The sequence below is a fragment of the Paroedura picta genome, chromosome 7, assembly GCF_049243985.1.
Source record: "Paroedura picta isolate Pp20150507F chromosome 7, Ppicta_v3.0, whole genome shotgun sequence".
Taxonomy (NCBI): domain Eukaryota; kingdom Metazoa; phylum Chordata; class Lepidosauria; order Squamata; family Gekkonidae; genus Paroedura; species Paroedura picta.
This window is the reverse complement of record NC_135375.1, coordinates 84424068-85577500: the sequence shown is the minus strand read 5'-3', so window position 1 is coordinate 85577500 and position 1153433 is coordinate 84424068. Positions and strand designations below refer to the sequence as shown.

At 42.6% G+C, this 1153433-nt stretch overlaps 5 protein-coding genes and 2 long non-coding RNA genes across 23 annotated transcripts in view; 4 read left to right on the top strand and 3 right to left on the bottom strand.

Moving 5' to 3' along the window:
- Positions 1-131913: 131913 nt before the first annotated feature.
- On the bottom strand, positions 131914-151185 carry LOC143841839 (uncharacterized). Its single transcript, XR_013232889.1, has 2 exons — positions 151035-151185; positions 131914-132199 (listed from the first exon to the last, which is right to left on the bottom strand). It is a non-coding gene; the product is annotated as an uncharacterized LOC143841839 (long non-coding RNA).
- Positions 151186-236200: 85015 nt separating this feature from the next.
- On the top strand, positions 236201-902696 carry LINGO2 (leucine rich repeat and Ig domain containing 2). 3 transcript variants are annotated; one of them, XM_077345252.1, is made up of 6 exons: positions 236201-237097; positions 401635-401736; positions 516106-516176; positions 877233-896098; positions 896260-901383; positions 901676-902696. In XM_077345252.1, the coding sequence occupies exons 2-4, from the start codon at positions 401673-401675 to the stop codon at positions 879087-879089; spliced, it is 1992 nt and encodes a 663-aa protein (XP_077201367.1). In that variant the 5' UTR covers positions 236201-237097; positions 401635-401672; the 3' UTR covers positions 879090-896098; positions 896260-901383; positions 901676-902696. The 3 variants fall into 3 exon arrangements, with proteins under 3 accessions (XP_077201367.1, XP_077201369.1, XP_077201368.1); XM_077345254.1 differs by lacking the exon at positions 516106-516176 and adding an exon at positions 704435-704594 and having other exon boundaries at positions 236202-237097; XM_077345253.1 differs by lacking the exon at positions 236201-237097 and adding an exon at positions 704435-704594 and having other exon boundaries at positions 401669-401736.
- Positions 369258-422559, bottom strand: LOC143841218 (uncharacterized). 3 transcript variants are annotated; one of them, XR_013232628.1, is made up of 4 exons: positions 422407-422553; positions 378200-378251; positions 377604-377686; positions 369258-369455 (listed from the first exon to the last, which is right to left on the bottom strand). XR_013232628.1 is itself a non-coding variant. In XM_077345266.1 (4 exons), the coding sequence occupies exons 1-4, from the start codon at positions 422475-422477 to the stop codon at positions 369328-369330; spliced, it is 276 nt and encodes a 91-aa protein (XP_077201381.1). In that variant the 5' UTR covers positions 422478-422559; the 3' UTR covers positions 369258-369327. The 3 variants fall into 3 exon arrangements, 2 of the variants coding, with proteins under 2 accessions (XP_077201381.1, XP_077201380.1); XM_077345266.1 differs by having other exon boundaries at positions 422465-422559; XM_077345265.1 differs by lacking the exon at positions 369258-369455 and adding an exon at positions 377038-377319 and having other exon boundaries at positions 422465-422559.
- Positions 902697-910702: 8006 nt separating the features above from the next.
- On the top strand, positions 910703-1051223 carry LOC143841219 (uncharacterized). Its single transcript, XR_013232629.1, has 4 exons — positions 910703-910820; positions 1034931-1035009; positions 1042943-1043010; positions 1051027-1051223. It is a non-coding gene; the product is annotated as an uncharacterized LOC143841219 (long non-coding RNA).
- A 3638-nt stretch (positions 1051224-1054861) lies between these two features.
- On the top strand, positions 1054862-1075000 carry C9orf72 (C9orf72-SMCR8 complex subunit). Of its 9 annotated transcripts, none has more exons than XM_077345258.1 (13): positions 1054959-1054977; positions 1057291-1057391; positions 1059154-1059319; positions 1061028-1061519; positions 1062328-1062387; positions 1062922-1063017; positions 1064612-1064676; positions 1066203-1066275; positions 1067906-1068022; positions 1069539-1069774; positions 1071478-1071535; positions 1072193-1072302; positions 1072406-1075000. In XM_077345258.1, the coding sequence occupies exons 4-13, from the start codon at positions 1061076-1061078 to the stop codon at positions 1072590-1072592; spliced, it is 1446 nt and encodes a 481-aa protein (XP_077201373.1). In that variant the 5' UTR covers positions 1054959-1054977; positions 1057291-1057391; positions 1059154-1059319; positions 1061028-1061075; the 3' UTR covers positions 1072593-1075000. The 9 variants fall into 9 exon arrangements, with proteins under 9 accessions (XP_077201377.1, XP_077201373.1, XP_077201370.1 ...); XM_077345256.1 differs by lacking the exon at positions 1054959-1054977 and adding an exon at positions 1054996-1055138; XM_077345257.1 differs by lacking the exon at positions 1054959-1054977 and adding an exon at positions 1055305-1055324.
- Positions 1075001-1088340: 13340 nt separating this feature from the next.
- MOB3B (MOB kinase activator 3B) overlaps positions 1088341-1153433 on the top strand; it is a 114381-nt gene continuing 49288 nt past the window's right edge. Inside the window, exons 1-2 of one of the 5 annotated variants that reach the window (XM_077345251.1) lie at positions 1088341-1088985; positions 1144829-1145391. In XM_077345251.1, the coding sequence (XP_077201366.1) occupies positions 1144978-1145391 (414 nt within the window). In that variant the 5' untranslated portion in view covers positions 1088341-1088985; positions 1144829-1144977. Of the gene's footprint in view, positions 1088986-1127059; positions 1127228-1132739; positions 1132759-1144828; positions 1145396-1153433 lie in introns of those variants that run through there. The other 4 variants (XM_077345248.1, XM_077345247.1, XM_077345249.1 and 1 more) reach the window with 4 other exon arrangements.
- Positions 1102306-1102887, bottom strand: IFNK (interferon kappa). Its single transcript, XM_077346484.1, has one exon. The coding sequence runs from the start codon at positions 1102885-1102887 to the stop codon at positions 1102306-1102308; it is 582 nt and encodes a 193-aa protein (XP_077202599.1).

Below are 1153433 nucleotides of genomic sequence, written 5' to 3'. Positions count from 1 at the left end.
GCTCATGTGTGCTTGAGTTTTAGTGGGAATATTTGGTTTAGTTCTTTGACATACCTATCTAGACACATGACAAAGGTAAGCTCTAACTTGCACAGATGATCTTGGCTTCTTTTTCTGTACCTGTTTCCTGTGCTGTGATGTCCTTTTTATGATGGTGTGACCAAAACTGGGCCTAGTATTTGAAATGTGGCTGAACGGTTCATCCCAGAGTATTTAAGGATGAGTTACCTATAATTGACAGAAGTGGGAATGAGGCTTCTTGGGTCTAAGTTTATTCTCCTCTTCAGTTGACTCGGTTTTATTAAACCTTAAATCTTAGGAACATCTTCTGTAGACTCATCTATGTTTAAAGAACACGAGAAGTGGAATTACTAAACCCTGTTTAACTTTTAGTTTATGAAAACCGGGCAGCCCAATACAACGTGAGGCTATCTCAAGCTTCCCCTGACATTATTCCTCATATCCAAACAGAAATTTCTAGAGCCTGTTCGAGTGACTGAGCATTTTAATGTTTGTAAACTGTTAGCATGAGAAATGCATTAATGAAAGAACAATGTAGAAGCTTTTGCCCACTTACAGATCTGTTCCAATCCATACTGGCCATTTTGGCTGCACTCCTTCCAACACTCTCCCAGGAGTAAGCCCCACTGTGCACTGATTATACTAAAATGGTACTAATATATTTATAAACAATAACCTAAAAGAACTATGAACAGTGTTTTATTAGGACTTGGGTTACTTGTACAATACTAAGTCCTAACTTCAAAACCTCAAATGTCACCGATAAATGTTCTGTTCTAGCTTCCTCTTTAGATCTCTGACCTATATCCTGAAATTGCAAGGTCTTTGTTGTGGCTCCCCCTCTAAAACTATCATCAACCACCCATCCTAATAAGTAATTACGTTCTAGTTGTATGGGGAAAAAATCTCTACCCCCAACCTAATAATGAATCCTTGGTTCATTTGGAAAGAATCAGCAAGCCAGAATAGGAAGGAAGTAATTTTTTTGAAGCCTAACCTTGATAGCTCAGCCTAGTCCAATCTTGTCAGATCTCCAAAACCATGCAAAATTGACCCTGGTAAGTATTTGCAAACTGTCTCTTGTCTTGAAAACCCTGTGAGCCCACCACGAGTCACCTGTGACTTGAAAACATGTCCCACTATGGAATTTGCTTGAAAACAATTAAACAAAGTTGAACTTTCAGAAGAAACAAGGCCTTTAAATAAAGGATTCTTATACTTACACTTACCATCAAAGTTACCAAAGGAAATTTTAAAGAAATCTTTTTTAAACACTCCAGTGTGGGCATAGACTGGTACAATCCTTTTGTACCACATCAAGCTGAGCTACCCCTTTCTTGAAATATTGTGAAGGGTTTTGTCTGCAAACAATACATCTAATGGCATTGCAAACACACGTGATTTGAAATTTGGAATGGATGCCTACATTTTTGATAAACTGAAATCTCTAGCGATCAGCCAAGACAATGTTAGGAACATCTGATGACAATGTTGGGAACGTTTGAATAAGCGTTTTTCATTTGAATTGTTTCTGTGGTTTATGAAAATTATTAAACCCATTAACTCATTCTTGATTTATTTTTTTCCCATCACACTTTTAACTGTTCTTCCTCCACTTAGCTCAGAGCAGCTTACATATGGCTCCCAGGTGGTTTGCCATCCAGACAGCTTACACAATGACAAAGTATTTTGTATCTTTCCCAAAGCTGTATTTAAAATACTAGCTTGTGATTTTTAACATTCTCGTTTATAGAATAATGTAGACACACTTTAAGCATCATTATTTTTTTTAAGTTGATCTGCCAAAACAATCCTTGTGCTTAAATATATTGTAATATTTTTTGTGTCTTTGCTCTGGATCTTCTCGTTATTTGAGAACCTGTTGCTAATACAAGTATAGTGCCTGGGTGGCAGGTTAACATGGACAGAGAGGTTGTCGAGAGACACCTGGCTGCACTGTGTTCCTTCAAATTCTCTGGGCTAGATGGTATACACCCAAGAGTGCTCAAAGAACTTTTTGCAGAGCTTGCGGAACTTTTTCCCATCATATTTAGGACTTCTTGAAGGATTGGAAAAATCTCAGGAGGAATGTTATCCCAATCTTCAAAAAAGGGAGGAAAGATGACACAGGAAACTACAAGCCAGTAAATCTGACCTGAACTGCAGGGAAGATAATATAGCAGATTTCAAAGGAGGTGATCTGCAATCATCTGGAGAACAATTTGTTGATCTGGGGTAGTCAACATGGATCTATCCCAAACAGGTCCTGCCAGACCAACCTGGTATCCTTCTTTGACTGAATGATGGGCTTATTAGATCGTGGAAACTCAGTGGATGCTGTTTACCTAGATTTCAGTAAGCCTTTTGACAAGGTTCCCCATGATGTTCTGATGGGTAAACTGGAGGACTAGATTTTCAAATGGTTAGGTGGATGGGGAACAACCTAGAAACTATACCCAAAGAGTGGTTGTCAATAGTATTTTATCAGAGTGGAGGGAGGTGAGTAGTGGAGTGATACAGGGCTCGGTACTGGTTCCAGTACTTTTCAACATTTTTATCAAAAGGGTAGTGTTACCAGAAACTCACACACACGTGTCCCAAGATATGTGTACACGGTATTTAGCAGTGGGGAATTGCTTGTGAGAGGTTTGGTAGCATAGCATTAAGGATCATTGCCAATGTTTACAAGGTGATTACACCATTTTGAACTCAAGGCAGACAACAGATAGTTATAGTAAAATGATAACAATTTTTATTGGAACGAAAACAAGAAGTTCTAGGCAAAAATACATCTAGCAAACTAGCATTCAAACGGATAGGAAAATAAAGGAGGAAGAGAGTTGCAGTAGGTATATTTACTGGTCCTGGAGAGCAGTGAGGCAGAGATCAACACAATCAACCAGCAACATGAAGGGCATTCCGAGTGGAGCTGAATCAGAAGACATTTTGGCTTGGCAAAGCCATAATTTTTATACATGGGGGGGTGAGGTGCTGAGCTCAAGATGGGGGCATGATATAGGCATGGAGGGCGCATGATGGAATTTTCCATGGGTAGAACTTGTGAAATGGCCTAGCCAGGTCCGGAGATGGGCGTTAAATGGTCTATACAAAAGGAACCATCATGTCAATGGATCTATCTATGGAGGTGGGGAAAGTGATTTCCCCTGGCAGATTGGCCAAGAGTGAATCATAGGTGTGAAACAAAGGAACCCCTAGGTAAACACAATTCTGTCAGTAACTGAATCAGCAATACAATGGGGGGGGGGAGGTGTGCAATGTGTGTTTCAGGCTGCAACTGTCATGTCAAATGTGTGGCTGAAAAAAATACGGAGTCTGGCCCAGAAGCGTCTTGGCAGACTTTTAACAGTGTCTGGCTTGGACACAAGCCTAGACTATTGAGGGGTGGCACTGGTTGCTGGGGACAGTATGGTATTCTGTAGGGCAGGGTCCTGCTTTACGTAACAGTAGGGGGACTCTTCATTAAATCTGGAAATGATACCAAACTGGGGGGAGTAGCGAACACACCGGAAGGTAGAGATAGAGTGCAACGAGATCTGAACATGCTGGAAAAGTAGGCAAATGAGAACAAAATGCACTTCAATAAGGAAAAGTGCATCCAACCCTGACTATCTCCCTTGCCTCTCTTTTATATCCTACCTCATGGAGCTCCATTGGGGGGGGGGAGTGCTGTAACTGTTCCCCTGAAGCCTACTCCCTGGCTGGAGAATGTGGACAGGGAGCCAGGGGGCAGCAGTTCAAAAAAGATTGGGAACCACTGCTCTAAAGCAGTTCAGGAAGGAACTCATAATGGGAAAGAGACAATGATCTTTAATATGATGTATATTATGGCCAAGTTCATACATGCACATCACTCTGGTTAAAGCATCAAGTGACATATGAGCAGCTGTATACAGAATTTAGAGGCAGAGGAATTCTATGAATATCAACTGCTTACGCAGTTCCCAGGAGCAATAAGTCCATTGAAAGACATCCAGACATGTCAATGTATATGTCTATAATTCTTCAGACTTCTAATTACAATAATCCCAATCCACAAAGAGAATCACAAGGAAGCAGTTTCTATGTGATTTAGAATCAAGGATTGTACATGCTCAGTTTTATACCCCAACGGGCATGGGCATGGGCATTACAGTAGGGTCTGTGCTCATTATTGGGGACCATGCAGTTTAAAGGTTTATTTTTTATTTGTTTAATGGATTATGCAGAGAGATCCTACCCATGTACAACTGGTAGACACCTTGGGCTGTATTCCCACCTGCAAAAGAAACTTTCAAGGTTTGAGTATGGATCCTTCATGTGGGAAGGATCGCTGAATATGTGAAAATGGCATGTAATGTACATCTCCAGCCTAGGGATCAATAAGAAATGTTGCAAGTTTTGAGTGGCATTCAGCTCTCTCATTTAACCTTCATTGGGAGGAAAGACATGTATTCTTTGCCTTGACCTTCTCACTCACATCCTTAACTATTACACTTTGCAAACTGCCCTAAAATCACTCTCAAATGAATATCATGCCTATAAATATTAAGATGGTTTTAAATGACTGACATTTGGCTCTTCTGAACAGCCTTTGTGATCAACAACTTGTACTTCCCCCCTCCCTGTGTTCACACAAAAATATTGCAGAAGTGTATCTCGGGATCCAGCAGCGCCTGAAGGATCGAGGAGTGCTAGAGGGGATGCTTTAGGGAGCCCCTTGTTAAAATTCTCCAAACTTAGGTACCTAACTTACTAATCTCTGTTGCTGCATGAGATAGATGAGCTGCGAGAAGGCAGTCTCCTCAGAAGTCTGAAGGTATTTTGGGGCAAGCAATCTATTTACTTCATAACCTCCAACTGCTCATGAATGAAAACAGGGTCTTTCTTGCGTGAAAAAAAACCTTCCTCTCCCACACTATTGCACTTTGTTGAAAACTCTTCATTAACTGCTGTATGCAGGCTTCACTCCATGACAGTCTGTCTTATTCTGACCTCCCAAGCAGGCATGATAATAAACTGATGTTAACTTTTCTTTTTCTTTAAAATGTATAATCTGTATTACTGAACAATAAGCAGTTCCAGGGATAATGCCATACCACCTGGATTTGTTTTTTTGCGGGGGATGAGAGATCCCTTGGGCATTGTGGCATCTGTGTGACATTTTCTTTATTGACAAGTATACAATCAGAGAGCATAGATAAGGACACTGTTACAGGACAGTACATCCAGTGTCCCACACTGGTTGGAAAAAGACCCCTCACAGTTATTGGCCCTTCTCCCTGACTGTGTTGTTTTTGTGTGTGTTGATATTTTTATTTAATTGTTTATTTCATATGTGCCTTATTTACATTAAGGTTGCAATGTTTGGGTCTTCACTGGCTTGGAAGCTCTATTTTGGTGGAAAGGAAGCATAGAAATGTGAGAACCAAAATTAATGAAGGTGCTTCATCTTGTACTTGTGCTCTCTCATGAGAGGAAAATGTTTGGCTTGTCTGTGTAGTCAGGGCTCATAATGCTCACCTGACTCTATATTTGTCATGGGAACATTAGAGTCTGTGCATGCTTGATCTTACATTGCTTTAGGGAGATCTCCACCTTAGGGTTCCCAGGTCTGTTGGACCAGCTGGCAGGGAATGGGGGTCAACTTGCTGGGAGCAGGGAGGGAAGAAGTCAGAAATAAACATGGCCTGGAAGTGATGTAGGCATGTCAGGAATGTTGGGGAAGATGCTCTAGCTTGCGGACAAAACCTCTATGGCACAATTAGCTTCTACCAAAGAGTTTTGCCTAAACCCCAGAGTGTTGTGTGCATGCCTGTGATATCACCAATGTGCCAATGTTTCTAATGGTTGATGTAAACATGTTGCATTTGTGCCTTCTTGGCTGTTGGGGGGGGGGGAATTCCCCCCATGGGCCAGCTGGCTGGTAGTGGAGAGGAGCGTTCAAAACCAAGGGAACCCCACCCCCACCAGGGGTTTAGCATCCCTACTGTCCACCCAAATCACTACACACACAAAAACCCAAATTTAAACCATTGGAGGGAGACAGCTTTATTATCAATGTCCAGTGTGGTATTAATTTGCCAACAAATTAATTTGCCACCTAATAGTTTTTGCTTGATCTTTAAAGTTCTGAGCGTTTATCAAACAAGTAATGTCTCCAACATGATGCACGTGTGGGGAGCTGAAGCCTACCCCTGACACAACTGCACCCTGACTGCACATGTTGGGGATAGCCGGGGGACAGATCTATGTGCGGGAGGTTGAGGGAGGGAGGCAACCAGGAACCAGGCAGATTGCTCCAATACATCTGAGGACAAAACCAGGACCCAGCCAGGACCTGGGAGGCATGTAGTCAGAACACAAGGCTGAGCCTGAACTTAGGGAAGGCCAGGATGAGAGATTAAGAGACAGACCTGAATAGCCAAGGGAAAGAGCAGTGCAAGAAGACAGACGGGGGGGGGGGGGCAGGGAAGACTTCCCATTCTTTTATAGCCTCTCTAGTGAAGCAGGGAGAAGGTGACTGGATCCAGGTCAACTCGGGGTGGGGCCAAGAAACTGCTCCAGCTCTGGAGGAAAGGAAGCTCTGAGCTATAGAGACAGTCAAAACTGAGGGAGCCAATAGGAAGTCAGTCCTGACAAGGAAGAGGAGTTAGGTGGTATAATCCCTTCTCCTGTCCTTTCTGAGGCCTCAGGAGAGGTGGCCTGACCTCAGAGTCAGAGGGTAGCAAACCCATGGGGGAGAGGAGCAGGATGAAGCTCATAAATGCCACCAAGTGTGTAGGTGTAAAAACAGCACACATAATATAACCTGACCATGATGACTGATATGACCCAAAGCAGACAGAGACTCAAATGCCTCCACAGCAAAATTACTGAACATGTTTGTTTTGAATGGTGAGCAAATTGTTGATGCAATGGTGTGAGATGCTAAACTTCACAGGTGATTGCAAGCAAGGTATAATCTATTTTTGGATGGCTGTTGCGCAAACATTGAGTTGACCTTTTCATAAAACAGATTACACCTATTAGGGTTGAGATGAAGTGAGGGAACAGGAAAAAGGTGGTCGTAAGGCAGCTTTCAAAGAGTAGTGTAATGAAACGAAGAAAATTAAACAGCTTTTAAAACAGTTTTAAAGGCTTCTGTGTTTTTGCCTTCCTTATTTTCTGATGCTGTTCAATATTCAATTTTTGTCTGTAAGTAGCTTTGTTTGAAGGCGGCACGGTATTGCCTGATCTGGTCAGATCTCAGGAATTAAGTAGGGAGGGAGACTCATAGGGCAAGGCCCCTCAGAGAAGAGTTTATTTTATTTATTTTATTTTTTATATTTATATACCGCCCTCCCCGGGGGCTCAGTTGCTGGTCTCCATGTAGTGTCTAGAGATCTCCAGGGATTATTGGAGGTTGCCCAACAAGGAAGCATATTATAGCAATACCCCAAGGCCTCAGCCAGGCCAAAAGGATCTTAGGAACATGGCAACAGCAAAGGAGGCAGGGCAAATCCAGCCCCAGCCTAGCTTCTGGACTAGAGAGGGAAGGAGAAGCTGGGAATGTCTCTCCCTGTGAACCCTTTAAAAGGCAGGTCAATGAGAAAGAGCCAAGGAGAAAAGGCTTGAGTAGTCCCTAGACTAGAGTTGTTGACTGGAATTCTCTCCAAATTACAACAGATCTCTAGATAACAAAGGTCAGCTCACCTGCAGAAAATGGCTGCTTTGGAAGGTGGACTCTATGACATTAACCCATTGAAGCCCCTCCCCTCCCTCCTCGGGTCCACTCTCAAAATCTCCAGGTAGTTCCCTACCTATGGCTGGCAAATAAGGCAATGGCAAACCACTTCTGCCTCTCGCTTGCCTTGGAAGCTCCTTGCTGAGATAGCCATACGTCAGCTGCAACATGATGGCACTTTAGACATGCACATACATAAGCTTTGTGTAATCCCAAATAGGCGGAACATACTGCTTATTCAAAGGTCACATCTAGAAGACCACAAGAACAATCCTAGCTCATCACTGAGAATAACTCCATCAGATTCCCCCCCCCTATTGTGTAGTGTTTGGAATTACCCTGTAGGTGTATACAACTTTTGGAATATGAGCAGCCATTAGATAATCAAAATGTTACCTTCTGCAAATTGAGAATCACAGTTTCCTGGCTTGAATAATTTGGGGTGGTGCATCCTAGTGGCCTGTGGCTGGATTCCATGCAGTACCACCAGCAATGATGGATGGAATCACTTGGCTTGGGTCAATTATGTGCCTCGCATGTATGGCCCCTTCCAATTCTAGGATTTTATGATTCTAATACATACAGAAGGGAAAGTAACATTCTACTGAGAATCTAAAGTGATATACCACCTGCTAAAAGTACCCAGCTTGTCTGGCATCAGGTGTGTAGGAAACAACACCTATACACAATTATAGTGATATACACCCCCCCCCCCCATGTACAGGCATGATGAATTGCACATTCCAATAGAAACATTACACACTAGGAAACAGGCAGCTCAAAACTGGCTTTCAGAAAAAGATCAAGGTAAAAATGGTCTCAAAAACACCAGTAAAAACAGAGGGAAAGTGAAGAAGATGAAAACCTAGTAGTAGTAATAGTAGTAGCAGTAGTAAAAATTAAGGTAACAAAAATGTGTGTGGAAATTAGGTGATAAAATGAAGCATTATTATTATTATTATTATTATTATTATTATTATTATTATTATTATTATTCGATTTATTGCCCGCCACTCCCTTGCGGCTCGTGGCGGGTTACAACATTCTAAAAACCCATAAAATCCATTAAAATCCAGTTAAAACAACTACAGTCCAGCAATTATTAGTTAGCAAGCTAACCCGGCAAGATTGGCTAATCCACTACCCTTTTCCCCTACTAGCAGGTGGAGAGGGGGTATTGGTGGTACCCATCTCTAATCCCAATCCCAAATCCCGAGTCCCGGGGGGGGCATAGATGTTAGCCTTGGCCTCAACCCTAAACCTGGCAGAAGAGCTCCGTCTTGCAGGCCCTGCAGAATGATGGAAGATCCCGCAGGGCCCGCAGCTCACCCGGGAGCTCATTCCACCAGGCAGGGGCCAGGACTGAAAAGGCCCTGGCTCTGGTCGAGGCCAGACGTGCTTCCCTAGGGCTGGGAACGACCAACAAATTTTCTCCCGCAGAGCGTAAGGCTCTGCAGGGGGCATAGGGCGATAGGCGGTCCCTCAGGTATGTGGGTCCCAACTCGCGTATAGCCTTAAAGGTTAGAACCAGAACCTTGAAGTATATGGCCAGAATCAATAAAAATCCCCCTGAAGAAAAGCCCTCTTTCAGATAATTTAACTTCCGGCTGAAGGTATATCTTAATAACATTTAGGCTCATTAAGGATATAGTACACAAGTAAATACTATTAGATAATCTCTGCTTCCATTCTAAGTTTTTATTAAAGCATAGCTATTACATTCTTAATTATTGACTAAATCAACAGAAAATTATACCATCCATCATTGTTATATAGATAATTAAAGGAGAGCAATTACATGACTCCATAACAGTTTCATACCTGAAAAATATAAACATGTCATTGGCAAGGTGCCTCTTCTGAGAAAAAATGCTCTTGATCAACTCAACTTCTATTTATAGTATTTGAACATCATCTTCTAACTATAGGAAATTATCCCACTTGATAAGGGTGTACATTGTTAGCTAAGTCATTATTTTATAACTAGATCCACCATGCAAATTTATCCACACCTAAGATGTCTTCTTAAAATACATAAGCATTGCCTTGCAGGGTGGGATGTCCGGGCTCCAAATAAATACGCTCACACGTATTGGCATGAAAGGCCACAACTTTATTTATCGCAACCCTGCGAGGGTTGGCCTGGCAGAGGATTGGGAGCCGGAGCAGTCAGCCGACTGCCTTTCCTTGGCCAATGGCTTTACCCTACCCGCTTGTTCCCCTCCGGGAATGCGGGTTCCCCCAGCCATTGCGCCTCGCTAACCGGGAGGTGTCCCCATGTACAGGCATGATGAATTGCACATTCCAATAGAAACATTACACACTAGGAAACAGGCAGCTCAAAACTGGCTTTCAGAAAAAGATCAAGGTAAAAATGGTCTCAAAAACACCAGTAAAAACAGAGGGAAAGTGAAGAAGATGAAAACCTAGTAGTAGTAATAGTAGTAGCAGTAGTAAAAATTAAGGTAACAAAAATGTGTGTGGAAATTAGGTGATAAAATGAAGCATTATTATTATTATTATTATTATTATTATTATTATTATTATTATTATTATTATTATTATTATTATTATTATTCGATTTATTGCCCGCCACTCCCTTGCGGCTCGTGGCGGGTTACAACATTCTAAAAACCCATAAAATCCATTAAAATCCAGTTAAAACAACTACAGTCCAGCAATTATTAGTTAGCAAGCTAACCCGGCAAGATTGGCTAATCCACTACCCTTTTCCCCTACTAGCAGGTGGAGAGGGGGTATTGGTGGTACCCATCTCTAATCCCAATCCCAAATCCCGAGTCCCGGGGGGGGCATAGATGTTAGCCTTGGCCTCAACCCTAAACCTGGCAGAAGAGCTCCGTCTTGCAGGCCCTGCAGAATGATGGAAGATCCCGCAGGGCCCGCAGCTCACCCGGGAGCTCATTCCACCAGGCAGGGGCCAGGACTGAAAAGGCCCTGGCTCTGGTCGAGGCCAGACGTGCTTCCCTAGGGCTGGGAACGACCAACAAATTTTCTCCCGCAGAGCGTAAGGCTCTGCAGGGGGCATAGGGCGATAGGCGGTCCCTCAGGTATGTGGGTCCCAACTCGCGTATAGCCTTAAAGGTTAGAACCAGAACCTTGAAGTATATGGCCAGAATCAATAAAAATCCCCCTGAAGAAAAGCCCTCTTTCAGATAATTTAACTTCCGGCTGAAGGTATATCTTAATAACATTTAGGCTCATTAAGGATATAGTACACAAGTAAATACTATTAGATAATCTCTGCTTCCATTCTAAGTTTTTATTAAAGCATAGCTATTACATTCTTAATTATTGACTAAATCAACAGAAAATTATACCATCCATCATTGTTATATAGATAATTAAAGGAGAGCAATTACATGACTCCATAACAGTTTCATACCTGAAAAATATAAACATGTCATTGGCAAGGTGCCTCTTCTGAGAAAAAATGCTCTTGATCAACTCAACTTCTATTTATAGTATTTGAACATCATCTTCTAACTATAGGAAATTATCCCACTTGATAAGGGTGTACATTGTTAGCTAAGTCATTATTTTATAACTAGATCCACCATGCAAATTTATCCACACCTAAGATGTCTTCTTAAAATACATAAGCATTGCCTTGCAGGGTGGGATGTCCGGGCTCCAAATAAATACGCTCACACGTATTGGCATGAAAGGCCACAACTTTATTTATCGCAACCCTGCGAGGGTTGGCCTGGCAGAGGATTGGGAGCCGGAGCAGTCAGCCGACTGCCTTTCCTTGGCCAATGGCTTTACCCTACCCGCTTGTTCCCCTCCGGGAATGCGGGTTCCCCCAGCCATTGCGCCTCGCTAACCGGGAGGTGTCCCACCCTGGACGCCGGATGAGGCGCAAACCTCTTCAGCACCCATCCAGGGCCACCTGGCTCTGTGAAAATCTGTGCCGAGCCCAGCCGGGCCTGGCACTCGCTCACATTCCGCCACCTCTTTAATGAGGTCCCTTTCCTGGGGAGTGGGCCACGCAGGGCTTACTCCCCCCAAAACCGGCTCCGGCCTCTGCCAACCCGCCACCAGAACGACGGAAGCCTCCATCGTTCCCGCCAACCCTCCTTCCATTCAACCACCCCCACAATGTCGCCATTAAGTCCCCCAGCCAAATATCCATGCCCTGGCTGGACAAATGGACCCCATCAGCCCTATACTGGGCCGCCGGGCAACCTGCCAAGGCCCTATGGTCAACCACCAGCCCCCCTAAACCCTTAACGTAACGTGCAACAACTTTATTAACTTTTCGCACTGTCAAATTAACTCGATTTGGTGCTCTGGCCCGCCGCCAACACCTCCTCTCCACCATGCTGGACCACATCAGCACTGTTCGGGGCAGCCGACGAACCAGGAGGGACAGGTCTTGCTTTATCCAATTCACCAGCTCCACGCTCTTGGTAGCCGGCAGATCGTTACCACCCAAATGGATGACCACTGCTTCCGGGGGGCCTCTGCTCCACACTGCATCCGCGACCATGTCCACCAGCTCCCTCCAATGCATGCCACGGCGCCCCAACCAGCGCAGCCGGACTCTATCTTGCAGGCCCAGGTGTCTCCCCCAGTCGGATCCAGCCGCATAGCGTCCTCCCCAGAACACGTAGCTGTGCCCACACACCAGCACCGAACAATGCGTGGAGAAGGATCCTGAAACAAATCACACGTTAGGCACCAAACCAGGTCGCACGTACCCCTTGTACGCCCCAGACTTCCACCGTCCCAACCGCATGATACCCTGGGGTGAAACCCCATCGCAAAACGCCTGGGTGGCCGCCCCAATCCGGAAGGAGTGCGTGCCATATTGTCGTGGGTCCAAACCCACCCCTTGCAGGCACAGCCGCAAAATTGCGGCAAACTGGTATCTGGACAGGCAGGTGCCATCTTGGTGTATAAACAAGCACCCCGGCACCCTGGGCCGAATCAACAGATACTCCTTCATCGCTCCCACCGGGCAAACCCCCATGTCCGCCGCTCGGTTCAGTTGTACCAGCTGGCCCTTGCCCCTTTGATCCGTCTTTGCCCTGGGCACCCAAATCTTGAGGCCGTCCCCCCAAAAAGACACGTCCCCCAAGGTCAAAAACCCAGCCCTGCGCTGAGACCGGGAGGAAGCTACGACCTCCGAGGCCCGGAACGCCCCCGCGTAGATTAACGTGAATGCGGCCCGTGCCAAGGCCCCTTCATAAGCATTGTGGCACACGCTCGCGGTGCACTCCACTATTGCCCGGAGCACCTCCCTGGTGATAGGCCGTCTGGCATCCCTGCTACTGCAGTCTATCCTTCCCCACCCCTTGACTGCTTTGCGAGCCAAAAATGACGTGCCCGGGTCCCAGCCACCCCACAGCTTGCTCCAAAATGAAAGCACCGCTAAATGCAGCCGCATAGTTCTGACAGAAAGACCGTTTTCGCGCATGCCAGCCAGATATCTCAGTGCCAAAGTCTCCTGCATGGGCCAAGAATCCCGGTAACCAGCTGCCGTGACGAACTCCAAGTAGCTCCGTGCCGCTCCCTCATACGCTTTCCGCGTGCCAGGCGCCAGGGAAGCCAATGCCCCTCGGAAGATCAATCTTCTCCAAGCCGCCACATGCCCTCCGGGAACCTCTCCGGCGTTAGGCGTGCCTGGGGAGCCAAACGACGAAACCTGTCTTCCTGACCCCTGGAAAGCGCATCAGCTAACTCATTCCGTGTGCCTGCCACGTGCCTAGCCCGGAATGAAATGTTGTTCTGCAAACAAGTGAGCACCATGAAGCGTACCAACCTCATAACCCGCTCCGATCTGGAGGTTTGCCTGTTCACCACAGCGACGACCGCCTGGTTGTTGCACCAAAAAAGGACCTTTTGGTCGGCGAACTTCCCTTGCCAAACAACCAAGGCCACGACGATAGGAAACAGCTCCAGGAACGTCAAGTCCCTCCGGACGCCATCACCCCACTCCGCCGGCCAACGGCCAGCCGACCACTGGTTGTTGTAGAAAACCCCAAACCCAGAGCCCCCCGCAGCATCGGAATGAACTTGCAGTTCCCCGCCCACCTCCATGGCAGATTGCCACAGGGAAACCCCGTTGTGCCGCTCCAAAAATGACCTCCAGACCCGTAGGTTCTCCCTGATACCCTTAGTGATCCGGATATGGTGCCGTGGCCTGCTAGCCCCGGCCATGGCCCTGGCCAACCTGGCACAGAAAGCCCTGCCGGGCACTACTGCCTTGCAGGCGAAATTCAAATGCCCGTGTATGACCTGCAATTCCCTGAGTGTGCACTTGGGACGCCTCATAATCCCATCTATGAGGCCCCTCAGGACCGCCAGCTTCTCCTCCGGGAGCCTAGATACCCCTTGCACGGAGTCCAGGGTGATCCCCAAAAATGTGATCCGATCAGTGGGACCCTCCGTCTTGGCGGCCGCCAATGGCACCCCTAGCTCCCCGGCCAAGTCCTGAAAAGACTGCAGCCTGTCCCCGCATTCCGTGGAACCCCGTGCGCCCGCAAACAAGAAATCATCGAGGTAGTGCGTGATTTCCGCGAAACGCAGTCTGTCCCTAACGGCCCACTCCAGAAACGTGCTGAAACGCTCGAAGGCCGCGTATGCCACTGCGCACCCCATAGGCATAGCCTTGTCAACGAACCACTGGCCCTGAAATGTGAAACCCAGCAGGCAGAAGTCTCCCGGAAAAACCGGCAACAGCCGAAAAGCCGACTGGATGTCACACTTCGCCATGAGGGCACCCTGCCCGCATGAGCGCACAATCCGCACCGCTTGATCGAAGGAAGCGTACCGGACTGTGCAGAGACCCGGATCAATCCCGTCGTTCACCGATCCGCCTTTCGGATAGGAAAGATGGTGAATTAAGCGGAATTCCCCAGGCGCTTTCTTGGGCACCACCCCCAACGGGGAGACCCTCAAATTGTCGAGAGGCGGGGCCGCGAACAGACCAGCCACCCGCCCAGCAGAGCATTCTTTCCTGATCTTTTCCCGTACTACATCTGGCATGTCCCTGGCGGACTTAAGGTTACGACAGACCGTGGCCACCCTGTCCCCAGAATAAGGGATCCGGAAACCTACCTCGAACCCAGCCAGCAAGTATCCCGCTGCCACCTTGTCCGGGTACCTCTCCAGCAAGGGCCGCAAGGCCGCCAGTTTTATAGGCGTTGGTGCCATGCCCAAGCTGAGCCTCACGGGACCCTCAGGCGGATTTGCTGGTGGAAGGACCGTTGCCCGCCGATCCTCCATCCTTCCGTCCGGAGGATCGGGCCCCTCGAAAGGGCTGCTGTACATCACTCCCCTTCTGACAGCTGGACCCCGGGTGACCCCCACCGCACCCTTCACAGGTGTGACTGAACCTGCACTGCTTCCTCTTGCAAGAGCGCCTGTTATAGTCCCAGCAGGGGAGCGACACCTCTCGCCTACCCCCACTCCGGCGTTCCTTCTCCCGCTGGGCCTTAACACTAGGGCCCACCTTCACCAACCATGTATCATGGTGCTTTGTGTCCCATCGGGCCAGAGCATTGTGAGAGGCGAGCTCCCTGAAGCACTTATCGTACTCCAGGGCGGCCTCCTCCCCCGCCAGCTCCCTGGCCTCCAGGACATGGCCCAGGTACCTGTTCAGGTGCCAACCCCGTTCGGGGTAGGCGGCCGTGATCAGCGCTGCGTATTCCGCAAAGCCTCTCAGCCAATTGCCGAAAGTACGCTCACCCTTAAACGGCTCCATCTTCTTTTTATCTTGCCTCCTGCCCGTATCCCCTTTTTTATTCCCCGTCCGCACAAATGCGAACAAATCCACATAATAACCTTCAAGGGCCCGTTCCCGCAGCCTCTTGGGAAGGTGGATGCCCGGCGGGGACTCAGCATCCGTATAGCTGCCCGGCGGGGCCTTCTCTACGCCTTCCCATTCCGCCGACGCCAGCAAAGCGCTGGCCGCCTCCCGCCGCCTCCGCAGCCAGGAAGGGAGGCCAGGCACGAAGGCCCCTTCGAGCCAATACCTACCCTCCTCATGAATATCATCGCCATCATCCTCGGACGAAAATCACCCGAGGAGGACGTACTGAGGCGGGAGCCCCGTCGCCTCTGGCCGGAACCCCTTTTGCGCCTCCGGTTCCTGCCCCTCTTCCGCTCCTTGCGCTCCCCAGCGGCGGCTTGGGAGCTACTGGAGCTGGCCCGGCTTCTCGATCGTGATCTGGAACTCGAAGACCGGCTCCCAGCTGCACCAGCCCGTGACATGTCAGCCACTGCCCGAGAATATCCCCTCCAAAAAAGCACAGTTTCAGCATTGGAGGCATCTCCCGCCCGAGAGGGCCCTTCATCCCCCGAGCCAGCACCCCTGCCACGCCTGGGTGCCCTCGCCCCCTTCTCTCCAGAGCCAGGAACAGCCCTTCTCTTTTTCAGTGGGGGGGCAACCCCTTCCACTTCAGAGGAAGAGCCCCCCCTTGGCCCCTCGCCCTGGTGACCAGCAGCCCGCTGCCGCCGCCCCCGCCGCCTAGCGGATGCCTGCCGGGGCTCATCAAGTGTCGGGGTGCCCTCTGAACTGGAGCTGTACCGCCGAGCCCTCGCCCGGCTGCTCCCTGCACCCCCGTGGCTCCCCGCGTTGCCAAGCCTGGCTCCTTGCCTGCGCCCAGCACGCCCCCGGCCCCTGCTGCGCCCCCTGGCGTCGTCTTCTGGGCTCCCGTCCCCGCGATCCCGCGGGGTCCCGGGTGCATCCCCACCAACGCCCGCGGCCCTGCTCCCGCCCCTCTGCGTTGGCACTGCCCCGGCCCAAACCTCCCGGGCCCGCAGGGCACTCGCTCTCTGCCCCACCCTCTGGCCCGAAGCCAGTACCGGCGTCTCCAGCCGCTCACCCCCTCCCCTCCTCCCGAGGCTCCCTGCCCTCTTCGGGCCCATCCCGCCCCCGGGTAATGAGGGAGTGAAGCGAAGGCCCTCGAACTTCCCCGACCGGGCCTCAACCGTCCCGGCCTCGCCACGTGCCGCAGCCGACGGGGGAAGCCCCGAAGCCGCGCGGAGCCGATCGCTCCGAACCGCGCCGTCCGGCCGCGCCCACAAGCTCCAGGGGCTCGCCCCAGCCGTCGCCGCCTTCTGGCCGCAAGACCCCGCTTCGGCGCCGCGTGTCTTCGGGCTCCTTTGTTCGATCTTCGCGGAGCCTCCCGAAGCACGTCCGCCACCGGCTGCGTCCCAGGCCGAAGAGGGCCAGCCAAGCACGAGGCGCTCTTCTGCGCCTGCGCCAGCCCTCTCCAGCCTATCCCAGCGCTCCACGCCGCTGCTAGCGGCGCGTGCGCTCTCCGCCCTTCTCCCTCGCGATTTTCCCGCCCGCCCCCACCCGCCGCGGCAATGGCGGCCTCGGCTTAAGCCGAGCCGCAGATTTATTCATTCTTGCTACTTTTGATGTTAACAAAGTATGTACTTCTCATACATATGAATAGTTTTTGCTCCTTAACCAATGCATTTATCTTTGAACAACATCTCTACTTCAATGAAGTTGGATATAACTGACATTCTTAGGTGCTATTTGCACTTGATCCTCAACAAAAAGTATATGTTGGCAGAGGTTAAACAGCTCCTAATCTACACAAAGCCATACAATTATGTTGCTACTTTGTTTTCTTGCACTTCTTCAAGGCTATTCTGTTTGGGGTCTCTGAATTCCTTTTTTGGCATACTGGGAGGCCAGAAATGTCTTTTTGGTATACTGGGAGGCCAGGCAGATCAACATTTTAATTGCTCTCTGTGTAAGGAATTATTTACTTTTCTCTGTCCTGAATCTACTGCCTATCAGCCTCATTGGATGCTCTTGAGTTCTAGTCTTCTGGTGGAGGGAGAAAAGGTTTTTTGTCAACCGCCTATCCCATGTATAACTTTATAAATCATGTCCCCTCTTAGTCATCTCTTTTCCAAACTGAAAAGTCCTTTATTCCTAGGAAAGGCACTCCATCCCCCTAAATCATCTTGGTTGTCTTCCTTTGTACTTTATCAAACTCTGTGATATCTTTTTTGAAATATAGTAACCAGAATAGTACACAATATTTAGGTCTGAACTCAGAATGCATTCCCCTCGGCATCCTGTTCAGAACTCTCTGTACTCAACTGATGCTAACCAATCAGATTTCTTGGAGCAGCCAGTCACCCAAAAATCTCTGTTTCTGTGAAGAATTAACCCTTCACAGTCCTTTAGCTGTTTGTACAGCACTTTTAAAATGCAATATATCAAAGTTACATATATGAGTTAGTAGATCAACTATCTCCCGTGTCAATTCCTTAAGAACTCTTGGGTTTATGCCATTAGGACCTGAATATCAGTTTTAAATTTCCCCAATAGGTTTAGAACGTCATCCCTTGTCACCTCAAATTGAATCAGTTCACAATGTGGCTGTGGCAGGGGTGCATGCTCCATGCATTTTATGTATGGCTTCTGACCTGAACACAGGATCGAGACGATGCTGGTCAGCCTTATGGATGATCTCCAGCACCAGCTGAATGGAGGCTGATCCATGCTCCTCATGCTACTGCATCTGTCGGTAGCATTTGGTGAACCATGAGTTATTAGCGCCCCACCTCACCAATGCCAGAATACAAGGGACAGCCTTGCAGTGGCTGATCTCTTTTCTCCAGAACCAGTGGGTGGCAGTGGGAGAAAAGCAACTGCACAGTTACCAATTCCCATGCAGAGTACTACAGGGGTGGTTCTCCCTCTTACCTGGTTTAACATCTATATGCACCCTCTGGCCCAGCTGGTCTGGAGTTTGGAGCTGAGTTGTCATCTGTACGCTGATGACATCCAGTTCTATCTCCTATTGGATGGCCACCCTGACTCTCCCCTGGATACATCTGTCAGTTGTTTGGAAGTGGTAATGTTCTGGCTCAAGTAGAGTCACATGAAACTCAGCCCTTCCAAGATGGAGGTCCTGTGACTAAGTAGGAAAGTGCTGGGCCAGGAAGCATTACTGCTCTGCCTGGATGGGGTGCAGTTGGAGAACTTGCCCTCAGTGAGGAATTTAGGGATGACCTTTGATGCCTATGCAGGTTCAGGCCACAAAGGTAGCCCACTTGGCATTTTCCAGCTTTACCAGGTGAGGGTACTTGCACCCGACCTGTTTCAAGAACACCTAGCCACAGTGATGCACACGACAGTCACGTCCAGACTAGTCTTCTGTAATTTGCTCTACATGGACTTGACCTGGAAACTGCAGCTGGTACAAAATTCAAGTGGGAGAGTTCTCACAGGAACACTGTGGAGAACCCATATCCAGTCAATGCTGCGGTAACTGCAGCAAGCACTGTACACCATTGCATCCATGTCTGTCTAACATCCTAGTAACCCTTAAATAGCATTTCACCTAGACATTAGCTCTCATCCTGAGAAGACTCATTCATTTCAAGCAGGCAGTAATGAGCCAGTAATCATGTGCCTTTTAGTCTGCAACACACTTCTAAGTTGCTGCCTACATTGTTCGGCAGGTGTCTCTGGTGAGCTAACAGCTTGATAATATTCAAGCTGATCACAAGGTGGAAGGCTGAGATGCTTCTGCAGGCACTTCCTGCTGTGAGTCTTGAGTAGTTTGCCTTTCTATCTCACCCTGTTGGGATTCTGCCTGGGCTGAGCACTTGCTGCTCAGCTCTCCTTCTGAAGATTTCCCACTGACCTGAGTCTGGGCCACAACATAAACATGTCCAAAATCACTGCTCCTCTATTTGACTCTGTGACCAACTGTTCCAGTGTATAGTAATTTATGATGTCTAGGAATCACATGACTACAGCATGACTCAAGCTCATATTTACCTAGTCAATGTGAGGGTAGTTGAAGTCTCCCAGTATAATAAAATGATCTGCTTTAGTCACCTACCTTGTTTTCATCTTATTCCAATATCAGCTGCAGATGGTGATAGTACACTTCTGCTTTTATGAAGCCCTCAGGACTTCAGATAGACACCTATATCACTTCTGTGGGGAAATAATTCCCCTGATGTTTTCTAACTTATTTGATTCTACACCCTCTTTGAAGTATAATACAACACCTCCTCCAACCTATCCCTCACTATCTTGCTTATAGAGTGTATACCCAGGAATGACTGTATCCCATTGATTTTTGACCTTATACCTACTATGTATAAATTGTCATTTAACAATAAAGTACTGCAGTCTTGGCTTGTAGCCTTCTAGCACTGACACCTATAATATGTTTCCCTCTCCAGCAACCCTTGCCTCCATCAACCCCTTAGTCACCATACAGAGCCCTCTGTTGCCAACCTACCCTCAAACCCAAATTTTGTTATGGTCCTACCAATATTATCCTGAGTGTTTACCCAATCATTGCTCTGGATTGACTGGTCCCAAAGTAGAGACTCCACAGCTCCTGAGCTTTCCCCAATGGATTAGTTTAAAAGCTGCTCTGTGACCCTTTAGATATTAATTGCTAGCAGTCTCAGAAAGTTTCCCAGTGCCTAACAAATCGAAACCCTTCCTCCTGGCACCACTTTCACATCCATGCATTGAGACCCATGATCTCAACTGTTGGCCTGGACAATAAGGGTGGTCATTTAGACAGATATTTATTTAATATAGCACTTTTGACTGGGTGGTCATTTATACAATCTGATTTCCTCTTACCTCGCCATACCCCATTCCAGAAAAACCTTGGGGATTCATTAGTTATATATATTTATAGGTTTATACTCCACTTGATATCCATATGTATTCTGTGAATTGGCCTTGTATATTTTTTACAAAGCTACATTTTTATCCAAAATTCATTTGATGTATTTCCTTTTTCTGCTGAAAAGCTGTTTCAGTTTTGTATGATACACAAGAGTATTAGGAGATGTCCTGAACTGATGTAAATAAAAATTATGCTTTTTATTAGAACATCATGAATGTTATAATGCGGGAACTGTAATAATTAGTCTGTCAACTCAATTGTTATTTTTCATTAAAAAATAAATGAGATGACAATTAATTTTACATCTATGGTACTGTTTGGACATTTGTTTTTGCAGCTTTACATTGCTAACACCCTTAATTAATCTTTTATTTTACGGGGGAGGGGGGGAGTACTTCTTGAGAAGATTTTACCTTTCTATTCTGAATGAGAAAAATATATTAAAAGTTTGACACTTCAACAAGGCCTAGTAAGTTAAAATATGTTTTAGCCTGGAGACAAACAAAATTATATTTCAAAACAAGCTAGATGCAAACTCAAATGGTAAGAAATGACTGAAATTTACACCATGCCCCAACTTGCCTTGAGTTCTGAATGTTTTTATAAATGGGGAGACCCAATCCAGTTTCAGGTTTTGAGGGGACCTGGATATATAGTGCCCAGAGCCCCCTGTCAGGCCACCACCAGGCCCCTTTCATAACTTTCTTCCCCTCCTTCTCCTATGGGTCCCTATCCTCTCCAACGTATAAACCTCCCACTGCTCATGTTCACTGGCCTAGACCTTCTCCTCTCATGAACACCAGCAGCAGTATTACTATGCAACCATGCTTTCCCCCCATGATTCTGGGCAACTGGGAGTATTGGTAGTAGAGCACTTCAAGCAAACAAATGGGAAAGACCATGCAGACAGATAGCAGGGTAGTACATGGGTGGGATGAACAGCTGTAGGACACACCAGGAACCCTGATAGCTGCCCTAACAAAGAGTTCAGACCACTGTTCTAGGGGAGATGGTAAGGGATTGGCTCAGATGCTGATAGCACAATGAGCCATCTCCCTGTATTTAAATACTTGTCCCTTCATCTGTGCTTAGGGAAGACCAGTTTGGAAACTTTTCTATCGTACAATTTTAGAAGGTTTTCTATCATGCAATAAGTCACAGGGTCCACAAGTACTCTATTACCTTCACCTCTGTGATGGCATATTTTCCTGAATGATTCAGTGATGCTGTTCAAAATTATATAATTTTTGTGTACTAAGACATATTCTTACTTTCACACCATATACACTGGATAAGACAGCTAACAGACAGTTTACAGATACAAGCAACAGACACATAAAGCCCCTAGATGGCCTGTATGACCCCTTCCAAATTCTGATTCTATGATTCTATTAAAACCACTGAATAAGTGGATAAGCCACTCCTATAATTTCAGCAGTATAAATACCTCTATAATTTTTATTCATTGTTCAAAGCTTGTTTATATATCCTCTTTTCACTACCCAAAGAACTCAACGCAACTTACAATTGCCTTCCCTTCCTCTCCCCACAACAGACACCCTGTGAGGTAGGTGGGGCTAAGAGGGCTCTGAGAGGGACTGCTCTTTAAGAACAACTCTAACAGGACTGTGACTAGCCCAAAATCACCCAGTTGGTTGCATGTGGAGGAGTGAGAAATCAAACCTGGCTTGCCAAATTAGAAGCCACTGCTCTTAACCACTACAGTGCTGCAATGTTTGACAAAACCAAGCCAATCTGGAAGTCATCTTTATGTTCTCAGTGGCACCTTTAAGACCAAAACAGTTTTATTCAAGTAAAACACTTTTGTGTGCAAGCACACATCTACTCACCTGAATCCAACATTATGTTCTCAGGAAGAGCATCCCAAAGGGTCAGAGCCATGACCAGTCCTAGTAGCACCTGAGAAAATAAAAATATAAAACAGACACCAGGCAAAAAAGGAGTCTTTTGACTAAACTTTCCCATACCGCTGGAAGGCTTGTGAGTTCAATGTATTTCACTGACATCATTCCCATACCTTCGAGCCAAATGCCAATATATATATTGTCAAAACTATGGAGTTATAAAAGAATAGGCTATCTAGATTAAAATAGAAATAGGAGGAAACAACCACTGATGAGAATGCTAGATTGAAAATGGTACAAATCTAGAGTCCATTTTGGTTGTTTGATTATTATTAAAAAGAGGAGAAAATATATATTGTATTTCCATTTCCATTTATTGTACATTGTATAACTGTTATAGCCTATGAGAGATTCTTCTTTTTTGTTCTCCTAAGTGTAGGAAGTCAGCCAGCCTAGTGTAATGGTTAGAAGCACGGATTTCTAATCTGGTGAGCCAGGTTTGATTCCATGCTCCTCCACATGCAGCCAGCCAGGTGACCTTGGGCTCGCCACAGCACTGATAAAGCTGTTCTGACCGAGCAGTAATATTAGGGCTCTCTCTCAGCCTCACCTACCTCACAGGGTGTCTGTTGTGGGGAGAGGAAAGAGAAGGCGATTGTAAGCAATTTTGAGACTCTTTTGGGTAGGGAAAAGTGGCATATGAGAACCAACTCTTCTTCTAGGTCTTTACTATGAAGCTAAAATGTCTTCTGTCCCCTGAATAATCTGTGCAAAATAAGAACTTTTTTTCTCTTCATCTTCTATCCTACAGAACTCTGAATCGTTTGCGGGGAGCTGACTGACTGGGTCTCAGAAACAATAAGTGCCTCCTTGAGGGAGGGAGGTGGTCACCTCTGCCTTGGAACAGACAGGGGTACATCCACTTTTAAAGACACTTACTTTGGACCTAGGAGATTTGAATAACTGTCATTCAATCTGAAATGTGTCATTTTTGAGCAAGCTGACTGAATAAGTGGTAATGGGACAGCTTCAAGGATTCATAGATTATGTGTACTGCTTGGATCCTTTCCAGTCTATTTTCAGGCTTAGCTTGGAGGCTGAAACGGCCTTGGTCACTTTGATAACCTTCACTTAGAGAGGAATAGGAAAAGTACCACCCTGTTGATTGTCCCAGACACACATGATTATATTCATGTGTGTTCAGACATACATGAACCTATGCAGCTGCCTTGAACTGAATGAGACCCTTGGTCCATCAGAGTCAATATTGTCTACTCAGACTGTCAGTGGCTGTCCAGGTCCTTAGATAGAATTCTTCCAGATCACCTATTACCTGATCCTTTTCACCTGTAGATGCCAAGACATGAACCTGGGAACTTCTGTACATAAAGCTGATGCTCTGCTATTTAGCCACAGTTCCCCTGGAGAACTGCTACATGTCCCTTTGGCTCCTGGCCTATAGAATTTCACAAGGTTCCAGTTTGCCTTACATGTTCTTTAAAATCTAGATTAAACCATTGGGGGATGTCTTCCTTAGAGTTTTTGGCTAGCTTGTTACCAATATGCAGATGATACTCATCTCTGCCTCATGCTTTCAGCAGATTCAAGGGAAGCTGTGGAAACTGTCAACTGGTTCTTGAGAGCAGTTTGGGAATGAATGAAGACTAGGAAGAAGAAACATAATCTTTGCAAAATATAGGTACTATACTGGTGGTTTTGTAATCAATAAATCAGAACACAACTTCCTTATTTGCAACCTAGATCCAACTAACATAGGAAAATGAAAGCAAGGAAAAAGAACACATTGAGGGTTGGAGTTTCCCTCCATTCCTAATCAGGCTTCAGTTAACGCTTTACTATCTACTTGACTACAATTGGGCAGATGGATTGAGGCAGGAATTGCTGAGTCTCCTGTGATGGATGGAGATGCACTTCCCCTAAAGATGCAGGTTCATAGTTTGAAGGCTTCCTAGTGCAACTCAAAGTAAATTTTAACCAAGAGCTCAGAAGTAGAAACGGCAGTGGCATTAATATCAGCAAAAATGGGTAAATAAAAATTAGTATCAGTAAATATTAATGGACCGGACACTCATAAAATGTATGAAACTTTTAACCAACTTTAAAAGCAAAACACAGATATATTATGCCTATGAGAAACTCACATCAGAAAAGAAACATGGACATATTATAATTAATAAAAATAGGTCTTGATTCAGCTCAAAACAAAATTTGTGGAGTAGCCCTTTCTATAAACAACCCACAATCAGAAGTATTAAAAGAACTGAAAGGCCCAGAAGGAAGATATTGAATGTTTAAAATGAGCCTCCTGTGTATGCTATCAACAATTTATGCACCAAACAGTGCTAAAGATATTTTCCCAAGAACCTTTTCCAAACCATGCTTGAATTTCAAGATGAAGGTATAATAGTTTTTGGAAACATAAATGGAGTGCTAGATCTAAAGGACAGAACCTAGAATTTTAAATGTGGGAAATAACCCAAAAACATATTCCAATATTTGGAAATGCTAGAATTAGAAGATGTCTGGAGGAACAAGCATCAAACAGGCAGAGACTTTACTTTTTTCTCCAATAAACATCAAACATATTCAAAAAGAGGTATGTGCTGGATATCAAAAAGTCTAAATCTAGACAAATTAAAGATATTTGCAGACCACAATCAGCTTCATTAAATATACCACGTGAAGAATTTCCTTCTTTGGTTCATGATTTCAAATCCATTCTAGTAATATATACCTAATTAAGATATAGTATAAAGACTTTACAGAAGACATGCTTCACAGATCTGGGGAATTGCCACAACAGCAGAACATCGAACAAGCCTTGCCTATAATTGCACAGGTGAATTAACATGCATCTCTCTCTCTTTTCTTATCCCCATTCTCTGTAGCCTTGTTTTACTCTTCTGGGATTTAGACATGCATTTCACCTCCCTTGTCAGCAAGAGAGATGTCTACAGAGCAACCAATTGAAATTGCTTCCATGTTCAAACAGATGCTCCATTCCACGTGGGTAATGTTTGAGTGATCAAATGCTGCTTCTATGGGTAGAAAGGTTTTGACATAACTGTGTGCATTAGCCTACTCCTCCCCAATGTGGAATGAAATCACTTTGGAAATAAGATTATTAAAACAACAAACACAGAGGCCTTTGAGTTCAATGTATTTCACTGACATCTGAGCTAAAATGTATACTATGAAGTCATACCACTTTCTTCAATGGGCACATCTGATTAGAAAACAATTTTGGCAATTTGGAGAGCAAGTTTTTCCTCTGATTCAAGACAAGCCTGGAAGAAAGTTGAGTTCTTCTTGAGATTTAGAACCTGATTCTGAGATATTTCATTCCTTCCTTTAGCATATACATACACACATACCTTAATTTTTAGTATCACAGGCAATCACCGCATGTAACAATTTTCCTAGCAATGGCTTGAACCCTGTACCTTTGTTCCATGTGCTCTTCTTGTGCTGTGTGGGCAGAGCATGTACCTTTCAGGTTAAGTGCTTTGAGGATCATTGCTGAACATTGGCCTTGTGAAAACTGAAGTGCCTAGCAATGTGAAGAACTTTCCCCTGTGGAAGACTTCCTCCATACTAGCCCAAAACAAGTGCACATGGAATGAAGGCATATGATCCAATTCAATATTAGCCCTGCATGTATCTGTGTTCATAGAGATGGTGTACAAACAGAGGTGACATACATTTGAAACTGGGGACTGGGATAAATGTGTGCTGGGACAAATGTATGGTTGACATCACACATTCAGCTGTATATGCACTGAATGTAATGTGAGAATTACTGAATGAATGTATATATTAAAAATTCAAATGCACAGTGTGCATAGATGGTATGTTGATTTCTTGTAACTTCTGAACAAGGATAGTAGTACCTTTTTATTGACCTCCAGAATGTTCTCCCACTTATGTGATTTTTCTGTCTTTCTACAGTGATAAAATATGTAATGTTTTATAGCTTGTTTGCCAACAGTCCAATCACTTTGCTACATTAGTTAAGAAGGGGTTAGTTAAGTTCCGTATGAATAGATACTAGAGTAATGAGGTATATTATGGTGTCTGAAAACATTATAAAAGGCAACCAACATCCCCCCCCCAAGCATCCAATGTAAAATGGTAACGCAAGCCTTGAATTTGTTAGATTAGTTTGTTGGAATAGCACTTGCTTTGTTTAAATGTGTGGGTATGTATCTAATGTACTAAAAATATACAAAGGATGATGCAGTTAAGAAAGGGTCACTGTTTGGAAGACAAACCATCTGCATCTTTAATGGTTTCTGGGAGAAAGAATCAGGAACTATTGGTTAAAATAGATGATGAAATTGGAGTATGGAAGAATTCAAACTAGGGATTGTCATGAACTGCATTTTTGTGATGCATTCTATCAATGTTTATATCACCCCTCTCGGACTAGCAACCTCTGGGCAGTGCACAACTGTCTCAATGTACTTCAACAATAAACAATAAAATTGGATTGTCATCAATAAATTAATAAAATAACATCCACAAACATTTAAAAAATAACATTAAACAGCTGTCAGCACCGGTAGTTGATTACAGTAATTGCATAGGTGGTAATTTTCCCACCATAGGTGTCACTAGGAGGCAAGTATCAGAGAAGGAATAGGGGAGGGCCATTTTATTGATGTGAGATGACTTTTCAACTTTCCAACTGGTCTTAACCATAAACCTGACAGAAAAGCTCCATCTTGTAGGTCTTGTGGAATTTTGTAAACTCCGCCAGGTCTCCGATCTCCTTGGGGAGGTCATTCTACTAGGCACAGCCATTTTTATTGGATACCAGCTGTAACTAAACATGTCAGAGCATGAACCTCCAAAAGAACTGTCCTCTTTTTTATTTTTATTATATTGGCTATTTATATCCTTTTTTTCTCCCCTATGATAACCCACAGCAACTTCCAACATTCTTCTCAATTTTATTCTCACAACAACCATACGAGGTAGGTTAGGCAGTCAGAATGTCTGGTCAAGATCACTCAATGATCTTTCATGGTGCAGTGGGGACTTGAACCAGGGTATTCTGGATCTTAATCTCAAGGTACAAAAATGCTCCAAAATGCAAGAACTTCTAGATGAACTCTTACAGGCTGGAAAAAGAAGCACAATCTCCAAAGTATACTGGGCCCAGACCAAATTTTTCTTGGGATCAATGAAGTCACTGTTTTCAAAGATAATATATGAAGGTGGAATCAAAAAAGCTTTATATTCCCATCTATTTTAGAGGCAAACTAACTGTGGAGAAGGTATACTCATTACAGTGTGAACTAGATGCCCATTTGAAAGTCAACATTGTCATTGCCTCTGAATAGTGTAAAAAATCAGTATGAAAATTAGCTCAGCGAGGTAGCTGTAATGGTGAATGTTGCTTCTTAATGGTGTGTATCACTGCATAATTTATTGGTGGAGACTGAACCAAGAGCTATTTCTGACTCTTTGCGTGTTTGTCTGACTGAGGTATACATGTGAAAAATATCAGCTATGTGTTTAGCTGGTTAGCTCAATAGAAGCCAAATGAAAAAAAATGCTTGGTTGCAAGTCCTGAAAAACAATACTTTGTGTTCTTCCTGTCAGAGAGTGCAAGAGAGAGAGAGAGAGAGAGAGAGAGAGAGAGAGAATTACAGTTTGCCTTATTAGAACCATTCAAAGTTTAAACTAGCACTCTGTGGGATTACTCAGTGCAATATCTAGCACACAGAATGAGTCAACAGGGGCAGCAGCAGAGAATTTTAAAATAAGTCAGGAGTGTGGAACACAGTTAGCCACTTCATTCATGTGTTTTTCTTCTGCACGTATGGAGTTCTTTTTAATAAGGGAAGCAGATGTCGGCTGGCCTCTGAGGTTCCTTCTTATCTTGATAATTTGCATGTAAGCTCTTGGAGGATTTGTAACCAAAAAAAGAACAAGAGCTGGCAAGCAGGGCAGAAGCCTTTTCTCTCAGCTCTATTAAATAAAAGAGGGCTGGCAGTACCCAGACTAGAAAAAAAGGCTCTGCTTGAAGTAGGCCACACACCACTAGGGACAGAGGTGAGTAGAGCTGCCAGCCTCCAAGTGGTGCCTGAATATCTCCCATTATTACAGCTGATCTTCAGCTGACGCGGACTAATTTGCCTGGGAAAAAAAGATCTTTGGAATTTGGACTCTCTGGCATTCTGCCACAAACCCTGCTCTCCTCTCAGCTCCACCCCCCCCCCCCACAAAGCAGCCATTTTCTCCACAGGAACTGATCTCTGTGGCCTGGAGCTATAATTCCAGGGCATCCCCGTGTCCCACATGGGGACAGTCATCCTTACTTCAAGTTCTGCCCCCAAAATCTCCCGATATGTCCCAACTCAGAGCTAGCAACCCCAGAGGTGAGACAGAGAACATTCCAAATTTGGTGTACGGGTTGAGGTGTTAGACTGAAGCCAGGGAGATTAAGGTTTGATTCCCCATACAAGCTTACTGGATGACCCAGCCGCACAGTTTAACCTGCCTTACAGGATGGTTGTAAGAATAAAATGGAAGAGGGGAGACTGATGAAAGGTACTTTGAGCTCTTTGAAGGAAGTATAGGATAAAAATGTAGTAAATAACATGAATGTTTGCTGCAGCCAAAATAGTCAGCTGATACCGTATATACTCGCATATAAGCCAACCTCCATATAAGCTGAGGCACCTAATTTCACCCTAAAATGCTGGAAAACTTATTGACTCGCATATAGGCCGAGGGTGGTGTTTGGATAGTGTGTTTTTTCTCCTTTCTTCCCCTCCCCCCTGTTTTGGGCAGGATCTTTATCCCCCTTTTCTTCCCACCTCCCTCCTCCCTCCTACCCTCTGAACAGTCTTGCCTTTTGAGATCCAATCCTGTGCTGTTTCCCTTCTGTTCCCTCCACTTTCCATGCCTTCCTCTAAGGGCATTTCCTCCTGCTCTCTGTTCAGAGAGCTTCAGACCTTCCTGCAGCTTCCTGCACATGCTGGCCTCGTTAAGGCAGGGAGAGGGAGACTGTTCTTTCCCTCCCGGGCTTGCCACGTCTCTCCTTTGTTCCTGCTTCTGCTCCTCAGGCAAGTATACTTGTCTCCCACCTTCCTGTCTCGTCTGGCAGCTGTTTTTAATACCTGCATATAAGCAGAAGGGGGATTTTTTCAGCTTTAAAAAAGGGCTGGAAAACTCAGCTTATATGCGAGTATATACAGTAAGTCTCCAGGAATCTTTTAAATCAGAAAAGTAAGAATCCAGTTCAGAAATAGGCAAATAAATCACTGCCAGAGACTTTGTCCCCACCAGCAGAAATCCAAGTTTCCAGCATTGACTGTCCTTAAGATAATCATTTGTTGATGCCATGAAGTCCCCTAAATTTAGGGCTGCACAACAAGTCCATTTATTGAAAACCAGTATCTCCAATACGTTCAGATGGTAAACTGATTTATTGTAAGCATAATTATGGCACTTCTGATGTTAGATTGGAAGGTAAGGGTTTTAGACTAGAAGGGCATTCTTCTGTGTGATTCACAGCACTTTCAACAGCACTCAGGAAGTCATAAGCACACAGTGAATATCACATTAGTACATAGCAGGCTGTCCGTGCTTATGTGTGTTCAAGCAGTAATTCTTTAATACGTGCTTCAGGACCCTGGAGTTTATAATAACAAGATTTGTGTGTGTGTGTTTGTAGTTTTATTCCAAATGATTTTTGTAAGAAATGGGGGGATAGTGCTATATAACTTTTTTCTCCCTGGTACTATTCTGCAAAAAAAAAAAAAAAAAAGATAGCAAATCAGTCCCTTTTGCCAAGCCTGCACTTCTGTTAAGCTTTTAAAAGGTGCTTTTTGTTGTTACTTTACAAATTTCTGTAGCTCTTTTCTTCCCTCCCAGCTGGGTTTTTTTCTGGCACTCTTTCTATGGTCCTTCTGCCTTCCTCTTGCTACACTAAGCAAACTCTTTGCCTGTAGCCCTGCTGCTTTCAACTTTTACTCTCCTCAGTTCAAAGGATCTGCTGGAGAAGTAACCGTTTATTTCTGGCACCTTCCTTTGAAGTGCCATTTGCCAGGGTGCTCAGTTGTTGTGCTCAGGTGGCAGATTCCTGCCTTTGTGTTTAAATTATGGTTTAATAAAGAGAAACATAGCTGTCTTATTTTTTAACTCAGTTTTAAAAGCAAAAGCCATTGAAAGAATTAAGACTTTGAAGGCAAAATTAGTAGGAAGAAAGGAAGTTAAGGGGGAAGGAAATATTTAAGACAGAGGTTTAATGGCAGTGGGACAGAGGTTTAATGGCAGTGGCATCTAAACAACATGCCAGGGAATCCCCATGTTGAGTCTCATCCACAAATAGGAAGGACTTAGATAAGTCTTTAGTGCTGTGAACTTACTGGGTAAAAGTGGCCTGATCTGTTCTTATGTCTTTAATAACAGCTTCACATTCAGAAAAATATCACCTGCTAATTCCTACACTTCAAATGATTGCTAAAGACACAACCAAATAGAAGCAGGAAGAGGAAGTGTTGGTTCTTATATGCTGCTTTTCTCTACCAGTGTGTGAGCTACTAGTGATCCATACTGGAACATCAGTGACTTCGCCTACCTATCCAGACTGGAGGTTTATTGGGAAGGCTTCCTGTTACTGGGTTAATGTTCAAGCAACAATTGTCCCTACAAGTGCTGACTCCCAACTACCAGCATACTACTTCCATTCAATGGCTGTGAATGGCTTAGCTATGACTGATCTTATCATGTAAGGTTTCCATGCCTGTAGCACATATTGCCTGCTCACTCTGTGAATCTTTATATAAGGGGTCCCTAGCCATACTAAGCTTGTGTGTACTGCGGAATTTGCCCTACATCAAAATGGCTGCCATAGTGGCTGGGTCCAATCAAAAAACATTGGGTAGTTCCACATCAGCCACCCTCTTGTAATGTAAGAAGCTGTTTCCAAATACGTGTTTCCTGCAGATTTAAAGACAACTCCTCGTGGACTTTTTCTAAACATGTTCTGCTCCAGTGAGTTTGTAGAAAATCAAGGTAAGATTGGCAAAGAAGAAAATGGATGCCAGGAGACACAACAGCAGCTGCTATGGTGCCCACAGACAGCACACTGGGGATCACTGCCTTATGAAGAATAGAATCATCAATGCTGCATGGAACCATCAACCTACAGTGGCCTTTCTTTCTGATTTTCACATGACTATTGAAACTTATTAACAGTTTTTACAGTTCTGAAAATACCTTCTTAGCTTCTTCTTATATTAATTTGGTCATCTCACTATTGAATCTACATGTTTTCTGGAGATGGTAATGTTTTGTCGTGCTTATAAATTTCAGAAATTTCACTGGTCTTATTTGGAGCTCCCCCCCCCCCACAACCCAAAAGACCTTGGCAGGAAACTCACTTTAAATGTTTTGCTTTAAAGTTGGAGTCTGAGTGTTTCCCTGATCTTCTCTATCCCACACCATTGGCCTGGGAACCTCTCTAGATGAACTGCTACCTTGAAAGCAGTTTCTTTAGGAAGACAGTTGAACAGGCATCTCTAAAGGAGAGATAGATTCAAGTGGGTAGCCATATTGGTCTGAAGTAGCACAACAAAAATAGAGTCCACTTGGACTCTATCTAAAGGAAGGAGTTATTAACTGGAGAGAATAGTTATAAGATCAAGGACTAGAAATTATATTCACCTGCTTAGGTAAGTGAACCTGGCCTAAATCAGGAGCTTTCACTTACTGGACTAGTAGTTCAAAATTTTTGATAGGAAAATATTTTAATCCCTTAGCTTTTCAGACCTGAGAACTAGAAAGGTGACAGTGACATCCTAAACAGAGTTATGCCCTTCTAAGCTCATTGACTTCAATGAATCTGTTAAAAGTATAACTATTTATTACTGAACTTATAGCAGTTATAGTCTGTAAATTAAGTTTCTGTTCATCTTTATTTACCACTTTGATTTTACAAGACAATTGATTTTACCAGGAAGAAGCAGACATGAGCAAAAGCAGTGGGATTTTCCACCTGGTTTCAAGAAAAGCAAGATTCTGGATTTTATAGAATCCAAGCTTCACCAGGTAACTCAATTTATTTTGACCCCAGTGTGTAACAAATAGAACAAAATACTCCAAAGTCCTACCATGATTTGAATTAACAACCAAATATTCTTAAAGCACTAAATACTGTCTTTATTCTCATTGCTGGGTCTTCATATTTATTTTTCACACATACACACCTATTAACCAGTCAACAGAGTCATAAATTGTGTTCTGAAACTTTATTAATCAAACAATTGTTAGGAGGAAATGCTATCTTGCCTTCTTAGTAGCTACCTATTTCTTAATTGAAACAGGCACTTTAATAGTATCCTTGAATGTTCAAAATAATGTATAGAGGGAGTCTGAGTGCGCATAATGCATCTATTGAGATCCTCTCAAGTGAGAAATGTAATTTTGATAAGGATTTGCTCAGGCAGTTTATTCGGGCTGGGAGGAAAGGTAGCTTCTTAGATATTACCAGCAACAGGACTGCTGATGTCCTTGTTATTAAATTCAATGATAAGTTTTCGTCCCTGGTAGCATCCAGAGCAGAAGCGTGTAGCCCAAGGGTTCATCTCTAAGGTAAAATAGGTGAAATAGCTATTCTATAAATTATTGTCTAGTAAGGTTTATAGTTTTTGTCTCGAATGTGTGGTTAAGAGAAGGCTTAGTAAATCCTATGAAACTGAGTCATATCAAAAAGGTATCAAGGCGGCCTCAATTTCAGTGGGACAGAAATGCTGCTGACTTGTATTACTTCTGAATCTGTGAGGAACCAATTCAAAAACAGCTGCCTCCACCATAGGAGGGTGCCTGGCTGGCAACCTAGCAGTATTTTGTGTTTGGCTCTCGAGCACCCTGGCAGCCATTTTGTGATTTCCCAGTGACGGCCATTTTTGTGGTGGTGCCCACTTCCCATTCTCAAAATTCCCTAAATGTCCACAGGCTCAATGAGATTGGGGACCCCTGTGCTAATTCTCTCCTTCAGATATGAGGGTAAGCATTACAGCAAGGATAACTTTTTGATCAAAATCTTGGGGGAAATTCCAGAATTTGAACACCTTGTGATGTTCCACTGCAGGTTTCTAAACTGCTGTACAAAAGTAGCATAAGAATAGCACTGTTTCCAAGAATGGACCCATTCTTTGCTTGCACTGTTCAGTAACCTTTCACTTCCAGTTAAGGTAGCAGCTATTTCTCTCCCTCCTCATTTAATATAATAAAGAAAATGGGCTATCTGTTGCTTAGGGTAGCTGTGGCTTGCCACTGTCAAAGGGGCTTAAAATATGTCTGCCCCTACTTTGAGGGAAACAGCAGGCAGTGGCAGCTGTTCAATTCTATAGCTAGAATAGGCCTTTGTCACCCTTGCTGCATGATACAACTCCTCCTCCCCTTTCACAATGAGGAAAAACAGGCCAAGTACCTGTTGTAATGTCACATACAGTAGAAGCTCTGCCAAGCATGGACCTTTCCTAATTTTGGGGGGAGGGAGACTTCTTGATAACTGTCATCCAGAGTTATATCCTTCTAAGTCAGTGGCTTAGAAGGGTATAAGTCTTGCTAGGTTTGCATGGTATGGTTTGGAGACTATTCATCCCTTCTTATGTAGTAGGCATCAATCCAGCTTCCCCTCAGATGCACCAAATCTGGTGCATAACTTCTCAGGATCCAAATATTGTGAATAATGGTATAAGGGTAGAGTGTTTCAAACTCAGGACACAAAACCTGATCTCTGAATTTTGGCAGATTTTGTGTTTAATGTTCAAATAAAGTATGATAATTTGGTTATTTCCTCAAAACTAGGACTTCAGATAGGACATATTATTTCTGGACACACCACCATTAACAAAGATGGATACTTCATCATTAAATTAATAGTCAAATAGGTTGTCAGAGGAGGGTAGGAAGGAGTTCCTGATGGCAGCAGAGGGTAGGACCCATAGTGATGACTTTAAACTACATGTAGAACAGTACCAACTAGTAATCGGGGGGGGGGGGATTTCACAGTCAGAGCAGTTTAGCGTGTCTCATGGCTTAAGTGCCACTCAGCACTTAACACCCACTCAGGGCAGCTGTCCCACCCCTGAGAGCCTTCTCTTTCAACTGGCTTTCCTATCTGTCCAGCAGCCAACCAATCGCCTTCCGCCCCCCATCCCTGGCCACCCCCACCCCCTCCTCCTTCCACTTCCCTCCAAGGCTTGGTGGCTGCAAATCCCTGCCGTGTGAGCGCTGCCCCTGCCAGTGAGTTCCCTAACAGCTGTCCTGTCCTGGGGGGAGGGGCAGGCTGTCTGCAGAGTTCTCCCACCCCACCCAGTCTAGCGCCCATTGTATTCCTGAATGCAACGGGCTTGGCCCCTAGTTCTAGAAATAGTACCCAAACCTTGAACAGCAGGTGTTGATTTTCACATACATTTTTCTATCAAATTTTAATGATGAGATCTAGAAACGGATGGTCTAGATTTAAATTCAGAGTATGTGGAAACTATAAAAGAAACTTGTACTTTTAAGGTGAATCAAAGTTATTACATTGTATAGTTACATCATAATAGTTACATTACAGTGACATATTTGCTTAAGGACTCTTTTTAATCGGGTATATTTTGTTTTCACAGAAAACCCTCATTAATTGTTTTTTATTTTAACCATTTATACAAGAATATTAAAGGCGGTACCAGACAAATATTTCTGGGGAGGGAATTGCATGGTTAATGCCATGACAGAAATAGTCCTTTTCTCGTGACTCCTCAACTGACTTTGGGTAATGGGGATCATATAGGGAAGTGTCTCTCTGGAAGATTTTAATTTGAATGAATTTATTCCATGGTAGAAGACTGTCCTTCAAAGCAAAGCCTCTGGATTGTGCAGAAATAAACTGGGAACCCAGGTATGGTTTCAGCACTGTTGATAAACTCGCCAGTGTGTTCTGAAAGAGCTGAACACTTTTCAGAGACTGCTCCACATACGATGCACTGCAATAATCCAAGCCTGGAAGGGACAAAAGCATGGATAACAGCTTTGATCATTATGTTAGAATCTTAGGGGAACAGAAGCCAATTTTCACAAGGTCTTAATCTGCCTAAGTTAGTTAGGCATCTTAATAGCCACTGATTTGATTCTGATTGCAGGGTTTCCAAACACTTGTTAAATAAAATGATGAGACATTTTAAAATGAGGGATTGACTCTCTGGTGCTTCTGCACAAACTAATCTCAGGACATAAGAATTATATAAATGTTCTTTAAAAGGGAAAAAAATCAGCTCTGGAATTGATTTAGGTCATACAATTAGAGAGAATAACTATAATCAGGCTCTAGGTGTGAAAGAATGATTTTTTCCCCACTCATTTTCAAGACAATAGGAAACATGTCAGCAGAGATGCACAGCTTCCAGTGATAATCTATCCCAACCTCAGGGACATATCTTCTTTGGATTCAGTGTAGGTTCATATCAGACATTAGATCTTACACAGGTCAGAATATGGGCGTTTGACTCACTGTCACACACAGAAGAACAGGATATCTTACCTTACTTTAGAGAGCCATTTTGGTGTAGTGGTTAGGAGTGTGGACTTCTAATCTGGCATGCTGGGTTTGATTCTGCACTCCCCCACATGCAGCCAGCTTGGGCATGTCACAGCACTGTTAAAGCTGTTCTGACCAGACAGTAATATCAGGGCGCTCTCAGCCTCACATATCTCACAGGGTGTCTGTTGTGGGGAGAGGAAAGGGAAGGCGAATGTAAGCTGCCTTGAGTATCCTTTGGGTAGAGAAAAACGGCATATAAGAACTTCTTCTTCTTCTTCTTCTTCTTCTTCTTCTTCTTCTTCTTCTTCTTCTTCTTCTTCTTCTTCTTCTTCTTCTTCTTCTTCTTCTTCTTCTTACCGCATTCAGCTTCAAATCACTTCAAGGGAGAAAGGGGGGGGGGGCTTCCAGTTTCTCTCTTGCTCCATTTTTTTTTAAATGAAACAGCAAAACCCCTGAATCTTTCAATATGTGCTTGTGAATAAGCTACCATCTTCAGACCAGGACCTGATAGCTATTCTTTGCTTAGGGTTGCCTACCGGGCATCAGACGGAACTTGTGCTTTTTTCTGCCATAGTTCCCACACTATTGAATGAGCTCCTTGGCGAGGGTAAGGGATATGTGATCTCTATAGGTGTTTAAGAGACGCTGCATTTGCCAGGACCTTTAACAGAGTATAAGCTGCAGGATTTTATAGCAAGGAGGGTGCTATTGGCAAGTTATTGTGTATTTTAAGAGTTTATTAACTGATTTGGGAATGCAATGCACCCTTTTAATAAAAATAAGAACTTGGGATACTTTCCCTCCTGGAATGGTTTGCTCTGATTATGTATGAAGTGGAATTTTAAATATATCATCACAGTGTACAGACTGGACATGAATACTATTAATACTATTGAAGTTGTGACTTAGTTAGGTGAGATAGTGTGTTCAAACTACAGCTTAAAGATTTATTTTTAGATCACTTGTATCTCACTGTGAGGATATGCAGATCTCTCAACTTGATAGAATCAGAGAATCAGAGAATAACAGAGTTGGAAGGGACCTCCTGGGTCAACGAGTCCAACCTCCCCACACCATGCAGGACATTCACAACCCTATCGCTCATCCACTGTAACCTACCACCCCCTGGAACCTTCACTGAATAAGCTTCTCCATCAGATGGCTTATCCAGCCTCTGTTTAAAAATTTCCAAAGATGGAGAACCCACCACCTCCTAAGGAAGCCTGTTCCACTGAGAAACCGCTCTGTCAGGAACTTCTTCCAGATGTTTAGATGGAATTTCTTTTCAATTAATTTCATCCTATTTGTTCTGGTCCATCCCTCCGGGGCAAGAGAGAACAACTCTGCTCCATCCTCTTTATGGCACCCTTTTAAATACTTGAAGATGGTTGTCACATCCCATCACAGCCGTCTGCAGGCTAAACAGACCAAATTCCCCTAACCTTTCCTCATACATCTTGATCTCCAAACCCCTCACCATCTTTGTTGCCCTCCTCTGGACATGATCCAGCTTGTCTACATCACCTCTTCAACTGTGATGCCCAAAACTGAACACAGTACTCCAAGTGAGGCTGAACCAGAGCAGAATTAAGTGGTACCATCACATCCTGTGATCTGGACACAATACACCATTAGATACAGCCCCAAATACCATTTGCCTTTTTATCCACCAAGTCACACTGCTGACTCATGTTCAATGTATTGTCTACTAAGACTCCTAGATCCTTTTCACACATACTACTGCCAAAACAAGTCTTTCCCATCCTCTATTGGTGTAATATGGTTTTTCCTACCTAAATGCAGAACTTTACATTTGTCCCTATTGAATTTCATTTTATTCAGTTTAGCCCAATTCTTGAGCCTATCAAGATCATCCTGTATCCTGATTCTGTCTTCTGTTGTGTTTGCTACCCCTCTCAGTTTAGTCTTGTCTGCAAATGTAATAAGTATCCCTTCCAATCCCTCATTCAAATCATTTATAAATATGTTGAACTACACAGGCCCCTGGACAGATCTCTGGGGCACTCCACTTGTCACTCTTCTCCAAGAGGATGCTGAACTGTTAAAAAGCACCCTTTAGTCATTAAGACTAAAGCTTGCCTGAGCTAACTGCACTTTAATAAAGTCTGACACTTATCTGTCTCAGGATTCAGTGGTCAATCTCTGACTACCACCTGCTTGTCAGTTAAGCATTAATTGTCTGATTCTCTGTGTAGGGAATTTGTCAGATGTTCTACCATACTACATTTCAAGATGAATGTTGGCGGGTAACAGAGGGAATGTGTCTTGCTGTTGAAATCCCAGTAAACAAGTACAGCCAGATTACCACTTCCCCTCTTTTCCTTAAACTGGAACACAGATGGCTGTGGGTTCTGAAATTTCAGCTGATAATGAATCATCTAGACCTAGAGATAAAAGGCTGTTGCTATTTTCAAGTAAGACACAAGCAATAGCTTAACAGTAAGCAAAAATAGCTTTGTTTGTAATAGATAATTGGACAAAAGAATTCTGGTATAAAGCACTGATATCAGTTAACTTTGAAAAATTGCACCTTCTATTGGAAGTTATAGAAAGTTGGTTTGTTCCTAAGATTCAGATAGGCACTGTAGGGCATATCAGGACAGCAAATCTCAACAGAGAAACTAGCATAATGCCAACAAAACACAGCATTATGCTTGCACTGCAGTGTTAGTAAGAACAGCATAGGAGACAGATTATCTCCTGAAATTGCTTAAGAGCAGGGTGCCAAGGAATAAAATGTATGTGCCTTCCAGTGTATCTGATATTCTAATAGCAAAATCGGACAAATCTTTGGATAAAGTCCAGTGAGTATAAGTGTGAGAGGGTAATACAGATCTTTCTACAAATCTGAAAAGGGTCCCAAGTATGCAGGGGGAAAACATGAAAATTTTAAAAACCTACTGGAGGGAGGGGGGGGGGGTTAGAAACATGAAAATGATCAAAAATTATGTGTAGCTTTAATCAGTTGATTTCCTCAGAAGCTGTTGCTAGGCAACCACAGGATTATGGTCTTGGCTCTGTCAGTAAAAGGTGGAGGGGCAGGATCTATTTCTAGGCCTATTTTGGCCTTTAAGAAACTACTCATTGGGGCTAGGCCTGACTACGGTTTAGGGTGATCAGCTCTGGGTTTGGAAATAAATGGAGATTTTGTGATAAAGTCTGAGGAGTATCGGAGTATCGGAGTTGGAGAGGGGAGAGGCCACAGAGTCCTTCCTCCAAAGCAGCCATGTTCTCCATTCTTCCTTCTCAGTTGCAATTCTGGGGGGTGGGGGGGTCTCCAGTTCCCACCTGGAGGCTGGCAGCCCTGGATCTGGAAGCATCCTCTGTTTGACTTGATGCTACCTGACTTGAATGACTCAATTAGGCCAGGCTGCTTGCTACTGTTCAATAGCCACTATCTTATGAAAGCCTTTGTGGTGCAGCAGAGGTTCAGACTAGGGTCTGAGAGATCCAGGTTTGAATCTCCATCTGTCTCGGTGATTTTGGACCAGTCACATGCTGTCAGCCTAACCTACTTCATGGTTGTGCAGATAAAAGGGAAGAGAGAATAGTATAGCCTGCTTTGGTCCCTAGAACAGAGAAATACCACTGTCTTTCTTGGCAAAGGCTGCAGGGAGGAGGTGACAGAAAGCAGAAGACAGAGTTGTGTGAGAAAGAGATTGGGTCATCAACTCCAGGTTGGGAAATTCCTGGAGATTTGAGGGATGGAGCCTGGGGAAGCTGGATTTTAGGAGGAGAGAAACCTCAGAAAGGATAATGCAATAGAATGCACTCTCCAAAGTAGTGAGGTTTTCTATGGGAACTAGGGTTGGGGCTGGAGGTCACCCAGAAGTCTAACTACTCTCCAGATGACAGAGATCACTGGAGAAACATATTCCTTTGTAGGGTGGACTCTATGGCATTATACCCTGCTTGGTTCCTTCCCTCCCCAAATCTCACCCTCCTACAGCTACAATCCCCTAATCTCCAGGAATTGACCAGCCTATAGCTGTGAAACTCAGGGAACTGATTTCTTTAGTTTGGAGATCTGGTGTGTTTCCTGAAGAGTATCTGCTTCTTTGGAGGGGAGGAAACTGGTGGGCACCTGGGAATACAGTGCCACTACTGCTGCTAGGGGAGGAGGAGGACGTAGTTAGGTAGGAGACCTGTAGAGAGATGCAGGACAGAAAGAGACAGTGGTAGTGTAGGGGGGAAATAAGTGTGATGATGTAAGGCGGGGGTCGTCAATCTCTGGTCTGCGGCCTGCTACCGGGCCGCGAAATCCTCGGTAATGGGCCGCTATACCTGCCTTTCCCCCCCCCCGCAGCGAGAAGTTCACCAGGCCGCAAGAGAAGCAGCCGCCAAAGCAGCCACTTCGCTTGTAGCCCAGCTAGCTTTTTGCTGCAAGAGGGGGGGGGGGGAAGAGGCAGGCGCTGCCGCCGGCATGCCGGCGGACACAAACGCGCACGCGCAGAGGTGCTGTGCATATGCATTATCGCCCTCTGGTGCTGAAAACGTGCATGTGCGGCATCTCCGTGCATGCTCGTTTTCACCACCAGGGTCGCTAATGTGCATGCGCGGCGCCCAGGCCGCTGGCTCTTCCCCACCCCCGGAGGCGGTCCTCAACCCTAAAAAGTTGGGGTCCGCTAATATAAGGAGACAAAGAGAGAGAAAAATGGAATTAGCTCACCAAGTTCTGGAGTCAGGTTACAGCATCCGCTGCAGTTCTTTAGAGTTAGAATCACAGAGTTCGAAGGGGCCATACAGATGATCTAGTCCAATCACCTGCTCAATGCAGGATCAGCCTAAAGCTTCAAGGATAAATATCTGCCCAGTCACTGCTTGAAGACTGCAAGTGAGAGGGAGCTCACCACCTCATTAGGCAGCCAATTCCACTGTTAGACTACTCTGGGTGTGAATATTCCCCCCCTGATATCTAGACAGCACTGTTCCACGCATAGTTTTAAATCATTACCGTGGGCCTTATCCACTTCTGTCAGCAGGAACCATTCCCTGCCCTCCTCCTAGTGACAACCTTTCAAATACTTAAAGACAGCAATCATGTCTCTTCTCAACCTCATCTTCTCCAGGCTGAACATTCCCAAGTATCTCAGCCTTTCCTCATCGGGTTGTTCCCCAGGCCCTAGACCATCCTCGTCGCTCTTCTGTGTCACTCTCAATTTTGTCCATGTCTTTTTTAAAGTGAGGTCTCCAGAACTGCACGCAGTACTTCAAGTGTGCTGACCCCAGCAACTTGCACAGTAATACATCCATTTACATATAATATGTAGTTAGCTCTTTCATCCAGGACTGTTTTCACCAGTGTAAATGCATTGCTTTCTGTTGCCTTGAATAGAATCAAATTGTTGTATTATTTTCTATACCTAATATTTATTATATTCTATAGGGCTGTCACTTGCCTTGTAATCATTATAGCCTTTTACAATATCTAAAGTTAAGTTCCTGTCCCTTGAGTTTTACAACTTGATCTATATTTGACCTCTTTTATGTAGTCTTTTAGTGTATGGTAATAACAGGTTTTTAAAAAAATAATCATGTACTCTTACTCTTCACTGATATCTCTATTTAATGAGCTGCAACTAGGCCCCCAATTTTTAAGGAAATATATTTTAATATTGCCATGCTGGCCTCTTGTTTAACTTGGCTTGGCATTCTTATTTTCCCTTGGCCAATTATTCCCACCAATGGTAACCTATGGAAATAACAAACAATATGGTACCAGGATATTGTATAAGGTGAGCTAGACTCTATAGAAGGGTGTTTTATCCCTAAGCTGACTTTTTTTTTTATTACAGCCCCATTTCTCTGTAATATGTGGTTCTACCATTAGCTTACTTCCGCATTGGTTCACAAACTAAATTTGACTAAAGTTTTGCAGAATGGGATTTCATAATTATTGCTGAAATTTCCACCTTGACCTATCATTTTAGGCTCAGTATCAAAACTGAATTGTCCCAACATGTCGCAGCATGCCTAAATCAGGTATTGTCAGGTTCGGAGCTACCGCTCAGGGGAATACCTTTTTCAGCCACTGTGTGACAGGCTCTCACAAGATCTCAACGTTTGGGTGGTGTCAGTAGCTGCTTTTCCCTAAACCCCTGGGCATGGGGTAGTTTGTAGCACTATCCCCAAGTCCCACTTACTCCCTGACCTTAGCTATAGCCTCCCTTCTCCACACCTCAGTCCCTCCCACCGAGCGCTCAAGAGGGCATCCCAGCTTTCTGCATCCCACCTCCTCTCTTTCGGACACCAAGCTCCCACAGATGTGCATGTCTACCCCAAGGCCTTATTGAGTGGTTCTGCATCCTCCTTCTCTCTTCTTTGCATGGGGCTTTGTCTGTCATTCTACCCACTGCTTGAGTCTCTGAGGGGCAGTCAGGGCTTTCCTCCTGTAGCGACAGCATCTTCAGTGTCTGGTGGGAGGGTGGGAGATCAATGGATGTCCACCTCTGCTGGGTGGGAGGGTCTCTACCAGAGTCAGGTCAGTGGCTGCCCCAGAGGTCCAAAGTTTTTTCCTACCCTTTTGCCTGTATATAGGCAGCAGAGTGAGACAGTACAGTTCTGAGGTAGTAGAATGAGCTGTATCTCTCCAGACCTCATGTACTGGAATCACACTTTTTAAACATTTCTATATGTAAGAACTCCCTGCAAGTAAGTTTTAACAAGCAAATCCAGGAGAGGTTAGACTAGTCATTAACTGACTATACTAGGTTTTGACATGTGGGAAATTAAAATATAGGAGAAGTATGAAAGATGTAATCCCTCCCACGCTCCCTAAAACAGTACTGTCCGTTCAGCCATGACAGCATTCAACCACCACCTTCTCAGCATGTATAAAGCTTATATTCTAACCCCAATAAGTGGCAGGCGGACAAGATGCAGTTTGCAACAGCCCTTGTTAACACAAGAGATTGATTCATTTTCATGGGACCTTCTTTTTTAAAACATAAATGCAATGGAAATATTCAATCCCCTGAGCACCCTTAAGGTATATAGATAACTATAAAAGTCTGCAGTAATATTTATAAACCAAGGTTAAAATTGCAACAACCAGCACAGATTTAGCATGTCATAAAGACAAAAATACGAGTCCAACAATATTTATTGAAAACCTTAGCAGCCTTTTCCCGATTCGTACTTTGAGAGATAAATCAAATTTGAGGTTCTTCCTTGCTGGTAAATGATTAAATTGCCTGCTGTTTGTCTGCATCTCTTGTGTGCATGTGTGTCTTGTGACAGCTGGTTCAACCTACCTCTTGGTTAAAAAAAAACAAATAAAAGCATTTGGTGACTTTTGAGAAATGAAATTAGTTGCAATTTGAGAGTGTTGCATAGATAAAAAATCACAGTGGTCAGTGTCATGCACAAGGCCATCTTGCCTGCGTTTATACATTTTCCTCTACCCATCCTTCTCTTGCACATGGAATTGGCAAGATACCTGTAGTCTGCAGCGCATTAGAGCTTCATCAAACTGGGAAGCATTCACAATCAAGTTCATACAAGCTCAGAAGGGAAAACGAAAAAAGAGAGCATGAGCAAAGCAAACGTGCTATGTTTGTGCCTCATGCCAGCAAATGTCTATTTAATTAGAGCTTGCCATTTGCTCAGAATGCAGCCTTGAAGCCCCTTGCAGCTTAATAAGTCCTTACCCCTCCTCCAAATAAGGGTGATTTCTAGAAAGGGAGCACCCAGCTTGACTAAATTATTTGCAGCTTCTCATCAGTTCATTAAAGATGCTGTTGCACCACATACTCTTTTGGCGGCTGCTTTGCTCCTCGGCACACCCGACAGTGCACTTGCACGGTTGAATGCATGACGGCGTCTTGAGCCCATTTGCATCACTGGGCGCATAAGCACAGAGCTGGGCTTTATGTTTCCAGTCATTGCTGGTTGAGAAAACATTTAGGTTTGCACGGATGCACGTGCTGCCGCAGCCCTCTCTGCTCAATTACCTGCTCTCTTTTTGAAGTTTTAGTCCATGCTATCTAAATCCATGTTTTAATGTGATCTATACCCTGCAATCGATAGACTCACGCTGAATTCCCATTATCACCGTGAGTTGTACTCATTTATTGGAGATTACAGCTTTCTTCCATTTTAAAATCCATAAATGTGTTGTTTGGTGTTCAGAAACAGAGAGGGCGAAGCAACTGGAAACTTCCTGTATGAGTAGCGGCTCTCAAAACCTTCTGAGCAACTCCTGCATGAGAATAATGTTAGATGTTGTATGACTAACAATGCAAGGCTTTCCTGGGAGTAGTCCCCAATGACTTAAATAAACGATTTCAGCGTCCTAAGGGAAGACGAACCCTGCTATAACTTCTTGTTGTTTAGTGGCTAAGTGTCTCAGCTACATCGGTGAGCCATGATGTTCTTGGTTCAGGTCTTGAATTGTCTCTGAACTTCAGTACTCTAGCAATACAGTGGCTCTTTCTCGGTCTCAGTTGCCATAGAGTTGTTGGGAGAACCACATGGGCCACCCTGGGCTTCTTGCGAGAAGGGTGTGATAAAAACTGCTACATTCTTTGGTAGGTTTATTCCTATGTTGAACATTCAGCGTATGAATAATATAGTATGCTAATTTATCAATTTTCAAATAGCATTGGGCAAATGCTCACGGAAAAGTGGTGAGAAGGTAAAGAATCACAGGTTCAGTTCACACAAGGATGAAAATATGGGGTTTGTAGTCAAAACAGCAGAGGCATGAAATGCAAAACCATCCCTAATTTGAAGCACTTCATACACTCCAACATGCCATGCTATATGTTGTTACAACAAATACATGAAAGATATCTGTCAGATGAGCATCTGCCTGAAGGTGGCAGCTCTCATATTTGACGGGGTTGCCTTTGTAGGTGTGTGAGCAAAAAGTGCACACACAGAATTCAGCTTTTTGACATCTGTAATATGCCATGGATTTCCAAACAGGTCAGAAAGTAATGAGCCAAGGATCATGGCATCTTCCAGTGAATTACTGTGTCCAATATGGTGGCAAAATGGCAATTGTCACAATTTGCCAGGTTAGTTCAGAACTGCTCTCTCAGTGCTTCCCTTCTTCCCTCCTGGTTGACGTTCTTCCCATGAAATCTCAGATCCATAACTTGGCTTTAAATATGAAGCTGGATGTGGTCCAGGGCTATGAATAAACTAAACCGGTTGGACTTGGGTACTGCGTGACATTTAAAATTGCAAGAGGCTTTGAGTTCTTCCCATCTGTTACAAATCCAAAGACTGAGCTCTTTCCTCCACTGCTATTATATTTCACTGATTCATTTTCATTTTTATCATTTGCTGCAATGCTTTGAAAAACAAGGCCACTGGAATCCAGGCTGATCCATCTTTCCTGACAATTTGCTAGTTATAGTGATGTCCAGCTTTAGGAAGCTTGTGATCTATGCAGTCCAGCTTTTATTGTGAGGGACATACATTCCTGATTTGAATACAGAATGCAGCATTCACAATTATGGAGAGACTGAGCTACCCGAAAAAGGGGCTTGAGCAATATGCATGCTGTTGCAGTGTACAGTGTCCTCTGGCACAACGAGACTGAAAATGATCAAGATCTGACTTTTTAACCCAAGCTATACATTATTCCGGGAGCTTAGGTCAGTCACCTCTTATCCTCGCACACTCTTCCACATATTCGTCTGCAGTCCAACATGCCTACATGCACATTTTTTAAATTTGGAAAGACCAGATTTAGCTATCAAGGAGCAAGGTGGTTCCCCTGCAACCTGATCTTCAATTGGGATTTCCACTGGGGTAGTCAAACTGCGGCCCTCCAGATGTCCATGAACTACAATTCCCAGGAGCCCCTGCCAGCGAATGCTGGCAGGGGCTCCTGGGAATTGTAGTTCATGGACATCTGGAGGGCCGCAGTTTGACTACCCCTGGCAACACCTGGAATTATTTCCCAGCTTTGTTAACATAAGACTGTGACAGACTCTGGCCCCAGATTCCCCAGCTGCTATCTCTCTACCACCCTTTGGAATCTCTAGTGTCTGAGGCTGCCAGGAGTAAGTTTTAAAACTTTCTCCTCTTCTCTTGGGATACATTCAGACAGCTTACTGACCACCAGTGTGCTATAGTGCTTAAGAGCGGCCTAATTTGGAGAACCAGGTTTGATTTTCCACACTTTCATATGAAGCCTGCTGAGTGAGCTTAGGCCTATCAAAGTTCTCTCAGAGCTGTCTTGGCCCCACCTGCCTCACAAGGTGACTTTTTGTGGGAACAGGAAGGAAATGTGACTGTAAGCTGCATGGAGATTTCTTAAGCTAGAGAAAAGTGGGGTACAAAAGTTTACTCTTCTTTTTGTGGGCTGGGCTATTATTTCCTGCCAGAACAGGCCGACCCTTGGGCTGCCTCTGATCAGCCTGTAAACTGTGTTGAAAACTTGCATTTTGGAGTTAGGAAGATTCAGTCTCCCCTCCCCATGGCCTCCCTATAATTGATCATACCAGTTCTCTGGTAAACATGCAGCCAAACAACCAAGACTTCTGAGTAATTCTGTTCAAATTGTTCCTTCTTAAAAACCTAGAGATTAGGGTTTTCCTAAAGCCTTACTAACTGCACAGACATTCTAGAAAGCCCAGATATTTTGGGACAAACTACAAACGGAATTAAGAACAAAAAAGGTAGTTGTTGGCTAATCTTGCTTACAACACTAAAACAACCTTCTCCTGTTAGAGATGGGTCCAGGGGACCTCCCGTGGCTGAAAGTTTAGTGAGGTCTAAGGCGGCAGTTGCTAGAAACCAGACACACAGCTACAGCCCAGGCTGCTCCATAAATGGACTTAGTTTGAGAGTTCCCTTCCTACCTTGCCTCCAAGATGACTTTTGTCATGAATACATTAAAGTTCTTTTGCACTCTGCACTAAAAGAAGCCCTACCTGCAAATGAAGACACTGGATGCAAAGGGGGACAAGTCAGGAATTACTTTAGCAGAACAATTTACAGATTGGCCCAAATAGCTGAATTGTGGTATATTGATTCTAACTTCTTCATCAGACTATTAATGTCAGTCCTCTTTCCTGGAATGTAGTTTGGGATCTTATTTCCCACTTCAAACAGAGAACCTGCATTATTCTGAAAACATATTCATCCATCCCAAACAAGCACAACCTTAGTTTTCTTGTGCTCTCTGTATTGACATATTTAGTGCTGGAGAGAAACTTGACTAACTGCTCATTTTAGCAAAACAAAACAAAATCAGAGTCCAGTGGCACCTTTAAGACCAACACGGCTACCTACTTGAATATATGCTCATTTAAGTAAATTGACAATGCTAATTTTCTCTCATTTGTCCCAGCAACTTTGAAAGCCAGTGTGATATAGTGGTAAAAGTTCTGGACTAAGATCTGGGATACTCAAATTCAAATCCACATTTTGCCATGGCAGATTGCTGAGTGACCTTAGGCCTAGCCTACCTCACAAGGTTGTTGTGAGGATAAAACAGAAGAGACAACATTGATATAAGCTGCTTTGGGTCCCTGTGTGTGTGTGTGTGTGTTAGACTTATATGTAGAGAGATTGTAGCATGTGGAAACTTGGGTTTCCACATTCACCACTACAACACAGTGCTTGAGGGTGCTCAAAAATCCTCATGAGGAATATCTTAGAAACAATTATTGGCCTCCTCGACTGATTCTTCCCTCCTTAGAACATTTTTGGAAAAGAAAGGGTCAAAAGAAGCTAGTGAGATGTTGGTGCATTCCTAAGCAAGCTAAAATTCAGGGAGAAGGTCTCCGATTCAGTTCACAACATGGGGAAATTCTTTAATTAAATACTATTATTGCTGTGATTGGCAATAAAGTAAATGCTCCCTCTTGTTTCTAACATTTTCTACCACCCCTAGAATCAGTATAAACAGAAGTAGTGGTGATGAATTGCACTGCAGCTGGGTTAGCTTTATCAGGTACAGCATAGACCAAAGATTCTGAGCCATTAATATATGTGCTGGAGAGGAAATGTTAACAGGGATATTGCAAGGTGAGAGAAACTGTATTTGCTACAATTTCCCTTCCCATGCTGTTCTCAAAATCTACAAGAGACTAGACCTTGATTACTGATGGTTATTTTTAAGTGGGGTGACTTGCCTTGTTCTATAAATGCTTATTAGAATCTTACCACCAGAGCATGTCCTTTTGTCTTGTACTTTTTTGGAAAAGTGGTAGCTAGTGTGTTATAACTTCCTCCTTCTTGGGAAGTGAGAGATCACAAAGTGGATTGGATTTGAATAGCTTTTTCAGTCAGTCTCTCCCAATTCCCATCCCCGTGACAGCCCTCATGTACATGCAGGCTTTGTGATTCTCAACAGAGCCTTTTGAGGCTGCATACCTGCTTCCTTTTTTACTAACAGAAAAGCTTGTTGGGTCTAACTCAGTATGTTTCTCTTCTTCCAAACAGAGCTCTAGAGGCAGCTCAGTAAGCAAGTGAACAGGAAATATTTAAGAAATCAGAGGGATCCTAATTTAGGCTTGCCAACTCTAGGTTGGGGAATTCCTGGAGATTTGGGAGTAGACCCTGAGGGGGATGGAGTTTGGGGAGGGACCTCAGCAGGGTATAATGCCACAGAGTCCACCCTCCAAAGCAGCCATTTTCTCCAGGCGAAAATTTCATTTCTCATTTGGAAATCAGTTGTAATTTCAAGAAATATCCAGGCTCCAGTTTACTCTTGCTAATCCTTATCCATTGTTCCTCTTAATATTTGTGAACAGCCTGCGGGGTGGAACGTTTCCTGAGTGTCCGAGTTGGAATAGGGCCAAAGCTGGCTGCACTCCTGATTGGCCCTGCCTCTACAGCTCCCATCCTCCCTCCCTGGATGCTAGCCACTTTGCTCTCAGATGCACCTCAGCACCTGGGGTCAGGAGCAGGTAAGGGGAGAGGGCCCAGGGTGAAGGGTGGTAGTGGAGGAGGCGAGCCCTCCAGGCCCCTAACGAGCTCCTCCTGGCCTGCTGACCCTGCCTGCTAATGAGCTCTGTCCCAGGCTTGCTAATGAGCTAGCCAGCCCCTGCCTGCCCTGCTTGATCCTTGATCTGGCTGCAAGCTGCTCAAGCCATCTTAAGCAACATAGCCAAGGGGCCAGGGGGGACCTTTCAAAGCCTGTTCTTAGGAACGGGCTTTGAAGCTAATCTTAGAAATAAAAGAAGATAACAAACAGCAGCATTTCAGTGACAGAGAAGAAAGGCAGGGAAAAGATTGTTGGAAGGAGGAGTGGGTTTGGGAAAGGGAATACCTGGAACACAGGAAGACAAATGACACTGTAATGTGTAACAGTTATTCTAATTTGTGTAGGAATTCAGTTCAATCGGTTTTTTCAAACACAATTGGGAACAAAAATCTGCCTCAGGTGACAAAAGACCTAGTTACTGCATACCACTGAAACTGGGCAGGAGGAAACCCTGTAAGGCAATCAAACATAACCAGTAGGTCATACCTGTAATGAATATAAAGGCTAAACAATCTATATTTTCTGGGTCTTAGCTGGACTTTCTAAATTCAAGACAGTTATTCCTTCAGATTGTCTCTGAGCTAGATAAAGCTAATCTGTTTCATAATTCCAAAACTACCCCAACAGTCTTTCTTGTGAAACTTGGTAGACTGCTTCCCATAACCTCTTTGTGCACTGCTCAATCAACTTCAGGCTTTCTCAGATAACTGGAATCCAGCGTAGATGGGCAAAGCTGGAATGATATGATCCCTACAACCCTCTGCAGTTAAAATCCCGGCTGAAAAATTCTTCACCAATTGATGTTGCCAAACACTATTCCTTTCCTCTTATAACAGAAAAGGGGAGGGGGAGGCCATCCACAGAGTTCTTCCACCACCCACCCACCCAACCTAGTGCCTGTTGTATTCCTGAATGCAATGGGCTTAGCCCCTACTATTAGCATATAGTGTGACCAAACTAGGTCACACTATGAGGATCATTAGATCTGCAAAATAGAACTAGGGACAGATAGTGAGAGTTTCTCCACAGACCTGAAGGAGATCCCATGTTTGTATGGAAATATGCAATCTTTAAAGGGGGTGGGGGCTAAAACTTCTTGAAATTATAAAAGCAATGCTGGTATCTTTAAAAAAAATAAAAAAGAATGCTCACTGGGAGTTAATTTTAAAAAAGCAAAAATCTGCACATTTACTGATGGTGATTTTTCAAATATCGCGGTTTATATTCACTTCTAGATATCGTGGGGGAAAGGTAGGGTCACTCCGGATTTACCATGCATGTTGCAGAGGGAAAATTTAAAGTGGAAATTGAATTCAGTGGTGACTGCAGGGATTTATTCAAGCTGGCAGTGGGTAAAAAGCCTCATGCAGACTACACCCTGGAGAACCAGATCTGATTCCCTGCTCCTCCTCCACATGAAACCTTGGGTCAGGCACAATTCTCCCAGAGCTCTCTCAGCCTAAGCTACCTCTCATGCCGTCTCTTGTGGGAAGAGGGAAATTAGGTGACTGTAAGCCACTTTGAGACTCCTTCAGATAGTGAAGTATGGTGTATAAGAGAACAACTCTTCTGGGCCCACTCAACTGGACTTGGCTGTGCCCAGCTGACACTGTGCAACTTGGTCACACTTTTCCTGGGGAAAGACCACCAGGAGGAGTGAAGGAGAGAAAGCCTAAGACAAAGGAGGCAGCAGATGAAAATGGAGGTTGGATGGAAGGAAGTACACAGGAAAGGGGGAGAGGCTAAGGGGGCTCTCAGTAGAAAGAAGACATAGCGGGAACCTCTGTTGTGTGTGTGTGTGTTTATCCCACCCTTCTTTCAAAGAGCTTAGGGCACTGTCCATGTCTCTCTTCCCCAGTTTGTCCCTTTGAACTAAGTTAGGATGTGAGAACTTTAAAGGGCTCTCTCATAGCAAGGTTGCCAGGGCTCCCTGGCTGTCAGCAGGAGCTAAGTTCAGGTTGGGAAACTCCTGGAAATTGGGTGATAGAGTCTGAGAAGGATAGGGATCTCAGTGGAGTTCAATACCATAGAGTCCTCCCTCCACAAATCCATTTTCTCCAGGGAAACAGATTTTTTGTAGTCTGGAGATGAGCTGAAATTCCAGGAGATCCCACCTGGAGGCTGGCATCCCTAGTGACTCATAGCTTGCTTGAGATATCATGCTGTTGTGGAAGAACCTTTTGGAATGTCTCATTGGCTGGCAGCCAGGATGGTATCTGAAAAGCACTTTGGTAGAATCCACAGGAGTGGCAGCCTCAAAGCAGGGTTTAGGAAGGAGGATTGCCATAGCAGCGGACAGAACCATACTGGAAGCTTGAGTTTCCAGTGTGTGCCACAATGGATACATGCATACATACATATACCTTGTCTCCACCCATAGTTCTCACTCCATACTGGGAAAGTGTTTATAAAACTATTCAGGGCCCTTTCGGAACAAGAAAATCTTTGAGGCTCGGCACCTTTTAACCACTATTACGAACAGCATATACATTCCTTTATGCATTTTAAATCTCCATTGTGTGTTCAGTTCTTTTGCTGTTTGGTTTGTGAGTTTGTGTAAAGCAGGAAAATGCAATAAAATAGGGGGAAACAAAAAGTAAAAAATAAATGCACAGGTGGAAGCAGCATCCATGACATTTCTCTTTTGGTAAATTAGTGCATAAATATTCAGCTCCTCTGTATCTATAACTGTATCTATTTCCTAGACCATCCTTTCCTCCGTGTATGAGATTGTCTCTCTCTTTCCCTGACCTTCCCTTTGAATGCTTTTCTCCTGTTACTGATACTTTAGCAGTGATAATGGTAGCCATTTTATACCTGGCACTAAGGCTTGCTTTCTTTAAAAAATACTCTTCTGTTCTCTCCTCCATACTGGAAATGCCATCTCTAACATTTTCCAGATTTATTCAAAGGAGATTCTCCTGAGAATATATGCAGTGGCTTCTATGGTGCTTTTGAGGTTTGGTTGCAGGTGGCCAACTGAATTAATTTAGGAGGAGCCCACAGGCAGAAGATTGAAATAGACTCCTTGAGAGCCCTTCAGACAACAGCTGGTGACTCTCTTCATCACATGAAGACCATATGCAGTGTTGACCATTTTCTCAAATTTCCTGCTGTTCCAAATCACAGTGAACATGGGGATTGTTCCCCCATAAAAGGCTAGTTCTCATGCCTGTGAAACAGAGTTTTGCTTGAAATTTCAGCTTTATTTCATTGATAGCGATGGAGCCAAGTTTGCTTTGAGAAAGGATTCATTTACCAGTTATGGAACAAAAAGTGTCGTAACTGATTTTGGAATGTAAAACAAAGGTTATATAGCTAGATGGTGTCTGAACACAAATAAGTTGAAATTCAAATGGCTTTTGAAAAGGAAAAGAATGCAATGACTGCGTGGGCAAATTCAAACCTGGATAAGAATGTAAATCTTTGGATGTGCGTGTGTGTGTAATGCACACAAGCAAGGGAACCGCATGGATTTGCAGAGGACAGGAAAGGGCCATGTCTTTTCTTGACAGAAACAAAGGCTTGAAGGGTGGCAATACTTTTCTGATTGCCTAGCAGTGGCTAGTGAGATCATCCATTTCTTAAAGCTCTAGGCACTCCTTTTATTATTGCAGGATTTTAATTCCCTTTTGATTATTTTAGCTTGTTTGTTTTTCTGGAAACCCGAGGCTTTTCTCAGGTTTATTGAAAGATCTGTCATCTGTTCATGCCCTCAGTCTCTGTGTTTAAGTATCCACAGATGGGGCCATATTAACAAATATATAGATTGCAGCCACCTAGCTGCAGAAATTAGCAGTGTTTACAAAGTCAATATCAATGTCAGTAAGGCAAAATTACTTAATTTGATTATTTGGAGGGAATTAAATCCTCTGCATTCATACAATGCATAAGTAACTGATTGAGCCAAAATGTTAACATTTGTGGTTTATTTTTAGCTTGGATATTTGTTATTTTCCTTATCTGCTGGATCTCTATTAATTGGTATGTCCCTCTGTATTCTAGTACTTCTACTGAAATCATCATGGAAGAAGAGCAGCTCCTAAGCACTCCTGAGGAAAGGTAACTGCAGTTATCACCTGTAATACCATTTCATGCTTTGCAGTTCATTGTCCCAAGGACATTGGTAAACAACTGCACCCCCCTAGGAACTGCCTGTAAGATGTTGACCACTCCATGAGATTTTGAAGTTGAGTTTTAATATTGTGGAACTGGAGAATGGCTTCGCGTCTGGTCTTGGTCTTGTTGTGTCATCACTGTTTTGAGTAAATTAGTTTTAACCAGGGTGAGTGGGTGGTAACAAAACTTTATATGAGGTTCTCAAGACACAAAGATGAAGCAGCAAGGATAAAATGGAGGCAGTGTGCTAATTGTTGTTGTCAGCCATTCAGTCATGTCCGACTCTTGGCAATCCCATGGCACGGCTGTTGCCATGATCCCCGATTCTGCATTGCCACCCTCAGCCATGCAATGTTCTGACCGGTGTCCATTCCGATCATGTCCAACCACCATGCCCTCTGTCAGCTTAATGTGGTAATAACTGATCTACATATGCAGCAGGTGGTAAAGAGACCCAAGGTAATAGAATGGGCTGCATCATTTCAGCTTGCATGTGGGAGACTCACATTTTGAAATCCTTTTACCTGGGGAAAAGTCCCTGCAAGTAGAAATCTAACACAGGAAAAAACAAGTTGGGGTTTCAGCTGTCCCTCCATATGTGTTTACACTGAGTGCACAGGCAGCCTTTCTATTGAAGACCACCCTCAGTGCAGTTTAGCTGTACCACCTCAGGATGCCACCTCATCCTGTTGCATGGCCAAAAACCCAAAGAGTTATTTTCCTCCTGCATCAGTGGAAAAGGAACGACAGCTGAGGGCTGGTTTTAAATGTGAAAACTGCTGAAAATAGGAACCCTCATCCTTGCCACTCAGACTCATAGCCTTCTAAGCTGTATTTAATTTGGGGGGGAAACCCTAGAGGCTAAGTGCACATGATTCTATGTCACCTAACAGTTTTGGTCTCCTTTCTACTTAGTTTTCATCCTAGTTCAAAGAGTCTGCCATTTTTACATGCATCGTTGTTTTCTTTAAAGTCTCTTTGAGTAAGACCTACAAAAGTATCAAAGTCCAGCATTTGTTTCAAGGTAATCCCATAACTATGAATAGGGTGAAGCAGTTAAGGAGACTCCTGGGTAGTGACTGCTCTTACTAAACAACTTTCTGGCACTCCAAAAAGCTGCTCATGACCACTTTTCAAATGGGAGGTATATTAAGATGTCTGCCTTTAATAATGTGCACAGAGCAGCAAATATGCTATCAAAGCTTCAAGGACAAAATAAACGTCTGCCTTACCTCGCAGGGTCTATTGTCTGGTTTTATTACAAGTGCCAATGCAGACAATGTGAGACAAGCACTATAAAGAAGAGGGAATGTTCTAGTAGTAGACTTGTGATTTAATACAAAATACAGCCATGGTTGTTTGTCTGACACAAGTATCATAGATTTCCTCTTCTGCAGAAGTGCCTGGAGACTTTACAGTTTTTTTGTTAGGATGTGCACAGAAATTTTTATTTGTTCTTTTAATTATTATTTGGTTTATTTTTTTTCTGTCACCTTCCTAATTGGGATGAAATTCTTTTTTCACCCAAAGCATCTCCCCGTCCCAAATTCTGGCTGGTAGGAAGTATCCCCAATATAAACCAATTCAAATGATCTTTCAAAAAATTTGTTGTGTAAAGTATTGTTTAAAGTATTTAACAAAATCCTTGATACCATGATAGTCTTCACCACATTTTTCTGGAGTTGTTTGGGAAAAGCAGTTCTTCACAATCAGTTCTAGATCTAAAGGCTGAGACCTAGGATTGGTGGAAATTATTCAGAAGCAAAAAAAGGTGTTGCTTATGGGGGAGGGGGGGAAGACTTAGAGGAGAGGTGACCAAATTGTGTCTCTCCAGATGTCCATGAACTACAATTACCATGGGCATGGCCACCTCTGACTTAAAGGGAATTGTGATTTTGACTCAAAGGCTCAAAAAAGAGGATTATTGAAGAATAAAATACCCTTAATATCCTGGCAGCAGATGTATTTTGTAATTGGCACATCCCAGATTTTATTCAGGTTAGCATAAGTACAATCTCTAATCCAAATTTGAAAATCTTTCCTATAATGCCTTGAGTTACAGCGAATACCTCAAAATATGTTTATCTTCAGGCTTAATAGTGCAGTGAAATTTGAATAGTCTTGCTCAAAGATGGAGCAAGGCTTTTTGGTCATTTATCAGTCCTCTTTAGATGAGTACTGTTTCTTGCATTGGTGCTTGTACTTCACAGTCTCAAAAATTTCAGTTTCTGGGACAGGTGCAAGAGAAATGAGAAGTCATGGAAAAGTCTTGCAGGTTGTTAAAGAAGCAGCCCTAGAGGGTATATGGAGGGCAACAACCTGAGAGAATCTGAGATTTTGGTAAAGGCTTTGGTAGGCAGGGAGCATCATGAATCTGCAAAGAGAAAATCCTGCAAAGGAACAACTATAGAAAGAAGCAGATTATTGGTGGACAACCCTGGGGGAGGGGAAGAGAGAGATTATGTAATTGAAAAAGAAATGCCTTGTAAACAAGCTGTAATCCTTTGAGGGTGGAACATTGGGCACATGCATTTTAAGACAAATTTGGGCATGTGTTTTCAAAAGTAATTCTTCCCAAACTAAATACCGATTTGGGAGAATTATCCAAAATGTGGCAATGTTATGGTATTAATTGCAAATTTTATTGTCAGGGCAATTTAATAAGATGGAGTTTCAGTGAGTCTGCTTTACAGATTGTGTTTCTGAATCAAATCCAGATTTCCAAGATATCCTTAGGATACACAGTAAACTCACCTAACACAAAAAGAGTTCCCCATTTGTTCTTAAAGGCCAGAATAGGCCCTGGTTGATGGCACCCAACGTTGGTCAAACTGCCTTAACCTTGCTTAAGAAATGAGCTCAGATAATGAAAGTGAAAATCTAGAAGATAACCATCAGTGTCCTGATTCTGACCCTGTTACATTATCCAGAATATAATCTAGAAGATAACCATCAGTGTCCTGATTCTGACCCTGTTACATTATCCAGAATATAATCTAGAAGATAACCATCAGTGTCCTGATTCTGACCCTGTTACATTCGCCAGAATATTAACAATGCGAGGACCTTTATAATCCATTCCATAATATTTGCTGTGAGTCCCCAACCAATGAGCCTCCTCACCTGCTCTTTCATGAGTTCCCAACTCTCCTTACCTGGCTGCTACCACAGAGACAGGGAGGGAAGTCTCTCTCTCTCCCTCTCCCTCCTTTCTTTACTGTTGGAGTACTGCTTTGATATTATCCCATAGACTGTGGAAAATATACTTTCCTAGATGTGCAGGGTCCTGATACTGTATAGCTACCAGAAACCAGGAAGGCAAAAAGGAAAAGGTAGAAAATACATCCCTGCCTTCATTGGCCAAGAAGCATTGCCCAAGGAAACTGGTCTTATTGTTTGCAACTACCTCACCTATGCTTTGAATTTTGATTTGGGTGAAATTTTGACATCCATGCACCAACGGACTGATAGGATGGCCAAGTAATTAGATTGTATGTCTGCTTCTGAGCCATAGGGATTCCATATCTTGAAATAAGCTGTGAATCTGTCACATCAGAGAAGTTATAATTAATTTCATATGGCCTGAGGAGAAGTTAGGTTGTGTGTCTCAGGTTATCTTCTGTTCCTGATGTAATCTGATAATGTGCATCAAAGTTGGTGATCTTCATATCCAGTTCTTGCTTGGTTCCATTAGAATGGCACTGATTTTAATTACTTTTTCCTCAAATCCCTTCTGTGGCTTTCTGGGCCAAAAGAAGTCAGACCAATTGTCAGAAATGGAACCATCTCCTTGCCTACTACTGAGCTTCTGGAGACCCATAATTGAACTATAGCAGCTGGAGGGTGAGATTCATTAGAGCCGGATGTGTTTAATGCCAGCCAAATTCTTTCACAGCTCAGCAAATTGGCACTTGAGAGTCTGTCTGAAGAGGGAGCTGGAGCCAAATGCTTTGCTGCTCATGAACTCTTTATCTGATTGACAGACCGAGTACAGAAGTTATCAAGAGATAGACCCAAGTGGCTTTAGTATTGTATGCTGCAATCTCTCAAACTATTAGATCTCTCTGCTGAGGCAAAGTCATGCACATTCACTCCATGGTCAGAAATCTTTTATAAAAATTATAATGGCTGTGAGACTGAACTGTGAACCACAAATGCCCTTCTGCCATGAACTGTAGGTGGCCCAAGCAAACGTCTGCGTAAATCTCACCATACTATCCTACTTCAGTACTTGAGACTAATAACATTGACCTCCCTTACAGGGTGGTTGTATGAACTGTGGAAGTAATGTTTGTGTAGAGGACTTTCAGTATTCTAGAATGTTATGCAAATCATTATGATTATTAGCTCTGCTACCTTTAGTGGGAAAATTTAAACTCTTGCATCTGTTTCATAGTGAATGGGTGATAGTATCAACATTCACACTGGCATCTTGAAATAGTTGCTAAGGGAGCAAACTAGCATCTAGCTTCAGTTTCTCTGGGATTATTGCCTCATGGTTTGGCTGAAGCATGTGCAAAATGCCTACATAGTAGGAAGATAAGAGAAAGTGTGCCCTGAGTAAAGAAGTCCGACAGGTAAAGAATAGGTTGAGGAACAAGAACCTGAAGGAAAGGAAGGTGAAGAAGGAGGGTCTGGGAAGTCAAGAACTGAGTCAAGAAAAGCCTAAACAGAACACAGACATGAGTGATACCTCACAGCCCTTGAGATCAACGGGAACTTTATGATATGTGGGAAGAGAGAACCTGGGTTATTTTGCCATAAATCTTTTCAGGTAACTTCAGGCCAGCTTTTCCCTCAGCCTAAGGTAGTTCACAAGATTGTCATGAAGAGAAACTAGAGAGCCATGTGTGGCACCCTGGATTCATTGGGGGAGGAGTGGGATACAAATGAAGTGGGTAGGTGAACAAAATTAGTAGGAAAACTGTTCAAGAGATAATGTGACTAACTGAACAGACCCACTGATGGCCTCAAGGCCTAAAAGGGCATTATGTCACCCAATAACATGCTGGATTTAGAAAACCTTTTCATTTTTATTTTAGCTGCAGCAAAAAGAAGTCATCACAGGGTGGCTAAGTGTCCAAAGATCTTATGCCCCAAACACAATAGATTATATAAGGTTATATAACTCCACCTTAGGGGCTGGTTGTATGACCTGGACCAATGTCATTGCTCTCCACCCCTCATTCCATTCCCAGGCCAGCCCTGGAGTTCTGATGTGGCAAGAGGTCCCTGGGTCAACATTCAACCCCCAGGTTTACATTACACAGAGTACATCCATCAAACGGTAATGACTGGGGAAGGCACTGGCAAACCACCCCGTATTGAGTCTGCCATGAAAATGCTGGAGGGCATCACCCCAAGTGTCAGACATGACTCGGTGCTTGCACAGGGGATACATTTACCTTTACCTAATCATTTCCTTAAACACTACTCTTATCACCACTATTTGGCAAAACAAGAATCTGAAGAAATAACAGAAAACTGGAGACAAAATAGGCTTGGGTAAAATAATACAAGGATTGGAAACAGGAGGATTAGTGAGCTATTGAAAGAAAACAAGTGACCAGGTAAGGCAAAACTGTTAATCATGGACTAGGAAGCCAAGGCCATAAGTTTCTTGGGTCTAGAATCTTAGAAAGTTCTTTCAGTTGTGACATCATGGGGACTGGGCAACTCCAAGGAGCCCCTAAAAAGAGCTAAAAAGCACTGGTGGGGATTACTTCACGTACTGATTTGAGAGAGATCATCAATTCTTTGTCTGCAGGCTTCTCTTCAGTTTTAAGTGAACATAAAGCACAAGCAATTATGTGTATTGCTTAAGCAATATCATCTCCTAAAACGGGTGGGGGGATCCTTCCATGCAGTTTTCAACCATTCTATACAAATTATCTTCTTTCCATCAACATGGATCCATTTAACAAAGCTTTAGTAGTGCTAATACTAGTGTGAGCGGTGTTATTGAAGAGTTTATTAAATTGCTAATACTTTTTGTAGTAACATGATAGAATGTTCCACTGCTGCAGTGTTGGTCCACTAAAGATCAGCTTGCTGGCCTTGGATGTGGAAAAGCTGGTTTGCTATGGCCTAACTCAGCGGTCCCCAAACCCCGGGCCAGGGACTGGTACCGGTCCGTAGATCAGTCAGTACTGGGCCGTGGGTCCTCCTTGTCCTCCTCCCCGGCTGCTGCCTTGAGGGCTGCCCTGACACTCTGCCGCCGGCTCACCTTTGGTGCTCTCCAGCAGGCAGCAGGAAGTCAGGGGCACCGGCGGGAAAGCAAGTGGAGCAGGGGCTCAGGGGTGGCAGCAACATCCTTCGGCAAAAGACTACCCCCCCCTCTGGGCCTCAGTAAAATTGTCAAGCATTGACCGGTCCCCGGTGATAAAAAGGTTGGGGACCACTGGCCTAATTCACAAACGCCTTGTTCACTAAGGCAAACATTTGCGCCAATCTGTCCTCTAAGCCAGTTGACAAATGACTGTGTAGGCTAGCATGATCCATTGCAGAGTATATTAATTTGGGAACTTGATTGAAATTCCACTTCACCACTACATTCATCTCTACTTGAGCCACCAAACCGTAGTTTTAAACTAACAATGTCTACTTCAAACTATTTTTGATGGACATGGAAGAAAATAATATTCCTTGCTATAGTACTATTGCGATTCCAGAAATGGGTTCTGGTCAGATATATGAGGGATGATATGAAGAAAATAAACGAGTGTCTTGCATGCATGAATCATCCTCACTATAGGTTGGGCAACACATTACTTGAGCGCCAATTGATTAATCACATTTGATTACTCACAACTGACTGTGAAGCTTTGTTTTCTCAATTACACGATCATTCTGTCTAGCTTTGCACTGGGAATCTGATGGCTCATTCATACATGCAAGTCACAACTTGATATTGCAGTCATCAACAAATAAATAAAATATTTTAGAAGAATAGGGAAGTTGAAATGAGGAAATGAAACTTTTTCTACATAGATCACATATTTTACAGTTTCAGGCTCTTAGTTACAGGCTTTTTAGATGTTCATAGACTTTTCTTTCTGATGTTAAGATTTCTTTTAAACGGAGAGATTTTGTTACTGTGTTAGTCCCCAAAACATATTTTTCTTTTTTATCTTTTCGAGTTCCGCTGAGCTCACCTGGCTCCAAGAAAGTGGGCCCTACTGCTAGTACCTCTACTTTTCCTTCTAGAGGAACTGGTTTCCTTCTGTGTACTGAGGAGTTGGGAACAATGTTTCCCACACACAAGTCTGAGGAAATACACACTTTTGACTCTCCTTTCTAACTAGGCAAGGATCCTCTTTCTCTCCTTGGAAGAATTATCCTTCCAATTTGGGCTGAACTGGGAGTTAACACCACAATGCCTGAATTCCCACTGCCAAATATCTGCCCTGGGTGTAAACTGCACAGAGCTTTTATTCCAACCCCAGATCAATTCAGTCCCTGCCCTCTACACAGAATGCGATTTCCGTTTGGATTTTGGCCGATTTAAATTTTCCTTCTGGAGCAAGAAGGATTGATCCGGAGTGACCCTACCTTTACTGTGCGATATCTCAGAGTGCTGTTAATCCTCAATATCCATTTGGGAAAGAAAGCTCTGTGGGAGAGAACCTCTGATAGGCTACACCTGGTCATGTGACACGCTTGCCTTAAAGGAGAAGCCCCTAATTTCTCTCAACTTCTGTCGTTCCTGGATTTTTCCTCCCTCCTCTGCCTTTTTCGATCCTCTCCCCCTCCCCTCTAAGAAAAGAAAGAGGCTCCCTGCCTGGCTCCTCTCCCCCCCCCTCAAGAAAAGAAAGAAAGAGGCTTGTCTCCTCCCCACCTTCTGAGCCTACCTAACCACGTGCAGAACACTTTCCTGTTTCAATAGGGAAGGGGAGGAGAGAGGAAGACCCGAGTTCAAAGCGATCTGAATTCAACAGGATTGACAATGGAATAAACAAAGTAAGTGCAGACTCTGCCCTAGTTGTCCAGACACTGTGGATTATCTCAGTTCTCTAACTAGAGTTTCTCCTCAGAATGGGTAGTCAGCTAAGAATATGTAAGACTGCCCTCTGAACTGAATCAGAATGAAATCAGACTGACCCTCTTTTCAACAGTTGTCTCTCAGCTGCTGCTGGCCAATCAGCATGCTTGGAACAGCCTGTCACTCCAGCCCTCTCTACCTTGACAAGGTTTTTCACCTTTCACTAACTATTGCTGCTATTTCAGCACTTGGAACCTCTCTTTAAAATGCTGTCCATCACAGATGGGAAGGGCTTCCCCCATGGCCTTCTTATTGTTTCCTCAGCATGATGACCAGCAGCTCAGGGGACAGTGTAAGACTCGCAAGGCTCTCAGAGAAGAATGATCTGGTCAGGGATAAGAGAAATTAAGACTGCCACCAGAATCCTGTGATCAGGTTGATCTTTTCTTAGGTGCAAATTGTGTGTGTTGGGGGAGGATTGTTTTATTCTCTCTTCCCTGTGGTCAGCTTGCTGTCTGCCTGGTAGTTACCTGGATGCTAGGATGAGTATTCCAAAGGTGCTGGAGTTGTGTGTGCGTGTGTGTGGGGGGGGGAGTTCTGGAGAGGATTGGCCCTGTACTTCTATGAGGACTGTGCTGCAAGGAAGCTCACAGTTTATCTATCCCTCGGTCCTTCCAGCAGAGACAGCTGTTTCAAGGTGGGAGACCTCCATTGACCCCAAGCTGTTTCCAAGTGAGAGATCTCCATTGACAAACCTCAGCCACCACTGAACTATTGACAGTTCTTAGCAAATATTTGACAGCATGACTCTGCCTCCTCAATAAAGCATTGTTTTCATTAATGACTATCATTTAAGAATGGTTGCATTTGCCAAGGCATTTTAGGGCAGACTGCATGTTCTTATGTGCTCCAATTCAGATAATGAACAAAAGATGATCTCACTTAAGCAGCCTTTGTGGTAAGTTTTTGTGCAATCTAATGATCCACTAGAGAGAGCTAGAGGGTAATTACTTGCCAAGCAGATTATGAGAAAGAGAATCAGGCTGTATAATTAATTTAATCCAACTAGCTATGATCAAGGATCTCAGGCAAAACAAGCTCCATTCTTAAATTATACAGCAGAATTCTGACTATTCTTGCATCCCAGTTTCCAGCAAAACCAAAGCTGTTTATTTCTCTTCTATTTTTTAAATTGGACCATGCTTCTCTTACCTTCAGTTTCATGTTCTCAAGCATCCATTCAATGAGCTATAATAATTAGATGTAATATTTCTTATACCTAGTGTTAGGTTCTTTCTGTGATATTCTGATATTAACCTGTTTCAACCATTTTGTCATTTTGGCATAGGCTTAAGAGAAACCTGCAGCCTTAACGTCATAAATGTACCAATGGAAGAAATTTACAATTTTCTTTCAATAGTGATAGTTGGTAAATACCAGTTCCCAAGAAAGAGAGAAAATCTCAGAATGCAGGAAGAATGATACTTTCATTTCTACACAGTTGCTCATTGTTACTTCCCTTCTCACCTGCACAACTTGGTGCTGTAGTTAAGAGTGTGGACTTCTAATCTGGTGAGCCGGGTTTGATTCTGTGCTCCCCCATATGCAACCAGCTGGGTGACCTTGGACTCCACACAGCACTGAGAAAGCTGTTCTGACCGAGCAGTAATATCAGGGCTCTCTCAGCCTCACCTACCTTACAGGGTGTCTGTTATGGGGAGAGGAAAGGGAAGACAAATGTAAGCTACTTTGAGACTCCTTCAGGTAGAGAAAAGCGGCATATAAGAACCAACTCTTCTTCTTCACATATTTTGCAATCTTTTTTGTGCACTTTGGGGTGAAGTGGCCCCAAATATTGTTTTGTATATGATATTGTTTTGTATATGAAGGGATAGATAAAGAGGGATGAAGAAAGGGGGGATCTATTATTGAAACACCTCTTAATATGGATGAGGGATAACTAATTACATTTGAGCTAAGGATGCACCATACTGTATGTTTTCAGTTCTTTTAAGGATTTGTCTGCATTCCAGTTCTGATTCTTCCTGTCTGCCTGATTTTTTTAAAAAGCCAAACTCAGGTTGCCTGACTTTGCTAGCCAATGTATGCATGCTATATTTAATATTTAGCACTTCTACAACTGATGGAAATATATTCTGAATGCATAAATTGCAACAACTCCCTCCAGGCTTAAGAGGGTAAGCCTCTTGAGGGTATTATCACCTAACAATTTATAGCTATTGAGAAAACGTCAGCTGGCAGTCTGAGTTGTCAGCCAGGAGAGTGGTAAGTTAGGGGCAAAGTTAGCTGGTACCCTCAACTCCTAGGGAACAGGAGTCAATATACACTGACTAATCAAAGATTTCTACAAAGGTAGTGAAGTCAAATATCTCTTTATCAAAGGCAACTAAGAAAACTTGTCAATTGAGAGCTAAGATGATATAATGGATTGATAATAGATTTAATAGAAGGGGGAGTTTCCACAGTGTAGTTTCCACAGTGTATGGAATTAAATACTGGAGGTTCTGAATATTTGGAATACTTGGAAAATATGCTTGCTATTTTTTTCATAGTTGTTCCAGAGTCAGTTAAAAAAAATCAAAGTAGCAAAGTTTAGATACAGAATAGAAAAAAGTGACTACATAGCTCTTTCCTTTAAATCAAATTCTTCCAAACTGTTGAACTCCTTATCTTATTGTAGTTTCCAGTACAATGTACAGCTATTGAGGCTCAGCCAGCAAAAGTGCAGGTTAGGGGGAAAAGTGCTTTTAATTCCCATACCCTATAGAGGCATAAAAACCTATTGTTACTTTCAGAGTTGGCTGCCATGACTTTGGCCCTGTGAGTTAAAAAGGACCCAAGAGAATCTCTGTGATTCAAGATGAGCTACTAAAATCCCTAATTTGTGGGTGGAAACAGATTCAAAGGAATATCAGCTAAATAGAGGGGGGAAAGAATGACCGTTAGAACATGACAGCAATTTAGATTCACAGGTTCACTTTCACTGTCAGTTGTAAAGAAATACATGGTAGGATTGCAAAAGACAAACCTATTTACTTAGATCACATCCAAGTTCAATGCTCATTAAGGTTAGCTACACAAAGCTGAAGCTCTCACGGTCTTCCCCATGCACAACCTACATGAGGAGGTTGTGTGTCTTCTAGTCCTATTTTCATAAAGAGACTTATCTGAATGGAATGGGCATAACAAGGTTTAAAATAACATGGAGAGATCTTAGAACCACTGGGATTTTTTATTTCCATGGTTCCTAAACCTAGACACACTACCATTGACATTTATACAGTTCATTGGGGGCCTGAGGATTATATCTGTCATTGCTTACAATTATGGACATGTCAGCTTTTCCCCTCAGAGGCAATATTTTCCCTCCTTATTTCTTTCTTTTTACTTACTGAACTTCCCTAGTAATATTTTTCTTTTTTATTCTGAAGTCCGGGAACCTGAGGGCAAGATCAAGAGCCTTTAAAAAAAATTAAACAACTAAATGGCATTCAAAGCATTTGAAATTCAAAAATAACAAAAAAATATTTAAAATAGGGGAAAGGTCAAGTGAAATCGGGTTGAACTTTCTGAGGTAAAATTAGTACATGAACAGTCTTTAGTTTTTATGTTTCAAGCTAATGCAAGTTTCTTGAGCTGTTCAGTTACTTAAATATTTATGTTAAGAGGCTTTTGTTCCAGTATTTTCCCCCAAAACACTCCTGTACACTTCCTTTGAGTATCCTCAGATTCTTTTGGTTTCCAGAAATCTGGCATAATCTTTTCAGTACCCAAGCTCTTTCTTTTGAAACACTAATACTTATATTGAATTTTTAAGTGACTCCTAAGGTCTCCAAACTCAGTTTCTAACCAGACCAGACCACATCTTCACTTTTCAAAGCTAACACCCTGTTTGACTGGATAGGGAAATCCCACTCACTAGATCTACCTCCTTTCTTTGGCCTAAATGGGAGTGTCCATCTAACTACTCACTCATCCTTGCCAACTTTCCCCAGTCGTCCTGTGTGTTCTCCTACTCTCAGTTAGGGCTGAAAGCCAACTCTATCAGTACTTTCTTCTTCTCAGGTAGGGCTGAAATAAGACTGAATTCTCTTCAGCATCCAGTTCAGAAGTCCTTTTCTGCTCAGCTGATGAAAACCCATCAGGTCACTTGGAACAGCTTGTTATTCAAGGCTATCTGTGGAGAATTAACCCTTCACAGTCCTTTATCTGTTTACACAGCACTTCTATGCTTTTAAAAAGTCCAGTTGGTCACCAAGAATGTTTCAGAAACATTTAGAAAGGTCATCACCCATTCCTCAAAAGAATTCATAACATTAGTGAGGATGCCAGAGAGTTTTAATAATTAATTGATCATGATAAATTACACTGCCTAACTTCATCCTAACACTGCAGGGGACAACCCATTAAGAAACTTTTAAAACATGTGAAATATTGATGATCATGTTCAGCCAAAACATTTCTTTCACTGTATGAACCAATGGCAGAATGACAGAATAAATTATCTCTTTGGAGCAATAAAACAGCATTTCAGAAATGCGTATATGAATGAATGTGTTCCTCCTCATATCCCCACATAATTGTAAACTTGTTTTTTTTTTTGTGGGGGGGTTGTTTTATTTTTGTTTTGGGTTTTTTTTTAAATAATCTCCGCCTGTAAAAGCAACAGTGACTGGAAAAAATGAGGAAATGGGAGGAATAAGATCCACTAGGAAAGCTATAAGCTTATAGGGGAGAGGAGGTAGGGCAGCAAATAGGCTTCAGTGGCTAAATGATTTTGCTTCCCAAACACATCTGTAATACATCTTTCTACTCCTTCCAGAGCAGTATTCCTTATATGGCAGCTGTATGCCTAAATGGATGTGAGGTTAAAGGATTGCTCCCTGCCTCTTCCTTCTGTTTTGTTACTGATTGACTTATTGGTGACCAATATGTGTGCCTAGGTATCACATATTTTCTCGATGGTTGGAAAGAAATTGTGTTTAGGGACAGATATGTTGACTTACTGCATTTCAGTCCATGAAGAAATCCCACCCACCCACCTTACAACTTACTGTTGCTAACACAGGCCAAATGCACACAGGTCTTTTTTCCTTTCATTGTGCATGTCCATCAGGTTTTCTTTTTCATTCTGCATTGATTTTCCTCCCTTCAGCACTTAGTTCACTTTCCAGTCACTGTTTCCCGAGTGTTCTGAGAACACTCTGTGCCAAATTTTTCCTTATTTCACTTCCAAGCAGAAGGTAATTCAAAAACATGCAGATTACCTTGGATTTCCCTCCTGCCCTTTGCTGCTCCTTGAAGACCACTCCTCCACCCAAACTGAAGTCATTCTGCCTATTCTTCCACCTTCTACCATTTTCCCGCCTTCATTAGTATACAAACTCCATTTACAATTTTCCCCTTGTTAGCTCACTTTTCTTTTTGACCATCTAGGATAGCTGAATTTAAAAAAAAATGGAGCAACAGGGATTTTACTGTTTATTATATACTAGAGGGCAAGCCCGTTGTTGGTGATACAATGGTCGCTAGTCTGGTGCGTGCGTGTGTGTGTGGGGGGGGAAACTGGTAGGCGGGAGCACGAGAGAATGTGGCTCCTTCCTGTCTTCCTTCCCTCCTGCGTTCCCTGTCGGGGCCAAGCCTCCTGGGCACAGCAATCTGAGCACTAACAGCAGAGATTGTTGATGAGCTCAGAGTTACTGGTGCATCCTGACTTCCAGGCCAGCAGTACTCAGCGGAGCAGGTAGAGAGCCGTGTTAAAGCAGGACGTCCCTGAGGTAGGGCACAACCTGTAGCGGCGACACAGGTGCCTGCTCCTGTTCCCCCCCTGTGGCAGTAGCTGGCGCTTGCAACGTCCATCCGCCAGAGGGAAGGACTGCTTGGCTATCCTGCTGTGCCCCGGACATTCTCAAGCACCACCACCAGCTGGCAAAGTCCTGGGATGGGCCATAAGCAGCCGTTTTTCCCAGACAGCATGTTGGCGACAGGGTGGAGACGTGGAGTGTGGCAAACACACTGGCTCTGGCAACCAGGTGCATCTGCGAGTAAAGTGGTGAGCAGGTAGGGATGGAGGGTGGGAGCTGTAGGGGCTGGGCCAATCAGGGTGCAGCCAGCTTTGCTAATTGTCCCTATTCCACCTCGGACACCCCAGACACACTCCACCTCCCAGGCTGTTTCACAAATATTAAGAGGACCAATGGATAAGGATGTTGTAAACCACCATGAGACAGAATCTCTGAAAAGGGCGGTATATAAATCAAATGATAAAAAAATAACAATAAAGTAATCCCAATGGAACCAAGCCTAGCTAAAAGTACTACTGTATAAAACGCTGGTTAGCAATAGGCTCTGGCCCTGGGGAACTAACATCCTACCACAACCATAGGAAAAATAGACTGGTATTGTAAAGCCAGCTTTTCCATTCAGCTGGAGCCTACAAGCTGTGTGTGTGTGTGGTATTGGTATTTATTAGTAGTGAGATTAGCAAGAGGCCTTCTGACTGTACCCTGATGTTCATAGGGGGAACATGATACTGTGTAATAACATTTTGCTTTGATTATGACAAAGGCTGTTGATTAGAACTACGATTCTGTTTGAGGCTAGGTAATTCATTGCTTTCAAATATCTTCTCTTTTTTCCCCTTGAAAAGAGGCCCAAGAATATCAAATACTGTGCAATCATTTATACAAACTTTTCAGAAGTCCACCCTACTATTAGTATTACAATTATATTAAAGCCAACAATAAAACACTGCTGCCAATATTTTCACTGAAAGCTCCCCTAAATAACACCCTCTGACATGTCTTTCTGTAGACTGCCAGTAGAGATCCAGGCCTTCATGGAGCTCTCAAAGTTCTGCAGGGCCTGTGTAATGGCACTCTTCTACCAGGCCTATGGTTGAGGCCAGGATAACTTGAAACAGTTATAGGCCTCCTTTCTTTCTCCATATCCTTCTACTTGTTTTGGGCTTCCCCATCACTCATCTCACCACTGAGAATAACCACAAACCTATCAGCTGCTAGACAGTGATGATAACAGAAATGGTGAAGTCTCAACACATTTTTTATTGTATTCTATAATAGTTTTACTGAAATGGTTTTACAAATTTATGTTTTAAGCTGCCCCAAGCCTACTTGCAAGGAGGGGTGGTCTAGAAATCAAATGATAAATAAATAAAACAGCCAAGTGGGTAACATACGGGTCCTCGTCCACAAGAAGGCATATTAATTTTCTCCACAAAAGGTTGTGTAGACAGATTTGCTAAAATTCATAAAATTTATGTCTGGGTTCTATAGAGCAGGGGTAGTCAACCTGTGGTCCTCCAGATGTCCATGGACTACAATTCCCATGAGCTCCTGCCAGTGTTTGCTGGCAGGGGTTCATGGGAATTGTAGTCCATGGACATCTGGAGGACCACAGGTTGACTACCCCTGCTATAGGGGACAGTGCAGCATAGGATGAAGAAGATCCTGCGCCTCTGACAAACCACAAATACACATACATTGGGTGACCTGTTTATGAGAGCATCAATGGGATAATATGGCTGGTTTCAATACCTATAAAGTCTGATAATCTGCAAAATATGATGTGGGACAGATAGCAGGCTTTGCTAAGACCTGCTTTAAACCATTCATTCCAAGGAGACAATTTGGAGCCTAAAATTTTATGCGTTATCTTTTGAGGCATCAGAAACGTACACCGTCAAAGAGCTTGGGACTCAACTGGAGGGTCAGCTGAAAAAGAATAGTGATTTAATTCTTGATGCAAAGGTTTAGATTGTACTCCAAATTTTGTAGTGGTTTGCTTTCCATCTTATCATTGTGTTGTAAATCACAATGATAAATAAAGGACTCCTCCCTCCCCACTCCCCCCCCAAAAAAAAAACTGTTCAGAAATTCATTTATGAAATCACACTTTTGTGGGGGATGTATGAATGGAAAAGAATTGGTGAGATGGACTTCTGAAAAGTGAAACCACACTGATGTAGGGTGTGAGATAGAGCTCCGACTTTTGTAACAAATCTTCAGTCTAAGCAGGAAGTATTTCATCAGACTGGAATGAGTTGTATGAGAAACTGAGCAGGTGGTATAGCTAGTTAATAGAAACTGTCATCAGCCTTAACTCTCTTATTTTCCAATAATAATACTGTCAAATAAGTGTGTGTGTCCAGAGACCTGGACTGATCTTCAGTCAACACCGCATACTTCCCCGCTAGCATAATTCCATTAAGATCAATTTAATTACATTAGTGAAAAGTGAAATCTTTCTGAAGTTGTTCATAAAGCATAACTCTTGTTAGCTGTTCTCCACTTTTCATCTGAATATGTATCGATTCTGGAGCATGCAACGCTTTAGAAATAGCAGTTAAATCTGTGAATAGATTCGAAAGTCTACAAAATTATTCATGGGATCGAGAAGAGATAGAGGAGATGGAAGAAGAAGTACTTTTCTTCCTTTCTCACAAAACAAGAACTCATGGTCAGTCGTTGAAATTAATGAGAAGTAGGTTAAGAACAGAGAAAAAGAAGTACTTGGACATGTGGAATTCACAAACCTATGGAGAAGAGGTCCATCAGTAACTATTAGCCACAAGGTGTAGATGGAACACTATGTCTAGGCATTGATGTCCTACATTCTTGGTGCTTGGGGTCGCAACAGTGGGAGAGCTTCTAGAGCTGTGCCCCCACTGGTGAACCTCCTGATGGCACATGGTTTTTGGCCCTGCATGACACAGTATGATAGACTGGATGGGCCATTGGACTGATCAAACATGGTTTCCCTTATGTTCTTATGTTCCTCACCGGATTGTGCTATGGAAGCATCATACACCACCTGCCTTTGACCATTGTAGTACTAGCATTGGAACTTGAAGAAAGGGGGTTGGCTCATCTGGGTCATCCTCCTCTAGCTTCAGTACCTGGTGTTTTTTTCTCCCCAGCCTCCCTACTGGAGTCTCCTTTTAGCCAGCTTTCCTCCTCTTGGAGATGTGTTCTACTCTCTCCTACTGGATCCAACTACTGTCACAGGCAGGCCATCTCCATTAGCCTGGGCTGGCCTCTGTGTGCAAGGGGACCTCACCTTCCTTCCCTCCTACCTCCTGACATGGGTAGTACCCTCCCTGTTCCCAGTAGTATACTGGCTGGTGAGGGGTAGGGCAGTATTGTTTCTGTGACCATGTCAGGCTTCCTTTACAGCATTACCTGCCATGCCCAGGCAACACAATTTCTCTTCTGTCAGTTCTACTGCAGTGTACCCCTTCAGCACGGACTCCATGGCTGGCCCCAGCTGCCTGAACCCTACTTTTTTGTCCTGGCTGTGCTGCCTCTGCCTCTCCCTGCTTTCCCAGTCACCCTGCTGTCTCTCTGTAGGTACTGATTGCTCTGCCTCCATTACTGTTGGCTCTCACTGCCTTATACTAGCTGTCTCCTGACACTCCCCATAAGTTGGCTTGTTGGGGGTGCTGGGCTGTCTCGGAGGTTAGAGACAGATAGTGGAATCCCAGCGCAGTCAACAAAGATGTTTTCCTCTCATGGCCCTACTGCCAGCCCTGGACAAGAAGGCTAAAGCACTTTCCTTTGGTGCTTAGAGGAACTGTGAAACAAAAAGCTAACACAGAGCTGATTGAAGAGGCAAGACTCGTCATGATACTTGCCAGTATGTTTTAATGAAGACTCTGAACTTTTTTGTTCTGATTCTCTCAAAACTCCTTAGTGACCTTGCCAAAATAGAAGCAGCCAAATCTGCCTTGAAATTTCAGTGCATATGCTACTAAAATCCAATAATGTTTAGAACCGATGGATGGATGAATGGATGGATGGATGAATGGATGGATGGATGGATGGATGGATGGATGGATGCTGGAGTTGGGCCAGGGCAGCCTGTGGGTTCAGATCTACGCTTCCTTATTGAAGTTCATTGTGTGGCATTAAGCGTCTTTATGATTATTTCTTTATGTTACTTGTATGTCTCCTTTCCACTCAAAAAGAAAACACAAATATCTGATGGAGCTTTGACTCTCTAAAGCTCATTAATACCCCTCCCCTCAATGTTGCTGGTCTCTAAGGTGTTCCTGGATTCAAATCTAGCAAAGTCTCCAATGTACTGACCTCTCACCACTCTGAACACATTTAAACAATGGGCAGGATACAAGTATTGTAAGCAAATGCAGTAAAAATATGAACAGTCAAGCAATAAATGAATGGGCCAAAATGTAAATGGGATTCTGTTTGGCAGCTGCTATGATGAGCCACCAGCATAGTATTCATGTCAGCTGTAAATAAATGGAGTCTTCTCATGGAAACAAAAGGAAGCAGCAGTGATGGCTAAAGGATAAGTGAGTAGAGGGCTACAAGAGGAGCTGCACTTAAAATGCCAGTGTCTGGCCTGAAAGATGCTGTAATGCTTCAGCAGGAAGAAGGCAGCGTTGAAGTGGCACAGCAAGGAAGCAGAATGCAAGCACCCTTATTCATCATGGATCACAAAACATCGCCTGGACCACTCGCTCCCTACTGCCGTGTCATCAAGGCAGCAGATGGCAAAGTGCTCAAGGCACAGGAAAGGCTTAAGAAATACAAGGCACAAGGTGTGAGGGGAGGGTACTGGGACTCATTTGGGGAAAGTCCAAGAAAGGACGCTTAAGCAAACATTTTGCATCCTTGGCAGAAGAAAAGGATTCCACTTTTTTTTTTTTTGGCAACATAGGGATTCAACTAACAATAGGCACGGGGAATGAAAGAAGCCCTTGGTAGTGCTAACGCTCTATCGGAGTTCATAAAAGGAGCTGTCAAGTGTGCACTTAGCATGTTTTCAGCAAATTCATCTGGGCATAAGGGAAGCACGAATGGCCTCGAAGACTGGAAACAAATCAACCTGAATGAAAGTGTGACCAGAAGAAAACACTGAGAGTCCAACGGAAAGAGCAGTTTGATTAGTTTTAACTGTATATGGGGAGCTGTTGCTACATGATCCCCTGAATTGTAATTTGTAGAGTTGCCATGTCTCCTGCTATGGTGGGAGATCCCCTGCAAGCAACACCTGCTGACCACCTCCACTCCATCAGCTAGCAGGAGAAGAATATATCTACAAAGTGGTATCAGTACAACAACATTACATAACTTCCAGAAAAAAACTGGAAGTGACATCATTCCTCTAGGAATAGCCAGAAGCAAAGTGGTATTGTTTCTCTCTAGGAATCACTGCAAGCTCTGTTTCCAGCAATCCATAAGGAAGCATGACATCACTTCCTGGTTTCCCCAGAAATTATGTAATGCTGTCACCCCAATAGCATCCCCATGCCCCTCCCCCAACTGCTGCTAGTACCCTAAGCAAAGGGACTTGTGAGTAACATAGAAACAATGAGCTGGATGATACTTCAAGGATCATCTAGTTCAACTCCCTACACAGCGTAGGAAATCCACAGCTACCCACCCCACTCTTCTATACTCAAAAAAAAATAGAACTATGTATACTATGTCCACAGCATTCTCCTGATCCAACGAGGTAGTAACTCTCTCAAAAAACAGATAAGTGTTGTGTGAGCAGGTTATTTGTGAACAAGGCTAGATAATCAATAAGCTGCAGGGAATTAGGATCACTCCTTTAAAGACAGAAGAAAACTATTCACTACATGTTTTTTTTGTCTCCACTATATTGCATCGTTTCCCATATATTTGACCAATTTAAGTTGCATCACACACAGTCCTAGCAGGGGTCATTATATCTCTTCCCCTCCTTTCTGGATTCAGGGTAACTGACAGAGTTCTTTCTATTACTGAATCATGATGTCAACTGCAATCTCATCTACACATTTTGTAGAAAATGGTGGCAGAGTGCCAAATGATGGAATAAACTCTACCACAGTAGACAAGGGATAGCTTTTTTTTTCAGACTCAGCTGGATCAGAACAGTGATCCACATAGCCCAGTACCCTCTTTAAGACAACCAATTGCCCTGGGGGACCAGCAGACAGTGCATAAAGACAAAGCACTGGTATTCAGAGGTTTGCTTCCTCTGTTAGGCCCATTATGCACAGAGTGGAAGGTCTGCATTCGGGGTGGAATGGTGGCGGCTAAAATCACCAATTATGCACGCTGCAGGCGGCAACCAGGCGCAGAGTCAATGTATGCCGCTGAAAAAGCCACGTTAGCGAGATGTGGATGAAAGTGGAGATTCCCAGGACCAGGGCACAACCAGAAGCGGCTCCGGATTAGCCACGTGCATAATTGGATACTCTGGGTTTTGCCACCGTTGCGTTCCGTCCCATGCGTAAGCGGTTTGCTTCGCTTCTTCCTCCTCCACGTTCTCCATGCCGCCATTTCAGCGGCCGTGCATAATAGGCCTTATAGAGGTTCCCTTAGTTCCATCAATAGCTACCAGCCATGGTAACTTTTCATCCCACTGTCCTGTGAGTGGCAAACTAGCAAAGCATATGAAAGACTAGGCTAGAACCATTCTATGTTATTCACTCAGGCTATTTCTGAACTGGGCCCTAGATTCTGGACAAAAACATTCCACACAATGAGACCAGGAACAGATAGGGATTTTTCTAGAATCTGAAATCTAAAAGCAATATGTGTGGGAGGAGGTGTTGGGGGTGTTTCAATATAACACAAGCAACACATATTGCTTTAAGAAATGAATGCCAACTGCGATATATAAAGATAGTGCTGTCAGATTTCAGGGGCCATTGTGGGCTGTTTGTCAACAACAGCAATAGTGCTGAGCCTTCCAAGTTTTCTGTCAGCCAAGCAGCACAATTCATTCTATAACCAATTCTGCTTTATGTATAGATCAGCCCTTCAGCATAAGAGGCCGGGTGCCCAGAAAGAATTCCATTCAGTATTTCATGTTTCAAAACTGACTGAAATGCCACATCAACCGTCAAAGGAGAAAATATTCCAAGTACACTCTGTTGCCACAGCTGATCTGAGGCCTCTCAAACCCTGTGCTTTAGTAATATGTAATTATGCAGAGAACAATGGCTTGTTTCTCCAATCAAATGCTTATGTGATAAAGAGCAATGATAGGAGGCCAGAGACAAGGTGCTCTTTAAATATCTATGTGTATAGGTTAGACATTGCCTTGTTAACAGGGAATTAATCATACACTAATCGCTTTATTTCTGCTGAGGGTTAGACTTGAGCTGACCTGAGTTACGTCTTGGCATTCATCTCTTTGGAAGGATATGTACTTCAATGGCATTGATTTTATTAGAGCTATAAATCATATAGGTGGTCAAGGAAAGAAAATTCTGCACCACTAGCAGATTCTTTTTAAGGAAGCAAAAAAGTGCTAGTATGTTGCAGCTTTACAGACAAAAAAAAAAGGTGAAGTGGAACATCACCTGCTGTTTTAGCAAGTCTAACCCTCCAGACATATATAGTTCTTTTCCCATTTGTGGAGGCAATCAATTTGTATTTTAATACTGTTGGAATACTTATGACCTTCCGTGGCCCTTTCAGCAGCTTTTGATAGTACAGAACAACTTTCAGGGGGTGGGACAAGGAGGCACTGTTAGGTGGTGGCTTTGGTCATACTTTGAGGGTAGGTTTCAGAAGATGGGGCTGGAAGGCTGTTGCTCTGGCCTGTAGAATCCTGCAGGGTTCCAACTTGTCCCCTGTGCCTTTCAACATGTGTGCTTTTCAAGAGCTACATAAAATCATTTGGAGAGGTCATCCGGAGATTTGGCTGCCACCAATACGCAGGTGACATTCAGTTCTGTCTTGCAGATCCCAGAGACTATAGGAACAATGAATAAGGGCCTAGAGGCATATTTGGGATGGCTGAGAGCTAACAGACTTTTTTCCAACATAAATTGAGGTGTTACTGATGGGGGAGTTATATCCTAGGAACTGGGATATCTCATGTTCTGGATGGGACTGCATCCCCCCTAAAAAAGCAGGTTTGTAGCTTGGGGATGCTGCCACACCTAGACCTCCTGTTGCATAAGAAGGCTGCAGCTGTGGCCAGGGATGGCTTTGTACAGCTTTAACTGTTGAGCCAGCTGTGACCCTTCTTGGATGGGAAAGATTTTGCCACAATGGTGCATGTCCAGGTAACATCTAGACTGGATTACTGTGATGCACTTTAAGTAGGATTGCCTTTGAAGATTGCCCAGAAGCTACAGTTGGTGCAGAATGCTGAAGCCAGAATGTTGACTAGTGTGGGTCTTAGGGACCATATCAGCTTTGTCTTTTTCTGTCTCCAGTGTCTTCTAATTGCTTCTGGACATTTCAAACCCTAGACATATTGGAGACAGCATAACTGAATGACCACCAATTCCCATATGATCTGTCCATCAGGTTATTTTTGGAGTCCCTGCTTCATCTATCTCCCTTTATTGTGGTCTTCGGGTAGCAGGTGAATATTTTTTTGGCCATTCCCTCACTGTTTTTGGCCCTCCTCCCTGCTTGTGGTCTTATGAGGGTGTGCATATTTATTTGTTGTATTGAATTGTTCAATAAATTTAATGTGTAAGATGTTTCAGTGTTGAAATGCTTTGTTTTGAGATTCACTGCCCTAGGGATTCTGATCAGGTGGAAAGGAGGCATAGAAATGTTTTAAACAGATCAGCATTTCAGCATATCTTCCTTCCTTGCCTGGCAGTTGATGCAGCCAGATATTCAGAGTTGGTCTTAGAGTTTCTCAAGAATAAGTGCTACTTACTACTGCGGCTGCCTTCTGTAAGAATGCGTTCTTTGAATTCTGAATGCAGCTGCTGCTCACTCAGATACTTGGTCTAGCTAATGTGATCCATCTTCTTTTTCAGAGCAAGAAGAATTCTCTAAACTAGTGGTCCCCAACCTTTTTATCACCGGGGACCGGTCAATGCTTGACAATTTTACTGAGGCCCAGGGGGGAGTAGTCTTTTGCCGAGGGACATCGCTGCCGCCGCCTGAGCCCCTGCTCCATTTGCTTTCCCACAGTGCAACGCAAAGGGGAAGCCCCAGCCGGCGGCAGTGTGGCAGGGCAGCCCCCAAGGCAGCAGCCGGGGAGGAGGACGAGGAGGAGCCGCGGCCCGGTACCGACTGATCTATGGACCGGTACCAGTCATAGAATCATAGAGTTGGAAGGGGCCATACAGACCATCTAGTCCAACCCCCTGCTCAACGCAGGATTAGCCCTAACCATCCTAAAGCATCCAAGAAAAGTGTGTATCCAGCCTTTGCTTGAAGACTGCCAGTGAGGGGGAGTTCACCACCTCCTTAGGCAGCCTATTCCACTGCTGAACTACTCTGACTGTGAAAAACTTTTTCCTGATATCTAGCCTATATCGTTGTACTTGAAGTTTAAACCCATTACTGCATGTCCTCTCCTCTGCAGCCAACAGAAACAGCATCCTGCCCTCCTCCAAGTGACAACCTTTCAAATACTTAAAGAGGGCTATCATGTCCCCTCTCAACCTCCTTTTCGCCAGGCTGAACATTCCCAAGTCCCTCAACCTATCTTCATAGGGCTTGGTCCCTTGGCCCCAGATCATCTTCGTCGCTCTCTTCTGTACCCTTTCAATTTTATCTACGTCCTTCTTGAAGTGAGGCCTCCAGAACTGCACACAGTACTCCAGGTGTGGTCTGATCAGTGCCATATACAATGGGACTATGACATCTTGTGATTTTGATGTGATGCCCCTGTTGATACAGCCCAAAATGGCATTCACCTTTTTTACCGCTGCATCACACTGCCTGCTTGTGTTTAGTTTACAATCCACAAGTACTCCAAGGTCTCGTTCACACACAGTGTTACCTAGAAGCGTATCCCCCATCCAGTAGGCATGCTTTTCATTTTTCTGATCCAGATGCAGAACTTTACACTTATCTTTATTAAATTGTATCATGTTCTCATTTTCCCATTTTCCCATTGTGTTCAGATCTTGTTGAACTCTGTCTCTATCTTCCGGAGTATTTGCCAGTCCTCCCAATTTGGTGTCATCTGCAAACTTGATGAGTAGTCCCTCCACCCCCTCATCTAGATCATTAATAAATACGTTAAAAAGTACCGGTCCGAGCACCGAGTACTGAGGTACCCCGCTACTCACCTCTCTCCAGTCTGATGAAACACCATTGACAACAACTCTTTGAGTGTGGTTCTCTAACCAATTCCTATCCACCTATCTGAAAATCCAGATTGCAGCCTTCAACTTATCCATCAGAACATCATGGGGAACCTTGTCAAAAGCTTTACTAAAATCCAAGTAAATGACATCAACCGAATTTCCACGATCCAGCAAACCTGTTACTTGGTCAAAAAAGGAAACCAGGTTGGTCTGGCAAGACCTGTTGGAGACAAATCCATGCTGATTTCCTTGGATCACCAAATTGTCCTCCAGATGTTTGCAGATCACTCCCTTTAATATCTGCTCCATTATCTTCCCCACAACAGAGGTCAGACTCACTGATCTGTAGTTTCCCGGGTCATCCTTCCTCCCTTTTTTGAAGATCGGAATAACGTTTGCTCTCTTCCAGTCCTCCGGGACATCTCCAGTCCTTAAAGAGGTCCCAAAGATGATGGACAAAGGCTGTGCAAGTTCTCTGGAAAGTTCTTTGAGCACTCTCGGGTGCATTTCATCCAGCCCAGAGGATTTGAACTCATCCAGTGCAGCTAAATGCCTCTCGACAACCTCTCTATCCATGTTAACCTGCCACCCAGACACTATCCTTTGGCTACTGCCATCTCTAGATGTGCCTAAACCCTTTGACCTGTGGGGAAAAACAGATGTAAAATAGGCACTAAGCCTTTCTGCTTTCTCTGCATCTTCCGTTAGAGTTTGTCCATCTGCCTATTGCCTCCTTTACTTTACGTTTGCTCCTCACAAAATATTTTCTTGTTACAATGGGCTTCCCTGGCCAATCTTAGCTCACTCTCAGCTTTGGCCTTTCTGATGATTGATCTACAGTGCCTAGTAACCTGTAGGTACTCTTCTTTAGAGCTCTGTCCTTCCCTCCATTTCCTGAACATTTTCCTTTTCTTTCTTAGTTCCTCTTGAAGTTCTCTGTTCATCCAAATAGGCTTCTTAGAGCTCCATCAGTGTTTTTGTCTTTCTGGGATAGTCATTGATTGAGCATGCAATAGAACCTGTTTGAGTAGCGCCCACCCTTCACATGCTCCCTTCCCTTCCAGCATTCTCGTCCATGGTATGACACTCATCATGTCTCTGAGTTTATTAAAGTTTGCCCTACGAAAATCCAACATCCGCATCTGGCTACAAGCTTCCTTGGCTCCCCATCTCAAAAGGAATTCTATGAGGACATGGTCACTTCCCCCTAGGGTCCCCACCTCTTTCACCTCATCCACCAACTCTTGCCCAGACCGGAGGTTGGGGACCACTGCTCTAAACCATGTTCATGAAGTGGGCATGTTCTTTAAAAAGAAATAATAATTCAGCAATGCAAACTTCCTAAAGAATGTGCGTAGTAGAGAATTGTGTTGTGATCAAACCTTTGCTCAGCAGCAATCCTGACTGATAGGGTTTATAATGTTAGGACATTTCCTTATAACTTTTGGGCTAACAAACTGAGAACGTTTGGACTTTTAAAAGCACAGTATTCTGAAGGAAGGAAGGAAGGAAGGAAGGAAGGAAGGAAGGAAGGAAGGAAGGAAGGAAAGTGATCTGATGATGACCAACTAACATAGCCCTCTGCCACCCCAGTAGCAGGTGTATCATTATAGGGAAGGATTAGTTTTTACCCCCATGCTGTATTTTGTAATCTTTTTAATAGGGTTTTAATGGAATTTTATTGATGTGGGGTTTTATTCAGTAACCCACCATGAACTGGCATGCCAAGAGTGGTGGGAAACAAATTTAATAGTAACAATCTCACAAGGTGAGCAGGATTGGTGCTTGGATGAGAGACCAGCAAGGAAGCTAACTTTGCTTTTCACTTGCCTTGAATGTCCCTTGCTGTGGTCGCCATAAGTTGATTGCAGCTTGGCACATGCACATGATTGCAGCTTGGCACATGAACATAGAAGGTGCTGCTGTTGTTTTGCTTTCAGTCTCAGCTGACTTATCGTGACCCCATAGAGTTTTCAAGGCAAGAATCGTGCAGAGGTGACTTGCCATTGCCTGTCTCCACATCATGACCCTTGTGTTCCTTGAAGATCTCCCATCCATATAGCATCGAGAACTGACCCTGCTTAGCTTCTGGGATCTGATGAGATCAGCCTAGCCTGGGCTATCCAGGGTGTAAACTGCACGGAGCTTTTATTCCAACCCCAGGTCGATTCAGTCCCTGCTCTCTACACAGAATGCGATTTCCATTTGGATTTGGGGCGATTTAAATTTTCCTTCTGCAGCAACAAGAATTAATCCGGAGTGACCCTACCTTTACTGTGCGATATCTTGGAGTGCTTTTAATGCTCAATATATTTTAAAATTGCATTGTTTTGAATCTGGGCTCTCCTCCGTGTTAGAGAGCCCATGATTGGCCACAGGTGGTCATGTGATAAGCCTGCCTTAAAGGAGAAGCCCCTAATTTCTCTCAACTTCTGTTGGTCTTGGATTTTTTTTCCTGCCTTCTTCGATCCTCTTACACCCCCCCCCTTCAAGAAAAGAAAGGATTTTTTCCCTCCCTCCTCCGACTTCTTGGATCCTCTCCCCCCTTCAAGAAAACAAAGAAAGAGTCTCCATTTGCCCCCCCCCTCTTCTGAGCCTCCCTAACCACGTGCAGAAGACTTTCCTGTTTCAATAGGGAAGGGGAGGAGAGAGGAAGACCCGAGTTCAAAGCGATCTGAATTCAACAGGATTGACAATGGAATAAACAAAGTAAGTGCAGACTCTGCCCAGGTCAGGGTAGAGTCTGCTATGTAAGACATTTTCTTAATGCTGTTCACAATAAAGGTCTTCTTAGCAATTCCTTCTTCAGCTAGTTTTATCCTTGAATTTGGAAATATACTTGTGTGTGTGTGTTTATTTTCACTCCCCATGCATCTATGTAAAAAAAGGTTTATGATTTTTCCATAAACATATGCTCTCTAGGACATGCCCTGCACTGAGAGTATGCATGTTTGAGACCTTGCTTTCTGATTACACACAAAGAAGAATCCTTTATTTTTTAATAGTTTATATTCTCCACTACTCTGAGGAATGAAACTTCTTAAGGGTATATGGCCATTCCTGTCTGATGCTATTTAATTTGGATTCGAGTAGGATGGTTCAGCTGTTTTCTGGTAATAATTTCTTCCTGAGGAAAAGCAATTTAGAAGTACACAGGTAATGCTTCTGTCTCCTGGATTCTTCTGCCAAGAGAAATTGTCTGGAGTTTGTTTTTGTTTTTTTTAATCCCACCCTTAATAGATTGCAATTTTTCTTATAGGGATGATTTTAGTAGGGAAGTATTTTGTTTTTGGTTTGTTTGCTGCGGTTTGGTTGCATTTTACAGGCTTATTAGCACAACTAATGTCTCATTTTAGTGACTATGAAAGCTGACTTTGAGGAGTGTCATGTCATTTTCAAACACAATATGCCCGTGAGATGACAGAAAAAAACGACTGCCAAAATTTAGAGAACGTGGCCATTACTGATGTTTGACAAGCTGTTTTAATTGGCAGTTTCCCTTACTGAATGTGGGCCGAACTTTGGTAGATATCTGTTCATTAGAGGCTGAGGGATGGATGATAATTTGAAGAGAGCTACAAAAGCATTAAAGAGACTTTTCTTCCTGCGGTGTGAACAGATATTTCTGTGTTACACTGTCGCCTCTGGCCAACAGGTTTTGCAGGCTTTCAAAACAATACAGAAAACAGCAAAACTTTTTGTCAAGGCTGAGAAGGGGATGAGGATATATACTTGTGAAATGTTGATTCTTCTTTCAAACTATTTTCAACTTTCTGAGTAAGCTATTAACTGTTTTCAGCCCCATATTATTTACATTGAAGGCCTTTAAAAAAAATAAAACAAAAAAGGAGGAGGAGGAACAGGCTAGCTTTTGCAAACCAGACTGTTTTTCACTATGTCTACAAAAGAGGGAAAAAAGATGTTTTGATTTATCCTTTTGTCATTAGCAATCCCTTGTTAGCAACTTGATCTTTAGACATTGGCAGGTGATTTTATTAAAATTTAATATGACACGCTGACAAAGCTTCTCTATAAAACATGAGAGGACGTCAGGCAGGTTCTTATCCTCCCCTGCCCTCAGGCTTTATTATTTGGCAAAGCCATTAGTAACCAGTTTTTCCCAAATCGTAATTATGATGTCTTTATATGGACTCTCCCCCTGCAAAGAAAAGGACCGGTAATATTATATTTTGTGGGTCTTGTGTACATTTAGAGTTGCAATGCAGACTAGGTCTGTTTTCTGAGCATGCATCTTTTAACTGCCATGTAGACGCCTGACAAATTCTTCCACCAATCAAGAACTAATTAGTAATCAGAGCCAGCATGATGTAGTAGTTAAGAGTGGCAGCTTCTAGTCAGGCCAGCTGGGCTTGATTCCCCGCTCCCCCACATGCAGCCAGCTGGGTGGCCTTGGGCTCATCACAGCTCTCATAGTGCTGTTCTGTCTGAGGTCTCCTGTCAGAGCTCTCTTAACCTCACCTTCCTCATGGAGTATCTGTTGTGGGGAGTGGAAGGGAAAGGCAATTGTAAGCCACTTTGAGGCTCCTTCATGAGGGGGGAAAGCAGGGTACAAAAAGCAACTCTTCTTGGTGTGGCAGTTACCTATGACTGCCTTGATGAAAGATTGCCACATCCTGTGCACCAGCAGTCAAGCAAACCAGCAGCCCCATCAGGGATGGGAGGATTCAAGCTTCTTCCTCCATTTTCAACTTAAAGCTGCCACAAAACAGAACTAGTGAAATCAGTTTCTTTTGGAGTATCCAGACTGCTGTTTGTTTCAGGGAAGAGGCCTGTGTGGTTATATGATCTCTCAATTAACCGCTAGGTTGCTTTAATCTTCCTTCTACTCAGCAATCATTAGCCAGATACTGTGTCATTCACAATTCACTTTACCTGCTTGTTTAAAGAAAGCTGAGCTCTCCCCGCAGGAAAGTCAAAAGCAATTCAGGTTGTCAGGGAGTAAGTCCATTTGAACTGTAGTAGAGAATTAAACAGTGCTGGACACTTGAGTGTTACATTCTCTGCCCCCACAGGGGGATGAATTCAACTTGATATTCCTCTGGTATAAAAGGAAGAAGAGGGTACCACCTGACCATCACAGAAATGATGCAGAGGATCATGGGATCTACATGAATCAAAGACATATGCAATATTGAGGGGAAATTAGGAAGAATGGTCCCTAGATCTTCACCAGGAATTGGGCCCCATACTGGGTCCAATTGTGTATGTAAGAAGCTGAGCAGGGGGTCATCCACCCAGCACTCCAGCAATAAAGACTTAGTCAGATAAGTTCTCACAGCCACTTTATTGGAATGCCCATACAGCCATCTCCACAGATGAGTTTCCTCACTCCCTGCTCCAGATGCCTGGCTCCCTTTCTTCCACACACTATCATATTTACCTTATTACCGGTTCTCCCACCTTCTCCCCACTATGGTCATCAGGCCTCAGCCTAAAAATTGTGGCTAATTTGATGGGCAGGGGAGGACAATGGCCCTCCTCTACCCCTTTCCGTCCTCTCCTGCCAAATGTTGCACCTTCCTCTGTTAAGGTTAACCAGCTGCACCCAATGTGTTGGCCCTCCAGTCATACTCTCTAGTTACCAGATTAGCCTTTGCAGGGTGAGTATGCCTATGTCTTCCGCCATTACTTTGGAATGAGATTCAGTGGATAATCTGACTGTATACAACCCTGGGCTATAGGGAGGATAAAAAGAAAACCCTATATGCCAACCTGAGCTCTTTGGAAGAAGAATGAAATACAAAAAGTATTAGATCAATAAGTAATCAATGCTGTATTTAGTTTCATGAGTTTCAAATGGAAATGCATTTCCTGGTTGGCAACTCTAAATTTATAGTGCAATCCTAAAAGAGTTATACTTTTCTAAGCCTATTGTCTTTGAACGGTTTCAGGACCCCAAGTCTTAACTTACTAGTTCCCACTAAGCTCCAGCAGTCTTTCTGGGAGAAAACAAAATGCTTCAAGGAGCAGGGTGCAGCTAGGCTTAAATCTACTCTACTTAAAAACAAAACTGTTTTGCAAAGTAGATATTTTTGAAGGCAGGTGCAATACTGCCTCTCATGTACTGTTCATCCACCTACCTGATGGCCTCAGTCCTGCTCATCATGTTCACCAAGCCAGTGCTTAGGTTATATCTTTAAAAGTCTGCCATCATTCCTCCTGCCTTATGTTTTCAAAGCAGTGGGATAGGATAACTTTCTGTTCTCCTCTGCTTGATATTGCATGCAACTTGCTGTGCCTACCAGTTGTGAATGCTTCAATATTACAATCCCAAGAATAAAATTCGAATGAGGGTGGAAACGAGAAGAAAAGCAGTTTCTAAGAACACTGTGTGAAAGGTACCAGTACAGAAACTAGATTTACACCCATACTCCTCCTCCCAGGAACAGACAATTGCTGCAAGTCTTGGAAATACCACTAAGCAGGTTACTTTTCAGAAAAATTCGTCCAACATTCCTCCAGAATTCAAATATTTCAAAAATTCATCCAGAAGTGATAATTGAATCATCATCAGAAGAAAAAAATTAGGCCAGAACCAGTTAGTGTCTCAATACATGCAGAAGCAAACTTCTGTGTGATTTCCCTTCCATTGGGGATGCTGATGCCAGTACAAAATTGCCAGCGTTTTTTGGGAGGTGGGGAGTGGAACATAGAGAGTAGCCATTGGCTCATTTTGACTCTGGCTAATAAAACGGTCAAGACTGGGGAAGGCACTGGCAAACCACCCCGTATTGAGTCTGCCATGAAAACGCTGGAGGGCGTCACCCCAAGGGTCAGACATGACCCGGTGCTTGCACAGGGGATACCTTTACCTTTAATGAACTAGAAACCTTTGAAAGGATTTTTTGCCATCGTCAGCTTGGCTAATTTCATTACTTAGCTTCCATCCCACCCACCATCTAGGTTATCTCTCCAGTCTCTTATGCTTGGAACTGTTTCCAAAGCTTCTGTGTTTTGCTTTTTCAATTAATATTTCAACATCTTCCCTCATGTTTATGTTAATGCTGGCTGGTACATAACTCACTAGTATCTGCTAGGAATTAGTATATTTGTTGTTTTTGTAGTCACATCCTACTGTATGTCTGTATTATGGATTTTATTTTATTTTTTCTGTTTCATGTGTAGTTACGACATACTAGCAAGTCTATTTATGGGCAGGTTTTTTTATTTAATCCTCCTACACTTATAAAAAGCACAGTAATCTGATATTTAGGTAACCAATATCCTCGTACGTTATTAAAAGACGAGACATATTTGACGATACGTCACATTTACTCTTTAGAAGAAAGGAAACTATTATTTTTGGAAACTTTCCAAGCTTTCACATTCAGAAGCATTTGCTGGCAGGGGCTCATGGGAATTGTAGTCCATGGACATCTGGAGGACCACAGGTTGACTACCCCTGGTTTAGAAAACACAGGAGAATTCTAATGTAGAACACAGATGAACTCAAGATTCCTATAAACTGTCCTCTAATCCAAACCTGGATTGTCATCAGGAACCAGTAGATTAGCAGACCCCAAATATTGGTGTTTTGAGATTTTCCTGCAGATCTGGTATGTTTTTCGGGTTTGTAGGCAGTTCTGTCTTGTCATGCCATGGCTCCAATCTTTGAATTTAAGCATCCACAGATGAGGCTACATTAAGATTTAGATATGTTGAAGTTTGTGTTCAATTTTTATTGCTTAAACTGCCATGGGAGTCAACTCTTTCTGAGGAGTGGAATGTACATGTAAAATAGCCAAACTGCTACAGGCTAAGGACTGAAATTGCATGCTACCCTTGGGCTGTCATGGAAGAAACCCCTGTGGCAGAATACACAGTGCAGGCAAAACCACTGGTGCTGGAAGTTTGGAGGACTGAAGGGAACCAAGCTCTCTGCCTCCCTCTTTCTTCTCAAATGTGCGTTATTGCCCCCGTCCATAATGGGTCTAAGGGACAACTTGATGTGTCCAGCTTCTTCTTCAGAAATCGTTCTCTCCTTTGTGTCTGCCAGCAGTATGATGAGTGACAAGTTGCCTCCCCATCCAAGAGCACTTCACACTGTGGGTGCAAATCCATTGGAGATCCTGGGCCCAAGGGAGGCTGATCTGGCCTCAACCAGGGTCAGGGCCTTTTTTGGTCCTGGCCCTGACCTGGTGGAATGAGCTAACAGGAATGCTGAGGACCTTGAAGAAATTTTCCCAGTTCCACAGGGCCTGCAAAATGGAGTTCTTCTGCCAGGTCTTCGGTTGAGGCCAGGGCAATTAGATCATGGGACCCTCCTTGAAATAGTCAGGTCATCGGCTAACCCTATAGTGTCCCCTGAGGCACTGGACTGAAGCCTGTGGGGTGGGGGGGGTGAGGTATTGTCACCACAATGGGTGGGTTTTAATTGGTTTTACTATTTTAAGGTTTTTTTTATTGTGGGTATGTATATGTTGTTATCCATCACAAGCCGCTCTGTGGGAGTGGTGAGTTTATAAATTAAATAAATAAATAAAGTGTGGAAAGATCACTGGAGAAGTTGTTGATCAAGCAGATCCTCCTTGCTTGAGGAACCCACTGTCTTGTAGTGTAAACCTAGCTAAATGGATTGTTGGGAGGGTAAATGAGATGAGAATAATTAAATATTTCAGATAAAAGTGCTATAGAATTTATTACTATTATCATAACACATTTAAGGGCCCTTTGAAACAGGAAACATGTTGTTGATCAGTAATGTCCATTCACAATCATTGTATGTGGCCTCTGTGGGTAACAGTAACAGCACAATTCATTTTGAATAAGTCACAGACCTGGCATTTTCAGAAATGAATTAAAGACAGCAAGTATTCAAAATTAACTTTGTTGGAAAGTGGCATAATTCAGGGGAGGAGGAAGAGAACAAAATGAAATATTTCTTTTGATAGCTAGTGAGCCAGCAAAACTGGGTGGGGGGGATTAAAGACTCCTTACAGTTAGATTTTCTTTTCCCCCAGTACATAATTCTATGCCATCTGTTATATATACAAAAGAGTGAGATTAATGTGCATTATTTTCTTCCAGAGGGGATGTCTTTCACAGAGTTTATGGTGGTATTTTTGGATTTTCCATAAAACCTTTAGAGGTCAGGGTGACATTGTTTTTGCATGCAGAAAAGAGGATGATAATAATAGCATGAACAGATGTGATCAAATTTCTTGGCATCTCAGTTGTACAACAACTGAGGGCCAAACCAGACATTATCCCCTTCCCTCTGCCTCAGTAACACCTAGGAAATCTTACCTCATGTTGCATTACAACAGTTCTCCACTGTTATGGATCCATGGTATGGAAATGCAAAGGGTAAATTCTACAAGATAACTCAGAAGGGGAACTAGAAATGTGAGCATAGGTTTCAGCAGCCACTGTATCATCATAATAATGTTTAATTTGGACCCGAACAGGGGATCCTGAGCACACCATTTACTTTATGTGAAACAGCTACATTGGTGGCAAAATGCCTTAGATTGGCCCTAGCAGAGGCCTTTGATTTTACAGTGCTGTTTATTGTCACTGTTATTTTTTGTTCTGAGACAGTGTCGATTCCTAAACAACTGATAAATTGATTGACATTATAAGTCAGCGATAGAATTGATAGACTATAGCCAGCCACTATACTGGTCCGATGATACTTCCATAAATGCTGAGGCTGATTCCCATGTGTACACTCAGTTCTTCATCTCTGACTGTACAATGTGTGAACCAGCTCAATTAAAGGAATACTGTGAGTTGGCACGTGGTAACAGAAACTTTCTGCTTGTGGTGGAAGATCTATGATGGTTTATTTGCCACTGCTTGTCATTACTGTATACTGTAGTGCTCAAGTAATGAACATACCTATGTGAAGCAGCTTAATAGAGCAGTGTGATGCCTGTTTGTGCTACAGCCTGCTGACTTTTTAAGGCCTTAATTACAAAGCCTCGTACCAGGTAATTCTGTTGAAGTCACTGGGACATTTTCAAATAAGCTACTCCATTTAACTTACACCAGTCTTTCTTCTTTCCTGTGGTTGGATTCTTTACTCAGAACATTTTACTTGAGTAACTTTATTAATTCCTCAACCACCCCGAAACATCAGTCTGTAAATTGATGTATACTGCCCTGAGCGGCTTAGTGGAAGAGCAGTATATAAATCAATTAATTAAATATACAATGACAATAAAAATTAACATTTCCATTGATACTGTATCAATTTAATGTTGATGTGTGTCTAAACATACCTTTCAAATGAAATGCAGGAATACATGATAGGTAATGAATTTTATGTTTCGGATTCCTTTGAGGTACATTGTCCTTGTTCCTGAAAATGAAAATTGAATGTTTGAGTGTGATTCAGCTCAACTGAAGTCTTGTTGGAATGTTGACATTGACTAGGATGTATTATTATTAATAATTATTATTAATAATAATACATCCTGGCTCGTGGCAGTTTACAAAAGTCCGATTAAGAACCCATTAACACCCCCCCATTAAAATGGACTATCACAACATCCACAACAATCACAGCAGCAACCCTCAACCTTGCCTTACCCTTCTACGAAAGGGAGGATAAAGGAGATACAAGTCAGAAATAGCATTTGTTGTTGGCATCAGGGGGACCCCGACTGTCCTTCTTGCACTAACCCGGCCTCAACCAAAGAACTGGCAGAAGAGTTCCATTTCGCAGGCCCTGCAGAAGACGGAAAGGTCCCTTAGGGCCCGCAGCTCACCTGGTAGCTCATTCCACCAGGTCAGGTCAGGACCGAGAAGACCCTGGCCCTGGTCGAAGCCAGGCACACCTTCTTCTCCTCAGGGGCCAGTGGGCATGGCTCTCCCCTCAATACGAATTCTTGTCAAGGCTTACTCCAGCATAGACAATGTATTTATATTATTGCAAACTGTTAGAGCCTCCCAGCACATCTTGCAAGCACTTCAAGGGAATATACATATAAAGAGCAAAAATGCCAAGAATCCCTGCCAGGAACATTTCTGTAAATGAGCTGGGGGGAGGCAGGTCCCAGAGCAGCTGGATGGATCTGTACACATATCAGAATTTTGGATTCCTTAGAAGTATGAAAAGGAAGGAAAATGTTATTGAGCAGACATCTCGTACAGAAGACATTTTGTTTATGGTAACTGATTGTTTCTCTTTCCAGACCTCACAACCTTTCCATCTCAACCTTTCAAAAATAATAGTAGAACATGAACATCTAGCACGTTTTTCCCCTTGTAGAATGCTTGTGATTCCTATTGGTTAGGAGATTCTACAAAATTCTACAATACAGCATTCTGCCTGCTATGTAACTTGGTTGACAAATGTCTTGCAAGGGTGCCAACATCTTAAATTCTGACATGTATATGAAAATACCACTCCTGGCATGCATAGCCATCGTTTCATTGTCTGCTGCACTCACCTACTCAAGACATGTTGCCACTTTGCATCTAGCTGGCCTAGTTTATTTTGTTAGGGAAAGTATGTTTTTATTGGTCTTACCTGCTTCATTGGACTGAGAAACCATGTGATGTAGCAGGTGGAGTGTTGGATTGGAATGGAGAGTTAACTTCTTCATTTAATCATCATGATTACAAACTTTTAATTCTTCAGCTGCTTTCCTTGAAATTCTCAGAACTGACTATCTGTATCCATCTGCTGTCTGACTCTATTTATTATACCTTCTTTCAACATGGGACGAAGGATGGCATATATAGGAGGTGCTCAGTTTAGGCCTTGACCAGACCCAGACTTGCTTAAGTTCATCAAGGTTTTTGTATCATGTTCCATGCAGCTATAATTTAGGACATTTTAGACTAGTTATGTAGCCAAGTAAGTGCCATAAAGTCACAATGAGCTTATGCTAACCCCATGCAAGGGGTTTTCAAGCCAAGTGAAGTTGTTTGCCTTTGCTTACACTGCAGTATCTTCCTTGCTGGTCTCTCATCTAAGTATCAGTCCTGCTTAGCTTCCAAGATCTGATGAGACTGGGCTATAGGATGCCACATTTCCTTTTAATTTCATCAAGGTGCTGAAAATTCTGTTTGAGATTCTTACTGCCATCACCCCAATCCTTTAAAGAACTACAATTAACTTGGAAAGAGGGAATTACTGCCAAACTCTTTGAAGTCTGTGGGCAAAGATTTATCATCAGTCTAAGCTAGAAGGCTAAAATGGAATATTTCATTTTTAGCTTCATTTGGATTCTGTTGGCATTTGAGTCCACATCTATGTATTCATTTAAGTCCAGGAAATCCCTAGATTCTGCTTTGACACACAGCAGAAAGTTTTACCATTACCTTAACTACGAAATATGGCCAAGCTGTGCAGTCTTACCAATTAGCTACAACTGTACAGGTTTTGAAAATGAACATAAAACCGCAACCATATGCAGTATTAGAGGAGCAGTACTAATATCTTAAATGGCTGAGATCCATCAGCTAAAGATATTGTGTTCAAGTACGAAAAAGAATGTAAAGGGGCTTTTCTTGAAATGAATGCTATATAGTCTGTGGCAGCTGGCATGGCAAATCTCTGTTTTATTGGCTATCAGAGTTAATATATTTGGTTTACAAAGGCACATAAAATGTTTCTCTATTAAGATAGTGCTCAAGGGCTGTAGTAATGATGCACTTGCTCTGTTTCCTGAAACATCCCCAGGTACATTTCCCTCCCTGAATTTAAAGGCTTATTCATACTAAAACAATTTGCCAGTCATGATGGTTGAACAGACATCTGTAGTCTGGCTTGTAAAATACCACACACCCCAACATATATTTAGCAGTTCTCTTAATATTAGGACTTTACCAAATAGTTGTTGGATGAAAGATGCTATTATGTTCTGCCCAGTAGAAGGATATTCCATTGCATATATAACTATACAGTTGTATAGCAAGTTAGCTGAAGATGCCCACTCAATGGCTTTAACCATCATCTGTGTGCTATGGCCCAGATTCCACCCTGAATGCTTGGCTTATATCTTACCTTACCAAAGATTGTGTTAAACATTAATAACAAGAAAACAGAAGGGGGGGGGGACCACATGAAACAAAATACAGCTAACGGTAAAATCACTAAAACATTGTTAGGAGCTGGGGGGGAAATTAAAATCAATCTCATCTAATATATTACATTACAGTAAAAGCTGTTCACATCATGAAATAGAGCAAATAGGGGAGTCCAACTAGGACAATGGGAGGGAAAATGGGGTTTGCCCCTTGCCTGAAAGACTGTGCATTTGGCTTCAAGCAAGCTTCTTTGGGAAGGGAATTTCAGAATGTAAATATAAGTAGAAGTTTGTCAGTTTCTGGCCTGAATGCTTTTTCTTGTACTTTCTTATTCCCTTTGATTGTTCAGACTTCCGAGTGCATGTACATGGTAGCATATGACTTAATTTGGATATTATGACACAGTTTAATAATTTGCCACAATTTATTTTGCCTTATATCTCTACACTTATGATGGTTGTTCATTTAGTCCAAGGAAGAGTGCATGCACTTGAAAGCTTGCGTCTTGAATAAATCTTTGTTGGTCTTAAAAGTGCTACAAGACTCAATTTTTGTTATAATAGGCTAGGTAATTGATTAATCCTCTGGAAACATTTGATTTCTTTAAACTCACTCTATAAACAATTACAAGTTTTATTTATTTGTTTGTTTGTTATATTTATATACCACCCTCCCCGAAGGCTCAGGGTGGTTTACATCAAGCAGGAACAATACAAATAACTCAGTTTATAATAATGCAATAATAACAATAACAATAATGAACAATAGAATGTTGGGGAGAACAATAAGTTGGTGCTTACTGATGGCCTAGTGGGGTGGGTGAGTCTGCAGTGATGGTTGTAGGAGGCAGGATCGGGGGGAGGGAGCCGATTGGATGTGGTAGTTCTGGTTGACCTCAACTAAATGCCTGGTGGAGGAGCTCCCTTTTGTAGGCCCTGCGGAACTGTTCAAGTACCATCAGGTCCCTGATCGTCTCTGGGTGCTCATTCCACCACGTGGGGGCCAGGATGGAGAAAGCTTTGGCCCTTGTTGAAGTCAAGCAGGCTTCCTTCGGGCTAGGAATCACCAGGAAGTAGGAACTTGTAGAGCGTAATGCTCTTTGAGGGATGTAGGCAGAGAAGCAGTCCTTCAGGTACACTGGGCCCAGTTTTAAGAACTGTTCCCAAAAATAAGGTTAAGATCTCTGGGGAAAACAACTAAAGATATGCACAGTTTATTTTTCGTAACAAAACCTTTGGGACTTCAGACATAGACACAGATTTCACGGTCTTCTATCTCAACAGTGGTTCTACCTAATGTCTAATCTTTAGCGAAGCTTCATATGGACCGTTTACGCACTGGGAACTTCATTGCCCTAGCTCCCATGCAGGAGCACAGATTGGTGGTGGCTGAGGTGCACCAGGCCAAATGCTCCCCCATGTGGGTGCAGGAATAAGTGGGGCAACCTGCCACGACTAAAACTCCAGCCTGCAGCCCGACATGAAACCTCCAGTGCATAAACGGTCTTGGAAACACAGCAGTGGAAGTGTCCTAACTAATCCCATGGCCAGAGACAATGTGAAAATAATGGTAAATGTAAAGAGAAACTCTCTGTCTGCCAAGAATGCCTTGATAGTACTATTATTGCTTCCTTAATGTTGTTATTAAGTGGCTGTTGACAGCCAGTGTGGTATACTGATTGTTGTTGAATTTGGACAGGAAAGACATGAGTTTAAATCCTCACTTGAAAACCCCAACCCCCTTGGGCTGAACTTTTCCTCATCTCAACATAACCTGAAAACAGAGTTGTTAAGTATAATACAGAAGAATGACAAACCCGCTTTGCCTTAGGAACTTGGAAGAAGGCACAATGGAAATGTTATAGATAGTAATACATTTACATTGAAAACTCCCTTGCACCCAAAAATAGAAGAGAAAACTCATTGTGATTGTTAGTTGTCAATGAATAGTAAATAGTATCTAACAATTATGTAATTCTGCAGGAAGCATTTGGCTTCAGTAAGCAACATCCAATGGATTCTCAGCGCAAAAGGTGGGAGAGCATTCAGCAGCTAGGATTATGAGTCCAATAGGCAATTCTAGAGACCCGCTCCTCCTGCAGCCCATTGAGAACTATGACATTTTCCTCTTCAGGTCAAGCAGTTTTTAGGAACTGCATATAGTAAGTTTGTTGATGCTAAAAAGTGTCTTACTGCTGGGAGATACAATAGGAAACACAGAACACAGTTGAAATGAAAGTGTGTTTTATCATATTTCTTTCATAATTCTGTTTGGTTGTTCCCTCACCCCTCTCCCTTTTTATATTCCTTCACTGTCTTTTGTCTTGCTTCCTGGGACTTCAGATGTCACTATATTCCCCCCATTTGCAGTTTTCCTTCACAAATATCCTATTGTGATTTTAACAACAGTGTTGCTGCAAATGTTGGCTGGCTGTGCCTTTGTTATTGTTAACTGTAATATTAATGGCTCAGAGTAGTTGGCTGACATCTTCTCAATGAGCACTAATTGTGAATGTGAATTATATTATTGTTAGCTATTGATTTTAAGGAGCCAGTGGTCTTATTAAAAAAGAAAGGGTGGATGGTACACCTACTCATTATTAACATGTAATAGAGAAATGCCTCTGGAGGTTGCTAGAGTACTCTAAGGCCAACAGTCTGCAGGATGATTTAAATACAAACCTCCACCTGTCCAAATCAAGTAGAAGATTAAATCTTAGTGGGTGGTTCTGGTTCAACTTCCCTCTCAAAAGAGTTTTTTCCATAATGATTTTTGCGCCACACAGACGTTTTACTTCCTGGTATCCAAGAGGGATATTTGATAGCAGTATTTTGTAGTATGCAGGATTTAGTGGATTGGATCCAATCTGTTTTTCAACCAGTGAAAAGGGAAAGAGGGGACCCCTTTACCCTCTTGCTTTCCTGGAACCCCCTACTGAAGTTGATCCTCTTCTTCCAAGTCTGTACCCTGTTCACACACAGCGCTGAAAAAAATGTCACCTGTATTATGCTTTCCTTCTAATTTAAGAACTCATGAGCAGCCCTGCTGTATCCAACCTATGGCCCATCTGGCATTCTGGTTCACACTATGGCTCACCACATTTCAAATAAGTCATATAGAAAGGACTAGTAGGCAAAAGCCTCTCTCCCTGTTGTTTGATACTGGTGTTCAGTTATGTTCTTCCACTGGACATGTGTTTCTTTCTGCTCACAAAAAAAGATTGCCTTTTTTCTCAATTTTCCCATCTTCCTTTCTCTCTTGGGCCGGCAAATTCTTCTGTTACCTCTGTTTGTTAAAGTGTACCTTTATATCTGCTTGCAAAACTTGCTCTCTTTCATTTTACCCCCCAACTCCTGCACCTCCTTCAGAATTCCACATTCTCTCTGACAGTTTGATATGTAAAGCACGGTGACCCCAATTGCATTCATAGAATCATAGAATCATAGAGTTGGAAGGGGCCATACATGCCATCTAATCCAGCCCCCTGTTCAACGAAGGATCAGCCCAAAGCATCCTAAAGCATCCAAAAAAGTGATATCTAGCCTATATTGTTGTACTTGTAGTTTAAACCCATTACTACACGTCCTTTCCTCTGCAGCCAACGGAAACAGCATCCTGCCCTCCTCCAAGTGACAACCTTTCAAATATTTAAAGAGGGCTATCATGTCCCCTCTCAACCTCCTTTCCTCCAGGCTGAACATTCCCAAGTCCCTCAACCTATCTTCATAGGGCTTGGTCCCTTGGCCCCAGATCATCTTCATCGCTCTCCTCTGTACCCTTTCAATTTTATCTACGTCCTTTTTGAAGTGAGGCCTCCAGAACTGCACACAGTACTCCAGGTGTGGCCTGCCAGTGCCGTATACAATGGGACTATGACATCTTGTTATTTTGATGTGATGTCCCTGTTGATACAGCCCAAAATGGCATTTGCGTTTTTTACTGCTGCATCACACTGCCTGCTCAAAGTGATTCCTAAGTGATCCCTCTTCCAAAAATCTCCATAATCCATCCTGGCCTGGAGAAAATTCTCCTACCATCCCACAGTGTCAATTAACAATTCCCTGGGTATGCAAGGAAGGGCCTCAAGAGACAAATACTGGCACATCCCTTCCTGTCCACCAACTTGCAATCTTCCTAAATTCATTAAATCAGCATTTTATCAGATGACTATCCAGCCCCTGCTTAAAACGTTCCAAAGAAGGAGAACTTACCACCTACTGAGGAAGCCTCAGGAACCGCTCCACTGAGGAACTGCTCTAACGGTCAAGAACTTCTTCTGGATGTTTAGCCAAAAATTCTTTTGAATTAATTTAAACCCATTGGTTCTGGTCTGATCCTCTGAGGCAACAGAAAACAACTCTGCTCCATCTTCAAAAATACAATGTTCACTGTAAACCATCCTGTACCACAAGGGAGCACGGCATATAAATATAATTAAATAAAAATAAATAAATAAATAAAACCCCAGAAAACTCTAAGATCTTTTATTTATGTCTTATTTATTACGGTCATTTACCAGCATCAAAACTCTAAGATCATAATATTGGTCTTGGACTAGAAATGAGCATTATGAAATGATGAAGGTCATACTTCCATATATCTGTATTTTTAATATATATTACATACTCACACATAATCTGTATGGGATTTCTTTTGGGTAAGGGGAAAAGCCTGGGGAGAAAGAGAATCAAAAGATTAGTATTATCAAGAAGAATATAATCTGTGCATAGCAGAAGTATACATTTCTTCCATAACAAGGTGTCCTTCTTCCAAAGGCCCAGAGTAATGTAGTTGACATGCCTTCTCTATCATTTTTTAACTGGGTCAGCTTGCAATCTTGGCAAACCTGTGACAGTACCTTGTGTTTTAAATTCACATGAAATTATCTTATTTTTACAACAGAGAGACAGAATATGGCCATAGCTATTTTGATAAACGCCCTGACCTGGATAGCTCAGGAAGCCTGATATCATCAGATCTCAGAAGCCAAACAGAATCAGCCATGGCTAGTATTTGAATAGGAAACCACCAAGTAAGAACTGGGTCACTAAGCAGAATCAGGCAATGGCAAACCACCTCTGAATGTCTCTTGCCTTGAAAACAACATATGGGTCACCATAAATCAGCTGTGACTTGATGGCAAACGAAAAACAATTCTGATAAATGTTGTAAAACTGGGGCATGAGGAGGATTTCTTTCTTGATTGGTGCAGGCAATGCAATGTATGCAACATTTAAGCCCAAAGTCTAAATTTGTCTATCTCCAGCTTTTGTTCTGTCAGCAAATACAAGCATAGTACCGTGCACTGCAGATACAGATTTTTTTCCCTGTGAAGTAGCCCCAGGGGATTGAGACAATTTCTTTGAAGTTGCTGTTTGACTGCATAGTTCTGCAGTGTCACTCTACAAAGAGAGCTACTACATGTTCTGGTACAGACACAAGAAGTGACAGGTCAGAAATGAATTGCTACTCAGTTTTGAGAAGCTAGGTGAAAGTGATATGCCAAGTGTTACAGTCCCAGCATCTCCCATAGAAGCTGGGTAGCAATAGGGGCACTTTCATAAAGTACAGCCCATGTGCTGAGACCAATCTGTTTGTGTCAGTGCTAATGACAGGATCATGACAGATGATCTTTCCTTCAAAAAAAAATTGCTTCCAGAAGAATTGAATTCAACTCTAGTTTACCGCAGAAAAACCCACTTAGGGCACATGGGAATGTTTCTTAAACACATACTTGGTATGGCAAATTGAACCCCCAGCACTGCCATAGAATGTAGAAATTTCATGGCATATGGGTCACTGCAACTGTGTTATAAGTGTCAGTACCGCACCTCACGCCACCCCTCATTGACTTTCACTGGAGCATGGGCAGTAAGACACATAACATGTTCCATATGTAGCATTTGCTGTGGGACATGCTTTTCATGACAAATATGATCTGTACTCGTCTTCTCACCAGATTTGTCTGTTACTGAGACACAGTATAGCTAAGAAACCTATGAGGAAGCTCCAGCATAGATCTGGACGTCTGCATGTACAACTGCATGTGCAAGGCACTTTCCTTTGTGATAAAATATATAACAAATATTCAAATAGGCCAGGCTCTCTCAACCAGGATTTCATGAAACTCTGGTGTTTCCTGACAGCCCTGGAAGGGTTTCCCAAATGGGTGGGAGTTAATTTGTACTGTGTGTGTGTGTGTGTGTGTATTTACATATGTTAAACATCTTACTGGGTGACATGATCATATATGGTAATGTTGACCTGTTTCCCCCCATCAAACTGGCTAATGATATGTCTAGAGGGGGTGGGAAGGGAAGGGGCCTTGGGTGGGCATGCTCACAATTATATTTCCCAGCCATATTCTACGTTATTATGCCACTTCTGGGGTTTCTTGAAGCCTGAATAATGGTATGGCAATTTCAGGGGTTTCTCAATGGTAAAAAAGTAGAGAAAGGCTGGAATCGGGTAAGGAGGCAGGTTTAAGTAAACTGATCTTTTCCCCACTTACATGTGTTCAGCTCTCATCAATACAGCATCCACACTGCATAGGATTTGTTTCCATGCTTGGGACTGTTTAAAAAGCAGATTTCTTTTGGCAGCACAAGAGGCAGCACAAGAATGCAGCATGTTGATTGGTATGACTTAAACGTTGATGATTTAATTGTGCATTATAAAGCCGAAGACAAGATCACTGCTATCAAACATGCTGATCATATTTAGTTTATGCATAACTTTTGGCAGAAAATAATGGATAGCAGTATCAAGGCCTGATATCCACAGTTTGCTGGTCAACTGTGTAATCTTCTGCAGTTACTCCAGTCTAACCTCGTGGGGTTCTATGAGTTAAATTGGAGGAACTTGGCAGAGGATTGTAAGTAGATCTTTTTAGAGCCTGCAGGGTCAGATCATTCTTTTGTTACACTGGTGACTCCAGAATGATGTTTCCTTTGTTGTAAATTAAGAGAAACAGGCACAAGGCTACAGGCAGAGAAGGGATTCATTCAGCAGTTTGAAAACATTGGGTTAGCTTAAATATGTTCTATCCTCTAAATAATGTGTTTTCTTTCATCTGAAAATTTAGTTTCTACTGTCTATCTTTTTAGAATAGCAAGTAGATAGGCAGTAGCTGTTTTCTAACTTCTACCTTGGCTGGCTGATCATTACTTGATAATTCAGTAAAAAAGACAGTATTTATGCTATGGGTGCTGGTTAACAGACTATCACCAAGTAACATGTCCCTCTTTCTGCATTCCAGGACAATGCACACACTTGCACTTTCCCCTTCAGAGGATTTAACCATATATGTAACTTTTACAAGTCAGGAAATATTATCATGTCAGGAAAATGACCATAAAAATGACTGATGTGAAACAAATGTATATAGCTGGTATAAATTGTGTTATATGTTTAGTGTTGTTGTTGATACTTTTAAGTCTGTTTATTGTCATGTACTTTATTTGGATGTAAGCCACCCTGGGCCTTGCTTGTTGAGGTAGTGGCGAGTTATACATTTGATAGATTAATAAACTAGGATCTGAAAAAAAAAACTGGTAACTTCTCATTTGTGGGGAAAAGAGGTCAAGGCCACTAACATCATCATCTACTGGGCTCCCAGAACCCCCTCATGTCCTGACAAACCCACTCTATGGGATTGCACGTGAAATCACCACTGAACATGTGTTCTGATCGATGATGTTATAATTGTTGATTCAGTTATCAAACTTGTGTAAACCGCCCTAAGCCACAGGGGAGGGTGGTATATATGGACAAATGAATGAAAGAAAGAATGAATGAATTTGGGGGTCCTGAAACATTAAAGAATCCTAAAATTAAAAATCAACAGGCTCATGATCCTCTTTCTCTTGTCATATTTTCATTGGGGGTGTGGGTTAGATCCAGCCCAATGATAACATACTGAGAATTAACTATGTACTATAGAAACGATCCTATTTGACCAGTCAACAGGAATAAATGAGAATTTTGTTTAGTTTTCATAGATGAGTAAACATATCTCCTCCCCATCCTTAGCATTTTGACTCTAGTTACATCAATTAATATAGTGAAACACTCCCTTATTTTATTCCGTTCAACCTACCTTATTTACACTGGAATCAATCAGCCATCCGCAAGGCATCACTGTGTACATTACCCTGAGGGTCAAAACCCTCTTTCCTTATTGAAACATAAATATGGGGCTTACTTGCAGCATCTGTTGTGCGCACTGCATGTAGATCAGGAGACAGAAATATATGTACTCCCAGAAATCCCAGTTATTAATCAAGGAGTGACAGCTGTTTTTACATGCAATACCCTTGCCTTTGACTAGTGAAAATCGGCTAAAGCTGATGAGATTGAAAAACTTTCCTCCCTTTCCAGTAGATCATGGAGGATGTCCTTGTATTACCTGAACTGAGATAATATATTTTCTTTCCCATGGATTGATTTTCACCTCCTCGGAAGACAAAATCTGTGTAGCAGCTGCTGCAGGAATATCCACCTAACTTTTTAATTAAAAAAGAGCAAGAGAGAACCCAAATTAAATTTTATGACATGAGAAAGTTCACATTATCTCACATAATGAGGGAATATCTTCTTACTTGAAGAAACAAAGATGACATGAAGAAGCCACTTTTTATCTTTGTGTCAGACAAACAAATATGCCCTGGGTTATACTTAGTTAGTGCACCATGACAGGAATGGGCCTCCATGTTGAGTAGGAATGTACACTTTGGGCCATTTTCATTCCCCCCCCCCAATAATTCTTAATTTAAGCTATTTATATGCTGCCTCTTCACCAAAGTTCTTGAGGCAGTTCGTGACAATAAAAATCCATAAACATCCCAGATAATAACATGAACAATAATAAAAGATACAATTCACTAGATCTATGACTATCTTAAAACACAGTTGTAAAAAATAGGAGTATGGACATCAGCCAACTAAAATCCCAATTACAATCAAGCAGGGGGGAAAAACTGAAAGTGGAAAGAATTAAAAACTACACACTATTAAGTAAAAAACAGCTGAAATTTTTTTAAAGTTGAGTCTAGTATCAAAATACACAAAGAGATGGTTCCAGAGGCAGAGAGAGAAAGAAGGCACTCCATAGCTGAGAGGCCTCCAATGAAAAGATACATTTGCCTTACCTCAGAATTCACCATACCTCAGAAGTAATTGTATTTGAGGAAGTGTGCATGCACATGAAAACTCATGCCTTGGATAAAACTTTATTGGTCTTAAAGGTGTCATGGGACTCTACATTTGTTCTGCTGCTTCAGACCAACACAGCTACCTGCTTGAATACCCCAGAACTGTCAAGTCATAGATAAGCTCAAAATGTTCTAAAGCCTTTTGACTTCCTAGCCCTCTGCTATTGCCACTTTAATACACAGCATGGTATCATGTGATCTGAATCCTTCCTTTTCCTGTAATTTGCATTATATTTTCCTCTGTTGCACTCCAGATGTCAGAACACATACGCACACACCTATATTCAGACACTCGAAAGCTCACGCCTTGAATAAATCTGGGAGGTCTTAAAGGTGCTACTGGACTCTGATTTTATTGTGCTGCTTCAGACCAACACGGCTACTCATTTGAATCTATTCTTCCCTCACTGTCCTTTAGCTTAGCGATCCCCAACCTGTGGGCTGCGGACCACATGTGGTCCGTCGACTAATTGGAGGTGGGCCGCAAAGGACGCCTTCTCTCCCCCCCCCCCCGGCCCTTTACTTCATCCCTCCTGGCCCTTTACAACACACTTCAGGTGTCATTGTCTCCCATCACTCCCAGATGGGACTATCTCGTTGCAGAGAAACAAGCTCAGGATTCCCATTGATTTGTCATTGTCATGAGTTAAAATTTCCATGAAAATAAAATGTTCCTTATGTTCATTGTTGTGGCGTGTCTGTATCTTATTTTGAAGGGATGTTTAACCATTACCATAGCAATCAGAGAGTGTTAGGGCAGTGGTTGAGAGTAGAGGAGTTAACTACCGCCCCTACCGGGCCTCAGTAAAATTGTCAAGTGTTGAGTGGTCCCCGGTGATAAAAAGGTCGGGGACCACTGCTTTAGCTCACAGTCGATTACATTATAGGAAGATAATAGTAATATTTACAAGCTCCATGATGTGATAAGTAGTTTAGAGTCAGTCAGGTTAAAATAAAATTCATTAGTACTCCCCTGGCAGAAGACAAAGTGGGGAAGATCCTGCTAGCTAACCAGCACCATCTGAGAAAGATCCAGCTGAATTGGTACACAGGCACCTATGGCCTACGTGTGGCTGTGCATGTGAACTCTCAAGGACAAACTGAAGGGTAAGGACCAAAGGGTTGTTAGCACTCAGGTCATCCCCACCTGAGTGGGGCAATAGCTCTTTGTAAGGAAGAAAAGTGCAGTTGCTGTTACATTTCCCCTAATATTACACAGCAAATCCAGTAATGACTAGGAGGTGTTTGCTTCTTGTGAGAGTTGGCTGCTCTCAATCCTCATCAAATGCATGAATGGTGAGTGCAGTCTCTATCATCCCTGCTTCTTGCATTTGCTCTACAGTATTTCATGAAGGTAGCTTTGACATACAATTGTTGGATCTCAAAGTATGAGACTACCTTGGGCCCATTTTATTATTTCACCCTTCCACAATGACACTTGGAAGTAATGTATCATTTTGAGATCCATCTTGCCTTTTCATTCCCAGGCAGATGGCACACAATTCATCTATCACCTTCTCTTTTTCACGTCTTGTCAGGCTAGCCCAAATTTGTTCACTACTCATTCTTTGCTACAATCTTTTTAAACATAAGCATTTAAGTCAGCCTTGATAAATTTGAATGGGGATCATATATAGATCTTGCGTATTAGGAAATATGGCACAATCCCAGATAATGCCAATATAGTTCACAAGCAAAGGCAAGAAAGTTTCCTTTAAAAACTGATATTTTGCCTAAATAAGATAAGCAAGATGGTGCACAGGTGCTGGCAAAACAAATATAAGGTAGCAAGAAAAGGGTATAAGGAGCATGTGCTTAATGGATATTGACTAAGGATTAGGTTCCAAATTAGACAAAAACAAATGAGACTAGTCAGATTTTTCAGTTGTCGAGGAGGAGGAGGAGGAGGAAAAGGAGTAGCAGGAGTTGGTTTTTATACCCTGCTTTTCACTGCCCAAGAGAGTCACCAAGTGGCTTACAATCAGCTTCCCCTCTTTTCTTTACAAAAGACACCCTGTGAGGTAGGTGGGGCTGAGAGAGCCCTGAAAGAACAACTCTGTGATCCAGCTGGTCACCCAGCTGGCTGCATGTGGAGGAGCGGGAAATCAAACCCAGTTCAACTAGTTAGAAGCTGCAGCTCTTAACCACTATGCCAAGCTGGCTGCAAGACCCTCACAACTCTCTTGCCCCAGAGAGACAGACCAGAACGAATGAGATGAAATTAATTCAAAAGAAATTCCATCTAAACATCCAGAAGAAGTTCCTGACAGTTAGAGCAGTTTCTCAGTGGAACAGGCTTCCTCGGGAGGTGGTGGGTTCTCCATCTTTGGAAATTTTTAAACAGAAGCTAGATAGCCATCTAATGGGGAGGCTGATTCTGTGAAGGCAAAGGGGTGACAGGTTACAGTTGATGAGCGATTGGGATGTGAGTGTCCTGCATAGTGCAGGGGATTGGACTAGATGACCCATGAGCTCCCTTCCAACTCTATGATTCTATGATTCTAACATTTACAAACTGCAAAAAAACATCGTGCTGTGCAGAGGACATGTTTTGATTAAATCAACGTTTAATCTTCAACTTGAGAAATCTGATTAAATATACCTGTTTAGGTCTTAGTATGGCATGGAGAATCAATTATTTCACATCATCTTATTCCCCTTGATTGTGGAATGCAATGGAAGTAGAATGCATCAGAATGGAGTGGATGAGGAACTCTGCTAAGCCTTCCCAAGGTAAAATCAAACCCCCAAAGCTTTGTTTGAACCTATCAGGGGATCTAAGAACAAACACTTTTCATTACTTTTATGTCAGACAAATTAGCAGGTAGCACTGTTCACTGTTGTTCACAAGCCCATCTTTTATGGATGATAGACCCCAGCATTCCTTAAAGTCCCAATGAAAAGTTTCATTTTTTAAAAATCAGAGACTGTGGGGTTTGATCAGTTAGCTCACAGCACAGAACTTAAAAAGTGTTGCATTGATATTTAGCATACAACCTTTTGTCCTCATTCTGACATTCCGTAGGCGCAAAATAATACACTTGATCCTGGGCCTTCTTTCCTTCACCTGAAGCCATAATCCAAGTTTTCCAAGTGCCTTATTCCAAATCCCTTCTTTCAGGTCTTCTTCCTGAGGGAAGGAATGTAGGAAGTCCTGCTGTATACCAAAAATCTTTCAATGAAGTTTAGTTCTCAGAGCCATGTGAAAAGCTTAAGAAGTTCATCCCTCCTCTGGCAACTGGCCAGTACTTCATGCAGAAGCCTTTCTCACATTGTGAGAACCATTATAACTGGCTTAGGATAATTAAGATAGGTGAGAACTGCAATGAAGCAAGGATCCACCTGGCTACTTGCACTACCTTCTTGACATTAGTAAGATATTCCTAAAGGATAAGTAAACACTTGCCAAAGTTAACAGTCTTTCAAGAATACAAATACAGTTAAAATACTCAACCAATGGGAAGAGAAAGTAAAATAGGTCCCTAAATGAATTTAGCATATGTTCCTGAAATTTTGTCAAAGAAGACTATTGTGGGTGAGAGGCAGATGGCGGGATGCTATGACAGTTATGGTGATGGATGGGTGGAAGTGGCATCCCAAGGACTAGCAAAGCATGAGAAAATCACACAGAGAGGGTTGTTTACATCCCAAAAGGAAAACATGTGTCAATGACTCTCAGTTGTCTGCCTTGCTTCTGGCAGGCTTGAGCTCCAGGACCTGGCACCCAGATTGGCTAATGCCATAGGAAAGGGTTCTGAAAAGGGGAGCTGCCCCTTTGTTTTGGAAGTCAGGATCAGGAGAGAGTTCAAAGAGGAGAGATCAGAATTGGACCAAAGAGGGTTCAATGTGAGCAATGAAAGAGGATGTAGATTGTAGGTACGGCCCTGGGTGATATCCTATGCCTGCAGAAGCCAACTTCTCTCCAGGACTGGATCCTTAAAGACTGTAAGTTAATTAGTGATTAAACTTTCTTTCATGTTCTTTCCATTTGCTTAGCTGTACCTAGATCTGTCTTGTAGTTACTAATGAGTTTGTGCCTTGTAGTTTAAAAAGTTTAACAAAAGAACCTTGCATGCCTAGGTTGCTCGACAGTGCTACTGTAAGGTCCCCCTTGAGCAGTGTGCCTCTTGGGAACATCAGCTGAGAGAGGTAATTTAATGGAACCGGGAATGCTGACACACTACAAGAGATGAGAGTGGGGAAGAGGCACCTTTCTGCCTTCACCTTTCTAACAAGGCACAGAAGGGAAGTTCAGTGAGAAAGTTCTCACGAGCTTCTACATGGTGGCAGCACCAAAGACTTTATTATTATTATTATTATTATTATTATTATTATTATTATTATTATTATTATTATTATTATTATTATTATTGGATTTCTAACCCGCCGCTCCCCTGAGGCTTGCGGTGGGTAACAACATGTAAAAACCCCATAAAACCCCTAATATATAAAACACCTAGAAACAGTCCCCACCCCACCCCCACCTGATGGCGGTGGAACTATTTGGGAAACCAGAGGTCACTGCTGATGTGGGGGGGCGATTATAATTATTGACACAGCATTGTGACTCAGTTTTATCCATTATGGAATATAATAATAACAACAACAACAACAACAACATTTGTATTCCACACTTCCCCAGGGGGCACAGAATACATTCTATATAATAAAACTGGGGGCCAAGCCCATTGCATTTAGGAATACAATGGGTGTTATATTGGAGGGATGGGGTGGAAGAACTCTATGGATGGCCTTCCCCTCCTCCCTGGACCTGGAAAGGCTGCAGGCAGTTGTAAGGGAACTCACCAGCAGGGGTAGCTCTCACACAGCAGGGATCTGCAGCCTCCAAACTTCGGAGGGAAGTGAGGGGTGAGGGATGGAAGGCAAGCCAGTTGGAGGAGGACACACTCCGGGGCGGGACAACCACCCTGAGTGGGTATTAAGCGCGGAGTGGCATTTAAACCATGAGACCAGTTCCTCCTCCTAGGCCTTACCAGAAATATATTGTGTGGAACAGATATGCAATAGTATAAATATAAAAGGAAGAACAATCTAAAACATAAGTTTAAAATCCAGAAGTAATAGCTAAAACAAATTTGCTAAGCCACCACCTGCTCAGAGGGCAGAAAAAGGGGCACCAAATACTGATAGCATTTGATGTTACCAGGAAGAGCATTTTACCAGGTCAGAGCCAATTGAATTTCTTTAGGGTCGGGTATTCTCAGCAGATTCTGGTCTCTAGACCTTAGTGTCTTTGGGAGATGTAGTTACAGAGGCAGTCCTGTGTCTTGGTGTCCATTCTGCTCTATCCTCCCCTTTCCCAGTTGGCTATTTGAACTAAGAGCTGCCTGATCTATATTGCATTGCCTATGTCTTGCCTCTTAAAGCTGTATAGAGAAAGCCAAAATGGTTATATTATCCTAAGCCACCACCTACTCAAGGACTTCAGTGTTTCCCAAAACCTGTTTTAAATTATTTCAATATACTTCTGAACTTTTGGAAGACAGGATTGGATATAAATATGAATATATGCTGAGGATCAGCCTAGAAACTGATGTGAATTTTGCAACCACATCCTGTAATAATTCTCAAGTTGAAAGTGTCCCTAAGTAGGGTTGTATGCGGTGGCATCCAAAGCAGTTGTTCCAGGGTGACGCAGCCAGCACTGTGGGGGGGGGGGGAGGGCAGGCGTAGGCACTGGCTCACAACCCGGTGCCTGCATGCAGGTGTGGAGCCCCGTGCCTGCATGTGTGCACCAACTGATGTGCCCTCGCCCACGCCTCTCCTTCCCCCTCGTACCATGGCACTGGCTGCATCGGCCTGGAAATTCTCTATGGGAGATCACCAGTTGTGCTTCCCAAACTACAACTCCCATGGTTCCCTGGTGAAAAGGATAATCATTATTGAACCAAATGGAAGACTGGAATTTGGATATGCAGGAGAGGGCAAGAGAAATAAGATGCTATTCATAATAATAAAGAAAGGGAGTCCCTGCACAGTTGCCAAGCTGCCTTGAGCATTTTCTTTTAATGGAAACATAGTATATAAATGTCCTAATTAAATAAATGATGGCCAAAAAGTCCCCCAGTTTTATTATCCCTTTGTTTTGAAAGGCTAGATCTAGACAGATATTGTCCTCTCTGTACAGAATGTTCTCTGAATTCTACAAGGGGTTAATCAAGATAACAGTGTGCTGAACTGCGGGAACTGATTGCTTGGGCTGCTTTAGAAACAATATAAGAGAGATTTCCCCAAAGGCTGAAGTCTGGAAGAATGGCAACTGCTGCTGTGAAAATGATGAGAAGGACTGACTGAACAGACACTCTGGAAGTTCCATCCTGCCATTTCAAAGCTTCATATTCCTTATCTGGGACCCAGAGGGATTTTTTCCCCAGGTTTCTCCTTATTGACAAGGCAAGGTTATGGTAGGGGCTTGGACTACTTAGGATACAGCAGTGAAAACTAGTTGCAATGTTTAACCCTGGCTAGGGTTAACTCTAGAGAATATTTGTCTAGTGTTGTGTCTATTAATATGAGTTATGAGCTGGGAAAACTCTGTTGATTTCAGTTATGAATTCACCACCCAGCTTCCAGCATACTAATTTCTTAGCTTTTGTTTACCTATATGTAATGTTGGGGTAATCAGCAGTTACCCATATTGTGTCTTCATTTTTTCGTTACCAGGTCTAATGTCAGCAGCCGTGGTGAAGGAGGGGTGGGTTTTTTTTTTTGGGGGGGGGGTTGTCTAGGTTAATGTATGGGGGAAAGAGCCCATGCCTGCTTCGGAAGGGCAGCCCTGATCCTGATCAAGGGACCTGCACATTGCTTTCTGAGCTTATATTAAATGTCTGTCTGCTTCTTTTAAATTTCTCCATCTTTCCTGGAAAGAGCTCAAGATGGTATATAGTTCTTCCCTCCTCTGTGGTAGCCTTACAATGAGCGAGACAGAATGATCTGCTGGAGAGCAGGTGGATCCTGGTGTGTCTGGAGACCTTCATCTCTCCTCTTCCTTGTTTACCTGTAAATGTTGGTGTGCCGGTGGATACACAATGCAAAGTCTTTTGTCCCTTGGGCATATAAAGGCTGCTCACCTTGGCTGTAAACCCCAGCGAACCAAATGGTATCACACTGGATTTCCAACTGCATGTCAGAAGATCTCGTCATTGGTTCCCCAGTGCCCCAAGAGATTCACCGTAAGAAGTGTTGGTCAAGTTTTATGTTCCCTGTCATATTGTCTCCAAATGAAATGCAGTTCTTGATAGACTGATTGAATGTGTATTCTGAGGAAGTCCAGGCAGAATGAATGGGCTTAGGTTCAACAAGGATCCATCATTGTGTGTGTAAGTGCCACCAGGCTGCTTCCCAACACTATGAATTACCATTTTCCAAAATGTCCTATCGTGAACAGCCATTCTCAGGCCTTGCAAACTGAGGGCCAATCATGTTGGGTCTTCTTCCTGCTACCTCCAACTTTTCCTAGGGTTATTGCCTTTTCTGGTGATTCTTCTCTTCTCATAATGTGACCAAAATATACTAACTATTTTGGCATCTAGAGAGAGCTCAGACGTGATTTGATCTAGGACCCAGCAGTCCACAGTATCCTTAGAACTCTCCTCCAATGCCATAGCTCAAATGAATTGACATTCTTCCTGTCAGTGGTCTTCTTTATGCAATTTTACTCCTAGACATAGTAATGGGGAATACTCTTCTTTATTCTTTATTAACAAGCCTCTATTTTATGTGTGATTACAAAGCAAAGACAGCCCAGTTTCTAAGGAAGGGGGCAGGGTTTACTCCCCACTTGGCTATATTTCAAAATGCATTGCCCCCACCCTTTCTCATGCATTCCCCTGCCTTGTTAAGTTGTGCTATGCTAAAGCAGGCTTACACAGCTTGGGACCCATTACGCCAAATATGGCCCTCCAACCATGTATGAGTTGCTCACCAGAGGCTCAGAAAACGTCCTTGATTTGCTAGCTGGTTGGAACCTTAAAGCAGAATGATTGTCCAGGACATGATACATCCCCTCCTGTGGCTGTTGGACTGTATGTGTCTTGATGGATCACAGATTTGTACAGACTTGTGCTTAGAATGTGTTGGACCTTTGAGGATTGATTATTTAAGTTCACTGGTACAGCATTAAAATGAGAAAGCTGGCATGGATTTTAAAGTACCTGTAAGATACAGAAACCCACAGAATGTGTGGCAGTGTTCTCCCAAGGCATATTTATCCTTTATCGTGAATGTTTGAACTCCTTGTAAAGGGGTTCCTGAAAGCAACCCTTTCCATGTGCTATGTACGTGGTTACATATCAGGCTTGTAGGGAAAACCTACAAGCCACGGATGCCTTAGCCTGGCTAATTCCACCCCTTCACCTTGAAATCTTTTTCGAAATTGTGAATGAAATACAAATATTTGTTTCCTTAAAGAATATATTCACAGTTTGACTGCTCTTGTTCTCAAACTCACTTGGAATGAAATTGAAGCAGGCACATTTAATGAGTTCACATGCCATGTTGTTCGCTCAATAACGGCTATAATTTGATAACCTGATTGTGTAAAACTGCTGTCATCAGTTATCATGTGATGTAAGTAATGCTTCTTATCACTTCAAGGAATTACCCAGTCAAAGGAGCCAAGCTGGGAGGTGATTAACATATTGTGGTTTAACTGTGTTTCTATTATGCAGTAAGTATTGCTTAAACAGTATAAAATGTGCTTTCTCTTAACATTTTCCTTTCTATGGCCCAAGTGCTAAACATCAAAAGAAAAGTTTAGACAGACATTCAAAAGGAAAGGTTGTGAACTGTTCCAGACCTAGGGCCATTTCGCACGGCTTCAAAATAGCACAATGGTTGCTAATTGGAAACGCTACTAATTTGCCATAACCCACGACGTCGTAGACAATCTGCAACAATCCTGAAACCAATCAGCAAAAAGCGCTTCGTTGTGGCGCTTTCAGGGGAATCCAGAAAAGTGGATTCACCCTCCGGATAGCGATACACTCCTGCAACCAATCTGCAACAATAGCGATAAAGACCTGTGCGTTACCATTGTTGTGGGTTCTTCAAAGTCCCTCCTCCTGAGCCTGTCCTCCAAACTTCCGGCGAAGCGATCGCCATTTTTTTTTCCCCGAGCGAGTGGAGATCAATGCACCGGCGAGCCTCGGTTTAGCCAGTGAGGCTTCCCAGGCTGCAGTCCCTCCTCAGAGCAGTTTAGTCACTAAGCACAAGAAGCCCGCAGAAGCCCGTTTGCTGATGTATTTTCCCTTTATTTTTCACACTGTTTCGGCTGAAAATCGCGCCCGTGGGGGGGGGGAGGGGGGATTTTTTTTTTCCACTCGGAGGCAGCATGGCCACGATCAAATGACAGCTCAAACAGAGGCTTCCCCGGATTCAGTCCCTCCCCTTCAGTCACTAAGTGACCTTCAGTTTCACACATTCCATTCAGCCGAAAATCGGGCCGTGAGAGGGGGGGGATTTTTTTTTTCTCACTCGGAGCCAGCGTGTTAACGATCAAACATTCAAACGGAGCCAGCGTGTTAACGATCAAACAATCAAACTACAGCTCAAACACCCCAGGCAGCTGGATGGGTCTCTCCATTGCAACGAATCTACTCAGATTCGTTACAATGGGTGTGTTTTTTTTTTTAAAAAACCTTTCTTAAAGGGAAAGGGGCTGTTTGGGAGCATGCTAACGGCTGCCCATTGGCTGCTTGACGGCCAGGGGCGGGACGAGCTTGGCAATAGCGCTTCCTTTCTAGCGATTTCTGCCGAGACTGGAAGCCTGTGGGAAACGCTAAAAAACGCAACTGATTCCACTACAAAGCCAGGTATGCAAAACGACGAATTCCACTATTTTAAATGGCGATTTTTCATTCAGTGACCAATTTGCAACAAAGATCCCCGTGCGAAATGGCCCCTAGGATTCACTTTCCTCTTCCCAGCAGTAAGGTGGAACCTCCTGACTGGTAAGCACATGATGGAATGGTCACACGACATCACTGCCGTATTTAACATGGCAACAATGCACAACCTGATTAAAAGGTACATAAAGATTTATTTAGGAACTAATATACATGATAAGAAAGAGGAGAGACAGCAGTAGGGTTACAGCTCAGTAATATGTCTCTGCTTTGCATTCAGAAGGCCCCAAGTTCAATCCCTGGCATGTCCAACTAAATAGATCAGATAACCAGAGAAGAAGAGCTGGTTTTTATACCTCACTTTTCACTACCCCAGGGCATCTCAAATCTGCTTACAATTGCCTTCCCTTCCTTTCTCCAAAATACACCCCATGAGGTAGATGAGGCTGTGAGACTTCTGATAAGAGTGCTATGTGAGAACAGCTCTATCAGCACTGTGACTTGCCCAAGGTCACCTAGGTGGCTGCATGTGGAGGTATGGGGAATCAAGCCCAGATATCCAGATTAGATCTCAACCACTACACCAAGATGGCACTTTAATATCACAAGGTGATATTAAAGGCCTAGGGAATTGCTGCCAGTCTGCGTAGGCAGTACAGGCCTTCATGGTCTGAGCCAGTATCAGACAGCTCATCTGTTAATGAATAAGGGGTGTGGCCAGTGAAGTTCTCATTGCTATGATACCTGGTGGGATCTGGAAAAGGAGCATCAAAGTTGAGATTCCTAATTTTATTATTATATTCAGACAGCCTGTTTTGCAAAGGATGTTTTTTTGCTCCCGCTTACAAGAGATTACACTGGCAGATTATAATGTAAACAACTCAAGCAGATAAGCAGTCAGAGAAATGAAATCTGGAAAAGAACCATTGGATTTTAATTGATTGCTGGAATCTGGCTTGGAGAAGCTCTAGATTGCTCATCCTGTTCAAGGAGGGGGAGGAAGGTGTTAGAGATAATCATTTACATTTTGTTTTGTCCTTTTGGTGACTTCTGTAGATCACATTATATACATATATGTATATATATATACACACACACACACACACACACACACACATACTAGTAATCAAGCCCGCTGCGACTAATGGGCCGCAGTTTGACTACCCCTGACCTAGAGGGTGCGTATCTCTGTGTCTCTGAGGACTAAGTGTGCTATGGAAATCTTGTAAGAATATGCAAGATCCTGTAGTGTCTGTGACTCAAGGCCATATGAGGGGGGCATTGGGAGAGATGTGTAGTCTAGCTGTTTGTCAGCATACTAATGTTCTATAGGAGGGAAATTATTTTTTGATTGAAGAGTGACTCCCTTTCTCACATTTGTAAGTGGTACAACCCAGACAAAAATTTACCTCAATGAGAACTAGGTTCTGTAAGGCAGTGGTCCCCAACCTTTTTATCACCGGGGATCACTCAACGCTTGACAATTTTACTGAGGCCCACTGCCCTAACGCTCTCTGACTCTGGTCACTATGGTAATGTTTAAACATCCCTTCAAAATAAGATACAGACACGCCACAACAATGAACATAAGGAACATTTTATTTTCATGGAAATTTTAACTCATGACAATGACAAATCAATGGGAACCCTGAGCTTGTTTCTCTGCAACGAGATAGTCCCATCTGGGAGTGATGGGAGACAATGACACCCAAAGTGTGTTGTAAGGGGCCGGGGGGGGGATGAAGTAAAGGGCGGGGGGATGGGAGAAGGCATCCTTCACGGCCCACCTCCAGTTAGTTGATGGACCACATGTGGTCCGCGGCCCACAGGTTGGGGATCGCTACTGTAAGGAAATTTGTAACTACCTAGACCAGGTAAAGAAACCAAACTTGATGTTGCCTGTTCATTTTCTTAAACACAATTACTATTTTTTCCCTTAATTTTGCAATCTTTGTTAATCCCAGGTTACCCCGCAGATAGCCATCATCAACCTCATCATCATTTAGATTTTTATTTAGATTTTTATTTCCCCCCATTCCTGAAGCCAAGCTGGGTTACAAATAGTACATCCATAAAAATCCTGATAAAAACCCCTTAAAATATCAAAAAGTAGGGCATAAAAATTACAACATATCAATAAGGGACATGGTGGTATAAAACAACTGCCCTCCATAATAACATCCAATAGAGGAAGTGGAAAGTCGATTTTCACTTCTTGTTATAGGTCCCATCTTTGGGGAAGCTGAAGGCAAAGCTTTTAGCGTCCTCTCCTATCCTGAGAGCTGGGCTTCTACCTCTTGATATTTTGACCCTTAGTATTTGAAACCTGCCCTTTGAAAGATGAAGCATACTTAAGATCAAAGTCCCTCGGTTGCCATATGGAAGAAGATGAAAATGTTATTTTTAATAGCATTGATTCTGTGCAAGTAGTTTTCCAATAAGGAGAGATTTTAAATGCAGGTTCTGTTTATTAGAACAGCATTATAGTGGTCAAATGGGAGGAATAAGCATTTTTCTGACACGTTTCTCTGACTTGGAACTGTGTTTTAAAAACCCATCCCCACTCCAAGATCACAAGCTGTAAGGGACTCAGCCTTAGACATGTTCAAGAGGTAAAGCTAAGAGGCTTTCTGCCTACCCAGGCCAGGACTCAGAGGGCATATTTAGTTTGTGAACAACACTCGAGTTTTTCATTTTTCATTTTTTTTTAAATTGCTGTTGTTTTACTTTTACTACAACATGGATATACAGTAGAGTTTTGAAAACAGGATATCCCAAAGCTAGCCATCTTAACTTTTCTATTAGGAAAACTGCTTGCAAGTTATGCAGATCTGAAGATTTATATTTGCTCCTGGCACATGTCAGAAGAATCAAGGAGAAATGGAAATATTTCTGACCATTTGTTTATGGAAGGAAAGACTGGTCTGTTTGCTCTCTGCTCCGCCTGAGCATTCAGCAAGACATATTGGGGAAAGATGTGGCAGGTGTCTACATACTCTGGTCCCTGCTTCTGCTTCCCCACATTTCTAGGGATGGAAAGTCAGATATTTCTGGCCCAAATATATATCCAGAAAATACCCTGTTGGTATAATTTGGGTGTCTGGGTGGTATTCAGGATTTGTTGGGATACTATTAAACAGGTCCCCACAATTCTGGAAAGTTTGGGGGAAATACAGAAATATTCAGGGCTGTCATTTCAAGTTTGTCAGTGTCTTCTTGCTAGGTCTTTATATTGGTTTGCCAAGTCGGGTTGGGTTGGATTGTCTGGTTTGACATTGGTTCTATTGTTCTTCTTCCTACTGTCCCTTGCTTCTGTTAGATGCCCTTGTTTGATATAGGGTCATTGGATTTTACATATTGGCCTGCAGGGATTCTCTGGCTTGATGTTGGTTCTGTTAGCATCTGGAGGCTTTCATCCAATGATAGCGTGTTTGGCTTTTGTTTTTTTTTTTACCTGGAGAAACAATGGATACATGTAGAATGACTGGGGGCACCTTGTTCAAGCGCCCCACAGAACTAGATCACTTGGAGTGGACAGGAATGACTAGTTCCCTGTCAGTTGCTTAATAAACAGCCACTCTGTCCCATCTGGTTCACCCACAGAAAAGAGTAATCCGTAGGCAATAGTGGATCTGAAATATTTCAGAATACTGAAGGGGGAGGGAGAATCTTAATACTGAAATAGTATTTGGGGACCCAAATAAGCTAGAATGCCAGTGTTCCTGAAATCCACATTTTAAACTCACCAGATTCTTTTCAGGTGCACATTTCTGAATGTTTCTTCATTTGCTTCTCAATTATTTCATGAAACGGTGGTGGAATATCTGGTTTGCATGCAGGTTCAATCCTCAACCTCTGCAGGTAATGGATCGGGTAGGATAGGATAGGATATGAGCCTTTTGTGGCACAGAGTGGTAAGTCATCAGACATGCAGTCTGAAGCTCTGCCCATGAGGCTGGGAGTTCAATCCCAGCAGCCGGCTCAAGGTTGACTCAGCCTTCCATCCTTCCGAGGTCGGTAAAATGAGTACCCAGTTTGCTGGGGGGTAAACGGTAATGACTGGGGAAGGCACTGGCAAACCACCCTGTATTGAGTCTGCCATGAAAACTCTAGAGGGCATCACCCCAAGGGTCAGACATGACCCGGTGCTTGCATAGAGGATACCTTTACCTTTTTAGAATAGGATATGAAAATTCTCTCTGCTGTTTCTCAGAAGACACAGGGCCTTTTCGCACAGGGATCTTTGTTGCAAATTGTTTGCGGAATGAAAAATCGCCATTTAAAATAGTGGAATTCGTCGTTATGCATACCTGCCTTTGTAGTGGAATCAGTTGCGTTTTTTAGCGTTTCCCACAGGCTTCCGGTCTCGGCAGAAATCGCTAGAAAGGAAGCGCTATTGCCAAGCTCGTCCCGCCCCTGGCCGTCAAGCAGCCAATGGGCAGCCGTTAGCATGCTCCCAAACAGCCCCTTTCCCTTTAAGAAAGGTTTTTTTTAAAAAAAACGACCCATAGCAACGAATCTAGGTAGATTCGTTGCTACGGAGAGACCCATCCAGCTGCCTAATGTGAGCTGTCGCTTGATTGTATGATCGTTTGCACGCTGCCTCGAGTGATAACCCCCCCCCTCTCACGGGCCCGATTTTCGGCTGAATTTATTTGTAAAAAATAAAGGGACTTTATTTCAGCAAACGGGCTTTTCAGTGGTTTGTGCTTAGTGACTAAAGGTGAAGGACTGAAGCCAGGGAAGCCTCTAAACAGAAAGAGGCTCGCTGGTGCGTTTATCCCCGCTCGCTCGGAGAAAAAAAAATGGCGATCGCTTCGCCGGAAGTTTGGAGGAGAGAGCCAGGGGGAGGGACTTTGAAGAACCAGCAACAATGGTAACGCACAGGTCTTTAGCGCTACTGTTGCAGATTGGTTGCAGGAGTGTATCGCTATCCGGAGGGTGAATCCACTTTTCTGGATTCCCCTGAAAGCGCCACAACGAAGCGCTTTTTGCTGATTGGTTTCAGGATTGTTGCAGATTGTCTACGATGTCGTGGGTTATGGCAAATTATTAGCGTTTCCAAATAGCAACCATTGTGCTACTTTGAAGCCGTGCGAAATGGCCCACAATACTGACCTTGATAGACAGTAGAATGACAGCTCCATTTGTGTTCATGTAAAAGTAGAATTTCCAAGTATGAGTATCTCCTTACTCTCAAACCCTTGACGTACGAACTATGAACAAACACGGAAGCTTCCATAACTCATGAACTTAAATTTGGAATGGTTTGTGATCAGCAAAGTTATTATTTAGGCTGTAGTCTGTGCACACATACTTAAGAGTAAGTCACACTGATGTTAATGGGGATTCAAAATGGATACAAACCATGCATCTTGATTTAGATTTTTGAGTGAGTCAACTTATTGTCCTTTTGGAATGCTGCTCAGGATGATGCATTTCCAGATTGCTTTGCAGCCAATTAACTAGACTCATTAGCACTTCCACTTGTCTTAACTGCCCACCTTCCAAGTAGGTACTCCCAACACAGTAGCAGCCCACCACAAACAGAAACACCACCGTGTTTTATTAATCCTCCCTGTCCCAATAATTCTTCCCTTCAAACTGCATCCAACACACCTCATAAGAAGATTCTCATTTTTCAATCCTGAAGAAATATGCTGTACAGAGAAGAAAAAGATGGATATTTTTAAAACCCTGTAACAAAGCTCTAAAATATGAACATGCCAGATGCATAAAATATATTTCTCTGGATTTACTTTGCTTCAGGTTTTTTTCTTCTTCGTATCATTCAACAGTTCATGTGAGCAATGCTAAATGTTTCACAAAGAAGAAAAGTGGTTGGCCAAAGAGGAGGACAATATATTATCCTTTTACCATCCCTCTTTACTCTTTAGCCATGCTTGCCCAGCTAAGGAGATTTATGGGAAATAAAGTTTCCATGTGCAAATAATTTCTGGATATGGAACCAAAGATAAACCAGATGTATGTTTGAATGTATAATAGGAATGGGCACAAACCAACTCACAAGCAAAGGTTTGTTTGGGGTTTTTTTCTCACCACCAAGGGTTTCTGACACAATTTGTGGTTCACAAAGCTGCGTTCAAGACAGGTCACCTGACATAAACTTTTGACAAACTTTCAAGTGGATACATTCTCTGAGAGACTGTCTCCACTCAATCAAAATGTTTACAAAACGTCAAAGCAGTAAATTTGGGGGCATGTAGAGGAACATTCAGGAGAGGTCCCTTGCAACTTAGATGTTGCTGGCTTGCACAGTATCCATTACATACTTTCCTGGACCTCCTGATTTTGACCTCATTTTGATAGTTGCAGGTTGTATAGAATGGATCCTGTGCAAGATAGAGACACCAGACCCTGAGGCAATCTCCAGCAGATTCTTGTCTAATTGCCCCCAAGTTTAGTGAGGATTGGATTTATGGGGTTTAAGTTATGGGTCCCTAAAAGAAGATGCCCCAGGAAGGTGCTTTCTGGGGAAATGACTGGCAGTCATTTCTCCCAAAAGCACTTTTCCAGAAGCACCTTCTAGGTGGGACATAACTCAGACCCCATGAATTAAATCTTTACCAAACTTGGAGAGTAGATAGAGGAGAGTAATCTGGAAATCCCCTGCAAGTTTGGTGTATTTAGCTTACTGGTGAGCTGTTCTACCACTTCATGAACCTCACTAATTGAATTGGTTCACTAGGCAACCAAAAGGTCATGATGATTTGTGGTTCACAATGGGGCATGCCATGAACCATTAACTAAACCACATTTCCCCAGTTCATGCAAATCCCTCATATAGACATCCATTGACATAATGTTATTTTCAATATTTTCAATTACAAGTTCATTTGGATGCAGCTAAGGCAGCCTTTTCTCAACTTTTTTTCTACTGTTGAGAAACCCCTAAAACATTCTTCAGGCTTCAAGAAAACCCAGAAGTGTACATGCCCACCTGAGACACCTCACTTCCCACCCTCTCCAGTGCCATCATTGGCCATTTTGGAAGAGGGGGCAGGTTGACATGACCAAAAATATATTTAAAGATTAATTAATTCCTACCCATTCAGGAAACCCTTCCAGGGCCCTCAAGAAACCCCAGGGTTTCACAGTAATAAATAATGCCCCCAAAGTACAGCCACTTGCCACTTACAATGTAATTTCTGTCTTTAACAAATTTACCTGGATATTTCCAAATTATTATATGATTCATAAATTATCATATAAAAATGATGAATGGGTACAGATGTTTTGGTAGCTCAATGCCTATACTTATAACCTATGTATGTGAAAGGTCACCAACCCTTTGGACTTTCTCCCCAGCAACAGTAGCTAAATGAATAATAAAAGCTTGACTCACTCTTAATTTGTGTAGATTTCAGTGAGAAAGTTATGGAACCTCACGAGTTTAGGTCTTGATTCTATCTCTGACTGGAATTCTTATTAGAAAATTCCCCCCATGTTATGGAGGTCTTGGCTCTTTTTGCTTCTAGAAAACTAGGCACCAACTTCAACAGGAATTTTTCATTTTGTTGAGAAAAAATAAAATTCACCTTCATAAGATGGCTCGTGTTGTGCCTACATGACTTAGGTGTGGTTCAACTACCACGAGCAACTCTGACTGTATCCAGTAATAGCAGTTTTCAACATGCAGCGTAGGTGGTCATTCTGTTTAAGGCAATTCCATGTGCAGAATAACATCATGCAAACTCTACACAGTAGCTATAATAGAACACATTGACCCTCTAAGTGTTACTTGTACAACATCTTTTAAAGACAGATGTAGAAATTAACCTACATAATCACTCTGGATTAATCTAGATAATGGATTACCGATATGGTGGTTACCAATCTATGCATGTGTCCTTCATTCTGAGCCACTATCAATTCTTCTTCAATGTCAAGTGTCTGTTGTTAAATTGTTACCTAGCTGAAGTGAATGAAATGCAGGATCTGCTGAGACAGATGCCCAAGGTATTCGGCATTCATGTTCAAATTCACAACTCAAAGGTGATAGAATCACAGCTTGTCAGTCTACCTGCTAAAGAGTTCTCTGCAGCTTTTAAGGATGTTTTATGAACTTCTCAACTCTGCTGTTGATTTTAATTGTATTCATGATATTATTGTGAACGTTCTGCATGCCACTTTGATCTAACTTTCTCTTTCCAAAAAGCCAGATAATTAATTCATTAAATAACAAATAATAATGATCTGATCAATGGGTGTGAAATGTGGAAGGCTCAATGGGCCCATGTATGAAAGTTCACATATATGGACCTTCATGCTCCTTCTATTTACAGTGATGGACAATTCGTTATACTACAAATGATTCTTCAGGGTTTGCTTGGAAAAGAAAACTCAGTCATACATAAGGATGTCTAGTGTATGGGCCATGGCAGGCAAGAGCTGGAACTTCAGATTGTCCCTTTACCCAGCAGAGCATTCCCTGAGCAGGCATGCAGGTGAGTATTGTTCACTTCTTACCTGGGTAAAGGACCAAGCAGCAGGTCTGCTCAGAAGGAGCCATCATGACTTCTGCCACCACTCACTGAGTCACCTTTTAGAAGAAGGAAGAGGAGGAGGTTCTTATATGCCACTTTTTTTCTGCCAGAAGGAGTCTCAAAGCGGCTTACAATTGCCTTCCCTTTCCTCTCCCCACAACAGACACCCTGTGAGGTAGGTGAGGCTGAGAGAGCCCTGATATTACTGCTTGGTCAGAATGGCTTTATCAGGGCTGTGGCAAGACTAAGATCACCCAGCTGGCTGATTGTGGGGGATTGGGGAAACCCAGCTCGCCAGATTAGAAGTTGGTGCTCCTAACCACTAAACCAAGATGGCTCTCCAAGAAGGCAGTGGGCTGGGCAGAGCAGGCATTTGGTTAACTTTAGCATTTTAAAGCAAAATTCTTTAAATTCATCTTTATCTCTATTTCTCCTTGAAATTCAACAATCTGAATCTTTTTGGTCAATTTTGCATAGGCAGAAAAGGCCAGCGCAGCATCTGTATTGCCCCAGGGCTAATCCTCATGTCCACATGATGTTGCTGCCAGGCCACTGCCTTCTTAAGCCTGGTGCGAATCAGGCCCCAGAAGCTCCATGCTAAGGGAAGGTGGATTCTTCCACATTTCCTTTTGGTGCTGCAGGAGGCAACAGGGCCTGTTCCGCAGCAGACCCTTATGAACAGGAAGAGCCGGGCCTGGCTCCTCCTCATCCTACGGAGGACAGCAGTGGGCAAAAAATGCCCTGGTTAGCTTCCCAGTGCTTCACAGCACTGTGGGGCAGACCAAGGCTTTTAAAGATATTGCAGTAAGATGAGAGTACATTCACACACACTTCCACCTTCTTGCAAAATAAAAAACCCGCACCTACCACACATGGTGGAACCTTTCTGCCAGGCCTGTGTCTCCCAGGTGGGCACATTTCAGCTGGGCCACAGGTGTCACAATGAAATGTGTCCCCCATGGGGATGCAATAAGCTGCAGAGCATACAGCTCTGCAGCAACGCACTGGTAGAAGCCCGGAGAGCTGCTGCTGGTGCGGAATCAACCTTTGTGAATCTGGAGTCCGTTTCTAATCAATTCAGCTTTGATTGAAGAGAAATGTAAAGAGAAGAGGTTTGGGAAGGGAGGCTGTTCTAAATGGCAGCTTTTCACTCCGTAAATGTTCATGAGCAAGCAGTGTCTTCCAAAGTCTTCCTGCTGGAACACCATATTATTGGGCACAGCCCAAATCATTTTCAAGGGCTGAAGTTACAAAAGGGTGCATTGATTTCTCTTCAAAGAGAAACAAAAGAGCTTTGCCTCTTTTAATAGAGAGGGGGAGAGAATAAGGGGGAATCAATGTGTAAATCTAAAAAAATATGAATTTTGGAAACAGAAAATGTCCCCCCCCCCATAACAATGCCAGCTAGCTTCAATGGCAGGAAGCAGCTGCCACATCTTCATTCATCTCAGTGCTCAGGAACAGGGAAAGGAAGGAGGCACATGCCATTGCTGGAAGGAGCATGCATGCCCCAAGGCAGTCTCGAGAGGGAAGAGGTAGTAAAGAGTAATAAAAAATTTCATGATTCCACATTCAAACAATAAAGTCACCCAAACATTCTCTTTCATTTCTGCTTCACAATAGCATACGGTTAACCTTCCTTTTAATAAAAGAAAAGGAAAAAAAGGATGTGGTTTGTATGTAGAACTTAGGAAGAAAAATGCCCTATTTACAAAAATTTAGAATGGGAATGAAAATAAGTCTGTCGTCATTTGTGTCATCCATCAACTCTGTGCCCTTGGCAATTTTGTTCAGTCATATGTCAGAATTAAGTGAACCAGAAGCCAAGTGACTTGAACAGGGAGGAAAAAAAACCAAACTGGAAGGAAACAGAGCAGAGAAGATTGACCAAAGTTTCTGTCCATGATGGAATAAACTGTCATCATGGTTACTGTGTAGCTGCTGCTGTAGGGAGTTAGTCCCCTGACTCATTTCTTTCAAGAATTTACCACTTTCTATCTTAAAAATAGATTACTAATCAACTAGCGATAACAGTTGGTCACAGACAAATACAGTAGGACACAAGATTAGAGGGGTAATTGTATTGATAAGTTGCAGCAAAAGTAAAAGTGGACTCTAAAGGCATTCTAATGGAGGAGGCAACATGGCTCAGTGGTAAAGCATTTACTTTGCATGGAAAATGTCTGAGGTTCGGTCCTCAATATGTCCACTTAATAGCATCAGGCAATAGGTAACGTGAAAGTCCTCTGTCTGTGATGAACGAGACCTTGGGGTACTTGTGGATTGTAAACTAAACATGAGCAGGCAGTGTGATGCAGCGGTAAAAAAGGCAAATGCCATTTTGGGCTGTATCAACAGGGGCATCACATCAAAATCACGTCATAGTGCCATTGTATACGGCACTGGTCAGACCACACCTGGAGTACTGTGTACAGTTCTGGAGGCCTCACTTCAAGAAGGACGTCGATAAAATTGAAAGGGTACAGAGGAGAGCGACAAAGATGATCTGGGGCCAAGGGACCAAGTCCTATGAAGATAGGTTGAGGGACTTGGGAATGTTCAGCCTGGAGAAAAGGAGGTTGAGAGGGGACATGATAGCCCTCTTTAAGTAATTGAAAGGTTGTCACTTGGAGGAGGGCAGGATGCTGTTTCTGCTGGCTGCAGAGGAGAGGACACGCAGTAATGGGTTTAAACTTCAAGTACAACGATATAGGCTAGATATCAGGAAAAAGTTTTTCACAGTCAGAGTAGTTCAGCAGTGGAATAGGCTGCCTAGGGAGGTGGTGAGCTCCCCCTCACTGAAAGTCTTCAAGCCATGGTTGGATACACACTTTTCTTGGATGCTTAGGGCTGATCCTGCGTTGAGCAGGGGGTTGGACTAGATGGCCTGTATGGCCCCTTCCAACTCTATGATTCTATGATTCTATGATTCTATGATCCTGTCTGTGATCAGAATAGACAAGTACTAATCTTGATAGAGGAGTGGACTAAGCAAGTTTTGTTTGATTAACAATTTGATTAAGCATAAGCTTCTTGGGTTTCTTCAGATGCAACCCTGTTTCTTCAGATGCAAAGATCAGTTCATGTGTGCAGATGCATCCCTTGATTATTTGATTGTCCAACAGTAAATACCTTGTGGATGAATGTACAAATAGTCTGTTTTAAAAGTGAACATTAGGTGCTATGATGGCCCCATCCACTTCTCTCCATCCGAAATGAGATTTTCCCTCCATTTCTATTCTGCAACTGAGCCACCCTTCTTTGCTGAGGAACTCTGGCTGTTGGCTCAGTCTAGGAACCCGAAGGAAGGATTAAAAGCCTGCTTTAACTTAAGCAACTTAAATGGCACTTGTGTTTTGAAATTCAAAAATAACAAAATATTTTATATATCATAGGGGGAAAACGTCAGGTCTAATTGAAGTTAAAATTTGTGAGATAAAACCAGTACAAACACAGACTTTGTTCTTAAACTTTTCACAGTTACTTAAATATTTTTTGAGAAGCTTTTGTTCCAGTGTTTTCCCCCAAACACTTCAGTAAACTTCATTTGAGTAATCTCTAACTCTTTTGGTTTCTAAAAGACTGGTACACTCTTTCCAGTAAACAGAGAGAAACAGACCTATCCACTGGCAATATGATAAATAAAGAAAAATGTCCTATTTTTGTGGTTTTCCTTGTTTCTTTATTCTTTGAATTCTTTGAATAAAGAAACAAGGAAAACCACAAAAATAGGACATTTTTCTTTATGTATCCTATTGCCAGTGGATAGGTCTGTTTCTCTCTTTTTGCTTTAATTATTAGACCGTCCTTCATATACTCTTGTATGACACTCTTTCCAGTACCCAAACCCTTCTGTTGAAACACCAGTACTCATCCTGAATTTTTAACTAACTCTTCAGGCCAGGGACCTCTCTGTTTACTAGGTAGGAAATTTTCATCTCTCTCAAGAAATGTTATCCCCTTTCACTGGCCTGAATGGGAGTTCCCATCTACTTCTCAAACTACCTTGCCAACTCCTTCCTCCACAGTTCTCTGTCAGTGTTAAACCACTGTCAGCTAAAGCTGAAATCAAAACCTTTTCAATCAAGACAGAAATCTGACTGAATCTCTCCTCAGCATGCAATTTCCAAGTTTTTCTCTGCTCAGCTGGTGCTAACTAGAATGCTTAGTACAACCTGTCACTCAAAGCTCTGTTTACAGCACTTCTAAGCCTTTAAAAACTACAGATCATCACACCTTCCCAAATAAATTAAATTATATAAATTTGGAAAGTCATGACTTGATCACTGCTCAGCATTTGATTGATCACTGAAACTGGAGTAACTTGACATAGAATTGCAGTGTATAAAAGTTAATATTCAATTCATAAAAGCTACCAATTGCCATGTTAAAGTTCTTTCTCTCAGTTCTGCACCTTCCAGCAATTGTGTTTGTACCTTATGCACAGGAAGTAGCAGAAAGGGAGGCTTTCCCACCTTTTTACCACATATTTATAAGTGAAGTAAAAATTCTAATCCACTCTGGTAGTCTTCTATATAAAACAGTACTTGGCGAGGAGCATATTTATTTCGCATTGACTAAGAATGATTTTAAGGGTGACTACAAATGATTTCAGGTGCTTGCATTTGCATTAAATATATTTTCTCAAGAGGAATAACTTTCTATGCCTTTGGTATCAGACTCTTACAATATATCCTGTTTCGGGGACTTAAATTCCATTGAACATGGTCTGATTTATTTCTAAGTAAATAGGCACAGCATTAGGTTTGACATCTAGCAAATTTGCAGTTCTTTGCATTGTTAAAAATAACAGGCTTTAGGGGAAACACTTCTATTTAATGATAGATATACTTTAGTGAATGTGTTGTTCAACTTTCTCATCACTTAGCAACCTGTGACTTTTTACATCCGTAGACCCACAGGTATTGCTGAGAGTTGGTAGGACCCATTAAACAGTTGTTGCATTGCGGAATGTTTATTGTATATAATATCAGGTTGCTAAATTAGGATGAAAGGTGCGATGTCAGATGTTCACTAAAACAATTAAAAAGAAACAGGTAGCAATTGTTGTCTTCCAGCCTATGTTTAAATATGTACAGTCAGTTGGAGATTTTTATTAATGGCTTTGTTGAGCTCACTTTACCTGTACAGGGTCAGTATCTTAAAGGCAATAAAAGTGTCCTGCTAATCATCCCCAAAAGATGCTCTCTTCCAGTGTCACCTTTCTGTATTTAGCCAATGCAGGTATATGTACAATTATTTCTTTGAACTATGGGGAAAAGATGAGCCTCTTGTGGCGCAGAGTGGTAAGGCAGCTGTCTGAAAGCTTTGCCCATGAGGTTGGGAGTTCGATCCCAGCAGCCGGCTCAAGGTTGACTCAGCCTTCCATCCTTCCGAGGTCGGTAAAATGAGTACCCAGCTTGCTGGGGGGTAAACGGTATGACTGGGGAAGGCACTGGCAAACCACCCCGTATTGAGTCTGCCATGAAAACGCTAGAGGGCGTCACCCCAAGGGTCAGACATGACTCGGTGCTTGCACAGGGGATACCTTTACCTTTACCTTTATGGGGAAAAAAACTTTGTACCATCTGAACTGTTTACTTAAGGCAGATTACATTAGTATATACTTATACTAATGTAAACATTATACTAAGGCCTGTATTATACCCGGGCCTGTAAGACGGAGTTCTTCCGCCAGGCCTTTGGTTGAGGCCAGGGCAGAGCCCGGGTTCCATCCAGGATCCCTAATCCATCAGCCAGTTTTTCTCTCCTCTCTCTCTTACAGAATTAACGTCCAACCTCTCTCTGAACAAGCGGGGAAAGTGGGAAGAGTTATAGAATAGAATGCCATCTTTTTATTGCAATAATGGCGTATTTATGGGGTTTTATGTGATTTTTAAATATAATTTTTTTAATATATTTTATTGTGAACTGCCATGAGACCTTTTGGCGAACGGCGGTATATAAATCCAACTATAAATAAATAAATTAATTAAGGTATCATTCAAGAACCAAAATAAAATCAACAATGAAATAGCCCAAGATTAGAAAAGCTCAAATAAAAACTGTTAGAGCCAATAGCTCCTTTCTACAAAGTATTTCTCCAGTAAAGAGATTCAGGTGCCATGTGGGTCTGATGCAATTGAACTAAGTTTGAGTCCAGTTTGTTGGTCTTGAAGGTGCCACAGGACTCAAAAGGTGTTCAGAGAGAGAGAGAGAGAGAGAGAGAGAGAGAGAGAGAGAGAGAATGAGATCCTCATTATCTGACAAAGCAAAGTTTTTACTATAGTTCCCTACCACCAGAGGAGGCGCAAACTCCTCCAGTCTAGAGGAAGGCACAAACTCCATTTTTTGTGGTTTGGTTCGGTTCATGATTTATGGCCAAACCATAAACATAACCACAAGCCTATACTAACTGGGAGGTTGGTTAATAAACTGAACGGGATTATACTGGTTCATGACTCCTGTTTTCTGCACCTTTATTCTTTTTGTAGAGAGCAGAAAGCATGGATTTCCCCTGCAAAAGAGTGGCAGGAGACAGCAGCATGTTAAAATGACCACAAAATCTGCTGCTTTTAGGGAGGCAGAAAGCAAGAGTTTCCCTGTGAAAAACAGCAGGGAGCAGAAAGTATGGGATTAAATGGCTAGAAGTCATTTAAGCCCCTGCTTTCTACTCCCAATGAAAAACTGCCAAGAGTCTGTTTTCCCCTGCTTTTTGCTCCTCACAAAGCACCGTGAAGTGCCTTAAATTTTGTGAAAGTTTGCTGCACCTGTTCATGAATTTCCATTTGTGAACTACAACCTAGCCAAAATCCATCACAAATTTACATCCATGAGCCAGTTCATGCCCATCCCTAGTTCTGTCTACTTGAAGAATTAACTGTTTAATCCTATCTTTTCATAAATCTGGCATAGGGCCAGAGATGTAAACCCACAGAAATTGCCTTTCAATAGTTTTTCCTCAGTAGCTGTCATACAGTATGAGCAGAAATTATGAAAGATTTAATGAAGTTAATCCAGAAGGGTTAAACTTAAATTTGAGCTGAAAGCTTGTTGCTTGGTACCACTTTCATGCTTCAATCAGCACCATCCCTGATTCTAATCTAAGAAAGGTATTGGAAATACAGCATGGAACTCCAAATATGAATCTGAGAAATTTAGAATATATTACTGAACAGAAATCTTTATATAAACATAGCTGTGAACCATATACGAGCTAGGGGACCACCTTGCACTGGCTTTGATTACATAAGGAATATGTGAGCTCCCTTTCATGAGAAAGAATCTCAGTGTAGCTGATATGGCTCTTTGGGCCATCTGAACTTTCCATGAACAAATCAACTGAAAAACTGCCTACATGTTCAGATGTTTGACCTGAGAAGTAAGCTGTTTGTCTCTGATGACCATCAGTAGTAGTAGTAAATTGTGGTGGCCATAGTGTTAGCAATCAGACCCCTCCACTTGCAGAGGAGCAATTATAGCTTATAGAGGTAGAAACATCTCTCCATAAATCCCCCCAGTATGTTAGTGAAGGACACTGCTTGGGCTAAAATATAGATGGATGCTAGCCAGACATCCGCTTGGGAAAACAATTTCAAAACATGAGTCAGAGCGGCTGACTGGCTACTGCCTCCTCCTTGTCCTGTAGAGATACATGACTTTAGAGCAATGAGTCACTCAGGAACTATTTTTTCACTCAGCATAATCCCATCAATGCCCCAGTTTCATTTCCCCTCACCCATTACACCTTGATTAAGTGGCAATTAATAAATGCTTAAATGTTTTCGTATTTTCAGTTGCCTTCCCTATCCAGTACTTGTTGAGCCATCAAGCCTTCATAGCTTTTTGTCTACCTCCAGACAAACCAGTAAGTCATTGTTTTTTTCATAATCGCATCTTCCCTGCCTCAGGATATGTTTTGCCCTCTAAATATGTCACCCAGCTGCACCAGCAGTATGTGTTTTGTGACGACGTATGCCCTCACTTTGTGAATATCTTTTTCTCTCTTGCACAGAACACAATGCTGGCCATTTTACTTTTCGACTTCCTGCTTCCATAGACCTCTTTAAGTTTGGTTCCCTAAAAAGCTTTCCCATTCCCATCCTGTTTTTCCTTAGTTGGCTGTTGTGTATGTTTTTGCTGTGTGTGTATGGATTCTGCCCTTTCTTATTTTCTTTTTAACAAAAACATTTCAGGTTGAACATATGCCTGGTTTGAGAGTTCTCCCTGGGGGGTGGAGGGGATCCTGTTATACATAGGTGGAGAATCCCACTTACTCGCTTCTCATTCAGTCTCCTTTAGCTAATTCCCCCAGTTTAATTGGAGACTGACTGCTTTGGGGAACAGTTTAATCTGATGTTACTTCTACTGATCTTGGAGCAGGGATAGTCAAACTGCGGCCCTCCAGACTGCGTTTGCTGGCAGGGGCTCCTGGGAATTTTAGTCCATGGACATCTGGAGGGCCGCAGTTTGACTACCCCTGCCTTGGAGAGTCTGGAAATTTTAACTCCGTTCCTTTTAACTCGTTTTTATCATTATTTTTTAAAGTGTTTTTTTTTTAAATGTTTACTCACTCTTTGCAAACACAGTGTGATTTGAACCAGAAGGTGCTCAAGCACCCAGGGAGCCTATTCAGTGGTATGCCAAAGGCTCAAAGTCCTTCAGCTTCTGGGGAGGAGAGTGGCTATTTTGCCTTTCTTGATGGAGTTGCTGACTAATAATAGGGGGGAAATTGCCTGGCCTGTGCTTCTGCCTTTTGCAATAGTTTGATTTGCAGAAATGAGCAGATGAAACCTGCAGAGCATGGAGGGTAACCATGAACACGCACTAATCTGTGAACATCACATTTCCGCTAAAAGCACAGCTCTGGAAGCTGGCTGAAGAACTGACAGTGTTGTGTGTTAATAACTTTGTTATAGATATTACAATGTAATGTATGAAAAGTAACACGTGCTCCTAAAATACTTTTGCAATTTAACCTAGAATAAGTTGAAAGGAGGCCATTAAACTTTGCAGAGAATTTTGCAATCCCTTTTTTGCTGCTGTTCTTTTTGAAATGCCGTTCCGGAGAATAGGATGCATTCATTTGCTATGTTACTTATCAGCATCAGGTACAGCATCCGGGGGACTGGTCCCATCAGTCCTGGATTTGGGGCTCCAGTTTGCAAGCAACATTGGAGAGAAATGGGTATGAATGCCTCACTGAGCTCAGTTAGGCTTACTTCAGAATCAGTAGGCATAGAATCATAGAATCATAGAATTGGAAGGGACCACCTGGATCATCTAGTCCAACCCCCTGCACTATGCAAGACACTCACAACCCTATCGCTCATCCACTGTAACCTGCCGCCCCCTTAAGTATTCATAGAATTAGCCTCTTGGTCAGATGGCTATCTAGCCTCTGTTTAAAAATTTCCAAATCGTGTTATACCATGTGTGTTTAGCTGTGAAGAGAAGGGATATTTATGCTGTGTTTCCCATTTTAAACATATCTAAAGAAAGACAACCATTAAGCCAGAGTCTAAAATTACAGCACCACAGAGCAGAGAGAAGATGATCAAGGTCCAGTCTTTCTTTGTCAACCCTGACATTGATGCATCAGAAAAAGCTAGGCCACCATTTCCTAGTGTTTATGAATTCTGTCCTCATAAGATTCTTTAGTTAAATTATGTTACTTGAATATTATACTTACTACATTCTCCATTGGTTTCCCATGGTTTTGCACAGTGTTGATTTTGTTAATGGCCTTGAGCAGGAAATATATTTAATGTATCAACCACTTCTGTCAACCTGCCAGCCAACACACTTCAGATGTTGAGATGTTTCTAGGAACTGCATGTTCCAGAGTTGAATCCCCACTTTGGTATGAAAACTTGCTAGTAATTTGATTCAGGCCTCCACTGGTGAGAAAAATATAGTGCATAGAATCATAGAGTTGGAAGGGACCTCATGGGTCATCTAGTCCAACGCCCTGCACTATGCAGGACACTCAATCGCTCATCTATTGTAACCTGCCACCCCTTTGCCTTCACAGAATCAGCCTCTCCAGATGGCTATCTAGCTTCTGTTTAAAAATTTCCAAAGATGGAGTATATATAGTTGGAGCATATAGATGGAGCATATATAGTAAATAACCTAGATGGTAGCATCTATACACAGGGCTGCCCTTGAGACTGCTCCAGAAATGCCAACTGGTCCAAAATGCAGCTGCACGAGTCCTAACAGGGGCTCAATATGGAGCACATATAACACCATTGCTCACTCAGTTACATTGGCTCCAGATTGGGGACTGAATCAGGTTCAAAGTGCTGGTTTTAACCTTTAACACCCTATATTGTCTGGGATCAGTATACCTGCAGGACCACCTTTTCCCGTATATTTCCCCAAGAGCACTGATCCTCAGAACAACATCTCCTCAGGGTCCCTAGCCTAAAAGAAATGAAGTTGGTCCAGCCTAGTTGAATGAGCTCCCAGGAGAGATCAGGGCCCTGCAGGACTTTAGCCAGTTCCAGAGGGCCTGTAAAATGGAGCTATTCCAATGGGCTTATAGTCGAGGCCAAAAATAACATCTACCATATAAGGCTGGTCTCGCTGCTAGGGAAAAAAATCACAGAGTAGTTCAGCAGTGGAATCCATTGCCTAAGGAGAGGGTGAGCTCCCCCTCACTTGCAGTCTTTAAGCAGCAGCTGGACAGATCCTGGATTCTCTAGGCTGATCCTGCATTGAGAAGGAAGCTGGACTAGATGGCCTGTATGATTCTATATGATAGCAGCACATTGCAACAAAATATGATCAATGAGCTTTATGCCCCCATAAGAACCCAAAACAAATGCACAATTTTCTTTTCAGGAACAAATTGCTGTATTTCCTCAGACTAAAAGGCTTGCAATTCTATCTTGGTTTAATGCATTGAAAGATTTACTATTTAATAGAAATATACAAGAAAGCAACAATTATGAGCGGAAACATGTTTTATACACTTTTCCTCCACACTTCTGAAAAATCCTGTTGAAGGATTATGAAACTGATGCATTGCAGGAAACAAATGTTGTAGGGTACAATAAAAGACAGCATCAAGATGGCTACAGTTTAGTTTTATGTATTGTAAAAATTGATGATGAAATAATTCATCTAGTGAAAGAGAGGAATGAGTTAGCTATAAAATAAGGAGCATCATCTCTCCAGTAAAGTACTAAAGCATCAACAAAAAGTCAGCTTGCTGATCTGAGTTTTATTTAAATTGCCAGTAATATTATGTTGGAAGCTGCTCATAAATGTGTTCATTGTAGTTAAGTATTGATTCCTGCTCCAAAAATGCAGGATACACATGAGGTTGAACATCACAAGACTAATCTCATCCTCATTGAATTTTATTTTATGGAGCTTAAGATATGCATTTCTGTCTGTGGTTGCTAGAGGCACCGTAAAATAACAGTAATATATCCATAAGGTCAAATGTTTCAGGTGATATGTAAGTACAAACTGTGGGGACTTCGAGGAATCATAGTGAGGGTGGCAGAATTGGAAACTCCAAACAATAAAATCTTGTTAGCTTGGCACAGCAGAAGAAGAAAAATTTAAATGCTGCTGGCCTCTGTGGTGATGTCACTTCCAGGTAACAATAGGTAGCTCTAGGAATTTCTGGAAAATCTGTGGTAACATAGAATTTTAACATATAGTTTCTAGCAGTTCCTAGAGTTACCCAGAAGTGACATAGCAACATTGGAAACATCACACTCCCCTCCCCCACTTGACCTTATTGACAGGCTCAGCCTGGTATCCCTAATTCTAAACCCCTGCTTTAAAATTATTTTCAATTGTCCTTAACATTCTATGTCCCTGTAGTATGTCTGATACACCCTTACTAGGTTTGGGGGAATTCATTTCTTTTCTTTTGGATAATTTACAATTTTTTTTCCTGCCGAATCTTTAGGAATAATAGTTATGCCTTGTCTGCATTTCATCTTATTTCATTGCCTTTGTAAGTGGCATGGGCAGTGGCCATTAGATACAATGATTATACAGAACATACACATTACTATTTTCTGACCCTAATTTCTTCTGACCCAGGTCCATTGGGGATACTTATATATACTCCAAAAATGTGATCTAACATGCTTATTAGTACCATTATATGATTCTTTTTTCCTAAGTATAAAGTATAAAGCTATGATATATTTTTGGCTACAGTGGATGTTGAATATATCAAGCAATTTATGTTTAATGTGCCATTTGTAATACAAGTATAACATACATAAATATACAAGCAGTCAGAACAGCAGGGTTATCCTGGATTATGCATAATTCATCAAGACCTGGGTTTGGATCCCAATCATGCCCATCATGGGTAATCTTAAACAAATCACTTTCTCTAAGCCTGCCCCACACAGCTGTTGTTAGGATAAAATGAGATATATCCTTGTATTCTTTCTGAGCCTTTGTGGAGAAATGGTGGTATGAATGGGATTGATAAAATCATTTCCACAAGGTTGACGGAGGGAACAAATTCAGATAATTGTTTCCAATGAACTAGAGTCTTCCTCTCCTACAGTGACCCTGCAACCGAGGACTCAATTCAGATCCATTCCAGTGCAATCTCCATTCAGTAGGGTCATGGAAATGAAATGAACTGAGTATGTGATGCGGTTTTCTGTAATAAATCTTGTCTAAAGGCAGCACTCTCAATTAAATTCCACAGGATTTCTCATTGTAGCCACTTTAAGCATAAGAAGTACTTGCTAGACTGGCATCCAAGCCTTATGTAATGCTTGTAAAATGAAAAGCACACAGACGGTTTTTATTTTGTACTGAAAAAAAACCACCCAAAATGGGCTTGTTCATAATGTGCATCTGATTACAATTGAATGTGCACTAGAGAAAGACTAATTGCTTTAGTACTCAGCAAGAAGAAGGTGCTTGAGATCTTCCGATCCCAGCTCAGAAAGTCCTGTGGAAGTGAAGCGCTTAGTACGGCATATCATCCAAATCCCAGCTGTCCCTGAACCCCCCTCTTCTTCAGGAGACTGTGCCATTTCCACACAGGTCTGCAATTAGGCACTAGGGGAGAATTAGCAGCATTCGACAGAGGATTGTTTCAGAGTTCAAGTGGCCCTTCTTGAGCTTTGCTGAGTAGAATTATCTGCAGAAGCATGTAGAGCAGATTTGTGCCTTCCCTGGCTAAGATTATCTCTCTAACACCGGAGATTTTGTACTTTGGTTTCAAAATAGTGGAGTGCCTTCCAGAGGAATTTTCTTTCTTCCACTGATACAAATACATACCTCTCAGGCAAATGTTTAGGTATTTTTCTCCAAGTTGCCTTTTGGGAATTTTGCTGCTTTGTTAAATATCTCTCAAGTTTGCCTCCTCCTTAAAGCAGGGTTGTGGTTGCTATCCTGTCCTAGAGCTCTAACCTGTGTGGGGTAGGAGGGAAGCACTAAGGGTACAACATGGCCTTGTAACCATGATCTTTTCTGCACCTGTTGCCACAGTTTCCCAACAGGTTGAATTCTCAGCTGATGCTCCGAGTTTGCAGCACCCCTTCTTCAAAAGGGCACTTATTTCAGGGAATGTTTTCTTGAATTCAGATCTGACTTTCCCCTTGTGTTACACGCTTCTTATGAAATGGAGCTGTGTGGCTCTGTTGTGGTGTATTTCATCACTGACACAACCTCCCCCAACCCCTTTTTTGTGTATGTATGATGATGGCATAACATTATTGTCTGCCTGGGGCATAAATTAGGAAAAAGTGTTTGGGGCTCTGTAAGTTGGTGGTTACAGATCCTGTAGGACAGGGGTAGTCAGCCTGTGGTCCTCCAGATGTTCATGGACTACAATTCCCATGAGCCCTGCCATTGTTTGCTGGCAGGGGCTCATGGGAATTGTAGTCCATGAACATCTGGAAGACCACAGGCTGACTACCCCTGCTGTAGGAAACTGAATTGTTAGGCACTTCAATGTGATCGGAATCTGAAGATGAATGTCATTCAAAGCAAGAGCTATAATCCAGGTAACTAGTCATTTGACTTAAGAAGCTAAAAATAAAGAAGTAGTAATTGAACCTACTTTTGTCTCTGAGCTTCAATCAAACTCATAATTTGAATTCTGTTATTTGCATATACAAACTGTTTGTACTTTGATTCATATTTCTGAAATGGCTCCCAGCCATTTAAACCAAACAGCTTGGTGGGTCTGTCCATCAGCTGTTAGGTTTAAATGGCCATGAGCCATTTAATGTGTCTGTTTGGAAGCAAAGTGGACTGGAGAAACGGCTCACATCCATTTAACTCTTCCCAGTCTAACCCCCCTTCAGATTCCGTTCAGAAAAATTCCGATCTGTTTTGGAGTTCTGTTCAAGGTTTAATTCGACAGCTGCTCCAAAGCCCTTACCAAACCAGAAATTTTAGGTTCATGTCTATCCCTAAGGACAACAAGGGTTAATGGCAATTAATTGTTTGGGTTTGGTGCTGCACCAGTGCATTTTCTCCCAGAGGGGAATGGAAGTATCTTCAGATGAATTTTCTTCCAGACAGGAATGGAAGTATCTTCAGATGAATTTTCTCCCAGAGAGGAATGGAAGTATCTTCAGATGAATTTTTTTCATCATTCTTTACACATCTCCTTTGGGACTTCCTGTTCAAAAGACAGTGCAAACACTGTATTAATGAAATGGATAAAAATAGGAAGCCAAAGATAACTCTCTGGCTGCTGTATTTTGCTAACTGAACTGTTTTCAAAGACAACTTCCATGTAGGATGCATTTCACTAATCCAACCTGACTGTGTTCAGCTACTGAGACAAACCATACATGCCATGCACCTCCAAAGGAAGGAGTCAATGTTTTTAGGAGATTACCCGGTTTATCAGGAAGGCATGGGCAATAAATTGTTCACAAAACATGGGAACAACCATGGGAGCAGGAACCCGAAGTTAAAGTTTAGTAACCCTCTGTCATATCTCAAATATTATCTTCCCTGATTTTGCTAGAAGAAGAGGAGGAGGAGTCTTTCTCGAACCAGCGCCAACTCAAAAGTTGCCTTGTTAACTTTGTATCTATCACCATGGATATGAGCCAGTTCTTTTTCTGCAGAGGCTATATTTAAGCAACAAATCGCTTAGCCACAGATGAATACCTATTATTTTGTAAACTCATAGAGAACTTTCAGTGAGATGAATAGTCACTTGCTTTCAAGCATTCAAGGTCTTGCTAGAAATATACTGTATTACAGTGCCACAGGCATAGGTTCAGTGACTTTGCAGCTGCCTAGTTTAAACGTATATCATAATAAGAACTGATTCCTTATTCATTTTGACTTAAGGAGTGCCTCCAGCCCAATACCCAGTAACAGAAACATGCTGACCCTCAAAGTACCCATGGGATATGGTCATGAGATGTCACCGTTAAGACAGGCAATAGGTGCAGACCTGTGGAGGCAACAATAAATGGTGTAGAAACTTAGTTGTGAGAGTTTGACCCCTGCTTAACTGAGGGAACAAGAAGTTGTGTGAACTAATGATCCCTACTAGCTCCATCTAGCAAAACAATTGTAATTGAAATCACTGGAAGCAAAAACAGCACCCTGAGTAGAAGAGTCTGTTAAAAAGACATTTTGATAGAACTGTCCTTAATGTTGCCTGGGCAGTCCGTGCCCTGTGAAAACCCTAGACTAGGGGTAGTCAACCTGTGGTCCTCCAGATGTCCATGGACTACAATTCCCATGAGCCCCTGCCAGCATTTGCTGGCAGGGGCTCATGGGAATTGTAGTCCATGGACATCTAGAGGACCACAGGTTGACTACCCCTGCCCTAGACTATGCTGGATGACGTAACATTTTGTAGCTACTTTTCATAGCAAACTTTACAAATCCCTTAACGTGGGGCATGTTTGGTCCCCTCCCGGCCACCTTGCCACAGAGACGAGGTGTGTGCTCGGGCCTGCCTTGGCCTGGCCACCAATGGTGGCTGCAGCAAAAAAAAGAGAATGCTGAAAAATCAGTGTTCCCTTGTTCCATTGGAGGCATTAAAGCAAGCCAGGGCTGGGAGGGGGCCAGGCTGGTGGTAACATCATGTGTAAACGTGGAATAACCCCGCCGCCATGCCGCCGCCAGTCTAGCCTTTCCTCCCCATACATTATCGGCCTTAGAGAATTAAGAGTCCTGGGTTACAATCTAACCTCCCTGCCTTGAATTGGGACTGCAGTCAGGCAAGATCTTCTTTGAAGTATTATATGTCTACTGTTAATGCTAGTATGAAGAGCCTCTTGTGGTGCAGAGTGGTAAGGCAGCTGTCTGAAAGCTCTGCCCATGAGGCTGGGAGTTCAATCCCAGCAGCCGGCTCAAGGTTGACTCAGCCTTTCATCCTTCCGAGGTCGGTAAAATGAGTACCCAGCTTGCTGGGGGGTAAACGGTCATGACTGGGGGAGGCACTGGCAAACCACCCCGTATTGAGTCTGCCATGAAAACGCTGGAGGGCGTCACCCCAAGGGTCAGACATGACTCGGTGCTTGCACAGGGGATACCTTTACCTTTACCTTAATGCTAGTATCTTTCCTGGTATGTAGGTGTGACTTAAACTGATATGCTAACTTGGATTGCATGTGCTTGCCAACCCCAGTTGCCATTTCAGAATGGAACAACACTGACTCATGTGGCTGGCAGATGTTATTAACAGCAGGCCCAGAGAAGAACAGACAGGCAAAGCCTTATTGAATATGTGACTTTCTTAAATCAAATTCAGGAACTTGTTTATAGTGTTTGCAAGGTAAAATAAGCTGGCTGAACCAAAGTCGCTCTGCTTCTTCAATATTTTAGATCAAAGCAATGCAGCTATTCAAGTTTGCATCAGTTCCCGATTCTTTGCTGATGTCTAGTCTAGCAAGCAAAATACAAAAAGGCAGGACTGCAAACAACCAATGTTGAAATGGACAGACCCATTTGGTCCCACTTCATTAGCTTTCAAGTGCTAGTTGTTAAGTTTATCACACCTCTATGAATCTGATTGTGAACTGCTTGAGGGAGAGTCCAGTAGTCCAGCAAAAATGCTGCTTGACACCGAATTCTACAGCCATTTCTGAAGGCATTTCTCTCATACAAGTACCTGTTGTTCCGTCTAATACAATTTACAACCCTACTTGTTAATGCAATGCAAACAAAAATGCAATTTACAAACAATTTACAAACCTACTTGCTAGTGTAATGCAAATAAAAATGCCAGTGTAATGCAAATAAAAATTCATCTGGAGGTCTCCTGTTTACTAAATTAATCAGATTATTTTGTTTTGTGATCAGGAGAACTAAAGCAGGTATTCCCCCAAATGAAAGAGAGAAGAAAGAAGGAAAAATCCATGTGTGTAGAAGCTGGGGGCTAGGTTTTCCCAGTATTTACACAAGAGGGAGCAGGAATAATTTCACCCATTTCTTTTGCCCCCTGTTGCTTCTGTCTGATATGAGTTTTTGTGGCCATGCAGGTCCTGTCATCCTTTTTCTATCAGTACAAAAGCTGGTATTGTTAATTTATTATTTATAACATTTATTAGCTTCCTTTCTTCTTTATAGAGCTCAAGATGACTTACAATATGAATAAAGTATGGAGTACATAAAACCAATGTTTTAAAACCAGAGTTAAAAGTGTCTTCAGCTGCCTCATAAAGATCAAAAATAAGAGGGCCAGGTACACCTCCCTAGAGAAGTAATTCCATAATTATGGGGACACCACTGTAATCGTCCTTTCTTGTGTACTTACCAAATGAGTTTCTTTGACTGATGAGACAGTCAAGAAAATCTCTCCCTGTGATCTTAGTTCCCAGCCAGGAATATATGGGAATAGATGGTCTTTCAAATACCCTAATAAGTTTACGCTGGGCTATTGTCACAAACTGCAGTTGATTCAGAATGTGGTACCCTAATTATTGTCAAGGCCAGCTAATGGAAAGACACCTTGTCCAACTGGAGCAAAGTACATTAGTTACCAATTCTCTCCAAATCACAAAATCACAGAATCATAGAGTTGGAAGGGGCTATACAGGCCATCTAGTCCAATCCCCTGCTCAACACTGGATCAGCCCAAAGCATCATAAAGCATCCAATAAAAGTGTGTATCCAACCTTTGCTTGAAGACTGCCAGTGAGGGGAAGCTCACCACCTCCTTAGGCAGCCTATTCCACTGCTGAACTAATTCAAAAATCTGGTTATGACATTTAATGACCTTCACAGCCAGGGACCCATGTACCTTCTCCTGTTTGTCCCAGTACTGTGGTCTTCAAGCTCCCTAACCATTCTCTTTCCTGGGCTTGTTAGATGCAAGACATTTTGATACTGACATCAGGTTAGTAACATTAAAAAAATAAAGATACTATATTCTATAAGAATTCTCCTTTTCTTTTCATACCTGTTCAGTGTCACACAAGCAGTAAGTTAAATGAACAAGGACACCCTGTGCAGCATGCACTTTTCATATTCTTTTTTAACTCACATCTTCCTAGACAGTAGCCTAAATGATCTTGGAAACCTGCCGTGCACATTTAACTATGCCGGTTTCCTTCCCATCTCAATTAATGTATTAGTCTTGCTACATACAAGGACATTTTCTTAACTGGACAGATGTTCCCTGTCTGAATCAGGAAAAGGAAATATTATAGAATCTTCTTTATAAAATAAGAAACAAACAACCAAAAAGGATCTAGTGAGATGGCATGTTATTTGGGAGGCTGGGATATTTAGAATAGGTCTGTGCTAATTTGGGAGGGCTAAAATACTTCCCTGAATATCCTATCTTTGCCCATCTTCTTTTTTTACACTGCGTATTTATTGCCTAGTTAACAGCCACCTCTGAACTAGTTAAATCACCTTTGAAGGTCTCTTGCTTGGAAAACCCTATAGGGCTGCCATAAGTCAGCTGTGCTTGACAGCACTTTGTACCACCTGTTAACAGCTGCTGTGAGGCTGCAACTCCCTAATCAGCAAGCCCAGCCAGTCAGGGATCATGCAATGACTTCAGATGTGACTGTGTGATAGGTATCATCACCTAAGCATTTAGCAAAGAAAGAACTACACATCCTCCCTGTGAACACTGTCACCCTTTCAATGACGGGAAACAGAGCTAACTTTCCCCAGCTGATAAGATTTTTGTGCCCTTTGTTTTGATCTTCAAAAATCTTGCTAAAGGCAGACTCAGGTGTCAATATGTAAATTCCACTTAAGCAAATTGGGTTAGGTAGTTGGAATTTTACTGTATCTTCCAAATGTTCTAGTCCAGGGGTAGTCAAACTGCGGCCCTCCAGATGTCCATGGACTGCAATTCCCAGGAGCCCCTGCCAGCGAATGCTGGCAGGGGCTCCTGGGAATTGTAGTCCATGGACATCTAGAGGGCTGCAGTTTGACTACCCCTGTATCTAGTCCAAGCAACAGCAGCACTTTACTTACAGTCATTTTGACCAGTACCATAAATGATGGGATATCAAAACAAGTAAAATGTTGATCAAAAACACAAGGTAAAATGTTAAGAATCATAAAATCACAGCTTAGATAATGATCTATATAAAGTTAATAAACATATGACTAGTATAAAATATGCAAAAGAACTTATTTTCCTATGAAAGTTTTGCATAATTTAATAGCGGCAGCACAGATTTTGGCAGCACATAGGGTGGTTTGCGGGTTCTCATCATTTAAACATTTTATTTTCTTTTGCTGCTATGCCTGAGTACCTCTCTAATATAATCTGTATTGTATTGTCATGTAACATATCATATATGGGGCAGTGAAATAGAAAATGTTCCCTTGTTTCAGCCTGATTTCTGGAGCAGGGGCATAGTTTCTGAGGGAGGGTTGTTTTTTGTTTTTAATATATCAGCCCTTTAGTACTGCCATGGACAAGGCTGAGCATCTGGCAAGAGTGAAAGCTCTTCTCTGTGTATTGTTCCCAAAGTTATATAGATAGGTGGCTGGAGCTGTTACACATTTCTTCCTATCAGAGACTAAAAAACAGAGCTGTCAGAGCTCTTTCAGCTTCATCTACCTTGCAGGGTGTCTGGTGTGGGAAGAGGGAGAGAAGGAGAAGACAATTGTAAGTAAATTTGAGACTCTATCTGGGGTATAAAAACAAAGTTTTCCTTTTCTTCTAATCACAGAAGTTTCTTTGTCTCACCCTTTACCCTTGCTGCTGCTTGCCTAACCAATTCCATTAAGAGCACTGACTTTTAATCTGGTGAGCGGGGTTTGATTCCCTGGTCCTCCACATGCAGCCAGCTGGGTGACCTTGGGCTGGCCACAGCATGATAAAACTGTTCTGACTGAGTAATAATATCAGGGCTCTCTCAGACTCATCTACCTTACAGGATGTCTGTTGTGGGCAGAGGAAAGGGAAGGCGAATATAAGCCACTTTGAGACTCCACCAGATCAGAGCTAGTTCTGTGTTAGTTGTAAGATTCACATAATAGAGCCCTCATGCACATGCAACACCGCCCCCCCCCACTTTGCTGGTGCTTAGAGCCCCACAATGTACCATTGTCATCTTTCCCCCTGTTCCTTCTCTTTTCAAGCTCATTTACCTCCCAGAAGCCTCCCAAGAAAAGGGATGCTGGCCCACAAGCAACCACCAGCCTCCCCATCCCTTCATCTTCCCACAGGTAGCATGTCTTCAACAAGGGCCAGAGCCTTCTTGGTCCTGGCCCCCACCTGGTGGAATGAGCTCTCTGAGGAGATCAGAGCCCTGCCCGAACTTCCACAGTTCCGCAGGGCCTGCAAGAGGGAGCTCTTCCACCAGGCTTTCACTTGAGGCTGACTGACATAGAACAGCTGCTGAACCCCCAGACTAAAAGAACCAACCCCCAATGTTACTGTTAATTGTTATTTATAATGTGGTTTATGTTACATAATGTTTATGAAAGTTTATGTTACATACTGTTGGTACTATACATCGTTCCATGTAATGTGTATTATATAATGTTCAATGTAAACTGCCCAGAGTTGCAAAGAAATAGCCGGTAAAGAAATCTAAATAAATAAACAAACAAACAAACAAGTCACAAATCTAAAAGCCTTCACCTGTAAATTGTGTGGGGGGGGGGGAAGATAAAAGGTAGTCCTCATTTTCCCCAACCCATTGAAGCCTTCCCTTTCAACCCCTCATTGAGGGGGAAAGAGACGCTCCCCGCCAAGGACTCCCTCGTTCACTTGGAAGGGACAAGGGTTGCCTCCTTTGGTGGCTCCACCCTGCCCCCTTTCAAAATGCAAATTTCCCTCATCATAGAGCCACAGCAAAACTTTCCCTGAAGGCCCACCTGCCTTTCCTTCCTTGCTCACACCCACAGTTGCAGCCCGTCAGATAGACCTTAGGGGGGGGGGTTGCTCTGGAGAACTGCCAGTACAACACCCCCCCACACACACACACACCCTCACAGCCCCAGAAGGTTTCCCAGCGACTCACCACAATAGGATCTTGGGGAGACAGAGGGATGCATGTCACAATATCCTTTCTCTCCTCCCCCCTCCAAGAGTTATTGGTACATCCCACTCCTCCCCCCCCCTTTCTCCTTTCCCATTTGCTGTAGCCAAAAGAAAAGGAGGGGGGAAACAGTGCTTCTTACTCTGGAGTTCTTTCACTTAAAACTTCTTTCTTTGGATTCACTTTTGTTACTCATCATGATTGATTTGCCTTTCCTTTCCCATCATTTTTCTTCTTCACCGTTCCTTCCCATCTCCTTTATTGGCTCTTTTACATTCTTACTGATTGGCCCTGGATACTATCTATCTATCTATCTATCTATCTATCTATCTATCTATCTATCTATCTATCTATCTATCTATCTATCTATCTATCTATCTATCTATCTATCTATCTATCTATCTATCTACCTACCTACCTACCTACCTACCTACCTACCTACCTACCTACCTACCTACCTACCTACCTACCTACCTACATCTATTTATTTGATTTATATACTGCTCCTTCCTACGAAGTAGGCTTGGAGCAGTTTACAATAAAGAATGAATGCAAGTAAAATCAATACCTCTTCCCCCCCATTTAGTAGACACCCTCCTGCAGGCTAATCAGACTAGAGGATCTAAAACAAGGGGGAAGCCAAGGTGAAGGAGAGAGGCCCATATCATTTCCATACAGCCCTAGTAATCCCCATCGCCCCCCCCCAGCTCATCCTTGTTAAAAATTGAGACTTTTCTTGATGTGTCATGCATTTTCCAGGAAGCACCTGGCCCTAGGGGTGACCCAGTGCTGCTGGATGGTGTGTAGCTCTGCTCTTAACACTATTCTGTACAAAACTTCACATTTCCTAATTAACTGGGAGGGTATTATACTTGTCCAAGGCAAGACAAAGCTATTAAGGGGGGCATGCTCTGTGAAAACAGCAATGGAGCGTGGGGCAGAGCAGCCAAAGATTGGGGTGAGGGAAGGGATGGTCAGACCACAGAGCCCCAGTGACCCAGAGAATACCTCTTCATTCCACCACTATCCAAGCAGGGTTGCTCAGTCGGGGCACCCCACTTAAGTGTAGACCTGCCATCCCAACCAAACAAGCGGTGTGGTCATGCTAGGCATCATGTGAGTTTTGCTCTCCAGCAGAGTATGTGGCATGTGCCCAGTACAAGTCCTGCACAGTGTGCGGGAAGAATCTCAGGTCTTCCTGTGCCTTCCATTATGTCTTGCTCAGGGCATGAGCCCTGGCTTCCACCACATGAATTCGCTACTGCCAAGCTGCTGTAGAATTAGAAATCCTCTTTTGCCTAAGACATTAAAAACAAGCTCCAGCAGCAAATTCTGTACTGTGGGTTTACTTTATTTTACTCACAGTTCATCTGTGAGATATAACACAGTGTGACAGCAGATCCAATCAAGTACGTGGAGAATGCCTCTGAGTGTTTCTATGACTAGGTTCCAGACAGCACGTTGGGACACAATAGGTTGAGGAGGGGGGAAAAAGCTCCCATGACCTCAAGCTATACACAGCCCTAACCTTAATGTTTGCCCATTAACTGCCACTTTAAAATAGGTCATTCTGTCAGGTCTTTTCCTGGGCTGTCAATGAATGCAGGTGGAAATAACTATCTCTAAGAGAAGCTGCTTGTCACGTGTTCTGTATTTGCTTTCTGCCAGATGAAGTGTGCCCAGAACAGAAATTCATACAGAAGCACAGCAGATGGATCCCACTAAAGGTGGTCAATTCTTCCTTTTACAAACACCAGTATCAAACCAAAGAAAAAAGAATGTCTTAGCTATTCGAAGATAGTGGGGAAAACTCATAAGTTACATGGAAGTTAGTTTCCATGGGTCCTACTCCCAGGAAAGTATTCTTCGATTGCAGCTGTGGGACATAAATGCTTGTGTATCTCAGAGTCCTTTTCTGTCCCGTTAAATGAGACTTACTGGTTCAAAAATAAGCTGCAACCCACACAGGCAGGAACTATCAAAAAGAAATCCATTATGTAACATAAATATACCAAACTCTGTTGCATCTCTACTTTTGTACTATTAATCGTTGAGTGAACATTAATCTGTATATATGCAATTTATTTGCTTTTATTTTTGAATTATTGTACATTTTTCATTAGATGCAAATTAGATTTAATTGCAGCCCACTCTATCAACTGCTATAAATGCGAGCAGATTAATCAGCCAGTTTGATCTTGCATTCTCAGACATGAGCTATCGCAGTTTTAAAATACACAATAAGCAATGAAAACAAATATATATTGCAAATATACACTGTCCACACATGCACCAATAGGATGGATGAGTAGCCCAGAGTCACTCAGTAAGGTTGGATCTCCACCAGATTTGTTTAATTTTTCCCATGTTTGAATGCTGCTTGCAACATTAATTTTACACCAAAGCCGAGCATCCCATATTGGATTGATGATTTATTTGCAATTTAGGTTTAGAAATTTACACTTAGAAGTCTTTTTGTGCAGGGGCAGCAGTCACCATGGTGGCAGCTACTCAGTGTGTGATCACAATTTTCTGGCTTGAATGATTTACATAGGCTCAGCTTGAGACTCAGCTGTATGGTAGGCTCTTTACAAGAAGAAGAGGAAGATTTGGTTCTTATATGCCCCTTTTCTCTACCAGAAAGGTGTGGGGGGGTAGGGGTTGGGGAAGGGAAGATAACACCAAACAGCTGAGCTTTTTGCTCTTTTCCTTGGTTGAAAGCAATGGAGGATGAGAGCACATTCTTTGGGGAGCCATACATTGGAACCCTTAAATACAGTCATCACTCCACTTGAAAGACCGGTAAAGGAGAGTCCTCTGGTGATGCCCTGTAAGTTTTCTGTCTCTAGCTTGCATAGGGTCTGTATTATAAACTCCTGAACCTGCATCTGTCATTTCCTCAGAAAGCACCTCCTGGAGTTTCCTTCTTTGAAGGGCAATAACTCAGACCCCATATATCCAATCCTCACCAAACGTGGAGGGCAGGTCGAAGAGCCTCAGCTGGAAAAGATCCTCAGGAAATTTGGTGTCTCTAAAATGCCAGGGGGCATTCTATCACATCATGAATTTCACAAACTGAACCGGTTTATCTAGCATCAAAACGTTTGTGATCGTCCATGGCACACCACAAACTGAACTGTGTTTTCCCTGTTTGACCCTACCCTATTGGAGAGAGAAGAGCCTCTTGTGGCGCAAAGTGGTAAGACAGCAGACATGCAGTCTGAAAGCTCTGCCCATGAGGCTGGGAGTTCAATCCCAGCAGCCGGCTCAAGGTTGACTCAGCCTTCCATCCTTCCGAGGTCGGTAAAATGAGTACCCAGCTTGCTGGGGGGTAAACGGTAATGACTGGGGAAGGCACTGGCAAACCACCCCGTATTGAGTCTGCCATGAAAACGCTAGAGGGTGTCACCCCAAGGGTCAGACATGACCCGGTGCTTGCACAGGGGATACCTTTACCTTTACCTTTATTGGAGAGAGGGGAAACCAGAGGAGATCTGTGGCCTTCGGTGTCATCAAAATACTTTAATCCCATTGGACTCATAGCATTAAGATATGTTTCTGATTGGTTTCATTGCTAGTGGAAATACCTTGCATCAAAAAAAAGAGGGAAGTACAAAATACGTATACGTGTGTTGTTTCTTCAGCTATTTATTATTTTGTCATTTCCATTCTTTTCTAGTTCATTTACAATGTAGGTTTTCAGTTCTTTGTTCAGATCGCTAGGGCTTAAAAAAAAAGTTTATTCATTTTGTGTTGGTCAAAATTAGTACTTGCATGGTAGACCACGAAAGAATACTGGGGCTGATACATAGAGGAAGAGTACTAAGGTCTTATCTTGAAAACCTCATGGTCCTGCAGTTACCCAGAGTTGATTGCAATACTAAAAGTAGTCCGGAGATATAGACAGAGATAGAGAGATAAAAGCAAAGAAAAAGTAATGATATATATTTCTAATGGGAAAAAATTAATACAAATCAAGCAGAAATGGTTTTCATTGTGTGTGTCCTGCTTTGGTGTAATGCAGGGGTGAGGGTATTCAGTATTGAAACTCTGCCAAATGAAGGAAGATGAAAGTATCCATAAAAGGCAGAATGAGGATAATCACTTGGGAATAGGTGGGTATCTCACTATTGATTAGCCCAAGTATTTGGCATAATTTGGCTTGCTAATTTGCTTATATTTGCTAATATGCATTTTGGAAATTTTTAAGCAGAGGCTGGATAGCCATCTGATGGAGAGGCTGATTCTGTGATGGTTCAAGGGGGTGGCAGGTTACAGTGGAAGAGTGATAGGGTTGTGAGTATCCTGCATAGTGCAGGGGGTTGGACTAGATGACTCAGGAGGTCCCTTCCAACTCTATGATTTATGATTCTACGATTCTATGCAGTTAAGAGTGAGGAAAGCTCTATTTGATATTTCAGGGGCCAGTCACTTTGTGTCTCCTTAACGTTTCTCTTAAGGGGTTTCTGAAAAATGAATACACATCCTTGGGAAAGGGTGGGATACCTCTCTGATTGTTATATGAAATAAAATACTTTCTGGTGTACTTCACCATCATAAGATAATTTATGTTGCATGTCCAATGACTAGGGTGCTGTTCAAAATTCTGTAGGCAGAATTCTTCATGCAGAATGGCAGATGATAAAAAGTGGTGTTTGTACAAGTTTCAAAGGAATCCTATCCCAGGCCAGCAGATTAAAATGTTGCTGTGAAGAATACCTTTCTATAAATGCGAAGTCTCTATGGGGAAAAAGTCAGATTTTCTCTGTAACTGTCTGTGACAGCTAAAACCTGATTAGATTTTCTAAGGTCATTTCCAGAGCTAATGAAAGCTGTTAGGCTGAGTGCATTAGACTGGTTGCAGAGGATCCGATTAACTGGAGTGGAAGCCTGGGGCTCGTGTTTTTCAGGCTTTTCTCCAGAACATGTGTTAATGAAAGCACAGAAGTACTTGGCTTATAACAATCAACAAGTCATGTATATTCGTGAAAAGAACATGAAAAGTAAATTGAAAGCCCAAACAAGTTATACAGTTTTGGCCAGATATATATATATATATATATATATATATATGCAATGCTTAAACAATACAGATACAAATATTGTTTTTTGTGGGAAGATTGGTGAAGTGCAAAGTAAAATGCCCTTACCCAGCAGCAAACCAAATAGCTGCAATGTGGGCCTACTTAAGAAACAGAGTTGGATGGTTCTCCCACTGGCCACTGGCAGGGGTGGGGGCTCAGGTTGCCAGATCAAGGTTGGGAAACTCCTGAAGATTTAGTGATGGAGCCTGGGGAGGACAGGGGCTCCAGCAGGGTACAATGTCATAGTCTCCACCCTCCCACGCATCCATTTTCTCCAGGGGAACTAGTCTCTGTAGTTGTAAATTCAGAAGATCCTATGATGCCCCCTGGAGATTGATGATATTAACCAGGGGTAGTCAAACTGCGGCCCTCCAGATGTCCATGGACTACAATTCTAGGAATTGTAGTCCATGGACATCTGGAGGGCCGCAGTTTGACTACCCCTGGTGTTAACTATTGAGTCGAGTCCAACTCTTTGCGATCTTATGGTTCAACTGTCACTATATTTTTCAATCTTGCACCACTACTTTTAGTTGTGAAATGCTCTGGATGATATCTGTCTTGAGGAGGGGTAGTCAAACTGCGGCCCTTCAGATGTCCATGGACTACAATTCCTAGAAGCCCCTGCCAGCAAATGGACATCTGGAGGGCCGCAGTTTGACTACCCCTGGTCTTGATGGTATCTAACCACCACATTCTTTGTCAGCCTGGTTTCCTTTTTCCACTGACCAATCCTAGCATCATTGCTTTCTCCATTAAGTTGGATCACATGATATGGCCAAAGTAAGTGAGGTGGAGTTTTGTGATGTTACCTACCAGTGATATTTCAGTCTAGCATCCCTATTAAGAAAGGTTTGGCAACGTTGGCTCCACTACTGAAAAAGCTCAGGACCATAAAGCAGAATAGTTCTGAAAGATCTTGGTAATAGAAACCTATGAAAATGGAATTCCTTCTTGTGTACGTTGGGCATATAGAGCAGGGGTCTCCAATGTGGTGCCTGTGGACACAAGAACTTGCCATCCCCTTTTCTGGTTTCTGCCAAGTGTTTTTGGAAAGCGGATGGGGCCGGGGGGGGGGTCTAATTGGCCGCTGGAGACCTCGTTGGCTGTGCAGTTTTTTGAAAATGTTGCTTCAGCAGCAGCTGCCACCACAACATGAGGATGTTCACTTCATAATTACTGTACATATGCAAGAAAATTGCAAGAAAATATTTTTTTAAAAATTCTTAGAAGATATTGTTACACAGAGCTTCTGCCTGAAATACTGAAGAGTTGTTATTAGCATTATGGATAACCTCATTCCCCGTCATTTTGTGGTTGGCTCTACCTCCTGCGGCAGCTTTTTTGCCACTGTGTCCACCACCCTGGGTCACAATTCCAGGGCAGATTTAAAGGTTTCAACCAAGAAACAAAAAAGAAGAGCTGGCTTTTATACCCCACCTTTCACTACCCAAAGGAGTCTCAAAGCAGCTTTCAATTGCCTTCCCTTCCTCTCCCTTCAACAGACACCCTGTGAGGTAGGTGGGGCTGAGAGAGCTCTGGCCGGGCTGCTCTGTGAGAAGAGCACCGTGACTATCCCAAGATCACCTTTCTGGCTGCATGTAGAAGAGTGGGGAATCAAACTCACCTCACCAGATAAGAAGTCATCATTCTTAAGCACTACACCAACATTGATTTGCTGGAGGCCTATGAGTGTCCACAGATGAAAAGGAAAGGTGATCTGGAAACTAGAATGGAGAACATTAGGGCAGGGGTAGTCTACCTGTGGTCCTCCAGATGTCCATGGACTACAATTCCCATGAGCCCCTGCCAGAAAACAGTCATGGGAATTGTAGTGCATGAACATCGGGAGGACTACAGGTTGACTACCCCTTCATTAGGAGACATCAGGCTGTTCCCACAGTTCCATGCAGACTCATTGCTATTGAACAGGTAACATTCAGCATAGTTGCCTAGACCATAAATGCACTATCCATTCAGCGACAGCAGAAAGCTACAGGTTAAGGCTTAGGCTTTGTGGGGCCTCAAAATACAAAAAAAACAAAAAACACCACCCCATAGCTGAAGATCATTCAACATTTTTATAATGGTATGGGACATCCTAACCTTGGCCCACTTTAGGGTCTCAGCATATCTTATTCTGCCCCTGATCTGCACAGTCCCATGGTACTTAGGGTCTTCCATTGGCAGCCCTCTGACTCCGGCTGCTGCTTGATATGGTGGCAGGGGAAGGGGATGGCATTGTGGAAATGCTGCACTGTTCCTTGCAAAGCAAACCCAGGAGTGACATCATTGCATCAGAGAAACTCTGTAGTTTTGCGGGCAAAACCCACAGCACTGTGCCCAGCAATGCCGTTGCTACTGGATTCACCCTCAAAGTGGCATCGCAACAATCTTGCTGCAATGCCCACCCCCATGGCCCCACCACTGTCTCCTGCTGGGTGTCAGACACTGGCTAGGAGCTCTCTCAGTAGCCCTGCTGTCTTTGTTTACTTCTGACCCCCTCTAATTAAAGGACTCATTCAGCAGCTCTCAGCATCAGAAGCTAATCATCCTCTGGTGAACTGCTCATATGAATGTCTAAGTTCAAAGTTAGGTTTCAGACTTGTTCACTAGATGGACAGTTCCTTTGATTTCATGAACAGCTCCATTAAAGAAGGGTATCATAATAATCCAGACACAGATCTGCCAAAGCACAGCTAGCGGTAAGAGTTAAATAAGTAGGTGAAGAGTCCCCCAGTGAATCTTTGTGGTAGATGACGCCAGGCATATTACACTCCAGTGCACATTGCACTCCCTCCCACCCCAGAGTACCTGCCTTGTGCTTATTAGCATATCAGAATGCCTCTTTGAGAAAGATAAAGAAGTTTGTAAAAATGACACACCGAAAAGGTCAGGTACATCCGAGCTCCAATCGTGCTTCCCTGTTGTGTGTTTCTGCAGCAACGCCACCTGATCTCCCCCCACAAAAAGGCAGGCATTGCCATGATTTAATCATCCTTGTCTCAAGCAGCACATCAGATAGAAGGTGTTGGAAGAGAGCATTCAAGCTTATCATGCGTAACAACCAACCTGCAGCCAATCTGCCAGAAATTAAGGCCAAAGAAAAGCCAGGAGAAAATCATCCCATTTCGATTACTTAAAGCTGATAGAGCGGAGACAAAATTGTTTTCATATTCTCACTTATAAAGATAAAAAATAAAGGGTGGTGTTTTTTTTTCTCCTTGGATAGGAGGAGCCCTTTCGGGGGATGAAAACACCATGTGCTTTTGCAAGCATCTGTCTGAAGCCAGCCATGATCCAAGTCAATTTTTATGGACAAGATACTTGGCTATGATGTTTGCCATTATCTTAAGGATTTACACAGGTTCCAAAATTGTATACAAATCTGAGATGCTCCCAGCATTAGATTCATTGCTGTTTTGTCAGTAAAGCCCCCTAAATGTTGCCAAAATTTTTGGGTTTTTATTTCCTGGCAAGATTTTATGTACCATGGAATTTTCAGCTCTTCTGTTCTTTCCAAAGAAAGTTTAATTGATCCGATTTGAAATCGCAGCCCAATATCTCCTTATTAAGCTCTTCTTGAACAAACACAGATTTTATTTTTTATTCAGGAAGTCATTACTTTCCCTTGCTGAAAAATGCCAATAATAAAAAAAATGAATGTTTAACACTAAACAAGATTTTAGAATTGCTTTCATGAATGGCTCTAACAGTACGGTGCCTTTTGAGGCTAAATTGGTTACAAATTGAATAGTCATAAATCCTTTCTTAAAACAAATAGCAGCGGGAACCAAGCAGTATTTCAATGGAGGGCTTCTCAGAGGCTGAACCCATGCATTAAGAACATTTCAGAATTGTGCTGTAGCTGAAGAGGGAACTGACTGAAGTAGACTCACTTTCTGGGATGTCCTTAAAGGTTTTAAATGAAGAAATGGTTTCTCAGATTTTCTTCATCTAGGGTTTAGACTCCTATGGCTTGGGTAGAATGAATAGGGTTTACTTCCCTGGGAGGCTAAAATTTTGGGAGGCCCCATTTGAAAGAGTCAGGGGGAGGGAGCAGGGAAGGTGCAAATCCTCACTTCCCCCAAAATCATTCCACTACTGCAAGCATGCCTCACTGCCCAACCAATACCAGCAGCCTGTGTGTGCTCAGGGGGTCCCAACAGTGGGAGTCCATACTCTGGCCACTCACTCTTCCCATCACTCCACTTTCCCTTCATTCTCTGATAGGATGTCTCTTAAAGACTCATCTGTCCAAATCTCAGGTTGCCAGCTCCAGGTCTGGAGCCTTGGGAGAGTGAGGTTTCAAGAGGAAAGCAACCTCAACAAGGCATAATGTCATGCAGCCCACCCTCCAAAGCAGCCTTTTTCTTCTGGGGAAATTAGCCCTGTCATCTGGAGCAGTGATCCCCAACCTCCGGTCCGGTACTGGGCCGCTCCCCAGCTGCTGCCTCGGGGGCTGCCTTGGTGCTCTCCAGCAGCTGCCATGGCTGGGGCTCCCCCTCGGCATGGCACTGCGCAGTTGCTGCTGGCAGTGCCCCCCAGCAGGCAACAGGAATTCAGGGGCACCGACAGGAAAGCAAGTTGAGCAGGGGCTCAGGTGGTGGTGACGTCCCTTGGCAAAAGACTACCCCCCCCCCCGGGCCTCAGTAAAATTGTCAAGCGTTGACCGGTCCCTGGTGATAAAAAGGTTGGGAACCACTGATCTGGGGGGCAGTTGTAACTCTGGGTGATCTCCAGTCCCCACCCAGAGGATGCTAACCCTATCCAATAGCTAACCCAATTCTGAGGTTGGCTAGCCGTGGAACAGACCTGCCCTCATTGGCTGTAAGCTTCCTGTGGAAAATGGCAAGTCTGTCTCATGGCAGAGAACACTCTCTTCTAAATATGGACACCCAGAATCATGAATAGTGTGGTGAGCTGGCAGGGCTAAGAGAATAAGGTGTGATCCAGGAGGCCTCCAGTTCACCTTGACACCTCTGCCATAAAACGATTAGGTGGCTTTAGACAAGGAATTCACACCTCTCTTCCCCTCTCCTAGTCTTCAATATGGAGAAAATAATTCCAGGCTGTCTTAACAGAGCTGTTGAGGGATCATGTGTTTTATAATATTTATACTTCTCTTTTCCACTCCACATTTGGCTCCTAACAACAACTGAAATTCTAGAAAAAGGCACAACCTTATTAGGGATATGTGAGTGTGTGAATAGTATTCATTTTTTGCTTCTGACATTTTATGATACAGTGAAGGCTTTAGGCTCTTCAGAGCAGAAGGAGCTGAAAATGGACTGGCTGATGGTAAAGATGAGCAAATGGAGTGCTTTGAACGCTAAAAGTGGCCATATTATTATTTCTTCCTCTGCAGGGCTTGTCCCTGTGGTTTTGCCTTAATGCAATATCATCCTAAACATTTACAATAATAAGGCCTTTTGAATTCAAAAGAACTTAATAATAAATGTGTATATGTATGTGTGTGTTATGTATGTGGGCAATCTATGCCAGCAGACTGTATACAAACGAAAGTTCAAAGGCTTCATGAATGTAGCCAATCACAGACTCTAAAAATGGACCAATGAAGTTCTTTGACAGGCAACCCAAAGGGTATATAAGTTCATGTGTGCCTGTTTGGTGTTTTGAGTTGGAGTCAGGTTGAATAAAAGGGCTGCTTTTGAAGAACTGAGTGAATGTTACTGAACCCATAGACGCTTCACACAGAATTTGAGAATTAAGGAAAGAATATTGTTGTTTTTTTAATGGCAGATATCTCCATTTGGGGAATTGCCTACAGGATAGAGGCAGTCTATAGAAATCTGTGAGAGGGAGAGCAATTGAATTTGAATAGTTAGACTAGGATTAGGGAGAAGTTCAAATCTTCATTTGTTCCTGAAACTCCTCAGGGGAGATGACCTTGAGGAGACTCTTTCATCCCCATGTTTCTTATTCAATACACTGTAAGGATAAAGAGCAGACTATGTATAGTGCCTTGAGTAAGAAAGGCACAATAAAAATATGTTATATGGAATCACTATAATTGGGATAGTTGCTGCTAAATGTTGCCAATAACACAGAAGCTCAAAATTTGCTATTCCATAAGAGTAGAATAAGAATGCAAAATTACACACAAGCTTGCCAAAATCCACTGAATCCAGTATATATTCCTCTGGGAAGTGCTTTAGTTTCTCCCACCTCAGAGCAATGAGTATTTTGTACTGTCACTATGTATCCTCAAAACATTTATCTAATCCCACTAATATTTTAATACCCATTTTTTGCCTGAGGATGTCTGTGTTGACCACAGTTTAAAGATGACATACCCCATGAAGCAACACACAAATGAATGAAAAGGCATCTGTGAAAACACTGAAAGATTAGTGAATTGGCTCTAGCCATTGTTTTCACTCCATCTCATCTACCTCCACTGTTTAGTCCAGCCCCTCTTGCACAAGTCTTTTTGTCTATGCTGGTCCCATGATTCCAAGCAGTCTTTTAGTGGTCAAAAGGGTTTCTTCCCTTTTTCACCAGCATAAAAACTAGTTTGTTGGATCCAACCTGTTGAAAACTTATTTGGCATCAAGTTGAATGTTCTGTCAATCATCTCAGTGATGTGCTCATGTCCTTTACAAATTATGGTTTAATAATTTGCCAGCTTGGTGTAGTGGCTAGGTGCATGGACTTCTAATTTGGCAAACAGGATTTGATTCCACCCTCTTCCTCCACATGCAGCCAGCTGGGTGACCTTGGGCTTGCCGCAGCACTGATAAATCTGAACAAGCAGTAATATCAGAACTCTCTCAGCCTCACGCCCTTCACAGGGTGTCTGTTGTGGGGAGAGGAAAGGTGAATGTAAGCCACTTTGAGACTATTTCTGGTAGAGAACAGTAGCATATAAAAAAACAACTCTTCTTATTTAATGACTTCCAAAATGTCCTATCATTACCAGCCTTGTTCAGGACTTCCAGACTGAAGGCTATGACTTCCTTTATTGAGGCAATTCAACACGTTGGGTCTTCCTTGTGTTCTCACAGCAATGACATTCAGAATAGCAGTCCATGTACAGCTGGTGTCATTCATTGCTTGGCCCAGTACCGCATGTCCATTCAGAACTTGCAGGATTGACATACAGTTCCCATGTGGCAGTGCAAGAATGCATCAGTATGTTCTGATCCACATCACAATCAACACAGTTCACTCCACAGGCAAAAGAGGGAAGGGATGGAGCTGCAACTCTTTACCATCTTTTCCATGATATAGACAAAATAAGGATGTATCCCTTTTTGAGAGCCAGTTTGGTGTGGTGGTTAATAGTGGCATCTTCTATTCTGGAGAGCCAGAACTTATCCCCATCTCCTCCACATGAGACCAGCGGGTTGATCTTGGGCCCATCACAGTTCTCTCAGAACATTCTCAGCTACACCTACATCACCGGGTGTCTGTTTTGGGGAGAGGAAGGGTAGGCAATTGTGAGCCACTTTGAGATTACTGCAGGGTACAAAACGTTCTTCTGTGGAATTAGCATATTGGTAGTGTTGTGTGGAAATGCAGCCTTATGAGAATATGCATGTACAAACACACTTAATCAAATGTAGAACTCATCTGGACATTTAAAACAATCTAAAGCAAGCATTTGACAGGTCTCATTACAATTTGTCAGCAAAATATGGTCTGAACATACCTAAATATCTATGTTTCTGAAAAGAGGCATTACAGCTGTGCAAGGTCCTAGGGAAGTGGAGTGTTTAAGGTGCTATTCTTGTTTCCTCAACCTTTTGGGGAGGACGGCACCTTTCAGAAGATGTAAGATCTGGCAGAAATTTCATCCCCAAGACTGTGCCACTCTTCTGTAACTTGTCAAGGTTTTCCAGGTCCCCCCAAATGGGGGGAAATTATTATGTAAAGTTCACATAATCACGAATCCCTCCATCCTTTCCCCTGTTCTCCATCCTTGCCCTTCCATTACAACAGCACACAAATGTTTGCAGAGAACTTTAGTTCAAATAGGGAAAGTACAGCATATAATTATGTTTGTTCCATTTCACGTCACTCGCTTGCTCGAAAGCATCTGTTTAGGACCAAGTGGTGATACGAACAGCAAGCATCAGTTCCCTGTTTTGCTTTTTTGGACTTGAGCCTTGAGAAAACTATAAAATTACTTTTTAGTTCTAATTTAATTACAATTTGTGTAAAGAATGTCTGCCAGCTAACTTCTGTGCTAATTCGTTTTTTGGTGCCGATGAGATTCTGCTAATTTTTTAATTAGCTGCTATGCATTAAAAAGGTCATTCTTTGTATATCACACGAATAACCAGTCATATTATTTCATAAAACATACTTATATTCTTGATTTTTTGGGGGGGTGGAAAATCCGTAAAAGATATAGGTACACACCTATAGCTTTTTGGTGCTGTGCTCTACATTAGCGATCCCCAACCTGTGAGACGCGGACCACATGTGGTCCTTTGACTAACTGGAGGTAGGCCGCAAAGGATGCCTCCCCCCCCCCCCCCGGCCCTTTACTTCATCCACGATCCGGCATTTGCACATGGGACTATCTCGTTGCAGAGAAACAAGCTCAGGGTTCCCATTGATTTATCATTGTCATGAGTTAAAATTTCCATGAAAATAAAATGTTCCTTATGTTCATTGTTGTGGCGTGCCTGTATCTTATTTTGAAGGGATATTTAAACATTACCATAGTGACCAGAGTCAGAGAGCGTTAGGGCAGTGAGCCTCAGTAAAATTGTCAAACGTTGAGTGGTCCCCGGTGATAAAAAGGTTGGGGACCACTGCTCTACATAGTGACGTGAGCTAAACACAAGCAGAGATTATTTCAGCTATATCAATGTTGGGCTACCCTCAGTATTTGCAGTTGGAAAACATTTGTTCTGATTTCTCACATAGGGTCTAGAGATCTCTCAAGATTACAATTGATCTCCAGACTACAGAGATCAGTTTCCATGGAGAAAATGGTTGCATTGGAAGGTGAACTCCATGGCATTGCATCCCTGCAGAGATCCATCCCCAAATTCAGGCTCTGGCCCCCAAATTTTCAGGAAATTCCAGATAGTGTCATTCAACTGAAATAAGTTTCTGGAAACATACAAAAGCCATACTTAGTTATAGCTAGTGGGATTTTTTTTAAAACAAAATTATACCAACACCATAAACCCTCACATGAAAGTTTACATAAATTACAAAAAAGAATGTATTTCTTTCCACAGACCAGATATAGATCAAGCTGAGAAAACAGATACATTTCTCTCTTGTAATAGCAATTCTAATAGTCATTGGATTACCCTGATACCAAAGTTTTATAAAAGCTGAACCAAATCTAGCCAGTGTCCAAGTTTTCCTCTTCCACATATACTTATAAGTTGTTCGCGGTGCAGTCCTAAACAGAGTTGCACCTTTCTAAATTCATGGAAGTCAATACGTTTAGAATGGTTTGAGATGCTTTGGGATTGCACTGCAACTATTCCCATCAACATCAGACACCAAACTATCTATAATCAGCTAGATCTCAGTGCAGTAGAACCTTCAAGACCAGCAAGATCTTCTTTGAGTATGAAAGTAAAAACCTTAGTGCTTGCTTTTAGTATGCAGCTTGTGCACAGAGGCTAGCCTGGCATGGTGCAGAATAGACCAGGCAAAATTCCAATGTTTACCCAGTCATTCTTTTTGTAACATTTTTACTATATTCTAAATTATCTTTTATTAGTTTACTAGGAATCAAGCCCGCTGTCATGCAAATACAGCGGGCGCTAGCTGGGGGCAAACGTGGGCATTTTGTTGGCGTGTGGGCGACGGGGCCTGGCTTGGGGGGGGTGGCTTGGACAGGGGGGGCCTGGCTTGGACAGTGTGGTGTCTGTCGTCGTGTGGCCCCCCCCCCGTCGGGGAGACTCAACGGGGCTTGGGCGGGAGGGCGGCAGCGTCCAGCAGGCGAGTTGGACAGTGGCAGGGCATGCGGGCAATCGCAGCGTGCGATGGCTTGGTGTCGCAGGCTCCGGGGTGCTCACCTGTGCAGTGGCACCATTTTGCGGGCGCGGGAGGCATCGCCAGGCTACGGACTGTGGAGCAGCTCGCCGGCGTCGTCGGAGTCAGCGGCGCCAATTTGGAGCGTGGCATTTTGTTGGCACGGCAGCAGGCGAAGTCCATGAGAATCGGGGAACAGTCGGCAGAAAGTTTAGCGGCGGCACGGCAGCGGGGTTCTTTGGGGAAAGGCAGGCCAGCGGGCAGGCGTAAGTGGGGGGGTGGGGGTGGGGGTGGGAGCAGCGCGGCCATCAGGGGCTGGGGATGTGCAGCGTCGATTGGGGTGGGAAGGTGGGGGCTGTGGCGAGCGGGTACAGATGCTCGGGGTGGGGGTGGGAAGGGCTCGGGTGGCGGCTGGAGGTCCGTAGCCAGGGCATGGCATGCGGCGGCCAGAGGGGAAGTTTTTTCCCTGAAGGCCAGCACCGTGGGGCAAGGCTCCTGCCCGGCTGCCATCCGGCAAGGACGGCGGGTCGGGTGGAGTGTGGAGTTAGCGGCGGGCTGTCCTCGAGATGGGACAAGTGGCCAATAGGGAGACGTGCAAAGCGAATTGGCCACTTGGCCCTGGATTTGCCACTCTGATTCGCTCCTCAGAGTTTTTATCCCGGATGGGTCCTACCCTAACTCCTCCCCAACAGCCCTTACTCTTTTATTTAATCCACTCCGCAGGAACGGATTAAAGATTAATGCTACCACATATGTATCAAACTTTAGAATGTACATTCCTTGGGACAAGGGCCTGTATTCTGCAAAGCACTATTTTTTAAAATTGATGTCACAATGATGGAGGAGGAAGACAAAGAGGGTTTGGAGAATCGACACTGTAATCCCAGGAGATTGAGACCACAGCTTTAACCAACATTAAAGAAAAAAACTAAACTGCTCCTGGGATCAAGTAAAGTCAAGTTACCACCATAGTTTCAAAGGTATATTTTCCATCATTTCCAATTTTAATTAAAATACATGGCTTGGTATTGTGGGTTATATGATATTCCCGTAATTTGGGTAGCCTAACCCAGTCTGATTTTGTCAAGTTTCAGAAGGTAAGCATAGCCAATGGGTGAGAGACCACCAAAGAATACCAGAGTTACTTTCCAGAGGAAGGCAATAGCAAACCATCTCTGAGCGTCTCTTGCTTTGAATACCCTGTGGCAGTGGTGGCCAAACTGTGGCTCTCCGGAGGTCAATGGACTACAATTCCCATGAACCTCTGCTAGTGCTGGCAGGGGTTCATGGGAATTGTAGTCCATGGACCTCTGGCGAGCCACGGTATGGCCACAGTATGGTTGGGTTGCTGTAAATCAGCTGTGGTTTGAGAGCAAAAAAAAATTAAGGATTCTAGCTTGTGATAGATGAAAAGGCTAGAAAGGCCTAACTGCAGACTTATCTGCTTCATGAGAGAAATCTACATCTTTGAAAGAAAAGGAGAGGAAAGGATTAATTTCATACTTAATGAAACCCATTAAAACCTAAAATCCATTTTCTTCAGCACAATTCTTTTAAGCACACTCCTTTGTCCGATGTAAAAATTTCATTCCCTTTTCAAAGCGGGTGCAAGTGCCTTTCTGAATGCTACAGTTAAAATGCAGTCACCGGAATAACTTTGCTGCAGAATAATTTTGTGATTATAATGCGTTAAACAGAGGTCATGTAGAAAATGGACTGGATATTTTAAATTGGAATCTTAAAATGACCTACAACTTAACTCCAAGAACTTTCATTGCCACGAGCTATTCTTGTTAGGTTGTTAAGGAAAACATGGTTATTTGGGGTGACAGAATCCATTTTGGCTGCAATCCCAAACTATGTGCTTTTCAAACAAAGAAGTGAAACAATTAGAATATCTGTTTGACCAATTTGGGTTCTCCTTTCTTATAAAAAGAATAGTACTTTTTAAATTGTAAGGCGCAGAGAACTACGCTCCAAACCTATACAATAAAAAATCCTGCCCATTCCTTGTGGGTTCAACCATGTCATCTTGGTAGGAGAAACCCATATTGAAGAGGTATGGGGATCTTACATAGGGGACTGCTTGTAATCAAATGGGCTGGCTGGGAGAGGCCAGTGAAGAAAAGAGGCAACTGTCTTGGTTTGATTCAGGGATTCCCAACTGTGTTTAAGTCTGTGGGCACTTCTGAAAACACTGTGGGATTTTAAAAATAAGCAGTCACAACATTGCTGCCATCTGTGAGGCACAACTCGCCGCAAAATGGATGTCACCATGTCAAATGCTGGGAGATTCCATATACTAAGTTCCCTTATTTGATGGAACAGCTAGTTCTTAACAAGTACTCGCTGCAGGTATGAATGTGACTCCTTGTATGGAACCACATTGGGGATCTCTGGTTTAGATCAATAATGCCCAAAGTGTTCATCTACAGGTTAGTGAGCTGTGAGAGAACCGTAAGAGTTGAGCAGGAAAGAAACTGATTCAATAATTAAAAGGCTTATCTCTGAGCCCAAATCCACCCTGCTGTGTCTGTTTCCTCCTTCTTACGATTCCACACCTTGTGAGTAATTGTGCTTATATCTGTGGTTCATTTGATTAGTGTAGAAATGCAATGGGATATTCTGATGTAAGAGCAGGCTACCATCTGTGTATTTGCATAAGCCACCGCTCTGGCTTGCCATCTTCTTATCAGAACAGCGGCATGTCTTTTCAGGGGCTGGGGACCTCTTTTTAAATTAATTAATTAATTATATTTGTTGATCGCTGCTCTCAGGCCAGCCAGATCACTGTGGTTACATCAACATTTCAAAATGCAAACCCCACAATACCTGCAAACCCTGAGCCCCTCCCCCAACACTTCTCCCCTCCTGCCAGAAGTCAATGGGCCCTTCCAGCCTCATGCCTCAGGGGAGTGCTCAGAGGAGCGGCCCAACAGATGTTCCTTCTCCCGGCCTCAACACCTGGTGGAAGCGATTTGTCTTACAGGCCCTGGGGAACTGTGATAGTTCCAACAGGGCCCTTAGCTTTTCTGGGAGCTCATTCCACTAGGTAAGGGCCCAGACTGAAAAGGCTTTTGCAAGTGAAAATTTTCAGGTGTATGAGTGAAGTGCATTTCTAATTTTAATTCTGAAAAGAAGGCGTGCCTCAGATTTTGTTACAGAGCAGGGCAGGTATGTTGGTGCAAGTTTAGTTTTGTGCATGAACAGTGTTTGACTGAAGCATGCATTTCAGCTCTGTGACACAATACTGAAGATGGTCATTGTATCTGTGCATACTTTCTCAGAAATTCAGCAAATTCACTCAATCTGAACCTCAGTTCTTCCGATTTGAAAAAATTGGTTGGAGACCAGCACATTTAAAGGGCTGCTTAATCCTATCTACTTGTTTACATCTATGACTGCCTGACAATTTTGGTCATCTGTATTTCTTTATGTACCACCACATTCCAAAGTTTAAGAAGACTTAGGGCCTGAAGTGTCTATCAGGATTCCTTAATTCTGATATTTCCTCCCCATCCTGCCAGGGTTATGTTAGGTCTATTCCAAAACTTTTTGGCCCCAAGGAATTGCACTTGCATCACTCTTGCCTCTGAAAGAACCGTCCAGAGTAACATGAATGGTGGTAGACGCCCTGGATCCATGTCACATAAGCTATAGCCCATTACAAGTGCTGTGATGCCAGAAGATCAACATTATGAAAGTGCATCTAAGACTTCTGAGTGAATTTCCATGTGCTCCTAAGCCTCAGATTGCAGACATGGTAGATCCACATCAGCAAAACTGAGACAAAAACCTCAGTGCTTGTTTTTAGTATGCAGCTTGTGCACAGAGGCTAACCTGGCATGGTGCAGAACAGAAAAGGCAAAATCCAGGTTCAAGTCTTCATGCAGCTCTCAATGTCAGTGGCTTACCTTTGGCGAAGTCCCTCTCTTTAAGCCTTTTCCAGGCCTGTTTTAGGTTGGTTTGTTGGCAAGGCAAAAGACTTCCCAGATGCAATATTGTACTCTCACAGCCTCTCATTTAAACTGGGCTGCTACCCATGCAAAGCAGCTCGACTTGCTTAATTAGCATACCACTTGGGCATGTTAATTAGGTGAATATCACTGCTTTGTATGGGTTACAGCCCAGTTTAAATGATACTCGAAGCAAGGGCAAAACAAGTGCTTGTGCTTCCCAGCCTCGCATTTTAATCAGACCGAACAGAATGGTGGGTGCAGATAAAATGGAGGAGGGGGGGGAACACATGCACCTTCTGGAGTCCCCTGGTGAAAGTGCAGTCCAAGAATGTGATTGGTGCCTCACCAGACCTAGTGCCCCTTCTTGTACCAGCCGCTGGAAATTTACATCTGAAATGCTATCACAGCTTTGGCTCACTGAACCTTCAAAATCTTCAGCTGATTTCCTTTTGGGTGGGCGATTTGGGGCAGTATCATAACAGCCACTTGAAACGCAATGTCCAAGCGCCATTGTGCTCCCCAAAACATCCCATCACCTGCAGTCACTCGTACGTGTTGTCCTCCTGATATCATATTCTTTTCTCATATCATGAAGTAATACTGTAGATTTCCACAGGAAAAGTGTGAGGCATAATGTGTGCATTAATAGGCTGCGTTCTCACCACCTGAATATCTCAACAGGATTGTGTGAAAGAGTCAACAGAATCTCCCCTCCCCCAGGCCTTGTTTTGCAGTAACAGAATAGGGAAGAATTCAGGTGCAGCAAAAAGAACTTCTGTGTGATTTTTTCCCCCTTCTTTATATTATTGGGAGGGGGGGGGATAAGATCATTTTGGAAGTGCTCTACACAGAAGTAAGCCCTGTTTTATATTATGAGGCAAAGTATTCAAGGCCATTCCGCACCCAATAAATATAGAGAAATGGTTACCTTATGAAGATGCCATATTTTTGGCGTTTTGCATGACATCACCAACATCCAGCATCCAAGCAGCAAACCAGTAGGTACACCCTCCATTTTAAAGCCCTAGCTGGGGAATCGTATACAGTGAATTTCCCAAGCTAAAAAGTTCCAGCTAGAGGAGAGCAACCAGCAAGCCACACACTAAGGAAATGTATAGAGGTGAAGTAGCACTATCTCTGTCTCCAATGTCCTGCCATTGCACCCCCCCCTCCCTCTCCCTTCTTCCGGGAACGGGTTTTTTTTTTTAGAAGCAAACTGCCTGGAGGAACAAATAGGCATTCAATCATGCAGGCAAAAAAAAAAAAAAAATCCCCACAGTTTAAACACAAAGCATGCCTCTCTAAATCCCCCCTCCCAAAAAAAATCAGGAACAAGATTAATTTTTTTTTAAGATTACAGACTTTTGATTCCATAAAGGGTAGCATTATAAAAAGCACTATGCATCTATGCATAGGTGCATAGGTGTTTCAATGGAGAAGTCTTACTTTAAAAAAATTAGCTGGCACCACAGTCCCTTTAAAGCTTGGAGAAAGGGGATTGCTTGGCTGGCTTGATTGACAGGCAGAAGAGAGTTGCGTGTAGCAGACGAAAGCGAGAGAGCCAGAAGATGAAGAATGGCCAGAGGTGCAATTATTTTTAGCGCTACGCCATTTCACTGGTGTAATGCTATTTTTTTAAATGTGCCGAATTGCGCTTAGGATTCCAGTTGCTTAACAGGAGGGCAAATGCAGTCCGGCAAGGAAGCCTTACACACATAGCAAATACATTTTGGCAATGAATTGGCCACAGCTTTATTTACCAGCTGGAGTGGCAGTGCAGCCCAGGGAGACTCTGGGCTACCTCATAGTCAGCCATGAGGAAACTGGACCCCAGTGACATGACCATGGTTGCCGAGCCCTCAACACCCCAGAGCCGCTGGGATCAGTGCAGGGAAAGCAGCCATTGCAATTGGAGTTTCAATGGGCATGAGCTTCTGATTGGATTCCCCCAGCTGCCCAGATGCTATTCTTGCATATTTAAATCCAATACAAAAATCCTTGATCCTGGACTTCCATGAGGGACAACGGTGGTAGCTAGATATCTCACAGATTACTCAGGACCCTGTGAATAGCAACACCAACAACCCAATATCCCGAATGGGATGATGGAGTACCTATTTTGCATTGGGAACCATCTCACCTTTCTCCCCACCATTGGAAATTGACTATAATAGTCCCCAAAGGCTATAATGAAGCTGAAAAGATTCAGCTTCACCAACTCCAAATACTGTATCAGTATTGAGGCCCAAAAATATCAGAAAATGCCACATGTTTTGGAATCAATATACTTGACCCCCCCCCCCCAAAGTACCATTGTTAGTTTTTTTTTTTTTTACACATCTCTACTTCAGAGAGCTCTGCCTCGTCATTTATCAGAGGGTATGGTCACAAATATATGTTCAGTCCTCAATGAATGTACCATCAGTTATGAGCTCCAATGTGTGGATAAGCCAGCACTGCTCAAACACCTCAGGCCGACTTTCCACATCACTTCACACTCACCGAGGGAGGCAGTTCACACATTCAGCCGTGCGTTTTCCAGACATCAAACAGCATCATTACTGACTTATATGCATGCCTGTATGATTCAGCCCTGCGAAAATCTGTGAAATCGTTAAAGGATGTGACTTGAAACCTGGTGCAATGATGCAGCCCGGGGAGCTGCCCCGATTCTTGTTCTGCTTCTTTTGATCAAGCGATCTGAGTAAGAATCCCAATGTGCAGCTGAAGGCCAGCATATTTGCAGACAAGATGGGAGATACACAGTTGCCACTCATCTCAGTGCAGGAGAGCAACAGACAGTTAATAACTAGTTCCACAAAGACTCCCTCTCCCCCCCCCCAAATATATATCAAAAATGATTCATGAGATGGCAACAGACTTCGTTTACTTGCCTTGCTCTGATGATACAGACAGAATGTTTATAAAGAAGTGATGCTGTAATATTTTAGACCATTATTCTATCAAGGAAGAGTTAAAAAAATAAGCTCACCCCCCCCCCTCCAGTCTCAAATTCATAGCCCGGTTGCAGGGAAAACATGAAAACAGAGAGTTGTGCCATTTGCATGCGGTCTTTAGCAGTGTCCCACCCTTCTGAGCCTATGGATTTCAATAGAGTGAGAAGGATGTTGTTCTGTTTATACTGAAATTAGTAGATATTGTCCCAGATAAGGTTCTATGGCATGTCTTAATGCTTATTAAAAGAATTCCAAATGGGTGTTGCAGTTTACACGGGGGGGTGGGGGGGGTGGGGGGGTGGCAGCAGGGAAACCTCATTTTTCATCATTTTTTCTGGTTTTGTTGTGTTATGAATTGTAGGACACTGGTCTAAATGGTATTTGAAAGCCAAACTGTCTTTATATCATATGATAGCAAAACTCAGAATAACTGGATGTCTGAAAGACATATATAAAATTATACATGAATGCAATGGACCCACATCCCCAACAGCAAAACAACCATCTTTCCTGTAATATTTAATGTTGTAATGACAATTATGATGGTGCAGCCAGAGTACGTTCAAGCATAACATGATCAGACCATAGACCATGACTAAGTGAAATTACAGATCACAAAAGCCATTAATGTAAAGGTCCACTGTAGTGTGAACATTTTCTTTCAAAATATCAGAACTCGGGGACACTCAGTGAAGATGTGTGTGGTAAATTCAAGACAGAGAACAGAAAGTACTTATTCACACAATGCATTATTGTCTTGTGGAATTTGCTGTCAGGTGACATTATGAAGGTCATTAGCTTATACGGGTTTACAACAGGGTATCGAAAATATTTTGAGGATATGTCCATCAGTGTCTATTAGCCATTATGTCTAAATTAAACTTTCATGTTCAAAGGCCATATACATCTGAATATTTTGTGATGTGGTAGCTTTGACTTCTGTTTCTTGGCAATCTGACGGGCAATCAGGATGCTGGATTAGATGGACCATTGATCTATTGCTGATCTGATCCAGCAGGGTTCTTCTTATGTTCCTATGCTATACTCTCAAAACAGATATTGTTCCTGCTACTTCCCAAGGATAGTGAACTATGATGGTTTTGTGATTGCATATAATGAGAATAGTGGAGACTAAAAGCACTTGACAAATCTTTTCCATCTGTCACTCTCAGTCTTACTCTTTGCTTCCTTTTTCTCAATGAATTTCCAATCAGTATCAACCATTTCTGAGATGGTAGAATTCTTCATGTGGTCCATATTAATATCCAAAGGATTCTGCAAGCAAATGTGACATGGTTGCAGAGAGCTAATTGCTTTAGCTTGGAGCATATTGATTCAAAGGCCAATATAGAAATGATTTCCTTTCCTTTTTGCTAGTATCCATAGGCAGACGCAGGACTGAAAACTTAGGAAATCAATGGCTCCAAGTCAGGAATGAGTCAGTGAACTAAACAATGTAACACAAAAGCAGAGGCATAGTGTGGCAAATTATACCTTGAGAGTTTCCTGAAATTTGAAGATTTAAGCCAAATCAGCCATCTCACAAGAGTACTAAGTAGGAGTAAGCACAGACAGAACATGAAAACTCACTAAGCCATATTTAGCAATGAGATGATGGTACCTTCAAGGACTTGCATGGACATGTCACTTCCTCTTCTTCACTCTGTCCTCTTTGCCTTCCCTGGAAGACCCCAAAACCTCTCTCCTTGTCCTGCTTCCTTCTCTCCTTCCCAATTATCAGCCTACCTAACTTTATCAGACCCTGTGTCTTCTGCTTTCCCTAATTCCTTCCCCCTTAACAGCCCCTATCTAGGGAAACTATGGCTCAGCAGCACAGAGGTGGCATTGGGTTCCGTTTCATGATGGGGAACCCACAACCAGTTCTGTGGGCAAGATACTTTCACCTGTATTTCCCCCACCAATACTATTATCTCTTTCCCTTCTCCTGGAAATCTCCATATTCTCACCTTTCCCTGCATCTTTCTCTCTTTTTCCCACATATCAAACAGTATACCTTTCATCTGCGCTCCATTTTTGATACTGATGAGAAGAGTATCCCAATTTTTACTACCTGAATGTCACGAACCCTGATTCATGCCTGTCTTGCTTCCTGCCGCCTGGCAAGGCCAGGCATTGTAAAACTGTAAATCTGTCCTTTGGCTCCACGACTCCCCTGCTTTCCCAGCGGGGCGTCACTGTCTGCCTACCTTATCAAACTGCTCCTTCGACCTTGCAAAGACAGCGGAGACTCAACAGGAAGATAACTGTTGAGATCAAAGCTGAGCCATCTGGTCAGGCTGGGAATTCTTGCAACTTTGGTGCCCTGTGCTCTCCTGCCTAAATGCCTATGTTCCCCGCCCCTATTGAATGTATCTCATAATAAACCTGAGGTGTCCGCTGTATCTTTGTAACTGCCAAGATCTTTACTCTGGAGATCTTGGCTTTTCCAGCGACTCTGTAGTTTCCGTTTAATAAAGCTCTTCCTTGGATTTTCAACTGCCTGTTGAATCTTGGATGTCTCTTTACCACAGACTCCACTAGCTGGGCTCAGCTTGATTTATGACACTGAAGGAATCTCACAGTGTCTTTCAAATGCCTACCCTTCCTCTCCCCGCAACAGATACCCTGTGAGGTAGGTGAGGCTGAGAGAGCTCTGAGAGAACTGTCACTGGTCCAGGCTCACCCAGCTGGCTGCATGTGAAGGACTGGGTATCGAACCTTAGAGGCCACCACTCTTAACCACCTCACCAAACTGGCTCGGTGTACTTAATGGTACTAATTTATTTAATTTATACTGTATTTTCCCCCAAAAAATTGAGTCATAAAGCAGATTACCCCATTCTCCTCTTCTCCGTTTATCCTCACAACAACTCTGTGAGGTAGGGTAGCAAGAGAAGGTGTGATTGATCCAAAATGACCAAGTAAGCTGCTGCAGTAGAGTTGGGATTCAAACCTGGGTCTCCCATATCCAAATTGGAAATTCTAACCACTACACTGGCTTTCATGGGGTGGCTGGCTGCTGTTGAACAGTAGCAAGCAACAGGGCCTGGCTCAGTCATACAAGCCATGAGATAGCAAGTTATCAATGGCTGTTGCCTGGTCTGGCCCCAATGCATTCTTCTTCAAAGACCAAAACAGCCCAGAAGGGGACCTCCCCCCCTTTACTAACAGAAACCAAAGGTTAAAATATCCACAAATGGCGCCAAATTGAGAATTAGATTTATTGATGATGCAGGCTTAGAGTTATATAGTATATTCCAGTTATTCAAAGTGCTTCACTAATTTATCTCAGGAACAATCCTTTCAACCGCACCTGAAATTGCATCTCTGTATTTCAGATAGGGGAGTGTTCTGCTCACTTAAAGCTGTTTAATGTTTGCACCGGAGGTGAGATTTAACAGACAATTGTGTGGAAGACAACTCTTATTCTTTGCCACTATGCAAATTTTCTTTGAATACAGCATGTCAGACAAACTGTTCACAAACATAATAGCCATAATAGCCATGTGTGTGCATCCCTGGCATGTGGATTAAAAATCCTATGCTAAGTTTTCTCTGGGGTTTCTTGATAGCTCTGGAGGCATTTCCCAAATGGGTGAGAGTTAATTAATTTTTAATATATATTTTAAAAAATTGTTAAATATTTATCAGATTATTTGACCATATATGGCCATGTTGACCAACCCCCCCCCCATGGCCAATGATGAGACTGGGGGGGTGTGGGAAGGGGAGGGGCCCCAGGTAGGCATGTACCCAGCTATATTATGCGTGATTGCACCACTTCTGGGGTTTCTTGAAGCCTGGAGAATGTTTTAGGGATTTCTCGAAAGTAAAAAAGATGAGAAAGGCTGGTCTATGCAGCGGGGGCTATGCGGGGCTAAGTCTGTACAAAAATACAAAAAGTATAAAATCAGAGGGGTTTAATCATCCCCAAACTATAAAACCCACCTCTGTGCATGTGCAATTTTTACAATCAAATTGCTCCCTTCTAGTAGCAGTTTGGGTTGTGTAGCCACAATGGAAGGTGATGAGTGGAGATATGAAAGAGAATGAAAGGAGAAACCATGGGAATAGCAATAGGGAAGAGAGAATGAGGCGAGCAAGAGCCCCTTGGGGGAAGAGGAAGTGGGAGTTAAAGACAGTGGGTGAGAGAGAAGGTAGAAGAGAAGAGAAAACGGGGGATTAAGAGGGAAGTAGAGTGGTGAAAGGGAGTCAAAGCAACGATAAAGCAACAGGCAGGGATTCAGTAGCTGAAAGGGGGATTCCATTCCCACGGTGAAACATCACAACATTCCATCCCCCCCCCTTTTCTATTATATTATTATCTCTATAGGTAGGAATCCCACATTTTTCATTATGTTCCCCTATATGGTATAATATTGGAGTGTCAGACTCTTAGTGGAGAGACCTGGCTCCAACTGTTAATCTCCCTAGATGACCTTGGGCCCGCCACTTTTCTCTTAGTCTTACTTAGTTGAACCTGATAGAGTTATTGTGACAATAAAATAGTGAAGATAACAGTCATGTATGTGGTCCTGAGCTCTGTGAAGAATGGCTGGACAGAAATAGATAGTATGTTGGGAGTGGATTACTTTGAATTTATCTTGTTGAGATCTGTGTTCTTCATAGAAATGTAACACAACTGCTAGGTTTGCCAACAGGCCTGGAGAAGAATGACTTGTTTCTTTAAAAAGGCTTCATGTGTAGAAATGGCAGCTTAGCTTTTCATGGCATGGATGTCAATAACATTCCTTGGTAAATAATATCCCATTAAAGGAGCAGGATATTTTTTCCTCCATGCTGCTGGCAACTATAACACCTGCTGTAACACCCTCTTATTTCCTGTGGCACCACAGTTTTAAAAGTTAAGAAATGTTCTCCCCCTCTCTCTGTACTCTTAAGTATATGCATATTTTATTTATTCATCCAGTTATTTAAACATTTATATCTTTCTTCCTTCTCACTTTGACATCCAAGGCATTTAGCAATAAAATTAATCTTTTACACAGAATTAAAAATTACCAGAATGACTTTAAAGAAACCACAAATACAGAGGAGGGGAACTATTCATAAGGGAGGAAAAAAATTATCTCAGTATTCTCTATTTATCATAACCATACAAGCTGTCTGTAGAAACTGTGCCTTCATTTCATATATGCAAATTAGACAGTGTGGCGAAATGTGGCTCCTAAGGAAAAAGAACTCCAGAACACTGGCATAATAATTGAAAAGGCCATTTCTCATTTGCTTGGTCCACTCCCATCTGATATGGGCACCGATGTGTTTTCCACAAGAGCACAGATATCATGTCTCTTCAGTGATTCCTGATCAAGACAATGGCAAGAAAATCCATGGAAGATGCTTAAAAGCGCCTTCCCTTTGTGTGAGGCTTCTAGTCAGAATCAAGGCTTGCTCTTGATAACTGGATATTTAAAAACACTGGGACCTGTTGCTATAGAACTTGCTGAAGTACCAACTTGGAGAGGGTTACTCATGACTGATGCAACCTATACTTCAAGAAATAATACTAGAAGAAGAAGAAGAAGAAAAAGAAAAGAGGAAGAGGAAGAGAAGGAGGAGTTCTGCTGCTTCCCTTTCCTCTCCTCACAACAGACACCCTGTGACGTAGGTGCGGCTGAGAGAACCCTGATATTACTGCTCAGTCAAAACAGCTTTATCAGTGCTGTGGCGAGCCCAAGGTCACCCAGCTGACTGCATGTGGGGGAGTGCGGAATCAAACCCAGCATACCAGATTAGAAGTCCACACTCCCTAACCAATACACCAAGCTGGCTCTACCAGTCTGAGACACTACCAGTCTTTAAATCTGAGGGCCTTTTCGCACAGGGATCTTTGTTGCAAATTGTTTGCGGAATGAAAAATCGCCATTTAAAATAGTGGAATTCGTCGTTATGCATACCTGCCTTTGTAGTGGAATCAGTTGCGTTTTTTAGCGTTTCCCACAGGCTTCCGGTCTCGGCAGAAATCGCTAGAAAGGAAGCGCTATTGCCAAGCTCGTCCCGCCCCTGGCCGTCAAGCAGCCAATGGGCAGCCGTTAGCATGCTCCCAAACAGCCCCTTTCCCTTTAAGAAAGGTTTTTAAAAAAAAAAAAACGACCCATAGCAATGAATCTAGGTAGATTCGTTGCTACGGAGAGACCCATCCAGCTGCCTAATGTGAGCTGTCGTTTGATTGTATGATCATTTGCACGCTGCCTCGAGTGATAAAAAAAAAAATCCCCCCCCCCTCTCACGGGCACGATTTTCGGCTGAATTTATTTGTAAAAAATAAAGGGACTTTATTTCAGCAAACGGGCTTTTCAGTTGTTTGTGCTTAGTGACTAAAGGTGAAGGACTGAAGCCAGGGAAGCCTCTAAACAGAAAGAGGCTCGCCGGTGCGTTTATCCCCGCTCGCTCGGAGAAAAAAAAATGGCGATCGCTTCGCCGGAAGTTTGGAGGAGAGAGCCAGGGGGAGGGACTTTGAAGAACCAGCAACAATGGTAACGCACAGATCTTTAGCGCTACTGTTGCAGATTGGTTGCAGGAGTGTATCGCTATCCGGAGGGTGAATCCACTTTTCTGGATTCCCCTGAAAGCGCCACAACGAAGCGCTTTTTGCTGATTGGTTTCAGGATTGTTGCAGATTGTCTACGACGTCGTGGGTTATGTCAAATTAGTAGCGTTTCCAAATAGCAACCATTCTGCTACTTTGAAGCCGTGCTAAATGGCCCTGATTATTCAGGGATAAATGTTATCCAATCCATACAAGAACATGCACCTGAGCTTTTAACATTTTTTTTGCCATTCACTAACAGCAACATTGTCTACTCCAGGTTAAGCTTAATTCTGTCCACATGAAGTATTTCACTAACCTTCATTAATTAATTAATTCATTCAGATTTCTGAATTTAAATAAACCTGAAGCAATATATATATAAAAAGCAGAGGACCCACAAGACTCATAATGGGGCGTTGCTATGGAGCTTTATAGTAGAGTAGTGATTTGAATCTGAATCTGACATATGTTTGTATGTACTACAACTAGCTTTAGAGGGGATGGCTATTGTTGAACAGAAGTAAGCATCTGGGCTTGAGTGAGTTATTCAGTTTGGATGGTAACAAATTGTCCAGTGGTTGCTGGACCCAATGAGTCTACCCTCAAATATCAAAAGACACAGGCTTTTTACTTTCAGAAATAAAGACTTAAGAGGGCATTTGTTTCTTAAAGCTGTATGTGTTCCTTCTATAATTTAGAGTTAACTCCCCTTTTTAAAAAAGATTTCATATTTTTCTGCAAATTTGGGGTTTTTCCTCAAGTTCAGAGGTGTAAGTTTTCACAGGTGAGGCCATGGTAAGAATTAGATATTCTGAAACATAAGCAAACACCTCCTTAGCTTGCTCACAAGGAAGTAAGTTCAATTGAACTCATTGAGTTTAGATGCTTAAAGCCAGCTTGATGTAGTGGCAAAGAGTGGCAGCCTCTGATATGAAGAGCTGGGGTTGATTCCCCACTTTTCCACATGCAGCCAGCTGGGTGACCTTGGGCCTGTCACAGTTCTCTCTGAACTCTCTCAGCCCCACCTACCTCACAGAATGTCTGTTGTGGGGAGAGGAAGGGTAGGCAATCGTAAAATTACTTTGAGGCTCTTTTGCAGGGGTAGTCAACTGCGGACTCCAGATGTCCAAGGATTACAATTCCCACGAGCCCCTGCCAACGTTTGCTGGCAGGGGCTCATGGGAATTGCAATCCATGGACATCTGGAGGGCCGCAGTTTAACTACCCCTGCTTTTTTGGGTAGTTAAAAGCAAGGTACAAAAAAAAAAAACAGCTCTTCTATATGCCAGTCTGCCAATTTAGGTCAAGCTCATGCATCTCATCAAAGTATGCTTTAATGGCAAAGCTCAGGCAGTACTAATTCTTATGCCACCAGACTTCTGGTTTTCAAGCTGTCTTTGGATATATAAAGTACTGGATGTAAAGACTTCAGCTGCAGCACTAGATCAGTGGTTCAGCATCACAAGGGAACTACAAGGTGCTTCTCAGCATCAGATTCCACCTGTGTCCACAGTCACTGAACTAATACAAGTTCATTTTTTTAGCATCTTTGATTTCTTGTCTATCTATCCTAGTTTAGTATGCAGCACATAACAGTGGCCTTGCAAACTGAAACACCAGACCCCACAATTTCAGGCCATTTTTCTCTCCTGTAAGACTGTTTATGCACTGGGAACTTCACTGCCCCAGCTCCCGTGCAGGATCACAAATCGGGGGTGGATGAGGTGCACCGGGCCAAATGCTCCCCCGTGTGGGTGCAGGAAGAGGTGGGGCAACCTGCCACGACTAAAACTCTAGCCTGCAGCCTGGCATGAAACCTCCAGTGCATAAACGGTCTAAGGGATTACTGGAGATGAACTTCATTTCCACCCTAGTTATCCAAAATCTTATGAAAGAACCCATTCTCATGGGATTGCTATTCCAATTTTGTAGTCTCAAGAGGTTCTGATTATCTACTGAATTTTTAGACGTTTGTGTGAACTGAAGCCAACTGTTAAAACTTCTGAAGGTTATACGTTCATGACAAGCCCTTCCCCTCATACTGTCTGAAATATATTACCTTTTCCCCAAAAATGAAGCTCAAGATCCCCATGTGTAGGCGAGCATTTGGTTACCAGGGTTTATTTCAAATTTCTTTCAAATGGGTCAGCACAGTGTGTCAACAAAGGAAACTAGAGGGGACCATTTTTTAAAAATAAAAAAATTAAATTAAAATCTTCATAGTATAAGAAATTCTAAATCAACCAGACTGGGTTTCAGGTATGTACAAATAGCTCAGCACTCTGGAGCACTGTTTTCTAGTTTCACGTGTATATTTTGACTGCAGGAAAGTCTCTTTGCATAAATGTGACACTATATAAATAAGAACAAAATTAACATAACAGAGGGATTGTTTTTGTCTTGTCCTCAAGCTCATTCTCATTACAGCACATCTATCTAGGTCAAACTAGATGTCATACTGGGAGAATCATGAAGAAGCATACCCCCTCCAATAGTGTTTTCTTTTAAGAGTGAGTAGCAGCATGGAGTCTTCAATTAATGCTGGGTCCATGGCGTGATGAGAGAAAGTAATTTTTCACCCCTTACCACTTGCCCAATCTTAATAACTCCCCTCCCCCTGCTCCAAAATGACGTTTGTCCAATATGTGAGGAAAACAGGCACCTATGAAAGTAAACTTGTGGCCACTGATTCAAGTTGGTGTAGTGGTTAAGAGTATTAGTGTCTAATCTTGGTTTGATTCCTGGCTCCTCCATATGTAGCCAGCTGGATGACTTTGGCCTTGTCAAAGTCCTGATAGGGGTGTTCTCACAGAGTAGTCCTGTCAGGGCTCTTTCAGCCTCACCTATTTCACAGGCTGTCTGTTGTGGGTAGAGGAAGGAAAAATGATTATAAGTCACTTTGAGACTCCTTCAGGTAGTGAAAAGCAGCATATAATAACCAACTCCTTCTGGTGGCGTATAAAAGCCAACTCTTCTTGGGGAAGCCCATCTCACAATTTAATTGCATTTTGAGTGAAAAACACTGTCTTTTGCCCATCCTTCTGCCCATTAATTGCATTGGGTGCCCCTGAGATCTACTATTATAGGATAGGGAGACAAAGTCTCTCCCTACCTCATGAAGTTTTTTTTTTTTAATTGAGGCAACTACATCTGCAACATCTGTGAGGAAGCACAGATCAACCCAATCTGTACCTCTCCCAGGAGCCCAGTATGGGTTAATAAACGTTGCCTAATGACTGAAGCAGCATGAGTCCTTCTGGGAAGGAAAGGGGAATCCACACCTTGCTAAATTCTTAAAGGTACTAGAGGCCTACGATTCAGTAGCAAGGCTAAATATAAACTACCGGAATGATGGAGGAACAATGCTGAACCATTTGGCCCCATTACTCAGTTGACAGAGACGCCGAGGTCTCACCTTTAATAAGTCTAGCCGACAACATTGCATTGATAGTGTTGAGTTAATTGAGTTTATCTGCGGCACAGGATACATAACTCATCTGGGTGGAAGCATAAAGGAGACTTGCAAAAGCTGTAAGTCTCCCAAGATAAGTCCTAGCACTGTTCTGTTTATATTATTTCTTTTTTTTTTTACTGCACCATGAAACGGTTCAAGTGACTTTGCAGGTGTGTAGGGAGCATTTTGAAACAAATTATGGCTATTATGTAGCTTTCGTGTCTGCAAGCACTTTTCAATGATGGGTCCCCCACCACCACCACATTAATTTTTTTTTCTTTGCAATTTCCAATCAAGAAAAGTTAAAGGGTGTCTCTGTCTCTCTGCCTCCCTCTCTCTTTGACAAGTCTGTGTGTTCACATAGCAAATCATGTGAATTGTTTCCCCTTTTGTTCAAGAGCTATTTATATCTTTCTTTCTTTGTATCATTGATGGATCGTTGGATCATTGGGAAATGAAGGAAACGAGGCAGGCAAGTTGAAAGTTATTGCTGTAAGCACCGACCTGTAAGTGGAAGGAGGGTTGCAGCCATCAATGTTCAGGACATTATCTATCAGAATTCTAGATATATGAATGACAGTGAAGGAGAGATTGGGACAAAGATGATTGTTTCAAAGGCTCTGCTTTGTAACTGCACAACTCGGGCACAGTAAAACTTTTTATTGGGGAAGCCAACCAATGGGAGGAAGCCAAAGGAGGTCAGGGTAACAGATTCATTGTGGATGTCAAGGAGAAATTCCAAATATGCCATTCTAAGCAGAGTGAACCCTTTTAAGTACAACAAAGACCACACCATTCTGTTCAAGATGGCACCATGTGTCCTTGGTGAAAGTGCAGAGTGCAGACAGGACACAAAGACACAGCGTGGAACTAAATGTTATCTTAACAAACGTGTGTTCTTCAAACCTGGTTTTCTGGGACCTTACTAGATATGGAAGATGAGGAATTCGTATGCATTGATCCATAGGTCCATCCTTTTGTATGTATATTGTGAAGCAATAGGGTTATTTTCAACAGAAAATGAAGTGGTCCAAAGAGGCCTTGGCAACATCCAGCTTTGGAGGCCTCTGACCACATCCTCTTTAAAAATGAGTTATATGAATGATGGATATATAAAGAAATGGATGCTCTACCCCACACCAAATATCTAGCCTAGCCAAGAGAGAACAGAAATATAAAGCTTGTCTTTCTGTGTGCTTCTTGTAGAACAATCCTTCTACAAACCATATGTAGTACACCGAAGTGGTAACACTTTTCTCAGATTTTCCTCAGGAATGTGTGGTAAAAGAGGAAGAGACTGTACAAGCCCTTGGCTTTATGTTCCTTTTCATGGATATAGAGCAGACTACTTATTGGACAATTGCAGTTGTGCATGAGAATGGATCCTATACTCGTGTGAGCAGAAGAACCTTGCACAACATTGCCCTTCCACAGCAACATGCTGAAAAACCTCTATTGGCAGTCAGAGCACTCTAGAGCAGGGGTAGTCAACCTGTGGTCTTCCAGATGTTCATGGACTACAATTCCCATGAGCCCCTGCCAGCATTTGCTTGCAAATGCTGGCAGGGTCTCATGGGAATTGTAGTCCATGAACAACTGGAGGACCACAGGTTGCCTACCCCTGCTCTAGAGCAGTGGTCCCAAACCTTTTTATCACCGGGGACCACTCAACGCCTTTTGCTGAGGCCCGGTAGGGGGGGGGAGTTCTCTACTCTCAAGCACTGCCCTAACGCTCTCTGATTGCTATGGTAATGTTTAAACACCCCTTTAAGATACAGACACGCCACAACAATGAACATAAGGACAATGACAAATCAATGGGAACCCTGAGCTTGTTTGTCTGCAACGAGATAGTCCCATCTGGGAGTGATGGGGGACAATGACACCCGAAGTGTGTTGTAAAGGGCTGGGGGGGATGAAGTAAAGGGCCGGGGGGGGGAGAAGGCGTCCTTCGCAGCCCACCTCCAATTAGTCGAAGGACCACATGCGGTCCGTGGCCCACAGGTTGGGGATCGCTACTCTAGAGGACAAGAGTGGCACAGGACATTGAGGGTTAGAGGAAAGATGGTGTTACAGATTGTTTTAAGTCAGCTTTCAGATGCACTTTTCCACAGTTTCATTCACTCTCAGTTCCCTTACTGCTGTCTTCAATTCCCTTCTCTTTTTCAGCTGTTACTTTCACTATCAGCTCCCATTGTTTTATTTTATTCTAGTTTGAGATTTATACAGCGTCCCTCCCAGCAAGCCAGCTTGGGGCAATTTCTAGCATTCTAAAACCACTTACATAAAGAATCCAAATACAACATATTGGTAATTTAGCATGAAACAATGATAAATTCTTAAAAACTTTAGAAATCAATCATACTAGCTGTTTAGCCAATTAATTTATACTGCTACATTTAGGTTTTGGTTTCGGGCTGGGAGGGAATCCATGTAGAAGAGCCCAATCATGGTTTCATCCAAAGTCATCATGATCTTGATTGGCCCCAATCAAATGCCTGGCAGAAGAGCCACACATTTACACATGGAGAATCAGGCACAGTTACCTCACCCCATTGATGCACAAGTTCAGAAAGCTTAAAGCCAATAGTTTGGACCACATACATAAGATCAAGGGGTAGTTTTTTTCCCCACCCTCCCCTCCCTCCAATTCAACTTTTTCATTGCTGCCCCAAGTGCGGCATGACTTTGTCCACATGGGTTTCCTGTTTGAGAAACAGGAAAGTACGCAGCCCCCAGCTGTATGAGCTCCTTCTGCTGGTGTAGCACTGGGCCCAACCCATAGTATTTCACAGGAAATATATTGTTTGTATAATGTTAAGGAAGGTGAAATCATCACAAATGTTCCATTACAATTAATGTCAGGCAGGGAGTCCCTGGCAGCCGCGCTCCGCGCGACTGCTGGGGGCTCCCTCAGGCTCCTTCGCGCCTCCGACGCATCCAACGCGCCTCCAACGCCTCCGACGCGACTGCCAGGGGCTCCTTCGCGCATCCGACGTGTCAGGCCAGCGGCAAAGGGAGCAACTGTGAGCCGTGCTTTGCGCGGCTTGCAGTTGCTGGGGCTGGGAATCAGAGGGACCAATTGGCAGGCGCTGTGCGCCTGCCGATTGGTCCCTCTGATTGTCTGTCTGGAGGAAGGGTCCAATCCGGACCCTTCCTTATCACGGACACATCCCGCCCTAGAACCCCTTAGCCATTTATTTACAAAATGGCTGCCTAAGGACGGGGAGTCAGCTACAAAATTAGGAGTCAGCGACAAAATTAGCCATTTAAAAAATGGCTGCCATACAAAGGGGAGGAGTCGGATACAAAATGGCTGCTATGAGAAGAGGAGGAGTCAGATACAAAATGACATTTTGTAGATGACTCCTCCCTTTCTCATGGCAGCCATTTTGTAGCTGACTTAGTTGACTCCTCCCCTTCCCTAGGCAGCCATTTTGTAGCTGATTCCTCCTGAACTCATGGCAGCCATTTTGTAGCTGACTCCTCCCCTTCTCATGGCAGCCATTTTGTAGCTGACTCCTCCTCTTCTCATAGCATCCATTTTGTAGCTGACTCCTCCCCTTTCTATGGCAGCCATTTTGTAGCTGACTTCTCCCCTTCCCTAGGCAGCCATTTTGTAGCTGACTCCTCCCCTTCCTTTGGCAGCCATTTTGTAGCTGACTCCTCCCTTTCTCATGGCAGCCATTTTGTAGCTGACTTAGTTGACTCCTCCCCTTCCCTAGGCAGCCATTTTGTAGCTGACTCCTCCCCTTCCTATGGCAGCCATTTTGTAGCTGTCTCCCCCCTTTCCCTAGGCAGCCATTTTGTAGCTGACTCTTCCCCATCCCTTGGGAGCCATTTTGTAGCTGGCTCCTCCCTTTCTCATGGCAGCCATTTTGTAGCTGACTCCTCCCCTTCCCTAGGCAGCCATTTTGTAGCTGACTCCTCCCCTTTCTATGGCAGCCATTTTGTAGCTGACTCCTCCCCTTCCCTTGGCAGCCATTTTGTAGGTGACTCCTCCCTTTCTCATGGCAGCCATTTTGTAGCTGACTTAGTTGACTCCTCCCCTTCCCTAGGCAGCCATTTTGTAGCTGACTCCCCCTTTACTCATGGCAGCCATTTTGTAGCTGACTCTTCCCCTTCTCATGGCAGCCATTTTGTAGCTGACTCCTCCAATTCTTATGGCAGCCATTTTGTAGCAGTCTCCTCCTTTTTGTATGGCAGCCATTTTGTAGCTGACTCCTCCCCTTCCCTAGACAGCCATTTTGTAGCTGACTCCTCCATTTCTCATGGTAGCCATTTTGTAGCTGACTCCTCCCCTTTCTATGGCAGCCATTTTGTAGCTGGCTCCTCCCCTTCCCTAGGCAGCCATTTGGTAGCTGTCTCCTTCCCTTCCTATGGCAGCCATTTTGTAGCTGACTCCTCCCCTTCCCTAGGCAGCCATTTTGTAGCTGACTCCTCCCCTTCCCTTCGCAGCCATTTTGTAGATGACTCCTCCCTTTCCCATGGCAGCCATTTTGTAGCTGACTCCTCCCCTTTGTATGGCAGCCATTTTGTAGATGACTCCTCCCCTTCCCTAGGCACCTATTTTGTAGCTGACTCCTGTCCATCCCTAGGCAGCCATTTTGTAGCTGACTCCTGCCCTTTCTATGGCAGACATTTTGTTTTGACTCCTCCCCTTCCCTAGGCACCTATTTTGTAGTTGACTCATCCCCTTCCCTAGGCAGCCATTTTGTAGCTGACTCTTCCCTTTCCTATGGCAGCCATTTTGTAGCTGTCTCCTCTCTTTCCCTAGGCAGCCATTTTGTAGATGACTCCTCCCTTTCCCATGGCAGCCATTTTGTAGCTGACTCTTCCCCTTCCCTTGGCAGCCATTTGGTAGCTGGCTCCTCCTTTTTTCATGGCAGCCATTTTGTAGCTGACTCCTCCCCTTCCCTAGGCAGCCATTTTGTAGCTGACTCCTCCCCTTCCCTTGGCAGCCATTTTGTAGCTGACTCCTCCCCTTCCCTAAGCAGCCATTTTGTATCTGACTCCTCCCCTTTGTATGTCAGCCATTTTGTAGTTAACTCCTCCCCTTCCCTTGGCAGACATTTTGTAGCTGACTCCTCCCTTTCTCATGGCAGCCAATTTGTAGATGACTTAGTTGACTCCTCCCCTTCCCTAGGCAGCCATTTTGGAGCTGACTCATCCCCTTCTCATGGCAGCCATTTTGTAGCTGACTTATTTGACTCCTCCCCTTCCCTAGGCAGCCATTTTGTAGCTGACTCCTCCTGAACTCATGGCAGCCATTTTGTAGCTGACTCCTCCCCTTCTCATGACAGCCATTTTGTAGCTGACTCCTCCTCTTCTCATAGCTGCCATTTTGTAGCTGACTCCTCCCCTTCCCTAGGCAGCCATTTTGTAGCTGACTCTTCCCCTTCCTATGGCAGCCATTTTGTAGCTGTCTCCTCCCTTTCCCTAGGCAGCCATTTTGTAGCTGACTCTTCCCCTTCCCTTGGCAGCCATTTTGTAGCTGGATCCTCCCTTTCTCATAGCAGCCATTTTGTAGCTGACTCCTCCCCTTCCCTAGGCAGCCATTTTGTAGCTGACTCCTCCCCTTCCCTAGGCAGCCATTTTGTAGATGACTCCTCCCTTTCCCATGGCAGCCATTTTGTAGCTGACTCCTCCCCTTTGTATGGCAGCCATTTTGTAGATGACTCCTCCCCTTCCCTAGGCACCTATTTTGTAGCTGACTCCTGCCCTTTCTATGGCAGACATTTTGTTTTGACTCCTCCCCTTCCCTAGGCACCTATTTTGTAGTTGACTCATCCCCTTCCCTAGGCAGCCATTTTGTAGCTGACTCTTCCCTTTCCTATGGCAGCCATTTTGTAGCTGTCTCCTCTCTTTCCCTAGGCAGCCATTTTGTAGATGACTCCTCCCTTTCCCATGGCAGCCATTTTGTAGCTGACTCTTCCCCTTCCCTTGGCAGCCATTTGGTAGCTGGCTCCTCCTTTTCTCATGGCAGCCATTTTGTAGCTGACTCCTCCCCTTCCCTAGGCAGCCATTTTGTAGCTGACTCCTCCCCTTCCCTTGGTAGCCATTTTGTAGATGACTCCTCCCCTTCCCTAGGCAGCCATTTTGTATCTGACTCCTCCCCTTTGTATGTCAGCCATTTTGTAGTTAACTCCTCCCCTTCCCTTGGCAGACATTTTGTAGCTGACTCCTCCCTTTCTCATGGCAGCCAATTTGTAGCTGACTTAGTTGACTCCTCCCCTTCCCTAGGCAGCCATTTTGGAGCTGACTCCTCCCTTTCCTGTGGCAGCCATTTTGTATGAGACTCATCCCCTTCTCATGGCAGCCATTTTGTAGCTGACTTATTTGACTCCTTCCCTTCCCTAGGCAGCCATTTTGTAGCTGACTCCTCCTGAACTCATGGCAGCCATTTTGTAGCTGACTCCTCCCCTTCTCATGGCAGCCATTTTGTAGCTGACTCCTCCTCTTCTCATAGCAGCCATTTTGTAGCTGACTTATAGCAGCCATTTTTAGCTGACTCCTCCCCTTCTCTTGGCAGCCATTTTGTAGCTGACTACTCCTTTTCTCATAGCTGCCATTTTGTAGCTGACTCCTCCCCTTTCTATGGCAGCCATTTTGTAGCTGACTCCTCCTCTTCCCTAGGCAGCCATTTTGTAGCTGACTCTTCCCCTTCCTATGGCAGCCATTTTGTAGCTGTCTCCTCCCTTTCCCTAGGCAGCCATTTTGTAGCTGACCCTTCCCCTTCCCTTGGCAGCCATTTTTTAGCTGGCTCCTCCCTTTCTCATAGCAGCCATTTTGTAGCTTTAAACTCCCCTTCCCTAGGCAGCCATTTTGTAGCTCTTTCCTCCCCTTCCTATGGCAGCCAGTTTGTAGCTGTCCCCTCCCCTTCTCTAGGCACCCATTTTGTAGCTGACTCCTCCCCTTCCCTTGGCAGCCATTTTGTAGCTGACTCCTCCCTTTCTCATGGCAGCCATTTTGTAGCTGACTCCTCCCCTTCCCTAAGCAGCCATATTGTAGCTGACTCCTCCCCTTCCCTAGGCAGCCATTTTGTAGGAAACTCCTCCCTTTCTAATGGCAGCCATTTTATTGCTGACTTAGTTGACTCCTCCCCTTCCCTAGGCAGCCATTTTGTAGCTGCCTCCTCTTCTAATGGCAGCCATTTTGTAGCTGACTGCTCCCCTTCTCATGGCAGCCATTTTGTAGCTGACCTCCTCTTCACATAGCAGACATTTTGTAGATGACTCATGGCAGCCATTTTGTAAATGACTTATAGCAGCCATTTTGTAGGTGACTCCTCCCTTTCTCATGGCAGCCATTTTGTAGCTGACTTAGTTGACTCTTCCCCTTCTCTAGGCAGCCATTTTGTAGCTGACTCCTCCCCTTCTCATGGCAGCCATATTGTAGCTGACTCCTCCCCTTTCTACGGCAACCATTTTGTAGCTGACTCTTCCCTTTCCTATGGCAGCCATTTTGTAGCTGTCTCCTCTCTTTCCCTAGGCAGCCATTTTGTAGCTGGCTCCTCCTTTTCTCATGGCAGCCATTTTGTAGCTGACCCCTCCCCTTCCCTAGGCACCCATTTTGTAGCTGACTCCTCCCCTTCCCTTGGCAGCCATTTTGTAGATGTCTCCTCCCTTTCCCATGGCAGCCATTTTGTAGCTGACTCCTCCCCTTCCCTAGGCAGCCATTTTGTATTTGAATCCTCCCCTTTGTATGGCAGCCATTTTGTAGTTAACTCCTCCCCTTCCCTTGGCAGCCATTTTGTAGCTGACTTCTCCCGTTCTCATGGCAGCCATTTTGTAGCTGACTCCTCCCCTTCCCTAGGCAGCCATTTTGTAGCTGACACTTCCCCTTCCTATGGCAGCCATTTTGTAGCTGTCTCCTCCCTTTCCCTAGGCAGCCATTTTGTAGCTGACTCTTCCCCTTCCCTTGGCAGCCATTTTGTAGCTGACTCCTCCCTTTCTCATGGCAGCCTTATTGTAGCTGACTCCTCCCCTTCCCTAGGCAGCCATTTTGTAGCTGACTCCTCCCCTTCCCAAGGCAGCCATTTTGTAGCTGACTCCTCCTTTACTCATGGCAGCTATTTTGTACCTGACTCTTCCCTTTCCCTAGGCAGCCATTTTGTAGCTGACTCTTCCCCTTCCCTTGGCAGCCATTTTGTAGCAGGCTCCTCCCTTTCTCAAGGCAGCCATTTTGTAGCTGACTCCTCCCCTTCCCTAGGCAGCCATTTTGTAGCTGACTCCTCCCCTTCCCTTGGCAGCCATTTTGTAGCTGACTCTTCCCTTTCTCATGGCAGCCATTTTATAGCTGACTCCTCCCCTTCCCTAGGCAGCCATTTTGTAGCTGACTCCTCCCCTTCCCAAGGCAGCCATTTTGTAGCTGACTCCTCCCCTTTCTATGGCAGCCATTTTGTAGCTGACTCCTCCCTTTCTCATGGCAGCCATTTTGTAGCTGACTTAGTTGACTCCTCCCCTTCCCTAGGCAGCCATTTTGTAGCTGACTCCTCCTTTACTCATGGTAGCCATTTTGCAGCTGACTTCCCCTTCTCATGGCACCCATTTTGTAGCTGACTTAGTTGACTCCTCCCCTTCCCTAGGCAGCCATTTTGTAGCTGACTTCTCCTGTACTCATGGCAGCCATTTTGTAGCTGACTCCTCCTCTTCTCATAGCTGCCATTTTGTAGCTGACTCCTCCCCTTCCCTAGGCAGCCATTTTGTAGCTGACTCTTCCCCTTCCTATGGCAGCCATTTTGTAGCTGTCTCCCCCCTTTCCCTAGGCTGCCATTTTGTAGCTGACTCTTCCCTTTCCCTTGGCAGCCATTTTGTAGCTGGATCCTCCCTTTCTCATAGCAGCCATTTTGTAGCTGACTCCTCCCCTTCCCTAGGCAGCCATTTTGTAGCTGACTCCTCCCTTTTCTATGGCAGCCATTTTGTAGCTGACTCCTCCCCTTCCCTAGACAGCCATTTTGTAGCTGACTCCTCCATTTCTCATGGTAGCCATTTTGTAGCTGACTCCTCCCCTTTCTATGGCAGCCATTTTGTAGCTGGCTCCTCCCCTTCCCTAGGCAGCCATTTGGTAGCTGTTTCCTTCCCTTCCCTAGGCAGCCATTTTGTAGCTGACTCCTCCCCTTCCCTTCGCAGCCATTTTGTAGATGACTCCTCCCTTTCCCAAGGCAGCCATTTTGTAGCTGACTCCTCCCCTTTGTATGGCAGCCATTTTGTAGCTGACTCCTCCCCTTCTCATGGCATCCATTTTGTAGCAGACTCCTCCCCTTTGTATGGCAGCCATTTTGTAGATGACTCCTCCCCTTCCCTAGGCACCTATTTTGTAGCTGACTCCTGTCCATCCCTAGGCAGCCATTTTGTAGCTGACTCCTGCCCTTTCTATGGCAGACATTTTGTTTTGACTCCTCCCCTTCCCTAGGCACCTATTTTGTAGTTGACTCATCCCCTTCCCTAGGCAGCCATTTTGTAGCTGACTCTTCCCTTTCCTATGGCAGCCATTTTGTAGCTGTCTCCTCTCTTTCCCTAGGCAGCCATTTTGTAGATGACTCCTCCCTTTCCCATGGCAGCCATTTTGTAGCTGACTCTTCCCCTTCCCTTGGCAGCCATTTGGTAGCTGGCTCCTTTTTTCATGGCAGCCATTTTGTAGCTGACTCCTCCCCTTCCCTAGGCAGCCATTTTGTAGCTGACTCCTCCCCTTCCTTTGGCAGCCATTTTGTAGCTGACTCCTCCCCTTCCCTAGGCAGTCATTTTGTATCTGACTCCTCCCCTTTGTATGTCAGCCATTTTGTAGTTAACTCCTCCCCTTCCCTTGGCAGACATTTTGTAGCTGACTCCTCCCTTTCTCATGGCAGCCAATTTGTAGATGACTTAGTTGACTCCTCCCCTTCCCTAGGCAGCCATTTTGGAGCTGACTCATCCCCTTCTCATGGCAGCCATTTTGTAGCTGACTTAATTGACTCCTCCCCTTCCCTAGGCAGCCATTTTGTAGCTGACTCCTCCTGAACTCATGGCAGCCATTTTGTAGCTGACTCCTCCCCTTCTCATGGCAGCCATTTTGTAGCTGACTCCTCCTCTTCTCATAGCTGCCATTTTGTAGCTGACTCCTCCCCTTCCCTAGGCAGCCATTTTGTAGCTGACTCTTCCCCTTCCTATGGCAGCCATTTTGTAGCTGTCTCCTCCCTTTCCCTAGGCAGCCATTTTGTAGCTGACTCTTCCCCTTCCCTTGGCAGCCATTTTGTAGCTGGATCCTCCCTTTCTCATAGCAGCCATTTTGTAGCTGACTCCTCCCCTTCCCTAGGCAGCCATTTTGTAGCTGACTCCTCCCCTTCCCTTCGCAGCCATTTTGTAGATGACTCCTCCCTTTCCCATGGCAGCCATTTTGTAGCTGACTCCTCCCCTTTGTATGGCAGCCATTTTGTAGCTGACTCCTCCCCTTCTCATGGCATCCATTTTGTAGCAGACTCCTCCCCTTTGTATGGCAGCCATTTTGTAGATGACTCCTCCCCTTCCCTAGGCACCTATTTTGTAGCTGACTCCTGCCCATCCCTAGGCAGCTATTTTGTAGCTGACTCCTGCCCTTTCTATGGCAGATATTTTGTTTTGACTCCTCCCCTTCTCTTGGCAGCCATTTTGTAGCAGTCTCCTCCCCTTCCCTAGACAGCCATTTTGTAGCTGACTCCTCTCCTTTCTATGGCAGCCATTTTGTAGCTGACTCCTCCCCTTCCCTAGACAGCCATTTTGTAGCTGAATGTTCCCCTTTCTATGGCAGCCGTTTTGTAGCGAACTCCTCCCTTTCCCTAGGCAGCCGTTTTGTAGATGACTCCTCCCCTTTCTATGGCAGCCATTTTGTAGCGAACTCCTCCCTTTCCCTAGGCAGCCGTTTTGTAGCTGACTCCTCCCCTTCCCTAGGCAGCCATTTTTAGCTGACTCCTCCCCTTTCTATGGCAGCCATTTTGTTGCTGACTCCTCCCCTTCCCTAGGCAGCCATTTTTTAGCTCCCCTTTCTATGGCAGCCATTTTGTTGCTGACTCCTTCCCTTCCTTAGGCAGCCATTTTGTTGCTGACTCCTCCCCTTCCCTAGGCAGCCATCTTGTAGCTGACTCCTCCCCTTCCATAGGCAGCCATTTTGTATCTGTCTCCTCCCCTTCCTTAGGCAGCCATTTTGTAGCTGACACTTCCCCTTCCTATGGCAGCCATTTTGTAGCTGTCTCCTCCCTTTCCCTAGGCAGCCATTTTGTAGCTGACTCTTCCCCTTCCCTTGGCAGCCATTTTGTAGCTGACTCCTCCCTTTCTCATGGCAGCCTTATTGTAGCTGACTCCTCCCCTTCCCTAGGCAGCCATTTTGTAGCTGACTCCTCCCCTTCCCAAGGCAGCCATTTTGTAGCTGACTCCTCCTTTACTCATGGCAGCCATTTTGTACCTGACTCTTCCCTTTCCCTAGGCAGCCATTTTGTAGCTGACTCTTCCCCTTCCCTTGGCAGCCATTTTGTAGCAGGCTCCTCCCTTTCTCAAGGCAGCCATTTTGTAGCTGACTCCTCCCCTTCCCTAGGCAGCCATTTTGTAGCTGACTCCTCCCCTTCCCTTGGCAGCCATTTTGTAGCTGACTCTTCCCTTTCTCATGGCAGCCATTTTATAGCTGACTCCTCCCCTTCCCTAGGCAGCCATTTTGTAGCTGACTCCTCCCCTTCCCAAGGCAGCCATTTTGTAGCTGACTCCTCCCCTTTCTATGGCAGCCATTTTGTAGCTGACTCCTCCCTTTCTCATGGCAGCCATTTTGTAGCTGACTTAGTTGACTCCTCCCCTTCCCTAGGCAGCCATTTTGTAGCTGACTCCTCCTTTACTCATGGTAGCCATTTTGCAGCTGACTTCCCCTTCTCATGGCAGCCATTTTGTAGCTGACTTAGTTGACTCCTCCCCTTCCCTAGGCAGCCATTTTGTAGCTGACTTCTCCTGTACTCATGGCAGCCATTTTGTAGCTGACTCCTCCTCTTCTCATAGCTGCCATTTTGTAGCTGACTCCTCCCCTTCCCTAGGCAGCCATTTTGTAGCTGACTCTTCCCCTTCCTATGGCAGCCATTTTGTAGCTGTCTCCCCCCTTTCCCTAGGCTGCCATTTTGTAGCTGACTCTTCCCTTTCCCTTGGCAGCCATTTTGTAGCTGGATCCTCCCTTTCTCATAGCAGCCATTTTGTAGCTGACTCCTCCCCTTCCCTAGGCAGCCATTTTGTAGCTGACTCCTCCCTTTTCTATGGCAGCCATTTTGTAGCTGACTCCTCCCCTTCCCTAGACAGCCATTTTGTAGCTGACTCCTCCATTTCTCATGGTAGCCATTTTGTAGCTGACTCCTCCCCTTTCTATGGCAGCCATTTTGTAGCTGGCTCCTCCCATTCCCTAGGCAGCCATTTGGTAGCTGTCTCCTTCCCTTCCTATGGCAGCCATTTTGTAGCTGACTCCTCCCCTTCCCTAGGCAGCCATTTTGTAGCTGACTCCTCCCCTTCCCTTCGCAGCCATTTTGTAGATGACTCCTCCCTTTCCCAAGGCAGCCATTTTGTAGCTGACTCCTCCCCTTTGTATGGCAGCCATTTTGTAGATGACTCCTCCCCTTCCCTAGGCACCTATTTTGTAGCTGACTCCTGTCCATCCCTAGGCAGCCATTTTGTAGCTGACTCCTGCCCTTTCTATGGCAGACATTTTGTTTTGACTCCTCCCCTTCCCTAGGCACCTATTTTGTAGTTGACTCATCCCCTTCCCTAGGCAGCCATTTTGTAGCTGACTCTTCCCTTTCCTATGGCAGCCATTTTGTAGCTGTCTCCTCTCTTTCCCTAGGCAGCCATTTTGTAGATGACTCCTCCCTTTCCCATGGCAGCCATTTTGTAGCTGACTCTTCCCCTTCCCTTGGCAGCCATTTGGTAGCTGGCTCCTCCTTTTTTCATGGCAGCCATTTTGTAGCTGACTCCTCCCCTTCCCTAGGCAGCCATTTTGTAGCTGACTCCTCCCCTTCCCTTGGCAGCCATTTTGTAGCTGACTCCTCTCCTTCCCTAGGCAGCCATTTTGAATCTGACTCCTCCCCTTTGTATGTCAGCCATTTTGTAGTTAACTCCTCCCCTTCCCTTGGCAGACATTTTGTAGCTGACTCCTCCCTTTCTCATGGCAGCCAATTTGTAGATGACTTAGTTGACTCCTCCCCTTCCCTAGGCAGCCATTTTGGAGCTGACTCATCCCCTTCTCATGGCAGCCATTTTGTAGCTGACTTACTTGACTCCTCCCCTTCCCTAGGCAGCCATTTTGTAGCTGACTCCTCCTGAACTCATGGCAGCCATTTTGTAGCTGACTCCTCCCCTTCTCATGGCAGCCATTTTGTAGCTGACTCCTCCTCTTCTCATAGCTGCCATTTTGTAGCTGACTCCTCCCCTTCCCTAGGCAGCCATTTTGTAGCTGACTCTTCCCCTTCCTATGGCAGCCATTTTGTAGCTGTCTCCTCCCTTTCCCTAGGCAGCCATTTTGTAGCTGACTCTTCCCCTTCCCTTGGCAGCCATTTTGTAGCTGGATCCTCCCTTTCTCATAGCAGCCATTTTGTAGCTGACTCCTCCCCTTCCCTAGGCAGCCATTTTGTAGCTGACTCCTCCCCTTCCCTTCGCAGCCATTTTGTAGATGACTCCTCCCTTTCCCATGGCAGCCATTTTGTAGCTGACTCCTCCCCTTTGTATGGCAGCCATTTTGTAGCTGACTCCTCCCCTTCTCATGGCATCCATTTTGTAGCAGACTCCTCCCCTTTGTATGGCAGCCATTTTGTAGATGACTCCTCCCCTTCCCTAGGCACCTATTTTGTAGCTGACTCCTGCCCATCCCTAGGCAGCTATTTTGTAGCTGACTCCTGCCCTTTCTATGGCAGATATTTTGTTTTGACTCCTCCCCTTCTCTTGGCAGCCATTTTGTAGCAGTCTCCTCCCCTTCCCTAGACAGCCATTTTGTAGCTGACTCCTCTCCTTTCTATGGCAGCCATTTTGTAGCTGACTCCTCCCCTTCCCTAGACAGCCATTTTGTAGCTGAATGTTCCCCTTTCTATGGCAGCCGTTTTGTAGCGAACTCCTCCCTTTCCCTAGGCAGCCGTTTTGTAGATGACTCCTCCCCTTTCTATGGCAGCCATTTTGTAGCGAACTCCTCCCTTTCCCTAGGCAGCCGTTTTGTAGCTGACTCCTCCCCTTCCCTAGGCAGCCATTTTTAGCTGACTCCTCCCCTTTCTATGGCAGCCATTTTGTTGCTGACTCCTCCCCTTCCCTAGGCAGCCATTTTTTAGCTCCCCTTTCTATGGCAGCCATTTTGTTGCTGACTCCTTCCCTTCCTTAGGCAGCCATTTTGTTGCTGACTCCTCCCCTTCCCTAGGCAGCCATCTTGTAGCTGACTCCTCCCCTTCCATAGGCAGCCATTTTGTATCTGTCTCCTCCCCTTCCTTAGACAGCCATTTTGAAGATGACTCTTCCCTTTCTCATGGCAGCCATTTTATTGCTGACTTAGTTGACTCCTCCCCTTCCCTAGGTAGCCATTTTGTAGCTGACTCCTCCTTTACTCATGGCAGCCATTTTGTAGCTGACTCCTCCCCTTCTCATGGCAGCCATTTTGTAGCTGACTCCTCCTCTTCTCATAGCAGCCATTTTGTATCTGACTCCTCCCCTTTGTATGGCAGCCATTTTGTAGTTGACTCCTCCCCTTCCCTTGGCAGCCATTTTGTAGCTGACTCCTCCCTTTCTCATGGCAGCCGTTTTGTAGCTGACTTAGTTGACTGCTCCCCTTCCCTAGGCAGCCATTTTGTAGCTGACTCCTCCTGTACTCATGGCAGCCATTTTTAGCTGACTCCTCCCCTTTCTATGGCAGCCATTTTGTAGCGAACTCCTCCCTTTCCCTAGGCAGCCGTTTTGTAGCTGACTCCTCCCCTTCCCTAGGCAGCCATTTTTAGCTGACTCCTCCCCTTTCTATGGCAGCCATTTTGTTGCTGACTCCTCCCCTTCCCTAGGCAGCCATTTTTTAGCTCCCCTTTCTATGGCAGCCATTTTGTTGCTGACTCCTTCCCTTCCTTAGGCAGCCATTTTGTTGCTGACTCCTCCCCTTCCCTAGGCAGCCATCTTGTAGCTGACTCCTCCCCTTCCATAGGCAGCCATTTTGTATCTGTCTCCTCCCCTTCCTTAGACAGCCATTTTGAAGATGACTCTTCCCTTTCTCATGGCAGCCATTTTATTGCTGACTTAGTTGACTCCTCCCCTTCCCTAGGTAGCCATTTTGTAGCTGACTCCTCCTTTACTCATGGCAGCCATTTTGTAGCTGACTCCTCCCCTTCTCATGGCAGCCATTTTGTAGCTGACTCCTCCTCTTCTCATAGCAGCCATTTTGTATCTGACTCCTCCCCTTTGTATGGCAGCCATTTTGTAGTTGACTCCTCCCCTTCCCTTGGCAGCCATTTTGTAGCTGACTCCTCCCTTTCTCATGGCAGCCGTTTTGTAGCTGACTTAGTTGACTGCTCCCCTTCCCTAGGCAGCCATTTTGTAGCTGACTCCTCCTGTACTCATGGCAGCCATTTTTAGCTGACTCCTCCCCTTTCTCATGGCAGCCATTTTGTAGCTGACTCCTCCTCTTCTCATAGCAGCCATTTTGTAGCTGACTCCTCCCCTTTCTATGGCAGCCATTTTGTAGCTGACTCCTCCCCTTTCTATGGCAGCCATTTTGTAGCTGACTCCTCCCTTTCTCATGGCAGCCATTTTGTAGCTGACTTAGTTGACTCCTCCCCTTCCCTAGGCAGCCATTTTGTAGCTGACTCCTCCTTTACTCATGGTAGCCATTTTGCAGCTGACTTCCCCTTCTCATGGCAGCCATTTTGTAGCTGACTTAGTTGATTCCTCCCCTTCCCTAGGCAGCCATTTTGTAGCTGACTTCTCCTGTACTCATGGCAGCCATTTTGTAGCTGACTCCTCCTCTTCTCATAGCTGCCATTTTGTAGCTGACTCCTCCCCTTCCCTAGGCAGCCATTTTGTAGCTGACTCTTCCCCTTCCTATGGCAGCCATTTTGTAGCTGTCTCCCCCCTTTCCCTAGGCAGCCATTTTGTAGCTGACTCTTCCCTTTCCCTTGGCAGCCATTTTGTAGCTGGATCCTCCCTTTCTCATAGCAGCCATTTTGTAGCTGACTCCTCCCCTTCCCTAGGCAGCCATTTTGTAGCTGACTCCTCCCCTTCCCTAGGCAGCCATTTTGTAGCTGACTCCTCCCCTTTCTATGGCAGCCATTTTGTAGCTGACTCCTCCCCTTCCCTTGGCAGCCATTTTGTAGGTGACTCCTCCCTTTCTCATGGCAGCCATTTTGTAGCTGACTCTTTCCCTTCTCATGGCAGCCATTTTGTAGCTGACTCCTCCCCTTCTCATGGCAGCCATTTTGTAGCAGTCTCCTCCTCTTTGTATGACAGCCGTTTTGTAGCTGACTCCTCCCCTTCCCTAGACAGCCATTTTTTAGCTGACTCCTCCGTTTCTCATGGTAGCCATTTTGTAGCTGACTCCTCCCCTTCTTGTGGCAGCCATTTTGTAGCTGACCTCCTCTTCTCATAGCAGCCATTTTGTAGATGACTCATGGCAGCCATTTTGTAGCTGACTCATAGCAGCCATTTTGTAGGTGACTCCTCCCCTTCCTATGGCAGCCATTTTATATGAGACTCCTCCGCTTCTGTAAGCAGCCATTTTGTAGCTGACTCCTCCCCATCTCATGGCATCCATTTTGTAGCAGACTCCTCCCCTTTGTATGGCAGCCATTTTGTAGATGACTCCTCCCCTTCCCTAGGCACCTATTTTGTAGCTGACTCCTGCCCATCCCTAGGCAGCCATTTTGTAGCTGACTCCTCCCCTTCCCTAGGCAGCCGTTTTGTAGCTGACTCTTCCCTTTCCATTTTGTCCCACGGACAGTTTAAAGATTTAGTCCGTGGCGCCCGCGGCGCCATGGGCGGTTTAAAGATGGAGATCATCAGCTAAAGCCACCAGAACCTTGCCTGAACCCACACTGAAAAGGGACCAAAGCACATGAGTTATCTCAAAATGCCTGGAATTGGTTGACTGTTGCTCACCTTTGCCTAGAAAGAGCAGTCTGGAGACTGGGAAATAATTGGCAACATTTTTGTCAAAAGTTGGTGTGTTTTTTTAATTAACAATGAGATGACCTAAAAATGTTTAAATTTTTAAAAAGTCTCAGTCTTTTTGATGCAAAAAAAACAGATGATGAAAAGGGGACTTTATAAAAGCTACTATAATTATGCATGGGGTAATGGAAATTGCCATGAGAACCTACCATAATACTAGAACTTGGGAAAACCCCTCTCCCATATAGAGAGATTGCCTTAACTCAAGTTTTCCTATAAATACCAAGAACTTGTGATCATATTTTTTCCTGTAGACAGCAGTAGTCATTATAACTGAGGCCCATTCTTCAATCATATATAAATTACATATTAATTTTAAATGATGTTAATCATAAAAGTACCATAAAAGTAATAAATCGAAATTCAATGATGCTCATATATTTAAAGAAAAAAAACCTAACTCATTGGATGCATAAAATAGATATTTTGTACAGAAAATACACAATTAATAGTAAAAATAAAAATATTAAAACACTAGACCTTCTACCTTGTTAAACATGCCAAAGTGCGAACTTAAGGGTCGTTTGACTGAAACGGTCAGAAAGAAAAAGGCTATAAAATAACATGATCTACCTGGATATTTGGGCTGCATTGAGGTAATGTATGTATTCCAAATGTTCTGGTCAAACTGGCAATGTAAGAGGACATGTACAATTGTTTCTACCATTCCAGACTGGCATGGACAGAGAGATGCAGTACCTAATGTAGTTGATGGGCAATATATTTGGGATAGGCAAAATAAAGCACTTTTCCCACTCAATAAGTGATTAAATTATGGAATTCACTGCCAGTGGATGTAGTCATGACTACTAACCACTGCTTTTAAAAGTGGATTTGATAGATTCATGCAGGATAGGTCCATAAATGGCTAATAAATTATGATGATGATGATGATGATGATGATGATGATGATGATGATGATGATGATGATGATGATGATTTGATTTATTTCCCACTACTCCCTGGGTAGGCTCGTGGAGGGTAACAGTTGTCTTAAAAAACCCAGTTAAAACCCAATTAAAATACATTAAAAATCATAACATAACATGATGGATAAAGGGAGTCTCAATACCCAGCTTAGTATGATGGTTAAGAGCAGCAGCCTCTAATCTGGATAACCAGGTTTGATTCCCCACTCTTCCACATACAGCCAGCTGGGTGACCTTGGGCTAGTCATAGTTCTGTTAGAGCTGTTCTTGCAGAGCAGTTCTTTCAGAGCTCTCTCACTTCCACCTACCTTATAAGGTGTCTTTTCGTGGAGAAAAGAAGGGAAGGCAATTGTAAACTGCTTTGAGACTCCTTCAAGAAGTGAAAAGCAGCATATAAAATCCACTCTAATCTGGATAACCAGGTTTGATTCCCCACTCTTCCACATACAGCCAGCTGGGTGACCTTGGGCTAGTCATAGTTCTGTTAGAGCTGTTCTTGCAGAGCAGTTCTTTCAGAGCTCTCTCACTTCCACCTACCTTATAAGGTGTCTTTTCGTGGAGAAAAGAAGGGAAGGCAATTGTAAACTGCTTTGAGACTCCTTCAAGAAGTGAAAAGCAGCATATAAAATCCACTCTTCTTCTGGTTATCAGCAGTATGAAGAAACATATGGAGGTGGCTTTGTCTTGTGGAGCTGTATTTTTGGTCCTCAAGGGCATCTTGTTGGGCACTGGCTAAACCATGATGCTTGACCAGATTGACAAGTGATCTGACACGGTTGGGCACTTGATACATTCTTCATTTTCAGGAAATCTAAAGAATTAATGGCTGAAATTACTTCCTGGCTCGTTGTACTACATCACCTGTGAAATGCATTTGTAGGGTCGCAGATAGTGTTCCAAGGTTGTCTGGGTAAAATTGTAAGCTGGGATATGTACACAACCCAGATTAAACTGCTGCAGTTCAATAGCATTGCATGGCATCCAGCTACAAATTAGTCAAGCTGATCATTTTGATTCCACAGAGTTGTGGCAGAGAGAAAATGACTGAGGTCTCCATCTCCAAAAGTTGTGAGTGGATTGTGGATTTGGCACCACTCTGTGATCATGCACACAGATGCTTTGTGTGGCCTGACTATATCTTAAAGTGCTGGATTTCCTCTTCAAATGAGGTGATGCTTTAAAAAAAAAACACTTAGGAATATTATGTGCATGAAAGCAGGTGTTCATAATGAGCACCTGAATCGTGGCAGCAGATCACTTTTGCATAGAAAAAAATAAGGCTGCTGTGCCAGTGAAAGGAGGGGAAGGAAACTCCAGTATATTTATGACTGTAATTTGTGGAAACAATTTACAATGCACTATACGGTTCTAATATATCCTGAAATTTATACTTCCCGCTTGAGTGCAACTATGTGTTATACGTAGAGGGACCATGGCAGATTATACTGCCGTCATTCTGTTTACTTGGTTGTGAAAAGGCATAGAGATACGAACAGTGATGTAGCTGGCATTGGACGTAATGAGTGGACTTCTGCTGTATCTAAAGATCATGGGATGGGGCTAGATCAGGCACTCTAACAGCAGTTGTTGAGGGTGTTTTAGAAGCTGGGATGTGTGACCCTGTAGTTGCCACTGGAATTTCACCTGAAATAGGATTCCAAATGAATTTATGGATTCCCTTTCTTTCACAAAACACCAAGGAAATCTGAAGAAATGTAAATGTTTCAAATTGAGTTGTAAAGTTTCTCCCAAGAAAAATGCTCAAGCGAAACTCTTTTGACTTCTATTAAATTTCTGAGGGTGAAGTTTAGGCACAAACTAGTGGCAACTTAAGCATTTGCTGGAGAGGACATTTACAGCTCCTCTGACTTATTTTTACGTTATTTATAGTACACCTTTCTCACAGGGACTGAAGGCCTAAATTTAAATTTAGCCTTGCCACTACATTTTGCCTCAAGCAAAATCTGAGGTTGATTTGGAGACTTCTGCTCACACAAAAGATCTAAAGAAAATAGGTAGAAAACAAAATGCTAGTGGAATTTCAGGAGACTCAGGGAGTCTTCATACCCATAGCGTTAAAAAATGAGGGTTATAAATCAAGTTGTCCTGTTGGTTCCATTTCCTCTCAGGAGTATAAGATGCCCTGTTGGGAGTCTTGTACAGGTGAAGAATTTCTGCAGATGGTGGAAAAAAAGATAAGAAACTAAAGTCGAATTTGAAACATATTTGTATTGTTCCTGAGCATCTTGAGAAATTCCAGGGGTAGCAGGGTTTGAGGCCAGTGAAATTTGTTCACACATCCATTTCTGTACCTGTGCAATTATGTTTACATCCTATCTTTCTTATGTTGTGGAACCCCAAATAGTGTATGAAAAGTTCCCATCCAAGCACCGACCACTTCCAGACCTTCAACAATTGCTGCATCATATGCTTTTAGACCAGGAGTCTCCAATGTGGTGCCCAGGTAGACCATGGTACCCCCTTTCCTGGCACCCACCAAGCATATCTAGAAAGTCAGTGGATCCAGGTGCACTTATGCCCAGTAGTGCTTGTGGCTGTACATTGGAGATCTGATTGGCTATACAGACTGCTGCCACTACAGTGTTGGTATTATTCTGTCTATGTCTCCTCTTTCACAGTCCATTTTAGTATTTGCTCCTCTTACCCCCGGCACCTAGACTTCCTATGTTGTTGTAGTTGGCTCTGCTTTCCATGGTGGCCATTTTGTGGTTGCACCTATCACCTTGTGTCAAATTCCAAAGTTGCCCCTAGGCTCAAGAATATTAGGGACCCCCTGTTTTTGGCTGTTCTGGGTCCACTAAAAGCATAACTTGCTGCCTAAACTTGCACAGATCTACAGTTATGGCATAACTATAGGTACACAGAAACTCTGATGTCATTAAGGCATCACACGCTACAGTTTTTCCATGTAAAGGGGAAGAGCACATATTCTTCTTAGTGCTGTGATTATGGGTTTGGGAACCACTTTGTGTGGTTCTTACATTATTTGCCTGTACAGAAAATATCTGTCTATGGAGGGGGGGGGGAATACATCGCTGAAATAAGCAGCCCTGTGGCTAGAACACTTCCTTTGCAATGGATAGTGCATCATGGGCCAATTAAAGCATTAACTAAGATTTTGTTCTAATTCCATCTGCTAAGCCCATATTAGCAGAAGCCTTGGAGAGATTCTTTATTTTATTATGATGATTTCTGACATTTTGAGGGTTTTGAATCAAGGAACAGTGGGATTAATCTTATTGAGCAACACGATGCACAAAGTGAAATGACGTCTCTGCAGGTGACAGTGAGCACGTTTTGATCTTCTCGCTCCCTGCTTGTTTTGCTAACTGTGCCCTTTACTTGGCTTTCCCCCTCTGTACGTTACTGTCAGGGTATTCTGAATAGCTGCAATTCCATTGTAGCTCCCAGGCATTCCATTCAATACATGACTATTGTTTTCCCGTCATTCCCCAATTTTAAATACTTACTTTATTCACATTTTATTAGTTATATACAATGCAACACTGTAACACAACTAAGCATAAATAAACGTTAAATGGTGTTCACAGTGAACTTATTTTTATCGCTCCCTAATTTATCCAGTTTAAAATTCTTCTCTCCCCAGTAATTGATTCTTTCTTTCATCGTGCAATCTACACAGAGTTACGCCTTTCTCAGTTCATTCAAGTTAACCAGGTTAGAAGGGTATGGCGCTGTTTAGGATAGCACTTTGTATTATAAATACCCTTAGGGGGAGAGTCAAATATTGGAGATGGGACAGCTTTATAAACTAAAATATACCAGAAAGGAGAGAGATTTTGCTAAGAATTTCATCCTTCAATTTCTTTTTTATGTCATTTGTAACCAGTTTTGTATGGCTTGGATCCTAAGGGTATTTCCGCTTATTAGTAAAAAGAGCATCACGCCTGTGGAATGGCAAAGCTTGACATTATATCTCCACCACCCCTGGCATTCCTCACCTTTTTGCTATCTCGCTTTCGTCTGCCTTCTTTTTGCACGTCTCACCTTTCTTATCTGCTGCTGGAAGAGGCAAAAAAGAGCAACATGCCCTTATACATGTTGCGCTTCCACCTGTCAATCAATTCAGGCAACCAATCCCCTTTATCCAACAGATTAAAGGTATTGCGATGCCCACTATTTTTAAAAAAATCATACTTCTCTGTTGCAATGTCTATGTATAAAATCATATATGCACAGTGCTTTTGAACACCCCAAATCCCACCCACTTCCAGCTCCACTGCCAAAGCCTCCAGGTATTTCCCAACCCAGAGCTGGCAACCCTGTTTCCAAAGATCAATAAATGGCTGAGTTGCAAAGTAGACTCTACAGCATTGTACCTTGCTAAAGTGCCTCCGTAGGCTCCACCCTCAAATCTCCAGGAGTTATTTATTTTGGAATTTATATATCACACCTTTCCCCAAAGGTCCTAGGGCAGGTCACAACAATACAGAATAAAATAATCTAAAATTTATCCCCATGCTGTCTCCCTCTCTCCCTACAACCCTGCTTCAGCATGTGGAAAATAAAGTTAAGATCTAAACCTACCATTGGAGAATAATTAAATTTCTAGTAAATTTTATATAACCTCCTCATTTGGAGGTAATCAGTCTCTGAATACCAGTTCCAGAAAGCAACATGAGCGGAAAGCCATGGCCTCTGTGCCCTGTTTGATGGCCCACCATCAGGTATTAGACAGGATCCTATGGTTGGGTAGGAAGGGACCATGGGAGGGAGCGCGTCTGCCCACCCTGGATGGTGTGCAGCTCTTACCAATGCACACCGCCAGGAACCTGGGCGTGATCCTGGATACTTCCCTTACAATGGAAGCCCAGGTCACAAAGGTAGCACGGCTGGCATTCCACCACCTCCGCCATGCCAAGCTACTAGCGCCCTACCTGGACCCAGAACACCTAGCCACAGTGATCCATGTGACGGTCACCTCTAGGCTGGACTTCTGCAACTCGCTCTACCAAGGCCTACCCTCATCCTTGATCCGGAAACTACAACTGGTACAGAATGCTGCGGCCAGGATTCTCACTAAAACATCATGGAGATCCCACATCCGGCTGGCACTCCAACAACTTGGCTGGCTCCCAGTTGAATTCCGGATTAACCTTAAAGTTCTGGTAATCACCATGTCAAGCAAGCTTGTTAATGCAACTGACTGTTATACAAGTAGATGGAAAAGAGGGTTCAACTGGCTGTTTTATGGGTAGCTTGTTGGTGTTCTTTCATGGCATTAGTCATAAGTCTTATGTTCTGATCAGGTTTGATCTTATTTTTGTGTAGTTGCAGTTTATTTTAAGTTGGGAGGAAGCTGATGTATAAAAATGAAGGGCATGATTCAGCCCAAGATGGTAAGATTCAAAGCACGCACTTTATCTCACTGACAATCAATGAGGCATACACGTGCTTCAGTTTGGCAGGATATTTTCCCTCAAATAATGAAAATGTATGTTGATTTAACCACAGAGGCTTACATTTCTGTTTGTGCTACTGGAGATGAGCTATAATTCCAGAGGATCCCACAGTCCTACCTGGGAGATGGCATCCCTAGATACTGACCCTGTGCAAAGTGACATGAGGAAGTCCTTTGCATTGCACCTGAATATCAATAATATTCTATGAGGCTTCACGCTAAAGAATGAGAAGAGAATAACTGCATCAATAGACACTGCAGAAACATGCCAAATGATAGACATAAATTAAGAGGCATAGCTGATGCACTCTCTAATGACAACCTGGGGCCCCTCCAAAGGAAAAGTCACTATGACCCCATTCTAAATCGTACCTGTGCTTCACACTCAGTGTTAAGTGCCTGATGTGAACAGTGTGGCTGTGCATAAATTACAGCTGTTCTTGTTGGAGGTGAGAAATGCCTCGTCAAAGGTCAAAAGACAGGGCAAGTGCACTTAGTCCAAACGAGAAAAGTTTTGGCAGGGAGGAGGAGGCCAACCACTCGTCCTTATGGTCTAACCTTCATGGTAGGATTGCTTTCTCTCTGCTGCTGCTGCTGCTCCTTAAGCAGTAATTATAGCAAGATGAAAAGTTACTGGGTGTTGAAAAGTTATTCAACAGCGGAAGGAAGGGGGAACAGTGGCCATTCTTTAAGAGATGGAAAGTGATCTTGTATCTGGAGTATATACGGAAAGGATTGCTTTACTTTACAAGGTGATTAGAGTGCTGGTATTTGCTGAAGCTTTACTAACGGCAGTGTAGTTAACCTAATTGGCCTCATGCTGCGGGAATACTATTTAGATATTTGGTGATGTATTTTGTACTGTTTGTCTACCCTCCATTATAGTTGCAAAGTGATGGATCTGAGGGCTAACGGACACAGCCCAGTTCTAATAATACCTGGGCTCTGAACTAGTTCAGAGTACTTACTATACTAAGCCTCGGTTTAAGGATTTTTGGGGCCCATAGCACCACAGCCAGAGTGGGGCCCTTTAGTTCTTGTTGTTAGGTTTTGTCATGTCTGACTCATGGAGACTTTATAAAGAAAGGCCCATCATTCAGCTCTATCTGCAGTCATTTCTTTCAGTTTCTGTAAAGTCAGTCCATTTATGTCTTTAAGACCAACAACCCTACCCACACTTACTTGGCTGTAGGCACCATTGAACTTGCTTAGGATCACACTGCATCCTTCAATACAGAGCCATGTGGAAGAAGTTCTTATGAAGAACAAGTTAGGTCAAAGAAGCATTGAGCCCAGGGTCACGTTTAAGACCAACAACATTTTATTCAAGGTAGAAGCTTTTGTGTACATGCACACTTCATCAGATACAGGGAAAAAATGGTTCACATTTAAATTTGCCATCAAAGGGCATTTCTCTCAAAGCCAAATAACTGAAGCCCTTTTCAGCACAAGAGAGGTACTTCGGAGTGAAGCCACACCCATCCATCCTTTGATGGATTCAGATGGAAATGATGGACAAGGAAGGAAATCCTCCAATACAAACAGCAATCCTCCAAACAGATGCCTGGGGGGGGGGGCATTTGTCCTGCCCTACAACCCCCAGCACTTGAGCATACTATTTTTGTTCAGTCCCTACTCCCTATGTGCAATGTAGCCATTAATTACTGCTGAATGCCCTGAGGGAAACAAGACAAGACCGAAGGAATATGGTTGCTCATGAGGAGACCTCTGGACTGCTTGCTTCCCAAGCCAGAACAGAGGCTTCTAGCAGTGAGAAAGGCATCTGGCATGGAGGTGGCCAACTTGAGGCTGTTGCTATTGATCCGCAGGACAACAAATATGTGAACCCTGCACTGTTTCCAGGGAGGCAGGATCTAGAAGAGGCGAAGGGTATTAATTAGAGGAAGAAGCCAGTGATGGTCTGAAAACTTGTGCACACACCAGCAAGGAAGCCACATGCCCTCACCTACCACAATCAATCAGAAGTTGAAGACAGTAAGGCAGGGCAGGCTGTCTGTTTATAATGTCCCTTTTCAGGCACCATATAAATGAGTTTGTAGAGGGCTGCAGCTCCACTGGTTTCTTTTGTCTTCCTTGCCCTGAGCACTGGGAAGTAAATGGCGGGGTGGGGCAGGGGGTGAGGGGGAGACTGCATTGGGCCTCTGAAAGCGCAGGGCCTGTTGCATGTGCTACATGTGCTGTGATGCTAAACCAGCTATGCCTATACTAATGTGACATGTCATTAATAGCCTTAAACTGATGGAGTGGGGACCAGCTGAAGCCCATTTCATATGTTCCAACTGCAACTTGATTGCAGAAAATTTTATGCATGTGAGATAAGCTCTACATTCTACAGAGCAGTTATGACAGCTACAATCTGCATGGACACCTGAAGCTGCCTTATACTGAGTCACACCTTTGGTTTGGCAGCCGCTCTCCAGGGTCTCAGGCAGAGGACTTTCATATCACTCCTACCTGATCCTGCTAACTGAAAATGGTATGGGTCAAAGCTAGGGCCTTCTGCATGCCAAGCAGATGTTCTATCACTGCCCTGCCCTTCTCACCATGACCTCTTCCTTTTCACACATGTAGGGCAAACTATATGTTAAGTAGCCAAAATGGGGGGCAGTTCTCACAGATTATTTTTGTACGGCCCAATGTTTGAAGCAAGTGAAAAAATATTTGCTGGGTAAACCATTATGTAGTTTCTTCTTCCTCATAACCTGATAAACACCAACAAGAGGCCCACAGGATCTGGCAGATGCGCAGACCTGTTGTTTAAATGGGGCAAAATACCGGGACTTGAATGCAATTGTGGTATAGCCAGCCAAATTATTTTTCATCTGTCACAGGAATGTGAGCATTGTGCTTAACAAGGATGTGATGGAGCTCTTAGAACTTTCCCCAGCTACAATTGAGTGGACTGGAAATTTAGATAGTAGTATTGAGCAGGATTGATCAGTCTGTCTATGTATCCATTTTAACTTGGTTGAATATTTTTATTATTATAAGCTTCCTGTATGTAATTTTGCTCTATGATAAATAAATATCCACTGTTCTCCAAACTGCAGAGATCAGTTCCCTGAAAGGAAAAGAGGGCAGACTTTAAAGAGCATTTGAAAAAACCAGAAGTCCCTCTCTCCCCTAAACTCTCCCCTTCTCTGGCATACACCCCCCCCCCCCGCAATCTCCAGGAATTTCCTAATAGTTATAGAAATGGCTATGAAAACATAATCGTACATTTAAAAAAACCAGTGTCTTCTATGAAAAGTGAAATGCAAAATTAATCCACCCCTGCTCCCTAGAGAATGGATAATTAATAACTGATTCATGGGTGCTGTGGCCAGCTTTTTGGCATGAACATAAAGTATAGAATTAAGCACTACACTGAAGGAAGAAGTAGAAAATTGCAGGGCAAAGTGGAAGCATTGTTGAATGACTTACTTCAGAATAAACTTAGAATAGGATCTTGGTTGTGGCAGGCATTCCTTCCACCAACTGCCTCCTGACCCTCATTGCTCCTTAGATGAGTTGGGAGGGGGAAAATATACACATGCCAATGTCTCTTCCGGCTAAAGCCGAGAAGTGAAGTCACTGATGCTGTGCAGTGGTAGTCAACCTGTGGTCCTCCAGATGTCCATGGACTACAATTCCCATGAGCCCCTGCCAGCCAAAATATATACAATGCCTCCCCCCCCTTTCATTCCTATGGGTATGCATGTCATCATTTTTTTAACGAGAATACAGGACTATATTAAGTGCAATTTTAAAATTTCTCAGAGGATTGTGGGAAAGTAATCCTTCAACACTGCAAAATTGTGCTTGTGCCTAGTAGCCCCCCAGGTCACTTACTAGTCATTAAAAAAGAGGGCAGTCATTAGTGTAGCTGCTCTTCCTGTGGGAAAACAAAACAAAAAAAACAACAACATTATTGTTAATCTGGAGCAGGAGATAGATCAGGAATGGCCAAACTGTGGCTCTCCACATGTCGAAGGATTACAATTTCCATGAACCCCTGCTAGGATTTTTATTAGAAATATATATATAATAGTACAAATACTAATGGATTTGTAAATAAATATTATTATTGTTATACCGAAACTATATCAGATGTGATTAAACTGTGGCTCTCTGTGGACTACATGGAGTACAATTACCATGAGCCCCTGCCAGCTAGGCCAGTTGTGATAATTGTAGGATACGGACATCTGAAAAGCCACAGTTCTGCCACCCCTGTGATAGATGGAGGCTTCTCTCTAGTTACCACAGAAGAAGAAGAGTTGGTTCTTATATGCTGCTCTTCTCCACCCAAAGCAGCTTTCAATCCCTTTCCCTTTCCTCTCCCCACAACAGATACCCTGTGAGGTAAGTAAGGCTGAGAGAGCCCTGCTCAGTCAGAACAGAAGAAGAGGGTTCTTATATGCCGTTTTTCTCTACCCGAAGGAGTCTCAAAGTGGCGTACAGTAGACTTCCCTTTCCTCTCCCCACAACAGACACCCTGTGAGGTAGGTGAGGCTGAGAGAACCCTGATATTACTGCTCAGTCAAAACAGCTTTATCAGTGCTGTGGCGAGCCCAAGGTCACCCAGCTGGCTTCATGTGGGGGAGGAGCAGGGAATCAAACCCCACTCGCCTGATTAGAAGTCAGCACTCCTAACCACTACACCAAGTAGGAGAATTGGGCTCTTGGTGCAGTTCTATTAGAACTTCTTTCTCACACTAAAAGGGCAGTCTGTTTCCTCAGGAGCCGTGCAGTGAACAGCACCTACAAAAAAGAACAGATATATTCTGGGTGTATGTGTGGACTTCATTGATATCATTAAACTGTTTGCATTTCACAGATGTCCAAGTCTGTATTCAAAATGAACTGTAATAGATTGCCCTGTTATTTCCAGTCATTTTCTGTCGTTAAGTATTGAACTGCTTGACAATACTCTTTCCCCTTCCTGTTGACTTTGTGTGAGTGATGTCAGAGACGCCATATTACATCCTGACGGACTTGTTGGTATGTGTGTATCTTTTTTTAAAGGTTATGCACTTTAGAAAACGAGGCCACACTGTTTCCAAATGTCCTCTTTTCAGTGCATTCCACCAACTGTGTTCTTTATAAAGTGAAGCCAGAGGACATTTTATTCGCTGTAGTTGCATGCTCCTGGCTTTCTCTTGCTATAGATTGGATGGAGGTGTGGGGAAGGATGTTAACTGGAATTAATTAATTAATTATTAATTTATTTCTTTTATCTACAAGGCTGTTGACAGAAACCTACCCAGAGCCAAACAGGGATGCCAAGAGCTGCTACCAGCCCCTGGGCAGATATTCTTTCTGGGGGGCTCTCATCCTACCCAGATAAAGCAAAACATCATTTGTAAGTAGACCACGTGACTTGCCTTGCTCTATGTGTCCCTTGAATTTTGTCCTTCTAGTTCCCCCACTCTCAACAGCCTGGCCACAGAGAGGCCAAGGACCTGTAGGCAGAGAAGAAAAACTCAGCCTGGATGGCATTCAGTTGCTAATAGCAAGCTAGTAGAACCCCATGATTTCCATTCCAGTGGAATTCATCTTGCTTCTCTGCAGCCTGTTGAAAATTGCTTTCTTCAAGTGAACTTTAGTCAGGACTCAAGAACACTAGAAACAGAATTCCTCAGTTCATTGTACTGCTGTCCTATGAGCCAAGCCGCAGAAAGTGCTTGTGCTAAGTGCTCCAAGTACTTAACAAAGGCCCCTGAAAACAGATCAGCTGACACATTCAGTTCCCATTGTTGCTTTTCAAGTAGTCTTCAAGGGCAACACCATGTACAGAGTGTTACAATTTTCGAGCCTTGAAGCATCAACCAGAATGTTCAGGTTAGCCATCTCTAAATGGGGGGGATGGGGGGTTTCTATCCTCTATTTGTTGGCCATACAGGGTAACTGGTTGGCTAGCAAGTGATAAAGGACATTGAGCTAGGTGGACCACTGATCTGCTCCAGCAGGACTCCTCTTGCAATCACACTCTTCCAGTGATTTGACACATAAACCAACCCTGAACATCACAGCTGTCAGCACCTTTCTAAAGAAAAAAGGGTTGCATCTTTTGTTTTTAACTTTGGAATCAGAATAAGGATGTTACCGTACAATAGAATTCAGGATTCCATTACGTAACAAATCCTTTAGCTCTCTATAGAGCTGATTTTGCGTGATGGGGCTTCACATAGCAGTTGATAAATATGTTAATTGTATGCAGTGCCTCTCAGAAACCTTTTCAAATTGTTTATTTCTTAGATGGAACAGTCTATAATTATATTAAGAACACAAGTTATTTACTCGCCAACATATGCTGAAATTATCTAGTGTATTTCAAAAGCAGGATACCCATTATTTAAATAAATTATACTTGCTGATCTCATTATAGTTGCACTTAAAATTCTAATTGCAATTATTTCAGTAAGAAAAGAGAAGAGAAGAACAAGTCATCTTATGGGGATAAAATGTTTTTTTAAAATAATAAGTGACCTAATGTAGATAAAAAGTTAATTCTTCTGACAAAAAAATCACATGTGAACAGTGTTTCATTTTTCTCAACAATGCTATTTATTTATTTAAATATTGATGACCTCACCTTTCCCCCAGCAAGCTTCACCCGAAGTAGGGTTGCCATTTCTGGATTGGGAAATACCTGGAGATTTTGGGGAATATAATGCTATGGAGCCACTCTCCAAAGCTGCCAATTTCTCCAGGGGAACTGATCTCTTTAGTCTCAAGACCTGAGGACTGGCATTCCTAACCCAAAGTAGGTAACAAAGTTTAAAACCACCGCTTCCAATCGGCCCTCCCCCGGAGCCTCCTTCCTGCAACCATCATTGAATACTCGCCCACCCCACTGGGCCATCAGTAAGTGCTTATTGTTCTCCCCAATGTTCTATTATTCATAATGTTGTTATTGTTACTACTGGATTATTATACACTGAGTTATTTATACTGTTCCTGTTTGATGTAAACCATCAGCCTTCAGGGAGGGTGGTATATAAATATAATAAATAAAAAATTAAAAAACATATTAGTTAAAACAAACTATAACCCTGTTAACTATAACATTCAAAAACCAACAAAGCACTCAGCCCCTTCAGAAAGCCTTTAGTGAAGGTCAATCCTCAACTCTTCATAGATACCATTCCATAAAACAGTAGCAGCCACCAGCCCATGCAATAAAAAAATTAATCTGAAGAACCACCTGTTGCCTGGAGCTTTGTGCTCTGCGGGTTCCAACTTATTGGTTGTCCCTGACTCCAGGGAAGCTCGCCTGGCCTTGACCAGGGCCACGGCCTTTTCGGTTCTGGCCCCAACCTGGTGGAATGAGCTCCTGGAAGAGCTGAGGACCCTATGGTAGCTTTCTGCATTCTGCAGGGCCTGCAAGACAGAGCTCTTCTGCGAAGTGTATTGTTGAGGCCAGGGCACGGAAGATCAGATGGGAAAATACTGCCGACATATATTTTTTAAATTGTGGCTGGTGGCTCAAAAATCCCCCTGGCAACCCCAGTGGTATCCACACAGGTTGGGGAAAGAGGGTGTTAGTTGCTGCCAGAAATTGAAAATTGAATAGTGGACTGTTTTAATGGGGAATCTGTATTTTATGTGGTTTTTTTTGTTATATAACCTGCCACAAGAAGCTTGCCATGGGTGATGGGAGATGGATGGATGGAAATGCTTTTGAATCACGCACACTACAGACCTTGCATATTCTAACGTCAGATAGCTAGAGTGCAGTGTTCAGTTTGTGCAACCGTTCCCTGCATCAAACTATAATAAACAAGCATAATCGGCAAATATAAAAGGAATCATGCAAATTAATAATACATGGAGAACCGGAGAGTTTTGTAAAATAGGAGACAAATATGCACTGTTGCTTCATTTGTATAATTCATATACATCACAGAATGCAGCTTTTGCAGTTACAGAATTCCTCTCTGTGGAAAGCTGATTGTGTTAGCACAGAATGCATGCTGACTTCTCACCATTTTGAAGAAGTGCAGTCCAATTTGTTTGAATACATGCATCCCTAACACACTCTCCAAGAATGGGGAAAGTGTGTGGTTCAAACCATGGCTTGATTTTTTCAAATTGAATTGAATTTTTCAAAAGAGGCTGCCCTCCACTGTGGCCCCTTACTCCCATTGTCTGGATTCAATACAACCCATCCCTATATATGTGCGCACCATACATAAATACAAAGAAGCATGTAGGTAGAAAAATGATGAACGATGGCATGACTCCCTGACGAGGTGAGATGCTGCTCATCTCTCTCCACTCTTTGTGAGGTTGCAGCATCCATTTATTTCAGATGGCATTTGGCCAATTGATTTATTTCCTGGCTGTTAGGATTGCTTTCCTCTTTCAAGCTGCTGTGACATTTTCACTGGGTGCTGCTGAAATTGTCTGTTTTTCATGTGTTTTAAATGTTTTGTATGTTTCTTTGAGGATATTGCTTGGCATGGTGGAGCAAATCAGAATCCATGTGATGCAAATAATTGAACCAACAAAGAAGAAACTCTTTCCACTTTACTGAGTGGAATGTGGTTTTATTGACCTTTGTGCCTCTATGAGTTTCAGACTCCTGCAGCACATATGATTGGTAAAGTTACTGCTTCCTCTAATGTTAGGGGCTTTGTTTTGTTATTGCCACCCCCCCCCCCCTCACTCCTCAGGCCACTCTATCATTGCCTCAATAAATCTGATGGTGATGAATGAGCCACTCAGCATAAAAGATAGATATAACTTTCCTCCAAGGCATTTCTTGATGTAACGGTAATGCACAAAGCACTGAATGTAGGTGCAAGATCCAGGAGGAATTGCCTTGATAATTGTTATAAGAATCTGTTGTTGAGCCCTACGGTGAGATGATTTGCTTGGCTTATTTGTTGCATTGTTTTTGAAGCTGAAGAGATTCTAGTCCTATTCTTTCACACACACACCATGCACTGTATGGATTTTATAATTAACTAGGAGCAAAGCCTTTTGTGTCTAGGAATACAATGGGCACTAGCACATACACCTGCACTGTGACCTTCCTGGGTTCTGGCCTTCCCCCATGCCCTGCTTGCTCTTGAGATCCAATGGTTAAAGATTAATCTCAAGAGCTGGGCTTGATTCCTGATTTCTCCTCCATATGCAGCCACCTATGTTGGCAACTTCCAGGTGGGGACCTGGAAACCTTCAGGAAGATGAAGGAGAGGAAAAGGGGAAGAAAAAGAGAGAAAGACACAGAGAAAGAAAGGGAGGTAAGGGAAGACGGAAGGAAGGCATCAGTTCTCCTGAAGAAAACAGCTGCTTTGAGGCAGCACTGGTCCTCCTACCCATCCATAAAACAGTGTCTATATAGGTCACCATTGTCCCTGCCTTCCCACCCAACTCCATATCTTCTAAGGGCCAGGCCAGAAAGGCTATTGAGGGGGCTGCCACCTTCCTCGCCTCCCACAGGCTGGTCTCAAAGGAAGGGGCTGGGCCCCTTCCTCCACATCTCCCAAGTGCCAGGCTGAGTGGGCAAAGCTTCCCCCCCCCCACAGACACACACATCTCACAAAGGAAAGGCTGGACAGGCCTTCCCACCCCCACCCCCCACCCCCACATCTCCCAAGGGCCAGGTTCAGTGGGGAAGGCTGCTGGATTCCACTAGCCGGTCTGAGGAGATGGAGGTTGGGAGAAAGCAAAGGGCATGTCAATGGCCATCTGCAGGGCCATGTGGAATTGTTATAGGCCCAGTTCTTGTTACAAAAAGCCTTGTCAGAGCTCCCAGCTTCACCTGAGCCTAAGCTGGATGAGAGTTTAGCCCAGCCAGATGATCAACAGGCAGAGAGTTCTGACCAGGAGGAGGGTTTAGATTCTAAAGTTCTTGCAGGAGCTCCTCATTCCTCTGCCTATCCTCCAGCTACAGCTCCCTGTCTTTTTAGCCCACTTGGCTCACCTGAGTCAATTAAGCAATGCCAGCTATGTGCTGGAAGAGAGCTTCAGTCTAAAAGGCACCACATCGTGGCAGTAAGACAGTTGCTGACTGCAGAAAAATGGGAGTCATCATAGAGTGAGGACTAAGAGGCTGCTGACAGTCTATATTATCTTGAGGCTGGGAGGTCTGTGTTGTAGACACAATCTGTGATCTACTCATTCTGCTGATGCCCTTGGACTGCATTAAGGAACCCTTTACTCACTGGACTCAGTTAAGATATTCATTGCACACTGCCTGTCCCTTGGCATTCTGTTTTTGAAATACTGATTATCTCTGACTACCTTGCAGCTCGTCTGTGCTTCCTTCTATCAGAGAGCTGAAACCTGGAAGCAACTGGCTTCTTTCCCTTGCCTGGAGAATATGGAGTGTGGGAAGAGGTTGGGAATAGTGCAACTTACCAGCAGCAAGGACTTTCTGAGAAGCCTGCACCTCTTCCACCCAGCAAGCAGCAAGGCTAGATAAGCCCCATTATTGGCCCTTATTGGCAGAGTGCTCTCTCCCTATTGGCTGCCACTCCCAGGGAGGGCCAATCATGTAATGAATGTATTGTCTCCATGCAATTTGAACTGATTGGCCCTAATTAGCAGAGTGCAATTTGAACTGATTGGCCATCACTGGCTGAGTGGTATCTCCCTGTTAACAGAACATCCTCAGGACCAGTCAGGTAGGGAGTTGGCTGCATGTAACTTCAATTTGATAATGTTTAGTTATTAGGAAAAAAATCTTTTATCATCTTTCTCACACACATACACACAGTGGCTTGTTACTTATTTACATCTGAATTTTTCTTTAAAAACACTTCACGGTGTATCTTGCTCTTCCATTCAGAAATAGAACAAGATGTTCTTTTGGATGTAGGTCATAAAATCCATGACCTTCAAATGTTGTTGAACTATTGTACTCTCTTCTTCCTTATTCTGAACTAGCTTTTTTCCTAAAGATACAAATACAAACAGGATTATATTTATCGTGTTCTGATGATGAAAAGAAAACATCCCATTGCTCATCTGCAGCAAATGCATAGACTGGTTACCATTGTTCTCCTTATAAATCAGTTATAAAACTACCTTTTAAAGATAGGGAGAGTTATTGCAGCACACGTTTTTATAGACTTGATGCAAACGCATCAACAGACTGTGTCTCTTGCACATTAGGAGATGGTTCTAATTCCTAGAAGCTTATGCTTCATTCATTTTTTAAGGCAACACAGGACCTGTAAATTTAGCTGTAGCAGAGAAACAGCACCATCCTGGGCAGAGTTAGACTCTTCAATGGTCAAATATACCACTCTATTTAGTATGATACTGTCCACAAAACTTCTGGGATCTCTTAATAAGTTTTCTTCCTTCAAAATGCATAAAGGGCAACCAAAATTATACTGGGAAGAAGCATTTTGGTGTTTTGTAGTTTAGAAAAAAAGTCAACTAATATGGGACACTAGAGAGGTCTACAACATTTTGTGTGGTATAGACTGTATGCACTGGGGGTTTCATGCCAGGCTGCAGGCTGGAGTTTTAGTTGTGGCAGGTTGCCCCACCTCTTCCTGCACCCACACAGGGGAGCATTAGGCCCGGGGCACCTCATCCACCCCCAATTTGTATTCCTGCACAGGAACTGGGGCAGTGAAGTTCCCAGTGCATAAACGGTCATAGAGAAAATGGAGAGGCAACATCTTTTTTTGCTATCCTATAACACTAGACCTTGGGATCACCCTACAAACCTGATATATAGTAGATTTAAGATTGACAAAAGGGAAATACTGCTTCCTATGCGTGATTGAATTAAGGAAGTCACAACCACTGTACTAAGCAGGCTCTCAATAAGCCCTAGCACAACAGGGATTATGCTACAAGAAACCATAGAGAACATCCTGCTAAAACCTATACTATGTAAACAAGCCCCTAAGCCCAGGATGCATTGAAATTACAAATTTAAGAAGCATTCACCACAGACACCTGCCAGAGTTGTGCCTGACAAAGCATAGCATGACATATCTCGTTGCTTCCACAATGGCTCTGAAAAGACCACCTTTGATTCTTTGTAGGCTGTTTCCCACTGTTGTTGAAACCTCCTCCTTTTAAGGGTAGAGGTGAAGCACAGATGGGAGTTCATATTTGATACAAAGAGTTTCATGCATTCTACTCAAAGGAAAAGGTTGAGTCGCGTGGAACTAGCAAATGATTACTGTTCGTGACTTTGAGTAACATAATGAATCCGACACTGATCACTCTAAGGGAAATAATGGGACCCCCTCGCCCTTACCCTTATGATAGTCAGCATGAGTTCCCGTGCGGCATCTGATTCATGCTTAAGACAATCACTACTCTCATGCACATACATACAATATTCAGTGTGAAGTTCTCTTGAGAAACAAATGCATAGCCAAAGGGTTTTTAAAAATCACATTGTGGTTTATGTAGGTCAATATTTTGTAGAAGACATTATATCCCAATTCAACAAACTTTCATGGGGACCAGTAGATGCCTCTGTGCTCATAGAATTCATCTCCCCACTGCAAGTTAAAAGAGGAAAACAGACATATAATGGGTATGTGCTTTCTTCTTCATGAGTGGTGAGAAATTTCAGGGGCTGCCAATAATCAGGTTATTCTTGAGTTTTTCATAGCTCATTGCTGAAGACAAAAAGTATGCTCCGATTGCACAAGGGGAAGGTGATTCCAAAGTGGTGAAGAGAGAAAGGGACACTAATAGTCAGAACAACAAAACGTGCTCACCACAGAAATATTTGTTAGCTGCTGGAACACTTTGTTTAGCACTGTCTGAGATGTGCCTCTGTTTTCCCATTATTTTAATCATACCATTTTTATATATTGACCCCCCCCCTCCAAAATCAACCCTGTTGCATTCCTCAGCCCCGTCTCTTCCATCACTGGGAATGCGGATTCCTGGGATCACAGGACTTACGTGAACAAATGCCCTCATAGGTCAAGGAACTGCACTGAGGAAGGAAAAGGAGACAAATCCCTCACATCAGTTCTGTCAGTGTAGCACTACTGACCCAAGATGCAGGAGAACAATTTCACCCCCTTATTATGCAAAACTCCAGACTTACATAGTTATGAGTCCACAAGGGTCCTTCAATCCCAGGAATCAAATTTTCTGGGGCCAGAAGACACTTCTGCGGAGGGGAAGGAGAGGACACAAGAAAAACCCATGACTCCCAGCAACAGATACAACCCATATATCCAAAGGTAGAAGCAACCTACCATACATATATGACAACCCATCAGCAGTGGCAACAGCTGACTTGGAAGTGAAAGTCCAGGAATCTGAGAATTGAGTCAAACTGGGGTGATCAGAGAGTAAGTTCCAGGCCTACTGGGGAAATTAAAAACCATTTCACCTCTGAGAGTTCTTAGGGAACCCAAATGGGAGATTATTGATCCACTAACCCATATGTGTCATTTATCACTACATTCAGCCAAGATGGAGAGGAGCAAATGCAATGCTGATGTTTAAAACGAGATCCAGAGTGAATTTGTCTCAAGAAATTTGTAGAAACTGTAATCAAAGATAGAATCATTAGGTACAGAGCAGAATAAAGTATACTGAAGGAAAATCAGCATGGCTTTTGCAAAGGAAAGTCCTCCAGCCTCACCAGCCTTTTGGAATTTTTTGGCATGCTGGGTTCGATTCTGCACTCCGCCACATGCAGCCAGCTGAGTGACCTTGGGCTTGCCACGGCACTGATAAAAATGTTCTGACCGAGCAGTGATATCAGGGCTCTTTCAGCCTCACCCACCTCACAGGATGTCGGTTGTGGGGAGAGGAAAGGGAAGGCGACTGTAAGCTGCGTTGAGCCTCCTTCGATAGAGAATAGCTGCATATAAGCACCAACTCTTCTTCTTCTAAGTATGTTAATAATTGTGACCCAGCATATATTATATATTTTGACTTTCAAAAGTCTTTTTACAAATGCTTCATCCAGGACAGACACCTGAGTAAATATAGCAGTTATGGGACAAGTGGTCAGGTTCTCTTGTGGCTAAACTGTGGCTCTCCAGATGTCAATGGACTGCAATTACCAAGAGCCCCTTGCCAGAGTTTGCATATGCAAAGCACAGTAGCAATATGCTGGCAAGGGCTTATGGCAATTGTGGTCAATTGACATCAGGAGAGCCACAATTTGGCCACCCCTGTCTTATGGATCTAAAAAAGATTTGCTAAATGACAGAAAGCAAAAAGTGGGAATAAATGTACACTTCTCACAATTGATGGAAGTATACAATGAGGTCCCATAAGGATCAGTATTGGGGCCAATACTTATTGAATTTGTTCATAAATGATCTGGAACTAAGGTTGAGTAGTGTTGTAACCAGGTTTGCAGATGGCACAAAATTATTCAGGATGGTAAAAACCAAGGAGGACGGTGAAGAACTCCAGGAGGATTTCCACAAATCGAGTACTAGGCAACAATGTGGTAACTGAAGTTCAATGATGGTAAGCAAATGAACATTGGAACAAAAACTGAACTTCAAATAAAGGCTAATGGGGTATGAATTTGCTGAAACTGACAGAGGGAAAGATCTTTGGGTTGTAGTAGATAACTGTTGACTCAGTGTGCTCAGAACAGTGAAAAAGTGAAAAAGGCAAACTGAGGATTATTTGGAAAGGGATTTAAAATAAAATGGCCAATATTATAATTCCCCTGTATAGATCTACGGATGAGCCTCTTGTGGCGCAGAGTGGTAAGGCAGCCGTCTGAAAGCTTTGCCCATGAGGCTGGGAGTTCAATCCCAGCAGCCGGCTCAAGGTTGACTCAGCCTTCCATCCTTCCGAGGTCGGTAAAATGAGTACCCAGCTTGCTGCTGGGGGGTAAACGGTCATGACTGGGGAAGGCACTGGCAAACCACCCCGTATTGAGTCTGCCATGAAAACGCTGGAGGGCGTCACCCCAAGGGTCAGACATGACTCGGTGCTTGCACAGGGGATACCTTTACCTTTATAGATCTACGGTACAGTTTCATTTGGAATACTGTGTGCAGTTCTTGTCACAGTACCTGAAAAAGGACTTTGCAGAGCCAGAAAAAGTACAAAAAGTGATTGGAAGGTTGAAGCACCATCCTTGTGAAGAAAGGCTGAAGACTCTGAGACCTTACAATTTAGAAAAGAGACAACAAAGAGGAAACACAATACTGGTTTATAAAATGTGTTGAAGAGAGTTGATGGTGAGAGCTTTTATTTCCCTTTCCCAAACTACTAGAACTTCAGGCATCCAGTGATGCTGATGGACAGTAGATTTAAGATGGACCAAAGGAAATACTTCTTTACACAATGAATGATTAAAATGTGGAATTCACTGCTGCCAGAGGATGTAGTGATGCCCACAGGCATTGACAGCTTTAAATAGGATTAGACAGATTCATGGAAGATAGGTCTGTCAGAGATTAGCCATGGTAACTAAGAGGAATCTCTGTGTTCAAAAGCATTATAGCTGGAGGCAACATGGAAACACAGTGCTGGAAAAAAGCTTGCGGGTCATCTAATCCAACCCTCTGCATAATCAGGAAATTTATGGACCCTTCCACATGCCATTAATGAAGCGTAATGCATACCTTATGAAGATGCTATATTTTTGGCATTTAGCACGACGTTGCCAACCTCCCCTGTCTGGCCAGTAAACCTAAAGTTACATCCTCCATTTTAAAGTGCTAGTTGGGAAATCACATAAAGTGGATTCCCCAAACTAGTGGAAAACCAGCACACTACATGCTAAAGAAATGTATGGAGGTGAAAAAGTGCTATCTCTGCCTCCAAAGTCCCATGCTTGCACCCACCTCCCTATCCCTTCTCCTGGGGATGGGAGTTATTTTTAAAAAGCAAACTGCCTGGAGAAACAAATAGGCATACAAGCGTGCAGGAAAAGGCAAAAATAATCCCCCCCCCCCACAATCAAGAACGAGATTAATTTTTTTTAAGATTCCAGACTTGTGATTCCGTAAGGGGTGGCATTATAAAAAGCACTATGCATCTATAATTAGATGTATAGGCATTTCAATGGAGAAGTATTTATAAAAAAAAAATAGTGAGCATTGCAGGCCCTTTAAAACATAAAAATGGGATTGGCTGCCTGGCTTGATTGACAGGCAGAAGACAGTTGCGTGTAAAGCCTGTTGCTCTATTACGCCATTTCCAGCAGCACTTGTGGAGTGTAAGAAGTGTGAAAGAAGAGTGTAAGAAGAGTGAAAAGGTAGCAGACAAGAGCAAGAAGGTGAAGAATGGCCAGGGGCGCGATAATATTTAGCATTATGCCATTTCACTGGCGTAACACTATTTTTTTCAATGTGCGGAAGTGTCCTATGTATTTATATGACATCCTTCCCCAAAGGCTCTGGGCAGCTACCTTTTCCTCACTGCCCTGCCCTATGCTCAGAGGAAAGCTAAAAACCTTCCAGGATCCCTGGGCCAATCTGCTCAGGAGGAAAATTCATTCCTGATTGCAAAGTGGTGATCCACACTAAATTGGGCATGTAAGAAAGGACCATATGCCTTCCTATTTTCCCTCTCCTGATTTGCCTAAATTCACGTCATCAGTATTGTTGTCTGATGGCCCTATAGCTTCTGACTGAAAACCTCCAAAGAAAGAGACCTCACAAGAAGCCTGTTCCACAGAGGAGCCATTCTGTCAAAACTTCTTCCTAATGTTTAGCCAAAAACTCTTTTAATTTCAATCCAGTGATTCTGGTCAGGGTTTCTGGGCAACAGAAAGCTAATCCATCCTCTAAATACCAAATAAAGGTCTCAGCCTTTATGCCCTGTTGTTATTCCTCCAGAAAAACCTGATGACCACTGTATGAGAGGATGCTGGATGAAATGAACCACTGGTCTGATCCAGCAGGGTTCTACTTATATCCTCATGGCCATCGATAAGGTAGCAGGCTGTGGCTTAGCATTTGAAGTTAGCATTTGAAGTTTCCCATCTGAAACTGGTAGTGGAAGGTTCCATCAAGTCATAGCTAACATAAAATGACCCCCTAAGGTTTTCAAGGCAAGAATTGCCTTCCTCTCTGTCACAATCTGTACTTTCTTGGTGGTCTCCCATCCAAGTACTAACCAGGGCCAACCCTGCTTAGCTTCAGAGATTAGGTAGCCTGGACCATCCAGGTCAGAGCACCATCTAAAGCAGACTTCTATGATAATTCCAGCAAATCCAGAATCTGTTCACCAAGATTTCTGTTGAAGACTTGGTAGGATACAGCGTAAGCCTGGTATGCTATGTTTGACTGTGTGCGTTTGAGTAGGTTTGCAACAGATCTTCTAGAATTTGGTTAATAGTAAGCACCACTTATTTGCATGAATTAGAACCCACCCATGAAGATTCCATTGAAAACTGTTACATTGTAATTTCTGTCACAGACCATATTAATAAGTCACATTACAGTACATCAGATCACAATTTATAGTTCCTACTTCAGAATCCTGACCCTTAGGGTTGTTTCGATTTTCGTGCCAAGAACCCCCTGGGGTGACAGTATTAGGGCAGCAAGTTTAATTGCATTATAATTTGAAATCCAAGCAATAATTTATGGACACTTGTAATCAAGCCAATAGCCCTATGGGTATTATGACTTCAGCTTTGCCCTTTCTGACCCTTCCACATCTCTCTTGTTCCTAGAGGGAGCTGACAAACTATTACCAAGTGAACTGATGGTCCAAGCTATTACTTCATGCTTGAATGCCATACTTGATGTCAGAATTACCTTGAAATCTTGGGATCAATGGTTAATTACTAGACAAAGAGACACCAGTTCTGTCTGGAAAAGGCTACTTTCTGCTCTGAAAGCCATTCCTTAGTCTTTGATTCATGGGGACTTCTAATGGTTATTTAGGGATGAAAAAATGTGGTAAACACCCTCTCATGAATCTTTTCATATGATTTTACTCCATGTGTTTGAAGGCTGTGGTCTATACTTATCACATTTCTGTCCTGCCAGATAGCTATTTCCCCCTCCTCCATTGCACATTCATACTGACATTGTGACATCAGCAAGATTAGGCTGAGATAAAATTATTGCTTCAGGGTCTTCTGTGCTGACCTGGATAGCTCAGGTTAGCCCAATTTCTCAGAAGCTAAGCAGGATTGGCCCTGGGTAGTAATTGGGTGAGACACCTCCATGGAATATCAGGGTTGTGACATGGGAACAGGCAATGGCCAACCATCTCTGAATGTCTCTTGCCTTAAAGACCCTTACAGGGGTCTCCATACCCCATAGGGGTCATTTGACTGCATTTTCCACCATTCCTCAGTCATCTGATCACACTTCCTTTCAAGATCATACGAAGGCTTCACAGATCTCCTGTGTAATGCAGCCCTTGAATTTTAATTGCAATTATGGTCACATTTTGCCCAATATTAGCAAATCTTAAAGATCTCTATCTCAGGACACTTTAGCTGGTGCAAAATGTGGCAGCCAGTGACTATTGGAGGCTGGACTGGAGGATGTGCTGAGAGATATGCATTGGCTGTCCATCTGTTTCCTGGATCAATGCAAAGTGCTGGTTCTAACCTTTAGGGACCTAAATAATTTGTTGCCAGAGTACTTGAAGGGCTGTCTCCTCCTGTACTATCTTGTCTACCAGTTGAGATCTACCTCACACAGGCTGCTTTCTATGCCCCTGCCCACAGTGGAAAGCCAAGTGGCAACCAGAGCCTCAGTCTTTTCCATAGTGGCACCTAGCCAGTGGAATGCCCTAACCCTTAGAGGCTCACCCGACACCTACCCTCTTTTTTGGACACTGGACCAGAACATTCCTTCTTTTTCCCCCTTCTGACCCAGGGTCTCACCTAGAAGTTTGATCATTTAAATTGTTTTTACAGTCTGCACCTAGCCTGATGATGGTTACAATGATCTTATCTCTGGATTTTTAATTGTTCAGTTTTCATATTTTATTGATTTTTAGAGTGTTTTGTTTTGAGGGCCACTTTAAGTGGGTCTCTTAAGAGGTGGCTTTATAAATGTTTTGAACCAATAAAATTCTCCTTCTATATCTCTAGGTTTCTGTCCCACTCACTTGCACAATGTTTGTATAAAATTGAATAGGCAAGTCTCCTTCAACCATGCCCGGCTCTCTGCTTGTAGCACCGTGTAAGGTGGATTGCGTAGTCTCATCTTGAGAGGCTTATGTGCATCCTGCTGGTACAACAGGGTTTAGATTTGATGGCCAATTCTATAGGCACAATTTTCCTGGACATTTTTTGTTGGAACAGATCTATATATTATTATATATTGCATTGTGCTGGCATAGTCCACAGGTGTATGGTTGGACTGGTGCAACAACAATACAAGCTGTGTGAAACGCATGCGTGCTCTACAAGAGCACAGGTCTTGTGCAGCCACTTCCTTGCAGATTGGGTTGCAGCTCTATGCACTTTTTATCTTCTTTAAATACTCACTTTATATTAACTGCTTCTCTGTCTAGTGTTTATGGAAATATTTAAACACAATACTTCAGCACAATCCTGCATATGAAGTACACCCTGCTTGTTTGGTAATCTAATTGTTATGTGATAATGCTATGAAGCATGAAAAATTAGAGCTCGACAATGTGCACATGTGATGAATCGCTTCTCGTTAATCTCATGTAGAGCCAGTGATAATACAGTAAAAGAGAAAGGTGTGCATTAGTGCTCATATAGAACTAATGGGAGGAAATGTTATCAATTGAAGAAAAGGTAATGCTTCATTATGCACATTCACTCTCCAAATTAAATCCTGTTGGAAAAAAGTGACACAAAATCCTTTTGATCATATATACGGTGGGCTAAATCAAGTAGGGGCTTTCCTTTCCAACCTCACAGATTAGAATTGTGTACAGATGGGAGAAATGGTTTTACAAACCCAAGACAGCCTCTAAACACCTTACAGGTGGAAAAACAGATCTTGTGATGCCACTGCAGTTTTGAGGGTTGCTTGGCAACTGGATAAATTGACAAAGGCAGCAGAAATGCAAGAAGGTTCTACTGCCAGCCATGTGAGTCATGAAGGCAGAAGAGAAGGAGGTGAATGGGAGGATTACTGAGGAGCTACCACCATGCAGGCATTGGCAGTGCTCTGGGTAAACAGGCAGGCAAGACGGTGATGGGAAAAGTGATTGGGGAAGAAAAGAGTAAAAGAAGAGTGGACTTCAGAGCATGCTCTATTGTGTTTACCTTCTTGCAGGGCCAATTGTCCCTTGTAAGAGTCATGAAATGGGTAGCAGGGCCTCCCTCACCTACCCCTCCCCTGCTTGGGGCCAAGTACCTCTACTGGGTGCCTGGCAGAGATCCCAGCTGCAGCTGCTTGTGGTTCTACCATGGGTTTGCTGCCCACCCATCTATTCCACCAGCCTTCTCCACTGTCCTCAGCAGAAAGTGACATATCAGGTGGCTGCTATAGCCCGCTGAAGTGGCTGGAATGTGTGGAGATCCTCAGGAAAATAATTGCAACCCTGAACAATGAGATCCTCCCACAACCTTGCATTTCTATGGCCATATATAATTGAAATTGGTTATTTTAGTGAAGAATTTTCAAAGGTACTTCTAACATTAAATATATGGCCCAAGAAAACAGACCAACTAAATTGACCAACCATGCTGATTTTTGTAAGTGTAAGGTGAATACCCATGTACTGATGACTAACCTGAGTCTAGAGGTCAAATGGTCATTAGGGTTGGATGTCTCACTCACAGTTTCCTTTTTCTGTCCTTTTGACATGTTCCATACAGAAAGAATGTAACATGTGAGATAAAGAGAATCTGTCTAATTGTATAGTCTGGTAATCTAAATAATATCCTGTAAAGAAGCATATATAGTTCTAATGACCTCCCTTACTGTGTGTGTGTGGGAGTCCAGTCAACTCTCAAACCATATTTTAGAAATTCTTATTGCCTTGGAGAGGACTGCTATGAAATATCACAGCCAACACATGTAAACCCTTTTGATGTGAGTATATAACAAGTAAATGGCATGCTAAACATACATGGGAAAAATGGTAGAAATTCTTTAACATGTGGTGAAGAGAAGTCATTTTAAAAACTTAGATGGTTGCATAATGAATGAAAACATAAACCCATACAATATCTGGAGAAAATGGCAAAGATTCTTTTGCTAAAGAACAATCACCAACTCTACATTTTAAAGAGGCATTAACATCATAGCCTGACTCCCATTTATAGTAGTCAGACTGCAAACCCACAATGTTATTGCAATATACTCTTGATCAAGCATTAACTCTCTCTAATCAGTCAATCTTTGCATCACATACCTGTGGTATTAACAGCATGATATCAAGTTCCGTTACTTTGCTGTGTAAATAAACCCATGGATATTTCACTACACCGTTTATGGAGAGTGGGTGTTACCTATTGTTAATGAGGAAAGTGGGATTGTTAAATCTGGCATGTCTACAGCCCTAGGAAATAGATATTTATGAAAATTGCTCATGCTAGACAGTTTGAATTGCAGCTGCTCAAAGCATAACACGTTGCTTTATCCTCCAAGCTTCCTCTGATTCTTGCCAATGTGTGGATAATTAAAGACAATTGTACTTTTTCCTTATCGTGATGATTCCATAAGCCTTTCTTACTTTGCCGATCTTTGTCAATTTGAAAAGAGTCCAGAAAGAAAATCTGGCAGATTAAAATTGACTAATGTGATCTGCTATTTTTTAAAATCTTGAATACTCCAGTGATATATGAGTTATGATTCTAATTATATATTGATGACAACGTTTACACTTAAAATCCACATCCAGATCATGCTGACATTTCTACTTTTGTCACACAGTGGATGCTCACATCCAAAGCTACTTCCTGTAGCAGGTGAAGAGATGGGATTCTCATGAAAATGTGTGGAGTCATTTCAAGCAATGTAAGACAATGGTCTCAGGAAGCATCGTCTAGCTTTGAAAGCTTTCTGAATGTGGAAATATTGGACTGGAGTCCCCATGTGTACAACAGATAGGACAGAGATCATATGCCATGTGCCATCCCTAAGGTGCAAGGTTCACATAGTCTCATTTTGCCTTGTGATCATGTGAGGAAGAACAAGGAGGCTTAATGCTTTAACCACCATCTGCTAAAGGGAGCTGCAACTCTCAAAAGCTTATAATCCCCAGCTCTTGTCTCTAAGGTGCTACTGGATCTTGCTATTCTATAGCTACCCTTTGAAACAACTTCCATTTTGTTTCACTCACTGAAACTGGCTTCCCTTTTCTACTGCTACTGTTTTAAAGGAGACATGTGTCCCTTAACAACATTTATTGTCTCCTTTAAATTGCTAGTAGATGAGCAGGGGGACCTGATTCAAAGAAAGAACAGAGTGTAGGTTGAAGGCTTAAACATCCTCTTCCTTTCCTACACTGCCCTGAGGCAAAATGGGGCTATGCAAGCCAACAGTTTGCCATTCATTAATGGAACAAAATATGTGATCCTTCTTTCAATCAAATTCTCACTATGATTGCAAATTCTGGATGACAATAAGTACTAGAAAAATTAATATAGCTCCTGCATGTTGCCATAAATGACTTTTGAGTACACTTGTCATACAAGAGGAAAACAAGTAGTTTGGTCTGGTTTGCTAGCACCATAACCCAGAATCCTCTTGGTTCTAGGAATTAAGTGATCCCACAGAACAAATCCTATGCCCACACTGATGTACACTTTCTAAGCTTCCAATAGCCCCTTAGTCAGGCTAGCTTGTTGCTGAGAAAGGTCAGCGGGTGGCCCATCTGTTCTGTACATCTCTCTCTCCTCTCTTTTCTATGAATTAAGCATCCAGCATATGGGAAGAGTAAAATCTTCAAATGTGAATAGTTCTGTTTATTTAATTATTTATATTTATTTATTATTATGTATATAGCCTGCCCTCTTGGCCCTACCATCTTGGCGTGGGTTACATCATAAGACAATACAATACTTTATTGTATTTATTTATTATTGGATTTATGGTCCGCCCCTTTCAGACCTGCTGTCTCAGGGTGGCTTATAACATTCAATAGTACAATGTACCATGCTTAATAAATACAATAATTTTAAAAATCATTAAAATATTTAAATTACATAAAACAATTTACAGCCACTGTTGGTGACATACATTATAAAACATACAATAAATCAGTTTAGAACTCTATAAAACTCTAAAACAATTAACTGAATGAAGTTTAGTCATCATTTGTTGTACAGAGCCAATTGCCTATGAAGCACACATCAGAAAAAGAATCCATACCCTCTCATTGGTTGCCCCTAAAATGAATGTGAGACATTATATATAAACTAGCAAAATAGCCCATTGTAATTTATAATACAACGGGTGATAGCTTTCTTTCCCCCCGCCCCAGGCAGGCCTGTTGAGGCCTGGAGAGGCTGCAGCGAGCCTTCTTAGGATGGGGGGGGGGAGCACTGGCGGGGACTTCCTCCCCAACCTGGGACAGGACCATTGAAGCCTGGAGAGGCCACGGTGGGCCTTTTTGAGGCAGGGGGAACGCTGGGGGAAGTCTCAGCCTTCCCCGCTCCCCCCACATGCCAGCAAGGCTAGGGCTCAGCTCCCTTCTCTCACAGGCCCTGGTACCGGCTGCAGTTCCAGGCCCTCTCCCCTGCTCCCAGCTTGCACTCACTGGCTGCCTTCTGTCTTCCAGGCAGTTGAGTGGATCAGGCTGGTAGTGCAGGGGGATGTGGGCAGAGGTGGGACAGCCCACCTGATTGTCCATTTGTTGGACGGATGGCCAATCGGGGATGCAATGAGTCCCAACTCCTTCCATCATCCCTGTCCAGCTTTATCTATATTACAGATATATACCCCCTCCCTAAATTAATATTAAGTAAGGGCAACTCTGCACACAAACACAAGGCATTTTGAAAATAGCAAGTGTTGTGTTAATGAGAATGATAGTTTGCCCCTGAAGAAATATATATTTGACTGTTTCTGGGGGTAGGGGGACAAGGGTAATTGCTATTAAAAGACACAGAATTAAGTCCTTTGATGCGATAGAGCTGGGAAATAGTGAACTGAAAACCCTGGTTTGAAATCTAGTTAAATTGGAATGATTGAACTGGAGATGGTTTTGTCTCACTGAAGTCAAAGGCGATGGATATGAAATCTAAAAGTCTAGCATAACTAGTTTGTGGACTGGGCCAGTGGTGATGCATTTACAAGCACATTAGGAAATTCAATTTGAGTAGAGTGATCTTTGATAAGGGTTGCCCAGCAGAATGAAAAGTGAGATCTATAAGACGGTTAATCGGTTTGCTCTCCTGTACATTCTGGCTGCTGGCAATTGAGAAAGAGGCAGCCAGAGTGGAAATGGAAAGCAAATTAATCATATCAAAACGAATGCCTGGAATCGCAAGGACAGACCATATTCAAAGTGAGAAGATGAAGGAGGAAAAATGGAGGTTGTACCACCTTGTAGGAAATCTGAAGGAACCCAGATCAAAATGGAAAATGGTATGAGGATATAAAATAAGGATGAAATGACATCAGGTGAAGAAGCCTGACCACTTTCATTTTATAAACCGATACATATATATAATTATGTATATAAACCGATATATATAATTAAATCCACTAAACAACCATAATTTATGGTTAATTAATCATATGGATAGGGCTAAAACCTAGAGAAAATTGATTTATAAATGCTTTTCAACTTATTTGTATTTCATGATGCAGTTAGGAAATTGTTTTTATACAATATATTTATCGGAAAGTCTGGTTTTAATTTTCCTTTTTTTTTTGCAAACTACTCAGAAAGCTCAGTGTGAGTCTCACAATGTAATCCCAAAGAGTTAGCTTTCTGTGGACTTTGCTGAAGTTAACCAGGTATTAGTCCAGTTAAGGCCCTGATGGAAGCTCTCCTGGGAACCCCGTGTATGTGGCATGGGATAATAGTGAGATAAAAGTAAAAGGTTTCTAGAAATAATAATAATTAGTTGTTCTTGTCAGGCCCTTTGCCATCTTTCCATATTATATTACATGACGTATCCCTGGAAACCATTAAGTCTATCTACCACATTTTTAAGGAAGATATTCCCCCCCCACACACACACACATTTAACCTTATGCCAACCCTGTCAGATAATTTAGGTTAAGAAATGTTCCTGGCCTACGGTCTCCACAGTAATCATATAGAAGACAATGGTTAAAATCTCTGCACACTGACAATTGAACCACCACAGCACCCTGTCTCTGTTGTTGTAGGCTGTTGTTTTCCTGTAGCTACGTGATGTAGGTCATATGCTCCGCATCCTACTTTTCCTTCTGAGTCAACATGGATAGAACTGTGTGAGATGTCTTTTCGTTCCCTGTATCCAGCATTCAATTCAAAGGGTTTTCCATAGGGTCAGTGGATCTGAGAGACAGAATGATGGGGTGGAAAGCTAGAAGTACCATAGAGACAGGGATATGATCTCATGTATCATTCAGCAGCTTTAGCAACACCATCTGGCTTCCAGTCGGGGAACTGCAACAAAATGCTATTTTCTCATCATCGCCATATGGTCCCTCTTGCTGGAAGAACAGAGTAACTTGTCAGATTTGACTCAGTGTAAGAATGGTGTCCAATTTTTTTCTTTTACTGGATGCGGAATATGAAACGTGACGGCCTTTGCAATACTGACATTAGTTGGATGATCATTCTTGCACAGATGGACACTGGTGGTAGAAATGAAGATATATTTCATATGGTATAATAAAATAATGTGTATTGGTAACTGGCAGTCCCATGGCCAAACGCAGTTGCCAACCCCAAGGCAAGTAAAGCATACTGAAAAGCTTTGGATTGTATCCTGCCACTCTGCTCAGGTAAATGTGGAGATTTCCTGTTGCAGAAGGCTCTCTGGGATGGAGGACAGCTCCACACATATCTTAGTGAAGTTATAAGATACTCCTATATTAACAGGCTAGTCCACTTTTGAAGATTAGCACCAGAGGCATGACTTACTAGTCCTTCTGGACTCCTTCCCATGAAACTAGATGCTGGAAAGTGTCCTGACCATGATAAATTCTTGCTGTTGGGATAAGCCTGTAGCAACAATATGCAAATAAGACGAGGTTTTACTCAATAACAGTGAGGTGCACTTAAAGCCAGCCATGATCCTTCACTATTTATTTGGTAGAAGAGTCAAATATATTTTTTGAAAATGTGATGCAAGCTGACATATGCAGATATCTGGAGAGGTGGCCAAGAAATAATCTATAGGGTTGGGGATGAATCTGGTTTGTGACTATCACTGTATCAGTTGGGTTGTCTTCTTGGTGATATGTAAAGGCTTCCCCCCCCCCCCTTTCCCCACTTGGGAAAGCTAGCTATAGATATTACGATTTGACACAATACAAGTTGCCTAGATACACTTGTTCCAAAGTTACCTATAAATAATTGTTTTTATCTCTGTATCAGATTCTGAGCAACTGAAGTGTGGGACTACATGCTGTGTTTTAGTGTGGTATGAGCAATGTGAAATCTGCCTTAGAAGTCAAATGGGATAAAACAGTAATTTAGATATTCTCAACTTGATCCAGCACTCAGTCGCTCCACATTTTACTGAATTGAGTGCTGCTGACTGGGTATTAATGAAGCTGTGCCACAAAATATGTTAGTGGAGAATGTCAGTTTATACTAACATTCTATCACTATGAAAGCGGATCAAATACCTTTGCATGACAACTGTCCCCTTTCTGAACTAAACAGCAAAGCTGTAATGGTCCTAGGGAAGGTTAATGGCCATTAGAGCTCAGCCGTAAACACGCCGTCTTGTAAGTATCCCATTAATTTCAATCCATCGGACATATTCCTCTGAAAAGGAAATATCTCTCCAAGGCCTTCCACTTCCCTTTAATTAAACCAGAAGCTACCTGGTTCCAAGCAGCTTATCTTGTAAGAGTAACTGTGGTCATTGCAAAGATGCTTACATTTCAATAAGTATGCTTAGTTAGGATCACAGTTCAGCTCAGCTTACAAATGTGTGAGCTGGGCATGTTTTGCAGTGCCATCAAAAGAGCATTTTCTTGAGATTAAGACCAGTTGAATAGACTTGAGTGGGATTCTGAGCAGATCTGTTTAGGATTGTTGTCTTAGACACCAAAAGGTAGGCCAGTGATTAGAGAGAGGGGAAATTCAGTGATTTACATGGCTCTTTCTTCCATAACCATGTCCTTGTGCTCATTGTTCCTAACACTCGTTTTCTCACTACTATTCATGCATTTCCTCCACTCCAGCCTTATCCCAGTTTTAATGGATGAGAACATTTAAGACGTGAGCCATGTGTTCATATATCTGTTTAATCTATTGTTTGATACCCAAGTGGGTGTTTATGTCAGCATATCAGTAAAAGCATCAGAGCCACAAGATTTCCACCAGTCTGCACCCTGCTGACATATATGTCTGTGTGGTTCATGTTAAGAAACATGGATGACTTATTTATTACTCTCTGGCATGGTTTTCTAAAAGCAAATGTGAATCTGGATAACTCTTTTGACCAAAGTGGAGAGCTGAGCAGCCATAAACGCTAACTACCTTTGCACAGTTGGGGAAAGCATCCAAACAATTCCTCTTCCATTGCAGAAATGTCTACCCATGTTGCAGCCGTTCTAATGAATTGGATAAGCCTGCAGATGAAGCAAAATGGGCCATGTGTCCAGGTTAAATAGGCACATGTTATTATATATAGATGTGCATACATTGTGCCAGTTCAGGCTAAGCTATTTCCTATCAGAAAGAAAAATTACACCCTTGACTCCAAGCAGTATATTGACAAGAAGATAAATTGTAGGTTGCCCCTTCCTGAATGCTGTTCTAAAAGACAGCTGAAGCACTACAACTGTAAGCATGGGACTGGTCCAGCCACTAGAAAATCAGTTTATGTAAAACATCTTTTCTTACGTTGCATCCAGATTCCCTTCCTTGCAATCTCTCTCCCACCTTTTGATGAGAATAGAAGGGATCCGGAACCTACTTGTATTGAACAAAGGACACTTTGACTCTCAGAAGCTTTTGCACTGGAAGTCTTTTTGGTCTGTAAGGTGGTTCTAGGACTTGCATCTCACTGTTGTACTTCAGATCAACATGGTTACCCACCTGAGATTACTGTTTGGGAGTGTTGCTGAAATCCACGGACATACTTTTTTGATCCAGAAATTCCACTTTCTGATATGGCACCTCCCTGGTCAAGATGAAACTGCATCCATCTTCTCAGCTACCCATGCCTGTCCAATTCACTAGAACTATTCCTGTTGAAGCTGATGTGTGTTTTGGATTTTTTAAAAATCAAGTCGCATAATAATGCTTTAAAATGGCATATAAATGGTGTGTAACAAAACAGTTTGCAAAACTGTAATTGAAAGTGGACAAAATGTTATGTTGCTAGCTGCCATGAACTGGCGGGGCGAAGAACAGTGGCCTATAAATCCAATTAATTAATTAATATGAAAAGAGTGAAAACATACAAAAACAAAGAATGAGGGCATAGCTAGACATTCCATCTGAGTGTCTTGTAGGTGCAGCAGGGGAGAGGAATTACCATCTTGCTTACCGCCAGCATAGCTACTAGGCTGAATCCAACCAGCTTTCCCCCTCAGTCTCACTTAATTCCCTTGCTCACTTCAGCTTCATCCTACATGGTTTTTGTTCATGCAGGCAGTTTCCTCTCGCTGTGAGGCAGTCAACCCTTGAGTTGCTACTACTAGGCCAGCATTTCAGGTTTCTACTGGAGTTTTAGGGGAACACTGACTTTGTAAGACTTACCCATGTTGAATAATCAGCATTTCTGTCACTATTTTCTAACATAACCAGATATAAATGCTTCTGGAAAATACAGTGGGAAAACAAGTAGGGAGGCTTTCTATGACCGTTTATGCACTGGAGCTTTCATGCCAGGCTGCAGGCTGGAGTTTTAGTCGTGGAAGGTTGCCCCACCTCTTGCTGCACCCACATGGGGGAGCATTTGGCCTAGTGCACCTCATCCATCCCCGATTTGTGCCCCTGCACAGGAGCTGGGGCACTGAAGTTCCCAGTGCATAAACGGTCTATATGAGAACACTGCAAAACCGTTGGTATTTTATCTTAACAGAATGATGATGAAAACTTTGAGACATTTGGGAAACAGAGCAACTGGAGTGGGGTGAAGTAATGTTATCTATGTACTTTATTTCATCATTCACACTACGTCTTTCTCCCCAATGTAGATCCAAATTGCCTCTAAAACATTCTCCCTGCCCCATATTTGGCTGGCCAGTGATAGATGACGTGGGCTCCTTTTCACTAAACGAAAAGTAATGATCCCATGTACAGTAAGACTCCTCACTAGCAAAAAGGAACCCTCAGACACAACTCAGAGCGGGAGCTTGATCTGACCTGGTGCCATGCCAGAGACATGCCTCCAGAGACCGCATCTGCGCCTGCACCAGGAGCTCTGCAGCCTCCGCTCTCAGAGCACGAGGATGAGGAAGAGCTGGGGCAGAGTGGCAAGATGCTGCTGGACAAGCAAAGCACAGCCAGGTGGACACCATTTCCTCTGTGCCAGCATCACCCCAGCTACAGGCCACACCCTTCCCCAGCCCAGACAGCTCGCCAGAGTGCAGGACACAATGCAGAAGAGGCGACTTGGCAGCTTGCCACAAGAGCACCCAGCTCAGAGCATGCTGCCAAACTAGATGGGACCCAGCTGGGGCAGCTTCAGTGCACAGGTTGAGAACCACTGCCCTATCTGATGTCTCCATTAGTTGGTTGCCATTTCATGGCACTTGTGTATGTATATGGGACTTTTGGAGGCGTTTGGCTGGTCAGTGATAGATGATGTGGGGTCCTTTCCACTAAAATAACAGGCATGCTCCCTTGTAGAGTAAGACTCCTCACTAGCAAATGGGAACCCTCAGACACAACTCAGAGGGGAAGCTTGATCTGACCTGGCATACATAGTATTTATGTTCTCTTGGACTCCAGATGCTCCAGTTTGATGTTAAGTGCCTTACAGCAAGGTCAGCTGGGTCTGCAGACAAGATCATCATTCATGACTTGTTTACCAATTGCCAGAGGCTGCCTGTGTTGCTGCCAGAACTCCCAATGCTGCAGGTGGGTAGGAGATACCAAAACTAAGGTTGGCAGCAATGCTGCGGGCGGGAGAGGGAGGGGGGAGAGCTCATTTGCAAGAGGAGGAAACCTTTCTTTTCACTGTCTCTGCCAAAGGTAGGAACTGCTATATGGGTACAGATGCCTGTAACAAAGCATGTCAGTGCAAGCCTGTATAACCTTAATCTCTAAGGATGGAAGGAAAGAGAACTGCTGATAAACAAACCCCTGCAACTTGAGAAACAGAATGCCAAGCTCAGTCCTGCAGAGGATATCCAACGTTTTTTGGCATCTCGATGCTGCTCTCTTTTTGATTGTGTACGGGGTCAAGTTGCACCAACTTGGTATATAAACAGCTTATTCATTAATTCAATGGTAAGTGCATTGAAAAGACGGCTAGTCAAACTGAACAGCATGCTTGTGCCTTTTCAGGCAATTGAAAGCCTTGATTTGGCAAATAGCTACACACTGACAGAACTAACTACCGGGCTATCTGCCAAAAGTTCTCAAATATGTACGAAGGAAACCTACTGACTACCCCTACCAACATAATTTCAAAACAAGAAGCAAATCGGGGAGTCTTTTCAGTCAAGAGATCTCAGCAATTTCAAAGAGTGCTGACTAGCAGCGTTCCTCTGGGCAATTTTGTCTCTAAATGGACACCGGATTTGGCCAGAAGCAAAATTTAAAGTAAATGTAGAGCACTGGTTCTCAACCCTCCTAATGCCGCGACCCTTTAATACAGTTCCACATGTTGTGGTGACCCCCAACCATAAAATTATGCAAGTGTTCTTTCACAGAAATTAAACCGAAACTGTGTGAAGGTCATGATTGGTCATGATTGTATATAAACTGTTTCCCCCCCCCCCAGGGTTTCTCAGTTCAGTTCTGCCTCTTGTCCCAATGAGTGCGCCACCTGGAACACCTGGCAGGAGACTGCACTGCACTGCACTGGAGGTACTGCTGGAGCGGCTGGCAGCTGAGCATTGGTGCCTGCATGAGGAGCAGCAACAGAGGCAGCACCCTTCCCCGGCCAAGCTGCTCACCCTGCTGCAACCCCTGCAGTTTTTTCAGATATTTTCTTTGAGCAGAACCTCTCGTTTTAATCTCAAATGATAATTTCAACTATAATTCTAGAACCACAGTAATGCCTCAAGTATCACTTAAATCTTTATTGGAGCCCCTTTTTATCAGTTCCTTTATCCCTGGAGATGAGGAAGTAGAGATAAAAAAAACAAAAAAACGGGCTTTTCAGTTATAGCATCTGGTCTTTGGGATGCCCTTCTCCAGAAAGGCTTGCTTTGTGTTGTCACTGTTAATGATTCCCCATATGTGCTATGGAAAGACTTTCCCCTACTGTTTGCGGAGAGTTACACTGTTTTTTTCCTTCTTGCTGTCCCACTGGGTGGTGGTAGTTATTTTACAAATCTTTTTCAAATTTTAATTTTAGCTGTTTTGAACAATAATATTGGGAATCAGGTTAAAAACACACAGTGAATTAAGGGATCAAATCTATTCATGAAAACTTGTGATCTGACATATAATATATAATATATAAGTTTCAATGGAAAAGCAGACAGCCTGAGCTTAAAGGTCTATAAATGAAGATCCAGATATCCAGGTAAGCATTCCTGTGATCATATGCTTTGGGCACAAATCTTAGTAAACCTTTTTCATAGTAATGAACTTGGCCTCCAAGGTCTAGAGCGGTGGCCCCCAACCTTTCTGAGTCTGTGGACCGGCAGGGCATCGGGCCGCGCCCGCATGGGCCATGCCCACGCATCAAGCCGCGCCCGCGGGCCACGCCTGCATGGGCCGCACATGCGCGATGCGCGGCCCGGCCCTGATTCCCTCTCCTCACCCTCCCGCAGTAAGAAGCTTCCCGGGCCGCAAGCTTGCGGCCTGGGAAGTTTTTTACTGCGGGGGGGGGGGCGGCGCCATGGCCTTCGCAGCCCGGCACCAGGCCGCGGCCCGCAGGTTGGGGACCATTGGTCTAGAGCACATTAGAAACCTGGCAACTCACAGGGGAATGGGATAGGCCCCTCAGAAGGGAGTGAGTGGCAGCCTACTTCAGCGGGGGCCTAGTGACTGATAGAAACATCCAGCAGCTTCCCATGCAAAAACAATCTAGCCACAACAAATTATCCCCTAATTTTAACTAGGGCTGTCAACAGCAGTATAGGCCTGCAGGACAAAGCCCTAGCTACACAACCAGTCATGGGAATAAAAACATATTTATCAGTACCACCAACAAAACCAGTCCTTAAACATTAAAAACATGCTGTATAATAAAGGTAAATTAACACAACTTGCCTGTTCTCATATCACAAACGATCAAGACATACATAGATTAGCATGGGGCCCCTGTGCTTGTGGGGGCCACTAGTCAACTGCCCAGCATACCCATGCATTTAAGACCCCATTGCCTCCTTGGTCCAGGAATGACACTTGGAGGGGCGAATCAGGAGCCGCTTCGCGGCTCCTGATTCACCCCTCTGAGTTTTTATCCCGGACAGAGCCCGCCCTAACTTCTCCCAACTTGCCCTTACTCTTTTATTTAATAACCACGGAGCGGTTTACAGATGGACTCATGCTATGCTCTTCTGTGACTTCAATAAGACACAGATGCATATTTGATCTTATTTAATATTGATGTGTATTTTTAATTCACTGTTAATTTTTACCCATTTTGTACACCACCCTGTACCATATTGGGAGGATGGTATAAAAATTTAATTAATAATAGTAGGTGTGCAGAAGAATCCCAATGAGACCCATACTGCCAAAATCAGAGCAAATTTATGCAAAAGTTAACACAGAGAACTGGGACCCAAGCAATGACCTTTTATGGAATATAGAGGCAGTATCAATTTAAAGAATTACTCCTAAAGAATTACACCCTGTAACATAGGGTTAGTCAACCTGTGGTCCTCCAGATGTTCATAGACTACAATCCCCATGAGCCCCTGCCACCGTTTGCTGGCAGGGGATCACGGGAATTGTAGTCCATGAACCTCTGGAGGACCACAGGTTGACTACCCCTGCTGTAACAGACCCTGGGGAATGGGACTGTAACAGGAGCTGAGGATTTGAGTCACCCAAAGCCAGCTTGGATATGGGAGAAATCCATAGGAGCAGGGAGCAACAGCTGTTCTACAGGAAAAGTGTGGTAGAAACACCCACAGCTGGAACGGATCGGATAATCCGCAGCTTTGCCATATTTGGTGAAGGAGTCTCACTGGGTCTGTGGACTCATAGAGGACAGTGAACAATGGCAGGGCCAGTTGTTGAGGTGAGCTATTCATCTGGTCATGAAGAGGAGCGGGTAGGTAACCAGAGACTGAGATGAAGGTCAGATCAAATTAGATCTGGGACTGAAGGATGAAAGCTGTAAATTACCCACAGAAGCTGGTGTGTGAATCAATAGTGTAACCAGGGAACTGGGAATAAAAGGCAAGCTGTTGATGGGAAGAGTGTTGCCTCTTTCTCTGAATGGAACCCAGCTTGATAAAGCCACTCACACTGCAGGTATCCTGCCTACCCTCCCCTACCCAGAAGGTTACCTACATAATGATTTTCATTAAAGATCCTTCACATTGCCTTTTAACAACTTGCAAGACAACTTTGAAAAATATTAATGTAACAACACTGTACAAATGTAGCGTGGGCTGAGAAGCAAGCATTCTTTGCTACCATCATCATAAAACGGGTCTTCGAAAGGAAACCATCTTGAAGAATCCATTGCACCATCCATAGAGGCTGGAAGAACCTGTGATGTTGTTATCCTGTAATGGAGGAGCTGCCTGTTTACCAGACCAAGTGGAAACAGGTGATTCTGTAGTTTCTCCCCTTGCCAGCAATAATTCATTTTCTGGAGGCTGAACGCTGGCCGGGAAAGAAGACCCATTATTAGTTTGCTTCCATGTTGGTTAGGACTTCTCATGTTATCATAACAGCATGAGAAGATCTGCTACTGCAACAGATCCCTGACTGCTGAAATAATGTAAGAACCAGTCCTCATGGTATTGCTAGGGATAAGCAGTTTTGGGTCTGAGGATGCAGATGATCCCTTCAGAGTAGTACCACCTATGTGCTTGCTTCTCAATGTTGATAAATAAGAAGCTACTTACAAAAAAAAACATGCTAATTTTCCAGTGTCTTTCCTGCAAGTGGAACTTATTCACTTGAAGAACGTGATTTAATGTGAATATTATACAGTTACTTAGAATTTTGAAAGTCTAAACTAGAGATGTTAGCATTCTTCATCTACCCTCCTCCCACATTTTAAAAAGGGATTCTGATTTCTTAGAAACAATGCTCTACTAGAGAGACAAAGTCAGTTGGAGATGCAATCTTAACTTAGTATAATTCCAGCTTTTAGAAAAGGGGCTTTTTTGGGTGTGGGAGGTGAGTAGTTATTCCTTGGCACTTGCACACAAGCAGTGCCTCCTAGTCCTTACAATGCTTTTGATCATCATTGCAAAACATGCAGGTGTGTTAAATGCTTTGCTGGGTCCAGGAAAGAGAAAGAAACAGCCTCTCTTGTCTGCCAGCAGCTGGGGGAGAGAGTGGGGAAGGAGGAAGTATTAGTGCAGGCTAAATATTGCTGTCCCACCTGTACTTCAGAACAGCACTGGCAGACAAAGATATTAAGATCATCTTTCATTTTAACTCTTGCAAAGCTACGCCCAGGGCACAACCAGAGCTGATAAAGAGCTAGGCTGGTTCAGGTAAGTAGCTGTGTTGGTCTGAAGGAGCAGAGCAAAGTATGAGTCCAGTGACACCATTATTATTATATAGATTTATTGGCCTCCCCTCCTTGGCAACAGGCTTGGGGTGGCTGACAACAATAAAAACATATACAAAGTAGATATCAAACATTTACCAACAACAGTTTAAAATGTAGACCAACAAAGGTTTAAGCTTTTGTGGCATGCACACTTCTTCTGATACAGAGAGCTAGGCTGTGCGTTTACTCGGAAGCAAGGGTGGAAAGGTATTGAGCCTCCATCACACACGCACACACACATACCCAATCAGACTCCTTTGTCTTTACCCCTTTGAAACCTCCTTGTCTGTGAGTTCCAAAAAGAATGGCTAGTAGTAGATGCCCAGTCTCATGCCTCCCTTCCTGGAAATGGATCTTTGTGACCAACCCTCCCCACCTTTCCCTTTGAAGACTATAAATTAGGAGCGGCACCATAGAGATAATGCTTTCGGGCTGCCAACCCCACCCCACCCCCACCAGCAGGGGAGGGGAATAAGGTTGCTAGATCCGGCTTGAGAAACTCGTAGAGATTTGGGAAGGAAGGGCACCTCAGTGGGGTGCGACATCATGGAGTTCACCCCCCTCCAGCAGTTCTTATCTCCAAGGGAATTCTGTAGTTAGGAGATGAGCTATGATTCTGGGGGATTCTCCAGTTCCTACCTGGAGGCTGGCATCCCTTGGAGGCCTGGCTATGGGCATATCACAAAGCTGGGGGAAACCCAAGGCAGAGAAAACCCTGACTCTTTTTATCCTTGGGTTGGTCAAAAATGTCCCAGTTCAGCCTGGGAAGGTGGCTATAAATCTATTATTACTACAAAGTCTTAAATGTGTTCCTTTTCTTTCAGCAATGAGATAGATAGAAGAAATTCTGAAGTAGGTGTTGTGTCTGTAGTTCTGCCGAGGACCAAGCTTGAGATCTGAGGTAGGATTATATGCCTGAATGATAATTGACCAGTGTGCAGCTGGATCTCCTCTGCTGGATCCAGTCAGGTTAAAGTGAAACCAATAGTGCAAACTGGGTGGAAGATCTATTGTGGAGCTTTTGAGGTTGGTTTCTTTGGTTCAGCTTTAGTTCCTGTATGATCATGCTGGGGACACAATAAAGAGCTGAAATGTCCTGGTCTTGGCACCCACATAGATCTAACAGTAGAGGTGGGGAATTTCTGGATATTTGTGGGGCGGAATTTAGGGAGGGACTTCACTGGGGTATGAAACATAGTGTCTGTTCTCCAAGGCAGCCATTTTCTCTAGGCGAAGTGATATCCCACAGGAAATGACTTGTAATTCTGAGATCTCCAGGCTTCACCTGAATATCGGCAACTCTAAACCAAAGGAAAGGGATTGGGAGTGGGTGGGAGGAAATACTGCCAGATTTATTTAATGTTTCAAGCAGAGCTTCATAAGTCACCAACACAATGTGCATCTTCCAACTCGACTTCAAAGCAAGCTAGATGCAGCTGCTCTGCTGTAGTCTCCACATGTTCTAAGACTTTGTGGCTGCCATCTTAAAAACACTTTCCAAGGAATAAGCCCCAGGGGATAATCTCCCATCTAGGATTGCTCCTGGTGCTGTAATTTCCATGAGAATACTGGATGTCAAGAGCTATTCTGGGCCTAAAGCCCTTTAGGAGATATGCTTGGGAGAATGTAGAGTGGCTTAAAAAAACCCTCCAAACTGTTCCCACCCCAAACTTGAAATACACATTGTAGCAGGCACGTGGCTTCCAGAGGCTTGACCTTCCCCTTCACCCTACCATGCCTCCCTGTCAGATGACACCCTGGCTCAACCAATCAATAGATTTATAGCCTGGCAGCCACCCAATACGATGTCAGGAGAACAGGATCTGAATGTCCGTGTGAATGTTGAGTGTCTGTATGAACTAGACGATGACTTACAAAAATAAGTGAACATTCTTTTGTGCAAAAACATGTACAAATGCTATAAATTGGCTCTTCCATAAGAGGTGGGAGTATATTCACAGAGTTATGTTAGTTGGGAATGTTGGTTCAGCAAAATCCAAGGAGAAAATCAAACTAGAATTTTAAGGGTTTTTTTTTTTAATAATAATTAACAATCCAGAAAGCTCAGAAGAGAAAGAGAATTTTAAAAATCACAATCCCCTATGAGGAGGAGGAGGAGGAGGAGGAGGGGGAGGAATAATTGGTTCTTATATGTCGCTTTTCACTACCCGAAGGAGTCTCAAAGTGGCTTACGGTCACCTTCCCTTTCCTCTCCCCACAGCAAGACACCCTGTGAGGTGGGTGAGGCTGAGAGAGCCCTGATATCACTGCTCGGTCAGAACAGTTTTATCAGTGCCATGGCGAGCCCAAGGTCACCCAGCTGGCTGCATGTGGGGGAGTGTAGAATCGAACCCGGCATGCCAGATTAGATGTCTGCACTCCTAACCACTACACCAAACTGGCTCTTAGAGCCACCCACTCATCTGTAGAATCTCAAGAGTGATACAAAAAAGAAAAAATAAGTTTTAAAGAAAGAAGAGAACAGAGAAAACAAAGTTTTTCAGAGATTCCCTGCAGCCAAACCAGTGTGGTGAGGATCCAGTGAGCTCCAGCCAATCAACCAGAAAAATCTCTGGGAATCAGACTCAGGAAGTCTCTTCTCCACCAGAGTAGATCAGCAGGCAAGTAATGGAGTTAGGTAACTCTGATTGGCCAAGGGTAGTTCCTGTTAGAAATAATTATCTCCAAAGTGGTGCCTTTTTGTCTACCAATGAATATCCTTCAGATCATGGGCCCAGCCCATATAATATTTTAATGAATGTATGATTTTTTTTTGCAAAAAAGGCATGTATACTTGCTGCAGCTGAAAATTTTGGCATAGTCCAGTAACAAGAGGTTTGCTTGATAGAAGTCAGTAGACTAAGAAATCCACTTGCTTTCTCCCTTTTTGAAGAACACAGATTTATCTCTATTGTTGTGCAGCCATGAATGAAACTGGCAGGTCAGATTTGAGAGCAGGACTCATCCACTTGAAGAAGAACAATTTTTCAGACTGGATTGGACACCTGAAACTGGTGCTGAGATCAGAGAAATTAATCAAGATTGTGGAAGAAGAACCTCCTGTAGCTCCAGATGCAAGCTCCTCACAGGAGTTCAAGCAGGAATATGAAAACTAGGCAGCGAAAGATGCAAAAGCCTCTACAATTATTATCTCATGTGTAAGTACAACTGAATACCCTGATATACTAATGCAAAATCTGTTCATGACATGCTAAATCTTTTGGAGTCAGCTCTTGCTATAAAGAGATGGACTTACTCCTCCAGACTAATTAGGAGACTGTACAGCATGTGTTATCAAGAAGAATTCTTTGATGAGCATACATTGGAAATGAAAAGACTTTCAGGAATTAGAAAGCTCTGATGATGCGCTATCAAATGTAAACAAAATTACTATGTTATTTCTGAGTATGTCTTATGACTTTCATCTGCACAACCATTGAAGTGATCTATTGCACAGAGAATACTGCAAAAAACAGTGGGACATGTTAAAGGCACTCCAGAACAACATTTTGGAACGTAAATGTAGACACAGTAGTTCCTCTTGCCAAGAACCCCCTTCGTGCCCAGCAAGTTTTGTGAAGCTTCACATTCCTCAGAGAGGCACTGCAAATTTGAATCCTCTAGTTCAGGGGTAGTCAACCTGTGGTCCTCCAGATGTTCATGGACTACAATTCCCATGAGCCCCTGCCAGCAAATTGTAGTCCATGAACATCTGGAGGACTACAGGTTGACTACCCCTGCTCTAGTTGACCCAGGGTTTGTTCTGTCCACTCCTGAACCCATGATCAGCAACTACCCGGCACCTCTCTGGAAACCTCTGCTCAGTTTGGAATGCAAAACCAAAACCAAAAAAGGAACACAACACAACCTTTACAGGTAGGAACTCAGAAGTTGAGCTGTACAATAAAATAATGTAAAAATGTTAATTATTTATTATAGTGCACAATTAAAAACAGAATAAAAACTACATAAAAACTATACTGAACTAACAGCACATAAGACCAAAGACGTTTTGACCCTACTGGGTCTTCCTCAGTGGTCAGAACTGTGACAATGCACTCTTTATAAAATATCTAAACTTATTATAAAGTGTAGCTGTAAATTATGGGATCTGTAAATTATGGCTCCAACCAATATATGTAAATTTTAGACTTTTTGGAGACCACCTCCTATGGCATATGCCTAGGCTCACCACTCTTCACTATTATATAATTCTGTGCTGAGAGTGTATTTCATGTGCATCAGGGAAAAAAGCTATATATACATTAAAATTTGTACATTATTTTATTGTACAGCTCAACTTCTGAGTTCCTACCAGTTTAGAATGCAGCCACTTAACTGTGGAATATTTCCTCCTCTCTCCCCCCCCCCCCCATTCTGGAGGCATTTAGGCCTGAAAATGGTTCAATGGTACATCTCTGCACAATATTTCTGTGTTTTGATTTCCAAAATATTGTTCTGGAGTGCCTTGAATGCATCTCACTGCTTTTTTTAGGTACCATGGTTTGTTTAATGCTCATTTTAGCCTGTTCTGGGGTGTTCTGGAGGTATTTTAGCCTCAGACAGGTTAATGTGCATAATATTTCTGCATTTGGACTTCCAGAACATTATTTTGACAGACCTTCAATATGTCCCATTGCTTTTTGAGGTACTATTATTAGTTTAATGCCTGTTCTAGCCTGTTCCAGAGGCATTTTGGCCAGGGAAAGGGTTAATAAAGGTGGGGTAGCTCCACTTTTTCATTTAAAAATTATTGTCCTTGACTGTCTGTAATGCATTCCCCTATTTTTGTTGTTGTGGTATTCTTGTTTGTTTAATGCCTGTTCCAGTGGCATTTTGGCCTGGAACAGATTAATAAAGGGGAAAGTTCTACCTTTTCATTTCTAAAATCTTGTTCTCAAGTGTTTCTAATGCATCCCACTGTTTTTTGTGGCATTCTTTGCTTAATGCCCGTTCTGGGGTGTTCAAGAAGCATTCTGGCTTGGAATGGGTTAATAAATGGGTGAGAGTTCCACTTTTTCATTTCTAAAATTTTGTTCTCAAGTGTCTATAATACATCCCAATGATTTTTCTGGTATTGTTTGTTTAATGCCTGCTCTGGCCTATTCCAGCCTGTTCCGGCTTTTACACTGTCCCTTTTCTTTGCAGCCTTGGGGGCCTTTGCGGCGGGGGGAGAAAGGCAGAATCAGGATTTGGGAAATGGAAAGAAGCAAATGGAAGGAAAGCCTCATCAAAGGAACCTGGTTGAGAGTTGGTATTCTTTATACTAAAGTTTATAGTTCTGTCAAGGGAAGGGGCCAAGAACCATGGGAGATTTCCTCTTCACTTCTAAACAACTCTTGATTTGGTAGAATTGTGAAGATTGCTGGGCAAAGAGGGAGGGAGGCCTTCTAAGGCCTGTTAAATGTGAGGCTCAGAAACTGTTTTGGGGGTTGAGCACCATTGCGTTGTTTTTAATGCCTTTAAAGGCTACAGTAACTTTAAACGCCGGATTTTCCAGGGAAAGGAAGGTGTACTTAAGAACAGCCCTACTGGATGAGGTCAAAGGCTTGGTCATGGCTCCCCCCCCCCCCAGTATTTGGGGAGGTTGGTGACCAAGTTCTCTTTGCTCTGGACACTACCAGAAGGAAACTCTCTGTGAAGGACCAGACACTCATGTACTTCATTTTACTTAATCATCAGTAGCAACCCTAGGTGGAGCTCTTTTAAATGTATATGTGATTGTATGAAGTTTGTATGTTTGGGGCGGCTAGGGGAAAGAGTGTGAGCCCAGCCCAGGAATGCCTTTGGAGGGAGAGTTTAAATTCAGTTTTCCTGGATGAATTGTATAAGTGGCTGCTTTGGACCAGCAAGTTTTGACTAAGGTCTTGGCTTTCACCAAGGAAAGCTGCTCATTTTTGTGCAAACAAAACTTTCTTACTTAAGTCTGTTTGTGAAATTTATTTGGCCTAGCAATACTTTGGTTTAATAAAGGTGTGGGATTTCTGCCTTTTCATTCCTAAAATATTGTTCCCAAGTGTACGTAATGCACATCACTGTTTTATGTAGTTCTCTTGTTTGTTTAATGCCTGTTCCACCCCGTTTTGGACCATTCTGGTTTTTACCCTGCCCGGACTGTCTCTGATATGAAATCCCAGCCCTTTCCTCATCCAAGCGCATTTGCTAACAAGTACATTCCCGGGAGCAAAATGGTACCGATTTCTGACTAGGTGGACGCGATTCTAGATAGCTGCAAGAGCACAAGTTCCCTTCGGTCAAGAACCACTTCGACCCAATCTGCAGCGCTACAAAAGAGCGGGGGGAGGGGGAAACGTCTGGGAAGGCGCCCTTTGATCAGCCCAGCTCCTCCTGCGAATTTATTCGGAAGTAAACCCGGCTGACTTCAAAGGGCTGCAAGACTAGGTCTGCGGTCTAGCAATCCCTGATGCCGTGAAATTAAATGCTTTAAAAAAAATGCATTCGCAGAATCGCAGTCTGCAATTGCCCCGGGGCAGGGGGGGGGAGAACGAAGTCACGCTTGAGCGTCCTCTCTCGGGTGGTCGGATCCTACGCACGGTCCCACGCGCTGGCTTAGGATCAGCCCGCCGGGCGCACAGCCCTGGACATGGTTGCTTTAAAACGACTGCAAGCGGAGCCTTCCACCTGCTCCCACCCATCTCCTCATAGGAGTGGAAGCCAAAGAATGGCCGTGTCAAAGCAGAAGGCGCCCAGTAGGCGCTGACACCCGGCTTTATTTATTTATTTATTTACTGTTTGCGCCGTGTCTCGCAGCGTCGGCCGGGCCCCCTCCTCGCTTCCCACCGTTCCAAATGGGGTCACGGCGGGGAGGGAGGACCCCGGGCGGCGCGGAGGATGCGGCCGCGCGCTTGCTTGGAGCAATGTGGCAGTCTCCCGAGCTCCCCACGCCAAGTGCCGCGGCAGGCGCAGCCCGGACTCCTTCCTTGCCTGGCAGTGGCGGGGAGGCTGGCCGGGAAAGAGTTAAGCGGCGGCTTGTTGCCTCTCCAGCCTAGTGGCTGCTGCCGGGAGCCGGCTGGCGGAGGGGGAGGCTCGCTAGGCTGGGAGACAGGCGGACCCACGCCCGGGTGCTGCACCAGCCGCCGTCGCCGAGGAGGAGTGCCGGGCGGCGGATGGGTTTCTTGGGCTACCCCGCCCCCTCTCGTGCTGCTGCTTCTGCGGGACTTTGGAGGCGCGCGGTCGAGGCCGGGGAAGGAGCCGGCTCGGCACGCGCGCACGCACCCGCCCAGCCTCCCTCGGAGCCGGCCGGGGCTCGCTCGCTCGAGGCTGCCGCCTCTGCCGCGGCTTTGCCCGCCTGAAAGTTTCCTCCGCGTCGAGGCGAGCGGGCTGCGCTGCCGAAAGCGTCGCGGGAGCGGGCGCCTCGGAGCCGGGCGGCGTCGCGCCTTCAGAGCCAGCGCCCGAGGGCTGCGCCGAGGAGAGCCGGACGGGCGCTGAGGGTGGCCGCCAGCGGGAGCCGGCGAAAGGGGGGCACGGCGGCTGAGCGGGGCCACCTCCGCTTCGGTCGCCTTCGTGGCCGGGGATTATTGCGGGGAGAGGAGACAACTGCCCAGCGCGAAGCAAGTTGGAAGGCGCTGCCCCTCGCTGCCCGCGGCTTCGTCGGGCACGGATTGCTCCGTTGGGTTGTCCTATTGCTTTACCGCCGGCGAAAGGAGCGGCGGGAGTCGGGCGCCGACCGCGGCTGCGGCGACCCCTAGACTGGGTTTAAAGGGCGCCGGGGAGAAGTCCGCCCGCCTCCAGGTAAGCCAAAAGGAGGCACCGCTTGCCGCTATTCAGACCGCTTCTTCCCCTCCTCGTGCGTGGTGGGCTGTGTGCATGGGGGGGGGGGGGGGTCGTGTGCCCTCCCTAAAAGTGCAGTGCAATACTGAAATGTACGCCCCCCCCCATTGCCCTCTTTTTTACCCCCCCCCCCCCATGCATCGAAGGGGGAAAGTTGCCTTCGTACTGAATGACGGGAGAGATTTACGGGTGGGAAAATGGATGAATGAACGGCGTCTGATAGGAGGGGCTTCTCCCCCCCCCTCCCGTGTTGGACTTCGGGGTGCCTCAACTATCCTCTGGCAATGCGAGGCGTCCTTTCAGCGGGCGTTGAGGGGCGGCGTGGGGGACACCTGCCGTCCTCGCCCTTCAGGTCGAAGGGTGGGATTTTTTCCTTTTCTTCTTCTTCCCCCTTTTCGATGAGAGGTTTTTGGAACTGCCCACTCACCTACTTGAGTTGCTCGGTCACAAAGCAGCGAGGGATTGAACTCCCGAGGAGGTTCGTCTTCGCTGCGCTGCCGTTCTCGTCCGCTAGAGGCTCCCAGGGAGCGCGGAGAGAGAGAGAGAGCGAGAGAAGGGAGACGAGCCTCGACAGGTTGGTCCGTGGCGGCCACTCCTGGGCAGAGAACGAACCCCCGAGGATGATTCCTTTCCCCGCATGGGTTGCCCCCTCGCTGCCAAGCCGAGGGCTTCCGAGGCAGCGGCTCGCGCGCGTGCCGAAAGGCTCACGCCCCCCTCTGCCAGGCGGAGCCGTTCCTTCCAGCACGTCTACGTGGACTGCTTGACATTTCGGAAGCGGTGCTCTCGAACCTCGAAGAGTCCCTGTTCGAGACGCGTCCCTTCCGCGAATGTTTCTGCCTGACCCATTTTTCACGTGGCCAGAGGGCTACAAGGCAATGTGCCGTAAGGAAAGGGGAGGAGGAAGGGCTCGGTGCATTCTGCGAGGACAAAGTTTAGGCAATATATATATATACCCGAGCTTTCCCTGCTCAGGGTTCTGGGTTCCAGAGTTCCTGCCCCCTGTTCCCTTGTGGCTTATTTTGGCCTGAGACTCTGAGGGTTACATAACCCTCCCACCCCGGGGAACGCACCCCTTTACTTCCCTTTCCTAGTTGAGACATTTTCATTGCCTTTCTGTGTCCATTGTCAAAGTGAATCCCATTTTCCCCTCCAGTTTGTGACTCTCTGTAGGCGCAGCTGGGGCTGCTTCTTACCAAGCCTTCTCTGGGGATTTGTAGCTTGATAAGAGAGGGCAGTGAGTGTGTCTTGCAGGCAAAGCTGGGGTGGAGCAAGCCCAATGCTGGCATCTTGCTGTTAAGCTGCCTGGTTTTTTGTGGCTTGCCATGGTTAATTTCCAAAGTGCAGTTGGGCTATGCTGCTGCATCCTTGCTACTCAAACAACAACCAAAAAAAAATTGCCCATAAATTACTCCAGTTTTAGCCCCAGCTGTGGTCTTGGGGTGTGCCTGTATGTGTGTGTGTGTGTATGGGAAACCAAGGAGTCTTGAAGTGAATGGTCTCAGGTTGCCAGGAAACCCCATCTAGACAGTCACTGGATACAGAGAGGAGAAATGTAGGTGCTTCCAGGTGGACCCAGTACCATTGGGTCTACCAGTGGTCGACAGGGTCAGCTGAAATCCTTCCGCTAGCAGCTTTACAAGAAGCACAGCATTTTCCTGCCTTCTATCAAATTGCTAGGAACGTTTGGGTGACTTTGTACAAAAAAAGGCAAACGGGTTTATTAATCCAATTGGGAAGAAATGCATGTTTTGGGCTGTGCAGCCCTGCCAATGCATTAAGGCTTCTTCTCCAGGCGACGTTTGCTTCATGGCTGAGAGAAAAAGGCTCAGGGAGGATAAAGGGGATGGGAGTAGGACGATGGAGGATGCCTACAAGCAATGAAGCCCCATTAATGTAGCAAGAATGGATGGAGTGAAATTTTGAAAAGATCAGAGTAAGCTTTACCCTGTCGAGGGTGTCCCACATCTGGGTTGTGCTCTTTGAACATGCTGCTTCTTGTGTGAGGAGAGAGCTGAACTGCTGTATGAACACCATTGTGTTTCTAGAGGTTGGTTTAATTGATGCCTGGGTTGCATCGCACAGCATGTATCTGTGATATTTTAGGAGGTTTCCTTGCACATGAAAGTGCTGGCGTTGACATTTTTTCCCTCAATGAAATGGTTTTAATATGCATGAATAAGGTAGCTTTGGCCAGATCAGGAAAGTTTTAAATTTCTCACTGCTTGTCAAGCATTATTTCTTGAGTCCTTTCATTGTGGGTAGGACCTCTGTTTTGGAGATTTCTGAGAAGAGGTTTTCAAGAGACAGTGTAAGTTTACGTAACAGGATGTCTTTTTGTTGCAGCACGGCATGAAGTTACTTTCTGAGGTTCAACAACGTATATGTGTTTGTGTATAGATAATTCCATTTCAGCCTTCCCTGAATAATTCCATCCACATATAACTGGAGCTTGAATGGCTTGCCAAGAAATGAGAGGCACTTTGTGCTGTTCGCAGCTTTGATGTGCAGAAGAGCTGCCTTTCTTACTGCTCAGCTCCCAGTAAGAATACATAGGTGTGACACTCATCACATGGTTCTCATGACCTGTAAGTGTAATTTTTTACAGTACTGGGCATACTTTTGTGGAATGGATAAGGTGAAATGCACCTCATGGCACAGTTCTAAGTCACATTCTAATTCTTCCACCTTTTCATGCCAGCAGGAACCTGGTTGCACCCCATAGACACATGTGATATCACGAAAAAAAGTATGCACAGTATTTGGAAGAAGATGTAGTAAACTTACAGAGGAGTTCATTAATGAACCTCATTCTGCAGGTCTTCTGTTTCGATCCCAATACCACTATTCCCATCAGAAGCGGCACCTTTTTTCAGGGAGCAGTTCCATGGGAATATGTCTTACCGCCATAGTGAAAGAACAGATAACTGTTTATCTATATCCCTGTGTTGTGACTTGGATATTAGGCTTATTAACTTAGTGGTTTTTCTAACAGTTGTTGAAAAATTCATGGAAGCAATTGAAACAGTCACATTTTTTTTTTAAGAAAAAAAAATCGCCTGCAGTATGTAACATTGATGGGTACTTCAGTTCCTGGGTCTCCTTTTCAAATGGACTCACTCATGTGAGTCACATAAGTCAATAGGTTGTGATGTTGATTCATGTGATTGGTGTGTTTCATTATAACAGCATTATCTTGCTGCACTTGGGGCTTTTTTTTTGTTTTGTTTCTTGATATTCTGTGAAAGGGCTCTAGGTGGAAATGTTTTCCTATGTAGTAGGAGCGGAGGAAATACGAAGTATCAGAGATGCTTCCCTGTATCAGATAAGCTACCTGTAAAACCTTGTAATCCATTTAACAAGTAGCAATGAATTAAGCTCTGTATTTTCAGTCGTATCTGTTAAGTTATCAAGACATTGAGTTGGGGCTTGATCATCCTTTGGTGGCAGTGGCCTCTTTAGAAGTATGAATCCCCTTTCATGGCTCTTAAGGGAGAGCTGCAGATGAAGATGTGTTCGGGAAGGGCAGCCTATTGTCCGTAGCCTCTGTATGAAGACCAGAAGGAGCATCATTGCTGTTAATGTATTTACAGGTTGTGCGATTAATTATATTCATCCATGGCTCTCACTTCAGTCAGACTGTTCCAACAATTAGGACAACCCACCCCCCCATCAAAGGCATCAGTTTGTTGTGTTGGCTTGGGGGGCGGGGAATCAGGATATATGGGAGAGACACAAGATGTTTGATCCATTGAGAAAGAAAGAGAACCAGATGTTTGACCCTAGATGCTGGCAAACTAAACACTGAATGCCGCTCTTTCAGAGCGCTTTGCCTTACCACTGATGCTAGATTAATAATGCCTCTCTCCTCCCCTTAGGAATGGCTGAGTCTTAGTGGCTAGGTGGCTACAAAGTTCCCTGCTTAATTTCTAGAGGTGCATGGTTAGTTCCTTACCATGCTGTTGCAAATAATGACCATCTTATGTTGGTTGTTGTATGGCCTTGTATCAAATGCACACATCCCTTTCTTCTGACCTGTGTGTGCATGAAGTCTTGCTTTAGGGTTCATAGATGGTCATTTCCTTTAGCAGCTTTGGGAGCATTTCTTGTGTGTCTCATCAAGTAGCTTTATTTCCTGTTCTAGGCCATTGCCATTTCAGGAAGATTAATTGACTCTTTTTTTGTATAATGTAGTTTCTCATAAATGACACATGCCTTAGGGTATCATTTGATATCACTCTGATACCAGATTATGTTTTTCTGAATTCAATGAATTTTATGTGCAAAGAGGTGAACATGTCCATTTTTACTGGACTTCCCTACCCCCCCCCCCCCCGTTCATGTATTTTTAACTACTGTTTGAGAAATTGTGAATGGAAAGGGTAAAGCCAAATAAGAACATTTACAATTTACAGACATGAGTACTGCTTTAATGAGCTGGCTTGACAATTAACATTAAATGATTTCCACAGAGTGTTATGTACATTAGAACCCAACTGTTTTTTGTTTTGTTTTTAAGACACTGCATTTCTGGGTATGTTTTAAAAGATGGGTGCTTTGTATTTCCCTGTAACTGTATTTCACTTTTTTATGAGAAGAGGTAAATGTCAATCTGCTCTGTAAATTTCCCCTATATTTACTTCTTATACTGGATCACATGATGATTGTGAGCATATAATTGAATACATATAGAATTTTTGAACCATTTCATCTTCTCTGCCCTCATGGAAACTAGTTCAGTCCCAATTAAGTTTGCCTGTGTGCTACGTGGATTTCAGCCATATAAATGGAACCTGTTCTTTGAGTGGCATTTCAGTGACCCACTTTTTGTTGGAGGAATGCAAGCCAAGTATTTTCTTTTGTTCCCAGTTCTCTCTGAAAATCATCCCCACAATGATTATTTGCAATCAAACTGATCAGAGATGTGTATCTGTGAGCAGCTCATCTCAAATTCCCTTTGAACCTTGAAGCTGCTATCTGTATGCTTTTGCTGAGGAGTCTCATTCTTTTCACTGATGGCAGCTCCATTGTAGCACTTCTTATAAAAATTTATGCCAGCTGAGAGCAAAGGATGTTCTGGCCTTTTCTTAAAGTGGACTTTACGAGAATAATATGTGTGCTTTGTTATGCTGCAGCAAGTGCATATCATTGTATGCTTTACCAGTGTATTAATAAACCAATTCTTTGTCAAATGGAGATCCCAGTTAGTCTTGGCATAGAAGAGGAGCAACTGAAAGAAGAGTTGGGAGTAATCTCCATTGAACTCAAAAGGCTTAACTCCTGAGTAAACCTGCATGAGATCAAATGCAAAAATTGTTCTCTATGGGCCCTTTCCCCTTTCCAGTTTACTGTATGTTGTAAGGGTGTTTTCTCACAAATGAGTCAGGGATATCATGCAGTACCTTAATTGACATTGGGTTCAACCCTAAGCAGTAGGGCTACCAGCCAGCAGGATATACCTGGAGATCTCATGCTGTTAGACTTGATCTCCTGATGACCAAGATCTGTTCACTTGGAGGAAATGGTTGCTCTGGAGGGTGGGTTGGTATTATACTCTGATGGGGTCCTTCTTCTCAAACTCCATCCTCCTCAGGCTCCACTCCTCAAATCTCCAGGTATTTCCCAACCCAGAGCTGGCAGCCCTACTAAGCAGGTTTGCTTGGAGGGAAGTCCCATGTTATTCAGTGGGGCTTCAGTGTGTTTTTAGGATTACAGCCATTGGCATTATAAAGTGAAATTTGAGTTTTCTTTAGCAAAGTGACTGTGCCTCTTGTTCAAGTTGCTTAAAGCAGACTTGAGATTTCTCTTGTAAGGCAGTACGTGCATGGAGTCCAATTATATTTTCATTTTCAGCAGCAAACCATAAGGTGGGTTTATTTGTTTTTTACCAAGACTAAATTTAGCTCTCTGTAGGATTTCTGTCTTCATCAGCTGCCGGTCTGTTACGATACTGTTGTCAGTAGATGCAAGACATCTGTCAGCAAGGCTTAAAAAGAATTAACATGAAATTGTGTTTTCATCCTTATTCTAATGGACTGAACAATTTCTCTCCCCAAATACTAGCATTTGAGGACATCTAATGAAGCTGATGGGTAGTAGATTCAAGAGAGACAATAGAAAATACAAATTAACTAGTTTGCTGCCAGAGGATACAGTGATGGCCACAGGCTTTAACCAGGGATTAGATATATTTAAGCAGGATAGAGCCCTCAGTTGGGAAACTCTGCATCCAGAGGCAGTGAACCTTTGAATACTAGGGCCAGGAGGCAATGTCAGTGGAAGGTCTAGGCCTCTAAGCCCTGTTTTTGGCCATCAACTGCTTGGTTGCAGTGTGAGACAGGATGCCCAACCAGCAAGTCTCTTCTTGTTTTCTTGGCACAGGATATTAAATTCTTCTTTATCTTTGTAGAAATATTTTTGTTTAGCTTTAAGCCTTTCTTTAAACAACAACAATAAAAGATGCTACAAAAGAACTGTATATGCTTTACAAAGATGTGGTCTACTTTAGTAGTGATGGCAGAATTAAATTGGAGCAAACAAACCAAAAAGATTGTGGCACATCTTAAAAAGAGAAAGAGTTGGGCCACTGTTGTTTCAAGAAGCTTAACCATCACAAACCTCTCTAAAAATGCCATCACTTTAGTACCCTACCCTTCCTCAAAGGTACCCTCCCTTAGGACATGGGTGACAACTAGAATTGCAGGTACTGCCTAAACAGATGCCAGAAGATTTTGTCTGGGTATGTTTGATTTTGGAGAGAATGGGACATCATTTCTAGCTGATGCTGTAGGAATTCCCTCTGATATATAGATAAAGACCATAGAGTCATGGAGAAAGTCCTTGAGTGTCAATATGGAGGCTGTTTTCTCTCTCACATTCCACTGTTCCTCAAGGGCAGAAATTTATCTCCCACAAACAAGCCACACATTACATGCATGGTAACGACAGCATTGTGTGTGAGAGTATCTTGAGAGTGAGCAGTGCAAAGTTGCTGTGGGAGCTCTAGGATCAAGCTGGAATATGAACCCAGGATCTGCTGATCCAAGTTTTGTACTTGGACCTCTGTATTGTGTAAAAGCTGTTTCAAAATAGTGAGTCAAGAGAAGCTTTTTGGAAGGTTTCCTGTGACTGTGAGTCAGCAAATCCCAGTGGGAACAATAGGAGTGATTTCTGGGTTACTGGGTGAAATTAACAAATTGGTCAGTAATGAGACACAACATACCAGTCATGTGGACCTTAGGTAAGTCATGGATCAAGTGGGAACCTCCATGTTCAGAGGCAGTGAACCTTTGAAATACTGGTGGTGGACTTGGTAGGGGTGCCAACATAGTTTTCACAGTAAGCAGAATAGCAAGGTGTGTTGGGAAGTTCCTGTTTGAGCAAAACATCCTGGGAATTATGCACACCTATAGGATAATACATGCGTTGGAAGAGGGAAGGTGGACCTTGGCCTCTTTTGTTCCCCTTGAGGTCGGTCCAACCAGTGTTTCTGTGATCAAATCCTAACACCGCCGAATGCAGTGGCTATCTCATGATTATGTCTCCCTGCCTTCTGAGGTTAACACATCACGGATGATGTGCCGAACTTACTTAGTTTCCCAAGCTCATTGGCACATTTTAAGAGAAGCCTGGCATAACTTCAAGACACAACATTTTGGAGGCAGATGGTATGAAACAGGCAAAGGCAAAGCCTTTTGTCTTGAAGCCCAAGGCTTCTCCGGTTCAAGAAGTACATATGTATGCCTCGAAAGTCTTTCCTCCCCCTCACGTTTAGGCTGTGTGCAGGCCCAAGCTGCCAGAAGGGCAGGCAAGAGCCTTGTGTGTCTTTCAAGCTGTAAGCTTAGCAGCCACATCTCATGATGTCACGGCTAACCTGAAAGACGTGCAAAGAGTGCTTCCAGCCAGACATGTCAGATCTGATGAGTAAACGGAAGAGGGAGAGGATTTTCAATATGCATTGACTGTTCAGAAGTGGAAGAGGAGATGGCCTGGAGAGAGAGAGAGAGAGAGAGAGACTGGGAAGCCATGGGGAAAGAAAAGGTAGTTTAAAAAAAGAAAGTGAGAAGTAAAAGCACAGGATTGTGAGTTAGCCATGTTTGTCTCGTGTCTCATGAAATGTAAAAGGCAGGTTATGTGTTGGGCACTGGTAGATTCCTTTCCCAATGAGGTAAAACAGGGTCCTGCCTCTCAAAGATAGATGTTACCAGGGTGGAGATAGGGAAAGCAAAGCAACCATATGTCTCTTTCTAGGTGAAGATATTATGGAGGATGCATAGCTGCTGTCAAATCTAGTAGCTGCTGTCAAATTCACCTCCTCTTTCCCAAGTACTAGTTCCATGCATTACTACACTCATGATATCATCATCATCATCCACGTTTCCCCCTTTTCTGTCCAAGTGCCACACCGTGGATTAATGTGGGGATGGGAACTCATGAAACAAGGGGCCATCACAGCAGAAATTAGGTAAAGGTAAAGGTAATCCCCTGTGCAAGCACCAAGTCATGTCTGACCCTTGGGGTGACACTCTCTAGCGTTCTCTTGGCAGACTCAATACGGGGTGGTTTGCCAGTGCCTTCCCCAGTCATTACCGTTTACCCCCCAGCAAGCTGGGTACTCATTTTACCAACCTTGGAAGGATGGAAGGCTGAGTCAACCTTGAGCCAGCTGCTGGGATTGAACTCCCAGCCTCATGGGCAGAGCTTTCAGACTGCATATCTGCTGTCTTACTACCCTGCGCCACAAGAGGCTCCTTGGAAGAATTTAGAGTGGCTTAAAAAAAAACCCTCCAAACTGCCCCCCCCAACTTGAAATGCATGTTGTAGTAGCCACGTGGCTTCCAGAGGCTTGACCTGCCCCTTCACCCTACCACACCTCCCTGTCAGATGACACCCTGGCAGCCACCTGATACGATGTCCGGAGAACAGGATCTGAATGTCCGTGTGAATGTTGAGTGTCTGTATGAACTAGACGATGACTTACAAAAATAAGTGAACATTCTTTTGTGCAAAAACATGTACAAATGCTATAAATTGGCTCTTCCACTATCTGCTGCCTTACCACTCTGCGCCACAAGAGGCTCATATATGGTCATACCACTCAATAAATGTTTAAAAATAAAAAAAATATTAACAATTAATTAATTTCTGACCTGTTCAGAAAACCCTTCCAGGAGTGTCAAGAAACCTCAGGGTGTCATGAAACCCTGATTTAGAAAGCCTGTTCTGTTGGAATGAACGGACTGCACAGCCACTTCAGTGTCTTTATGGAGCGGGGATTGTGAATTCCCTTGTTGTTGATAGACTATCTGTATTTCATTTCTTTTAGGAACAGAACTGAAAACATGCATTAGCTTTCACAGGTCCTCCCCCCCCCCCCCATTCTTTCTACAAGAAGAGAATGTAAAGTCGGTACCCATTTTCTGGTGCTCATAGAGAGTGGTTTACTATAATCCCGATGCTTTTGCTCACCAACTAGGCCATCGGTATCATTCAGGGATGGCAATTCGAGGACTGAAAATGTATGTAAATATGTGTTTTGCAGGCTGTGGAGAAATGTAAGGAAACGGACGATGAAATGACTTTTAGATGAACCCTTGTATCAAGTAGATGATACGGCAGAAAGGAATGTTCCCTCTGATTTTGAAATAGAAAAGCAACTTTGGAAAGCTGTAATAACCAGTAGAAGAGTGACAAAGCTGCTTAACCCTTTCCTTTTGTGCTGTCAGTGACACATCTCACTTTTGCCGCCAAGCTGATTATCTTTTGCCCTTAACCACTGGGTACAAAAATAGCTTGGTGCGGTTGAGTGTTTCCCAAAAGATGGTGAGATGAGAAAGGAGCCCAACTTTTCTTCTGCTTCTGATCACAGCTTTACAAGGTGAATTCTAGGAAAGATAGAAAAATCCAAGAAAAAATATGGAACTTGGTTCAATTGATCTTCGGATGAAATGCTGTTGCTAAGTACTTCTATGTAGGTTTGGTTGTTTGGTCCAGAAAGGCCAGTGAACTAACAAGGGAAACAGTTTCAGGTGAGTTGCTATGTTTAGTCCAGCAGCATTTTAAGGATCCAATTTTCCTCCCAAGGTATAAGCTTTCTTGCAGAGAAATTTTCCTCCCAGGGTATAAGCTTTCTTTCAGATCCTGGAAGTGGGCTTTTACACACAAAAGCACATACCATCTGGGGCTTTCCTCCATTTTTCTCTCATCCTGGACTAGAGGGAAGCTATTTTATTGATAACCTGGCAGCTACAATGACTTGATATATTTTAATAGTTTTAATGTTGAAAGTTTTTATTATGACTGTATATTATGTTTGTTGTGAACCACCCTGAGATGGCTATACTTAGAGGGGTGGTCATAGAAATCTAATAAATATATATATATATACATACCCTGGAAAATTTTGTTGGTCTTTAAGGTGCTGCTGGACTTGAATGCTGTTCTTACCTGTGAAATATTGGGTATAGATATAGATAGAATGTTGCTGGGGAGGGGGGAGGCTATACATTAATAATTTACAGGTTTGATAATTATGCTAGTTATCAAAATAAAACAATTAACTACTATTGTGAAACTACATTTTGTAGAAAAAAGATGGTCTTATGGAATATTGAACATACATGAGTGTGTGTTGCTGCCTTATAGTGTGTAAGACTATTGATCTGTCTTAGTCATTGTGGTTCATACCAACTGGCATCGCCAAACTGGGGACCTCTACCACGCAAGTCAGATACTCTACCATTGAACCGTAATCCCTTTGTTTGACAAGATTTGGTCATAGGAGACACCTGCTTGGAGCAAATGACTTGTTCAGCTCTGCCAGCACTATGTGAGTCAGGCTTCATAATAGTTGCACAGAACAAAGAAATTGTCCTGTAGCACTGGACTGTGAGTACCATGTCTCAAACATGGGAGGCTGGAAGATGGCTTGTGTAGCCTTTTTGCCCCTCAGCGTTTAATGTCTATTGTTCCATTGTAGCCAGTGTGTAGGGAATAGCCCTTAGACTCGTTCGATTCACGTTGTTTCCTTTTAAAGAGAAAACTCAAGTTCAATGGAAATAAAAATCTTTTAATAACTTCATGGGGATTCAGAAGTCCTCTGGAGAGAGACATAAATGTCTGTCCAGTCCTTTGCTATTTGGTTTCAGACTTTCTGTAGTTGGAAAAAATATATGATTCATATTTACGTGACCAAGGCATTAACTGCATCATACTTCTGCAGGCATTAAGGGATACATACTGGGATAACAAGTTGTCATTATTCCAGTTGTATTTTTAATGTATTATTTATGTCAATGCCCACTGGCTACTTCGCAGATGAATGCGAAATCAAAGCCCTTGGCCTGAAGATGTCTTAATTGGTAACAAAGGGGGAGTGGGGATGGACTGCAGCTATTAGAGCATTGCACAAGGTTCTGTGCTCCAATTCTTGTAGTACTGTACTTAGTTAACTGGAACATCTTGGCTGGAGAATGTGGGTGCATGTTTCTCTGTTATCAATTACAGTGTTAAGTCAAGGCACTATGAGTAAGAGACAGCTAGGCAGGTGAGTCTCTTCTCACTACTTCTATTAGTCCCACATATCCCCCTCAACAGCTTAGCTTCACATGGTGTTGTATAATGAAGCCTGGCTCACACAGTGCTGCTTCTTGAGATATCTTCATATCATCCAAATTTGTACAGGTTAGTATCCTGAGAATTTGTAGGTGTTATGTGGTTTTGTGAGCCTGTGGATTTGTGGGCACAGTTCTCAATAGCTATGTTCAGAGGTCATTGTGTGTTTGTCGAGCTGTAGGCAGAGAGCACCTACTGCAGCAAACATGGTAAAGTGAACTCATCACACTCAACTGGTATGTGCACCACCACAACTGGGTTGTGTGTATTTTTCTGAGAGGAGGCTGAAAGAAGGCTTGGTTTCAGTGCTGCAGTATGGGGCACTTGAGCTACAGTAAGGAGAAGTAAAATCAATAGCCTTGTCGACTAGGCAGATAGCTCTGGGCTCCTCAAGCTTGTATTAGTGCTGGACTTGGGACATTACAGTGTCCACAGGTCCAATTGATGAGTGTCAGCACTATTTTAAAGCTGAACTCAGTCACTTAAAAAATGTTATGAGAGCCTGGATTGTGGCAGGACCAGTTGATGCTGTCCCTACTCACTGTTTCAGCACTTGAATAATCATGGGAGGGAGAACAAAATCATTTGGTCCTGCCACGTTGTGGGCCCAATTACAACTGGGTTGTAGCAGATTTTAAAATGGCTGAGTTCAGCTCTAAATTGGAGTCAGAATCCTTGGGTTTGACCCATGGACACTTGGGTTGCCAGCTTCAAGTTGGGAAATACCTGAAGATTTTGGGAGGTGAAGTCTCAGGAAAGTGGAGTTTGGTTAGGGGAGGGACTTATGTAGAGTATAATGCCATAGAGTCCACTTTCCAATGTGACCATTTTCTCCAGGTGAACTGATCTCTGTTGCCTGAAGATCAGTTGTAATAGCAGGAGATCTCCAGCCAGCACATGGGGTTTGGCAAACCTAGTGGACACTGTAATGTCTAGCTTGAGCCTTGGTCCTTTGGACTACCCTTGGAAGCATGTTAGGAAGCTGCAGCTATACTTGTGGTTGGTGTTGGCTATTAAGAACATATGTCCCCAATATCACAGCAATTGCACCGGATACTGATCTGCTCCTGAGTATTGGCTTTGTTGATTAAAGCCATACATGGCTTGGGATTAGGGTATCTGAAGGACCGTATTCTCCTTATGTTTCTGCCTGTGAATGAAGATGGTGGGGAGATGCCCACCTGACTGTCCCACCAATTAGATGCTTGTTTGATGGCCTCACAATTGTGGGTAGTCCCCCAATTATAGAACAGCCTTTTCAGGGAGGTTTACTTGGCCCCCTTACTGTCAATCTGAAGGAGGCAGTTGGGGACTGTTTTATTTAGAACTGTGGTTTGGTTGATCAAGCTTTTATTATTGGCGATCTCAAATGGAGTTTTTATTGGAGATTTGAAGACATGGTGGCAGTCTTTTTCAGGACTTCAGTTTTCAGAAGCAAGTGCTGGTAATTAGTACATAAATATGGAATATTTAAACATTTATTAGGCCACTTTTCTACCTTATAAGAAGTCAGTGGTACTTACAGTGTAAATAATAAAATGCAATAAAATGCAATACAATAAAATACATAAAACTCTCCAGTGAAAATCAGTCAGTTAAAACGACCAGTAGGCAGATTAATGAATCAAATACTGTCATGAAAAAAACTGTCTTCAGCTTCCTCCTAAAGATTGGGACTGAGGGGGGTCAGGCACATCTCTTTGGGGAGATTGTACCCATCAGATGAGCTTCTTTTGTCAATGGTGACAATGAGGAGGACCTCTCCCTATTATCTTATTTCCAGGACAGGAATGCTTGAGCTAAGACAGTTCTTCAGACACCACTGTCCCAAGCCATGTAGAACTTTAAAAGTAACCCCTCCCCCCCACACACACCTTGAATTGGGCTTAGGAACAGATTGGAAACTATTGTAATTGTTGTAAGATTGGGGTCTCATGATTTTGGTAACTGATAACTAGGCAGTTTACAAACAACTTTTAAAGGGTACATTGTAGTAGTCTAGATTTAACTAAGGCATGGGTTACTGTGGCTAGATTGACTGAACCAGGAATAAACATAGCTGGACAGAGTCACTCTGAACTACCTGATTTTCTAAGATGACTACTGTGTTGAGCAGCACTCCCAAGATGTAATCTTGCTTTTCAAGGGGAATGTTGACCCCATCCAGGACAGGGAAGAACTCAAGAACCAGGCCTGCCTTTCTAATAACCCAGAGCAACTCTGTCATGTCAGTATTAAGTTTCCTCTTATTCATTCTCAGCCAGCCCATTACTGACTGCAAGGTTTAGAACTTCAACAGCTTCCTCAAAATTAGGTGGAAAAGAAAGGTAGGGGTGGGTGTCAAGTACATATTGGTGATGCTACAACCCATTATTCTGATGAGCTCTCCCAGTGACTTAATGTAGTATATAACATGGTGGCTAAGAGTGAACCCTCTGGAACACCTCTGGAGCACGAATCCTCCAGCACCATATTCTTGTTTCTGTGATAGTACTTGGGCCACCTTAATATTATGTCCCTTAGTCCCAGGCATGACATACCTGAGGGGCTGCCTATCTCTCTGTGTCCCCTACAGGGGTTTGCACTCAGTGGGTATGAATTTGCTGGCAGTTCCAGGTGCATCTAGCCTCAACCAGGGCCAGGGCCTTTTTGGTCCTGGCCCCTGTCTGGTAGAATGAGCAGTCACAGTTCCGCAGGGCCCTTGTCAAGTGCCATGGATGCTATCAGAGATTTGCTGTCAGTAACATATAGGCTATGAGCTGCCAGGACTTTGGGGCGGGTGGGATTTTGATATTGCTTTTACCTGCTGCTGTGTTGGGGATTAAATTTGTAATGGTTTTATACTTATTGTATTATCAGCTTTTAATGTAACCCACCACGAGTCAGCTTGCTGAGAGTGGCGGGAAATAAATTAAAAAGTAAATAAAATAAAATATATGATTGAAACAAATATTTGTGCTGTCAGATGCTGAGGTCACAAATATTGATATTTCATCTTAGTAATGTTGTATTATAAAATTTCACCTCAAGAGTTTTCCCCATGGTGTTGCATGAGGATAATAAACTGCATGGTGATTTCTTGCTTGCATTGAATGACAAGATACTCCCCCTGAAGGACTTGTCTGGGAGTATTGCTTGATCCCATGTTGACCTTGAATGTCCATGTGGCTTCCATGGCATGCAGTTCCTTTTGACACCTTCAGGTGGGATCTGCACCTGTTTCATCAGAGAAATGATTGTGGCCGTCATTAACATTTTGGTCACCTGTATATTAGATTGCTGTAATACAATCTGTGCAGTGCTGTCCTTGAACACTTTGTGTAAACGACTGCTGCTTCACAGAACTAGAATGGCCCAAACAGAAAAAGACATTCTGTATGTTTTTCATGTATGCTTCATGATTACAAGGGTGGAAAATCAATAAGTGTTCTTAAACCCAGACCCCTATAATTTGGTGGTCGTGTAGAGAACCATTTCTGATTCGCTGTTTGTTATGCTGAAACTTAACACTAGTCTTAAATCATGGTTGAAATTCTGTATCCATGTTCCATCAGTGTGCGTTTGCCAGGAAATTGTTAGTTTGAGAAATAGCAGGGAATGGAGAACATAGCCAGCTGTTAGGCAGACTGGAAGCCTGTCCTCACTTGGCTGCTATAAAACTCTGAGTTTTAACCAGCCCTGCCATGTTTGAACAATTGTTGAAGCTCCTTTTCCTTTCCCCTTCATCAAGGTTGGACAGCCTTGTGTGTGTGTTCCTTATGCCGTATATCAAGGAATAACATTTTTGGCTAGTTATTTATTTAAGCATTGTCTCTCATTGACAGCTCTTGATCTTAAAACGGCTTTACAAAGAAAAATGCTAATCATTATAGACAAGCTTTAAAATAAGTAGCAGCAGCAGCAAACAAAGGAAAAAATCCAGCCTGTGACTGCAAACTTTCAAAAACCAAATAAACCCTCAGCTCAGATGCTGAATGCAAAAGGAAGCTTTTATTGATTGATTTAGATTTAGATTTAGATTTAGATTTAGATTTAGATTTAGATTTAGATTTAGATTTAGATTTAGATTTAGATTTAGATTTAGATTTAGATTTAGATTTAGATTTAGATACCGCCCTCCCCGAAGGCTCAGGGCGGTTTACATTAAACTAATCAACAATACATGAAACAGTCTTCGTTAAAAATCATACAGTAATTAATAACAGTGGTTGTAACAATATAACAGAATAATAATTTTAATTTGGTATTGAGATGTTATATTGCTAGACACCAGATACAGTTCTGCTGGGGAGCAACATTATAGAAAAATCCGTTTATCTTCTGACCACCCATTTTATTTCAGCTGGGGAGGACAGCTCGGCAAGGCCTGCCTAGAAGATTGTAATTATCAGATGGAACATATGGGAGATGGTGATTCTGAATCCAGATAGTTTTGAATAATGGCCATTGCCTTGTACTGGGCGCAGAAACAAATATTGAGGCTATTAAATTCTTCCAGATTGGCATGATGTGACCTTAAGTGATAGTCTTTCAGCAGTGTTGTCTACCAGTTGAGTCTTTGGAACCATTTTCAAGAGCTGATGTATCTTTGTTAGGATGTGCTACTTTCCTGCAATCTGGAAAACCCTGTTGTTGTATCCCTCCAGCAAAGGTAGTTTTGGAAAGAAACTAATCTGAGGAAGCCACTGGAAATGAGGGGCTGGTTACTTTCTCCGGTAACCAGTCTTGAGTTTTTACTCTTTGGCTTCCTTCTAAGATGTGTTACTCATTGACTGGAGGGAATATATGTAGCTCTGGTGTTTTGATTGAGGGTTGCTTTTAAGTGTCTTGAGCTGGAAAGGGCAGCATTCACAGTCAAGTTAGCTAAATTCACAGTCAAGTTAGCTAAATGGCTGGTATTTTCTGACTTAGTTTTGGAGCCCCCAAGAAGAGCAAGACTTGCAAAGTCTGCTTAATCTATGCTATCCTAAGCAGAGTTACACTCCTCCATAAAACAGAAGGTCTAACTCACCGTGCAGCAGTGGTGAAAAAGGCCAACTCCATATTGAAGATTATTAGAAAAAGAACTGAAGCTAAAACAACCAATATTGTATTTCCCCTGTATGATGCAATTTCATAGATTATGGCATACAGTTTTGGTTGCTGTATCTCAAAAAAGATACTAAAAAAAAAAGATATCTCGGAGGTGGAAAACGCACAGACAATTAAGGAGCCTTGACTATGAATAAAGGCTAAAGAATCTAGGATTTTTCAGTTCAGAAAAAAATGGCAGTGGGCACAATATAGACTTATAAAATTACTAGGGGCCAAGCTCATTGCATGCAGGAATATAATGGGCACTAGGGGGTGGGTGGAAGAACTCTGCGGGTGGTCTCCCCTTCCCCCCAGGACCTGGACAGGCTGCAGGCAGCTGTTAGGGTGGTGTGTCCGCAGCTGAGATCACAGCCAGGTAGCTTGAAGGCCTCTAGGCAGGCAACTCACTGGCAGGGGCAGCTCTCATGCAGCAGGGATCTGCAGCCTCTGAGCCTTGGAGGGAAGTGAAAGAAGAGGGGGTGGTCAGGATTGGCTAGTTGCTGGACAGACAGGCAAGCCGGTTGGAGGAGGAGGCACTCAGAAGTGGGACAGCCACCCTGAGTGGGTGTTAAGTGCTGAGTAGCTCTTAAGCCAGGAGACACGCTCCTCCTTCAAGCCCTTCCAGAAATATTAAGTGGAACAGATGATACAGTGGAGAAAGTGAAAACTTCCCCCCTCTTTTATAATACTAGAAGTCCAGGGAATCAAGTGAAGTTGATGGGCAATAGATTCAGGATAGACAAAAGAAAACACCTCTTTATTCAACAAGTAATTAGTTTAGAAATTCATTGCTGGGGATGTAGTTAATGACTGGTTGGCCACTGCGTGAAACAGGATGCTGGACTAGATGCACCATTGGTCTGAGCCAGCCAGCAGGACTGCTCTTTGGTCTTATGTTTAGGATGACACAATAAATAGAAATAGACTAGGGTTCACAATTTGTGCATTAAGCTTGAGGGCAGCAGGAATTTATTTAATTGTATTATTATTCCCCATTTATTCCCTCAGTGGGAACCTAAATCTGTTTTCTTCCACTGTATCTTTATAAGATAGGTTAGGCTGAAAGAGTGTGACTGGATCACAGTCACTCCACAAACTTCCATGGCAGAGTGGGGAATTGAAATCTGATCTCCCAGACAGTGCCACTCTAAGAGCTGCACCATGCGAGGTCTACTGGTTAAATGCCAGTCACACTGGGGTGGCATATGGATTAATTATAAGCAGACAAAGTCTTTTCATGCTTGTCACTTAGCAAAGAGGGAAATCTTTTTAACAAAATAAGCTTAAATCTGATCAGGTTTAGGTAGAACAAGTAGGGAAACTTTGAAACTCATGGGAGCGATTCCTCCTTCTCTTTGGTTGTCTGTCTGCCTATTTGCTGGCTCCTGCTTCTTGCTCATATCCACTGTTCATATGGTGATGGAGGATGGGGTGGCTGTGGAGTCTTCCACTCAGTTCCTCCCTGGTGTATGTCATGCTGCCCCTCTGCTACTCACTCTGTTGCTTTTCCCTCTATTCCCACACCCATGTTATTGCCAATGCAGAATTGCAACAGTAAGGCGAAGTGGAACTGCGGTAGCAGTTCCTGCTCCGACTCTGCCTACATCACTACCTCCTCTGTGGCTCACATAGCAGTTGAGGGGTGGGTGTGGTTCTCTTCCACTGGTCTGCCCAGCTGTGGCAGCATCTGCCAGACATTGTCATCCATTTACAACTATGGGAGGTAGAAGAGGTCAGGCTGATGGAGATACATAGTCTGCAAAAGAACAGACCGTTTTTTGGTGGGTAAGGGTTGTGAATTTAAGGTCCCTTTTTAACTTTTCAGGATTTTTTTTTTGCTTAAAGATTCCTTTCTTTCTTCATGACCCTGATATGCAGATCTGAGTATCCAGATATAGGACCATGTTGAGAATTTGATATATTGATATTTTTAAATTTCATACCCTCAGTAATTATTTTGCTGGTAGAAATAGCCCATTGTATTTAAAAACAAACAAAAAAACAAGGATTTTCCAGTGATAGCTATCAAAATGACCACCTTATGTGTCCACATTGCATAGTATAAATATCATGCTGAACTGCTGTAAAAATGATCCTTTTTTCATACCAGATGGAACTATGTTAAAAATAATCATCTAATATCTAGAAGAAGAAGAGTTGGTTCTTATATGCCGCTTTTCCCTACCCGAAGGAGGCTCAAAGTGGCTTACAGTCACCTTCCCATTCCTCTCCCCACAACAGACACCCTGTGGGGTGGGTGAGGCTGAGAGAGCGCTGATATTCCTCCTCGGTCAGAATAGTTTTATCAGTGCCGTGGCGAGCCCAAGGTCACCCAGCTGGTTGCATGTGGGGGAACGCAGAATCGAACCTGGCATGCCAGATTAGAAGTCCACACTCCTAACCACTACACCAAACTGGCTCTCTACTATCTACTATATATTCTCTTTCCCCTAAAGCTGCTTTGTGTTTGTTATCTTCATTCTGTGTTGGATGTGGGTACAAAGTACCAATATTGTCACCTGAGTTTTTCAGGAAATCTTCTTGTGATAAAGGCAAAAATATAACTTTCTTGAAAGATAATATTTTTGGTGCTACTCTGTAAATCACCAGCTTATCCATTGTTCTCCCCCCCTTTTTTTCTTGCAAGAACCACAAATTGTGATATGGTGGTGTACATATTTTTACCAACACGAAACTCATGGAATTCCTTTAAAAATGTATCAGTTTTTCGAAATTCTTGGAGCTTACAAACAGGAAAAAGGTGTGTATGCATGTGTGTGTGTCAGGGATTTCTTCAATGGAAAGATGAATAATGCTGGAGAAGTAAACAATCTGAAAGATGAAGCTGCCTGCAACTACTCACTTTCTGTGACACAATGAGCTTGTCCCCAAGGGAGTGTTTGGTGCTCCAGTGTGTTCAGTATTCAGGCAGTATGTCTCTTAGGTCACCTCAGTGTTATGAATAGCTTGGCAGAGTGGTTTATTGTACTTGGTGATATGTAACAGAGTTCTGTGACAGATTTTGATTTTTGGGAGAGTTCCCTCAATATAAAGTTTGAAAGAGATTTAAGAAAATGACCAGAAATGGTGAGCGACATGCTTGTGGACTGGGCTTGCCGTCATTACCAGACTATCTAGCTCAGCTGGCCACTCTCTCCTTGCTGTACTCAATTAAGGGGCCCTGCTGCTCAAAATTGTGCTGAAAGTGAGGATTGTGTTCTTGCTGACACAGCTTCATCTTCTGAAAAACATGCAGTCCTTGCAAGAAGGTAAGTATATCTCCAGAAAACTTTTGTGTTGGTACGGGAATTAACAGTGAGTTGACTGGTAAATCTGAAAGCCATTCCAGTGGAAGCCACTTGGATCAAAATGGCTGTAAGCAGAATTTCTGGGAACTTAACCTTCCTAGGATTTTTTGGTCCTTACAGAGAAGTTTAGTTCTTCAGGGATTGCACCATGTTAAATAATGTTTAAGGCAGCTGAATTATGGCTGTGTGTTCAGCTGGCAAACAGAAATTTCAAATGGGATTTTGAACTGTATGTTAACTATTATTTAGCATGAGGTTGGATGGGATACCAATTGTAGAAACCATCGCTGTGTCTCTGGAGGTCACTGCACCTAGAGACAGGATTGCTGGGCAGATATAAAATGAAAGGAGGCAAGCTGCTTTTGATAAGCTGAAAAAAACTCAGTCTTCTACAGTTAGTCTCCGGGGGTTGAGGCCTAAAAAGAGTGGCCACCCTGTTTAAAACACCAATCAAATTATATCTGAGCCTGAATATTCTATATCAACTTTCCCACTTCAAAAACAGAATAAGTACTATTGTAAGGGAGCCATTATGTTTTTAATATGTAAAGAATTATTCTGTTTTTTAAAATATTGTTACTTGCCCTGAACCCTGGAGAGGGGTGGGCTGTTGTTCTTGTTATTTTTAGTATAGAAGTTAGTAAGTCTTCATATTGGCTTGGAGGATCTCCATTTTGCCATGGAGCCTGCTGGGTGACTTTGGGCCAATTACTTTTTGTCAGTCTAGCCTGTAACCGTGGGCATTATTTCAATGTTTTGGGTCTTTGTCTAACCAAGCCAGCTTGGTGTAGTGGTTAGGAGCGTGGACTTCTAATCTGGCATGCTGGGTTTGATTCTGCACTCCCCCACATGCAGCCAGCTGGGTGACCTTGGGCTCGCCACAGCACTGATAAAGCTATTCTGACCGAGCAGTAATATCAGAGCTCTCTCAGCCTCACCCACCCCACAGGGTGTGTGTTGTGGGGAAAGGAAAGGGAAGGTGACTATAAGCTGCTTTGAGACTCCTTTGGGTAGAGAAAAGCAGCATATAAAAACCAACTCTTCTTCTTCTCAACCCCCTTAGGAAATACATTAGCTAATGAACACAATGGGCTTTCTAAAAATATCCTAACAAGCTTCGTTTTTCTCTTTCTAGTCACATATAAAGTCCAGGTAGCCATTTTATTTTTATAGATGAATTGGCTCCTGGGTATTGGAGCTCAACACTGCTGTGGCTTACAAACAGATAAAGCAAAGTAAAAGATGCTTGAGAATGCTTGACTATTGTGAATATCAAATTTGTCAGGTACTTCCATCTTCCTTAGAAACTGGCCACTTGGGATGCGGTCACCATCAAGACAGGCTGTGATGGGAAGACACATGATAGGCCATCTTGTTAGTATGGTTATTGTCTGGACCGGAGGACTCTTGGGATCTCTTTGTATAAGGTCTCAAATATCACAGTGGAATGAAGGTGGGATATAATTAATAAGACACCAGGATTAATGGTAAAAGCTGACAATGGGATTTCTTATAGCTCGTAGGAATGTATCTGTGCTTGCAAAATGCAAGGTTCATTTATTTTTATAAAGCAAAAACAATCCCCAAATCAATAGTGTTACCTTCAGTCTCTCCCTCCTGAATTTCTTTTGGCCGTATGAATTGTACTGTCAAATGATGATGATGTTATCCATTCAGTTGTGTCCGACCCTCGGCGATTCTATAGGAAAGTCTTTGCCATGCGCTCCTGTCTTTGACTGCTTCTTTTAGTTGGTTCATGGTGATCCCTGTATCGGCTTTGACTGTGTCGAGCCAGTGGATCCTTTGGTGGCCACGTTTGCTTTTGCCACTGACCATGCTGAGCTTTAATGATTTTTTTTAGCAAGTTTAGTCACATGATGTGTCCAAAGTAAGTGAGCTTTAGCTGTAATATTTTCCCTTCTAATGACATAATTGGTTTGCTCCTCTCTAAAACTATCTTGTTGGTAACTTTGGATGTCCATGGTATTCGCAACATTCGTCTCCAACAAATATTTCTCCTAATTCTCACCCTACATCCGCCTTTGGCCAAGCTGTCACCTATTGAAGTGGAGTTGTTTTCCTCCCCCTCCCCTTTCAGTTGCAGCTCACCATTTCAGTCTGTTGTTCTTTTCCCTCTGAGTTGGCAGTCTTGGACATGGGAGGTGATGATTTCTGTTGGGTGGTCCCATTATGTCCAGTGCTTTTCTCTTGGTTAATGGTGGACACTTCTATATGGTGTAATGTATACGATCAAAGTACCTGAGCATGAGAACCTCCCAGTGCTTGGTGTACCTGGACCCTATTCCCATGTCCCTCACAGCAAAATACTGTAACTAAATTGCAACTTCCATAGAACAGTAAATGATCAATGTTTGAATTTTTCCCCAGGAAGTACATCTGGAAGTACACCCATTCCATTCAGCTTTTAGGACTTTGACTTTTAGGACTTCCATCATGTCTTTGGTTGACTTTGATTATGTTGGGTTATATGACAAGATTCTGTTTTTCTGTTGCCTTGCTGCAAGGTCAGATCCAGACTCTAAAGTGTATGCTATAAAATTGCTGAAGCTGAGAAACTGACCTCTTCTTCTCCTAGAATGCTCAGAAAAGGAATTCAGCTGAAAGTGTAACAGTAGTAGAATTTTGTGCTTGTTCCTTCTGCACAGTTATCTTTCCAGCTCATGCTATCTGGCAGGAGTGCCTGTCTATCATCTGGGCCCAACAGAGACTAAGAATTATGCAGGTGGAATGAATATTACAAAAGATCCTCCTTCTCTGGGCTCATGGAAATGTAGGGCACCCATTTCTTTTTAAATCAGTGGAGCCTAGCGCCACAGTCTGTAAGTCCTAAAGAGCTGTGTTCAATTCAGAGAACTGAGAGCTGTTGGGAAATTTGCAGTGTCTTTGCTGACGCAGGCTTTTTAAAAAGTTAAAATAGGAGAGGGCTCTTGTTTCCTAGATATCATGGAAATTAAGGCAACATGGATAGAGTTTCCAGGAACTGAGACCCAGCACTGCTTATCTTTGACAAGGTGTTTCTAGATTATATCCTGAGCCACCTAAAGGCCCTCAGAAGTTATAGAAGAGCAATGTTTGTAATGGATTCTTAGACTTGCATTCTTCAAATTATTCCAGCTTTTTCTGATTCCTGAAAAACTGTAGTTTTTCTCAGTTGAGCAAGCTAGGATTGCAAAAATGGCACTATCTGAAAATCAGGGTTGCTAACGCCAAGATGGGAATTTTCTGAACATTTTGCAGTTGAGCCTGGGGAAGGGGAGACCTCATTTGGGGTCACAAAGCAGCCCTTTTCACAACGGGTAGATCTTTGTGGTCTGGAAAGGAATTGTAATTTCAGGAGATCTTTAGGCCATCCCTGGAGGCTGGCAACCACAATTGGAAATTATCATTGTTCATGGTTTTAATTTCTCATCTTCAGGCATGTGGTTTACACAATCTTTACTGGTTTGGATATAATAGTGAACTGTAGCTTGTTTTAAACAGTGGAAATGTCTCCTGGGAACCTGGGGCAGGGGCAAGTCTAGCATTTATTGCCAAAACACTATTTGTAGTTGCATCTCAACCAAACCCAAGAGTTAATCTTAAAAAATCTGCCATGGAACAAATTGTGCCATACAACAGGAGAACTAATTTTAGATATGAGGGTTTGAAAGTCTGATACTGTATACAAGATCAGCTACTAAATCCAGTTACTGATTCATTTGTCACATTTCCCCCCATATGACTCTGAAGAGTCCTTTTATTAATGTGTTGTTCAGTTCAGTACAGTTTTGCTTCATTTGGATGGCAGGGACCTGGGGTGCTCCTGGTTACACCTGAGCTCACATATATCCAGGCTGTTACTCTGCTTGGAGCCACTTCCCCTGTTCTGATCAGGTTGTTGAAGCAATCAAGTGTTTCAAGAACATGTAAAATTACCTGGCATCGGGTATTTAATAACTCACGGGCAAGCAGTAATGGGCTGTAAGCAGCAGTATCATCCAGTCTTGCAGTGTTTCAAGAACCTTACCCTACTGGCAAACAAGATAGTAATTAGGAAGCTGTACTTCCATGTTTCCCACAGGACTGGTATGATTTCACTTGAGGCCGGGGTAGGGGTGGGGTGGATGCACATTGGCAGAAACAAAACTAGGTATTGAAAATGTGGGAGGCCACTCTTCAGGAAGGGCAGCAGCTGACATAACCTGTGCCTGGTGGCTAGCATCATAGTCCTCAAACTTTCCTATCTAAACAATAGTAGCTTCTGCTCTTCCAAGACCTGGGCTCCACCTTAAGCTCCCACTCAGCAGCAGCAGACAGAAAATGTGTGATTAGAAGAGGAAGAACCTGAATGGTGGCTTCACTTATGGGGAAGCAAGTATTTGTGGAGCATTGGAATATTGTGTGTTGGGGATGGAGGGAAGAAGAAAGAAGTAGGAGTGAGCTTTAGTTTATATTCATTAACTTCCTTACCTTAAAAGAACCTTGGGAGGATTCTTCTGAGTAGTTTTTTCTCATCATCCTTCTGTTCCCTTCAGCATGAGATGCAGGTGGCATTTTTCTGTACACATACACACTAGCATGAAGTACTTTCTAAAAGCAGTAAAAATGCCATTATTTAGGTGCTCACAACCCAGATGGGTGGGTCTAAGGGCGCCAGCCTATGGGCTGAAGACCATTGTCCACATTGATTTGTCTGCTGACAATGTTCTAGGTATCTGTCATGGAACCCTTGCTTGCTGCAAAAGATTCTAGGATGTGTTCAGGTTACAGACTTCAGAGAAGACCCCCTGCCTAAAAATGGAGGGGGAGAGGCACAAGAAGAATGCACCATTGCCCATGATTTGAGGCCCAAGCTTGATTCAGGTAGCAGATGCCAAACCCCCAGCCCCAGTAGTGTGTAGCCCTCAGCAAAGCCTCTTGGCAGAGTCTAAAGCCCTGGCTTCCAAGACTGGAAGGCAAGAGGTGTGTGGCCAATTGCAGGCTACTAGGATTGGCCCTGGAAGTGCTCCTTGCTAGGGAGTGGGGATTCCCAGCAGTGAACCTCTCTGACTGGCTGGTATAAAAGTACAAAAGTTCACTCAGCCAGAGTCAGTTAGGATTTCCTTTATGAAGTAATTCAGGGAGCAGTTACTATAAGGATGTCTGAGCATCCAGGTTAGTAGTGGTCACTGCTTTGGTCTCTTGAGGAGGGTGGATAGGGGGAGGAGCTCTTGGATTATTCATGGGAATTTTTTAGCATCTTGATTGCCCTCTGTGGGCTTAGCTAGCACCTTACTGTGCATCTCTCTTCTGTTGTGCCTTCCAAAGGAAGTTTGGTAGTAATGGTCAAATGTTTGATTCAGGTAAGATTTCTAACAACCTTGGTGCTGTATATGACACAGTTTAACTAAGTAACAGGCTTCCATATGAAGATACAGCAAGACTGGCTTCTGCCAAGTGAATTGCAGCAAGGAGATGCCTTGGATACCTGCTAAGCCATTCCGTTTCTTCATGCAGCATTTATTCTTTTTGCAGTTAGACTGCATTGATTGGTGTTATGCATATTCCGTATGGAGAGACTGATGAGTAGAGTGTGGTTGTTTGCTTCCTTTAAGTAACTGTAGTACTCTTGTGTCTGATGAAGGGAGCTTTGACTCTTCATCGTTTATACTCTGGAAGCCTTGTGGGTCTATGAAGCACTACTGGACTCAAATTTTGCAGTATCCTGAAAATATCTTGGATCCTTTAAAAAAAAATCAAACATTCTCATCCCTGTGTTAGTGGCTCCTTGGACTATGTTATAGGCTCTTAAGTCTCTTTCAATTTATATCCCACTTTCATAGAGTGACACATGGCAGGTTACAATCTAAAATCCTCACAAAAAATCCCCACCTCCATTAAAACTCAATAACCCACCCCCCAGGTGGCGACCAGCCTCCCACCCCTCAGCATACAAACTCATTCGTACACTCAACTCAGCAGTCTGATATTCCGGCTAACTCAGGGTAGAACCCTGATCTTACATGCTCTGGCCTCATCTAAAGATCTGGTGGAAAAGCTCAATTTCCATAAGGGGCCTGTTCACCCAGTTCACCCAGGAGCTTATTCCACCAGGTTGGGGCCAGGACTGAAAAGGCCCTGGCCCCAGTCAAGGCCAGGCACACCTCCCTTGGGACAGGGATCTCCAACCGATTGGCACTCACCGAATGCAAAGCCTGGTGGGGGGCATAAGGAGATAGGCATTCCTGAAGATATGTGGGGCCCAGACCACGGATGGCCTTAAAGGTTAATACCAAAACCTTGAATTTGATCCGAGCTACAACTGGCAACCAATGCAGCTGCCTCTGCACAGGCTGGATATGGGTCCTCCATGATGCCCCAGTGAGAACCCTAGCTGCATTTTTGTACCAACTGTAGTTTTCTGGTTAAGGACAAGGGTAGGCTTGCATAGAGCAAGTTACAGTAGTTCAGTCTGGAGGTGACCGTTGCATGAATTACTGTGGCTAAGCAATCCGAGGACAGATAGGGTGCTAGTAGCCTTGTTTGACACAGATGGAAAAATGCTGTGTCAGCTACACCAGTGACCTGGGCTTTCATAGAAAGGGAGGCATTCAGGATCACCCTAAAATCCTGGCTGAGGGCAAGATGTTAAGTTGCACCACAGCCAGTATGGGCAGGCATGCTCCTTGGTGGGCTCTTTGCTTGGCAGGTACTAATCTGCTAGAGGTACCTGGTCCTAGAGAAGTGCACCTGGCCTTGACCCAGGGCATGGCCTTTTCAGTCCTGGCCCTGACCTGGTGAAATGAACTCCTGGAGAACTAAGTGAAGTGACTACTGACTCTGGGAAGCGGTGAAGCCCTCTGGGATATGAATGGGTTGGGTTGAGTGGTAAGTTCCGCCGCCACTTGGGCCAGGGTTGGATTTTTAGGCTTGACCTTTTATTGTATTGGGTTTTTTAATTGGGGTTTTTATATGTTGTAGCCCGCCATGAGCCTTGTGGGAGTGGCAGGCTGTAATAACAATAACAATAACAATAATGGCCCTGATGGAGCTGTCACAGTTCTGTACAATAGAGCTCTTCCATCATGTCTTCGGTTGAGGCCAGGTTAAGATCAATGAGGTTCTGCTATACCATCTGGCGAACGTACTTGATGGATGGCTGTGGGAGGTAGAAGGTTTTTGCCGTCTTGCTATGTTGGGCTTAGAGTTCGTTTTAGGGATTGGGATTTTTATGGGGATTGTTTTTATGTGAACCTCCTTGAGTCCTTGGAGGAAGACTGCCTATAAATATAATAAACAAAAACAAAACAGTAACTCCCAGAGGTAAATAGGTCCCAGAAGAACTGATTATTTTGCTTTTTGGAGGCTTTAGTGTTGTACCATAGATTAGACTAGATCAGGTATTGGGACCTTCAAGTCTCTTTGAGCCTGTGAACACCTTTTGAATTCTGGCACAGAGGGTGCAACTGTGAAATGGCTGCAGCAGGAGGCAGAACCAGCCACAATATGTCTAGGAGAGTTGTGATATATAACCCCATTACTTAGCTTCTCAGCATTTCAGGCAGACACTCTGTTTAACGGGATGCTTTTTAAATGAACATATTCTTGCATACCCACAGTTTACCTTCACCTGTGCAGTGAACATTTTTACGATTTGGTGGCAGCTGCTGTCAAAGCAAACAGATCTCCGATTACCAATCAGAAATTCTGCTGGGTAAAAGCCCCACTTGGTCCTGCCCACTTTCTAAAAACTCTTGGCAGGTGCCAGGGAAGGGACCCCTGAATTAGATCAAGTATGGCAGTTCCTCTCCTCTTCAGTGAGTTGGCACTGCATTCATGGCTGTGTACTGACAAATTAATAGGAGCTGCCCTTAACAGAATTGGTAGAGCATATGTTTGCCTTGCATTGCCTGCTTGACCACAAGCGTGCAATTAATGAATCGTCAAGAGTTGCTTATGTTCAGCCAGAGTGCGCTCATTTCTCCTCTTTTGTCCCATACGGTCCTCCTTCTCTTTTTAATAAAGCAGAGCTAAATTACAATGGGAAATGTGGCAGCTGGCAGTGCCATGGAGGGAAAGGAAAACACATTGCCATGATGGTTCTGTTACAGAAAGCAGCCATTCTAGCCAGGATAGGATAAAATGCTCTAGAATCAGAAGAAAGTAAATTTGGGGCTCAGAAATAAAAGGAAAACTGTTACTGAAGGGGAAAAAACCCAATCATTAAGCACTTATGAATGTTCAGGGTTTTAGAATTATACCCTGTCTGTGATCTGTGATTTGAAGGGTGGTGGACATCAGCTAGTTCCAGTAAGGAGTGAAGAATGTAATTTGATACTCATTTTAATCTGTGCCAAGGTCAGGCGTTAACTCTAATACATAGATTAACACTCACCAATTTGTGGTGATTATTGGTGTGTAGTGGTGGTGGTTGGGTAAACTTCTCTGTGACAAGTATGCTCTTGGGGCAGAGCTCTTTCTACAGAATGTTACTTCCCAAATTTCTGATAGTGGGAACCAGCAGAATTTCTTCCTTAACGTTCCACAGCATTTGCTTTTATTTTGTATATGCTCTGCCCTCTGCATAAAGGACATTTTGATAGGCCTCTTTTGTCCCATACAGTCAGGAAGGAGGCAGGGGTAGAGCCAACAACTCATGCAGAGATGCAGCAGACTCTCTTCTCGGAAGGCAGGCCATTTATTTAAACTGCTTTTAAGCTGTATGCTTAGCAGAATATGCTCCCCTGAGGCACCTAATAAAGACATTAAAAAAAGATTAGAATCAGTAGCAGAGAGTGAAATAACCAGTACCCCCAACACACTGATAATAAAATAGCCATTTGAGTCTGTTGCTACTGGTCTTCAATTTTGTTTTCTGGTAAAATTGAGTTAAACTCTCATTTACTCATTGAGAATTATGATGAATAAAAGTTAAAAACAAAAAAACCCCCAATATGTCTGCATCAGGAGTGATTAAACAAGTCTGTTGCCCCTAATTCAGATACACATCAAGATTACTGTTCGTTGTAGACAGTTATACTCTCCAGATATGCGTTTTGGGGTCTCAAGCCTTTAATTAATTTCACATAGTAGTTTAGGCATGACTGATATATATATATAAATTATTTTAAAGAGCCACAACACTAGGGCTCTTCCGCACATTGGACATTATAGCGTTAAGCCTGCTGTATGGCAAAGCGCTAGAATTAATCGCAACTCACTGGTACTCCACACCTCTTGAGCTGTCTTGCATGTTTCTGGCTGCTTTTCGCGTGTCTTTCACTCCTCACTCATTTCCGGGAAAGTGAGAAGAGTTAGCAACGTGCTTTAGGCTTGTTGTGCTGTGGCCTGCCTACCACTGGGCAACCAATCCCCTTCCGGCAATTCCGGCAATTGCCAATTTTTAAATATACTCATTCATTTAAATGCCTATTCACATACAGGTGCAGACAATCTTTTTTTTTTTGGGGGGGAGGGTCCCGGGCATGCAGTTAGAATCTTGTGTTGGTGAGGCTGTGTTAAATTTAATCTGTGTGAAATGGGAATCTGATTATAAAGTGCTTCTGTGTATCTGCTGACTCGTCGAGGCACATGAGTGCATATTCATTGCTCTAGGCAGTTCGTCTTAAAAAAATGTCCATGTAAAAAAGAAGGAAGAGGGAGGGGGGTGCGAGGGTGGGACATTGGAGGCAGATGTAGCGCTTCTTCACTTCCATACATTTCTTTGGCTGGTAGTCTGCTGGTTGTCTGTCATGTGATAGCACTTTTTAGGTTGGTAAATCCACTTTTTGGGATTCCCCAACTAGTACTTTAAATTGACGGATGTATTGAGCAGTTTGCTGGCCAGACACAGGAGGTTGGTGACATCATGTGGAGTGGCTAGAATATAGCCTCTTTATGGGGTAAGCATGATGCTACGTTTATGGCGTGCAGAAAAGCCCTAAAACTACATAGGTGTTAAACGTGTGAAATGTACATTTATAAAATATGCAGTGCATATTGCTTTGTAATGGGACATGGTCTACAGCAGGGGTAGTCAAACTGCGGCCTTCCAGATGTCCATGGACATCTGGAGGGACGCAGTTTGACTACCCCTGGTCTACAGTGAAGAGAAACTATTCCCGGTTGCCATAGGGAGATCATCCACCTTAACTGCAAAGAGAGCTGAGCGTTGTGTTTGGTAATAATACATGAACTATTCAGTTTTGTACACTTAAGTATCCTGTCATGGGATATTTTGGGACAGTTGGTAGACCCTAGTCATCCCCATGGGAATCACATTCTGCTGGACTAAAATCAAAATAGTGGGAGGATATCAGTTCCTAAGAAAGAAGGTTCTAATGTGCCTTTCCTCCAGTCTAGTGTTTTTCAGCCGTTCGAGACTCAGGAGCCACCTGTAACCCCAGCCAGCATGGGCTCCACTGAGCTGCAAGCACATAATGGGGACTTATTTTCACATGGCAGGAAGGCAAGGAGCCATAACCTCTGAACCAGCACTGTTAAATAGAATCCTTCCATCACCAAGTTACCTCCCCATCTGCTCCTTCCCTTAGCATGCATACAAAGAATTGGGGCTGGTTTGCTCTCCATGTGTCTAGCAGCAGGTCCTCCCCCACCCCCCACCCCACCCCCAAAAAGAAAAAAAAAACATCGAGAACTGTTGGTTGTATCAGGACTTCTAATTAAGCAGGTAGAAATCTGCAAGCCACTTGTGGGTTGAGGACTCTAGTCAATGTATGTCCTAGTGAGTGCATGCCCAGTGGTACTTGGGCCATGCTTATTTAACCCACATTAATTGCTCCTGATTCTTTATTATTCAGTACATGTTTCCTTTAGCTTATTACATTTAGAAAGTGAATCTTTCATATTTTATGTCATCTTAAATATTCATAGCAGCCTGTTGTCTCATGGTAAATTCCGTATTTTTTTCCTTAGCGATAGCGCTGTAGAAATGAAATCTGCATGGCTGTCTTACAAGAAGGTTCTAATGTCCCAGATGGTGATTAATTTCAAACAAGACGACTGCAGGGTAGAAACAGAATAAGATGTGCTTGTGCCTGGCAATCAAAATTAATATTTATGGGCTGTGTCAGGCACTGGAATGTCACCATGTAGATTTTACCATGTAGATTTTTCCCCAGCAATTAACTGTGTTTTCTTTCCTTTCATTGGTGGTATCCCATGTGCAGAGATCGGCAAGATTGATCCAGTTTTTGAGCTGGCCTTTTTATTTTTTTTATTTTTGATGCTGAAAATGGCAAAGAGAATTGTTAACAAGGGAGGATCCTTGAGAATGGCCTCAGTGATTAAATACAAACACACATAATACAAGATTATCTGTCAAATTTCATGTGTGTTTGTATTTAATCATTGAGGCCATTCTCAAGGATACAGGAGAATGGAAGAAAGTTAGTCCTCAGGCTGCTGCTGAATGGAAGGAATGCTGATATATAAGGAGTCTAGGGCTGTGGTTGGAAGACACAGCTACCTTGATGAAAGAGCTGAGGTCCCTAACGGAGCTATCAGCATTCTGCAGGGCCTGTAAGATGGAGCTCTTATACAGTTCAAGGTGGGTAGGTAACCAGCTGGGCACTCTGCTATCATGCCATTCTTCCAAGGTGTTTTGGCAGCTTTTGTGAGCACAGAGGTGATCTTAGTGATTCTGGTTCCCTGGCAAAGGGACCCTGGGCATTCTGAGCACCCAAGGAGCTCTTGAGGATACAGGTGTGCATGGTCACTGCCAGGCTGTCTACCTGAGAGCCAGAGTGGAGGGCACACGTAGCAGGAAGAACCTGCCCTGCTCTTCTTTCCTCCCCCTCTCACGAGGCCATGGGCAATCAGGGCCCATCCTTGTCGCTAAGACCACTGTAGTGTGGGCATAAACCTGCTGTGTTCTTAAAACAATGATATAAACTATGACAGGTGGAGTGATAGCGACAGATCCAAGGTCACCCAGTAGATTCTCAGGAGGCATACGGATTTGCACCTGGATCTTCTCATTCTCTTGCATTGGGTTTATCCATCTCAAGATCAGAGTTGTAAGCAATGGTGTTTGAATTCATTCAGTGGGAATGAACTCATAACAGGTAGTATGCACAGGGCTGAGTGTGTTCTCTGCCAAAAGGAGGCTGAAGGCAGATTTCTGTACAATTCTGCATTTTTGCCATGTTTGCAAAATTTATATTTGCTTTTTCAGTGGATGTAAGGGCTGGAGTGCTCCATTCAAAAAGACCCTGCTTTGAATCCCAACTGTGCCAAGGAAATGTGCTGGGAGGCAGTAGCACTGACACATGCATCCAGTTTAACCTACCTCACAGGGTTATTGTGACAATACCTTGGAGGAGAGGAGATGTGATATGAGCTGCTTTAGGGAGAAAGGCATGGTATAAATAAAGTTAAAAAGTTCTTACTACTAAAATTGCTTATGAAGATAGACTGCAAAGGCTCCCGGGAAGCTGGATTTCTGCATGTTTCCTGTCCTCTTGTAAAAATCATAGCAGTATGTACAGGGAAGAATGTTTCCTGAGCAGAAGAAGTCCTTCTGCTTAGCAAAAGAAAATCTTGGAACACAAATAATAAAAGGATACATTCTATGACTTTGTCCATTCTAACCCCACTTTTCTCACCACGGGAGAACACAAGGCAGGTTACAATGTCTGTTAGGGGCTGGAAAAGAATGACTCCCTGCATGACAGAATGAGGGTTCAAGAATGGGTCTCTCAGATCTTGGCTCTGACCTTCTTACTACTCCACCATGTTGGCTCTCAACCAAAACCTGGCTTCTAAATCTTGCTTAGTAGCCTTATCCTGACTACTGTACATAAGAGAAACTACAGCCCACTATTGTGTGTTGCTAGAATTCTGCAGTCTGAGCTGAACCTTTAATTGCTGCACAGTTGAATGAGGGTTTAGAGTGCAGGATTGCTTCCTAAATGGTACCCCAATTCACTCTTGGGATAAGCAGGCTGGGATTAGAAATTGGATTGCTATGCATGGTTTTCCAAGAGAGACTGCAAATATGAGGGTACTTTAATTTAGGAGAGAAGATGACCTCTTGAGAAAGGAATGATGAAATGTTTGTAAAACTTGGAAAATGAGCCCGAACAGTAATTTTAACTGGAAAATCCCCAATAAGCTTGTACCCTGGTGCTATATACCCTTGAAACAAAAAAGACATTTGATTTTTGAGAGACCCAGTATAGGACATAAAGATAATTTTGACAGTTCCCATGCTGGTTGGATATGGCCTGAAATAGATGTGGGGGAAATTATTCTTGTTCAGGTTTTTTTTTTTTAATGATTGCAGATAGAGTCGTCATTAGAACCAGAGAAGTATAATGTTAGCTTGTTTTTAAATAATTCTGGAAGAAATTATGTTCTCTTTACTGGCAGTGACAAACTATTAATAGCCAAGTACTGGAAATAAACAAATGTTCTGTCTGTGTTTTGTTGCTTAAGATTTGGGAGCTTGCCAGCCTAAGGGCCAGGATCCAATGAATCAATGCAGGATCCAAATGGGCAATGATTTTGTAGCCCTAAGAGGAACAAGGGGCTGCAGCAGATGAAATTGGTACACCCCTGCCCCCCCCCCCCCCAAATCTGCAAGTAGATCTCTGGAGACTTGTAAAATTTTCACATGTGGACAAATATAAGTTTCTTAAATTATTGGAGCAAAGTGATTAATTTTCCTGCTATGTTAAATGCTGAATTATATATATCTATGTATAAAATAAACAACTGTGCATGTGGTTGAATATATGAACTAGATTTTTAAATATTTACAATTATATTTGTTGACCACCCGGCCCGGCCGGCTCATGGCAGTTTACAGTAAGAATTTCCGGATCAGGTTCACGGTTTTGGTTCTGATCTTTAAGGCATCCACAGCCTGGGTCCCACTTATCTGAGGGACTGATTGTCTTCTTATGCCCCCACAGCACTTTTCGCTCTGCCGGGAGAACTGTGGTTGAACCTTCTCTACATTTTTAATTGATAGTATTGTACAATACAAAACCAAAAAGGGAACAAAGTATTGACCACATGGGGACCTAATTTGGAATGGGGCTGGATGACAGGATGAGGTAAAAGGTGTTTCTTTCTTGTGTGATTTTATCAATGAAACCTGAGTTCTCCATCCTGTCATTAGCTTTAAAAGGAAAAAACCCAACAAGAACCCAAACATAGTTTGTCTTTTCCTGTCTTTTTTCCTGCCTCCATTTTAATGCTAATTACGGTGCAATTTGATGGGATCAGTTTTGGTTAAACTATATGGAGAAGAGAAACTTCTCTCCACCGTGCCCTGAAGCAGGTCAGGACCCTGGTTACTAGTCTTATTACTTATTATTAAAATCAACGCTGGACCCGCAGGACCCTGCCAACTACCGCCCGGTGTCGCATCTAGCGTTCCTGGGCAAGGTGGTGGAAAGGGCTGCGGCGGACCAGCTCCTAGCTTTCTTGGATGAAACTTCGGCACTCGATCCATATCAGTCTGGCTTCCGTCCTGGCCACGGGGTGGAGACGGTGTTGGTCGCTTTGCTGGATGATCTCCGTCACCAGCTGGATAGAGGCGGGTCAGCCGTGCTGGTCCTTCTGGATCTGTCGGCTGCTTTCGACACCGTGGACCATGAGATATTGGGCCACCGCCTCGCCGGTACGGGGATACGGGGTACAGCCTTGCGCTGGATACGCTCCTTCCTCCAGAACCGGACCCAGAGGGTTGCAGTGGGGGATGAGCTCTCGCGCCCTTATGGACTCCCTTGTGGGGTCCCACAGGGCGCGGTTCTCTCCCCCACACTATTTAACATCTTCATGCGCCCTCTGGCCCAGCTGGTACGGAGTTTTGGGTTGGGCTGCCATCAGTACGCTGATGACACCCAGCTCTATCTCCTCATGGACGGCCACCCAGACTCCCCCCCAGAACCATTCGCCAGATGTTTGGAAGCAGTGACAGAATGGTTTGAGCAGAGTCGCCTGAAACTCAACCCCTCCAAGACGGAGGTCCTGTGGCTGGGAAGTAGGGGGCGGGAACAGGAAGCGCATTTACCCACCCTGGCAGGGGCGCATCTTACCATCGCGTCCCAGGCTAGAAACTTGGGTGTGACCATTGATGCCTCCCTGACTATGGAGGTGCAGGTCAGGAAAGTAGCCGGCCAGGCATTTTTCCATCTTCGCCAAGCCTACTAGCGCCCTACCTGTCCCCCGAACACCTGGCCACTGTGATCCATGCAACGGTCACCTCCAGATTAGATTTCTGTAACTCGCTCTACGCGGGCCTACCCCTGTCTCTGATCCGGAAACTCCAGCTGGTACAAAATGCAGCCGCTAGGGTCCTCACCGGCACACCTTGGAGGGCCCACATCCAGCCTGTGCTGAGGCAGCTGCACTGGTTACCAATTGCTGTCCGGATCCGGTTCAAGGTTCTGGTTCTAACCTTTAAGGCTTTACGCGGGCTGGGACCCACATACCTGAGGGACCGCCTAGTGCCCTATGCCCCCCGCAGGGCTCTGCGCTCTGCGAGTGAGAATCTTCTGGTCGTTCCCGGCCCTAGGGAAGCACGCCTAGCCTCGACCAGGGCCAGGGCCTTTTCGGTCCTGGCCCCCACCTGGTGGAATGAGCTCCCGGGTGAGCTGCGGGCCCTGCGGGACCCTTTAACGTTCCGCAGGGCCTGCAAGACGGAGCTCTTCCGCCAGGTCTATGGTTGAGGCTGGGGCTGCCGGGGCACATCGACTGCTCTCCCTCGGGCTTCCTGAACATCGTTGACCTCCTTCTCCTCCACCCCCCCTTTTTTTAGGAATGGGGGTAGGAAGGGGATCTTATTATTGTGCTGCCATGTTGTGACATTTTAAAGTCTTTTAATGGGAGTTTTAATTGGTTTTTTAAGACATTGTAACCCGCCGCGAGCCATTTGGGAGTGGCGGGAAATAAATCGAAATAATAATAATAATAATAATAATAATAATACTGATCTGTTTGCTGGGTGGATTTGGAATCCTGGAGATTCCTGTTCTTCAGGTGATTCAAGGGTACCTGTCTGAAAAATTTATGCAAATATGATCATAACTTATTGTCTGGCAATAGACAATGAATTGTTATTTATGTTCTGGTAGTTGGAAGCATGTGGGTGACTGATGGGTTTTTATCATCTGGATAAATAGGAAGGGAGTTCTCCATGAATTTCACTAGGGCTTCTGTAACCCTGTCATCAACTTGAGCAGGGCCAGCTCACAGAACAGGTACATTTTCTGCATTGGATTGTACAACTATGACTGAGACTCATATATGCAACCTTACTGACCATCTACTTCACTAGGTGTACAAGTGATATGGAATCACCTCTGTGGGGCGTTAAAATATGGCAAGATACAGTGTAGCAATTGGAATGCAGGAGAGCAGTAGACTTACATGCATATACAGCCCTCTCCAATAAATTGACTTCTGGCCCTCAGAAATCAGTTCTTAGAAATAGTCTGTACAAATTAATTTTTATAGAAGCAAAATATACATATGTCCATGTGCTGGAATATGCAAGATCTGTAGTGTGCATGATGAAGAATATCCTACGGGGCATTGGATGAAGTAGATATTTAGCATTGTTAGATTACAAACTTCCTGATGTTTTTCAAATAGTCTTCTGATGTTCTAATTGGCTTATTTGAAGACTTCCTTCTCCTTAGAGCACACTTCCCCCTGCTTGGCTCCAGAACAGACTGAATGAAGACAGCAGAATTGTTAGACAGTTCTCACTCTCTCCTCTTTCTATCCAAAATTGTTTTCTTTCTAGATAAAACCATTTTATTCTTTTAAGCAGCTTGGGGTTTCGCTCTTTCGCATATTTAAACTCTTGCCGACAGTGAACCAACATTAGTACGAGCTTGCTAAATTAAGTTAAATGGTTGACCTAACTGTGATGCTTGACATCATCAAAGACTCTGTGACCTCTGATGATTAAGCTGGATTGCCTGGGGGCTGGCAGAGCTCACTCTTTTGAATATGGCATGTTCAGTTGATGCTGAGTCTGTCAAATGTATTATTTATTTATTTATTTGGATTTCTAATCCACCCTCTCCTTCAAAGCCAGAAATTCTTCTTATGCACACATTTTTTGAAACATGGACCTATTAGAAGAATGGTAGAGGGTTTTAAAAAAATCTTTGAAGGTTAGGTAGGCTCCTGGAAGGGAGCTAGGGGTGCCATGGACCCATGCCTTACAGGGTCATTGAAATTCAGCTGCAGTTTGGTGAGGGGGAAAGGCCATGCCATAGATCTGATGTCTTCACTTTAGATGTTCACTTTATTTATAATCCACCTGTTTTTCCCATGAATGGCTTTAATCATTCTCTTCCCTTCTGTTTTATCCACATGGCTACCCTGTGAGTTAAGTTCAGGCTGATGTTATGTGACCAGCCTAAGGTTAACCAGGAAGTTTCCTTGGCAAAGTGGTGATTCAAACCTGGGTCAGATCCTAGTCTGTCATTCAAACTTTCTGCCACATTGGCTTTTACTGATTGTATATCATGAAAGATTATACTCTTTAAGGCAGTGGTCTCCAACCCCCGGTGTGGGGACTGGAACCAGTCCATGGATCAGTCGGTACCGGGCCATGGCTCCTCCTTATCCTCCTCCCCGGCTCCTGCCTTGGGGGCTGACCTGCCACTCTGCTGCCAGCTCACCTTTGGTGCTCTCCAGTGGCCGCCATGGCTGGGGCTCCCCGTCAGCGTGGCACTGGGCAGCTGCTGCTGGAAGCGCCCTCCAGTGGGTGGTGAAAAGTCAGGGGCACTGGCGGAAAAGAAAGTGGAGCAGGGGCTCAGGTGGCGGTGATGTCCCTTGGCAAAAGACTACCCCCCTCCCAGGCCTCAGTAAAATTGTCAAGTGTTGACTGGTCCCCAGTGATAAAAATGTTGGGGACCACTGCTTTAAGGGACTGTCTGCTTCCTTATGCCCTCCATCATGGCTCTTTGTTCTGCAGGAGCTAATCTGTTGGAGATCTTTGGCCCAAGGGGAGTTTCCTGGACTTTACAGTTCTAGCATTGACCTGGTGTAATGAGCTCTTGGGAGAGCTGAGGGCCCTGATGGAACTATCACAGTCCTGCAGGGCCTATAAAATGGAGCTCTTTCACCAGGTCTTTGGTTGAAGCCAAGGTGGGTGAGATCAAGGGTTGCTCCACAGGCTGGGCCAGGACACCAGGCTACTCCTCACTACCCCCAAGGCAGGATGTTGTCTGTATGGGAGAGGGGAGAGGGGAGGGAGGGTTTTAAAACCCCGGCATGCTGAAGTTTTATGGGTTTTTAAAATGGGAGATCCTTGTTACCCTCCATGAGCTGCTTGCAGAAGTGGTGGGCTAAAAATCAAATAATAAATAATAAAATAAAAAGCAGTTGAATAAAATCTGAGTCCATTAGCATCTTTAACACCAGCAATGTTTAATTCTGCATACAAAATTTTGTGTGCATGCACACTTTATTTGGTACCTGAAATGCCTGCACATAAAGGCTTATACCCAGAATGAAACTTTGTTGGTCTTAAAGGTGCCACGGAACTCAAACTTTGTTCTAGAGATTTGACTAGTTTCAATGGCCTGTGTGCAAAACACCAGTCAGACATACTTCTGAAGGCCAAATATGTTTTTGCAAATAGAACAGCTGACTACCCAGCAGGGAATATGCTTATAAAATTGCATAGACTTGAGGGGTATATACTTAGAATTATCTGACAGGCTTGTGTCTTGGGGTTCAGTGTGTCTGGAGGGTCCCTGTTCAAATAGTTCATCTATGGGCTTTCAAATCATCAAATTAAAATTCATGGTGGTTTGGATGTCGGTCTCAGTTCATGCAGATTATTCCTCAGCCCTGCCTCGACTGACACAAAACTATTCTTGATTCATTCTCGCAGCCTGGAAAAAGCCATTTTGCAATATTGTATTTCTTATCATCTTTTAAAAAATCAAAGTATCATGAAACGAATAGAATTGGTGATGCATCATTTAGTCATGCTATACTTTGGGTTCTTGTGCCACTTTCATTTTTTAAATGATACACAATATAGGAAAACTTAGTCTGCATCGATAGATAATGTTGCCTTTCATCATGATTGCTACTAGCTTCATTCATATAAGATGTCTTCACAACAAAGAGCTGTCCAGCTTTTTGTGCAAATGGTTAAGAAAGATGAAGGGAGGAGATAAGTGGCATTGAGGATTAGTGAAGGTAATGAGATTGGCTGCCTTTCAAAACGGGCTGTACAGCTGGTTGCTGGAAAGTCTTTAAAGCACTAATATGCAATTCTAAACTCTGTGGGTCTGTCCTCCGTGGCAATGTCATCAGCACCATGGACAGCGTACAATTCCAGAAGGTCCTCAAGACTGTTGTCACCATCCTGTCCAAACTTGTGTAAAACAAATGCTGCTAGTTTCTGGTGGCTGGCTGAAGCAGCAGAACAAAGTTTGAGTCCAGCAGCTCCTTGAAGACCAAGACAGTTTTATCCTGGGTATAAGCTTTCATGTGCATGCACACTTCTTCAGATTGCAATTCTACTGTAACTGCTAGCTGGTGGAATCACCTTGTTACATCTTGTTTAATTGAAGCATATAGTAGAGTGGGTACAATAGATGTTTTCTTGTTCTTACTATAGAAGACTACTTTGTTTTCCCCCACCCCACCCCACATAAAAATAAAGGACTGGTCTCGTTTGTCCCTGGATGTTTATTGAATAAAGACCCATATTGCAATCACATGGGAAGGACTACTTCATGGCATTATCTCTGACTTTGGGGAAGGGAGCTTTCATACAGAGATGAATGGAAAAGGGGACCCTAAAGAGCTCTAAAATTGTACTTCTCTTCTGTTGTTAGTATTGAGAGAGCTAGTCAACTTTTTAAGCCATAAATTTGCTGATGAAGGGACAGAGACAGACAACTGCAAAGATATGAAAAAAGAAACTATGTAGGATAAATATGTAATATTTTAACAACAAAAAAACAACTAGTGGTTGAGAACCCCATACATGAACATGCCACAACTGTGCTCCCTGCACCATCATTCTGTAGACAGCATCAGCTGAGAATAAGGAAAAAACAACTCACGTTTCAGTAACCAACAATGTGTTTTCGAAAACGGATTATTAGGACTGCTGCCTGTGCTACTCTTTGATATTTTTTTATTCTTGCGGAAGCTTCCATGTCGGCAAGATGCAAGTATTACTTACTGCTTACATGTGATATTTTTTGTTCAGTTCTACTGACCTTAAGGTATCTAAGAACTTTTCAAGTGGGAATGAAAAAGGATTTGATTTATGCAGTCACCCACTGAGTTTCAGGTCATTAGTCAACATCTTTGTATTTTAGCTGAATTGGAAATGAGAGCTAGATAAGAATGCCAGCTAGGATCTATGGTAGCTAGCCGTGCCACTGTGATAATATATTGCTCTTACACAGAGAACCTCTTTTCCTCTTCCTTCTTTTCTTTTTTGCTTGAAGCAAGAAAACATTCATATAATGAATTGTTTTACATGGGTGGTTGAGGGTGTGGAAGGTACCATCTTCTTAAATTAGATAACTGGAGCTCAGTGCATCATACCACCCAAAGCATTGAAGACTGGAATGTAACGCTAATCTATCCAGATGATTAGCTTTACGATCGCTATGGGGAGGGGCAGTGTGTGGATTAATAGTTCTATGCCATTATTTGTAGGATTATCACTATCACTAGACATTATACAGTTGAAGTTGTATGCAGTCAACTCACACCCTACCTGATTGGCCCTCCCTGGGGTGTGCTGCCAGTTGGGAGATACCACTCTGCCAATGAGGGGCAATCAGTTCAGATTAAATTCTGTCAATGAGAGCCAATAAGTTCAAATTGCATGCAGACAATACACTCCCTAACTGATTGGCCCTTCCTCCGAGTGTGGAACCAATAGATAGAGAACAGTCTGCCAATGAGGGCCAATTAGTTCAGATAGCACTCTGTCAATGAGGACCAATCAGTTCATATTGCAATCTGCCAGTGAGGGCCAATCAGTCCTAACTGCATGCTGATAACTCAATCCCTACCTGATTGGCCCTCTCTGGGAGTATGCAGCCAATAGAGAGAGAACATTCTGCCAGTGAGATTATCAGTATTTCAAAAACAGAATTGACTCAGATGAGCCAGGTGGGCTGACAAGGCAGGGAGCTACAGCTGGAGGCTGGGCAGAGGAATGAGGAGCCCCTGTAACAACTTGGAAATCTAAACCCTGGTTTGCAGCTCCATTCCATCCTATTAGTCAGGCCTGTTGAACATCTGGCTGGGGTAAGTTATCATCCAGCTGAGGCTTGGGGAAAGCTGGGAACTCCTGCAAAGGCTTTTCATTCGAGGAGTCCTCCCTAACAGGACTTAGGCTCACAACACCTCCCCTGCAGATAGCCATTGGAGTTCTCTTTGCTTTCCCCCACTCTTCCTCTCCTCAGAGAGGCTGGTGGTATCCAGTAGCCTTCCTGACCCAGCATGGTCCTTGGGAAATGTGTGGGGATGGGAAGGATGCAGCACCCCCCCCCCACAGCCTTACTTTGGGAGATGTGGGGATGGTTGGGAAGCATGGCCTTCCCTGTCTGGCCTGCTCTTTTGGAGATGTGGATGGCTGGGAACGAGGCAGTCCCTTATGGCCTTCCCCACCAAGATTGGGCTTTGGGAGATGTAGGAAAGGGAGCAGGAAGGAGGCATCCCCCCCATAGCCTTTCCTACCTGGCTCTGCCTTTGGGAAATGTGCTGGGGGAGCAGGAAGACAGCCGCACCACCCTCTCCATAACCTTTGTGGCCTGGCCTCTGGGAGATGTGGCCTGCCCAATCTGGGGAGGTTGTGCGGTTGGATGGGAAGATGAGGACAGTAGTGACCTGTATAGACACTGTTGTATGGGAGTGGGGGAAGGAGGACCAGTGCCCCTCCATAGCAGCTGTTTGCTTCAGGAGAACTGATGCCTTCCTTCCCTCCTCTACCCCCTCTTTCTTTTTCTCTTTTTCTCTCTTTCATCCTAGCATTCTCTTTCATCTTCCAGAAGATTTTTTGGCCCTCACCTGGAATTTAGTAACCCAGCTGGCTGCATATGGAGGTAGAGTCAGGAATCAAAGCCAGCGTTTGAGATTAGAGTCTGCTACTCTTTAACCACTTTACCACACTCAATCTCAAGACTGAGCAGGGATCTAGTGTAGCAGGGAGAGACCTCAGGAAGGTCACAGTGCAGTTATATGTACTAGCACCCGTCACATTCCTAGGTGCAATGGGCTTCGCCCCAGTAGCAGAAAAAAGCTCAGTTAAGCTATCGTGGGCTCCTCTCAGGCTCATATTTACTATTACGACTTCTCACCTATCTACCATGAGCATCCCCCTTTTCAGTTTCAGGGGAACTATAGGTAGCATTACATTTACACAAGGCTTTTTGTTGATGGTGCTTTGTTAGAACATGTTTTGTGACTGTAGTTGGAAGTGGAGTTGCATGCTCCTCGGCAGAAGAAATCTTGCCCAGTGTGCAGATTCTGGTATGAGGGTGACTGAAAGGCAACCTTCCCTACATTGACCTGTCCAACAACTTTGATAGTCATTGGGAGTGCTTCTTGGAGTGCTCCTACTGTTTGAGGTGGCTGGATCCAAAGGATTAATCCAGGGGTAGTCAAACTGTGGCCCTCCAGATGTCCATGGACTACAATTCCCAGAAGCCCCTGCCAGCATTCGCTGACAGGGGTTCCTGGGAATTGTAGTCCATTGACATCTGGAGGGCCGCAGTTTGACTACCCCTGGATTAAGCCTTCTTTGTGGTGGGTACATCATATAACACCCATAACATCTAATTGACTGGCTTCCCCTGAAGCATTCTGGATAATTCAAATTCCATTGGAACATCATGGAAAGGTACAGCAGCCCGAACATGGATACCTTCTTTAATACTTTATATTTAACTAGTAATCAAGTCCGCTGCAGGGGAATGCAGCGGGCGCTAGGTCCTACCTCAGTCGGCGGCGGCGAGCTGGTCGGCGACGGTGGTGGGCTGGTCGTCGGCGGGCTGGTCGTCGTCGTCGAGCTCGTTTAGTTGGCGGCGCGCTGACGCGGCGAGAGGCGCTTCGCGCCTCTCGCCGCGTCAGCGCGCCAGGCAGGGAACCCCCGGCAGCCGCGCTTTGCGCGACTGCCGGGGGCTTCCTCGAGCGGCGGCCTAGCGCGGCGAGAGGCGCTTTGCGCCTCTCGCCGCGTCAGGCCGCCAGGCAGGGATCCCAGGCAGGGAACCCCCGGCAGCCGCGCTTCGCGCGACTGCCGGGGGCTCCCTGGGGCAGTAAGGTTCTAAAGCTTGTATGCTGCTTTCTGTAGAACTGGGACTCAATACACTTTTAAAAATTCTTTTGTGTGTCAGTAATTCTTGACTGACTGGATCTCTAGCATAAATTGAAGCCATAAGTTCTTCAATAAAAAAGCAGGAGACATGAAATATAATTACATTAAAAATCTGAACACTGAACAACTTCCTTGATAATTAACTGCATATTACTTGAACCTGCCTGATGGTTAATCTTTCTTTTTTATTATAGCATTCCTGTGCACGATAACATAATTTAAAGGCCTGTCGGTGTTTCTGGTATAAATGATTGCTGTTGCAGTTCTGTATTTTGTGATGGGGCCTCAAAATTTCCAGAAATTTTACATCTCTAAATCCAATGAGAAGTAACTTCTATTGATAAAGTCAAGTTGCAATTATTTTACAATAGGAGAAGATGAAGAGTTAGTTATCTCTATCCTATGAAGCCTCAAAGCGGCTTACAGTCACCTTCCTTTCATCTCCGCACAACAGGCACCTTGTGAGACCTGTTGTACTGGCTTGAAAGTACTGAAAGAACTGCTTCACCAAGCAGGTTCATGTGGAAGAGTAGGGTATCAAACCCAGTTCTCCATATTAGAGTCAACAACTTTTAGCTAATACCCCACACTGGGTCTTTTACAGTGAACTCATATGCATGATTATTGCAGTCTTTTAAAGCTCAATGAAATCAGTTGGGCTTAGGTTGGCATTATCCTGCTGTGCACTGCACTACAGAAACTGGAAGGCTATGTTTCGCAATGGGAAAAATTCTATAAGGAATGAAGCTTCATTCAGTACAGTTTAAAATATAAAATTGTGCATTTGAGGTTGTGTCCAGACTACACTGGCAATTTACACTGATTCCTACTTCCCAGTGCAAATTCCCTCATTCTGTTCCTGAAAGACCCCTGTCCCCTGAGAATGCCATTTTATGGAGATCTGTGTGTTGCAATAGAAGGAGGAAGGCAAGATAGTGTCATTGGGCTGGTGGGAAATTTAGGCTATTCCTCTTCATTTTAGTCAAGATGGTCCTTTCTGTAACTCTAGCCAGCTTACAGCATGTCCACCCCCAAGTGGCCCACACAGATATTTGCCTTTGCCCTCCTCACTCGCACACGCGCACACACAGATGAGAAGAGCAATTCAGCTACTCTACTACAAGATGTAGCACAGCCTGCTACTTGGAATGGCCTTAGATATGGTGGCCTATAGTTTTGTGAGTTGGAGCTAGTTTTAGAACTGTGATTGAAGAGCTCACAATGTAGGCAGCTCATATCAAAGTTGTAAGTTGCTGAATGATCCAAAAAGCTGATGTATTGATTGTTTTAATACATCTCTGTGGTTAAGGCGGGGAGACAGAGCATAAGAAAATTTACCATTGTCTGAGAAATCCAAGACAAAATGTTAACTTTTAAAAATGGAGTGATGAGCATGCATAAAATGGCTATTATTTGTTGTTTAAGTTGAATTAGAACCTACATGAAGTTACAGTATTTTTCTTCTGTCCCTGTCAAAGATTCAAAATGTCTCATTAATAGCAGCCAACCTTTATGTAACCTAACTGTTCTTCAGATTTAATGATGGGCTCTGTCCTGAATGGCCCAGGCTAGGCCTATCTCATCAGTTCTCAGGAACAAAGCCGGGGAAACCCTAGTTTGTATTTGGACGAGAGACTACTAAGGAATTCCAAGGGTTGCTATGCATAGGAAGGCAACCCCCTCTGAAGTTTGTTGCCTTGAAATCCCCACAGAGATAATTCAGCTGTGACCTGACAGCACTTTAATCCTATGGGGAAGTATTCTTTTACCTGCTGTTTCACGTTGCAGGACTCTTAAAGGACCACAGAAATAAGGGGAAGGCATTCATTTTTTTCCTCTTTGTTTCTGTCTAAATCCTGCCTCCCACCCCACCCTGGATTGATGGCTGTATTGTGAATCAAATAGTAGGATTTTTTTAAAAACCAAGAAATGCTAGAAAGTACAGTGTACAAAGTGCAGCTGTCGTGTTGAGTACTGATGTTAAATTGAAACTCTACTTTTTTAATTATTCTGAGATGTAGGGAAATTATTTTCCCTCAATTCACCGAGGCTGGCTGGCTGATTTCTCTTAGAGTGCTTTGTAATTAACCTGTCAGGGTGAGGATTGGCATTGTGCAGCTCTTTTGACGATCCTACATCATAATGTGATAGTAAATGGTGCATTTATGAAACAAAATAAATATTTGAAGTCAGAGGAGGAAGCTCACTGAAATATAAGGCTGTGATTTATTTGTAGCTGTGATGATAGCAGTGTCATCTCCTGAGAGATGCGCATTCAAAAAGTTAGCTTACACAATCCATAAATTCTGTATTTACAGGTTGATGCATACCAGTCTCAGACAATGAGCTCTTCTATATTATTTCAAAGAGCCTCTTGTGGCGCAGAGTGGTAAGGCAGCTGTCTGAAAGCTTTGCCCATAAGGCTGGGAGTTCAATCCCAGCAGCCGGCTCAAGGTTGACTCAGCCTTCCATCCTTCCGAGGTCGGTAAAATGAGTACCCAGCTTGCTGGGGGGTAAACGGTCATGACTGGGGAAGGCACTGGCAAACCACCCCGTATTGAGTCTGCCATGAAAACGCTAGAGGGCGTCACCCCAAGGGTCAGACATGACTCGGTGCTTGCACAGGGGATACCTTTACCTTTACCTTTATATTATTTCCACCGGTATTTCTGCTGTGCTGAAAAATGGGTTGCGTATTTGGGGTGTGCTGACTGTGACAGCATGTATGCTGTTTTTGCAAGGATGGATTCTCTAAATTACTTTGCATCATACCTTTGTTCATTGTTCCAAATTTTAAAGGAACAGAGCCTTTCAGAGAATGAATGTTCAGAAGTGTGCACGCACTTCTAGTCTTGTTATTTGTTGCATACTTGCCATTTATGTATTCATTCTGGGAATGGAAGCACCATCTCTGCCTCTCAAACGGAACTCTGAAAAAAACCCAACACATATGAGAACCAGTGTAGTACAGCGGTTAAGAATGTTGGACTATCATCTGGAAGACTTAAGGACAAATCCTTATGTATGCTTGCTGGGTGACATTGAGCTTCTCACTCTCTCTCAGCCTAACCTACCTCATGGGGTTCAGTGAGGATAAAGTAGAGAGGAAAATTATGTAAGCCACTTTGGGTTCCCATTGGAGAGAAAGATGAGAAAGAAATTAATTAAATTAATTAAATATTAAAATGGGTGTATATTTCCAGCCCCAAGCCAAAAAAACAATGTGTCTTTGAGCAGCAAAATTCCTTCAAAAACTACAATGTTTGTGGTAGCAGGTACCATTCTGTTTCCCAGCACTGAAACACCCAGAGTTCGAAAACATATTTGAATGTGAGGTAGAATGTTTCTTTGGCCACTCATCCCATCCCTGTTTGCATATCAATATGGCTCCCTCACTCCAATTCCTCAGAAACAACAGCTCTTTATTTAACTGCTCCAAACACCAAACAGAGAAAACATGCAACTTACATTCAGGCAGCCCGCCAAAAGCTCTGATTGGCCCTTAACAGAGAGGACCTCATTGGACCTTAACCGGGTCCCCAGAGTGGTCCATTGTTAGAGTTCAGTTGGCCTTCAAGCCATTGTTTGCATATAGTGTGAAGTGTCCACATACATAACAATTTGTGTCACTTTTTATGATTCAAGGAAAGTTGACTAGGATGGTTGAGAGATTGGGATTCATGCCTTATGATGGGAGTTTGAGAGAGTTGTGTATGTGTAGACTGGAGAAAAGGAGGGCAAGGAGTGATATGGTAGCTGTGTTGAACTAGGTAAAAGATAGAGAGGGGGCCAACTTGTTTGCTGCAGCTTTAGAGACAAGGACTGGAGGTAATGGATTCAAATTACAAACATTTTCTGATGGTGAGTGCTGGACAGATACTTACCATAGATGCTCTAGGCAAAACCTGCATTGAGCAAGGAGTTGGACTAGATGGCCTGTATGGCCCCTTTAACTCTATGATTATATGATTCTTAGTGGGGGAAAGTTGGCAAGGATGAGTGGGTAGTTTGAGAGAGAGCTACATTTGTACCGGAGAAAGGGGGTTACTTCTTTTAATGAGAGGAGAATTTCCTTACCCAGTCAAACAGGGGGTTAGCTCTCAAGAGTGCTGAGATCCCTGGTCTGATGTGATTAGAAACTGCCTTTAGAGACCTTGTCAGTTAAAACTCAAGATGAGTCCTGATGTTTCAAGAGAAGAGGTTTGAGTACTGTAAAGAGTGTACCTGCCTTCTGGAAACCAAAAAGAGTAAATGCTCAAAGAAAATATACTAGAGTGTTTTGGAAACACTGGAGCAAAAGCCTCTCACTTTGAAGTTCCTGAGTCACTGGGAAAATCTTCTGAAACTCTCTATAGCCCACAAAGCATAGGAACTAAAGTCTGCACATAGAATGTTTTACCTCAGAGTTATCTGTATTGAATCAATACAATATTTTGTTAGTTTGGAATATAAAAACTTCTCAGGGACTATGAAGTTGTATAAATTAAAGGGCGCTCCCATTTAGTCCCTCAGATTGTGGAGTTGAGCCAACAGCCCAGATATTATACTATGATAGGCTTGGATAGCCAGAATTCTTCAAGATAGTAAAAAAAATTAAAATATATAAAATAAAAACAACAATAGGGTAGCTCAGTCACAATGGGAAAAACCCTGTGTCTGAGGGAGGGAAGTATCTATATTTCTGGACTGGTGTGTCAACGGCTTATTTCCCTGTGGTCCAGTGTGGCTGTATGACCATAATGGAGAAGTGACTCCCACTCTACTCGTAATGCATAAATTGGGACACATTTAACATGATTGCAAGGCTCCTTTAGCACCCATAGTAGGGGAATAACACTGGTAGTAATTCCTTCACAGAAATAGGAGTTCATTGCTAGTGGCGTTATTCAAAGAATCAGCGTGAATTACCCAGTGACACTTTGTGGAATATTTCAGGCCCACATTTAACTAAAAAGATTCATATTGCAGAGGAGTTGTGAGAATTTTACTCTGTTTTTGCAATACATATGAAGAAGTTACCTTAGCAAAATAGCTATGCCTCAAGCCCTTGCTGCTTTGCAAATGTTGGAGACTGTCCATGCCTTGGCCAATTCTCAAGCTATTTGCCAACAATATAAGACAGGTAAATATGGGTAGATAACATCCTGATGTGATTCCTTTTTAAATAGTTTATTTTATAGCAGTTTCACTCTGTCGTATGAGTTAAATTGATGGTTTCTTATATTACATACTTCGATTTGTAATGTGTGTCCAGAGGAGGGCAATGAAGATGATGAGGGGTTTGGAGACCAAGACATATGAGGAAAAGTTGGTGGAGCTTGATCTGTTTAGCCTGGAGAGGAGACGACTGAGAGGGGATCTGAAAATCATATTCAAGTATTTAAAAGGCTGCCATATAGAGGATTGAGCAGAATTTTTTTCTCTTGCCCCAGAGGAATGCATCAGAATCAATGGGATAAATTAATTAAAAAGAAATTCCATCTAAACTATCCGGATGAAGTTTCTGACAGAGTGGTTACTCAGTGGAACAGGCTTCCTCAGCAGGTGGTGGGTTCTCCATCTTTGGAAAATTTTAAACAGAATACCCATCCGATGGAAAGGCTTGATTATGTGAAGGCTCAAGGGAGTGGCAGGTTATAGTGGATGAGCGATAGGGTTGTGGGTGTCCTGCATAGTGCAGGGGGTTGGACCAGATGACCCAGGAGGTCCCCCTCAACTCTGTGATTCTATGATTTTATGATTCTATCCAGTTTAAAAGGAGGGGTAAGTGAGAGGAGGGAGGTAGTGGAAGGTGTAAGGAGAAAGGGGGAAGAGATACAGTTTTGCAAATACAGTCTCATCCCTAACACACAGTTTACTATGTACTTGATGGCAATGGATATATGTCTTGACATTCCAGGAAGCATTCCCAGCATTGTTGAAACTTCTCCAGTGAGTCTTTACATAGCAGGCTCGTCAGCTTCACCACTGATACAAATTCTCCCATCTTGTTCAGCCATTCGTTGGGCCCTGGAAAAGATGATTGTTTCCATTTTGCCACTACTATTTGCCTAGCAACAGCAATGGCATTAAAAATGTAGTCTTTTAGTTGCTTTGATAAAAATTGATGGTTTCTTGCTGCTTTGCAACCAAAGTTTAAAACATAACAACATCCACTGCATTGCGTTCTGCAGGAGAGTAAAGACAAATCTAAAGTGCCATCTTTTGAAAAGTGGCACTCTGTCCTAACTATTCTGGAGATGCAAGTTGTTATACTGCCCTGCTTGCATCTCCATTTCCAGACATCCCATGGGAAGCCATAATAAAACTATTTCCAGATATTTCAGCAGTAAATAAATGCTGAAATTCTGCTAGACATAAGTAAATCATATAATGGGGGGGGGGCAGATGCATCGGTAGTGTCATTTCTTTCTTTATACAACTGGGCTTTTCTCCATTGACCCTTTAAAGCTGTAGCCACAATAACAAAATGGGTATTAGCAAATGGGTGCTTTATACAGGGTGGTGATGTGGTCCCAGCTGCTGGATGAATATTTTCTAGGGGTAAAAAGGGGTGCAACAAATTCCAATGATTTTTATTTGCTAAAGCAAAAACTCCCATAAGTTGGATACTTGCTGTGTAATTTCAATGTCCCAAATAGAGTAACAGACTTCCTACTGGTTATCAAGACAGAGATTTACAATTATCTGCAAGGGCAACAAATTTGATTGAACTTATCTGTTTACCTTGCTGATGTTTCTAATATTTAGCTGCTTTGTGGAATTGTGAAGGCAGGTGTAGTAGTCATTCTGCAGACCATTAACACTTGGAAAGTGCATGGGATGGTGAATGGATAGCGTGACTTCATTCAGAGCTTTGGATGAAAAAGAATAATTAATAGCAGCCCCTGCAGATCAGCAATACAGTCAAGAGGAGAATGCATCTCTCCCCATGCTTGTTTCTAAAATGGGTCCATTGTACAAGTGAGAGATTGCTACAAGTGAGGGATGCTAAGTTTTGTAGATAAGTATCCTAATTACACAACACACCTTCTCACCACTATGTATTATGTGGAGAATTCCTTATTTTTTTATTTTTTTAATGTAGTTTCTGGCTATGGTATCTAAATGTACACCCTTGTACTGTTGGACCAGAGGGATGGCAAGCTGCTTAAAAGATCCCCCTTCCCCCCCAAAAAAAAATGCTTTTAAGGGCTAATTGTTAAATAAAGATTGCCAGAGAAAACTAATGCAAGGAGGACCGTGTTTTCCATTTGTAAATTGGCATTGTGGAACTGTTTGAGTAGTTGCAATCTGTTTCAGGAAATTCCTTGCTCCAAATCTTGAATTTTTGGGGAAAGGCAAGGAAAGGAAATTGGTGACTGATACGCAGGGACATGGCAGATAATTGGCCAGATGGACTTGCAACTTCACACCTGGATCTCAGCAGTGTCTGACTGGAACAATTGGAATGCATGACAGAGAGACGAATCCTATTTGAACAATATGAAGTTATAATTACACATAAGGGCTTCTCGGGATGATTTATTGCTCTGAGCAACAGCTGCTAGGACTTCATCTTTCCTTCACGTACATTATGTGGCAGCATAATTGAAATGATGGAACATTTTACAAATGAGCCAGCCTGATGGGGAGCAAACAAAAGCTTGGGGAGTAATGCAGGATCTTTTTTTTTTTCTCTTGTTGCCTTTGTAGTAAACATACTCAGAAGTGATCCAGATGGCAGAGCGTATAACTTGTAGCAAGAAAGCCCACCCTATGGTGACTTAGGCATATTGATTTGTATGGAGAAATGTTTTTGAGGGGGAGAGTGAAGGAGGAGGAAAGAAAAGCATGCTTATTGGCCAAGGAGCTCTTAGAAGTGCAAGCATTTGGTGTCCTTTTAAATAGGGAATTTCAGGAAGCTTTGAAAAAAACATTTGTACAGTCTGAGAGTTTGTTTTACTTTGATATGCAATGTGAGCAGATCTGCCTAGTCAGTGATTTCTTGTAACATAACTGGGTCTGTCAGTCTTACTTCATAAAAACTTGCAGCTTGCAGTTAAGTTGGTAAACTGGAAACCTATGTCCAAACGCTTGTATCTTGTGTGAGTTTCGATTCCCAAAAAGTCATGGTACAGAAGGGAAAAATGGAGTTCATTGGATTGGCTCCTTTGTTTTCTTTCCTCTTGTTTTCCTCTTTGTTCATTGAACAGTCAGTCATCCATTTTGGAGCATGTTCTGCTGATGCTAGGCTTGTTCCAGCGATCCATGCCAACCTCCAGGTGGGACCTGAGGATCCCCTGGAATTACAGCTCATCAACTACAGAGATCTGCCTAGAGAAAATGGCTGATTTGGAGGATGGACTCTCTGGCATTGTATTCCACTAAGGACCATATCCTCCTCAGGCTTTCCAGGAATTTCCCAATCTTGAGTTGGCAACTTTACCCCATCCCCCCACTTGTGAACGTGGCAACTCTAGTTCTGGCTTTTTGAAAGAGTTTGGTCTTGTATCTTCCATTGGGTACCTTGCAATGTATCTGCAATGCCCCATGCAATTTTTTTGTTCCTATAAGAAAATAGGGATGGTATTTATTAACAGAATGTAGGGGAATCATAGGGTTATGTACAAGCCCTTTCAGAGACAACATTTTGACTGTTTTTTTGGAGGACCTAGAACTGCCTCTCCTCAAACAACCTTACTATGCCAATAATTGACTTGTGTGGTATGGGAGTTGCAGTGGCCCTTTGTTGGGATCTGTAATGTTAACAGGAGTGGTAGGATCCAAGAAATATCCCAGGCCTTTTTCTCTTTGGGGCTCTATAGGCAGCAGGCAAAGGGGAGGGTTAACCCCACTCAGGTCTTCCTCCTCTTTGCTCAGTTCTCCCTGCAGACTCTGGCATGCTGGGGAAAGCATGAACTGTTCTTCCTAACCCTCCCAGGATGTGCCCGCTTTGCCCCTGGGATCAATATCTGCTAAGCTGAGGTAATGCTAATTTGGAAAGGAGCTTCCCATATGCTCCTTGAGATGATATTCAACATGCCTGAGGTTATCAATTTAGGTGCAATTTATCTATTGGTCATAAATTATTTTAATGCTATGCTATAGCATGCTATGCTGTAGTAACTCTTTTCGTGCATGCACAGATCCTTTTACTTAATTGATGTCAGTGATGTTGATTTTACAAATAATGCGAAAAGAAACAATTTGTAAAATCCTGAAACACAAAATGAAGTTGCCTTCAGGAAGGGAGTGATTGACTCATTCTTCATTTTTTTTATGACCTATCTGGAGAACTGTGGAGAGTAAACCTATTATGTGGACAGTTTTACATTATTAATTTTAATGGCAATGAATATTTTCCTCCCAGTTAGTACACTGTAAGTGGGAGAAAAGAGACCTCTTTACAAACCTGACTCTTAAGAGATGAGGCTTAAAATATTCATCTGGATGGATAAAGAGCTCCTGGGGGGCAGTCTTTGTAGATGCAAATGGACTCTCTGCAAAAGGAAGTAGGCTTTTGTAACAGATGCTTATGTTGCAGGATCGTTCCAGCGGAGTACTTTTCCCTATGTCAATGAAATGACACAAAACTTAGATGGCATAATGCAGTTGTTTTCAAACCTGTCATATGGCACTTTCTTTACCTGAACAAACAAGAAAAGGGGAGAAACAAACACAACCCAAAATCCTCCAATTTGTGTCAAAAGGGTCAAACTACAAAAATAAAATACTTACTATACAGCATGCAAATATAAAATCAGCAATGTTATGGGTCTGAATCTTAGTTTCCTGGTGGACGAACACATCCTATCCTGTGGTTTAGAGCAGGGGTAGTCAACCTGTGGTCCTCCAGATGTTAATGGACTACAGTTCCCATGAGCCCCTGCCAGAAAATTCTGGCAGGGGCTCATGGGAATTGTAGTCCATGGACATCTGGAGAACCACAGGTTGACTACCCCTGCTCTAAACCACATAAAACCAGACAGTCTTCCACAGTGGTTCTACAGCCTTCCTCAGTGATCACTAATACATTAAATATACCTAACACAAATTCAGAGAGTATTGTATATTTTTTTCATTACCAGGTCTTCTTCTCTCCTGTGCTGTGTGGTTAAGCAAATAATTTCATATATAGAAGGTCACGGGTTCTTCCTCATGATGCCTGTTGTATGCACACAACTTCTATCTAGTATGGAAGCCAATAATTCTAGATGTGTGTAACGTTAACCAGAAGAAAGAACAGGAAGACCCCATTACTTTTGTTACTTGTTCATCTGTCACAGGTAACAGAATACTGCCATGTTGCGAAAGGCTTCTGGGACATATTTCATGGCACTAGTCAGGCCTTTGAGCCCTCATCACTGCCACATTTGAGATGTGTGACTTGAAATAACAGGTGAAACATCTTGCTGTATTTCAAGAAAGCTTAACTACATAACAGTGAAATATAGTATATGTGTGTGCACATAGGAACTATCCATATCCATAGTTCCTCTATATATTTGTGAAACAGCCTTGGGGGTGGAACATGTCCGGCTGTACAGGTTGGAATAGGGCCAATCAGGGTGCAGCTAGCTTTGATTGGCCCTACCCCTGCTGCTCCTGCCCTCCATCCCTGCACTCTAGCCTCTTTGCTCTCAGATGTGCCTCAGTGCCTGGAGCCAGTAACAGATATGGGGAAAGGGACCTGGGCAAAGGGTTGTGGTGGAGGGCCTGCTAACGAGAGCCTCTTGGCCTGCTAAGCAGGGCCTGCTCAAGAGGGCCTCTTGGCCTGTTAGGCCGAGCCTGCTAATGAGGGCCTCTTGGCCTGCTAAGCAGGGCTATTAACGATGGCTTCCCAGCCTGCTGACTCCCTGCTAAGGAGCTCTGTCCCAGGCCTGCTAACGAGATGACCAGTCCCCACCCACCCCACTTGATCCAGCAGCGAGCTGTGGCCCAAAGCCACTGTAAGCTGCCTGGCTGGGGGCCACAGGAGGGGACCCTTTCAAGGCTCGTGCTTAGGAACAGGCTTTGAAGCTAGTTTACATGTTGCACCCGAAAGGGGGCTAAAGAGGCAAAGTTCCTCTTGGACAGACAGCAGGACCAAATTTACTACTTCCACTTGCCAGGATTGATTTATGACTGTTGGCTTGCCTGTAAGTTTCTATAGGGGCACCTCTGTTGTTTCAAAATGCGTGACTCCTAAATTTTTGAACAGAAAATTTCACTATTATAATCTGAATCTTGACTTGATTTATAAGCATAAATTCATATGTTTTACCTATATAGGGTAGGCAGGCCATGTTCCCTGGGGATGGGATGAGAAAATCTAGGTCCTCGGTTTTTTTGGAGTCTGTTACTATCATATCTGAAAATGAAAGGGTCTACTGGAAGTAATACTTTTCAATTCCCCTACTTCTACCATTACTGATAATCTAGTCACAGAATCCCTAAGAACATATGCCATCCTTATAATTGTACCCTTACAGAGAGAAAACATGTGTTAATTTGGGGGGTCAAATAAATTGGCCCTGAATATTTATAAGAATTGCAAAACAATTCTTATAAATGCATTTATTTATAAGAATTGTTCTTATAAATGAATACTCTTTTTTGTGCTATATCTACAAATACCGTAGCAAACTGTTAAATTAAGAGTTAATGCTCTAGCCAAAAGCACTGTGTGCATTTTTAGTATTTTATTTTTGAATAAATTCATTTATGCAGTGGGTCCTCATCAGTCCAAGTATTGCCTTAATGTAGAATTGAAAAGTCTGTTGCTGTTTGATTTTAGCTAATCTGATTTCAATGCACTGTTTACCCACAATAGCAATTTGGGTTTACTGCAGGTAGATCATCAGCTTTTTACTCATCTTGCTGAGTATATATGTTTGCATCTGTTAGTCTGTAAGTCTTTTAACACCTGGTTTTGACACTGCTGATTCATCCCTCTTCAGCTGATTTTGTCTGGTCTTTTCTTAAGACTGTAATGTTCCAGCTGATAGTCTATGGATTCTGAAAGACTTTCATTATTAACAAGGAAAGCAGCACAATTTTCTGTTTCCTAGCTTTTAGTGTTTTTCTTCAGGCTTTCATTCAACTGTGACAGCTATTCTTGAGTCTTGGACCACTCCTGTACATCTTTGAGGAAGTTATTTCTTCTTTTGAGAAGTTTGCTTGAATCATCTGATTATTTTTTTCCAATTCAATTAACTTCAGTTCAGTGAAAAATTCCCACGTGACAGCCCATTTGGGTTCATTGTCATACAGAAACATGTTTGTTCTTATATTTAAGTCTAGTTTTCAGAGTTTCCTCATTATGTTGATGCAATAAAACTTCCAAGAAACTGTCTTCATAAAAGAGCTGAAATGCAATTCTCTGTTCATTGTTATAATGACACCTTTGTCAGTAATTATCAAGCCACTGCCTGATTTTGAAAATAATATCCTTCAATTTTTCGTTCTTCAGCTCTGCAGGTTCTGCAGCTGTTCTTCCAACTTGCTCAGTGCATCAGTAATACAGAAGTTGTTTGCAGTTCTTTTATGTCCTTGCTGCTGCTCTCGTGGCCAATGAAATCTGTCCCATGGAAGTTATGTTATTTGTCAACAGCTAAAGAGTGGCAACAGACAAACAATAAATTTAAGGCCTTGCATATTCTTCTTTACAAAGCAAATACTTCCTTCTTCAACAGATAAAATTTCATTTCCCCATGCCGTGCCAGATGCATGTCCAGTTTCTTTATTATACTCTCTGATTTCCTCTGGAGTTGGGAACCCAAGTTTGCACACTACACAGATCTGTTCTTCCAAAATGCAGGCATAGTTCAGCAAGCTGAACCAAGTCGAGGGCTGATGTGAGTCTGCCAGAGTTCTAGCGAAATCTTTTGAGGACTAGAATCAAATGGGTAGCCGTGTTGATCTGTCTGAAGCAGCACAACAAGATCAGAGTCCAGTGGCACCTTTAAGACCAACAAAGATTTGTTCCAGGCATGAGCTTTCGAATATTCCCGCTGTCATGATGGAAGTTCATTGTCTGAGGAAGAGTACTAGCTCTCGAATGCTCATACCTGGAATAAGTCTTTGTTGGTCTTAAAGGTGCCACTGGACTCTGATTTTGTTGTGCTGCTTTTGAGGACTAATAAACATACATTTGTCACACTTGTGTGACCTGTTTCTATCTCATTCACAAAACCTGCAAGAGCTAATTTGACTCAGGATAGTGGGGTGGGAGAGGAAGGGGGTTCCTGCCTCCCCACATACTTTCATTAAAAAATGAAACAGCCCCTTGTGAGTGTTAGTTGTATAACTTTGGAGTTGCACATGCTCAGAATTCTCCACATGCAACTCCAGAGTTATGTAAATAATTCCCCAAGGATGCCTTTACAGCTCAGGCATGGGGGGGGGGGAGCCTTCTCCTTCCCTCACACTGCAGTTCTTTAAAAGCAGTGTTTCCCGCAGCTGCTGTGTGATTGAGATGAAAGTGGGTTGGGTCCAGGAAGCCTAGACCCAACTCATTTTTAAAAAATGAACTGTGTAGTTTTATTCTTAGTCACCACCTGGGTGACCCTATTGCTAACGAGGCAGCCAAGACCCCACTTTCTCTGGGGAACCGTGGCATCCTAAAAGGCAACAGGAGAAACAGCTTCCAAGTGAAAAAGTGGTCTATAGTTGTTGTCTACTCCAGGCAGGAAAACAAAAAATCTGTCACAATCCTACCAATCTTGGCAGCAATCTGAAATGCAAACTGCTAATGGAAAACCAAACATCGTATTCTGCCGAGCTAAAAGCCCTTTTTCTACTTATGCTGCTTCAGAACATGTTGATGAATGTTAATTAAAAGTGGTACTAAAACACTTGTGACAAGGTTTTAAAGTTACTGAGGTTTAACAGCCTCTTTAAAGCAGGATAAAAAAGGCAAAGCATAGTGTGTAAAAAGTTGTATTTTGTGCATTTTGAAAGCTCCATCTGGTTACATCTTTGTGATCCCAGTATTCAGTAACAATGATTTTTAAAGCTTTTGGCAGTTAGGGCAGGTAGGGTCAGTTTTACCCAAACTGAAATAGTTTGGTCTCCAAAGACTTTACAGTCTAGCTCAGGGATTCCCAACTACAGTATCAAGGCTCCATATGGTCCTGCAAAAGCCTCTCAATGGTACTGTTGTATAGGAGTGTTCAAAATGGTGGCTGGGGAGAGCCTTCGCATCCCGTGAAAGAATTTGGTTTTTGAATTTTAAAAAATCTAACTTTATTTGGGCAGGTTGATCTGCCCCTTCCCACAGTGACTAGTGATGGGCCTGTAGGGGGTGGGAAGGGGAGGGCCCCCCAGCCATTTAAATGTTTGCCCCCAAGTCTCCTCTCACTAATGGGGGGCATGGCAGGGAGGTGGGGCCAGCTGACATAACTTCTTGACACCTCAAAGCCTCAAAAATATTTTAGTGGTAACTTCATGGTCAAAAGGTTGAGAAAGGCTGGTCTAGCTGATAAGTAGGACATCTGAGTCCTATTGGGGGCCGGGGGAGTTAGGATCTGAAGCTAACATTGGAAGATTTCTGCTCTGCATCATTGCCATTGGCTTTTGGGATTAATGTTTTGAACTGGTGCTTGAAGTCAGTATATATGAGGGCTAAATGAGGATGAACAAACTGAAATTTAATTCTAGCAACACAGAGGTTCTCTTCTTAGGGTTAGTAGAAATGAAAACCAGGGACTTGAGATTTTTTGTGTCTTGGATAAGGATTTTCCGCTTATAAAACCAGATGTGCTGCTTAGTAGCGCTGGTTGACATAGCAGTCACCTTAGAATATCAGGTAGCTTAGAGCAGGGGTAGTCAACCTGTGGTCCTTCAGATGTCCATGGACTACAATTCCCATGAACCCCTGCCAGTGTTTGCTGGCAGGGTCTCATGGGAATTGTAGTCCATTAACATCTGGAGGACCACAGGTTGACTACCCCTGGCTTAGAGAACTTTTGCTCAACTTCAGCTAGTCCATCAGCTACACTGTTTCTTGTTCGGTCAGATCTAGCCACAGTGATCCATGCCTTAAGCTACGTTGACTGGACTACTGCAATTCATGTTACTTGGAGCTACCCTTGAAGAGTGGAGACTGTTACTAGAGCAGAATGATGGTTGGTAAGCTACTGGTTAGGGGGCAGTTACTAGGAGCTTGTGCCCCTGATACTACAGCAATTACACAGGCTACTGATCTGCTCCTGAGCCTACTTCGAGATGATGGTTTTGCCCTTTGAAGCCCTACATGGCTAGGGGCCAGGGTGTTTGAAGGACCATCTTTCCCCTTACATTTTTGCCTGGACATTAAGATCAGACACAAAGGCCATACAGACTGTCCCATGAAACAAAGAAGCTCATCTGGTGGGCATACGCATAGGCCCCCTCACTGTTGGTTTTTAGGAGAAGGTTAAAGATAATTTTATTTAGAACTTCATTTGACTCATTTATTTATTGTTTTCTGGCAGTTGTAATTTAAAATATGTTTTTATCATTGTTTTTTTATTTACACTGTAAATGTTTTAAATACATAATAAATAAAATATTAAATTAAAAAACTTAACGCAGATTGAACAGTGCCACAGTGACAGATAACATCTCTACAGAAGATAGCATATAAACGGTAACTCAATATGATCTTGTCAGGCTGCATCCCTTCACATAAGCAAATTAGAGTCTACAAGCAAACATACAACTCAACAGCTTCTCTTCACCACCATTACTAAATGACTGCTGTCATTTGTTGAACGTTTCAGACAGCTGATTGTTCACAGGATGCGGCAGAAACTGGGCCAGATCTTTCTTCCCCATCTTTGTGATCCCTCTGTTTTGTAGACCTTGAAAGAGATGGTGAACTGTACACTTCGCTTTCTGTAACATTAGGCAACTATCAGTATTACTGTTTTATTTTAAGTATTTTCCTCTCCTGAGAGTCTTTCTTTTTGGGGGGAGGGAGAATCTTTTTGTGTCTTTGGAAACTATGCTGGTAACCATGGAGCAGAATCATGAAGGTGTTCAAAATGGCTGCTCCAACTTGGGAAGGAAAAGCTTTGTGAGGTATTTTATTGTAGCGTCAGTACAGAATTATGGGGCAGAATCATAATCTGTTTGCAGGGTTCCACAATAGCATGGGAAATGTTCATAAGAAGTCTAAATGGCACAATGAAAGCAGATTACTGTAAAGCATTCTTGGCAATCGCATAACGAAGTGCAGCGCACCATAATTTGAAAGGCCTCAGAACTCCTAATGCACTCCTCCTGTGGCTTTTAATAACAGTGGCTTTTGTGGCAAAGACGTAGGTGTTAGTGGGGGCCTTGAATTCTAGCTGTCTGAAATGCAGTCTATCTTGGGACAAATCTTATGCCGGTCACCTTATTTTAAACAGCAATCAAACAAATAAACCTCTCTTCCTCCCACCCTCAATTTATGATTGCGTCTCCTCCTGGAATAGCGATATCATTAGTACTAATGTGTAGTCACTTGGCAGTGGAAAGAAGGCAGGATGGTAAAAGACTGCTTTGAACCTTTAAGGATGCTGAGCTCAGTTTGACATAACTTCCTCAAGAAGGAAATGTTGCTCTCTTCACATATGGAGCACCGTTCTCTGCACGTGCTGTCCTTGTGTTTTCTCTCTGAAGAGAATTTCCTGTCAGTAAAAAGTACTGTCTTGAGGACTATGAAGTAAGTTCAGTATTTCTTTTCCCCTCCCTTCTCCCCAAATATGAATCTGAGAGAAGGGGGGGGGGGACACCGAACCTGTCTGAATATGCTCTGTTTTCAGGATACTGGTCAACATACCTCAGTTGCACTCCTTAGAGAATTTACAGCCTTCCAAGTTCATTAACACTAGTGGGCTTCAAAAGGTGTAACTGCATTGGATGGCACTTCTGAGAGATGAATCAGATGCATCCTGACTGGTACACATGCATTTAAAAGCATGCACATGTGCACAGAATGCAAGTTAATTTCTTCTCCTCTGCTTGCTTCCCTGCTCCAATATCGAATATTGTGGAAAGTGGTGTGAGTTGCAGAGTAAATTAACAGTACTTGAACAATGAGGCCTGCACATACATACTTACCTGAGATGCAAGGAGAAAACATTTCTGCATTGTTTTCTGAGGTTGCCTCATTTCAGTCCACTAGCCCAGTTCTTATGAAGTACTATCCATGTTTTCTTTACTTCTTCTATTTTGTCTTTTAAACACTTCCAACCCTCCAAATTTTATACACAGACACATGCACAATCTCCCTCCTGCTGAAGCTATATGGCAGGTGAAATTGAATAAATACAAGCTTGTAATGGTGTAAGGTTTTGGGATAGGGTCCAGTTGATCTTCTATGCAAGCATTATGGGAACATAATTTTTTTTACTGGTCGTTTATCCCCAATCAGGAATCAGCCCTCAGCCAGGAAAGGTTTAACCAAGGGGTCAGCTCTCCCCCTCCAACTTCCTGCTGGTTTCAGGAGTTTGTTGGGTGGAAGAGGAGCCAACCTCAGAACATGCCCTGGTGCCAGTAAGTTGCCCTGGCCTCCTGGTCTCTTTCAAGTCAGAGGACATGGGGGGAGCTGGGACAGCCTCTGCACACCTTCTGGAGGTGGGAGGCTGCAGAAGGTCCAGGAACGGCCTCCTGCTTGACCCTCTTGGATCCAGGGTGCTGAGGAAATGCCTCTGCCCTGTAAAGGTTTACTCCTGAGTAAGTGATTGCCCTCATCCAGGAATGACCTGCTCTGGTAGTTTAGCCACAATCAGGAGGCAACCCTCAGCCCAGGAAGGGCTCTCTACCTCCAACTTTGTGCTGGTTTCAGAAGTTTGCTGGCTGGAAGAGGAGCTGGCCTCAGAGCATGCATGACTGCCAATAAATTGCCATGGCTTCTTTCAACTCAGAGAATGTGGGAGGGGATGGGGCAGCCTCTGGGTGCTTTCTGGACGTTGGGGGGGGGGGTAGCTGCAGGAGGCCCACAAAAACAGCCCCCCTTCTGGCCCTCTTGGACCCAAGGTGCCCAGGAAAAGCCTCTGCCATGGGAATGTTTACTCATGAGTAAGTCATGTGAGGTTTGAAATTTGCAATCGGAAAAGTGAAGAATGCTTTGGGGGTAGCCATCACAGGCAATTGCAGCAGGGAAAATAATGCCGACATGGGTGGGACTGGGAAGATGTGGACTTCCCCTTTTCGTACAGATATCACCTTGGTCTTGATGCAATCTTTCCAAGACCATCACAACAGAGCAAATTTGAGACCAATGGCATGGAAGCACAGAAGCACCCACCCATGGGGACATGTGGCTCTCCAATAGAGAGTTGTCCAGTAATAACTTCCTAGCAGAAGAGTTGTTTTTAAAACTCTGCTTTTCACTGCGCAAGGAAGTCTTAGAGTGGCTTATAATTACCTTCCTTTTCTCTCCCTACAACAGACACCTTGTGAGCTGGCAAGGCTGAGAGAGACTACTCGGTGAGAGCAGTTTCTAACATGATTGTGACTGGCCCAAGGTCACCCAGCATGTGGAGGAGCAGGGAATGAAACCCAGCTCACCACATTAGAAGCCACTGCTCTTAACCACTACACCAAGCAGTACAAATTGCCATTGCCTTAAAGAGATGTAGCTAGAGCGCAGGCAGAAGAAGCTGTTGTAGGAAGATGGTGTAAGTCTTTTTTGACTTCCTCATGGACTATAATGGGATTCCTTTCCTTTAAATTTGGACTTTCTGGCCAATGGCTTTGCGGAGCAACCCAAGGAGGGGCACACTCAGGTATTTCCTACATGGAGAGGTGATTGTGTGGTTAATAAGGCTTGAAGTTTCAGAAGACAGGGATATTTTTGTCTTCTGTGTTCATTCTCTCTGAACAGTGGCAGGGATGCTAGCCTCCAGCTTGTACCTGGAGATCTCACTTCTGGGGTTTCTTGAAGCCTGAAGAATGTTTTTGGGGTTTTTCAATGGTAAAAAAGTTGAGTAAAGTTGATGTAGAGGCAGTAATTGAGAAACCCACTGCAAGTTCTTTGCCAACCAATGTTTTCATGTTTGTTTGCAACACACTACTTTTTTTGATTTGCTTTGATAATGAACCGAACTGAAGAACATACAGGCTGAAAGGTGTTCAGTTTTGCTATCAATTAAATATTTTAATTGGAGGAAGAAACTGATGAGTTTATGAATATGTTGATGTTTGTTATTAGCACCACCCAGCATTTCTCTTTGTTTCCCACCTGGAGTCTGGCATCCCTGCGCCTCCAGCGGATCCAAAGCCAGGGCTTTTCTCCAGGAGGACTGATCTCTGTTGCCTGGAAATGACCTGCAATTCCAGCAAATCCCCAGGTCCCAACCTCTCTCATCCTGCAACCTCTTTGCCACAGAGCTCTGCCCTCCCAAGCAAGCCCTTTCATCTCGAGAAGCCTGGAGATGTGGTTGTAAAGTCCGCCCTCCCAAATAGCCATTTTTCCCTGGGGAGCTGATCTCCATAGTCCAATTCCAGGAGATTTCCAGGCCGTACCTCGAGGTTGGTGACCTCTGGATCAGGAAGATTTGGATCCTTGAGATTTGGAGGTGGGCCCTCAAGAGTCCAAGGGTGGGCAGGAGCTTTTGCCATATAGCCAGCCTTCAGAAAGGCCACAGTGCAGCTGTGCATTCTAGTGCCCGTGGTATTTCTGGGTACAACAAGCTCTGCCTCTAGTTCTACCATGAAGTACAATATTGTTACAGCTCATGACATCTTCTGAAATTACCTAGTATCTAATTATAGTTTCTGACATGCTGCAAGCACATGGCTATGAAATGGCTGAAGTATACAGTCCTGCTTTGGACCCTTAAAAAATCTCATGGAACTTCAGGGGTGGTATTTTAAAACTCTGGCGACATGAATTTTTTTTCTGTTTATTTTCTAAGCCATCGCTCCATAGGGAGTTGTGCCATCGGAGACTGTTGTTGGACAAATACTTCTAGTGTACAATGTGATTTTGATCTTTTTGACTATAAGTGTGCGTTTGTATAATCAGTGCTATTGCTTCACTTAACCCTTTTGCATTAAAGATTAGAAGGAGCTCTTTATGTAAGGCAATATCGGTACCTTGTTTACAGTCCAAGGTAGCTTGAAAATGAGACTTATTAAACAGTTGTTGGTTGGAAAGCACAATAAAATCAGAGTCCAATAGCACCTTTAAGACTAACAAAGATTTATTCAGGGCGTAAGCTTTCGAGTGCAAGCACTCTTTGTCAGACCATGATCTTCTTACATGACATGGAATATGTAGCAAAAATCAATTCTGTTACATCAGTAGACTGTGACAGATAGGTTCTTTCTGAAGCTCAAAGGAACTGTTCTAATCCTCTCCTAGTTGTGCCCTTGGCAAGATGCAAATTATCTTTACAAAAGGGATGTGGAAGCAGAGACTTATCCGCCCTTGAAATATTTCTCATGTCTGTTGTTTCAGTTTCATAAACCCTGCATTCTTTCTTTCTTTGTTTATTTAGAACATATGTATGTCACCTCTTCAGACTTACTCCAAGCAGCTCACAACTAAAACAATAAAAGAAAAACTAATCAATAAACAAGATATTTAAACAAATCACACAATAAAAAGGTCAATAAAACTAGCCAAGCCAGTAGAATGAACACATTAAAACAGATCAATAAAAACCCATGCCAACAAGAATAAGTCAAGCTAATTCAAAAGAGTTAGGGCATAAGAGCACATAACACAAACAGAGAAGTCTACAATTTTATTAGTAAAACAGTTTTTAGGCTAGGAGCAGATCACAAAATGGTTAAAACACATGTAAAAGCCAGTGTTTTGGCCTGGGATCTAAAAGAAAGATGCCAAGTGATCTTCTAAAGCAGGGGTAGTCAACCTGTGGTCTTCCAGATGTTCATGGACTACAATTCCCATGAGCCCCTGCCAGCAAACACTGGCAGGGACTCATGGGAATTGTAGTCCATGAACATCTGGATGACTACAGCTTGACTACCCCTGTTCTAAAGGGAAGGCATTCCCCAGATACTATCTTAATGAAATTGTTAGTGTTCATGTCCCTTATCACAACAGCCCTGTGATGTGCATTAGGTTGATAGCATGAGTGGCCCAAGATCATCCGGTGAGTTTCTCCTTGGCTCCAGTCCAACATTGTGACCACTGTGCTATGTCGGCTTTCCCTTTTATTTCTTCCTTGTACAAATTTAAACAATGAGCCTTTATTTTCATGTCATGTTCTGTTTCCCCATGCTGGAATTTTCCCACAATGCACCGCACTGTTCTTGAGTGAGTAAATCAGCATTGTACAGTATATGCATATTGCGGCTGTGAAGTGCCTATTGGGATACATAATGTAAAATTATGCATAGAAGCTATACAACATGTGTGCACAATACAAGTGAACCTATGTCTGTGTTAATGCTAAGGCTGTAATATATGTGGGGAAATGAACTTGAAGTAAAAGAAAAATTCAGCATGACCAGGAAGCAGTTACAGTATTTATTCAAACGCACGACTGCCCCCCCCCCCCAGTATGCCATCAAAAAAGACAGAACTGTCTTACATTTGCATTCAAGTTACATTTTAAGTCCAGTAATAATTTTTGGGTCAGTGTATAACATTTTTAACGGGATCATCTTATATTCAGGATGTCTTACTTTTGAGTAAAGACAGTAAGCATGAAACATGACTTACACAATTAACTTAGTTTGGGGAGGGGGGGTCCTACAGATTCTATCTCACCTTGGTAGTTATCCATAATTTCTTCTTGCCACCAAATCTAAGCTTGGAATTCCTTTGAGGAGGAGAGCTAGATTCTTACTTGTAACAGCATGCTGCAGTCTGAGGATCAGTGCCACTTTAGGGACAAGCTCCTGTTCCCTCTCTGCAGTACCTAATGGAGCATGGTAGGGTGTTGCACCAAGCCTTAAGAAAGGCTTGGGAAGCAGTAGGATGTCCTGGAGCTCTGTGGTCTTCTTAAAGGCCTGGAAGATTTCTCTGCCCTGCTCCCAGGCTGACTTTGAAATGTTATCTCACTGTTTACTAAGGCTTTGTGAGGGCAGTGAGGGCAGGGAATCCTCTCATACTTCACATTGCCTTTGGAAAGGATTATAAAAAATCTAGAGATCCTGGTCTTTTCTGATATTTTCCAGAATTGGTGTGGGTGAGGGAAGGCCTGGAGAACACTTATAAGTCATTGTTCCTCAGCCCAATGCCGGTGCTCCTCCTTGCTTACCCTGTTGTTGGGGGTAAGCAGACACCTCCCCATCTGCCAGGCTGCCCACAAACTCCACCTCTCTATCCACTTCAGTTGAAAGGTACGATGGAATGGCATTCTGGAAGATTCTGTTGCTGTTAAGCTATTTTTTGTTGGAGACAAGCTAGTACATCTGCTTGTACATTTCTGTTCCTGTTTCAGGCCAGACAAAGTCTGTACCACTACAGACATGAAGTAAGGAATACAAGACTAAAAGCTACAACAAATTACTATGTAAAAAAGGAAGGTTCTTACTTTACGTTCTTCCTGTCGTCTGGTGTCTGGTTCACATATGTGTGAGAAGGTTTCTGACAGAAGCCATATTTGTAGAATAGCTACAGTATTTGCTGGCGTATAAGACTACTTTTCCCCCCTGAAAAACATGCCTCCAAGTGGGGGGGGGGGTCGTCCTATACGCCGGGTGCACTTCAGTTGGGATAGACATAGCTGCCCATAGTGGCCCATAGTACTGTAATGTAATGTAACAAGCTCTATATTTTGAGTGGAAATGTTGGGGGGTCATCTTATACGCCCAGTGATCTTATACGCTGGCGGTAGATAAAAATCTGGTAGTGTATTACAGACCAAAAGGATTTTCAGGATATAATCTTTCAAGAGTCAAAGCGTCATTAAGTATCTCTAAAATGCTACTGGACTTGAATCTACATGTAGGAGAATGAGGTTATAGAATGCTGAGAAGGTAGGATGGGTGTACTACTCTACATTGCAGGTGGGGAATTCCAGTTATCAACGTTCCTATACCATGACAACACAAAAACTAGCACAGTAATGAGAGAGTGTGTTTGTATGACTTATTTCTGTTATCAGGGAGTTTTTAACATGGGACCATTGTATAGTATGAGCTACTGCATTCTGAAATGCTTAAGGCCATTTTTATTCTTTATAGTAGCAGTCCCCAACATTTCTGTGGTCAAAGACCACCTCCGGGGCGAGGGGAGAGCCAACGGCCCGGGCACCACACGGCAGCTGCGCACAAACGCGCACGCGCAGTTGCCACACATGCACGTTTTTGCCACCAGGGGGCGGCAACTGGGCGTGTGCGTTTTCACCACCAGGGGGCGCAAACGCATGTTGGTGGCAACTGCGCGTGTGCGTTTGCGTCGCTGGTGTGCCGGACCTGCCTCTTCCCTGAGCTTCTCGCTGGGGGGGGGAGGCAGGCGCGGCTGCCGGCGGCCTGGTACCGTTGCCTTCGCGGACCGGTACCGGGCCGGTCCACGGACCGGGGGTTGATGACCCCCGCTTTATAGTATTCTACTACCACATGCCTTCCTCGTTCTCATATGTCCATGCATGTGTGCATACATGTGCGAAAGAACTGGACCAAGTTCTCTGTGTAGATTTTTCTTTTTTTGTGACAGATGGGCCTTTGACCTCAGAGGTGGTGTCTTTCTTCCATGAAAGGAAGACGCCAAGGCTTGCCCAGGAATGAGACTAGGAGACTTGTAAACCTGGCCAATGAGAAAAGGTAGATTGGTGCAGATAGAGAGCCAGTGTGGTGCCGTAGCTAGATTAACACACTAGGACCTGCGAGGCCACATGGTTGTGAGGAGTAGAAATAGAATAGAAGTATGTAAACTGCTTTGGGTCACCAGTGGGTAGATAGGTTTGGTAGAAATGAAGTTAATAATAATATAATCATCATAATCTCCTATGTATTTATAATGGGCACTTAGAGCTTCTCACTCACCCATTGGTTAGTTAGGGATTAGTTGTCATTTTGGGTCTGAACATTTTGGGTTTAATCCTTCTTGGATTGAGTTGGAGAAGGAGCTTTCTTTTTATGGTTCACTGTTGATTTTTGGGCTGGTTAAAGAGACCTATTCTTTAGGTTGGTTGGATTCAAGCTCTGTTTTCAAGAGCACTCCAAACCATTTATGGCAAGGAAATCTGGCATGCACTCTCAGGTAGCTCAGATTAAGGGTGGATTTTTTTCTCAAAATCTCTTGTGGCTAACCAGATCTACTGGGATTTGAAGAGTATCTTGCTGTCTTGCTGTTGAATCTACAGAATCAGAGTCCAGTCGCACGTTTAAGACCAACAAAGATTTATTCAAGGCGTGAGCTTTCGAGTGCAAGCACTCTTCCTCAGTCTACAGTGATCGAACTGTAATGCTGCCCAGCATGGTGTGGAGGAAGTGTGTGTATGGGAGGGGGGTCAGCTCCACTTGGCATATTGTTGATGTGTGGGTTAGGAGATGCAAGGTGCTGTTTGCTGGGCTGAGTATGACCCAGGTTGGGATTTTCCATACTGTTGGCTTCCTTGGGTTACCCACTAAACTGGGCAAACTGCACTAAGATGGAAAGTTATTAATTAAGGTACTGATTAGCCAAAATAACCCCAACTGTCTGGCATCCTCATTTGGAAGGGTGTCTGTCCTACATTGCTCCCAGTTCATTGTAACCTCAAGGTAGCTCAATATCCCTTTGACCACTTAATCTGGTGGAGACTGGATTTAGGATAGTGCCTGTCTTTTTGAAAACTCGCTGCTCTTTTATCCTCACACTATTGTATACAATATGCAAGTTACTCTGCCTGCAAGAAACAGATGTGTGTTTTTTTTAAGCAAAAACTTGGTAGCATAAAAGGATTTCATTCTCTCTCAAGTATTTTGGTCTGTGACAACTCTGTTAGTTGTCCCCTTGGGGGCTCATAGTCAGTTATGATTGATGATAAAAAAAATCTGAGAAAGGGAAAATCATGAATCTAATGAATTTCAAATCAAGCTGTTAAGATTTTGAACATGAAGAAAATGGTGGCTGTTGAATAGCATTTCTGCCTCCCCTTTCGTGCGAACAAAAGCAGCCTGTGATAGGAAGCAAATAACTTTTTTCCTGTACAGCTAAAGAAGAACAGACAAAGAAGAATTAGGAGCATTTATTCTTCACTCTTCTATTTAAAAATCTGTCCAAGTTAGCTAATAAATCACAATGTTTGAGGGACCTTATTTACAGTACCATATCACAGTGTATTTTGCATCAAACCTTAGGTGTGTATATGGGAGAAAAAAGTTGATATTTACATTTCAGACCAGGAATGATGTTCTAATTCTAAGCATTAATTTTCATTCTGAGACTGCAGCGCTGAAGGAAAATCATGTATTAGAGTGCATTGTTATATAATTACAGGCAAAGTCAAAAGAAGTATATGTGTTGGCAAAGTATAAATATGCAAATAAGTTCGCAGCACTAGGCTGCTTAAAAGAATAAAATATTTATTTAAAAGAGAATCAATTTTGTATACAAAGGGGAGAGAGGGAGCTCTGTCTGTCATCGTAATCCAGTCATTCTGCCTCCTTGTTCTGGAGGCAAGCCGGGGGGGGGGGGGGCTATGCTAAAAGGACCAGGAAATGAGCCAATCAGATTACTGGAAGAGATTATTTGAAAAATGTCAGGAAGTTCCTAATCTAACTATGCTAAATACTCATCTCCTCCAATGTCTCTTGTAGGCCATTCTTCATATTGTGTTCAGTCAACTCTACAGATCTTGTATATTCTAACAATATGAAGAGATGAGTGAGGTATTGCTATCCTAAGTGTGCATATATATTTCTTATTTCTTGAAGTTTTGATTTAGATAAAGGTAAAGGTATCCCCTGTGCAAGCACCAAGTCATCTCTGACCCTTAGGGGGATGCCCTCTAGCGTTTTCTTGGCAGACTCAATACAGGGTGGTTTGCCATTCCCTTCCCCAATCATTACCATTTTAACTCCTAGTAGCAAGCTGGGTACTCATTTTACCGACCTCGGAAGGATGGAAGGCTGAGTCAACCTTGATTTAGATACTGCACTGCAAAAGACCTTGCTTGTGAAAAAATCTTAATTACCATGAAGCAGGAATTGAAATAAACCAAATTAAGATCTATAGGATCTTGGAAAACTATGGTTGGCTTGAAAGAAAATGGGTGTCCAACAGGATCTGGTTGTTTTGATGTGCAACCTATGCTCGAAACAAGATACAGTGGTTAGAATATGGAGAAACAAAATGGTTTCCAATTGCCAAAGGTCTCTTCACTGTCTCTTCAATCTATATACAGAACACATTTTAAAGAAAGTTGGATTAGATTGAGATGATGGAAGGAATATCAACAGTTTGAGTTATTCAGAGGATACCACATTACTGGGAGAAAACAGTGAAGATTTGAAATGATGACTGATGTAGGTTAAAACAGAAAGTGCCAGAGCAGGATTACAGCTGAACATAACAAGACCAAAGTAACTCTATGGTTGAAGAAACTGAAATTCTTCATGATTTTCTATTCCTTGGGTTCATCATCAACCAAAGGAAATGCTGCACCAAAAAAACAAACAAACAAACAAAAAAAACAAAACAGCAGGAGCAGGCAGCCATCATGGAGCTAGAAAAGAGCCAGTTTGGTGTAGTGGTTAGGAGTGCCGACTTCTAATCTGGTGAGCCTGGTCCGATTCCCCGCTCGTCCACATGCAGCCAGCTGGGTGACCTTGGGCTTACCACAGCACTGTTAAAGCTGTTATGACTGAGCAGTAATATCAGGGCTCTCTCAGCCTCACCTACCTCACAGGGTGTCTGTTGTGGGGAGAGGAAAGGGAAGTTATTGTGAGCTGCTTTGTGATTGGTAGACAAAGGAACTTTATAAGAACCAATGCTTCTTCCTCTTAAGTGTAAAGATGTCTTTCTGGCAACCAAATTTAAATTACTTCATGCCATAACATTCCCTATCACAGTGATTGGGTGTGAAAGTTGAAGAAAATTTACAAGAAGAATGTAGATTCCTTTGAACTGTAGTGTTGGAGGAAGGTTTTATATAGATACTGCAGAGTGCCAAAAATACAAATAAGTAGATCCTAGACCCAATCAAGCTTGACCTCTTCATAGAAAATAAAGTGACTAACCTGAGGCTATTGTACTTTGGTCGCATTATGAGAAGACAAGACTTGAAGGTAGTAGGAAAAGAGGAAGACCCAACATGAGATAGATTGACTCAATAAGGCCCATTATGCACGGCCGCCGAAACGGCGATTTCGGGTCACATGGAAAACGCGGAGGGGGAAGACGCGACGCACACCGGTTATGCACGGGGCGGGGCGCGACGGCGGCAAAACCCAGGGTAACCGATTATGCACGCAGCGATCCGGGCGCCGCTTCTGGTTGCGCCCCGGTCACCCGGAAGCTGCGCTTTCTTCCGCGTTTCACTGACACGGCTTTTTCGGCGGCATGCACCGAAGCTGCGGTCGGTTGCAGCCGGCTCCGTGCGTTATTGGTGATTTTAGTCGCCGCCATTCCACCCCGAATGTGCGCTAAAACCCCCGTGCATAATGGGTCTAAGAGAAGATATGACCTTACGTTGCAAGCTCTGAAAATGGCTATTAATGATAGGACATTTTAAAGGACATTAATTCATAAAGGTAAAAAAGGTAAAGCACCGAGTCATGTCCGACCCTTAGGGTGACACCCTCTAGTGTTTTCATGGCAGACTCAATATGGGGTGTTTGCCAGTGCCTTCCCCAGTCATTACCATTTACCCCCCCCCAGCAGCAAGCTGGGTGCTCATTTTACCAACCTCGGAAGGCTGGAAGGCTGAGTCAACCTTGAGCCGGCTGCTGGGTTCGAACTCCCAACCTGGGTTCGAACTCCCAACCTGACAGCTTCAGACAGCATTTCTGCTGTCTTACCACTCTGCGCCACAAGAGGCTCTTACATTAATTCATATGGCTGCCATAAGTCAGAAGCAACTTGATGGCACTTAACATACACACACACAGAGCTATATCCAGTAGATTCCTTTGAGTTCAAGCTGAGAAGAAACTGCATATTTCAGTAAGGCCTTTTAAAGCCCGGTGGAAGCGAATGAAAATATCTTATGCAATATTTAGCTTGCATCTCATCTCTTAATAAGATTCTGAAAATAAGGGTTGCTTTACATGTAACCTGGAGTAATACAGTTACCATTGCTTTAGTAGCCACTGTGTACTCAGGAAATAGGTGTCACTGGTATAAAATGCAAACATACACATACAGCTGAAGCATGTGGGTCTATGGAGACCATGGAAATCCACCAGAGTCAGCATATTGTTCTGCTGGTGTGGACAGTTACTGCAATATTTCTATTGTATCAGCCTTATTTTCTAGCAGAAAATTAAAGCAGCTGGTTATACAAGTGAGGCAGATGTGGGGGAGGGTGGAAATAGCTGAATATGCATTAGAATACAAATCTGAGCACATTTGTAAGTTAGCATTGCATCACACTCAGTAGTATCAGTATTCTAGTGTGCATTCCCATTCAGTTCTAGCCATGTCCAACGATAATAACACTAGAGTTGAATAAAGCCTAATGCAACATAAACAAGAAAAGCATTTTAAAGGCTGCACCTGGCCATTTCACAGAATGTATGCACTTTTTTTTTGCAGCTCACATCCTGATTTCTGATTGTACATAGGCATGTACACCAATGCAGGACTGCAAAATTAAGTAGACATAGTAGCAAGCCTGGTAATATTGAACAAGTCTTTCTGTATGTAAAATCTCAACCACCATTGTATTATGCATTGTTGCTTGGGCGGGGGTGGGGGGAGAAGGTGTGTGTGTATAGAAACTGTTTGGAATATAAAAGATCTGTTCAGACTTCTGGTAATTACCTAAGGCAGGGGTAGTCAAACTGCGGCCCTCCAGATGTCCATGGACTACATTTCCCAGGAGCCCCTGCCAGCATTCGCTGGCAGGGGGCTCCTGGGAATTGTAGTCCATGGACATCTGGAGGGCCACAGTTTGACTACCGCTGACCTAAGGGCAGGAAGGCAAAGTAGAAAAGACTGAAATGAACAAATGTTGCATATCATCTGAACTGAACAGAAACTTAAATTTCTCAAGGCAGCATAGGAATACTCTCTGAAGGGAAAGCATCATTGTTGTTGTTGTTGTTATGTGCGAAGTCGTGTCCGACCCATCGCGACCCCATGGACAATGATCCTCCAGGCCTTCCTGTCCTCTACCATTCCCCGGAGTCCATTTAAGTTTGCACCTACTGCTTCAGTGACTCCATCCATCCACCTCATTCTCTGTCGTCCCCTTCTTCTTTTGCCCTCGATCTCTCCCAGCATTAGGCTCTTCTCCAGGGAGTCCTTCCTTCTCATGAGGTGGCCAAAATATTTGAGTTTCATCTTCAGGATCTGGCCTTCTAAAGAGCAGTCAGGGCTGATCTCCTCTAGGACTGACTGGTTTGTTCGCCTTGCAGTCCAAGGGACTCGCAAGAGTCTTCTCCAGCACCAGAGTTCAAAAGCCTCAATTCTTTGACGCTCGGCCTTCTTTATGGTCCAACTTTCGCAGCCATACATTGCAACTGGGAAGACCATAGCCTTGACTAAACGCACTTTTGTTGGCAGGGTGATGTCTCTGCTTTTTAGGATGCTGTCTAGATTTGCCATAGCTTTCCTCCCCAGGAGCAAGCGTCTTTTAATTTCTTTGCTGCAGTCCCCATCTGCAGTGATCTTGGAGCCCAGGAAAATAAAATCTGTCACTATCTCCATTTCTTCCCCTTCTATTTGCCAGGAATTGAGAGGGCCGGATGCCATGATCTTTGTTTTCTTGATGTTGAGTTTCAAGCCAACTTTGGAATACTCTCAGAATACTCTCTGAAGGGAAAGCATCATAGTAATAGCTAATTAAAATAAAGTGTTATGGCCTAAACAGTTCCATTACTGAAAGGTAGCCTAGTTTTCTGCCTCTTTTCGAGAGGGGGGACCTTACTCTAAACTTATCCCAGATTGAGTTAGCGGTGCATTTTCACCACATCTGATTCTAAACACAGACTCAGAATTTGCACCTGGCCTTCTGCATGTGTGGTTTTCTCCCATTACTGGCCAGGATGCCAATTGCAGCATCTTTTTTGCATTTTCTCAGGAGACTGGGAAATTTTGTCATGCCTCCCTCTTTTTTCTTTTTGGCTGAGTATGCACAATAATGCACTCACACCCCAGCACAATCAAAAGCTTTTTTTTTTTCTTAAAAATTGCACTCCCCCATCCCCAATCGCCATGCATGCATACAAACAAAGCATGTCGGTCACCATCACACAACTGGTTTTCTACATGAAAGTTATGATGTGGTCTGTTGCACCTTAAATCGTAAAGTGAACTTAGGGGGAGATGGGGGAGGAAGGGGGGAGTGTAGAGTCCTTGCTTTTGACTTATAACTTTTTAGTGTGTCCCCAGAAAGTGGGTACTATTATTACTGAAAATTTGTGTTAGTTGATGCATCATCACTTGAGGTGGGAATGGAAGGGGAAGCAGATTTGAATACTGAACTCCCTCACTGAATAACCACAAACTCCCTCGCAGGGGAGGAGGAGAAATCGTGTTTTCTGAGGATTCTCAAACCATGGGGCAAACTGGGACTGCGTTCTGCATAAGATCCTGATTTTTGTGTGAAAGGTTTGGTATTCTGTGGGACTTCAGGGAGGCCACTGCAGCATTTTTCATGGCTGCAGAAACAATCCCAGTGTTAAAGCCACAGCTGCATGTGTGCGTTTCTTTTCTGTATTATAGTAGCTAAAGCCCAGAAAAAGGTGCCACAAATAAACGTTTTCCTTAAGCTGTATATAGTATCACATTTTGAAGCACTTCAGTTAAGGTGAAGACCTATAATTGGAAATATATGTCACTTATGGTTGCCAGCCCCCAGGTGGGGCCTGGAGATCTCCTAGAATTTCAGCTGATCTCTAGAGTTCAAAGATCAATTCCCTGGATAGAATGGCTGCTTTGAATGGTGGTCTCCTTGGCATTATACTTTGACAAAGTCCCACCCTTGGCAGGCTTCACCTCCAAATCTCCAGACATTTCCCAACTTGTCAAGCAACTGCAGTGATATCCTACTGCTCTGCTTAAGGGCAAAGAAGAGGGACAAATTTAACCAGGTCCAGCATCCACAGGGATGCATTTACTTATGGGGTTGTGGTATAAATTAATATACAAGTTATAAAATGCACTTTAATTCATGTGTTGTTTTTCTCCTTTCTGAATGTTCTTCTCAAAAGCCTTGGTGTCAAATGCAAATTACATTCTTTCATATCTGTTCCAGGTGAGGGATAGAACAGTTTTTTCCAGTGTGTCAAGCTTAAAAAAAAGATGTTTTGTGCTAGCAGTAAAAGTGAAAAAGGAGTACACTGTTTAGACTGCTGCTGAATAATTAACATGCAAGCTTTGTTCAGAAGTAACACCAAGTCGTGGTTTGGTGAAAAAGCCATATGCTCATAAATTCCCTTCTTGTTGCGTTCTTCATTTCTGTTAGTGATAGCCACATTCATGGAAATCTTAATTTGCTGCTGCGGTCCAAACACTCAAATTATGGTTTGCATTCTTAGGGTAAGTACAAGCCACAGTGTCATGAACCAAGGCTACTCTCTTGTAAGAGGCAAGACAACTGAGACATTCTTTGTAGAAAAGAGTTCAGAGTTGTTTTACAAATAGGAGGATACATCTGGAATTACCATGATCGAAATCTATTGTGAAGAACAACTGGCTTCCCCAGTTTGGGGGTATATATATATATATAGAAACCTTCCTACCTGTCTCCCCACCAGTACACCATTTCCAACCATTAGCTATTCCCACAGCAGTAGGGCTTTTATTTTCAGTAGACAGAACAAAGTGAAATCTACAATTTTACACCTAGTTGCCAAAAGGCAGCCAAAACTACTAGCTGGGGCCATAACATGCAGAGTAAGTGATCTTATTATGAAGGACATCTTCTACTTACTGGGAAAAGGCTACAGCATGTGTGTGAGTGCTGAGAGTTGTTCCCTATGCTCCAGTACTTACACAAAAAGTCACCTTTTTTTGTCTGGAACATATGCTGATGTACAGGAAAGGTAGAAACCTCACTTAAATAGAAATACCAGATTTGCACTATGTATTTTGTGATGCCTTTGCTATTTGCTGAGGGGCTGGAACTCGGTGGAAGAGTATCTACTTTGCATGTGCATGGTCTACAACTCAGTCCCTAGCATCTGCTCTTTAAAAGGACCAGGCAGCAGGTGATGTGAAGACCCTCTACCTGACTCCTGGAGGCTCATTACCAGTTTAAGTAGACAATACTCTTAATGGATCCACTGTCTAATTAAGACTAAGGCAGATTCATATGTACAGGATCCTCCATTAATTTAAAATTATTTTAAATTTATATGAACATTTATATGAACATGGTTTATAAAATTCTCCAGGACCTTTTTGGGTACATTTGTCTTACAAATGTAAGAGAAGCTGATCTTTTTTCAGGGTGTAAACTGTACGGAGCTTTTATTCCAATCCCAGGTCGATTCAGTCCCTGCCCTCTACACAGAATGCGATTTCCGTTTTGATTTTGGGCAATTTAAATTTTCCTTCTGCAGCAAGAAGGATTGATCCGGAGTGACCCTACTTTTATTGTGCAATATCTTAGAGTGCTTTCTTTTAATGCTCAATATTTCAAGATTCGGTTTGGGAAAGCAGGCTGTTTTGAACCTCCATGGTAGAGATGCTCTGATTGGCCAAAGGTGGCCATGTGACAAGCTTGCCTTAAAGGAGAAGCCCCTAATTTCTCTCAACTTCTGTCGGTCTTGGATGCTTTTCTCCCTTCTCTGCCTTCTTCGATCCTCTCCCCCCCCCCCCCAAGAAAGAAAGAGGCTCCCTGTTTGGCTCCTTCCCCCTCCCCCCTCAAGAAAAGAAAGAAAGAGGCTTGGCTCCCACCCCCCTTCTGAACAACCCTAACCACATGCAGAACACTTTCCTGTTTCAATGGGGAGGGAGGGGGGGAAGAGGAAGACCCGAGTTCAAATCGATCTGAATTCAACAGGATTGACAATGGAATAAACAAAGTAAGTGCAGACTCTGCCCAGGATTGAGCCTTGTTGAAAACATTGCTGTTCTGAAGAAGCCAATTCTCCAACTTTGGATTGTTCACTGGACAGCTGAATTTTGATGCCTCAGTGGCCATTTGTACTTGTCTGTTCCCATTGACTTACGGCAATCAGACCATGCAGCTCTTTGAATACTCTGTGAATTGCCCACGCTCCTAGTGCACTTCTTCAAGTCCACAGTAGAATTCTTATTCCCATCTGGTGAGCAAGTGATAGTGTGAATGGCCTAACGGCTGTTGAATATTCAGTCAAATAATTTGTATGTATGCTTGTTAATGTGACAAAGTGTTTTCACATCCTGCATCTAAATATATCTTCAGGGAAAATGAGGTGAGAAAAAAATGCATATTGCCATTTTTGCACTTCTGTGGGCACTTTATTTTCTGCAGTTGGGCAGGCGGCAGGCACAAGTTGATGAGATGCTGATAAATCTTTCAGTTTTACTGTGCAGGAATCCTTGCCAAGAAATGTATCCCTTGCTGGATGATGCATAGCATGATTGAAGGAATGTCCAATTGGATTAACATTTTGGACACATCTTGAAACCCTATAACAGCAGCGTTGGTGCTAGTTGGTCCATAAGGGTTGTTAGGAAGTATGGGGGATGAAAATGAAATCTGTAGAGCCACCAGAACAAAATGCAGAATGCAAAAGATGTAATATAATGATGATTTGTGGAAATTAAGGGGCTTTCGAGGCAGTGCTTTTAGTGACAGATAGGAATGATGGCAGGCCTGTGTGGGCAGGGAAGAGGGAGCAAAAATGCCCCGGTTAGTTTCATGGTGGCCCAGAGGGGGCAAAAAATGCCCTGGTTGTCTTCATGGCACTTTGCTGGCTGCAGGGTGGACTGGGGCAGTTAGTTTTATTTTGCAGGAAGCTGGGATTGTGTTCCATGCAATCCCACCTTCCTGCAAAATAATCCCCCCGTGCCTGTCCACGTGGCAGAACGAATCCACCACTGCTTTGCATTCCCTGTGGGGAAACAGAAAGCTGTGGAGCTTCACCAATGGTGGCCTGGAGCCACTGCCACCATGCAGAATCATCCCAGGAGAGCCAGCTTGGTGTAGTGTTTGAGTGGTGGCCTTTAATCAGAAGGACTGGGTTTGATTCTCCATTCTTCCACATGCAGCCAGCTGAGTGACCTTGGGACAGTCAGAGCTTTCTCAGCCTTACCTACCTCTCTCTTGTGGGGAGAGGAGGGTAGATGATTGCAAACTGCTTTGAGGCTCCTTTGAGTAGTAAAAAGCAGGGTACAAATAAACCAGCTCTTCTACTTCTTTCTCTGTTTTTTTGCTGCAGTGGCCAGCAATGGGGCCTGGGACAAGGAAGTCTCCCCTTTATATCTATAACTGGAGACCTGGCCTTCTTGTCACCACCTTTGTTCTCATATGAATTAAGTCTTGGAAGCTTGTGGAATGTTGGTTGGGGGTTGGCTAGAAACTCTCAAAATGGCTGTCGATATCCCACAACACAGTATTGTATTTTTCAATGCATAACCAAAGAATGCATAACCTAGTTTCTATGTTTTTAAAAATGTATTTTGACATTTCATTTTTTCCCTGAAAACCAAGGATTTATCCTCAGGCTTTCTGACAAAATCTCCCTTTCCTGTACGTGGCTTCATATGCTGGCGACATGGTTTACAATCTTTATACAGCTTCGCTGTCATATTTGGCTAAGGGCTAAGTGGGCAGAGAGTGGGCGGGCCCGGTCCGGGTGAGGGGCGAGAGAGCTTCCAGGCCCAAATGGAGCCTCCTTCCACCTTTGCTGTGGAGGGAGGGGGGGGCTTTGAATCTAGTTAGATATATTGTTCAATAAGTGTAATGTAAAAAAACATACTTGAAACAAAAGGATCAAGAAGAAGAAGAAGAGTTCTTATACGCCGCTTTTCTCTACCTGAAGGAGGCTCGAAGCGGCTTACAGTTGCCTTTCCTTTCCTCTCCCCACAACAAACACCCTGTGAGGTGGGTGAGGTTGAAAGAGCCCTGATATCACCGCTCACTCAGAACAGTTTTATCAGTGCCGTGGCAAGCCCAAGGTCACCCAGCTGGCTGCATGTGGGGGGGTGCAGACTCGAACCCGGCATGCCAGATTATAAATCCACTCTCCTAGCCACTACACCAAACTGGCTATTGTATGTCTGTGCCACTCGAAGCTGTAAGTGGGGGATAGGGTTAGGATAAAGTCCTCTTCCAAGTACAAAAAGATACGCCTGCACAAAAAACCAATTCAGCATGATGTTCCTTTGATAGAACACTTCATTTCAGTCTGAAAACAACAATCTTATTTCTTTCACCTGGTTCTTAAGATATTCTATCTAATTCTCCTTCTGGAAGAATATTTACTGTACTAATACATCCCTGAGTGTCCAGCAGGTGATAAATGAAGTGTTTTGACATATCTTCTTACTGCAAGGAAAATTCAGGCTGTTTCACCTCTAACACCTCAGCATGCCTTGGTGTTGCACAGCTAACAGAACAACACTGAGCTGTGCCAACGCTGTGGAGACTAGCTGTTGTGCAGCTGCAGAGATGCCAGTTACCTCCTTAAGGGGATAGTTACCTGGCAGCTGAATGGACAAAAGGTGCCCTAACAGGGTTGTCATCTGCTGTTTCATCTGTGGCGACTCCACCTCTGCGTTCCGTTCTGGCATTGTTGCAAGTAGGCATGTGCATTCGTTTCATCCGAACAAACAACTACAAAAAAAGAAAAACGGAAAAATGCCTTACTGGCATCATTCAATATTCTTAAACCAAATACAGATTCTCTAATCTCTTGGCTACTGGTTAAAAGGTAAAGGTAAAGGTATCCCCTGTGCAAGCACCGAGTCATGTCTGACCCTTGGGGTGACGCCCTCTAGTGTTTTCATGGCAGACTCAATACGGGGTGGTTTGCCAGTGCCTTCCCCAGTCATTACCGTTTACCCCCAAGCAGCAAGCTGGGTACTCATTTAACCGACCTCGGAAGGATGGAAGGCTGAGTCAACCTTGAGCTGGCTGCTGGGATTGAACTCCCAGCCTAATGGGCAGAGCTTCAAACTGCATTTCTGCTGCCTTACCACTCTGCGCCACAAGAGGCCTGAATAAAAGCCAACTTTTGGGAGGGAGGGGACTGAGGGCCACAGTGTGACGCCAAAGCATCCTCACCATTGGTACTCCAATTGAAGGACAGAGGTGCCTGGGAACCTGGAATGCCAAGCATCCACTGTAAGACAGATGCTACCATTGTCATGTGCTTCCTCAGGTCAGGGCATGTGGTCTAACAATGACATTAGTAGCAAATGTTAGGGAATAGGCACCTGGGCACAGGGGAGAAACATTGCAGTTAATCCCTTGTACCATTCCCACCCACATTGCTTTGCATTTGATGCATGGGGGAAGCCCCCCTATAACACACAATCTCTTTTTCACAATGTTTGCTTTTATAATTTTTGCCAAACACCCAAGCAATATTGTATTAAATAAAACTCTAAAAATATATGTACGTATGTCCCATGTTTATTGTGTAGTTTGTGATTCATTTATGTTTTAATATTTATTTCCCACTGCATTTTCTGTAGGAAATCCTGTAGTATTTTGTTTTGCGTTTCTCCTTCAGAAGTGCTGGAGTGTCCTTCAGAAAAGCCATAATGTCATTTGATTCCCCATTAATCATCTTTGTATAGATTTCAATTGCTTATACACAGGTGTAAATCTAAGCAAACAGCTTACAAAGTAAATACCTTGCTGCATAATTAGTGTATTGTCTGATCATTTATGACCACATTTAAATGTGGAATATAATGGTTTCTGAAAGTCATTAGCTTTCTTTCCTAGGGTACAAGAGTCTCTTATAATTCAAGCAAGAAATTCAGGTGTTCATTCAGGGCAAATTGATCGTTGGTGAGGAATCAAGGATATATTTTTGCTTAATGGATATTTTGCTCTTATCGTACATTTCACGTTCCTCTTCATTGTGTAGAAGATTCTTCATTTTGTTAATGGGACTTGCTGAAGGGAGTTCTGAGCAACATAATTAGGGTTGATGAGATCCTTATTTTTTTTTTCAGCCCATGGAGCATTCCAGTTCTTTGAGCTGTTTGTTCTGCATTTAATCAGGAAGGGTTTTTTTTTTTTTAAACTCTTATAAACTTTTGCCTGTTAACAGCCTTCCATTCTGGTCATTCCTATCCTGTTTGGTTACTCCTTCCTTGAAAGCTAAGACCACACTCCAACAAAATCAAGTACTGGTTGTAGTAATCCATTGAATGCTGAGAAACTTGTATAAGACATACTTTTTAAGAAAGTAGTGGGGATCATTGCACTTCTTACACCACAAAGCAGGTCATTTGCAAAATAAGTCTCTGAGTGCCTATGTGGAGTGGGCTATAGAATCTGCTTCACTTTCTACAATCCCCTTCGAAGGTCAGGTAGTGTCAGCTCTGGATGGCCTACAACAGGGGTAGTCAAACTGCGGCCCTCCAGATGTCCATGGACTACAATTCCCAGGAGCCACTGCCAGCGAATGCGTTTATTTATTTATGCGAATGCTGGCAGGGGTTTCTGGGAATTGTAGTCCATGGACATCTGGAGGGCCGCAGTTTGACTACCCCTGGCCTACAAGATGGAAAAGACAACAGTCTAACAATGACATTGTCATATTAGGATGGAAGAAAAGACATTTTCAAATTCCACTCAGCTATGAAACTAGCTTGGGTGACTATGGGCCACCCACTGTCTCTCACCCTTACCTTCCTCACAGGATTGTTTTGAGAGTAAAGCAGGGGTGGGCCAGAGACTGTATAACCCTGTTTAAATTTCTTAGATGAATTAGTGGGATCCAAAAATAATTAGATAAAAGAGAAATACCATTTCTCTCTCACATTCACTGTGCTGGTTATTTTCAAGCTGAGCTGATCTGTTCCAAAAATTCCTCCACCCCTAGTTGGCACCTAGGCCAAAGTGACTGAATGCCACTTTGATTGTAATTTGGCAGCATCCCTTATAATTAGTGTTGGAAAACCAAATAATTTGGAGCGACAATAAATCCCTTCATTAGGGAATAATAACTATGTGAGAGAATACAAAAATCACATTGTGTATTACACTATTCCCTTAGTCATGATAATTTAAACAGTTGTTTATTTATTTATGCTTGTATTTATTGACTGCCACTCTTGAACAGTCAGCTTGTGGTGATTCAAATCATCATTTATTTGATCCCTGCCCCCTGCCCCCTCCCCCTCCAACCCCCGCTCCCGCCCCGAATATTAACCTTGTTGTTAGCTGCCTTGGGAGTCTTTTTGAGTTGACTGTCAGAATGAAATGTTTGAATTCAAAATTGAATTCAAACATTTTCAGTGTAAAAAAAAAATTCTATCAAGGAATAAAATAGTTTACACCACACCACTCCTGACTAGTTAGTTCACAATATTTTTAAAGTCTCCTAAACACTAACAAAACAAAAATCTGTCTCTGAACTCACTTGCTGGCATCTGTTACTCTCTTGGAATGTGCAGGGAACTGTGACAGGTGTCCCAAATTTTCCTGACCGCTGCATTCTGGTGTAACTATTCACTGGGGAAATATGTATTACAAACAATGCAAGGCTGATGGTGTTCAGTATTAGCACAGACTGAGTACCATGGCCGGTTTGATTCCTGACACTCCTCCTGTAACTACTTCAAAGACTGTTTGTTCATGCAGCCATGGCTTTTTTTCCAAGTTCCTTTGAAATACCTGCCTAGAATAGAGCTATGCACAGTCACAACCGATTAGGTAGTCTGTCATGTTCATTTAAGCCATGACGGTTGGAGAATAGTAAACAGATGGATGTTACCTCCCTTTCAGTGCATGTGACACCTGCATAGGGTTATAATCAGTGTTATTGACTGAGATTTACAAATTAGTGGTTGGTCGTTCATCAGTGGTGAATATAAGCTTGTGATCTTCCATGTGTGGTGTTACTTCCCATTTGAGAGGCTGTAAAGATTGAAGGACCATCAGTTTTCACAGATGAAAATGCCTAGCTACATGAATGATGGTTGTGTGGTATATTAGCTGAATAGCTGGTCCAGGACAGGGGAATTCTGGGTTCAAAACTTGGCCATCATCCAGAAATTCACTGGTTGACCCTAGGTAGTCATGCTTTGAAGAATCATATACTTCATACAGTTGTCTTGAGTTCAGATGAGAAGTGAGATCCTGGTATACTGCCCTGAACATATTGGAAGAAAAGTGGGATAAAATATAATTTGTTTTTATATATTCTACTATATTTGAAATATGAAGTATGAAGATAGTGGGACACAACATGGAATTCAAAGATGATAGTCACCTTAATGTGCAAATATGCAGATAGTATTTTAGGTAATGAGGCAAAAAGAAATAGAATGTTTTTTGTATAGCTAGTCCATATTTCATGGACACCACAGTAGTCTAAAGAAAGTATTTCCTGCATCACAAGGGCCCTTTTATTATTGTGCACATACATGTTTCTAGTATTGTGCTTGAACGTTTCCCTTCTAAATTAGAGGAAAGCGCATTGGAATTTTTCTTTAAATCTCAAGCTTCCTCCTTCATAATTAACAAACAATAAGGGCTGATTTTAAGATGTTCCAAGAATGATGGCTGTATCTAGATACCTAAGGAAATATCACCATCATTAGTCAGTAAACCTTATAAAACCCAAACTCACTGCTCACCCACTAGCTGATTGGCTCTCATCAAGGAATGGCCGGCCCAGGTAATTTAGACCCGATCAGGAGGCAGTCCACAGACAGGAAGGGCTTAATTAGGAATCAGCTCTCCAACTTCCTACCATTTTAAGAAGTTTGCTGGGTGGAGGAGGAGCCAGCCTTAGAGCATGCCCTGCTGCCAGTAAGTTGCCTTAGCCTGCTGGCCTCTTTCAACTTGGATTACATTGGGTAATCTGGGACAGCCTTCTGGAGGCTGCAAAAGGCCCAAAAATGGCCCCATGCTGGCCTTCTGGGTGCTGAGGAAATGCATCTGCCCTGGGAATATTTACTCATGAATAAGTGATAGCCGTCATCCAGGAAAGGCCCACCCTGGTAGCTTAGCCCCAATCAGGAGGCAGCCCTCAGCAAGGAAGGGCTTAACAAGGGGTCCACTCTCCACCTCCAACTTCCTGTTGGTTTCAGAGGTTTGCTGGGTGGAATAGGAGCTAGCCTCAGAGCATGCCCTGCTTCCAGTAAGTTGCCCTGGCCTCCTGGCATCTTTCAACTTGGAGCAAATGGGGCAGCTTCTGTGCACCTTCTGGAGGTGGGGGGCTGCAGGATGCCCAGAAACAGCTGCCCTGCTGGCCCTCCAGAACCCAGGATGCCTGGGAAAAGCATATACCCTAGGGATGTAGGCTCATGAGTAAGTCATGTGAGATTTGCAATTTGCAATCTGAGAAGGCAGGCATGTTTTGGGGATAGCCATCATGAGCAATTGCAGCAGGGATATAGGTGAGGCTGAAAGAGCTATGAGAGAAACTGTGAGAACAGTTTCTAACAGGACTGTGATTAGCCCAAGGTCACCCAACACGTGGAGGAGCAGAGAACCAAATCCAGCTCGCCACATTAGAAGCTACTACTCTTAACCACTACACCAGGCTGTACAAATTGCCATTGCCCTATAGACATGTAGTAGAGCAAAGGCAGAAGAAGCTGTTGCAGGAGAATGGTGTAAGACTTTTTTGACTTGCTCATTGACTGTTGTGGGATTCTTTTCTTTTAAACTTGGACCTTCTGGCCAATGGCTTTTCTGAGCAATCCAAGAAGAAAGACACTCAGGTATTTCCTACATGGAGAGGTGATTGTGTGGTCTATAAGTTTTGCAATTTCAGAAGAAAGGAATACTTTTGTCGTGTGTGTGTGTAGAGGGGAGTGCCACACAGCCCCCATCCCAAGCAGCCCTTTCCTCCAGGGGAACTGATCTCTGCAGTCTGGAGAGGAGCTTTCATTCTGGGCATTCTCCGTATCCCAGCTAAAAGTTGGCATCCTTGAACAGGGATGAGCAGGGATGCCAGCCTCCATCAAGGACCTGGGGATCCCATTTCTGGGGCTTCTCAAAGCCTGAAGAATATTTCAGGGAGTTCTCAATGGTAAAAAAAGTTGAAAAGAGGCAGTAATTGAGAAACCAACAGTAAGTGTTCTGCCAACCAATGTTTTCATTTTTGTTTGAAACATACAACTGTTTTTTTATTTACTTTGATATTAAACTGAACTGAAGAACGTACCAACTAAAAGTGTTTCAGTTCTTCAAGCAAAGTTTGCTATCAATTAAATATTTTCATTGAAAAAATAAACTGTGACAAGTTTATGAATTATTTGATGTTTATTGTTATTAGCAATTACTGCCACACAGTATTTCTCTTTGTTTCCCACCTTGAGCCTGGCATCCCTGCCCCTCTATGGGATCTAAAGCCAGAAAGTCCCACCTCCCAAGTAGTCCTTTTCTCCAGGAGGACCTTTGAAGTCTGCAAATGTCCTGCAATTCCAGGATATCTCCAGGTCCCAACTGGATATTGGCATCCCACAACCCCTCTGGGGCACAGTGCCACAGAGTTCCCCCCTCCCAAACAGCCCCTTCATCTCCAGGAGCCTGGAGATGAGTTGTCGTTGCATAGTCCCTTCTCCAAAACAACCATTTCCCCCTTGGGACCTGATCTTTATAGTCTGGAGATAATCTCCTGTTCCAGGAGTTTCCCAGGCTGCACATCAAGGTTGGTGACCCCTCAGTTAGGAATATTCCTTGAGGTTTGGAGGTGGGACCTGAAGAGTCTTGGGAGGGCAGGAGAAGGAGTAACAGCTGCCTGTCAGCCCCATGGGACCCATCTTGCCCCCTTCCTTCCTTCCTTCCTTCCTTCCTTCCTTCCTTCCTTCCTTCCTTCCTTCCTTCCTTCCTTCCTTCCTTCCTTCCTTCCTTCCTTCTTTGCCATATAGGCAGCCCACAGGAAGGCCACAGTTCATGTGTGTTCCCTAGCACCCCTTGGTTCTATGGGTGCAATGGGCTTTGCCTCTTGTCTGTAACTATAATAAAGCCATAAGGAGTTTTTGGCCTCACACTTTAAGGGCCAGTGAGCACTCACAACTGTGTCTTCCTGAAGCCTGATTGGTTGGCCTGTGCCACCACTGACAGAGCTTTTGGGGCTGGCAGGGATGGGGTAAGGACTGGCCAGCACCACAGCATTCTCCCCAGTCCTGAAAGCCTCACAGCAGTCTGCGCAGCCCTCAGTGAGGCACTTGGGGGTGGCAGGTAGGGAGGAGGGACTGGCTGTTGCCCCCCCTGGCCCCCGAAAGCCCCACCATGGCCTGAGTGGCCTTCAGTGGGGCTTTTGGGGAGATGGAGGGAGGACTGCCTGCCACCTCTACCTCCCCCCATCTCTTAAAACCCCGCTGCATCCAATGCAGCCTCTGGCAGCCGTTTTGCGGGTGAGGGGAGCAGGGTGTGACTCCACCCTTCCGTGGGCCCAGCAGTACCTCTCCAGGCCTTGGCTTACCTGCCTGGGGTGGGGCAGGGGGGTGTTGGCCCAACTATAAAGTATAATGTTATAAAGTCATAAAGTCTTAGCAAAAGAAAGCTTTTCTGAATGTTTGCAACATGATCTTGTTTGTTTGTTATTTAGAGTCTGTTATTTATAGTTTTCCTATCTCCCTGGTACTCAAGATGGATTATATAGAATTAATCAATACGATCAACAGACCTAGAGGTGAAACACAGCATAACTTTTAGCATGACATGTTAAACAAAAGCAAAGATTACATTCTAGAAGCCTGCTATAAGTAAGTACAAAACTATAGACAGTGGGATAGTCTGCAGCCCCTAACATTTTACCTGAAGCTTTTTCTGAACATTATTCTTACAGCCACACTTCTGGGTGAATTCACCTCTCCTAATAGTTGTAATTGCTTCCCATCCTTTGTCCAATTGATTGGAGCATGGCCACACCTGGGCTATAGGTCTCTGGGGAAAACAGTGTCAGGCCACCCCCTGTGTGTAATCCTTTTGCCCTGGCTTGCTTCCCCCTAGATAGGGCTTGGCCCCTTGACCTTCTCTGGCATTGTTTGATTGGGCCATTTATACCACTGCAATCCACTGGTCTTCATGAAAGTTGTTCTTGAGAGTTTGAGGATCCTGCAGAACAACATGAGAAGAATCAATGAAAATTGTCAATTTAATTTGGATCCAGCTCCAAAGGAGTAGAAGGACAATCTGCAGGGTTTTTTAAATAAACAAACAAACAAACATGAGTCTATAGCTGGTGAAGCTGATTCAAATCCATTTTTCAAGAGGGTTATAAGTAATGTTACAAGTGCTGTTGCAGTTGATATGGCTGTGCAGCCAACATGGCTTTACTTCCTGTTGCTTGTTTTGACTGAAGGAAGGTTTGCACTCTACACCTCCCCTTGAAATGACCTTGCAACATAAGTAGTCATTCTGTTACTCAGATAAGCTTTTGACATGCCTTGGACATATCTGCCACCAATCACTGAGAGAATTATTTTTGCTACCTTTTGCATTTTTATAAGTTTTGTTTTGTTGTCTGCCATGTTTTCTTATAATGTGAAATAAATTTCCTCTCTTTTTTTTTCTTTTTGCAACACCCCTTTCTATAAAACTGTGCCTATGGGCTACCACTCATCCTATCTATGAGTAAATTCCCTAGTCACACTGTCGCAGGTTGTTCCCTATTATTATTGGACTTCTAAAACTTTTAAATAAGAAGACTGAGATATATCTTTGTAAGTGCTGAATATCCATTTTATACATTCTTTTAAGGTTTTAGAAAAGGGGATAACTTGGCAGCAGAAAGGAAATAATTTTTTTCACATTCCTAAAGATTGGGGCTGTTTCCTAAGAGAACTAAGTAGAACAAATGCTCCCCCAGCAACGATTGGATAGACTTGCCCCACAGTGTTCAGTGTTGGGGGTTTGCCAGAAGCACCATCCTTCTGAACCTCTGTGATGCTGAAGAGACATGCTCCAGTTCAGTGGCTTAGTGAAGGCACACTCAAGCTTTTCAGAACTGGAAAGTGGCATAGTAGGAAGCTGGGTTGCATCCTAATATAGTGTTGTTTGCAGAATGGGATATTCATTTCTACCAGCTGTTTAAATAATAAGTTTCCTTCTTAATCTTGGAGGCATTCTTACTTCTTCTGTTCATCCTTGGCCAAAATCCCCAAACATTCCTTTTAAAAATGTAATGACATGCTAAGAAGAGAAGCTTTTGTAGTTCAGGTACAGATGAGGTAAGGCTAGTCCTTCTGACACAGGAAGAATGGGCAATCTTTTGGGTTTTTGCAGCCTGAGATACTGTTAAATCAAACTTCTTAAGGAGGATTTTGACAGACCTCTGCTGAGGCAACCAGAGGTGGGAGAAAATGAAAGAGAATATTTAACTTATCTCTTCACACAGACTACTAATCAATTTAACATTGCTTGCTGGTAATTATATTCAGAAGCTGACTGTTTCCAGCAAAGTTCCAATCACATTCTGTGTTTCTGCCAGATCATCTTTCAGATAAGTCTGCCTCAGAGAAATGAGCATAGAATGGCAGAAATCTAGAGTATTCTCCATGGTTTAGAATACTTGGATGGGCTTCTCAATAAGGTATTTGTTTTTGCACAGCTTTCTGTACAATACAAAATTGATCATATATGGGAAGAGAAAATGGATGCGCTAAAATTCAGGAAGTATCTTCCATTACAGACAATCCTAACAAGCAATAGGCTACTCATCCTCTATTGTATTGCATTTTTGTTTTCTCGTTTAACAAATTGAGAAAAAATGTGCTTAGATAATTAAGGGGTGAACTCATGCCAATTAAAGTTTTAAGTGTTTCAACTTGTTTTGTTGATATGTTCTCAATATCAAAAGTATCTGTGGGGTTGATATGTGTGTCACAAACTGCTATTGGATGGCATGACCATTTAGCAGGCCTAGAATTTTCAACTGTTGGAGGTAGCAAATGGTAAAACAAGAGTGTGGAGCTGGCACATTGTGGTACCAGTGAAAATTACTAGTCACAATAAAGCCATCCTGATAAGCTCTTTTGGTCTTGTAAAAGATACAAAGGGTAATTTGGGCTGCAATTATAAGGGCCATTCCGTACTCGTTCAAAATTGCACAATGGTTGCAAATTGAAATCGCTATTGTTTTGCAGTTATGCACAACATCGTTGACAATCTGCAACACTCCTGAAACCGATCCGCAAAAAGCGCTTCGTTGTAGTGCTTTCAGGGAAATCCCAAAAAGTGGATTCACCCTCCGGAAAGCGCTACACTCTTGCAACCAATCTGCAACACTAGCGGGAAAGTTCTGTGCATTACCATTGTTGTGGTTTCTGCAAAGTCCCTCACCCTGGCTCTCTCCTCTGATCTTCCAGCGAAGCGATCGCCATTTTTTTTTCTCGGAGCGAGTGGAGATCAACACACTGGCGAGCTTTCGTTTACCCAGTGAGGCTTCCCTGGCTGCAGTCCCTCCCCAGAGCTGTTTTAAGTCACCAAGCACGAAGCAACACACAGCCCCGTTTGCTGGTTTATTTTCCCTTTAATTTTCACTGTATTTTTGGCCGAAAATTGCGCCCGTGCTGGGGGGGGGGGGTTATTTTTTTTTTCACTCGGGGAGCGTGGCAACGATGAAACGGCAGCTACCTGCTAGCTAGATGGGTCTCTCCGTTGCAACGAATCAACGCAGATTCGTTGCAACGTGTGTGTGTGTGTTTTTTTTAATCCTTCCTTAAAGGGAAAGGGGCTTTTGGGGAGCATGATAATGGCCGCCCATTGGTTGCTTGACGGCCAGGGGCGGGACAAAGCTCGGCAATATCGCTTCCTGCCTAGTGATTTTTGCAAAGACCGGAAACCTGTGGGAAACGATAGAAATTCCACTACAAAGGGAGGTATGCATAACGGCAAATTCCACTATTTAAAATGGCATTTTTTCGTTCCGCAACCAATTTGCTAGATAGATCCTGGTGCGGAATAGCCCTAAGACTACTCTCCTAGGAGTGAGCCCCATTGATTGAAATGAGTCTTACTTCGGATCAGACGTCTTCAGAATTGTTTCTGCTGTCCTCCCATAATTTCATCTCGGTTTTCTGTATTAAAAAGTACTCAAAACAGGTTGTAATCAATATTAACAATCTACAATGAATAAAATTTTAAATACTAGTAAAACCATAAGTACAACAATGTATAATTTGAAGGATCAGTTGCCTCTGAAATGTGATTAAAAGCAAGGTTTGATCTGTCAGATAATGTTGGAACTGATTGCATTTGAGTAAACAGGCAGATTATTAGTCTGGTGCAACAATAGAAAAATCCATTGCTTCAGTTTTCACCCACCTGAATTCTTAAGCAGAGATGAACTTCAACATCCATTATAAAGAACAGACAGGTTTGTAAAAGAACACACAAACTGCATCTGAGGAGAAAGTTATCCCCTCAGTTTTTCATGGAAGTGAAGTTCTTTAGTTTGACAGAGACTAGGTGTGTCATATTGGGGGTCTTCTAGAAACATTTTCCCAGCTCTTGGACATCTAGCAAGCAAAATATAATACATTCTAACCATACTTGCTGTGGATCGAATTGAGGCATGCAAACGAAGTACCATCTCAAGTACATTTATGCAGAATTAAAACTTGTAAGTATTTCTGGTATTGCTGCATGAATTCCCAGTTAGACGCTAACTGAAGAGGTGTGTTTAATTTCTGTAAACTTTTCCTATGAGTCTAAAAAAGGCTATTAACAAAAAATTGCCTGACTCTGCTAATTGCACCACCCTCCCTCCCTCCTTCACTTTTTAGCTCAATTGCCATTTTCCAACAGCCACACTCCTCCATGGGACAAAAATCACATTGTCTCATGCAGATGCAAATAAATTTATAATCATAATTCCATCACACCAACCTACTGGAAATACCTCAAAATCAAATTTTGAAATACTTACTATATGCTCTGCTGGAACACTCACCACATGTATTAGACCTGGGGAGGCATTTTTTTTCTACAGATGCTTACTTTGAGATATCTTTATATATTGTACCCTTGAGATCAATTTACCATTGAGAAGACTGTAGGGCTTGCTGGATTTGCTCCCCCCCAATTGCAAGGAGGTCAAGAGTTTTCGCCTCCTGCCATGCTACCTCTCTTGCCCCACTCATTTTTCTCACAGCTGACTGCATACCTACAAGACTAGCCTCACCGATATTCATCCAAAGCACTTGCAAGCTTCAACGCACAAGGAGAATAAATTTGCCCGTCTGAGATATATACCAGCAATCCAACATAGATTGGTGAACATCAGGACATCTACAGACACCTTCATAGGTTAGCAATGGCTGCTACACCAGTCATTGATGGCCCGGGTACCTGCAGCCCAATGCTACCACCTTTTTGAAGGTGGGTTTGATGGAAACTTTCCAGGAAACGTGAAAACTAGCTACTTTAGCAGAAATCTAGAGAGGACACACTAATAAGAGGTTAAAAAACCCAGCATAAACAGAATAAAGTTTGAGTCCAATGGCACCTTTTAAACCCAACAAAGTTTTATTCAAGATATAAACTTTTGTCTGCAAGCACTTCAACTGAAGCATGGTGCAGTTTAATTAAAATTTCATTGTTAAATCATACTGTTTGATTATTATTATTTATTCTATTGGTTTCCCAACGCTCCCGTCAAGCCGTCTCGTGGTGGCTTACAGAATAAAATCCCACATATAAAAATACACATCTCCCCCATTAAAACATTCCCTGGCAGCAAAATCATACCCCTCAGCAACTAGGCTGACGGTGTGCCATAGAGCAGTGGTCCCCAACCTTTTTATCACTGGGGTCCGGTCAACGCTTGACAATTTTACTGAGGCCCAGGGGGGTAGTCTTTCGCCGAGGGATGTTGCGACCGCCACCTGAGCTTCTGCTCCACTTGCCAGTGCCCCTGACTTCCCGCCGCCCGCTGGGGGGCACTGCCAGCAGCTGCTGTGCAGTGCCATGCCGAGGGGGAGCCGCAGCCATGGCGGCTGCTGGAGAGCACCAAAGGTGAGCCGGCGGCAGAGTGGTAGGGTAGCAGCCGGGGAGGAGGACAAGGAGGAACTACGGCCTGGTACTGACTGATCCACGGACCGGGACCGATCCCCGGCCCGGGGGTTGGGGACCACTGCCATAGAGGCCTCCAGGATCTGACAGTCCACCAGTGGCGATGATTGGCTCGGTGGTGATCTCTTCTGTGGAATGTCTTGCTTTCTTGTGCATTTTATTATGATGGGAGAGAGCAATTAAAAACATTTTAGAGGGGGGAGACTCTTTATATATTTACAAGATTAAAAAAGGTTGTGATTGTAGAATGAAACTTTCAAATCTGTTAGGTTTTAACATGCACGCACACACAAAATTATTTTGCAGTAGGAAAGATGCATTATATTTGGAGCTTTGGATTTATGATATTTTATCTTATGATAATAGTTCCATAAGATAAAGTTTTCAATTACACAGTTATTACAGTAATTAATCACATGAGACAACCTGTTTGCTGTTCGACCATGAATTATGTAGTGTCAATACTATTGTGTTTGTTTGCTATTTAATCATTTATTCTGAACCTTTGCCTTTCAGATAATGTTAGGGGAGAAAAGGGGGAATGTATTTATTTGAGAAATTGATGTTCAAGCTCTTCTTAATGGATATGTGTAAAAACCAGAGCACATGTTATCAAGTTAACATCAGAAAGGCTTGCTACATATTGAAGCTCCTCTGGAGGCTTTTCTTGTGATACATGCCCATGATTAATGTACTTCTGCTGTTAGTGAGCAGATGTACATTGTTGATCCTCTGTGCAGACCCACATGGAGATGTACAAGAGCAGGCTTGCCATTGGATAGGTCTTTACTTCTAAAAGTCTCTAGGGGGTGCTGTGCACCAGAGCCAGAAGCTTGTTTCCTGTCCAGGGACACATGCTTTACCGTCAGTTCCTCTTTTGAAGCTGAAGGAGTGGGTTGTGCTTTAACGTCTCTAAAGATTTAGGAGATAAACTTCTTCAGATTGTTGGGAACTACGTTGGCTTTTCTGAGTATCTTTTATGGCTCAGAAACCTGTCTTCGTGAAATGCTCCCAATGTGAAATGACAATGACCTAGATTGATAAACACGACCTTTGTCTGTTCTTTCTGAGTGAAGGGCACAGTGTATTCACATGTGAGGGCTGCCAACACTTCACCTCAAAATCCAGAGGGGATAGAGCATTTGAAACTCAAGGCAGCTTTATGGGGAAAAGTACTTAAGGTTTTGGAGCCTTCATCCAGATTGGTGCTAGAAAGAGCTTCTAATTTTGTGGTATCTGAACCAATGTGTTCGGCTCCACTGCCCAAATTCGTATCTCAATGGATCAGATCATGATCCTGATTCCCTAGAGTTCATTGAGCTTCTGAGCCTTTAGCTAAGAGCACTAAGAGCAAAGTGATGCAATAGTTCAGTGTCTCCACAACAGAAGACCCTCATTGGCACTCCTAAGTCAACACTTTTCTTATGGAAGAAGCCTAAAACTCTGAGATCTCTGTCTGTGTCTATCTCTGACAGGGATGGAGATATCAGCACACCTATGGGCCAGACTCACACGAGTCTGACACAGAATGAACGGCCATGATTCTGTGAGTTCAGCTTCAATGCCTTATGCAGTGACCTTCACATCCTGACATAATATCACCTAGCTATTTGAAGGATTGGGAAGACAATGGCATCTTCTGCAGCTGACAGATATGCAGAGTGGGTGTTTGGTTGTCAGCAGATACATCTGTAAATCTCTGTGCACTGGATATACAGGCGAGATGAGATATGCATGTGGGCAAATAAATTTTACATCTGTTGATCAAGTACTAGAGCAAGCCCCACCACCAGTTGAGTAACTTGCTAGAATCCCTATTGGGTCTGAACATAAAGACAATGAAAAGGTTACACTTACACTGTTGTTCATCAAGTCTCATCTGTGCAGGCACACATACCCTTCCTCCTGCCCTGCTGCATGCTCTTCTTCGGTGGAGCTAGAGGTACTGAAGGTAAAGGGAGGGCTGCTGTGCAGTAGCACATGTCCCTGGGTGATAATAAGTTTCTGGCTGTTATGCACAGCACCCCCTGGCGGCTTTTCACTGTAAAGATCTGCCCAGTGGCAGTCCCGCTAATATGCAGCCTGCATGTGTGCCTGCACAGAAGAGACTCAATGAACAACAGTTACAGGTAAGTGCAACCTTGTGTATTATCTTTAACTATGATATGAAACCTGATTATTGAAACTTCCCTTGCTCACTGCTCTCACACTCAAGCTGCATCTTACGATGAACTGCCTGAGATCTGTTTGTATGTCATCTTGTCCTGCCCTCCAGCTTTTCCACAAAAAGCTCTTCTTCCTTTAGCCTTTTTCTCTCTTATTGAGGAGAATAGTGGAGTCTCAAGCTGTGAGGTCCTCCTCTTTTTAAAGCATCAAATCTCTTCAGATCAGAAATGCCACAGCCAAATAATTGTTGGGTCACCAGGTGCTATTGTCCCAACCTACCTTTATTGACAATTGGGGCTGAGAGAGTAGGGAGATGGCTCACCAGCCCAAAACCACTTTGAATCTCTCTGAGGAAAAAATGGTGAGGGAAATGAAAGCCTTTCCGTGTTTCCCCCCTACCATTACTTCTGCCTTCTTGAGAAAGGGCATAACATGGTTGGGACACTTTCCTACAAAAACAACCGTGCAATTACCTGTGAGATGAGGTTTTACTGAATGAGTTGGCATCTTAGTTTAGCTCTCCATATTACTGTGCAGTATTCTTGGTTTAAAAGGGACAATTGTACATAGTTTAATTATACGTGGCTCCCACTGCAAAGGTATTCACTAGCAATTGTTCATCCTTCTGAACTAGCTAACACTTTTAAAAGTTCCTCCACTCAGTTGCTTCCTGGCTTTTCACATCTTTCTTAATTTATAGCCTTCATCTTAATGCATAACTTTGTGTTCCTGAGATCCCCATTTTCCCCTCCCTTTTCTTTCCTCACTATAGCAATGGTCCAGAAATCTCTTAGCATATTTGCATCTTTTAGCAGCAGCCATAGATATGCAGATTTCCTTTTCAGAAGGGTAAAAGAAATCACACATTTGCTCTGTTTCTTTAAAAAATCCCAAAACTACAAGGGCTTAAAATGTTTGACACCGTTTGATAAATTGGAGGCCAGAGAAACCTGTGCTAAAGGAAAAAAAATCTGTCCAGCAGAGGAATCATCTTTTAAACATTGTGTATTTTCACATCTCTCTTTCCCCTCCCACTCTAAATCCAAATATTCCATGGGGTGCATGATTAGGAACTGTGGGTGGGAAAAATATTACAAGCCTGAACAAAATTGCTATACGGTGCTAACACAAGTTGTGGGCATATGCTGCTCCCAACCCATTTTCCATTATGAGACGAAACCTTCAAGGATTAATTAGGATCGTTTGAACATTAACATATTTAAACGTGTTATTAAACCCAGGTAGTTTCTTTCCACCTTTCCCCCACTAAAAATAGGCATTGGGAGGGCTGTTCTAAACAACTTTATATCTTTCTGAGCCCATCAACTCCAGTAGACTCAGAAGATTGCAAGTACGTTAAGGATTGCACTGTACATTTTGTGAAACTAGACAAGCATTAAGCTTGCATGTTTAAATGAACAAACTTTGGGAAAGGAAACACTGACGGGAGAATGTTAATAGAAATATTAAATGAAAAATCATTAGCATCAGCAATGGTGGGGAATCATAGGGCTAAAATGTCAGATTTATCGCTTTTGTAATAGTCATTTTTAAATTTTGATCAAGAGTTTTGGCTCTCTGCTGATCTTGTTTTATATTAATCACTTCATTCATAGTCTACTTTTCTCCCCGGTAGGGACTCAATCCAATTGAGAAGGTTTTCTGTTTTGTTATTAAAATAATCATGTGAGGTAGATTGGGCTGAGAGTGTATGACTGGCCGATGTTCACCCAACAAGTAACCATAACAGGGTAGCTACTCCTGCCTGAGTCTTACAGATCTTAGTCTAAACTTCAATCACATTGAAATTAAACTGAAACGTATCTTCCTATGTACCAGTTATCAGTAGGTGTATAGCAAGGAGACCCAATGAATTTCCTAGGTAATACTATGTACATTGTGTGTGATGTATAATGCCCATTCATTGATTCATAAAGGGGATTAGAATCTACAAGAAAGAAATGAAGGAAATGGAAAATGGCATGGCAATAAAGAATCATAGGGTCAATTTGACCAGGAGAACTCCAAAGATGAAACAGAATTTTTTCAGGCTGAAACACAAGGATGAGTAATTCAAACTGATTGCTACCCAGTATGTCTGAGAATTGGGCTGAAATGGGAATAGAGATTGGTAGAAGTCACCCCATCCACTGAGGTAAAGTGATGTTAGGTTGGATCCCATGAAACATTTCCACTTCATTCAAGAGCTCTCGTACAAGCAGAAATACAAGAATGTTTTCACAGTTAGCCTTTGAACTTTCAGCTTGACTGTATCCCATTCTTGTATTTCTGCTCACACAAGGCAAAGCACAAAGCCACATTTCAGCAGCCCTCCCTCCCCTCATGACCTTTGCTTGAATCATATTCCATCTCCCCACTGAGCTAAATAACCGTTGCCTCTTGTACACAACAGCACTGATCAGAATTTTTTTTGGGGGGGGAGAGGGAATACACCAGTGCTTGGTTTTGTAATAGCTCTCCTGCAACGCCTTGTGCCTTTTGAACTGTGGTAGGTAAAACTCCTGCTCTACAGTCTTCTGGCTCAATGAAAACCACTGAACCTAGCCCATAGATAAAAAGTGGAGAACTCCAGCAAAAGTTGCAGGTGGCCTTGGCATCACCTTTCCCAAAGATGGCTGCAAAGGTGGCAGAGTGCCCATGATTGCAGCCATCCCTGTGGTTGAGTATGGCTGTTTACCCAGTCCCACTCTGGTTCACAAACTTGGTTGTGAAGGTGGGAAGAAGACTCACTTTCAGAGACATTCCTGTGCTAAGAGTAGTTTAGATGATCATCTACCAATTTGATCCTCCATACAACTCCTGGTTAGAGCACTTTTGGACTCTAGATTCTCCTCGCCAGATGGCTTTCTTTCTTCAGTTTCCCCCCCTCTTGCAGCCTTTATCTCTTCTTTCCCCACCTTCTGCACAACAGGCTACAGCTCCACTTCCCTTGTTCTCCCTATCCTACTCTTTCCCCCCTAACACTTATTTCACCTTTCCAGTCCTCTTGCTATCTATATTTTTCTTCTGTTTTCCTCCCCTTGTTGTCTCTCCTTTATCCCTACTCCCATGGTGTCTACTTTTCTCCTTTCTTTGCTACTGCCCCCTAATCATTCCTTCTGGAACCTGCTCAAGTAGCTGGATACCATTTTGGGTTGTTTAGACAACTAGAAAGTGTCTAGTTTGGTTTATCCCTGCATTGTTGTTGCTTTTACTATGTGGATTTGTTTAGACCTGCAAATTCTTCTTTATCATTGTCTTTCAACAAAACTTTCCTCATAGATTTTCAGAAATATATCTCAATCCTGGGTCCAGGAGCAAAAGTAAGGGTTCACAAAATCAGTGGTATGCCCCCTTGGGGACAGTAGAAGGATTGGGGGGGCAGGGTGTGAGGAACTTTGGGGCAGCAGGGGGCTGTGATTGTGTTTTCCTAGTAAGAGACCTTCCATTGTGGCTTGCCATTGCCTGCTTCACCTTGGTGGTTTCCCATTCCATTGCTGACCAGGGCCAACCCTGCTTAGCTTTTTGAAGAAGATGACAGCTTCAGAAGGTGAGCAGGGTGGGATCATATTCCTGCTGAGCTCTTTCCTGTCCTTCTCAGAACCCCCCCCCCCCCCCCAGATCTCCAGGAATTTCTTGGAGAATTGGAAACCTTTCCCCAAAAGTCTACATCTTTAGGAAGCTCGAAAACCCTTCTCCTGCTTGCTCCTGGCCATGAGATTTTCCATTGCTTGCTTCTCTCTCTCCCACCCCCATCTGTCTTTCTCCCCTATGAGGACCTAAAATGGCTCCTACAAATGACTTTTTAAATGATATGTTTCCCTCCCCCCCCAGATTAAGATATGTCCGCTGCACAACAACCAGTAAGTGTAGGCAATATAGTGTGTTTTGAATTTGCTGTAGTTCTAACACCTGGAAAGAGGTGTGTGTTCATATGTAGGGAATAAAGCCCCCCAAAAGTCTGGGAACCACTGAGCTAAAGAGTCACAATTTGGATCCTATGTAACATGCACAGAAGGACACATGTGAGTACACTTATTCCCTGCCATTACCCTCAGACTTTGAAAAAGCTGATTCCGAAGGCTGTAGGGGGTCATGAGGACAAAACACAGTGTAGCTTGGGCGGCTCTGTTATGCTCATTCAGTCAACTAGTTAATCAAGCTCAGTCTTTTTCTGCTCTGGCAGTGGCTATACAAGACCTTTACTGATGCATGTTTCCTGAGTTCCTTTGAACCTGTGACTTTCTGCACCCAGAGCACATGCTCTGTCATGATTCTCCTGACCAAAACAAACTAGGAGACAAGAACAGAGCTATTACCTAGTGTTGACCATCTACAACATTAATTTTCACCCCTCCCCCGTGTTTAGAAAGCAGTCTGGCTGGGGAAGCCGACTAGTAGCCTGTGAGATTCTTTTTGTACATTCTTTGAAAGCTGAACAGTTTTACATTACAGTCTCAAGCAATACCTTTTTTTTTTTTTATGGAATACTCTCATATTTTCTGTGACAGCCATTTCTTGCCCAAGCCCCTGTGGCTTGTTTCCAACTTCCATTACAACTAGGTTTTGTTCATTCATGCATATCCTAGATTCATGGGATGGAACCCAACTCTCATGGGCATTGCACCAATCCTCCCTTGCCAAGCTCATGAATAAATTGCCCCATCCCTAGTTGGTGCAAATCCCCCCCTCCCCCTTTCTGACTGTGTCTACTAATGCAATGTCTGAAATCTTTCCTTGACAGGGAGCAGATCATTCTGCCCCTGTGGGATTCAGCTACCACCTCTCACAGTGCTATGATATGCTGTCAGGTTGATATTAATATGCTAGCAGATTTGCCTCTAGAGAGACCACACAACCTGAAGAGCTCAGCAAAGACACCAGAAAGGTGAAAATGTATCATTTCTATTACATGCCTTTTTGTAGGCAATTTTTTGAGTTAGATGATGGATTTAAGGAGACAGAACACCAGTATTTTTAATAATTTTGGCAGACAGAACTTCCCTATCCACTAAAGCCTGTTTCCTCTGTGCGTTAAGCTAATGGCTACTTCAGGTTTGGACTGTGAGTATAACCTTGTCCCTTAAGCAATGGGCAACAGTGGCAGCTGTCACAGGCCTGATGCTTCTGAAAGCAACTCAAAGGAGAGAGTGAAAGAAGATTGCTTCTGCCATTGCTTGCACCTGCCCTGTCTGAGTCTTGGGCCTCCCAGAAGCGGCCATGGCTCCTGCCTACATTGCATGGCTCCTTGCTTGCCCATGCTTGGGGGGAGGGGGTTGAGTGAAGGGCTTTAGGGCTCCATCCTGGACTTTTGCCCTGTAATTACAAAGACCATCTCTGTCCCCTTGTCACCCCAAGGTTAATGTTCTCGAGGGCACACTGTACTCAGTAGCCTACAGTGACTTCCCAGTGCTTAAAAAAAACTGTAATCTGATGTGTAGTTAGCTAAAGTTGCTGCAACCATCAATCAGCCGAATCTTTTTGCCTTGCAATGTGCCATATCTTTCATGTATTATGGCCTTCTAGTAATAAAAAGAATGCGATTGTCGCTTGTATACATTGTCAAGAAACAGTTGATTTCTATGGGAACATGTAACAATTCCTTTTTTTAATACTTCTCCAAGGTAAAGCAATTTGGTTATAAATAAATCCCTGCAAAAACATGATTTCATTTTCTTCTCCTTGTACCTTCCTACGCGTCAAGCGCAATGGGCTTTGTTGGTGAATTACCAAAAATGAACAAAATGCCTCATGTTACCTTTCCCCCTACTTAGATTATGGCAAATAGCACTGCAAACATGCTGTTTCATCCAGTTAGTCCCTGCATATCAAACCAGCCAGGCAAAAAAAAAAAACCAACATCTGCTACGGATGAGAATGTACTAGCAGGAGGCAGCTGTGATAGATGAGAAAGTTAATATTATTAGTAGTGACTCACTGTAGCAATCACAAATTCTCTACTCTGGGGGTACAGGAGCAATTTACCCATGTGGGGTTAATTTTTATTATTGATTTTTAATGTTTTATCCTACCAGGCTTATGTTTAGTTTGTAGAGTCACTAATCACTTTACACATTGGGGTGCAGTATGAAACAAACTGAATTCCGAGTACATTCCAAAATTTGAATGTATACAGTTTGGTCCTTAGTAAGGAAGCTCAAAAAGTGCTTTGTTCAAAATACTATGAACCTGTACTCCTTGAAGAAGGAGGAAGAGGTTGATTTTTATTTTATACTTTTCTCTACCCTCAGGAGTCTCAAAATGGCTTACAATCACCTTTCTTCCCTTTCTCTTCCCCAGTTGGCACCTTGTAAAGTAGGAGGGGCTGAGAGAGTTCTGAGAATTATGATTGGTCCAAGGTCACTCAGCAGGCTTAATCTGGAGAATTGATGAATCAAACTTAGTTCTCTAATTAGAGTTGGTCTCCTTTAACCATGACAGCACGCTGGCTCCCTTGACTGGTGGCAGTGCTGATTTCATCTTGACGTTTTGCACAGGGAGTACTTCTGTTTCTTCAGAACAAGCTTTCTCAAACAGGGTTTCATGAAACCTTGAGTTTCTTGATGTCCCCTGCAAAGGTTTCCTGAATGTGTGAGTGTTAATTAATTTTTTTATTTAAAAAATGTTCAAATTTTATCTGGTGATATGACCATATATTGTCATGTCAACCTGACACCCCCACAATGGCTAATGATGGGCCAGGAGGGGGGGTTAGGAAGGGGAGGGGCCTCTGGTAGGCATGTACACTGCTATACTTCCCTACCATATTCTGCATGATCACGCCACTTCTGGGGTTGCTTGAAGTCTGAAGAGTGTTTCACGGGTTTCTCAATGGTAAAAAAGCTGAGAAAGGCTGCTTTAGAAACACCAAGGCCTCTAAAAATATGAAATCCCTAGTTGCATGCCCAGTCAAACTGTGGACAAATATGTTGTGCAGTTTCCAACATTATATCAAGTAACACAGAGCTGTGTTTAAATCTCCCAGCAACCCATGTCTGATTATGGTATGAGAATTACAAAGGTGTGGCTCAGGTGACCTTGACATGTCCCTATACTAGAAAGTATTGAGTCAGGTTAGATTACTAATTTTGGGTTTGGAAATACCTAGAAATTTGGGGGATGGAGCCTATGGAGGATAGAGTTTGGCGAGGTAAGAGACCTCAGTAGGGTATAATGACAGATTAAAATGTATGCGTAGGACAAATGAATACAGCCATGACTTGTTTGGAGGTATGAAAGAAATGAGCTCACATATTTTTTAAAAAATTATATCCTGCTTTTTCTCTAATGGATGCTCAAAGCAATTTATTGCCTCCCTTCCACTACCATATCCTTGTAACAATCACCATCCTGTGAGGTAGGTTGGACTGAGAGGTAGGTTATCTAGGAGAGTATAGTGGGTCATAGTTACCTGCTAACTTCCATCATGGAATGGAGATCTGAATGCAGTTGTCTCACGCCCTGATAAGATTGCCAGCTCCAGGTTGGGAAATTCCTGGAGATTTTGGGGGTGGAGCCTGAGGAGAGTGAGGTTTGAGGAGAGGGTGGATCCAGTGGGGTATAATGCCATGGATTCCACTTTTCCAAGCCAAGCCACCGTTTTCTCAAGGTGAACTGACCTCTGTCACCTGGAGATCAGTTGTAATTCCAGGTGATCTTTAGCACCAACTTTGAGGTTGACAACCTTTCGTCCTGGTGCAACAATATAACCACTGTGCCATATTGTTTTGAAATTGCCACAAGCATCCCTTTGATTTACCTAATTTTGGTGACATCTGTTTAGTTGAACTGCACACCCTTTAGACCTTGGGCACCTTGTTTTATTTGTACATGGTGGGATCATTGAAATAACATTTGTTTGATAGACCTTTATTTGGTATTCTATTTGCCACTCTGAGTGTATGAAGGGTAGACTACAATTCCCTTACTAAATGAGTAAGATACATAACCCTAGGAAAACACATATTATTTCATTTTGAAGTTTGCGATTTCTTTACCTCTTATATTAGATTCTAATATGGTACAAATTGTCATGCATATTTTATGCAAACAACAATTCGCACAAATGACCTCCAAAGCTGCATTTTTCTAGTGAGAGAACATATATTCCTAACAGTAGCCATCAACATGTTTGCACAGTGCCAAATTTCAAAGGCACAGTGTGCTTGAAGGCTCTTTGGGGGCTTCCTATTCATATTTATTGATGTCAAATTATCAGAGCTAATGCATGGAAGAGATGACCTTGATTTCTACATCTATTCCAATGGGAGTCCTCAAGCCATGCTGATAGCCTGTGCAAATAATGAGACTGAGCATTACAAACTTTGCATACCTTTCTTTCATAGTTGCTGTATGAAGACTAGCATTATCTTTTTTTGAACGGCAGGACTTCTTAGTAACATGTATTTTGCATTTTTGGAAGGACTATTTGATGGTGTTAGTCATCACACTTTTGTGGAGACTGCCCTCTGTAGATTGATTTTTAATTGCATCCTGGATTATCTATGGTGCAACTGATCCATATGAGGCCCCACTGTGTGCTAAAACTGAGAAGTCAAGGTCCTACAACCCCCATGATGTCCAGCTGTGCTTGTGAGCTTGACTGTTCTGAGCTGAATCTTTCCACTAGAGTTCAGGTCACTGACAGAATACTCCTGCCTCTAGTAAAGATGGTTTGGAGAGAGCCCCATTTATTAGCTAGTAGGCTTGACTTCTAGGGTTAGCTGCTTAGTAATGATATCATCATCACATTCCAGGGTCTAGAGTCCCAACCTTAGCGCAGTCTGGACTCTTGGTGAATATGCTATACTGCTGGATATATTATTTCTGTAACTGGATGATTAATGTTTCTGCTTGTCCCTTTCCACCTTCTTCTAGTATTGTCAATCCCCTTGGTACAAAGGATTCTGACTGGTGCCTTTTTTCTCAGTGAACATCTGAGGTGTGGTGAAGTTGAGCAAGTGTACATTGTGCTATACTAAATGATGGTGTGAGAGCAAGCTGACTGTTTGGAATATTTGTAACTATGGTATTGCTGGGTTTTTATTTTATATTTTATGATGATGTTTTTAGTGTTATTGCTGTTTTAAGCATTTTATTGACTGTAAACTGCCATGAGCCAACTATGTTGGGTGTGGCGATATATAAAATTGCTTTATAAATAAAAAATAAATATCACTTACTATTTGATCCTTTAACTGGAGATGCCACGGATCAAACCTGGGACATTTTTCATGCCAGTCAGAGATTCTACCATTAACCCAGGCTTTGCAATCAGGGTGGTTTTTTTTTTAATGGTTAAACATTTATTGGGTGATATGGCCATATATGCTCATGTCAACCTGCCCCCCCTCCCAAGATGGCCAAAGATGGCCTTGCTGGGGGTGGAAGAGAAAGAGCCCCAGGTAAGCGTGTTCACAGCTATACTTCCAAACCATATTTAGCACAATTTTGCCAGTTCTAGGGTTTCCTGAAGCCTGAAGAATGTTTCAGAGCCAGCTTGGTGTTGTGGTTAGGAGTGTGGACTTCTAATCTGGTGACCTGGGGTTGCTTCCGTGCTCCCTCATATGCAACCAGCTGGGTGACCTTGGGCTTGCCACAGCACTGATAAAGCTGTATTGGCTGAGTGGTAATATCAGGGCTCTCTCAGCCTCACCTCCTTCACAGGGTGTCTGTTGTGGGGAGAGGAAAGGAAGGTGAATGTAAGCCGCTTTGAGACTCCTTCAGGTAGAGAAAAGATATATAAGAACCAACTCCTCCGCATATAAGAACCAACTCCTCCTCCTCCTTCTTCAAAAAAGGTGAGAAAGGCTGCATTATGTCATAGACCCTCCTCAAAGGAATCTCTTACAGAAGGGTAATCAGAGCTGCTATGATAATGTATTTGAATTGCAGTCAGATCCTAGAGAAAATGCAATACATATACTTTCTTGCATAACTTGGTGAGCTCCACATACACTAAGCTGCTCTAAACTAGTTGCACTGTATGTATGTGTGTACATAGAGTGATATCCATATCTATTCTCTCTATATTGTCATAATTCTTGTGGCTCTTAGGCAATGTCCTTAATTTTTTGGAGTCACAACTCAATAATGGTAATTAAGTATAAAACAAGATAAATAATCCAGGCAGCAGACAAAAACTAAAAAGAAACCCATTTGGTCTAGATGACAATAACAACCCAGTCTGCACATAAATAGTGGTAATTATCTGTTGGGAAAAAAAAAGATTTATCTCCCCTCTAATCTTAAACCTAAGAGGGTAGTTGGATACCTAAACAATGTGTGTGATTTAATTAAAAAAATTGCTAAGCCACTGCAAGTAAATCAATACCAAAAGTTTATCATTCTTATCTTAATTACTGTGCCAGCAGCAACTCAGTAGCTGTCACTTTTTTGAGAGAGGAATTGTAGAGCCCTGATATTTAAGTCATACACTGTTTAAGTTTCAACAACAGCTAGGACTGAAAAGATGAAAAAAATGTTATCTGTTTGCAGTGTTAACAACAGTATCAGCTTGCATAGCTAGTTTGTTGATTGCAAATTCTCATCATGATCTTAATAAACCCAAAAACATACCTTCCCCCTATATTGTGAATTTTCTGAGAGGAAAGTACTGGAAAATTGTTTTAGGTTGAAAATTTTACTTCACAAAACCCTGGTTGAGAAAGCCTGTGTTTAGAGCATAAGCTAGGGTTTGAGAGTCAGGTTCGATGTCTACACTCCCATGGAAGCTTGTTGGATGACCTCGGACTAGTCACACAATCTCAACCTGACCTGCCTCATGAGGCTGTTGTGATGATAAAATGAAGGACAGAAAAATGATATAAACAGCTTCGGGTCACCACCAGATTGTATGGTATGGTATAAATGAAGTAGAATAAGCTGCACAGTGGCTGACCATATAATCAGTCTGGCTTTATGAATAAGTGCATTGGATTTCTGGAATAATGTATCCCCAGGTTCATTCTCAGCAGGGCATGAATCCTTAAACAAAAAGCTACCATTTGAATGCAACTGCTGCTTTTGCTCTTGCAGAAAAGCATTCACAAGCCCATGGTCAGGTATCACTTGATCCAGCTGAAATCATATACCTGTACAAAGTATTTGCAAAACAGATCCAGGAAACTCAGCTAATGTGAAAAGTCTTAGCTTTGGGAGCCACATATACAAAATGACCTCCTTTGAAACAGGGCTGATGAGACGGGCATAGAAGTCCAAAGTCAGTGTGAGGGCCCATTCACCAAATGTATTTCAGTTTATTTTACTGGGGGTCTTCTCAGTCAGGGCACCAAAGTTCTGGGATTCTTCCCAGCGAGATTTGTCTGTCCCCTTCTGTTGGTGCCTTCTGCCAGTGGGTAAAGACCTTTTTTGTATGCCATTCCCTTACTGGTCCCTCCTTCCCAATCAACATGTTAATGTTTTGTATGTATTTTAAACATGTTTTGTATGAATCATAATCAAGGGGGCATATGGAATTTTTGTCTGGGGGTCCAGAGAGATAAGCCATGAAGCCTGGTTGCTTTCTACGTGGAAAACACTTTCTTAATAAACAAGTTTCTTTTTTCCTGTTGTTTGTGTAGATGGGGACAGCAATGCTGTAGGAGAATTTCAGCACTATACTGAATCGTACCGTTGGTCCATCACCGTCAGTGTTTACTCAGTCTGGCAGTAGCTCTGGGATCTTCTGCGTGCCGGAAACAAAAAAGGGGATGAACAAACCCAACCAGTAAAACAGGCTAGGAGGCAAAAAGTTATTATTATAAATTATTATTATAAAAATATATTAAATGCACATTTTATTGTATAGTGCTAAACTTCTATTAAAAATGCATTAAAATCACAGCAGAAATTATATGCAAAACCACTTTGAGATCACAGACAGTGCCAAAAATATGCCACAAATACCAAAATGACCCTGACATGTTTTGATTCAATTGGATCTTCAGAAGCCAATTATCAACCCACACATACACAAATAGAATATCCATAGACACGCCCCCTTTTTTTACTACCAGGGAGAGCAAATATACATTTATACTACAGTGAGGTGCCAATAAATATACTGGGTTTATTATAAATATAAAAAATTCATAATAATGGGGTTAATTTTTCAAAAAACCTCTCATGGACTGAAGTGAAATCCTTTCAGTGTGGCTGTGCGCATATCAGAGGAGTTAGGAGTACATTTTTGATAACTTATAGAGCAGAACTCCAAATGTTTTACTATTAAAGGTTGCTGCTTTTAATTCCAGTCGTATGGCTATTCTGGCAGAGGAGTCCTTCTTTAAAAAAAAAACATGCTTTAGTTCCCTGGCCTCTTCATTTTAATTAGGGTCTAACTGACCTCAAGTAACATTTTCATGAAACATGGGGCATGTTAAATTACCACATAGCATTTTGTCCTCCTCCTTACAGGTCCATAGAACAGGTAGGAAGCAATTCAGTGGAGGGAGATTCTTTTATTGCAGGGGGCATAATAAATGCTTTTGCAATACATGTCTTCCTCCAGGTGGGTCACTGACCTGCAGTAGTTTTGCTCCAAGCATCCTAATGTCTTCCCTTTTCATTTGTTGTCCTTTCATGAAACATCTTTTTGATCTGTTTTGAGGAAGTGCAGAAAAATGACAAAGAAGTGACAGAAGGGCAACCAAAGGCTCTGCATCTTCTGCCTTGGCGGTATCGGCTTCCAGGCTGACCTGGCCATAGGCAAAATGTGGGACATTATTTCAAGGGGACTGAAGAACAAACCATGCCTTTCCTGTCTCCCTCTAAGATTTTAAAGAGGTGGCACTGCACTCGTAGGCCAGGAACCTGGCACGTCCGACAAATTAGCATTTTGTTTCCAAATTTAGATTCTGTTCAAATTGGAATCTAGCAGAAGACAAAGAGAAAGGCAGAAGCTGGAATGAAAGGCTATTCTCATCTTTCCACTCCTAGTGTCAGTTTTATTCCTTATCTGTCTTCTAACAGGTGACTCTCTATATGCAGCAACTTTCATGGGGTATGATTTGATAGCACGAGAATGCTCCTACTTCTCCATGTTTCAGGTTTTATTTGAATCCTGACAGTGTGCTCCAGCAGATCATAGAACAAACATAAATTTGTCAATCATGTAGGAGGCATATGTGAAGGTATGTACACTTATTGTTACAAGACTGACAGTTTAATTGGTTATCTCAAGTCATATCAAATAACTGACAAGAGCTAGCAAGTGTACCAGATGCTGCTGGAAATTCATTTCCGAGAAATCCAAATTTCTGCCTCAGTGTAGCATTTTAGTTTAAATTTCTGATTTGATGGAACTCCTCAAAGAAGATTCAGTGTGAAGCTGTAGAATGAAACCTGGGAGATGAACCCTGCTAAGTTACTTGGTAGTGAACTTCGTAGAATTTGTTGGACCTTACATAGACCATCAGATTTGACTTGATAATGACAGTTTTATGACCAAATGAAACTGATTGGGGAAAAACCCAGTGTTTTCTGGGTTTCACACAGATGGGTTTCACACAGATGGGTTTCACACAGATGGGTGAAAACTTGTTCTCTTTGATTGCAGTCCATGAAAATTTGCCATAGGGTATCTTTATCCTTTCAACCCTCTGATAGTTTTATGAAAAATGCATAACCCTTTCGTCATCCCTTTCGTTTCAGTCCAGTGTTGCACGCAAAGCTTTGTACAGAAGGACAAGTTAGAAGGGTAGGGCATGCAGAATTTCATCAGCGAGCACCCAGCCACTCAGGAATTATAGCCAAGTATGAGAAGTAAGCAGTAGAAGATGGTCTGCACTTGTTCAGAGCAATTGAGAATCTGCTTTTTAGTATCAGCCAGCTGTTAGATCTTGCCTAGCAAGCTCATTTGGCTGGAAAGCACACATTTTGGGTTTCAGTCAGCCTAGTGAGATCAATGATAATAGGCTTTATAATCTTATTTGGGATAGTACATCTCAGGCCAAACTGAACTGAATTGCACTTTTTGCTGTCTGATGAATCAAAATACTTTGCTCCAACTCTGTAATTCAATTTGAATGTTTTACTTAAATTCTTACATCAATTCGTAATTGTGATTCTGCAGTTTATAACTTGTTGATGTTACAGTTTCCATTCTCTTTGATGTTGAAGCTGCAATGATCACAACATGAATGACGTGCTTGTTACATAAATACCAATGAATGCTGGGGAAAATGTATGAATTTTTACTTTCCAATGGAATTAAAATAAGAACCATTTTGCCAGACTGTCATATCAAGTTCCCACTTAAGATGAGAGCTAGAAATGAGATCAGTTCAGAAATGGGTCAGTATTGTAACCTCCTCCATTTCTAGTCTTTGCAAGAAATTATAACTATGGAGTAAATACTTAGTATTTATTTCAAATGGAATTGGTACTTAAAGCTGTTTAAGGTATTACCAATTATCAGTAGATGTTACTGTTATGTTAATTGATAACCCCCTCCCCAAATCCTGACTTTATATTTTTTAAGTTCAATTTTGTTTCAATAGAGGGTCTTAGGAAGTTTAAATAATTCTCTATATTTTAAATTCAGGCAAGAACAAGTAGAACAACACTTAGATAGTGATAGGTCCCATAGCGAACATGGCTGGATGTGATTTTGCCTGTCTGTCATTGCTGGATTTCCCTGTGACCCCTGGAAAGATAATTTCTGGGGTCACTGGATCTGCAAACAGCAACAAGGGGATAAAATTGCCTCCACTCTCATTGAAGCTGCACGTGCAGATGGAAAAGTGATTTCAACTCTTCATTCCAACTGCTTCTCCAGCCCTCGTGGTTGTTCCTCTATGCAGGCTCTGTGACCTGAAGGATATATATCTTCTGTCCTAAAAGGCTAGTAAATACATTGAAGCTTTTGATTTGGACAGTGCAGTCTAGTCATTAAGCCTTTTGTCCAACAAGTATCAACAGTAGCTTGTATGGCAGAAGATCTTCTGTCTTTAATGGAGCAGATTTTTCAAGAGAATGCTACTGTCATCTTTATTTTATTTATTTATCAAATTTGTATCCCTTTGTCTGCCCCAAACAGGACTTGGGGTGGCTAAGAACACAACTAAAACTCATATAATGATGCAATAAATTTTAAAGTATAAAATGATTAAGAATCTGTCCCCATTAGAGTCTACCCACTATCAAATGGGGCAAAATACATCGATAGTGAAGACACAGAGAATGTTCCTGTCATCTTTATTTTATTTATTTATCAAATTTGTATCCCTTTGTTGTCTGCCCCAAACAGGACTTGGGGTGGCTAACAACCCAACTAAAACTCATATAATGATGCAATACATTTTAAAGTATAAAATTATTAAGAATCTGTCCCCATTAAAGTCTACTCACTATCAAATGGGGCAAAATACATAGATGGTGAAGACACAAGTGAAGGATACTAACTACCTGGTGGCTCACAATCACCGAAAGGCCATCTGAAATACTGCAGCCTAAGGAGGATCTGCAAGGCATGCACCTCTTAAGGGAGCTGTCTTACTCATGCACATCCCTTATATAATATCCCTTTAGGAAAAGCTGTTTAGAGTTTGGTTATTTTGTGATGAAGACAAAAGATTTTCATGGGGCTGATAGAAACTCTGGTGTCATTACTTAGGCTGTCTTCTGACCTGTTTGTGCTATGTGTTAGATTAAACCAGGGGCATTTCCGCACATTGTTAAAAATAGCGTTATGCCAGCTGAGTGATATAACACTAAATAAAATTGCATCTCCCGGCTCCTCTTCACCTTTTTTGCTGTGTCACTCTTCTCTGCTGCCATTTCATGCTTCTCCCCCTCCATAAGTGCTGCTGGAAATGGCAGAAGAGAGCAACGTGATTTATATGTGACTCTCTTCCACCTGTCAGTCAAGCCAGGTAGCCAATTCCCTTTCCCTATGTTTTAAAGGGCCTGCGATGCCTGCTAATTAAAAAAAAATCAATACTTCTCTGTTGAAACACCTATTCATCTAATCATAGATTCATAGTGCTTCTTTATTGCCACCCCTTATAGAATCATGAGTCTTGCTTATTTTTAAAAAATCTCATTCCTGATTGTGGGGGAGGGGAAGCTTGGTGAGGCATGTTTTGTGCTACAACTTTGGGGAATTTTTTTGTCTTTGCCTGCACGAATGAATCCCTATTAGTTGCTCCAGGCAGTTCACTTTAAAAGAAACAAACTCCGGTCCCTGGGAGAAGGAGGCAGGTGCAAGGGTTGGGCATTGGAGGCGGAGATAGTGCTTCTTTGCCTCCATACATTTTTTTTGCTGGTGGCCTGCTGATTGCTCTTAGGTAGGTAGCGCTACATATGTTGATGAATTCACTTTTGGGGATTCGCCAACTAGCTCTTTAAAATGGTGGATATAGCCGGCCGGTTGCTGCTTGGATGCTGGATGGTGGCAATGTCACGTGGAGGGGCCGGAATACAATGACTGCTTACGGTAAACATTATACTATATTTAAAGGGTGCAGAAATGTCCCAGAAATCCCCAATGATTTCGAGCTGCAAGCACCTTTGGAATTGTCATACAGGGTGGTGAATGCACTTTAGAATGGCTGCTGCAGGAGGCAGCTGCAACCACAAGATGTCAGGGAAGGAAGTTCATGCTTGTTCTAATAATAATTCTTACCTGTTTTAGGTCAACGCTCTGTTTAACAAGGTGCCTTTTAAAATCAACATATTGCTTAAAAATATTGACTTGTATACACAAAACCTGTCTATAAACACAGTGAAGATAGTTGTGTTGTGGTGAAGCTGCTGCAGAGGATTTTTCAAGACAATCAGATCTCCAATAGCTAACCAAAAACCCTGCTGGGCAAAAGCCCCACTTGAGCCCCTTCATTTTCTAAACAAACTTGGGAAGATGTGAGTGAGCACTATGACATATGTGGGTCATAGTTCACTAGACCAAGAATATCCATGTTCAGATTCCACAAATATATTGGCCTCTATCCAGTCCCAAACACATTTTGCTTTCCTGCTGCAGCCTGCTTAGTTCCTTTACACTTTATTTCCAGGGGTTAGCAAACTCACAGGAGCTCCTTGGGGAGGGCAAATATGAAGAATACATGATGAAAAGGCAGAGATCCACAAAGTCCATAATGTGTTTCAAAACCTGCCAAACATGTCCTTTCAAGGCAGCCTTTCTCAACATTTTTTACTGTTGAGAAACCCCTAAACATTCTTCAGGCTTTGAGAAACTCCAGAAGTGGCACCATTGGGCTATGGTTGGGAAACATAGCTGTGCTGTGGGTGGGATGCATAGCTGTGTACCCAATGTTCAGGCTAATTTGTAAGGGGGAAAATCTTTTTTCTACTCTTTATTGTTTCTGTTCTATTAGTCTTAGTCAATTTACCCATTTAATTTATGTGTTTTTGTATTTGAACATGAAACTGGTGGCTTCAAATGTTTTGCAAAGAAAGGGATGCTTGTGACTGGAAAGGGAGAGAAATTGTTTCACTGCTTATTCACTTTTACCCACAATAATTCTGCCCTGTCCCATCAGCTCAGTCCAAACACTGATTCTGAAGGATATTTTTAAATTCTGAGAAATGGAATTACTTACTTAAATCAAACTAAAAAGAAGCCCACATTATATTCTTGTGCTTGTTCCATGTAATGAGAAGGCACACTTTCAGACAACTGTCAGATAATGCATATGTCAACACATTGTATTTGATGATAACTATGGTGACATCTTGTCATCTTTTCATATTAGTGGAATCAAGACATAGGTAGTCACAAGTATTTCAGATACAGGAATTAAAAGTGATGCAAATGAAGAGATGTGTTGATTTTCAGAATTAGCAGAAAATTAGGAGGAATGCCTATAGCCACCAAAATGCAAGGAGGACTATGAAACAGAGAGCTTCATTGTGGTGTTAGCACAGCAATACTAAGTACAGATCCTCCAATATAAAATCTGGGCTTAATTTATTTTAATTTTTCATTTATATTCCACCCTTCCCTTAGTACCTCTGAGTATCTTCAAAGGATTGTATTGCAAGATTTGTAAGTTAACCCCAAATCTTGATTGCAAGAGAAAACAATTTTGATAATGAGAAATGGGAGTGATTTTCCTGTTCCTTTGAGCTTCATAATTAGAGTGAGTTACAACTCATATTGAAAGGAGTAAACAGGTGGAATTACCTTTCCTTTTATTTCCCCATTATGAATCTTTCCTCTGAAGGCACGGGTTGAACTTGGTCACATTTTCTTATAGAGGCCAGTGAGTTATATTTTTAGTGTTAGAATGTGATAATATGCTGCTTTTTCGGAAGGGAGACATAAAAGTCTAAGGAGAGAGGCTCAGTAGGAACTGTTGCCCAAGGCTCCATTGTTTTTGTGGGCAGGCCTGGATATGGAATATAGGGTAGAAGTGGCAACTCTGTACTGATTGGAGCAGGATGTGTTTATCTTCTCTAATGACACTCTCTTCCACATCAATTTGACTGGCAACTGCTTCCCTCTTTTGTCATTCGTCCTGCCATTTGTAGCAAAAATAGTCTGTATGGCTGTTCTTGTTTGTTTAGTTTAGTTTCCCTGCTGAGACAAATGCAGTGGCCAATCCCATCTTATTTTGGAATGAATAAGTACAGAGAATGCTGTTTTGGAGAAGATCTCCCTACCCTATTTACTAGGCCACATATTATGTCTCCTGTATGGAAAGCAGCCTGGTTCTGCTGAAGTGATGAAGGTTTCCTCATGGCCACAGCAAAAAAGGTGTGAGGTCTTCAAATACATGGATACTCTAGCCAGTTTTGTTATCTTTGTCTTTTCTCTGTCAATAAATCTTCTCCAGTGGATAGGATTCAGCGGAGCACAGAAGATGAACCATTACAATAGGAGATCCCAAGCTTCTTGAATCTGTGAGCACAATTGGATTTTGATAATAGGTAGTAGAAGCCATCACAAAATGGTGACCATACAGCCATTTCAAAATGGTGGGTGATTCCAAGCTAATTGTTCTACTAAGATGGAGGCAGATGTTTCTAACTGTGCACTCTTTGTTGACACAAATTTGTTAAGCTTCTGGGCTTTGTTGATGTTAAAGTAAATTCTGCTCCAGTAAGGTGGAGGTAAACCAGAACTTGTTGACTTCTTTGAGTAAGGGAGGCTGTATGGAAGATGGCAAGTTGCTACTATGAAACACACCACAGTTGGATTCACTGCAAAAGGAAGTTAACTGGAGATCACAAAAGAGCCTACGGTATTAAGCCCTTGTCTCTAGGGCAGGGGTAGTCAAACTGCGGCCCTCCAGATTTCCATGGGCCCCTGCCAGTTGATCATTTTGTATGAACATAGCCTGCTTGTTTTTCATTCTAGTATGACATGTAGCTTGCCTTTAAACTCAGAATCCTGTATGTAATCACTTTGAAGTATTCTAGGAATAATGTTAATTAATGATGGTTCTAATCAGAGTTTTGTCCTGCCCTAGTACATGAGGATTATTTGTTTCTTGGAACGAGTTTTAATTAGGTCACCTGGAGCCTTCGTTTTTTAGACTATTGCATAATATAGGAATTTGAAAAGGGAATAAAAGAACCCTCAAAACTATAGACAATTGCCTGAAACATTGATTACCAGCCATGGGTGGTCTCTTCCTTCTCACTGCTTTCCACTAATGTAAGTGTCTATTTGGATTAACTTCCAAATGTATGCCATCAGACAACCATAAAAAGGGATAATTTTAATAAACTACTGGAAGGTGCCCTTGCTGAGTCATTACAGTGATAATAAAAATTACGCAAAGAGCATGACCCTACCACAATTCCAATTTTCATGACTAGACAGTTGCTTTAATGTTAAGACATAATTCTCAGTACGTATGCTTTTGAGACATGGGGCTGCAACTTAATTGTTTATATACCACCTCTTAGGACAATAGATAGCAAATTATATCTAGCAATGGGAACCAGCTGTTGGAAGCCAATGGCCTCTTTGTTGCAAATTGAATGCCTGCTTAGGTGAAGTCAAAGGCACCTGGGTTGCTACTTGTTCATATTCTATCCCTTTCTATTTGTGTCAGTTGCTTATTAGCAGAAGTGTCATTTAACCTTTGCTATATTACAGGAAAGTAATCTCAGCAGCTCTTTGTTATCTAAGTCCCTTTCCAGTGTGCTTGATGTAACCAAAGGGAAAATCTCCAATCAGTGTGGTGGTGTGTTTATGTGCGGTGAGAACCATGTTTGATTCCCCACTTCTGTTGGGTGACTTTGGGCCAGTCACAATTCTTTCAGAACTCTCTCAGCCCCACCATCCTCACAAGATGCATGTTGTGGGGAGAACATAGGAAGGCAATTGTAAACCACTTTGACTCCTTTGGGTGGAGAAACGTCAGGTAAAAAAACCAACTCTTCTTCCCTTTTTCTTTTAAAACTGCAAAGGAGATCTTCCTCTCAGAAGGATTCACTGGGGGTCGGTCCTACTTCATCCCTCCCATCCAGTGAACCTAGTTTTGAATGAAGTTTCCCCCCAGCCACTTGTTGGAGGAATGTTCCTTGGGATGGGGGAAAGTTTTACAGTTTGCTCTGAGGAGAGGTAGAATGGGCAGTAGGAACTGCACTACTGCCTCTTTCCAGTCAGTCAATTGCAAATTTTGGCTGACCTTGGTAACCCAAAATGTTAGACTTTCAGAGCCATAGCTGGGAGACACAAGTTCAAATCCCTAGTCGACCATGCAGTTTGCTGGTTGACCTAAGGCCAGTCATTTTCTTAGCCCAGTTTTGGGAATGTCATGGAGGAGAGGTAAACGTATGCCACCCTGAGCTCCTTCGATGGAAGGTGGGATGAATGTACAAATCTGTGGTTGTCCGAATTCATCATCAGGTAGAAACCCTGACCCATTTCCTAAGGCAGGGACTTTACTTGTGACATGAAACTGAGCTTTGGAAACACAGGAGAGCAGTAAGGTAGCTTCCTGGCTCCCTCTCAAGTTCAGCAGAACTACAAAGCTGAATCCCTGACTGTCTCCTGTGCTACGTGAATGCTGTCAAAAAGAAAAAGTGACCTGTGCAACAGCTGTAACTGTGTAATTCAATCACTCTCAGTGCAGAGATACAGCACTCATTTCCGGAAGAGGCTTCCCATAGTATCTATCTATGAGTCACTGAGGTGGGCTTGCCCCTTTCCAATCAAGGGGCTCAGTCAGAATAATGACTCCTGGGCTCATTTTACCTCCCCACAACTTCATAACTTATTCTTTCATGCTGTAAAAAATCTTTTTGAACATGAAGAGGGAGGCCAATCTTTTGCTTTAATTTAGAAGAAAAGTGCTGAGTGATTCAAAGTTTGGGATGCAGTGCTGTTAAATTCATCAGCAGCCTCGAGCCATTCCATTCTACTTACTCTCACTTACATTAACACATGGAGTGGTCTCATAAGAGTCATACCCTTAGTCCATCAAGGTTAGTATTATCAACTTTTGAGTGCCAGCAGCTCTCCATGATCCAGGGTCTGTCATATCACCTCTTTCCTGATCCTTTTAACTAGAGTTGCCAAGGATTGAACATGGGGAATTCAATGTGTCAAGCAGATATTTAAGTGCTGAGCTACAGCTCACTCCAGTGTTGCTGGGAAAGATAAAGAGGATGAGCAGGATGGTTGCACTAGGACAGCCTTTCTCAACTTTAGCATTGAGAAACCCCCAAAATATTCTTCAAGCTTTGAGAAACCCCAGAAGTGGCATGATCATGCAGAATATGATTGGGAAGCATAGCTGTGTACATGCCGACCTGGGGCCCCTCCTCTTCCCACCTCCTCCAGGCCCCTTATTGTTTTTTTTTGGGGGGGGGGGAGTCAATATAACCATATATGGTCACTAGGGGCAAAGCCTGTTGTACCCAGGAATACAATAGGCGCTAGCACTTTCCTGGGTGGCTTTCCTGGGTGCTTCCCTGTGGCTTTCCTGTGGCTTTCCCTGTGGCTTTCCTGGGTGCTGACCCTCCCTCTTGAGATCCAGCATGTTGGAGGTGATTAAATAGAAGGAGACTCTAATCCCAGGAGCCCAGATTGATTCTCCACTTCTCCATGTGAAGCCGGCTGGGTTCCCAACCTTTAGGTGGGGATTTGGAGATCTTCAGGAATAACAACTGATCTCCAGGCACCAGTCCTGGAGAAAACAGCTGGAGGGAGGGAGGAAGAGCAGAGGTCACGTTGGGTTCCATGGGGTTGGTGAGCAGCTTTTACTCTTCCCCCCCCCAGCCAATGGACTCTTGAGGCCCCACCTCCAAACTTCCAAGAAAAATTCCTAACCCAGGGGTCACCAATCCCCAGGTGTGGCCAGGAGACCAGATGGAATTGGAGTTCATCTCCAGACAGCAGATATCAGTCCCCCTGGGGGAAAAAGGCTGTTTGGAACTGGGGACTTTCTGGCTTTGTGTCCCACAGATGCCTTGTGATGTGAGTCTCTAAGGGGGCCCCCAGAAGGACAGCTCTTCATCAGACTGCAGAGATCAGTTCCCCTGGAGAAAATGGCTGCTTGGGAGGGGGGACTCTCTGACCTTGTGCCCCACAGAGGACCAGGTATGCCAGCCTCCAGAGCTGCTTGGGAGGGGCTTACCCCCACCCCACCCGAGTTCTATATCAGGGCAACTCATTGGAGCAGTCTTTGTTTCACCCCACCCCACTTCTATACCAGGGCAACTAATTGGGGCAGTCTGGCTTCACCCCACCCCACTTCTATATCAGGGTAACTCATTGGGGTAATCTGTGCTTCACCCCACCCCACTTCTACACCAGGGCAACTCATTGAGGCAGGCTGTCCTTCTCCTCCCCCTCTTCTAGGGCTGAGATATGCAGTGGGGCTGGCTGTTCTGACGCTGCTGCTTCTCCTCCTCCACTGCCTCCCTCTAGGGCCAAGCTACTTACTTGGGCCTCTTCTGCTGATGCTGCTTCTCTCCCCCCCCCCCCCATTGCCTGAGCTACTAACTGGGGCTGCCTCTTCGGCTGCTGCTGCTGCTCTTCTCCCTCCACGCATGAGCTAATCAGTGGGACCAGCTCCATTTCTACCCAGCAGGTTTGGAGGTTGGCAGAGACCTGACTCCTTATCAGCTTTTCCTGGCCAAGGCCTCCCTCCCAATAGGGGCTCAGCTACAGGGGAGGGCTATTACTGGCCAAGGGCCAATCAGATAGAGAGTGACCCATTGTTTCTGAAAATATATGGTTTATTTATATTACCTGATAAATGTTTAACAATTTTAAAGAAATATATTAAAAATTTAATTAACTCCTTCCCATTCAGGAAACCTTTCCAGAGGCACCAAGAAACCCCAGGTTTCACAAAGCCCTGGTTGAGAAAGCCTGCTCTAAGGGGTATTCTTTTGTGCCATGCTATTTATGTAGTACATTTCTTTTCTGACCTTCCTGTGAATCTAATCAGTTAGGGGTGAACAAGACTATTTTACTTCCATTTATACTCATTTATAGTTTTCTCGGCTATTTAGATTCTGTACTTTTCAGTTTCACAGATTCTGTACAGAAGATGGAATTTGAACATTGAAATATTTCGACAAAGCCATCTTCCTATTCAGTCTGCAGCCCAAACTAAGTTTGGACATTTTGTAATGAATTAAGGCTTTTGTGCCTTATTTAATTGTGCTGACTGAGATGGGTGTTGAAGTGGAAATAATACAGGGCAGACCATCTGTGCTCTATAGTGGAGGCATTTTTAGTCTCAAAAATATACTTTGAGGTTTTTTGGGTTTTTTGTTGACTGGTGGCAAAACAGCCTCGAGACAAAAAACCCAAGTGGTAGAAATGGGATTTGCAACAGGAGTGGAATTAGCCATGTGCTGGGAAGATGCAGGCTTTTCACCAAAGACAGAGTTGGTGACTATTTTGGCAGTCCTGTTCAGCAGAGGAGGGGAGAATGACCACCAAATAATGATAGTGTTGAACTGATAGGAAAGACACTCTAAGCTTGCTTTGTGCTAGTGCAGTGGTCCCCAACCCGCAGGTCGCAGCCTGGTGCCGGGCCGCGAAGGCCTTGGCGCCGGGCCGCAGCTCCCTCTCCCCCCATCCCGAAGTGAGAAGCTCACTAGGCCGCGAGCAAATCGGCCGCCAAAGCGGCCGATTAGCTCGCCGCCCGGCAAGCTTCTTTTTTCAGGAGGGGGGGGGAAGAGAAGCTTGCCGAGCCGCAAGCGAATCGGCCGCTTTGGCGGCCGATTTGCTGGCGGCCCGGAGGGGCTGGGAGTGGGAGCCGCGGCCGCCGGGGGAGAATAGATATAAAGAAGGTGTTCGGTATACCCAGGAAACATGTGATGACAGGAAGATTAAACTTATTTGTGCATAACTGATTTTCCAGATATTGACCTGAGTGAAAACCTGGTTATGTTTTGACCCTGATTAATATCCTTTCAGAATTGGCCAAGTTTCTTTGGAATTTTTAATGTAAAGTACAAATTTTCCCATGGCCTTGGCAGTCTGTTTATTATCTGCATTTTCCCTCTCACTGTGTGATGGAAATACATTACATGACAGTGTGTTATACTTAATGTTTGTTTTTGTGGAGATTAGGATAGCAAATCCAATTAATTAGCACCTGTATAGTGTCAGTGCACTGTAAAATTTCATGGGAACATTTTAAAAGGCAATTTAGCAGAAGCACTAATTAGTAATTATTGCTTTATAAACATGAATATTATTTTAAAGAAGCAAAATTTTTGCGCTACTGGCTACAGAATGCATCTGTATGTGTGTTTAGTTAGACTTCTACTTAAACCTTTTCTGAACTTCAGACTCGCCTGGCTCACTTGTTAATGAAACTAAGGCTAGTAAAATCAGAGTGGCAGTTGTATGATTGAATTTCTCTTGAGTAGGAGTGCGAGCAAGTGGCTTTGTTCTTCAATACACAAACCTTGCTCAGGAAATCAAATATAATCTGTGCCATGTTTGTAAAGCCTGTGTGCTTTACAGCAGAGATATCTGTATCCTGTCCTAGTCACTGCTCATACGTATTCAGGCGGAATATGGTAAAATGTGCAGAGTTGTGTTCTTTTATGCTCATCAGGTTGTTTGTATAATTTATACTTTAGATATGCTTTTCTCAAATAATATACTTCCCCTAAGGCTGCTTAAATTTCTATGTACCGTATATACCCGCATATAAACCGAGGCACCTAATTTTACCACGAAATCTGGGCAAATGTATTGACTCTCATATAAGCCGAGGGTGAGTTACTGGTAAATTTACATTAATTGCGGCACCAGTAGTTTAAATGTTTTTGAATACTTATTTCAAAGAAAAAATAGTAAACTAGCTCTGCAAGTGCAGAAGAGGGCCAGCAAACCAGAGCAGAACAACAGTACCCAAAGTTGGGAACCTATTACAACAGCTACCAAACTGGGAGAATGGACTACTCTAACTACAGCTACAGTGCCCTCCCAGAACAAAACACTGAAATAAAGAACTGTAAAACTCAACACTGAAAGAAAGAATAGTAAAAATCAGCTTTTAAAAGAAACACAACCCCAAGAAGAAAAGGCAAACAATGCTGCCCCTCAGAAAAAAGAAGAAATAAACATTAGGAGAAACAGTAACCCACCCCACCCATAGAAACCAAAAGAATAGTTTTGAAGAAGTGAAGGCAAAAGGAAAAAAAAGTCCCTCAGTCAAACCCCTGCTGTCCTATAAGCAGTCAAAGCAAGCTTGCAGAAGCAATGTAATGATTGGCTGGCTGGAGCAGGCTTTTATTTCAGTAACCGCATATACCCATGTATAAGCCGAGGAGCACTTTTCAGTGTAAATACTGGGCTGAAATACTCAGCTTATACACGAGTATATACGGTATATGGGTATTTGTATGTGTATTCTGCTAGCACATATAGGTTACTGACTGTTGTAGAAGCTACTAAATCTATGCCAGAAATTGAATCTGTTACATATGCACATATATGTATATGCATATACATGTGTGTATGTAAAATTGAGAGTTTGTGTGACAAGGTATTTCTTTGTCAGAGAAAGAATGCTACAATATCCTTGTTTTCTTAATTATAAGTGTATGTTTCCTTATCAGATTTATCATAGAATCATAGAATCATAGAATCATAGAGTTGGAAGGGGCCATACAGGCCATCTAGTCCAACCCCCTGCTCAACGCAGGATTAGCCCTAAGCATCCTAAAGCATCCAAGAAAAGTGTGTATCCAACCTTTGCTTGAAGACTTCCAGTGAGGGGGCACTCACCACCTCCTTAGGCAGCCTATTCCACTGCTGAACGACTCTGACTGAGAAAAACTTTTTCCTGATATCTAGCCTATATCGTTGTACTTGAAGTTTAAACCCATTACTGCGTGTCCTTTCCTCTGCAGCCAGCAGAAACAGCATCCTGCCCTCCTCCAAGTGACAACCTTTCAAATACTTAAAGAGGGCTATCATGTCCCCTCTCAACCTCCTTTTCTCCAGGCTGAACATTCCCAAGTCCCTCAACCTATCTTCATAGGGCTTGGTCCCTTGGCCCCAGATCATCTTCGTCGCTCTCCTCTGTACCCTTTCAATTTTATCGATGTCCTTCTTGAAGTGAGGCCTCCAGAACTGCACACAGTACTCCAGGTGTGGTCTGACCAGTGCCGTATACAATGGGACTATGACATCTTGTGATTTTGATGTGATGCCTCTGTTGATACAGCCCAAAATGGCATTTGCCTTTTTTACCGCTGCATCACACTGCCTGCTCATGTTTAGTTTACAATCCACAAGTACCCCAAGGTCTCGTTCACACACAGTGCTACCTAGAAGCGTATCCCCCATCCAGTAGGCATGCTTTTCATTTTTCTGACCCAGATGCAGAACTTTACACTTATCTTTATTAAATTGCATCTTGTTCTCATTTGCCCATTTTTCCATTGTGTTCAGATCTCGTTGAACTCTGTCTCTATCTTCCGGAGTATTTGCCAGTCCTCCCAATTTGGTGTCATCTGCAAACTTGATGAGTAGTCCCTCCACCCCCTCATCTAGATCATTAATAAATATGTTAAAAAGTACCGGGCCGAGCACCGAACCCTGAGGTACCCCGCTATTCACCTCTCTCCAGTCTGATGAAACACCATTGACAACAACTCTTTGAGTGCGGTTCTCTAACCAATTCCCTATCCACCTAACGATCTGAAAATCCAGATTGCAGTCCATTTAGAAGATCATTCTGCTAGGTCTGCAGATTCAGATTCAGAGTACCTTTATTGGCATAAAATCTTGGGAATCATGCCCATGTCTTAGAGTGCTAAAGAAAAAAATGAGTGTATCAGGGTAATGAAGTTATCTGCTTAAAATGTAAGAGAGTGGTGGAAATTCTAGAAGCAGTGCAGAGGTCATGCCTGTAATTCTAAACGAATTTACTAAGAAGGAAATGAATCCCACTGAAACCACTGGGGTGTCCTTTTGAAGGAACATGTTTTATCAGGATGTACGTAAGCAAATGCGTTTTAATTGGGTTGACTCTTAGATACTCTGATCTGCTATCTTATCCTTATCCATGGTGCCTCTATGGTCCCTCTATATATTTGTGAAACAGCCTGCGGGGTGGAACATGTCCAACTGTCCAAGTTGGAATAGGGCCAATCAGGGTGCAGCAAAGCAGCATTGACTGCCTATCTCGTCCAAGTGTAGAGCTCTGTTCTAAATGATTTGTCTAACCCCCCCCCCCCCAATTATTTTGTAAGACTTACTTAGCAGGTGGAATTACAGTAAACTGGATTGAAAGAGTTCTAGTATTTTTGATACACATATTAATTTACAGGAAATTTTGTTTTAGTGGAATTTTTAGCATCTGGCTTTAGCCTTTGAGAAAGGTTGTGTTTTAAAAATGGAGCAATCAAAACTGAAAAACTGGCTCTTAATTTTGCAGATCTTATAATACTTTTGTAGATTTTATAATATTTTCTAATGTATTATAAAGGTGCTCACAGTCAAACTCCCTTATCTTTGTTGCTTGACACCATAGCTTAAAAAAAACACACACACACACAATTGGTAGAGCTTTGGAAGTAATATTTAGAAATGGAAGGAGCATATGAGAAAAAAGGCAGTAATGTCCCAAGTATGATATATGTTGTAATTTCCTACAAAGAGACTAAATGTTATCAAAGCCCTGCAGGCTTTCCTTATTTTAATAAGCAATTCTTCCCAGAGCAGTCAAATCAGTCAGAGCCTTGTATTAAGCCTTCTGTTCCTGTGGCCGATTGGTCCTTCTTTCTTCTCTATGGTAAACATTTGCTATCAGTACAATGTTGCCCTGCATGACATCCACTTGCCTAAAGCCAGATGAACTGAGCAATTGCTTTTATTTATTTGTTTCAAATTTTACTGTCTCTCTGTCTCCCCTCCCCCTTTCTGAAGACATGTAGGCAAGCTGAGTCAAGCTGTTACCATATTTATTTGTTTGTTTGTTTGTTGTATTTATATTTGTGAAAACCCTCTCTGGGAAGAGAGCTGTCCGGTGTCCTGTGTCTGGCCTGTGCTTCCGCCTGCATGGGCCAAATCTGATGTGCCCTGTGGAGCTGGGCACGACCAAATTGGGCCAGCCCCTGGAGCACGTGCCTCCATAGCTCTCGCTGCCTCGTGAACAGACCCTGCCTGGCAGCTGACAGCGGGTCTCCTGACCTGACGTGCCTCGGCAGAGGAGCTTGCTCGCCGCCGTCTGGCCCCGCCTGGCCCACCACTGGCTGCTCACAGAACCTCCCACGCAGTCCTGACCTTCCCGACCGCCCTAACTGCTACGCCAGAACTAGCCTTCACCATCCAAAACACCCACATCCCACCGGCCACCTTGCTCAAGCCAGTTCCGGCCTCATCGTCCCACCCACCTTCTCCAACTCTCTGTGAGTCACCGGCTGCACCCTCATGGCATGGGAGGGGGGAGCTGCTGCTAGTGCCCGTTGCATTCTTTCATGCAATGGGCTTGAAAGCTTGTGTGTGTGTGTATATACACACACATACACATATATTTTACAGTTACCATATATATCTAAGCATTGTTATTCCTTTTTTCTTCAACTGGTCATGACCCTTGAAATCCCATCCAACCAGGAATGGTGAAAACTTGTGTGGGAAGAAAGGTGAAACCAAGCTGTTTAATGCCTTGTGGTTCAGGTTTTTGCGTCAGAAGTGCAATGGATTAAATTCAGTGTATAAGAAAAAAAACACTGAAAGCTATCATTTAATTCTTATCTGCATGTCTGAAATAAGTTCCCATGGACGTACAGGAGAATATTTCTTTTAAGATGGAATTGATGTCTATTATGTTTCCGACACTCGAACAGAGTGACTGCTTTCTAAGCAAATGGTTCAGGGTGGTTCAGGGGACTTGGCAATCAGTTTCTATGAAGAGTGATGTTTATTTTGATGATAGGGATGTGCATCTGAAAAAAATTAGTATTTCAGGGATTTTGATTTCAGGACGGGGCTTAGTTATTTGGCTTCCAATATTTCCTGTAGGGGACTTTTTTTTCAAGGGGCTGCGGTAGCTGTTTTGCTTCCAGAGGAGACATGGATTTGAGGGAGGGTCACATTGGTTCTACAGGAATTGAAATGGGGTAGGGTGGGGTCAGGCAGGAGATCCCAATGGCCTTGCTATAACAGCAGCTGTGGTTCCTTGCAGGTATAAGGAAAGGACGCTTGGAGCTCAAGAGAAGCTTTTGGCTGGTTTGGCTGAGGTCGCACTAGCATGTCAAATCACAGAATCATGGAGTTTGCAGGGACTAGGGTCATCTAGTCCAATCCTCTACACATTGCAGGATACTCATTACTACCTGCCCACCCACAGTGACCCCAAGTTCATGCCCAGATGATACCCTGCCAAAAAAAAAACAGAATCTCTTTTCATTCTGGAGGAAATTTGTTTCCTGATCCCAAAGTGGCAATTGGCATTTCCCTGGGTATGCAAGGAAGGGCCACAAGAGCCAAGCACTGAAACAACCCTTTCTGCACACCCACTTACAATCTGCCTCACAATCACAATGTCAGAAGAGGTAGAGGCAGAGGCAGCCAGATAGCCAGCCGCAAGTCCTTTGACTCAGCCTTGTTTTAGTCCCAGCTCAGAAGACAAAGCTACAAATTTCATATAAGGCTTTGGGAAGCAAAAAGCCCATGAGAGCCCAGTCCAAACCACTAGTAGGGAGTTGAACACACACTAAATTATGCAATTTCAATTCACTTTCAAAGCCACTTTTCAGCTGGATTTTTTGCCGTAAAATGGCATAATCCCCTTGACAAATGGTTACTGAAGTGGATTGAAACTGCATTATTTCACATGTGTGAAAATGCCCAGTACTGCCTTTGCAGGAGGTCAGAAGCTCTCTGAGTGAGCTCTCTTCCCAGAAGTACTGAACAGCTGATGTAGATACTTCCCACCAGACTCTGACTCAACCTGAAATGTGATGGTGAAGCTGGACTGGGAAGAGTATTGAGACCTCTAAGAAAAGCTGCTGGCCATGGGCTGCCCATGAACTCTGGTACTTGCCCACTGAACTGGGTTCTGACACCAGGCCTAGTCAATGGAATTTTAAGATGGAAGCATATGAATAAAACAAAGTGCCAGTGCTAGATCAGACAATAACCCATCTCATCCAGCACCCAGTGCCTCACAGTGGTCAACAAGAAGGCCCACAGCAGGTGCTCAGAGTACAAATTATTCCAGTCCTTTAAGCATGATTGTTTAGGGGGAGTGTAACTTCATCCAAAATTGGAACAGCCATAATTCTGGTCCAAAGCATGTTTTACCCACTTCTCCTCTGTTGTAACTAGATTGATATTCATTTTACTAACCATAATCCGATCAATAAATGCTTCCATGCAACTGGTCAGCATATGAAATATACCATCTAAATCTGATGAAAAGGAAAATAAACCTGGTTGTTACGTGATATCTAATGGGTAAACTTTCATAGTCTGACGCTTGGATAGTCTTTATAGGAAGAATTCTGCCAGTGTTGCCATCATGTGGATTAATTCTGTTACTGAACCATGATTCTCCCGTTGCCATTTTATTCATGGCTAGTAGATTAAACTGTTATTTGCTTATTCACTCAGTCTAGTTATTAATGGAAGAATGCTGCACAATGATGTAGAACTTGCAGTTCATTTAATGTATAAGAAATCGAACAGTAAGCATTTTTTGTCCACTTAGGATGTCAAGAAGGTGTTTGTCTAGTTGAAGAGAAAATTCTTGGGTTGCAGTCCTGGAGAAATGTGTTGTCAAGGAATGATTCCATACATATATTTCAACATGTCATAAATGAGCTAAGGCCAAATAGTATATAAATTGGTATCTGTATCCACTTATTGAACTACTATGTATGTATATGTACTAAGATGGCTCACTGTTATCAGTTCTATTTGCAGGGAATTTTAGGAAATGCTATCACAAAGATCATAATGCAAAGAATAAATATCAGACAATGGATGCTAATGTTATCATTAACATATTTGTGGATGACAATATGCGTAGCTGAGTCCTGTAAGATTATTGATTATGGTGATTTTTTTTAACAAGCAACAAAACAAAGCTTATATTGGACCTCCTTGTTGGATAAATAAAAGGTTAACCCTGTGAGGAATCTAAGTGCATGGCTTAATTTCTAGGCCAGATCTTTTGGGCATCATCGCCTGTAAGTTTTCAGTATGATCCAAAGAGATCTGAAGTTATAACAATGGTATGAATTCTAGCTGTTGGAGTTAGGAAATACAATTAATCCAATTGCAAGATATATATAATTAATAATTACTGATTCAATGGAAGCAATAGCAGAAGAATGCTTGCCTTTTTCACATGGTGGTAGGAGGAACTCAGATACAGATCTTGCTAAAGCAAAGACTGGCATTTCCTGATCTTCACTGCTATAATTATATAGTTTAGTTTTGAGCTCTAGCAAAGTGGATCTCACAGGATAATAATATAGCCTGACTTAATTATGAGAAGGCAGATATTTCTGTATTTATAGAATACATAGAAATAGAAATAATACGATACTATTTAATAGTCATACCAATTTTGAAAACATGGGTTTATTCTTTTATCTCAGGTTTTCCTTAGAAAGTGCTCTGTTCATTGTCTGTTCATTGTCAGGGCTGCCAAGTGTAATCATAGGCCCCCAGGATAAAGCTTCTATCTGGGCCACATGACCTTGATCCAAAACAAATATAACAAAACTAATAATTTGACATTCTTTTTACTCGGAACAGACTAGTAATTGTTCCAATAGGTGGGAAACATTAAAGGAAAAGAGACACAATAATTAAATAATATATTTTCTTTCTGTACATGAAAAGCCTCTATATGTAGCTTATCCTAACCATTGTGACCTAGCGATTCGTCCTGGGGCTGCCTACCTGGAGGAAATGTAAGCAGTGGAGCAGGAGGCCAGGCCGCAGTAGATGGTCCTTTTCTTCGGCGAGGAGGGCCGGAGTCTGAGCGGGTCTGTGTGCGGGCATGGCAGAGGCGGCAAGTGCTGGCAGCTCTGCCGCCGGTGCCATGTCCTCCTGCCACCACCATGTCCTCTGTGTGTGTGCGGGTGGGGGACGAGGTGTTCGGAAGGCGGCCGCGGCTGGAGCCAGTGCTGCAGCTGGCCCGGCCTGGGCATGCGGCAAGGCTGCAACCTGCTGTCGAGTAGGTGAGGCAGGTAATGGCGGTGGGCGGGTGAATGTGCGGAGACTGGAAGGGGAGCGGATCGGGAGGCACTTTGCGCCTCCCAATTAGTCAGTCCGGCGACAAGGGACCGATTGCAAGTCACACTGTGTGCGGCTCACAATTGGTCCCTTGCCGCCAGACTGACAATCGGAGGATTGCTTTGCGCCTGCCAATTGGCCCCTTCGATTGTCAGTCCGGGGGAAGGGGCCTATCGGCACCCTTCCTCATCCCGGACAGGGCCCGCCCTCGGGGCCCTTACTGCTTTATTTAATCCGCTCCGCTAGGAGTGGTTAAAGATATTATACATAATATTTATTAACAAAGCCATGACCCTGGTAGCCCAGATCTCCAAAGCTAATCTTGGTTGGTCCTGTTTAGTATTTGGATGGGAGTCCACCAAGGTGTACCAGGATCATGATGCAGGGGAAAGCAATGGCAAACCACCTCTAAATGTCTCTTGCCTTCAAAACCCTGTGATTTCACAATAAGCAGACTGCTACTTGCCAGCTTTACATGCACACGCAAACACACACAACACAGCACACAAGCAAATGTTAAACAACAAAGAAATTCAGGGTAAAGAATGAAATACAAAATGAAATGTTTACAATCACTACCATATGTTTGGTTTGTATTTAGTATTCAGCTTTCTCATTTCTTTCCCAGATTCAGCACTCTCTGTTGATTCTGGGATTCTGATCCAGGTACCTTTATGGTACCTTTTCTTTTGAACCTTATGATAATGTACAGGGTTTCTCAGTTGATCTTTATAATTCAATTATGGATGGCATTCTGAGAGAATGGAATGGTTTTTCAGAGCCTTTTTGTCTGTATAGCAGCTCCCCAATTTGGTCACTCTGGTGTACACTCCTTTTTTACATTTTTACTTAATGACACCATGGCAACACACAGCATTAGGATTTTTTTTTAAACTTCAGGCTTGATTTGGATAATTTTTTCAGAAAAGATTCTTGAAGAAATCGCTTACATACTTGTGACAACTCAGTCCTAAAATCATCATCTTAATTTCAAATGACTGATTTCAGAACTGTTCAGAAAAACATTTGAAAAATCCATTATGTATGCTTTTTTTATTCAAATGATTCATATTGCTTCATCCCCAAATTATATGCTATAAGCCCTTTTCCAAAGAAGGCACTATTGACATATCAAAAGTCATAAGGCACCTGACCTTGTATGTACGGCTATATCCAATTATGGAAATTGTAGTTCTGCTAGAGATCTACAATAGGGAAGATAAAACAATCTTCTTCAGAGAACATGGTGCTTTGGTAGTTATCGAACCATCAACAAGTCCTTATTAACTGTTTCTGTGGTTAACTGCTTTTTTGAAAAGTGCTCTTTAAAGGTCCTGCTGACCTCTTTAGTCCACTGTCATTTAACAGCTTCTCAAAGGCATTTACCCAATTTATGTTGACTGAAATACATTTGACTTCAAGATGGAGTGCTCCTGAACACTTTACGCTTCTCAGGGTGGGTAATGTGAATAACAAGTTCACATTAACAGTTCTGAGTGTAATGAGAGATCCAGTAAATAGTACTAAACCTACTTGATTTTCCCATCACTGAGTGAAAGAGGGCAAAGGAGAAGGAGAATATTAATTAAACATGATTTCATTGCACTGGCATTCCAGAGTTTTGCTCACTATGTGGAATCATGCACTAACAGATTAAGAGTGGCTAGTGTTTATCATGTTAGCAAGTCATGTCTGGGGATTGCAAAAAATAACTTCTGAATTTCAAGCAGTTTGAACCAAGGGGTCCAATTCTAAACATCTCTAACAAGATGTCACCAGCTGTTTGCCATTATTTTAAATGGAAGGTGGGGCCCCTTAAGCTGCTTCAAGCAGCAGTTACTAGTCAAATATCTCCAACAACAAGCCCAACAGAACTTCTTCAGAACCCAGTAATTCTGGTAGAGCCAATGTGCCAATCCAAAAAGAACCTATATCAATCCAGAGAAGCTCTGCAGCTGAAAGTTAAGGTGGGGGTACACTATTACACATCCTGCAGAAATAATGACAATGAGCAGACGCCCAAAAGATCCCAGGACAACTGTGGAAGAACAAACACAACATGACTAGTGTTGGACCGAAGCATATCTGCAGTAGAAACTGAAGGGTTTTTTGAAAGCCCAGCAGAACCAGTTGCCATTGACAGAAGTCCAGTAAAATGCAGTACCAGTGTGGCAATGCAAACACAACATCACAATGAAAACCCAGATAATTGCAGCAGTATAAACCGAAGGTGGGAAGGCCAGTGGCACTGTGACCGTGGGAAGGCATCGAAACTAATTGCAGTGTAAAAATGCCCAGGAGAATCCAGTGTCACTATAACAGTGCAAACTTAATACAAATAATGTCAAACTATAAAACTATAAAACAGTAGAAACTAAAGGGGGCAGGGCACTTTGCAAGTCCAGCCAAATCAATTGCAATGTGCATAATGCTCTTTAGAACCCAGTGCCCCTGCAGCAGTATAAGCTCAAACAAACCAAAGTGAAACAACAGCAGAACAAATCCAACGGGGGGGGGGGGCAAATTTTACAAACACTTCACTAGAAAACATAGAAGAAGATGGCAAAAAGTAACTCACAAATGCACTAAAAATGGATACAAACAGTTTGGGAAGCCCATAGAACCCCCTGACCCAGAAATAGTGGGAGAGAAAAGAAACTTAACAGTTCCTGGGATCATGCTAATACTGCCCCCTGATCTTCCCAGTAACTACCAAATGTTTCCTTGATTTTTGTTTCCAAAAAAACCTCCCAGCCTCTATATTCCAAATATACCTGAAAAATACCTTATTGCTTTGCCTGAATCTGAAGCAGACCCAAGCAGCGGAGAGGATCTCTGTTGCCTGAGAAAACAGAGGGAGGACCTACCAAACAGCTGAATATGGCACATTAGCTGCTTGGTATGCTGTCTTTTCCCTAAAACCCTTCCTTTAAACTGGTTGAATCATGGCCAAATTTTCTAATACCTTATTGGTATTTTTCAAGTATATTTTTGCCTCAGATGTATCTGGATGTACACTGCTAGTCATGATTATCTAATGTGCAAATCTGTTCTTCCCATTATTTGTTGAAACTGACAGTGAGTGAATATATATTTATCAAGTAGTGATATGAGATGAAACCATTTCTTAAACAAGGTGCTTATATCATTCAGAAAAGATATAATCTTTAGTAACGTGGTCATTGTGGTTTCTCAATTACATTCTAATACTTGAGGGGGGAATGGGGATCAAAAATATGCTCAATCACTTTATTGGCATGTTGTGACCAACTCTTGGCTCCACTCCACAAAAAGGAGATTACCATTATATGGAAAATCATAGGGAAGCTATGAAGAATTAGTCCAGAAGGCAAATTCTGCAAGGAATAGATTAAAAGAAAACAAAGGAAAAATTGGGAATATGGTTACAGTATTCCAGAATAGAAACAAAGTCAGAAAAATGGGAGATGATTGTTCTTTGTATCTCCTTAGAATAGGATAGGAAGTAGTGACTATGGAAATGTTAATGTGGTGTTACTTGGGAAAGTGATAGAGTATAAGAGCTGTGATGTTGTGATATCTGCATAGTTTGCTACCAGTGCGTAATTTCAGAACAACAGTAAGCTGCTTGGTTGTTTTATATCATTTTTATTAGGTTGGATTCTCTGTAGTTGAAGATCTTGTCTAGGACTTGTGGCTTATTCGGTGTGATGAACATTGTATATAGCTCGGCATTAAAAAAACATGAATGCTTTATTGGCTGGAGTCTTTCTGTGTCATTGTAATAGTGTCAAATTTTTCAAGGAGTAATGGAATTGAACTGAGAGATGAACTAACATGACTAACAAGACAGTTCTCTTCAGCAGCCTGTAGTAAATGGAGCAGGTTTAATATGTTTAATACAGTACCTAAGTAAAATATGTGTGGTGGCTACAAGGGATTCTTTCAAGTGTCATATTAGATATCGTAATAAGTAAAGTTAGTTCTTTCTTCATTGGGATATGTTGAAAAAAAAAGAAGGTCTCATTAAGGTTATAATGCTAGCATCAGCATAAGTTGATTATAAATCTGCATTAATTAAGATACCTGCAGATTAATTGAATTAAAATGCAGAAGAGATTTTCTCTCTCTCTCAGACTCCTGTTGAGTGCTTTAATCTTACATGCAGCTATGGAATGGATGTTGATTCAATTGTTAAGGAGGGGAAAGAATTGTTGTTAAGGAGGGGAAGAATGAAGCCCAAATATGAATGAATGAATGAATGAATGAATGAATGAATGAATGAATGAATGAACTGTTCGTTAGTGCAAATTGAGTTTGGTGATACTATTAAAGTCTGCCAGATAAGTGAAATTCTGAAGAAGATGAGTGGATGGGCCCCATGTATGGTGGAGCAAGGCAAGCTAAGTTGTCCTTTAGCTGCAAATCCAGACCTTGATTGGTTAATTCTATACATTGCATGTTTAGGTGTACTTCTGAAATTTGAATACAGTCACCTTTTTGTGCAAATAAGTTCATCATATAGAATAGCATTTTGAGGGAACTATCATTTGCTATAGCTCTTGTTTGTCGTCAATGTTGATTTGCCTCTGTGCATGTAAATTCTTGAAAGGTAAAACTAAATGAAACATCTTTATTCTTAATGTTAAATTTACTCTTTATCTTCAGGCATCTTGTTTGGCCTGTCTGTCTTTTTTTAAAGCACAATTACATCTGTGAGGAGGGGCTTGATTTAAATTGAGGACATGAAAAAGGAAGAAATGGTTTATCTTTTTTACCTTCGTGTGGTTTTCCAACTCAAAACTGGGCTTCCTCTGTTGGAAAAAAGATGGGCACTCCTTCTCCCCTTGAATGTTCATTAGCAAAGCGTGGAGTGTCATTAATATTAGCAAACCAGCATGAGTAGGGATTATACCCACTCATCCTTTCCTGAATCCTCCTGATCTGAATAACAATTTGCCTCCATAACAGGAATGTTTATTTTTAAAAACATGGCTCCATCATACTGAAGTTGGCAAAACTGTATAATTCTTCAACAATGTACAGAGTAAACCCTGATAGTACAGAAGTTTTCAAAAAGGGATCTTTGGGGCTTGCTGGGAATCTTCTCTTCCTGAAATGGCATCTTTAGTGGAAGTTCTTCCTACATGACAGTGGCCATTTTCAGTAGGGAAAAATCAGTTTTTTTGTGTTCTTTTGGTAACAAAATGTATCCAGTCATGTGCACTGTTTCTGTTGAGCATGTTAATGCAGCTTGTCATCCCCTTCTTTTCATAGGTACAGCTGTGAGAGGGAGGAATTCTGAAAATCCTTGGTTTAGGGTCTCTCCAGAGGGAAATGCCTTTGGAGGACATGTGCTAAGCTTGGCAAATAACATGACTGATGTTCAGTGAGTTTTATGATCAAGTGAAAAGAAGAAGTTATAGGAAATGCTTTGCAATCCTGTCTAGAAGATTCAGTTGTAGGAGGACCATCAGGAACCTCGGTGAACATATATCTACCATACCTTTTTGTATAATGAGGCAATAGGTTGTGTTCATATTATGGTTTTATTGCCAGTACTAAAAGTTTTGTTCTGCATCGCATGCCCTTTCATAAATGAATTTTCTACATCATTATTTTTGCCTGTTTTATGTTCATTTGTATATACAAAAGAAAGAAGTTCTTTCCTAATGGTAATACAGTTATGTCTAATGTGAAACTCAGTCTAGCCTGCAAGATGGTCCCCTACTTTCACTTGGCCAGTCTTGCAACCTGGATCCAAACTATGGTAACATCAAGACTAGACTATTTAATGTAATCTACATAGATCAATTCAGATGTGCCAGTTAGTTCAGGGTGACATCTTAAGTGAATGAGAAATAGGAAAAGCCAAGTATAAGTGATCTAACATGGGAAATTGACTAAATATACTATAATGCAGTTGAAAGGAAGTTGCATAAGTGCTGATAAATTGTCCCAGTGCCTTTAAATTCATTTACCAGAACTGTGGAATGTACAGACAGATTCTCCTCTTGGTAACTGCCACATTTGTACTGATCTGCAAAGGGAGAGGAAAGAGTCCTTTAAAAAAATGCTGACGTTTCAGCTGTATGGCCCATTATGCACGGCCGCTGAAACGGCGATTTCGGGTCACATGGAAAACGCGGAGGGGGAAGACGCGATGCATACCGGTTATGTACGGGGCGGGGCGCGACGGTGGCAAAACCCAGAGTAACCGATTATGCACGCGGCGATCCGGGCGCCGCTTCTGGTTGCGCCCCGGTCACCCGGAAGCTGCGCTTTCTTCCGCGTTTCACTGACGCGGCTTTTTCGGCGGCATGCACCGAAGCTGCGGCCGGTTGCTGCCGGCTCCATGCGTTATCGGTGTTTTTAGTGGCCCCATTCCACCCCGAATGTGCGCTAAAACCCCTGTGCATAATGGGTCTATATGAGAGGCTGTGACTATAACTTTGAGGTTTTTGGCCTAAATTTGAGACTTCGTTTTTCTGAATTGCTGTTTAAAAGCACATGCACACAGTTGGTAACTGCTGTGGAATGGAACATAAGCTGCCCTAGAGATGTGCAAAAATATCCCCTCCCCCCATTTGAGTCTATTGAACCTGAAAAAAAATTAGATATTTCCAAAAAATCCCAATACTGGTATGGTATTCGAATCGGGGAGGGGGGGGGGCTGAGAAAAAAAAAACTTTTTTTTTCTTTTTTGGTTCTATTGGAAACCTCCTCCACACAAAAAAAAAAGAGAAAAAAAGGGGATTTCCAAATACTCTTGGATCAAAATACCAGAAGCCAATTTTATACAATGCTCCCACCACCCCTGGTGATCAATATAGCTGTATCTTCCTGGATATACAGAATTCTGTTTTTATTCACGCTCACATTATTGGTAACCACCCAGATTTTCTGATTTGTAATAGGCTTAAATTATACCCCCAAATTATTTTTTTTTTGTTTTATAATCAGCTTTTTGGACTCAGTCATCTCATGTAGAGCTCCACCTATGATGTTGATGATTTTTAGACTTGAAATGGATTGGTAACATAGTAGCCATTGAATGGTCATCCCTTCATCGTTAATATCTTGCCAGGACTTGCATTTCCTATGAGGATTTACCACAGTGATCCATGCGACAGTCACCTCCAGAATAGATTTCTGTAACTCGCTCTACGCCAGCCTACCCTTGTCTCTGATCCGGAAACTCCAGCTAGTGCAAAACGCAGCTGCTCGGGTCCTCACTGGTACACCTTGGAGGGCCCATATCCAGCCTGTGCTGAGGCAGCTGCATTGGTTGCCAATTGCTGCCCGGATCAGGTTCAAGGTTCTGGTTTTGACCTTTAAGGCTATACGCGGGTTGGGACCCACATACCTGAGGGACCGCCTACCGCCCTATATTCCCCGCAGGGCTTTACGCTTAGCGGGGGAGAATCTCCTGATCGTTCCTGGCCCTAGAGAAGCGCGCCTGGCCTCGACCAGGGCCAGGGCCATTTCGGGCCTGGCCCCTACCTGGTGGAATGAGCTCCCAGGTGAGCTGCGGGCCCTGCAGGACTTACCAGCGTTCCGCAGGACAGAGCTCTTCCGCCAGGTTTTTGGTTGGGGCCGGGGTCAGTGAATGAGTGCCAGCATTCCTCCCCCCTGGACCTAGTAAGTTAGATCTGCTCCCCACCCTCCCTGCCGCTCTGATAGCAGGGGATAGGAATAATGAGAGCTTCTGCCATGTTGGGATTGTTATTTAAAGTCTTTTAATTGGTATTTTAATGGGGATAGGACTATTGTGACCCGCCACGAGCCTATGGGAGTGGCAGGAAATAAATCTAATAAATAAATAAAATAAATATTGCCATATGTTAAGAAACCACTTTTATTTCTTATATATTCTTTCTATGATAAGCTTCTACTGAGGACATAAGTGGAACATTTGGAGGACTCAGTATGTTCTGGCATGTGAACCATAATCTCAAAAGTCCATCTCTAATTACGTAACTTCTTTCTTATTATGATCATTTTGTTTGATTTCTTTATCTGTAAATAATTGTGTGAACCTTCATGTAAAGGTAAAGGATCAGACATGACCTGTGCAAACACCAGGTCACGTCTGACCCTTGGGGTGACGCCCTCTAGCGTTTTCTTGGCAGACTCAATACGGGGTGGCCTTGCCAGTGCCTTCCCCAGTCATGACCGTTTACCCCCCAGCAAGCTGGGTACTCATTTTACCGACCTCAGAAGGATGGAAGGCTGAGTCAACCTTGAGCCGGCTGCTGGGATCCAATTCCCAGCCTCATATTCAGAGCTTCAGACAGCACCCTCGGCTGCCTTACCACGGCAATGCTGGCTGCCTTACCACCCTGCGCCACAAGAGGCAGGTAAACCTTCATCTAGGACTACTAATTCAAGTTTTAAAATTATTTGTCTTGGATTTCTAATCCAATCCAGAAACCAGACCAAACCTTCTTCTTGATAAAATAATGTTATGCTTGGAACTGCTAACTCTCTTCTCTTTTTCTCATCTTGAAGTATTTTAAAACTTATTCTTGGTTTCTTTCCATTTATCTGACACTGTGTCAATATTCTTTCTTCTGTATATATATGGGTAGTATTTGAAATATTTATTTGTCTATTTATTTATTATTAGATTTGTATACCGCCGCTTGCCATAGCCTCGCGGCGGTTTACACATACAATTCTAAAACAATAAAACCCCAATAAAATCCCCATTAAAATAACAATCACATACTAATCAACTATGCAATGGCGACCATAATTTCTGATAATCCCTACTTGTTCAGGATGGGGCACTGGATCTAATCTAATGTAATGAGAGCCGGGGCCAAAGGTAATTTGGGAAGCAGTTGGAAAACCCCTCCCCCGGGACTCTGCCCCAGCCTCAACCGTACTCCTGGTGGAAGAGCTTCATCTTACAGGCTCTGCGGAAAGCTGGTAACTCCAGCAGGGCCCTTAGCTCTTCCGGGAGCTCATTCCAACAGGTTGGGGCCAGGACCGAAAAGACCCTGTCCTTGGTCGAGGCCAGGCGTATGTCCCGGGGGCCCAGGACAACCAGTAAATTCATACCCGCAGAGCAAAGGGCCCTGCGGGGGGCATAAGCAAGCAAGCAGTCCTGAAGGTAGGCAAGATTTATAAATAAATAATGTTTAACAATACATTCCTTTTGATAGCTGAAATGATAGCTGAAAAATATTTTCCAAGGTAAATAAGTCCACTTACATCAGTTTCTAGGACAACTGGAATTTTGTCCAGTCACATTTATCTCCAAATATTTAATAGGATCAAATAGCTGTGCATTCTGTACTCCTTATAATATCTTGTTGTGTTAAAAGTTCATTGTTTTATTTTTGTTAAATTTATATCCTGAAAGAGTCTACATTCTTCAGTGACTATTTTTATGGATCCAAAACTGTTAAAAACACATTATATGCATAACTTTTCATTTTGACATAACTATGTCATCCCCTTTTATTAGTTTAATTCTTGTATCTTGTCTAATATTTGCAGTAAAATTCTTTATCACTATCACTAGGATAAATAATAAAGATGACAGGAAAGCCCTGGCACATTACTTTTTTGATTGAAATTGCTTCTATTAATATTCCATTTATTAAAATGTGTGCCTCTTGCCACATCGGCAGTATTATCTTTCCTTTTTCCTTCTTTTATCTTGATCATAACTATTATATGTAATGGTATCATCACAACTTCTTTAAAAGGTGCTTTATCCTTTTAAATATTTTTAATTGCCTGGAAAATTTATTCAATTGTTGTTATTGATATTTCTATGTTCTGGTATAAACTTTGTAATCAGGATAGCTTTTAAATATTCTCCTATTCTGTTTTCTGAAACAAACTTGTTTTTATGGAGTGTGAATTAATCAGGTCCGCCATGAGTTCACCTTTCAGTTGGATCTCACCTATAGCGGGGGTGGGAGGAATCAATTCTCTCTATTCTGGCATCAATATGCTTACAGCAAGATAAGTTTGGAACTTTTAGAAATGTTCCTGCTCAGGCCACCGTTTCCCTGGAATTCCAGGAAGCATAATATCTCAACAGGTTTGATCAAACCAGTCAGCCTAGCAATAATTCATTTGACTGCTTCCACCTGAACCTCAGAATGAATTGAAATGCTGTTTTCAGTGGAAAGTATTTGATTGAATGGATGCCTCTCTTCCCCAAATCCTGGTGAGGATTATGCATTCTGAGGATCACATAGGTATCTCTAGCATACTAGGGGTGGATTGTCACTGCTGGCCTTGGAAGATACAAGACAAGGTTGAAGATAGTTCAGAATTATCTCCTGAGGCATGCTAGGCCTCACCTCATGTGAGTGTCAAGCTTCTAGTACACAGAGGCAGTAGCAGCATCAGCCACGTGGACATCTGTGTTCTGTGGAATTTCTGAAGATTGTCCTGAGTAAGACTATCAGATCGTTTCTGCACCAGAGGTTTCATTCCAGGCTGCAGGCTGGAGTTTGAGCTGAAGCAGGTTGCCCTGCTTCTTCCTGCTCCCGCATGGGGGAGCATTTTGTCTTGTAAATGTCTGCCCCAGATTTGTGCTCCTGCACAGGAGCTGGCACAGTTAAGTTACCAACGCAGAAAGGGTTTCAGTGATACTTCCACCCTAACAGAATCTGTTGTTTCAGCCCAGGTCTGTTTTGGAGCCCTATCTCTTGGTAGTGTTCTGGAATTGGGTTTCCTTGGACAGGGTAAATTGGTTTTTGCTTAAGAGAAGCTAATATCCACTGCTAATATCTTTCAAGTAAGCTTCTGTAACACTTGCTTTGCTAATTTAGCCTAATATAAATTCTTTCTGTTGACTTCAGTGTTTAATCAGACTGTATGAGAATGTCTAGCATTTAATCTGAACACCAAGTAAAAGATGTTATTTCATTTTAATCTCTCTCTATCAATGTGCCTTTTCCAAGATAAACCTTTCAGGTTTCTTAGGGTAACAGCATAAAACTGAAGAAAAATGAAAGTCTTTTCTTTCAGCCTGTGATATCGAATGGGAATTATGTTTAAATTGGTTATATAAAAGAAAAGCAGTGAAGGTATATTGTTAAATTGTTACTTTACTTTTCTAAGGAATTCATCTCAAACACTGCAGGCTGCAGCCATTTCCCTCTGGGGGGCGGAATTGAAAAGATCTTGACCTTTCTAGGGTGACTAACTGTGCAATAATACCCTTGAGTTACGCTAGCTGGACAAGGATAGGACTGCAACTAAATCTCTTCTGCTGATGTAACTTCAAAGTTAGCGAAGAGAATGGTCTGTGTTATTGTCATGTCTGAAAAGACTCTATAGTGACATTGTTTTGCCATCATAATTAAGTCAATATAGTTTAAAAGGGTAAAATAGTGGTAGAGGATTGGTCAGCTTAGATTGAACAATTCTCTATAGCAAGGTCTTGTATTTTAAAAAAATACTATAGTAAATAACATAACTGGCATGTCATCAAGTTATGTGGATTGATAGGCATCAAGTCCTTTGGCTATGACAGCTTTAAAAGTGATAACCAGCACTTCATATTGGGCTCAAAGCAAAGCACTGAGTAATATGCTCCAGAAAGAAGTCTAACTGCCAAACTGTGTACCAGTTGTAATTTCTGGATGAACTTCAAAGGTAGCCCTATATTGCATGCTATAATAATCCTATCTGGAGGTTACAGTAGCTAGGTTGTCCAAGTCAAATAAGGGACCAAAGGTAATTGAAAGAACATACTCTTAGCCAAAGCACTAACTTGTTTATCCATGAACAACATGGTGAAGGATCATTAATCAGCCACTATGTATAGTTGTGTCAGGAACCAAGCGGTTGAGACCCAGGAGATTTGGAGCAAAGACATCACTCTCGGGCTTCAAGATGAAGCTTTAAGTAAAAGTCTTTATTTGGAAAATCAGAACAAAGATCAGCACATCACGTAAGTTCTTAGACAGGAATCTTGACAGAGACACAGGGCAAGGGGGGCACAAAGCAGATATACCTTATCTAGGTGAGAGGGGGCATTGGGGCAGCTTTTGGCAGGAACAATCATTCACACCAAAAGACCACTACAGCTTTCTTTTGATCTATGGGGTGCCAGAGTAGCCGATTCGCCATCTGGTGTTTAGACTAAGTTCCAAGTGAGAACAGCCTTGAGATAAGAAAGTGTGAACTGGACAAGCCTTTGAAATGCAGGTGGAGATGGGAGATGGGAGGGGTGCTCTCAAGTGGGCTAGGGAAGGTGCCACAACTCAGCGGGAGATCTAGGAGTACAAGAAATAAGGCACATCTCAAAAAGGGGTGAGAACTATGGGTCAGGAACTAGGGGTTCATGACAAATTGTCCTGAACTACAGAACACAGATTGAGATATTTGTGGTCATGGAGTTCATGCACTAGAGTCATCAGGTCCCCTCTGGCCATTGACGGGGAATAGGGTTGCCACATCCAGGTTGGGAAGCTCCTAGAGATTTAGGGATGGAATCTGAGGAAATCAAGGACCTCAGAGGGTAATGATGCCATCGACTTCACCCTTTAGAGCAGGGGTAGTCAGCCTGTGGTCCTCCAGATGTCCATGGACTTCAATTCCCATGAGCCCCTGCCACCAAACGCTGGCATGGGCTCATGGGAATTGTAGTCCATGGACATCTGGAGGACCACAGGTTGACTACAACTGCTTTAGAGCATCCATTTCTTCCAGGGAAACTGATCTCTACAATCTGGATGAGGTATAATTCCATTGGATACCTAAGTCCCACATGAAGGCTAGCAACCCTATCATGCACACTCATGTCTTGTTTGGGAGAGGAGCAATTTTCAGGATTCTGTTCTGAGGCATGGTCTTTATGTCACACTGGGAATGTTAAAATGGTATTAAAATTCCTGGTGGGTGTTTATAGTTGGAATTCTGAGGAAAAAAGGCCTGTAAGGTGTTTTGAGAAGATAGCTGCTGTTAGTTTGCCATTTCTCTTTTTTATTCTTGTTGTTCTCTGTGGCTGGTAAGTGTCCTTACTTTAAATTGCTGTCTTTTACTGAAGTTCCACATCATTAACTAATGAGGTTCCTACTTTGTATCTATACTACCCCATAGTACAGTATCCCTATACTACACTTATTGCTATTTGAACTGTTTTCTCTTACTGAATCAAATATGGTCCCTGTGCGGTAACTGGCTGCTTGGTGTCCTTCCCTAAAATTATATCTGGTCCATCAAAGTCAATATTGTCTATTCGAAATGGAAGCAATTTTCCAGGTCTCTGGTGGAGGACACATTACAACATCTGATGCTTTTAAATGGCTGTGCCAGGGATTGGACCTTGGACCTTCTGCATTCCAAGCAGATGCTATACTACTGAGCCACAGCCTTTTCTCGAGTCTTATAACTGGTTTGTGCCTGGCTGTTGTAACTAGAGTAGTATCCATTCCTTTCTCATTTGGCCCTAGCAATTTTCTGGCTATTAATGGAGAGTTTGGGAAATTCTGGCTACAGACATAGGCATTTCTTTCCTTTGAACTACTGGACAATTATACTCGATTTGCCAAGAGGTATGTTGCACAGTATTCCAGGAAGTGTGCTGAGTGCGGGAATGGAGGTATGGAATGTGTTCTTTGTCATCACCATTGTATTTATGCTATTTCTGCTATTGCTATTGTACTGCCAATTGCCTTTCATACATAGATAATATTGGAGCATCATCACTCTTTAATATTGTGATTGGTTGTTTTGGAATTGCTTGAGGTTCCGTGGGGGCGGCCATCATTGCTGCTGCATGGCCCCCTTTCTCATGGTGTTGCTCCTTTGCTTTTGATGATGCGTCTGTGCTGCATAAATGTACCTAGGTTCAGTGTCATTTCTGGGAAGTCTAGCTATCTTACCATGTGGGTAAGAAATTATCCTGTAATATGATGAGAAGTAGCCTGAAAGAGATAGGCAAGGTGAAGAAACGTTAAAGTAAGATGCCTTGACCTGTATAGCCCAGGCTTGCTTGATCTCATCAGATCTTGAAAGCTAAGCAGGCTCAGCCCTGATAAGTGCTTGGAAGGCAGATCTCCAAGCTTCCTGCTTATAGCATCTAGGCTTACTATGCAGGGTTAAAAAGGTAAAGGTAAAGATATCCCCTGTGCAAGCATCGAGTCATGTCTGACCCTTGGGGTGACGCCCTTGTCCGGGTGGGGACTTCAGAGCGACTGGCCAAACTTACCTGGAAGACAAGGACGCCAAAAGGGTCCCTCAATGGCCATTGCATATAGAAATCCAAGCCCAAGCCCCCAAAGAAAGAGGATGCTGTGGAAAAAGACAACAAAGGCGTAATGAGTGGAACCCCGAGATAATCGATAGCAGGCAAGAACAGCCGAGCGTCGGAATAATCGAGGGTGTCTTACAAGACCCGCCTGGGCTGTCAGCAGAAAGCGGAGAGGCAAAGAGACATGGGGTTTTTGCATGTGACAGGCTGGGGGCGAGTGGGCACAAGGCGGAGACTTACCTAAAAGATAGAGGGGGTCAACTGACTGCGCTCCCTCCGCGGGGCAGAGCTAGGCCTCGCATACGACTGCCTCGATTGAGATACAGAGAGGAGATGCCAAGAAACGGACTGGAAGGTGGAAGGAAAGGGGAAACGCCCCAAACAGGAAATGAAGGAGGAATGGGCAGGGGTATTTAAAAGGTTGGAAGGGTGGAGCTTGGGGAATATAAAGACGGGTGGCAAGTGAATTGGGGGTGGAGTGAATGGTGGAGGTAGAGACACGGATGAGCGATGGGGTTAAGTTGCTGTGCACGGTGAATAAAGAAAAAACATACCTGAAATCGTATTCCAAAGTGGTGGTGTTGTCTGGTGCATCGAACAGGACACCTGAGAAGGAAGAAAAAAAGGAGAGTTACCCTGCAGAGCAGAAAGGGGGCTCTTCACAGTCCTCTAGTGTTTTCTTGGCAGATGCAATACAGGGTGGTTTGCCATTCCCTTCCCCAGTCATTACCGTTTTACCCCCCAGCAAACAGGGTACTCATTTTACCGACCTCGGAAGGATGGAAGGCTGAGTCGAACTTGAGCCGGCTGCTGGGATTGAACTCCCAGCCTCATGGTCAGAGCTTCAGACAGCATGTCGGCTGCCTTACTACCCTCAGCTGCCTTACCACAGCAATGCTAAATCACCTCTGGATGTCTCTTGCCTTGCTAAACCCCATGGGGTTGCCATAAGTTGGTTGTGACACTGGCAAAAAAGGCAGAGCAACATATGAGATGCAAAAACTTTAGCTTGTTTTTTTTTAACAGTATGAAACAATATATTTGTTTACAGAGGAACAAACTACCTGCAAGGTTATTCTACAACTCTGTCTCCAGTTCTTATCAGGATCAAAAGTATCTTCAGGAAGACATGAAAGCCACAGGCCTCTCCTGCCTGGCCATATGACTAGATATTCTGAAGTAGAACAAGATTTGACATGAACTTCCTCCTCAAATTCTTATTCGGGTGCTTCATTATACACCTGATGCTGAATAAACCCTGGAATACACTGAAATATTCCCTATTTAGATTCATATTTTATTTACTTGTTTTGGTGAAATGTAGCTGGTATTAAATAGTCCCATTACTGACTGTGCTTTGTTAGAATCCAGTTAATATGTTTTGCAGAAAGAGGCAACATATTGTTGCTTGGCCATATCCATAATTGTTCAGTAAAAATGATCAAAATGCTACAGCATTGCGATCTATTTACAATTGTAAATAACGCAACAATGCACTGCACGCTATCTTCCCATTAAAGATTTTCTTTTCTCCACTGAGGGTAGTAGGGAATGGTGGTTTAGATTTGGAATTCATTAGGTTGCCTGAAGCATAAGTTCCCAAATTATCTTCTACCTATAGTCTCTAACGGATATATTTGGCATGCAGTACTGTGCAACAACAGTAAATGGAATTATTGATTTACTTCTACTTGAGTACGCACACTTTCATGAAGGAAGGGGCTTAATGCATGACTTTGAAATGGCAGACAGGAATCTTCAGGAGACAGCTTAAAAATGGGTGGCAGGTAGGCAAAGATAAATACAGTGAAACTAATTGGCATGCTGGGAGTCTACTCAGTCCAATGACAAATCTGGATTGAATACCTCGGTTTCTAGACATGAGCATGGCTGTTTTTTTTAAATTGACTAGTCATTTTCCTGGTCAGGCTTACTTCTCTGACTTGCATCTCAGTATTAGTTTTGTGATTGCTACATTCCATGCCTGGCTTCATAGCCTGTTCCAGTTGTTAATTTTTCCTATTGCAAGGCTGGGAGAAGATACTCGTACACTCCACTCTACATTATATGGTCCATATCTGTGCCAGTTCAAACATTATGTTGACCATCAGGATGCCACTTAAAAGGACTCCCTGTGGCTGGTAAAAGTGTTCTCAGCAGCCAATGGTCTAGTGACAACTTCAGGTTACTGCAGGTCATGTTAGAGCCTGCTTAGAAAAGGAAATAAAAGCAGGTCACTTATTAGCCAGGACTTCTATTAGTGGCTTCATTTGCAAGGAGTGAGCAAGCAAGGTGATTCTCTTGTGCCCAAAGTACCAGACCCCAGAGAAACAGTATGAATGGCTCTTGGGCAATCTCCATTGGTACTGTAAGGAAGGATAATGTCGGATGATAAGCAGAGGAAAGAACATGGATTTTCTTACCAAGTGGGCACTTAAAAATGGTATTTACTGGTGGTCCATCTGGCCTTTGTTTGCAGGACTCTATAGAGTTGAAAAGGAGGCGGATTTAGGATAGACACCTCCATTGCACTGATCTAACTGCAATAAACTGTGCTATGATTACAGATTGTATTTACCTTTCAATGGTACCATAAGTTAATTAACTTCGTTGCCGCGGGAGGTGTGTGTGCACACCCACGTGTGTGCAAATGGGAAAGAGTACCTAGCTAACTGTAATATTTGAGAAATAATACTGTGCCTTGCCAGTGTAGCTTCGGTCCCTGGTGTGCAAGGAACAGTGAGTGAAATGGAAAAGAACATTCTGTCAAACTTCATTCTGTTTCCTTGCTTTCACATGTACTGCTGGCAATGAAACACAGGTTTTTTCCCCTTTCTTGCCATTTCCTTGCTCCCTTTAGATGCCTGTAGACTGATTTTGAATCTGATGGAATAAAAATCTTCAGTAATAACTCACAAAGGCCGACATGTTCCAATGAAAAGACAGCTATCCTAACATCTCAACATAACTTTGTAGTTTCAGATGCTAGTAAGGAAATGAAGACATCGGTCAGTTTTATGGTGTGTGTATGCAAACCATCCTTGTCGCAAACCTCTTACTTATTCTAAATAGCATCATGTTTATCACAGTAATACATGACCTCTTCCCATGTCTGTCAGTTGCCATTTTCAAACTTCCTTTGATTCCATTTTAGTAAATGATTACTAATGGATTTCCCCCGTGATATTTCAGACATACCCATTTTAGTAACTGGCTACTTGCAGAATTTATTTACCTGTACATACAAACCCACTCGTGTCAGTTTAGCAAAGCATGAGTAAACTGCTTTTGAGGGAAACTGCTTTCTTCCATTTCTTATATTTTCATTGTTCTTCTGAATCACTGTGGTGTACTGTTTGAAATGTCCATAGCCTTACCCCCTTGTCCAATCTTCTGTGGACATTTTTTGAACATTCTAAGTTGAGTACTATAGTACTAAACTAATATAGCGTTATAATGTACCGCTAAGATGCCTTGACTCCAATGGAGTCAAGACATCTCAATGGTGCCGCTATAGTACTCAAGTGCTATACTGATTCAGCACTATAGTGTTCAGAGTGTTAACTTAGAATGTTTTTCTAAAGCCCTCTGAAAAAGGTTGTGCAGTGAAAAAGCAGTACTATTTTGAAATGACCATAACACTGAAGAGACAGCTAATTAATGGAAGGAAATTCACTGTATGAAACAATGTCTACAATATTCAAGTAGAGTAGGAAATAAAATAATTTTTCTCTGTGGATATCTGCATAGTGCTATGAAAGAATTTTTGATCTTTTGTTTTAAAATGTACATTTCCCTTAACACCTCAGAATACAATTAGTAAATATATCCATTCAGATAGTAAGAACTGTGAGCAGGAATACTCTTGTGGAAAAGATTTTTCCTGTCTCCCTTTCCTGCTGTATTCTCCTGTGCCATTTGAAAAACTGCTGTTAAATGCAGTAAATCTGAAACAGTGTTTCTTCTACAACCTATAAACATAAATACCAGTCAATAAACTATAATATTGTAATACTAGGGGCAAAGCCCGTTGTCTCCAAGAATACAACGGGCGCTAGACCTTGGCAGTGGGAAGAGGAGAGGAGTTGTCCAGTCTGTAAGGGCATGGGGTTGTCATGTGTGTTGTGTGGGAGGTTGTGGTGGCATGGTAGCAAATGAGGGCATGGGTGTGGAGAGATGGGTGTCAAGAACCTGTGGTGTGGAATGTTTGTTGATTGTGGGAGAGGACTGACCTTTGGGAATTGTGGCATAGTGGTTACAGATGAGCTTTCCAGAGCCATGTCCTCAGATATGTGAAGGGAAAATCAGACTGGAGACTCTTCTTAGGGGAAGATTACATGGCAACCAATTCCCCCCAGTTCTGTGTCATTTCCCTTCTTGTGTGAATTAGGCCACATTCACCAAAATGCCCCTCTGCCCTAATACACATAGGGTAGTCACAGTACACAGGTGTCCACCCTGTTCCTTCTGTCTCCCATATTTTCACTGTTGGTAAAATGTTATGTGCCCACATGCTTCTTTCATGGTTGCTCCTTAGAATAACGGATTTTTGTACCCTATTGCTGACTACCCAAAGGAGTCTCAAAGCGGTTTACAAACACCTTTTCCATTTGTCTCTCCACAATAGTCAACCTGTGATGTGAGAGATCTGAGAGAACTGGGAATGGGCCACAGTGACCCAGCAGGCCTCAGGTGTCTCAAAGCATTTTCCAATCGTCTTCCCTTCCTCTCCCTCTCACTATTTACAGTTTCAGGCTGTAAGTATTTATTTAGATCTTCCTGCACTTTCCAGACTCACAGGACTGATGCTGGTCTGCCTGTCTGCGCCCCAGAATACAAACAGTTGCTGGTAAGGGCTGGCCATAGCCCATAGCCCAGGAGGGACACTCCTGCACCACTCCCTACCAACTGCAGGCAAAAATGGCTCCTCTGAAGGCTGGACTCTGAGGCATTGTACGATTTTGAAGTCCCACCTCCAAACCTCCAGGAATATTTCCAACCTTGGGGTAGCTAACCACCAGGTGGAGCCTGGAGAGCTCCTGGAATTACAGCTCACCTGCAGAATACAAAGATCAGCTCCCCAGGCAGAAAGGGCTACTTTTGACAGGGTTGTGGTACAGAAGAAACATTTAAGGCTTCCCACACAGGTTGTTGTTGAAATTGAAAGACTTGAGGCCTACTGCACAGGGTTGTTGTGCAGATGAAACAGGAGACAAAAGAGCCAGCTTCCTCTGCAGAATAACACTGCGCAGTGGCCTCAAATCTGCAGAGAGTTGCAAAGAAGAAAGACACATGGCTTGGCTGTGTCTAACTCCCGGCCAGAGCAGTATTTTAAGTGAGAAGGGGCTTTTCTGTAGCCTCCCTGTCCAGCAACTGTTTGGCAGAAGGGGAAAGTCCCCCCCCTCAAAAGGAAGGCCCCTAAGGCTCCCCTGCGTTGCTCTTGGAAAGGCCTCCTTCCCTCAGTCAGGGGCTGCCAGAGGCTCCTTCGCAGCAGGCCTGAAGGGGGGGGGGGAAGCACTGTGCAGCCTCCTGCAAGCTCTGTCAATAGTCTGAGGCAAAGCTACAGTTAGACATGACAATTAGGACAGCCTTGGGGCAAAAAGGGCTGGCACAGCCTGTCCAAGCCTCTGTTCTCATCCCCCTTGGCAGCCCTACTGACCTCCTCTCCCTGCGGTGGTCAGGAGCAGACTGGCAGCCAGACTGCGCTGGGTGAATGGAATTTTGGTCTGTCCTGGTGAGGGGCCAATAGGAAGGCACTTTGCACGCCTCCCCGTTGGCTGCTTGGCCCTGGATGGATACTCGGATACTCGCGGCTCCTGATTGGGCCCTCTGAGTTTTTATCCTGGACAGGGCCCGCCCTATCTCCTCCCCAGGTGGCCTTACTCTTTTATTTAATAGGACCCTGTCCTATTTAAAGATAAACATTCAACATATTTCTTATCTTAAATGTAGTGAATTTACCTCAAAAGTAGTAAAATAAATTTTCCAACGGCTCATAATATTATGGAGACCCTAGTCCAAAAAGACAAAGTTCCAGTTACTTCCCTCAAGTATCTTATTGTAATTTAGTATTAAGCATTAATTTGGCACACAGTAACAATTACTTTATATAGATCAGTTACTGATCTTGTTCCCCAGTTATATAGTTGGATAGTTATACCTCCTCGGAACTAGCAATATATTACATGACTGACTTTTTCCTATCTTATATTGAATTTGTGGGATCAAAAAGACATTTTCATATCTCTAGGAGCATCACTACATATTACAGGACTCTCAGGTCATGTCCAGGACTCCCATGAGAACTCTCAGCAGAGTTGTAATTTCCACATGATGCACATGGGGCCCGATTCAAGTTGCCATAATAGTGTGCATGGTGCAAGGGGGCTTATAGTTACCCCTTTGTGCTGTTTTCCTGAGCTGAAACGGCTGTCAAGAGAATGCTTGCTCTGTTAGGGGTGCCACATGCACCAAAGCCAGTTCAGATAGTGAAGAAAAATGTGCATGGGAGTGGATGTTTTTTGCTTCCTGGGTACTGTGGTCTTGATAGTGGACTGACCTGGCAGGCAATTTTCATCTGATTGAAAATCCTTGAAATCAAGGGAAGGGAAGAAAGGAAAGGTGTATCAGTTTTAAAGAAATTCTGAAGATTAGGGTCTTATTTGAACCAGGGCACCTTGTAGATCTTTCCTTTCCACAGAGGTGTTAATCTAGATAACTCCCACCATCACATCTAGCTTGGCCTTGAATCCTGTAAGTGTGCTTTGATAGTGTACACTTGATACCAAACTCGTGTTTGTTATTCTGGTATTGTTGTAATGTGACATGTGAATACGAAGAACGGATTATTCAGAATTAATCTTCAGTGAGCACTCACTCAGCGAGTGCACTAATGTGAAGACTGCTATAGTGCAATTAGGTATAAACGACGTATTTTCCATTGAAATGGATCAAATTTTGCTTCAGAGTAGGAGAAGATTCCTATCAGTCTCTTAAGTAGAGCAATCAAGCAAAGGTGTGATTTTCTGGTAGTTGCTGGATTTAGGATAAGAACATTGGATTTGTCAGCTTTCTAGATGAAATAAAAAGCAGGTAGACCACTGTTGGGGAAAAAACTTCTATCAATAAATTAGAATACTGCATGCACACCTAAGTATTAAATAATATTTCTCTCTTTTCTTACTTTTTGATGTTTCATTATGGGAACCGGAGTCAAGATTGACTTAATGAAGACACAGGATGTTTTAAAAGGTTAACATGGGTTTAAATTGGAATTATACCATCAATAGAGGCAGTTCTTGAAGGTTTTATCTTACAAACTGCATACAGGGAATTTATTACCTCTGTTAATGGAAATTCATACTGACACCTACTTTGAAACAGAGTGAAAAATTATATCCTTGTTAGCATTTCTAGCTATGCAACTGGCTGCATATAAATATGGATGGCTAATGTATTGCAGACTGGCATGTTCTAGGCATGGAATCCTGTCCAAGGAGCAGTATTGTCTAGTGATGGACACAAACTGCGTGATGAGCCAAAATTTGTTAGCTTTTGGGTGGGACTCAAGGTGGTTCAGAAAATAGGACCTACCCAGAAACTCAGGCATGAAATTGCTAGACACCAGTGGGAGTGGAAACAGAAAGAGAGACCATCCAAAGCTTGACAGGCACTGCTGCCTGCTAATACAGAGTTCTAGTTTCTTGCAAGTAGACTCAGCTCTATATAAGGGTAGCACAAGCATGCATTCCCTTTGTTTGCATTGTTGTTTTGCACAGAGAGGTTGTACTCATGAAAGAGCACTGTTGCTAGACGTGGTGGGGGAATTGCTTGGCCAGCTTAGTCGGGGTCTAGGGGGCTTTGCTTTGCCCTGGGGTCCTTCGTGTTGTGATTCAGATTTTGTTTGTTTGCTGCAAGTGATGGAAAATCAGGATTAAATTCCTCTTTCACATAGCATTGTTTTTGTTTTTTCCTGCTGTCTATTTAATTGGTGGTTTCCCTTTTCATTTTATTTCATCACTCTCCCACACTTTGAATTGCGGTAGAGAATTCAGTTGAAAACCCCCTATGGACCTGCTTCTCCTGGTTGTTGATCAGTGTTTGTCAGCCTGTCTCCAGTATGACTGGGAGGACTTTTTCCACTGTTGCTGGAATAACTCCATTTGAACCCCCCCCACACACACACACACACTGAACTGCTTCTCCTTCAGGGGCAATCTATGTGTGTCAGCCTGCCTACCTGCTCCCAGCCTATCTTGGGGGACTTGTTTCAGTCTGGGGTGATATTAATGCCCAGATTTCCATGCCTAGTTTAGAACCTCCCCCCAACTGACCTGCGTCTCCTCTGGGGGACATCGATCTGTGCTGTATCTGCCTGTCTGTCTTCCTGTTTCTCTTATTGGCAACTGCCCCACCTGGGGTATGGTTGAACTTGATGCTTTCTTGGTCAAGTGTTCAGCGCCATTAGAAAGGATGGTTTGTGCTTGTGGCTGCAGGAGGATGCCATCAATTTCCAAGTGGTCATGAAAAATGAACACAGCTTCTCCCAGCATCAGAGGATATCCCCAGCATATCCACAGGGGTCTTGGCGCTAACTTCCTCTATCTTCATGGGTCTCTCAGCTGCCGCTTAAGAGTCTTCAGTGTTACTGCCTAAACTGAAGCATGAGGGTTGTGATGTGATGCATCCTCTCCTTCCACATCCCCTAATTCCCTGCTGCTCCTGCTTCTGTCAGTACACCCCCATTTAGTACTCCTCAGCCCACCAGGAAGCAGCTGTACCTCCTACCAGCTCTAACCAAGGGCATAAGGACACAATTCCACTCTGCCACATTGTAATACTTGTACCCTGGGGACTGACCCAAGAGTGATCAAGTGATGGGCAGGTAGAGGAGAGTCAGCTGGAAATGCCCTGAGACTTTGAAGTCCCTAGGACCCTGAGGGGTCATCCCCTGCATCTTGAAGTTTCTGAATTAGTTCATTTTGACAGATTGTTTAGGTTCTGGAAGTTCCCAAAACCCGAGCAGGGTTTTCCTGGTTTGTGCCCATCCCTAGATTGCAATATATTTTAAATAATTATGCAAATAGGACATCAGCAATAACTGTAGAATTCAAGGGGAGTGGTTTCTTAATGGCCTTACTACCACTGGAATAGAAGAGGGGAATGAGAACATGATTGAGAAGACCAGAGTTTGAAATCATGATGAGTGATGAAATCTCAGTGATATACACCTACAGAGAAATCATACAGTGATTGCAAGTAAGGGGAATCTACTCAGTACTGCAAGTAAGTTAATGCCCATTACTAACACCATCTGTCCACGTAGAGGGATGGATTGCCTGTAGGAAGGCAATCACAAAAGTTATTTCCCTATCATCTCCTTTCCACAGCAGCCCCCTTTCATGAATACCTGATGTTGGCAACTGAGAGAGCCTTGATGATACAATCGTATGAGGGGGTTGCAATTAGGAAGAATTAGAAGCATTATCCCGTCTCCTCCTCCTATAACATTTCAGTCTCTATTAAGAATGTATCCACTTAAAACATGAACTTCACTCAATTTTCATAACCTGTCTATTGTTCTCTTATATTACTTCCCCCATATAGGGTTGGATCCAAACTACAATGGCAATTTCCACCGATTCCCTTTTCCTGTTGCCCTTTCCACATCATTCCTCAAGGTCCCTTATCCCACATGTGGCAGCATTTTGTGAGATCAGTAAGAAACTTTGTTCATATGTGTGGGGGATTCCGTTCCACCTTTGGAAAATTTAGTCTGGATCCAACCCATAGTTAGCATATATCTCTGAGAGAACATTCTTTCAGTCATGGAAAGACTCTATGATATGCTACCACCATCTACTGGTTTTCAAAGGAAGTAGAAGGCTAAGAAATCTCTCTTGACCATGAGTCAGTAAGCAACAAAGGGCATTCCCCTTTCAAGACTTCAAACACAGCTGGGAAAAGAAATCTCTCTGATATGGAGGTAGATTGTTTTACTGTGGCTGAGCACTGTTGTGAGTATATCCACGAATGAGTTATAACCACAAATACTTTTGAATGGCCAGTATTAGATTTCACCCCAGGGCAGCAAGAATGGGAAGGTAGTCACATACTCCTAGAAAGATATTTTTCTTTAATTGTGTGGGGGGGGGGGAGGGGGGAGAAATTAACATTGTAATTGTGTGCAGAGCTACTGCAGCCTTAGCTTACTGATTCAACAACGAACAGGATTGCATTTATATCTCTTATAAGATATAAGATATGTTGCTGTCTTGTTCCAAACATGCAGATAAGGAGGATTTGGTTCATAATTATTTTTGTAACTCCTCCTTTGGAACTCTGGTAAGATTGATTAAAGATAAACCAATATGAAATTTTTAAGCAACTGTTTGCACTGCCTTCCAGAACTCTTTAAGATAGATCAGAGACTGTAGGTTTGTTATTTGTGTGGTGAGAATAAGTAATCAATGGGGTGATAAATTATTTACTGTATATACATATGTGGAGCCATTCCAGTATTTCAGACTCTCCTATATTTCACTTGCCAAAAGAGGTCACATTTGTTACACCCAATTCTTGGACCAAGGATCGCTGCTCCTGCTCCCAATCATATTCTGCAATGTACTGCATAGTGCCTGAGCGTGCGGGCACTTGTATGCACAAGATGCATCCATTCCCCATTCAGATATTTCAGTTCTGCAGAGCTCTAGGCAAGGAGCTGAGCCTTGAAGGATGACAAGTAGCAGTTCATGTGAATAATTTGAACAAGGCAGTCCCCAAAGGCAAAAAAAGAAAGGTATTGAGTTAACAGATAGAGAGACCTGAAAATAAAGTCTGTCTTTTGCAAACAACTATGTCTGATGCATAGATCTTTTGTATGCACACATTTAAAACCTGATCACGCACATGCTTTGTTTCTGTTTCATACTTTTGTTTAAGTGGGGGGGGGGGGGCGGGGTCTGAATCTGTGTTGTATTTTACCAACCATGAAAAAGCAAAACTTTAAAAACTGGTTCTTTCTACATGATAGGAAAGTAGCAACAAGTGGAACTGGATTGTTGCTCCATAGCTGTAAACTTGGCGACAGCAGTGAATGTTGGAAATGAGGAGTTTGGAAATAAACCTTCCTCCATTTAGAAAGCTTTTGGCATTACAAGTAGACTGCAGCCCCCATCTCCTATTCAGTTCTGCTCACAATGCAACTTCTCATCAGCCGATATATAGTCCTTTCATCTACTGATTTCCCTTCACCACCATCATTTCCCATGCTATACTTTCTAAAACTTTAGCGAACTACCAATGGAGATTAGAATCCTTAAGAAAGGGAGCCACTATAGTTGTAGGTTTCTGGGCAGTCTTAAAGGGCAGCTCCATGTAAAGCGCTTTTTAGTAATCCAGGTGTGAGGTTACAGAAGCATGGATTAGAGTGGTGAGATCAGCTGAGTCAGGGTAACAAGATTGCTGGCAAATCAGATGCAGGTGATAGAAGTTGCTCCTGGACATATGCCAACATGATTTTCAGTCAGCAAGGCAGGGTCCATGAGCACTTCCAAACATTGAATCTGCTCTGAAAAAGCCAACGTTACTCCACGTAGGACAAGTGGATTCAGTCCCATTCAAATATCAGCCTTCCCAATGTTTGGCTTCAGTTTCTGCTTCTAAAGTTGGTGAGTTTAGCAGAAAGGTTGTTTTTCCCCCTGTTTTTGAATTATCATTGCCTGATTTTGTTCTTGTTGTGCTCTCTAGGTTTCAGACGTTCTATAACATCTTTAAGAAACTGTTATTAAGTTATTAATTAGAACATGACTAAAGTTGTTGCCTTTGGCAAGAAACCTACTTTAGGATTCAACAGACTTGACCATATGGATCATCTGGACATTCTTCTTCTCAGTTAGTAGTAGTTAGAATCTGCTCGCCAATGAAAAGCTGATATATCTGTTCAAATATTCTAAAATTGTGCCAATTTCAAAGGGGAAACAAGTTCTACCCATTCTTAAAAATCTTGTCGCTTAACATTTTTATGGACTGCCTTTTTTAATGACCATTACACACATTAGCATGGTTGTGGATGCCCCTGAGCATACCACACTAGCATAACCAACACTGTGTTGCAACAGCAATTGCTCCAATTCCTTGGACAGAGACCAGCGCAAAAGGATTTTATCTACGCTTTCTTGGGACAACAGTGCCCATCCAATGAAATAAAGAAACAAGTTGAGAAAACCACAAATTACCCAGAAATAGCCATCTCTAAGACACACATATACTGCACATCAACCCATTCTGATTTCTCTCCACCTTGGATTGTAGACCTTTCCTTGCTTATAAGCAGTCCACATCACTAACAATAGCTTCTTATGTAATGCCAGCTATCCAACAGGGTACCTGAAAATTTGGCCTTCAACAAATACATAGAAAAGGAATAGGTATGAGTACCCTGGACTTTGACCCCTTTCACTTGGATTGCATACAGAGTTTACATGCATAGTCAACATCCCAATGGTTGTGAATGTTATAATGCTATATACATAATGTTATATATACAAGGTTCTTCCTGATCACGGTAATAGAGACTATGGGTGTGTATTTTGCTTGCACAGATTCTGTGCTCAAGAGCCATTCAGCAGGTGTAGGAAGAGGTTGGGACCTCTGTGCTTGTACCCACTCTTTCCTACAATGAAATCATTTAAAGAAGGCTTATGTTACTTGACTCCGCAGTATAACAGATTTAATTCCATAATCATTATGAAAAATGTCTTTCTGCTCTTAGTTATTTTAAACTAACTTCTTTGAGATTTAAAGAAGTGTTAGGTGCTGTATTAGACAATGAGTCTAAAACACTCCCCTAGAAACTGTATTGGCTGCATGGCTAATAAATAGCCATCTCTCCCACTCTTTATTTTACTGCACTATTTAGCAGGAAGGCAAACTCAAATATCCCTCTCATCTTCACTAGTATTTCTATTTTTTGTCAGTATAGTTTATTTTCTCTTTAAAATGCCAAAAGCTCTCTAATTGAGAATATGGTATGTTTTGTCTTGACAGTAAGACTAAGATGTCTTTCTGTGGAGATGTAGCTGACAATTTTTAGCATGACTATTTCAGGATACCTGACTATGGTTTCCCGGTATATTTGGCTTTTTATGAGTTTACAATTATTGAACTTATGTAAAAGATATGGGTTGGATCCAGCCAGCTTTTTCATTCAATCTCACCCTATTCTCCTCCTGACTTCAGCTATTTTCTCATGGGATTTCAGCCATGCCAGTCCACAATCACCAGTATAGTTTTATGGGTTGATCAAAAGGGTCTATTTTTTTTTGTTACTAGCAAAAAAACAACAACCCTGGTTGGAACCCATTCTGTATGTACGTATGTTTTAATTTTTTTCAGAGTAGATATGGTATGATTATGAGCCTCTTGTGGCGCAGTATGGTAAGGCAGCCAACATGCTGTCTGAAGCTCTGACCATTAGGCTGGGAGTTCGATCCCAGCAGTCGGCTCAAGTTGACTCAGCCTTCCATCCTTCCGAGGTTGGTAAAATGAGTACCCAGCTTGCTGGGGGGTAAAACAGTAATGACTGCCAAGAAAACGCTAGAGGGTGTCACCCCAAGGGGTGCTTGCACAGGGGATACCTTTACCTTTTATGGTATGATTATGTTCAAGGAAATAAACTAGCAACAACAAATACTATATTATTTCTGCCCTACTATTTATCAGATAACTATGGTAAGGCAGCGACATGCTGTTTGAAGCTGTCTGCCCATGAGGTTGGGAGTTCGATCCCAGCAGCCGGCTCAAGGTTGACTTAGCCTTCCATCCTTCCGAGGTCGGTAAAATGAGTACCCAGCGTGCTGGGGGGTAAACGGTAATGACTGGGGAAGGCACTGGCAAACCACCCCGTATTGAGTCTGCCATGAAAACGCTAGAGGGCGTCACCCCAAGGGTCAGACATGACCCGGTGCTTGCACAGGGGATACCTTTACCTTTACCTTAGGTAAAGGTCATATTCCTTACATTTTACCATTAAAGTTTACTTTATGGAGATCCTGTATGTTGCCTTATCTGGGAACAATGCATCAGACATGCATTATAAAGGATTCCTATCTAACAATTTTCTGCCTTCCATATTTCTTTCATTCTTTTCCTTCCTGTTGGCCAATTTCTCTAAATTGGCCAATTGCTGCTGGCAGTGGGAGAGGCAGAATTCTTTGAAGCCCACACTAAAAGCATTCTCTTATTACAGGATGTCACTGTGCTGAAGTAACACTCTGTGGCCATTTTGAAAAGCTCGCTTTATTGACTGAAATGACTGTAGAAGTGTCTGTAGGGTGATGAGACAAAATGGAAGTGGATGATGGCAGTTGTAAAACAAAGAAGTACACCAGACCTATTTGGAACTTGCTCATTTATGCTCTTCTGTTCCCTTCTGAAATCCCTTGGTATAGTTAAAGCATAGGAATTCTGAAGAAGAAATACCCTTCAAGCTATGTTTGAGGATGAAGTATTTGAAGAAGAAGAGTTGGTTTTTATGTACCTCTTTTTTCTACTCAAAGGAGTCACAAAGTGGTTTACAATTGCCTTCCCTTTCTCTTCTCACGTGAATCACCTTGTGAGATAGGTGGGGCTAGGAGGGTTCTGGGAGAAGTGTAACTGGTCCAAGATCACTTCATGTGGAGAAGTAGTCGTAATCAAACTCAGTTCTCCACATTAGAGTCCAACAGTTTTAACTATTGTATGTCAATGGGTTCTTCCCTCCCCCATTACAATTGCTTTTCTTCAATAATAATATATACCCTGATGTTTTTTAAAAAAACCCTAACATCTGTTCATTGCCTGTGACATTTGACCAGTGGTGATCCTACATATGGACCATCTATAAGTAGCCAAAACGAAAAGGTACACAACCCACTTAAAAGACCGTATTAGCAGCCCTTTGTTTTTTTTGTCCTGGATCCGCTGGTTGTTTTGTCTGCTTTCACTGAGTTTAATGGAGAAGAAATGCCACCAAAGGATTATCCAGTTCATAGAACTATTTTCATATGATATATCTAATATATATACTGCATATTGGAGTGGATTCTTTTCATGAACACGCATTTAATTTTTGCAGTGTAGGAGGATACAGAAGGCTAGATTTCAGTTTGTCCTGTCAAGGTTCAAATTTCCTTTTTTGAAACATTTTTAATGGGCAACCACACTGAAAAGGTCAGTGTGGATTACAGAGTGGATTTGTAGGGATACAGCACATTTATTGCATACTGAATGTTTCATTTTAAATTGTGTTTGTCTTTACTGAAAGGATATTGGGAGAGAGAGAGAGAGAGAGACTTCCACCTAAAATCCCAAAGAGCCCTGCCTCCCAAACTAGGCAGTATTGGGGTAGTGAGCCTGCATAGTACACTGGTTAAAACTGGTGGCTAGTAATCTGGAGAACCAGGTTTTATTCTACACTCCTTCACATGCAGCCTGCTGGGTGACCTTTGGACTAGTCACAGTTCTCAGAGCTCTCTCAGCTTCAGCTACCTCACAGTGAATCTGTTGTGGAGAGAGGAAGGGAAGGTGATTGTAAGCTGCTTTGAGGTTTCTTTGGTTGGGTAATGTAAAGCAGGCTATAAAAGCCAGCTCTTCCTCTTCTAGAGGGACCAGCAGCTCAGTTTCAATAGAAGCAATGTGTAGTCATCATAGTTTAAGGTGGCCTCTGATAATATTTGAGAGTGTGTGCCTACATTGTACTGTTTCACAAGTTATAATTTGAACAAGCTTCACTCATAACTTATTTTGATGTCTTCAGACCTGAAAGTGTTTTTGGAAGTAGAGAATACTAATAGTTTTTCCTTGTCAAATTAGTTTATAACCAAGTCCCCATCTGTCATCTGAACTTATGACTTAAAAGATGTTCCCTTGCGTAAGATGTCAGGCCTATTGTTTCTGACTGGTAAAATGTCAGAACAGCAAATGGAGGTATTAATATTCATACATCTCTGCTCTTCAGATCATAGCCTCAGTTCCCAGAACACAGAGAGAACAACATCTTTTCTAATTGGCTTTTGGGCAACTGGGTCTGAAGTGCTTTATACTGCGGGGAGAGCAGCAAGCCTGTCTAACCTATTTAATTAGATGCCAACACTGTGATATCTGAATTTCTGAGGATCCCAGATTCTCAATTCCACTAGAGTTGCACTTCGTACAGCATCAAAATGCATTTGACACATTCATTGTGAATTTGATGCATAGGAAGAAGCACTGAACATATGCTCAAAAGCAGGTAAATATATATAAGAGTTTCTTTAGTGGATTATAACAGTAATCCCTGTGCTTTGATACTCTCCCAGTGTTATGTTGGGCTCCACTCTATACACTAGCTCATAGCCACAATTTCCTTAATGAGAAAATTGCTTCAAGTTCCTGAAAGATAGCTAGTACACCATCACTGACTTTCCCTTGCAAGACAAAACTATACAATTTTTGTCGGCAACACGTCCAGTTCATGCAAAATAATGTTGAAGCCCCTAAATCCTGACTATTGAATAATGCATGTTCCAGAATTCCACTCCCCTCCAAAAAAGAAAATCTACTTTGTAATTGGATGTGGAAATCAGAGAATAAGATTGTGAAGTTATGGTATAATTGGTAAACTTCAATATTTTAAGGAATAACACAGCAGGGGAATCTGTTTGCTACATAGAGAGGGCAACGCTGATACATTTTGGTTGCCTTATACAAATTTCAGTGGGAACTTTCATTTTCAATAACATACCCCCAAAACTGAAGGACATCAGTCCCAATTTACTGACTGAATGGAGGAGGCCTATGATATGAGCTGGTTTATAACCAATGGTGGGATTTTCTACCTTCTGAACGTGTACATGTGGATCAGGGTCCTGACATTCAGGAGCATTCCCTTGAAGGCTGTGCTCCTGCAGTGAGTTGTAATTAGCATGCAGCTGCCTAGAAAATTGGAAAAGTGATCCAATTTCAGGCTCAGTTGGGGTCAAGAACTGAAGATGCCACTACCACTTACATACAAACCATTCATCATGATTCAGCTTGATCTCCTAGGGTTTGTTTACTCGCCTGGCTGTCAGAATAGTTCCCTTAAGCAGAACAAGCTTATAGGTGTGGACCAGGTTGAAGAATCATTGCACAGATAAGCATATTGGATTGTGCCCAAGGCTTACGCGAATTAGGGAAGCTTCTTTTTATGACTACCTGAATGGATCTAACAAAAGTGATATTCCTGAATTCTGATCATTCACTGTGTGCTATAATAGTGACAATGGAAACATAGGTAAGGTAGAGGAACAAAGTAAATATAAAGAAGGGATTATTCTCCAAGTGGTTGTGATTCAGTGGCAGGTTCCAGGTTAAATCTCTGGCGTGTTAAGTTAAAAGAAGTAAGTTATGTGAAAAATCTCTACTGGAGACCCTGGAAAATTTCTGCTGGTCAATTAGACAATACTGACTTTAATAGACAATGGTCTGATAGTCTAGTTTAAAGCTGATTCATCCATTCAATTTTATATATGGAATAAGTGAGTTTATGCAGGAAGAAAAAGACACAATCAGATATCAAACAGAAAGCAAGAGGTTGATCATGTGTCTAATAATGATATGTATTTGGGAGGGGGTTTGGTTTTAATGGTTTTAAAGTGTAAATATCAATATATCCAGACATAGAAGAGGCTAGAAGAAATTATAGACGATGAGGCTGCAACGAGGAAACAGGTTAGGTTGTTCAGAGAACATAGCAAAAGAAAAACATGTTTCAAAAGAGTTAAATTTTGAGGGAAGTAAAATGCCTGGGTAAGGCTAGTGAAATTTCTAAGAGGGAAAGGAACATCTAAAAGACTCCCCTGAAATCTCTAATTGGAACTTCATGGAAAATCTAGTACCTGGGCTATATTGTGAGGGCTGTCTATTTCTCTAAGCAATGATATCCCACTCAGAGTCCAGGGCTGACAGTGTACTGCTTCGCACACTCGTAAAGTTCACAAGACCTAGAACTGTGATGGCAACCACATTTAATCTAAAGGAAAATTCCAAAGCAACCCTAAAGATTTCTGTTTGGGAGAGACATCTGGGGAATTTCATGGGAGTTTAAAAAACAAACAAAACACTTTCCATGAAGCCAATGAAATTTCTCAGGGATGATTCCTCATATTCCCAGTTTAAAACAAAGTCAGCAAGCAAATTTATGCCTATGTGTAAGATTATTTTAGGAAATGACACAGCTGACAAAGTGGCTGGTAGTGATTAATTAAAGAAAAAGAAAAAATATATGTGCATATATAGATAGACCAAGTAAGGCCCATTGGTAAGTCAGCTCTTCTGATCACTATATTTATTATTCATCTTGTAAATTAATTGGTTTATGAGAGAGTGTGAATTTACTCTATTTGCAAATCATGAAGAGACCAAGATCCTTAATGAGGAACTGTGCTGTCAGATCTGTAAGGCATTAGGCTGTTGAATGGGGAAGCTAATAGATGGGCTAATGAAGTTCAGCATAGATCTCAGTTTTGGTTCCCCCCCCCCCAACATACTAAGATGAAATAATGTTTTAAAATAGAAGAAATGTTGATTAGACCAGTGGCAAGTAAAATCAGATGGACAATTCTAATGGATGAACTGAAAAGGGTTCACTGAAATTCATAGTCATATCATTCATTATATATATATATATATATATATATATATATATATATATATATATATATATATATATATATATATATATATATATATATATATATATATATATATATATATATATATATATATATATATATATATATATATATATATATATATATATACATACACATTCTCTAATTGTAAAGCATGCAGAAATGCAGTGGGTACTAGTATGAACAAGGTGTGGGGAGGAGGCAGACCTGGGGAGGCATGGAGAGGGCTTCTGACCGCTTGGCCATTGCCCCCTCTCCAGGTTGAAGGTGTGTTGGCCTCCGCTGGCAATGCGGGCTCCTCTTGGGGCCCAGTGGCGGTGTGACCTACATTCTGACAGCGGCTGGGCTGCAGCCTCCCGGCACTCTCTGACACAGGGGCCGGTGTGTTCCTAGTGCTGCCTCCTTCTGGTCGCTGCAGCCTCCTCCTTTCCAGCAGTGGTGCCTTGTTGCCACCACAGATTCCTTCACGCCGGCCAGCACTCTCTCTCTGCCGCTGCTGCCTTGCCCCCACCTTCTTGTTTTACAGCAGCACCATCTCCTTCTTTGCTGCCTCCGCCTTGTGCCTGTTGCGGTCGCTGCATCATTCACTACTACCATGGCCTTGTAATGACAGCCGTCCACGTAGGGGCCAGATTTGAGTCTGGACACAGTCCAGGGGCCAGACATGTTCCTCCCCTGGGACAGTTTCCCAAATATATAGAGGAACCATGGATAAGGGTGTGTGTATGTGAGAGAGTGAGTGAGAGAGAGAGAGGAATATACTGGTGAAAGAAGAAACATATTGGGAAAAGGGAATGGACTAATTAACCTTGAATGTGGCCAAGGGACATGAAAGGACATCAGAGTGAGTGAAAAATGATATTTGCCTTTTACTAACAAGGCTAAGAATTCTTTGAGGCTTTTGCTCGTTTAACATGGACTTCAGTGCATGGTTACAAAGGAAAAAGGTGCTGGTTGATAAACCCTGTGGTCCCAAAAACAAACTGTTGCTCGCATCTGACTATTAGCTCGGGAGTCTCTTTATCAATCATTTTTTTTGTGAGATAAAAGGAAGTACATTATAATGAAGTATTTCTAAGAAGGCTGCAATAAATTGTTAGCAAATGGCAACAAAGTATGTGGCACACATATGCATCACAGCTTATTCATGCTGACAAGAAAGCCATGTGATTTGTCCTCATATGCTCTCTTGGGTGGATCTGGGTGATATGATGGAGAGGGCCCAGAAGGTGTATTTGTCTAAGGGCCTGTGGTGATTCTGGGCTGTCTTGTTATAGTGGTCTTCTAATATCCCACATCCAGCCTGTACTCCATCCACTCGGCTTGCTCTCAGTTGAATTCTGAATTAAGATTAAGGTTTTGGAAATCCCTGCCTATACTCTCCAAGAGCCTTATGTTCTACCACCTCCAACTGGCTGTGGATCCCTGGCCCCAGAGAAGCACTTCAGACCTCAACAAGGGCCAGAGCCTTCTCAGTCCTGGCCCTCACCTGGTGGAATGAGCTCCCTGAAGAGATCAGGGCCTTGTCTGAACTCTCACAATTTCACAGGGCCTGCAAAAGGGAGCTCCTTCACCAGGCATTTGCTTGAGGCTGACTGGCCCAAAACCATCCACTGCCTCCCCCAAACACCCCTTCCCATGACCGAAGAATCTGACCTACCCAAAGCTGTGTCAGTGTTCCTGTTCCTGTGTAAATAGTGTTCTGGTTGACATGTTATGTTATGATGGTTATATTTGTTGCAATATTCTGTGTAGTTACCCCATGATGTTATATGTAAACAGCCCAGAACAGTATGGAAGTGCGGTATAAGAATATAAATAAATAAATAGTAGAGTGGCAGAGTAAATGAGTAAATAGTTTGTCTACATGGTGGTGATCATGTTTAGATTTGCTTTATTTATTTGTTTGTTTATTTATTTATTTATTTTTAATTGTATAGACTTATTGCCCACCACTCCCAAACTGGCTCGTGGCGGGTAACAAACTTTCCATATTAAAAGCCCCATTAAAACCCCATTAAAACAATTCCAGACATCCATCCATCCTATAAGTCATTCTAACTGCGTCCAATGCAGCCATGGCAATAGCAACATATCTCTGCAACGGTACAAGTCATAGCTAGGCTCTGTGCAATACACTGGGTTTATGTGCTCATTGAGCAGGATAATTTGCTTGAGTAAAACATAATATACCTGCCTTTTTGAGTAGTGGCATGAGGGGCTTCACAGTCCTTGCACAGATCCCGTGGATGTTCTTCCTCCCTTGTATCTAGCTGCTCTTAATCTCAGTGTGTTCCTCGGGGTGTATGACTAGTACTTAGTCAAACTGCACTTGTGGATGGCAGCATCTTGGCTAATCCTTAGCCTGTCTTTGGCCTTCTCTCTCATTGATAGTGACAACTGTACTGGAAAGAGCCCCATCTGCCTGATATATCCTTTCTCTTAAACCTTGTAGGACCATATAGTGCAGAATCACACTGTCCTGTTCTATAGAGGTGAAAGATGGCCGTATTTAATTGCTTCCTCAGTTTGCCTTATTTTACTGTAATAAGCATTCTTTTTCTTTAAAAAACATGCATAGAATGAGTCAGTGAAGGAAAATATTAGTGTTGATATGAATGCCCACATTTTGTGGGAACTGTTGCTATATGTGAAAAGAGAGGTTGTCTTCTAAAAATAGTAATGCACCTAAATAATTTAAGCGTGGGTGAATTTTAGTTTTATTACCATAGTAATCTGCACTTCATCCCTTTTTCCAGGGAGCTTAAGGTGGTGCCCGTGCTACGCCCAAATACCTTTTACAGCAATAGGATGAGGTCCTGATCCTGATCATAAGATGAGTTTCATGATGGAATGGGGATTTGGGCCTGCATCTGTTTGGTCTAAGTCTGTTTATATTTCCTGTCAGGAGATCATAGTCTGACGAAGAGTGCTTGCACTCGAAAGCTCACACCCTGAATAAATCTTTGATGATCTTAAAGGCGCTACTGGACTCTGATTTTATTCTGTTTTCTGTAGTGATTCTACACCAAATAAAAGTAGCATAATGTGCTGCCCATAACAGGAAGAATAGATTTAGTACTTTCTGTTTAATTTAGATTAATTAAGGTTCAAAATGGTCAACCTGGATTGTAACAGGTATATATTTGGCAGGAAGCTATGGCCACTTGTGGCAATATACATTAAGTACATTGTATAGTCTTCATATGTCTGCGGATCCCTGGCCCCAAAGAAGCATGTTGGACCTCAAGAAGGGCCAGAGCCTTTTCGGTCCTGGCCCCCACCTGGTGGAATGAGCTCCCTGAGCAAATCAGAGCCCTGCCCAAACTTCCACAGTTCCACAGGGCCTGCAAAAGGGAGCTCCTCCACCAGGCATTCGCTTGAGGCTGACCGACTCCGAACATCTGCTGGGTCCCCCCTCAGATGCTCTTCCATGACTGAACAATTTGATCTCCCCAGTGTTTCTGTTATTTATGTTGTGTTATGAAATGTTACTTGATTGTTGTGATGTTGTATTGAAACGTATAATGTTATAGATTATTATAATGTTCCATGTAAAGTTACATAATGTTCCATGTAAAGCGCCCAGAGCTGTAAGGAATGGGCAGTATAAAATCCAAATAAATAAAATAAAAATAAATAAATAAATAAATAAGTGAAGTTATCCATTCATATTATGTGGCACACATTTTAAATTGCAGTTGCTATTCCTTGGGGAAGAAGCCCGGGGGAATAAGAGAGAGATAATACTCCAAGAAGCTGGACATAGAATCAGTTTGTTCCATTAGCTAGCAACTGATTTACAGAGTCAACCTTTTTCAAATTACATAGAGCCTAAACATTATATTGAGAGATCTATCAGGTAGGTAGCCTTCCTCAGAAGTTTGTCTGCCCCCCCCCCAGAAATGGCAATCTCTGGAGCACGCCCCCTCCCTCGGAAATCTTAAAGGTCAACATTCATTGATTCATTGATTCGGTTTTCAGCCCGCCGCTCCCAATTGGCTTGCGGCGGGTTACATAATTCCACAATTGTGGTACAATAAAACATAATACAATAAAACAGTAACCAATTAAAAGCCCATTAAAACATGCTCTGCTGGTTTCTGATATGTGCTGCACTCACTGGATGTCCCCATTATGATTGATAATAAGTCTTTATCTATCTCTGCTCAGTCTAGCCTTGTCTTTTCCTCAAGGAAATCAGACGTTCTCATAGAGAGAATTCACCCACCCTTCCCTGGTTGAACTGTGCTCTCCCTCATCATTTCATCTACGACCCCAAGAATACTGTTCTGTGATTAAGCCCTATTGAACAAAATAGGATTTACTTCTCAGTAGAACAATTTAGGATTGATCGCATAGTATGGCAATGTATGTATCTCTGAATTTACCTGCTTCATACCCTTTCCAACCCATCTCTGTACCTTCTGGTGCATTTTTAAAATCATTTTTGTGCCAGTCCAATTCAATGATGAGTTTACATGGGTTAAATATGAACATTTCCACTTATTGTCTTGTTTTTGGTTTGATTATACTAAATCTTACCACGTCGGACCCTGTTTTTTCATATGTCTTTACTAACAGAATGATTCCACAAAGTTCACAAACTATAATGCAATGTCTTGGTCATGGGTCTGTCCCTGTCACATACTTCTTAGAAGGCAAAGAAGCTTCTTCATGCAGGGAACTAGGGCTGCTAGCTCCAGATTGGGAAATTCCTGGAGATATGGGGGTGGAGCCTGGAAAGGGAGGGGTTTGAGAAAGGGAAGAACCTCAGCAGAGTATAATGCCATAAAGTCTACCCTTCAAAGCAGACATTGTCTCCTGAGAAACTGACCTCTGTACTTTGGGGATCATTGTAATCCAGGCTATTTCCTGGCCCCATAGGAGGGGACCCATAAGACCATAGTGAAAGTAAGGTCAGAGGTGGCATGTAAAAAATTTGTGATGTGCTCTAATAATTAAGACACACACATACACAAGAGTGACCCATAACTTGAATTTTGTGGTCTGAATTTGAAACTTCCTTGGAGAGCCAGGCCAAATGAGCCTCCTAGACCCCTTGAACTGGACATGTGGGAAGGTCGTGCACATGCCTAGGTTTCTTGAATTTTTACTGGATTCTTCAAAGTTCAAGACATTTTGTTTATAAGGCTTTCAAAAATAATGGTCTGGGGGGGGGTGTGCATGTGCCTAATTCTGAGCATTCTTTTGAGACATCCTATAAATAAAACACTGAAATTATGTAATAAAGATAAGGAATTTTGTATGAATTCTCAAAATGTCTTTTCCAATAGGCAATTCTTCAGAAGAGCTTTGCAAGATACAGAATTGTATGTCTTGTGGGTCTAACAACACATGGCTCATCTTGAATGAGGAAGACATTTGTTTCACTTGTGGTAAGTTCACAAAGTTTTTAAACTCTCTTTTAGAAAGTCTGGATTGATGTTGAAAGTATAACAGTGATGTGAAGAGGCAAGGATCCCATGTTGGCAAAGGTGTGTCTCATCAAGTTGCATCCAAATTCAGAGCAGCCTGAAATCCTTTAAACCATGTTACCTGTAAACAAAAAATGCCAATTCAGATTGAAATTCATGGCTTTTTGTATGATTTTTTTAGAACTTCCATCTTTGAATACATTGACAATATGAGGGATAGGAGGCATACTATCTTCAGAACTTGTGTTGCCTTGATGTAAATGCCTGTATGATATATTTTAAAAGGTTATTTTATGCATGTTGAAGCTATTTTTGATCTGTTCCTCATCAACTCCATAAATATATACAATCTTGTCTGGAAGGGATGACAAACCAGCCAAGTAGTCTAAACTATGTTCGCATTTATTTTGCATATTATATGTATGTTTGAATATCTCAGCAGGGGTATTTTGTGCTGTACCAAACAGAGGGTGCCCTTGGTCCACAATGTGCTCTTTTTTTTTGGGGGGGGGGTATGGGCATAAGATTATGCCAGTAACAGTTTCTGATATCTGATCTGTATGGACACAAACATAATTGATCACAAGTGTTATTGGTGAAGATGTTTGAACTGTGTTTGAGCTGGTTCCAAACCAGAACTCCAAACTGCTTTCAAAACAGTTTTATTTTGGATTCTCTTCCAGGATGACCAAATGTGCTGTAGAAAAGTTTGCTTATATTCCAACAGGGCCTCCTGATGACTAGTAGCATTTGAAGGAGAACTTCTGTTTGTTTCATTTAAGCAGCTAATTCACTCACACATACACGCATGCACACACACGCAAATGATACCCTCCTGAGACCCATCACGGTAGGATTACTCTTTAGTAATAACCGCTTTGCTGTTTTACCTCCTTTAATGACTTGCCACCCACATGTATCTGCATAAACACTGTTGTACTCCTCCAGTCAAATCCATCCTTATATTTTCTAGCACATCAAAAAGGGGTGATGCAGTGCATTTCCCTATATATTAATATAGCACTGGTCATGGCTGTATAGCAGTCTTAATCCTATGGAACCAGTTTTTTTTTAAAAAAGCAGACTGAATTAAAAAATAATAGCTGTTGCTGAACACTTCTGTGTCCAAGTAACTCCCAAAGGGAAGCGAGACAAGTGAATTTCTGTCATGTATTTCTTTATCTTTAAGCTGATAAAATAATATTAAATCCATCTTGTTGCTGTGAATAAGTACTGAATATTAAATCCTTGGGTTCAGTAGGACACGGACACTCAGTTCCATCAACCAATAATTTTACTGATATCAGAAAACACTGAACACGTGTAACCAAACCTGAGGAGCTTATATACACATTCATGACTCCTGCCAAGACATGTGATTGGCCATTAATAGAGGCCCATGATTGGACCTTAAATCTGTTAACTGATTGGCTGCAAGCTGGGAAGCGGCGAATCCCAGACACGGGTTTAGGATCTTAGTTTCTGCTCCTGAGCTCATGGTCTCTAAATGTCCACAGACACAACAGTGAACATGTCATTAGGAGATGCATAATTAAAACCACCATTGTAAGTGGTAATTGCAAATCCCTCCTCCTCCTCCTCCTCCTCCTCCTCCTCGGATTCCAAGATCATGCTGGGGCTATCAGGATTACTCTACTGCTGGCCACAGGTCTCACATCTCATTTAAATGCAGCTAATGACTAGCCAGAGTGCTTTCTTACCATGCTTTTGCACTTTGCATTGCCAAATGATTTCTAGTGCCATATCTATTCCTTTCCGCATCCCCACCACAATAGATAGATATCATGCACACCTTTGTACCATATGTTGGACAATGTTCCCTCACTTTCAAGGGCATTTCAGGAAGAAGTGCATAATAAAATGAATTGCAGAATTCTCTAGGGTACCTGTCAAAGCCTTTGTAATTGGCATGTTGTATTCAAATAAACCCCTTATAAGCAGCAGGAGCCTTGGCTATACCACAGCTGCCAACTAAATAGGGGGAATCTGTGGCTAATGAAATGGCTGTCAACAATTCTGCACAATTATCTGAGCTACTGGTTACATCAATAGTGTTCCACTTCCCCTTATTCTCTTGCATGTGCATTTTGGGGTACAAGTGATGGTGCTTTCCGCAAAATCGTATTTTTGTTTAGGGCTTGCTTGGGGGCAATATGTGATTTAAAAAAAATCTATTTATGGTAATTGAATGAAAGGGCTTAGTGATTCACAAGAACATCATCCCTATTTCTATGTGGATCTTGTCCTTCCTTTGAAGCTTGACATTGGCTTCCCTGTCTTTTTCCTTGTCCATGCACATTTTTATATATTAAGAAACAATAGGTAACTGGGTTCACATTTAAAAGTGTGTTAAAGGGCTTATTTCAAATGCCAGCACTGTTATATTTGATTTCAGATGACAACATAAAGTGGAAAGTGATGGGTGACCTTTGTATCAGCTACCAGTCCAAGTCATAAGTCATCTTTGGAAGCTGTTTGTTTGTTTTAACCTGGAGCTCCACAGGACATTTGAAAATGAACCCACCTTTCCTCTGATTAATTACACAGCAGTCTTCAGGCCTCATTGCACATTCATTGACACCATCAGTTCCACTAGTGGCCTAGTGGAAATTCAGCTCCATTTTGGCCTTGTGCAGTCCTTTTTCACATTACAGAGCATTTCACTCAACTTCTAAAAGGAGTCTGGAAAAAATAATGGCGTGCGTTTCTGTCCAGACTCTTTGCAGAAGAGAAAAGGAACTGACGGATGCAAGTGAGTGTGGCAACAAGCTGAGTTAATGCGTATCCCAGCTTGGCACCCCCAGCGGCATTTGAATGTTACTGGCATGTGGATGAACTTGTCTTGTTGACAGCCTCACAGGCCTGGCAATATTCTCCAAGTGTTTCTGGCGGCTAGGAAGGAAGTCTTCATAAAGACTCTGCCTCATCCTCTTTAAAACTCTCTTTAAAATTATATAACACTTGAATTCGGGAAATGGCAAATTATCCTGGAGCACTCCACTCAATCTTTGGATAGTATTCTGTTTTGTTTTGTTTTTTTAAATGATTGACTCCTTCACCTCAAAGTCAGCAGCATTATATAAAATTGAGTTGCTAGCTGCCTCTGCATTCTCTTTATGGTAGTTCTGCCAGCAGGGAGTATGAGTTTTACTGTCAGTTGCAGTTAGTAATCTCCATGAGAGCCAGCAAATTTACCTGTGGACTTGCTACAGCTCAATAGAATTTCAGAGACATCCACTGCACCTCAATTGAGGATCTGTGCTGACTCAGACAAACAAACCTTAGGTAGAAATTAAATTCCTGAATGCTGTTTTTAGAATGGTCTTTGCTCCAAAAAGCCTCATTAGCTTTCAATCTGAACTCCCCCCTCCCCCACAACCCCTCCCACACACCTGTTGAAGGATACAGTGATAACAGTAAGTTTATCTGCCTGTTTACATCGTCGACTAGCTCCTGTTCCATGCATGAAATGGCTTATAAGAACATGAAAATCAATTAAAAATTAAAGCTTGTTTAAAAAAGAAAATGGAAAAGCAGCAGATAAGAACGTACTGCAAGAAGTATGTGCCCAATGTGGCTATAAGTTGAGAAAGATCTCTTTCTGAATTAACATATATTAACTGTATTTGCATATTTTTGGTGATCCTTTCAGGAGTTCTGTAGTACCGTGCTCACACTGCAGGTGGGAGGCTAAGCTTGCCTAAGGTGAAATTAGAATGAAACCAGGTACTTTCTTGGTGACTAGTCAGGCTCTGCTGCTGTCCTGTATGACAGGTAAAAACCAGGGCATGTTTTTTCTTCGTGGAACTCGAAAGTTGTTTTGCTTGCCTACTCAAAATGGAATCCAAACTTTTATTGTGTTTGTTTACAAAGTATTGACCTAAATGAAATTCTCTTTATGATCTCGATGATTGTGGAATGTATTCCTTTAAACTGCCAATATATCGAGGAAAGTGCAATTTTCTTCCAATGTGAGCATTGGAAGTTTATCGCCTCTATACATTTATCCATCATTTTTCATGAATGTTGATTAAATTATAGTCTATGAACTTGCATTCTTTAAACAATAGCAATCTATGCTACTGGTTATTTTAATCTTTCAAGCTGAGACAATACAACAGCTCCCCCCCCCATAACAGCTTTTTCTCTCTCTATTATGACTGTAACATACATAGGGTTGTTAAATATGGTCTGACAACTTGTGAGAAGTACAGTAGGAAAATATTTACAGTTGGGGTGATCAGTTACATTGGCACAATGATGTTCGCCTTGGGTTGTGTTGTAAGGGGGGGGAAAGCTCTCTCATTCAACCAGAACTCTTATGGGCTGATCCTGACCCAGCTGATCACTGGGCTGATCCTGCGTTGAGCAGGGGGTTGGACTAGATGGCCTGTGTGGCCCCTTCCAACTCTATGATTCTATGAGTCTATAAACCACAGTTTTGGTTGAATGCTAGATTGTCATTCAACATAATGAAATCACTCCCGTGTTGAGGAGGAAACAACATTATTATGTTGGGGATGCCGACTGGGTACCTTGATTTTACTGAGTAATTTCCTTCCACTGCCTAACTAAGTGGCAGCAGAAAGTGGAAAGTTTCCCTCTGTACCTAAGCATACACAACAATAATTTAAAGCCAACTGTGATGGATTTCCTGGGGGGTAGTAACCACTCCACAGGCTTTTTACCTTCCTTTCACAATAAAGCTTCCCACCTACCTTTAGTATTGGAGTTCTTGCTGGAGATTAGAAAAAAAACTGGTTCTGGGAGATAGGATATGAACTCATTAATATGCCTTACTGAATCAGACCCTTGGTCCCTATAGGTCAGTATTGTCTACTCCAGACTTGATGGACCTAGAAGGGTTTCCAGAGTGGGTGAGAGTTAATTAATTTTGCTTCCCAATCATGTTCTGCATGATCTCCCTACTTCTGGTGTTTCTTGAAACCTAAAGAATGTGGCAGGAATTTCTCAACAGTAATAAATTAATTTCAGAAAGACACACAACAGTGACAATTATTAACAATCAACCAGGAGTTCTGAGATATTTGGTTTTTACCTAGTACATGCCCCCAAGTTTTTACTTAGTATATCCCCTGGGAATCTTTTTATATAATATATCAACACAGCTATCTGCTGTTACACCCTAGGTTACACAGTAGGCCCAGCAACAATCATCCTGGATTGCAGTAACATTCCAGCATGTTCAGTTTTCTCAACAAGAAAATGTAAGCAAAAGAACCATTATCTTCTCAGACTGTTAATTTTTTTAGATACATGCTTATCTCACTGTCCTTAAATCCTAACATTCTCTCAGATTTCAAAAGACTAATAATCACCCCGTCAGATCATCACCTTCACAACTCCTGTTATCTGATTCAAATCTCTGCTATCACTGGCTACAGGAATGCCATGAACTTTGCCAGGAATGATAGAGCCGGGTGAATTTATCATAATCAAAGATAGTGAATCTGGTGAAGCAATCTTGGGATTCGTTCGTCACTGCAGCAAATTGCCTGATCTCCTTGCCACACTTGCTACAGGCAAGTAATACTTACAACTGATCATTGACCTGCTCCCTCCATTGAAAAGGTGTAAAAAAAGAAAGGCCATATTACAAAAACCAAGAGAATGGGTCATATTCTGAAATATGCCTGAAAACAGAATGAACTGCAATCCTTTTCCCCCCTAGACTAGGTCTCTGTGAATTATGTCTCTCAAAGCATTAACTGTTTTAACTGATAATCTGATTGGGAAATTTTTTTAATACTGTACTTCAAGAAGGAAAAGTTGTGAATGGTTCACCTTAGGAGCGCTTTAAATGGCGGGGCTAGGAAAGGTCATTTTTAATGGAGGCATACACTCTTCCTGGAGATGTTTGCTCAGCTCCTTCACTTGGTTGGTTCTGAAGCCATATTAAGACTTTTAAAATAGAGTTGATTGCAGTTAAATTTGGGGTCCTTCACCTTCATGTGTTCATCAGATTGAATCCCAATCTATGGGACTTCCAGTGAGCACTCTGACCAAGTCTGCATTTTCCCCTCCATATTTTCTGATGTCTGCAGACAATGGAGAAAAACCTCTTAAGTGCTATGACCACACACTTGTGCATTCTTGCAGTTTAGGGGCCTTGGAATATGTACTGTGATGGCTTCCCTAATGTTTAGTATATATTTTTACTGGGACCCTCAGGAATACAATTTTGCAATCTAAAGCCCTTCTGGGATGTAGAAAATATTTTCAGAGGAGCTTGATCTTGATCTAAAGCTCCTCAGGGATTTTCCAGGGAAGCTGTAGATTGGTCTAAAGTATTCCCCCCCCTCAAGTCCCAGAGGAGCATTAGATTACACAATTGTGTTCCAATAGATCTTATTAAAATGACCTTACTGTCATGCGAGTGCATTTACTGGGAGTGTACCAACAGCGTCCATGTGTTTTCAAATGCAGAGCCAACCCAGTACCCAATTGTGAGACATGCTAAAGGCTTGTTTGGGGTTTTTTTCCTCTTCTTTCTTTGTTTTTGCTGTCGGTTCAGTGAAAAGGTAGTTTTGAAATCAAAGGGGAACAGGGAACATATTATGTGAGCTCCTATGCAGTGAGTTGTTGCTGAAGAATAACAAATTCTTGATAGAACATATAACATCTGATATCATTGCTGAATGAAACAACTGTATATAGACCCATGGCTAGCCAGTGTATGAAAATGCACTTTTTATACAGTTGTATATATTCCACAGCATGAATTGGATAATATGCAGCACATTTTGACCATACATATTTGAAAGGGGGTGTTCAGACCAAGTGGTGGAGTACATTCTTTGTATGTAGAAAGTCTCAGGCTCAATTGCTGCTGACTCAGGTAAAAAGTGCTGGAAATGTTTATATATGGGCTGTTTAAAGAAGAGAGAAACAACTTTGAATAGAGTGAAGAGGGGAGAGAGTCCTAACTAGCAGTTCTGTTCTTCATCCATTCAGTCTGTTGTTCTGTTTGTTCTGGAGGCAAGCAGGGAGAAATTGTGCTCAATGATGCAGGAAGTCTCCAGATGAGCCAATCAGGAGGGGAAAGCATTTGAAGAAATATCAGGAAGTTCTGAATCTGGCCAGGCTAAATGCATATCTCCTCTGATGCCCCTGCAGGGCACTCCTTAAATTCTGTTCAATCATGCACATACAGAACTTCTATATTCCAACAAAAAGGATTTTATAAACAGGCATTAGGGAAAAACCATTCTTTACTGCTTCAATTAGAGTTGGCCATGTTGAGCTAGAGAGAACAAAGATCTGACTCTCTATAAGGATACTCATAGGAAATTCTCTGTTTATGTTTTGCATTTTGTACAGATTTTTCTTGATACCAAAGAATATGTACAATAACTAGATGGTTACAGCTTCCGTTCATCCGAACACATACAGACATCTCCTTTTTTTCTTCTCCTAATGTGATCTCTAATAAGAATATTTACTGTTTAATTGGTCACATTTCAAGCTGGATGATTTACAAGAGCTTCCTAGTCTTCTTGCTCTGCAAATCTGATTCTGAGACGGAAATATTACCATTGCCCTAGACAATGCTTGTAAGATACAATAATCTAATTCATGTTCTTTCTGTTATTCCTCGTGAGAGTTTTTACTCAGAATAAGGACCAGTTCTTAATATTAATGTAAGCCGTATCTACTGTGTCTGCTAACTTTGTTTCAAATGTTTATAGTAACTTTTTACGTGGGTGGCCATGTTCAATGTGTTAGCATATGCAAGATCTGTCGAGTGCATGATTCAGCAGCATATGGAGATAATCCAACAGGATTTGGAGGAGATGAAAAAATAAACAACAAATAAATAAACAAATAAATAAATACTACTTCTATGATTCAAGACAAACTCATGAAACGTGTATTTTTAAGGCAGATGCTTCACTCTTGTGTATTTGTGTTAACTTTGTTGGTACCCCTATATGTAAAATGCAGCATCCAGTTTTAGTCATCCAGCAAGCATTATACATTATCTCTTTGAGCTGTGAGAACAAAATGTGTTAAATATGCCATGCCTGTAACACTGGATGGCAAAGTTGGACCGGTGCCTGGAATTTGGTCAGTGAAGTTAGAACAAAAGGTGATGAGGGGTGGCCATCGAGGGTGCCCTCTGTCCTCCAGCCCAGAGTCTCTTAACTAGGTAATTTCTCATCTCAGACCCCTTAAATACAATCTATACAAGATTGATTGTTCTGGAAAACAATGAAGAACATTACACTGTGTCTTTGGTGAGTCTTGTGAGGAAAAAAATATTCAAGGAAGGAGAAGTTTAAGTGCATAATTCTGTGCAATGAATATTACATAACCTAATAGCTATTCTCTTGGATCTCTGATTAAATCTTTACAATTGCCACTAGACCTCAGAAAGATCAGCCGCAATTAGAATTGTATTCCCATTAAAGCGAAATTATGTGTTTTAATGCTGCATGCTTAATCTCTGAAAACTCAGTCCTAATATTAACAAGTGCTAATTCACCACCTATCATTAAAAAGTATCTGAGCATCAATTCATGCAATTATTTGTGAATTGGAAGAGTCACCCCGAGGTGACTTTTTTCTCTTGTGCTGGTAGAGAAGTCATGTTGTGAATTTGGCTCCTTGAGGCTAGATCACACATCCTGAAAAGAACTCTAGCACTGGTATTTTGCTAGGGAAGGTAATCACGAAAATTACTATATAGATTCAAAAGATTGCTTTACCCTGTGAAAATGGAGAGTAAAACTCATCCAAAAGTTGCTTTGTCTTGCTAAAGAATGGTCATGTGAGCTAGGCCTCGTTGGGGTTTGAGTGTAGTAACAGATACAGGGCTGTAGCTTGGTGATATGTAAGGCTGGTGTAGTAATTATGAGTGGCAGTTTCTAAATTGGAAACTGGATTTGATTCCCTACTCCTTCTCCACATGTAGCTAGCTGGGTGACTTTGGGCCAGTCAAAGTTCTTGCAGAGCTCTCTCAGCCTTACTTACCTCATAGGATGTCTGTTGTGGGGAGACAAGGGGTAAGTAATTGTGAGCCACTTTGGCTGATTCCGCATGGCGAGGGAATGCATTTCAGCACCGGATCTGCTCTGGCACTGAAACTCATCCCCCCCTCCCGGTAAATACAGCAGTGGCAGATGGTTCTGCCCCAGTCTGCCCTGTGGCACAGCAAAATGCCACAAAGCCAACCAGGGCATTTTTTTTGCCCCCGCTGCGCCACTGTAGGTTGGGGAGGAGCCAGGCCTTGAAGGCCCGGCTCTTCCCTGTCCACACCAGCCTGCCATAGGACAAGCCTTGTTGGCCCCCTCAGCAGGCTAAGGGAATGCAGATTCTTCTGTGTTCCCTTAACCTGGGGCAAATGAGGGCCCAATTCACAGCAGGCTTGGGAGAGGGCCCGGCAGCTGCATCATGTGAAAGTGTAGATTAGCCCTGCTTCCATATGAGCACCCACTTGGCCTTTCCCACCTGTGCAGAATTGGCCATTGAAACTTTTTCAGGTAGCAAAAAGAAAAGTACAAAAAAACAGCTCTTATTCTCGCTCTTTCCCTTTGTTTGGAACCTACCAATCTGGCTATGCTGTTCCATGCAACACAGACGTGGCTGATGTGAAATGTTAATGGGTGGACCTCCAGTATTATTTCAGACCTCTTTTGCCTTGGTCACCAATAGTTTCCAAATCCAATTCAAGTTACTGGTGTTTACCTTTAAAGCCCTCCATGATCTGGATCCCACATACCTAAAGGACCATGTCTCCCGATATGAACCCACACGGACACTTTACTCAAATGTGTGTGTGTTCCATTGCTACCTCCTCATGGGCTTTCTCTGTAGCTGCTCCAGCTCTGTGGAACTTTCCAGAATTTTTTTTAGCAAGGCTTTATGTCCTGTTTTTGTCGTTTCACATGGGAAGCAAGTAAGAACATTTATAGAGAACATTTAAAGTCTCTTGATGTCTTCTCTATACTGATGGTTCTGAAGAGCAGATGTCTTCTGCATGATATTGTTTATAAGGCCTTTGCTGGCTGTTTTGATGTTTTACATGTTTTGTGATTGATACAGTTTTTAATCTGGTACCTCCCTTGAATTTTGGTTGCTGGAGAGGAAGGCAGGCTTTTATAAGTTATAAATATATATAAATAAGGAGAGCACATACTGTACACATTAACAGTGTCAGGTTTAATCCCTAGCGTCTCTATTTACCAGATTTTAGGGAGATATAGGAGAAGACCTCTTTATTCCTAAAATACTACGAAGTCCTTATCTTTCCTCTTAATAACGTTGCTAATGGCAGTGCAGCTTCTTCACCTCTTCAGCTGTGATCAAGGGCAGTAGCTGGAGTCCTCCACTATGTGAGCCACTGATTGCTATTAATATACATCTTCATAATAAGAACTGACTTGTTTTAGAGCTGAGATAACAGACTCAGGATTAAGTTACTTTGTTATGATCCAGGAATATGATCTATTCTTGCTTTAGGACTGGTGCAGAGGTTGACTGAACTGTAGCTATTAAAATTCCTGGATTGGGTCAATTTAAACAGAGATTAAGCCCCTGAACCCACTACTTCTCTTGCCACTGTGGCTCCCAGATTTGCCACCATGGCCCCTGGGTCCTGCCTCTGGCATTGTCACCACAGTCCCAAGGCTAGCATGGCTCCTGGCATTTGCTCCTGTGTTCAGCCCGGATCCCAGCATCACTTCTTCCACTCTTGAGACAAGCTCAGCTCTCTACTGTGCTGCCTGCTCCATCAGAAATGGACAAGCCTAACCACATCCAGAGATGCACAAAGATGCTGGCCCACACTCTCCTGGAATGTGGGAGAGGTAGCTGGGCAGAGCAGCAAAGGCTGTGGAAGGAGGTGGATCAAATACCCATTGTAGGGGTAGATAGTGGGGGTGAGGTGAGAGACAGGGAAGGAAAGAAAGCTAAGGGTAGGTGGCACCAAGGATGGCGAAAGTTGATTGGTTAGATAGAGTAGTGAGGGTGGTGGGATATAGCAGTGAGAATGCAGGTTGGTTGACATGGGAGGGGGAGGAAGGAAAAGCAGCAGGAAGACGATACCCCCTAAAATTCTCTTATAGGTCGTGGCTTGTACACTTACAAAATCATTCAAGTTTGCCTGTGTCTCCATTTCAAGAGCAGCAAAATACATTATTATGAATCCTATTATGTGCTATTTAGAGCAGAAATAGACCTCCATGAAAAGTTTCCCCACATAACACCTTTCAACTAATAAACACCATTTTGTGCTGCATATTAATCCCCGCTCCCAAATTGAAGGCTAGCAATTATTGTTGTCAAATATTGAGAGAAAAATGTGTTAGAAAACAGTCAAAAAATCCACCTCAGCCTTTTGGGTTATATAAATGGGACAACATTAGAAGAAGAAGTTGCTGCTGCCTCCACATATTGTCCCGTGTGAACAAGGAAACCCTGTTGTGATTGATTGCTATCATGCAGTATCCAACCATGTGCAAATGCAGCTTATGTCACAATTTGCCCTATTAACATTTCCTTCAAGCCCAGAAGTGAGGCATATTCTATATTTGGCTCTAGGTCAGACTGAGCTACACCGAGGCATGAAATATTTGAAGTCCAGGGAAAGCTGTTTAAACAAAGATTCTTGATTGCATGTGTGCAGTAAATATTTATAACAATGAAAAAGAAAGGCATTGTCCCCCAAAAAGGCAAATATATGCCTTTCTTTACACAAATTAATTGCCCAGTATATTTCAACAACTGGATTTGTCAGAGGCAACAATGGAATATGCTCGTAACATAGCAAAAGATGCTTCCTCTAAATTTAATTCATACTTTATGTGCCTCCTAATAGTCACTAAAACATCCAAGAAGACTTCTTGCTATAAGAGAAATTGCAGTTGTTTCTGAATACCTGATGAAGAAATGTGTGTTAATTCCCCTTTGGCATTTGCTTGGAGTCTGTTTGAATACTACAAGAACAAAGTAGGACAGTCTGTATTTATACCAAAATAAGAAAAAATACCTATCCTAATGGCAATCCACAATAAAGAATATTTCACAAAAATAAAGAGTGCCCTTTCTTTCTTCTCTTATGCTGGTTTTATTCAGCAGGACTACAGTTTCCAGGTAATAGCCATTTCAGTAGACAATCCTTCCTCAGTAGCAAGTCCTCATATGTTTTTTCAACAATTCTTTGTGTAAGGTAAAGGTAAAGGTATCCCCTGTGCAAGCACCGGGTCATGTCTGACCCTTGGGGTGACGCCCTCCAGCGTTTTCATGGCAGACTCAATACGGGGTGGTTTGCCAGTGCCTTCCCCAGTCATTACCGTTTACCCCCCAGCAAGCTGGGTACTCATTTTACTGACCTCGGAAGGATGGAAGGCTGAGTCAACCTTGAGCCGGCTGCTGGGATTGAACTCCCAGCCTCATGGGCAGACAGCTTCAGACAGAATATCGCTGCCTTACCACTCTGCGCCACAAGAGGCTCTTATTCTTTGTGTATGTGTCTAATTAACAGCAAATTTTACAACCTTCTAAATGGAATCAATATAACGTGGCCACTGCTCATTCTGGTATGGGCATCCCAGTCTGTGTTTATAATGTAACATTTTCCTGAATTCCTCACCATTCTTGCTGCTCCTTCTGACCCAGGGTTGTAGGGTTACAGGGCTCCTTTGAATTAATGTCTGGAGTGAGGAGAGAGTGAAATGGTTCTTCCTCATCTGTGGGTTCCATCCTGGTTCCCCCACCCCCTTCCAGTTTCACCAGCTTTTCAACTGTTTTTATTGTGATTGATGCAACTCCAGGAACCATCTTTCCCCCCTATCAGAAGGAGCAAAAGGAACAGACAAAGGTAGACCATCCTTTGTGGTTCAGATCATTGAATGGCAGAGGAAAGTGCTAACAAGTGCTATCACAGCTGTTTCACTGCAATCCCATAGGGTTTAAGGCAACAGAGGCGGTTTACCGTTGTCTTCCTCTGTGTGGCAACCCTGATCTCTCATCCAAGTGCTAATCAAGGCCCACATAGCTTAGCATCTCAGATCTGATAACAGCAGGCTAGCCTGGGTCAGCCAAGTCAGGACAGGGTGAATACAAACTACTATTAATTTCAAGATGCCTCAAGACATACTCTTGCTGAGCCTGACCATGAAAAAATGTTCTTCTGTTATGATGATATCTGGTTGTGGCATACTTTCACTGTTGTCACTCAACTTCTATCACCTGGTAGGGCTAGAATGGCCTTTTTTGTTGTTCATGGCCCTAGTGGAAATGCTGTTTACTAGGATGTCTTTAATTTTCTTCTAATGCTGCTGCTGTTCAGCAAGAAAATACTAAACTGACTGAAGGGGCCCAACAAAACAGTGGCATCCAGATGAATCCCAAGAGCTGTCAATAACCTTTGTAAATGTCAGGAAATGAAGGGTGAGGCACTGATTGTATGTTCCAGGTTCCTGTTCAATTTTGTTATCAAGAGTCTGCACGGCTTCCGAGTTTACACACTCCATTGGCTCTCATTGAAAATGCAGACTGCAGGTATGTCGTATATTTAGCATTCAGCAACAGTGCAATTGCTGCATCTTACAAGGAATCACAGTGTTGTACAAGAATTTTTATTAGCTGGGTGCTAAATGCAGATTGTAGGGGAAGGAATGCAAATTAGAGAAGGATGTATGTCTAGAGCACTTCTATCCCAAGTTGTTACCAGATTATTGCAGAACTATATATATTAAAACTAAAAACCCTATTTACACCTCAAGTTCCACATAACTGTTGGGAATAGCAATCATCATAGAGTCAGCATTTTTCCTGTACTGTATCAATGTCCACCATTCTTAGTTGGGGTACATTAAAGAAACAAAGTTATGAAAGAGGATTGAACTATTATCAATGGACCTAGCAGTGAAATTTGGAGGGCTGAAGGAGCAGGAATGTTGTTTGGATTTTTCATGGTGAGGTAGCTTGCATGACTCAGTCAGGCTTAGCTACTTGCTGCTGTTCAAGAGCAGCCACCCCACTAAAATAGGGATGCTCTGCAATTAAAAGTCATTTCCAGGTGACAGAAAAAATGGCTGCTTTGGATGGTAGACTCCATAGGATTACACTCCACTGATGTCCCTCCCCACCCCGAATCCTGCCCACTCCCAACCCGGTGCTGGCAAACTTAGACTAAAATCAGTATGGTGTAATGGGTGGCATCCCCATTCTGCCAATGGAAGCTCACTGGGTGACTCATTCTTAGAGTAGTCACTCATTTTCAGAGTAGCTTCCTCACAGGAAAGAAGAATGATGAAAGCTGCTGTTGGATCCCATTGTGGAGTGATACAAATGAAGCAAATTAATAATAAATATAGCTGGAGGGAAGGGTGATAAATGGAAGGCTGGTGGGAAGTAGAGGAGGAAGGGAAGGAATGTGAAGACATTCTGGCTGCCAAGAAAAGTGAAAGAGGTAACAATGCGGCGGGGGTGATCCAGGGGAAAATAAAGATGGGTTCCATAAGTGCTTGCAGGTTTTGCACTCAACAACTCAGCATTAGTTTGCTAAGTAGAAACTGCCAGGGAGAGAGTAAAAAGGAAAACTGAAGAGAAGGATGCAGATAAAGGTAGGTTGGCTGGTGAATGGGGAGATGAGAAGGAAGAAGGAAAAGTGGAGAGGTTATGGATGCTTTCAGGAAGGGAAAGATAAAATATTGAGGGAGGGGAAATGAGATGGCCCCAGCAAGTCCTTGTTGGCCCCCTGCATGTGATTATCTGTGTAGAGAGTTTTTAATCTCACCCCTCCCCTAAGGCGCAAGGGGATGCTTACCTGGTTCTCTATTCTCCATTGAATCATCCCAATGAAGTGCATTTGGCTTGAACGGGCTTCAGTCATCTAATACTTAAATGGCAGACAAGACATCTGAAGTTGTGCTTCTCAGATCCTAGTCTACATTTTAACCACTCAGTTGAAATAAACATACTGTGAAGCATATTTATTTTTATAACTTATAGGAATTGCAACAGTGTGATCTAACAAGTGGGCAATTATTAAAGTGGATGGCCAAGTCAGAAGTGGGGGGGGGGGAACCTTATGTCTTAGTAAACAGGTCTTACGCCATGGAAAGATGTCGTCAGTAGCTCTATGTGGATTCTCTTTAAGATTGACTGGAAACCTCCATCCCAATTTCAGATTGTTCTATCTTTATGATTGCAAAATGTGCCATAATAAAATTTAACCGTCATCCCTCTCCTCTGTTATTTCATGAGACACACATGGTATAGTAAACACGTAATGCAAGCAGCCACTTACAAAAATTTAAGAGCATCATTCTTATGCTCCAGCAGAATATATACATTATCAATATTTTATTTCTCATCTGAGAGCTTTCCCTAACGTATCACCATTTCTCTTAAGACCAAAGGGGAAAAAATCCTAACACTCTTTCCCTCAAGATTTGCACTTCAGCGCTGAATGAGCAGTTCATCGGATCTCTTGTAGAACCAGTCATATCTCAATATGCCTCTCCTGAGGTTTTGAGGGTTTTTTGGCTCACCTGCTAAGACTTTCTCCCTTAGAGGTGTGCCCCAGATTTCTTAAATCTGAGGGTGGCTTGGCGCCCGCTCAGGCAACTGGCTTCCTGCTGCTGACTGCTCACGGCCTGAACCTGTCAACCTCCTTTACTTATACATCACGGAATCACCTTGCAGCTGTTTTGTTCTTTCCTAAAACTGCTAGTCTGTCTAGAACTGTCGATTCAGCTGTTTCGGCAGCCCACCTCCCAGCTGTCTTGTTCTTATCTCCTGGAAATTATCTACTCCAGCCTGAAATAGCTGCCGTTTTTTCAAGGACACAGCATGAGAAAGGCAAGTCAAAAGTGCACATTATTAATATGCACTTCTTCCTTTAAATTTGGATATCCAGATCAGGCTTTCTCAACTTTTTTACCATTGGGAACCCGCTAAAACATTCTTCAAGCCTCGAGAAACCCCAGAAGTGGCACGATTGTACAGAATACGGTTAGACAGCAGGGCCCTCCCTTTCCCACCCCCTCCAGGCTAGTCATTGGCCATTTTGGGTGGGGAGTGTGGGTTGACATGACCATATATGACCCGATATAGACAAAGTAGACCTCTTCAATACATTGACATGGTTGGGGTTTTTGTAGTTGTCCAGAAGTTGTATCTCAGTTCCAGAATGCTTAAAAGAAAATATTCTGGCCTTAATTATTCATACTGAAAATGTGAAGCATCAGTCTGCTTTTAGAGGGCTCTATGAGCCAAGATCCACTCTTCCCTTCCCTGTTGATCTTATTTTGCACACTTTTTCTCTGTGTTGTCTCCATTCATTAAGTGGCTCTGGAACTTTACAGCTCTTACTTTGGAGGTTTTATTAGTTGCTATACATATTTCATATTTGTAATGAACAAGTATGTGTTAAAACCAGACCTTTGAAGAAGATCCTATATGGGCCGAAATGTGTCAGTCTATTGGTTCATATAGCACATAGCATCCTGTTTTGCAATAGCCTATGGGCTGTATATATGTTTTTAATTCTTTTTTTAAAATTGTGCACAATAAGTTACATAATTTTAACATTAATACAGACATTGAACCTTTGAAGATCCCAACTGTCATCACTTGCATTTTTATGGTTCCAGTTCTGGTGTCCCCCCTTTTTGGTTTTTGTATCCTTGGTAGATTACCTGGGGATTGTCTGGCCCACCAATCAAGACGAATACAAAATAAATGCTTGGTTCAGAGATGTCCATACTCCATCTCAGCATGTGCTGTTAGCTTCACAGCAGGGATTCTCAACCTTTAGTGTGTCACTGTGTGCTGGATTATTCTATTTTTTTTAAAACTTCCCGTATATGGGCAGATTGACCCACCCCTCCCAAAATGGCTGACGATGGGCCTGGAGGGGGTTGGATGTGGCAAGATGGTAGCCATTCAATCCATTGCCAGGAGAGACTCCTCTCACATGGTTGATCTGTGCTGGTGGTGTCTGAAGTTGACTGCGGTGAGTCCTTGTGGTTAATTGGGTGGGTATGTATAGGTCTTTTGGGTGTGTGTGCTTATTTTAAAAGGGGTGGGCAGTAGAGGGGCCTGCCTTGGTCTATCTTCAGTGCTGCCAGGGCCTCAATTTCAGGCCATGCAACTGGGAGAAAAGTGAGGCCAGGCAGGCTCTTGGGCAGCTCTGGGGCTTGGGAGTTGGGTAGGAGGAGAGGGGCCTGTCTTGGTCTAACTTCCATTCACTGCTAGGGCCTTAATTTCAGGAGAACAGTGAGTCTGGGCAGACCTTTGGGAAACTCTGGGACTCAGGTTGGCTGAGTGGGCAGTAGAGGGGCCTGCCTCAGCCTCACTCCTGTTCACTGTCAGGGCCCTGACTTTGGTCCATGTTACCAGTAGAAGAGTAAGGTTGGGCAGGCTCTTAGGCAACACTGGTCCTGTGGGATGATAGGTGATAGAGGGGCCTGCCTTGGCGTAGTTCCCATCCACTGCTGGGGTCTCAATTTTGTGTTCATGTGGCCAGGATAAGCATGAGGTCAGTCAAGCCCTTGGGACCTCAGTGGTGTCCATTACCACAGAGTCTACCCTCCAAAGCAGCCATTTTCTCCAGGGAAATCGACTTCTAAACTCTGGAGATGAACTGTAATCCTTTGGGATTCTCAGGCATCCCATGCCAAGAGCCACTAAACCTGGGTCCAGTTCAAGGACTGGCAATAATTGCCCATCCTGGAAAAATATATTCTCATGTCTTGCTAGGATTACCATCCTTCTGGTGGTGTCTGGAGATCTCCTCAAATTATAAGAGATTTTATGGATTATGTCACTCTTTCTCAGCCTGATGCACTCTATCCTTGAGACTCCCCACAGCAGTAGAAGAGCTGTCAATGGAGGAGTGGCACTGTTGTAGTAGGTCCTTTAAGAACCCACTTTCCCCCTCAACTTCTCCAGATCAGCAACTATAGCCTTAAGAAAACAAACTTATTCCCTCAGGGCCAAGAGATCCATACATTGAGTATGTACCCACAATTTTTGCCCAGTGCTATATATGTGGCACTCCCAGAAAATGTACATGTGACACTCCCAGGAAATCAAGGGAGGCCCCACTCCCCTGGTGACTTACTACCTTCATAACTGGTTTGGTTGTTTAAAGGTGTTTTGGGGATGAAATCAAATATTCACCTGAATCAGCATAGATTTCTACAATGGGAAGGATATTGCATTACATGGTACCTCTTTGCTGAAGTCAGTTTGCAGAAGATCAGACTAAAGGACTTCTCTCCTGTTCCCCATCAACCTGCCTTGCTGAACTCCCAATTTAAAGTCCCGTGTTAGAAAACCTGTTTTTAAAAAAACTGAATGAAAGTCCTGGGATGCAATCCCCTTGGAGACTTGAATGCCTTCTTACATGTTTGTGATTGTTGGTGGTAGAAAAGTGGTAGGGTTTCATAATTCCTTGTCTTGCTCCTTGATTCCAGAAAAATGTTGAATAAATTGTGCAAGCAAATAGGATAATTGATATATTTTACAAAATAATATAAATCAGGGCAATATGCTTGATTGGGATGATTTATTCAGGTTGGCTAATTCAGTTTTAATTGGTGAAGAATCTAGATGGTGTGTGCTCAAGTTTTACCCCCAGTAGGTGGACATTGTATTCACAGTCTTCACTGCCTACTGGTAGACAAACAACTGCCTTTTATTCTAGGGGGCGGGGAGGGAAATATTAAACCCTAGTGATATGAGTTGGTCTCTCATTCCTGAATGACAATATACACAAATAATGATGTATTTGCTTTAAAAAATCTTGATAGCAGTATTTTATTTTGGAATAAAATTCAAATTATATTTACATGATGAATCATAATAACTCATTGTGAGTAATATCTACAATATTAATAGTGTTCCTACCAACGTGTGAACATATTGTGCATCATTTCTGATTCTTATTTAAGCCCCATATTGGCAAATAGACTCCTACACATACATATGTAGTCTCTTAAAAGACAGGGACAGATAACAATATTTCTGAAGAAATGCGTCATATTGGGAAGTGATTTTGCATCTTTTCCAGTTGCTTTTTCTTGATAGTTTGCTTCTCACTACATGAAACACAAGATATTTTTAACAAAGCCACAGGAGGAAAAAATGGCTGCCCTCACACACTTCCACTTAGGCATGTCCACCCCCCAAAAAATTCAGACCATTCCGGTTTTTGAAGAACCCAATTTGGACTGTTAAAGGGCTATCCAAGTCAGATGATTCAGATCTGGCTTCTGCCTAAGCGTTTCAGCCATTTCCAAAATGCTTTGGCCATTAAAGTCAATGGTGTTATTGACTTTAATGGGGAATGTAAGGTTTATGAAGTCTCTGTGTCCAGGGTGGCGGGGGTTTGAGTCACAGTCTCCATACTTTCAGTGTGGCTTCAGGAGCCTCTTCTCTGACTTCCCTTCCAGCCTCCCCCCTACACCCAGTAAAAAAAAAAGAACAATCAAGAGGAAGACTAGTTGCTGGGTCTTAAAATCCATTTTTCACTACCCAAAGGAGTCTCAGAGCAGCTTACAATTGCCTTTTCCTTCCTCTCCTCATGTCAGATACCCTGAGAGAGCTCTGACAGAACAACTCTGACAGGAGTTCGACAAAGCCTCCCAGATGTCCACACATTGAACACTGGGGTGGGGAATCAAACCTGGCTCTACAGATCACAGGCTGCCTTTAACATCACACCAAGTGCTCATCATTCAACCATAGTCTTCACCCCTGGCTCCTATAACATGTGTATGAACTCACCTCAGTCCTCCTCAAGGCCCATTTCTGAAGGTATACCCTAAAATATTAGTAAGACTTCAAAATATTTCCTGAAATAGTTTCATTAAGTATCTATTTACAGGAGAAAACCTAATTGGGCACCCCAAGAAGAGCCAAGCAGTGCCCCCTCCCCAGGCCACAACAGCAGCAAACCAGAGCAGAGCAGTGGCCCACCCAGCCAGGAACCACAGTACCCAAAATGGGCAACCCACAACAACAACACTGAGAAGAACAGATTAAAACTCTAAAGTGAAACAACAATAGCACCCCAATAAGAACCAGACACAACAAGCAATGCCCCCCAGGCCACAACAGCAGCAACAATAGCAGCAAACCAGAGCAGAGCAGCGAGCCATCCACCTTGGTAACAAAAGCCCTCAAAGTGATTACCCCCCCCCCGCAACAACAACAGTAAGAATGATTGAATTAACGCATAAAACTGTAAAGAGCAACTGCACCCCAAGAAAAAAACAAACAATACTCCCCTCCAGGCCACAACAGCACTCAGTCAAAGCAGAGGAAAAAGAAATAAACACCAGGAGAAAAAACAAACAGTGAATGCCAAGCACCCCGAATCACCCCGAGACCCCACCCCACCCACAGAAACCCCAAAATAAGAAGCCTTGACTTTGTAAAGATATGCAACTGTGTTGATTTCAATAGTTAAAATCAAATTCTAAAGCTTATGAGAACAAGCTCAGAAATTCCTTTTGCAAAATGTGTTCTCAAAGTGATTGCATGCACTCTTCTTGCCTCTGTTAGCAATAATCAAGCACCACGTGTAGAGCCTCTAATAACAGCTGCAAAACAGTTTATTTATTCACCAACCTCTTATCTGAGAATCAGCAAGGTGCAGCGGTTAAGAGCAGTGATCTTGAGAACCAACCTTGATTCTCCATTCCTCCTCATGAAGTCTGGTTGGTGACCATGGGCCAGTCATTTCTCTCAGAACTCTTTCAGCCCAAACTAACTCAAAATGTGTCAGCTGGGAGTTGAGAAATGGAATGTGATTGCACATTGCTTTGAGAAAACTGAGGGTGGAAAAAACAGCTCTTCTCCTTCTAGACCTATCAGGTTGTTTTGTAACCCTTACTATGTCTTGGTGTTTCTGATGTGAGGTAAATTTAATAGCCAGCTTCATATATGATTCTAAAGTCTCCTTATGGGTTCTGAAATACAAAATTGCCACTTTCTTCACAGCACTAAAACAGAGTAAATTTACATAGCTACACTCCTGTCAGGGTTTTTGTTTTTGATTTTTTTTTACTTTCAAGAAATTATTGAATATTTTCAAATTTTAATCAAGCATAAAATAGTCTCTTATCACTATAATTTTTAAAACATTACAGATGGGGAAAAAAGAAGACTGGGGAAAGACAGTTCTAAGGAAAACAATGTGCAGTAGGGGGAATTTAGATGCAAGATAAAATGTTTTTCAGTAATGTGCAATCACACATGGATTTAGAGGGAAAATATGTCAGTAGAAGACTCAGGATAAATGCAAGACTGGACAATGTCATAGGAAGATATGTTTAAAACTGATTTAGGATGTTACAATTAAAAATAGTATCAAGAGTTGGACATGATTGAATGGCTAACGTTATCATCATTACCAATTAAAATAACATTGAGATATGACAGAATTTTAGTTGGCCTGGATTATTCCATTAGTCATGCGTTCTTGGGAAGATAGCCTATAGCCCTTGGAGAAGGAATTCATAGCAGAAAAGGGCAAACGTTACTTCCTCTTTTTCCTATCACTTTTCAGCCTACTCTTCCTCTAGAACGTTCACTCCAGCTATCATATGCATTTAGTGCATGCTAGCAACTTAGTATGAAACATGTCTGTAGATTAATTGGACAATTTACATACTCTGGTAATTTAAGCTTGGCACTTTGGTTATACCATCTGCACTAAGAGCCAGCTTGGTATAGTGGTTAGGATTGCAAACTTCTAATCTGGCAAGCCAGGTTTGATTCCCTGCTCCCCCACATGCAGTCAGCTGGCTGACTTTGGGCTTGTCGCAGCACTGATAAAGCTGTTCTGACTGAGCAGTAATATTGGGGCTCTCTCAGACTCACCTACCTCAGAGGGTGTCTATTGTTGGGAGAGGAAAGGGAAGGCAAATGTAAGCCACTTTGAGTCTCCTTCGGGAGGAGAAAAGCGGCATATAGGAACCAACACTTCATCTTTGTCTGCTTCATTGTCTTCTTCACCATCTTTGGCTTCTTTGTCGTCTTCATCATCAAGGACTAACTATCCAAACTTCTGAAATACAGAATCAACAGTAGTATCTTCCACTTTTAGGTTTTCTGTCTTGGGTCTGTAACTGTCTTATTATTTGAGCCATTAGGGAACATAATGGTACAGTTGCCTTTATGAAGGTTTCAAACTTTTGAATGTGGCCCTGATTTTTAAGCAAATACCTTTATGTTGGCTAAAACATTTCAATTCCATATCAGTCATCACATTATGTTCTAGGCTTACATCTAAAAATACAAAGTATGACTGTGACAAATATATATATTGGAGTTCTGTGAAGTTTTTAGTATTTATACCCTGCATTTAGTCCAACTGAGCCTCAGAGCTCCATACAATATATAAAAATACACTTGTGCATCCATATTATTGTGATCTGTTACGAAGGATGTACTCTCTGTTCCTTCATTTCTTGAAGTCCTCATTGTAATATTTTTTTTCAGATTTGGAACTGGGTATCTCTTGAGGTCCATCCAGATCATGTTTAACTATTGTATGCCTTATTGATAATTTCATACTGGTGACATATCTGTAATTTTATTGTTCTTAATATATGTATTACATTTTTCTGTTTAGAATTGTCTATCACAGTGGACACCATTCAATGGAAAGGAAAGCAATAAATGATATAAACTAAATGAATAAATGTGTGCAGCATTATCAGAGAGCTATTAGTGGCAGAACAGGGGTGCTATGATATACAAAATAGCTCTCGGTTGAGAGCTTGAAAGAGCCTCTGCCATCATTGTTGTAGTTTAAAAGATTCTTCTGCCTAGAAAAGGAAAGAGTTGGTTTGTTGTTGGATACTGAGTGAATAAATAAAAATAGTCTCAGTGGGAATCACATCCATGGGTCACAGAGACATATTGTATAGCATTGTGCAAAGGAAGTCACGCTGTTATAGTGAGAAGCAACTGAACAAACCTGGGAAGAATTTGCAAAGCAAGGTCATAATGCTACAAGTGAAGAGATCCTGGGAAAGATATCACTGCTGAGAACTTCATAGGCAGAAACCTCCCAATTTGCCATGAGGAAACTGAGAATAGTTGAAGACTGTGATGTTCTTTGCTCTTATTTATCAGTATATTTTGTATAAAGAATGTGCCCTCCCTCCCTTCCTTGCTTGCTATTTAGGGTTCATCTCACTTATTAAGTTTGCACATATTGTCTCAGTAATCTTGTAACAGTTATTGAAGGTAGATTTCCCTTATTTTCCCCATATTGAAGATGTGGGGGGTCAAAGCTCATGGCTGAGGAGATATTCAGCTTTGGAATGTCACTGTTTGTGCTCATATCCACATTTCTGGCTTCTTAAAAGAAAACTTAACATTTATAATAGTTCATTTGCAGTGCTTAAAATGATTCAGATAAGCAGAGAAGGGACATCCAGGGTCATCTAGTCCAACTTCCTGTAAAATGCAGGAAATTCACAACTATCTGCCTATCACAGTGACCTCAGTTCCATGCCCAGATGATGCCTCCCTCCAAAAACAAACAAACCCAGAATCCATGGCCAATCTGGCCTGGAGGAAATCCATGTATATTAAATGGACTTCTTTCATCCTTTGGTCATGTATCTAGATGTTTTATTGTTGTCCGGTTCATTATATGTCTTCTTATCAAGATTTTCCATGTCTTGGTGGGATTTTTCTGTTCTGAAAACTGCACTTAATTAATGCATGTGAAGTACCCAGAAACAACTAAATTTGTGAGCAGCACATGTTAAAAATGCTGCATTTGTTTTGTAAACTTCAGAAGTTCATAAGGTCTCTCCCCCCCCCCCCACACACACACACCTTTTACTTGTATCTTGCTGAAAATGTATCAGGAATCAATGTGGCCACTGTAGAAATGGAGGAGGAAGAGAGGGCCAAACCACCAAAGAATAAATCTAAACAAAGTGATTTTTAGTCCCTGTGGAAATGGTCATAAATAGTGCATAAATTTCCCATGGATAGCTATTCCTAGAGAAAGAAAAACAATAAGTGAATGATAAGTGTCTTAATCTTCAAAAGAAGGAAGTCTTGCATAGCAAATTTAGCCTGTCAAATCTTAGCATCATCTGTCTCAGCCAATTCTGATTAGCAAGTGATTCCCCCCCCCCCCCACTTCTTTGTTGATATGAATGCAGCAAAGAATACCTTTGGCCCATATGTTCCGATATTGTAGTCTCAAATTCTGACAACCTGGGAAGAAATTTGCATTTGTTTTTCTTAAACCTTTTGTCTTACTCCACCTCTAAATCTTAAAGAACTTGTGGTAATAATTGATGTATTTGTTTTTTTCTCATTTGTATGTTGCTATTAATTTTTTATTCATTATGAGGTAAAATACCAGAAGAGAGCATTATCTATAAGTCTTAAAAGCTGTGCTGTCTCTATTTTTGTCCCTAATTCTCCTGCCACCCAGTTATGTCTTCACAATATTCCAGTAAGGTTGGTTAAGTTGAGGGAGGGTGAAGGGCCCAAGGTCGCCTACAATGCAATCCTAAGCAAAGTTACCCTTTTCAAAGTCCATCAACTGCAGTTGAACTCAATGAGTTATTATCCTGGCTAAGGCCCATTATGCACAGAGTGGAAGGTCTGCATTCGGGGTGGAATGGTGGCGGCTAAAATCACCAATCATGCATGCTGCAGGCGGCAACCGGGCGCAGAGTCAATGTATGCTACAGAAAGAGCCGCGTTAGTGAGATGCAGAAGAAAGTGGAGCTTCCCGGGACCAGGGCGTAACCAGAAGTGGCTCCGGAGTAGCCGCGTGCATAATCAGACACTCTGGGTTTTGCCACCATTGCATTCCATCCCGTGCGTAAGCGGTTTGCTTCGCTTGTTCCTCCTCCACGTTCTCCATACCGCCGTTTCAGCAGCTGTGCATAATAGGCCTAAGAGAAGGTGATCTATCCCAGTTTGCTCATTCGTATAGCTGCCTGATACATACATATATACAGTTGTAGTCTCCTGCATACATAGATCTTACTGAGATCCTGCATACCCAGGTACTTTTCAATGGCCCACGTACCAACATAGTATGTAGAGATGAACAGGTCTTTTTGTATGCAGTTCAACTCAAGCAGGATTCATTTAGAAGGCACCCCAAAATGATCTCGGTTGACACAAGCTTTCAGCAGCAGGGTAAGCCTCATTTTATCCTGTGCATATTGAGAACCTTCCTCACTGCTGTATTGTTTTCTCAGGAGGGTGCAGGGCTGTTGGTAGACATCATCAGCATAATTTTATTTTTGTATATCACCCTCCCCTATAGGGCAGGCCCTGATGCTACCATGATGGAGCTGTTCCAATGGTGCCTGGTCCCTCTGTATAGTACTTTTCATAGCAGCCCAGTTCTTGAACCCAAGTCCTGAGCAGTTTTCAGGGACCTGTTGCCACACACCCCTCCCTACAGGTTGGTATGTTCCAAAAGGAATGAAAGATGGGAAGAGCTCTTATGAGCACTGGGTTGTCCATGTCTGAACATACTCCAGGCCCAGTTTTCATCCAAAACATATCTGAGAAGCAAACTCTAGAAATCCTTGGCAGAACCTGTTTTTCACATTCCACATCAATACTGGGTAATGTGGTCCTCACATCAATAGTAACAAATTCATATGTAAGATGTCCTAATGGAATAAGACCAGAATGCCTGTTCCTCTCTCATTGATATGCCAGATAAAGTGCCAATTTTGTAGCACAATACGTTGCACTTTTAATTCTACCGCCTGTCTCTTATCTTGCATGTTAGAGTAGCGATCCCCAACCTGTGGGCCACGGAGCACATGTGGTCCTTCGACTAATTGGAAGTGGGCCCTGAAGGACCCCTTCTCTCTCCCCCCCCCGGCCCTTTACAACACATTTTGGGTGTCATTGTCTCCCATCACTCCCAGATGGGACTATCTCGTTGCAGAGAAACAAGCTCAAGCTTCCCATTGATTTGTCATTGTCATGAGTTAAAATTTCTATGAAAATAAAATGTTCCTAATGTTCATTGTTGTGGCATGTCTGTATCTTACTTTGAAGGGATGTTTAAACATTACCATAGCGATGAGAGAGCGTTAGGGCAATGGTTGAGAGTGGAGGAGTAAACTGCTCCCCCCCACCGGGCCTCAGTAAAAGGCGTTGAGTGGTCCCCGGTGAGTGGTCCCCGGCATTGAGTGGTCCCTGGTGATAAAAAGGTTGGGGACCACTGTGTTAGAGCAACTTTTAGCATCCTGGACTTGAAGCTTGTTGCATCGAAAATGAGAAAAAAAAGCATTTTTTGTACATTTCTAAATACTTTAGGCATTCCAAGAGGTTTTCCCCCATCATACTCAGTTTTGCCCTACTGAGATTTGCAGTTTTCTGCCTTGTGTTCATTTCTTTGGCGTTCCCCTCCTTCTCACCCAATAAGTTGTACTTATAGGCAGTCGGGCAGCTATTTAAATCGTCTTGGGAAATATGCAGAGATAAGACAGAATACCTACGAAAGAGACTCCATTTATCAATCTTTGCAAGACTGTAGAATCCCAGAGCTAGTCGGGAATATGGTTGGAGTTATTTCTGCTGCATTAGCACTCACCAGTGATTGTTGTGCATTTTTAAAAGGGCATTACCCATCCATCAGCAACATTTTTGCTGAACATTCACCTGAAAACAATTCTAAGTCCCCTATGCAATTGAATGGTTGAGATTAGATTATTAAACTGTTTTCTATTATTAACAGAAACACATTGCTCCTGTTAATTCAGCATCTACCAAACCGTAGGGCATCATCTGTAAAAGGTATGACTGCATTATGCTTCCTGAAACCAATCACTGTTTGCTTTCTCAGTCTTTGATTTATTGGGGTTTCTTGGGTAGTTTCTTCTTTTAGGTTTGGATTTCAAAGAGAGTGACAGACATGGTGGTTCAGCTTTATGCTTGTTCATCAATCAATACGATCACAGTCCAGCGTAATTCTTCATGACAGTTAAGGACTTCTTCTCAAGGCCTGCTCTTTGTGTCTTTCCCTGCAGAAGGGAGGCAGGTTGCAATCAGAGTTGACACAAGGCTTTTTTTCAGTGGTGCCACCTTCCCTAGCCTTTGGAAAACGCCAACTTTGGAGAGTGGACTTTGTGACATCATGTCCCTGCTGGGCTTCCTCCTTCCCCAAAATTTATCTCCCCCAGATTCTGTTCCCAAATCTTCTGAAATTTCCCAATGTGGAATTGGCGGCCCTATCTACCCATGGCCCATATTATTGGAAATGCCTTCTTTCTGTTAAGCAGCTATAGGGATAGGCACAAACCACGTGGCAAGCCAAAACTCACGCCAAAATCAGATTAGATCAGGGATCAGGAGATAATTTTCAGCACACGCATGGTATCTGAAGAAATCTCTGAACTTTTGGGTGCACCTCAGAAAATGAAACCCACCCAGCAATTCTAGTGTGGAAAAGCTAGACAGCAGTGAAGGTGATGCTTTCCAGCCTGGGAATCACAGATAGGGACCCTCCAATGCTCGACAGGCACTACTGGCTGCCAATAACAGTGTGTCCTTTCTTTGCAATGATACTCAGATCTATATAAGTGTTGGATGAGCACACATTCCCTTCAATGGTGTTGTGGTAATGGGCAGAGAGGATGTACTTGCAAAAGAATATTCTTGTTGGGGTTTGTGGGGGGATTGCTTAGCTGGGTCACTCAGTCAGGGGCAGGGGCTTTGCTTTGTCCTGGGTTCCTCTTTGTGTTGAGATTCACTTTTTCTTTGTTTGTTTGCTACAAAGGGTAGAAAAATCGAGATCGAATTCCTGTTTCACATAACAAGCTTTTTTTCTCTTTTTTTTAAGCAGGGTTTTCCTGCTGTCTGATTCCTTGGTAGTTTCCCTTCTTTTTCCATTTTATTTCAACCTCCTCATTTTGGACTGCAATAGGATGAGAAATTGCTCTTTGGGTATTTTTTTTTCCAGGCTGCTGGGGGAGAGGAGCTTCAATTTAGTTCTCTGTCATTTTCTACGCAAACACACACACATGGCTATTTTTGTTTGTTTTGGGGTGACCTGTGTTTATCTTTACTGCTCACTGACTAGATTTTACTGACCACTGTTCTCCCTTTGAACCCTCCCCCCCAACCACCTGCTTCTCATTGGGGAATCTGTGTGTGTCAGGTTGCCTCCCTGTACCCAGCCTGCCTTGTGGGACTTGTTCTAGTTTCCAAGGGTGAGTTGGGGTGATTTTACTGCCCAGCTTTCCATGTCCGTTCAACACATACCTCCCCCCCCCCCAATTGATTTGCTTCTCCTCTGGGGAGCCATCAGTCTATACCTGCTGCCCTGCCTGTCTGCCTTTCTGTTTCCCTCTCTGGAAACTGATCCACCTGGACTTGCATTGCATTGAGTGCTTGCTTGGTCATGTGTTTGGTGCCATTAGAGAGGGTGGAGGGGGGTGCACGTGTGGCCATTGGAGGATGCCATCACTTTCTCCATGTCAAGTGGTCATGAGAATTGAGCACAGCCTCCTCCCCTCCTAGTGGAGGATGTCCCAAGCACATCATAGGGAGTCTTGGTGCCCATTCCCCCTGTTTTGTCCACATCCTTGGTGCTCTCAAGTGTCACTTGGTAGTTTTCAACATTATCACTAAGCTGCAGGACAAACCCCTGCTTGCAATGAGGATAGTGATGGCAATGACTTGGAGGGTGATGGTGGCAATGCAGACTCCCCTTCCACATTCCAAGATCCCCCACAGACATCATCCCTGCTAGCAATCAGGGGGGATCTGGCAAATCTAACACATGAACATATGCAGCTGACTTATACTGAGTTAAACCCTTGAAATTGAAGTGATTTGGTTTGCAGTTCAGCGTATATTCATTTAATCTTTCTCTTTTTTACTGTAACGTATTATGATGTAACTGTAGCTTTCTCTCATTTACCCTCCCCTTCAAGAAATAAATCTCAGCCTGTGGTTGAAATGCTTTTGTTTCCCCCATTTTCCCGATGTTGCACCCTAGGTGGAAGAGGTGCACTTCAGTAGGTATTTCTGTATTTGAGGATTAGGACACAGGTAGGAATGGTTTTACTTTGGTGATTAATGTTCATTCTAAAAACAACCTGGTGCTTGCCATTGGAAAATTAATGTTTTAATAGTACAGACTGGCTTTTGACTGTGCTTTTGTGTCACTAATTAAACAGAATTGAGAGAAATTGAGTGAGCTGGTGCTAGGGAGGTGGCACACGTGAGAATTAAATGTCATAATTTTTTTAAAACACTTTGTATACACCCCCTCATATATTAAGATCTCAGAAGGTAAAATGTAGCCCTTTCATTCCACTCACTTTTTGTGAAAATCCATTATGTTTAGTAAGCAGAGACCCCCTAGTTATTACTGTCCAGAAAAAGGGATTATTGATTTTTGTTTTGTGTATATATCTGTCTTTGATGGTAGTTCCTTGAATTTTTGATCCCTAAATCACAAGATTTTAGGGCCCGAAAGTGCAAACCCAGGCAGCTTTTTCACCCAGTCTTCTCCAGTTTTCTTTCTTACTTCAGCCTCTATCCTATTTGGCTTTTGTTTATGCAGGTACCACAATCCCTGACAACGCTGTTTTGGATAATCAGAAGGCTCTTCTGGTAGGAGCCATCCCACAATTATTTTAGTATACAAAATAATATCTGTGCCTATGTCTAAATATACATGCACACTGATTGCTGAACAACTGAGAAATGTTGGTCCCCACTGCCCCATCTTCTCCTGTGTTCACAATGCTTTCTGGGGGGCTTTTACCTCGCCTGTTGACTATAGTATAGATTACAGTGGGGAATCCAATTGGATAACATCACTGTAGGTATGTAGGCAGATAGATGAGGAACCAACACTGCCTAGGCCTCTCTGCATGGATGCATGTGTCATAGTGGTTTAGAATTGTCTGTCATGTAGTTTGGCCCTTGGGAGGAGAATGTAGTTGTACAGTTTTCTGAATTGTATTCTAGACATGGAAGCAGATCATTGTATCCACCTTAAGTCTTCCGTGTGAAAGGTGGACTGTAAATGAAGTACATAGGGACCTACACGGGTCTCCAGACTGCTTAATAAACAAGACTCTGCCCAGGTTTAATGTTAGGAAAGAAGATTGCTGTATTATGCAAGGCTTATCGTTAGTCACATGTACAAACAGTTCTGCACAGAATTAATCTGCACACCAGTGTTTCTCAACCAACTGTAAATATTCCTTCATGTATATCCCTGTTGCTTGTTTTGAGAAAACATTTTTTTAAAAAGAGAGCGGGGCCTCATTAAGCACAAACCCTAGGTGAATGAAGTGGCAAATATTGTTGCATGATAATTAACAGTAGTGTGGTGCAGTGGGGGAGAACAGAAGTACAGAATAGCTTTGTGCCATCTGGGCATCTTTAGGTAAATGAGCAGCTTGATTAAATAGACGCATTTGGTCATAGTTGCAAATAAGTGCATACATTGCTAGAAGGAGTTCATAGGCAGAAGGAGATTGGTTTAAAAGAAGGGATAGTTGCTTTATGATGTCATAATAGCTCTCTGTGTGTTCATTGACACATGCTGATTTCAAATACTTTTACGCTAAAGCAGATTCCATGCCCCATTGTAATATAGGGCCAGATAAGATGACACTTGATTGTTTTCCTACACCTATAGGTAGTGGGCATGAATGCAATCATCTCTCCCTACCGTCCTACACTCCATATTCTCACCTCTAGTGCCACTGGGCCTTCATGAATAGTCACAATGCACTTGGGACTACACAGTGATGCCAATTTCCCAAGTAAAATCCATGAATCACATCCTTGCAGACCTTTGGTCATGTTTATGTAGGTGTCTTGTAGAATGTTATGCCCCAGTGTGAATGTCCCCAGAAAATTCAAAATGGGGCAGTTGCATTAGATGGGTGGGTAGGGTAAGATTACAATCTTGCATCCCATCCCCCAGCATGGACAAGGCACAAACCACCAATGTATCATCTAATCCAACCCACTGTGGTATTTAAATCAAACACCAGGGTTCCAAAGATAATTTTGGGCGACCAGAAGTTATTTTCTTGTTGACTTTACTTCCCATAGGTTTTATATGTTGGAGGAGAAACATGACATTTGCAAGCTGGTCTGCAGAATAGGTTGCAGCCCTTCGGTTCTACAGCTCTCATACATTTATGCTTTCTTTGTTTGTATCCATTTTTACTCTTCCGTTGGATTAGGCCCAGTTTGTATTATTTATTTACAGAATGTGCACCCTGCTCTTCTACCCTCATAAGGACTCCTAAGAGGGCTATGGAATTATAGACACCTTAAAACTGTACCTTAAAAACAACAACACTAAAACCAACAAAAACATAATCAAAGCAAGAGCTAACACACACATACAAAAAATATAAGCAATAATTAAAACATTGGGTGGGAAGGAAATATCGCTGAGGGAATGCCAACAGAAATAAGTCTTCACCTGGTGGCAGAAGATGAAGACAGAATGGGACAGAGGAGACTCCCAGGAGACAAAGTTCCAGAGTTTTGGGGGCATAACTAAAAAATGCCATCTCCTGGATTGCCACCCACCTAGTCTCAGGAGGCATGGGTATCTGAAGCAGTCTCTAGGTGTTGGTAGTGAAGGACTGAACACTGTTAGTTTTAGACTTCCAAAGGGGGATATAATAGAGAGATGTGTAAAGGCAATGGAAGTTTGTGTGACTCCCATTGACCAAAGGCCAAGAGGCTGAACAGCATTTCCCCAGCACCACCTTCTGAAATCTGTCCTTCATATAGGACTGAAAACATTGCAAAATGATACCATGCTTGATAGCATAGAAAGCTGCAAAGAGATCCAGGAGAATGAACACTCGTATTCCTTCTGTCCATCTCCTAGTGCAGGTAATCTTGCTGACCAAGGCTGTTTTAGTTCCATAACCCACCCCGAAACCAGCCTGATTGTTGTTAGGATGTGCACTAACAGGGAGGAGAATTCCTTTCCCCAAAACCTCCATTTTTTAGATACTGCAATTGGTTCTGCTCATTTTATTTTTCACTTTTAAAAGAAGTTTTTTTCTCTTTTCTTTCTCTTTAAAGAATGATTACACCCTTTCATAGCTTCAGCCTTTGCAGATGCATCATGTTACACACCACAGTAGGAGGACTGGAAAGTTTAGGAAGGTACTGCCTGCCTTTGTGCATTTAGAGAGTGAAATGCAGAAGTTTTGCAGAACCTTCCTTCCTGTGCCCCTGACCCTCCTCTTCAAATGTCTTTATGATCAAAACAGATTCCATATTCCTAAACAGAGGGAATGAAACAGATTGTTTGATTTCCAGGAGAAATGAAGAGGCTTTCTCCAAACTTTACCAACAGTGTCCCGGCTTGTATGCTGTCAGCTTTTCACAATGGTAGAGTAGAAGGGAGGTGGAGCCAGGGAATATTAAAAAGGAGCTTTGTTTCATAGCACCTATGCAATTGTGTAGCAAGGAAATTCCAAACTGAGTTGTTGGTGAAGTGCTGCAGGGGAAGTGCTATAGTATACGGTACATCTCTCCCTATTTTTCATATAGTAAAAATATCACTAGGGAGGGCCCATGACATGGGATAGCTCAATCTTGTTAGATCTTGAATGCTAAGCAGGGTTGCTAGTTGGAAGGGAGACCTCCGAGGAAGTCTCTGCAGAGGAAGTCAATGACAAGCTACCTCTGCTTCTCGCTTGCTTTGAAGGACCATAGTTGGGGTCACCGTAAGTTTGCTGTGACTTGATGATACTTTACATGCACACAAAGATTAGTGTTTATAATAACAGTTGTGTTGGCTTCTTGAGTGAAAGTGCTAGCCCAGATTCTAGGCTGAACAGAACTGCTGTGTTTTTTTTTTTTTTTGCTTTGATATATAGGCACAATAGCCAGCCACAAGTGATATTAATGATTTGATAATATGCTATCATTCTAAAGATAATTAAATTGACCCATATAGATATCCAGCTCAACTTTGAAGTGATAACTCATGTCAAAATAGGAAACTCATTTCACTTCATAAAAATGAAAAGATTATGTGGTTTAAAATGTCATTCACTAGATGTGTGAGGCATATCTATAAAATCAGCCATCCAGAACAAAATAGGAATTTTATGAGACTGGAAAAATTATCCAAAAATGATTTTTATGAATGTTGACTTTTTTGTTAAATTAATAAAAACTCAAATAGAACAGGTATAGTGCTGTAGTGAAGCACATCACTCTGTGTCTGGAGGTTTCCTATTCAAATCTTTCCTCTACCTTGTACTTCATCGATGGCTTTGCACAAACCGCTATTATTCATTTATTTTCTTTATTTAACTTGCTGCCTCTACGGAGCCGTGAAGAGCTGGAACTTTTTACTAGCCGAAGAAGTCACAGCTTAAGCCTTTACAGAGTCTTTCTTGAAACCTTTCAACCTCTGTCTTCAATATGAGGATAATAAAGGTAAAGGTAAAGGTATCCCCTGTGCAAGCACCGAGTCATGTCTGACCCTTGGGGTGACGCCCTCCAGCGTTTTCATGGCAGACTCAATACGGGGTGGTTTGCCAGTGCCTTCCCCAGTCATTACCGTTTACCCCCCCCAGCAAGCTGGGTACTCATTTTACCGACCTCGGAAGGATGGAAGGCTGAGTCAACCTTGAGCCGGCTGCTGGGATTGAACTCCCAGCCTCATGCGCAAAGCTTTCAGACAGCTGCCTTACCACTCTGCGCCACAAGAGGCTCTTATGAGGATAATAGACTGACCTAATTTAGGAGATTGTTGGATAAACTGTGGAGATAGTGGAAGTGAAACACTTTGAGCCCAATGGAATCCTATGTGAATCCTAAGCATTGGCATTAAAATGAAGAACTCTCCTTCTTGCACATTGTGCTAGTTGTCTTAGTGCCGTCAGTGTTAATGGCCACCGAGTGATTAGGAATGATTTTCACCATCACTTGATAGAGTAGATCAGGTTGGCACTAGCTAATGCATTGTTTAAATCTGAAGCGAAGAGATGCTCCTGAGTTTCTCTATGGTCTGCAGAAGTTACCTTGTGTTGAGACTCAGAAGTACCCAGAACACATTTGAAGTTTGTGTCATTTATGCCCATCTCCAAGACTCAGCACAGTGTTCAATTATTTATTTACTTTATTCATTCCCCTTTCTCATTTGAATCTCAAGGACGGTAAACATTAGCTCCTAACTCAAAACAAGGCACATCTTTGAGCTGAGAGCTTCACGAAACTCATGCTACGCTCCAGAGGTGCTTAGAGTGCCAGCTAAGCTTCATATAAAGTCATAGTCAAGATGTCCTCACTGAGAATCATGGTTAGATTCAGGGTATTAAAAGAGCTCAGGAGAAAACCAGGTCATTTGGCCCCTGCGGGAAATACCTGGCTCAGTTTTGTCTGACAGAAAGAGAAGGGAAAGGGAAAGGATCTAGTGGACTGGATCCAAGCTGGCCAGAAGCATGGGAAGTGCTTGACTCAGACCTGGCCACTGGCAATGCAGGTGGCTGCAATGAGAAAGCCTAAGCCAGTTATTGATGCATCTGGCCAGTCCATGATAAGTGGCTTCTGTGTTACTAGCTAGTGCTGCAGTGTCTCAGTTTGTCATTTTCCTGGTCTCCAACATCCCTGCCGAGCTCAAAGCCACTGGGAACCAGTATATTAGAAGACCTCTCTACTTCTGGAAAGAATCAGAGTTCATGATGATTGCAACCATGCATATTCAAAAGCTGCAGATGCTGGGCTGAATAATAAACATAAGCAAGAGTATTTCTAAATGTCCCATGTCTCTGAGCTTTCTGAAAGAACACTAAGATATAACTATAGCAAATGAAATCCCAGTTAATTACCTTGATCTCAACAATAGAAATTATGTTTCCTGCATCTCTTCTGGGTTGTATAAACAGTATTCTCCAATAGAAGTTCACTAGATAGCTTTAAGCTGCTTGGTGTGTGTTTTTTTTAAAGATCAACCAAGATTGATGAGATTGTCACAATGATGGATTTATACATTTGCTTATTGTAGTTACTAAAAGATAGTATTTCTGAGTCAGCTATAGGGAATGCAGTCCTACCTGACTCTAACAGACCTGTGAATATTTGGGTAATCCAAGGTCCATTCAAATGAATACTGGTGATCCACTTGGGAAGTGCCATGTTGAAATGTCCCCAAGTGGTCCAGCCATGCCCAAGTGATCTGGATCTTCATTGCAGATTTAAAACATGCTGAAATGCAAATGAAACTGGCAGTACTTTGTCGTCTTGAGTTCACAGACATGTATTAAATTAGGCCATTATTCTGACTGAATATCATTTCTACTGGCAGAAGAGAGGTTGTTGCATCTGATTCCCCCTCCCATTGTAGACCCTTGTTTTTGCCTCCTGTGTTGTACTGCTGGAAATTTTCCAAACTCAGATTTGTATTTTATTTTCCCAATGGAAACATAGATTTCAGAGAGACATCTTGGTGAAAAGTGGGGGAGGGGGAACAAAAACAAAAGCCTTATAACAATATTGTTCATCAAAATATAAGAAAAGAGAATACAAGCCTTTGATTTTTCCACAACTCCTGATTTCGTGGGTGTTTAAAAAAAAAAAGTAGGGAGGAGAGTTGATGTTTCTGACCAAGCTCTTACAGCCACTTTGCATCATTATAGACTGGAATCACTTTAGCGGTACTGGGATGAAAAAATCAGGGAAAATGGCAGTCTCCCTGAGAAAATATAAAATCCAGTTGTTGATCAAATGTCTTTCTTGCACCAAATAAACACACAGTTCATGAAGAAGTAGAGAGTTAAATATTCCATTGCCCAGCAAGTTTGGAAGCTCTGTAATGAACCTTCTTGGAGCATTTCCTTAACTCTCCTTAATTCATCTTACATCCAGGAACTCTATGGTCAGAACTTCCCATAAACTGACAAAGTCCTATACTTCTTTTGAATTTTTCTCTTTAGGATAAACATCTAGATTGAATTCTAATCTGCAAAGCTGGATGTTTTTAACTCCTTTTCCACTTCAATCCTCTTGGAAGACCTTGAGTCAATCACAGTTCTCTCAGAACATTCTCAGCCCTGCCTACTTCACAAGGTGCCTGTTGAGGAGGGAGGAAGGGAAAGGTGATTGCAAGCCACTTTGAGACTCTTTAAGGTAGAGAAAAGTGGGTTGTGACAACCAACTCTTCTTTTAACCTTTGGCCCAATTTCCACCTGCCAGTCAACATTGGCAGAGAAAGACCAGCATTTCCTTTGAGGTCTACCACCATAAATGGGCAAGTGGGAATCGTACTAACAAAGAATGAGAGAAGACAATGAACTTACCTTTGTTCTTCAAGAACTGTACAAACATTAACAAAGCAATGCCTTTTCTTGACTGGCAACCTGTACAGAAGAGGTGTCCCTTCTCTGAGACATTTGAAATTCATGGCAGTTGATTGCAATGATTGCATGTTTGCACCCTTCACCCCTATAGACTCACAATCATTGCATGAATAAATTGTGGTTTACATGGGTATTCTAATAGAAACACTTAATTAGGCTTGGAGAAAGGCTGGCAGATCTTTAAATGCTTCAGTTAACCAGAAAATGGCATCATCTTCCCTTCAATCCCCCATATTGGTTGTAATTATCCCCCTTTGAATTAAAACTATTGGTTGTAATTATTTTTTTTCAAAAGGCGCTATTGCAGGAAACAAAAGGAAGAATGTATAATTGCTATATGTTGAGTCAGTTCAAGTGCTAATTAATTTTCAGGAGACATTGTATTCGTGAATTGCATAAAAGGTATAGTTTATCATAGACCTGGTTTAACCCCAAAGGAAGTCGATGCCTATGCTCCTCTTTTAAAGTTCATATTCAATTATAACATTATACTTTCAGGGGGGAGACAAACCTTCCATTCACCCCTTGCTATTAACTTAGTGACAAACTGGAGTAATTAATGTCTGCTGAACTAATCTATTCACATGAAATCAAAATGGCTTTATTTAGTGTTACATTGTGTGAAATATCATTTGTCAGTGTTATGCTGTACTTGTGATGTTCTGAATTCTGCACACTCTGCATGGATGAACATTATATTAGATGATTCTTTCTAAAATTGTGCTTTGTAATTTAGTATTCCACAGCAGAGAAATATGACTGTTTTCTGCAATATTATCTCTTTTTTTGATTTATTTTGTTTGAGTCAGCGACTTTTAAGTAGCCCAGCTTTGTAGTCTGAATTGAATGTGACACGTTAAAGAGTTCATGGAGAGCTGTGTGCCCCAAATGCAGTAATGTGATTTACAGAAATACCAGAAGATGGAGGCTCAGCAGATTTTCCTGATTACATGCGTACAAAATCAGAACTCCTGCTAATGTGGCCTTCCTTCATCCCTGAAGGCCCCACGGCTGAATTCTTCACAGAGAGGGCTCTGAGAAAGACTATGGTGTATACACAAGCCCAGGGCTTCTGAGAGCCAGGATCTTCCTCACAGTAAGACAATATTATCCTCTTTCTCAGAATATGCTCAATTAGAGCACACTGGTGCTTGATTAGAAAAAAAAATGTCTGACAGCACTTTGCTTGATTTTTCATAATTATATACCCACAGTCTTCCCACCCTCATGACCCCGCCAGAGATTCCATCGCCTTCAATTAGATTATATAAGAAATGAATCCCTTTATCTTCGAAAGAATGCTTATTTTGGCTGTTTTTCAAATCATATTCAATTTGTGGGAATAAGACAGATACACTCACTTTCCTGGGAAGCTTGAAGCTGAACCCTTTCCCATTAAATGTTGGTCTGATTCCTGATGAATTATGCCAAACTAGAGCCTTGTACTACATTTTCATTTTCATTGGTGATACTCAATGGATAATATTGCACAAAAATAGCTCTACTGGATCAGACCAGTGGTCCATCTATTCCAGCATCCTGTTTTACATGGTAGCTAATCTGTTGCAATGTAGGGCCAAGAAACAGAGCATTAGAGGCCAAGGATTTCCCCTGATGGTTTGCCAGCACTGATAGTCTGTAAAGAGATTCTCTTTATTCATGGCCACCAAGAGGAGGGACTGGAAGGACAACATTTTTGGGGGGAGCAACAAGTGGGAAGGCCCCGGAAGCCAGTATCATGCTTCATCCAGCTCTATGCCTTTCTATTTATGTTCTTTTGATGAAATTTAGCTGCAGCCACTATGGGCTCAGGGAATTCTGAGCACAGAGAAAGGCACTCTTGACTTATATCCCTTCATTTTTGGCTTTGCAACTTTCATCATCATCTTGGGATCGGTGACCAATTTTCAAACATGAAGCATTTTTTCCTGATGAGTCACACCTGTCACAAACAGAGGCCCTTTATTTCCTTTGGGAATAGCACGGGGGGTGGGGCTGAGGGGGCCTGAGATAACCTGGGCAGAACATGCTTTACTTTTTTGGCCATGGAACTTCCACAATCATCCTAAAGCTGGTAGCCAATTTTGAGTCTCCTAGCTTTAATCTCTGGTGAGTTATATCTGCTACAAATGGACAGATGAGTAGATAAGCTGATTCTTTTATTGCTATAGATGTGTGGTAACAGCAAGTCAAGGGATTTATATTGTTATGATATTTGGTTTGGATCAGGGTGCACGGGGGGCAGGTGGATCTTTGTTTCGGGGCCTGTTGTGGCTCTTAGCAGCCCTGCCTTTAATTGTCATGGCTCTGGCCTCCATAAACCTAACCCTCTCTTACATCTATCGTAAACTATAATCATATCAGAATATAAAACTCTTTTTGTTTTAAAGAGAGAAGGCACACATCATGGTAAAATAATAGAGTTTATCCAGCAAGGTTCTCCTGCACATGAAGGATGGCCTCCAGTCACAGAAGGGCTGTTTAAATGCTGCATTGGAAAAGACAAACTCAATACAAGTATGCTGTTGCATTTGTGAACTAATGTAGCTTTTTGCAAGCTATGGTTTGAAACACACACACACATATATAACTTCTAAAACAATTCTGTAAAGAGGGTCAGGCAGAAACTTAATGGTAGAACATCAGCAAGGACAAAGTTAGTGAACAGTTAACAATGAAAGGGCTTAGCAAATGAGAAAGAATGAGCTATTGTCAAGAATAATACAGACTTTAAATGGTTTCCAAGCTCTAGCAGTGATTCTTTAAGATCTTTGGGAGTAAGAAGAGAAAAGCTAGTTGCTCTTTAATTATAATCAGTGGTTACAGTTATGCCAAGACATTGCTTGTGGCCATTCAGAGCTCCAGGGAGGTTGTGCAGTGGTACAAGCTTCTTGCTGTTAACTTAATTAATGTTGCTTCCAAGAGATGAGAGTTTCATCATATTATCTGTTGAGCACTATAGGCCATGCACATGCTGTAGCTTGGCCCTGATGTACACTGGTGTGAACCTTGAGGGGTACAAGACAATTTCCCCATCGTATCAGTGATCTGATGAGGCATGGGGCTTGTTTCAATTTGCAAAAAGGCAATCACTATGCATTTAAACATTCCTTTAACTGAACACAAAGCTCTGAGTCAAAAAGTGCTGCATAGCAATCAAAACCCAGTGGGGATGATCCCCTGGCAACAAATCTGGTCTTACAGCTCCTATATGTATCTGCCAACCTAGCGTAGGAAAGGTTCGTGCTAAGCTAAACCATGCGGAGACAATTTCACATACAGATAGAATAAAAATGTGAAAAACAGAGCAATAATGTCATTTTAAAATGGAATACTTTCTCTGTTGGCTTTTTGGGGAAAATAAACAGGTATGCTTTTATCGTATATTCTGTGCTTCATTACCTGAAAAATAAAGGTGAAAGTTTTTCAGTCACCCAAGAGATCATTTGAAGCAAAACCATTTGTATGTGTTCATCCTCTGCACTTTTGCATGGCTATAAAAGGCCGGTTGAAGCAGCTCACCTGGCAGTGGCCTGCATAGGACAGAATTCGGCTTCACCCCTGCAGGTCAAAGCAGCAGGGCAGTCTGCCCTCCAGGTGGTAGGCCCATTGAAGTGGGGCCTACTCAGGAGGCCAGTAACATGCTAGGACCAGTTGGATCAGGCAAGGCAGGAATAGCCACCATGTGAGAGGGTCTTAAGCCTTAATGCAAGGCATGGGCACCAGCTGGCTTAGGGAAAGGCAGGGCAACCATTTAAGGGAGGTGGAGATAGAGGCTGGAGGGCAGCCTGGCCTAGTTACACATGATTGGCAATAGCTCCTGCCAATTAACCCAGGTGGTTGTTCACAGAGGGCAAACTACAAATCGGCTCTGAATAAATATGCACATAGGCATCTTCCGGTGCTGTTCTCATTTCATTTTGACTAACCCAGGCTCACATGGAGATGAGAGAAATTTGGATTCACAATGAAAGCAGGGCTATGAAGCTCATTCCTGTCCCCCATTTAAGTGCTGAACATCTTTTATCTCCTTGATCTATTTTTTTTTAAACTGCTTTGGATGGCAGTGTAATGATTAATGTGATTGTTTTATGACGTTGTGTTTTTGTGCACTTCCGTGAATGTAGGGGCCTCTGTAGAATGCCAAACTGGAGAGTTCAGAACTCAGCACTGTAACGTAACTTCCGCTGCAAGTGTGTAGGGGGAGGCCTCCTATTAATATATTATTTGGGCATTGTGTTTGACTGCAGCATTTTCCAGTTTAGTTTAATAGGATGTTGGCAGTTTGCATTGGTATTAGAGTGGACCACTGTGAATTCAAGAGTTTTCATAACTCTGCGCTTCAGCTGTTAACAGGCCCACGATACTATTTTCTTGAACTCTGTAATTGCTTGTGTGTCCCCAGCCTATTTGGCTAGCCCCTCTCAATGACTGCATTGCCTTGTGATTGCAAAAGTGCCAGATTACTGCTTGAGCCCCCCCCCCCCTTTATTTTTTTGCCTAAATGCATCAAAAGACAAATTACTGGAGAATGTTGCCTGTGAGTGTAATAAATTCATGAACACTGTGAGTGGCTAATAGCTTTACAAATTACGTCGAGAAGGGGGGGAAACTTATTTCAACACCTCATTGGTTATCCTTGCTAAGCTAGCAGTTCCCATATCATTCAATTTATTCCTTTGTGTGTGTGTTTTTAGCAATGTTTTCTCTGTGTATTAAAATTATTATTCTGGACAGTATTATTATTAATTTTTTCCCTTGAACAGAACAGATACCTATTTGGCTTGCACATGATTCTTGATTGTATCACGGTTGCTTTTTGAAATGTTAAATCACCCTCTCTTATATGAATTGCCTCTGAGCCAGCTGTTAGATATAAATTGCAAAATATCATGAAACCACTATCAGCATATTTTTCAAGTTAAATACAGTGTAAACAAGGAGCTAACATAATGATTTCCTTTAGCTGTGTTCAGCCTCCATTACTCATTACACATTGATAATAATGCCCATTATTACTTTGTTACAGGTATGTGGGAGGAACTCTGTGAAATGTAGATGTCTGATCAACATCTCATGGCTAGAAATCAGTGTCTCCTCATAGTTGGAATTCTTTAGTTACAATTTGCATCAGATGAGGATGTTGTTACACCTTCTTTCTCATGAGGCTGTATTGCTGCCATATAAGTGTGTCTCAGTCTCCAGATCTTTCTCTTGGCAGTTCTCACACTAAGACAAGATAGGCAAGGCCATGAGCTATCCTGGACAGAATCTACTAGACCTGGAGAAGAAATACTCCTGAAAGCACCACCAAGTCACAGCTGAATTATGGGGACCTATTAGGGTTTTAAGGCAAGATATGTCAGAGGTGGTTTGCAATGGCCTGCCTCCCATGTTACCACCCTGGTATTTCATGGTGGTCTCCCATCCATATACGAGCAGGAACAACCCTGGTTAGCTTCCTAGATCTGATAAGATCAAGCCAGCATGGGCTATCTAGTCCAGATATCCTATGAAGAAAAGAATGAGTTGCCAGGCTCCAAAACTGAAAGGAACAATTCAGATCACACGGAGATTGAACAGGGCTGCCCTATGATTCCAAGCGGTGTGCTCTACAAGGGACCCCAATCAGCCTAAGGAGCTGATCAAAGGCTATTCTTGCCTCTTTAAATTCCTGCATCCCTGCGGATGAATGCTCTGGTAGTGATCAGGATACAAAAGCTGGGTGTTAAGCTCTAATTATTTGAATTGCTATATTGTGATCATTGGGTGTCAGTGTTACATTGGTATGATTCAGTGATTACTTGTATTTATATGAAGTTAGATTCAGGTGGATAAGCTTGTTGATCTGAAGCAGCAGAACAAAAGTCTGACTCCAGTGGCACCGTTAAGACCAACAGAGCTTTATTCCAGGCCTATGATTCCATGTGCACACATACTTTGTAAGATACAATGACATGGCTGTTATTGTTTGGTATGTTTAGGATGGTACCTGGAGGCATGTGGGTATGTTTGTCAGTCAGTAGATATCCAATATAAGGTGGTGGTCTATGCATGCATTTTGTATTTTTACAGTAGTTTCCAGAAAATATGTTTCAGATTGTGAGGTTGATGGTGGGATGAAAGCTGAATGTCTGGTAGAATATGCCTAGTGGCTTCTTTACCAGGTGTTCAGACAATAAAAATGTCATTGATGAATCTTAACTATAAGACAGGTATGAGTGGGTGGGAGCTTGGGAAGTGTTGCTCCAAGTCATCCGTAAAGATGTTAGTATACTGTGGGGCCATGTGGGTGTCCATTGCTTCACCCTTAATATGAAGGAACCAGTTGCCACCAAATCTGAAGTGGTTATGAATGAGAACAAAATGGCACAGTTTGGTAGCAGAGTCAGCTGTGGTGTTGTCAAAAATTATATGGCTCATGGCCCACCTTTGTGTGGCTTGAAATAAACCCAGATGCCAACGTTCCTGTCACAATAAGAGGACCTAACAACATCAACTGTACTATCTAAAGTTTATTCATATACTCATTTTCTAGCATTGTATATCCCAGCGGTCTGCAACCTTTTTCAGGTTGCGGCCCGCTGCCAAGGGGTGGGGGGAGAGGGTGACTCGGGGCCCTGTGCATGTGCGGCAGCCCCGCGCAAATGTGCATGTGTGGACCTGCTGCGCATGCACGTTTGTGCATGGCGGGGGTTGCAAACGTGCACACACAACAGTTTTGTGCATGTGGGGGACTGCCGCACATGTGTGCATGCATGGGGCTGCTAAGCATGCACGTTTGCGATCCCAACAGGGCACAAACGCACGTGTGGCGGTTCTGCGCATGCACGCATGCACGAAACTGCTGTATGTGCGTTTGTGCCGCCAGCCGCGCTTCCCTCTTCCCCCCTCCTGCAGCAAGAAGCTTGCGGCCTGGTGAGCTTCTCGCTGCGGTGGGGGGCGGGGAGAGGGAGCCACAACCCTCTGCTGAAGCTCTCGCAGCAAGGCACCGGGCCGCGGACTGGGGGTTGGGGACCACTGGTATATGCCATTAAATACTAGCAATGCCCTTCAGTTCTCTACACAGGCCAAACAAGTCACACCCTACACCAAAGGATAAATCCCAGTTTGCTGGAAGTGGCAGGATATAAATTGAGAGGGAAAATGAACACAAATCTAACTTCAAGAATCACAGGACTAAGAATCCTGTAGAAAAACACTTCAGCCTTCTAGAACATTCAATGGATCACCTCAAGTTAGCTGTTTTATTACAAAGGAATATCAGGAACAGACCAGAAAGGGAAAATGCTAAATTGCAAGTTATTACAATACTCAGAAGAATGGAATCCCCAGGACCTAACAGAGAGATTGGTTTCTTATCTCACTACATATGCTGACCACATTCAGTACTTGTATCTGTATTATTACCAATCCACAGAAGGGACCAACATCGCTTTAATTTTTTTTTCTTAATTGGAATACTAGAGTGCAAAGTAATTTAATGAATAGTTGAATACAATATAATTTGGAATGGTAGATTGAAATGAATTCTGCTGGTCTGGGGGCAGGGGAGATAATCCTACATAGCCAAGCTCTCCCCTTCAAAGAAGAAGGTGCTGTAAAGTCACCATGCTTGAGACGAGTAGATGGGGCATAATGGTAGGATCTCAGTTAATTACACTCGGCATTCCTCAATTAAAGATCCGTCTGTCCACCAGTCTCAAATTTTGAAATATTTATGACATATTTCAGCAGTATTCAATCTAAACAAATGGTAACCATGTAAACTGTTATTTTTATTTGGTCCTTGGATCTGTTAAACATCTTTTTTTTATGTTGCATGCTAATTTACTGCTCAACCTGTACCTATATGTCTGGACCAGTAACTTCCATTTCATTATATCTGAAAAAATGTGGTGCATAAAAAATCCCTTATACCTTGAATAAAACCTTGTTGGTCTTAAAGGTGCCACTGGACTCACACTTCATTCTTGCATTTATATGACAATGCAATCATTTTATGTAGTGGTCTTCAGCTTTAATTACTCATTGGACATTGCTAATTATATGCATCACTACTTTTTTGATAAAGTGATGATTGTGGGAGGTAGGTAGCTGTATTAGTCTGCTGCAGAAGAGCAAGATCTGAGTTCAGTAGCAATGTAGATTATCAAGATGCCGAAGGTTTAAGCTTCCAAGAACCAAGGGTCCCTTTATCAGATCTGAAAATCTTATTGGTCTTTCAGTTGCTACTGGACTCAGATATTTCTCATTCACTTTGCATCTGTTAGGACCTAGCCTACAGAATCTTACCATTTATTTATTTATTACATGGCAACCTGTCTGTTAGAATTCCCCAACTGAACATCTGATTATCTACTCAAAGGGATACTACTAATGGGGTTTCCCTTTAAATCTGGTTCCTTATCTAATAATTTCTCTTTGGCCATCCTGAATGGAGGACATAATTGTTTTCTATGTGTATTATTGGATTCCATGTGTAGTTGTGGCTGATGGAATTTCATCTTTTTTCCAGATGGTGTAGAAGATCTAAATATAAGTAATTAGTAATTTTTGGAAATGGCAAACATCCACTTACCAGAGCACATAAATGTACAGTTAAATCATAGCTTGCAAAACTGTATCTGGGAACACAAAACCAACCATTTGCTTTGCTAAGCTCTTTAATTCAGTATAAGAAATGCAGTAGCCTGGTGAATTTGTCATTTTGCATGCTCAGCCCATCTTTATTTAGCAACTAGTTTATCTTTAGCTCCTTCATCTCTACAATGAACCAGAAGGAAATAAAATCAATGCATATTACAGGAAAGAAGTTTTTGTAGAAGAAGAAATGGAAGCATAAAATGGAGCATTTTAAATTGCAGACCCTAATATATGTTAAATGAGATCACTTGTCTCCTTATGTTTTTGATCAAAAATGTGGAATCAAATCAGGTATAGAACACCTTACAGAATCATAGAATTGGAAGGTACCTCTAGGGTCATCTAGTCCAACCCCCTGCAGAAGGCAGGAAATTCACAACTACCTGCCCACCCCAATTCCCAGAGTGGCAATCAGAATTTCCCTGGGCATGCAAGAAAGGGCCATAAGAGCCAAGCACCCACTTACAATCTGCCTAAGTTCACAGAATCAGCAAATGTGTGACTAGGGCAATACAGATATGATTCAGTGAGGGCATATGATGATGAAATAAAAAGTCCTAGCCATGACATTAAGTGACTCATCTTTCCCTCTTAATAAAGCAGTAAGAGGGGTTGGGGTAGGCCAAGTCTGGGATCAAAGCTCCTGGATTGGGCCCTTGCCTTGGGACTGACAAGCAGAGAGGCCAATGGCCAGGGACCGGGGGGAAATGTGCATGCCCCACCCCCTTCAAGGCCTATCGTGGGCTATCACCTCCATTTCAGCACGGATCGCCCGGAGGGTGATGCTCCCTCGGCCCGTGTCCCTGCCTGCTGTGGGGTGGATCACCGGCCCCACCACTGCCCAGGTTGCCAGGGGAGCAACACCTGGGTCCTAGCCCTGCCCCATGGCTTTGCTTCTTCCTTCCACCGTTGGCCCGGCTCCAGTCACCGCGCCAACGTGCGGATCTCGCCAAGGGGGGGGGGCGCGTGTGCCCTGGCCCCTTTGAGCCCTGTCCTAGCACCCATTGCATTCCTGAGTGCAATGCACTATATTTCTATCCATTAAAATTTGGTAATCACTTGCATAGAAAAGCTAGATTCTTCTGGTTGAATGAATGTCCAGTGTTTGGTGGAACTGGATTTGTGTGAATGGGGTTGTAGGTGTTATAGTTTTCACTTTTTCAAATGACCCACCAGATATTGCAAACTGCCTTCTCATTATTTGACCACAGTCAAATATCATCAGATATTTTAAAAGTAGAATGCCTTTATAAGTGTTGGTCTCTGCAAAACTATAAGTCTTTTATTAATGGGGTTATTTGTTTGGAAGAGCAGAACCAAGGGATTCTTCTCAACTCCTACTATAGACTCATAGTATTGCTTCAAGTAGGTAGCCATGTTGGTCGGAAGTAGCGCAACAAACTTTGAGTCCAACAGCACCTTTAAGACCAACAGAGGTTTATTCAAGGCATTGTTTGAGGAGGTGTGCATGCACTCAAAAGCTCAGTCCTTGAATTAAACTTTGTTGGTCTTAAAAGGTGATATTGGACACAAATGTCATAGGATTGCTGTTAATTTGGGGGTGGTGAAGAAGACTTAATGTGCAAAAATGAGCAGCTGAAGCATTTCAAGGCATGAAGGTATGTAACATCCAGAGGCAAGGCGAAGAAGCCACTGTGCTCACTCCCCTTCCTTTCCCCCACCCACCCACATGCGCTGTATGTGCCGGGCTCACCTGGCCTCAGGGAGGGCAGCGGGGAGGAGGGGCAGGGTATGGAGTCTATTTATCCGGGAGCCCATGCTGTAGACCTCCCTTTGGTTTCCGGCTTTCGGCCCTCCCTCCCTTTGGCTAATCAGGAAATGTGCTGTTGTTTTGCTTGGTTGCATTCTGTTATGAGGTATTTTCTTTGTCACAGTGGCAGTGGCAGTGTGGCAGTGTGGCTAAGGGGTGGATCCTAGTTTTGCAGAGAGCCTCTGTAAGAGGCTGGGTGCATGCTGAGCAGCAGCTCCTCTACAGGGGAGGAGCTACCTTGCTGTGTGGGTGGTGGTGGGAGCTCTATTAGAGGCTAACATCCATAGGGCCTCCACCAAGACCACCTTCCCATGGGGACCAGCAGGCCTAGTGGTTGGAGTGAGCATGACCATGGGTGTCACTTGGATCCCTAAGATAAGTGTTCCCCAACCTTTTTATCACCGGGGACCGGTCAACGCTTGACAATTTTACTGAGGCCCGGGGGGGTAGTCTTTTGCCGAGGGACGTTGCCTGAGCCCCTGCTTTGCTTGCTTTCTTGCCGGTGCCTCAGACCTTCTGTCGCCTGCTGGGGAGTGTTGCTATCAGCAGCTGTGCAGTGCCACCCAGAGAGGGAACCCCAGACGTGGCGGCCGCTGGAGAGTACCAAAGGTGAGTCGGTGGCAGAGTGGCAGGGCAGCCCCTGAGGCAGCAGCTGGGGAGGAGAACAAGGAGGAGCTGCGGCCGGTCCTGGTCCAGGGGTTGGGGACCACTGCCTAAGATGTTTGGCCTGCTGGAGTGTGGGGCTTTGAATGGGCATGTGCCATTCATAGCAGGATCCACCATCTTGGTGTGCTGAAACTCATGTTCCAACATTCCAGCCTGCTAGTTAACAAGTTGCAACTACCCACAGAGCAAAGCATCTCCTACTAGACACTTGCTCTAATTACAAGCATCTCCAAACAAGAAGAACTGGTATAATGCCTATTTAGAACAATTGCCTTTAAAAATTCTTGTAAAGGTTATTAGGATTTCATGTTTAGTTTTTAATTGTAACTGTCGGCTAACCCTGATTTTCCATGATAGAAGCTAGAGAACTATGTGAATTTATAAAAAATTATATTAAAAAATTAAGTGTGAATGTATAAAAATATTGCCCAGCACTGTGTTCCTTGAGAGAATGCTTGGGGGTTACCTTTTCTGACCATGTGGTGGCTGATAGTAGCTGGACGGAGGAGACAAGTTGACTTTTTGGATATTGTCCTTGACCTGGAAACTGCAGCTTGTACAAAATGCACCTGCAAGGGTTCTCACAAGAACACCTTAGAGATTCCACATCCATCTGGATCACGTTCAAGGTTTTTGCATTGACCCTTAAGGCCATTTGCAGTTTGGGCCTAGCTTATCTGAGGGACAGTCTAACTACTTATGCTCCTTGCAGAGCACTCTGCTCCGCAACTCTGAATAGGTTGGTGATCCCTGGCCTGCAGGAGATTGTGTCTGGTCCTGTCCCATGCCTGGTGGAATGAGCTCCTGTAAGAGCTAAGGGCCTTGGCAGAGCTCCCACAATTCTGCTAGGCCTGCAAGACAGAACTCTTCCACCAGGTATTTGGTTGAGGTCAGGACCAAGAAGGTCTGATAGATCCTTTCTCCGAACACTTACTATGAGGCCTTGGGCCAAAGTGATCCATTGAGTCAGTTTTCCTCTCTCCACAACAGACACCTTGTGAGGTAGGTGAGGCTGAGATAGGTCTTTGAGAACTTTGAATGGTCCAAGGTCACCCAGCTGGCTGCCTGTGAAGGAGTGGTGAATTAAACCCAGTTGTCCAGATTAGAGTCAACCATTCTTAACCACTACACCAAGCTGCTATTGGCCAGTCTCACAAACTGGCCCCAAAATGATGTATAGTTAATTACCACTGCCAGATCATATTATCTGCAAGAACTTCAAAGATGTAGTCAATTATAAACAAAAAATTTCTTTTAAAAATATATTTCTGTTGGATACATATGCATATGCAGTTATATCCCTATCCCTATACATAATAATCACAAGGAGTATAGTCATCCCTGTGCAGTGAATGTAACTCATGCACTCAATTTTCTCTATTCTATTACTGATTCTGAAAAGCCACCTTCTCTCCTGAATGTTGCCATTCATTTTTGGTAATATTGATTACTACTGCATAGCTTTATTGTTGTTTTCGTTCTCCTCATTTAATGTGTTTAACAAATTCCTTGTCTATAAGGACAATGTTATCTTCCTATCTTGATCTCCCTGTACTACAGTGTCATCTTGGCTAACTGTAATTGATCTTGTTGGTCAAGAAGACATCTTATCTCATTGGACATGGTCAATTTGCCACTGCCTTACTGCTCACTCACTGCAACAAGATAGTTGTGTTATGCCTTTTATACATATTACCTTATCAATCATTTGTGTGGGTGCCCTTATGACAGCTTCTAGGAAGATGAACTGTGTTTAGTGATCTATAAAAGGAACACAGTGAAGATAGAACGATTCTCAAAATGGCTTCCTTGGAAAGTTAAAGCCATACACCAGTGTAGGCCCTGTGCTAGTTTTGCAAAAGAACCAATTACTTAAAGTGAATATGTTCTTCACATTCCCTTTCTGCTAGGACACCACTATTTTGCTTTCTTTATGTAAAAGGAAGACTATGGTGTTTCTTTTTGTTGGCATGAAATATGCTTGCAACACTAATATTTTAACTTTTGAGTATCCCTATCTGTCAGAAAAGAACTGGAATGGAAGAAGCTGCTATGAAAAGCTGAGTGGTTTCTTGCTTTTATTCAAAGGTCCCTGGGTCCGCACCTTGATGACCGTCTTTTGAAGGAGTTTTGTTGATTATTCAATTAAGATTCTGTGTCATAAAGGTTATTTAGAGCCCTGGATTAACCATTAAACAAAATAAACACCTGCTTTGGGCATTAAGGAAAGGGAGGCACCAAACTGTTTTCTCCCCCCACCTTTGCTGTCATGACTTGAACTCTTTCACTGCCACACTCAACTTTGTTCTATTCCTTTGTGTTCAACTTTAATCTACATTTAAAAACATTTTATTTGGCATGGTGAGTGACTAAACTTAAAAAGTTTTGTTTGAAATTATTTAACTCTTACCCATTCAGGAAACCTTTCCAGGGTTGTCAGTTAAGCAATAGAAGGGCTGTGCCTAGGGCAGGTTTTGTGACAATCCTGGAAATGTTTCCTGAATGGGTGAGAGTTAAGCATTATGGCTAATAATGGGCCTGGAGGGGGTGGGAAGGAGGAGAGGCCCCAGATGGGCATGTATTCAGCTATGACTCCCAACCATATTCAGCACAATCACGCCACTTCTTGGGTTTCTCAAAGTCTGAAGAAGGTTTCAGGAGTTTCTCAACAGTAAAAAATGGTGGGAAAGGCTGTCTTAGGGCATCAGTTTTCTGGGAGTTCTCTGTTTGCTTCTTTGTTTTTATATGCAGCATTGTTGCCAAAAATTATAAAGAGAAAAGGGATAATGTCACATTCCCCAGCACAACTATGTCTCGGTTGGTAGCCCGAAGGCGAGTTCTGCAGGTGGCCAGCCATAAATGTTACATTTAGGGATGGGCACAAACCGTCATGAACTTTTATGCACTAAACAATGCAGTTCAGTTTATGAGGTTTTGATGGGATAGAATATCTCCCACCCTGGCATGATAGAGACACCAGACTCACAAGAGATCTTTAAGACCGTTAAGACAGTTTGCACACGGGAGGCTTTGCAACAGGCTGCAGGCTAGAGTTTGAGCCAGAGCAGGTTGCCCTGCCTCCTCCGGCTCCTGCACAAGGGAGCATTTGGCCAGGTATACCTCGTCCACCCCGGATTTGTGCTTCCGAACGGGAGTTGGGAAAGTGAAATTCCCAGTGCAAAAACGATCTAACTGATTCTCCTCCATCAGTCATCCAAGTTGGTGAGTATTGGATTTACAAGGTCTGAATTATGGAACCTCAATGAAGATGCCCCCTGGAAATGATAAGTTCAGGAAGCTCAGAAGTGTATAGAATGGTCCCTCTGCAGAATTTCCCTCTAATGCTCCTTTACATGCCCTTTAAATTACACCCAAATTGGAATAATGGGGTCGGAATTATGCCTTCCCAAAGAAGATGTTTCCAGGACAGTGCTTTTTGGGGGAAAGGTCATATACAGCAGTGGTCCCCAACCCCCGGTCCGGAGATCGGTACCGGTCCATGGATCAGTCGGTACTGGGCTGCAGCTCCTCTTCATCCTCCTCTCCAGCTGCTGCCTCGGGGGCTGCCCTGCCACTCTGCTGCCAGCTCACCTTTGGTGCTCTCCAGTGGCCGCTATGGCTGGGGCTCCCCCTCAGCATGGCACTGCGCAACTGCTGCTGGTCGTGCCCCCCAGCAGGCGGTGGGAAGTCAGGGGCGCCGGCGGGAAAGCAAGTGGAGCAGGGGATCAGGCGGTGGCAACATCCCTCGGCAAAAGATTACCCCCCCCCGGGCCTCAGTAAAATTGTCAAGCGTTGACCAGTGCCTGGTGATAAAAAGGTTGGGGACTACTGATACACATTTTCAAAAGTGTATAGAATGGACCCCATGTGAGCTGCATGCACCAAACACACAGGAAACCTCATCTGTCTGATACTTTACAATCTCTCTAAGCTGTTGCTGTATTACATTTCTGGGTCATGCAGTCAGGAATAAATGAATATCCTCTGCTTTGAAAAAGTTCCCTGCTTGTCTGTATCAGCACCCAACAACAGAGAGGTTGCCGAGCTAAGCGGAGAATATATATAGTGTTCTGATCCCATAGAGCAGAATGGAAGCTCTGTGATTGGCGGCTAACATGACCTACTAGGCTTTGGAGGGCCCCTATTAATGTTTCTAAGGCTGCAGAATTCCGTCCTCCAATTGCTTTGAAATTTGATAAACATTTTGTCAAGAGTGTCTGGAAATGTATTCTTTCACGAACCACCACAAACAGGTTGAAATTTTGCAGAAGGTTTGTGCTGATTGAAATGCCATGAACTTCAGTTCACAAACTGAAGTTCACGAATTGGCCAAAATTCATCATGAACCAACTGTAGTTAGTGAGCCGGTTTGTGCCCTTCCTGATCCATTGCAACATCATTTAGAAGTAAGGAAGGCAGGATGCTGTAATTGCATTCACTGTGTTGTCATCACCTTCTCCCAGTTGACCAGCCCTGCCCCTGTCACTGTGCCAGCCTTCATTGGGCCAGGCAAGGAGATAATAGCAACAGTGCCAGAGCAGGATCACAAAGGTGATTCTGCCATATGTTGAGGCACTTCTGTGATTGGCGGCTAACATGACCTACTAGGCTTTGGAGGGCCCCTATTAATGTTTCTAAGGCTGCAGAATTCCGTCCTCCAATTGCTTTGAAATTTGATAAACATTTTGTCGAGAGTGTCTGGAAATGAGCCAATACACCATCCATCCTTTCCAACCTCTCTGCTCCTGCCTCCTTTCCCAAGCTTTCCTGACTTTAACCAGTCCAATGAAGGCTGAAAATGGGTGTAAACTTGGCTGCTGAGCAGGAGCAGGAAAAGAAAAAAAATGAACTCTGCAGAAGTAATAGCGGTGGCACTTTGCCCTCTTGCCTGCCAACTGATGGTGCTCAACCTTAATGTCAGCAGCAGCTCTAGCAGAGCTTATCTACACATTAACAAGTCCTTCTGTTTGTTGTGAAACAACATGGGAACTGTGCATCTGATATGTGATGGGAGTTTTCTGCCTCCCCCACAAACATTGGCTCTGTCTGCTTGAAAACAAAGGCAAGAAGCAGCAGCTTTAGCTTCTCCCAACTGCAGTTTCTGAGTTTGCAAATCACCTCTGAGCTGTTGTTAGCTGCCTTGTTACTTACATGGCTGCATACAAATTTCACAGCAGAGTCAATACTGTGCTACCAGGTGGCTGGCAAATGTGAAAGCAGCAGGATGTGTGTGTATCTAAAGCTATTTCCCCCATTTCTGCTTCAGTAGCAAGTAATAAGAGCTGGGGGGGGCAGAAAACTCACATTGCACATCTGATGCAAAGTCCTTGTGTTGTTCCCCAACAAACACAATGACTTTATAATGTGCAGATGGACCCAGGTAGAATTTCCAGGTTCCCCTTGGCCACCAGTGGGTGGTAAGGGGTCCAAACTGGGAAAGTAATGGAAATTTGGGGATGGAACCTGGGGAAGACAGGGACCTCGGTGGGGTATGATGCCAAAGACTCCACCCTCCAAAGTTTCCATTTTCTCCAGGAGAACTGGTGAACTGTAATTTCAGAGGATCCCCAGGCTATACCTGGAGGCCAGCATTCCTAACCTTTGGTCTCACCAAACATGGCATGGCCTGAGGTGTACATGTTGCTGTACTTGTGAACATCTCATTAGGCCATGGAACCTAGTGTGTGAGTGAGGGGGACTCTTTCTTTGTGTCTACTCAAACTTGCTAAATTATATTTGTCTTATTTTTAAATACCAACTAATTTTAAGTTGTATACATGTAGGACTGATAAGATTCAATGCAAATCCCTGATTGTGAAAGGTTAGTGCCCAAATTCTCTCCTCCAATTGCACCTTCCCTTCTTCTCCCCACAACAGACACCCTGTAAATTTGGTGAGATTGAGAGTGCTCTGAGATAAATTGCTGTGTAAGAACAGTTTCTAACAGGACTGTGACTAACCCAAGGTCACCCAGCATGTGTAGGATCAGGGAATCAAATTCAGCTCAGAACATTAGAAGCAGCTGCTCTTAACCACTACACCAAGCTGTACAAATTGCCATTGCCTTAAAGCTGAAGCACAAGAAGAAGAAAGTGTTGCAGGAGGATGATGTAAGTCTTTTTGGACTTGCTCATTGACTGTTATGGAATTCTTTTCTTTTAAATTTGGACCTTCTGGCTAGTGTCTTCTCAGAGCAATGCAAGCAGGAAGACACACAGGTATTTCCTACATGGAGTGGTGATTGTGTGGTTTATAAGGTTTGCAATTTGACAAGGGTGGAATGCTTTTGTCTTCTGTGTTTGTTTGTTTTTCTCTCTCTTTCTGTGTGTGTGTGTCTGTGTGTAGAGGGGAGTGCTAAACAGTCCCCCATTCCCCTCCCAGGCAGCTCTTTCCTCCAGGGGAGGCATTAATTGCGAAACCCTCTGTAAGTTCTTTCCCAACCAATGTTTTCATGTTTGATTGCAACACACAACTGTTTTTTATTTACTTTGATATTGAACTGAACTGACCAACATAAAAACTGAAAGGTTTTCAGTTCTTCAAGCAAATTTTGCAATCAAGTAAATATTTTCATTGAAGGAAGAAACTGTGACAAGTTTATTAATTATTTGATTATGTTTATTAATAGCAATTACTGCTACAAAGCATTTCTGTTTGTTTCCTACCTGGAGCCTGACATCCCTGCACCTCCATGGGATCCAAAACTAGGGAGTTCCCCCTCCCAAGTAGCCCTTTTCTCCAGGGGGACGGATCCCTGCTGCCTGGAAATGACCTGCATTTCCAGCAAATCCCCAGGCCCCATCTGGAGATTGACATCCTGAATCTCTCTGGGGCACAGCGTCACAGAGTCCCCCCCCCCCCCCCAACCTGCCCAAGTAGCCCTTTCATCTCCAGGAGCCTGGAGATGACTTGTCCTTGCAGAGTACCCCCTTCAAAACAGCCATTTTCCCCTGGGGAGCTGATCTCTATAGTCTACAGATGACCATCAATTCCAGGAGATTTCCAGACCGCACCTGGAGGTTGGTGACCCCTGGGTCAGGAATATTCCTTGAGGGTTAGAGGTGGGGCCTCCATGGGTGGTCAGGAACTTTTGCCCAGGAAGTGCCCGGTGTATGTATGCATCCTAGTATCTGTTGTTTCCCTGGGTGTAATGGGTTGTGCCTCTAGTTCCTCTAATAAATTTTGACCTTACTTTTTCTATGAGGTGCTTGAATGGCATACATGGTTGCTGTGCCCCCCCCCCCCCAGTTTTTATGTTCTCATCATACCTCTGATGTAAATAACCCTGTGTTACTGGCCCACTGACACACAATGGTGATTTAAACCCAGTTCTTTCCTCTGATAATCAGATAGCCAGAGCACTACACTGACACAGAAAGTATTCTACAAGCTGAATTCCACTCCACATTTTCTGGGCCCTGTCCAATGTAAACTACTGTGGGTTTATTTTAAAAAGTAGCATGTGGGGAAAATACATATTTTGCCAGATGGAAGTATCATTTTTAGACAGGATGACAACTTAGCTGTTACACTAGAAATAGCCAGCTTGGTGTAGTTGGTTAGGAGTGCAGAGTTCTAATCTGGTGAGCTGGGTTTGATTCCTTGCTCTTCCACATGCAGCCAACTGGGTGACCTTGGGCTTGCTACAGCACTGTTAATGCTGTCCTGACCAAGGAGTAATATCAGGGCTCTCTCAGCCTCACCTCCCTCACAGGGGGTCTGTTGTGGGGAGAGGTAAGGGAAGGCATGGTGGGGGGTTCCCTGAGAGAAGTAGGCCTATGACCTTTTAAGGACAGATGCTAGAAGTCTGTTCACATTTTATAGTACCATCAGTATATTCTGCAAGATCTCATTAGTAAATATATGTCTTCTCTGTACAGTTCACAGGGGAATATAAAGAAAGCTTTGTAGCAGATCATGCTGCTGAATTTCTCATATTTTATTTGATGGAACACAACAACATGTCACAGTGAATATCTTGAAATATGCATATATATTACTGGAGCCTAGGTATCATACACCTCAAGGCTCATTGATGTGCTAGAAGAATTGCTCTTTTTATTTGTTGAAAAAATAGGTCTTGAAATCACAGTTGTGACAGATTTGATTTTAAATAGCTAATGCAGAGGAATTCAAGAAAAGCACATTACAAACCATTAGTAACTAAAACACTGCTCTGAATTCTTAAGCTTTTCATACCTTATCTTTCCCATGTCCCATTTCCCAAGAATGACAGTCTTCCTTTAAAGAACTTTTACTTTAAATAAAACAAATAAGATATTTATGCCTATCTCTGTGGTTTGAGAGTCACATACAGGCACCGTTGAGCTTGGTTATACTCAATGGGAATTTTGGATTTTTAAAACAATAGAAACTCACCCCCCCCCCCCATTTCTTATCAAAGCAGTTTTGGCACTGGGTGCATAGCATGGAGGCTACATTTTGACAAAGCATAAGTCTAAAACCTCTGAAATTAAAGGAACTAACTGTGCAAGTCTTGATTTATTCATCTTGCATTGTAGCCCATGCAGTGGTAGCAAATTCTACATGCTCTAAAACAGAGGTAGTCAAATTGCGGCCCTCCAGATGTCCATGGACTACAATTCTCCTGGGAATTGTAGTCCATGGACATCTGGAGGGCCGCAGTTTGACTACCCCTGCTCTAAAATATACATAATTAGCATGGGTGTAGAAAAGTTTGGTCCAGCTCATTTCTTGATTTCAGTAGACTTAATCCTTAAGTAGTCCTTGAACTGTATGCATCTAGGTAAAATGGATATAACCCATCCTTTGTGAGACTGCACTTCAAGATGACTCAGATGATCCAGTTAAGGCAGAATGCAGCAAGATTGTTGGTTTCCTCTAGATAAACAGGGTGGCTTCCAATTTGTTTCCAGGTCCAGTTCAAAGTGTTGGTTATTTAAAGCCCTTGGGGGCTTCAAATTATGATATCTAAAGAACTGTTGTCTTCTATGTGTCGTTGTCTGTGCCTTAAAATCATCTGCTAAGGCTCTTTTCCATATCCCTCTTTTCCACAGCATTGTTATGTGAAGGGGGATTTTTTTTTAGATCATCATTGATCTTTCTTAAAAAGGTAAAGGTATCCCCTGTGCAAGCACTGGGTCATGTCTGAGCCTTGGGGTGACGCCCTCCAGCGTTTTCATGGCAGACTCAATACGGGGTGGTTTGCCAGTGCCTTCCCTAGTCATTACCGTTTGCCCCCCCAGCAAGCTGGGTACTTATTTTACCCACCTCAGAAGGATGGAAGGCTGAGTCAATCTTGAGCCGGCTGCTGGGATTGAACTCCCAGCCTCATGGGCAAATCTTTCAGACAGCTGCCTTACCACTCTGCGCCACAAGAGGCTCTTGATTTCTCTTAGGATCTTCTTTTAAATTGTGATTCTTCTTTCCATTCTCTTTAAAGAGAAATCCAACAAACTGTTTTGTAAATTAAGCTTTTGCAGTAGTTTTATGTTATACTAGGGGCAAAGCCCGTTGTCTCCAAGAATACAACGGGCGCTAGAGCTTGGCAGTAGGAAGAGGAAGGGGAGGAGTTGTCCAGTCTGTAAGGGCATGGGGTTGTCATGTGTGTTGTGTGGGAGGTTGTGGTGGCATGGTGGCAAATGAGGCCATGGGTGTGGAGATATGGGTGTCAAGGACCTGTGGTGTGGAATGTTCGTTGATTGTGGAAGAGGACTGACCTTTGGGAATTGTGGCATAGTGGATACAGATGAGCTTTCCAGAGCCATGTCCTCAGATATGTAAAGGGAAAATCAGACTGGAGACTCTTCTTAGGGGAAGATTACATGGCAACCAATTCCCCCCAGTTCTGCGTCATTTCCCTTCTTGTGTGAATTAGGCCACATTCACCAAAATGCCCCCCTGCCCTAATACACATAGGGTAGTCACAGTACACAGGTGTCCACCCTGTTCCTTCTGTCTCCCATATTTTCACTGTTGGTAAAATGTTATGTGCCCACATGCTTCTTTCATGGTTGCTCCTTAGAAGAAAGGATTTTTGTACCCAATTGCTAACTACCCAAAGGAGTCTCAAAGCGGTTTACAAACACCTTTTCCATTTGTCTCTCCACAATAGTCAACCTGTGAGGTATGTAGGGTTGTGAGAGATCTGAGAGAACTGGGAATGGGCCGCAGTGACCCAGCAGGCCTCAGGGGTCTCAAAGCATTTTACAATCGTCTTCCCCTTCTCTCCCCATAGCAGACTCCCCATGAGGGAGGTGGGGTAGCGAGCCTCACAGGGAAGCTGGCAACCCTAAGAGGAAGACTGTCTGTGCACAGCAGTCTTGACCTTAGTAAGATTTTTAATACTGTTTTTTTATTTGCCAGGCCAAGGTTATTTGCCAGTTACTATTTCAGTTACGATGTGTCTCCAGACATTTACTTGTTCTCTATTTAGTTTCAGGCTGTAAATATTTATTTAGATCTTCCTGCACTTTCCAGACTCACAGGACTGATGCTGGTCTGCCTGTCTGCGCCCCAGAATACAAACAGTTGCTGATAAGGGCTGGCCATAACCCATAGGCCAGGAGGGACACTCCTGCACCACTCCCTACCAACTGCAGGCAAAAATGGCTCATTTGAAGGATGGACCCACCTCCAAACCTCCAGGAATATTTCCAATCCAGGGGTAGCCAACCTACAGGTGTGGCCTGGAGAGCTCCTGGAATTACAGCTCACCTACAGAGTATAAAGATCAGCTCCCCAGGCAGAAAGGGCTACTTTGGACAGGGTTGTGGTAGAGAAAAAACATTTAAGGCTTCCCACACAGGTTGTTGTTGAATTGTAAGACTTGAGGCCTACTGCACAGGGTTGTTGTGCAGATGAAACAGGAGACAAAAGAGCCAGCTTCAGCTGCAGAATAATGCTGTGCAGTGGCCTCAAATCTGCAGAGAGTTGCAAAGAAGAAAGACACATGGCTTGGCTGTGTCTAACCCCCGGCCAGAGCAGTATTTTAAGTGAGAAGGGACTTTTCTGTGGCCTCCCTGTCAGGCAACTGTTTGGCAGAAGGGGAAAGTCCCCCCTCCCAAAAGGAAAGCCCTCAGGCTCCCCTGCGTTGCTCTTGGAAAGGCCTCCTTCCCTCAGTCAGGGCCTGTCAGAGGCTCCTTTGCAGCAGGCCTGAAGGGAGGGAGGGGGAGCACTCTGCAGCCTCCTGCCAGCTCTGTCAGGGTTTTGAGGCAATTAGCAGCTGGACATGACAGTTAGGGCAGCCTTGGGGCGAAAAGGGCTGGCGTAGCCTCTGTTCTCATCCCCCTTGGCAGTCCTACTGACCTCCTCTCCCTACGGTGGTCAGGAGCAGACTGGCAGCCAGACTGGGCTGGGTGAATGGAATTTTGGTCTGTCCTGGTGAGGGGCCAATAGGAAGGCACTTTGCGCGCCTTCCAATTGGCTGCTTGGCCCTGGAGGGACACTCGGAGGGCCCAATCAGGAGCCGCTTCGCGACTCCTGATTGGGCCCTCTGAGTTTTTATCCTGGACAGGGCCCGCCTTAACTCCTCCCCAGGTGGCCTTACTCTTTTATTTAATAGGACCCTGTCCTATTTAAAGATACCACAGAGTGGTGCTCTAGCAGGAAGCCAGAAAGTTTGGGAAGACACTGCTTGTCTATGAGCAATTGTACAATTTGTGCAGAACCTCCCTTCCTGCTACTCCTCCCTTTAAATTTATCTTTGATCAAAATAGAATTGATAAGAAACTGTCACCAAATTCTTAGAAAGGAGAGTAAGAAACAGGCTATTGGATTTCAGGAAGACATTGAGTAAAAAGTAGTTAGGATAATCTCTCTTAACTTCTTGAGTTTTTCTTATATGATACAGATGGCAGCAAGGAGCAGGGCTTTTTCATTGGAGGGTGATATAATGTATGGCCTCTTTCTGGCATTAGTTGAAGACTTGCTTGGTCTCCCAGGTTTCTGGTTAGGAATGCTGTACATGAGTTTTCTTTCCTTAACTATTTTTGTTTGACTAGTTTAAACTATTTGCTTTATAAATCACTGATGTTGTTATTGTTAGGTAGGAGCGTGTATTTCTTGGGTTGAAATTTAAACCTTATTGGATTTTTCATTGTTATAAACAATGAGGGGCAGGTCGAGGGGCAGAACATAAATGTTTAAAAGTCAAGGGAAGATAGAAATTTTGTTAAGAATGTTTCCATCTCTGAAATATTTTGGGCCATGGCCTCAGAGTACATAACTGACAACAGTATCTGAAGCCACTTTCAAAGCTAACCCATGAGAGTTGACCTAAGAAGTTTTAAGTGCCAAACGAGCACAACAGGAATGCAACTGTTAGCACTGCCCAGCTCTGGTATAAATAAAGTGAGTATATTTAAGTTTAGCATGCCTATCTTGTGACATTCTAACTTGACCACAGTCCCCCTGCAGCAAGGTGTTCAGGCAAGCAGCCTTGGTTCACTACCAAGCCTAATTCAGATTACAGATCACCTCACTGGCTGCTTGTTCATTTCTAGGCTCAATTCAACCTTCTTACTCTCATTTTTAAAGCCCTGGGGTGCTGTCAAGAATTGTCTGCTTTTCCAGGAGCTAGTCTAAACTTATAACCGGAATTCCTGCTCTTAGATGTGAAATGGGTGACCACGGGACCTTTTAATCTTTGGCCCCTTTGCTATGGAATCCCCTTCGCTCCACTCTGCTTAAATGTAATAATCTTTTGGTTTTAGGTTTTTGTTCATCCAGACCTTTGCAAACTGTTGAATTGTGTTATTTATTTATTTATTTATTTGATTTCTATACTGCCCTTCCATATGGCTCAGGAGTGGAGATGGATTTTCAGTTATTTTTTGTTACTTTCTGACCATGTTTTCCATTTATAATTTCTAGGCTGACTTTTGCATTGGCTGATGATTATTAACCAAGTGCTTTTCTTTGGGATTTAGTATGGTTATTGTCTCTCTTTTATTACATTTCATGGGCAATGTTGGAATTTAATGGTCAGCTGCTTTTAGAGTGTTGAGCTTTCTAAGTTATGTGCTGAGGCTGTTATCTGGTATTTAGATCCCATTTTTATATGAAGTTTAAATTAATTGTAAACTACTTTGATTTGTAGTAGTGTGTGCTAGATACGTATTCTGAATAAATAAGATCCCAGCAGGTCAAAATACAGAATAGGTTAAGCTGTGTTCAGCTTAGTCGATCACCAATCTCTTAGCCCTGCCTCGCCACTGAGAACATGTCCAGCAGCTGGACCTGAAACGCCTCTTGTTAGAAATTAATTATCCTTGTTACCACATTATTATCACTATTCAAAAACAGTTTGGGAATTTGACATGAGACCTGCTTAAAGGGAAATTCAGTAGAAGAAATAACGTGTATAACAGCAGTGGTTTCCCTTTCAGTGGCTTTTTATCACGTCCACAGGTTGCATTTTTAAACTCAGGTGAGCTTTCAAAAGAAATGGAGGTGTTAAAGGGAGGGGTTTGTCCTCAGGGAAATTATCATAAATATGCCCACATTGCAAGCTGAGGGTGCACATCTCTGATATGTGTTGCCACCTAACTCTTTTCTTGGAGATTTTGAGAGAAAATTCATATCCAAGCCAACCTCATGTCTAACTCCACCAGAGGTCCATTCAGGTGCAAACTAAGTGATTGGCAGTCCCAGCACTTGCCCGTCACTCCTTTCATCCTCCTCTGGGCAGAGAGCATTCTGGATATTGCAGACTGAACAAGCTCCAGTTCACTAAGATGCATGCATGCTTTTGGCTATCACAATGAACTGGAACTTGATAAGCCAGAAAATTCTTTAGGTCTTGTGGGAAGAGGATGGTGGGAGAAGTAAAAGGCATGGCAATAAACTGTGTTCAGATCCAGTTGGAGTTTAATGGAGCTATTGGGGAGATCTGAATGCAGCCTTAGTGAAAGACAGTGATGCTCATGCAGTAGGCATACCAAATCTAGTTCTGGAAATTCCCGGAGATTTATAGGTGGAGCCCTAGTGGGGTACCATACCCTTGAGTCTACCCTCCAAAGCAGCCATTTTCTCCAGTGGGAATTTTCTATGACATCTGGAGATCCTTTGTAATTCCAAGAGATCTTCACTCTACACCTGGAGGCTGGCAGCCCTGCCACACAAGTTCCCAGGCACTGTGCAGCTGATCTGAGGTTCAGTGCGGCTGCAATGAGATGCCCTTGTCTGTTAACCAGCCCTTCTTATCAGATTAGAGCTGGCCTGTGTATGACTTCATCCTTTGTTTAGAGAAGAATCAGAGCTTGGAAATTATTAACAGTTGATGATGACCGGGCCAGTTACTGCCCTTCTCTCTTAAGTTTAACAAGGGTTTCCATGCTTGTCAACAAAGGGAATGGACACCAGAGCAGCTTGTTAAACCAAATGCAGCGCCACTCGTTCAAACAAGTAGCACCAATTACTGCATTTGTATCAGGACAAAAGTCATCCAATACATATGCTTTGGAAGGGGCAGTGGAGAAGGAGATGAAACACAGATTAAAATTAGATTTTCCTCCAGAAACTACTTGTTGGTTCTTCTCTCTCTTTCTCTTTTATATTTTTAATGCATAGCCTGTCCATTTGGTTCTCTAAGTGAAGACAGATGCTCCAGAAATATTTTAACTTATTAAAAATATTGATGATTATTACATTTCCTGGGATCCTGTGCTTGACATTCAAATGCAGTGAAACCACATTTAGACATTCCATTTATCAGCCAAGAAAATATGGTGCCGACGGCTCCTCCAGCAATGTCTCAGTGAGAAAAGTGGGCTACAAATGAAGTGGGTTGATTCCAGCAGCCTCTGTGGAAGAACTAAGAGAAGCTAGGTCATCCTACAACAATTAAAGGCTCTATTTGTAGCACTGTTGGCTATTTCATCAAACATAAGGTGAACAGAGCAGGTTCTGATCAAAATCAGAATACAGAATGATCCAAATTTTAATTGCAGAATGGCACCAAATCCAAGAGGAGGAAAAGAAGCACTGAAACAAATTGTTAGTTTTTCCTAGATTTGTAAGGACTGTTATTGTTTGGTAAAACCTGTTACTGTGCTTAAAACTCAGCAATAATAACACAGACTCATAATCATTAAAGGATGCTTCCAGGTAAGAATATAACATGTATTTATATTTTTCCACGTTGCTACCATAATTGTTCAGTATAGGGTATATCCTCTTTTAGTTACAGGTTGATTTTCTGTGGGTTCTGACCACCTCCAATTAGGGTATATTGAGACTGCGCAAGAGGATCCTTGATTGGACCAAAAGAACAATACCAACAAAGCCAACAATATCTGAGAGTGGTTTCTTTAGGCTTGTATTATTTATAAACCAAGGCTTTACCTTTCTGTTGCCAACTTAATCGGTGATAACAACAACTTTATTTTTATAGTCCACTCTTCCTGCTTGGCTCAGATTGGGTAACAGGCATATACAAAAAATAGGTTTACGTTGATAAACAGTTTTTAAATGCATTCAATTAAATATATATTAATTAAATTATATTATATTATTAAACCACCTCCTCAAAAACCTTATAAGGGGAACTTATTTCTGTTGGGCAAGCTTGGTGTAGTGGTTAGGAGTAAGGACTTCTAATCTGGCAAAATAGGTTTGGTTCTGCGCTCCCCCACATGCAACCAGCTGGATGACCTTGGGCTCACCGCAACACTGATAAAGCTACCTCACCTACCTCACAGGGTGTCTGTTGTGGGGAGAGGAAAGGGAACGCAACTATAAGGTCCTTCGAGACTCCGGGTAGAGAAAAGCGGCATATAAGAACCAACTCTTCTTCTTTCTACTCTTCTTCAGCAGCCATTTCCTCTAGGGAGATCAGCTCTTATTCTGGGAGATCTCTAGCCACCACCTGGAAACTGACAAAGCCTAGACTTTAGGCCAGAAAACTGTGAAATAATGGTCTTGGTAATGTTGTTACCATGTTTTTGGGATTAGAGCTTTTCAAGCAGCTTTGAGCACAACCATCTAGATTTCCTACTTTTTTACCTGGTAAACATTCCTTTTACAATGGAATTGAATCTAGAAATTTAGCAAGCAATACCATATTGCTCCATGACAAAAGAACACTGGATCCTGGTCAGATATTGTTAGTAACCTACTAGTTTCTTCCTTCACAAATGATAAACTAGGCCAAGTCTTGAAATAATCAAAGAGCATTCGAGGGGAATTAAGGTTAAAGGTAAACATTCAGAAAAAAAAATGTTTTACTACATTTACATACAAAATACCATGTTTCACTACTAATTTTGGTAACTGTTCAGTAGTGCTGCTGTGGAGCAGTGAATACCTCAGCAATTGCACAAAAATCATAAACAGATTATTAACAGGGCAGAGAAATAATGGGGGATATTACCTAGCTTTTCTGCCTCGTGGGGGGGTCATAGATGGTGGTTCACTTCCATTAAATCTCAGACATACACGCCAGATTGCAGAAGCCAAGCAGGCACTCCAGCAGTAATTCCAGATAGTAAAATTCAAAGAGAGACTTGGACTGAGCATGGCAGAATCTGGGCCACATAGGTAGGGGTTAAGTGCTAAGCCGGCACCAGTGCAGGTTGATACAGGGAAAGAAGCTCAGTTATAGGAATTGAGCACAATAGCAAAATAAAAGTTTGACTTTTGTAGGTCACCTCAGGAGGTAGAGGAGAGACAGGGAAAGTCAGAATTAGCATTTCTAATGGTGCAGGAGGGAGGGAAAGGAATTTCAGGGGTTGGTCGCTCCTCTAATAAGAGGGAAAGAGGCGGAAGTGGAGTCAGTAGAGAGGCTTGATTGGTCCATTTGAACAAGAACTGAATCTGAAGAAGCTTTTGGTAGGGAGTGAATGAAGGCAGCCTTTCCTAGGCCTATTCTGCACACATATGATAATGCACTTTCAATGTGCTTGGGCAGCTGGATTTTCCTGTGCAGAACAAGATAATCTACTTCTAAAGTGCATTGAAATTGCATTATCTATTGTGTGCAGAATAAGCCCTAGTCTGAAGCTATGATTACTTGATATATAATATAATGTCCATATTGCCTGGATGTGTTGAATGGGGCCTGCTTCCCAGGACTTTTCTCAATGACTGCATATCTTCAATCTTTCCTTGATCAGCCAGTCATTGTTTCAGGGGGGGCTCTGATTCTATAATGCTGAGCAATTCCTTCCTACTTAAAACAAACAAACAAAACCGAAACAGTTGAAGCATGTGATAAAAATGAAATGAATGGCATCAATTTCTTCCAATTGCTGAGAATAAAAGGATATGATGCCTGTTACAGATTCTTATGTAGAAATCCGTCTGCAGCGTATTTTCTCTTTATTCTGCATTTTATTGTGATGGCTCCTGTCTTATCATAGGAAATCTTATATTCTTTTAGCAACTTTGCAGATAAAATTATTTAATCAGAATCGAAGAATACTGAATGGCTTCCTTTTAGGATGACAATAGAAGAAATAGTTATGGCTTTGTTTCTGCTGAGAAATAACTCTGGAGCTGAGTGCCAGTGCAGCCCGCAGTTCATTGTGCAAACGGGAGAAGTCAAGTCTTTTTATTGATATCTTCAGAACACTTTTGAACAGACACCAAACAGCTTATATGAACCACAGTACAGATGAAAAATGGACTAGTACACAGTAGGTCCTCTCACACTGTGATTGTAGTTTCCTGTTTTTGCTTTTACCATCTCTTAGTTGGCGCTAGTTTCCCCTGTGTTTGGACTGTACCACACAGATGACAGAATGTGGTCTGCTACCTCCCCATAGGAAACCGAATGGGAAAAACTAGGCTCCCATGCTGCTGCTTCAAATGCCAGCCTTCTGTGTGGAACAACAACAATTCTATAGAGGAAGTTCAGCCTTGTAAACCCTCGGCTGCAATCTCATGCGGTGTCTTCTTCATCTCATTTGAAATAGAACTGCTGAACCAAAATCTATAAAGTCTTGCCTGTATTGCTAAAAAAAAAGTTTATTTATGGGTGTTGTCTTGAAGGTATCTCTCTCTTCCCTCATGATCTGGACATACAGTACTGATTATGACTGCTGTAGATGTGCACATAGGGCATAAAAGAGCTTTGACCAGATTCAGACTTAGTGTCAAGGAGGACTTGATCCGACAGGACTCGAATGGGAAAATTTATTTATATTTTATAGTATATCTATTCTATGTCTCTGCCCTCACAACAGTCCTAAGGCAGCTGAGGGCCACACAACTCCCGCTATCCCCAAGGGAAAGGAATTTATGGACTCTGGCCCAAAGGTTTAATTCTAGGGCAGTGCAGTCATAAGAAAAAAAATTACACTTTTGGTCTTCCTGTACATCTCCTTGTCAACAATGCTTTTTTTTGTAAAAGAGGTGATTTCCCTACCATAGTTTTGAACGGTCTGTGGTCTGTAGCGCCTAGCTGCCTGTCTTAGAGCTCTATCTTACCACCGAATGTGATTCCACATTCCTCTTGAGACTTCCTGCTTCTGAATGAGATGGCCTTTTAGTTGGCAGGGAGGTCAGGAGCAAAGCTGCCTAGTTTAATTAGAATTCAGATTTACTACCTCTCTTTGTGTTGAAGGGCCACCATTAGTGTTTGGTTCTTGGCCAGTAATACCATATTAACAGTTTCTGAACAACATTTATTATCTGTCCATCTGCTTATTTATGTAACTATCCATCCATCCAGACAACTTAAGGGCATTCTGGATTTTGAAGGAGCAATTGGGACAGGTTTGTTGTCAATACTTACAGTTTCCATTGTTACCTCCAGTTAATTAGAAATGAATAGTTGGAACACTTGTCCTTGAGTACTGAAGGAAGAGTTCATTTTGCTGTTGGCATATGATTTTCCTTTCATTTGATGAATGTTTACTGCCATGGCTCAATGGGATGAGCTACAGTCTGCTAGTTTTGGCAGCTTATACTTAGCTCGTCCTTCCATATTATGTTTCCATTTATTTTCTTTACATTCATTAATCTTTTGGGCAATTCCCTGGCTAGCTATATGGCCTCTGCTCATGACAATCAGAGAATTAATTACATGTAAGCTTCTGCAATAATGCTGAGAGTTAGGTGATTCTGTAGGGATTTCAGGATGGTTTTAAATTAAACTCACAAGTTGGAACGTGTGGTGTTCGATTTGTACTTCTAGCAGAGGCATTTGCACCACTTCTAATCCCTTTTAAGTAGGAGTATGTTTAAAAAAATCTTTTTCTTTTCAGATTTGAATATATTGGACCTGAAAACTATTGGTATTTCCTGAGATTCCTGAATCCCAATAGTGGTGTGGTATTCTGATTCAATATATATTCCGGATAAATTTACTGTTGAATTTAATGGTCCCTGCAGGGTTTAATGGACCTGAATCATACCCTATGGGGATCATTAAGGTCAATGGCAAATCTATCTGGGGGTATATTAAGTAGTCTGGGATGGGGGAAGCTGAGGCAGAAGCACCAAATGTGCAGCATAGCTGCTGAAGCCTTGCCTCTCCTTGAAAGAGCCCCCAGGGTTCAAAAGATTGGACCTCTTTTGTTTCCAGTGGTGTGGGAATAGGAAGGATAAAGAATATGTCACAAAACAAAAAGGGGGGAAATGCCAAGCAATAAGTAATACATTTATTTTACAAAATTCCTATGCATTTTGCAGTGTAGACTACATTCTACAATATACCGCCCTCTGATTTTGGAAGGGCAGTATATAAATCAAATGAATAGTAATAGTAATAATACTATTAATAACAACAATTTAATAAAATTTACAATTTTATATTTAATACACTTAAAATAAAGAGAATAGAAACACAGGGATTTTAAAAAATATATTACTTGTCATCCCTTTTTGTTTTGGAAAAATAGCAAGGCAATACATACCCAGCAGAATTCCCCAGATAACCTCTGCAGTAGAAAATAAGGTGTGTGTGTGTGGGGGGGGGGGACATTTTGGCAAGGCCAACAACAGAATCAGTGCCACTGTGGCAGTGCCAAAATCCCAGGACTAAGGTCAAATCTGAATGAAGTAGAAACTAGACGTTTCTGCAAGCACAGCAGAACCAATGCAATGTACTAGTGTCCACTAGCAGAACCCAGTGTCATTGTGGTAACTAGTTGACAATAACCAACAACAACACCTGTACTTCACATAGTTAACTTCATAGCACTTTATCCCCCCTCCAAGTGGAGAGAAGGTAGGGATCCCCAGGGTTTTTAATGTAAACTGGTTTTAATAATTTATATGTTTTAGCTCTTTTTTATGATGATCTGTTATAAGCCACCCTGAGCCCTCAGGGAAGAATGGCATGATTTGTTTCAAACAAATAAAATGCCAGCTCAACAGGACTTACGTCAACCACAGAAACACAATCCAAGTGAGGTAGAGGGGGCTGCGAGGACAGCAGAGCCAGTGCAGTAGTGCCCAGTGGCACAACCCCGTGCCATTGTGGTAAATCCCAGCTCAACAGTGTTTATGTCAAGCACAGAATCACAATCTGATCGAGGGGGAGAGGGTGCCTAGGATAGCAGAACTAATGGAATAGTGCCTAGCAGCACAACCCAGTGTTTAAGTGGCAGCAGAACTAACCAATGTCACAACAGATATTAAGAAGCAAGAGAAGTAGAAGCCCAGCAGAACTTCTCCCTCTCCCCCCAACAAGAAGCACCCCCTGGTGGCTGACCAGGCCAGAAAGTGAGAAATAGAGACAGACACCTTGCCTCTGTAATTCCATTCCCCTCTGTGGTTCACCTGGTGCTTAATGTACCTTCTTTTTCCAGGAATCTTTTTACCTAGGCTTTTTAATCAGATTATTTATTTATTTTAGATCATACTAGCTTTTTAATAGTCTGTTTTTGTTTTACAGATAGTTTTTGTGGCATTAAAGGCTTACTTTTAATAGCTTGTTTTTTTTTTAAAACAATATATATATATTTAAATATTGTGATGAGAAGAGCCTAATGCTGGGAGCGATTGAGGGCAAAAGAAGAAGGGGACGACAGAGAATGAGGTGGCTGGATGGAGTCACTGAAGCAGTTGGTGCAAACTTAAATGGACTTCGGGGAATGGTAGAGGACAGGAAGGCCTGGAGGATCATTGTCCATGGAGTCGTGATGGGTCGGACACGACTTCGCACCTAACAACAACAATTGTTTAAATATTGTTACAATGGTTTAATTATAAGCTCCTTTGGGCTTATTTGTCTGAAGAACGGGAATTTTTTGCCGCGGAAATCGCGTCCGCAAGCTCTTGCCCGGCCCAACTATTTAGGACAGTTAGATCTCTTACTGCCCTTGAGGGGCGCCAAAATAGTAGGAAATTAGAACTAGGCTGTGAGGCTTTAATGAGCCATTTTGCGGACAAAGTCTCGTCGCTCCGCCGCGCTCTTCCCGTCACAGTTAATACAGTAAACGAACTGGAGACCCGTTGGCCGCCTTTGGAGGTGACGTTCGATGGCTTCAGACTGCTCTCCTTACCCGAAGTGGACGACCTGCTAGGTTCGGTCAGGGCGACCACGTACCCCTTGACCCCTGTCCATCATGGCTCCTCAAGGGAGGTGGCCAGAAGATAGGAGGCCAGCTCAGGGATATTGTCAATCTCTCCCTGGATTCCGAGGAGTTCCCTGAGCAGCTGAAGGAGGCAGTGGTTCGCCCTCTCCTGAAAAGATCTATGCTGGATCCGCGGGACCCAGACAGCTACCGCCCGGTATCGCACGGCGTTCCTGAGCAAGGTGGTTGAAAGGGCCGTGGCAGACCAGCTCCTGGCATTCTTGGAAGAAACTTCGGCACTCGATCCATATCAGTCTGGCTTCCGACCTGGCCACGGGGTGGAGACAGTGCTGGTGTCGCCCTGTTGGATGATCTCCACCGCCAGCTGGGTAGGGGCAGGTCAGCAGTGCTGGTTCTTCTGGACCTGTCGGCCGCTTTTGACACCGTGGACCACGAATTGCTGGTCCACCGCCTCGCCGAAACGGGGATACGGGGCACAGCTTCACTCTGGATACGCTCCTTTCTTCAGGACCGGACCCAGAGGGTAGCAGTGGGGGATGAGCTCTCGCGCTCCTACAGACTTCCATGTGGAGTCCCACAGGGTGCGGTCCTCTCCCCTACATTATTTAATGTTTTTATGCTCCCTCTGGCCCAGCTGGTGTGGAGTTTTGGACTGGGTTGCCACCAGTACGCTGATGACACCCAGCTCTATCTCCTCATGGATGGTCGCCCGGACTCTCCCCTGGAACCATTTGCCAGATGTTTGGAAGCGGTGACAGAATGGTTCGAGCAGAGTCGCCTGAAACTCAACCCCTCCAAGACAGAGGTCCTGTGGCTGGGACGTAGGGGGCGGGAACAGGAAGTGCGCTTGCCCACCCTGGGAGGGACGCATCTTACCATCGCGTCCCAGGCCAGGAACTTGGGTGTGATCATCGATGCCTCCCTGACTTTGGAGGCACAGATCAAAAGAGTAGTGGGCCAGGCATTTTTCCAAGCCCGACTACTAGCGCCCTACCTGTCCCCCGAACACCTGGCCACGGTGATCCATGCAATGGTCACCTCCAGAATAGATTTCTGTAACTCGCTCTACGCGGGCCTTCCCTTGTCCTTGATCCGGAAACTTCAGCTAGTGCAGAATGCACTGCTAGGGTCCTAACTGGTACACCTTGGAGGGCCCATATCCAGCCAGTGCTGAGGCAGCTGCACTGGTTGCCGATTGCTGCCCGGATCCGGTTCAAGGTTTTGGTTTTAACCTTCAAGGCTTTACACGAGTTGGGACCCACATACCTGAGGGACCGCTTATCGCCCTATGCCCCCCGCAGAGCTTTACGTTCTGTGGGAGAAAATCTGTTGGTCGTTCCCGGCCCTAGGGAAGCACGCCTGGCCTCGACCAGGGCCAGGGCCTTTTCGGTCCTGGCGCCCGTCTGGTGGAATGAGCTCCCGGGAGAGCTGCGGGCCCTGCGGGCCCTTCCATCGTTCCACAGGGCTTGCAAGACGGAGCTCTTCCGCCAGGTTTACGGTTGAGACCAGGCTTAACATCTATGCCCCCCGGGACCTGAGGATTGGGATTAAAGAGACGGGTACCATCAGTATCCCCTCTCCACCCGCTAGTGGGGGAATGGGTAGTCGATTAGCCGCTCTTGCCAGGTAGCTATTAATTGCAGATGTGTCAATGGGATTTTAATGTATTTTATGGGGTTTTATACTGTTGTAACCCGCCAAGAGCTGCAAGGGAGTGGTGGGTAATATATCCAATAATAATAATAATAATTAAAAAAAAGACAAATTGCACTGCTTCTTTAAACGATTAAACTAATTTCTTGCACTCTCCCCCATTTTGAATTAATAAGAAAAAAACCTGTCTGATTGGATGTCTCTTTGTCCCTTCACTCTATACCCATAAATCACCTAATTATGTAATCTCTGCCTGCAACTCACTTAATTCTTCCTTATTCAATTTTCCCTGGAATCCAACGATCCATTTCTTTCCCTCTTTTTAGGTGTTTTAAATCTTTTTTTCTGATTGGTTCCATTTTGATCAAAAAGAGGAATTTAAAGATAGGAGTACAGGTAGGGAGATTCTAAAACATTTGGAATTTCACTCTGCCGGTGTTCTCTTCTCAGCCTTTGCTGTCCTCTTGCTAGCACAGCTCCCTATGGTGTGTGACATCGAAAAACCTGAAGAAACTGAAATAACAAAATGGCATATACAGCACCACCCTGTGATATAACAGTAAACTACAAAGAGAAATCAAATAGAAATCACACTTTTGAAAAAGAAAAAAAGCAAGATGACTCAGTGGCTATATCTATTTATTTCAGAAAAAAGAAATTCCACTCCCCATAACAATGCTAGAGGGATTTGCATTTCTGCAGGACTGGGCCTTCTGAAAAATGCACTCGAAAAGCAAAACTATTCATATATCAAACAATGCTTAATCTGAAGGTTAAGTACCAAGCTCTTATTGCAAAGTCAGAATATGGCATTGTAACATCCAGCTAGTGTCATATGCTTGTACGATAGAAATGTACATGTACCAAACTAGCATGACTACTTTCACACTCACTAATATAACATTTGTGCATACACTACACTTGATCTTAGCCAAAAATCCGAGAAGCGATCCTAACATTTGTGTAGCTTCCACACCTGATACAATGTAACCAATGCCCTTTGTTACTAATTTAACAAAGTGGTCTTTCTCTTTTTACTAAAGACTTCAAAACTTCTCAAAAGTTGATACCACACCAGTGGCACTACTCCGGACTGCTGCCGGTACATTGCTGCATGCTTCGCAGCATACTGTGTCCCCATGGAGGACACATTTCAGCACTGGATCTGTTCCAACACCAAAATGTTTTCCACCCAGGAAACAGTGGCATCAGAAAGGTTACACCAGGTGGGTGGCATCATGGGGGTTATTTTGCAGGAAGTTGGGATTGCGTGGAACAGCTCTGTGAAGCATCACAAAGCTGTACAGGCATTTTTGCCCCCTGCCAGCCTCTGTAGGGTGGGGAGGACAGGTTCCATTGGCTCCTGCAGTGCCAAAAGGGAACACAGAAGAATTCGCTTTTCTTTAGCACAGGGCTTCTGGGGCCCAATCCTTGCCAGGCCCAGGAGGGTGGTGTCCTGGCAGCAATGTCACGTGGACATGCTGAGTCCATGCTGATGCTTCCTTGGCCTTTTTCACCCATGTGAAATTGGCCAAAGAGAGCCTTTTGGTTCTGTAATATGGCATTAGCTGGAGTTTAACGAAGTGGATCTCTGTGTAGTTTTGAATACCAAATAATGCAGCTACTTTATATGTAGTGCTTAACAGTAATAAAATTACTCCATATTCAGTACAAAAGTCTTCTTATACCATTTTGCTACCAATACTTTTTATCCCTTGTGTTTCTCCTTCTCTTTTAAACTTCCCTTAAATGTTTTTTTTTCAAAGAACTAATTTTAAAAGATAACCTTAAAACCTTGCAGTATTGTCTTATCACAAGTAACCTGTCACATGCTATGCAAAACAAGAATATTTTCCCTTTCCTCTAACCAGAACCAATTTTCCTTGTTGAGGCTTATAGCCATCCCGGGAGAGGATGATTTGTGTTCCAATAATCCAGAAAACCCTTTTTCATTTATCTGTTTCAATAAAATGATATTTATTTAATTGCATTTTAATGACCAGGTTGAGATTCAATGAAATAGAACTTTCTTAAACACACACACATGCACACTGAGTATTCTTTCAGATATTTTAGTCATTTAGTATTCTTCCTGTGTTGTCTCCAAATGCATATACCTGAAATGACCCTATTCTCTATGGTGCATACATGTTGCACAAGTTTCATGCACTTCTGTGCTTCCAAATTCCTTCTCCCATTAGGTACTAGCTCTTAAGGGTTTGGGATAATAGTAATTAAAACTTTTTTTAAAAGAAAATTATTGGGGCTCCTTAAATGGTATTACAGTATTATCTAGGATTGCCAGCTCCAAGTTGGGAAATTCCTGGGGTTTGTGTGATGGAGCCTGGGGAAGGGAGGGACTTCAGGAGCATATTACATCATAGAGTCCCCCTCCACAGGAACAGATCTCTGTAGCCTGAAGATCAGTTGTAATTATGGAAGATCTCCAGCTAACATCTGCAGGTTGGTGACCCTACTTTCTGCTACGACTGCTGCTGTTTGTTTCTCTTATTGGTTAGTAGTGGTTGTTGCATTTAAAACTCAATTATTTTAGGAATTTTGAATTGCTTTACTGCTGTGGGTAGCCTGCAGAACCAGAAAGTGGCTTATAAATGAACTCAATAATTAATGTGCCCTCCTTTCTAGCTCTTGTAACATGTCTGGACAACTGCATTGTGGGGGATATTAGGGTTGTTGTGAAGCTAGTATATGCCTGTACTGTCGAGTGAGGTGATGAATTGTTTTCCATCACACTTCTAGTGGAAGGGCTAGGACCATAATTTCAGGTTGAATGCTCCATTTTCTCTCTCTGAACTTTGCAAACCCAACTATGGACTATATTTCATCCGAAGCTTAGACCTCTTTCAAGTTCTGCTTCTTTTCCAGGAAAGCTAATTCAGAGTCATAAGACAGGCTTTGCTTGAGTTCTGAGCTGAAAAGTTGAATGTCCTTAACCTTGTCAAACATTCAGTGTCCTCTGTTGTATGGTGGGTGAGAAAGGCCAAAGGAAAATAAACGGGTATTTACCTGCCTCCTCTGAAAGATATTGTCTCTGGCTTTGGTAAAGGGCAACTTTCAAAGAGTAGTTGTTAAAAATTAATTTTACATTCTCGGTTCCTGCTCTGTATTTTTGTTCATTTCTCTTGGTTTTGGTCCAGTTGTGCAGGGAAGATGGATTTTTCAAGAGTGGGTGATAGGCACGTAAGGAAGGTAAATTACCTAAATCAATTGGCTGTGTCATGAGAGAGCATTTTCTCACTATCAGTGTCAGGAACGGAGGAAAGGGAATTATAATAATACATTACACAGCCAGCAGTTATGGCATATTGTTTTAAGAATGCAGCACATTTCTCTCGAACAATATATACCTGAAACCACAGATCCCAGAGATAAAAACTCAAAAATATGTGAGATGGTCAGGAACAAATGTATCTTCATGTAGCTTCTGCTTTTTCCACACCGGTCATGGATTCATTGAGCCTCCAGATTTTCTTCTCATATAATAATTCTTGGCACTGTAGAAACCATAGCTCAGCATATTGGATAACAGTTTAAATTTTGCCAATAATTATGTCTCCCAAATTACTAATTGCATATTTGGAAATGGGCATCATCTTTCCAAGAATCCTCCTCCAACTTAGACTTACAATTTCTTTCTCCTTCACTTTCACCTTCATGCATGGTACCTTGCAACAGCAGCATCCCAGGTACCAGGCACTCTGGGAAATGTAGTTTAGCAGGCTCCTAAGTCTTTAAAGAGCCTCTTGTGGCGCAGGGTGGTAAGGCAGCCAACATGCTGTCTGAAGCTCTGACCATGAGGATGGGAGTTCGATCCCAGCAGCCAGCTCAAGGTTGACTCAGCCTTCCATCTTTCCAATGTCGGTAAAATGAGGACCCAGCTTGCTGGAGGGTAAAATGGTAATGACTGGGGAAGGGAATGGCAAACCACCCCATATTGAGTCTGCCAAGAAAACGCTAGAGGGCGTCACCCCAAGGGTCAGACATGACTCGATGCTTGCACAGGGGATAGCATACTGGAATTTTCTTTCTTCAGCAGCAGACAACAGCAGTCTTTCTCCCATTTTCATTTACGGGATTAAGGGACTTAAAAACTGGAGAATTTTGACAGAATAATATATATGCCGCATTAGTTTTCACACAGTAGCTATATAAATTGGTACATTTTCCTTGCAAACCTCCACAGCCGATCTAAGGGATCAGGGCAGAGATGAGATGGTTGTTTCTCCCGAAACCGTGCAGTAATCCTAATGGGCAGTGATTGCTCTCAGCTCTGTTGCCAACCTCAAAGTAAAAGATGTGAAACAGGAGCAAGAAAATGGTAGGCAGTCAACTGTGCTGGCTCCCTGAGTACATAGAAATGTAAATGTATCACCAGAGGTATCAAATCTTGTACTGAAATAATCAGTCCACAGAATATGTAAGAACATATATAAGAATATAAGAATTTCAGAATCAGAATACATAAGAACATAAGAAGAGCCCTGCTGGATCAAAGCAATGGACCATCTAGTCCAGCATCCTATCTCATACAATTGCCAACTAGTTCCTCTGGAGGGCCAACAGCAGTGCATAGAGGTGAAGACCACACCATAGGATTGCTTCCCTGTTCTTGGATTCAGAAACTGACTGACTCTGAACCGCCCTGAGCCATATGGAAGGGCGGTATAGAAATCGAATAAATATCCCTGTGGCCATCACTACATCCTTGGGAAGTGAATTCCACATTTTAATCACTCTCTGTGTAAATAAATATTTATTTTTGCCCATCCTTAGTCTATTACCCATCAGCTTCATTTGATGCTTCTGAGAGCCAGTTTGGTGTAGTGGTTGGGAGTGCAGACTTCTAATCTGGCATGCCGGGTTCGATCCTGCACTCCCCCACATGCAGCCAGCTGGGTGACCTTGGGCTCACCACGGCACTGATAAAACTGTTCTGACCAAGCAGTGATATCAGGGTTCTCTCAGCCTCACCAACCTCACAGGGGAGAGGAAAGGGAAGGCGACTGTAAGCCGCTTTGAGCCTCCTTTGTGTAGAGAAAAGTGGCATATAAGAACCAACTCTTCTAACTCTATGGTTCTTCCTCTTTTCCTCAAAAGAGGAAATATATGTAGGCCCTTATGCTGTGAGCACCTTACCATTTTAGATTTTAGCCATGTACCGTACTGCATTTCTTTCTGGCATGTGAGACATTATAAATATTGTTTTAAGTATGCCTCGTGGCAATTGCATATGTAGTAAAAAATATGCCTTTTATGGACAAACAGTACCAGGATAAATTGAAAAGCGGGAGGGGGGGGGAGTTAAAGATGATTCTTGGTTTCCATTTTCTTCTGCATTGTTAACCATTGAAATTACAATAGTGGAAGGAGTTAAAAGGAGCTCTGCCTGCCATGTGTTTATTCTTGATGGCTTAACTTTCACCGACATGGAAAGGAAAATGAAACTAGGTCCGTCTCCCTGAAAAGTGAGGGGGAGAGGGCCCGGAGGGATTGGGGATCACCATTCAGTGGCTATTGTTTGTTGAACGACTAGCAAGATGTTTAGTTCTTTCAGCAATGTAGCCTTCTTTTACACTTCACTGGAGCAACTACTGAGGGCTTGGAAATTCACCGCTGTTATTTCCCCCCTCTGGTTGCACTTTGCAAAAGGCTAAAATTGCTGACTCCACTGCAATATCCTGGCTGAGGTGGAGTCCAGTGAATAGCCTTTTAAAAAAATACCGGGGTGTTATTTTTACGACTTGATAGATATGTGATTGCAGGCAGAGCTGCCTTTACCTTTATTTTTAAGATAATACATTTTCAACACCTTTGTTTACAGGGTTTTTACACTTCACATGTGTTTAGCAGATTTCCATAGCACCTTGGAGTATCTATCTATTGGCTATATTTCCATTCTAGATTCTTGGTCACTAATACATTCAGCCTACTGTGAGATGCCAGTGCCCTTAACCATAATGGTTGCTATATGCAGCCTACTCTGGAGTGGGCATATTTCTAGGTTTTGATATGTATTGTCGCTCCCAGATGGCAGAGAGAGAGAGAGTTAACACCTTTGAAATGAGGGATGGAGTCAATGTTTAGAAAGGAAAAGGAAGGGGGTATAAACCACTCCAGATTCTGCAGCAGTTCTATTCCAGCGTCCTTTCTGAATGGCAGCACCAGTCATATAGTAAATCATTTGGAATCTGAGGACATTTAGTCAAAGTTAGTGAACAGTAATGTCCAACAGCTCTCAGGATTTAGAAATTATTCAATCCATCATGGGTTTATGCCGTCAGGGTTAAACCAGCCCATGCCGGTTTTAATACACAGCTCAACGGGAAGGAACAATATATGAAATCATCGCTACACTTAGGAAGTCCCAGTGTGTTGGGGATGAGCTTAAGGCCTTCCCCTGCACCCAGTCCAGGTTGCCTAGGTCAACTGCAAAGTCTAGGGCTTGAGTGAAATTTGTACTTATAAACTATTGAATTAGAATGAGGTCCCCAGTGTGGCGCCATGGGGCCCAGCAGCCCTTTCCATGGCACTTGTCAGGTGGTTTTTGTGGGGCTTTTTCCCAGCAGGCCAGCGGAGATCTGATTGACTATGCAGATTTTTAAAAGGTTGCTTCAGCAGCACGTGCCATCACAATACAAGGACCTTCAATTTGTGATGGATGGTTAGCTGTGTGTATGCAAGAAAATACTCCTAAATAATATGTTGATTTTGAAAGGCCTGCCTGAAGTATTGAAGAGTGACTGTATAGTTATGCATAATCTCCCTCCCTGCCATTTTGTGCCTTACTCTGCCTCCTTGGGCTGACAAGTTGTGAATGCTCCCACCCCCATGTGTGAGAATTCCAAAGGTGCCCACAGGCTCAAAAAGGCTGGAAACATCTGAACTGAAACCTGAAGTACAGCAAGGAGACTGCACTTCTTTGCTAACTATGTCAATCCAAGGCCAGGAGACTCATGTCTGCACTAGGCCTGGAAAATCCAGATACATTATATTGCCTGCTAGTTGATTACTCTGACCCATGCCTTTTTAACAGGCTTAAGAGTATTTCCATAATTCAGGTTTCTTTATGCTGGGCTGCTAATTTCAGTGGAGGAGCCTGTTTCTTATTTCAATGGGGCTAAGTAAGCAATGAGATATAGCATGTGCTTAGAAATGCAGATTTCAAGGTATAGCTCATAACATGTATGTTTCATATGTAGATACCATGAGCAAGCATTGTAAGGCACAGAAATCCGCTATACATTTTCCCCTTCCATTTTCTACATCTCTTCGCTATAAAAGCAAACAAACAGCCAGCTGCTGTGGAATACAAGAATTACAAAAGCCTTGTTTCCCTGAAGTGCCACGCAGAGATGTGGTTTAGAGCACTCTAACCAGGAATGAATAATTTAAAGCCCTTGGTTCCAGAGTGGTAAGATAAAAAGCTATCATTACAAAGGTTTCAACACAGAGCTCTTGGAAAAAGTGACAATTGTGGCTGATTTTTTAAAAATTCTGTGCAATGTTTAAAAATAAATAAATAAACAAACAAATGCAGCAGCATGACAAATGTTGTCATAAACAGTGGGGTGGCAATTACTGGGAAGAGAAATGGGCCCTGTGGAGTCTGAAGTCAATTACGGAGTATCTGTGAAAACGTCTTTTGATAAGCACCAGGCATAGCAAGTGACATGGGGAAAAGTAACTTTGCAGAAGGTTAGATAAATGATTCAATAAAGGAGGCTGGATGGCTGATTTTTTTTTTTGGGGGGGGTGAAACCTATAGTGTGTTCTTTATATGGCTGCCAAGTAATTGAAGTTTGATTAGCCAATTAATTGTCTGGAATTTATTTGCTGAATCATTAAACTGATGAGATATTTTGATGTACTGTAGTATTTTATGTCTTAAATGATTCAGCAAATAAATTCCAGACAGTTAATTGGCAAATCAACTTTCAGTTGTTTGAGGATAACAGTTTTTCACCTAAATGTAGATAAATAATTGATTGCTTGGAATGTCATGCTTAAACCAGAAGATGAACACCCCTTCCTTGTTTATTTTAGCCATGCCATGAATGCAGCCGATCTATTCACAAGACACAACTGATCCATCATTCCATGTTTCATTTAATATGGAGGCACAGCAGAAAGATTGTTTTTAGTCATTTATGGTTCATTGTATTATCTAAACACCGCCCGCGGCGCCATGGGCGCTGCAGACTAAATAATTCGCTAAGGGCTTTTGGGGTGGGCTCTGTCCGTGATGAGGAAGGGTCCGGATTGGACCCTTCCTCTGGACAGACAGTCGGAGGGACCAATCAGCAGGCGCAAAGCGCCTGCCGATTGGTCCCTCCGATTCCCAGCCCTAGCAATTGCGAGCCACGCGCAGCGCGGCTCGCAGTTGCGCGCCTCTCGCCGCGTCAGGCCGCTACCCGAGGGAGCGCGCGGCTACTGGGGGCTCCCTGCCCGGCAGCCTGACGTGGCGAGAGGCGCGAAGCACCTCTCGTCGCGTCAGGGCTGCTGGGGCCTCCCTGCCTCCACTGCCGCCGCTGCTGAGACACGACGCCACAGGGAGCCGCCGCCCAGAGCCGTTGCCGTGGGACATCCCACACTATAAGTGCCTAGCGCCCGCTGTAACCCTTATACAGCGGGCTATATTTCTAGTTATTTAATAATTTGTTTTCTACTTCTCTTTATTCCTACCTTGAGTCTCTTTGTCGGGAGCATTCTGCAGAGTGGACATCTCAGGTCATAGAATCCTAGAGCTGGACAGTTCTACCAAGCATTTGGTTGAGGTCAATTAAATGACAACATTTATTGGGCCCCCAGAGGCCTCCCCCCATTCAGATATGCCCACTAAGCACATTGTGGGGCAATCCTGTACTGTCTAATCTATGGAGTTAGTGTCAAAATATTAACAGTTAAATAGTAAACAGTCGAATATTAAATTGCTAGTGATGATGTTATTGTTCATTGATGCAGTTATTGAACGCATGTTGTCTCTGTCGTGTAGTTTTCATAGTCCCTGTGAACTGCCCTGAGATGCGAGAGACGGCAGTATATTTATGCAATAAATGAATAGGTCCCCTGTGTCAGAAGGTGAGATTAAGTCATTAATAATTTCACTCCCAGTAAATCACCTGGAGAGGACTTGGTTTCTTCTGAGTGTTATAAAGTATTTTCTAGTTGGTGGAGCCCTGTACTCTGAAGGCTTTTTACCCAAATTAACAATATTTGACTGTTTACTGTATGCAGATGTCATGTTACTAGCACTAAAAGATCTTAAATTAGTTATAAAACTATTAAAAGAAGAACTTGAGAAGTAATTTCATGGTCTGAGGAAGAGTGCTTGCACTCGAAAGCTCATGCCTTGAATAAATCTTTGTTGGTCTTAAAGGTGCTACTGGACTCTGATTTTATTTCTCTAAATCAAGTTTATTTTGCAATAATATTAACCCCATGATTAAATTACAGGTTTACCATAGTTTAAAAATATAATTAAGACATTTTTAAAAGATCTTGGTGTAACAACTGAGAAAATAAAACATATCAATATAATTATAAACCAGTCTGGGCACAAATATATGCAGATATAAAGAAGTGGAATAAACATAACGACATTTTTACTGGAAATATGTTGATGAAAATGTTCATTTTTCCAAAATGGTCTTATTTATTTTATGTTTTATCCTGGCACATTTCAGATAAGATACTAAAGAAGTGGCAAAGGGAAATTTAGTAGAATTAGGGGGTCATCAGGATTTATTTTCTAAAACTTTGGAAATAAATATTACTTTGAGTTTGATTTCCACTCTGCATAGTCTAATATTGATTTGGAAAAAATGGAATAAAATTTTACCCTGGGGTTTCTCCTCTTATACCTATTTTTATCACCCTTTCAGTCACTGAAAAATATAATGTACATTTTAAAGGTTATCCTAGTAAACAAATATGTTGTAAAATATTATAAAATCATTAGAAGCAGATGGTGAAGAGGTGCTATCTGATATAGAAAGATACTTCCATCCTGGGTATAAGTGGTTCTTGAAATATCAATTACATTCTTTTTCTTTAAAAAAAATCGAAAAGAAGTGAATAGACATTTAAAAGAATTTGAACAATTAGTTCAATATGTAGAAAATGTAGAAGGAAAATTAATATCAATATTTTACAAAATATTATTAGATAAGGTGCTGCCAGATTTACAATCCATAGGAGAAATATGGGAATCAGAATTTCATCTTAACCATTGGCACTGTCCGGGTCTGTCCAGCCCTAGGAATCCAAAGGCTGCAGGCCGGATTGGGCCGGCCACTGGAGCACCCACCTCCATCAGGCGACTGTGATATGCATTGTCACAAGCATCTGCCCACAGGTCGCACCAGGCCTTTGCCACCCGCGGGAATGCATCCTTTCAGCCCGCTACGCCCTCTTGCTGATGCGCCGACAAGGCTTTGCTGCCCGCAGCCCCAATACCTCTGGGAGGGGCCGGGGGACCCTCCCACCTTCCCTTCGCACTGCTCGCCCCGCTTTGCCAGTCAGCGGGACCCTACCTTAGGTGGGAGCTCCCGAGGGGGCCTCCCCTTAACCCTTTGCGATTCCCCTGACACCTTAGACCGCTTTCAAAGCCCATTTTTAAAATGGGCTTTGCTGCTAGTATAAATATAAAAGAAGTGGAATAATATAAAATCTTTAAGCAATTTCCTTTTAATTCAATACAGAAGTGTTCAAGAACATGGGTTAAAAATAATTCAGAAATGGTAAAAAGGTAAAGGTATTCCCTGTGCAAGCACTGAATCATGTCTAACCCTTTGCTGGCCAGCGGGACCCTACCTTAGGTGGGACTCAAGCACTGACACAATTCCTTCTGCCTACCCACTCACAATGTGTCTCAATTCAGAGAATCGGCATTTCTGTCAGATGGCTACTTTACAGGTCTGCATGCCTACCTACCCATCCCATCCGGTGATCACAGCTCCAGCAAGTATGTACATTTGTGTTTTATGTTTTATGCTAGTTTAAACCCCAGAGCTGTATAGTGGAACTGCCTCCAAGGAAGATTCACTCCCAGTCAAGGCAGCAAAGTGATCTTCTGTTTATCTTGAAGGAGCACTGAGTATTTCCCACTAGGAAAATGTAACATTGGAATTTCATTGTTAGGACCCAGTAAAACCATGATTTGGCAATGCAGGGAGCCATTGTCTCTCTCTCTCTCTCTCTGTGTGAGGGGGGGGGCTGTGGATTGATAGCTCCAAATCTTTTTTTTTTTGGGGGGGGGGGTGGATCTTGCTGGCGTAGTGTTCTTAATGAAAGCTTCCTACCTAGATCTAAATGCAAGGGCAGGGAGGGTCCAGTAGACTCATGGTACTTGTACATGAACTCCATTTTGTTTTCTTTTGCTGAAGCTAGCATAGCTTTGGGGCATTTTCTTCTCTGTTCTCCTGTCTGATCACATTATTGTGGCTTTTGGAGCTTTGCTTTAAATCTCTGTAATTACTTGCCAATGGTAGGATAATTTCCCAGAGACTAGAAACTTCCTCCTTAATGGCACAGAGAAGTTACATCAGAACTTTCCTGAGATTCTGACTTGTTTGTGCTGTGGTGAACTTGTGAGTTTGTGATGTGCCATCAAGGCACAGGCAACTCATAGAGCCCCCACAAGGTTTTCAAAGCAAGAGGTGGGCAGAAGGGGTGCCATTGCGTGCCTTGACATAGCAACGCTGGACTTCCTTGGAAGTCTCTCATCCAAGTACTAACTAGGGTCAACACTGTTTAGCTTCCAAGATCTTATGAGATCAGGCTGGTCTGGAGTCCTAGTGAGCTGTAACTTGTTCAAATCCTTTATTTGTTTACTTTATTTTTATCCTGCCCTTTTCACTCATGGGAACTCAAAGCAACTTACATCATTCTTCTCTTCTCCCTTTTATACTCACAACAATCCTGTGAGACGGGTTAGGCTGAGTTTGTAACTTGCCTATGGTCACCCAGCAAACTTCCCTGACATAGTAGATTCCCTGATATAGTAGGGATTCAAACCCAGGTTTCCCAGCCCACCGTACACAGATACTGCTGGCTGGAAAGCATGATTTGACCACAAGAGCCAGAAGGAAGCAGGATTGCTTGGGATGGCCCAAGTCTATTCACAAGCCTAAGCAAAGAGGTGGCTTGGCTGAGGACCTAGAGAAACATTTATTTATGAACCAGAGGGCGATTTTTAAGCATATCTGGCCTGGTCTCCAAAACATAGCAATACTGTTGCTTTCAGTTTTTTGTTTGTTTGCAATCACTGATAATTTTACCTGTCCATTTCTACCGCTCTCTCCTGTTCTGTGTCTAAATTGGCTGCATTCATACTCAGAGTTTTTCATGTAACTAAATTTTATTGGCTGCCTAGTGCAGCGACAACATACTGTCTACTATGTACCCCCTGGCTGATCGAGGTAGCTCTGATACCAGTCTAAATTGTTTGTGGCTAATAACATACACAGGTCTGATGTTCTGCCTTAGGTCCAGTGATGCTCTAGAGAAAGGCGGGGATATAAATAGCCAGTTGTCCACTCTGATTCCTGATTGGTTAGGCTTAGCCATGTAACTTTGTCACAAAGGGGGAAAGTATAAAGAAATTTAAAAATTACATTAAGAAGCAGTAGAAAGGAATATTGATGGTTATAAATGGGGCCAAGTAAAAGCATTTTTAATGACATTTTTATTTATACTGCCTTCCCATGTGCTTCAAGGTGATTCACAACATAGATCAGTATATATTCCAGTATGAAATGATACAACACATTTAGGGATCAGATTTAGTAAATAAACACATCTAATGCCTCTGGATAAGTGATGGTTTTTATCCCATGATCTGCCACTAAAATAAAGATTATGGAATGAGACTTTCCTACTTCTTCCCATGAGACACGGCCCACTGTATTCCTTGAAATTTTGTAGCTGTAGATCAAGGGATTTTCATGACTAGAACTGGGGAACAAAGCAGGAGCCTGCTTGCTTGGTAAATATCCCATTTTCTGTGTTGATGGAAGAGCATTTCCCTTGGCTGAAAATGACAGCAGGATACATGCTCCCTCCCAAAATCACCCTCCACAAAACAAAAGGACAACAGTATTCAAAACAGTTTTCTTTACAAAAAGGGAACACCTTTTTTCTCGACAGTGTGATTTTTTGTTTTTACTAAACCAAGTTGTGTATAAACAATCAAGTTCAGAGTTGATTTTATAACCAATCTAGGAAATAAAATGTTGATGAAGTCTCTAATCACTAATTTTTTAATCCCATCTATGTGAATCCCGATTGTTTTTGTTTGTGACATTTAATGGACTGTAGCAGAGAAATTCCAGTTGGTACATTTCTGCCACGATAACCAGATCCAAATGATCATATGCGGTATACTAATAAAACAGCAGTGAATGTTTTGTAAATAATAATAAAAACAATTAATATGTGAAGGTTTTCTTACAACATGGAGACTTTATGAAATGGTTTTTGAAATTCTTGAAAGAATTTATGATATGGTTTATGAAATTCTTCCTTTAGTAATTTCTGCCAGGATTTCAGGGTTCCCACTCGTATCATCTTAATAGTAGATGGGGACCAATGAGTTAGCAATCTACCAAGCTTCCTTTTTAAATTTTCAGACTTGGTTCAGATTTCTGCAAATGTGTGGTATTCTGCAGTTTTCAGCACACTGTTTTCCCATGTGAGTTAACAATACAATTGTATGTAGATGAAATTGTAAAATTGCATCCACATTTAATTAGTTTAGTAGTATGCTAGTACATGTGTATTTTTATCTACAGAGGTAATTTGTTACTGTGGGAAGCTGAATTGAATGACAAATTTGTTGGACAGGTCCTGTAAGCTAACCCAAGAGCTGATGATGCAAAATATGGAACAAAACCAAATATGGAACAAAACCACATTTGATTGAATCTGGTGAAAGGGATTTCCATCAGCAGTGGATGGGGGTATCGGGAGAGCAGCAAAAATCCTCCTTCTTTTCTCTGTGAGATTGTATTGCTGGATCCAGTACTTAGGACTATCAGCTCCTGATTTTAGGGCGGAGGCCAAGGATGGTGGAAGGTTTGGGGAAGGGAGCGATTTCAGCTGAGTATGGTGCCACAGAGTTCACCTTCCCTCATGGACATTTTCTCCATGTGGACTAATCTCTGTCATCAGGAGAACAGCTGTAATCCCAAGAGATGTCCAGCTACCACCTGGAGGTGGTTGACAACTCTAATTTTATTATCTGTATACTACTACTTTTTCTCTGGCATAATGAGTCCCCCTCAAACTTGTAGCTGTTCCACCTGCATTCTCTCCTAAAAAGGTAAAGGTAAAGGTATCCCCTGTGTAAGCACCGAGTCATGTCTGACCCTTGGGGTGACGCCCTCTAGCGTTTTCATGGCAGACTCAATACGGGGTGGTTTGCCAGTGCCTTCCCCAGTCATTACCGTTTACCCCCCAGCAAGCAAGCTGGGTACTCATTTTACCGACCTCGGAAGGATGGAAGGCTGAGTCAACCCTGAGCCGTCTGCTGGGATCGAACTCCCAGCCTCATGGGCAAAGCTTTCAGACTGCATGACTGCTGCCTTACCACTCTGCGCCACAAGAGGCTCTGCATCCTCTCCTAAGTAACCATAAAATATGGTTATGGTCAGATAGCCTCCCAATCGTAAACATTGGAAGTAGTTTGGTGAATATAATAATATTTTCGAAGTAATAACTTTTTCTTGGAGGGTCCCTACAATAAGAGGAAGAGCTCTGCTGCCCAAACCCCACCCAGACTGGTCCTACTTACTGGGTCAGGGAAAGGAGACAACCAGAATCAGGAGGGGAGCCAAGGCAGCCATGGCAGCTGGCAAGAAAATAGCCAGCCTCTCCCAGTCCAAGAGAGCAACTGGCAGCAACTGTAAACCAGCAGGCTCCATGAAGGCTGAAAGAACCCACAAAGACAGTAGTGACTCAGGCACTCTGAGGGGCCATGCTTACTTTCAGAAGAAAAGCCTGTTGTCACCCTGAGCTGGCTGTCCCAGGCTCTGAAGTAGTGGCAGCTAGAGTGAGCAGAAGAAAGGTCTGCCATGAGCAACAGCAATGCATAGAGATGTGGGAATACCCTGGCTCTGTCCCTACACCAGTGGAATCTGAAGGTAAGAAAGGCTTGGACATCTGTGGGAGAGGGAGGAAACCTGGTGAGAGGTTCCTATAGGGAAGCAATGGGGGTGCTCCTGGCTTGGAAATGCAGGACAGGTCCAATGGGTAGCCAGGGTGAGTGGGAGGCAGGAAGTGAAGGCACATAAAATGGAGCTCCTCACCACAGGCCAGGAAGGAGCAATCTGGGCTGCACAGAGAGGGTTGACTGGGTGAGAGGAGGAGGACCTGGGGGTTCCAGAATCCCCTTCAATTCTGATGTTTGGGAGCTCCATTCTGAGGTGGTTGCCAAGATGACAGAAGGTAGAATTGCCCCAGGCACATATTAGAATCACGAATAACTAGCATTTAGGAGTGGTTAATGTATATATAGATAGAAGATATATTTCCTCTGAATTATTATCAAAGGGACTATCAAACTCCCATACTTAATCTTGTGCAACATTTTTAATTGGCAGGAAGGGAGGGGATAGGAATCTTATTCTAGGAACCTATGGTAGCTTTTGGAAAGGCTAACGTTTGCTTTGCTTTTTTTATCCTGGTGTGCTGTTTGTTCAAGGTTTCAGCACTTGTCTGTGTTGTTTGTGTGTGTGTGTGTATGTATATATATATGTGTGTGTGTGTGTGTGTATGTATATGTATTCAGCACTTGTGTGTGTGTGTGTGTGTATACACGAATGTCCTTGCATGTGTATAGAGAAAAAAACAAATATACTTGTTTCACAGTGCCCCCTTATCCCTAAAAGATATTAATCTGTACTTTATGAACAGTTTCGGTTATGGGACCAGGGATTATTTTGTTGTCATTCAATGTGTGATAATTGTTCTAATAATTAATCTGGAAAAACCTGAATTACAAAACAAGACAACTAGATTTAGAGCACTGGTTAAAATACATTTTCCTTAGTAATTCAAATCAGTATCAACCTACCCTCTTACTGAAAATATGGTTTAAAAGAATATGGAGGATATCTGATATGTGAAATAACATCTGTTTAAAGATGTGACATCCTTGTGAATAGTTTTTGGGTGTAGCTTTGAGTGATTTGTAAGCTCTACTGCATGTAGTACCTTCTACACAATGGTATTGAAACTAAAGTAATATTAGGAGTCTGCTCCTTTTCTAAAAAAAACACATGGTATTATAGTCTGAACCTTCTTAGCTCGAAAACTGGAAATGGAAAATGATATGCTGGTATCAAAAAGAGCTTCTTGTGGTGCAGAGTGGTAAGGCAGCTGTCTGAAAGCTTTGCCCATGAGGCTGGGAGTTCAATCCCAGCAGCCGGCTCAAGGTTGACTCAGTCTTCCATCCTTCTGAGGTCGGTAAAATGAGTATCCAGCTTGCTGGGGGGTAAACGGTGATGACTGGGGAAGGCACTGACAAACCACCCCGTATTGAGTCTGCTATGAAAACGCTAGAGGGCGTCACCCCAAGGGTCAGACATGACCTGGTGCTTGCACAGGGGATACCTTTACCTTTACCTTTATGCTGGCATCTTCATTAAGCAGTTTCATCTGTTAAGTGGTCACTTAAAAACCAGTCTTAATTACAGAAAACTTAAGTAACATTGTGTTGAACCAAGAGGAAAGGAGGGATATAAATGTTTTAGTGAATAAATAAAGCCCCAAAAGACGACTGCAGAGCAGGAAATTCCTCCCCCCTCCCCCCAGCTGAACTCTCTGAAATTCTGCTCTTAGACAGGGAACCCTTAGAAATCACATGGTGGCTAGGGTGTCAAGTGGGAGGGGAGAATTGACCATGTATCCACAGCAGGTGTTTCCTCCCCTTCCGCCTGCCATGATGGGCTTTAAAAAAAGAAAAAAAAGAATCAACAATTGGATACATTTACAGCAATATGATATAACAATCTATGTACCAGGTCCCTGGATTCTTAGTTTCCATTTTTTAAGGTAATGTCTAACTATTTTTTTTTATATAGCTATATCTATTTTTTCAGAGACTTAAGGAGAGAGGTCTATGCCTTTAACCAAAGGGAATAGATAGTTGGCTGTTCCATTTCAGACTCTCTAAGGTGTGTGTGTGGGGAGAGGGGAGGGCGTCATATGCTTACTGTTCCTTCATGTAAGTATTCTCTGCAGATTAGAAATAAATTACTCACACAGAACATGTCTAGTGTTCTGTGCTCGTTTTCCATTCACAGTGAATTACTGATTAATAGAAAGTTTGTAAAAATGTAGTGCTTTCCCTGTAAACATTCAGGGCCATTTCGCACGGGGATCTTTGTTGCAAATTGTTTGCGAAATGAAAAATCGCCATTTAAAATAGTGGAATTCGTCGTTTTGCACACCTGGCTTTGTAGTGGAATCAGTTGCGTTTTTTAGCGTTTCCCACAGGCTTCCGGTCTCGGCAGAAATCGCTAGAAAGGAAGCGCTATTGCCAAGCTCGTCCCGCCCCTGGCCGTCAAGCAGCCAATGGGCAGCCGTTAGCATGCTCCCAAACAGCCGCTTTCCCTTTAAGAAAGGTTTTTTTTTAAAAAAAACAGACCCATAGCAACGAATCTGTGTAGATTCGTTGCTACGGAGAGACCCATCCAGCTGCCTAATGTGAGCTGTCGTTTGATTGTATGATCGTTTGCACGCTGCCTCGAGTGATAAAAAAAAATTCCCCCCCCCTTCTCACGGGCTCGATTTTCGGCTGAATTTATGTGTAAAAAATAAAGGGACTTTATTTCAGCAAACGGGCTTTTAAGTGGTTTGTGCTTAGTGACTAAAGGTGAAGGACTGAAGCCAGGGAAGCCTCTAAACAGAAAGAGGCTCGCCGGTGCGTTTATCCCCGCTCGCTCCAAGAAAAAAAAATGGAAGTTTGGAGGAGAGAGCCAGGGGGAGGGACTTTGAAGAACCAGCAACAATGGTAACGCACAGGTCTTTAGTGCTAGTGTTGCAGATTGGTTGCAGGAGTGTATCGCTATCCGGAGGGTGAATCCACTTTTCTGGATTCCCCTGAAAGCGCCACAACGAAGCGCTTTTGGCGGGTCGGTTTCAGGATTGTTGCAGATTGTCTACGACGTCGTGGGTTATGGCAAATTAGTAGCGTTTCCAATTAGCAACCATTGTGCTATTTTTAAGCCGTGCGAAATGGCCCTCAATTTTACCTCCTTAGCACTTTGCCATCATCTTTTGATGTATATGTAGGTCTACCTTGTTCCATGTTTGCAATCAAGATATTCCTTATTCAGTTGCTGATGGTGTCGGTTCTATTACCCTACCTGGTGGAATGAGCTCCCGGGAGAGCTGCGGGCCCTGCAAGATCTTCCATCATTCCACAGGGCCTGCAAGACGGAGCTCTTCCGCCAGGTTTACGGTTGAGGACGAGGCTAACATCTATGCCCCCCCCCCAGGGACCCGGGACCCGGGATTGAGATTGGGTATTAGTACCATCAGTATCCCCTCTCCACCTGCTTGTAGTAGGAGGGGGAGGTTGATTAGCCTATCTTGCCAGGTTAGCTTGCTAACCGATAATGTTATATTGTAATTGTTGCTGAGGGTTTTTAATGGATTTTATTGGGGGTTTTAAAATGTTGTAACCCACCACGAGCCGTAAGGGAGTGGCGGGCAATAAATCGAAAGATAATAATAATAATAATATCCAAACCATGGATTCATTTTGTTTCCTACTCAAGCATTTGTTTTGCTTCTGCTTTCATGGTTCATTCATTAAAACTGGAAAGGGTGGTGGTGGTGGTGGTGGTGGTGGTGGCGGCGGCGGCAGAAGAAAAGACCATTATGTCATAAAATCATAACTTTGCACTTTATCAAGGTTGTTTGGTAGCAAGTCACAAATATTTGGAAACCTAAAATGTTTATGGATGCTTATTCTAACATGAGCACACTTTGAAAATTCACATTAATGTGCACACATTATACAGTTTTGGAAAGATGTTATTTGGTGCTGGAATTTTCTGTTTCTTAACAAGCAAAGTTGATTGCTTGATAAGCTTGCTTCTCAGGAAAGTGTTCTTCATCTCATGGGTACTGTATTCATTCTCTAATAACAGGGTTCTGTCCACATCTACTGATTTGCAAATTTGAAACATCTACTTTATTCCTGAAGAGCAAGAGGGAACAAGGCTGGGCCCAGTCAAAATGCTAATAAGACAATACAGTTGGAATCCAAAAATCTACTTCTTCATTGCTGGCTTCTGTGTTTTACACATACACATATGTCAGGATCACATGTCTAGTTTTTATGCTATTGCTATACTGTCATGAGATCTGATGAGATTAATTGATTGATTAATTATATTTATATACCACCCTTCCCTGAGGCCCAGGAGAGATTACTACTTCTGTCTAGGAAATACATGAGTAGCAATTGCATTTATTACTGATTTGCAAGGCTGGCCCAACTATCAAGGCAAGCTAAGTAGCAACTCAAGGTACTATGTTGTCATGGTTAGAATGTTGGAATAGGATCTAGGACATCCTGTTTCAACCTTCTGACCATGGAGGAGCCCTTGAAATAATTTTTAAGGCTCCAAGGAGCCCCGGAAGTGATGTCAGCTGGCCACAGTTTCATGCAGCCACCCCTTCCCAAGTTCCATGTCACCAGAAGTGACATCACCACCCAGGTTAACAGGGAGGTTAAAGGAGAACTGGGGGAGCAGGATGCAGTTTAAGGGGAAGTAGGCATTCAAGCTCCACCCTTCTCTCAGTTGAAACCACAAGGGAACTCATGCTTGGGAGAAGGAAGAGTGAACAATGGAAGTGGCTGCTTCCATGGCTTGTGAACAAATCCATTAAGACAGGAAGGGAAATGCCATGGAGCCCTTCCAGAGCTCCCATGCACCCCTGGGGGTCTGCAGATCCCTGTCTGGGAATCCTTGACCTAGGAGAGGTAGATTTGAATCCCTACTCTATCATGGACTAGTGTTGTCCCTCTGCTTCATCTATCTCACAGGTTTGAAATTGTGAGAATAAAATGGAGCCCAGGAGAACAATGGCATTCCGGGTCCTGTGGGGGGGGGGGGGAGAACAAAGTTAATAAATAAACCCAGGAGCATCTTCTTCTGATTTGTTATATCTCAGAGCGAATTGTTTGCTCTTGTTTTGAATTTAACTCCTTTTCATTGCATATTTCTACGTGGTACTGATGTGAATGACCCAGGCTAGTTGGATCTCATCAGATCTCAGAAACTAAGCAGGGTTAACCCTGGCTCTTATTTGGATCAAAAAGCACCAACGAATTGCAGTGTCACTGCATAGAGGAAGGCAGTGGAAAATCATGACTGAACATCTTTTGTCTTGAAAAACTGACAGCAGGAGTGTCCAAACTGTGACTCTCCAGATGTCCATGGACTACAGTTTCCATGAGCACCTGCAGGCAGGTGGCATGTATTATTAGTAGTAGTAGTAGTAGTAGTAGTAGTAGTAGTAGTAGTAGTAGTAAATTTTTATACCGCCCTTCTCCAAATAGGTCTCAGGGTGGTTTACAACATAAATAGTTAAAACACAATAAAATCCCCATAAAAACCCCAATGTAGATGTTGGTCAGTAATTGATGATGTTCTGTGAGCCTCAACTCTAGGCCTGGTGGAACAATTCAGTCTTGCAGTCCCTTCTGAACTGTTTTAAGTCCCACAGCTCTTGCTCAGGACAGCATTATACCGGGCGGACATCAGGGCAGAGAAGGCCCTTATGATATGGACACTGGGCTCCACTCCCATAATTGGTTCTTATGGCCCTGTCCATCATAATGCTACTACTGTCACTGAACACCATTACGTGGTTACTCTAGACCAGTCTGCCTCAACCTTTTTTACTGTTGAGAAACTCCTGAAACATTCTTCAGGCTTTGAGGAACCCCAAAGTAAAGTGATTGTGCAGAACATGGTTGGGAAGCATAGCTGTGTACAAGCCCATCTAGGATCCTCCCCTTCCCAGACTCTCCAGGCCCATCATTAGCCATTTTGGAAGGGGAGCAGGTTGACATGATCATATATGGTCATATCACCACATAGAAGTTTAACACATTTTTTAAAAATATACATAAAAACTAACTCCCACCCATTTGGGAAACTTTTCCGGGCTGTCAAGAAACACCAGGGTTTCAGGAAAGTGCAACTTCTCCCTAACTTCTTCAAGACTTGCTACATACTCAGTCAGCAGTATGGGCTGCTCCCTTATCCTGCCATTTTATGTTATTCAACAATATAAGCATAGCATGCAAAATTATCAGTAGTTGATTGGGATGCTATTTTCTTCTTTTGATTCTGAATTAAATGAAGTGAATAATTGCATTTTTTTTTTGGTTAGCCTTGAGCTGTGTTGCCTTAGGTGCTCTCATGGCACACAGCCTCAAGAAAGTGGAATGCGGGAAGAAGTTTGGGATTCTATAAGCACATGAAAGCTTATAGAATACAACGTTGTTGGTTTTAAAGGCACCACTGAACTTAATCTTTATCCTGCTGTTTACTATGGTTTACCCTTTTCTGCAATGTCCATTGAAGGGGCCTGTAGTCCAAGAAAACTTTTGACCAATTAGTTTTGTGAGGGTTGGAGCCTACAGAGCATCTACAGAAGATGCCCTGTCAGTGAATTTTTCTACTGTCTTCTTGTATTAGCACCCTCAATACCTCATAAAATTTGATACTGTGTAAGTCACGGGAACCTTATGCACTAAATGCCGTGGGACATATGTGTGTAATAAGAAAGGAGAATCAAATAAAGTCACCTTTCCTTTCTCTTGTGTCAACAGAGAGCTGGCTGTCCACCTCAGCAGATTGTCATTGTATCTCATGTCCTTTGTGACATTTTGTCCAATAACCTCATGTCCACCCTGCACATCAGTATTTTCATCTGCTAGGAAAGACCCACACCCATGAATGCATTTGTACTCGATTTTTTGAAATATGACCAGATCTTTAAGGTGTCATGTGATTCTGTGTTCCTTTTTGTTATAAAAGAAGCCCTCTCCCATATCCTGAAACTTTAAAAGTTTATCTCCATACTACATTGTTATTTTAACTCCTTTAAAAACTCCTTTTAAACACAGGCTTGTTAAGTGAAGGTGTCCTTGCCATATACATGAAAACAGATGTTCTTAGAAAAACAGAATTGATGACAAGCCTAATCAGCTATACAGATCTCAAAGCTTGTTAGGGAAAATTTAATCTCTTCATTATGTCCAGAATATTGTTGTTTGTCTAGAATAGTTGCAAAAAAAATGTAATGTTAACTATATTTGCAAGTATTGTGTTTGAGCAATGTCTGGGGATGGAGGACATGCCAGGCCACAACCCTGCCCCCAGACCAGAGGAAATGCCCCACAACATCCTGAGATGCCGGAGACACTGACCCAGGAAGACCCCCACCCCCGGGGAGGAAGCTGTGTCGTTGCCACTGAATCCCAGCCGGGGGTGGGACAGAACGTTGCTGAGCCTGGATAGTTTTCTGTGGCTTGGAGGAGGTGTGGGCAATCTGAGCCAGGGTGGGGGTCAAGCGTCCCAGCCCACTGCTGGCTTGACATGGCTCAAAGGAGGCATGGGTGAGCAGAGCTGAGTTGGGGGCTAGGTGTCACAGCCCATGGCTGCCATGCAGCAGCTCAGAGGAGGCACAGACGGATCTGATCAGGAGGGCAGCAATAGAACAGCAACCAGGACCCGCTTACCTTTTGCAGCAACTATCCCAGTCACTGCTGATGGGGCAGGCCCATTTGCCTGATGGAGAGGGAGCCCCAAAAGGCAGGTCCCTTCCAGATGTTTGTCTTGACCAGCCCAGTCAGGGGGTTCGGGTGGGCTGAAGCAGGAGGGACAGCCACACCAGCCCCACACAGCCAAAAGTGCCAGTGAGAAGAGAACTGGAGCAGCAGGAGGCATGGTTGGGAGGGAGAGGTGCCTGTGGATGCTGAAGAGGATCAGAGGCATGAATGGGGAAGAATTGGGGCAGAGCTAGGAGTTCAGAGTGTTTGGGAAGGATGGGAGATGAGAATAAAAGGGAAGCAGGAGGGCACGAGGTGGTGGGTTGGAGAGGATGGAAAGGATGGTGTGAAGGGAACAGTATTATAAACTAAGACTGGGAAGATTAAAGGCTGCACTTCAGAAGCACATTAAGGAATTGTTGTCATATGTCTGCTCATGGAGCAGACCCTCCCATCTTGGGGCGTGACAAGCAAGAAAAAGTATACTAAAGTTTAAATGTCTCAGATCTATGATAATATAACATAATATAATGTTTGAAAGCTAAGACTCAACCAAATTTCTAGGCCTCATAGTTGCAGAAAACTCTCAACAAAATGTGTGGTTTCAACTAAACATTTAGATCGCAGAGGGTAACCAAGTAGATCTTGTGGAAAAGGGGCAGTGGATTCTGTCCACGAGCTGAGTATGTCTATTTTCATAGTTTTGAGACCTAGACATTACTTTTTGGAACAAGGTCAAAAGGCAGAAGGTAAACAGAATCTAAATTCTGCTCCCAGAAGCAAAAAAGAAAGAAAAGAAAGGGCCAATCCAAATGGATTGACAGGTTCTTCAAGAGTTGTCGATAAGACAACAATTTGATTATGCAGTCTGATTATTCTTTTGAGACCATTAGGAAACAATTAGTGCATATACAAAGGTCTACCACTGTGGTAAATGATATAATTGCATAATGAAACCAGTGATTCACAGGGAATTTCTGGTCTCCAGTCAGCAATTCCTTCAGTGGGCTGAAAGGGCTTCCTTCTTCAGCCAGTATCTGCAATTGTAATGTTATAGTTCCATACATCTTAAAAAATTCACAAGTCTGATTCATATGCAAAGAAGTGGATATTTAATGATCAAGTTTATGATCTTTTAAGGAGGTCAAGATGGTACAATGGCATGCTTTCTAGCTGTAATTTAATTTGCGCTAATTGTTCATGCTCATTAGGAGAGAGGGGGGTGAAGACCTATTTGACTTTCCATAAGCAGGGAGAGATTAGGTAGAATGTGATACCTTTGATGCTTTCTTGGTAGCATGCTTGTATTGGCAGCAAGATCAAAATAACTGTTTTTTCCTTGTTTTGAGACTGAGCAATAGCCATTTTGACTGTGCCAATTCTTGATCTCGTTCTTTTTTTCCTCCATCCAGTTTTAAATTTCTTTTTGATGAGCCTTTCTTATTCGACTGTTTCTTCTGTAGAAGATTGTTCCGCACTGGAGAGCAAGAATACCTTAGAAGCAAAAGTATTCTTCTTTTCAGGGGTTTCTTATTCTGCCTACAGAACCTTGAAGGTTTACTGTTATTGACTCATATTCTCTGTGGAGCTTATTAACTTTCAGTTCCCAATAAATACAGATGTTTAAAAATATGCTTTTCCCTCTTTTTTTTGGGGGGGGGGTTCCTCTTTTGATGCATGTCTTAAATGATAATGACACTAACAAAACCAACTGTCAGTGATGACCCCAAAATTGGATGGTGTTAAATATTAGCATGTGAACATGTAATTGTGGAATTGGAAAGACTGTGTTTCTTGGTAAATTTTATAAACAGAGCACCTTTGTTTTGCTTTTAAGATACTCTTATTTTGTATGATAGCTCTGCAACCTCTGGGTGTTGTAACATAGAGAGGTTGTGTGATGTTCTTGGAATCTCTTTTTGGAGATTCTCACACAAACCCACTCCATTTCCCCGAGTCTGGCAGCTTCCTTCAGTGGAAGTGTTATTTAAGTACAGTAGCACCTTAAAGACCAACAATATTTCCAGGGAATAAGCTTCCCCTTCATGCAGATGGGAAAACAGCCCTGGGGTATGGACTCGGGTCTTGGTTTTTACTTTTCCAGGACATGTTCCGGTCAGGCCATCCTAGACTTCTCCTGAGTCTGCCAGGAGACTGCACCCCCCATATCTTCTATCCTCCAGGTCAGGGATCTTCAACCTGTGGTCCTCCAGATGTTCATGGACTACAATTCCCATGAGCCCCTGCCAGCATTTGCTGGCAGGGTCTCATGGGAATTGTAGTCCATGAACATCTGGAGGACCACAGGTTGAGGATCCCTGCTCCAGGTCATCTGCCAGCTACTGCAGACTTGTTTTGAGTACTGCTCAGGCTGGGGTGGAGTTCTCTGGTGTCTTTGCAGTCCCATAGCCCTGGAGCTCCATGCAGGATAGTGGGGCCATGTTGCCAGCTCCCAGACTTCTCCCCTCCCTAGCTCAATCTGTGGCACTCTTTCTTGCTTTGAGGGCAGCTATTTCTTCTGGTGGCTCCTCCAGGTTGCCTACTGTGGGGGCTCTTGCAGCTTCTAGGTAAACTGGGCTGTTTTGCACTCTTCTGTGGATGACATGTGGGGTGTAATCTCCTTGTGTTACCAGGAATCTGGGGGGGGGGCTAGCACTTTGAGAGGCCAACAAAAGCCCCACATTACTTGTCTCTGATGAAGGAAGCTTTGACTCTCAAAAGCATATCTCCTAAAATCTTGTTTGTCTTTAAGGTGCTACCAGACTGGATTGTTGCTCGTCTATTGCAGACCAATGTGGCTACCCACCTAAAACTATTTTCAATAGAAGAGACTTGATCAAACTGAGAAGGCTCATTGGGCTGGAGAAGGCCTTCAGAGTTGACTAAAAGGAGTGTACAAATCATGCTAGTCCTAAAATAATGCATGTAACAATACTATATATAGAGCACAGAAAACAGGAAGTTTTGATCTGTTCCTATATGGCAGTGTTTTGTAATGTGTTCATTTCCATGTAGCTGTGAATGGATGGCTATCCAGGTACAACTCCAAGTGTACTTTCCAGTTGCCTGGAAGTGGTGAACTTAAGTGGAGTGGCTGAAGCTGAATCCAGCTAAGCCAGAGATCCTCTGGCTAGGGTGACATGCCCCAGGTGAGGCACTGTAACTGCTGGTTCTTGACAGGATTCAAAAACTGTCAGGAGCCTGGCTGTGATCCTGACTGTGATTCTGGACTCCTCACAGTTGATGGAGGTCCAGGTTATGAATGCTGCCTGCCAGGCTTTCTACGGTCTTCTCCAGGCATGGCAGCTAGCACCTTACTTGTCGGCACCATGTGACCTGGCCACTGTGACCCATGCAACAGTTACCTCCAGATTAGACTAATGCAGTTTGCTGTATACAAGGACACCTTTGTATCTGATCCAGAAAATTCAACTGGTCTGAAATGCACTGGCCTGATTACTAACTGGAACCAGGTTCAGACAGGTTCAGTGTGCTGGTACTTACCTTTAAGGCCTTAAATCAGTGGTCCCCAACCTTTTTATCCCTGGGGACCAGTCAACGCTTGACAATTTTACTGAGGCCTGGGGGGGGGTAGTCTTTTGCTGAGGAACATCGCCGCCGCCTGAGCCCCTGCTTCACTTGCTTTCCCGCCGGCGCCCCTGACTTACCGCCGCCCACTGGGGGATGCTGCCAGCAGCAGCTGCGCGGTGCCACGCCGAGGGGGAGCCCCAGCCATGGCGGCTGCTGGACAACACAAAAGGTGAGCCACTGGCAGAGTGGCAGGGCAGCCCCCGAGGCAGCAGCCGGGGAGGAGGATGCGGAGGAGCCGCGGCCTGGTACCGACTGATCCACGGACCAGTACTGGTCCCTGGAACGGGGGTTGGGGACTGCTTCCTTAAATGATTTGGGACCTTCATACCTGCAAGACCGCCTCCTGCCCTATGAACTTCAGAGGAGATTATTATGGAGCACAGAAAATCTGTTCAAGATCCCTAGCCCCATGGAAATTAAACTGGCCTCAACCAGAGCCAGGGCACTCTTCCAAAGGAGAACAGGACCCTGCAGGACTCAGAACAGTTCTGCAGGGCCTGTAAGACAGAGCTGTTCCACCAGGCCTATGATTGAGGTCCAAGGAACACCAACAACTGGCCTCCCTACCTGCACACATACTTAGATAATAACATCCTGACACCATATAGTTATTATCATCTCAGTACTTGATTTACCCTCCCTCCCACCAAGGAGATGGTGGTGAACTCCTGGGTTTTAATGTAAATTGGTTTATATGCCAATAAAGGTTTACTGACTGAGTGACTGACTGTGAATGGGTTTTAATTATAATTTGAATGATCTGTATAAGTGTTGTAACCTGCCCTAAGCCTGCCCCCTCCCCAGGAATGGCGGTATAAATTTGAAAAATAAATAAAAGCAGCCTTTAAAACTTTAGTCCCAATTAGGGTTGCCTTCTCTGGGTTGGGAAATATCTGGAAACCTTGCAGGTGGAACAGGAATTGGGTGCAATGTGAGGTGGGGAGGGATCTCAATGGAGTATAATGCTATGGCCTCCACTCTCCAAAGCAGCCATTTCCTCCAGAGGAACGGATCTCTGTGGACTGGACTGTGGACTGGACTGTAAAACCAGGGGATTCTCAGGTCAAACCTGGGCAGAGTCTGCACTTACTTTGTTTATTCCGTTGTCAATCCTGTTGAATCCAGATCGCTTTGAACTCAGGTCTTCCTCTCCCCCCCCCCCATTGAAACAGGAAAGTGTTCTGCATATGGTGGTTAGGGTAGTTCAGAAGTGGTGGGGAGCCAAGCCTCTTTCTTTCGTTTCTTGAAGGAGGGGGGAGAGGATCCAAGCAGGGAGCCTCTTTATTTTCTTGGAGGGGATCGAAAAAGGCAGAGAGGGGAGAAAATATCCAGGACCAACAGAAGTTGAGAGAAATTAGGGGCTTCTCCTTTAAGGCAAGCTTGTCACATGACCAGGTGTGACCTATCAGAGGTTCTCTATCACGGAGCTTGCTTTCCCAATCCAGATTTGAAAAATATTGAGCATTAAAAGCACTAAGATACTGCACAATAAAGGTAGGGCCACTCCGGATCAATCCTTCTTGCTGCAGAAGGAAAATCTAAATTGCCCAAAATCCAAACGGAAATTGCATTCTGTGTAGAGGGCAGGGACTGAATCGACCTGGGATTGGAATTAAAGCTCCATGCAGTTTATACCCTGGGGACTGTAAATGTAGGTTTGAAAGTAGTTCTTCTGTTTCTTCTGGTAGCAAAGAGATACTTTTTTTCCTGAATAAAAATAGGTTGCATACTTTACTGTTAGATCCGAAGAGGGTTTCTTTAAGTGTGTACAAGGAGAATTATACAACCCTTCCCCATGCTTATGTATGAATCACTGTTCCAAATGTATTTCCAGATTGAAAGAAAGAAAACTGAATCATGCAAAAAAATGAAAACAGTACTTAACATATACTGCTTTTAGAATTCAAGGCCTCATATTCATTATTTTATTACTCACAATATCCTTGTATGGTCAGATGCTCTTATATCCCCATATTGTAGGTGGGGAGCTGTGCAAACGTAGCTTACCTAAATACCATCTGTTGAATTTGTGTCAGAAGGGAGATTTGAACTGCCAGTCTTCCAAATTAACAGCTTAACTCATACAATATATTAGATATAACATGTACACTTCTCAGAGGGCAGGTAATTCCTTTATATCATTCCATCAACAGTGACCAATCCTGTTATGCCCTATATAGAAATGGCAGTTGAATAATCTACCCTACCCGTCCTGGAGAAAAACCAAGGTAAGGACAAGGAATCAGAACAGTGTTTTGGAATGACTGCACTATAAGCAACAATACATGTTGCCAATACCCCGTGTCCAAGTTATAAGATCTCTAAGCAACTGGGTTTTGCAATCTGGTATGGAGAGATCAAGGACAAGAGAGAATACAATCATTGTGTAGGTATGGCTTATTGTGTCCATCTGTCTCCTAGGACTTTTGGTCTCCCTCCCAACAGATTGGTAAGAAAGATCTGCCAGGTATGGTATTTATTGTCATGTGGAATTGCCTCCAGATGGAAGAGATTTTCACTCTACACCTTTGAATGTGTTTGAGAGTAGGAGGTAGGAAAAAGTGTTAGGCATGGTCCACCTGAAGTGGCAGAGACTTGAGGAGAAGAATTGACTATATCAGTGGTCCCCAAACTTTTTATCACTGGGGACCACTCAACGCCTTTTACTGAGGCCCGGTGGGGGGGGGTAGTTTACTCCTCTACTCTCAACCACTGCCCTAATGCTCTCTGATTGCTATGGTAATGTTTAAACATCCCTTCAAAATAAGATGCAGAGATGCCACAACAATGAACATTAGGAACATTTTATTTTCATGGAAATTTTAACTCATGACCATGACAAATCAATGGGAACCCTGAGCTTGTTTCTCTGCAATGAGATAGTCCTATCTGGGGGTGATGGGAGACAATGACACCCGAAGTGTGTTGTAAAGGGCCGGGGGGGGGGGGAGAAGGCATCCTTCGGGGCCCACCTCCAATTAGTCGAAGGACCACATGTGGTCCCTGGCCCACAGGTTGGGGATCGCTAGACTATATCACTTAAGTTCAGACTGCAAATGGTTATATTTTGGAGTGCTGCCATATAGTAAAGACTTCATGCAGATTGAAAAGCAGCACAGCAAAAAAGTGGAGGGATAGAACTGTTTTTCTCCAATGTCCTATTTGTGAAATATTCAGAAGTGGTACAATCCATTTTGCCATCTTGGCATTCCACTAACACACAATCAGCCATGCCTGTTTCTGTTTAAACCAGAAGCCTTTATTAGCTGATTATACTGTTCACCAGAGAACAAAGAAGAAATAAAGGCAATCATATTGATTTTTTGGTAGTCTTCATGTCCTAATTTGTTGCTAAAATAGGATTAAGACTTAATCAGCTGAGGGGGAGTTACGATCTAGAAGTTAAACAGTATTTTCATAGCCTTGGAAAGCAATTTCCGTCTCATGGCTTCCCCATCAGAAATTACTGCTCAGGTATCTGCGTGAACTCCATAAAAAGCTCATTTTCCATTGTAAACTTGAAGATTCCATAGAAACATTTGTAAACACATTAGGGTTATCTCTCCCCACCCCCATAGTATTATAACTGTTTGGGCAATCAGGGAAGACAATTACAAGACTTTTCCAGCTGACTGGAAAAAGAACCCATGCTTTTATTCTTAGCAATATAATAATAAAAGCAGTGAAATAACCACCATTAATAGGGTCACCATCTCCACACTGAGAAATACTTGGAGACTTTGGGTGTGGAGGCTGGGGAAAATGGGGTTTGAGGATCGAAGGGACTTTAATGGGGAATAATGTGATAGTCCACCTTCCAAAGGTGCCATTTTCTCCAAGAGGACCTTAGCTGTTAACACAACATGGCGTAGTTATTTGCCACTTGAGAATTAAGACGTATGTATGTATGTATGTAGAGCCTCTTGTGGCGCAGAGTGGTAAGGCAGCCGTCTGAAAGCTTTGCCCATGAGGTTGGGAGTTCAATCCCAGCAGCCGGCTCAGGTTGACTCAGCCTTCCATCCTTCCGAGGTCGGTAAAATGAGTACCCAGCTTGATTGCTGGGGGGTAAACGGTCATGACTGGGGAAGGCACTGGCAAACCACCCCGTATTGAGTCTGCCATGAAAACGCTGGAGGGCGTCACCCCAAGGGTCAGACATGACTCGGTGCTTGCACAGGGGATACCTTTACCTTTACCTTATGTATGTATGTATGCATGCATGCATGCATGCATGCCTGCATGCATTAATTTACTAAAAAGACAAAATGTTTATAAAACATTGGGATATTGCTTGCGGGTGGTTATTTTGCATGGGTTCCTCATTTTAAATTGGTGGGAAAAAGAGCCCTATGCCATGTAATGGTATTCTGGGAGTGTACTTTACTGGCAGTCTTTAAGCAGTAGCTGGACAGATACTTTTTATGGAGGCTTTAGGCTGATCCTGCATTGAGAAGGAGATTGATGGTCTATATCAGGGGCTGTAGTCCATGGACCAGAGGTAGTCAACCTGTGGTTCTCCAGATGTCCATGGACTACAATTCCCATGAGCTCCTGCCAGCGGCTACAATTCATGGGAACTGTAGTCCATGGACATCTGGAGGACCACAGGTTGACTACCTCTGGTCTATATGGCTCTTTCCATCTCTATGGTTCTATGATTCTTTATGACTGAATTCCTAGATGTTGGTGTTTTTCCCAGTTTAATAAAACAACCTTTTAAACTTTCTTCCATGCCCATATTTCATGGCTTCAATTGTCAACCCCTAAAATACAGTAGGAGTTTTGGTTTGACCCCTCCCCCCAACCTGAATATGAGAAAGCTTCAGAGTACCTAGAGACATCCCTTGCTACTCACATCCTGGCTCTGTGAAATGTAGGCAAGAAACCTCACTCTTTTGTTTGTGGTGCTCTCCAAAATACATTGATAGTGTGGTATGAATAATAAGGACTACATTCCATGCATCAGCACCATCAACACGGCAATAGATGCAGTAGCTAAGACAGGAGAATATCATTTTCTCAAGGAACAAAATATTATGGCTTGATTGTCAGGAAACAACAATATCCTCACTCCACAAGTTTGTCCTTGTGTGAAGACATCTGCATCCTTCCTCAACAAATCACTATCAACTGTGCATGTACTGGGAGGGGGCTTGGAAAAACCCACGGGCCTTTGTGGATTTTATAGTTTCATAAGGAATATTAAGGCCATAAAGGTAAAGAGAGATTTCAATTGGGGGGGGAAGGTTTCTTTTCTAAAATAATGCCCATAATATCATCCTTGTTTTCTGTAGTTACCCAAATAACATGTAATAATAATGGCATAGTTTTGGTAGGGAGAGGTTCAGTTTCCTAGTAGTTTTGGTAGGGAGAGGTTCAATTTCGTTGACATTTTTTGAAGCATTCATCAGCAAAATTGAAAAGGTGCCAGAATTCAGTCACAGCATCTGGAAAACCCAGAAAATATCTTCAAGTAGAAAACATTTCCAATTTGTTGGAAGTCTGCTTTTAAAAAAGCTGTCAATGATGATTGCTTACTGGATAGACTCTTCACCTGCTATAAGACAATTTAGAGTTAAATCAGAAATTGTGTATAATGGGGTAGAAGTGACACACAACACTTCAGAGCTGAGTTTCCGCTTTATATAGCCAGTATCAAAAGGAGATTAGTTTCAGTGTATCTCACCCTCCCATTTCTTATGTCCAGATGGTTCTTTCTGTGCTTTGGGGTGAGTTTATGAAATGAAGCGTCCAAACTTTAACGGCCATTTTGACTCGCTTCAGTGGCTGCTTCAGCCACAAGTTATGTAAGCATTTCTTAAAAGTAGTAGTCCTAAGCTCTTACCCTAAAACTAATGCTGCCAGTGATTAAAGGATAAAAATAATAACTATTGATAATTCAGCTCACAAAGGTCTACACAGAATTCTTGCAAATGGCAGAATGGATTAGCTTCATGTAAGAACCTGCCATTGCTTGCAACAAGTGTAAAATCAAGAATACCCTTCCTTATATTTAGCATGTTAAAAAAACTTATTATTACCATCTTGCTATAAATTTATAGCAGTGTTACATTAATTTATCTATAGATGTGCAAAGGGAATATATGATTAATAATTGTAGGTAAGCAAAGGGTGTCATTATGCAACGGATGACTGTTTCTGTTTGCTATCTTTTCACCTGAGACTACAATATTTATTTGTTTGTTTATTTATTTATTCGGATTTCTGCAAGCATGTGACAGGAAGTAGCACAACATCAGATGCAAGCAACAGAGTCATGTGATAGGAGGGAAAGGAGCCAGAACCTGAGTTAAAAAGGAATACTTTCTGCCACTGGAATATCTTAACTGCAGAGATAAAACACACAGTCCTTGTGATGCCAGGTCTGGAGAGTCCCTCTTTTGTTTAGGCTGGTGGCAGCAGCATCCAGTGTGTTCTTCGGTAAATCACATTATGAATCTACCCATTCTCAGTAGTGTGTATGCTTATAGATGTATTTGTACCTAAGGAGACTCAGAAAGCATGTACCTAAGGGATGCATAGACAGTTTTGTAATGTTGATGGCTAATTAACAGACTGTTCATGCTGTCCTTATGTGTCTGTTGTCCATGAACTTTGCTCAATGAGAGCAATCATTCTGCTTATTCAGCATGCTGTTTCCCATAGTTGCCAACCAGATGAAGAGTTGAAGAAGAAGAATTGGTTCTTGTATGCTGCTTTTCTCTACCCGAAAGAGTCTCAAAGCAGCTTATAACCGCCTTCCCTTTCCTCTCCCCACAAAAGACACCCTGTAAGGTGGGTGAGGCTGAGAGAGCCCTAATATTACTAGGACAGGGCGCTTCAGCGGCCGTTCCCGCCCGAAGCAGCCAGCGCCACGGTGGGGGAGGGGAGGTGTGGGCGCTAGCATGCCGGTTGTTGCGCAGGCGCAGAGCTCTGGTGAGCCCAAGGTCACCCTGCTAGCTGCTAGCTGTGGGGGAGCGGAAAGTCAAACCCAGCTTGCCAGATTAGAAGCCCGGGCTCCTAACCAGTACAACCAAGCTGGATCTCTTGGTGTAGTGGCCCAGAAAAGTATATAAACTGTATAACAGATCAAGCCCTTCCCTCCAGCAACTGACATTCTGAGATATACTACCACTGGAGCTACCCACCTTAGCCATAATGGTTACTAGCCATTAATGAACCTGTGACAGTGATTTCCACAAGATTACTATGCATTTGTGGAAGGCACAATTGCTGATGGCCATGCACATTCTTTCTAAACAACAGCATGAAAGACTGCAAGGTGAAATGACCTACAGAACTCAGATGTGAATAGCAATGCTGTGTGAAAGGTAAATTTTAGGATATAATAAGGTAGTAGGTGAGACTTATGCAGTACGATATGCAGCCAAGAACAAAGAATACATATGAATATCATTACTTTGTAGAGAGCAATGTCAGCACAACTGCCTTGACGTCTTAACACCTCCTGCATGTGCTGTTAAATGGTCTGCACAGCTTTATGAGCTTAGACTTCATTCACTTTGCACTAATATTTCAAGGACTACTTTGGATTTTGCATGCAGTGTAGGTCACATAAAGGAGCAGATGACTGTACAGAGGATTGCTTATCTGGGAGGAATTGTAGGCACAGAATTCTATTATTTTCCACTTGTTTGACATCACCGCTTCAAAATATTTGCTTGCCTTGTAAATGTGACTATTAAAACAAGAAGCTGGAAAGAGATAATTAAGTTTGTTGTTAATGAATGTAATCCTTTTGTGTGTGTGTGTGTGTTTGTATGATGCAAATTGTACAATACTATGCAGAGCCTCTTGTGGTGCAGGAAGGTAAGGCAGCTGATATGCTGTCTGAAGCTCTGACCATGAGGCTGGGGGTTCGATTCCAGCAGCTGGCTCAAGGTTGACTCAGCCTTCCATCCTTCCAAGGTCAGTAAAATGAGGACCCAGCTTGCTGGGGGGGGGGGTAAAACGGTAATGACTGGGGAAGGCACTGGCAAGGCCATCCCGTATTAAGTCTGCCAAGAAAATGCTAGAAGGCATCACCCCAAGGGTCAGACATGACTCAGTGCTTGCACAGGGGATACCTTTACCTTTACCTTTATGCAGAGTTATCCTGGTATAAACTGATTAATTTTAGCAGTCCTAGACTAGAACAACTCTGCATAGCAACTCATTGCAAATGTATTACAAAATAGTTTATATCTTTCAGACATGTGGATCTGTGAGAACACAGTTCTTGAAGCAGCAATACCCACATTTATTTAAAGTACAGTCTTCAGCAGAGTTACCCGTTTTAAGCCCAGTGAATTCAATGGATTTAGAAGGGTTTAACTCTGTTTAGGAATACTTCGTACTCCGGACATTTGGACTACATGGGAACCGAGTCTTCCTCAAGGCTGTTCCATAGCTCTCCCATCTTGAGGCTGTTCTATCATCATTCATTATAATTGGTTCATAGGTCTCCTAACTTGTGTTGCTTGCCCAGAGGGTGATTAGTTATTGATTTTGTGTTCACTATGTAGATCATGTTCACTAGTGCCACCAAACATTGTTTATATTCATTGCTTTCCTGCTCTTGGGCCTTTTCCTTCTTTTGACCCTGATTCCTGGTCTCCGTTCTTCTGCTTTGCATGAACTACTGCTCTTCACTGTTGATATCCAGTACTCTCCCCCACCTAGCACACTTTTCCCTCATAGCTCTGCTCATACATACCTCTAATAGTGGGTGAAACAGAAAGTGGTACAAAAACTACAAGTTCTGTTCCCATCGCCAAAAGGTTTCCTACCAAGCAGGCCAGTACTGGTTCTCATTCCTTAGTATGGTGAGGGATGAGTCACACTCCAAGTGCTACTGCAGCAATAGTTCTATCCCGGAGCCAGATTGTATCAAAGGCTTTATTTCTGTTCTAGTATTGTCAGCCCACAGGATAGGATGGTGGCAGAGTGGGAAAGGAACCATATCATTCCCCCAGTCTTCCTTATAAATATTGCCACAGTGATGAGGTGCCACACAGGTGGAGCACATATTGTTCTTGCTTCCCACACATGTATTGCTGCTCATGGGGACAAAGAGTTCAAACTGGAGTAGGAGGAAACCACTTTTTTCACCCGTTCCGCTGTGTTCCTCCTCATATTCATTACCAAAGCAGTGTGGGCTCTAGCCACAGGGAAGTGGCTTCCATGCTGCTCTGGTAAATGTAGTGAGTCAGGCTTCTGCTGGAATTATGTCAGTAGAAGTGACACAGATAGTGTCTCTGAGAAGAGTAGCACATGTGCAGATCTAACAAGTAAGAGACAGATTAAAAAAAAAAACACCCACAAACATAAAAACTGTGTCCAGGTATTGGGAGCAGAAGACTGCTGTCATATATGTTCAGGAGAAGGATGTTTAATTTTAATTATTAACAGCTCTTTGTTAACTCTGTGTGGCTGTGATGGAGAGTAAGTGCTTTTTCAACCCCCACCCCCTCCACCAGCCCTCCTTTTTTGTCATAACAAATCCTAGTTGCTTACTTAATGAGTTAAGATTAGGAAAGGCAAGATAGTAGGTCATAATGTTATGTAATTTTATCTGTGCTATTTTTGGCAAGTGATGTTTCCTTTAAAAAATGCCCACAGTTCAAATAACAGTAAATGTTAGGCCTGCTGTTAGCTAACATTTGTAATTTGTGGTGATAGCAGAACCTGAGAAAATTGGCATATTTGCCTTGGCAACTCAAATGGGTGTGCCCTAGATATGAAATATTGGAAGGTATTCAGAATTTTCAGGGCAAGTTCTGTTTTGATCTATGGGGATTAGTAATTGGAGTGGGCTTCTACACTGGTTTCATGATTGGTTGGTGGGAACTGCAGTTAGCAATTGAGAGCTTTGCACGTCCTGCTGGACTTTGTGACTGTCAGTAACACTCCTTTCTCTTTGGCCCATCCAATGAGACTGCTGCTAGCTCACCTGGTATCAGGATTGCTGCTTGCTCACCTTGTATCCAACCTCCTAGATGTCAGGTGCCATCTTCCACAGCTAACAGAGTTCACTTCCTGTATCTTGAGCACAGTTGCTATGTCTTAATTTGACATCCTCCTTTTATTTCCTGCAATATGCAGCACCTGGGCAGACAGCAGCACCCTCCCCCCCCCAAAAAAAAATAACAACTTACAAAATATTTTCTTCCTGAGCTGTTCAAATGTTTTAAATTGTCACTGGAAATGTGTAATGATGGATTGGAAAAAAATATGTTTGCCTGTGTGAGTGTTATGGGTGCACTTGAGGTGTTAGACTAGGGACTGAGGGACCTCATTTTGAATCCCTGCTCTGTCATAGAGATTCAGGGGTAATCTTGAACCAGTGCCTCTCTCCTCAGAAATATTTATTGTAGGATTGTTGGAAAAAGCTACAGAATCCCCAAGGATTTCAAGTAAGATATGTAGAAATCTGTAGAAATGTTACATGGCTATGGATTAGTGAATCGCTGGACAATGGATAATAGAAATACTGTTAATATTCCTCTCATTTTCCCTACTGGGTTCCCTGTTTGCTCTGTACCTCTGTCTTTGGAGAGGTCTAAGGTCAAGGCTGATGTATTACCCACCTTGGCTTACTCTTTTCAGGTCCAGGGCAAAACTGTGGGTAGATATTACGATGCTAGAGTTTCTTCTCTTCAAGCTTGAATTCATGGAGAAAAGAACTGGAGCAAGAGATGGCACCTCAAAGGAAGCAGGCTAAAGGAGCAACTGTTGAGACAAAGTGTGAGAGGAAAGATAAGGTCCCTTGTGTTGATACCACCAGGTCTCACCATTGTGGAGGTGCCATAGTTGCAGATGCCTATGTTGCCCCCTGCTCTTTTCTCCTGTACTTGAAAAGGGCTCTGAAGCCCATTTACTGCCCTTAGCCCTGGGGAACAATGTTCTTCGTTCAAGCCTTGATGTCCCAGGTACATTTCTGAACAGTGCAGATGTAAGGATGGTTACATAATGGTAGGATCAACCCTTCCCCCCCCAAAAGATGACAACTTTTATTTAAAGCTCAGCCAAAGTCTCGGTGTAGGATACATATTAAGAAGCAGTGTTGGTTTTCAGATGTACAAATTCAGCAGTGGCAATTGACACAGTTTTCTAAGAAAAGGCATGGCCTCATGCACGCTTTCTTTGTTCCGTACAGCTTACAGTCCTGTGGGGGTTGAGGAGCAGGAGACTGGGATACAGTTTGGACATTAGGTAGAACTGTAAAAGTTTTGACAGCTCTGTTCTACTTCCCTGTGGTTTGAACTTTGCAAAGGGGAAAAAGTAGGCTACTTTAATTTTCTTCCTCCATTGTAGTTTTGGTCAGAAGAGAGCTTCTTTATGAATGTGGGAAGGTATGGCCAAAGGAAGTTTATCTAGTGGCTTATCATATTGTTTTTAAGAGTATATCATTAGATTAAGATCTGTTGGCAGTACTTTAATGCCATGCCCCCAGAAGGCACTACCATCTGTCGTTCAGTTTGAGCTATTTTTACTGCAACACCTTTTACTTCACCTGACCTTTTAATTGGGGCAGCCCTTATTTTCTGATCCCTGACCTTGGTCAATAATGTTTCTCATTTTGTCATAGCAAGAGACTTACTGTTTTCATATATTTATATATGTACATTTACTTCTGCTTCTACTTCCTCCTCATTCACAATTGTTAAAATTAAATGTGAATTCAGATTGACTAGATTATATGCTTATAAATGAACACAGACTCATACGGCTGTTGTCTTGATGTCTGAGATAACCATTTTGTGTGAAGAGAGCACTATGTGTATTTTTCAGCTTAGGTATGTGGAAATGGACACACACACGAGAATGATCCAGGACTTGGGGACCAAGCCCTATGAGGAAAGGCAGAGGGACTTGGGAATGTTGAGCTTGGAGAAGAGATTAGAAGGGGACATGACTACTTTCTTTAAGTATCTGAAAGGCTGTCACTTAGAAGAGGACAGGGAAAGGTTCCTGTTGGAAGCAGAGGATAAGACCCACGGTAATGGATTTAAACTACATGTAGAATGATACTGGCTATTGCAGGGCTGGGAGGAATTCACAGTCAGAGTAGTTCAGCAATAGAATTGGCTGCCTAAGATGGTGGTGAGCTCATTGTAGTCTTTAAGCAATGGCTGGACAGATACTTATCCTGGATGCTTTAGGCTAATCCTGCACTGAGCAAGGGATTGGACTAGATGGCCTGTATGGCCCCATCCAACTCTGATTCTTTGATTCTGTGATTCTGTATATTATTGGTACACATGGATGCATTCTGAATCAAGGAAATATGCCTATTGCCCTATTTACATAGGATGGGGTCACCAAACACTGTAGTGACTGAACATGGCTAGCCTGAGAGCAAGAGACTTTAAAGATCATCTGCTCCTGTGTAACCTGCCACAGTCAGTCAAGATCACCAGCAAGCTTGTGTTCCTTCTTGTAGTGGCTGGATGGCCGGCTACCCGAGAAAGGGGTCTTCTCAACAGTGAAACCTTCATGTTTGAAAACCCATCATTTTTTAAACTCACTTAACACTCAGCTTTAGGTTCAAGTGAGTAGCTGTCACTCAGCTTTAGGGTTTTATTTTATACTCTAATTTGTTCCCAAGGAGGTTCAACTGAAACCCCTACTCCTGAACTTGTAAAGACTGTAGACATTATTTCCAAAGGCTCTCAGTGTTCTTTTTCCCTCACAGAATGACTTGACACTTTCATTTATTTGGCCAGTTTTATGTTATTGACTGTAGAATTTATTGTTGCTTTTGCCGGCTGCTTTGATTGGTTCTCAGTTTACATTTTTACTGCTTGTTATTGGTATCGTTCTAGTTATTCTTGGATGCATTTTTAGACTACTGCTTTCACTTGTCTACATAACATCAGGGAACATCAAGAGCAGCCTGGAGAAAAGGAGGTTGAGAGGGGACATGATAGCCCTCTTTAAGTATTTGAAAGGTTGTCACTTGGAGGAGGGCAGGATGCTGTTTCTGTTGGCTGCAGAGGAGAGGAGAGTAATGGGTTTAAACTTCAAGTAAAACGATATAGGCTAGATATCAGGAAAAAGTTTTTCACAGTCAGAGTAGTTCAGCAGTGGAATAGGCTGCCTAAGGAGGTGGTGAGCTCCCCCTCACTGGCAGTCTTCAAGCAAAGGTTGGATGCACACTTTTCTTGGATGCTTTAGGATGCTTAGGGCTAATCCTGTGTTGAGCAGGGGATTGGACTAGATGGCCTGTATGGCCCCTTCCAACTCTATGATTCTATAATTCTATGAAATGCTTAATTTACATCAGATATCCTGCTCATTTTAGGCTATTTTTAAATGTTTTTGTTAGAATTTGGATACTGACCTACTGCCCTTCCAAAATCATTGTGGGATTTCTATAACTGCCCTTTTGAGATGTCCAGTTTATGCTTTAAGAAATGTACCTTTCATACCTGAACAATAGCTCCAGTTTTCTGTATGACAGCAGAAATGTAGCCTTGGCAGTGACATGCCGTGTGATGAGCCAGTATTGCTAGGCCTGGAGTTGTGCTTTAGAGAATAAAAACAAATTTTACATGTTTCTCTTTGAACAGTATTTAATATTAATAGGGTAGACTTCAAAGTACTTATTTCCCCCTGTTTTTGTGAGTATTGGATTTTTTAGTTAACTAATAGGCTGATAAAGTCTCTCAGATGTCTTTTTCTCTATTCCCATAAATCCACAAGAGCCTCTTGATAGAAAAGCTGCCCCTGCAACATACTTAACTGCTTTCCAAAGAACATTTCACCCTTCCAAGTCAGTGGGCTTGTGCTGATACTCTGTGAATGTCCTCTAAGTCAGGGGTCTTCAACCCCCGGTCCGCGCCCCGGTGCCCGGTACCAGGCAGTTAAGGCTATGGTACCAGGCTGCCAGCGGCCGCACCTGCCCTCCCCTCCCCCCCCAGCGAGAGGGGGGGAAGAGGTAGGCGCGGCCGCTGGCACGCTAGTGACGCAAACGTGCATGCGCGGAACTGCCGCGCATGCATGTTTGTGCCCCCTGCTGGCATGCACGTTAGCGCCACCTAGTGGCGAAAACGCGCATGCGCGGCAACTGCGCGTGCGCATTTACGTGCAGCTGCTGTGGCTGGGCCGCTGGCTCTCTCCCACCCTCGGAGGTGGTCCCCGACTACAAGAAGGTTGGGGACCACTACTCTAAGTGAGCTGTGAGGGTTACAACTGCCAGATGGGGACTAGGATTCTCTTGGAATGATTTCTGCGCTGCAGGTTCAGTTCTTTTGGAGAAAATGGCAGCATCAGAGTGCAGACTCTTTAGTATATGATAGATTCTAGGAGAAATCACTCCACTGGTCACTGCACCCAGATTTCCAGAAATTTTTCATGCGGTTTGACAACCCTAATTCTGATCAGAGAGAGAGGTGGATACCCACACACACCTTTGGTTCCCATTTAACACCCTGAACAAGAACAAAAGGGACAGACTCACCTAGGGCCTTGGCAGCCTGCCAGAGGGCAGCCATCTAACACAGCTCAGCTTACCTGTTCCCCTTACTAGCTCCTTTGACCCACCATCCATCAAGCAAAGAGGAATGGGGAAGAAATGACAGCACATTTCAGCAAAGGCACTAGCCTGGTGAAATGCTCTCACCATCAAGATCAGGGCCTTGCAGGACCTTGGACAGTTCCAGCAGGGCCTGTAAGATAGTGCTATTCTTCCAGACCTACAGTTAAGGCAAAAGAGTGCTGAAATCCTGGCCTTCTTGTTCAAAACACCAGCCAAATTATATCTGAGTTTGACTGTTCAATCTACACCAACCCTCCCTCTACAAAAACAGAAGCAGAATTATTTTAATATAAAGTATTATACTATTATTCTAATGTTTTAAATAAATGTCGTTACCTGCTCTGAGCCCTAGGGAAAGGACAGACTTCTGCACTAGCACCCCCAACCTCCCTCATGCTTGGAATGTGGAACCCATATGATGTCAGCCCATCATACGATTGGTGCCCAGGACAGGCTGACCATTCAAGCAGATGGTAGGTGTCCACCACCCCTCCTTGTTTTGTGTGAGGACATATAAGCACCAACCAGCAACAAGGCTCATGCACAAAAAGAGTAATGGTTGATCCATGTATTTAGTGACTAAAATCTTGGTAGAAATGGTAGGTTGTCCCTTGAACTAGATTTCCGAGTAATTAAATGTTCCATATCAACCATGATCAGAGCTTGACACCCATAAGCCACGATTGTCAACATACTTCCACCAAAGAGCATTTTAACTGGCAACCGCTGCCTCATAGAGCAAAGGCATTTATTAGTCACTATACTAGCAGGTTTTCATGGCAACATACAAAGTAGGAAGACAGATGAAAATATCATGTAAAATTGAAAGGTATGTTTATTTATTAATTTCATTCATTTATTGTACTTAAAGCCTGCCATTTCTGGGATGGATCATGGCGAGTAAAAAAAAATCAGATAAAGCCCCAATAACTTCCCCCCCCCATTAAAATCCAGCAAATCAACCCACAAGATTAACGTCAAATAATAACCATCCCCCTACCACAGTCCAGCAGGCTGACACCTGTTATGGGGATGGAGTGGTGACTCGCCCAGTGGGCTGACATAGTCTGTTGAGCTGGTCCAGCTTGAGAATTCTACTTTGTTTCAGATTTCTACAACCCAATCCTGTTGCTTATTGGATGTCCCATCCTGTTGATTATATTGACTTCCATTTTGTATAACCTGCCTTGAGTCACAGTGAGAAAGGCAGATGATAAAGAGCTAAGACTCAAGCACACTGGTCTCCCATTTTTAAAAAAGACTGAGATGTTATTGCAGGGGTGGGCAGTTTGAACCGTGACCATGGCACAGATTGGGGTCTTCAACCCTTCACCCAGTTTTTTTTCCCAGTAGAAGCCTCCCACATCAACTGCTTTTAGCCCTGGGATTGAATAAAGACAAGCCCTATAGTCCCAGTGTGTGGTGCTTCTTCCTGACTTTAATAGCTTCCCGCACTGTAAAATAGATAGCGCTAGGATGGTTGTTTATGGGGCAATAAACATTATACATTTAAGAGAGTCTGTTGTTCTAATAATTCCTTTTGAGTTAGCCTTCTTCAACTAATTATTGCGATTCATCTGGTTGTGGAATTTGCAGTCTTAGTCATAACTCTGGTGTCAGTATGAATTTTCCATTACATATCCTCCCCATGATTTCCAAAGGTACTTCTGTCATGGGGTGTTATTCTTCTTCCTTGCCTTTAAACAGTAAGGAAGAGAAGGGGTCACGAATCAAACATATTTTCTGAAGACCGTGGAACAGCTTGTTCTGACAGCTTGGGAAGCAAATGGGAGGCTGGGTCTATTTCACCATACTACAGAACCACAAAGGGCCTCCATGTTTTAGGTGACCACTGCATTAACTACCAGCAAATGACAAGACAAGAATAACATCCCACTATAATTAGGTAGCTTTTCATACAATGGACAGTTGCATTTGTTTCTCTGGGATAATTCAGGTGCCACGGTAAGAATTTGTCACACAAGAGAATAGCTCTTAGCTATTTTATCTCTGGAAAGTGGCATTGTCCTTCTATTATTTGTTTTCCCACCCTCTCATACTCTTTGAACATCCAAAAAATGCTAAGGCATGTTGCTAAACTCATACCTTGGTATCAGTGATTTTTAGTTTCTTTATTTAGATTTACATACCACCTTCCCTTGAAGCTCAGGGTGGTTTACAGAGAACATAAATTGTGTTATATAGTTTGATGACTGTCAATTTATAATGTTAATGATGTCATTATGTCTGATGATCAAAGACAAATGAAAACAGATCTATGTTGCTGCACTACAGAAGTCTTAATGCTAAATTTTCTGTGTACATATAGCTCATTTCAACCATTATGACCACACATATTGGGAACTCACCAACAGAAGTGTGTTTTATCTGCCATGTGGATACACCCTTTCTGCATTCCATATGAACAGATTCTGTGTGCAGGTATAGCTTTGGTATATGATATCATTGCTTCTTTGCAAGTGCTCTTATTAATACAGGCTACCTTTGTATACAGCCCATCGCCTATTAAAACAACATGATTTAATTACAAGCATTGATGTAATTTCTAGCACAGGGTATAATTTATACGACACTATATTGTATTCAAATAACCCGGCATTCTGATATTCCATGGGGAATCTTTGCTGTATACCTGCTGCTACTTCAAAATGAATTGCTGCTATTTTGGAATTGAACTGCATGTTTCAAAATGCATTTATGATCATTATTAAAATTGTTTAAATATACATATATATTAATTACTCTCGTTTTAAAATTTCTTTTAGTAAGTGTGCACTGGAGCTCGGACTGTGAGTTCAACTGTTCCCCTTGTATCAATGGATGCCAGTCCCACAAAGTAAGCATTTTTATATTTCAGTTGACTGTATTAAAGGAAAAAAGGCAGCTTGACTTTTAAGTTTATGAATGGGCTTTAAATTTTTACTCATGATGCCTTTGTTATCTTAAAACAACAGGTAAGCAGCAATGAATTTAACTTGCCAAATTTACTGTGGGCAGACAAGAGAAGTGCAGGCAGAGTCCCATTCATGCTGTTAAGCATCAGTCCCATTCATGGAGTTAAGGCGTTTTGCTTCCTTCCCCTTTGATAAGCTGCTCCTGATGGTGATGAGACCATCTAGAATGTCAGCAAATGTGTAGCGAGGGGTGTTGCTGTAGGGGTGCTGACAGAAAACAAGGACTTTTATTTGTGCATGGACTGCATAGACTGGAACAAGGTGTAGGAAATTACACTAGCAAAACACCAAGCAGGCCGTGAATGCTTGGCAGCCATCTGGCTTCCTTTCCTGTTGTACACTGATCAGAATTCCACCCAACAGAGTGGACTGGATCCCACTACTGCCTTCAGCTATGTGAGGAGTCTTGCTCCAGGAGCAGCTTCATTGCTAATATGTGAATTGTGTGAATTGTTGGAAAGTGTAATTGAAGTGACTCTTCATAAACATATGTAAGAGAAGTTATGACTCACCAACCTTTATGAAGCCATGGAGGACGTCAATGAAATACATGGACAGACATGATGTAGCAGGCAAGTGATTCTTAAATGAGCTATAGGATGATCTACAAATCTGAGGGGTTGGGTTCCCATGCCTTTTCTGGTAATTCAGGTAGCTTCTTCTGAAAATAGCTTTTGACAATTGGTGGATGATCATTGTTTTCTACTGTTCACCCCTGTCTGAAGATCTTATTCCCTCCCTAATTTTTACAACTGTGGCTGATAGTAAATAGAAATGAAACAAATTAGACTCAACTATCAGGCATGAGGATCTCATTGAATGTATTCTTTAGTTCTCTGCACTGTACGTCTATATCAAATGTAAATCAGGTAAATAGGAGTTTCCTCGTATGGAGTGCTGTTTTGATCCCCTCCCTCCCAGTTTGTGACGGATTTGACATTAATGTTCCATACTTGGTGGATTGTAGTGGATAAGAAACACTGGAATTTGGAAAAAAGGTTTTTGGCAGGCCCTCAATAATAATAAACTTTTTACAGTTTACTAAATGGGATGAATTCATAATAAATGGTAAAAGGGTTCCAGTTTAAACGTATGTCAACATGCACATCAGGTGCACATTCTGAACTTCACGTATGGATTGGTGGAGTCTGAACTGGCTGTGCATTTTCGGTAACAAAAATCTTATGTGAATAGCTCTATGAAAATATAACATTGGTAGCAGTGAAAAAAGGAAGATTATACCATGGATTTTTAATATAACAGGGTCAGTGTCTCAGTGGTTTATGTCACAGTTACATTTGATTTACTGTGTATTGTTCTGGAAGGGAGGTCTCAATGTGTGTGTGCGTGCGTGTGAAGGTTTCCTTAAAAATTGTGTGTGAGATTGGAGAGGCTAAGGTTGGAGAGGACCTCAGCAGGTACAATAGAGGCCACCCTTCAAAGAAGCAATATTCTCTAAGAGAACTGATGTTGTTCATCTGGTGATCATCTGCAATACTTGGAGATCCCCAGATGACACCTGGAGGTTGGTAGTCCTACAGCATCCCATCTGTTTCATTCCTAACCCAGCAGGTGGTTCTAAATGTCTTAACGTTCAGTTTTCTAGATTATGAAGAAGAATTCTCTCTCTAGTAACTTACTTCATTATCTTAAGTTAATAGAAATCTTCAATTGTTTGCATATTTTTTTTATTACCTAGGAACTATGATTGAAACATGCTTTCAAGGATTATTTTTACATCTATTCCATTTATGTAGACAATGATCTTGCTTTTCCAGCTGCCTTGCAGCTGAATCATTACTCATGGTGAGAGGTTTGGGGGTGTTTTAGGCTTTTAGTGTCCATTAGAAAAGACTGATCAATAATAGGATGAGCGCATTTTGTTCACAAGTCACCATTTAAATGAATGTCGTGCAGAAGAACCACTTTCCGCCCTGCCTGAAGTGCTGCTGAGTGAGCAGGTACTTTCAAGTGGAAGTAGATGCATTTGGAAAATGGAATGGGCAAAAAGGGGTCCTGGCTTTCCTGATGGTGGATTATAGAGCTTCGTTCAAGCTGCTTCTTTCTTTCTTTCTTTCTTTCTTTCTTTCTTTCTTTCTTTCTTTCTTTCTTTCTTTCTTTCTTTCTTTCTTTCTTTCTTTCTTTCTTTCTTTCTCAAGAAGTTGAATCAGCCTCCACTCAGCACATTGTATGACATACCTTACAACTTTGGGGTCATTAGTAAGAACCTATGGGGAATCAGCCTCAGTTAGCAAGGAAAACCCTACCGAGCAAGTGCAGCAAGATGAAATAGGTTGTGGGGGCCTTTTGCTTGTGATTTTGATTAATGCTTGAACTTCTTTCAAAACCAGTGTACTGCTATGTTCAGATACAGCTTCCATTTTAAAAATAGGAGAACAAACTGATAGCCTGCTGAAATATGTTCAGAGCTAAATATTAAGAAGAATCCTGTTGGTTTTGTTTCCTACAAGGGGAAAAGCAGACTGGCAAAATGTTTAATTGAATTTCATTATCACCTCCTATTAAACAACTTAAACTGTAAATCTCTTTTGTGTTAATGGGAGATGTATGGCTAGCCAGCTCACTAGACTCTTTACATCAGTAGGTTGTCAAAGGTCCTAGACCTAAGAGGATAATGACAGGGCCCCAAACTAGCCCAGTCTCAAAATAGAATAAGATATGAAAGTGTTCTAAGCCGTTCAAATAAAGAATACTATAAGCATAAAATATAGAAAGCTGTATTGGGCCATGGAAAAAATTCTTATGTCCAGTGGGTGAGGACTGTTTCATTTGACATATCTCCCCTTTCTAGCTCTTTGAACAAGACACAATTGATTAACCATTAAAATCTTAGTGCTTGATTTACTATATGAAATTACTTGATCAAATGAAACTAAGAATACTTAGCTTTTAGGTAGGGTCCAAATTATCAGGGCTCACAATGAGCTTCTTAGCATATTGAGATTTGAGTCTAGGTCTCCCCAGTTCTATACCAACACTATAATCACTACACTAGAATATCTATTCTCATCCAGAATCGTTAGATAGATTTCCTTATGTGCTACATTGAAGATGAGCTAAGTTCTTAATGAAGTGTAGTCCCTTAACTGATTCCTCTGTGTCATCTTCCAGCAAGACTTCTCCTCACTCATTGTTTTCTTCCTACTTTTTCTTAAAATGGCCACCCATGCTTTGGTGTAGGTTTTCTTTCTTTTCCTGTAAAATTGACAAATGAGTGAAGGTGAAATCAGGTGGTCTGTTGCTAGCACAAGGAGACCTCTATTTTTGAAAAAAACCCGATCCATTCCTTAATACCTTTTGCTGAAAACTTAACAGCATTATTTCAGCAGAGACTGCCGTGCCAAAAATATTGTGGCAGGCAGCACTTTAAATGTCAGGTACCAAGTACTGAATTTTCACTAGGCACAGATAGCCAGAGCGACAGGATGCTCTGAGCACTCATTGGCCAGCAACAGCTGAGGCAGAATTCATACCGGAGCTGTGATACAGGAGTTTATTCTATAGGGAATCTGGTTCAGAGAGCAGTCTGACAGAACCTGTCCTGAGGAGAAACTTCATTTAGAGAACTGACTTTACTGAAAATTGATCTACACAGTGCCTAGAGAACTGGGGCAGTGAGAATTTGGACAATGAGATTATACTCCCAATTCAGGCTAAATTAGAAAGAGGATTCTTCTAAGGAAAAGAGGATACCTGACAAGTTAGAAAAGGTGAAATCAGGTGTGAAGATTTCTTCATATTTGTATTGAAATTGCTTCAGACTCTTCAGTAGTCACACTGGTTCTAGAAAGGAGGAGTGATGGTACTAGCAAAACGTGTCTGCCTTCTAGACGCCAGGGAAGTTCAGTGGAACTCACAAAGACAAAATAAAAACAGAAATGTTTGTATTTATTATTATTATTATTATTTATTATTAATTAATTAAACTATAAAAACAGCCACTCTCAGATCAGCTTTCTATTTAAAACTTTTCTATTTAAAAGTAAACTTAACATCTGAAAGAAAAGCCTATGAATATTTCTAGAGCCAATAACAATGAACAAAGAATTGTAAAATATCTGATTTGTATAACAAAAGCTTTAATTCCTCATTCCATCCACCCTATTCCTCTTTGTAAAGTTAAATCTTCAGTGTTTGTTGTTAACAACACCTCAGTGCCATTCTGACTAGCATTAAAGAAAAGAGGGCTCTACACCTTCCCAAAAAGTTCCTAGGCTGAGTTAAACCCAAAAGATGTTTCAGTGATGGGGTGAGGCAGTGAGGTTTATTTTTATAACAAAGAAATGATGCTACAAGGTCAGCTTAGTCTGTGAGAGAACAACATTTTATTTTGGAGGTGGGGGAGTGTGTGTGGGTATGTCATACAGTCATACTTTATTTGCCTCTGTGCAATTATTAGTATATCGTCATACAATAGCTGCTATTTTACATGTCAGCGCTATACTTGTGTTCTCCAGAATTGCTTCCTTCCACTTATGGAATTCTTTGGGTCCTGCAATTATTAGGCACATAATAGTAGTTGAAAGGTTTTTTGGCTTGTTGATTTTCCTGCACTTTATACTTGTTGACGAGTACTGGCCAGTACAGGTATTTCCAAAGTGATATCACATTATTGGCCACCCTCTCATGTCCCCTACTCCCTCTGGTCTCGCACTCCCTTTGGTTCCAGGTTACAAGTTTTCTGTGAACATGTGACCTATTAGAAATCCAGCTATGGATTGGGAAATATCGAGACTTCTGGGGCCTAGGGAGAGGAGGGACTTAAGCAGGGTATAGTTTCATAGAGTCTATTCACCAGGGGAACTGATCCTGGTTGTCTGTAAATCAATTGTAGTAGTGGGAGATCTCTAGGGAGACTGACAATCCTAGCTAGACCCTGCAAAATCCTGGCTGTTTTATCATACAAGAAGAATGCCAGCAGTTGCTAGCCATTATACAAATGTATTAAAATAAGTGATCTTTTACTGTGTAACCTTTGATTTCTATATACATATCCTTAGAAAGTCAAGACCTCTTTAAAAAGCATTTCAAATTGACCTTTTTATAAATGATTAATCCTATTCGAATATTCTCTCCTCATTTCTTAGACAGCATTCATCAGACATGCATCAACAGTGCTATTTTAAAATATGCTAATTATTTTCTAGCATTTTCCCCCAACTCATCCGGTTTATAGTGGTTCAGTCTGGCTTCTAATTTAAAGTTGTTAAGGGCTCAGCTGCATTTATGCGTCAAGATGAGCTGTGTTACCAGATCAGAGATAAATAAGTCATCAATCTGGTGTGTGGTATACTTTGAAAACAATAATCTGTTCATGAGGTCATAGAAAACCATCAGTATGGGTGAAGAACCCTCCAACCAAGAAAAAAATGTCATTATAAGAAAAACAATTTGGCTCTAACACTGATGTGAGGTTCTCAGAGTTAACATAATACTGAAGAGATAGGTCTTCTTTTGATGTAGGCCAAAGCTATGGTTTACTGGGGGAACCACAGTCTTGCATGCTCCCTCCCTCTTCCTATCTTTATACAGCTTTTGCTGCATTCATATTTGGCTAAGTGGGTGGGGAGTGGGCGGGGCCAGTCTGGGTGAGGGGCCAATCGGAAGGCGCAAAGCGCCTTCCGACTGGCCCCTCACCAGGACAGACAGCAGTTCTAGCCAATTGGGCTAGGCCACAATCTAGGCCCTTACCAGCACAGGCCAGAAAAGCTTCTAGGCCCTCACCAGGACAGGCTTCGAGGCCCTCACAAGGACAGACCAGAAACCACGGCTAAGTGGCAGGACACCGAGAATAAAGACGGAGCCTTTCCCTCGGGTCTAGAAGCGCACGGGTGGGGGGGGGGCCTTCAAAGCCCGTTCTCATGAACGGGCTTTGAATTTAGTTCATAATAAAAGACTCACACAAATCATGTTTTGTTTTTATTTAGTTATTTAATTTACTATTTTATTACTATCAGTGTTAAGACAAGTCACATCACCAATGCAAACATCACATGAGAACACATAATATGACTGAGACTACACAGGGCTGCCTTTAAGACTGACCTAGAGCATGGATACATGCGTCCTTATCGGGACCTGTTGAAGGGCCCGTATATGATCTGTCCTTGCTGAGCTGCACTGGCTCCAGATTGAAGACCGGATGAGACTCAAGGTCCTGGTAACCCCAGGAGTGACAGCATAGAAATCCAAATACATTAAAAAAAAACATCTATATACTTTACATCAGCCCCACTCAGTTTATATTTGTTTTAATGTTATAATCTAATGTATCTATTCAAATTTATATTTTTAAAATATTTGTATATGTTTTATTCGATTGTAAACCACTGTGAGTCTCATGAGAAAGGATGGTTAATAAAGTTAGTAGTACTGGTGATAGTAGTAGTCTTCCAGTTGATTGGGGATCCTAGTTGTTGTCCCCCTTTCATCATTTCTTATTCAAACAAAAAAACTGTAGCTGGCTGTGTGTACTGCAAGCCAGGATTAATCCAGGGATGTCACCAGCCATTAGCACATTGCAACAGTAGGACAAATGCCAGAGTAGCAAGTAATTTAAGTGAAAATCTTTTGGAGCAGTTGGAATGTGTTGTCTAAATGTTTTCTGTCCATTAATTATCATCCTCCTTGCTAGCATGGTTTTCCATGTGACCTTTAGGAGTAATAATGGCTGCAGTGTGACCACAATTTGAAATCCAATTGCAAGAAGTCTCCAAACCTTGATTATTGGAAAACCATTCTTATATGTTATGAATTGTACTCCCCTGCCCTTCCCCCTCTTTGTAGTCCTAGGTTGTTGTTGTTTTTAAATCACAGCCTTAGACAATAAACATCAGTGTCAAAAACTTTAATAATCAGAGCCGTGTCAAATGAACTGAGAACTTCTGGAATGCAAAGGCCAGTGGAAACATCCATTTTGACTCTCTGGTTCTAATGGCCATTGCATAAAAATGATTAGTGTTCCTTTGTCTTTTCTTAGTTTTAATTTCAAATGAGATAGGACTCTTTCCTCCACAGAAGTGTATTATGCAGCCAGTTGAAGAGTCTCATTGTAATGACTTCTGCTCCTTTCCTTTTTTATATTACGTACAAACACAACTTTCATATTCTGTCTTTTCCTTTTTTTTGAGCATTGTCAGTGCACTTCAATTTGCTGTCACATACAGTGACACATTTTAGATTGTGCAACTTACTGAAATAATGAAGTCTGTCTTTGACTTCCCTTCATGCCTTGCTCACAACTAAGTATACTGTACATATACTATGCTTTTGTCATCTTGTTTGCATCTCTACTCCTTCCCTCACAAATTTTCACAGAACTATACCTTTGGAAACGGCAGGTGTTCTTCAGGATCGCATCTCTCTGAAGTGCTGGGTGATGACTTATTTAACTCACAAACAATATATGTAATGATAAAAGAAAAAAGAACAGTGGTGTAGAAAAGTAATCTGGTCTCAAAAATTGTTTTGGAAGGGCTCATGGCTCATTAGTTAGGCAGATTCATAGCAGGCAGAAGGTCCCAGGTTCAGTCTCTGACATCATCCCCCCTATTTGGAAGGGTTAGGGAACATTCGTCTTTCAGTGTTTGGAGAGCTGTTACTAGTCAGTATTGTCTACTAGGCTTTCTTGATGACAGAGTGGATCTTTATTCATTCTGAGGTAGCTGTATGCACAAGAATGCTTCTGAGTGACTTTAGAGTGCCGTTCTTGGAACTGGTTTGGATGGCCAGTCATGTGGGACTGAAAAACAGTGGCATACTTGCAGAGTTAAGAGGACATGGCGTAGTGGTAGAGACTGTGGCCTGTTTGCAGATGTTGTCAGGGTCACTCCTTGGCACCTGCAATTAAAGTATCTCAGATGGACTAATAAAACAGCTTGATATGTTCATAAATGTGTTCAGACTGGGGGGGAAATCAAATGGCTTGTTGATGCATGGGGCAACTTGGACCTTCATATGCAGGACACAACATCAACTTCCAAATGCTGGTCCACCAGATGTTCATGAACTACAATTCCCATGAGCCCCTGCCAGCATTTGAATTGTAGTTCATGAACATCCGGAGGGCCACAGGTTGACTACCCCTGGTGTAGAGAACTTAGGAGTGCAGCACTGCTTTTTGAGGGTGAATATATGGGGAGCAGTTGTTTGTCATACAAGGGGAAATAACAGAATAGTCTCAGAAGATCTAAGATGAGTAAGAACTCATGACAGGGATGCCAGTTTCTCATGAAAAGCAAACAAGGAGAAAAGACCAAGTGCTTAATAGTTATATCTGGTTTGACCAACCTGGATGTCTCATACTGCCTGACTATCAAAAAGGCTGATGTTAAGAATATAGGCTGGGAGGGTACAGTTCAGTGGTACAGCATCTGCCATGCATGCAGAAGATACCAGCTTCAAACCCCAGCATCTCCAAATAAAAGAATCAGATGATGTGAAAGACATCTGCTTAAGACAAAGTACAGCACAGTGTGTTTATTCGGTCAATTGACCCATGTAAATAATGCATCAATAGAAACTGCAATCAGCTTAAGACACTGAAGTGCCACTGTGGGTCATAGCAGATAATGTTGACCTTGATATACCAAGGGTCTGAATCAGTACAAGATGCTTCATGTATGCACGTATGCTCCAAGTCACAAGCCGATCAAAGCTGAGAGTGGTTGTTAGGATAGGTCTAAAACAACATTTTGGGCCTTCAAAAGTTTTGATCTTATGTCTCAGCACACTGCAGTGGTAAATGTTGGCAGTTTGCAAAGAGAAGCAATACACCAGGATGCTTAAAAGAATAAAATAGTTTTATTAAAAAGAGGAACACGTTTGTCTAGAAAGAGAGAAGAGAGAAAGTCCTGACTGTCCAGCTGTTCTGTTCTGTGTTTGTTCTGTTTGTTGGGTCTGTTTAGGAGGCAAGTAGGGAGGAAGTGTGATCAAAGGGGTTAAACCTATCAGGGCACAGGAGGAGATAATTTTTTTGGGGGGGGGAGATTAACAAATTCCGATAAAACCCCGACCTCCCACCCCATCACTAGTATTGTCATGTCCTTTTAAAATTATTATTAGTTGAATTTATATATGCATATGTTGTCGTTAGGTGCGAAGTCGTGTCCAGCCCATTGCAACCCCATGAACAATGATCCTCCAGGCCTTTCTGTCCTCTACCATTCCCTGGAGTCCATAAATATGTATATATTTGCGTTCAAGCCATAACTCACGTGACAACCCAAACAAGGGGCTTTCAAAGCAAGTGAGAAGCAGAAGTGGCTTGCCATTACTTACCTATGCAGATTTTTCCTTGTTGATCACTCATCTGAGTTCCAACCCAGCTTAGCTTCAGAGACCTGAGGAGGTTGTGTTATCTCATGCTGCCTTTATTCCTTCTTAACAGGGCCAACCAAAAATATGTCAAAATATTATGTAAGCATTTTGATTTCCCTTAAGCTCTTCTGCGGGTTAAACGCTAACAAGAAAAAAGGGGGCAAGGACCCCCTAGGGCAAGATTACTGCTGTGCTGTCCTGCCAGATTGCAACCTGCATGGCTGGGTGGTTATGCCGGAGCAGAGAACTTGCCAAAGTCCAGAGTCCAGTCCAGGAGGTCGGGAAAGAAGGGAGTCAGAGTTCACAGCAAACGAGGCAGGGAGCGAAGTCAAGCCAAGATGAGTCAAGAGCCAGAGAAACAGTCAAAGCCAAACCATAGTCAGAATCTGATGCCAAGGGCCAAGACCCTAGTCAGAAACTGAAGCCAAGAGTCTGTAGCTGGAGTCACAGTCAGAAGACAGGCCGGAATCAGGAGTCGGTCAGGCAGAGCTTCACCATAGTAAACCAGAACAAGGAGTTGTCTGGGAAGACAGGCAGGGAATGCATGCATTGCACTCATGAAGGACCTTGCCTTAAGGTCTTTCTGAAATACAGCCAAACTGGGTGGGGCAGCCCTCAGCCAGAGGGCTTGCAGCTGGTTGTTGTCCTTATCAGAAGAAAGGAGGTAAAGCTGATCCCCATCTACCCTGACAGCGAGTTGCCAGGCATGCCAATCGCCTGACAGCTGTCAGAGTCGATCACCTCCTCCGACCCTGCTGTGTGGGACTCACTGGCGTCTTCGTATGGGACCGGAGGTGCTGTTCTTCCGGCAAGTGTTCAGGGCTGGCACACACAGGCACATTAGGCTGAGTGTCAGTCTAGCTGAGGCCAGGTTGTTCATCTTGTCGGACACCGGGCTGGTCTTCACTGGCCAGAGCTCCAGGTAGTGCCTGGATAGTGTTGGGCCCGGGCAGTGGATCAGGATTAGCTGGAGCGCCCTCTGGAAGCTCAGCCAGCAGTGCAGCAGGGGGGGGGGGCATGACATCTGCACTCATAAGTTGCCTAGAGTTATCCCCAATTGATTCACTTTAGTCTCTAACGTCTCCTGATCTCCACCTTTAAAAAACTACAAACCTTTTCATTGAGCCCCGGGGAACTTGCATTCACTATTGTGTGATACGTTTGTTGGTCCTAATGGATTAATTTTGGATCCCCCTCCCCCAATGGACCAATAAGTCAAGCTCTGATTGTGAAGGCTAGGGGAATCTAAAATATACCTGAGCCTAGTGCACATATAGTAGTGCCCTGAAATGTGGAAATAGTGTTTTTTTTAGGAAAAGAAACTAAGTGTTAGATTGTTTCATGTATGGTTCGTAAGTTCAGTGTAAACCGGCCGGAGCCTCTGGGGAGGGCATTATATAAATATAATAAATAAATAAATATATGTGTGGATGGGTGGCTGGTCTCTTTACAGAGGGATATTCATGTTATACTTACTAATTGGCTGGCTGTATCTAAACTAAGCCTTTCTGAGCCTGTCTGATGATTGCCACAGTTTTAATTTCTTCGACTCAATCTAGCAGCTGCAATTCCATATTCCATGTTCACTTTCTATTATCCTTGGAGTAGTATTTTTCCCCTATCCCAGCATCATCTTATTACATTTCAGTACACCTCAGCTTTGTTGGAAGACTTAATTATAGGAACTAATTTCACTGGAAGGGAATTTATTGTGCAGGAATAAAACAGGATGAAATATTTATCATTGCTGCAGTCAGCAAAATATACTTGTGTGAGCAGCAGGAGGTTGGAAGATAACGGGTAATAGAGCTCTGTCCAGTGGACAGTGGCACACTTCCTGGATCACTAAATACACTCTGTTCAAGTACAATCGTAATGGAATGTTATAATTTTTCTTAGAAGATTTATGGGAATAGAAAAGAACTTCTATAGTTCAGTAAAATACAAGGAGATTGAAAGTACTTTCCTTTGACATTACACAGAGCTGCTGCTTCTTGCGTGCAGCATGGAATCATTTTTCTCCCCAACAAAACCCTGAGGATTCAGTACTAAAAAGGAAAGGAAGGGATAATGCTAATTATGAATTCTAACTGAAGCTAACAAAGTAGCAAAGTAGAAACATAGGAAATAATTTGGGGTTAAGACTAAATTTACCCAAAGATGGATAAGATCTAGCAGTGCAGCAAGGACACTTGGAGATTAACTAGTTGTGGTGATGCTTTTCTATCTGATAAATCTGAACAACGCCAATGAACACCAGTTGAGCCAAACAAGCACTGAGACGAAGAAAAAGACTGACAAGAATACAGATCAATACACCAACTTTAATATCAAAATCCGAATTTAACTCCTGGTTTCAAAATATACACTTTTCATCAGTGGCTTGTCCCTTATAATATCCATCAACCTTAGGTTCATCATGTATTCTGGAGGATCTCTTCAAACTCTCAAAACGGGGGACCTTTTGGCTCAATGAAATACAGACACAAAATATTTTGATATTAAAGTTGGTTTATTGATCCACTTTCTTGTTGGACTTTTTCTTCATCTCGCTTCCCAATAAATCTGGACGTGATATTTTAAGGTGCCCAGTTTATGGAATTATCTGCCCCCAGTTTAATGTAGCTCTACGTTTTTTGACACTGCTTATTCCAGAGGGCCTTTAATATTTGTATCTCTTGTACTGAGATCTTGTGTGTATTATAGCTTGCTCTTCTTGTTTGCCCTGCATTTACTTGGGATGTTTTTGTTTTATGATCTTTTTTCATTTATTGGCATACTTTTATTGTTTCTGAGATGTTTACTTTTATTGCAGTGGTTTATCCTGTTATTAGCTTCTGTGAGAACACTAGGAAGACCGGAGAAAAATGCCAAACTGAACATCAAATGAACTCATACCCTTATAAAGAGGTTATGCCTTCAGTAGTGGATATTGAGTGGTAGGACCTGTGGTATGGGTCTGCAGTATCCAAAAAACCTAGCAAAGTATTTAATTAGGTGAGCACGACATTGCTGGCTACTGAGTACGTGTGGGCCAGAAACAACAAAGATTGTTTCTGGTTGTGCTTTCAAACTAACATAACAAGTATTCATTAGAGAGTTCTACTCTAGACAGAATAGGTAAAAAATAGTCCCTGATCTAATCTAGTTAGTTGGATGGGGAGAGATGCAAGAGTTATCTCTACACCCACTATGCTGCAGACAGGCAAGATGGAAGAAGAAACAGGAAACAGGAAGTTGTCCCTAAGAGACTCTGTCTAGCCTTGAAGGGACAACAGAGAGATCAGAAAGGTGAACGGCTAGTGTTCTTGTCTGACTTATTGACTCTCCTTCAGGCTGAGGCAGGAGATATCACACAGGGCACAACTTCCAACACTTAGAAGGGGTTGGGTATAGATTTATAAGGTAGGAATTTCATATCCTCCACCCCTGAGATGGCAACCAATACTTGAGAAAATTTTTACTCTTGATTTATTTTTGTCTTTTCAAAACCTTTGTGGTCTTGACAGAAAGGTGGTGTAAATGCATTCATCATTAAGAAGGCTTTTAATTCTATTTTTCTCCATCTTAAGGAAGCCTCAGAATAATTTACAATCTCATTATTTTCCCTTCCCCACAACAGGTGCCTTGTAAATGGGGGGGGGGGCTGCAAAAGAGAACTGTGTCTGATCCAAAATCACCTAGCAAGCTTAATGTGGAGTAGTGAGGAATCATATTCAGTTCTCCAGATTAGAGTCCACCACACAGACTCTACAAATATGTTTCTCTTCAACATAGCCCTCTGTCCTGATATAAGGAGTTAAAACTGACATCAACAGTAACTGACAAAGCAATTTTGTAATTACCTAGATTAGATAATTGTGCAAACTGTCTTGTAGAATGCCCTATAGTCCAGTTCTCCTCAGAATAACCAACAAATGTAGAGAAAATGCATTGAACTCTGTGGTGATCATGGCACCTGACTATGCTTGTACATGCTTCAGATACCCCCTCCATGCCTGTTAAGACATGCTTGTAGTTACAGTACCAGGCTGTAGTAAAGGTTAGGGGATTTTGCTTTAATGAGGCAGGGTTACTTGTTTGTGACTTCCTGGCATATTTAGCTAGTAGATAGGCATATTTGAACAGGTCTTGGCAAAAGAAGGAAAAGGTGATTTGGTAACATCTTCCACTGGTGTTACTATGATCATTGATAGCTGTGATTTGGGGAGGCATTATGTCACTTCACATATGTAACCGTTATGTTGAAACATCATGTGGTTAAGTTCAGGAGCTTTTTGTTTTTTAAAGTAGAGGTGTGGCACATATAAAAATCATTGTATCTGAGGCAAAGCATTGTACAAGATACTGCAAAAGTCATTCCCTAAGTGAAATAAATATTATTTTGCAGAAGAAAATGGCATATTTATTGTTTATGCAATCCCTACACATTTTGCCTACAGCTTCATCATGGGGAATCTTTCAGATCGCATAGCAAGAGGGCAAAACAAGTTCTACAAAGAGGATGCACACTCAGATCTCTTTTGCCATAAATAAGGCCTCAGCTTTATTAACCCCAAGCAGGAACATTGACGCAACATGAGGCCAGATCTGCCATCTTATGGTTAGCCAACCATAAGTAAACCCTCATTCCAGTGGTCTTAAATGGGACTGCCAAGGCACTTAGCTTGCCTGGAGCATGTCTTCCCCTATGCACTGGATTCTCTGGGAGTGGCCTTCCACTATGGGCACAAGCCTTTACTTGGTTCACCCCCTGCCATCCAGAACTGAGCTCCATGTGACAGAAATCAGTTCACCTGGAGAAAATGGCCACAATGGATGGTGGATTCTGTGGCTTTATACTCCATTAAAGCCCCCCTCCCCAAACCCTGAAAGTACAACACCAACTAATAACACCATTCCATTCGGCGTTTATAGAAATCGATCCATTTCTTTGTAGCAGCGTTTGTGAGTGTGTTTGTGTGCATGTGTTTTAAGGTTAGCTTTTTTGGGGTAGGGAATGGACTTATTTGCCTGACAACACTTTTACATCTCTTGCACATCTCTCAAGGAATGCCAATATACTACAAGAGGTTTTGAGATTTGTTGTAAGGTGTAGATTCAGTTCAGTGGGCTTTTAGTCCAAACCTGTCCTCCTGCTTGACCATTGTGAATGGAGATTATGACCTAGATGGAATTGAAGGTGATCCTGTGGCTATATACTATGTCAAGAAGCTATGGGGAAACTCAATTCTGCTGATCTTCCAAGGTCACCTAGGATGTATTTTGCTCTCCATGTTCAACTTCTTGTACTTAATTGATAGCCCTAGAATAGTGATCCCCAACCTGTGGGCCGCAGACCACATGTGGTCCTTCGACTAATTGGAGGTGGGCCCCGAAGGACGCCTTGGCCCCCCCCCCGGCCCTTTACTTCATCCCCCCAGCCCTTTACAACACACTTCATTGTTGTGGCATGTCTGTATCTTATTTTGAAGGGATGTTTAAACATTACCATAGCGATCAGAGAGCTCTAGGGCAGTGGTTGAGAGTAGAGGAGTAAACTACCCCCCCCACCGGGCCTCAGTAAAAGGCATTGAGTGGTCCCCGGTGAGTGGTCCCTGGCATTGAGTGATCCCCGGTGATAAAAAGGTTGGGGACCACTGCCCTAGAACATTAAATGTATTTATCAATTTAATACACCACAAGACCAGATTCTCTTTAAAAATAAAATTTTAGTGGAGCATAAACAAGCTTACAGGGGGAAAACACATAAAACACAGAAGAGATACAAGATACAAGAGAAACATATAAGACATACAAGAGATACATACCATTACAATACACAAATTTATGAAAAAGAGAAAAAGACTTCCCACTGCTTTCATAATATATTGAGATCAGGTGTCTTGTTTTTTAAAAAGAAAAAAACATCCAAGCCAGTATTTTATAAATCTTACAATACTATTTAGATAATGCAATCACCAATAAAGAAAAATATAAGGTAAATTTTTAGCACTCCCTTTTATTTTGTGAAACCAGCAATTCATTCTGGCATCTTATATTGCCGGCTTATTTATTTTGTCCAAGAATCCCAATCATTTTATGTTGCTTTACTTTTTTACATTGCATTTCTCTGCATAAGAACCTCTGGTCTAGTATCAGAATACCGTTTTTGCAAGACTCTGTTCATAGCTCTTTCATGGTTAGCTTGGTGAAGTGATGAAGACTTTTGTAGGAAGGGTGAATATTCTCTATTTTGATTCTTTTTTGCACTTTTTCAACATATTTGTCAATAGTTTTATTTTCTAGTTGGGTCTTATATGAAGAAGAGTTGGTTCTTATATGCCGCTTTTCCCTACCTGAAGGAGGCTCAAAGCGGTTTACAGTCGCCTTCCCATTCCTCTCCCCACAACAGACACCCTGTGGGGTGGGTGAGGCTGAGAGAGCCCTGATATCACTGCTCGGTCAGAACAGCTTTATCAGTGCCGTGGTGAGCCCAAGGTCACCGAGCTGGCTGCATGTGGGGGAGCGCAGAATCGAACCTGGCATGCCAGATTAGAACGCAATCCTAACCACTACACCAAACTGGCTCTCTAGATGAATCTGTATTCTGCATGCACATTGTCCAGTTCTTATACAACCTTTATTTATACCAATAACACATCATATACATATAATGGAAATGTATTAATGCATAAATCATTTTTAATTAATTGAAATGGAGTTGCAGGGGATGAGACAGCAGGATAAAGAATGCAGAATTTCCCCTAGTTGTCTAGTAGCATAATATCAAGGCTTGCAACCTTGAAATTTAGTGTAAGATTATTCCCAGGTGTTAAACAAATGGGCAGACTTCCAGAGCAGTGCTTGATTTAATATTCCTCATATTAATCATGCAGGCAATGCTTTCTTAGTGAGAGAAAAGACTGCTTTTCTTTTTGATCAGGTTGGTCTATAGCATTCATTGCATTGTGAGGTCACCCTAGCATGGGCAAATTACGAATACACCAGAATTCATTTTTAAGAATGATATTCACCTTTATTTTGTCTGTCATACTAGCAGCTGGTCACGGCTATGCATGCATGTTAGTCCAGTTAGCTCTATTTTAAAAGTGGCGCCCAACAGCTCTTCATACTTAATACCAAACTATGGTTTATTTTTAAAGAAGCTCACTTGTGAAATCATGATTCAGCTCAGAAATAACCATTTAACTCCTGGACTGCATCAACTGTTAGCCTCATTGCCTGTTCTTGGTCTCCAGTCACCTTTGCAGAGATATAGCTGGTAGTCCACCCTGCATTGCATTAATAATGGAATAACCCTGCATGGTATTGCACTATAATCGTGTTTAATAAACTACCTTCAAACCAAGGTTTCAGGTATCAGTGATCCATGTGATGGTCACCTCTGGATTATTGTAACTCACTCTACACAGGCCTACCCTTGGTTTTAATCTAGAAATTACAACTGGTCCAAAATGCAGCTGTGCAGGTCATGGCAAGGACACCTTGGGGGACTCATAAAAGACCAGTACTGTAGCTGGATTATATGGTAACCATCTTCAAATGCTTGAAGGGCTGTTATATAGAAGATGGAGCAGAGTTGCCTTCTGTTGCCCCAGTGGGTTGGGCTAGAACCAATGAGTTGAAATTAATTCAAAAGAATTTTCATCTAAACATCTGGAAGAAGTTCCTGACAGAATTGGTTCCTCAGTGGAACAGGTTTCCTCGGGAAGTTTTTTAGCAGAGGGTAGATAGGCAGCTGACAGAAATGCTGATTTTATGAATTTAGGCAGATTGTGAGTGGGTGAGTAGGAAGGGATGGTGCCGGTGTTTGTCTTTTGTGGTCCTTCCTTGCATACCCAGGGTATGATTGCCACTGTGAGAAGGTAGTTGAATTTTGCCAGGCCACATTAGATTCTGAAGATTTTGGGTGGAGGGATCACTTCATGAAATTGGGGTCACTGTGGGCGGGCAGGTAGTTGTGATTTACTGCATTGTGAAGGGGGTTGGACGAGATGACCCTGGAGGTACCTTCTTGAAAGCCAGCTTGGTGTAATGGTTAGGAGTGTGGACTTCTAATCTGGCAAGCCAGGTTTGATTCCGCACTCTCTCACATGCAACCAGCTGGGTGACCTTGGGCTCGCCACAGCACTGATAAAGCTGTTCTGACCGAGCAGTGATATCAGCATTCTCTGAGCCTCACCTACCTCACAGGATGTCTGTTGTGGGGAGAGGAAAGGGAAAGCAAATGAGACTCCTTCGGGTAGAGAAAAGTGGCATATAAGAACCAACTCTTCTAACTCTATGGTTCTATGATTCTATGACTACTCAAAGGATCCTAGCCCACATCAGTAACACTAAACCTCCCCCCCCCCCCCAGTACTGCAGCTTTCCTGCAAATAATTTAATGGGGACAAAAAATTGTGTTTCTTGTAATAATCCACAGAGGATTGTTGGAAAAGGTTCTGGTATAAGCTTCAGCAATTAAAGGGCAACATTCTTTGACCAGCCTACCAGTTTTAATAGAATTGTGCCATGGTGTAGCTCTCCATAATTAAAAATCGGCACTCCAAAAGTTCTATATTGGATAGGAAGCTGTTTAGGATAATCCGGAAACTGCTAATAATTCCATAAAAGCTTCTCTGTAAGGGAAGTAAAAATGTGTTGAGATAGGATCTGGAAATTATCTCTTCCTCTGAAATACCCTCTTCAAGTTTTTATTCTTTAGATATCAGTATTTATGAAGCAAAGGATTCTTTTGGTTTTATCATGTGAACAGAAAATCTATTACCCTCTACAGTGACCCAGGACTTTGTTGGGTAATATGGGATACCTTTACCACAGCATGAGGGAAGTCTTATTTAATAGTTTATTTTAATCTTCCAGAATTTAGAGTGGAACACATTTCTTGCACATTTCAGCTTATTAATGTTCTGCTTTATCTCCTTTATTTTTGTAATTTTTATTCTAAAGACCTGCTAAACTTTCGTGATGGGGTTGGATGTGAGAAAATAAAGCATGGCTTTGTCCAGGGGAGGAATTGATGGGAGGACTGCAGATGGCAGTGGGACAGTAGTATGCTAAGTAGAGTTCTGTAACTAAAGAGGGTGTAACTCTGCTTAGGACTGCACTGCCAGTGTCTTATGGCTGACATGGAGGACTCTGTAATGAACAGCTATGAGATTGTTCTTAAACAGTGTGAAATCTCTGCTGAAACTGCTTAAGGCCAGTGTCACTCAGAGTGTAATTCCACAGATGTTGTCCACTTGCAAGCTTTCCACCCAAGGACCATTACGTTACATTTCAGTGGCCTTGCTTTCACCATGATGGGTTCCTAAGTTTTGCTTGCCACGGCTGGTCAATCACATTTTTAGAAATTGGTGAGTTTAGTTCTATATGAGAATGCTGCTTGCTTTTCAGATTTATTTCAAAGCACCAACAGTAATTTTCCAGCTTTTTTTAAAAAAGCAACTCTTTTAACTTGCTAAGTTGGGACGTCTGGGTATGTAAATTTGTATGCTACAAATTTAAATTGGTTTTATTTACTTTTGAAAACTCCCAGATAACTGGACAGGAATAAATCAGATCAATGCCACATCAGAACTGTGGTGGGTCTATCCAATTGTCTGTGGACTGCAGAGTACGATTGTCCCACTTGCCCTTCTGTTCCAGCCTGTGATGCCCCTCGAAATGTTGTCAGCAGATGATTTGTTGTCTTTTGCCTTGGGTTGTTAGCTTGTAATGTCCATGGTTTAAGGATTTTAAAAATATAATTTTATTGCCAAGTTAAGCCTGTGTTAGTATTGCCTGCATCCATCAGTATCAGACTAGGAAGAATTTATCATCCCACGATGAATAGTGTATCCCTTTTCCCCCTGATACTTAATAGTGCAATCATGTACACAGTTCTACCTGACTAAGCCCATTGAATTCAGTGGCTTTGGCTGTAGTAACACTGCATAGCATTGCATTGTATGCCTTTTCAGGGCAAATAGCTAGGAAAGGATGAAGGTGCTAATGATCTGAATAAACCTAGTCCTCTCCTAAGCTACTTCACACAATTGCAATATGGCCGGGTTTTTTTCTGAGCAAACATTTATTCTTTTTATTTAAAAAAAAATAAAACCTCACACAAATTCCAGGTACGATGGAATCCTTCCCACCTTCACCTGTAAGCCACACTTCTCAATAAACATGTCAGTGATCAAATGAAAAAGCTGTTCTCGTATGCATGATGGACATTTGGAAGTGTGTGATTTTTGGCTGATGTTGTGTACAGTCTGTATGACCAGCGAAAACAGTCAGTGCTGGAATGACTGGAGATGTCAAATTGAAAGAAGGAGTGGAAGAGATAGGGGACATGCTGCAGAAGATCAAGTTGAATTATTGGTGTGAAAACAACAGACTCAGAGTCATCCTACAGGTGAAGGAGGCAAGCCCTAGGCCCATTCTTTCTTTTGTTTAATGGACTTCTTTTAGTTATGAATGTAACCATGTTTTCATCTAGGAGCTTTCTCTTCTATGGCTCTTTTCTGTAAGCACTTTCCTCTCCCTCCCTGACACTGACTTGAACCTGGGAAATAGTTCATCCTCCCCCATCACAGAAGTGTTAAGATTGTGAATGGATCAGGCATTAGCACTTTGTTTTCTTCTTATTCCCTTCGACTGCCTTCCCTCTTAGCGCTATCACACCCATCACATTGCAGTATGGAAATAACTCAAGAGAAGTAGCCCTGTTTTTGTCATTTAGCAAGAATAAACAGAAACTTTGTGGCATCTTAATATCAAACAAGACTAGACTGCAGTAGAAAGTTCCATAGCCTAGACCTAGGGAGGTTAGGTATCTCGCTTCTATGGGGAACCTCCTCCTGGTTTTGCTTGCCTTAGCTTAGCTGGACAGTGTGGGGGGAGGAGGGTATGATCAGTGTTGTACCAATGCCATGAAATCACTTCTGGAATGATACCATGGTGTCTCTATCAGCATGACATAGAAGTGATGTCATAATGTCAGGTGATATTCTAGCATAGCCCCGAGCTCTATGGTTAAACCAGAAGAAGTGACATCATTTGGCTGCTGACGACATCACAGGCACGGTTCCTCCCAATGATTAATGGCAACCTGAGTCACAGGATGCACTGAATGGGTCCTCATTGGTCCGACTTTTATATATGAATTTACGAAAGAACCTGGCTAAGTATCAGGCCCCAGTCAGCTGCAATCCTCTTTGAGGAAGAGCCGTATCTGAGAGTTTTGCCCGGTTCAGCCAGCAGAATGTATGAGAAACAAAGGAAACCTGCTCTTATTACCCTTTTAAACCATTTTGGGGCTCCATGTTTGAGAAAGGAAGATCTTTGAACTTCCCCCAAAATGCCAAGGCAGCAAACATAAGATGTGCTGAATTTATAATTGACCTCCTACAAATTCCCCTATAGTTCTCAGCAAAGTATATAATTAGAGATGATTCTCTAATGATTCTATGAGATGAGGGAAACCAAAACTAAGACCCTTTATCATTAATCATAGCATTTTGATTTTGAATGGTCTGGTTGTTCAAGAAGAAAAAATGACACCTGTCATTTTTTCCCATTTAAAGGAGGCAGTTTTCTAGGTAAAACTAATATTGCTAATAAAAATAGAAGCCAGTTATGTTATTTATCTCCCATTGGTTCCTTAAAACTGGTTTTGCTCGTGTAGGAGAATGAGATATTGCAATGCTACTGTGAATTAGATGGGTTGCAGTTCTTCAGACTGTGGGTGGGAGATTTTAGCTTTAAATATGGCTTTGTTATCAAGAAGCTCTATGCAAATAGAAGCCGAACTCTGCAGGATAAGGATTTTAGTCCCTCTCTTTGCTTGTTGTGTTTGGGCTGGTTATCTGTTTCCAGGGAGTTTTTAACATGGAAAATATTTCAGATCTCATCCTCTACCTGTATAGACTAATCCATTCTGCCACCTCATTGTACTGCCTCATTCTCTTGTTTTTATACATCAGGCCATAGGTTTGAATGGTGGAGATGTTACTGTTATTTACTGACACACCGTGTCACTCCAAGCAAAGTAACACTCTTCTAAGTCCAGTGCAGTCTATGTGCAGTCTCCCACATAGTCCTTTTCTCCAAGGGGGACTGATCTCTGTTGCCTGGAAATGTCCTGTAATTCCAGCAAATCCCCATGTCCCAATTGGAGATTGGCATCCTTCAAATTCTCTGGGGCACAGTGCCACAGAGTCATCCCCCCCACCCACCAAGCAAGCCCCTTCATCTCCAGAAGCCTGGAGATGAGTTGCCCTTGCTGAGTCCCCCCTCTGAAACAGCCATTTCCCTCTTGGGAACTGATATTGATAGTCTGCAGATGAACTCCAATTCCAGGAGATTTCCAGGCCATACCTGGATGTTGGTGACCCCTGGGTCAGGAACTTTCCTTAAGGTTTGGAGGTGGGCAGGAGCTTTTGCAATGTAGCCTGCCACCAGGAAGGCCACAGTGCAGTTGTGCATCCAAGCACCCTTTGTTTCCCTGGATGCAAAGGGCTTTGCTTCTAGTCTTGTTAATAAAAAACAGGTTGAGAGCATGAATCTAATATGGTGGTGGGAACTGCTGGGGTGGTTGTGAGGACAGAGGAGAGGAAAATGATGTAAGCCCATTTAGGTCCCCATTGAGAATAAAGATGGCGTCTATCTGAAGTCAATACATTTTAGCCTTATTTAGGGGGAATTGTGGAGTGGTCAGGAGTTAGATTGCTTTTTCAGGTTTGTTACACTGTGGAAATGGAGACCATAAGGTTTTGTTGGTGTGTAAATAACAACATGCCTTTATACAATTGTAAATGATGGTTTTGAATTTCAAGAACACGCTTGAGCCATCTGCTGAATCTGTTGTGTGTAGGTGTGCAGTTTACCTTGAAATGTTATGTCCACAACACTGTGTTAGCCTTTGACGATGGTGGAAACAAACTCTCCTCACCTCCCAAAAGGACCAGAAAAGTGTTCCTAAATTGGTGGAATAGCTTTTCCTCTAATTGGCTTTTCTTTTATCAATAGGTACATGACAAAAGTGCTCAAATTAATGCAGCCCACCAGCTCTGTTTATGCAGGGTCATATGTTTTCCCTGCACACAAAACACTTTATTGAATATCTGGGAAATCATTTAGTAATCAAATGTTATTGCACACCTTGAGATATTTCTGAATTGATCCAAAATTACCTAGCTCCATTGTTGGGTCCGGAATTATGTGTAATAAGTGCCAGCATGACAACCTTTTTCATGGGGTTATAATTATTTTAATGTAAAATTGGAGCACCAAAATGGTAAAGAGGGAACTCACCTGTAATTTGCCATGCTTTCTTTTCAGTATGGCCCAGTGCATGGAGAGAATGAGGGTTCAATCTTAGTGATGTAAAAATAGATCCATCCAGTATAAAGGAGGGCTGACCATAAGTTATCCAATGGACTATGTCAGTCACATTATGTTTTGGTGCAAGGAAACTCCTGTATTATGATCACAAATATAGAAAACCTGGAGGATAGCACAGAAATGTGCTTGTACTGTTGGTCTGTGGTCCTAGTACTTCCTTTACATGCAAATCTATATCCTGCTACTTGCTTCTGCAGACCCCTCACCCTCTTCTGACAAACAAAAGGGCAGGCGGCTGTGGCTGTTGGCCACCAGCCAGCCTAACCTACCATGTGAAGAGAGAGGGCTGTTAGATATACGAATGCCATCCACTATTCAGAGGGAAACAACAGAAGGCTGAATGGCTTTTGTTGCTCCTGAGGGCAGCTGCTGCTTTCTAATCAGGGCAGGTGAGCAAGAAGCAACACGGACTAGAATCAGTCACTGCCAGTTGCATGTTTGCTGTCTATATCTGATTTGTAGCCATAATGTGGCGGGGAGGGGGGAGGGGGGAAAGCATTATGCCAAAGGCCTCCAAAATCTAGGGGACAGATCTGCTTCTGGTGAACTGACGTCAGGGCAAAGCAGGCATCAGAACACCTGCACCCACGAGTGATTGCCAACAAGCATGATAGAAACATCTACTTAACTTTCTCCCCCCAATCAAGTAGTTATAAATGAAATAGAAATTTATTTACGTATTTATGTATTATATATTTGTTGACTGCCACTCCTGGGCCTTGCTGGCTCATGGCAGTTTACAATAAAGTGATAAAAACAGAATACACAATCCCATGCCACTGGTGATAAAACTAATATAATCTTTCCCTTCCTTCTTTGCACACCTGACCACAGCCACCCACAGTCCCCAACCACCATCTTGGGGGGTAACTCATGCCCAGATCTCATCCAGGATCTTAAAGGGAACTCTTTAACCATTGTCATCCTTCCCTCATGAGTGGATACTCCAAAGGTGAAATAACATTTAAAATTACCCAACAGGAAGATGGAAATCAAATTTGTCAGTTTTGATTCATGGAATCTGCCTTATGTCATGGGTACGATTGGCCTACACCCTATGTGGCTGGAAATCTCAAAGATTCCCCAGCCCTAAAGAAAATCAGGAGACATACAGCTACCGTAATCTGGTATTTGATAGCTCATGTTGTGTTATTGCCCAGAACAAAGCCTTTACTAATGTCATTAAAAAATTACAACAGACAACTTCAACCTTCTAAGTAATTGTAAGCTGACAAGTGGGGAACATGTGAGAACTTGTGTGATGTTAAATGCCATCAAGTCACAGCTGACTTACAGTGACCTATTAGGGTTTTTAAAGCAAGAGACATCGAGAGGTAGTGTGTTATCTGTGTCATGACCCTGATATTGATTGGAGGTCTCCCATCCAAATAATAGCCAGGGCCAATTCAGTAATAGCCAGGACTATATATAAGTGAGCACTTGTAGGGCAGGGGAAATCCCATTACACTTATTGAGCATTTCCCTGTCCTTTGCCTTCACTCAGTCTCCACCATTTTTAACATGAGGGGGTTTTGTTTCTCTTATGGGAGCTCTACTTTTGGGGAGGTAACCCCCCCACATTTATTTAAAGGTCTTTTTTTTACATTTTGTATGCAAACCTGAAGTTTCCCTATGGTTGCAGAAGCATACATCCTTGCTTTGAGGAAATTTGATCTGCATAGGAGATCTACCCACCATTATTAGATAAATGATGAGTCTTGTGGAGAACTGCACATTACATTATATGTTAAAATGTTAAACGTGTAATTTTTGTAGCACAGGGGAATGTTATCTTGTTAAAGCTTTCTCATTGAACTATTTCCTGAGCAAAGTTTTCCTCAACAGCCTGTTTTCGTCACCCTGTTTATGTGTTAGAGCCAAAGCACATACATCTTGCTAGATCTACACTCTGGTTTGTAAGAAAGAGCCATTGTGCATTCACTTGACAAATGAAACTAGGGGCCGATTTATGGATAAATGTGGACTTTCAAAATCACATTTGACTGTGCATGTCTTGATTGTAACATGAGAATTCCTTAGCACATATATAAGGGAAAATAAAGTGTACCTTGTACATGGACTATACATTAACCATAACTATAACTTGTGAACAGGACTTATCTCACCAGGGAAAATATATTGTCCCAAAGGGAGGGGGGGAATTAAAAACAAACAAACCTACAACAAACCTTCATGTTAAAAATGGACAGAATTATGCTTAACATGTAGTTTCATCCAAAAGCAACACAAAGTGAAATTTTTGAATGAACCTACTTTGGAGTGTTTACCATGTCTTCTCCCTCCCCTCCCTAAAAGAGAACCAAAGTGAACAATTTTTTTTAAAAAAGGTCTTTGTTGACATTAGGTTTCTAAATACCACAAGAAGTTAGTCAAGTGGATAAGAATTACCTCCAGATGACAAGGCAAAATGTTCCATCTTCTTAAACTAAAAATGGAAAACATTGGTAGGAATGAGTGTGTGGGCTTGCAAACTTTTCTGCAAACTAAAAGTTGTTTTGGTTTGTTTTTGAAAATTGTCTAATGTTAGTTAGCCAGAAAAACAAGAACTCAGACAAGTTATGTTTGGTTGCTGTGTCCCTGAGATAGTGATGCCCCACAATTCTCTAAGAGCACTTCAAATTTTTCTATTTTTCAGGGAGACAGGAGAGCTACAGTTGCTTTATACAAAACGCTTTGATGTGCAAATAAATTGTTGACAGCATGTACTTAATATATAATTGAGAACATTCTAAAATAGCAGTTGGTAACAAAAATATTTAACATGAGTTAAGATTGTTTTCAGAAATTGTGTTAGTTCAGTTCATGGCTGCCATGGTGATGAAATATACCACATAATAGCCATATTATTTGTATTCTCATAAGGTTAGTAACACATTGTGTTCTTCATAATCTTTGTTGCACTAAAAGCAAATTGTTTATATGTCACATTTGTTTCTGCCTTTTAACTTTAGTAAATGCAGCCATCTAATTTTGAAGAGTGGTCTATCATGCATACATTATCAGCAGATCTGGCCTAATTTTGAGTTATGCCAAGAACCCAGCAAAGTTTCCAGATGAAATATTTTACTTCAGCCATTTGCAGTAAAATCTGAGAGTTAGCAATAATGGGTAATTGTATATTTAATTCTTGTTGTTGTTGTTAGGTGCATAGTCGTGTCTGACCCATCGCGACCCCATGGACAATGATCCTCCACGCCTTCCTGTCCTCTACCATTCCCCGGAGTCCATTTAAGTTTGCACCGACTGCTTCAGGGACTCCATCCAGCCACCTCATTCTCAGTCGTCCCCTTCTTCTTCTGCCCTCAATTGCTACCAGCATTAGGCTCTTCTCCAGGGAGTCTTTCCTTCTCATGAGGTGGTCAAATTTTTAGCATCATCAAATATGTTGATACTTAAATCTGTAAACAGGCAAGACAGATCTTTCTATAAACCTAAGGAAATGTTCCAGATTTGGAGAAAAATCTGAAATAAAGAACAGACAGGAAATTTTGGGTTAATCCCGCCCTAATAGAAGCATCACATGTAGCTCTAAGAATCAGATGTCCTAGGCAACAACAATGATATTGTCAGGGCCATTCTTCACCCAGAAATTTTAGTGAAAGGGTTACCTCTTGCAGACACTTTCTTTTTATGCTTTACATGACATCATCAGCATCCAGTGTTACAGCAGCAAACTGGAAGCTATATCCTCCATTTTAAAGCGCTAGTTGGGGAATCCACAAAACTGGATTCCCCCAGACTTGTAATGCAAGCGGGAGGAGAGCAACCAGCAACCACAAGCGAAATGGCTGTGTGTAACCAAAGTGGCCAGAAGTAGCGTGATCTCCATCTCCAGGATCCACCCTCATGCCTGCCTCCCTTTCCCTTTGCCCTGGAACAGGGCTTTCTTTTTCTTTTTTTCTTTTTTTGGTAGCAATGAATACACGTCACTTAAGCCAGGCAGAGTAAAAAAAGAAAATTCCACCCACTAGTTGCTACACCAAGCATGCCTCTCAACCCCCCCCCCCAAAAAAAAAAAGTAAGGGAAAAAATTACTTTTGTGGATCTTCAAACCTCATAATTCCAAAACGGGTGGCATTAAAATATGCACTGTGCATCTATGATTAGATGCACAGGCATAGCAACAAAGAATTTCTACTTTAAAAAATTGCTTTCCCCTTAAAGCCAGGCTGCCATGATTGACTGGCAAGGGGACTCTCGGTTTTTTCGCAAGTCCCTCTCTGCAGCCATTTTAATCAGCTGTGGAGTGTCTGGAAGTGTGGGAAAGCAGGAGAAGAACGTGAAAGAACAAGGAGATGAGAAATGGCGGGGGGCACGATTTTTAATAGGGTTAAGCAATTGTGCTGGCTTAACACAATATTTTTAGAAGTGCAAAAAGGCCCTCAGTCTTCAAACTTTGTTTTCTGTCCATAAAGGGCAGGGAGAGGGGAGAGGGCATTTCCAGAGTAGCTTTGACATTTAAAGATAGACTCTCTGGAGCCAAACACACCTGGTGACTTGATACCATACAATTTGCCATGCTCACCGTGGCCTGGCTTCTCACTACAGTTCAACAGCCACCCCACAAAAGCCACTGTGTTATGGTAGTTAGAGTTTCAGACTAGAGCCTGGGACAAGAGTCAGGTAGGTTGTCTGGGTTTTTTTACTGCCATAGAAACTGACTGAGCTACTTTGGGCCAGACACACAAACTCAGCCTCATATACACTCAGGCTCGCAGAGTTGTTGTGAGAATAAAATAGAGGCAAGGAGAATGTTGTAAGCTGCTTTGCATTGCCATAAGGGAGAAAAGTGACAGGTAAGTGAAATAAATAATATAGCTGAAGACTGACAGATAAAAGGTAGATTGGTCGGTGAGTGGAAGGGAGACAAGAAAGCAGGGAAATATGAAGATGTGGGGGCTGGCAGGAGGAGAGAAGGGAGGTCCAAGGGAAGCTAAGATGTTCCTTCCCAGTCTTTTCTCATTCCCCATTGTTGGGACTTTCAGACTAGACTCGGTCCTGGGTCCCTCCAGAAAATTAGGACAGCAGAGAAACAGCATTCTGAAAGTATGCATGTATTAGTTCCCTTTATGGATAAGGCACAGATCCAGACTCACAGTGCTTTGAAGTTTAAGGGAGGGATAATCTTTACTGGAACAATTATTTACAAAAATATATCATATTCAACTGCTTCAGTCTCCTTACTGAAGCAGAGTACAAAAGCTTAAAACATAGTTACAAAGAAAACAAATTCCAGCCTCTATGGCTGTCTCAAGCAGACAACATAGCAAATGGAGAGAGCAGAGAGCCTAATGACTGCTCCTTGCAAAAGCACACAGGCTGATTCCGCATGGGCGGAAAAGGCTAGGAGGACAGTCAGATGGAAGCGGGGATTTGCCATATGATGCAGCTGCTGGACAGGCCCCCTCCTAGGCCTGCTGTGGATCAGACCCTCCGTTCGCCTGGGCTTTGACATGGTAGAATCCGCAGGAAAAGAGGAGATCCTGTGGAACCTTTCAGGGAAGAAATACTGGGGTGGACAAGAAGATTCCCACCTTGTAAATTCTCTGCTTTTACAATATAAATGCAATGGTGTTGTTTTCTATCTATTTGAAGGTGTTAACTTACCTCCACTTCATTGCATTGCATCCATTGGAATGTTTCTATGGACTCTCTTTTTAGCCTGTGGAATACAACTCTCTCCCCTCTTCCTTTGCAGCCTTACATGGTCTTCAAAATGCTACTCCTGCCATCCCCCAAAAGCAGGAATTCATGGGGCATATTGAGCTACAACTGAACAAGAAGGGGGAGAAAAAGTCATGCTCTGTGTGGAAAGTCATTCTGTCCCCAGAAACAGTCCATTGCCTCAGATCATGCGGGTGGGGTTGTTTTGTTTTTTGTTTTCAATTTTACTGTGTCGCTCTTCCCAGGCCTCCAAAGCTCATCCTTTTACTTTGCCAAGAAAAAGCTGATTTTTTGTTCATTAATCTGTTCTTATATGCATGGAGTAGTCATTGCCCAGAAAAAGAGACATGTTGTAAGGAATTTTTCCTGCTCCCAAGAAAACAGAGACATATGTCTCAGTTTTAAGCAATCCTTGGCCAGACAACCCTGCTTTTAATATTCCTAAATTTGTGTGTGTGTGCATGTGTTAAATTGGTGAAAACACCTGTACTGAGGTGCCAACATGCCTCTTTGTTCTTTGTTTTGGAAACATACAATTTGTCAATATGACTAATTGCTTGTATATTTCTTTTTATAGCTTCTGTGTTGCCCAATTAACATTATTCATAAGTTCTTCTGTCTCTTCTTTCAATCCTTGATGTTGACAGATGACTCTGTGCCAGTGTATGTTTTTTTTTAATTTATTTTCTTGGTTGTCATAAAGAGCAAGGCAGAGACAGGAAGCAAAACTTTAATCAAAATGAAAGGATCTTTGATGAGCAATAGTATGGTGTATGAAATACCCAAGGATAAAAAGGGAATGGGATAGAGCATCAACAGTATATGCATTTCTTTTTTATGAACACCTTTACAGATTCCTTTCTTGGTTTATTGTAAACAGTTAGTCATTGATCATGACTAACATCCACCTCTATTGTAGAAGAGTTCCTTCAGTTTACATAGGACAAATGGAAACATCTGTGTAAAAGTCTAAATAAACAAATCAACAGTTTCAGTAGCAGCACACGGAACTTCAGGATTGGTTCAGGTTTAGTAGAAGAGCACAGGCTTTGCATGCAGAAGGTCCAAGATTAATCCTCAACATCTCCAAGTTAATTGATGGAGCTTATAGAAAGATACCTGGTTTGTAATCCTACCTTTGTATAACATCCATAGTCCAGCCTTGTGCTGGTGTGCCAGAGCCATGGTTAGCTGTACCTGAACTACAACAGTGAACATGTGTTGTTCAGCTAAGGATTGTTGAGGAAGGTTGTTAGTGCATTGTTTACTGGATGTTAGGTGCGAAGTCATGTCCGACCCATCGCGACCCCATGGACAATGATCCTCCATAGAGCAGCCTTTTTCAACCTTTTGATCATGGAGGTACTGTTGAAATTTTTTTTTAGGTTTTGAGGTACCAGGAAGTGATATCAGCAGGCCACACCTCCCTTCCACACTCCCAGAAGTGTGAGGAGCTTTGGGTGGCAAAGGTTAAGATGCCTAAGCCCCTTCCTACCCCCTCCAGAGTCATCATTGGTCACTTTGGGGAGGGATAGATCAACCTGCTGAAATAAAGAACCCTTTTCTTTCCTCTTTGTTCAGAGACTTAAATGATAAGTACATAGTGGGAGGGCTCTCCCCAGCTGCCATTTTGAAAAACCCCATGGTGCAGTACAATTCAGGGGCCTTCGCAGTACCATATGGTAACTTGGTACCATGGTTGGGAAACCTTGGCATAGAAGATGTAAAGTACTCTGAGTGAAGATAAATAGGGGATGCGTAGATGGGTAGATAGATAGATTAAGGCTAGAAAGTATTCAACAAAAGCAGGAAGACTGGCTCTGAGTATTTATTCCAGACCTAGTTATTCCAAGAGGCTTCTTGCTGCTTGCCAGGAATATAGAGATATTTTACATACAGCTCCCTTCTTCTGTGCCTGAGAGAATTCTGGGACTTGTGTTAACACATGCATGAGGCTTTGAGTTGCCAAAGGACCTCTAGAAATGCAGTATAACTTGAGGTACACTTAAAAGTCTTGTTTGGGAGCTATCGGTTGTTCATGCAGGGGAAAGCACTGCTTATGAAACTGCTATCCTACTCTTACTCCAGGGCTATGTCAGTCTTGCCAGTGAGGATCGTGGTCACTCGTTCTGTGAGTTCCAGTTATACATTTTCTTTGAATGCTCTTCTGCTCCAGAAGGTCATGGTTTTGCTAGTCAACTTGAATAAGCAAAACTATGCTTGCAGCATTGAATGCTTTTCAAAGCACACATACTGTGCGCCAGCTGCAGACTTTACTCCTAATCCAAATCCCATTTTGACTGTCAGTTCATTTAAGCAGCTGGCGTACCAACTGAGGGGGGGGGGGAGAATCTGGTCTGTGTGAAGTTCTGATTTGTGAGAAAGCTAAGTGGGTAGCATTAGAGATTACTATTCCTGCTATATTAGCCTACTTGTCCAGGGCTCTGTCGAGTGTTCATCCCCCCCCCCCCCATTTAGGGTTGCTTTCAAGTGCCCAGTTATAATGGTTTTGACTCTAGAGCACCACTAAATAATATTTTGTACAAGTGAAGGATGTGGCCTGGCTCCCCACAAAGTGTGACAGCTGCATGGAGGAAGAACACAGCAGATTTCTCTTTTTTAGAAGTGCAGTGCCAGCATTTTGGGGGCAGTTTGAACTTCAAATGGAAAATACTGTACTTTTCTTTCAATATGGCTGTTGCTCTCCTCCCCTATGTTTTGAAACAGCTATGAGCCACATTGACCATCACCTCCTGGAGAAACTGGAAACTGTTCCTTATAGCTTATGAGAGAGGATAGCTGGTAGCCTCCCCTCTTAAAGATAAGCAGTGGGGTACTGCAGGACTTGGGTTTATTAATTTATTAATTAGATTTTGGGGGCGCCCCTCTCCAAGTGGTCTTGGAGTGGCTTACAACAACATGGTAAATAAAACCTCAAATTAAATAAAAACATACAAATTTCAAAGTAATTCAACTAAGCCATTGTTCCGACCATCTCTTGCTCCCTGAGGCAGCAGATGTTCCGCTGAAGGAACTGCAGTTGGGGTGTGGCGAATCAGGCAGGCAGCCCCTGCAGGTGGCAAGGGTGCTGCCCTTGGCCTCAACCCAATGCCTGGTGGAAGAACCCCATCTTGCAGCACAAAGGTCTCCATAGGCAGCTCATTCCAGCAGGCTGCAGTCAGGGCTAAGAAAGCCCTGCCTCTGGTTGGTGCTTTTTAACTTGTTCAATGATTTGGAGTTGGGAGTAAACAGTGAAGTCTCTAAATTGTTCAGAGCAGTGAGATCTAAGGAGGACTGTTAAGCTCTTCACCAGGGATCTGTCAAGGCTAGGTGAGCGGGCTTCAGCTGGCAAATGAAGTTCAGTGGGAGCAAGGACAAAGTAATGAACACTGGAGCCAAAGTTCCTAACTAAAAAATTATGCTGATGGGGTCCAAACTGAGGATAACTGACTAGGAGAGAGATCTTTGGGTCATGGTAGATCACTCACTGGTGATGTTGACTCAGCATGTGACTACAATAAAAATGCAAATGCTATTCTGGGGTTTATCAGAAAGGGGCTTGGAAACAAATTAGCCAGTAGAAATCCATGGGAGGCCTCGTTTAGAATACAGTATACAGTTCTGTCACCACCAGACCACAAAAAAGATATAGCTTTAGGAAAAGTGTGGAAAAGGAAGACTAAAATGATTAAGGGGATGTAACAGCTTCCTATTGAAGAAGGTCAACGAGGTTAAGGCCCTTTAGCTTAGGGAAATGAGTGAGGCATGACATGATAGATGTTTACAAAATTATGCATGGGATAGAGAAGTACTTTTCTGCTTTTCTCACAATGCAAGAACTCTTAGGCACTCCATGAAATTAATGAGTAGGAGGCTTAGAACAGATAACAGGAAGTTCTTTTTACAAAGAGTAATTAACATGTGGAAATCATTGCCACAGGAAGTGGTGGCAACTACAAGCTTAGACAGCTTCCATTCTGTTTGATTCCTTAGCTCATTGATTAACAATTCTAGAGTAGCAGAAGATTCTCGTTCCTCATTTTTTGGATTCAAGAGCTAAAAAAGGAAATTTTGCTATGGCCAGAGAGATGTTAGGATCTTTATCACTAAGCAAAGGAGACAGAGTTTCTAGGATGTTGGGGGGAATGATTGATAAATTAGTGGCTTAATATAACGATTCCTGACATTTAAAAAGCCAGGCATTCAAGCAAAACTCAAATCCTATTGAAGACATGTTGGCAAATTCTATTGGAATAAGACTTATTCAGAAATCTCCTTTATAGAACCATTGAAAGTATAATATTCAGTCTTGTGAATAAGAAAGCTCAGTATTGTGGGATATAAGAGTATACATAGGAGGTATAGATAGCTTCAAGAGGGGATTGGAACTTCATATGGAGCAGAATTCCATCAATTGATATCAGCCACTACACACAGATGGAAAACTATGTTTGGGGCAGCAATTCTCTGTATTCTTGTTGGTTAGGAGGGGGGACAACAGAGGGAGGGCTTCTGGAGTTCTGGCCCCACTAGAAGACATGATGGCACCTGGGTTTTGGCCACTGTGACACATAATGTTGGACTGGGCAGGCCATTGTACTTATCCAACATGACATCTCTTATGTTCATAACTAAGTGGCAGCCCTGTACATGACACAGGGTTGGATCCAACTGGCCTATCTGCTGGTGAAAAAATGTGTAGAGGTCTCTTTTGCTTCCCCAATAAGCTAACCCTGACATCTGTGGTAGAAGTTGCAGGAAGAAGGAAGATTGAGTAAGATTTTTTTTTGGGGGGGGGGGATGGCTAGATCCAACCCTGAATTATCTTTTTTAAAAACACATTTGCTGTACCTTTTCTTTTCTTTTTTTCAAACTTCATAAGGGAAGAAAGGATGGAGTAAGCAAAAGCTTCCAGGGTGTGGTGTGTGGGGGAAATAGCCTCTTTGTTTTTTTGTTTGTGTTCTTTCCTTGGCTTGGAGCCTCATGGCTCATTCATAGTTATCCCCATGTAACTTTACGTTTGAATCCCAAGTCTTCTCTTTCATTCCAAGATTTGAAATTGAAATAGGATTCTTCAGATGTTTTTCCCTTCTGCAGCCTGTGAAGTTGGTGCCCTGAGCTGTGTCTGATTCTAGATTCTATGAAAGTTCAGTGAGGAAGGGTAAAACCATGCATTCAAAGAAGTGCCCATCTTAAAAGTGAAAATCTTTCCTTTTTTTCAGATATGGTATGGACATCACAAGAACATGCCTTCTCGTGATAATTATTCATTGGGGCTTTTTTAAATTTTGCAAATATAAACTTACCTTATATGAAGGAGACCATTGATTATCCAGCCCTGGGCTATTCTTCAGTACAGTGGCTTACACAAAGTTTCAGTAACATTTGGGCCATCAAGACATTACAATTATGAAGTATTGCTGTCACAATACAATATAATACAAAATCTTTAATGGCATTCACGATATAAAACAATATACAAATCGGTTTTGTAATACAAGTCTAAAAAACTGTAAGGAAAGTTACAGCAGGCAAGGGAGTAGCAAATACAAAAAGATGAAGCCAGTGACGTTTACTTCTTTACCCTGTGGGTCATTACTATAAAAACTTGGCTACCCGTTCAGTGGGTAGCAATTATCCAAGCAATTATCAATAAGCAGCAGTGCAAGAGCCCTGCCATCTGAGACACTAGGGAAGGGTAGAAATGGGGAGATCAAGTCAGAACGTTTGTTGTTATACAACTCACATTGCAGAATGATATGGCAAACTGAGTCTGGTTCTGTATGGCAATACCTGCAAATTCTTTCATTGCGGGGAATTCTCCTATACCTGCCTTCAACCATTGCAGAAGGAAATACGTTTAGTCTGGCTAACATAAACGCTCTGCGGTTTGAAGGTATTATAAGGTTGGAAAAATAATTTGCCATAGTGTTTGGGGTATAGGATAGCCCAAAAGCTCGTGGGGAGCACAGTCCCCCTGCACCAGCATAAATTATCTGGAGATCAATATCCTGGATTCTTCTTTGGATAGTTTGAAAAATATGATCCTCTCCAGAGTTAGCTAAAGAATCAAGGTCAATGCCTATGGATTTAATTTTAGAGACAATGGCCTGAGACCATTTGGAAGTATAATGGTCAGATGGAATAAGTGCAAGGAGACTATTTGGCGGAAGACTAAAGAAAAGATGGAGCCAGTACTTGATAGATAAAATCCAAGCATGAGTTTCGATAGTGTGTAGACCCAGCTCGACACATAAAGTCAAATAGGTTACCAAATTCGGTAAGCATAAAATTCTGCAGTAGAAAGCCGCAGGACATACAATCAGCTTCTTTATTCAGAGACTGGATCCATACAGGAATCCCAAAGAGCAGTCAAGGGATCACGGAGGCTTGACAAACCCGAAGAGCCACAGGCACATATTGGTTGCCCTTCTGGAAGTGGAAGCGACTAATGGCCTATGATTTATTCTTGGCCAAGGAAAAGTATTGCTGTCATGATTTATGTTGGTTGTCTTTTGAGCATCACATTTTAGAAAATGTTGTGTGACTCAGATTATGAATGCTACAGATGGTGAATTATAAATGTAATAATGACTCTAGGGCAGCATTTCTCAACCTTTTTTACTGTTGAGAAACCCCAGAAATTTGAGGCTTTGAGAGCCCCCAGAAGTGGTCCTATCATGCAGAATATGGTTGGGAAGCATAGGTGTGTACATGCTCACCTGAGGTACATGCTCACCCCTTCCCACCCCACCAGACCCATTACTGGCCATTTTGAGAGTAGGTAACAGGTCAAAATTGTTGTTGTTATTTCAGTTTATTTCCCATCACTCCCAGAACTGGCTCATGGTGAGGTACAGTTGTCCATAATAAGACCCAAATAAAACCCTATTAAAACACACTAAGATATAAAAGTCATCTAACAAGAAATCAAAAATCCCAAAGAACATGGCGGTGTAACCCAACCTCCAATCCCCCCAGCAATATCTAAGGAAGTGGGAAGAGGGGGCACATATGACACATAGCCAAGCCACTGCTTAACACCGGGGAACCCAATCAGACCATCCACATATAGACATATCACTGCTAAGTGTTTACCAATTTTTAAAAATATATAAAAAATTAACTACCATTCAATCATGAAACCCTTCCTGGGATTTAAGAAACATCAGGGTTTCACAAAAGCCTCTTCTAGGGCCTCCCTGCGGGGGGGAAAAACGTTATTTGGAGGGTATACCATTCCTATATAAAATAATCTCACCAGGAAATTGTCTCATGCCATTGCTTCTTTTTCGAGATACCAAAGAAAAGAATATAAAGAGGTTGTCAAAACAAGTCTCTTGCTAGACAGGCATTTTACTGAAGTTCAGAATCAGTCGATTATCAGTATGATAAATTTGACATGATTCTTGCCCATACTGGAAAGAGAATAAAGAGAGACATTCAGTAATTTGGGATTCAATTAGAACATTATCCTATTAGAATTTTCTAGTGGGGGTCACCCAGAGTGTCAGAGAACAGATATGCATCTTGTTTTCGCACTTCTAGGGTAACATCTCAAGAGACAACCTGCACATATTCCATGGACCTACACAGTGAGATTGTTTTCTAAGGTTCCCAACCTCCAGGTGGTACCTGGAGATCACCTGCTATTACAGTTGATCTCCAGACAGTCAGTTCCCCTGGAGAAAGCAGCAGCTCTGGACCCTAGACACTGTGACATTATACTCTGCTGTGGTCCCTCCTGTACCCAGACCACGTCCTCCCTGAGCTCCACCTACCAAATCTCAAGGTATTTCTTGATACAGAGCTGGCAACCCCACAATTTTTACCCTTTTGGATGTTACATTCATACATGAATCAAGGGGCACAATCTAGGGAGGATGAATGAAGTGCTTCTTTCCCTGGCTTTGCTTGAGACCACAGTCTGAGAACATAAGAAGAGCCCTGCTGGATTGGACTAATGGTCCATCTTGTCTAGTATTCTGTCTCACAGAGTGGCCAACCAATTCCTCTGGACAGCAAACAACAGGGTGTAGAGACCAAGACCTTTCCCTGACATTGCTTCCCGGCTCTGGGATTCAGTGGCTTAGTGCCTCTGAATGTGGAGGTTCCCCTCAATCACCATGGCTAGCAGCCGTTGGTAGATTTATCCTCCATGAATCTATCTAATCCTCTTTATTCCTGTGGCCATTGCTACATTCTCTGGCAGCAAAGTCCATAGTGTAACCACTCTTCGTGTAAAACGGTACATTATTGTCCATGTTATTCTCAATCCCTTTCCTAAGAATCTCTAACACACAGTTTGCCTTTTTTTTACCACTGCAGCACAGTGGGTTGACACTTTCATTCAACTATCCGCTACCACCCCAATATCTTTTTCCTTCTCAGACACAGCAAGTCCAGACCCCATTAGCCTGTACTTGAAGTTGGAATTTTTTGCCCCATTGTACATCACCTTCCATTTACCAGCTCTGAACTTTAAGTCACCATATTGTCACCCAATCACCCAGTTTATGGAGGGGTTCTGGGAATTCTTTGCAGTCAGCCTTGGTTTTCACCATCCTGAATAATTTTGTGTCATCTGTAAACCTGGTACTACACTACTCGCCCCTAGTTCCAAATCACTGATATGAAACTTAAGTTATACCAGCCCTTCCATTGTCAAAATTGTCCTTTTATTCCTCCTCTTTGCTTCTTGTCATGTAACCAGTTCTTAGTCCATACAAGAGAACCCATCCTCTTGTCCCATGACTGTTAAAACTGCTAAGGAGTCTTTGGTGAGGTACCTTGTCAAAAGCTTTTGAAAATCCATGTATATCATACCTATTATCACTATTACCTACACACTTGTAAACTTTGTCAAAGAACTTCAAAAAGTTGGTGACACAGTACTTCCCTTTGCAGAAACCTTCTGATTTTCACTCAGCAGACTTTGTTTGTCTTTGTGCCTAATAGTTAAATCTTTGATTAGAGTTTCTACTAATTTTCCTGTGACAGATGGTAGGCTGACTGGCCTATATCTCCTCCCCCCCATCATTTTTTTTTAAAATGGTGTCACATTTGCTACTTTCTAGACTTCTGGTACAGGAGCCAAATTTATTGATAGGTTACAAATATGAGTCAATAGAGTAATGATATCACATCAGAGTTCCTTAAGAACTCTCAGGTGTATGTCGTCAGGACATGGATACTTACCGGTTTTTAATTTTCCCAGTAGATCTAGAATTTAATTCCTCATCAACTTAATTTGGCTTCCTGACCATGGGTGCTCTGACATATGTATGTGCCCACACTTTCCACAGTGAACACAAAAGCAAAAAAGTAATTGAATTTTTCAGTCATCATCCTTTAGCAATCCCTTAATTTCTTTGTCATCGAAAGCAGTGGTCCCCAACCTGCAGGCCGCGGCCCGGTGCCAGGCCGCGAAGGCCATGGCACCGGGCCGCGGCTCCCTCTCCCCGCCCCCCCGCAGTAAAAAACTTCCCAGGCCGCAAGCTTGCGGCCCGGGAAGCTTCTTACTGCGGGAGGGCGGGGAGAGGGAATCAGGGCTGGGCCGCGCATCGCGCATGCGCGGCCCGTGCGGGCGTGGCCCGATGCACGGCCCGATGCGCGGATGTGGCCGGTCCGTGCGGGCGCGGCCCGATGCCCTGCCGGTCCCCAGCCTCGGAAAGGTTGGGGACCACTGATCCAAAGGCTCCACTGCTTCTCTGGCTGGTTTTCTGCTCCAAATATATATATCTTAAATGTTTAATGTGGCAGCTTGTTTCTTTAATGTGTTCCTGTCTCCAGTAAGTTAGTTACCAGACATGGCCCTCAGTCACCATTGCGCCCTCAAATCCCAAATTCTATAAGTATTACCCTGATGATGATGAGGATGTTATCCATTCAGTCGTGTCCGACCCTCAGCGATTCTACAGGAAAGTCTTCACCATGCATCCCTGTCTCTGACTGCTTCTTTTAATTGTTTCATGGTCATCCCTATATCAGCATTGATCGTGTCGAGCCAGCGGATACTTTGGTGACCACGTTTACTTTTGCCGTTGACCATGCCGAGCATTAATGATTTTTCTAGTGAGTGTTTGTACAATCATTCATTTGGATTGACTTGTCCTGAACTGGAAGCTCCCCAGCTTTCCCCCTGGAATGACTTTAAAAGCTGCTGTGACACCTTTTTGACCCAGAAGTTCCCCAGGGTCTAAGAAATCTAATCCCTTTCTTCCAGCACCACTTTCTCACCCACACACTGAGCACCCTTGCATATCCAAAGTTTCCCCTTTAGTGTTGTATCTTTTGATTTCCATTTGCCGAATGCCTTTCCTACGTTTCTGATAAATGTTATACAAACTCCTTATACATTTGAGATACATTAAAGATGTAGCTTTAAAGAGTGAGACTCATTCTAAATGTGGAACTCTTTTCCTTTAAGTTTGTTTGTTAGTTTGTTCAGCATAATACTCAAAGGCATAATTTGGTACATCATTCTTCTAGAATATTTCACAGCAAGAAGGATGAAAGTTTGTTCTAGACAAAATTTCCTGCTCTCCCTTTTCCCTGCAGAATTCCAGGGGTAGCATATAAGTAAGCTACAGGGTCAATTATATGCTGAGGAATGACAGTCTGGCGTCTTTCCCACTCTTAAATGTACACAGAAGCAGCACATTGCCCCTAAACTTTGACAAATTGGCTTGTTGAACAGCTTTTCATCAGCACGCCCCTCACACACACACACACACACCTTCTGGCTAGGATGAAAAGACTCAGAAAACTCAATTTCCACTCTTGTCTGATGAAGGGAGCTTTGAGTCTTGAAAGGCTATAGCCTGAAACTATTGTTGGTCTCTAAAGTACTACTGGACTCGAATCTAACCATGCTACATTACAAAAAAGTGTCCTTTGGAGAACTAAGTCATTAACTGGGGTAGAGTTTTCAGCAAACAGGAAGGTGTATGCTGGTCCACAATATAGTGGTATCTGCATGAGGCTCTGTCGATTACTCCCAATAAGCAGAATTTATTGAAGGAAAATCTCTTTATTGTAAGAATAACAAACAGATCGTCATGGGGCTCTTGCTAAGACTAAAGATCCTATCTCTACAGCCCCGTAATCTACCCTCCACCCAACAGTTTTGGTGCAAAGACATTTTCCCGACCAAATAAATGGTCAGGACTGATGCAGGTGCTAGCAAAATCCCAAAGACAGTGGGAAAAATAGCAGTTCCCACAGCTTCAAACACAGGGCCTTTGCTTAAAACCCTGGGCTGGCCAGCTACATTCACAACTATGCTAATCTATCAACAATGGATCAAAAGATCATGCAGGATCAAAGGCCACAGTGATATGCAGGCCATGGCAAGGCCGGTCAAGCAATACAGGCAGTACATGGCAAAAGTATAATATATGGTTTTGACATTGCGAGCTAGAATTTTCAGTCCACCTATAGTATAATCCTTATCTATGGGCTCCTATTAATATTTCGGAAACTGGCCTGCGAGTGTCCGAGCTCAAATCTGGCCCAGTCAGCAAAGCTGGCCGCACACTGATTAGGCCGGCCCCTACAGCTGCCACCCTCGTGGCCTGCCACTCGCTGCTCTCCCCACAGATGTGGGGAGCTAGCACATCTGCCACGGTCTGCAGAGCACAGCAGCTGGCCACAGTGGTAAGGAGGCGCCACCTGCGCCACTGCTGCCGAAGAGGCGGCCACTCCATGGCGCCCACACAGAAGGAGGAGGCGACCACGCCAAGGCTACCAGTGATCCAACAAGGGTCGCTGCCACCGCTATATGCCACCCGCACCAGGCTGCGGCGTCCCCTGTGCTAGGGAGCCACTGTCCGAGGACAGCTGTGAGAGGATATGCTGCCGCCAACTGTGAGGATGCCGTGGGCCTGCCACCTACCAGGTACCACCTTCAGGCCTGGGAGGTGGGTGATGGGGTGGGAGGCCTCTCCATATCTCCAGCGGCCTGCCTCCCATCCCTTCCTTTATGACACTAGTGCCTGATGCACTTTAGACTGCTTGAAGGCCAGTATAATATAACATAGTTCAGGAGGCTGTGATAAGGCAATTCCCACAGACACAAGTTTTAACAATTTCTATTCTTAACAAGGTACTTAAGCCAATAGTGGTGGTACAGTTACAAGTGGTCCTGATAGAAATATAATATTTGGACCCATTTCACTCTCTTTTCAAGCCTGGTTATGGGATAGAAGCTACCTCAACCATAATAGAGGATGATCTTCTCAAAGAGATGCAGTGGGGTGTGCACTTGTAAATTTTCTTAACCTTTGATTCTATCAGAAAGGATATCCTTCTGGACCTCCTAGCAGGATTGGTAGTTAGAAGTACCTTTTGGAAGTTTTTTTTAATTCTTACCTGTCATGCAGGCTTCAGAAGGTGGTTGTAAATATGGAAAGAGTTATTGTTACAAGTATATCTCATCTCTCTTCCTTGGGGAGTTCAAGAAGGTATGCAGGGGGGGGGGCGTTATATGGTTGTAAGGGAGGGGAAGTGCATATGATCAGTATGTATCAAGTAATGCTTCCTTGAGTATGGCTGTCCCCACCAGGTGACACAACATTCTGAAATAAGATGAGTGATGACAGGGGAGAGGACCTTAAGAGTCTTTGCACCATTACTACCCATTTCCCTTCTTTACTTGCATGGTTCTGCCTTGCATTGTATCGGGCTTTTTTAAATTTGAAAGATATATTGCATGAATTTAAATAGGATGTAAGCAATACTGATAGATGCCATGATATAGGACTGTTATAAGGAACTGTGCATTGCATTTGATTATTAGGTTGGTTTTTAAATTCATTGTAGCCTGCCTTTGGTTATTATTTAGAAAAATAGGGTGGTGAACTCAAATGAATTAGAGTTAACTATTTTGCCGTCTTTAATGTAGTACCAGGTACCACAAAGTATAAACTATGTACAAACAAAGTAAAAACACTTATTCATTCCTTCTTATATCACTGGGATCAGGATCATTTGAGTTGGGAGAATTGTATAACAGCATGGTAGTGTCTTAACTCAGTGACATCAGATGGACAGTCTGACTGTCTGCCCCCTTATGATGCTACCTGTGCTTATTCACCCATGGGACTGCTTCAAAAATGTTTGACTCTTCAAAGCCTGATTGTGTATATGGAATTTCCTCTCTCTGACTTTATGTAGATCAACCAGGCTCTAAGAATTTGCTCATTATTGCAATGGTGCCCTGAGAGTTTTAAAGTAGAAACTGTATACGAAAAACTTCAAAAGAATGTCCTTAATAGAGCTGAGGAAGGAAAAGCCTTTCTTCCTGGACTCCCCTACCCCATCACCTTCAAATGACTCAAATTGATGAAACAATTTTCTAGAGACTTACCAAAATAACTGAACTTTGACCCCGTAACCCAGCAGGAGATATTTCAAAGAAAGCCATAATGTTCTGAGAGATTTTTTTTGTGTGACAGAAAATTAGGCCTTAGATTGTAAGTGCCATCTCGGTCACCCAGAACCACTGGCTTCTAATCTATGGTTAGTTTGAGGCACACATCAGAGATTTTCTGGAAGGGATCAGAATATCTGCTACTGGGCCTACACGCTAACATGGTTGGATCTTCTTCCAAATTTCACTGGGTGGAATTTGGCTCACATAAAGAATCTTCAAGGTGTGAATTATTGTTACTGGTACTTTCAGAGCAGTAGGAACATAACTGGAAATAGAGAAGGCTGTTCCTAATATATAAAAGTTTTCATCTTTTGTATAATGACTGCTGTTGTGGAGACCACCTGTTTTGTTGCTGGGATAGCTTGTGATATTTTGTTGTACCTTTCACAGTTATTACACGATGGACTGTGGATGGCACCAAGTTTCTGAAAACTTGAAGACAGGATGCATGTTATCCTTAGAAGCACCGTCATGTTGGTGTTTTTCCATGTCATTCAGAAATCTCAGATGTTCAAAATCAAATAGGAAGTGCACACACCATGTCTCCTCCTGTCTATTCATCCATTCCAGTTTTGTCCTAGGCATCCTGTACATCCACTATCTAATTTTATCTTTCTATCCTTGTGAAGCATTTTAGTTTGCATTATATTGACTGGCCCATCAAATAATTCATAAACTTGTGACAGTTTTTTCCTTCAATGAAAATATTTAATGGATAGCAAAATTTGCTTAAAGAACTGAACACTTTTCAGTCTGTACATTCTCGAGTTCAGTTCAATATCAGAGTAAAACAAAAACAGTTGTAGGTTACAATCAAACAAGAAAACATTGGTTGGAAAAAAACTTACAGAACTTACTGCCTCTATGTCAGCTTTTCTCAACATTTTTAACATTGAGAAACCCCTGAAATATTATTCAGGCTTTGACAAGCCCCAGAAGTGGGATCTCCAGGTCCCAGCTGGAGGCTGGCATCCCTGCTACTGTTCAGGGATGCCAGCTTTCAGGTGGGATCTGTAGAAACCCCAGAATCAATAGAAAAACACTCCTTTCCAGACTGCAGAGATCAGTTCGCTGGAGGAAAGAGCTGCTTGGGATGGGAACAGATACTGTGTGGTACTCTCCTCTACACACACACAAAGAAGAAAAAAGCATTCCTTCCTTCTCATGACTTACTCATAAGTAAACATCCCCATGGCCAAGGCTTTTCCTGGCTGCCCTGCGTCGCAGAGGGCCAGTAGGGGGATGTTTCTGGGTCTCCTACAGACCCCCCTCCATAAAGCATGCAGGGGCTATGCTAGGAGGCAGCTTGCTTCCTCCCCCATGTCCGTCATGTTGAAAGAGGCTAGGACCAGGACCACTTACTGGCCACAGGGCATGCTTTGAGGCCAGCTCCTCTTCCACTTAGGAAACTTCTTATACTGGCAGGAATTGGACAGCTGAATCCTGATTAGCTCTTCCTGGTAGAGAGCTCCCTCCTGATTGGGCCTAAATTACCAGGGTGGGCCATTTCTGGCTGAGGGCCCTGACTTATTCATAAGTAAATATTCGCAGAGTGGGAGCTATGACTTATCATGGGCAAACATTCCCAGAGCAGAGGCTTTTTCTAGCCGCCCTGGGTCCCAGTGGGCTGGCAGGGTGTCATTTCTGGGCTTCCCACAGCCCTTCCTCCAGAAGGTAAACAGAGGCTTCCCCCAGGAGACAGCTCACTCCCCTCCCATGTTCTCTCAGTTGAAAAAGGCCAGGAAGCCAGGACTACTTACTGGCAGCAGGACATGTTCTGAGGCTACTTCCTCTTCCACTCAGCAAACATCTGAAACTGGCAGGAATTTGGAGTTGAAAAGCTGACACCTTATTAGCCCTTCCTGGTCAAGAGCTCCCTCCTGATTGGGCCTAAACTACCAGGACAGGCCACTGTTGTTTGAGGGCCATCTCCTATTGGGGAAACATTTCTCAGGGGTCAGTCAGGTTGGAAGTAAATTGTCTGCATGCAATTTGAACTGATTGCCCCTCATTGGCAGAGTGCTCTCTCCCTATTAGCAGTTCACATCCAGGGATGGCCAATCAGATATAGATTGAATTGTCAGTATGCAGTTTGACCTGATTGGCCCTCATTGGCAGAAGGCTCTCTCTCTCTCTCTCTCTCTCTCTCTCTCTCTCTCTCTCTCTCTCTCTCTCTCTCTCTTTTGGTGGCACACCCCCAGGGAGGGCCAATCAGGTAGTGGGTAAGCAGTCAGTTTGGGTTTTATAAAGTTTACTGACTGGTGCTTTATGCTACTAGGGTCTTGTGTACTGTTGAGATGTATCCAAGTATCTGCATGTATTATTACTTGAGCTCAGAGGCTGAAGTATTTGGTATTCCTTCCAGCTCATAGACTTGTTTGCCTTTTAATCAAAATTGTGTCTGTCAGCGCATCGTCATGGCTGTAATTAAGGTTCCAACAAAGAATCTTTTTCAAAGAGCAAATCAACACAAAGAGAGATGAGCAAACACATTTATACAGAGTAAGCTTGTATTTATTTTAATATCTTCTTAGGTTTTATATCAATCATTGAGAGCTCCACAAAATGCAACTGAAATGGGCAATTGGGCAGCCCTTGAAAAGTCTCTACAAAGCACAGTGATATCCATACATAACAGGTACCAACAGCAAAAAAGAATTTAATCACCATCACCTCCTCATACTCTTGTGGATGTTTCACAAACGTTTCAAGAGGCAATGGGAAATGAAAAAGGGACAAAGATAAACACTCCAGCTTCCACCAGTGGCTGCCGCTATGAATCACAACAGAGACATTTGCATTTTCCTTGGTTTGGGTTAGCAAAATGGTTCATTGTGTTTTGAACTACCTGCAATCTGTATCAAATTTCTACACACAATCACACACTCTTTTTTGTTTTTTTTATACATGCATACACACATTCACATACCTGCACATGAACCCTATGTGAATATGCCGTGGTGCCTGGACCTAAAATAGTTTGGGCCAGATGGAATATACTGCCTGCAGAGACATGGGCCCCAACAGAGCTGCAAAACAGGCCTGCAAAACAGACATACGGCTGAGGCCAATAAGCACAGATGAACCAGCCCTCTTCCAGTTATTGGGGGAAATCTTGCTGGGGCGATGCACATTGTACCCCTGGAAATGTTGCTTTCACCATTTGGAAGAAACTCAGGAACAAGGACAGAGTTTGGGATTCTGCACTGGAAGAACAGACTTCATAAAAACCATGTTTCCAACGGTTGAAAAGGACTATAGAATATAATTTGGAAAAATCAATAGAAAAACAAATTCAGGAATAAATGTGTAAACTTTAATTCTGGTTAAAGTATTCTCCTGCAGTGAAATTTGAGTCTGCATGTTTGAGTTTAAAGAGTACTTTACACATTTTATATTAAGAGTGTATGCCAAATAGAATCACAGAGTTGGAAGGGCCATCTAGTCCAACCTCCTGCTCAATGCAGGATCAGCCTAAAGCATCCATTTTAAGTATCTGTCCAACTGTTGCTTGAAGACTGCCAGTGAGGGGAAGCTCACCACCTCCATAGGCAGCCAATTTCTTTCCCCTGATATCTAGCCAGTACCATTCTACATGTAGTTTTAACCCATTACTGCGGGTCCTATCCTGTGCGGCCAACAGGAACCTTTCCTTGACCTCCTCTGACAACCTTTCAGATCCTTAATGATAGCAATCATGTGTCCTCTCAACCTCCTCTTTTCCATGCTGAGCACTCCCAAGTAGGGATGAGTGCTTTGGCCTGGTTTGGCTGCCTCAGTGATCACTGAAGCCCGAGGCAGCCAGCATCAACCCTCCTTTCCACACTGCAGCGCTGGCTGCCTCTGGCTTCGGTGATCGCCAAGGCAGCTGAACCACGCTGAAGCATTCACCCCTACACTGAAGTCCCTCAGCCTTTCCTTATAGGGCTCAGTCTCCAAGCCCCAGATCATTCTTATAGCTCTCCTCTGGGCCCTCTCACTTTTGTCCATGTCCAGTTTTTGAAGTGAGGTCTCCAGAACTACACACAGTACTCCAGGTGTGGTCTGGTGAATGCAGTATACAGCGGGGTTGTGACATCTTACAATTTTGATGTGATGCCTCTGTTGATACAGCCCAAGACTGCATTTGACTTCTTTACTGCCACATTGCACTTTCTGCTTATATTTAGCTTACAGTCCAAAAGTACTTGGACTGTATCTAATAATCTAATAATAATAATAATACTTGTTCACACCCACTGCTACCCAGAAGTATATCTCCCATCCAGTATGCATGCTTTGAGACCCAATTATAGAACTCTGCATATCATTGAATTGCATCTTGTTCTCATTTGCCCACTTGTTCTGTTCAGATCTTGTTGAATTCTATATCTTCTGAGGTATTTGCTACTCCTCCCAATTTGGAGATATATGTGCATGGCTCACTTCTTGTTAATTAGCATTAATCCAGTCTACACATTCAAGCCTGCTTCCAGTTGTGATCATATACTCTTTTCAATCGAGACATCAAACCCTAATGAATTCAGTTGAGGGTATGACTGGAAGAGAGCAAATGTTATTCCGATCTTCAAAAAAGGGAGGAAGGATGACCCGGGAAACGACAGACCAGTGAGTCTGACCTCTGTTGTGGGGAAGATAATGGAGCAGATATTAAAGGGAGCAATCTGCAAACATCTGGAGGACAATTTGGTGATCCAAGGAAGTCAGCATGGATTGGTCTCCAACAGGTCCTGTCAGACCAACCTAGTTTCCTTTTTTGACCAAGTAACAGGTTTGCTGGATCGTGGAAATTCAGTTGATGTCGTTTACTTGGATTTTAGTAAAGCTTTTGATAAGGTTCCCCATGATGTTCTGATGGATAAATTGAAGGACTGCAATCTGGATTTTCAGTTAGTTAGGTGGATAGGGAATTGGTTAGAGAACCGCACTCAAAGAGTTGTTGTCAATGGTGTTTCATCAGACTGGAGGGAGGTGAGTAGCGGGGTACCTCAGGGCTCGGTACTTGGCCTGGTACTTTTTAACATATTTATTAATGATCTAGATGAGTGGGTGGAGGGACTACTCATCAAGTTTGCAGTTGACACCAAATTGGGAGGACTGGCAAATACTCCGGAAGATAGAGACACAGTTCAACGAGATCTGAACACAATGGAAAAATGGGCAAATGAGAACAAGATGCAATTTAATAATGATAAGTGTAAAGTTCTGCATCTGGGTAAGAAAAATGAAAAGCATGCCTACTGGATGGAGGATACGCTTCTAGGTAACACTGTGTGTGAACGAGACCTTGGGGTACTTATGGACTGTAAGCTAAACATGAGCAGGTAGTGTGATGCAGTGGTAAAAAAGGCGAATGCCATTTTGGGCTGTATCAACAGGGGCATCACATCAAAATCACAAGATGTCATAGTCCCATTGTATACGGCACTGGTCAGACCACACCTGGAGTACTGTGTGCAGTTCTGGAGGCCTCACTTCAAGAAGGACGTAGATAAAATTGAAAGGGTACAGAGGAGAGTGACAAAGATGATCTGGGGCCAAGGGACCAAGCCCTATGAAGATAGGTTGAGGGACTTGGGAATGTTCAGCCTGGAGAAAAGGAGGTTGAGAGAGGACATGATAGCCCTCTTTAAGTATTTGAAAGGTTGTCACTTGGAGGAGGGCAGGATGCTGTTCCCGTTGGCTGCAGAGGAAAGGACACGTGGTAATGGGTTTAAACTACAAGTACAACGATATAGGCTAGATATCAGGGGGGGGATTTCACAGTCAGAGTAGTTCAGCGGTGGAATAGGCTGCCTAAGGAGGTGGTGAGAGCCCCCTCACTGGCAGTCTTCAAGCAAATGTTGGATACACACTTTTCTTGGATGCTTTAGGATGCTTAGGGCTGATCATGTGTTGAGCAGGGGGTTGGACTAGAAGGCCTGTATGGCCCCTTCCAACTCTATGATTCTATATATTTATATACTGTCCTCCCCCGAAGGCTCAGGGCAGTTTACAGGGAACAGGGAACAGGTACAGATAACATGAAGTAACATGTGACAACAGCAATAACATTACAACAACAATAATCTCAACATGATAACAGCAATAATAAAATGATAGAACTGCAAAGGAGCCTCAGCTCAACACTTACTGGGACCCAGTGCGTTAGGCAGATTAGTGGTGGTCATAATAGGAGGGGGTGGGGGCGGAGGGCCAATTGGAAGCGATGGTCCGGGTCAGCCTCAACCAAATGCCTGGTGGAAGAGCTCCCATTTGCAGGCCCTACGGAATTGTTTGGGTTCCGTCAGGGCCCTGATCTCCTCTGGGAGCTCGTTCCACCAGGTGGGGGCTAGAATGGAGAAAGCTCTGGCCCTGGTTGAGGTCAAGCGAACTTCTTTGGGGCCAGGGACCACCAGGAGGTTGGAGGTAGTAGAGTGCAGGGCTCTTTGAGGGTTGTAGGTAGAGAGGCAATCCCTCAGGTATACTAGGCCCAGAGCGTGTATGGCCTTAAAGGTGATAACCAAAACCTTAAGCCAGATCTGGAATTCAACTGGGTGGTAACGCAGCTGCTGAAGGATGGGCCAGATGTGGGACCTCCGAGGTGTTGCTGTGAGGACCCTGGCAGCCACGTTCTGGACCAATTGCAGTTTCCGGATAAAGTATAAGGGTAGGCCAACGTAGAGTGAGTTACAGAAGTCCAGCCTAGAGGTGACTGTCACATGGATCACTGTGGTGAGGTGTTCCGTGGCCAAGCAAGGCGCTAGTAGTTTGGCTTGGCGAAGGTGGTAAAATGCCAGCCATGCTACCATCATGATCTGAGCCTCCATAGAGAGGGAGGCATCAAGTATCACTCCCAGGTTTCTGGCAGAGTGGGCCACTGTTAGCTGCACTCCAATCAGATTGGGTAGGCGCGCTTCCTTGCTTGGACCTTTCCTGCCCAGCCACAGGATCTCCATCTTTGAACGGTTGAACTTCAGACGACCCTGCTTGAGCCATCCCATCACCGCTTCCAGGCAGCTGGCTAATGTTTCTGGGGGAGAGTCAGGGCAGCCATCCATCAGGAGGAAGAGCTGGGTGTCATCAGCATATTGGTGACAACCCAGCCCAAACCTCTGCACCAGTTGGGCAAGAGGGCGCATAAAGGTGTTAAACAGAGTTGGAGAAAGAATTGCCCCTTGAGGGACTCCACAAGCCAGTTGGTGATGGCTTGATAAGCTCTCTCCTAAAGCTACCCTTTGTCCGCGATTCCAGAGAAAGGAGATCAGCCATTGAAGGGCAGTCCCTCTGATCCCGGCATCGGCAAGGTGGTATGCAGGAACCTAACATGAGGAGCAGCAACCTAAGATAGTAACATGGTAAAAGCAAATATCATTGAACAGTAGTCTGCTTTGATTGTAATAATAGGCATGTATATTATGTTCTGCACAGAGTAACCTCGAGGCACTGTTTTGAAGTGGAATCAATAGAAAAACAAATGTAGCATTTACCCAGCAAACGGAGAATTATAGTTAACTTCACAACAGCATATGTTAAAACTTGAAATACATATAAATAGGTGCATCGATTTTGCAGACACCAGGCTAGTTGTAGGATTTCAAAAGAACAGTTTTCCTAGCTGTGATTTCAAAAGGATCGTTTCCATAGATGTTTCTACAGAATGTGTGTTATTAAGCTTTTTATAAATAACAACATTCCATCTCTGTGATGTACTTTCTTCCAGACTCTGTAAACTAGGACACAAATGACTATGCTTAAACAGTAGATGAGGCCATTTTGTCTGAGGACATAATGCCCCTATATGCTCCTATTAAACAGTGTCAGGATTCTGAGAATGCTACCCTTGCCTGGAATCCCTACCATTCCCATGTAACACATGCCTACCAAACATAAGATGGTTGAAAAAACAATGGGCAAGTTGGCGCCAAGAAGTTGAAAATTTGTTCCTGCATCATTTCCTAAAATTGCTGTATCTGAAAAGGCATTCTTGAAAAAATTGCAGTCTGCATAGGGTGATAACTTAGGAACATTCTAGGGATGAACAAGAAACAAAAATCTGTCTCTCAGCAGGGACTCAAATTTGAATCCTGAGAGACTAGTATATGCCATTGGATCTCTTCTGGTATAAGTTTTTGTGGGGGAACTTTCGTAAGTTATCCACTCCTCCGCCTCCAAGGTCTTTCAACATCTGCTTTATGATGCCTTTTCTTTTCTTCATCTGCCTTCAAGAGAAGCACTTATTGTGCCCCAACCTTTTCTGGTGTTCAGTATGCTTCCTCATTCCTTTCGGTTGCCTTTTGTCATCTTTGTGTTACATAAGCAGCAGAATGAATGTCTTTTGTTTTTGAAATTTTCATGTTTGAACACTGCGTGGAGCCTTTTCTGGGGGTTGCTAAGTTCATTTAACTTATGCTAGTAGTGGCTTAAGGCAGGGGTCGCCAACCCCTGGTCCGCGGCCCGGTACTGGGCTGTGAAAGCCTTGGTGCAGGGCCGCCAGCAACAGGGATCCCTGTTATTGGAGGGTGTCACAGGTATAGTGGTGGGAGAAGATTGGACAAGAAAAATGGTGGGTGATGCACATGGCTGAATGGCAACTGACCTCAGTAATCCCAGGGCTTGGTGCCCTATAACTGTGCTTGTGCTAATCTCCATCCCATCCACAGAAACACTAAGAAGGAGTCTAAAGTGATTAGTTTAGCTCCGACAGTGATGTAGTGCAATTCCAGGTCAATCAACAAATCCTCGAATATGCGGGCATACTTTGCCGAGCACGACTTGGCTTGTGTGACTGAGAACTGGGGTAACAGAGGGTAAAACAGTCACCTTGAAATAACTACCCCTTCCCCCAGATTCTTGGTCCTCCATCAGTCCCAGACTTTGGACTAGGGGGGAGGGGTGGCAATACTGGTTCAGGAGGCTTATGCATTCAGGGCAATCCCAGCACCAAAAGATCTCAGGCATTGAATGTGTAGGCTTTGGATGGGACTTGGTCAAGAGCTTGACTATCTGGTTGGTGTACCATCTGTTGGAGGCAGTATCAGATTACCATAGGACCTCCTAGATGCTGTAACTACCTGGGCCTTGCAGTTCCTCAGACTTCTAATTCTGGAAGACTTCAGTGTTCATGCAGAACAAGCAGCCTTGGGGCATGGCTTGGACCTGGTTTTGGCCATGGCAACACTAGGGTTCTCACGGGTTGTCACCAATCCCACCTGTCAAGCAGGTCACATCCTGGATTTGATCATTTGTGTGGAGGTGGAAGTGGATCTGGTGCGTTAAATACCATTCCATGGTCAGACCATTGTGCTGTGAAGGCCCAGCTCCATTTACCACCACCTCTCTGTTCAGACAGGGAGCTGATTTTTGCCCACCCACAGAGACTTGTGGATCCAGAAGGTTTCCTGAATGCTCTGCAGGACACAGTGTCTCTTGGCAACTCATTAGATGTCCTGGTCAGTGACTGGCATGGCCAGTTGCTTGCTGCCATTGGCGAGATTGCTCCCCAGAATGTCTGCATACCTGAGGGACTGTTTGGCTGACAGGGAAATGAGAAAGTGGAGCCAGAACTTAATGTCTGGTGTGTCTTGAAGTTAGGGTTGCTACCTGCCTGGAGAAGAAGAATAATGTCTCTTCAAGGGAGGCTTAATGGGATTATTTTTACCAGGTGACACTATTTGCCTCATTGCCTGGAGATGTTTCAGCTGCCCATTTCTACACCTTAAGCCTCTATTCAGTGTACAGAACATTTTTTTTCCTGTTAGCCTGCTGACACCCCTAGTTGATGTATAGGAGCTGGGCTTGGAAAAGTGAGCTGTGGTATTAGAATCAATCTCTTTCACAATAATGGTATATTTGGTAGTTTCATTGCAGCACCATGACCTGGGAAGGCAGAAGCATTCTTTTTTAGCCATAGAGGAAATGTTCATGAGAAGAATGTTTCCCCCTGTGTTGTTGACAGTGCATGTCCTTATCCTTGGCTTCTTGCTATTAATCTTCCACATCAAGAATGTGTACAATCCTTATCAAAAAGTTTTTGATAAATGGATTGGATGACTGAACAATAACTAAATTGCAGATAAGAAAAAAATAAACAAATACAGATGCCTCCAAATGTCATCATGCTGTGAGCCATTTAATTACCTAATAAATGCTGGAAGTGAATGCATGATAAATAAAATGATATACTGTATATGACATACTGTGTTGATGAGGAAGGGCAGCAGCCTTTTGAGATGCAAATGATATCGTTGGCTTCATTATCAAATGTCTAGATTCATGATTTGGGGCTTAAACACTCTCCAATCAGTTGTTGAACCAATAAGAATGCACTGTGTGAGAAGGAAATCTTTATATAGCAGCTGCAGAATAAGAGGCTTCTGCCAGAATCGCCAAACAGAAGCCCCCGGAATCCAAAATGCAACCAGTATTTATACATATGCATGTTCCTAATGTTATTTCCCTGAACTCTTCCCAACTTTCTTTGGAACACACCCCAGTATCAAAGTGTTACTTGTGAGCTCCATAATTTTCTTTGTCCTGACAAAAGCAATTAAAATATATTTCATTACCTAACTCAGGAACGTTTTCTCTGCCCTGCTAGCAGGACATGATTCATGATAAGAACTTCTTCTTGACAGGTCAAACTAAACAATTAACTCCGACAGCACTTATCTAGTCTTGTTATTCATTGTTGAACACTCAGGAAATATCCCTGCTATTGTATTAGTTAATTATAGAAAATCTAGCTTGCAATCCCCAGCCCTGGGAGTTAGCATATCTTAATATATTTCTTATTCATTTTTAATTTAAGCCGTGCTTTGCACAAAGATCCCATTGGGAAACTGAGGTACAGGAGACTCTGTATCAGGAAGGGTTGTGTCACAGCCCCTCCTGTCAGCTGGGAGAGCTCCACTGAGGAAGAGCTGGATATGTCTGCAGAGAGAGTGCAAGCACCTGAAATTAATCAGCCCACCCAGAAGCAACAAGAAGTGGAGAACACTCAGCTGGAGGCAGTTAGGCAGGCTTCAGACACTGCTCTGACCCCCCTCCTCTAGCTGGTAGGTGCAAACGGAAACTTAAAACGGAACTACAGGAGTATTGGAGATCTGTTCATCTGTAGATCCAGCATTGTCTGAAGGATGCAGGCTTAGGATGTTTGCGGGATCATTGGCCAGGCAAACAGCAGGCAGGATGTAAGGCACACCCAGGAAGAAGGTTGTGGAGGCAAAGTGTGTCTTCCTGTGACAGCCTGAATCCACCCGCATGCGTTGTATCTCTTGGTGACCTTGGACTGAAACTTTGACCGTGATCTGGGAAATTCCATGCCTGGCATTTTGATTACAGGGCTCTAACCTCTTGGCTTGCTTTTGGAGACTCCTGAGTCTGGTAATCCCCTGGTGTCGACTTCTCAGCTTGCTTATGACTCTGCTGATTTGGACAATCCTTTTAGTGCATTTAGTGCATTTTAATGCATTTAGACAATCCTTTTAGTGCAGCCTGTGGCTGTAGGAACTCCACTTCCAGTTCAGACTGTGCAGCACCTGCTCCTGTTGAAGGTCTCTCCTCTAAGCCAGCACTTCTGCTGTGGCAGAAGAACACCTGACTCACCTGGCCAGCATAGTTTGACTGCAAAAATAAACATGTGCCACAACTGTTGAAAAGCTCTCTAGTTGTAGCGAAGCCCAAATGGTCCTTGTTCTTCCTGTAAGTGGAAATGAATTTGTGGCTGCTGTAGGTTTTTTGAGGGAAGATATAAGCAGAGGTAGCTTGCCATCATCTGGTTTGGCAGAGCAACCCTGGACTTCCTTGTTGGTCTCCCATCCAGGGACTAACTATGAGTAATGCTACTTAGCTTCCAATTTCTAATGAGATCTGGCTAGCCTGGATTATTCCGTTCAGGGCTTATTCTTCCTAGTTCCTGGATATTTGCCTGAGAAGTTCAGACAAAGAGCAAGTGAGTGGCATAAACTTCAGACTCCAGGTGGCTTTATCCTTCTGGTTCAGTGTGTTTGGCATTCCATAGTTCTCTGCTTTTATATGCAAGATTTGGATAAATCTTACCTACTGTATCATGCACTGAGAACCCTTGATTCACTTCTGAATTCCCTTGGACCTTATCAATTTTTCCAGTGAATAAATAGCTCTTTCTTTTCTCAAATATACAGTGGATTGAATTTTTTCCCAAAGTTGCTGATGCATGAAATTATTTTGGTATTGAGTTCCTGTGCAGCATATGAGGGATACTGGAGGAATGGATACTCCCAATTTTTATGTTGTTAGTATATATATGATGATTTTGTCCTCCCTCACAGGATTTCCCTCTATCGTCTTTTTGACTGAGCATCCTTCCCCTTTGCGTTTATATATAGTTTAGAATCTCCTTGTTCATAAGATTCAGTGACAATAACATGGATGAAATAAACTATTGAATATCCACAAAATTTTGTATGAGTATTCCATGGGACTGAATGTGAATGTCTCTGTCGTAGTAAAGCTGTCGAGAGGAAAGATTGATCTTATTTATTTATTAATTATATTTATATACTGTCCTTCCCTGAGGCTCATGGGTCTAAAGATGTTTTTTTTCTCAGTAGTGGGTGTACCACTGCCTCTTTCAGTCCCTCAGGAAATTCTCCCATTGGTAGCGAGAGATAGGTTGATTATCTCCCAGAGGAGGCCCCTTAAGTACACTTCTGAATTTAACTTGAATGACTTGGATAACCTACAATGTAACACCTGATCTGGAATAAATAACTTGTAGGTCTCAAGGTGAATCAATAGGCAAAAATGGCTTTCCTAAAATAGTGCGTATTACCTGTGTTGTGATGTGATCATGTTATACAGTTCCTCATACCAACTCTGACATTAACAAGAAGGCAGGGGAGTGTACAATATAATAATGTCTCAATAGTGACAATATAATGATGTCTCAACAGGGATGGGCAGAGCTATGTATAACACATTGAGTTCTTTGATGGAAGAACAAGATAAAATCACAGAAGGAAGGAACAAATAAAAACAACTCCATATTCAGAGGTACCAAACTTCTCAATACCAGTGCCAGGAGGCAACATTGGAGGATGGCCTCAGCCTCTGTGCCCTTTCATTGGTCCTCCAGAGAAACTGATTAGTCACTATGACCGTTTATGCACTGGAGGTTTCATGCTGTGCTGCAGGCTGGAGTTTTAGTTGTGGCAGGTTGCCCCACCTCTTCCTGCATCCACACGGGGGAGCATTTGGTGTGGTGCACCTCATTCGCCTCCTATTTGTGCTCCTGCATGGGAGCTGGGGCAGTGAAATTCCCAGTGCATAAACGGTCTATATGAGACAGGTTGCTAGACTAGATTGACCAGTAGTCTGATCCAGTAGGGCCTTTCTTATATTCTTACGAACAGCATTTAGTAGAAATGTTGCTACATTTTATAGGAGAAAGGAGGACAATTCAACACTATTTGGGGCAGCATCTCATATGACTTGTAGTCTTTAGGCCAACTTTCAGTATTATGTTTCTCTGATTCCTTTATATCATATTTTTATGGGAAAGAGAAATAAAATTAGTGTTATGCTTGAGTGGAAGACATGCATTATGGAAGTGGAAGACTACAGCACAATTCAGTGGGTCAGCTGAGTGCCTTAGGCCCAGTCTCAGATCCCCATTTATAAACAAACTGGTGCTTGTTTTTATGGAGCTGTTGAATGGGTTGTTGGGTGGAGTCTGACTAACATAAGGACTGTAGTAAGTGTCATGTCAATGATACAGTGCATCTGATGGGATACAATATGTGAAGCAAGAATTTATCCTCTATTTCTTCATTTTTCTGGAATCCATGGGTATTCATGGCTACATTTGTCCACAGCCCTTCAGGCCATAACATACCTCTCCATAATGCATTCTTGCCTCAATGACAGTGAATCCTAAAAATAAGAATATGTACCAAAATGGAATACACATCCAGTATCTAATCCATCTAATCCATTTACCCATGTTCAAAAAGTACCTTATTTCATCTAACTTAGACCTATTTTCCTGCATTTGATGCTGTGAGATGCTTCATCTCCCCATGCTGTTCAGATCTTTCTCCCATCTATTATAGAACTAGTCCCTGTTGCATTTTGTTTGTGTTTGTTTTTAATTGCTCTAATAATTACTGTTATACAAACTATGAGTAAGTGTTCTGAGTTGGTCCATTCCGTTACATGCTGTAAAAAACTGCTTGAAAGCTCCAGAGCAACTTTATTCATGATACATGTGTGCAATACAACCTGGAAGTGCTGGATTTGATCTGGTTCTGATATCAATGATGTCTGTGTTAACCCCACATCATTCTACTGTGTCCTGAATTTGTTAAAGAGATATTGGATATACTCCATAGCTGGACACTTTTGTTGGGTTGTATTGCATATTGTTGTAATTTATTCATCCTTTTCTTCCTGGATTCAGTTCTTCAGGCTGCAAGTGGGGAATCATATAAACATCTCCCCCTCATTAAAAAACAAAACTTCTGAACTTTACTTTTGTTAGTATGTCAAGGAGAAAATTAAACTGGATTCTGCTTTCTAAGAGGCTAGTTTTCCTTATGCAGGGTTTGTTGCTAGATTAGGGGACATTTGAATGTGTGATGTCAGCACAGAATTCTGCTTTGGTTGACTGATTGCATCCAATGAATCAATGGGCTTGATCCTTATGATTATCACATTGACCGTTTATGCACTGGAGGCTTCATGCCGGGCTGCAGGCTGGAGTTTTAGTCATGGCAGGTTGCCCCACCTCTTCCTGCATCCACACAGGGGAGCATTTGGCCCAGTGCACCTCATCCGCCCCCAATTTGTACTCCTGCATGAGAGCTGGGACAGAGAAGTTCCCAGCGCATGAATGGTTATTGGCTTGCTTTTGGAAGATAGCCTTTAGCCCAGCTATCATAGAATAGATAGATATATTGACTGACAGAGGATGCCAAAACAATGGCATGTTCTTTGCAACAAGTTTAGCAGGGAAAACCGACACCTTTTAGAGCTTATGAACATATAAAATTGAAATGGTGCTTTTTTTGTCTTGTCCCTTTGTGAAATTGATCATTGCTATTATTATGAATTACGCAGACCAGCTCTATGCCCACAGTCTAGTTCACATGTCTGAAGCATCACAGGATGACTTGCAAAAGAAATTCAGAAGGCAAACAAATTAAGGATGGCAAGATTTCATTTGGGGATCCAGTTTCACAGGAGCAGAAAAATGGTGGGATCAGGAGCCAGTAGGCCAAAGGTTCTATGGATGGCTTATGTCCAGAACATTATTGCATGGAATCCACTTTTTTCATTTTGTAAATGCCATACTGAAAGCCATTAGCATTACTAAAATGAAAATGATACCATGAACATAATCATCATCTGTTGAGCACCCAAGATGTTTGCATGCGGGAGAATTCATTGACCTTCTGTGATAGGCCTTGGTTTCCACAACTGTTTGATCATGATTGGGAAACATTTCATGAAAAGTTCCATTTGCCTAGGCAATCTGGCAGACATGAAAGTGTTTCTGATCAGAGCGCATTAGAAACATTTTATGTTTTGTACTGAATGCCAAGAAGAACATATGTGGAATGATGGATCCCTGCCCCCCTTATCATATTCAGCTGAGGTGACAGGTCACCTTGCGTTTGTGTGGCTTTTTTAAAGGAGAAATTCAGAAAGGTGAGAAAGCTTATGCTTTTCAAACGAGCAGTTTCTATGGATGACTCAAGAGAGATGTACAGGAGACTGGTGGAAAGATTGTGTAGATAGTTTTTCATTATCTGAAAGGTTTTTTTGTGTATGGAAGAGAGAGAGGAACAGACACATCAGCAGTTTTTACTAAGCTAAGCTATAATTTCAAATCTTTCAAACAGGCGGTGATTTTCTTTCAGGATTCTGAGCACTGCAGACACAGCAAAACAGATAAATATTAAACTGGCCTGATAGAGGGCTGAACTTCAGAAAGCTGAGCTTGGGAGACAAAGTGACTTCCCACAGTACAGGCCTATAGTAAGCTTTATAAGACTACAAGAAACATGAAGTGTAAGTCATATATGTGAATCTTTAGTGCTGCCTGCAGTGTTTCCTGAGTACCTCATCCTGGGCCTGGAAACTATGCTGATGTATCCTAAGTACCAGTTCACATGATATAAAGTCCACATGGCCCCCACAAGGACTTTGCATCAGACTTGTGAAAGAAGTCCTCTAACTCGGTGGTCCCCAACCACCAGGCTGCGGCCCGGTGCTGGGCTGCAAAGGCCCCAGGACCAGGCCGCTGCTCCCTCTCCCCGTCCCCCCCCCCGCAATAAGAAACTTCCCAGGCCGCAAGCAAATCAGCCGCAAAAGCGGACGATTAGCTTGCGGCCCGGCAAGCATCTTTGTGGGAGGGGGGAGAGGGAAGCAGGGCCGCACATGCGCGTTTGCACCATGTGCGGCTGCAAACACGCATGTGCGGCAGTTTCGCGCAAGCATGGAGGTGCCACACATGCGTGTTCGAGGCCATGCATGGTGCAAACGTGCATGTGCAGTCGCACATGCACAGCATGTGTGGCCGCGCGATCGCCCTCCCTGCCGCCTGCAGTCCGCAGCCTTGAAAAGGTTGTGGACCATTGCTCTAACTCACAGATGGATTTAGGCCCTTATTCTATTTGGGTTATATATGCCTTATCCTCCATTGGGGGAGGGAGGCAAACTGCATAGCACTTAATGAAAATTGATGACTAATACAACAAATTTGTCATATACCAGGTAAATAAGGGGTGGCAGCTTCCAGGTGGGGCCAGGGGATCTCCTGGAATTGCAGTACATCTCCACACTCCAGATATCAGGTCTTCTGGAGCAAATGGCTGCTTTGGAGGCCAGACTTTGTGACATTGTACCTCACTGAATTCCCTGTCCTCCTCAAGCTCTGTCCACAAATCTCTAGGAGTTCCCCAACTGTATCAGGCAACTCTACCCTCCCATCCCCCACCAGTGATCAGAGGAGACCTATTGGTGAACTACACAGTAGCTCCATTCAGACATAATCTGAAATTGTAGTTGTTTCTGTTGCTAGATACTAGTTAGTGGGGAAAGAATTCAATTCTGGCTGTCATTCAACTCCTGGCTTGTTTTGTCAAAACTAAGAGATACTTTGATGGGAACTGCTTTGGCCAGGCATCTTAGCAGCTTAGGAAGTGCCCAGGTGCACCTCCAGAAAAGAAGCCAGGATTAAAGCAGAATGGTCTCATGTGTATGTACTATGAAACCCTATTTAAGACTAACTACAATTATTGCATCAAATTAAGATATTGGTTTAATATTCTCATTTGAAATGACCTAGCTAGCCATATTTAATAGAGTGGCCTCCATTTGGACTGTCATAGCCATAATTCACTGCATTAAATCTTGGTTTTCTTTGTTTTCTGAACTGAATCATTGAACTCACTGTATGTCTTGAGCCAATTTTCAGTTGAGTGAATAGCTCACATAAAGTCTCTCAAATGGACTAATGCAGAGCAGATTTGATAGCTTGTAAAGATGTTATTTTTTTCTCTGTCACTGTGCCTGAATATTTTTTGATAGGGAACACCTCCTGACATGGCCCCTAGGATGCAAACGGTTCTGGACATGATTACCAGAGTGCAAAAGAAGAGGCCAGGGAAGCTGCTGGGTGCCATGGCAGACAGCCAGTTGGGGTAGTGTAGGCCATTGCAGGAGGAGGCCAGGCCACTACCATGCTGTCTGAGGAGACCTGGGCAGTTTGTGGGGCAGTGCAGCTGCCAGGAGAGCCAGCTCCACCCTGCCAGAGGCCTAATCAGCTTGCAGGCTGGTACGGCACCCAGGCATGCCAGTGCCACCCTGCCCAAGACCTTGAAAGGTCACAAGGCGGTGCAGAGGCCGGGCAGGCCAGCACTGCCCCACCTGAGGGAATGGGAGGGAAGGAGTTTGTGTGTGTGTGTGTGTCTGAGAGAGGGGAGGGGGCCAAGGAGCCCCTGAGCAGGTATATGTTCCACATACCTGTGAGAGTCTGGCTGTCATTACTTTTATTTTCATCCCAAAAACTTTGGCTACCTCTTTCATTTATTAACAAATACTAATTGAAGATATGTACTTCAGAACAGAATTTCAAGTGGTTGGTCACAGGGTTCCAGTGTACTATCATCCTTCCCTAAAATATACGAATACATTTCATGCATTAACCACATATATATAATATATGCAAATTGTACTTGGGCTGAAGAATTTTTAAATATAGCCCACACTTCGATTCTATTGTTAAGTCATTAAAATGCCTTGTAATTTATGTATATGTTTCTAGCTCACTTTGATCCCTTAGTGCAGGGGTAGTCAACCTGTGGTCCTCCAAATGTTCATGAACTACAAGTCCCATGAGCTCCTACCAGCTGGACTACGACATTTTATCCGTACAACAACTCTGTTAGAAAGGTTAGGCTGATAGAGAGTAACTGGCTCGGTGTCACTGTGGCTTCCATGTCAGGGTGGAGATTATCACAGTATAAAATAGCCAGGTAGATTTGGCACTTTGGCAGCATCCCTAATGTCAATCTAAATTCAGATTAAAGACAATACTTTCTGTATTGCATTAGCCTCACTAAAGCTAGAGTGTGGAATGGACTGGGGAGACATAGTTCAGTGACAGAAAATCTGTTTGGCATGCAGAAGGTTCAAATTTTATCCCTGTCATCTTCAGTTAAAAGGATCAGGTAATAGCTCTAGTTGAATGACCTCTGCCTGAAATCTAGGAGAGCCATAGAGTAGATAATAAAAGGTAAAGGTATCCCCTGTGCAAGCACCGAGTCATGTCTGACCCTTGGGGTGACGCCCTCCAGCGTTTTCATGGCAGACTCAATACGGGGTGGTTTGCCAGTGCCTTCCCCAGTCATTACCGTTTACCCCCCAGCAAGCTGGGTACTCATTTTACCGACCTCGGAAGGATGGAAGGCTGAGTCAACCTTGAGCCGGCTGCTGGGATTGAACTCCCAGCCTCACAGACAAAGCTTTCAGACGGCTGTCTTACCACTCTGCGCCACAAGAGGCTCTAGATTAGATAATATTGACCCTGATAAACCAGTGGTCTGGTTCAGATAAGCCATCTTCCTGTGTTAGAATCATAGAGTTGGAAGGGGCCATACAGGCCATCTAGCCCAACCCCCTGCTCAACGCAGGATCAGCCCTAAGCATCCTAAAGCATCCAAGAAAAGTGTCTATCCAGCCTTTGCTTGAAGACTGCCAGTGAGGGGGAGTTCACCACCTCCTTAGGCAACCTATTCCACTGCTGAACTACTCTGACTGTGAATTTTTTTTCCTGATATCTAGCCTATATCGTTGTACTTGAAGTTTAAACCCATTACTGCGTGTCCTCTCCTTTGCAGCCAACGGAAACACCATCCTGCTGTCCTCCAAGTGACAACCTTTCAAATACTTAAAGGCTATCATGTCCCCTCTCAACCTCCTTTTCTCCAGGCTGAACATTCCCAAGTCCCTCAACCTATCTTCATAGGGCTTGGTCCCAGATCATCTTCGTCGCTCTGCTCTGTACTCTTTCAATTTTATCTACGTCCTTCTTGAAGTGAGGCCTCCAGAACTGCACACAGTACTCCAGGTGTGGTCTGACCAGTGCCGTATACAATGGGACTATGACATCTTGTGATTTTGATGTGATGCCTCTGTTGATACAGCCCAAAATGGCATTCGCCTTTTTTACCACTGCATCACACTGCCTGCTCATGTTTAGTTTACAATCCACAAGTACTCCAAGGTCTCGTTCATGTATACTTAAATATAAAAGAAGAGTTAGTTTTTATACCCCTGTTTTCTCTACTCTGAGGAATCCCAAAGGGACTTATGGTTGCCTTTCCTTTCTCTCCCGACAACTGGCATCTTTTGAGGTAGGTGGGGCTGAGAGTGTTCTGAGAGAACTGTGACTGGTCCAAGGTCAAGCATCAAGCTTCATGTGGAAGACTGAGGAATCAAGCCCAATAGTCCAGATTAGAGCCCACCGCCCTTAATAGCAACACCATGCTGATTCTCAGGTACTGGGGGAGAATGTGGGCTTTGTTGCCTGGGCAAATGGCTTTCATCCACCCAGTGTTAGTGTTTCCTGCTCACCTGCAGCTCCATTTCTCTTTTTCTAGTGAAGGGTGTTTCCAGCCCCGCCAGGACTGAGAGTGGGGTCTTTTCACAGCCTACAAACAGACCTGTAATGGTGGGGGGGGCAGTTTCAGCTTTATGCTAATGTTTAGCACATAGCACATTTTTTATATTGTTTTCTCCCATCCCAGTGTGAACAAAACTTCCATTATGTCAATAATGAAAAAATTCATAAGCACTACTTGCATTAATTTTCCATTACTATAACTTCTCTAGATTATTGTCTTTCTCCAAGGTCCTTTATCTTGTACTATATGCTGCTTTTCTCTACCTGAAGGTGGCTCAAAGTGGTTTACAGTTGTCTTCCCTTTCCTCTCCCCACAACAGACACCTGTGAGGTGGGTGAGGCTGAGAGAGCCCTGATATCACTGCTCTATCAGAACAGTTTTATCAGCGCTGTGGCGAGCTCAAGGTCACCCAGCTGGCTGCATGTGGGAATAGTTTTTCCTTCATGTACAGAAATCAGGGTTTGGTACTCAGGGTTGCGTTTAATTAGCCTGCTATCTGAACCCTGCTTTTGAGTGTATTCTTATTATTTCCATGTATGCCAGCCTGGCTCATACATACTTGTAAGGAGATCTGGGGTAGCATAATAGCAAAGAGAGTATGCTTTGATCTAGGAAGTCCCCAGAGTATGAGGGATACTCAAAGTACTGTACTATAGCTTTGAGGTGAGGAAAGTGCATGTTGGAAGCACAAGCATCATGTATGTGAGATGCTAGCATCTCAGAGAGGCAGTGTTTTCTGGTCATTGAGGTGATCACTTTGCACAAGGGAAGAATTAGTGACAAGGATAAGCTTTTAAAGACTGCATCCCCTGATCTGCACTGTGACTGCCCCAAGAGAAACATGCCACCACCTTTTTCTCAGTGTTTTAATTTGTTCCTCTTTGTACATCAGAGTTAAAGTTAAGCAGGAATAGGTAAATCTAGCAAAGCTTTCTTCTGAATCCTATTAAAAGTTCCCCCAAGCCATGGGAGAATGTTTCTCTTACATTTTTTTTTTTGGATTCACTCTTAGGAGCCGTTTATTTTCATAAAAGTCTTGCCTACTGATTTTTCAGCCTCTGAAATGAGTCCCTTCTATAAAACTACTCTCTATAGCTGTTTGGAAAGCCTTCAAAAGAATAAGTGGATTTTAACAGAAAGAACAAATGGGTTTTGTGGGCTAAGGTTGGAAAGCTGATCGGAACAATTGGATGGACTGAAATTGGGCCTAAAGCTACAGTGGGCATGAGATGGCAGGGAGCATTATAAGAGATTTGGGGCATACACTGAGAGTACAGAAAATGAGTTGGGGAGTTGGGGAGGGGGGAAATCAATATTTCCCCTTTTTATTTTTGTCTGAAAGAGGACCATTTTACTGCATTTAAGCAAATACTGCTCCTCGGCGACTTTCGTGACTAGCAATAAACCTGAAATATGGTAGCTCCATTATAAATGGGTGGGGGTTATATTTGTTTATTTTGGAAAACTAAATAATGCAAAAGAAAAGTATTGGGCAAAATATGTTCTTTGCTTTCATTTTATAATGAAAATTTAGTCCTAGGAATAGTTTGCCTTTCTGCTTCCAGGATTTCCTCCAGTACTGGCTTGGACCTAAAGGTCTTGCTGCACAAGTGGTTGGCGCTTTCACTCATGCAAAATGCGTTGCTCTCCCAGTTAGCCATGTGACTCACTAAACTCACTAGAGGACTCTTCTAGAGGGCTGTTTTGGTTACAGTACTGGAAGCGTCATGGCAGAAGTCCAAATTACTCCATCCCTACCTTGTGTGGCTGCTTTCCCATATAAAATGTGGTTTGTCCCCAAGCCTTAACCTGATGAAAAAATACCCATTTACAAATAATGCTTTTCATTGCCTTGTATCCCATAAGATACATGAGTCATTCTTTCTCCATCCTACTCCCTGCTCCCTCAAATTTTGTTCTCGGAGATTCTGGGGTCCACATACAAGCCATTATTTTATAACCAGCATATTCCTTGAAGGAAGCAAAAACTTTGAAAATCCTTCATTAAACATAATTCGTAAAAGAGAGTTCAGTGGATACTCCTACCAAACTTATTATAATTACATTTTCTATATGCCATCTGTTCAGATGTTAATAACCAATTAAAAATATGTAAAAATGATGGCTATAGTCCAAGGATTGTACATAATGCTTAAAAAAAAAAAAGTCGAAATGCTGCTCATTAGCTGATTGGTGGGGAGGGAAGGGAATTAACCCAATCTCTTCTTGTTGAACAGCTGATAGGTAGAATTCAGGTTCCTTTTTTTAATAGGGCTACTCTTGCAAGGAATATACATGTACACCACCATTAGCTTCCACATATAGCTAGGGATGTATGCATGGAAGCCTTCTTCTGCACTGATAGTTGTACTAGAGCGTTACATTGTGAGCATAATTTTTACTCTAACTCTGTAATAACAGAGGTTTCTCTCCTGAATATCACAAAAGGAAAGAAATCACACAGAGAATGCATTATGAATGAGCTGAACTATCAGATTCCACCAGAGACAGATCAAAGACTAGTTAAAATCAAATCTGCTTAGACGGAGTGCGGGAGGCGGAAACTGAAGAGACATCCTAAGCAGAGTTACAGCTTTCTAAACCCATTGACATCTAGGGGCTTTAAAAAGATGTAACTCTGTTTAGGGTGGCATCTCCTGGATGAAGGTTTTATCTAGCATTGTTTCAAAAGTAAGTTTGAACTGTGTTTTTGATATGTACAGAGTAAGATACAGGTTTATCCTAAGTATGGAAGGGATGGGTGGTAGCCTGGGATGTCTTCTCAGAGTATTCTGTTTGAGAGAAGGAAAGAATACAGGATTTAGTTATTGTTCCTCCTCACAGGTCTAGATGGGGGCTGCACTGACTTCTGTTTGGCTTATCAATTTTTTTGTAACAACTATAGCTGCAATCTGCTAGTTACAGGCCTGTAGGGAATCACAGATACCTTAGGGGAGAAAGAGAAAAAGTGAATTAGCTACCATCAGACATCACATTTCCTCCCTCAGCTCCTCTACAGGGAGTAGAAGAAGCTGTTACGCCTTGGTTGGTACTAAATGTAATAAACCCCTTTACAGCTTGGAAGTGTACCAAATGCATAATTTACCTTTTATTTGGGAAAGTGATACAATGCAGTAACTGTTCCAGATCAGCATTACTCTACCTGGTTTCATCTATAAAGTATTTTAATTCACTATCAAGAGCATCAGCCAAGACCCTCTGCTCTAAAAAATGTGTCTATCAAACATTCAAGGCATCAAACCACCTGCAGACCTCTTTGAGTATATATTGAAAGATCTCAGTCAATCTCTGGATAACAGTAAAATGACTGGCAGAAAGATTTGTGTTCTCTGCCAAAGTACAATTTACACTGATCACAGGCTCTTTCTAGCATGTTTTATATCCTTAGATTTGATTTTGGTTGTTGTTCATTTCGCTTTTACATTTACTTTAAAAATTATTCTTGCCATTTATATAGCACAGTGATCAAAGATTTTTTGTATAATTTGTCTCAGGAATCCATTCAGCATCCTAGTGTAGTTCCCTTTTGGCAGATGAGAGGAGAAGATGACACTAAGAAATTGTAGCTCACTGAGGCAGACACAAGATGATTCATGTATGTTTTATTGGCTACATTTATTTGCTGCCTTTCATTAAAGGCACTGTTTTTATGTATGTACCAGCTTTCAAGACCGTTGCGTCCAGGAATGCAACGGGTGCTAGTGGGGTGTGCCTCCAGAGGGGGCAGGCAGTGGCAGAGCTACCTCCGTTCGTGGCGGGTTTGACGGGCGCACGGCAGGTGTGCGGCGTCCGAGTGGGTTTGCCTGGAGAAAATGGATGCTTTGGAAGACAGACTCTTTGGCATTTATACCCTACTGATCTCTCTTCTCTTTTCAAACCCCACCCTCCAATCTTCAGAACTTTCTAATTCAAGGCTGCATAGAAATCCACTCAAAATGAAAACCATATTTCCATGGATTAAATTTTGAATTTATCAGTTCAGACTGAGGGAATTTGATTCTTTTGTTGTTGTTGTTTTCATAAGTCCAGAGCTACTGTGGCCATCTCTATCTAGTGTACATAGAGGGGAATCTGTCCATTTCAAACATTTCTGAATTGTGTGTGATCCAGTTCCCTGTGCATCAGGAATTAGGATATAATTAGAGTGCACAATTGCTTTCCTGGTTCCTGAGTTTCATTTGTGAGCCCTCTTGTTAGTGGACTTGGGAGATGTACTCCCCCAGAACTGAAGGCAGAAGTTTTGAACCTTCTTCTCTGCATCTGTTTGTTCCTCCTCTTATGTTGGCTTTTAACATTCCTAAAACCATAAAAGATTTGCAGGTGAATTGCTTTCTCTGTTAATATGCACCTAGCATTGCATTTAGAAAGAAACCTGCATGGGGAAGGAGGATTATTCCCTTTCCCAGCATCAAAGTTTTCTTTAGAATCTTAAATCTGAAAAACCACACAAGTGGTAGAGGATTAGGGATGACACTCTCAAGGTGACACCCTCAAGGTGTGGCCTTGAATGACAATTGGTCTCTAGGTTCAAAAAACCCAGTTCCCTTGGCAGCTTTGGAAGGGACACTTTATGGTCTCATGTTCCCAGTTTGTTCCCTCCCCAGTTTTCTCCCTCCAGATTCCATGGGATTTCTCATTTCAAAGTGAGCAACCCTATCCAGGATGCCCAAAGTCTGCTTTGCTTTCTGTTTTCTGAACTGCTCTGTTGAATTGACAGCTAAAGGAATGCTGGCAAATATGTGAGTATGTCATATAAACTCAGCACCCAGTGTGGTAAAAATATTGAAATGCCTTCTTCTGTGGGAGGAAAAGACGTGTTAGTAGGGCAGGGATGATTTTGCACGTTATATGTGGGAAGTGTCCTTGGTGAATTTATTTATACATGACGATTTCCCCCTGCAGGACCACAAAGCAAAGGAGAGCTTTCCTTCCATAGGGAAATGTACTTTCCAGCCAGGCCCTTTCCCTCTCTTGTACATCCAGCTCTCAGAATTCCACTGCTGGGTTGACTTCACTCATCCTGCACAGTGCTATGACTGGACCTAAAGTCATGTCATTTCCCCCTTAAATGCAATTATAGGGGGGCAATACAAACCAGGGCTAGCAAAGGGGATGTTAATTCTCTCCCTATCCTGTGCCACTTGCTGATTAAAATGACCCCTATTTGTTTTAATCCCTAGGATTCACTTTGTGTGGACGTCAGCACAAAACTGCATTCAGAGAGTGGCTTGCATCATTCTCCTCTCTTCCATTTTATCCTTACAGTTTACCCTGTGAGCTAGGTTAGGCTGTGAATGTGGCCGGCCCAAGGTCATCCAACAGACCTTGACACTGGGGCACTACACTGGCGAGGTGATGCTAGATAGGTGGGAGGGTAATTGACTCCCTGGTAGTAGAGCTGATGCATTTGGGGGCAGGTGTCCACAAACAACCCTTCTCACATTCCAGTCTTAGAAACTCAACATCACATACCATTTTGGAATAAGCATATTTGTAAGCATTCCAAGTTAGTTTGGGGAGATTGACACATGGGGAGATTGACACCTTTCTATTGGAAGACCTGGGAGACTGGGCAGCCTTTGCCTGATGAGGAATTTTAGGACTGGCATGAAATACACTGTGGAAATGGGGAGGGAGTAGGAGAGTTTCTGTGAGAGCGTGCGATGCTATAACTTCCTTGCTATGCACTAGTCATCTCAATTTCTTCATTTAAATAACTCAACTGTTGACAGCATGAAATTACAAGTTACAGAGCAAGATGCTTTTTGAGCTGGGTGTTTCTGAGAGGTACACATGGACTGATAAACCGACTTAGCTCCATTACTATTTCCCCGTTGTTCTGTCTCGCAAACATTGTGCTAATTTTACAATCGAGATGAATTTGCAATTCAAAGTGCGTGCTCACCAGATGCTGCTGAAGAATATGAAGGAGACAGCAGCATAATCATATTGCAAACAGAATTTGAAGATCACCTTGTCCTTCTACCATTAAGGACCTGCCTAAACAAGACAACCAATTTTTTTTTCCTCCCACAGACAGAAAGTCTCTATTAAAATAAGCCACGTTAGGAGGGTGGCCTAGATTTTGCACTACCGTATTATTACAGTGTATTGCAGATTGTTCTTCCTCAAAAACTCACTGCTGCCAAATCTTCACCACCACTATTTTTCTGGTTGCTTATCTCTTTTCCAAATGGATCCTGGGAAGGGGTGTGCAAAATCAATTTAATTTTGGGGGTAGAAAGGTTTACTTTCATAGGATGCTTACAATGCCATCCTAGATTCTTTGGCATGGTGTAAAATATGCATTTGGTGAGAAAGATTGTCTGTGCAACTCTGTGCAAGTTTCTTCACAGTTGATGGATTTTTAACCTGTATGGGCAAATACGTCACTTTTCTCCATCCATCTCCCCACAAGCATGGAGGAGGGACATAATTCTGCACAGTTGGTCTCCCTACTTCAGGTAAGAGGATTCTGTAGGGATGCCTCCATCCTTGGGGGGAGATGGATGGAGTGTAGTGACAGGATCCCAGTTAATTACTCTAGGGGATGCACCTAACCATTCGTCTCCGATCTTGACATATTTATTTCCTCCACTGTGGTTCCCCCCCCAGAATTCATCTCAAACAAGTGATAACCCTGTTATTGCCTTGAATCTTTTAAACACCTTCATTATGCGGGGTTCTAATTTATTTCTCACCCTCTGCCTATATGTGTCGACTGGTAAATTCCCATTTCATTGTGTCTGAGGAAGTGTGCGTGCAGACTGAAGCCCAAACCATGAATAAAGCTTGGTTCATCTTAAAGGTGCCACTGGACTCAAACTTTGTGTTTTAGGGAACTGGAAATTGTAATATTTATTAATTGATGTGATACAGAGTACTTTGTCTTGGGTCTAGTGTTAACGGAGGTGACAAACAAAAACCTAGACAAGTCACTGTAGTCAGCATTTGTTGGCCACTTGCCTCTCTGGAGGGGTTACTGGCAGCAGGAGGGCCAGGCTTTGAGGTCAAAGTTGAGGGTGCCAGTTATGCCAGCTGTACAGGGGGAGGGAGGCAAAGGCAGGCTATAACCTCTGGCTAGCATCAGCCACATCTGGCTTTTGAAGAGTAAATGCCTCATTCCCAGGGACACTTCTTCTTGCTCTTGAAGATAGAGCCTCTCCTCTCCTTTGGCTGCTGTTCAGGATTTCCACCTGGAAATTTCCCCTCTAGTTTTTCTTTCTCTTTTGCTATGGGCTGCTATGTCACACTCTTGATGGTGGTCACAGGACTGGCCTCACTGCTAGGAAAATTTGGGCAATCTTCTAGGGAACCATATTTTGAGAGAACCTCCTCTTTTTCCTATGCCTTTCTCCTGGAGGCTGAAGGGAGGTGCTGCCTACCTCCCATCCCTCTTTTCTTTCCTTCTTCCTTCCTCCTCCATCTTTTCCTTCTCCCTCTTCTGCTTCCTGCCTAACAGCCCTCATCTTCACCACCCAATAGCCCTTCTGGGAAAGCTTCATAGGGCAGGACTAGAGGTACCTGTGCTGGAGTCACGTGTGCCAGAGTGCTGTAGTGGTTAAGGGCAGCAGACTCTTAAGACCAGGTGTGTCTGCTGGAACATTCATTAGTTCTGCTGAGGAGGGAGCACAAGACCCAACACCTCAGGATAGAGGTTGGCCATGCTGATTCCAGAAAGTCATATTTCAGTGGTCACTTAAAGGGAAGTTTGCCATTAACTGGTTGGTTTTGGGAAACTTCTTTCCATTGACTCTGGACTTCTACCACTTCCATAATAGACCATAAATGGCTTTTAAATAGGTAGTCTCTTTTTATGTTTACATGGTTATTTTCAAAGTCCAAGTGAAATGTTCATCTCAGACATCTCACTTTTCTCTCTGTTAAAACATTGTTGTTGTTGTTGTTGTTGTTAGGTGAGAAGTCGTGTCCGAACCATCGCGACCCCATGGACAATAATCCTCCAGGCCTTCCTGCCCTCTACCATTCCTCGAAGTCCATTTAAGTTTGCACCTGTTAAAACATAGAGAGCACCAAAGTCATAGTTTGCCTATGGCACCAAAAATCCTTAGGCCGGCTTTCCTTGGTTGTTTTGTATATTCATCAGAAATTAGTAAGAGCTTTAGTGCTACTACTTTCAGAAAACACTTGTGTAGGCATTGAGTAGTTCCTTTTCTCCCTCCTCTTGTGTGTTTGTGTCCTCTCTCTCTTCTGGTGCAGCAAAGAGAAAAGGATATGCTCTCGCCATGTGTGAAAGAAAGGGGGGTGGAGTTGTACGTAGTTTCTTGTATGGAAGAAACAAAGGAAATGCTTCAGGCATCAGGTTTACAACCCATGGTCACTACTAAACTACAAGGAAAACATTAAAAAATATCTCCACTTCCTCTTTCCTTCAATAATTCACTCTCTCCTCATATTTGCTACATGCTGCAGAAGTATCATATATACCTGAGTATAAGCTGAGGGGGGCTTTTTCACTGTGAAAAAATGTGCTGAAAATGTGGCTTATACTTGAGTATATACGGTAAATGGCTATCCCCTGGTTTTTCTTGTTGTTGAACTGTTATGAGTAGTACAAACAGCATTAGAACACTGCTAGATCAAGTCCATGGTCCATCTAGTGTAGCATCCATTTTCTCCCAATAAGCAACCAGTTGTCCCAGAAGACTTTAAACAGGGATACACCAATACTTCTCCACATGCCATCCTCCTACATATAAAAATTCATTTCAGGGGAGGGTTCTAACATACCAATTCCCCATTGCTAAATTATCTGTGTACAGTGAGAGATGTTTTAGAAATATTTGTATGGAGTAGCATTCATTCACGTGATGCTCTGCCAATAATTCAAAGCCCATAAACTGATTTCTGCCTTGGTGAGAGCTATACCAGTGTGATGAATGTGCCCACAAGGAAATGGAACCAATTAAACTAATTCACATGCAGCTGCATCATATAAACTCTTTGATTTCTGAACTGTGATGATATCACCATGGATTAATGTGATCTGCATCATACTTTTCAGCTTATATTTAGCAAGTCAACCCGCATGTGAAGTAATGTGTCATATTGGTTCCTATCTCCAGTTAATTTCATTGTATGCTAGCTTGGTTTTGGGAATGACTTTACATCTCTCCAACTGTCCCACCTTGTCTGCTGGGACTTTTCAACTTTCTAACTTTTTCCTTTGTCTATCTACCTCCTTTTTAATCCATCCAGGTTGAAGAAGCTCCAAGCAGCTTCCTCCAAGGAATTCAGAGCAGACAAAAAATTGCTATTTTGTCATCACAACAAACTCTGCGAGGTAGCTACTGTAGTATTCCCTGAGATGTGGTGGGTGGAAGTGAGTTTACGTATCTTACTTAAGGTAACCTTTCAGGCCTCCTCTATAGCCAACACACAGGAGGCTCTGCTAGTTTCAGCAACAGGTCTCTTTATTGCTTCCAGCTGGCAGCGGTCATTTACAGATGGAGAAAGCTTACACAGAGACTGGAACACACACTGAACAAGATCTAAGTGTAGCCCCCCCTCCCCCATATAGCCCTTGAAGAGGAAAAGCAGCAACTACTTCTTAATGTTACACTTGTGAGCAGGGAGCATTTGTTTGGTATGATGCTTGGATGTGTACAAGCACATTGAAATGCAAAAAGCAATAAAATGGTGCCATCACATGATTAACCTGCTTTCTTCCAGCACCACGATCCCTGTATGTTGTTCCCTCTGCTTTTGAAAACACACGAAATAAAAAGGGAAGAGAATCGTTTTGAAATTTGGCCCTTGGTGTCTGGCCGTGAACTCAACAGGTCTTGTGATCCATTTTACAAAGATGCTGCTGGCTGTGTTGGTGTTCTACTTGATCAGTTGTTTCAAGGATCCCTTCAAAGGGAGGGGGGGTGCAAGTGGCTTTGTAATTTACAAAGCAAGTTTGTCACTGGGAATATTTCCATGAAATAATGTGATTTAATTCTTGTACTGGTTGAAAGCAAGTACCCGGGACAGCTACTTTCCACATGTAGGATGGTTCCGCATGGTGCAGTTCTCAAGGCAAGCTCCCTTGTACTCCATGGCATTCAAACAAGCTCAGATTGCCTGGTCAGTGCTTTCATATACTGAGCATGGCTAGGAGAGTCATGTATGTTGTGTAAGCCTGCCCATTTGAATCTGAGTGGTGGGAAATATTGGCTGAGCTGTTAACATGAGTTTTAGAGATATATATGCATATATCATGTCAGTGGTAATTGACAGCTTGGAATTTGGCTTTTCACACTTTTGAGTACACAGACATCAAACCCATCATTATGCAAGTTACTGCCCTAAAAATGAAATTACTTTAAAATCAGCCAGAAGACAAGAGGGAGGCTGCCTTTAAAATTAGTTATTTGTCTTACTTTTGACAATAGAATGGCCTGTTTCTAGGTGGTTTACATTTCTATCGCTAATTCTTTATAGTGTCTGTACCGGATCCTCAATATCCAAAGACAAGTTTTATTATTTCACAACAGAATTGTATACGTTCCCTACCTGAAGCAGAGAGTAATTACTTTTAGGCAATAAAAGACCATCGCAGCATAGACACATAAAATGAATTGAAAGCATACATTTCCTTGCAGCTCCATATGCCCACAGCCTTGACTGCCAAATGAATACATTTCTAATCAGTGGACTAAATATTTACAACAATTGAATTATTTGCTCTACTCACAAATAAAGCAAAACTGGTATATAAAAGTGACACCAGTGAAGGCCTTCATCCTTTTTTCCATTAGTGAAGTTGTGATGTTTTATATGGAGCACGTGTTTGACATGTCCTTCATTATGTCCCCAAATACAATTTGCCCCCCCTCCGAGTGATTTGCAGCCATTGACTTGTGTGGGTAGAAATAAAGGCAAGTACTAAGCCAAAATAACTCCAGTTACTTGTCAGGGAGCTTTTTTGCCCCTGCCCAAGACAATCTTTCACACATAGATAAGAATCACTATGCACAAGAACTGGAGTGACTTTGACTACGGGCAGGATTCCGATATTGTTGACCTGATAAGACTCCTAATATTTCAGGTATCAGCTTCGATCAACAGTATCCCATAATGTTTCTGCCCCCACAATACAATTCCTAGTTCCAATATTCCCATTCATGATAATATTGGAAATTAAAATTATTTTCAGGGAGGGTTAAGGAGAAGGAAGAACACCTAGATCAAGTTTGATCAAGCAGGGTTTCATGAAACCCTGGGGTTTCTTGATGGCCCTGGAAGAGTTTCCTGAATGGGTTGGAGTTAATTAATTTTTAATATATTTTTAAAACCTGTTAAACATATGGAAATTTCAACCTGCTCCCCCTGGGGAGGAGCCCCAGGTGGGCATGTACACAGTTAAGACCTTTTATGCACAGCGGCAGCTACTCTGCGCTGCCACTGTGCCATTGCAGCGGGGCAGGATGCCCCGCCGTTCCCTGTGTACCGTTCCCTGTGCATGCAGGGCTGCCCCGGCGTAGTGCTCATGCGCGCGCATTTTAAGCCGGGGCCAGGAGGAAACATTCCTATGTTAGTCACTTTTTCCTTACTTAATTGTGCTCAACGCTATTCCAGGAAGAGATTTGTGTAATACCACTAGCCTGTCATTTCTTGATTTTGAAAAATAAATATTCTTACCAATTGCATTTGCCAAGCAAGCCATTCCTTCTGGAACTTAGCATGGCTAGGATATATTTTCAAATGAGTAGCTGTGAAGTAGCACAATAAAATCAGAGTCCAGTAGCACCTTTAAGACCAACAGAGGATCATTCAGGGCGTCAGCTTTCGAGTGCTGAAGAGTGCTTGCACTCGAAAGCTCATGCTCTGAATAAATCTTTGTTGGTCTTAAAGGTGCTGCTGGACTCTGATTTTATTAGGATATATTTTGTTCAGAATATTTAACAGGTTGAAATGGGGGAGGCAATTTTCAGTGGTCCTATTCCATTTCACCTTCAGTTGCCTTCTGAGCTCCAGATCTATTTTTTGATCATATTTCTTGCTCTTCATTTTCACCCTCTGGCTTTTACCTTCACTGAACTATATTCCTGTGTAGAAAGCTGTTAGCCCTTACATTGCTTCATTGTTGAGCTGTAAAACCTTGCTCCCAGTTACAAAGAGTATCATTAAGACCTATGTTTTCCAAGCCTTTTCCTCTTTACATGACTTATTTAATCTGGAAATACTCTAAAACTTAAAGGCATGATTTAATAAAATGTCAGCTGCTTTAACATTACAGACATGGGCTATCTTTTGGAGGTACACAGTCATTACTTTAGGGACTAATTTGGTACTACTTGCATTTCAGTGCAAATGGCACAGCTGGTATAGATTGCTATTAAACAAGATATACATTAGGGGCTCCAAGGCTTGAACTAAGAATCATCGAGGCTGGGACCTTGCTGGGTAAACTACCGTAGTCTCTGTATGTGTTCAAGTTTCAGATCTTTCTGTAGTCATGTAAGTAGAATGGGGACCTGATGGACCAGTGCAGATTTTCACATTACTGTTCTAAACAGGATGTTATTCATTGTTGATTAAAGTGATACAAGGCTGTGGGCTTCATACCGTGAATTTCCTACTGTTAATGAGCCGTCTCTGAAGCACTATGGTAATTTCAAACGGTGCTGCTTTTTTCCCGCCATTTTTGATATGAGTCAAGATATCCCAATGGTGCCACTAAACGACTGGAGCACTATATTGGTTTAGTATTATAGTACTCAACTTATCCCCCCCCCCAAAGAAAAAGAAGAAAAAGTCTGCAGAAGATCACCCAGCAAAAAAAGGTGAGGGGAAAGCAGCATTTTAGGAGGCACTGCATCACACCACAGTGATTGAGAAGCTCAATGAAGGGATAGGAAATGGAAGAAAGCAGTTTCCCTCAGAAATGGCTCAACTGCACGTGGCTAGCCCAACCCAAAGGGGTTTGTATGAACAGGTAAGTTATTCTGCTAGCAGCCAGTCACTAAAGGAAGTCTGTCTGAAATGACAGAAAAAAATCCATTAGCAACCAGTTATTAAAGTAGAATACCAAGGCAGTTTGAAAATTGCCAGCCTGTTGTACTGGATGGACTATTGGTCTTAATGACCACTGGCCTTAATGAGTTGGGCTTCCTTTGTATTCTTATATTAAATTATTAGAAAATCTAAAAAGGCGTAGGAAAATGATTGTCTTGTCCCTTCTAGAACGATAGTTAATTGTGCAGTGGAAACTTGGTATTGATCTACTGTCTTTCCAACCCTGTAAAGCTGGTTTATATATTAGCATCCTGTAGTCCACAATGGACTCCGGGGAATGGTAGAGGACAGGAAGGCGTGGAGGATCATTGTTCATGGGGTCGCGATGGGTTGGACACAATTTCGCACCTAACAACAACAGTCCACAATGATGACACAGTTGTGTCTTTTTAAAAATATAATCTGCCTTGTGGTTGTTGCAGCACAGCATTTTCCCAGATGTTGCTCTACAACTGCTCACTCTCTGTGAACAGTGGAGATTGGAAATTAGAAACAGGAGAGGGCAGGACATACCCAGACAGCATCCATTGATGCCACCATTTCCAGCTGGTGAACCAGAAGCACTGTCAGCACATTGTAGAATGTTCTAGGATTCACTTGAAACTCTGTTTTTTTTTTAAGGGCTTTTAGGTGAAAACTGTTGCTTGTGTTTATGCAGCTGGAAGTGACATAGTGGTTCTGGTTGATGCTGTTTCACTCCCTCTGTTTTTCTCCCAGCACCCCACGGAGAGGTGGCAGGGGCAAGAGGTGATTGGTGGGCACATTTGTTGATTTCTGTAAGAAATTTACGCTGCAATCCCAAGCAGAATTAGAACTCTGTAAATCCCTTGACTTCAGTGAATTAAGGAGGGTGTAACTCTGCTTAGAACTAAACTGATAAATAAGTCTTTATGTCTCTTCCATTGAAATTAATGGGAATGGATTGCTGGCTGAATTGTACTCAGTAACTGATTAAAAATTTTAAATACAGAGTTTTTATTTTAAAAGTCATTAACTGCTCCCTTTACATCTAGTATTGTAAATTATTAAAAGTGCATTCTTAATACAGTCTATCCTAGATAATCTGAAGTTCTATTTTTTTGTGATCTATGCTTTTAAAGAATATTTAATAAGAGCCAGAAAATGAATGAGATTGTGTGCTGCCATCTTGTGGCTGCACAAATTAAGCACGTTGCAGTGATAATTGTTACAAAAGTAATTGGGATTTTTTTAATATGAATAATGTCTCTTTATATGATAGACATAAGAAAAAGTCACCATTAAAAGATCCAAGGCAGAAGTGAATGCAAATCATTAATAAACCAAAAATTAAGGCCGCATAATTCTGGTGTCAGTGTGTTGCAATGGGTAAAATATTAGACCAGAGCTTTGAAGTTAAATCCTTATTGCTTACTTGGACTAGACACTTTTTCCCAGCATTGTCTGCTTCATAGGGTTATTGAATGGGACAGAGAGAATGGCATCCAATTCCCTGAGATCCCTGGAAAAATGGCTTAGGTTAAAAAAAAAATTGTTCATACAACTGGTAGGTCCTTTCCCCTCCCTCTTTCTTTGCGGTTGGATAGTGCATTCTGTAAGGACAGTACAGCAAATTTAAGGACAATAATCAGCAAATATTGTATGAAGATAAATGTCAGTACAGCAAACACGTGTGTGTGTGAGTGTATACGTATCAGTCATTCATATATCACTTTGACATTATACCTTGCTGAAGTATATTTCCTCACCAGACCTCACTCTCTCAAGGCTCTATCCCCAATTCTCCAGGAATTTCCCAACCCAGAGGGGACACTGATGTAGGTAGCTGGGAAATCTGTTGTGATTCTAGAAGGTCTCCAGACCCTACCTGGAGAATCCTGAGAGAAGGAAGCGGGAAAAGGGGAGAGGTGATGGGGGTTTTCATACCCCACTGCCAGAAAACACAGACGGGAATGTGTTTTGGCTGCCCAATCACAAAATTACTGAGCACAATGAGGAGAACATTTTCTTTTTATTGAGGGAACACAGCTTTGAGATCCCGCAGCAACGTGGACTGCACCATTTAAAAAAAATATATTGATCTGGAAATGGAGAGGTGAGGGTGGACAAAATGCTACCCAAACTGTTGTGCATTTATCCCTCCAGATGGGCTTTTCCCTGGTTGCTCCCCAATGTGAAGCACAACAAGAAGTGGCGAATAGAATTTTGGTGATTTCCCTCATCGCGGAGCAAATCTGTTGAAAACTCATGCCAACCCCTGCACAGCCTCGGGTTGCCACCGACAACATGTGGAAGCAGCAATAAAACCCAAGAACAGTGACAGGCTGTCCAAGGGGCAAATTCCTCATCCAGAATCAGTCCTGATCTAGACTATTGTTCTTTAATTCCTACATCACATCTAATTTTTACACTTATTCTAGTTTAGCCTTTCTCAACTTTTTTACTGTTGAGAAACCCCTGAAACATTCCTCAGGCTTCTAAAAAGCCCCAGAAGTGGTGGAATTGTGCATAATATGGTTGGGAAGTATAGCTGTGTATATACCCACCCAGGGCCCCTCCCCTTCCATCCTCCTCCAGGCCCATCATTGGCCATTTTGGGAGGGGGATTGTGGGTCAACATATATATCGTATCAACCAATATATATATCGTATCAACATATATATCATATCAACCAATGGATTTAACAGGTTTTTAAAAGAATATTACAAATTAATTAACCCCCACTCATTCAGGAAACCCTTCCATAGTGTTCCACAAAACCCTGTTTGAGAATGTTCCAATCTGTGAAAACCATGAACCTACCAATGTCTCTTTGACGGGTTTTGGGTCAGAAATTCCACTATAAATATATGCATTAATTATCAGCATATGAAGAGATATGAGGAAAACTGATGATAGCATTGTCTGTGCTGAAGGCTGTTCTTGTAGCTTCATCCCTGTGCAACAAGCCATAATGCTCAGGTTCAGCAATAACTTGGGCCATCAAAATAGATCCAGAGACATCATCTCAGGGGGGACACTCACTATTAATAAATGTCACACTTTGACTAGACTTTGCTTTTCTTTCTTGTCACCATTAATATTTTAGCATCCTTACATCTTTATTAATAGATTTTGCATTTCCTCAAAGAATGACATCTGTTCAGAGTCCTCTTTATATGGCATGCAGAAGGGGACAAGTGCACTGGATACCATGTCTCATCCTAGACAGTACATTTTTCCAGTTTTCACAAAGTGCCCCTTGTACTCCATATTTGTTTAGCATCAATTATTCAAAGATACCTAATAAAAACTTGTTGCACAATGTCACCAATTAAATTGTGTGTCCTTTTCTCAAGAAAGCCTTTGGCAATTTAAATTTTGGCCATGTTGAATCTAGGAATCGGGCTCATGTCCATCCTACCCTTCCCAAGGGAGACGATACTTAGCAAGCAGTTCCGTTTGCTGAGGACTCCGTATTAACAAGCATTACACTTTGACTAGACCAGTGGTTCTCAACCTTGGGGTCCTGACCCCGTGGGGTCATCTGGCCCCTTACACAGGGTCACCAGGTTGGCGGCCACAGCAGCGACCAGCAGCCAGTTGGCGGCCACGACAGCAACCAGCAGCAACCAGTGAGTACTGGTGGTGGCCAGCAGTGGTGGAGCCATGGCACTGGCCACCTCCATGCCACCTCCAGATTGTTGTGTACCTTCACAGAAGCCTGTGCACGTGCCACCCCCACATGTGCACGTGCTGTCACTGCCACCGCAGTTGGGCTCACAGCATTATGGTGGTTGAGAACTGCTAGACTAGACCCTTTGAATTTTTCTTCACTGACCAACATTCCATGCACACACAGTGTACATTAATACTCCCACATTTCACCATACTCTGCTACCAATTATTTTAATGAATGATGGAAAATAGCAGTCACATATATAGCTTTTTAAAAGTCTTAGCTCTGACCATTTCCACATTTGAGACATATCTTGTTTTAGCCTTGTTTTGGATTTCCATTGGATGCTGCAAGTTGTCGCTTTACTTTCCTCCCCTCATTTCCCAGGCTGAAACTCACCATATATTTTCTGCATTTACAGTCAGAAGGAGGCAGTTTCCCATGATATTTTGCTCCCTTCCCCTTCCCCTTCCCCTTTTCCTTTTTTTTTTTTTTTTGCAAAATGGTGCCTTCTTGCACCTTTCTTTTTGTTGCACCCCTTAATTCCACCATTCAGTGCCCCCAGTCACCTTCTGCCTCCCCCTCGAGTATACTGGGTGTTATTTTTTAAGTACATTATTGCATTGCAATGCTGCTGCAATGCAATAAGCAAGACTGTCACAATTTCTTAATTGTTAGAAACAGAGGGCCATTTCGCACGGCTTCAAAGTAGCACAATGGTTGCTATTTGGAAACGCTACTAATTTGCCATAACCCACGACGTCGTAGACAATCTGCAACAATCCTGAAACCAATCAGCAAAAAGCGCTTCGTTGTGGCGCTTTCAGGGGAATCCAGAAAAGTGGATTCACCCTCCGGATAGCGATACACTCCTGCAACCAATCTGCAACAGTAGCGCTAAAGAACTGTGCGTTACCATTGTTGCTGGTTCTTCAAAGTCCCTCCCCCTGGCTCTCTCCTCCAAACTTCCGGCGAAGCGATCGCCATTTTTTTTTCTCCGAGCGAGCGGGGATAAACGCACCGGCGAGCCTCTTTCTGTTTAGAGGCTTCCCTGGCTTCAGTCCTTCACCTTTAGTCACTAAGCACAAACCACTGAAAAGCCCGTTTGCTGAAATAAAGTCCCTTTATTTTTTACAAATAAATTCAGTCGAAAATCGGGACCGTGAGAGGGGGGGGGGTTTATAACTCGAGGCAGCGTGCAAACGATCATACAATCAAACGACAGCTCACATTAGGCAGCTAGATGGGTCTCTCCGTAGCAACGAATCTACCTAGATTCGTTGCTATGGGTCGTTTTTTTTTTTTTTTTAAACCTTTCTTAAAGGGAAAGGGGCTGTTTGGGAGCATGCTAACGGCTGCCCATTGGCTGCTTGACGGCCAGGGGCGGGACGAGCTTGGCAATAGCGCTTCCTTTCTAGCGATTTCTGCCGAGACCGGAAGCCTGTGGGAAACGCTAAAAAACGCAACTGATTCCACTACAAAGGCAGGTATGCATAACGACGAATTCCACTATTTTAAACGGCGATTTTTCATTCCGTAAACAATTTGCTACAAAGATCCCTGTGCGAAAAGGCCCAGAGTTATAACACAATCACCTTCCTTTTATGAAAAACAACAGCAACAGATTTTCAGGATGAGGGAGGGAGGTTGGTGATGGGAAAGGAACATGCACAAATGACTCAAAATGGCAGCCATGGGAAAGAAACTGAATGAAACCATTTCTCCCTTTGGCAGCCCTGAATTAGATTCCTCCTTGAAAAATGAAATTGCTATAACTAGAAATTTCGTAACCACATAGTAAGTAAGATGGAAATTTGATCTGCACCTGGAAGGGTGGATTTTAATGTGGAAATGGATGGAAAAGTAAGCCCTTTAAAAATGCAATTCCGAGCGATATCACTAGTGTGAAAATGGTCCATCTGGTATTCAAAACTGCCCTGAGCAAAAAGGGGAGTGGTATATAAATGCAATAAAATAAATGTCTGTCTGTCTGATAAATGTGAGTTCTGATCTTTCTAGATCTGTACCAGTTTACACATGCGTATTTCACTCAGCCCATGGGAGTTGTAGCTTTTGATCCACTTAACTACTTGATCCACTATCCTTCACACTAAGTGAAAACTGGTTTCATCAACAACCAAATACAAAAACAGCCCCACGTCAGAAGCAAATGAATTCTACCACCACAGCTATGGCACAGCCATATTGTTCAGCATGCTGCTTGAACCTGACAGCTGTGAGATGAGAAGATCCAAGGCTCAGTTCATGAGTAATTGTAGTTGTCATAAATGATATATTCAGCTGCCAAACACATTAAGTGCAAAGTCTTCAGAATCCCTGGTTATATCAACTGCTATTACAGTGTGTGGTCAGAATACATGCGTATGTGTACCCTAGATATATACCTAATAGGGCTCCATTATACAGTTGGAGCACAAACCTATGTCAAAATATCACTGTGTAAGGAATGAACTTTCTCCTACCACTTCTTGTTTTTTGGTTATGGAGCTGCTAGTTTGAACACTGACCAAAGGAAATAAATCCCAGTTTTTTATACATATCAGTAATAGAAGATCATTGTGACTTAACTGGGTAAGCATTTCAAGAAGTCTGAAAGAAACATTTAGACCTGAATTGAATGAAAAACAGAAGTGACTTTATTATGAGGACAATACAAATACAAATATATGGGTAGAGGGTTTGACATAGGTACTCTTGGGGTCAATCTATGTTTCTGCCACAATATTAGTACTAGCTCTGACAGAAGATAAAAAATATTGTGCAAGAACCAAGTACTTGTTCTTGATGAAGTTCACAGTAAGACTTTTTTTTAAAGCCAAATATATAGGAAGGGTAGCCCACCTCATAGTGAACCCTTGTGTCCTAAATAAATTTAATGTAAAGGTAGAAAACATATAATCCCCATCATTATGCTTATCATAGAACTTATAGGAGTTCTGGTACTGGTAAAATACATTGATCCTGCATGTATGGACCAATTCAGACATCAAGTCAATCTCAGGTTAGGGATGCTTAACATTGGCTTGCATGGAGTCTGACTTTCCAGACAGTGATTTGCAGCTGGCTGGCAAACCACAGTCTGACATTCTCAGAATTTATAAACCATGATTGTGCTAATTATGGTTTGACATTCTCTCTGGTGATACATTATAGCTATGATCAATTCTTGATCTTCAGAGGCTTCTGCACTGTGGAGATTGAATATATAAACCTATGAAGCAACTAGCTTTAAGGTCCATTGTATGGAGGAATGCAATGAGCTCTAGCGGCAGCTCTTCCTCCCCGCACCTCGAGGGTGCAGGCAGTGTTTCATGCATGGTTGGAGCAGGCAGGCAGGACGACGGGGCCAGAGCTGGCATGGGTGAGGTAGCTGGCGGGTTGCGGGTGTCTTGGCGAGCAAAGGTGAGTAGAGGCTGAGCAGCAGGGGCAGTGGGAAGGCTAGGTCCATGCTGGAATTTCTGTGATCGGCTAGTGGCGGGTCAGACGAGCTGGTGGCAGGCCCTGACGGCAGCGAGCAAGCTCCTTTTTCTGCAGCCGAGGCAAGGGAATTCAGGAGCAGAGAAGCGACTCACAGAGAGTTGGAGCAGGTGGCCGGAATGACGGGGCGAGAGCTGGCTTGGGCAAGGCAGCCGGCGGGCTGTGAGTGTCTCAGTGAGCGAAGGCAAGTAGGGGCAGTGGGGAGGCCATGGCTGAACGGGAGGTTCTGCGAGTGGCTATTGGTGGGCTGGGTGAGCTGGCAGCAGTCCCCGATGGCAGTGAGCAATCTCCTTTATCCACGGCTGATGCAGGGGAGGTCAGGAGTGGCGCTATCAGCTGCTAATCAGGGTCTGTTTGCGAGGCTGCAAGAGCAACTCAAGGGCAGGCTGTGGAGGCGGGCGCTCCAGGGGCCGGCCAAATCCAGTAGTGCCCAGCTTTGCTGGGTGCATCCAGACTGACCATGCAGGCTGGACATGGGATGTGGTCCTGGGCAGCGCTCCTCCCAGAAAGGGTTTTCACAAATATTAAGGGGAACATATGGTAAGGATGTTCTTGGAGAACTGTGATTGAAAATTGACCAGCAACTGTTCATCATGGTTTTTTCTTGTATGTTTAGAACCAACCACAAACTATGGTTTGGGTTCTAACCTATGGTTAACACAAGCCACCAATTGATTGATATAATTACTGAATGGAACATTCAGTAAACCAAGATTTAAAATATCTTGGTTCTAGCTTGTTATATAAAAATTCAGCCCCACACAGTATGGTCTGTGCAGAATGATCGTTTAGCAGAAACTGAAGTGTAACAGTTCCCTAGAGACTGTAAGCCATTTACTTACTTACTTACTTACTTACTTACTTACTTACTTACTTATTTGATTTTGATACCGCCTTCCCAGCAATGCCAGCTCTGGGCAGTGTACCATGTATTGGCAATATGCTACTCCTTACTTTGACCTAAAACATCTACCATTTTCTTTCCTATCACAGATCTTGTGTAATCAACATTTGTTCTGCAGAATTATATTACAGTCTTCCTGTGTGAATATGTTCTTTGTAGAAGAGCCGTGCAATTGTCAGTGTAGTAGTCTTAGCCTCCTAGAAGTATATGGAAGAAATAAATAAGGTAGTCATTATGCTCTGTGGCTGTCATGTTTAACATGTTTAATGAAGTGGTACCCGTTAAAAAAAAACCCTCCATCTGGTGACTGTTTAAATCACACCAAAGGGATGTGATGAGCCACTGGTCTGTTTGATACACTATGCAAAGAAGCATATATTTTTACTCTGACACTATGAACCATATTTCACCAGGATTCTTTCTCTTTGCATAGACAGGGTTATCAGCTCCTCTGGCTGTTGGAGGTGGACATTGGATTGACACCTCCAGGCTGGAGAACATCTTGAGATTTGGGGAGTCTAGGGACATCAGTGGGATACAATGCTATAGAGTCCACCTTACAAAGCTCCATTTTCTCCAGCGGAACTGATCTCTGTAGTCCAGAGCTAAGCTGTAATTGCAAAGGAATTCCCAAGTCCCACATGGAAGCTGGAATCCCTATGCACAGAAATTCTGCATTGTTAATACCATCTTTACATGTGGAAAGGAGTATAAATGGCAAGAAGTATGGCCTGACTTTATATGGTAAAAAATACTAGTCTGCTGACATTGTGCTGTTGTTTGGTCAACAAAACAGAATAATCTTTCCAGTCACTTGTAACTGTGGGTCAGATAACACTTCACTTCTATATATTTACTTATATTATTTATAGCCTGCCTTTCTTGCTAAGGCTGAAGATAGATTACAAAATATATTGAAAAATGCAATCAGACAGCACAAGACAGCCAGTAAACAGTGTTATAGAACTAGAAATGCAAAGTGAGGCAACAAGACAATGCAAACCAAAAACCTTTCTAACATATAACATGTCCTCTGGATTTCTGGTATGGCCACCCTTGACCCTAGTCCTATTTGTTAGTAGAATTAGTATTTAATTTTCATCAGCAAAAAGCACAGATGAATTTTCATGTACAACAACCAAATGTAAGCACAGGTTATCTATGCACATCTGTACAAAATGTTCAGTAATATAATAATTTTCATTAATATGTTTTCCCTGTATTTTTCAATAATATAGTAATCGTTAGTAGAGTGTATGTAAAACCATATAATTATCAAGCTGACATGAAAAAAAAATCCTTTCTAAAATGCCATTCCTTGTTCTTTTGTTTGTCTAATGTGATAATTCTCTTTTCTAAACTTTGATGTTCATTTGTGGAGTCCTTTTGGTGACTTGGTAAATGAGGAAGCTGCTTAATGCATTGGCAAGGTGATTATTTAACAGGACTCAAAACAATAGAGGACATGTTCCCATCCCCATTAACAACAGCCTGTCCCTTGACCAAAAGTTGGCATCCGATTACATCTTCATAGGCAAATCCATTTTCCTGTTACTTCTAGAGAACTGAGGTGCCCAATCATACAGCAAACACTAACATTTTGTCTCTAAGTGCTCAAAGATGTAAAGCAAATGAGGCGTGGCTATTGATTTGTCTTTGGCCTGCATTATCTGTGCAGGAACTATTAAGATGGCTTTTATATCTTCCTTTCATGCCTCATTTTCTCACACTATCTAATGAAGAGTTTCGCTTAAACCATAATGTGCTACTCTCTAGAAAGTGAATTTTTATGGTGCTAAAAACTAGACGGGTGTATCAAGGCCTCTTTTTTCCCCTTTTACTACGGTGTTTATTGCCTTATTGCACTGTATAGTATAATGAAATGTTGGACTGAATGGTGGGAGTTATTTGTTTAATTAATTTCCCCTTTTAGAGTTTTATTCTGCCTTCTCTAAATGAAATAATACTACTGCTTTTCTTTTCGCTGAAAAAATGAGCCACCAATTACATCGTTTTTTAGAATCCCTACTATCCATCTGAGCAGTGACAAATTGGTGGCAAAATGTGTCTGAATTTTTGGGATGTGGCTTTGAACATTCATTTGGAAAGTTATCCCGTGCAAGTGGCAGGATCCCCCTGTTTCTGCTACAACCAAGCAGTGGCATTTTATGAGAAAGGCACATAATAATTGTGTACACATACGTGACCGTGATGTCCATTTCACTCAGTCAAATAGATGCCCTCCATCTACCACAATGTCTGTCACGTTGTAGGTTCAGGGTTACAGATATGTCAGGCAGTCACCATTTACCACCTGCCTCATCTCTCTTAAAATACAGAAAGAGCACAGATCCTTTCATATACAAGGTGTTCTCTCTCTCAGTCACAGAGACTGTGCCACACACGGTAGGCCAGTCCCCTGTTAATAGCTACCCTCTCAGAAAACTGCACAGAGCTACTGGGAACTGGGGAACAACAACTATTTATTTCCCAGGCTATCACTATGTATTCATATCCTTATATATTTATATCTTGGCCAAGTTCTTAACTTGAGTGTGTATGTGTCCTTTTTTCTCTGAAACAATATACATCCATTCCTACAGGAGTAAACAAACAAGGAATTAGTTGATCTTCTGAACTTTAGCCCTATTCCAGCACTCAGGATTCTTGTTTACCAGTTAACTTTCTTCCAACCAGCATTAGACTTCTCTTCTGCTACCCTCTGGTTTGTAGCTTACAGATCTTTCATCCAGCCAGTCTGTCTCCCTCTGAACTCAATAAATGGTTTTCAGCTATCAGCTGAATATTCCATCATCTCTCATTGGTCACTCTTAGGGAGAGGAAAAACCCAACCAGTCTGTCACCAGAATGTCTCATAAAGATACATTTCTGGGGCATAAGCTTGGCAGCAGTTCTGTCCTCTGGACATTTTGGGGGCAGAGGGAGTGCTTCTTCTAGTATAAGCTGTAGGATCTCTGCATGAAATTAGAATATTGATGAAGTTTCCTCATGTACAGTTACAGCTTTTTTCAACATGGAAATCTGCCTCCATTGCCTCTTAACAGATCAGAAGAGACAATTATTTGAACTATAGAGGAAAATTAAACTTTGGTGTTTGATCTGTGAATCAAATATCAAAGGCAAGTTTTTTGTTTCGGTGAGAGCAATTTTCAGATAGACTCTGCATAAGCTTTTGGCCGTTGTAGTTGAACCACATTGCTTCCATGTTAGGGGTTTGGGTTGCTCTCATTGTGCCGGGCTACTGCTAGTTCTGTGCAGTGGGGCACCATGCCCCACCACTTCCCATGTATGCACAGGGGACAAAATACCCCAGTACACATGGTCTTCCCTGGAGTTATGCATGCACACGCACAACTCCAGGGCAGACAGATTCCACTGTGCCACGCTGTGGCTGAGGCCGGAGGTCAGGGACTGTCCCTTAACGAGGGTGGGATAGTGTGGCAACCCTATCCCACTATCATGGGGGTCAACAAATGCCCCTTTAGGCTCTGCAACACCGTGCTGAACAGGGCATTTCATGTCCCTTCAGGGACACCATAGCTAAGGAAGGAGCTGGGTCTCAACAGCCCGGCTTCTCCCTGTATGCATGGGCCCGGTCTGGCATGGGTGCTGATGGTGCCTGTAAAATCAGCATTCTCTTAACACAGAGGATCGGAGACCCTAACATGGACCAGGGCTGTTAGGGGGCCAGGCTGACAGCGACATCATGCATCTGCGGGGATTTGCCTCACTGACTTGCGAATGCTGGCACGGCACACCCCTCTCGTGCATAATCAGTCATTGAGTAACTGTCTGATGCTATACAATTGGTTAGCCAAGCAAATGAATTTACTGGCAATTAAGGTAGCATAAACCTAACAAAGTCCCCCACACACCCACACACACACACACACACACACACACGAGCACAAGGTTATTTTAAATAAATAACGCCTTTCTGCAATGCAGTCTATTTCTTCAAATATTAGTTTTCAGACTGATAACCCAATCTTATGTCCTGTGAACCACAGATGCTCTCCTTCTGAACTAAATTCCTTTGCCCCTGTTTTCACAAACATGTTACATCAACTCCAAACCATGATGCTTCAACAGTATCCTGGAATCTTATTTTTATTCACAAGGATCTGCTTTAGTGACAACATTTTTCTTAAGTGTGTTAAACTGCCAAACTCCTAGCACAAAATCATGGTCCTGAAGTTCAAACCAATTAGTCCACCAGCACTCCAGCTTAAATGAGTCTCTGTACTTTAGGATAAAAGGGAAACAGTGTCAGTCCTTGAAATAGGATACTCTTGGAAATATCATAATCTAAATAAATAAAATAAATAAATAAATCATGGATAAGATACAGAATTTGAGAATTAATATGGTCTTGTTGTTTTGGGACTGGTATTTTCAGTCCATATTTTGTATCCCTTAAAATGTCCTTCTTTTAGGATACCAAGACATAAAACATGCATTTGTGTCTTGAATTGTCTAATTCCTATTATTGCTGTATACAGCAGGCTTGTTCGGAAGAATAAAAACAAAACAGGCAGCATACATATCCTGTGTTTTCAATAAATATATGCTTTTGTAGGGTGTATACCTTGTTCTAATATGAAGATTCATGGACCTGCTAAAGGAGCCCAAATTTCCTATGGCAATAGGTGAATATGCTGTAGATGCCTTTTCAAGACTGTATGGCTCAAACAGCAGTAAGAAGAATTAAGTCCCTTTTAAAAATATTGAAACTATAGAGCGACTTGGGTTTTGCAAGCAAAGAGAGCACCTGCAGTTCTCACGGAATTTTCAGATTTCCCTACAATCTTTCTATTTGTGCTGAAGACACTGGGGTTACTGGTTCAGGCTGTGGAGACGTCCATGCGAGAAAAAGGGCAAATGGCACATCAAGGCTGGCATTCTTGGTGGAATTGACACAGAAGGAGACAAGAGTGAGAAAAGCAGAGGTGGGGTGGGTTACAAAAGGTCTTTTTTAAAGGCAAAAGTAAGAAGCTTGAAGCTAATGAGGAGGGAGACTATGGAAAGAAAGGTGTCAAAATCAGAGTGAAGAATTTGAGACAGCTGGCAAATGGCAGCTTCATGTCTGGAGGAGAGAAGGAAGGAACTTATTTTATGTAATGTACCTTCAAGAGCTGAGAAGGGAAAGCGAAGTGTTTTCATACCATCTATTCATACTTTTAAGAGGAACTGGTATTTTGAGAAGGCAGGGAAATGGATCCAAGCCATAGGCTTTGTTCCAGAGGAGCCCATCTTTTTACAAAAAGAACCCTTTCAGGAGTCTCAAGAGATCTTTGCATTCAACAACTCCTATGCGTATGACAGGGAAACCATGCTTGCTCTCTGGTCACATTTTAGATGCTTAAATATGATCACTTCATCCCACTGTTCTTTGACACTGAGAATCAGAAGAAGAATCAGAAGACGAAGAGTTGGTTCTTATATGCCATATTTTTCTATCAGAAGGCATCTCAAAGTGGCTTATATTCACCTTCCCTTTCCTCTCCCCACAACAGACACCCGGTGTGGTTGAGAGAGCCCTGACATCACTGCTCAGTCAGAACAGCTTTATCAGTGCTGTGGTAAAGCCCAAGGTCACCCAACTGGTTGCAGGTCGGGGAGTGCAGAAACAAATATGGCTCACCAGATTAGAAGTCCGTGCTCCTAACCACTACACCAAGCTGGCTCATTAAGGCATTAGCCTTAATTTAAAAGGATTGCAGGACTTTTGTATTTGGGGAAAGAATGGTATCTTTACATCAAGTAACTATTTGGGAATATGAATGGTGAATATGCAGAGAATGATGGAGAACATTTGACATCTGTCCATGGGCTCCCCCGAGGCAAGCATAGTGAAGTGCAACAATGCCTGTACGGAGACTCACAAACCTCTCTGTATCAGAAGCACACTGACAAAGTTTTGCTGCCTTTGCAGTTCTCTCTCCCCAAATTCCAGAGCAAAGTCACAAAAGCTGTCTCTCCGGATATAAATAATGCAGTTGTTTAGAAAATGGGATGCAAGGATCTCCAGTCAGCCAGCTCCTATTAGATTTACAGCACAACAAGGAAGAGACATTTAGCTGCGTTTTTGGAGGGAAAGTTCTGGTCCACGGTGCTCTGAAATAATTTGCTAAAATCGGTGGCAAATAAAAAGGAGTTTTTAACACCTAACTTTGGTTAGTCTAGAAAGTGCATGTTTAACCTGAGAGTGGGGTTGGGAGTTCAACAGTGACTCAAAACATTGATCTCCCCTTTTGTCTGCTTTGGTTCACTGGCATCTACAGACAAAGCTAGTGCTGTGGGCCTAATATAAGAGTTTACTGAGCAGAGAAGATCCATGATGGAGCTTGTGCTATTCCCCCTCCTACCTTACAAAACATCAGTTGCATAGGGGTCACAGTACATCTGTCTAGCTGTCATGCCAATACCTTGCTGAGTGCCAGCCTCAATTTCTCAGCTTCTTTATTTATACTAGGACTCATATAGTTTGATCCAAATGCTATTTCCCAAGTGCATGCTGTACATGCCCTATGTTTTAGCAACCACCAGTCCATTGTGTCTCAGATGTCAGATCGGGGTGGGGGGGAGTGTTGGTTGGCTGAGGAGGGGAGATTGTGGGCTGTTTTTTTAGCTGGTGATAGTTTTTAAGGAGAAACAGTCTTAATTTTAAAGCACACTCATCTAATGTAAAGGATCTGCCTCATGCGAGAGATGACTTGACTTTGTTTTATTCTCCAAGTCTGTCCTCCCTCCCTCCCTCCCTCCCTCCCTCCCAGCTGCAGTCCCTTGTCCCCTATAAAACTAAAATTACATCTTCTGCTCTCAGATTCTTTTTCTTCAAGCTTCCAAATGCTTGAATGTTTTCTAGCATTCCTGTGACTCTCTTTCATTGGAGTGTCCTATTAAAAACCTGAATATTTGTGCTGGGATTCTAAGCTCATTTTGTTTACACTCGCATAAGCGTGTTTACCACTGCAATCTTCATGGGATCAGGCAGTGGGCCTGCATCTTTTGTACTTTAATCATATGAAGTCCCTATATCTGAAGCAGTTCTTTGCTAACCGCTGAAATGTAGCATCGCTCTAAACAAGACTGATCAGCAAGTGATTTTTAAGATTAGGAGCTTGCCAGGGAAATGGGGATGGGATACCCTGATTTTGAAGGAAAATCATATTTGCTATAGAATGAGCATAAAAGTCCTTCTGGCTTTGTCACAGTCCTTAATCGTGGAAAGATCCTAACCTCCAAAAAGTCTGTTATTGGCCTTAATTTTTAATTTTAGATACAGACATGAATTTTACTTCCTTGCTTTTAGGGCACAGTTTCCAAACTGAATCCAGTTAAAGTGATGTTTTGGTGGGATTGTATGTATACCTTCAGGGAACAAGGAGGAGGAGGAGGAGGAGGAGGAGACAGACAATATACTGCACAGCAATTGGTAAACTGGATAATTCCCAGAGAAAGGCAGCAGACATGCATAGGAAAAAAATGGAACTTGTTTATTACTTTCCCTGCTAATCTTTTGGTAGCGACTGTTTATCCTGGTGGCCTTAGAGCCCTAGTCACTTACTCTTGGACAGGCTCATTAGACATGTGTTTTACTTTGGGATGGGTAAATTTTCTTTGTTTGGTTTATTTTTTATACTTTTGTCAATAGCGGTAGCTCTCTAGGCTTCATGGTAGGGTTTCTTGTATTGCACACATATTCCACAGTTTTTATGCAATGCATATGGCCTTCATCATCTGTATTTATTTATTTTCTTCATTTATGACCCCACCTCCCCTCCATGTGGCTTTTCTTTTCCTGTGTTTTATCCTTATAACAGCTCAGTGAGGCAGGTAAGGCTGAGAGTGTATGACTGGCTCAAGGTCACCCAGCAAGTTTCCACAGTATATCATTTACAATTTATGTGTATACCTGTACATAATTTATGTGTATAGATGTATCTTGCTAATTGGGGATGAATAAGTAACATCCAGAGAAGACATACATTTTATGAAAGCATTCAGACTAAAAAAGTGAAAAGGACACTGTTTTTTGTTGTTGTTGTTGCTGTGACAAAGATGTGTCTCCTATAGTTCTGATATTAAATGGCTGTTATTGTGCTTTGTAGCTCCCTGAAATTGGGTTTGACACCCCCCCCCCCGAGCAACAGTGGGATATGAATTAGGGTAGTTAAATAGCCTAGCTTAAAGAAACCTCACATACTAGCGTAAACCGTGTTAAATCTGTGGGTTCAAAGGAAGCGAGGACATTGGGTGTTCAATCAGGTCTTTAAGCAGACCTTAGCATGCTGGTACAAAAACCAAACTGAAACAACAATCTCCCAGAAAACCCCAGCATATATAAACAGAGCAGACAAAAGATCTTTCTGTCAATGCGTGCTATTGGTTAGTTTCAGGTAACACTGATTGGATCTGGAAGACGGGATCTAGCAGAGCATTGGTCAATTACATGTCTGCTTGCATCCTTCCTCGAACCTGAAGCTTGGTTCTCAGTAGATCCACAAACACAACAAACAGAATGCACATTAATAATGTTAGGCCTCTAACCATGCAATTTGGTGTCTGCCGGATACTGAAGTTCAGTCATGCTAGTATCCCATGGGGGAGGGGGGGAATCTTAAGAGGGACAAGATTTCAGGCCACAAATAAATGATATGACACGAGTCAGGCTTCTTAATGATAAAGCAGCACTTGAACAAGGGAGGACAAATTATATGGGGAGGGGGATCCCCTTTTTAACAGTTCGGTACTCCATTTTAAAATTATATGAAAAACTATTAAAAACTCATACCATGGTGTTTGCCATTTCTGTGTCAGTCTAGTTGATATCTTTCCCGTGGTCTGCTAACTTGCTACAATCCTTCTTGACTATGCCAAATCATATAAAAGTCTTGCTAAGGGGCTTAGATGGACAGAAGACCCAGGATATTTTTCTCTTTCCAATTGCCTCAGAAAAAAAAATCAGTTAAATCTGTCATATGCAATAGAAAGAATTTTTATTGATAGTTTCTCTTAAAATAGAAAAATTCAAGCACAAAAGGTTTTATTGATTGTAATATTGAAAATGTATATCCCACCCCTCAGCATGATCACTCTCCTGTGGCTTCCAGCAGATTAAATACAGAGGTGCAGTAAATACCAATCCCATGCAAAAAAAAAAAATCTGTGAAACCACACATCTATCATAAAAATAGATGAAATCCCCAATAGCGCTGCTCAGTTAAGAACTTGAGAAAAACTACAAGCTTGGGCTCGGGAGTGCCCACCCCCCAAACCCGGCTGCGAGGCACGTTCCTGGCGAGGCAACAAGCCAGTGCCATGGACTCAAAGGCTGCAGCGGAGTCTGCCTGGTGGTGGAGGAGGCTGCTTAGTGCTGCCGGTGGCTGCAGGGCAGCGGCGCAGGCTACAAGGCGCTTCTGGAGGCTGCGAGGCAGTGGAGGAGCCTACAAGGTGCGGATGCTGTGAGGTGGTGGTGGAGACTGCAAGGTTGTGGGGGTTTTTTGCACATGCCTGTTGCTGACAGTTTATGGGTGCAATTGAATCTATCTCTAGATTCACATATGCAGTTCTCCTCTCTAGTGCAGAATATTGTCCACCTGCTTTGGTTTGTGCAGCAGCTACAACCTCTTGAGTGGTGTGATTCAGTCACAATGAATTCATCACGTCCACTTTGGCTAGGTCACTAGCATCACCTAAGATGGTAAAGAGACTACTCTTCAAGTAGGTTCAAAAATGAACTCTAGCTCGTGTACAGTGACACTTGTCACATTTCACTGCTAGTTAGTACCAGAGATTAACTAGAAATTCAATGGATTTTTCAATCATGGCAGTAGGAAACTTCACAAGAGCAATCTCTGGGTATATCAGCCTAAGGGGTAGAACATCCTAGCAGAAGGTAGGGTCCATAATTCAGAAGAAGAGTCAGTTCTTATACCTTACTTTTCACTACCTGAAGGAATATCAAAGCAGCGTACAATTGCCTTCCCCTTCTTGTCCCCACAACAGACACACTGTGAGGTAGGTGGGGCTGAGTAAGCTCTGACAGGACTGTTTTCTTAGGGCTGTGACTAGCCTAAGGTCACCCAGCTGGCTGCTTGTGAAGGAATAGGGAATGAAACCCAGTTTCCCAGCCAGATTAGAAGCTCTTAATTCCTACACCAAGCTTGCTGACCTGGTACAGTCAAGGCCACCACTGGCTTTTGCATTATATCTGTTCCTTTTATACTGTCTGTTGACATCTAGTGAAACTATCCTTTTCAAAGAAGCATTTCACTGTACCCTTGACATGGTTCATTTTCTGCTGCTTGTCTTAGCTCATTATAAACAGATCTAAACAACCAAAACATCTTTAACCCGCTCCTAGCAGAGCGGATTAAATAATTCGGTAAGGGCCCCCAAGGCGGGCCCTGTCTGTGATGAGGAATGGTGCCCATAAGCCCCTTCTCCAGGACTGACAATTGGAGGGCCCAATCGGCAGGCACTTTGCACCTGCCGATTGGGCCCTCTGATTGTCAGTCCAGCGTCAAGGGATGAATTGGTCCCTTGCCGCCGGACTGACTAATCGGGAGGCACTTTGCCTCGCTACGCCTCCACATTCCGAGACACCCAGGAACGGACGCTCGCCCTCCTCCTCCCGCTGCCTCCAGGTGCGCCAGCCTCACAAATGCCTGGCCCCGGCCCACACGGCCGGGACCGGCCCGCCATGCCAACCGCCCTGGCTGCACACACCACTGCTGTGGCCCGCAACCGTGGCGCTGGCCCCGTGGCAAGATGGTCTGCCCGCCCTCAGAGCCTCACAAATGTGGTGTCTTCAACCATCGCGGCCTACGCCAAACGCCACGCTGCCGGCCCCTAGCCTGCGTTTTCGCCTCCTCCACCCCCCCCCCAAGGTAGGCCACACCGCGGGACGGGGGAGCACTGGACAAGCCCCCGCCTGCTCACATGCCGCCCCTCACCCATCCTTGCCTCCCGGCCCTGTCCCTTGCCCCGCTAGCGCCCGCTGCATTCAACCTGCAGCGGGCTTATTTACTAGTTAGCCATAAATAGTATACAAAAACAAGTACCCTGGATCAAAACACATATCACCAGCTGGACCAGAAAATGAATCAAGACCGAGAAGCATGACAGTGTGGATGAAGATACCTATTGAGTTGTACATCTCTTTGTCTGCATCTCTCCCATGAGTGGAACTCTAGATTACAAATGAAAAGTTGGCTTTCTAGACTTGAACACATATCTCTATACCAGATTGAAATCCTTGTGTTTGAAGAAAAGCATATTTGGAGTATAATCCTTATCCAGTTTCCCAAAAGTCACTGGTGTAGTGATTAAGGAATTGATGAATTCTGATGTCTTTTCCTGTCACAAATCAGCAAATAATTTTTTTTCTCCACGTTCTAATAGTTTTGAGGACAATAGTAGGTCAGCAGCAAGCAGGATCATAAATAAAACTGAACACACATTCAAGCTCTTTTAAGAACGGTACTTTGATGTCTATTATTATTTTCATATATATCAGATATTTGGCAAGCGCAGCAAAGTACGCTAAGGATTCAATAAACCATCTGACAAGGGTAAGGGAGTCATCTATTAACAATAAGTCTGGAGGTTTTTTTTAAAGCAGAAATAACTGAAGAAACTAGGAACAAACTCTATACTTGCTACTGTAATACAACAATGTGGTAAAATGACAGGTGCTCTGTTTGAGCATCAAAAATGTAAATTAAGCCTTTGCACTCAGGACATGATTATAATACTTACACAACGTTAAAAAAAATTTGGTGATGTACCTGCTTACAAAATAATTGGGAGCATCCAATCTATACTCATAGTGTGAAGTATAGATAACCTCTTGGAAAGTTGAACTGCTATTGGTTGTTGGAATACCATGGAAGAAACAAGGTACTAAATATTGGGGGATATAACATTCTTATTGGCAGGACCCAAGCATAATTTCACTCTTTCTCCTCTGGCCCAAACTGCATCCCATACATATAATCAATGACATGAAAGAAAGAAAAAAAATGTCTCTATAATGACATGCATTAACCTACTAGGTCTCCATCCTTCCCATGATTCCATGACTGTTGATATCCTGAACAAGCTTTATAAGGCTAACTATGTTAAAATATGTTAAGATATCAAAAAAGGCATAGCCTGAGATAAATGCAATATTTTCTGGACTGGAATGATATTCATAGATAAAATGGGGCATTTCTGAAACTTTCCCCATATTGTACTCTTTCCCTGTTGTTAATAACATGACCTAACAGAGTTCTTGACAGTTATAGTTCACTAATTGTATTTAGGTGTGATTTTTCTTTTTGATGGAATTGGTTTCCATAGAAAATATGCTTTGTAAAGGGAGGGTTAGCTGTACCTGATCTACTTTATTATGACATTTAGAGAAGGAATGGTTTGGGGTATAATTGACATTTAGAGCTAAACAATATGGTGTTCAGAATTTTTTTTTTTTAAGAAACTGCTTGCTATGCCTTCATAAAGTCGATGCCATTCCCAGGAAAACAGATAAGCCTTTTCTCTGAGCTATACTAATGTCTTGGCAAACTTATAAATCTAAACTAAGTGTGAATATTTCACCATTAGCATCTATTCAATACTGTCAGAAGACATCAGATTCAGGGTTATTAAGAAACCCACAAGTATAGGAAAGACATAATTTAGCTGAATTTGAGAACTGCTTTTTATGATAGCATCTTTTTCATACCAAGATATAATTATGTAAATGAACAGTGTAAGAACATCAGTTTTTCAATACTTGCAAATACGTGTGTTAAGCTTTTGAAGAAGATATTTTTGGAGGGATTGGCAAAGATCACAATTTGATGATCTATAGAGGAAAGGGACGTTAAGAATATTTGTGCTAGATGAATCTGGATACAGACCAATTCTGTCAATGGAAATGGGCAGAAAACCTTAATGTGACAATCCCACAAGGTGTTCAGGAACAGCTTGTGTTAATGTGCCGTCAAATGCTAATATGGATAAACTTGAAAGACGATATACATGAAATGTTATTTCAGCCTCACGTGACATTCTTTAAGCTTCAGAAAATACAGGCAACAGTCAGTTGCTGAAAATGTGGTCTCTTCCCAGAAAATGATACTTATAGCAGGAAGTGGCGACCTCCAGAAATGCAAATATATTTCCAAGCAACTGCTCAATGTATTAGAAAAATGCACTATTATTATTTACCTATGAGTTCATTGACTTCGCTGCTGTATGAGAGTGTGGTCTTGAATTCATCATTTGTCTTCTGTGTACTGCCAGAATAAGCTTTGCAAAGTATTGAGGGATCGTTGAATGCTCGCCAGCTAAAATATGTCTGAAAACAGTTTGATTATAAGATACCAGGGATCTGTGTGACCTCCCTGCCCTGGCCATAAATAAATATGGGCGACCTCAAAGTTGCCCTGATATGGTAGAAGCCAGTGTCAATTGTTCTGGTGTTCAGCCCAGGTCCTTGTAAAAAGGTACAAGGATGAAGATATGTGTCAAAGGAAGCAGAGGAAGAGAGGCAAAGGCAAAATCCAGGAATTCCATGGTGGCAGCAGGTGGTTGCCATATATATGCCTATAAGGACACATTAAGCCATCTTATATGAAATGGTGGGGATTGAATTTGGAACCTTTGCATGCAAAGGAGATGCTTTACCACTACTGAGCAACACCAAGTGCAACAGTTCAGCATAAAGTCAAACTGTGTGCAGAGAGTTACATTGGGCCTTCCTAGCCATCCCTTCTGTCTCAGGAGAAGGGAAACGTATAAACTTGTGTACAGGTATCAAAATACACCCGCTGATGAGGGAGGTACTAGCCAACTAAGTGGATGTTTTGAATATAGGTGAGTGGTGGTGGAATGTGTGTATGTATGGACTAATCTAGGACCCTTCCCCTCAAAGACTGCCTCCTCCAAAAGTGTAGAAGTATTTGCTGAGGTGACAGAATTGGTTTCCTTACATAAGTGCAGAGAGCACAAAACAGGACCAACTCAGATCATCCTTAGCTCATCTGCATTTGGGCATTTGAGCCTCTGAAAGCTTTTTAGCACTAGTCAGTGTGAACTCTGGTAATTCAGACCTTTAAAACTCAAGTGGGTTTTTACAGTGGGTCACAAATATCATAGTGCTTAAGATGTATTTATTTTAGCATAGTGAACATGAACTCTGGCCGCACTATAAAAATCAGGATATATGAGGCTTCTCTGGATCAGTGTGATTTGGGGGGGGGGGAGATGCTATTCTGGTAGTTTGTGACTACTTACCTAGGAATCATGTTGTGTGCAAATGCTTGCTTCAAAGCTCTGAGCATGGGGACCAAAAGTACATGAGATACAGCTGCTAGGGACTCAGATCAGTTTTTAGAAAGTTCCTCTTCTTTCTTTCTTTCTTTCTTTCTTTCTTTCTTTCTTTCTTTCTTTCTTTCTTTCTTTCTTTCTTTCTTTCTTTCTTTCGCATGTGTTAGTTCCCTTTTTCAATTGCCTCTTCCCAGCCATTATGTCCCCTACTACGGAGATATACCTGCAACCTTCAATGTACATAATGAGCTTTGAGGACCAGGGTGAGATGCCCCTCCAATCTCAAACAGTGGCCTCTGTATGAACTAGAGCCTCTCTCAACCCCCACCCCAATTGGTTCTTAAGAAATGCTTCTCTTTCATAGCTAAAGTTGTTGCTGGGGGGGGGGGGTCAGGGGTCAAGGCCTATTGTTCTTAGATGTTGTAGTGTTGCTTAGCTTCAGGGATATTTCAATAAAGCTGAGATGGTTGAATTACACGGGACTTATCTAAAATACTGATTAATATGGATAGGAGAAAAATATTGGCAAAGGCATTTATGAACCTGATTGAAAATCATTCTAGTAGACCTTAATAAATCCCGAACAAGTAGGTCTTATTTTTTTTAATGGGATAATATAAAAAAAACAAATTCTTTAATGTCCTAAATAAATATTAAATGTTATAATAATAAGATACCTGGATACAGGAGGGGGGAAGCATTAAAATATATTTTCTTTGGATCATCTTCATTTGGATTTCCTGATGACAAAAATAGATAACATTGTGCTTAAAAGTGAAAAGAGAACACAAAGGCCTTATATCAAAACAGGATCTACTTCATTTATGCCCTTTTCACAACAGATTGTGCATTTGATTCAGGGCAGAAATTTAAGAGAAGAGAAAAAAATAGAATCTTTCAGATCTGAACTCTAATGTAGGGTCTCTCTTTCTGTGTGTGTGTGTGTGAGAGAGAGAGAGAGAGAAAGAGAGAGAAAGACTTTTATTATCAAGGCAATCTTCACAAAATTATTGCCAAATGTTAGATCAAGTTGGCACAATTTATTGCTTTCCAAACCAAACCCAGACCCACTTGTCAGTTTTTGGCAGTCCCAGGCAGGTGACGAAAAAGTAAGATAGTGGACGGCTGCCATAAATGACCGCTAAGCTGCTTGGCTTGGTGGGGCACCACATTTCACAGTCCTGTGTGGCCTAGTTTAGCAGCAGGATATCTAAGACCAGGGGTAAATACCCACACGATCCATTTAATGTGCCGGGCCATTTTGTTCAGCATTCAGGACAATTCTGCAGCTGAACAGCTGAGGGTGACTTTGGACACACTGCTCATGCTGTAGGCTGGCAGCGTGGGAGAACTTCCCTGTTGTCTTCTGCTGGCTCCACACAGCTGCCATCCGGATTCTAGTGCCTCTGAGGCACTGGCAGCACACAGGGATCAACATGCTCCATAAAGGTCTGGCTAATGCAGACCTCTCTCACACTGCCCCTCCCCCAGCCATATGTTAACACATCAAGATTTATACATGCTGCTGTTACTTTTTCTTTTTCCCAGCAGTCTCTCTGGCTTAAGACAGTGAGCTGAGAGGAATGACTTCCCTGGTACTAATTCACCCATGCCACAAACCTGCAAGAATGCATTAACTAAGCCACTTCCTTCTAGCTTTAGCCTCCCCCCCCCCCATCTGTACTATGGGTATAATAATGTATGTCTACTTTACTGAAAACCCTATGGGGAGGGGGGTCTCACTGACCTGTGACTTGATGGCCAAAAAAAAAGTTATTATGCCGAAGATATAGTTCTAAAGTCTCTGCAAGTAATGGGTTTTTCTAAGAATCTTAGCATTACAGTGCATTTAAAAAAAGAAAAGAAAATGGTAGCTGAAAAGAAACCAAAGTACAGGTATGGACAGTCAGATGCCAGTGCCTCCGCATTTCTCAGCAACAAACAATACAAAATGGAGAATCCTTGTCATGGGAATGCAGCTGCTATGATCTCCAGAGTGAAATTCCCATGCCCAGGCACTGCATCCTTTTTACTTGTCCTCATGAATATCAGCTTTTGCTACTTCATGTCTAAAAATTCTGTAGTGGTTAATATATAATAGGTGCATGAGAGATACTTTAGACATCCATTATGTAACTGCATCTGATGCAATTTGAGTTGTCTGAGGAACATCTCCAGAGCCCATCTAAAGATTTGCTTTCAGTAGTTGTGAGGGAGAACTGTCATCTTAAAGTCTTTGGAATCTTTTGACACTGTTATCCAACATGTTGTCTCTAGAGTTTTGTAACTCGCTCTACACGGGCCTGCCCTTATTGTTGACCTGGAAGTTGCAGCAGGTCCAAACGTAGTTGTTATCAGAAAAACATCATGGAGAACCCATATCCAGCTGGTGCTGAAGCAGCTGCGTTGGATGCCATTTGTGTTCCAGATCAAGTTTAAGGTTCTGGTTCTGACCTTTAAGGTCATACGCAGTCTGGGCCCAGCGTACCTGCAGGACTGTCTGTCTCCTTATGTCCCTAGCAGAGCATTATGCCCTGTGAATCAGAACAGGTTGGTGGTTCTGGCCTACTAGAGGTATGCCTGGTCTCAGCCAGGGCTGGACCTTTTTGGCCATGACCCCGGTCCAGTGAAATGAGCTCCCAGGAGAGCTAAGGGCCCTGCTAGAGCTCTCGGAGTTCTGCAGGGCCAGGTGGTAGAACATCAGTTGAGTCACTCCGCTGAACACCCCGCCCCAGATCTGAGGTGGCATATGTAATCCACTCTATTATTTTCATCGCTGTTTTTGTCAGATAGGAGCTGCCTTGAGAGCTGCCTTGGGAGTAGCAGGTTATAAATTTGACAAACATAAACAAGCATAAACATAATCATCTGATTATCTATTTTTTAAAAAAAGGGTAATCTCACATTTGAACAGATCCTGAGAAGCAGGAAAAGCAAAATGAGTGACTCTTTTGGGGACTGGTAGGTAACTTTATTTTTCTGCTGTTGATTGCCCACCTCCCATATTTGAGATGGATTGCTTCAAATTACAGCCACCCCTCAAGTGCAGCAGTTTTATCCAATGAACTAAACAACCAGTCAATCACCAATCCCATTTAATGAACTTTCATGTGCCATGCTTGATGACAGCTAACATTGTTCCCATGACAAAAAATGCAAAGCTACTGCTTTTATTTATTACTTATATCCTGCCTCTCCATTAGCACGACTAAAGCAGTGAGCTGGAAGATTTCTTGTTGCAATCACTTTTTGACATTTGGATTTCTACACATCTTGAAAACAAGGGAAGGCCGGTTTAGACATTGACCCTTCTTGGAATAACCAAATTTGGTATTGTGCCAAACCTCAGGAAATATGCCAATCAATCAATCAATCAATCAATCAATCAATCAATCAATCAATCAATCAATCAAGTATTATGTTACTGGGAGAATATGTGTAGGAATGAATGTGTGTGTTGTAGGCCCTCTCTTCTTCCTCCAGTTCATTTGCAGAGAAGCTGGGGAGCAAGCAAGTACAGATCAACAGTGTTACTGCATTCTTCATAGACTTAGCAAGAGCAGGTAGATAATTAACCAGTGGGGTGCCATAATTAAAGTGATGATCTAGGACAGTGGTCCCCAACCTTTTTATCACCGGGGACTGGTCAACGCTTGACAATTTTACTGTGGGCTGGGGGGGGGATCTTTTGCTGAGGGACATCGCTGCCACCTGAGCCCCTGCTCCACTTGCTTTCCTGCCATCACCCCTGACCTCCCGCCACCCGCTGGGGGGCACTGCCAGCAGTAGCTGCGCAGTGCCACACTGAGGGGGAGCCCCAGCCATGGTGGACGCTGGAGAGCACCAAAGTTGAGCCCGAGGCAGCAGCCGGGGAGGAGGACGAAGAATAGCTGCGGCCCACTACTGACTGATCCAAGGACCAGTACTGGTCCCCAGCCCAGGGGTTGGGGACCACTGATCTAGGAGAAGTGAATCCTGGCTTGAAATCCTGGCTTTCCATGCAAGCCACTGGGCCAGTTGTTTTCTCTCAATCTGACCACCTTCACAGGGATATTGTGAAGATAAATTTAAGCCAAGGGGAGCCATACCCCCCCCCCAAAAAAAACCCAATGCCAGCTTGGAGAAAGAGATAAAATGTAATAAAAGGAATTCCCAGGAGTTCCTTTTGTCTCAGATCCCAGCAGCCTGTCTTCTAACAGGGGTGTTTAAGAAAGGGTGTAAACAGGGATTCAGCACCTGCTGTGGCTACATATTCAATTCTAGTCAAGGTGATAGATATGGCTAATAAAAGCCTGTACACCTGGGTCATCTGGATCTTAAAGAAGAACTTCCCTGTATAGGCCTACATGGCAATATTGTTTGGGGATGCTATACTTGTACGTATGAGCGGTAATTGCACACAGCCTGGCATGTTTAGAAGCAGAATGAAAACTGTGAATTTCATTGTTAAGGTATACTCAACACAGCCTTCTAAAACTTTTTTTCTTTTTTGGTTTAGCTTTTGGAGGTTCCATTGACATTAATTCTAATTAATTAATTCTGACAAAAGAGACAAGCTTTTTTTAAAAGAGCTGCACAGTGGCTAGTCTCTTTGGCAGTACTCTCAGTAAGCATAGACCTCTTTCTGTATAGAACTTTTTTCATGTGTAGTTTCAGCCGCCAACTAAGATCTTGCGTTTATATTGCACAGATTTGAGCAGTCCTTCAGAATGTGTGAAAAGATGTTTAGTCTAAAGTTATTCACAAATGAAAGTTAGGTTTGAAAGTTCCTTAAGAAAAGAAAGTTAAGCATGAAGGCAAAGTAGTAGTGAACTATCAGATTTAATGGATTTGAATCGGTTTCTTTATGACCAAGAGATTTGCAACAGCTGCTGTCAGAGAATCAGAATGATATTTTATGGGCTCAGGTGGCATTCCGGTAGGGCTAAAAGGGATTCATAGGAATGTCAGAGGTGTCAGTAAACAGACATAGGCTATCATGCTGGAGAATGTATCAAAACCTGTTTCATTCAGTCCTCATGTTTGGTGTTGGTGCTTGCACAGAAAGGTTAAGAGCTTACAATATGTTTCTGGAAAATGGGATTGTCGTAAGGCTAATGCTATCAAAGTCTACCCATGATCATATGTAAGCGAGTATAAAATGAAGGAATAAAAAGTAAAATGAAAAGGAGCAGAGAAATTTATCTTCTGAAACGTAGCTGGTAAAGTCTTTGTGTCCTTCATCAAAATCTGTGTGAACTTTACTTGTGAACTTTAGAATATTTATTCAGCCTGCCCCTTTATATATTGATGCATCCATGATAAAAAGCCAAAGAAATTATATTGGGGACAGTTCCGCATATTGAAAAAAATATCATTATGCCAGCAAAATGGCATAACGCTAAAAAAATAACATTCTTCCGGCCATTCTTCACCTTCTGCCGACTTCTTGCGCCTCTTAGCACTCCGCATGCCTGCTTGAAATGGCAGAAGAGAGCAACATACTTTACACGTGACTCTCCTCCACCTGTCAATCAAGCCAGGCAGTCAATCACTTTTCTATCCAGGTGAGGGTATTTATGTTCTAGGTACCCAAAACAAGCTGCTGCAGTGCAGTAGCAAAACCAAGTAAGTTCAGAGGATCATTTTCTTTAAGCATATTGTCTAAATGAGAAGATCTTTTTTTCCTGCAAACTACGGTGTTAATTAATTCGCTGCCTGGAAGAGGGGATGTTTGTGCAGATTACATATTTGGAAACCTGATTTCTTGAAATTCAATTTTAGACCTTAAAAAAAGAATTTCAGATTGCTAGACATCAGCAACAGACTTACAGGTGCAGCAAGCACCTGCAATTTTTCCACTCTTGTTGTTTTTCATCACTTTGTCTCCTAAGTGACTGTTTTCTTCAAAAATAGGTCAGAACTGAAGCCACTGAGTTGTTTCTACACTGACTCCTGAATTTCTGTAAATCCCATCCTGTCACGTATGTCTTTCACAATATATCATTCTAAATTATTTGTTAGGAGATTAATTCTTATTCATATAGTTTACTATTTTTAACAACTTGTTGGGCAATTACCAAATTAATTATTTCTCAGTAGCATACTACAAAGAGGTGGTTGCTTGCAGCATCTTTGAATGATTCATCACTCTGTTTCTTAAGAATGTTAGATGGAGGAGACCTGCTGAACTAAATCAGACCTATGGTCCATCTAGGCCAGCATTCTCATTCACACAGCCCCCAAACAGTTGCCCTGGAAAGCCATCAAATAGGTGGGGATGCCAACCTCCTGGGAAATGTTGGTGATCTCTCTATTACAACTGATCTCCAGATAATGGATACCAATTCTTCTGGAGAAAATGGCTGCTTTGGAAGGTGCACCCATTTAACTCCCTTGCCTCCGCCAACCTTGCCCTTGTCAAGCTCCATCTCCAAAATCTCCCAACCCAAAACTGGCAACCCTACGTCGAGGCCAAGACCTTCCCCTGATTTTTCCTCTTAGAACTGGCGTTGAAAGGTTTATTATTCTCTCTGGCCTATTCTGCATCAGTGGTGCCATGCCGGGGCAGGTTGCCCCACCTTTTCATGGGTCTACATGGGGGAGCATTTTCCTCATTGGCCCCAGTCTTCCTTGGATTTGTGACTCAAGATGAGGCAGCTGGGGCAGAGAGATTCCACTGCTCTGTGGGGTGGCAGGTGGCAGTTTGTAATTTTAAAAACAGGGTATTGCATTACAATGTAATATCCTATTCTTAACATTTTATTATTTATTTATTTTTTAACTTTTATACCACCGCTCTTCAAGTGGTCTTGTGGTGGTTCATAGATGACAATTCCTTTGGAAAGCACTCCTAAACTCCTGATCCCTCCCCTCCTCTGTTGAGGCTGAGAGCCAAGTTTTCTTCCATTGGGAGTGAGGAACCAGATCTAATTATATTAGGGGGCATCCTCCAATGGAAACACCGAGACCCCACCCTGGCCTCAAGTGTACATCTGGCAGAAGAGCTCTGTTTTGCAGACCCTGAGGAAAGCTGATAATTATAGCAGGGTCCTTAGCTCTTCCAGGAGCTCATTCCACCAGGTTGGAGCCATACTGAAAAAGCCCTGGCCTGGGTCGAGGCCAGGTAGATGTCTCAGGAGCCTGGGACAACTAATAAATTGATACCCGCAGAGTGAAGAGCCCTGTGGGGGGCATAAGCTATCAAGCAGTCCCGCAGATAAGAAGGACCCATTTGTTTATATATAAAAATAAATGCCCCAAGCAGCTCTGTCATGTGGCCTATTTTTGTGTCCCTATTGGCACACCATAGCCAGGCATTGGGGGTGGAGAGGAGCTGGGCCAGGACAGTCTGACTCTTCCCTCCCAAATGGCCCTGGCCTGGCCAAGGACCTGATGGCTTCTGCCATGAAAAAGAGAACTTGGAAGAATCCATATCTCCTTGCCACGGGCCAACCAAGGGCCTGAATCATGCCAGCTCTGGAACTGTCCCGGCCCAGCGACAATGTCATATGGACACATGAATTTACCCCACTACCAGTTGAGCGCTAAGGTGGGGTATATTCCTCATGTGGAAAAGGTATCTATGTACTTTCTCCATCTTCATTTCCAAAGCCTTCCCTTAGTTCATGCCTTCCCTTAGTTCTCTTTTATAAAAAACTGAAAAGACCCAGAGCCTTCAGTATCATAGGAAAGGTGCTCCAACTTCTGCTTCATCTTTGCTACCCTCTTCTGTAGTCCCCCCCTCCCCGTTATACAATATCCTTATCAAAACATAAGTATCTGCAGAGGGAGGAATAATTTGGGTCTCACCACTTATTCCCTATGCAGAGATCCAGTAGAGCCTCCCTACCTGTTATATCTTGAAAGCTCTGTTGAAATGCATTAGTCCTGATTATTATAGAAACAGGAAGCAGTGAAATAACTGGTACATGGGACTAGATAGTCTCAGCATTGCCCCAAAGGATTCTAGGAACATTACCATTTTATGATGTTTCTGAATGTATCTCAATTGCCTTTTCCCACACAACTCATCTACCTCCAGTAGCCTTCCTATGCCCTTCAGTCTCATCACCTATCTTGTGAATAACAGAAACTATAGGCTTTCTGTTCTATACACCTCACTGGTAATTTCTAGTGTGCCTGCCATCCATACAATAGAATCCATGACTTTCTGCAACATCACTGTTGGAAATGTCAGATTTTTTTCTTTGGCTCTTCCCTCGCTGCAGGCCGAGGCAAGAGGAATCTCGGAGGGCACAACTTCCAACAGTTACTTGAGCTAAATAAAATTCCCTGCCTAGTGTACTTGTGCAACCAGTCCCCCGACCGCATTTACACTCCAGAAACAACCTTTCTTCAGGCTGCCTCAATATAGAAGAAGAAGAAGAAGAAGAAGAAGAAGAAGAAGAAGAAGAAGAAGAAGAAGAAGAAGAAGAAGAAGAAGAAGAAGAAGAAGAAGAAGAAGAAGAAGAAGAGTTGGTTCTTATATGAAGAACCTTATATGAAGAACCTTCACCTAGGCTTAGGTGAAGATTGGGAAGTTAATAGTGCTGCAGTTCTACTAAGCAGAGTTTCACCCTTTAAATCCATTTAATTCAATGGACTTTGAAGGGTGTAACTCTGCTTCGGATGACACTATAAGTGATCATTACCTCTTCCTGTATTCATTGCACCTAGACCTCCAGGCAATCACAAAGACTCTTCACACATTGTATTTTTAGGTTCACACCCGTGCTGTTTTCAGCACGCTCCTGTAAATGTAAAGTGTGAAGTTGACAGTCAAATACATCATACAGGCACATTCATCGAGGAGCCAGGATTCCTTGCAGCCCCTGATGAGCATCAGCTTGGTGGAGAACCCAGAGTTGCTTCTCAGCACTGGGTGTAAAATTGCCCACAGGGCACCAGTGATTCCATAGCAGGTGCTAAACTAAGTGTGAACCATCCATTTGCAGCATATTTCTAGCTATGGTTACTCCCACTGATTCTGTTCAGTCAGATGCTAGAGATATGAGACTTGATACAGGCTCACTTACATTTTCAGCAAAGTTTAGTCTCAACCCCAAGAGATCATTTAACTGGATGCCAATTCAGCCCCAGTAGCAGTCAGACCGAGATCTTCAATTCAAGGCTGTATCTTATGGCATCATTTAAGACCGTTAAGTGGAGGAAAAATTAGACTTGGTTTAACATGATTTCGCTCTTTCATGTCATCATATGGTTCAATTACAGTAAATAGTCAGACGCAGGTGGTGCTGGTGCAGCTGTGTGAGTAATGTCATTTGACACGGACGCACAGGGGTAAGCAACCAAACTTGAAATTCCGATTGCTGGTGATCCTATTGACGTTTGCGGTGAAGAAAGCATTTTGCACAGCTTGAGCAGTCTGTTGAGAGAGTGGCATGGTGAGTAGCTAATTGATCTGAAGTCCAATGCTGTCCCTTACAACAAAACTGCTGGTTGTGCCCTTGACAAGTTCCCAGCAGGAAGGATGCAGAACAACAAATGGAAAAACAAGGAAAGTCACGGCCCAGCTCTTAAGAGCAAAGACACCCCCCACCTCCCGTTCAATATGTTTATTTCTCCAGCATTGGAACCCTGGGGGAAACTCTAATTTCTACTACGAGAGATGCTGCTTTCAAATACGACCCATTTGCAAATAGTTGTCTGCCCATTACCTTTAGTGTTTAGATCAGGCAGTTCATCCAACATTAAACAGAAATCAAGGTGGAAGAAATAACAAGTCTCATGTGAATGAGGGATTCAGCAACATAGGGTCCTAGAAGACATGACTTTGGGTAGTCCAAGAAATTTTCAAGGGCACAACTATGAAAGGGCCTGGATTTGGATTGGAACTGCTTTCTGTTTCTCTCCCTATACAGCTGAAAGGAATCACCCTTCTACCCTGTTATTGGCCCTGTGAAAGAAAAGACAAGCACCTCCTCCCACCTTTGAGATTTAGGGTTGCTAGTTCTGGGTTAAGAAATACCTGGAGATTGGGGGGGGGGGGGTGGAGCCTGGGAAAGGCGAGGTTTGGGAATGGACCTCCAAAACAGCCATTTTCTCCAGGGGAACTCATCTTGATCAACTTGCCTCTAGATCAACTGTAATCATGGGAGATCTGTAGAGGCCAACTAAAAGTTGGCAGTCTTAGTAGTGTTGTTGATCAGCCATAGCACAAATGAGAATAGTTCAACCCCCTTCCTGTCTTCCACAAGACCCTGTAAAGCTGCTGTTGCACTTCAGAACTGGAGGGGGGGGCATCTATTTGTCAATGTCCCAGTGTTGTGTCCATTTGAGCCCATAGCTGTCGAACTTGTTCATAATGTAAAGAAGGATTTGGCCATGAGTTTTATGTTTAGGTTGAGTGGTTACAGATTATTTAAGTGCTAGTGCTGCAAGAGTGGGGTATGCTGGGAACTGAAAGAAGAGCTTCTTTTTCTTTTTGAAATCTCCCCCTCTACAAGTTTCGACAAACTCTCAGTGACTCGAGCAAACTAATTTCCTGTATTCTTTGGTGTGCTTTTAACTTGTTCTTTATGTATTTGTGCTTATTAGAGCATGCTCGGTCCTTTGCATACTGGGATTAAGGGAGCTTGGTTCTTTCAGTTAATTCAGAACAATGTATTTTTCTATATAAGCAGAGTTCCTCAAGCTGGGAAAAAGAGATGGGTGAAAAGGACACAGGCAAGCATATCTATTATATCTTTTTTATTTAATCTTTCTTCCAGGGAGTTCAGCATGGTGTGCATAGCCTTTTCCTTCCCCATTTTGTCCTCACAACAAGTTTGTGAAACAGGGATCTCAGAAGTGTTATTAAGGTAGCAGAGTTCAAAGCAGTCAAGACAATTGCCTAATTTTGAGGCTCATTTTTACATCTGTTTTTTTAATGGATTAGCTATCATCACCCAGACTTTGATACGTAGCCCAATTTAATCAAATCATGGATGCTAAGCAGGGCTGACCTTGGTTAGTATTTGGATGGAAGTTCTCCAAGAAAGTTCAGGATCCCTATGCAGAGGCAGGCAATGGGAAACCACCTCTGACCTTCTCTTGCCTTGAAACCCCTAAGGGCTACAACAACAACAACACTGAGTGCCATATAAATGGAGGATCTGAGTTATAGTTTTTAGAAATAACCAACTAGGAATTAACTGCATGTTGTTAGATTTCAGTTTTTCAAAAATAAGAAGATTTGTGTTTTATACCCTGCTTTTCTCAAAGCTGCTTTCAAGCTTTCCCTTTCTCCCTCCACAGGAGGCATCTTTTGAGGGAAGTGAGGTTGAGAGAGTTCTAAGAGAACTGTGATCTGGCAGGTTTCATGTGATGAGGGTGGGAACGAACCTGGTTCTCCAGATTAGAGTATGCCATCCTTAACCACTATACCACTCTGGTTTTCATTAGAATCATTTTCTAACCATTGGGAAAGTGTGCAAGAGGAGGGGAATGCATATTGGTATATCTTTGTATTTTGTTTTCTGCTTCTCACCCACCATCTACCCTTAGAAACATCAATGCTGTAACATTTGACTTCTGAGAATGAAACTTTACCCATTCTGGTTATCTTTGCTTTGCTTTTCTCTCATTCTTGTTTGTACGTTTGGAGCCTAGCTTGTTTCCTTCTAGACAAGACAACTCATCCCCCACTGGTTGCAGCCAGCACTGCCATGAATACATTTTTATAAGATTGGGTAGTTAGATCTGAAAAGGGGAAGGTAGGCTGCATTGTTCCAGTTAACATCTCAATTATAGAGTACATGAATGAGCTCACCCTCTCCAGTCTCAGCTCTCTTAGTACATAAAGATCTCTCTTGGGGTCATTCCATACATGTAGGCTAATGTGTTTTCAATGTACTTTTGTAGCTGGATTTTCATGTGCAGAACAGTAAAATCTATTTCAAAAGTGCATTGAAAGTGCATTAACCATTGGGTGTTGAGTGCCCCTCCCCTCCGTATCTCACCTCCTTAATTCTTCCCTGCACAGATAAACTCTAAGTTCTATTCCCTGGGCTTACCAGGCAAGGCTCTATAGCCTGAGGCTATATACTTTCCTCACCTTTATCAATAAGCCTGGAATACAACTACAGTGTTTTTGTATTATCATCTTGTGACAGGGCAGCCTCTATCCATTAATACTTAGGAAGCTCTTGACAGAAATACTGATTTTATGAACTTAGGTAGATTTTGAGTGGGTGGGCAGGAAGGGATGTGCCAGTGTTTCTCTCTTGTGATCCTTCCTTGTATACCCAGGGAATTGCTAATCACCACTGTGGGATAGTAGGTGAATTTCCTCCAGGCCAGGCTGGATTCTGGAGATTTTTGGTAGGGGAGATCACTTGAGCATGAAATTGGGTTCACTGTGTATAGGCAGATAGTTGTGAATTCCTGCATTGTGCAGGGGTTTAGACTAGATGACCCTGGACAACACTTCCAACTCTATGATTCTATGCTCCAACTTAATGTTTCTATGATCCTCATCAGGGTCTATGTTGTGAGGTAAATTAGGCTGAGAGAGATAGAGCTTGACCCAGGGTCAATTATGAGAGGGGAACACTGTGCATAATCGAAAATACAATGGTGGCTTTTCCATGGTGAAACCAGCTCCACATGCAGAAATAAAACCACAAATGTCTTTTCGGGCAGACTTTTTGCGAGGTTTCTTGCCATGCATAACTCCCCCCCCCCCAAGTCTCTCCAGTAGGAGTAAAATAAAAACCCCACACACATGAAGGTTCTTAAATGAAGAGTATGAAAAAAAAATACCAAATGTAAATTGATTGCTAGCTGTAGACTATTTTGTAGAATGGGTCTGCCTTGGTTGAATTATGTTACTTAACTAATAGTATAAGCGCTTAAAATTAATTTAAAATACTGCTTTAGAATAGTCCACAGAACACAGTCTCTTTAATATGTCTCCAAATAACTGCTAAAATATTATTCTGTCATACACAGATATACAGTGTGTGCTCTAGCTTCAAGCTCTTATCTTTTTTAAGATATGCGGAAGAATTATGTTTGACGATAACCTTGGACTTCTGTTGGTATTCATGGAACAACCATGGTGCAATAAAGAATTTTATTTGAGTCAGTAACAATGATTTATAACCTGTTTTTCCTTTTGTTGTCAGGGTGTCTTTAAGTACTGTTTTAAATTAAAAAGACACAGGGTGAACAAGGGAGCTGTAATCAGCAAATACAGTAATTAAGTATACGGCACTCATTTAGCTTCCACCACAAGTACAAGATAAGGAATAGAAGCCAATAGTTCAGTATTAGCCTAGCACTACATATTCTTAAAGTTAACATTAACGTTTCTTGTTCAGTAATTCAAATGTTCATCTTTTTTCCTCCCAACCTCTATTGCTCTCCCCACCCCCCCCCCCAAAAAAAAATTAGCATTGGCATGGAGAAGTATCTTATTGCCTTTTAACAGAGGTTACTAGAAAAAATGTATGATGTATGGTGGAAGAAATCATGCACCATACCACTCTGGCAAGACATAAATCTGAATACATATCCATTCAATCTACAGTTCCACTGGGCTTTTTAAAATGCAGGTCCTGTGTTTGATACTGTACAATGAAGGGACATTTGCCCACAAGGTGGCTGTGGTGAGCAGAACCCCTCACCTGCTCTTCCCTCCAGCAAACTGGCAGAGGATGGGCAGGGGGGAAGCCCCAGTGTCCAGGGAAAGTAACCAGGAGCATGAAGGGAGGAACCTGGCATAGGCTGTGCTGGTTGAGCTGAGACATGCTGTTTGGTTTGCAGGAATATAACCTGGACCAAACTAGGGCAGCCAGAAATCCCCTGGGGTAGGACCAAGGCAGCCCGTCTATTGCACAAGAGAGAGCAAGGTCTTAAAAGGCAACCAGACAGGAGGTAAGGACTTGAATAGCCAGGATACAGAGAAGAACCGAGGAGTGGTAAAATTGCCTTATAATCCATTCCAGGCTACTTTGTTGTCATTTGTAGAAATAAAGCAGAAATATTTCAGCAAGATTTTCTCCTTTCCTCGTTATTTTATGTATTTATTTATATTTGGATTTTTATACTGCCACTCATGACTGGCCATCTCGTGACGGTTTACACTATAAACCCAATAAAAATTACAATATAAAAACCCATAAAAATCCCTTAAACGATACAAATAGAAATAGATGGCGACATAATAATTCCTTAACCTGTTAAAAACTGTTTCAGCCTAGGGCCTGCGTAGGTGACCCTAGTAATCCAGGGGGCTAGATAGAATCAGAGAATCATAGAATCATAGAGTTGGAAGGGGCCATACAGGCCATCTAGTCCAACCCCCTGCTCAACGCAGGATCAGCCAAAAGCATCCTAAAGCATCCAAGAAAAATGTGTATCCAACCTTTGCTTGAAGACTGCCAGTGGAGGGGATCATTAACTTAGGGCAGGATCCACAGTTTGACAGCTCTGGTCACTGCCCTAGCTTCAACCAAATGCCTGGTGGAAGAGCTCCATCTTACAGGCCCTGCGGAACCTAGGAAACTCCATCAGGGCCCCTAGCTCTTCTGGGAGCTCATTCCACCAGGTTGGTCAAGGCCAGGCAAATGTTCTGGGAGCCCGGGACAGCCAGCGAATTCATATCCATAAGCAGATAAACGGTCCCTCAGGTAGGTGGGACCCAAGCCACATATAGCCTTAACAGTCAAAAACAAAACCTTGAATTTGATCCAGAAGCAAACCAGTAACCAGTGCAGCTGCCACAGAACCAGCTGGGTATGGGCCCTCCAAGATGTCTTAGTGAGGACCCTCGCAGTTGCATTTTGTACCAGTTGCAATTTCCAGGTCAAATACAAGGGTAGGCCCATGTAGAGCGAGTTACAGAATTCTAGTCTGGAAATGATCATTGCATGGGCCAAATGTTCCAAAGGCAGGTAGGGTGCTAGTAGCTGTGCTTGGCAAAGATGGAAAAGTGCTGTTTGGGCTACTTTTGTAATCTGAGCCTCCATTGAAATTGAGGCATCAAAATCACCCCCAAATTCCTGGCAGCCGATGCAGCTCTTAATTGCACTCCATCCAGGCACGGGGAGATGTGCTTCCTGATCCTGCCCACTTCCTGATCCTGCTCCTGCTTCCTGATTGTTGCCGATTATCTCACCTTTGAGGGCACCTGGCAGAGTACATGGACCTCAGACCTGGTATTCCTTCCCCACCAACTGAAGTTGATCACAGAGATGATTCTCACGCACATTGACCATGGAATGTTGTATATATGGATCAGAAGTGTAGTGTCAGCAGTGCACAGATGTCCTCTTGCACTTTCAAATTTGTAGGGTGCACCAATTCCCATGCTGTGCTACTTTTGTTGTTGTTCACTATCTTTTCTTCCCATATGCCATATCTTTTTTTGTTGTTGTTAAGCTTCACAAAATCAAACTGTAAAACAAGGGTCATATGGTACTCTAGTAAGTACATCTAGAACTTCCCCCAAACTTTAGAACCATCTCTCAATTCTTTGTGGGAGCCCAGTCAGTGGGTGTGGCTATTAATATATCCTCACACCATGTTTCCTTTTGTTTTGAATCAAATGTAGCAGGAGGCTTTATGGTGACTTACCATCTTAAGCAGTCACCTTACATCTATCCCCCACATCACCTTTTTAAACTCAGGAATTACTGGTTTTTGTTTGGGGGTTACTCTTCTCCAGTGGTTCTGCTTCACCTATCAGTCTCGGTATACCTCTGCTAACATTGGCACATTCTAGAGCTCTTCTCCACCCATCTACCATGCACTTTAATGAATCCTCCTGTCAAAAGAGGAAATGTTGCAGAGCATTGAGTTAGTCTCTGATCTGCCACTGTAGTGCCTTTATTAAAGGAAGCAGCTGAACAGAGACAAGAGTCTCATTTCTTTTTTCCATATTTTTATTACCCTGGAGTTTTCTTGAACTGTTATTGTTTGAGTTTAAATTCTTCTATGTTCTTACTTAAACTTTGAAATTGAGATATCTTTTAAAAATTCTCTCATTCTGATTTCTGAAACAATTATAGAGTCATGGGAGATGGTTAGAAAATTGTTCTTATATTTCTTTTTTGACATATGCGATTTTTGATCTCCTTTCTTTACACATATCACCCTTTTTTCTTTCTCCTTCCTAAGAAAGTATATGAAATATCTGCCAGGTTTATTTACTTGCTCAAAATGTCTTTAATTTTTTTTACTGTGTACCTTTTCCATTTCTAACATATCTAATTAATGTTTTAATTGTTTAATTTCTGCTAGATTTTTTTCACTGGAATTTTTTTAATGATCTTGTCCCAATATCTGATTTTACTCCCTACTAATACTTTGGTTTGTTCTGTTTTCCTCCCACTTTTTCTTCTTGCCATCAGCTGCTATAATATACCTCTAATGAAGGCTATGCTTGCTTCCCAAATTGTAGCTGAAGGCATTCCTTCTGTTTTTTATTGTAAAAAATTATTCCAAATCTTTTTTCTACTTGCTTAATACATCATCTTGTCTTATAATAAAAAAGGATTATTTAGTCTACATCTTCCTCTTGGTTTCCTATTATATTGCCTGTTCTATAGGGTTGCAATCCACAAGTATTTGGGTTGAATATTGATATACATATTTTAGTTGTTTTCCATATTTAAAATTTCTGGATCTATCCTTCTTTGGAACTAAAACTCCATTTATATCTCCAAAAAGTTATATATTCATTCTGAAATTCTAACATAGTTTGAAAAATGTTATAGAAAAATTTGACTTTGGCATTATTTGGCACATATATTAATGCTAGCATACACATCTTACCTTCCAGAAGTCTGTTTTAAAAGTAAATATATTCCATCCGTATCTGTAGGATGTTTGTGTAAATAGCTGTTTCTGTTTCTTTATGATTGAAGCAAGATATATTTTATTATTTAGAATATCTTCATATTTCCTCTTTTTGTGGGTTTCATGAAAACATAAAAATACGTGTTTTGCATTTTAAGTTGTTTTAAAATTTCCATACGTTTTGTAAGTGAATTCAGTCCATTAATGTTTATTGATACTATTTTTACTTAATCCATTTTGTCTCAACATTGAGGTCAGGTGAACTGTGCTAAATATTATTTGAAGATTTTCCTGCAGCTCCTCTGTGGGAGTTCTCAGCTTGTAGCTCTCTGACCAACAGCCTGAATCATTCTTCTGTATTAATTCATTTCATTCCTTTTGGTAAAGATACCTCTATTGCAAATAGTATTTTCCAGTGGAATTGTATTTCCTTCTCTTGTAGAGGCTGTCTTTAAAAGTCAAAATCTTTCCTTTTCTTTAACAGACTTCTTGGTAGATCCTGAAAGATCTGCACTTCTGTTCTTGCTACATTAATTGGGGATTCTCTTTGCTTTAATATTGCATCTCTATGAGTGAGGTAAACAAGTATATCTTGAGGTACTTTATTCTTGAGTTAATTTTAAATATCTGATCAATGTCACGAAAGCCTCCTTGTATCTTCAAATGATCTTGAAACAATTTCTGAAAATTCTCTTCAAGTTTAGCATCCCAAAATCTTCTTGCATGTGTCTAAAACACGCACCTACACTGCATTTCTACGATCTCTACCCCACTTTTGTCCTTCTAACTATATAACATTTTATTTCTTCTGTTTTAATTTCAATCAAAGTCATGATTCCTTAATGTTCATAGCAGAAATCAGCTTTTCCCAAACAGTTGACTATAGTATGAGGGAAACTATCGCTACCTTTTTTGTAACTGATTTTAAAACAGTTGTTGGGCATAGTAATAGTACTGTAGGAAAAAGATACAAACATGGAGCCTCTCCTGGGCAGAGTCTGCACTTACTTTTTTTATTCCATTGTCAATCCTGTTGAATTCAGATCTCTTTGAACTCAAGTCTTCCTCTCCCCCCTCCTCCCCATTGAAACAGGAAAGTCTTCTGCACGTGGTTAGGGAGGCTCAGAAGGTGGAGGGGGGCTCTTTCTTTCTTTTCTTGAAGCCTCTTTCTTTCTTTTCTTGAAGGGTGGGGGGAGAGGAGTCAGGCAGGGAGCCTCTTTCTTTTCATGGAGGGGAGGGGGAGTGGATCGAAAAAGGCAGAGGAGGGAGGAAAAATCCAGGACCGACAGAAGTTGAGAGAAATTAAGGACTTCTCCTTTAAGGCAAGCATGTCACATGACCAGGTGTGGCCTATCAGAGGTTGTCTACCACAGAGCTTTCTTTTCCAAATGGATATTGAGGATTTTCAGCACTCTGAAATATGGCACAATAAAGGTAGAGTCACTCTGAATCAATCCTTCTTGCTGCAGAAGGAAAATTAAAATCACCCCAAAACCAAACAGAAATCGCATTCTGTGTAGAGGGCAGGGACTGAATCGATCAGGGGCTGGAATTAAAGCTCCGTGCAGTTTACACCCTGGTCTGAACCAAATCACCCTTAACTCCATGGTGCATTTTAAAATATATTGGACCCTCAATGTAATGCATAGTTTATTCCTGAAAAAGTTATTTTGGACATAGAAATATGTTAAGGACCGTTGTAGACTTACAAGTATTATGTAAATACTAGATTTAAAGCCCATTGTATGAGAAAATACAATGTGCGCTAGAATGGTCCTGGGTGCCTTGCAACCCTCCTTGCGGCATCCCCCCCCCCTGGCTGGCCCGGCTCACTCCCCCTCCGAGTTCCTGGCGTGAAAGGTGAAGCGTTTGGGGCAGAGTCCCTGCGGAGTGGGCCATGGGTCTAGGGATTATTCCCCAGGCCCTTCCCCCCTCCTCGGGTGGCGGACTCCACATGGCCTTGGTAGCATCCCCCAGTCCTCTGTTCCCCACCCCCGTGTGGAGTTACCTCGGGCCGCTCCACGTGGGCCCGTGCCTGGCATCCTTTGTTGGGTGGGGGTGTGCGGCATCCAGGTGCAGCTCCGGGGCGGGCCCTGCAGCCGTTTCTGGGCGCAGACCCATCCTCGGGGCCAAAAGCGGGAGGTCCGGGCTTTGGCGGGGTGACAGGAGCAGGCCCGCCGCATCTCCAACGTGCTTTGCTAGCCGCACCAAAACCTTTACCCCACCTCCCTCCCCACCCAAGGTCCCGGCCTCAGCGCCAGGAAAGGAGCAGGGCTACCATGTCTTTGATGCAGCAGCCATGCTCCTTTCCCTGTGGCAAAGCCTCTTCCCCCCGGCCCCTTCACCTCCGAGTTGATGATGGGGCAAGTGTCCACTTGGGAGCCAGTTTGCATCTCCCGATTGGCCTCTCCTAGTATTTATTACGGACTTGCCCCGCCCCTTTCTCCGCCCACAATGCCCTTACTGATTTATTCTTACAACTCCGCAGGAGCGGTTTACAGATATCTGTTAAGTACAAATACAGTAACAAAAATAGTTTTGATAAACATGGTAGCATGTCCAGACTACCTAGGCAATAGGGTTAACAGTCCTCCAATATTTGGTGCAAGGTCCCTTCATGTGTGTTTGGTTTTGTGCTATAAGACCCAAGGGATAAATATATTCAAAGGTGAAAAGAATGGCACTTACGTATCTAACCTCCACCTGGAAAAAGTCAGTAGTTTTAGCTCATAGGATCATTTTTGCCTTTGAAGATCTATGTCCCTTAAGAGTGCTTGGCTTGAATTTTCAAAAAGCAAAAAGTTTCTATGGACTATATGTTGCTTCTGAGCAAGAAATAAGAAAAGTGCAGATTTTTAAATTGTATTCTTTTATGTTTCTCACTACACTCAATATGTTTCTCACTACGCTCAAGTGCTACACTCAATCTGCCAGCAAATTTGGAGAACTCAGCATTGGCCACAGGACTGGAAAAGGTCAGTTTACATTCCAATCCCAAAGAAGGGCAATGTCAAAGAATGTTCAAACTACCGCACCATTGCACTCATTTATCATGCTAGCAGAGTTATGCTCAAAATCCTACAATCTAGGCTCCAACAATATGTGGACCGAGAACTTCCAGAAGTACAGGCAGGATTTCGAAGAGGCAGAGGAACTAGAGATCAAATTGCCAACATACGCTGGATCATGGAGAAAGCTAGGGAGTTCCAGAAAAACATTTATTTCTGCTTCATTGACTATGCTAAAGCCTTTGATTGTGTGGAGCACAAAAAATTGTGGCAAGTTCTTAAAGAGATGGGAATTCCAGAGCATCTTATCTGTCTCTTGAGAAACCTGTATGCAGGTCAAGAAGCAACACTGAGAACCGAGCATGGAATCACTGATTGGTTCAAAATTGAGAAAGGAGTTCGGCAAGGGTATATACTGTCGGCTTGCCTATTTAACTTGTATGAGGAGCACATCATGAGAAAGGCGGGGTTAGATGAGTCACAAGTTGGGATAAGATTGCAGGGAGAAATATCAACAACCTCAGATATGCAGATGATACCACTCCAATGGCAGAAAGTGAAGAGGAACTAAAGAACCTCTTGATGCGGGTGAAGGAGGAGAGTGCCAAAGTTGGCTTGAAACTCAACATCAAGAAAATGAAGATCATGGCATCCGGCCCTCTCAATTCTTGGCAAAGAGATGGGGAAGAAATAGAGGTAGTGACAGATTTTATTTTCCTGGGCTCCAAGATCACTGCAGATGGGGACTTCAGCAAAGAAATTAAAAGGCACTTGCTCCTGGGGAGGAAAGCTATGGCAAATCTAGACAGCATTCTAAAAAGCAGAAACATCACCCTGCCAACAAAAGTGTGTCTAGTCAAGGCTATGGTCTTCCCAGTTGCAATGTATGGTAGTGAAAGTTGAACCATAAGGAAGGCTGAGCATCAAAGAATTTAGGCTTTTGAACTCTGGTGCTGGAGAAGACTCTTGCAAGTCCCTTGGACTGCAAGGCGAACAAACCGGTCAGTCCTAGAGGAGATCTGCCCTGACTGCTCCTTAGAAGCCCAGATCCTGAAGATGAAACTCAAATACTTTGGCCACCACATGAAAAGGAAGGACTCCCTGGAGAAGAGCCTAATGGTGGGAGTGATTGAGGGCAAAAGAAGAAGGGGACGACAGAGAATGAGGTGGCTGGATGGAGTCACTGAAGCAATCAATGTGAACTTAAATGGACTTCGAGGAATGGTAGAGGACAGGAAGGCCTGGAGGATCATTGTCCATGGGGTCGCGATGGGTTGGACATGACTTTGCACCTAACAACAACATTTCTCACTGTCCCGAGCAATGGCAAGATCCAGCATGGCCTTTCTGGAAATGGGTGGGGTCCTTTTGGGTTAAACTGTCCCTTTGTACATGTACAAGTTGAGAAGGTTGCAAGCAAGCAGCATATGGCTGCAGGCAGTGCTAGTCCAAAAACAAAACTATTATTATAAATTTCAACCAGTCAGAAATCACTTGGCCATTTTGGGCCCCAATCAGGGAATAAATTGGGCTATAAATATGAATACAAATATAAATAATTAAATTCACTAGTTCTTCGAAAATACCTATCCCCATGCATAATCCGTCTCATACAAATATGTCTGATATGATGCAAACAAAATATATCAATGTAATAAAGTTTGATGACATGGTCAAACCTCCTTAGATGTCATATTCAAGTGTACCTTTCCAAAATACTTTAATCCTATTTCTAGGCCAAGTCAAATCAATTTTCCTCTCTGGTCTTTTGAAGGCTGTCTTCCATCTATCAAGCAAGGATCAAAAAGTAGTGGTCCCTGGGCGAACTCTGCCCCCCTGAATTGCACTGTCAACCTCAAAAATGATGCTGAAGGGTAGATGGGAAGATAGAGGTAGAGGTAGAGATTTGCCATCCTCTAGGTAGCACCTGGATATTTTCTACTTTTGCAATTGATGTACAGATGGACAAGATCATTCCCCCTGGAGAAAATGGTTTCTTTGGAGGATGGAGTGTATGGTATTATATTCTGCTGAGGTCTCTCAACGGCCAAACCCCACCCTCCCCAGACTCCACCCCCCAAAAAAATTTCTAGGCATTTTCCAACCCAGAGTGGACAGCTCTAAGATTGTAGAATGCAGCCAGGCAACTCTCCTTGCTGTCCATGGAACCATCCATGTGTACAACTTATCTATGTTCCAGGGCTCTGTATATACAGAATGCAATGCTCTCAACATGTATTGTGCACTTCAGCCATTTCTGTCCTGAATGCTATATTCCCTGCATCCTTCAAATCTGTTGTATAATGGCTATTACTTCTGTGCAATGTGCTTATAGTCAAGGGTGTACATCAGCTCATATTCCATGTCAGCAAGAATCTTGGAATGTGGAATTGAACAGCGCATATTTCCACATTTGAGAAAAAAATTGACATACGTGATATGAATGTGCTCTGAACCGTATCTGAAGGTGTTTTCAGTACTGTGTTCCTCTGTCAGTCCATAAATTTCCCCTAGGGCATGGTATTCCCCATAGAAACCTCCTGCCTACAGGAGAACACAGAAAGGAAATTTGGAGAAGGAGGGGGGAATTGATAATTATAGGCTCCTTTGTAATTTGCCTTGTAAAGTATTCTCATGGAAATGTACTTTGCTAATTCTTTTCAAAAGGAATGCTTAGCTGTGCTGTGTTATTAATCAAAAGTTATGCCTCCAGCAACCTGTTCCTGCCAGAAAAGGAGAGATATTAAAACTGGTACAAGAAGAGGAAGAAAAGCAACCACTGAGTGCATAGCCCAGAAATGGTGCTTATCCTTTGCATTGTGTGTAGCAAAACCGGCAGGTCTCTTTCCAAAAACTGAAGTGTAAATGACTCTTGAGTTCTTTCCAGTGGCAAAAAAGAGGATAATCTTGAAAGCAGCTGCAGTTGGTGCCAGATAACTATACAATTTAACCAGATTAAGTAGTCAGGAGGGTGAATTCATTGCTGCGTGTAGAAGACCTCACTATTGACTAAACTGACCCAACAGACTAGTGTTTTATGAACCATCACTCGAGTTGACATCTGGGTTTTCACATAACCACAGATTTGACCCCAACATTATTTAAGCTAAATTGTTAACAACAGTGTTTCTACGCTTCTTAAAATATATGCATTCTTGTTTCCTGAAGATTGACTTTGGGGATAAGAATTAGTCACTCCCTGTTCTATAATCGATTGGGGAGGGGAAAATCAGCATGGGTCATCCTATAAATAGGAGACGAGGTCAAGAACACATGGGTAAGGGAGGGTATACTGTCATTCTCTGTCCTTATCTCACCATGCTTTCTTGCCGTAGCATTTTTTTTTCTCCTAGCCAAGTCCCGATACTTGAGAAGCAGGCTAAACAATGAAGTGCTTGACACAATGGAACACCATGAGGTACAGCAGAAAATGGACCAGGCTATGTTCCCTCACCTGCATCATCCATTTTCGTTCTTTAAAACACAGTCTCTAGCCCCCCAGTAAATAAACAAGTAGATTAATGAATGAATGCAGGTGGATATCCTTTTCTCATCTAGTTTAGCCATCAGATTATTAGAAAGGAGCAGTGATTTATGCTGTGTTGCAAGAAACAGTGTCTTCTGAAGGTAGGTTACTTTAATTTGATCTAATTTAATTGTTTGTAGCCCTCCTTTCTCACAGGGACTCAAGGAGAATTGCACAGTATAAAACCGTGCAGTCAAGTAGCATGAGTCATCTGAAAAACAATGCCAGAAGGCTAGCATTGCAAAATTACAGACATGAACAAAAGACATGTCAGGGAGGAAAGTGCAATCACAAAAGTAGAAGACAGTGCAATAAAAAGATGACACCTACCAAAAACGGAGGTATAGAGTATGGTTTTGTTCCCACCTTGGAAGATCCTTCCTGAACTATTCCATTATACTGTACCTGTTACCTTCATAAAAATGTCCTCTTGAACAGTTCTATCCTGAATCTATTAAGTTGCAGAAAGATGGAAGTGTGGCAACCTTCCTGACTTTTTCAGCCAAGCCATTTCTGGTAGGGGAAGGCCACAACAGAGAATGCAGTTGTTGATCTTATTCATTTGCTTGGTGGCACCTTCAGTGAAGGTGTTAAGTGGAGCATAACAGGGGAGGCTATACTGCTGATACAAGAGTAGAAGGCCAGGCAGGGCTTTGTTATGTGGTAGTGAGTCAGTATCTTGAATTGATCCTAATGAATCAGAAGTAACTAGTGGAATGACAGCGGATTGTGTGTTATCATGCCTACTCTACCTAGCTCTGGTTAGTTGAGCAGTAGCCAACTTCACCTTTGCGTTGAGAGCAACTAAAGAAGAGGCACTCCCTTGTGAAGACTGACTGGGGGAAGCTTAAGGGCAGGGCATTGAATCTGACAGTAAGGCATCAAGCAGAATTAGAATCATAGAGCTGGAAGGGACTTCCAGGGTAATCTGGTCCAACCCCCTGCAGAATGCAGGACATTCACAACTACATGCCCACCCACAATGACCCCAATTCCATGTTGAGATGATGCCTCCCTCCCCAAAGAAAAACCCCAGAATCCCTGGTCAGTCTGGTCTAGAGGAAATTCACCTTCTGATCACAAAGTAGGCTTTTCCCTGGGCAAGCAAGAAAGGACCACAAAAGTCCTCAGATACAATCCCTCAGATACAATCCCTTCTTCCCACTTACAATTCTTTGTTGCTGGGTTCTAGGGGGGCAGGGGGATTTCAGAATCTCTTAATGATTCATTGAATTCCATACAGCAGACAAGTGGTTCTCCTCCTGTGGCACAATGTTATGTGCTGGCATGCTGTTGAAAGCACTACATTGATTCAAACTTTTCTTTTCTGTCTAACCATCTGCCTAAGTAAGTATGCAGAGTTATACTTTGTGTTCTAGGGGGGGAAGATATACAGTCCAAACAAACATGCAACAAGGAGAGAGGAGGAATGGTTAGACTGCACTGGTACCACAAGGTCAAAGATGCACCAAGATACCTTAATAATCTGTTATTACTCCATGTATGGTACTGACTCATAGAAAAAAAACCTTCTTTTCCTGTGGGAACTCAAGTCTCAACAATTCAGATTTACAACCAGAGGATATGTTTGTTAATTTTTTATTCAGAAGCTTTATTGGTTTCATCCTCTTCTGGGGTTTGTGGAATCAGTCATTATAATCTAGTGACCAGGGCCAGCTGGGTAAATTCCAAATTCCCTGTAGAAATGAGGTTCCATTTTACCGCAACTAACCCATGCAATGTGGATATCTGAATGGCTGTGTGCATTAAATACCATCAAGTTATTTCCAGTTTAGGACTATCCTGTTAATTAATGACCTCCAAAATGTCCTATTGTTAGCATCCTCTCTCAGGCTTCTCAATCCATCTCATATTGGGTCTTCCTCTTTTCCCGCATCCTTCAACTTTTCCTAGTGTTATTGTCTTTTTCCAGTGACTTTTGCCTTCTTATAATGTGACCTGAATAGTTATCACTCCAGGGTATGACTGAAATAATTTTTTTTAGTGAAAATATAAATTGTCATCTGGGATTGTGTCTGTCACAAGGCTAATTGTATATTCCTTTGCTACACATCTTAAATGTGGTGTGGAGTTTGGTTGTTGTTCTTTCTGTACTTGCTAGTAATTTTTTTCTGTGCTTTTGGCAAGGCATTCAGAAACTGGTCCATTGTGCCTTAAAAAAAAAACGTTCATGTTGTATTAAGATGAGTTTGTAAATTGGAAGCAATTTTCAGATTTGAACCCTTCCCCCTTAGTACCATTCTTAATTTCCGCTCAGTCTGAAGCAATGTTTGCCAGAGAACTGGCAACATTTCTGCTCAAGTTATGTTTTTTTTCCCTGTGGTTCTTTTGCCAACACATCTGTTAGCTATTCCAGTTCCATTCTACTATAATGATGGATTTCTCACACCTATTTTCAGCAGAAGGGTGCTATAAAGACAGTATTATGATTCTGGTGAGATACCACTGAGATGCTGGATTAAGTGGTGCTGGGTGCATGAAAAATGTTTCAGATACCTGTGAAAGTGCTTCTGTTGAAATGCAACTAGCTTCAGGAGCGGGAAGCAAAACAAATGGATTTGCTGTGACATCTTTCCCACATTTCCTTGACTCTCAGTGTCTTTAAGACATGTCATCAGAGATGCAGTGATGCAGTGAAAATTAAATTTATATCCATTGGGCCAAAATGCAGCAAAAACAACAACAACAACAACCATCCAGCAATAAATGTACACAACCAGCTTTGCAGAGATAAAACAAATATAGTTATAATAAAATCAGAATATTCAGAGGGAATTATTTCCTATCTGATTACTTTGCAGGGAGGATTTGTTAGTCTTTTGCACCTTTCTGTTATGATACATACATGAGTGATGTATATCTGAATGTATATATGGGATGTCTTAAGCACACACATACTCTTCAGGCAAGACCTGTTTTATTATTGTAGGCTTACGAGATGTCCTCTTTTTAGAGGACAGCTTTTTTTTGGGTGTCCATCCTCGTTTGCGCTCCTTAAAACAATTACATGAAAATGTCCCCTTTTAGAATTGGAAGGTTAGGAATGTTCTTAGTTAGTAGCCATTATTAAATCGTAAATAGTAGGGATACTTAAAATAGCATTCGTCATAGTGATCACTTTTTTGAAGTAGTCAGTTGGGAAATACCTTCACTTTTTTTGCTTTTCAAAATACGGTTAACCCTATTTATTGCCTACATGTTAGAGCAGCCTTTTTCAAGCTTTTGACCATGGATGTACTGCTGAAATATTTTTCAGACTTTGAGATATCAGGAAGTGATGTCAGTGGGCCATGTCTCCCTGCCATACTCCCAGAAGTCAGAGGAGTCTCAAAGGGCAAAGGTTTAAATGGCTGAGGCCCCTCCCATTCCCACCCCTTCATGTGTATCAATGACCACTTTGGGAGGGGGTGGGTCAACCTGTCCAAATAAGGGTAGATTATTTAAAATACAAAAAAAAATATTTCCTCTTTGCTTGGGGCTTGAAATGGCAGGCACAGACTGGGAAGGCCCTCCCCAGCCTCCATTTTGAAAAACACCATGCCATGGTACAATTGAAGGGCCTTCACAGTGCCATATGTTACCATGGTATAGTGATTGGGAAACCCTGAGTTAGAGGATCCTCAGCATACCTAACTGACTTAGCATTATTTGTCATGTCCTAAAGTGTTGTGTTGTTGGAGTAATCACACAGAGAAATAGATACCCTGCGTACAATTGTTCTTGCAGTCTATAAATAAAGAGAATAAAGTGTTGTTTTAATGTCAGTGAAGATTTTAGGCAATTTTTAGTGTATTGTATATAATATTGTATTGTTATATTAGACTGTTTTGAGGCTCCACAGAAAAGGCAGACTACAAGATAAGCATCTAAAGGATGAGAAGCAGGTTCAAGACCTGGAATGATCAGATATTCAGACACCGGCTTGTCTGACTGTTGAATAAACTCAGTAGGGCTCTGAAATCTCTTGTTCTATCAGACTTCTTATTGAATAGTTCTTTACCCTCACCACCACCCACTAGGAGGGTGGTGGAGGGGATATCTAAAGAATCTCTGAAAGCATGATCACACTTCTAGGTTTGTCAGCATGGTGTAGTGGTTAAGAGCAGCATCCTATAATCTGGAGAATTGGGTTTAATTCCCCACTCCTCCACATGCAGCCAGCTGGTTGACCATGGGCCCATTACAGTTCTCTCAGAACTCTATCAGCCTCACCTACCTCACAGGGTATCTTGTAGGGAGAGAAAAGAAAGGCAATTGTAAGCCACTTTGAGACTCTTTCAGGTAGTGAAAAGCAGAGTATATAAACAAATCCTTGTTCCTCCAGACGTGACGTAACACCTGGGTGCAGATCTCTAGGTCTCTCTCTCTCTCTCTCTCTCTCTCTCTCTCTCTCTCTCTCTCTCTCTCTCTCTCTCTTTCTCAGCCTAACCTGACTTGGTTGTTGTGATAAAGGAAGGGAGAGAAATGAGAAGCATCCTTTCCACCCTGATTTCACTGGGAGAAAGGCGAGATAAAAATGTGATACATAGATTTGCAGTATATGAAAATGTGTGGATATGCACAGCAACTAGAATGATGGCAAAGTCATTATGTTCAAGCAAATGTCTCTTCATTGCCTCTTTTTATGGATACAATTCATTTTATCAATTTGGATACAAAACAGATAAGAACTAGAACACTTGTTTTTAAAGAAATAATGGGAATATGCAGAGGTATAGCTAAGAAAAGAACAGTTCACATAACAAAGAATGGAAGAACATCCATTCAGTGTGAAACAGTAATACAAATAACAGTAATACAAGCAAGCTCATCTTGTAGACCTTGGAAAGTAAAGTGTATGTGTATGTTGGAGGGTGGGGGGTGGATATCATTGGCATGTTTAAGTAAGTTTCACTTAGTTCATTAGGACTTTGACCTATGCAGCAGCCTATAGGAATTTGCTTATATGTCCCATAAAATGATTCTGTGGACCAGGCTTTCTCAACCAGGGTTTCTTGAAGGCCCTAGAAGGGTTTCCTAAATGGGTGGGAATTAATTATTTTTATATATATTTTCATATATTAAACATTAATTGGGTGATATGATCATATATAGTCATTTCAACCCACTCACCCTCTCAAAACGGCCAGTGATGGGCCAGGAGAGGGGAAGGGGAGGGATGTCAACTTGGCATGTACGCAGCTATGCTTCCCGGCCATATTCAGCACAACTGTGCCACTTGGGGTTCTTCTCAAAGTCCAAAGAATGTTTCAGGGGTTTCTTGATGGTAAAAAAGTTGAGAAATGCTGCTGTGGACACAAAGAAGTCAATTGCCAACCAACAAACCCAAAAGGAGTCAAGGCTACAAAGGGGCCAGGGGGCGGGAGAATACTGCATGCAGAAAGGGGGAATGGGGATGGCTACAGTTTTTGGGATGATGCACTTTAGTGTGTTGTGCTTGGTAGCTTTGCACGACTACCATTTGCTTGCTTGGCCATAGAGAGGGCAGGGTGTTTCTTCTCATTGCTAATTACTCACAGACAGCCATGCAAGCAAGCTGGATTGGATGGAAGTGAACGTCAGCATCAGGACCTCAGTCAGAAATGAACTATCTAGCACATTCATCATGCAAACCTGCCATATCCTGCCTGAAACCATTGATCAACATTGTCTACACTGACTCATGGTCACTCTCCAGGGTCTTAGATAACTTTCACGGCATATGCTTCCACTCCCAGCCCAGTGGCAGCCATTTTTACACCTCCCAAAAATCATCTGCATTTAACACACAGGAAGTGTGTTAAATTCATAAATTCATAATGATGGTGACAATCTGGATAATGATGGCCATTGCCTCTGAGCTCATGTCCTATATTTAAAAAGAACCTTTGGAAGCCATGGTCTCTTTCTGTTTTGGGGGGGGGGGGTATTCCTAATACTGTGCAATTTCAATTCTAAAGTCAAAGCCTGAGCTGATTTCTGGGAAGGTTTATTTTCTTGTCGGGCTTTGTTCTCTTACTTCTATAGAACAACCTTCTTATCCATATCCACATTTATTTTATCACAGCCATACTCTGGCTTCATGTTATCAAAGCCATATTTCTACTACGTGCACTAATATACTGGGAGACCAAGTGTGGATCGTGCTGGAGACTCAACATATGACTTTCACCAAAGGGCTCCATCAACTATGGAAACCTTCTCAAGAATGATAACCACATAATATATTGTTCCCTGAGTATTCCCTGGGGACTATCAAGCCCCCAAAGAGAGGGAGTTCCCAGGTAGAACTCGGCTTCTCAGGCATGTGGGAGCCCAGCTAGGATTGGGAGAGGGGATTAAATCTTCCTTTCAGTGCTTTTCTGAACTGAAATTGGCACTGGACAACCCATAGCACTGGGAAACGCAGTATTCTGGCAAGCAACTGGTCTCTTTTAATTATTTATTTTCACAACTGGGAAGGTGTCTGTTTTTAAGTACTAACATGGACAATTGTATTTCTCCAATGTTTTTGTGAACTATAACTGAACTCAAAAGGACTGATTAGCTGATTTAGCAAAGAAAGATCATATGGCATTATATAGCAGAACAATTTAGATACTATGACACAGTTTACTAATTTGTCACTAATTTACCTTTTCTACATATCTGCACTCTCGTGATTCTTGTTTCATTTTGTCTGAGGAAGTGTGCCTGCACACGAAACCTCATAATTTGAATAAATCTTTGTTGGTCTTAAAGGTACTATTGGACTAAATTTATGTTATGCCATTTCAGACCAGCACGGCTACCCACTTGAATCTATCTTTATAAGAGAAAAAAAAAACACCTGAAACTTACAGCGAATGCTTTGGTGAGGTTTGCCAGGAGCTATCCCAAGCCTGCATCTCTTCCGGGAGCTCATACCACCAGGTAGGGGCCAAGACCAAAAAGGCCTTGGCCCCCGTTGGACCAGGTGTACTTCTCTGGAGCCGGGAACAACCAACAAGTTGTTACTGACAGAGAGCAAGGTCCTAAGAGGGGCATTGGGAGGCAAGCAGTCCCTCAGAAAGATGGTCGTATCGACCTGCCCCCCCCTCCCAAAATGGCCAATGATGGCTTTGAAAGTGGTGGGAAGGGGAGGGGCCTTGAGTGGGCATATACACAGCTATGTTTCCCAGCAATATTCTTCAGGATCATGCCACTTAATGGAGTTTCTTAAAACCTGAGGAATGTGTCAGTGGTTGGTCTATACAATGTAGTACTTATTTCTCACCATATAAATAATATTGAAATGGATATGTATTACAGGAAAATTAGACATAAGGGGGGGGAGTACAACATTTAATAATCATGGGGTCTGGGGATGTGATTGATTAAAAATAGGGAATAAGCATTTGAAATGATTTCCACCTCTCACATATGCCAACCCTTTGGAACCATAGTGAGATAAATTGCTGTGCCAACAGGCAGAAAGGAGGGATTACTAGCATTTTTAATGGCTTTATAGAGATTTTATTATTGTTTGTTTTTATGCTGTGAACTGCCACGAGCCTGTTTACAGGGAAGGGCGGTATACTAACCCAACAAATAAATAAATAAATAAATAACTTTATAAAAAAATTGTAAGGATGTTGCTATACTTAGTTACAAGGAAAGGTAGCATTAGGGTCGCCAGTATCCAGGGGAGGCCCAGCATTCCTGTCATAACAAAATATTTCCAGACTACAGAGATAGAGTCTCTGTAATGATTGCTTTAGGTCACCACCTGTGGTTCTGTGGCGTCATACTCCACTGAGGTCCCTCCCATCCCCACACCCTGCCCTCCTCAACCTCTAGGAATTCCCCAGTCCAGAACTGGGATTCTTCTGTGGGACATTAAGGACATGCTAATTTCGCCAACAGCTTTCCCCCCACAGCCCTTATGTGAAGCTCAAGTTGTGCATCTCTGCCATTTAATAGCGTTCAGTTTCCCTGCAATGAATAAGGTCTATGAATGCAACTTTACATTAGTGGAACTGATTAATCAGGAGCATGTTTAGTTTAGTTTTTTTAGAAAAATAAATGGTCAATGTACTCAGGGAGCTGAAGTTAGTCGGGTTTCCTTTATGAAACTAAATTAATCTGAATTAAATACAAGCACCAAAAGCCCTGCAATGGAACAGTTCTATTCATATATTTAAAAGTATTTCATAACAGCATTTTTCTGTTATGCACCTATAATTAATGTAACTCTTAATGTGTTGGAAAACGAGACAAATGAAAGTTCTGAAAGCATTCAAAGATGCCCTTTAGTGGAATCACATTAGCATAAGTGAATGCCTTTGTTTGCACATTCAAACTGGTTATCAAATCAATCAAGGTTGAATTTGTACTAGGGGGGAAAGGGAAAAAATCTATAGTTATCATTCTTTTGCAATAACAAAGTTGCATTTAACTTTCCCCCCCATACACACACACACACATGCCCTTCACACACACTCCTCCTTTCTTGTTTTTACATCTGAAAAATAGAGTTATTAAGAGTGTGAATGTTTGTTCAAGTCTGTTGAGATCACACGCACATCTACGAGCCTTTACAGAAAAGCAACTTTTCTAAATATAGCAAGGTATGTTTACAGCCAAACTAGCAGAGGCGTTAGAAATCCGTAAATGATTTCTTTGTGTTTTCTTTTTCTTTTCTTTTATGCTGGATTTCTCCAGTCTTTATTAAATTTATAGAAAGAAATAAGAAAAAAGAACAAGAAAAATTACATAAATGAAACATATTGATTACCCTACTATCTAATTAATACCAAAAAATGACTATATAGCTAAATATCCATAATATTCTGTTTTCTTTTTGAAGAAGCAGCTGCTAGGAAGGTAGGCAACACCACTTGGCAGGAACTATGGAATGACAGGCCAGGCAATGTAACCCTTTTCCTCCACCAGTGCAATTCCCCCCCCCCACACACACACACGCATACACACACCATTTAGATGCACAAAATTGGCCTATTATGCATGGCCGCTGAAACGGCGGTATGGAGAACGTGGAGGAGGAAGAAGCAAAGCAAACCGCTTACGCACGGGATGGAACGCAACGGCGGCAAAACCCAGAGTATCCGATTATACATGCGGCTACTCCGGAGCTGCTTCTGGTTGCGCCCTGGTCCCGGGAAGCTCCACTTTCTTCTGCATCTCGCTAACGTGGCTTTTTCGGCAGCATATGTTGACTCTGCTGCCTGCAGCGTGCATATTTGGTGATTTTAGCCGCCGCCATTGCACCCCGAATGCGGATCTTCCACTCCGTGCATAATGGGCTATGTTGATGCTGGGTTTTTAAAAAATGTATATTGTGCTTTTTCTCCCCAAATGGGTCCCAAGGCAGCTTGTCACATTGTCCTCCCCTCCTCCACTTTGTCCTCACATCAACCCTGAGACAGGCTTAGGGTAACACGGATAATTGCTGGCAAAGCAAGGATCCTAACTCACCTGTCCCAGCTCCTATTACTACATGCTAGCTAACCGGTATGCGACATCAGTGGGAAATAACCTAATTATTATAGTTCCTACAGTCCCCACATTTGTGCTGTGTGAATTGGACCCTAACCGATCTCTACCTCTATCCACTTTTTACATGAGAGGCAGGAAAAATAGCAACATACCCCATCGTGTCTGCTTCTCCAGAGCAGTTCAGCAGTCAAACAGGGAGGGGGGACATTGCACATTGCCACACCTCACATAAATGGCTATTGGTGTAGATAACATGCCCAGCACATTGTGTGTTTAGCTGCTATGAAACATAAAAAGAGAAAGAGATCAGAGCTAGCTCTGTGTCTCTCAGAATGTCAAATTCAGCTTTTGAAGAAGCAAACCTGCCCCCTGAGGTGTGCATGCCACTCTTCAAGAGGGATGCATATGTCATCTCCTTCCAGGAGTTGTAACGGTGGCAAGTGTTCCCCGTGGACCTGAAGCTCATTTTTCAGCCATGAAGTCCTCACCTTCTCGCTCTCCATCCAGCATGATTCCCAAAGACTATCCTGTGCTATTTTCACATTGTCATTTAGATGAGGGTCCTGTGAAAAAGAAGAACTGCTATGGTATTTTGACAATCATGCTCTTGTTTTTATTGGTTCTTACTGGGAATTAGTTATTGATTGAAACCCATTTTGTGAGGATTTTTTTTTTAACCTTACTACTTTTTTGGTGACTAGCCAATTGATGGTCAACAGCAGTTGATGTGAGGGACTTTGGAACTGTTCGCATGGTTTTTATAGAGAGAGAGAGGTATAGAATTACTCCTATTATTAAAAATGTTAACTGTTTAATACCAGTAATGGAGACATAAGGTTGAAGAAAAGGCAAACTTACCTTAATATATGTGGCCTGCAAAATGCAACAGTAAGAGAAAATGTGTTTTGGCTGTTCTTGCCTCCCTCCCATTTGTGTATAAAATGTATGTATAAAATCTCTCATTTTGGTGTCTTTCACTCTACCTATTTGATAATGCATCTGAGCTCAGACGACTTAAATCTATGTGGATGATTAACTGCAGGTATTGCACTTCATATTCCAACACAAACACATGAATGCATGAATATAAACATTCCCATTTGCTACTTCCGTTAAGTGCAAGTCTCTTGTTTTGGTTTGAATAACTGTGGGAAGCATTTTTGAGAAAGAAGAGTCTTGTGACATTTCATGTGTGTGACTAAGCTATCAGCCAGACTGTTTGTCTCCAAACCTGGATGAATGTCTCATCACACTTAGTCTTCCAGCAAGCTTCCACATGCTCTGCCTTGGCTATGTAAATTTCTCTTCTAAATGGTTTGATTTAATTGTTGGAGCAAGCTGAGGAATGGTCCAAACAGCTGTCAAGAAGCACTCAATTTGTATAGTGTTGCTTTTATGGACTGGAATAGAAAGGGAAAAGTACAGTTACCATTCTTTTCCAACAACAAAGTTCCATTTTTCTCTATAAACTACCACACACACACTATACACACTCCTCCTTGTTTTTATATCTTAATAACAGAGGTATTAAAAGTTCAAATGCTTGTTCAAATATGTTGAGAACAAACCCACATCTATGACCCTTTACAGAAAGCAGCCTTTATGAAATTATGAAAGCGGGACTGAAGACCTATGAAGCAATGGCCATATAAATGAACCAAGCTTTAGTTTCTAGGCAAACACCCATGTGAACATATTAAAATGCCTTAGAATCATAGAATCGGAAGGGACCTCATGTGTCATCTTGTCCAACCCCCTGCATTATGTAGGACACTCACAACCCTATCGCTCATCCACTGTAACCTGCCACCCCCTTAAACCTTCACAGAATCAGCCTCTCTGTCAGATGGCTATCCAGCCTCACTTTCAACATTTCCAAAGATGGAGAACCCACCGCCCCCCCAGGAAGTCTGTTCCACTGAGAAACTGCTCTAACTGTCAGGAACTCAGCCTTTGGCTGAGTCTATCCATTGCTCTGTCATGCTCAGCATTGTCTACTATGATGAGCAATGGTTATCTTGGCGCTTCAGGCAAAGGGCTTTTATAGCATCTGCTAACAGTTCCTTTTAAGAGAGCCTGAGGATTACACCTGCACAATATTTCATATGCAAAGCGGTTGCACTGCCACTAAACCAGAGCCTCTCCCCAATCTGTGAACCCAAAGAGGCCATGGAACAACAAGATATGAGCTGGCTTCTTCCCTTTTTCACAAAGAAAGGAATATGTATACTGAAGATCTATATTTTTAAATTAGATGACCTTATATTTTTATTAAGCATTAACTCCAGATAGCGAGGTTTCCAGTTCCACCTCGTATGGGTGGCATTGCAACACATTTTAATCTCTTATTTTAGTTATTGTACTTATTTGTTTTATTTACTTCTCCATTAAAGCATATTTAGATTAGTTCTTTGTTATTTTTTTTTCAATTCAGCCTTGTTCACTGTTAGTTCAGCTGCCAGCTGTTAGCTGATCTGATATGATAAAAGGCCTTGGTAAATGCCGAGCTTTTTCTTTCTTTCTTTCTTTCTTTCTTTCTTTCTTTCTTTCTTTCTTTCTTTCTTTCTTTCTTTCTTTCTTTCTTTCTTTCTTTCTCATACCTTTTTGCAGAAAATTACATCGCTTGCTCAGCTAGCAGCTATTGTAAGAACTCACAGGAGGTAAATTACCATCAGTAGTAAAAATGTACTGTAAGCATTTTAGAGCCCCTGAGGTCATGTTAGTCAGTCTGAGAAAGAATAATAGTAGCTACAGGAGTAGTGAGGTGGAATGTTACAAATTAGTAGTATTTTAGAATATAATTCAGAATACCTGTAGTAAAGTATAGTATGAGTATACTAAAGTAATAAATGTAAAGGTAAAGGTGCAAGCACCGAGTCATGTCTGACCCTTGGGGTGATGCCCTCCAGCGTTTTCATGGCCGACTCTATACGGGGTGGCCTTGCCAGTGCCTTCCTCAGTCATTACCGTTCTTACTCCCCAGCAGCAAGCTGAGTACTCATTTTACCAACCTCAGAAGGATGGAAGGCTGAGTCAACCTTGAGCCGGCTGCTTGGATCGAACTCTCAACCTCATGGACAGACAGCTTCAGACAGCATTTCTGCTGCTTACCACTCTGTGCCACAACAGGCTCTATAAAAGTACTTACAGTAACTCCAGTATCAGTTATTTAGCTTATTTTACTGTGATAGTTATTGTATTATTGTTTTAATCATTTAATATCATTATTACTTGGTCTTTTTAATTAGTATTATTTTATCATATTATACACTACATCATCATATTTAATAATGGGACAAGGACAACTTAATGGATTACTTAGTAGAAATAGTTCATCCTTAATAAAGGAGAATCAATGAAACATTTCACCAAAATGAACCTGTTTATTTTAACCTTTAACCTGGGGTATTAACCTTTGATCCCCTGAATTCAGATGGTCCTACCCCAATAATATAGGTCTAATCCAGCTCCTGCAGCCTCTAGTCTAAAAGAGTCTTATTTCCTCGCACAAACTCTTGTTGATCAGATCTTTTTGATTCCTCAAATTTTAGTTACAATGTATGAAAAATTAGATGTGTTGCAAAACATCCAAATCTGAACTTGGGGATGTGAGCCTGTCATACATTCCATCTTCTGTAACTGATAAATCTTTTTTTTTAATGTTCCATTTATCACCCCAATAGCTCCAAGACCAATGGTCCCTTTTATCTCCTCCTGGAAGGTTTCTTTTAACCAAAATTTAATTAACTCCCACCCATTTGAGAATTTATATATAAATTGAGAAATGTATATATAAATTTCTTAAACATTTATTGGGTGATAGGACCATATTTGGTCATGTTGACTCCCCCATTCCCCAAAAATGGACAGTGATGGTCCTGGAGAGGGTGTGAATGGGAAAAGTGGTAGGTGTGTATACAGCTATGCTTCCCAATCATATTCTGCACTATTCCGGCATTTCTTGGAGCCTGAAAAAGGTTTCAGTGGTTTCTCAATGGTAAAAAAGTTGAGAAAGGCTAGTCTATCCTGAACCATCTGTATGAACTGCTGTATCAGTTAATTATTAGAATTGACTTGAAGTATTTTTAAAAATTATTTTGCCTGATTCCCATATACATATCAAGACCTTTAAAACTTTTTATTCAAAGAAAATCCCTCCATGATATGGGCAAAAAGAAAGAATTTAAAGCTACATAATATTTCTGTACATAAGGTATTAACCCCTTAGTAAGCAAGGCATCCCTTTTTCTAAGTATCTTAATCTTCTTCAGGTAAAGAAAATGGCAAACCATAAATCAAAAGCACCAGTTAATTGAATTCCTGGAGTGAATTTCTCAGGAGTGATTTTTTTTTGCATTCATTATAATTAATAGTTGTAAATGGTTGTTTATGTCCCCAGTCCTCTAATCTAGAAAATAGAGCAGAATGGCAAAAATTGACAAAGATGTATATACTAATACAATAGATTTGCCTGGATACTCCCTGGATTATTTGTGAAGATTTGAATGTCTACTTTAGTAACTCCACAGAATCTTTAATAATATATCCTATTTTCGAAATGGGATTCATCAATTACTACTGTTGAAATGGAATGAAATAGTATTTTCATATTATTAAGAGGAATAAAGCCTGGCAAGGCAAGACCTGGCCTCGGGAATTGTTCCAATACTTGGGACATATGTCTTGTCATAAATTAAGGTGACCAGAGTTGAAGGGATGTAAGGAGGGATGTGCTGCGGTGGCGGCAGCTCCCCTCCCTCCCTCTGACTGGGCTGACTGGCACCGGCAGCCATTGCCCCCTCCGACTGGGTTCACCGCGCCAGCGGCCACTGTCCCCCTCCCTCCCTCTGACTGGGCTCATTGGTGGCAGTGGCCCTCCCTCCCTCTGACTGGGCTCACCGTCGCCTCCTGAGCATGGGCCCATCAGTTTCCCACCTGCGTGGTTGGTGCAGGTCAGGTGGAAGCCAACGGTGGGCCTCTGCCTGGCGTGCCTGTGCAGGCCGGCCACAAGGCCAGCCAGGGCAGAGCGCCAATGCCGGCCATCCTGCTGGCCGGGGGACAGGGAGGGAAGGAGGCAGGGAGGGGGCTCCGGCTGGGTCATGGCACTGCTTAAAGCAGGACTTTAAAGGACCTGGGCGGGATGCAGGATGATGTCCTGGAAGGTGTGAGTGTCCCGCGGGAGTCGGGATGGATGGGCAGCTTATCGTAAATGAAAATTTCATTATTCTTGTCTCTGCAACTCTACCAAAGTACATCTAGTAGTAATCATGAGATATTTTTTATATTTCCAGAGGGTAATTTGTACTTTTTGCTCAGGAAGTCTACAAAGCAAAAATTATTATTTATTTAATTATTTTATAGACCACTGTTTCCAATCAGGCTTGGGGCAGTGTACAACAGTTTTAATACAACCTTCAGATGAAACAGTAAGATCAATAAAAGAATAAAGCAGGTGAAATATGCGGCATTTGTGTTTCATTTCATGACCTTGTTTCTTTCGATGACTTTCTAGCCAATTTTGTAAGAAACTGGAGGGAGGGGTAAGAAACTGGAGGGAGGGGACTAGTTTTACTTTCTTGTCCCTGGCCTCAACTGTCTGCCTAGTGCACAATGTCACTTTGCAAGCCTGCAGAACCTTGAGAGTACTTCCAGGGATCAAGTTTCAGTCAGCAACATATTCCACCAGACTGGGACCAGAGCCAAAAAATCCCTGGTGCTGGTCAAGGTTAGTCACACGTTCTTAGGGCAAGAGACACCAATGTATTAGTATTTGATTATCTTAATATTCTTTTGGGGGTTTATGGGAAGAGGAAGTCCATTAGACACACAGGGACTTGAGGGTTAAGGCAGAATTTTGAACTTGATCCAGAATTCAACCAGCTGCCAATGCAGCTGTTGGAGAATGGGTCAGATCTGGGTCTTCCATGGTAAGGACTGATGCAGTTGCATGTTGCGCTAGTTGCAATTTCTGGATCAAGGCCAGAGATAGATCCATGTGGAGCAGGTTACAATAATCCAGCTTCTGGGGTTACAGACAGTGCCAGCAGCTTCATTTGATGGAGGTGAAAAAAAATCTGAGTCTCCATTGAAAGTGTCCTCCTTCTCCTGTTCATATGTTTGTTCCTATCCTGCCATTGTAGCCTTTTTTCTGAGCAGTCTTCTTAAACGTCTTTATATTGTAGGTTTTTCAGCTAAAGCTTTTCATTATTATGACTGCTCATAAATTTAATCCCTTGTAAAATTTGCCCACTGTCAAGCTGACTTGAGTTACATACAGGAAAAAAAATCATCAATGTGATGACTACATGAAAGAGAATATATTTGTTCCCACTAGATTGCCAAAGTGGATCCTCTTCTCTCTGTTGTTCACTTTTAAGGAAAATGTTGACTTTTATAGTTAACTTTTGTTTCAGAACACTGACCTGCTTATCCTTTGCTATAGTCAGCTTTTGTCACGTGTCTTGCTGAGCTTATGGCAATCCCCCCTGCTCTTTGTGAATGCAATTTGAACAGCCACATTCCTAGCTGAAATACTGTGTGTTGATCTGATTTCTCCTTAGGAAGATTTGCAGCACCTGTGGATAGGGCACATTTTTCTGACATTGGCCTATTGTCATGATTTCCAAAGGGTTTAAGAGACCAATATTAGATCGAAGAGCCTTAAAGTGTAATTTAGCAGGCTCATGCTAGATATTCGCAAATATCTGAAACAGTCTATACAGCTTTTCTCTTTTCACATCCATTTTTTGTAAAATAAGGTCCAAAGCATTGTAGATCCAAACAAAAAAATATACCCCAAAATACCTTATTGGCATTTGTGAGTATTATTTTAACCAGATATGTTTTTTGTTATTTTGTTTTAGCTATCCAAAGTAGCTGAGTCTAAAAAAAAATCCCCAAAATATTTGAGATAATTTAGGATTGCTTGATAGCCACAGCTAAAGTGCTTTTAGTCCCTTTAAATTGCCTTTGGAGTAAATTCTCAGCATAGACAAAGGGACTGTGAGATTTTTAAAATGAATTCAGAGTTCACTCACACAACCATTGCAGTTTACAGAAGGCATTTAAAATTTTAAAGGACACTTTAAATTTTGAATGCCTTTTTCTCCATTTGAAACAATGGGGGATGGGGACACTGTCTTTGAGGGAACATTTGGGAGTATCAGGAAATACCAATATTTTTTAGTTCAATATACCCAAACATGAAAAATACCAGCGGGAGGGGGAGGGTTGTTGTTGTTTTTGTATAGCTCTACTGTGGACTTGTAAATTAATATGAATTGTATACTTCAGCAAGTAAGTTTTCATTGAAATATGATAGGGAATAAGAAACAAATCCAATTCCAATTTCTCCAAATAGCTTTATAGTTGTTATAGATGGATGATTAAACCTCACTTCTTCAGGTATTGACATTGTTTGGGTAAGTCCACATGATCTCATCAGCTCTAGGGGATCCTCAGATGGTAATTCTGGGACCTCATCCTGGAGTCAACCATACACCTGATGGAAGAGCTCCCTCTTGCAGACCCTGTGGAAAGCTGATAACTTTGGCAGGGTCCTTAGCTCTTCCAGGAGCTCATTCCACCAGGCTGAGGCCAGGGCCCTGGCCCTGGTCAAGGCCAGGCAAATGTCCCAGGGGTTCAAGACCACCAGCAGATTCATACCCGCAGAGTGGAGTGCCCTGTGGAGGGCATAGTGCCTGCCATTCTTAACCATTATGCCAAGCTGGCTCTCAAGTATTCATCCAGCCTCTGGTTGAAGACTGCCAGTGAGAGAGAGAGCTCATCTCCTCCCTACCCAACCAATTCTACTGCTGAGCTACTCTTACTGTAAAATAGCTTTTCCAGGCATTACCTTTCTTCCCATAATTTAAAGCCATCACTGCAAGTCCTATCTTAGCCAGCATGGTGTAGTGGTTAAGAGTGGTATACTCTAATGTGGAGAACTGGGTTTGATTCCCAATTTTTCCACATGGCCTCTTGGGTTACCTTAGGCTAGTCACAGTTACCTCAGAACTATAACAAAAAACTTTTTTTTTCCAAAAATTGTATTAACTGCAGAATTGTAAGCTATATTACAATAATTTATATTTTCCTTATTGTCTTCCTCATAATAATGAAATAATGATAATTATGATCGTTCAATCATTCTGATTTATGTAGAATTATTATCTTTAAACAGCCCGTGGCGCCACGGGCGCCACGGACTAAATAATTCGTTAAGCTCCCTTGAGGTGGGCTTTGTCCGTGATGAGGAAGGGTCCGGGTTGGACCCTTCCTCACGACAGACAATCGGAGGGACCAATCGGCAGGCGCAAAGCGCCTGCCGATTGGTCCCTCCGATTCCCAGCCTGAGCAACTGCGAGCCGCGCGCAGCGCGGCTCGCAGTTGCTCCCGGCCGGCCTCTCGCCGCGTCATCCCGCTGCCCGACGGAGCCTGCCTGCCTGCTGCCCAAAGAAGCCTGCTGCCGCCGCCACCCACGACGACGTCGACCAGCCCGCCGCCGCCGTCGGTGAGTCCTAGCGCCCGCTGCATTTAGCTGCAGCGGGCTTGATTACTAGTTCTGAATAATAGTATAATAACATCTTTGTTCAAATGTCAATGTGGGATTGTAGAGACAATAAGATGTGCAATGGAATAAGTAGCAGTGATGAAAGTATTTGCCTAGCGGTAATATAGCAGTAAACTTTGCTAAAGATTAAATATTGTTAAGCCTTAGATTAGAAGGAGATGGGAAGAGCTATGCAAAGAATTTGATGAGGAGGAAAAAGAGATAATCTTTCTGTAATATATAATAGTTCCTAAACTGATGTATACAACTTTCTTTTTCTTTACTGTTTATGGCTGTTTTCTTTGTGGAAAAAAATAAAATATTTCAAAAGAACTCTCTAAACTCCACTAGCTATCTCACAAGATGATTGTTCTGGGGAGTGAAAGGTGATCGTAAGCGGCTTTGAAACTCCTTAGGACAGAGAAAAGTGGGGTGTAAAAAGCAACTCTTACTGCCGCTGCCACCACCCCCACCAACAGGAACAGCTCCCTTGCTCTCCTGTAGTTGACAACCTGTCAAATACTTAAAGAGCAATATGTCCATATATGTACTTTTCTCTCTCAGATTTCTAAGGCATTTCCAGACCCGACCCCAAAAATTGAAGTTTGACTTCATATTTTCATGTTCCTTGTGTCATTGCTTGGCTCCTGTGGTCCTTCCTTGCATGCCCAGGGAAATGTCAATCGACACTTTGGGGTTGGGAGATACATTTCTTCCAGACCAGTTTGGTTAGGAACTCTGGTTTGGGAGGGGCATTTTCTGGGCATGGAATTGAGGCCACTGTGGGTGGGCAGATAGTTGTGAGTTCTCTGCATTTTGCAGGAAGTTGGACTAAATGACCCTGGAGGTCCCTACCAACTCTTATGATTCAAGATGGGGGACATGAAGGGTACCTCAAAACAGTTACAGTATTTCCACACAAAACACACAACCCCCCTATAAATCTAAATGATAATTCTTGACACAGATCAAGTATACAGAACAATTTTATGGAAATATGTCACTTGATTACTCTGAAATTAACTGTCGTCCCAAAATAGGAATGTTCTCTTCTTACTTCCCTCTTCTTAGCCTCCCACGCAAACAGCAGCTACATTTTGTGCTTTCATACTTGCAGTATCACCCTCAGGCTAATGCTTACATTTACAGGTGTTGGCTGTGTCTCAGCAGCCACCCACACACTTAGAAGGGTGCCAGATTTCCAACAAAATGGCTGACACTGCTGTCTCCCACCCTTTCAGTACTGTGATCACTGAAAGACCAGCAAAGAATTGCCAAATGTAAAATATGAGATAACACAGTTCTTGTTGCTGTTTTTCATGGAGTAGAAAAGGGGGGAAGGCCTACTGCCTTTCTCTTAGATGGAAAATATAACTGAGTCGAAAAGCACTTTCAAAATTTCCATTACCATACAAGATGAGGGTTATTTTGCATTGCTTATTCAATACCAAAGTATTGTGATTTACTGAAGTTTGTGAATCTGTGAATTAGTTTTTCACCATTGGCCTATGTCATCCAGTAATGTCACTTGTTATATTTCTGGTTTGGAGGTTGGGGTGTGGTGAATGCCTTTTTAGCACTTGCTGCCGGATATCCCCTGATGGTTTGAGCCTGGGAAGATAAGCATTTTTATTGAACTATGTTCCTTCACTTTAGGGATTAGTTCATGGTATGTCTTCAATAATGTTTCTGAGTTTGCTGATTTGCTGTGGTACTGTTGTACTTTTTCAAGGGAATAAAATGGTTGCCATCTGGAAGGGCTAATGACCATCTCTGTTAAAACAAGGCAAATGCATTTCAAGTTTAAAATCTTTATTTTGACTGGCATGCATTGGTTTTGATTTTGATGAAATACTAAAAAAATGGTAATTTTGTCTTCCATGTGATATACTTGGGCTATGAATAAATACTAAGCTCTTCATTTTTCCCCCAATTCCTCCATATCAGCCCTAAAGTTACTTTGTTTGTAAATTAAAATATGGAAAATGATGCAGGCATATTAATGCATGGAGAGCAGTAATCTTAATTCATTATTCACTGAAAATTATTAGCACTGGAGTGTTTTTCACTGGTAAAATTTCTACTTGACTGCTCTTTCCATCTTGCAAAACAAGCAAATCCACTGCCATAATTATTATAATTATTTTTTCACCTTGTTCCATTATCACCTTGTACTAACTGGCACTCTCTTCAGCTAGCATTTTCATTTGTTTTATTAGTCAGTGTTGCCAATAAAATCTACTTTGTTGTAAATGTGCCGTTCAGTGCAATTCCTAATAACACAGCGTTGTAATTGCCTACTCAATAATGATCATAGGAGTCAAAGATAATATTTGTAACAGTTATTGTTTTGTCAGAGATTGACACATAGCCCAGCATGTATGAGTAGACTAAGAATAATGTTTATTACTTTTATAGCTTTAAAAACGAAAGTGCTGTTTTGAAAGATACAAAATCAGTAATGATTTGTAAACTAATAAATGGAAACACATTCTTGGGGATGTTCTTGTAATTATTTCTGGTAAAATAGATGTTTTAGACAAAGAACCTATCTTAAGCACATTAACTCTGAGCTAAATCCTACTGAGTTAATGGCCTACTTGGTCTGCTTTGGTCTACTTTATGAACACCTGCCACTATTTCTGCAGTTGTACCCCCACCAGTCCAAGAATGTATAAACATTTCTGGTCCCAGGAGCATTGCTGATCTTGCATGATTTAGTTGGACAGTATGATATTAGTGATTTTGCTTTTCATGTTGCTAGGGAATTGAAAAGTTGGAGTGTGCTTTTTCTTGTGGTTTGTGGTTCTTTTAAAAATATGTCTGTAAGAATTACTGTTGCTGTTTTTCACTTATAACCCATGGGTCCAATTTGGGAATAAAAGGGCAGGATCTAAACAATTTTTATTCATTCAATAAGACAGTTGACAAGCTTTGAAAAATTAGCTATAAATGATGAAAAGAAAACATGTTCTAAGATATATAAATTTCAGTTAGATACTGATAGCATTTGGCAGAAAACACTTGTAAAACTCTAGACAAAAGATTTTAACATCCCAGTAAGCTCAGAGGTCTCTGCATTTAAACTTATTGGGAAAGCTCTTCTTATGAATTTGTTTTATTACAATTATATCTGCAAGGCTATTTTTTGCTCAGAACTGGAATTAAAAATTATTTCTATTTTTTATCAATTAAAAATAAGGAAAAATACGCAGGAGTCCCCTACCCTTTTAAGTCTGTGAGCAACTTTGGAATTCTGACAGAGGATGGTGTGCAACCACAAAATGGCTGACATCAATAGTAAAGCCAACCACAAAATTACTGCCACACACATAGAGAAAACCCATGTACAGAGGAGAAGGGATGTAATTTTTAAAAATACACTGGGAAAGAGGAGGGGGGAGAGAATTAAACCTACACTTGTGTGGCAGCTGCCACTGAAACCATGTTGGCCAACCTTCCTGTTGGCCAAATGTGGAACTTACTGAGATCTCTGAACTGGTAAAAACTCTAAAACCCTACAAGTCACCCAGCCTGGATGGGTTTCCTCCCAACCTGGTTATTCATTATGCAGACCGATGGGCAGTAACTCTTACACATTTATTTACAAAAGTCAACCAAACAGGACAAATTCCAATTCCATGGCTAAATTCTATCTAAAAAAGGAGAAAATAATTTCCCTGGAAACTATCATCCAATATGTTTACTTTCAACCATAGGTAAGCTTTATGTGAAGTATCTTGCCTTCAAACTTATAGATTGGATCTCCAACAATCACATCTTAGGGCCAGAGAAAATAGGGTTCAGGAAGGCATATACTAATTTACAACTAATAGCATCCAGTTCAGGGCAGTAATGTGAACATCTATTTTGTTCTGCTACTTCAGATCGACATGTCCATCCACCTGAATCTAACAATAAAAACTTGTTAGTCTTTCATATGCCAAAGGACTACTCTTTGTTTTGTCTAGGAAAAACATTCTGTTGGAATAAACAGAATTTACTTATGAGTAAGCATGCAGGAGACTGAGCTGTGTAAGCAAACTGCTTCTCTTTTGATCTTGAAATCCCAAAGCCCTCTTTTAAATTTGCTGTGTAAATAACTTGGGTTATTTTTAGGGAAGAAGCAGGTTTGCTTTTCTTTCATTCGGCTTGGTCTCTGATTTCTTCCAGCATTTACATATTCACCCGTTGCTTGTTTCTGATAAATTTTCAACAGTTGCTTAGCTCCTACGCTATTGCATAATGAAACTTTAATTCAAATACACTTCCCGTCTTCATAAAAGCTTGATATGCCAGCTTCCATTGACATCTCCCTGGCGGGATTAAGGGATGCTGAAGATGCAGCAAGACAGAGGGGGTGAAAATGTAATGTCTGACAACCAGAGGTTTGATGTAAGGATCCAGAGGCCTACAAGGACATTTCAACATCATTTCACTGAATAAATTTACTCTCTTAGAAGCATGTGGCATAAGTCAGGGAGCTTGTTTTTGAGAGGATCTCTGCATTGTGTGTCAGTGGGAAGGATGCAGAGTGCATGCTTGCTATATGATCTCTTGTGAAATTGCCTGTATGTGTGCATGAATATGTGTGGGTTTAAAACGGGATTTCGACTGTCAGCAGTCATTAGACATCACTCGGGAAAAAGCATTGGAAGTCAGTATGCTTAGCTGGGTTCCATCAGAATATTTACATCTGACAAATTGTTAGTGAATGGTTCCTTGCATCTCTCTTTAACATGGCTTGTGATTTCTGATCTGTTTATGGTTTCCACAAGAACAGCCTTTTCACTGTTCTAATCATGGGGGGAAGGTGGGGAGCTTAATGAACACTTCACGTCCTAACTCGTGATTCCTCTCAATTTTAGCCCCTACTGGCCCTTCTAAGCTACACCGGTTTTCCTCTCTGGTTCAACAGGATGTTATATATGCCATTCCTATAGAGGAAGTGTACTCATTGATAGATTTGGAAACAGTCCTGAAGACAGAACTGTCTGCTGTGCTTGAATTTCTTTTATATGTTTTACAAACAAAAAGATGCTAAAATGTAAGGAGGCTACTTGGAAAAACGGTAGAGAGGTATTGGCATCATTTTGATGCAGGTTTATAAGAACATTTACGCAGCAGTCAAGAAAATGCGATTTTAGACCCCTCTTAAATTCAGACTGCAAACTTGATCAGGATCTCCTACTACCACTTACCTGCACTGAAATGAGACTTGCCATACTACCCTTGGCCAGCGAAATCTTTGCACCTTTCTGTATTCATACTGTCACTAAACAGCATTCACCAGGCCCACCTTTCCTTCTGGACTGGAGCCTGTAGGCCCACCTCCTTTAATTCCAGGAGGGAATTGTCAGAAATTTTCTCATTGTTTTCATTCTTCATTTTGAATCTTCACAAAACAAAGAGATTTTATGCCAGTGATATGCCATCATTTCCAGGCATACACCATAAGTGACTCCCTGCACCATTAAAAAAAAACTCTTGTCCTCCTTCCAGCCCATCTGGGGCTAGTGGGCAATGGAGTCATGGTTTCCCCAGGACCAGGGATACTTACTGTTTCTCAGTCAAACCTACCTCACACAGCAATTCTGAGGGTAAAATGAAGGAACAGAGAACTGTGAATATGGTCCTGAGCCCCTTGGAGGGAGGGGTGCATGTGTGTAAAAATATATAATAGATATATAAATTATATATGGTATGGCCTACTTGTTTTGAAGACAGGGAGAAACAGTTCAAAATATTTGAGTCCTGTGAAGCAAAATCCAAGTGATACTATCCATATTCTTTGAATGGTCCCCCAAGATAACCCCCACACGTGAGTGCCTCACTGCTTAATGGCAAAACTACCTGTCTGGTAATGTGAGACCTGCATATTGTGGCTCAATTGCCATTTTCATTAGAAGCGTTTGATCCATTATGAAAGCAGGATTAAGGAATGCAGTTGTTTTCTTAAAATGTATAAATTGCACATCCTTCAACTGATCCTGCAAAACAAAATGTAACAGCTACAACCATCATTCATTGTCTGAACTGTTTGATGTCTGTATAATGCATCCTTGCTTTGATGCATGTTTTCAGTATGTTTAAATGATTGACCACATATCTTTTGTAGTGCTAAATAATCTTAGAAATATGTGATGAAATCTGTCATTCCTTACAGCATCATTGAAAGGCCATTTATTTGTTGTCTCTGGCCAACAAGCTTTGGAAATGCTTTTATTAAGGGGGAGGGGTAATCTTGTGGGTCCATGCAATCCTGCCTTTAAAAAGTGACTATGGATTTGTAAATCAGAACTGGATGGGTTGCCTGAGTAAAAATGGGGGCATTTCCACACCCTTTAAATGTAGTGAAATGCTTACCTTAAGAAGTCGTCATATTCCAGCCCCTCCATATGACATGGCCAACATTCAGCATTTGGACAGTAACCGGCCAATTACATCCACCATTTTAAAGCGCTTGTTGGGGAATCACATAAAGTGTATTCCCCAGCCTATTTAGCACAAGCAACCAGCAGATGGAAGGTATGGAGGCTCAAACATGCTAAAGGTGCTTGCCTCATCTTACCCTTGCACCCGCCTTCCTCTCCCTTGTTCCTGGGGAAAGGACTGTCTTTTTTAAAAGCTCTAACTTCCTGAAGCAGTGAATTGGCATGTAGGCAATGCCAGAAATAAAGTTGTTACACAAAGCATGCCTCTCTAAAGTCCCCTCAAATCAGGAATGAGATTGTTTTTTTTAAGTATCAAGACTCGTGATTCCATAAGGGGTGGCACTATGCATCTATGATAAGACGTATGATTAGCTGCATAGGGATGTCAACAGAGAACTACGAATTTAAAAAATTAGCGGGTATCACAGGACCTTACAACAAGGAGAAAGGGGATTGGCTGCCTGGCTTGATTGACAGGCAGAAGAGAGTCACATGTAAAACGCATTGTTCTCTTCCGCCATTTCCAGCAGTACTTGCGGAGGGTGAGAAGCGCAAAAAGGCGGCAGACTAGAGCGAGACAGCAAAAAGGTGAGGAGGAACCTGGAGGCACGATAATGTTTAGCACTACTCCATTCAGCTGGCATAATGCTATTTTTGCTGATGTGTGGAAATGCCCTGGTATAGATGACCAGTATAGATCACCTGGTATAGATGAGGGCAAAAGAAGAAGGGGACAACAGAGAATGAGGCGGCTGGATGGAGTCATTGAAGCAGTAGGTGCAAACTTAAATGGACTGCGGGGAATGGTAGAGGACAGGAAGGCCTGGAGGATCATTGTCCGTGGGGTCACAATGGGTCGGACACGACTTTGCACCTAACAACAATAACAAGATGACCGGTAGGGCTGTCGGATCTGGGTTGGGAAATATCTGGGGATTTGGGGTGGAGCCTGGGGAGGGGAGAGTTTTGGGGAAGGGAGGGACATCAGTGGGTTATAATGTTCATCTTCTAAAGCAGCCATTTTCTTCAGAGGAACTGATCTGTGTTAACTGGAGACCAATTGTAATTCTGGAAGATCTTGAGGCACAACCTACTGGCTAATAGCCCTAATGATCAGTTGGTTCTTAGTTTCTTTAGTGTTTATGTTTCTTTTTAAGGTTATAAATGGGTAATTTAGGCATATATAGGAAGTCAAACTGCTAAAAATTTCAGTCTATTAATTTTTGCTCAAGTCATTTGCAAGGCTAAATAATTGATTGCTGGGAAATTGTATAACTGCATGTGATTCAGGAGTCCTGTCATTTTTCATGACAATACACTTGATGTAAGGTATTTCCACAGGGAATTTCTCTCATTTCCTGGTATAAAGAACACTTCAGAATGTGGGTTTTAGAGGCTGTATTGATAATGAGTCACCAAAAAGAAGAAGAAGAAGAAGAAGCCGCAAACTGCCCAGCATCCTGGCAGAATTTGTGAAGTAATACGGGCCTTTACTGTGTCAGGAAGGAATATACTATATCTTGGAGCAAAGCTCTGTATAACACAGGAGATTTGTGACTAAATTTCTCATTTTTATTCTTGAAGTACAACTGATGGGAATTGCCAAGTACTTCAGAGCATTTCAGGATGTTTACCTTTTTCACCAAGCCATTAGGCCGCTAAAGGCACCTCTTCCCCACTGTTTTCTTAATCTCCAGTCCCCCTTCCCCCGGACAAAGAGTAACTGGAGGACACTTTGAATAAAAGTAAACACCACCTACCCTGTCCTGGATGGTCCAGGATAGCCTGATCTTGATAGATCTTAGAACCTTGATTAAGTGGATAGCAGTGTTGGTCTGAAGCAGCACAATAAATTTAGAGCCCAGTGTTAACTTTAAGACAAAGTTTTATTCAAGGTAAGAGCTTTTGTGTTTACATACACTTCCTTAGATACAATGTCATGGATTGAAAGTTATCGGTTCACTTACAGGTGACGTGTGAGAGTAAATTAACATACAGCATAATGAAAATGTTTAATAGATTCGAGAGATAAATAGGAAAAAAACAGCAATTTGGATTTGTTTGTATTCACTTGAGATTGAATTGCATGGGAAACATTTGACGTACAATAAATATGTCTACATTAGGAGAATAATGGACAAATAGATAATCACTGACAGCAGTTAGCTGAGACCTTGCCCTTCTGCCCCCTGCCTGTCCTCTCAAGCATGGAAGCATCTTAGGGCATCATCTATGGCTGTCTCTGTTCACAGACCAGAGAAAAGCATATATATACTTATTCCAAACTACAGTGCATTATACTAATAATCGTTACATTACAATCGAATTTGTTCAAATCAGTTATTCAAAAAAAGAGATAAATTAAAATAAAGATAACATTTGGCCTTTCTGAGGGATTGTTGAGAATGTAGATTAGCATATGTGGTGAGTTAAGAAACTAATGTCTCTGTTCAGTACTGGGGATTCCATTTTTCTGATTGTTGTAATAACTTGCATTTCAGCAATTTCCCTTTCCATTCTGTTCTTGAAATTCCTTTGTAATAAAAAAGCTATTTTGAGGTCATCTATTGAATGTCTTGAAAGGCTGACGTCTTCTCCCACAGGTTTATCAGTCTTGTGGTTCCTGATGTCAGATTTGTGTTTGTTGTAGATCCCTCAGATGAGACTCCCTATCTGTAGGGTTGAAGCAGATGCAATTGTAGTGTAGAGCCTGGAGGCATGCAGGTATGTTTGTTGGTCAGTAGGCTTCCAGTATAATGTGGTCTCTAGGCTTCCACTGTGTATTTTTACTATAGTGTCCAGAAAATGTATTTCTTGCATAGATAGTTTCATTGTCAGGTTGATGGTGGGGTGAAAGTCATTGTGTGACCAGTGGAAATATCCAGGTCTTCTTTCCCATGTGTCCAGACAATGAAACTGTCATCACTGAATTGCATGTATAAGAGAGGTGGGAGTGGTTAGGAGTTTAGGAAGCATTGCTCCAAATCTGCCATGAAGATGTTGGCATATTGTGAGGCTATGTGGGTTCCCATGGAGGTACCATTGATCTGAAGGAACAACTTGACACCTAATTTGAAGTGGTTATAGATGAGAACAAAATGGCACAGTTTGGTGGCTGAGTCAGCTGTGGTGTTATTAGAAATTTTTGTGGAGGATGCTGGTATACAGGAATTCCACACCCATGGTGGACCAAATAGTGTTCTCTGGAAGGCTGTTCAAAGACTGTATTTTCCTCGGAAAGTCTGTGGTGTCATGGACATAACTAGAGGCACTGATGGCATAAGAACAGAGCCTTGGTTAGTATTTGGATGGGAGAACATCAACTGGGGACTCTATGTAGAGGCAGGAGGTGGCAAACCACTTATGTTCATCTTTTGACTTGAAAACCTTACAGGATAGACATAAATCAGCTGTGATTTGATAGCACCAAAAGTCAACTGCTGCTTCAAAGGCAATTGTGGCCTCCTCAGTGTTAACACCACTTTCTACCGCCACCACATGCCAGGAAGTTAAGTCAGCCTCTCTCTTCCCTAAAGTAGTTTTCCTCGGAGGCATGATAGGTGTAGACACCCGCACAAGGGATAGGATGTGAGCTGATATTTCTTTGGATGCTAAGAGAATCGCACTTCTCACCAGCACACCGTTGTCACCATTCAACTCTGGCCCCCACACTGGTATAACATGAGGGTGTGCTTATCTTCAACTCTTTCCAGATCAGGCCCCTGTATTTCACAATGCAGGAATCTTTGTGCTAGATGTTGATACAGTGTGGCAATAATTGGTGGTATAGTTATATATATTTTTGAGAGAGGTTGTTAAAATTTCTCACTCCTGAACCTTTGCTTAGGAAACTCATGTTGCCATGAGGCATTTTTAAAACCACAATGCCACTGTTGTGTCGTTAAAGACTATTGGTATGGCAGGGAGACAGGAGATTTCAGAATTTTCCAAAAGGTGTCAGGAGACAAAACAGAACACAGCAAAGACCTTGTAGGATGTCTGTAGAGAAGAGGCACATATGGCAGGACAGATAAATAAGTACACAAGAGCCAATCTTTGGCTGCTTTCATTCCACTGCAGTAAAAAAGAATTATGCTGTTTTACCTATATTAATGGCTTTTGTTGTCTCTCAAAATGACTGAAACATCTATGTTCAATCTTGATCTTAATATTAAGGAAACTATAGCAGAATATGGGAGGGGGAGAAACAACTCTGTGCATAATGAGAAGTATACTCATTTATTTCTTCCTATGGTCCTTGCTACATGTTTTCTAAAAGTTATCTCCTGATTTTCTGTTCTGGTGCCTCAGAGCCATTTTGGATGTGATAAGGAGGGTGACAGAAAGAATTAATTATCATGTGTTCTCTTCCACATTCTTCCATCTCATCTGAAATTGATCTTATGAATTTTCCCACAGGGGGAAATGTGCAAGACTGATTTTGGACAAGATGAAAAAGAGCAAAACGGGTTGCTGATGCCAGATGTTCATTGTGTTTCCCTTTCCCTTTTCATTTCTTCTGAAATGGGTCTTGAATGGCCCTAAGGAGATATTTAGAGGTTCTTCCTTTTTTATTTTTTCCCTCCCACTAGTAATTCTCTCCAGAATCCAGTGCTGTGGTCTGAGTTCCCCATATCAGGGAACAGAACTGCATATTCTTCTAATCTATTTTTCTTTGGTGTATCAGAACCTGGGCGCGAGGGCACACACTGGATACAGACTTGAATGCATATTTCTATTATATGTGCTATTAAAATTCAGATTGCAATACATAAACAAGTACACATGCAATTTGCATGGGCATATACGTTGTATATGCACCCGCAGAAAGTTCACAGCTATGCAGAAGGAAGGAGAACTTGACATAGCAAAATTACACAAAAGAGAACTGATTATATTTATCCAGTCCTGGTTATATTGGAGATTGTGGGTGCCTAGGTTCTGAGTTATATATGTACCTTAGAGCTGTAATTAAGTCATTCTCCCAAAGATTCAACATCCTCCACTAAAAACTTCTGAATATTCAAACATCTCCAACTGGTTTCAATAATTTCTATTCAATAGCAGACATGCTGTGATATTAATATGTGATCATTCAAAGGCAATGGCAATTGGCATTTGATGATAATCAAAAAGTGACATGCAGTCCTATTTCTGAGCAGTTAATGAGTTGTCACATCCCAAAATTAATCAGTAGTGACCACTGAGTCAGGTGAGCTGATATGACACTATGATCCTGCTCTGCCTAGTATGATAATTCCAATACAAACATTAGGATGATGAAGACATGATCCTATCAACAACCTCCCTAGCAATAGCCATTCTAGTTAATGCTAATGCTGTATCTCTGACAGTCCTTGCCATAATGTCCCTTGGCAACTGTGCCACTGCTTATCAATCATAATGTTGCACACCAATTATGTTCTCTCTGACCCGCCATCAGTCATGCATTCAAGGTATGAAGTGACATGCAATGATAGCAGAAATGATACAAGAGAGCTATCAGGAAGAATCTGCTATTGTCTCCCTTGCATTGGCCTCCAGTGGCTCAGTGGAGGTAAGCATCTTAGGTCTGCAGTCATAAGTCCCAGGTCTCCCTTCAAACAGGACTTGAATCCCTGGCAACACTTATGCAGTTTACAGCAACCAACATTTTACCAGGTAGATCCTTAGATAAGTATAAGTGTCTGTGTGAGAATGATAAACATTTTTACAAGATAGGGAACATGTGAAGAAGGGAAATTGAAATTGCCAACAAGCTCACAGTGGGTCATATGAGCTTCAGTTTGCTGAAAAAAGAGCAAGAACCTAGAGAATAGGATATGTGGGTCCAAGTACCACCAAATACAAAGATGTCCTCCAGATGGGAAACCTACTTTTGTGGTAGTGGGGTGTATGGTCTGCTGGCATCTCAAAAAGAAAAGGGAGAAGCTATTTGAATTAGATCTCAGGATATTCACATCAGATACTACTCAATGGCAAAGTTTAGTCTCATTAGAATTAGAGAAGGGAAAGTTGCAACAATCTATTTTGTAATTGGAAAGAGGCAACCTGGTTGCCTGGAAAGGATAGGTTAATTATTTGTGTTGCTGTGTCTGCTGTCTAAAACATGAATTGGCAGTGATAGGACCAAAATCTATGATCATCATCTTTCTGTCACAACTTTAATGTTTTGCAGATCTCTGTACCTATTTACCAAGGAATCAAAGAAGAAAAATGGATTGATCTTACCATGTAAAATATAAATACCAGGTTCCTCTTTCTGAATCAACAGAAGCCTCCTTAATGATGTGAATGCATGACTGATGAAGGGAATATAAATAATGTTCCATTAAAGGATTGAAGAGAATCAAGGTTTAGGTGTTGAAAACCATGCATATGAAAAATAGATGTTGATTTCAAGAAAATAACCTGCATTTTTAGACCTATCAAGCAGTATTAGGTGTTCTTCTTATAATAGAATCATAGAGATGGAAGGGACTTCCAGGGTCATCTAGTCTAATTCCCTCACAATGCAGGAACTCACAACTACCTGCCCACCCATGGAGATCCCAATTTCAAGCCCAAGTGATCCCTTTGCCAAAAATCTCCAAAATCAACCCTGGCCTGGAGGAAATTCATCTACCATCCCACAATGGCGATTAGCAGTTCCCTGGGTATGCAAGCAAGGGCCGCAAGAGACAAACACTGACACATACCTTCCTGCTCACCCACCTAAGTTCATAAAATCAGCATTTCTGTCAGATGACTATCTAGCCTCTGCTTTAAAACTTCCAAAGAAGGAGAATTCACCACATCCCAAGGAAGCCTGTTCCACTGAGGAACCACTCTTTCAGGAACTTCTTCCAGGTGTTTAGCCGAAAATTCTTTTGAATTAATTTCAACCCATTGGTTCTGGGACAACAGAAAACAGCTCTGCTCCATCTTCTATATGACAGCCCTTAAAGTGTTATCGTATAACCTCTTAGTTGTCTTCTTTCCAGGCTAAACAGAACATAATAATATAGGTTTACAGCCTAAGTATTTGGGGGTGTGCATACCCTGAATAACATTATCAGAATTCAGTACTGATCTACTATATAGTATAGTGGATCAGGGCTGTGAGCAACAGGTACTTAGCTTTTTTATTTCTTGGATGTGCTATAAATGCATTATTTTAATGGGGCATAGTGGTATGCCTTGGATTCAGTTGGATGCATAGACTGGTTAGACTGTCTGTAGCAACTGGGGAATTCTGCCATTCAGATCTCACCTCATTCCTAAACTCAGATACTGGCATTAGGCAAGCTGCTGAGTCTCATTTCTACAATGCAGGGATTATTGGAACAAAGTATGTAAAAGATTCTGAACACCTAAATCGCCATGTTAACCTGCCTTATTCTGAGCTAGATCAGTGGTCCATCTATCATTATCCAAAGCAGCTTTAGGAAGGCAATGATTGTGAGTAAGGCTGTTAAGAAAAGGATGGATGAGTGGGTGGGTGGGTGGATGGATGGATGGATGGCCTGGAGTGGTACCATGAGCTGGTGTCCACCACCTTCTTTGAGGTGTGCACTAGCCAGCAGTCAACACCAAATGTGAGTTAGGTGGGAGTTCCCCCAAGTCTTCCTCCTTTCCTCTCCATTCCATTGGGGGACTGGCTGAGTACAAGACCATTTTCCAGTGTTCTTTTAGGCTCCCAATCTACCTGTAGCTTTAGAACAGCAGTTCTGAGCAATGGTAAATGCAGAGGTGTGGGATCCACTTTGTACAGCTTATCAATATCAAAGTGCTGTGATGTTTGCTACAGCTATATTACAATGTGCAAGAGAGTTGTGTCCAAGAATGGGCCTCCTTGACTAGTATGTCTATTATTCTGTGAAAAGTAAATCCCGCTTTTGGAGGGGCTGAAGTTATAGCTAAATTATAGTGACCTCAATAGGGTTTTCATGGCAAGAAAGGGATGTTCCTTGGTGGTTTCTCATCCAAATTCTAACCAAGGCCAACCCTATTTAGCTTGCAAGATATGACGAGATGAGGCTAGCCTGAGCTATCAAGGTCAGGGCAAATTCCATATACACAGCTACAATTAAAATCAGATCAATGATTGAACAGAAGAGGGATTTTAACCCTTCAGGCCTTGCTCTGTTTTACTGCAGTACCCATGCTGCTATTAGTACTTTGAGATGGGAAAGAGTTGTCCTTTACATCCTGAGTCTCTTCTTTGCAACATCCCTCCCACCTTCTGACTAAAATGTAAGGACTCAGGGATCACCAGTACTGCTTGCATCTGATAACGGCAGCTTTGTCTCTTGAAATTGTATTGACTCTTGGGAATTGTATTGGTCTAAGGTGCTACTGGACTCAAATCTCTCTCATACTAACCTCGAGTTTCAACCACCCGTCCAATTTTCTCCCATGGCCCTATTAAATACTGGGGCTTTGTGATGGCCCCAGAAGAGTTTCACCCAAACTACGCAAAACCCAGCCTGACTTTTTTCATTCATTGTGGGGGAAGAAATGCAACCGTGGGGGCAGCGTACACGTGGGTGGATGGGGGTGGCATTGTTGCAGCTTTTGCCCTGAAAACAGGTGAAGCTTCCTGTAATGCAGTGTTCACAAATCATCTGAAAATATTTATTTGCTGTCAGTTCCTATGCTGTAAGAGCCTCTTGTGGCGCAGAGTGGTAAGGCAGCCGTCTGAAAGCTTTGCCCATGAGGCTGGGAGTTCGATCCCAGCAGCCGGCTCAAGGTTGACTCAGCCTTCCATCCTTCCGAGGTCAGTAAAATGAGTACCCAGCTTGCTGGGGGGTAAACGGTCATGACTGGGGAAGGCACTGGCAAACCACCCCGTATTGAGTCTGCCAAGAAAACGCTGGAGGGCGTCACCCCAAGGGTCAGACATGACTCGGTGCTTGCACAGGGGATACCTTTACCTTTACCTTTACCTATGCTGTGGGAGTGACCAGGAGTGGCCTGGTGATGACACACAGTGGAAGTGTCTGGATGATGTTTCTTCTGGTGATATGTGACTTCTGGGGATGTAGTCGGGAAGTGTGACCTGCTGACATCACCACTGGGGTCTCTTGAAGCCTGAAGAATGTTTCAAGGGTAAAAAGGTTGAGGAGGGCTGCCGTAGTCCAACAGTCTAACTACTGTATCACACATATGCTGCTCATGAGTTTCAGCAGTTACAGCATCAGAAAGGTCATCAGGATCAGACTCCTTAATTGCTTCACATGAATAAGACAGAGATTTATCAATTCATAAAGAGACATTTTTTATCTAGAAAATCGTCCCGTTTGCAGTATTCAAACAGGTGAACCCTGGCCTTGTTGCTGTCACTGCTGAACATAACTGACTTTGTACTGTTGACTCTTGTCGGCCATGGGGAAGTTATTAGCAGAATACTTCCATCACCCTATTAAAAATGATAATGCAGTCCCCTTGGCAAGAAGAAGGGTATGGCTGTAGGTAAAGGTTAAGCTTATTATCTGCAAAATGCCTGTTTTTCAGCTGTTTGCTTCTGCTGAGCAAACATAATGAGTGATCTGGCATTTGACTTGTGTCAAACAGGAGAAGGGAAAGAACAAAAGGATTTTAGCACATCCATTGCCACTAATTCAGTAATGAAATATTTCTTCTGCCTCTGAATTGAGTATCTGACTTGATGTATTTAGCACAACTTGGTTGTTTTCTCCTCTTTTACATATATCCCGTTTTCAATAATAAAACCAATCGTGATTTATTTCTTTGGAGCAGTTATTTACTGTCTCAATAAAGTCTGCCAGGAAAACATAGGGGGAGAATAAACTGAAGCAACAGCATAAATATTGCATGTTGTTATGATAAAAAATATTCAATGAGGAGGCACAGGAGATAGCTGAAGGCTGAAGCAACGTTATCAGTCAAAACAAGGTCTCCTCCCTATTCTTTAACCTGGGATCTAATCTAGCTATAACCTGTATTGTAATTTTGGGATTTATTTTGAGAATTCCTTAGCAGCAAAGCCACTTCTAAGTGCTGTAGACTAAGAAAGGACACAAACTGATTTTACAGCCTCAAATTCATAATGCAGTTGGCTGTTTCAGGCTCCCCTGAACCCAGGGTCAAAGAAGCTTCCCCTCCCTACAGGTATTACCTGGATCTTTTGTCTGGTTGGGTTTGGGACTCAGGTCATTTAAACCTAGAGCCTAACAGCTAGTTTGGTGTAGTGGTTAAGAGTGGTGGCCCCTAATCTGGAGAACTGGGTTTGATTTCCACTCCTCTACATGCAGCCAGTTAGGTGATTTAGGGCAATTCACAGTTCTCTCAGTACTCTCTCAGCCTAATGTACCTCACAGGGTCTGTTATGGGAAGAAGGATAGACTATTTTAAGCCACTTTGCAAATCCTTTGGTAGTAAAAAGCAAGAAACCAAGAAACAGCTCTTTTTCTTCTTCTCCTCCTCATTGGCTCTTTAAGGCTGAAAGGGCTACAAGCCCTTTCCAGGATCAATTTCACTTTCCCCCACTTCCAAGCTGGGGAAGCAAAACCAATCACTGAAAGGGTTTGTAGCCATTTCGACCTGGCAGTTGAGAGGTGTGTGACCACAGATGTCATTATGAAATGGCTGCAAGTTATTTCAGTTTGCAAGATTGCTCCTCCCACTTTCCAGAAGGAGGGAAGTGATCCAACATGTTTACTTGCTTTCATCTTTCTTGTCCTGACAGCTGAGAGGCATGTATGCTCCTCTGTCAGGCCAAAACAGCTGCAAACCATTTCAGCTGGCTGTTTTGTTTTCCTCCATTTCTAAGTAGGCAGAAGCAAACTGGACCAGCTTGAACTGCACCAGTTCGTTTCGGGGGGGGGGGGATCATCTGAGTTCAGGGATTCAGTTAACACCCAAAACCAAGCCAGAATGTTCAGGTTCATGCCCATCCTTACTGAAGACACCAAAACCAAGAATCGCTGTATTCCTGAAACTTTTTCTATAACCTTCTATTAGCTTTGTGCCTTCTTTAGCTGGATTCTGAATTTCAAATTTGTTTCTGTGCAGGGCAATCAGGTATATGGTCATATCTTTAATTTCCACCCCAAATGCATACATACAAGAGTTATTACCTCAAGAAAATAAGAAAATGTGATTGTGGAGAAATTTCGTTTCCAGTGATTCTTACAAGGGAGAGGTTGTATTTAAAACATCAAACTATGGTACAGAGTAGCTAATGGGCAAAGACAGTGTCCTGCAGTGTTTGAAGTGTCAAAGTTCAAATCCCCAGGAAGCTCAAGATGTAGGCTTTCCATTTGCCGAATCACAGCCCCATTCTACACCGTCAAGAAGTTTAGGAATTTTCCCATTTCTCAATGGTCTTTTACCATAGAGATTATGAGACATTCCTATATCAACACCCAGAAGTGATGTCACATCCTCCCCAAACTCAGTTCTACCCAGACACCACTGTAATCTCCCAGCATGTACCAGGGTAGTCTTAGCAACCCTATCACTGAGGGACCTTAGTTCTTTCTCCCTCCCCCTCTCTCTCTGTATGTGAAATATACTTTATAAAGTAGATTGTCAAATCTAGTCTGGGTAATTCCTGGGATTTTGAAGGAAGTGCCTGTGGAGAGAGTAATTTATGGAGAGATGTCAGCCAGAATTGGTGGCATGCCATACAGCCCATTATTTAAAGTTACCATTTCCTGTAGGGAAACTGGTCTCAGTACTCTGAAAATCAGTTCTGTTTCCCAGACACCTCCAGGCCCCATCTGAAGGTTGGAAACTGTATCACAGTGTGAGGATAAATTGGCGGAATGAAGAGCCATGTGTACCATTCTCGTAAGAGGACAAGCTGACATTTTCCACAAATGACAAATGATATTAAATACAGATATTATATGTGATGTTCTCTCCCAGTGCCCAACTTCACTTGCACATGTGACATGCTATCTCCTGCAAATCATACCTGCTGCAGATTATTTTACTGAAAACATTGTATGCTACCTTTCTTGCCGTGTCAGAATCCACAAGGCAGTAAACATTTAAAAAAACGAGCAATTAAAATATGTTTAAATTTATAAAATAATTCAATTAAACCATGTAACAAATTACTCCAGACGGAGGCAGTAATTGTTATTAGAGGTAGGCCGGACAAAACAAAGAAGTCTACACCTGCAGGCGAAAGTCAGCAGTAGAGAGAGACTTATGATTCTCCCTGGGGAAGGACTTCCAAAGTTAGTTATGTCAAGTCCCAGCCCGTGGAGGACTTTAAAGAGCAATATCAGAACCTTTAATTATGCCCGGAAGCCAGTTGGAAGCCAGTGTAAATGGGAACACGGCTTGGATTAATATGGTGGTCCCTACCACCCATATCAGTCTATCAAGACTCTGGCTGCCGCATTCTGAATCAACTGTAGCTTCCAGACAGATTTACGGTAATCCACAGCCCCACCTGGAGCTCATTGCAGTAATTTAATCTGGATGTTACCAGGGCATGCACCACAGCAGAAAGGTCTCTTCTGACCCATAGCGGGCTCAGCATGTATAACTTGTTGACGTACTAGTAATAATAACAGAAGTATCTCTGCCTTTGGTGCCTCAGAATTCTGGAGGTACATTATGGTTACTAGGAAGCATTAGCTTCCATGTAGAAAACAGTGATAGTTTTACAAAATACTTCAGTCCGTTTTGGTTATGTGGGGAAGGGAAGCACATCGTATTCCACTGAAAAGGACTAATCCTAAAAGCAGTTTTGCAGTCCTTAGAAAGTAAATGTGCTATTAATTGCAGTCGGAATAGAGTGGAAATTTTCTGAACTGCCTCTGAACCACCCTTCTCTCTTCCACCCAATGAATATGATGGTGGGAAACACTCTGGCCTTCACTCAGTATGTGCAAAACTAGACAGAGAGGGGGATGGCAGCATGTGATGCTGTCCTTTCCAGGAGTGTGCTTAGAAGTGACTTCACCGTCAACCTCAGCCCACATTTGCTGAAGAACCTGTGACAAGGAAGGCTGCATCTTCATTGTGCAGTTGAGGAGTAGGTGTTTTTAGTCATGATTCTGGGATATTGCTTACAAGCCACTATGAAGGCTTGGATTCTGTTCTTTTTCAGCCAAACAATGCTTGACTTAGCTTTATCTCTCTGTGGCCAGAAGCACACCGGGGTGTGTTTGCAAGAGCACGGAAGAAGAAGAAGAAGAAGAAAGCTATGATCTCTATCAGCCGCTTGTGTTCCCTCTGCCTTTGGAGGGATAGGATTAGCGAGATGGACAACACAGAAGATAATACCTTGACTAAGAGGCAGTCCTTGGGTGGTTGCAGGGGGAGGGAACAAGCAAACAATGCCCTTGCTGTGTGGTAGCGATTGTTGTGGCCTGAAACACTCCCTTGGAAGAAAAAGGCACTGCAGCTTCTCCCTTTCCAAGGCTCCTTTGTGTTGCTCTCAAAGGCAATTATCTGCTACTATCAGGCCTGGGTTCCCGGTAGGGCCGGTGCAGCAGTATTTTATTAATGGTGCTCAGCAGAAAAATGTGTATTGAATTGTGCTGTTTCATTAAATCCTAAACCCTCTTTATTGCCAAGAGGATATTGTTTCCCAAGCGGCTTTGCACGCCCTCTAATCTCTCCCTGCCCTACCCTCCTGGTTTCATTCTGACAAGTCTGAGTGTAGCAGATTGTTTGTGAGCATAAGTTCCTGTTTCTAAACATTACAATCAGAGATGTTCTTGTGTTTTCCCCCAACCAGCAAGTTGACAATGAAATGCCAACCTTTTTGGAAATAGCCATTTATTGCATATATATGTAGACTGTATATATGCAAGGATTGTGAGTGGTTGTTTGCTGAAGAAAGGTTTTGCCTTCTCCCTTCCTATTTTCCCCTCCTCTGTGCTGCTGTCCTTAGGGGATCTGCTGTGCATTGATTCTACTTGCTTAGGAATTGAATAAGAACTTTACTGAGAATACTAAATAGACTATACCCTCATTTTGTCTGATGCTGAGGGCTATTCTTCCCTTAATTCTAATGGCAGCCTTTGAAAGGCATGGCAGGGCAGAGGAATGCGGCAAGCCTATATTGTGTTTCTTCTCAAGATCCATATTCTTCTGCATAGCTGTTCTTGAACCACTCTAGCCTTGTGTTATAGGATGTATGATAAGATTCATTTTTCCTGTTGGACAAGAAAATCCAGGAGACGTGGATTCAGTCTGTATCTGCAGTTTAGTGGCTACCACATTCTGGTATACATCAGCCAATCCTTGAGCTCCTTTACATCTGTCTTGACTGTCTCACCCTGTGCAGCCTTGCTCCTTCCTAGAGGAAATCATGGGTGCTTAGGGTTGCCAATCTCCTGGTGTTGGAGATCCCCCACTATTACAGCTGATCTCTAGGTGACAGAGTTCCTCCAGCTAAAAGGGCTGCTTTGGAAGGTGGACACTAGGGCATTATATGCCACTGAGGTCCCTCCTTTTCTTAAACCCTGCTCTCCCCATGCTCCAACCCCCCACCCAGTCTACAGGAATTTCCCATCTGAGAGCTGGCAACTATAGATGGTGGAATCCTTTCCTTCCTTTCCATCCTGTTTGTGGTTCCATAAAAAGCTTGTCATTTTGGTGAGCGTTGCTGCTGATTGTAGCTGGTCACAGGTTCACAAGGCCAGGAAAGAACTTGTGGCAAGTCTCTCAACTGGAGATCTAGGCTGTAATCAAAACATCTAACCCAGCTTCCACATAGCTATTCCATAGGGTGGAGGTGTTCATGTCTGGATGGATGACTGAAGCCCCTCTCCTCTCCAAACTTTACCCTCCTCAGGCTGCACCCCTAAAATCTGTAGTTATTGCCCAACTTGGAGATGGCAACCTTATAAAATGTCTCATGTTGTTTTCTCCCATTATTTTGAGTCCTTGCCTGATGCAAATAACTAGCTGTTATTTTTTTTAAAGCACACAGAGATGAAGGGACCAGGTTGGTGTTAATGCATCTCCAATTGAGTCGAAGTCAGAACCCTGAAGGGAGGTGGCAGTAGCCCCCCCCACACACCAGCCTTCTATCGCAAACAACCTCGACCCCTTCCCCCCACTGTCCAGAGCAGCCTCAAACAGGAAGGAAGCGGAAGCAGTATGCTACATGAGAAGGGGGAAAAGCCTGGGGGGGGAGGCTCAAGGCTGCTGAGGACACTGTGGCTCCCTCCTCCTGCAACAATGGGACCCATGGTGGTGGAACTGGAGGGATGTGGAACCTCCCGATTAAGTGGCCCCCCATATCACCAAACCACCCCTGTCCTTAGGTCACCAAGCCTTGCCTGTCCATTCTGCACCCTGCATCACCAAGTCCCACCCACCCAACTGCCCTGTGCTAAATAGGCTAGGTATACCACTGACAGCAATAGCACCAGCAACATGACCCCCATAGAAAAACTCACCTGTGTGTGATGAGCCATGATCAAACTGAGAAACAGTCCTATGTCCCTATCCTCTTTTAAACCCTACAGTTGGACCTCACATATTAAATTCTCTCCCAGTTCCATCCCACCATCCATCCAGTATCATAGCAGACTGCATCAAAGGGACAGGGCTTTTTCTAGACAGGTAATATGGCTAGACAAGAAACACCCTAATAGCAGCTTGAATTTTCTCTTCCTTTTTAGTTGTACACAGAAAAACCTGGTTCCTCCCTGAGGGGAAGAAAACTCTTCTCTCTGTATCATGTTGAAAGAGCAGCAGTTATATTGCAGTACCTGGTCAGATATTCCCTTATTGAAATTAATGCAATAAATATAATCCATGTACTGTAACCTCTTTCTCTAGCCTTTACTCTTCTCATTATTAATTAATAAATCACAGTGTAGAGAAGAATACATTGTATCTATTTTACCATGCCAATCCCTGCGTCACTGTAAATGACTGTAGAACAATTGTGGGGATATGACACCAACTTTCATTATCATTTTCCAGCCCTCACGAGAATGGGGCATTTGAGTTTGTGTTGCAGATATTCCAGCCTCTTTCGAGGTAGGGAAGAAGCTGAACTAGGATTTCCTTTAAAGATAGAACAAATGTCCTTACTTTTGTTTGTTTGTTTGTTTTAGCCATTGATATGGTAGGGTGATTAGATTGTGACACAAGCTAATCCCACATTTATTTTGAATAATACACCTTCCCAATGTGTATGGCATAAGTTTGAAGGAGAGGAGTATAGGAACTCCTAAAATGAGAATACAACAGTGATTGCATCTAGATCAGTTTTTTGCTCAAGAACAGAATCTTTTGAGCTATCATCTAACTTCATTGAGTTCCCAAAAATGGCAAGGAGAAGGAAATTTAATAAATAAGTGGAAACCCACAAGGATTTGAAAGAGGTATCTTATTTTCCCATCCCTGGCTGTTTCTTCTTTCCCTTTCCTGAAAGCCCCCCTGCTTCCTTCTACCCTTCCCGCACAATTGCCTGTTTACATTTCTTGAAATATTTAAGAGAAAATGAAACTGATTCTCTTGTGATCAAAGGATGATGCAAGACTCGTTTCAGTATTTGTGCTTTAAAACATGGTTCTTATACTTCTGAGATATGAAACTTTAGAGGATAGCTCCGTATTTGGATATGTAAAGGAATCTGGATTGTTGAACAGTTTAATAAGTCAAATTTTCAACGTGCTTTTCAGACTGGAGGAGGCTCCTAGGGCTTTTATTAAAAAATGGGAGAAGATCTGGGTTTTAGAATCCTTAAGGGACATTAGAGCTGTGTTTGCACTAATATACCTTCTTTACTGATGTCATCCAATATGAGGAAGATTTTTTATAAAACTCATTACTAGTGTTATTTGACACGTCGTAGACTGAGTCTGATTTACTCTCTTGCACAATATTATTACTGCCATTGTGAAAATCAAGATGCTGGCTTAAAAAAAAAAATTGTCTTTGTTCACAGATAATGGTATGTTAGAAATATATATTGTCTATAATTATGAAATTGTCAGACTGTGTGTTGGCCTTTAATTCAAAGGTGATTTTGCTTGGCTATTTGGAATATGCTGTGAATGAAGTTGGCTGTGAATTAGTCATGAATCTTCTTATTGCTGCTAAGATCAGCACAGCTTCTTATTGAAAAATTGCTGACCTGCCTTCACATCATGATTAGTATAGAAGATGATGGTTAATTGCTCTGTACAAGTTGACAGATTTTCATGATAAGTAAGAACAATGTACTGGGAGGAAAATTTGTGGAAAATTAAGTTTGTTGTTTACTAGAATAATATCAAAATAATATCAACGTATAGGTCTTTGAAAATTGATAGACATTAAAATGGATGCCACCTAAAATTTCCAGGTGTGGAAGAGGACTGTGAAGAAAGAAAAAACAAGCTGAAAATGAAGTATGGAGATCTGTGGTGACTACGGATCATTATAGGTATTTACCATGGATCCCCATATGCTGTGCTATACAATTTGACACTTTTTGGCTATGTGATACTTGTAGGTGAATGTTACAAGTGATTTTTTTGTATTAGAAAATTTGCTTTCAGCTTGTTTTTTCTTCCTTCTGTTTTGTTGGCTGACGGGTCTTATGCTTGTGAAAGAGGACTGTAGCAGGAAGTGAGAATCAGAGAAGTCATGTTTCCATTAATGGTACTTGTTCCATCCAAGGAAATTTTAGGTGTGATCCAACTGAATACATGTAATAAATCATATGTGTGTTGTTTTATACAGTTTATAAAATTGATTAAAAATATATTTTCCTGCTTTTTGAATTTTAAGGTAATATTTATTTTTCTTTTTTATACTAGTGTTTTCCTGGGTTTATAATAAGCCATTAAAAGACCATTTTGAATTTAGCTTATAAAATTCCAATGTCTCAGTTTGTCAGGGAAACACTATTTTTTGATCTCTTCAGGTCCCTTGGAAAATGGAGACAAGATTGGAGTTGGAGACTCAGCATCTTGTCCTCACACCAGCTTTTCATTCCAGCATTTCATTTGGAAGCAGCATCTTTAATCGTTCTTTCCATTTTTCCTCCCTGCCTTGAAATGCCATGCAAGTGTTGAGCACATATTTGAACATGACATGTAGAAATGTGTCTTGAACAGGCCTGCCAAGCTCCATACCGGTATCTCCACATTCAGAAGGAATTGTCATGGTACAAACAAGCAAACAACTTGAGTAGCATCTAGTCCAGGGGTAGTCAAACTGCGGCCCTCCAGATGTCCATGGACTACAATTCCCAGGAGCCCCTGCCAGCGTTTGCTGGCAGGGGCTCCTGGGAATTGTAGGCCATGGACATCTGGAGGGCCGCAGTTTGACTACCCCTGATCTAGTCTCCCAAAAGGTGAAATTAAACTAAAGGTTTCATTTTGCTCAGCCAATTAACAATTTAACAGGCTACATAAATGTATCTTAGCCCCAACAGCTAAGCTGCTGCTTGAGAGTCTTTGGGGATTACACTTCTTCCTTATGTAGGTTAAGAGTGGAGATGCAACATGGGTGTCATGTGATACACTGTGTTATAAAAGGAGCTGGGAGACAAATACAAGGCAAGCATTACCAGTGAAATACACTGAGAATACCAGCACATCTGGGAGCATCCTAATTAGCTGGCTGAGAATGTTGCTGTATTAGTTGTATGCTCAGCATGTTCTCTGGCAGCAGGGATATTACATCAGCAGTGCAATCAGAGAACAGCAGCCCCTTGTGACTGTTTAAGTTGTCTGTAAATTACAGGTTAAACCTGTCCCCTTACTGGGGACTTGCTTATTGCAGGCATGTTGAATTATAACTTCAGGGATTCAAAGTCTTTTTCTCTGAGAGAGAAGCTATAATGCAGTAATTGTAATCATTTATCATAGCCAAGTTGCAATCCTTGAATGCATTTTGTCAGGCCTACACAATGGGCATAAACTTGTGCACAATGTAGGTTTGGTCTGATTTTGCATCTGCCCCCTTATTTTTATGGAAATCCCTATAGATCACAAAGTTATCTTATAAGTCTTGTTTTCCCCTGCTTTAACTGTAATTGTATTACCTGTTTGTTGGTAGCAGCACGGAATTGAGAGGCATTAATGGAAAGGAATAGGAACTTGTCTGCAAGATAGTTATCTAGGAAATAGGAAGGTGGTACATTAAAGGAAATCAGCTCTTGTAAGCTTTTGAAAGTGCAGTGCATCACAAAAGTAAAGTTGGAGAGCTGCTGCAGGAGGTGGGAATCATAAAAAATCACACATCTCCCTTCACACATGGAAATGATCTGGTGGATCTAAGCCAGTGTTTGCCAGCTAAAGTACATTAGTGTATCATTAAAATGTTATAATCAGCGTGGGACCAAATTTGACATTTGGCAGTACTGATCATAACTCACCATGCAATGGTAGCTAGAACCGTATTGCATTTAATAGATAATAAGCAGTGGTATTGAATATTTAACTATATTGTAAAGCTGACATGCAGCAATATTAAGCTTTCAGACATGGACCCTTATGAGATTTCATTTTCGACTCCTACCAAATTGTTCAAGCATTATAGCCTCCCAAATTGGCTCACACCAATCAAAAGAGACTAAAAAGTTACAAGGCACAAGGAATGAGGTCTGGAGGGGGAAAGGGGAGGGGGGAGATCAATCTAACAATAAACATTTCTATCTAGTTGGGCCATAAGCTGGTCTTTACCACTTCTAGTGTTAACTTTTTAATATAATAGTACCGTATTTGCTGCCGTATAAGATGACTGGGCGTATAAGACATTTCCACTCAAAATGCAGTACTATGGGCCACTATGGGCAGCTATGTCTATCCCAACTGAAGTGCACCCGGCATATAGGACAACCCCACCACTTGGAGGCATGTTTTTCAGGGGGGGAAATAATAGCAACAACAACAACAACAACAATAATTAGGGTTGTACTCTTTCTCGAACAAGTGGAGAAGTTCATTTATCCATGCTCTGATGTCATTTAGAGCGGGGATCATCAACCCCAGGTCTGCGGCCCAGTGCCGGGCTGTGAGAGCCTTGGCAGCGGGCCGTGGCTCCCTCTCCCCCCTCCCCCCGCAGCGAGAAGCTCGCCAGGCCGTGAGCAAATCAGCTGCTGAAGCGGTCGATTAGCTCGCGGCCCAGTAAGCTTCTTGCTGTGGAAGGGGGGGGAGAGGGAAGCACGACCGCCAGCATGCCGGTGGCGCAAGCACACATGTGCGGACCCACCGTGCATGTGAGTTTGTGCATGCCAGGAGCGCAAACATGCATGTGCAACAGTTTCGTGCAAATGCGCATGAGCGGCAGTTTCGCGCAAATACTCATGCACAGTTGATGTGTGTGCGCATTTGCACCACCATGCGCAAATGCACATGCGCAGCAGGTCCGCACATGTGCATTTGTGCAGGGGCCCGGGTCGCCGTCTCCCCCCACCCCTTGGCAACATGCCACAACCTTAAAAAGGTTGTGGACCGCTGATTTAGAGTCAGTATTTTCCCTGTCATAACTGTCCATAAGGTCAATGATTGTTTTCCATGATATGACATCCAATCTTAAATGTAGATTGACTATTAATTTTAAAGATATTCCAGGAGGCAAATGTCTCATGTACACTTCACCATTTTGCTGTGGAGGCCACCATACTAAGTGTATCTGGTAAGATGTCCTTGGTGCTACACTTGGTGAGGTGCCTTGTTGCTGAACCTGGACTGTAGATCATGTTCAAAATATAGCAATATCACCCTTGTTTTGTGCAGCTTCTTCTCCTATCTCTTATGGTGTTGCTCACCTAGTTTGTAAGCTTCTTAGAGCATACAGTAAACTCTTAAACTAGCCTTTACCTGGCCCTTTTGTATTGTTTATCTTATCAGAGAGATTTTGTTACAGAAATCCAATCTTCCAGACTTCACAGCTATGACACTGTTCATGTTCATGCTAGATCCCCATGGCAACTACTCCAGCTGTTTGCACAGAAAACAGATTCTAACAAAGCACTCTTATTGTTTGTCCTTTTGTGAGAAACAGTTAATCATACTATTTCCTGTGGCTCTTAATTTCATCTTTTCACTCCCAACAGGTTTTTTCCCCCTCTTCCTTTCCGTAGTCCATAGTATTTATGAGAATATACTCTCAATTTCGTTAATGCATTAGAGAGCAGGAAACGATGAAACTGAAATGAAGAACATCAAGTAGGAACATATAGGCTAATGAAGCTCGGGAGTGGCTATCCTGTTTGAACAAAAGAAATTGCATTATACCTAATCAGGACACTGGTCCATCTAGCTTGTCTGTTGTGATTCTCCAACCCCCCCCCCCCCCGTGGATAAACGATTAAGAACACACAAAGAACCCTGATGGAACAGACCAGTGGTCCATCTCGTCCAGCATCCTATCTCACACAGTAGGCAAACCGCTCTCCTGGAGGTCCAAAAACAGGGCACAGAGGCCTTTCCTTGATGTTGCCTCCTGGGGCTGGAGTTCAGATGTTGACTCCCTCTGAATGTAGAGGTTCTCTTTAGTTACCATGGCTATTAGCCACTGATAGTTCCAAAAGCTTGCTACTTGAGCCTCTATAAGTGATTACAGGGGTCTGGCAGGCAATGGTGAGGATGCATATACAGGGACTTGAATTTTGGGTCCTCCTCACACTAAAAGTCTAATGCTCCAAGCCAGGAAATCTGAAGAATGTGCCACACATGATGGGTATTGAACTGTTGCAGATGTACTGTACAACATAGGTTTGGGTGCTTTGGCTGCCAAAGTGGCTGTTCCAGCCCGAAGAAGCCAGCGCCACAGCATGGAGGGAGGGGTGGCAGCGGTGCCGGCACCTGCATGTGTTCACTGACTGGTGCACTGGCACCACCGCCACCACCCCCCGTGCCGCGGCAATGGCTGCTTCGGGCTGTAATGGCTGCTTTGGCGGCCGAAGTGCCCAACCCTAGTCTGAAAGAAACCCACTCCAGTTCTCACCTCCATCTATCACACCTCCATCCATCACACCTCTGTCCATTCTGTCTCTAGTGAATGAGGAAGGAAGCAGGTGCAACAAACTGGGAAACAATGTGTTGTCAGTTCTACAAGGTTTCCTAATCTTGCCATAAATTTCCAATGCCAATAGTACACACACTGCAAGCTGGCCCGTGCTGCTCAAACAGAAGAAGAAGAAGAAGAGTTGGTGTTTATAACACTGCTTTTCACTACCCAAAAGAATCCCAGAGCAGCTTATAAACACTATCCTTCCTCTCTCCATTATAGACATTATATGAGGTAGGTGGAGTTGAGAGAGCTCTAAGAAAAGTGTTCTTCAAGAACAGCTCCAAAAGAACTGTGACTAGCTCAAGGTCACCTAGTTGGCTACATGTGGAATAGAGGGGAATCAAACCCAGTTTACCAGATTGGAGTCTGCCACTCTTTAACTATTATACCATGCTGACATTTGAGAATATGCCCTGCAGAGTATGATCATATCCTTAACTTTAAAAAAATACAGAGTATATTTATGGTTAGACTAATGGGCCATTCTAAAGCCAGAAAAAAAATTCAATCAAAATATTCTTCTAGTTGAGAACTAGGGTGAAAGGTCTTCTAGCTAAGATCACCTCAGGTGATGTAAATAACTTTATTAGTCTTATATAAAGGTTGAAACAATAGCAGTGCCAAATGATACGATTTCATATATTTTTTCAAGCAAGGACATGTATTTTGCTCGCACTGGCTTATTCCCCCCACTGGGGCATTGGTCTAGGCTCATTCTCATCCTTTTTGTGAAACATGTTCCAGCAGGTTGGAGATCATATATCCTCAGTCTGTTCAAAAGGGAAATGTTACTTGCTAAATTGCTAAGAAAAGCTTGAAAGAGCAGTACAGCTGATGGATTTTGGATTGATTCTCATGTTGTCATAGGGAATCCAGTTAGTCTATTGCAAAATCAATACCTCTTTGCAAAATATTGAGAGCACCAAACCCTCTAATTACTACAAATGTAGCTATAACTTCCCAGATTGTAATCACTATTTGTCCAATAATTACTTATGAACACCCTCTGCCAGTCTTTATTTGTATATACACACCATATAGTCAGCCAAGATAACTTTAGCCATTTTTTAGTTGTCCTACTTGGGCTTTCTTCCTCTGAACTAGTCCCTTGTTTAAACGTGAGCTAGACCTCTTGCAGAGTGTGATTCCAATGCTACACATACCATAAATAGGAGGAAAGATGATAATCAGTCCTTTGTCCCAACCGTGTAACTAGCCAAGTGAATTCTTCTATTTTCCTTGGTATCAATGCCCCGTTTATACACGGGTCAGAATGCCCATGCTGGCGGCGTCAGGGCATCGGGAAAAATCCCCAATTATGCAAGCCCCTGCCACCAGTGCAGGCATGGCCCGGCACAGGGCCACGGAAAGCCCGCGTTATGGAAACGTCCCCCTGCCCCCGCCATAGCATGTGGAGGGGGCCCGCCCCCCTCTCCTTCTACCCCTCCCCACCTCCCCCCCAGCTGCTGCCACTTACCCTGCTACTTACCCTGCTTCCTGGCCCTGGTGCACAGCGTGTTTGCATGTGCTACACCAGGGCAGCCCCGTACACACCATCCCCTGCGTACATGGGGAACGGCGGGGTATCCTGCCCCATCGCAACAGCCCGACGTAGTGGCCACCGTGCATAATAGGTCAAAGCAAATTCAAATGGAAGTTGTCCAGTTTTGATGTAACAAACCTTGGTACAAATACTAATTATCTTGTTATCTAAGGAGATAACTGCTGAAATGTGATGGAAGATGCTACTCCATTGCTTGTTCATGGAATGAAAAAGCATGGTTTCTGGTTATCAATGAACCTTTGCATTGGTACAAGCATCTTTGGGAAATTATGTGGAGGTAGGCAGAATGCAAATCTAGGAATCTGGTTGTTCCACACCTATCCAGAAGAAGGACATTTATTAAACCATTCATTGAAGGGGAAATATGTGTAAATTCTGGAGAAGATAAGCAGCAAACTGTGTTGCATGCTGTTCAAAAAGAAGGTTGGATTCAAAGGCCTACTAATACGTGCCTTGTGCACATATCCAATATTTCAAACATCCTCTTCCCACTGCAGCACCTTAAAGAAGGGATGAAATGGAGGATAAATCTCTGCAGTGGGGAAAAGGGGGGATCTACACAAATTATTACTTCTTATTGCATGAGTAGAAGCATCCTTCCACCTGTGAGAGTTTAAATTCAAACCATATTTCAATATAAAGAATATAGTGTAGACAGTGGTCCACACCCTTGTTGAGCCTATGAATGCTATTAGAATGTGAAAAAGAGGTTTGGGCACCTCCTGTAGTAGGGTTGCCATCCTCCAGGTAGGGTCTGGAGATCTCCAGGAAGTATAATTGGTTTCCTAATAACAGAGAGTGAAAATGGCTACTTTGCAGGGTAGACTCTGTGATCGGATATCTCAAAGATGTCCCTCTTCTCAAAGTCTGTTCTGGAGAAGGAGGCCCTGGATGCAGTCTTACAACCCTGTTCTGAATTCCATATTACAAAACCAACCCTTACTCACCCCTTCCAGTTCTATTAAACTTGTAGGTCTTTCTTTGTTAAGAATGTTTCCTATCTTTCAGCATGTGACTCACTTTGAGTGACATTCAGTTCTCTAACTCTGAAGATCTGAAAAATTCTGACAGGGTCTGATGATCTTTGAACAAGTGTACCACTGTCCAGTGCTTACTCAAATGGAACCCAGGATTCTTTGGTATTCTGCCCATTGCTAGCCTGGTTATTTATATTCTTCCTTACTGATCCTTACTTTCATTTTAGCAAGAAAACTGACAAGCAGTTTTGAGTGAAGGTCAATACTGGCAGCTTCCCATCTCCCTGTCTAGCCCAGATCTAGTTAAAAGAGCACCATGTCAATAATGAATGAAGAGTGCATGTTTAATGATTACCCATGACTTCCTGCTGCAGTTTGGAACTAATCTGAAGTGCTAATCAGAAAATATTGGTCCTTTGGCCTTGCTGCGTCTGAGTTCTGCTTCCATTGAGAATAACATTACCGTAAAACAAGGATGTCAGAAGCGTTCTTTTTGGTATCCATGGGGCTTAATGCCAAAACGCCTGATAATCTCAGCATGACCAATTTTTTTTCATCTTCTCTTGTTTGCAGACTGGCAGTATAAAATGAATTAAAGTAATTAGTCAACTAAGCAATAAGGACTCTCAAAAGCATGGTTCGGATCTAACATGAAACCATGGTTTATTTTAACCATGGTCAGTTCATGCGATCACATTGAAACCCTGGTTTATCTGAACAAATACTGGCTCCTTTTCCTCTTTCCTGAAAGGGGGTCTCCAAAGAAAAATCTAGGATGTTTACATTCAGACAACATACAGTATAGATCAGCTTCAGATTGTAGTTTGATGGCCCCTAACTAAGCAGTTAGTGGGGCAGCCACTATTGAGCCAATGACACTAGCTAAAGTTAATTTAAGTAAACCATGGTTTAGGTGACAGTATGAGTCCAGTCAATGTCTTTATCTCCTATATCCATATGCTGCTTTGTATTTTGCATGATGGGATACCAAGTGAACTGGTCTCTTAACCACCCCTACAAGGAAGCACTCAAAACCAATTGAAAAGAACAGATTGTCAAAACAGTGTAACTTCCCATTGCTATGCAATGCGATTGTGTGCGGAACTGTCACATACTTGACAGTTTGATTAGCAAATGTAACCACTGGAAGTAACTCTTCCTCTGGAATGATCTGCCTGTGGCTCCTTTCTAGCATTCTGTCCAACATAGGACCTAGCCCTGGCATACAGACTCTGCATCAGGTCCAGAACACTCAGCTTCCCAGACCCCAATACAACTAGACCCCAATACAACCGTGTCATTGTTTCTCTTCCTCTGACTCTTTTCTTCCACCTTCCTTACACCCAGCTTTTCCCTCCTTCCTCACACTTTCTTTGCGTGCTTAAAGAACCTGATGTTTTGAGTGTAGCTGTTGTAAGCAAAATGCATTTAGAAAGATAAAAAAGATGTTTTAATTTGTTATGACCCAATTAAAATGCAATGAGAGAAAAAGAGTTAGAAACGAGCTTCTGTCCCTCTCTTTTTTTAAGCAGTGATAAAACACATTTTTCGCGTTTATTTTTATTAGACTGTCGTAAATGGTTTACACACTTGAATCATTTAGCTGGTGTTAGAACAACTTGTAACCATAAGTGACTGCTCATATTGCATTACCCGAATTTGCTCTTGTGCTGAGCAGCAGACTTCTGGTCTCTCCGTTAAATTTCCAAGTCTAAGTCCAGCTTCTCTAGAAGTAAACTGGCAGAATTGTTCTTGTGGGCATTGACTGATTTGCAAATGGTTTAGGGGGGAAGGACACTGCACTATAGTTTTTAATGCCCAAGGCACTATGCTTCACCTCCCATCATCTGCCCACTGAGCTTTCACATTAATCCTCAACCTCTTGTTGACTGGAAAAATTTACTTGGGAACTTAATGGCCCTTGAAAGCAGAGTCCAAGCAGTAGTCTGTAAGGAACAAAGTTAATACTTTGTAAAGGAGGGCAATGAAGGACACATGGCCTTCAGGTGAATGGGGGAAACCATAACCACTAGACAAGTCTGAATTAATAGTGGATCGGGCGGTTTAAAGATAGAATCACAGAACTGGAAGGGGCCATACCAGCCATCTAGTCCAACCCACTGCCTAATGCAGGATCAGCCTAAAAAGCCACTGCTGCTCAGGATCAGCCTAAAAAGCTACAGCTGCCCAGGATGTAAGGGCATGACATCCAAAAAGAGAACATAAGCTTGTTAGGTCTTAAGCAGGGACCCTGTAGGGAATGGGGGGGAGAACTGTTGGGTCTGTTCTGTTCTGGTAGCGAGTGGGCAAATCAAATTGGATAGGGAAGTTAGCTGGTAGGGAATTTCTTAAGATCTTCAATAAAAGTATCTGGGGGGAAACTGGAGAAACTTGGAGGAGAAACAGGAAGGAAGCAACCAGCAAATCATATTGTGTTTAAGACAGGGGGAAAACCTAATATAACAACAACAACAAAGCCAAGCTGGAGTTCAAATGTGGTACATAAAAGCCCTGAAAAGGAGTATTTAGGGGAACATTTGGTTGAACTTCCAGTCTCTATCTTTTGCTGTTCTACTGGCCCATTTTTAACTGTTCATTATATCTCGACTTTTTATAGCCTTTCCAGTTGATGTACTCCTTCACTATTTTAGTAACATCTGCTATCCTTTTTTTTATCCTCTGAAAGGCATCTAATATAACATGCATTATTAGTCTCTTACTGTGGATTAATTTTCACGAAGCATCTTTCCATCTGTTTAAACATAAATATGTTATCTTTTTATCATTCTTGTAAGCAATCATAGAACTCCATCTTAAATGTGTCTGGATTTCCCCTCACACACACACTGAAAACCATAATCCCATTAAGGAAATTCAACAGCCATTTTGCCCCAGCTGATTTCTATACACCTGTTTTGAACTGAGCTATTCCCCTCTCGCAATCAGTGTTCTTGCATTAATAATAATATATATATATATATATATATATATATATATATATATATATATATATATATATATATATATATATATATATATATATATATATATATATATATATATATATATATATATATATATATATATATATATATATATATATATATATATATATATATATATATATATATATATATATATATATATATATATATATATATATATATATATAATTATTATTATTATATATTGCCATTCAAGTAACATACCAAAGATAACAGTATTTTAAAAAAATTCTCCTCTTCACTGTTCCAGAATCTCAAATCAAAATAAATAAATACTACATTCTGAATTAGGCACTAATTGAACCTTATTAGTAATATTTTTTTATTTCCCTCCTTATTCCTGCTTTTTCTCTTTCCTGAATGGGGATCCCCAAAGAACAATTTTAGATAATACAGCCATTGATTAATGGGTCTTTATCCACAACTTCCAACTTTGAACATTTTAAAATAAAATCATTGTGAATATTGGAAGAATAGAAAATGACTGTGAAACAGCTTTTTGAAAGGATGCTTGCTGGACACAGTTAAGAGCAGGAGTAGTCAAACTGCGGCCCTCCAGATGTCCATGGACTACAATTCCCATGATCCCCTGGCAGCATTTGCTGGTTAAGAGTTTAATTAGACTTTTAACTACGATACTCAGCATAACTAAGTAGGTGCACGTTCTGTTCTGTGAGTTGCTTTGAAAGAAAGGTAGCAAATATTGACTTGATGTCGCACAATTCAAAATTCCATGTGCACAGGGACTTCCCATATGGATACACTCCTTTTCCATGGAGAGTCCATATTGGACACACGGAGATGAGAAAGGGGGAGATACTACATTTTTAGAGCTCCCTACTTAGCAATTATGGCTCAGCACGTGAGAGTTTCTTTGTTTAACTCCCAGCAGTGTGTCTGGGCCCTTATAAGCAAAGTGGGAGTGAAAGTGAAAACATAGACCTTTTGAGTTAAACCTGTGTTTCAAAAAATGCTCAGCCAGAAGGCCCCCAAGCAGGGATAGATACCCTGTTGTTGCCTTTCCCCAGCCACTGATATTGCATAAATGGGCAGAACCATCCATATGATGACTTTTCCCCTGCTGATGAGAATATTGCAAACCAGCAGTCATTATATTTCTCAGTGCTCAGTCCAAGCTAGTGGCATGGGACATATGGCCCAGAGTGATTATGTAGTACTAACCTGTACACATTAGTTTGCCCTCCCCAAAAAGTCAGTTGATCATTCAGTCTCCTTGTATTTAGGATTCTGATGAGAAACAATATACTACTCTTGGTTGCATTTCAATTTGGCAAGTTGGCAACTGTGTCAGCTTTTCTGTGTGGGCAATGTAAGTAATCATGTATGCATTTGTGTGTGTTAGTTCCTGTCCCCAAAAGCCATTGATGGGAAGGACCATGATTAATTGCTCTGTCAGGCATCTTGTGTCACATCCTGACAGCTGTAGGAGAGCTTCTGTTCTAGCAGTTGCACTACCATTTAGAAACCAAAAAAGTCGGCATATTTAGTTATTTTTGGTGCTGCTGCTAAACATACCGCATTTTACCACAATGTAGAATTCAATGTAGATGTCACATTAAAGAAGTGAGCCTTGTTCACTTCTGAGCCATCTGAAACACTATGGTCATTTAAAACAGTGCTGCATTTTCCCTGCACTTTTTTGCCATGAGATCTTCCATAGAAGTTCAAAAAAAACCATTCTAAGTTGAACACTATAGCACTAAACCAGTATAACCCATCAGTGCTACAGCAGTGCCATTGATATGGCTTGACTCCCTTGACAGAATGCAGTCAAGGCATCTCTGTGGTCCTGCTCTAACACTCAAGTGCAATATTGGTTTAGCACTATAGTGCTTAACTTAGAATGTTTTTAAAACGTTTGTGGAAGCTCACATAGCATAAAAGGGCAGGAGAAAAAGTGGCATTGTAGGAAATACTATGGGTGTTTTAAACCAGGGGTCTTCAACCCCCTTGGGCCGCAGCGAGAGTGGGGGAAGAGGCAGGCACAGCCACCGGCACGCCAGCAATGCAAACGCGCCCACGCATGCGTGTTTGCGCCCCCTGCTGGCAAAAACGTGCATGTGCGCCAGCTCTGCGCACGCACGTTAGCGCCACCTAGTGGCAAAAACGCGCATGTGCGGCAACTACGCGTGCGCGTTTACGTGCAGCTGTAGCGGCCGGGTCGCCGGCTCTCTCCCACCCTCGGAGGCGGTCCGTAACTACAAGAAGGTTGGGGACCGCTGTTTTAAACAGCACACTACAGCACTTCAGAAGCACAATGAAACGGTAGCAAATGCTTTGCTAACTTGATGCGAGTTTGTATAAACAGGTATATAAATTCCACTAACAGACAGTTACTAAAACAGGTCTGTCTAAAATGTTATTTAAAAAACCCATTAGCAACCAGTTACAAAATGGACTATAAACGCTGTTTGAAAATATCCACGGTATTGGTTCCATTTGTCTTTCACCTGTGTAGGTCCCATAGCCCTTTTGGTGGTTAAATGGGACTCCTGCTTTCTTTTTTCCACTACTGGAAAAGCTGGTTTGGATCCAAAAGCTGGTTTGGATCATAAATAAATAGAACATCCATGTTCAGTGTTCTATACAAGAAGCTGGGGAGTGACTTGGTAAACTAGTGGAATATACCAACAGCAGATTATGAACAATAGGGTTTAAAATCTACTTTGCTTTGTTATTTTCAATTTAAGAATGAGTCATGATCATGCAACCATCATGGCCTCTGTGGCAGTTGGAATGTATATGTAAGGTTTTGGTGGAAAGGTGGGATGGGAAATGGGAGACCCAGGACTGATTTATTCCATGCTTTAGATTGCGGCAGCAATGAGGTGGCAGAATGGATTGCTGAACTTCAGTCTGTAGTCTATAGGACTACTATGGGTTGGTATGTTCCTCTGTGCTTTAAAAAAAAACCTCACTGCAAATGAAAAACCAGCTCAGCAAGCAAAGGGTGGGGAAAGAAACTTTCTCCCTGCTGGGCTGGTGTTCTGTTTGCATGGAGTTGAAGAATGATTCAAGGCTAGAATCTCCTACTTTGTTCTCCTGCATATTTGAAACGGGGCAGAAATGCCATTTCAGGTTTGAGAGGATTTTACTGCTGGAGAGAGCTTGGTGACTTTAAACATGTTTAAAAGGCTGCTGCTCTCGGATATATTCAAGGTTAAATTGCAAATGTATCAGATTCTGTTTTTGAGTATGTACTTTTTAATTCTATTTTTATGAAGAAAAATATGCAATAGAAAAGGAACAAGGTCAACCCAAATGCATACAAATGCAAAATATTTGCTAATATGGTGTTCTATTCATTAATAAAAAAAATTCATTTCCCTACAAATATGTTTTATGTTAATCTGTCATCTAAACATAACAACTTTAGTTATGGCGGCATATTCAGAGATCCTCGGTTACCATTCTGTCAGGTTTGGGAAACCATGCAATTTCTTCTAGTATACAAGCTTACCATTTAAGATCTATTTCCCTGTCCTTTGCTGGGATGTCTTTTGTATAAATAAGGAGAAATACCAGGGCAGTTCAGTTTTAAATTCAGTCCTGTAATAAAGGTAATTTGTTTTATTTCTGACTAAAAGGTAGTTGCATCAAGGCATGTCCAGATATTGAATGTTGCCATTTTGATATCTTATAATCAACAAAAATAAGTAACTGGTCCCAAAGAAAAAATTCATGTAGCTTGGAACTTGAGAGCTGTACTACACAGTTCTTAACTGGTATACTCATGGTTGTGGTGGGACAGGAGACATTCTGGTGGGGATGTATGCAGAGTTTATTGATGGGTAAGCTACATGGGAAAATAAATTGGCATCTAGGAAATGTTACCTTCTCATACATACCAGGCCCAGGGCTGCTTTGTTCTGCTCATTTGGCACAACAACTGAAACGGTGGTTAAAATTTGGCCAAGATTAAGACATGTACAGCTGTATGTTTCTGTCTCACGCTTATATGGAGGGCATGGCTCAGCTTTTGGACTATATATCAAAAATATATATGTGATCCTAGTAAGATCTTTTTATTATTATTAGGAAGCTCTCAAGTTATCCAGTTGCCAGTTTTGTACAGCTGGCTATGAGGTCCCATAACTGTAGAACAATTAATCCTTTATAGTGTTTTTTCTTTCTTCTTCTTCTGTCATTTTTCTTTATATGCCAAGAAAGTGATTCTGTGATCTTACAAGAAGTCAGTGATTCCAAAAATGACCACTTTTAAATAGTCCTGATTGGAAAGTCCACCCTCAAATGAGAAATATATATATATATACCATCTAGACCAAATAATCTTACCAAAAAACCACAGTCCAGATTAATCCTGGCAATATCAGCTTCTAAATTAAGCAATTTCTCAGAAAACATTTTCAGTTTTTGAATTAGTGGCTTCACTTCCTCTGGATAGCTATATGAAGAACAGCTAGAATAATTGCTCTTCAGTGGAGGGAAAGTATGTGATGCATCTTCCAACATCAGTCTGCTTCTATAACAGGCTTTAACAACCATGGTTTCGTGAAACCATGGGGCTTCTTGGCAGCCCTGGAAGGGTTTCCTAAATGGGTGGGAGTTAATGACATTTTTGAGAGGAAAACATTATCCAGTGTAGGTTATAAGTATTAATGATGTGTTCAATTGATTTTAGGTTTGAGTTGTATGTGACCACCAGTGGTGTTCTATTGTTGATTCATTAGGGCCTATATTGTATCACATTATCCTGGAGTACCACACTATCTTTGTCAATTTATTTCCTGACCAAGTCAGGTAGATGTCATGTCAGAAATGTCTGTTGTAGATCCTTCAGTGAGAATCTCTGCCAAGGAGACTGGAACAACTGCAGTTGTAGTATAGAGCTTGGCTGTAGACAGTGAGACACTGGATTGGTTGGTGTGTTTAGGATGGTAAAAGGATATATGTAGATATATTTGGTCATAATCTGGTGGTGGTGAGTAAACGTCAAACCAGTTCTATATGCAATACACTGGTATGATCTTTTAACAGATATAGCCGATACACAGATCATACAGCATTCTAAGTCAGCTAGGCAAAGAGGGGCAGTCTTATAAAGGTAATGAATGAATGAATGAATGAATGAATGAATGAATGAATGAATGAATATTTTGTAGAGCAGGGATAGTCAACCTGTGGTCCTCCAGATGTTCATGGACTACAATTCCCATGAGCCTCTGCCAGTGCTCCCCCACATGCAACCAGCTGGGTGACTTTGGACTCGCCACGGCTCTGATAAAGCTGTTCTGACCGAGCAGTGATATCAGGGCTCTCTCAGCCTCACCTACCCCACAGGGTGTCTGTTGTGGGAAGAGGAATGGGAAGGTGATTGTAAACTGCTTTGAGCCTCCTTCAGGTAGGGAAAAGTGGCATATAAGAACCAACTCTTCTTCTTCTCTTTAGAGCAACATCTTCTGGCATGTGACATTTGTCCACAGGTTTCTCAGAATCCTGGGCTTCAGGTTTTTTGTAAACATCTCAGGAAGTTCACTGAGGAAACCAGAGGCGACAAAAGATTCATATCCATGAGTGCTACACTACTTGCAGTTTATAGAATCCAATCCCATGACTTCTTGCTCTGGATTCAGAAGCATCAACCCTGACACTCACTAGCTTCGCCGAGAATCTTAGGCAGAATCGCTAAAGCCGTTCTGTCCTTTTGTAGTTATGTGTTTTACTACATGTATGGGTAGATGCAATCATCCTGATATACACAATTGTCATTTTATCTGAAAGGGACAACAACAGAGTTACATTTTCAGTGCACATGAACCAGAACCCAGGAAACCCTATACTGTAAACAGTAATCATTCATTTCATCAGGTAATGCCAGGAAGAAAAAACATCTACAGAACTAAGGGCACATATTTTGAATGATCCTAATCAACAGGAATATTATCTTCATATTGTCATAATATACAAAATATGTGATCTATTGAATTCTGGGATTGACAAAGAGATAGCCTTCATACCATGCTCACAGGTAATATATTCAAGAAACTGGTGGTGTCATTCCATTAGAGAATGAGGTTGCAGTTCTATTCCTAGGGGTCTCCCATGAAATCAGAAACTTGAATGCATATTATTATCAGTAGGATTGCAGTTTAAGAAGCCTTATGCTTATTGCTTTCCTCATCCACCTAGGGGTCTGATTCAATCACACTTCAGCCCTAGCCCTGCAGCTATACTGAAGAAGAAAGCTACGCTAGTTATCAGGCAACTTCTGGATACCCTTTTCTACCCACCTCAAGGTCAACTAGCAGATAGTCGGGGAATACAAGTTGCTTAGCAACGCAACATCCAGGTGGTGCTTATTTTTATTATCTTTATTTTTCTTTGACAAACATATACCTTGGTGGAGAATGATTTAACTCCACATGGCCAAAAATAACAGATCTAACCCAGTACGAAGCATGGAACTTCATCAGTATGTATTTTCTGTCTCCTGAATGGGAAGACTACAAGGGAGGTAAACAGGTCCAGGAAATAGGAGGAGCCTGGGGCTTCTAAGGGGCCTGACAAGAACCACAATTATGAACTATCCTGTGAATCATCTCACATCTTCTCTGCATGTTTCTGCACAGAGGGTTCTCTTCCAGAGACTTCTCCCACCACCATTCCATATGATCTAGTTACTCCTATCTAGAAGCCCCCACGGCTTTGCAGTTCTTTTCCTTAGCACGGCATACCCAAAGGGGGAAATAGCTGCACAGTGAACTATACCACTGTCACTAGATTGTACAAATCAAAGCCAGGACAGGATACCACTTGAACTGACTTCTCCCAGGAAACAAGGCTTAATCTGCATATCTTCAGAGCTCAGTAAATTGCTGATTTGCGTACATGGGCTGCTTAAACCCTGAATCCAAGTAATCTGTGTTACAGCCAGAGTCCTAACGCCTTGTTTGGCTTGCAATGGAAGGGATGTAAAAAGGGTCAGGTTGCTTTGCCTGGACATAAAAATGCAAGGGAGAGGGGAAGGAGGCCAGCCACAAATGATCCAGTGTGAAATTATTCCATTTTAAAATTACGGTTAGGGTGTTGGACTAGGATCTGTGAAACCCAGTCTAACTTGTAGGGTTGCTAGATGACCTTGGGCCAGTCACAGTCACTCCGCCTAACCTACCTCATAGGATTGTTGTGAAGATTAAAGGATGATGTTATAAACTGCTTTGGGTTCCCATTGGGGGAAAAGTGGGGTATAAAAATGTAAATATACAAAAAAAAATAACCCTCTCCAGTTTAAGAGTAGCTTCCACAATGATCTAAGATATTTTTTCATTACTTTCTACTGGTTTTAGAATCACAGGTCTGTAGGGCAGACAGAAGGTCCTAGTTATCCTGTTCCAATGAACTGGCCAAATGGCTAATCAGCTTCTTCATTCCTCACATGGAGACCACAAACCGACCACTGGAATTCCCAACAGAATGAAGCAAGGGAACCAATCCACATGCTATCAGGAATGCAAAGAAAGGTCAACAAACAAAACCCAGATTGCTTTCACAGACTCTCTTAAGGATATACATCATTTTAGAAAGATGTGGAAGAAACTCTGATATATTCCCCTTGCCACTAATGTTGCAATTGTGTGATGTTGCACACCAAAAGAGAACAAGACTCTTTTTATGCCTTTGCAAATGATACAGAAGAATGTTTGCTACACAGAGTACAATGGGAAGACCACCATTTCTCAAACAGTTAGCTGAACTACCTATATAAATTGAAATTCCCCAAACTCCTCAACTGAAAACAATTAGTGGCATAATAATGAAGGCATGCTCTTCACAATTACTATGGGATAATCACCAGACTTGTTTTGTGACTGATGAAGAAAGATGCTGAATGGAAATTTAATCACTGATTTCCTATCCTAGAGTGAGATGCTTAACGAGATCACATAATTACAGCCAAATGGATTTATATCTTTAGCTGATGTACCATCATGATTACCTAAAAGGAAGGAAACAGAATTCCATAAAAAGAAAAACCGAAATCAATAAGGAACACTTTCAACTTGTAAGGACAGATATAGGCATGTTGCCTTGGGAAGGGGTAAGTCACCTGTTTGTAACGAAACGGACTTATCCAGAAGATCTTCCAGTATTAAATTGTTGTACAGCAGGAATACTGAAAGGGTACCTGTCCACATCAAAATATGCCTTGTATTACTTGAGAACTGCTGCATGATCCTCACCGAATGTTTAAGATTGCTTAAGATATAGTTCCCCCTTCAAGGATCGCTGCCTTGCTGTGGCAAGGGGGCTTGCGTAGCTCAGTGAAGCTATGAACTATGCCGTGCAGGGCCACCCAAGACGGACAGGTCATAGCTGAGAGCTCTGACAAAAGGTGATCCACTGGAGAAGGCAATGGCAAACCACTCCAGTATCTTTGCCATGAAAACTCTATGGACAGTTCCAAAAGGCAAAACGATATGACGCCGGAAGATGAGCCCCTCAGGTCGGAAGGTATCCAATATGCTACTGGGGATGAGCAGACGGCTAGTACAAGTAGTGCCAGAATGAATGAAGCGGCTGGACCAAAGCCGAAAGCACGCTCAGTTGTGGAAGTAACTGGTGGCGAATGCAGTACGATGCTGTAAAGATTTTTATTCCATAGGAACCTGGAACATCAGATCCATGAATCAAGGCAAGCTGGACGTGGTTAAACAAGAAATGACAAGACTGAACATCAGCATTTTAGGAATCAGTGGACTAAAATGGACAGGAATGGGTGAATTTAATTCAGATGACCATCAGGTATACTACTGTGGACAAGAATCTCACAGAAGAAATGGAGTAGCCTTCATAATCAATAATAGAATAGGAAAAGCAGTCTTGGGATACAATCCCCAAAATGACAGATTGATCTCAGTTCGAATCCAAGGCAAACCATTCAACATCACAGTAATCCAGGTCTATGCCCCAACCACTGCTGCTGAAGAGGATGAAGTTGATCAGTTCTATGAAGCCCTACAACATCTTCTAGAAGCAACGCCAAAAAATGATGTGCTTATCATCATGGGGGATTGGAATGCTAAAGTAGGAAACCAAAAGATAACCGGGATAACAGCCAAGTTTGGCCTTGGAGTACAAAATGAAGCAGGCCACAGGCTGGTAGAAATTTGTCAAGAGAATACAATGGTTATACTCTTTTCCAACAACCCAAGAGACGTGGGGGAGCGCAGAATCGAACCTGGCGTGCAAGATTAGAAGTCTTGCCAGCACACCAAACTGGCTCTCAAACTGAGGGTATGGGAATCGAGGAAAATCATACTTGGCTGCTCTTTTGCTGACAGGTTCCACTGGCAAACAGATCTATTGACAGAAGAGGGATGGGGGATGGGGAGAGATTTGGTTCAATTCTCTATCCTTACTGAAACCCTTTTGACAAGATTCACAAGATCCCACAAACCCCAGTATGAGTTCTGTGTTGCTCAGGAAGGGGTAGGAAGGAACGATTTAGTTTGTGAGTGCTTTCTGCTCAAAGTTATTGTACTATCCAACACATTAATGTTTGCTGACTCACAGGCATATTTGACTCAAGTTGGTTCTAAAAGGTTAATCTCTGGTTCTCTCACAGCTCAACTGATAAAGTTCTCCATTTTTAATCGCTGCCTTTAATATCTATATAAGAGAAAACACCATGGCTGGCAAATGTGGCCATACAACAACCAAAAAGTTCAAAGGTTCACGTAAAAGATGTCTTCTTTATTCACCTGAAGGAATTTAATACCATAACCTTGTTACATGTTAATGTAGGAAAATACATGCAACTTAAATAAAAAAGACAACTTTTATATTAACCTTTGAACTTTTTGGTTGTTATATGGTTGTTTTTGCTAGCTAAGTCATGATGTTTTCTCTTAGATGTATGTTGTGACCAATTCCTGTGACTGGCTATATTTATTAGCCTTTAATATGCACCTTGGTTAATAGTTGACAGCAATTTGGTCAGTCTAACTTATTCCCTTTTACTCTAGCTATAGGATTTCCTATTGAGGCTTTTTTGATTGAGAACTACATAAAATGAACATCTTCAATGGCCATCATAAACTGTGCAATTAGTGTAACAAATGAGTACGGCACAGTTAATATGTACCAATAGGATCTTTGTGCTGTTTACAATGTAATAAAATAGCAGGCTCAGTAATTGAATACCAATAACGTACTTTGACCAGTTTGAGTTATTGTCATTTCTAGGAGTCCCACAAAGCATTAGTGTGATACATTTCCAAAGCCTGGGTTTAGATGCATACATGGTGCTTTTGAAAATACTTCTGCCATATATTTTTAAAATTTAACTTGCAAGTTATTGTGAGAATTGTTGTCAATGTAAGGTTATTCTTGCCTTACATAGTAATTCTGCAGATCAGACATCTGACACCAGTGTGAGAGTAGGTAGGACATAGTTTGCCTATCATTATTCTGGCAACTGAGCAAGCCAAATCACCCTGGAGATATAATTTGATTTTTCCTGTGGAGGACCATAGAACTGGTTACATAGTACTATTTATCTCCATTTTGGGTCTGAATACAGACAAAGATATATTCATCCATTCATGAAACTTTTAGGACCAAGATAAGATATAGAAGGATTTGGAAGTCATTGCCTCCTGAAATCTTACAAATGGCCTCCTCCAAAGAACTGTTTAGATAACCCACCTTTCCACAGATGCAAGTGAAACAGAAAGAATCATTCCTATAGTCTCAAGTCAAATGCTGATCCAAAAATAAATGTTAAGAAAAGTTAATATTTTCTACAACTGAAAGAAAATTCACTCATTTCAATTCTGGGACTAATCTGCTTTGATTCCCCATCCCTCACTGCCACATGCAAGTTATAAAGCTGAAAAGGCCAACCAAGTAATCTTGTAAAACCCTTTGTGAATTCAAGGCTGTTCTGACAGAAAACTCTCCAGTGTTTTGTCCAGTCTACTTGTAAATTATTCAGACAATGAGTAATAAACGCAAGTCCAGATTTTATATTCCCTATGTCCCTGGAATGAGGAGTTTTAGCCCCATACAATGATAGTGAGTCATTTTGCTATCCTCTAAATCAGCTTTTATTTGGCAACAGTTGTTGTCAGTGACCCACAGCTGCAGTTACTAGCACAGCAAAGGAAGGCAAGCAATGTATTGTTGTCTGCCGTATAGGATGGTTGCTTTGAAATATTGTCTAACAGGCTGCAAGCTTTTAGGGAGTAAAGAAGCATCTGTTTTTCAGGAAAGGAACCCGCTGAAGGACTGGGCAAGGTACACCTCTTAGCTGACCCCTTGCTGTGGTATGAAGCATGCCTTTAGCCTGCGGATTATTACACAAGAATCTTCAGACTCGAGAGTTTTCTTTTGCTGTGCTCCAGTCTGGCACTAAACGAATATTTAAAACAATGGGCTGGGTTTTGAAATAGAATTTTTGTTGTAAGCCACCACTTCTTAGAGGGAGCCTAGAAATTTAAGATATAATTTTCTTATTTGGAGCCTAGAATTTCTTACGTGAAGACTGGACATTCAAGAAATAATGAATGAATGAACGAACGAACGAACGAACGAACGAACGAACGAACGAACGAACGAACGAACGAAAATTTTTTTCATCTCGGCTTTAGTTACATTCATTTAGAACTTTTTCAGCTCTTAGCTGCGTTAAGAACTTTCCCATTTAGAACTTTCCCAGCCTTTGGAAATGTCTTCTGACTTTTATGGGAGGCATGGAGTAATTAAGTTCCACTTAGTTATATTTTAGATTGAAAAGGTATAGACTTTTAACTTCTGTCCATGCATAGACTCCACACAGTGGGAGTCAAGATATGTGGTGTGTATCACAGTATGACGGTTTGGCTGGGTTTGAGGCTTGGACAGAGAATTTAATGCAAAAATACATCCAAGCAAACTGCCTGCCAACCACCAAACCGATGAGGTATAAACGCATTCCATAGAAATTATTTGAGCATATAGATGTAAGTGAGATGGGAATTTTGGCTTTTCCACGTTTCCTGGGACCTGGACGATGGGGGTTTGAGTTACAGCCTCCAAAATTTCAGAGTTGCTCTGGGTGGTTCTTCCCTGATTCCCCTCCAGATCCCATAATTATTGGTCCAAGGAGTCCACCTCTGGGTGCTCCCAAAGAGGGTGCCCCATCCCTCCATTATATCCAATGGAGAGTCTGTCCCATTGGATATAATGGAGGGATGGGGTCACACTCTTCTGGAGACCCTAGATGTGGATCCCTTGGACCAATTTGGAGGGGAGTCAGGGAAGAGCCTCCCAGAGGTACCCTGAAAGTTTGGAGGCTGTACCTCAAACCCCCACCCCTCAGACCCTGGGAAAGTTGGAAAAGCCAAAGTACCCATTGTAGTTAATGGAGTAAGGTGATTGGTTGCCTGAATTGATTGACAGGTGGAAGCACAACACCTATAAAGCACGTTGCTCTCTTCCACCATTTCTAGCAGCAGATGTAGAGGGTGAGACATGTGAAAAGGCAGCAGATAAAGGCAAGACAGCAAAAAGATGAGGAGGGACTGGGAAGCACGATAAAATGTAGTGCTTTGCCATTCACCTGGTGTAACGCTATTTTTATGAATGTGCAGAAATGCCACCAGACAACTATACCATACTGTCACATTCTCACAAACTGTAGCTCCTCCAATGAAAAGTTGTTGTGCTGGGTTTGCAAATGAAAGAATTTTTATTCTTGTGGGAGATAAAAGTAATAAAATTATTAGGAAAAAGGGAAGATCATTAGGTATCTGGCCAAAACTCAAGCCCACCCCTGGACAGCCTTGGGATCAGGTGATGTCATGTGAAAGCAGCACTGAAACCTGCCAGCAACCAGAAGCTGTCCAGGGGCAGATTCCTCATGCAGAGTTGGTCCCACAATTGGATATATGCATCTGTGCTCTTCACTCTAAAGATTGGATTGCTTGGCCAGTCATAGAGACAGGACATTTTTTTGCTTCATGCATAAGGAAGGTGAGAAAGTTGAGTGCTAATTTGGCTGCCATTCAGAAGCTCAACTACTACAAGAATTTAGGGAAAGAGTGGGGGTATGTGTATCCTTTCCCCCAGCCTCTTGACTGTAAATTCTTTCTCCTTTCTATATACATTTGATGTTATAGGTGACCATTGCCAACCTGGATTAAATGAGACCAAGTATATCCTTAGACTCATTATGTGAATATATAATCATAAGTTTTATGATGAATTTATGACTGATATCATTTTCATTTTAGCCATGGCTCACTAGACATCTGAACCAGTTCAAAAGAGAAGTTGACTTCATGAGTGGAGTCCAGGAAATGAAGGGTCAAACTCTTTGTGAGTGAGAACTGTTCCCTGTATGGGAGAGTGTCCCACATAACACTTATTTTTCAGTGTTATCTCTAAGATCAGTGGAACTTTTACTGCACTTGTGGCACTGTGAAAGAAACACACACTGGCTTTTGGCAATTTCCTGGCAGATACTACTTTGCTGTGGCAATACATGGAAATCATACTGTGAAAAACATCCATGATTGCTTTTCCCTTTGATTTGTCTTTCTTTTCTCCCTCCTCATAATATCTGCTGGAAAACCTTTACAAAATAATAAGGCAAAATCATTGTGAATAGCAAAAATGTTCTCTCCCTTTGAATGTGCTTGATAATATGTAGTGTGTTTTGTAATATTTACAGAGGAAAGGGAATATCGTACATAGAAACAATGAAACTGTTATCTCCTTTGCTCCAAGGTAGGGAGGGGGGCGTTCAGGGAACAACTCCAGTCCTTGGCTATTAGCCAAGTAAACGTCCAAGTCCCAATCACAGTAAAAGTGCTCAGAAATGCCTGATCACAGCAGAGAGGCTATTACTTCAAAGCATGTTCCCTGTAATATTTTCTGTAGCCAAGGATGAGAACTGTATTTCCTTGTATTTTCTGTAGCCAAGGATGCTTATTTGGGTTGGCATTCCCTGTATGCAGGCCCAGCCCAAGAGCTTTCCATATCCTAGGAAGGCCAGCCCAAGGCCCTGCACTGGTGCTGACCATCAGTTATCACCCAAAAGACAACCACTGAAGGGCCAGGCAACTCAGGAGTCACTTGCTTGCTGGTGGCAGCAGGAGAAATTTTAGCATAAAACTACTGAGATCAGGGAAGTTTTTTACACTTTGCCTATCACATCCAGGTTCTGAAATAATTTCTCACTGCACTTTCTCCTGTTGTACTTGTGAGCTCTGAGCTGGCCACCTACCAGCTAGAGCAGTGGATGGACCTAGAGGTGGGCAGCCCAATCTGGGTACACCTAATGGGAGTCTTATCCCAAGATCACTGTGGCAAGAAAGCCAGATCAAAATATTCTTTCTTGTTAAGTTAATATAAAATATTTGTAGGTATCTAAAAATAAAGGACTAAACAGCTGATAAGGCCTCCCCAAGGTTTTGCAGGTGCTGCTTGCAAAGACTTGGGGAGGCATATAAAGGGCACAGCACACCTGACTTTATCAGCTGTTTGGCACATCAAGCCCTTTACATACCTTCCTGAGCCTTGGCAGGCAGTGAGAGGTTCTCTACTACCAGAAAGAGTGTGGGAAGATGCATTTTAAAGGCTCATTCTTGGCCCAAGCTCTTTTTCCCCTGCCGGCTCGGATGCTACCTGAACAAGCAGGGGAGAGACATTTAAAGGGTGCACCAAGCAGCTGATGTGTCAGCATCAGTTGCTTGGTGGGCCTTTTAAATGCCTCCCCCCCACACTTTCTTTGGCAGCCAAGAATGCTCTTGTTGGCCTTCTCTGGCAGCAGATAATGTTTTTGCTGCCTGAGAAAGGGGGGGATAGACATTTGAACTGGCCAAATTATGGCTGAATTGCCAAATTGTGATTCAGCCACCGCTGATTTGGCCCATTTAAGTTTCAGAAATGGGTAGTTCAGCTTGGATAAGTCTGAAAAGTACTGGAATCAGCATTGGTTTGGTTCCTTTTTTATCCAAACTGAATCACCCATCTCTAGTTGCATCCTCTTTCAAGAAATCCAAGGCTAAATTGATCAGTCATGCAGTGATGCATCATCTAATATATTCAGAAAGATGACAATCAAATAGATCTTTATCATTCTGAAATCTGAGTTGGTTGTGGGATGTAAACTGCCCTGATTGCTTTTTTGTTTTGAGACTCATAGCAGAGCAGTCACTCTATTAAAAAAAGTTTTAAAACTTTTTTAAAGCCCTGAAAACTTTAATAGATCAACTTCGACATTAACAAGCAGGTCATACACAGCCCCCCCAAAGGTTATGTGTAGAATGGAAGTTAAAACCTTCATGCTTGTCAAAGTATTGCCATACTTTCTTTATGATGCTTTTATTGATTAATCGCAGCTCCTCCTGGTCCATGGACATGGTTTGCTGTGTTTCAATTGAAATGAGGTATCTATGTCTGTTTTGCAGGGATTGTTTCAAGCAGGTGGAATGCAGTGCCATGAGAAAGTCTGTCATCCATGACAAGGTGGGATTATCATGATCGAACACTCCATTTTGATTTTAACCAGGGGCCAAGAGCATTGCATGGTCAACAGCACAGACTGGACTTTTAAAGACAGTATAACAGGTAGGACTCTTGGTATCTTTGGTCTTCCTGGTTCTTTTATAAGAACTCCTGCTATTGATCCCGTTACATATTGGCTTTCCAGCTTCTTCTCCTCATTGGATGCAGCAGATGGCTCGATAGAAAGTCTGGGTTTTACTGTGAAATCTCAGCCAAGCACCTGTAGTTTAATGGCTCCTTCTATTCTTGAGATGCACAACGTGTTAAAAGAAAACACACATCTAAGGGGTATAATAAAATTAATCACATAACTCTGAATGACAAAATGAGACACAGACTGTTCAACCATTATATTTACTGTCTCACTCAGACAGACAACAAGGTAAATACTCATTTAGCCATAAAAAGAACTATATTCGATTTACCAGTATAGAATAGTTGCAAAAGCAATCATATCTCTGTTCTTTTTATATTCCCCTCAACATCATTTGTACAAACAAAATTGTGATGAGTGGATTTTAATTTCAGAGCCACAGTGACCTGATCACATTTTTTTCTCCTTCTATAACAAGGGAGCACATCAATTTAACATGTCTTCTTCCTGTCCTTTGGTTGAGATTCTCATTCTATTCTTCCTTAGTTCTCTTTCTTTAAATAGTAAAATATTTTCTAGGAAAAAAATCATTCAGCAACTTCCAGATCTTTTTTTAGTGACATGTGGTGATCTAAACTCCAAGAACTAAATTCAGGGTTATAACACTATCTGGACACTTGGGCTATATAGTCCTATATATGAAAAAGAACGCTCTTCATCTGTTGTGTGCCTTGTATTAGGAAGGAAAACAAGTCGAGATCTTACGGACTTTAAGGTAAGGTTTCTTCAAACATATTGGGTGGGTACAATGAATAGGTCTTGGCTGGCAAAAAAGGAAACTGGCTTAACTACAGCAGGGGTAGCCTACACAGCAGGGGTAGTCAACCTGTGGTCCTCCAGATGTCCATGGACTACAATTCCCATGAGCCCCTGCCAGCAAATGCGGGCAGGGGCTCATGGGAATTGTAGTCCATGGACATCTGGAGGACCACAGGTTGACTACCCCTGGACTACAGCCTCTTACTTTCATCATTAGTGTTGGGCAAATAAGCAGATCTCTTATGCAAGGCTCACTTATCCAAAGAGACAAGAGAAACAACCAGCTGAGGCTCAAAATTATGGGGCTATGTACTGATCATGGCATTACACATTACACATTGCACAAAAGTCTCGGAAAGGAAGATTCATTGCCTTCTTTATTGATGGAGAAATATAGAGACATCTTGGCAACTTGGGGAATGAGTAATATTCCCTGGATTCCATGGAGGTGCTACAAACACTTTTGATCTACGTCAACCAGTTGAATAGAAACAGCTGTACAGGAGACGAAGCAAGCAACAGATACTAAAAGCAAAAAAAATAAACTCAGCCTTGATCATGTTAAGCATTATTATGATGTTGCTAAGTATGTACTAGGATAACCTTGCTGCCAGTGACAGCATAACATGTGGCTAGCCATATTTCTTGGCTCCTGTTTGATTGCCACTGTTATTTAGGTAAGAAGTTTTACACAGGATGGTAAAGTACTGTATAAAGGCCACTGGGAACATAATCTATGGTCATCAAATGTATGTTACATACAATCTGAGCATAGTGAATAGGCAAAGTCATGCTGCAGAATAGAGGAAAGGCGTTTTTTATGCTAAGATTTTTCAGTGCTCCTACTGTCTGTTTTATACGGCATGATCTGAATAAATGTTTTTGTAGCGGTGTGAAGGAAAATATGATGCACTAGCTGCACATCATTGTTTTGAGGAACAGCAAACAATAACTACACCAAGAGTTAGCTTTGTAAACCATTCATGCCTGTCCTCTGAATTCAAAACACAATCATTTAATTGAGTGTGTTTGTCCAAGATATTTTCACCAAGGCAATGCTGTATTTAATATATTTTGTTATCTTTGGAAACATATGAAGGCGAGAGAGAAAAAGTGAAGCTGAAATAAGACTCTAGTTTGGAGGAAAAACACCATGCTTCTGTAGAAACTACTGGGATTAAAAAATACTGCCATGAATCCAACTGCCATGCAATTCCATCAGTGGGATTTCTGCCAATTCCCCGTTCCCATTGCCAACACCCACTTTCCCTTCTATACTGTTTCCGAATCCACTGTCCTTCCCCTCCCATGGACTACAGCAGGAGAGAGAAGCAGGAAAATCTTGATGGGGAAAATCTGATTAGTTAGATACATATTATTTACCATTAATAGCACTGCATATTTTCCAAAATTAGAGGGTGTTGAGTGTAATTTTATGTTTTATATTTATATCCTGCTCTTCCTTCAGGGAGTTCTGATCTAATTCAGATGCTTCCCTGAGCTTAAAACTTGTTCCCATGATGGATGAATTGAATAGGATGTTGTCTCCTCATTTTCAATAACATCTTATTCGTATTTATTTCATTTTATGGTCATAGACCAGAGTACAGAAACATAAGAGATAACATTTTCATAATACAGTGTACCATATGGGCTGTCACAAGTATGGAGAATCAAATTATACAAAGATTATAGGATTCATGACTCTGCACATATGTTATGTAATGTTTAGAAATTGCTATACCTGTTCACTCTTAGAGGACACATGATCTCTGGCATGGATAAAAATTCAACAGTGCAGTCCTATGGTGAGTTACAGTAGAGTAACTCTCCATAGGACTGAAGGGACTCAAAATGCCAGCAGGACCCATGGAAGCCATTCTGCTTAACTATAGCTGATTTATGTGCCCTCTGAGATAGAGCTCTAAGAAAGAGGACAAGCAGATACACCAGCAGATACATGGTATGCTGGTGTTACTGTTTCTGTTATAATAATCTGTGAAGGCATAATGTAATGAAAGCAGGACATGCATGAAAGGAAACCTTTGATAAATCAGCATTTAAATTGCATGCTATTTTTGTTTTCCCAGTTCACTACTTGTACCTTCTGCTTTCTGCTTGTTAACAAATGTCTTGTTCAGCTTCCAAATTCCTTTGTAGCTGTTTTGAGAACTATATGGTGCATTTTATGTTAAAATTCTGTTTATAAATACTAACTCCTTTTTCACAAATGTCATGTGCTATGCTGACAAATTCCATTCCTTCATTCTATAATATACTGTAGATTATTAAAAGAAACATATTGACTAAGTAAACATGTTCACTAAGTAAATGATCAGTTTTCTGTCAGGCCATTTATTAATTCTTCAGTGATAACTGAGAAAGCAAATAGAAATGAAACGTGACCCATGATTCCAAACAAACTGTTTGAAGGACTCTGAAAACACTATGGTCAAATTAAGCACATTAATTTAGTTGGAAATGCTGTTATGTTCCATGCAATCAGTAGCATTTAATGTACTGAACTTTGAGTAGTTTGTGCCCTGTGGGTCTTATATTAAGGGAAAGGTACATTATGATGGACTTTTAATGTTAGAAGATAACTTGATTTTTTGTTGTTGGTGATGTACTGACCATGTAATACAAAATGGTGTGGTGTTGAGAACCTCACAGGCATAATATGTGCTGAACCCAAGGTCTATGGTCACTGATAACTCCGGGCTGGGATTAAGCAGACTGATTCACCTTGTGAAAATCCTAGATACTTTGGTTCTGGACCCCCAAATTCTTTGAACAGTTTCCCCTTCTAGCTTGCTCATAATGCTGATTATGTTCATTGATTTGATTGATTCCAGGCGCCTTCTCTTGCGGCTTTGTTAATGCAGCTTTCCCTGTGGTTGGTGAGATAAGGGGAGAAAGTGTTACTTGCAATTGAACACTGTGGTTCTACTGCATATAGAACCTGTGTTCTAGTAATAGTAACAAAGAAATTGTTCATGTTGACTGTCATTGAACCTGCCAAGCACCACCACCCAACTAAACTGTTCTTCTGGGTGGAACAGGAATTGTGTCCAAACTGTGTTTTGTCTCTGTGCTGATACATCTTTACTCTGCTTTTTGACTATAATTAGTCATATTTTGTTTACTCCTGGGGACTATATGAATTCAGAGTTACTAATGATTCTGAGTTTGTGGTACTTGGGAATCAGGGTTGTCCCGTTAATTTAGACCAGTTTCAATCAGTATTACCCAGAGGATATGTTTGCATACCTGAAGCAACCATTTGTGAGTTGAACTTGTTTCCATTTGAGTCGAAGATCAGTCCCAACAAGAAATCAAGATACAATCTCAGAATCATAAAATCATAGAGTTGGAAGGGGTCGTACAGGCCATCTAGTCCAACTCCTTGCTTAACGCAAGATCAGCCTAAAGCATCCAGGCTAATTATGGGGATCTTATTGTGCTACCTGTCATAAGCCAGCTTGCCTGGGACTGGTGGGCTATAAATCAAATAAGTATCTGTCCAGCTGCCACTTGACGATACCATACATTCTCAAATATGCAAGTCCTACAAACTGTGCTTTAAATGAATGAATCTTGATACTGATTCCTCAGTTTTTTTTATTTACTAGGATTGGCAATCTGCTTGGGAAATACTGGAGATTTGGGAGTAGAGCATAGGAAGAGCAGGGTTTGGGGAGGGAAGGGACCTAAGTGGGGCATAGAATCTAAAATAAGGTGACCAGATTATCCCACTTTTGGAGGGACATCTGGGGGCACCTGGCAAATTGTACTTATGTTGAAATTAAAATATATATATTACAATACTATTTTTGCGTTCTATGAAAAATTTTCTTGCTCCATATAGACCAAATTTCCCCCCGGTCAATGGTGTCCTGCTTTACCAATGTTAAAATCTGGTCACCTTAGTCTAAAATAATGCAAGAGAAAAAACCTATCCCAAGGCTACTATAGATGTAGTAAAATTATACAGAATAAATGAAATAAAAGGTTCTTCATTCGTGTTTATTCTTGTATAGGATCCTATACAAGAATGAAGAACCATTTATTTCATTTACTAGTAATCAAGCCCGCTGTAATAAAAATACAGCGGGCGCTAGGCAAGGGAGCCCCCGGCAGTCGCACGGAGTGCGGCTGGCGGGGGCTCCCTTGGCCAGAGGCCTGACGCGGCGAGAGTCTCCAGGAATTTTCAAGCCCAGAGCTGACAACCCTAAAAATTGTTTATATTTAGCCGTTTTAAAACTAGGGCACACATGACTTCTTGGGCGTACAGCCACTTAGTACATGATAGGTAAATTCTCAGATTGGCTTACAAAATCTTCCGTTGCAAAGAATATGGAGTTTGATTTGGCACAATATATCTAAGTCTCATATTTTTTAAAAAATAGATTTTTTGTTTCTTTCCCCTGCTGCTATACAGCACAGTCACAGTTCTTCCTTTGTGCTTCCTATTGCGTTCAAGGCTCTCCACATCACACAAGAAAGATGTGTGATCAACCTGGCCTCTAAAAAGCAGAGCTCATATATTTGTGCTACATCTTGCTCTTATCTCAGTGCTCAGGGATTTGCATGAAACTGTGAAATGAATCTCTGCTCTTCTGAGTTTCATTGCTTTTAAACTGATCACTGCTATGCTTTGGATAATAACTGACATTGTGTTTTTCTTTTTTCTCTCAACACTGCCATCCACAAAGCATTTTTGAGGTTAAGGTTGTATCTGGAGACTTGTCATTAATATATATTTTACAGTTATAAGAGCCTGAGACAGCTCTGGATATTTGATATTTTGTATCAAATCCCATGGCCACGATTATTTGAATATTCTCAAAATGTCTGCTGATATTCCACCTCAGCAGCATCTTCTAGATTAGCCTTCTCTGTGTCAAATTTATTTTGTTTGATAGTCCCAGACAATGTAAATCTAAATGGCATATTATGCAACTAGAACATTATTCTTTGTTTTCCGTCATATCAAATATAGTATTAAAGTAAGAGAGAATGCAGTGTGCCACGATGATAATTTATAGTTTTCTTTTATCTCAGTGTCACAGCACACGTTCAGTCTATACTGTAGATTGGCTTGTGTTCTCATAGTTTCTTTCCCATGCGTGTTGTTTTTAACTGTGATGAAGCTATCCACAGATCTCCATTTGTATCTCAGTGTACATTTCCAGGGCTGGAATGCTGTGGATGATTTGATCAATATTAGGGTTGTTGTTTTTTTATGTATTCTTCAGCTACTAGGAAGCCTCTTGAAGCATAGGTTGTCTTGATAGTTCCCTCAGTTACCAGCCTCAGTCACCAGATAGACATCCCCTCAGTCACCAGATAGATATCCTTCAAATCGTCAAGGAGAAAAAGAAATACAGGCAGTTACAGAAAAGAACAGAAAACAATGCTATATATGTGAGCCTCACCTACCTCACAGGGTGTCTGTTGTGGGGAGAGGAAAGGGAAGGCAAATGTAAGCCACTTTGAGACTCCTTCGTGTAGAGAAAAGCAGAATATAAGAGCCGACTCTTCTTCTTCATGTTCTTAGAAAGGACCCCACTGAAAGTAGTTATTAGTTTATCGGAGTGAAAATGTGATTCTCCTATTCCTTGTTCGATTCTGCCAGGTTCAATTCTGCACTCCCCCACATGCAGCCAGCTGGGTGACCTTGGGTTCGCCACGGCACTGATAAAACTGTTCTGACCAGGCAGTGATATCAGCGCTCTCTCAGCCTCACCCACCCCACAGGGTGTCTGTTGTGGGGAGAGGAATGGGAAGGCGACTATAAGCCGCTTTGAGCCTCCTTCGGGTAGGGAAAAGCGGCATATAAGAACCAACTCTTCTTCTTCTTCTTCTTGTTTCCATTTTAGATTATGAAAGTAAGATACCTATGCCTTTAAAACCTCTGAGAATTTTTTTTCTTTCCTCGATGCCATATCAGCCCAGCTCAGGTCAATAATCTTCTACCTAATTGCTTTTAATACTCCCACAGTAATATTTGGATGAAATGAAATTCCATAATCTCGTTCCTGAAATATGTTTCAATTAGAAAGCGAGTAGCATCTTTGCAAGTTTATTTGTCTTCTGGGGCTTTTATTTTTCAGGGCTTTAGCAATCTAGTCATCGTTTTACTATCTTCATCAATCATTACATTCCAGTTCTTGAGGACTCTTAGTAGGCAGGAGGAAAAGTTTTTGCAAGATGAAACATGGCTGTGTTGACCAATAAAACTAACTTGACTGTTTTATTAATAATATTATGTAGATGTGGGTTTTATGTACCTTGCTCTGGATGATCTCTGGGAATTAGCTGATAGATAATAAATGTAAAGTACATCTTGTAAATATAAGGAGCATGAATAGGTCATGTTTTTTTTAATTCTTCCCCCACTCATAACATACCAGAAAACTACTTTTCTGACATGCTATCATTTTGTTACCCATTTTAGGCATGGAAGAGGTATTCCTAGCTCCGCTATATTTAAAATGTATTTATCACATCACAAGGGAAAGTTACCATTTCCTGAGCTGTAGAGAATTTTAAGTAATTTACCAGTAGTAAAGTTGCCAGTTTGGATGCTCTCCATCATATAGCCTAATTAGCATATGTTTCAGCAATTTAATTAGTTTATGAGTTAATCAGATTTTGTTGTATGCTGTGTTATGGGAAATGCAGACACAATCTTTATGCTTAACCAGGATGTCTATTTTTGTTTTTTGTTTTTACAACAAATGATCTGGAAAATCCAAGGCAAAATTTAGTCCAGGACAATCAAATAATAACAACAACAAACTCATAGTTCAGTGCTGTTTCAGAAACTGGGACATACCTGGCTAAAATCATGCTGCTGCAAAACTACTAAATTCACAGCTGTAAAATGCTGTAAAATAAGATTTAGGTAGGTAGCTGTGACAGACAGTACTTTAAAAACAAGACCTGAAGTGCTGAAGTAAAAGTAAGTGAAGGATTAATTTCTCACTGAAGCAGAGAGCTTGAGAGACAGGCTGCTCCAAGTGTTCTGACTGGCGGGGGGGTGGAGGTGTGGGTGCTAGTGTGCCGGTTGGCGCATACACACAGGTGCAGAGCCAAACAGCACGCCAGTGCCCATGCTTCCCACCCCCCTCGCACCATAGCGCTGGCTACTTTGGGCGGGAATGGCTGCTTCAGATGATAAAGCACCCAACCCTAGTGCTGAGAGAGAGTTAATATTTCAGAACCTGTATTTAGAGGAGTTGTTTTTTATATGCCACTTTTCTCTATCAAAAAGAGTATCAAAGTGGTTTATATTCACTTTCACTTCCCACAACAGACACCCTGTATGGTAGGTGAGGCTGAGAGAGCCCTGATGTTACTGTTCAGTCAGAACAGCTCTATCAGTGCTGTAATGAGCCCAAGGTAGAGGAGTTTTAAATCCTTCTAGATGAGATCTGGATCTTTTGAGCCATAGCTTTGCTAAATTTTCTTCATGGTTGTTGTTTTCCACCTCGACTTGCCTCCCTGAGTCTTTGGAGTCCCAGTCAATGAATGACTCCAGTCAACTTCTTTCTGAGTGATATTTCAAATCATCGGTCCCAGGGAGTGAATGCCAGCCCCTGATGTTGCAGGTACAGCAGCATGATCCCTCCTTGGATACCTTTGGTCCACCATTGATGGTATCTGATTGCAACACACACTTAAATAGCCCCAGAGTTTGGAAGCTTGGATTAAACTGAATTAAAACAGAGCTGGCCACACAATGTTTCTATAGATGGAAATGTATTCCAGGAAGATCTCCACATCAATTTTAACAGTAGGACAATGTTGTGATCATTTGAACTAAATATTGCTGAGAGTTTTTCAAGTCATTTCTTGTTGGTGTTTGGTATTGTATTAAGATTGTCCAGGAAATCTACATTTCCATCCCCACAAAGGAGAAGATCTGCTCATTTTTCTGTGTGTGATTCCACAGTGTCACACTTCAGTGGATTCATCTTAGCATCCAGATGATAGGTGTTACACCAGCTTGACTTTAGTTCAAGGACAATTTTTCCTCCTGTATTTGGGATTTATAGGGTGAAGGAGTCCCCCCCCCCTTTGCTGAGTGAAGACTATTACAATTATCATGAGAGACAGAGACTCTGTTCTCACTCCAGTACACAGGAAAAGCTTCTTCCCTTCATGAGGTCAGAATGGAAGGCTGATGGAGTATGATTAGGATGATGCAAACTGATTGTGCTGCCCTAACAAACAAAATGTGCTCTTTGCCATTACAAACAGGAAAAGACAATATGTTTGGCCATCGTATGCGATCAAGCTAAACATCAGTTTCTTAGGAAGTCCCTAATCCAGATTTGTGCAATAGTTCATGGTCTGTCAAGTAAATAATATGCACTTTAAGAAAGCCTCAAAGTATGCATTTGAAACGATGGGTCTTAGCAGCTTCAAATGAGCTGTCGTGATCTATTGAAGAAATTCTTTATTTTTAAATATATAGCTACACGGTGAAATGTCTCCTTTTTAAGTCCTTTGAAATTGCTGAGGTTTAGTAAAGAAGGATTTGAAATGAATCTTCAGATTCCTTTCACTTCTTAAGGTTTATTTTTTAATGGTCAGGACCTAAAAATGAAATCCATGCAAGGCAAGTCATAAATATTTGTGCATTAGTAACAGTGTCTGCCTTGATGGGGTTCCATCTCAAAACATGCTTTTGAATCTCGCTGTTACAGAGAAGTCACAGAATGGTGGGGTTTGTAACCAGTTCGACAACTGAACAGGTCACTCAGTTCAACCTGTAAGTCAGTAAGAGATGGAAAGCAAAAGACATACACTCTATTTCATTGTGGGAAGGACTTGTAGGACTACACAAACAAGGCATCTCTAAGAGGAAACAGACACAAGGACTGGGGTTGGGGTTGCCATGCCTGGCAACCAACAGGAGCTTGGAGGGTGGGCACATGGAAGAACACTTCTGGAACACCCAGAGGTGACAGTGAATACCTCTCAGAATAATTGGAAACATTGTGGGTGGGAATCCTTCTACACTGCCCAATTCAGTTGTTTCTAACTTTCAATAGAATTATCTTTCCACCTGAATAGAACTTCATTCTTTTTAAATTTCTTCAGGGTGGTAACAATAATAACAGTTGAACAATTGCAAGCATTAAAACATTTTGAGCATTAAAACAGTGTTTAAAAGACAAATGCATATGTTAACAAATATACAATAAATAAATGTGTCTGATGAACTCAGCTCTGCCTCTTGAAAGCTGATGCTGTAATAGATTTGTCAGGCCTTAAAGTGCCACAAGGTTCCCAGGTGCCTGGGCTGCAGCAGACCCACTTCCAGAATGTGTTACAACATTACTGGTATGCTTGTTTGTCTTCAGTTTCCAGGGTGGGGGGCCTTTGAATCTGAAGGATAAGTGGTGCACACAATACTCACAGTGCAATTAACTACTTCCAGCCAAATACAAAAGTGAATTCCATAGCTTGTTGATTAATTAGTGAACATACTTTTGTAGTTATGATGTTGTTTCCTAAAGACAGATCTGTTAGTAATTAGAATGACTTATGGAAGTTATCTCATGCATATGAAAACTCCATCATTCCATAGACCGTGAATGAGCCTTGTGCCGACTTCAGAACAAATGAAATAATGAAATATTCGAGCTTTATTTCATTTGTTATGATCCAGGAAGATCAGCATGCAGACATATCCAAAATTACACAGCTGTCATTTGTACAACAAATGGTAAAACTATTAATATCAAGTTGCTGTGCAATATTTTGCTACATTAAAGGTAATTTTGGTAGAGCTATCAGCCAGGAGAAGACAAGTATAGAAGTGGTCTGTTCTGCCTGGGAATTTAGACAATATTGGCAAGATATATTGGATCTGAATATCCTGGTAAAATTGGCAATATGGGAGCACATGATCAATGGATTTTACCATTACCGACTGACGTGGACATAAACAAAAAGCACAAGAATTACTTGCGTACGTCTCTTCTATCATAGCAGATGGTAGGGCATTGAACCGAGCTACAGTAAATGCTCTACGACAGTGGTCCCCAACCACCAGGCCGCGGCTCCCTCTCCCTGCCCCCCCCCCCCGCAGTGAGAAACTTCCCAGGCCGCAAGTTTCTTTTTGCGGGAAGGGGAGAGAGGGAAGCGTGGCCACTGGTGCAAACGTGCATGCGCAGCAGGTCTGCGCAATCGCATTTGCGGCCATGCATGGTGCAAACGCGCACGTGCAGACCTTCTGTGCATGAACAAAATTGCCACACATGCACATTTGCGCATGGACTGCCGCGTGTGCACAGCGCCCGGATCGCCCTCCCCCCCACTGGTCCGCAGCCTACGATGTTTAGGATACTCTGAGGTATATAAATACTTACTTACACTAGTCTAAGCCATTCAAAATCTCTCACTGAAGTCAGTCCGTATAGGATGACATTATAAAAGTGGGATAGCCATTGTCACATTAACGTTCCATAAACTCTCACATATAGGCACTAACTAGCTCTAGGCCTAATTCTCTTCAGCAAGGTTGCAGCATCTGTTCTCCAAAAGAAAGCTTTTCTGTTTCATTTTATCGGTACATTCTATGTCTCACTTTTCTTCCAGAGAGCTCAAAATGTCATTATAATCAGAGTCCAAGAGAGCATGGCATGGCTAGGGTGACCCAGTGAGCACTGTGGTCAAGAATTTGAACTCATTTCACCACATCTGAACTGGAATCATTGTACAAAATTCTCTCTCTCTCTCAAAACTGTTCACAAAGTAGTTTCTGTGTTCCTGAGAATCTAGAGTATAGCAATAAATTGCCCAGGCAACACAATGCACAATTTAGCCTCTCAAGATCTCCAAGGGCATCTTTCTGGGGAATTCATATTTCTCTCAACATTATCCCCATTTTTTGATCAGATCTGTCCGCTAAAAGCCTGGAAGAAAATTATATTGCAACTGTTCTCCCATGTTTTGCTTGGTGTGCCCAATCCACCTGATCTTATGATGTAACCAGAATGCTTTGCCTTGCCGTGATTAGCTCTGCCTTCACTGACAACACACACTTCTTATCTAGTCCAAAGCACCAATGTTTGTGCAGTGTACTGTCTGACGTGACCTCCAATGCCTCTCCCTCAGATCACCTCTGAAGGGGCAACCCTTTGGAGTATTGATTTCCCAGGCAGTTGGGAATTTTGCTGATATGTTTGGCAACCTGCAGGTGGGGCCTGGAAATGTCCTGGAATTACAATTGATCTCCAGACTACGGAGATCCCCTGGAGTTCCCCTGGGGAAAATGGCTGTTTTGAAAAGTGGACTATATGACATGATACCCTACTGGGGTCCCACTGCTCCCCAAATCCTGTACTCACCAGGCTCTATCCCCTAATCCCTTGGAATTCCCCAACTTGGAGTTAGCAACCCTACCTGCTGAGCATCTGGGCCTCTGCCTATGTAGACAGGTAGCTATCACCCCTGCTTTACTCTTTTGCCTACTTTATGGTCTCTTGCTTTCCCCTTTTTGAGTGATACATTTAGAAGAATGAGGGTGCTTGCAATATTTGCTTGTTAATGTATTCTAACATTTGGTACTATCATGCCCTCGATTCCTGTGATTTCACCATATTCAGGGTCTCAAGTGTCTTCTTCTCCCAAATTTGCATTGCTGGGATCAAACTGGGAAGCAAGCATGGACCCATGTCAGGCCTGTTCTGATTACACATAGGGTTCTTTTAATATGCACCTTCATTTACATTTATTCAAATCACGATCAGTCAACTAAAAATTCTTTACTTGGCTGTGTAATTTTATCTGCAATATTAAAAATGATAATCACCAGTTTTATTGAGGCTTGTAAGGTTTTATGGACAGAGGGGTGTGGGTTTTTTTTTGCCTAATTTAAACTGTCTGCTGCCAAATAGCAGTAGCATTTTTTAAAGACTACCATGGTTTGCTCTTCAGTGGTGATCCAAAAAAGCTTACCACAACTTCTGAACCCAGGTCTTGCAGATCCTAGTTTGATAGACTAACCACTCTACCACTTGGATGTAGTGCAAGCTAGTTTTTCAACATGAGAAATATCGTGGTTTTTGCAACTGTTTAGGGCCTTTTTAAGCCACTGCAGTTACAGAACAGTTGGAACAGCCCATGAAATCGATCCACACAAACAGAACTAGGACTGCTTAAAACAGTATAGATCAGAGGGTTTTGCAAAGGCTCAGTGTGCTACCATTGGGTGGCACACAAAAGATCAAAGGTGTTTCCTCCTGGCCCTTTACCAGCTGGTTGGTTCTGAGCAGTGCCAGACAAACTCAGTTCACTCCCAGCAGTAGAGGAAGATTCAGCAGACACACTTGGGAGGTAGTAGCAAAATTCCTGAAAACTGTGCCTGAACAGAGACCTGTGAGCATTTCACAAGGTATTCACATGATTCCAGAAGACGTGCTGTATGAAAGAATCAGTTGTAACCTGCCACTAGTCGGTGTCCTGAGATGGGCAGGTAAGAAATTTAATAAATAATTAACAACAACAACATTCTACACCTCTGTATATCCAAAGAAAACTTTCTATCATTTCAATCTCTCTTTATTTTTAAATTGTAGTATTTTTTGAAGAAAAAAAAATCCATTTCTCACAACTCTTTCATTGTAGAGAGCCATATACATGATTAAAAATCTCTATTATTTAAGGGGAACAATTTACCACAATCTGGATTTTTCATCAGCTGCATATGCACATAGCTAAGCTGTCTACCTGTTGTGGTGTATGAATTTCTGGCCAAGAACTACACGCAAGATTTCAGCATCTAGTTTGATTTATTGGTATTTTTTTTCTTTTGGAGAACAGATGCTGCAACCTTGCTGAAGAGAATTAGGCCTACAGCTAGTCAGTGCCTATATGTGAGAGTTTATGGAACGTTAATGTGACAATGGCTATCCCACTTTTATAATGTCATCCTATACAGACTGACTTCAGTGAGGGATTTTGATTGGCTTAGCCTAGTGTAAGTATTTATATACCTCAGAGTATCCTAAACATTGTAGAGCAGTGGTCCGCAACCTTTTTTAGGCTGTGGACCGGTGGAGGGGAGGGCGAACTCACATGTGTGGCAATTTTGTTCATGTGCGGCAGGTCTGCACATGTGCATTTGCGCCATGCGTGGCCGCAAAAGCGCATGCGCGGATCTGTGCGTTTGCACCGGCGGCCATGCTTCCCTCTCCCCCCTCCCGCAAAAAGAAGCTTGCGGCCTGGGAAGTTTCTCACTGCGGGGGCTGGGGGGTGGTTAGAGGAGAGGGAGCCGCGGCCTGGTGGTTGGGGACCACTGTCGTAGAGCATTTACTGTAGCACAGTTCAATGCCCTACCATCTGCTATGATAGAAGAGAGGTATGCAAGTAATTATTGTGCTTTTTGTTTATGTCCATGTCAGTCGGTAATGGTAGAATCCATTGATCATGTGCTGCTATATTGCCAATTTTGCCAGGATATTCAGATCCAATATATCTTGCCAATATTGTCTAAATTCCCAGGCAGAACAGACCACTTCTATATTTGTCTTCTCCTGGCTGATAGCTTTACCAAAATTACCTTTAATGTAGCAAAATATTGCACAGCAGCTTGATATTAACAGTTTAATAGTTTTACCATTTGTTGTACAAATGACAGCTGTGTAATTTTGGATATGTCTGCATACTGATCTTCCTGGATCATAACAAAGCAAACTTTGAAACTTTGAGAATAGTGTAAATTTAGATAGTTGTGGACTGTTACCAGTGTATGAATGCCAGTACAGGGAGAGAACCAGTGTGGTCTAGTAGTTAAAAGCAGCAGCTTCTAATTTGGAGAATTGGGTTTAATTCCCCATCACTTTGTATGAAGCCTGCTAGGTGACCTTGGGCCAGTAATAGTACCCTGAGAACTCTCTCAGCTCCACCTACCTCACTAGGTGTGTGTAGTGGGGAGAGGAAGGGAAGGCAACTCTTTACTATATAACTGACTGAAACAGAAAAGCAGTAAAATTTTAAATTTAGGTGAATTTTATTAATTAAATAACTGTGTGTGTACAATAAACCCAAGACTGCCCTGTCTTAAGTGTCCTTTCTTTTTAGTAAATACTTTATAATTTTGGATGTTGGTGGTAGTCCTCTATACCATGTAGATCTTCACTGTCTTAGAAATGCTATTGGAAAAGGGGGGTTCCTAGGGAGGGAAAGAGGCTGGAAATTGGCACATGTCTTTTCCTCCAGGGATGCACTTGAAAGTAAATTGTCTCCCTGATAGTCAGGCACTGGGAAGTGGGGGACACAGAGGTCAGTGATGGCAACAGTTACAAGAGAGAGAAAGAGAGGGAGTTCTCCAGGAGTTGGGAACCCCTTAGGGTGGGCTGGGTGGAACAGGGTCTACAGGCTTTAGTTGGGCTGTTCTGTCACGGATGCAATAAGACTAGATGGTCTTGGTCAAGCAAACATTCTCTCTATATTTGGGCATGAAGCATTAAGCAAATGGGATTGGATTTGGTGTACTATTTCTCGTTAAAATCATATGGAAGAACAAAAATTCATAGGTGTCAGTTGGCTTTGGGCAAAGTCTGTGCTGCCAACATGTAACATTGTGTGTTGGACATTTGGAGAAACTGAAAAATCCTAAAACTGCACAGCTAACCCTGTAAGCATATAGTTAAATTGTAAAAGGTCGCTAGTTCAGAACACTCAGTAAGAAACAAAATTACCCGAATAAACGTAAGTTAATGCATATCACAAAACAAAGTTTCTCTAAATTGTTTTAATTAGTAATAATCTGTGTAATTGTTTAGAGCAGAGATGCACTTTGCTAATTGATGCTAATAAAAATACTATCTAAGTAATGACTATGCAGATTTTTAAGAGAGACTGATAATTTGATATTACTTGGCCAAATGACTCCATCATAGTGAATAATTTTCTTTTCACTTGATTTTCTTTTCAGGAATATTGAAAAGTTACAGGTGGAAAAATAACAGGGGGACAATAATCCAATCAATAGTGTGCTAGGTTTGTGCTAGTGAACCCTCTGCTGCCTATTGGTTCAGCCAATGTGATGTAGATTCTCCATAAACTTTCTTCCTGCATGAGGAATCCAGCAGCAGACTTTAGGTGGGAAAAGCACTCTATAAGCCATCCTGAAACATTATTCAGGCTTCAAGAAACCCCAGAAGTGGCATGATTGTGTGGAATATGGTTGGGAAGCATAGCTGTGTACACACCCACCCAGGGCCCCTCCCTTTTCCACCACCACCCCATTGGCCATTTTGGGAGGGGGGATAGGTCAACGTGGCCATATATGGTTATATTACCCAATAAATGCTTAACACATTTTAAACATATATAAAAAAATTATTCCCACCCATTCAGGAAACTCTTCCAGGGCTGTTAAGAAACCCCAAGGTTTCACAAAACCCTGGTTGAGAAAGCCTGCTGTAAACAGTAAATCAAGAGATAGAGGCCTGAAGTCAGAGCTACAAATCATCCCAACAACCCAAACCCTAACCCAACAAGCACTGGCTACCACACCCATATTTTCTTAATCACATAAGTGTGGAGAAGGGACACATTTTCAAAGAAGAAAATAGTTCTTCAGTTGTTTCTCTGCATCTCCCCTTCTTTTTCCATGCTTGGTAATATTCCACTAGTTTTCTCTCTGTTTAGTTCCAAGACCTTTAAAATAAATACACAATTGTAGGGAAAACTGAGGGGTGTTGGGAGGGGTGTTGCAGGACAAAAACAGACATCTATCTATCACCCAGCTATTTTCCAGTGCGTTCATATTAGCCAACAAATTATTTGCTGATGCTTTGGACACTTCCTGGCTGAAAGCTGAGCAAATGGAAGAATCAGAAGGCTGGAAGAAAAGGATTGGAGGGTTGGATTAGAAAGCAGAGTGGCAGCTAACAGATTTGCATATGTGGGAGAAAGCCAGCTAGGAGGGACTTCGGAAAGCTTTGTTAGTGATGGTGTGATGTGACTCCACAGAAGTGATAAGATACCTTTCTAGGAAACACCAAGAAGTCTATGGTTTTTATCATTGAGTTTCCACCCGTTCTTAGAGAGGACTGACTTCTTTTCTGGTTTTCCCCCCAGAAGTGATGTCACATCATTGCTGATGGTAACTTTTTCCCTCTCTCCAGCCACTAGCAATGGGTACTAAGGATGGGTGATTCCCCCCACCCTGGGCACCTGGTAACTATTGCCGTCAGAGGCCTCAACTCCGCACTGCCTCATTTTGAGCTGGAACTCTTAATGGACAGTGGGAGCCACAAAATGTCTGGCCGAGGTGGACCACTGGATTCCGCATATCAGTTTGAACTGAGAGCCAGCCTCCATATGCAGCCACCTGACCATGGTGCAGTCACAGTCCTCTTAGACCTGTTCTAACAGAGCAGTTTCTCTTAGAGTTCTCTCAGCCTCACCTACCTCACAGGGTGTCTATTGTGGGGAGAAGTAGGAAAGTTGATTGTAAGCCCTTTTGTGATTCCTTCAAATAGTGAAAAGCAGGGTATAAAACCCAACTCTTCTTCTTCTCCAAGTTACTCATTTTGTTTCTGTACTGTCTCACAGTACAAACAGACTGTAAGGAAGGGGAGGTTATATCTGTTTCATACTATGAGCGAGGAGGGGATGATGGAGCCTAGCAGATATCCTTGAAATATCATGGGTTGCTTGTTGTTCCACCATTTAGACCCTGTGTCCTTTCCATCATAGCTCCCATCCTATGGAATGGGTTCAGTTTGAGAGACAGTTTGGTGTAGTGGTTAGGAGTGCGGACTTCTAATCTGGCATGCCAGGTTCGATTCGGCACTCCCCACATGCAACCAGCTGGGTGACCTTGGGCTCACCACAGCACTGATAAAACTGTTCTGACCAAGCAGTAATATCAGGACTCTCTCAGCCTCACCCACCCCACAGGGTGTCTGTTGTGGGGAGAGGAATGGTAAGGCGACTGTAAGCCGCTTTGAGCCTCCTTCGGGTAGGGAAAAGCGGCATAAAAGAACCAACTCTTCTTCTTCTTTGAGCAGGTGAAAGGTCGCTGTCTCTGGAGGTATTTAGGAGGTGCTGCAAGGCTGTTCTATTTACTAGGCCTTTAAATCAAATGTAAACATTTTGGGGAATGGGAATCTTATTGGGTTTTATTGGATTTTCATTTAAATTTTTAAGCTATGGGAAAGTTGGGGTATAAATATTTAAAATAAATAAACAGTAGTTGTTTCTCTAGCCAGCTTAAAGCCAGCTAAAAGCCAATCTATACATACAAGGCAATCAGGTGTTTCAGTTGTTTTGTGACTGTATCACTTCAGACTGCAGGCAAGGAATTGTCTGTTTGGATAGTGTTCCTGCCGGCACACAGAAATGTAAAACATGCAGAAGATAATCTAATCTAGAGATATGTCAGGGGACGTAAACAAGCGCTTCATTATGGGTCTCTCTCCCACAGTCTAAAGTGGTAGAGCCCCAACAGAATATCATGTTTAAATATACCTTATTGATCAGTCATTTACTTTCACTGACATTTTCTTTAAAGAAAGGAAATACATTTTAAAATGGTGGTATTTTATTAGTGTTACATTTAAATCTGTTCCACTATATATTTCTGGTAAGGCCTTGGAGGAGGAATGTGTCTCATGGCTTAAGTGCCACTCAGAGCTTAACACCCACTCAGGGCAGCTGTCCAACCCCTGAGTATCTCCTCCTCCAACCAGCTTGCTTGTCTGTCCAGCGACCAGCCAATTGCATTCCATCCCCCACTCCTGACCACCCCTCCTCCTTCCACTTTCCTCGGAGGCTCAGAGGCTGCAGATCCCTGCTGGGTGAGAGTTGCTCCTGCCAGTGAGTTCCCTTCCTGGGGGCCTCCAGCCTGCAGTCTTTCCAGGTCCTGGGGGGGGGATGGAAAGGCCATCTGCAGAGTTCTTCCACTCCACCCCCCTAATCTAGCACCTGTTGTATTCCTGAATGCAACGGGCTTAGTCCCTAGTATAAAACCTAAATAAAATACCACCATTTAAAAAAATTATTTGTGTGTATGTGTGTTTCTGCCTCTTGTTACCTTGTTCTGCATGGTGTGCTTACAATACATTGTTTTGAATTTCAAATATGTTTGCCTTTAAGCAAGAATGGACTGCTTCAAAAAGTCTCAGTCCTTATCAGACTATAAACAGGTGTGAATGTTTCATCTAATAACTTGGCTTCCTCAAACTGTGATCCTTGGCAGCTCAGAGCACACCCCACAGTTTATAATAAAATTTAAATAGTCCGGTAAGAGCAATGCTAAATTAAGCAGCCTCTTCCCCACACATGTTCCTGAATTCAAAAGACCCCTGATTATCACTCCTCCCAATTATGAATATTAGTATATAACCCGACGTTGTTGTTGTTGTTGTTTTTTCATTTTTCTTTTTGCCTTGCAAGTTCATAGGGCTATGGCAAAACAGATGAAAATGCTACCATATTTTGCACATGCTGGGCCTAATAATGTAAAAGGTTGAGTACCTAGAACATAGCAGAATGAATGTTTTGAACTCATCGATGATAAGGGAATGATGCAATTGCAGATGGAAGCATTTGGAGGGATTCAGACATTTGCACACTGTTTCCAGAAGCTTCTCTGTGAATCTGAGATTCTGTTCATAGATCCATCCATAAAACACTACCAATCCACACAGAGTTCCTCTACAACAGCGGTCCCCAACCTTTTTATCACTGGGGACCGGTCAACGCTTGACAATTTTACTGAGGCCCGGGGGGGGGGGGTCTACTAGAGGACCCATCATTGGATCAGCTTAGGGCTGATCCTGCGTTGAGCAGGGGGTTGAATTAGATGGCCTGTATGGCCCCTTCCAACTCTATGATTCTATGATTCTATAATGGCGCCGGAGAGGCGGGCTTAGCTGGCAGCTGCTACGGCTCCTCTGATTGGGCAAATGAACAAGAAGGACGAGGGAGCAAGCTGGCCTCTGTTTCTTTTTGCCATGGTCGCTGAAGGCAGCAGGTAGGAACCTCATTGCTGTGGAGTTGTGTGGGCTGCCCTGGGAATAAGGTGCTCCTGGACGTGAGATGAGGGAGTCCTAGTCAGAGCAGGAATGGAGAAGGGGAGCTTTGTGACCTGGACTTCTGCAAAGTTGGGTCGACATTGGTGGGCTGAAACACCTAACATCTTAGACAGAGCCGCAGCCCGGTACCGACTGGGCAGTTATGGGCAGTTGGACTGCTTAGGAAAGCAGGAAGATGAATCCCACATCTAAGTCGGTAAACCATAACCATAACTGAAGACTGGCTATAGCTCAAAGGTAGAGCATATGCTTTTTACCAGCTTTCTGGAACCATGTGGAAGGAGGGCTGTGTGGACTGTCATTTGTGTGAATTCGTTTGGGTTAGAGGAAGGGAGAGACGGACGGAATTCTCAGCTTACATTACCAGCTTAGTTTATAATTTTGAAAACAAAAAAATGTGGTCAGAGGGTTTTTTTCCCCCCTGAGCAACAAACCAACTGCCAAACTCTTACATTCCAGAAGTACTTTTGCTTTTTGTGAGGACAAAATTAAATTTCTTCTGGACTCCTCACCAAAGAATTCAGGCAGCCTATTCCTGACACATTCTGCAGTGCGCATATTGGGATGAAAATAAAGAGGTGGTGGTATTTGCCTTCTGCTCCTCACTACCCTAAAAAAAAACCCCTCCTAAGGAGAATGTCTCCAGTAGGGTTTAGGACTAGACACTGACACAGCCAAGCAACTTCTTTGATCCAGCCATCCTCTGGAAATGAATGTGGTGGTTGCCTAGGGGAGTGAGCTTGCTGTGATCCAAGGACGGTAGTGCAGAATTTCTATGAGGAAGAAAAAGGAATTTGGATAGACAGTCCTTTGTGCTGCTGGCAAATATTCATGTCTGTTCCGAACATTATGTTATGCTTTCATAGAAAGAAACATGTTCATGAAACCGTATTTCATGAGGCAAAAAATTGTAATACGAAATTACATAGTGGGATGGGCTCAAGTCATGGGGGAGGGTTAGGTTGAAGGTGTACTCTGTGACATTACAGGTGTTTTGAAAGGTTTTACTGTAGCTGCTCACAAGACAGAGGACCATATCACTTTTCCATTTAAAAGCAACTTGCCTGTTGAGTGGGGTTATCAGCTGCAGCAAAAAAAAAAAAAGTTTCCAAACATACCAAGTTTTTTGCATGCTTCTTCTGCATCTGGCATGCAGCACATTGCAGCACATATATCAAAAGGCTAAGATTTCATAGTGGTTCACACTTTGTAGCACAACTCTGGAGATAATAGGGTACATGAAATCAATAGAGATTAAGTCTTCTTAGTTCTGTCCTAGAGGGCAACCACTTTCTTTGTAGCTCTGAACAATGAGGAGTTGCTGGGGAAAGGCTTCAAAGAGGCATGCACCAAATACCTGGATCAAAGAAGTCACAACTCTATTAAAAGGAGGCATTAAGAATTTACTCTAGCTATTAAGACTAGTGTGTTGATGGAGGTAGTTATAGCTAGGGATGGACATGAACCCGAAAATTCCAGTTTGTTTGGAACCCAAATGAACCAGCAGCCCTGAAATCAACTAGCTGAATTTAAGGTGGTCCATTTCACTCCCCCCCCCTTGGAATTGTAGGGGGGAAGTAAAACAGAGAGCCCAAATGGCCGCAGAAGTGGAAGGGAGCGAAATAGATCCCTAACATGGCTTGCAGCCATTTCAGTCTCACTGCATGGCACAGGTGCCTTTCCTTTGTGAGGCCACAATGGATGCCAGCATTTTAAAACCTCCATTTCACTTCCTTAAGTTTGGAAGTGGGGAGTGAAACAGAAGTTTTAAATGGCTGGCAGCATGCTGGTTGCTCCGGCGCAACCCCGGCACACACTCCCCTGGCACACACTGGTTGCCCTGACGCAACGGCCCCACGTACACAATGCGGCGCCAGAAGTGCTCTGGGAGTGCTCTGCTGTTCCATGAACTTCCCACCTGATAAAGCCTACAGATGCCAGAAACACTTCCCTGGAATTGCACCACATCGAAGCAAATGGGACTAGCCTTAGCTTGCTCCCTAAGACCTCAGTGTATACCACACATAAGAATGTTTGGCAGAAAATGGTCTTAGTTTCTGTTTAAACACTTTCCCTTTTCCAGTATATGTTGCTTACTTTTCTCACATTTATAAAACAGAAGATTATGCCCCACTTTTCTTCCTGAAGGGCATGAAAAGCCATTTACAACATTGTTCTCCCCTTCTTCATTTTATGCTCATAACCATTACCCTTAGGCTGAGGGAAAATGATTGACGGACTTTCGTAACAGAGTAGGAATTTGAATGGGAGTCTCTGACATCAGATACAATGTTAGTCTGGTTCCTTTGCTGTTGAACTGTGCCATATATTAGACAACCAAATAGCCACTTCATGTGAAATGCTGGGAAGTGAAGAGGTTAAATTTGGAGGATTATGAGGAAAAAAAAATAAGCCCAATCTCTCCTTCATTTTTCCTTTCATGAAAAGCTTGTTAAGCTTCATTACTCATAAAATATTCAGCACATTGTTTGAAAGATAAAACAACATGTATGCCTCTACTACCAGCCTTTCAGGGAGTAAAAGAGAAAGAGAAATTCCTTCCGGATATGATTTATATTCATGGTGTAAGCTTTGGTATGGTTGGTGAGTCAGTGAAAATAAAGATGAAGGCAAAATGGTTTGAAGAGAGATGTTCCATGTTGTAGCTCACAGCTTTCATTGTGAGATCTGATTTCTTTCTGTACCTTGCTAACAAGATTCTCTGGTGAGATGAATGCTAATCTCTGCAGATTGTTCATCCGCATGAATGAGAACTCCTGCAAGGTACTTTTAAAGCCTTGAGATTCAGCTACTGTTGGTGTTTCAAATCCAAATGAAAGCAAGGAGGATGAATGGAAAGTCCATTTGTTGATGGGGGGGGGGGAGACACATGGTTTTACTGCGGAGATTTTTATTCTGCCATTGTGAACTATCAAATGCAGCCCATGTAAATGATTATACAATGATGATTCCCTTATAAAACCGTGAAGTAGAAACCTGTGCAGATTTTGATCCAACACTATTTAAATGTGAGTGTGGAAACCTGGGCATACTTGGGAGTATATTCCATTGAACATCCCACTGGTTTTATTCTGAGTATTCATTTTATTAAAATATATATTTATTATTTCTTGTTTTTCTCCCACACCAAGGCTGATAATATAAATTAACAAGAACGATACACTAATTTTAAAAGGCAAATACAAAGCACCATAATTGAGTGTACTCATTCAAAATAATGCTTCTCAACACCCCCTTACCTTAAGAAAAAAGCCACATTTTCCTCTCAAGAAACCCCAAAGTGGTCAGTAGTATAATCTGTGTCTGGAACATCATCAGCTCGGAAGCCTTCCTTACTTGTTCTGGAAGGCTTTTGCCCAAAACTCTTCCTCTCCTTGAGCCCATGGAAATATAGACATGATCCAAGGCAGTATTTTGAATTAAATCCAGTTTGCTCATGCCAAGATCTTAACACAGAGGGAAAATATTCCAGTGATTTACCTTGGCAATCTGATCAGCTAGCACATTATGTGCTGGCAGAGTTTAAATATGCAAATAATCTGAGCAGCAGGCAGTTTAAAAGAATAAAATAGTTTTATTGAAAAGAGAAACAAATGTTGTGTGTAAGAGAGGAGAGAGATGTTACTGTCTAACTGACTAACATTCAGGAGGGAATGCAGAGAGGAAGTATGCTCCAAGGAGCAGGAAGTCTCCAGTTGAACCCATCAGGACACAAGGGGAGATTATTTGAAAAATATCAGGAAATTCCTAATCTACATAACGCTAATGACACATTTCCTCTGATGCTCCCTGTAGGATATTCTTCTTGTGCTGTTATATCTTGCACACTATACATCTTGCATATTCCAACATTATGAACCAACTGATTTTTCAAAATTGTCTTTATTGATTTGTCATCTACCATTCTTGCTGAGATTAATCAGATTACAGTTTAAAAAACAGAGCATAAAACAGAGCATAAAACAACCAATTAACAATAGGATCCCAGAATTAGAGAACAATGAGAACAGCAAACTATTTAAAGCAAGGTATACTATAAGCAATATGGAAAGTGGATTGCAAGGTGTAAGACAATGTAGTAAAGGCAGATTACACCCACAGTAATTATTGCCAGAGTCTCCAATCCCAATCCTTTATAAAAAGTGCCTTCCTCCAGTCCTTCCTCCAGCCCTGTCGAGTTTGCACGGGGCTTTTTATCCACTCCCAGCCTGAAAAAAATCCCTCCCATCTGCACTGAATTCAATTTCCATTTTGATTTGGGGTGCTTTAAATTTTCCCTCTGCAATATACATGATTGATCCGCAATGATCCTACCTTTCTCCTAAGATATCCAGAAGCATATATGGGGGAAAACTGCCATCAGTATAAGTGTAGAGTTCTGCTTTTTGTGAATTAACTTCCTGCTCCATGCCTGCAATGCTGACATAGCAAAGCAGTCTTCTTGGATTGGCTAGGGCATCAGTTCAAAGACTTCCTGGTTCCCGGTTGCAAGGCTTCCCTTCCTGCTTTAAAGTGACTGTGCTCCAGAAGCCCACACTTCTCTCAGCAGAGATTTGCCTTGTTCTCTGAGAGGCTGCAGGAGGCTCAAGAGTTGAAAGAAAAGAAATAAAGTACTAATGCTGGCTGGACTTCACCCGACACCCCCCCCCCTAGTAGTTCAGGAAAGGTAGTTTTGCTTTGTGACCACCACTCCCCTCCCCTCTCTGAGCTTCCCCAATCAAGTGCAAAAGGCTTTATGTTTCAATTTGGTGGGGGGAGGAGGAAAACCCAGGTTCAAATCAATCTGAATTCAGCAGGATCGACACCAGAAACAACAAAGTAGGTGCAAAATCAGCCCTAATCTGTTTTTTAAAGGTCTTCTTGAATATTATTGTTTTGCACAGCCCATGAAATGACAGAAGAGAGGGAGCAAATATTTAAATAAGTATTAAAGTATTGGACTACATTAGAGGGTTGCCGTTGGAGGCCAATGGGTCTTGACTTGTGGTGTTTCTTAAGGCTAAATTTTATTTCCCATGCTATTCAATTTCTTTGATAAGCCATTAAGAGGAGTAGGCTGTCATCGATATTCTGATGATACCCAGCTCTATATTTCTTCTTCTAAATCACTTGGTGATGCTGTAGAGGTCCTGAACTTACTGCTGTGGTTAAATGATTAAACATTAACAACTTGAATCTTAGATAGATGCAGAGTTAGATGACATAACTGCCCCAAAGGCAGTCATGACATGGTGGGTTATAAATCTGGCTCAAATCGTCCCTATCTTGCACTCCAACCATCACACCGCATTGTAACAATATGGGAATCTCTGGCACAGTTTGAATAAAGCCCTAAGAATTTTTGCAGAATTCTACCCTCTACTCTGTTGTTAGAGGCCCTGAACTTGCTGAAACTATTCACGTCTAATCCCGCTGAAAGAAGCGGACCTTAAATTAGCCATGGTTAACTTGTATCATAGGATTCATTGACTACTTTTAGCTCAAAAAGCTGGAATATTTTGCAGCAGTTCAGAGGAAATTAGGCTGGCTTAAATGGGGTTTAAATTGCTGCCTAAAATGGCTATGCTTGCAGAAAATTAGAATGGCCAGAGTGAACATTACTCCACTATACAATCCTGAGTAACTGAATTCCAGATCTGAATTGCTCCTTCAGTGGCAACAAAAGGGAAATGCTTTAAGATCGTTGCCCCCCAACAGGCCCCTTCTTCACCAATAGGAGCCACAGAGGACCTGAGGAGATCCCACCCCTAGGCCAAAGCCATGTCTGTTCTCCATGGGCTAGGTGTACCACTTAGACCATTTATGCACTGGAAGTTTCATGCAGGGCTGCAGACTGGAGTTTTAGTCGTGACAGGTTGCCCCACCTCTTCCTGCACCCACATGTAGGAGTATTTGGCCCAGTGCACCTCATCCACCCCCAATCTGTGCTCCTGCATGGGAGGTTGGGCAGTGAAGTTCCCAGTGCATAAACCAGGGGTAGTCAAACTGCGGTCCTCCAGATGTCCATGGACTACAATTCCCAGGAGCCCCTGCCAGCAAATGCTGGCAGGGGCTCCTGGGAATTCTAGTCCATGGACATCTGGAGGGCCGCAGTTTGACTACCCCTGGCATAAACGGTCATAAAGACAACAAAAAGTTCCCTGGGACAGCCAGAGAGTTGGGAAGAGGCTTAAATGTTATGTCTCCCTCCTCCAGCACCACCAAATCCCCACGCCGAAGACAAACCAGGAGCATCTTCTATTGTTTTAATTCCTATACCTGGGGTGGCCAGCTGTCCATGGACATCTGGGGAGTTTGGTCCGCCTTGCTCTATACCTCTTTATTGGGTTTGACCATTTTTAAGATAGATTGGTCAAAAAGCAGGGTACAAACCTTGAAACAAAAATCTAAAAAGCATATCTAACATTGAAAGGAACCTGGCTCTTAAATTCAGCCACAATTCTTCCATGGAGAAGGAATCACATGAGAGTAAGCCTGTACTATGCTCAGAGAAATAGATGCTTGGTTAATAATTGCTAAATATACATTTTGAAAATTGCCATCTTAGAATACTGGCAGGTGGCAATGAGAGGCCTGCCTCTGTCATCTTTTGGTATGTCCAGGGTGGAAAAATACACCCTCGGTTGGGAGCAGCCCATCACGCTGCAGACCCCTGCCCTGGTCATTCCCCAAGGTCACCTGCCCCCCAGAAACAGCATTGCATGAGGACCAGTGGGGTGACATTGAAAAATGTAGGATTGGTCCAGCTGAAAGTTCACATGCGACCAGTAAACAGGCTCTTTGTTTTCTGCTGAAAACAGTTGACATTTTTAAAAACAGCAATAACCTGGCTGTGTTGTTCACTGCTTCTGTCACTTGACTGCATAATGGCTATTCGTTGGTGTCAGTCGGCTTTTGAGGAACCGTCTTCTGAGCAAAGAAAGAAAGAAAAAAGAGCTGCTTATCTTCAGCTCTTGGTAGCCAGATTTTGCTGAGCTTTTTCTCTGCAAGTTAAAAGATAGATGTGATAGCAAAGAGACACACTTTCCCATGGGGTTTTGAAGTATGTCTAAAAGCTATCAGCTGCAGCAAAATAGAAGATACCCTTCTTGTTTCATTGTCAATATCCATGACATTTCCTTTGCCTGATGTGAAATAAACACACATCACTCCATTCTTTCATCTTGCCTGGCTTCAGCTGAGTTTATCAAACAACACAGTAGAGGAGTATGGATGTGTGAGGGAGGCAAAAAGAAAAAAGAAAAGAAAGAAAAGGCTAAGTCCTCTTCATTAGACAAGAAAAGCTGCCCAGTTTTAAGAGTGGCAGAGTGTTCTCTCTTGGGCAGCCTTTATCATCACCTAGTTCATCTCGGAAACATCAACAAATAACTCATTAGAATTACAAAAGAGAAGATCTCTCACAAAGTCTGTCCTTACTAGCTATTCTGCCTTGCAGTGAAAGGAATCCTTAAGAGTTATTTCTTTCTTTATTGCATGGAATGTGTGTTTTGTAGCCAGGAGATCCTGAGATTGTCTAGCTGCCAGGCCAGAGACATTTGGAGGTGGTTTCCCATTGTCTGCCCTGGTCATCCCCTTGGTCTTCCTTAGAGGTCAAGCGCTAGCCCTTCCAAGCGCTAGCCAGGGCCAATGAGTTTTTGTTTCACATATGAGGCAGCTGGGTTGCTAAGGTGGTAGGAGGAATAAGGGAACAGCATCCCATGGGCCCCGGTCAGCCTGAGGGTGAATGGAACCGGGCATGTCCTAGGATTCATTTTTGTTTAATGTTTGTATAGGATTTAAGTAGCATGGTGAGGCTGGCCTAGGGCGACTCTTTCTTTGGTAGCCTATGGGACTCTGAGCAGCCCTGCATGGCAAGGAGAGAGTTTTAACGATTACATATAAATGTCTCTAGTATTTTATCCTGAGGCATCATGTATAGGATAAAGGAGCAACCCTCAGACCAGAAGGCTGGGGCCTCAGAGCCTTCATGGAATTGGGACAGGAACTCCTTGAGGGACCCCATTATCCTTGACCCTTGGGCTTTGCAGCTAGGAGGAAATGCCATGCCACACCTCCCTCAAGCATCAGTAAATGCTTGGCAGGAAGAAACCTGAGTTAGAAGGCTCAAAGCTTGGAGAAGGTTTGCCAGTTCTGGGTTGGGAAATTCCTGGAATTAGTTGTGGGCGGGGCTCTGGGAGGGCAGGGTTTAGAAGAGAGACATTAGCAGGGTAGGTCATACAGTCCACTCTCCAAAGCAGGGAGAATTCCAGAGGAATTGATCTCTTGTCAGCTGGAAATGGGTTGGAATTCTGGGAGATCTCCAGGCCTCACAAAGTGGGCAATCCTAGCCTGGAACCTGGGTGTCATTGGCTGTGAAATCAGAGCTACATAGCCTAAGGAATCCTGACTCCTGTCAGTTGCCTCTGGACACTATGGCTCCCTTCAATGATAGATGTAAAAATCAAATACATTTGTCCCTTTCCTTATATAATTTGTTGGTGTCAACTCCCCTATGCCTTAGGCTGTGTCTGCCTGCAATTTCCTTCTGCCCTTGGACATTGACTCAAGTCAATGTGGCTTAACTTGTCCTATGCAATGTAGTACAAAATTATGGCTTATTGTTGATGCCAAGCCATATACTGGGTACAATCTTACCTGTAGAAAGTGGGGTTTGCTCCCTTCTTGGGTTACCACTGTAGCATTGGCATAAGTTCAGGGGCCACCAATATTACAAGGAATCCTGCTTAATGATTCCAAAGGCAGGGTTAAAAAATCCTAGTTAGGTCTGAGAGCTGGTGTAGCTGTTGTCAAAATGTTATAAAGGCAAACTATCATTTTTCTTGACGGGAAAATGCCCATTCCTTCTTTTTCAAGTTCAGTTAAAATGTTCTGCTTTATCTTTAAAAAGAACACAGAATAAAAAGCCAATTTCATGTTAATGATCAGGGAATAACTTTTCAATTTTGAGTGAAAGAATTATAACTCCTCTCTACCTTTATGAGAACAGTAAGTAAAAATAATTATTCATGCATGCTTGCCATCTCATTAAATATTTGATGTTAAAATCTTGCCAATAAAAAAGCCTTAAATGGATATTTCTTTTTCCACTGTTGCATTTCAGATGGTTTATTATTTCCATTAAGTGTTGGAGTTTGATTGTTTAATCAAGCGCCTTTAATCTTGTATATCTCTTACATTCTGCTAATTGAGTGATACTTCTCAGTTTGAACCAATGGGGGTGGGGGTTATAAAGTCCTGATTGAGACGCACTTTTTTCTGATTTTTGTCTTGAATTTTACTTTCAAAACTGATAGGTGATAGGAACATGTTACAGGCATTCTTGATTAGCCAGATGAAATAACACAGACAGGTACAAGCTGTCTCTCTGCATTAGAAGACTATAATTCTGTTTAGGATTGCACTGCCTGTCTATGAAATTAACATTTCTTTTTTCCAATTTTGCATTATTGGATTTACAGGAGTTTTTTTCCATTTGTAAATTACTTGCTGTATGAAGCTTGACTAAAAATGCTTTTGCAATTTTTCTTTTAACCACACAAAGTACCCACTGTTTTGATTTTGTGTGGTTCTTTGGCCATTCTGGATAAATCCAAATGCTACATTTCCAAAGGCATGTTTACTGTAATGTCCACCCACACCCTTATTGTGCTTTGGGTTCCATAATCTTATCTTCAGAAAGAAGGTATGGGTATTGGCATTTCTGTGTGATGTATGATTGTTTTCTTGTGTGGCAGAATTCTTTTCACATGATGGACAATATCATTCTGATTTTGTCACAAATTAAAATAAAAACCAGACATCCAGATTGATATACAAGAAGCCCCTGAGTCATAGAATCATAGAATCATAGAATCATAGAATCATAGAATCATAGAATCATAGAATCATAGAGTTGGAAGGGGCCATACAGGCCATCTAGTCCAACCCCCTGCTCAACGCAGGATCAGCCCAAAGCATCCTAAAGCATCCAAGAGAAGTGTGTATCCAACCTTTGCTTGAAGACTGCCAGTGAGGGGGAGCTCACCACCTCCTTAGGCAGCCTATTCCACTGTTGAACTACTCTGACTGTGACAAAACTCTGTGAACTACTCTGAGTCACCTGGGAATTCCTAAAAGACTTGCTTTTCTCTGATTGAAAGGGTGAAGGTTGAGGTAGTTGGGGGTGGAATAGCCATCTATACATTCTACACATAATGTGGGGAGGAGACGGAGCTAAGCTCCACTTTCAAAATAGAATGGGAAAGCTCACTACTCCATTCCCCCTCCATTGCTTAGCCCCTCAAAGGCCTCCCCACCCTTTGCTATCCTTCCTACCCTGCACCGTAGCATTACAGTATGGCTTGGTAGGGGGAGGGAGCCATGCTCTGAGGCATCCTAGCAAAACTGACATCTAATCTCCACTTTCAGGTAGATGCACTGGAGGAAAAGTGGGGGTGGAAGCAGAAGTGAACCACACAAGGACAAGCATGTGCAGGTGTTGTTTGCCCATGTTCTTATTCCCCTCCCAGCCACTATTGCCATGATAGAAGCATGTGTTCATGCCCCCATCTGAAAACACCCTTATAAGTAATTTGTGCTGCACATTTGCTGAAAAGTAACCATGATCTTCTAATTTCTGAGTAAATAGAATAAGAAATGATGAGAAAAGATTATCCCAGTAGTTAAATATTATGCCAGGAGCAGGCTGAAAATGCGGGTTTATGTGTGTGTTTTTCCGTTCCTTATTTACCATGTAGTTATCCATGTGGTTGATTTTTAAACGCAGACTAACATGTTATTTCTTTGAAAAGTGTTATTATGCCTGGCTTATAAACATAAGGATTTGTCTTGCAGGGCAGAACGGTGGATTGTTTCTGTGCTCATACGTGGCCCTCCAGCTATATAAAAATAGCCCTGTTGGAGATCAGGGTTTGCTATCAACAGTTTCAAATAAGCTGGGGAAGTGATCTGTGAATAGGTGCAAGTAGAACACAGAACTCTCCAGTGATCTGTCATTTCTGATTATATGGAGTGCATACTTTCTAGAAGCTGGCTGTTAATTTTAAAAACGTTCCTTCTCTTGGAGAGGACTCATGACGCAAGCTGGGAATATTTCACCTACTACAGATTTTTAGACAGGAGATCAATAAAAATGAGTAGCTTGAAAATAACTATAAGCATCTGCCTTTAAGGAGAGGTTGGGAATTGTCTTCATGCTGACAGATTCTCTGATGAATTTGGTATCTGTATTCTGCTTATTATAGAGGCCATTGGATTAATGTGAAAGAAGGATATGACTTCTTTTCCCATCTGACTTTGAAGGCTTGGTTTTCTTAAATATTTGTAGCTGACTGACATACTCTCTGAAATGTCAGATAGCCCTGCTGAAAGGGGTGTGATCCTTTTCTAGAATTGACACACTTTGTGCGTGTGATTTAAACACAGTGTGGACAATCTTCTCATTGTCTACAATTAAGAATAATGTAATGAGTAGTTAGAGTTGGATTCAAATCTCTGTTCAGTGGCAAAATCAGAAGGTCGGATTGAGAATAGTGGTAGTCCTTTCTAGACATTTTCCAGAATAAATTACCAGTGCAGCACACATACACATAGTTTGAATGAAAGAACTGTTGTATTCAGTATGATTATTCCATCTGTCATTCCCTATAGTGTGGCTATAAAAATCAGGAGCCAGATGTAATGTTCCCATGGACTATTGCTATGCCACAAGATATATTTTGTAATGTCCCCATAATACCTTACAGAGCTAACTACAATACAGAGTCCTTCATATAGTGTTTATGTGCTATTAAATTGGGACCGCTGAAGAAGGCCTTTTAAGCTGAAACATGTCTGCTCCAGTGTTGCAGTTTCACTGGTTCCAGTCAGTACTACTAAGGATATACTCTATTGTATGTTGTGTACTGCCAAGAGTGTGACACTAAGAGCATATAATGTGTACTGCATAGTATGTGAACTCTGTGGCCTAAAGGCCCATTTTGTTTTTAATGAACATTTAAAGTGCATAATATTATCTTAAAACAGCCCTGCAGCGCCACGGCACCGCGGACTAAATAAAAGAGTAAGGGCCCTGAAGGCAGGCCCTGTCTGGGATGAGGAAGGGTGCCGATAGGCCCCTTCCCCTGGACCTCCCGATTGGCCCCTCCGCTGGTCAGTCCACCCCCAAGATGCTGATTGGCTGCTTGCCTGGCCAACAACCAATTGGGAGGCACGAAGCCTTCGCCGGGGCTTGGAGAGGGTTTAAAAACCTGCGTGCCCCCTTAAAACGCTCCCCAAGGCCCGGGGAGGCTTGGAGAGCGTTTTAAAACCTGCACGCTGCCTTAAAATGCTCTCCAAGCCCCGGGGAAGGCGATCCACGGCACCAGGAGCCGCTCATCGCCTTCCCCAGGGCTTGGGGAGTGTTTTAAAACCTGCACGCTGCCTAAAAACGCTCCCTAAGCCCTGGGGCCTGGAGAGCGTTTTGCTACATGGGGGGGAAGGGAAGCAAACCCTCCCCTAGGGCCCGCTGTATTTTTTGGACAGCGGGCTCTAATGCTCGTTAAAGATATATATTTTTATTTAATATTTTAATCTATGCTTGTAACCACAACTGTTTAGGTATCCAATTCCATTTTTAGATTGGGTTTTAAGTGACCACAGAAGTCCTGGAGAACAAATGAGTCAAATATTATATGGTGAAGAAAAGCCAAATAGACTAAGAATAGGGAGATCGGTTCAGACCTTCACTCAGCAATGAATTCACCGCGACCTTTACAGCACAGGCTGCCTCCTGGAGTTGAGTTGGGGCAGGTTGCCCCAGCTCTTCCCACTCCTGCATGGGAGAACATTTGGCCTGTTGCACATCATCCACCTGGATTTGTGCTCCTGCACAGCAGCTGGAGTGGTGAGATTCCACTGTACTGTGATGGAGGGGCTTTACCAATGCCATACCACATTCCAAAACAAAACAAATGTCCCATGTGACTCTGCCACACTGTGCAGCAGAGGCACTTGGGGCATTTTTTGTCCCTTCAGGATGCCATACCTAAGCAAGGGCGGGGAGGAGCCACGTCAGGCCAGCCCACCTCTTCCCTTCTAGATGGCCCTGACCTGACATAGGCCCCATTGCCGGCCAAGGCAAAAAAGGAAATGCAGATTGCCACAGGGCAAATGACGGCCTAAGTAGGGCCAGGCCTGAGACAGCCCTTGGCCAGCACTGTCATGTAGAACCAGGAATTTGCCCTGCCACCAGACATGTAGTGAGTTGGAGGAAATTCCTGGTGTGGAAAAGATCCGGGAGACTTTTGGCTGGCCATACTCTCTCTCTCTCTCTCTCTCTCTCTCTCTCTCACACACACACACACACACAACCTTAACCTAGCCAGGCTCACTAAGTTTTTGTGAGGACAAAATGGTGGAAAACCATCCTGACCTCCTTGTAGAAAGGACAGAACAAAAATGTATTCTTATGTGCTATTTCACAGATTAATAGGTACAGTATTTTAATGTCTTAAGGTTGTTGCCTTTCTCATTCTGCTAGCCAATGTGGCTTTATTGCATTCAATTCCATTTTTCCCTCCACTTCTTTTCTGAGTGTCTCATGACAGTGAGCAACTCACAGGTTGTATTTTTTAAATTATCATTGCCTTTATTACAAATGAGAAATGTGCCCGATTCTCTTGTTTCATGGGAACATTGCTCTGAGATACTTTGCAAATCCTTGAAAGTGTTGGTCCAGATTACAGGACATGAGATATAGTGATAATAGAAATAATTCTCCTGCTTCTCAAAGATCCAAGTAATTCTTCCCCAGTATGTTTTCTTATTGTGCACACTAGCCAGTTCAAGAGAAAACAACCTTTAATACTGTGGACATTGTTAGTCTAAGGGCATGAGTTGTTAAAGGGCATTTCACTGGGGATCTGGAAGGCCAAGTCCTGCTCCAGGCATTTGAAAACACATGTTGGGGGGGAAATTTCAGGACACACGGCTTTGTAATGTTTGAATGGACAAATATGAGTACATAATGTGTAAACTGTTGAGAAGGTCACAAGAGCTTTGTGAGATACAAGTACATATCTCTGAATAGAGTCTGACCTGATTTCTCAAAGGCATCTGTCTCTGGCCATTTCTTGGCTGTTGGACTCTAGATTCCAGAGCATAAATACAAACATGTAACACAGCTCTTAATTCTTTCCTCCTAGAAACACAAGTGCTTGGTTAAAATTCAATAAGCACTTGGGGATCCTTCTTTAAAATCCGGTTGAATGGGATCCATTTCATTTCTATCCTTTCCCTCAACCTCAAATCATGTTCTGAAAATGCTGGGGTGAAAAGGAAAAGTGACCTTAGTACACAGAGGCAAGGACTACGCCTTTGCTAGGATTCCTGGCCAAGCAAACAAGACTAGGCATATATATGTATGCATTAATAGAACTTCATCCACTGACGATGCAAAAATCAGCCTGGAGTCAGTAGGTAGGAACTTCTCTCTCCTTTATGCACCCACCAAAGGAAATTCGATGATGTGAACAGGATTTCAGTGTTAAAGAGACAAAGCATGGATTCACCCAAAGGTTTAACATGCTGGAAGACACTTGCTTTTAGTGGGTATGTTGTAGCACACAATGTACCTAATTACTCCCTAATGGTAAAAATAGTGTAATGGTATAGTCATAACAATATCGGGTTGTTCCTCTTTAAAATAGCAATTATGTCAAAGAATTCATAGGTTAATACTGGAACTCCTAGAACCAAATAACCTGGTAGTGCAGAATAAGCAGCTACTGTGCAGATTCAGCATTCCTCAGTGCAAATTTTGGCAATGGCTTTCGAAGCCACCCAATCAGAGCTCACCTCATATCTGAATGCGAGAGTCAAGCAAATAAGTTTACTAAAGTTCACAGCATGCCAAGTACTGATCACAAAGATCACAAACACATTTTCCAGTTTGCCATCAAGATGGCCAGGCAGGTTGCCTAGGGGCAATCTTTACCACGGGATATTTACAAAACTGCCAACCCATTTGGACTATCACAGGAATTTACCCAAGACAGAAAACCATAGGATTTGCAGATATTGGATGTGCCATTTCAGCTTCTCTGGAAAGTCCATTCCATTGAAGCAACTTTTATGCTAAAAGGAAGAAGACATTTTTCTTCATTCTCCATCCCCCAAAATGCTTTTTTCAAAGGCAGCTCCATGGTTAGCCAGCTGTAGCAAGCACTCCTCACTGCCCCCACCCACTTCACTGCTTCACCATCGGAGAAATGAAATAGCTTCACAGTCAATTGTCAGTCACAAAGATTAAAGTGGCAACATGACTTTAAGTTTCAAAATCTCTTTATCTCAGCTTTGCAGTTCCAGTAACTGATAGGAGCATTTATTGCCTGAGGTTGCCTGTGGAGCCACAGAGCAGCAGAGAATGCCCCTGGTGGGTAAGCAGTCCAGAAGGTACGATGGCTTTCCATGATAGGCAGCTGAGAATAAATGAGAATGAGAAGGGTCTTCTCCTCAGATGTTGCTAACCTGGAGATTTTATCTCCCTGGGTTCTGTTGAAGTCTGTGCTTCCTTATAAAATGAATAAAGAATAAGTCATATTTCACAAAAAAAATGTTTCAGTCTTTCTTCATGTTGTTTGTGTGGTAATAAATACTGATTTGTGTGCTAGAATCAGCCTCTTCCCTATTTTTTTTCACAACATTCCAGTGGTCACCTATATAGCTTTATTAGTACATGGATATTGGTCAAACCACACCTGTAGTGCAGTTCTGGAAGCCTCACTACAAACAGGATGTTGGCAAAATTGAGCCAGTGCAGAGGAGAGTGACAAGGATGATCCAGGGCCTGGGGACAAGCCCTATAAAGAAAGGCTGTGGGGCTTGGGATGCTCAGCCTAGAGAAGAGGAGGTTGATAGGGGACATAATTGCTCTCTTTAAGTATGTGAGAGGTTGTCACTTGGAGTAGTTCCTGTTGGCAGCAGAAGATAGGATCCGCAGTAATGGAGTAGTTCCTGTTGGCAGCAGAAGATAGGATCCGCAGTAATGGGTTTAAACTACATCAGGAAAATGAATTTTCACAATAGAGTAGTTCAGCAGTGAAATAAGCTGCTTAAGGCAGTCTTTAAGCAGTGGCTAGACGGATACTTATCATGGATGCCTTAGGCTGAACCTGCATTGAGCAGGGAGTTCACTAGATGGCCCCTTCCAACACTATGATTCTATGACATAACATGATGGCATATTGCACGGTTCATGTTAACATGCTTAGAAACAAATATCTACCCACCACCATATCAGTGGATACAAGAATTAGATCACAATCCTAAACAGAGTTGCATCTTTCTAAATACATTGAACTCAGGGAGTTTATAAGGAAGATACTCTTCTTAGGATTGTACTTTTAGGGTTAAATGAGAAGCACTTTCAAGGATTTGTAGAGAAAAGGAAATCTCATTTTCTCCCTCTTCATCACTGCCTCTGACTTCCCACAATTTGCTTCTCTCAGCCCTGACATTAGCTCCAGCTTGCATCCCTTCATACACCTTTGGCCATTACAGCTCACCTGTGGCATCCCAGCTACAAATGGCTCAGCAACCCTCCACCCTCTCTGTACCCCAGCCTTTCTCAACTTTTTTACCCCTGAAACATTCTTGAAGCTTCGAGAAACCCCAGAAGTGGCGCGATCATTCAGGATATGGTTGTCAAGGATAGCTGTGGAGACACCCACCCATGGCCACTCCCTCCAAGCCCATCATTGGCCATTTGGGGGGGGGCAGGTTGACATGACCCTATGTGGTCATAACACCTGATAAATGTTTAACACATTTAAAATATATATATTAAAATTAATTAACTCCCACCCACTCAGGAAACCCTTCTATGGCTGTCAATAAACCTGAGGGTTTCATGAAACTCTGTTGGAGAAAGTCTGCTCTACCCACTGTGGCATGTGACTGCTTTTCTGTTCCCTTGCCACTTCAGCATCTGGACAGCCGCTCTTTCCAGTAGCTCTAGTTTATGCCAGTTAATCTTTCCAACATCTTTCAGATTCCTTGCTGTTTGTTTGCTGTTCTCCCTCTCCAGTGCAGCAAGAAAAATGTTGGCAAGTGGAGACAACTGGAGCGGACTCCAGTTTCTCATCCTATCATCTTTGGTTGGCCACTGCACAATTACCAGGTGGTGTATATCTGTAGACATCACGATTAACTTTATGAGGGGGGATGTTCTTTGTTTGTTTTTAAAGCTTTTTCTGTAAATCTGGGGTTGAGAGAAGGAAGGGGTTTCCCCTAAAGCTCCAAAGTGGCTTGAAGCCAGAAATGGCCACATATCTGTCATCCATACTCTCTGCTGTGATCCCTTTCAGTCTGTGTGCTTTCTTCAGAACAGTGGCAACTGTAATACCACCAAGGTTTTATTCATAGTACGAGCTTTCGTGTGCACACACACTTCCCCAGATACAATGTCATGGAATGGAAGTAAGCAGTTAATACTTATAGGCAACGTGTGAGAATAAATTACCATGCAGCATAATGAAAATGGTTGACAGATTCCAGTGATAAATGGGGGAGACGACAGCAATTTGGATTTGTGTTCAATTGGAATTGAATTGAATGGGAAACATCTTGGGTTCAATAAATATGTCCACATAAAGAGAATAATGTGTGACTAGCTAATCAATTGCTGACAGCAGCTAGCTGAGATCTAGCCCTTCTGACCCCTGCTTGTCCTCTGAAGCATGGAAGCATCATAGGGCATCACCTTATTTGAGGTAGAGCATTTGACTGTCTCTGTTTGCAGACCAGAGAAAAGCATATACATACCATTCTAAACTACATTACATTATTCTAGTCATAGTTACACTACCATCTACTTGTTCAAATCAATTATTCCAATTAAGAGATCAATTACAATACAGAGGACATTTGGCCTTTCTGAATGATTGTTAAGAATGTAGGTTAGCATATATAGAGTGGTAAGAAACCAGTATCTTTCTTAGGTTACAGTATAATCTTCTTGCTCAAATCAGTTATTCCAAATAAGAGATGAATTAAAATACAGAGGACATGTGGCCTTTCTGAGGGACTGTTTTGAATGCAGGTTAGCATATATAGTGAGTTAAGAAACCAATGTCCCTGTTGAGTCCTGGGGATTTCATTGTTCTGAGTGTTGTAATAACTTGCATTTCAGCAGTTCCCATTTATATTCTGTTCTTGAAGTTCCTTTGTAACAAAACACCTACTCTGAGGTCATCTATTGTTTTGGAAGGTTAAAGTGTTATCTCACAGGTTTATCAGTCTTGTGGTCCCTGATGTCAGATTTGTGAACATTTATTCTTTGATGTAGGGTTTGCCCTGTTTATCCTATGTAGAGAACAGAAGGGCATTGTTTGCATTTGATGGCATATACAATGTTAGAAGATGAGCATGTGAATAAGCCTTTGATGCAGTTGATGTTGTTGGGTCCAGTGATTATGTTGTCTGGATGGTTGTGACAGCAAAGTTGACATCTGGGTTTGTTGCAAGCTCTGGTACCAGTGTCCATGTTCAAATTAGTTGTTGTATTATTGTGGGTGAGGAGTTGTTTGAGATTGGGGGGTTGTCTGTGTGCAAGAAAATTTTAAAATGCCATTAATTTGCATGAGTGGAGCCTGCTGAAGGGAACTTAAGGTAATGTATGACATGCACCCTTATAAATTGAAGGTATGAAGGTTCAAATGCACTAAAGATGCCTGCCTCATCCTACCTTCGCACCTGCCTCCCTCTCACTTGTTCCCAGGGATGGGAATGTCATTTTTAAATGTCTAACATCCTGGAGCCACGAATAGGTGGACAAGCATGCAGGTGATGCCAGAAATAAAAGAATTTCCCCTCAAAGTTTACCCAAAACAAACCATGCCTCTCTAAAGTCCCCCCCCCCAAAACAAATTCAGGATGAGATTAATTTTTAAAGTAGCAAAACACTCATGATCCTATAAGGAGTAGCATTCAAAAAGCACTATACATCTATGATTTATATGCATAGGCATTTAAACAGAGAGAAGTATGAGTTTAAAAAAAAAATTAGCAGGCATCATGGGACCTTTAAAGCATAGAGAAAGATTGGTTAAGTGGATTGATTGACAGGCAGAAGAGAGTCACATATAAAATACATTGCTCTTTGCCACCATTTCCAGCAGTTGATGTGGAGGGTGAGAAGCACGAAAAGGCGGCAGACAAGAGTGAGATTGCAAAAAGGTGAGGAGGGGCTGGGAGGAACAATAATATTTAGTGCTACACCATTCAGCTGGCGTAACACTATTTTTAGTGATGTGCAGAAATGCCCTGAGAGTGTTTGACTGGCCCAAAGTCACCCACCAACCTCAATGATGGAGTGAGTATTTGGGTCTGGATCTCCCAGATCCAGCACTCTAACTGCTATACCACATTGGTTTATCATGCAAGATCCCACATACATAGGGATTAATTTTGTGTATATCTCACAACGGGTTCAATCCAGCATTCATTGTCATTCCAGTCTACATATAATGGAGTAGATCCCACCATTCTACTTACAATGTTTTAACCCCTCCTCTAGCCTAATGTGCCATCTTCCAGTGGAAGAGCCACTTTAGTCAGAGGAAAGATCCTTAGGCCAAAGGAACTATCCTGTAGTTGAATCCAGACTAGTCATTAAACGGGACAGGTGTCAGTCTTGAAACAGATGTCTGCTGCCACACTGGCTGCTGAGAAGTAAAAAAAGAATTCCATTTTAAAATGCCATTAATTTGCATGAGTGGAGCCTGCTGAAGGGAACTTAAGGTAATGTATGACATGCACCCTTATAAATTGACATGTTCCCTAAATAAAACAAGTCATATATCATATTTACACACATCTGCATTTTTATTGCATTATAGAATTGTGTTACCTAGTTCCCAAGTGCTATTTCTAGATAGTATTGGACCTCCAATAGCATCTTACATTTCCCCCCTAAATTAGAGAATAATAGGTTCATCCCTAACATAACATGATGACATCATTGTACTAGTGTCAACAGTGGTAGAGTTATTGAATTGGGGACTCTTGGTCACATTGTTGTATCATAGTATGTATTTGGCCAAGTGTTTTCTGGATGTCTCAATACCATGTTTTCCAGGGCCAGGGAACATTTTGTATCCTCTATTCAGTTCTCCCTGAATGATTCATAGAATCATAGAATAATAGAGTTGGAAGGGGCCTCATGAGTCATCTAGTCCAACCCCCTGCACTATGCAGGACACTCACATCCCAATCGCTCATCCACTGTAACCTGCCACCCACTTAAGCCTTCAAAGAATCAGCCTCTTCGTCAGATGGCTATCTAGCTTCTGCTTAAAAATTTCCAAAGATGGAGAACCCACCACCTCCTGAGGAAGCCTGTTCCATTGAGAAACCGCTCTAACTTGAGACGGAATTTCTTTTGAATTAATTTCATACCATTGATTCTGGTCCGTCCCTCTGGGGCAAGAGAGAACAACTCTGCTCCATCCTCGATATGGCACCCTTTTAAATACTTGAAGATGGTTATCAAATCCCCTCTCAGTCGTCTCCCCTCCAGGCTAAACAGACCAAGCTCCCCCAACATTTCTTCATATGTCTTAGTCTCCAAACCCCTCACCATCTTTGTTGCTCTCCTCTGGACACACAGTTTGTCTACATCCCTCTTCAACCGGAGTGCCCAAAATTGAACACAGTACTCCAAGTGAGCCAAACCAGAGCAGAATAAAGCGGTACCATCACCTCCCGTGATCTGGACACGATACTCTGTTTGATACAGCCCAAAATCCCATTTGCCTTTTTAGCCACTGAGTTACACAGCTAACTCATGTTAAATGTATGGTCTACTACTGCCAAGACAAGTCTCCCTCATCCTATATTGATGTATTTTGTTTTTCCTACCTAAATGCAGAACTTTACATTTGTCCCTATTGAACTTCATTTTATTCAGTTTAGCCCACTTCTTGAGTTCTCCCTGTGCTGTCTGTAGTTATTTAAAGAATGTCAGCCAGATGATCCATAGATACAGCTTCATTGACTAGTTGTTTCTCCCCAACAATTGCTGACTGAAGCTATTTTGGGATGTAACAGTGTTGATGATCTGGCTGCATGTAAGGGGATATCATGTTATACGCAATCCTTTCAATATGTTTGGTTGCTATTTGGTCTGAATAGGGCAGGGGTCCTCAGTGTTTTTATACCTGACACCTTTAGAATCCTGAAACAGGGGAATGGCTGCAGCCTCAAAAGGGCTGACAAAGGAGGCAGAGCCAACCACAAAAGATCAAGGGATGAGTTTATGCATGACTTTGATTGCAACTCTTCAGCATTACAGACAGAAGCTCTGTACAAGAGGATGCCTTTTAAAAGATCATATTGTTTAAATAATTTCTTGCATACTCACATGGTAATGCACTGAGGGTTCTTGCATCATGGTGGTAACTGTTGCTGAAACAATTTTTTAAAAACCTGCACAGCCAGTAGCAACCACACAGGTTAAGAGGCTCCCACATAATGTGATCTCCCATTAGAAGCACTCAGAGACCGCCAAACCCACAACGTCTGAAAACGGGCACATCATTGTGGGTATCTCTATAAACAGGCCAGTTAATTCTTTACATTCTCCATATGCCAGTTCTTGGGACAGTCAGGATTATCTTGCGTGGAAACAATGTTTCGAACTGGCCTTTAGTGATTAAAAAATTTCCATACCTACTGTACCAGTATTGGTACTTTAGCTGGCTTAATTGAGAAGGGCAGAAGTGCTGTCCTCAAATGTACAAGCAAGAGCAAAGCAGTTATCAAATGTATTGCAAAACCCAGCCTACAAGCACATATTATTAAACTTAATATTTCACGCAAAATGCTGAAAAAGAATACCATGACCAAATGGGCTGGGAATGCAGTGCTCAGTACCCATTTTGCAAAGGATCTCCCTTTATCCTTGATTACTGTTATTATCCCCATGCATGCACACTTTTCTTCAAATATTATTAAGCGTAGGAAATTAGTTGCTAGCCAGTGTTTTGCTCTGGCTGTTTGCTGTAATATGCTGGTCCTTGAATCTGTTAAGAGCTTTGTTATTTGTTCAGATAAACTGTTGTTCTTTTGTCAGAGGCCTCCAGTTTTAGCTCCTACATAGGGTAATGCTCCTGGCTCCGAATGTATGAAAAGCACCAGTAACTTTATATCCATGAAATTCCATAGGACTACCTATTCAGTTGCCATTTTAATCTAAATGATAAGTCTTTGGTTTATCTCGTGGCCAGATGCTCATGCTTTGAGACTGGTTTTAATTTTTTGTAATTGAACTTGGCTAATCGGTACAAGCTGTGAACTGAATAAGTCAGACTAGCAGGTCTCTTCAGATCTTGGAAGCTAAGTTGGCCTGGCCCTGCTTAGTACTTGGATGAGAGATCACTAAGGAAGTCCATAGTTTCTACCCAGAGGCAGGCAATGGCAAACCATGTCATCTTATTTCTTGCCTTCAAATCTCTGCTGGGTTGGCATAAATCATCTGCAATTTGAAAGCCAAAAAAAAATACAATTTTTAGCTGGGATCCTATGAACCATTTTTGGGGACCGAAAGGGTCCCTAGAGCAGAGTGGATTTTTCTCATATCCCCCATCCTGCTGCAGTCCAAAATGAAGTCCCCAATGCTGCTACTGGGCACCTTCCAGGTGAGGCATGGATTTCTCCCAGAATTACTGCTGATCTCCAGAATGCAGAGATCAGTTCTCCTGAAGGAAATGGCAGCTTCAGAGGGTAGACTCTATGCAATCACATACATCTTACGCTCCCTCCCCAGGCTCTATGCCCAAATCTTTAAAAATTCCCTAAATTGGAACTGACAGTCCTAACTAGGTGACAGGAAACAGATGGTGTGAATTCTGAAAACTGCGTCTTTGTAAACCTTGTGCGCCAAATCCAAGGGCATATCTCCTTTGTATACAGTTTTCAACTTGCATCCCTAAAGCTCATGCTGATAAATTTATAATCGGTTGTCTGAACAAACAATAACCAGACATTAGTAACACTACTGGAGAGACATGCTTCTTACAAGGGGGCTCTTGATCTCATTACAAAATGAATATGCTGCCATGTAATTCTTTGCTTTGGTTCGCATGAACATTTTCCTTTAAAAAAAAAAGTTAAACAAAATACCCTCTCTACTGAGCTCTGTGGCAGAAATCAATTCTCCCTGCTTAACTAACATCAAAGCATGAATTGATTTTACTGATTTCTCCCTTGAGCATGGCTCTGTCCTCTTAATTGTACATGCAAGAACTAGTCTGAAGTCCTAGGAAATATAAGTATCCTTTTCTCCCAGCTCGCTGCTGAAATGGCTATAATGAAAGTAGTGAATGCCACCAGCATGAACCATAAAACTATGTACCTGGTCCCAGGCTCAGCAGATATATGAACACTAGTAGTAAAGTTCATTGCCTTCTGTAATGCAATGAGCACTAGCTCATGGTTTGGTGTGGGTTTAGTGCCTCATTTGGAAGCTGGCAACCTTAAGAGGAGGTCTGTCTATGCCCAGCACTCTTGACTCTAGTCAGGTTTATGCACACCGAGGTAGTGTGGAATTCCAGATCATGAACCAATACCAACTTGGCAACCTTACCTCCTCTCTGCAATGCTTTCTTGACCTGAAATAGGTCAGGAGGTGCTATGTGGCTGGTTAGGTAGCTGTGGAGACACACACTTTTAAGGCCCCACTTCCTAACCTTAAGGAATATTTTAAAATCAGGGACAGATCTCCTGGAATTGCTGCTCATCAGTTCCCCAGGCAAAAATGGCTGCTTTGGAGGGGTGACTGTAGCATTGTACCGCACAGAGGTTTAGGGAGGTTTACCAGGCCAAGCTTGAGAAAAGTTCATTCAGTTCCTTTGTCTCTCCAGCCATTTACTTGTTCATCAATTTCAGTTTCAGGCTGTAAATATTATTTCTTTAGATCTTTCTGAACTTTCCAGACTCGCAGGGCCCTTGCTGATCTGTCTGTCTGTTTGTGCCTAAAAATACAAACAGTTGCTGGTAAAGGCTGGCCAAAGCCCATAGCCCAGGCAGGACACACCACCATTCCACCCCAACCTCAGTCTGCAAGCCTCTACTATCATGTCTACTATCACTGCTCATCTCTAGATTATAATGATCAGCTCTTCAGGTACAAATGGCTACTTGCAGGGTAGACTGTGTTACTCTTGGAAACGCCTCCCCCCCCCTCAGTCAGGGGCTGTTAGAGGCTCCCTTCACAGCAGGCCTGAAGGGAGGAGGTGTGTGGAATCCTGAGCAAGAGCAGCAATTGGCCCTGGGGGAGGGGAGATTCCACCAATTGGAATCTTTGGAACCTTCAGCATGTTGTCAGAAGTATGAATTAGTCTTTATGTATATAGATTTGCATAACCCTGCTACAAATAGATCTTACTGTGTGATCTCAGTTGTATACATTCACACTTTTTATATGGGCAGGAACATGCCTGCATGCTTTATCTCCATATTACAGTGGGCTGCTTCCCACTAAAGAAAGCTTGAGGGCATCAGTGCCTTTTCCATCCTTTCCCATTCTCAATTTGTAGAAAGGGCTTCCAGAGAAGCTTCCATCTTTAGAAAGTTTCAGAAAGGCCTGTGAAATTATCTTATTTACCTGGGCCTTTAAAGGGGTGTAATGGTTTTACAAATGGTTTTACACCCTATATGGTGTATTGATTTTATGGGTGTACATCATGCGTGTATTGATTTTAAATTGTGATGTTCTAAATTATGTAACCCCCATGAGGCCCAGGGAAAGATGAGCTATTTTAATAAACAACTCCAGCACTTCTGATAACAAAAAATAGGCCATATTGAATTCCATTGCAAGACATGATCCTTAATTCAATGAATGTGATTTATATACTTTTAGATCACTGATTATAGGAATAAATGGGATGCTTGTGGACATTGTTTACTACACTGTAATGCTTTCTATGGGCTGTAAATCCAGATGAGCTTCCTACATCTACATTGTGGAAGAACTAGACACGACATAATAATGTAGCTAGAATCATCTCGAGACATTAATCCAAATATCCACAAGAATGCCATGCATTTCACAATTGAAGAAGAGTCACAACCAACTCGACAACGCCATATACAGGGCATTCCAGACAAGAGACAAGCAGAAGTGTTTCACCAGAGTCTTCCTTCATGTAGTAACCCTTGTCTTCTTTGTGTTAACAGGGTAAATAAGTCATAGATATGCACATGCTGAATTTTAGGATAAAGGAGATAAAAGGATTTATTTATGGAACGACATACTGTGATAGTGAAGAGCAGACATAGAGACAGCATCTTCCTACATGGATACCTAAGAGAAGAGAGAGAGAAGCTTCCAAGAAGAAGGAGAATATTACCCTAAGAGTAGGGACAGACAAGAAAGCACACTTAACAGATAGAAAGGTCCTGAACTCTCTGACCTATCTAACAGTCTTCTTGCTGCCCCCTTCAGGGTCTTCTTCTCTCCTTATCTTTGTAAACCAGACATTGTCTATTCCAACACTTTGTAGGGATGCGATTTCCGAGTAGAATCTGGGGATCTCCTGGAATTACTCCATGCTACAGAGATCAGCTTCCCCTGGAGAAAATAGGCAAATGGTGAATAAGTTAAAAAAAAACACCTTAAAATGGATGCTTTGAATGGTACCCCATTGAAGTTCCTGTCCTCCCCAGCCTCCATCCCCAAATCCCCAAGAGTTTCCCAACCTGGATCTGAGAGTCCTATCCACATCCCCTGCTGGTGGCCAGGGAACCTGACAACCCTATTCTCTTAGTGGCCTCTGTGAGGAAATGATTTTTTTCTATGTGGTTAGAATGAGCACAGCAGAGTTCAGCCTTATTTGATCTAGAATCCACTTGTTTGTCTTTTTGGAGGTCCTCGTGAGCCATACATTTCAAATTAATCAACATTCTTTCTGTCAGTTTTCTTCCTTGTCTGTCACTCCCATACATAGTAGTGGGAAGAGGTTGATCACCTGTGACACATTTTTATACTTAATAATAATATTTTCTAGCTCCTTTGTGGCTGCCCTGCCCATTCTCAATCTCCTTCTAATTTCTTGGTTGCAGTCTCCCTTGTGGTTGAAGATGGAGCCAAAGAGTAGAAAATCTTTTAACAATTTGAGTTTCATCTTTGTCAGCCTTAAAGTTATACAATTCCCTAGTAAGAAGATCAATTCATATTTTATTATAAAGCTGTTCAATTACTTTTGAAAGGCTAAAGCAACAATATACACAACTACCTCCCAATCTGTAAGGTTAAATACTGATTAGAATAGGCAAATGGTGAATAAGTTAAAAAAAAATAGTTGTAGCCCACAAGCCCATCATTATTTATTTTAACTAGAGTGGATGTCATGAATCACTCTAAAATAATGTTGACATTTATGCATTCAGCCAACATTGCAATTTCACAACTAGTTCAATATATTGCTGCCCGATTAGAAGATTCACTGCAGCTTATGCAGCCCTTTTCATCTGAGGCTTTACACATTGTGGTGAAAGTATCATGGCAAAATGAGGGGAAGGCTGATCCTGGGGCTCCTGTAAGCTTTGTTGTGTCTTGGTGTTTCTGGCTATAGCTGTAATTCCCTTACGGTAAGGGTTGTCAACAGCTGAAAGAAGCCCCCTGAGTTGGGGCTCCAACATGCTTGGGCATCTTTTCTGACAACCAAAAGAAATGCATGACAGAGAGAGACCCTGCACTGTTCCCTCAGTCCGTGCTGGCTGCCTCTCCCATGTACAATTTCTGGCTGCCTGAGTGTCTACTTCTCACATTGCGCTTCCTACCCCCACCTCCCCATCTCCTCCATCGCCGGCTCCCTTCTTCTCCTCCTTCCTCCCAAGTCCCCTTGATGTGATCAGTGTCCCTTTTAATCAACACATTGAAACAGACCTCGTTCTCTCTGGTGTAGGAGAGGGGGACAGTCTACACTTGGGCTCAAGGGCAATCACAGACATCCATTTGTGGATTTGTCTTCAAACTTAACAGCCTGAGCATTCCCAGCTTTCAGGCGCACAAAGGGACCAAGCAGCTGTGTCTCATCTCCCTCCCCCAGTTGCTCTTGCTGCTCATCAGGGTTCCTGCTACCCTCACAAGGGAGACATTTTCTCAAGCCCCAGCAAGCCCCAGGGAGCTGTCTCTCATGCTAGATATGCTCAGCCCCCCCCTCCCTTTCATGTCAGACATGGCAGTCAGCAAGAAGGTGGCATGGCTCAATGAGACACGAAGAAGAGGAGGGGTGTTCCCATTATTTCCTCGGAATCTAACCTTGTAGCATAATGCCTTTTAAGATCTGAGTTTAGCAATATCGTGTGCTAGCCAGAAATGCCTCAAGGCATTTTGGAGCCTGGTGGAAGGAATCCAGAAGATACCTTGATAAAATAACTATGCATCAGGCTACAGTTCTCCTTCCCAATTGGGACTGGTTCATCATGCTACCCCTGGATCAACTATTATTAGTAAGGTTGTGTGATTTCCAGCTGCAGAGAACTCTTCTTCCAAAGGAGAAAGGAAAGTTTGTTTGAAGGTTGCATTTTTATTTCAGAATGTATCAGCTATGTAGATCGCTGCTCATCATATTATATCCTAGGTGTTGGGTTCGGCTGTATTTTCACTCTTCAGGGTTTTGAGGTTTTGGGCTTGACAGTGCTGGAAATCCTCCAAAATACTGTCCTGATTGAAAACTCACACACCAATACCCGGCACATTTGTTGGAGATAGTTTGGAGGGTGATCTCATTTCTTCTGAGTCTTTTTGCTCCTGCTGTTCTGCAACCTGGTCTGAATCGGGGGGGATCCCCAAGAGCCCCTTTTCAGCTCTCTGCAATGGTGTCCCATTTATGGTATGGGGCAAAAAACATATCTATGGGAATATCTTTTGTGATATGCTCCACTGAGCTGAAAACACTCAGTTGCGGATTCCATCATCCCAACAGGTTTGAGTTGCGTCAGCTCAAAACAGGACAGAACAGAAAATGTTCCACCTGGCAGAACAGCATGGGCAAAGAATATCTGGAAGACTTCTGCATGATTGACTTTGGGGGAAGGAGGTTATATAAAGCCAAATGATTTAGGCTTACATTTTTTTCTGAAGCTGATTTTGTCTGTTGGTCCAGAAGGGTTTGTATGAATTTGGCCTTCCTGTATGGGTATTCATAGCAGTTACAGTATTTAATTTCATTATATATTTTATATGATATCTGAATTTGTCTTGAGTCCACACGACAGAAAACCAGGTTAAAAGTAACATGAATAATTGTGCCCCCCTTTTTTTGTTCCCAAACCTGGCATGGCTTGAAAAGTCCATCTATACCATATGTTAGTTTTGCACTTTAAAAACAAACAAACTTCATATGCTCTTGATAAGTGCAGTTTCACACGGGTGGTGAGAATTCTGTAGCACTGACCCCCTAGGCCTCCTCACAGAAATAGAAATCCTATAATGTCTTAGTGCAATTACTATGGCATTTTTGTTAGTCTTTGTGTGAGATGTGCCTGAAATAGAGTACACAGGTAGAAATTCTGCCTATCAAGGAATCAGCTTGAGGAGCTGTAAATAAGTACACATGCCAGTTTTTTTTTGCTTATTTCTCCTTCAACACCATGCCCCCTGCCCCATTAAATGAGAAAGGGAAGGAGGAAAGTAGGTGTGATTGCAGGTAGGCCAATTATTGTGGGAGTTGCTCCATAGTAAAGATGCAAGTCTCCAAGTGGTGCCTGTGAATCTCCCGGGATAATGACTCATCTCCATACTACAGAGATCACTTACCCTGTGGAAAATGGCTGTTTTGAAGGGTTATGTCTATGGTATTATACCCCACTGAGTTCCCTGTCCCCATCAGGATCCACCCCAATATCTCCAGTTTTCCAGGCTGTATGGTAACCCACTTCATACTCCACTATCACCCCACTGAAACTAATTCTTCCCCCTTCCCATCATAAGCTGCTATCAGTAGACGGGCTTAAATCTACAATATAATGATGTCACTTATATAGAGTATATGTGAGTATATAAAATGACTGGGGGGGGGAGGATCAAGACAAGGTTGCTTTTTTAAAAAGTTTTGCATCCATGGGGTAGCTGTTACCAACCAGTAGTGCTGTGTGCAGATGTATGGTAATGATACCAATGTCAAAGCTGTATAAGCTAAATTATTGGCTTTGTGGAATTATTTAAAAACTTGTATCGGATAATGGGCACCAATGATGGAGATTTTAAATAACATACTAAGATACAACAACTCTGTTTTAACTGCCCAATTTGTGTCAAACAGAAGTTTTACAAGCTTTAAAAATACTTCCAAAACAGTGGTGTTATATGATATATTTCCAATGAATGCTTTTAGAAGCAGAAGCAATTGAAAATGACTCTCTCAAACATCACAATGGCTTTAATAACTGCCGATTGTCAGTGAGGCAGACGTGCAAACAGAAGAAATGTCAGAGTCCATCAGTGCTGCTTTATTTCTCCAGTTCACTTTCCTTTTGCTATTATTCACCTTGAATATAAAAGGGAGAAAAGGAAAGAAATTCTTCACATCTAAGGTCTGTATTTAGCAGAGTACAGAAAATGGCTGAAATATCTATTTCCTACTTCGGTTTTGAGGCACATCTTTTTGTAAAGATTTTTTTATTGTCGTTATTTTAAAATTTCAGAATAATCTCAACATGCAGTTATGGAAAGAAAAACATGATTATTTCCCATCAGCCATTTCTATATTGTACAGACTCATGTTCAAGGTTTTTCTGCCTACTCACAATGGTGACCCTGAAATAGCGCTTTGGGCCTCTTGAGCCTTCTTACCTGAATACAGAGGAATGAATGCCATTCCTGGGGTAAATTTAAAATGTATTTACTCATGGAATTTATTTTTCAATTAAAAATTCTCAATAGCATTGTACAAAATAGAACTGGAGATAATAAAACAATAGTATAATGTAATTATATAACAGAAATAATGAAGATAAGTGAAAATAACCACTACAGTTAACAAAGCCTAAAACAGCTAGTATTATCGAAATCTATTACATTTTTATCTTTCCTTTCATCCAAGGTGCTCAGAAAGCATTCATAGCTGTCTTCCATTTTATCCTAGCTACTATGTGAGGCAAGTTACAGTGAGAAAAAGTGACTAGTTCAAGATTACCCAGTGAACTTCATGGCTGCAAGGGTTTGGACTTGAGATTCCTAAGCTCCTTGTCTGAGACTGTAACCACTACACTGTACTAGAGTGAGTTATCCAGCATCTTGGCTTGTTCAGTTTTCATGGGATAGGAAGTTCTGTAAAGGTGAGGCCACCATATGAAAAGCTCTAATGCTGTTGAAGCCAGTGTGGCTTCTAAGAGCAGTGGCACTAGTCAAAGCATGTCCTTACTGGGCCTCAGGAAGCTACAAGATGAATATAGGAACTCATTCTCTTTAAGACATTCCATAATCCAACTCCAATGTAACACTTTAACAATAAAACCATCACCAAGAGTTTGGCCTACAAACAGTGGTATACCTAGAAAACATAAGGTGCCAGCTTTTGGTGGCTAATAACTAATTTGTCTTCTCCTTTGGAGACAAGTTGGAGCATCTGAATTATCTTGAATTTGCAATACATTATACTAGTCTAGGCAATAGATTGCATGGTTATTCACAATAATGATAATGATGAGGTCACTTTTCACCAAGAAGGGAGTTAGTTGGTATATTTTTAAAAGCTGATAAATCATGCTTTGGCTCCCTAGGAGATCCTGCGTTGATCAGGGGGTTGGACTAGATGGCCTGTATGGCCCCTTCCAACTCTATGATTCTATGATTCTATGAGATCCAGAGAAACGGTGGCATGGAGAACGAGGAGGAGGAAGAAGCGAAGTGAACCGATTACCCACAGGACAGAACGCAACGGCGGCAAAACTCAGAGTATCCAATTATTCACGCGGCTACTCCGGAGCCATTTCTGGTTGTGCCCTGTTCCTGGGAAGCTCCACTTTCTTCTGCATCTCGCTAACGCGGCTTTTTCGGTGCTTGGTTGCCGCCTGCAGCGTTCATAATTGGTGATACTAGCCGCCGCAATTCCCCCCCGAATGCAGACCTTCCACTCCGTGCATAATGGACCTAAGACTGGCCACTGCAAGAAAGTGTGGCTCTTTCCCAAAGTTCCTATAGCTGCATTGGTTTCTGCTGCTGTCTGGTGTTTTAGGAAAGGAGTCAGTTCATAGAATCATAGAATCATAGAGTTGGAAGGGGCCATACAGGCCATCTAGTCCAACCCCCTGCTCAACGCAGGATTATCCCTAAGCATCCTAAAGCATCCAAGAAAAGTGTGTATCCAACCTTTGCTTGAAGACTTCCAGTGAGGGGGCGCTCACCACCTCCTTAGGCAGCCTATTCCACTGCTGAACGACTCTGACTGAGAAAAACTTTTTCCTGATATCTAGCCTATATCGTTGTACTTGAAGTTTAAACCCATTACTGCGTGTCCTTTCCTCTGCAGCCAGCAGAAACAGCATCCTGCCCTCCTCCAAGTGACAACCTTTCAAATACTTAAAGAGGGCTATCATGTCCCCTCTCAACCTCCTTTTCTCCAGGCTGAACATTCCCAAGTCCCTCAACCTATCTTCATAGGGCTTGGTCCCTTGGCCCCAGATCATCTTCGTCGCTCTCCTCTGTACCCTTTCAATTTTATCGATGTCCTTCTTGAAGTGAGGCCTCAAGAACTGCACACAGTACTCCAGGTGTGGTCTGACCAGTGCCGTATACAATGGGACTATGACATCTTGTGATTTTGATGTGATGCCTCTGTTGATACAGCCCAAAATGGCATTTGCCTTTTTTACCGCTGCATCACACTGCCTGCTCATGTTTAGTTTACAATCCACAAGTACCCCAAGGTCTCGTTCACACACAGTGCTACCTAGAAGCGTATCCCCCATCCAGTAGGCATGCTTTTCATTTTTCTGACCCAGATGCAGAACTTTACACTTATCTTTATTAAATTGCATCTTGTTCTCATTTGCCCATTTTTCCATTGTGTTCAGATCTCGTTGAACTCTGTCTCTATCTTCCGGAGTATTTGCCAGTCCTCCCAATTTGGTGTCATCTGCAAACTTGATGAGTAGTCCCTCCACCCCCTCATCTAGATCATTAATAAATATGTTAAAAAGTACCGGGCCGAGCACCGAACCCTGAGGTACCCCACTACTCACCTCTCTCCAGTCTGATGAAACACCATTGACAACAACTCTTTGAGTGCGGTTCTCTAACCAATTCCCTATCCACCTAACTATCTGAAAATCCAGATTGCAGTCCTTCAACTTATCCATCAGAACATCATGGGAAACCTTGTCAAAAGCTTTACTAAAATCCAAGTAAATGACATCAACCAAATTTCCCCGATCCAGCAAACCTGTTACTTGGTCAAAAAAGGAAACTAGGTTGGTCTGGCAGGACCTGTTGGAGACAAATCCATGCTGACTTCCTTGGATCACCAAATTGTCCTCCAGATGTTTGCAGATCGCTCCCTTTAATATCTGCTCCATTATCTTCCCCACAACAGAGGTCAGACTCACTGGTCTGTAGTTTCCCGGGTCATCCTTCCTCCCTTTTTTGAAGATCGGAATAACGTTTGCTCTTTTCCAGTCCTTCGGGACATCTCCAGTCCTTAAAGAGGTTCTGAAGATGATGGACAAGGGCTGTGCAAGTTCTCTGGAAAGTTCTTTGAGTACTCTCGGGTGCATTTCATCTGGACCAGGGGATTTGAACTCATCCAGTGCAGCTAAATGCCTCTCGACCACCTCTCTATCCATGTTAACCTTCCACCCAGACACTATCCTTTGGCTACAGCCATCTCTAGATGTGCCTAAACACTTTGACCTGTGGGAAAAAATAGATGTAAAATAGGCACTAAGCCTTTCTGCTTTCTCTGCATCTTTCGTTAGAGTTTGTCCATCCGCACCCAACAGCGGCCCTATTGCCTCCTTTACTTTACGTTTGCTCCTCACGTAACTGAAAAATCTTTTCTTGTTACAATGGGCTTCCCTGGCCAATCTTAGCTCACTCTCAGCTTTGGCCTTTCTGATGATTGATCTACAGTGCCTAGTAACCTGTAGGTACTCTTCTTTAGAGCTCTGTCCTTCCCTCCATTTCCTGAACATTTTCCTTTTCTTTCTTAGTTCCTCTTGAAGTTCTCTGTTCATCCAAATAGGCTTCTTAGAGCTCCTGCAGTGTTTTCGTATTTCTGGAATAGTCATTGATTGAGTTCACTGCAAGGGTGGCTATATATTTGGTACAGAACTCTCAACACTTGAAATGCACTTGCTTAATTGTGAGATAATAGCGATTAAGAACTGGTGAGGATTCTTATGTGAACCTGTAGAAATAGTAGAAAGAGCTCTCTTTGGAATTCTCTGTAACACAATCTAGGCAGGGGCTGAAAATGCATTGGGAGCTTGGTTGCGTGAATTTTGTGGCTTTGTGTCAGTGTTTTCAAATAGATTTAAATTACTCACAATAGTTGGCTGCTATCATCTGGTTCTTGTGTTGTGTGTTTGTAACTTGAAGCATGCAAAAATCAGGGTGATAGTGAATCTGGATGAGGAAGATTTACAATAAAAACTTAAACAAAATCACACCCTTCCGAATCCATTGAAATATTGAGGGCTGCACTCTTAGGCAGTTCTTGGCAGTTAATGGCCTTTCAACAAAGCTATGCATAGTGGGTATTTTGTCCATACATCTTTGTCAATATTTTCCTTGCCAAATTTTCAGTTATTCCTAATAGAAATAATGGATGGGTGGGTTTGCAATGCAATGCTAGTGAGTGTCATCATCCGTTCGGTCAATGAATTAAGGATGCAAAATACTGTGCTCACTAACATGGGAGCAAGCCCCTTTCGACGCAGTGGAATTTGCTTTCAAATAAACATGAATAGGATTGGACTGCATAATTTCATTTGTAATGCTGCGCTGGCAAAGTTTGAAAGACCCCCCCCCCCCCAAATAATCAAAATAATTGCTGCTACAGAGCCTCTTTCTCTCTCGCCAATTATCTCTGGTGCTGAAAGCATCCCATATAATTGCTTTATTTGTTAATTGCTACTGATTATGTAGATACTGCTCTTGCTGCTAAAAGCAGTAATGAACTTAAAATACTGAAAAGTCTGTTAGATCCAAATTCTGAGTGTTAGGGTGATAAGGGATAGCACAGTTGGAGCTATCCTCAAATGAAAATCTGTAACGTTGCTTATTTCTCCATGTGTTGTATTTTGTTTTCTGTATAGCATATAGATAGGCTTCTTGCCTCTTCAGGCCATTTCTGGACTTGAAATATAATTGAGTTTTCAGGTCATGTTTCACCAAAGGTCTCTTTTTAAAATCCTCCCAAGGTCCAGAACTCCCCATTTTTTGTAAGCCCTTTGTCCACAGTACAGCTTTAGAATAGCCATGCATCTAACAGCCTTTCCCAAATGTATATAAGAAGTTGCTTTGACAAGCCATTGGTTCATCTAGGGGTAGTCAACCTGTGGTCCTCCAGATGTTCATGGACTACAATTGCCATGAGCCCCTGCCAGCAAACGGCGGCAAGGGCTCATGGGAATTGTAGTCCATGGACATATGGAGGACCACAGGTTGACTACCCCTGATCTAGGGTATTCGGAAGTTCTGTGTATGGAGCAGAGTTAGCCTTAATAGTAGCTATAACACTCTCTCTAGATTGGGTCTATCATCTTGACAGCATCTCCACCCCCACCCCTGAACCACTTCTCAGCATCAACTGCAACGCCTTCCTGCAGTTTATCCTATGATGGTGGGGGCGAGGGAATCTGAGTATCCCTATGCTGCTTGAATTTTCATTAGCAGATCAAAAGTAATCGAGGATGGCAGGAATCAAGACTGGGGCTACGCAGCAGCAGGAAAAAAAACCCCACCATGCTGCAGTCTCAGTTCAGATCCCTCAGCCTACAGAACCAACTGAGACTGAAAACAATATCCATAATTGATTATTCTATGTCAAAATTAGTTTGGTGCTGAGAAAATGAACCTTTCTTGCTGGATTAGATTAAGCTACATTTAGTCCAAGTTCCTGTTTCCTCAGAGGCCAGTTAGCTCCCAATTTGGTCTCCTAAGCCATACATTAAGCTGATGTCTATTCCTTGTTTGTTAGCCCCAGCAAATCATATTCCAAGGCACGCTGCTATGGTTGCTAGCTCTGTAATCCAGTCCACTGCTGTCTGCTCTGGTTGCCAATGACTCTCAAGGGCCTGTTGGCAGTGATGGAACTTGCTGTGCTCTAATACTGAGCTACTTGGAGTGAGCTGTTAATACATTTGTGCCTAATCTAAAAATAACAGAAATAACAATCACTGTGTTTTCTTGCAAGCTGTTATACATTGTCAAAGAAATGAAGGACCATAGCATGCACTTCAAAGGTGAAGTACTTTGACTTTTAAAAACTTAAAACAAGTGATTCAACTGTTCTGTTTTATGTCAGATTCTGGCCAAGATGCCCACAGCAATGATACTCAGAAATCTTGTTACACAGAGAAATCTTGTTACACAGATACACAGAGAAATCTTGTTAGCTTTGGGAGTGTTCAGATACGTGATGGTTCACATTCTGTTCACCAGTCACAGATGTTTTTTTTTTTTTTGTCATTCCATTCAGAGGTTCATGAGCAGTTTGAACCAGTTAATCGGGTCACTAGTCATATATTCAAACCGTACAGCGTAATGCAGTCTCTGGTTTCTCCCTGTTCTCACAAATCTGCTGTCACTGCATGCCCTTCAAGAGCCAACTGTATAAATAAATAGTGAGCAAATTAGTTTGCGAGACAGTGATTACAAGTGCTGTGTTTTTAAAGCCTGTCTTATTGTTTTGTGCTTATTAAAGTCTTTGCTGCCAAGGGTACTTTGCCAATATACTTTTTTTTCATGACCTTAGAAGAAGTGCAGTTCCCCTTTTAGGCTGTTTACATTGCAATCCTATGCAAAGTTACTATAGTCTCTCCCCATTGAAGTCAGTCGGCTTCAGACTGGAGTAACTCTGCATAGGATTCTGCTATTAATTATCTGACCGTAACCATCCATGACAAGCAAGGAAAGAAAACTTCACCAGCACAGCTACTGCACATCTGCATCTTGTGTGGCAGGAAGCTCCAAAGTTGGTTGCAGTGGTTAGACAAGGTATATGCATTTGCTGAAGTGCACAACGTCACTAGCTAGCCTTATCAAAAGTCCCTGAATGGGTTTGCCTGCTAGAAGTTGACACTTAGTTGCTGTTCTTTTTGTTATTTTGCTGAGCATACCTAAATCCTATACGTTTCTAGCACCCAGAGTCTGTGCCTTGTAGAAATAAAGTTGCTTAACTTGTGAGAGTCTGCATGTCCTTACCCATTTGCTTGACTTCTTGATATGCCACAGCATGACTTTCTGTGAGATTTGTCTTGGGGATCAATATGAGAGAGAGATTGAACTCAAAGAATCAAACACTGGGATTAAGATTGGAGGAAGGAATATAAATAATCTTCAATATGCTGATGATACTACCCTCTTGTCAGAAGCTAAGGAAGGCCTAGAACAGCTGATTACAAAGGTCAATGAAGTAAGAAATCTGACCTTTCTTAATCACTAAAAAGGCAAAAATAATGACCCATGCAAAAAACAGATATGTCACAATAACAATCGATGGTGAAGAGATTGAATGTGTTCAAGAATTCATTTTTCTTGGATCACAAATTGGTGTGAGTGGCGATTGCAGTATGGAAATAAAACATTGAATTGCTCTGGGTTGCTCAGCAATGATGAGCTTGAACCAAACAAGGAAAAGCAAGGACATAAGCCTGACTACCAAATGTAAATGAGTTAGATCTATCATATTTCCAGTAGGCACTTATGGCTGTGAAAGTTGGACAATGAAAAAAATCAGACAAGAGAAGACTCCATTCATTTGAACTCTGGTGTTGGAGAAGGCTTTCTGCAAGTTCCATAGACAGCAATAGTCACAAACAAGGAAATACTACAGTGCATAAAGGCTGATGTATCAAAATCACCAATCTCTGACTCACTTACTTTGGCCATATCATGCTATCATACTTAATGGAGAAAGTGATTTTGCTAGGATTGGTCAGTGGAAAAAGGAAACCTGGCCGACAAAGAGCACAGTCGTTGGGCACACTCAGGATGGACACCAGCCAGAACATTGCACAGCTGAGGGAGGAAGTGTGGGATCAGGGATTGTGGCGATGTTTGAGCCGTGGGACCGCCAAGAGTCGGACATGATTGAACGGCAACTCAAGTTCAGGGAGAAAGCTCTGTGTCCTGAGCACTGAGCTGTAGCACTGAGCTTTTACTCTTCAGGAAGGTCAGGTGAAATGCTTTGCTATAGCACTTTAGATATAGGTTGAACCTCCTCCAAATTATGCCTTCATTTGTCCATCAAAACAAAAATCACACATCCACCCATGAGTTTGCCTAGCTTCTCGTTGAAGCCACATTCATCATGAAATGCAGCCAAAGATATTCTTGCAGGATTAAGTCCTTTTCAGTTGTTTTTGCAAGTTTTTTCCTCTTTCAAGCCTCAAGCACCTGTTCTCAGTTGCTGATTCTCAGCTAGCGTAAGTATTGGCCTAACCGCTCCCAGTCGTGCAATAGTTTCTAGAAAATTACTTGGCACTCTTGACTGAAATTGACAACTTGTCAAGCCAGAAAGTAAAAATCCAAATGTAAGAACAATTTGTGTACCAAGTACATTGCAAAGGGCCGATTAGGGTGATGTTTTAACATAAACACTTTGACAAGTGTCCTTTTAATAAGGTTTGTTTCCCTTCGTTTTTACTGAAATTGCTTTAGCCATTGATTCTCTATGTCCATTTGAACCAGGTTTTCTGATTAGCAGACATAGCCTGCAGCAAGCAGAATTTCAAGTGACACCTAGTATAGGCTGGTGGTTAAATGACCCTGCAGGCCTTCATTTTATCATGTGGAAGAAGGGAGTTACTTAGCTGGTCATTGACTTGAGCTGCTGGAGCTCAGGAAGGGATCCATCTTTTCAGCTTTATCCTACCCATTCTCTTTCACCTTCAAGATTTACTCTCCCATGCCACCACTAGTTAGAGGTAGATCTGTTTGACTAGCACAGTGTAGTGGTTAAGAGTGGCGGCTTCTAATCCGGTGAGCTGGATTTGATTCCCCACTCCTCCACCTGCAGCCAATCATGTGACCTTGGGCTTGTCACAGCCCTGATAGTGCTGTGACCAAGCAGTTCTGTCAGGGCTTTCTCATTCCCACCTACCTCACAGGGTGTCTGTTGTGGGGAGATGAAGGGAAGGTGATAATAAATTGCTTTGACCTTTTCCACACATGGAATTAGGCCCGGGGTGGTACTCATCTGGTTATGTTGGCACTGGCACTGTCCTGTCCCAATTCAGGCCCTCCATTTACCCATGGCAAGTAGGGCACAAGGTGCTGGTGGGGCCTATGAACAGGGAAGGCCTGTGTGGCAGGGAAGAGTTGAGCCGTTTAGGCCCAGCTCCTCCCCTGACTAAAACATCCCAGAAGGAAAAAATAATTCCCCAGTCAACTCAACTCTGGTATCTGCTGCTGCTCTATGGATACCAGATCCTCTTTTCAAGTATAGAATGCCTTCTTTCTTTCAACCACCATGGGACTAGGGGACAACTTGGAAAATTTAATGTAGTCAAGATATGTCCAAATCAGCAGGACATCCTTATCTGTTTTAGACTTTTCTGTGGTTGCAAAGACCAAAGAACTGCAGCTTCAGAAAAAGAAAAATGTATCTTCAAGTATACCTGTTACAGTAATAAAACAATAAAAAAAACAGTTCAGCTGCAAAAAGTGTGGCATCTGAGCATAGGAGAACTCAAATAGATATTTTTAAAATGCTCTGCCTCTATGTCTAGCATTAATGCATAAGATGTTAGAGAGGTAGGCAGAAATAGCTGATCCATTCTAGAGCTGTTGTTCAAGCACTGCTCACATTGGGAGTTTTGTTTGTTTCTTCTCTGTCTGGCTTCTTCCCATCATGCCTGTGTGTGTCTCCTTTAGAGTTGCCAAGATGTTGGCATGTCTCTAAAATGGCTCCTTCTCACTTTCAGCTGCTCATTATGACTGCTCCTTTTAAAAGGAAGAGTGTTTCTTCTTCCCAAATCCCTCCTACTGGAAATTCACCAAGCAGAAGAGGGAAGAGACTAAAAAATGAATTGTCTGCAGTGTTTCATAGGTGCTGTCAAGCCACACCTGTTCTGGCTTTCGTTTGTTCTCCTGGGCTGCATTCATTACCATAATAATGAATATTCAGCTGACCCCTGCAGCTTGGAATGTCAATGGTATTTGAAAAAGGTCAGCTGGCTGACTCTACTTTTGAGCAGGCTGCCTAAAAAAGCAGTTTGAGTTTAACCTCTGAGCATTTTCAGTAGAAAATTCTTACATAGATAGCGGGGGTGAAATGTCATATCACTCATGATTGTGTGTGTTTGGTGCTTCCGACTTATGGTGACCCGATAGATGAACTCCAGAAAGTCCTATCATTAACAGCAGTTATCAGGTCTAGCATACTGAAGGCCTTGGGTTCACTGAATGAGTTAAGCCACCTCAAGTTGGGTCTTCCTTCCCCCCCCCTCCCTCACTGCTGTCTTCAACTCTTCTTAGCATTACAGTCTTTTCCAGGGACTCTTGTCTTCTCCTAAGGTGACTTAAGTATGATAGCCTTTGTTGAGCTATTTTAGCTCTGAGGGAGAGAGTTCATATTTGATTTAATCTCCAACTCATTTATCTTTTTATCATGAGACCAAACAGGGTCGTTTGCCTTGTGTGAGTTACCCAAAAACATGCCAAACTGGAAAACCTTTATATATGCAAAAATAAAGAGCCACGGGTTCATCAAACCTATACCAAGAATTGAGGATTACATGTAATTTTATATGTCTACCTCATAGAGCTGGCTCAAAATCCTAGCCCAATGCATTACTGCCACTCAGAGGCATCTCCAGACCTCCAGACCCAAAGCCTCCAGCCAGCCCGTCTCATACCTCTGATGTGGCAGGATCATCAGGTCAGCATTTATCCTTTGAGCTTATACTTTTTAAAAAAGCATTTTTCTAAACAAGTTCAGCTTTGTCTGGAAGGCTGAGTTACGCTGATCCTTAATTTTAGTCAAAGCACAGTATAAATAGTTTCTCCTATGTTTCATTTTAGATAAAAGGTTACATAGCAAGCAGCATTTCTTAATACAGAGGAAAAAGAGAGATCAGATCTTGGTCTCCAATATGGAACTAAAGACAACGTCCAATCACTGTATTATCAATTAGAAAGTTGTAATCATTTCCTTAAACACCCTTCCCTGCTGGCCAGCTGATTGGTGGTGGGGAAGTGGGGCCTGGCATCAGGGGGACCTCTGCCTCCACAGCAGGGTATAGATTCTAGATAGCATAGGAGAGTTTATAGCTGTTTTAAGCCCCAACTTTTTAGCATCTGTAAAGTATGTTTTCCCCTTATCAGTGGCTGTTATTTAAACTACTGCTATATAGAACTGAGTTACATGTAAAGATTCCTAGGTCTTAGTTCCAGCATTAATTTTACATATTGAACACTGAGAACATCCAATTGTAATTTGGGATTTTAGGGCTAAGGCACTCCCCTGGCTGCAGAAACATGTGACATATTAATATCAGCTCAGAGATACAGGACTGCTTTGGAAGGGAATTGAGATCAGCTTAAAGTTGATGACAATTTCTCTCTTAATCGCTTCTGCAGATTTGAAAATATGCATGTATACATGCATATACAAGTAAGTATTTTTGTGTCTGAGTTTATCCTTTTCACAATTTCACCGGGGGGGGGGGGGTTGTATACAAGTGTATTAAAATAGACCATAGGAATTTCCATACTGGAAAATGGTAACTTCAGGCAAAAATCTAGGTTGTCTATCTTTGTAACGACCATCAGCAGGAGGGGGAGGTGATTTTTAAAAAATGCAAACTTCTGAGCAGTAAAACTTATTTGAAAGAGTAATCTGCCACATGTAACTTGGGGTTTCCATCCAGGGCTAGGTTTCTATATCTGGCAGCTCAAAGCCCTTCAAATGTTGCTAAATTAATACTTGAACATTTGCCCGGAGGTTTGCTAAAAGAAGCAGACTTGCTCCCCCTCTTGTCATGCGGATATATGCAATTGCTTTAGACCTTCCCTGTCTTGCTTATGATGACCCGCTGCAAAACAAAAAAAGAGGAGAGAAAAACCTTTGATATAAAGGAGTTCTGATAGTCTTTTCCTTTTATAGGCAAATGTGCCCGACAGTGATTGCAGTTTGGACTGAAGCACAGCCATGCTCTCTAAAGCCAATGCTCAGTCAGGTTTGAATCAGGCTTAAGTCTCCCAAAGAAGATGTATTTCAAAGCTGATCCGTTGTCCTTTCTTCATTTCAGGATCCCCAAAGGTTTCATCTGGTAGCCCGCAGGCAACATGCACTTAATGAAATATGGAAATTCATTTTTCAAGGTTCTGTCGAGAGAAAATGTAAATCTATCCACATGGCGCTGTTTTCAACCCTGTTTTACATTTTGCATTGTGTTGCATTGGGAGCACACAGTCGTTTCTGCACTCAAGAGTCAGATCATAGTGATTCTGCTATAGTTTATTTCTTCCAGAATTGCTGTACATGAAGCTGAGTTTGCAAACCCCCAAGTTCTCTTAACACCAAGAACACTTTACAAACACTAATCACTGTTTTTGTATAGCCAAGGCAGTGGTTTCTTTCAGCTCTTATATATGTATATTTATACATGGCACTAGTGTTGTGGATTAATAGTAGTACCTCTGAGCTAGCAATAAGGATTAGACATTTTCACATGTACATGTACATACTTTGATTACTTGCAGTATTTTCCCAGCATTTGAGGCCAGTTCACACGGTCACAAAGTTAAAAATCCTGTATGTACGCTAGATGAGCAGTGGAGGCCAATTCTGTAGGGCAAATGGGGCAGGGCCCAACCAATCTCAGCCTGTCTTAAGCCCTCCCCCCCAGTCCTGCCAAGACAGTCCTGGGTTCCGTAGATTGTCAACTAAGTCATTCTTAGTTTTGTCTTTGTTTAACTTGGCATTGTAAGCAAGCACTTACATACGCATGGGATCAGAGGGTTTTCTGTCACCCTTTAAACCAGGTCCATCCATACCAATACATGAGCCAGGGAGCCATCATTATAACTCCCTCTGAGGTCTTGTTTGGTAAGTGGATCCATAACAAATGAGAATCCCATTAACCAGGCCTCTCAGTCGTTCTCGAGGAAGGACGGGAAAATTGGACCAATTAGGTAGGGGCTCCTCAGATGGAGAAAGTGGATAGCTACCAAGTCCCAAAAGAAACTCCAGTACTGTTGCTTTAAAGGTCCTATTTTTCTCCACTGTTCCAAATCAGATTTATACAATAGAATGAATGTTAAAGTACTGGAGCTACTGAAAACCTTTTCTCTGAAACCAGCAACTCATAATCTAATCTGGGGTACTTGTATGCAGTTAATTATTGCTTTATGTTACTTTACAGATGTTTTCTTGAACTTTGGGCCCGTTTAGTTCTGGGACCTGCAGAGTTCATATCCTTCTTTGTCTCACTACCCCTTATCCTTCTGTACAATAAAATCAGAGTCCAGTAGCATCTTTAAGACCAACAAAGACTTATTCAAGGCGTGAGCTTTTGAGTGCAAGCACCCTTTGTCAGACTAAGAACTGTTCTTAGTCTGATGAAGAGTGCTTGCACTCGAAAGCTGACGCCTTGAATACATTTTTGTTGGTCTTAAAGGTGCCACTGGACTCTAATTTTATTGTGCTACTTCAGACCAACTTATCCTTCTGTGTTAAACAGAGGGTGCATGAAATGGTGGGATTTATTTCTTGCATTGGGTATTCCTATGTCGCAAAAAGAGAGGTTGCATGAAGTTGGCACTGGAGTGGGGAATGTATGTGCATATTTTCTAGAATTACTGGAAGGGAGGAGGATGGGTACAACATTAGGCATCACTACCACCATTGATTGTCTTGCCCCTTGCCCGACCAGTCCCAATCGGTACCAGCTACCACTGTTTCTGAGCAGCCCAAATCTGCCACAGCCCAATAAATAAAAAATTTGTACCATGGCCTCATGAACACATCCCTCCATCCTTTCTTGTCTTTCTTTTTCTGGTATGGTATAAGTTTCAGAAGAATTGAACACATTCATGCACCACACAAAAGGAGATGCTACATCCTTGGATAGCAGTACTCTGCACGGTTTATTTGTACTCACACACATGGGGAGTGGGGAGCAGTCTGTCTGAACAGTGAGAACATGAAAAGTCCATCAGCATTCTTAAAGTCCCATGGCCATTTTCCTGGGAAATCCTAGATGTAGAATTGTCTAGTTTCCATACCCGTTATTTGCAAAAGCATCTCTCTCCCTATGCTCTGTCATAACAACTTCATTCATGTAGGGCTTCTGCAGGATCCAGTCTCCAAATGGGAAAAGCCAACAACAGCCTGTACACATGCTTCTTCTGTTGTGGTTCCCACCTTATGAAATGAAATCTCCCTCTCTCCTGGCCTTCCACAAACTATGCAAAACTGCTTTTGCCATTTGCTCTTTTGCTCTGTTTTCTGTCTTGTACAGTTGATTGCCTTAGGTGAGAATTTTAGCATGTTAGGGTGGTTTAATTAGCTCTGGAATTTTGTCTCTACTGTCTTGATCTATGGGAATGTCTTATCTGCCTCCTAGGCCTTGGTACAGGAGTTACTGGTTTTGTCTTCCCCCATGAACAGTCATCTGGAGTGTTTTGCACCCAAATGGGTAGGTGGGGGGGGGAGGCAGGGGTTGGAGGTTATAGCAGAGTAATGGATTCTGGGAAACTAGTTTCAGCAAAGGACCTTCAATAAACCACAGAGGAGATTATGCAGTGGGTAGCTTTTAAAATTAGCTTTGTCTTTGTTCTGTCTTTCATTCCCTTTCCTTTTTTATGTTGTAAGTTAATTGTGGGATTCGGGGCATGTATTTTGGATTATTAGCCATTTGAACATGAGATAAAGCTGCTGATAATTTTTAACAAGCAACTTGCCTGTAAATATTTCATTCCATTAGCAGCTAAAGACACGTACGGCATTTGTATCCTAGGGTATTCCTTGCAGTTGTCTACTCCTTTAGCTTCTTATCAATGTGAACAACAATTATGACTTTGCATGGAAATGGATTTTGTTATCAACACAAAATGAAAGTCTTTGGAACTGGAGAAAAGGGAATAGGCTGTACCTGAGACTCAGATTGAATAGTTCAGAATGCAGGTTGCAAGAAAGCATGAAAACTTTAATGGAAAATAGAACATTTCCTGAAGCAGATACAGGTGATACAATTAAAGTCATACCAGCCATGTATGATAGACCTACTGTATTATTGCATTTCTTCAGGGGGTTTCCTATTTGTCAACCTTTATGTGATCATTTACAGTCCCAAAAGTCTTCCTTCTACATAAGCGTTCTACATAAAAGCCCTCTTAATCTGAATAAAAGCCCTTTTGAAAAGACAGATCTTTAAAACAAACAAGGAGACATAGGAATGCATTCACTCTTTCCTCCTGGGGGATGTTTTTTCTGCAGATGGGTATGCCAACAGAAAAAACATTACCTTTGGTCCAGGCAGCTGGAAGTCAGACAGAAAGGTCCCCAGAAGGGATGGGTATTAACCCCATTGTTGCAATTTGGTTCAATTCATGGTTTAACAACATACCAAACCACGAGTCTACATGAACTAAGCCAGTTCACAAACTGAATTGGTTTGTAGATTAATGAGACGTTTAAAGTTTATACCCCTGCTTTCCACTCTCCGCAAAAGTAGCAGGATACAAAACATTGTTTTAAATGTCTCTGAAGGTTAAACTGAAGGTTTAAATGGCTCCAATTAACCCTCCATTTTTCTTCCCTGACCTTCTCAATGTGGCAAGGAGCAGATCAGGTTGGTTTAACTGGCTGGGTGTCATTTAACCTTCTGGTCCTGCTCCCAGCTGCTCAGAAGTGGGGAAAACAAAACTGGAGGGCTAAATATGGGGGTGAAGCTCCCATTTGACATTTTACCCCTCCTTTTTAATAGCTGCAACTCTCCACTACAAGGAGAAAGCTCCCCACCACTCAGCTATTTACTACTTAAACTACCATTACTTTTTGCCTCTGCAGCTTTTCATGGGGGGCAGAAAGCAGGATTTAAATGTCTCCAAACCTTCTGCCAGCTGGCTTCAGGTTCCCTTTGGGTCAGGGAAAGTCTTGTTTAGCAGACAGAAGAGGATGAAATGCCTTCCAGAGGCAATTCAGTCTCTCCTATCTGCTGGCCCTAGCTCTCTGTGGCCAGCATTTCACCCAATTCCTATGGAAGGCATATGAATTCCCATTCCATTCTCCTGGCCAAGGAGAGCTCCTCACAAACTGCCACAAGCCACCACAGATTGTGCCAACATTCATAGAAGTTTGTCACAGTTTTTCAGTTCACAAACTATGAACTGGCCAAAATGTGTGACAGTGCCCATCTCTAGTTCCCAGTACAAGCCCTAGGTAATGATGGCCAGATAAGCTCAAGCTTTAAAAAATAATAGTAGCACCTTGTATTATGCGTAGAAGCAAACCGGAAGCCGGTATAGATGGCATATTGTAGGCTTAATAAGATCAGAGAAGTGCATCCCAGCGAGGATCTTCTGTGCTGCATTTTGAAGCAACTGCTGCTTCTGAACCCTCTTCAAGGTTAACTCCATGTAGAATGTGCTACAATAGAAAAGTCTGGATGTTACAAAGCCAATATGGTGGGTCAAAGCATGACAATTGACTAGGTGGGCCGTGAAAATCAATCATTTTATGTCCTGGTGATGTCTAAGGAAAGAGAAGCCATTCAGAAAGTCAGAGGGCTTTATGACGTATGAAAGTTAGGTCACTGGCACAAACCTTTCCACCACATAACTTTTAAAAAATGTTTAAGGAAGCAGAGTTCAGCATGATCAGAAGTTCCAGCTAGGATTTCAGTAGAGTTCTCAAAGTGGAGAAGGTCATACTGCCTGCTTTTCTGAAAGGCCTAGAAGGACTGGGTTTTAGATATCTTCCTATTGATCTCTGCCATAACACACGTCTTTCTCTTTCTCTCTCAAAAATGCCTTTAAGCCTATGAAGCTGAATAACAGCCCCTCCAAAAAACATTTATTGATATGTTTCCTTTACTTTTGTGTCCTTGTCCTAGCAGGAACATTAAAAAGAAAGTGACGAGAGGAGAGATCTCTGCAAATGTATCCTGAGGGCAAATGCACTGAGTTGGCTTTGTGTTCATGCTTGAGTTATTTATGTAGACATTTTTTTAATTTCAGGAAGAGGCTACAGGTTGAATAGGAAGAACTAGCTCAGTTGTTACAAAAAACTGAGAAAAGGAAGTTCTCTGTGTTTCCTCGGTTTGAATCTATGTTTGAGGGGAAAGTATAATGTTATTTGAAGGAGGAGAGAACAAGTAGGGATGCTATTAAATTTTGCATCCCCATCTTGATTCAAAAATCCTCAGATGTCACTTTTCCATGGTGTGAATAAGTTGTTTGTTAACAATTTTTACACCAGTGGCATCAAATGGACTTATCAGGGACATGGATGTAGAAACTCATTACTGTAAAAATGTATCTGAACAAGATTTGTACATGTGAAAACCTTTATGACAGGGGTAGTCAAACTGCGGCCCTCCAGATGTCCATGGACTACAATTCTCAGGAGTCCCTGTCAGCATTTGCTGGCAGGGGCTCCTGGGAATTGTAGTCCATGGACATCTGGAGGGCCGCAGTTTGATTACCTCTGCTTTATGAGAACAATATAACACATATGTGTTCAAATTGGGGATGCATGAAAACTTGCCCAAGGGGATCAGACTGTTTGATCATTCATAGCCTGTTGGTGTATATTTGCAGGAACAGGCTACTTCAGCTATCAGAAGCCAATTCCTTGGTGAAGAAAGATCAGCTGGAAGTATGCTTTTGATCTCTGGTTTGGAAAATGTTGCTTTGTACTCAATAGGGATGCCAGCTTCTAGGTGGTTCCTGGGGATCCCCTCAGAATTACAGCCCATCTCCAGACTACAGAGATCAGTTCCTCTGGAGAACATGGATGCTTTGGAGGGTAGATTCTGTGGCACTGTACCCCACTGAGGTCTTTGTCCTCCCCAATGTAAAATCTCCAGAAGTTTCCCAAACTGGATCTGGCAACCCTAACCTCTCCCCCCTTCCAATCCTCTTCCAGTGGACGGGAGGGGGGGACCTTGCAACCTGAGTATCAAGCAAAGCCAGGGGTGGGGAAGGATCAGAATCAAATTCCTAGTTAATTAGCTGTAAGTCAGATCTCTCATGGGACATTCTGCTGCCTCCAAGACTTGGTTGAGATGCAGCAAATGGGAGTGGAGATCAAACTGGGCTACTGAGTTCCCTTGTCATCTCCCCACCATGCCCTGTTGTATGGACAACACAACAGAGGTCTGCTCTGTTCATAGGGAAGGAAGAGAAATTAGCTCTTCCTTTCTTATCTTTAAAGGTATTGTTTCTGTTTCTGTCCATGCTCAGCTTGGTAGGGAGGGAAGAATAACAAGCTGTTTTTCTCCTCCTTGCAAAAGCATTCCTTCAGTTCTTGCCCATCTTAGAGAGGAGGAAAGCAACCCCTTTTATGAGTTCACTCTATAGTTCAGTATCTTTCCTATTAATCCCCAGCATAAAGTTTGCCTTTTCCACCACTGCTGCATGCTGAGTCAGCATTTTCATTGTGCTGTCCACTACAGTCCCAAGGTCTCTCTCAAACCCCAGCAGTATCTATTTTTAAAGTTTATGCTGTTTTGCCTCACTGTGCATCCTCTCACACTTGCCGTCACTGAAATTAATTTGCTGCTTTCTACTCACTCCTCCAGTTTGACGAGATACTCTTCCATTCTTTAGCCAGTTCCTGGTACATGTTACCTGTACATGTACCATTCAGTGCCTATTACTGGAAAGGTGGTTGCAGAATTTTCAAACTACAAGAGGTTTATTTAAGGTTGCTGAGATGCTGGTGTGGATAAGACTCTCCGCTGACCTCCCCCCCCCCCCATCATCTGTGACTCAGCATTTGACCCACTGGCAGCTGCAAACTTACTGTTAGGCAGCTAAATTGCTTGGTGGAATCCAAACACATCCCTAATGGGCTCACACTTTTCTGCTGAACAGGTTTGCTGAGAACTTAGTGATATCCCCAGTTCAAATACAGTGATTTTATCCACAGATATTATAACAGGAGTCCTTGGTTTGTGGAGGACTCTCTTCTTAAGATTATTTGTGGAATAGTAACCATTATGTCAAGCTGGTAACTGAACAAATCTGGGAAGGCACTGGCAAACCACCCCGTATTGAGTCTGCCAAGAAAACGCCAGAGGGCGTCACCCCAAGGGTCAGACATGACTCAGTGCTTGCACAGGGTCCATTATGTCAAGCCTGAACAAATCTGAAGCGAAACTTCTAAATATATGGAATTTCTGAACCCTCAGTTGAATCCGAGGGTATTTATTATGAACTCTACATAGTTCTTACGGAGTAAATGAAAAATCCTCACTAAAACAACTAATTTCTTCAACGGTCTTTGAGAGACTTTGAGCTCCAGTTGGTTCAACAGACTTTGAGCTCCAGTTGGCTCATGAAATCTCACATCTGGATTCACTGAATCTTGCTTCAATAATTAATTTTTCACAACACACTCCAGCTCACAGTTTGGGAACTATACAAGAACACACATACGCATTATCTAGGTTCGAGTCATTCGTGTGGATCTAACTTCAGCTGCTTCCCGTCACTCGTGTTCACTGCATTTGTGTGTGTGACATCTCTTTCATTTTAAATGCATTGTGAAGTAATGTTTCAAATCAAGAGAACCTGTGGCCCTTAATTTAATTTAGAAATGTGCAACAAACTAGATCTGCCTTTATCAGAACAGCGTTCTCAAACTGGGGGGGGGGGGGGGCAGAGGTTCCCATCTAAATGTATCAGCATTGAGAAAAGCTGAAAATATTCCCTCCCTTCCTTTTAGATGAAAAGCAGTTGCCAGTTTATTCAGGTGTTTTAGTGCCAGTCTTGCTACCCTGCTTGCCAAAAACAATGTGGTTGACAGAATCCTCCTTCCATATACATGCACTTTCCTGTCTGACCTTGTTTCCAGTGATTTGTCTTTAACGAAGTATGTGTGTATATTTAAGAGGAATTTAATATTCTCCCCAAATAAACACAGAGTTGTATATTTTAGTCTTTGTTTCCTCCAGTCATCGGAAGTTCGAGATGCATGTCCTTTGGGACTTCCCAAACTTTCATTGCTTGGCTTCGGGAAAGTCTAGTTTCCAAGTCTGCTGCACTAACAGCTGCAGAGGAGTGAGGAGCATTATTCGGGCAGGATTTGGGGAGAGGGGTCCTGGAGTTTCTCCGTCTAATTATTTTCATCACCTTGGAATTGCTTTGCTACATAAGGTGATTTAAGAGCTAAAGCACACACCGCTTCAACAGAAACGCCACGGAATCAATGGGCATCAGTGGACTTGCTTTCGAATAAATGCACAGAGTTCCATTTGTGTTTTGAGATAAAAGAAGATGAGATTCTCAGTAAAATTTAAAGGCGCATGCTTAGACAGCCTCAACATTAAATTGCAAAAACCAAGAAGCAGAAGCTGTGTATTTTCCTGAGTGTTTACAGTGGCTGCTTTTCTCTACCTCATAATAACTGCTAGCGTCCACAATACAGGTCAGATGGTCACCCAGCTTTATATGCAAAAGAATTTGTATGCTGGCTAGGAACATGAAATGGTTTTTAATGATAGCTATGCACTGTGCAGCCTGAGCGTTGGCTGGAAATATATTATGCTTTCAAGGATTAATCACTTGCGAGCCGAAAGAGGCGAAGCGGGTTGATACACAGAGATTCAGAGCAGCTTTGATGGGTCTGCTTTCTTCTACGTACAGACTTTTGGAGACTTGTCTTTGTAAAGCCTGGAATTAGTGATGCCAATTTCCAGGTGGGGACTGTAGTTGTCCCAGAAATAACACTAATGCTCACGCTAGAGATTAGTTCCTGGAGAAAATGGCACCTTCGGATGGCATTACATCTTTACTGATTCCATTCCCATATCTCCAGGAACTTCTCAACCTGGGCTGGGCAGTACTATTTAAAATGCTAGTGCTACAGCAGCATCACAAGCTACTCTGAGTCTTTGGAACCATCTCACATGTTTTGGTACAATCAGTCTTCCCAAAGCAAAGTAAAGTCTGTCTCTGCCCCTTTTTATCCACACAGGAACCCAGCATGCTAGGTTAGAAGGAATAGATAGTGAGTGACTCAAGGTCACCTTGCAAGCTTCAAGGCAGGGTAAAGATATGCTTCCTAACCATAAAGCAACACCACTGTGTGGTGTGATGTTTAAGCGCATGGTGTAGTGGCAGAGAGCCGGATCTGATTCCCCACTCTTCACATGCAGCCAGCTGGGTGACCTTGGGCTAGTCACAATTCTGTGAGGGTTGTTCTCACAGATCATCTGTTAGAGATCTCTCTGCCCCACCTACCTTGCAGGGTGTCTGCTGTGGGGAGAGGAATGGAAAGGTGTCTGTAAGTCACTTTGGAATGCTTTGAGGTAGTGAAAAGTGGGGTATAAAAAACTCAGCTCTACTTCTAGCTATGTCACACTTCAACTAACAAATAACAAGGCAAATCCTTATATGTATCCTATAAGTACCCACTGTGGGTACTTATAGCAGTTTACTCTTCCGTTTTTATCAGGTTAATTTTTCAGATCATATTGATTAATTGCAGGCCAAGGAGATTGCCATGCACTAAGGATTGCCATTCTGGTGTGGAGTTGTGGGTACAGCTGGGGATGAATAGTGTCAGGGGAAGAGTTTCCCTGCCAGTGGGCTGGACATGTTTTTAAGCAATAGAATTTTACAATCGCCAGGTGGTGATTCTTGAATCTTTCTGAAGTTATTTCATTGTTTCCTTGGTGACTGTGTTGTTTCTCTGCAACTGAAGAACAGAGAGCGAAAGAGAGAAACTACTAGCAAAACTAGAAATTAAATGTCTTAGTAACTTTTGAAAGAGTAAATGAGAAACCAGGTCAGGATGATAAGTAATGAGAGAGACTCATTGCTTCACAGAACAGATCCTCACAGGATCCATGTTAAGCTACCGCATCACCATTACAATTTCACGCTCTTCTCATTTGTATGGCACCTACTGTTTCTCTAAGGGAGGAAGGAGGAAATTCCCTTCCAACATTTATCTCCTGCTAGTAGAATCAGCCTTGGTTTGCTGCAGGTGGTCCACTGCTCATGCACTGCACATGTTCTTCATTGCTGCTCATCCCTGAAGCTATAAAAACATAGCTTCTTTCTCAATTTGACGTACATCAGTTCCCTTCTTGAAGAGATGCATGAAAACTATGGACTGCAAACACTTCTTATTGTTTTTAAAAGAAAATGTTACAGGAAAATGTCATGTGTAATGTATTACAGAAGCATTGCCGTGTAGCAATTACAGTATCAGACAAGGACTTGGGCGATCCAGATTAATACCCTCTCTTGGACTGTGAAGGTCACTGAGTGACCTTTGGCTAATTTCATATTCTTATCCTATGTAAGAGTGCTGTTGTGAGGGTAAAATAAGATGCAGGAAACCAGGTATACTGCCCTTGAATTGTTTGGAAGAAAGGTGGGATTTACTACTCAGTTTATTGTGGGAGAAAGGTGGGATTTTTTTTTTTTAATCCCATCCCAACTCAGCACCAAATCTCATTGACTTTGAGCTTCACATTGTCTTGGCCAAAAATGCCTTGTCCCTGCAGCAAAGCACCTGAACTCGGTATCATCAACTTCAGTCACGGGGGCTACCTCCTGCACTATTTGGAGGTACATTAATGATATAGTGCTAGGTTGACAGACTTCACTTGAACTTGAAAGGGCCTGCAAGATGAAGCTCTTCCACAAGGTCTATGGTTGAGATCAGGGCTGTTAAGATCTGGGCTCCTCCTCTTAACTAAGTAAAATCTGGCTACCCCTTTTGAGCCTCCTGAGGCATCTTTACATTCTCTGTGTGCAGGGTTGGGGTTGGGTATTTAGTCAGCTGCCAGTTTTTCTGGTTTTTATTGTTATTGATTGTTGGATTTTTGTTCTTTTAGGGTGATTTTATTGTGGGTTTTATCTACTGTTAGCCGCCATGAGCCAGTTTGGGAGTGATGGGGTATAAATTAAATTATAAATAAATAAAACAAAGAAAGAGAATTTGAGATGCCAAGGAGTCCTAAAGGGGGGGGGCACTAAACATTCAGCAGTATGCAGCTGGAAGAATCTCTCCATACAATTTCAAAAAACATACCATGCCCAAAACTGAGCAATAAGATACCAACTATTCAGCACACATACACACAAAAGGGGGGGGGGGGCGGATTCTACTTTTTCTCATTGGGGTGCAGAACACTTTTCTGTGATTCCCAAGAGAAAACTATATTTTTTCCAAAAGTGCAGAGTGTGTGCAAATTAAAGGAATACCAACTCGGAAGTAAACTGCCAGTGCAGAAAGAGGCCATGTGACAAGAACTGCCTTTCCCATCTACAGTCTGAAATTAAGCAGTCTAGGTTTGTTCTTTCTTTTTTGCTGTCAAGTTGCAGCCATCTTATGGCAACCCCATAGGGTTTTCAAGGCAAGAAGCCAACAACGGTAGTTTGCCACTGGCTGCCTGGTATCCCTAAGTAATCTCCCATCCAAAAACTAATCAGGGCCAATTCTGCTGAGCTCTGAAATATGACAGTATCAGGCTATCATGGGCTTTGTAGGTCAGGACAGTCTAGATACTGTTACCCAAATTTCTGGGGAATCATGAATATAGCAAGAGGCAGGGTAACACAGGATCTTTTACTACCAATTTTTACAGGGTCCTTTCTTAAATGAAGAAGACAATTAAGCTTACACTCAGGGGATTTATTTGGGGAAAATATCAGGGTACATTCAAAATACACACATAAGCAAAAACATACATACACTTAAGTTCTACGGGGGACAAGTTACACTAAGTTCTACAGGGGGATAAGTTCAAGATACTGCACCTTTCTTGGATCCAAGCAGCCAAAACACAGGGTTGATGACATCTGGGGGAGGACAGGATGCTGAGTGTGGAGGGAACAGCAACACATACACACACACAGGGTGTACGCAAGGCTTGATATATGTTTGAAATTCCTGGGCCAGCCCTAGGGACTGCCCACTAGGAGGTACGTGATTGATGATTGGTCTCTGATAATATGAGTACCTGATAGGTGAATTTGAACTGTGAGGTCACTAGAGTGGGAGGTGTGGAGTAATCTCATCAAATAGAACAATACCTTGGCTAGGTGTAATGTGTCACTAATGGCCCTGTCTTTGTTTTATCAGGAAGGACTGGGGAAGACATTTGGGGATAAGAGATGCTGCTAGACAGAAATTACACTGGGCAAGAGAGACAAAAGAAGTTGCAATTATTACCAGGAAGGGATATTCCTTTCCCGTAGATAATCTAATGGTCTTTGGCTGGGGGAGAGGAGAGATTTAGATAATATGCACATTTAGCTCAGTCAGTTGGGCAAGGAGGAAATGGTCTGGCAAGGATGGAAATCTGGCCTAGGTTTTCTAGGTTTTTTAAGGGGCCCTACTGACTCCATAGTCAGTCTCTGCCAGGATGGTTTCTGTGTGTGCCAACCTGCTCAGAGTCCAGTCATAGGCTTCAGTATATGAAGGTGTTTCTGTGTAAGGCACCCTTCCATTATGGGCTACCTTTAGGGTAACAATACTGGATTGCCAAAGCCTCGGGAAGCCAGATGAACCAGTTTCAGGTAAGTTGAAAGCCCTATTGCTTTACATAAATTACAGATGTAGAAGCAGAGCATAAATCACTTCAGGACACACTCCATTAGCTCTATCATTATGGATGTTGTCCTGGAAAAAAATCTGTCCCATAGGCTGCTTAAAAGGTTTAAATATGCTGTTTCTGTTTTGAAAACACACATTGGGGACACACAAACAGCCACTGTGATGGGATGAACGGTGTAAGAGAGAAGGCCCCAGTCTTAAATAGTGATGGGGAGAAAGCCTTTCAGCCCACTGTGGTTCTGCATAGCTAAGAGAGATAACATACCCATGATTCTTTAAAAGCTTGGATCTCATTTCTATCACAGGAACATTGTGAACTGAGCCTGGAAAAGCTGAATTGGCCAAAATTAAGTTGTCTGGTGCTGAGAAATATATGTAGATGTGTAACAAACAACTAGAGTCACAAAACCTAAGAAAAATTGACTCAGTAGACAGGAGGTGAAGCAGGGAACTCAAAATATAGAAGAGACCTTGCTCACTCTTAGTCAGATTTTCTGGAAAGTTTTGTACTATGTGACCAAACATTACATCTGTGGTTCCACTAGTTCTCACAAAATTGCATGTGTGGTTCTACTAGTTCTCACAAAATTGCCTGCTCCGGTTTTGAAATGCATATTCCCCACATGAATATGTCCTTTTCAAAACCAGTTATTTAATTCTGGAGTGCCTAATGCTGAGGAATAACCTATGCATGTGTAACCCATTCACAATACATTATTGCCACATATAGGAATGATTTAATAAAAAAATCATTATGAATAATTCTATAAAAAGAGGGGGAGATGATTTGTATGGTGATACATATAACTAGAAAATATATGAATTGGAATCTGCAATGTGGAAAACTTGCAAAGAAAGACAGTTTCCTAGCTGCGAGGCAAGACTCATTGGTGTTGCTCCCTTTTATGAAGGAGGGAGAATTAGAGATGTGCAAAGTCCACTGAGGGAATCTCATTGCCAATTCTGTTTCCCAGGAACAATTACAGAATTCTGTTATTGCTGTGTGAATTTTTCCTCCTGTCGGCTTTTATCCACTTTAATTCATCGGTATTTTGTAGATAGCTTTTAACTAATTCTCAATGTGAGCATGTTGCAAATTTTATTGGCAGATGTGTCAACCATACCAGGACACTGAGTATCAGTGACACAGAATACATACTAATATGGTGCCATCTCATACTTTGGTTTTTGGTGGCCAAAAATGTTGTGAGAATAAAGGAATACCGGGAATATATAATATCTGTTGCTGGGGTATTCAGATACTTCCAGAATGAATGTCAAGGAAATAAGACCTGAGTTTCAGAAGAATATTCCACTTTGGTTGAACCCACCTGTTTTGGTAGTAATGAAATAAGGCAGGAACCCCCAGCAGAACCAGAGCTGTACTTGAAATTCTTGACAGCTCAGGGATTCATTACCATCCAGCAGTATTAAAAGCCAGTGGGAGAATTAAAAGAACCAAGATAATATTTTTCTTAATGCCCAGGCAAACATGAAGAAAAAGATTTTGGGGGGGGTTGTACCCTACTTTTTACTACCTGAAGGAGCCTCAAAGCAGTTTTATCCTTCCTCTCTCCACACCAGACACCCTGTATGGTAGGTGGGGCTGAAGGAGCTCTGAGAGAACTATGACTGGCCCAGGGTGACCCAGCTGGCTGCATGTGGAGGAGTGAGAAATCAAACCCTGATCTCCAGATTAGAGGTTGCTCTTTTAACACAACTGGTTCTCTACACCAAGCTGAAGCTTCGCAGCAACAAATAGTTTGACAACACTCTTCTGAAAGGACAAGTTAGAGACCAAACACTGATTTAATTATGCAGACAGCTCAAGAGTTGTTTATTATAAGCTGGAGCCAAACTACTGCAAATTTAAGGTCAACAAGTACTACAGGGAGCCATTGATAACCCCAGTCAGTATTGATTTCAACTTTCCTGGCTGGATTCCACTAGCTTGGATGGGCCTTGGAACAATAGGTCATTTGCATTCTCCCTACATCCTTATTTAGTAGGCAAGGAAATTTAAATTTATCTCATAGGATCTGATTGTAATCATACTACTCTTCATCAGACGGGGAGAATAATTTATTATTCAGGAGTGATGTACACAACTTAAAAAAGAAAAAAAACACCTTCCTTTATGACTAATAAAGACCCTTCTTTTGTACTCATGTACTGATAACAAATACATGCACAGCACTTCAGTTGATAAAGAAATGCAGAAACAAAAACAACAACACTGCTTTTGCCTTTAATGCATGAAAGCGACAAAGAGAAGTTGGCTTTGCACCTGCCATCTTCAAGGGGGATTGTATTTTAATGTGTCTTTCAAAGCTTTATGGATTATTTTTTAATTCAGATGGCTGTGCATGAGCATTTAAATGAAGCAACACAATAATTTTCAAAAGATAGTGTACAGGTCCTTTAGAGAAAGGGTGGTCAACCTGTGGTCCTCCAGATGTGCATGGACTACAATTCCCATGAGCCCCTGCCAGTGTTTGCCGGCAGGGGCTCATGGGAATTGTAGTCCATTGACATCTGGAGGACCACAGGTTGACTACCCCTGCTTTAGAGCACAAGCCGAGGATACTTGAGGGACTGAATTCACCCACGTTATAGATCTCCTTTTCCCTTAAAATCTATCACAGAATATCCTACCGTAATTTACCGTAAGAGTCGCTCAAAGAATTCAGAACTCGTGTTATCAGATTTCAGTTTCTTTGTCTTTCCTATCGGCAGGGGAAGGCTGACTAGATAGAGCCATGGATACCTCTGAATTTCATTTGAAACTTGGAGACGCTCCACAGAACCCATGTGATCTGAATCCAGATTCCTGACTGAGCTCCCAAAGCTGCTGTTCTTGAAATGCTAAGTCTAATTCAATGTGAATTATAGCTTTTGGCTTGCCAAAATGAATAGCAACCTTGAGATGCCAGCAAATATGAGTTGAAATAGAAAGTGGTTGCCCTTCTCGATGCCATTTAACACAGGTCAGTAGGTTTCATGTGCGAGTTACAGGAGGGGAAGATACAGAAAGAGAAAATGACAGCCAATTCCAGATGGATCAGATAAAAGCCTAGGAAATTCTGCAGAGGCAAAGAATCAGCGAGCTTTTTGGAAAGCTAGTCCTGGAGATTTTCTTCTACATTGTAAAGCAAACATGAGTCAAGTTTGCAACTTACAGTAGGACTTTGAACCAATCTGTGCCATTCCCCTGCATTCTATTCCATTCTCTGACATCAGCAAAATACCTCCACCATGCCCACGCCAAGCAAGGTTCTGTATCAGCTTCTTCTCATATGATTGAGGTGCATGCAGTTACGGTTGGGGGTCTCTAAAACTATGGCAATTGTTTATTTGCATGGATGCTGAGGGGGAGGTGTCAGAGAAAGCAGGAACTTGGGCCTCTTCTGCATGATGGATAAGCTGATGAAAACTCACTAAATACATCGTTGTTTTGATCTCTGCACAGAAGAGTTAATTTACTCCGCAAAACTGATTTTGCTCTGCATAGTGACTCTGCATCGTCAGTGCTTTAAGTGTCTTTTAAGCGCTGTTTCTGAGGTATTCTGCATGGAGCCAAATCAAACACTTTAAAAAACAAGCAGTTTAGACCGCTTTATTATATTACAATGGGGAAGGCACTGGCAAACCACCCCGTATTGAGTCTGCCATGAAAACGCTAGAGGGCGTCACCCCAAGGGTCAGACTTGACTCAGTGCTTACACAGGGGATACCTTTACCTTTATTATATTACAATCGTTGTTCTGCATTGAATATAGTCTGTTGAAAAACTACGTTTCAATGCTCTCTGCATAAAACAATTCATAGCCCTGCCCCCTGTAGTTTTGTCAACTCCGCTTTGTTCTCTGATGCAATCACTAATCTGCATAACTAAAGAACTTCTCTGCATGGCTAATAAATTATCTCAGGCAGGCAGGAGAGAAATGAATAGGTGGAAAGCATCTTTCAGAAACAACGCTTAAAAGACTCTTATAGCACCAAAGAGGCAGTTCGCCATGCAGAGCAAAATGAGTTTTGCGGAGTAAATTCACTCTTCTGTGCAGAGATCAAAAAAACAACAATGTATGTAGTGAGTTTTCATCAGCTTATCCATCATGCGGAAGAGGCCTCTGAAAGATGCTTTTCACCAATTCATTTCTCCCCTGCCTGCCTGAGATAGTTTATTAGAGAAAACTAAACCATTTGGCCTACCTGCCAAAGTGCTGAGCATCTCTCACAAGGGGCAGGATTCCTAACTCTGGTTTGGGCAGGAAGTTTTCACCAAAGCAGGCAAGCCTTAAAAGGTGAAATCTCACTTTGTCCTGGGCTCAAACAGGTTGCCCAGATGTGGTGGTCAGTTGGCATCACCTCCCTAGTAACTGCACAAAAAGGGGAAGGGAAGGTGTCTGGAAATTGTTATTAAATGCAGCTTAGCAAGATAGATGTTTTTGGTTTATTTCCTGTATTCTCCGACTTTGATAGCAATTTTCCATTTCCATATATATACTCTAGTTTAATCTTCAGGAGAAAAAGCTTATTTCCTGTTTAAGAAAGTAGACTGTGTCTGAAATCCCACCCATATGCTGAGGACCACTCCAACATGCTAAAGTAATTTGAAGCTCTGGCCTTTATATTTGCTCAGTGGCAGCTTTATCAGAGTACCCCAAGGCACTGGCTACTTGAGAGGATGCTGGGTTTTTATAAGCTTTCACACCTAGACAAACAGACAACATGCATGTGAGAACACAGAGACCCAAGGTAAGGTTCTGACCCCCAAATAGGTGGCTTTGAGCCTTTCCGTTATCCAAAGATGCTCTCCACCATAACCAAAAGAGAAGAATGAAGTAGTACAACACTTATCAGGTTCTCAGGGACTCTGCACTCCCTATTAATATTCTGGCCACATCTTGCCAAAGGTGCTTATACCAAATCTTGCAAGAATAGATCAAATCATCAAGGAAATATGAACCACTTGAACAGGTTTGTGTGGAGATATTGTTAGTACGAATCAACAGTTTCATATGGATAGCATATATGCAGCCATCCTTGTTTCCAAAATAGCAGTCAATCAGAAAGAGTCAGTTCTACTATGGGATCCATGATAGCTATGCGTATTCTGTGTATTCATTGCACAAACTTGATGAGGCTACATACCTTGCATCCACACCTACTCCTAAGACAATTGAGGATATCAAAAGAATTTTTCTGCATTAAGCCAAAGGTCAGCCGGATCCCTCTAAGACACCCATTCTCAACCATTTCTTTGCCGCAATCCCAACTTTGGCACCAAAGCCCAGCAGGGACCCAGCCAGAGGAGCTGCCAGCTAGCACTGCTGAGGTGCTTCCACTGTCTCCACCAGCCATGGCCATGGGCTACTCCCCGCAGGAGGTGACTGGAGGGGGGCCAGGGCCCTGTCCAGGTAAGGGGGCTGCTGCCGCCGCCGCCACATCCATGTTGCTTGCTGTCCTGCTCTGGGCTGGGCTTGGGCGTTCATCTTGCACCCTTCTCTCCATGGGTGGAGGGGGTCCGTTTCTTGTCAGCTCTAAAAGAGCTGAGCAAAGCATTTTGGCGCATTTTGGCTGGGCAGCTACAGAAGGAGCCAGTGGGGTGCTGGAAAAGCATGTGTGCAGGTTGCGTGTGTGCGCATGCGCTCAACAATCGAGGTGGTGTGGAGGCAACCATTGCCATGGCACTGCCCACCTCTGCCAGCTGCCGGCCTCCATCTGCCTCTGCCGCCACCACTCGCCTCCACACGCTGCCACCGTCTACCACTGCCACAGCAGCAGCAAGCAACCTGATGACCCCGGGGAAGGGGTCAGGCAATCCTAAATGAGGTCCCGGCCCCAAGGTTGAGAACCACTGCTCTAAGAGGTCATGAAAGCCCTTCCCCACTGATTTCACCAAACAATTGGTATTTGAAGAAGGAGTGGTTTTTATACTGTGCTTTTCTCTACCCGAAAGAGTCTCAAAGGGGCTTACAATCACCTTCCTCTCCCCACAACAGACACCCTGTGAGGTAGGTAGGGCTGAGGGAGCCTGGATGTTACTGCTGTATGAGAACAGCACTATCAAGGCTGTGATGAGCCCAAGGTCACCAAGCTGCCTGCACATGGAGGAGTACCCTTTATCATGCTCCAACCCCATAAAACCTCAGGCCCAGGCTTAGACACCATCCATATGAATGTCAGGGTTGGCCAAACTGTGGCTCTTCAAATGTCCATGGACTACAATTCCGTGAGCCCCTGCTGGCATAATGCTGGTGGGGAGGTCATGGGATTTGTAGTCCATGGATATCTGGAGAGCCACAGTTTGGCCACTCCTGGTCTATATGATGGCCTGTAAAGCAGTTTGAAATCCCTTAGGCTAACTGATGCTATAGAAATGTAAATTATGATTTTTTTTTTAAAGTTAGGTTGCAAAGAGCTATTTTTGAATTACCCCTGGGCATTTTTTGAGAAGGGAATAACATAAAGTGACCAGATTTTAACACTGGTAAAGCGGGACACCATTGACCGGGGGGGGGGGGGTTCTTGATTAAAAATTTGGTCTATATTGGGCAACAAAAAGTTTCATAGAACACATAGAACACAAAAATAGTATTGTAATATATGTTATATATTTCAACATAAGTACAATTTGCCAGGTACCCCCAGATGTCCTTCCAAAAGTGGGACAATCTGGTCACCTTAGAACAGGGGTAGTCAAACTGCGGCCCTCCAGATGTTCATGGACTACAATTCCCAGAAGCCCCTGCCAGCGAATGCTGGCAGGGGCTTCTGGGAATTGTGGTCCATGGACATCTGGAGGGCCGCAGTTTGACTACCCCTGCCTTAGAATAACAACAAATTAGGGTCATCTAAAACTTGTATCTGGAAGTGCCTCAAAGCCAAGGACATATTCAGGTGGGTAGCCGTGTTAATCTGAAGCAGAGAACAAAGTTGGGATCGTGGTACCTTTGAAACCAACAAAGTTTTATTAAAATGTGTGCATGCACATTTCTTCAGTTACAATTAAATGAACATTACCAGTCCATGCATATAGGTAGTGAGCAGTAAATTAGCATATAGCATCGTGATGATGTTTGACAGATTCAAGGACCAAACAGGAATAACAATAACAAGCGTAGTTTATATGGTTACCATTTGTTTGGGTTTAATTTCAGGGAGAAACATAGTGAAGGATAGTAAAAAGGATGTTCACTTTGGTTACTGCTGTGCACAGAGCCAAATAGAGTGTTTGGGGAGGGGGGGGGGAAGGATGAGAATGCAGTCTTACCATTTTGATAAAGCCATAAGGTACAAGGTAGGGTAATTTGGGAGTGTTATTGTAATCCTCAGATACACTGTTAGATACAAAGCTAGGTAATTTAATGCAACTATGAAGAGAAATAGCTGCTAGGAAGGTACAGGATGTAGCTTCTTGCTGTTATGAAATGCAAATTATACCTATGTATATGTCTGTAAAGCCACAGAGGTAATGGAGGATGGGGTGATATCTATATCAGCTCCTGGTGCAAATTGTAGTAATAACCTCCTGTCATATCAGATTCACTGAATGAGCTGAAACCAATAATTTGCCATCCTACCTCTGAAACTTCCTTGCTATTAGAGTCATTATCTACCTCTCTCTGTAATAGACTGGGAGATTATTTGGATAAAAACCCAACAAGTGCATGTCTTTCTCCTTCTAATAAAACCCATTTCAGGTTATGCCAGTTCCAGAACTAAGCAGCTTTCTATATGAATGTCTGAAGACCAGGAAGTTCCAGTGGTTAAGTTTCATAGGGCTAGATATGGGTGCGGGGCTCACTGATAGAACACATGTTTTACATCCACCCGTTCCTGCATTTGTTTACATCACTTGTAGCCTGCCTTCCTTGCTGATACCCAAGGCAAATTACACAGTTAAAAATGATGCAATAGGAAACACATAATGCAGCAAACATTACAATAAAAACTGGATTTAAAAAATGGAACATCCACTGGAATTCTAGAAGAAACTGTGCTCGAGCACTCAACAAATCTGAGAAGTCAAACTGGTCTCAACCAGAGGCAAGACTTTTTCTTCCCTGGTGCCAGCCTGGTAGAATGCTCGCCCTAATAAGACCAAGGCCCTGCAGGATTTCAAACAGTTCCACAGGGCCCACAAGACAGAGCTGTTCCACCAAGCCTATGGCAGAGGGGCACAAAACACCAACAACTGGCCTATCTACACAGGCAACAACTTTTGTATGCCAGATATTTAACCTAGTATCACACTACTCTCCCTTCCTCCCACCGGAGTGAAAGCAGGGAGCTCCCGGGTGTTTAATGAAAACTAATTTAATAATTTAAATGTTTTCATGTTTTAATTGTAATAATATGCTGTCAGCTGCCCTGAGCCCTCAGGGAATGGTGGCATTCAGATCTTAAAACAAATAAAAAACTGTATCATATGATCATACATTCAATAAAGCACAATTGTGGCACTGAAGAACAATGCAACAGAAACAATACTATACAATGACCAATGCGATGAAAATTGATTTCATAGATGATAAATATAAACACACATTCTTCAGAAGGATAGATGAAGTGGAGCCTTTGTGAACTTAGTGGGTAGGCTGTTCCATCTGATGGGAGCTACAATTGAGAACAATGGAGTATGGATCACTGTTGATATTATTTAGGTGCAAGACAACATCTTTCAAACCTTTAAATCTTCAAAAGGGTGAAATTCTAACATCTGTAGTTCTAAGAGGCTGAAAGAGCAGAGCTGTGAAAGATACATTTGGCATATCACTGGTCCAGGTCAGTAAAAGTCGAGGCATCTGAGATATTTCTTTTTATTTTTAGGAAAGTGGTACTGCAGGCAGGGGAGGAGGAAAGACCAAGCCAGGAGGGCCCCATTTTTCTCCTTTCAGATATACGCCCCGATGAGACCCATGGTAGGGTCTCTTGTTGCAGGCCAACTGAGGGTCTGAGTCATGCCAGGCCCAGGACCACCCTGGACTGGCACCAACGTTATCCAGAAGTGGGAATTAGCCCCACAACCAGATGAGCTCTGAGCCTGGCCAAATTGTGGGTATGGAAAAAGGTGCCAGTGAAAATTCAGAGAATGCGAACAGCAAAGAGACTATATAAGAAAGTCCATTTACATAATGGCAAGGTTAATATTAGTGATAACTGACATGTTGATTAATAATCCATAAAGTATCTGCAATCAAAAATACCAATTTGGGAGAATAGATGGACACACACACATACACGTTAGTATCTATAGAATTCTGCCTATTCCTCCAATATACCTTAATATTAAAAAAGAGCCATATTTGTTTCTAGGGTAATAGGTTAGGGATCCCTGGAGCAGGTAATGGACTGCAAAATCCTGAAAAGAGCTACACCATTCTTATCTTATTGCCTCCCATGGAATTAGGAGGAGTGCACTGTAAAACTGCAACATCCATAGAAAGCTGTCTTATGCTGAAGGAATCCCTTGGTCCATCACAGTCAATTTTGTCTACACATGTTGTTTGTTTATGATCACTTAGATTTTTAGACTGATATCCAGAGACTCATGGTAGGTTACACATACAGATAAAACCAGTCAACCCCTTATAAAACAGTCACAAGAAGGCAGCATAATCCCCCCTGCTCCCACCTCACAACCAACTGACCACCTCGGGGGATGGGCTCACATGTTGTTACCACATAGGCCAAGGAGGGGCTTCCATAGTTCCTTGCCCTGGCCTCAACCATTTTACAGGCCCTGCAGAACTTTGACTGTTCTCTGCTCATACGCCTTCATAAGTGTGTGATAAAATGTTCTTGCTGAAGCAGCTCTCCAAGTTCATAGATGGATGTGTTTCATATCACCTATTATCTGATCCTTTTACCTGCTGATGCTATGGATGGAACAGTCTTCATGCCAAAATCTTGCTCTACTGCTGAAACAAAGCCTCTCCCTTCAATACAGTGAGATTTTAGCAGAATTACAGGCCAAACAGCATTCCCCCTCTCAGTTGTTTCAGAATTTGTTTGCAGGGTACATTGTAATTTACCATGTCCCAGTTTACTTTAAGATTATGATTAAACGATGTTTAAAGAGCATGGTGCTTTCAACCATTCCCCAAGGGTTGGTTCCGTCTCTTATGATCTTTAATATCTATATGAAACTGCTAGGAGAGTTCATCAGGAGTTTTGGAATGAGATGGCATCAGTATGCTAATGACACCAAACTCTATCTCTCCATCCCTCCTGAGTCAGGTTGAGATGCTTGATCACTGCCTGGAAAGCAGTAAAGGACTGGATGAGGATCAATAAATTGAGGCTGAATCCAGATAAGATAAAGGAACTATGGCTCAAGGGGTCCTGAGTTCAGGAAGTTAAGGGGCACCCAGTTCTGGATGGGGTTTTTCTGCCCCAGAAAGAAAAGGGGTTGTTCTACCCAAGAAAGAAAGAATGATAATATATGATGGTGAAAATGATCAAATGCAGCTGGGAATGATAACACATGAAAACAAAGAGAACTTCATAAGAACATTAGAGCCCTGGGAAATCACATGAATGATACATCTAATTCCAGCTTCCTATTTCACAGTGTCCAACCACTTGTCATGTGGAGAGCCAACAAATAGGGCTTAGAGGCCAAAGGTTTTCTTGATGTTGCCCTCAGCACTGGTTTACTGTCTCTGGCTATAGTCGCTGATGGACCTATTTTCCATGAATCCATTTTTGATATTAGCCATTCAGTGTCTGACTCTTGGTGGTCCTATGGATCAACTGTTGCCACATTTTTCGATCTTTCACTGCTTCTTTTAGTTGTATAATGCTCTGGCCAGTGTCCATTTTGATCAGATCTAACCACCATGTTTTTTGTCAGTCCTAGCACAATTGTTCTGTCCACTGAGTTGGATTGTAGGATATGGCCAAAGTAACTGAGCTGGAGTTTTCTGATTTTGCCTTCCAGCTATATATCAGGCTTTATGCACTCTAATATTTCTTTGTTTGAGACTCTTGTTGTCCACGGAATCTGCAGGTGCCTTCTGTTGACTTCAAATAAATTAACTCTCCTGTCCGATTTCTTCATTGTCCAACTTTCAGTCATAAGCGGCTATTAGAAATATGATAAATCAAACTAATATACATTTAGAAATCAGACTTATGTCCTTGCTTTTTCATGCTCAGTTCAATCTTATCATTGCTGAGTGACCCAGAGCAATTTGACATTTAATTTCCATACTGCAGTCACCACTCTGATGCATTTGTGATCCAAGAAAAATGAAGTCTTGAAAACATATCTCTTCACCATCAATTGCTGTTGTGACATCTGTTTTTTGCAGGGGTCATTGTTTTTGCCTATTCAATGTTTAAGAAAAGGCCAATCCCCCTTTAATGCTATCAATGCTCATAGCCCACCTTACATACATACCCTAGCACTGAATTCCAAATGGACACAATCCTGTATCCCTACTTTATAACAAAGTGCCTTCTAATTGTGGTCAAGGAGATAAAGTTTGCTTTTCTTGGCAAATCTGGTCTCCACAAGTGTCAGTACTTCTCTTGAAGAAGACGTGATGCAGGTTTGATTTCAAAGGGACACCATAGAATGAGCCCCACAGTACACTAGTCAAGGAGACGGGGCTCTTCTGCTCACTCAGGAAAATTTTGTTGCTTCCGGAATTAAAGGCTGATTGTGAAGCTAAGTCTCTTTAGATTTAGCTTAATGTCAGGAAACTAATTTAGCATTAAGAACAATTTATGTCCAGGAGCTCCAGCGCAATATGTTGTGAGTGCCTTTTGTAGAAAATAATCATAATAAATTTAAATAAGCTTATGGCTGGAACAGCTTCTAATCCTTTGCCTCAGAGCCAAACTATGTTGTCTGTCCTCTCCAGAGACAGCTTTAATACTTTCCTGTACTTTGGTGGGGGAGGAAATGGGAGAAAGATACTCTATTCAAAGAACATGATTTTAGGGGAAATTAAGTTTTACTGGTCCTTCCATCCAAATTATGCAGCATTAGTTACATTTTGCCATCTACAATTGGATTAATCTGCTGCAGCCTAATGAAGTGCAATTTGTAAATGAGCTGTTTGTTTCTCTGAGAGGATCGCCTCAGTCATCTTGCCTGTCAAATCTCCTTCTAGTTGCTGCATTGTTAATCAAGGATGTCAAAGTCTAGCTCTTTTTAAATTAGTGAGGCCACCTAAAGTTGTCACTCCACTTGGCTCTTTTAACGAGGATTGTGAAAGGCAGCCATTATGCGTGGTTTAAAGAAATGGTTTCTGGATTTTCAAGGTTTCTCCCCACACACACAGCCATGAAGAATGAAAAGAGTGTACCTACTGTAGTATGTCTTCCAACACGGTTAAAAAACCAAAAACCTCCCAGCAATTAGGTCTTTTTTAGAACATTTCTCAGGCTGGCATTCATCACGCTTTACTATGACAGTGGGTGAAAGCAAAAGAACAATTGTTTGATGATGATGAAGAAGAAGAAGAAGAAGAAGAAGAAGAAGAAGAAGAAGAAGAAGAGTTGGTTCTTATATGCTGCTTTTCTCAACCCGAAGGAGGCTCAAAGTGGTTTACAGTCGCCTTCCCTTTCCTCTCCCCACAACAGACACTCTGTGAGGTGGGTGAGGCTGAGAGAGCCCTGATATCACTGCTCGGTCAGAACAGTTTTATCAGTAGTGTGGCGAGCCCAGGGTCACCCAGCTGGCTGCATGTGGGGGAGTGCAGAATCAAACCCAGCATGCCAGATTAGAAGTCTGCACTCCTAACCACTACACCAAACTGGCTCTCTGAAAAATATCAAATGCATCCCCACCCCACCCTCCTCCATGCAGGGGAGGAGCTGGGCTCCTTCCCTGGCAGATCCACCTGCTCTGGCATAGGCCCCATGGGCACCCAGGGCAGAAAAGGGAATGCAAAAATACCAAAGTTCCCTTGCCATGGGACAATGGAGTGCCTGTATCAGGACAAGCCTGGGATAGGCCCAGGGCAGTACCGATGTCATGTGGAAGCAAGGATTAGCCCCACAACCCGATGAGCACTGACCCAGGCCTAGTCTCCCATATGGAAAAGGTCAGAACTGCTCTTTCTTTTCCTGGAGAAAAAGGAAGTGGGCAGGAACCCAACTTAAACAAAGGGAATCTTAGCCACATACTGGGATTTTTCCACTGCAATCCCAGAGTGACCATTAGATGCCACCAGTGAACACACAGGTCAGCTGCTTAAACAACTTAACAACAGCTTTTCAAGACTGACTTTACCAAATTACTCGCTGATTGCAATTCCAACAAAATATAACTTCCAAATTTGTAACATACTTTCCGGCAGGATTCCTTGAACACAAACTGGTTTGGTTCACATCCTGTTCAGTGGTCTCAAAGAGGGAGTTAAATTTTCCAATGACCAGTTCAATTGTATATTGACTCATTTGTGGCTGTTATGCACATTGTTTCACTTTCTAAATATGAAGTTCAGGACAATTGGCTTTTCCCACATATGCCTTATCACACAACCTGATTGAGTTCTGGTGCTCCCCACCAAATTTTCTGTACAGCTGTTCCACTCAGCAGGAAGTTGTTTAAATGGGCAAAACTGTCAAAAATCAGTTACAAATATCTGCTATGTTTTAATCAAGATCTGTGGTTCTGAGTCCACCTACATGGTTCCTAGCTAGCATTTAAACCTGATAGACCATTCATGCACTAGGAACTTCAGTGCCCCAGATCCTGTGCAGGAGCACAAATCGGGGGTGGATGAGACACACAGGGCCAAATGCTCCCCCATGTGGGTGCGGGAAGAGGTGGGGCAACCTGCCACTACTAAAACTCCAGCCTGCAACCCAGCATGAAACCTGCAGTGCATAAATGGTTAGGCATTCACAGTTGTTCATTACAAACCAAAGATGCCTGGTGATCAGCTCACATCTAACACCTTCAATGTTTGATGGTCAAACATGTGTTCATAGCACTTTGAGACTACCCTGAAATTCTGTAGTATCTATCTATCTATCTATCTGTCTGTCTGTCTGTCTGTCTATCTAACTGTAGAGTTTATTAATTTATCTATTTTAGTCTTTTTCACTGTGACTCAAAGCAGATTACAATTTATAAAAATAATCACACAGCACAAGACCTTTAGTAGCAATGGACTGGGACAAAGATTGCAAAATCAGTAGACTGTATACACCAAACACACACAAATAGTATCTACACATGAGCCACCAAAAAATATGCAGAAATTGATTTCTGAAGCAGAAGACAAAGCTGCAAAACCAAGAAATGCCTGCAGTGAATAGTGCAATAGACCACTTCTACTCTATTTATAAAAGCACCTTCCCGAACCATCCCATTATACAATAATTTCCTTCATTTAAAAGTGTCCTCCTAAACATTTCTGATTTGCCCATTCTGTGGGAGACATACTGACCTTCTCAAGGCAATTCTACAAAATAGGATCCAACAACAGGCAACTGTGATGTTTATCATGTGCAATTTGCTTTCTAAATGGCAAAAATGATAGAAGGAAGAAGAAGAGCTATTTTTTAGTACCCCACTTTGTACTACTCTATGGAGTTTCAAAGACGCTTGCAGTTGCCTTCATCTCTACACAATAGACACCCTGTGAGGAACATGGGACTGAGAAAACTCTGAGAGAATTGTGACTGGCTCAAGGTTACCCAGCTGTTTGCATGTGGAGGAGGAGTGGGGAATCCAACCCAGTTCTCCAGATTAGAGTCTGCTGCTCTTAGCCACTACACCAAACTGGCTCTCGAGAGAAGGGGTAGGTGATTACTATGAACACCTGGAACAATTCTGAGATGTTCCTTCATACATAAAACATTTTTCATCCAAGGTCATTAGCTGCAAAATCAATCAATAATCAATAAATAAAGATATATTTTACTAGCAACTGAAGAAATCAGGTCAGTTCTTGCAATTAGACTAAGACAGAAGAGCTCTGTTCCTCTTGATGGAATCTTGCTTGTGATGTTCCTCTTTGCTTCCTGCCACTTGTCAGTTCAGCAGCCTTCTCAGTTCAGCAGCAGGCAGACTTCCTTCTCATTTCCTCCAACTTGAGAAGTTCAAATGTACATTCATGTAAGGTAACCCAAAGTATCTTTAATCATAACTACTAGATTTATAAAATGGAGGTGGGGACACACACAATGCTTTATATAAGACTTTCTGCTTAGATTTGCATATCACGACATAGCAGGGCTAGGTAGAGAGGCAGATGTTCTGATGTAATTTTTCTATGTCTGTATGTACAATACCCAAATCATCTCTTAAAGACACAATTTGAGAGCGCGTAGAGAGTTTTCTGCAACTATGTAGGATCCAGTATGACATAGTGTTTTGAGTGGACTGCAACCTTATATATTGGTTGACCTACCCGGTTTTTATTCCATAGTGTCTCCAGAGAGCTCAAGGAGGTCTCACCCTTTTCTCCTCACAACAACTATGTGAGATAGGATAGGCTGGGTGAGTGGCTTAAACCCGTGAGTTTCATGGCAGGGTGGGGACATTGTGATCTCCCAGGCTCATTGCCCTAACCTCATAGTCTCTGTCCTCCCATGAATTAAGCCTTAACTTAATGCATACACTGTGCTTACATAGTTTCTCCCTGCCTTACATTACCTGCTTCCATTCCTCTCCTCACTACTGATATTTAAATTGTACGTTCCTTGGAGCAAGTATTGTATGAAAGGGAGGTGACGTACTTTATTCCACAAAGTGCCATAAAGACTATGAAGTGCTGTTTAAATAATAATAATAATCTTAGGCTCTTGTATAACCTTCAGTTACTGTGCCTTTCTCTGTCTCTTTTATTGGCATTTTAAAATAATACATACTTGTTTATACCAAATATACTGTTGTACATGTATGCTGGGGTGGAGGATATGGAGTTGTGACATTTCGATCTGTAGGTAGCTAACAAGTCAACCAGCTAATATTTATAAAGAAAATGGGATTTTGATGTCTATTGATCTGCTTGACATTCTGGGTTTACCCCAACACATACACACAAAGAGAGTGAGAGCTCAGCCGAGGTATGAATAATATGCTGCACCATAAATTCTTACCCAATGTGCAGCCCTCTTTTAAGGACTTTCTTTCCCTCCATGAAATGTCTGATTAGTGCAGTACATCTGATTTATGCACTAGTGCAGTGGTCCTGAGCCTTTCTGTATGAGCCTTTCTGAGGCTGGGGACCGGCAGGGCATTGGGCCGCGCCCGCGCGGACCGCGCCCGCTCATCGGGCCGTGCCCGCGGGCCACGCCCACGCATCGGCCTGTGCCCGCGGGCCACGCCCGCATGGCCCGACCCTGATTCCCTCTCCCCGCCCTCCCGCAGTAAGAAGCTTCCCAGGCTGCAAGCTTGCGGCCTGGGAAGTTTTTTACTGCAGGGGGGGCGGGGAGAGGGAGCCGCGGCCCGGCGCCATGGCCTTCGCAGCCTGGCACCGGGCCGCGGCCCGCAGGTCGGGGACCACTGCACTAGTGGGTCCTGAGGCTGACTGATATCGAATGGAAGAGGACATGTGGTATAGGCCAGGAACAGTGACTATGGGGGAGAGTGATATAACACTTTCATTCTCCCTGTTGTTTTATTCTGTAGGCCACCTACTTCAGCTGGCCCCTTGCCCAGTAGTTTTTTCTCCAGTTAATAAGGAAAGGCAACAGCTGCCTTGGTAGCTGTCCTTTCTCTTGGCTAAGCCAGTAGGGTACTCTTGACTGAGCCAATGTCTGTGGACCCAAGAGCGAGGGGTTCTTTGTGACTGTTTGCAGCTTATCTGAAGTTGAGCCATCAAGAACAAATCAAGACAAGGAACTGGGATCTACTCTGTCCAGTTGACAGCATCTAAGAGCTTTATGCCGGGGAAGAACTTCCACGGGCACTGTTCACGTTTTATTTTTTTATTTGTCACATCAAAATGCACTAGAATCACTGAACCACGTTAACGTTATGAGGGGACTCTGGTGCTGAGCATAATCCGAGGTCCCACATCTCTCACCTATAGGCCATGCCTAGTTCTCTGCTAGCATGTACACTCTAAAAGAAGTACTGCAAATCACCCACATCCTGCTTTTTTCACTGTCATCCCTCCCACTTTCCCCAGCTTTGATAACATGATATTGTTCCCCAAGTACTAGTATTCTTTATTTGCTGTATGAGAGCTGCATTGTGAAACATATTCTTGTTTATCTACATGAGACACTGGAAAACACATGGTATATCATGGCTATTTATTTTTGGTTCAGAGAAATAATATATGGCTTCTATTAATTATATTACATGTATGCATTGATGCCTCTAGGAATAACAAATTTCCTTCATTTTGCTGCTCTGATCATAGATTGGTGTTTGGGTAGTGTTGTAGTATGGCCATCAAATAAATATCAGGGGGAGTCCTATAAAGATGTGGTGTCAGTGGCTGTATTTTGCAGCCTTCAGGATTTGTCTAGAACTTCCTTGATTCTGCCTTGGTTCTTTCCCAAAGTTATCCAAGTAGTATGATTTTACTGTGTTTCTAGCCTTGAACCTGGAAAAATTTCCCCGAAGATTCCAGCAGCTATAACACCAATGATAATCTTACGCACGTGATCCACTTTACCAGCACATAAATATGTTACATGTATAGAATTATCGTAAAATTTTGATTTTCACAAGGAAATCTTGTCTTCCCTTCTTTCAGCTATCGGTAATGCCACAATACAATTCATGAACAACCCAAAGAACAATAAATTGATTTTTGTGAATTTTTCCTCCATTTTTTATTGGTGACTGCAAACACTGGGACAAAAAACTTTCCCCTGCTAAAATTATCCAAGTGCACTTTGCTGTGACCCCCAAATTAAGGGGTTCCAAGAAAAATATATCCATGTATTACAACACAAAAAACCCCCCAAAGGGTAGTGCTTATATTACCTGGTATGTTTGGCTAGGAATGAGCACATTTCATGTTCCAAAAAGAGGCTAGGGCCCTTGCCAGTAGTTTCTACCTTGAAACAGCTTATAATGAGTAAGATGTAAAGAGCAGACCTAATGCTAGAGATGGAAATAAATGTGGCTGTTTCAGTTGTTGGTAGTTGGGGATGTGGCTGTGCATAACCCCTGGGCCAAGTGTCATAACTGTATAATGTTCATGTACAGAAATCTGTTTGCAAATCACTGTGAGCTAACTTATGTCATAAAACAGGTCTCCCATCTAAGAGAATGGAATATTCTCCCTGCACAGTATTTGACTAAATGTTATTCTATCACATTAACAAAAGGAACCTGTACAATGACTTTATTGGGAAGAGCTATTAACCTGAGTGAGTGACATTGTATAGGTGCTTTGGTCCAGTTCCTTACATCATCATGTAAATTGTAAATTAAGCTTCCTTTCTTCTCACCTGTGTTGTCTCAAATGGTTTCTGTTGAATTCAGGTTACATTAGAGATTCTCCCCTACCACCACCATCCTGGGGCTAAACATGAGATATCAACACAGTGGCAAAAGTTTAACAAAAGGCTTAAATGAACAAAACTGAAAGGGAGGGAATGATGGGAAAGGAGGTCAGATATTTAGCAGGTCAGGTGAATGGTGTGAGCAGATTCATTTTGCAGGCAGGCAAACAAAAATATATCTGTACTCTTATGATCCCTGTTCCATTGTCTGAGGAACTGTGCATGCACATGAAAGCTCATGCCCTGAATAAATTTTTGTTGGTCTTCAAGGTGTCATTGGATGCAAATTCTGTTGTGGTACTACAGACAAAAACAGCTATCCACTTGAAACTTGAAGTTCTTGAATGACAACATATGCTTACCCTTATTTAGGTATGCCATGCGGACCACTAGACTCTTTCTGATGTCTTAGCTGAGTCCTATATAGCCATACATAACATAAGCAGACTTCCACAAGATATTAAGCATAGCCAACTCTTAGTGTTTCTGGTGGGGCTCAAGGTATCTCATGATAGTGAAGAAAATATGTCTGCCTGTCTGTCTGTCTGTTTGTATGTATGTATGTATGTATGTATGTATGTATGTATGTATGTATGTATGTATGTATGTATGTATGTATGTATGTATGTATGTATGTATGTATACATGCTGTTTTTATTTATTTATTGATTGATTTGATTTGATTTGATTTGATTTTTATACCGCCCTTCCATATGGCTCAGGGCAGTTTACATACATCATATGGAATGAGAACATACAACATAGTCAATATACAACAATAACAATCCAACAGTGGTTCTAAACAACACAACTTCAGTGATCCCAATAATAACAACATAACAAGAACAGAAACTTACCTAAACCCCCCTAGAGAGGTGAGACTGCTTCAGGCCATGGAGGGGATGTCTGAGGGGGGACCTGTGGTCGGTCTCAGGCAAATGCCTGGTGGAGGAGCTCCCTTTTGCAGGCCCTGCGGAACTGTGGGAGTTTGGGCAGGGCCCTGATCTCTTCAGGGAGCTCGTTCCACCAGGTGGGGGCCAGGACAGAAAAAGCTCTGGCCCTTGTTGAGGACCAACGTGCTTGTTTGGGGCCAGGGATTACCAGCCAGTTAGCAGTGGTGGAGCGTAATGCTGTTTTGGGGGTATAGTCGGAGAGACGGTCTCCCAGGTACACTGGGCACTTGCGGAAACTGAAGGAGCAGTACTGAGTAACCATGTTAACTTCCATGTCTTAGAAAGAGCCAACAGTATCAGATTAACCCTAAAATATTCGCAGATTCACTTTGGCAAGCCCCCCGTTCTGACTAGGGTTGTGCGATTTGGCCGCTTTGGCGGCCATTCCCTCCGGGCGCAGCCAGCGCCACGCCGCGGGGGGGAGGGCGGTGCCGGCAGTGGCGTGACAGCGGGCACAACCACGCAGGTGTGTGGTTGCGCCCGCTGTCACACCGCTGCCGGCACTGCCCTCCCCCCCCCCCGTGGCGTGGCACTGGCTGCGCCCGGAGGGAACGGCCGACAAAGCGGCCAAATCTCACAAGCCTAATTCTGACACCACATAGCTGATAGCTGAAACAACCCAATTAACAATATACGGTAACACATTTTGCTGTCTCTGCAATTGCATCTCACTCCTTGTGATAACTTTAGAACAAAAGGGAAAAATCTTCACAATTAATGGATTTGTATCTTTAATTTGTGATCTGAGTTCAAAGACTCGTTCCTGCCTTGCAATTTGAATACAGATCTTTCTTTAACTTTGGCTGGAGAATTCTGACATATCCTTCCATACTCGAGCCAAATGTGAACTTGGCCCTTTGTTATTTTAAGAAGAAAAGTGTTCACATATGTCCTTTTGTGGTTTATTAGGACATAAGTCTTTGTCGATAATAAGGACTTAAAATGCCCTATAAGGAAAGGCTAACACTATTGGGGGTAGGGTTCAGTTAAGAAAAAGATGAGGATGGATTCATAGACCTTTTATAAATTATGCATGTCAGAGAAAGTAGAAGCCAACTTTTTCCCCTTCCCACTCCCAATGCAGTGCGTTATTAGCTTATGGCAGTGGTCCCCAACCCCCGGGCTGTAACTTAGCTATCTATAAAGAGAACTGGATGAGTCTATAGTGGCAAGCTCTGTCAAACAGCTGTTACCCATGACACCTAAAAAGAAGAAGATTTGATTTTTATACCCCACTTTTCCCAACCTTACAGAACCATACAGTTAGAAGAGGTCATACAGGCCAACTAGACCAAACTCCTGCTCAATGAAGGATCAGCCTAAGCATCCATGATAAGTATCTACTCTGATTGTGAAAAAAATGTTTTCCTGATATCTAGCGGGATATCTAGTAGTTTAAACCCATTACTGCAAGTCCTGTTCTCTGCTGTCAACAGGAACTGCTCCTTGCCCTCCTCCAAGTGACAAGCTTTCAAATATTTAGGAGAGCAATCATGTCTCCTCTCAACCTCCTCTTCTCCAAGCTGAACATTCCTGAGTTCCTCAGCCTTTCTTCCAACTTTACCTCATATTATCTTCATCCGTCTCCTCTGTACCCTCTCAATTTTGTCCACTTCCATTTTAAAGTGAGATCCCCATAACTACAATCACTTCCTCTTTCCTGCAAGGCTTACAATCCCTTCCTCTTTCCATAGCAAGAACCTTATGAGGTTGATGGGGCTTAGATTGTTCTGAGAGAACTGTGGCTGGCCCAGGGTGACCCAGCAGGCTTCATCTGAAAGAGTGCAGAATCAAACCCCATTCTCCTGATTAAAGTATCTTCTCTTAACAACTATGCCACCTTAGCTCCTAACTAAATGAAACCTCCACATTCAAAGACAGAGTATCTCTGAATGCTGTGTGTTAACAAGCAGTAGCAAATAAAGTCATACACTGGTAGACAGCAGGAGTTTAAAAGACTACGGTTACAAGCCAGTGCATTCTGTGTAAAGAGTATCGTAGAACTGAATGGGACTTCTTCTGAGTAGCTTATTCAGTATCATCATTTCATTTTGGCCATGGGAGCATTCAAATGTGCTCACCTTTAAAACATTTCGTAACTTTATCTCTTGAATATAGTTTGTATAATTTAGTAGTCTACCAGAACATGTAGACTTCTTGTTGGCAACTTGGATTATAAGCACTTTTTACTTAAACTTTTTTCTGTTCTCAGGACATTCTTTTTTTCCTGAAAACTCCTGTTGGCCCCTCCTGACCCTTAAAATATCTCCTTTAAAACTCCCATCATTTAAAATAATCTACTCAGCAATGTTTCATTTTATGCACCCTCATAATTATTTCATTATGTTTCATAGCACAGAATATTAACTAATACTTTTTAATATAGCCACTCTTACCTAACTTGAAATTGCTTGAGTCATTTTCTTTCACTGAGTATCTTTTCTTCGTATCTAGCCGTAAGAATATACATACTGGAACCCTTGCTGAAAACAGTTCATTAATGCTACATCTGATTTGCCAATACATTTCAGTATTTTCCTTCTTTTTCTTTTAGCATTTATAGCCTTTATTATAAGGTATCCTTATAAGGTATCCTAATTTTTTTTTAAAAATGGGGGCTAATTTCTAATGTTAGTTTTCCCATAAACCTTCTCGAGGTTTAAACATGGAATTATTTTATTTAGTATTTTGTTTTATTTTAAAGTACAGTATTTTATTTTCCATCCAGTTAGAGCCCTCAAGGTGGCAAAAAACCATTAAAAACCAACTGTAAAAACATCTAAAACAATTTTAAAAAATCAAAAGGAGAATTCATAAGAGAATACCAAATGAAACAAAAAAGCCCTCACCTTATGGTAGAAGATAAATCTGGAATTTTCCTGGGAAAAGAATTCTACAACTTTTGGGGGATCTATCTTGCTTCAGATGATGGGGGCACCTTAAGGTCCCCAAAGATTATCAGTGGTCAGATAGGTTCTTATGGAAGTAGGCCTTGGTCTGAAAACACACAGGTCTTTAAATGTCAGTATCTCAAATTAGGCTCTGAATGAAATAGGAAGTCTGTGTAGTTTGAGTTAGACTAGAGTGAAATGATCCCTAAAACCTATTCCAGCCAACATTCTTGTTGCACAATTCTATACCAACTGTAGACACAATTCAAGAGCAATCTCATGTAGACCATATTAAGAAGGTGATCTAATGTGGGAACAATCAGGTAGGTATCATAGACACCAATTATTACAGGTACATTGGTTATTGAATCTTAGATTCTAAGAAATTTGAATTCATTTCCCCTCAGCAATAGAGGTAGTGTGGAACTAATATTTTTTTCAGTCCTCATTTAATTTAACCCTCTGAAAAATGGAGTCTTTGTGTGCATGTGCAGCCTCTCCCTTTGTTACTGTTCATGTTGACTTCTAACCCATGTTTTGTTTACTGTCTTTGAATATTCACTTAACTAGCTCTGAAAAAATTATTCTGACAAAGCTCTTCCTGCACCTGCAAGTGGTGCCTGGAGATCTCCTGGTAGTATAATGGATCTCCAGATAATTAAGATCAGTTCACATGGAGCAAATGGCTGCTTGGAAGCCAGGCTCTATGGCATTATACCTCAGTGAAGTCCCTCCCTTCCCCCAAACCCCACACTCCTCAGGTTCCACCCCTGCCAAATCTAACCCTAATTAGATCCAGAAGATATGAACACACTAAATGAGCCTTCGAGGAAGGCGGTATATAAATATAATAACTAAAGAAATAAATCTAGATACACAATTCTTTATTGTTTGTTTGTTTTTGACTTCTCATGGATTTTCATTGTTACATCACAAACAGCGCCTAACAGTGCAATCTTTAACAGAGTTGCACTCCTCTAAACCTATTGACTACACGGGACTTAAAAACTGCGAATCTGCACTGTGAATCTTGTCATCATGCTGAATATTGTTGGCCCCATAGTACCAATTAGCAGGACCATGACATGCATGGCTGGGCATTTTTATCCAGGCCAGACTGGGGGGGGGGGGGGGCAGGGAGTTATAGCCAGTGGACCTTAGGGAAGTCCTTTCCATTAGTGGTCTTGATAGCTGTTAATGAGAGCAGCACAAGAGCTCACCTAAGCAAACTAAAGTCTGTTGTTGTTTTTTAAGTGACCAGCCATATATACAGATGCATGGCTCAGATATGCATGTTCAGCTGTCTGGCTGAGAGGTTTGTGCTTTTAAATATGAGTCATTCTTCTGAACTGGTGAAGATGTATACATGTTTTTGAGCACTTCCTGTTATGCATTGTCAGAACTTGGGTGGAAAAAAAGAATTATAAAAATGGCCTAAACAAGAGGGCAAAATGTAAGGGGAGCTACAGAAGCAAACAGTGAAATCCCAAATATGGATCTGAAGGGAATTGAAAAAAAGTAAAATTAAGATGCAATGGAGATTTAGACTTAGGGTAATAAAGGTAGAACGGACCAGTTACTTGTAGCTGATTGGAATTTCACCAATCATGGGACATACACTTACTGTCTGCAATTATTACAATAAATTTTGGATCAGTGAAGTGAGTGACCATAACTTTCCTGTGTATTTTTCCATTGTCAAAGCTAAATTCGCAGCCAGGTAGTCCAATCTCTGCTTTGTTCTTGCAAGAAAAAAAAACAAATCATTTTTTCTGGAGTGAATAATATCTCAGTAGCAGCATATGATTCCCACTGAATGTAACCAGCAATTGAGAACTATTCAGCTTTTGTCAAGACAATAATTTTTTTGAGAAAAAAAAATCATGTCTTCAGTTCAGGATTATCACATTCAGAACAAAATAATGTCCCGAATTGATCAAGAATAAGAAGAAAATGAAATATGTATGTGGGGGATAATGGTGGATTGATTAGAATCCTATTGGTAAGGATAAATTCTCTGTATTCATAAATGGATTACTGGCCCTCCTACACAGAGGCCTTTTCCACAGTTGCTACTTCTCGACGCATTGACTTTGGGATGCCAACCTCAATTTTGCACCTAGCATTCTATATTTGTGAGTTTCTCCGGTGCTGTCCAGGAGTCCATTCATGGCTTACATTTTACACTTCTATCAAGAGAGTAGGCATTCCTGGCTCTTACCCGGTCTCCCTGCCCTTTTCTAAACCTGTGCAATAACATAATGGTGTAACTTATGTTCTCCCCCTTTCCATGTGTTGTGTTGCCCATTCCCCCCCAACCTTCTTGGGAGCAATGCAAAATAAAAGACAGTTTGGGTAAAATGGTGCCTGTTTGCACCTTTGTTTGAAGTGTGCCACTTCAGGCAAGCGTCCTGTGTCGTCAATTTCCTCCCCCCTTTTCCACCCTCCATACAGTGCATGTTTTAAATAAAAAAACCCCAATCATTACATTAGGGTGCTCCTATGTTGTAAAACAAACACGTTTTCCTTTTTTGTACTTGGGAGTAGCCTCCCTGCCTGAAACTGATGAGGGCTCAGATTCCCTGATGAGTGTTCTGTTGAATGTTCAATCTTGCTGGAGTGAAGACGTGGAGGCGGTGTGTGTGTGTCGTGCTTGTGCTACTTTTGAACTGTGTTTTAATGCAGTCCTGTTCAACATCTTTTTTTAAAGATACAGTGGGGATTGGAGAAAGGCAGGCAAAGATACTGCATTAGTTGGGTCTCAAACGTCATCATTTTGAGGCAGGAACCAGTGGAGGAAGCCAATGTGACTTTTGAGCTTCCCAAAAGCCAATTTCTTCCCAGGGGATGAGGGGAACTCGCATTTTCTTGGGATTCACAAAACATGCGGCAAACAGGGAATGCATTCAGTGCTGAATCAGGAGCTCTTAGTGTGAAAGTACTGAAATTCCACAGAGCATTATGGGTGCTGCCATTAAGTTTTCAGCCACTGCAGAAAATCCCAGAGAGAGAGAGAGAGAAAGAGGGTGAAAGATGCTAAAATTCATATTCTTTGAACAATATTAGTGAGCACCTGTTAGGAAGATAAAAGCACGAAGCCCTTGCAGCTCAAATGTGCAACACAGTTTGCTTCATATTTAACCCTGGGTGGCTGCCATTAACAGCTGACCTATATTCTTTCTCCTGCATCACCTCCTTAAAAAGTTGATTTGGATGATCCACACACACACCCTTGCCACCTCCACCTCAAATTTAAGAAGAGTTGGTTCCTATATGCCGCTTTTCTCTACCAAGGAGTCTCAAAGTGGCTCACAGTTGGCTTCCCTTTCCTCTCCCCACAACAGACACCCTGTGAGGCAGGTGGGGCTCAGAGAGCCCTAATATTACTGATCAAGCTTTATCAGTGCTGTGGCGAGCCCAAGGTTACCCAGCTGGCTGCATGTAAGGGAGCTTGGAATCAAACCCAGCTCGCCAGATTAGAAGTCTGCGCTCCTAACCATTACACCGAGCTGTCTCTCTACTTAGCAACAGATATATAGCAAAAAATAAGTTGAAACTTTTGTGTTGAGATTTACTACTAAGATTTACTGTGAGTCTTTGGTAGCCCAAATAATTTTGCAGTCCCTTCTCAAGTACATTCTTTGAAGAGATGCTGCTGATAGCACATATGTACAAAGCAAGGAATGCAATCTGTTGGTCATTTGCAGGATGTATCTAACAGCATAGATACAAAGAAGAAAACATGATCCCATGCTTTACAGCTTAATGACCCAGCAGGATCACAAGTTACACTGCTTTTTTTTTTAGTTCTTGGATTGTGTAAAAGCAACTGCAATTTGAAATGATGTGATGATGTGACAGCAGCTTCTCCTTACTTTTCCAAGGGATAAGATGTTCCAGGAACAGAAATCTGGATTTGTTTCCATTGTCAACCCCCGGTATGCGGACCATTACCAGGCCGAAAAGGCCTCGGTACCGGGCCGGCAGCAGCCGCACCTATCTCTCTCTCACACACACACAGTGAGAAGCTTGCCAGGCCACGAGCGAAGCAGCTGCCAAAGCTGCCCCTTCGCTCGCGGCCTGGGGCACTTCTCGCTGCGTGGGGGGAGGCAGGCGCAGCCGCCAGCATGCCAGCAGATGCAAACGTGCATGGGCGGAGCATGCCGGCAGGGCGCAAACATGCATGCGCGGCACCAGGGCTGCCGGCTCTCCCCCACCCCTGGAAATGGCCTCAACAAGGAAAAGGTTGGGGACCGCTGATTTAGAGGACAGACCTAGTGGAGACTTCTGTTAGTTTTGTAGTGTTTTATTTATTCACATATGTACAGCTAGAGCATGATTGATGTAAAGAACCCATTAGCTCCCCAGCACCAGATTGCAGCCTCAGAGTTATTTAGCTGACTCACAGTAGTATCTGCCTTCTGCATCTCTTGTTAAAGCTGTTTGTGCTTCATGCACAGGCCCATGTTTGCCCCTTCATTTTACCGGGCCAGTGAAATCCTTCAAGCCCTGAGGGGCACTTAGACAGAACCATTAAGGTCCACTGAAGAGAGATCAGTCATTAAGAAACATTGCAGTAACTGTTCTCTTGGGCTCAGGCTCACTACAGCCCAGAGCACAGAACCATTTACAATAGCTAGATTCAAAATTCACACCACTATGTCAGCTGGCAAACCACAGTAGCCTGCTTGAAGACCCTGAACGGCACTTATATAAACTACCTAAATGTCAAAATCTCTTATCTGCTGTATTTTTAAAGCTCTTTTCTGAGTTCCCAACTTTTTCCTAGCACCTAAGGTATCATGACTCTGACCTTGATGGCCAAGGCTAGCTTGATCAGAAGTTAAGCAGGGTCAGCTCTGATGAGTATTTGGCCAGGAAATCACCAAGGAATTGCAAGGTTGCTATGCAGAGGAAGGCAATAGCAAAGCACCTTGAAAATCCTACGGGTCACCGTAAGTCAGCTGCGACTTGATAGCACTTTCTGCCCCCCCCCTCCAAATTTATATGCCTAGATTGATCATTGTCCGAGAACCAGCCCTAGTTAGAAACCCTATTCTAGAATAATCCAGGGCTTTCTCCTGAGGCTACTATCATAAGACAATTCTCATCTTGTTCAGTAATTAAAACCAGTAACAGAGGCTTTTTCTGGGATAGGCAAAATTAATACAGAACAACCAGCACCAAACTTCAATCAGTAGGCTTAACAAAATAAAACTTTTATTTTCAGAATTTAAAAAGAACATAAAAAACAGACATCAGGAAAAATATTTTTAGTTAATTGTCATCCAAAAGTAAGTTCAGAAAAATAATCTGCTGTAACTACTGCTTTAGTTGAAATTAAAAGTATCCATGATCTCAATTTTCTCATGATTTTATATATGTTCTAAACTAAAATCACAGTATATTTCCCATAAACCAAAGCTTACTGAAAACCCGACTACTTATTTAGAATATTTACTTATTTGTTGCTGTTGTTAGGTGCGAAGTCATGCCCGACCCATCGTGACCCCATGGACAATAATCTTCCAGGCCTTCCTGTCCTCTACCATTCCCCGGAGTCCATTTAAGTTTGCACCAACTGCTTCAGTGGCTCCATCCAGCCACCTCATTCTCTGTCGTCCCCTTCTTATTTTGCCCTCGATCACTCCCAGCATTAGGCTCTTCTCCAGGGAGTCCTTCCTTCTCATGAGGTGGCCCAAGTATTTGAGTTTCATCTTCAGGATCTGGCCTTCTAAGGAGCAGTGAGGGCTGATCTCCTTTAGGACTGACCGGTTTGTTCACCTTGCAGTCCAAGGGACTTGCAAGAGTCTTCTCCAGCACCAGAGTTCAAAAGCTTCAATTCTTTGACGCTCGGCCTTCCTTATGGTCCATCTTTCACAGCCATACATTGCAACTGGGAATAGCCTTGACTTGATGCACTTTCATTGGCAGGGTGATGCCTCTGCTTTTTAGGATGCTTTCTAGATTTGCCATAGCTTTCCTGAGAGCCAGTTTGGTGTAGTGGTTAGGGGTGCAGACTTCTAATCTGGTATGCCAGGTTCGATTCTGTGCTCCCCCACATGCAACCAGCTGGGTGACATTGGGCTCGCCATGGCACTGATAAAGCTGTTCTGACCGGGCAGTGATATCAGGGCTCTCTCAGCCTCACCCACCCCACAGGGTGTCTGTTGTGGGGAGAGGAATGGGAAGGCGACTGTAAGCTGCTTTGAGCCTCCTTCGGGTAGGGAAAAGCGGCATATAAGAACCAACTCTTCTTCTTCTTCTTCTCCCCAGGACCAAGCGTCTTTTAATTTCTTTGCTGCAGTCCCCATCTGCAGTGATCTTGGAGCCTAGGAAAATAAAATCTGTCACTATCTCCATTTCTTCCCCATCTATTTGCCAGGAATTGAGAGGGCCGGATGCCTTGATCTTTGTTTTCTTGATGTTAAGTTTCAAGCCAACTTTTGCATTCTCCCCCTTCACCCACATCAAGAGGCTCTTTAGTTCCTCTTCGCTTTCTGCCATTAGAGTGGTATCATCTGCATATTTGAGGTTGTTGATATTTCTCCCTGCAATCTCTTTAAGAACTTGCCACAATTTGTTGTGCTCCACACAATCAAAGGCTTTAGCATAGTCAGTAAAGCAGAAGTAGATGTTCTTCTGGAACTCCCTAGCTCTCTCCATGATCCAGCATATGTTTGCAATTTGATCTCTAGTTCCTCTTCCTCTTCAAAATCCTGCCTATACTTCTGGAAAGTCTTGGTCCACATATTGTTGGAGCCTAGCTTATAGGATTTTGAGCATAACTTTGCTGTCATGAGAAATGAGTGCAGTGGTGCAGTAGTTTGAACATTCTTTAGCATTGCCCTTCTTTGGGATTGGAATGTAAACTGACCTTTTCCAATCCTGTGGCCATTGTTGAGTTTTCAAAATTTGCTGGCATATTGAGTGTAGCATTTTTAATGCATCATCTTTTAAGATTTTGAATAGGTCAGCTGGAATGCTGTCACCTCCACTAGCTTTATTGTTGCTCAGACTTCCTAAGGCCCATTTGACTTCACATTCCAAGATGTCTGGCTCCAGGTCAGTGACTACGCCATCGTGGTTATCGGGGATGTTAAGCTCACTCTTGTATAGTTCTTCTGTATAATTTTGCCACCTTTGTTTAATCTCTTCTGCTCCTGTTAGGTCCCTACCACTTTCGTCCTTTATCATACCCATCTTTGCATGAAACATTCTCTTCATATCTCCAATTTTCTTGAATAGATCTCTGGTCCTCCCTATTCTATTGTTTTCTTCTATTTGTTTGCACTGTTCATTTAAGAAAGCATTCTTATCTCTTCTAGCTATTCTCTGGAATTCTGCATTCAATTGGGTGTATATTTCTCTTTCTCCCTTGCCTTTCACTTCCCTTCTCTCCTCAGCTATTTGTAAAGTTTCCCTAGACAGCTATTTTGCTTTCTTGCATTTCTTTTTCTTTGGGATGGTTTTAGTTGCTACCTCTTGTACAATATTGCGAACCTCCGTCCATAGTTCTTCCGGCACTCTGTCTATCAGATCTAATTCCTTAAATCTATTTGTCACCTCTACTGTATATTCATTAGGAATATGATTTAGTTCGTACCTGAGTGGCCTACTGCTTTTCCCTACTTTTGAGCCTAAATTTTGCAACAAGAAGCTGATGATCTGAACCACAATCGGCTCCTTTTCTTGTTTTTACTGACTGTATAGAACGTCTCCATCTTTGGCTGCAGAGCACATAGTCAATCTGATTTCTGTGTTGACTGTCTGGTGATGTCCATGTGTACAGTTGTTTCTTGGGTTGTTGGAAAAGAGTGTTTATTCTCTTGACATAATTCTACCAGCCTGTGCCCTGCTTCATTTTGTACTCCAAGGCCAAACTTGCCTGTTATCCCGGTAATTTTTTGGCTTCCTACTTTGGCATTCCAATCCCCCATGATGATAAGCACATCATTTTTTGGTGTTGCTTCTAAAACGTGTTGAATTTCTAGTCATGGTCAATTCCATTTCTGGGACCCTTAGGAGTTAAATATTTGAAAGGAAGGGAGTGGTGGGTGCATCATGCACATAAACACACATAGCCAAAACATCTTGCCATTTCATATCCCTGTGCTGAAAAGTCAGTGGGGTGATTGCATATATACTAGTCAATGGTACATGGTTTGTCAATGCTGAATGATGCGGAACACTTATCTTAACACAAGCCCGCGGCACCGCGGGCACCGCGGATTAAATAAAACAGTAAGCCCTTGGAAGGCGGGCTGTGTCTGGGATAAGGAAGGGTGCCGATTGGCCCCTTCCTCCGGACAGACTATCAGAGGGACCAATCAGCAGGCGCTTTGCGCCTGCCGATTGGTCCCTTCGATTCCTCGCCGGAGAAACAACACGGCTCACAGTTGCTCCTTGGCCGGCGGCCTGATGCCTCAGGAGGCGCGAAGCGCCTCCCGAGGCGTCAGGACGCCGGCAAGGGAGTCCCCGCCAGCCGTGCGCAGTGAAGCGCCTCTCGCCGCGTCAGGCCGCCAGGCACGGAGCCCCCGCCAGCCGCCCTGCGAGCGGCTGGCGGGGACTCCCTTGCCTAGCGACAATGGAGCTCCGCAATACCCGCCCGCAGTCGAAGATGGCCGCCGAGGAGCCAAGGACGCCTCCTCTTTAAGGTCTGCTCCCTTCCCGCGCGCTGCCCTCCCCTCCCCTCCCCTATCCCTCCCTCTGCCCCCACCTTCTAGCGCCCATTGTATTTTTTTTACAATGGGCTCTTTTCCTAGTAAGTGTAATAATGGAGGAGTGGAATGATAATTCTTGGTTACAGTAGAATGTATGTGTTTAATATGTTTTTGAGACATAGAGGGAGGTATCTTAAATGGAAACAAAACAGTTAATATGTATACTTGCTTCTTTTTGTTGTTTGGGAATCATGTTAGCTTTAGAGGTTAGAGGTTTTTTTATTATAGGCTGCACTATATTTTTCTACAAAGCCCATTAAATGGCCCATTGGGTTAAATGTATGTTTGCTGACTTGGATTATTTACGCTGTCACCCTGAGTGGTTTGGTTGGAGCTATTAACACCCTTTATAGGTAGTCGAAATTGAAGGGGGGAGCTTAAAGATTCTAGCTGATTGCAAGTGAGAAACGACCTTCCAGGCCCAAATGCCTTTTAAAAAAAACTGTTACTGTCTTAGGTGTAAAACCATTCTTAGGAAGGACTCAACATTTATGTTCTGAGTTTCAGACTGGAGTCGTTTTTATAGCGGAGTTATAATAAAGGAACTTAATTGGATAACATGCAAGAAATCGTGGCTTGCCCTGCCTGCTAGAGATCCTGGGGAGGAAGGGAGAATTCACTGGGATAGTATAAGTGCCAACTTTGCCCACAGCTGTCAGCAGCCTAAGGGTGCAGCTGATGCATCTTCATTTGGGTGGTCTTGGTCTTTAAGAGGCTCCTCTCTTATAGGGGCTGCTTGGTGTAGTGGTTAAGAGTGCTGACTTCTAATCTGGTGAGCCAGGTTTGATTCCGTGCTCCCCCACATACAGCCAGCTGGGTGACCTTGGGCTTGCCAGGGCACTGATAAGGCTGTTCTGACTGAGCAGTAATATCAGGGCTATCTCAGCCTCACCTACCTCACAGGGTGCCTTTTGTGGGGAGAGGAGGGGAAGGTGGTTGTAAGCTGCTTTGAGACTCCTTTGGGTAGAGAAAAGTGGCATATAATAACCAACTCTTCTTCTTCTAAAGAGCCTGTTCTTTCCAGTCCTTTGACTATAATCACTGTGTTAATGCATGTGCCACAAGAGGAAAGGAGAAACCTGCACAGTCCCATCAGCCAAAACTGGTATCAGAGTTTAAATATGCTATGTACAGGCCTTCACAGCCTAGATTTTGGTGGCAAATAAATATATAAGCTGAAGGGCTGAGGGAAGTACTGGTTACACACATCAACATAGCCCTTTGGCTGTGACATGAAGTCCATTTCAGACCTTCCATATTGGAAACATAATCTTAGCCTATTTGCTTTCAGGGATGAGAAAGTTCCCTTAGAGATATCAACATCACAGAGGCTTCACTGTAATTCAGCATAATTGAAGACTCAGATAAACTGGTGTATTTGTGCACCTGTATAAATCAATGAGACTGCAGGATCTGATAACTCCTTGGGTACACACACACACACCAACTCTTTTCGCAGTACTGTAGCAAATAACTTTCAAAGTGTCTGGAGCATTAAGCACAGTTTCTCAGGAGAGATGATCTCATAGATAGAAAATGCGTTTCATCTGATTGTGAGGCACTCTTATGTGCAGATAAGCACGTCCTCCTTCGCCTCCTCTCAGTATAATAATAAGGATGAGCTGAGGGTTTCTAGGCACTGTCATTTGGGCACAGTAGTCTTAACAATAGCTGAAAGGGGAGGGAAAAGGGATCCAGTTGGCTTTGATCCCCATCAGTGAGAATGATAACATGGATGGCTGCAAAGAGCTGGCAAATGAGGGATCAGCGGCAATCCATGTTTCTTACTTGGATATTGTGTTACCTGAAGCAAGAGCAGAAGGTAAAATCTTGTCACGTGAGCTGTGCTATGCAGTCCATCCAGTCTGTGATTTGTGCTGTGTACTTCATGCAGTGGCCAGAGAAAAGCAAAGGAGCTAAGTTCATTCTCTTCTGTACATCCACACTCATTTATGCCGTACATTCTTTTCTGGGCTGACTGTTTTGATGTCTCATTTCAAGATCATAGGGTCTTGATGCTTTTTGTGATGATAATTCATTCTCTGTTCCGCAAAAAGTTTCATGACAAAGATTTTCTAAGAAGAAAATGAGACTGATCCGCCCCCCCTTTCCCCCTGAATAACAAGGCTCTCCTCTGCCCAGCTCAGATAGTGTGCTTTCCACATTGCTGCTGCCTTTGTACTGTCTGTTTTGATCTCAAGCAAAATATGGGAGGAACTACGCTATCAGTTTCCTGACCATTAGAAGGGGGAAGGCATGGGCGGGGTTCCTAACCCTCCTTTCTCGCTAAAGCCCCTCATTTTGCCCACAAGGTTTCCTTGGGTGTCCACTGACCCATGGAGGACAGTTGGGGGGGGGATCATAAAAGTCTGAAGCAGGAGCGGGGAGACAGAAAAGCTGTCTTCCGTAGGGCTCAGTTTGTGCTGCAAATGGCCTTGCTGAGAGAAAATAGAGTGCTTTGTAATCTCAGCTACTCACCTGGGTGACCTGTGGAGAGTCCAAATGGTGTGACTAGGCACAGAAATTTAACGAAAGGTCTCTTGGAGTATCTCAATCCACACATGACTAATATGGGTTTGTACAGCATATATGGGCTACAGAACAGGAAGGGTGTAGTCACATTGGTAGACTTATTTGCAGACTTGTGTTGACTCCAAGTTGCCTTACATTACCTGAAGGAAATGAAATCCTCTTCTAGCACTTTCTCTGAGGTCCAGTGACCTGATGTAGTCTTCTGGTACTTTTATATAACTAGCTACACTAACTCTTTAAGATGGAGTGAGGGAATTAGCTCCTAAAAAAGATGATGCTCTTTTTCTTTTTTGCAATTTAATTTTTAATATGTTCAAAAGTTACCTTGCTATCTCACTGCCCCCAACCCTTCCAGAACAAAAAATTCATTTCTTCTCTGTTGAAATTCAGAATGACAATCCTGCTTTTATATATAGCAGTGTGTAACGCTGTTGTAGTATTCCTGATTTTTCATTGGTATGAAACACATCCAACAATTTCAGTCTATGGGATAAGAAACAACTAAGATGTGAAAATTCAGGGATGGGGGCCAACAGATTGGCAAAGCAGCCAGGCAATTATTTAGCGTTGTTGATCTTAAGGTCTACAACTGGAAGTAGGCTGGCTAGCAATATTTCATGCATCACAATCTTGCAAAGGTGGTTGCCAGTTTGGTAGATGGGGAAACTGGAGCAGAGGGATGGCCACTTGCTCATGGGCCAGCCACTCACTGAACCCATGGTAGAATGAGAATTTGAAACTGAATTTTCTAGTTCAGGCTGCCTTATGTCCTAATGACTTTCACCAGAAGGTAGTATTTTAAAATGGGCAAGCTAGGAGAGCTGCAGAGATTTGCATTGTGTCCTAAATCTCTAGAGGAACAATGGTGATTAAATATAGTTGTTTTTTCCTTCTTCCTAACATTCTTGAATAGACTCTATTACCTACATACACTGCCGTAGTTGAGGATAAATTGCCTCACTAAGCGCTATTATTCTGTAGAATGGTAAGAATAACAAGCTGAGACATTGATGAACTCAGGAAAAAAATATGAATAATACATTATTGCTCGCACTGAATCAACAGTGTGATGACTGGATGACACCAGAAACACACAACTTGAAGGAAGGAAAGGAAATTCTGAGCAGGTTTCTGACAATGGGGCTAAAGATGGACATCATGAAACGAGTGCAGAGTAAGGCCTTAGGGAACAGGAGGTTTTAGACACACACACACAACAGTCAACTTGTGAGAGGTGAGAAAGGATGTTTGATCCATATTTCATTAGCTTCCACATAGGAGGTAAGTGGTGGGAAAGAGAGAGGGGGAGAGAGACAGACACACAGAGAGAAAGTATTGGGCATTGTGGTTCTGACCAGATTTCCAGTTTTAAAATCCTGTGGGCGAATGATACCTGGGTTTAAGAAAGGCCTACTGAGACAGCAAATCCCTATTGGCCTTATCCTGTCACATCATAGTATTGATTGGCATGGTCTGTTCCCTGGTATCTCCCATAAAAAGAAAATATTCTCCGGTTTATGTTAAAAGCAAAACAGTTCCCAAACCGTATTAGAATATACAAACTGTATAAATTTTTCCATTTTTAAAAAGAAGGTATATGTGGATTCAATGCAATGTAAAAAATGTCTTGTTGAACCAGATTAGGAGTCTTCTTAATGTTTCAACAGTTGGCTAATCTGATATCATGGGACTTTCACAGGGAGGAAATAAACTGATTGGCCCCAGCACCCAGAAATAAGAAATGCAGTGGCTCTGATAGTGTAAAATCCACATGACTTATTACAGCCATTTTCCATTGATTATATCAATATTCTATTATCATTTGATCCTCTCCATTTATAAATAGAAATTGATAACAATCGAATGAGGTAAGCTACCTGAGTCATATGGGTCCCAGTTCCTATAGGTATGGAAAACTGTAGAAAAACAAATTTGGGAAAGTGAATCCAACTATTCAGAATCAAATATCTTGCTAATATACATTAAATGTTGTTATTTATAAGATGGAGGTAAATAGAATTGTGATTCATATTATAAAAGACTAGTAGCATAGCCCATTGTATATGACAATACAATGCATGCTAGCCCCCCCTCATACTGGGACAGGCCTCAGCGGGCGCCTTGCGGGGCGGGAGGGGAGGAAGCCTGCAAAGGCCTTGGTGCGTGCTTTGCGGGGCATGGGGGAGGAAGCGCTGGCAGGGAGCTTTGTCCTGCCCGCAAAGTGCCTGCAAAAACTTGCAAAAGCCTTGGTGGGCACTTTGCAGGGGGAGGGGGAGGAAGCACTGGCAGGAAGCCCTCCCCTTCCCCCACCACCTGCCAAACCCTCAGAGCCCTTGGTGGGCATTTGGTGGGGTGGAGGGAGCCGTTCCCAGCTGCCACTGGCTGCCAAAGACCAGCTGAAGCCCCCAGTGGGCTCAGCAGGCATTTGGCAGTGCCAGATGGAAAAGGCACGCCAAGCCCCATGGAGATGGTGGCTGGGCTTGGAGGCTGCTACCCCGCAGGCAGGAAAGTCACAGACACAGCTCTCAAGGGGCAGGAATCTGGAGCCTCGGAGATAAGTGCAAGGAGGGGGTAGTGGTCATGAGTGGGGGATGAAATGCAATTGGCTGCCTGTTGGATGGACAGGCAATCCAGTTGGAGACCAACTCCTCCCACCAGCCCTTACCAGAAATATATAATGGTACAGAGATAAATATTCTTAGACTAAAAGGTGGAGTAAAGTGAGTAGAGGGGAATATTTGGGAAAGTAACCGCTACATTTTGGAGTCATCCATGCCTTCCAAGATGCAAATCACTGTAATCTTAAACCATACTGTTTTCTTGCTCATTGGCAAAGCAGAATGGGGAGAATCATGGACTGAATATGCAAAAGACTATCTACATTTGAGCAGTCAAATCATATTCTGCCGTTTCTTATTATTCCCTTTTTTTTTTTTTGATTAGTGGTCAAAAATGGAAGATACAAATAATATGGGTTAAATTCTATGGTCCACCAAGATGCTATTGATGCAGATTTTCCTTGTTTCTTTCAGTCCGTTATGACCCCAAGAAAGATTATTTCTGGGGTTGTGAGACTTGCATAGACAAATAACCACATTGGATGGGAGATCTGCCAGATAGAGGTAGTCAGAGCACTTCCAGCTTCCATGGTCTACCTTGCTTGATCACTTCACTGAGCATCCTTTAAAATTATTCATAATTCAGTCTGATGGAAGGACAGCAGGCTTTCATGTTCCCTAGTATGAAAACCTGCCAGTAACCTACCTAACAAAATAAGCAGGAAGAGAAACGTGGACGGCTCCAGTGCTGAAAGTTCTAGGAAAACATTAGATACACTACAAAGTGAACTCTAGCAGTCCAATATTATGGGATTTCAGGGACAAGATCAGTTCATTTTCATCACTTACACATGTCTGCTGTATGAGCAATTGAGGGCTAAGAAAGAAGAAATGGGTAGAACATGGGTTGGCATATACTGATTGTACCTTTATGGAATGGGTTGAAAGTAGCTTTCCATTCCATTGTACAACTATGAACTGGCAATATTTTTAGCTTCTGACCTACTTTGACAAAGATAGGGAAATGGCCACCTCATTTAAGCAGTAATCCTCAACTTGCTAGGAAACAAATCACAGTGAAATATGCCATCTATGACTTTGTACCAGATAAAAATCATGCCCACATCTTCTTATATTATAATGCACAAGCTCAAAGAAGATCATTCCAAATACCATGGAGTAACTGGAATAAAAATTTGTATCTTATCGAAGAAGATACTCATCCATTTACATTGTTATTGTCTCCCATGATGGCTAATCACCTCCCCGATAAAAATGTGCCTGTCTTCATTTACCAGGGCAACTTTGTCTATCCCATCAACCAATCCATACCACAAGATTAATTTCACCAAACTTACATCTCACAACAATGTAGTACCCCTTAGAATTTTGCTTTCAGCTCCTTTTTCATTTTGTTAGTGTTGAAGGGGGTTATCTGTCAGGATGGGGTTATCAAAGAAAGGTAGCAGAGCAAACAGTGAACTTTTGAGTAATTTCACATTTTGCCTTGATTCTTAACCCAAAATCCCAAGGATTACACTATGTTAGCTATGAACCATCAAAATTTGCTTTACTATATTTTTTCTTCAGTACATATAAATCTTTCACCTTTTGTTTTGAAATCAACATATTATACTTTATTAGAGTTCAGGGCTTGTATTTTGTCCTCATATATGCAGGCAAGAAATGTCAATCAAGTACAATTGCTTTCTCAGATGTGTTCTCCTGAGATTCTTCCCCACACAGCATATATTACCTCACCCATCATTATAAATCTACCCCTAAACTGGTATATATACACAAAGGGTGACACAGCTGTGACTGTTCCTGGAAATGCAACTTCCCTGCAGCAATACTTTCTGGAATTATGTGTCACCACCAATGCCTGTTGGCAGTGTCGTTATTTTTTTTCTTCCCATGATTCCCCCAGGAATGTTGCAGTAATAAAACAGTTGGGTATGTCCCAAAGGCTTATGAGTTTTGGGGAACACTGTCCACTGAAAGGGACTTGCATGAAAGCCCATCTGTAAGTGCTGATTGACTATTATGACTATAAATGCTAGAAGGATAAATGTTAGTGCGTGTAATAGGGAAATATGTGATGTATAAAGACTGATAGTTGAGTCCTCTAAGGGTTAATTAATATAGGAGCTCCCATTCAGAATGAAGAACTGTTTACTTTTCATGCAAGCTACAGTGTTTCATTTGGGTGCTAATTGCACCTGATGGAGCCATTACTTCGTAATAAGAGAAACCTCTTTGCTAATTCCCCTAGTGGTTCATTAAAAAGATGAGGTAGTGCCCAAATCTTGCTACCAGAGAAGATCCCCTGCTTTATTTATTTGCCATCCTTATGGGAAACACGGAGATCAGCAAACACATATGCAGGAGTATCACTGCTTCTGCTAGGGTGTTGTGCCTCAGAATCCCAGACTGAGTGACTCCATTCATATTTCTTTTCATTACCTGGCTGTACAAAGCGATCCAGGAGGTCTGGGATGCCTAAAGACTTTTGTTTCCCAATGGCAATAGTTGTCTATGGAACAGAGTTAAATGTGTTGTACTGTTTAAAATGCCTGTAACTTTATCCAAAATTTCCCCTGTTAGAAAGTGATGCAAAGAAATCTTGATAAAGAGCAAGGTGGGATGTGTATAATTATATAAACACACGTGTGCATTTATAATGGTTACTGCATTGAATAGAATTTATTCTTACTTTGATGTGTCACAGCTTCAGATTTTTCAGTTTAATCAGAGACACACATGGTTTCCGCAAAAGGATGTGGTCTCCACATGCAGCTTTCACATGAGTTATTCTACACAGCAGTCAGAGTGTAATCTACTCTGCTTCCCCATCAGTACATTATCATTGGAAATGCCAGGGGTTTTATCCAGGTTGTAAGATGTTGGAATTGGTACCATTTCTATCAGTGATACCAGAACAAAGATAAATGAGGATTGACTTCATTTTCCAACCTTGTTCCCTAAGCACTGGAAATCCTACTACAAACTCTGGCTCCTGCTCTGCCCAAGCTTAAAAGGTAAAGGTAAAGGTATCCCCTGTGCAAGCACTGGGTCATGTCTGACCCTTGGGGTGACGCTCTCTAGTGTTTTCATGGCAGATTCAATACGGGGTGGTTTGCCAGTGCCTTCCCCAGTCATTACCGTTTTACCCTCCAGCAAGCTGGGTATACCATATGTATACTGGAGTCTAATTCCTTTAGAAACACCTTGAAATGAACAGACCTTATTTGGTTCAAAAAACATTGTTTTTATTTATTAAGAATATGTGCACACAGACAAATACCAAGTTCTATAGGGGAGAAATTTAGCTAGCTGGGAAATATACTACATTTGTCCTGAAGGTGGGTCCCAGAGAAGCAAAGAGATGAAGTTGACAACCAGCATCTCTCCAGGAAAGCGACATCATGTGTGGGCAGATTGCCATGCACCTCCAGGAAAGGGATGTTGGGTGAGGAAAGATCACAACACATATGGTATAAAAATCCAAATAAATAAATAAATAAATAAATACATACATACATACATACATACATACATACATACATACATACATACATACATACATACATACATACATCTGGCAGATATAGGGTTTGAAATTCCTGGGCTAGCCCATAGAATGGCCTGCGGGGTGGTACTGTATGATGCAGGTGTGACTGGCCAAGGGCCACAGGTGTACATGATATGAGGACACTGGTGCATGAGGTCATTGAAGTAGGAAGTTCACAGTATGACTCACAGCCTGAAAAAATACACTTAATGGCATGAAGAGGATGAACAATACCTACTGATATCTTTTCAGGTACAATCAATAGCTCATGTTGGCTAACTATTAGGAAATCTAGGAAGGTGTAATGAGGATCATTAACATGAAGGATCATTAACATGTTGGATCAGCAGGGAGACAGCATTTGAGATGGACAAACAAAGGCTTAGTTAGGAGATTTGGCTCGGAGGTACAATGACCATATTGTGTGCTCCCATAACTGCACATTTAGCTTATGTCTCTTGGAATATCCTAGAGGAAATTATTAGAGGAGGGATTTTCTACCTTGTTCAGACACAATAGAGATCTAGTCTAATTTTCTGGTCCAAAAGATAATTCCAGTGACTTTCCATATTGAGCAACTCTCAGTCTTCTATCCCTTATGTGCACTGCACAGTGCCAAACATGTGTCAGGCAAGCCAAGGTGCCTCTTTGGAGACTACCTTCTATCCTGGGAGTCCTTGCTAAGGTACAGGTAGTCAGTTTTAACTATGTTTTAATGATTTTAAAACCTAATTGTTTTACTGATGTTACCTGCCCTGATTCTGCTGAGAGGAGATAGCTAGTGTTGGATCAGTTGCTACTGCTATGTTTTTAGTATATCTTTTAGTTCTGTGATCTTAAATTTTTTGGGAAAAGGAATGAATAAAACCTACTTCACTTTCACTAAAAATTTGCACCTTAAAGGAGAAAATGGATTGAACAATGGGCTATCAGGCAGATGTAGAAGGTGATAGATTTTTGACATAACTCTTTCAGAACTGCAGTCAATCCAGAATCAGTTCAGTGTGTACATTCCCATTTGTATGATTACTGCAGTGGAAATGTGGTGTGTTTTAGTAATAACACTTGCTGCTGAAATTATGGAATGGAAGACAGCAACTTGGGTGACACTAAATGTTTCCACTACCTGGCCATTAGTGCATTAATAGAATCATCCCTCAGGAGCCCCCATATCAAGCCATTCCTATATCCTATAGTATGTTTTTGGCTGATATCCAGTTTATATATTATTTCGCCACTAGAATAAGATATGCCTGTTGATATAATTATTTGTTACTTTAGGACAGCACAAACAATGAGATTCTCCTTGCTCACGACGATATACAGCTGGAAACCTACATGATCCCTTCCAATTATTTGTCACCTCTTCCAGTCCATATAACAACCACCAAGTCACTTTGGGAAGATACTTTTCCTGTATGTAAGCTGATTTATGTGAGAATCCACACCGCTGTCTGAATAATTTGAGTTTACTTGAGAGAAATACTAACAGCATAAGTCATGTCATGGCCAGAATTTTTCACCTCTGGTACTGAAATTCCATCTTCCTGCTGTTACTTTATAAACTTGAATACCAGTGTTGATATTTACCAAGGTAATTTTCTTTTTCTGAGAATAAGTACTTATTTTGAAATTAATGAGGGAAAACTAATTTTACTTCTAATGCAGAGTGATGCCATTGTTGAAGAATTATGATTAATAGATCAAATGTCATAATTGCTCTTTCTATCGTATACCACTCAAACAAATCCTTAACCATTGTTCCTCTTAATATTTGTGAAACCTGGCCTCCGTGGGCATCAGCTCTGCAGTTCTGCGGGACTTACAGACTACTTAGGGGTGGAGAGTGTCCTGGCTGTCCGAGATGGAATAGGGCCAATCAGGGTGTGGCCAGTGAAGCTTCCCTCACCCTGATTGGCCTTGCCCCTACAGCTCTGGCCCTCCTTCCCTGGATGCTAGCCACTTTGCTCTCAAATGCCTGAGAGAGACACACAGAGAGCCCTGCCAAACCGCAAACGACCCCTGATGACCAGCTATGGCTCCTGTTGCGAGGGGGAGAGAGAGAGAGACAGACTGAGACAAACTGCAAATGAGCCCCAAACTGCAAACGAGCACCAAACTGCAAACGAGCCTTGCTTCCCTGCTGAGAAGGAGCCCTGATTACCTCCTATGGGAGAGAGAGATCTGCACCTGCTGGTGTCCCTTGGGTCCTAGCGCCCATTGTATTCTTGGTTGCAATGGGCTTTCTTGCTAGTAAAAAATAAAATAGCTAGAATCAAATCCAGTAGCATCTTAGAGACCAACAAGTTTTTCACAGTATGCTCATTTGAGAGTCAAAACTCCCTTCATCCGATATGATGGGCTAAGGGTGGTCTAGCTGTTCTACTGCAAGCCAACATGGCTACCCTTTGAAACTATCTTCAATAAAACACAGTGCAAATGGTATAATTTAATTAAAAAAGAAAAACAAAATCACAAGAAACAGTATCCTGTTCATAAAAGAAAGGCAGAAATCCACTTGGTGGTGGAAAGTGCCAGCAAATCATATTAACTTCTGGTGACCCCCATAAGGTTTTCAAGGCAAGAGACAAACAGGTTTGCCAATGCTTGCCCATGACTTTGTTGGTTGCCTCCGAAGAGGTTCTTTGCTATAGGTTTGAAAAAATGTGAAGAAGCACCACCCTAGTTATATGGGGCCAGGTTCGGGTAGTATGAATGAAGAAAGTTAAAGCTATTTACAGATAAGAGAGGAAACATTTTCAGAGGTCATAGCATGACCTTTCTTGAGTTTTCTCTCTCCCTGTTTTTCATCAGAATTAATAATGTATCCTTTTAAATTATTCATAGGAACATATATTCTAATAGGCAAGTTCCCCCGAGACAATTCCTATGTAGATAGCAAATGCAGCTCTGCTTTCCAAGAATGTCTTGCCGCTGCCTAATTTAAAGGTCCTCACCAAAATTGCCCTGGCCATCAGCAGTCATTTACAAACAGCAAGTGTTGGAAGCAAGTGTTGGAACTTTGTGCCTTAACAACTGCACTACAGATCATAGAAGGCGATCTTACTGCCTAACACAGTGTGGGAGCAGTTCCTGAAAAATCCTGACCACCGTAATTTAATTCAACAGCGATGCAACTATATCATATATGGGCAAGTCCTCTTGAGTCCAGTTATAGTTGCATAAATAGCAAGAAGGAAATCATGTTTCTTGAGCTGAGGACAGGGTTACTCAATCTGATTTGATAACAAGTTTCAGAAGTCAAATCCAAGAAAGTTGAGGGAAATCTAGGGAGAATGTTCCTTAATTAAAACATACTTTCCTTAGGGAAATGCTGGGTTTGATTTCTTTTCTTCTTTTTTTTAACCCAAATCAAGAATTAAATCAAATGTTAGTCCAATTCTGCAGGGAAACCCATATTTTAAGAAGTGCTATTTGCCCTTCCAAGGAGTATGAATGATACACGTGTTAACCACGTCTTAAAGCTTGAAGCAAATTCACTTCCACAAAGTAGCAGAGCCTCTCAAAGGAACAAAATAGGAAAATCATGGCAGATTAAAGCTGACAGGGAAAACAGAACTCTGAGATGGAATGTCCTTGTTTTTCTCTTGAAGGAACAACATATTCCTTGCTCTATACATTTTTTGTTCAGTACTCTTGAATACTCAAAACCTGAGGGACTACATGTCAGATTGTTTCAATTAACCTACACATTAGAGCTCAGGGTTGCTGGGTTTAATGACTGCATTCCTGGAATTTTCAAGCACCTGTAGAGCAACTTGCTCCCCTCATATAACTGAAACATTTTGGAAAGTGGGAAAGCAGGAGGGAATTAATTGGGGTGAATTGAGTTTTATGGGCTAACTTTGCTGCAGTATGAAAAGAGCTTGAATTATGTGCCTCGTTGTTTGTGGGGATTGGGATGCTTTGGGAAGAGACCTTTCTTCCATAATAGAGCAACTGTTTTACATGCAGGAAGTCCCAAGTTAAATCCCTAGTGGTTTCAACTTAAAAAATTAAAAACATTTCTACGTAAGGAAGTCCTGGCATAGACTCCTTTCCTCCCCCCACTCCTCCCTTGCCTCTCCTCCTTAACTTTCACTTCCATGATGTCCTGATTCCTCCCCTTCCTCTCTCTTAATCACACACACATACACAGAGAGAGGGACACACAAATGCCTACCCTCACACTCCCCCCTGCCCTCTCCCCCTTATGTATTGCTTCCACAATCTCACCTCATAATGGCTACCCCAGCCTCCATGGGCACTAGCTCCATGGCTTGGTTGGCCTGCTCCATTGCAGCAGCTGGCCTGGCCTGGCCTGGCCTGGCCTGGCCTCTATGGGCATCAGCTCTGCAGTTCTGCGGGACTTACAGACTACTTCCATTTTACCAAGCACACCAGAAGATGTGTTCCACATCAATAACCAGATGACATGATATGAAAATTTCTACCTGAGACCACAGAAAGTCACTGCCAGTCAGAGTAGACAATACTGAAAGAGCAGCAAAGGGCAGCTTCTTGTGTTCTCAGAGCAGGAATGAAGTAGATGGGTACCTCAAAATACACTGGTGGATAGGGCTCCCCATCTCCCGGTGATGGCTGAAGATCTCCTGGGATTACAACTGGTCTCCAGGCCACACCTGGAGAAAATGGCCACTTTTGAATGTGGTTTCTGTGACATTGTACTCCATTGATGACCCCCTCTCCTCCAAATCTGCCCTCCTTAAGCTCCACCCCCAAATTTCCAGGTATTTCCTATTCCAGAAGTGGAACCCTTCTGATGGACATCATTGCATCCCCAGGCACCATACTGGGGATCACTCGTATAAACTATAGTTACATTCAGCATTTTCCTCAGACCATTACTCTGTAGCTTTTCTGCTGAAAGAGACTTTGCTGGTTATGTTAACAATTGCTTGAGGAACTCGAATCTTTGGCTGGGAGCCCGATGAAGAGATGGAATACTTAGCTCAACTTCTCATGCACTGCATTCTGCTTTCATTTTGCATCTTCAAATAAAAACTAGTCCTAATAGAAAATTAACATTTGTTTATTTTGATAAATAATTATGAGACTTTTTGAAGACTGGCTTACAAGAAATTCAAGTCTCTGAAGCTGAACATGAGAAAATTACTTCAAAAGGAAGTGGAGTAATAACCAGTCCTTATTCCCGTGTGCATTTGTTTTTTCCCCCCCTTCTTATTGGTGCTATTAAGCAAGCAACAAACTAGGTTTCTGCCCCATGCCTCTTCCTGAATTTATTCCTTTCCTTGTCTGATATATGTTCTAAAATCCCTTTATGGTTATACTTGTAAATATGTAATTCTTTTTAAGCAGACAGAAAACAGCTGGTCTGTTACCTGGTCAAATGTGCAGTGAACATGGAGCCAAACACATTACTTTTGGGTTCACAGTGTACCTCCCTTAAGATTATCTGCTGGCTTTGTGTGTCTAAGAGGGGGGAAAGGAATCCTTTTTTTTTTTGGCCATTTATTAGCCAGTTCTTTATACATGGTGTTTAAATGGCTTGCAAGAAAACCAATAGAGCATTAAATTATACACAAATAATAACAGGAAAATATAAGTATAGAAGATCCACATCTCTTTTGCGGTCTGGATGTTTCTGAAGGTCATCTAGATCAGTAGTCCCCAACCATTTTATCACCAGGGACTGGTCAATGCTTGACAGTTTTACTGAGGCCCGGGGGGGGGGGTAGTCTTTTGCCCCCAACACCCACAATCGCCGTTTCAGGTGAATTGGGCACTGCGTATCTTTTCATGTATGTACAACTTCCGTTCACATAACCCATAACCTTGATTTTCCAGGGCTTTGGTTCATGTGAGTGAAAGCTATATCCATATGGGAAACAGATCGATTGTCAAGTTCAGAGAAGACAGTGAGTGCATGCTGTGGGTGTAATGCAGGGAGAAGTGTACAAATGGCAGACTCCCAATTTACATGAATGGATATCTATAGAGGGCTGTTATGAACTTATGATGAGGAACCAGTGAAGATCAGGGGCTCCCATACTTGCACATGTGGAAGTTCTTGGCACGTCCAATAGCATATGCATAATGTGGGAATAGAACATGCTGCCATGACTCTGCTTCCCTTTCTTGTACGTTTATTCTATTTCTTGAAATTGTCTGAAAAGGGCTGTTCTGCTCGACTTACCTGTCTCACAGTTAGTGTGAGGAGAGGGTGGGCTAAACCCCATGGACGCCACCCTTCTTGAAGGAAAATGGAGACTGCAGTCTATCTTTGCATAAAGAAGAATAAGTAAATTAGTGTCTGCTGGAATTATATATATTCTCACCAGGTTGCGGAATGAAACATTGGGCCACACAGTCACTAATGCAACATCACAGGATTTTTTTTAAGTGCTTGCAAATGTCGAAACGTCCACAGGAGCTTTCATCCCCCCCCTTCCCTTTCTACTGAACCATGTAATTAGCTAACCCAGCTCTGATGAAATGACAGCCAGCAATATTTCTATAATTAGTGCCATCTTCACAATTTTATTCAAAATAGTCCTCCATGTAATTACTGATACTTGTTGAGAGAAATTATTTACTGTGGAAGGTGGTAAATGTGCAGAACTCATTACGGTCTCAGGGTTCTAGGGGAAGTCTGATTTAGGTGAAACAAAGAATTTTGGAAAGCGGGGATAATTAAAATATCCATTTATGTGCAGAAGGAAAGATAGGCTTGTCCAGAGGTGGGAAGTAAATACACTTTCTCATTTGAAGGTGACAGTGGTTGCCCAAACATCTTTGAACTGACCATGTCCACTTTCATAATAAAAATTCACAGTACCATTTTTCCCTGCATTACACGTTGCAGCAAATTCTTATTGGATGCCTGTGACTTTTTCATATCTTCTGTTTATTAAGCACTGCAGTGGCAACTTTCCAGTTCCTTCTGAGATAATTCGCTGGTGTGTTGAGTTCTCCTTGGTAGATGACAAGCAAAAAAATAACAAGAGAGGGAAAGTATTGCCTTTAATGCTGTTGCAAATTTCAGGCAATTGGGCAGTTTTGCTGTTGTTGTTTGTGTTTAATTATTGCAGTGAAACTTCAGCATTTTGTGCAGATGGGCTCCTCACCAAAGGAAAGTTCTAGGTTTCCCCTTCCAACACGTGCATAAATACAAGCTATGTAGAAAAGAGCATTCTCTTCTGAATAGCAGCTGATGCTTGTCTGCTTTTGGAAAACTAAAATATAAATATAAATTGTGTGAATTTTAAAGGAACCACTAAGTTGGGCTTCTGCTGAGTATATGTCTTTTTCTGCTTGTCACGATTCAAAAGTGTCAACTTATCCATCTCTGATTCATTATTCAAAAGTAGGGCGATTTCAAGGTGAATAGTTTAGTTTATTCACTGTAGCACTTCGGCCAGATAAAACTTGTTGTCAAAGTGAATGAGGTAATGGGAAAAGGGACTGTTTCCACTGAAAGGCTCAGAAACTGCTAACCCAGTTTGCATCCAAGAGGAGTCATGCAAACATTCCATGGCATCTAGGGAATATTGATCTTAGAGTCCACATTCCTTCTACTGAGCTCAAAGCTCTCTGCCCTTTTTTTACATAGCAACACCTAAGCCAATGAGTGTTGGGGGAATCTCTCAATCAAAAACAGAGTACAGTACCTGAATGCTGTTCTCAGAATCAGGCAATCCTATACGGGGCAAGGTGATGCTACATGAATCCTGGTCCCCAAGCCATTTTAGGATTTTATAGGTCAAAGTCAAGTTGGCAGGTAGTGCAGATATTTTAGCACTAGCAACATTATTTGATCAGTATGTTTCAGGCAGTAAGCTGCCTTGTTTTTAATTAAGTGATGTTTTCCTTTATTTGATTTATGAAATATTTATGCTTCATCTTTATTTTGATTTTTTTCATTTGTATGCCATTCTTCTTCTGGGGACTCAGGGCGGCTCACAATAATAATACATATGTTACAATAAAATAGCATATAAAATCCAAATGTAGTCAATTAAAAATTAAAATCTCACAATTTTAGTAGGGCTGCCTCTTCTCTAGAGAAAGGGGCACAGACTGGGCAGAAAGGCCGGGCTGGTGGTTGCATGGCAGCGGGGCTAATCCCTGCTTATGCATGACATTGCCACCATCCCGGCCCCCTCCTGGCCCCAACCCACTGTAGTGCGTCTGATGGTTACTGTTGATGCTGAGTGACTTGGCTGTTAAAATGCTGTAATAATGTATGTGGTTTTGTTTATACCTTGATGCTGATCAATGACCATAAATAAATAAATGTATGTAATAGCCCACAGCTCGATAACACTGATTTTTCATGTACCCTTTTTTGCCACAGCCACCATCAGAGGCTAGGCCAGGGGAAGGTCCATGCACACAGCAAGAACCGGCCCTGGAAGTCCTTGCTCCTCCCTGTGCTACAGTGGCCGGCGAGGGACCAAATATGCACAGTGCCACGGGGTTGATTGGGGCTTTGTGCTCTATTTTGCAGGAAGGGGGGATTGTGGTCTCACACAATCCCAACTTCCTGTAAAATTAATAGAAACTTGCTCCTCCCTCCACAGCAGAACCATCTCAGGGGGGGGGGAAGCATTTCCGTGTGGAGCTGGTCGGTCACCTAAATGTGTCCCCTGCAGGGTACAGAAAGTGGCATGCCCGCTTGCACTGCTTTACTGCATCCCCCGTAAATGGCAGAGCATGCTGCTCTGCCACAACACTCTGGCAGCAACCCAGCATAGCTGCTGCCATACATAATCAGTCATAAAGTGCATCTATAATAGTCAGTAGGAGGGTATCAATTGATGTTTTGGGCATCTCATGTAGGGAGGCCAGACATTTCTGGTGGTGTTTCTAGGCCTCAGCCATAGGCCTGGTGGAAAGCACTGTTCTATAGGCCCTAAAGGTCTAAGGTCCCTCAGGGTCCTGATCTCATTAAGTCGAGTTTTCCACCATACCTTGACTCTTTTTGAGGTCAGTTTAACTTAATTGGGGCTGGGGTTCTTGAGCAAGTGTTGCTTACTAAATCTTAAACTTCCTGGGTGGACATAGTGGAGGAGGCGGTCTCAGCAAATTCAAAGCTAGAGTTCTTGAATAACATGGGAGACATAAAGTAATGATTTTTGTCTCCTTCCCATCGTAGTGCTGGCAGCCCTCTTTCAAGGGTTTCAGTGGTAGTGTGTCACAGAGATTTCCTTGACGTCAGGCACAGATATGAGCAATTCTGAAAGGCTTGTCCATGGATGGATTAAAAATGAAATTGTAAACAAGCTTTATGTTTTCATACATCATACATTGTCAGAAATGTCAGTCTCAGGGGCCAACTATCCTTTATCTGGGTCCAGTATGGCTCCCTTCACATGCATGCAGATTTCAACTCTGTACATCATGAAAGAAAAGGCTTCATTTGATTTCTGAGATAGACCACAGCATAGTTTTATAGCCTGCAACCTGGGATAGATGACCCTGGGCCCCAGTCAAGTATTCCTATTCCCAACCATGTTTGGGCCACTAGTGCTCTGGAAGAATAATCATTTGTGATCTGAAACTCTCAGTGGGGGGATTGCGCTCCCCTCCACCCTGTTTCCAGACCTGGAAGAGCCATGTGGGCCAAGCCAGATAGCCATGTGGAAAGCTGGCCACCTGTATCTAAACAAATGCATTCAAGTTTCTGTTGATTGTCCCCACTTTAGTGCTGCCTTTTACCTATTTGTGATGCTTGCAAGTGACGTTGAGTAGCTGAGAGCTAGCCCTCTCAACCAGCCTTGAAATATGCTTTCCAGTCTTACTGAGCAAGCAGAGCAGAGACAGGATTCTGTGTTCTCCTGTGGCAAGATGCCAAGTCTCTTCTTCTGTTTATCATCCCATCCCTCCTGCTACAGTAACATGAACTGTTTAGTCAACCTGCTGTGAAATGAGCCTTTTATGTTTGATTTTTTTTTCTTGTTGAAAGCCCGGCTCTTTTTGGCCATGCCAAAATGGGATGTCTTTGTTTATTTCCATGCCTGCTGTTAGAATGAGATCTTGGATCCAACTGAGAAAGGAATTGCATTGATTGTTGAATTAGTACTCACTCTAGAAAGAGTGTGACTTTGCTTATTTATCTTCTAAATACACACAGGGTTTCCCCCCTCCTTTGTAATGTCTTTAATAGCTTTTTATAGTGTTGGTTTAGCCAGCCACTGTCCAGTATACCTTTGTTCTTTCCTGTGATGTGCTGCCTTCCCAAGTTTCCAAACATCTAGACCGAAAAACTGTATATTGTTAATTTTTTCACTTTGACATAGATTTAAAGTGCTCTACTCCTTGTACTCTAGGAAACAATTTTAAATATGATTGCCTTTTTGAAGATTATTCCAAGGTTCTTGATTTGAGCTTATGTAACACATTATAGTGATTTCAAAAATGGGTCCAAACAGTTATGAGAATATCTGACATGATGGACAACAATAAAAGACTACTTGCTCACCACTATTGAGCTTCCATTCTTATGTGTTCCCCTCCTCCAAGGAAGTTTTCTGTGAGTGGTTAGATGAATGACGCAAGGATGAAGGTCCCCCTGCCTGGTCAGTATTCAGCATAAAGTATGCACCATAGGATCTACCCAGAATCCTCTGAAATGCTCAGAGGTTCCATTGAAAAAACATGAGGATGCAAGGTTGTCAAATGCCTGCTGAGTGTGTGAGGTACAACTTTCCCCCAGAAGTTATGTCCTCTTTAGGAATTGGCAGGAACTATGGTAAAACCAAAGAGTTTCTGCTGATTCCTAGAGAAGACTGATGTTATTTGGAAGTGATATCATTGCCAACAGCTACTCCCTGTCTCTTTCCACAAATTTCTGCTGGTTACCAGGCCATGTCCAGCAACCCTAATTATCATATTGGAAGTAGAGCCATTTTTAGGGCTCATGCATTTTTTTGTTTTTGAGTTAGCTAAACTCTTCCAAAGTTTTTCTTCTTAAATGGGATACAGTGTTAACCCCAAGGATTTAGTACCATATTCTTGCTTTAGATACCCTTTGTAAAGCTATTAAACTTGCAACATTTTCTAGAACAGAATCAAAATTGTGCTGCTTGTGTGAGATTAACCACATAATCAATATGATTATAAATATAGCACTATTGACTTTATAAATAAATCCTTCTGAACTATCTGTTTTACATAGTTTGCAGAACTCCAGAAGTATGGAAGCCTTTCTGACCTTCTCAGGCAGGCCATTCCAGGAAGTGGGGGCCACAACAGGAAATGCACACGTATGGGTATTTGTTGATCTCATCCATTTGCAGGATCATGCCTGCAGAAAGCCCTTCTCAGATAAGCAAAGGTGTGTTGGCAGGGAATAGAATGGGAGGCAGTTCTGTGGACATGAGGGTTCAAGGCCATGAAGGATTTTGGTATATATTAGCCAGCACCTTGAACTGAGCCAGTAACTGATGGGAAGCCAGTGAAATGATGGCAGAATTGTTATAATATGCATGTTTCTCCTACCTGCTGATAGTAGCTGAGCTGTGGCATTTTGTACCAACTTAAGTCTCTGAGCTGATTTCAAGGACAGACCTATATAAACTGCATTACAACAGTACAGTCTTTGTATCCCTGTGCCATGGATCCTGCTGTCTAGATTGGACTAGTCTAGGTAAGAGGCCATCTTATAGACTAAACCAACTTGAAAAACAAGCATATTTTGCAGCCACACTAACTTGCTTTTCCAGGAGTAATGCTGAGCTAAGTATAACTCTTGGCCAAGGATCTTATCAATACCTTTTCTGTTGCTCATCAAATGTTTGTAGAAAGTTGGTGATAATAAGCAGGGGCTTTACCCTACAAGTCTTCTTATTGGCCACTGAAGAGCTATCTGGCTCTGCAGATTTTTAAGTGTTACTTTAGCAGCAGCTGCCACAAGGAACTTTAATGTGTGACTATGGTGACCGTTGTGTGCCTGGTTCCACTTTCTGCAGCAGCTATTTTATAGCAGCCATTTTGTGGCCTTCCCCAACCCCAGTATTTGAACCCTGCAGGGTCAAAGTTTTGGGACCTCTGCCCTAGGCTGTCAACTAAGTAAGGGTCAGCTGTGGGAGAGAAGCTGCCTCAGTTTGACATAAGTGGCATCTTCAGGAGTTGCTATCATAAAGTCCCTATCTAGTCTTCTTTTCCTCACAGGTGTTTTGGTAGTACCTGAGAATTTTTTAGGAGGGGTTGCCTCAGCTATATTTTCTCAGACTTAAGGGACCTCTTTTATATTTGGCTGCCAGTTTATTAGAGCTCCGTGTTTTTTTCCCCTTTCCAAACAAGGTACTTTGATGGTATAAGTATCTTATTAGAATTATCTTCAAACTTTTTATTCTCACATTAAAATTATGCATGCAGTTTAGGTCTATGTCATTTTGCAGCAACATTCTTATTCTGTTTTTTTCCTCGGGAAGTGTTAGATGAAGGAAGATGCTAGTGAAAAAACTTCTAAGAAATCCTGTGGTGTATGAGCATGCAAGAGATGCTGTTTTGGTTTCTCAAGCTCATTAATTTGGGGTCATTGATTTTTGTCTTTCCTTTAATTCTATGTGTGATTAGACTGCGAATCGTATTGAACAGCAGCCTGTAGCCTTCCTATGCAGCCTCTCAACTATCCACAGTATAATATAGTTTTAAAAGACCCGGTGGCTTAATAATTGCTCTGCAAATTGAATATTGCTAATAATGTCACATGCAGACCCCGTCTGCGAATCTCCTCACCAAATGAAAGGATTATTAGAAACCATATAAGCAATAAGAGAAAATTGGATCATTTCCTCTAGAAAGCTTGTTCTAACTTCACTCTCCAAGTCCTAATGTATAAAATGGTTCTTCCATCTCCCATATAAAATAATTAATTCTGTTTGTAATGGGAAAGTGTCTCTGTAACAGCCTTTGAGACACAATATGGAAATCCAGCAGGGGACATCTCCTAACTTTTAATGAATTAATCTGCTTTTGGAATAAAAAAGTTAAAGCAGGAATGAGAGGTGAAGTGAATTTCCAAGGAGGTCACGGTTATCTTTCAGCATTTGAAAACTGCTACAAATTAAGCTGGGCAAGTGAATTTTGAAAATCCCTCCTCAGTTACAAAAAGGAATAACTTCCTTTATCTTATAATGGATTAATACATATAAAGACTTCATGCTGCTTAATCAGCTCTTCTGCCTGTTGTTGTGTTTCTGATACCATTGCAGACACAGAAGCATTAGCTGTATGTTCTTCAGGCTGGTTCCTTTCCAATAACAGTGATAGTTTCCTCCAAAACAAGGAGTCCATTCACTCATCCTCCATTTTATATGCAACATGGGCCATTTTCGAACTGACTTTGTATTCCATTTAGAACATTAAAAAAAACTCCAAAGAAGATTGAAGCAAAAAAGGATGAGGGGAAAGACAACACTGCTTGGAATGACCACAGCGCTTCAGAGGCGGCTCATTAACGGAAGGAAATTCGCTGCATGAAACCCTCATCCCTGTATCGCTTTCCTCAAAACCGGGCAAGCAACAAATAACATTGAGCTTAAAGCGATAATATGAAAATCTTCACAGTTGTTAAGGAACAGACTTTAATAATAACAGTACTTTTCAGCACAACTTGCAGAAAAGATCTTAAAAACCACTACTACAGTTAGTCATCTTCCATAGAACAGCATCCAGAATCAATACAGAAGAAACCCAAACACTCAAACATTCAGTGGTGCTACCCACTGGTAGGGATGGTTATATAACCATCAAAACATTCCTCCCTTTAATTAAACCTGTAAAATAATAATTAGGAAGGCACATAATCTATAGACTGAAAAGGTTTCCGGGTGTGATAGTGGTTAAGAGTGGTTCTAATCTGGTGAACCGAGTTTGAGTTCCCACTCCTCCACCTGCAGCCAACTGGGTGACCATGGACTAGTCACAGCACTGATAGTGCTGTTGTGACAAAGCAGTCCTGTCAGAGCTCTCTCAGCCCCACTGACCTCACAGGGTATCTGTTGTGGAGAGAGGAAGAGAAGGCGCTTGTAAGTCACTTTGAGACTCCTTCATTCTAGTTCTTCGTCTAGTCCAACCCGTTATTCAATGCAGGATCAGCCTAAAGCATCCCTGAAAAGTGTTTGTCCAGCTGCTGCTTGTAGTCTGCTAGTGAGGGGAGCTCATTGCCTCCCTAGACAGCTGATTCCACCGCTGAACTGCTAGGTGGAGATCCTACGATCCCTCCATTCCCAGATTACCCCCTCACTTTCACTCTCAAACTATTAACAACAGTGCATTCTCTCCAAGCAGTCCATAGGCTGGAGTCAGTTGCATGTGGAAGTATTTTTTTCTATCCCCTTCACCTCTTGGAGTTTTCATTTAAGTGGAAAACACACGTGGGGTAAACAAGTTACTGAAACAGAGAAAAATATGTGGAGGATTAATTAGAGAAAACAAGAGTCAATCATCACTAAAGAGAACTTACTATCTGTGGAACATCCCTTTTCCCTCTTTGGTCTGTGGAATGAGTCAGCCTCTACAGGATCAGAGCCTCCTTTTACACCACAATTTCTGGGGTCACAGCAGGATACACTCCCACTGTGGAACAATGCCATCTGCAGGGTTCATCCTCCCTTTTCCCACCACAATCAGTGCCCAATGATATCCCCAATTATGCATCAGAGGCTTGCTGATCACATCCTACCAATATGGGGTCTGGATAATCTGACTGCTAGACTAGAGGAGCATCTTCCATCAGGAGGAGATGACAGCTCAGCTGATGTTCCTACTGCTTGCTCTGAGTTTTCCCAAGCGATTCATCACTCTCAAACTGTCGCTTTGCCCTTCAGTACAGCTGGAGATCAGATCTCCCCTTCCAGCAAACAAACTAGTATAGCGCCAGTATCAGAGAGACTGTCATTCACAACAGATGGTCCTCTTCTGCCTCATAGAAAGGGCTACCTAGTAGACAGCAGTAGCAATGGAATAAGTGAATAGAATACTTATTCTAAAACAAGAATCCAGGAAAATGCAGTTCACAAACTTCCATGAACTGCTTGAAAGTCCATGGAAAGTCCCTGCCGGTTGACCTGCCATAAACAAAACATGAACCAACCAAAATTCATCTTGAACTTTAGTTTATGAGCCAGTTCATTTGTAATCTTTACAACACCCCTGTAAGGTAAGCCTGTGCTATTATCCCCATATATGAGATGAGAGGAGGAGGGCTGAACTTTTGAGGGAGAATGTCTTGTCAAAAGTCTCCTAAGTCAATTTTTAGATGTGACGTTTGAGCCAAGGATGTCAGGAATCACAGATTCTATTGTGTTCTACCATCTGTGCATGTTAAGGTATGTTTGCGATCCATTTGTGATTTGTTCATTTCACCACTGTTATTTCTCAAGCACCTAAAATCAAAGACCATAAGCTGCCTTTGCAACTCTGATTTGTTAATGGAAACACTTGCCTTGGGCTACGAGCATAACAGTAGGTATGTCTTGCCAACTGACCAGACAGAAAAACTAGCCCACAATGCCCTTCCACCTTTAATAGCAGTTGGATCAGCAAAATCACTAACTGGAACTTTTCACAGCCGATAAACAAGCACTATTGCTTTCTAATGTACGCAAATAAAGTTGCTGTTAAATGCATAGGACCCTCCTTAATAGCCTTTGATCCATTAGAATCTTGTGTATCTGTGTACTGGAGCTATGATTGCTAGTTTGATATAATAATAGTAGCTCTGTTTATGAGCCGATAAACTGTCTTCTACAAATGCGCACACACACAGAAACACACTCACCTGCACATGTCCACGCAAACACACAGGCTTTTAAATTCAGCCCCGAAAACCTCTTTCTTATTCCCTGGTGAGGAATCTGACTTCTTTCTGGCTTTGTGTTAGGGCTAAAAATGTCTTAAGCATTTAATTTCAACCCAGCTTTGCAGGGAGGGAAACACCATTGAATAATGTGCTGGATTTTTGTCTGTACTTAGGAAAAAAATATACGAAGTAAGGGTGCACAAAACTATAATTAAATTTTTTTTGACCTGCTGTGCTCCCAGCATCATCTGTAGAGGTACAAGTAATTGTTGCATGATTATATATTCTCATTGGCCTAAAGCATAAGAGTAATTGAGTGAAAAGAATCTACACATTATGGAAACTGATTACTGCCTTTGAGCCATGATAAACAATGATGTTCTCATAGAGATGGTGCTAAGCAGTAGAACAAATGAGAGCGGGCTACTTGAATGCACAAGCACCGCATGATTAGCAACCCCATGTCACCCCCTAGTAAATAATTTAATCATGAGATTGTCCACAGGGTCAGCTGCTGAAAAGTAGCTGTGGGGAATAATCCAGGCATAAAATTCACTGAGTCTCGATTCTTACCTAAAACACAAAGGCATTCAGCTGGCATATTCAGGTCTTTCCGAGTTGGTTAGAATGCTTATTGCAGTCATCATCAGGTTATATAATCTTACTCTGTAATAAATAGCCTTAACTCCCCTTCCCTTGAGATGGCAATATGTACACCAAGTGCAAAACTGCAGTCTGTTCCTTCTCCACTCCTGCTGAGATGGGACTTTGGATTTCTGCCCCAGTCGGCCCCTGACGTTCTTGGTCATTATTGTCGATCATCGGTATAGCACTATGAATGCATATCAGCAACCCCATGGGATTAGTCAGTGGTTGTCGAGGTTTCTGTCTCAATGGATCCCATTCCCAATTTTGTACATAGAAAATGGACTTATTTAAGCTGGATGATTAGAAGTTGTAACGTTATTCTGCATAATATATTCCCATGGTGGAAAGTGCCATAAATTAGTGGTCGATTTATGGTGACCCCATAGGGTTTTCAAAACAAGAAACATTCTGGGGTGGTTTGCCATGGCCTGCCTCCCTGTAGCAACCCTGGACTTCCTCAGTGATTTACCACCCAGGACAAACCCTGCTTAGCTTCTGAGATCTGACAAGATTGGTCTAGCCTGGGCAACAAAGGTCAGGGCATCGTCCTTTTGCTTTGTTTTCCTGAAAGGCTTGTAAGACTAACTGTGGTGCCAGTACAGGTCCCCCTAAATCAGGGCTTTTATTGCTCCAGGCTAGATGTTTGCATAATAGGATCATTAAACTGAGTAAGCTATTGAATTCTCTGTGCTAAGTGATGTAATTCTACGTCTTCACAACACAGATTACAGAACTATAGACTTATCTGTAGGTTACTACTGCCTGAAATATTGAGCATCTAATGGATCAAGGCCAGGCATTAGGCAAAAATTAATACTCATATCAGAAAACATTATAGCAATTATACTGCTAAACGCACATTAATAGTAGGAAAGAGAAGGCGCCTCTCTTTTCAAAATGGTTTGGTTATTAACAAAACATTTCACTAGCTCCAAAACAGGAGTAATGAAGAGTTCTTGTGGGAAATGAGAGATTGCAGGTAACCTTGTGGGTCTGGCCATGTCTTAATGAAAGGCAATATATGGTTTCTGCCTGGGGTTCAGAGAAATCTGTAAATCTAACTTGTTTCTTGAACAGCAGAGAAAGTGCTTATTTCTTGAACTGCAGTGCAAATGTGCTTATTAGATGAACCTGAATTCTCTTGGATGTACCAGAACACCTTTACCAGACCATTGGCTCCATGTTTGCAACTGGTGAGCAGAATGTAAATTAAACCAACTGGGTACTGAGCACCTTTAGAAAGAGTGACAGGCCCAAAATTACCCAATAAGCTTTAAGGATGACTAAACATGTTACCCATGTCTTCCTAGTCTAACTCTTTAACCACTGCACCTCGCAGGCAGGCAGGCAGGCAGGCAGGCAGGCAGGCAGGCAGGCAGGCAGGCAGGCAGGCAGGCAGGCAGGCAGGCAGGCAGGCAGGCAGGCAGAAAGAAAGAAAGAAAGAAAGAAAGAAAGAAAGAAAGAAAGAAAGAAAGAAAGAAAGAAAGAAAGAAAGAAAGAAAGAAAGAAAGAAAGAAAGAAAGAAAGAAAGAAAGAAAGAAAGATTTCCTGGGTATTAAAGTGCAATGAAAAGCTGGTCCCTTAACACTGCCAATATCTTCCTTTGACAAAATGAAAATCAGAATAGTAGTTCAGCCATTTCAAAAGGAGAGAAGTGTTTTCAGCCACAAAGTCAGCAAAAGCAGGCAGACAAGAAGAAACAGAATACAAGGGGGAGGCACCAAAGGAAATTCCAGTTATGAACTCAGCTCCCATTCACAAAGTTTTGATGAGGCATTGAGGTAGCTAAATGATGGAACTGAGGGGGGCATTAATTACTAAAAAGTGTGTTTAATGTAATGACACTTGTCCAAAAAAAAAATCATTTACCTTGGGGCAGTGGGAAATCAGACTGCATATAACAAATTACAGAGTGCCTTTGCTCTGTCAGAGCACTTCTGTGAGAGAAAGTGAAATGGTTGTCACTGAGTTTTTAAAGCTAGCAGCTGTATGCTTGAATGTGAGGATATGAGTGGAAAAAAATTATATCCCTTATAATGTACACTGCCACTGTTGGCACGTAATCCCTGCCATTGTATCAAACTCATGATGAAACAGAAGAAGCTGAGCATCAGCTGTGCTGTATGAAGAACCAGGCGTAGCAAAGTGCACTTTGTTGCATGGCAGGGAAACTGCCTCCGAGGACTGTGCCAAAGTTTATCCAACGAGACATGAAAGCTGCCTTTACAGTGCATCTCAGAGGGTTTTTCCCTCTCATTATTTGAGACATTTGTGTGCAAAACGCACAGTGTGAGAAGCAGTGAGATTCTAACGAGTGCCAGATGAGGCCCCAAAACACCCCCAGGACACTCAGTGCGGCTGCCGATGTGAACGCTACTCACATTAGCCCATCTCATTTGCAGGATGCGCATAGTTGCTCTAGCTGGGTGGTTCCGTTTTCACAAAGGCTGTTATTTGCCTCAGTGCTCTGAGGAGTACAGCAGGTAACAGCCTTTGTGAGTGAGTGAGTGAGTGAGTGAGTGAGTGAGTGAGTGAGTGAATGAATGAATGAATGAATGAATGAATGAATGAATGAGCTCTTATGTAGGGTTAATACAGAATGTGGGAGGAACCTTGTTGGAGTTGCAGTAGTAATAAGTTCTGTGTTGCATTGATAGTTGTATAGAAGGGAGAATTTTAGTAGATGGGATCTTTCCAAACCCTGCATGACAAGTCACCCCTGTCCAACAGGAGCCTTGTCGACTGTCTTTGCATCTCATCACAGAATGTGCTATCACCTTATCTTTGGTAATGCTGTAGAGATGAGTACAGCTATACGCACAAGCTGAAGTTCCCTATTCTACTACAAAATGTACTGGAGTCTTGTCCTCCGTTGCTCCTTATCCCTCTGCACCAGGCCTCATAGGGCTTGTGATCAACTGAGCTGAACTCTGTCCAGCAGCTGTGAATGGTGTTCCCTTAGGCCTTTCCATTTCTGCAGCCTTACCTTTGCGCTTCCCTGCCTGGCATAGCAAGAACTGGGAGGCTGTCAAGAACCTGTCAGGCTACAGTACATGGCAACAGGCAGTTTCCTCCCCCTCTCAATATTTTAAATGTTTTATTCTTGTTTTTCGGCTTTGGCTTTTTCCCCTTGTGTTCCAAACAATGTTGTGCTCCTGATTCTAGTAGCCGCCTTTATTGACCATCTAGCCCTGCCTGTGACATGATCCCTCAGCATATAGAATCCCTTGGGATTTTGCACAGCATATCAGTGGCCTAAACTCAGAATAGAGGCCAAATATCCTCTTCTAGTATTCACACAAAATTGTAGTTTTAAAACTTAAAAAAAACAAAACAAATAAATACAGCACTGGTTAGTCTTTGGGAAACAATGCTATTAAGCAACATGCTGTCTAGCCAACTGCCATCTTAAAACGATACAATAGAGGCAAAAGTTTGGGTGTTATGAGCTGTATCCTGAGGTAATTTTCACATCACAGGAAATTTTCCAGAGGAGCAAATGGTTTGACAATTAAATTGGACCAGGCTGGATAGATAACAGGTGTCTCTGGAAAGTTAAGTGCCACTTCCTGTCTGTGAAACCCATTCACGTAAGATCACCAAACTGTTAGCTGTCACAATTATTATGAGCCTCCCTAGGTGAGGTGAAGTTGACTGGCTGCTGCAACAGTAAACCTCCAAGGAGGGCCCTATTCAACGGTTAGGTCAACAGCTGTCTGCCATCATGCTATGCAATTGTTATGACTGCTGTTGTGGTCTTCTGTAAAGACAAAGAAAAGTTGCTCCCTTTTTTATAGAAAGGAAGGGAATTATTGCTGCCCAGCATTTCAAGCTCTAAAAGAAGGAGAGGAAAGCATTTATACCCTAGCTTTCGGTCCCCCTTGGCAATAAAAGGCAGAATATAAATGTAGTACGTAAATTCCTTTTGAGATGGGGAGCCAAGGAAGCTTGTAGCCAGACGCGGATGTTGGATTTTCGTAGGGCAAATTTTAATAAACTCAGAGACATGATGAGTGTCATACCATGGATGAGAATGCTGGAAGGGAAGGGAGCATGTGAAGGGTGGGCGCTACTCAAACAAGAGCTATTGCATGCTCAATCAATGACTATTCCAGAAATACGAAAACACTGCAGGAGCTCTAAGAAGCCTATTTGGATGAACAGAGAACTTCAAGAGGAACTAAGAAAGAAAAGGAAAATGTTCAGGAAATGGAGGGAAGGACAGAGCTCTAAAGAAGAGTACCTACAGGTTACTAGGCACTGTAGATCAATCATCAGAAAGGCCAAAGCTGAGAGTGAGCTAAGATTGGCCAGGGAAGCCCATTGTAACAAGAAAAGATTTTTCAGTTATGTGAGGAGCAAACGTAAAGTAAAGGAGGCAATAGGCCCACTGTTGGGTGCGGATGGACAAACTCTAACGGAAGATGCAGAGAAAGCAGAAAGGCTTAGTGCCTATTTTACATCAGTTTTTTCCCACAGGTCAAAGTGTCCAGGCACATCTAGAGATGGCTGTAGCCAAAGGATAGTGTCTGGGTGGCAGGTTAACATGGATAGAGAGATTGTCGAGAGGCATTTAGCTGCACTGGATGAGTTCAGATCCCCTGGTCCGGATGAAATGCACCCGAGAGTACTCAAAGAACTTTCCAGAGAACTTGCACAGCCCTTATCCATCATCTTCGGAACCTCTTTAAGGACTGGAGATGTCCCAGAGGACTGGAAGAGAGCAAACATTATTCCGATCTTCAAAAAAGGGAGGAAGGATGACCCGGGAAACTACAGACCAGTGAGTCTGACCTCTGTTGTGGGGAAGATAATGGAGCAGATATTAAAGGGAGCGATCTGCAAATATCTGGAGGACAATTTGGTGATCCAAGGAAGTCAGCATGGATTTGTCTCCAACAGGTCCTGCCAGACCAACCTAGTTTCCTTTTTTGACCAAGTAACAGGTTTGCTGGATCGGGGAAATTCGGTTGATGTCATTTACTTGGAGTTTAGTAAAGCTTTTGACAAGGTTCCCCATGATGTTCTGATGGATAAGTTGAAGGACTGCAATCTGGATTTTCAGATAGTTAGGTGGATAGGGAATTGGTTAGAGAACCGCACTCAAAGAGTTGTTGTCAATGGTGTTTCATCAGACTGGAGAGAGGTGAGTAGCGGGGTACCTCAGGGCTCGGTGCTCGGGCCGGTACTTTTTAACATATTTATTAATGATCTATATGAGGGGGTGGAGGGACTATTCATCAAGTTTGCAGATGACACCAAATTGGAAGGACTGGCAAATACTCTGGAAGATAGAGACAGAGTTCAACGAGATCTGAACACAATGGAAAAATGGGCAAATGAGAACAAGATGCAATTTAATAAAGATAAGTGTAAAGTTCTGCATCTGGGTCAGAAAAATGAAAAGCATGCCTACTGGATGGGGGATACGCTTCTAGGTAACACTGTGTGTGAACGAGACCTTGGGGTACTTGTGGATTGTAAACTAAACATGAGCAGGCAGTGTGATGCAGCGGTAAAAAAGGCAAATGCCATTTTGGGCTGTATCAACAGAGGCATCACATCAAAATCACAAGATGTCATAGTCCCATTGTATACGGCACTGGTCAGACCACACCTGGAGTACTGTGTGCAGTTCTGGAGGCCTCACTTCAAGAAGGACGTCGATAAAATTGAAAGGGTACAGAGGAGAGCGACGAAGATGATCTGGGGCCAAGGGACCAAGCCCTATGAAGATAGGTTGAGGGACTTGGGAATGTTCAGCCTGGAGAAAAGGAGGTTGAGAGGGGACATGATAGCCCTCTTTAAGTATTTGAAAGGTTGTCACTTGGAGGAGGGCAGGATGCTGTTTCTGTTGGCTGCAGAGGAGAGGACACGCAGTAATGGGTTTAAACTTCAAGTACAACAATATAGGCTAGATATCAGGAAAAAAATTTTCACAGTCAGAGTAGTTCAGCAGTGGAATAGGCTGCCTAAGGAGGTGGTGAAGAGCCTCTTGTGGCGCAGAGTGGTAAGGCAGCCGTCTGAAAGCTTTGCCCATGAGGCTGGGAGTTCAATCCCAGCAGCCGGCTCAAGGTTGAGTCAGCCTTCCATCCTTCCAAGGTCGGTAAAATGAGCACCCAGCTTGCTGGGGGGTAAACGGTAATGACTGGGGAAGGCACTGGCAAACCACCCCGTATTGAGTCTGCCATGAAAACGCTAGAGGGCGTCACCCCAAGGGTCAGACATGACTCGGTGCTTGCACAGGGGATACCTTTACCTTTACCTTTAAGGAGGTGGTGAGCTCCCCCTCACTTACAATCTTCAAGCAAAGGTTGGATACACACTTTTCTTGGATGCTTTAGGATGCGTAGGGCTAATCCTGCGTTGAGCAGGGGGTTGGACTAGATGGCCTGTATGGCCCCTTCCAACTCTATAATTCTATGATTCTAAATAATCAAATAAGCAAACTTCAGAGGAATTGCTGTAATCCTTATGATTGTGTAAAGGTACCTACTGGCTAATGCTTCTCCAGTTATTAGCAAGAAGACATATACTCTTCCTTCCTGCCATTAAAAAAATTAAAAACTACCAGAAAATGAGATTTTCTTTTTTTAAGAAGTTGAACATGCCTGTTGAATGAGTGTGGTAAATGGCTCAGAGGTCCTTTCTCAGTTTGGGGGAAAATATTGCCCAAAGCTGGCACTTTCACTACCACTGCATTATGCTGCCATTTGAGTCATATGTCTTCTTTTTTCTCTTTAAAAATAAGTTTGAGTATCACATTTTCCTTCTTTCTAGTGATGCAGCACAAATTCTGTTTATTTTCACAAGCAGCAATCACATTGTCTTATTACATTAAGTACAGCAATTATTATTATAGACATCATATCATGATTGGCATGGTTTTCTCAGTAAGGCCCATTATGCACGGCCGCCGAAATGGCGATTTCGGGTCACATGGAAAACGCGGAGGTGGAAGAAGTGAAGCAAACAGCTTATGCACGGGATAGGACGCAACGGCGGCAAAACCCAGAGTAACCGATTATGCATGCGGCGACCCCGGCGCTACTTCTGGTTGCACCTCGGTCACCCGGAAGCTGCGCTGTCTTCCGCGTTCCACTAACGCGGCTTTTTCGGTGGCGTGCATCAAATTTGCAGCCAGTTGTAGCCGGCACCGTGCGTTATCGGTGATTTTAGTCCCTGCCATTCCACCCCGAATGCGCGCTAAAACCCCCGTGCATAATGGGTCTAAGTGAAGCAATAAGTTTCGAAAATCAGGAAATACTTTGGTAGTACTCACAAGAACTTCTAGGACATACCAACCACTAATCCTTATACCAGGTTTTCTCAGCCAGGGTTTCTTGATGCCCCTAGAAGGGTTTCCCAAATGGGTAAGAGGAAATTAAGTAATTAATTATAACTTGTTCAACGTTTATTAGGTGATATAACCATATATGATCACATCGACCTGCCCCCCCCCCGCAAAATGGCCAGTGATGGCCCTGGAGAGGGTGGGAATGGGAGGGGTCCCAGGTGGGAATGCACACTGCTATGCTTCTCAACCATATTCTGCATGATTGTGCCACTTCTGAAATTTCTTAAGGGAGTTTGGGGGAAAGGACCTTAATAGGGAACAATTCTATAGAGCCCATCCCCCAAAGCAGCCATTTCCTACAGGGTATTTGATATCTGTTGTCTGGAGATCAGTTGTAATAGCAGGAGACCTAATTGTTATTCTAGCTGTAGTTGTAGCCATTAAACACAGCAAAAAAGAAGCCACTCTTTCCTCTGACCGGCTACTACAACAATCCTGAGAACAATACGCCAGAATCCCAAAGATAGCTTTTGATATCTCAGGTGCCTAATAGTCATATACTGATTACTCCCGTTGTTAGACTTTCCGTTCATGCAAAATATATGTAACAGCTTTCATCTCGCAAACATTAGAAACCCTGTGAAGTCTGAACAAGAGAAGCTGTCTACATTCTCGGGAAGTTTGCTGAACGTTTTCAAGCTGCGACTTTACTAAATCAGCTCTGCGGAAACAAGTGATACTTTTAATAGTGTTTACAAAGCATGAAACAGGAAATAAAGTCTGTAGTGGCCTCCTGGAGCTGTGTTAAAAATGGCTGTGAAATTTCTAATTGGTTAAGAACTGCCGGATGCGTCAAGTGAAACAACAAACAGTCTTAACGTTGCCGAAACCTCCCTGTGATTCTGAGGGGTGCCACCACTTTTGCGTAAATGTTTTCACATTTAAATTCTATGCTCCTGCTGAAGAATAGACAATTCCGTTAGCATTTTGCAGGAATCGTGTCCATTAATGACAACATGTCCCTGCCTCTGATTACTGGTGTGTGACTGCGTTGGAGACAAAGTTTACTGAGGTACCAGCTGTAAACAGAACAAAGCTTTATAGTGTGTGGGGATTGGGAGGGGGAAATCATGCTGAAAGAAATGGGAGTTCCTTTTGGATATAATGAATCCCTGTGAGGTAATTATTTGCTGCTGGTTGCGAAAATGATATGAAGTCCAGACTACTTTATTGTGCACTCAAGGGTAGGTAAGCAAATTTTCATTTGTAGTCGGTTCATTGGCTTGAATGTATACCAATTTACATATGATGAGGATCTCTACTGTCAAATCCAAACTTTTATATTTGGAGATTAATGGTTTACTTGGTGGCTTTTTCCAGAGAGAGAGCCTCAACAGCTGCTAGGGTTGCCAACCTCAGATGGTAGCTGGAGATTTTCTGCTATTACAACGTATCTCCAGGTGACAGTGATCAGATCACCTGGAGAAAATGGCCACTTTTGACAGTGGACTCTACGGCATTATGTCCCATGGGAGTCTTTTTCCTCCCCTAACTCTGCCCTTTTCAGGCTCCACCCCCAAAATCTTCAGGTATTTCCCAACCAGGAGCTTCAAAGCCTAACAGCAATCCACCAGGAACTCTCCTAGCAAGTTAAAGGACCAATCCACGTGTGTGTTACAAAACCCAAATTTTCATATTTGTTTTTCCCCCCTGGATCCAAGTTTGAGATATGTGTCACTGTTACTCCGGAATCACACCACCTCATGAAAAGCCTGGGTCATTTTCTAAACCGCATCTGAAATTTTCTGCAATTCCAAGAGCAGTGACAGTTCTTTCCCTGTGGCTGAAAAGGGCACTGACATTGTTTGTTTTTTTTATGCCATGGGATATGACTACTCCACTCATGTCATGTGAGGAACAAACAGCAACCAGGTTTTGAGATTCAGGTGTTTAATGCATTCCATTAACTCAATGCAGCCTTGAAATCTACTGGTAATAACAAACCGGAGGGCAGTCAGAGTGAGATAACGCACACCTTGCTGTGTCTGCAGACTGCCTCTGGAAAAGTGAATGGGCAAGTGGTCTGTCCTTTTTTTAAAATCCCCATTGCTCACTTCAGTGGAATGCCAGATCAGCTAGCTCAGTGCTCATTAACTAGCAGGGAGAGTCAGTTCCTCAATTCTCTTTGAGCCTTAATGTGCTCACTTGGCAGAAGCCTCACAGTTTGGCAGTTAAAATTAAGGCAGTTAAAGGTTCCTCTGAAACAAACCACTTGGACATTCCTTTCATCCCCCCCCCCCAGGTTCCTCATCTCTTCCTTGAATTCTTCCATCTGAATATCCATTCAGAAAGAATTTGAGTTTGTTTAAATTGGCGGTGACTTTAACAACTCACCTCAGCTGTATGTGAGTTAGTTTGTATGGGCTCACTATCTGAAGAGGTACTCTTCTTTCCTTGGCTCTTCTACTGGAATTCCAGGGCCTTTATTGTATTACTGTGGACACCCAGGGTTAAATATGATGAGATAGTAGAAGATCAGATTGGTTTTATTATTAAACTAGTAAAAAAAAGCCCACTGCAGTCAAAATGCAGTGGGCGCTAGGAGGGCACGCCATGAGGGCGGCGGGGCTCTGTGAGCTGGCTTTGCAAGGCTGGGTTTGTGCTGTGGGGCCGGGGGCTCGCGGCCTACCTGGAGTGAGGTAGGCTGGCAGGCCGTGGTGGAGGGCGGCGGCACCACCGCTGGGGGCTCCTGAATCGTGTCACTGCCGGCAGCGGTCCCGAGGCATCCTCCAGTGGGCGACGCTGGCTGGGCGGGCCGAGGGGGCGATGTCCCGTGGTGGTGGCGCACCCGGCGGCGACTCAGGAGGGAGCCCCCGGCAGCCTGGACTCAGGAGGGAGCCCCCGACTCAGGTAGGGAGCCCTCAGCAGCCGTGCTCCACGCGACTGCTGGGGGCTCCCTCGGGCGGCGGCCTGACGCAGTGAGAGGCGCTTTGCGCCTCTCGCCGCTTCAGGCCGCCGGCAAAGGAGCAACTGCGAGCCGCGCTGTGCGCAGCTCGCAGTTGCTCGGGGCTTGGAATTGGAGGGACCAATCGGCAGGCGCTTTGCGCCTGCTGATTGGTCCCTCCGATTGTCTGTCCAGAGGAAGGGTCCAATCCGGACCCTTCCTCATCCTGGACACATCCCGTCCCAGAACCCCTTACCGCTTTATTTAGTCCGCAGCACCCGCGGCGCCGCGGGCGGTGTTGAGATAGCAGCCAGAATGGGTAGGGTTGTGAGGCTCTGGCTGATGGTGGAAGATTTCCCGCTATCATAACTGGTCTCCAAGCAACAGAGATCAATTCATCTGGAGAAAATGGCTGCCTTGGAAGGCAGAATCTCTGGCATTATACCCCACTGAAGTCCCTCCATCTCCATTCCCTGTCCTCATTAGCCTCTACCTCCAAAATCTCCAGGTATTTCACACCCAAAGCTAACCCTAAGAATGGGAGGCCATTTGGATTTAGGGATGGGGATCTTTTACTCTACCCATGCATAAAAAGATTTCTTCATTAAGGCAAATAGCAGCTCCCATGAATTGAAGGGAGGGGGTGACATTGGAGAAACAACACAGGAAAAGGGTTAAATTTTTTTTGCTCAAAACCACTCCAAAACAGAGGCACTTTCCCCCTCCCACAGATACTATTTGCCATTTTTTAAAGTATGCAGGAGATACATTTGTGAATTTTCCAGCATCTCATCTGGTTCCACCCTCAAAGGGACTATTTTAATTCTTAGTAGCTTCACCAACCAGAAGGGGAACCAAGTAAGTTGAAAACAAATCTAGGGATGAACTCATTCATATGTAAGCAGAAGTGTGTATTTCAAGAAAATGGGAACTCAGTCGTTAGATAGGGTTACCTAACCAGATGTCCTCTTTTTAGATGTCCATCCTCTTTTGGTCTCTTGTTAAAGAACTGATGAAAATGACCTCTTTTGGTAGCAATTGTTACACCTTAAATAGTAGGGGTATTTAAAATGAGATTTGTCATTGTGATCCCTTATTTGAAGTAGTCATTTGGAAACTGCCCTCCATTTTGCTTTTCAAAATATGATAACCCTACATTAGAACAAGAGAATTTTTTTTTAAAAAATTGAATTTCTGTTTACTTGAACTCCTGTAGTATCACAAATAGGCTGCATTTCAAGATTAATTTCTAAGGGCAGTTTAATCTTACAGTTACAGAACTCTACTCACAAATCCAGCTCCATCATCAGACTGACAGCGCCTCATTGTTATTTTTGTGGTTGCTAAGGGGTAGAATTGGTTTTAAGCTAAAAAATGTAATGTCAATGCAGTCAGCACATTTGCATATATGTACAGCATATGGCTAATCATGGCAGAATAGTAGATGGCTCCCTGTCTGATGTACAGTTGGAGAGCTTGTGCTACAGAGAACACATCATCATACAGGATCAGGTATAGGACGTGGTATAGCAACAAGTGTGTTTTTCACTAACCTCTGGATATGGGCATATGGGCACTGCATATTTTCAAAGTACACTATTCCCAGTTACAGAATTAAAGAATTGGACAGACAATCTCAACCAACCTCCTTGTTAATTCACGGTCGAATTCAGGGGTTTCTGTCCTAGAGCAAAGGCTGTCCTAGAGCAAAGGTTCAATCAGTTATAATGACAGAGTGAACTATTGCATTAAAGTCCACCTGACTACATATTAGTTTCCAAACATGAACCTGAGCAATATGGAAGGGCAAGATAGAAATAAAAAATGATTATAACATCAAATGGTAATACTTAAAGAACTATAGTCCTGTGTCATTACAGAAGAAAACATTTGGCATTGTTAACAGCCATCTCATCAGAGGGGCCTTTGATGTAAGTCTAAGGAAAAGCAAGCCTTTGGAAAGAACAAAATGATTTGACAGCATCCTGTGCTGATCTGTAACTAACACAGTCAACACTTGGCCATCGGAAAGGAACTATTAGAAGAAATTAGTGTTGTTATGCAGGCAGCTATTGATACATTGAAGGAAGGAGTACATGATTGGCTTCCCTGCAACTATGGTTTGTCTTTCTATTTAGGGAACACCTAACTTTGTAACAAAACTGCTCAGCTGTCATATCTAATATTTTTGATTACTACTATATTTGGAATTACTACATAACTGGCAACACAGGTGCCCAGATAGCCTGGGATTCAGTAGATGAAAGTACTGAAGAGTAATTAGCCATTGAAGAGGGTCTGTAGCTCAGTAGTACAGCTGTCCTGTTTCCATTACACTGGTAGTCTAGAGGCGTACTGAGGAACTGTCTAGCAGTGAAAGGCATTCTAGGTCACAGCTAAGTCCATGTGAGACTAAAAAGGAGGTTGAAGGGTAGGGTCTTCTCCGAAGCTGTAATTTGAGAACCCCTATGAGAGATCACTGTTGTCTTGGGGGCAGCTTGTAGGATCTGTACTCAGTTCTCTCTCTTCCTAAAAAGAGCACATATTTTGAAAACAGAAGAAATCAGTGTCAAGCCTGAACATGTCATGTTAAAGGGTAACAAAGATGTAAGTGATGTCTGTCTGATATCCTAGAAAGCTGCTTCCCAGTAACAGTAGTAAGTTATTTTGGCTACTGGTGTATGGTGACTATGTATATTCATATCAGAGTTTGAGCATCAGTAATTCCTGGAGCATCCAGGTTACCTTTTGTCCAGAGAATGAATGGCAAAGCATATAGCTAGGCATAAGCATGTAGATACATCTTCCAGCAAAGGTGTAATTTTCTGCTTCAGGCAGCTCACAGCTGGAGAAAGTTTGTGAAATTGGGGAGTAATTCTGCAAGGAAATGAATTTGACCTGTGGCAATGTCCTTACCCTTAGAGTAAAAGGAGAGGTAATGAATTTGCAATCAAAGTTAAGGGCAGCTGCCATTGTTATGTGCCCACTGGATGATGATGCTTTTCATTTTAAGACCCCTTTCAGAAGATATACATTATTTTAAAAAACTGAAATTGGAATTAACATGGAATTAACATTCCTAGCAACCAATAGGAGGGTGGTGAGAGGGGCACAGCATTGCAGGATTATTATTATTTTTTTTAAAGATATATGGCCTCACGTACTTATGGGCAGTATATACAGTAAATGACAACGGGCTTACCATGCAGTTTGCAGCGATAGCAGCAATACCTAGAGCTACCCTTTGTCACTCAGAGTGGGGCATGGGCAATGGGACCTAGGGGCAGGGGATCCCCTGGGTGCTTGGCTCGATTTGCATTCTTTGTTCCATAAAGACCTATTCAGAGTTGTTGTCCCAGAAATGACCCACATAAACTATATCTATATCCAGATATTTTTTCAGCTCAGATATAGCTAAACGCACACTATTTCTCACCCCTTTTGTTCACCCCTGTGTCTGAGTACTATGGCTTCGGTTCGGCACATTCTGTTTTCTCCTCTCCATCTTTTCTAGAAAAAAATCAGGGTTTGTTTCTGTCCTTCTTGAAAGCAGTATCGTGCTCTCTGTGAACGTCAGTGGAAGGCAAGGTAGCTCTTCCTCCTTTGTGTATGCCTTTCAATTTGCATTCAGTCTCCTTGTTTTGATAGATAAAATACTTCCAAGAAATCCAGGCTCCTGCTGCTTGTTCTTCAGAATGGAATGCAATGAAATACTGATAACATAGAAAGTAAATCTTATTCTCTTTGCCCTCTGATAGGCCCAGACCTTATCTAGCCCCCTTTGCTCCAGTGATAATTGCTTATCAACACACGCAGACATCGCCTTGTGATTTGGTTGCCTCTGCTTGCTGCAGTTTGTCCTCGACAAAAACTGGTGTACAGTTGGTTCAGCACATCAATTTGTAAGGATCTCAGCACAGACTGGGTGATGGTTGAGATGTTGTGTGCCATTAGCTTCTAGTGTTGCTGGTAAATAAGGCTTTTCTGTAGAGCTGTCTTTTTCCTGTCTTTTGAACCCTGTTTCTCCCACTAGATGCAAGAGGGGAGGGGAATGAAGAATGTGTTGAACCAAGACCAAAACCATTACATTGGATTTTTTTCAAGGAAGCTTTCATTTACCATAAAGTCTCTGTTCCCTTGCAATATCAAAGAACCAAATTTAAGATGGATCAAGGTGCTCACAACTAATTCTCATAGATGAATCGGCTACCATTGCAGTCCTTACGAATTACAGGTGCCACAGAACATATGAGAGAATCCTGTTCAAAATGGTAGCCAGTTGTTCTGACTCTTGCTTCTATGAGTTATTTAATGAGCAGACCACCTAGTCTTGACTCTATTTACTTTTGATAGTGTACATAATTACATGGAACTTGCCATGTATGAATTGGCATATGAACGTGCATGTAATGGCATATCTTGAAATAATAACTTTAGCAACTAGACCGATGATCTACTTAAGTGGTTAATGCAGATGACCTACTGGTTTGAAGTCAGTTTTAGTCAGAAGGATATAAGAGATATGTGCTCAGAAGATGATATACCTAGCAGAAGCAGGCAAAACCCAACTAGATCTGGTACTTGCCATAACTGAAGTGGAATATACCACATACTGTAAATTAAATTTGATAGTCAAAATATCTGTCCTGTCTAAACCTGATGTATGCATAATCACATGTAGATAAGGGAGAGGGCATTTAGGAAAGACTGCATCTTGCTCTCTCAGAAAATTGTGAAGAGTTTGACTTCCTGTGACCATGCTTGAGAGTCATAGTTTCTTTGGGGTAAAAATCCAAATTATAGCTTCCATTATGTGCATGTGGTTCATCAGACAAGCATTTTTGACGAACTTAAACTATTTTGTCTATTGGAAGTAAAGCATCCAAATCATCTTCATCTTTAGACAAACTGAATAATGGGACTTGAGATTAAATGAACCCTTGAAGAGATAGAAGCTATGTTTTGTAGACTTCTCCTAGGCTGTTGGCAGCTGAAAATACTAGAATGAGCTGTGGGTTCTGTAAAGTGAACAAACACGCTGTGTGATGTATTAGTAAGTGTGCATTCAATGCCCCACTGAATGATTAATTTTTTAGTGATTTCAGTGGGTCTTGGTCTCAATGTCTTTGGGTCAGAAGCTTAAAAGTGTGTGGGTTTGATGTTAATCTATATAACTTGTGGGACCATATTTTTTGTTGTTAAATGTCTAACCCATCCACTCCTGAGAGTGTCACGTAAGGTTCAGATTTCCAAGTTAAAATTCCCACTCTGCCATGGAAGCTTGCTGGGTGACCTTGGACCAGTCACACACACACACACGCACACAAATTCAGCCTAACCTACCTCAAGGGGTTGCTGTGAGAGTAAAAAAGAGAGAACAGTGTATGCCATTCTAAGCTCTTTAGGGGATGGCCAATATAAAATTGTACTAGACAGATAGAAGATGAGACCTGCTGAAAAGGCTCAAGAGCTGGACCTGTAAAATGCTGAGTCCTGGTCGAAGTTTTAATTAGGAAACTTAATCTTAATTAAAGGTCCAAGACTTATATGAGGTAATTGGCAAAGAAAGCGAATTCTGCATTACATTACTATGAGGCTGTAATTTAAAAATCTGGGACAAGAGAAAAGGGAAGGCTTCTGATAAAGAGTTTCCAGCCAACACACAATCAGAGAACCCTACATTGTCTTGTCTGAGTCCGCCAGCAGAGTGAAAAGATGGCTCTTGGGGGTTTTCTTACAAGCTCTTAGCTAGCTTTATTGATCTAATCTCAGACCATCAAGTACACCACCATACTCAAGTTTCTTACAAAAGCTGGTCTCAAACACTTTTTGTATCAAAAATAGCACCAGGGACCACACTATGGCTTCATCCTTAGTTGTACGTGTAGATACCCAGCTAAGATTTCTAATAGGTAGAGGGCTGTCCTATTACGGCTTGAAGCCTTGGTGGGATGCTGTGTTGACAGACAGGTAGGAAGTTCGTTTGGCAGCACAAAGGGATAGCCTCCTTCAGTGCAGAAGATCAGGAAGGTTGTCCATAGGAGCTTTATATCAGACTTGCCAGTCCTGAGGACTGAGAGGGAATGTTGTGATAATGTGCAGGATGAAATGGTGTCCTTAAATTATGTGTTCCCTAACCCTAACCAGAAATCCCTACAGAGCAGCAGGCAAACCTTAAAGGTAATGCATGCCTAAACCATGTTAAGTATCCTGGTTATCGAATTGAGAGCTGATAGGAATTCTTAGGCTGAAGAGGATATTCTTCAGTGTACGCCATACGTTGCATATCCATCATACATATGTAATTAGAACTGTGAGAGTTCAGACTACAGACCCTTTCGGTTCAAAATGCCTCACTGCAATGACAGGCAAGCCCACATAATTTCAGGGCTGAGACTGTATTGGTTTGTATGACTATTGGTCCAGTTCACTTTGTCCTTCCAGCACTCTGCCCCTTACATGCCACCTCCTTACTTTTCTCATAGACACTTGGCCTGTTGCCAGGAACAGATCATGGTCCATTTCTCTTCCCCTTCCTGCATCTTTTGTGTTATGGTCCCCAACCTTTTTATCACTGGGGACCACTCAACGCTGGGGACCACTCAACGCCTTTTACTGAGGCCCGGCAGGGGGGGTAGTTTACTCCTCTACTCACAACCACTGCCCTAGCGCTCTCTGATTGCTATGGTAATATTTAAACATCCCTTCAAAATAAGATACAGATATGCCACAACAATGCAGTGTGTTGTAAAGGGCTGGGGGGGAAGAAGTAAAGGGCGGGGGGGGGGGGGAGAAGGCGTCCTTCGGGGCCCACCTCCAATTTGTCGAAGGACCACATGTGGTCTGCAGCCCACAGGTTGGGGATCGCTAATCTAGAATGCATAGTTCTCTAGATTACTGAGTCCATTTGACCCAGGAGTCCTTGGGACTTGCATATCCCAGTGATTTTTGTACATGGGACATTGCTGTTTTAAGAGACAAGGAGAGACAAACAGAATACAGCTTCTCCCACTACTCTTCCCCTACCCCTAGAAAAGCCTATTAGGAGTGAGGGCAGCTGCTCTGGGTCACTGAGAATAGCACAATTATTACTTGGTCTTTGTGAACGTGTGTCATAAATACTCCAGGATATTTTTTGAGTAGTCACAAAGAATTATTGTAAAAACCTAATATGAATTGAAACATACCAAGGGGAATTCACCTATCAATCCCAAGTGGCATGACTATAACTGAAAACTGTTTCCACTTGGCCCACATGGCTACACAGCTTTCAATCCTTGGTAGCCAATGACACTGGTATAGGTAAGTAACCATGCAATTAGACTGACCCATGTTGGGAAGCTAGTTGCAGATCTCCCTAAAGTAAGGTCACCAGATATCTGGCCCTGCAAGACAGGCGGCAACAGGCGGCGGCAGGTGGGCCCCCCTCCCCCCAGACCCTTAAAAGGGCAGCGGCGGCAGGGCCTCCCCCCTCCCTCCCCCCTCCATCCCCGACTGGCCTTAGGGTGGTGGCGGCCCAGATCAAGGGAAGACTCAAGGCCTGGTCCTGGAGGAGGTGGGGAGGCCCGGAGGAAAAGGCTACCCGAAGTAAAAGGTGGCAGCAGAGCTGGCCGGGAAGCCCCGCCCCGGAGCCCGGGCACCTGCGCGGTCGCCTCTTGAGGCCAGGTGCCTGCGCGTCGGCCTCCTAAGCCCAGGCTGTCTAGTGGGCTACCTGCCACATGGGCAAAAAATATTTTTTAATGTTTTAAATTTAATTTAAAAAATATATATGCGAATGCCATGGGACACAGGGCAAATGCCCCAAATGCAGGATTGCCCCGCCAAAGGCGAGACGGATGGTCAGCTTACCCTAAAGCCAGCACATATTATCATATGGTATGTGTAGTATAGCCAGGAGATCCAAGGATTGTCTGGCAGTCAGGCAAGGAAAGTTCAGAGGTGGTTTGCCCTTGCCTGCCCCCATGTCATGACCCATAGTGTTCCTTGGAGCAACTCCACCCAAATCCTTGTAGGTTTGCCATCCAAATACTAGCGTCAACCCTGCTTGGTTTCTGCAAAGTAATGGAATTGTGCTTGCCTGGGCTATCCCAGTCAGGGCACCTAATAAGTTGGCTAAGTGGATGCAATTTTCATTGGTAACCATACCATTGGGGAAATGTTAGGTTCAGCCTTGAGTCTAAAACAGAAAGACCTTTTGCTCTCAGTGGCATTCCCGCTGCCTTTCAAAACTGAGCAAAGCCATTACAGAAATAATAATGCAGTGAAAGAAATTAAGAGCCATAAACAAGGGAGGGAAATTGCTATATTAAATGAGATTCAGACTCTGTGAAGCAGAAAGCTTTGTGAAAGCTGTTCCAGGCAGGCCAAGGTGCAAGCCGGGAGTTTCTTCCACTATCACTGCCAAATCTGGGTGAGGAGGGAGGGAGACCCAGAAAAGGCAGTTGGAAGTAGATCTGATTGTGGTCTGTCTAATCTCTCCCTGTTCACCTGTCCATGTGTTCTGCCATTAGAATTATATGTAAGTCCAAATGTTATACTGTTCAGCCAAATTAATATTCAAGAACTCGTTTTTGAAGGGAATTGGATTTAGATTCCACCCTGCCATTTTTGGCTGCGTCTTTTTCATCTCTCCAATTTGCTAAGCCAGTGACTCGCTTTTAGTTTCTTCCTCCATGCAATGAGCTGGCAAAAATGTATAACTAGTTTGGAAGCTAGCTGATTGCCAATTCCAGGTGAAGGACCACAGTGATTGGAATTTTCACTCCATTCTCTTGCATCCATGAGTTTGCCAATGAGGATGACCTAGAGAGACCAAGGTAACAGTATCCTCCTGTGTCTTGACCAAGGTAATAGTATCCTCCTGTTTCTTGAATTGGCCGTCTAGTCCAGTGTTTCAGATTTTCTGGTCAATGACTAGTTTTATGGGACTATCAGAGAAGAGATGATGATCAGCCTATCACTGGTTGCACAAACTGGACTTTCAAGAAGATTCTACTGCATTCTTTTTCACACCTCACTTGTCTCCGTTTTGGGGACTGTAGAAGGAACTGATGGTACTCTTCAGAGAACCACATCTGAATCTATAGAGCTCTCAACCCAAATAAGGCAAGGGCCTTATTTGCATTCCATTATTCTGCATTCTGATAGCCATAGAATACAGATTAAAGCACAAAGTACTCAGTGTTTTCACACATAATTTTTTTATGTGTGAACCAGCACTAGCATATGACTATAATGCCTACAATAGCTGAAGAGTTCATTTCATATTTCATTCATTCCACTTTTATGCTACCTCTCCCAGCCCAGCCAGCCCATGGCAGCTTACAACAGGTATAAAAATACAATAAAAACAAGAAAGCACAATAATAACCTTTAAAAAACCCTCCCACCCTCCCTAACCACCCCACTCCAGTCACAATCTAAACCCCCAAACCAAACCAGCAACAACTGCCATATTCACCCAGGAAGGTGTAACAAGGCAAGCATCAGCACCAAGGTGGTAGCTACCAGTAAAGGGGCCAGAAGAGGGGCCAGATCTTCAGTGACCCAGCTGAGGAGAGGTTGAAGCATCTGGGACTTCTCAGTTTAGAAAAGAGATAACTAAGAAGGGATATGAGAGTGTGCATAAAATTATTCATGGGGTGAAAGACAATTGACAACGAGAACTTTTTCTCCTTCACCCAAGTGAACTTGAGAGCATTCAATGAAGCTAATGGACAGTGGACTTTGGGTGGACTAAAGGAAATGTGTCTTTATACGGTGAGTGTATAAAAGTGGAATTTGCTGTCAGAGGATGCAATGATGGCCACAGCCATAGACTCTTGTAAGAAGGAATTAAATAGATTAATGGAGGGTAGATTTATCAGAAATGACTAGCCATGGTGACTGAGGGGAATCTTCACATTCAGAGGCAATCAGCCTCTTAATCCCAGCACCAGAAAGCAACATTAAAGAAAGGCTGAGCCTCTATGTCCTGTTTTTGGCTCTATAGAGAAACTGGACTGAGCCAACAGTGTTCTTATGTTCTTATGTTCATTTAAAAATCACTGTGTGGTAACTGTATTCATACCGATACAGAAACTGGTAAAAGACCATACTGCTTGGGTAGTCATGAAAATGGAAAACGGAACAGGGCCAGAAATGGTTTTCAAATTCTGTTTCAGGGAGCTCTAAGAGTCCACTGAGGTTTAACAGAAATTCCTTAGTGAGATCTGCAGTGACCAACAAACTTTTCTGTAAAACAGCTTCTCTACCAGTACTGACTGTCCCTTGCACTATGATTTTGTATACATTCTAAGACATCTTCTTAACTCATACAGGACAATGATACCCAAAGTTTCATCCAGACTTTCTGTGCGTTAAAAATATGACCCAAACTGTGCCCCTAAAGCCTTTGTAGTGCTTTGAAGTTCTATTAGACAGAGACTTCTTCAGCAAAGAAAGTTTGAAAACTACTACAACAAAGTTTGCTAGAAACCCCTGTAAGATCTTGGGAATTAAGATAAGAGGGAGTACGATTTGATCAGTGAAATAATTTAGTCCGCTGAAGCACGCAAAATACATAGTACAGCAAAACCAAGCAGTTTTTTTCATTAAATAGCACCGTAAATATTGATTAGTTGTCTTAATTGTTCTGTGATTGTGCTTTCATTCTTTAAATATATCTTTTAAAAATAGATGACAGCAAGATGACAGCAAACAGCCTCCTTCATTTAAAATGTATAAATTGGTTTTAAACAGAAAACAATGATTTTAATATATGAAAGATGAAAAAAAACTTTATTCAAATATACAAACTAAAGTAAACGACACATAAATCAAAACAGAATCAGAATTGTCTATTCACCCATAATCAGAAATTGTTGAGCAAAACCAATTTGGGAAAGGGGCTATGGTTCATCTGCTCCCAGGCTGAGATGGTCACAGGTTCAGTCCCAGGCTTCTCCTGTAAAAAAAGCTCAAACAGCACGTGTTATGAAATAATCCTTTCACAGCAATGCTGGCAGGGGCTCCTGGGAATTGTAGTCCATGGACATCTGGAGGGCCGCAGTTTGACTACCCCTGATCTAGAATATGTCCCTAATTTTGGCATGGTTTGGTACAGTATTCTTGTTTCTTGATAGGGTTTCCAGTTGGTGGTCACTACATTACGTTTTATAAAATTAAGATTGCTTCAATCTGCTCATTTGCATCAGATCAAATTGCTGCACAGAAGTGTGTTGGGAGTTCATGCTGCCAATACCTGATAAAGACATGCCTGAGTAAAACATTGGCAGGAGACAGAACTCAGGAATGGGAATTTCTGAACATGACATCAGGCATATTTATGGGCTCTTGTCATTCCACTGCCCAATAAAGAGAAAATTAACAGTGTACATGTCCTATGATTCCTTAGTAGGAACTTTTAATTTTATGCGTGTGTGCATGTACTTGAATTTTTAGACTTCTGGTTTTGCATTTTTACCCTTCATTTCCTAAATAATGTACTGGTGCATACAACAGGAGGTCCATGGTAGCTTTAGAAAAAGAATGAAAGAAGTAAATCGTATTGGGGAGCACAGATAAGGAAGTGTCACAGGAAAACCTCTCACTCATTCAACTGGAATTGTGCAAATAGCTTCGACAGCACACTTCTTTGCTAGAAGAACTGAGGGAAATTTTCCTGTAAGTGGAAGATAACTCAGGTGTATGTAGGGGGATGGTTGGAGGTTCTTTTGTTCTCTCTTTTTAGAGAGAAAAAAGTAAAAAATGTGCAGGCCTACCACATTTTATGCTGCACCTGGAATCTTTCCATTCGACAGTAATTAGTGAGATACCGTGTCTTGATAGCCCTTCAGGTGTTTGATTCGCACTCTTTTTATTCCCACACCAGCTGCTTCCAGTAATGAGAAGAGTTCTACTCAGCTTTTCACAATTTTTTGACTCTTTTCATTTCAAATAGTAGCAAATCCTCTGCTGTGTGGAATTATTGCATGTAATGCAACAAGAAAGAGAGAGAGAGAGACAGAGAGAAAGAAAGAAAGAAAGAAAGAAAGAAAGAAAGAAAGAAAGAAAGAAAGAAAGAAAGAAAGAAAGAAAGAAAGAAAGAAAGAAAGAAAGAAAGAAAGAAAGAAAGAAAGAAAGAAAGAAAGAAAGAAAGAAAGAAAGAAAGAAAGAGAAAGATTGTATAGTTGTCTCTCTCATGCATATAATAGTGGGGAATCTGTGTAGCATAAGTGGTTAATGTGCCAGCCTAGAATAAGGGGACTGCTCTTCCATCAAGTGGATAACCTGTATCCCTGACTCAGAAGTCCCAAGCCAGCCTGATTTTGTTAGGTCTTAGAAGCTAAGCAGGGTTGGTCCTGGATAGTGCTTGGATGGGAGACCACCAAGGAAATTCAGAGTTGCTGCACAGAGGTAGGCAATGGCAAACTGCCTTTGTACATCTCTTCCCATGAAAATAGTATGGGCTCTCCATAGGTTGGCTGTGACTTGGCAGCACTTTCCTCTAACGGACACTCGAAATCTTCTGAGAAATTCACTGGGTGACTTTGGACCAATCACCTTCTCTCTCAGCCTGATCTGCCGCACTGTTTTGAGGATCAAAGGAGAGAAGTGTGTGCTTTGCCCTGAACTGTATGGGAAACATACACATTTCTCTCTGCATATAAAAAGAAATTCCTGGATTCTCGCACATGTGGAGGGATTTGCTAAGCCCTGTCTCCCTAAATGGATTCCAGTGAAGAGGCGGAGGGAAATCTTTACAGCCCTATTGTTCCTCCTTGAATTCGCAGCTCCTTGGTTTCTCAAGTGCAAAAGCCAAATTTGGCTGTACTGGCAAGCTGTGAGAGACAGTCTGAATGCAATGGCTTTGATTGATCTTATTTTGGGAGTAGTGTGTCAATTACCATTTGTAGTTGAGAACTGAAAGCTTTGTGAGCACACTTTGAGCTAACGGTTTCCTCCCCGTAAGAATCCTGGAAGGTTTATGGTTTCCCATTAGAACAGAACATGAGTTAGTTCAAAGGTCTCAGATTCTGTCCTGTGTGTTTGGAGGAGACTGAATTTAATTCTCAGGAAGGAGGTCCTGGTTGACCGCTTTGTTCTTTGATGCTGTACAAAGGAGCCAGACGTATTTGGTCTAGTTTGGCATTAAAGAGAGAAATAATTGCTCCTCTTTTCAGATTGCTTTTTTTCTCTCTTGATATATCACTTCCTACACCTGCCACCAAGTTGGAAGTGGTTTTCAAACCTCATGGGACTCACAGAAGCAGCAACAGTAATGAATCATAAAGCACCATTTAATACATGCCCCATGGGCAACACTTCATTGAAAGTAACCTGTTTTATTAAAAATAATTAAGTTATATGGGAGAGGAAGAAATGTGGTTAATCCCAGTCCTAAAGCAATAGATTCATACTGGCCATAGCTCATTAACCTGTGCTCTTTACGGTCTGATCCCACTGGGCACTGTTCTGGCTTATTGGTGTGCAGGGCTGGACTCAAGTACTTCTGAGCCATTTTCAATTGACTGAGTGGTGAGGGGCCTCCCTGGAAGACTATGTGAATAATGATTCTAGTTGTGAGACCTCACTCTTTGGATAATCTCCCATCCTGTCTTCTGCATGCCAAAGGATACAGTGTCCCAAATACAGCTCTGGCAGATGCGCTACTAAGATAAATCGACATTGAATGAGATTTAAATTATTTGCAGGACATGTCCAGGTTTTGCTGAAAACTAGTTTTGATGCTTCATTGCAAACCGTGTTTCCTATGCTAGATCTTCTGCTGTGCTTGAAAATTGAAAGGAAAAAATTGTAATAATTAGGGCTAAGTGGGGACACAGCCTCAAGGGAAAATGTCAATTACCATGTAATTATAATCATCCACACTCAATATGCTCAAATAAATTGTCATTGATGCCTGGGCTTACTCACCATGTTTGTCACTAGCCATAAATTCGCTTTCAGACTTGTATGAAGTTTCCAAATGGTTGTGTAATGTTTGGAGGGAAAGCATAGAGTGTGTATTTCTGGAATCAGTTCCTGGGAGTTGGATTGCATTGAAATGCCACTTCTGGCTGGCTTTAATCATCAAATCACAGAGTTAAAAGGTTCCATATAGGTCTTCTAGTCCAACTCCCTGCTCAATGAAGGATCAGCCTAAAGCATCCATAATAACTATCTGTCCAGTCGCTGCTTAAAGACCACCTGTGAGAAGGAGTCCAGCAGCTCTTTAGGCATCCTATTCCACTGCTAAACAAGAATCATAGAACCATAGAGTTGGAAGGGACTATACAGGCCATCTAGCCCAACCTCCTGGTCAATGCAGGATCAACCTAAAGCATCCATGATAAGTATCTGTCCAGCCACTACTTGAAGGCTACCACTGAAGGGGAGCTCATCACCTCCTTAGGCAATCAATTCAACTCTGTTGAAAACTTTTTCTTGATATCTAGCTGTTGCCCTTCTACACATAATTTAAACCTATTACTGCAGGTCCTATCCTCTGCTATCAGCAGAAACCACTCACTGTCCCCTTCCAAGTGACAATTGGTTTCTGAGCAGGATTCTCTGCACAAGAAGGGAAAGTAAACAAAGGGAGGAGGAAAGCACCTGCACATGCCTGGCCACAAGCCAGAATTTGCATATTCCCCACATAATGCTGGTTAAAGGTGACATATAAACAAAGTTCTGGTTTCATTTGAGAAGAGAAACATATCTTTAGAAGAGAAACAATAGTGCCACCACAATATCCAGGCTAGCAAAGTACTCTTTGAAGGCTAGCAAAGTACCAACCAGTCAAGCAAGCAAGCTGTCAAGCTATCCAGCAGGAACACAGGGATAAGTAATCTGAGAGTAGCCCAGTTATCTCCTTCTGAATGAGTACCTGGAACCCATAAATATTACAGAACCAGATGTAATTCAACTGGTCCAGCAGCCCAAGGTCACCCAGCTGGCAGCATATGGAGGAGTGGGGAATCTAACCAGATTAGAAGCCGCCAGTCTAAACCACTACACAATGCTAACTTTTAGAGGGGCCTCTACTTACACTCCCATGTTTGAGTGATTCTCTTTGTAGGTAAACTAAAGTGAGGAGAAATAGTCATTTGTAGCTTCTATGATATTTTTCTCAGAAACCTCCTTAGGGTGTCTCCAACTGATATCACAGCCTTCATATCTCCCAGTCACTCCACTAACTCATAAGAAAGTGATTCAGGTGTCATGAGACACAGGAGATATGCATTATTCACATTATCACTTGATCATATGAACAAGTTCATTCATGGTTAGCACACTAGTTGTGATCACAGTTTCATTTTTTGAAGTCATTGCATGCATGAGAACACAGGAGGGTATATGGAATGGTATGTTATCCATATGACTGCACAATAGCATGATAAACCCAAAATAAGGGAATCACTTAGAAGTACCTTTTTTTTTCCATATTGACTTTGGGTAAAGGAACTTTCTCGGAAGTACGTTATGATGAAAACAGAAATCTCACCACTGACTTCTGGGTTTAGTGTGATACAATAGTTACTTCTTCTGATGGAGAAAGTTTGTGCCTTTGTATCAGCAGAGAGCAGAAAACATGCTGTTCTTTGAAATGGTTAGCACAGCAGCATGGAGGCTATCCCTACCAGCAGGCTGCCTAGGAATACAGCAAAAAGAAAGGCATCAAAAATGTCAAGATTAGACAGTTTCAGAAGGTCTAAAAAAAGAAAATAGTAGCTGTATGGTTTGTGGTTTTAGAATAAGCAGGATTAAAGGGGTTTCTCTACCTTTCTTTAAAGCACACACTTTCCTGCGTTGAAAGGCAGTGCAAATGAATGGCCTCAGTAGTGTATACCAACTCTCTAAGCAACCAGTGTTCCAGAAGGAGCAGCAGTTTTAGTGTGGAAATTTGTACTATTTGTGAACTACCAAGACAAATTTGCTTTGCCCATGAGGCTGGGAGTTCAATCCCAGCAGCCGGCTCAAGGTTGACTCAGCCTTCCATCCTTCCGAGGTCGGTAAAATGAGTACCCAGCTTGCTGGGAGGTAAATGGTAATGACTGGGGAAGGCACTGGCAAACCACCCTGTATTGAGTCTGCCATGAAAACGCTAGAGGGCGTCACCCCAAGAGTCAGACATGACTCGGTGCTTGCACAGGGGATACCTTTACCTTTACCTTTTTAAGACAAATTTGACCTCCAAACCACATATCTACTGTGCTCTTCCACAAGTCCAGACTTGCTAAAATGAAGAAAACAGTATTCACAAAACCTAAATTAAAGTTAGCCCAGAACCAAAATATTCTTAAAATATCTGAAAAAAACCTTGCCCCCATAACAACCCCACGATTTTCTCTTCAATGCCACTGCATAGGATATCTTGCTAGCAAGGCTGGCTAGGCTGCAAGTAGGGCTGTGAGAAGGGGCATAGTCCTGGGAGAATAATTAGGAAGAGAAATAAGTCCCTGGTTAATTACTGAAAGTTCTGACCATAGAGTTCCTGGCAATTCCTAGGGAAAGGGTAGCTCTAGCAATTGCCAAAGACTCTGTGGTAAATAATTGGTGAGCTGTCTTGAGTAGGCCTCTGGAAAGATGGCATAAGAAATCTCCAAATACATAATATTGCCATTCCTATGCAAATTATCAGCCAAAAGTTTTCTGAAAAACTCATGTTTTTGAGTACAGACCTTTCTGCCAAGATCTGGTAAACTTCTTCAGAGATGCAGTTCTAGAACACCGAAAATACATGCTCTGTTTATCTGCATAGCCTATGAGGGAGTAGACAGAAAAACTGGTTAAGCTGATCCAGCTGTGCACATGGATCTCTGCTAAGAGTTGCAGTCCACAAATATCTGCCCTCCCCCAGGCTGCATAAGGCTTTAAAGGTAAGGTTTAAAGGTAAGAACTCACACCAGGCATTCCCCAAGATTACTTCTTCTTGCTACTTGCCTGAGCTGGCCCAAAAGGTGACAAACCTGTTAAGCACTTGCCAGACCACAGTAGAGGGATAGTGTTCAGCTTGGTGGGTCAGTAGATGTGTAGGCCTGCTTTGGGGCAAACAACTTACTTAGGTTTGCCAGCCAGCAGCTGCCACTGGAGGCCACCTGGGGAGCAGGTAAAACCATAGATTGTCCAATAATTCCCAGAGCTGCCCCATGTCACTTTTGTAGTTGTTTTCCTTCAAAGTGATGTAGCAGCACACAATGCAATTAGTGTTTTTAGAAAAACGTCCCACCGCCGCTCTGAATGGAGCTGCCGGCAGGAGACCTTCTGCCACTGTGGGAGACCTGGCAGCCCTAAAATCACTAGATGCTATTCTTCAAGCCTCTCTCCCTCCCCATTTTCTGGTATGTGAGCCTGACCTGGATAGGCCAGGCAAGCCCAATCCCATCACATCTCAGAACCTAAATGGCGTTGACTTTGGCTAGTACTTGGAAGGGCAACCTACAAGGTCATGACATGGGAGCAGGTAATGGCAAACCACTGCCAAACATCTCTTGCCTGGCTTCCAGACAGTCTTAGGGCCTCCTGGTTATATTGCACACACGGCTTATGATAAACAATAAATATTTTGGTATGTGAAGGTAAGTAGGCTGGTATGTTAGTTATTCAGCTTTTGTCTTCAGATTTTGTCTGTCCCAAAATCAACAGACAATATCAGAAGTAGGGATTTGTTTGTTTGTTTGTTTTTACCTATTACATGTTCTGGTAATTTCATAAGGCTTTTATTCCTGAGCGGCACCCGTACTAGCAATGCATGAGACAGAAAATGAATCTGATGAGGGGACAGATGCACACCTTCTCCCTCTTTTCCCAGTAGTATCCAGGCAGCAGGGCCCAGTGGGAGGTCAGCAGGTTTCTTCTGTGAAAGACCCAGGAGGCTGTACTTTGGTCGTTGTATCCCTAGTGAGCTTGTGTTTTGTCTCAGCTGACAGAATTTCTGCACAGAGTTTATGGGTGGAACAGCTGCTAGCATGTGCCTCCAAGGTGGGGGTGGGGAGCTAGAAAATCTGAAGTGCAGATGGAAGTAATAGCGAGAATCCAAAGAACTGCAGGCTTTATGAAGCTTTGGATTTCTTTTTCTCAAATGCCAGCCCCACGGGTTGCATAGCAAGCAGCTTCTGAAACCAAGGAGAGGTACCAAAGTATTTGAGATATAGAGTTGTCATTTTTATCCTGGCCACCAGCAGAGGCGGTAGGGGGGTAGGGTTGCCAGATTGAGGTTAGAAAAGTCCTGGAGATTTGAGGATGGAGTTTAAAGAGGACAGGGACCGAGGGGGGGGGGTACAGAGGCCACCCTCTAAAGCAGGAATTCCCAACAGGTACATGGCCTTTCCCAGAAGTTCAGATGGCCACTGACAATACTGAATATCACTGGAGACCACTTCCCCTGTTGTTCTCCAGGACTAGTCTGTTTATCTGCTTACTGGGTAGGAAATATGCAGTGGAACAGGACTTGTCTCTTTCTCCACAATGGAAATGGTAAAACTGATTAATTGCCTGGCTCCTGCATCTTACTTCCATGCCCACTTCTCTGAAGGGGCATGTCATCACTTCTGGGGTTCCTTGGATCCTGAAAAATATTTCAGGGGTTCCTCCATGGTTAAAAGGTTGAAAAAGGCTGCTCTGAGGCATCCTTTTATCCCCCCAGGAAAAAAGATTCTGGAGATGAGTTGTAAATGCAAGAGATCCCCAGGAGCATGGCCATTCCTACTGCAGTGAGATAGTATTTTTCGGCCTGTGTTCCTTGGAATCCTGTAATAGGACTTTGGGTGTGTAAGGATACATTCTCTTTCTGTGTAGCGACAGTGAAACCCAACAGACTTTGATTGTGCATGCCATTATTGTGCGAGACCTAAATCTTCTGCAGTAATTCCATAGCAGACAGGTAAGGTTTCTCAGGAGGCAAATCAATGTGACCTTTTGAGGAATGAGACTTTGGAACCTGGGATAAGGGAAGGAGGTTTGCTATTGAAGGCAGATAAATCAAAAATTCCACTGGATACACAGAAATCCTGGGGTGAACCAATTAGCTGTATGCATCCACATTAATTCCTTTTTCTCCAACCAAATCCAGTCATTTATGTGTATATGGCATTGTTTTGGGTTTTTTTTCCTGGTATAACTGCTTCCTTATAATAGTCCCAGTAAATATTCACAAGTAGAATGATTTCATAAGTGCTAAAATGGCTGCCTTAGCATTAGAGGTGATTTATTGCTTTTAATTTGCTTAAACTTCCAATGCCCTGAACTAAAACGACCCTCAGTGGTAGAATTTAGCCTTTATATTTAGCAGCTTTGCAAATCATAATATCTATAAACCTTAAAGTACACCCTCCTTACTCGCCAAACCAACAGGGCATACCTCATAATGGACAGATGTTCTCCTGCAGACCTGTTAAAGAAAAAAAAAGAGCTGCAGATAAGTAAACCACTAATGCAAACACATGCAAGTCAAACATGACCCATGCAAGTCATCCATCCCTGACCGATTTTGTAAGAACAGTATTTTAAAGAACAACAGCATCTGTGGAGCTAATGAAATTAATAGGATGCAAAGCACAAAAATATTAATTCAAGGAATGATAGTGTTTGGGTCCTTGCACAAATGTAATGATGAGCCAACTATTAACCCAGATCCAGTTTCCATGACTTTTCCTTCAACAGAGTTGTCTCCTGAAGCTGTGGGAAGGCTTCAAAATTATATTTGTGACCACCTTAATAGTTCCATGCACCAAGCGCCTATGTCTGGTAGTCATTTAGCATGGGCCCAAAGATCACAACCCAGGTATAGCAAAAGGAGTCCAGATGCAAACTGGTTTGCCACCAACAGTAACGCCTCTTGCCATGATGGACAGAAGTCCTCAAGTCTAGGTGGCTGAAAGCCTCCACCTGCTTAAATTCAGACATCCATGTATGTAATAGTGTTGCATAGTCATGCCAGCCTGCATCAGCCAGATAACATCTCTGCTTAAGCTTGGTCCTTAAGTCGAAATAGAGGCTGCACCAAACTTAATCAGCCTTTTGTTTAATCCGCAGTCGCACCTCTGTTAGTGTCGGAGCCTTTGGAACCACGCAATCCAGAAAGTCTAGGTGTGAAGAAAAGATCACATGACTATTAAGTTCTAAGCAGTTATAGACTCACCTTCTAAACCTGCCATCACTTGGCTCCATGTTTGCAGGAGATGCTTAGGAAGGGAAGGCTTCACACCTTTTGAATTCCCCTGCCGATGACAGGCGAATGTGGATCTTGCAAAATTTTCCCTTCTCTGTCAGCCTTGGTTTTGTCCCTGGCCAAGAGTTCTACAGTTTCCTCCAAAATTCAAAAGCCAACTTCCATCTCATGAATACTTTCCAGACCCACTCACCCCCCCCCCCAGATCAGAGATTATTTCTCTCCCTACTTGATACCTATGGCTAATATTTCCAAAACCCTCTCCCATTCATTTGCTTTTAAAAAGCTACTTTCTGACCACCTACTGGTTTGTTTTTCCCCCCACTTGATTTAGTCAAATAGTGTTAATTGGTGTATCTATAAAAGGCAAACAAAATAGTCAACACTTCCCTGTCTTTCCTGTATTCCATTTCCTGCTGTGCCCTGCACCAACAATCAATATAAAAAATAATGTCTCTATTCAGAAAACATGAAAGCAGTCTCAGTATTTTTGCAGAACCGAACAATGAAATATCCAACAAAGCTAAACTGGAGTGCTGATCGTATGATTTGTGCTGTGTGGTCTTTACAAAGACAGTTTTGCGCCACCTCCCTTCCTTTAATTTGTTTTGGGGTATGCTGCTATGCGCCTCTTTTTTCCTAGCTCAACCACATAGGGGAAATCTTCTAACTGGGATTAATCCAGATAATTTTTTTTTAGCACATAAAGCGGAATAGTCCCCCCCCCCCCCCAACATAACCATGAATGTAGGTTCAGGTGGTTGGTCTGAAGCAGCAGACTAAAAGTCTGAGTCCATTGGCACCTTTAATACCAACAAAGTTTTGTTCAAGGTATGAGCTTTCGTGTGCAAGCACACTTCCTCAGGTACAGACTTTGTTCTATCATTTTCGTCAACTGTGTTTATTAAAACATACCCCACCTTTGCTTATGGTTCAGTGTGATTTATATGTCACAGTTAAAGGTAAAGGTAAAGGTATCCCCTGTGCAAGCACCGAGTCATGTCTGACCCTTGGGATGACGCCCTCTAGCGTTTACATGACAGACTCATTACGGGGTGGTTTGCCAGTGCCTTCCCCAGTCATTACCACTTACCCCCCAGCAGCAAGCTGGGTACTCATTTCACCGACCTCGGAAGGATGGAAGGCTGAGTCAACCTTGAGCCGGCTGCTGGGATTGAACTCCCAGCCTCATGGGCAAAGCTTTCAGGCGGCTGCCTTACCACTCTGCGCCACAAGAGGCTCTTTATGTCACAGTTACATTAGTTTAAAACAAATGGAATAGGACCATAGATTACCAGCAGCAGCCTGCTCTTGGTCCATTAAAAGCCCTGGCACATAGAGCTGACAAGCCCTGGTGCAATTTGGTGGAAGACATTGCTGGCCACTAAGCCAGCCGTCTTTTCAAACAGCATGGCAGGGTAGATGAGCAACCCTACAAGTTCTTAACGTGCTCAATAAAAAGCTAACTCTTTTCCATCCAAAGTCTTCTCTTCCATTTCCAATTGTTTCCCCCATACTGATTTGATTTGTAATTATAAAAAAATAGTTGATACCCATAAAGAAAACTTGTACGTCTTCAATATGTGTATAGATCCAGCCTTTCCTCAGTGAGCAGAAATGTTTGCTGAATAGAGCTTACATGCTGAGAATGAAAGGAGAGAAATCAATCTAATTCTTTCATACAGCTTGTGAGAAAGAGATAAAATTGTTGAGAGAAACAGGCTGGGAAAGAGGGCATGGTAACCGAGTCCAGTGTTCTAACTGAGTAAGAGAAAATCTGCTTTGTCCTGACATACTGGCAGTGCTGCCCTACACAGAGTTACTCCCATCTAAGTCCATTTTTTCAGGGGACTGGAATCATTCCACAGAGGTTCACTCTGTGGGGAAGCCTCTTCTCCCATTGAAGACTCCCTTAGATCCAAACCTAATGTTTGTATTCAGAAATTGGGAGAAGGCTATGTTTGTGCATGTGGGGGACATTTGTTTGATGTGGGGAAGGACCATTCAACTATTCAACTGATACTTGCAGTTCAAAGTGCTACAATCCACAGCCCAACAGTAGATACACTGGAATTGATGATTGTATGCTTCAGTCCTCCAGATCTTCACTGGAACCAAAGGACGCATTTATTAATTACAGCTTGGTGGTAGCCTAGCTTGGTGTAGTGTTTAAGAGCAACAGCCTTTAATCTGGGGAACTGGGTTTGATTCCCCACGCCTCTTCCACATGCAGCCAGCTGAGCTAGTCATCTCTTTTAGGGCTCTCTCTCAGCCTCAACTACCTCACATGGTGTCTCTTGTGAGCCACCTTGAGACTCCTTTGAGTATTAAAAAATTAGGTGCAAAAAAACCAGCTCATCAGCTCTTCTGATAAAGTAACAAATAAGTATCTCCATTCTTCAGTTCCATCTTCTCGCCTAGGGCATTCACCTGCATCAGCACCATTTTAACAGGACTATGGCCCTCTAGGGTAAAATGTGCAAATTGGCAAAGGGGAGGAATGGGGGGGGGGCATTTGGGATTTTAGGCATCCCCTTTCTCCTGTTTGCAAGTGAATTATTTCACACTCAGCCTGCACTGAGGATAAATTCCCAGATTTAGTCTCATAGCTCTTAAAAAAGAGGCATACAACAAATAGGGACCAAGCCTATTAAGAGGCTAGTTGATAGCCATCAGGCTGGTCTAGTTTAAGGTGACCAGATTTCAACACTGGTAAAGCGGGGCACCATTGACCGGGGGGGTTCTTGATTAAAAATGTGGTCTATATGGAGCAACAAAAAGTTTCATAGAATGCATAGAATGCAAAAATAATATTGTAATATATATATTTTTAATTTCAAGTACAATTTGCCAGGTGCCCCCAGATGTCCCTCCAAAAGTGGGACAATCTGGTCAGTCTAGTTGTTTGGATGCCTGAAATCTGTGTGCCACATTGACTTTATCATTAAAATACCTAGACAAGTGGGAACCCCCAAGGATTTGCCAGAGGCATCACATTTCCCTCTTTCCTACTATCTCCTCTTTCTCCTTCCTGAATGTCCCCATAGCCCCTCCCCTTTTCCTGGTTCTTTCTCTACTTCCCACACAACAGCCAACTTACATTTATCTTTCCCGCTGACTTTAATTCCTCCTTTACCCCCATCAGCCTTTACCTAGGAGAGGGTGAACCATGGCACAGCTCTGTGTTGTGACTTGGCCAGGTCCACATGCATGGTAGGGAAGCCTCAAGATTTTGAGGGGTGGCACCTCACTTTCACCTGTATTCTTCTCCCTGCAGTATTTTCTCTTTCCCTTCTCCTCTTCCCTTTTCTTGTCTCATCTATCCTTAGCCATTCACCAATCTACATTATATCCGCCTTCCATCTTTGGCTATATTTACTATGTATTCACTTCATTATACCCCACCATTGCCCACAGTGAGGACCAAAGCAGCTTGCATTATTCTCATCTCCTCCTTTTTATCCTATTAGATAAGCTCTGAAATTCTGCTACGCCATACTGACATTCAGAGAGTGGCTGCTGTTGAAGAGTAGCAAGCAGCCAAGCCTAGCTGCATCACATAAGGTGGGTGGTATGAAGTAATGCAGAGGGTGCTTCCAGGCCTAGGGCTGGCAGCTTCCAAGTATTACAATTGAATTCCATATGGCAGAGATCTATCCCTCTGGAGAAAATAACTGCATTGAAAGGTGGACTCTAAACATTATACTTGGCTGAGGCCTCTCCCTTCCCCCAAACCCTTCCCTCCTCAGACTACCACAGAATATCCAGGAATTTCCCAGCCTGGAGCTGGCAACCCTATTTAGGCCTGGCCCTGGGAAGTCCTCCCTGGAAGGCTAGAACAGCCCTCGAAAGGACCCTTCCCCCTCCTGCCTTTTACTGTCAAAACTCAAGTCTAGGCTCTTGTGGTAGCCTAGCAACTCCAATTGAGGGCTTCCTCTTTTTTTTTAAGCTACGGGCATTCTTTTTAATTTTTTAATTTTATTTTTTTTAAGTTGCCCAATGTTGTTGTTTTAAGATTTCACATTTTTATGCAACCTGGGGCTTTTTCAGGTTTGTAGAAAGATCTTTCTTGCCTTTTCACAGCTCAGTCCGTGAAAATGTGGTTGACTGCTAATAGAATGTAAAATTAATAAAACGGCTTTGTGTGGGCCATTGTTCTTATTTGTGGCTTGGGGGCATTCAGTGACAATGTTGTGTATTTGATGGGTGGATTAGATCAATGGTCCATGTAGTCCAGCTCCCTGTTAAACAGAGTGGCTAACCAGTTACCCTGTTTAAGAACCACTGCACTAATCAGACCAAGTACTTTCTTAACCTGGTCTTAACACCTCCAATTGTAGACATTTCACTAGATACTCCCAGGCAGATAATTCTGTTGCTTGTTGTTTATTTCAGGCACTTTTCCCTGACACTGCTTTCTCACCTTTGCCTGTGAGTGAACCATATATGTGTGTGTTTTTTGTGAAATCTTTTAGTAACAGAAGAAATCACAAGAGAACAGTAGTACCCTTGCCTGAATGTTGGCTGATGCCAGAAGTTCATGAAAGAGATGACCAACCCTTTGACTTTGCCTTCATAGCAAACATTTATGAAGGTAAAAAAGAACCCTCCAGTAAATTCTACACAGAGGAACTATGCTGGCAGGGCCAATAACATAGGTCCTTCCCTTGCCAGAAGTCTTCTCCCTCTTTTCCTCCAATCCCATGGAGGGGGGAAAGGGGTGGATAATGTTTGCTTGGGAAAGAACAGTGTCTTTGGCTCTTCCCTTTTCGCTCCCTTCCCATAATGGGGTGAACCAACCATAGACGCAAAGTAGATAATACCTAATCTGCCAGAATTCAGAATTTCCTTGAAATGGGATTTCCTGCATATTCCTTGAGTCTGACTCAGTATGAGCCTGAATTATATGTTAATATATCTCCTGTATAATGTTTTAAGGCTGAGCTTTAGGGCAGTGGTCCCCAACCTTTTTATCACTGGGGACTGGTCAATGCTTGACAATTTTACTGAGGCCTGGGGGGGTAGTCTTTTGCCAAGGTACGTCGCCGCTGCCACCTCAGGCCCTGCTCCACTTGCTTTCCCACCGGTGCCCCTGACTTCCTGCTGCCCACTGGGGGGCACTGCCAGCAGCAACTGCGCAGTGCCATGCTGAGGGGGAGCCCCAGCTATGGCGACCACTGGAGAACACCAAAAGTGAGCTGGTGGCAGAGTGGCAGGGCAGCCCCTGAGGCAGCAGGGAAGAGCCACGGACCGGTACCGACTGATCTATGGACCGGTACCGGTCCCCGGACCGGGGGTTGAGGACCACTGCTTTAGGGTATCCCAGAAAGTCAGGTATGACACAACATAGATGGGGCTAGCAACAAATCACTTTTAACTGCTTCTTTTCACAACTGGGAAAGTGTCTGCCATTAATCACTAACCTTGACATTTTTATTGTCCCAATGTTTTTGTGAACGACAATTGAATCCAAAGTACTGATTTGCTTGTCTAGTAAAGAATTATCATACTGCGTATTTTGGATGTTATAATGCCATTTACTAATGTACTTTCTCCTTATAGCTGTACTCTTATGATCCCTGTTCCATTGTCTGAGGAAATGTGCATGCACACAGAAGATTACACCTTGAATAAATCTTTGTTGGCCTTAAAGGTGCTATTGGACTCAAATTTTGTTGTACACCATGGTACAGTTTATGTAAGGCAACTACTGGAAGCCTTGTTAGAATAAGAAGCATAAGAATCAGCCTCCAAGCTATTGCCGAACCCCTGACTTGTAGTCCAAATGGAGATTCGGTTTTGCATTTCAAAGAATACAAGAACAAATGCCAGGAGTGGTCTCAAGTGTTTCTGAGGAGATCAAACAGAGCTGTTAACTAATCATTTAAAAGCAGCTTTGTTCATTCTTCACCAGATGCACTGACCTCTGTGTCAGGTCTTGTGTTCAAACAGCATATAAAAGAATGGAAATATGATTCTTATCAGTGCATTAGAAAGCATAGGTGGAATAAGAGGGTAGTACATAGAAGCAGAAAGGCCTTTTCACAAGGGAAGAAATATATCTTTTTTAAATTAAGGGTGGGAGCAAAGACTCTTTTGCAAGTATGCTGTACCAGAACATTACAAGATATGTTCCTCAGAAGTAGGCCCCATTTTATTCAGTGAGGATTACTCCCAGGTAAAGGGAGATAGCATAATAGTGGTTAAGAGTGGCGGGTTCTAATCTGGTGAGTTGGGCTTGATTTCCTGCTCCCCCACGTGCAGTCAGCTGGGTAACCTTGTGCTCATCACAGCACTGATAAAGCTGTACTCACAAAGCAGTAATATCAGGGCTCTCTCAGCCTCACCTGCCTCACAGGGTGTCTGTTTTGGGGAGAGGAAAGGCAAATGTAAGCCACTTTGAGACTCCATCTGGCAGAGAAAAGTGGCATATAAGAACCAATTCTTCTTCATCATCATCGTTATCTTTTTCTTCGGACTGCCATATTTTTGTCCCTGTCATTGTTGGAAGATACAAAGTCTGCAGTGTGCATGACTGAGGAGATTTTATTGGTTGTATGCCTCATGAGGATGAGGTGCACGAGGCCAAACGCTCCCCCATGTGGGAGCAAGAAGAGGCGGGGCAACGTGCCCCAGCTTAAACTCCAGCCTGCAGCCAGGCGCAAAGCCTTCTGTGTGGAAATGGTGAGAGTGAGCAGGATCAATGACATGAGGGAGATGCCCCTTTAATTTCATTCCAGAGGAACAGTGTTCTTCAGTTACCGGAAGTTCACAATATGTGGCATTCACCAAAGTGCTATGAAATTCTGATCCCAGTTTTTTAACTTCTGCCTAGATTTAAAGCATTAGATTTAAACCAGCCCCTCCAGCTGCACAAACATTGCTAAGGCTGGTACAAACTGCTTTATCCACATATTGTCTTCTATGCAGACCATACGGTCCACTTGTAAATGATGATCATAGCGTGCAGTGATCGTGTGATTCAACAAGGTGTAGATGCGGCCTTATTATTGGACTGTGCAAACATCTTCCTTTGTCAATTCACTTTAATAGACACTATCACTGTTACAAGCCACGGCAAGCATTTCTTCTCCCTTTGTAACTTAGCACTCGCTCCAGTAAGGAAATAACATTTTATTATTTGCTTTACACTGGGGGGGTTATTTTTTTTTCTTGATGTTATGTTGCGTGGATGTCTGTAGTAAAGTTTGCAGACTTTTGTGACTAAAAATGAGCACTCCAGGGGGTGTTCTTCTTCCTCTAAACCTGTTTACTTTCAGCTTCATACATTAGATGGTTAAGACAGGAAATAAATTCCCTGTACTGCAGAAGTATCCCAGACTGCACTGAGGAAGAAACCGAGTAGCTGAAAGCTTCTTTGATCAGAATTCACGGGAAAGGCCCAAATCACAGGGCCTGATATATTTTCAGTTGTAACTTAATTCCTAATGAAGTGAAGTTTAGCTTGGTGATTTTTTTTTGGGGGGGGGGTCACAGCTGGACATAATTAGCAGTTCTTTCACTCACCAAGCTTCAACTAAAGAAGAAAAAGGGGACCAAATGAGTCTCAGCAGCCTGTTCTTCCAAGATGTTGTGAAAATTTTCTCTCAAGGTCACATCATGAAAAGAAGGCTTCGTATGTGTTTGCAGGCTAGATCGGAATGCCACTGTACATTAGCACTCCACGCAGGGAGAAGCCCAGGAGCAGAATTGAAAGGCTCTCTGCAGGCCAAAGCCGGAGCGTGTTCGGAGAGTTGTGTGAGGCAGTTTGGGCCACTTTTCCACACAGTATGCCTGGCTCTAGCGACTACTGGGCATTGGTTGCATTTCACAAGAGCTCAAAGTGACTGGACTACATGTGTGGGTGCACCAAGCCCACCGTTTTGAAAAAGAATAATACACATTAAAAATCAATGGATATGTTCAGCAACTTTTCTTTTTTGACACTGTGATATACTACAAGAAACTAGAGGTGCTTGAAGATAGTCTTCATTTATTTAGAAAACCTATATGGGGGGAAAGGAGCTGTCTCATCTACCAGTAGATCCTATATTTTGAACCTATAGAATTTTCCAATTGTAGTTGTGATGTTTACATTGCGTCTACAGGTGGGAAGGCAGCATGGCACAGGCCAATCTCACCGGATCTTGAACTCCAAGCAGGGCCAGTCCTTGGAAGGTAGACCTTCAAGGAAGAGTCTGCAGAAAGGCAATGGCAAACCACCTGTGCTTCTCACATGAAGTTCAGTGTTGAAAAGTGTAAAGTGATTGGAACAACAAATCGAAACTTCAAGTACAGGCTGATGGGGTCTGAACTTGCTGAGACTCAGAGGAGAAAAGTCAACCCAGAGTGCTGCAGTGGTGAAAAAAAGCAAACTCTGTTTTAGGGATTCTTAAGAAAGGAACGGTAGAGCCTCTAATGGTGCAGGTTGGTAAGGCAACCAACATACTGTCTGAAGCTCTGACCATGAGGCTGGGAGTTTGATCCAAGCAGCTGGCTCAAGGTTGACTCAGCCTTCCATCCTTCCGAAGTCAGTAAAATGAGTACCCAGCTTGCTTGGGGGTAAAACGGTAATGACTGGGGAAGGGAATGGCAAACCACCCTGTATTGAGTCTGCCAAGAAAATGCTAGAGGGCATCAACCCAAGAGTTAGACGTGACTTGATGCTTGCATGGGGGATACCTTTACCTTTACCTTTACCTTTACCTAAGAAAGGAAATGAAAATAAAACAGCTGATACTATAATGCTCCTGTGTAGATCAGTGGTATGGCCTCATTTGGAATAGTGTTTGAAGTTCTTCTGACTGCTTCAACAGAGCTGGAAAAGGCGCAACTAAGAAGAAGAGGGTTTTTATACCATGCTGCTCACTGCCTGAAGGAGTCTCAAAGTGGCTTACAATCTCCTTCCCTTCCTCTCCCCACAACTGACAACCTCTTTGAGGTTGGTTAGACTGAGAATATGTGACTGGCCCAAGGTCACTCAGTGAACACCATAGCATAATAGGGATTCGAACCTGCATCTTTGAGACCCTAGTCTGCAACAGTAACCACACGAGCTTTCATGGGGTGGCTGTCATTGAATACCAAAAAGCAGCTCAATCTGTGTGAGTCATGGAACATTTGTAGTATTAAGTTGTCCAGTCTGGTCCCAATGAATCCTGCCCTTGAAAGGACCCCTTCCCCTGCCCTTTACTGATAGAATCCAAGGCTTCAACTGGCAGTACTGTTGTGATTGCCAAGCAATGGACACTGATGGCATTTGTTTTTCAAAGCTACAGACACTGCTACAGACACTGTCCATGGGGTCGCAATGGGTTGGACACGACTTTGGACCTAACAACAACAGATACTGTTTCTATTCCTTGGGGAGGTTACCTCCTCAGTGTTGTTGTTTTTTTTCTTTCACATTTTCCTACAAACTGGGGAGCTGTCTCAGATTTGTAGAATGATTTGTCTTGACTATTAATGGTTCCACTTTCCAGATTTAAGTATCTACAGATTTGGCCACATTAAGAGATACATAAATGTAAATGATGATTTATAAAGAGCACAAGTGGAGGCACTTCTGCCTGCTTTCTCTGTCTCTTATTACAGTCCAAAGGCTGCCTTTCTTCACACAGATCCCACTTCTTACTTAACCTAGCAGTTGAGGGGGATCCACTTTCTGATAGCTCCTTGATCAAAGGCTTTACAGTACATTGAATGGGGACATCTACAGCCATTGCAAAGCAATACAGGACATTAACATTCCTTTTTGCTATATTAGATAGATGTATTCCCAGTGATCCACTGCCTCACATGTAGGAGCATGTAGGACAGAACCATTATCCAGTTCCCTGCAGTGCCTCCAAGCTCCTTACATCAATGTGCACCTCATCGTATTTTTAGTAGCTCACCTGCTGACCTTAATGTTTCATTCATCAGCTGGCGGACAATTTAAAATACTCCCCACATTTTCCCTTTTATTGTAGATGATGATGATGATGATATGACTGAAACTCTAGAGAGGAAGAATTATACCAGATTATATAAAATGCAGCCTCCACTTATTCTGTTTAATGCATATTAATGCGGATCTCTTGTTTAACAGAGCATTGAGGTTCAAGTTCAAATATTGGAAGAGCTGTCATACAAAATTTGAGTTGACATCTTTTAAGATATCCAGATTTAATTGAGTTTGGATGGTTAGACTGTGAAAAAATAAAAGGTTTTAGATGCTTGAATTAATAATAACAATACTGTTTATATGAGTTAGAAATAATATCTATATCTTATATACTAACTAGCAGAAAAGCCCATTATAGAAAACATACGAGTGCTAGTCTTTCCTCGTGATACCTCTGTGGGGCTGCTTGGGGCAGGGATGAGTGCTGCTGGTGTTTTCCTCCCTCTTCCTCCAACTGAGGCAGCCCTGCCAAGGCCTGGTGAGCCCGCGGCAGGACTACTCAGGGCGGGGGCAAGCACTAGTGGAGGTAAGCATTGGTAGATGTGAGCACTGGCTGGGGCTCCCTCCCTCTCTTCTCCCGTGACTCGGGTCCGCAGTCCAAGGCCTTACCCCCTCCCTCCCAGCTCCTGCTCTCTGGCTTACCTTTCACAGTCAGTCTAGTAGTGTGGGCGGGCACTTCTACATGGAAGAAGTTGGAGAGGAAAGCAGCCAGGAGTGGAACAGCCTACCTGATTGGCCATTCATCGGATGGATGGCCAATCAGGTAGGCAATGTGTCCCAACTCCTCACACACCAGTCAGGCTTTATTTATGTTATAGGTAGCAAAGTCTGCCAGTCTTTGGATACTTAAGTCTAGTGCCTGGAGCTCTAAACAGGCAAGACAGAACTTTCTACAAATCTGAAAAGGGTCCTAGGTTTGCAGAAAAATGTAAAACAAAACAAAGCAAACATCAGGAACTTTTAAAAAGATAAAAGGGATGCCTGTTGCTTTAAGCAACAAATTCTCTCAGGCTGTTGCTAGGCATGCATATTATCCAAGGCTTGATTATGTCAGTAAAAGGTAGGGGGAGGGGCAGGGCCCTTTCCAGGACTATTTTGACCTTCAAGGGGCCAGTAAGTCCCCAGGTTGGACTTTGAGGTTCCCCAGTTATACAGATTATTTCCAGGTGACAGACATCAGTTCCCCTGGAGAAAATAGCTTCTTTGGACTCCATAGCATTATACTCCACTGAGTTCCCTTCCCATCCCATATCCTGCTCCACCCCCAGAGTCTCCAGGTATTTCTTAAACCAGAAATGGCAACTCAAGGGCCAGGCCAGATTGTTCTGGAGACTTTGTTGTGGAAAGCAGACATTAGGGAAGCAATAGCACTCAGATGGATATAATGCCACAGAATCCACTGTCTATTGGGAAAGATCTTGATTGTCTGGACTTCTGTTGTAATTCTGGGAGATCACCAGGTCCTACCTGGATACTTGCACCCTAGACCTAGAAGCAACCTCTGGATGACTTAATACCATCTGACTTGTATGACTGAATGAGGCCTGGTTGCCTGCTACTGTTCAACAGCAGCCATTCTATGAAAGGCTGTGTGGTGTAGCAGTTAGAGCACCCAAGAGGGGTTTGGAAAATCCAGGTTCAAATCCCCATCTTGGTCAGTTTTTAATGTGGTTCAATGAGATCAACCTAAATATATTGAATTGTTGGTCTTGTTTTGTTGTTTCAAGGTTTTTATCTAGAAATATTGAAATTATTTAGTATTAATCTAAGTATTATCATTTAGAATTCTTCAATTATTATTTTAATAACTCATTTATGTAAGTGGTATACATCTTATGAGTAAATAGATCACTGCTAAACCTCTGGTCAGTATACCCAATGAAAGATATTACTTTGTGGAAAGGAAGTCTGTTGAATATTTGTGTGTGTGTGTAAAAGCAGCTGTAAGGCTTAAATTTTAAAAATAAAGCAGTATTAAGCAACTAGATGTTGAAGTGTTTTCCCATTCCCAATGTAGTCTACTGCTCCCTTCCCTGTTGTTTTTCAGAGCTGGGGATTTTGGGAATGGCTTGGAACGTAGCATTACAAATGCACGGGGATTGCTGAGGCAGTAGACCTACCTCCTGTTACACATGTGAGAATACTTTCCTTTAGTGTCAGCAAAGATTTGGCTCTAACCTGAAATGTAAAGGTTCTTTTGCCTTAGTTTTAGCTGAAAATGAATGGGACTTATATTTCATCTATTTAGCCTAATTAGCTCTCTTTTTTCCTCTCCCTCTTGGCAGGCCTGTGACAGAAGATTAGACAACTTCAGTGGAGTCATGCTTCACACAGCCATATCATGCTGGCAGCCATTTCTAGGTCTGGCTGTGCTGCTACTTTTCATGGGCTCTACCATAGGCTGCCCAGCCCGCTGTGAGTGTTCAGCACAGAACAAGTCTGTCAGCTGTCACCGGAGGCGCCTGACTGCCATCCCCGAGGGCATCCCCATTGAGACTAAAATCCTGGATCTTAGCAAGAACAAACTCAAAAACATCAGCCCGGAGGAATTCACATCTTATCCACTGCTTGAGGAGATAGATCTCAGTGACAACGTCGTCGCCAATGTAGAGCCAGGAGCCTTTAACAATCTGTTTAACTTGCGCTCCTTGAGACTCAAAGGGAACCGTCTGAAGCTGGTTCCTTTAGGGGTGTTCACTGGGCTGTCAAACTTAACAAAGCTAGATATCAGTGAAAACAAGATTGTCATTCTGCTGGACTACATGTTCCAGGATCTACACAACCTGAAGTCCCTGGAAGTAGGGGATAATGATCTGGTATATATATCCCACAGGGCATTTAATGGACTGCTTAGCCTGGAGCAGCTTACTTTGGAGAAATGCAACCTAACAGCTGTACCAACAGAAGCCCTCTCCCACCTTCACAACCTCATCAGCCTGCACCTGAGACATCTCAGTATTAACCTTTTGCCTGCGTATGCCTTTAAGAGATTGTTTCGCCTGAAAAACCTAGAAATTGATTATTGGCCTATGCTGGACATGATGCCTAGCAACAGCTTGTACGGCCTGAACCTCACTTTTCTCTCCATCACCAACGCCAACTTGTCCGCAATACCTTATTCTGCTCTGAAGCAACTGGTTTACCTAACACACCTGAACCTTTCCTACAACCCCATCAGCACCATTGAGTCAGGAATGCTTGCGGAACTGGTGCGCCTGCAGGAGCTTCATATAGTTGGGGCCCAGTTGCGTACCATTGAGCCCCATGCTTTCCAAGGGCTCCGGTTCCTGCGTGTGCTCAATGTATCCCAAAACTTGTTAGAAACCATAGAAGAGAATGTGTTCCATTCCACCAAAGCCCTGGAAATCCTCTCCATAAACAACAATCCTCTGGCTTGTGACTGCCGTCTCCTTTGGATATTACAAAGGCAACCCATGCTAAAGTTTGGCATCCAGCAGCCGATGTGCGCAGGACCGGACAGTGTCAAAGAGAGGTCATTCAAGGACTTCCACAGCACTGCCCTTTCTTTCTACTTCACTTGTAAGAAGCCCAGGATCCAAGATAAGAAGCTGCAATATTTGGTGGTGGATGAAGGGCAGACAGTCCAGCTCATGTGCAGTGCAGATGGTGATCCTCAGCCCACCATCTCCTGGGTGACTCCACGGCGGAGACTGGTCACCATGAAATCCAATGGACGGGCTACAGTGCTGGGAGATGGCACACTGGAGATACGATTTGCTCAAGATCAAGACAGTGGGACCTATGTTTGCATTGCAAGCAATGCTGCTGGGAATGATACCTACGCAGCCACCCTTTCTGTCAAAGGATTTGCCTCGGATCGGTTCCTTTATGCTAACAGGACTCCCATGTACATGACAGACTCCAATGACACCAGTTCCAATGGAACCAATGTGAATACATTTTCCCTTGACCTCAAGACAATACTGGTGTCAACAGCCATGGGCTGTTTTACATTCCTTGGGGTGGTTTTATTTTGTTTCTTACTTCTTTTTGTGTGGAGTCGAGGGAAAGGCAAACATAAAACCAACATTGACCTTGAGTATGTCCCCCGTAAAAACAATGGTGCAGTGGTGGAAGGGGAGGTTCCTGGACCACGCAGGTTTAATATGAAAATGATTTGATGGTTATTCTGCTAGCGTTATTATTTTTTCCTCTCTCCCTCCTGTGGCATTCTAACCAATTCAATGAGCCTGGCATGTCGGAATTGCCAGGTTAAAGGCAGCTTCACATGGCTGCCATGGTGTCAAACGGTACACAGAAACCAGGAAGACTTTTTGAGGTTGTACAGCAATGCCTCTTCTTTCGGGGCTGAGTGTGTGTTAGGGCTTTTTGCAGAGTTGGTATACAGTACTAATTGTTTGCATTGCAAATTTTTTGGCATTCTGGGGATCTCAGTAACGAATTGTCGGCTCATGTTCATGGACAACTGTTCAAAACATTTTCTACCATTCAAAAAAAAAAAAGGAAAAAAGAAACCCTACAGTGTAGGATTTACATATTTAAAGAAAAAAAGAGACACATTTGTCTACTACATACTCTGCAGTGAAATTTGTATCTATAGATCTCATTTGCTAAAGCCTTGCATCATACATACCTTCTAGTTGGTTCGACACTACAAAGATTAATGTATTGTTGTATTTTTTTTAATATACATATTTACTGTGTACATTTTAAAGCAATACAGATGAGAGGTTTTGTTCCTTCCACAGCAACTGACCCAATTGTGACGTCACTCTTCCCATAATTACAGCCAGATTCCCAGATCAGACCTCTGTAGTCACCAGTGAAATGCTATCTATTCAAAGACCAGAGAGGAACCAACTACTGAGGCAGGCAGCCATTACTGTGTCTTGTTGCTCTTCTCTTCATGTGTAAAGAAAAGGCATGTGCCTCTTTTTGATATAGAATGGAATATTTTTTTAAAATATCTGTGATTTCACACTGGACCAGTTTACTGTAAAAGAGTCCAAGGTCCAAATTCCTAGTCTTCGTTGGCATAAAAGTTGGCAAAAGACAGGTTGATGATAGCATTTTATTCTGCCCCCCCTCCTTCAAGTCTTCTGTATTAGTTTTGAGTCCATTGTTGACATGTTAATGTATAATGGGAGAGAGGACCAAGGTATTTCACACAGTAATACTAGGGAGGTTCTGTCAGCATTGGATTTGTGGGAGAAAATGTAAACTATACAAAAGTTCAGCTAACAGGCATGAACTGTTCCTTGGTGCCAATCAACCAGAGTTAGCCATGCATAATAAGAGAGATGCCATTCAACAACATGTTCCATAGATGATAGTTTTCAGGAGGCCAAAATACTGCCAAATTTTGCTATTTTCTCCCTCCACACAAAGGAGCCATGGGGATGTAACCTTATGGAGAACAGCCTAGAGGGCACCATTTTAGATTCTGGATGTTTATTTTTTAAAGGAGGTTAGTAGGGCATGATTTACCAAAGTACAAAGGCCTTCCTTAGATCCAGATCAAACTGGGAAGAGGATAATCTGTTCATTGTAAGAGCATTTGTAATGACTTTTAAAAAATACCTCACAATAACTATAGCAATTGTACAACACAGGGCAAACAGGCACCTTTTCTAAGCAAAGGGATTTGTGCCTTTAGTAAGCATACTTGGTACATAGCCCATTTTAAATAAATAGTTCAGTAAATAGATGTTCCATGGGAATATTCACATGTGGTCTGAAGTGTGGAGTGTGAGAACTGGTTGGCCTCCCTGAGCATCATCTCTTTAGTGATGAAATGTACTATGAGAACTGGTGGTATTTAAATGCACTGTGTAAATGAGGTCTGTGAATACAGCACTGATGCCAACTTGGAAGCCACGAAGTAGAGACACCACTGATTCTTGGTCCATCCTTTGCCCTATCACATGAGGTAGATCAAGGGTCTGCAACCTGTTACCATTAAACAGCCAAATTACATCAAATTTCAAAATAAGAGTTCAACAGATAGCAAGATAAGAGGCCTCATGTCCATAGGTGGAACTATAAATCTAAAATATTTTGAATAATAATCCATAAAGATTCTGCATCCCCAAATATCCTTTATGAGGAAGTGATGCACATAGAATCAGTCCTAATCAGGCCTTCTCAGATGTGGGTCCTATTTTTTTATAGTGGGGCTTTCTCCTAGGAAATATTTCTTATGACCTAACAATATGCACAGGGGCTCCCTGCATAATTGTTTTAGTGCACTGGCATAAACCTGCACATGGTTCATCCTTGGACAGATAATTGACATCTGTCCTCTTTCATTCCCCTTTCTGTAATGTATCGCTAAGAAGCCCTTTAGTCCCATAACATTTTTTTCTCGCTGTTCTTTTAACATACTGATTAGATTAGCATCCCACCTACTCCTCCCAACATACCTTAGCTCAAAGATTTGATTGTCTAGTTTCAAGAGCCATATTTGGTTCCATGCTGAGTCCTATCTAGCTCCAGAGCCATAGGGTGCAGACCCCTGAGATAGATCATGTAAGGCACTGTGGCAAAATGTATTGGGTGAGATGGCTCTTCAAAACACAAAAACTAAAATCCATAAATGTCAGTCACCTGCTTTTTTTAGAATGTCCTGATTGTTTCCCATGTTCTTGTTGCTATTTGAGTAATTATAATATTGCCTTTTCCCAGCATGGAAGAGAATATGGTGGAATGAGAACCAGACTGGAGGCTGGAAAATAATAGGCCTGTGTCAAATTTGCTTATGCTGATTTCCTCTTGTTATGTGTTCTTCCTCTCAAGATCATGCAAAAAGGGCTTGATACTGGAACTTCAATGGGAATGTGGTTTAATGTCAGTATGTTTAAGAATTGGGGTTGTGGAGAATCAATGTGTTCTGCTAGCTGTGACCTATGATCATGACCATTTAGCTGATATAGTCCATACATTCCTTCCTTCAGATTTTCAGCTATGGAAGTTTTTTTAAGAGCTTAAGGAACATGAAGAAGAAGAATCAAAAAGTGAACATTTCTTTTTCTTTAAAAGAAAGGGTTTTTAATGTACTTGCTTGTTATTGATGGGATATTTCAAAACCAAGTTTGAGATTTAGACCCTTTTATCAAAGATGTGCATCCAAATTTTATCCCTGATCTTTCAGTGAATATAAGGAACATAAAAGTCATATTGCCTCTGGCTGAGATTTCAAAGCAGTTGTAAGGGATTTGAATGCCTTTTCCAATCAATTCCATAGATGTTTTTCTAAATCCATGGGATTTAGAATGCAATAAAGTCAAAATATGAGTTGTACTAAGGAACATGGTATCATCCACACATTTCCCCCCCCAAATCATTGTAGATACATTTTCTGTCAATATCAATAGAAGAGAGGTTTGACATGTCAGTTGTTCATGACCAGGCTGACACACACACCTCTGATTGGAATATATAATTTCACATTGAATGGGGTGGTACTTTCATAGCTGCAAAGGGGCCAGGGCTCAGTGGTAGGTATCTGTTTCACATGCAAAAGCTCCCAGTTTCAGTCCCTGGCATGCCCAACTAAAAGCATCAGGTGGTAAGTGATTTCAAAGACTGTCCCCTGATATCTTGGAGAACTGCTGCCATTCAAAGTAGACAGTGCTGACTTTAAAAGACCACTCATCCGTTCCATATAATGCAGCTTCCTCTGTGGGTTGTTTCATATGTGTGAGCAGTTCACCATTTCTCATTGCTGTTCCTTGTGAGTATTCTCATCCCATAGCATAGTCATATCATATGTGGGGGAAACAGGAAGAGCAACATTAATATGGGAAGCAATCATATTATGTTCTTGCTTTTCTCATATTACAAGGGTGTCATGGGACATGTGCTTGAAGAAGCGTCAGTCAGGCTGCTCCTTCTATCAAAGAACCAGCCATTCGGCCTACTTTGAGCTTGTGTGACAGTAACATGGGATCTGTTTTCTTGTAGCTGCTTCCCAAACTGCACTGCGATCATCTGGATATTTGGCTCACAGAAATGAGGCTAATAGAATGTTTCTTTCCTAAATCCAAACCATCTTGAAGTAATGCAGGAATAATTCATGGAGGGACTACTCTCATACCACTACTGAACTGGACTTAAAGTGAAGGGGCAACAGGATGTCTGTGTAACTCACTTTTACATTTCTGTATTTCCTGTATAACATCCAAAATGGAATGTGCATCTGTGATGTCCAGACACTGACAATTCACACTTATCGCCACAAGCAGAGATGTGTGAGTTCAAGTCAGAGCGCCAGAATATTTTCATCTTGTCCATTCACCATTGGCTGCCACCGTCCTAGGGCCAGCCTTTCAGCGAGGCCTTAGTGGAGCAGGTGCCTGATAGAATGGAAAGGTCAGGATTAAGGGTTTTTTTTCAAGATCTTGTAGTGTTTTACCTGTGCTATTTGCATCCTAGATTTCTGATGTCAGAAAGTAGGTCAAGAATGACAAAGGTTTATTTGGGAGGATCATTCACTTTCACCCCCAGTTATCATTAGTATCCTTCACTTTAGGATAATGTGGACTGTTCAGAAATTGTAATGACTTAGAATCATAGAATCATAGAGTTGGAAGGTACCTCCTGGGTCATCTAGTCTAACCCCACACGCTCACAACCCTATTGCTCATCCACTGTAACCTGCACTGTAACCCCTTGACCCTTCACAGAATCAGCCTCTCTGTCAGATCCAGCCTGTTTTAAAATTTCCAAAGATGGAGAACCCACCACCTCCCGTGGAAACCCATTCCACTGAGAAACCACTCTGTCAGGAACTTCTTATGGATGTTTAGACAGAATTTCTTTTGAATTAATTTCATCCTATTGGTTCTGGTCCATCTCTCTAGGGCAAGAGAGAACAACTCTGCTCCATCCTCTATATGGCACCCTTTTAAATATTTTAAGATTGTTATCAGATCCCCTCTCAGTCATCTCCTCTCCAGGCTAAACACACCAAGCTCTCCCAACCTTTCTTCATATGTCTTGGTCTCCAAACCCCTCACCATCTTTGTTGCCCTCCTCTGGACACGCTCCAGTTTGTCTACATGCCCCTTAACTGTGGTGCCCAAAACTGAACACAGTACTCCAAGTGAGGCCAAACCAGAGCAGAGCAAAGTGGTTGAAATGACTTCTACAAAATAGTGTTTAACAATAACGTTGCAGGGCTTCTTGTAATCCTGTTGTACTACATTATCCTTAAGATAGTTGTTATAAATAAAGTGGGGTGAAGGGGTAGTTGAATGGATATTTGGAGACATTTTTATTTACTTTTCCCTTGTAATTATCATTATTTTATTAATGATCCTTTTCCTTTTTTTTTAGAAATGATGCCATTGTTTAGTGCTAAAAAGAACACCCTTATGTTGCTCAGTTTCTGCTGAAATTCTGGCTAAGGCAAGCTTGTTTAAATCCCAATGGATGTGATACCTATTTTTACTCTTATTTTAAATTGCACAATAAAAAATGACAGAATGGAAGAGAAGGTGTGTTGGCAAAAGTTAATCCAAAATACATTATATTTTGAAGTTTAACGATGAATTGCTGAACCAGTAAAAATCAAGCCTTTATGAAAATTAAAATATGTTATTCTGCTGTAAAATAATCTGGTTTCTTCTTGCAATGAAATGTAATTATGAAAGAGGAAATGATGGTTCACATGATTGAAAGTATCAGTCATTAGACCACTACATAGAAAATATGTGGTAATACTTATTGCCATTCTTATTATCAGTAGATGCCATTTTACCCTTTGTCTGATGTTATTTATTACTGCAATCCCTCTGGAGGAACTGGATGGTATGCACATTTTTATCCCTCGTTTGGTCCTTGTTCGCTCAGATCTTGTATTCTCTGTTTTTCATTGGTCCTTCAAGTGTTCAGTGGAATCATGTGACACACAGGTAAGCTTGTTTGCAAAATTTTTACAAGTTGAAGATTGTATCGCCGTACCTTCATGTTTTCATTTGTTAGAAATGTGGACCTTCTGAAATGCAATGAATGGCTGTTTACAGATGTGTTTCATTTCAACCAGGAAAGGCTTACCAGTTTTAAGGTCACAGCTGATACATCAGTCTGACACTATAGCTTTATAGTGTCAGACTTTGGTCTTAGTGAGAATAACTGATGGATGGAAAATAACAGAGATACAAGAGTAAGGAAGACAGGGATACTTACAGATAACATAATTGTGAATAGATCCTCCCAGAAGTGATGGTACCAAGGATGGAAATAAAATGTAGGCATATTTTTATAGTGATCTGATATAATTGTAGGAAGAAGGCAGAAGAGCAACAGTCTATTGGCATATGAGAGATAAATTGAACAAATTTGACTTTCAATTCAACTCATCTTGTATAATCTCTTGTAGCATAACAGTGAAGTGACAAGACTCTGAAAAGAAAGTTCCCAAGTACAGTCTGAAGTCTGTCATAATGATGTTACTAGATAGCTTCAAGCTTGCCCTTTTCTCTCTCAGCCTCATCTTGTCCATCTAAAATATGGGGATAATGATATTGGCCTTGTTCTGATCATGTATGCAAATTGTTTCAAACTCAAAAGAGTATCATAAGAAATTCTGTCTGTTGCTGGAAAGTCAAAGTTGTGAGGGATATGACTGCACTCCTAGGAAGAAAATCTCATTAAAATAGGTATTTCCCTAGAAATCTGGTTAGTAAGTGGCTTTTCTGATGGTAACTATGATGCTAATTATAAGCAATTTGTCCCACCTTCTGGTTCCTTCTGCCATTGATAGGGCCTGTGGCTGTTATCCACTCTGCACATACACCAACAGGACCACTGGTAACTGATGACTGACAGGAAGGCCATCTGACACTAACATATATCCCCAGGTATTGGCCCATGAAACATCCCAATAGCAAGGGATTGTCATTAACAAAACTATGGAGAAACCATTGACTCTCCTGAGAGAAATTACCAATCTGAAAATATTTAAGATGAACTATATATATAGAACACATAAGACCAGCAAAGTATAATTCTGGGTATAAGCGTCTGTGAGCGCAAAAGCATATATCCAGAATTATACATTATTGGTCTTATAGGTGCCACTGGTCTCAAACTTTGTTCTATTCCTTTAAACCAACATGGCTACCCACCTGAAGGTATAGAACATCAAATCAAATTGATTTATTACGGTTCAAGATCAGCAAACAAAAATGGATTCCAGAATACATATTCCACAGAAACCTTTGAGGGAACAAAGTCTATTCTATTACCTAGTTCAGGAATCAGTAACTACAGTAAGGACTGCTCACGGTTTTACTTTAGAATAGTCTTATCCCCTGGTGGGAGTTTGTGTTTATTTCATTATTATTTATTAACATTTGTCCTCATACATTAGAATTATAGAATTAATAATAATAAACTGAACATTGTTATATAATGGAAGGAATGTTGCATACATAATTTCCTAAAGACAGTTATCAATTTTGAAGAAAATTGGGCCAAATCTTTACCTTTGTTTAGAATGGTCAATCTATGTAAGTTTCTTTACATTTCATTATCCACTCAGCGGTATTAAGAAAGATATTTTTCCCAGTACATAAACTCTTCTTGCTACTGTTATTTAATGAATGATGATGTTATTCTGTTATGTTGGGAGCATAAACTGGAGGGAGTTTTTCAAATGCTTTAACCCAATTTCCATTTTCCTTCTGGAAAATTCTGCCTCTGGTCGACTCTTTTCCTTATTCTGATTCAAGTCTTAATCTTGCAGCCTACTACGGAGTTGACCAACTGTACGTCTACCATGCCTGTTGGGTCTGTTAGATGACTCAGTGAGGAAGACAGTTGAGGAAAACTGAATTTCAGTCTTGGCCTTTTGGAAAGAAGCAGGATGACATAATCAATATATTAGGCATTCCACCCGTTTCTTTTCTTATTTCTGTGTCGTGCCTCTCATCTGATCTGGTTTCCCCCTAATCATACTTTCATTGTCCCTAGTGAAATCTAAATATGTCGGTGATGCAGGATAGACAAGCTTAAGCAAGAAAGAAATTGTACACGTTTTGATTGTGTAGTGGGGTTACTGGCTAAAAACTGTTGGGAATCACACAATTTATGACAGAAGAATTAATTATATGGTTGGTTTCTGAAGAAGACAGAGGATATTTCAAAGTCACCTTGGCAATTTGGATCTATTCCACCCATTAATTTTAATAAGAAACAGCTATTCGTGTCTTTTGTAGAGCAGGAAATTGGTTGTGTGCTTTTTAGTTCTCCTCCCATGGTTTTGTTTTCCCCCAGTCCTTTCACATGGTATTCTGCTCAAATTAAGATCTTCGGTTAAGCAAACTTTTCTATTGAGATGTATTTTTTGGCTCAGGAAGAAATTGGGCTCCAGATTCTTCTCAGGAAACAATGCAAACATTTCTAGGTAAATAAGTGACAAAACACAACTGTGCAAAATTATTGTTAGCAGTTTCAGCTCCCAACCTTTGTTCGTAACCCAGAGTCTTTAGATTTCAAAAACAAGCACTGAGAACCAAGATATTAGTTCTAAAAAAACTGAAACTATGAAGAATTCTCAGGAAGGTGATACATCATTAGAAGACAGATAAACCAACCAATCCTGAGGCAATAAGAACTGGAAAGTTGTACACACTGAATGCTATAACATATCCTGCCATTCACATAGAGGATCACACTTCAACTTTTGCTTATGCTTTTAAAAACCTATCCCTTGTATAGGATATGGTACTTGAGATTCACTATTCTTAGAACCAAGCTTTATATTCCTGAAACTGAAACATTTAACAAAATAATTTTGCAATGATTGTTTCATCATTTATGCTGTGTTTATGTATGGAGGTATAATGCATAAGTGCTGTGGATTTGAATCCCACCTACGCAAATCACAATTGTTTGGGCACAGTGTTCACTGCTGAAATATAAACTAGCATGTGCAATCTCCCCTTTAGCGTGGAAGAAACCCTGGAATCCAATCAGACTAAAGTGCACCATACATTCATCTGAAATGCAGCTTTCTCATCTTTCTTTGTGGAAAGATGCAGAAGCTCTCACCCTGCAGGAAACTTGGGTGTCCTTAAGGAGAGTCATAAAACTTCCATTTCATATTATACAAAGAGGTTGAAAACAGCAAAGGCTACTTTAAACTAAATAATTTGATGTGGTTTAAGTATTGTCTCCTGGCTGTTTTTCTGGATTAGAAGCTAAGAGCGCCAAAGAATCCAGATCTGTCTGTCTTGCTGCAATCCATCAGCTGCAAGTTGCATGCTTACTATTCCAGGATTTATGTTCATTTACTGTTTTCCTCTATGGAAGAGGAAAATATGTCCCTATGCAGGAAAATACCCATTCACACCACAGTTGTATTTTCTGTTATAGAAGAGGGTAAATGAATGCTCGTTATATCAATTTTGTGAGCATGGGCAGTATAACATTTCTCTGAAAATCCCTTTTTGTGAGGGAATTTCTCAAAAATCCCCTTTTTGTAAAACAGCACTAAAGATTACCTCTCCTTGCTACTCTGATGTGGAGACGGAGAAAGGTGAAAGGCAAATTATGTGTAAAATCCTACAATGCCTGACTACCTTCCAAGAAGAAAAATAATAAAGCAGAATGCCCCTCCCTTCTGGGAAATGTTCTTGCACCACCACTTCTTCGCTTATTTCTAGTATTTAGAAGTACCATGACAGAATACCATTTGTCTGTAGGAAACAGGGAGAAATCCAGCCTTGCACAAAAAAAGGTTTGCTTACAAAATATTTACAGAGAGAATAAGGTTCAAGGAGAAGCCAGCCTTTTCTTGTTTTTGAGACAATCACATGCCAATAACAATTTGAACGTTTCTGGATCCTTCCCCCATTTTCAAGGAACAGGTGCTTTGATATCATGCCAGCCTAAAACTGGAATCTTATTATGTAGCCAAAGAGAATGAAAAGACAACTCCTGCCAAAATCAAGAATAGGTTCTTTTGTTGAGGGGAAACATATTCCAAGGAAGACATTTCCAGTCGTATGCAAGGCAAACAACAGATTTTCATCTCTCTCCCCCCTCCCGCTTCTCCCCAGTATTATAATAATCAGGGCAAAATTTGGGGGAAAAATAGACTTAAAATGTGCTTTCATTTGAGCAGAGAAATGCGATATCAAGGAATCCATTGTTGTATTTCTGTTCGGTAAATCAGGATTAACCCATGGTAATCAGTTAAGAAATCCATAGATATGCTTAATGATATGCTTAGCAGAATTGGGGCAATATGTAAAAGGGGACACTTTAAAAATTTAGCATTTCCACCTCTTTTCATTGCTTTTCTGTCATTTTGGTCTTAATATTCACCATTATTTTTGTTAGCAGGTAGGATTGTCAAGTGCCAGGTGGTGGGTGGAGATTTCCTGAGATTACAATTGATCCCCAGATGATATAGATCCATTCAGCTGGAGAAAATGACAACTTTAGAAGGTGGACTGTCTGGCATTGAAGTTCCTCCCATTGAAGTTCCTCCCTCCTCAGGCTCCACCCCCAAAATCTCCAAGTATTTTCCAACCCAGAGTTGGTAGCCCTGTTGGCAGTTCTAGTTTATCATGACTTTGTAAACAAATCCCACAAAACAAGACATTTTGGATGAGCAAACTCTTTTAGTACTGTAGTCTAAACTAATGATAGTCCTTTTTTACTAGAAGAGCAAATATCGCCATCTAAATTAAGTTCATCTTAAAGTTACAGCGTATTATGCATATTTCATTCAGGAGCTGTGTATACCAAATTTACATGGATTTATTATCAAACTTCATTAACTTATGTTAGTTATGGTTTTATATTTTTTCTTTGTATTGTTAAATTATTTTAATTTTTGCTTATGTTCTTATCGTATCTGGCTACATTTACCACAGGTTATGGTTATTTGTGAAATAGCAGCTTAAAAATTCTGTGCATAATCCATCCATCTTTTGGATTTATTTGTCAGTGGAGGTGGAATGCTTGCCACAACATCAAAGAGCAAATATAGGGAAACTAGTATCAAAGTCCATTGTAACAATCAGCTCTAGAGAGCAGGGGCAATGTTCTCCTTGGGAGACCAGTGAGCAGCTCCCCTGGAGAAAGTCAGTATTTGAGAGGGGCATGAATCCCATCCAAACCACCCTGAGTTGGAAAAGTCAGCCTCCCTCACTGGCCAAAAGACACCCCGGGGGTCACAGCCTATCTGTGAATACCCACTGAAGGGATGCAGCGGCTCTAGGGGATGGCTGGGCTCCTCTATAGGCCCCAAAGAGAGGATAGTGGTGTGGCAGTCATGGCAGTGGCCAAATTCAGCTGCCCACAGCCTGTCCTCAAAGCAGCTGGCCGCAGCCCTGTTGGAACAGCAGGACCACTGTTACAGCTGGCATCTCTCGGGACAGCCAAGCCATGAGAACAGCCTCCTCCAGACTGGGGCCATGGGCCACAAGCCAGCATCCTCCAGACTGCAGTTGCAGGAGGCAGCCAGGCCATGAGGCCCCCTTAGGAGCCAGGACATGGTCTCCTGTTGGCAGCCCTGCAAAGGCAGGTCACCTGGGGAGAGTGCCACTGCCAGCATGAGGTGTATCCCACCAATAAGGAAAAAAAAAACAGTCCGGGTGCTCAATGGTTTCCAGGCAGATCCCTCAGGCTGCCATTTTCCCATTGGAGTGACATCCCCTCCACTGACTGCCAATTGCCCCCGGTTTTACTGAATGTGCTGTCGGCATGCAAACTGAGTATTAGGGCTAAAGATAGATATAAAGATGATGAAATAGTACCAGAAAATAGTACCAGAAAAAAAATCCCTCCGTGAAACATAAGTATCAAATAATGAAAAGATAAAATTAAAGTCAGAATTGTTTTTAATAGACATTCACATTAACAGTAAAATGTTAGAGACCTGAAAGTCAAAATTTCACTCACACACCCATCCCACACTAAAAAACTTGGCAGTATTTTCTCAAGTCTGCCTTGGCAATCCTTATCCATTTTCCTCTTAATATCTGTGAAACAGCCCTGGGGATGGAGAGTGTCCTGGCTATCCGAGATGGAATAGGACCAATCAGGGTGAAAAGCTGCCCGCAGCCTGATTGGCCCTCCCTCTCCAGTTCCCGCCCTCCTTCCCTGGACACTAGCCACTTTGCTCTCAGACACCTGAGAGAGACACACAGAGCCCTGCCAAACTGCAAATGACCCCTGGTTACCTGCTATGGCTCCTGCTGCGAAGGAGACAGAGACAGAGACAAACTGCAAGCGACCCTTGCTTCCCTGTTACGAAGGAGCTCTGATTACCTCCTATGCTCCTGCTATGAAAGAGAGAGATCTGCACCTGTCCGTGTCCCCTGGGTCCTAGCACCCATTGCATTCATGGTCGCAATCGGCTTTCTTGCTAGTAATTCCATAATACTGGAGCCATCATTAAAAATTCTCTACCCTAGTTCTCTGCCAATCTAAGATCCCTCGATTTATTTTTTAGAGAGTCTATATGTTGCCTCTCCGGGGACTTGCACAAAGAAGTTTATACCCAATAAAACAAAAAAAGGAAAATGTATCGATTAAAAACAAAGCCATTAAAATAACACCATTAAAAACACAACCGTTAAAAGACAACCATAAAAAGAACATTGGAATCAATATTTTGAAGCCATCTTCCTGATCTATCTGTAGTCATGAGTCATCATCCACCTGTAACAATGCGTCATGATCTGTCTGTAGTGTTGATGAGTCATGTATAACTACCAGTGTTGATTTCTATCTTCGTTCACATTTAAAGATGTGAATAAAGCTTATGCGAGGAGTTATACATGCTAATCCGGATTTGCATTGCCAACTCACAGAAGACACTTGTTAACCAGATGCATAATTTAAAAGGCAGCCAGCTGTGTATTTTCTTCTCAAATTTAAATCCAACAATATGAATATAGACAGGGCATTTTCTGTGGTGACACCTCACCTTTATAACACCCTTCCCCTTGAGACTTATCTGATGCCTACATTGCTTACTTTTAAGTGCCTGGCTTTATTTACACATCAACACTTTATTTTAACTGGGGCATCTAATTAAGGATTTAACCTTATCTTCTTTTTAATGTCCTGTTTCTATTTTATGGATAGATTTTCTGCTTGTATAATTTAAAAAATATATACTGGGTTTTTTGTAATTCTACACTGCTTTGAGCAGGACTCTGAAGAGGGGGCATAGAAATTGTCTAAATAAATAAATAATATTAGCAAAGAATCTACAAACCTGACAAATAAAAAAAAAATTACTTTGAACAACTCGTAGTTTCTTGAAAGCTAAGAAAAGCCTAAATATACACTTATTCTTTATTCAAATTAATAGCTGTCACCATATCTTATTTGTAATATAGGTTGAAGTTATCCTGCTACTATTCAGGCAGTATGAATACCAGATAATATTATAAATGGAAACTTAATCCATGCTTCTCATTCAAAGAATTTACTGTTTTGTAAGGCCTTGTGTAACAGTGGTTTTATATGTCCAGAATTCCATTTTTACAACTTGATGACCTTCATACAGTACATAGAATCATAGAATTCTGTTTTAATTGGTTTTATATAATTGGTTTCATATATTGGTTCCATAAACCAAAGTTTTAATTGGTTTCATATATATATACATGTTTTAATTGGTTTCATATATTCAGATCCATCCACAAGTATTTGTAGGTCACGCATCAGTTTTTATGTGCATATGAGTACAGATGAAACACAGTTTGTAATTTCTATTTTAGTGATTGAGGTAATTGTTTATTAGGGGAAAATTCTGTCCTATTGCACTTTATGCAGAAAGATACAAGAACTGGCTTGGATCCAGCAATGTGCAAGCAGAAGCATAAATGTACTTTATACTGCTAGTGCAAGATGTTGGGCAATACCTCCAAATACATTATAATGCTCAGGTCTTGGTTGCACAAGATTTCTAGCACCGGAGGAAATTTTGCACAGGATCTGATCCATAATGTATAGATGAGGTGAAAAGTCCTTGTTGCAAGTTATATATTAGGAGTAAAATTACTATCCTCAAGAACAATTCAATGCTCATGTGAAATCAAACACAGTGATTTTGAATTACAAGCTCCCTGGGCACAATCTAAGCAAAATTAAACATTTTTGAGATTGAATGAATTCAGCAGGTGAGAGTCATTGGGTAGAACATGTTTTAATTCCAGCTGGATTTTGTTTTGTGTCTTAAGAATTTCCTGGAAATCATTGCACATTTTTCAGCCAAGGAACTTTTTTGTGTGTTTCTGGGTATAAAACACCAATGGGAGGACAGAGGTTCAGGGGACAGCCTCACAGTTGCTGATCTCCTTTCTCCAAAACCGGACACAGAGGGTGGCTGTGGGGGAAGAGTTGTCCTTCCCCTTCATTCTCCCTTGTAGAGTGCCCCAGAAGGCAATACTCTCCCCCACACTTTTCAACATCTGGTCCGGAGCTTTAGGCTGGGTTGTCACAAATATGCAGATGGCCAGCCAGCCAGACTCCCCCCCCCCAAAACTTGACAGATGTTTGGAAGCAGTGTCTGAATGGCTCAGAGTCGTCTGAAACTCAACCCCTCCAAGACAGAGGTCCTGTGGTTAGGCAGAAGAAGACAGGACCAGAAAGTGCACCTCCCCTCCCTGGATGGGGTACAGTTTGCCTATGTGCCCACCACCAGGAATTTTGGGGGTGATCTTTGACACCTCCTTATCTATGGACGCACTGATCACATTTTTCTATCAGCACCAGGCCAGGCTACTAGCACCCTACTGTCCCCAGAGCATTTGGCCACAGTGATCCATGCAACAGTCACTTCCAGACTAGACTTCTGGACTGGTGGTTGGGTGAGATGAGATTATGCTGCTAATAGTGTATTTTATTTTGTTTTGTTTTACGGATTTTATACTGTAAACTGCCTCAATCTGGCACAGCCGCGAGTGGCAGTTAATAAATGTAAATATAAATAAATATAAAATATAAAAATTACGCCCATGTGACTAGGCTTGAGGGATTCCAAAAAGCTGGTTCCTTTTTGCCCATAGATATGCATCAGAAGCTGAGAGGCTAGCTATTGTGGGACAGTAATTCCTAAGACGTACATAAGAACCTCCTATGTAGACAAAAACATTGTCCTTAGAGTGGTGGTTCTGAAAGTGTGTTTCAGAATCCAGAATTGGGTTATGACTCTCTCATCGGAAGACTGCAAGGCCAGAAAGAAGGAGGACTGCAAGGGTGAGCTTTCTGAGGAGCCCAGTGCCCATTAATAAGGCATAAAATGACCATGAAATAACGTTTCTTTGTCAATAGTATTCTTCATTGATAAACACAACCCTTGAAAGGTAGAAAAGAATCTTGTTAAATGTTAACTGATGTAATAGTCCCTCGATCTGTGTTGGTAAGAGAGGAAATAGCATGCAGCTACTTTGTAAGGAGGTTCTGAAACAGATAGTAAATTCAGAAGTTGGCTCTGCTTCAGAGAGGTTAAAAATAGCTTGCTTTGACTGCATAGATCTAATGAATTAGGTGCAGCCTCATTCTCCCATTAAAATCAAGGATACTTAGACATGCTTAATGCCAGTAAGATTATCCCCCTTTTGTCTCCCTCCATATTTTCTATCCCGCAGGGAGAAAGCCAAACCTAAATCAGCTCTTCCTCCAGTAAAATTTGTTGGGAAGGGCTGGATAAAATGATGGGGTTACAACTGTTTTATCTGCAGCAGATCCAAGGGCACAAGGAGGGAAAAAACTAAAAAGCAAGAAATACAAATTTTGCCCCTGTACAAAATCTTGGGCATACACACATTGAGAGCCAGTTTGGTGTAGTGGTTAGGAGTGCGGACTTCTAATCTGGCAAGCCGGGTTCAATTCTGCGCTCCCCCACATGCAGCCAGCTGGGTGACCTTGAGCTCACCATGGCACTGATAAAACTGTTCTGACCGGGCAGTGATATCAGGGCTCTCTCAGCCTCACCCACCTCACAGGGTGTCTGTTTTGGGGAGAGGAAAGGGAAGGCGACTGTAAGCCTCTTTGAGCCTCCTTCGGGTAGAGAAAAGCAGCATATAAGAACCAACTCCTCCTCCTCCTCCTCCTCCTCCTCCTCCTCCTTCTTCTTCTTCATTGACATGAGAACTACTCGACACAGGTATGAAGAAGGATTTCAGAGAAGTGCAGGGCGACAGAGTACACTGTTGAAAGAGTATACAAACATTCCGTGTATACTCTTAACAGGGCTGTGTGATCTGTCACTCTGCACTTCTCTGAAATGAACGACTGCTGTTGTTGCAAACAGTTGATCCCTTCGCTTTCCCCCCACTGGGACCAGGGAAAGCTGGCAGAAGCGCAGCAATTAAGGGGAAGGCGTAACAGAGTAATGAGAGGAAGCCAGCCCTAGTCAGATAACAATGAGGGAAGGAAAATGAAGCTTCTTCAAAAGTGGTTGTGACATGGGCGACTTAACACCTTGCCTGAGTACCTGGGGGGGGGAGGGGGGTGTCTCAATTTGACTTGCAAGAGCTGGATCAGTAATTGATACCCGAGGGATTCATTTAGCTAGTTAAGGCTGCAATCACCAGCTGGAAGGGCTTATTTACCTTATCAATTTGAAAGAAGAAGTTCTATTTTTCTAAGCTAGTTTCCAAGAACATTGCTATTTGTATTACTCAGAAAGCACAAGAGACAGCAGGAGGAGCCCTGTGTTGTTGGGTTTTTTTTTAATTTGTATTATTACAGGGCCTCTGCGCTTGCAATGTTAATCTATTGCTTTGGGTACAAGCTATTAGCAGTGTGTACAAAGACTAATAGGTTACATCCATTATACAAAGTTGGGCTATCACCAAGAAACAAACAGCATTTCCTCTTGGAAAAGATGGCTGTGTTTTATAGATGTCTCTGCAATGCATCTCCTTTAATACCCCCCATGGGAATTCTTTGTTTGAACAGAGACTGAGGGGGAGCATGCAAAGCGTTTGCAAAGACAGCACAATTGTCTTTTGATTTACAGTAAGCAGTGCGGGACTTGTATTTTAGGGTTCCTCTGGTTTGGAAAGAACATTTGGGCTTTGAAAAGCTGCACGAGGGAAGTCTGGAAGATGCAGCTCTTTCCTCTTTCAGCAATAATAAGGGAAGCCACATGTCTCTGGCATGGATTCTCTCGTGGGTAGTGATGGTTACAGTTGACTTGCCAAGGTATCTCGCACACCATGGAGCTGTAGGCCAGGGGTAGTCAACCTGTGGTCCTCCAGATGTCCATGGACTACAATTCCCATGAGCCCCTGCCAGCCCCTGTCAGGGGCTCATGGGAATTGTAGTCCATGGACATCTGGAGGACCACAGGTTGACTACCGCTGCTGTAGGTCATGTATCGTGAGTACCCTGAATGGGTGGATGCTTTTTGGACAGCCCCTCCTCACCTTAGCATCCCTCTGCTGAAGCTTCTCAGGATTTGTATTAGTGGCTGGCTCCACTCTGAAATATCACCCATTAAAAGCAAAACTGAATATTTGCCTTTCTAAAAAGTTGAGTCCAGCAGGTTCCCCACAGTTGCCCAGCTACTGTGAGTAATAGCTGCATATATATAATAGAGCTTGGGCTTGGAATGCCATCCAGGGAGGGGAAGGGTTCCAGTCTCTCCTCTCCAGCTGCATTTCAGTACAAAATACTGCTGGGGGGGTGTTGTTTTTGCTGCTCCACATGGTGTATTCTGTGCACATGGAACAGCTGTTTCCTCACCCACGATGGCACTGCAAGCCCAAAGAGGTTCTACTTTATTTATTAATAAACATTCTCCATGGGAAACCTGAGTTAGGTTCAGGAACCTTTTAAAAAGTGAACATGTAGTTAGGCTCTGATATGAGGAAGTGTCTTGTACTGTTCTATGTTTTATGTGATCCCTGCCCCCTTGTTTGTTAGAGAGCAAGGCTGGGATGTTCAAGCTAGGTGCATTCTGCATAACAATCCAAAAAAGAGCTATTACAGAAGTATGAGGGGGCCTTGATCGATTGTCCTACCAATTGCTATATGGCTAGTGAAGATTTGGGTGTTGGATTGGAGTTAGCTGTCTGAAACATTATTTAATGAATCACCATAAAATGGACTGGGTCGTGGCAAAACTGAACAGCAATGGACTACAGGTGTTTTCCAGAGCTAAGTGATAAGGAGGAAATGTAGGGTGAAGATTGCTACTATGGTAGTTTTAGATGACCTGAAGGCATGGGATGGTGATGATTTTGTTTCTAGAGGCAATTTATTTTAAAAAGTAACGTAGGTGTGATGCTTCAGAGTACCTAGCAGCCTAGTGAGGAAGGTCTTTCCCAGGTGCGTTGGTTTCTGGCCTACCCACAGTGCATTGCTACTTTTCAAATGAACTGTCTGATGTATTAATGATTCCTTTCATCTTGCTTGATTAGTGGCATGTGGCATCAGTCCATTAGAAGCAGTTGATTTCTCCCTGCCATGGAATGCAGTTCTGACATGCTATAGCAGGGATGGCCCAACTGTGGCTCTTCAGATGTCCATGGTCTACTATTACCATGAGCCCCTGCCATGATCCACCCTTATGCTGTAGAGTAGCTTTACCTAACAACTGAAATGGTGATTTATTTGGGGTTAGGCCAATAGCTGAATTAACTTAGCATTCTGTCTGCTGACAGTTGGCCGCACAGAATTTGGAACATATAACCACCAGCACACAGTCCAATACGACAGCTAAGAATCTCAGATAGCAAATGAGGGGAAAACCTTTCTCTACCTCAGTCACTACCAAGCTAGGATGTAAACTGCACAGAGCTTTTATTCCAATCCCAGGTCGATTCAGTCCCTGCCATCTACACAGAATGCGATTTCCGTTTTGATTTTGGGTGATTTAAATTTTCCTTCTGCAACAAGCATGATTGACCCTACCTTTATTGTGCGATATCTTAGAGTGCTTTTAACCCTCAATATTTTAAGAATCGGATTGAGAAAACAGGGCTCTGCTCCATGGTAGAGATTCCCTGATTGACCATAGCTGCCCATGTGACAAGATTGCCTTAAAGAAGCCCCTAATTTCTCTACAATTCTGTTGGTCTTGGATTTTTTTCTCCCTCCTCTGCCTTCTTCAATCCTCTTTCCCCCCCCCCCCCTCCAAGAAAAGAAAGAGGCTCCCACTCTGCTCGGCTCCTCTCCCCCCCCCCCCTTCAAGAATAGAAAGAATGAGGCTGTGCTTCGCTCCCACCCCCCTCTGAACTACTCTAACCATGTGCAGAACACTTTTCTGTTTCAATGCGGGGGGGGGAGAGGAAGACCCGAGTTCAAATTGAACTGTATTCAACAGGATTGACAATGGAATAAACAAAGTAAGTGCAGACTCACCCTAGGTGAATGTCTTATGTTCAGAGTAATATAGTCTTAAAAATACTTTTACTCATCCAGGAATGAACCTCTCCCCCAGAGCCTTGCATATTCCTAACTGAGAATGGTCAATCCCACAGTTGATCTATAAGGGTAGTTTATGGCTCAGTGGATAAGGACTTTTCAGTTGTAATTAAGAGACTTTTCTTGTGATGGGGGCAGGTGAAACTCCAAATGATCATAACATCCTACAAGAGAAGACAAATGTAAACCCCTTACACAAAAGTATGTTTCATATATTCATTCTTGGGATTTCTCCATTCAAGGCTTCTTTTCACAACTGCAATGAACATACAGTTATGACTATAGTTTTTTGTATTAACTTAACAGTCTTTCTAAAAAAATCTTGTTGGGACACCCTAAATAATTCTTGAGAAATTAAAATCATAGGTACAGGGATCCTGTTTCAAATTAATACTAGTTTCTGATCTTAATATTCACTTTAATGACTCTCTCCTGGTACCTTTTAATTACTATGTTTGCTATTACAATGAACCGTGACCAAATGCCAATCATTGTTTGAATCACAGAAGCTGAAAGCTTAAAATTACTATGTATTTTCTAGCTTACTCTTCCTATCTTTATACTTTGAACCAAGAGGGTTGTATCTGTCTGTTAATGGACTTATCTTAGATGCCTGGTAATGTGGTAGGAAATAATCACTAAATGGTTTCTTACTTTATAGGATGGTTCTGTTAATTCTAGACCTTTTGCCTAAATGAAGAAATATTGTTGTTTTTTTGTAGAAGATACACCCAAAGTAAACAAAACCAATAGGCAAAAGGTTGTGTCTTCTTGAGATTTACTAAATCCTAAATAATTTTTGCAACTAGAACGGGGTCCTAGGTATTCAATCCTGCTTTTCTTTGCTTCTTCAGGGGGTGCAATTGTAGTCTTAATATACCATCATATAACATCACCAGTATTACAGGTACAGGATATCACGTAGGCAATAGCTCTTCAGTAAAGGGGTCACTTCTTCAATTGTCAAGAAGACACAATCTTTTGCCTGTTGGTTTTGTTTGCTTTGAGCTTATGTTGCCTAGCTGAGGGGGAACTGGGGGGGGGGGGGCGGGGATCAGGGCAATTACATGGCAGAGTAACAATATAATTTTGATTATCCAGAATTCTTTCTTCTTCCTTTGACATTATAGAATAGAATGGATTAACCAGAACATTTTTACTGAATGGACCATGAATTGCTAGAATTTGTTAATAGAGTCTGATTCCCTTAAACCAAGACTAAGAGTCAGTTCACACATGGAAGCAGTCACGTGAATGGTTGTTCAAACCACAAGCGCAGATTTTCTACCGTATTGCAGCCATTGTCAGTTTAGAGATCAGAGGAAAATGTTCAGCCAATCTCCTGCCCCATTATTGAGTGAGAAAGCATTTAATTCCCACCTTTATTTCTCCTAATCAAAGAGGGAGATCGATGTTGATCAACAAGTTTGCTTTATTTCTCCCTGCAGACTTTATTGTTGGCTAAGAACTACAAATAGATTAAAAGATGGTTCTTTTGATCACTCCCCAGTTAAAACAACTGGTACATAATGTAACAAATGAATAGGAAAAATTTGCATAATGTGCAAATTAGGCTGCCCAGGTTTGAGGAATTCGCCACATGCCTAGTGGCTTGTGGTGAGAGTCACTTGCATGCACCCCAGCAAGTAAGCTTTTGCAAATAGAAAGATGGTGGGTCCTTTTTTTTGATACACCACAAATCAATGAGGAAATGCGCATTTATATGGACTAAAATGAGCTAATATAGAGTGGCAGCTGATTAACAGTTTCTGTGATTTGAGTTGGACTCTTTGGAACGTTGTGCAAAGTGGTTCCTCTTGTGGTTCTCAGATCACGCACACACACAGAAATGAGCCTAGACAATGAAAAGCCGCAAAGTCACATGGAAAATTGCATCATATAAATTGTTTACAATGTGAAACGATCACATTTCAAATGGCCATCCACCATATGCTAGGTCTAAGAGATGAACGGGTGTCACCCGCAAATTTTTACCCACAGTGTCCCTCTTCAAAGGAAAGAAATGGTCTTACAGAAAGGGAGAGTTAGGGACTGCAGTTTCATTGGCATGATGATATATATATGCAGCCTTTTCAAATAATGACTGGAATCTAGTTCTCACAAGCAGCAGCTGATGCTGTAAAAATGTTCCTGAACATTACCACTTTGTACTGATCACACGTTTGAATGCTGCTCCTCCTTTCCACATAGGAAACCACATGCCAAGGAAGAATTACAGCGCGGTCGTTTCCCTGGTGTGTTCGTTTCATACATGCAATTTCTGGTTTACATGAGAAAGTGCTGAACAATGAGATGCCACACATGTAATCTGTATTAGAGGCATATTTTCCAGCTGTTTTGTGAATTAACGCTGATAGACCATGGGCAGGTCCAAGGAGAGAGTTCCTACAGCACGAAACTCAAGTAACTTCCAGGGATCTCTCTATGCTACAAACAGAAAGCACATTTTATTATGTGGTGTGGGTTAAGTGTAGGGTTAAGGAGATTCTAAGATTGCTTTACAGCTTTACAGCTGGGCAAGGGACTTTCAGAGGTAGTTTTCCCTTGCTTGCTTTATAGCCGGGCAAGGGACTTTCAGAGGTGGTTTGCCCTTGCTTGCTTTATAGCCGGGCAAGGGACTTTCAGAGGTGGTTTGCCCTTGCTTGCTTTATAGCCGGGCAAGGGACTTTCAGAGGTGGTTTGCCCTTGCTTGCCTTCAAATCATGTCCTTTGTGTTCCTGCATCTCCCACCCAAATACTAGCCAGGGCCAACCTTGCTTAGCTTCCAAGATCTGAGATCAGGCTTGCCTGGGCTATCCAGGTCACGGTACTGGGTGGCGACAATTCCTACTTGTTTTGATTCTGTTTTCTGTCGTGGAAGTTTAGGATTGTCAGTTCTCAAGCTCTGGCCCAACTACTCATTCTCAGGGTCTTGGAAGGACAAGCTGAAATCTCAAGGCTGCTAGCCCACACACTTGATGGCTTTCAAAACTCTATGTATGCATGCCTCTGGAAATGACTGCATACATAAATGGAAGAAAGGAGGCAATAAAGGTAAAGGTAAAGGTATCCCCTGTGCAAGCACCGACTCATGTCTGACCCTTGGGGTGACGCCCTCTAGCGTTTTCATGGCAGACTCAATACGGGGTGGTTTGCCAGTGCCTTCCCCAGTCATTACCGTTTACCCCCCAGCAAGCTGGGTACTCATTTTACCGACCTCGGAAGGATGGAAGGCTGAGTCGACCTTGAGCCGGCTGCTGGGATCGAACTCCCAGCCTCACGGGCAAAGCTTTCAGACGGCTGCCTTACCACTCTGCGCCACAAGAGGCTCAAGGAGGCAATAATCTGGCCTAAACAGCTAAACTGTGATCTATTTTTAGCACATCATTAATTTTGATTTTTTTTAAAAATATAATGAATCCCATCTCTTCAAAGCCACATTATTGTGACTACATTGATTCACCTTCACAGATACCGTATGGCACAATTCCTAGTGGTAGGTGAAAGTACCCACCATGAACACTACTCCTCAAAGTAACATCATCAAGCCCTTCCTCATAAGTCTTGGGCTTGGGGATGCTGTAGACCGGTTAACCGCATAGAGTGGGGGTAGTCAAACTGCAGCCCTCCAGATGTCCATGGACTACAATTCCCAGTAGCCCCTGCCAGTGAATGCTGGCAGGTGCTTCTGGGAATTGTAGTCCATGGACATCTGGAGGGCCGCAGTTTGACTACCCCTGGCATAGAGGTTCTGTGCCAATGCTTGAAATTGTATGAGACCGTATGAGGCCAGAACATCCAAGGATCACCACAGGTTTGTGATCCCTGGATAAGAGTAGCTTCAGTCGGGAAATTTCAAAACTGGGCTTTCATTGTGTTCTCCCCCCGTCCCCCATGTGTGGGTGTGTGTAAGACGGAGAATGAGCATCAATATGTAAAATGGATATAATGGGCAATTAAAAGAATGAAATATTTTAATGCTGTGCTTTAAAGAATGAAGTAATTTCAGTGTCTGGGTTATGAAACATATTTTCCATATTTATCCAGGGGTGGGGAATGTTTAAAAAATGCTAACCAAGGAACAAATAAGCACATGACATAATAAGAAACTAGCAAGCTATTCCTAAGGGAAAGGGATATATAAACAGTCTCTTTTCTTATATTGTGAAGAAAAAGTATGCGTGGAGGTTGACTGACATAAGTTGTTGTGAGAGATTTACTATCTTCTGCCTGATAATTCTACCACTTCTTGTGTTCTTGTTTCAGTATAAAGAATAGGTTCCTCATTTCCCATAGGAAGGAATTCTAACCACCCTTGCTTTGCTGGTATTATCTAATTTTTTTTTAATCCAGACTTTGTTTATCAAAAAAAAAAAAAAAAAGCACCCAAAATCTCTTCCTCATTTCCCCCATCAACAACTGGAATTTGCTTTTCACTGAAAGCCGGTTTAATTGTACCATTGTTCTGCTAAAGCCCTATTGTCTGTGTCCTTCAAAACTGTTGGTTATTTAAATGACAAAAAAGAGAAAAAAGCTGAAAAGCACATTGTCGTAATTGATTTGTATGTTTGAATTGTCTTACCAGAAAACAAGGTTATGAATTTCATCTGTTGAGACGCAAAAATACAAAATACTTTCCTACAAAAATAAAGGTTAATAAAAAGCAGATCTATATCCTTGTGTTGTATTTTATGTTTTTAAAAATTTGCAGTGGAGTTGACTGATTAAAAGGCTACAGCAGAAATCACAAATGTAATGGAGTTAAGGAGGAAGTGAGAATGCTGACATGGGGATTTCTCCTTGGCCGTCCCTCTATCTTTTGTTCGATAGGAACGGTGCACACACACACACACACACAGAGAGAGAGAGAGTCATGCCCTTTCGTTTCCAGTCCCATCCATCTTTGGTGCCTCTCTGTGATGCATGGGGGTTTTAGCGCACATTTGGGGTGGAATGGCGGCGACTAAAATCACCGATAACACACGGTGCCGGCTGCAACCAGCCGCAGCTTCGGTGCATGCCACCGAAAAAGCCGCGTTCGCGAAATGTGGAAGCGAAATGTGGAAGCACAGCTTCCGGGTGACCGGGGTGCAACCAGAAGCGGCGCCGGGATTGCCGCGTGCATAATCGGTTACTCTGGGTTTTGCCGCTGTCGCGCCCCGCCCCATGCATAACTGGTGTGCGTCGCGTCTTCCCCCTCCGCATTTTCCATGTGACCCGAAATCGCCGGTTCGGCGGCCGTGCATAATGGGCCAGGTTCACAAGCTTTCATCAAGAACCAAAAGGAGGTCAGCGATGCCATCTCTGATGACTGTGCTTGGGTTACTTTCTTAGCAGGTATTCTTAGCCCTCTGCCAGGGATTCATTGTTGTCCTACTCAACCTCGGTGCTCCCCTTCCTTAAAAGGGTAAATATTTTCTCGTTGCTTAATACATTGATCATGTAATCCATTTATCTGATGTGACTTTTTTTTTTTAGTTCTCTGTTTTGCAAATGAGGTATTTTCTGCGTCCTAGAAGTGGCATAGTTATAATCTGGATGGAGTATATGGATGTGTGATGGCTTTGCTGGGCAGCAGGGAACACATAAGAATATATTATAGCTTTGGACTTGGATGAATTTGCCATGAGCCTCTTTCCACATTCCATATCCTGACAGAAGACTTATTTTTTTATTTCAGGAGTTAGCAACCGTGTACCTGAGGAAGGGAAGGAAGGTGTCGCCAGGAAGTCTTTCTACGCTACAGGAAATCTGGATATTTTCTTTGGAAATGCAGACTTCCTCCAAGGCCCTGATTCCTTAAGGTGAACACCTGTACTAGGAACACACAAGGGAAGGCCTGCAATATTCATAGGGAGAAATCCCTCCCCCTGTCATGGCCACTTCCCCAAACCTAATTTTCTCATCACAGCTCATGGAGTGGGGACTGGGAGGCTTACAGGAGGGTTAATCTGATATCCCCCCTTCCCCAAAGCTGGTGGAGCTCTAGGCCACACCATCTACTCTTAGACTAGTGTCCTCTGCTGCCATGGCTAGCCCTGCAGCAGCTGCTTGTGTCTTCTACCACCACAGCCTGTCCTGTAGGGGCTGTTGGAGTGTACTACCACCATGACCTGGACAAAGTGGTAGTTGATGCTGCTGGGCTTGGAACTAAAAACAACACAGATATGTTTTGGATAAGCACAATGATTACAGCCTTTCAGTGCCAAAAAACGTAAGAAGAAAAGCTTTAAAAAACCTCTCAAAGCCAAGATTATTTAAACTGTAAAATAACAAAAATTTGTATTTAAAAGCTCAATCTCTTCATTCCAACTACCCTTTTTATCTGTATAAAATAAAATCTTTGTTAGTTGTTAACAATTCCATTGTGCCCTTTTGACAAAGGGTTTAAGTGGGCTCTTACAGACCATTTCTTCACAGAGGCGTAAAACATGCACTGCCTCCTTCTTGCAAATGCTTCCTGATAGGCGATCCCTCCGACGTTATCCCACAGCAAACAATGAAGAGAATATTTTATTTCTACTGAGAGCGCATCACTTTGCAGTCCTGTAGCAACATGGACTGTGCCATTTAAAAAAAAAATTCAATCCAGCAATGGAAAGGAGAGGGCAGGTGTGAAGGCAGGCAAAATGCTACCGAGACTGTTAACGTATTTCTCCCCTCAGACAGGCCTGCACCTTCGATTTGCAGTGCAACAAGAAAGGGAAATAATGTTTTTGCAATTTCATTTATCCTGGAGCAAACTGGACAAAAAAATCACGCCAACTCCTGCACAGCCGTATATTGCTGCTGACGTCATGTGGAAGCAGCACTAAAACCCACGAGCAATGAGAGGCTGTGCATGGTCAAATCCCTCATGTGGAAATGGTCACAATTTCCCCAACAGTTCTAGTTTGAGTTTAAAAGTTTGAGTAAAGCCAAGAAGTGACAGGGTGGGGCAGTTTTATTTTATAGAAACCATGCTTCAAGTGCTGCTTAGTCTGTGAGGGAACAACATTTCTTAAGCTCCTAAATCTAACTGTCCTTCCCTTGTTGTTGTTGTTATGTGCGAAGTCGTGTCCGACCCATCGCGACCCCATGGACAATGATCCTCCAGGCCTTCCTGTCCTCTACCATTCCCCGGAGTCCATTTAAGTTTGCACCTACTGCTTCAGTGACTCCATCCATCCACCTCATTCTCTGTCGTCCCCTTCTTTTTTTGCCCTCGATCTCTCCCAGCATTAGGCTCTTCTCCAGGGAGTCCTTCCTTCTCATGAGGTGGCCAAAATATTTGAGTTTTATCTTCAGGATCTGGCCTTCTAAAGAGCAGTCAGGGCTGATCTCCTCTAGGACTGACTGGTTTGTTCGCCTTGCAGTCCAAGGGACTCGCAAGAGTCTTCTCCAGCACCAGAGTTCAAAAGCCTCAATTCTTTGACGCTCGGCCTTCCTTATGGTCCAACTTTCGCAGCCATACATTGCAACTGGGAAGACCATAGCCTTGACTAAACGCACTTTTGTTGGCAGGGTGATGTCTCTGCTTTTTAGGATGCTGTCTAGATTTGCCATAGCTTTCCTCCCCAGGAGCAAGCGTCTTTTAATTTCTTTGCTGCAGTCCCCATCTGCAGTGATCTTGGAGCCCAGGAAAATAAAATCTGTCACTATCTCCATTTCTTCCCCTTCTATTTGCCAGGAATTGAGAGGGCCGGATGCCATGATCTTTGTTTTTTTGATGTTGAGTTTCAAGCCAACTTTGGCACTCTCCTCCTTCACCCGCATCAACAGGCTCTTTAGTTCCTCTTCACTTTCTGCCATTAGAGTGGTATCATCTGCATATCTGAGGTTGTTGATATTTCTCCCTGCAATCTTGATCCCAATTTGTGACTCCTCTAATCCCACATTTCTCATGATGTGCTCTGCATACAAGTTAAATAGGCAAGGCGACAGTATACAGCCTTGCCGAACTCCTTTCTCAATTTTGAACCAGTCAGTGATTCCATGTTCAGTTCTCACTGTTGCTTCTTGACCTGCATATAAATTTCTCAAGAGACAAATAAGATGCTCTGGTATTCCCATCTCTTTAAGAACTTGCCACAATTTGTTGTGCTCCACACAATCAAAGGCTTTAGCATAGTCAATGAAGCAGAAGTAGACGTTCTTCTGGTACTCCCTAGCTTTCTCCATGATCCAGCGTATGTTGGCAATTTGATCTCTAGTTCCTCTGCCTCTTCGAAATCCTGCCTGTACTTCTGGAAGTTCTCGGTCCACATATTGCTGGAGCCTAGCTTGTAGGATTTTGAGCATAACTTTGCTAGCATGAGAAATTAGTGCGATGGTGCGGTAGTTTGAACATTCTTTGGCATTGCCCTTCTTTGGGATTGGAATGTAAACTGACCTTTTCCAATCCTGTGGCCATTGTTGAGTTTTCCAAATTTGCTGGCATATTGAGTGTAGCACTTTTACTGCATCGTCCTTTAAGATTTTGAATAGTTCAACTGGAATGCTGTCACTACCACTAGCTTTATTGTTGCTCAGACTTCCTAAGGCCCATTTGACTTCACATTCCAGGATGTCTGGCTCCAGGTCAGTAACTACCCCATTGTGGTCATCAGGGATGTTAAGCTCGCTCTTGTATAGTTCTTCTGTATAATTTTGCCACCTTTGTTTGATCTCTTCTGCTTCTGTGAGGTCCCTACCATTTTGGTCCCTTATCATACCCATCTTTGCATGAAACGTTCTCTTCATATCTCCAATTTTCTTGAAAAGATCTCTGGTCCTCCCCATTCTATTGTTTTCTTCTATTTGTTTGCACTGTTCATTTAAGAAGGCATTCTTATCTCTTCTAGCTTTTCTCTGGAATTCTGCATTCAATTGGGTGTATCTTTCTCTTTCTCCCTTGCCTTTCACTACCCTTCTCTCCTTAGCTATTTGTAAAGCTTCCTCAGACAGCCATTTTGATTTCTTGCATTTCTTTTTCTTTGGGATGGTTTTAGTTGCTACCTCTTGTACAATGTTGCGAACCTCCGTCCATAGTTCTTCAGGCACTCTGTCTATCAGATCTAATTCCTTAAATCTATTTGTCACCTCCACTGTGTATTCGTCAGGGATATGATTTAGTTCATACCTGAGTGGCCTAGTGCTTTTCCCTACTTTCTTCAATTTAAGCCTAAATTTTGCAACAAGAAGCTCATGATCTGAACCACAATCAGCTCCTGGTCTTGTTTTTATTGACTGGATAGAACTTTTCCATCTTTGGCTGCAGAGCACATAGTCAATCTGATTTCTGTGTTGACCGTCTGGTGATGTCCATGTGTAGAGTCGTCTCTTGGGTTGCTGGAAAAGAGTGTTTGCTATGACCATTGTATTCTCTTGACAAAATTCTACCAGCCTGTGCCCTGCTTCATTTTGTACTCCAAGGCCAAACTTGCCTGTTATCCCGGTTATCTTTTGGCTTCCTACTTTAGCATTCCAATCCCCCATGATGATAAGCACATCATTTTTGGGCGTTGCTTCTAGAAGGTGTTGTAGGGCTTCATAGAACTGATCAACTTCATCCTCTTCAGCAGCAGTGGTTGGGGCGTAGACCTGGATCACTGTGATGTTGAATGGTTTGCCTTGGATTCGAACTGAGATCATTCTGTCATTTTGGGGATTGTATCCCAAGACTGCTTTTCCTACTCTCTTATTGATTATGAATGCTACTCCATTTCTTCTGCGAGATTCTTGTCCACAGTAGTATACCTGATGGTCATCTGAATTAAATTCACCCATTCCTGTCCATTTTAGTTCACTGATTCCTAAAATGTCGATGTTCAGTCTTCTCATTTCTTGTTTAACCACGTCCAGCTTGCCTTGATTCATGGATCTGACGTTCCAGGTTCCTATGGAATAAAAATCTTTACAGCATCGGACTGTCTTTTCGCCACCAGTTACTTCCACAACTGAGCGTCCTTTCGGCTTTGGCCCAGCCGCTTCATTCATTCTGGCGCTACTCGTACTAGCCGTCTGCTCATCCCCAGTAGCATATTGGACACCTTCCGACCTGAGGGGCTCATCTTCCAGCGTCATATCGTTATGCCTATTGGAACTGTCCATAGAGTTTTCATGGCAAAGATACTGGAGTGGTTTGCCATTGCCTTCTCCAGTGGATCACCTTTTGTCAGAGCTCTCAGCTATGACCTGTCCGTCTTGGGTGGCCCTGCACGGCATAGCTCATAGCTTCACTGAACTACGCAAGCCCCCTTGCCACAACAAGGCAGCGATCCTTGAAGGGGGTGTCCTTCCCTAGCCTCTTCTAAAAAAATGTATTCTTCATTCAGTAATTGTCAGTAACTTAAGGACAGCATAAACTCAATATGAAGCCTTTCCATTTGCAAACACAACCTGTCTGTATGTAACATGGTGAAGGATCACCAGCATGAATGTTCTAACCCTTCCTGTCTACACGTGATCACTAGCTCATGAGCATGGAGTCTACAGGTATCGAAAGCTGATATGCATAGGCTCCCTTCCCATGACCAGGAATGCTGCTGCTGCTGTTATGTTTCTGATCCCAGGGAAAGGAACCTCTGCATGTGCACTTACGACACACATGGACTCTCTACCCACAAATGAGTGTGGGAGCAGTACCAGTGTGTCAGCTCTCCTTCAACACACATTAATTTCAGGGCACCTGATGCCATTTGTGTCCTGTCTTGGACAGCCCAGGCTTGCCTGATCCCATCAGATCTCAGAAGCTAAGCAGGGTTGGCCCTGGATGGGAGACCACGAAGGAAGCCCAGGATTGCAGCACAGCCAGGCGATGGCAAACTACCTCTGAACGTCTCCTGCCTTGAAAACCCTGTGGCATAACCATAAGTTGGCTGTGACTGGGCGGCACTTTCCACAATCGGTGTCATGCACAGAGGGCTGCCAACAGTAATATACTTCAGCAAGTCACACTTCCTGAGCGTGATCTCATTAGGCGTTTACATTTTGCTCCCCTTGTAAGTCTTAATACTGCCTTGTTGGTTCTGAATGGACAAAGTGCTTGTTATACCCTTGGCGTTTTCTTCCTTCATTGAACATAACCATATTCAGAGGCAGTGTCCAAGAGTGAAGCCTTCGTTTTACTGTACTAACAAACAAGCAACAGAGGGTTGTTAACAATGTTTGTCTTAGCGTTAAAAGCAAAGCAATTGCTGACTTTGTCAGTGGAAACTCATCTCACCCTTCGGTGAGCCAGAAACAGATCAGCAGAGCGTCAGCGACCAATTTTGAAGCCAGAGCGCCTGATACATTATTTAGATTTCCAATTAAACATCTGCATGGTAAATAGTGACAAGGCTGGCCTCCCCCACTGTGTTTTTGTTATCTTTACAATGCAGTATGCATTATAGATACAATGTTTCTATTCAACTGCCTCACACAGCAGTAGCCAAACCTCTGTATCCTGTTTTGTGAAACAGATCTTTGCTGGCCCGTGACATTTTTTTGACTTCAAGACAGTCCAAGGGCTTGGCCCTGAAAGACTGGTTAGGGACTTACTAATGGCACAAAATTGTACGTATTTAATGTATTGCAGATTTGAGGTTTTCTTCTGTGGTGTTTTCCATAATGAACAGCAGATAACTAAAACCAGAACAGTCAAATTAGATTGGATTATCTCCCATGTTAACAGCGTCTGCACCTTTCTCAGAAATTAAATTTAGGGGGGGGCTCTAATTGTGCATACTAGGCATGTCCATTTGCAATGTATGGCTGCGAAAGTTGGACCATAAAGAAGGCTGAGCGTCAAAGAATTGAGGCTTTTGAACGCTGGTGCTGAAGAAGACTCTTGCAAGTCCCTTGGACTGCAAGGTGAACAAACCGGTCAGTCTTGGAGGAGATCAGCCCTGACTGCTCCTTAGAAGGCTAGATCCTGAAGATGAAACTCAAATACTTTGGCCACCTCATGAGAAGGAAGGACTCCCTGGAGAAGAGCCTAATGCTGGGAGCGATCGAGGGCAAAAGAAGAAGGGGACGACAGAGAATGAGGTGGCTGGATGGAGTCACTGAAGCAGTCGGTGCAAACTTAAATGGACTCCGGGGAATGGTAGAGGACAGGAAGGCCTGGAGGATCATTGTCCATGGGGTCGCACCTAACAACAACAACAAGGCATGTGCATGGACTCACAATACTAGGAATTGCCATTTTTTATTTTCAGCCTCAGTAGATGTTGCATACACATGCTGTATATGGTGACCACGTGTATTAGGAAGCTTGCAAGTAATGAGTGTTCTCATGGTATGCTGTTGGATACCCCTGTGACAGTCAACACCTGTAAAAGGAGGTTAAGTGTTGTAACAACAGCAACAGTGAGGGAAGGGTTAAAACTCCTCACTAGGCAGATAAAAGCCAGGGCTACAAACAAGCTCTGAGCCCTGTAATTAGGTAGCCACAGCTGAAGGAAGTGAAGATTACTGGCTGTAGGTTGGAGCTGAGACATACTTCAGGCGGAGCAGAGTCTGAGACTGGTCAGAGTAAGGTATGACTGATCCTTATCTTATACAGTCCTCTGAAGAGATTCTCGAGTGAGAAGATTTTGGGACAGAGTTAATCTATACTGCTTCTGATGAGCTAGAACAGACATTTGGTGGAGAAACTTTGGATGGCCAGGTGTTTGCTCTGAAATTAGACCACAGGGAGTAGGCCTTCTAAGGAAGAGAAGGTGGAACTCTGCCTAGTTGTGAGGGGAAGTCAGAGATGTGTGCTCTAACAAGGCAGTGGACTACTAAATCAAAGGTGTTTTAGGGAAAATACAAATCATAAACCTGTCTATTAAAATTCTCATTGAATAGGGACTGAATTGTATGATTCCTCAATTCCAGCTGCCCTTCCCCTCTTTGTAAATAAAATATTTTATTTGTTGGCTTATAAAAACAACTTAGTGTCATTCTGAGGACGGATTTGTTAAGAAAAGAGGGCTCTATTCCTTCCCTAATGCTCCCAGGGCTGGATAAAACTACAGAGATCAAGCAGCGACTGGGTACAACAGGGAGCTTTGCTTTTGAGGGAAAATTTATCTCAGTGGTGCGGAAGGGTGCAAAAAGGCATTCTGTCATAATCTCTAAACACAGTGCCTGAAAAAGTCCATGTAGGCTGTGTGTGACAGACCTGCTGATCAATGTGTATTGTGCAGAGGGGCAAGTTGGATGTCTGTTGTTGGTGCTTCTGGATGGGTCTGAGCTGAGGAGCCTGAGTAGAACTGGCAAAGATTGCCCCAGGGAGAATTCAGCTTGCTCCCTAGCCATTTTTATTTCTCAGACTGCTCCTGCATCCTAATTGTTATGAAATTCCCCACTGGCCTCCTCACCCAAGGGATCCTTCCTCTCAAGCTTTAGGCAGATAGGGGAAAGTAAAAGGTAAAGGTAAAGGTATCCCCTGTGCAAGCACCGAGTCATGTCTGACCCTCCAGCGTTTTCATGGCAGACTCAATACGGGGTGGTTTGCCAGTGCCTTCCCCAGTCATTACCGTTTACCCCCCAGAAAGCAAGCTGGGTACTCATTTTACCGACCTCGGAAGGATGGAAGGCTGAGTCAACCTTGAGCCGGCTGCTGGGATTGAACTCCCAGCCTCATGGGCAGAGCTTCAGACAGCATGTTGGCTGCCTTACCACCCTGCGCCCCAAGAGGCTCTTAGGGGAAAGTATCCTTGCTAAATAAGTAATTTCCACTACAGAGGTCACAGAGACATATTAGTAGGCATCCTGTCTTTTCCTAGGATGCTCAAGTGATCAGTGGAGGGTTGGTTTTTTTTCCCCCAAAGAGGTGCGTAAGTGGACCTAAACCATGATCACTTGTCCTTGCCTTGACTTCTGATACTTTTAGGTCTCCTATTCTTGAAATCACTTGAACTGGTGCAAAACTACAGAAAGCACCAGCATGAGGCACATGATAGGGCAGGATTTGGGTTTCTCACCCAACACCAATTATATTTAACAATAGAGCCAATCCTGGCTTTCTTTGCATATTAATGGGACAGTTGCTGGTCTTTCTTTCTCCTTGCTGGGAGAGTGTGATTTGTATTACAGAAAGATGTGGTTGTTTAATGCATTTAAATGAAATCCCCACTGTGAGAGGCCTCAGATGCTGAGGCAGCCGTTCCTTCACATGTCATACCTTTTCCACCACTAGTGGGCAGTAGTTGCAGGTCAGATGAAGTACATAAAATATGATAAGATAGGCATAATGCCGTGCATGCTACATAATGCTGTTTCGATGCACTTCAGTGACCTTTTGCAAGTGGATCTTGTCATTTAACACTGCAAAATCCGGTTGTCTTGTGGAGTGCCATTTTCTCATCTAGTTTCTTCAGCATATACACGAAGCCTCTGCATGAGATAATCCAGAACTTCAGCAATGAAGGTCACAGATATGAGACTAACCTATAAACTTCGCCATCCAAGCTTCCAGAAGCTTGATCCTAGGTCCAAATTAGTGCTTTGAGGCCATGATATGGTGGCTAAGGCAAAACCATCTGAAGCTGAATCCAGATGAGGTGATGCTGGCTAGGAGGGCTGATGGTTTTGAGATGTTAAATCTACTTGTAGTGGATGGAGTGCAGCTGACAACTGCAGAGCAGATTAAGAGCTTGAAGTATTGTGACCAAGATTGCCTTAATGTACACCTTCAAAGTCATCTTGTCAGCTACAACAGGATGCTGGACCATTGGCCTGAATCATTAGGGCTTTTCTTATCTTCTTTTTGCATCATGTCTACTTTGGTGTGCTTATATCTGTTTTTATCAGAGGGATACTGTCTCCATCTGTCTCCAGCTCCCCAGGAACTTAACTGTGAGTACAGTATACAAGTCCACCCACCCCAGTCAGTGGGCTGCATGTTGCCAGAGGGAGCAAAACCTGAGCATCTTATTCTGTTCCTCTTCCAAATTTCTACAAATAGCCTTGCCTATCATAAAATGCATGCATTCTCTGTCCTCTCCAAGGCATGCAGATGGGTTGGAATGACATACCTGCCATGGGGAAATTGGCAAACTGGTGCCCTTTGTCCATATATTTGACTCTTCTGTGTCACAGATGATGCAAATGAAACATTTTTTCCTCCTTGCATAGCACATGTACAGTCCTAGACAATGAAACAGCTAAAACAGACAAATGCTTATACGGCATTGTAAAAGCCTAAGTCTAGCAGTGATTATGCACATAAATACCAGCCACGCCACTCCTGTTGGCAATACCACTGCCATGCACACCTCTCTAATGCCCTTCTACTGGGCAGGACTTCAAAGCCAGTGAGGCAACAGAATAATTGTCAGATTGGGTGGCTTCTGCTCATCAGAAACCATTTGGTTCAGATTCCATACATTCCAAAGTCAGCTCTTCTGTAGCAAAGTTCTGACTACACACCCCTAGCAGACACCCTGCCTAGATTGTAAAGTAACACCTGCTCCACCAAGTCAAACACATGGGGTGCCCCCATCTCAGTTCCCTGCCAAATCCCTGCTTCTGTTACCTTCGCTGCCTACATTCAAACTACAAATTGTAAACTGTTTCTGTCTGGCCAGGCATGTAGATTTTTTTGGTGGTGGGGGGGAAGGAGCATGTGCTGACTCTGCCCCACCAGCTGCAAGAATGTCTGTATCATGCCAATATGCATGTACAAATTGTTTGCACATAGGATCTGTCTCCCATGATCAGGAATGATGCTTTCTCAAAAATCACTGTGTCTTTATTTTATTTTACTTAGTTATTCTGAACATTTATATGCAGTAGAGAACCTGCTGAGGGTGGCTTACAAAACAGAACATGATAAAATCACAAACAGCATAAGAATTGTTTTAAAACCACACACTATTTTTTTAAAAGAAAACAACTAGAGCATAGTAACAGCATTAAAACGTAGCAGCTTAAAATGTTTCTCATAAAAACAATCCTCAGGCTAGAAGGAGAATGGGGGGAAATGATTTTCAAAGATCAATGTGTTAATGAAAGGCTTCAGGCAGGTGGGAGGAATGTTTTGACCTGGTGCCCAACAGAGGATAGGGTAGGCACCAGCTGAGCTCCAAGGGGAAAGACCTTCTACAGGCAAGATGCCACTACTGCAGAAAGCCCTGTCACACGTCTGCAGGGATAGAGACCCAGGTTTGTGAGAAGACTCTTTAAGTAGTGGGCTGAACAGTACAGGAGGAGGGACAGAACCAGGGCATGTCCAGCTTATGTCTACAAAGGTGAAGGTCTTGTGTTCTGGTGGTCCCATGCAACCGGAGCCAATGTGCTGTTCCAACTTCCCTTCTTTGTGTACTGTTTTTATCCTGCATATGTCATCACTAGAAGCTTTCTGACTGATGGCAGTGACTGGGAACTAGTAGCTGTCACCATCTAATGTCATCCAGCAACTGTTTCTTAGCCCTTACTGTACACTGAGAAAACATCATTAGGCATCACATAGCAAAAACCAGAGAAAAGATCAATCATCCTTATTTGACTCAATAATAATACAGAAAAACAACTTGTTACCTGTGTATTTAATTGGGTGACATATAGCCAAAATCACTTAGTTCCTTTCCAGAAAAGGTTTGATAGGGTTATATTGTTTCCTCTATTTATCTATGAAATCTTCTGCACTTCTTCTGTTTTTTGTTTTTTTGTGGGGGAGGGGTTGTTGTTGTTGTTGTTGTTGTTTTTTCCCACTTTGAAAGTCCTGGTTTCATACTCAGACCTTAATCACTTTAGGGAGAAGAAAAATATAAATGATTTCTGAAGGTTTCAGCTAGACCGGTCTGACTAATTGTACATAGAGGAGGGTGGGCAGGAAGCCACAACGGGTTGCCCACAATCAGGCCTGGTTTAAGGATTCATGGGTCCCATAGACAGCTTAAGGATTCATGGGACCTTAGCACAGCACAACTGGCACTGTTACTCGGGCTGCACAAGTAACTGCGTAGGCCATCTATCAGCAATAGTTGGAACTTTGGATGCAGCGGACAGCTTCGCTTTGCTGAAAACATCTCTCAACCCTTGGTGGGATGCACAAGCACAATGCCCAATATCTAAGGGGATTTTACACTTAAGCGGCTTGTGAGCCACACACATGCTCAATGAGCGATATGGGTACTGAGTTACTAACAAAGCATGCTTATCACCTTTTTTTTTGTTCTAGTGGTCTACAAACTGCATAAGTGTCAAGACCCTGTAACAATCACAGTGTGAAGGCCCATGGAACCACGGGGTCCATGGCACTTGCTACTAGAATAAACCACTTCTGCCCAGAGTCCTGGCACAAAGTAGCCTGACTCCTTGGGTCTAGGGCATAAATATAGATAGGGAGGGGAGAGAGAGAGAGAGGAGGCGTCTTCTGCTGGGTGCCTGTCATAGCCCCTGTCAGAGCTCCAAGGACCAGACAGAAGTCTTGTTACCTAAATCTATTGGCAGAAGGCATACCAGTTTGAGAAGTGGATCTCTCCAGAAGGCTTATTCCAGAAGCAGTGGGCACTTTTACCTGATGGATAACCTGATGGATTTACCTGATAGGCAAGTGGTGAGTCCAGATCCTTTTCAGCAAAGCATAAAGGATGTCTCCTTAAACTCTGCTGAAAGGCTTGGCCTCCCATATGAGCAAGGTGGGATTAGGGCACACAGAGGCCCTAAGGGATGTCATGTTTAAAAGTCAACATAGTAGTACCGAAACAAAATGGTCATGTAGTAATATTGTTCTGTTTCAAAGTCCCACGTAGTCGGAAGTGCTAAATGGCAATTTATTTATAAATCTGGCTCTATAGATTAGTTCGGCCATAGTTTTTTGTGTATGTATCGCCACGCAGCCGGAGAAACCTTCTGGTGTGTATCTGTGACTACCTGAGTCACAATTTCCTTGTCTCCCTGTGTAGCTTCCCCTCAGTTAAATTTTACAGTGTACATTCTCTAGGGCCAGTCTTCCTTTCTGTTGCTTTGTAAAATGGTACACATAAATAAGGCATATATTGAAAAGGTTTTTTATCTCAGGTTTTGTGCAAGAAATGGATAAATTCCACTTGTGTACACACAGATAATAAATGCAGCTTGATTTTCTTATACTTTATTCCAGGACAGCTTCTGGTTCTTCCTTATAAACATTCAGGCTGCTGTGATAAAATAGACTTCAGTGTCACTCTATGCTTGGAACAAGGCTAAAGACAAGCAAGAGGTTTATTTCATGATGTGCGCAAAGTACAGATTTTGCTCAGTGTTTGGAATTTGGGAGGACATGAGGAATACAGTACTCAGTATCAAGGATCATGTAATATATTGACTAATGTTAAATGAGGTAATGGTTTCAGAATGGAGCGAGTGTGCAGGTGTTCAAGGTGGTGAATGAGGAGTCAAGTATCAGTTTATTCAGAGGGCCTAACCAGGCTGCAGTTGGCAGCTTCTAATCTGGCGAACCAGGTTTGATTCCCTGCTCCTCCACATGTAGCCAGCTGGGTGACCTTGGGCTACTCACAGCTCTGATAGAACAGTCCTGTCAGAGTTCTCTCAGCCCCACCTACCTCACAGGATGTCTGTTATGGCAGTGGTCCGCAACGTTTTAAGGCTGCAGACCGGTGTGTGTGTGTGGGTGATCTGGCGGCCACGCATGCACGTTTGCGCCATGCGCAGCCGCTAACGCACATGCACAAAACTGCCACACATGCACGTTTGCGGCCGTGCATGGCGCAAACACGCATGCACTGGCGGCCGCGCTTCCCTCTCCCCTCCTCCCGCAAAAAGAAGCTTGCGGCCTGGGAAGTTTCTCACTGCAGGGGGGGGGGCGGGGAGAGGGAGCTGCAGCCCGTTGGTTGGGGACCACTGTGTTATGGGATGAGGAGGGGAAGGTGATTGTAAGCTGCTTTGAAATTCCTTAGGGTAGTGAAAAGCAAGGTATAAAAAACAACTCCTTGTCGTCTTTTATGTTAATTCTCTTGGAATATGCAAGGTCTGTAGTGCACGTGACTGAAAGGATATGAAGTGTGTCCTACAGGAAGCATTGGAGGAAATGTGTATTTAGCATAGTTAGATTAGAAATTTCCTGGAGTTTTTCAAATACTTTTCTCCAGTGACCTGATTGGCTCATTGGAGACTTCCTGCTCTTTTGAGGATACTTCTTCCATGCTTGCCTCCTATAGGTCATATAGCTAAGTTCTGAGCCCCTGGAAAGCTGCAAAAATTTTTTTGCTGCTTTTAGGAAAAACCAGCAGCACAGACAGCAAGGATACCATGTCTCTTGGCTCTCTTTGCATACACACAGAAAAGAGCAGGAGGACAGTGCAGGGAGGTCAGTGGTGCAGAGGAAGCCTCCATGGCTTGGACCCTTGGCTTATAGCTCCCTGTGGTATGCTTCATGGTGGTTCCTGTCCTTGGCTCTCTTAGACTTTTACCCATGACCCTAGTCTTGATAACAGTGAGGTCATAACATTGGCTCCGTCTCTTCCTGTCATGTGGCATTGATATGACATGATTTCCTGTTCCATGCTTGCAGTGGGTCTCACATCTGGAGAGGTTGACACCACTGGTTGAACGTATTACATGACACTGAGTCACTGCATACCTTTAGGATGGCAGAGAAGAATTGAAAACATGATGTAGGTCAGATGTAGCAAACATTTTTTCAACATCTGACAAGAAATATTTCAGCTCCCCATGAGGGAGATTTTGGATTTTGAGCACGGTATAGAAATGACTGCTTCCCTAATGGATTATTTCTTGTGTTACTTTTTTCTGAACAAGCAGCCCCAGTGCTTCTTCCCATCACATTCCCTCCTCCACATGACCACTTACATTTCTCCATCACACCTTCAATAGTGCCATCATTGCAATTTCTCTTTGCCTCCCCCTCGCATTCACTTTGGATGGCTGCTAATCCATAGTTCCTTCCTACTCACCCTACTCACCCTTTTAGCCCAGTCCATTACTTCTGAGAATACTTTACCTTTGGCTCATGAATCACTGTCATCCTGGCTTTTTTATTATGTTTCCTCAGGACAGGTAGGGCTCTTGAGGACAAGAGCAGGCAAGTGTGACTCTCCCATGAATTATCTAGAAGCCACCCTTAACTCGCTTGAACTCTGGCCTCCGTTGCAATGTTCTTTTGGTCTTAGCCATGAATAACAGAGTTTGAACAATCTGGCCAGCCACTACAGACCTTGGTCAAGGAGAGATACATAATGGAAAGGAAAAAGTGTTTCATTTTTGTTGCCCTCGTTATCATTTAAGTTTCTTTTTGTAATTCACTGTGACATGAATTTATAATGGGAAGGCTCTATGGTAACAAAGACTGTGGCTTAGGAATGTATAATGCATGGTTTTTAATTAGCGCTGCTGCTCTAATTGATTAACATTTTGCCTGTGCAATAGTATTACAAAGAATCATTAATGTAACACTTTGCAGCAGGCAGTCCCTGTAGGGAAGCAGTCCACTTTCACCAATCCTAAATGTAGTATAACATTTACAGTGGTCCGGCAAACCTCAGCATTCCCATAGAAAGCCCTGAGGGGATAGCATAAGGTAGATGAACTTCCAGAAATTATAAAGAATAAATGAAAGGGCCAGAAGGTTTAGAAAATGCCTTGCAAAACAGGAGCCTAGTTCAGCTTCAAATGGAAATACATTTTATGTTGCATGCTACAGACTGGATACCCTATTCAGTGATGGTGTAAGATATTCAATCATCAGAAAGGCCAAAGCTGAGAGTGAGCTAAGATTGGCCAGGGAAGCCCATTGTAACAAGAAATTTTTTTCAGTTATGTGAGGAGCAAATGTAAAGTAAAGGAGGCAATAGGCCCACTGTTGGGTGCGGATGGACAAACTCTAACGGAGGATGCAGAGAAAGCAGAAAGGCTTAGTGCCTATTTTACATCTGTTTTTTCCCACAGGTCAAAGTGTTTAGGCACATCTAGAGATGGCCGTAGCCAAAGGATAGTGTCTGGGTGGCAGGTTAACATGGATAGAGAGGTTGTCGAGAGGCATTTAGCTGCACTGGATGAGTTCAAATCCCCTGGTCCAGATGAAATGCACCCGAGAGTGCTCAAAGAACTTTCCAGAGAACTTGCACAGCCCTTGTCCATCATCTTCGGGACCTCTTTAAGGACTGGAGATATCCCAGAGGACTGGAAGAGAGCAAACGTTATTCTGATCTTCAAAAAAGGGAGGAAGGATGACCCGGGAAACTACAGACCAGTGAGTCTGACCTCTGTTGTGGGGAAGATAATGGAGCAGATATTAAAGGGAGCGATCTGCAAACATCTGGAGGACAATTTGGTGATCCAAGGAAGTCAGCATGGATTTGTCTCCAACAGGTCCTGCCAGACCAACCTGGTTTCCTTTTTTGACCAAGTAACAGGTTTGCTGGATCGGGGAAATTCGGTTGATGTCATTTACTTGGATTTTAGTAAAGCTTTTGACAAGGTTCCCCATGGTGTTCTGATGGATAAGTTGAAGGACTGCAATCTGGATTTTCAGATCGTTAGGTGGATAGGGAATTGGTTAGAGAACCGCACTCAAAGAGTTGTTGTCAATGGTGTTTCATCAGACTGGAGAGAGAGAGGTAAGTAGCGGGGTACCTCAGGGCTCGGTGCTCGGCCCAGTAATTTTTAACATATTTATTAATGATCTAGATGAGGGGGTGGAGGGACTACTCATCAAGTTTGCAGATGACACCAAATTGGGAGGACTGGCAAATACTCCGGAAGGTAGAGACAGAGTTCAACGAGATCTGAACACAATGGAAAAATGGGCAAATGAGAACAAGATGCAATCTAATAAAGATAAATGTAAAGTTCTGCATCTGGGTCAGAAAAATGAAAATGCCTACTGGATGGGGGATACGCTTCTAGGTAACACTGTGTGTGAACGAGACCTTGGGATACTTGTGGACGGTAAACTAAACATGAGCAGGCAGTGTGATGCAGCGGTAAAAAAGGCAAATGCCATTTTGGGCTGTATCAACAGGGGCATCACATCAAAATCACAAGATGTCATAGTCCCATTGTATAAGGCACTGGTCAGACCACACCTGGAGTACTGTGTGCAGTTCTGGAGGCATCACTTCAAGAAGGACGTAGATAAAATTGAAAGGGTACAGAGGAGAGCAACGAAGATGATCTGGGGCCAAGGGACAAAGCCCTATGAAGATAGGTTGAGGGACTTGGGAATGTTCAGCCTGGAGAAAAGGAGGTTTAGAGGGGACATGATAGCCCTCTTTAAGTATTTGAAAGGTTGCCACTTGAAGGAGGGCAGGATGCTGTTTCTGTTGGCTGCAGAGGAGAGGACACACAGTAATGGGTTTAAACTTCAAGTACAACGATATAGGCTGGATATCAGGAAAACATTTTTCACAGTCAGAGTAGTTCAGCAGTGGAATAGGCTACCTAAGGAGGTGGTGAGCTCCCCCTCACTGGCAGTCTTCAAGCAAAGGTTGGATACACACTTTTCTTGGATGCTTTAGGATGCGTAGGGCTGATCCTGCGTTGAGCAGGGGGTTGGACTAGATGGCCTGTATGGCCCCTTCCAACTCTATGATTCTATGATTCAATGATTCTATGATTCTATGATATTTGGGGACCTTGGGGAAACTATGGTTTTGTTTCCTTCACACATAGAAATTCTATTAATTATCTCCCCTTAATGTTACAGCTTCATATCCTGGAAAGGACCATAGTGTGAGAGGTGAGAATGATACCAAGACATTTATTGTCTAGGGTCAGTCCTTCAACTGTGAAATGCTTCAGGTTCCTACTTGTTCTCATAAACTCTAGGAATAAGTAACAATTTGTTGTTGTTATGTGCGAAGTCGTGTCCGACCCATCGCGACCCCATGGACAAAGATCCTCCAGGCCTTCCTGTCCTCTACCATTCCCCGGAGATAAGTAACAATAATCAATAAGTATTCAATTAATAGAATGCAATTACAACCTTACTTAAAAGCATCGTGTTTCCATTAATATTCCATCATTTCTATACATCTTGGTTGGTCTGGTGGCCACTATCTTCAGGACCTCTCTCAAGGATGTCTATACTGTTAGACTCCAGAAACCTTTTGAGGTGAATCACCCCCAGGTATGTCTAGAGATCAGAATCTCCCAGGCAATGATTAGGTCTACTTAATTTATTTAAAAGATTCAGATTCAGAAAACCTTTATTGGCATAAAATTCAATATGTACAGAAAACAAGAGATAAAATTTCCAAACAGAGGCATATCAATAACAATGCAAGTGTCTTATAAACCAACCAGTCTGCATTAGAGAGAGAGGTTTGTCATTGAAATAATCAGCAAAATTTTTGTGATGTCCACAATCATTCAAGGCTCCTTCTCTCTCGGCCTCCTCTTCACCAGTTGTTTCTCTTTGGCATATGAATGTTTCAATTTTCCAATATAGTCCCTGAGATAATGGTGGTACATTAGAAATTTAGGGCAACCGCGGACACATTCTCTCATTGTGTAGAATTTGAAGGAAACGACTTCTTGATAAATTGGAAGGGAAAATATTTAATTGAGCTACCTATATCCTACTTTTTTTCTGAAAAGGAAGATCACGGAAAATGTATATGAGCTAACTTTTGCAAAACATGCCAGATGAAGACTAAAACCATTAAAACCATCACCAACCTAATTAGAACAATTAGAAACAGAACTTAAAATACATACATACAAACACATAAAAACAATTAAAACATTGGTCAGTAAGACCGGGATCACTGAGGGAATGTCAATCAAAAAGGCTTCATCCACTCGCAGAAAATGGCACCAAATTCAATCACTTGAAAAAAAGCCTTTTGGCTTATTTTTAAATAACACAAAATTAACCATGAGGCTAATTGTGTAGTGCACTGGTTCTCAAACTCTGGGTTATGGCCATATCCTCTTGCTGGTGGGTTAGGGCTTTTTGTGGTTAACTACAGTGTCCTGGCCAGCATCTCCAGTCTTTATCACCCCATGACCTATCCTTTCAATGGGCATGTCAGCTTTACCCAGAAAGGTGATAACAAAGACTGCAAGAATATTGCCATGACCAGGGATGGGCATTAACCACAAAACTGTGGTTTGGTTCATGGTTCATTAGTTAACTACGAACCAAACCAAGAATCCCATGAGTCCGTTCTGCTTGCATATGAACCAAGCTCGGTTTGTGATGTTCATGTCTAAAATAACTGAGTTATCAGAGCTGCCTCCCCCCATATCTCAGTTGTTTCGGGCTCTAAATCGCTACACCTCAGGAGCAGGCTGCCCTCATGACTTAGCTGTTTAGATTGGCTCACAGTTATTTGAACCCCTGCTTTCTGCTCCACACAGCTTTTCACTGGGAGCAGAAAACAGTGGTTTAGATGTCTCTCAGCCATTTAAACCAAACAGGAGTTTAAACCACTGCTTTCTGTTTTTCACAAATCACCATGAACTGCATCAAAATTTGTGAAAGTTTGTGGCCATTTTTCATTGCTTCACAAACAATGAACTGGCCAAAATTCATGGCGAACTTGAGTTTATCAGCCAGTTCATGTCCATCCCTAATGGTGACCCCAGTATCCTAACCAGTCTTACTAGATCTAACCACCCTATTGCCATGCTAAGAAATTGTGATAGGCCCACTAAGAAAGGTGGCAACAAGGCCAAGAAGTCCAGAGAAGCCTTTCAGAATGCCACCGTTATCACCAAACATTACATTATTTATTTATTTATTTATTTATTTATTTATTTATTTATTTATTTATTTATTTATTTATTTATTTATCATACTTCTATACCGCCCTCCCCAGAGGCTGTTCATCCAGCCACTCAGATGGCAAGGAAGTTAGTTCTTTGCTGCTACTGCTGCCAACTCTTTCTTGCAGGAGCTCATCCAACCAAAGATACAGTTTCCGGAATAGGAAGGAGAGCTGTATGTGCAATGATAATGAGTAATAAGTTCTTGAGTATGGAAATTGATGCAAAATACAAGTCTAACCAAACTACTGTGAAGCAGAATTCCAAAGGGGGTGGGCATTGTGTAGGTATAGCTAAGTTTTGTTCCCTTTTAAAACACAAGTGAGGAGAGGCATTTGAGAGAGTAACATTTCACAAAGAGAAATCTGAAGCATCAGTCTTCCAGATCTGATGTTCATAACAGTTGATAGGAAAACAAGCAAATCTGAGCATGTATTGATTTGCCAAATATGAAAGAGGGTATTGTGACCCATTGAACCTAGAAGTATATTTTGTTTAATTCTTGGCAGTTTTTATGCTTATATATCAATATTTTAAAAAATACACTTGTATTAAATCAGTGGTTCTCAACCTGGGGTTCAGGACCCCTTTGGAGGTCAAATGACCCTTTCATGGGGGTTGTGGCAGAGCGGGCAGCTTGGCTGGGGGATGCCATCCACACAACCACCATGCAGGCTAGATCGAGATACAGTGTTCATTTGTCTGGCACAGTGTAAAAGAGCGAGATCAGCATGGTGAGACAAGAGGCAGAACTGAATGGAGAAACCCCAGAAAAAAAAAACAATTTATATACAATCATGAAAAAGGGATCTTCACACCATTGGTCAGTTTTGGATTAATTTCTGTGCAAGAACACCTGCATAATTTTATAGTTGGGGTTCACCACAACATGAGGTACTGTACTGAAGGGTCACGGCATTAGGAAGGTTGAGAACCACTGTATTGGTTTGAGTGGTTTGAGATTCCTGCTTTTAACTGGAAAGGTGAAGTTGCATGGAGGTACTTTGTAGTAGGGTTCTGAAAACAATGGATTTCGTTTCTTCTGGACTCACCTAATTAAATTCTAAATTTCATTCTCTGTTTCACTGTTTTATCATTATCCAGAAGAGATGTTATCAGGAGAATTGATCATGAGCTCTTACCCGCTGAGGGAGCCTCAGTTTACACAGTACTCTCCAAATTAGGATTGCAGCTCTAGGAAGTGGCATCATCAAAAGGACTGTGTTATTCTCAAATTCACATAACTGTCCTTTTGATGATGAAAGTGCCTAAAGCTGCCATCCTAAGGACACTTCCCAGGAGGAAGTGAATAACATGAGGCTTACTTCTGAAAAGACTGTTTAGGGCAGAGTCTGCACTTACTTTCATTATTCCATTGTCAATCCTGTTGAATTCAGATTGCTTTGAACTCAGGTCTTCCTCTCCCCCCTCCTCCCCATTGAAACAGGAAAGTCTTCTGCACGTGGTTAGGGAGGCTCAGAAGGTGGGGGGGGCTCTTTCTTTCTTTTCTTGAAGCCTCTTTCTTTCTTTTCTTGAAGGGGGCGGTGAGAAGCCAAGCAGGGAGCCTCTTTCTTTTCTTGTAGTGGAGGGGGAGAGGATCGAAAAAGGCAGAGGAGGGAGGAAAAATCCAGGAATGACAGAAGTTGAGAGAAGTTAGGGGCTTCTCCTTTAAGGCAAGCGTGTCACATGACCAGGTGTAGCTTATCAGAGGTCCTCTACCATGGAGCTTTCTTTATTCAGGATTAACAGCAGTCTCAGATATGGCACAATAAAGGTAAGGTCACTCCGGATCAATCCTTCTTGCTGCAGAAGGAAAATTAAAATCGCCCAAAATCCAAACTGAAATCGAATTCTGTGTAGAGGGCAGGGACTGAATCAATCTGGGGTTGTAAGAAAAGCTCTGTGCAGTTTACACCTAGGATTGCTCCCTAGGACAGTAAAAACACAGAATAGACGTCACAAAAACATTTCTTCCACAAGTGGTAAATAATAAAAATTGTGTACCATCCCGTAACAGTCAATTCATTGCAGTCTCATGAAGTTCTACCTCAAGGGGTTTTTCAAGGCAAGAGAGAAACAGATGTGGTTTACCATTGTTTTCCTGTGTACAGCCACCCCAGTCTTCCTGGGAAGGTTAGCCTTCCCCCCCAAGATCTAACCAGTGCCCACCCATGCATAGTTTCCAAGCTCTAACAAGACCAGGATGTTGTTGTTGTTAGATGCGAAGTCATGTCTGACCCATTGCGACCCCATGGACAATGATCCTCCAGGTCTTCCTGTCCTCTACCATTCCCCGGAGTCCATTTAAGTTTGCACCTACTGCTTTAGTGACTCCATCCAGCCACCTTTTTCCCTCAATCGCTCCCAGCATTAGGCTCTTCTCCAGGGAGTCCTTCCTTCTCGTGAGGTGGCCAAAATATTTGAGTTTCATCTTCAGGATCTGACCTTCTAAGGAGCAGTCCGGGCTGATCTCCTCTAGGACTGACCGGTTTGTTCGCCTTGCAGTCCAAGGGACTCACAAGAGTCTTCTCCAGCACCAAAGTTCAAAAGACCAGCATAGTTGGGGCTATTTTTGCTGCTATGGCCCTTTAATTTCGGTGAAATTGTCTACTGCTGTGCCAGTAAATTGTTTTTAAAAATGCATCTTTATTATGTGAAGTAGTAGAAAGAGTGAGGAATAAAATATGAGAGTGAGAGTTTTGCTTTGGGCATTTTTCCCCTCTGGGAGGAAGATTTTGTGGGCTTAGCTCTAATTCTGCTTTTGTATTTGGTCAGAGGCAGCCTGTGCTGAATTATACATGTGTGGCAGGGCAGAAAACTCTACAGTAGAAAGGATAGCTTGCCTGTATGATTGTACGATTTTTGTTGTTGGAGATGGAGGAAAACAAGGAGTGTATTCTTGACAGTGGGAAACAGTGCAGTGTTCTCTGAGACAGATTTGTTGATGAGGTTAGTGCTTAATTTTTAAACACAGAAGGGTTTTGGTCTGTGTAAGAGTATGCTGTCACTCTTTTGAGTCCTGTGCGGCAAACTTCATATCAGGGCTGGGTTGTCAAAGGACCTGGAGAAAAATGTCCTGTCCCTTTACAAGAGACTTAATGTGTGGAAATGGGCAGCTCAGGTAAATGGCACTGAGGTAAAGAACATTACCTGATCAATAACATCCCATTAAGCTTCTATTAAAGCAACACAGTTTTTTCTCCCCTTTAGGATGTTGGCAACCTTCATTCGGTGGTGAAGAAATTATGTTCTCTCAATATATTAAATGTTCCTCCACTGACCAATATCCTCCAAGGGCTGGCACAGATCGGGCCCTCAGTAGCCCCACTGTAAAGGAATGCAAATTCTTTTGTGTTCCCTTTTCCCTGGATGCCAACAGGGCCTGTCCCACAGCTGGAAGGGAGCAAAAAATGCCCTGGTCAGCTTTGTGGCACCATGGGGTGCATCAGGGCCTTTTTTTATTTTGCAGGAAAGTGGGATTGCATTCTCAGAATGGTGCTGCCAGTATGGAATCGGCCCTAGTAAAACCCAGAACTGATGCCATGCCTCTCTAAGTATTGTTGGAAACTTGAAGGCAAACCATAGTAAAACCTCATTGTTCCCAGCAGTGATTCCTAGAGAGAACTGATGTCACTTCCATGGAAACTTCTACTGCAGTCCCACACACTCATGCACAGAATCATCCCTATTTTCATCTGTGAAATTTGGAGGAGTTATGAACCAGAACTTACTCAAATTAAAAACAGAAATGTTCACCTGGCTTACTTTTTTCACTCTAGAGCTATCATAGCAACAACCCCCCCAAAATATTATTGTTGGTATTATTAAAATCACGTTCTGCCTTTGTACACTGTACAGGAGAACTGGTGCATTCATTAGTCAGAGCAAAAGAGTACTTACATGCTGGCTGCAGACATCATAAACAAGAGGGCATTTTACAGTCGGTGGTATCACGAAGTCTACTGAAATGAGGCCTTGAGGAGAACCAGAACCTTTTCCCCATACCTAATCATGTGCTCAGTGTGTACCATAAATGCCCTTCCCACCCACCCAACCCCGAAAGTTGATGGTGACTATGCAATAGCATTTTTATTAAATTCAATAATGGTTCCCATGGCTGTCTCTGACAAATGTAAAAGCCAGTGTGTGGGAGTTTCTCATGTAGCGTGCTCATTATTTAATAAGGAGGCTGTGCTGTACACAGGCTCTGAATTTTAATGAATCCTCTAAATATATGGAGCACACAGTTTGAAATACAGCAACGTACAGACACAACATGGCCGATAAAAATGTAAATGGCTGCGGAGAAGGATCAGGCCAGCTGTGGGAATAGAGGGAGCCTGTGAGAAGTGAGTTCGGCTAAGGAGACTAGGCACAAACTGTAAATTCAAACTTGACAAGGGAATATTTAATTTTGTAGTGTGGGAAATGAATCTGGAATTTAAGAAAATGGCAGAAAATGGTGACATAGTCATCAGTTATACAGGGTGTGTGTGTGTGTGTGTGTGTTTGTGTCTCTGTGTGGCAAGGAGTGGCTTAAGGCTCATTTCTACTCTCTCTTGTGTTTTTGTAATGATTCAGTAAAACGGTCTTGAATTAATAGGATTACTCATTCATGCAAACTTATGGAAAACCAGTATCTTAGAGACTAAGCTAGGACTGAATCCATCTCTGTTGATTTTCTGTACAGAGAAGCATTTGATCAGATGAACTGTCACCTGTATTCTGAAGCAGCAGAACTCAAAACACATTTTGACACCTCAGTGAGAATTAGGCCTCAGCACCTGCTTTTCCACAAGTCAAACTGATCATAGAGTTGATTGAGAGCCAGCTTGGTGTAGTGGTTAGGAGTGCGGACTTCTAATCTGGTGAGCTGGGTTTGAATCTGCGCTCCCCCACGTGCAACCAGCTGGGTGACTTTAGGCTTGCCACAGTACTGATAAAACTGTTCTGACCGAGCAGTGATATCAGAGCTCTCTCAGTCTCACCCACCTCACAGGGTGTCTGTTATGGCGAGAGGAAAGGGAAGGTGATTGTAATCTGCTTTGAGACTCCTTCTGGTAGAGAAAAGTGGCATATAAGAACCAACACCTCCTCCTTCTTCTTGCACAAACAAATATCCACATACATAACACACCCTCTGACTGACCTAAACAAGCATTCACAATGGCATTAAAATGAGGCCAAAGTTCAGTTGCAGAGCATAAGATAAACATGTAGTGGGTCCCAAATTGGATTTCCGGCCTCTCCAGTTACAAGCATCATGGGTAGCAGGGCTGGGAAAGGCTTCCTGTGAGTGCTTGGAGAGTCACTGCTATTTAGAGCTGGTAATTCTGAACTGGGTGGATCACAAGTCTTAAAGAGTATAGGACAGTTTTGTATATTAATGTAAGTTAAGGGCTAAAATGAAGAGTAGTTCTGAGTGGCCAGCAGACCTGGAGAAAAATGTCCTCTTTAATAAGTTTTTCATGGCAAGGAAGGAAATACCCTCCCCTGAAAAATCCCATCCCATTAAGCCTTTATTAAAGAGACAGGACATTTTGCTCTAGGCCTGTTAGTAACACAGGCTCTTTTATGTGTGGTTTTTAACCCCTTTTTTACTATATAGCAGTAGTTCTCAACCTGGGGTTTAGGACCCCCCCCCTTGGGGTCCTAACAACCTTTTACAGGGGTCGCAGCAGGGCGAGCAGCTTGGCCGGGGGGGGGGGCATCACCACTGTTGCCACTCCTCTTGCAGGCGCCCGCACTCGGCCACGAGCCGCTCCAGCAGGACCTCCAGTGGCACAGTGTCCTGCCAGGTGCTCCAGGTGGTTGCGCAGCTTGGTGGCCTTGGGCTCCCGGCATCGGTGGCACAGCTCCTGCAGCTGTGCGCCCAGCCTCTCCAGGCGCGCCCGCTCAGCATGGTGGTACAAAAGGCAGAACTGAACTGAGAAACCCCGGGGGAAATCCCAATTTATATACAATCATGAACAATGGATCTTCATGCCATTGGTCAGTTTCAGTTTAAATTCTCTGAAAGAACACTTCATAATTTTATGGTTGGGGGTCACCACAACATGAGGAACTGTATTAAAGGGCTGTGGCATTAGGAAGGTTGAAAATCCCTGCTATATAGGTACGTGTACATGACTTGGTTAAGAGGTAGGCCATAGTTAAGCCTGATCTAGTTCAGATTTGTTCTGTAGCTGTCCATGAATTGGGGAGCTGTGTAAACCAAGGTTTTATGAAGCCTGATTAGAATGCAAGCAAAATCACAGCCTTTGGCAGTAAAGAGTTATCCGTTAAAATCCAGATCACTCTTTAGATTAGACAGAATGTTGGGATGTTTTCTATTAAAAGCCTGCATGTAAAATGCCGGGCCACATCCTTATTCAGCATTAGTACAAAGCTGTTTCCTAACTTTCATTAAGACCAGTCTATGTTGTACATGGTATGGATCTGACTCTTAAGAGCTAGTCATAACAATGTGTTATACATCAAGAGGGGGGAAAAGAATGGGGGGGAAATAATGCCCCCATATTGAAATGGTGCAGATTTCCCCCCTCCATGATAAACAACTCAGCATAAATATTTTAAACCCATTATCACTTTTTATTTGCTCTTAAATACAATATGATAATTTAAGCCTTCAACAATAATTCAAATGGATCATTTGCATAGCCAGCAGAGTGCAGTTTGGTAAAAGTTTTGATTCAAGATATTCCGAGACCGTAATGTGAAGTGTTTGCCATTTAGTCATTTAAATTTTTAAAAAATCCTGACAGCACCAGTTGCATTATAATAACCAGCAAAGAAGAAAAAAAGAAGAAAGATGGTGATTAGGGGAGAGGGAAAGCGGCAGAAACCTCCCTGAATTAAAAGCATCCACTAGAAGTGCTTTTGATAACTTTGCAAATGCCTTGGCAATTACTACACAGGATGTTGTAGGGGGAAGAATAGTGGGAGGCTGACTAACATACAATATTAATATTGCCCCAGCGTTCTTCTGTCTAGCACATTCAGCTTCACTGTGTTTATCCTCAAATGCAAATTTTGTTTTGCCAGAAGATACAAATGTTTAAAACAGCTACAATCCAGCATAGTTAGCGGCACTAAAATTTATTGAAAACAACGTGCTTAAGCACATGTTCTTATTCGTTGGATTGCGACCCTGGCTACTGTCCTTGGCAATTAAGGGAAATCTTCATTTCTGCTGCCTCTGAATACCAGCAGTTAGCCAAAGTGTGAATCAGGTTGGTAGACTGGATGGACTATTGGTCTTATCCAGTAGGGCACTTCTTATGATCCATAACTAATTAATGTAGTATCTTCTTGCCATTCGACTGTAGCTACCTATAAATGTTCCTCTTAGGGGTCTTTGAAAAGCAGGTAAGATTAATCCTGTAATCATTCATCTACAGTGCCCAGCTGGCAAGTACTTCCTACCCTTCCATTTTCTTCACAGAACATCTGTTTCTGTGTCTTCCACATGGGGTCAGGCTGCTGGAAGAGGAGACAAAATTCCAGGAAATCCTATCACTGAGGGAGGCCTACGGAACCAGGCATGTCCTGTGAGGTGCTTTCATACAATGTTAGGGTTGGTGCAGAAGGAAGGGGAGAGCCAGAGAGACCTTTGTCAGGAGGACTGTGCTGGGTTTTGGTGCCCCTGACTCAGCAGCCACGGTCCTTCACTGGGCCTGATTTGATCCAATGGCCTTCAGCCGTTGGATATCCATAGGATACAGAGGAAATGCTTTCTCCCTCATACTGCCACTACAAGCAGAGAAGTCCAGAGCAACTTAATCAACACCTTTCCTTTGCCGCCAATCGTTGCTAAACCACTTGTCATATCATTAGTGAGATGGTTCATAAGAGGACAACTGTGCAAAACAACTATAGGTATACTATTTTGCAGTGCTTGAGCCCCTCTGGCAGTATCAGTGCCTTGTGTCAACTTACAAAAAAACTTGAGGAGGAGATTGAATATATCCGCTACCCAGTGTAAGGTTTTTGAAATCTATTTGGTTTTGCCATCAAGTCATAGCTGACCCATGGTGACTGCATGGGGTTTTCAGGCAAAAACCTTCAGAGGTAGTTTGCCATTGCCTACCTCTGCATAGTGACCCCGGCCTTACTTGGTGGTCTCTCATCCAAGTACTAACTAGGGTCAACCATGTGTAGCTTCGAAAATCTGACAGGTTTGGGCTACATGGGAAGGACTACATGGGATTAGTCCATGGAAAACAGTGGAAACAACAATTAAAAGAAAATACTGTCGGAGATGACACAGCATAATGTATGAAGTCTATATGCAAAGGCAGTAAAAGTAAGGTGATACATACAATAAGAATTTCAGTAGACTACAATCCTCTCTCTAATAAAGTGACTTCCTCAGATGTTCCATTATTCTGCCATTGTAGTCCATAGCAAACAGTTCTGTTTGGCACATTCTGTGAAATGATAATACAGTGGGGTACTTTCTGCCCTCCTCGGGCAGGCCATTCCACAAGGTGGAAAACACCACATAAAATGTGAATGAACAGACATCCATTGGCAAGGTGACACCTTCAGAAGACCTAATTCAAATTAGCAAACCTGTCTTAGACCGATTATGCATGGTGGCAGCCACACTGGGCTGCTGCCATGCCATTGCAGCAGGGTGGGATGCCCCAACATTCCCCAGGTGGGCATGGGGGAGGGGCTCCCTCAGCATATGCAGCCTGCCCCGGCATAATGGCTGGTACCCAAACCTCAACACCAGTACTCATCTTGAGTTTTTACCTGACTTTAAGGCCCTAAAGGCAGTTTCCAACCACATCAAACCAGGGATCTCTGCACCCTTCAGATCTAATTCCCTGTTTGACTGAGTAGGGAAATTTCCTCTTTCTAGAAGTTCTATCCCCTTTCCTGCCGCTCATGCGTGTTTGCGACCCCACCAGGAGCGCAAACACGCATACGCAAAACTGCTGTGCATGTGCGTTTGCAGACCCACCGGGTGCAAACGCACATGCGCGGATCTGCCATGCATGCACGTTTGCGCAGGGGCTGCCGCACATGCGCGGCGCCCAGATTGCCCTCCCTCCCCACCGTTCCGCAACCCCCAAAAGGTTGCGGACCGCTGAGTTAAGGCAAAAAATTGACTGAATATTAATATGCAGCATGCAGCTCTCAAGTTGAACTGATGCTAATAAACCAGATTGTTTGGAGTGACCTGTCACTCAAGGCTCTCTGTTTCTGTGAAGAATTAAACCTTCACAGTCCTTCAGCTGTTTATACAACACTTCTAAGCTTTTAAAAAGTGCAGTCCATCACAATATACTAAATCAAAAGCATGAATTAGTTTCCCTAAGGACTTTGTGTGTATATGTAAATATATTTATATATATATATTGAATAACACAGGGGATAAAATTAGGCCATGTGGAACCCCACAAGTCAAATTTCACACCAATGTTAACTGGCCACCAATAGCAACCCTTTGAATCACACCCATGAGGAATTATTTTAACCAATCCAATGGACTATGTCAAATTTGATTTTTGACATGGTTAGGTTTTTAAATTATAAATGGTTGCTGATGCTGATGCTTGATTTCAAAGGATGGTTTGTTTTGCTGTTGCATTTATTTACATGATGTTATCTTTCTTCAGTCCTGTTATCTATTTTGCTGCCTTTGCTGTTTAACTGTTTTATATCTGATTGTTTGGAAATTGCTTTGTGAATTAAAGCTGAGAGCAAGGGAAAAAAAGTTTTAAGTAAATAATAAACTGCCTCACAAACGAGAGATAGGTCACGCACTGTATACCTCTCAGAGTCATTTATTCCCACTACTTGCATTGGGCTTAAATGACAATGAAGCATGCAGTTGAAAAAAATGGGACTCACACCCCATGTGGCTTAAAGCAAGAGAAAATATTCCTTCCATTGAGTATTTCAGTGATTGTTTCTGCAGAGAACTTGTGTGCGTATGTACTCATGTCAGAGACAACAGTGCTTCTGGACTTGCATAAACTGTTCGATGCCAAGCTGATCCCCACAGGGGTTATACCTTTAATCATCAAATCCAACCAGGGACATTGTGTGGCAGTAGGAAATGTGGCCAGCAGACAGATGCAAAGGCAGGACCATACTTCTGGATGCATGTTTCAATGACATGGGAAGCTCCTATGTGGATATATCCTAATTGGATGCTTGGATATCACTGAAAGCACATCAACACAAACACAGAAAGAGCAACCTAGCCTTTCCCCCCTGGTTTTAATAAAATGGAACTTTGTATTGCTTGCAGCACCAGTGTTGATGGAGGCCAGGGCTCATCATCTAACAGCTTTGGACGAAATGATCAATGAGTGCAATATTCTGCTTTTCTCTTCCTTCACCCTCCTTGCCCTGTAGCTGCATTGTTACTTTTTCTTCATTCCTTTTAATGTGAAAAGATAATACCTGGCGATTTAATGCAACCCAGAAATGCAATTTGTTCAACTCTCTCAATTATTAGTGTTTTATGCTCAAGAAAGAAGAGTTATTTCCAAGTTTAAATGTGTGTGCCTAAAGTTAATGCTTTTAAGGGGGGAAATATTGTTTATTGCATTAAGTGCACCAATACAGGCCATAAGCTATCCTAATTATAGGCAAATAAAAGTAATTTACAGAGGCAAAATGGTAAGTGGTTTTACTCAGCAACGTGCCAGAGTGGTTTCATCAGAAAGGGAAAAGAAAAATCCCTTTCAACGCAACAATAGGGGGCTAATCTCCCAGGGGCTGTTTGAACACTAAATGACTAGTCTAGCATTCTAGCACTGTGGCTATAAGGGACTAGAGGTTGCTAGGGCATTTCACTTAATTAGGCGATTTGTTTTAACCACAAATTGGAGCACAATGGTCAACACAACGTAAAGCTTATTACATGGTCAGGTGAATCGTATTGCAGAGGGGATTTTTTTTTAGCAGTGTCTGGGAAATAGCCTTGAGGAATTGCCTCCCTGCTGCACCCAGGGATCTGAAATGTCAGGGCCATTCCGCACCCATTAAATGTAGTGAAATGCTTACCTTAAGCAGACACCATATTTTTGGTGTTTTGTATGACGTCGCCAGCATCCAGTGTCCAAGCAGCAAACAGGTAGCTACATCCTCCATTGTAAAGCACTAGCTTGGGAATTGCATAAAGTGGATGCCCCAGCCTAAAAAAATACAAGCTAGAGGAGAGCAACCAGCAAGCCACACATAAGGAAATTTATGGAGGTGAAGTAGTGCCATCTCCGCCTCCAATGTCCCTCCCTCACACCCGCCTCCCTCTCCCTTCTCCCGGGGATTTTTTTAAGCAAACTGTCTGGAGCAAGTAATAGGCAGGGCATCATGCAGGCAAAGTTTTTTTTTAAATCCCCCTACAGTTTAAGCACAAGGCATGCCTCTTTAAAGTTTTTCCCCCAATCAGGAATGATTCTTCCTCTGCCACCCCCCAAATCAAACAACTCCCTAAGGGCCCAATCCGGCCACCTGTGCTTCATTGTCCATGAAAGTCTATGACACCATAGACCAGGGGTAGTCAAACTGCGGCCCTCCAGATGTCCATGGACTACAATTCCCAGGAGCCCCCTGCCAGCGTTTGCTGGCAGGGGGCTCCTGGGAATTGTAGTCCATGGACATCTGGAGGGCCGCAGTTTGACTACCCCTGCCATAGACTGTAATGGGAATTTTGGCATTCCCGCCTTTCCTGGGGTCTGGGGGGTTGGGTTTGAGGTAGAGCCCCAAACATTTAGGGTAGCTTCAGGAGGCTCTTCCCTGACTCCCCTCCAAATTTCAGAATGATTGGTCCAAGGGGTCAATGTCTAGGGGCTCTGGAAGAGGGTGCCCACATTCCTCCATTATATATAATGGGATGAACTCTCCATAGGAGAGTGCCATACACCACTTTAAAAGGGGACACGCCAGTGGAAGCATGCACTCCATTGTTGTAAGCAAACTCAGCAAGCGGGAGCAAAGATGCCAAATTTGGCTGTTGGTAGTTAGAAAAACACCTCAGGTACTGCTCTAAGACTTGATTGACTTGTTAGGCTTGACCGTTCATCTCAGGGTGATAGCCCAATGTCAGGGCTTGCTCCACCCCCAAAGTTTTCAACAGCTCCCGCCAGAACTTGGCAACCACTAACATGGGAATTTTCCACTTGATCTCATCCACACTGGTGGCAGATGTTATCATTGTGATATAGACACCCGACTATACAGGAATAGCAACCATGCCACAACAAAATTGTGAACTACATAGTAGCAAGCATGCTTGCAATCTAGAGACTAGCAGAGAGATGGGGGAGGAGAGGAAATTGCTTCAGCACACAACAACCCTGAATAGGTTGAGATGGAAAACAGTTCAAGGCTACCTCGGTGAGCTTTATATGATCTCTGTATAAGATCCCACCTGCTGAGATTTCAACAATATACTTTGCATCTTTGCCTAAATCTTCATCTGCTTCTTTTCCAAACAGCCATATTTTCATGCAAGCAATAAGTTGTGTTGTTTGTTGTGAGTCATCATTGGCCTGCCTGATCATTAACTGTGAGAACAGTTAACAAGAGAGCACATTTTTTCTTCTCTTCAGAAGCTATACAGTGATGAAACACTCTAATTAAAGTGTTTCAGTGCAGTATAAAATCCATAATTTTAGCATTTGCCGTGGATTTGCAAACTTGGACAAACCAAATGTGAATATACGTAGTATAGTTGTTCTGTGATTTGAACCTCATCCTTGCACCCACGGAAACTCATATGGTTCCCTTTTCTTCTTCTGCAGCTTCCTTTTCTATAGTTTTGTTTTGTTGCAGACCTATGCAGGCATATGCAAATCTAGGAGTTTGTTCCACAATGCATTTTTCAATGACTATTTTTCTGCAAGCTGGATCCCTCTGCACTCCAGGAAATATTTCTGTTGGAGAGTGAGCAAATGGAAGGATGAGGTTCCTTTGCTCCTAGGACGTATTCTTTGTATCAAATATTTTTTATAAAATGAGGCTTGCTAGAATACAAAGCCAGAATAGAAACCGTAATAGTGATGTATAGAGAGAAAATGTCAAAAGCAAGTCAGAATGGAGAATAAGTGGAATAGTGGGTGGAATGCTGAAACAGGACTGGAGATATCCATTATTCCAATTCTTATTCTTCTGTGAATCTTGCTGGCTGACTTTGGGTCAGCATTCTCTTTTGGCCTGTCTTAGCTCACAGCTTTGCTGTATGGAAAACTGGGCAGGGAAAGCAAATCATGTTCACTACCCTAAGCTTCTTGGAGGAAAGGCAGGACAAAAGCTTGATAGGTAGAACTATGAAATGTTCACAGGCAGCTAAACTGCTGATGTGACCACAGTAGTAACAGCCAAAGAAGGAACTTCCCAGTTTTTTCCTTGTCAATATTTGCAGATAACACTACTGTGAACTTAACAGTACCTGCTTGTACCTTTCATGCTCTGGGGAGTGAACAGCAGTTCTGTGGGAATGGTTGATGCTCCATACAAAGTCCTGCAGCCCCATAAACAGATTCATAATATCTTAACTTACATTTACAGATTATTTGGGTAGTTTTAAAAGGTGTTTATAGGGGGTGACAATGGAGGGGAAAGCAAGGTTGTGAAATGGCGCTTGCACAGATAAAGGAAATGCATTTTCTTCTGTTACATTCCTCCTAAGTCTGTGGAACAGATGTTACAAGGCTATATGTATGAGAGTTCTTCATGGAGTTCTGCTAAAGATTTTTTTTTATGAATCCCACCTGCTGTGTGTTTCATGAATAGAGGCACTTTTTATGGGGCTTTTAGAAAGCTGATGGCTTTCTCAGTGGGAGTGTTGCTGACAACCAATCCAGGAAACAAGCTACAAAAGAAACAGAGAAACATACTGAAGACTGAACAAGTAACCAAAGAGAACTTTGCTCTGGCCAATTATCCATGTGAGCCCCATTCAGAAGTTAACTGCTTTGTAGGTCTTTTGGCTAGTGTTTCCACTTTTGTATCTGAAACAGCAGAAAATGACATAGACTGTACATTGAATTTGTACTCTGAAAGGTGCCACTGGATTGTCTGTAGTTCAAGGAATTCTTCATTTATGATGGTGTAACAATTAGACTTGCTCCATGTGTTATGCAAGTGTTGTGATTGCCAGAAAAGTCTCTTCTGCGCAGATGGGACTCTTCGTGGCTGCCATGAAATACATAAGGAGGTCACCCCTATTGCACAAATAGTCTTCTCAGTAATACCTCCCAGGAGAGTGAGACAATAGGACTTTCCTTGCTATATCCACATGGTGAGCAGCTTGCATTTATTATGGAATCTTTATAGAGACCTTGCTTAGGATGCAGCCAGCTGAGTTGGGAAGAATGGAGGTGAAGTTCCTCCCCATCCGTAAATATCCTGCACAATCCAGCATCTCTGGGCTTCTCAGTCCAGGTAGCACATTGCCAATGTTAGCCCTCCTTCAGAAAGCCAACAGCCATCAAGATACTAAGACAGTAGGAGAAGAGGAGGAGCCAGGAAAAATGGAGGCAAGGTTTCCCCCTTCTCAGACTACCCCGCTTGTTGCAGCATCTCAAGTCCTCCCCATCCAAGGATAAGAGGAAGAGGTGTGGTTGGGAATCTAGCAGGGCAGCAAATTTCCAGTGCTGGCTTTTCTTCAGAAAGTGACCCAGTCATGGATCTATCCTTTTTTCCATAACACTTTAGAGCAGACTGATGGATAGTGAAATAATTAGGTCCATTCCACATGACTTAAATATAGCAGAAGTCTTACCTTTGGTAAATGCTACAAATTCAAGGTTCCGCATGACATCGCACACAATCTGTAACACTCCTGCAACACTCCCGCAAAAATCGCTTCATTGTAGCGCTTTATGGGAAATCGGGAAAAGTGGATTCCCCCTGAAAAAATCGCTACACTTCTGAGCACAAGCTGCAACCGATCAGCGAAAGACATGTGCATTCTCAATGTAGCGGTAGAAAGAAAGTCCCTCCCCCACTCTCGCCCCCGAACTTCTGGACAAGCAATCACCATTTTTTCCCCTTTGACTCGGGAAAGCAACGAACGAGCGAGGCTTCTCAGAGGCTTCTCTGGCTAAAGTCCCTGCCCAGAAGTGAAGCGAACGTCCAGAGAAGCGAGCGCCCGAGAGTCAGCGCTTATGTCTCAGCAGCAGAAAGACCCGTGGTCAGAACAGCTCTGGCTGAGCTCATGTGGAGCAGTGCTGCCCGGCAGGCGAGACGACAGGCGAGGAGCCCTAGAGCGGTGGTGGTGGCGGTGGCGGTGGGTCCCTGAAGACAGCAGCAGCTCCTGAGGAAGAAGATGGGTTCCCACCCCCTTTGCAACCCCCCCCTCCAACTACTGGAGTGTCAATCGCCCTGCAGCAAGTCCAGAACCCCCCCTCGCTTTTCAGCATGCCAGCAGCCCACAGTTTGCAAGGGGATCTTTCCCAGTCAGCGCACTTGTTGTCACTCTCACCATTTTTTTCCTTAGACCGGCAAAAGCAACGAAAGAGCGAGGCTTCTCCGGCTAAAGTCCCTCAACGGAAGTGATTAACACACTAAAACAAAGCTCTCTACTGCAAGTGTCTTTAAAGTTCCCAAGCACAATACAGCCCCCTGTTCAGCACTGCCTGTAATTTCGCCCATGGGGGGGGGATTTTTTTTTCTACTTGGCGACCAGTGGGTTTTGGAAAACTTCATCGACCAGTGTTTGCTGACATGAGCTCATGGGAATTGTAGTCCATGAACATTTGGAGGACCACAGGTTGACTACCCCTGCTTTAGAGGCCATTAATTCATTGGGTTGCCATAAAGCAGAAGTGACTTGACAGCATCACTCAGACATATGATGGCTAAGTAGAATATCAGAGGCATCATAAATCTGAATGTGGGGAAGGGATTTCAGGCCAAGCTTGTTGGCTTCCCTGTTATATCTGAATAGCTGCTACTGGAACTGGGATACTGGACTAGATCGACCTTTGCTCTGATCCAGCAAGAGTAACAGTATCTATTGCCTCATGACACAAGCCTATTTAATTATTTACAACACCAGTCACTGGGTGTGCGGCACTGATGAGCTCTCCACAGATATAGGTGAACAATCACATTGCATTAGTTAGCATTAGGGGAGACAATTCACACACCTCACCAAATAGCAACAGTTATTCAAAGGTTGTGTTGTAAGTGCAGTAATTAGCAGACGGCATGACATTATTCCTTGGAGGGAGGCTGACGGCTGGGGAGAGGGCAATGAGCGTTATTCTGGGAGCACATTAACAAATGTCCAAACATTATGGTAGGAATGGTAGTCAGCAGGTTCCGAGACCGATGCTGAAAGCAGAAAGGGAGAGAGGTTCATTATGAGTTCAGTGGCAAATCCTTTTGCTCACACAGAGATGTTTGATTTAAGGGAAATTCAGTTGGGGGTTCAGCTCTCTAATTATGCTCCTTGAGTTGTAGAAGATGTTGTGCATGAATCTGTATTACTACAGGTCATTCTGATTAAGTCCCTGTGGTAACCTTGGTTTCGTTCAACTCTTTGCTTCCAAAAGGAAAAAAAAATCAAGCTCTAATGCAAAATCTCCTTTTAAATACCTGAACTTAGCCCTCCAAGATTTCTTCTAGTCTCCCAGCAGCCTGATTTATCCCCCGCAATTTTAGGTGACCATCAACTTTCCAAGGCCATTTTGGAGCTCCGCTGTGTAATTTGTTCCCACATTAGCATAGTTGTGTTAATTATGAGGGCAGCATAAGTGCTTCTTTCCTAGGGTATGCTGTGTGTAAAGTCAGAGTTCAATGATGTGCTCAAGTAATTCCTATGCAGTACATTCTGAGTGGCAGCAATAATTTGAAAAAAAAATGTTTTTTTTTTTTAAACAAACACATTATTCCATTGGCTTGTAGAAGTTATACCTGCATCAGGAAGGCATGTATTTTAACACAGCTGTGGTCATTTGAGCTTTCTACATTTATTACTTTGTTCTGTCTCACCGTCAGCTGCTTGAGCACTTCGAGTATTAGCAACAGGTCAACACTTGCTAACTTTGCTGATGTGGAACATCTTCTGGTGCGCCTCCTCAAATGGATATGAATACAGATGTGACGTCCATAGTCCTTCCCAAGGGAGCACACCAGAAGAGTCCAAGGCAGCTGAGGAGACCAAGGTTGTTACCTACCCTACCACTACCAGAGGACCAGCCAGCGCCTGCTGCGCTGCCCCCAGGGGCTCCACCAGGGGCTACAGTACAGCCAAAGGCCAAGGCAGCAGCCACACTGCCTCAGAGGCCATGGCAGCGGCTTTCCCACCCCTGTGGGCCAAGCCAGAGCCTGCACTGCCTCTGAGGCCAAGACAGTGGCTGCCCATCCAGCGCTTGGCCACCAGCAGGGGCTGAGGCAGCAGTGGCGGTAGCCCAAGGTTAAGAAGGTGAAGAGGGAGGGGGAAGGAGTCTCTCTGTATGTTTGCTAGGGAGGGAGGGAGGGAAACCAGCAGGTAAGGGGTGAAACAGGAAGGGGGAAAGGAAGGGAGTGTGTTTGTGTGTGTGTGTGTTTGCGAGGGAGAGAGGGAGGCGGTTAACTCTTCCCTTCCCCTATATTTATCCAAAGAGTTCAACAGAAAGAAATAGAAGAAATGTCAGCTATTGTACCATTTTATGATCTCTCATATATAAGCAATCTGAGTACTAAAGCAGTGGAAGCGAGTAGAGTAGATGAGTAGAAGGAAGGAGGGACAATTTTTCTTTGACTTAGACAGTGGAAGAAGGTTTATTTGTGGGGCAGAATGATATTAATGAGAACCAGCAGAGAAAGTTTCTAAACATACCATAGAAGGCATTAAGATGAGATGCAGTTGCATGAATAGAGTGTTCCCACTTTGGTTATTAATGGGATCTCATTTTTAAAAAATATCTCTTGCTTTTATCACTCCCCCAAGTCTAGAATATTGTGCTCTTAATAAGAAGTGAAGTTGCTTCACTCAGAACCTAATACTGGCCCTCAAATCGTGCAAGTATAATGTGTAGGCCTGTCTGGAGCAGACTAATGACATCTGATTTAACTGCACACAACACTTAAACAGTTTGCAAACTGTTTTTTGGATATTACTGGGTCTATCTAGTGTTCAGATTTTGGATAATGTCAATAAGGGGAATTTTTCAATTTTTAGATACGTTAGATTTTTTATGTTTCTTCAAACTTGTTCTACACTGATGGTCAGATCTTTACACACAATGCTAACCATAGTTACCTCTAAGACTAAAATTAAAGGGAGGGTGTATGAATTTGTATGGCACATTGAAACACCTGATCATAGTTGATAGATCTGGCTGCATTCTACCCTTAATTATAAGGACTGCTAACCATGGTTTATTGCCTTAATCCTGGTTAATATTTACAAATATATGGTGGATTTGCGGCTTTTTAGTCACTTTGATAAATCCTGTCCCCTAAGTACTGGTATGCAGTGGAGAAACTGTCTTGATCCAGGAACAGTTATCTATGGATAATTTGGGATTAATACAAACTATGGTTTCAAAGTCACTTCAAACTATCGTTCCACAACTTGATCTATAGTCAGTCATTAATTTTCATGTAATTATTCAAATATAGCACTTAACTATAGTTAAGCATTATTTCTGCTTTGTGACAAGGGAATTGTCTATACATTATGATGAAAACTTGAGTTTGCATAACCCCCCTTTGTTTTGCATACTGTGATCCTTTGCTTCTAGTTCTGTAACACTCAATACGCATGACTTCTATTGTCACTCACTCCAGAATTGCAGGCAATAATCTAATTATTGAGCTCAGTTCTGGACGGGAAAGAAAAAAACAAACCGTTGTTTATCGATTCATCTGTCATGGTAATTTATGGTACAGCTTGAAATAGGGAAGAAATTTCAGCATATGAGGGGAGGATGGGGAGAGCCAGTCCAAGAATCATTCACATAGTATAAAGTCATGGTTTCATTTTATGCCTGAAATCTGTATCTCACAGCAAGCAGAAATTAAATGTGAAATACAGACACCGGATTCTTTGTAAGGAGGAAATCCATTGGTAAGTAACCTCCAAAACAACAGGCAAGTCCTGCCATAAATCCATCAGTGTTAAACCAAGGCAGAAGACTGGAAAATGAATTAGTAGGAGGGGGCTCCCTAGTGGTGGTGGTGGTGGTGGAGGAAAATGTTGTCAAGTCACAATAAACTTATGGTGAGCCTTTAGGGCAGTGGTCCCCAACCTGCGGGCCGCAGCCCGGTGCCGGGCTGTGAAGGCCATGGCACCGGGCCGCAGCTCCCTCTCCCCGCCCCCCCTGCAGTAAAAAACTTCCCAGGCCGCAAGCTTGCGGCCCGGGAAGCTTCTTACTGCAGGAGGGCGGGGAGAGGGAATCAGGGCCGGGCTGCGCATCGCGCATGCGCGGCCCATGTGGGCGCGGCCCGATGCACGGGCACGGGCCGCGGGCAAGGCCCGCGTGGGCGAGGCCCGATGCACGGGCACGGCCCGCGGCCGTGGCCCAATGCCCTGCCGGTCCCCAGCCTCAGAAAGGTTGGGGACCACTGCTTTAGGGTATTCTAGGCAAGAGATGAACACAGGGAACCACCCTTCATAGTCTCCCAACCAAGTATTCAGCAGACTATGTATTAAGCTTATCTTCTGAGATCTGACAAGCTCAGGTTATCTGGGGCTTTCTATGTCAGAGCATAGGTCCTTAAGGGATCAAAATTTGGACTTTGATACTAATAAAGTGTAAAATGAAGCTGAAAGGATTTGATCAGCCACACAACTTTTCATGTGCTAATCAATTGGATGTTGAACTTCATTCAAGGCTTGAATTGCCTGAGCGTCTGCAAGCATTTAAATCAAGTTTAAATTATTCTTGAGGAACAGTTTAATTTGGTGTATTCTGAGTTATTGCTTTCCATTACATTGTTACAGCTCAAATCTGCATAGCTTATGTGAATAACACTTAGCTGTTTGTAGACATCTGTCTGTTGCTGAGCTATCAAGATAAACTGTACTATTTTGAAGACTATTCACGTTGTAAAATATATCAATCCCATGCCTTTATGGAAATTGCTTTGAGAGTTTTCTTCGTGAATCATGGGGAAAGTGAGGGCCATTCCGCACAAAAAGGCAACGTGGCTAAAGCTGTGCGCTATTGAAAAGCGCTGCAGGCAAAAGCGGCAGATCGCGGTAACGCACACAGCCGTTTCTAGCGAAAAAAGGATCTCCCACTAGCGCTGTTCTCGTAATGCACAAGTTTCCGGTCTTGCCGAAATTGCAATAGGGGAGGCGATATTTTTCCACGCTTCTTCCCGCCCCTTAACAGCCAATTAACTGTTGTGTTCATGTTTCCCTTTAAGAACTCTTTTTTAAAAACCCGAAAACACCTGTAGCAACGCATATTTGTTCCTTCAATGGATCAGAAAGACCTTTTCTGCAGGCGTAGGAGCTGGCGCTTAATCGTTTACAGGCTCCTCAAGTTAACCCCCCCCCATGGGCGAGATTTGTGGCTGAAATTATGGGCAGTGTCGAACAAGGGGCTGTATTGTGCTTGGGAACTTTAAAGACACTTGCAGTAGGGAGCTTTGTTTAACTTTTAATCACTTCTGTGGAGGGACTTTAGCCGAAGAAACCTCTGAGAAGCCTCGCTCGTTCGTTGCTTTCCCCGTCTAAGGAAAAAAAATGGCCATCACTTTGCCGGAAGTTCGGTGGCCAGAGCGGGGGAGGGACATTCTTTCTACTGCTACATTGAGAATGCACATGCCTTTCATGTGTGCAGAAGTGTAGCGCAGAAATATAGTTTGAGCTTCCTCTGACAAAATTTTCTTCCATGTAGTCAATTCAATATTTAATTAAAAGGCTTGCAGCCAGCTGTTATTCCTGATAGACTAGTTCTCCGCAAATAAATAGATTTTGAGCCTTGTGCATTAGGCGATGATACAGCCTTGTGACCAATGCATGCATTAGGGGATGGCCACTGAAAGCAACATTTACCCAGTGAACCACACAAGCCCTAGGTGCAAGTTTTTGCATGGATTACTACATAAATGACTTTCAAGTCATGGTCACTCAGTTCACTTTACAATTCTGTATTACTGATGGCAGCAGGATAGTCCTTCCTGTTCAGTGAGCCATTCTAACTACGGCTAGACATTAAGGCTCCATCCACCCATCCTAGAACTCCATCTCTCATCATCTTTGCTTGCCTCAGTTGTTCCAACACTCTTTCTGAAACAAATTCCAGTATTGATAACCAATCAACATTTTCTGTAGTGAAAAATACGCATGAAATGCATTCAATTTCTCTGTAATCTCCTTGCCTTCCTTTAACAATTGCTCTGCTCCTTTATCATCCACTGGCTTCCTTACCATTCTCCTGGTCTTGTCGGCAATTAATATTGTCCCATTGTATTAGCAATGTGCTGCTCATATTCTCTTCTTACCTTCCTTAATGATGAAGGAGGTGTCTAGTGGACTGTGTATTAAAACCCACCTAGGAAATGTTTGTGGCATCCCTGGGAAATTCTTTCTGCATCAAGAGTTCTATAAAGAGGCATCCCGAGGAGAATGTTTCTGACTACACTATTGTGTAGCACAGTTAGGTGTGCCTGGCCACCAATTTACTAGGTAGCCTTGGGCTAACTGCTTACTCATTCTCTCTGAACCCTTAAGCTGCTTTTCTCCTTTCTGCTATATAGTGGCGGTAGAAACAGACTCTAGTCTGTTATATGGATTTTTGAGATAATTATACAGGGTTAATTATTTTTATGCTATTCTTTGATTTATATACAGTCACTCTTGGCCAGGTTGGCTCATGGCGGTTTACATTAAAACCTAAAAATATTTTTTAAATCCTTTACAATATGCTTAAAAACAACTTACAATACAATCAAAGCAACTTAATGGCAGGAAACAGTGACCCCACTTCAACCCCAGTGACTCAACTCCTCCGTTCCCAGTTGTAATGCCCAGTCACTGACCTCCAGCAATAATCACCTGGGGGGGGGAACTGATGAAAAAAGGGGGGCAGTCTTATTACCCTGGTCTCAGCCCAGCCTCAACTGGCAGAAGAATGCTGTCTTACAGGTCCTAATGAACGCAAATAGCTCCAACAGGCCCTCAGCTCTTCTGCGAGCTCATTCCACCAGGTGGGGGTCAGGATGGAAAAGGCTCTGGCCCTGGTCAAGGCCAGGCGTACCTCCTGGGGCCCCGGGATGACCAGCAGATTCATACCTGAACGGGGCATAAGGAGAACGCTTATCTCCTTACAGCTAACAGGCAAACAATGCAGCTGCCTCAGCATCAGCTGGACATGGGCTCTCCAAGATGACCTAGTGAGGACCTGTGCAGCTGCATTTTATACCAGGTGCAAATTCCGGATCAGGGACAAGGGTAGGTCCATGTACAGCAATTTACAGAAGTCTAATCTGGAAATATTGTCGCCCGTTAGCTAATTATCTGAAGAAATTGAAATTCAGCTGTGTTAATGAGAAACACTGGACTAAAATGATACTAAATGTGAGGGACTCAGCAAGTATTATAAAAGTAGCAAAGTTTTTACTGGCAATTTTAAATGAAAAACGATAGATTTTACATGTGTAACTGTTTGAAATTTTCGTTTTATGCTTTGCAATTTTATGCCAATAAAGGTACTCTGAATCTGAATCTGAAATGACCATTTCATGGATCACTGTGGCCAAGTGTTCAGTGGACAGGTAGGTTGCTAGTAGTCGTGCTTGGTGCAGGTGGAAAATGCCGTTTGGGCTACCTTTGTGACCTGTGCCTCCCTAGACAGGGAGGCATCAAAGATCATTCCCAAATTCCTGGCTGCTGGTGCAGATGTAAGTTGTACTCCATCCAGGCAGGGGAGACACACTTCCTGATCTTGTCCTCTTCTGCCCAGCCACAGGATCTCCGTCTTGGAGGGGTTGAGCTTCAGAGTTTATAACTGAGGGATTATCTGAATGTGGAGGGCTGTGCTTCATAGACATGACCATATAGACTTGACTGTATATTACATGTCAGTTCAGTCTCCCTTGTTTTGTAAAGATTCCTTTTCCTTGAAATCAGAAATGCTAAATATGTTGAGAGAGGAAAGTAAAAAATAATTATTTGGCACTGAGATTATTGTTGACTCTTCTGGAGAGTCAGAGTTCTTAGATCCCACATAGGCTAAACAACAATTATTTCCACTAAAATTCTTGCTGTGTTACATATGATTAAATGCAGCCACCCTGAAAAACTCTAAAATGGCACAAACTGTACCAATATAGCAGCTAAGCACCTGCCTACAAAAACTGTGGAATATACGTGACCTACATGAGGAAAAAGCACAACCTAGGCATGAAAAACCTTGCTTCGTGTCAAAAATGTTGTAAACACAGCTGTTCGGGAATGCTAAAATCGTACTAGAAAAAGTGCTGTGGTGAGGTTCCCCCCCGCCCCGAGTTTTCTAGGTGTTCTATCAAAACCAAAACAGCTGTTTATCACTAATCTTAGTTACTTAAGACACATAATTTTTCAATCGAGCATGAAGTAGGTGTTCATTCCTTTTATTTGCTCGGCTCAAGTGAGAGAGAAATCTGACCCACAAAATCAAATGGTAGATGATTCCCAAAATACAGTGTCGCAGAGATTTGTTTTAGCTACCTGTAGCTGAAGGAGTAGATAATTTAGCTAATGATGACGATTTAGCTTAGTATGTCAGGCTAGGACTGGCCAAAGCCACGTCACATTCCCAATTATCCATGAAGCTCATTTCGTGACTGAGCCAGTTATTCGCCCTCACCTGACCTACAGATCCAAGTGGGTAGCCATGTTGGTCTGAAGTAGCACAACAAAAGCTGAGTCCCATAGCATCTATAAGACCAATAAAGATTTATTCAAGGTGTGAGCTTTCGAGTGCACGCAGTGCTGGAAAGGGGCAACCGTGTGCTTCTTGGAGGAAAGATGGGAGGGGATTCTATATTCTTTGCAGCAAATTGCTTTGTTTTTCCTACTTGCAGCACTAAATAGCTGTCAGTTTCAAATGTTTCTATAAAGCCTGAATAAAGAACATATGGGGGGGGGGGCCAATATGCAAAGCTAGGAAATTGGAATAAATATACTGGCCCTGCCCTCCTCATGACGTAGCATACTAGCCCCCACCATGACTATACATATTCACCCAAAGAAAGGCACAATATCCACATTTCTACAAACGGTATGCACAATGGCAAGGGTGGATTGGCTCTATCATTCCTGTTTGGCTACTGCCTTGATGGGCTGCCAATAGCCAAGACATATTGAGCTAAGTGGACACTGCAGAGCTGGCAGTGTCGCAGGGGCCACATTGTTCAAAAGGATGACCATGGGCATAGACTTCGGACTTCCCAACCAAACTCTTGACAGTGAGAAGTGCCCTCACACCCCCAACTCCACTCACCAGGGCGCACGGGGGCCATTGCTCTGGTGGGCGATGGCCTGGAGCAGAAGGAATGTGCGAGCATGCAACAATTGTGCCATGCAACAATTGTGCCATGCAACAATTGTGCTTGAGCAGCATGGCCACCATGCACATAGGCAATGCATCAGTCTGCATGGTGGCCGTGGGCAGGGCTAGCAGTGTGGCTGGTCTTTAAAAAGGCGGCCTCATTCAGCACGCTTCCACCTAGCTCATACACCATTTGGTTTTCTTCCACCCTCCTTCCCTTTATTTCAATGCTAATCTTTTATGTTTTGTCACAACTATGGGTTTTGACACTTTGGGACAGATCCTTCAGGGCTAGCCTGTGCCAGAGGGCCAGGCTTGGCATAGCCATGGGAGCCTTTTTGTGCATGTGCCCGGGCAGCAGCATTTTCCCGGACAGGGAGGCAGCTGCCGCACATGACAAGGTGGATAGGTAGGACACCAATAGAGGCTGTTGCCTGTGGGCTTCTCTTACGATTCACCTTCCTGTCGCTTGGACTCCATGGGCAGGCCTGCCAGTGGGAATTTATCCCCTTCCCTCCCATGCGTAAGTAGTCGGCAGGCTACATGATCAGGAGGTTGTTATTGGATCCGCCCCTAGGCGTACAGTTGCCTTCGTTCATGTGAATGTACTTTAATAAATGCTGTGGCCTTTCCCCAAAATCTGAATTGGTATTTTCCTTGTGCGATGGTCAATTCCCTCCCCCTACCTGGCAATGAGAACTGCAGCATAAGTGCTTATGCAACATACATTTAATACACAGGCTATGGTTTTCACCAAGGGCTTCCCGAGTTAAAGAGAGGAGGAAAGTTTAAGCATTGAGCTATGTGGTTTCTTGCTACTTAAATCACTCTGTAATTCATCAGACATTCAAGATAATGAACAGGGGCAAGGCTGAGTGATTGCCTGTTAACTACAAGGCACTTACAATCTGTCCCGGGAATGGTTGCATGACAGAGATGAAGGTCTTCCTTTAGCATAGTTAGGCTGATTAATAATATTGTGAGGCTGTCGGGTTGTAGAGGATCCAAGATCGAGTGGCAATAGCACTCTTTCCCTATTTATACAATTTACATTTTGATTAGTTACTTATCAGATGCTGTTAGAGGCAACTAACGCTGTCCATGTGGATTCTGAAGAACAGGTAACTTAAATGGCTACAATCCCATACCCAGTTATGCACACAAGATGTCAGTGGCTACACGCTTCTTTAGTCATGTGGCTCTTTCCCAAGGATTACAGCGGGCTGCTTCTCTCAACTGTATTTAGGCTTGATCATTAGATTTAACCATGAATTCACAAATTGGGATTGCCAAACCAAATTCAGCCCTCCAGCCAGGCATGGCGTCCTCTTCTAATTTTAGCATCTAGTTTTTTGCCTACTTGGTGGGAACTACAAAAGTGGGGAGATGGACTACCAATTACCTGGCATGGTCACTTTATGTGGTTGATGACTGGGATTCTGCAGAGTGTGGACAAGCAAAGGAGGCTAGAACATCTGTACCTCTGCAATCTCCAGCATTTTCCCAACTAGAGGTGCCTGGAGGACAGACTGAAGTGAGACTCATTTGAAAGTCTTCTAAACCTACATCAGTGCTGGCAAGACTAAAAGGGGTATGAGAGTGACTTGACCTACTGCTGGATGCTGCTCCCATGAGGAACTGGGAGATTATCCCAGAGGTCCTCTGGTGTTTCCTGTCCGATGACAAATGGAGAGATCAGAGCAGCTACACTGTCCGGCTCCAGACTTATTGACTCCTTGAAGTGGAAAGGTTGCATTTCTATCTCTCTAGCTCCTTTGCTATCAGGAAGTAGGAGTTTGCCTCCAAGGCACCTGTAACACTGAAAATCATCTAGAAGAATTATCCATTTCTTGGACACACTATAATTGGGACTGACACCTATGCGAGAAGGCTCACAAAGCAAGAAGACTAGAGTTGAGCTCTGCTTTTCCACAATAAGCGGCTGTCCTCTGCAGGAGAGTTACACTTAAATATTACATGTGAAGGGTTTTCACAGTATTATACCTCCAGTCTTGTCATCCTCGGGTTTCTGAGTGGGATAGAACGAACTGGAAAAGCTGATGACATTATTTTCTCTCAACTGGCAATTCCATTCATTTAAAACTCCTTGAGGGCCCATTTGATGTTGTTTCCCATGTGGCAGTTGCATCTGTCAGAGGGTAGCAGATGGGATACAGCCATTTTCCGTATGTAAGCAATCAATCATTATCTCTTACTGCACCTATATACAGCTTATCACTTGGAGACAGTCTGGGATGTGATAGGCCTATAATGAGCCTGTTGTCATCTTAAAGTGATCGTATAAATTGATCCTGATAGATTTAGCAACAGCCCCTCAATTCTGTCAGTATTTTTTTTAAGCGAGCATCGTTCCACTCCATTCCTTAGGAACACAATACATAAAGATACAAAATGCTGAAGCAAATGGATGGGTGAGTAGGTTTGCCAGCTTCCAGGTGGGGCCCAGAGATCTCCCAGAATTGAAACTGATCTTCAGCCAACAGAGGAAAGAGCTGCTTTGGAGGGGGGGATTTGATGGCATTATATCCTGCTGAGATCCCCCCTCTCCCCTGACTTCTCCCTTCCCCCGAGGCTCTACCCCCAAAATCTTCAGTTGTTTCTCAACCCACAGTTGGCAACCTGATGTATAAGGCAGAATATGATTCTATAATACCAGGTCTGGATTGGAAAATGCATGGAGACTTTGGGGGTGGAGCAAGGAGTGGGCAGAATTTGGGGAGGAACCTCTGTGGAGTGTCATGCTATGGAGTCCACCCTCCAAAGCAGCCATTTTCTCCAGGGGAACTGACCTCTATCACCTGGAGATAAGATATAATTCCAGAGAACTCCCAAGTCTCACCTGGTGACTGGCATCCCTATCTGGTCATCTGGAATCCTCCTTGTCTGCATGTTGATATGCCTTGTGAACCGCTACAAACCTTTGTAGGTACAAACAAACCTTTTCAAGATCCACCCCTACGCAACCCTCTTGGTTCCCCGGAGCTGGCCTAGCCATAGATGTTTTAGTTTAGGCTTTTTTGAATTTTGACCTACAGTGGGGTGAGGAATTACTGCAGCAGGAAGTGGAGCTATCCAAAAATGGCTGCTGGAGGAGGTAGAGTCATCTTCCAAATGTCAGGAAGTGAGGTTTTACATACCTCTATTAATAATGCTTCAACATTTAAATCAGAAAGTCTGGATGACTTTTAAAAAAATCAACTAACAAGTATTCTTGCCCCTTATGTGGAACATCCTCCCTCCTCCCCCCCATCCCCTCTCCCTCTCCTTCCCCACTGGCATGCCAAGCTGTGCTGGCCCTGCCCCCTCCAGCCTCCCCATTCTGCAGAGGGTGTGAGCAGCCTCAGAAGACTGGCAGCAGCGGCAACAACACCAGAGCAATGAGCATGCCTCAGTGCTTTATCGCCACTGCCACAGTATATTTACTGGTGCGGTCCCTGGTGGTGGGACTACGGACGTCATGTCCATAGACCTCTGTTGGAGGGAATGCATCAGTAGATTTTTCACATCAATTAACATATTATTTTGAAATTGTTTGTTGCATACACAGAGTCACACTGTGATGATCCTTGTGTTGTAGGGGCAGCTTCTGCCAAAAGAACATTAAAAAAAAACTGCATGACCAATCAGAAGTGCTACTGGGGCCCCCCATTTTTAAAACTCTTGGCAGGTTCCATAACGCCCACAGGATCTACAATCTCAGAATACTTTGAATCTTACTGTCAGTCTTTAAGGAGCAGCTGGACAGATAATTATCAAGGACTCATTGTGGCTTACAAATAAAACCATAAAACCCCTTAAAACCCCATAATAACAATTCCTTTGGGAGGAGGGAACAGGCAGGGGAGAGGAAGGATCTCAGCAGGGTATTTAGGCTGATCCTTCATTGAGAAGGGGGTTGGACTAGATGGCCTGTGTGGCCCCTTCCACCTCCAGGATTCTAGCATTCTAGGACTGGCTATCTGGAAGTGCAGCTACTGATTCTACAAGTGCAGGTGTTTGTTTCCTCCTGATTGTCTAAGGTCATAGATGATTATCACAAACTGATTCTCTTTCTGAACTTCAGTTATGCAGAATTCATCAGCACCATGCTAATATTTTTTTCAGCACTTCATAGGGAGTGTTTCTAACACAGATTGCATTTATCGTTCCCTAAATTCTGTTCCATATGAATAACCTTTTAGCTATGACTTCAAGATAGGTATGCCTGTTACCTTTTGGTACAGCAGCAGTCAAGAGACAGAAGGTCTCTTGGAAGGGTGAACTAGCCCTAGGATTGCTGCCAAGGAAAACCATCCTTTCAGCTCTAACAGTATTATCGTCAAGTAAGAGAAAATTGCTACAGATGCAAATGAGTGCTGCTCCTGAATCTCTAATCAGAAACCTCTTGCATAGCTCAATTAAGCCAATACGGAAGGGGTAGTCTCTCTCTCTCTCTCTCTCTCTCTCTCTCTCTCTCTCTCTCTCTCTCTCTCTCTCTCAAAAAACAACAACAAAAAAAAACCTCTGGCTAGTTTTGTGATCTGCTCTTTGATACACATGAATAGACAGCCAATTGCTGAAACATATCCCGGGTTGATTGCTCTTAACCATGCAAAATATGCACACAGGGAACATGGTTATTATATTTGTTATATTTACTTCTCCTGCTGACCTATTGGTAAACAGCAAGTGCTGTTTACAGTCCAAGCTTTTGAAATAATTGTGAAAGCCAGAGAAGAACCCATACCAAGTTCACTACACTGCAATAAGTGATGTTCTGTTTGGTTCTAGGTATTAATAACTACTGAGTATTTTATTTATAATGTTGATATCCAAATGGCAGAAATTACAAGGAATATGTAGCTGCCACCATAATGGCAGATTTCTTCCCCATCTGTAAAATCCAGTTCTACTTACTTCCTTTCTTAATATCATTACAACATGCATTTTCCCACCCCCACTTCATGAGGTGACAACTGCTGACAAAGAAAAGTACATTAGAAGGAGAAGAGTTGGATTTTATACCCTGCTTTTCACTTCTTGAAGGAATCTCAAAGTGTCTTACAGTTGCCTTCCCTTTCTCTGGATTCTTTGTTACATTCTGTCTCTACCCTTAGTCAGTTAGCCAATAATAAAACTGTCTTAGAAGTGACTGACACAAGGGTGACTCAGTACAGCGAAATTAATCAAGGAAATAGTGGCATTTCTCATTCACTACTGTTTACCTCTGTTGAACTTGGTGGGCTTGCCACCAAATTCACTTGGCTGCAACCAAGGCCTCAATTTTAAGGAAATTAGAGAGCAGATATTAATGAAATTTTCTTCCATGACACTTACCCTTTAATATAGCAAAGCAGGTCTAGTCATGGCAGTTCTTAAAAGTACTATTTTACTTTATTGACTTGTTTCAAACATTTATGCCCCACCATTCCTCAGATAGGCTAAAGATGGTTTGCAAGGAAACCTTACAAAACCCACAAAATGGCATCAACCAAAATAATACAAAAATAATAACTGAATCAGGCAAAAGATTGCATGAGTCATTTACAACCCCAAAAAACAAAAACGTTTGAATTTGCTTCTTAAAAATCAGCAGAGATGGAGTCTCCCTTACCTTTTCTAGCAGGTTGTTCCACAATGGTAGGCATCACCATGGAGAAGATACAAGATCTGAAAAAGGAAGATTGAAGTCTGGGTATGGGGATGGTGAGATATAGCTGAAATGGATGGCCACAACTGGCATAGGCGTAGAGGCAGGTGGTCCTCCTAAAGAGGCGAGTGCAAAGGTGGGGGGGGGAGGCTAAAGGCTTCTCATTTGTGGGGTTTTTTTTGTTTTTTTTAGCTCTGATCACATTTACTTGGCAACTGCTACTGTTTGAATGTAATATTAAATTTTTATCCAAAAGTTTGCAACTACATCTCTTATAAAATTAAGCCATCTTGATTATGGCTTATTGTAAGTATTGTGCAACTCAGTCTTAGCTCCCTCTTCTTTAATCAATGATTGCATGAACCCCAGTGGGCCAGCAAGTCTACTATTAAGGATGCTAGTAGTTGCTTTGGGACAACAGGCAGTCATAGATAACTGGGAATGTTGTAGGCCTGCTTTAAAATGAATGAGATACCAAGGAATCTCCCTATATATTCAAGGGCAGGTTTTGGTACAGGGAAATATCAATTAAAATGGTATTGGCTGCTTAACTGATGGTGTTGAAAATGTAGGCTCCAGGTGGGTAATGGCAATGCCCTAAGTGGGTATAATGCTCTTAGAATGGCAGTTCTGATGAGATTTATCCTTGAATAGAATTTCCTAGTAGCATAGTGACTAAGGTGAAATACTACACCCAAGAAAAATGTGTTTTCCTGTACATTACACAGGCAATGCATCTTTGAAATATTGTAATATTTGCACATAGAGAAGGCAAAAATAGTTAGTTTACAGCATGGGATGATGTTCTGGGAAATCTCAACTCTGTTACAGACATCCTCAGGAATCCTTTTTAGCCCCTCAAGGTACAAATGCACACTGCCGAATACCATGAAAATAAATTTGTTATTGGAATAATTTTCGGTGATGGTGCTTATGAGAGCACTCACCAGTCCGAAAGGGATTTTTCCTGGCTTGGGACACCTGCATAAAATTTAGAGTCTTTCCGCCTTTTGTGATGAGGCATAAAACTTTAAAGACTTTGTCAATTATTTGGTTGATTATTTGGAACTTTGGCAGGGCCCTATGTTGGAAGTGGAGTGGGAGCAAGCTGATCCCACTTTGCTGTACACCTACATGGAGAGTCTTCCAGCAACACTTTCATCTTGCTTCCACAGGAGGTCCTTTATATTCAGTGCATGTACAGCAGGGGTGGCCAAACTGTGACTCTCCAGATGCCCCTGCTTCATGATGCACCTGCTCCAGATGCCCCTCTCCAGATGCCCCTGTTCATGATAGTTGTAGTCCATGGATATCTGGAGAGACACAGATTATAGGCTACAGGGGTTATTCAACTGAATTTACAGCGTTAAATCCTTCCTTGGTTGTGCTGCTAGGGAGGTTTGGCAAAACACGTTCAGTTCAAAATCCAGCCCAGAGCAATGAGGGTGGAATTTCCCCTTACCGCTTTTTCCCCTCAGACTCAAAGTGTTTTTCCAGTGCTAAATGGATTGAATGGCATGAAGGTTTGCCTATGGAACACAGCATGGCTATGGGACTTGAAGGAATCTTGGCAATGCAACTTTTGGGAGCCTGCGTAATTCCCTAGTTGTTTTCTTATTTCATGCACAATTCCCTGAACTACATGGGTAGCGCTGTAGCTTAATCTAGTGTAGAATGTAGTTGAGTTTCAGTGTGGTTTTTATAAAGCCCCATGGTTATAGGTACAAAATGAACTGCAGTGTTTTACACTAGCTGCGAGACTAATTGCAAATGAGTCCGTTGCCTTGTGTCTGCTTCGAGCTGAAAGGGACAATAACTTTAAAGGGAAATGGGCTAATGTTGCCCTCTTCCGCAAGTAGGGTTATGTGATTGCAAGAAAACAACCCTTAGCCCCTGAGAAAGAAACATGGCGATACTACAAGATTCCATTGCAATAATTTTTGCCACACATGACTGTTCTTTTATCACACTTGTTAGCATTATAAATGTTATACAGTTACAGTTCTCGTCATATCCTGTGGCTAGTACATAATGGATGTAATTGGCCTCTTGGCTGATTTTATATTAAGATAGACCTCACTGTGGAAAAAATTTTTTAAGGGCTTCTACTTAAAATTTGAATGAGATATAGGAGGATGTTTTTAAGTGCCTTCTTGATTATGGATGCTGTCCAGGATGGCTGGTAATTAATGAATGGGTTCTCAGGGATGCACTAGATCACCTTGAGGCACCCCTTCCAGTCCTTGAGTATGCATTTGTATATCATTTATATTGGGAGGAATAAATCCATAGCTGAATCTGAGCACGAATCACAGTGAAATAACAACACATATAAAAGTCTGCTCTGCATTTTCTCACCGTATAGAACCATAGATTCCTCAATATGAACTCAGAAGAAAAAAAAGGAATCACAAGGCAAGATAATGTAATAGTCCTCTCTGTATTATTAGTAAAAGTCCAAATAATGATAAAGAGTCAACCAAAACGGGATCTTAGGTACATAACAGTTCGGCCACCCCTGCTCTAAACATGTAACAGAATTTAAAGTTTGTAGTGATATTATTACAATGGCATGTAGCCAAGGAATCATCTATATAACACCAAATTTACCATGTTCTTGTCCATCCCTGCATTCCCCTTCGACCCCTGGAAAGACTATTCCTGAATCGTGGGGGCTTTATGGATTGAATAGGCATGTGGGTCAGTGGAGGGCAGCAACGAGGAAAAGAAAGGGACAAGAGGAGGGGCTTATTGGAGTTCTTCTCCATCTTCACAGGAGCACTCCAAGACTACAGAAACTGCGAGTGATTGCTGGGACCTGGGAAAAATCAATGTTCAGTCAATATGCATACAAAACTATGTGCTAAATGACCAGTGCCCACCAACTATGTGAAGTGGGGCTAGAGGAAAACATCATCATCAGTAAACCTTATAAAACCCAAACTGACTGCTCACCCAATACCTGATTGATCCTCTATGGGGGTGTGCCACCAGTAGAGAGAGAGAGAATGTTCTGCCAGTGAGGACCAATCAGGTCAAACTGCTGCTGACAACTTGATTCCTATCTGATTGGCCTTCCCTAGGGGTGTATTGCTAATAGGGAGAGAGCACTATGCCAATGGGGGTTAATCAGTTCAAACTGCACTTTGCCAATATGGGCCAATCACCTCAAATTGCATACAGACAATTTACTCCTTACCTGATTGACCCCTCAGAAATATACCCCCAATAGGAGATGGCCCTCAGCCAGGAATGGCCCGCCCAGGTAGGTTAGCCCAAATTAGGAGGAAGCCATCAGCCAGGGAGGGCTAATAAGTTGTCAGCTCTCCAACTCCAACTTCCTGCCGGTTTCAGACATTTGTTGAATGGAAGAGAAAGCAGCCTCAGAGCATGTCCTGCTGCCAATAATTTACCCTGGCCTCCTGTTCTTTTTCAGCTCAGAGGACATGGGGGAAGCCTCTGTGTGCCTTCTGAAAGGGTGGCTGTGGAGGGCCCAGAAATGGCACCCTGCCGGCTCACTGGGACCCTGTTCAGCCAAGAAAAGGCTCTGCTTTGGGAATGTTTGCTCATGAGTAAATCATGTGAGGTTTGCAATTTGCAGTCTGAAAAGGGAGGGATGCTTTGAGTGTAGCCATCAGAGGCAATTGCAGCAGGGAAAACAATGCTGATCTTAGTGGGAGTGGAAGATATTGAATTTCCTTCCCATGTGGTATTGCTGCAGTCTTTCCAAAACCATCACAACAATGCGAATTTGGGACCAATGGCATGGAAGATGGGGAAAGTGTAGACAGGGCACAGAAGCACCATGGGGACATGTGGCGAGGGGATGAATGTTCTTTGAGGTTTGGAGGCGAGGCCTCAAGTATCCAAGGATGGTCAGGAGCTTTTGCCATGTAGCCAACCCCCAGGAAGGCCACAGTGCAGCTGTGCATCCTAGCATCTGTTGTATTCTTGGGTACAATGGGCTTTAACTCTAGTAATATAAGAGCACATATTGTTTTAACAAATGGTTGCTTTTAAATGGCAACAGAGACCTCATTGCTGTTTTGGAATTAGCCATGGCAACAGAGGATCCACGTGGCAGGTTTCTCCCTGGACAAGTTTGATACCGACAACAAAAAAGACTTTGGTGGCATGTAGGAGACTGATTCAAATGGGTAGCCGGTCTGAAGTAGCACAATAAAATCAGAGTCCAGTAGCACTTTTAAGACCAACAAGATTTATTCAGGGAATGAGCTTTCCAGTGCAAGCTCTCTTCGTTAGACTATGAACTCCTTACTTGGCAGCATTGACTTGGGCAGGGCCAGGAAGAATCTACATTTCCCACACACATGACATCCCCCCACATTTGGGTTGTGATCTTTAAAAAAAAAGTCATAGCAAAGCATGCTTAGGAATGGTCTCAGCAAAGGGGAAGGAAATCATGGAAAGTGCATGGAAGCTGCACTTTCATACCCATGACACCCATGTAGAAGTCACCAGTGTTACAGAGAGGCAGGAGAGGACTAGACATAGGCATCCCATTTTTGATGGCAGACATTTGTCCTGTACCAATGGATGGCCAGTTCGTGATGGATATGCTGGTAACAAAGGGACCTACATATTCCTGCATATGGTTACTAAAGTTCTGTTGTATGGTGCATTACAGTCTTGGACCATGCAGTACTGTGATAGGTTATGCATACAGCTGGAATGAGAAGGATATGTAGCATTTTAATTTAGCATTAAAGAAATATTGGAACTGATAGGCCATGGGTGAGATGCTGTGCAGTATATAAAGAGGTCTCATTTCTACATTTTTTTTACTGTCTGTATACTGGTTAACTTGAATGTACTTAGGTATGGCATTGGAGTGACAAGGCTAATAGCAGCCAAGCTGTGACACTTCTTTCTGCCCCAGCCTAGAGTGGTTGTAATAGTCATTAGGCATTGATAAATTGACAGTGCCTTCCTAAGCAAAGTTACAACCTTCTCAGCCCATTGACTCCAAACATTTTCCATTCTGGCTGGCTTTTGATTAGGTTTCCTCCTCTAATGATGATTTCTCTGTGTTAGGGTTTATTCTGCTAGTGAAGGGCTTTCTGGCGATGGTTCCACCTTTAAATGGATTGCTTTTTAATGTTGTGCGGTCTTTGTTGTTATTGTGTGCTGCTTTGAAGAGAAATTGTTCTGGAAAAGTGGAGTGTGCCTATTTTAAATAACATTTGAGGGCCTCAGGAATTAGTTAATTACTGATAGGCCTGGACCATTGCCTGCCTGGAAAAAAGAAGATGCTATAAAAAAAAACAACAACGTTGTGCTTATTTTTGGGGGGAGTCCACACATGAATACAATGATGTTGAATTGGTTGGAAACATTTGAACACCCAAGTAAATTCCATCAGACATTTTGTTAAGCAGGGTGGGTTCTGTTTAGTTTTTGACTGGGAGGCTACCATGGAATTCTAGGGTCACTATGCAGCATAGGGTAATGACAAACCACCTTCGAATGTCTCTTGCGTTGGAAGCCGTATGGGGTCTCTATTATTTGGCTGCAACTTGATGGCACTTTACACACACACACTCACACACACAGTTACTTGTTGGTTAATTGCTTGTTTTCCATGTATAATTCTTGTCTCAAAACCAGCATAACTGGGACTCATATATACAGCAAATTAAAACAATCTCTTTACAAGTTCTTTACATATAGGAGATTCTTTTCATGGTTGAGATTTGGGTAATAGACCAAAGACTGTCCATCCTCATTTCTGGAAAAGAGAGGGTTTTTTGTATTATGGAACACATTTTAATGAATTAAGAAGAAATCTTAAAACAGATGTGTCATAAACTATACATGGAAAACAAGCATAAAACATACGTTGTGCTAATGCGATGGAATCCTCTAAATTAAGGTTTTAGAAAAGAACTTGGCGAGGAACTACTCAGACTTCTTCAAACATTAAAATATTAATATATTCCTGATTCTAACTGGTAAAACTATATCCCTACAAATGTAACATCAAACTCCACAGTAATACAATATGGATTAAAGCGGGTTCCTTTCTAGCCATGCTTTTGTCCAAGACAGTCATTCTCTGTATCAGGTTATCTGTCCGTCTCTTATGGATTCTACAATTTCTGCTTACCGTCTGCTTTTAAAAAATATTATATTGTTAAGAATCCCTGCCATTCTCCATTTGTTGTCATGTACCAATATTACGAAAACAGTTGTGGCCATTTAGAAAGTCTTCAAAGCTAAGGCCCTACAGAAAGGATTTTAGAACTGAAGCGGCCATTGAAAACTCAGTTCTCCTTTAATACTAATTTCTCTTGTTGGTTTCTTTTTTATTTATCATCTTGATATTCTGCATTTCTGTCTAGGTAGGAAGGAAACTCAATTACAACTAACTTTGCAAATCGGGGCCAATGTTCTGTTCTGCCTATAACTGTAAAATACTTGCTCTATCATTGAATAATGCCTTCTCCTTTCATTCCCATCCACTCTCTATCCCCATTCAAACCTCTAATGATACACAAAGTGTTTCTTAAACAGAGTTACCAAGCCTACAGTTAAAGCTGAAAAGGAAAATGTCCCCAGGCTGGTGAGCAATTTACATAATCTGTAGCATGTCAGCATTCCAAAGAGCTGCACCTGCACATGTTACACCTGTTTGGAACTGTAAGCAGATCTAACACATTTTTAACCAAAGCTTCATTAAAGTATTATGTTGTATACAAAATATTTTCTTTCTGCAGAAAGCTTGGTAAGAGCCAAGCAAAAGAAGTTGTAGAGAGATGTATAGGAACATGCATGCAACATGCACATACATAATTGCATAGGCAGGGTTGGGAACCTTAGTAGAAGAACCATCTGATCTGCAGTCGTTAATTGCTCTGTTCATTGAATAATGGAAATCCATTCATCAACCAGGTATTTTTTAAAGAGAGCGGTGAAGAGACTGTAGTCTATGAACTGTCATGTGTGACAAGCATCAGAAACATTTTGCCAGCAGTGTATTCACAAAATCTGACAATAGTGTATCATTTGTTTGTGGTCCCCCACACCTTCTTCTCTAAAATAGTTATGTTAGCTGCTTTTATATGCTTGCACAGAGCTGTCAAGCTGAAAAAGGACAGAAAAACTGATATGCCTCTTTTTTCCTCCTCAGCTTCTTCTCCTGTCTCCTAAACCCTGAACTGGCTCATTGGTATCTTTTTCAGTTCAGACTAGATTAATCTCCAGCTGAAGGTCATCCTGTGCTGTAGGTGGGAATGTGGGTTCTGCATTCACATTTTAAAATTCTGCAGCAAAGCCACCAATACTACGCATTGAACAAAGCCAAATTTTATTATCTGAACACATTGTTCAAAATATGCATTTGTTTTCATGTTTACTTAGGTACTATTTTGTGTTATGAAGAGCCCTGAAGCCGGAGCATAAACATAGTGAGAGGCACGAACCATGAAATCCTGACACTCTTCTAAGCCCATTGAATCAGACTTATAGGGTGTCACTTTTTTGATTGTACTGAAAACTGCACAGCAAATTAAGCAAGAAAGTAGGAGAGTCAGTCTAAGTAGGTCTACTCTGCATCATATCAGGTCTGTTCCATCAAAAGGAAAACATTCTCACAACAACAGAGACCCAGCTTGGTGTAGCAGTTAAGAGTGGTAGCCTCTACTCTGGAGAGCTGGGTTTGATTCCCCACTTCTCCATATGCGGACAGCTGTGTGACCTTGGGCTAGTCACAGTCCTGTTAGAGCTGTTCTCACAGACGAGTTCTGTTAGCTCCCTCATCCCCACCGACCTCACAGGGTGTCTTTTGTGGGGAGAGGAAGGGAAGGTGAATGTAAGCCACTTTGGGACTCCTTCTTCTTCTTCTTCTTCTTCTTCTTCTTCTTCTTCTTCTTCTTCTTCTTCTTCTTCTTCTTCTTCTTCTTCTTGTATGGGTAAAAGAGTGAACAAAAGAGAAATGGGATGTGAGATAGCAAACTAGTAGATAAGTAAGCCAGCAAACCCTATAAAAGTGTGAGTAAACAAGTAAATGAGAAAGTGATTGAATGAGTAAATGAGTTAGTCAATAGGTAAATGGGTAAACAAGTGAGTGAAATATTAAAGAAAGGAAAGAACGAGTGAGTAAATACAAGTGGCTAAGCAGAGCAGTGAGCAAAAAAAAAAAACCAAGTAAGGAAATGAGTGACGGTTAAGTGCATTTAAAGACAGACTAGGGGATTCTTCTACCAAGTGTGTAAGCTTTACAGGAGGCTGGATGATTCTAAATACTGTGAGTATACAAATACTGGGAAAATGGTCACTTTCCAGTAATGCTTCTCTGAGTATGGCAATATTCTTTTCTTACTCAACTGTGGAGGTTATAGCTGTGTTAAGAAAGACGGAAGCTGGCCGCCTCCATAATATGAAAAAGGGAGGAGTGGAGGTTTGTTGCTGGGGTAAAAAAAACTGGTGGTTACATCAGTTTTTTAAATATTAAAAAGATGTCTCAGAGGTAAAGGATACCGCATGAGGGGAAAAGGCCAGGCCAGTGTTCATATGGCAGTGGGGCTAATCCACATAATATCAGTGCTAGCCTGGCCTTGGCCCAGACCTCTGTTGCCCTTTAGGGCCTCCACAGCAAGGGAACACAGATATTTCCATGTTTCTTTTTTTGCCCCAGTGCCAACAGGGCCTATCCTAGTTCAGGCCTGTGTGAACAAGGAAGAGTCGGGCCTTCCAGGCCTAGCTCCTCCCCTGCCTATGGTGTCCCGGAAAGTACAAAAATGCCCCATTCAGCTCCACAGCACTTTGTAGCAAAGCAGAGCCAACTGGGGCAATTAAAAAAATGTTCACAAAGGTGGGATTGTGTTGTTATACAATCCCACTTTCATGAAAATACTCTCTTCCCCCCCCCCCATGCCGTCCCACATGATGGAACCTTTCCACCCCAGTTGCCTCATATGGAGGCAAAAATATCCAGGGCAGAGGGGGTCTGCCACCACAAATGGTTCCCCATGGGGACACAGGAAATGGGAGGGGCAAAAGGTCCCATTGCAAACTCCCAGCAGCAGAATGGAGCAGCTGCCACTGTGCAGAATAGGTCTAAGAGTTGACCTGATAACTCCCTTTCACCAAGTCTTCTTCCAACACTGAAAAAGTAATTCTTCATTAGAGGAAGTGTTCCTTCAAGGAACACGAGGTGGATTGACTTAATAAAGAGAGGTCCCTATGATTTTCTCATAATTGCATCCTATGACCAGAAGGAAGACTTAGTAGAAAAGAGTCATAGGATAGAATGCAATAAAGAAATCATAGGATCTGTGACTTCCTTGACTGAGTCAATCCATCTCATGTTGGGGCAGCTGCTCCTCTTTTCCTACTGCCTTCAACTTTTCCTAGCATTATTATCTTTTCCAGTGGGTCTTGTATTCCCATTGAATAGATCTGCATAGGATTTCAAGTAGGCCTTAGAATAGCGTTGTAAAACATGAACAGGGATTTTTAGTTCAATAACATAGGTTTAGAATAAACATTAGTAGAAACCTTTATGATGTTGGCAGGAGTTAAGTAATGTTGTCAGCTGCCTGGGAAATTGTAAATTATTTGAAGAGATCTATCACTGTGCTGTTTTACAGTATCCAATAGGAATTAATTTCTCTATTTTCTACACCGGTGGTTTCCTCCAGTTTCCCTGTGCCTGGTTATTTTTTCAGTTCTGCATGAGATCCCACTTTCTGAGTGTACGTTTGTTGGATTTTTTCAGGGGTGGGGGAGGAGTCCAGCATAGCTTTTCTGATCTCACTTCAAGTGTTTTTAAAATACAAGCTTATCAAAAACAAAAGAATATTAACTGAATCAGCCAGAACTGGAATGCAGAACTTGGAGAGTAGGTAGGTTTTGCCAATTCTGTGGTGGGAAAATATTACTGCACAAACCCAGACCTAAACTAGTGATCCAGTTATCTCTAGGCTAATTCCCTCCCAAATAAATCATTGAACAGACTGAAAGTCACTTCAGAGAAACACTATATAAAGCTTTCCCTGATGTTTTGATAACCAGGGATATAAGGTTCATACAATGACAAGATGAAAAGGGAAGGAGAGAAAGATAGAATAGCCTGAAATACACTGCATACTATAAATTGAAGGTGGGGATCCTAGACATTAAATGCATTTCATTATACAGGATTTTGGTGGGAGGGTGATTGGCAAGAACAGACACCCAAGAGTAAACACAGAAACTTGAAAACTCCTTCATGACAGGCATCTTCGGTCTTAGTCTTAAAAAAAAAACATGAGAACGTACAAAAGTCTCTTACACTAAATCAGACTGCTAGTACATCCAGCTTAGAACAAGCAGTGTCTCTCCATTTCTCAAGACAGAAAGTCATATTGCTATCTGTGGAAATCAGGCTCTTCTCTGTACAAGCAAGCAGGATATAGAGGTTGAGAGCGGTGGAGTCTATTCTGGATAACAAGGTTTGATTCCCCACTCCATCACGTGAAGCCTGCTGGATGACCTTGAGCCAGTCACAGTTCTCTCAGAGCTTTCTCAGCCCCAACTACCTTACAAGGTGACTTTTGTAAGGAGAGAAAGGAAAGACAATTGGAAACTGCTCTGAGACTCCTTAGGGAACAGAAAGACAGGGTATAAAACCCAACTCTTCTTCTTTTTCTCAGGCCATGATCAAAAGGCCCTCCACTGAATATTGGTAGCAATGCAGGAAGAAGTAAGATCAGAGAGAGGCATACAGAGCACAGGAGCACTAAACACACATTAGCATCTGCAGTGTCAGCTTATTTGGAACTGTCCTGGACAAGAGGCAGAGTCATTCCATTTAGCAATCTTCTCCTTTCATCAAGAAGCTGTTTTTAAGCTTACACAAAAGGCTCTGTCTTTCAGGGGCTTAGGGCAGCTTATTACGGACACATCATTGTCTCAGAGGAGAGCCACTCTTAAAACTTGCTGTATCCCCAAAGCAGAACAATTCTGTTAAGAGGGCTTTGTGAGAAGTTCTGTGACCTTTCCAATTATAAACCCAGGGACCTGAATGGAAATCCTCATTCAGCATCTCCAAAGGCCATTCTGGACCGCATGTCCTAACAGTGATGCCATTTACGGAGACCCAGGAAGAAAGCTGTATCTTGCTGGCTTCAAGGCTCAAACAGTCCCATTCAACATCACGCGCTACAGATTATTGATACAGATGATCATCCCACCAATGGACAATATGTAAAAGACTTATTACTTGCTTGCTTTTTTTAAAAATAGAACTTTTAGTTAGAGATCTTTTTAGATACAACATAGACAAAAAAGTTTACAAATAGACAAAGAAAAGCGAAGAAATAGACTTCTGGTCTTATCTATGATTATTCTAAATCAAATGGTTATCTGTTGCACTGTGCTAATGTAAAAAGCCTAAAATGCTGTTTTTCTATGTTTTAATATCCCCATCCTGAGTCCTAAAAACCACAAGCCTTATTGCTTTCTAAAAGCTCCAACCTTTCCCACACAGAAGAAAGTGTGGCAGAAACAAAATAATGAGTAATAAGGCAGTCAGGCACACACACGGGCAACTATATGAAACTATAGGTTTCATAGGTTTCATAGATTCAATGTTTCATAAATTCAATGTTATGCAGGGTTTACCTCTGAGTATACACTGGAAAAAGACACCTTGCTAATTACTTATCCCAGGAGGAAATAAAACGAGTCCAGCAGGCACCTTAGAGACTGGCATAATTTATTCCAGCACTAGAATGAAAGCTTGTTGTAGCTGTCAATACAAAGGGCGCTAGCATGGGGGAGTACGGGCCAAAAAGGCTTACTGTGGCCTCTGCAAGCCTTGTCAGGCCCCGAAAAGGCCCAGCAAGGCTTGCAGAGGCCACGGCAGGCGTTGTCAGCCCAGCAGTCAGAGGCAGACTGGCGGCGAGGAGTGCCCCTCGCTGGGTGGGTGTGACCAAAGCTGTTAAAGATTGTGAGTCAGAGCTCACTTCATCAGGTAAGCCTCACATACATTTATGCTAGAATAAATGTTGCTAGGCTTTAAGGGACTCCTGTTCCATTTTGCTTCTGCAGACGAATACCATTTCCCATCTGGAATTGTCCTCCCAAAGGAGGCAGACTTGTTTATCACCTTCACACTTTATTTTTTTAATATTCATTTTAAAATTGTTTAAGGTAAGGCGACCGGATTGTCCCACTTTTGGAGGGACATCTGGGGGTACCTGGCAAATTGTACTTATGTTGAAATTTAAAAATATATCTTACAATACTATTTTTGCATTCTGTACGTTCTATGAAACTTTTTGTTGCTCCATATAGAACACATTTTTAATCAAGAACCCCCCCCCCCCCGGTCAATGGTGTCCAGCTTTACCAATGTTAAAATCTGGTCACCTTAGTTTAAGGTTATATTAAAAAGTTAAAAACCCTGTAAATGTGAAGTGGCTCTTTAAAACCAATTTTTATTTTTAAAAAATCAGCACTTGCCATTTGGGCTGATGGAATCACTGACAAACACTGGAGGCATTTGTTGGGCATATAAAATGTCATAATCAGCAATCTCTGCACATCGCCCCCATCACCCAGTGTGATCTATTGGTGCTTTTTGAAATCCAACATATAGGACTTGCCCTGCACTGCAGTCCAGGCATGTCTGAAATCGGTATCCTTCAAGTAGTCTTCATGCCTTTGCCTGCTGGCTTGCTCCCTTTCTAAGTGTGAATAACAAAGTGGTCTCCTTTAAGCTTGAGAAATGCTTCCGGAAAAGAACTGCTCAAGATGCTGCTTTGTTAGTCCTTGAGGGAAATGTTCTCGGTGACGTTGTTATCGGAATCTTGATAACATTTGGGCATCCGCGAATGCATCGGGCTGAAGATGGTTCTGCTCTGTGTGCATTAGCTGGGGTTCCCTTCAGCCTGTATCTACACATTGGGTTTTAAAGAGAGGCAATTAAGAAGCCAATTAGGTGCTGTAAATGATCAGGCAAGTTCAACAGCCAGACTGAAGGAAACTTGTGCTTTGGTGTGAGCGGGTGGAGGTTTGCAACAGCATTTCAGACCCTGGAGACTTCCCTCCTTCAGTGAGTCATTTGAACTCTGGAAAAACTGAAGGTGAATGAAAACTGATGACATGGAGATGAGAACATGAAGTCAGAGTTCCATACATTTTTTTTGTCAGCAGCGAGGCCCTCTCCACCCATCCCCTGATATGCACCCATGTACTTCTAGGAAAAGCCCTGTTTACTTGGGAGAAATCTGTTTTTAATGGAAATATATGCAGGAGTCTAGCAGTGCTGATCCTTCTTGGGCTTTTGCAAAAAGCAGATGCAGCAGTAAAACACTGCAGAAACCCAGTTTTCAGTAGAGTAACCAATCACTCCCCTTTTCTCTCCTGGAAAACTTGGAACCGAAAGGAGGAAAGTTTCTGCCCTTTTCCGTTCTATGAGACACTTCAGTACTGTCAGTAGTAGCCAGGCAAAAGGACGTCTTCAATGCAGGGTGGTTGTAAGAATCGCTGAACTAATACACAAAAATTGTAGATTGATAGATGTTGCAGTTTTGCAAAGCAACGAATCCTGGATCATTACATAGGTACAGTGCAGACCTGTCCCTGATCTGCAGCAGATCCAGCAAGCACCAAAAGGGGAGGAATAAAGAAAACAGAAGCTAGAAGTTTCTAGATCCCTAGTGATGAGGCAGCATCACCACCCCATCTACTGAATAATTTTGCAAGTAAATTAACCTTCTAAATATCCTCCTATAACATGTGGTTCATTGCTCTTGCTTTCCTACAGATAGCCCCACTGGCATGTATGCATGTATGTATGTATTTATCATCATAATACTTGTAATTTGGGGCAATGCTGTCAGGTCACAACCAACTTATGGTGACCCTGCAGGGTTTTCAAGGCAAGAGACAAGCACAGGTAGCTTCCCATTGTCTGGCTCCACTTAGCAACCCTTCCTTGGTGGTCTCCCATCCTAGTGTGAAGCGGGGCCAAACCTGCATAGCTCCCAAGATCTGATGAGATTGAGCTTGTCCAGGCCTTGCCCATCTGGGCATCTTTTGAATTAGGCTGAACAAAAAAATACCACCAACAATAAGTAGGCTTTTGAGTTCCACAGAACTCTTCATCAGACAGGGTATTGAAGACAAAAGGGGAGAGGGAAAGCATGTAGCATTTCAGTTAAAAATGGAGGAACCCAAATTTGCAGTTTTTAGAGCCTTAAAATGAAATACAGGATGTGGTGCAGAGTGATTTGGATTACATGGTAATTACAAGTTTCAAGATGCACCACAGGCTTCTGAAACAAAGCAAAAAAAAACCCAGAAAAAACAACTAACAGGGGACTCTGCCTTTGAGAATATAAAAGGCAACCATTAATCAAATGTCTTTCCCAGTAATATATGTGAGCACTTAAGGGAAATGTCTCTAAATACTATGTGTCTAAATACAGCCCCCTACAATTTTACAGGTGATTGTGAGTCAACAGGTATGTGACATCTATTTTATTATGTATTCCAATTTAGATGTAATTTTGACTGGTTGAGCAATAGCTCTGACAATCATTGGATGAATGCTTGAGAACTGAATAATTTCTCTATATTTTACTTGTATGGTGTAGAGGCTAAAAATAATTACAAATGTGAAAATCTATGATGGCACCTGAAATGTCTTCTGTTTGCATGAGTGAAACAGGAAACATTGTATTTATTGAGATTTTTGTTGGAATATGCAAGATCTGTAGTGTGCATGATTCAAAATCATATGAAGAATATCTTCTAGGAGGCATCAGAGTATATGTGTATTTAATATAGTTAGATGAAGAACGTCTAAATTTGAAAAAAAATATCTCCTCCTGTGTCCTGATTGGCTCTTCTGGAGACTTTCTGCTCCCTTGAGGACACTTCCTCTCTGCTTGTCTCCAGGACAGAATGAACAAAGAACAGAACATTTAGGCAGGACTCTTTTTCCTCTTACTATACGAAGTTTGTTTCTCTCTTCACAATAAAAGAGTTTACTCTTTTAAGCAAGACATAAACAGAGGAGGTTTGCTATTGCCTGCCTTTACTTAGCGACTCTGGACTACCTTAGTGGTCAGCAATCCAAGTACTAACCAGGGCCAACCTGCTTAACTTCCAAGATCTGACAGAAAAAGATAATCCTTTAAGGAAAAATGAACAGTAAGATTTTAAACAGAAGAGAAAGAGCTGTTTCTTTATACCCTGCTTTTCACTACCCAAAGAATTCCCAAAACAGTAATGCAGTGCCTCATTAGATTCATTTAAAAAAAAAATCAGGAGTGTATTGATCACTTAATTTTTTAAATAAAAATTGACCAGATGGGAGGGGAAGGGAGGAAGGGCAGATAGCAACCCTTGTGAGAGTTTCATTCCCCCCCCCCCACACACACACACTACTGTGTTATGCACATGTTGGGAGGAAGAAGGTGGGAGGAGCTGGAGAGCATCCACAAGAAATGCTTGTCTGACACAAACACTAAACCCTGATTCTTGCATGATTTAAATGGGGCTTATAAAAAAAATAAATGCTTAAGCAGTAATGGAGCTTAGACAAGATGAAGGCAGAAAACCTTTCTACTAAAATGGCTTCCCAAAAAAACAACACAGCTTTAAGAATCATTCCTTACAATTTTAAAAGGCACCCCCTCCCTGAAACTGACCAATGAGCAGAGACTATGGCGCAATATTGGTGGTGAAAGCAAGACTTCCAGGGAGGAGAACATCTGATGGAGTTATTCTGCTTGTAAATTTCCTTCACCTTGATAGCCAAGAAAAGGGGGAAACCAGAGCAAATAGAAAACAAACTGAGCTCTGAAGGGAACAAAAACCCATGCAGAAGAATAGAGAAAACCTGATGCTCCTGTGAAGTGAAAGTGAGTTAGCATGCGGAAGGGCAAAATACACCTGAGGGGAATATAATACAAAAATAAAGGAAACCACCAGTGCATAAAAGGCCTATAACCCAATACAGGACAAATGCTTCAGTTTACACTATTACACATCTAATGTACAGATTCAGAGACACTATAGTTAGGCAAAAAAAAAAGGGGGGGTTGCTATGCAGTCAGCTCAGAGTCTTCAGAAGAAAAAGTACACTGCCTGAAAATTGGGCTACAATTCCAAGCTGTATAAATGGGAATAAACAAAAAGCAATCTAAATCTGAGATGCATCACAGAATGAAGGAATTTTATTAAGATACAACTTACTCTACAATCATACATCTGTGAGCCATTGGGGAATGAGACTGGAAGATTTAAAAAATCTGGACAACTTCAAAATTATTTTAGATGAACGTTATCAAATCTCATTGTTGCAAGGTAGGGTTCTCTATATCATCAGGATATAATAAAGGGAAAAATAAGCTTGATTTATTGTTTCAATATTCATTCTTGGAGTACACAACTAAGATTTGTTGTAATTATTTTTGAGCTGTAGCTGAATTGAGTGCTGATTCACATGCAAAATCTGCACAGAAGACATATAGATTGTTGCCTAGACATGCTGAGATTGCACACAAGTTTGTAATGAAGCATTATACATATATTTCTTCAATGCCACTGACACCACTGCAGAGCAGAGGAAAATCGCACAAGGGGAAGGTATTAGTCAGCTCTTCCTGAATGCCATGGTCATAAGACTAATTGGGATGATTATCTCCCAGTTTGAACCTCCCAGACCATGCCTGTTGACAATCTATGTGGATATTGAGAGCTGGAAGGCTAGGCAGAAGGGGACAGGCCCAGGAAGTGTGCCTGCCCTGCCTGGGTGGGGTGCCACTGATATCTGCACCAATGGCCAGGAATTTGGGGATGATCTTTGATGCCTCTTTATCCATTGAGACTCAGGTCACAAAGGTAGCCCAAACAGCATTTTTCCACCTGCGCCAAGTGCAGCTACTAGCACCCTAACTGTCCTCAGAACACTAGGCCATAGTGATCCATGCAACGGTCACTCCCAGCTAGACTTCTGTAATTTGCTCTACACAGGCCTACCCTTGTCCCTGATCCAGAAACTGGAACTGGTACAGAATGCAGCAGCACAGGTCCTCACTAGGTCATCTTGGAGGCTCCATATCTAGCCACTGCTGAAACAACTGCATTGGTTGCTGGTCTGCTTCAGGATCAAGTTCAAGGTATTGTTTTTTACATTTAAGGCTATACATGGCCTGGGTCCTACCTATCTGTGGGACCACTTATCTCCTTATGCCCATTGCAGGGCACTCTGCTCTGCAGGTATGAATCTGTTGACAGTCCCAGGCCCCTGGGAAGCATACCTGGCCTCGACCAGGGCCAGGGTTTTTTCAGTCCTGGCCCCTGCCTGGTGGAATGAGCTCCCTGATAAGGGCCCTGTTGGAGCTCTCTGGGTTCTGCAGGGCCTGTAAGAACAAGCTTTTCTACCAGGCATTTGGTTGAGGCTGGGCTAAATACCGGGCTATGAGAATGGCTCCTTCCCCATCTCTGTGAAATCTGGACTCCCCCTAAGGCCAACCATTGCCCCTGGATTTACAGCTTCCTAGTTGCAATTGGGAATGGACGAGCTGAGGAATGAGGGCCTAACAGGAGTAGTATTGTCGCCACCTTGTTGTTTACTGTTGTTTTATTTCTATTATTTGTATTAGTATGTTGTACTGTCGGCAACAGGGCATAGCTTGCCATCTTATGGGATTAATGATTTTATCATTATGCTGTAAACTGCCACGAGCCGGCTGGTCCAGGAGTGGCAGTATAAAAATGCAAATAATAATAACAACAAAATAATGGTTCCAGTGTTGAACCATGACCTGGGACAACTGGGTTTGAATCATGGAAGGTTGATGGGTGACCTCAGACCCATCACACACTCTCAGCCTAACCTACTTTACAAGTTGTTTTGGAAATAAGGTAGAGGAGTGAAAAGCAATGCAATAAGCTCCTCCGGGTACCAATTAGAGAGAAAATCAAGCTATAGAGAGAAAGGCAATATAAACACAAACATGCGAATTTGTCCTTAAATATTACATTAAATAGACTGGTCCATGACAGACTCTATTGTAATGTTTTGCCTTGCTAACTCAAACCTCTAACTTCTCTTTCTGTTCTGCTTTTGTGCCAAGGTGTTTGAGAAACCTGTTTTGTGGGAAGGTAAAAAGCTCCAGATTTCCCAGGAGCCTCCATTTGATATCATAGTAACCTGGATTTGGATTCAAGGCTTTCCAAACCTAGAAGATGGCACAAGGGAAGGAATAGGTCTGGGAGAGGAGTCTGAAAACACAACAACAAGTAGTTTGTTGTGATCCCTGAAAGCACGCACTATATGAAAACACAGCGCTGTAACAAGCCAGGACAAATTTGTGCTGCTGCAGTATCTTGTATTGTCGCTGCTTCCATGAGCAAGCCACTCTCATGAGGTCTACCTGCCAAAGAATTTTTGATATATTAACCGTGAAACATAAATTTCCCTGTATGCACTGTCATATTCAGATGTTATGTGTATGCATGCTTTCTGCAGGGCGGTAAAATTTATGTTTCAAAGTTAATATTTCAAAACTACCCTGACAAGATAAGTCAATAGACCTCATGGAAGTGGTTACTCATTTTCTTTGCTCACTGCCATAGTATGAAATGCTTGTCTCTTTAATGTAAAACAGGTGTGCCATTCTTTTCTCTTCTGTCAAATCAGCAAATCTAGCAACAGGCAATGAGGCCACCCAGAAAATAGTGTAGAAACTCTGCTCATCTAGCCACTCCATGTCATAAATCTCCCTGGACAGGGGCTGGCTGGGGCACTTGCTTGCAGCTTGGAAGATCAGTGGTTTGGATTTTTGAGTTGCAGCAGAAATTCAGGGGTGTATTGTTCATTCCAGGGTATCTCTTTTAGCAGTGATCATAGCCCCTTATTGCCAATTGCTAAACCTGGAGTGGAGCAAGATTTGGATCCAGTACTGCCTTAAATAGAGCCTCTTGTGGCGCAGGGTGGTAAGACAGCCAACATATTGTCTGAAGCTCTGACTATGAGGCTGGGAGTTCGATCCCAGCAGCCAGCTCAAGGTTGACTCAGCCTTCCATCCTTCCGAGATCGGTAAAATGAGGACCCAGCTTGCTGCTGGGGGGTAAAACGGTAATGACTGGGGAAGGGGATGGCAAACCACCCTGTATTGAGTCTCCTAAGAAAATGTTAGAGGGCGTCACCCCAAAGGTCAGATATGACTCGGTGCTTGCAGAGGGGATACCTTTACCTTTTAGTACCTTAAATGCCAACAAGATTTTCAGGCTGTAAAGTTTTCATCCTCAGATCTCCCTTTGTTGAATTTTGCCAGTCTTTAAGACACTACTGCTCTTGACTCTTGCACTTCTACTACAGTCCACCATCACTACCGACCTGAAACACACCTGCAGTGGAAACATGAGCTATCACCTAAAGCAGCGGTCCGCAAGCTTACGCTCGCTGCAGACCGCTGCTCCGGAGTCCGGGGAGAGGGCGGCCCGAGGGCCCGCGAACGCGTGGCAGTCCCAGCGCAAACTCCAGGCAGGGGCGCAAACGCACGTGCGTGGCAGTCCGCGCAGGCGCGTTTGCGCCACCGCCATGCTGGCGGCCATGGCTCCCCCTCCCAGCCCCTCCGGGCCACGAGCAAATCGGCCGCTAAAGCGGTCGATTAGCTTGCGGCTCGGCAAGCTTCTCTTCCCTCCCCTCCCGAAGCGAGAAGCTTGCTGGGCGGCCGATTTGCTCGTGGCCTGGCGAGCTTCTCGCTTCGGGGGGGAGGGAAGAAGGAGCCGCAGCCCGGCGCCAAGGCCTTCGCGGCCCAGCTTCGGGCCACGGCCCGCGGGTTGGGGACCACTGACCTAAAGTATAACATACCAAATAAAATGCTCTGTTGATCAAGCAAAGAGACTTTATACTAAGGCCACATCACTCACTACTTTGAGAAAGCTCTGAGACTTCAATATATAAGGCCCTGTGTAACTTGCCAGACTAACAACCTAACTTGGAGACTCAACTGTATACTGAATTTTTCCACTATTTTTGAAGGCAAATGATCGCCACGTAGACGGGAACCTGTAGGACGGAGGAAAACTTAAACAACCCCTCTCCAAAAAAAGACATTATTGTCTTTGCAAGATTCGGAAGCAGAGAGGAAGAATCACCCAGATATATCATTTAATGAATCACCCAGATATATCATTTAACTGGCCAAAAGGGGTTAGGGTAGGGTTGTAAGGGAAGAGAAAGGGCAGGGCCTGCCCTGAAATTTCTCCTGTCCCCTCCCCCCATAGGAGCTCAGCAGCATGAGGCTATTGATCTCCCAGAGCTGAGGGAAGGAAGAGAAAAGAAGCTTGCAGGGCTGAGAACAGTAGCTGATAGGAGACAATACAAACAAATTGCCTGCCCTGCCTGGCCACCTTCAGCTCCTGATTTGATGTAGGAGCTTGGGAGGGGTTGCGCGCACGTGTGTGGAAAAGTGCAGTAAGACAAATATTATTGTGCAGGGGGTTGGACTAGATGACCCTGGAGGTCCCTTCCAATTCTATGATTCTATGGATAATAAAGAGTTATAGAACCTGATTAAGAGTGGATGAAGGATCCACCCCCTGAATTTCCTCTTCCTCTTCCTCAGCTTTCTGCTCCTGAGTCTAGAGGTTGGGTTGCAGCTCCTGTGATTACATAGATACATTGTCTTTGCCTTCCCATGAAATTACAAAAGAAAGGAAGGAAGGATTTAACTTGATTCAAAAGCACTTACCTTTGTGAACCATTTCTTTTCCTGTATCTGAAGAAGTATGTATGCACACAAAAGTTTCTACCTTGAATGAAATTTTGTTGGTCTTAAAAATGACCCTGGACCCAACTTTTGTTCATTTCATGTTCCTTTGAGCCATCTTGTTCTGCCACATGGCTTTGTGTTGAAGGATGCAGTGTTTGCTGTGATCCTAAGTATGTCTGGCAGTAAGACTAATGGTGCTTACTGCCAAGTTAGGGGGTGGGGGCTATTCTGCTTCAAACCAACACGGCTAAAGAACAGATAAGCATGCAGATTTGAAATGATGCTGGTAGTAGGTTGTACTTAGTGTTTTGCAGAGCAAGGGACAATGGCTTTTCATTTTAGGAAACACAGGAATCCCTTGGTTGTGGTTTTGTGATTTGCATTATGTTATGCACAGTGGCTAGCTGGTCCATTTGTCAGATACTTTTCTTTAGCTGTATAAGAATAGTAGAAAAGTGTTTCGGTGTATGTGTGGAGGTGGGTAATTTCCACTGATTCTCCTTTCCTTCTGTGTTCAATCTGTGAAACATTTTTTAAAATGCATATATCTGGCTCACATATGGGATTATTTGGCGTTCCCTAACATCTCTATTTTCTTCTTAGAAAATGGTCAGGTTCCTAGCTGGAGGTAGACACCACCAATCACGCAATGTCTAGTGCAGGAGAGTATAAGCATTGTGGTTCTGTACAGACTCACTTTGCTGTACTGCTCCGAAAGCATTTGCCCCTCTAACCAAAAATTTCTGGTTATGGCCCTGGGTTAGGGAATGGTTTGAGCTTCTGGGAATATTTCTAAATGAGAGAACAGAAGGCAGGTATTCTCTCTCTCTCTCTCTCTCTCTCTCTCTCTCTCTCTCTTTCTCAAAAAAAAAAAAAAGCCTCCTAGATACAGAGCCAAAACATGCATGCAGTTTTCTGCAGAGAAAACAGGGTCATTTGGCCTATCCTAAGATCTAGCCAATGAAGCAAGTTGCTTCTATGATTAATTGGTGCAGGAAAGAAGGAGGGTTTTTCCCTTTCCTGTTGCAACAAACTACTCCTTCTGAGATTTCATAGTTGAGCCTCTCTCTTTAATTGCATAAAACAGCAATATTTATTAGTCTCTTTCCCATCTTTACCCATATGGCTGAGAACAGCAGAAAAACAAAATAATCTTCCTTTTTTTTCAAAACTGAAAAATTGTAGATGGCACAGTAGCAAGGCAGAAGGAAACTAATTGGGTGGCAGAGCCTGGTGAATGGTGGGCTTGTAATTCTTACAGTCTTTCAGACACCGCTGTGGATATTTTTATCTTTGTGCTGTTGGTTACTTCTCTGAAATCAAAATGAGTAATTGTTTGGGGTTGAATCCCATGAGCAGCACTTTCTATGCAAAGGAGGAAGACTGAAGCACATTGGAAATTCTGTTGCCTAATCCTAGATTTGTAGGGGCAGCACATAGTTGGAGGAGCCATTTCTCTTGTTACCAATTTACATATTCACATTCCATTGATTTGCTTAAACCTGTAAATCACTGCAAGTAATTCACATACTACAGTTCTAATATTTGTCTTTAGGAGATGTGGAAAGAATCTGGCTTACCTAAAAACAGAAGTGACTGGTTCATAATTAATTTCATTGTACAAAGCCTAAACTTTGTGTGTAAACTTTGTGTGTATGCATACATGTGTGTGTGTGAGTAAGCAGAAGGTATTCACTAACACTTAGGATATTCTCAGAAAGATTGAGGTCCAGACTGGACAAGCCTTTCTGTTTAGCATGATTTTCTTCCCTTTAATTGTACATTCTGAAGAAAATGTTTTATTCCTGTTACTTGATTTAATGATCTTCCCTGTCCTGATCTGCAGTCTATGCTTTGATTGGTCAGCCATTAAAAGGCATATTCAGGTTTTGCAAATCTAGGCTAGGATGGAGCGACAGCATAGTCTTCTGTTGGCAAGGAATCGGTGCTTGAGTTCATGGATTGATACATTAAACTTGAATTTTTTAAGGCACAAGGTATAGATGGAACACTATGGGCCATTCAGAGAAATCTGAACCAAAATAGAGGCTTGAAGGCAATGGCATGGTTGTTAATGGTCTATTCGAAATGCCAGGAAGACCTGAATTTGTCTGATTAAACAGCAAGTCTAAGCCTTGATAGATGGAGGTACTAGAGTAGTTCTGTTCCGGAAAGGTCTGGAGATTTGGAAGCAGTACTTAGGGAGGGCAGCATTTAGGGAAGGGGGGGAGTTTACTGGAGATGGGATGCCATAGAGCCCTCTCTTCAAAGCTGCTATTTCCTCCAGAGAAAATGATTTCTATAGGCTGCAGTTGTCATTCTAAGAGAACTCCAGGCCCCACCTGGAAGTCGGGAAACCTATATTGGGGTTCCTGTTACCACAGCATCACCTATACCCCACTTGGTTCATTAGCTGTAGGAAGTCCCTGGCACGGCCAGTCTGAAGACTAAAGCAGTAAATCACATAAGATTATTTCCTTCTCTTTCAAAGACTGATTTTTCTGAAGCAGTGAGTGCTCACATACATTCATTATTGGTTTTTGATGATTCTCAGTAGTGTTCGCTGAAGGCCTTCTGCTTTTTCTCAGCAATACAAAGTAGATTCTGCTGAAGGCTTCTGACTAGCGAATATGAACTATTGTTGAAATGGTGGCTTTCTAGAGGGATTTACTAGTGCATTTGTCTTAATTATTAATGTAAACTTCTACTGAAAAATAATATATCTTTTATTAACTGTGAGAAACCTGGGAATTCTTTTGGCAGCCCTCCATTCACTGCAAGGTCTGGAAATAATTTTAAATTAAATTCTACACTTTCTTCCCTAATCGCAACAGGCTATGCAGTTAAATTTCAGTGGTTGCAAACTATACACCGCCCTTTTTCATGGAGCAGTGGGGTGGGGAGGGATGTAAGATGTTTGTCTGTGGAGGAAACAGATACAAACTGGTAGCAATAAATCTGGGCTGTACAACTTAGGTCACTCTGGAGGCCGTTTGTACATTTTTATTAACTGAAAGAGGACTACATTGCAGGGTTGTTATTGTTGTTGTCATCCATTCAGTCATGTCTGTCTCTTGGCGATCTTAGGGCACAGCTGTTGCCTTGATCACCAATCCTGCACCACCTTCCTCAGCCCTGCAGTGTTCTGGTTGGTGTCCATTTTGGTTGTGTCCAACCACCGTGTTCTTTGTAGATCTGGTTTCCTTTCTCCACTGACCAATCCTAGCAGAATCACTTTCTCCACTGAGTTGGATCGCATGATATGGCCAAAGTAAGTGAGCCAAAGTTTTGTGATATTTCCTACCAATGATATATCTTTATGTGCTGTAGTATTTCCTTGACTGTTGCAGTTCGTGGAACCCGCAGAAACCTTCTCCAACACCAGAGTTCAAATGAATTGATTTGTCTCTTGTCCATTTTTTTCATTGTCCAGCTTTCACAGCCATAAGTGCCTATTGGAAATATGATAGATCTAACTTATCTACATTTGGTGGTCAGGCTTATGTCCTTGCTTTTCCATGTTCGGTTCAAACTCATCATTGCTGAGCGACGCAGAGCAATTTGACATTTTATTTCCATACTGCAATCGCCACTCACATCAATTTGTGACCCAAGAAAAATGAATTCTTGAACGCATTTGATCTCTGCACCATCAATTGTTATTGTGATGTCTGGGTTTGTTTGTTTTTTTTTGCAATGGTCATTATTATTGTCTGCTGGGTTAACTATTTTAACTCATTCTCTTGACAGTCTTTTCTCTCTCTGAGTACTTTCCCTTATCTCTGGGGACCACGTAGCTTTCTTCCTTTTTCCATGTCTCTGTACCTCCTGTTTATCCCCAGAACTCTTTTCCAGCTCTCTGCACTCTACCTGAACTTTAGAAGAGTTTTGCTAGAGCAAGCAAAAGATCTATCTAGCTGAGTATTGTTTCCAGTGGTGCCAAGTCAGAGGCCTTTAGAAAACACATAAGCAAGGCTTAGAGAGGACAGCTTTGTCCCTCCTCCCAAAGAGTATTCCGGGACATTCTGTTTTTGAATCTAGAATCTCCATTCAGCTACCAAAGCTAATAGCCATTAGTAAATCTATTTATAATGAATGAGTCTAAACCTTTGTTTGTTTGTTTTTTAAAAATACCTATTTCTTCCAACATTCATTACCAATGTGACAGTGAATTCACAGGACTAGGATTAAGGGCCATCATGACTGGGCACCATCCAGAACTCACTGCCCAGTACAGAACTGACTGCCAATAATGAGTGGCTTCCTGAAAGAAATGGGTGAAGTCTTCTGTTTCCTGTTTGGAATAAAGAATGACAGAGTGTGTGGCTCTTTCAAGGTCTCCTAAACCTCAATAGTGCCAGCAGGGCTAGTAAGAACATGAAAGAACCATGCACCACTGCTTCCCTAGGTGATTCTGCCTGTTGAACTCTAACTTTGCTCAAAGCTTCTCATAGTTTGACCAGCACTGTTGGGCTTAGAGTAGCACCAGTATTCTTCTCCCTTAAGCTGCTGGGAGAAGCACCTGGGGGACAGAAGTGTGGGTTTGAAAGAACTTTTACAGGTGGCCCTTGACTGGGAGGTTCCCCCACCCCCCATCCAGTCTGCTTGGTTTTCACCAATGCAGCAGCTATATCTGCACACCCTCATCATTTTCTTTGATTTTCGTGCTCCACAGGTCTTCCTGTACCAATCTCATAGTTACATTCTTTCTCTTCTGTTTCTTTATTTGCTCTTTCCAAGACCTTTGGCACATCTTGTTTCTGCTTTTTTTCACCATGTTTGGCAACACCGGGAGACTAACACTGGAGGGATATCTGGCTGGTTGCACAGGATAGAAACACAGGCACCAACTCCACATCTCCAAATCCTACAAGAAGGACACAGAAGTCATCACAGATATTGTCCTGTCTCCATCTCCCCCAGTAAGAGGGATGAAGATGTTCTCATGGAGATGTGGACATGAGCATTTGGGATTTCCTTGGGCATTCACAATCTGTCTGCAAGCTTTGTGTTGTACAGGAGTGCTGCAGTGCAAAGTATTCTTTGGGATCCATAACGGCACCAAGCAGAGTAGAGCATTAAGCTAGCAGAGAAATTGCTTCTGATTAAAGTTTAATGGCTACAAGGACACCATTACTTTAAGTGTTCCCAGAACTGTCAGCTGTACCTTTAATTATGTATTTAGAAGAGAAGGAAAATTGAATGCTGTATGTCGGAACAATACGAAGACCAATAGTGTTGAATATTGCATGGTTTGAAGAGTGGTGAATTCAGGTGAATTGTAGGTGAATTCAGCAAATAAATACCAGGAAGCCTTCTAGAGCTGATGTGTTTGCATGTAATCTAGTTGATGTTATATGAGGCAAGATGATCCTGATATTAATCTACATATTATATTAATATGTAGATTAATATATTAATGTTGCTAGGAGGTCCATGGTAGAGACTCACCCATGTATCTTTAATTTTTATTGCTCTCACAAAGTGGACAGAGGGAATTGTATTAGGCCTGTAGAAAGGGAGCACATTACCCCTTCCTCTTTTTTTTCTCCCCTATCCCATGTCTGTCTTTTCTGTCAATGCTAATAGTGGTTGGGAGAGGGAATTTCATTTGAGAATATAACATAGGGAGCAGGCCAGAAGCCACCTTCCTTTTGAGCTGTAACTCTGATCAAAATATCATCCGTAAGCTGAATTTAGAAAACAACTTTGTCCTAAAGAGCTTCAAAAAGTATCTTTGAGGAGGCAGGAAATGAAGACCTACACATCACTATGTCCTGCATAGGACAGCATTGTTTATTTACTTGCCTTTGTGTCAGTGCACACAAAGTAATTTACATAGGCAAGTACTAAAATAAATGACAGAAGAGACCCATCTGTAACACTGCAGCCTTCTCTCTGTTCAGGTATAAATGGTATGGACTGCCTGCCTGGCCTTCTCCTCTGTAGTCTTTCCCTTCAGGACACACAATCACCTCTGGGAAGGTGAAGATGAGGCTGCCTCAGCGATTGGTGGTCCCTTCAGGAGCTGGTGTCATGAGTTCCATGGCTTTCTCCATGACTGCCTTTACATTAGGTTTTAAATACACAGCACAATTGCGCTTGTTGTGGGACTACTAAAACTCACTGAGATACTTAGTCACAATCCTTTGTGTGTATGTTCTTTGAAAACTGGGAGAGTGAAGATTGTCAGCACTTGTAGTCAGGACAGAAGCCTAGTCTCACTGATTTCCTTAGCTGCCTCCTCTTTGGGGTCCCCCCCCCCCCCGAACTAGGCATGTGGATGGTCCCTACCCCTCTTCCTCCTTTGGTTAAGGATCAAATAGTGATTGATATGTTACTACAACACTGCATGACTAATTGGATTTGGGTCTTTGTTAGTGGCAGTATTTGAGCCATTTTAAAATGAAGATGGAAAGGAACAAGTTTTTCAACCAAGCTGTAATTCCTGTGCTTACTGTTTTCTTACCAAAGCATATGGGAATCCATTAACTTGTACTTTTGCAGGTATTTAGCAACCAATTGGCCTTTGAGTCCATCATGAACTCCACATTGAAGGCCAGCCCAGCTTTATATGTTGGATGTGGACAGGCATACTCAACTTCTGCAATGTGCCTTGTCAGGGCTTGAGGGGAACATGCCTGTGGGGTTAGACAGGTGCCTCTTTAAAGAGGAGGAAAATAGAGGTACAACCTTGACAGAAGTAAAAAAAGGTCATTGGAATGGGTCAGTCTTAAACCTTGGTTGATGCTATAAACCTTATTGAGTAACTACAAGTATCAAATCAGCAAGGCAAATTATTTATGCCACTCTCAAAACACCATCGAGGCTCTAGTCTGTTGACACCAAAACATATTCTCTTATTTGCTCTGGTACATTTGTTAGCTACAGTTGTGCTGTTCTGCAGATACCGTATGGTCAGCTTATTGTGTCGACTTCAGTCTTGACCCAAAAAGTTCGAAAGGGCCCCAGGGCTTACCCCTTCTTCACAACTCATTTATATTGGCAACTTGCTGTAGTTCAACTAAAATCTCTGGACTCTTTTTCTTCATCTGTTCTTTTTGTCTCAGGAACCCGGCTCATATATCAAAACCTCCAGAAATGCTGAGTGGTTGAATTCTTAGCTGTCATCTTCTTGGAACAATAAGCCAAATTCCTTGAGTTTCTGTTCATTGCTGGTTTAAAAGATAGGTTATCTTGATATTTCAGAAATTGGATTTGATTGGTTATATGTTCCTAGATTTGAGAACAAGGAGAAAATGTCCTACATAAGTAGAGGAGCTTCTATTTCACTGTGAATGTCAGTGCATATATTCACAATTTGCAATCTTATAAATGAATTCTCCATATCTGCTTTCCCAAAAAGTGTCCCAGATATATAACATGTTCAAAAATATGTTTTTTTTGTGATAGGAAACACACCTTGTTTGCCTATAAATAGTGAACGTTTCCCTCCCAGAGATTATATAACAACAACAACAACAACAACAACAACAACAACAACAATGTATAGCCCGCCTTCCTCTGAAGACACAACGCAGGTTACATAAAAATAGAAATTCCATAAGATCCCATAAAAACCCCTAACCTGTATAACTCCCAAAGTACCAAGATGGCCAGGTCCCTCCTATCTCCTACAGTCATCTAACAAGGGGTGCGCTAAAGACTGGATAACGAAGCCTGAGAGGAACCCATTGCTCTTACTGGCCTGTCCTCAACCATAGACCTGGTGGAAGAGCTCCATTTTGCAGGCTCTGCGGAACTTTGTCAGCTCCGTCAGGGCCCTCAGCTCTCCCAGGAGCTCATTTCACCAGGTTGGGCCAAGGACCAAAAAGGTCCTCACCCGGGTCAAGGCCAGGCATATCTTTCTGGGGTCAGGGACCACTAACATATTAGTACCCACATAGCGAAGGGACTTGAGGGAAGCATAAGCAGACAAGTCGTCCCTCAGATACGCTGGGCCAAAGCCATGAATGGCTTTAAATGTCAGAACCAAGACCTTGAACTTGATCTGGGCCAAAACTGGCAACCAGTGCAGCTGCCTCAGCACTGGCTTGATATGTATCCTCTGAGATGAGGCCTTTGACACTCCAGTTCTTAATATTTAATGGTCCAATGTGCCATTATTCAATTTTAAATTAAAATTTTAACTTTCGATTTTAATTCAGTCCCAACAAATGAAAAACTGAAGTTCTCAAACTAAAACTAAAAAAAACTTCTGTTTCCTCAAGAAAATATTTGAATCTTACCTACCCCCTATGAGAGCTGTGAACATTTACAAAAGTCCTTAATTTTGAATTCAGCCATTAATATAAAGACAGCATTATAAACTCTCCTGACTGTTTCACATTTCTAAATTCATCATCATTTATTGCATACTCCACTACGGATGATAATAATAATCTGTCCTCCTTGTTGCTTCCAATCCATTCCCGTTTTGGGATAAATCTGTGATGGAAATCTACTATTCGGGGAATAAATTGAAAAGGAAATTGGGGTTGGGGGTTGGAACTGAAAATGAGAACAAAGCAAGAATGGGATACATTGAAGCATCTATTAAGAATTCTGGCACTTCTAATACTGTAAAAGCATTTCATGCTCCTGTCATTTCTTCCACTCCACCCTTATACTGACTTCTTGTTATTTGTTTGCTCCTCTGTGCACCTTTCTTTTGACCTCCTCTTTCTATACTTTTTCTTCTGCCTTTGGAAAAGTTTGCTATTCCTGTGCAAGTTGTTCTTCTTTATAGCTCTTACCATTTTTCTGTCCCCCAAGTTAGTTCTCTCATTAATGTTATGTCTTCTGGGAAGGAAGATTTTCAGGCAAGAGGCCAAATTTAGGAGCTGCTATTTTGAGCTCTTCTATATCCCTCTATTTAGTTCATTATATATTTAGAAGAAGAAGAAGAAGAGTTGGTTCTTATATGCCGCTTTTCCCTACCCGAAGGAGGCTCAAAGCGGCTTACAGTCGCCTTCCCATTCCTCTCCCCACAACAGACACCCTATGGGGTAGGTGAGGCTGAGAGAGCCCTGATATCACTGCCTGGTCAGAACAGTTTTATCAGTGCCGTGGCGAGCCCAAGGTCACCCAGCTAGTTGCATGTGGGGGAGTGCAGAATCGAACCTGGCGTGCCAGATTAGAAGTCTGCACTCCTAACCACTACACCAAACTGGTGTTTTCATATTCTATTTCCTCCTGTATTCTGTTTTACACTGTAATTTTTATGCTACTAATTTCATTTTTGTTTATTTATTTAGAATTCATTTATTTAAAATTTAAAATTTAAAAATATTTGTTCAACTTTCTCCTAAGCATCTATTTTTTTCAAACTGTCTTTACCACCATCTGTTTTTTTGTTTTGTTTCTTATTCCATACTAAGCTTTACTCTTTTACTCTTTTCTTTTGTCCATCACTTTTGTCCATTATTCAGTGCTAAAGACATTTTATCTGTTCCAGCCATAGTTATCTTGGACTTTTCTACTGTTCACTTTCCAAACCACCATCAGTATTATCTTCTTTTTCCATTTCCTCATTTTTCAAGTATTTATTTTAAACATTTATAGATACAGCTTTCTTATGAAAATGGGGACCCAAGTTGGCTAGCAACAGTAAATCCAGTATATAAAAGGTGAATCATTAAAATTTCCAGCAATGGCAGAATTAAAATAGTAGCCAATCTATCACTCTTAAATAGCATTGTATAAAATACCCAAGTAATTCATATCAGCTAAAAGCCCTTCTAAAGGTTCAGGTCTGTATCTCCTCCAAACCTCGTGAAGAGATGCAAATTTTACTAGTGTCCCTTGAAACAATCCATAGCATTGGGGTGGCTACCTAAAAGCCCTTAAAAGGGTAATAATTGTTTGTACTCTTTTGGGGTTGGAAACACTAGACAGTATCTAGCTTTGCTGGCCACACCCTGATTGGCCCGGTTTCGAGTCCGGACCGTCTTAGCGGACCAGACACACTCCACCCACTGGACCATTTATGGACCACTGGACCATATTCACAAATATATGGAGACACGATAGATAAGGATTTGCGGCTCCTGTCAACACACATGACTGGTCCTTAATAGAAGCCTGTGATTAAGCCTCTTCACTGATTAGCTGTGTCCAGGAATCGATGAATCCTGAACATCAGTTTTGGATCTCAGGCTCAGCTTTCAAACTCCTTGTCTCTGAATGTCCACAGACTCAACAGTCCTGCGTAACTGTTGTGCTCTGTTCATTCTGGAGTCAAGCAGGGAGGAAGTATGTTTAAAGGAACAAGAAGTCTCCAAGAAGCTAGACATATCATTGGAAAATCAGTCAGTCAACCCTGACTGGACATAAAGGAGAGATTGTCAGGTCACCAGAAACTCTCAAATATTTGGAGACTTTTCCACCTCTCAAACCATCTGAAGGTACAGTATTTGTGATCATCACTGACCTTTGCCTTCCTCTATGTTTTCCAGAATTCTGCACAGATTTAGGTTTGATTTTGTACATTCTGATCTAGACTTTGTGTGTGCTTGCTGTTTTAGAGTTAGGATTATTTTGTGTTCAGGGTTATGTTCAAGACATTGTTGCTTACCACTTGCTTTGAACTCCCGACGCATCGTGTCCCCTTACCTTGTTGATGGCAGCTCAATAGCATTTTTTAATTCTATGCTGAAGTTAGAGTTATAAGCTTCATGTAAAAAAAAGATTATTTTATGTCCAGAGTTCTGGAGGAATGTCAATGTTATACAAGGTCTGTTTTAATCTTTGAAGTTTGCTTTTGAGGATTACTGGTTAAGTCCCTTTCCAAATATGTCAACGAGACGCTTTTGCCTCCATGTTAAAGATAAATATATGCTTCTTCTTACTCCCTGATTCATTGTGATATTTGTATTTGTGTGGTATCAATTTTGCATGGAAATATATACTGTGCAAATATACCATTGATCATTTTCTATCTTGTCACTATTAGCATAGCTTCATAGGAAGATTGGTAACATTTCCAACGCTCAGAAATCAAAAATTTGGTCAAACCTTTCAGCCCATCAAAGACCCTAAGCATGCTTTCCAAAATGAAATCAGAATGGAATACAACTTGTTGTTGTTGTTGTTAGGTGCGAAGTCATGTCTGACCCATTGTGACCCCATGGACAATGATCCTCCAGGCCTTCCTGTCCTCTACCATTCCCCGGAGTCCATTTAAGTTTGCACCAACTGCTTCAGTGACTCCATCCAGCCACCTCATTCTCTGTCATCCCCTTCTTCTTTTGCCCTCAATTGCTCTCAGCATTAGGATCTTCTCCAAGGAGTCCTTCCTTCTCATGAGGTGGCCAAAGTATTTGAGTTTCATCTTCAGGATCTGGCCTTCTAAGGCCAGTAAGGGCTGATCTCCTCTAGGACTGACCGGTTTGTTTGCCTTGCAGTCCAAGGGACTCGCAAGAGTCTTCTCCAGCACCAGAATTCAAAAGCCTCAATTCTTTGACGCTCGGCCTTCCTTATGGTCCAACTTTCAGAGCCATACATTCTAACTGAGAAGACCATAACCTTGACTAGACGCACTTTAGTTGGCAGGGTGATGTCTCTGCTTTTTAGGATGCTGTCTAGATTTGCCATAGTTTTCCTCCCCAGGAGCAAGTGTCTTTTAATTTCTTTGCTGCAGTCCCCATCTGCAGTGATCTTGGAGCCAGGAATTGAGAGGGCCGGATTCCATGATCTTAGTTTTCTTGATGTTGAGTTTCAAGCCAACTCTTGCATTCTCCTCCTTCACCTGCATCAAGAGGCTCTTTAGTTCCTCTTCGCTTTCTGCCATTAGAGTGGCAGATATTCATCTGCATATCTGAGGTTGTTGATATTTCTCCGTGCAATCTTGATCCCAATTTGTGACTCATCAATCAATAAGGTCTTTCTAATACTGAAACCTCCACCCCTCCCTCGGTAAATTGCAGTTGTAGAAAATGCCCAATGATTCACAAATGTTGACTTCCTATCCAGCCATTATTTGTGATCATCAAACATTTCCATCCTTCAAATCACCTGAAGGTATAGTATTTGCGATCAACACTGACCTTTGCCTTCCTCTGTGTTTTCCAGAATTCCGCACAGATTTAGGTTTGGATTGCACATAAAATTTCCATGGATGTAAAAGGGGTTTTTTTTGTAACATCTAACCTCCCCCTTTACTGCAGCCCCAAAGTCCTTAAAATTATGCTGCTCATGGCAGATTGTGGACCCCCCAATTAGCTTGGGGTGGGGAGTCACCACACCTCAGTCTTTCACTGTGTATTAAGCTTTGCAGAAGCAAAAAGATGACATGATCTGCTTCTGGATTAGTGAGTCCCCCCCCCCCTTCAGCCTCAAGTGTAGTAAAAGAAGTAGAGACCCTTCCTGTTCCCTGGGACCTAAGTAGAAGGATGGCATCAGTGATGGCTACAAGTATTGCACTTGTAGAGGATTCACCAGGGAAGGGTATTTGCTTGAGTCCCTTTCTCTCGTCACTCTTCTCCTTTGAGTTGGTCAGAAGATCATGGCATGGGTAAGCACCACCTCTGACTTACTGATGGCTGTTTTTGCAACCCAGGCTAGGAGAGAGCCCAGGAAGATGGCTGCTGCTGCTTCCACCCAGGTGGCAGTCTTGCAGCAATTTCCAGCAGGTCCCTTCCAGCAGGCTATCCTTGTCATCTAGAGCCAGACCCAGAGGGTGGGACAGCACGGGGTGGGTTCATGACCCAGGAGACATGTCCACCCATCCCACAGCTATCTAAAGCCAGTTTGGTGTAGTGGCTAGGAGTGTGGACTTCTAATCTGGTATGCCAGGTTCGATTCTGCGCTCCCCCACATGCATCCAGCTGGGTGACCTTGGGCTCGCCATGTCCCTGATAAAACTGTTCTGACCGAGCAGTGATATCAGGGCTCTCTCAGCCTCACCCACCTCACAGGGTGTCTGTTGTGGAGAGAGGAATGGGAAGGTGACTATAAGTCACTTTGAGCCTCCTTCGGATAGAGAAAACCGGCATATAAGAACCAACTCTTCTTCTTCTAAAGCACTGCCACAGTGAGATCTTCTTCGCTGTTTTCTCCCCAGCAATACCACATGTTTATCTACAGCTCAAAGCAAAATAGCCCATTAAGAACTAACTAGTTTGGGATCCAAAGGAGACATCCAAAGAGAGTCATGTATCCAGCTGAATCTATACTTGCATGTAGCTGAATCTATACTTGCATGTTTTGCCCACAGGCATTGCTTCTGTGTGGATCAAGCTATATGAGATTTTGGGAGAGTCTGTGATTATACCTTTGCGGCATTCTTTAAAAAGCAACTTGTAACCGCACATGGATGAATTTGGATTAGGGTTATGCTAAGAGACAGGATTTAATCCTTCTATTTGAGTGAATATTTTTTTTTACATTTTGGCATCATAGTCAGGGGGGCAGTTTTGCCTTTCAGGGATAATTTGGTCTGTCTTTTGGGTGACAGCACTCATTTTTGGGTTTTCTAATGTTATGAAACTTCAGGATTTTGTTTCAGGATGTAGCTAAAACAAATACGGCTTCATCCAATCCATCTGACAGGCAGTACTGAGTTTGCTAAAATGCCCATATGGTTAGACAGCTTTCAGGAGCAGAATTAAATAGCAAAGCTGCATTGAAAAAGGATAGAACAATTTATTAGATTAAGCAATGTTTTCTAGACCAGGTAAGAAAGATTTGTGATCCCAGAAGCAGCAGAATTGTTTCTAATTTTGGCTTGAATTTACAGGGAGAAAGAGTTAGAAAAAGTTAAATTCAATAGTATCCACATGCCCATTCTTGCATACATTCATAGAATCATAGAGTTGGAAGGGGCCATACAGGCCATCTAATCCAACCCCCTGCTCAACACAGGATTAGCCCTAAGCATCCTAAAGCAATTCAAGGTTGTTGTTTTTTTAAATTTCCTACAGGCTGTGTTGTGTATGCATACATTAAAAGACTCTACAAGATTTGGAGCTTGAGACATTAATGTCCAATCATGGGTCTTAGCTAAGGACCAATTGTGTGCTTTGGCAGAAGTTCCATATTGTATATAAGTTCCACTGTTTGCTTGTTTGTTGTTCAGTATTTCTTATTCCAGTAAAGTTGCTGGTTGTTGGAACCGAGTGTCCATATCTTCCTGAACCCACATATTTAATACTATTCATAAATCTAGACAGCATCCTAAAAAGCAAAGACATTACCCTGCCATCAAAAGTGGTCGGGGTAGTCAACCCATGGTCCTCAACCCATGGTCCATCAAATGCTGGCAGGGGCTCATGGGAATTGTAGTCCATGGACGTTTGGAGGACCACAGGTTGACTACCCCTGAGCTAGAGTATTTCACAAATAGAATGTCCTCCCCTATTACTTCTCTTGGACACTCGAGTAATGCATGCTAAGAGAGAACTGTATCTCAAAGGCATCCAAGCCTGACCCAGAGCCATGCCATTTCTTGACAAAACCAAAGGAAACAGTCAAAGGCAAGCAAGGGTGAATTTGGCTCTTCCCTTGATCATTTTCCTGATAGATCGCTTCAGCCCGTGAAATGTGGCATGAGAAGAGAAGGACAGGCAGTGGGAAAGCCCCAGCTGGAAAGGGATGGTCTTACCACTCATTGAAAAGTTTTAAACGAATGGCCAAGGAGTACCACAAGAAACGGAGTGAGGAAAAAGTCTAATTTTGAGGAGATGAGGGAGGAAAAAACTTTTTTGAGTTGTCCAGTAAAGGCACTCTGAGAAGTCTGGAGGATAAAAGTAGTTGGGGGAGAGAGAAGGAAGAAAGCAAGTGTCCATGCTCTAAGTCAGGAGGAGGAGAGAGAAATCGATGTGGTCTCTGAGATCATTCAGAAAACTTCCAAAAAACTTGATAGGAATCACAACTTTGCTCCCTTGCTTCTTCAGGTGAGTTTGGTGGGGTGTCCTTATGTACTGCAAGCCAGCATGCTTGGATGGAGGGGTCATTAGGGAGGCTAGAGGCTTATAACTCAGTATTCAATAAGCCAATCAGCTAATCGGAACAGTGATCTTTGTTATCTGCTGGTCAGTGAACCTGGAACATGAATCCTTTCAAATACATTGGAAAGCTTTCTTGGTTGAGAGAAAAAAGAAGTCTGTGGAAGAATGTGCCAGAGGGTTATAACAAATGACATGGAAAGAGTAAGCAGAGCAAAAAAACTTACTCCCCCTTTCAGAAAACTGGGAAGTCAAGCGGCAGACAGCTGGGGAGGACAGAAATAGGTTCAAGAGAAAAGTACTTCACACAATGCATAATTAACTCAAGAAATTCATTACCACAACATGCGGTAAGGGCCATTAGCTCAAATCACTTTAAATAACGCATTAGACAAATTCATGAAGGATAAATCTATCATCAGCTATTACCCGTAATTGATACATGCAACCTCCACATTCAGAGGCACTATACCTCCAATTATAGGGGATAGCAGTTTCTACCAAGCTCTGTTTAAACATTCTTAGAGGTGGTTTGATTGCTATTGGAAACAGAAAGCTGGACTAGAGTGATCTTGGCCTAGAACTTCAAAGCAAAAGAGGGTAAAAAGGGACATTTCCACCCAGGTCTCTTTTGTCACATAACAAAATTTGAGCCCAATGACACCTTTAAACCCAACAAAATGTATTCAAGATCTGAACATTTGTGTGCATGCACACAGTTTTGTTGGTCTTAAAGATGCCATTCGACTCAAATTTTGTTCTGCTACTTCAGACCAACATGGCTATGCACTGCGTCTGTCATATGTCCCATGTATGTTGGAAAATAGATGGGTATGCATTTTGCCTTAGATCATTCCCCAAGCAGGAAAACAATCTTCTTGCTTGCAAATGCATAACCACACTCCCTTCTTTCTGAAAATCAGAGGTGACAGCAAAATGCTGATTGTAGTGGCAGAAATATCCTGTTTTCATTTGCTTTGATAATTAAGCTCCTGGTACAATAACCTCCTTGCCCTGGGGATTTGGAAATCTCTTAGGGATGACCAAGAGAAATGGACTGTGAGTTCTCTCATGAGTGTTAAATTGGGAGGGGGGAGATAATAAACCAAATTAATAGCTAGGGTGATTTCACATACTCTTCAGTGTGCATTAAGCCAAATGCTTTTGTACATTAAGCTATCTGGTTGCATTGTTGTCAGTGGTTTCTGCATGCAGTGCTAAAGCTATTTCAGTACATAGGTAGGCAGAAAAATAAGTCTCCTTTTTCCTCTGCCTCTCTTTCACTGCCCACCCATCTTCATTTTTGTTCTGGTCGTGTATCTCTTGGTTCCCAAGGTCATCCACACAGAGCTGGTTGCTGACTGACACAATGCCTTTTTCTTCTTTCCAGCCGATCCCTCATACAGGCATCTATAATTCTCTTTATTGTTCATTTGAAATGCAACTTTCTTATCTGTGAGGAGCCAAAACGGCTGCTCTAGCACTTCTGACTTGTAGGGTAGCAGCTCCATCTTCTGGAATCTGACTGTGCAGCTCGATCCTGTTGCCATTCTGAAAATCATGGGCATTGCTGATGACATTTTGCATTCTCCTGTGAACAAAAATTGCACACCCCAAATCAAGGTGTAGTAGGATGGTTGCAATCATGGTTTGTAATCATAGTTACACAACATTTTCCTTCCAGGACATATACAAACTTAATACCCTCTTTTTCTGTTTTAAAAAAAGAAACCAAGTATGGGAACAGCTGACTAGAGAGGAATGGATGAAAAAAAAATATGTAAGCCCAGAGCTGATGAGAGCTTCTCTGGAAAATGGGTAAAAATTGTGAGAACTCATCTGGAAGAAAATTGTAAGCAGGAGATTGGGGAGGGGGTCATGTTTAAATGAAAAAGAAATTATAAAGCCAAAGAAAAATAACCTGGTCATACACTTGGGTAAGGTAGTGGGGAAAACCTTTTAAAGAGACAAAGGTTAGCTGTTTACATGTTTTCATGGACCTGAGATTCTAAGGGAATTATGTATTCAATTGAGGATGAATGACATGTATAAACCACATATGGTAGTCTCATGACAGTATACATCTGAGGGCTCTTAAGGAACTCAAATGTGAAAAGGTTGATTGGTTAGCCAGTATATACGTAACTTGTAGTTAAAACTGGCCTTTGAACCAGAGGACTAGAAAGAAACAACCGATGCCAGTTTTTTAGAAGGGACCTGAGGGGATTCAAGAAATTATGTTCCAGCCAGCTTAAAATCAGTCCCTAGAAAATTAGTAGAAACTGTCACTAACAACAGAATTTTCAAGCAATATATGGAAAGAAGGGTCAGTGTGGATCCCAGTGAAGTACAAACAACGGGATTTACAAGCTTTGGTCATAAAGGGGGGATAGACCAAATTACTCAGCAGGAACTGGTTGAAGGAACTGAAAATTGGGAAGAAATATGCAACTTGGAACTGAAGAGAATGCCAGCAGTGCTCATTCTGCTTCAAGAGGGACTGGGGACTTTAAAAGGCATTAAAGCTAAGGTTATATATGAAAGAAGAAGAAGAGTTGGTTCTTATATGCCGCTTTTCTCTACTCGAAGGAGGCTCAAAGTGGCTTACAGTCGCCTTCCCATTCCTCTCCCCACAACAGACACCCTGTGGGGTTGGTGAGGCTGAGAGAGCCCTGATATCACTGCTCGGTCAGAACAGCTTTATCAGTGCCGTGGCAAGCCCAAGGTCACCCAGCTGGCTGCATATGGGGGAGCGCAGATTCAAACCTGGCATGCCAGATTTGAAGTCCACACTCCTAACCACTACACCAAACTGGCTCTCAAGTCAACCAAAATATTTTAAACCTAGACCAGTTCCATACATCCTTCGAGATAAGAACTTGATCAGCTGGAGAAAGAAGGCATTATCTCTCCTGTGCAGTTTTCAGAATGGGCAATTCCAGTTGTCCCAAATAGCAAAACTACTTGCATTTGCAGGGACTACAAAGTTACAATAAACCAATCTCCAAATTAGACAATTACCTGATTCCACGTACAGAGGATCTACTGGCAGTACTTGGAGGAGGTCAACACTTCAGCAAGTTGGACATGTTCCAAGCTCACCAACAGATGGAATTGGAAGAGGACTCCAAGAAATTCACCACAGTCAACACTCATAAAGGCTTATTTTAATGCAACAGATTGACCTTTGGCATTTCCTCAACCCCAGGTATATTTGAGAGAGTGATGGGAGTACCTTTATGAAGAGATTGCAGGGGTGGTGGTCAGAATTGATGATATCCTAATACTGCTAAAGATGAAAAAGCACACCTTTTGTCATTTGAACTAGTGCTTTGAAGATTGGAGGAATCTGGCCTGCCCTTAAGATAGAACACATGCTTTTGCATGAAGCCTGAAGTACAGTATCTGGGATATAAAATCAACCAAGAAAGTGTGTAGCTCCTTGCTGATAAAGTTACAGCCATTGATTAAGTACTGGCACCACAAAACACGACAGAGCTCCGAGTCTATTTGGGAATGTTGAATTACTACCATCAGTTCCTCCCAAATCTTTCAACCCTATTAGAACCTCTACATTTCCTCTTGAGGAAAGAAATTGTCTGGTGCTGGGGGCCAAAGCAAGAAGAAGCTTTTCAAAAATCTAAGAGGCTACTGAAATCTTCCAATCTATTAGTCCATTTTGACCCTACAAAGGAACTGATTCTATCTTGTGATGCTTCCTCTTATGGTGTTGGTGCAGTGTTGTCCTACAAAATGGAAAATCAGGAAGAGCAGCGTCTAGCATATGCTTCACTGTCACTCAATACAGCAGAGCGAGGTTATTCACAAGTGGAGAAAGAGAGCTTAGCTATTATTTTTGGTGTAAAAGAATTGCATCAGTACCTGTATGGAAAACAGTTCACTATTGTCACAGATCATAAATCTTTGATTGGATTCCTTAATGAAAGTAAAGCAGTGCCCACCTTGGCAGCAGCCAGGTTACAACATTGAGCCCTGACACTAGCAGCATACCAAGCTTCCTCTAGTTTTTGCTGGACCATTTTTGGGGGAAGATGTTCTTGATTATAATTGATGCCCACTCCAAGTGGATGGAGGTTCATCCAATAAACACCCCAACCTCAGCTGCAACATGTGACACACTTCGACAGACTTTTGTGTGTCATGGACTTCCAGTTGTACTTGTCACAGATAATGCACCAAATTTCACTAGCCAGGAATTTACAGAGTTTCTGAGGAAGAATGAAATGAAACATACTTTAACATCTCTCTATCATCCAGCTTCCAATGGCTTAGCTGAAAGGGCTGTCAGAACTTTCAAGGAGGGAATGAAAAAGATGACAAATGGGGCTCTGGAGGCATGACTGGCTTGATTACTTCTGAAATATAGAATCACTCCAGAGACCACCGGAGTGAGTCCTGCTCAGTTGTTGATGTGGAGGAGATTACAGATCCACCTGGATTTAATGTGTCCCAAAATAGAAAAGGAAGTGCAAAGAAAACAGACAACTATGATTAACATTCAAAGAGATGCTGCTGTTTTATCTCACTGCACATGCTAACGTCCTTATACTTCCTTCCGTTTGTAAACTCCTTAATTATGCTGTATGTTGATTTGCTGCTATTCACAGTTCTCACCAATTGCCTTCATCCAGTCTTAACTATATATACTGTTCAGCTACTTATGCATCTTGACTACGATTGGCCTTTCCTGCAACAGCCTTCTCAATTCTCTACATATATGTAATGGTTGGTGACCTCTTTTTCAGTGTATCTGAAGAAGAGAGAATGCACACAAAGGCTTATACCCAGAATACAACTTGGTGCCACTAGACTAAGGTGACCAGATTGTCCCACTTTTGGAGGGACATCTGGGGGCACCTGGCAAATTATACTTATGTATATATATTACAATACTATTTTTGCGTTCTATGAAACTGTTTGTTGCTCCATATAGACCAAATTTTAAATCAAGAACCCCCCCCCCCCCTCCGGTCAATGGTGTCCCGCTTTACCAATATTGAAATCTGGTCACCTTACACTAGACTCCCTGCTGCTTCAAACCAACCCAGCTACCTGCTTGTATCCTTCCTCTTCAGACTCTTTCTTGGTGGATTCCTATCCAATAACTTCCATCCAATATTTAGCTTCTGAGATCAGGCTATAGCATACAATTCCTCATCCTCTCTTCTACTTACAAGAAGGATAAAATCATATTTAATTTGTTTTCAGAAATTATTGGTTTATATTTATTCATATAAGACATCCTTATGCTTCCATTTTGCATTCATTTTTGTTTTCACTGGTTTGAAGGGGAAGCATATCTCAGGGTGAAACTTCTTTAACTTACCTCCTCTTTTCCTGACATTGAAACAGGCTGTACCCTTTTGCTAGATAGGGGGAAAGGTCCAGTTTTGAAGACAATTTAAAGTGAAATGCATACTAGAAATAAAAGATGTTTTGATGATTGCTGGATGCTTCCTATAAGTCATTTCATAGTCTCTTCTTTCTCTCTCTTTCTGCCCTTCCCTCTGATCACACATACCAGAAATAAGATATTTGTTTTGCTTTGAAGATTCATTGAATGAATGGTTCCTGTTTACTTTGATGACTGATTACTTCCTCTTTATGAAAGAATCCCCTTGAGGCTCCCAGTGTCATTTCCCATTTCATGGCAATTGGATAAATAACTTTCTGTATGCTGTGACATCCAGTTATTTGTAGATTCATGAGTATTTTAATTGCATATAAATCAGGGACCATTTTGCCAACCAACTTTGGCAAGGATGAGTCCTTGGATGTGTGATATAATCCCTAAGAATTTCATCTCAATTTAATAGAAACTCAAAGAGTTATAGCCAAAAAATGTCACTGAAACCTACAGAAAAGAAAATGAATGGGATTAGTTCATTATATTTTGTTCTTTTTAATTATCACTTCAAAACAAATGGAACTTTTTTTTACTTTTTAAAATTTGTTTTTAGATAAGTCTCCACCCCTGATATTGACATGCCTTTCAAGTTCCTTAATACAGGGGTAGTCAACCTGTGGTCCTCAAGATGTCCATGGACTACAATTCCCATGAGCCCCTGACAGCAAATGCCTTAATAACTAAACCCCTGCCTTAATAACTAAAAGCAGTTATTTTAAGTAGGAGGGATATAAGAGAAAGAGCAGCAGTTTACTTGTGATTTTGCAGAGGCCCTTGCTATTCCCATGTTGTTTCTATGACCTTGCTTTGTCCATGGATTACCATGTAGCGTTCCTGGACACTTCAATGCAAACTGCATGTATTAATCAAAAGAACAAGAACAGGCCTTCAGGAAAGTTATGAATATGTTGTCATATTTGTCTCTTGGCTTGGAGCTACAGTTGGTGGTTTGAACTACCCCAAACAGCAGTTTGGCTAAGGTCAAACACCATCCCTTGATTGTGGTAACTTCTCTATCTTTTTTTTAAAGGTCATTTATGCCTCCTAATGGGGTTGTGTGTGTATTTCTCTACCTATAGCTCCGTACAAGCTAAATGTCACTTCAATCGCCCAGCACTGTATTCATGCATCAATTTTCTACATCCATCTCCTCTTCTTTAGCTGCTATGATTTGTTTTCTGGTGCTTTTTCCTAACAGGCACAATAGAAAAAAGAGAGAGAGAGAGAGAGAGAGATACAGTAACTCCATTTAATCTCTCCACATTCCCTAGGGATGCCAGCCTCCAGGTAGGACCTAGGGACCCCAAGAATTACAGCTCATTTCCAGACTACAGAGATCAGTTCCCCTGGAGAAAACAGATTCTTTGGAGGCTGGAGTCTATGGTATTGTACCCCACTGGGGTCCCTGTGCTCCCCAGGTGTTTCTCAACCTGGATCTGGCGGCCCTAATATTCCCCCATTTACAACAACCCGAGGTCCATGGTCCCAACCATTGTTTTTGTCAACTAAAATTGGCTGTTTGTTCCCCTTTTGTGAGAGTATTTGGTAGGATGCAACTCAGTATTCCTATCTTGTTATTCTGATCTGTATCAGCCTTTTCAACAGCTTCCACTTCAAGATTTAAACAACAGGTACCCTCTGTTAGTTATCCTTAGTTTATGGAAAGACAAATAAATCTGCATTCCCAGGAGAAGCTGTTTTCTTATTATAAAGCTGCTTATTCTTATTTTGCATTGCCTGAAGAAAAAACAAAAATAGTGAAATGCCGGCTTCCATGGCATACCTACCTGATGTATAAAGTGTGGAACCATCTTACGTTTTTGATAATATTCTGCGAAAGTAATGTCTTCTTTGGGAAATGTGTGGTAAAATATTGGGGGTTGTTTTTTCTTGACAATTGTTCCCCCAAGAAATTGAATTCAGAGCTTGTCAGGCCCTCAGGTGCTCCCAGGTGCTCAAAATGTCTGTTGTCAGTAAATTAGCTATAACTGTATTGTGAATTGCCGTATAGCACCAATACAACCACCTCTCTTTTCCCCCCATATTAAAGCAACTAGGGGGAAGGATATTTTCATTCAGAAAGAACAGGAAAGTGAAGCAAAGATCAGCCATTCCTTATATTATGCTACTGCAAAAATAGCACATCAGCTTTCAAGTTACATATTTAAATTAAGCAAATAAATCAGCCTTCCTAACCTCCCTAATCAATTCGCTCAGATTACTGTGTTTCCCCCCCAAGAAGCAGTTTGTGAACCAGCAATTTCACCACCAATAGGCATGGAGTTCCTGGCAGCCATAAAATAACAGACCCACAAGGTTATATCCTGCCACTCTGCTGAGCTAGCATCCCATTAGAGAAAATGCCTCCTTGCCCGAGGAAGTGCTCATTTCTCTAGAGGAAAATGCCACACTTAGCTCAGCAGCGTTGTAGGGCACCATTCTCTGAAGCAAACTGTCAAACAGATTATAGGACCTACATGTTTAACTGAAATGTCCAGCATCTCATATGCCCTTCCCAAGAGGCAAAGTTGAAGCTTCTGGCTTTAGAGGTCACAAGGCTTCTGCATCAGAGTCAATATGAATATAGGACAAAGGGCTACAGATCTAGATCGACCGTCCACATGTATCCCATGAATTGTATTCCATCACTCTCTTGTAGCTTGAAAATATTCAGTATTTGCACATCATACATCTTAGATGAGTCATCCCTAGCCCCTCAGTCCTGCCTTTTCAGCCACAGGATTATTACTGAGAATAATCTTTTAAATTAAAGCACCAGATGAGGGGTAAATCTCTGTCCACAACCAAGCTGGGGGTAGGCCTGAAATTACCTTATTCTAATATGTGAACATCATTGGGAGTTTTTAAGCAAATCCTGTGGTTAATTAGTGGCCCCACAAGAGCAGTGACTCCAGATGTTGGTTTACGTTTGTTAAACATCCCACACAAAATACTTCTCTCAGAGCTTTATGCAGCATTGTGCAATGTGACAATTTATTGTTGGCCGGAGTGAGTCACTCCTAATCAAGCCACTCTTGCTGTGCAACAAAACATGTTTTTCAGACAAATTGGCTTTACAGCTGCTTAACAAACCTGCACTGAGCAGTGGCCACAATGCTGAGTGGTTGGGAGGAAGACCCTGTTCCCATTCCTCATGGTCTCCCCAGTGAGGTGAAGCATCCCCCACAGAGGTTGACTTTGGTTTGGTTTGGACCCGGTGGTTCACTTCCACAAAGAGAAGCATCACACTTAAGGAAGATTTTCTCCTTTAGAAGGAGAATTTACATTTCCATTCTTCATCTATCAGAATAGAATCATTCATCCTGCAATCTGTCAGCAACAGCTGTTTGTAGTTGCCAGTTTCCCTGCTTGCCTTTCTCACTAGCGCCTGCATCCAACTCAGGGAAAGTTTATTCCCATAATTTCAGGATGCAAATGGATTTCAGGATGCAAGTAAGTTAGAGGAAGGAAGGAAGGAAGGAAGGAAGGAAGGAAGGAAGGAAGGAAGGAAGGAAGGAAGGAAGGAAGGAAGGAAGGAAGGAAGGAAGGAAGGAAGGAAGGAAGGAAGGAAGGAAGGAAGGAAGGAAGGAAGGAAGCTTTTCACTACCTGAAGGAACCTCAAAGTGACTTACACTTTTCCCTTTCTTTTCCCACAAACTCTGCTTGCCATAGCCAGAAGGGAGAACAAGCTTAAACTGCATCCAGATTAAATGGAGGTGATATCAGGGCAATGTTTTGAGTGCTGTTATAATACCAAGTCTTGATGTGGTAAGCCTCTTTCTGTCAAGTCAGCTAAGAATCTGGGACGGGGTTGAACCTGTTTTGTTAGAAAAACCACTGGTTGTAGTGCTGAAAGTATTGCCAAGCTGGTGCATGACCCAGTAACCTTGAGACTGGACTACTGTAATGTGCTTTGAAATGGGGCTGACCTTGAACATAATTTGGAAGTGTCTATTGGTGCTAAGTTATTATCAGTATTGGGCATGCTCATCATACCTGTTTTCAGATGGTTACCTCTCTGAGTTCAGTTCAAAGCACTGTTGAGCACTGTTTGTAGAGAATCTGTTGTCTCCTTCTGCCAGGAGCATTACTGCCCTGTTTGGAGCTTTGTCTGTTGCAAAATGTTGCATGTTGCACATGGAAAGAGTGGCCTTCAGGATTTTTTGGAAACTTTGTATAGCAGGTGCTATTTAGAAGGATTTTATGCATTTCAGTGATGAAATTTAGGGAGATTATGGTTGATAACATGATGGTTCTTTCATGGAGTTAAGAATTTGCTTTGTTGCAATGACTTTATCATTTCAAGTCACAAATAGAATGGAAAGCTCCTAGAGAAAGGTGGGGTAAAAATTCCCTTGAAATAGCAATCAACAATCAAACACTTAAAACCAAAAAATCTGTCAACCTAAGACAATTAGCTAGTTGGCCATGCATGAAAAACCATTTAAAAACACGTACTTACATTTCTGTCTCACAACCAGAAGAAACACATGAACATATGAAGCTGCCTCATACTGAATCGGACACTTGGTCCATCTGGGCCCGAATTGTCAACTCAGACTGGCAGGGGCTCTCCAGGGACTCCGACAGAAGTCTTTCACATCACCCCCAGTCTGATCCTTTTAGCTGGAAATGTTGGGAATTGAACATGGGGCCTTTTGCATGCCAAGCAGATACTCTGCCACTCAGCCACAGCCTCTTTCCTGTTTTGATGATGATGATGATGGCCATTCAGTCAAGTCTGACTCTTGGTGCTCCTATGGCACAATTTCTGCCATGATTTCTCATCTTGCCCTGCTTCTTTTAGTTGTGTAATGTTCTGTCCAGTGTCCATCTTGATCATATCTAACCACTGTGTTCTTTGTCGGCCTGGTTTCCTTTTTCAGAGATACCTAAAACAGTTTACTGCAGGATGGTCCCCATACCAAAATAAAGAGTGATCACCCAGTTCTATATTATATATGAATACTCCCCGATACTGCACACAAACTACACTCATAGTCTCTCTCTCTCTCTCTCTCTCTCTCTCTCTCTCTCTCTCTCTCTCTCTCTCCCCCCCCCCCCTCCTCATCACACACACTCACAGCATGTGCATAATTATTGTGGTGTACTCGGCAGTTAAATTTATTAGCTGGTAAAAAGTGTCTTGCGCCATCTGCTTCCCTACACTAACTTCCTGTAACTAAGAACACAAAAAAGCCCTGGAGTAGAAACATGAGGTAAAGTAGATTCGCTTAAAATAATTGAACATAATTGTGCATTTAACAGTTTAATGTTAATATTACTCAACAGATGTGCAAATAATACTAGAGTTATTCACCACAAACCATATGTTGGAGGTAAAGCAGAAGTACTGCGGACCAGAGGATCCTTTGACAAGGCTGACTCAAAGAAATAGATCGGTGGTTATTAAAATACGCCACTGCAGCTGAGGTCTTGGAAATAATTTCTTGCAGGTTTTGAAAGAGCATATATTATTCTTTTATGCCCTCTCTTGGCCAATAAAAGTAATACAACAAAATCCACTTTTATGTAAGCTGCAATGCAGCAAATAATTTCAAATGTAATTGTGTTTAAGACTTATGGCGGCGGTTTTCAAACTGTGTTCCATAGAATCCTGGGATTTCTCTGAAATGCAGCAACATTCCTTAATGCAAATAATAATAGGAGTGGGAAAGGCAGCTTTTCCCTCACAATGTACAGGTAGAAGAGTGCTAACTCTCTGTTCTAGTTCTCTTTCTGAAATTCCTCAGCCATGAAAGTCCTGGTGAGTTCCCCCATTAACTAAAAGTGTGCCCAAGAACACATCTCAGCATCCTCTGAAACGCATAGTTCTGTGGAAAGTTTCTGCTGCAGAATGGTCAGGATTCCCCAAAGAGTAGAAGGTTTGAAAATCATGAAGCTGCCAACAGACCAGTGCACACTGAATTAACTGCAGTGGCATTATGTTCAAGGCAAATGGCATAGATCCATCTCAATACACAGGGGGCTAATTGCAGACCAGTTCTTATGTCTTCCAGTGAAATATTAGGCATGTCATTTCAGCAGCCATAGATGTTTCTCCAAGGTGCAAGTTCACTTTATTTCTGCACTTTGCTAGTATGATGAATGCGGAGATTTCGGTTATCAACACAGAAGTGTAAGCTTATTTTTGGACTGGTGAAACATCCTAAATTTTACTCATTGTGTTATCCCATCACAGATGTGTTCTGATCTATAGCTATTTTGGCCCACTGGGTTGTCATACTGTGTATGACAACTACACATGGTGCAGAGACCAAATGCATTTCGACCCAAAGGGTCTTCCTCATTGACCAAGTTATTTTAAAATGCACTAATACATAAAATTTGGGAGCTTGCTGAGTCAGAAAGAAAGTTTGCATGGTGCTCCTCCATGTACTCTTCTTGTCATATAAAAAATGCCTGGTTTGGAGCCCACAGTTTAAAATTTAATTCCAAAGGTCACCAGTCCTTGCCTTTGCCCAGCTCTCATTCACGAGTGCGTTCTCATGTGTCATGTCAGAAAAAGTGTTCTATGGTGAGTGACTCACACATTATTGATAAGAGTTTTGCTGTAGGAAGAGAGAATATTGAATGCTTGGGGATAACAAAACACCACTGGCTTTGACAGGTTTCCAGTTCTAGGACAAATGGGATCTAAATACCATAGGGATCTCTTGTATTAGTCAAATGTTTAGGTTTTCATCATACAATGCCATATTCATAAATGTAACAATATATGAAAGGCAGAGTATCTATACAATGGTTCTCATTCAGTCACTCAGTGATATACCCTATATACTCACGTATAAGCCTAGTTTTCCAGCACCTTTTTTCATAACTGAAAAAGCCCTCTTTGGCTTATACGTGGGTATATATGGTAATTGAAACAAAAGCCTGCTCCAGCCAGCCAATCGTTGCATTGCCTTTTGCAAATGTGTACTGCACGCTAAGCTTGCTCTGGCAGCTTGTAGGACATCAACGGTTTGTACTGAGAGACTCTGATCTTTTTGCCTTCAAGGAATGGAATGCTGCATGGGAGAGCCTGAGATGATGGAGCATTTCCCACCCTCGGCTTATATGCGAGTCAATAAGTTTGCACAGATTTTGTGGTAAAATTAGGTGCCTTGGCTTATATGCAAGTATATACGGTTCATAAAGAGCCATATGTATAAGAGTATGAAATGGTAAGCTCCTAGAGAAAGAGGGTGGTGTTAAAAATGCCAATCAATTCCATTTGTAGATATGACATTAATAGGACTCCAATGAGTCATTAGCAAAATGGGAAGACTCAGAAGCCCATGCAAGTATTTCAATCTGCTAATAACTTTCTGTAGTATTTTTAACGTTGCTATAATTCAATAAAAATATTTTGGCTGGACTCCACTGTGAAGCTACTGAATCCATCACAGATTTGACACCTTCCTTAGGTCTCAGGAATGGTGAGCTCACTGTGAAATGTTACAGTTTCTCTTTTGATGTGTAGTTGCATTATTCATCTTTGTATGCGTATCATCACTAGGCTGTACCTGTACCAGCTGGATCTTGTATTCATGCATACTCTGCTCAGACGTATCAGCTGCTGTCTCATGCCCTGCTTGACAAAATATATTTGTTAGTCCTTAATGTTGCAAATAAAACCTTAGGGAAAGTTTCCAAATACATATCAACTAACTTTGATGGCAGTAAGTAGAAGATCAAGAAAGATGGAACAATTACAAGTCACATGATCATGTGATGCCTCACAATAAGACTAGACAAGGCTAATAGAATCATAGAATAAAATCACAGATTCATAGATTTGGAAGGGACCTCCAGGGTCATCTAGCCCATCACCCTGCAGAATGCAGGAAATTCACAACTACCTGCCCACCGACAGTCACCCTAAATCCATGCCCGGATGAGGACAATAAGGGGACAGAATGATTCTAGGGCTTTCTAGACAGCCCTGATTGTTTGATAAACTTCTATTCCTAGTTCACTTGAATGCAAATATGACCAAGATTGTTAGGCACTATCTAGCAGTCAGTGCTGAAAAGTGTTTTAATGTCATTGTTTGACCATGAAAAGGCTTTCCTCAGAATCTCATGGAGTTGGCTTGTATAATACAGTCTCTAACATGCAGAGTCTTTCAAAACTGTAAATAATGATTCCCACACATCACATGTGGGAATGTGTGTGTGCGTGAGAGAGAGAGAAAAGGGCTGTCAAGTTGCAGCTGCTTATGGCCACCCCATTGGGTTTTCAAGGCAACTGGTGGTTTGCCATTGCCTGCACTTTATCATGACCCTGGACTTCCTTGCTGGTCTCCAGTGTTGGCCTTGCTTAGCTTCCCAGTTCTGATAAGGCTGTGCTACCCAATTAAGCATTCTCCTAATTAGTTTGGCGAATTAGCTTTAAGGAAACAGCGCAAGAAGGGGTAACTGTGATTCTCCACCTAAGTATACAGGGATTTTTACCTTTAAGAAAACTCTCAAATAAACCAGGCAGATGTCTTGAAAGACTCATTGTCTTGTAGTTATGCATCTCTCTGGGGTATGGAGAAAGGCATTAGCTAATCAGCTGCTTTGACTCACCTTCTAAAATGCTTCCCAGGTCCTTACCTGGCTGGCATTCATTTTGTTCCATTTTAGGCCAGTTGGTTGCTTTGAGATGATATTTTATGAAGGGTGTTTATGGTTATCTCTATCTATTAAAACTGTTCCTCTATGGGAGGAGGAGCCTGGCTGATAACAATCGGGCTCGCCAGGTTTTGGAAACTCGGAAGAGTTTAATTGGCTTACCGTATCCTGCAGTCCAACATATAGGCAAACCCTGGCTTTTCTTTGTATCGTTCACGTTGTCCTTTGGAATATGTTTCTTTCTTTTTGGCTGGCTGACTTGATTTTTGAAAATGGGATTTTAGCAGTGTGAGCATACAGTGCAAATAGGTTTTAAAGTGCCACCTATTTGTTAATTCCCATCCACCTGAGTGGTTAGAATGGGAAACACTGAATAGGTAATTGGAGGACATAATTGTTCATTATAGATGACTATATAAAATCATTTTGGCTGCCTTGTTTGGAGTTTCTTGTAGGTAAGTGGGGGCTACGAGCACAAGGAGAGAGTTGGCTGCTAATAACGGAACACAATGTCCTCAGCAGTAAATTGTTCCTCTCCAGGCCACTGTGATATACAGTATTAGAACAAATGCTCACAGGCTGTACCCAAGTGACTTCACAGTGATAACAGAACAGTATAGAAGGCAAAGACTCAGGTGGCTAAGGGAGACTGTGCCACATCCAAGTTTATAACAAGCATGAGGGGAGAGGCTTCCTCAGTACTGAAGATGATATGGTTTTTATACCCCACTTTTCACTTCCTGGAGTCTCAAAGCTGCTTCCAATCGCCTTCCCTTCCTCTCCCCACAACAGACACCCTGTGAGGCTGAGAGAGTCCTGACAGGACTGCTCTGTGAGAATAGCTCTAACAGGACAGTGACTAGCCCAAGGTCACCAAGCTGGCTGCATGTGGAGGAGTGGGGAATCAAACCCAGCTCAGAAGATGCTGCCCTTAAGTACTACACCACGCTGGTTGGTCAGTTGGTTGATCTTTCTCAATAACTGTGTCATTAAAATACAGTGTAGCTGCTTTCAAAGTCAATTTCTTACCTGAAAAGGGTGTCAGTGGGACATTTAGAATCATAGACTTGGAAGGGGTCATACAGGCCATCTAGTTCAACCCACTGCTCAATGCAGATCAGCCTAAAGCATCCAAGAAAAGTGTGTATCCAGCCTTTGTTTGAAGACTGCCAGTGAGGGGGAGCTCACCACCTACTTAAGCAGCCGATTCCACTGCTGAACTACTCTGACTGTGATGTTTTTCCTGATATCTAGCCAATACCGTTCTACATCTAGTTTAAACCCATTACTGCAGGTCCAATCTTCTGCTGCCAACACGAATCGTTCCCTGCCCTCCTCTAAATGACAACCTTTCAAATACTTCAAATTTCAAAAAGCAGAATCATGTCCCCTCTCAACCTCCTCTTCTCCAGGCTGAACATTCCTCTAGGGCTTGGTCCCCTGGCCCTGGATCATCCTCATCACTCTCCTCTACACCCTCTCAATGTTGTCCACATCCTTTTTGAAGTGAGGCCTCCAGAACTGCACACAATACTCCAGGTGCAGTCTGACCAATACAGTATATATTGCTATTTTTATGTGTTGCCTCTGTTGATACAGCCCATGACTTCATTTGCCTTTTTTACTGCCGCATTTATATATTTATTTGCTTATTAGATGTTTATACCGCCCTCCCATACTGCTCAGGGCGGCATTACACTCTCTGCTCATATTCAGTATACAGTTCACAACTACCCCAAGATTTTGTTCTCACATACTGCTACCCAGAAGTGTATCTCCCATCCAGTATGCTTGCTTCTCATTTATGTGACTCAGATGTAGAACTCTGCACTCCTCCTTATTGAATTGCATCTTGCTCTCATTTGCCCACTTTTCCAGACTGTTCAGAACTTGTTGAACTCTATCGAATGCTGCTGTTTTGTAATGTAACACTGAAGATGCGTACTGGGGCTGAGTCAGCCCAGTGGTCTATCCAGATCAGTATTCTGCATTCAGACTGCAGTGGCTTTCCAGGGTCTGTGGGGTGAGTGAATACGAAACTTTAAGTTAAAAAAAATGTCTTTCTCTGATTGTCCTGTTTTATTCAGGACCCTTGCATTTGACTGTTGCATGGAAATGGATGGGTGCTCTTCACTGATGTTAGCACCTATTTGCACAATGGAATTTGACATGATATGCAGTGGCATCCATTAGCTTATGTGGCTTTTCAAAATGATTAGTCAGATCAGGTCTGTTTACCATAGGGTCCAAATGAAACCTCCATGTGCTGAATAATGTCTTTGTGCTTGCTTGCTTGCTTGTTCGTTCATTCGTTCGTTCGTTCGTTCGTTCGTTCATTCATTCATTCATTCATTCATTCATTCAGTTTTTGGCCCGCCACTCCTGAAAGGCTCATGCTGGATCACAGCATATAAAATCCCCAATAAAATTGCCCTTTAAAAAAGTAAACAATCCACAATTAGCTATAAAAAGATCCAAGATACAATGTGGCAAAGTAAAAGCGACTACACCCCCCCCCCACTAACACCTCCGGGGATGGACATGGGAGAACTGATCTCCAGCCGCCAAGAGGATGATAGAAGGGGGGGGGGTCCAGATTATCCTTAGTGCGCCGGCCTCAACCATAGACCTTGGCTTCTCAGTTTCCAAAATGCATCTGGCTAACCACAAGTGAACATGTTGGCCTGATCCAGCTGAGCCATGCTTATTTTCTTATATAGTGCAACATAATAAACATCCCCCCCCATACATGCACTCCAGTCTTCCTCTGCATTTGCATAGATAGGTTTCATTTGCATTTGCACAATGGACCTGCTCCTACAGCAAGAAATAAACAAATTAAAGGAAGTGTTATTCTTACATTTGTTTTCTGAATATATAGGCAATAGTTCAGTGACATTATCCTTCTGTTGCCTAGGCAACCAGCAGAGCGCCTTAGGACCAGACAGGATGAAAGTCACAATATTAATTCCCATCTGTAATAATATTTATACCCAAATTGCAGTCCCCTAAAGAAACGGGGTTATGCAAAATCAAAAATGCTGACCTAAGGTAATGCAATAATAGCACTTCTAACAGGGATTGTGACTGTTCAGCTACAGACCAGTCTAAAGCAATATTGCCAGTCTGTTGATGTGCCATAGATGCTTGCAAGCAGAGGTGCTATTTCAGCCCATAAAGCACTCCTTGGGTATAATAATTTTGACAGATAATGGAAACGAATCATCATTTCTTGTTCCAGTGGAATACACTTGTGCGCCATCCATATGGCTTCCGTGATGTGATCGGTCTGTGTCTGCCCAAAAAGCGCCATTGACGATGTGTCCTCTTTTGAAAAGCAGAGGATTTCATTTGTGTGAGCCTCTCAAGAGATTCTGCATAGGGTGACACTTGGTGACATGGCAATTATGAAACTCGAGATTGCCTTCTCTTGTTAGATTGTGTACCAGGTGAGGCAGATGCTGCTGTTCTTGCACTGCTCCTGCAGCCAGGGCACCAAATTCCAAGGGCCACCAATACCTTAAGACAGCCTTAAACTCTCAGTTTTAATAATAGAATGTATGTATTTATTTCATTTATTACCCCCCTCCTTTATTCTCAATGGGGCTTCAAAGTGGTTTATATCATTCTCCTCTCCTCCTCCTCTTCCTCCATTTTATCTTTACAACAACCGTGTGAGGTAGGTTAGGCTAGGATAGACTGACTGGCCCAATGTCACCCAATGAGGTTCCATGGCACAACTGGGAAAGCATTTTATTATCTTGATCCTTCCTGCTCTCTCCATTTAGACAATTCAAATAACATACAATATTGTCCTAGTTTGGCCCCACTGAAAGTCTATACTTGTTACTCCTCTAAAAATCCTGGAAGGCTTTCAGAATGTTACGATTTTAGATGGCCCTTCTCCCTTCTTGCAGTGGCTTTTGACAATAGAAGAGAGTGGGTTATATTGAATATCCCCGCCCTCGGTATAAAATATAGAGGCACCTTAATGCTGTCAAGACACCAGTGAGTCATGGTGACTTCAGCAAAAGAGAGAGCCAGCTGTTGAGCAGTGAAACTGAGTAAACATTGAATCTTTAAATCCCCCTTTTTTCCCCTGCACAACCACAGAAATGAGGCAGTGATACTCACCTTGTGTGTTGTCAGACCCCCAGTATTCCACAGTCTGATGGGATGAGGACTGAGGAAGGATGTCATATTTTTTACAAAGCAGCTAACTGATTTCCATCCATTGTTGACTGAGGTCTATGTAATGGTTTGCTTTAGACACCCACACATCTTTTGAATTCCATTAATGGAAGAGGAAAATTCATCATGACTAGAGGTAAGCAAAACAACTTAGTTCCCCTCAGAAAGTAGACTTGGGAATCTGAACATAGAATCACAGAATCACAGAATCATAGAGTTGGAAGGGGTCATACAGGCCATCTAGTCCAACCTCCTGCTCAGCGCAGGATCAGCCTAAAGCATCCAAGAAAAGTGTGTATCCAACCTTTGCTTGAAGACTGCCCGTGAAGGGGAGCTCACCACTTCCTTAGGCAACCTATTCCACTGCTGAACTACTCTGACTGTGAATTTTTTCCCCTGATATCTAGCCTATATTGTTGTACTTGTAGTTTAAACCCATTACATGGATTGCACAATCCTACTGTGAACATATGTAGAGAGGTCTAGTGTAGTGTTGACACCGATTCTTTGCTGTGCTAGGGGCCTTTTATTTCTAATCTCTACATTGCTTTGAAGCTCTGAGTAAAAACCTTGTTCCCTTCTTAGTTTCTAAACAGCCAACAACTAGTTTTTCATTGAGAGTCTCAAAGGTTTCCCTTTTTTCTTTCACTGTAAAAAGTAGAAAGAGTGTCGCATAGCGCACTCACTTCTTCATGCGAGTTGGAACTGCAAAGCCATTATGGCTTCCCTGTTATCTCTTAAAAGTTTGCCTTTCCATCCTGTCTAATAGGCTGTGCATTTGACTTCCTCTGTGGGAGAAGGTGACAGCGAGAGAAGAAAGGGACACACTTTGAAAAATATGTATTTCCACTACAGAGGAACAAAATGGGAAGGGTGAATATATTCTACCAGGCCAACTTTAGCTGGTGAGAAGGTGCACAATGCTTTTAAGATTTACAGAGCTCAGGGAAAAACTGGAGGCAAATAAACGCCTCTTCCAAGTGAATAAGGAAGTAATGAGATATGATTAAGATATACGGGAATTAAGGCAGATGTACAGTGTCTAGAGGGAAGTTTGAAAAAGCTAACATTTCTGTTGAACCCTGTTTGTTTCCTGTTGAATGATATTTGCAGTTTATATGCCATATATCGAGTCAACAGTTGCTCTATCAAGATCACTGATTTGTGCTCTGATTGGCTACTACCGTCTGTTCTCTCAAGATCTTTCATATTATCTGTTGTTCTTTTTTTTAACTGGCTCTCCTGGGGATTGAATTTGAGATCTGCTTGCAAAGCAGATACTCTCCCTCTGAACCAGAGTCCCTCCTTCCAATTCCAATATGATTGGGATTCTAACTGAGGGGAGTAGGCCGTGGCAGCTTTTAATAAGGGCGTAGTCAAAAGTAATATTGAGATGGAACTTTCTGGAATTGTGGTTCTGTTTTAGTAAGCAGTTAAACAGTTTTGTTGCACCAAGCCAGTTGGAGCCCTCACTCCCAAGCACAAGTCACAACTATTCAAACACTTTCCCCCCAAGAGTAGAAAATTCTTTCCATGTTGGACCTATCCGGGCAGAAGTAATACCATACTGAGCCATGTTCTCTGTCTGCCCTATTGGGAAAATGGTACATCATGTTTTAAGCTAAGGTATCCCCTATGCAAGCACCGAGTCATGTCTGACCCTTGGGGTGATGCCCTCCAGCGTTTTCATGGCAGACTCAATACGGGGTGGTTTGCCAGTGCCTTCCCCAGTCATTAATGTTTTACCTCCCAGCAAGCTGGGTACTCATTTTACTGACCTTGGAAGGATGGAAGGCTGAGTCACTCTTGAGCTGGCTGCTGGGATCAAACTCCCAACCTCATGGACATCGCTTCAGACTGCATTTCTGCTGCTTACTACTCTGCGCCACAAGAGGCTCCCTACATCATGTTTTAGGACCTTCCAAATGCTTAATCATGAGCTTGAAGGAATCAAAAAAATCAAGTAAAAGAACAATAATTTACAAATTACAAATAAGAGGCCAGTGCATAAAAGCTGCAAATGGCTGGTGATACCATCCCTTTTTTTCACTGTTTTTTTCCCATGCTGTTTGCAGCCATCAATATAGTTAATTCTCAATTTGGCAAATATGTAAATATTTACATTTAGAGACAAGAGCCATGGACAATCAAGAAAGATCTTTCTGCAAACACATTGTTGCCTAAGAACTGAAATCTTTTTTTAAAGGGGGGAGGGGTAAAACCACCCAAAATTATAGAAGTGGTGCCTGTAGTTTGAAGAAACAGGTTCCTTTATTGGTAATTGCTAGGCAACCACAACAGAATTGATAATCTTACAGCCTTGGTTTCTGTCAGTAAATGGTGGAGGGAGAGGGATGGCTTTTTCCAGGCCTTTTTTGACCTTTGAGGGAAGAATCATTGAGGCCAGACACAGCAGCAACCACTGAGAGACTTGATACCATGTGACTTGCATGACTTATCCAGGACTAGGGTTGCCAGGACTCTGGGTTGAGAAATACCTGGAGACTTTGGTGGTGGAGCAGGGTGAGCAGGATGGGGGCGGGGCGACCCATCTCAGTGGAGGATAATGTTATGGAGTCCACCATCCAAAGGATCCATTTGCTCTAGGGCAACTGATCTCTGTCACCTGGAAATGAACTGTAAAACTCATCTTGTAGAGATGCCAGGGCCTGGCATCTCTATGACTGGATGCTTGCTACTATTCAACTGGAACCACTCCAGGAAAGGCAGCGTTGTGTAGTGGTTAAAGTTTCAGACCAGGCTCTGGGAGACCCAGGTTTGCATTCCCACTCTTTCATGGAAACATGACCTGGTGCCAGTTATATATTCTCAGCCTAACATACGTTACAGGGTTGTTGTGAGGTGAGTAAAATTTTGTAAATTGCTTTGGTTCCCTGTTGTGGAGATAGGTGGGGTATAAATGAAGTAAATAAATAATAAATATAGCCAAAAATGGGGTGTGCAGGTAAAAGATGGGGTGTGTGGTAAAGAAACAGGAAAAAGTAAAGATATAGGAAGATATAGAAATAGTCAGGAGAAAACGGGGGGGAGAGATACAGAGGAAAGTGAGGTACCTCCTGGAAGTTCTTCCAGGTTCCCAATCATGAAACCAAGCTTAGTCCAGCAGATTATATTATGAAACTGGGCCTAGCACAGCTGAGGAATTGTGGAGAATTTTTCCAGGGAGATGCTGGCAGGGAGGGGGAAGAAGGAAAACAGAGATAAAGGTGGATTCAAATGGGTAGCCATGTTGGTCTGAAGTAGCACAATAAAATCAGAGTCCAGTAGCACCTTTGAGACCAACAAAGATAAAGGTAGGTTGACTGGTGGATAGGAACATAGGAAGGAGAGAAGGAAGCAGGAAAAGGGAGAGCTTATAGAAGTTTCCAGGGAAGGGGAAGAGGAAATATTGGAGGAAGAGAAAATGAGATATTCCCTGCAAGCCCCTGTGAATTCCCCTGCTTGTTATTTTTTCCCCTTTAATCTGCTGCTGCTTTGGCACCTTTAGCAAAAATTGAAAAGATGTTGCTTGTATTTTTTTCCCCAATTTCCCTTGTTGTGGGCTGATCCATATGTTGATGCATATTAAAAACCATATTTTTAAAGCCTTGTGGCAGTATGACAATGTGTGTATACTAATGAGCATTAAAGGAGTTTTTAAAAAGATCTGTTATTATATACTTGGGTGCCTAATATCCCTGATTTTTTTTTTTAATGTAAAATGTCCCTTTTAACAAATGTTGTGCCATTTGAGTCCTTGATGGATGAAAAAATATATATCATGAAATTCAGTTGGGCTCAAAAGAAGCAAGAATGCCGTATTTGACAGATAGTAAATCACTTCAACCGTACTTTGATTATACAGACACTGGGATTCAGAATACATGACAGAACCTCTGGCAATCTTCTTGAACTGGTTCTTAGAACAAAAAACAAATCCACATAATGCTGTAATAAGAAAAGGTGTTAACATGGATTGGTTTTGCTGTTCAGGATTTTATGTTAGCCAGTTTAGCTGTGTGTAACTTTCCCCCTTGGCTATTAGAGCAGGGACAGTCCACCTGTGGTCCTCCAGATGTCCATGGACTACAATTCCCATGAGCCCCTGCCAGCATTTGCATTTGCTGGCAGGGGCTCATGGGAATTGTAGTCCATGAACATTTGGAGGACCACAGGTGGACTACCCCTGTATTAGAGGACCAGAAGCTATTAAAGTGAGGAGCTCATAGGTCTTTAATATCAAACATATGGAAAGGGAGAAAAAGTCCAGATTCTCCCTTCACAAATCTAATCTGTTGCTTCAGCCTGAGGACAAGACATGCTGGAAGTTCAGCAAATGATGATCCTGAATGGTTTCCCCTGCTTGTGGTGGAAAGCCCCATCAAGTGGCAGTTAATTTAAGTCATTGCATAGGACAAGGGTTCCCAGCCAGGAGTCCACGCACCCTGGAAGGTCCGCTGGAGCTCCAAAGGGTGTCCACAGCCTCCCCTTCTGCCTTCATGTACTCGGCCACAAGCTAGGGAACTGGATGCTTTCATTGTTCCCCCTCCCCCTCAAGCATGAATGTGTTCTTTCATAGTTTCTGTGCCTGGGGGAGGGGGGGTGAAGCCTGCATGCCTACTCCCATCTTAAACCACCTTCTGTCTCTCCTCCCCCCCCCCCACCACCTCAGTCCTCCTTGAGCCTCCCTGTTACTGTGAGTGATGATGTCACTTCAGGTGACATGGCACTTCCAGCGTGTTTGACAGGGAGGCACGGCCAGCTGACATCACTGGGGCGCCTCGAAGCTTTAAAATGATTTCAGGGACTCCTCCATGATCAAAAGGTTGGAAAAGTCTGCCATAGGGTTTTCAGAAGATTTTCAGAAGTAGTTTGCTTTTGTGTAGCAATCCTGGATTTCCATGGTAGTTTTCCATGCAAGCACTAACCAGGGCTGACCCTGGTTAGATATTTGCCCATCCTCTACCGAAAGTTAAAAATTGCATCACTGCTTAGCATAATTTGTGAAAATTAAAATTGATTGAGAAATGTCCACGTGTTAATTTCAGCCGATGCAGTGTTAATGAAGAATACAAAAGTGTCATGAAATGAAAAGGTCTTACCATAACTTCTCAACACCTGTCACACCAAGGAAACTTGCCCCATCTGGTCTTTAGAAGGACCATAACCTGACAATACGATCGTAGTGCAGTGAGTTTTACAACCACTTTCACACCTTACATTTTTTTAAGGTGTACAACATACATAACTGCCATCTAATGTAAGGTGACCAGATCGTCCCACTTTTGGAGGGGGACAAATTGTACAAATTGTACATATATTGGAGCGGGACAAATTGTACAAATTGTACATGTATATATATATATATATATATATATATATATATATATATATATATATATATATATATATATATATATATATATATATATATATATATATATATATATATATATATTACAATACTATTTTTGCATTCTATGAAAATTTTTGTTTCTCCATATAGACCAAATTTTTAATTAAGGAACCCCCCCCCCCCGGTCAATGGTGTCCCGATTTGCCAATGTTAAAATCTGGTCATCTTAATCTAATGGGTCATACAGATATGCACTTCAGGGAGCCGAGAGTGATTACAGCTCCCCTTTGAGTGTCTATCTGATGACAAATGTGATGAAATGGCACTTATTGTGGGAATTGTAGAGGAGGGGAGGCCTGGAAATTATGCCATCTGCTTCTTAATCTTCAGAGTGTTGGGACAGATGATACCTGTAATTTCAAATGATTAGGAGCTACCTTGTTGACCATTTAAGGGAGACCCAAATGATGCTTAAGCCATAACTTTGCAGAGAAATAGCCATTGACAACCACTAAGCAGTGTTTAGTTTGGTGTTTCCTGGGACCTGGCAAGAGCCTTGCATAGGCTTATGGAACAGGCAGCTGGGAAGTATATGCCTTCTTGCTGTCGTTTCACTGAGGCATAAAGGTCCTCAGAAGGAACAGCAAAGAGGCTGTTGTTCCCAATTAGCTGCTTCCCCTCAGAATTAGAGGCATCAAAATAAGCTGTGGGTCCTATTTCTGCAAGCAGACACAAAGCAATATGTCCTTTGCCTAATTTCAGAGCCTTGTGAAGGGCCAGGGGCCTCCATTTTAGCATCTCCCAAAGGCACTTTTATTTTCGTGGTATGTTTTTAGATATTTTCTCCCTCTTGTGCAATATGAAATCTGCACCCAGAAAAATTCTGTGCACTGTAGAGATGAAGGAAATCCAGCAAATTTGCATGATTGTTCATATTTTTGCATAGGTGAAGTTGGAGGAGGCAAGGGAGAGCATACTAAAATCCTTCTCCAACTATTGCCAGCCTGTTCATTTAAGATATCCTTCTGTCTCCTGAGATTCCAGCAGGCATTGCCCAGCCCACATGTCTATGTATTGTCACAGTAACACCCTAGAAACCTGTACATGTGGAATTCCATACCCAGGTCCAGATTCTGTGCTTCCACAAAATCATAGTTAGCCCTGCCTGTTTCTCCCGTTACTCACCACCCTTTCAGCATAGGTCTGTATCAAAATATATATTCAGATTGACATTCAAAATTCTAACAACAGGCCTTCTGGGTGTTTAATTAACAATGGGTACATGAAAATGATCTGGTAAATGGCAGCCTCAGAAAGGCGTGCATGGATTCCTTCAACGTATTTCTCAACGTCATTTCAACTGGAAACAGTTGAAGCCAAAATAAAAAGTTTTCCCTAGTTGCTGAAAACCCTTCAGATTCTTTTAAAGCTAATAATAATCTGAGAACAAATGGATTTCAGAAAATACGCAGTTGTGAAAAGATCTGTCCTCTTCCCAATTCAATTATGCAGAAACCTCCTGTGCTTTATATCCCCACAGCCTCACTTAATCATTAATTACAGTGTCTTTTTATTGTCTCCCATGTTGATTGCATGTCTGATATCACAGATTGCTTAGCAAGTTGACTTAACACCTTTGCTAATTGCTCTATGGTGCTAAGCTTTAATTTTCTTCTTTTCATTCTAACGAGGAGGAGGTTTTGGAGCTGTTCGCTTAAGCAAGTGTTTTATATGTATTGTTCTCTCTTAACAGTACCATCTGTAGCTATGATAGGCCACAATACACAAGGGAGATTTCTTTGCATTTTCTTGATGCACCACTTGAAAACCTGCATGACATTGAGTGCTCCAAGTTGGAAAATACCTAGAGATTCTGGGCATGGAGAAGAATGGGGGATTCAATGAGGTATAATGGCATAGTTCACCTTCCGAAGCAGTCATTTTCTACAGGGGAACTGATCAGCTATAGGTCCAAGAGATCTCCAGCCGCTACCTGGGAGTTGGCTTCCCTATGGCCAGATGTCAAACGTATTGATTTATTGTGCAACTGGCGATCCTATTCCAATTTAAACACAGAGGACTCTTGCACATGCCAAGGACCAAAGATGGGAAGCTTTAGCATTCATGATATTGTATTTGCATGCATGCAGGTTAGAGATGCATTTATGCTGGCAAGAAAGGGATGCAGAAACATAGAGCAACACAGGAAAAAACTCACATTCCCTGAGTGGTAGCATTTCCCTACTTTCTGTGCCTCCGCAAGCAGTTCAAGCTGTGATCTGAACACTAAAGACTGTAATCCCTTTGAACTGGGAGATGATCCTACTTCTGCATCACAACCCGCTATATATCTTTGCAGTCCCTCTGTCTGTGTAATTCAGCTGAGGGAAGCTACTTCCATTAACCTGTTGATCTTCCTACCTGCCACCTGCCATTCTGATTCAGGTACTTGTACCGTTGCCAGCTATAGTTTACAAGCCTCTAAGGAGATCCTGCAGGGATCACCAGGAGATGCTTGGGATTAAACCATAGAGTTCTGGGCAAATCCTAAATTGTCAATATTATGCAATTACATCACTTCGAGTTGTGTGATGGAATTGATGTGGCATATTTGGCAGACACTGACAAGACCCCAGATTTCCCCTACTGGCCTGGGAAGAGGTGGCAGGGAACAGGGGCCAATTCTGAGATGACTCCCTTGCCAGTTTACATCTTGTCATATGACAGGTATCTTATTGCATAAAAATTGTCTCTTTTTAGTAGGATAGAATCTTATATCATTTGGATCGAAATAAAGGGAAGGTATGAAGGGAGTGTAGAAAGAACTCTTGGAGAAAAAACATTTGGCATTTGAAAGCTTGCTAATAGAGACATGAAAAAAACCTGTGATCAAAGATGCGCAGGCACATGAGAAAGAGAGAAAACCTGAGAGGGAGTATTGTACTTGAAAGTAATTTTGAGCTGATTTTGAGCTGAAAGTAATTTTGAGCTGATCAGAATTCCATGACTCAGCAACAGTTTCACCTTCTGGAGTCCAGGGTTTGCAGTAATTAAGTCGTCTGAACACGAATGAGTTTAATTTCTAAAGAGAACGATGCTAAAGTAATAAGAACCCCCCCCCCCACATGTGCTCACATATACAAAATCTTGTTAGTGAAGAACAGAAGGGAAAGGAATGGGACGAGAATTACTGCCAGATAAGCAGCAGCATTATTAATCCAACTACAATGGATGGCTTAAATTGAAAGAGCTTCAGACTTCGCTTGGTGGATTTTAAAAATATATTTATGTTTTTTAAAACGTGGATTTAAAAAGATTAATCTGCTTTTTTTCTCTTTGCTTTCAGTTTCAGTCATCGTGTTCCTTTTAAAAAGTAGCCCAGTTCAAAAAGGAAATCAGAACTGAAACACACACTAAGGCCTAAATCAAATTGCGACTTTCTCTCAAATGTCATGAATGAAAGGGTGTTGTTTATATAAATGACAGGCCCATGAGGGGAAATATCAGACTTTTGAGGTTAAGCATCATAAACAGCACAAAGAAGTCACATATTCTGTTTGTTACTGTGAGTTTCAAGTTAGAGCTAAGGACTTACTAGTCATCAGATGCTACAAGCATCCAGAAAATGCTGTCCCATATCTCACAAGAATCCTCCATTAAGCTCATATGATTTTAATGATTGTTTAATTGGAAAAATTTATACCCCACCTTTCTTTGTAAAATACATTCCAGGCAGCTTTCCAACAATAGTTAAAGCAGTAAAGCAACCTCACAATAAAGACCTAAATCTACAATTATGAAACAGCCGCTATAAAACAAAACAGGAAAGAACAGCTTCACTATATTTAAACGTTGAAATATATATGAAACCAAAGCCACTGTACAAATGGATCACCAAACCAATAAGACAATTAAAAAATTCAGAGTAATCATTAAAAGACTTGACTACATAAAACTGTCTTTCCAGGGTGTCTAAAAGACTGCTTGCCTAAGGTGACCAGATTTTAACATTGGTAAAGCGGGACACCATTGACCATTTGGTCTATATGGAGCAACAAAAATTTTCATAGAATGCATAGAACGCAAAAATAATATTGTAATATATATATTTAATTCCAACAATTTTTCAGGTGCCCCCAGATGTCCCTCCAAAAGTGGTTGCCTATACTTGGCACCAGACATGCCAAGATTTTGGCACGACCATCAAACATGTCCTGGACTGGACCCTGGCTATGTTTTCTGCTGGTGGAAAAACGTTTGTGAGCAGAAAGGGTGGAAGCTAATGTTCTCTGGTATTTTCTCCTCTGTTTAGAGCCTCGTCGCTTTCCCTTCCCCATGCTGTTCCCTCAAGTCCACCAACCCCTGAGACCACAATTTGGGGTGCCCCTGCAGGCTGCAATGGGAGGACAAGGTAAGAAAGGCTGCCTTTGCAAGAACTTCTCTGTTCATATTAAATGGTCTCCAACCCCTTTTCAGTTCTATTCACCCATTAGACTTTTGCAAGTGCAACTTCTGATCTCTTCAAAGTAAGCATCTTTTGAGCACGACTTGTTTTCAGGGAGATTGTCTTTCATTCAGGGTTGGGGTGAAAATGGGAACAGGACTGTTGCTGAGCTCAGAGCCAAAGAGTGCTATGAATTTCAAGGGGCAGGCTGTGGCTCAGTGGAAGAGCACACACTTTGCATGTAGAAGAAGGAGAAGAGTTGGTTTTTATACCCTGCTTTTCACTGCCCAAAGGAGCCTCAAAGCAGCTTCCAATTGCCTTCCCTTCCTCCCCCCACAGCCAACACCCTGGAGGTAGGTGGGGCTCTGACAGGACTTCTCTGTGAGAAACAGCACTATCTGGGCTGTGACAAGCCCAAGGTCATCCAGCTGGCTGCATGTGAAGGAACAGGGAATCAAACCTGGCTTGCCAGATTAGAAGCTGCCGCTCTTAACCATTCACAACTGCCGTGAAAGGCTCTCAAGTAATATGGCTGGAAGACACTTTCTCTGCTTGAAAGCCTGGGGAACCACCACAAATCAGAGAAGGTAATGTGGAGGCAGATGGGCCAGTATAGGACCTTTACCACAGTATTCTCAGGGTTGTGAAACAACTGGCCCACAGAAGAAGTCTGGTTGAGCACCTCACACCTGACTAGAAAAAGCTGTAAGAGGACATGAGACGGATAAAGAAGTGCTGTATAATTGACTGGTGTGCTCTGTGTAATGCAACATACAATGCTTTTATTTTCTATGCTAGAAACTTATTTTTATACATGCTGTTTCAGTTCATGTGACTTTAGATTATTGTTGTACGCTGCCTCAAGCGTTCAGAGGAGGATACAAATGAATTAAATAAAAATAAGCTGGTGAAGCCTGCAGGATCTAAAGGCGGGCTGGAGCTATGACTAGCCTTCTGCTCAAAAGCATTTCTCCTGGATTGGTGCTTTTCTAAAATGTGGTTGTTTATCAGCTTTCAAGGCAATTTCCTGGTCTCCCAGAGAAGAGTGTGAGAAGTTCTTTGTTTTTGCTAGAAACAGAAATAACCTTCTTCTGGCGTTGCAAGTGAATATGAGCGTATATGGATATTTATGGTATCATCCTGGTTTGTAGAGACATTGAAACTACACTGTTGCTCATAAATCTAATTTTGCGGAGCTATAATTCATCAGGCCATAATTCACTTAGGAAATAAATAACAAGTGGCCCACACTGCTCAATAAGGGAATCATTACTGCATGTTCAAGAGGAATGAAATATGATGTTTAAAAGCCACCGAAACCAATTAGGAGAGATTATTATAATGTTGCATCCTCATATGGGCTTAATTTACTCTTATAGCTGTAACTAATGAGATAGATAAGGAAGGTAACATTTATGTGTGTACTCATACATGTTTTTATTTAATGGTGATAATATAAATCCCTGTGCCAACTAATGAAGTAATAGCTGCTTCCAGTAACAACAATAGCATCAGGATGATATGTTTTGTGGTTATATAAATGCTGGTGCACTGTAAGGCTATTTATAGACAATTTTCATGAACTTAAAGACAAAATGGATCTAATGCACACTTTTATTTTCCAGACCCACAATGATTATCTAGTCAAACTGTTCTGAGATTTTGTACTGCTTCCCGATACCCATTACCTTCTTGAACAAGGTATCTCTTCCCCTAAACAAGGAACCGATTCTGGCCTTTCTCCACTTCACTGCAGTAGAAGAATCCAGAAGGCATTGCCAGAAGGTTGAGGTTAAGAACAGTAGACTTTAATCTGGAGATCCAGGTTTGATTCCCCACTCCTCCACATGCAGCCAGCTGGGTGACCTTGGGTTAGTCACAGTTCTTAGGGCTTTTCCTGAAGACTGGTTCTGTTAGAGTTCTCTCAGTCCCACCTACATCATAGAGGAGAGGAAGGGAAGGTGATTGTAAGCTGCCCAATTCCTTTGGGTAGGGAAAAGTGGGGTATAAAACCGTACTACTACTACTTGTTGTTGTTACGTGCGAAGTCGTGTCTGATCCATCGCGACCCCATGGACAATGATCCTCCAGGCCTTCCTGTCCTCTACCATTCCCCGGAGTCCATTTAAGTTTGCACCTACTGCTTCAGTGACTCCATACAGCCACCTCATTCTCTGTCGCCCCCTTCTTCTTTTGCCCTCGATCGCTCCCAGCATTAGGCTCTTCTCCAGGGAGTCCTTCCTTCTCATGAGGTGGCCAAAGTATTTGAGTTTCATCTTCAGGATCTGGCCTTCTAAAGAGCAGTCAGGGCTGATCTCATCTAGGACTGACCGGTTTGTTCGCCTTGCAGTCCAAGGGACTCGCAAGAGTCTTCTCTAGCACCAGAGTTCAAAAGCCTCAATTCTTTGACGCTCAGCCTTCCTTATGGTCCAACTTCGCAACCATACATTGCAACTGGGAATACCATAGCCTTGACTAAATGCACTTTTGTTGGCAGGGTGATGTCTCTGCTTTTTAGGATGCTGTCTAGATTTGCCATAGCTTTCCTCCCCAGGAGCAAGCGTCTTTTAATTTCTTTGCTGAAGTCCCCATCTGCAGTGATCTTGGAGCCCAGGAAAATAAAATCTGTCACTATCTCAATTTCTTCCCCATCTATTTGCCAAGAATTGAGAGGGCCGGATGCCATGATCTTTGTTTTCTTGATGTTGAGTTTCAAGCCAACTTTTGCACTCTCCTCCTTCACCCGCATCAACAGGCTCTTTAGTTCCTCTTCACTTTCTGCCATTAGAGTGGTATCATCTGCATATCTGAGGTTGTTGATATTTCTCCCTGCAATCTTGATCCCAATTTGTGACTCCTCTAATCCCGCATTTCTCATGATGTGCTCTGCATACAAGTTAAATAGGCAAGGCGACAGTATACAGCCTTGCCGAACTCCTTTCTCAATTTTGAACCAGTTAGTGATTCCATGTTCAGTTCTCACTGTTGCTTCTTGATCTGCATATAAATTTCTCAAGAGACAAATAAGATGCTCTGGTATTCCCATCTCTTTAAGAACTTGCCACAATTTGTTGTGCTCCACACAATCAAAGGCTTTAGCATAGTCGATGAAGCAGAAGTAGATGTTCTTCTGGTACTCCCTAGCATTCTCCATGATCCAGCGTATGTTGGCAGTTTGACCTCTAGTTCCTCTTCCTCTTCGAAATCCTGCCTGTACTTCTGGAAGTTCTCGGTCCACATATTGCTGGAGCCTAGGTTGTAGGATTTTGAGCATAACTTTGCTAGCATGAGAAATTAGTGCAATGGTGTGGTAGTTTGAACATTCTTTGGCATTGCCCTTCTTTGGGATTGGAATGTAAACTGACCTTTTCCAATCCTGTGGCCATTGTTGAGTTTTCCAAATTTGCTGGCATATTGAGTGTAGCACTTTTACTGCATCGTCCTTTAAGATTTTGAATAGTTCAACTGGAATGCTGTCACCACCACTAGCTTTATTGTTGCTCAGACTTCCTAAGGCCCATTTGACTTCACATTCCAGGATGTCTGGCTCCAGGTCAGTAACTACCCCATTGTGGTCATCAGGGATGTTAAGCTCGCTCTTGTATAGTTCTTCTGTATAATTTTGCCACCTTTGTTTAATCTCTTCTGCTTCTGTGAGGTCCCTACCATTTTGGTCCCTTATCATACCCATCTTTGCATGAAACGTTCTCTTCATATCTCCAATTTTCTTGAAAAGATCTTTGGTCCTCCCCATTCTATTGTTTTCTTCTATTTGTTTGCACTGTTCATTTAAGAAGGCATTCTTATCTCTTCTAGCTTTTCTCTGGAATTCTGCATTCAATTGGGTGTATCTTTCTCTTTCTCCTTTGCCTTTCACTTCTCTTCTCTCCTTAGCTATTTGTAAAGCTTCCTCAGACAGCCATTTTGATTTCTTGCATTTCTTTTTCTTTGGGATGGTTTTAGTTGCTACCTCTTGTACAATGTTGCGAACCTCCGTCCATAGTTCTTCAGGCACTCTGTCTATCAGATCTAATTCCTTAAATCTATTTGTCACCTCTACTGTGTATTCGTCGGGGATATGATTTAGTTCATACCTGAGTGGCCTAGTGCTTTTCCCTACTTTCTTCAATTTAAGCCTAAATTTTGCAACAAGAAGCTCATGATGTGAACCACAATCAGCTCCTGGTCTTGTTTTTATTGACTGGATAGAACTTTTCCATCTTTGGCTGCAGAGCACATAGTCAATCTGATTTCTGTGTTGACCGTCTGGTGATGTCCATGTGTAGAGTCGTCTCTTGGGTTGTTGGAAAAGAGTGTTTGCTATGACCATTGTATTCTCTTGACAAAATTCTACCAGCCTGTGCCCTGCTTCATTTTGTACTCCAAGGCCAAACTTGCCTGTTATCCCGGTTATCTTTTGGCTTCCTACTTTAGCATTCCAATCCCCCATGATGATAAGTACATCATTTTTTGGCGTTGCTTCTAGAAGGTGTTGTAGGGCTTCATAGAACTGATCAACTTCATCCTCTTCAGCAGCAGTGGTTGGGGCATAGACCTGGATCACTGTGATGTTGAATGGCTTGCCTTGGATTCGAACTGAGATCATTCTGTCATTTTGGGGATTGTATCCCAAGACTGCTTTTCCTACTCTCTTATTGATTATGAAGGCTACTCCATTTCTTCTGCGAGATTCTTGTCCACAGTAGTATACCTGATGGTCATCTGAATTAAATTCACCCATTCCTGTCCATTTTAGTTCACTGATTCCTAAAATGTCGATGTTCAGTCTTGTCATTTCTTGTTTAACCACGTCCAGCTTGCCTTGATTCATGGATCTGACGTTCCAGGTTCCTATGGAATAAAAATCTTTACAGCATCGGACTGTCTTTTCGCCACCAGTTACTTCCACAACTGAGCGTCCTTTTGGCTTTGGCCCAGCCGCTTCATTCATTCTGGCGCTACTCGTACTAGCCGTCTGCTCATCCCCAGAAGCATATTGGACACCTTCTGACCTGAGGGGCTCATCTTCTGGCGACTACTACTTCCGGCGACTACTACTACTACTACTACTACTACTACTACTACTACTACTACTACTAGTAGTAGTAGTAGTACTAGTACTAGTACTAGTACTAGTACTAGTACTACTACTACTCTCCTCCTCCTCTGCTGGGAGCACCCATTCAGAAACAGCTTTTTCCATCACAGGATGATGCTTGGTGTGGAGATTCCCCACATTTTGTGATTGGCCCCAGAACCCCATGGCAACCATTTTGTCATTACACCCGACTTCCCAATTTCAAAATTCTAAGAGTACTCACAACTCAATAAGATTGGGGAACCAAACATAGAGTAGGATCAGAAGAATACAGGAACAGATGTCATACCATTTTCAAGACTATGTAAAGCTAAGACTATGTAAAACTAAGAACAAATACACAATGTTGCCTCTTTGTTTGTCCAAGTACGATAGAACTGTGAATCATATGCAAATATTATATACTATTAGATCAATTTGCAGAGATAGAGGTTCTTCTAATAGAAGAAGAAGAAGAAGAGTTGGTTCTTATATGCCGCTTTTCCCTACCCGAAGGAGGCTCAAAGCGGCTTACAGTCGCCTTCCCATTCCTCTCCCCACAACAGACACCCTGTGGGGTGGGTGAGGCTGAGAGAGCTCTGATATCACTGCTCGGTCAGAACAGTTTTATCAGTGCCGTGGCGAGCCCAAGGTCACCCAGCTGGTTGCATGTGGTGGAGTGCAGAATTGAACCTGGCATGCCAGATTAGAAGTCCGCACTCCTAACCATTACACCAAACTGGCTAATACATTCTTGTCAGAATTTTACAGTCTTCGGACCTGAACCAGAGAACAGTAGGCCTTTTCCTCACAAATGACAGAAGAAATGATAAAACTGTTGGTATAATGTACCAAGTGACAGCTAACAGCGTGAAGTTGATCAAACTGATCTAACTGACAGGTACTGATCATGTGAGAAGTGTCAGGTGGACAGGAATGACACAGCACAAATGCTTCTATTGGCTGGATAGAAAGCTGATGCAATACTAGAGAAGGTTGCATGTACATAGGTTGTGTATATAAGGAGTGATGGGGAAGCTGTCTCTGTCTCTCTGAAATGCCATTGTGCGCGCAGCACTCTGCTGGATAACATGTAAATATTCTGTACATAAAAGGTTAAGAAACCTACAAACCTGTGTTGCTTGTGTTCATCTGTCACATCGAAGTGACAAACCACTACAACGGCTTCCGCTTCACAGCAACGCCAACAGGGTTATGGGCCCAGAGGTTGCAGTGGTTGCAGTGGTGAGTTTGTGGCAGTGGTGTTATCCTGAGTGCTTGGATGTCTGCTGAGGAGAAGCAGTTATCTGCCGGTGCTGAAGGTACGGAGGCAGGCGGGAAGAGAGACGTGTTGATGAGTTCTCCAGCTGCGATGACGAGCACAGCTGCAATCCCCGTGGAGAAGCTCAACTCGGAAAACTACAATGTGTGGGCGCTGCGGATGAAGCATTATCTAACCAGAGAAGGGCTCTGGAGGTATGTGGAGAATCCCCCTCCCAAACCGAGTTCACAGGAAGAGGTGGCTGATAAGAGGGCTCTTGCTACAATTGTGTTAGCTGTGAATGATCAACAATTGCTGCATATCTACAATGCTGACTCTGCGAGCGAGGCATGGACTGCTCTGAGCAATGTTTATCTCCAGGACTCGGCCGGTACGCTGATATCTCTGTCAAGGAGGTTGTATAGAACTCAGATGCTGCCAGGTCAGTCTGTGAGATCACATATTGATGCTCTGGGTGAGTGCTTTCGTAATTTGGAGCTTAGAGGAAAAGATACCTCGAAATTGGATCGCATTTTCATTCTGCTTTCATCTCTGTTACCTGAGTTTGAACCAGTCGTTTCCAGCCTGGAGGGCTATGAAGCACGTGATTTGGAATGGAGCCAAGTCACTGGGCGACTACAAGATTTTGAGTCCAGGCAAGTTGCCAAGGGAGTCTTATCTGTGTCTGGGCATATGGCCAAAGGAAAATCGACTTCGTCTGTGGAATGTAAAGAATATTCCGGCTCCCAGGTGGCTGCTGTCTATGTTAAACCTAAGGGCAAGCATGCAAGCAACTTCCAAAAGCAGGAGAAGGTGTTTGGGAGAGTGAGAAAGTGCTGGATTTGTCAGTCAACGGGACACATTGCTCGTTTCTGTTCAAAAGCTAATTCCCAATCGGTGAAGGATGTTACAAATAGTGCCCAAAGGATAATGGGTACTGCTACGATCAAGCTCGTGAACACAGCATTACCCTCAGGAGGGGACTGGGTAATCGACAGCGGAGCTACAGGGATCTTCTGCAATGACCAGAGGCTGCTGACAGACATTCAGACATCCCAGCTAAAGGAAGTGCGGCTGGCTGATGGACAAACAACAGAAGTTGTCTGTATGGGTTCACTATATCTCCCACACCTTAATTGTACTTTTAAGAATGTAATGTGTGTTCCCTCACTTCGTTCCAATCTCCTAAGTGTGTCTGTCTTAACAAGTGAAATGTTTAATGTCATATTCACTAATAAGGGGTGTTCAATTTGGAAAGAAGGAAAGGAGTTGGTGCAGGGGTGTTTGTCTGATGGTGTGTATCTGTTGAAGGAGACTTCAGAAAGTGCACAGGTTGTTGATAACACTCCCATTCACAATAATTGTATACATTTATTGCACCGAAGGGCTGGGCATATAGGATACTCAGCATTGAAAAAAACCTTAGATATTCTTGGGGTTGGTGACATCTCAGAGTGTACAAATTATTTGGATTGCCAGGTGTGTAAGGAAGTAAAAGCCAAGGCGTATCCAGTGGCTAAAAGAAGCACAAGAGTAACAAACAGACCTCTTGAGCTAATACACATGGATCTTATGGGAAAGATGCCATCTAGTGTCTCAGGACGGCAGTACATGCTTTGTATAGTGGACGATTATAGCAGGTTCTGCTGGACACTAACTATGAGGCACAAGTCAGACACATTCAAGCTATTTAAAACCTGGTGTCTTAAAACACAAAAGCAGTTGGGGTGTCAACTGTCCTCCATACAAACAGATTTGGGGGGTGAGTTTATTTCTCATGATTTTGAGCAGTGGCTGGAGAAAAATGGCATCAGCCATAGGATAGCAAATCCTGGGTGTCCCAGTGAAAATGGAGTGGCTGAAAGACATATAGGCAGACTGCAGACAGTCATGTGGTGTATGTTAAAAGACACAAGGTCGTCTACGTGTCTGTGGGCAGGGGCTGTCAGTGCGGCCTGTTATGTATGTAACCGTGTGTGGTCGAGTTCTGTTGATCACATTCCATACTTCCTATTGTATGGAAAACTGCCTAAGTTGAACTACTTGCGAGTGTTTGGGTCTGGGGCTTGGGTGTCCATTCCCAAAGCAAAGAGAACTAAGGCAGGGCCACGGTCAAAGTTTCTGAAATTCATTGGCTATCAGTCTGGAATGAAGGCATATCGTTTTCAAGAGGGACAAACTGGAGTGAGGTTCAGCCGTTCTGCTTCATTCAATGAGCAGAATAACTGGTCTCACATACAGAGTCCTGAAATGGCTATGCTGCCAGTTACTCCAGATGCTGGTGAAACAAATCACAATGACCAGGGAGGTCAAATGCCTGTTCCATCTCAGCAGATGCAGGCAAGCTCAGAGACTAAGCCAAGTGTCAGAGCAACTCTTAGAAAGACTGCAGGGGTTCCACCAAACCGCTTGCAGTATGAGACTCTGGGAACTCCAGTGATAAACTTTGTTGGCACACAGGAGCCAGAGAGTTTCAAGGAAATTCTGAGTTTTGCAGAACCAGAAAGGGGCGCCTGGCTAGGAGCCATGCAGGCGGAATTTGACTCACTGGTAAACAACGAAGTATTCACAGAGGCAGAGTTACCTGAAGGAAAAAAGCCTATATCTTGTAAATGGGTTTATCGTCTGAAGCAAAAGGCCGACGGTTCTTCACAGGCAAAAGCTAGGCTTGTGGCGAGAGGTTTTTCACAAAAATTGCAGAACTGATGAGAATGTATCTGATGTATTCACAAAGCCTGTATGTATAAACAAACATGAACTGTTTAGTAACATGTTAGGACTTTACTCTGTTATCTGAGGAGGGGTGTTGGTATAATGTACCAAGTGACAGCTAACAGCGTGAAGTTGATCAAACTGATCTAACTGACAGGTACTGATCATGTGAGAAGTGTCAGGTGGACAGGAATGACACAGCACAAATGCTTCTATTGGCTGGATAGAAAGCTGATGCAATACTAGAGAAGGTTGCATGTACATAGGTTGTGTATATAAGGAGTGATGGGGAAGCTGTCTCTGTCTCTCTGAAATGCCATTGTGCGCGCAGCACTCTGCTGGATAACATGTAAATATTCTGTACATAAAAGGTTAAGAAACCTACAAACCTGTGTTGCTTGTGTTCATCTGTCACATCGAAGTGACAAACCACTACAACGGCTTCCGCTTCACAGCAACGCCAACAAAAACTTTATGTGGAGTGTACTAACTTCAGGTGAGAATTTCTATGGCTAAATAGTCCTTCATATGAAAATTGGCTGTTACAAAAAAGCAGCAAAGCAATTCTTTTTTTTTTTTCAGAAATAAAACTTTCAGCTAAATTTGTGCCACAATAAACACTTGGGGGGAGGGGATCAGTTAATCATAAGTTGCCCACACAACTCTGTGAAAGATGGGCCTCCTGGATGGTTGGTTCCCGGTAGGACGAAACTGCTCAGCTAGGGAAGAAGCTCATTTATCTGTCTAGGCAGAAAGATACTCCAGTGAGGCCACACTTTTCTCTGGCGTGCTGCATGCTGCAAAGTTGTAAAGCTAATCAAGTAATAACCCTTTGCCAGGGCATAAATATGATCGGCTTGAAGGTATATTTTGCCTCTCTCAGTTGCTCCACTGTGGGCATTATAGCAGCTACATGAAAGCTATATTTGAGAACTCTTGCCTAGAATCTTTGTCTTTCTGTCTGTTTTAACAAAGCTTGAGATCTTTAGGCTGGGAGCCTCTAAAGTCTATTCAAAAGGGGAGGGGCTTCCAGCACTCCTCTTTATTCCACTTAACGCTTGGTCCCCAATCTTTTTATCACCAGGGACCGGTCAACGCTTGACAATTTTACTGAGGCCTGGGGGGGGGGGTAGTTTTTTGCCGAGGGACTTCACTGCTGCCTGAGCCCGTGCTCCACTTGCTTTCCCGCTGGTGCCCCTGACTTCCTGACACCCACTGGGAGGTGCTGCCAGCAGCAACTGTGCAGTGCCACGCTGAGGGGGAGCCCCAGCCATGGCAGCCACTGGAGAGCACCAAAGATGAGCCGGTGGCAGAGTGGCAGGGCAGCTCCCGAGGCAGCAGCCGGGGAGGAGGACAAGGAGGAGCCACGGCCCGGTACTTAAAAGTGGGCTTGGCATCATCTTTAAAAAAATATGGAACAGGAAAGAAATGTAGGAAAGTCTTGGTAGCAGCAGCCTGTGGTTGGTCCTCCTCTGGTTGCAGGTATATAAGCCTGGGTATGGTCAGAGGGCATCCCCCAGTCTGGCCAGGAGGAACTGACAGCTCTGTTAGAGACATTTTAGGCAAGGGAGGGGATTTTGTAGCCTATGGCCTTCCTTGCCTTAGCTATCTAATGAATCCAGACCATGGTTTCAGATTTACCTCTCTCACACACACTGTTTATTCAAATTGTATTTGGGTGTTATTGGTAAGTCACTTTGGGTCCTCTGGGGAAGGAAAGAAAAAGAGAAACTATCGCTGGAACTTTAAAGTTCTGTTAATTTCAAACCACCTGGAGCAGAATTAATTTTCTCTGGATTGGAGCTTCTTTGGTTCTATTGTCTTATTGGAACTTCACATGCTTTTCTTGCTTCTTCCGCATTTTTATTAGCCTCTGGATGCTACTTTATCAGTTCTTCATAATGTATTATATAATACAATATGGCTAATGTGTTTTCAACCCATTTCACAATCCAGTTAGGGGATGACTTTTTGTTCCCACTAATTTCTGTATTATTGAGCTGAGTTAAAACTAGCTTACTCTCAGGAACCTAGTTCACATTACAGCCATTTGTGTTAACAAGATTGTAGTTTCTTGTACTTCCAAGTTCGTCACATAGTACTTCGTAACTTAAGAAGGGCTTTAAAGACATGGGTTTAAATCTTTCATTGCTTCTGGTCCACAATAACTACCCATGAAAAGTAATATCAAGTGTATTCCTACTGCTAAGTCTGAAGGCACAATCTGTGCAAAGTTTTCAGCCTGTGCACAGATTTCAGTCTGTGGAGACTGTGAAGGTGCATAAGGCTTTGTAGATCAGAGCCTTTTTTGGGTGATATTCAGGGTACAATTTTTTTTTTGTTTGGTTAATCATAGAATAATGAAAGAAAATAATTAATATTCGCATTGGGGCCAGGAAAAGAGTCAAGGTATTATTGTATATGTTGATAAATCTAGCTCAGTAAAACAGTCTTGTCTCCAATAAAAAAGTTTTTGCAACTCTGTACAATTGCAGTGACTTACGGCAATCTTGCAGGGTTTTCAAGGCATAAGACATTCAGGGGTGGTTTGCCATTGTCTGTCTCTGTGTAGAGACCCTGGACATCCTTGGTGGTCTCTCTACTTAATAGGAATGGGCAGACACCAGAAAAATGTGGTTTGTGTTTTGTTGCTGAACCATGAATCGAACCAATTGGTGCAGGTCATGGGCCTGCAAACCCTAGTTAAAGGGTCTGCAGTTTCATTAAATGGGAATTGGAGAAAGCCTGAAAAACCACTGAGCTCAACCATTTTAGGCTTTCTTGTGCCGTACCTTTAATGTTTAAAGGGACCTCAAAACACTGCAAACAACAATGGCATGGGAGGGAGCGCTACCCTGCCACACAGCCGTTTTTTGTGCTATCTTCTGTGGTCTCTTTAAACCCCCTGCCATTGAACACTGCTATCCTAAGCAGAGTTACATGCTTTTATTGAAACCTGGAGTTTTTAATCTTGAAGCATTATACTTATTAAGTTCATTGATGTCAATGGCTAATCCCATGCATGCACCACCTCTGTCCTCCTTCTTTTAACTAATGGGGCAATCCAGATCCCCAAGTCACTTAGCTTGCTTCTTCCTGCCTTCCTTTCCACAAGCACCAGGCTTAAGACATCCTAAGGACAAGAACAAAGTTAACAGTTGACAAGGCTATGTAGTTACAATGGCTCGTGGCCTACAAAGGGCTTGCCAATGACCCTTTTCTGGCTCATCCATTACCAGTAGTGTACATATGTGTGTTCAGGGGCAGCTGCACCTAAACCAGTCCAGCCTGGGGGCCATTCCGCACCGGGATCCATGTAGCAAATTGTTTGCTGAACGAAAAATCGCCATTTTAAATAGTGGAATTCGGCGTAACGCATACCTGCCTTTGTAGTGGAATCCAGTTGCGTTTCTATCGTTTCCCACAGGGTTCCGGTCTCTGCAAAAATTGCTAGCCAGTAAGCTCTATTGCTAAGCTGTGTCCCGCCCCTGGCCATCAAGCAGCCAATGGGCGGCCGTTATCATGCTCCCAAACAGCCCCTTTCCCTTTAAGGAAGGTAAAAAAAAAAAAAAAACACCCGTTGCAACAAATATGCATTGATTCGTTGCAACGGAGAGACCCATCCAGCTAGCAGGTGGTATTTGAGCTGCTGTTTCATCATTGCCACGCTCCCCCTGAGTGAAAAAAAAATCCCCCCCCCCTCATGGGCGTGATTTTCGGCTGAAAACAGTGTGAAAAATAAAGGGAAAATAAACCAGCAAACGGGCCTCTGCGATGCTTGTGCTTGGTGACTTTAAACAGAGGGGCTGCAGCCAGGGAAGCCTCGCTGGGTAAACAAAGGCTCGCTGATGCGTTGATCTCCGCTCGCTCGGAAAGAAAAAAATGGCGATTGCTTCGCCGGAAGATCAGAGGAGAGAGCCAGGGGGAGGGACTTTGCAGAAACCGCAACAATGTTAACGCACAGGTCTTTTTCGCTAGTGTTGCAGATTGGTTGCAAGAGTGTAGCGCTTTCCGGAGGGTGAATCCACTTTTTGGGATTTCCCTGAAAGTGCTACAACGAAGCACTTTTTGCAGATCGGTTTCAGGAGTGTTGCAGATTGTCAACAACATTGTGCATAATGGCAAAACTGTAGCGATTTCAATTAGTAACCATTGTGCTATTTTGGACGAATGCGGAACGGTCCTGGATATTGCCCATTGTTATGTGTGTTTCTAACTTAACGCCAGTATGTGTGAAAGGGAAAGGAAGAAAGTCAGGGAGCACTGCACTGGAACTGGGAGACCATTGTTATGTTATTCTATCAGCTTTCTCTTCTTTTATAATATAGTTCTAGTACCTGGTGGTTCCCTGAAATATCATCAATACTCTTTGTTTCTTGACAGTATTCCTATGGTGAAGGAGATTACACCTTGCTTTTAGGGTGTATACCTAATGATGTAATACATCATATTGTCACTACCCTGAACTTTATTGAAAGCATGCGCCGTCTGATCTTACTAGTGAGCCATTTGTTTCCCTGTGTGCTTGAGTCTGGATTATTGTATCAGGGAGTGAGAGAGGACCACACAGCAATGGAAATGTGTTTTATTGATCTGAACTCAAAGCATGCAACAGTTTTTCAACATGGCAACATTGTTTTTATTTATATTTTTTATTTATGTTGCAATTTATATCGGGTTGCTCTCAGTAAACTGGCTCACGGTGGGTCACACTAAAGAGCCCAATAAACTACAATATTAACCCATTAAAACACCTATTAAAAACCATAGGGTGGTGACAAAAAAATTCCATGGCGCTAACTAAAAGCTTAAAATCAGTCACAGGGGGAGCCCTGAGTGCCGACCCATCCCGCCACGGTGATGGCCGGCTAGTGGGGGGGGGGGTCCAGTCTTGCACTTCGTTCTTATCTCGTTCGCCCCATTAATTTTCAGATTTAATTGGATGCATTGAGATGCAGCATGATCCTATGAACTGAAAGCTCTGAGCTCCAAATCACCAGGTTTCGCTTTTCCCCCACCCTACTAATTGTCTTCCACTAAGCCCTCACATATTCACTAAAAGAAAACTTGCATAGGTTAAGCCAGGAATGGAAGATTGAAAAAAGCTCATTGGGTATAGATCACTGCAATAGTGCAACGCAGAACAACCATTTCATTGACCTGTGTCATTGGTGGCAGCTGGAGTTAAGTGAGGTGGGTCCTTCCTTCAGGATGGGGGTGTTTTAACTCAGGGGTCGAAGAGGAGTCTTCTGTAAGCTCTGGGCCTTGGGTGGCAAAAAGACGAGCCTGGTTCTGAGGGCAATCTGGAGACAAAGGATGGCACTTAATCGGAGAAAAGGTCCTACCCTCACTATGCTATCTGACAGTCTTCTCGTTGCCCCTGCAGGGTCTTCTTCTCTATTTCTTTGTACACCAGACATTCTCTGTTACAACATCAATCAAGTTTGATCTAGCCAATTGCACAGGGCCATGAGAGATTCCTTTGTCTGCCATATGTAAAATGCTGGGGCTTTTTTTTTTTGGGGGGGGTCTTCTTGTCACTTACTACAACACCTATCCACTGCTGAGATCACCAATAAAGAGATGTTTGTTTGGCCAGTAGCCTGACATTCCTTCTACAAACCCAAGAACCTAACACTGGCAACGAGGCTGGGACTGCGAGGCTAAGTACAGAACCCTGGTAAGCAATCGCCAGCAGCAGCTGCTAGCCCCAGTGTTGCAGATTCCCATGCAATGATGAGTTTCATGGAAGCTTCTGGAAAAACCAGGTCTGTTGAACAAAGGTGAGACAGTGAAAGCTGTTTTCTCACCTTGTACAAAAGACTCGGCATTTTTTAATCCTCCAGTGTGTGTGTGTGTATTATAGATCTTGTCACACTGTTCAGGTTCTCTTCAGGAATAAAGTTCATACATGAAGCATTATTCCAAACACTCAATATTCCAGCAGCATGGACGTATCCAGAGGAGTTTCTTCCTTGGTAATAGTGCTCACAACAGTTTTTTATTAACTAAACTCCCAACTTACTGCTTGGGTCTTTCAAGTCCAAATTTGCAGCACAAGCAGATGTAGCCGAAACACCACTTAGGTACCTCTTATTAGCTCTTGATTCTCATTGCTTTTATTGCCTAGCAGGCTTTGAAACAAGACTCTTTCAATCTCCTGAAAATAAACGCAATTGAAGCTTTTTGTATCTCACTGGCACACAGTATTGATCAGCTCTCACAAGCCTCCTTTCTGATTCTGAAGGGCCAGAAGCAGCGAACGTAGCCTGGGCTAGGGTCTCTTGTGTTTGTTGAGTGGCAACATGAGGACTTTGAAGCAGATGTTCGATGGGAGTGTTGCATCTACGAGACTCATATGTACCCTTTTCTCCTTGCAGCACCTGCAGCCTTCACTCTGTTTCCTCCTCCTGAAATCAGCCCAGGAAGCCACTGCCGAATGCCTTTGTGAAATCACACTGGTTGCTGAGCTGCCTATAAGCTCTGTGATAGAGCCAATACACCACAGCCTGGGTTAAGGAGAAGGTTATAACCGCTTCTGCCAGTGTGCCCTGCTCATGAAAAGAAAATAGCATGCCTAAGTTTGGGAGAGACAAAACTCCTATTGAACATAGGGCTACCAACTCTGGGTTAGGAAATTCCTGGAAATTCAAGGCCTGGAGGCTGGGAAGGGCAGGGTTTGGGGAGTAGCAAAACGCTTGGTTTAGTTGCTGATATTTACATTGTATCCACAAATTCTTCCACTGTTTGTTCCTACTGTTTCTAAGAGAATGATTCAGCCAAAGAAAAGTGATTCGAAGGGAGGAAGAGAGCTGGCATGTGTCTCAGGGAAGTTCCTGCTGGACCGTTTCCACACTAGGGCTATCGTTCAGATTTGCATTTTTAAAGGGTCAAGGTTTTTGTCCATTTCTGCACTGAAATTCTGCTGACAGATAGGGTGATTTTATGAACTTAGGCAGTTTGTGAGTAGGTCTCTTCCTTGCATACCCAGAGAATTGCGGCTCACCACTGTAGGATGGTAGGTGAATTTCCTCCAGGCCAGGCTGGATTCTAGATATTTTTGGTGGGAAGGGGATCATTTGGGCATGAAAATGGGGTCACTGTGGGTAGGCAGGTTGTTGTGAGCTCCTGCATTGTGCAAGGGGTTGGACAAGATGATCCCGGAGGCTCCTTCCAACTCTGATTAGGAAAAACCCACAATGGTCAGTTTCACACTGGAAGTGTTTTTTAAAAAATAGGAAGTAGGGATTCTTCATGCTTTACTTACTGTCTGGTGGCCATTTTAGCAGGACGTTAGTGGTTTCCTCCCATCTGTGAACAAGATTGATACTATTGTTTTTCCACTGAACTCATTGCTGGGGGGTGAGAGTGACAGAGATGCTTTTTAACACTGTGTGTATTTTATTTATTTTAACACTGTGTGTGTGTATTTTATTTATTTATTTTATTTATTTATTTAGATTTTTATACCGCCCATCACTATGGCTCTGGGCGGTTTACATAAAACACATAGAACATTTACAGAGAACAATAACAATATAACATATCAATATAACAAATAACAATAACATATCAGCTGAAACAACATTTCAACAAGCAACTTTGACAAGCCCTCGGTGTGTTCAACCTCTCAGTCGGTTGGGGAACCTGTAGATATTTTGAGTCAGTTGGCATCAAGGAAATGCCTGAGTGCTGTTTAGTCTTAAAGAAGAGAGGTGCCCTCAGGAAGAAACACTGAGTTCATCTAGAGCAGGGAGGCTTGGAAGTTAGAAACGCTTCGCTATCTTGTTGTTGTTCTTGTTGTTCATCTGTTGAATGTATAGTCCACCACTCCCAGACCAAGTTGCCCTCGGGGCAGAGCAAACAAGTGAGAGCAAGAGAGACAGTGCAGGGGCCAGGTTGGGCTGGGCTGGGCAAGATGACTCCCTCCCCCTCCTCCCCTGCAGCCAGTCCAATGCAAAATCCTGGAAAAAGTGCTCCTTCCCTGCTGGGGGATTGGGGCACTTGGCATGTGCAGGTGTTCCTCCCTGCAGTTGCTGAGCCTCACAAGGTGCTGTGTCCTTCTGCAAGCAAGGGAAAGCACAGAGGCTGGTTGACAGCAGTTGCCGCTGCTGCCCAGAACGTCTCCTGCACTGCTGGCTTCAGCTCCTGTGCACTCCCATGACCTTTTTCTCAGGTCCCACACAAAAGCATATCAAAGAAACCAAACATCCTTGCTGAGATAAATAAACACTCTTAATGCATAAATACCACCTAAGCTTAGGAAGGAACATGTATTTTGAAGGAAATGACAGTGCGACCATGGGACCTATTCTGGACTTAAAAGATTAATTTGCCCTCACTCTAACCCAGGGTTTCCCAACCATGGTAATGCAGTACCACAATGGCCCCCTTCAATGGTACCGTGGTGTGGGGTTTTCAAATGGCAGCTGAGAAGAGCCCTCCCACCCTGTGCCTGCTGTTTCCGGTCCTGAGCGAAGAGGAAATAAAAGTTTTTTTTTTAAGTCTACCCTTATTTGGGCAGATTGACCTCCCTACTCCCAAAGTGGCCAATGATGTGTCTGGAGGGGTGGGAAGGGGAGGAGTTCTGGCTAATTAACTCAGTGCTACTTACGGCCCCTCTCTGTTTTTTGGGGGTAACTAGAAGTGTAGCCATCTGACATCACCTCCTGGTACCTAGCCTCTGGAAAAAAACATTTCAGTGGTATCTCCATGGTCAAAAGATTGAAGCATTGACTGTTAAAGCAGTGGTGTCTGATGACCTTCCATGTTGTTTATAGAAAGCACTGGCTTTCACCAATATAAGCTTAGCAATGTGTAGATGGAATCCCATTCTTTGTTCAGTTTTGCAACAGGCTACATGAGTAAATATAATCCCACAGGGAGCAGAATTGTTCAGTGATTTTTTAAGAAGAATCTTGTTTTCCCACAAAAGCTGCAGTGAACATTTTAGAAAGATGGGATTTCCATGTACTTTGGGATTCTGAATTCTGGTTTCTTTAAAGGCCTTTTCACAACTAAGTCAAAGTAAGAGTCTGCTTTGCTTTGCAGAATTTAATTTGCTGAAGAAGCAATTTCCTCACCTGAAGGGCAAGATGGAGGAATCTGATACCCGAAGGATGGTAACAGAGTAAGTTAACCTGCAGCACTACAACTGTAATTCATTTCCCCCCTTCTGTATGTGGCGGTTATGTACAATTTATGAACCATAGTTCATGGTGTCCCTTTCCAATCTTTTGCTGCTACCACATCCCCACCACTTGTGCGGGAGTGAAGAAATCAAACAGGTGAAAACAGAATTATATTTTGACTTTAGACAGATTTCAGAACCATGTCTGGCAACCTTGGATGAGCATAGTTCAGTCACCAACTCCATAAACTGTTTGATTACCTAAATTGACTCTAATATTTTTTCTTTATAACTAACTTGTCATCATGTATGTGCCCATTAACTGCATACTCACTTCAAGTCAGTTTAGCTGCTGAAAGGGAAACGGTTGCTTATGCCACTACTGTCAAAGCAGCTTCTTAGCTCCAGTTACTGAAGAGCAGCCAAGCCTTTCTGCCAGTTGCATTGCCTAACTCTTCACTACCTGGAAAACCATGCAGAGATTGCATTGTTGTTTTCACAATAGTTGTGTGGTAGAGCAGGGATGGTCAACCTGTGGTCCTCCAGATGTCCATGGACTACAATTCCCATGAGCCCCTGCCAGCATTTGCTGGCAGGGGCTCATGGGAATTGTAGTCCATGAACATCTGGAGGAGCACAGATTGACTACCCCTGTGGTAGAGCACAGGCAGAAGGTCCCAAGTGCAATCCCAAAAGGACTTAGAGGAACAGGTGCTGGACATGAAACCCAGCATGGAACTCCACTCCCCATTAGGGCACAGTACGGAGCTAGTTTGCTAACAGCCTGATTCTGATTCAGTCTTGCTGAGGAGGATAAGATGACACATTGGAAGGCATCTTCCAAGGGGCAAAGCCTACTCATGGGTCGTGCCTGTCTCAGGCTCACCTATCCAAGGTAGGGACACAGGGGTCAAAAGGCAGAGTTCGTCATGCTGTGGGGTGATAGATAAATGCTTGTTCATTCATTGATTCAAAGCCATGGAAAGCAACAGGTCATAAAAGAAAGTGAGCCAAACCCCAGAAAGGATGAATCGATAGTACAGATACCTCGGAACCCATGAAGGCATTCATACACACGTGCTCAGTCACACTCACTCACACACTCCTTGATCTTCTGCTGGCTGCTTCTGATGAGAGGTTGCTTCTTCCATCCTGGCTGCCAGCTTTGCCACTCCATGCTTGAAGGACTTGATGGCAGGGAAAGCAGGCAGCCTGTCACCGCATCCAGGAATGGAGAAGAGAGAATAGAAAGATAGAAGAGGGGGGAAAAAACTAACAAGGGAAAAAGGAAGGAATTGCATAAAATAGATTGCAAGAGGTGAGTCTAATAAAGAAAAGGGGCTCTCCTCCCCTTCCTCCAACCCCCAGGCTTTTCAAACTCTCTATTCTTCCTCTTCCCAAGACTTGAACCAAACTGTGTGACAATCTGACCTGGGTGAGCACATGTGATGTGTGACCATATGTTCAGTAGGATTTCCCAAACCCTTACATGAATCTTTACTATTTCAAGAATTCAGGCACCACATTGGTTGCCTGAGGAAGGTATTAGGACTGAGGAAGGTATTAGGAGAATTAGGACTAAGAGAGGAAAAACAGTACAGGAAAACCAGCTAGGCAAACCTTCAGTGGCAGCTGGAAAAGATCATTGGCCTAGCTGAAAACATTTTGGCCAGGAAGCAATTCTAATCGAAGGCTGAGGTGGTAGAAAGGACTGTAAACTGCCACTGGAGGAATATTCCTCTTCATGTCAAAAACTCAATTGACTTCTTTGTTTGTTTGCTTTATGCAAAATGAGCACATTAACCAAAGAGAGGAGGTAGGATCTTTCTACTGCTGTGCTATTGTTGTACTTGCAGGGAGGTTTTATGAGAAAATCAATCAGCCTGATATAGTCCATTCTGTCACCTCATTTAAAACATTTCCACACCTTCTCTCCACTCAATTTAGGGGACCCAAGGTAGTGAACAGTACTACATGAAAATATTCCAAATAGGCATGTGTGCTTTGGACCACTCTGGTCGAACAGTCTCCAAAGCAGGGCCACTTTGGAGACAGATCAACTGAATGCGATCAGAAGTGGAAAATCCCATAGGGAGACAGAGCTGTAGCAGCCAGCTGAAGCGTGCTTTGGGGCTTCAGATGGCAGCCATTTAAATTTTAAAGGGAAACAGACAGGAGGAACTGCTTAGCGTTCCCACTCTGTCTTTCCTGCCTTGGCCTGGGCTTCTCCAGGGCAAAGGGGAGGAGGGAGGGAGGCAGACCAATGGCTGAGCTCCCTGGAGGAGCCCAGCCAATCATTGCAATGCATTTTACATCTGCAAATGCATTGCAATTATGAGGTCTTGCAATTTGCAAAGCTTACTTGCTACAAAGTTAGCAAGTAAGTGAGAGGGGAGGAGGCTGGGGGGAAGTTAGCCTATAGGAAGGCAGGTTTGGCGGGCAACATTTCTTGGCCAATCATAGAAGGTTGTACCTTTTTGAAAATCTTCTGTGCATGGCCAAGAGAGTACATAAGGCTAGGGGTCTTCTTATCAGCTTCTCTTGCTGGCTGCTGGCTTGCTGACCTGTACTACTCTGGTAGAAGAGATTCTTTGAGTCTGACTCCCAGAGAGTGTGCAGGGCTTGGCTAGCTGGGTGGCTGGCTTGTTTGGGAGCCCCTAAAACAAACCATTTTGCCTTGTGGCATTCCTTTAAGTAAGACTGGTTAATTTTTTTTTTTAAGTATGGTTGAGTGATGGCTTCTTTCCTCCTCTCCCACCCCCTCCATAGACTACATTAATATATAACTTTTACATCCGGTCCTTTTGATTTTTGCAGCCGTCTGCAGATGTACATCTTAAACCTGACAGCAAACCTCCAGAATGACTTATAGATTAGTCAAATCACCATCAGACAGCAAATTTGGAAGATAATACATTTTAAAAAGTTATTGAAGGTGCCAGATGAATTGAGGTCATTCTGCTGTGATAAAGTCTTTAAAGAAAACCCCCACATTGAATTAGTTTACAAAATAGGTTTCTGTGATGATGAAGGAACAGCATCAATTAAAATACCTTGCTTAAATCTGTTTCGCTGAAATTTATAACATCAGGCTGTATGTCAAAAGTTGTTCAAAAATTAATGCTCCACGTGAGATTTGACCTTCCAAAGTACACCTGGGTTACAATTCCCACACAGGATTTCATGACTGATTATATACTGTGTTATTCAAGGGCTTCTGAAGAACCCAATGCTAAGGGCCACCAATCCAATTCCATGTAATTATTGTAGGGCTCAAACCAAGAACCTGGCAGATAAGAAACAGGTCCTTGCCACCTGTACTCCACCTGTTGATCAAACTAGGACAGTCTCATGACAGACCCAAACCCTATGGGCCCAATGACACCTGAGGGGTCATCCAAGCATATCTGATATGAAGTTCTCAGATAGAGCTGCTTTCCCTCACTCTGGCAACTTGTCAAGGAGGGAAACTACCAGGGATTCCCATTTGATCTGTCTTCTCTGCTCACCCACTTCACAAATATACATTGGGCCCAATCTAGCTGTTGTATAATGTTACAAGCAGTAACTGTCACTTTTTCAAGGTCAGGGCCAGTATCAACATACCTCACAATGGGTGGGTGCTAGAGCCCAGGGCTTCTGGTGGGGCTCAGTGCTGCTTTACCTCCACCTGCACCCTACTGCCACTCACCCTCTTGCTCTCAAATCCTCCCACAACATTCATTTCCACTAGGGCCCCTCTGCTAGTCAGGTACGTATGTGTATCCTGCTTCAAATGAAAGTGAAATGTTGTTTCTGCATAGTATTTAATATGACTATAGATAATATCCCTGTGAAGTGAATAAGAAAAGCATTCTTTCAGTTCCGGTGAGACACAAATATTAAAGGCCTGAATAGCAGAAGCCGTTAATTGGCTTTGGTGGGTTTCTAAAAGGCACTTCACAGGCAGGTGAATTACTTTCCTCTATCCTTGTCCTGGGCTGAATCTGCACGGAGCTTTTATTCCAATTCCAGATCAATTAAATCCCTGCCGTCTACCCTGAATTCAATTTCCATTTTGATTTTGGGCGATTTAAATTTTTTATCTGCAACAAGCATGACTGATCCAGAGTGACCTTGCCTTTCCCCCACGATATCCTGGAGTGGATATAGCCCTCGACATTTGAAAGATCAGCATGAATAAGTGTGCAGCTGTCTGCTTTCCCGAAATAACTTGTTGCTGCCTTGTGGTTCCAATGCTGTAACAAGGCAATCTGTCCCTGATTGGCTGGGCGCCAGTTCAAAGAATTCCTTGTTCCTGGTTGCAAGATTTTTTTTTAAGGTTTAAGGTGACTGTGCTCCAGAATCCACACTTGCAGCAGAGATTTGCCTCATTCTGTGAGAGAGTGCTACTGATTCATCTCCGCTTGTCTCGACTCCTCCCCACAACCCCCCGCAGATTCAGCCCCTGTGAGATAGGAGAGGCTGAGAGCTCAGCATGGGAGTCAGTTCTGTTAATTCTGGAGGATGAAATCAAGGGTCCTTGTCTCTGCTCATCTTGGCTCCCCCCCCCCGCCCACCCGCCTGCTTGCAGCCTCATGCAGATGGGTTTCTGTTTCAAGTCGGGGGGGGGGGGAGCACAAAGACTTGGGTCCAAATCAATCTGAATTCAGCAGAATCAAAAGCAAGGGGAAAAGCTCCATGCAGATTTAACCCTAGAATATTGATAGGTGACACATTAGCCTTGTGAGTTCACATCCCACACAATTTCTGAGTGGCTGGGATATTTAAAAAAATTGATTTCATGGAGCTTGCTAGGCATCATCCAGAAACAAACAATGAAGAGTGGTGGTGGCTTCCCTAATTTGGGGCTGGTCAGCCATACTCGTTATGTTGGATATGTCAGCCACCTTCGATGTGGTCGAACCACGAGCTATTGGTCCATTGCCTCACCAAGATAGGGATACCAGGCACAGCCCTTGGCTGATTATGCTCCTTTCATCAGAACCCAACCCAGAGGGTGGCAGTGGGGAATGAGTTGTCATGCTCCTGTAGTCTCCCTTGTGGAGTCCCATAGGAGGCGGTGCTCTCCCCCACCCTTTTAAACATATTAATGTGCCCTCTGGCCCAGAGCTTTGGGCTGGGTTGTCATCAATATGCCAATGACACCCAGCTCTATCTCCTCATGGACAGACACCCAGATTCTAACCAGAACCATTCATCAGATGTTTGGAAGCTGTGGCTGGATGGCTTGAGCAGAGTCACCTGAAACTCAATGCCTTCAAGAGAGAGGTCCTATGGCTGAACAGGAGGGGGGCAGAACAGGAAGCTCGCTTATCTGTACTGGCCAGGATGCAACTGACCACCAGGACCCAGGCCAGGAACTTGGGAGTGACCTTTGATGCCTCACTGATCATGGAGGCACAGGTCAGGAAAGTAGCCCGCCAGAGATTTTTCTATCTACCCCAGGCAAGGCTACTAGCGCCCTATCTGTCCTCTGAGCACCTAGCTATGGTGCTCCATGCAATGCTCACCTCCAAAATAGACTTCTGTAACTCACTCTATGTCCTTGTCCCTGGCCTGGAAATTACAGCTGGTGCAAAATGCAGCCACTAGGGTCCTCACAGGAACACTTTAAAGGACCCATATCCAATCTGTGCTGCGGCAGTTGCCAGTTGCAGCCTGGATCCAGTTCAAAGTTCTGGTTTTAACCTCTAAGGCCCTTCATAGTCTGAGACCCATGTATCTGAGGGATTGCCTGTTGCCCAATGATCCTCGCAGAGCTTGGCACTCTGTGGGTACCAATTTGTTGGTCATTCCTGGTACTAGAGAAGCTCACCTAGCCTTGACCAGGGCCAGTGCCTTCTTGGTTCTGTCTTATACATGGTGAATGAGCTCCCAGAAGAGTTCCGAGCCCTGCGGGAGCTATCAACGTTTTGCAGGGCCTGTAAGATGGAGCTCTTCCACCAGGTCTATGGCTGAGGCCAGTGCAGGAAGATATGCCCCCCCCCAAAGGGAGACATGCCAAGTGTTTGGAACATCATGGGTGGTGAACGGCTGACATAGCCCTCTGCCACCCCGGTGGCAGGCATACCATTATGGGAAAGATTGGTTTTTACCATCATGCTGTCTTTTGTAATGTTAATGGCGTTTTAATGGGATTTTATTGATGTGGGGTTTTATGAGCCGGCGTGCTGAGAGTGGTGGGAAACAAATTAAATAAATAAAAATAAATAATTCTGCCTTTCCTGTCTTCCTGTCTCTGCCCATTGAACAAGCTGCTGAGATAGCAAACCTACCAGTATGCAGTGAACAACAGCCATGTGAATGTTAACAAATTCATCAAAAGTGTTCCTAAAATAAATCAAATCCATCTCCATCTGCAGGTGACTAATTATTAAAATCCAACTTGTCCCTTTTTCAATAAATATTGCTTTTCAGCAAATGATCCTTCTTTCCTTTTCCTGTTTTGACTGATTTGTATTATGGCTACTGTAATAACACCTAATTTCCATATAGATTAAAAATTACCTTGAAGCCCATTTACACCCTGATGAGCCAAAGACAATACAACAAAATGCTGATATACAGGTTCCATTAAATCCATGTTGCATGAAATATTAGCATGCCTGGGATTCACTTTCATAGGTCACTTAGGCAAATTGGACTTTGAAATACCATCATTGAGGGACTTCTGTGAGAGAAATAATCATTACATTTTTTTGTTCTGAAAAAGTCTTTGGTTATACATGTCTCTGAATTATACTAGGCAAATTAATGGAAGACAGGTGGCACGAATCCTACCACTCCACTGAGCAATGTTTGAAGGCTTCCATCAGCTTATGCAGTCTTCTTCCAACCTAAATTGATCTACTGGTAACAGAAATGCCACTCAAATTAGAGGAACTGTGTTCAAGTCCAGTAGGACCTTACAGACTAACAAGATTTTCAGGATATACGCTTTTGAGAATCAAAGCTCTCTTCCTCAAGTTAGAAAAAGAGTTTTTGGACCAGATGAGTCACATAAGATATATGACACTGGCTATTAGCCATAAGAGCTAAGAAGAAAATATCAACATTAAGAGAAAATAGTTCATCTCTGTCTACAGTGGCTGGACATAAGTAGAAGGTTATCTCACTATGTTCTGTTTGTAAACTCTTCAGACACATCTAGCTAGCCATTGTAAACACACACCTCAACCTTGTGCATGGTTATTTGGAAGTCCCTCTGAATTCCTGAGTGAGAGTTTTAAGTAAATATATGCAGGATTGTAGCCATATTGCATCTGGGCCCAGGAAGACCTCGAGTTTGGTTTACCAAGGTGTCTGCATGTTTGACATCTGGTATTTCTCTTCATCCCTACTGATATTGCCATAAGGTGCAAAGATATAAAGCACAAGTTATAAAAGAGGTGCAAGGCAGATAACAGAACCCAGATTAATTGGCTTCCTGTTGTCATCTGTATCTGCAAAATGAAGGTAATCAGTGAGGAGTTTCTTTATTCCATGTTTAAACATGATAGAAGAGATTTTTACACACTGAACACTGGATTCTCCATTTCCTTTTCTGGACATTGTTACAAGCAGCTCACTTTGGTATCATGCAAAAAATCACCTGAAGCTTAATTTAGAAACAATATTTCTGGGGTTTTAAAGCATCTTTAAAATGGCTCATACTTGATAGATAAGTATTGACTACCTCTCAGCCATTTTTTTTGCCAAGTTAATGAAACAGCCATTAAATATTGATTATAATCAAACCCCAATCAATCACTTTTAAACTATTTTTATTGGGCTAATACATTGACTACAACAGGATGATGTTATTTAGGGTAGAAATGCACAGGGGAGATTCCTCCTGGTCAGACTGGTGCAAACTGGGAATTGCTACTTCAGCAGACTTGCTAGTATAACACTGTAGCTGAAAACCTGCTGAACTCTCCTTTGTCCCTAGATTTTGCCAATGACAGTGCTGCAAGTTTGGTGGGCAATCTAGAAGCTCAATATCTTTAACTGAAAACTGTGAGTCAAGTTATTTTTTCATTCACTCTCACAAACTCTACTGATTCTTAACACTATTTTGCTCCCTTAAATATTTGGGAAACAGCCTCCATGGAGGAGACTGTCCAGGGCCCTGTCCATCCAGGTCCACTCTGATTGGCCCTCCCCCTCCAGCTCCCACCCTCCCTCCTTGCCTGCTAGAAGCCCTGTGGCTTCAACCTCCATTGTTGCCCACAAGAAGAGAGGCAGCGATAGGGCTTTGTGGCCCACAGGTACACTCCTACTGGGGGGTTGTAGCCTCCCTGTGGGCCACAAAGCCCTGTCGCCGCTGGTGGGGGGCTTTCCACTCCCTTTAGCCCGGGAAGCACTCTTGCTGCAGCAAGAGTGCTTGCCGGGCCAAAGGGAGCCTCCCATGGCAGTACCACCACCGGGGGGGTGGCTTTCTACTCCCTTTAGCCTGCTTTGCGGGCCAAAGGGAGCTGCAGCCACCCTCTCACGCCCTCCTGCCTGCCGCCCCTTGCAATGTCCATTTTTAAAATGGGCTTTGATACTAGTTTCTAATAATAATCCTGTATATCAATGCTCTCAAACTGGGATGCAAGGACTCCTGGGTTCTGAAAAGGTATTCCAAAGATGATATTAGAAAAAGAGATGCACTGGAACCTTCAATGAAATGCTGGGGAAAGGAAAAGGATGCAAATGACACCCTCCATTTGCTCTCTTCTTTAGTTTCCTGCTATCGAGTTGTGCTTTCTCTCTATCCCTTTTGCTTACTCACTTTGGAACATAAGGAAATGGATGTCCTAGGAATACAGTCCAAAGGAAATGGACATGTGGGAACTTGGAGAGGCTTGCCTGTATTGCATGAGATCCTCTTGAGTTGTTTCCTCAGAGTCATAACATACGACTCCTTGTGTTTCTTCAATATCTCCCTTATCAAAACAGCAGAAAATAAGATGAATGAAATGTTTGAAAAGCAATTAATTTGACCAAATTATTGTTTGAATATCCATTTTGACCAACTGATGGTCTTTGAGCAGTGGGGTTCTTCCTACTTCATTTAAGTGGCAGATTTCAGCTGACCTAATGCAGTGTTCCCCCCAAAAAACTTTTTAAAAAGTCAGATGCTTTAATGAGAAAGAAACATGTACAGCAGTTAATAAATCCACCAAGAAAGGCTTTATTTACTATGTTTAAATTTGTGGGTGGTGTCAGCTTCCTATGGCAATAAAAAACAAGAATTAATTTTCTGGATTGAGCACCATCAGGATATTTATGTTTAAAGCATTCTTAAGTAATCCTCAGAAAGATAAATTATAATTGACAGATCATCTGGTGGGTATGACATACCATCTAGTGAAAGTTTTACCATGGTGAAGGCTCCCAGATAAACTCAATGGAACTGTATAAAATCGGACACCATACTGGTTATCTGTCAGCCAGAAATTCATATTTCAAATCTCTCCTCAACTATAAATTTTCTAGGGTTCCATATTCAATTCTCTCAAATCTGGATGACCTAATTTACATATGCAATATTATGAATATTTTGAAAATTATGCAAAACAAACATATTAACTCCCAAGAGCTACTGCAATCCTAGGCATGCCTAAGAGACTCTTCTCCCCCCACCCCGCTACCCCAATTTATGAATCAGATAATCAATTTTTGCAAATAAACTTGAAGGATATATACTAGAAACCATCTCAGGAGGATATATGTGATATGCGGAATACTATACGTATCAAACATGTTAACTGTGCCCCAGATATTTATGGTTAAAGAAGCCAGTCTAGCTAAAATCTGTGAAAGCTGTTCCAGAATCTATTTCTTTATCACATTTTTATGCCACTTGTCCAAGTACTTGCCCAAGGTGGCTTATAAAATAAAATCCAGTATTAAAACTAGAAAAATCATTAATGCCCAGCATGGTCAGTGGCAAAAGGAAACATGGTCGCCAAAGGATTTGCTGACTCAACACGATCAAAGCCGATACAGGGATGACCATGAACCAACTAAATGAAGCGGTCATTGACAGAGATATATGGCGAAAACTTTCCTATAGGATCGCCGAGGGTTGGACACGTCTGAACGGACAACATCATTAAAATTCCAGCCCATCATATTCTATCCTAAAATGTAATCATAAATTTATAATTAACATGTGGAATATTAGAAGGGGGGAAGTACGTGGCCCAATGACACAATCAATTACCTCGATCCAACAGTTTCTTATTCATTTATTTAAAATACTTATTAGGTGATGTTGTCCTTATAGAGCTCAAACTGGTTTACAATATGAATCAAACACACACAACTGAATACATATAAAATACATAAAACCCACAGATTTAAATCACACTTTAGGACTGCTAGTATGTAAATCAAATACAGTTCTAAATAAAACCATCTTCAGGAGCCTCCTAAAGATGAAAAAGTACACTTCCCTGGGGAGGTTGTTCCATAACTGTGAGCTTGCCACTGAAAATGACCTCTCTGGTGTACCTACCATAAGAACTTCTTTAATTGATGGGACAATCAAGAGGACTTAATTCCCAGGCAGGAATATCTAGTGAATGTGGTGACACTGAATTTACAACTGCAAACTCTGGCTGGGAAATACCTGGAGATTTTGGGGTGGAGCTGGGGGAGGGAGGAGTTTAGAGAGGCATGAGACCTCAATACCACAGAGTTCACCCTCCAAAGCAGCCATTTTCTCTAAGAGAAATGATCCCTATTGCAGCAGGCTTTCTTAACCAGGGGTTCATGAAACTCTAGGGTTTCTTGATGGCACTGGAAGGGTTTCCTGAATGAGAGCTAATTAATTCATTGCATAGTTTTAAAATTTGTTAAACATTTATTGGGTGATATGACCATATATGGTCATGTCAACTCCCCCATGGCCAATGAAAGGCCTGGAGGGGTTGGGAAAGGGATGGTGGGCATGTATACAGCTATGCTGTATCCAGGTGGGCATGTATACAGCTATGCTTCCCAACTGTACTCTGCACAATCACAGCAATTCTGGGGTTTCTCAGAGTCTGAACAATGTTTCAGGCATTTCTCAATGGTAAAGAAGTTGAGAAAGGCTTCGGATTGAACACACGGTCAGCTATGCTTCAAGGAAGGACATCCTTGTTACTACACTGTGCACAGCTCCCCTTGTTTCTTAAGCTGCTCTACTTCTGATGCCTCCATTCTTCTGATTTCTGCCCTTAACTGCAGCCTCTTTGGATTTACACACCTGTGAGTCTACCCAATACGGCATTCATTTCAGGCTCCAGTCCTCCCAAGATCCCACTTCAGTTCTTCAACCACCTGTGGCCAAGTGGTAACAATTGCCAGAAAAGACAGGGTTTTGCTATTTTGAAACTGGACAATTTGAATTTTCCCCTTCTTGAACAGCAGATCCTGTTGTCCTTTCTGCTATCTTTGCGTTCTGTTTCACAGCTACTAAAATCCCTGTTTCTGTTAACAGGGCATAGACTAGGAAGTTACTGGAAAGATTTCTTGGCCTTTAGAGAGGATTCAGGAGAATGCTTTGTAAAACCAGTAGCTGCTGAATTGATACAACAGGAAATACAAACAGGCCCTTGTTGAAAATAATGAATGGCTTCTTTTCCAGGATTGAATGAGTTGGCAGGAAAATCTATTCCCACATTCAAATTAAATTAGATTTAGATTCTTCTAATGATGGTGTAAAAATTTCAACCAAGTGGCATGTTTTAGAAGAGGATAGCAATATATTTCAAAAGTGGGTTTGTAAAGGATTCAGGTGTGAGATCCTATAATTAGAATTACGGGTAATTACATTGAAGTGTTTGTCTAAAATTGTGGTTTCCATGTGCCAGATATCCTGATTCTTTTCTACATGCAATTCTAGAATTGCCATGGACTTTACAAATATTAAACATTAATCATAAATAATCCTTCAACTCCACTACTTCCAAAACAGACATTGGTAGTGTGAAGATTCAGAACTGAATTGCATAAAAGGGGAGGGAATATATTTTGTTGAGGTTATTTTAAAAAAATTGTTAAGAGTTCAATGATAATGAAAACATGTAGATAACTGTTAAACAAAAAGATTCTTATCAGAGAGTAATAGTGAAAATCTGACTTATACACTGTAGAATAGAACAAGAGTCCAGTAGTTTCATGAATCACTGCTCATTTCTTCAGCTTATACCTGCCACAAATTTAGCTAGTCTTAAAGAGGAGGAAGGGAGACATGCAGTCTGAAAGCTCTGGCCATGAGGCTAGGAGTTCGATCCCAGCAGTCGGCTCAAGGTTGACTCAGCCTTCCATCTTTCCGAGGTCGGTAAAATGAGTACCCAGTTTGCTGGGGGGTAAACAGTAATGACTGGGGAAGGCACTGGCAAACCACCCCGTATTGAGTCTGCCATGAGAATGCTAGAGGGCATCACCCCAAGGTTCAGACATGACTCGATGCTTGCACAGGGGATACGTTTACCTTTACCTTTAAGGAGGAGGAGGAGTTGGTTTATATACTCCATTTTTCACTACCAGGAGTCTGAAAGCGACTTATGATCACCTTCCCTTCTTCTCTCGTATCCTGTGAGATAGCTGGAGCTGAGAGAGCTCTGACAGAAATGTCATCTCAACTCTCCAGATTAGAAGCCAACGCTCTTAACCACAAACCAGGCTCTGAGGTGCTACTGGACTCTTGCTCTTTTCTATTGCTATAGACAGTCTAACATGGCTACCCATGGCTTCCCATCTTGATCTGCAAACAGATTCAACAGTTTTGGCCACAGAAAATTTCATATTACACTAAGAAACAAAATAGGAGAGACCTTCCTGCCTGCAATGTATGTATTGTAGCTGGAGAAGGCTTTCTTTCTTTCTTTCTTTCTTTCTTTCTTTCTTTCTTTCTTTCTTTCTTTCTTTCTTTCTTTCTTTCTTTCTTTCTTTCTTTCTTTCTTTCTTTCTTTCTTTCTTTCTGTAGAAAAGAACGAGAGTCCAGTAGTTTCATGAGTCACTGCTCATTTCTTCAGCTTATACCTTGAAGAAACAAAATTTCTTCAAGGCGATACTTAGTCTTCCTAAACATTTGGGTTGCTTCAGTTTTTGATGGCTAGTTTTCTGCTGAAATGTTGTTTCACTGTGTGTTAATCTTAAAAATTGATTATAATATTTAAACAGAGTTAAATTTTTAAAAGCAACTGAAAATGTATTTATTTAATTAAAATAGTTGTAACACACACTTTATCAACCAAGGCATAATTCCAACGTAATTAAAACAATAAAGCATATCAGCCTTCGCTAACATTTAAAAGGACCAGCAGATACAACCATGCACTCCACTAAGGTATCTTAAAAGACCAACCTTTAAAAGGCCGCATAGCAACAGTATAAAATGACATCATAAAAATAAAACCTATAGAAGAAGTTATATAAAAATCAATGCAAAGTAACAATGCAATGGGAATAGCTATGGCTCAGTGGTAGAATGCCTCTTTGCTTGCAGAAGATCCTGTTATGAAGCCCATTAACATGGTTTATGATGGAACTAGACTGTCCTTGGCTTGTGACAAGTGAAGCACCAAATTCCATTGCACTATAATGGAAATAACACAGTGCATTTGGGATGGAGAGAGAAATCAAAATATGTTATCTAGCCCTGATCCTGATTGGAACTCTGTGTCTTCACTCCTGATATCTGACTGTCAAAGTCAAGGCCAAACTAGACATTATGATTTGTAACATGTAGGATCTGGGTTGGTTCAGGGAAATCCACTCACTGACCTGAGGGCCAAATTAGAAGTGACACTTCTGGGTGAATTGTATTTGGATTTCCCTGATTCAACTTATGCTCCCTGCAGTCACACAGCAGCTGTAGGGAATGTCATTAAAAAAAAAATAGTGAGTGTGTGTGTATGTTAAACTTCAAAATGCAGGTTGGGTATTGGAGAGGTTCTTTCCTCCCCCACAAAAATGTTTTTTTTTTAAATGGAGGATTGTTTATATTTGAAGCAGCACATGGAATGTTCCCAGCATGGGCTTGCTCCAAAGTTATATAAATAACTTTTTGCCTATCCAATTCAGCATCTCAAAACATTGGGGGAAGGGGAGGCACACCCACGCACACACACACTACATCAGGGGTAGTCAACCTGTGGTCCTCCAGATGTCCATGGACTACAATTCCCATGAGTGCCTGCCAGTGTTTGCTGGCAGGGGCTCATGGGAATTATAGTCCATGAACATCTGGAGGACCACAGGTTGACTACCCCTGCACTACATTGCCAAGAATAAAAGCTCCCCTCTGATCTTAAAAATCACATTCTCAGTGGCCGCTGTATGACTGTATGAGGAAACCAGGATACCATTCACCCCAAAATGTCACTTCTAGTTTGGTCCTCAGGTCAGTGGAATCCAGATGCCACACATTACAAATTCTAATGTGTAGTCTGGCCCTTAGCCTCTCTTTTGTAAATAGTTTTCTGTAGAAATGGATGGTATGTCTATAGTGCAGGCTTTCTCTTGAAGAGTGCATTCTCTGAGAAATGCCCTATATCAGTGGTCCCCAACCCCTGTTCCGGTGACCGGAACTGGTCCATAGATCAGTAGGTACCAGGCTGTGGCTCCTTCTTGTCCTCCTCCCCGGTTGCTGCCTTGGGGGCTGCCCTGCCACTCTGCTACCGGCTCACTTTTGGTGCTCTCCAGCGGCCACCATGGCTGGGGCTCCTCCTTGGCGTGGCACTGCGCAGCTGCTGCTGGTAGCGCCCCCAGCGGGCGATGGGAAGTCAGGGGCACCGGCAGGAAAGCTAGTGGAGCAGGGGCTCAGGTGGCAGCAATGTCCCTCAGCAAATGACTACCCCCTCCCCGAGTTTCAGTAAAATTGTCAAGCATTGACCAGTCTCCGGTAATAAAAAGGTTGGGGACCACTGCCCTATATGACATATGAAAGAGTTGTTCAGGGAGGATAAATATGACTCATAATGCAAACCTGATTTCAGACTGCCTAAGGGATGCCTGCAACGTCACATCTTGAGTGCTACATGCTAATTTTCTAGATCCCATTAGCACTATCACCTCTAGCAAAATCTGCTGGGAGGAGGTGTCATAATTCATGCAGAAACAGTCAGACCTCCTAAGTGAGCAAATTTATATGTCTCATACTGCCTCTTACTGTGGGACTCAGGCAACTAAGTGCACCTAATTAATGTCTGTACGAACAAGGTGGCCTGCTCCTCATCAATCACTTCTCCGATGCTTCGGTTAAGAACAGAAACAAGGACACTTGCTGCATGTTTATCGTATTTCTTGATGTGAATGCATTAAGGTTTCGAGAGTGCTGTGAACTATTTATGAGTCACAACGATGGGATTTCTTGGCTACAGAGTAATTTTATTACCTCTGCTAAAACTGTCTGTAAGAAAATGATTTCATGCAAAGTTCTTCACAAGAGCTTCACTGCCCCTCTACTAGGTAACATACTCAGCTATTCAGCTAATATGGGCCTCACACAAACCTTATGTGGCTCTACAACTACCACAGTGCATGTATTAAGCCAAATAAGGATGCTAGTCCCAGGTGGGACTTGGGGATCCCCCATTTTTACAACTCATCTCCAGGCAACAGTTCCCTTGTAGAAAATGGTTGCTTTGGAAGGTGGATTCCGTAGCATTATACTCCATTGAGGTCCCTCCACACCCCAAATCCTGCCTAATCCTGACTCCACCCCCAAAGTCTCCACATATTTCCCAAACCAGATCTAGTAACCCTAGAGCCAAACAATCCTTTATGTACAAACCTCAGATGGCACAGGTCCGCATCTGAAAAAGTTGCTCTGCTAAATTCCAAGTGCATGTAACAAGCTACAATTGTTCATAAGGGAAAGCAATCTGTACATATTCAGCATTTTATTTTATCATAAAATTAGTTCATTTATGTTTGTTTTAGAGAACAGGCACAGTTACTGATGGCTGTGGCTGAAACAGGAAGGGGAAGAAGTGTGGGATATCCTTGTAGTTGAAGAACATCTAACTGAGTTTCTCTCCTCTGCTACAGGTATTTTATCATGGGCAAGCCAAGAAGAGCAAGTCAAAGGGGAAGAGTCAAGATTTGAGGGTAGTAGCCAGCCCTAGTACATATTGAAGCCTTTCTCCCTTCTCCTTTCTGTCTTCTTTTGCTGTGGTTGTATTGTATTATTTTTTACAAACTGCTTTGTATACCTGCAATACATTATTTTTCTGCTTACCTAATTACAGGAAGACTAGTGAATATCTAAGGTGTCAAATATGCTTAGGGTTGCCTACTTCAGGTCTGGAGATTTGAGGAGGTACTCAGTGCTGCAGCCAGGATGTTGACTGGTCCTAGGGACCATATTCATAACTCAAGCCTCGGCTCATTTATCCTAGCTCCCAATTGGCTTCCATGCACAATTCAAGGTGTAGGTGTTGACCATGCTGTTCTCTCCAGCCTCGTGCAGCCAGAGCTGGCTGGGGAACACTGGCCCCCAGCCCACTTTAAAGCAGGCTTATCCCCTAGTAAATAAGGGTACAGTGCAAGCAGAAGCAAAGCTCAAGATCCAAGTCAACTGACTATTTCAATTAATCAGTTCATTAATATAAGGAGCACTATTTTTCTAATGTTTTCTACTTATAAAATACCTGTGTGTTTCATGTAGCATTAACTGTTGCCATTTATAACCAGGGCCAGGGCTTTCTCTGTCCTGGCCCCTACCTGGTGGAATGAGCTCCCGGGTGAGCTGCAGGCCCTGCAGGAGTTGTCAGCATTCCGCAGGGCCTGTAAAACGGAGCTCTTCCACCAGGTCTATGGTTGAGGCTGGGATTGGCGAGAAAGAACATTGCCCTTCCTGGGGATCTGAAGTATTCATAATTACCCTCCATCCCCCAATGCCCTTATTTGGGTAGGGGAGACTGGTATTTACCACCGTGTTAGGTATTTTTACAGTCTTTTAGTGGGGGTTTTAATGGGGGATTTTAAGACTACTGTTACCCGCCACGAGCCTGTAGGGAGTGGTGGGAAACAAATCAATAATAATAATAATAATAATAATAATAATAATAATATATTCAGAAAGGGAAAATGCTATTCCCCCTTGTCCTCCCATCATTTATTTATTTTGATTCTTATACCGCCCTTCCCTACGGCTCTGGGCGGTTTACATAAAACATTTTGAAACATTTACATAGAACACTCTCAAAATCAATATAATAATATAACAATAACATATCATGGGAATCTTTGATACATCTTTAAAAACATCTAATCTGGTTAAGTCTGAAACACATCCTATATTCTGTTTTAAGAGTACAAGACTTCGTTTTCTCATCAAGCCCAGCAACAATGAATGTTTCTCTTCTTCCTTCACCCACTTCTTTTTTATAACTGAACATCAAGCCTGATGAAGAATTCTGGAGAACACAAAAGCTTGCCTTCTCTTGTGTGCCCTTACTTGGTCTCACTAAAAGTCACACCACAATTTTTGTTTTGGAAACAGTCATACAACAGAACTTCCACTTTGCTAATAACTAAGCAAACCCCAGCTTTTCTATTTTTGCTTTTGCGTTTCCTCAACTGAGTTTTACTTCTCCAGAACAAAAAAGGATCTAGTGAAGACTCAGGTTATTTTGATTGTTGGTAGACAAAAAATTTTTTTGTTCTCTTTCTCACTTCCTTTTAACAGCAACTTGATAGGAAACCAGAAAATAAAGCTTTTATTCTATAAAAAATAAACATCGATTACAACTGCTCTCGAGGCAACAGAGATAAATTAACTTGAAGAAAATGGCCATTTTAGAATGCAGACCCAATGGCATTCTACACCAGGGGCAGTCAACCTGTAGTCCTCCAGATGTTCATGGACTACAATTCCCATGAGTCCCTGCCAGCGATTGCTGGCAGGGGCTCATGGGAATTGTAGTCCATGAACATCTGGAGGACCACAGGTTGACTACCCCTGTTCTACACCATTCAAGTCCCTCCCCTTCCCAAGCACCACCCTCTTCAGGCTCCACCCCCCAAATCTCCAAGTATTTCCCTACCCAGAGCCGGCAACCCTGCATAGAAGCCCTACTTTCTGTGACTTAGAGAAGGTGGATGATGAAGAGAGGTAGGGCTTGATTGATTTCTATACCAACACTCTTGGATGGGGGGTCTCGGGATGGTGAGTAAGTCAGACATACAGTTCATTTAAACAATGATAAAACAATAAATCAGCATAACATTAAAAACCTGAGGGAACTCCTCTGTCTACATCCCTCAAAGAGCTTTGCGCTCCACCACCTGCAACTGGCTAGTGATCCCTGGCCCCAAGGAACCTTGCTTGACCTCAACCAGGGCCAGGGCTTTCTCTGTCCTGGCCCCGTCCTTTTGGAATGAGCTCCGAGAAGAGATCAGGGCCCTGACAGAACTAGAACTAGGGCCCTGAGCCTTCGGGGAGGGTGGTATATAAATCTAAATAAATAAATAATAATAGAACAATATCGCAAGGCCTGCAGAAGGGAGCTCTTCTGCCAGGCATTTGGTTGCAGTCAACTGAAACTAGCAACATCCTCTAGGCTTCCAGACCTCGCTCCTATGAATCCATAGGCCTGAACCAACCAACTATGGGCTTGCACCCATCAATCACTCCCGACAACCAATCACCTTGCAGCATGGCACTTTAAACCCATGCGACTCATCACAAACACTTTTTAAAAATATATATATATGAATTATGTGATGAAACAAGAATCTGTTTATTCACATATGCATTGGTTGGGACATGTTTTTAAACCATCGTGCAGCCTCGCAAATACCTATTCGTTGCTCCATCAACTTTGCCATTCTTTAAAAATGCAGAACTGGGACATGTTTTTAAACCTTCTTGCAGCCACGCAAATCGTTGCTCCAGTAATTTTGCCATTTTTTTAAAAGACAGCAAAACCAGAAATAAAGGGGGTGGAAGTGAGGGCTGGACATCTCCTTGTATGACGATTACTGCCCTTGCCTCCTGACTCTTCCTTGGCTGGCTACTTGTGACAGCTGGCGGGATTCCCACAGGGGAATCCACTTTTTGGGATTACGCTCATCTTGCTACAAATCTACAAATCGGAAGATGTTGCTGGGAGGAGGCGGGAGGCTGATATCATTTTTTTTTCAACGTCTGTGGAAGATGAGGGTCTCGCTACTTTTTCTTTGTGCGGAATGGCCTTCTCTGTTTATTGCTGCTATCATTATGTTTATTTGGGGGAAGCACTGGGGTATGGAAAGTTGCAATGATGTTGTAAAAGGGGAGCAAAAGCTGTAATGCATGAACAGACATCCAAAAGGCGGCGTCTTAGTAGCAGGGGAAAGAGAAACAGGCTCATGAGTTCTCGGTGACGACCTCGGGCTCCCTGTTCCCTACCTTGGAATCGTCCGTGTGAGGGGAAGGAAAAAAAACGGGGGGGATTATTTAAAACGTGCAGAGACGGAGGTTCCCGTCGAGGTGACCGTGCCTTTTATCATCGAATAACACGCAGAAACTCAACCCACGACGTCTCTGTTGTTTTTGCTTTAACGACGAAAAAATGACCAGAGTCTTCAAACAAGAAACGTAGCAAATTAGCTTTCAAAACAAAGGGGGAAAAAACGCAACTTTTTTGGACTGTGAGATTGAGTGATTGGTGGATATCTCGCCCTCCCCTTTCGGCTCAAGGCGGTTTACAAGGAACATGAAAACTCTAAAATAGCTACAGGAGAGCAACAATTAATAGTAACACTGGTAACAGAAATACTATTTGTCTGAGCTTTTTTATTTAAAAATTTGTTTATGCTTCATCCCTGGCGGAATGACAACAACAAATTCCAAGTGACACCTTTTCCTCTCGACTTCAGAAAGGCACCGGGGGAGAGGTCAGCTTTCGGTTTTTTCCTTCTCTCCCAGAGCGCATGCGCAAATCTCCCGGCAAAGGGGACGCGCAGGCGCAATGGCAAGGCTTTACGGAGGGCCGGGGACGAGCGTGTTAACCGGTGAGTGAGGGCGGCTGCGCGCGCAAGCGAGAGAGGCAGGCGGCGAAGGGCGCGCGTGCCTCCCGGAGGGGCGGGGCGCGGGCGTTGTTGTTGTTGTCAGTCGAGGGTGGGCAGCTGCAGCCGCCGCGGGACGCCTCCGCCAAAGGGCCCGGCGAGGAGAGGTGAGACGGTTCTCTTTCGCTTCCCTTTGGAGAGGCCGCTCTGGGTGAGAAGTTAGGGTCAGCTGCGAGAGGCCTCGTTAAGTGCCAGCCCTTAAGGAGCAGCTCTGCCTTTCTTTGCGTCTGAGGCGCGCCTCGCCCGTTGCCGCTTTCCTCCTCCGGCGGTGGTTGCAAGGGAGGCTCTCCCAGGTGGGCCCCTCGGATTTCCGCTACGCGTGGGAAAGGCGAGCATCGCTGTGCGGCTGGTCCGAATTGCGCGCTGAATCTCACCTTAATGTCCGCCTTCAAGGGAGAGATTGCGGGGCGCCCTAGGGTCGCCTCGTTCCCCACCCTGCCCTCATTTGGGGCTTGGACTTCTTGGAACCCGCAGTTGTGCTCTGGGCGGTCAGATTCCTTAGGGCCAAACAAGAGGACGAAGTTTGATTCCTGTGGCACCTTTAAGACCAACCTTCTCATTCAAGGTATACAAAACCCTTGGATAAAAGTCAGTCTGTCTTAAAGATGATTCCGCTGGAATCAAATCTTGTTCTGCTGCTTCAGACCAACACGGCGGAGGCAAACAAGCTTTCAAACCAAATTCTTCACTGGTCTCAGGCTGTAGTGCTTGTTTATGTTTGTATGCCTGCACTTTGGCTATAGGTTTTATAGCAGCAGACAGCATTTTCCAAACGTAGTGCCATTAAAGATGTTATGTATTAAAAATATTATATGCATTTTAAAAATGCACCGATTAAGGAGGAAGCGGAAGATTCCTTTCTAATGAAAGGAATCAGGAACCCAACAGTAACATAATGAGAAACAACTCGCCTCCTAGAAGTAGAGAAGACAGGAGCCCTGCTTAGATATGAAGTTGATGCTGGACAATTAGGGACTGCTTTGCATATTAGGGGATTCCTACATTGAAAATATTGTTGTTGATTATATAGGAATACAACTCATGTGAATACATAACATAGTAAAAGGGCTTTAAGAATTATTCTGTCACATCTGTTCCTTCCTCATGTCAACATCTTCATAAGCCAGCTTTGACTCACAAGGATGAGGAATAGCCCTGATTTAAGAGCCTCTTGTGGCTAAGAGTGGTAAGGCAGCAGACATGCAGTCTGTGAAAGCTCTGCCCATGAGGCTGGGAGTTCAATCCCAGCAGCCGGCTCAAGGTTGACTCAGCCTTCCATCCTTCCGAGGTTGGTAAAATGAGTACCCAGCTTGCTAGGGGGTAACCGGTAATGACTGGGGAAGGCACTGGTAAACCACCCCGTATTGAGTCTGCCATGAAAACGCTAGAGGGTGTCACCCCAAGGGTCAGACATGACCCAGTGCTTGCACAGGGGATACCTTTACCTTTAAGAGAATAATACTGGCACAAATCATTTCAAATCATAGGTCTGCCTCTTTAAGAAAACATTCAGCCCTTTTGTCTTCAGCTGTCAAATAGCTAAAACAGTGAACTTCCATATAGAGATATAAGACTGAATAAAATTAGGAAGCACTTTTCATAGTGCTGTAGAAATGTATAATGTTAATTAGCATGTCCGCTGTAAACTGGCCTGGGCCCATGCTAACAGTGCAGTTCTAGTGGCCAGAGCTATCTGGACTGAGGGCACTTCCAGTCCTATTACTGAAAAATTATTGAACATGGGGCAAGGGGCATGTAAAGCTGCAATACTCAGGAAATGCTGCCTTAAACATAAATAATTAAAGAGCTCTAAATGTGAGGCAGCCAGGGGGAAATTTGTCTTGGAACAAGAAAAATGCATCTCAGAAAGCTGAGAGAATATCTGTGTAGGTAGATTTTGGTTTTTGTATCATCTTATGCTGGTAAAAAGAGCCTCTTGTGGTGCAGAGTGGTAAGGCAGCCGTCTGAAAGCTTTGCCCGTGAGGCTGGGAGTTCGATCCCAGCAGCCGGCTCAAGGTTGACTCAGCCTTCCATCCTTCCGAGGTCGGTAAAATGAGTACCCAGCTTGCTGGGGGGTAAACGGTAATGACTGGGGAAGGCACTGGCAAACCACCCCGTATTGAGTCTGCCATGAAAACGCTGGAGGGCGTCACCCCAAGGGTCAGACATGACTCGGTGCTTGCACAGGGGATACCTTTACCTTTTTATGCTGGTAAAGTCTCTCCTTTATAATGCCTCTTGCTTGCTTTCTTTCTCTAGGACACTCATAGTAAAATGTAGCTGCTACTCACCAAAATCTTGCCCATGTTTTCTCCCTGCTTGATTATTTTTGGTCTGCCAACGCTAAAGCCCTTTGCTTGGTATGTAAAAATTTGTGAGATTCCCATAACAATATCTATACCATTATGAGTATTTTTATACCACTTTTTAGTGCCAGTACTATCTCCAAAGAATCATGGGGACTCTAAATGAAATGTTTTCCTTAGAATGTTGAATTAAATGGCTGTGATGACCAGTGTTCCCTCAAAAAAGGAAATAACTATGTCTTTAGAGGGACTGTGCATCATAGTGATATTTAGTGCACCACTATCTGGCTGCTTGTGCAGTATTCCCTACCGTGTTTACAAATAACAAAAGAATTCCCAAAGTGTTTGTATCTCGGAGTTGTTTTCCAGAGATAAACACCTAGAGGTGTGCTGCTGGAAATGTGCCATCTGCTTATGCATTGAAGTTCAACAAAATATTCTTAAAGCAACTTAACAGTTCCATGAAACAATAAAACCTTAAGAGATGAAACAATAGTAAAATGATGTCAAGGCAGGAGGGAAATAATTAAACAGTCAATCAGCAAATAGAAATAATAGACAAATAAGAGTGAACCATTGACAGTCTGGAAGTCCTCCAAGCAAATGAGAAAAAGTCAAAAGAAATATTAGTAAGCTGAGCAATTTGGCCATGAAGTATGAAAATAGGTTAGTATTATTACTGTGATCACATCTGTTTTTTGCAAATAATGAAACAATGCACTAAATAACTATTTAGACGATCTGTATTGCATGCATTTTATCCTTGTCTTCTACATAAACTGCATTATCATTTCCTTGTTAAGTTGGTATGCCCTATGCTCCTTCCTTTTTGTATTATTTACAATGTGTCCCCTCTTAGTATATATTGTATTATAAAGATAAACCAAAGCATCTTAACCTTTAATTCATTAGTGCTCCATTATTATTCCCCCCATTTATTTAGTAAAATGTTTACTGCTGCTTACCAAAAAAAACAACAACAACAGCATGGACTGTATTTTTGAAAAATACAGCTAGATGACTTTTCTTTAATACCCACTATGTAGAATTAACTGTAAAATACCCAGATTGTCCCGGCAATGGAAAGGGGTGTCATTCCGAATGGACTTAAAGAGGGAAAAGGGGGGAGAAGAAAGGCTATGTCCCTGCTCCATGCGGGGGAGGCTCTGTGTGGGGCTTTTGCAAGCACAGGGCCTGTAGCATGTGCTACATGGATAAACCAGCCCTGCTCTAACCTGTAGACCAGTTTGGTTACCCACCTGAAACAGATTTCAGGCATACCTTCAATGAGACCGTGATGCCTATCAGTCAACTCCTTATTGTTAGACTTGATCCCTATTGCTCTGTGCCACATTTTGAAAGGAGGGTGGGAGACATTGAGACTCGGAGATTTTATACTCAAGATAGGCTAAGATGAACACTATGCTATCAGCATGCTATAAAAGCTCTCAGGAGCTATTGCAAGTGAGAAGAAGGGGCTGTCTAGAATATTGAATGTCTCCCCTTCTTTGTGGGTCACTCCCTGGGGACTTTGTGGCCCCTGTTAGAAATCAGTTTGTATGAGAGAGAGGTGGACCTCTTCAACTTCCTCAAGAGCTGCTGTCCTTGACAGTCTCGCTAAATAGAAATGAGTTGAAATCAGGTAAGTCCTCTCTCAATTTGACATTTTAAAGAATGCAGTACTAGAATTGTGTGCATGTACCTGATCAACAGGTCAAAAATCAGTGTTGGGCTGGTCGCAGTCTGTTGCACACGTGGGGCTTCTATTTCATTGTGAAACTTGCTTACAACTGATTTCTTCCTCTGCTTGCAACAGAATGGAAGTACTTCACTTTTACACAGAGCGGAAGCAGAAGTGAGTGACTATGACTTTAAATGAATTTAAAGGAATTTAAAGGAAGGGATTGGCAAAAAAAGGTGAAAAGAGGAAATGAGCAGCATTCTGTAAACTTGTTGGTGTACAGTTCTAAACTGGAAATGAGGTTAGTTTGAAATGTTCTTTTCTGTTAAAACATTAATTGATCTGATGCTATTGCAGCCGGCTTTTTAGTAGAGGGATAATGTAAATAGTGTGTCATCTACTTATTCGTGTTGAAGAGGAAGTACTTAATGGTCTCAGTATTATAGGACTGTGAGATCTTTTTGTTGTTATTTATAATGTAAGGAAAATAATGAGCTGAGCTGATCAAATAGATTGTTTCATGAGAGAACTCACACAGGAGAAGGAAACATGCCCCGCCCCATGGTTTCTTGCTTCTTGTCCCTTTCTCTCCAATGTTCCTCTAACGCTACCTCTTTCTTTTAAATCTTTCCTTCATGCCATCTTCCTTCCCCAGTGCCTTCCCCACAACTGATATCTGTGCTATCTCCTTCACTCTGCTAGTCTCCTTTCCTCTTTCCCATCTGCATCACTTTTTAATCTGTTTACTTGTCAATGATGCCATTGGTCTTCCAAATTGGCCTTTCTCTAAAGTTGCTTCCCTCTCCTCATTTATCTGTTTATTTGTTTGTGTTTATTTGTTTATTTATATCCCACTGCTGCCAGCGAACTGGCTCACGGAGGGTCGCAAACACAACCCCAGTAAAAACATACAATATGATCCCATTAAAACACCCATTAAAAATCCCTATGGCAGCATCAGTTCAAATTCCTACTAGCTATCATCCGGTATTAGGGAGACCCCAAGTGCTGGCCCATCACCGACAGTGATGGTCAGCTACTGGGGACTCTCCAAATTCTAGATCTTCTCTGCCGCATCTGCCAGGGGGGTATCAGCTCTTCCTGGTCTGCCCTCAACCATAGACCTGGCTAAAGAGCTACATCTTGCAGGCCCTGCGGAACGCTAGAAGCTCCCGCAGGACCCTCAGCTCATTCCACGAGTTCAGGGCCAGGACCGAAAAAGCCCTGGCCCTGGTCGAGGCCAACCTAATTTCCCTGAGGCCTGGAATCACCAACAATTTACTACCTGCAGAGCGCAAAGCCCTGTGAGAGACATAGGGTGATAGGTGGCCCCTCAGATATGTGTCCCAGAACACATAGAGCCTTGAAGGTTAAAACCAAAACCTTGAACCAGATCCAAGCTGCAACTGGCAGCCAATGCAGCTGTCTCTGTGGGGGAGCATGGAATCAAACCCGGCTCACCAGATTAGAAGTCTGCGTTCCTAACCAGTACATCAAGCTGGTGTACCTGAAACAAATTTGGTAGTATGTGGAAAGATCTAGCCTTGCCATATACATCAACATTAATGTACCCAAGCAATGACTGAGTCTTGGAACTGTCTTCTAAAAACATTCATTCCATTTGGTTCTTTGAGACTACTCTGGGTATTTCAGTGTGATCGACACCAGATTTTATACCAAGCTATCCACCCATGGGAAAATGTAAGTCCTGAAGTAGTAGGAGTTCTTTGATTGGCACTTCAGTTTTTAAAGTCAGGGCTGCCATATAACTCCAGTACTGTACATGTTTAGGCTATCTTCATGATAAATTCAGTTAGGATCCTGGCCTTATTTATCTTTTTACCCTGATATTGGTGTCTGATGTTTGACTAGGCTCCATGGGAGACTGCAGAGCCATTCCACTTGAACTGAACTTATTCCAAAATTTTACACAATTCTCAGGCAATCCAGCATCCCTGTGATTAATGTTATATGTAAACTTTACCTATACTGTTCAACTTACTTTGCAGGTTTTAAGAAAAAGGCTTTGATGATGTGACAGCAGAGGGGGGATCATCATGTCTGCTCTGTGTCCTCCGCCTTCTCCTGCTGTTGCCAAAACTGAGATTGCACTGAATGGAGAGTCACCACTACTAGCTGCCACTTTTGCCTACTGGGATAATATCCTTGGTCCTAGAGTCAGACACATCTGGGCGCCAAAAACAGAACAGCAGCTTCTCAGTGATGGAGAAATAACATTTCTTGCAAACCACACTCTGAATGGGGAAATACTTCGGAATGCAGAGAGCGGTGCGATAGATGTGAAATTTTTTGTTTTGGCCGAGAAAGGAGTCATTATTGTGTCCTTGATTTTTGATGGAAACTGGAACGGGGACCGAAGTACCTATGGACTTTCAGTTATACTTCCACAGAGTGAGCTTAGCTTTTACCTTCCCCTACACAGGGTGTGTGTTGACCGGCTGACAAATATTATAAGAAAAGGAAGGATATGGATGCATAAGGTAGGCGGCTTCTTTATTGCATTGAGTAGGGAAGAAATTTACCCTTTTTGTTTTCTTATATTTTCTTTCTGAGTATGTTGATTTCACCCTTTTGTTCCTGGTATTCCCAGTGTGTTTGTTTTATGCTGGATTATGCATCCAATAGAAAGAGATGGGTCTTGGGGGGAGGGAGTTGCATGTTTTACCACATTAAAAGTTTCTACATTGAAAGATGTCTTTTTATAGAAAACGAATACAGCGTGAAATCAGAGGGACTTATTTTTCTCTCATTGTTTAATTCTTGCAGGAAGTTAAGTGTGCAGGGTTCTTCTCTGTTGTAATACAGTGTTCTGGAATTTCAAATCTCTGAAATAATGTGGATCCCTTTCAATTTTTTCAAGTTCATTTTTAATGGAACAGTATAGCTTTGTAGTTAAAGGATGCATCTGTTACACAGATGCATGAGAGTAAGTTTTTCAAGTAATTGAGATTTGATTTGTATACCTTCTTTCATACAAGCTGCCTTCCATAGATTTCTCACTTAAATGTATGGGACCAGCCAAGGTAAGATAAATTAGTTGGCCCAAGTTGCCCTTTGAGTTTTATGGCTGAGTTAGAATTTGAATCCTGATTAGTTCATGCCCACTTGTGTCGCTACCACTGCAGCTTTGCTCAGGATTTGGCAAAAAAATTGATTTGTTGTAGCTCACATGTGTATCTGATTGTATTGAAATATCTGATTGTATTGTAATCAAAGTATAACATCTGTGCATAGACAAATACTAGAAACTTAATTTATGAAAAATAATACTGTTCATTCTTTACACAGGAAAGGCAAGAACACATGCAGAGGGCAGTTGTGGAAGGCACTGAGAGAATGGAAGATGAGGTAAAAATGTTTTACCAAATTCATGTACTAAAATACTCAGTATAATCCAGCTAAAGCCAGGAGTAAAGCTTCCATGGCAGAAGTCAGACTGTGCTCAGCTGTTGAGCCTTATCCCAGTAGAACACTGGCTGCAGATGACCCTAGGAAGACATCAGTAAGAACAAGGAACGAGCTCACAGAAATATTGTATTTTAATAATGAATGGTTAAAGGCAATGTATTTATTCATTGCATTTATTCTGGTGTCAATTCCACTAAGCCCTGGTGATTGAAGCTTATTTAATAGCTTTGCCTACACATTTAGAGATCAATTTTTCAAATTATGTTATTGGGTTCGTGTGCTTATTTTTTCAGTTTGGTAACTTGCAATGAATCTGAAAGGTAATCTTTGGCTAGTTCATGATTACTCTTGTTTTTTGTTGTCTTCAGAAAAATGGTTCAGTCATTTCATGCCCTTGCTGCTTAGTAGGAACTCTCTCTTTTTCTACTCCATGCTCTGCTTTCTATTTCATTTTAAAAAATATTTATTGCACAGGGCCAGAGCATCATTCCAATGCTGACAGGCGAAGTTATTCCTGTAATGGAACTCCTTTCATCTATGAAATCACACAGTGTTCCAGAAGAAATAGATGTAAGTCCTTATGTTAGCTGCATCATGAAAGTCAGGAGTTCTGCCATTCTGCTCCTGTTTTTTCTTTTTTAACTGCCTTTGGTGAAATAAACTATTACAGGATCATAACTTGATATTCTTTTGGCCCTTTGGCAGCAGAAAGGTCTCTAAGCAGACTTCATTTTGCTGATGCTAATGTATGTCGTGGAAACATCTCAGTACTAGCAATAGTTTTAAAGTCTTACTTGATTCGGTCACCTGCTTATAGTACTTAAAATGGAGTCAAAAGTGTGAGTTATTACATATTGATACAGTTCAAATTTTAAGTGTCTCTAAAGGAAGACTCTTTGAGCTGCTCTAAACATTTGTTCTGGTGGTTAAGACACCAGCAAAGCACATATGATGACAATAGATTCAGTGGGTTAGTTGTGTCGGTATGAAGCAGCAGAACAAAGTGAGTGGCAGCTTCAAGACTATCAAGGTTTTATTCAAGGTATGAGTTTTTGTGTGCATGTACACTTCATCAGATACATGAAGATACATGCACGTGAAAGCTGATACCTTGAGTAAAGGGCTAGGGAGAGTCAGCATCAATTGCTCAGCTCCTGTCACCCTATTATTTATGTATCTTGACACTAGCTAGCCCTTCCTGACAGTTAACCCTTCCTGACAGTTAACCCTCCACGCACGCACACACCGTTCTCTACCTATATGTTACAGTTGAAGATATTCTGTTCCACAGTATCTGACAAAGAAGATGAAGAGCTAGTTTTTATACCAAACCTTTCACTACCAGTAGGAGGCTCAAAGCAGCTTACAATTACCTCCCCTTCCTCTCCGTACATCAGACACCCTGTGAGGTAGATGGAGCTGAGAGAGTTCTGACAGAACAGCTCAACAAGAACAGCTTTTAACACTGTGAGTAGCCCAAGGTCACTTAGCTAGGTGGAGGAGCAGGGAATCAAACCCAGCTTGCCAGATTAGAAGTCGCCTTCTTAACCACTACACCATGCTGGTTCGTGTACATGCACACAAAACTTCATAACTTGAATAAACCTTTGTTGGTCTTGAAGGTGTCACTGGGTTCAAACTTGATTCTACATATGATGTATGGAATCTGGATGAGGGTATAACTTCAAGTTATTTCTATTCTCCATTTAAATCTAGTGTAGACTTAACCATGGACTGTAGCAGGGTAGCTCTCCGTCCTTTCTGGTGTTTTTTCTTCACCTGAACCAGAACTGAAGCTCATATCTGATGCTGGCCACAGCTCATGTCATCCAGGGCGTGCTGAATTCAAATGAACTGAGGGTTTGAAAGCCAGGCTTCAAACTGGTTTCAGAACCCTGGCAAATAAGTTAACCGAGATCAGTGTTAACCATGGTTAAAGCAGGTGAGGGAATTCTTTAGGTTAAGGAGGGTTCATGTGATTCTGAACTTGAACCATGGATCTACCAGCTCTAAAAGACAAGGCTATGACTTTGGATATTTCCTTGTTTTGCCCAGGTTTTGGAAATACTTATGCTTAAGTACACTGAAGGTTTATTGAATTCTCACCATTTAACACATGTTCATATTTGGCTAATTCCCCTTCTCTTGTTTCATTGTATTCTAGATACGTGACACAGTGCTCAGTGATGATGATATTGGAGATAGCTGCCATGAAGGTTTTCTCCTGAAGTATGATTAATTTTCTTTACTGTTACTGTTCCAGGTTATTCGATAAAATCTGGTACAACCCATCTTGTGACCCAGAATGTTAGAAATCCACAAAATATAAATGTACAAATTAACATTTATTGTGCACAACTTTATATTTTGTGGACCACCTAACCTTCTGCTTCATAATTACTGGTTGGTTACTGTTTTTTGTAATATTATCCCTATTTTGGTTTTCTTACAACCCATTTTGTGACCATTACCCAGTGATCTGTACATCTCTATTGTTGATTGATCTTATTGATTTTTGTTGATGACTGAAGGTGTGATTGTGTAGATGTAATTTTGTCTGCCCAGTTTGGATTTTTTTAGTGTAATATCACAAATTAAGATTTGTAGTAATTTAATTTCAGATGGTTGAATGAAATGACTGTACCATTAACTCTGAGGCTGAATTCAGATATCACATTATACTGGACTCAACAAGGACAAAGGTTTTTTATCTCACTATGCGTGCTAACCTTGTTTAATTTGTGTATCCCCATTCCTCACAATTTATTTTAAATGGGATTATGTGACTGTTGGTAATATATAATGTAATTTTGAATTCAACTTTCTGGTCCCAGCACAAGATAGCTGCCAGCTCAGCTTCTACTTGTAGGAATGTATCACATTAGTATGGAGATAGATGGGGCCAGCAGTAAATGTCTTGGAAACATCTCAATACTAGCAGTAGTTTTAAAGTCATACTTGATTCAGTCACCTGCTTTCAGTCACTGGTGGAAGCCGCTGATCACTGGCATTGACAGTTTTATTACTCATATGTTTTTGTGAATTACAACTGAATTTGAGGGGTCTGATTGGCTGGTTTAGCAAAGAATTATCATATGGCTGTATTTGGATGCTGTGACAGAGTTTACTAATGTAACAGGATTAACTTTTGCTTATATATTCCCACTATCATGATGGTCAGTTCAGAGTCTGAGGAAAAGTGCTTATACTCAAAAGCTCACACCTTGAATAAATCTTTGTTGGTCTTAAAGGTGCTACTGGACTCTGATTTTATTGCACAGTAACCCATGCTTGTGCATGAGCATTTGTTAGTGCTGTACTCATGTATATGTGCCCTTTTCCTCCTCCTTTTGCAGAGGATTCCTGATTTGAAATAAACTCTGGTTCCCTTGTGACAAATGAATAAACTGGAGATGACTTACTTCCCTCGAGCCGGAATTCTAAACCATAATCCAGAACCCTGGATTGTGGTGCATAAAGAAACTCTTGGTTCACCCAGGTACTGGAGTTTGTCTCAAACCAGATATCTTCAGTGCAGGCAAGTAGATGAGTATGGCAACAGGTTGTATTCCTTCACAAATTGTAACTGGAGACAACTGAATGCAGCTTGATTTGATTTTAATACTGGCTACCTATGAAACTTGGGCAACTTAATAAAAAGGGGACTTCTTAACATCAGTGCTTTCTTAAGTTCCAGCAGTTTGAAATTTCTTCCTGCAGACTTTAATATTGCTTTACTTCTGTTTAATTTTCAGAGCCATCAGTTCACACCTGCAGACTTGTGGTTGCTCAGTAGTTGTAGGGAGCAGCGCAGAAAAAGTTAATAAGGTAAATGTTTTTTTCTATGCATTATTAAAATAATATCCCTGACTATTAAAGAGACTGACACATTACCTACAGCCAGATAGTTTATTCTGTACGGCGCTTTGGCCAAATAAAATAAAACAAATATTAGGTAGTAGAAAAATCATAATAAAACATAATACAAACATTTCGCTGTAGGCTGTAGCACTACAGCAGAAAATAGGCTTAACAGGTTTTAAAATTTTATAACTAGACAATAGATTTAAAACCATGTTAAAATTAAGCAGCATGTAAATTAAAAAAAATAAGGATCTATAAAACTTACAGGAGAATCCTTTAACTGAGCATTTTTTAAACACAGTATCCTTGAGCGCAATATTTGTCAACTGGTGTAACAGTTGGCAGCTTTACTTTTCCATAGGAGAAGTTTAAATTTTCCTCTTCTGAACAGCTGAGAATGTTTTCAAATGGGGGTAAAATTTGCCTAGTTCTGGCAGCTATATAGAGGGGGCACCTGAGGATCATATGCGCCTGGGACTCTACCTCAACAGCATTACCTACAGTCATAGAAATTGAATTTAGTATTTTTATTTGTAGATGCATCTGATTAAAACAGGCTGAAATGGGGATCCCCTCTCCCAGCAGGTGTAAATTTTGCTACTATTATGATTTCGGAATTGCTTTGCATTTAACTCAGTCTTGGAGTCTTTGTTTGATGCTACATAAACTTCAAAATGGAGTAACTCAACTTAATGGTTATAATGAAGGTAGGGATATGGAAAAGTAACTGTCTAAATGCTTACATTCAGTTGTATTTCTCAAGGTATGTTTGCAACACTGCTGTTCAGTCACAATAATCCAGAATATTTACTGCCTTATTGAAAATTTATACTATAATAAAATGTAAAAAGCAAAAGGAAAAGAAAAGCAAAATATATAACGAGGACTTCTAAAGAATGAGAGAATTCAGTCCTAGGAATGCTTTCCTCTGAGTAAGCCATATTGAGGAGACTTCAGTGGGATTCTGAGTAGATCAGCTTGAGGTTCCTCTCATATTTACTGTTTGTCATAGTAAAAACCTTTTATTGCTAACAATCTGTGTCATTGGTATGCCTATATCCGCCACTAAAGGTTCAGTATCTTGTTTCCATACTGGGGAGGAAGGGATAGTTTTTTTGTTGAGGAATGTTGCCTGATGCACCATATTTGTGTTTTTCCCCAGAACTAATAATGGAGCAAACTGAGCTTAAAAAGAAAAATTATATTGATAGACTGTTTGCTCCACCTACAGTGTTAGAGTGGAGAGCATTCAGTGTTTTACAACTGAATTTTAAAGTCTCTAAAGAGTGTTGTGGTGGACTGGAGTCTTGAACTCCATAGCAATATCATGAGCCAGTAGCTACACATAATACAAGATATCAGTCATGGCATTTATTGAAATGGGAAACATATTTTCCCTATGGCAAATACACAATTTGCATGGGGAGGGAATTCACACAGCTGAATTTATAACTGAGAGGAGGGGGAATCTGTCTTGTAATAGCCAGGGAACACTTGTATGCTCATTGTGCAATATAGCAATTGTCAATATAACCAGAGTTTTTCTTTGCTCAGTTATCCTGCCTATGGCTTTTGCAATGTTTTTGTGTTGCAGATAGTGCGGACTCTGTGCCTTTTTCTTACTTCAGCAGAGCGAAAGTGTTCAAGGCTCTGTAGAAGTGAAACTTCCTTCAAGTATGAGTCGGGACTTTTTGTGCAAGGGTTGCTCAAGGTAAGGCCTGTTTTTTGCTTCCTTGGACTGAACTCCCTTGAAAAACCAGTAACTTAATTTCCAATCAATACATAGAAATGTATCAGTTATTTGTTCTGCCAGCATCATTTCTTTACCTGTCTTTGTGACTAGATGGTGTATTTAGTTTTTCTTTTAATTAATATGCAGATTTCTACCCAGATGTTTAGCTGCTTTGTTTGTGGATTTATTTTCAAAGGTCGGGAAAATCCGTTTGAACTTAAAACAAAACAAAAAACAAAAAAAACAAAATCCTAGCCTTCAGCCATGATGGCTCCCTAGATGATTATAAATCTAAGGAAATTGAACAAGGAAATAATAAATAAGCAATTTCCAGTTTCATTTACTGAAAAGAACAGGAAGCCATAAGTAGCCATGCTAGTCATAAGACAGATAGTGACAACCATAAATAGATTAAAATTACACAAAAGCCATCAAAACAGGACCTGAATAATCTCTGAACTGTTGAAGGAAATGTCCCTGCAAGAATAGAACCACAGGAATGGGCAACACATGAGTAAAAATACTTTTTGGTCTTGGCCATTCTGTTCTGGATGCATGAAGCTTGCCTTATAAGGAATCAGGGCACTGGCTTATCAGTGTTTATCAGTGTTTATTTCATTGGTTTATTGTGTATTCTGACTGGCAGTGCATCTTCAGAGTCTCAGGTGGAGGGCTTTCACATCACCTGATCCCTTTAAAACAGGTATTCTACCATTGAGCCATGGCCCCTCCTCATGTAACTTCATGGTTAACTTGATTAGCCATTATTGCCAAACAATTTTGGAATAGAAGGAGGCACATAGATGATATGGTGAGTGAAACCACAAACCAAAATTCTGACAAATTGGCTAATTGTGGTTTTGCTACAAAAAAGCTAGAATAGGGTTGTGGCCAACCAACTGGCCAACAACTTCAGTTTAGATTCCTACACATTCTGGATTGAGAGTCTTACAGTCCAGAGAGATCTGGATTGAGGGTCTTACAAAAGTCCCTTCTTCCATAATAAGGCATATACCCCACAGTGTGACAATAATGATTTTAAAATTAAAATCCCAATTATAAATGTATTTACTTGGAAGTAAGTTTTGATGATATCAGTGCAACTCTCATTTGCATTTCTCATAAATTATTGTCTTGGGTAAGCTATTTTGAATCAAGAACCTGCAGTCAATGTTTTGTGAACCTACCACTGATAATTTTGGGAGCCCAAGATTTCTGGAAGTACAGGGTTTTTTTCTTCAGCTTCACTACACAATGGCCTCTCTAGTCCAACTCTGCTTGCTGCCTTTGAAGGAAAAGGTGGGATTTGCTCCTTTAAGTAATCAAGACTTTGATTCTTGTCCATACTGTGAATCTACTGTTTGACAACTTGACGTTATTGAGTTGAATGATCACGTCTGTAATTTCACTTGAACATTATGATGAATTTCATGGTTCTTAATTCCAGTATCTCTTTTTAGTAACTAGGAGATTATTTTTTCCCCCAATGGGACAGGATGTGACTGGAAGTTTTGTGCTGCCTTTCCGACAAGTGATGTATGCTCCATATCCTACCACTCATATTGATGTAGATGTCAATACAGTGAAGCAGATGCCTCCGTGCCATGAACATATCTATAATCAGCGGCGGTACATGCGATCTGAGCTTACAGCATTTTGGAGAGCCACTTCAGATGAGGAGATGGCTCAGGATACCATTATCCATACAGATGAAAGCTTCACTCCTGACCTGTATGTATTCCAAAATAACATAACAGTGATCCATCTGGTCCGGCATCCTTTCTTTCAGAGTACCCAACCAATTCTTCTGGTTGGCCAATAGCAGGGCATTAAGGCAAAAGCCTTCCCCAGATGTTGCCTAATGGCTCTGGGTTTCAGAAGCTTAGTGCCTCTTAATATGGAGGTTCTCCTCAGTCATTGATAGATTTATCCTTCATGAATCTGTCAAATCCCCTTTTAAAGCTGTTTATTCATGTGGCCATCATTACATAGTCTGGCATCACATTCTGCATTTTAATCACTCATTGTTTAAAGTATTTCCTTTTTTCTTCCGGAATCTACCGCCCATCAGTTTCATGTCCCCAAGTTCTCTCTTGTCAACTCTTTCCACCCCATGCATAGTTTTATAAACCTCTATCATGTGCCTTCCTTAGTAATCTCTTGTCTAAAGTGTAAAGTCCCAGACTCTTCTGCTTTTCCTCACAGGGAGGTTGCTCCAACCCCCTAATCATCTTGGTTGCCCTCCTCTGTACCTTTTCCAGCTCTGCAATGTCCTTTTGGAGATACAGGGACCAGAACATTGTGCAGTATTCCAAATGAGGCTGCACCCTAGATCTATGCAGCCAAGTTATACTATCAGCCATTTTGTTCTGGCATAAGCTGTAATACTAAATATAAATAAATAAAAAATATAAGAGAGGTAATCAGCTGTTTTACTCTCAGTCCCTTTCCTAATCATCCGTAACACAGAGGTTGCCTTTTTCACTGCTGCATCAAACTGGGTTGACATTTTCATTGTATTATCCACTACAACACCAAGATCTTTTCCCCTCTCTGTCTCAGCAAGTTCTTAACTCATTAGCCTGTCTTTGAAGTTAGGGCTTTTTGTGCCCATGTACATCACTTTACATTTACAAACACTGAACACTTGGCACATTGTTGCCCACTCACCCAGTTTGTGGAGATCCTCTTCACAAGCAGTCTTGTTTTTCACCATCCTAAGTAATTTGATGTCATTTGGAAACTTGGTCACTACACTACTCACCCCAGGACTGGCAATACTGATCCTAGGATACCTCTGCTTTACTGGCTGGTTTCTTCTCCAGACATATTTAAAACTGTCCTCTCATAAAGCAACCTCAGTTAATGATTCCCAGTCATTTAGCAGTTTAGGAAAAGCAAAAACCACTCATCTTCCCAGCAGATGTCTCTTGGGTTCTGTCTTCCAGCCCTTCTGTCTTAGTTCTCATTAAGTTCCCATGGAGTTTATAATAGCTATGAAACATCCATGGAGTCAAACCTTCCATAGCGAACATAATATTCCAGTATATCATCTACATCAGGGGTAGTCAACCTGTGGTCATCCAGATGTTCATGGACTACAATCCCCATGAGCCCCTGCCAGCAAACACTGGGAATTGGGATGTCCATGGACATCTGGAGGACCACAGGTTGACTACCCCTGATCTACATTATGATGATGACATTTGTCAAGAGTTAAACAAAAAATCTATGTAGTTCTGGGCACATTGTTCTGGCTTTTGTTACTTGGTCATTATCACTGTTCGCCAAAGAACAATGAAAATCTACTCCCCGTTTTTTCCATACAATCCAACCCTTGAATGCTACAGTTATAATCATGCTACCAGCACCAGTTTAACTTGGTGCTAAACGAGAACTGATATACTCAATTATTTTATGCTTTTCCTCTATAGGAATGTTTTTCAAGATGTCCTGCACCAAGACACTCTAGTAAAAGCTTTCTTGGATCAGGTAATGGCTGGTTAAAAGTCCACTAGTTCCAAGTTCCTTGTCTATAGTGAAACAGTATTTATTTTGCAGCTTGCAGAGAGCTACATTCACAGTAGCCATGAACCAGAAGAGCCCCATTTATTTCCATGCCAAGCATGTTTCTAGTGTTAAGCTTGCAGCAGTTTCAAGATGGAAACCACTTGCCCACCACTTGGCCCCTCCCAGTCAAGGACCTTGTCCACTGTCCTGTAACATAGGACACGTGTCACTTTGTTAATTGGTGCTCAGAGGAGCTACAAGTAAGATGTCAAAAAGACACCTGTGGCTCCTAAGCCACTGTTTGTGAAATTAATGAATTCAGAAGAGGTTGCTATGTAGCTAATAAAATCAACCTCTTGCTGCTACGAAAGGCTGCATTTGGGGGATGCTGGTGGCAACAGGGACAAAACCAGTTGGCCACACATGCTTCCGAGTAGCTGGCAGAGATTCTTTGTGAGGAGCGTGTAATGACTCTCAGCAGACACTCAGTGGTCTCCACTGTCAACACCAGCCTTTGTAATGATGACTTCTTGCTAGAATATAGATAAAAGAATTATTATGTTGTCAGTGAAGATGATCATGGGGGCAAGTGGGGATGTCAGGGGCATACACTGAATCTTTTCCTGCCCATTTGAACAGGTCTTTCATTTAAAACCTGGGCTGTCCCTGCGGAGTGTGTTCCTTGCACAGTTCCTATTAGTTCTTCACAGAAAAGCCTTAACACTCATTAAATACATAGAAGATGACACGTAAGTATAAAGTTGATGGGGTAAATTGGACAAGTACTTTTAAGCCAATTCCAATTCACAGTTTTGCATTTTAACCACAGCCTTTTCTTTCCCCCTGCCCCAGGCAAAAAGGTAAAAAGCCTTTCAAGTCTCTCCGAAGCTTGAAGATAGATCTGGACTTGACAGCAGAGGGCGATCTTAACATAGTAATGGCGTTAGCTGAGAAGATCAAGCCTGGTTTACATTCGTTTCTCTTTGGCAGACCTTTCTACACTAGCATGCAGGAACGGGATGTTCTGATGGCATTTTAAAGATGCTTTGTTTCTGATCTGTATTGCTAGGACTCGGCAAGGCTGTTCAAAGGCCATAGAGACAGTGTTGCTGATGAAAGCATGCCCTGCTGTTCCCTGCCATTTAATGTGATGTACACTACAGCCCACGGGAGAATGGGGCACTAGTGCTATAAGGGATCAAGTCACTTCAGTTTAGGTACATATCAAAGGCTCCATTTTCTTCATAGCGAGAATAGAATATTATTGTTGGGGTCCCTTTTAATACAATCGGTCTGTGGTCGTTTCTAAACCACCAAGTAAGGTTGTGGTTTATATTTAAGTAAGAGAACTCTTAAAAGAAATTGCACTGGATGTAACGCTTTTCCTTCACTCTGCGTTGTTTGGCACATTTGTCCATTCCCTAATTGTGGACTGTAAAACAAATTCCAGAGGTGGTTTTAAAGATGGTCAGTTTCGGTGTGCTTAACAGCATGAACAATAGTGTGTGCACAGCCTACACACATACTCTGAAAGTCACCAGAAACCTCTGATAACATCTAAGCATATAAACCGACACGGAAAATGGAGGTATGTTCTTACCACAGACAAACCTGGACGTTTTTCTGCACTATGCTATTTTTAGACTGGGTCACAAATGACACTATGTCCGAGTGCCAACTAAGGCTATTCAGTGGATGATTTATGCTGATTATGTTAGATCATCAGGCATGCTGCAGGATTTAATGACTAGCATAACTTCCAAGCACAAAATAGAAACATGAGGTTTTGTGTTGGAGAGAGCAGTTGCCAAGCTTAGTCTAATAAACTGTTGAGTAAAATCCAGCTCAATCCTCCATTCCTGCACTTTGAAAGCATTTTTAATAGTCGAACTTGGTGGATTTGAAATCAGTGGGAAGGGCAGTAGTGACAGAATTCTGGTCTGTTAGATGTCTCCATCTCCAGTATATTTCCATCTCTTGCTTTTTTTCTCCATGAGGGTAGTGTTGATATATATGTGTATCACTGTATATGTGGTGCCGGTTTTACATAACACAGGTCCGCCATCTTACTGCATGTCATGCTGCACTTGATATGATGTTATAGTGCATGTTGCTGTTTTCATCCCCCAGCCAAATACAGATACCTGCTTCTCTAAGTGCAATATTTTTGTATTCTTCTGTGGCTTGGGAAATTCATTGTGTCAAAAATTGCTGTGCACATTTAGCCAAGGGTTTTGTTGTTATAGCCATTTTGGAACATAACTTGAGTATTTTTCTGTTCTGGAAACCCATCATCTGCTCTGGTTCAGTGACTTACTCTCCATGGGATTGAGCAAGGGAAATTCTGTCCTATATCTAAGGAAGCCATGTGTTCATATGCCAAACATTCCCAATTAGTTAGATGACATTTAGCTGGTATATCAAAGCCCTGCAGGTCTCGACCTGTCTCAGTGTCAAAATATTGTTGGGGGGCAGGGCTGGTGAGGAGGGAGCTACAAAAGCATATAGCCTTATGGGCAGGAAACAAAGACACCTTTCTGCTAACTCAATGTAACTTGAAGTCAAAAATACATCCCAGTGTGAGTAGCTGAACATCATTCTTGTATCCCAGCACACCCATCTCTTGCATAATAAGGTATATTGCCAAAGCCAGGAGCCACATGCGGCTTTTTGCCATTTTTGTGCAACAACTTTAAGGAGCTAATGTCTTTTCCTATTTATCTAATTTATATGTTTGGGAGGAACATTGCCAGATACCCAGAATAATTACTTACGGCTGAGTTCTGTTATGATGATATTGTTTATCTGGCGTGTTGATGTAAAAAAGCCTATTTAACTGTGCAAAGACAGCACATGTAAATTAGCTAATTTTATTGCAAATCAATGTGTCCTTAGATTGTTTACACATGTAATTGTACACTAAGGTTGCACTAGTGTTTGGTGTGTGCTTTGGGAATGGCTGGGTGGTGGATTGAAACATGTGGTATCTACTTATCTATGTATCCAGGGTCTCTGTATATTTTTAATACTTCTAAATTCTGCATAGCAAGGTATCTGAAAAATCAGTGTGCATTATTGCTGACATAATATAGTGATAAGCTGCAAAGTAACTGCTGTTTTATTTTTTTAAGTTGCACAATATGGTGTTAAGGGTTGTTAACTATTTGTAATGTTACTTGTTAAAGTGGTTTACATGACTTTAGAGTTCTCTTTAAAAAGTGCTAGAGAAGTTCATATGCAAACTACATTACAAAAGCATCTGCTCAATAATTTTAGTTTTCCTTATGGAAAATGTTATTGACTTTACTAAAAAATAAAAGGAGGCACTGTTGCCTGAAACACATCATAAAGTCCAGTTTTCACTTTGGAACATTTGAATGCCAAAAACATGCTCCAAATTTTGATGCACTTTTGTTCTGCTTGCACAATAAATAAAATGTTTTCTTATGTGTTGCTTATTTTTATTACTCAAGGTGAAATCGACCTTTTGAAACAAATATTGCAAGTGAATTGAGAGAACTGGCTGCCTATATTCTTTCTGTTCTCCGTGATCGTCTTGTATTGAACAATACCTTAAGAGTTTAGAAAACAGCGATTCTGGTCCCACTATACCTCCTCTCCTCAGGGCAGGGAAGAGGTTGTAGCAATTTTACAGTGGCTCCATAACATGATACAAAACATCTTTAGCATTCTTGCTATATTCTCCCCTCTCCCCAAATTCTTTCTAACATAGCAAGATAGCTTGCCATCTTTATGTGTCAGATTAGCTCCATCACACCTTACTTCCACACCCACTTCTCTGAAGGGACACATCAAAACATCTGGGGCTCCTCAAAGCCTGAATAATATTTCAGGAATTCCTTTATTATCAAAAGACTGAAAAAGGCCACCCTACAGACTAGAATGGAATGGAGCTAATTCAACGCATAAGGATGGCAAGTTTCTTGATGAGCAAATTGACTAGACTAAATAACAAAAACAATTTATTGTAACTAAATAATAAAAGCGAAGAAATTAATAGAATGGTAGGGCAAGTGATTCATATGTGAGTTTATACATAGAAAGGTTTGACAATCACCAACCCCACTCTGAGTCCTAAGTGATCAGTAGCTCAAAACAATTTTTTGCTAGGGTACAGTACATAAATATTTGGAGGCCACCCACCCCTATGTGTTGGAGGCAAATAATGATCAACTTTGTTTTTGTATCCTACCCTTACTAGCTAGCAAAGAGAACACATGACAGCCTTCCTCTTGTATTCCAAGATAACTGGACAGCCACAGAGGCATTTGTGGTGGGCTGCAGATGTGTGGTTATAAGCAGGCAGGTGCAGTGACCTGGAACCAGGAAGTAATCAGAGGAAGAGATGAGTGATGAATGGATTCGGCAGGGTGGCAGACCCAGGCTTGGGTGCCTGTGGTTCATATGGGGGGAAAGTGGATTGATGGGCCTTCTGGTGTTTCTGGCAGTGGTGTCCGTGACTCTTGGGGTGTTTGAAAAAGCAGAGGACCCTGATAAAAAGTTTGATTTCTTCATGTAGAAGAGTCAGGTCTTCATAACTAGGATAGACAGCTGGCTACTTTATGGGAACTTGCAAGTCTATATGGATATGGAACTCAGCTAAAGGGTGTTGTTGTTTTTTCCCCTGTGGGCAAAGGACAAGAAGTCTGGGCATATAGTTTAGAATGTGGGAAGGAACAGCTGACCTGCTAATGACCTCACCCCAAGGACTATAGGAGTCCCTAAAATCTACTGCTAATTCTACCTAGCTATAACCCATTTATCCAATCAGACAATTCTTAACTATATTCCCCAAACTGACGTGAGTTGCTTGTCATACTGAGCCATGCTAGCCACTAGTATCTCGAAGTTTGTGCCACAGGAAAATCCTGTGTTCATCCTATGCATTGCCCTGTTTGGACAGAGAAGGATAATGGAGTTTTTATTCTGGGGCTTGTGTGTTTTATATTGCTGCTGCTGTGGGATGGGAGCTTGACTTTTGAAATAATTACTACAGCCAGAATTATTTTGGGAATAATGGCTAGGGTTGGGAAAGTTATTAGGGGAGCAGTCATTTTGCAGCTTATTCTAGCCTTGTCATCCTACTTTTCCTGACTTGTTTCTGCTCTGGCCATTGCACTTGCTCCAGCCATTACAAGGCTGTAAGGAGCAACTGCCTGGATTCCTATGCTGGGAGTGGAGCCCATTGTTATAGGAGGCTTTAGAGAAGGTGTGTTCAGGGGGGTTGTGTTGGGAGGGATTTTCTGGGAGCTCCAGGAACACCTCAGCAGGTACAGATGCAATCAGGGCCTGATGCAACTCAAGTGGCTGTTTTAGGGGATGGATCTCAGCATGACTGATTGCTCCCTGCTGGGTTTTTATCTGAGAGGCTAGTAATTGGGCAGCTTGCCTTGCTAATTGGGCCTCTTAATAGGCTGCTTTGGTACTTCTGCTTATTCTTTTTCAAGTTCTTCCTTTACTTGGAGTTGGGGAGAAGAGAGCCTTTCTCAGTTACAAGGTCAGATTTCTCTGCTCTTAATTTATCTGCTTCCCTCACACCGACCTCTAAACTTATGGCAGAAATCAAGCAATCCTTTAATGCAGTGGTCCCCAACCTTTGTATCACTGGGGACCGGTCAACGCTTGACAATTTTACTGAGGCCCAGAGGGGTAGTCTTTTGCCAAGGGACGTTGCCACCGCCGCCTGAGCCCCTGCTCCACTTGCTTTCCTGCCAGCACCCCTGACTTCCTGCTGCCCACTGAGGGGCTATTTACAGCAGCAGCTGCACAGTGCCACACCGAGGGGGAACCCCAGCCGTGGTGGCCACTGGAGAGCATCAAAGGTGAGATGGCAGCAGAAGCGGCAGGGCAGGTCCCGAGGCAGCAGCCGGGGAGGAGGACGAGGGGGAGCTGCGGCCCGGTACTGACTGATCCACAGACCGGCACCGGTCCCCGGACCGGTGGTTGGGGACCACTGTTTTAATGCAACCCACAAGCACCATGCAGCACAAGTATCTTTTTTAGGGCTGCATGGCTCTAAGTAAATAGCTGAAGATCTGGCCCTGTAGTGTAAAGTAGCCAGGTTCCAATGGGTTCTGATCCTTCTTAATGAGCTATTTCCCTAGCTTATCTAGGCTAAGGCTTAAACATGATTAAAAGTTTACAGTTGGTGTCTAAAACCAAGAGTATCTAAAATGACAGGGCACTATGGCTTGTGAGGGGGAGCGCTTAGTTACTGCTCTATTCAAGTACTCTAAAACCTGATCAAGAACCCTATGAGGACTCTCTGGTTCACTGGGAGGAAATAAAATACAAAAGGTTTGAGTGAGAGAGAGAGGGAAACAAACTTCTGACCAGGAAAGTCCCTTGTTTCCTACACTGGCATTCAAGCCTCATGCCCTTAATGATTCAGGGCACCTGAACCTGGTGCACTACTTTTACACAGGAACCTACAGGGTTTGATGGGGATAGCCAAAGCACCCAGGTAGGTGGAGAAGGAATTACATTGAAATAATCTGGTCCAAAATTATATGCAAGGCTTTTTGGAAGGCAGGGCACTATTCCACAGTCCAGAAACACTGCAAACCCTCACAAGTCTGCTCTGAAGGATGTCTACTATAACTCCTAACCAACCCTGATTAACCTAAGATGGGGGAAAGTTTGGAAAAAAAACATTTCACTCCCTTGAATTCTAAAGAACCTAAGGCTGGGCTGATAGGTACAGCTGAATGACATGGACTCAAGAGGGGAAAAGATTCCAACCCTGATAGTCCTGCAGGAACATCTACACTCATACACCGTACTCAGTCCTGCAAGAGCTTATCTGGGGAAGTTTCCTTACATCACCTGTGCTCAGTGCTCCGAGCTACAGGGTGATGCCTGATCCATCATTATCCAAAGAGGTGGTGCCCTAATTAGATGGGGGAAATTAGTTCAAAGTAGACAAAGCAAGAGGGGGTAACTGGAATTCTCTACCTATGTATACAGGGATTGTAGATTCTTATCCTACATTATGCAGCTCCCTGGAGTGGGGAAGAGGTCATTAGCAGGTCATCAGTGCCTTCCCACACAAGTTAAGCTATGTCCAGACTTGCCCCGGGAGGCTTTAATTCAAATCTGTGTCCTGTCAAGCCAGGCAGTGTATTTGCACTTGCAATCTGGCTGACATCTATTTCGATGTCATTTTTGGCACAGTGTGTTGCATTTATGACATTTGAAATATTCGGGTGTTTATGGTTTTGTATCTGTAAACTGTCCCTCAATGAGAGGAGGGCTCTGATTGCTAATACCTTATAACATCTAAAAGTCCCACTTATTTGGGAAAGACTGTGTAGGTGCTATTATAGGATTTTTCATTCCTTTAGCAAGTATGGCAATTAGTGATGTTATCATGCCTAACCTTGAAATAACACTGAGCCTGTGACACAACTCTGGGCAACATATAGAGGGAGAACATTGATGCTTTTCTGGCTTACAGGTAGTATGCCTATATATAAATAAAGCAAGGCTGGTTTCCAGTAAGACACCTAGTGCTTACTGGTTACTTAAAGTCAAAGAATGCCGGATTAGATCGGCCTTGATCTAGGAAGACATTTTAAAAAATTTTCTAAACAAGAGAATATGCAGAGCTACTTGACATAGATCGGTCACGCCTGAATTAGATGCGCACGCTTACTTTGCAAATTTAAAACACTGTAGCGGGCTACAGAAATTCCAGTGCAAAAACCCATAGCCCAGGATTTAGCTGGCCCCCTTTTATGGTATGCAGTATTGTTTGAAGACTTTCTTTATAGTATGAAAAGTATACGTTCCTGCTTTCTAGCCTTTTGGGATGACCCAGATAACCTTTCTTTTACTTATTACCCTCCCTGCAAAAGCCTTTTAGCTTTAGAGGCAATTGTCTTAGAACCTTATGAAATGTTTATTATATGGCCATCATGATTTCTTTCTAGTTGAGGTTGGAAGGAGTTTCTCATCAAAATTATATGCATTTTGTTGTGCCCTCCCCCACCTTAGTGGAAGTTGGTTTTCATTAGAAAATATATTGTGATGCAAACAAGCTGAGGCCGTGGGGGGTCATTGCATTACTTTGTGGGCAGGGATTATGGATTACTGGCTAGTTCAAATGTTTAAACTCCCACAATGAGAAAAATGGAGCCATTATTAAAAACAGTGGCGCTTTAATGGTGTTTATATACTGTTGGCCCACCAAGTTTGCATGGTATTTAAGAATGCTTTCCAGGAGGCTGTGTAAGGCAGAAGTCAGTTTGTGGTGCTGCCCTGTTGTAGGTCTTTAGGTACCTATTGGAAATTGAAGGTTAGGTGGTCTCTTCTATATAGAGCAAAAGAGAGGGAAAGCTAGGCCAAGCTGCACAGGATGGTCCCTTCTGGACTTTGACTTGTGAGCATACGTGTGTTCAGTAACACCATAGATAGCATGTTGCTCACCACAGGATGGTTGTTTCTGTTAATGAGAAAATGAGGGATCAAAGTTAGTAGCAGCAGCTCAGTGCAAAAGTGTGATTCACACCATACCAAAGCAAATATGTGGTGGCACCGAAGACTTTAGGCCAGATGTATGCATGGATTCTGAAATAGCTCAAGAAGTATGGATCTTTGTCATTTTTATTAAGAGATTAATTCTTAACTTTTCTCCCTAATGAAGATTCAAAGCAGCTTACAACATCATGCCCACCTGCCACCCCCAATTTTATAAAGGCAGCAAGAAACATGTGAATCAGGTTAGGTTAAGAGTTACTGGCCCAAAGTCACCCAGGAAACTTCCATGGCAGTGAGGATTCAACCTTGAATCTCCCTGATCTGAGTCCGATATTCTTACCATTGTAACATGAATGTCCAGTGACCCAGGAGATCTCTAACAAGGACACTAAAGGAGAGAAAATTTTAAAGGATGAAGCAAAACTTGAGTTCTTTCCCTTCTCCTTGCCCTTGGAGCTGGCAGCAGGGGGGTTATTGCTATGTTTCCCCATGTGCTTGCGCCATCACCCTTGGGCAATTTTTGCTGGGGAATATGGTTCCCAGGCTGTTCTGTCTCTGCTTCAGTTTCCCCCTGAAATGTCCTGCTGGGGGAGAGAAGGGCCTGCTGGTGATTAATGGGCCTAGCCTCTCATCTGCCCTATAGGCAGCTTTGCTATGCTATGGAGAAGAGTTATGGGCAGGCTGGTCTTGCAGAACCAGCTTCTAATTGCATAGCTGTGAAGGGAAAGCTTCCTTGACCTCAGCCTAGGGCTGAGACCTCTGCAGGATGTGGTTTCAGGGCATTCTGCCACAAGCACAGCTGCATAGCTTTTGATCCAGTGGGTCAAATGCAGCCTTCTCAGCCATGGTTGATAGCTTTCCTGGAGCTGGATAAACCTGTTTTCTGTTGTTTACCTAGCTCTTTACAAATAGGATGGAGGTTAACAGGCATTTGACAGGGCCATAAGTGGGGCTGGGGCAGTTTCCTCTGTTCATTTAAACTCTATGAAATGGGCATCATCTTGAGTTTTCCACCCCAGTTTCCTTGGCGATGTTGCTAGCATATGTTGTTGGCATATCTGTCAGATGGTGTAAGGCTGTGGCTTGAACATAACGGAGGAGTAAATCTGGTGGAAGCTACAAAGTTTATTTCCAGTTGAAAGTTTGAAGTATTTGGGGGTTCAGGCATTTTGGATTCTTTGGTACAAATTGACCTTTTCCCCGTCAGTGTTAAGCTGCACTTCCATAGCACTATTCAGTCAGACTCAACCGATATGATATTTCATCAGCTCCTGCCAGTTGCTGTTAGAGGGAGGCGGAAACTAAGCTTTCCAACACAATAACACTTTCCAGATCACAAGGCATAGTAGACCCAACTTCCAGGTGACTTTTTTTACCTCACAATTTTTGTTTCTTTTCTCATCAGTTTAAGATTCCCTGACATGTCTTCTGTAATGTTACTTTTGTTCAATGTGAACGCTTACTGTGACATGCTGCCACTCTCTTACTATTTTGCTGCCTTAAGTATAGGTATGAGAAAGCAGATTAATACTGTTTTGAATAAAACAGTATTGAGAAGTGGGTAGGATAGAGGGAATGTTAAACAAAGCCCGGTGTCATGTTGATTTATCTTTCCTTTCCTACAAAGAGCTCAAAAGATTTCAGGTAACATGGTGTACACCTTCCCCCATTTTATCCTCAGTATAGCCCTATGAATTTTGCTCAAACTGAGAGACTTACAGGTTTATAGTTGCCTGAGTGTGGAGTTGGACCCAGTTCTCCCCAACTGTAGACTTTAAAAACATCTTCTCTTTCAAAAGACTCATAGCAGAGCTGGTTTTGAAGAGCAAGAATGAGTAGAGACGCTCTATTCTTCCACAGTTGTGAACCAAGCTGAGGCTTATTAGAACTGCAACTTGCATTTTGTGTACTACACAGATACCATCATGATCTTCCTCTGGTGTCTCTTGAACCTTAACCACTATGGTATGGTGGATTTCCTACTGGCTCCTGAAAGGGGGAGGGGCTCCTGAAATTTACATTTTTACACTTGTATTTGGCAGAAGTATTTGGATTTATCTACAAAGTTTGGGGGGGGGAGAGAAGCTGCTTCTTTCTCTTCACTCTGGATTGTGCTTTCACGATTTCTTTCCTTCCTTCTCTTTCTTTACCATATGTTTCTCATTAACATTTTGGGAAAGTTGTGCCCCGGGGTGGGTGAGATAGGGAGCGCATGAGTCTGTGTTGCTGTTTTTATTGTATATGCCCTAAGTAGACGAGCAATAAAATTTTGCCAATTGAAAGAGCGGAGTTTACAGAGAGCGTAGGACTGGACCCCTTTTGTAGTATCCTTCACATTTTGACCTTTAAAAGCTGGTTGTTTTTGAAGGACCTTGAGTACTAGATTAAATCAAAGCTCTTTACATATGATCTCTGACCCTGAAAAGCAAGCTAGACTGTGCTAAATCTGAGCTGCAAAATACTTCTGATTTAGGTAGGGGCGTCTTGTTTTTCGACGGAGCAAAATAACAAAAGTGTTACCTTAAAGCAGTGGTCCCCAACCCCCGGTCTGGAGACTGGTACCAGTCCGTAGATCAGTCGGTACTGGTCCACGGCTCCTCCTCATCCTCCTCCCTGACTGCTGCCTCGGGGGCTGCCCTGCCACTCTGCTGCCGGCTCACCTTTGGTGCTCTCCAGCGGCTGCCATGGTTGGGGCTTCTCCTCGGCGTGGCACTGTGCAGCTGCTGCTGGCAGTGCCCCCCAGTGAGCGGCAGGAAGTCAGGGGCGCCAGCGGGAAAGCAAGTGGAGCAGGGGCTTAGGCGGTGGCAATGTCCCTCGGTAAAAGACTACCCCCCCCCCGGGCCTCAGCAAAATTGTCAAGCGTTGACTGGTCCCCGGTGATAAAAAGGTTGGGGACCACTACCTTAAAGCATTTTACTAGGAAACAGCTCTCTTTTTTCATTTAGGAATATGATCTGAATGGATGCCAGTACTGAAATACTTTTGTTTTCTTGGCTTTCCTTTCAGCATACCACTTCCCTGGAGACAGAGACATATTCAATAATTGAAATGTATGAGGATATATCTGGCTAGTTTCCCACTGATGGAAGAAGGTCGTCTTTTTCGCGGTTTTGGTCCATATCCATGATAACTGCTTGTAATTAAAGCGTCTTTAAAAAGCACTTTTGATATCCACCCTTTTCTGCTTTGAATTTAGATAGAGTGGCTCCGTTAATTCAAACAGCCAGCTTTGATGTTTGTTTCAGCACTTCTTTGAACAAGAAACATTTCAGCTATGTTGAGCTCTCTTGGCAGCATTTCAGCCCAAACTCAGCTGTTGGATTAGTTATTTAAATGGTAAAATGGGGGTAAAACAGGCATGATCACTCACTCCTTTAATACACAAGTTGGAAGCATGGCTCTTGCTGCCAAGGGTAGGCGTGAATCCTTTTCATTTCCTAACTCAGAACTGAGATGACAAGGGAAAGTGAAATCTTGAAACCCTTTAGGATAATTGTAAGCACTCGAATGTGATAATCTTAATTTTAACTTCACAAGGGCCAGGATGAGTTGCAATTGCAAAATCAGATGTTTTTGCTGTTCATGCTTCACTAGTTGCTTAAAATGGGGGGAACAGGAATCACTGTGTTTACCTGATAGTCATAAGTCTACTAAATGAAACATTTTCCTGATAAGTGGAAAAGACCAGGGATGAAAAAGGTCCCAATGCCTTAATTTTTGCAAAGGCTTGGTTCCAAATCTGCCCTTGTGCATGCCTAAGGGCACTTGCAAAAGCTGGTAATTTCTGCCCCTTACTACATTAGCTGTGTGTGTCACCTGTTAGACTGGTCCCCCAAAGACACATACACCAATCTCTTGACTGGTTTTTCAGGAGGGCTTATTCATAGATGTGAAGTCCCAGAAAAATTCAAGGGGGAATATTCACCCAGTTTTCAGTGAATTTTGGGCAACACTGGAGGGGAGGAACTCCACTTTTTTATCTTGTAGAATTTTATCTTGTGAAGGAGTGAGGTATTTTTAAAACAATCTTTTTCCTTGCTCAGAATGTGCAGCATGAAAATTTTCATTTCAGGACGGTCTGCAGTGTTTGCAAACAGTAGTAATACTTGGGGCCATTCCACACCTATTAAAAAAAGTGAAATCCTTACCGTTTGTAAATGCCATTCTTTTGGCGTTTTGCACGATGTCGTGGACATCCAGCATAACATCTGCAAAACGACTGCTACATCTTCCATTTTATAGCGCTTGCAGGGAAATCCACAAAACTGGATTACCCCTGCAAAGTAGTGGTATCAGCTACCAAGACACATGCACAAGACACGTGTGTTACTGAAGTAGCGAGATTTCCAGCTCCAATGCCTGCCCTCGAGCCCACCTCTCTCTTCTCCCGGAACAGGGCTTTCTCTTCTCTTCTCTCTTTTTTTTCTTTAAACTGCCTGGACCAATGAATAGGTGCACAATCGCCCAGGCAGAGCAAAAAATAAACTGTTCCCCACCAGTTTGCCCAGTAAGCCTGCCTGTTCCCCACAAAAAAAAAACACAACTCGCCCCCCCCCCCATTTTTTTTAAGCATCAAGGCTCCAGATTTCAAGAGGGATTACAGTGAAAGGAGCTGAATGCGTCCGTTAATTAATGCATATTCATTTAAACAAATAGGTTTTTAAAAATAGCGGGCATCGTGGTCACTTTAAAAGGGCGAGGAAGGTGATTGGCGACCTGTCTTGATTGACAGGTGGAAGAGAGAAGCATGTCTTGTGCTTTTCCTTCATCCGCCATTTCAAGGAGGCGTGCAAAATGTCAGGAAGCACTAGACGGCAGCAGAAGAACAAGCAGATGAGGAATTCCCAGAAGCGTGTTTTTATTTAGCGTTACACCATTGCGCTGGTGTAAGGCTTTCTTTTCCTGTGTGGAGTGGCCCTTGCTGTTTATACTGTGGACAGAAGTGCTTTTTAAAAAGTGCTTCAAATGGAGATTTTTAAAAATTTTGTGAGCACTAGATTGTCTTTAATTCAGTTAAATATTTTTTTAGATTTGTCAGCAAAGTACTGCATATTTCAATCCCTACCTACCCCCCCCCCCAATTTCTATTGGGGGGCAGGAATCTAGATGTTTTCCCTAGCTTTGAAATTTCTACAAATGTTACATTTCTGCTCAGCAGGCCTTAGCCAGACAGGGGAAGTGGGAAAGCCTGAAGGTATGGCTTCTTGGATCCAAGCAAGAACACATTTTATAGCTGGGCATCTGACTGTCCAAGTCCACACCACTAGTTTTTACAACACACCTGCATACGGAGACCCTTGTAGCCATTTGTTCCTGTCGGCCTAAACAAAACCTCACATTAGCAGAGGAGGTGCTGTAACAGCATGGCTCACCAAAATGCTTAAACTGAAGGATTATCTCACTGGGCATGGTTTTACTCTCACATCAGTATAAATCAGATTACACGGGAGTCATCCTTCTTAGTAGGAACAGTACAGCAATCAGCAGGGTTAAAAAAAGAAAAGAATACCCAATAGCCCCACTACCATTCATTGTTTGAGTGACACAGTTTTATTTATTTATTTATTTATTTATTTATTTATTTATTTATTTATTTATTTATTTATTTATTTATTTATTTATTTATTTATTTGCATACTGCCCCTCCCAGACAGCCGGCTCGAGGCGGTTCACAACAAGGTGTCTTTTAGATTGCGGTGGGTAGCCGTATTGGTCTGAAGCAGCAGAACAAAGTTAAGAGTCCGGTGGCACCTTTAACAAAGTTTTATTCAAGGTATAAGCTTTCGTGTGCACACACTTAGTATCTAATGAAGTTAGTTACCACACAAATGTTTATACCTTGAAAAACATTTTGTTGGTTACAGTTCAATGGTGGCAAAGCAGCTCAGTTGAACTCTGATCAGTTTAGGGAAGTTTAAGAAGTGGCCTCTTTACAGCTCTTACTACCCTGCTTCGTTTAGTTACTGACTTCAGAAGGCACAGAAAGGCACCCATGGTCTCTTTCTTTGCCACTGGAGATTGCACAGGAGACTCCTAGGATCTCTTCTTACATCTATAACTAGCTTCAAAGCCGGTTCCTAAGAACGGGCCCTGAAAGGGTCCCCTCCCCTGGCCCCTGGCCCCTGGCCAGGCAGCTTAAGGTGGCTTTGGGCCGCAGCTAGCAGCCAGATCAAGTGGGGCAGGCGGGGGCTGGGCAGAAATACATAGAGGAATGGATAAGGATGAGGAGAGCTTAGTGAAATCTTGGGGCTTCCAGTTTGTCGTGGCAGGGTTTCCCTGGTTGGGAGGGATACAATTAATGTTTTAGATTAAGAAAATTAAACATGTGTCTGGTGAGAAGACCACATATGGTCATGTCAACCCCCCCCCCCAAATGACCAATGATGGGCCGGGAGGGGATGAGGAGGGGAGGGACCTTGCCCAGAAACATCCAGTAATTATTAAACTCCAGACAGATAGATAAGTTGTTTTATTTACTTAATCTTAGTTGCAAGGTGGGTGTTCAGAAAGGCAATGAAGCAACAGCTACCTTATTCAGGTGTGTTTCAGGCCTTACAGATGGGGATGAGGACCTTAGTGGGAGATGTAGCCTCCTTCTCTAGCCCACTTTGCACTTTAGAGATGGGGGGTGAGCTAGCCACCTTCTCCAGGCCTGTTTAAGGCCTTAGAGGTGTGGGGGTGAGGGAGGCTGGGTAATGCAGTCACCTTCTCCAGCCCTCTTCCTGACTTGGGAGGGGTGGGCCTAGGCTGCAGGGCTGTTTTGGTCATGACAGGGGGTTTGCATGTGCCCTTGACTGGGAGTCTGGCAAGAGCAAGTCTGTGCAAAAGTGAGTCAGTGCGTGTGTTTCATTGGGGCAACCTGCAAGAGTAGTTCTATGTGCGTGGGGCAGTTGGCGAGGGGTGTGTGTGAGAGGCTGGGCAGAGGCCAACAACAGCTTGGAATTTGCAGAGCACAGTTTTTAAAATAATATCCTATTGTGTCCTGATTGACTGGAGACTACCTGCTATTTTGAACATGCATTTTCCTTGTTTACCTTCAGATGAAGAACACAAGTAGTCAGTTAGACTGTTAGGAGTATTTCCTCTCTCTTTACAGTTGTTTCTCTTCTGAATTGAAGAAAATAAATATATTCTTTAAGTTTAAGCAACCAACGTTCTTCTCCTTTTCATAATTAAACTCTACCAACATATACCACAGTGCCTGTCTACATTCCAGGAATTATCTTCATTCAGCCCTTCAAAAGAATCAGTCGATAGGCTTCATATACCACAAGGGTCATCTTTTATGATACAGTCACTAGGTGTGTACTTGGGCATAAATCAGACATTAGATTTTATTGTGTTCACAATGTTTCCTTTGAGGGTTTAATAGATTCATGAAGGTTAAATCTATCAATGGCAACCAGCTATGGTGACTGAGGAGAACTTCCACCTTCAGAGGCATTAAACTTCTGAATTGCAGAGTGAGGAGGCGAGATCAAGGAAAGGTCTCAGCCTCTATGCCCAGTTGTTGGCCCTCCAGAGGAACTGATTGGCCGCTGTGGGAGACAGGATGCTGGACGAGATGGACCACTGGTCTGTTCCAGCAGAGCTCTTCTTGTGTTTACATTTTGGTGTTTTGTGCATAAAGAAGCCGGTTGCTCAAGCATATGCCTTACTTTTTTGTCACTTGCAACAAGGCACTAATGTGTTAGGTTTTTTGTGTGTTTAGTGGAGTGGATGTGAATTGCCTGTGAGTGACTGAAAAGTCACAGAAGCCCGAGGGGTCTGCCTCTCTGATCTTGAGAGCTCAACGATTTTTCCTCGGTCCAGTTTGTGGATGTTTATAACAAATATCTGCTGCTTACTTGCAAAAAGAATGGTGCTGCTGTTTGTCAGGTTTGCAAGGTTTTTTTGTGCCACGGCAATGTAATGTTTGTGCTGTCCTTTTCAGTGCCGGAGGCTACAGCTGTGAACTTTGGGACATCTCTGAATAAAATGCAAGAGCTGCACAGATTCAATTTGCACCCCCCCCCCCCCCGCTATATTGTATTATTCAGCAGGCTTACAGGGCACCACTCCTGCTTATTCATTTAGCAGCATTTAAAAAAAATGGAATGCGGGTATGCCCCAGCCTTAAAGGAATGGTCCAGTGCAACGCACTGATCCTGAAAACAGGCCTCCTCCTTCCTCATGTAACAGGAGCAAACATGAGGGCAAACAGATAGCGTTGCATTTTGCTGTTCTCTCTCCCCCTTCCCCTGTTTTTGCTCCAGAGGTAAACTTTAGGGACGCTCCCTGTGCTTCCGGCCAGCGCTTGCGATGCCCAGCAACGTCCGCCAGGGGGGGAGCCTTTCTGCAGCCCCGCATTCAACAGTGTGAATCGCGCCACCGTCCAGGGCGTTTTGTTGATGTCGCAGCGGCATCGCGGGCGAGAGGGACGGGATAGAGACCGAGATATATATCTATTTTCCCCCTCGCCCTCCCCCCACGAGGCAAGGAAAGCGGCGTGATCTCCCTCGGGCTTCTCTGTGTGGAACTGACTGGCTTAGGATTGCGGAGGGCCTCTCCGACCGCCCTCCCACCCTCCCTCCCTGGGTCCAGAAAGCGTGGCCGGTGGCGGCAGCCAGGAGGGACGCAAAGGAGAGACACCGCAACGGCTCCGAGGCTTTGCAGGTAGATCCCAGAGGAGCCGCTGCCTCGTGGGTCGGGCTGACCTCCTCTCCGCGCCCCGGTCTTTCGAGCCCCTGCATCGGGCGTCTTCGGGGGGCGCGATCCGGGGTCGGAGGAGCAGCAGGAGGGCGTGTGCGCGCGCGCTGCCTTCGGGGCCCGGGGAGCGCAGCACCAGTGCGCAGCGCCGCTTGTGCAATCGCGTGGGCTTGGCGAGCCCGCCTCGCTTCCCGCGAAGCCCCGCAGCGGAATTGCAAGCCGAGCCAACTCGAGTTTACTCGGAAGTAAGTGGCGGGGGGGGGGGAGAAGAAGAGGGGAGTTGGGATCGCGGCGTCGCAGACCGATCCTGGGGCTTTTTTACTCGCGAGCAAGTCGCGCTGGGTTCTACCGACGAGGGGCTCGGGGCTTCCTTTCTGGGCACTGATGTCCAAAATCTCCCACTTGGGGAAATCCCGAAGGGGAGGACGCCGCATCAGTCCCTCGTCCCTCCCTCCTCCCAATGGGTGCTTGATGGTTTGAATTAAGAGCCTGCGAGCGCTTCTTTTGCAGACCGAGCCTTGGAGTCATGCGCTGGGCGGTTGCTTCTGCTCCCTTGCTTTTCTCAGGAAGGAGAGTCGAGATCCGGACAGGGAAAGTCGAAGGAATGTTTCAAACCAAGGAGAGAAAAGGTGGGGGTGCGGGTGGGGGCGGGGGGTGGGGAATGGAGGCAGCGATTGGATATCATCGCGTTTGTTAAAACTCCCCGTCTACCTAGCTTTCCAGAAAAAGACATTAAAGATCCCCATGCGTGACACAATCGCATTCCACAGAGCAGTCTTTTAAGGGATTTCCCCCTCCCTCTGGAAGAAGCTGAAGTTTTGGTGCTGGGAGCTGGGCGGAATCTTCTTTTTTGGGGGAAATTCTGTCGAACATCTGGATTCTCAGCCCCTCCTTTGAATGCAGTGCTGGAGTGGGAGCTCCCTTCCAATCTGTCTTTTTCCTTTTTTAAAAAAAAAATCCTTTTCAGTGAGGATGAACAAACCCACAGGCACCTCCACATATACCGGAAGTTGTATTCCTCCACGCTGTCCAAGTGCCTGGCGTTCTTTCCAAAGGGAGGGGGGAAAGCAGCGGCCCTGCCAAAATGACAAAAAAAGCAGGGGACAAGCTTTTGTCACCTCGATTGTTTAGCCACTCCAATAACTGGAAGGCAGAAGCCTGGGGCGGGAAGGCAGGATGACCCTCTCTGTTCTTAAAGGCTGGGAGGTTATATGTGGAGGAGGGCAGCCTCCCACCCCTCCCAGGGGGCCAGAAGGTTATCCTGCTCTGCTCTGGCAGCTATGTTTATTCCCCCCCCCCCCCCCCCCGTCTTGACCGGGCTTCGGTGAAGGGAACTCTCTGTTGAGGTGCTGGCTGGTTAGGTTAGTCCAGGTCGGCTGCTTAGAAGAGCCTAGCTTGGCATCCCTGCATGGAGGTGAAGCCCAAGCTGAGAACCAGCCTCAACAAGTGTTGCCTGAGAAGGTGGAGGGAATGGGGACGACTTGGCCAGTGGAGAGTGGAAATGGGGGAAGAAGGAGCGAGGGGCTCCCACTGTCCTCCGGCCAGCTGGCCTTCTGCTGCTCCCTCTCTGCAGCCACAAGGCGGGAATCTCGAAAGAGAGGGAGTGGCTTTTTGCAAGCTGCCACTGCCGGGAGGGGAAGGAGGCCCAGAGCCAAAGTGCGGAGAGGCTGGGTGACCTGCTGGTTACCTCTCCCTCCGGGGTTGCCGGGCAAAGCTCATTACCGCTGGAAGTGGCGCTCGGTTGAGTTATATAAATGAGAGGTTGTGGCTAGGCTTGTGAGCCCAGCTAAATCCTCACAGTGCCTTCCATAACGTCAGCCCAGAGAGCAGGACAACTCAGGAGCAGTTCTGGGGAATGTAGAAGCAGCTTGTTCTGGACCTGCAAACTTTGGATGCTCCGGTCCTGTTTAAAAGCAAGTGTGGCATTGCGGAACTCACTGGAGACCCTGTAATCACGAATATCCTGTAGCATTATTTTAATGGCTTTGATTATGAAATGCAGGGCTGGCAAACAGTCATTAGAACTCTCTTATGAGCCTACACAGCAATTTCCGTTTTCCAGAGCAGATGACAAATCGCCGACTTAAGGAATGCATTAGGTTTTGATGAAATCCGTCAACCTATATTAGTTGCTTCTTTTGAAGGCTTACATGCGGTGTACAGAGGAGTCCTTGTCTTCTCTCTCACACATTTGGAAATGAAAGCTGAAGCTGGCGGAAGATTTCTCAGTCTCTGTAACTTAAAAAGAACCCTGGACAGTGGCTTGCTTGGTCCAGCTGAGTTGCAAATATGTATTCCTGTCCAAAAAAAGCACTGTTCTCCCCCCCCCCCAGTTGATTAGCTAGTTTTCTGCTCTCTGTGTAGGGAGAAAGCATCATACTTTGGCAGAGTAACAGATGTGTGCAAGACTTAAGCAGGCTCTTTTCATCATACTAGTAGTATGTACCATATTCACCTGAAAAGGATGGCAACCCTGAACGTAAAACAGTTCCTTAAAATTTACAAAGGGATTATTATTACTATATTACTACTGTACATAATTGTAATGTGGAAATTTAAGTTGACCCTCTTTTCACTTTGTAGCATGGGGGAATAAAACTGAAGTCATCTTTTCGGGTTAATAGGATATAGTATGGAAGCCTGGTGCCATGTTTGTATTATTCCTAGGAAGGTACCTGTTTTTTAAAAAATGGTACTAGATGCCGCTCCTAGAATTGACAACCCATGAAACATATGAACAGCTGGCTGAGTGGAAGTTTTTTACCATTCATTTTTAAAAACTGCAATCCAGTCTGCTTGTTTTTATAGACAGCCAGGGTCTAGAAACATGAATACAGCCTGAGCTGGTAATTTATGAAGGTATTCATTCATAGTCTTGTTTAGGCATCTTATGAAGCTTTCTTTAGGCGTTGCAGTTGGATTTGATAGCCTCTGGTTTGGACCTCTGAAGAAGTCATGAGTTTTCACATGCTAAAGATACTTCATGCTAGATAATCCAATATTTCCTTCTTATTTAATTTTGTAAACATCTCTGAATATCCTGAAGGAAGTCCTGATGAGTGAAACGCCACCTGGCAAATTTTTGTGTGCCAGGAACCTCTCAAAGGCCCTAGAACTCTACCAAGGAATAAAGTTAGCAGCCCTGCTGGAAACTATGCTGTATGGCCCAGGCTGGTGGAAACCAATGCAACTGCTCATTTATTTATTTTTATTGTGTGATCACCGTATATGGTGTTTTGCATACATTTCTGCTTGGAACTGGTTGCAGTCTAAATTTGTGTAAAATGCCCAATTTTGAGGCACCTGTAGGGTGTAAAAATGTCTTTTGTTTCCTAAGAAAATTGCACTAAAAGTCCCTGTTTTCAAGACTGCCGGGGTTTTTCCACATTCTGAACTAGATATAACTATCTGGTGCTTGTATTAATGCAACTTTTTAGCTTCCTGTTTGATCACTGTGGTGTATCCACATTGATCTTTCTAGGCTTGTGAGTGTGTGTGAGTATGTAAAGTGCCATCAAGCTACAGCTGACTTAGGGTGACTCTGGCAAGGGGCTTTCAAGGCAAATGAGAAGGAGAGATGGCTTGCCATTGCTTTCCTCTGCAAAGCCTTCCTTGGTGGTCTCTCATCCATCAACCCTGCTAAATTTCTGAGAGCTGACAAAATTCAGGCAATACCATGCTGTCATCCCTCCCCCATTAAGCAGTACCTTGGATGATATGGAAGTCCTTTTCAAATAGTCTGCTGTCCGTCCAAGGCTCGGATTGTTTTGGCTTGGTCCAAAGCAAAGTCTGGACAGCATCTTGTACAACCTGTGCTACACTTCTCTGTGTTGTGACTGGCCAGATGCTTGGGCATTTCCCTCTTTTGGCAGTCACAAGTTGGCAGCAAAAAGGGGGGCAAAAAGAACTGGAATGGATCATAGAGGCCATCTAGTCCCACCCCCTGCTCAATGCAGGATCAGCCTAAAGCATCTATGTATCTGTCCAGCCGCTACTTGAAGACTGCCAGGGAGGGGGAGCTCACCACCTCCTTAGGGAGCCAATTCTAATATTATAATTGTGAACATTTTTTTCTGATATCTAGCCAGTACCATTCTATACATAGTTTAAACCAGGAGTAGTCAAACTGCGGCCCTCCAGATGTCCATGGACTACAATTCCCATGTGCATTCACATGGGAATTGTAGTCCATGGACATTTGGAGGGCCGCTGTTTGACCTCCTGATTTAAACCCATTACTACAAGTCCTGTCTTCTACTGCCAACAGGAACCTCTCCCTGACAAATTTTCAGATACTTAAAGAAAGTAATCATATCCTCTCTTAACCTCCTCTTCTCTAGGCTGACCGTTCCTAAGTTCCTCAGTGTTTCCTCATAGGGCTTGGTCCTCTGGCTCCGGATCATCCTCATTGCTCTCCTCTGCATCCTCTCAATTTTGTCCATGTTGGTTTTGAAGTGAGGCCTCCAGAACTGCACACAGCACTCCAGGTGCGGTCTGACCTATGCAGTATACAGTGTGACTATGACATAGAATCATAGAATCATAGAGTTGGAAGGGGCCATACAGGCCATCTAGTCCAACCCCCTGCTCAACGCAGGATTAGCCCTAAGCATCCTAAAGCATCCAAGAAAAGTGTGTATCCAACCTTTGCTTGAAGACTGCCAGTGAGGGGGCGCTCACCACCTCCTTAGGCAGCCTATTCCACTGCTGAAGTACTCTGACTGTGAAAAACTTTTTCCTGATATCTAGCCTATATCGTTGTACTTGAAGTTTAAACCCATTACTGCGTGTCCTCTCCTCTGCAGCCAGCAGAAACAGCATCCTGCCCTCCTCCAAGTGACAACCTTTCAAATACTTAAAGAGGGCTATCATGTCCCCTCTCATCCTCCTTTTCTCCAGGCTGAACATTCCCAAGTCCCTCAACCTATCTTCATAGGTCTTGGTCCCTTGGCCCCATATCATCTTCGTCGCTCTCCTATGTACCCTTTCAATTTTATCGATGTCCTTTTGAAGTGAGGCCTCCAGAACTGCACACAGTACTCCAGGTGTGGTCTGACCAGCGCCGTATACAATGGGACTATGACATCTTGACATCTATGACATTTTGATGTGATGCCTCTGTTGATACAGCCCAAAATGGCATTTGCCTTTTTTACCGCTGCATCACACTGCCTGCTCATGTTTAGTTTACAATCTACAAGTACCCCAAGGTCTCGTTCACACACAGTGCTACCTAGAAGCGTATCCCCCATCCAGTAGGCATGCTTTTCATTTTTCTGACCCAGATGCAGAACTTTACACTTATCTTTATTAAATTGCATCTTGTTCTCATTTGCCCATTTTTCTATTGTGTTCAGATCTCGTTGAACTCTGTTTCTATCTTCCGGAGTATTTGCCAGTCCTCCCAATTTGGTGTCATCTGCAAACTTGATGAGTAGTCCCTCCACCCCCTCATCTAGATCATTAATAAATATGTTAAAAAGTACATCTTATGATTTTAATGTGATCAGACTGTTTTGGTTTGGTCACAAACTTTAAAGCATATGCTTTAAAGATGTTAAGAGATTCTGGGTTAGGAGATACAAAGCGATCTTCCTTACGTTTAAGGCCACATCTGTTCACATAAGAGAAGTGGGAATGTTTTTGTATGCAAATGCCTCCCCTCTCCGTTTAGCAGATGCAAAATGGCACTGAAGCATATCCATTTAGTCCAAAATGTCTGGGATGTTGACTCAAAGCATTAAAGCAACCCTAATTAATTGGAGCAGGGGATTGTGTTTCCTTGCAAAGCATACACTTCCTCATATCTGAAATAATGGTGACGCTGTCTTTGTAATCTAGGAACCTTGTTTCTTATTTCCAGCTTTGTCTTGTCCTTTAATTATATAGTAATGGTTGTGCAAACAAGAAAAAGACTAGAGCAACTTCAAAAGGATTAACCAAGTAATTAAAGAGCTAGACCTCTTTGATAAACCACTTAGGGAGTGAGGGCTGGGATGTCAGCTCTGCTGCAATGCTCTGTACACAGGTAACTGTCAACTGCAAATATTATTTTATTTGCACAGGTATTTATAAAATACAAAAACACTTGTATACATTTTCCTGTTTATAAAAATAATAAATGATACCAAACTTCAAATCTATTTCCATACACACTCTCTGCCTTAATCCTGTCAACAAAGTTGTACACATTTTTGTATTTAATAAAAGAAGACGACTTTTTGCTAGTTTGCTTCGGGACTGTTCTTTCCACATCTATGACCTGAGTACCATTACTGTCACATGCCACACTCCATGCAGCCCAGTCTTTTCTTTGGAAACCTGCTGTTTCCATGCCTGTGTCATCAACATTCTTGGTGCAGATTCAAACCCGGCTCGCCAGATTAGAAGTCTGCACTCCTAACCACTACACCAAGATGGCTCTCATGAGTAATAATGTCATTTCAGATTTGTCAGCTTGCTCTATCAATACAGTATATGTTTTCCAACAATTTACATTCCAAAGTGAGGGACTTCATATTTACAAAAACCCAAAGCAAAGCATGGCTCGGAGGTCAGCTGCTGGAGACATTTAAGGCAAGTCCAGCCACTGATGGTTTTCATCTTGGCCCCATCTTCCAGCCTAGACGTGAAAGCAGCATATAGGATGCAGCAGTTAAAAGCAGTGGAGCTTATTGATGGCCATAGGGACATGTCTAGAGACTGCAGATCACCATTCCTCAATGTCTTCCCTTTGTGACTTTTCAAGGAAGCCTGTTGTAGGTTACAGGTGGGCGTCACATTTAACAGTGCATTGTTCTCGATAAACCCAGAAACTGCACATATTTTGTAGCCATTTTTTTTTGGGGGGGGGGGAGTCCTATTCTCTCACACACACTAATATTTCTTTCATAATTTCTCACCCCAATGAAAAAGTTCAGTTCCTATCCAGTCGAAACACTAGCAGTGCAATCCTAAACACAATAACAGCTTTCTGAATCCATAGGTTTAGAAGGGAGTGACTGCTTCAAATTTCTCTGTAAATCACATTAAAAACTGAAAAAAACGGTTAATGTGTTTGGTTGGAGAACATATTGTATATTGGAGCGATGTACTTTTTCCTGTGTCTCCCAAGATTGTGGAGCAGATACTTGGAAATGGAAAGCGTAAGAAACTTTCCGAATGATTGTTCCATGGTTTGCATTTTCTGAGCACTGGCAGTTGGTATTTTTGAGTGTTTAAAGATGTGTTACATTCAATCAGACATTGCTGTTGAGTTGCATTTAGGTTGGGCAGCTGTTGGATGTTGTTTGTGTTGTGATTGCCAGCCACCACCATCCTACGCACATACTTTGATAGCTCAAATTTTGGGGCAACTCAAGTCCCCCCCCCCCTTTTAAAAGGATGCTGGGTTAAAATGGTTTACTTTCTGCTTTTTAAATATCTGTTTGTGACATATCCTGAGAACAATTTTTTGAGAATAAGGCCTATTGAATAGTCTTCTAGAGTTGGATTTGGGATAGATCTGCATTCCTAAGCAGAATTAGCCGGTTGATTTTAATGGACTTAGAAGGGTGTACTTGTGCTTAGAATCCCACAACTAGCACCTTTTTCTTCTTCCTAAGAATTTAGAGTGGCTCATTGATGTTTCCTAATACTTTTCACATCCCATTTATATAGTGGAATGATCATGGGTATACTGTCCATTTTGGAACTATTTCAAACAAATGGAGAAATAGTCAACGGCTTAACCACACAGAAAAATTTCTTCAGGTAGTATGCAGTCCTGGAAACAATCTTTCAAGAACATTACCTATTTTAGTATGGGTGCACTCATAGTGGCAGTAAACATTCATATTGATAACCTGGTGAACTTAGAAGGAAGAGGATTTTTTTGAAAGAGGACTTCTCCAGTAACTTGATTGTTCTTTGTAAATTTCCCCCTGTGTTCTTATGCATCATCAGTTGTTCTCAGTCTTTTCCAAAGTCTGCTCCGGCTCCCTGAATCCTCTGGCACTTGTTTATCAGCTCCCCACATAAGATTTGTTCTCCGTTCCCTTCCTGTGCTAAAGTGCATTTAATGCCTTCACAGCAATTTTGCTGCACTGAAGAGGGAGAATGAGAATGGTCATTTTCTGTAGTCTCTGTCCTCTTAAATTCGGAATGAATTGAGGGATGAGGGCATCTTTCACCTGTTCATGGGGGGAAAGAAAGATTGTTTACTATATGATCAGTATTTTAATTTATTGCTATTATTTTTACTAGTTAAGCATTAAGAACATGTGGCTTATTTTACTGGGTCAGATCAAGATACAACTTATTGTAGTGGAGTGTCTGCTGGGAAATATACTCAGAGAAACTGATTTTGCAGAACAAGTTAAAACGTATAGTGCAGTTTGCAGGCTGGTCAGCCAACAGAACTAGAACGTTGCATGAGAAATCTGTTGTAGTAGTTTCTTAACATGTCTGGAAAAAATAATGCCATTAAATTATTTCAGTTCACTGATCAATTCAAAGGAATCTTTTAGACATCTCTGTTTGTGTTGTGAACAGACCCAGGGGATGGCCAACTGAACTCGGAGATATAGGCATATCCATTTGTTGGAAATTCTGGTCAAAGGACTGTAAATTGATTGATTGTTTGGATGGATGGATGGATTGATTGATTGATTGATTGAGATATAGGCTGAAAGTCCTAAGAACACGTTGCTGGGAGTAAGCCCAACTTAATAAAGAAGATATGTCTAGGATTGCTCTCATAGTAATTGTCACCTGCCTCACTTTTTACTGTGAAAAATCCTAGTGCATCTCCACCTTTGCAACCTATGAATAGCTTCAGATATGGAAGTGGAAGTGTGTGCGGCTCTCAACTTCCTGTGGCCACAACCTTGTATCTTGTCCAAAGTGAGATGCTGTTTCCTCCACGCTTGGAGAGGTACTCTTGATTTGTTCATTGCTGCTCTTTGGCAGCAGAATTCTCTTAATCTACCAGAGTTATTGTCCAGCAGGCGCAAAGAGTCCACCCAGCATTGTTTCCCCACCTTCTGTATGGGCATCCCTTCACTAGAGTTATAAGAACTATTGGTGTAATATCCACGAGGTGTTTTGAACACTTTCTGCTAAAGAAATGCTAACTACTAACACTTTGAAAGGATAAATTTCAGAAACGGCACATACATAAAATTGTCACAGTTGTAGTACTCTACTGGCTGAAGCCAATTTATATAGCTTTGAGATGGGTGTTTAAATCTGCTTTCTTATTTTGCAAATCGTACATTTTCTGAAGAGACAATAAATATTTCTGGAAATTTTGAATCCATGGTGGAGAATCCTGTCCCCTCCCCTCTTTTTTCCTTTCCTTGGAAAAAGACAGGAGAGATGGAAAAACTGAAATACATACAGTACTTTCCTATCAATCCTAAACGTACATGATTGCTTTAACTTCCCATTCAGTTCCGTGCCACTTACCTCCATCTAAGCCAGGGGTAGTCAAACTGTGGCCCTCCAGATGTCCATGGATTACAATTCCCATGAGCCCCTGCCAGCAAACCGCAGGAGGGCCGCAGTTTGACTACCCCTGATCTAAGCCCACTGATTGGAGTAAGTGTACATAGGATATTGTTTTGTTGGTTGCCATATAAAATTGTACTGTTTGACATATTAATGAAATGTGAAGTGTAATTGCCTTGATTTCCTGGAGGCAAAATTGCTAATACTTCCTAAAGAGAGAGCTGCAAACTCCATGCTCTCATTATGTAAATGCTGTCGATGATCTTATACACAATATTCATATTACACATTCTGACTGAGTAAAAACTTGTCATAACAATGTCATTGAAAAGGGAAAACTTTTCATTAAAAAATTTCCAGTGTTTCTCCAAATGTTAAATTGTTCGTTTGGAAAGGTCCTTTGGGGTAAGAAACAAGTTTTCCAGGGTCTTTTCAGTTTGTGTGTGTGAGGGGCATCACATCTCTATTCTTGGACAACGCATGCAGACACTTAGCTTCACTATTGCTGAGGTGCGAAGTTACAACATGGTTCAAGTTAAAGTCAGGTTACAGCATGGTTCAAGTGGAGAACTACTAGTGCGAGTACTACTCATGTTCAAATCCCTGTTTGTGCCATGGAAGTTCACTGAGTTGACCAGGGCCAGTTACATACTCTCACCCTAATCTACCACAGTGAGTTGTTGTGAGTATACAATGGAGAATAGGAGAAAGATGTAAGTCACTTTGGGTCCCCATTGGGATGAAAACAGTACAAATGAATTAAATAAATGTATTAAAAACGTTTGGTTCACAACTAAATTGAACTTTTGGCCATGCAGCCCATATGCCTTTCTGTATTTGCTCTGTAGAACAGACAGATTTCTGTTGGGCTGTCCCTGTGTATGTGCGAGGATACCAAGAAAGGTGCTTAATGGACTCTAGAAACATCTTTGTGGTCCTGACATTCATGTTAATGGCAGGGTTCACTAGGAAGCCTACAATATTTAATAAATATAAAACACTACTTAGGGCAGAATTACATGTTAGGTGTACTGTGGTTCTTTTGAGGCATTTTAAGTGTGCATCACAACTTCTCAGAAGAAGGAAGAGGGAAATTTTCAAAAAAGTGTCTCAAGTGTAAAGGGTAAAATATATACTCTATTTGTCCCCTGCACTGTGTCGTTCTTTGAACTGCAGCCTCAGCAGCTGCATTGTATTAAAACAAAACCTCAAGAACTCTGCAAAAAGAATTCTAGAACTGCATGTAAGAAAATTGTTCTTTTATAATACCATTTATAATACCTAAAGTCAGAAATCAGATAGTTCTCCTACAAACAAATTCTGCCTTGGATCAAGGATTGATTTTAAGAGGTCATAAGAGTAGCTTTTCATGTGTTTATTTGTATTAAATTAAGAATCAGACCTGGATTTATTTAAAATCAAACACTTTAAATATGGTTTTAATATTGTTTTTACAACTCTAATAAAAATATTATGCAATATTTTTATTTTAATGTATATCTTTTAATGCTACTCAGAAATAGCAGACAGATGAGTACATTCTCAGGCCATTGTACAAAACCAGAACATCTCATTGTGCTCGGATAACTAGGGATGCACAACAAGGCCCATTTTACTTCTACTTGTTCTCATAGACTGTTGTCGTGAGTCTTTTCTTTTTTGCCTGTTTCTGTTGCTCCCAAAAAAATTGTCCAATTTAAAATGGGTAAACAGAAAATGAAAAGATTTGTAAAGAGATATGAAGAAACACTTGAATACCTGGAAAATACTATAACGTTTGGGACAGGGGCAGTCGCTTTGATCCCCCATAGGAGTTCCACTAATGGAAAGGAATTTTATCAGTAGAGTATGACTTCCTCTTGCCTCTTGATGCTCTCCCGCCCCCTCCCCATGCTGCCCTTTGGGAATGGGATGACCAGGAGAAGCTTTTTTTTTGGCAGGGGGGGGATTAGAATTCTGCAGGGAGTTGTTGGGGAAAATGTTCTCTTTTGGAATGCATACATACATTTTAAGACAAGAGTTTGCTCACTCAAAATGCTTTCTAAAAATTGTGAAATATGACAATTTTAATTTAAGATACGGTACATTAGATAATAATAACCTTTGTGTATATTATAGATATATGGAATATATTTTCAAGGATGCATTTATTGCTGTTCACAATATGGTGCTGCCATTTATGATGTATTATTGATATTGATGATTACTGAAGAGGTCATTTTTTTCAGTGTTAGTAAATGTACCGTATTTGCTGGCGTATAAGACAATTGGGCATATAAGACGACCCCCCCAACATTTCCACTCAAAATATAGAGTTTGTTACATTACATTACAGTACTATGGGCAACTATCGGCAGCTCTGTCTATCCCAACTGAAGTGCACCCGGCGTATAGGACGACCCCCCCACTTGGAGGCATGTTTTTCAGGGGGGGGGGAAGTACTTATACACCAGCAAATACTGTAATTCAATATTCACATTTGCTGTTCGTTCTTCAGACTGTGAAGACTGTGAAGATTGTTTTGTGTCCAAATAAAGAACCTGTTTTGGGTTGCAAAATTTATGGTTTCCATTTTTGAAATTTTTGTTGTAATTCTCAGCAAAAACAAAGAAATAGCTTAGGTACCATAGAGTGCATCAGTTTGCGTTTCTCTTTCTTTGCCTCTGTCACTTATGCCTAGTATGTTAGCTATTTTGTTTGAACAAAAGTGAGACATTTATATTTTTAACATTTCTTAACTATATCAAATAGTATGGTTTTATATTTTAACAAAGTTGTGAATTATACATTTTATGTTGTTAATAAAGAAGTTCAGTAAGATTAGGATTGATAATGTACATATTTAATTTTCCCCCTGAAAAGAACTTTTCGCAAAGTGTTATGTTCCATGGCTTTTACATTTTGTAAAGTACAAATGTACAATTTACATTTGCATCTCTAAATTCATGCAAGTGGAAAATTAAATGGCATTTTCAAGGAAAAAGAGTGAGGTGAAAAAGCATTGTAGCAATCCTTGTACATATAACTGAAGTTTAAATTCCATGCTCCTTCCTGTATTTTAAAGTTTAAATTCATCCACTGCGATGCCTACAATTCATTAACCACAACACCTGTAGTCCTCATGTGATATACTGTGTATTTCCACTGTAGTAACTGAGACTTCTGAGGATGTGGAATAACATAATATGGGCCGATCATCATAATCTTCCTTGATGGTCTTCCATCCTGGTACCAACCCTTATGCGGTTGCTAGAAGTCAGCTTCAACTTGACAGCACTTTACACATAAAGAACTGAGACTTCTAGAGAGTTATGTTTAAAAAAAAAATAATTACGGTGATAATCACCTAAACAAATGGTCAACTTTTGGGATAGTTCTCCATTTCTGGTGAATAAATATATTTGAACTTTCTGGGTACTGTTTTATTGATCCTTGCCCCTAGATGTTGGTGATATAGAAGAACTTGAGAATAAGTTGAATTTATCATTTCTCTCAGTTCGTTCTTACCCATTTCAGTTATAGCATGACTAGAATAAACACACGGCAGGGCCTAACTTGGACTGAGACTACTGCATGGGAGAAGGAGGAATTCGTGCCTTCTCCCCTTTGTTGTTTTTAAAAGCTGAAACAGCGCAGGGTCCGTGGTGGTGGTGGTGTTCTGTGGACAGCCAGCATATGCAAGCATTCATTTGGGTCCTGCTGCATATTTACAAGTTGCTGCAAGCAACTATATTATATGTGACCAGACTGTCCCACTTTTGGAGGGACATCTGGGGGCACCTGGCAAATTGTACTTATGTTGAAATTTAAAAAATATATATTACAATACTATTTTTGCATTCTATGCGTTCTATGAAACTTTTTGTTGCTCCATGTAGACCAAATTTTTATTCAAGAACCCTCCCGGTCAATGGTGTCCCGCTTTACCAATGTTAAAATCTGGTCACCTTAATATTATAGTGAGTACCCATGGTGCACTTGTCCTTTGGTGGAGGGGTTTCCCAGTCCTTACATTCCTTATTTCCCCCCTCAACCCCTTAAATTCTACGTATGAAAATAATATGTTAAAAATTACCTTATTTGTTTAGCATTTCGAGAACCTGAGTCATAAGCTGAAAACGGTATCTTATTTCTACATGGATCATCTCCCAGGCACATGGACTGTACTGCTTATCTTGAAGGAAATCATTCATTCTCTGGAAGTAGCTTTGGACTTTCAGAATCAGGGGACATATTTTCTGTTTAGAGTTCCTCAGTTCCTTTTGCATCTCATTTGAATCAAAGCATTTTTCCAGTGTGCTAATTTGCTGGTGAAGGCTGATCAGGATGTTTCTGGTGCAAGTTGAGTTCCAGGTATCGTTGGGTTTATCTTTGATGAAAAAGTTGATGAATAGATGGAGCATCTTTTTGATAATTATTACATGTCCCTCGTTGCTAGCTTTGAAAACTTCCAGAGGAAATCCAAAATCTACTATGTCATGTAGGCATTCCAAAGGAAATTGTCCACTTGTCCTGCAGAGTTCTTGTAAATTTGTCTCCATCTGTTGATTCTGGATGAGAAGAATGGGACATTTGGAAAGCAAGACTTGACTGGAATGGGCAAAGAGTGTGAACATGAGGCAAGCTTGTAATCCATAGTTTTGACTTGTTGGAGCCATGATGATCGGGTTGTTATCGTATCATCCAGTCTTACCAAAGCGCAACTGGAAACTGTGACAGCTGACTTTCTTATTGGAGCTCTCGCTGTGCTCAAGTATTTAAAGGTGTCCTATCATCACAGCTGTAACTGCCCCATCTCCTTGAATCTCTTTAAATACATTTTGGAGACTCTTGATATAAATCTGCCAACCCTCTGAATTTATTTATACAGGGTGAAACACTTGGATTAATCATAATTCCACCCCACCTTCTATACTCCAAATGCCTTTGAGGGCCATCTTTGGTTACTTCCAGTTTCTATTGAATGAGTTTCAGTTATCTTCTAGGTCTTAAATTTTTTTTTAGCAGTATTGATATAGAAGAATGTACATTTGTGTTCTATATTATTTTAAAGTCTGATGAGGTATATTTCCTATTATACCATGTAAAATATGATACATTTTTCAGTTTAGTATGTCCAGGTCTTAATTTTTTCCCTTATTTAAATAGAAATTGTATTTGGTCATCTACTGTGTGTTGAATCATGAGTTTTGTCCAGTGTGTTTCTTCCACTCAAGGAAAACTTTCCTGTGAGGATGGAGAGTAGGATGAAGTCTTTCTAAAGATTTTTTTGTTGGAGGAATGACTCCTTCCTCAATGAGAGGAGCCTTTCCTCCAACAAGGAATGTTTCAGTTAGTTCTTTCATATTTAGGTAGTAACTTTCCATTTGCTTCTCTTCAGCACCTCATTTTTTTATGGTCTGTTTCTTCTAGGTAGTTTTTGTGCACCCTTATATAACACTTGTTTCCTAAAATTGCTGCTGAAAATGACTGTCAATTGAATTATTTTTCTTCATATTTATCTTGTCAACTTACATATCTGTTTGAGGAAGAGAAACCCATGTCATATTTTTCTTTTGAGACAAAATTTTAGCATATCAAAAGAACTGCCTAATATGCCATGGACTTGGTTGCCAGCTCATCTGTTTCAGTAGAATTTAACTCTCTTCCATGGGGATCATTGGGGCACCTCAGTTTAATCGCCACTCTCCATGGTATCACTTGCATGGTGTCTTTTCTACCACATGAGAGGAGACATTAAAAATAGCCTTTGTTTGGCTGTGCAGGTCAAAGAAGATTTCCTTCCTTCCTTCCTTCCTTCCTTCCTTCCTTCCTTCCTTCCTTCCTTCCTTCCTTCCTTCCTTCCTTCCTTCCTTCCTTCCTTCCTTCCTTCCTTCCTTCCTTCCTTCCTCCCTCCCTCCCTCCCTCCCTCCCTCCCACCCACCCTTGTGACTTGGGCCAGTTTACTTGGAAGATGAATTCATAACTCGATTTTTTTTAATGGATCATTGTATGTATTTTTTGCGTTCATCTTCCCTCCCACCCCAGCTTATAAGTCTGGAAAACACATAGTCGCTTATATGATTCCTAGTGATAATTACCTGTTTCATAGGCTTGAGACAGATGCCTGCATGGCCATGATACTCCTTCCTCTTGGTGTATACTCTGTGTGTTGCTCCCTGCATCCAAGTGCATTGCATCTCTTGGGATGCTGTACTGTTTATGGATACATATACATTGTATGCTATTAAAACTCTCTAAAGACTTTGTAGGTTAATAGTGCAATCCTGCATAGTGTAAGTCCCATTGATTTCAATTGGTTTCAGCTAGGGGATTCAGCCTCCAGGTGGGAGCTGGGGATTCCCTAGAATTACAGCTGATCTTCAGACTACAGGTATCAGTTTCCCTGAGAGTGGAGAGTGGTCTCTGTGGCATTGTATCCCTCTCAGATGCCTATCCTCCCCAGGCCCTATTCCCTATTCCCAAAACTCCCAAATTTGGGAGTTTCCCATATTGGATCTGGCAACCCTACCCCCCTTCCCCCTTTTTGCCAGCCTAACTCCATCAGACTGTTAATCTTAGTTGGTGTTTTTTCTATTCCAGATCATTCTTGGGGAGGTAGGGGAAAAACAAAGAGTTACTTAGTAGCAGGCATCAAGCAAATTTCACGAGGGACAGGATTGTCTTTATAAACTCTTTATTACATTTAAATTACATAATCTGGCCACTTGAGTTGACCAGTCATGCATAGGTGTGTGTTATGGCTACCTGTCAACCAACATGTAGACACTATTTTTAAGTGAAGTTTGCTTATTTAAATTACTCCTTTGTGCATTGGCATATTAATTGTTTAACTGAAGAAAGCAGAATAGTAGCTCCTTAAGACAGTCAATTCTCCCAATGACTTTGAGTGGTATAGTTCAACCAGCTCTTATAAAAATGTAGAGCTTGAAATCCATTGTTTGAAGTTAACTGATGTAGACAGATCGTAAAATTAATTCTTCAACAGTGTATAATGGTTGCATACAGTTTATAATTTGGCATTTTGGATTTCTTGTTTCTCTAAAACTGGATTATTATTATTACACAGAGTTCCTTACAGCTAGACAATTATTTGATCTCTCTAGTTTTCCGCCGCCGCAGCATAATTAGTAAAATTGTCCTTTGTAGTTCAGGAATTGACTGATAATCCAGTTTTGTCTAGCATCTGGATCTGTAGTAAATACAATAAAATAACATGTGGTTCTGTGACTTACAGGCGCTCAGTTCTTTCCTCGCTAGCTAGGGTTCTGCACTTTCCACTGATTCAGCACATTTATTCATATTTTGCTTTGTGATTCTTACAACCTATGCTGAAGAAAATAGTGACAATGAGGTCAGCAGAATGGACTGCATTTCAACAGATCAGCAGGGACAGCATTCCAGTTTCTTCATAATGTTTCTTCATAATAAAACCTATGCATATAGAAAACTGTTACTGTACAACAGGGAGGAATGTTTTAGACCTTCTCTTTGCTTTCCATATTGGTTTTTTATTTGCATTCTGAAATCTGATTGGCCACCTGCAGTTTAAAATGATCTACTAGGTCTCCAATATGTTAATTTACCTGCCTGTGTGATATGTAGCTTTGGTGTGTGCTAGTTATTTTCATGCATTTGATTCCTTGAAGCGGCAGTTCAGAAGTGGTGAACATATATTGGGGAACTCATCTTTAGTCTAACCACCACATGGTGTTTTTTTCTTTACCGTTCTTTACCATTGAGAAACCCATGAAATCTTCAGGCTTCAAGAAACCACAGAATATGGTTGGGTAGCATAGCTTCATACATGCCCACCTGGGGCCCCTCCTCTTCCTACCCCTTTTCACTGACCATTTTGGGAGGGGTTGGGACCGTATGTGGTCGTATCACCTGAAAAATTGTTTAACAAACTTTTAAAAATATAAAAATGAATTAACTCCCACCCATTTAGGAAACCCTTCCAGGGCTGTTAAGAAACACTGGGGTTTCAGGAAACCCTGGTTGAGAAAGCATGGGTTAGGTAAACATTTGGCAGCTCTTATGGTACAGTGGTTAAATATGTTGTTGATCCAGGCTGAGAAAGAGAGGCACCTCACAGAGTTGTTGCAACAGTCACGTAGAGCAGTGGTCCCCAACCCCTGGTCTGGATCAGTCGGTACTGGGCTGTGGCTCCCCCTCGCCCTCCTCTCTGGCAGCCGCCATGGCTGGGGCTCCCCCTTGGCATGGCACTGTGCAGCTGCTGCTGACAGCGCCCCCCAGTGGGCGGCAGGAAGTCGGGCACCAGCAGGAAAGCAAGTGGAGCAGGGGCTTAGGTGGCGGCAACGTCCCTCGGCAAAAGACTACCCCCCCCCGGGCCTCAGTAAAATGGTCAAGCGTTGACTGGTCCCCGGTGATAAAAAGGTTGGAGACCACTGACGTAGAGGATAAGAGAAAGCCTGAGCTTCCTGGAAGAAGATTGGGACAAAAATATGACAACAAAAGGATTAGTCATTTTCTAGAAGTATTAGTAGTTATTTCTGTATCATATGTAGAAAGTGCACACATATCTAAATTACAAATTTGTTTTTGTTCTAAAATAGTTTGCCTGACTTGGATTCCTCCAGCGAATCCTGGAAATTGTGGTTCGGTAGTGCTAAGAATACTGTAGTGTAGGTGCATCCTATAATTCTTCACTCCATGTTTGCATCTAAAAATGGTAACTCAAAGAACTGATATTCTTGCATTTCTTTTTATGATTCTTTCTAGAGTAGGAATATTAAATAACACAGAAAACTGTAAATTCTTTGGAAATTTTTGAAAATAGAACTTAGGTACAAGCAGGAACAATTGTTCGTCTTGGCTGCTTCACAGGTTTTGTTGTTGTTGTTGTTGAAGCTATGCTACAATAAAAAGAACTTGGGTGGCATTGTAGCAGCAAACTCGCATTCAGCAGAATATAATATGGCACAATTTCATTTTGGTTTCCTCCTTGTAGTCATTAGCAAATTTCCCATTAGGTGTGCTTTTTGACCATGAATGTGATTCTGAGACAACTTGGAGGGCTCCTCTGGTGCTGTATTACACCTGCATTGTTGGAAAATATGGGTACATTGCACATGATAAAAGATGTACATCAATCTAAGGGCATATTAAATGTTACAAACAAATTTGGGTTCATAGGTGTGATTCATGGTCAGATTGTGACCTTGCACATGAGGAAATGGTAATGAAGGAAGATTTTGATCACTCAGACATCCTGTGATTGCCGTATCTTAAATATTCCTTAATTTTATTTATTTATTCATTCATTGTTTGTATACCACCACTCACTAATAGGTCTCGGGAGATGACACAAGTGTGAGATGTGTCCTTTTCAGGGAATTTGTCAGATCAACTTTTCACCATTACTAATCCATATATTAGACTTTCAATTCACTTTCCTACACAGGTTTTCAAAGCATGCACAGGACGATATAAAATCAGAAGCAACAATCGCACTGCTGTGGTCATTATAGTGATACCAGTATGGCTGTCAACCCTTACAGAATACTGTGCTAATTCAGAAGATACTGAAATTGGTTGCCACCTAAAATGTTTCTTTATTCAGAAGAAAAGAATATAAAATCCTCAGGAGGTCTTGAATAGTATGTCACAAACCAATATTAATGTTGGTTGTGTAGATTAATGCTTCTATGACTTATCTCCTTCGAAACAGTGGAAATGAGGTCTTCAAATGTGATTTCACATAACAGACTGGATTTAGAGAAGTATTTAGGTAGAGAGAGTCTACTTCATTGAATAATTATCCCCAAATTATTATGGAAAAGCACATTCTCCATTCCACAAATCCTCTCCTGCACATTATATTAGTACACATATTCCCGGGCACATGCTGCACCTGCAACAATTGGATGGGTAACATCGTATCTTTGAAATGCTCATCATGACTCTGCATAACTTTATGGGACAGATGATTAACATCATGCTAAGCATTATTTGATAGCAACGAGACTGACTAGACTTAACTGTTCAGACAATACACTCTTAATTACAGCGCCTGGCCTCTGGCGTCCTTGGCAAGAATAATTACTGTCGTTTAACTCAGTGTTTTTACAATCCAGTGTATGAGTAACGGAGCCATCATTTGCATTGCTCATAACTGTGAGTGTGTGTGTGTGTGTGTGTGTGTGTGTGTAATGTTAGGATATGGGGATCCTGGACTGGCGAGTCGAAATCTAAAATAATCTATCACAATAAACCACTTAGATTGGTGGTTTTCTTCCAAAATTATAGACAGACTTTGACCAGTTCTGCCATTGAGAATGTTCAGCTACAGATGCCACATTTTAAACCTTGAGAACTTTTGTGTTCAAAGCATGTGATCTGTTGCTATGTCCCCTCTCAAAGGTATATAATTTCTTTCTGTGATGTGCTGTCAAGGGGCTTCCAGTTTATGGCGACCCTAGGAATAAGTGACATCCAAAACTTCCTATCATTAACAGCTTTGCTCAGGTCTTGCAAGCTGAAAGCTGTGCCTTTCTTTATTGAGACATTACATCTTGTGTTAGGTTTTCCTCTTTTTCTGCTGTCTTTAACTTGTAGACAGTATGTTGACCCTGGTGAAAACGAATGGAACGGGGATAGCCCCCAGAAGAGGTCTTGGTGTGGAATTTTGGGCATTTTAAGTAAATGCTGCAGCAACAAAATACAGCTTCCAATTACTAGAATAATGGAAACTTTGAATTGTGAGTCTGTAATCATTTATGGCCCACCAAATAAAAATATATAGCCCCACTAGCCATGCTCATTACAAATTTGACACATGTGTACTATTTGCTGCCTGGCCAAAAAAAAAAAGAAAAGAAAAGAAAGAGAGAGATGGGTCAAGGACTTGGCAGACCATCATACAATACTGGTGGGCTGTGCTGGACATTGTGGGCCACAGATATAGCAGGCTTGGGTTACAGGAAAGAAACAGTGCAGCTCTCTGTTGAGTTATTCTAATCCCACTATTACCTCTTAGGAGGTAAATGTATGAATGTCTTATAAAGAGAACTGTTTTATTTTCTTTTTCATTCATACCTTACATCTTTCTCCTTTCTTCCATTTTCCCCTCACAACAACCCTGTGAGGTAGGTTAGGCTGAGAGTGTATGACTGGCACAAGTCACCCAGCAAGGTTCCATGTCAAAACTTCAACTCATGCCTTGTCTTCTAGCACAGCCTTTCTCAACTTTTTTACTGTTGAGAAACCCCTGAAACATTTTTCAGGCTTCAAGACACCCCAGAATTGACCCAATGGTGCAAAATACAATTGGGAAGCATACCTATGTACATGCCCACCTGGGGTTCCTCTCCACCCCCTCCAGGCTCAACATTGGGGAGGGGTGGGTTGGTATGACCATATATGGTCATTGTTGTTGTTGTTGTTATGTGCGAAGTCGTGTCCGACCCATCGCGACCCCATGGACAATGATCCTCCAGGCCTTCATGTCCTCTACCATTCCCCGGAGTCCATTTAAGTTTGCACCTACTGCTTCAGTGACTCCATCCAGCCACCTCATTCTCTGTCGTCCCCTTCTTCTTTTGCCCTCGATCGCTCCCAGCATTAGGCTCTTCTCCAGGGAGTCTTTCCTTCTCATGAGGTGGCCAAAGTATTTGAGTTTCATCTTCAGGATCTGGCCTTCTAAGGAGCAGTCAGGGTTGATCTCCTCTAGGACTGACCGGTTTGTTCGCCTTGCAGTCCAAGGGACTCGCAAGAGTCTTCTCCAGCACCAGAGTTCAAAAGCCTCAATTCTTTGACGCTCGGCCTTCCTTATGGTCCAACTTTCGCAGCCATACATTGCAACTGGGAATACCATAGCCTTGACTAAACGCACTTTTGTTGGCAGGGTGATGTCTCTGCTTTTTAGGATGCTGTCTAGATTTGCCATAGCTTTCCTCCCCAGGAGCAAGCGTCTTTTAATTTCTTTGCTGCAGTCCCCATCTGCAGTGATCTTGGAGCCCAGGAAAATAAAATCTGTCACTATCTCCATTTCTTCCCCATCTATTTGCCAGGAATTGAGAGGGCTGGATGCCATGATCTTTGTTTTCTTGATGTTGAGTTTCAAGCCAACTTTTGCACTCTCCTCCTTCACCCGCATCAACAGGCTCTTTAGTTCCTCTTCACTTTCTGCCATTAGAGTGGTATCATCTGCATATCTGTATATGGTCATATCACCCAATAAATGTTTAACAAATTTTTTAAATATATTCAGGAAAATCTTCCAGGGCCATCAAGAATCCCTATCTGTCCTAGTCTGATACTCTGACCATTTCACCACTTTGGCTGTTGGGTTCTTTATAATTTTTGAGATGGGAATTTAATTTTATAAACAGCCACAAAAGTAGAAGAAGAAGAAGAGTTGGTTCTTATATGCCGCTTTTCCCTACCCGAAGAAGGCTCAAAGCGGCTTAGAATCGCCTTCCCTCTCCTCTCCCCACAACAGACACCCGGTGAGGTGGGTGAGGCTGAGAGAGCCCTGATATTACTGCTCAGTCAGAACAGCTTTATCAGTGTTGTGGTGAGCCCAAGGTCACCCAGCTGGTTGCATGTGGGGGAGTGCAGAATCGAACCTGGCATGCCAGATTAGAAGTCCGCACTTCTAACCACTACACCAAACTGGCTCTCCAATATAGCAGCTAAACTGGATCTTCTAGTTAATATATACCATTGATAGCGAAAGACGTGTATACCAGAAGTAACATACTTCTTCGAAAACACTCTTTTCAAAGAAAGATCTTCTTTACAGAAAAATTTGCCATTGTTCTAAATGATAACTAGGGCAAATTAAGTGATTTAGGTCTTTACACATGGCAAAGGCCATATGGTGAAAGAGGATTACTTCAGCACGCTGCTGTTGGACTGTATCAAATCGTTCCCGGCTTTACAAGGATGAAAATGGGTCAGATTTAACCATTGGAGGAAAAGGTAATTCTGAACTACTGAAAAACCCTTTGTTATGACAGAAGGTGACATGCGTGGGAGTTTATATTTTGTAAGCTCCCCTGGTATGTGAGTCTTATCTGTCTCCACAGATTAGTATTGATAGACTCTGGGTAAGACAACTGTAGGCATGTTTTATCCACAGTTGTGAAGTCCCAAAATGCAGTAATTGCTTTTTGCCAGATCACCTCATTTGCTGTGTTCCACTGCATTCAGTGGAAAGCATTTAGATTCACACTCAGTTCTGTTTAAGCTCTTTTTTTGCTTGTGTTTCTTGGCCACATTAGGAATATAATAGAATCTTGGAATTGGTTTTTAATATATAGGACTTCTATATCATGAGGAAGATACCTTGGGCTTATGGATTTAGGACTTGTGGGTTATGAGAAGCATCTAAAATAGTGCCTGAAAAAGAATAAGCCACTGGAGATGTTGGAGAACTAGTATAGTGGGTGGGAACCACCTTGGGGACTGGGGAGGGGGTCAGAGAGTAAACAGCGGCCCATGGCATAGCAGTATCTCTTTTGACTGTGTAACCAGAACTGATGTTACTGCATTACAGGATGCTCTAGCAAGCTGGTTTGATCCAGTCTTCTGTGTTTCTACTGCATTGTTCATCAACAAACTGTTTTCAGGAGCAGGCTGAGATATAGCGCATCTAGTGGTCTTGAGGGCAGAGAAGTTGGAATGATAGACGAGTTGTCTTCATTGAATAGAATAAAATCGAGGAGGGAAGAATGGTGTAATAGATGTTGGAGATTGTTTAAGCTTTGCTCCTTCTACTTTTCTGATTCCTATCGAGTGGCGGTTTTAAAGGGCTGGTAAAAGAATGTAACTTAAAATCATTGTAGCGTCTTCTCTGACTCTAGGCAGAAATAGAGCCTGCCTTTCAGCATCAAATTAATTTATTACCTCTATGCTGAAATGCATTTTTTCCTGGATAAGTTTTTTTTTTGAACACCTATTAGGAAGTCATTCCAGATTCTATCTGTTCCTACCAGTGTATCAAGGGAAATCAGGACTTTCTTTAGCAGGACTTTCTTTAGCATGAGCACATGTAGAACGTTAGCCACAGTTGTAGAGTCTCCATGTCTGTCTGTTTTTATGACAGGTGGTGAATTGTATAGAGGGTGATGTTATTTCAGTGTGAGTGTGCTGGATATGTTGCACCCCTTGTGGTGCTCCCTAGACATGAAAACTTGTCATCCCATATCAGAGAACTGATGCAAGGCTGTTCTCAAATACAGCACTTTACTTTTCCTGTATGGACGCATATCCTGTCAAGTCACAACCAAATTATGGTGACCCCAGCAAGGAGCATTCAAGGCAAGTGCAAAGCACAGGTAGTTTTTTGGTGATTCTGCATGCAAGTGCTGAACCTGCTTAGCTTCCAGGATTCAACAAAGCCATGCTATGCTGCCCTCCCTCCCACTTTCCAGTAGTTTGAATAAACAGCATTAGAGGGAAGCTCGGACTATTCTGTGCCCCAGGTATTCTCAAGCACTGAGAATTCTGAATTTACAGGTTCCATTTTGAATTCTGTTTCTTAGCCATGCTGTGATGGAATGTGGCAAATGGGGGCATGAAGAATGCAGTGTGTGTGTGTGTGTGTGTGTGTGTGTGTGTGTGTGAGAGAGAGAGAGAGAGAGAGAGAGAGAGAGAAACAGACAGACAGACAGACAGACAGACACTCTTGGTTCTGGAGTTACTAGATGGATAGCTTTTTTCTTGCTTTCATAACCCTGAACCTCAGAAGTCTAGTATTATAGCACAATTGCTGATGGACGAGGGTGAGGTTAGATGAGTAAGGATCTAGTTGTGAATCAGAATAGCTCTATTTTGTACTATGCATAAGAGGTTATAGGATAGTGAAGGGTTGAGGAATGCATGCCTCCTGGCTTATATCCATTCTCTGTAATTATACTCTTTTCCAGGACACCATGAGCAGTTACTGTAAGTTAGTTCCCCCTTTTGAGAGTAAATAGTCATACGGTGCAATCGTAAGAAAACACTTTCCCTTAGGGGTAAGCCCATTGTGAGGAGACTTGAGTAGGATTCTGAGTGGACCTGGTGAGGGTTGTTCTTCTGCTGTGCATTGATTGATATACGTGCACACTTAGGATCACAAGAAGCCTTTTTTATCCAATTCTCATTATTAATCTGTCAGCATAAACTCTCTCAGTTTCACAATTGTCAGAGTTCTCTGTTTTCCTGCCAGTTGACACTTGGTTTCCCTTTAAGGTTCCATGGGCTCTAGAAAGACAGAGAGCATTCTCCATTTTAACTAAGTTGGTTGCAAGTGTGTATAGTGTGTGTTGAGGGAGTTCCTTTTTATTCTACTTTATTGCTTAATATATTCCTGCATATCTTGGAAATCCCCTTCCTAAGCCCCTGTCTTACTGTTGGAGGGCACTGGTTCTCTGCCCGAGAGGTAGGTATGGGACCATCAGCCTCACTACTGAATACAATTTTGAATAGATTTCTTTTTTAAGTTATTATATTATATTTAAGTTATATTTAAAGTTATATTTAAGTTATATTTAAGTTATATTTAAGTTATATATTTAAAGCATTTCTGTGTCACCTTATACCCAAAAGTCCAACCAATAAGGGCAGGCTATAAAAATAAAGTTGTTGTTATAAATAGTTCCATCATAGGGCAAATGTACCTGGAAACATAGGCAAATCTGTATCCCTACTGGGGAAGGCTGCATTGTGTGGAAATGGACAGAATCCCAACTGTTTTAATGCAGGTGTACATGACTTCATAATACGCTTCCCTTAGCTTGTGTTCTCTTACACTCTGTTCAAGCAGTTCATAAATCAGCTGTTACTAAATAGCTGGTCTTGAATTGCTGCTGTGTTGGCAAAATGGCTGTTTGTGGACACTCTGAAGCCTTGAGCTTGGAGCAAAGACTGGAATCCTGAACTCTTGTTAGGGATTCACCGGTTTCGAGGTTCTAACAAATCAGCGGACAAGCTTATGGACCTATCACGGGCCTCCATTAAGGCCCAATCGCGTGTCTTGGTGGGAGTCTCAAACATATATAAATATATATAAATTCCCCAGTTTGTTTGTCTATATTTTCTGGTTCTAGTAAAGTGTTGGTTGTTTGAAGCTGAAAAAGAACCCTCAGATGTAAGTGGTTTTTTTTTTCTGAAGTCAATAAAATTAGCTTAGCGCAGCATTGTGGAGAAGACAGATTTGTGTGGGATTCCGAGCAGTTTCCAGTTCATGCCAATTAGCAGTCTTTGGACTATGGTCTGTTCCTTAAAACTTTCCATGGGTAAAGGCAAAGGGGAAGGGAGAAAATAATCTAGTTACATTAATGTCATGTGTGTATGTCAAATTTATCCCTGAGAGGACGCAGGCTCCCAACAGGATGTCTGATTAGATTATCAGAATGTTCTAGCCATATGGGTTCTGTGAACGAGAGACCGGAGCAAAAATAAAATCTCGTTACACGTTCTGGCTGATGGCTATTGGGCTGGGTTAGACAAGAATGGAGGTTAGCACTAATTTGGTTAATTAGATCACTATTAACCATGCCACTGTTACTGACAGAGTGGCTATTTTAAAAGCAACCTGTATCTTGAACGCTGAATGAACTCAGTTAACAAAGCAGGTATTGTCACGTGTTTTAATGACTGCATTACAGAAAATTCTGTTTCCTGTATCCTGAAGATGACAATGCCCTCAGTACTCAAGACTAAAAGGGACCTGAGAAAGAACATCTGTAAAACAGGAGATGTCTAGGTTGTTGAATGCAATAGGATTCTGTTTGTGGCCTTGAACCAGAATCTAACATAGTGCCTCTCAGTAGCACCAGGGGTAATCAAACTGCGGCCCTCCAGATGTCCATGGACTACAATTCCCAGGAGCCCCTGCCAGCGAATGCTGGCAGGGGCTTCTGGGAATTGTAGTCCATGGACATCTGGAGGGCCGCAGTTTGACTACCCCTGAGTTAGAAGAACAGAAGCATTTTAAAGCTTTTAAGTGTTCCAGGCTAGATTTTTTAAAAGGTAAGCAAAGGGAGAGAGGATCAAGAGCCGTATTTCAAGCCATGGTGTTAAGGCCCATTTGCCTGCATCTGGATGTTTAGATGACTACAGTGGGCACAGAGCATACCTATCTGATATCAGATTGTACTCTGGCATGCTGGGAAGAAGCCAAAATGGGAGCTGTCCAGTTGAAAAATACAACCCCCATTACTTCATCAAATGTCTTTCAGATACCAAACAGTATGTACAGGTCCCTCAGAAGGTTGCCGTTGTGTACCAGTAAATATTCTGTTCACAGTGGTGCTTTGCTTACAAGAATTCTAGGAGGCTACTCAGTCTTGTCTTTAATGAAGTACAGTAAAATCAAAGCATTGCTGTAACCAGAACTTTTAGTCAATTGGTGTATAGTACTAGGAGACCTTTACACTCTGTCCAGGGGGTCCTTTGACAGAGAAATAACCCTTCCCCAATTTCACAGTCTCCATTGCAATGCCTCAGGGGGCATGTCAGTAGGGACAGCCCGATAACCTCGCTAACTCATGGAGGGACCCGGATCTTACTGCCCTGGCCTCAACCAAAGACCTGGTAGAAGAGCTCCATTTTACAGGCCCTATGGAATGGGGAAAATTCTGTCAGGGCCCTCAGCTCTCCCGGGAATTCATTTCAGGTGTTCATAATAGGTTGGTCTTACACCCTAGTATAGAATTGCTGCCTAAGGTAGTATCTAAACTTCACCCAACCCAAGAGTTAGTTCTCCCCACGTATTCCCCTTCCCCGACTTCTCAGGCAGAAAGAACTGTTCTCTATTCTTTAGAATGGTCAAAATCATTCTGAAAAGAATATTAGTTACTGAGGGCCAAGGAAGGGAAAGGCTGCCTCTTCCCAATCTATCTGCTGCTTCTTTGCTTTCCTGTTACTTGGCAGGAGTCAGGCAGTGTCCAGTGTTAGGCTGAAGGTCCATGGCTGCATCTGGTGTGTTCTGTAGAAGGATTCCTCTGATTTGACATCTGTGAAAGCTGTAACCTGGTCAAGAGAGGAGACTTTGTGAAACACCATGAATTTCACCAATGGGCAAGGAAAGAAGCGGATATGGGAGAGGCAGTTTTGCAATCATTGTTCCAATGAGAGAGACACCCCTCCTCATGAAGTTTGCTAGTCTTCCCAGTGTGGGGCTGCACCAGAGGACTTAAGATTAAAACATAGTGCACTAACTGTTGTTCACCAATATTTTCTGTGAAGAACATAGTCCCTCCTTTCTGCCCTGTGCAGGCTCCATGGGGCAGATTTTAAAGTTAGGAATAAAATGTCTGCTTCCATGGTTGTGGGCAGGCAATTACATTGACTTTGGGTCAAGTAAAGTCTTGCTCATTCTTCATCCCTTTTTGTTACTGTGCTGTTAGAAATATACTTTACCAGCAGCAGATACTTTGCATGCACAGTCAGCAGCAAGAACTCAAGAACTGATCTCAAGAATTGATCACAAAGCTATCTCGGTTCATGACAGACACCAAAGGCACACAGGAGCATCGAAGTAGTAAGTTGCAACTCAAACATTACAAGCAGCTTAAAAATAAAAAAACTATGTGCCTTATAAGACGTGGGGGAGTGTCAGGTGGTGGCAGGGGAAACAGTTGCGGAGATGACAGTAGTGGGAAACCTGATAATTCAAAAAAGCACTCTAATCATGCAAGTCTATCACACCCAAATACTTCATCAGGCAATCAACTCTTTAATTACAATTGACATGAAGATTGCAAGCCAAACCAGTGAGGTGATAAAGCATCCCTGTGCCTGTTGTGATTTACATAACAGTGCTATCTGAACACAGCCCGTGGCGCCGTGGGCGCCGTGAACTAAATAAAGCCGTAAAGGCTTTGTGGGAGGAGTTAGGGCGGGCTCGGTCTGGGATGAGGAAGGGTGCCGATTGGCCGCTTCCTCCGGACAGACCATCGGCCGGCCCAATCGTGCCTGCTGATTGCCCCGGCCGATTCCCGCCCCGCCAACAATGAAGCAACTGCAAGCCGCGCAGAGCGTGGCTCGCAGTTGCTCCTTTGCCGGCGGCCTGACGTGGCAAGAGGCGCGAAGTGCCTCTCGCCGCGTCAGGCCACTGACCATGGGAGCCCCCGGCAGCCGCGCTCCGCGCAACTGCCGGGGGCTCTCATGCCTAGCACCCGCTGTATTTTAAGTACAGCGGGCTTGATTACTAGTTCTGTAATAAAGATAAAGGCCACTCAGCCTTTCCTGTGGATCAAATGTGAATATAGCTAGTTGAGGACACATAACAAGGGTTTCCCTCCCAATAGGAATACATGCTTCTTAGGCAGACTTTTAGACTATTTTGTTAGATGCTCAAATGTGTTGTTATTTAGTAAAAATGTATACTTCTTTATAGGTGATGCTGGATAATGGCCAGAAGGCTATAAGTTCGGACTGCTGAATATGGTAGAGTGTATGTTTTGCACTCGTTCTAGGCTGACTCATCCTGTGCATCTGTGTAAAACTTAAGGATTCCTGGCCAAATATATTTGAGTCATCCTGAAGGAAAGAGATTATTTGTTTCAGATAACTAATAAGTAGCTGCAAGGGTTCCAGGTGTGCCATGTTCATCTGCCTGCTCACCTTGATGATTCATTTATAGACAGACTGCAAAGAGCTGCCAGTTTAGAATGAAGATTAATGCACTAGGAGAATGGGTTTGTGGAGTGCTGAGAGTTCAGGATCACCGTGTCAGAGAAGATCTGCTGATGTTGAGGGTATGATGGTCCTGCCCTTCTTCTTGACCTTACAGTGACTCTGAACAATGGCCAGTGAAGTCATTTCCCAATGTCTTATCCATAAGACCGTATTTTTTCTCCTTAACTCTCATATTTGACTTCCTGTGTCTATTTATAACACTGACTAGGGCTGCTATTATTCAATACCTATTTGAACACTGGTCATATTTCTGAACCTGATATGCCTTTTATCCATGGCTTCCAATTTTGACTTGAATCTTTCTGTATTTACTTGCTCATCTTGGCACAGACGTAAGGTTGGATCCAGTTTCATCATGGATGGTAAATGATGGTTGTGGTAGTAATCCCACTGAAAATTCAGATATGGATCCTGGATGACCAGGTGTTTGGTTGGCCAGGAGCACCTTTAAACACCCCTTGTTGGTTGCCAGTGGGTCTGTTGCCAGCAAGTGGGCTGTGGCCATGGTTACTTATTTCTTAATGACACTGATATAACATGTCCTCTATGGGGCAACCTTTGAGGAGTGTTTGGAAGCTTCAGCTGGTCCCGAATGCAGTTGCCAGGCTATTAAGAGCTGGGCTGCTTGAAGCATATGATTCCTCCTTGGTCTTGCCCACACTGGTTATCAGTTAATTATAGGGTCAAAATAATGTTTAGTTTTGCTTGTCCCATATAATCTTTCCTGGATACTAAAGTCACCACCCATCTGTCCCCATTAGTGCGAGGAGGAGCATGACAGGTATGCCTTTTTGATAGCAGTACAACTCTGGAATGTGTTCTCAAGAGAAGTCTGCCTGGCTTAATCTCTTCAGATGTTTGGTTGAATGCTGAAGACAGCCATCATTCAGAGCCTATGGCTTGCCAAAGTTAACTGCTGAAAATGTAAGGCTTATGATTTATGTTTCTGACAAATTGTGTTTCTAATGGTTTTTATACTTGTGTTTACTGTTTGGTATTGCAGCTGATTTTTGTCTGAATGTTATTTGTGTGTGTGTGTGTGTGTGTGTGTGTGTGTGTGTATATACATGTATATATGTATGTATAAATATTTTCAATACAAGCTATGATCTGTTTTATATATATAAACAGATCATTGCCTGTGTTGAGAATCTGTAAGGACTCAAAATAAATGCTTTACAGAAAACAATGATCCTACTGTCCAGTGGACAGAAGTGGATAAGCTACTAAGTTCTCACAGTAGTGATCAGACATGGTATTAGTAGGTTAAAAAGGAGTTATACTGTTACAGGATATATGGCCCAGTTTATATCTGTTCAACTCTGTGCACCCTCTCTCCTCTCCTTTGTCTGCTGAGTTAATGTGCTTTCCAAGTCTAATGCTGCTCATCTTTTAATATCTTCTTGCAGCAAGCCAGCCTGACCTGTTGGAGACCTGTTGCCTTTTAGAGTCTCTTTGGAAATTATACCTACATAAATCCTCTGAAGCTTAGTTTGGCTCTTGCTGGCTGTGTTGTTTATTTGAAATGTGGTGTTAGAGGAGAGATTTATGGATACTGTGGACCACCAAAAAGACAAAGAAGAGGGTTCTAGGTAAAATCAAGCCTGAACTCTCCATAGAAGCTAAAATGACCAAACTTGAGGGCATTGTATTTTGGTCTCATCATGAGAAGACTAGACTCACCAGAAAAGAAAGTAATGCTGGGAAATGTTTAGAGGCATTAGGGAAAAAGACGAGGTGCCCTAGGTTAGCAAGACTGGAAGAAGGCTGTCAAAGATAGAATATTTTGGAGGTCTTAAGTCAGAAGCAACTTGATGAAGAGAACACATAGATGTGTTCTATTGTTTGTGAGCCTGTAATGATGATAGTGAAAGAAGCAGTTAAACCCTAAACGAGGGGGCGTCCTCATACATAAATATTTAACTGTTCTAAGATTTTAAAAAATGCATACACCCATATGTGAAAAATACTGTGAAGTCCATTTTCTAATCTGAATGGCTGAGTTAAAATGGGAGGCATCTTTCATTCTTTTCATTTGAGTTTTGAAGAATATGAATTGGGTACACTGAGAATCAGCCCCATGGAAGGCACAGTTATAGACATGCCTCTTGATCAGAAGGACCAAGTTGAAAGCAGTGACTCATGCAGGGGTGCATCAGATAGCCTTATCTTCAGGGTACACCTTGCCGTATCTCTGTAAGGACTGACTGAATGCAGGGTAGAGTTGGGGACTACATTACCCACTCCTATTGGAGATCAGCAGATTTTGCAGAGAGGCAGCAGGCAGTCTTGTCTGTATATGTTTTGTTAAGTAGCTGGATAGATGGATAGATTATAGTATATTAACAATATTGTTCCTCAGACAGTGCATGCTTTGGGAATTACACAGGGACATGTCTAAGGTGCATTTCCCCTTCTACAGTGGCATGCAAGAAATGCAGATTTGTTTCTATGTAAGGTGTTAGTTGACCTCTGAAAGACAAGCAACAGGGAGAGTAGAGTTTACTGACAGATCTGCTTTTGATGGAAGACAAAGCAGCTTTCTTAAGTTTTATTGAGCAGAGTTTTGGTTGTGAAATTTGGAAGCTTTTATTTTCCTTTACACAGGAATCTAGTAAAAGGGACCACACCTTTTGTCTCTCACAACCTGCTATCTGCTATACAAACAGAGGCAGCAGTTGGTTTCTAACCTATGCTAACCTTAAACCTCCCTTGTCTACAAAGGGAAAAATGAGACAATAAATGGGTTAGGCACATCCTGGGAGGGACATTTATAGAGCATATTTTCTCTACTGCAATGTCTGAATAATGCTACTGCAATTCATATAAACTGGCATGGACTGTTGGAGATGGTGGAAATGCAGCATGGACAAAAGCTTGTTGTCTATGAAGTGACAGATGGGGTGGTAGTTTCATCTCTTCTGTCTCTGTGTCCTTCTTGTAGACTTAGAAGAACATGCAGCATTCCCCCTTCTGTTTAGTTAATCAGTAACAGCAACCTTGAGTTCTTATGGTGAGTAATTGGAAGTTGTGTTTAAAGAACACCTGAATGTTGTGTTTAAGTTGTGTTTAAACAACACCCTAATCCGTACAAACTGTTGATTTTCCAAGTGAACACAGCTAACTTCATATGCAGTGTTTTGTTTGGCAAGGTTCATACAGAGGGTAGAAAACATGGCTCCTCCAAGCACAACAGGCACATGCTTCTATAGATCACTGTAAGCATACAGCATGCCCCTGACGCTGGCCAATTCTATTGGGGTGAAATCGCTTTGAAAGAACCTTTCCTGGCACCAAGTCTTGATTCAATGTCTTCACCCAGTCGGGGATGGCAACAAAACCCCAGCTCTGTGATGCTGTACCTGTTTTCAGACATCTAATAGTGACTTTTATAATGAGTAGATTTATATTATGTGCAATGTGGCAAGAGACCTCTAGACATTACTTGGTATCACTGGAGCAGTGACACCTGAACTGAATCTTTCTCCCCCTGGATTGGAGGACATCTGCAAGGATGAGTTTTCCCTTCGGCTTCTCAGGGAGGCAGGGGTTAATTAAAACATCCTCTCTCACTTCCTGTCCTGTCTGCACCATCTCATTCCCCAGTCCTTCCCCTGCCTCAGATAGGGAGACAGCATAGACAGAGATCTCTGCTACTTTCATTTCTCTAAATCCTTTTCTCTCAACTTTTCTAGCCTTCTTTCCTTCCTCCCGCCCCTCCCTTCTCCCCTCCCCTCCCCTCCAGCTTAGGGGCCTTGGAAAGAGACTACTTGCTGTGACTACTAATTTAAGTTCAGCAACATGGTTCAAGCGGTTTAAATATGACCACCCTAGATCCTCTTACCTAATTAAGATCACTAACCACAAACGCAGAGCAGCTTTCACATCACTCCGATTTGAAACAATGCCCACAGAGGTTTTAGCTGGCCGTTTTAACCGTATGCCAAAAAACCAGCATTTTTGTATCTGTGGTGCATAAGCTCTGGAGGATTTACCCCATTACATATTTGACTGCCTACTTTACACTCAACCCAGGGCCAAATTCCTCAATGAGATTTTAAGGGGCTTAAACCTGCCCTCTGTTGCTGAAAAGACAATCTGTCTTTTAGCTGACCAGGTTGATAAAGTATCATATAAAACCGCTCTTTGGCTGCAAGGAAAATAAGGGCCAACACTGTTAAGGCTAGCTCTTAATACTCTTGCACTTTGTACTCATGTTTGCTACTTCAATTCATTGGTCTTAAATTTTATATTTTTATACAGTTCTTTTATTCTATTTTACTGTTTATAAATTTGTATTTTATATTTTGTAAAGGCCTATGGCTATATACAAATAAATGTGTCACTCACTACTAATTTAAGTTTTGCTGGATCCTGATAGTCTTCAGGTCAACAAGCGCAGCCCAGCTGAATCACCCAACGGAAGAAATAAGGGAGCGGGTTCTTCTGCGCCACATCACCTTTACTTCTGGCTTAGTGTTGAAGCAAGGGAAGTTTCCATACAGAGATCCATTGTATGACAGTGAAACAAGGGGGGGCCTGCTTGGTGTAGTGGTTAAGAATGACAGCTTCTAATCTGGCGAGACGGGTTTGATTCTCCACACGCAGGCAGCTGAGTGGCCTTGGGCTAGCCACAGTCCTGATAGCGCTGTTCTTATGCAGCAGTCCTGTCAGAGCTTTCTCAGTCCCACCTGTTGTAGGGAGAGGAAGGCGATTGTAAGCAGCTTTGAGACTCTTTCTGGTAGTTAAAAGCAGTGTATAAAAATCAACTTTTCTTCTACAAGTGTGCTTGAAATGTGATTTGGACAGCAGTGCTAAGCATGCTTACAAGGAAGTGTGTGAGGTTGAATAACGAGCATGGGATCATACTGGAAGCTTAAATGCTCTTATCATAGATTAAGTTCCATTTAAGATAGTATAAAATTATATAAATGTGCTGCAGGAATTTGGTATTTGCAGTTTTTTAAGAAGCTTTTGACACTTTATTGTTACTGGCTCGGAACCTGTAGAACGGCAAGTGCAGTAGAGATGGCTGGACAGAACTTCACTGATTTCTCCATCCCCATTGCAGCCCCCCACTCTGCATCCAGTGTTATTCTTTGACCCTCGAGAGCACCTTTGGGGGGCAGGGGATCGCCAACAAACTGCAAAAGGAAGGAAGAACTTGCAAAAACCCACTCTGCATTCTCTGCCATTATGATCTACGCAGGGCTGACCCGTGAGTCCAGTAACTGTGCAAATGTAAAGTGCTTGCAGACCTGTCGTGTTGGATTAGAAATGATCAGCCACAATAGGCTCTCAAAAGACCGAGCCAACGGCTAACCAGCTGAGTTTTTGTCATTCATTCGTGATGATTCCATCCTTTAGCCTGAAAATAATGTGATTTTTTTAAAGCAGAGTAGAGCAACACAAGTTTGGTGGTATAAGCTTTCAAGAGTCTGTCAGCCTTTTTCAACTTTTGGACTGTGGTGGAGCCCCTGAAATACTTTTTTGAGGAGCCCCATAAGTGATGTCCCCCTCCCCCCAAAGTGACATCACCACGCGCATTAACAGGCAGGCTCGAGGAGAACTGAGTGGGGGAGAGACAGGAGTCCATTTAAGACGGAGAAGGCATGCAGGTGCATAAACCACGAGAGAACTCATGCTCGGGAAGGGGAACAAGGGAAGCGACTGGTTCCCTATCTTGTGGCTAAGTCCATTAAGGCAACAGAGGAAAGGCTGCTGAGACCCTTCAGAGCTCCCATGGACTCCTGGTTGGGAATGCCTGGTTTAAGTTGTCTTTGTCTGATTCCTATATCTAACAAAGGGAGCTTTGACTCTCAATAGCTTATGCCCTGAAACCCTTGTTGCTGTCTAGGGTGCAACTGGACTCCACTCTAGCTCTTCTATTGCAGACCAACATAGCTACCCTTCTTAAATTATATTTAAGGCAGACGCTCAAGGAATTACAAGTCTGCATCCATGTCAGCTCTGTAAGCTTTGTGAATGAGAAGATGCAAAACAGCAAGCATTTCAAGAATCACATAAGGAATCAAAGCGGGGTAACCTGAATGAAAATCTACACGAATGCTTGTGTAGCTTCTTCTCCAAATATCCAGTCCCCATGATCCACCCAGGAGGTTTTTCCATCCCATTAGGATGGGATGCATGGTATCAGCATAATCGATGAAATATTCTTTTAAAAAGTCAACATAGCTTAATTGGTTCCATAATGTGAGAAGCTTTCCTTGGGGATTGGTCTTTTCTTTGCGGTCAATGCCTTGGCTTGTGTTCAAACGGGTCCATTGTGTCATTGCTTGCTGTTAGCATGTTGAGAGGCACCTTTCCCCTCAGGGGCCTCATACAACTTCAAGGAGGTACCTCTTGAAGATTCAAATACAAAGACCTGACTTCAGCAAAAAATGCCTAATTAAACCGCAATGCAGCAGAACTGTACAAAAACCAATTAAGCTGCATTCTTCCATTACTGGGTTGGGCATGGTGGGCTGTGTTGATTGAAATGAAAAACAATAAATTTCATTCTTTATATAACACCCATTTCTTAATAACGTTGAAGCACAGATAGTAAACCTTTAACTGAGCTTTGTCCACAGGGAGCAGTCCATTTGAACAATAAAATGATTTAAAAGGCAATATTAAAAACAGGCTTTCTCAACCAGGGTTTCATAAAACCCTGGAGTTTCTTGATGACCCTGGAATGGTTTCCTGACTGGGTGGGACTTAATTAACTTTTTATATATTTTTTATATTTGTGAAACATTTCTCAGAAGATATGACCATATATGGCCATGTCGACCGATCCCCCCCCCCCATAAAATGGCCATGAATGGGCCAGGAGGGGGTAGGAAGGGGAGGACCCTGGGTGGGCATGAACACAGCTATGCTTCCCAACAATATTCTGTACGATCGTATCACTTCTGGGGTTTTTCAAAGCCTGAAGAATGTTTCAGAGGATTCTCAACAGTAAAAAAGTTGAGAAAGTCTGATGTAGGGGAAGTGAGCCCTTATCGGTTCCTTTAATCCATTTAAATATATACAAACTTGAGAATTCCAAGTCAAGTCTTGTTTCCAGAAGTTCTCCCTTTTGGGAACTGTGCTATTCTGTCAGTGTAATGTGTAGTACATTCACCCCAAATAGCCAGAATTGATGGCTGGTTTTTCCATAGCCATCAAATCCATCAATCATCTGCAAAGAATCAACAGCTGCTGTTACGTGAAGCAATGTTTCCCAACCCCTGGGCCGCTTACCGGTACCGGGCCATGGCAGGGGGGAGGGAGGTGCAGACACCGGCACGCCGGTGGGTGCAAACACGCAGGCGCAGCAGCTCCACGCCTGTGCGTTTGCGTGCCTCCCTCTCCCATGCTTCCTTCTCCCCCCCCCCAATCCCTGGGCCTCCCTCTCCTCACCCACGATCCCCAGCCCGAAAAATGGTGGGGACCAGTACTCTAGAGAACCATCTGGAGACACAAGACCCAGATCTATAGTCAAAGATCTTACCGGGTATGGCCTTGTAAATTGCCTGGATGGGAGATCACTAGGGTGCTATTTCTAAAATGTCCCCAAGCATTTTGGAACATCAGTAGAGTGTACTAAACTGAAGGAATGGACAAGTATCAGGTGTGAACTTGCCCTCACAATCCTCCCTTCTGTATCTTCCAGCTTTCTCATTTGTTTATTTCAAGCTATTTGTAAGCTATTTATTTCAAGCTATTTGTAAGTGCTTCTGGAAGAGCAAACAGTGTAATGTTGTATTGGCCAAGTCCTTAAGCCTCCAAAGGGGAGGAAAAACTGGGAGCCCTGCTTTTGGGAAAATCTAACTGAGGTTGCTGTTTCCTTCTTTTCATATTGGCTATATCATTAAAAAAAGCTGGGTTGAACATCATAGTGGGTTCTTGGTTACAATTCCTGGCAAGTTTCTTTAGATGTATATAGTATGGCATGAATTGGAGTAAAGATGAACTGTTTGTTCTAGAACAGAAGAAATACTCTGGGAAGTGTGCAATATTCCACAATGCCTTGCCAAATGAATTTCTAATTTGTACAGGTATTATTACAAGAAAATACAGCTGAATCCAGATTAAATTCCCCCTTTGTACTATAGACCCCTTCATGCCATTTCTCAAGGTCCTCTGTTTTCCAGGAACAGGAATTTGTGAAGATCAGTGAGTTGGTAATGAAGGAAAGTTCCATTCTGCTACTGGAAAATTTAGTATGGATCCAACCCATAATTTTTACATAAAGCTTTTAATTTGTTTGACCATAACAGGTTTTGTTTTTTCCTTCCAGGTCAAGTACATGTTACTATTGGAATATAAAGGTTACATGGAGTGGTTCAAAAAACCTGTCCACCCATTCCTGAAACCCCAGGGTTTTACGAAACTCTGGTTGAGAATACCTGGGATAGAACTTCTAGTGAGAGGAGAATTTTCCTGCCTGGTCAAATAAGGAGAGTGTGAAGAGTGCAGAGATCCCTGATCTGGTTTGGTTGGAAACTGCCTTTGGAAAACTTAAGAGTCAGTTAAAAACTCAAGACAAATACTGTGTTTCAAGGGAAGGGGTTTGGGTAACGGAAAGAGTCAGAGAATACTCAAAAGCAGTGTGCTGGAGTGTTTGGAGAACACTGGAACAAAAGCCTTTCAACATGAAGATTTTAAGTAACTGAATAACTTAAGAAACTCTCAGACCGTTTATGCACTGGCAACTTCACTGCCCCACCCCCCTGTCAGGAGCACAGATCGGGGGTGGATGAGATGCACCAGGCCGAGTACTCCCCCATATGAGTGCAGGAAGAGGTGGGGCAACCTGCCACGACTAAAACTCCAGCCTGCAGCCTGGCATGAAACCTCCAGTGCGTAAACGGTCTCATTAGCCTGAAACCAGGACTAAAGTTTGTGTATGTACTGATTTTACTTCAGAGTTATTTATATTGAGTTAGCACTGAAACGTTACCCCTGAGTTCACCCGACATTTCCTCTGTATGTTGAATAAAATATTCTATTAATTTGGAAAATCAAAACTTAGGGTGCCATTTAAGTCATATAAGTTAAGGGGGTTCCCATTCCTTCCCTCAGGTTCCTGGGCTGAGCAAGTAGCCAAAATGTTATACTATGACAGGATGGGACAGCCAGAATTCTTCAAGGAAGAAGAAAACAGAACTAGGGCAGCTCAGTCACGGAAGGGAAAGGAAAACAGAAGGAAAATCTTGGCTCTGAAGGAGGAAAATGAATGGGACCGTCATAACAGTATTATCAAATAATGCCCAACAAAATGTCAAAAATATACCCAGCCCTGCCAATGTTATTTTGGTTAGGAGCCATCAGCAGCCACTTCTCAACTAGGTACTGTCACTTATAGATGATTGGTGATTTTTTGATTCTGTTGTTATTAAAACTGTTGATAGATCTTTGAATGCTTAATAGCAGAATGCATGCCAGTAAAATGAAGTATGCCAGACTGATAATCTCATTTACAAAGGATGACCTCACTTAAATGGATTGTCTTCTGCCACAGAACATCTGGAATTTAACATCAAGGTTTACAAGGCGTTTGGAAGGTCATGGATGATTCTTCTAGATTTAGTCCTGTACAGATTTTTTAGCCTTTGAACATTTGATGAGAGTAGAGTGTGAAGAAGGGTATCTTGTAACATGGTTGTCAGGGCAAGATTGTCTTCCAAATATAGTATATCATCATCTGTAATTGTAATGTATTATTAGTGGCATAGCTATAGGTCTTAACATCATCATCTGTACACCGCCCGTGGCGCCGCGGGCGCCATGGACTAAATAAAACAGTAAGGTGTTCTGGGGCGGGATGTGTCCGGGATGAGGAAGGGTCCGGATTGGACCCTTCCTCATGACAGACAATTGGAGGGACCAATCGGCAGGTGCAAAGAATCTCTCTGATTCCCAGCCCCAGCCCCAGTTGCTCCCGGCCTGACGCGGCGAGAGGCACGAAGCGCCTCTCGCCGCGTCAGGCTGCCGCCCGAGGGAACCCATGGCAGACGCTTCTGCCGGGGCCGGCCCAGTTGCTCCTTCGCTGCCGCCCCGGCCCGGCCCGGCAGAAGCCGCTCCCGCCCACCTCCGACGTTCTCCCAGCTTCTGCCGGGCCGGGCGCTCCTTCGCCTACATTGATAAGGCCGTCTTTCAAAGTTCCAACTTTTCTTGTGCCTACCACCCTATTCCTACTCTCCACCCTTGCCTGTGAGTAAAGAAGTTGTAGAAATCAATGTGTATGAAGAGGCTTGACCTCCTGGCCTCTTCCTTCCTGTCACTGGGTAGAATTTCTACCACCACTCAAACATATCTACCCTCTCCTTCCTGTCAGTGGTTTGAGTCACTGCCAGCGGGTTTCCTGCATATGTCAATGAGGTTACTCCCTGACAACTCTCTAGTCTGGTCAGATAATTTGTATATGGATAAACGATATCAGAACAACAGTGCAAGTGTTACGGAAATTAAGAAAAGAAACAAGAATGAGGCTAGCTATGTTCCGAAAGTCACTGGCTTATCTTTGCCATTTTGTTCAGAGGAATGGACACAGGAAACGTTAAGATTTTGATGTAGACTTAACTCCGTTTGTCTTCATTCTATGATTCTTGATTGTACTCCATTCCCAAAAGGAGACTAGATGTTTTGACTCTTTGCCTGACAGCTGCCAGGTCTGTTTTGATTTGTCCTTAAAAGTCCTCAGCTTTTCTGCCCTTTACCTTTGGCTGTCAATTCCAGCCTCAGCTGTCTCATGGGAATCCTGCAGGGTTTTCAAGGCAAGAGGCAAACAGAGGTGATTTGCCATTGCCTGTCTATCTGTAGCAACCTTGGACTTCCTTGGTGGTCTCCCATATTACTAAACAGGGCTAGCCCAGCTTACGTCCCAAGAACTAACAAGCTTGAGCTAGTCCTGGCCATCCACCTCAGGGCGTTCACCTTTACCTAGGCCCACATACCCACATTGGATAATGCACTTTAAGTGTGCTTTTGCAGATGGATTTTCCTATCCAGAACAGGTTAATCTACTTCTAAAATGCATTGAAAGTGCATTATCCAATGTGTGCGTAACGGGCCCTACTCATAACAAGGTAGATCCTTGGTTATTATGGCCCTAATTCAGGATATCTGAAGAGTTCCATTTATTTATTTTTTACAGATGGGCAAGTAGCTATCTACCCATTTGTCTCCATAAACAGGAGATATATGGGTGTATTTGGTGTGTTTTCTCAGAGACTTCTTGAGCTTCTTGAAGTGTAATCCTCCTCCCCCCCCAATTGCTAAATGCTTACTTGCATTCATTCTGGTTGGATATTGTGCTGTAGCAATTATTTGCACCTGCCTTGACTTGTCCACACAACTTGCAAATGATAGCTTGTGTAACAATTTAATATCTAACAGCATGTGGATGAAGCTTTGGTCAGCCTGCTGTTCTATTTCTTAGTCATCGTCTGCTATAGTTCATATATCATGAGAGTGAGAAGTTTAACTGTAATGTGCAGTTCTGAGCAGTTACACCTTCTAAAGTCCATTGAAGTTAATGGATTTAGGACGCTGCTGTTAATGTAAGTATAGAGTCATCAAAGAGTGTCCAGTTGCATGACTGAAAAAAATACATGTTGGAAAAAAAGCTGTTTTTAAAAAGGTAAAGGTAAAGGAATCCCCTGTGCAATATGAATAATGAGTTCACTTTAACGAACTCTTCCTTCGGGCATTGCTGAAAGTGCCGTATATTGTATTAGTTTAAGGCAGAATCAACAAATCTTGGATAAACAGTAAGAATATCCTCGTCTAAAGTATAGTCAGGAATTACAGCTGTTATTTGTTCCCTGCTTTTCACTATCTGAAGCCATCTCAAAAACAGACCCCCTGTAAGGTAGGTGAGGCTGAGAGGCTATGACTGGCCCAGGGTCACCCAGCTGGCTGCACGCAGAGGAGGGGTGGGGAATCCAACCCAGCTCTCCAGATTAGAGTCCGCCACTCTTAACCACTTCACCAAGCTGGCTCTCAAATTCTGTATAGGTTGTCTGGTATAGTAAAGGTAAAGGTATCCCCTGTGCAAGCACCAAGTCAAGTCTGACCCTTGGTGTGACGCCCTCCAGCGTTTCCATGGGTGGTTTGCCAGTGCCTTCCCCAGTCATTACCGTTTACCCCCCAGCAAGCTGGGTACTCATTTTACCGACCTCGGAAGGATGGAAGGCTGAGTCAACCTTGAGCCGGCTGCTGGGATTGAACTCCCAGCCTCATGGGCAGAGCTTTCAGACAAAATTTCTGCTACCTTACCACTCTGCGCCACAAGAGGCTCTAACTGTTTTTACATAGAATTAATTTCAAATATAGGCAGATAGTCTCTGTTTCATAAAGTGCTGTTGTATGATAACTTGAAAAGCAGATGTATGCTGATCTGTGCTACTTTGTTTGCTCAGCTCCCCCCAATTCCTCAATCAATTAAATCCTGCTGGAGAACTTGACATTTCACATTTCATCAGCTTGGAACAGGTCCAATGTAATTATTGAATTGTATGGGAGAGATTCACCAACAGCTGGGATTGGAGCATTTAACTTTTGGACTGTTTGTTGAAATTTGTCATGGTTTTCTAGTTTCCTTGCTACCTACCAATTCACTGTTCTGGTTATTTGATCACAGTGTGGCAATCATGTTTTTGGCAATCATCAAAAATGCTTGCTATGCAATATACTGGTTTTAATTATTGGAGATAAGTTTCTGCTCAGAAATGTCGAGATGCGAGCTTGGATCCATCGGAGGTTTTTTGGTGAGTGGAACATTTTCTGCGTGTGGAGAGCAACTTTCTCCCCTCCCCCCTCTTGCTGTAGCCCAAGGTCACCCAGCTGTTTGCATGTGGGGGAACATGGAATCAAACCCTGCTCACCAGATTAGAAGTCCATGCTCCTAACTACTACACCAAGCTGGCTCTCTTTCCTTCCTGCCCTTGGTAGGCCAGTGTGTAGTGCTTTTCAGAAAGTCCGTTTGGAAGGAATGCCTTCTTTGCAGAGAATTCCTGCACCTCTGCAATGAGGTCCTTCCATGTTGCAGTGTTCCGGGGTGTGTTTTTGGGAAGTTGCATAGTTCACACAGGTGTCTGGCAGGGGATGTTGGGACCATGCAGATGGAGAGTGTTCCTGAAATCTGTCCTATTCTCTTGTATACATACTTAGAGAAGCTTGGTTGGTATTACTGATCTTGACTTTTAGGGAACCCCTAATAAGTTACCAGTTTTTCCTGGAACCTGATACAAAAGTAGGGGAACTCCATTGAGTTCTTACCTCCTGGCATACCTAGGATTTTTGATACCCAGAGTGGATCATTTCTTTTAGCAGTGTGTAGTGCCATTCTTAGCTGCCCCAGCATCATTTATGCAAGGCTCCCATAAGCCACTAGTCAATCATGGCACCCTGGTTGCATGAATCTGTTTTTAAATCTGTTCTATACAAGCAGAATAACTGATAGATGTGAATATAAAGTGAGGGGATGAGTCTCAGTTCAGTTAGGCTCTTAACTGCTTTTTATCTTTGTGATGATCCACCAGGCCTTTTTGCTTATCTGTTTATTTTATTGCAAGTAGATATCTGTGTTGGTCAGAAGCAGCAAAACAAATTTAGTGGCCAGTGGCACCTTAAAAGACCAACAAAGCTTTATTCAAGGTATGAGCTTTCGTGTGCACACATACTTCGTAAGATAAAATGTCATTGTTGCACGTACCTCCCCTGCTTCCTTTGACAGTTCAACAGTGCTTGACACAGGACCCATCCGTACACTAACAAGGCTTAGACTTTAGCCTTTGGCTTCATTATATGCATCCCATCATCTCAGTCACAGCACCAGCTTGGTGTAGTGGTCAGGAGCGCGGACTTCTAATCTGGTGAGCCGGGCTTGATTCCAGACTCCCCCACATGCAGCCAGCTGGGTAACCTTGGGTTTGCCACAGTCCTGATAGTGCTGTTCTGACCGAGCAGTAATATCAGGGCTCTCTCAGCGTCACCTACCTCACAGGGTGTCTGTTGTGGGGAGAGGAAAGGGAATGTGATTGTAAGCCGGTTTGAGACTCCTTTGTGTAGAGAGAAGCAGCATATAAAACCCAACTCTTCTTCTTAGATTGTATTCTTTTTGAGAAAGAACAGGCACACCATACAGACAAAATAAGCTTGGATGTGTATGCTTGACAGACATGGAAGACTAGATGTGTATGGAACCTCACGAGTACAAGCTGTCCCCAATGTTGGAGGGAAAAGGGTCACACAAAAGCACCTCTGGGCATCCTTTTGTGAAATGACTACTGCATTTGGGGGAGTCTGGAATCAAGCTGCATGTGGGGGAGTCTGGGGCTGCATGTGGGGGAGTCTGGAATCAAGCCCGGCTCGCCAGATTAGAAGTCCGCGCTCCTGACCACTACACCAAGCTGGTGCTGTGACTGAGATGATGGGATGCATATAATGAAGCTAAAGGCTAAAGTCTAAGCCTTGTTAGTGTAAGGATGGGTCCTGTGTCAAGCACTGTTGAACTGTACTTCTGATGTTGTGTACCCAGTCGACTGTGCGTGCGTGCATATTCTTGTGTCATGTGAGTTTCAGTGCCAGTGTGCTAAACATCTTGACCAGGCCTCATTGTTTCTAATGCAATGAATGTAAGCTCTGTCTCTGGAGCTCATAGAGGTTTTGTTGGGTATCGGTGTTGACATGTGATAGCATTTTGGAAACCGAAGCCATGTTGCTGTTTAAGAAAATGACAAATGCTTGAAACAGCATTTTTCATGCCTCCGCGGTGTCAAGCTGTTTCATTTCATTTTCCCAGCAACTGGAGAATAAACGTTGGGGGAATCTGTCGTGTTTCTGGCCGAGGGATGCGACAGGTCAAAACAAAGCAGGTAAGGTTACCGGTTATCTGCTAGTGACCTTGTGCTGAAATATTCCTGGTTCTGTTTCTGTTGTTGTGAGCCAGTCAGTGGCGGTGGTGGCGGCGTGCAGGTTTGCAGCAGCTCAGAGTCTTTTGCCACCCAGATGAAATGCAAACTTACAGTATCCAAAAGATGCTTTTCAGCTGCTGAAGATGTTGACTGCTTCCTCAGATATCAGAGGAATGGGCCTAAATCAGTGTGCCTCAAAGCTGGCTGTGTACCCACTTTGCTTCCAAGTTATTTCACAGTAGACCGTTGCGCTTGGTGATAGGGTGAGTCATAAGCGGTTGTTCCTTTAGCTATTACATCAGGTGGCCCACTTATAATTACCTGTGGGTCATGCTTCCTTCTTAAAAGGCAGTCTCCATGGCTGACCACCATGGTGTGCCGGCAAAGGGTCCGGATGCATTTATTTATAAATGATTTTTGCTCTTTTTTAAAACAAAGCAAACATTTGCTGAAATACAGTGAAGAAAGTAAAAGAATCTCCAAATTTAAAATATCCAACTACAGATCTAAAATTTGAGGCTATTCGTTTAAAATATAACAAAAAACTACTCTAGACCACCACTGATATAGCTTCAGCTGTCTTCTTCTTGCACTATATATGTGTGTACAATATTTGGCCCCCTGTTCGACTATGGGAGCCTTTCCACTCCACAGGAGAAATCTGACTTTTCCTTTGCCCGTGCTCTCAGGGACATCTCTGGGTAGAGGATGAATAAAAGTGGGCCTTGCAGATGTAAAAGAAAGGCCCCTAAGAAGCACATGTTCAATGGACTCTATCTCTCCAGAGTTGCAAGGGCAGAGTCTGTTTGCTAACAGCCTACTAGGATGGCAAAAGGCAAAGCAGAGCACCTCGCTTGAATATATCTAATGTTGAATGCTGCAGCATACCTAGGGGTGTGTGAAAGGTCTGATTGGTGCTCTTGAGTTCTCCATTCTGTGTCTTTGCTGTTTTTGCCTGCTCTTTTCTCATTCCAAGTAATGCCAAGTCTTTTAATTTCCTTCTCAGTAGAGTTTAATTAGTGGTAAGTGAGCATCTGTCAGAAGATAAATGGAATCTGGCTGTACACTTGAGCAAGGTATGAGACATACATGGGCTATTCCTTGGTAAAACTTGCCTGTTCATGAGCAAATGTAACATGTTAATGGCTACAATCGAGAAAGCAGAAGTTTTAAAATATAGTCTGGGAGAATCAGTGAGGAGAACAGTTGGCTGGGATACGGCCCAAATCTGCTTTAAAGGCCAACATGATCACGTGTGTTTCACCTTGCAGTATTTTGTGCACAAGAACCGATACCAAGTGCCATTGATAAACAAGCAACTCTACTTGGATACTGAATTTGTGATGCAGTATCTGATGGTCCTTGTTATGCTGTCAAAAATAAGTTCTCTTCCACTGTGTAAAAATTCTCAGTGGGGTTGCAAAAAGAGATGTAGGATCTGAGCTAAACTACAACTCTGAAAAGTGTGGGGAAGGAGGCTGTCACAGGAGAACGTATGGTTTCTGAATCTTTATAAAAAGGAGGCCCAGAATAGGCCAGACTTAATGGCGTAAGTCTAGTCATATAATCATAGAATCATAGTTGGAAGGGACCTCCAGGGTCATCTAGTCTAACCTCTTGGATAGTGCAGAAACTCACAACTACTTGCCTGCCTATAGTGATGCTAATTTAATGCCCAAATGATCCCTTCCACCAAAAATCCCCAGAATCCAGCCTGGCCTGGAGGACAATATCATATGGACAATGTTGGTTGCCAAAAAAGTTGAAAGGGAACAAGGCCTAACGCAGTTATCATTAGTTTGATAGCTTTTTCTCCTTCTCAAAATACTAGACATTTGAGGGAACTAATTAAGTTGATGGGCAATAGAGTTCAGAGTGGGAAAAATAATTAGATTAATGAATAATAATGGGCATCAAGGAATTCTGGAAGTCAGTGTCAGTGGACATAGTGACAGCTATTAGTGTAGATCCATGTGGGATAGGTCCATCAGTGGGCTTCTACTAATGAAAGGGAGCCTCAATATTAGGAGACAATAAACCTTTGAATACCAGTACTAAAAGACAACTTCTGAGGAAGCCATTGGCATCTGTGCCCAGTTTGGTGGTCCTCCAGGGCGGATAGTTGGCCACTGTGTGAAACAGGATGCTGAGCTACTGAACCACTGATCTAATCTAGTAGGGCCGTTCTTATGTTCCTGTGGTAACCTAAGGAAAGGAATCAATCAGTGTGGGACTCAAAAGACTGCATGTGGAGTTCTTTTCAGAGAATGGAATTTCTGTGCTTCAGTGTCCCTTAGGTTTTTTGTAGGGCCCATACAAAAAAGATAGGCTTTTCCTCTCAGTAAATTTATAAGCCAGACAAAAGGAAGCCTCAATTGTGAAGGTGGAGAAATGGAGGTAAGACAAATAAAATTTATAAATAAAGAAGTCAGTAGTAGGATTCTGTTTTGTACTTTGGGGAATAGTCCACAGTCAATAAGTGATGGGGATTGTGTGCTTTATTTTTATTGCCAAGATAATGGACTGGATTCAAGACTTCGTTTCCATTAATGGAAGACGCAGTAGAATTCCAGTAATGGGAGCCTGTTACTCCAGACCACTAAGATCTTCACAATGATTCCCGGTTTCTCTAGGACATGGTGGCCAAACTGTGGTTCTCCAGATGTCCACAGTCTACCATTGCCATAAACCCCTGCCAGCATTGAAATTGTAGTCCACGGACATCTAGAGAGCCACAGTTTGGCCACTGCTGCTGTAGGACTAGCATTTCAGAGTGATCAGTGGACTATGGTGGAACAAGGGAGGCAGAAAAATTCCCTTCTGCTCATTGAAGTGTCTTCTGTACATACAACAATCGCAATTCTGTAGAGCAGTGGTCCCCAACCTGTGGGCCGCGGCCTGGTGCCGGGCCGCGAAGGCCATGGCGCCGGGCCGCGGCTCCCTCTCCCCCCCCCCCCGCAGTAAAAAACTTCCCAGGCCGCAAGCTTGTGGCCCGGGAAGCTTCTTACTGCGGGAGGGCAGGGAGAGGGAATCAGGGCCGCGCCCGCGCATTGCGGATGTGCCATGTGCGGCCGAAATCACGCATGCATGGCACTTTCGCAATTTTGGCCGCGCATGGCGCATGCGCTATGCCCAGGCGCGGCCCACTGCCCTGCCGGTCCCCAGCCTCAGAAAGGTTGGGGACCACTGCTGTAGAGAGAAGCAGCCGAAGGGGAAGGATTGTATTCGAAATGCATGTAGAACTCCCAAACTGCCCTCTTTCAAAGTGACTTTTCCATTAAAAAGAGTGTAATATGTAGTGCAGACCTTAGATCAGGGGTAGTCAAACTGCGGCTCTCTAGATGTCCATAGACTACAGTTCCCAGGAGCCCCTGCCAGCATTTGCTGGCAGGGGCTCCTGGGAATTGTAGTCCATGGACATCTGGAGGGCCGCAGTTTGACTACCACTGCCTTAGATAGATCAGATTCCTGTAGAGACCTGTGTCAAAAGATGTCATCTCAGCATGGATAGGTGACTGCCAAATCTGATTCCATGTGTTATATTTTTGTTGTGGGAAGTTGATATATTTAGGCTGTTTTCTCTCTCTCTAATACTAGGTTACCTCAACAAAATAACAAGTCTTTACACAGTCTAATTGTAGGGTTGTGTTCAAAGTCGGTTTGGGGGGATTTCTCTGTGGAAGGAATGTCTAGCAGTGAGTAATGAATTCTGAAGTTAGTTTCTCACAGGGACTATTTTCCCTGCTTTGTCATGGGGCTCATCATGGGATTATTTAAAGCTTGCCATCCATTCACAGACTGAAATGGTTGTTAGGGTTGAAGACTGTCCTGTCCCCATGAGAACTGCTAGACAGCAGAGTTTGTGCCGCACAAAATTAGCACAGTTAATGTTTGTGCCCGTTATGATTCCAGAGCCCCCTTGGAGTAAGCCAGGCAAGTAGGACAGAATCTATCATCCTCTGGGGAACCAGGTCTGTTTGTAATCCAGACATGAGCTGTAAAAGCTTGTGTGGGATTCCTTTGAACTGTGAGATGCAGCTTCTCTTTGGCATGAACTGTCAAAGGAAGCGTTGATTGCTGCCTTCAACCTGCATTAATGCGTGCATGCAGCATACCATTTAGTTCATGAATCCTAGTAGCTGAGTCAGAGAGGCTTTGACTAACAATGCTCCATGTGTGTTCCAGCATACTGAGTTGCATTCTTGGAGCTTTGTGAAAGGACAAGCAGTTTGGCAGCCCCCAGAAGAGGTTTAGCCCAAGCTCAAAACAAGGCTGCTGAAAACCATCATAGTTTCTCGTCAAAATTTACTTCTTGGTTTCCTCCACTCCTGGGCAAACCCAATGCAGACATGGTATTGAAACAAATCAGCTTGCTCTGAGCATAAATAGTATAATAATTAGAGTCAAATACATGTATCAAGAGCCTCTTGTGGCGCAGAGTGGTCAGGCAGCAGACATGCAGTCTGAAAGCTCTGCCCATGAGGCTGGGAGTTCAATCCCAGCAGCCGGCTCAAGGTCGATTCAGCCTTCCATCCTTCCGAGGTCGGTAAAATGAGTACCCAGCTTGCTGGGGGGGGGGGGTAAACGGTAACGACTGGGGAAGGCACTGGCAAACCATCCCGTATTCAGTCTGCCATGAAAACACTGCATTCCCATTGCCTGGGATGGCAAAAAGAGTTGCGCTGACCCTGGCTCCGCCCTGTACGTTAGAAAACATTTTCCATGGCATGGGACTATGTATACCCCCCTGAGTTCCCTGGAGAAAGGAACAGCTAGAAAGGCAACACATAGAGACACATGGATATCTACAAATGTTTGCAAGTTAAGCTGTATTCATGGTGCAGGAAATGGGGCAGTAAGCAATAAACTGGCATTCTCTCCCCTATTCTAGGTATTGCATTCCATTATTCTCCAAACCAGGATTGAAAACTTCTTTCAAACCAGAATTTGCCATTCATGATGGGTTATAATGGCAAGATATGAGTTGGATCCGAATGGCTTTTCCACTCATTCTCACCTCATAACTTGCCTCGATTGCAGTTCCTATTCTCGCATGACTTTTATTAATTTATTTTTATTTATTTTATATTATATTTATATACCACCCTCCCTCGTGGATCAGGGTGGCTTACATTGGAACTGTCTCAATATAATACAATATATATACACTATAATACAATACAACATCTTGGTTTAGAAAGCATTATATTTTTAACAGTAAGAAGTTCACAACTTTCATAATGCAGTAACATACAGTGATTTGTTTTGCCTCTCCAGTTTGCTGTTCAACAATAAGATACAGTTTTGCTGCACTGCTGATTCAGGTTTTTTCCTATGTGTGCAATTTGTAGCAGGAGGGGGCTCTGGTTGGTGGTGGCTCATTCTCCTGGTCTGAAAGCCTAGTGGATGAACTCCATTTTGCAGGCCCCTGTGAGTCCGGCTGGGCCCTGATGTCACCTCGGAGCTTATTCCACCAGGTGGGGGATTTTTGAACCTCTGGTCGAGGTCAGGCACGCTTCCCTGTGATTACCAGTTCATTGATGTTGGTGAAGCCCAACACTGTCTTGAGGGTATAGGTCCACTTATGTCATATGCTTATCAACCTAGCCTTTTGGAGGGCTCCTCCTCCCATCAGCAGAAAAGGTGGTGGGATTTGCCTCTTGCATTTTATGCTGATTTGGAGGTTGCTGACTGGCTCGCAATGTGCAAGAAAGGGGAAAGAAACCACACACACTCAGGGCATGTTTAGGTAGGGATTTGTCATTGTGTTTGAACTCGGCCTTTTTCAGTTTTCCACTTCCACAGATCAGGGCAGCCTAATATGTGTATTATGCAAATGTATGCTAATGATGGGAAACAGGGACATTGATTGCTGCATTAAATTCTAGTTGTGTTGGCTCCTCATTGGACAACCTCCACTAAAAGTCAGAGAGAGATCAGTGTGAATGCTGCCTCAACTGACCATTTGCTTACTCATGCCAAAGTTTTCTTCTCAGTCAACAGCAAACTATGTCAGGCAAACATATAGGAAATGTGTCAAATAATTAAAGCTGTGAATTACCTCATTGGCTAGAACAGTGGAAGGGAGGAGCAAGCTTGATTCTCACTAAATGATTGGGTACTTAGTGTACATAGTTTTTTCAAAATACGTGTAACAGTAGAGGTTGAACTTCATGCCAAGCAGGAAACGTGGATTACTGACAGATAAGGTAAGGAACTCAGATGTGCAGAAAGATATTCTTTTAAACCTTCCTCCTCTCCAAAACCAGCTCATAATGGTCTTACGAGACCTAAATATATTTGAGAAATATGCTGATAGAAGCTGAGTTGTAGGGTCAAGAAATCCTCTTCTTCACTGGCTCCTGAGAGAATCCTGGAAAAGAAGACAGGAAGGTGGACAAGGTCACATCTACTGTCCCTTTTTGCTGGTAGAAAAATGGAGCAATCATGAAGGCTTGAGGGGGAAAATGCTCCTTTGGTATGAAATGCATTTGTGCAGAGAAAAGTGAGGTTGTTGGCTGAATTCTTCAGCTAGCAAATCTGTAGCAGCTTTAAGAGCTGGGCCTTGAACAAGGCTAAGACTCAAATCCAACATCAATGTCTTAATTTATCCGTCTGCAAATTGGCACAAGCAGTTCACAGAATGATGCATGTGTCATCACAACAGTTGTGTTTTATTGCTGGTGGAAGGGGATACCAGGTCCCACAGCTTTGCTTGGATAATGGCATATATTGTTCCTTAGCTCCCACCGCTTGGCATAATTGTTACCGCTGCTAGCAGATTCATTGCGGCTATGAACCTTTTCTGATTTAAAATGAGCTCAGAGCCACAATGACAAGGATGTCAATAGAGCAAACTAACAAAGTTTATGTCCGGTGGCACCTTTAAGACCAACAAAGTTTTATTCAAAGTATAGGCTTTTGCATGCAGGCATATTACATCAGATACGTTGAAATGGAAGTTACAGCCAATGTAGGCAGTGGCTGAGCAGCAAATTATCATACAGCATAATAAAGGAGTTTAACAGATGCAAGGACCGAACTGGAATTATAGGCTTAGTTTATATGGTCAGTTATTAACTGAGACCCTGCTAATGCACACCATCTGTCTCTTCACAAGCATTCTCTTCTTTGAGGTGGTGTGATTGGCTGTGCAGTGTATCCCCTCTGTTCCCCATACCAGAGAAATACATTCCAATCTGCCATTCCAAATTGTACTGCTATTCATTACATTACAATCTCCTATTCCATTCAAAAAAAGAAATAAAATAAAAAGTTCTGGGGGATTGGTGAGAGTATAGATATAAAGCCTGAGTGACATTAGGACAGATAGTGAGATAAGAAACCAATATCACTGTTAAGTCCTGGCATTTTAATTCCACGCAAATGCGATAAAGGGCCTTTTGGCCAGTATACTAAAGGTCTCGAGATCAAACATACAGAATAAAGACATACCAAGGGACTAAGAGAAGGTAAAATTCACTTTGTTCATCTATTTCATCATTTATCTGTCTATACCTGTATTAAAAGGGAACTGTTTTGTACTAGAGCAGGCACTGTAGTAAACAGCTATGTGCTTTACCTTTTTGGGGACACTGACATGGGAATCTCTAGAATGTAGCTCCTTAGTTGTGCATCCTGTTGATTTCAAAGCATCTTGGTATACCTATTAGTTTCAGTGGGGCTTTGAGATACCTTGTTTTCTTGAACAGCTGCTTAAGTTTATATTCTCAGTTGGGCTGTGTAGTAGCAATACCGGGCCCTCTGCAGACTCCAGTCCCTTTAGGAGACTGTCAGACTCAGCTGGGCAGTTCCATTAAGAGTAGGGTGACAAAGTATAACTAGGCCTCCCTTGACCTTTTGGGCCATCCCTTCCTCCTTGTCTCCTTCGCTCCACCCTGCCTCTTCTAACCACACCTCTGGTAGCTGACAAGCACCTGTTCCCTTGCCCCTGAGAATGACGCAGTCTGCCAGGAGAAGGTGATCTGCTTTTTCCTAGCCTTGTTCTGCCTGTTCTGACACCCAGCGTTGGCAGTGGCGATGTCAGGACCCACCACTTGGGCCCTGACAGTCGCTTCAGCGTTCTGACTGATGACACTGGTCATGATTAACAGGGAGTAGGAGCAGTAGCCCTTGCTTGAAAGCTAGTGTAATTGTTTGGCCCCAAGTCTGTGGGGTTTGTCAGGAGTCAGCTGAGTCAGCTTGAACTAATAAACCAAATCAGATTCCTGTAGCTGTATTTCCTTTCTCCCCTTGTTACTGTGGTAACACTTTCCATTTTAGGGATGGGTGGCTTAATTGGCATGAGTACTGTTCACAGGCAAAAGAGGGCAAAAAGAAGACGGGGACAACAGAGAATGAGGTGGCTGGATGGAGTCACTGAAGCAGTCGGTGTGGGCTTAAATGGACTCTGGGGAATGGTAGAGGACAGGAAGGCCTGGAGGATCATTGTCCATGGGGTCGCGATGGGTCGGACACAACTTCGCACCTAACAACAACAACAACTGTTCTCACACTCAGGTGGGTAGTCATGCTGGTCTGAAGTTTGAGTCCAGTGGCGCCTTTAAGACCAGCAAACCTTGGTTCTGGGTATAAATTTTCTGATAAAATGTGCATGCACACGAAAGCTTGTATCCAGAATTCAACTTTGTTGGTCTTAAAGGCGCCACTGGACCCAAGACTTCATTCTCACGGTACGATTCCTGTTGATGGCAAATGAATTTGCATCACAGCATGAATCCAATGTGTTTTATAGTTCAAGGAAATTAAATGGAATTTCTGGATATTGATTTCCAGTAAAATTAATTTCCTAAGTACCACTTTTGTTTTGTGAATGAAAGGAGAAGACACATGATTTCACAGCATTGATGAACCCTCAGTTTACACAAACAAAAAAGGATGGAATCATTATGGCAATTTGAGAAGAAAGTGTTCCCTTTGTACAACTTTTCCTGTTGACAAACTTGGAGAAAATCACAGCAGAGTGGTTTGGGCATGATCTCACATTGGGGTTGGTTCACCACAGAATCCCATGTAAGTCAGATGATAGATGAAAAAAAATCCTTTCTAAGTGCAAAGGGAGGCAGAATGTCTCCTTTCCAATTGAAGGATCCTTATCTGCCATTTTCACTGTACTTGGTTCACACTGCTACAGGAGGTCAAAATGCAAGTTATGTCTGGAAAACCAGCTGGCTTCAGGAATCTCCGGTTTTACCGATCCTAGCTCATCGCTCCTTTAAACAATGCAGTTAAATATTATCTTTTATGGAATGGACAAAGAAATAAGTAAATAGATAATAAATAAGTAGATATATTAGAAGAGGTCATGCATGGCATATGATGTATTTAACAAGAAAAGAAATGGATTGTGCCTTCCTGTTTACCTAAATTGTGGAAAGAATATAGTGTAGTTTTCAAGAAGCTTATTTGATTTATATTAGCTGCTATTAAACTATCAAGAATGGAAGTCCTGCCTTCTCATTGCTGTTCAATACAGTCTTACTATATGTAGTGGTTTTGAAAGTGCTCCAGTTGAGTTAAGGTTTATTTAGGTACTCACAGGCTCTTTGCTTAGCACCATTACTCAAAGAAGGCGATTCCTACTTTGGACCATTGTGATGACTTTCTCTACTACATTGTTTATGAAGTTTTTTCTCCATAAAACAATCCCTCCCTCCAAATCAACTTCCTCTTATCAGTGGTCTACTTGTATCAAAGCTGAATTAACTGAAACCACATTGTCATGTGTTGACTAGTTCTGTTTTTATGAGGATGCTTCTCTGTTCCATCACCTAACTAGGAAAGGAAAATATTAAATTTGGCTTAAACTAGTGGGCTAGAAATGTCAGTACTGCAAAATGTCAGTGTCACACTGACACCCCCCCCCCAGCCAAACTGAGTTTACTTTCCACATGCATTGACAAATAGAGAAATCATAATGGCTGGTTTATTTTTATGTTGTTATACTTTCATAGTCATTGTGCATCTGTTTATTGGCAAGATAACACCACTGGCTCTCAATCTGTATATTAGTTTCTTTTCTTGAAAGTAAAATTCATCTAGATGCCCCCCTCCCCAAACACATACACAATTCTGCCACTTTTGATAGGTCACTGGGAACAAGTTATAAGCTTCAGAAATGTGCTATTTTTCTATGCCCAAGAAAGCTATAAAATGTGAATGAAAACTTTAAAAATTGGATACTAGGATTTTCTGAAATACTTGTTGGACCTTAACTAGAAGGTTATTTGAAAAGTACATAATTATGATTATTTAGTTAATGCAATCTCAAGCTGATCAAAATCAGGTAATTGTTTTAGTTGATTTTCTTATACTCCCCAGTGAATGTTATTCAACTGGAGTTTCTGTTGACTCAGCTAGATCTTGATGCTGCAGGAACATTTGGAAAGTTGAGAGACAGTAATATCTACACAGGAGTGGAGCTGAGCCCAATATTTCCTCACTTTGCAAAAGAATAAAAAAGAGGAATAAAAATCAACGAAGAGTAACTCTGGTATGGTGAAGAAGGGAGGAAGAGATTGGGGAATATAAAGGAATGGAGGAAACTAGGGTTAAGAGAAAGGGGAATGAAGAAGGAGAAGGGCAAGGGCAAGGGCAAGCCTTAATGGAAAAGGGAACTGCAAAACCAGTTTACCAGTCCTCCTGATATTCAAGTGACTTTGTTACCTGAAGTAGACCTGTCTTCTGAATTTATAATGGGGGATTAGCAATTCTAGGAGACACTAAGCTATGCAAGAGGGGCAATGAGTGAGATACTCCACTGGTGTATATGAATATGTGGTCAAAAATCTTAGGCAGAGGCAATTCTTAAAATTTAATAAAAGTATCTTTATTAAAACAAGTAAAAAGGTCCCTTACAACAGGGGTAGTCAACCTGTGGTCCTCCAGGTGTTCAGGGACTACAATTCCCATGAGCCCCTGCCAGTGTTTGCACATGGCACATGGGAATTGTAGACCATGAACATATGGAGGACCACAGGTTGACTACCCCTGCCTTACAACAAACATTCAGTTAAACTAAACATGATCATACAGATGAAAAAGCAAAGAGGTGATTGAGTGTGAAGGAGGATTAAGTTTGGGTCAAAGAAAGTTTATAGTTGCCATCCGACAAGAAGAGAAGAGTCTAGAAGCAGCAGCCTGTATACAAGATGAGTTTCATGTAAGGAAGAACCAAACACAAGAACAGGGATGGCTTCTCTCTGTTTTCTTTTTATAACAAATTTTGTAACTTGGGGGCTAGGGGCATAGCATGGAAACCTTGATGTTATTAATTGGGTAGGCTTCTCTTAGCCTGACCATTTTTGCATATAGTAAACCATAGTGAACCAGAAATAAAATGGAAGATTGGAGACACATTTCTCCTTGAACAGTGAAGGGTCTACCTGGGTGTATCAATTTTGACTGCAATTGTAATCATAGAAAGTCCTCTCGCATAAATAAAGGCAACCAATAGCAAAACAAGGTTTTGGGCAGGTTGATGTTGAGAAGGTAAACCTGAATTTGGGCTGTGGGACTGAATGCTCACTCAACCAAAACCCCACCCCGAAAGCTAGCACAAGGAAAGGGCTAGGGTAGAAATCATCTGCCATATGGTTTCCTGTACTATATAGTGTGCGGGGAGGTAGGGAGGACCATTCACTTATATACATACCCATGTACAGTATGAAGTGATGTATCTCAAACCTGGGTTATCAACATAGTGAGCACTTGTCTTGACTCCTTTGATGAGATTGGTTCAGTTGCTGTTGAATTCTGTGATGTACAATGTTATTTTTTAAATAAAGTTTCCTTGTTTTCCATGAATGGAGGTCTTATACTTTCATTTGTGAGGTGACTTGCAAGTATTTGGACTGAGAAAATGTGGCCTTGGACCACAATTAATGGGGGATGAATCCATAGCTTGGCAACCTAACTAGAGGGATTCTTTGGGGAAAATTGGTGGGAATTGACAGATTGGTGGGTATTGCATTCAGCATTAACATGTAGATTTTTCCCTCTGAACCTTCAGGAACATGAAGTCCCCTGATAAAGCATTCAACAAGAAGAGCTAACGCATGAAGTTTGTCTGCAACAGAAATCTGCTTCGTCCTTGGATCTATTGTACTGTCATTTTAGTGCCTCTTCTTTTTGCTACCCGAAACCCGACAATTGCAAGACATGTCCATTGCACTCAAGCAAGTTTTTAATAAGGACAAGACTTTTCGCCCCAAACGGAAATTTGAACCAGGGACTCAGCGGTTTGAGCTCCACAAGCGAGCACAGGCCTCACTGAACTCTGGGGTGGACCTTAAAGCAGCTGTGCAGCTTCCCAGTGGAGAAGATCTAAATGACTGGGTAGCCGTTCATGTGGTTGACTTTTTCAACAGAATCAACCTCATCTATGGAACTATCTGTGAATTCTGCACAGAGAGGACCTGCCCGGTGATGTCAGGTGGCCCAAAATATGAATACCGGTGGCAGGATGACCTGAAATATAAGAAACCTACGGCACTACCGGCACCCCAGTATATGAACTTTTTGATGGACTGGATTGAGGTTCAAATCAACAATGAGGACATATTTCCTACTAGTGTAGGTAAGTTTACACTTGTGTCTAAGAACGCCTGCCAGAAAGTCATCTTAGATCTTTCTAGACAAGAGTTTTTAAACTAGAATTTAAAATCTTGAAATTTCGATATTTTTAATTCAGTCTATAGTGTACGTTCTCAGCCTTCATGGAGCTGTGTTAAAAGGTACTGTTATACCGTAGGCTACCTGCATATTTTAGGACAGGGGTAGTCAAACTGCGGCCCTCCAGATGTCCATGAACTACAATTCCCATGAGCCCCTGCCAGCAAATGCTGGCAGGGGCTCATGGGAATTATAGTCCATGGACATCTGGAGGGCCACAGTTTGACTACCCCTGCTTTCGGAAGTAAGAAGCCAGCTGTATTGCTGAAATAAAGAGTACCTATGACTATGCAGCTATTTCTGGGAAGATGTAGGGAAGGTTTTTTTGGTTTGTTTTGCTGTAGCATGACATAGCCATTTGGTTTACATACTTCCAAGCATTGGGAGTTTTGTTGTGTTCACATAGGGCAGCTGCATTCTAAAACTGCAATTTGAATTGGGTCTTGAGAAGCCATATATGTTTCTAGATCTCTTGAGAAGCTATACAGATTGGAAGAGATTCAGCAGCACACCTGATTTGTGAAATGTTTATGGCTTGTTGTGTACATTTTTTGTGTGAATGAGTGGCAGGTCCAAAAGAATATGGAAGAAATGGTATACTGCCAGAGGTACTATTTATGAGATTAATATTTGGGAGGTTTGTAGGACATGGATGGATCTTTAATTTTTGAAGTGTAGATGGGAAGGATATCAAACTACACATATTCACGGTTCATGCTCAGTTTTTATGCTTCTTCTCTGCTATTCAAGGACTTCTTTGCTTAATTTCATTGCTGAAAGTTGGCTTGGTTTTAGGATTCAGTTCGTGGTTTGATTTTTTAAGATTTAAGCTGTGTGTCGTCTGGTTACGAACCAGCCTTATGAATGTACGGTTTTCATTGAACCCACAAACCTATAACTTGGTGACCAGATTGTCCCACTTTTGGAGAGACATCTGGGGGCAACTGGCGAATTGTACTTATGTTGCAAGTAAAAAATATATATTACAATACTATTTTTGCATTCTATGAAAATTTTTGTTGCTCCATATAGACCAAATTTTTAATCAAGAACCCCCTCGGTCAATGGTGTCCCGCTTTACCAATGTTAAAATCTGGTCACCTTACTATAACTGAGAGTTTCTCTTTCATTGCATTTTCCTCCCGAACCTCCTGCGCAGGGCAGAGACTATTGGAAAAGTGATTGGAATAATGATATTGGGAGGATGACCTGCATCTTTTCATGTGGGAGGGGTTCCTCCAAATGCCCTGACTTTCAGGAGCTTGTATGGACCAATGTCAGCATGGTATAGCTACTTAGCCAGAAACAGTCAATTCACCAAACTTTGCTGTCATCTCAGTGCCAAGCCACCATTTACTCCTTCTCAAGTAGAAACCAAGACAGCCCTGCGGTGGGAAGTCTTCTTCACACAAAAGAGAACAATAACCCACTCAGCAACTTTATATGCAGTCCCACCATTTGGTAGGCATATTGCTAATTGTGCATAACATCATAATCATCAAACATAATAGACCCCATTTGTTTGCAAGAGGTGTCCAGAAGAACCATTTGTCTACTGAAAGACAGTGTGTTGTAAATTATTTGTATTGTCAATAAGTAGTTGCCTGATTCATTTTGTTGTTAAATCCCTCTGGCATCTTCCTGAGAAAGAAATAGTCTTGGTTTACCTGCTGCAGGAGATTGATTCCCTGCTGCCAGTTCCAAATTGTTAAAGCGGCTCAGAGTGTACTTCCTAAGGTTCTCTCTGTTCCAGAACAAAAGTGACACCAGAGAACAAAGGGATCAATACATGACCCTCTGCCAGCTTCTCCTCCAGAGTTTACTCTCTATATGTAGACTGCATGAATGCTTAGGAAAGAGGCTGTATGTCTGTGACAGTGACACAGAGGATGTATAGGCAATGGGGGCATTGCAGGATGGAGCAGCTTGATGAAGAAGCAGCCTGCCTGGTCCATTTAAGGGAAAGTAGAGGATTTGTACCCATGTATAACTAGGATTGGTCTCCAGCCTGGGAATTTCCTGGAGATTTTGAGGCAGTGCCAGGGGAGGGTAACATTTTGGAGGGTAGGGAGTGTGACGGGTGTGTAATGCTGTAGAGCTTTGGCTTCAGAGATGCCATTTTCTTCAGGGGGAGTGATTTCTTTTGGCTGGAGGTCAGTTGTCATTCAGGGAGAACTCCAGATACCACCTGGAGTTGGGCAACTGAACTTGAGAAATAACTTTTTTGGAAATTTTAGTGCCAGGTAAAAGAGAAATCTTCTGGAAATTTGATTCATGCACTCACTCATTCACACACACACACACACATTTCTGCTTTAGCAGGTAGCATATAAGCTTGGGGAACATTAATGAAATGTAGAGACTTAAATGCCTTACAATGCCATTCTTAGCAGACTTCCACAGATTTAGATGATTGAGAGGTCATGGTTTTCTTCAAGTCACTGGGAATTATAATCCCTCTAGCCAGGCATCCTGTCTCACACAGTGGCCATCCAGTTCTTCTAGGGGGCCAACAACAGGACACTGAGGCTGAGACCTTTCCCTGACGTTGCCTTCTGGCTCTGGGATTCAGAAGATTAGTGCCACTAAACATGGAGATTCCCTTCAATCACCATGGCTAGTAGATCTATCCCATGTGAATCTATCTAATCCCCTTTAAAGCTACTCCTGTGGCCATCACCATATCTTCTGGCAGTGAATTCTGCATTTTAATCATGCTCCATGTAAAGAAGTATTCCTTTCAAGGGAGATTTTTTACTTGAATTTCCTCTAGCCTCTATCTCCAAAGGGCTAGCACCTCATGACATGTGACTCTATGTGGTCTTGTATATTTGCACAGATTGCTGGTTGTATAGCATACATTATCAGTTCGCCTACTTATGAATTTATGTGGCTTCCATTTTGCTCATCTGCATGACTTAATGTGCCTGGGACAGTAGGAAATGTCAAGAAACTGAGGGAAGAGGAATGAGTAGATTCAGAGGAATGAGGAAGAAAAGGACAATGAAAACAGGAAGAGAAGGAGAGGAGGATACTCTTTTGTCCACACAAGACAATACAGGAAGTAAATTATAATTGCACAACAGCTAACAATTTGTGTATCTGGCTGTAATGGTAGAAACAGGAGCCTAGCAGGAGCCGGGGTCACCGGTGGGAAAGGAGTAGGGCCGCCACGTCTTCGACACCTGCTCCTTTCCTGCCAGCGAAGCCTCTTCCCCCGGCCTACTCACCAGGACGGGCCAAGTGGCCAATGGGGAGCCACGCTTCACAGCTCCCAATTGGTCCCTCCGAGTTTTTATCACGGACTCGCCCCGCCCCTTTCTGCTCCCACCTAGCCCTTACTGTTTTATTTTTACTGCTCTGCAGGAGCGGTTTACAGATGTGAGGCTGCCTTCAAAGATGGTTTGGAAACTTTAATTGGTCCAGAATGCAGCTGTGATCTTACTGATCTATTTCAAAGGCCCATAACAATCAGCCCAGGGAGTCTTCTTTTAGGAAACAGTTTAGTAGAAGTTCAGTTAATGGCAACCTGGATGAGGGAGGACTGTTTTGTTTGTTGACCCCCAACTTTGGAACTCCATCTCTTAGAAGTTGAGAACAACTGCTTCTGTTTTGGACAGGTTTAAAGATACACTTTCCCAGAGGGCCTTTGAAATAGATCAGTAAGAAATGGTGTGGCAGACAGAGTGACACACTTAGAAGATTGATTTTTCTTGTTTGTTGTTTTTAATGTATTTAATTTTTGCTATATTTCAGTTGAATTTTACTATATTTTACTGGTATTCAGTTGGCTTTAGATCTATTTTATTGTACTGTAAACTGCCTTGTGGGCTTTTAGTTGAAAGGCAGTGCAGTGTCCCTTATATTTGATTCTTAAGCCCACTTTTCATTTAGTGGGTTTGAGCTGCAGGTTCCATTAGCAAATGAATCACCCAAGAAAAGCTGGAGTGCAGTGGCTGTCTGCAGACTTCATCGCTGTTTTTCTGGGTTAATCTTATTAAATCCACCCTCTTTAATTTTACATGCATCCATGCAGAGTATTTAAAGAAGGATTTCAAGAAATGCGGCTAAGCAGGATTTCTGCTAAAGAGCTAGTTGTATAGGGAGATAAAAAAAATTCAGGACCATGAATCTTTTTGGATGAACAGTTTTCTCCTTCCATTCTTCCACTTGCTCAGTGCAGTTTTGGGAATGTAGAATGTAGATGGGTGGTGTTTAAAATAAGAATTTGTACTTAAAATATCACCATGTGCTTACATTTTAGTGGCTAAAAGTTTACAAAATTGCTAGGGGAGGGGGGCACTTATTGGGGACATTGGCCCAATAAAATTCATAATGCCCCTTTTCTTCCTTTCAAAAACATATATCTTTGTACATTCTAACCACTTTAGTTATTTTCTAAGAACATTTCTCATCCCATGGAGTTTTGTCTTCCTTTTCTGTTATGAGTCATACAGTCCAGTCCTATGTATGCTTCCCTGGAAGTACGCTTCCCTGTGTTCAGCAAAGCTAACTGTCATGAAAGTGTGCACAGGCATTTATTTGACTTAGCTATAAAATGAAGCAGTATAAATGCCTTTGCCTTGTTGAATCAAAACAGAAATATACCTGGTACTACAGAGAACTGGAATTTGCATCCTAGGTTACCTAATCACATCTCTCCCATCTGGGAAGAGATAAATGTTGACATTGGAATCATCAATTGTGTAGTGAACAACATAAGAGTTTATTATTTGGTGGCAAAACAGTCTTCCTCCAAGCAGTCTTCAACATAGGCATGTCAAAAATCAACATGCATACAGAGGAAGCAGGAACAAGCATGCTACCCCTAACCCTCCATATAAGATGGTATGGTAGCTGGGTGTGTAAGCCATGTCCTTTTGATTAGGAACATTTCTTGCTTTAAATTTTCTGCTCAAAGAACCGGTCGGTGCCTACATTGTAGATGCTGTGCTCCTATTCTGGCTATTAGGGGTGGGTAGGCAGGGCCATTGCATTTAGTTTTTCTTTCTTTTTGTGTTGATTTGAAGGAGGAGGAGGAGAAAGCTACTCCTGTGTCTGAAGAATGCTATTCTTGCAGCAAATATGAATAATGAATTCACTTTAATGAACTCTTCCTTTGGGCATTGCTGAAAGTGCATATTAATACAAGGCAGAATCAAGTAATCTTGGATAAACAATAAGAATATCCTTGTCTAAAGTATAGTCAGGAATTACAGCTGTTATTTGTTCCCTGCTTTTCACTATCTGAAGGTGTCTCAAAGTGGCTTACAGTTGCCTACCCTTCCTCTCCCTTGAACAGACCCCCTGTAAGATAGGTGAGGCTGAGAGGCTATGACTGGCCCAGGGTCACCCAGCTGGCTGCACACGGAGAAGGAGTGGGGAATCCAACCCAGCTCTCCAGATTAGAGTCCGCCACTCTTAACCACTACACCAAGCTGGCTCTCAAATTCTATATAGGTTGTCTTGTATAGTAAAGGTAAAGGTATCCCCTGTGCAAGCACCGTCAAGTCTGACCCTTGGGGTGACGCCCTCCAGCGTTTTCATGGCAGACTCAATACGGGGTGGTTTGCCAGTGCCTTCCCCAGTCATTACTGTGTCTTGTATAGCTGCCATTATATTACACAGCTCTTACTGTGTAATATTCTTACAAAGCGTTTTGAGCTAGTAAACCTTGTCTTAAGAAGGGGGAACTGTTTCATAGAAGTGTCTTCCAGTGTTCTCCCAAATGCTGGAAAAATGGGAAAGCATTATTTTTGTTTCTTTTTGCTGCACTAATCTACCCCAATTTACCTTTCAAAGATTCATTAGTGTCTCTGTAGAGATAGGTGGCGATCCACGTTGATGTAGTAGCAAATGTATAACTTGTAACTGCTGATTGCCTCTGCTGCTGGGGAAAGCTGGGGAAAGCTCTTACATGCCGCCTTTTCTTCTTGAGAAGCTCACACGTGGCTTCTGCCTGGTGGACTGATGAAGTGCCCCACAAAACCAACAGCTGTGCTGTTTCAAAAGGAAAGCCCTCTTTCTGTGGGGGACAGTGAAACAGCCACACTTTCCCTTTGTCGATCACAAACAGTGGTGTTTACAGAATTATTAGAAGCCAAGGTACAGTTTCACTCGGCTACTTTTCTTGTTAAGCTGCCTACATGCACACATGCACACACGCACTCCCTCCCCTCAGTGTACATATAGTCTTCAAATATACTTTAAACTCAAATTACTGTTAATTGCTTAGGGGATCAACGATGGAAACTTGTGGCGGAGTATGCCTTGTCGTGGCAGTTTAATCTGTGGACATTCTGTTTTTCTGTTGGCTAAGAGTCAAACTAGTTTGAATTTGTACACACTTCTTAGTTCATAATTGGTGCAATTCAAGCCCAGGGTAGGTGGTCTGGAGGTTTTGAATTCTCATGAAAGCGTAGAGTGCAGAGCAAGATCACTCAGCATGGATCAGTTACCTCAGAACACAAATGTTACCCTCTTTTATGACCCTGGTGTTGGTGGGGAGAATCATCGTGGGTTGGAACAGATTCTTTGCATGCACATCACATCCACTCTTTGCACATTGTCTCCAGGAACTGCACTAATTGTGTAATTTTACACAATTTTACTAATTGCAATTAGTAAAGGAATCCAAAGAAAGCAAAAGAAAAGGAGTCCAAAGAAAGCAAATGTGCATATCTGGAAAGAGATAAGCCTCCCCCAGATTATTAATTTGTTATGCCTAATTCTTATAATTTGATTGTCCTTTGTGTGCTTTCATGGTTTCTCTTAAACTGCCAACATTCATGTTGTCGCATACACACAAACAACCTTTGTTTCACTGGAAAGCTAGGTTATGCTGGAATAAGCATGTTAAAGTTTATTCACCTGTCTCGTCCTTAGCTATGGCCGAGGGAACTATGATATGCAAATGAAGCTTCCCTGCATAGAGCCTCCCTGTTCCTTTGGTCAACACTTGTGATTCTTATGACATTGTCTTGCTGTGCCCATTTACATGAATAAAACTGTCCACATACCTCAGAACTGTATGTGCATTCCAAGAACGTGTGGATCAGTGATAGGGTTGCCAGAACCAAGTTGGGAAACACATGGAGATTTGGGGGAATGGAGCCTGGGAGAGGACAGAGACCTCAGTGGGGTTCAGTGTTATAGAGCGTACCCCCCCAAAGCATACATTTTCTCCAGGGGAACTGATCTCTGCAGTCTGGAGATTAGCTGTAGTGCTGGGGGATCCCCAGCTCTCCCCTGGAGGCTAACATCTCTGGAGGCATTAAAGTCGTGCCACCATTACATTTAGTCATACATTAATTTTGGCATTGCTAGGTTGCGATCACAACACTTTGCAGTGAACTATATGCAGAACTACTGAAAGAATGGAAAAGAGTGTTGACTTTTAAGAGAAACTGCATCAAATTACATAGAATCTGGTGTACTTAGAACCAGTGGGGAATGGGAAAGGTACACTGAAATATTTTGAACAGTATGAACAAGCAAAAAGATATAGCAGGTATAACAACAACATTTGCAACCGTTAGGGACATGCTGAGCTTCAAGGCTGCCTAGTAAGGGAAGAGGCTGCAGGGAGGTCCCTGTCATTGGCCTCATCTGAAAGCCTGGTGGAAGAGCACCATTTTGCAGGCCCTGCAGAACTGTTTGAGTTCCATTAGGGCCTTGATTTCATTGGGGAGCTGGTTCTACCAGGTTGGGGCCACGGATGAAAAGGCTCTGGCTCTAGTCAAGGCCAGGCAGATTTCTTTGGGGCCAGGGATCACCAGATAGAGCATGTCACTCTTTGGGGAATATAGGCGAGTAGATGGTCCTTCAGGTATGCAGGCCCCTGACTGCAGGTGGCCTTGAAAGTCAGTAGCAGTTAACTCATTTGTGTTGCTTTCTTTCCTACTTATTCTTGCTGTTAGTTGCTATATTGATGCCAAAAGCCC

What these genes read in the sequence shown, in the direction of transcription:
- LINGO2 (XM_077345252.1), top strand. Translation starts at nt 401,673, where the DNA reads ATGTCTTGTGGGTCTAACAACACATGGCTCATCTTGAATGAGGAAGAC. An exon ending in AGACATTTGTTTCACTTGTG is followed by an intron (nt 401,737 to 516,105) that starts GTAAGTTCACAA and finishes AATTTCTTTTAG; the next exon opens with TAAGTGTGCACTGGAGCTCG. An exon ending in ATGGATGCCAGTCCCACAAA is followed by an intron (nt 516,177 to 877,232) that starts GTAAGCATTTTT and finishes CCCTCTTGGCAG; the next exon opens with GCCTGTGACAGAAGATTAGA.
- LOC143841218 (XM_077345265.1), bottom strand. An exon ending in ACTTTGGAATACGATTTCAG is followed by an intron (nt 377,687 to 378,199) that starts GTATGTTTTTTC and finishes CTTTTTCCACAG; the next exon opens with CATCCTCTTTCTTTGGGGGC. An exon ending in TTGGCGTCCTTGTCTTCCAG is followed by an intron (nt 377,320 to 377,603) that starts GTAAGTTTGGCC and finishes TATCTCTTTCAG; the next exon opens with GCTACTTCTCATCATATTAC.
- C9orf72 (XM_077345262.1), top strand. Translation starts at nt 1,061,076, where the DNA reads ATGTCTGCTCTGTGTCCTCCGCCTTCTCCTGCTGTTGCCAAAACTGAG. An exon ending in GAAGGATATGGATGCATAAG is followed by an intron (nt 1,061,520 to 1,062,327) that starts GTAGGCGGCTTC and finishes TTCTTTACACAG; the next exon opens with GAAAGGCAAGAACACATGCA. An exon ending in AAATACATAGAAGATGACAC is followed by an intron (nt 1,072,303 to 1,072,405) that starts GTAAGTATAAAG and finishes CCCCTGCCCCAG; the next exon opens with GCAAAAAGGTAAAAAGCCTT.
- IFNK (XM_077346484.1), bottom strand. Translation starts at nt 1,102,887, where the DNA reads ATGGCTCCAACAAGTCAAAACTATGGATTACAAGCTTGCCTCATGTTC.